The sequence below is a fragment of the Gopherus evgoodei genome, chromosome 8 (assembly GCF_007399415.2).
Source record: "Gopherus evgoodei ecotype Sinaloan lineage chromosome 8, rGopEvg1_v1.p, whole genome shotgun sequence".
Taxonomy (NCBI): domain Eukaryota; kingdom Metazoa; phylum Chordata; order Testudines; family Testudinidae; genus Gopherus; species Gopherus evgoodei.
The window spans coordinates 13022049-14155684 of record NC_044329.1 but is presented as its reverse complement, the minus strand read 5'-3'; the positions used below and the strand labels follow the sequence as shown (position 1 = coordinate 14155684).

The window sequence follows — 1133636 nt, the reverse complement described above, 5'->3', positions numbered from 1 at the left end:
CTGGCTCACTTGTGGGTTAGTATTGTTAAAATAAGTAGTAGAATTGTAAGAATATGTTTAGTGTTTAGACTTAATTGAATGCTTGTGAGTTGCTTCATGCATTAATCTCCCTTGTAATCTCACTGTATCCCATATGGTATGGTAACATCTGAGAGGTTGTATTTTGAGCTTCTGTGACTGTAAGACAGGAGAGAGACATTAACTTGTGTGATGTGCTCATTGCCAACCAAAGCTGTTACATTTGTTGACCTCCCACTGTGAGAATGAGTCATGCTAGTGGATTCTTCCCATCAGTTGAGTTTACAGCCCAGATTGCATGGTTGGTGGGGCATAAAAGCCCCAAACAAAAGAAACTGATTACCTCTATGCTGCTTGGGCTTTGGGCATGGGTAAGGTTTCTAGGCATAAGCAAGAGATCCCAGCTGCTTAGCCTGCATTAGCCCTAAGAGACAGATAGAGCTTGTTTATTATAGAAGCTCCTATTTCCTTTTGAAACTTAAGATAGTAACTCATTTGTGTGTATATGTTTACCTGCTTTAACCTTGTAAACAACTCTCTTATTTCCTTTTCCTATTTAATAAATCTGTACATAGTTTATTATAGGATTAGCTACAAGCATTGTCTTTGGTGTGAGATCTAAGATGCAACTGAACTGGCATAAGTGAGTGGTCCTTTGGGACTGGGAGTAACCTGAATAATGCTGTAATTCTTGGTGCAAGAGACCATCTATTGCAAAGGTACACCCATGTGGGTGGCCAGACAGATCGGAATACCCAAGAGGATGGTCTGTGACTCCATGTTAAGGCTGTTCTGCTGTCTTAGGCATTTACACTTGATAACTGGTTGGTGAAATCAAAGCATAGAACTCACAACCAAGTTGGGGTTTCTGCCCTGCTTCTTAACAGTCTCCTGTGAGGTTGGTATTTATGCTTTTGAGCCACTGCAGGTGGCATTATACAGTCATAACCTTCCAGCCAGCCATGCCAAGAACTAGGTGTCTTGTATTTAACTGCAGAAGGTCTAAATAGGTGTTCATCCCAGGCCTGGTCTACATTACGCGTTTAAACCGATTTTAGCAGCGTTAAACCGATTTAACGCTGTACCCGTCCACACTACGAGGACCTTTATATCAATATAAAGGGCTCTTTAAACCGGTTTCTGTACTCCTCCCCGACGAGAGGAGTAGCACTAAAATCGGTATTACCATATCGGATTAGGGTTAGTGTGGCCGCAAATCGATGATATTGGCCTCCAGGTGGTATCCCACAGTGCACCACTGTGACCACTCTGGACAGCAATCTGAACTTGGATGCAGTGGCCAGGTAAACAGGAAAAACCCTGCGAAATTTTGATTTTCATTTCCTGTTTGCCCAGCGTGGAGCTATGATCAGCATGGGTGGCAATGCAGTCCCAAATCCAAAAAGAGCTCCAGCATGGACTGTACGGGAGATACTGGATCTGATCGCTGTATGGGGAAACAAATCAGAGCTCCGTTACAGAAGACGAAATGCCAAAGCGTTTGAAAAAAAAATCTACAGGCTACACAGTGCTGCGTGACAAGCGTAACGGGAAGCCAGAGACTCAAATGGGCGCTCATGGAGGGAGGGAGGGGGTACTGAGGATTCCAGCTATCCCACAGTCCCCAGCAGTCTCCGAAAAGTATTTGCATTCTTGGCTGAGCTCCCAATGCCTGTAGGTTCAAACACATTGTCCGGCGTGGTTCAGGGAATAGATCGTCAATATACCCCCTCCCCCACCACCACGTGAAAGAAAAGGGAAAAAAATCATTTCTTGACTTTTTTTAATGTCACCCTATGTCTACTGAATGCTGCTGGTAGACACGATGCTGTGGCAGTAAAGAGCAGTATCCGCTCCTCTTCCCTCCCTGGTGGCAGATGGTACAACATGCTTGATAACTGCTGAATACCCCTGGCTGGCCTCAGGGGCGCCTGGGTAAAAATAGGAATGATTCCTGGTCATTCCCAGTAGATGGGACAGAACGACTGGTAACAATCCTCATCATAGCCACTGGGGGCTGAGCTCCATCAGCCCCCTCCTTTTCCTATGTAAAGAAAAGATTCTGTCCTGCCTGGACTATCATAGCAGCGGGATGCTGGGATCCTCTCCCCCTGCACCGCTTAATGTCCTGTCTGGACTGTCATAGCAGCTGGAGGCTGCCTCCCCCTCATTTTATCTCACTAACAAGTCACTGTTTCTTATTCCTGCATTCTTTATAACTTCATGACACAAATGGGGGACACTGCCATGGTAGCCCAGGAAGGTTGGGGGAGGAGGGAAGCAACGGGTGGGGTTGTTGCAGGGGCACGCCCCGTGAATGGCATGTTGTCATGGTACAATCCCCCCTCTGAACCTTAGCGTCCAAAAGATGAAATCCTCTAAGCTTAATTACCAGCTTAGATCCTGTAGCGCTGCCACCAACCAGGAATTACAGTGCCTGGTACACTCTGGTCCCCCCAAAACCTGGCCTGGGGACCCCCAAGACCCAGACCCTCTGGAGCTTAACACAAGGAAAGTAAACCCTTTCCCTCACTGTTGCCTCTCCCAGACTTCCCCTCCCTGGGTTACCCTGGAAGATCACTGTGATTCAAACTCCTTGAATCACAAAACAGAGAGGACAATTCACCTTCCTCCCTCCTTCTCTTTCCCCCTCCCAGACTCTTCCTGAGAGACAGTAATCCTGGCACAGAGAGAATTTAGCCTCTCTCTCCCCCTTCCCTCCTTTCTCCTGGGATCTCACCAGAATAAAAAAACAATTAGGTTCTTAAACAAGAAAAGCTTTTAATTAAAGAAGGAAAAACAGTAAAAATTATCTTTGTAAATTTAAAATGGAATAGGTACAGGGTCTTTCAGCTATAGACACTGGGAACACCCTCCCAGCCTAAGTATACAAGTACAAATTAAAATCCTTTCAGCCAAATACACATTTGAACTTCTTCCAACCAAATACACGTTTGCAAATAAAGAAAACAAACATAAGCCTAACTCGCTCTATCTACCTAGTACTCACTAGTCTGAACTTATAAGAGCCTGTATTGGAGAGAAACCTGGTTGCACGTCTGATCCCTCTGAGCCCCCAAAGTGAACAACAACCAAAAAACTAACAGCACAGCACAAAAACTTCCCTCCCTCAAGATTTGAAAGTATCCTGTCCCCTGATTGGTCCTCTGGTCAGGTGACAGCCAGGCTCACTGTTCTTGTTAACCCTTTACAGGCAAAGAGCTATGAAGCACTTCTGTTCTATTAACTTTTCTTATCTGTTTATGACACATGTAGCTCATCATTTCTGTGGGATCTGACACGGAGCAGCTGTGCTCTCTGATACACTGGTTCTCTAGTACATTTGCCGCATATTCTAGGCACGACTGACTCTATTTTTAGAAACCATAAAGGAGGAATTGATTCGGGGAGTCATTCCCAGTTTTGCTTTTGCGTCCCCGGCCGACCTCAGCCAGGGGCACCCATAATAGCAGCAGACAGCACAGAAGAACAGATAACCGTCATCTCATTGCCAAATTACACTGGCAGCAGACAGTACAGAATGACTGGTAACAGTCTCTCTATCATGCAAAAGCAAATGAATGCTGCTGTGTAGCGCTGGAGTATCACCTCTGTCCGTGGCATCCGGTACACATACGGTGACTGTAAATAAAAAAAAAAAAAAAAAAAAAAAAAGCTGAACGGGCTCCATGGTTGCCATGCTATGGTGTCTGCCAGGGCAATCCAGGAAAAAACGGAGCGAAGTGATTGTCTGCCGTTGCTTTCCCGGAGGAAGGAATGACTGACGACATTTACCCAGAACCACCCGCGACAATGATTTTTGCCCCATCAGCCACTGGGCTCTCAACCCAGAATTCTAAGGGGCGGGGGAGACTGCGGGAACTATGGGATAGCTACAGAATAGCTACCCACAGTGCAACGCTACGGAAATCGACGCTAGCCTCGGACCATAGACGAACACCGCCAAATTAATATGCTTAGTGTGGCCGCGTGCACTCGACTTTATACAATCTGTTTTATAAAACCGGTTTATGTAATATCAGAATTATCCTGTAGTGTAGACGTACCCCCAGTATCTATGCACGGAGCAGATTTAAGCTTCCAATTGCTCAGGATTAGCCTTTTGGCCTTCCTGGTTCATCCCTTTTCCAAATGGCCAGGTATGAGCAGTGATCAAGTATTTCTAAATTAAGTGTCATTGAGTCCCAAGAGTCATGATGGTTCTTTTCCACAAAGCTCTTTGAGACGTTCCAGCTTGTTGTTTTCGCAGTGCCTACAGGCCCCCACTGAGACTTGGAAAAATACTTCTCTGAGCACTTCAGAACCTTCCAGCAAAGGTTGTTGTCATGATTATTTGTATTAGAGTAGTAACCTACAAGATCATTCTCCGTCATGCTGGCCCAAAGACTTCACAATCTAAAGAGACAAGTCAGACAAAGGGTAGGAGGGAGAACAGGGGCAGAGAGGGGAAGTGACTTGCCCAGCATCCATCACACAGCAGGTCGGTGGTAGATAGAGGAGTAGAACTTGGGTCTCCTGATGCCTAAATCAGTGTACTATCCACTAATCCACCCTGCTTTCCCCAACAATTGTGCTGCCACACTTACTCATCCTAGGACCCCTTTGAGGGTGACTAAATGTCCCGATATTATCAGCTTTGTCTTAGGCAACTATTACCCTCTCCCCATCCTGATTTTTCACACTTGCTATCTGGTCACCCTAACCCCATCCCACCTCTCCATCAATAAGGATGCTCATGGCATGTCAGTGATTTTTACTAAAAATATCCATGACAAAATGGGGAGCTCAGCTCTGGGGTCCCCACACTGCCTGCAGAGGCTGGGAAACTGTGAGGGCCCGCTCTAAGCTCTGGGGGTCCCCACTGTCAGTGGGAGCCTGAAGCTCCAGGGTCCCCCACAGCCCGCAGCACCTGGGAGCTCCAGGGGAGCCCCTGGTGCCCAGTAGCTGTGGCTCTGTCACCTGTGGTGGCTCAGAGCTCAGGGGCCCTGGCGCTTGGACCCCATGCCACTTGCAGTGGCCAGGAGTTTCAGGGGTACCCCTGCCTGCAGTGGCTTGCAGCTCCAGGAGGTTCCAGGAGGCCCTGCTGCCCTTGGCGGCCAGAAGCTGCACCACTGCCGTCCCCGGCCATGCAGCTGAATTCACGGAGCTCACTGGAAGTCATAGATTCTGTGACTTCTGTGAAAAAATGGTAGTTTTAAGGAAAAGTTGTCACTGGTTGTACTTCATTTTAAGGATTTGGTGCCTGATTTAAAGCCCACTGAGGTCAGTGGGAGTCTTTCCATGGCACAGGCCCCAAACTAATCTCCATGCACAAAATGGCTCTCATCTCATTGTCACTATAGAGCTGGGGTAGGCAACCTATGGCACAGGTGCCGAAGGCAGACGTGAGCTGATTTTCAGTGGCACTCACGCTGCCTGGGTCCTGGCCACCAGTCCGGGGGGCTCTGCATTTTAATTTAATTTTAAATGAAGCTTCTTAAACATTTTTAAAGCCTTATTTACTTTACATACAACAATAGTTTAGTTATATATTGTAGACTTATAGAAAGAGACCTTCTAAAAATGTTAAAATGTATTACTGGCACGCGAAACCTTAAATTAATGTGAATAAATGAAAACTCGGCACACTGCTTCTGAAAGGTTGCCGACCCCTGCTCTAGAGTCTTGACTCTAGGTAAGTGCTGGAACAAAAGGCTGAGGATGCCTTTAAAGGATTCAATCCAATATTCTTCCAAGTTTTCTTCTCAAGCATCTTTTATACTCTGTCTTTCATTTGTAATACTTATCCTACCTTTTAATAGTTAGGGAGACAGATTAAAAGTTCTGGGCCTTGTCTTAACTGCTTTTTCACACTCTTGTCTGGCTCTGTATCTGATTTCCATGGTAGGAAGTTGTATTAGCTCATTCCCTAACTGATGAATGGCTGTAGAATTTTCCTGTCCTACAGCTCTGTCTATTAGAGACACAATCAAATTATTAAGAAAACTGGTAAGTGCTTTTCCAGTGCAAATTTTTTATTGAAAGGTGCAGTGCCTTTATTGTCATCTTGCAGTGAGGAATTTGTTTTGTGAAATCAAATTAACAAGATGCAGTTTCATTAGTGAGTATTGCTGCTTAATGAGTTGTTTTGATTTCAGGCTTTTTAAAATTTTTTTTTAAAGTGTCCTTAAAAGCTATTTGGAACAGTTTGAAGAGTCGTTGTTTATTTAGCTAAAATTGCTTTAATTATATAACTGAGACCAGAATGTCTGATAACACCATAAATATATTTAAAATGCCACAGAGGCATCATGAGTTGGCTTTATGGTTCTCTGTCAGACCTGGGTTGGATTCCACTTAGCCCAGGATGCGTGTTTTGAACAGTGCAGTGAGGGTGAATATAGAACAAATACCCTTTCAGCTGCCCCTCATTACAAGAAAGCGCCCTCATGTTAGATGCATTTTCAGCTTCACACAAACCTGAGGTTATCCCACTGCTATTATTGTAGATTTTCATCAGAAATACTGATGCATGAAACTGAGAGTGCAGGCAAGATTAGTTATAGGAAATAAAATTACTGCCTAGCATGTGATGCTTCCTGTACTATTCTTTTTATTTTCCTATTCCTTTTCTAGGGCTTTTGTCACATACTGGGCCTGATTGTAAAAACTTGCCCTCCCTATTTCTGCAAATAAATTTGGTGTGGAGCAAATGAGGACCCAGAGACCTTTAGTTACCAGATTCTGGCCAGAGCTAGGTCTACATTTTCTTATTTGAGCTTGTGGATAACTGTGCCCTTAACGTTGTTCCCATTATTGTTTGCAGGGTTAAAAAAGAACTGGCCGAGTGTTAAAGATCAACCCCTGGGGAATCCCATTGAGAAGGCGATGTTTACTCTGGATGGTAAGGATGGCTTTGTGGGGAAAGCTGAGACCTATGTGCAAGAGACATGACAGCTATTCTCACTTCTGCTACTCACCTCCTTTGTGACCTTGGGGAAATTATTTAACATCTTTTGATTTGCTAATCTGTAAAGTGGGGATATTTCACCTTCATCATAGGGGTGCTGTCAGGCTTGTCATTAACTTTCCAAAATGTCTGTGGATAGAAAGTCAATTAGAAATATTAAAGCATGATTGACAAATGCAAGCTGTATTATCTTTGCAAGCCAAATTGTCCTTGTTGCATGATCACAGTCTTTATTATGTTGAAATACCCAAACTGCATGTGTGTGCGTTAGAGGCTGAGTGTAGATTAGATGCTATGGCAGAGAAAGCTGCAGGAACCAGGAGTCCAGTATTCCCCAACCAGTACAATATCTTTCTTCATGCATTTAAAGCTAGAGTTTTATTTTGTAAAAGGAAAATTGAATCTCCTGAAAAGCCAGTGCTAGCAAAGAATTATCAGGATGTTAAAAATCCTAATGGGCATTGAAGCCTCTGACTGAGTCAGATTCCTGGGGAGAACACAAGTGATCTTTGTAAATATCCTTCTCTATCTGTTAGGGCATCTATAAAGGGAAACAGAAATGATAGTTCTATTGTGAATGTTTCATACATTAGTTGTCACATTAATGATAATGTTGCCCCTTTGGTCTAAGTGGTTAGCCAAAATATGGGTCTTAGCCGGGTTGCTTCTGTTTCAATGAGAAATGAGTGATACATGTTGGGTATATGCCTGGTGTAATCTTGTTCACTTACCAAAAAAAGTACACACGTTCTGTTTCCCAGAGCACAATAGAAACAGAGAACAGGATGGGGTTTTCTTGTTCAGAAATCCCCAAATGTACACAGCAAGCTCTGTGCCTGAGAAGTTGCGTCTCTTTACTTCCTTTCAGGGTCATGCTTACAACTCCTTCTGCTTTGACATGCTCCCTCCAACACACACATAGCCTGCAACCAGTATCCTGTGTTTGCAGCTAGGGAAAAACCCTGTTCATGCTCAAGATTTAGCTCTGGCTTGGCCGTATGACTTAGTTCTTGGGTGGTAGCCCCTATCATCTGCCGCTGGTTTACTTTGTAAAAGGGCTAGGTTGCACACTCTGTTGAGTCTAATGAGGTCTGTGATTGTCTGTGGATCCAAGACACACACTCCTCATGGCAGCCATTAGTACCTTTCAGAATAACAATACTTTGGATCTATATAGCAGTTGTTCATCTGTAGATCTCTACATGTTTTATGAAAGTGGAAAATCATCATCATCTCCGTGCTATAGATGAGGTAGCTGAGGCTAAGACTTGCCAAGAATTGGGACTAGAGCCCAGGTTTCCTGATTCCAAGCCCCGTGCTTAGTCAACTACAGGTCACTTGCCCTTGACCAGTTTGGAGAATGTGAGCAATAACCTCACCATCTCTTGCTTGCTAAGAAAGCTCTCTAACTACGCTGCACAGCAGTGGGATGCAGAGTCCTGCAAAGGCCTGATTGATATAGGCCTCAGGCCAGAAAAGTATTAAAGCACATAGTTAACTTTAAGCTCATGAGTAGTCTCTAGGGTGACCAGATGTCCCGATAAAATCGAGATCGTCCTGATATTTAGGTGTTTGTCCCGCGTCCCGACTGATCTTTGATCCGGATGCAATTTGTCCCGATATTTCGTTCCACCGGTAGCACTCGCCTTTATTTATTTATTTATTTATTTAATTTGCTGCTCTGCTGGCAGCACTCAGCTTTTATCATTATCTTTTCCCCCCTTGCTGCTTGCTGGGCAGCACTCCCCTTTTTTTTTTCTGCTCCACTGGCGGACACCCCCCCTCCCCCCCGATGTGTTCCAATATTTTCTCCCTCTCATCTGGTCACCCTAGTAGTCCCAGATCCAGGAGTTATGGACAGGAGATGCACTGTACAAGGAAAATAGTTGAGACTTGAGCCTGTAGCACCAGCCCAGCAGAGTGAATGCTTCATGATGAAAGAAACATTTGGGGGAGGGTAGTGTCTTTAACGGATACAGGCATTCTGTGCCCTGCCACAGGCTTAACTGTATAATGCTCGGTCTCCTCTGAAATGGAAATCAACAGTTTTCGAAGCGTATGAGTACCGATAAGGCCTTTGAAAATAAGAGTGAGGATGTTGATGGTTGAACCAGGCTTTGCTGGTAAAGCCTGTAACTGTGATATGATTCTGTGTCACTGACCTTATTTCCATATGGATATTGGCGTCCTGAACTTACCACTTCCCTTTTCATTGGGATTTCTGGTTTATTTTTCTCTAGAAACCAGTATTGCCCTTGGGAAATATTCATCTCATATATAGGAGAACCTAGGGGAAGGAAAGTCTTATGCACACACATGCACAATCACACATTCAGACTGAATAGGAAGTCTATGTGGTCCATTAGGTAACTCATATAAGGCATTTTTCTTAAATTATCTTGTCTATTTTTCTTAGCTCCTTAGGGAACTGATTCAACCTGCTGCCAGCCAATAATTTATTTGTTGTGATGTCCGTGCTGTAGGTAAGCCCCCGACAGCTGAGAGGAGAGGGAGCAGCAGAGGCGGGTTGCTGTTGGCATTGAGGTTGTGGCTTTTAATGTCAACTATTCATCCAAGTTTTTCCCCCTTCCCTTCCTTAGGGAGTCAGAGTTTTATTAATGATTGTGATCTCCTGCAGCTCTTAAAAGGAATTGAAATGTTCTGTGTTGGGATAATGTTTGAAATCTATTTACTCTCACCTCTGAACTCTTTTCCTAGCAGATGTCAGACAATAGGTTTGCTTGATATGTTTCCTGTTTTACATGCAGCTTCCTAGTGAGGTAATTGCTTTTCTTATTGCCCAGCTGCAGCGAAGTACCTAATGTGCCCTCCTGGTGTTTAATGTGGAGTATATGGTACATCAAGGCAAAGCATTATTGGCTGCACTGATTATTTTTTTTAATTAGATGTACTGCACACACATTTTAGGGAAGGAATAGGAATAAGGCCACCTAACACAGGGATATGTTCTAAATGCTTATACAGGAGCATGAGAATAGATGCCAACTACCCAAAAGTGTGAGCAGAGGGGGAGAGAAAGAAAGGTTTGTGATGAATGGAAAAAGAAAAGAATGCATTTTTGAGTTAATATATCATACTTTGCCCTTACTATGCGTCAGTGCATTTGTCAAGGGATCTCAGAGCATTTAACATCCATGCGTACTTCTCAATGCTCCTGTGAGGTAGATGAACGTTCTTGTACCCCTTTTGCACATTGGTACACTAACACAGTTGCCCAAGGTCACAGAGTGAGTCAGCAACAAAGCAGAGAGAATACGGACCACAAGTTTTCATTCCCCAGACTCTGTGCTATGTAGTAGAGTAAGTAACATGAAAATCAGAATCATGTATAATAATTAAAAACAAACCAGAACCAGTCATGTAATTTACAAAATCAGCTCCTACTCCTGGCACTATCTTGTTTTCCATTTCCCAGCTTGTTTGTTATTGACTATTTTGGGAGTGGTGCATTGCTAACTGTATCTGTGCTTCTTTATTCAAGATGCTTATTTCCACCAGATCTGCTGACAAACTTTCATGGTACAAAAGAGCTGTCAGTCGAAGTTTGAGTTTCATTCACTGAGAGCATTCAACCAAAATATCTACTAGTTTTCTGCTGGAAAGCAAGTCGCAAACAGATTTTACTGGGAAGAATTAGTAATTGCTTATTACACTGGAAGAATATCACAGTTTTATGTGCTTGAGGAAAAGTCAAGAATTGCCTCTCCAAAGTAAATCTGAAAAGGGAGATTAATCTTCCTTAAAGCACAAAGGGGAATTAGTGCTAATTTAGCAGATGTTATTGGCTAGAAAAGTCTGTTTTCTGCTTGCTATAAAAATAAACTTTGAGATGTGAACAAAACTATTCCTGACAGTTGAGAATACATCTAACGCCCGCTTTTCTGCTTTCCTTTTCTTCCTCCTCCCCAAAATGACTGCTCTACTCACTGGGGCTCTTGTAAAGGTTGCAAGAAATATTGGTTAGGGGTCATTCATTATTTTATCAAGAGTATAAAGTACTGCAGGAAGGGAGGAAAGGGAAACAGCATTAGAGCTCAGTCTACCCTGCTAGGATACACAGTGCTGAAATCCCTTCTTGCCTTTGCTCTGTGTGTTTGATTCATGGACTGTTGGATGGGGAAAAGACTACTTCCTCCTTTTCTAAACCCTGTGGCAGAAGTGGGTGGGTGGCCCCTCTAAGGGGAAGAGGGGCTCATCCAACCTGCTGTGACTGTTCAACACAGGCATCAATCTGGGGGAGAGGCCTCATAAGGGAGTTGGACCTAGGAGGGGATTAATGGGAGTAGCTGTTACACCTGGGCAGGAGGGGTGTCAGGCAGGGTGAAAGGAAGCACATACAGGTTTCTCCTCCTTGTTGGAGCAAGATGTGCGAGGGAGTGCTGAGGAAGGCTGTGGGAAGCAGGAAAGCCAGCTGCAATAGCAGCCTTTAAGAAGCGGAAAGGAGCTGACAAGGACTGCAGGAGACAGGGTTCTCTCAGCAGTGGGCCCTAGGGAGGGGCAGAGGACAAAATAAGAATCCAGAGCAGACTTAGGCTTTAAGCCTGCTAGCGCAGAACATGCTGGAGGCGATTTACTTGATTACTTACATTTTTGAGGGGCCTCAGGGGTCCCAGGCCTAGGAAAGAGGGGCTGAATATCCATTTGTGGTATGTTGTGTTTTCAAATCTGGATGTTGGAACATTGTTTCCTTGGAAGGTGTGAGGCTATATGTGAAGTGCTGGAGGGCAGAGCCACTATAAGAACTGGACCACCAGAGCCTGAATGGCCATAAAGCTACGGAATGGCTCCACAGCTCTTCCCCAGCTCAGTTTGAATCAGCCTGGTCAACAAACAGAGAATTATGCATGTTTTGGAGCATAAGCTTTCGTGGGTGAATACCCATGCATCCGACGAAGTGGGTATTCACCCACGAACGCTCATGCTCCAAAACGTCTGTTAGTCGATAAGGTGCAACAGGACTCTTTGCTGCTTTAACAAAGAATTATAGTTTGTGTTTGTTGGAATCTTCCACTAGAGATGGGTTAGCAACAGCCCTTCATCCTTGTCCTACTTTAGGTGACCTAGTGGTTCTTTTCCAACTTTAATTTCGGTGATACTTTGAAACATTTATGCCATATTTGATTTTCTTTGTTGTCTAGTTACTCTGTTTTCTTTCTCGTCTGTCAACCAAGTGGCACAGAGATTTATTTTGTTACATTTACTTATGATGGAAACAGGGAGTGCAGCTCTGGTCATGCAGGAAGTTGGTTTCTGTCTGCTGAGTACAATGGTGACATGAGTTAACTTTTTTCAGTTACCCCATGATATACCACAAGACATGTCATAGTATAATGTAACAACTAGTGTGTTACTGCTGCCCTCTGCTGGATGGAATATCACACCTGCTCTGCTCCTGCATGTTTGAGAGACTTTGGCTCAGATTTTTAAAGGAATTGAGGTACAGAATTGCTGAGCTCGCTGTTGCTTCACCTAACTGATTTAGGAGTCTAATTCATTTTTGAAAGGGTTTTAGGCACTCAGGACCCTAAATCCTATTGACAGCAATGGCTTTAAAATGGCTTTAAAAATCTGGGCCTTTGTCACAAATATATTTTACAACCTCAAATGAAAAGTGCTGTATAAGTGCTAAGTATTATTATTATGAATTATTTCTGTGTCCAAGGAGGATTCTGGTTTAATCCAAGTTCAGGACCCCTGAGCTTTTCGTAGTGGAAGGTCCTGAGTTCTTAGTGTGAACAGAACTGCTGGGAGTTTGACAGCCAGGGTATCACCATTAAAGGAGAGCATGAATTGTGTTTTTGGGAAATGACCTCTTGTTTTCCGTAAAGGGGCAATGTCTTTCCTCCTTAGTTCTTCTCACAGCTCATCTTTCGATGGTCCACATAGAGCTTGGCAGCTGGTGTAGGGGAATAAGAGACCAACTTTCTCTGCCCGCTGTTGAATGCTTCTCCCGGGAGTAAATACAACACTTTTTTTTTTTTGGCTGAACTGCCAGTTCCTTTCTTCCTGAAAGCCTAGAATTTTTTTTTCTACTTATTTGAGATGCATGCTAATCTGGTTCCACAAACATTTCAATTCATTTCTGTATATTCATTAGAGGAGTAGAGTAATTACCAATATGACAACTCTGTACGTCGATCTTGGCTTTGGAGATATGAGGAAAAATGATAACTACATTTCAAATGTAGATCTAGTTGCATTTAAGATTTATGAGTAGCAATAAAAGTGAAAGGTTGCAACTGTATCTGCAGCATCATACCACACAACATAATTTTGCACACTCAAACATCTGTTTCAGGATCATAGCTGAGAGTGTTAGATAATTGGTTGGGGTTTTTTTAGATCTATCAGTTAGGCACCATCGAGTTTATTATAAATTCAGACTTATTTATTAGTAAACAACACTTGTGTTGAACAATGTTACAATATAACAGTCATGGGAATTGTAAGTATGCAAGACATTTGGAGCAGGAAATGTACATGCTGCCAGTTCAGAATGATGTTGATACATGATGGAATTAATCATTCTGTGAATAGGGGTCAGCTGGCAATGCTAATGCTGTGTAAGGATGCACCAAGGATGACAAAGCTCCGAGCCTGTATTGGTGGGTCCCAGGCTTTCTGGCGGATACAGTGGCCTCAGAAGCTCACTAAGGCCCTCAAGATGACCTCCTTTTCCTGGTATGGTGGCAGAGATTACAGCTTACTGAGCTATTTTCATCACAGGCTGGTATGGGAGGTGGGAAGGTAGAATACCCACAGTCTCTGTTGCTCCTTAGAGCTCCGTAGGTACCGTTTGGTCTCCTGCCTGGACCAAAGTCTGTTTCCCCTTTTAAAATGGATCTCTGTAGATCATGGGGCAGGGAACCTGGGTCTGCCCTCTACTCCGGGTTCCAGCCCAGGGACCCTAATGGTAGGAGCTATTAGTGGCTTCCCTCCTCCACGGACGCTGCTTTGATTCCCTGGGCCACTTACCCGTGCTCCCCCTTTCCAAGCTTCACTCTTACCTCAGGGCTCAGTAATGCTTCCTCTCCACCAAATCCTTTCACCTGGGCTCCTCTCGAGAGAACTGGCAAAGAGAGCTTTTAAAATAGTATAAGTGGGACCTTAATTGGTTCCAGCTGTCTCCATTAGCCTAAACTGACCCTTTGTCAGTTAATTGAGGTCAGGTGCCGGCATTAGCCTAACAACCTTAACTGGTTAAATTGGCGTCAAGTGTCTTGATTGACCCGGAGTAGCCCTTGTTTGGCTATCCAGGGAACAGGGACCTGCTCATTCTGAGGCTGATATACCTGCCCTCTTATGTCCTCCTGGCCTGAGTCCGTCATACAAGGAAGATGCCAATGACTTACCAGCTCTCCATCAGTTCCCGCTAATTAGTATTGGGAAGCATGACAATGAATAACAGTGAAAAGATGTTTCAGTTGTCTTAAAAATAAAAGGTAGATCGAGCCCTCCGGCCCCTTTGTTGGGGATACTGTGTGCACCATATCTGTATCTCAGTTTTATATTTTTGGGATTGTACAGTAACACTGACAGTATTCCTGTGCTAGATAAATGGCTGATGCCCCTCTGAAGGACTAACAACCTAAGATCACAGCTGGGATGGCACAAAATAGTAAAATATGAGACCAAAACTGGTACAGAAAGAGAGTGGCAGGTAAGGTGTGTCATAGAAGAGGGGAGTTTTAATTATGCACTTCACCTTGTGCACAAATATTGCTACTAACCTAGCAGAATCCAAAGAACAGTTAAATGAAAGATTAGAAATATTTGCATACCCTTCCCCTCTGATTACCAGTTCACCTTTCTCAATAAGAAAAAGTGTTGCATGAGTCTGGAATTTCTAGCATTGTTTCCATCACAACGAGTTGTTAACGCATTAAGAAACTAGAGGCGACCCACTTCTGTAAAATAAATATCAAATATAGCAGCCACCACAGTCAAGCACTACTTTGCCTCTTCCTCCACTTAACTTCCATTTCACTTCATTTGTGCCATTACCTCTCTCCTTCCCACCTGTTCTCCACATTGGGGCAATATGGTTAGGTCATGAAATATAGACCAAGCAGGAGGGTTTAGGATGGGATTTGTAGATGAAGACCTTGTTTTCCCTCTCAGTAACCTTTGTGACATTCTGGGATGCAATCCATACCAATCAGCCCTACAATCTTGGGTGCCTCACTGTACTTTAAGGAGTCCAATGGCACCTTAAAGACTAACAGACTTATTTGGGCATAAGCTTTTGTGGGTAAAATCACATCTGAAGATGTGAGGTTATTTACCCACGAAAGCTTATGCCCAAACAAATCTGTTAGTTTTTAAGGTGCCACCAGACTCCTTGTTGTTTTTGTGGATACAGACTAACATGGCTACCCCCCTGATACTTGTCACTAAACTTTGCTGCTGTAACTGCCACCTCGGCCACTCACAAACAGCCTGCCAGCATGCAGATCACACGCTGAGTGTCTGTGTACAGCTGAAGCCTGCCAGCCACACATCAGTCACACTGGTTTCCACCAATCTTAGTTATTATTCACAGGGCAACCCCAACGCACTCCCAGTCTCATATTTCCCCCCTAAAACCATGTATTCTTCACTGTCCAGCCCTTCCCTGGATAGCCCAGATATTGTAGGTCTGTTGACACTGGCAGGGGTCAATGTACAACAGTTTTCTACTTTAAATGATGTTACCCACACAGTTCAGTTTAAAGGCAACACTGAATTAGTTTTGATTAAAGAATAAAATGAATGTATTTAACTACAAAGAGAGAGATGTTAAGTGAGTACAAGTATAAGACATTAAAGTCAGCAATGGTCACAAGAGAAATGAAGATAAAACACTTTCTAATAGCTAAAACTTAACAAACTTGACTTGGTTCAAAGTGAAATTCTTACCACAGGTCCCCAGCAACATTGCTGACCAAATTCTTAAGTCAGGATCTACCCCAAAGTCCAGGGGGCCAATTTCTGTTGTCTTCTTCAGTGAAATAGAGATGGATAGGGAGAGATACCATGGATAGAGTTGCCAACTGTCTAATCACACAAATCCAAACACCCTTATGCCGTCACCTTCCGTGAGGCTCCACCCCATCTCCAAGGCCCCACACCACTCACTCCATCCCTCTCCCTCTGTCGCTCACTGTTCCCTACCTTCACTCACTTTCACCAGGCTGGGGTAGGGTGTGGGGGTGCAGGGTCTTGGCTGGGACTGAGGGGTTTGGAGTGTTGGAGGGGGCTCTGGACTGAGCCTGGGGCTAGGGGTTGGGGTGCAGGAGGGGTTGTGGGATGCAAGCTCTGGGAGGGAGCTTGGGTTATGGAGAGGGCTCGGCTGGAGCAGGGATTGGGGTGTGGGAGGGTGTGAGGGGTGCAGGCTCTGGCCAGGCGGCACTTACCTCAGGCGGCTCCTGGTTGGCAGTGCAGTGGGGCTCAGACAGGCTCCCTGGAAGTGGACGGCACATGCCTGCAGCCCCTGCGAGGTCAGGGGTCTCCAGATGCTGCCCAATTGCCAACTCTGCAGCTCCTATTGGCTGGGAACTGTGGCCAATGAGAGTACTGGGGGCGGAGCCTGCCTTAACCCCACTGCGCCATCGACCAAGAGCCGCTTGAGGTAAGCAGGGCCAGGGGGCTCCGTGCGTTGTCCCCTCCATGCACTGCTCCTGGAAGTGGCCAGTGCATCCCTGTGTCCCCAGGGGCTGTGGAGTTGGCGCTCGGGATGGTGCAGTGTGTGGAGATCCCCTGCGCCCCCTCAGGGGGTTCAGGTCATGCTGGCTGCTTCCGGGAGTGGGGCCAGGGCAGGTAGAAAGCTTGCCTTAGCCCTGTTGTGCCACCAGACTTTTAGCCGCCTAAAATCTTCTGATTTGGCTTCCGTAATCTCCAGGAGATAGAGCCTGATTCTGGGAGACTCCTGACGAAACCGGGAGGGTTGGCAACCTTAAATATGGGGTGTTTTTGTCCCTCACTTTTATGGGCCAATCACCCTTTGAAATGCTTTTTCCTGAGGGTTATCCCGAGATAAAGTTCATTCTCGCTATGAGGACAGAGGCAAGGAGGCTTATGGTGAAAGTGGTTCCATGCTGTTGGTTGCTAAAATGCAGATTGGTCTGTTCCTGACCTTTTGCTGTCTCATGGATGTTGTTTACTACTTATACGTAAACACACACTCCTTTGCTTAAAACTGACCTGCTTAACCTCTTCTGCCTAATCAGGGCTACATAGGTTTGAATATGTGCTACAAACATCATTCAGGGGGAATTCATAACTTTGCATATAATGTTCCTATACATTCTGCCATAATTATTGATCTGTGAGTTAGTTTTCAAAAGATACCTCACTAGGCGTATTTTGTACAAAGATTCTTACAAGATGGTGTAGGGAGTGAATACAGGGCTGAATTTGGTTACAACCTCACCATCTCTCTGTCCTCCAGGACTGATTGAACTGCAGTGCAGGAGAACCACAGCATTATGAACACCTCAGAATGGAGATTGTTTGTAACTCTGAAATGTTCATAACTCTGAACAAAACATTATGGGTCTTTCAAAAGTTTACAACTGAAAATTGACTTAATACAGCTTTGAAACTTTACTATGCAGAAGAAAAATGCTACTTTCCTTCTTTTTTTAGTAGTTTGTTTAACACAGCACTGTATTGTGTGTGTGTGTGTGTGTGTGTGTGTGTGTGTGTGTGTGTGTGTGTGTGTGTGTGTGTGTGTGCTGCTGCCCGACTGTGTAATTCTGGTTCCAAATGACGTGTGTTGTTGATTCGTCAGTTCGTAACTCTGATGTTCATAACTCTGGGTTCTACTGTACATTTTTTCTGTTTCTTCTCTGTATATTGCCGTTGCATAAATTGTTTACAACTTGTCTGTGCAGTCATTGATGTGCCATTCTGCTGATGCATAAGTGATTTTGTGTATGATATTTCTGAGCTAATCCACAGTGGAGTGTTGGAATCCAGAATATGCTCTTATCTTTTTTGCTGGGTTTAGATCAGGCAGTTTTCATCAAAGCTGTGCAGCTGGCTACTTATTGAGCCTCTGTATGTTACTGGCCTAGTGGATGCAAGTAGTAGACGTGATATATCTTGATTTTAGTAAGGCTTTTGATACAGCTTCACTTGACATTCTCATATGCAAACTAGGAAATGTGGTCTGCATGAATTTACTATCAGGTGGGTGCAGAACTGGTTGAAAGACTTTACTCAAAGAATAGGTCTCAATGGTTTGCTGTCAAGCTGGGAAGGTGTATCTAGGGTCCCACGTGCGGTCAGTACTGGGTCTGGTACTATTCAATATTTTCATTAATGACTCAGATAATGGAGTGGAGAGTATGCTTATAAAATTTGCTGATGACACCAACTGGGGAGGGCATGCAAGCACATTGGCAGACAGGATTAGATTCAAAAGGACCTTGACAAATTGGAGAATTGGTCTGAATTCAACAAGATGAAATTCAATAGAGATCAGTGCAAAGTACTTCACTTAGGAAGGAAAAATCAAATGCACAACTACAAAATGGGGTATAACTTTCTAGGTGCTAGTACTTCTGAAAAGGATCTGGAGGTTATAGTGGATCACAAATTGAATAGGGGCCAACAACGTGATGCAGTTGCAAAAAAGGTTAATATTCTGGGGTGTATTAAGAGGAGGGTCGTGTGTAAGACATGGAGATAATTGTCCCTCTCTACTTGGCACTGGTGAGGCATCAGCAGGAGTCCTGTGTCCAGCTTTGGGCTCCACATTAAAGAAAGATGTGGACAAATTGGAGAGAGTCCAGAGGAGAGCAACGAAATTGATAAAAGGTTTAGAAAACCTGACCTATGAGGAAAGGTTAAAAAAACAACAACTGGGCATATTTAGGCTTGAGAAAAGAAGACTGAGGCGGGGGCCTGATAACAATCATCAAATATTGTAAGGGCTGTGATAAGAGGACTGTGATCAATTGTCCTCCATGTCCACTGAAGGTAGGATTAGAAGTAATGGGCTTAATTTACAGCAAGGGAGATTTAGGTTAGATATGAGGGAAAACTTTCTAACTATAAGGATAGTTAATCACTGGAATAGGCTTCCAAGGGAGGTTGAGGAATCCCCATAATTAGAGGTTTTTCAGAGCAGGTTGTACAAACACCTTCCCCGGTATGGTCAGGGCCGTCCTTAGGTATATGCAGAATACGCGGCTGTGTGGGACACCCCAGGTCTTAGTGTCCACCCTGCACATCTTCCTATCCCTGTTCGGACCCTTCCTAGCTGCTGCAGCCTGGTGACTCTTATTCCGGAGAGGATCTAGTAACTTTAAAAGTGAAAAAGCCTTCCAACCTGGCAGACCTATTAGCACAACATTGAAACTGTTACAAAGCCCTTCAAGTGGTAATGAAGCCCTTTAACAGGCATTTGCCAACTCCCAGGTATATAATGTCAACTTCTGAATTTACTGACAAAACAGTTGTGCATTACTCTAATATTTACTCACAACATGTTAGTCTACAGGACCTTAGTTTAAACTTTGCTTTAAAAACTATTTCTTTAGTGAGTTAATGAAGATTATAAAATCATATCAAAAAATTCTTGCATAGATTTTTAGATGCACAATCATCTTTAGCCTTTTATGCTTGGATCTTCAGACCTAGTTTTTTAAATTAAATCTTTCAAAAGACCACCCTTATCTAAAATACACATTTTAATTTTAATTACTATAGTAAAAAAAAAACTTGCTTCCAAAGTCTTCCTGTCCTTTCTGTCCATCCCTTTCTCCTTTCACACACACCCCCCCTTAAAGGGACAACACCGCTTTCGTTCCATACAGCTGGACAAAAAGTTTCCCTTTCATGACTTCTGACTACCTGATGAACTAGTTTTAAGAGAAACCTCCAGCAAAATCAGTACCTTAGTACGATATTAAATCCTTTGTTATTCCTAAAATCTTTGGAAACATATTTTTTAAAGTTGGTGAAATTTCATTAATATGTGTATTGTTATGGAGATCACACACAGTAAATTAGTGTTCCCTTTTTCTAAACACAATGAACATTGTTATGAACACACTAAACCTCTGTGACTGATTAATTTAAAATAATGTCTTTGTTTCAGTGATTAAATATGCAATAATCTGGAATGATTATGTTGTGAAGGCTTAAGAGTACATTTAAAATATAAAATCAGCTTAGAAATACTGATTAAGAAAATGTAAAACAGAGAAGAGCTGCATCATGTATTCCATAATATTTAATGTGTTCAGCAAGACAGCTGATTCACCCTTACGACAAAGCTTTTGCAAATAAATCTCTAACAAACTTCAGGGCATATCAAAAAACCTGTGACTGACTTTTTTTATTCTCAAGTTTAGTGCTTTTAATTAGGTACCTTCTGCATGTCCATTCTGCATGAGGGAGCAGATACGCGGGTCTCTGCGGGCAACTGTGACTCTCCACCACCATGAGGTGGGTCGGGCGTCTCGCTATCCTTTGCTACCTCATCCCTTTACCCGGGCCGCCATCGGGCATAGGGGCACCAGTTTAACAATACTGCGTAGGGCCCCGTAAATCCTAAGGATAGCACTGGGTATGGTCTAGGCTTACTTGGTTTTACCATAGTGCAGGGGGCTGGACTTGATGACTTCTTGAAGTCCCTTCCAAACCTTAGATTTCTATGATTCTATGTTGTCTCAAATCGATTTTCACCATATGTTGTTATTACGTCTGTCCAACCGATTGTATTTATTACGTATGCATATCCCCATCAAGTGCCAGTGTCTCTGAACCATGCTCAACTACAAGAGGTATTAGTTTTACGCTGTTTCTTCAGTGTATCTCTGTTTGGAAGTCACCCTCATTTAGTAATCACTGTGTTTAGTAGTCACACCTTTGCCATCTGCAGAAGAAATTAATTACATTTAATAGAAGTTGCCCTCACTTTTAAAGTGGTGGGGGAAGTAATTAAATGTAATTGAAGATGTGACTTCTAAACAAGGACATATGGTTTCCAACCATAAAGTTGACATCAGAAGGAACAAACAATTAATCAAGGACACACAGAAGCAGTGTTCTGGGCTAAAGGCATTATTTCTTGCTTGCTCTTTTCATTACAGTGGTAGTGCAATAGCCTTTTCGCTTAATCGAAAGATACTACAAGCCAAAAGGGGGGAAATCCATTGGTATTAGAATAGTCTGTATAGTTGTGTCTTGCACATTGGCCAGTACCCAGGCAATGACTTTATTTATTTAAGTATTTATTTATTTCATAGCAGCACTACAAGCTTGGGAGATTCTTGAATTTCTGCTATCCTTGTTTCCTGAAATAGAATATTTCACTGCAGTTCTCTATGCAAAAGAGATTTTAGGGAGGAAGGTGATTAGTCTGTTGCTACAGACAGATGTTTTGCCATAGCAGCATTGCTAGTCTGAAAAGCCCTTAATGACTGAATCACATATTAAAAAAAAATCATTGTCATCCAATTATAAAGTGTAAAACCTAAAAGCTGACCTTTGTGAAGCCACAGGCTTACAGAACTCGAGATCCTGGTCAATGAGAAATTAGCCAATTAAATTATTAAATACAGCATTGACTGTCGTTTTGTTAAAACATTCCTCTTCAAATCCAGTAAAAATACTCAGCAACTGCCACTGGGCTTAATAATATGCTCTCCACAGTGTAGAAGTGACATCTTACATTGAAGAGAAGTTGACATCTCCCATCAAGAACACCAAAGTGTGCTAGGGAAAGAAAAAAGAAAACTCCTGCTAAGTCCACTAGGACATTAAATAGTTGTCAGGCAATGTGCGATATGCTTTATTATTAATGATTATTATTAATTATTATTAATACAATAGAATCCAGAGACTCCTAACTAGGAGCTGGGCCTTGTTGTGCTAGGCATTGTAAAAAACAAACACACACACATACACATTAAGAAACTGTCCTGCCCTGAGTAGTTACAGGAAGTACGGGGACTCCCACAGGGGTGGCTCTAGGGATTTTGCCGTCCCAAGCACGGCAGGCAGGCTGCCTCTGGCGGTTTGCCTGCAGAGGTCTGCCGAAGCCGCGGGACCAGCGGACCCTCCGCAGGCAAACCACCAGAGGTAGCCTGCCTGCCACTCTCGTGGCGCCGGCAGAGCATCCGCTGTGGCTTGTCGACCCAAGCACGTGCTTGGTATGCTGGGGCCTGGAGCCGCCCCTGGACTCCCAGGCTCCAGATGGTGAACAGAGACACTGAAGATTCTGTGACTTGCTTAAGCTCACCTAGTGGTAGAAACAGGAATTGAACTCACATTTCAGGAATCCCAGGGCCTCAATCACAAAACCATCTTGTCTCTGCAGCAGCTGAGCCGTGAATGGTCCAAAGACAGTAGCTTTACTGTGGGCTGAATTGGTAGGATTTTGTGACGCTTGTCTTCCTTCCATTTTAATGAGATACCTGTGACAGCCCATCTCATTTTTGTCACCAGTTCTTGTCTAGTGGCCAGAAATAAGAGGTCTGATTTTCTGTGCCCTACTACGTAGAACATGCAAATCTCTCAGTTTGCCCGTACCTATGTGTGGGCACTCGTCCAATTGCTTGTGTGTGCAGAGGAGGCACATGTTCGTGTGTTTGTGTGCACTAAAGTACAAACACACACTTATTAGGGCAGTGAGAAGTATTCTGGCTGCATTATCTTTTGAAGAGAGAAATACTTCACAGTTAAGAGTAATTCAGCTGTGTGGCCTATGTTCATATACTTGATTCCCTCCTTTTACATACAGTGTGTAGACTAGATAAGTGGTGCAAAGAATTAGCTGCAAAAATATTCCAAACACTAAATACATTTGTCCAAATTCCTGTTTATTGGCTCTTGTCAAGCAATAGTACTGGCAGAAACACAGCTTTCGGGAGTTTGTGTTGAGAGGCAGCGTTGTTCAGTGGCTACTCACTGGATTCATCATCAAGAGACCTGGGTTCTGTTCCTAGTGCCTTCACTGCCACCTTAGGCATCCCACATCTTCACCTTGTGCTGCAGTATCCTGATCTGAAAAGTGGGGATAGTGATTCCTTCGTAAAGCTCCTTTGCGCTGGATGGATAATGAGGTTATCTATTAGAGAAAGGGAGTTGGAGTGAGGAGGTATGGGATCTATTCCTGATTCTGCCTCTTGTATAATCTGAAACAGGTCATTTAATCCTCTGTGCTTCCCTTTCTCTGTGTGTTACAGAGTAGGGATTCCTTCTGTAAAACTCTTTGATATCTAAACAAATACTTTGCCTCAATCTTTAATGAGGCTAATAAAGAGCTTAGGGATAATGATAGGATGACAAATGGGAATGAGGATATGGAGGTAGATATTACCACATCCGAGGTAGAAGCAAAACTCGAACAGCTTAATGGGACTAACAGGGGGGCCCAAATAATCTTCATCCAAGAATATTAAAGGAACTGGCACATAAAATTGCAAGCTCATTAGCTAGAATTTTTAATGAATCTGTAAACTCAGGGGTTGTACCGTATGCCTGGAGAATTGCTAACATATTCCTACTTTTAAGAAAGGAATAAAACGTGATCTGGGTATCTACAGGCCTGTTAGTTTGACATCTGTAGTATGAAAAATTTTTTTGAAGGAGAAAGTAGGTAAGGACATTGAGGTCAATGGTAATTGGGACAAAATACAACATGGTTTTACAAAAGATAGATCATGCCAAACCCACCTGATCTTCTTTGAGAAGGTAACAGGTTTCTTAGACAAAGGAAACACAGATTTCAGTAAGGCATTTGATATGGTTCCACATGGGGAATTATTAGCTAAATTGAAAAAGATGAGGATCAATATAAAAATTGAAAGGTGAATAAGGAACTAGTTAAAGGGGAGACTACAAGGGTCATACTGAAAGGTGAATGCTCAGGCCGGAGGGAGGTTACTAGTGGAGTTCCTCAGGGATCGATTTTGGGACTAATCTTATTTAATCTTTTTATTACTGACCTTGGCACAAAAAGTGGGAATGTGCTAATAAAGTTTGTGGATGTCACAAAGCTGGGCAGTATTGCCAATACAGAGAAGCACCGGGATATCATACAGGAAGATCTGGATGATCTTGTAAACTGAAGTAATAGTAATAGGATGAAATTTAATAGTGTAAAGTGCAAGGTCATGATTTAGGGATTAATAACAAAAATTTTTGTTATAAGCTGGTGATGCATCAGTTGGAAGTAACAGAGGAGGAGAAGAAACTCGGAGTATTGGTTGATCACAGGATGACTATTAGCCGCCAATGTGATATGGCCGTGAAAAAAGCTAATGTGGTCTTGGGATGCATCAGGCGAAGTATTTCCAGTAGAGATAAGGAGGTGTTAGTACTGTTATACAAGGTACTGATGAGACCTCATCTGGAATACTGTATGCAGTTCTAATCTCCCATGTTTAGCTGATCGAGATATTTGGGGTTGGGAAGGAATTTTCCTCCAGGACAAATTGGCAGAGGCTTTGTGGGTTTTTCACCTTCCTCTGCAGCGTGGGGCATGGGTCACTTGCTGGAGGATTCTCTGCACCTTGAAGTCTTTAAACCATGATTTGAGGACTTCAGTAGCTCAGACATAGGTTAGAGGTTTGATACAGGAGTGGGTGGGTGAAGTTCTGTGGCCTGCGTTGTGCAGGAGGTCAGACTAGATGATCATAATGGACCCTTCTGACCTTAAAGTCTATGATTTTCACATGGAAAGTGTATGTGATTATTATTATTATGATATTCTCATAATTATAGTTTAAGTGGGAAACACAAATATTAACAACCCAAAAACAAAGTGGGGAAACAGTAGAGTCAGTTACATTGCCTTTCTCTTTAATTTATTATATATTTCTCTTTTTCTTTCTCAACCCTGCTTAGGCTATAGGAAAAACCTATTTTAAACTTACTTTGCTTGAATAATTTGAGTCCATTGTTCATTTAAGTTTCAGATCAGTATCCAAGCTGTTTCCATGAGATGTTTGAACCAGATTCCTTCCTCTCATCAGACAGCAGTAAGCATATTTACTTGATCTTGTTGAAGAATATACTTTGTTCTGGAGAGTATAGATGGTTCTCTGCTGTCTTCCATCCTTGGATGACTTTTCATAGTTTGGGATGCAAACAAGATCTTTTTTAGCATCAGAGGACTTCGGTTCATATCATAGAACAGAAGAATATCACAGTCCCAGAAACTGTATGTATCCTCTGTTTGTTAACCAAAACCACACTACAAAGCCAGGAATTCTAGCTGATCATCCTTGGATTTCCTTCGTCCTTGTACTGCACATTTTGAAATACCTAACAAAACCATGAACACAGCTTGCTCTGCTCTGTGCTCTAAACAGCAGTGTCTCAGTTATCATGCAGATGTTTGTTCTGTGCCTACCTGTGGCTGTGACAGCAAGAAGTACTGCATTCTGTGAGTGTCAACAGTGTGCCAGGTTTCTTCAATGGGTAAATGATGTGTGGCCAACTAGAATTCTTCAGATCAATAATTCAGTGACAGACAGCTAGAATGGAAAATAACAGTAAGCCTACCATTGTTCTGTATAGCACAAAGAATGAAGAGACACATAGCTGAATTCTATCCACATGTCAGTTCTGTCAGTGAATATTAAGTACTATGAATAAATGTTGCATATTTCTCTGTATAGATTAACACGAGTTGGCTTGCATAGCTGGGTAGACTAGTAATGTAAAAGAGTTCTGAGACATGTCTGCTGGAGAGGGAAAATTGCACAAGTTAACCAGCTCCCAGAATGAACTAATTTTCATTACCAGGCAATACCCTCAATAGAACTTTAGTGCTGTCAGTTGTTTCTCAAACAGCCCATTTCAGCCCTTACAACAGGGCTGAGCCTTTTTAAATGTACAAATAACAGCTCTAAAAACATAGTGTCACTTGCAAATGCACCTTTAAAGATAAATAACACTCCATAGTATTTTAGGCCTCAACCCTGCAATCGGATGTGCCTAGGAAGTCATGTTGAAGTCAATGGATCTCCCCAGGGGTTTGCCTGCAAGGATCCAATGGAAGGATTGTTATACATACAGTGGAAAGTACATTCCTAGCCCTTTAAAATTCCTCCTGTTCTTCACTGGGTTTTCTATCCTACAGCACAGGGTGTTGAGTACTGGTTAATATGAAACTCCACTCCTGTAGTACATGAGGAGTTTTAAAGCTCTAGGACTGTGTTTTTTACATCCCTTCCAATACTCTTCATGCTTTATCAAACCTCCCCATTGTGTCCAGCAGATATCACCAGAGTATCTTACTTAGGCAGTATGCGCTTTATCAGTATTGCTGCAGGGCTGCCTGATGGCATGGCTACGACTTCCCTTCCAGAGACTGGAGTCACCACCTCCACAACGCAGTTAACCTCTACTGGCCTAACAAAGGGACCCAACTCTTTTCCTTCACTTGGTCTTTGGCCAGGGGAATTGTTCTGCATGGAATTTGCTAAGAGCTTTTACTGCGTTCGCTACTTTAATGTTAGCCTGACCTTGCCCTGAATTACCTTCCTTTCTATCTTAACTCTTTCTTTTTGTTTCAAGCCAAGAATTGTTTAATGGTGAATTCTGAGAATGATTAAAATATCTTTAATTGTGAGGTTTTTGGTGATTCAAAGCCACTGAGAAATTCATGTCCCATTCTACCACTCCTTCCATTTTATGTACCTGACCATTAAGAAAGTTAATCTTTTAAAAACATCCCAATTGTTTGAATCATTCAGCTGCTATTTTCTTGTAACTTCATCCTTCTGACTGCCTTGTATAGTTTCATGCTCCACTAACTTTGATCACAATGCTGTCAATGCCTTGCGAATCCATCACCAGAAGAGAGCGCAGGTACAGTGAATACAGAGTATTACTTTGAAAGCATTCCCAGTATTTGTCAATACGCTCAACTTTTTAAGGTGGAAGCCCACAGAAACAAATTCTGAAGTGGCCTTTTGGCCCATCACTTACTCTGCCTATGTGTTGACTAAACTGTCTTGCATCCCTGAGCCTCACTTTATTATGTGGGTCATCTTTCTGTCTCAGTAAAAACCTGCTGTTGCAATATCAATTGAGCTGTCGTTTTTGGCTCTTGCAGACAGCCCTATGATGGATTTATACCATTTCTAACAAAATTAGGAGACCTCTAATGCTTGGCTTTTTTATTTTTTTGCATCAATTTGCATCTTTTTGAAGAAATGTGACTTCCCCCAATGGACTGGCTTGTTGAGCGGATTTAGTCCTGCTGCATTGCAAGTTAAGCTGGTGTTCAAAAGTGAACCACACAACACGGGGTGTGATTGTGAGAGGATTTTCCTCATTTAGTTATTCTATGAAGTGGCGGGGGAGGAAGGAGGAGGGTAGAGAGTGACCTGAGTTGTACAGTCCCAGTCTCTGGTGAGGATTATAATATGCTTCAGTAAATTGCCAAGGAGAATTAGTTGGAAGTTGAACATCTACTGAGGAGTATCCTTAAATCCTGTTTTCGGTTCTCATAAAAATCTAGTGTTTCCATGACAAAGTAAAATCCATTTTGACATGCTTCATGTTTTTTTTCCTCCTTATTTGGTTTTGTCATCTCCATTTCAGACATAAGTAAGGCAAGCTGACAAGACAATAAACCACATAGCTTAATAGCTGCTTCTTGTTCATCACATTTTACGTCTTGATGAGATTCTTGAAATTGGTAGAGCTAATCCTGAACTGACATCGCTTTAGTGTAAAGATGGGCTAAGGCCGTTTATTTGAACCTACCGAGGCTCTGATTAGAAATAAAATGGGACCTAAATCTGGAAAACCTCCTATAGTTTTCCCAACTGTTTGCATTTTCTCTGTGTTCTTAGTTAGTGGTCTGTCCAAGATGATGTTGTACAACTATTCCCATGTTGCCCGAATGCACTCCAGTGTAGAAGCAATGATTGCTCATCAGTAAGCTAGTCAGTACCCAGTACTTGTATTGTTTTATTGTGGTGGGATTGAATGTTACCATTTTCACTCCAAAAAAAATCTCACTGGTGAAAATGAACAACATTCACAATTGTTGTGAACACTGACTTTTTTTTTGTAAAAATACTATTGGTCCAAGAAACAGCTCCATGCAGCTGATCAATTTGGACTGGCACCGATACTGGGCAAAAATTTTACAACCAGTCTGTGCCATTGGCTTTCAGTGTGATTTAGGCTTCAAAGAGCCAAATTTTCATAGTTTTTTTCCATAGTTACTTAGATACCTAAAGATTGCAGATAGGCACTAACTGGCATTTCAAAAACAGGCATCTAATGTCCGCTGATTTCAGTGAGACTTAAGTGCCTGACTTAGGTACATCCAGACTACCCACCGTATCAGCGGGTAGCGATTGATTTCTCGGGGATGGATATATCGCATCTCATCTAGACATGCTATATCGATCCCCAAAAGATCTCCCGTTGACTCCAGAACTCCAGCAGCGTGAACGGCAGTAGCAGAGTCGACAGGGGGAGCTGCAGATGTCGATCTCGTGCAGTGAGAACGAGAGGTAAATCGATCTAAGATATTTAGATTGATCTCCCTCCCCCCCAGTGTAGACCAGCCCTTAGGAACTTTTGAAAATCCTACTTGGTGCCTATCTGCATCTTTAGGTGCTCCAATGCCTTTGAATAATGAACCATATGTTCAGGGCCATCAACTAACTGGTAACAGACTTCTTGGGCATAGTGCTGAAGGGGCAGAGGCAGCCACTTCCCAAAGAGCCGACCCCATTTGGGCAGGTAGATAAGTGCTGAAAGTGGTAGAAATCTCTGAAGCTATTAACAGTCGCTTTTCTATTTCTAGGGCAGTAATCCTTGGATAGAGAGGGCAGCCCTTTTGGGATGCAATATCTGTTGTACACTTCGGACCGTTTGCCTTGTGGACAAGATCCTCAGTAAGCTCCTTTCCCACTTAGAGGATAATATTTGCCATTCCTCAGAGCAGTTTTTTGACACTCATGTGGCTTTTCAAGGGTTACCATCACCACCAGTCACACTACTTAAGTTTACATAAGTGAAATTCAAATGAGCTTTGAGCCAAGCACTGCAAATATTGTGCTGTGAAGTTTGGATGTGAGTTACAGGGGGATAATCTACTATTTTAGTTCCAGGTCTTTAAAAAGAAACAACTCTTCCAGCTGCTGTATCCACTGTAGCTGGTATTGAAATGCTGCTGTTCTGAAAGACTTGCTGAAAAGAGTTTAGATTTTTGACAGTTTGTAGCTTAAAAAAAACATGTAATGATAAAAATGGTATTCTGCTGGCAGCTTGCTCTCTGCTCCTTTTTTGGTATTTTAGATTAACTGATTTCTGATATTTTGTTACCCAGTAGCTTTTAAGAACCCCAAAACAATTAACTTTTATTCTTTGTGCATTTTGATTTTCATTGTTGTGGTTTTTTTAGTTGTCAGTGAAGTGGAGTTGAGACCATGATGCAACAGATGTAATTGGCAACAGATCAGTCATTATGAAAGGGTAAATGTGATACCAGTGGGGGTGGTTTCCCATGCACTTTATGATTGTTGCAACAGATATGAAAACTGGAAGACTCTCCTATGAAGAACAATCTACGAGTCTGTTCCCAAGGCCATTGAAGTCAATGGAAAGGCTCCCGTTGATTTCTAGGTCTTAGATGAGGCCCTAGATGATTGCTAATTCCATTCATAATATCTTCAAACTCAAAGGAAATGTCCCATACAAGTTCTGCTTCTGCAAGAAAAGCCAATCAAAACACAATGCACAAAAAGATAATATATATGAATCCATATGAAAAACCCCATTGAAAATCTGATGTTGAAACTGAGAAGAACAAAGAGAAGTGGAAGGAGAGGTTGACATTCCATCTTTAAGTCATCCCTTTGTAGGGTGACTAGACAACAAATGTGAAAAATTGGGACAGGAGGTGGGGGGTTGTAGGAACCTATATAAGCAAAAGACCCCCAAATTGGGACTGTCCCTATAAAATCGGGACATCTGGTCACCCTATCCCTTTGGGCCTGGGCACTGCAGAACTTGGTCCACTGGACCAGGGAAACTTATTTTCAGAGTTAGACTGCTTTTGTAATTCTAAAATTCCAGCCCCAGAGAGGTCATAGAGAGGTAAAGTAAACCTGAATTAGAGCAACATCAAACTCACACACAGTGCTTTTTGGGAAAGGCCATGTGAGGCTAATGTTGGTTAGTGAACTGGTCCTATGCGTTCATGAGTTCTACAAAAGAAAAAGGTAGTTGTTAAAGAAGGAACAAGACAGCGAAGACTTCTGGGTTGAAATCCTGCCCCCACCAAAGTCAAAAAGTGCAGGTGCTGGCTACCATCTTTTTCCTGGATGACTTTGTGGATGACTAAAGAAGTGATAGTATTATAACATGCAAGGGAAAATTAAAGAGGTGAATGATTTTTTTTTTTATTCAAACTTGTTAAGAAACTTTTGTTGTTGTAAAACCTCATTGATAAAAACCTCTGCATAACCCTTGAGAGAAAAGTACTTAGTTAATGTTTCAGCACACCTGCCCCTTCAATTAAGTACTGGGATCTCACACGATCCATATCACTGGGAAGTCCAAGGCTTCTAGTAAACACCAGGAAAGAATACACTTGATTTTTCTGACACTGCTAATCAGGCATGATAAGGAGAGTTAGGGACAGAGTCCTGACACTGTAGCCTAAATATCCTTTCATTTGTAGAATTAAATTAGACCCAGAAATTATTTGTGGGTGTTGGTAAAATTAAGGCTCTCCAGGCTTACATCTGGCTACCGTTGCATCCATATTTGCATGTATAAGGTGACAAACTATTTACTGGTTTCAATGTGGTAGCCATGTTAGTCTGTATCAGCAAAAACAATGAGAAGTCCTTGTGGCAATTTAGAGACTAACAAATTTATTTGGGCATAAGCTTTCGTGGCTAAAACCGACTTCTAGCCCACGAAAACTTATACCCAAATAAATTTGTTTAACTATTTACTGTGTCTAGTCAACTAGTTACTGTTCTGAAATAGCTCTTTAATCCAAAAGATGGCAGTGTTTTTCTATTTCCCTGTAAAGCAAGCTCCCTTTCACAAACCAGCTTTGTTCACTATTGAACTTCTCTCCAATGCATTATTTTCCAGGGCTTTACATACAGTAAAGTCCATTATCATGAAGGCCAAATTACAGCCTAAAAAAAAAAGTCTGTCTATCTACTAATATCACAACATTCTGATGAAAAATAACACAGGAAAGGAGCTTTCCTCAGTTATTAATGGCCAGTATTTGTAATATTATTGTGTTTCGTTTTGGAAGCCTTGGTGGAGAGATGCAGCTTCAGAGTGAATGTCACTTCAGCTGGTGTTTTATACATTTTACAAAGAAAACTCAAGCATATTTTTTAAATTTAATATTAAAAAAGGAAAGACACATTTCATTCAGTCCTGTTGGCCTTGTAACAAAGAGGCTAGGTCCCTGGTAGTGCAAAGCCAGCCATCTGAACTAGCTTTCTGAGGATTTCCCCAGGCTAGGGAGAATCCCTGGATGGCCCAGAGCTGGTATAATTTTTTCTGCATCCATGATAAGGGTGATGAAGTGAAGCCTGGCTTCTGGCATGCCCCCTGGGGCCATAGACAGCTAGGAGTAACTGGGAGTGGCACCGAGGCTGCTCTAAGTGGTGCTAAGGAGGAAGCCAGACCATGGTTGGTCCCAAGATCTGAAAGCTACAAGAGGGGCATTAAGTAACCTTTCCTCCTCCCTCTATCCATCCCCCAGCCCCCTGAGCCTACACTGAATGCAGCTTGGGTGGAGCTGAGGATACGTCTACATGATCAGTTATTCAGTGGTCACCCACATACCTGTTATCACCAGGCTAGATTACTATGGTACACTCCACCTGAGGATAACCTCAAAAGCCTGCAGCTAGAGCAGAATGTGGCTGCCATCTGGCATCTTCATAGGGAAGGGGGCTAGGTGCAACATTTTAGGGGCGGGCCCTCGCTTCTTTCTCAATGGATCCTTGCGCTGAACCTGACCACTTTTAAAATGCGAGGTAAAACAGCATTTTGCGCAAGATTTCCCCTGCCTGTAGCTCTTGGATTTGTTGGGCACTTGGGGCCAGATCCTGAGCCCCACTGAGGTCATTTTCTGCTGCCAGAGTGGCATAAAGCTGTCTGAAAGGAGTAGCTGAGGGATCCCAAAGCATGGAGGAAACCTGGGTCAGAGTAAAGCTTGGATTACTTCCATTGCATAGCTCTTCCTGCCCCCCACCCCCACTCCTCAACATGAAAGGACAAGATCTAAGCCAGAGGATTGGGGAAATGACATTCTGAGAGGGAAAGAGGTACGTGAAATAGCAGCAGGAAATGCAAAGAGTTCTGACCCCCTTCTCTAGCCAGGTGAATATCAGCTGGTAATGACCACAGAGCTGTCATGGCAAAAATAAGCAGAATATTACTGCAAGCAGGTTGCCACTGCATCATGCTTCCTTTACAAGCCAATAATGTTGCTCCCTGACAATATGCTGCTTCTGTATGGGACTGACTGGCTGTGACCAGCTTAGCTGCACCATTTTCTCTACCCCTGAGACCTGTTGTAGCTAGTCCATTAGGTACACATCCCACCAGGGCCGGCTTTAGGAAGTGCGGGGCCCAATTCGAACACTTTTGGCGGGGCCCTGGCAGGGATGACTTAAAAAGAAAAAAGTGTAAAAAAAAGCCTTCCATTTCTTCCATGTATTATTTACTTACCATAACTATATAAATAATAAAATTGTATATTATGTACATTGCATCATATATGCTGTTGATTGGTTATTAATGACTGCCGTTTCACATGTGTGGGTCCCCGCCACTCGCTGGGGGTGTGCACATGTGTGGCTCCCCACTGCTTCCTGCCCCCCTCATTGAAGCAGATGTGCAGGTTACTGGCCTGGGAACTGCAGGGCAGCAGTGGACATGGGGCTGGTTCGAGGCAGGACAGGGGCTGACTGGAGGTAGGGTCTGGCTGCAGGCAGGGCAAGGGGTGCGGGGTTGGCTGGAGACAGGGGAATGTGGGGCGGGCTGGCTTCAGGCAGGGCCACAGGGGGGTGCAGCAAGGGTTGGCAGGGCTGGAGACAGGAGTATGGGACTGGCTGGCTTCAGGCAGGGGGGTGCAGCAGGGGTTGGCTGGAGACAGGGCAGGGCGGCCAGTGCAGGGCTGGTGCTGGCAGGGGTTGGCTGGAGACAGGGCAGGGGGTTTGGTAGGGGCTGGCTGTGGGCAGGGGGTGCAGAGCTGGCTGCAGGCAGCGGGGGCAGGGCTGGTGAGGGCAGGGCAGGGGGTGCAGCAGAGGCAGATGGAGCCCCGGCCCTTTAAAAAGCCCCCAGAGCCCCCCGCTATCCAGGGCTTTGGGGGCTATTTAAAGGGCCCAGGGCTCCCCTGCTTCTACCCCGCCCTGGACCTTTTAAATAGCTGTGGGAGCCCTGGGGAATGCATGGGAGCGGCGGGGCTCCGGCGGCTATTTAAAGGACTAGGGTAGCAGAGGCAGCTGGAGCCCTGGCCCTTTAAATAACCCCCAGAGCCCCCTGCTACCCCAGGGCTCTGGGGGCTATTTAAAGGGCCCGGAGCTCCAGCTGGGGGCATGGGGCTTGCGGCGCTCCAGCCGAACCTCCAGCCAGGAGAGCAGGGCCGCAGGACTTACCGTGCTCCGGCCAGAGCTCCAGCCGGGGCCACGGGGCTTGTCGCGCTGTGGCCAGAGCTCCAGCTGAGAGAGTGGGGCTGAGGGGCAGCCTCGCTCTTGCCGGCGCTTTGGTCAGGGGAGCGGGGCCATGGAAATCCCCGGAGCAGACCGCAACCGGGGTAAGTAAAAAAATTTTTAAAGGCGCCTAAAGCGCGGGGCCCTCTTAGGCGCGGGGCCCAATGCCCAGGAATCGGGCGAATCGGCCTAAAGCCGGCCCTGCATCCCACATCTTAAACAAGGGGAGGCTGTGATTTCCTAATGCAATGCAAGCTCAGTGCTGCTAATACAAAACTCTGCAGTTTTAAAAGACATAAAAATAAGATGGAGTGGTAAAAAGTGGGATGAAAGTAGCTGCTTGTGTAGTGTAGTTGTTTTCCAGCAAGAAGCTATGACATACTGTAGGCTACGGCTACCTCCATAATAGCTGGTCTGCTCTTGCTGTGCTGTTACATTTTTTTTTCCCCTCCTGGGAACTCTACAGGATACCTGATGGCAGTATTTCAGTCCCTGTATAATGTCCATATAACTGCCTGTGGCAACCCAAGAAATGAAAATATAAAACTACAGGGAGTTTAAAAAACAGGTTGAGTGATCTAAATGCACCTCCATCCCCTGGTGAATTCACTTAGTCTGATTGCTTAATTGGAGGTGATAATGCAGGATTATTTGATCTGGCAACATCTATACTGCAGTTTATGAGACAGGAATAGTCAAGCGAAGATCCCAGCAAGGGAGATAAAGTGAGAACAAATTGTTTTACTTCAGTAAGAAAATGCAAATAGAAAAAGACAAAAACTTTTAAGGGCATTTTCAAATAGAAACCTACACAAATCCATGAAGTTGTGTTTTATTAAGTATAATACTCCTAAGAACAAGAAATAACCTTCTATAATAGACATACAAAATCAAGACTGAACAAACAATGAGTGAAGCTGTTTTCTAAGTTCAAAGATACTCCTTAAACACAAGTCAATGGGCTCTCTGGATACTTTCCCCTTTAAAAATTAGGCCATTTATTTAGCAGCTTAAATCTGCCGTCAGATGGTTAACTTTAGGCACCCTTGTTTGAAAATTTTGGCCAAAACACTTGGGCAATTTTAATAACCTCAGAATAATGTGGATAGTAAGAAATATTTTCTATTAATACATTGCTGCTGAGAGATTCACACATGGGTGTTTTTTTAAAACTAACTTGCAATGGTGCTTCCTGAAACATGTACAAGTGCATACATATTGATTCTAGTAATGAAAATTAAGCATGTACAAATTGGTTTCATTGGAGACTGTGGGGTATGGAAATGGAAAGTTAATCATACTTAGCATTTATATAGAGTTCAGCGTCAACATTCTTTACACATAGTCAGTCAGTGTCAGACCCTTGATTGGGATGCTGGAGTTACCAGCTGCCAGGCTTTTACTTATATATCCAGACCATGACACTCAGTATGAGGGAGAGAAAATGGAAATATTAAGTGTCAGAAATAAAAATCTAAAATCCAGCTGATCTTGACATAAGATCAAAGTGGTTTGGGCCTAACACTCAGATAAAGAAATACTGTGAAGCTTTTTTTTTTTTAAAGTGAAAACAGTTTTTCGCTTGGATTTAAACATTGTGCTGTGGGGTTAGCAATCCAGACAAGGCAGTATTGCGCTAATGCATCAAGACCAAGAAACAAAACTGACCAGAAAATAAATGTGATGTTGGCTAGTTTATTTTCAATGCTTAAACTGGGCTAAACTGGTGGCATGTAAACCAGGTGTTCTTTTAAAACAAATTCTCTGCTTTAATAATCTAAAGCTGTATTGGTAATGCAGGCAAAGCATTTTATTTTTAATATGTTTTTTAACTGTCTCATTAAATGTTTGAATACAATGGCAATGAATAACTTATGGACTGATGGGGCAAACATATGAATGGAGCTGTGTCCTGCACCAGGGCCTACCGCCAGTAGTAGTGTTTGCAGGATTAGCACAAGTACACTTCCTGCAGACACTCAGGTTTTCAAAGGTATTTAGATGCATAAAGATACAGATAGGCGCCCACTAGGATTTTCAAAAGCATCTATGCAAATTCAGTGCCTAACTTCCATTGGTTGCTAATCCTACTAAGTGCCTCGCTGCATCTTTAGCCACCTAAATACCTTTAAACATCTGGCCCTTTGTGCCTGGCTGAAATGAGGCGGCAAGGCATTTGATGCTTTAGTCTTCAGATAAAACAGAGGGATGCTATATGTTACAGTGGTTGATAATTAAACAGTTTCTGATGTCACTGGATGGTATGACTTTTTAGACCTATGATGAGTTCAAAATTGCCCAAGCTAATGAGAAAATAATTGTTGCAGATGTGCTGGTTCTTTTATGCAGGAGACATGCTTCAAAGGCCTTTAGCTGTTGTTGTTTTTCATTTATGTTGGAGTCAGAAGCAGGAGTGATTGCTATTGGCAGCAGCACATGAAGCATAGTGGGAATTGCTTGGGTCAAATAATTCTGCACTCTCTTATCAAATGGTACTTTTAGGAATATTATTCTATATATTGCTTATATTAGTGATCTGTTTCTTCCAGTAACTGAAAGGCATGTGTAGCCTGTCTGTATTTCAAGAAGACAACCTCCCTTGACAGAGACAGAGAGGAGAGGGTTTATGCAATTCTGCATATAAATTACTTACTTATTTTGATAAGATTGTATTGAAATCCAGAAGAGAGATTTGAGCTATACCTGTAAAATGTCTATCACTATGAAATAATGCCTGCATTTTGTGCTTTTTGTGCTGAATAGCTTATATCTGCCATCAAATAGATAGATACCATCGATGGGTAATATATATTATCCTTTGTGTCTACATATATACTGATAACCTTAAAGGATCAAGGCCTTTTCTTCCTAGTCAGGCCGGACATAAACAGGGAAAGCTGCCTGGCGGATCAGCCAGCTAAGAGCGTGAACATGTTGCAAGTCATTGTTTTTTCTTTTGACATTAATACTGTTAGTTCATGTGATATCGGGGGTACTGGAACAATTTTTATAGTGAGAGTGCTGATGAGGGAAACCGTGTATTTAGTGTTTGTTATTACTACTTCAAGCCAGGGGGTACAGCAGTACCCTTAGTTCCAGCACCACTGTGTGATACTGTTTATTTGTAAGAAAAGGCAACTCATTTTTTTTTTGGAGGGAGGGGTCTGTATGTATAAGAGAAAATGAGTCATAGTCATTAGATTTCCCCACAGCAGAACTGGCTTTTCTTCTGTGGAGAATTTATGGTTAATTGGTGTCTGTACTAGCTAATAGCAAAAATTAAGGATTGGGCCAGACATAAGTTGTTTACAGAATGTCATGCGTATCCAGGGGAAGCAGCTGCAAAAACAGGGTTAAATTCAGATTTATGCCTTTTCAAAACACTTTCAAAGGGTGCTGCTAGGAAATGGTCTGTACTTCTAAAAAAGGAAAAGAAAACAACCCTGTGGCTTTCAAACAACTAATTAGCAGGCTTCAGAAAAATATATTATTCAAATGTTCAGTAGTTCAAGCCTGAGAGAATGTTGCCTATGGTTGCCCAGTATAAGCTCTGCTCACTTAATGACTAGCTGGGAATCAGTCTCACTAAAGACAAACAGACAAAGGCTTGAGTTTAAAGAAGGGGTGCACTGGGTCTTCCAACTGGATTTGATTTGCACATGGGGCAATTTAGAATTCGGCATAATTGGAAAAAAATTCCCTATCCTCTCCCATCTGTTTACTACCCTAATGATATCCCCTTAGTGATTCATGCTTCCTCAGGTCATATCCTCCTTGGCTTTTTTTTTTAATGAGGTTACATTTGAGTAAACCAAATAGCTACATCATCCTCATGTATTTCCCGGCCAGGTCACCTGCTCTGATTGCTGTGTGGTCTAATTATTCAGTCCAGGTTTAAAATCAGCCAACATGAGCTCATCTGGTGTGAGCTTTCCAGTTTGAATCCTTGTGGGCAGGAAGAATCAGAAAAAGCGAAGACCTGCCTCATAGTTTTCCCAAGTCAGTCAGGTAACTTTGTTAAAGTTGACTAAATTCAGTAAAATCAACATTTTGGAGACATTGCTATGACTGGCTACTCTGCATCTGTTGTAAGAAAGCAGACTGAAACCAAGTACCTAGAAACGTATGCGAGCATTAATTAGAGCTTTCCGCAAAACCCACCTGCGAAGGACATCTATTTGTTTGTTATTGTGTTGTTTGTTGTTGTGCAGAGAACCAGCTCCTTTCAAGTCTATCCCCAACCCGAGTGGTTCAAGAGATATAGGGAGACAAAGAGCTTTGGGATTGATAAATGGACAGCCCTGAAGTTCAGGTTAGAGAGGCAGAGGCTGTGGAGGCGCCAGCCACACTCACCTCCACAATCCTGGAACTGGAGTTGTCTGGATAAACTAGACCTGCCTAATCTGCAGATAAGTCAATCATGCCTATAAACTGTTGGGTTATCCCCTGCCCTCCCCCCCCACCCCTTTTGCTCTTGTTATGCTTTGTTCCTTCTCCTGAGATTAGATGATACTTTGTTTTGGAAAGACTGTTTTGTCATTGTGTTCACAGCTCCCGGAGGGCAGATTCACAAGCCTTGAGCCCAGTCCGGCCTGCTGAGGAATCATGGTTGGCACACAGGGGGCTGTACTCTGGGGCCCCGTACGAGAGTGGGAGAATCACAGGATTCCATCCTGAAAGAGGTGAAGTTGCAAGGTCAGTCACCTAAAGAGGATGCTCCCGGAGGAGGAGCCAAAGGTGAAGATAGCCCTGAACGGTCCCACCACAGGCAGCTGGGAGCCTCGCGGAGAGCCACGGAGGAGTGCACAGTCCAGGAGAGGCCATGGAAAGTGGTCTTTCTGCAGACATGTACCATAATTAAGCAACATTTTAATACCAATTTGCAGCACTGCAAGCTGCTTCTCTCAGCACAGATGCAGCATACTTGAGTTCTGATCCAATGAGGTCTAGGAGGAGCTATCTTGGTGCCCAAAGTCTGCACCAATGAGCTGCCTCTGTGGGCCCAGATGGGCAAGGTTAAACCAAAAGTCAGATTCCAGGCTGGTGGATTGACTGTGTATGAGAATATCCTGCACAGGGAGCATTTGGCCCCTGAGTCTCACAGAAAGCTAGGACAGCACTTGGCCTGCGTGTCTTTCTGACACACTAGAGATTTTTAAAAACATTCCATTTTAATATAATGAAAAGGATGATTTCTTCACAAATTGATGCTTTGCCATGTTTTATTACATTAATCCACTCTGCATCAGGTATTATCTGAGTTTGTGTTCAGTAGCCACCCTTTCTTAGAGTCAAATAAGTGACTAACAACTGAAAACCAAAGTGGAGCCATCCCAGCTCTTGTATACCACAGGCAAAACGTGCTTTTCTCTAGTATCCCACACCACGTTCTTTGACTTAGTTTGCAAGGGTGAAGTGCATGGTGTGCATTTACTCAGCAGTGGTTGGCATTCGCCATAAAGCCTGCTAAAGAGAACTGGCATGAGAGAGTACAAAGGAAATCCAAATTATGTGCAATATCATTACATTTGTGGGGCTTTTTACTGCTTAATATCATGTGGTGCCAGACCACCTGTTTGCTTTCAATTGCACATTTGGATTATTTTTTCTTGGAAATGATTACACTGGCATAGTCAGTGCTGAGGATTTTTTGCCTTCCAGAAGGAAATTAGGGTAGCTATATAGAGCACAAACAAAAATATACTCAGCTGTTGGGCTCGGTTTTATGTGTCTATGTTGCTCCAAGAAGTACTTCCTTGAAAGGACAATACTTTTGGGATAGCATATGCCAGTTAATTCTTGGGTGCTTTTGGTAACATCATGTGTGGTGGTAACTGCTTCAAAGCAGGTGAGTTAGGGAAACTGACCTCGCAGAACTCAACATGCTCTTTTTATCTCTTCAAGGTGGTAGCCCTGGGGCTGGAGACATTTTAAAATGTGGATGGAACAAAGCACTCAAGAATAAACCGTAGGGAAAGAATCCTGCGCTGGCAGGGGATGGAATAACAAATTGTTTTTCATATCTAATTTTTGTGATTTACTTCTGCCCTTGGGAGTAGTTTAAAATAGTCTCTCCCCTCTTTGTATTTCCAGGGTGGGACCATTCAATCCTGAGCATTTCCCATGCTCTAACTATGTATGAAGAAGCAGCAAAGAATCCTGTGGCACCTTATAGACTAACAGACATTTTGGAGCATAAGCTTTCGTGGGTGAATACCCACTTTGTCAGATGCATGTATGAAGAAACACTTATATACAGGTATCCTGATCTTGCAGAAGCATCATTCCCATCAGTAATACCTGGGTCCTTTGGTTTGCTTAACATGAATGCTTTGGTGCTGTTCTGGTATGATTCCTCACCCTGTGTAAGTCTAGGGCTATAAAGAGGCTCAGCTGTGTCTTTGTCTTGAAGTTATTCTATGGACACTCCTTTCTGGCCATAGCTGGTGTGTGTGAATGGTTTAGTAAACAAAGGCACATTTTGAGTAGTTCTTGGTCCAAATTCTATTCCATGAGTATAGGTCCCTGGAACATCTAATGATTTCAATAGAGTTCCTTTAGATTTATATTCATAACTGATAGCAGAATTTGACAGCTGTGTGAATATTTTTTGGCTGCATTATTCAGCAGCATGAATGGCTTCAGTCTCATCAGTATTGTGAGGAGATTTACTGGTATCTGTATCTGTCTGTCTTCTCTTTTTCAGTGTATTTAACAGTAATGCGACTGTCCCATGTCAGCTGACTCGGGCTCGTGAAACTATAGAATTGCAGAGATGTCCAGGCTGGGGCTGGCACCTGAGCACTGGTGCTAACATGACTAGAAACATTCCGCACTCTTGATAGGATACTGTCACATGGAATGTTCCCAGGGAAAAAACCTCAGCTCTCAAGTCAGTCATTGGAAGATGCTACAGATATTTTTTAAAGATCTGCATTTACTTTAACAGTTGTAGAATACTCTGCATGTTCCTGGAAGCAATGGTTAACAATATCTTTGACTTAGGGAAAAAAATTCTTCCAGAGAATGAAAAATTACTTAAAATATACTTTCAAAATAGCAACACCATAATGCCACCTCTGCAATAACACCCGTCATGCATGAGTGATGAGACTTCTGGATATGAGAGAGCAGCCCTTAGTTTAAAGTACTTTTTTTTCTTACTTTACAATTATCAAGATGAACTATGATGTATCATAAAAAGATCACAATTCTGAACTATAATATAGGTTGAACATTGACACAGAAGCAGCAGCATGAGTAATACTTCAGAATATTCAGAATTGACGGGTATTCTATTAGTCAGATGGTTATAATAGAGGCAGTAATTTAGGGAGCAGGCTTAGAATAAATGCCAAGGATCCCACTACGTTTTGATTATCATCTTTGAGGAGTTGAGCAATTGAAAGATAAGTTGTAGTCGTACAGGGCAGGAGTTTAAATGCATGCTTTTCAAGCACTCTCTATTTTTAATAAACTGGGAAGATGCTTTACTACAGTATACAGAGTTTCTGTGAGGCAAACTCGCAGCGAAGCCGGGGCTGCTTGCTCAGCTGGCAGAGTGCCTCTGGGCTGTGCCCACTGCTTTCCTAGATGCTTTCGAGGAGCACTGGACGCTGTCTGGGGTTCTTTGCTCAGTGTCCCCCTCTGGATCCCTGGGCACATCACACCTGGTCCAGTTTTTCATTTGTTGTCCCCTGAAATTATTTTATGTCTGCGTTCAGTGGCTCCTCCCCTTAAGATGGGTTGGGCTTTAGATATGGGCAGGCTTTATATAGGCCATGCATCCCCAGTGCTTCAACAGGTGCCCCTCCACCAGAGCTGGGGTGAGTCAGCACCCAGGCAGCAACCCGGACTTACCACTCCAGCAGAGCCTGCAGTGACTCAGCCCTCAGGTATGCAGCAGCAACCTATCACTAAGTAGAGTCCCCAGACTCAGATACTTCCACAGCCCCACCAGAACTGCAGATCAGTCTAAGCAACAGCGCTACCGGGCCAGGAACCCTCCTGCTGCCTTGCTGCGCACCAGACTCTTGAGACTCCCAGTCTGCTCCTGTTCCTGGTCCTACCCCAGCCTTGCCTGAGACCTCTCCCAGTATTGTCTTTGCCCCACACCAACCTCACTCCAGACCCATTCCAGACTTGTTTCCACCTCCTGCAGGGTCCAGACCCTCGGACCCTGAATACCTGGCTTTGATCTTCAACCTGTATCTGGACACTGGCTTTGATATCAGCTTGGCTTATCTTTGGATCCTGACTACCCAGCTTCGATCTTTGGCCTGCACCTGGACTCTGCCTATGACTCTGATTCTAGTTTGTCTATGGACTCTGATCTTCGTTTTGACCCCAGCCTATCCTTGGATATCGATTCCAGCACTCCTCTTGGCCGAGGCCCAACCTTATGCCTAGCTGCAACCTACGCTCCAACCAATAGGCCTGATTATCGGAGGCTGAGCCTGACAGTTTCTGCCAACTGGCCAGCTTGCTGAATAGCTGATCATGGAAGAAACTACATAAGCATGGAGAAATCTAGTAATACTACAATATGTGATACATAAAGGTATATGTTACTTTAAGCAGAAGTCTAGGCGCTTAAGTTGGCTGTAGCCAAGTTACTTGATTGCAGTTCATGCCTCAGTTTACTGCTCTGTAAAATGGGTATAAAATAACTCAGGGTTGGTTTTTTTTTTTAGACTTCCTGTTTGTAGAGAACTTAGAGAACCTCATATGAAAGACACTGTATAAAGTGCACAGTATCATTATAAAACTCCTTTAAATACTGCTATGTATGGGCCTTTTTAAATTAACTTTTGTCTGGAGTGTATTTACAGCTCATGTCCCTCAGACTGCGATGTGAAATCTTAAAGATCAATGTCCATAATAAAAGTGATTAAATCCAGAAAAGAGCTGTTCAGGATAAGCACTGATTTCTTCCATTGTGCCCATTGGCATGTGGACCTGACAGTCTTTCGCTTTTTGTTTTGTTATTCTATGGAAAGCCACTTAGAGATCTTAGATATTCTACATTCAGTGTTTGTGCACTTTATATGGATTAATGTAGTGTGGCAGAGCTCTGACCTTGCTCCCGTGGGTCCTGCACTTCTAGGTGGTTTATGCTAGCCTCAGTGGCTCACTGTGACCCTCCATGTAGCCCTTCTCTCTCTAGGGCCAGGGTTACAGTCTCCTGAGCCCTTTTTATCATAGGCCTGCAAGAAGGTTAGTAAGAGAACTCCCACAGTCTCTGTTCAGCCTCCTGTCCTGACAGGGGCCTGACTTCCCCTCCCAGGAGATGTTCCTGTAGTGGTGGGTTGGGAGGAACCCGGGCCTGCCCTCTACTCCGGGTTCCGGCCCAGGGACCCTAATGGCAGCAGTTGTTGGCAGCCAACCTTTCACTGTCAGAGTTTCTACATTTCCCTGGACCACTTCCCCACAGCTCTCCTGCTTCTCCCTTCTTCACCCTTACCTTAGGGCTCCCTTAACAATGGTTTGAGGGTGTCTTCATTAACCAGCCCTTCAGCCGCACTTCCTCGCCCCTGGCTTTTCCCTGTCTGACTGGAGTGAGCCTTTTTTATATTATCAGCAGGGCCTTAATTAGAGTCAGGTGGTCACATTAACTGAATGGCCTCACCTGACTCTTTTCAGGTTAATTAGAGTCAGGTGTTCTCATTAGCTTGGAGCAGCCCCTGCTCTGGTCAGTCAGGGAACAGAAAACTGTTAATCCAGTGGTCAGTGTATCTGCCTTCTGCTATTCTGCTGTACCCAACTGGCCTGGGTCTATCACAGTAGTCAATTCTGTACTGTGCAATCAAGAAGCCATTACACAGCATTCAGAGTTGCAGTGCTGCAGTCATCATAAATCTCTGTTTTTGTTTTCGTGTACAGCAGCTTGGTTGTTCCTAACGTTTGCCTCTCAACTCATTCAGCCTCTCACTGAAAGATGCTGATTTGTTTTTATTCCCCGTTTCCACGAACTTCTACACCAAAATGTTCAGATTAATTGAAGAGCCATACACAGAGGAGAGGAGGAACACAGCACTGACTTTTCAACGATTAACAGACACACCAGTATTTTGAGTAATATATATACTGGAAATTTGTATGGTCATAGGACAAAATTCAGCTGTTGTCACATGCTAAAGCACTATAGAGATCGGTGTGTGTCTATTTTATCTAGTCTAATCTATGCATCCATGGAAATAATAATCACACAATGATGGCAGAGCTGTGATAAATTCATTTATCATGCACCTTTGACCTACCTTACATGCATTGTGGCCATTGTAGCCTGATGGAGTTCATTGAAGCTTCCCACTCGGTTATTAAACTCTGTCTTCTCCTGGCAGACTCCTCAGCCCATCTGGAGCTAGGGGCTATCTAGGTGTATCTGCACTGCAGTGTTTCCTGGGTCTGGGCACCTGGGTAAGTCAAGCCTGCCTGCAAACATCTGCACTCAGGCCTAAGTGGCTGTGTCCACACTGGACTTTGCAGTAGCAGTAGCCTGGGTTCAGCACTTGGATTTCTGGAGATAGATCCCACTGTTCTTAGCACCTGACTAAGACTGAGATGATCTAGGAATTGTTTTGTGGTATATTGTGGGACAACTTCTTTGTCCTCCCCAAGCCCCTGCATAGAAGTGTCCTCAGCTTGCCTAAACCATTTCTGGCTCAGCATGTGCCTCACCTCTGTCTATTCCAGCCTTTGTTAATGCATGAATCCAGCCCGGGTGATTGAACTATTCCGGCTTTTGGCCGCTTTGTTGTTGCAACAGGATGCAGACTGAGAGAATGGGACATGGTAGAAGGTATTTCAGCAGTGGCTTGTGACCCTCAGAAGGTGACGGCAGGTCTTGGCAAGGAGATCATGCAACCTGGATGCTACCATGGCGGAATGGAGACGGCTGTTGCATGCTACCGTTGCTGCAGATTCCCCATGTGCAAACTGGCACTTCTGATGCAGGAAAACTAGCCCAGAGTGGTGGGATTACCTCCTCATGCAGACCTGGGAGGGCTACAGAACTTCCTCATGAGGAAGGCCACCTTTATGGAGCTCTGTGAGGAACTTGGCCCAAGCCTTCAGCACCAGGCCATGCAAATAAGGGACACCATACCACTGCAGAAATGGATAGCTATTGCCATTTGGAAGTTGACTACTCCAGACTGCTACAGGTCAGTGGATGACCAGTTTAGTATAGGGCAAACAGGTCAGAGTGCTGTTACCAATATTGGTTTTAATGCTGTTTCAGGTCAAAGAAGTTGTCATAAACAGATAGCTAAGGGTTAATGTCTCTTTCACCTGGAAAGAAGTAATCTAAACCACCTGACCAGAGGACCAATCAGGAAACAAGACTTTTTCAAATCTCAGTGGAGGGTTTGTAGTGTGTGAGTCCTTTGTCTTGAATCTTTCTCTCTCGGCTATGGGAGGACTTCTGTTTCCTGCTTTCTAATCTTCTGTTTCCAAGTTGTAAGTACAAAATATAGTAAGGCAGTAAGGTTTCAATTGGTTTTCTTTTGTATTTACATGAATATAGTTGCTGGAGTGCTTTGAATTGTATTCTTTTTGAATAAGGCTGTTTATTCAATATTCTTTTAAGCAAATGACCCTGTATGTGTCACCTTAATACAGAGAGATCATTTTTATGTATTTTTCTTTCTTTTTATATAAAGCTTTCTTTTTAAGACCTGTTGGAGTTTTTCTTTAGTGGGAAATTCCAGGAAATTTAGTCTGTACTCACCAGGGAATTGGTGGGAGGAAGAAGTCAGGGGAAACTCTGTGTGTGTTAGATTTACTAGCTTGATTTTGCATTCCCTCTGGGTGAAGAGGGAGGTAATTCTGTTCTCCAGGACTGGGAACGGGGAGGGTGGAGTCCCTCTGTTTAGATTCGCAGAGCTTGTGTCTGTGTATCTCTCCAGGAGCACCTGGAGGGGGGAAGGGAAAAGATTTATTTCCCTTTGTTGTGAGACTCAAGGGTTTGGGTCTTGGGGTCCCCAGGGAAAGGTTTCGGGGGGACCAGAGTGCCCCAAAACACTCTAATTTTTTGGGTGGTGGCAGCAGTACCAGGTCCAAGCTGGTAGCTAAGCTTGGAGGTTTTCATGCTAACCCCCATATTTTGGATGCTAAGGTCCAAATCTGGGACTAGGTTATATGACAGAAGTCTTCAAATATGTTAATCTGCTGGATATCCCTGATTAAAAGAGGGTTCAATTTTTCCATGCCTGTGGTAGAAGACCATTTATATGCAAAGAAAATATTTTATCTCCTGTTGACTGATCAATGGCTAGTAAGCTTGGCCGCTGGAAGTTTGCCCAGGCCAGGAATCTCACTCACCGTGTTGTGTTTCACTTGCATGAAAAATTTTCAATCATCCCCTGAAAAATTCAGATGGACATTAACAGGAGGTTGAACTAGGATGAAGAAGCTTGATGAGAACAGAATTGCCTTCTCCCCTGACCCTCACCCACCTGGACAGAGTGCCAGGAGGTCAAGTACCACTGTCACCAAGGGACTTTTTCACTTAGTACAGCCACTGGGACTTATAATGCAGGCTGTCTGGGACAATGCTGTAATGCTACTATTGTATGACACAATAGTGGTACACAGATATGATGGACTGACTGCGTTTTTTATAACTCTGTGTGGAAATATGCACTCATGAGTGCAATCCCAGCTTTGATTCTTTTTTCTCCAGTAATCAGTTCAAATGTAGCTAGAATGAATCAATGGCTGCCATGTTTAAATCCCTCCCCACCCACACTTGGAATCATTTGGGATAAAGGAGGGGGCAGGGAAATAGCCAACTGAAGGTCACCCCAAAACACATAACATCCTCCATAACAATATTTGCATTGAGAGGAAACCCTCCCATTTATGTTGCAATTTCCTCCCGTAAGAACAACACAGATGGCAGTAGCCACTTATGTGGCTGCGATTCTGGCTCTGATTCCACATCCTCTGCAGCTCATTTAGTCTGTCCAGTGCATTCCTGGACAGATCCTAGGAATATGGCCCCCAGGACATCACCCAACTCAGATGGCCACATGGTTAGTTCTGTGGTCTGTTCTTCTGCTCCCTCTGCCCCAGGGGTTTTCTTTGGTGCCATTCATGTCCCTTTTAGCCCAGTCTAAAAGTCAGACCGTTCCGCTTCGGCAGCCTGTCGTGCATGATGGTAGGCTCTATACATCGAGTGGTGCTGAGCATCGAAACTCCTCATAGGAAGGGCAGGCAGACGGGTAGTTGCTGGATTTGCCAGTTATGTCCTTTGGCTTGAGGTAGGGGCCCTTGTGGTTTGTAATTCGCTCCTGACACTGGATAGCTGTCTATGTGATCCCCCTCTTCTACCAGTCCCCTGGAGATGCTCTTTGGTTTGCAGTTTTGAGACCCCACTCATAAGTTGTACAAGAAGCATGCATGTTCCACATTTAACTTGCCTGCAGAATGCACCCATTAAAAAAACCCCAAATGAGTGAAGATGGAAAGGTGTTGATGGTATATGGTACTTTATCAGAACAGCAACTTTTCTAATTTTAAGGGCCAAATAAAATGCCCTTTATCAAAAAAGTAACACACTTACAAAGCACATCAGAAAGGAAAGTGAGGAGGCTAGCACTGTGATGGGGACAGAGTTAAGGGTGTTTTGCAGCCTTACCCATCCATTTCAATACTTTCAAATGTTTATGGAGTTGTTCTTTTAAGATTACCATAACTCTGAATTTCCTGTGTTTATAATGGTGACTGTTTGACAACTACAACCGTCTTGTTAGATAGTACTTTACCCTGGAGTTAGGGATATATCATGACGAACACAAACACACACACACATTTTTAGAGATATGATAACAGGCGAATTTGAAGTGTCTATGAAGATTTCTTGTACCTACACTGGTGGTATGACACATTATTTATGCCTTCCTGGTTTTATAGTTCCAGTCTGATGGCATCAGACCAGGCTTGGTCATCTGTATGTAATTGAAGGTCTGACTTGTCCCCTATAGCAAATTTGGGTCAGATGCTTGATCTTGTGTAAAACTAGCAGATCTGTGACAGAAACAGCAAAAATCTATACTCCCCTGCTACATAAACTCTAAACTGAGCGTTTATGTGTACTCAGGCCATTGCTTTGGTATGGAGCTGCACCACCATAAGAGCAGACCAAGGGACGAATTGAGACAGGTGGTCACAGTTTGTTCCCTGGTTCACCCCTTACTCCAAGGTCTAGGTAAACTGCTGCTAGTCTACACCAGTAAGAGATTGTTCCACTCTCTCTATCAGCTGAGCCACTTCTTTATGTTTGCTTTCCCTTTCCCTGCTGCGTTACATCAGGGAATAGGGGCACCTATACCACTTTACTCCACTGAGTAGGCATTCAGGGCCTTAAATATGTTTTTATACAACACCGTGGAGTTTACCATAGGAGCACAGTGTGTGGCTAGAATACACCTATTGGTAACTGGGCTAAATACAAGAGTAACTGGATGAAATTCAATGGACTGTGTTATGCCAGAGTTCAGACTAGATGATCTCATGGTCCCTTCCCTTAAAATGTCTAAATGCTATTGAAACACTCTCTTCCCCACAGCTACTTTTTAGTTCATGACTGTGAAAAATATTAACCTTGTTTTTTTTAGGCCTAGATTTTCAAAATAGTTCAGCTCCCAGTAGCTCCCATTGTATTCATTAAAGGGGCTATGTTTGTGTGAGAGAGAGATAGAGGGTGGGGGGAGGAATGGTGGCGGGGGAAGAGATTCTCCACTGTCCTCAGAGAGAGCTGTTTGATGCTGAGATCTTTTGAAAATCTGGCTCTCATTGTAGCTTTTGAAAATCCTATCTTTAATTCTCCGAGCACCAGTAACTAAGTACCTAGGCGCTATTCAATAATGATTGCAAAATGTTCTTGCTAAGTTCTTCCTTGAATCTTGGTTGCAGTGTAGCGTGTGCTCTCGCTGATAGAACCCCACTGACACAAATACATAACGACAAGAACGTCTCAAAACCACAAACTGCTTGCTGACAGTATAGGCTCACTTGATAACCTTTTGCTTGTAGCAATTACCACTAATTATTTCACTGAATTAGAAAAGTAAAAAAATAATTTATAGGGAGTGCTGGGGACACACTACTGCATGATAATAGGATTTTACAACATACTTGGACAGAAAATACATGACTTTAAACATATTTTATGTGTGCATATATGTAAAAAAGTAATATCCTCTTTTGATATTTGGGATATTTCATACCAAACCTAAATAATAAACCAAATCTTGTAAAACATAAAGCCATGCCATGGCTGCTGTTTATGTATGGAATAAGCATTTCTCAGTAATTTAGAAATAGTATAGAATAGTACAAGTGTCTCTTAACTTTATTTTCCTAGGTACATACATGAGTGTCTAAGTGAAAATTAGGTGCTGTTTTTGTCTATATCATCTGTGGTTGCACAGAATAAAGGCAGATTTCACTTGGAAAAATCATACCCAATCATAGCACATAATGTCTTGAAAGTCTTTTCTCTCTTAGAAGGGAAGGAAGGAGAAATGCTCTAATCTCCTAGTAATAGATCATATTTTTTTCTGCTGTACTGTCAGAGCTGGGGATGGTAGTTAAGGTTTCTGGATTATATTCCCAGCTCTACTGCTGCCAAGTGACCTTAATCTTGTGTCAGGCCTCTGGCGAACCACTTCACCATTTTGTGCCTCCACTTTTCAGTTTTATAATGAAACCTACCTGCATCACATAGGTGTTGTGAGGTTTAGCTAATTAAGAGCACTTTGGAATCTGGAACTGAATGTCAATGTTCACGGGTTATGGGTTTAAATCAAGTACTTTCATTAAGATGATGAAACTATACTGAAAATATTAGTTGATCATATGAAGCTATAAACTAGTAACAGATAAAAAGTGAGCAAGTTAACGGTACACCTCTACCCCGTTATAACGCCGCCCGATATAACACGAATTTGGATATAAAGCAGTAAAACAGTGCTCCGGAGGGGTGGGGGGGGGGGGGAGGAAGGGAATTCTGGCTGGTGTAATTCAAGAGGTGTTTCCTGTACTAAGAAATACTAAAATTACAACTACCACTAGCCGGCATTTTAAACTAGGTGCTAATTAATGCATTGTGGAACTGATTCTTATCTCAAACTAGTTTCCCCCCATTCTATTTCCATTGACTTCAAGAGAGCTATCCTTCTTTTACGTGAGCGCAACTCAGAGACTTAGGTGCTACAGGGTCAGTCGTGTGCACAGAATTCATACTTAGTGACTATTGTCTAACACTGGTACCTTTAAACCTCCCTCTCTACAAAGAAGAAATTGAAAAGCCAGTGCATTATTCTGAACTGAATAAATAACCCAATCTAATTTTTATTCATTGACTCCTGCCCCCTCCCCTGCCCCTGCCAAAAAAAGTACTGTTTCAATGTTGTAACCAAACATAATATTTGCTGAACACTGGGTCTCACTACCCATCTGGACTTTCCCATGATCATCCAAGGAGATCTGGTCAGGATCAGTATTTGAATAGAGAACTGTAAGGAAAACCTTATGGAACTGCTGGGACAGGTATTGGTGATTCAGTAGAAAACACCCTCTCAATTGGTACTGGGTCATTTCCAAAACAAGGTGACAGGTAGTAGCTGGCAGCATTCTGGAGGTGCCATAGTTCACATAAGACAAAGCATTGGAGTGAAATCCTGGTTCCATTGACGTCAACTTCTTAAAAATCCTGCAGAGCTTTTCACAAGAGAAGTGGCATTAACTTTAGCATCCTAACTACGTTCCAGTGTAGGTTAATTACACTCTACCTGCCTGCATTTCCTCCATAGTTCAGTTGGTTATAATAACCCTCACTTCCTAACTAGAGCTGTTGCAAAGACTTGCTTTGTATTTTTAAATAGCTGTTTACTCCCAAGTTGACTGTGTTCCAGTGGTGGGCAAATTGACATGATTATTGATAATGTTACAGCAGTGGCAGATTTAGAGTTAGTGGGGCCCTGTGCATATTCTTTCTTATCCCCTCCCCCTTCCCCCCTCCGGCTTTTTTCATTTTTTTCTTCATCTTCCTCCTATATTATAATTAATCGGAAATAAATGAAAATAAAGTGAGATACCTTAACTGAAGCAGGGGGTTGGGGTGAAGGGGGCAGGCTCTGGGAGGAAGTTTGTGTGCGGGCTATGCGATCGGGACAGGGGCTGGGTGTGGGAGGGGTGAGGGGTGCAGTCTCTGGGAGGAAGTTTAGGTGCAGGCTCTGGGCTGGGGCAGGGGTGCAATTACCTGGGGTGGGGTGGCTCCCAAAACGACCTGCACGCACAAACCTCTGGCAGTGGCTCCTAGGCTGTGGGGGGAGGAGGTCTCCGTGTGCCACTGCCCGCAGGTACCACCCCCCGCAGCTCCCATTAGTCGCAGTTCCTGGCCAGTGGGAGCTGTGGAGTCGGTGCTCAGGGCAGGGGCAGTGCGCAGAGACACCATCCCCCCCGCACAAGGACATACTGACCGCTTCTGGGAGCAAAGCGGCATAGAGGGAGGGCAGGAAGCAGAACGGGCAGAGAGCCACCTTCACTCTGCTGTGCAGCTGCTGGCGTGTCTCTGTGCACCCCTTGGAGGGAGGGGGGCAGTGGGTCTCCGTGTGCTGCCCAGGGTGGGGGCAGCATGTGAAGCCACCTTCCCCTCACCATGGGTGCGCAGAGACGTGCCAGCAGCCATCTGCTTTCGAGAGTGGCAAGGGGCAACCGGCCACAGCATGCAGGCAGCCTGCCTGCCTGAGCCCTGCTGCGCTTCCGGCCAGGACTCGGGGGCAGGTTGTCAGATATTTGTCCTGAATGTTGGGGGCCCCATGCCACTGCATGGTTTTTTCATGGCAAATCCACTCCTGTGTTACAGTAATTTCATAATGCCTTTCTTTTTAGTCAGGGAGATCCTAGATGCAGAGACAGAAGAGCAGGAATGCACAGTAAAAATACTTTTTGTTCATCTCTGAAGAAAACTATATTTAAACTTCCAGCTTGATAGTAGGGCAGAAACAGAAACAAGTGTCTGATTTATTCATTTTAAGCTTATACATTTGAATCAGTGAATGATTCTTAGGATTAGATTTGAGTAGTTCTCACTTCTGTTTGTGTATTTTGTCTTATTTGTGCCCTCAAAGATTGATATTTGAATGGAAGTTGCTGAGGAATAGCCTGGCTTCTATACATATGCCTATATGCAACTAGGGGAGGTGTTTGGGTAAACAGATTGGAGCTCATGCTAAATATAACAGCATGAAAAATGTGACACTGGTGGCAGCTCAGGCTAGAGGCCTGAGCTCTGACCCAGGGGATCGGGGGGGAGGGGTGTCTTGGACTTGGGTAGCTCTCCTAACTGCTTCTAATGCAGCAAAATCCTCACTGTTATTTTCAGCACACTAGCTTGAGTCTGTCTACCCTTGCTGGGAATCACACCTCCCAGCTGCAGTGCAGACATACCCAGAAGTGTTATGTCACTTTAAGCTTGCTAAGGATCTGGCCCATTGTGTCTTTGTATGTGTGATAGGGTATGAAAATCTAGAAAAGATGTCTCTTGGGTAGGAATCACTAATTAATAGATAATGTATCCCATTGAAAATGAGGATAATGGCTCCCACACATATGTTAATAAGCATTATAGAGTCTCATACTGGTTGGAACCCATGGAAACAAAACCCAGTTCTCCTCAAATCTGTCCTGCTGACATGGGCTCAGATGAAGGCAGTGGATTATAATGTTTGAAATTACATTTTTAATGGGAAGATAATTTTACCAAAATATAGGGCCCTATAGTAGCTGTTTATAACAATCCCTTTGCAGGATGCAGGCCTAATTTTGTTCACCTGAGTGTTGATTTTTATGCCGTTATCTATCACCACCACTGTACAGTCAGTGCTAGAGAGATTGGTATAATAATGATAATAAACTTACATTTGCTGTATATACAGCCCCTTATTCAAATAGATCCCCCAGTGTGTTGCCTGTTGCACTGGCTCATTGTATGAGCTATTCCATGATATTCAATATAATTAATTTGATAACAGAACCTCCTTTAACTGCTCTTAAGTCTTAATAACCCCTCTTTAATTATATTTCTGCCTAATGCTTTGAATACCAAAATGCAGAGAGTATCTAAAGCTACAGTACATCTTACAATATAGGACAAGATTGGCTAAAGCTCTTGTACTGGCCAGAGTGGTATGATCTCACCATTATTGCAATCTCTGAAAGAAGTAGTGAACAAACACCATAGTAGCTTTGTACAAGATAATGCTAAGAAAGACTCGCTTTCTTACTGTCCCTACAAACAAACCAACCAACCAACAACTGGAAAGCAGTTGTCTTGAGCCGTGATGACTAGTGACCTGCTGAAAACACCCATCACAGCTGATCTCCACCACTTTAGAATTCTCTGAAAAGACACACCAAATGCATAGCACTGTGTGTGTATGTGTGCATGTGTGTGTGTTGACCTTGAAAGGCAAACTAGGGTCAGTATTTGTGTAAAACGATTAGTGATTTTGGATGACTAAATTTTTGGATGTCAAACCATGAAGGGGTTTTCATAGGATGGGTGCTCAGAATTTGTCCCCTGAAATACCCAGCATCACAAATTACTTTTGGAAATAATTTGTCTTGTCGGACAGAAATAAGCGTTCAATAGGAAACAATCCTGTATTGGCAGTAGGATGGATTTGATTGATTTAACAGGTCTTTTCTAGATCTTCTCTCTATGATTTTGGGTATGCAACCAAACGCTGCACCAAAGTCCCTGTGAGCTGGAAACATACTATGCCATAAAAGGACTTTGAGATTGCATGAAGATTTGTAACAAATATGCCAAGAGCCACTCTGCAAAGAAATGATTTAGGCGTGAGGTATGTCACATTTTCTATGGTCATTAGCTCAACAATAGTATTGAACTGACCAGGAAGTGCTAGAATGGAGGGAAAAAGTTGATCCTGTCTGATGACAGATTTGATTTCTCAAGTAAAAATCATATTATTAAAGATCTGGCACCTTCAGCTGATCAGATTGGATATACATTTGATAGCACAGGCAGGGCCGGCTCCAAGTTTTTTGCCTCCCTGAGCAAAAAACTTTTCCTGCACCTGCCTCGGTTCTGCCCCGACTCTGCCCCTTCCCTGCCCCATTCCAACCCCTTCCCCAAATCCCCGGCCTCGCCTTCTCCCCTGGGCATGCCTCATTTTCCCTCCTACCCCTCCAGGCTTGCCTTGAGAGACAAAAAGACTTCTTTAAAAAGTGGAAGTCAAATCCTAGCAAGGTAAATAGAAAGGAGCATAAACACTGTCAAATAAAGTGTAAAAATGTAATAAGAAAAGCTAAAGAGGAGTCTGAAGAATGCCTAATCAAAAATTCAGAAGGTAATAACAAAATATTTTTTAAGTACATCAGAAGCAGGAAGCCTGCTAAACAATCAGTGGGGCCCCTCGATGATAAAGAAAGGAAAGGAGCGCTTAAAGACGATAAAGTCATTGCGGAGAAACTAAACGAATTCTTTGCTTTGGTGTTCATGGCTGAGGATGTTAGGGAGATTCCCAAACCTGAGCCAGTTTTTGTAGGTGACAAATCTGAGGAACTGTCACAGATTGAAGTGTCACTAGAGGAAGTTTTGGAATTAATTGATAAACTTATCATTAACAAGTCACCGAGACCAGATGTGAAATTGCGAAACTATTAACCAGGGTTTGTAACCTGTCCTTTAAATTGGCTTCTGTACCCAGTGACTGGAAGATAGCTAATGTAATGCCAATATTTAAAAAGGGCTCTAGAGGTGATCCTGGCAATTACAGACCAGTAAGTCTAACGTCGGTACCGGGCAAATTAGTTGAAACAATAGTAAAGAATAAAATTGTCAGACACATAGAAGAACATAAATTGTTGGGCAAAAGTCAACATGGTTTCTGTAAAGGGAAATCGTGTCTTACTAATCTATTAGAGTTCTTTGAAGGGGTCAACAAACATGTGGACAAGGGGGATCTAGTGGATATAGTGTACTTAGATTTCCAGAAAGCCTTTGACAAAGTCCCTCACCAAAGGCTCTTACGTAAATTAAGTTGTCATGGCATAAAAGGGAAGGTTCTTTCATGGATTGAGAACTGGTTAAAAGACAGGGAACAAAGGGTAGGAATTAATGGTAAATTCTCAGAATGGAGAGGGTAACTAGTGGTGTTCCCCGAGGGTCAATCCTAGGACCAATCCTATTCAACTTATTCATAAATGATCTGGAGAAAGGGGCAAACAGTGAGGTGGCAAAGTTTGCAGATGATACTAAACTGCTCAAGATAGTTAAGACCAAAGCAGACTGTGAAGAACTTTAAAAAGATCTCACAGAACTAAGTGATTGGGCAACAAAATGGCAAATGAAATTTAATGTGGATAAAAGTAAAGTAATGCACATTGGAAAAAATAACCCCAAATATACATACAATATGATGGGGGCTAATTTAGCTAAAACAAATCAGGAAAAAGAACTTGGAGTCATCGTGGATAGTTCTCTGAAGATGTCCATGTAGGGTGACTAGATGTCCTGATTTTATAGGGACAGTCTCGATTTTTGGGGTCTTTTGCTTATAAAGGCTTCTATTACCCCCCACCACCTTTCCAGATTTTTCACATTTGCTGTCTGGTCACCCTATGTCCAGGCAGTGTGCAGAGGCGGTCAAAAAAGCAAACAGGATGTTAGGAATCATTGAAAAGAGTATAGAGAATAAGACGGAGAATATCTTATTGCCCTTATATAAATCAATGGTACACCCACATCTTGAATACTGATTTCAGATGTGGTGCCTCATCTCAAAAAAGATATACTGGCACTAGAAAAGGTTCAGAGAAAGGCAACTAAAATGATTAGGGGTTTGGAGAGGGCCCTATATGAGGAGAGATTAAAGAGGCTAGGATTTTTCAGCTTGGAAAAGAGGAGACTAAGGGGGGATATGATAGAGCTATATAAAATAATGAGTGATGTGGAGAAAGTAGATAAGGAAAATATTACTTATTCCTATAATACAAGAACTAGGGGTCACCAAATGAAATTAATAGGCAGCAGGTTTAAAACAAATAAAAGGAAGTTCTTCTTCACACAGCGCACAGTCAACGTGTGGAACTCCTTACCTGAGGAGGTTGTGAAGGCTAGGACTATAACAGGGTTTAAAAGAGAACTGGATAAGTTCATGGAGGTTAAGTCCATTAATGGCTATTAGCCAGGATGGGTAAGGAATGGTGTCCCTAGCCTCTGTCTGTCAGATGGTAAAGATGGATGTCAGGAGAGAGATCACTTGATCGTTACGTGTAAAAGCAGCAAAGAATCCTGTGGCACCTTATAGACTAACAGATGTTTTGGAGCATGAGCTTTCGTGGATGAATACCCACTTTGTCAGATGCATGTAGTGGAAATTTCCAGGGGCAGGTATATATATGAGGTTAGTTCAATCAGGGAGGATGAAGCCCTGTTCTAGCAGTTGAGGCACCTGCCACGAAAACTCATGCTCCAAAACGTCTGTTAGTCTATAAGATGCCACAGGATTCTTTGCTGCTTTTACAGATCCAGACTAACACGGCTACCCCTCTGATACTTGATCATTACCTGTTAGGTTCACTCCCTCTGGGGCACCTGCCATTGGCCACTGTCGGTAGACAGGATACTGGCTAGATGGACCTTTGGTCTGACCCAGTATGGCCATTCTTATGTTCTTATGAGGGGGGGAGAAGTGGAGCAGCGGTGTGCTCAGGGGAGGAGGTGGAGGTGAGCTGGGGGGGAAGCGGTTCCTCTGCCACCCCCCACGGTTACTTCCTGTGGCCCTCCCAGCGCCGCCCGCTGTCATAGCTCATCTCCGCTCTGCTCCGCCTGCTCCTCTGAGCGTGCTGCCGCTGCTCCACTTCTCCTCCCTCCCTCCCAGGCTTGCCACAAAATAGCTGATTCACACGGCAAGCCTGGGAGGAAGGGGAGAGAAACGGAGCAGTGGCATACTTGGGGGAGCAGGTGGCAGTGGAGCGGAGATGAGCTGGGGGGGAGCATTTCCTCTGCCCCCCCCAAGGTTACTTCCTGAGGCCCTCCCCGTGCCCCCCACTGCCACAGCTTACCTCCGCTCAAGGCCAGCTCTCGGCTTTTTGTGCCCCAAGCAAAAAAAAACAACCAAAAACCGGAGTGCCGCCCTTTGGAAAGTGCCACCCCAAGTACATGCTTGGAGCGCTGGTGCCTAGAGCCGGCCCTGAGCGCAAGCAAATACACTGGACTGCTATTTATCCCATTGACACAGTGCTACTAATTTGCTTCCGGAGTTATGGAAAATAATTACACTATCAAAAAGAAAAACGAAAGGTGGAAATTTAGTTGGGGTTTTCAGGAGACTCAAACTCTCTGGGCTTTTGTTGTACTTGGACATTTTATAACATCCTGCATTACTATCTCTATATTGATTCACATCATTATGCAAATACCATAAATTGCAATAAAATCAATTAATGTGCCATTAACTCTCATAAAAATGTGTAATCACCAGTTTGCCGCTGAGATGGTATTTCTGGTTTGATTGCTGTCAGTCTAATGGCCCTGCTAGAGAAGGACTGTGAACAGCACAGTTGCTGAATTATCATTGAGAACACTAGTTTCTTTGTTTCTATACTGCAAAAACATGGGGCGAAAATTTCATCTTCAGTGTCTAAAGCCAGGCACCTAACTGCTTATTTAAGTGCTACTAAAGAAAGGCTGGGATGAGACTGTGTGTTGAGCTGCTAAGAGCTCCGGGGGAGGAAGGACAATGCTGGCTCTTAGCTGTCTTTGCACTCCCATGATTCTCAGTTAAGACAGTCTCCCCAGATTGCCATTGTGGGCCACAGCACAGCCCCAAATTTCTGCAGAATGACATGCTGTTGCCTCACCCCAGTGGGCTCCTCCTGCCCCGGATCTACCTCAGTCTGCCCCCTATGCTAAAGGCTTGTGAGCAGCCTTCAGAAGTCAGCGGCATGACTGTCTCCACCAGTTCCGACACCGGAAGAAATCCCCCTCTGGCTAAATAATGGGACTTTTCGGGTCCCTGTACTGCTTTTCTACCCAATATAATGTGACTGGAGCAGGTGCGAGGCTCTGACTCCACTTTTCAAAAGTGCTGAGTGGCTGATAGCCTGGCTTTTTACAATTATACCATTTTTGTTTAGGCATCTAACTTTAGGTGACAATTTGGAATATTTTGTCTTGGGTTTTTAAATGTGTGAAGTTTCTGTGCACTTGTCTGGTTTGTTCTCTTTAACTGTAGCTATTCACAGGGACAGCTCTTTAATTTGTCTTGCTGAAGAACCTGAAACAAGCCTGTCAGCAAATTGATGTGAAACAAGTGTGACCAGGTCTTCTGAGATCATTAGTGCTGATGTGGAACTTTACATCTTCAAAGCACCTTATAAATAATATTACCTAGTACTTTGTCTAGGCTCAATCATCAAGAGGTAACAAGTCTTAGCAAACCCTACTATGTCTAAATGTGGGTGCCAGTGGGCTCTGACTGCTGTGAAATCATTGTAGTCTCACTGTGTGTGTGGCAGAAAGGGGCAGGATTTAGGCAGTTTGTGTAGCATGGGATTTGCACTCTTTGTGAGCTGCAGAGGAGAGCACCATGCCTTCTTGCTTCGCAGAAGGAGATTTTTGTTTGGAGGGGAAAGTGGGGATTAGTGCTGCTTTGACTGATTATGCTGCTCTACTGGTTTTTCCTACTTGCTCTCATGCACCAAAGCAGTAGGCATCTTCTGCTACTCAGCCTTGCCCTGCTAAGAGCAGGAGTCAGAACCCTGCTTGAAGGGGCTGAGTAAAATCTGCTGACTCGCCATGGAGCGTCTAGTTTGTTAGAAGGGTAAGTGTGACTTCTGGCCAGGAGTGCAGTGGCAGATAGGTTTCAAAGGGTGACTGGCCCGTTTAAGGAGAGATGCTCCCCCTCCACCCATGTGATTAATCTGAAGAGCTCCTGATCCTTATAAAGACCAGGAAGAGCTTATAGGAACTATAGGACTGCAGGGAGCAGGAAGGCTCCCACAGTAGCCACTGGCTTGGGAGAGGGGAGGAACAAACCTGTTGAGTGATTTCTGGGAAGATAGCTCAGGAAGCAAGACCTACACAGAGTATGAAGCCTCCTGTGGGAGTACCTGGGTCAGGACATTGGCTGGGAGAGATGAGGGAAAAGCCATTGGGAACTGTAGTCCATACGGGGCCAAGGAAGTTCTTAATTTTAGTATTTTGCCTAAGTTTCTGTTTAACCATTAATTTGTTCTCTGGCTCTTAAGTAGGGTTGCCAACTTTCTTATCACACAAAACCAAACATACTCGCTCTGCCCCTTCCCTGAGACTCTACCCCGCCCCTTCCCCAAGGTCCCGCCCCCCACTCACTACATTCTCCCTTCCTCGTTGGCTTGCTCTCCCCTACCCTCACTCATTATCACTGGGCTGGGGCAGGGGGTTGGGGTGCAGGATGGGGCTCTGGGTTTGGAGTGGCTTGGGGGTTGAGGTAGAGGAGGCGGGTATGGGCTCTGGGCTGGGGGAGTGGGCTCTGGGCTGAGGATGATGGGTTTGGGGTGCAGGAGGGGGCTCTAGGTTGTGAGGGGCTCAGGGATGGGGCAGCGGGTTGGGGCTGGGGGTTGGGGCATGGCGCATGGGCTTACCTTGGACAGCTCCTAGTCAGTGGTGCTAAGGCAGGCTTCCTGCCTGTCCTGACTCAGTGCTGTGCCCTGGAAACAGTCAGCTGGTCTGGCTCCTAGGCAGAGAGCAGAATACTCCACAGCACACGTTGCTTTCACCCGCAGGCACCGCGCACCCCCCACCCCCGCAGCTCCCATTGGCCGGGTGCAGAACTGGTTTTTGGGTAGCACGCAGAGCCCTGTGGCCCACCTGCCTAGGAGCCGGACCAGCTGGCTGCTTCCAGGGAGCAGCATGGTGCCGCAGGACAGGTGGGGACTAGCCTGCCTTAGCCCTGCAGCACTGCTGACTGGGCTTTTAATGGCCCAGTTGGCAGTGCTGACCAGAGCTGCCAAGGCCGGGTTTCAACCGGGTGTTCTAGTCGAAAACCGGACACCTGGTCACCCTACTCTGAAGCAGACTTTGGCATAGCCTGGATCCTTGATGGGCCAGTGAGCTAGCTGAGTGGCTTGCAAAGGTCCTGCAGGAAATCCTAGCACAAGTCATGGTTGAGTGGAAAGTGTAAGCTGAAGATTCCTTTTTTATTATTGAAGTTACCATTAAAGTTGAACCCTAAGAATTGACTTTGCCTATCATACTGAAAACCTACCGACTGCTATGCCTACCTTCATGCCTCCAGCTTCCAACCTGGGCGCACCACGTTGTCTACAGCCAAGCACTGAGGTACAACCGTATCTGCTCTAACCCCTCAGACAGAGACCAACACCTACAAAATCTCCATCAAGCATTCTCAAAACTACAATACCCGCACAAGGAAATAAGGAAACAGATCAACAGAGCCAGACGTGTACCCAGAAGCCTCCTACTGCAAGACAAACCCAAGAAAGAAACCAACAGGACTCCACTGGCCATCACATACAGTCCCCAGCTAAAATCCATACAACGCATCATCAGGGATCTACAACCCATCCTGGACAATGATCCCACACTTTCACAGGCCTTGGGTGGCAGGCCAGTCCTCGCCCACAGACAACCTGCCAACCTGAAACCAGTAACTGCACACTGCACCATAGTAACTCTAACTCAGGAACCAATCCATGCAACAAACCTCGATGCCAACTCTGCCCACATATCTACACCAGGGACACCATCACAGGACCTAACCAGATCAGCCACACCATCACCGGTTCATTCACCTGCACGACCACCAATGTAATATACGCCATCATATGCCAGCAAGTACATAGCAGAGGGGCAATCGGCCAAACTGAACAGTCTGTACGGAAAAGGATAAATGGACACAAATCAGATATTAGGAATGGCAATATACAAAAACCTGTAGGAGAACACTTCAACCTCCCTGGCCACACTATAGCAGATCTTAAATTGGCCATCCTGCAGCAAAAAAACTTCAGGACCAGACTTCAAAGAGAAACTGCTGAGCTTCAGTTCATCTGCAAATTTGACACCATCAGCTCAGGATTAAACAAAGACTGTGAATGGCTTGCCAACTACAAAACCAGTTTCTCCTCTCTTGGTTTTCACACCTCAGCTGCTAGAAGAGGGCCTCATCCTCCCTGATTGAACTAACCTCGTTATCTCTAGCCTGCTTCAAGCTTGCTTATATATACCTGCCCCTGGAAATTTCCACTACATACATCCGACAAAGTGGGTATTCATCCACGAAAGCTCATGCTCCAAAACGTCTGTTAGTCTTTAAGGTGCCATAAGACTCTTTGCTGCTTTTATAGATCCAGACTAACATGGCTACCCCTCTGATATTTGCCTATCAGTTTGTTCTGATTAATTCTCTGTAGTGTGATGTAGCATATGATTCTCCTTAGTATCTGAGTGGTTCCCAGTATACTTAATCTTCATGGTAAGATTCCTAATGGACTCCATAGAGTTTTCTGCTCTTCATTCTTGACTAATTAAAGGAGACTCTTCTTGTGGAATGAATTCTCAAAGAGGAGGCCCCAAAGGTAGTCAGCTAAGGGAATCCCCTGTTAAGAGAACTTTATCTCCTACTCTGAGGCTTTGTGAACCACAGGAGGGTGGTGAAGCACTGGAATGGGTTACTTAGGGAGGTGGTGGAATCTCCTTCCTTAGAGGTTTTTAAGGTCAGGCTTGACAAAGCCCTGGCTACAATGATTTAGTTGGGAATTGGTCCTGCTTTGAGCAGGGGGTTGGACTAGATGATCTCTTGAGGTCCCTTCCAAACCTGATATTCTATGATTCTATGATTTTGTTCTGGCTTTGAAAGATGCTTTATCCCAGAAAAGCACAGGATTTACTCTACAATAAATACAAAAAAAAAAAAAAATCCAGCATGTAATTATAGTTTTCAGCACTGTGAAGTTGGTTCACGTTCCCTGGGAATGAAGCCTATGGACAAACTATGCCTGGGAGGTGCTATTGCTAAGAGAATGGTTCTTGATTCACTGTGATTCTTGTTTGTGGTACTGCTGGTGAACAAATTGGGTGCTATGTCCTTCTCCAGCCTGTCTTCAAAACTACTGACCCTGCCCTTAAGACCTTTGCACTTAAAGGGAGGAAATTCAGCATCCTGCCCTAGAAGGGGGAAGAAAAGGAACTTACATAATTTTTATGGGAACTTATTTTATGTCTCTAAATTGGGGAACCTAGTCACGTAAGTTTGAAAATGTTACTGTGAAGGATTTTTTACCCAAGTGCAGTTTCATGTAATACCGAAATATCTTCATTATCTTATCGAGCCTCAACTCTCTGTTTTGCCTTAACAAGATCTTAATGTGTGTGTCAAGGCCTGACCTGTCTGAAGGGTAGTTTAGGAGAAAGTGCAATTGGCCTATAAATAATTCACTTCAGTGCCTTGGCTACCATTCACTGTAGCCCTTTTAATACCCTATAAACTCAAATGTACCATGCTATTTCTCTGTTTCCAACAGCTCTCTGGGGGACAGAGATAGGAATAGCACCATCAGACCATATGCTGAGGAGAGCAGAGCAAATGAAATTGCAGTGGTACTGACTCACACATAAGTGCTTGATTTTCTAGGTCATAAAGTTCATGCAGTAAAACATAGCTTATTTCCCTGTCACGGTATTATATATATTATATATATAGACGTTGAGAAAGTTTTAATGCCACGGGTCTTATTCAAAGTGTGATACCTTCTTTAGCGTCAGACTCTGACAGGGTGCTAAGAAAATTGTGCGGTTAATTTAAGATTGCCAGGTGTTTGGGTGAGCAGGGAGCCCACTGGAGTGTGTCTGTCTGTCTGTCTCAGGGAGTTTTCTGATACAGCAGTAATGTCACACAAAAAGGGGTGAAAGAGGAGCAAGCCTTGCTCCAAAGCAAGTGGTTGAATTTGAAATGTTAATGCATGGTGTCTCTGTAAGGCCCCTGCTTCTCCTGTTGAGAGAACTCTTTGGAACACCTTTCTGTGCAGCCAGGGCTGCTCCAGGCACCAGCAAAGGAAGCAGGTGCCTGGGGCGGCCAATGGAAACGGGCGGCATGTCTGGGTCTTCGACAGCAATTCAGCAGCGGGTCCCTTAGTCCCTCTTGGGGGGAAGAACCTGCTGCTGAATTGCCGCCAAAAAATGAAGCAGCGTGATAGAGCTGCCGTCGAAGTGCCGCCGATTGCAGTTTTGTCTTTGTTTTTTTTTTTTTTTTCCTCCACTTTGCTACTTGGGGCAGCAAAAAAGCTGGAGCAGGCCCTGTGTGCCAGCTGGATCTAGGCTAAGTAGCTGTTCAGAGTGTTTCCCTGGTTTCTCACATAGATCCATTCCTGGGTTGTTTGTTCATTTTAAACACAAGTTGTGGATATGTCAATTAAATACTGTTGCTTTCTCTGTCATTGGGCTGTCTTGGTCTCATCTTTCCTTTTAATGTGTCATTGACCAGTGAAGGTTGCAGTGTTACAAGATGGACAGTTTTTCCAAAGCAGCTTTCTGATCAGTATGTGCAGCTTTGCATGTACATGTAAACGGGCAGTTAGATGAGCAGCTGCCTTTTCTGCTGTGAAGAACTTATTTGCATGCACAAATGCAATTTAAGTGAGCACTTCTGAGAACTGGGCCCAGAATGTATTTATCAAACATGTGAGAGTATAGGCAGATCTACGGTACCACTTAAGTTGATCTAACTTGCGTCACTCAGGGGTGGGAAAAAGCCATCCCCCAAGCGACACAAGTTACAGTGATTTAAGTGTTGTCCGCACTTGTGCTATGTCAGCAGGAGACAGGTTCCACACTCTTCTGTTGTCATAGACAGTCTTCACTAGACGTACTACAGCAGTGCAGCTGCAACAGTGCAGTGCTTCTAGTGTAACCTGCCCTATGTCAATGTCCTATGGGACTGGAAAGTAAAATCAAGGATTGTCTCGGCTCAGGGTCGCCAAAGAATGTCTGAGCAATCTTCTGAGATCCAAATATGGGACTCCATGGAGAGAGAGAGAGACCCAAAAATGAAGCACACATCCAAAAGTAATAGTGAATTTCTCTTTTTAAATGACCTGAGCTATATCATTTCCCACAAGCACCATACTGCTTGCTTCCCATCAGGACACCAATAACTGACACTCAGGTAATGGTCTAACACACACGATGTATGATACAGTTCCCCTATTTAACACACACAGAACTAATATTGAGCCAAGCAGCAAACTCTGCAATGTCCACATCCAGGAATTTTAGGTAGGGCCCACCTCTATATCTACACTCCTGGAAATAGACATGGAGAATCCAAAGCCAGTGCTTAACCAAGTGTGACTCTTTCTTTTGACCATGCCTTATTTGTTACCTTGGTTACATGCTTAAGAGATCGCACAGGGCATCAAGGTGCAAAGGAAATGCTTTGTCAGCTTGTATCATTGAAGCCTGAGTCTCCACTCACTTATACCAGAGTTACATCTGTGTAACTCCACAGACTTCAATGGAGATACTCTCAACGTACACCAAGAAGAGAATATCTCCTGAAGAGAATCTGGCCCTTGGGCACCTTGATTTTGTAGATGAGCCATCCCAAACTAGTCCATCTCTTTCCTCGGTTATAAAAAAATATATTACCTTTAAGGCAGCTGTCCCAGCTGGCATGAGACCTGGAATCCCCAGGTCTGTCTTGTACAAGGTCTTCCATTAAGCAGTGCAGAATTGGTCCATTTATAATTCATTTTAAAGTCTAAATCTCAGGATGATGTTGAAATGACTATAGCTTCCTGGAAAGCAGCCAGGATTTGTCCTACCCTTCTCTTATTCTTCAGAAAGAAATTTATTTTCAGCACAAAAACTCAATTAGAACAACAAAAGTGAGATAGGCACCGCAGGGAACAAAAGCTTTCTCTGTGCTGTGACCTCCTTTCAAGAGCTTTTCAGACAAGGGGTGGGCTTGGGCTCTGGCATATTGGAGCTTGCTCATAAATGTATACTGCAAAAGCTCTCCAAAGTCCTGCATGATGGGCATGGCACTACCTAGTCTACTCCCCTTCTTTAGGCTACATCTACCTTACAAGCTAGGCGTGTGATTCGTCTGCTCTCATACACATAAATGTAGCAGCAGTAGAACAGCTAGTGGCACCAGAGGCATGGCTTAGCCGGGTGGAGGCCATGCCCATGGGATTCACTGGAATTGTGCTTGGCATTAGGGTGACCAGACAGCAAGTGTGAAAAATCAGGATGGGGTGGGGGGATAATAGGAACCCATATTAAAAAAAGCCCCAAATATTGGGATTGTCCCTATAAAATCGGGACATCTGGTCACCCTACATGCCTCTGCTACTGTGGCTACACTGCTATTTATACTCACACTGGGGAATCATACCCCTAGTTCATAGGATAGACATAGCAAATGTTGAATTAGTTCTCTCTTCCCCACCTTGATGAGTCATTTATTATGACTAAAGTGGGGGTAAAGCTTCCATGTATTTCTTTACTAATTCCCAGGCTGAGCAGAAGAGCCATTTCCATTCCACAAATTTCCAATGTCCAATAAATCAGTGAATTGATAACATGACTGAGAGTAACTTGAGAGGTTTGAATCCCCCCTACCAGAATATTTTCCTTAGCTAGCTTTTCAAATTAGCCTAAGAGCTGCAGGTTCTGTTTTCATGGTTCTTAGTAATTTTTACCAAATAGAAATGTCTCCTCTATAATCACCACCTTCTCCTGTTGCCTGATTCTTTCAGTAGTGTCGCAACTCAGGGATTGTGATGTGAAATATTCTGGACTGTGGCATTACTAAATGAATCTGACAGGAAGAATAGGCTGATTAGCAAGGGGAACGCTTATGTTTACATGCAAATAACCAGGTCATTAGAATGATGGTAATGGAGACAACGTGCACTGGAAGTTAACAGGGTTTGGGGAGAAATTTGGAAAAAATCATTCTCTGTTCTGCCCTGAAGATCTCTACTGAATATTCAGCACTGGTTCCATATGTAGAATTTCAGTTGGTATCCGGAGGATTTCCATGCATGGATTAATATGGACTATAGACACTTACACTGGACAAGGGAATTTTATCCTTAAAGTTTTATTTCCTTTGTGTTACTAAATGAGCAGTGAGAGAACACAGCCCCATTTCTACCAATAGAAAATGAGCTAATCCTCCTCTGAATCTCTGCAAAGTGAAGTGCTAAGGTGTCTCTGTCAACATCTTCCAGTCTGTCTGTGACACCAAAACAATCTGCACTATACCATTTCAGAAACCTATGTACCAGCAAAGTGAATACCTGCATACTCATTTTGAAGCAGGTGTCATCACAGACATAATTCCAGTCCTGATTGCCCTGGATTGGGAATTGAGAGAAAACAGACATTTGAGAAGAACTGACCTTTTTAAAAGCAAACCATGTCCTGGGGTGGCCTGCATCAAGGTCCCTCTTTATCAAAATCAACCCAGTTCAGTTGGGTGTGTAGACAGAAGGCTTTGGTTGCAATATACAAACAAGGGTGGTTTTTAATTTTGTAAAACTGACAAAACAATCTTGTCAAGCTTCTCAATAACTGTTTTTCCTTTACTTTTTTCTAGTTTTCCTTTGAACGTAGGGTTTGAATGAACCCAATATCTAAAGAGTAAATCTCAATTGACCCAGCCAAGGTTCGTCTATTTTTGCACTTGAAAAAAAACAGGAATGTTGCATCATTTCAATGGGAAACAATCAATCATCTCCAGATTCTGGCTACTGGGATGTTAGGAAGTGTCAAAGTTAGAATCAGGACTCACAATTTGTCAGACCACTCTGTTTTATTAGCGCAGCGCTCCGCCAATAACACCCAGATAATGTGAGCCCCATGCAAGGCACAAACTATCTTATTTATACAGATAAAAGAGCGGGAATTAGACAAAGAAAGCAAAACTGTAAAATTTACCTGGGGCACAGCATGCATATCCTACTTCCTTACTAACTCTTATCGATTTGAGGCTAATACTTCACCAATTGCCCTTAAATGGTGCAATTGTTCTATGTGAATGTCTGTATTCCTTACACCTGGATTGCAGCATTCCAACAGTTTTGCTTAAAGATACAGACAGCATTTCTTTAATCCTTTCTATTTTCACAATATAATTCATTCTACTTTCACAGAAGACAAGATTAACTTCTTGTCATTGTTTTCACTGGTTATTTTTTTGTAATTTGGAGGAAAGCAGTGTTTTGATGGTTCAGCCCCAATTCAGCAGTGAGCCTCCCAGGACATGGTCTGATTTTAAAAAGGTCAGTTCTCCCCAATTAATGAACATTAAGCAGAGAACACACTCCTTTGTTTGAGACAGACCTGTTTGCCAACCTCAGTTTAGAACATGTTAATAACATCACACTGTGGAATCTTATAACTTTACATAGAGTGTTGAGACATTTTTTATCAGGATGCTAATAACCAGTGAATTATATATTTTCAAATGATACATTGCAAGGCATACTTTGTATAAAGATGATTACGATAGTGTGTTAGAGTGCAGACACGGGTATATACCGTCACAGCAACCCTTGCATGCCCTTAAAATCCAGGCCTAATTCAGGTTTCCTGGGTCCTGTTCTACTACTGCTTCACTCTGTGACTTCAGGGAAATTTAACCACTTCTGTGTGCTAGTTTATCCAACTATAAAATTGGGCATAATGACAGGATATATAGTCACAGTTTGGAGGAGGCTCTTTTAGTTTGTAAAAAGTATCTTGCCCCAAATGGAATACAGAAATTCAGTATTGCTAAGCAGAGCAAGATAACTACCTTGCCTGTAGAACAGGGGTGGGCAAACTTTTTGGCCCGAAGGCCACACTGGGTTTGCAAAACTGGATGGAGGGCCAGGTAGGGAAGGCTGTGCCTCCCCAAACAGCCTGGCCCCCGCCCCCTATCTGCCCCCTCCCACTTCCCGCCCCTTGACTGCCCCCCTCAGAACCCCTGACCCATCCAACCCCCCCACTCCTTGTCCCCTAACTGCCCCCTCCTGGGACCCAACCCCCTATCCAACTCCCTATCTCCCAGTCCCCTGACTGCCTCAACCCCATCCATGCCCCCGTCCCCTGACAGGCCCCCTGGTATCCCATGCCTATCCAACCCCCCCGTTCCCTATCCCCTGACTGCCCCCCCGAACCTCCACCCCATTCAACCGCCCCCATCCCCTGACTGCCCCCCCGGGTCCCCTGCCTCTTATACAACCCCCCAGCCCACTAACCACTTACCACGCTGAGCAGAGTATGCAGAGCAGGATGTCTGGCTTCGGCGCTGGCCAGAGCCAGACATGCTGCCACTCTGCTTGGCAGGAGCATGCAGCTCTGCCGCCCAGAGCATTGCCTGCATGGTGGTGTGGCTCTGCGGGGGAGGGAGACAGCGGGGAAGGGGCCAGGGGCTAGCCTCCCTGGCTGGGATTTCAAGGGCCAGGCAGGATGGTTCTATGGGCTGGATGTGGCCTGCGGGCCGTTGTTTGTCCAGCTTTGTTGTAGAATGACATTCCAGCCAATGAGCAAAGATGTTAGTAGGAGAGGCCATGTAACAAAAGGACCATTATCTCCAAATGCCTGGAATAAACATTGTGATGTCTCTTTAAATGGCAATTACTCTATTGGCCAGTCCATTGTGTGGAAACCAGGCGGTCTGTTGTTAGCCATGCACATCTATTCAAGCAAACTGGGCAGGGACATCTTGCTGAGCAAAGCGGAACACAGGATATATTTGAGTGATGAAACTTTCTCTTTGCAGGGATACACAAACACCTTCCACCCTAAAAAGTATAGTGCCTCTTGAGACACTTGTTTTAGCTGAGCTGCCCCAGGGCTACTTTGTTTGGTTGAACTGCCAATTGAGTACAAGCTGTGGGAGGGTTGCGGGTTTTATTTATTTGTTTCTTAAAAGAGTGCCAACATGAATCACCTTCACAGGATGATTTATAATATGAAGCAGTTTCAAAGAGCATGGGATATCGTTCATCTTACCCTAATATTTTCTATTGTGTGTTTCATTTGCTGCTTATAAATGCAGGTGGCTGTGCACAGCTGCAAATGGGAGGGAGAGGTTTGATCAAAGGTTTTTCAGTTATTATTAATTATTAAACACTTATGTTGCATTTGTGCCTGGAGGCGAATCAGGGTAGGCCCTGTTGTGCTACGTGCTATACCAAAGAGCATAGAATCTAAAGACACAACACTGAGAATGAGATGAAAAAGCAGGTTGGAGGAGGCAGGGTAACAACAACCCCCTGCCAAAACCACCGAAAAAACTCTCAGCCAATGAGTACCTGTGATCACCACTTGCCACCTGCTTAGTCATTCTCAGGCTGCAGCTTTCTGTCTGTGTTAGAGCAGAGATGAGTTTTGAGAAGGAACTAGAAGAAGGAAAAGGCAGTGTACACTTTACGGTCTGGACTGCGAGCTTTTCCCACATGTGAGGAGTGGTGTAATGGGGTGTTCACTTCCCACCTAAGTTCCCTCCAAGCTGCGTGGCTGGACAGCCACTCAGCAGTCTAACAAGTGTCATGCGCTTCAGGTGTCCCTTCTCTCACTGCCACACTGCTCCTGCCCTCTGCCTTGGAGTCCCTGGCCAGCTGCTCCCAAGAGCCTCCTGCTTGCTGTGCAGAATGGGGGCGGGGAAGTGGGGATGCTGATGTTAGGATGTCTCCGCCCCTGCTCATGTACCTCATCTCCACAGGGCATAGGGGATGACACAAAAGGACTCAGACTCGAACGTGGAATGAAGCCTGCTGGCGGCTGCTGCTGTGTCTGAACAAATACACGCGCGCGCACACACACACACACACACAGAGTCTCTCTCTCACACACACACACAGAGTCTCTCTCTCTCTCTCTCTCTCTCTCTCTCTCTCTCACACACACACACACACACACACACACACACACACACACACACACACACACACACACACACACACACCCTCCCAGCACTTGTACTGTGTTGGTGTTGTTACTTCTTGATACTTCCTGCAATTCACTTATATTCTCTGTAATTTTATTCTTTCAAAGTTCTGCTTTTTGACTACTCTAAGCATTTCATAATTTCTACTTCTCTCGTAACGCTTACATTTAATTCTTTGAGTAGTGAGTTCTAAAATGCCTAACCTGTCCTGGCTGGAGTAGTTATCCCTGTGGTAACTTTTAAAAATATATATATTATATCTTGGTTTTTGTTTCTACTGGTGGCACACATTACCTTGATATTGGTGCAAATAACAAAATTCATTCCGCACATGGATGGAAAAAATTAGAGGGAACGTTGCCCCATACCACCCTTGAAGGGGTTACAATGGCTCAAAAGAGGCTATTTGACAGGAGGGGGCTGCACTTGTGTGAGTTGGAGGCTGGATATACAGCCCTAATTGAACCTGGAGGGAGTCCAGCTGTGTAGGAAAAGGTTGAGCTTGTATGAAGTCAGGGAGAGGAGAGAATAAGGGGGCTGTTGGGGGTGGGGTGGGGTGAGAGTTGGTAGCCATTCTCTGGGTTGAGAAAAGGGAGTAAGAAGAAGCCTAGAGAAAACTGTAGCAAGGGTGAGGCTGCATGGACCTTAGCTGCTGATCGTAGGGTCCAGGCTGAAACCTAGAGTAGAGGGTGGGGCTGAGTTCTGCGGCCAGCCACTGGGGCAGTGGACTTGGCAGAGTGCGTGAGGTGATTTGCTTCGAGACACTTTGATTCCCCCAAAGAGGGAAAACTATAGTGACCTGGCTGGAGGGCCACACCATGAAAAAAGAAACACTGCAGCTTGTGGGGCGTGAGAGAGGCCACAGAATGAGAGACTGGGATGAGGGGCTGAGAAATCACCCGAGCAACCATCAAACCAGTGGTGAGTTGATCCCCAGATGAGCCATAAGGAGGTGCCACAGTGGTGAGTGGAGTGAACTCTGTGGCAGGATGAGGAGGAGAAAATATTAAAGTGCCTGGCTCTCCAAACTAGAGCTGAATCAGACCTGGAACATGGCACACAGGCCGTTCTGCAGGCTACAAGGCTGATTTTATTTAGGGAATGTTCGAAATAATTCTTCTTTAACCTCTGAGTGAATTTAATGCTCAGAAAAGCTAACTAGTGCTACTGGGCCAAATTCTACCTTTATTTACCCCTGTGTAAATCTAGAGTAACTCTGCTGATATAATAGTAGTAGTTCTGGATTTACAATGGTGTCTCTGAGGGCAGCCTATCACCCTATGAGATCAAATCTTTCTCTAGGCCACAAGTGAAAATGAGGTTTATGGTTTCATCTTATTCTCTCTCCCACCTCTGATTAGCTCATGGGGGCCTGGGGCTCAGGCGGCCAGGTTTGAGGTGCTATCTGCAGGAAGCTTACGCTCTCTATGACTATTTGCCTTTCATTGTCGTTCATATTAAATTTTGTTAACTTTCAAGTGTGGGGAGAAAGACGACATTCACATTTAAACCCAACTTGCCTTTACCAGCCCAAATATTTTTGAATTCTTTGCACATCACTTGGCATTTGGGTCACTCAGATGTGAGTGATAATAGTTTAAATAAAGCGTAGCTTTTTAGTCAGTGATAAGCAGGAGATAAAGCAGGCAGGCTGGAGGGGACTGCCCATTTGCTTTCACTTATACTAGAAAGCTGCCTCATATTTCATTTCTTGTGTATTATATCCTCCCTGTTTCATATGTGCTGGAACTAGGGGTGCTGCCTTGAAGTGGTTTCCATCATACAGTTTTGTTCAATGGCTCTCAACACATCCACTGTACAAATTGTTCCAGTACCCCTGCCCTGTTTCTACAATTAAATTGCTGCTTCCCCTGTATAACCCTTATTTTCAGGGTTTATTTTTAAAGTAGTCATAAAAACCCAGAGAGTGACAAGTGAAATACAAAGGAAAGAATTTAACAGTTAAATCAATTAAATCTGACCATGTGTTTAACTTGTAGAGGGCTTAAGTCCTGTATCCTCATTCATTATTTACTTAGGGTATGTCTACATCTACAATTTTGCAGCGCTGGTTGTTACAGCTGTATTAGTACAGCTGTATAGGGCCAGCGCTGCAGAGTGGCCACACTTACAGCAACCAGCGCTGCAAGTGGTGTTAGATGTGGCCACACTGCAGCGCTGTTGGGCGGCTTCAAGGGGGGTTCGGGGAACGCAAGAGCAAACCGCAGGGAAGGAGGCCTGCTTGCACGGGGGTTCAGGGAACGCGAGAGCAAACCGGGGAAGGAGACCTGCTTGCACAGGGGTTCGGGGAACGCGAGAGCAAACCGGGGAAGGAGACCTGCTTGCACGGGGGTTCGGGGAACGTGAGAGCAAACCGGGGAAGGAGACCTGCTTCCCGCGGTTTGCTCTCGCGTTCCCCGAACCCCCCTGCAAACCGCAGGGAAGGAGACCTGCTTGCACGGGGGGTTGGGGAACGCGAGAGCAAACCGCGGGGAAGGAGACCTGCTTCCCCGCGGTTTGCTCTCGTGTTCCCCGAACCCCCCTGCAAACCGCAGGGAAGGAGACCTGCTTGCTCAGAGGTTCGGGGAATGCGAGAGCAAACCGGGGAATGAGACCTGCTTGATTACCAGAGAGGCTTCCTCAGGTATGCTGCGATACCTGCTTATTCCACGGAGGTCAAGAAAAGCGCTGGTTAGTGTCTACACTTGATTACCAGCGCTGGATCACCAGCGCTGGATCCTCTACACCCGAGACAAAACGGGAGTACGGCCAGCGCTGCAAACAGGGAGTTGCAGCGCTGGTGATGCCCTGCAGATGTGTACACCTCCTAAGTTGCAGCGCTGTAAGCCCCTCACCAGCGCCGCAACTTTGTGATGTAGACAAGCCCTCAGTCCTCACCCATGGAATCAATAGGAATTTGCATATAAAAGAAAAGGGCATCAACACTTTGGTTCTAAGAATTTAAAAAGAAACAGAGAAGATACTTTAAGATGCTTTCTTCAGATGTTAAGTGTGCACTTTGATGTGCGTCAGTTGCTAACTATCTGGAATTCAGAAAAAAACCTCCCCCTATAAGCATGTTTTCACACAGCTATTGATTTCAGGGACTTTACATTTTCTTTTGAAGATCACTGGGGAAGTTGGTTTAAAGAGGAATAGCAATTCCTATGTTCCTCCAGATGTAAATGACCTTCATTCTAGCCTCATTATAGCGTGTTAGCCTGGTCGAAAGAAAAGATGGAAAACAGATAACAAAAAGCTGGACTAAGGGCTTGTCTACATCAGAAAGTTGCAGCGCTGGTGAGGGAGTTACAGCGCTGCAACTTTGAAGGTGTACACATCTGCAGGGCACCACCAGCGCTGCAACTCCCTGTTTGCAGCGCTGGCCGTACTCCCGTTTTGTCTCGGGTGTAGAGGATCCAGCGCTGGTGATCCAGCGCTGGTAATCAAGTATAGACACTTACCAGCGCTTTTCTTGACCTCCGTGGAATAAGCAGGTATCCCAGCATACCTGAGGAAGCCTCTGGTAATCAAGCTGGTCTCCTTCCCCAGCTTGCTCTCGCGTTCCCCGAACCCCGAGCAAGCAGGTCTCCTTCCCTGAGGTTTGCTGGGTGGTTCCGGGAACACGAGAGCAAACCGCGGCGAAGCTGGTCTCCTTTCCCGGTTTGCTCTCTCGTTCCCCGAACCCCCGAGCAAGCAGGTCTCCTTCCCTGCGGTTTGCAGGGTGGTTCGGGGAACGCGAGAGCAAACCGCGGCGAAGCTGGTCTCCTTTCCCGGTTTGCTCTCTCGTTCCCCGAACCCCCGAGCAAGCAGGTCTCCTTCCCTGCGGTTTGCAGGGTGGTTCGGGGAACGCGAGAGCAAACCGCGGCGAAGCTGGTCTCCTTTCCCGGTTTGCTCTCGCGTTCCCCGAACCCCCCTTGAAGCCGCCCAACAGCGCTGCAGTGTGGCCACATCTAACACCACTTGCAGCGCTGGTTGCTGTAAGTGTGGCCACTCTGCAGCGCTGGCCCTATACAGCTGTACTAATACAGCTGTAACAACCAGCGCTGCTAAATTTTAGATGTAGACATGGCCCAAGTAAGCAGGGCAAAATAAGGGATTTAAATTTAGCCAGGGCTCAGATTCTAATCTTGACTCTGAGCAGAATGAGTTTAATCAAATAAAGCGCACAGTAAAGAATCAGTCTCTCTTTTCTCAAGCATTCCACTCCAGACATAAAAATTAGTCATCAAGCCCTCAGAACATGGCTTTGAGAGTAGAGCTAAGCAGCAACTTTAGGTTAAACTGAGCAAGGCTTTTATGTACCATGCCATTAAAAATAGTCTTAATTATTTTATTGTTTCATGAAATTCTCTCAGCATTGGGGTGACTTGAGCTTCTGTCTTCATTAAGCAATTCTGGCAGCTGAGATCGGCATGCAGGGAAATGTTTAAGAGATTAGCAAACAAGGAGTTACAATAATCCAAAACAGGACATGATAAAAGCTAAGAATAGTTTCTCAGCATTTGGCAAGACGACATAGGTCACAGTCTGGAAAGATTCTCCTGAAATGTTACTATGACAATTTTAGTGCCTGATAAATATGATTCCCAAGAGAGAGCTTAGAATCAAGTGTAACTCCAAGGTTATGGTCCTTGGGTACAGGATAAATAAGATTACCATCAAGGGGAACAACTGGGGAAATCTGAAAAATGTTTTCTTATACCATTTCTCTCAATAAATTATACCTACCATTTCCATCAGTTTAGATGCCCTACTGTTTTCCATGATTTCTTGTTCTTTATTTATTTGAAACACTGCTTATTATTTATCTTAATGTCTTGTGCTGGCTTCTTTACACTCTCCATTTTTTCCTTTTCTGATCTTTCGTTATACTCCCTGAACTTCACTTGTCCTTTGTGACTGATGTTTCATAGCTTACACGTATCTCTTTATAACCTAGATTACATTTTCCTCTTCCCTGTTCATCCGTATTGGCCTAGAGCTGTGTGGAACCTTCAGCTCAAACCACAAACTCACCTGAAATCTAGCTTGCTTTGCAGTTCACCTGAATTCACACATGAGCAGTAGCTTGCACAGATTTTGTCCTTGTCCATGTCCATGAACTGTTTGTCAAAGATGGAGAAAAAAACCCTTTTTTTTCATTCTCTGGATTTTAATAAACCTTGTAAGACAACTGTTTGCTGAAGTATTTCAGCTTCTAGCTGTGCACACTGGGGAATATAACCTGGGACAAATCACATGTTATCATCCTATAGAGCCATCAGTTCTGGTCCTAGTGAACCTGTGCAAATGCAGAGTCCATTAAACCTAAACTTTCCCTTTTGAGTTCACACTGAGGTACAACCACGGTGAAAAGTGGGCTTGTTCAAACCCTGATATTCTCAAGGTCCATCAATCTATGCAAACCCAGTGGTGGTGTCTGCTCTATAATTAAATCCAGGCCATGGCTACACTTACAGTTCTGCAGCGCTGGTAGTTACAGCTGTGTTCGTACAGCTGTGTAGGGCCAGCGCTGCAGTGTGGCCACACTGACAGCTACCAGCGCTGCAGTGTGGCCACATTTGCAGCACTTGCAGCGCTGTTTGGAGTGGTGCATTGTGGGCAGCTATCCCAGCATTCAAGTGGCTGCAACGTGCTTTTCAAAAGAGGGGGGTGGGGTGGAATGTGACAGGGAGCGTGGGGGAGACAGAGAGAATGGATTTTTGGAGCTGACACTGTTCTCAGCTCCCTGCCTTGCAAGTTCTAAGGACTGGAAGACACACAGTGCCTACCTTCAATCATTTTAAAAGTTCTGACCCCTTCCCTCACCCCTCTCTCATTCACTAAATGCAAATTATGCACTCCTAAATAGCCGTCAGACCAGATAAGCATCTGCTCAACACGGACTTCCCCCTCCCCCTCTGCCGTGTGAGCGTGCTGTTTCTCTCTTCAAGCAAACAGCTGTGAACATTCCAAAGTAATTCCCCTGCCTGCCTCCGCTCGCTCAGCAAACAGGAGCTGTGTTTGTTTTTTAAATAAGCAGTTTGGCTGAACTCCGAGCTCCCCCTTTCTTCCGGTTTGTTGTGGACAGGAATTCTGGGATACCTCCTTATACCCCGGAGGTCAATAAAAGCGCTGGTGGGGTCCACACTTGCTGACCAGCGCTGGATCACCAGCGCTGGAATCGCTACACCCGTGGCACGACCAGGTGTACAGCCAGCGCTGCAACCAGGGAGTTGCAGCGCTGGCCGTGCTTTGCAAGTGTGGCCACATCCTAAGTTGCAGCGCTGTAACCCCCTCACCAGCGCTGCAACTCTCTAGTGTAGCCATGGCCCCAGACTGTCAATTAGGAATGTTAGGAGTCACTGTAATTATTTTTCAGTTACCATTTGCATGCCCTGGTGTAACACTGGCAGTGGCCTTATTTCCCTGTGGAACTTAAATGATTCTCTTACTCACTTATCCATACCATCACCAAAGATATTTTATCCCCTCCATTCTTGTAGATTGTTTTGTAGATTTTGGGTGCAGTTTTATTTGGCTAGAATTGGATTTTGGATAATGGCCACATATAGATGCTTGGATATGCTTTTTCGGAAATTCATATAACCTTTTTATCCCTTGATTTACCAATAATTACACTCTTTCTTGACATAAAATCAGCTGAAATAGAAGGCTTTTGATGCCATAGCATAAAGAGAAGCTGAGCAGTACCACTGTGTTGTACTAAAGGCCATGCTAGTGCCAATTTCAGAAAGTGATGCATTTATCTGTCAGCAAGGTAAAAAAAGTGCTGAGGCAGAATGAAAACTGGATGGCAAGAAGAGAATAAGAGGGACAAATTCCTTTCTTTTGAAGTCAATCACTGAAAAATGTTAAGGCTGGTAACTTCTCTTAAAAAGACCAGTAGGATAGCCAACTATTAGCTGCAAAAATGCTGGAATCAGCCCCAGTTTGCTATTAAATTTATTCACATTCTACATGTGACTTAAAAATTTGCATAGCAAGCCTAAACACTGTCTGAAATCAGCAGCCTAATTTAAGATGATTGCCCTTATTTGGCATTGCACAATAAGAGCTAGGGTTATGATCCTACAGACTGCAATTAATTTCACCATTGAAACTAATAATTTTGCATGATTCAATGTGGTACTTAAGACCATACCAAGCATTTTAGTTCTCACAGGAAAAAAAAGTTACAGCTTTACATAGTAAATTCTTCTGCACTGCAAAAGAGCTCCAATTTTCTGTTTGTTCATTGTGATAAATTGCAGCTGTAGTCACTTTAATACTGAGCATTGCTATAAAGATAGCAAATACAGAAATTCTGTAGGTTTGGTTTTAGCAAAGTACAAAGTTGTGATTTTAAGTTTCTGCATTCAGGATTATTTCTGCCTCTCAGTGGGATAACGCAATTTACAAGATGTACTCTAGCTTTTGTTTTCAAGGAATAATGGATAAACTCCCCAATATGTCTTGCAGCAAGTTGCTCTAAATGTGAATTAAAAAAAAATTATTTTTTTTGCTTCAGTAACAAACTGATGCTATTTAGGATCAAGACCATAGACCAGGGGTTGGCAACCTTTCAGAAGTGATGTGCTGAGTCTTCATTTATTCACTCTAATTGAAGGTTTCGTGTGCTGGTAATACATTTTAATGTTTTTTAGAAGGTCTCTCCCTACAAGTCTATATATTCTACACCTAAACTAGTGTTGTATTGTAAAATAAACAAGGTTTTCAAAATGTTTAAGAAGCTTCATTTAAAATTAAATTAAAATGTTGAGCTTACGCCACTGGCCCGCTCAGCCCACTGCTGGTCTCGGGTTCTGTTCACCTAGGCCAGCAGTGAGCTGATTGGGGCCTGTGGCCGGCGCCCCAGCTGGGAAAGGTCTGGCAGCCAGAACCCCAGACCGGCAGTGGGCTGTGAGGGGCCAGCAGCTGGGACCCCACACTGGCAGTAAGCTGAGCGGCTCAGCCCACTGCCACAGGGGTTCCATCCTCCGGCTCCTGCCAGCTGGGATCCTGGCTACCGGACCCGCTCAGCCCAGTGCCGGTCTGGGGTCCTGGCCCTGCCCACATACAGTGGCCCACATACCTTCTCCCTAGTTCTGGCCCATTCTCTTCCTCTCTCTGCGCTGAGCTGAGGGTGGGAGTGGACCGAGCACAGGGCTGGGGATGAAGGGTCTGGCGAGGAGCTAGAGTGAGGAAGGGGGCTCAGGGTTGGGGCAGGAGGTTTGGGTGTGGAGGCACTTACCTGGGCAGCTCCCATTTGGTGTGAGGGGTGCAGGTGGGAATGTGAGTGGGGGTGCAAGAGCTCCCGTTTGGTGCTCAGGGTGGGGGTGGGGATGTGCAGAGTGCATGGGATGTGGGGGGGCTGGGGATGTGGGGGGTGCAAGAGTCAGGGCAGAGGGCTGAGGGCATGTGAGGGGGGTGCAGATGTCAGGGTAGGGGAGCTGGGTATGTGTGGGGGTGCCAGAGTCAGGGCTGAGGTCGGGGGTGTGTGTGAAGGAGTCAACAGAGGGCTGGGTGGTACAGGGCTCAGTGCAGGGGTCTGGGGTTGTGTAGGGTGCAAGGCTCAGGGCAGAAGGCTGGGGGTGTGTGTGGGGGGTCAGAGCTCAGGGCAGAGGGCTGGGTGTGTGTGGGGGGGGTCAGGGCTCAGGGCAGAAGGCTGGGTGTGTGTGTGTGGGGGGTCAGGGCTCAGGGCAGAAGGCTGGGTGTGTGTGGGGGGGGTCAGGGCTCAGGGCAGATGGCTGGGTGTGTGTGTGGGGGGTCAGGGCTCAGGGCAGATGGCTGGGTGTGTGTGTGGGGGGTCAGGACTCAGGGCAGAAGGCTGGGTGTGTGTGTGGGGGGTCAGGGCTCAGGGCAGAAGGCTGGGTGTGTGTGGGGGGGTCAGGGCTCAGGGCAGAGGGCTGGGTGTGTGTATGGGGGGTCAGGGCTCAAGGCAGAAGGCTGGGTGTGTGTGTGGGGGGTCAGGGCTCAGGGCAGAAGGCTGGGTGTGTGTGGGGGGGTCAGGGCTCAGGGTAGAAGGCTGGGTGTGTGTGTGGGGGGTCAGAGCTCAGGGCAGAGGGCTGGGTGTGTGTGTGGGGGGTCAGGGCTCAGGGCAGAGGGCTGGGTTACTGCCCTCCCCCTACCCCCACTCCTTGTCCTGACTACACCCTCCTGGGACCCCGCCTCCTATCTAAGCCTCCCTGCCCCTTGTCCCCTGACTGCCCCCCTAGGACCCTACCCCCTACCTGTCCCCTGACTGTCCCAACTCTTATCCACACCCCGCACCCAGACAGAACTCCCTGGACTCCCATGCCTATCTAACTGCTCCCTGCCCCGACAGGACCCCCAGAACTCTGGATCCATACAATTCCCCCTGCTCCCTGCCTGCCCCAACCCCTCTCCACACCTCTGCCTCCTGACAGTCCCTCCCCAGAACTCCCAACTCATCCAGCCCCCCCAGCTCCTTGTCCCCTGACCACCCCCTCCAGAGACCCCCCCACCCTAACTGCCTCCCCGGACCCTCCTTGCTCCCTGTCCCCTGACTTCCCTGACCCCGATCCATCCCCTAGCAGACCCCAGGACTCCCATGCCCCATCCAACCCCTCCCATCTCCCTGACTGCCCCCTCCAGAGACCCCCACCCTAACCACGCCCCCAGGATCCCACCCACCCTGGTACCTGTTCCTTGACTGCCCCCACCCTTTACCCAACCCCCCTAGCCCCGGACCCATTACCATGAGGCTCCGTACTCAGCGGGAGCTTTGCCACCGCGCGCGCGTGCAGCCCTGCCCCTCAGAGTGCTGCGTGGGGGGCGGCAGGGCTCCGGATGAACGGGGAGCGTCTTTCCCTTCCCGTGGACCCAAACACTGCCCCGTGGGAGCGCGCAGGCCCAGCCCCCAGAGTGCTGCGTGCTCGGTGGGAAGGCGGAGGAGGGGCCGGCGGCTTCCTGCACTCGGCGGGACGCTCTGGCCCGGGCAGTGGTCCCTGCAGCTTGCCACGTCGGCAGGATTTTTAATGGCACGCGGAGTCCCAGCAGGCAGCCGCGTGCCATAGGTTGCCAACCCCTGACATAGACTAACATTCACAAAATTGAGCATAATTTTAAGGTTTAAACTATTGTAAATCAACGGACTGTAAATTAATGGACAGACCTCAAATTGAAGGTGGATGCCTAATTTCCCATTTTGCACATAAAGTGCCTCTGAACTGTTTGTACTGCTAAAAAGGACTTCTAAATTACGAAGTTTATGGAATATACCTGCCCTAGGGATCAGAGAATTTGCTTGACCACATTTTAGATACAGTTGATGGCCATATGTTTGAAATGTGCTCATTAAACCAGGCAGCTGTCACTGATGCCACTTTCTCAGATCTCTGCCTGTGCTGAAATTTTCCAAGAAAGCCTGGTGACAGAGTAGTGGTGTTGCCCCATATCTTCCAGACTGCACCAAATGTATTAGAACCTCTTACTCCTGGGAGAGCCTCACTAAGATGAATGTGTATTGTGGGTAAGCATTGGGATGAGGCAGAACTTGACAAGTGGCACTGGGAAGAATATTTGAGACTCTAGGAGGAAAGGTCTTAGTATGTTAAGAGAGGCAAGATTCCTGCTTTTATTCCCAACCTTGTCACTGTATACTTTGAGCAAGTCATGTGATGTTTGTGCCTCAGAATATCAGGGTTGGAAGGGACCTCAGGAGATCATCTAGTCCAACCCCCTGCTCAAAGCAGGACCAATTCCCAGACAGATTTTTGCCCCAGATCCCTAAATGCCCCCCTCAAGGATTGAGCTCACAACTCTGGGTTTAGCAGGCTAATGCTCAGACCACTGAGCTATCTGTCAGTTCACTCTTAAATATGATTATACCAAAAACCTTACAAGAATGACACATCTTATCCTGGCCATCGAAAGAGAAGTCGTAGGGAGTCTTAGCAGTAGAAGAAAAATTTTCATTTGGAAAAGGGGCTAATTTAACATTGCAGACATTCAAGAAAAGGGAGGTATTCTCTACTGTGCAGAGAGGAGCCTCTGACCCCCCACTGGGAAATGGTACATTTCTGCTACATCATGTCCTAACTGTGACCCGAGTTCAGCAAACTACTGAATTACATCTCTCAATGTCAGCCTGTGAGTAATCCCATTGACTTCAGTGGGACTCCTAAATTGCTTATAGCTAGGAATGTGCGTAAGTACCTTGCTGAATCAGAGCTAATAAATGTAACCATATTAGTTTGTTTGTTGTATGAAAGTTTCCTGGGTCTGCTCTTCTAAATACAACTATGAGAGACGTAACCAGACAGACTAGAGATTCTCTGTCCTCAGTTACTGAAATTGCTGCAAACTCAGGTATTGTTTGGTGTAAATGAAGCATAGTTCCAGCTCCCTAGGATAGCAAAAAAAAAAAAAAAAAAAAAAATTGCACTGCCCTGAATGACTGTTCTGATGCTGTTACCGTATATGCAGGCTCAAGGCATTTTTGCATAGATACCAAAGCCCTTGTCAAATTTCCTGTGTGTCAGCTGCCACACAGAAAGTGGTCTCTGATTTATTTTTGTGCAGAAAATGTAATTAAGGGAAACAGAGTCCAATTATTACAGTGCTGTCTCCCAACGTGACCTGATTATTTCGGTTGCACCTTTAGTGACAAGCCATATTTTTTTGAAGAAAAACGTTATTCATTCTAATGTTTCTTGGGGCCTTCTTACAGGTAGAGTCCTCCAGCTTCATGCTGACTTCCGAACACAGCCTCACACACTGCTCCCAGGCCTCTGGATAGCCCCGCTCTTTTTGAAGGAGCAACTCCCATTCCTCTCATTATATCACTTGTACAGCTATGAACATAAACACCAAGTACAAACCATATAAACACAACAATAAAATACTCACATAAATTAATATTCAATATGTGCAACCTGAGCCCATGTCTAAAACAACCTATCCCAAGGTCGTCATACTCGCAAAAGTTTTCAGAGGAAAGCAAGAATATTATTAAAGGCTTAATATATGTCAGTAAACAGTCTGGGCCTTGGCTATCTAAGGGAGTGCCTGGCTTTCCAGGTGTTGTGATCATAGGTGAGATCAACTGAGGCACTCAAGCTAGTATGCTCTTTTTAAAACAAACAAACCAGCACCAGTTTGGCTGGATGTTCTCAGGCCACGTCCAGACTAGGAATTAAAATCGATTTTAGATACGCAACTTCAGCTACGAGAATAACGTAGCTGAAGTCGAATTTCTAAAATCGAGGTACTCACCAGTCTGGACGGCGCCGCATCGATGTCCGCGGCTCTCTGTGTCGATTCCGGAACTCCGTTCGGATTGATGGAGTTCCAGAATCGATGTAAGCGCGCTCGGGGATCGATACACCGCGTCCAGACTAGACGCGATATATCGATCCCCGAGCAATCGATTTTAACCCGCCGATGCCGCGGGTTAGTCTGGACGAGGGCTCAGTGAGGGTCACCCTCAGCTTTGTAACTCGCTCCTCCGCTCTTGCTGACAGAGTCCTAGTTTGTAGAGCAGGGGTTCCTGAACTTCATTGCTCCGTGGCCCCCTTCTGACAACCGAAATTACTACAGGATCCCAGGAGTGGGGACTGAAGCCTGAGCCCACCTAAACCCCGCCACGCCTGGGAGTGGGGGGCAAAGCCCCATTGCCCCAGGCTAGGGGGCCAAAGCCGAAGCCCAAGGACTTCAGTCTCAGGCAGGAGGCCTGTAACCTTAGTCCCGCAGCCCAAGGCTGAAGCCCTTGGTCTTGGTCTTTGGCTTTGGGCCTGGGCCCCAGCAAGTCTAAGCCAACCATGGCTACGCCATTGTGACCCACTTTGGGGTCCCAACCCACAGTTTGAGAACCACTGCTCTAGAGCTTTCTTTTTCCTTCTGAGTTTTTTATTTGGAGACATAAAAGTATGAATGGATCTGGGTAGCTGGGTCTGACCTGTCCAGTGGTCTAACTGAGTAAACTTGACGGAGAGGCAGAGTAATTGTTTTAATCTCTTCATTTGTAATGTTTGTTTACTTTATTGTAAATCTGTTGAGAGTTGGTTGTATTTTTAAAAAAATCAAAAGCCAAGATTTACAAAAGCATCTTGGGTGCTTAACTTGAGACGTCTTAAAGAGGCTGGATTTTCAGAAAATTCTGAACTTCAGAACCCCTTTGGGAATGTCATATTGGGCACTAAGTACAGACACCTCCAAATCACTGGACACTTTCACAAATCTTGGCCTAAAAAGATACATAACAGGTGAATGAGTTCAAAAGCACTTCACAATAGCTCAAGGGGCTGATCCTGTGAGGTGCTGTATGCCTTCAACTCCCAAGTAAATCAACAAGAATGGAAGGCACTTAGTTTCTTAAAGGAGATGCCCGGTGATTCATGGGACCAACCCTAAAGATTGTTGTTCCCGAGAGGCATCTGAAACAAATCTCGGTAGTGTTCAGGAAATATTTGACCCTGAAACCAAATAGTTATAATAAAACTTTGATCCAAGACAAACTGCTGAGTTATTTGAGCTTTAACTGAATTGCCAAAGGAATCACTGAAAGTATTGATCATTGATTAAACATTCTATAGTGAATAGAGGATGCACAATGCTTGTGTATTTCTTCAGATTGACAATGGCTTGTACCAACTCTGAAATTCCCTGATAACATGTTACTCCATCTAATTTCCACAGATACATTTTCTTAGCAAAGAGACACTATAGCAATCCTGGAGTCAGCTAGCCTCACATAAATCACAGCTGGGTGTTTAAAGAAATGATATGGAATGCAAGTCTCTTGTCTCCTCTTCAGTTTCCAGGTTAGTTGAAAAGAGCAAATCCCATGCACACACCCCTTTTTTTTTCTCCTCAGTGTAACTATTTTTCACATGGAGGGTTTGAAATTGTTTTTTTTCTATTCATTTTTCTCAAATTCTTTCTTTTTCCAAGAACTCATCCTGGACATACATTAAAATTGGTTTTCAAGCCATGAAATTGAAAATTGATATGTTCACACTCAAAATGATAAAGCAATGTTTTATTGCTTTCATCTTGTAACCTCTGTTCCTTGGTTCTTTAGATCATCCATGAATCTCAAAGTGTTTAATATTTTATCTGCAAAGAAACTAATCTGATTTTAAGGAGTAGAAATTGAAGAATAACTCTAGAATTTAAATCTATACAACTTACAAAAAATGGCTTCAAATGACTAAGAACATGAGAACATCAGAACGGCCCTACTGGGTCAGACCAAAGGTCCATCTAGCCCAGTATCCTGTCTTCCAACGGAGCCAATGCCAGGAGCTTCAGAGTGAATGATTAGCACTAGTTGCATGTCCTGAAATTAATAGCAAATGCCATGTAATAATCTGACCACTAAATATGTAGAACTGATAAATGAAATTGTTTTTAATTGTTCACTTTATTAATGTAACTTCTGTTCACCATTCACTACATTTGCCTACACTGTAACTTCTGTTCCATATTGTAATTCAAACCCCATTTTAAAACGCTCACTCCATTTTGTAAAAGCTTCCTCCAACCTTCATTTTTGCAAACTCTGCTGTAATCTTATTAGTTTAGTTTAGATGTGTGAATGAGGTATGTATGAATGACGGAATCAACCTCCAGCCCCAGCCTGTCCTGATGAGATAAAGTTCAAATACCAACGGCTGAAGACCTAGACAACAGCCCTAAACAAAGTAAGAAGCATCCACCCTAAAAAGAAAAGGACAACAGAACAACAGAAGGAAGATCAAAGCCAGGTTCAAGGCTGAAAGTCACGCCTGCAATTGATGGGTGATCAATCTAAACCCAGAGGCAGCGTGACACAGCAAGACCTATAGACTTTGAATCCAAACTAAAAGCCTATTAAAAAGAAGGGTGAGATGAGAGACTCTGGGTAACATTCTGCTGCCAACATGGAGGGACATCAGTGCCTGCCCAACAGAGATCCAGCTTGTCCTTGTGCCTGGCTTTCCTGGCCAGTTAGCCGCCACAAGCTACGAACCCAAGCTACAAAATCAAGCTATGAACTTAAGCTATCTTCAGGACTGGTAACTATGCAGCAGCTGCAGAACATCTGATGGATGTGTGTGTGTGTGTGTGTGCGCGTGTGTATAGGTATTAGGTATAATGTGTGTGTATAAGAATTAAGATATTAGTTATTAGTCATAAATCAAATTGTTATCATAATAAATGTGGCATCTTTGTCTTGTCCCCTTTAATAAGATCCTGCTGGTTTTTACTGGTCTAATATAATTGGTATAACACATACTCTTGGGAAAAGTAATTCTGTGTAACTGCTAAGAGTCCTGCCATTTAATCCATAAGGACAGATCTGGGCCCAAATATGTGAATTGCTCACTTGAATCTCATGTACAGATTTGCACATGGTCTTCTCTCTCTCTCTTACACCAGTAACCTTGGTGCAGTAAGCTTTTCTTTTACTACAGTTTAGAAGTACAGTACTCAAAATCCTTTCTATTTGCTTGCAGGGCTTTTTCTGTAAATTGTCTCATGCTGCCAGCAACATGTCCGAAGATATCAGGATAGATCCGTATTGCATATTAAGTAGTGCTGTTGATTAATCGCAGTTAATTCACATGATTAACTAAAAAAATTAATTGTGATTAATCACAGTTTTAATCGCACTGTTAAACAATAGAATACCAATTGAAAGTTATTACATATTTTGGATGTTTTTCTACATTTTCATATATATTGTATTCTGTGTTGTAATTGAAATCAAAGCGTCTATTTTTATTACAAATATTTGCACTGTAAAAATGAAAACCAAAAGAAATATTACTTTTCAATTCACCTCATAGAAGTACTATAGTGCAATCTTTGTCATGAAAGTGCAACTTACAAATGTAGATAGATTTTTTTTGTGTTACATAACTGCACTCAAAAACAAAACAATGTAAAACTTTACAAGTCCACTCAGCCTACTTCTTGTTCAGCCAGTCGCTAAGACAAACAAGTTTGTTTACATTTACAGGAGATAATGCTGCCCTCTTCTTATTTACAGTGTCACCTGAAAGTGGGAACAGGCGTTTGCAAGATATTTTTGTAGTCAGCATTGCAAGTTATTTACGGGCCAGATATGCTAAACATTCGTATGGCCTTTTATGCTACCATTCCAGAGGATGTACTTCCATGCTGATGACACTCGTTAAAAAAATAATGCATTAATTAACTTTGTGACTGAACTCCTTGGGGGAGAATTATATGTCCCCTGCTCTGTTTTACCCACATTCTGCCATATATTTCATGTTATAGCAGTCTTGGATGATGACCCAACATATGTGGGGCTTCTTGCACTTTCCTCTGAAGCATGTGATACTGGCCATTGTCAGTGACAGGATTCTGGACTAGATGGACCATTTGGTCTGTTGCTTTGAAATGTATTCATTATGGGCTTTATCTAAATCCCACAGAAATCAATGGGAATCTTTCCAGTGGCTTCAATGGCCTTCGAATCAGATTCTAGTTGAATTTATTCAACACATACCCTTTTCATCCCAGAACAGATTAATTGCAATCACTGAAAATTTAAGCTATGTTGCTTTGCTGTGATTGGTCAGGTAAATTGGATTTCCCCAATTGGATGAGCACACTTAGACTTCTGGTGCTGATGCTCTCTTGTGAATTCAAAATTTGGTTTCCATGGATATTCACACATGCAGCTTTGAAATTCCTTCTCTATGAACACTTTTGATGGTAATGGTAAGAGATGATTGAACGTTCACAGGAAGTAAACATAAAAGGGGCATTAATAAAGCTGAAACAAATTCATTTAAAAATTAAAATGGCATTTTCTGCATTTACCTAGCTCTATTATATTTAAGGCCATCTAAAAATAGGATATGGAATGTATTAGGAGTGCAGGCAACATATCAAGCATAGCTCTGATTGTTTGATAAGTATAGCTAAAGGGATGGCATCCAACAGATTAATGGCTGTGATGAGGTTGCCAAGCGGAATGATTAACTAAGGGGTTAATATCATGATCCTTTAATAGGTTAGTGGGTACATGCACCATGGATTTCAGGGAAGCAGACGCTGTTTGCTGTTGTTGTCTCTCTGTACAAATCAATCTTGGAGTAATTGTTCATAAATGATTTTAAGCTCACATCACCTAGTTAGCATATTGGCTTGACATGTCAAGTCTTTCAACACATTACGTATTTTGGGGTACTCAGAACTGAAGTCAATGTCAAAACAGATTTTTCAGCTCTTAAGCATGTTCTGAATGCTTGCCAGCTGTTAGACGATGCATTCTAAGAAAGTAAAAAATGATTTATAAAGCTCTCAAACCCCACCTGCTCCTCCCAAACCCCCCCGAACAAACATTTCAGTTATCAGATTGCTATTTGCTATATTAGTTCCTGAACCATTGCGCACTGTGCCTCATACTAACTTGTTCTATTCCAGTTTACACCCCATTCATCCAAAAGAGCAGAGCAGAAGAATAACCGATTGCTCCATTCATGAAAAATGAAAAGAAATTTACTGCTTATCTTGAATTATTTTTTCTTATTCCCTTTATCTTCCTTAAAAAAAATACCTTAGCATGCTATTGGTCCAATTTTGAAATCCTTTAATGTATTTTGGGAATAAATACTCTAAATCATTTGATCTAGAGTACTTGTCTCAAATTCATCTTGTTTAATTCCACTGAAGTCAATGGAGTTGCCCCAGGGATAGACTTTAGCCCCTGTTTAGATTTTATGCCTTAGGAAGGTAAAAAAACTTAATGGATGTCTTGCCTGCAAAAATCTTTTAATAAAGATTAAAGCCTAATCTTAACTGAAGTTCTAGTGGTTCTTCTTGTAACTTTGTGCAAGTTCTGAATAGAGACCATCAAGTTTAGAGAAGTATTTATTTTCAAGAGTCTTCAGTTTCCTTTGGCTAGTACTGGTACCTCTCTCTTTATTAGGTGGTAGTGGGTAACTTGTATTTTTTTGTTTTTATTGTCAATGGTGCCAAACTAGGGTGACCAGATGTCCTGATTTTATAGGGACAGTCTTGAATTTTGGGGCTTTTTCTTATATAGGCTCCTATTACCCCCACGCCTGTCCGGATTTTTCACACTTGCTATCTAGGTACACCATGCCAAGCGTTAGGATGTCCTTGTTCATCTAAACATCGCTGAGTGGCTTGAGTACAGTGCCCACTCAATGGGTTGGCCATTTTACTGACTGCCCTTAGTTTCAATGGGATAAGCACACACATGATGTATGGCTGAAAAGGCAGTTTTTCTGGAAACCTATATAGTCACTGGGCCAGATCCTCAGCAGATGGAAGCCAATGTAATTTCATTGAAGTCAAGACAGCTGCAGTCTACATCAGTAATTTCTTTGTATGAGAGCCTGTCTCCAGTCATCAGGACCGGCTCTAGGCACCAGCAAACCAAGCACATGCTTGGGGTGACATTCTGGCTACCTTTTTTTGTTTTTGTTTTTTGTTTTTGTTTTTTTTTTGCTTGGGGTGGCAAAAACCTAGAGCCATCCCTGCCAGTCATGAAGTTTGTATGTAAACTGAAAAAATCCCCCAAAGTGAGAGGCAGTTTGGAGCTGGTGTTCCAGTTCAGGCCCTGCCATATTGCAAGAAGCAGAAATAACAACAGTACGATTCTTCAGCTGGCAGCACAACACGTCAGAATCTCATCTTTTCTGGCACAACAGCAAAGGAAATGAGCTTTCCAGTCCTCACAACGCTGTTCCTCCTTTCTGTATATTGCTAGGGGTTAAAGTGTCAAAGCTTTTTTTGCTCCCTATCTGGAAGGAAGCAGCACTGCTCTATAACTCCTGCTTATTTTTGGTTGGTGTGATGAGAGAGCTGCTTTGTTGATTCAACCTACTGTAACCATTATAAGTGGTAAAGGGAGTCTTAAGCTCCACCAATCCTTCCAACATCAATCTTATTTATTCAACCCAAGCCTATATCTCATTTGCAATAAAAGGAGATGCCGTAGTCCTTGCTGCTGCCATAAATAGCATGCTGCACCTCCAATGATATGATCAGGACCCCTTTTGTAGAAACTCTGGAGTCATTCTTTGTGTGAACTGCTTCATCTTGCCCTGCAAGGTCAAGCAACATTGCAGATGAATATGTAACAGTTTCACTCTGGCTACATAACATGCAGTTTCTCATCTTGCTTGAAATTGATTCTCTGCTGTGATTATGATGGCTGCCTTCTTGGCAGACACACCAGTGACGGAACCGGGGACCTCCAGAACTAAAAGCATGAGCTGCTACAGCAAAAGAGCCAAAACTCGGTGGCTGGGGGGTTATAACGGCTCATAGTTTCTGTGCACTGGGAGGGAGACCTGTAACACCTGCTCACAAGATTCTGCATGTGCATAAAAGGGTCTAGCTCAAATCTGGCCTTTTTCCAGTTTCATATTGGCCTGGATTGCATGCAGTTCCCATGAATTTAATTCAAGGGAATTACTTGTATGAGGGCAACTTGCTGAAGATGCCCCTCCACGGTCACCTCACAACCAAATTAGCATCCAGTCTGGATGGCTTCTTTTATCTAGTAACCTTTGCTGCTTGTATAAAGGAATTATTTGCCCTCTGTAAGAATATCATTGAGTAGATGGTGTATAGGGAGAATCCCTCTTCCTCTAGCTACTAAAAAGGAGCCTCCTTCTCTAAGTTCACCATTGAAAGCGAGAACGCTCCTGCTTGAGCAGTGTCCAAAGGCACATATGAACACAGAGCTCCGCCACCAATCAAATACTGGCATAAACAAGAGAATGACTGCAGCTGTCTACCATTAGTGAAACACGGAGGCATCTGCACCTTTCCCATCTCCTTTCCCATGTTTTGCTCGATATTTATTTGCATACTCATTGCATGAATTTTAATGTGCAACTGTTTCTGTGTTCTGTCTTTTCCCTGCTCTGATGCTAATTCATTGTTGGGGCCTTGAATAAATGGTTTACCTTTTCTGACTCAGTTTACCAAACTGTAAAATGTATTTAGTACCATATATCTCTGGCAGGGGTTTCAGAGGCTCAAGTTCCAGTAACGTTCGTAAAGCACTTTGATAGGCACCCTGCCAAGTATTTTATAAGCTTTTAATAATAAAATGTGTTTCACACCAAGGAGAAAATTCATGACTATTTCTTTGTAATTCAGAGGATGCTCATTTTGGTATTGCTATCATTCGTTCTGTGAACTAACTGGAGAAATATTTAAATTAATACAATGCCTTCCAGAGAGATCAGTGTATTTTCTGAGGGCGTTGCTCAGAAACACATGAGGGTTCTATTTCCATAGCATCTTTGACCATTTACAGTGATCTCTAATTCTATCATAATCTCTCATTAGTTTTTACCAAACAGTTCTCATTGCTATAGCAACTCCACTGAAATTTCTCTGCCTAAATAGCCATGCCAATTTCATCAGGTCAAAATCTGACCTGTACATCTAATTGTCTACCTTTGACTGTGGTTTTTCTTTTCTCCACGTAGAGAATTTGCTGTAAGAGAGAGCCCAGAATTATTAATGAAGTATTTTTTCTTCCTCTTCAGCTTAAACTGTATTTTATCTTCAGTGTATTAAACTATGCATATAGAGGAAAAATAAAAACCCTCTTGAGATGTAATCATCTTGTTCCCAGGCATATTATTGGTGGCAGAGCTGTATATTACAAAATGAAATAAGTGAAAATTCATCAGCATAATAAAAAAGATACATCGTAGAGATTTTAAAAATAAAGTATAAAGCTATGCAGAGAACATGGCGCGTCATTGACTATAAACTATACAGCTATGAATCATTGTGTTTAAAATATGGAAGCAGTGAACTCCCCTACTGAAATGATGCATTCAATATTGAAAATCATGAACTGAATATGGAAGCAAATATTTAGACGTATTTTCTTTTCTTTATATCCCCAGAACGTGTACTGCAGCAGTAGTGTCAGCGCAGGTTCCCCAACACTACACCCAAGATGTATCTTAGGCCATGTCCAGACTATCCGCCGTATCGGCGGGTTAAAATCGATTGCTCGGGGATCGATATATCGCGTCTAATCTAGATGTGATATATCGATCCCCGAGTGTGCTTATATCGATTCTGGAACTCCATCAACCCCAACGGAGTTCCGGAATCGACACGGAGAGCCGCGAACATCGATCCCGCGTGGTGTGGACGGGTGAGTAATCCGATCTTAGATATTCGACTTCAGCTACGTTATTCAGGTAGCTGAAGTTGCGTATCTAAGATCGATTTCCCCCCCCTAGTGTTGACCAGCCCTTAGTTTGATCCTGAAGAGGTGGCAGTTTATCCACCAAGTGAATTTTTTTGTTGTTTTTCCAGAAGCTGGGAATGGGTGACGGGATGGGATCACTTGATGATTACCTCTTCTGTTCATTCTCTCTGGGGCACCTGGCATTGGTCACTGTTGGAAGACAGGATACTGGGCTAGATGGACCTTTGGTCTGACCCAGTATGGCTGTTCTTGTGAATTCACTCCTGCTAAGACTAGCCACCACAGGCTGCCAGCTGTAATGGTGAGTGATACTTATTTGTATTAAGAACTGGACTGAGATCACCATTTCATTTCACAAAGCTGATGATGGTTTCAGAAACCATCATCCTTTTCAGATCTGGGTTAGGCGTGAGCCACTGACCTATACAAGTGAATCCATGTCAGGTTACCAGTGCCCGGAGGCATTCAATCTACCCTTCATCTTTACTCTGGAAATCTAATCATGCGTATGACAGATGTTTATCTCTGTGTGCCTAGCTGGATGGTGGATGGCCTCTGCTTTGCCACTTAGCTTCCGGAATAATATATTTTGTGTAAACAGCAAATTTTCTCCCAGCTGCACCTTGTGAAAGAATTTTACAGGCTGGGTATTTTTAAAATGTGTTTAATTTCCTAGGACATGAGGCATATGGCAAAAATAAGAGATCAGCAGCACAGTATAATCCTGAATTTTGATTGGCTGGCTGAATAAAAATGTTATACATTCCAGAACTGTGTACAGTTGAACTGCTCTGGAGACTAAATTATCCTCTTCTGCCTGACAAAGGTTTTCTTGCCAAATGAATGGCTTAAGTTGGGCCTGTGAATGACAGTGCTCTAATCATAAAACCATCATATTTCACAGGTTATAACCAATAGTGAAAGGAAGTTGGAATTCATTCAGAAGCAGAAATGGTCTAGTTAATGTGTATTAAGATGCTTTGCAAAAGGTATTGTGTAACTTCCATTATATCCTTCTGAACTCAGGTCTTCCAGCTGAAGAGCTTGTGTTCTGTTCATCCTGTGGAGAAATATACAATATTTCCCCCTAAGCTAAAGATTAAGATGGTTAAAAAAATATGCAATAGCTTATGGTTCCCCAAATCAGAGAGGCGCTTAATGAGTGCAATACTGTGGAGTTTGGGTTAATTTAATGTTTCTATCCTTGTTTTCACTTGTGATGGCAGAACCTCAAAAGTTCTGGGGTCTGATTTTCATTAGGGTTGGGATTTTTCAAAGAAGTATAAATAAACTAGATGCTCAAATTTCATTGAAATCCACTGGTAGTTGGATGTGTCTATTTTATCCTATACACGTTATGAACCATGCTCATCTTCAAAGTATCTTAATACCCTCCAATAATGCATTAAATGATGTGATTAACATCCATCACATGTTTAGTTCTCCTTGGAGAGACAGGAATGTAGTGGGGTGTTTTGTGTTTGAATGTTTTTCATTACACACGTTGCTGTTTGTAAAGTAGAATGCAAGGTTAAAGAAATATGCTCTCTACTTTAGCCTGGAAGATGGTGAGGTTCTTAATTCCTGGGAGAGTTCATTCCATAGCCTTGGGCCAGCTCCTGAGAACGCTCTATTTCCTCCATAAATGAGCTTTGTTGTAGAAAGTTCCAGTGTGCCAGAGGAGTATAGCTGTCAACCATGGTTTTCATCCTGGAGTTATAGATCTTTTAGTTGTCTTGGGTCCAGGCCATGGAGCTCCTGGAAGATAAGGACTTGGATATTCTATGGAAGATGAGGATGGTTTAATGTGTTTTGAAGATCCCAACCTAGATGGATGTCCCAATCTGATGAGTGTGCAAAATAGGATTTGAAAAATCTTCAGAATCCTCTCTCATAGAATTTTCCAAGATGGTTGTTTCTGGTTGCAGTCAGAAAAGCCTCTCACACTAGACTGCTAGTTCAGGTCTGCAGGGGGATGGGAGGGGACAGTAATAGCACTTCTCTGAACATTTCATAATCTTCCTCCTCCAAAAAAAAAAGTTCATTACAGTAGCACCAACAGTAATCAGGGCCTCATTGTACTAGCCACTACACAGGCACACGAGAGGCAGTCACTGCCCCAAAGACCATGCAATCAAAGTAGACAAGATAAAGGGTTGGAGTGGAAATGGCATCACAGAGAGAAGAAGTGATTTGCCCAAGGTTACACTGAGAGTCAGTAGCAGAACATGGAAGAGGATCCAACTTTTCTGTGCTCTATCCATTGGACAATGCAGTTGGTTCATTTTCAGAAGTTAAATCACATATTGTCCAAGATTTCAGAGATTCCAAGCTGTTTTCCAGCCCTTAGTTTGCCCTGTTATGTATGAATTTATTTCTTTAGATGTTTAAGAATATAATAAAATATCTAAACATAGTCAGCATCTTTTCTATTTAAAGAGTAAATGCCTGACTTTGCATTCTATGAACCACCACATCAAAGCGCATTTTGGGTGCACAAGGAATGTATTATCGGGCCACTAAAGGGTACCAGCCTCCATAAGTAACTGCAAACCAGAAGAAAAGCTTCTGTATGGACCTGAACAGCGTGAGTACATTCACATTTGATGAGGTGAGATTCCGTGAAATAAGTTAGCAGAACTGCAGGGGTATCTAGAATGGATACATAAAGAACCAAACTGATAAAATGATAAAGCTGTTCTTTACAACATTAGCATTCATCGAACAGCTGTTTCCTATCATTTAGACTTTCAGATTAGATTTAAATAGCCAGCCCGTATGTTTCCCATTTATACAGTACACTGAAAATATTGTCATTGTCAGGAGTGCTCAAATATACCACACGCACATTGAGTGAATCTTTCTTTGTTTGCAAACATGTTTAAAAAAGTAAATGAAAACTAAGTTTCTAGAACTGTTGCTGCTTTTTCTTTTTTTTCCCTATCCTTGCACATTTCCCCCTCCCTTACAGCAGGAGGGCCCCCTTGTTTTACAGTACTGTCACAGGTTCTTGGCTAACTGCACCTCTTAGTCCTCCTTTATTTCTTTGAGTGCACCCCCTTGCAGGTGGGAGAGAGAGCTGTGAATAAAGCTGTCTTGATTGCAGGGCTTCAGCTATGGAACAAACTTACAGAGGAGATCAGACAAATTGCAGACTTGCTTTAAAAATTCATTACTGATTGTATAACTCCTAACACTGTGAGACGCTGATCCTTAATCAGAACCTCTAAAAACTACTACAATACAAATAATGAATATCTCATTTCAATCACACATCCCTGGAACTTATTCTTGAAAAACACACACTCCAATTCTTTTTTTTTTTTTGTTACCGACAGTTACAAATTAAGGAATGATAATTTTTATTCAGTTACATGTCCGCTTGCTAAATTCATTATAACTACCTTATATCTACTCTGTTTTATCTGGTACTCTGTACACATTTGCTTCCATGTATCTCAGAATTTTGTTTCCTTTTAAAGTTGCCTGAGATCATTGCGCATTTAGTAGATGTTACTGCGACTAACCAAACTCCTTTAATTCTTTCCACCTATCAATTATGATGTGGCTTTTCTTCATCATGACAACCAAACCTTCTCAGATTACCTAGTTCAGTAATCTCATGAAATAACTCAGTAATACTTTCCAAAGATGATAAAGAAAGAGTAATTGCTCATTTATAATTCAATGCCATTCATATATAATCATTCCATTTGAAGTGTTAGCCAGGGGAAAGGAAAAAGCCAAACACACTAAATACTTGTTATTTTAAAATTCATTTTTAGCTACCAAGACATCCCAAAATACTGTCTAATTCAGTGAACAAGTCATTTATAAATTTCTAGTTCAATAACTCTGGGTTTCCTTAAATTAGTTCAAATTCTCTTCCACTCCAACTTCTGTTTTGAAACAAGTTTCTAGTCAGGAACATTATTGTTCAAAAGTTTGAAACCCTGAACTACAGAATAGCAACTTCTCCTTCATATATTTTCAATGAAAGATAATATGGGGAATTCAAGCATCTGTATCACTCAGGATTACATTAAAAGAAACGACTCTACAGCTAAGAAATTCCCCAAATAGCTTCCATTTGTCTAATGGGACTCTCATTTCAATCTCCAACTTCTTATTTTCCTTGAAGCTTCTCTCTCAGATTTGGGGAAAGTGGAAATGGGTGGGTGGGGGGGAAGTGTCCTAAAAATAGTCATTCCGAGAGACATGCTCCACTCTCCCCAAAAGAAATGTATCCGCTTGTTTGATAAATTTGCCTGCCTGGCTGTCTCTTTCTGATTGGCTGATCTGGAACATAGGAGCTGGGATTAAGTAACCTCAGGACAAATTCTTCATCATCAACATTTCAGAAAACCAGGGATTATCTTTTCCTTTTTCTAAGGTGCTGAGCTTAGATGTCTGGATTGGCAGCAATTAACCCAGATAATAAATGCGTGGCCCTCTATGAAGCGATGGATTATTTTGTGCAGATTCTGTATAGACACTCAACCCTATCAAATACCCTGATGGCACTGATCAGATGAGTTGAGGCAGGAAACACCAAGCGGTTAGTTAATTAAGTTTCTGTAAGAAGACTGCATAAGAAGAGAGCTAATCTGTCTAATCTACTCTGTCCATCATCCCCTGTTTGTCACTGTGTTGTCTGAGCATCTGGGATAATCTCACCCCAGTACCTTGACAATGATTTTGCCTATGAATGAAAAATAAAGCATTCTCGCGGGTTAGAAACTGGAAAAGAGCGTAGGATATGGGCAATGTTCAGTGTGAGAAAAGCTTAACAGTGCGTGCCCCAAAGTTCCATATTGGGGCTTGGCTTGGTTTGTGTATCTGGAGAAACAGGGTTCTTGCAAAGCAGAGCCAGTTAGGCCACAGCTCAGTCTCCAGCTGGCTCTTCAGCTCCTCCCCTATGTGCTTATCTCAGTGTCTGTTCCAGCCAGAAGCAGGGCAACTGGAGCTACAGCTGAGAAACTCGCATCCTGCAGGCTGTTCAGCATGCAACTTCTAAGCTAACTCCATCCTCATTGCCCTTCTGAAGAGTTTAACCAAAGCCTCTCTAATCCTTGGTTGGTTGTAACATTCTCTGGCAAGTTAGTGGGTACATGAGGTGAGGAAGTGTGCATGGGTTTGTTGCAGGCATTGAGAGAAAGGGTGGGAAGACATGCATGTGTGTTGCCAATTCACTCTTGATGGTTGGTGGTTAAAGTTCCAGCTTCTGGAATCAAGTAACTACCTGAGAATCTCAGCTTTCATTTTAAAAGTAAAACAAGTTCCTAGCTCTCATATTTGTAGAGACATGCTTGAAAATGGAAACCCTAAATGCTCCAGACCTAGAAGGCAAATATAAAGAATCCTCAGTTTATTATGTTTTAAATCTCATGACTATTTGGGGCCTGATTCATGATTTTTGAACAACGGGGAGGTTGGTGAGACTGAGGTTGTCCTTACTGTAGATGGAAGTTCAGACAAGTAAAGTGGAATGTCCTGAAGGGAGGAAAGCAGGCACAGGGCAGGATGCTGCTGGGGGCAGGAGGGAGGAAGAAGCAGATGCAAGCAGAGGCCCTGAGTTGTACCTTTTGCAGCTATGCAGGCATGGGATGATGTGTGACTCTTCTATGTATTGTACCTGTATTCCCTGGGGGAATTCCGCAGAATTAATGTCCCCTGAAGATTTAACTCTTTCCCTTCAGAATAATTGATTCATGCACATCTCCTGGGCAGCAGTCCCAAGGGGGTGCATATGGTTTGGGCATTGGAGCAGCCTTGGAGGGTGTGGCTGGGTGTGCATGTGAGACTTTGTCCCTCTTGTTCGCTCTTGAGGTGTGCCTGGAGCCGGGGATGAGGACTGAGGATGCAGGGGGAATGGGACTTCCTTTTCCCTGCAAATGTTGCTTCCAGGCCGGGGCTGAGTCAGACCCACCCCGGGATCCTCCCCTGGCTACAGGAAGCTCTCCTCCCCTTCCTGCTGCCACGGCTCCCCAGCTGTGTGGGTAGGGGTCACTGTGCAGGAACTGTCTCATCCGCCTGGTCTGCCCGATTCCCGTGCATCTGACCCCTACTGCTGTACCCGGACCATTCCCCACTCTGCCAAGCCACCTCCCCATGTATCAGGACCACTCTGCCGAGCCTTCTGCACCTTGACCCTGACTCCTACTGAGCCCCAGCCAGCTGCACCTGGATCTCCACCCCACAAAGTCCTAATCCCCCAACAACCAGCCCCCGCCCCCTGCTCGAACTCCCACTCAGCCACCACCCCCTGCTCGAACTCCCACTCTGCCAAGCCACTCGGCAGAGTGTATCAGGATCACTCTGCCGAGCCTTCTGCACCTGGACTCCCACCCCCACTGAGCCCCAGCCAGCTGCACCTGGATCTCCACCCCACAAAGTCCTAATACCCCAGCAACCAGCCCCCGCCTCCCTCCGAGCCACCTGCACCCAGATTCCCCTGAGAAGCACCATCCCCCCCATACCCAGATCATCCCACTGAGTCCCAATCACCTTCACCTGGATTGCCTCTCCCCTCCGACTCCCACTCCCCCTGCACCTGAAAACCCCCAAACAAGCTCCTCTGCATCCAGATCCCCCACACTGAAGCCCCCAGCGAGCCTCCATGTTGCCCCCCACAGAACTCTCTTGCCCCACACCTGGATCCTGCTGGGCTGAGCCTGCATGCCCCACACCTAGACTGGGGGGACAGGGTGGGGCATGTGTGTGAGACTGTCCTTCTCACTCACTATCGCAGTGTGCCCAGCATGGAAGGCCAGGACCCTGCGGTGTTTCTGGGACAGACCCAGCCTTCATGCTGTGTCAGGGTTGGGTGCAGACTCTCTGCCGAGTCCGTGTCCTGGAAGGGAGGGGCTGCAGGGTGACCCCCTCTCCTCAGACAGTGACCTGTGCTCCTCACTGCTGTCCTGGAGCCTCCATTCCCATTGTCCTTCTAATCTATTGTCATTAACAATTTCAATTCTAGTCCAGTGACATGCTGAGTACTACTTAGCCATGCCACTAACTAAGAACCCAATCTGGCAATAGGGGTACTCAGGTGCTGAACTTTATGCACATATTTAAGTGCTATGGCAGGGGTCAGCTGCTGTTTTTTCTTTACTGTCAGGGGCAGCTCTATGTTTTTGCCACCCCAGCACGGCAGGCAGGCGGCTTTCGGTGGCGCACCTGTGGGCGATCTGGTCACGCAGTTTGGCGGCATACCTGTGGGATGTCCACTGGTGCTGCGCCGTCGGTGTCCCCGCCGCTGAATTGCTGCTGAAGCCGCGGGACTGGTGGACCTCCCGAAGGCGTGCCGCTGAAAGCCGCCTGCCTGCTTCCCTCACAGCAACCGGCAAGCCGCCCCCCTTTGGCTTGCTGCTCCAGGCATGTGCTTGCTGTGCTGATGCCTGGAGCCGCCCCTGTTTACTGTGTAGACATACTTTTAAAGTCTTCTGTGCTTGACATACATGGAAATATTAGCATTGCCATCTGCTCTATGAAGCCATGTGGATGTGCTAATATGTCTAGTAAGGAATCTATTTGTCAAAAAACATTTCCTAAATCTTTTTTGTCATCTGTATTATTACAGACATACTTGCTGACAGGTATTTAGAAATAAATCTCCAAAATAATTGAAAATTATATGATTATATTGTGTTATTTTCACAAATAAAATATGCAGAAGTTTGTAAAGTTTTAAAATATAGGGTGCAGAATTTTTAATTTTTTGGTGCAAATTTTTTAATTTTTGATGCAGAATTCCCTCAGGAATAATATATAAGGAGTCTCCTTGGGGTCCTCTTTCTCTGCTGGGGGATGGATGTAGCTGCTGTTGTACTATTAAAAAGTGTATTTTTCAATATGAACTTAACACAATTTTTTTAAGTGTGTTCGCCACAAAACTGGGCAATATGCTGGAGCTCTAGAAGTCTGCCTCGCTGTCTTGTTGTTGCCAACTTGCATTAGTTTATCTCTAGTCTCGTGATGTTTAGTGTTTTTCTTAAAGCTCCCACGCCTGCATTTTCAGCTTTCTTTCTTTTTTTTTCTTTAAGTGTCAAACCTTGTGGTTGTGGAAAGAAGCTTGAAAATGTGACAGATAAAGGCTCAAAAACGAAGGCAGGAAAAATTAGTTATTTTTAGAATCTCATGATTTTTGCAACCGAGGCTCTGACTTTCTGGGGGAGGCAGGACTGATCTTTGTTGGGGTTGGCAATATGGCTTTCTAGAAACTAAAGATGAAATCCTGGCCCTATTGAAGTGTATGGCAAAACTCCCATTCTCTTCAATAATTCCAGGAATTCACTATAACAATCTGTTTCAGGTGAGTCCAGCGGTAGGAAGCAGGAGGTGCTTTGGTACAGGAGGATTGAGCCGCCTATAATGCATCCATAGTGAGTTGTGTCTTTGAATATTCAGGAGTTATAATCCTTTTGTTAAGATATCATAGTTATGCTGATCTGTGGGTTTTGTTAATTATGCAGCTTTAATATTAATCATAGAAGTAGAACTTGCAACCTATGAATGCTTTCTATACTCAGCAAAAGTGCTGCAGCATGTAATTATGAAGTAAAGCACACAAATGTAAAGTGGGAAACATTTTGATTGTTTCTGTTATGGTGTTTAGGTGACTCTCTTCCCCATTGTTGTATTATCTGTTTCATAAAGGTTAATAATACTTAGTTTTTATATTAGCACTTTTCATCAGTAGATCACAAAGGAGGTAGGCATCATTGTCCTCATAGGGAAACTGAGGCACAGAGTGGCCAAGCCACAACTAGAACCTAGGTCTCCTATGCCCCAGTCCAGTGTGCTAGCCATTAGGCTACCTTGCCTTCCACAAGGTCATCTGTTTATCTGTGAGGCAGGGAAGTGTCATTGTCCTGATTTTGCAGATGGCTATTCTGAACATTAGTGGTTCCCTTGGAAATCATACACAACTCATCGTCCTGGAAGTTTAGAGATAGTTGTACAGAAAGAAATTGTGAAGCTGTTTCACTGAAAACTTTAACGATAGCAGGATATAAAGCAATAGATAATATACTGTACTGTTACCCACTCACAGTAAATTGAATTTAATCTTTTCCTCTGTGACTGCACCACTAAATAAATTTAAAATAAGAGATTTATTTCCCCTTGATATTCTCCTTTGCCCACTTGCTCTCCCTGCTCCTTTTAGGTTTCTGATTTTATCACAGAAAGGAAGTATTCTAGCTCAAAACTTTTAAATTCTTTTGTCAGCTTTGATGACTTGCCAGAGTAATGTTTGCTCATTTCAAGGCTCTCTCTCTTCCCCACTGGTATTCAGATTGAAGACTTCAGACATTCATTTTGAAGATCTGGCTTAAAGGTTACTCCATTCAGTACCTTAATACCTATTATTTTAAGGTTAATCTGCCATTTTTTTCCTTAGAAGCTTTCAATTTTTGTTTTAAAGGACAAATGTCTTTTCCTCCTATTTTGATGGGAGCTCCTCATTTTGTACCAAGCCTCCAGCTCTTTGCCTTTGTGTTTCTCATTTTGATTCCAAGCAACTGTAATAATTCTGAAAAACTTTAGACCTCTCTTGTAGCATACAAAGCAAATAGGTAGGTACCTATTAACACTGAGACAATGAAAGCAAATACCGCCCCCCCATGCATAATCCTTTGAATTCGTAAACAACTGTTGATTTGACCCTGTTCATGACATTTTTTTTAAGTTGGCTTTTTGTGATCAACTAAAAAATCGAGTTTTATTGAGACAAATTCACATGAAATTTGAATTTTAAGCCAGAATGTTAAAAAAAATCAAAAATCAAAAAATCACATTGAGTTGATGTACCACAGTGATTCTCAACCTTCTCATATTGGGGACCCCCCCATGCTATACCAGGATCCATCTCCCATATAACTGAGACCCCCACATCATTTATCATTGTAGGAATGGTGGAATGGATTTATTATAATATTCAAATTTTATACTCTGCTCTTTGTTAGGTAAGTCATCAAAGAACAGAAATAATATGACATCATTTATATTAGTGGCCCACACAGTGCAGATTTCAAGGTTTGAATAATGAATATTCACAACCAACTGTTCGTGAGCTATTTATGTAGGGGGGAAAATGTCGAGAATAAATTCGAGATCTCCTCCTGAACACTTTATAAGACAAAGAGATGAAGCTTGATGAATAAATTATTAGTTATCAATTATTCACTCAGTTTGAGAACCTAGCTAGTTTTTAAAATTATTTCTAGAATCAGCATAGTTGTGATCAACATTAAAATAAAATAAAAATAAATAAAATAAAAGTAAAAACGGTGGTCTTTGCTTATTGTGTAATTTATTTATTAGCACATTGAGGAACAATTCTATATTCCTCTTGATGCGTATACATGTATATGTGCATGTAAGCACAGAAAAGAATTTCCAGTGTAGAGAGGAATCAGTTATTAAAGGATAATATCATCAGGTTCTTCTTAAGGCATAGAAATGCAACTCCACTCTCCTATACCTCTAAACAAAAAATCCTTAAGGGAATGGCAAAAACAAACCTTTCTTTGCCCTGATAGTTTTGACAGCTCATCGTCCCTTTAGAGATTTCAAATACCTATGATTAGAGATAGCTTAGTAATAATAAATACATAACAGCTTCTTATAAAGGTAGACCACTGTGGCACAGGGAGCTTTGTCAAGTAAAGACTGCAGGTCTTTCTAGTTTTCATCATTAGATTGCCCCTGATGAGAAGCTACAGAGATTTAGTTTCCAATTCAACTATGCTTTACTATAGATTTTTTTCTTTGAAATATGTCTCACTATAATAAGCAAAATTCTCAGCTCATCTCTTAAATAGATGGCATACAATTTTATATATATTCTTCGTAATGTAAGTATTCTTGCACCAAACTAAGACCTTAAACCAAAACCTGTTGAAGTTGGTGGGAATCTTTCTATGGACTTTGTATCAGGTCCTTAAAGTCAAATTTAATGATAGTGTGTATACCTTCCCAATCCTTTATTAATTTTAAGTTCATTCTATAGTACATATTAGGAATGAGAGTTACAGTAATCGGACAAGTATTGATAGATCTGGTTTAAATTGCCAGCTACTGATGCAGTTTCTGGAAGGAAGACAAGTCACATCACTCCTTGCATATGTGAAGTTTGATCCTGGAAATTAAGCAAAAGCCTAACTCTTCTATTGTTTTCTCCAAGCATACAAAGAAATCCATCATACTGTGTATGTGCATGGATATAAGGGACAAGAAAATAAAAGAAAGGGGGATTGACTTCAATCTAAGTGTCTCTTAGAGAAGCTGGTAAAGTCAAGATACATATGTTCTTACTGAGTTTTGTCTTTCTTGGAGCCAATGCATCAATTGGAAGACATATTTCCTGAGAAACTTCATAAAAAAGAAAAGCAGTAAGCACTTCCAGGGACAAGAAGGTCAGCGTGTGGGAAGATAATCAGAGAAAGATATGCAGAGAATGTTACATAGCCATGAACAAACACAACCTTTTACCCCTATGGGAAGGGATTCCACGCACACATTTGAAGTTCACGTGAAGGTGTTTAATGAAATAGCAGTGTGGCAGCAGCCTCTTTTAGGGATCAATAGGTGATTCTCTCTAAAAAGCCATTTGACTGAAGTGATTGAACCTCACAGTGACCTTATGATGAAAAAAGCCATGTAATGTGGATGTAATCAAGCTGGTAGTTGATTTGGATGCATTCACTGTTCTATAGCAGTAGCAAAGGAGAGTTTAAAACTTAACTTCTAGAAACATAACTCAGCACATTTTATGAGCTAAAAGTTCAAGATAACTTCAACACAGTAATTGGAAAAATTGTTTCCTAATTTAGCCTTTACTATATTTGCTCATGTCTTTTGACATATGTAACCCTTCTGGCTGTCTGAGTTGGCAACAACAAGGACCGAGTTCAGTATCTAGGGATTCTTTTTCAATAATACAATGCAAAACCAGCTTGAGCCCCACCCAGTGACCTGGGACAGTTACATACGACCCCCCTGGGTGCCTCTAAGAGGCAGTGCTTCCCCTCTTGCAAGCACAGAGTCTGAGTGTAGAAAAATCCTTTTAATAAAGGAGGGAAGCAATGTGGCGTTATGTTGGGGAAATACCACAAACAGGATTCATAACGCAGATGATGAGCAAAAGACCCTCTGTCTCTCCTCCCGCCCCTTCCCCCCCCCCCAGTAATTTGGCAGTATCCTTTTCCCCTCAGGGTCTTAAGCCCAGCAACCCCCAAAAAATCACCCAAAGTCCCAAAAGTCCAACACCCCAAAACTCTCTGTCCCTGGTCAGTGCAGCCCCAGAGTTCAAAAGTTTATCTGCAGAGTTTTACCTCCCAGCCCAGGGTGGGGGGGAGAAAGGGGGCACTCAGCGGTGTTAAGGAACACCTTATGTGGTCTTAGGCCAATTGCCCTGCCTCTCCATGGGGTTCTGCTGCAGTCTTCACCGCGAGCCACTCCAGCCATTCCACAAACTGCTCCGCTCCAGTCATCCTGCAAACTGCTCTGCTCTGTGAGCTGTTCTGCCAGCTCTGCTCTGCTGCTCAGCAATGTATTTTCAGGCTCCCCCCCCCACAACACTCAGTGATTTCAGCACTCAGTAATTTTAGCTCTTTAGTGATTTCAGCTTGTAGTAGGGGAGCCTCAGTGCTAGTGCACCATTGGCACAAAATGAATTCAGCTCAGTAGCCTGTAACTAGACGTCTAATGGAATTAAAATGAGCTCTGATATTCTAGTGTAGAGAGAGAGATGGTACAATAGGTATTTAAGGCCCTCAAAGGCAGCCCATACCATCAGGTACAAATACCTATCCCCAACTTCTCTCAATTTACTGGGTTTTGGAAACCATGTTCCTTGTCTAGTGAGTGGTACTTAGTTGATGGCGAGTCCCTCTGTCATAAAACAGTTTCATTGTCCTTGATTCACACAATCAGGCTAACAACACTTTATTCTTCCTGTCCCAGTATCAAAGAAACTGGGGATCCCACAGCACCCAAAGTGGCTCATGCTAGGTGGGGTGGGTGTGCTTATGCAAACAAGATCAGCCCCTGAAGTTCTTTTCCACAACTCACTACAATTCACTACCAGATGTCAGGGTAGAGCTCATCTTGACTCTGCTTACACATACATGTTTTAACAAAGATACTCTGTCCCAGAATCTGACCTCCTTTCTCTTGGTTATTGATCTAACACATAATTTAACATCTAGTACCTACTGCATTATGTACTGCATACCATCCTGTGTTTTGTTTTGTCTTTTAGTTTAACAGATTTCAACTGTAAGGCATCTTTAATATTAATCACTTCTATTTTCCACCATATTCATGTTTGCTTTGATTAATATGATCTGAAAAATGTAAGGAAGTGTTAGGCACATTTTGGATTTTATTATAGCACTGAATATGCGGGGATAAGAAAGGCTATGACAGAGATTTTTCATTCATAGTTAGGAACTGCTCTGTATATATGATTTAAAGATAGGCTAAGCTGCAAAGTTCTTCTTTGGAGCTAGATACTGGTTTATTGATGTTTAGGGGTTATTGGGTATAGGGGCTTGGCTTAGGACCAGCTGTCTTCTGAGTGCTGCCTATAAATACTGCTGAGGGACTGCATTCTTCTGGAATACTGGAGTTAGTAGGCAGGAAGAAATGTCTTCCATGACAATACAACTTTTCCACCTTATTCTGACATTGGACATCTTGCTCAGTAATTAGCCTGGTTTCATTGTTTCCCTGTGTTATTTGATCAATCCCTCACAATGCTTACTGTGGGAAACAAAGTCAATACATGCAGAATATAAGAACTGTGCTTGTCACCCCCCACTCCTCCGGTTGGCTTGTCAGTATCCACCTGGTGTCTCTTGTCTTATACTTGGATTGTAGACTCCTTGGAGCAAGGACTGTCTATTGGTTATATTTTGGGTTACTTTGGGGGCCCTGATTTCTGATTGGGACCCCCTAAGTGCTACCACAATACAAATAATAATAATGCAATAATGTGAAAGAGTGTATGGGGGTCAGGGGAAATGCATAATATCCCTTTAAGGTACAGCCTGGAGCCTGCACCCTAGGGATAATCAAGGAGGCCTTTTTCTGCTCCGAGGAAGTGGGGCAAAAGAGAGGGGAATAGAAGCCAGGCAGGCAGTGGTAGATGATAATTGTTCTCTCAGGCACTACTAGACACCTTAACCTGATTCAGAGACTTAAGTGTGGACTGTAAGTGTGGGAGCCCTGAACCACTATCCTGCTGAACTGGGGTTTTTTTGCAATTATTCCTGTCCTGAAATCTGATTAAAGAGGGGATATGGCATTGCTAATGTGTCAGTCGCTCCTTGCCCTGGCCAGTTAAAGTCAATCTGCTGCGCCACTGGGGAAATGAAGGGGGGACACATCTGCACCACCACATACTGACACAAGGAGGTACTCAGGGGCTGCTTCTGCCTTTACACGCAGCGCCTGAATAGGGACTGAAAATCCCCCTTCCATCGAGAAGGCAGAGAGGTGCCTGTGCTATCTAGGGCTGTGAGATGTCTGACCTCCCAGACTGGTGGAGAAACTGCAATGACCACACAAGTTCTCATCCCAGGGTTTGGCAGGGGGCCTAGTGGCTGCAGTAGGGATGGGACAGGCCACCTCTGCAAAAAGACAGGGACCTGGGGACATATGGTCCTGCCAATCAGGTGTGCAGACTGTTGCCAAGAGGGAAAAACAGGCTGGGTCTGCCCCTGGGCAACAAGAGATTATCTGAATTGCTGGCTGACATGGGGGTCTGAGATTCATGGGGAGGTCTGGATTATTAAGGATACTGGGACACAGACAGCTGCAGAAGCTGAACAAAGGACTGAGGAACACAGTTTTGGGCCATGCTGAGTGGTATTATGTGGGTAATTTGCTTTAAATATGGGAAAGAAAGGCATTTTATAAAATGCTGACCTACAAGAACTTTGGACTGAGGGACTGTCATTATGGGAATATATGAGATTGCACTTCTGGGCTAGCCCCAGATGCTTGGGCCAGGGGGCAAGCTTCAGGGGTAGGGTTGGCCATGGGTTTTAGACTTTTCCCCACTTGAGTAGCTCAAGTAGTTTAATATAGGAGCCTGAAGAGCTCTGATAGGAAGCAGGGTACCCAGGTTGGGGGAACTGGGACAAAGACTGAGAGGAAGTCAAAGGTTCGTGGGGTGACAATGGCTCTCATAGTCTTACTGAATGGTTGGGTAATTTGCAGACCCAGAGGCAGGTTTTTCCACTGAAACTGGCTGAGCAACAGGAACAAATCCAGTGCCTAGAGGGTGGGCAGAAAGTACTAGTCCTGAAGAAGAGAAGCCACTTGATAGTGGCTAAGATGGCACACAAGTCCATACACTGGCAAACAAGCACAGCATTCATCAGAGGAAACTCCAGATTAGCCTCCAAGAAGCCTAGCAGTTGAAGAGGGGGCATCCAGCACTTGCAAGAGTGCATGCAGACTCAGCTGGAGGGGGAACCGAGCAACAATGATATTGTGAACAACCAGCTTAAGAAAACAAATCTTCGTGTCAGCCAAGTAGAGAGAGATTTGAAAGCCAAGATACGGGACTTGGAAAGAACGACGATGTCCAAATATCAGTCTTCCCTTGTAGCCTTGATAACAAGGATAGCATGACTGGAGAAAAGCCAATGGACTCTGAATCCAAGGAATGCCAGGCTGTCACTAGGAAGCTAAGGTGGAAAAGGAGTTATACAAAGGGAAGCCTCTGCAGGAATTGGAACTGGAGGGGCTTGAGGAAACCCTACAGCTTGAGAAGGAGCAATTCCAATAGACAGAGTCAACCAGCTGAAACAGGAGGCGAGAGACACTGTGGACAGGCAGCAAATTCCGGAGTAGAAAGACAGCCCCGCGCTAAAGGGTATAAAGCTGCTGGCGCATCGAGAACTGAAGCAAGCAGACAAGGAGATCCTGGCCAACAGCAAAACCCAGGCATCAGCACCTCCCAGGCCCAGCAGCTGCTGCCAGAAGTGGAATTAAAATTGGAGGTAGAGAAAGAGGAGAAGAGTCTGCTAAAGGAACAGTTGTGAAGAAGTCAAGACCTTTTGTCTCCAGGAAGAGCTGAACAATAGCTGAGAAACTGAGAAGGCAGCAAGAGTTTCCTGTGGCTACAGATGGAGAAAGAAGCTCTTTACATTGACAGCAGGACCAGAATTGAGGAGATTCAGCACAGGATGGATGAGGAGCTGAAATCTCTGCAGATCTGCAACCAGAATTGCAACAGGACATGCAGTCAGCTATGTAAAGTTTCTCCAAAATGCAGGACCAGCTGCAGAGATGGCAGAAGGAGCATAGGATGGCTCGGCAAGACCTCCAGGACTAGAACATAATGCTCAGTCTGGAGCTGCAGCAGCGGTAGAGCAAGAGGGAGATGCTTGGAGGGGCCACAGGATGACCAAAATGTTCAGCTGCAAGAGTCCTTCTGAGGCAAGAGCCACCTCTGGGAACAACTTAACAACTTATGTCTCAAGCCCTCTCAAGGTGGCTTGATTTCTCCGTAATGATGCCCCAAGAAAAAAACTTCTGTATTATTGAATATTAATTTTTAAAACTACAGGTTTAAAGAGGCTGAGTTGTCTGATGGATGAGCACAGGACTGTGAGCTGGGATTTCCGAATGGTAAATGAGTTACTCTAGCTTGTATAATACTTTTAATTAGTGCATGTCATTTCTCTTATACACTCTCACTTCATCCATAGGCTTTTAGTTTTAGAAAGGAAGCGTAGAGATGGTCTCGCTGTGGTCTTGCTGCATGGCTTCTATTGGCTTAGACGTTTTGCTTTATTATTGTCTTCTACTGCAATTGCGGTGACCCAGTCAAGGATTGAAGCCCCATTGTGGTAGGCACTGTGCATATACATAACAAAAGGTGGTCACACACTATTTACAAATGAAGTCTGAAACATTTTGCTTGTGTGATGTGACATTTCTTTGGCCTGTCCAGGATAGGGATGATCATTCCCTTTTCCCATCGTTCACCTCTTCTGTTTCCAGCATGAGGGCTTCCCTCCTGCATCCTGATTGCCTGGTTACTAGGTGACTAATCTATCCTCTTGAATAATGATGAAATGGTGCAACGGCATAAGAGAAAATGTATCCTTTGAAATATTCCTCTGAGTACATGCACTCCAGGGATTGCTGGTGTCCTATTCACTGAGCCACTCTGCCTCTGAATGCTCCAAAGAATTCAGAAAGCCACATAGTCTGGATTTAATTAATTATGAATTCATAATGTTTTCACTTTCACAATATTCTACTTATATATTTCTTTAAATATTTCACTTGTCTGTTTCAGCTCCATGATCCCAGCCAAGTAGCTGAACCACACAGGAGCTCTGAAGTGTAATTTCCAGCTCAAATGTGTAAATCTGTTTGGAAAACAGGAAGCTCATAGAAATTATCGTACAACAAACATTCAAGGCCTTTAGAATGGGTTGCTTTTAAATCAAGGGAAAGCTGTTTGACAGTTGTCGCTATTCTTATAGTTTGTGAATTATCCACACAGGAAAGCTGTAGTTTCTATGTCTTTGTTCTAAATAATTCACCAGGTTGGTATATGGGTTGCTCAAAAAGTTTGACCAATAGATTTTCCTTTAAGTATCAAATGTACCGCAGTAAAGGAAAATAAGGCAGAGCAAATGTAAATCTTTCTCCTTGATTTTTGTCTTAAGTGTAATCACAGGTTCCTTTGACTGGCCAGATTTTATTCCTGTAATCTTACTCTCACTGCCATGGCAACATCTGTGGTGAGCACTGAGTTTATTCACTTCTATTACTGATAGGTGGGAAGGGTTTTGACAACGCTTCTGACAAGAAAAACACTTAATACTACAATACAGACTCATCACATGGTCATTGTAGCTCTTCTGTATTCTCTGCTCTGCTCATCTGTTTGAATAGTTCCCTCCTCTCTCTGTAGGATTCCCATTCCCTTTCTTTTCAGCTACATCTAAATTATTAGTTACATGCTGTTTTTATGATTATGGAGCTACAAAATCTGCTAGGAATTATGCTTCCAGAAATGGGATGGAGTTTCTTATCCTGCGGAGTCTAGGGAATAATTATTTTAATATTTGCTGTTTTATGCAGATAATATATCAACATCAAATGTGTACATGCATGTACCACTTCCTTCCCCACCCTCTGCATTATCAGGGATCAATCATAATATAAACTGGAGAATTCACGTTCTCTCTTGGGTATTTTCCAAGCTTAGTAATTGATTAACTTTCTTTCTCGGCACCATGCAATAGTTCTTCGTCAGCTCAACTCGCGTCTGAAATGCACAAGATAAGCTGAAGGATTTTCTGTGACTTGTTGCTAGGATGTCCTTTTAATCAATGGAAATCTATTAGTATTTAGTTCCAAGAATCTCCCACTCCCCCATAACTGTGAACCTTTTTTTGGATAAGGAGGAAAAATAATGGTCCATAGGTTCATATGGTGTATGCTGCGCAAGTAAGCATTATTCATTATTTTATGGCTCTTGTTCAAAATGTCATTGCTTCTTTTCTTTAGAGACATCCAAACCTCCCAACATATGAATTGAACTTCCAAGAACCTTTGCTTTGAGCACTTTGTGCCAATAAAGTATGTTTGGCAGACATGTACTTAAAAAGTAAAGAAGAAGTGTCAATGTAGTGAGGCAGAGTGGCCTCCTTCCCCACTGGACAGCAAGGGACCACTACAGTAAAATTCAGAAATAACCATATCCCTCACCAAAGGCTCTTAATCAAAGGAAGCTGTCATGGGATAAGAGGGAAGGTTCTCTCATGGACTGGTGAATGGTTAAAAAATAGGAAACAAAGGGTCAGAATACATGGTCAGATTTCAGAATGGAGAGAGGTAAACAGTGGTGTCCCCCAAGAGTCTGTACTGGGACCAGTTCAAGTCAACGTATTCATAAATGACCTGGAAAAAGGGATAAACAGTGAGGTGGCAAAATTTGCAGATGGTACAAAACTACTCAAGATAGTTAAGTCATAAGCAGACTGTGAAGAGTTACAAAGGGATCTTGCAAAACTGGGTGACTGGGCAACAAAATGGTAGATGAAATTCAATGTTGATAAATGCAGAGCAATGCACATTGGAAAACATAATCTCAACTATACATATAAAATGATGGGGGTCTAAATTAGTTGTCACCACTCAAGAAAGAGATCTTGGAGTCATTGTGGGTAGTTCTCTGAAACACCCACTCAATGTTCAGTGGCACTCAAAAATTGAACAGAATGTCAGGAATAATTAAGAAAGGGATAGATAATAAGACAAAAAATATCATGTTGGCTCTATATAAATCCATGGTACACCTACATCTTGAATACTGCATGCAGATGTGATCGCCCCATCTCAAAAAAGATATATTGGAATTGGAAAAAGTTCAGAAAAGGGCAAAAAATGATTAGAGGTAGGAACGGCTGCTGTATGAGGAGAGATTAACAAAACTGGGACTTCTCAACTTGGAAAAGAGATGACTAAGGGGAGATAAGATTGAGGTCTATAAAATCATGACTGGTGTGGAGAAAGTAAATAAGGAAGTATTATTTACTCCTCATAACACAAGAACTAGGGGTCACCAAATGAAATTAATAGGCAGCAGGTTTAAAACAAACAAAAGGATTTTTTTTTCACAGAACACACAGTCAACCTGTGGAACTCTCTGCCAGAGGATGTTGTGAAGGCCAAGACTATAACAGGGTTAAAAAAAGAACTAGATAAATTCATGGAGGATAGGTCCATCAATGGCTATTAGCCAGGATGGGCACAACTGGTGACCCTAGCCTCTGTTTGCCAGAAACTGGGAATGGGTAACAGGGGACAGATCACTTGATGTTTACCTGTTCTGTTCATTCCCTCTGGGGCATCTGGCACTGGCCACCGTTGGAAGGCAGGATACTGGGCTAGATGGACCTTTGGTCTGACCCAGCTTTGGTCTGTCCATGGCTTATACAGAGTACAAAAGAGAATTCTGCCATGTAACCAAAATACCTAGCATCCTCTACAATGTGAGAAAGTAATGACTAAAATGTGAGGAGAAACGGAAGATTACATTAAATTTTCTTAAGGGAAATCTACTTGGTGCATTTTTGAAGTGTTTTTTGTTTACTGTGACATTATAACATCAAAATGCTACCACCTACTGATACGCTAATGGAAAATAGACAAGCTGCCTTGTGTGGTGGGCAAGTATTCATTGTGTGGTTATTCTAAAAACAAAACAAAACAAAACCCCCCAGAAACAACAGAAACTCTTCTAATAGCAGAAACGCCAGTGTACTTCCCGCTTGCCTTATAATTTAAGATTAAAGGAAGACTCTTAAGGAAATTCATTTATTAATGTCTGCATCCTTGAGGATCACAATTTGAGGTCCTTGGGTTTGACATGAAATTGAGAACTAACCTAGTTTGGTGATTAGTTTCATACTGAAATCAGCTATTGTTGTTTTTGTATTGTGGGAGCTTTTGGGGTGGAGCCCCAGTCAGAGATCAAATTCCACCGGGCTGGGCTTTGTACACACACATGGAAAAGGTGTGACCTGCCCCCAAAAGCTTATCATCTAAGTAGCTGCATCCTTTCATTTTGCCTTATTTCACTCCCATACTGTAGATACGTGTGTCTTAGTGTTTTTTACCTTACACTCAGTCCTTTAGTCAATCAGCCTTTACTGAAATGAGACACAAGAAGCTATAAAAGTCTCTATTCCTTTGGTCTATTCTAACAATACTTTCATCTGGTGCTTCTATTCTATAGTGCTTTGATGGACTCTGGTGTACCAGTATCTTTATTAACTGAGTGTTTAGCACTTCGGTTAATCTTCACTATTGTGTTGCTAATGGCCTCTGGACTGATGATAATTATATTGCAATTCATTTAGGCTTCTAACCACAAAACTACTTAGGTGCCCAAAGCCCTGGTTTAGGCTCCACTGCGATCCACAAAACACCTGTGAGTGCTGTTGGTGCCTAAATTTACTTGATGCCTGTGTTTTCAGAGTAAAAGTTCCCTTGGCCCCTAAGTTTCTGCCTCTGTGCATGGGCACTGCTGCTTCATGCTAGGTGTCTGGATGCCTATATCCTGCGTAAGCCCTAGAGCAATCCACAAACTTAAGTGCTTTGTGGATCTGAGCTTAAAGCCAGGAAGTTATCAGGGGCAAGATGATAACTTCACTGATCTGGGTGAAGTCCAGAATAACTCCATTGCCAACAATGCAGTTACTACAAATTTACTCCAGATGTTATATTTCAATTCAGTTGGAGCCTCATCCAACCACAGCTTTGTTGGATAGGTTGCCAACCATCTACCTTAAGCTAACTAAGGCTCTGATCCTGCAAAGATTTATGAAACTGACTTCAGTGGGACTATTCACAATGCATAAATTTAGTCACCAACATAAATCTTTGCAGGATCGAGGCCAATGACTTTCCAAGTGTGATCTGCTGCATTACTTGTATTATTTCAGGGGCATACACAGCAAATGTGGGCCTATATTTCAGATATTCTGGTTGCTAATAAGTGAATTAAAAATTTTTAGAGCTTAATTATTGGTAAAATGATAAAAAGAGACCCAATTCTTCACATTGCACAATGCAAACAAGTTCTTTTTTTTTTTTTTTTTGAGTTTTTGTCGAAGGCCTGGTTAATTTCACTGCAGTTAGAAATCATTTTTTAGGCCCTATCCTTCCTGTAAGGTGTGTGTTTCTGTGTACCCTGGCCATTCATAACTGTGCTTCTTCAGACTGTGCCACTTCCATAAGATTCCGTACTCAGCCGGGACTGGGAGTCTGGTTCATTGTAAAATTTATTGGGAGCATGTATTATCAGGTTGGATCGATTCACTGCTGTTAGCACATTACCGCCTTAAGAAAAGGAATAAGACTGCATTTGAAAAAAGCAGAGAAGAGATGGGAGCCCAATGTGAGATGTGAGCAAACAATGGTGCAATCATTCTGACTAAATCAATGAATCAATGTTGTACCAGGAGGTGGGAGCACAGTACATAGAGCTGGAGGAGATGCTGCCAAAGGGAACTTTTCTCACATGTAAGCGGTGTATTAAAGCCCTGGGGTCTGGTACAGCCTCAGGGTTGCAGTCGTGACTACGGAATGACTCTGCAACAGCTCCACAGTCGGGGACCAGGCACAAGGGAGATAATTCCTTGCCCTAGTGCTCAACCCAGCTATTCAGAGTGGGCCCCGGGAAGTCAACTTTGCCTGAGGGCACAACAATTTAATTAAAATTAGTTTAAGAAATGCAACTAAGGCATGTACAGTCACGTCTCTGAGCATAATTCTCGTTTTTCATGTATACTTTTGAAAATCTCAGTCCCTACAGAATGCTTTAGGTCTTGGAATGCCATTGCATATGCTAAGTGCACCAGACCTGAAGAAAAAATAATGAGTCCTTGTGGCACCTTTGAGACTAAAATTGTTAGTCTCTAAGGTGCCACAAGGACTCCTCGTTATTTTTGCTGATACAGACTAACACGGCTACCACTCTGAAACCTGAGACCCGAAGAAGAGCTCTATGTAAGCTTGAAAGCGTCTCTCTCTCTCTCACCAACAGAAGCTGGTTCAGTGAAAGATATTGCCTCACCCACCTTGTAACTTAGTTTACAGGTAGTTTCACAATAAGTAGTCTCCTTTTTTATAGCAAGAGAGATGATTAGCAACATTCAAATAACCAAGTCTAGGTTAGTGATCCAGTGAAGAGTGTCAGATGTGTCATAGCGGAAAGCTGAGATGCCACTGGCAAATGATCAAAGCAGGCACCGATTTACAATGTTGTTCATAGTTCGTGACTGGTGCCCACAGTTACATTTTGCATTGTCTGCCATCTTCCAGAGGTGTAAAAGATGCCAGCATCGGCCATGCAATGTTCTCAAATGCCCCAGTGTGGACTATTGTTTCCTGAGTAATTTGAAGCCTGGAAGTTCTTCTGTGGGGTTGGCAATCAGGTATTTGTGTGGGACATTTGCATTATCCCAGTATTCTTTCCATTGTGCCTCAAGATTGAATGAGGATGCTTTGAGAGCACAGTCTTACAGATATCTCAGTCCTGGAGGAATCCAGGACCATGGCAATCTCTTCGCAATAAATGAGACCAGGCACAACTGGTGTCTAATGGAGCAACCCTCTGTAGATGAACTGCACTGAATACACAGGTGCTCATATAATTTGCTATGCCTTCAAAGTGTCCATAAATTGCAGCGTGCAGCTGTAGTAGGTACACAATGACTTAGTAAGAGCTCTAAAACCACATTGGGTTATGCTATGTTTGTACTTAGGGCCAAATCTTGGTCCTATCCAGTCAATGACAAAAACTCTCATATGAAGTACAATTGGACCAGGATTTAGCCTTTAGTGTGTGTGTGTGTGTGTGTGTGTGTGTGTGTGTGTGTGTGTGTGTGTGTGTGTGTGTGTGTGTGTGTGTGTGTGTGTGTGTGTGTGTGAGAGAGAGAGAGAGATAGGGAGCTGTGTGCAAAGAGATCCTCATGAACCTATGGATCTGCCCACATAGATCTCTTTGCAGGATCAGGCCATAGCTTTGATACATCTATGAGAAGCTTAAGGATCATCTGCTCATCATTACCTACCTTATTTTGTCTAAACTGAATTCTATCACCAATTGGCCAAATGTTAAAATGTTGCAGGTTCACAGAGGAGGTAAGTGTTATTTCTGACATTCATACAAGTTCAGACTAAGCTCCAGGAAGTGAGAGGAGGAAAGAAAAAAGCAAAACCCTAGCAGGAATGGTACAGTTTACCAATGAAGCAATCAATTTATCAGGAGTGAATGCAAACCCATTGTGACTCATGTTTATAGTGGTGAGAAGAACAAAGTCCCAAAGCTGCTCCTTCCAAAATCATGTCTGCTTAATTCAGTTACTTTATAACTTCAAATTACATAGATTTTTTTTCTGTCGTTGGTGTTTGTTTAGGAGAGTGCAGAGAAACTGAGCAGTGCCGTGCATGAAGAGACTAACGCTCCTAACCGATGGAATAAATTTAGAAAGGAGGAAGACAAATAGACAAAAACAGTCTAGGCTGAACAGAGGGCAGGAAATAGAGAAAATCAGTGTGATTAGAATAAGTAATAAAGAGGTGTCTCTGAGAACAACATTTCAAGATGATGGGTAAGCACAGACACAAAGAAATAGTAAAGTTTGAGGAGAATAGAATACAACTATCTCTGGAGGAGCATTACAGCTGCTTTCCAAACACCTTTCCCAGCATAGTCTGTGAACTGGGCCCAATACCTCCAGGTCCTCCCACTGTGGCAGTGCAGCTCTGCATTATCCCTTTATCAGGGGAGAGGGCTATATTAGATATCTGGTATATAAGTCCCATATCACAGAATCATAGAGAAAAGATCTGTTAGCTTATTTTGTCCATTGCTTTGCCAACCACAGTGTTGTGGACCATGATTTTGGTGGTCAGACCTAGAGATCAGGGCAGTGGTAGTCAGGCCTAGTGGTTGGAGCTGGGGAGGGGTCAGAGTCAGTCAGTCAGTCAGGGGTAGGGAGCAGGAACCGGGAACAAGGCAGGGCTCAGGAACCAAGCGAGAAGTCAGGATCTGATGTAGCATTCAGACAAGGATTCACCTAGCTGCTCAGATAACTTTCTGTGTTTCTTTCTGGTTTAAATAGAGCGTCTGAGCCAATCAGAGAGGCTGGACAGCTCTTCCAATCAGGAACTTTGTGAGCAGTGCCTGTGGTGAGCTTGGTTCCACCAGCCCACCCTCCCTGTTGGTACCAGTGAGCTGTCAAGTAGTGGTTGTGGTCTGAGGACTGCCTAAGGACCAGGGTTTGTGACCTATGATCCCTCACATGCTGTGGGATTTTCTCTTAGTGGTTAAGTGTGGTTTTTCCACAGTCTAACAGGGAAAACTTCCTGACAGTAGAATCTGGCATTCAGCCTGAATTTTTGCTTTTAAAAATTTCATCCCTTTAAAGCTAATACCATCTCATACCACCTTACATTATTTTCCTCTGTGGTGTTTAAACCCTTCAGATGCTAGAAGGGGTTATCGTGTCTCCGACTCCCCTGTGTCCTATAATTGTCATTCAGCCAAGCTCTACATATTTAAACCTATTAAAAATGTTCTCCCTATGTTCTAATTTTGGAACTATATTGGTCAAATCAGTCAGACACATACAGAAGAAGTTTTTAAAAGACAGGTTGATCTTCAGGTTCCTTCCAAGACTGGAGAATATGAACAAAGCATCTAAGCTTTCAGTGAGCAAACTGTGGTTAGGACAGCCATCTGCACTTTACCCTTGGAACACCCCCCACTAACAGCTTTTCTTTTCTTTTCTTTTCTTTTCTTTTCTTTTCTTTTCTTTTCTTTTCTTTCAGCGCTAGAACTTTATACAATATTGCAACACATCTAGTCTCCGAGACGTGATGCAGTAGGGACTGTCTGTGTGGGGGATGGGAGAGCAGGTGATGACTTTAGGTGATGGACAGTACCTGAGCCTGTAACCTGAGCCAGGCAGGGGGGAGGGGTGAGTCAACACCTTTGCCGGGAAGCTGGACAAAGGAAAAGAGCCTGCTGGAGAGGGTTTGGTCAGTTTCTGTTTGGGGCTGGGTGGTGGAATGCAGGGAATTCCAAGCTGGGATCTAAGCTCCCTGAACCCCCAGAAGGACTGGATTGAGGGGTCCTGGTTGTGCCTACGAGCTCTGCTGTAGACTGCGTTCCGATTGTCCAATAAACCTTCCGTTTTACTGGCTGGCTGAGAGTCACTGTGAGTCACAGGAAGAGGGGTGCAGGACCCTAACTCCCCCACACTCCGTGACACAAGGGTGCACCTACACTGTGATAAAAGACCACAGCTGGCCCAGGTCAGCTGACTCAATCTCCTTGGGTTCAAGCTGCAGGGCTACAAAATGGCAGAGTACACACTGGGTCTCAGGTACAGAGGCTTTTTAGAGTCCGGCTACAGTCCAAGTCTATTTCCACTGTACGTTTTAGCCCCACAGCCTGAGCCCTGCGAGCCTAAGTCAGCTGATACAGGCCCTGAGACGTGGGGCTACTGTTTTTTTTAATCACAGTGTAGACATACCCCAAGTGACCAGTACCACAACTCTGTGCTTCACACTTCTGCTGACAGTAGCTATCAGTGAGATAATAGCTGAATGGCTTTCAGCTTCCATTGTTCTGCATAGCTTTTTGGGCCACAGAAAACAACAGAGGTGTCTCCTACAGAAATACCCAGCCTTCTTAGCTATCCACAATAATAGCCAAATAAATCTGGAACAAAGTTTGGATACAATGGCCTGCAATCTTTTTGGTTTATGTGGCTTGATGTATGTGATGTGTGTCGCACCAGTTCTGCGTTAAGTCACCATATTTTTTTTCCTGGAGAAACGGATGCCAATGTACTGCACTCTTTTCACAAATAAATAAATGTAATCCAGCAACATCCACCTCAGGCTTTGCAAATAAGCATTACTGCTTGCTTTATAACAGACAAGCAAACACGGTGCAATGTGTTTTTAATTCTCTTTGGTGTTAAGATTGCATTTTTCTGTAGCAAGTGGATCAGGTTGAAATACATGTAATGTTATGTCTAAACATAAACTCTGAAGGTACAATATGGCCATCTGCTCTCCCCATCCCTCTTCAGATACTGCTGTCACAGTCTACAAAACAGTCTTCTGTTTCCCCACTTTTTAAAAAATAAAAATAAAATATCACTTTATTTATGACTCAACTCCAATATGGATATGGACTCCATTCATTGGTGGGTCACTGGGTTAAATGAATCTTAAATTAGAAGCAGTGTTGCCTGGTGGATCAATCACAGGAATGGGAGTTAGGATAGCAGAGTTGGTTCTTGGCTTTGCCACTGACTGTCTTTGTGACCTTGAGCAAGTCACGTCACCTCTTTGTGCCTCTGTTTTCCCTCCCGCCCTTTGTCTGTCTTGTCTATTTAGGTTAGAAGCTTCTTGGAGCAGGGATTGTCTGTCTGTCAAATACATATTAGTACAGAACCTAGCACAGTGGGGTCGTGATCTTGATTGGGGATGATTGGTGCTCCTATAATAATAAACTTTGCAGCTCCCGATGGCAATTTGGTGATGGGAAATGATTTGGTGGCTCAGTCCAACACTTAGTGAAGGGTTGTCCAGATCCTAAAAAACACCCATCACACACACACTTGCCAGTAATTTTCATTGAAAGCAAAGACACCAAAGTCTGAATGGTCACAAAGACTGACCTATCCTCTAGTCCTTGGTGGGGGTGTGGCCCCTCTGGGTCAGGCTTATGGCACATTGATGGAGGGGTGTGGGGAAGCTTGCATGCATCATTGGATAAATAGCAGCCCTGTACATCCAGCAGTTTTCCCAGGTATTAAAAAAAAACACTTTAGAAATGAATGGACCAAGTCTCCCATGGCCAAGAAGGCTTGCGGCTCATTCTGAGAAGGTTTGAAAAAACGGCTAAACTAAGTGATCTGTGTTTTTCTCTAATATCTTGCAGTTAAAAGCTACATACCTCCCCCATCTCCTTGTCCACGGGGCAAATAGGCTGATTAAAGGCTTTCTGCCACCCAAAACTATTTTTTAGTTTTGTTTGTTTTTTAATGGAGTAGTAAGTACCCTTTGGAACCAATCAACGGGTCGTAAAATTTAGCAGATGTTGCACCCAAGTCACTTGAGGGAGATTCACATCAGTACTGGAAGGATGCGCTTTCCAGAGTAATGTCACGTTGTGAGTTCATACACTTGATATCTTGCACTGGAGATTGTGAGAGAGACACCCTTATTTATTTTATTTATTTATTAATTATTTTAATCACTTTTGCTATGTGCTGCATCTGCAGAGTTCTCTTCCCAAATGTAATGTATCTTCCTGGAGGAACAGAAGCAAATATTTATCTTTTGCAAAAATTATATGAAGCTTTCTGATCCAAATGCTGATCTTTTAAAAGCCCTCTGTTCTATATATAAATGTTGAGAATATTGTATGATGCCTGAATTCTCTTTGATGTAAAGCTTTTGTGTTAGCAAGTGAATCAGTTTGATAGACATTTTAATGTTGTATTTCAAACGTAAACTATGAAAGGCAGGAAATTGTTATTTTTTCTCAAATGTTCATCTTGCCAGCAGACAACCCTCTTTTCCCCCGGGCAGCTAGGTGATGGTTTTGTGTATGAGACAGAATATATACTGAACGCAAAAAACCAACGTATTCCGTGCTCTAAACCTAACATATAGGGGCAAAGTAATCCCTCGTGCAACTTCATCGATTTAGATGGAGGAATAAAAAGGATGCATTTGGGCCATAATTCCACATATGGTTAACATTTGAAGTCTGGAGCTTATTGACGGAGATTACATTTTTCTAACTAATTGTGATCAGATGTGTTGTTCTTACGCACATACAAATAATGGTTGTCATGTATTGAAAACTGTGTTACAATTACAAATTATCACTTTAAGAGGCTTCTTGGTCCTGCTTGCAGGTTAGGGGGCCCTGCAGGGAAGCATGCAATATGGGCCTTGAACAGTCAGCTTGTAAAGAGCCATCCTATAGCAAGATGGGATGAGTTGTGCCTTTCTGCCTTCGGGGAGCAGCCTGCTTTGGCTCTCTTTGTTTTTGGTTCTTGTGTATCAAGGGTTTGGAGTTTAAGAAATAAAGTAGTGTCATGTTGCAACCTTCCAAAAACATTGAAAACATAAAATACTCTAACTTCTCTGTGTGTATGCTGTGAGCATAACAATATTTCAGGAGGGAGTAATGGTTTTCTGCCTTTTTTAATTATTCTTCAGAGCATCTTGGAAATGGGGAACAAGCAAGCAAATAAAAGTCAATTACTGCCTTTGTAGCTGACTGTGTTCCATGGTAATAGATGGGATAGAGGAGGTGTTTTCAATCCAGAGTCAAAGGATCCCATCAGAGAAAACATAACCTTTGAGCATGATGAGCGAACCTTTACAATTTTTTATCCACTGCATAATAGTCAATGCATGTACTGTAAAGAGAGCGTTCACTGATGGCAATTCTGCCAAGTCAGGAATATCCTTTGTTTGAGAATAAAAAAGACAAATTACTGGATTTATTTTTCTGATCCTTCCAATAGGTTTGTAAGAATGAACGACCTTACCTTTGTCTCTCTTGGTATTTATGGTGTTAACGCCCTTTGTATTTTGTGAAGGCTATTATATGAAGGAACTGAATTGTGTGTATCTGAGCAGAGGAGTTCTGGTACTCCAGTGTGGACAAGGGCACAGGTCTGCAACAAGGAGTGGGGTAAATCCTCTATATATTTTGGGCCTATGTCACTACACAGAGCAGCAGCTACACCCCCATAGTGGGTACAAAAGCCATCTGAATAGGGTTCTGTGCGAGAATCTAAATCGATATATAGCGTTGAAGATGTAGAACATCTTATGATATGAGTAGAGAGGAGGAGGAGTAATCAGAACCCTTCGATCCTTAAAATGCTGAGGAGGGAATGAGATTGGATTCAAATTTCTGCATCTAAACCCAGTTTGGTTTTGGTTCCAGTTCAGAGCTGTTTTTTGGCTCCCATTAGGATGTGGAAAGTGGAAATCTCCTGAGTTCAGAAGAACAGAATCTGGTATTTTTAATCCTGACCCTTCCCCTGGTTCTGCCTCAAACCTTTATTCCAAACAGAAATCTGACCTAGATCCAGAGCCAAACTTCACTGGCTCAGCCCACCTGTAAATATAGCAGTGTCCTCTTGTGAGAAGTGTGCAGTGAAGCTATGATGGGGGGGAGAATTTGAGGAAAACCTGCTTGGCAAGCAAACCTACTTACCTAAATAAAATAAAATGACTACAAATTGATGAAGCATATGCATCTGGGTGATTAATGGAGCCAGTGGGGAAAGTGCTGTTTTCTGTGTTTTTTGCACTCCCTTCTCCTTTCCTCTTCATCTCTAGTTATACTGCTAATATATCACATCTGGCTCTCGTTACCCCTTGTCCCAAAATGATATTCAGCACAAAATCAAGACTCACTAATTCATTTTCACTGAGTTGAGAAGTTTCAGTCAGAAGTTGCAGAGAAACTACGTCCCCATCCCTCTGAACTAAAGTAAACTGTTAAATCTGACTTGTGCAAGCCAAGAAGTGGCAGTGTGCTTGGTGGGGTCAGGGTAAGAAAGATCATGAGGAGGGGGCTGCCAGGGCATGGAATACCATCCAAAGAGCTTGTTGGAAGCTCTGCTGAAGTGGTTGTAAAGGCAGGGTGGCTGCAGAACTTACAACATTCACAGGGGAGAAGAAAGACAAATGATCCTTGTCAGGGATGCTGTGCAAAGAATAATGGAAGGAACGTTCTCCTAGGGACAGGCAGAAAATTAGATGGAGCTGTCTTCCTGGAAGACAAGACACAAGATATGACTGAGATTGGATCTGAGGTCAGCAGGCAAGGCTCCACTGATGATGGTGCATTATCGGCACTAGTGACATTGCTTCACATGATATTGCACAGATTATAGACAATTCCAGGGAACTTGGAAGAGTGCTGAAGGAGAGGAATGTCTAAGTAATCTTCTTGGAGATCCATCCTGTTCCGTGAGTGAACAGATGCAGAAGGTGGAAGATTCTGGAAGTGAACCACTGGCTAGGTAAGTGGCATAAGGTAAAGGGTTTGGTTCTGTGCAAAACTGAGTTTACTTTCTATGGGGAGTGGAGCTGTACAGTTTGGATGGGATCCATCTCAGTAGAACAGGAACTGATCTTCTCGGGCTATACTAGCAGGGTGGCTTTAGGAACTGTGGGGCCTGATTCAAATACATGGCGGCGGTCCAGGTCTTCAGCGGCACTTCGATGGTGGGGGGATCCTTCCCTCGCTCTGGGTCTTCCGCGGACCCGCTGCTGCCAAAATGCCACCGAAGACCCGGAGCGAGTGAAGGACCCCCCCCCCCCGCCACCGAAGTGCTACCAAAAACCTAGACCGCTGCCAGCTGAGTAAAAAAATTTAAAAATTAAAAAGGTGCCTAAGGCGCGGGGCACTCTTAGGCACGGGGCCCAATTCCGGGGAATCGGGGCAAACGGCCCAAAGCTGGCCCTGTATACTAGTCAGGACGTCGTTAAACTAACAACAAAATGGGAGGGTGAAAGGAGGGGAACAAATGAGCACTCATTTAACACAAAATCAAGATGTTGAGAACAAAATTTAATCAAGGCACCAAGGGAGATGAAGAGAAGAAATTCTTTAATTGCCTATATATCAATGCTAAGAGATTGAATTTATGCTAATAAATTAGCCATTTCAGTTCCTCTTGTTTACTTATTTAAACTGGTTGATATAACTGAAAGGAAGATTAGCACAACTGGACTGTTAAAATCACTGGTTATAACCTTTTTAGAAAGGCGAGGTGGCACGCTCAAAAATGTCATTACCTATATTTAGGTTACTGACAGTTCAGAAGTAAATGTTCTTGAGTGCTTGTGGATCAACTGTTCTAACAGATAAAACACAATATGAGATACCAGTTGGTGTCTGTTATAAAATGCCAAACCACACTAGAGAACAGGTTGATCGACTCCTTAACTACCTATAATGTATAGGGGGATAAAAGCTCTATTATCATAGGGGACATCAATCTGTGTGACATACTGGAAGTTTCATGCTGTCAGTACTAAAATATCGTAGGAATTTCTAAAAAAAAAAAGTCCTGATGACAATTTCCTAACTCAAAAAGTGTTGCATCCAGCATGGGAAATTTCTGCATTAGATTATGTTTTAATAGAACAGATCACAGGATTAAAAATTAGCTTATGTGATCATGACTTAATCATATTTATTATGTGCAAACATCATGAAGTCCAAACCAGTTAAATAAATAAATATAATATAATATAATATAATATAATATAATATAATATAATATAATATAATATAATATAATATACTTGGTGCTTTAAAAGGGCCAGTTTCACAAAGATGAAAACAACTGTCAGACAAATTAGCAGGTCAAAAGCATTTAAACAAAAAAATCTGAATGAGAATTGAGAACTGTCTAAGAACATTTTACTAGATGATCAGAAAGCCACAAGTGAGAAAGAAGGCTACACTGATTAAAAAGCAGCCTGGCTTAAAGGGGAAAAGAAAGCAGTTATACTATATTATCAAACATTCAGGGGAGTCACAGCAGGGCCCGGGCCAGCCCCCATGTGGGGGAGACAGAGCCACCCAGCCAGGAGCAGCGTGAGGGTTTTTGACGCCCTAGGCGGGGGTCCTTCTGTGCTCCCGGTCTTCGGGGCACTTTGGCAGCGGGTCCCGGAGCGAGTGAAGGACCTGCCGCAGAATTGCCGCCGAAAACCGGAGCGTGGAAGGACCCCCCCACTGCCGAGGGCCACAAAATGCCACCCTCCCAAATTATGGCACCCTAGGCAACTGCCTAGGTCGCCTAAATGGAAGCACAGGCCCTGCACCCAGCACCACTCTGCCCCCCAGCTCCAGCTCTGCCCTCAGCCCCAGCTGCAGCTCCGTCCATAGCCTTGGTCCCTGGCCCCAACCCTGACTACAATTCAGCTCTGCTCTCAGCTCTGAGGCTCCGCTACTGGCCGCAGCACCAGCCAAAGCTCTGGCTCCTGGTCCCCAGCTCTGGCCATGGCCCAGGCTTGCCTGTGACTCTGGCTCCTGCCCCACTCCTTGCCCCAGCTCCCAATCACAGCTCCTGGGAAGGCACAGACAGATTCTATTACAGGTAAAGGATGTGGGGCATGTTTGGGGACTACTGATATAATGTATAGAAATGGGGTAGGTGAGGGAAGTTGATAGGATTAAATATAAATAAGAAGCTAGAGATTATAAGGGAAACAGGACACAAGGAGAAATCTGTGGCCAGTAGCGTTTATGGCAATGAGGAGTTTAAGTAAATGGGAACAAAAGGAACCTAAACAATGGTGTTGGTTCACTACTAGATGGAAATGATAGAATTGTCAGTAATAATACAGAAAAAGGAGGAGCGATCAATAAATGCTTCTGTTCTGTATTTGGGGAAGAAGTTAGATGTATTAATCTCCTAGGATAATGATCAACAATTTTCTATTTCAACAGTAATTGAGGAATTTAAAAGGTAGCTACTAAAGTTAGACCAAGAGGTCAGATAACTTGCATCTGTGGGTATGTCTACATCTACAATTTTGCAGCGCTGGTTGTTACAGCTGTATTAGTACAGCTGTATAGGGCCAGCGCTGCAGAGTGGCCACACTTACAGCAACCAGCGCTGCAAGTGGTGTTAGATGTGGCCACACTGCAGCGCTGTTGGGCGGCTTCAAGGGGGGTTCGGGGAACGCGAGAGCAAACCGGGGAAGGAGAAGACCTGCTTCCCCGCGGTTTGCTCTCGCGTTCCCTGAACCCCCCTGCAAACCGCAGGGAAGGAGACCTGCTTGCACGGGGGTTCAGGGAACGCGAGAGCAAACCGGGGAAGGAGACCTGCTTCCCCGCGGTTTGCTCTCGCGTTCCCCGAACCCCCCTGCAAACCGCAGGGAAGGAGACCTGCTTGCATGGAGGTTCGGGGAACGCAAGAGCAAGCCGGGGAAGGAGACCTGCTTGATTACCAGAGAGGCTTCCTCAGATATGCTGCGATACCTGCTTATTCCACGGAGGTCAAGAAAAGCGCTGGTAAGTGTCTACACTTGATTACCAGTGCTGGATCACCAGCGCTGGATCCTCTACACCCGAGACAAAACGGGAGTACGGCCAGTGCTGCACACAGGGAGTTGCAGCGCTGGTGATGCCCTGCAGATGTGTACACCTCCTAAGTTGCAGCGCTGTAACCCCCTCACCAGCGCTGCAACTTTGTGATGTAGACAAGCCCCAAGACATTTAAAAGAGCTGGTTGAGGAGCCCTCTGAACCGTTAATGTTGATTTTCAGTAAGTCTGGGGAAATTCCAGAGGACTAAAAAAAAAGCTAATGTTGTGCCAATATTTACAAAGGATAGAAGAGGATGACCTGGCATTAATCAGCCTGACATCAGTCCCAGGAATAATAATTGAACAGCTAATATGGGACTTGATTAATAAAGAATCAAGGGAGAGTAATATAATTAATATTGGTAAATATGAATTTATGGACACTAGATCCTGTCAGACTAACTTGACTTTTTTTTTTTTTTTTTTTTGAGATTACAAGTTTGGTTGATAAAGGAAATAGTGTTGGTGTAAGAGACTTCTGTGAGGCATCTGACTTGTAACAGGGAATTTTGCTTAAGAAACTAGAACAATACAAAATCAACACCGCACACATTAAATGCTTTAAAAACTGGCTAACTGATATTTCTCAATATAAATGTAAATGTGAAATCATCATTGAGCAGGTCCTGCAGAGATCAGTTATTGGCCCTATTCTCTGTAGCATTTTTAATGGTGACTTGCAAGAAAACGAAATAATTGATAAAATGTGCAGATGACATAGATTGCAGGAGTGGTAAATAATGGAGAGCACATGTCACTGATCCAGAGCAATCTGGATTACTTGATAAACTGGGTACTAGTAAACAACATTGTTTTAATACAGCAAAATGTAAAGTCACATGTCTAGGAACAAAGAATGTAGACCATAGTTACAGGCTGGGGGATTCTATCCAGGGAAGCAGTGACTTGAAAATAACTTGGGTGTCATAGTGAATAATCAGCTCCCAGTATGGTGCTGTGGCCAAAAGGGCTAGTGTGATCCTTGTATGTATAAACAGGAATATCGATTAGGGAGGTTATATTTAGAGGCAGTTGAAAGTTGTCTACTAGACAGTTTTCCTTTGAAAAATGCTGATTTGATGAAATGTGAATGTTTTAGTAGAAATGAGGGAGGCTGAAAGGCCGCTGGTGCGCCCGGCTCCTTGGATGTGCCTGCATGGCTTCCATGCTGTCTGGACTGCCCAACTCTCCATTGGCCCACCGGGTGGGCTCCCTAGGTGGCCAGCTCCCTGGGTTGTCCACTTCCCTGGCAGCGTGGCCAGATTTCCTTGGCTGAAATGCAAAACTGGAAGGGACCTCAAAAAGTAATCAAGTCCAGCTTCCTGTGCTGAGGCAGGACCAATTATATCTAGACTATTCTGACAGGAGTTTGTACAACCGGTTCTTAAAAACCTCTAATGATGGGGATTCCACAGCCTCCCTTGGAAGTCTATTCCAGTGCTTAACTACCATTATTGTTAGAAAGTTTTCCCCAAAAGCTAACCTAAATCTTCCTTGCTGCAGATTAAGCCCATTACTTCTTATCCTACTTTCAGCAGACATTGATCACGGTCCTCTTTATAACAGCCCCCTTAACACACATGTCCATGCTTTATATATGCATGGCATGGCTACACATACTGTATAGAAACGTACTATGGCTGAGATGTTCAAAGTCATTAGTGGTAATAGGAGTTGGGTGTTTAAATCCTGTAGGTGGCTTTAGAAGTCTCAGCATAAGCATTTTGGGAGTTGGGAGTTGTACTAAGAAAGTACCAGTGTAGAGGTGGTTGTACAATTCCTGTAGTCTGTGTGCCCAAAAGGGGCCATTTGACTAGATCTGTGACCTTGACTGTTTCTCATACTTGTTTCTGTAATGAATTTGTCACTTAGGGAATAATGGTTGTTAGTCAATCTCCAGTCAGCATAAGACCCCGTTGTAGCCAGGGCTGGTGCAACCATTAGATGACCTACGTGGTCGCCTAGGGCACTGGGATTTGGGGGGCACCATTTTCTTCGGCAGTGACCGCGGCGGCTGGATCTTCAGTCGCCCCAGTCGCTGCTGGCATTTAGGCGGAGGGAGCTGGAGCAGGGGAGCGCGGAGAGGGCCACCTGCAGCAAGTAAGGTGGGGGGCGGCACGCAGGGGAACTCCCCGGCCCAGCTCACCCTTGCCCCGCCTCCTCCCCGAGCATGCCGTGGCTGCTTCACTTCTCCCACCTCTCAGGCTTGTGGCACCTAAGCTGATTGGTGCCACAAGCCTGGGAGGCGGGAGAAGTGAAGTGGTGACAGTGTGCTTGGGAAGGAGGTGGGGCAGGGGTGAGTTGCTTCACTTCTCTCGCCTCCCAGGCTTGTGGCGCTAATCAGCTTAGGCGCTGCAAGCCTGGGAGGCGGGAGAAGTGAAGCAGCGACAGCGTGCTCGGGGTGCTCGTGCTCAGAGCAGGGGTGAGCTGGGGTGGGGGGGGGTGCCTCAGGGTGGAGAGCTGCCACAAGGGGGGTGCCTTAGGGTGGAGGGGGGGGGCGCTGCCGCATGGGGGGGCGCCTCTGGGCGGGGGGGCACAAGGTGGACGTTTCGCCTGGGGCACGAAACATCCTTGCACGGGCCCTGGTTGTAGCCCCTATGTTTTGGAAAGAATGAGAAATTAGCCATTTCTCACATTCACAATCTTCCAATTCTACTGGTATGTATAAAGTTACATCATGGAAAAATTTGGCTCACTATGTTCAAATTATGCAGGGCAAAAAACCTGAATAACGGTATACTGTTCAGAAAATGTGCACACTTCATCCCCACCTCCATAAAGGGATTTTTGACTCACTCAGACACTTCACAGCTATTCTTAAGGGAAATAATTAGATACTTATTGCAAACTAAATAAGTATAGTTCAAGATTCTCTACTATTGCTTCTTACAAGCAGAAGTAGTACTGCATTTCAAGGGTCCAATTCATTAGGAAGGCTTATATACAAATGCAAATTGGTAAACTATGTACATCACAAATCCCCCAGCAACAAAGCATTAATGAAAACTGAGTTATAAGTGAACTCTTAGCTTGAGCCAAACAGAGATAGAAAACAATCTATAAATATTAAATAAAAGTGGCTTATGCTATACATTACTAATGACCCAGTAATCACATTGCTAGATTAGCAGTGCAAAGTTAAATTGGTAGCACAGTATGAGTACCTTAAAGGAAATCTGTTTAAAATGTTGCTACTAGGAGAATGAGCCAAATTCATCTGTACCTCAATGGAAGTAAATGGAGTTAAACCAGGGATATATTTGGTTCATTCTGTTTTAGAAGCAAAGTTTTTAAAGTTTTCAGGTACTCACATTGTGACAAAACTAGAACAAAAATTTAGCCTAATATCATTTCCTATACATTACAATAACAGCAGAAGGGGGATGGATGGTTCAGGAAATCAATAATGTAATACATAGCCTGTTATCAATTGGTTGCCAGTTCTAATCCAACCAGGCTAACAGCAAAGGGAAGCAGTTATCGTACAGCTCTGAAATGGACTTGGAGAAATTCCTGTTGAACAGGAATTCACATCACAAAGGTCAGCTCCCCACCTGGCATGCTTCTGGCAGTCTCAGTGGAGAGACACCAAGAAGGGAACGGCCATGGAAACTGAATCACACTCTTATATTTAAAGGTAATACCTCCTGCGTATTGTACAGCACTCAGAATATCCACCTATTTTTTCTGGACGTTATTAGTTTACATTAATCACTATGAAATGTACATGCTCTCTTTTCCTAGGAACCTCTGATATGGCCTCTGACATTTTTTATTTCTTTATCCAGAATACATCTTCATTTTCAGTAAAAAGAACAGGAGCACCTGTGGCACCTTAGAGACTAACAAATGTATTTGAGTATAAGCTTTCGTGGGCTACAGCCCACTTCATCGGATGTGATGGAACATATAGTGAAGAGATATATATATACACATACAGAGAACATGAAAAGGTGGGAGTTGTCCTAACAACTCTAAGAGGCTAATTAATTAAGAGAAAAAACATTTGTAGTGATAATCAAGATAACCCATTGCAGACAGTTTGACAAGGTGTGTGAGAATACTTAACATGGGGAAATAGATTCAGTGTGTATAATGGCTCGGTAAAGTTCCTCATAATTGACCCAGTTTTACAGGTGACTGAGGAACATGGAAGTCAAGTAACTTTCCATTTGTCTGGATCTTGACCTGTCTGTGACCTTTGCCTCTTGCCATTAACCTGTCCTACTTTTTACAGTAATATCATACTGTAAAGATAAATATCCATCCATTTACAACTTGAATAACCAAGCAGCTTCTATGCAATATTTTTCCTGCAACTGCAACCATTTAAAGGATGTACTTTGTATTTCCCACAGTAAGATAATGAATGTGTGGGTCATAAATCTCCTGTTTTTCAGATAGTGTAACTAACTATCTGCACTATAACAATTAACATCTTGACTTTGACAAACAGCCATCTGTTGCCAGAAATAAAAATCAGAAGAAGAGCTTATGAGACAATATAAAATGCTCTGTGTGTGTAATCAGTGGCCTGACATCCAGGAATATTGCCCCAACAGGAATTTGCTCATTCACCAACAGCTTTTGTGATTCTTTAGGGAATAGCCTAATAGGCTGATATTAGTGCAGAAGTAGGGGCCCATAAGGATTCTAAAAACTAATACTTGCCACTCCAGGCTTGTATTAAACTCCCAAGGTTACAGCTTTTCTCAGACCTTGGCTTGGAAAATGCTGCTACCACCCAAATGCAAAAAACCCCAAACCCTTGGATCCAGGAAGGAGCACTTGGGAATTACTCTCTGTGGGGTACCCCTCAAGATCTTTTACTTACACACACACACACACACACACCTTGGGGAGAGCTGAGAAAGAACACAAAGGAAATAAGCTGTGCTACAAGCTAATCAAACAACGTCCACAAACCCCTTAGGGCACCAAAAATCCAATCCTGTTCTTTAAAAAGGTAAATGTTATGAAGACAAAAGAAAAAAAGAAAATACATCTGGGACTTAGGCTTTTGCTAAATTTTAAAGGAGCAATTCCAAAAATTAAGCACCCAAACTAGCTTTCCTGGGGGTTGAGCTTAAAGGTTAGAAGCAAACAAAAGCATCAGGGGTTAGCACAGAGGAGATCAACAAGCCAAAATAAAAATAAACCTGATTGTGTCTAACTAAACATTTCCTATCCAAATAATTTCTTCTATGTATGGAAGATACTTTTTCATACCTTACACAGCAGTCCTACTTATAGCATTGCTGCGCCGCGTCCCACCAGCCCAAAGCCCAACAGACAAAGGTAAAGTTTCTTTCCCCATTTAAAAAAGTTCTACCTTCCCATTGGCTCTTTGGTCAGGTGCTCAATTTTTTTTTCTTTACCGGGGGGACTTTTTACCCCTTTACAGGTAAAACAAGTAAAGAACAGCTACCAAGAGGAATTTTACAGCTAACTGGCTGGCTGGGTGTCCATTAAAGGGAGCTATTCCCCCCCCCCTTTTATTTATCACAAGTCTATAAAGTGATTAGACACACAGGATATGTGTGTACAGTGTAGTTGTAGCCATGTCAGTCCCATGGTATTAGAGAGACAAGGTGGGTGAGGTAATATCTTTTAGTGGACCAACTTCTGTTGGTGAGAGAGACAAGCTCTCAGGCCACATTGAGCTCTTCTTTTTCAGGTCTGGTGCGGCTTGAAAGCTTGTCTCTCTCACCAACACAAGTTGGTCCAATAAAAGACATTACCTCACCCACCTTGTCTCTCTTACAGGATTTGAACAACCTGCAGAATGCTGCAAGGGATTATACTGCAATGCATTGTCTGCTGCAGGGATTCTAAGCATTTCAGATGCCATCACTGTACATACGGTACAACATGCACATGTGCAAGATTATATCAGTTTACACTTCCTCTGTCAACAGCCTAAATACAAGCTTCAGCCATAGGTTCTGAGGACAGTGCACAACTCAAAAGAATGTTTTCTCCCCAACTCCATGCTTCATGTGGTAGGCAATCATACAGCCAAGGGAGTCCTGACATTTGAAAAACTTTGAGTAAAATCCTGGTCTGCCGAAGTTAATAGGAGTTTTGCCCTAGGCTTCAATGAGATTTCACCTTGAAAGGCAAGCCAAGTAGCTTGTCAGTCACCCTTATTAGATTATTATGGCCATGTCTCTCTTTCCCTTCAGAAATGTTGATAGAAATATATATGGACTGGTATCTGTTACTTCAGTGGTTCTCAAACTAGGGCTGCTGCAGGGAAAGCCCCTGGCAGGCTGGGCCGGTTTGTTTACCTGCCGCGTCTACAGGTTCAGCCGATCGTGCCCAGTGGCCACAGTTCGCCGCTCCAGGCCAATGGAGGCTGCGGGAAGTGGCGCGGGCTGAGGGATGTGCTGGCTGCCTTCCTGCAGCCCCCATTGGTCTGGAGCGGCAAATTGCAGCCAGTGGGAGCCACAATTGGCTGAACCTGCGGACGCGGCAGGTAAACAAACCATCCCGGCCCGCCAGGGGCTTTCCCTGCACAAGCGGCAGCTCTAGTTTGAGAACCACTGTGTTACATGGTCAGGTGTTTTCCTGAAATGACTGGGGAATGCAAATACTGCTTTGGGAACTTTCTGGACCACTGGTAAAATATTACTGCAGATATTCTTGCCTATCATCAGTATTGTCACTATTAGAATACAAAGGTAAAATATATCCTGCCTATCCAGACAGTAGCGGTGTGTGCTTGTGCATCATCCACCATACCCAGAACATTGTGGATTTGGAGTCTGAATGCACTCCAAGACTCTATTCCTCGGCATGAGCAAGTCTACTCTCAGCATCTGCTCTCAGTTCCAATGGTGTAATCAACTGAAGTCAATTACTGGTGGATCTGAGGTCAGAATTTGTCCCTAAAGGATTAAATAAATATACAACATCATTAGAACACACTCCTCAGATTCCCTCCATCTTATTTCTTTTGTATGATTGTTAAATGTTCCTGCATTAAATGTCTCAAGAAGAGTGTTTGTATCTACACTGTCACTTTCTCTCCAGTATTAACTCACTCTCAGCGACTGCCTCTTGTACCCAAAATGAAACAGGCCTAGCAGTCTCTCCTTATTGCATGAGCCTTCTATTATTGGACTATGTCTGATTCATAGATTTTAAAGGCTATCAACCACTAGGATCATCTGGTCTGACCTCGTGCATAACAGAGGTCTTAGGACTTCTCTGAATTTATTACTGGGTCATGTCAAGTAGAAAAAGATTAGAAAAAGAGCTAATCTTCCTTTTAAAATTTCCAGCAATGGAGAAGTAATTTGTACAAATTGTCAATTACCCTCCATATAAATAGCATCCACCTTATTTCTAGTCTACATTTGCCCAGCTTCAACTTCCAGCCATTAGATCTTGTCATCCATTGTGTGCTAAACTGAAGTGCTCTCTGCTCACCATGTGAAATGTCGTCGTCATACCTTTACCAACTCTTTGATAAGCAAAATGAATTGCACCTTTAGTCTCTTGCTACAAGGCATGTTTAGTATTAATCCAGTCATAGCTCAGTGGTTTGAGCATTGGCCTGCTAAACCCAGGGTTGTAAGCTCAAACCTTGAAGGGGCCATTTAGGGATTGATCCTGCTTTGAGCCTCGGGTTGGACTAGATGATCTCCTGAGGTCCCTTCCAACTCCAATAACAATCTACGATTCTGTGACATGCAGTCTTGATAATTACTTATTCCATGAAAATCCAGGATATTTGGAAGCGAAAAACCTCCTGCCCCAAAGTCTGATGTTTTGGTAAAATGTCTTTCAAAAGCAATTCTTCTGTTCTTTTGTGACTATCTTTAGAAGGCAGCCTTTATGGACATTTTTCTGCTAACCCAATGAAACTTGGATATAATTGTAGTCTTGGAAATACTGACTATATTAAAGGCTCTGGTAGATCTTTTTCAAATCCAGCTGAAATATTGAACCTAACAAGATTTTAAAAAGGTATTGGATATATACATGGATATTAAGATATCCAGAATTGTCATAATTTCTGATGACAAATTTTGGAAGGGATATTAAACCTTGTGCTTTAGGATTTAAGCTAATCTCAAACTATTATAGATAAGGATTAGACATATGTGGGAGTTCTTACACTGCCCTGTGAAGTTCCTGGTTCTTGCCACTGTCAAAGCCAGGACATTGGACCAGATGGACCTTGGGTCTGGTCCAGTCTGACAATTCATATATCATATATCCAGTATATAAAATATACTGAACCCCAACTGGCAGTAAAGCTGAGTTAGATGCTGAAGAATGGAATAGTGTCATGTTTAACCAAGGAAATATAATTATGGTCCTAGTGATGGTGGGAGAGATTCCCCACCCAGTCCAAAGTTACACCTTCACAATGTGGGGAAAACAAGATTAGTCCAAAACACTGCTGGGTCACAAGTGACAAAGTGTTTATAATGGCAGTTGCGCCATATGATATAGCATCCAGTGCTGTCTAGAAAGAGGAGGTTTGTAAAGAGTAAATGGAGAAGGAAACGAAACTGTCTTTGACTTCAGCTGTCATTAGGTCCAAGGTGTTTCCATGAGGGCTGTGACAGATCCTGATGGGATGATGTCAAAGCAAGGTGCTGGGCCACACAGATCACAGAGATTTTTTTATCTTTATTATAAAAGTGTCCCAATACCACATCCCTTGGAACATTTTTCCATTTCACTGATTCCAGCAATAAACAATAAACATGCCATAGCAGTTATCCCTCTGACAGTGTTTTCTTTAGGTTATTGTTTTGGGCTAAACGTATTTCTGTTGATTCTTTTCAGATGGACTGTCAGTCTAATTGAATTTGTTATGTCTATTTCTTTTGCCAATACCATGGCGGAAGAACATAGTTTTATGACTCCCTCCCATAAGCTTTTTGCTGCAAGTCCTGCACAGATGGTGATATGTGGGCCTCTGATTGTTAAAATTGATCTTTGCTCCTTTCCTTTCTGAAGTGGTCTGTCTAATAGCACTGTAAAAAGTATATAAAGAATTAAACATCTCCAGCATGATGTTTTCCTGCCTTTTAGGAATACAAAATTGGCTGTGTTGGGGAATACAGTCACTGTGTGCATGGGAACTTATTTCCCAACCAGCAAAGAAGAAAGCCCAATATTATCTCTGAGAAACTAAATTGTGCAGCAGCCAAGGAGCTAGATACTAAATGATTACACAGAGGACAGAAAAATTATCTGGACGATGAATAGAGCAAAGCCGAACATACCTTCCTTACTGTGGTGATTGATGGCCCCAGAGTTTGAAGTTTTCTATTTCTCTACAGAACAGATGCAGAATAGGGAATAGTAGTACAAGTTTTAACAATATCATCTCCCCAAAGTGTCTCACCAATGACTAGTGTAGGTCAGGGTCAGAGGGTGGTTCAGTATTCATGTCTAATCACTGTTTTAGCTCTCTTGTGTCACTACCACCCAGGGTGCCTATTAGTGCCACTAGAGATTTGGATACCTGTTCACTAGGTAAATGGATTGTTCTTATTGTATGTTCATTTTAGCTATGACAGAGATAGGTATTATTACACAGACCCTTGAGCTCTCACTATCATTCTGGGCCAGATTTGAAATGGTAACCTGTAGAGGTAAAAGGCTGTCATCTTTCATCAGTTCCCCAAGCCATCTAGTCCTCTTGCTATCTGCACCTTCGAACGTTTGCATTAAGATCCAGATAGCAAATAACTGGTTTCAGAACAGCTTACAAAACAGGAATTTTAAATGTAAATGTGGAATGGAAAAAGTGGCATTCTGGAACCTAGCTTATCTGAATGTGCAGTAAACACATCACATGCTTTAAGCAGCTCCGAGAACTCAAAAGGCCATGCCGCAAAGCAAGTCAGGTGAATTTGTCCTAAATTGAAAATGCAGGCAGCCTTTCTGCCATCTTTCTTTCATAATGTGTTTTAATCAAGTCACACTGTGGAGAATTTGTATTCTTCACAGTTGATTCCAGCCAGGAATCTATAATCTGATTTTGAATTTTATTTTATAAATAGAAACAATTTAATACTTTATACAAAAGTTGTGCTCACTCTGTAACTTAGATTTCATGTGAAATATGTTTTCTATGCATGTCGACTGGAAGTACTTAAATGAAAACGGCAGGAATTATTCAATTTGTATTATCATGATCATGCTACATGTGTGTTGGTCATGATAATTTCTCAATGCAAGCAAGCCAATTAATGAAGCATTTTCTCTTACATTCTCCATAGCATAATTCCATTAGTTAAACACGGCACGCAAATAGAAGCAAGTCATATACACTGAGAAAAACAATTAGTGCACAAGCCATTTTGATTGAAATAGAACAACCATGAAACAGGAGTCAAGTCCACAGTGATTTCTGACCTTCTGTTCTGACTGAACTGATGTTTATGCCCACAGTTTATTGTGGATTCAATACATGTGAGTGTAAAAGTGGAAGTCACATTGGGCTCCAGCTACCACTGAAGACTGAGCACTGACACAGGTGAAATCGAATGCAAATTGGCTAGGAAGTTAAAAAAAAACAAAAAACAATTGTTTGATTCCTGAGGCAATACATCAAAATATCAATGTAAAGATGCGGCTGAAAAATCTATTGGTAACAAACTGTTTATAGAGACAAGGTTGCACGGGGAGGGGCAAGTGGGGCAATTTTCCCCAGGCCCCAGGCTCTGCAGGGGTCCCCACGAGAATGGCTGAGGCTCCTTCTCTGGGCCCAGCCCAACCTGACTCGACCCCGGCTCCCCTCTTACCAGGAGCCTCAGCGCATCCAGGAGCATCCCTGGACAGTGTCGCAGCGTGGCTCCGGTGGGGACCCTGACCTTCGCCCCGCTCCCAGCCCATGGTAAGAGGGTGGGGCTATGAGTTCCAGGCTGAGCTCAGCTCCCTCCTCTCGGCCTGGAGCTTGCAGCCCCGCCCCCTTACTGCGCAGCTGTGAGCAGGGCGGACCTCGGGCCCCATCGGAGCCACGCTGCCTCTGTTGGGGGACGCTGCTGGATGGGTTGAGGCTCCAGGAGAGGGGGAAGCCGGGGCTAAGGGGTTGGGGACAAGGAGGTTGGCTAAGGGGCAGGGTGTCCTGGGGACAAGGAGGGGGCAGAGGTTAGGGGGGTGGTCAGGGGACAGGGAATGGGGGTATTGGATTGTGGACGTTCCGGGGATCTGTAAGGACTCAGAGGGGAGTGGATGGGGTCTGGGCAGCAGGGGACAGGGAGGGGGCAGAGGTTGGGAGGGCGGTCAGGGGACACGGAATGGGAGGTTGGATTGTGGGCGTTCCAGGGGTCTGTAAGGACTCAGTGGGGGGGCGGGTGGATAGGGGTCGAGGCAGACAGGGAGCAGGAGTGGGGTCCTGGGGTGGTGGGGGGAGGTCTCTGGGGGACGGTGAGGGGACGGGGACCAGGATGGATCAGGAATTCTGAGAGGGGGAGCAGGAAGTGGGTGGGGGTCGGATAGGGGGCATGGCCAGGCTGTTTGGGGAGGCACAGCCTTCCCTACCATAAAGCTCATTCAGCAGTTTGAGGCTTGCAGAAGAGCCAAGCTGTTAGCTTTTCCATTAGGGCTACCATCCCTTTCACTTCTCAAATGCCAAATTATAGTCTACACTTAATTTTAGTGCCATAGGGAGATTCATGTCAGGGGAGGGTAGCTTCATTTAAAATTAGCCACTGGGGGAAGGATCACATGAGAAGAGCAATATCCTTCACAACCTTACCAAGGGAGACCACCCCTCCCCTGCATTCTCTGAGGCTTCAGAGGGGTTAATTCAGTGGGTCTCAAACTTTTATACTGGTGACCTCTTTCACATAGCAAACCTCTGAGTGTGACCCTCCCACTTATAAATTAAAAACACATTTTTATATATTTAACACCATTATAAATGCTGGAGGCAAAGCAGGGTTTGAGGTGGAGGCTGACAGCTCGTGACCTCCAGTAATAACCTTGTGACCCCCCTGAGGGGTCCTGACCCCCAGTTTGAGAACCCCTGGGTTAATTTAATTTTAGCACTCTGTGTCCATTCGCATGCATGTGCTATTTTGAGCATTTTAGTTTTCACAACATAGGCTCATCTCAGATTCTGGAACAAGCTCAAATGCGCAGTTCGTGGAGTATGTTCATAAGCTATACTAAAGACAAACTCACAGTAACCATCTCCAATTTGTGAGGGATCCCAATGGAGCCAGTCTCTAGGAAACAGATAAATGCATGTATTATAACCTAGTCCCAGATTTGGACCTTAGCGTCCAAAATATGGGGGTTAGCATGAAACCCTCCAAGCTGAGTTACCAGCTTGGACCTGGTAAAGCAGACACCACCCAAAAAATTAGAGTGTTTTGGGGCACTCTGGTCCCCCCCAAACCTTCCCTGGGGACCCCAAGACCCAAATCCCTCGAGTCTCACAACAAAGGGAAATAAACCTTTTCCTTCCCCCCTCCAGGTGTTCCTGGAGAGACACACAGAAACAAGCTCCGTGAATCTAAACAGAGGGATTCCACCCTCCCCATTTCCAGCCTTGGAAAACAAAAGTACCGAGAGCTAATTTCTCTTCCCCCCTCACCCAGAGGGAATGCAAAGTCAGGCTAGTAAATCTAACACACACAGATTTTCCCCTGACTTCTTCCTCCCACCAATTCCCTGGTGAGCACAGACTCAATTTCCTGGAGTTCCCCACTAAAGAAAAACTCCTACAGGTCTTAAAAAGAAAGCTTTATGTAAAAAGAAAGAAAAATACATAAAAATGGTCTCTGTATTAAGGTGCCAAATACAGGGTCAATTGCTTAAAAGAAATATGAATAAACAGCCTTATTCAAAAAGAATACAATTCAAAACATTCCAGCAACTATACCCAGGTAAATACAAAAGAAAACAATAGAAACCTTACTGCCTTACTATATTTGTACTTACAACTTGGAAACAGAAGATTAGAAAGCAGGAAATAGAAAAATCCTTCCCATAGCCGAGAAGGACAGGCAGAAGACCTAAGAACAAAGGACTCACACACAAACTTCCCTCCACCCAGATCTGAAAAAGTCTCGTTTCCTGATTGGTCTTCTGGTCAGGTGTTTTAGGTACTTTTTTTCAGGTGTAAGAGACATTAACCCTTAGCTATGTGTTTATGACATGCCCCCCAAATTGCAGACAGTGGGGAAGCTCACTGGCGGCGATTTCCTTCTAGAACTTTAAAATAAACAGATTAATACAACACATGCACGTTTACATATACCACTAAGTATATAACTAACAGACTTCTACATTTTAAGAACAGTTTAATGCTGACCTCTCCTTGGCAGGTTTATCTAACGGTACTTGCCAGTGCCCCCTGGTTAAGTCTATTGTAGAGATGAACTGGGCACGTTCCAATTTCTTCAATAGCTTATCGGTGTGTGGCATTGGATAGTTGTCCGGACGAGTTACTGCATTTAGCTTACGGTAGTTCACGCAAAAGCGTATTTCCCCATCTGGTTTGGGTACCAGAACCACTGGAGATGCCCATGCACTGGTAGATGAGCGGATTATACCCATCTGTAGCATGTTCTGGATCTCCCGTTCTATAGCAGTTTGGGCATGAGGAGACACCCGGTAGGGTGGGGTTCTAATGGGGTGAGCATTACCTGTGTCAATGGAGTGGTATGCCCGTTCAGTCCGTCCTGGGGTGGCTGAGAACAATGGGGAGAAGCTAGTGCACAGCTTCTTGATTTGTCGCCGCTGCAGACGTTCCAGGGTGGTTGAGAGGTTCACCTCTTCCACGCCACCGTCTTTTTTCCCGTCGTAGTAGACACCGTCAGGCCACTCAGCATCATCTCCCTGGACTGTAAACTGACAAACCTGTAAGTCTCTGGAATAGCAAGGCTTGAGAGAATTAACATGGTACACTCTGGGCTTTAGTGAGGAATTGGGAAATGCTATGAGGTAGTTCACAGTTCCCAGGCGCTCTTGGACCGTGAATGGCCCTTCCCATGATGCTTTCATCTTATGGGCCTGTTGCGCGTTCAAGACCATAACCTGGTCTCCTACCTTGAAGGAACGTTCTCTGGTATGTTTGTTATACCAGGCCTTTTGCTCTTCCTGAGCATCCTTTAGGTTTTCTCTAGCAAGGGCTAAAGAGTGTCAGAGGGTGCTTTGTAGGTTGCTTACAAAGTCCAGAATGTTAGTTCCTGGAGAAGGCGTAAACCCCTCCCATTGCTGCTTCACCAACTGTAATGGGCCCTTAACCTCGAGACCATACACAAGTTCAAACGGTGAAAACCCTAAACTGGGATGTGGTACAGCCCTGTAGGCAAACAGCAACTGCTGCAACACTAGGTCCCAATTATTGGAGTATTCGTTGACGAATTTACATATCATGGCCCCCAAAGTTCCATTAAACCTTTTCACCAGGCCGTTGGTTTGATGGTGGTACGGGGTGGCAACCAAATGGTTTACCCCATGCGTTTCCCACAGTTTTTGCATGGTCCCTGCCAGGAAATTAGACCCTGAATCTGTAAGGATGTCAGAGGGCCAACCTACCCTGGCAAAGATGTCTGTTAGGGCCAGGCACACAGTGTTAGCCCTGGTGTTGCCTAGAGCTACTGCTTCCGGCCATCGGGTAGCAAAGTCCACGGAAGTTAGTACGTACTGCTTTCCTTTGGGCATCTTTTTTGGGAAAGGACCCAGAATATTTACAGCTACTTGCTGAAATGAGACGTTAATTATCGGGAGTGGCTGGAGAAGGGCCTTGACCTGGTCTTGGGGTTTTCCCACTCTCTGGCATACCTCACAAGACCGGACATACTTGGCAACGTCCTTGCCCATCCCCTCCCAGTGGAAGGACTTCCCCAACCGCTCCTTGGTTCTGTTCACCCCAGCATGGCCACTGGGATGATCATGGGCTAAGCTTAAGAGCTTCCCCCGGTACTTAGTTGGAATCACCAACTGTTTTTGCGGTTGCCATTCTTTCCGGTGTTTACCAGAAAGAATTTCCTTGTATAAAAGTCCTTGGTTTATAACAAACCGGGATTGATTAGAAGAGCGGAGAGGCGGTGGGGTGCTTCGTGCCGCCGCCCACGCTTTTTGAAGGCTGTCATCTGCTTCCTGCTCAGTCTGGAACTGTTCCCTTGAGGCTGGGGTCACCAGTTCTTGCTCAGACTGTGGACTTGGGCTTGGTCCCTCTGGAAGCGATGTAGGTGGTGGGGTTGTTTCCGTTGCTGGTGAACTGCTTTTCGCTGGTGCACCTGAGAGTATTTTAGGCTTTGGCTGAGCCTTTTGGGTATGGCTGTCTGTTGCTTCTGCCAGTTTTGGCTCGCTGGCGCCCTCTGGTGTTGAGTTTGAAGATGTGGTTGCAATTGCTGGTGCTGGTTGCTGTTCCAGTTCCGGGCCTGGGACTGGAGGCGCTGTGGCTGTTTCAGTGGTTGGCATGGAATTTGGGTTCACTACCTCTGTCTGGGTCTCTGGCAACACAGACGGGGCATCTGTGGACGGCTCAGGAACAGGAATGGGTCTGGAAGCTTGCCTGGTTTGGCTACGTGTAACCATTCCTACTCGCTTGGCCTGCTTCACCTGGTTGGCCAAGTCTTCCCCCAGTAGCATGGGGATAGGATAATTGTCATAGACTGCAAAAGTCCACATTCCTGACCAGCCTTTGTACTGGACAGGCAGTTCAGCTGTAGGCAAGTCTACAGCTTGTGACATGAAGGGGTAAATTATCACTTGGGCCTTTGGGTTGATGAATTTGGGGTCTACGAAGGATTGGTGGATAGCTGACACCTGTGCCCCCGTGTCTCTCCACGCAGTAACCTTCTTTCTGCCCACTCTCAAATTTTCCCTTCGCTCCAAGGGTATTTGAGAGGCATCTGGGCCTGGGGATCTTTGGTGTGATGGTGGTGTAATGAACTGCACTTGGATGGCGTTCTTTGGACAGTTGGCCTTGATATGTCCCAGTTCATTACACTTACAGCATCTTCCATCTGTTGGGTTACTGGTGAGGTGGAAGAATAGGGCGTCTGTGGCTTTACTTGGGTTGTATGTGGGGTCTTTGGCTGTCCTCGGTTGTAGGGTTTATGGTCGGTGTGCTCCCTGGGTTATTCGTTCCCCTTGACAGTAGCTTTCTTGCTTTTTGCCACTTCCATCCATCTGGCTCCAATCTCCCCCGCCTTAGCGAGATTTTGGGTTTTCCATCTTGTATGTACCGTGTTATGTCCTCAGGAACACCATCCAAGAACTGCTCCATTTGTATGAGGAGGTGCAGTTCTTCCAAGGATTTAACATTGTGTCCTGATATCCAGGCCTCATAATTTTTCCCAACGTAGTAGGCGTGTTTGGGAAATGACACATCAGGTTTCCACTTTTGGGTTCTGAAACGCCGACGGGCATGATCCGGGGTTATCCCCATTCTGTATCTGGCCTTGGTTTGAAAAAGTTTATAGTCGTTCATGTTCTCCTTAGGCATTTCAGCTGCCACCTCTGCTTAAGGTCCACTGAGCTGTGGCCTCAATTCTACCATGTACTGTCTTCAGAGATGCAGTACCCAAGACAGGCCCTTTCAAAATTTTCCAAGAAGGCCTCTGTGTCATCACCTGCCTTGTAAGTGGGAAATTTCCTGTGATGTGGAACCATAATTGGCGAAGGGTTGTTAGGATTGGCTGGCGCATGCAGCCCAGCTTGCGCTAAGTCCAGTTCATGTTTTCTCTGTTTTTCCTTCTCTTCACTTTCTTTTTGTTGTTTTTCCATTTCTCGGCGGTGGGCCATGTCTTCTTCTTCTTGTTTCCTTCTGTGGGCCACCTCTTCTTCTTCTAGTTTTCTTTTGTGGGCTGCCTCTTTGGCTGCTTGTTCTCTTTTGTAGGCTGCCAGTTTGATGCTTTCTTCCTTTTCTTTCAGCTCCACCTCTTTTTGTCTTTTTTCCAGTTGTCGCCTGTGTTCAGCTTCTTTGATTTGTTCTTCTGCCTCCCTTTTTTCCTTGGAAGTCATGGTTCCTGTTTTCTTGTGTTGGGGTGCCATCAGGTGTTTATTGTCTGAACTGCAGGCTCAGTTGTCTCCTGGGGTCTGCCTAGCAACAGTGCCTTTTTCCCTTTCTTCTGCTAGCTAATCTTTTCAGTGTAAAGTAAACCAGAAAAAACACTTTATTTGCATGTGTATAGTGCTGGTAATGACTCTCAATGGGAGTGCAATTGTCACAAAAGACCCTTAATAGTCCCTTAATGGTTCCTTGCTTAATATGCAAACCAAAAACTGCCAGAGAGAGCAGAAAAAAAATTCTCTCTGGTTCCTTTTAAAACCAAACCGTTCCTCTCTGCTTAAAAGCCCCTAGCAGAGAAAAGAAAAATATAATATTCCTACTGGCTTCTGGATTCTATCTTTCCCACAATGCTGCCCACCATATCATAACCTAGTCCCAGATTTGGACCTTAGCGTCCAAAATATGGGGGTTAGCATGAAACCCTCCAAGCTTAGTTACCAGCTTGGACCTGGTAAAGCTGACACCACCCAAAATATTAGAGTGTTTTGGGGCACGCTGGTCCCCCCCAAACCTTCCCTGGGGACCCCAAGATCCAAATCCCTTGAGTCTCACAACAAAGGGAAATAAACCTTTTCCCTTCCCCCCTCCAGGTGTTCCTGGAGAGACACACAGAAGCAAGCTCCGTGAATCTAAACAGAAGGATTCCACCCTCCCCATTTCCAGCCTTGGAAAACAAAAATACCGAGAGCTAATTCCTCTTCCCCCCTCACCCAGAGGGAATGCAAAGTCAGGCTAGTAAATCTAACACACACAGATTTTCCCCTGACTTCTTCCTCCCACCAATTCCCTGGTGAGCACAGACTCAATTTCCTGGAGTTCTCCACTAAAGAAAAACTCCTACAGGTCTTAAAAAGAAAGCTTTATGTAAAAAGAAAGAAAAATACATAAAAATGGTCTCTGTATTAAGGTGCCAAATACAGGGTCAATTGCTTAAAAGAAATATGAATAAACAGCCTTATTCAAAAAGAATACAATTCAAAACATTCCAGCAACTATACCCAGGTAAATACAAAAGAAAACAATAGAAACCTTACTGCCTTACTATATTTGTACTTACAACTTGGAAACAGAAGATTAGAAAGCAGGAAATAGAAAAATCTTTCCCATAGCCGAGAGGGACAGGCAGAAGACCTAAGAACAAAGGACTCACACACAAACTTCCCTCCACCCAGATCTGAAAAAGTCTCGTTTCCTGATTGGTCCTCTGGTCAGGTGTTTTAGGTACTTCTTTCCAGGTGTAAGAGACATTAACCCTTAGCTATCTATTTATGACAGCATGGAGGTTAAGTCCATTAATGGTTATTAGCCAGGATGGGTAAGGAATGGTGTCCTTAACCTCTGTTTGTCAGAGAGTGGAGATGGATGGCAGGAGAGAGATCATTTGATCATTACCTGTTAGGTTTACTCCCTCTGGGGCACTTGGCATTGGCCATTGTCGGTAGAAAAGATACTGGGCTGGATGGATCTTTGGTTTGACGTAGTATGGCCGTTCTTATGTTCTAACCTAAATGAACCCAAGGTTATGGAGACAGATATGAGTCAAGGAAGCCAGCAGAGTATCAGAAACCTGGAAAAATCTCTGACTGGCTGAGCTCAGGCGTTTGGTCACAAGCTGAGGTGGTTCAAAAGTTTTGGATTTTTTTTAAGCAGATTTTTTTTATTGTTTCTTTAAACAATCAACACAGCAAGCAGCAAATATTTGGCCACACGCTTCTGAAACCCCAAACCATATTCAGGTTTTGGCAGACTAATTTCAGCTTTTCAATTAAAAAAACACAACAAATTTTGAAGGAAAGCAGACATTGTCCGTGATTTTTTTTTCTGCTTTTTAAAACCCTCTAGTTTTCGATTCCGAAAAAGTTTTGACGAAAAATATTTGTCCAACCCTTTTAATGAGCTTTAGTGCTTTTTAGCACTAGCTGATGCTGAGAACCAGTGATACCTTGTAAAGAAGTTTTCTCAAAACTGGGTTTATGCCAAGATGCAGAAGGTTTATTTTTCCCAGGACCGCCTGTGGGGCAATTTGCAAGTGGGGCGATTTGCACCGGGCCCCACAGGGGCCCCCATGAGAATATAGTATTGTATAATATTGCAATTTTTTTACGGAAGGGGCCCCTGAAATTGCTTTGCCCCAGGCCCCCTGAATCCTCTGGGCGGCCCTGTATAGAGATCATAACTCGCAAAGGCCTGATCATTTAGTCTCTGAGAGAGAATACATAAGCTGTTCAGGGAGGCAGAAGTTTTGACTCATCGGGGAGCATCCTAGCTTGAGTCTTCCAACAGAGGGACATAATTTTTAAAATTAATTTCTTCTCTGTTTCTTCTTTGCACATGCTACAGTGAGAAATAACATTTTCAGCATTACCTAGGTACTATGTTCTGAGTGTATTTCCAAAGAAGCATACAGGGAGTGGTTGGTTTCAATCCCACTGTCATGGAGTTAGTCTCCCGAAGTGCATCCTTTTGGTGTGACTGGGTCCCGGACTCACAAGCCTTGGGTCCTCAGTGTGGAGGCAGTTGACAACATGGGTCCAGCTGTGGGACACTCAGCCCTCTTACTGAGTCCCATTGGAGTTCACCCCATGTGGGGCTTTCGACGATCCAAAGGGAAAAGAAACACACTTGTACTAACACAAGCCTGTGTGATGTTATTGACATATACTGTGACTGTATAGATCATTGTTGCAACCAAGCTCCTATAGTTACACCAAATTGTGTACAAAGGAGGTCAAGTAAAGTGTCTATGAAAAGACTGTAATTTGCTGGTTATGATTATGCTGTCTGTATGTGTGTATCATTTTTGTATTTGAAGTTATAAATATTGGCTGTGTACTTATATCTCAATATGTTTGATTCCAAGTAGCATCAGTGAAGCATTGGTCAGCTTGTTGAGAAAGGACTATTCTGAGTAAGTGTTCGATCAAAAAACACTTACGTGACAATGGACCTTGGGAGACTCCAATCCACATCTGAGGAGCCTTCCTGGGAACATTCAAGGTAGCATGTGAGCAATGGCTGCTGCCTGCAAACTGTGTCATGCATGACATGACTTGCCCATGTGACTCCAAACTCCATCTGGTTTGGTTGCTGCTGTGATTTTCCACAGTAAGAACAAAGGGGTTTCCTTCCACATGGCGGAGGATCTAAAAGGCCCTGGAAACCCCTCCATTTTGTCTTCAATCCTGCTTCTTTGACCTCTGGAGGAACTGTGCTTAAAACTGAAGCTCCAAACAAAGGACTGAATGACCCATCCAAGCTGGGATGTTTGTACTCCAGAGACTTGATTGGTTTAAATCAGCAGTAATCCCATCAAGCCTGAACTAAGAACTTTGCAATTATAGTATTTATGTATGTACTTGATTCCATTTAACCAGTTTTAACTCTCATCTATATTTCTTTCTTTTTATTAATAAACCTTTAGATTTTAGATTCTAAAGGCTTGGCAACAGCGTGATTTGTGGGTAAGATCTGACTTGTATATTGAACTGAGTCTGGGGGTTGGTCCTTTGGGATCGAGAGAACCTTTTTTCTTTTCCTGGGATATTGGTTTTCATAACTATTCATCCCCATAAGGAGTGATGCTGGTGGTGGTACTGGGAAACTGGAGTGTCTGAGGGAATTGCTTCTACGACTTCTGGTTAGCCAGTGAGGTAAAACCGAAGTCTTCTTTGTTTGGCTGGTTTGGTGTGCCTTAGTAGTGAAGAACCCCCAGCCTTGGGCTGTAACTGCCCTGCTCTAAGCAATTTGTCCTGAATTGATACTCTCAGTAGTGTCCCGCCAAAGGCCGTTTTGTTACAGCCTGTAGCAGGCCTCACTCCCTTCAGACAGCCTCTGTCAGGCTGTGGTCCTGGTCAGCATCCACAGGTGGGTCACTAGCAATAGCCCTGAAGTAACTGTTCTTCATGAGGTCCACCTTCCCCTTGGGAGGGGAGGCTCTGACAGACAGCTGTCCTTCAAGTGGTTCCTGCTCTGAGTCTCCACTAAGCATGGGTGGCAAGTCTGTAGAAATTTTGGTTGTGCCCAGAACCCCCACCCCCAACTCCGCCCCCCCAATTGCCTAAGGCTCTAGGAGGAGTTTGGGGGGGGAGGTCTGGGGTGCAGGTCCTGGGCTGGGGATTAGGGTGCAGGAGGGGTGTAGGGTGCAGGCTTTGGGATGGAGTTTGGGTGCTGGGTGCAGGCTCTGGGCTGGGGCAGGGGGTGGGTGTGCAGGAGGGGGTGAAGTGTGCAGGTTTTGGGACAGAGTCTGGGTGCAGGCTCTGGGCTGGGGGTGGGGGTGTAGGAAGGGGTTGGGATGCAGGCTCTGGGAGGGAGTTTAGGGGTGGGAAGGGGTATGTGGGAAGGGGGAGGTAGTGCATGCTCTGGGAGAGAGTTTGGGGATAGGAGGGAGTGCAGGGGTGAGGGCTGTGGGGCTGAGGATGAGGGATTCATGATGCAAGACGAGGCTCAGGGCTAGGGTAGAAGGTTGAGGTGTGGAGTGAGGGCTGTGGGGCTGAGGATGAGGGGTTCATGATGCAGGGGCCTCAGCTGGGGCAGAGGATCAGGGTGTGGAGGGATGAGGGTTGGGGCTGAGGATGAGGGGTTCATGATGGTGGGGCTCAGGGCTGTGGCAGAGGATCAGGGTGCGGGGGGATGAGAGCTCTGGCTGAGGACGGGGGGCTCAGAGCTGGGGCAAAGGATCAGGGTGCAGAGGGATGATGGGTTCATGATGCGGGGGGGCTGAGGGCTGGGGCAGAGGATCAAGGAGCAGGGGGATGAAGGCTCTGGCTGGGGATGAGGGGTTTGGGGCGTTGGGGAGGCTCAGGGCGAAGGCGGAAGCACAGGGTAATGGCAGCCTGCCCTGCCAGTAGGGAATGGCAGGCGCTAGGACCCTGGGGCAGCAGATGGCAATTCTGCCGGGAGCCCAAGCAGGCAGGGACGTGGCAGGGGGGGATACGCGGGGATGGCAGGCGGGGGCCGGGGCCCGATCCAGGCAGCGCCGGGGGAGAGACCCAGCTCCAAGTATTGGTGTAGCAGGGCCCCCAGCCCTGAATATTCCTGGTGCCCGGGCACCGCAAACATATATAACCTGCTGCCTATGCCACTAAGCCCTCGCCAGGAGCTACGAACTGAAGATCTGTTCTTCTCTCAAATCTATCTACAGCTTTGAGCTGGGCTTCTCCCCTTTAGATCTTCCCTTCAGGTCTGATGATCCTTGCAGAAGTGGCAGGGATCTTCAAACACAAAGCAGTACATTAACCTGCACCTGGTCAATGTGGGGTTTGTGCATCTCATCACATGTACACATAAGCATTTTCTTTGACTTGGACAGCCAAAACCAGACTTTATTTAACGTGTCTCTGCTTTGGAGTTGGAGTGCAACTGCAGAAAATGAGGTAACCCGTTGTGACGTTACTTGTACATCCAGTCTTTCAGTTTAAGAGGCATTTATTAGGCCTGTGGAAACCATAAAGCTAACTGATATATTGCTGCTGAGTTAAAGGTCAGAAATTAAGGCTGAGGGATTAGGCATAGAAAAATTATGGTAAATAAAAGCACCACTGACAGCAAGGGAAAATGAATCATTTCACAAAGCAGAGATTGCTTAAAACTCTTGCAAAGGACCCAGGGAGCAGAGAGATGGAATTACAATGGGACTCATTTTATGCTAATTCAGAATTACAGTTCGAAGCCCTGGCAATTGCTGATAAGAATAAGATTAGCAAGAATCACTTCTACATGAATGCAGCAAAGAATCCTGTGGCACCTTATAGACTAACAGACGTGCATTCAAAACAGGCGCAGAATAGCAAAAGATGTAGGACACCAGCTCAAGCAACAGCCTTTTTTCATGTCAGTTACTCTGCTACGTGATCTTTGGGCTTAGTAATTTAGGCCATGTCTACATCTAAAATTTTGCAGCGCTGGTAGTTACAGCTGTATTAGTACAGCTGTATAGGGCCAGCGCTGCAGAGTGGCCACACTTACAGCAACCAGCGCTGCAAGTGGTGTTAGATGTGGCCACACTGCAGCGCTGTTGGGCGGCTTCAAGGGGGGGTTCGGGGAACGGGAGAGCAAACCGGGAAAGGAGACCCGCTTCGCCGCGGTTTGCTCTCGCGTTCCCGAACCCCCAGCAAACCGCAGGGAAGGAGACCTGCTTGCTCGGGGCTCCGGGAACTAGAGAGCAAACCGGGAAAGGAGACCCGCTTCGCCGCGGTTTGCTCTCGCGTTCCCGAACCCCCTGCAAACCGCAGGGAAGGAGACCTGCTTGCTCGGGGAACGGGAGAGCAAACCGCGGCGAAGCGGGTCTCCTTTCCCGGTTTGCTCTCTCGTTCCCCGAACCGCCGAGCAAGCGGTTCTCCTTCCCTGCGGTTTGCAGGGTGGCTCCGGGAACGAGAGAGCAAACCGCGGCAAAGCTGGTCTCCTTTCCCGGTTTGCTCTCTCGTTCCCGAAACCCCGAGCAAGCAGGTAAGGAGAACCGCTTGCTCGGCGGTTCGGGGAACGAGAGAGCAAACCGGGAAAGGAGACCAGCTTCGCCGCGGTTTGCTCTCTCATTCCCGGAACCCCGAGCAAGCAGGTCTCCTTCCCTGCGGTTTGCAGGGTGGCTCCGGGAACGCGAGAGCAAACCGCGGCAAAGCTGGTCTCCTTTCCCGGTTTGCTCTCTCGTTCCCCGAACCGCCGAGCAAGCGGTTCTCCTTACCTGCTTGCTCGGGGTTCCTGGGAACGAGAGAGCAAACCGGGAAAGGAAATCAGCTTGATTACCAGAGGCTTCCTCCTTCCACGGAGGTCAAGAAAAGCGCTGGTAAGTGTTTACATTGGATTACCAGCGCTGGATCACCAGCGCTGGATCCTCTACACCCGAGACAAAACGGGAGTACGGCCAGCGCTGCAAACAGGGAGTTGCAGCGCTGGTGATGCCCTGCAGATGTGTACACCTTCAAAGTTGCAGCGCTGTAACTCCCTCACCAGCGCTGCAACTTTCTGATGTAGACAAGCCCTTAGTTTCAAACATGGAACCAGTTTGTCTGGTATTTCACAGGCCTATCACAGCCCTATTCACTGGATAATACACGACCTTTAATATAAGGCAGTGGACAGTTTGGAAATTCATTTTTCAGAAAAATTACTTATGCCTAATTTTACCATCAATATTCCTGGATTTCTTAAGCAAAGGTATATATGCGAAATATTTTCCTTTCATTCAGCTGATAATTCTTGATGTGACTAGCTCATTTCATAGACCTTTGAGACTAAATAGTAAATTTAGCAGTGTTAAGGTTATGCTTGGGCAGCAGATTTAAAAAAAAATCATTTCCAATGCCATGCCTGCAAAACTACTTGACTGTAAATGCAACAATTTTGCCTTTTCTGCAAGTTTCATGTTCCTATGGCTCCCAGTGGTTCAATGAGTCTGGAGCTTTTGTATTTTTGGAAATGTGATTCCCTGGGGAAAATTGCTAGTTTATCTCTATGTGTGACTTCTAATCCAAAATCCTAACAGAGGAGATAACATCCCAAGATTTTATATAATAGTCGTGCTTATTATATTTTGGGAGGTATTGTGCTAAAAAAGTTGTGGTAAAGATATAATACTTTTACAAATAATTATTTTTGATACAGTTTCTAATACTGTATTCTTTTAATCCTGCTCTCTGGTTCCAGTCCTCTATGAGTACTAAGGGATTTGGTCCTGCCCTATAGATCACAATTTGTACCACTGCATAATTTTGTAAATCAGCTACTAGGCTTGCAGACACACAGTACCTTAGGGTATGTCTACACTTGCAGAGTTTTTGTGCTGTAAGTTTCACTGCTGATATGGAACTGGTGAAAATAAAGTGCTGGTTTGTGTACTTACTTAATTCCTCAGGCATCAGAGAGCGTTTACATTAGCAGCACTTCCATCGCTGTTGAGAGCAGCTCTCTAGGGCAGCTATCCCACAGTGCAACTCTCTCGATAGGTCTTATGAGAAGCGGGGGTGAGTGGAAGGCATTCTGGGTCCCTGCTCAGTGCCCCGTGATGCAATGCTTCATGTCCCAGCAGCCCCATTGCTTCCTTGTTTCTTTGGTGGTATTTTTTTAACATCTCTTGTCTGGCTGCTTTCCCCACCACATGTACAAGCAGGAATGGATCCTGCACTGCTGTCCACTACTCTGATAGCTGTCACTTGCACAGTGCAGCTGGTCTTAAACTTGCAAAGAGAACTGCATACAAGAAGGCAGGCATGATCCCTGAGCTGAACAGGAATAGGCAGAACTCTGGAGGAAGAGAGATGGAGTTTCTCCCCTGAATAAGAATTAAAATTCTGGGTAAAGTTGTATTTGTTAATATGAATGCAGTACAAAGCTGTATGCAAAGTGAAAAGGTAACTTACTTTCCCTGCAAAACTGCCTTTCTGCTCATTCAAAACATGCCTCTTGTTGATCATTCAGGCTTAGCTTGCTTCTCTTCAGAATTCCCCAGTGACCTGTAAACTGGGGCAGGAATGTGGAGAAGAGCCTTCAGTTCCTCCTCTTTAGCTCTCTTCATCCTGGTAAGCATTTTATCAGCCTATTTTCTGTTTAGTTTTCCTTGGGGCTCTTTTTGTGGCCAATCCAGTCATGGAGGGAGCATGGACCATGGGGAGCATGTACCACGGCTCCGAAGAGCCACTTCTTTTTAAAAATTATGGTTGTGGTTAAACGTGCTCTGGCAGGATTTAATTTAATACCAGGTGGTATCAATTCCAGGAAATACCAGGAGGTCTATGGAATTATTTAATTATTTTGATTTATGGCCTTGGCCTGGGAGACCTTTCTAAAGAACCTTAAAGTGGAGAAGTTTGGGGATAATAAACCCTGCAGGATTTGAATGGTGTCACCCTCATATTCGTTCCAGGCCCTTTACTGAAGCTATTGTTCTTAATAATGTTTCATAGATTCCCAGGCCATAAAGAACCTATGTGCTCTTCTAGTCTGACCTCCTGTGTCACAGACCATAGAACATCCTTAAAATAATTCCTCTGATCTTGATTTAAAAACTGGCATTGAAGGTGAATCAACCATGCTCCTTGGTAAATTGAACAAATTGTTAATTACCCTCGCTGTTAAAAATTTATGCCTTATTTCCACTCTGGGTGCTCCCTCAAGATACAGAATGTCATGACTGTATCAAAAGCTTTGCTAAAGTCAAGGTATATTACATCCACTGCTTTCCCCATATCCACAGAGCCAGTTATCTCATCAGACAAGGCCATCAGGTTGGTCAGACATGACTTGCCCTTCGTGAATCCATGTTGACTGTCCCTGATCACCTTCCTCTCTTCCAAGTGCTTCAAAATGGATTCCTTTAGGACCTGCTTTATGATTTTTCTGTGGACTGAGGTGAGGCTGTAGTTCCCCGAATGCTCCTTCCATTTTTTTTAAAGATGGGCACTATATTTGCCTTTTTCCAATTGTCCACGAGTTTTCAAAGATAATGGCCAATGGCTCTGCAATCACATCAGCCAACTCCCTCAGCACCCTTGGATCCCTTGCATCATGGATTTGTGCTTGTCCATCTTTTCTAAATTCAATTAGTGAATTTGCCAGTTTAGAAAATTAGTATTGCAGACTTGATAATCTTTGTTAATTTTTAATCCTTTCTGTTCATTAATTTTTTACCCTTAGACCAGCTTCATTTACTTTTTACTGTATATGTTTGTAATGGGCATAATAATTATGTTCTCATCACAAAACAATGTGGCAATAAGGCGTAACTATTCAAAATGATTATTGCAAGTGCGGCTATTAATTAGTGACTGGTTTTGAAAAAATTTCAATAAATGTGGGAAGCATTTTTAGTAAGCTATTATGGTATATGTTTGGGTCAAATAATGATGTTATGTCAAACAGTAGATTTATCGCTCCATTTTAATCATTTCAAAATAATTAAGAAGTGTGGGCATTTGACTGCGCAGACATGAACTACAAAACCATATATCTAAATTATGAACTGAATGAAGCATTTCCAGCAAAAATGAGAAGCAAAATACTTGTTTTCATAGTCATTTGATAGGAACAAGTGAATGTATAGTTTCTAACACAAATGCCATTTCATTTTTCATTTGTTTTTCCTGTTTGAAAGTTGCTGGGTGGCGAGGGGGGAGGGGGGATGAGGGAGCAAAACATAAATCCAAACCACATGGACAAAGCCTCATTCGTCATTTCAAGGTATGGACAGGCTATAGGTTGCTGAGACCTATGTTTCTCTTTTAAAGTCAATGGTCATTGAAGGTGCTCTGTACCATGTTGGAGTGGGACTTAACTGAGGGTGGTCTCCCCTGTGATACATGATGTTAATATCACACCAAACCTATTGAAATACCCTGCCACCTGTTTTCGGTTTTATACATGTATGATAGCAAAGGATTACTTGGTAATTGTATTACAAGCTCTATGAGCCACTCAGTCACTTAAAAATGCAATAATTTATTCTTCTGTTCTTATAATTCTGAAAAGGCCAAACCAAATATTATCAAAGAGAGATGCAAAAATTCACCGCCATAAATTCTGCTTAAAACATCTGCTGAAATAATGCAATGGAAATATTAGAAATGTGGGGGTGAAAATCTTATTTTTAGAATAAAAAATATTGGGAGCAATGGGATTATGTGAAAATTGATAATTTCATGCAGAGTTTTAATCATTTCTCTGAAGAACTGAAATAATTAAAATCCACTTGTAACTTGAATGAGCTGACAAGTATAATCAGTTGCACTTCAATGCATTTCCCAGCAGCTTGCTCCAGTCAGAATATACACACATTTAAAAATAACAATGTTTACATAAACCCAGGGAGAAGAGGCTCCGGAGAAGCGGGGGCTCAAAAAGCTCCTTTGTGGTTACGAGCGGCAACGCTTCACTCCTACTAAAATGGGAGGCCTTTGCACTTCTATCTAGTGCCTTTCATCTGAGAATCGAATGATGCTTTAAAAAAGTGAATATTCCCCCCCATTTTACAAAGGGGAAAACTGAGGCACTGGGATGAAGTGACTGCTTCAGTGTTACACAGCAAGTCAGGACACGTGTATTGTATCATTATTTCTTATTTGTATTGCAGTAGCACAGAGGCTCCGGCCCCATTGTGCTAGGCACAGAGAAAGTCCCCGTCCCAAACAACTTACAATGTAAGTGGGATAGACCAAGCAGAAAGGGGAGCACAAGGTATCCCTGAGATGTTATAGTTCGCTGTTTTAACCATTATACAAAACTGCCTCAATAATGTCTTGTGAGAAGCTCTGTTCCTGCTCAAAGAGATTTGTGTGAGAATCCATTTGAAAACAAACCTTCTGAGATTCACTGCCACTTATACCCGTTACAGATAATAATTGCAGAAAGTTTCACATTCACTTCAATTTGCACATTCAGTATTTTCCCACTGTGTAGCTGAGAGATCTTTAGTTTTGTGCTTGTTAACGGATCGAAAGCTTGATACTCTTCTGTCACTGTTACTTAGTTTAACCTATTGGGGCTCTCCAGCTCTACATTTGAGGTTGAAACCAGCATGGAGAATTCTTTGCAATCTGTGTTGTTGCTGCACTGGGGGAGCTCATGCTGTGAATGCTACCTAGTGAGGAGAAAATAGACAGTATGTTCTATTGAGCTGAAGAACTATAAACTTTGTGAAGGCTGTCTCCTTCAGTGGCAACACTAAACCCCTTTCAGGAAGGTTTGAATGGCAACGCATAGCTCTCTTTTGAATGATTTCTTCCTTTTCTAAGCTTTCTTTTTTTCCTGGTTAAGTTTAACTATATTTGGATGGTTGACTTCCATTTATTTTTGCACTGCTTACCCTTATCAGATGCACATAAAAAGATCCATGTACTGCTGGGATATAGCATCCTCCATGATGTTGTCAAGAGTGTCACACACCGGAAACCTAAGGCACTGCCCTCTGAATAAAGCTTACCATTTTGTAAATGCTTTAACTATTTGAATTCCAGTCAGTGCTCATGAACTTTAAGGTTTTCTGGGAGGGTTGTAAGTACACTTCAGGGGGTCTCCTGCTCTTCCCCACAGGCTTCACTACCACTTGTTTGGCTTTGCCCAGTATTGCAATATTTGCTATTGCATTGGCAACAGGAAGTCCATCATAGTGAAGTGCCAGCCACTGATATCCATAATGAGAGCTCAGCACAGATCCTTGTTGTACTCCTCCAAAATTTGCTGTTCCAGGATGACTGTAACCTGACTGTATGGTGCACAGGAATCTTTAACTGGCTTCTCTTTGTTTTAATGGGGAGCTGACAGTCCTGTCTTGAGCAGTACCAAGCATAAGAGTAGTAAGGAAAGCTATGTGAAACATAGCTACATAGTGAGATCCTCTTGGTGTTCTCTCCAGGTTCAACTGGGAATATTTGGATTGGCATAATAAACCTTTTTTCTTGGTCCTATAGTTTACAGAACTTTTAGAAATGGTACAGGAAGAAGGAAAAACACACTGAATTGGAAATCCTAGGGGCTAATATGGTTACATTATTAAGAGAAAGTCTAAAGTTCTATCGTTGGGGGAATGAATTCAACATCTCATTGGTTAGCCAGTCTGACACCAGTGTGTGCCAAAAATATTGCAAACACCAAATTGTCAAACGCTCAGTGTATAACACTGAAAAGTGGGCTTTTTTCTTCTGTGGCAGGTACACTTATGTGTAAGGTGACTAGCTCTGTAGGAACCATTCTATTATAGGCTGTTAGGAATCAGAAATGAAACATTATAGGAAGAAAATTGTAACATGGCAGGCATAATGGCTTTTGAAAGCACTTTGATCCTTCCGAAGGCTTGAAGAATCATTTCCAATGGCTAAAGGACTGTTTTACTTAAAAACAAAACAAAACAAAAAATCCCTCCCAAATAATCCTTCAAACTATTTCCATTTTAGGCAGAGTCAATGATGGCTATAATCCCCATCAAGTGCTGACATTAAATATAAATAACAAAAATGAGGAATGAAATGTAAGTTTTGTTAAGAGTTCTGGGAGGCAGTGGATGCCTGCACCCTTCTAATGTCCAGAACTAGGGTGTGACACAGACAACTTGAAATGCAGCTAGTCCTGATGGAATAAGCAGGTTGTTAAAACAATATCTCTGCTGAGGTGAGTGTGTCCCTGTCTCCCTGTGTTATGTATAATGCATTCTTAAATCCTCTGCAATAAGTCTTTTGGGAGAGAATAAACACATGAAATGGATCAAGCCTCTGTGTCAAACAGAGATGTGCCATGATTGCTAGACCAAATATATAGCTAAACCTTTTCAGGGGATAAATTCGCTGCATCAGTCCATGCTGGTGCTACCTACAATGATAATCTTCTTTATAATGACTGAGCCAGGACTGAAACTCTAGCAGAAATGTACTTTTCTATACATGGGAACTAGAGTATGGGTTCACAAAGCCATACAGACTGGCTATATGTTCACTTTCTGTCTGTGCATTGCCAGAGAACTCGATGGGTTCCCCTGTCTGTATACTGTCTCCAGAAGTGTTTGAGATACAAATATGTCCAGTCTAGTAAAATCTTATGAGATAAGGCTCGGGATACCTCAAAAGGGCAAGGGATATTTTATTTGCCAGGATTTTTAGTTGCAGTGAATAAATAGTGCCATTTGACGATCCACATTTGAAATTTAGAAAGACAGAGTTCATATTGATAGGGTTAAAATCTGACATAACTTTTCCTTCCATCTTGTATATGATTGTAAAGCCCATTTAACTCGGGATATCAATTTCTCACAGCCAATTCTTAATCCCCTGGAAATACCCTGTTGACTCATTGTTGCTTGTATAAATATGGTTGGAAAGCTCAATAACTGTTGATAGAATTGAGGTCAGGAAGGTATCTTCCACATGGGGATGCTGAGTGGCTCCACTGAAGCTACTGTAAATCCACTGTTCCTCCTCTCGTTATCCTTTCCTGCCCTCCTCCCATGTGATAATGTGCAGGCAGATCACTGGAAGGTCAGCTGCTGTGTGCTCGAAGTTAGTGTTGGATTGTGAAGGCTTCCAAAAATTCTGCTACGGTGTCACTGATATCCAGACAGGAATAAGTGGATTTACTTACTTACTGCTTCAAATATTCCTTTAGATGACAAGTGAAATAGACTCACTGATCTCCTAGTGGACATTGGCAGAACTCACAAAATGGCAACATCTGGTATACTTAATATTTGCTCAGAATGAAATATCAGAGGCTGTCCAGCAAAGCAGTGGAGGACATTGGCAAAGCTGTGCGTAGACCCAGGACTGTAATAATAGGGACCAGGACTAAGATGCAGAGTTTGAGCTATATGGGGAAGAATGCACATTACTTGCCTACACTGTGCCTAACTTCAGTCATTTCTACAAGTTCTGGGTTTCATGATCACCCAATTCTGCCCATTTTTCAAAAAAAATACTGAGAATGTCGAAATAAATTCAAAACCAAGCAACCGATTCTAACTCATCACTGTGTATTTTGTGGCTAGCACATGCTCTTGTTACAGACTGGCCCCAACACTGTATATGTGTCTGGGAAAGGTGGTGTTTCAAAAGCCTGATCCCAATTTTGATGTTTGGGCTCCCTTTGATTTGCTCAATTTTCAAAAATGCCTAATTTCTGCAGCTCTGATTCATGCATTTTTGCTGACTTGACCGCAGTAGTCGAAGCAAACACGCTATTTATTATGAGCGAGCAGTTTGTAATTGCATTATATTTATTTTCAGTTCTCAAATTAAAACCATTTATGGGTTGGAACAGATGTTAAATTCGGGGCTCTTGTCAATTGTTGGTGCTGCACGCATGCACAGAAAGATGTTTAAAACCAGAAGCCTGATTGAATTTTAAATACACCACTCACTCTGGTTGGATCCAAAATAACTGAAACTGTAAACATTGCTTGCAAGAAGAAACAAATGAGGGATGGCGCTGAAGAGAGAACCCTGTTTTTTTTAAAACCCAGGATTGTGCTAAAGGGACACTAAGTAATAACTAAACTAACTAATGCTAAATCATAGGAGAAATCCTCCAGCCAAATTTAATTCATGCGCTTAGTGGCTGTTGCTTCAGAATGTTAGTAGAAAAGTTTTTAAAGATGGAAGAGATATTATTTAAATGTATGCTTCACGTTTTACCCACAAGTTGCAGGAGGTTTCAACTCTTTTTGTGGGGGGATTATTTATTAATTCTATCCATTTTAGTTACAGAAGGTGAGTGTGCAAATTGGATACCACTGTTTGTGTTTGTACATTGCTACTTGGGTCGCTCACAAGCATTGTGTGTTCACAACCCCCTGATTATGGCCCTGCATCTAAGCACGTGCTTATGCACTCTGCTTAATCAGGATTTAAGTCTCATTGAAGTCAATGGGGTTTAAGCACATGCTGAAAGTAAATATATGCTTAAGCGTTTGTCTGAATAGGGCCTAGCACATTCTCATCAGGGTGTTGTGCATGCCTAACTTTAAAAATCTACTGCTGGTAATTTGTGTGTGTTGATAGAGATGAGCTTTTTCTCCTAAAGAGTAACATGAAAACAAAGGCAATAATGGTTTTGATCTCTCAGTCCTAGTACCTGTGTTATGGTTACAGGGTTAGCGGCACTTTGTGTCCTAGTCTCTCTGAGTGCAACCCCCCCTTAAGAGTGTTTGGCCTCATCTGTCTCGAAGTGGAATTTTGCAGTGCTCCTACTCTGGGACTGGGAGCTCGCTACAGTACCCTATGCATCAGCCCTCATTGCCCTGAAAGGCTAGAATGGGTTGGGTCATATGCAGTTGTGTGGGAGTCAGTGCCCAGTGATCTAGCGACCAAACAGCCATGGCTGGCTCCAGGGGTTTTGCCGCCCCAAGCAGCCAAAAAATTTTTTAAAAGCTGAGATCACGATCTGCGGCAATTCAATGGGAGGTCCTTTGCTCCGACCGGGAGTGAGGGACCCTCCACCGAATTGCTGCCGAATAGCTGGACTTGCCGCCCCTCTCCGGAGTGGCCGCCCCAAGCACCTGCTTGCTAAGCTGATGCCTGGAGCCAGGCCTGCAAACAGTCTTCTTAAACCTAAGATTGTTATTATTTAGCTGTAGGAACAAAGCATTGGAGAAAAAAGATTTGAAAGCAGTCTGCACGCATGTCTGTCTGACCTAAACATCCTGCTGTGCCTGATGGCAACCTTGCGAGGCCTGGCTTCTCCAGACATCCCTCGTGGGATCCTGCACCTAGGCGTCAGCATTACCAATTCGCACAGTTTAGGCTGGAGTGCGAGCTGGTCTCACGATGAGGCAGCCCTCATGTGAATTTCAGTCCTGCCATGCCAGTGATGGGGAAACCCTCTGATAGGCACGTGGGGTAGGCAGCCAGCCTCCTTGGTAAGAGCAGCCAGTCAGAGCTGTGGCAGGAGGCAAGCAGAGCTCTCCCACTTCCCTTCAGGAGACAGGACTTTTGGGATAGGGGAGAGGGAGCAGCTGACACTTCTCACAGGAAGTGGGCAGAGCAGAAAGAGTCCAGCAATTCAGGGTGGCCTTGCACTCCTTCCCCCTCCTGAGAACAATGGGTCAGTGTGTGCTCTCTGTTCCTCCTCCCCTCTGCCTCCCTGCAACATCCGGCCTGGCACAGGGGAGAGGGGGGTGAAGAACCTGTGGAGCTTCCTTACTTCCCCAGGAAGGGCAGGGGAAGAATAGTACCCAGTTGCAGCTTTCTTGCCTCCCCTCACAGCTTAGGACAGGGTGATGAAGAATCCTGGAGCAGTGGGTTGCGGGGCAGGGGGCGGGTGGAGGGGCAGGTATGGAGGGCACAGAATTAAATAGAATTTGGGGGTTTGAGGAGAAGCTGGAAGCTCTACATCATCACGAAGCAGAGAGAGCTCCTGCACTTGGGGCCCAAATCACCTTACTCCATAAAGTTGGCAACACTAATTCGCATTCTCTGTGTCTCTCACACACCTATGCACAGAGCAAAAGAGTCTAGTGCTGGTGTCCACAATTCAAGGATAAATTTGAGAGGGTTCAGAGAAGCGCCACAAAAATGATTAACAGATTAGAAAACCTGCCTTATACAAGTAGATTCAAAGAGATCAATCTATTTAGCTCAACCCAGAGACGGTTAAGGGTGTCTGATTACAGTCTACACATACCTCCATAGGGACAAATATTTAATAATGGGCTCTTCAGTCTAGCAGCGATCCAATGGCTGGAAGCTGAAGCTAGGCAAATTCAGAATAGAAATAAGGTGTTAATTTTTAACAGTGAGAGTAATTACCCACTGGAATATCGTACCAAGGGTTGTGGTGGATGCTCCATCTCTGATAATTTTTAAACCAAGAATGGATGTTTTTCTGAAAGATCTCCTCTAGGAATTATTCTGGGGCCTGTATTATACCAGGTCAGACTAGATGATCACAATGGTTGTTTCTGTGCTTGGAAGCTATTAACACATTGGGGGTGGGGAGTTAAAAAACCACACCAAAACACACAATATTATCTTTTGTTTAAACTCTTTACATTGGCAATGCTATGGGCTGGTCTCTGCACCAATGCAGGAGCCTTTGAACCCTGACAGAGTTCTTTGTTCTTCTGCAGGTCTTGGGCATTAATAGGCTGGCTAGAGAGTGGCATTGTCCCTTAATGTCTCTTAAAGGCTTTTAATGATTGGCTCTCTTGAGCCATCCTTCTCCTTCCTGCCAGTATTACAGACAGCCCCCTACTGAATTTAAATCAATACATTCATACAGTAACCACCATCCCAATAAACAGGCTGACATACAATATTCATGAATTATTACAGGGCAGCTCCATAGATGTCACAACCTGATGTGAGAATCCTTTGAAAGAAGCTTGCTCCTTTTTCTGGAATCCCTGTCATGATGTATTTTGATGTGCTTGTTAGTAAACAGTTATTTCAAGAAAATTGATATTATTAATTACTGAAGGGACAGTGAAAATTATGAAGGAAGCTTAGTGTACAAGTGATCAATCCCTTTGCAAGTTATTTGCATTTAAAACCATTAACACCAAAAAACGTCACACTCCCAAACTGTCAAATTTTGTGGCAGGTTAATTCAGCAGCAGGCTGACGTTGGTCAAAAAGTCCATTGGTAAAACTTTCAGAAGCAACTATTTGACTGAGGCCATGGCTATACTGGCGCTTTACAGCGCTGCAACTTTCGCGCTGAGGGGTGTGAAAAAACACCCCCCTGAGCGCTGCAAGATACAGCGCTGTAAAGCCTCAGTGTAAACAGTGCCGCAGCGCTGGAAGCGCGGCTCCCAGCGCTGCAAGCTACACCCGTAGAGGATGTGGAGTACGTGCAGCGCTGGGAGAGCTCTCTCCCAGGGCTGGCGCTGCAACCACACTCGAAACTTCAAAGCGCTGCAGATTTATACCACTTGCTGTGTTTTTTTAAACCTCAAAACTCCCATTGAGACAATAGACTTTGATTGTATTGAGGGATCCTTGATAGGCTGTTATTATAGTAAGTGCTACATTAAAATTCCTTATTAGTAATAGTATATTAAATAATTTACAAGAACACAACTCTTCTTGGGCTCTCGTGGCTTATTGTGTTCCTACTGCATGGATTAAAGATCACTAATGCTGCGCAGTGATATATTGACATGATTGCTCTGATGTAGTAGTTCAATTCTATCATTGTAATGATGAATGGATGAAGCTTACTGAAGAGTTATTAACTGGGTAGTGCCAAAGATTTTTTAATTGATTTAACTGATTGATTATTTAGACATTGATAAAATGCACTCCGTGCATCATCTGTGAGCACCTGCCTAGAAATGAAACAATCCATCTAATTAAGGTGGTGTGTTTGTTACAGGGCTTTCATGTCTAAAATCAAGACTTTTGTGGGTTTATTTAAAGAATGAGTCATGGTTTGGTCTCTTTCATTCAAGTCAGCCTGCTGCTGAGTGGGATTCTGAAATAAACTATTTAGTTTTGCTCTAATGGAGTATGGGAGGGTGGCCTGAGGCTTTAAATATTTTTTTATTGCAGAAGATAACATAATTCCCTGCAATTAACGTGACCCAGCCAGGGACAATTTGCATTTTTTCCCTATAATTTGTGACACTTACATCCTTTGTCAGGACAAAGCCCAGGGCTTTTCTCATTGGAGTCAATTTAAACAGACTCCCTCCTCAGTCTGTTCTCTCTGAGGGCCAAGTCTGTCCCAAATCCCCAGATACACACAGCCCTGACCTCTGGGAACAGAGGGCGAGATAACTTGCACTTTCCTCAGGCTATTCAGAGCCTGAGATTTATACCACACATTTCTGCTGGCATAGCTTTGTCAGTCAGGGGTATGAAGAGGGGTGATCCCTGATTGACATAGCTGTGCCAGCAGAAGTCCCTAGTATAGAGGCAGCTATACTGGCAATCCCAAATACAATCCCATCCTAGGTACAGGCCAGGGCTAGCCCAAGCCACTGCTGGTGCTGTTTCAGCCATATTGCCATTTTTAGTGCACTGGCTTGAACAGAGCTAGTATGTATGTGTCTATCCGAGCTGGGAATTACACCTCCCAGCTGTAATGTAGACATAGCCTATGTGTTGGTGACTTTCCTTGTAATGCAATGGGTGTTCATGCAGCTTCATTCATATCATATTAAATAACTGGTTATGGTCAGGGTGGTCTGGATATAGATTCATAGATGTAAACGTCAGATAGCACCACCAGAACATCTAGTCTGACCTCCTGCGTGACACAAGCCATAGAATTTCACTTAGTTGCTCTTGATTTCAGCCCATTAATTTGTGTTTGATTAAAGCATATCTAGTGTTGTGCACATGAGAGTGATCTGACGTAATCGGTGTCCTTCCTCCATGTATAAGCAGTGACTGTGCCACTTCTGAAATGCTCCTACCACCTTTCCCATTTCAATTTATTTCTAATATACTTTTCATTCCATGCCAAGCTGTTTCCAGGCCACATCAAAACGCTAAGAGACTCAGATACCGCGGGCAAGGCTTGCAATCATATCCAGTCATACAATAAGGTCTACCCCCCTGCCCAGCAGCAGTCTCTGTGAAACAAGGGGGGTCTCTGTGAATACAAACACTACACCAGTTGAACCAGGCAAACAATTTTTTGTCATGTAGCCTTTGAAAAATGAGTGCTTTAACCTCAGAGCCAGCATTGTTCTTTCAGTATAGTTAAAAAAAAAAAAGGCAAAAACAGATGTTTGTTCTGCTTTTTACAGCTGGAAGGAAAAACACACTTGCTACCAAGCCATCTTATTATTTACTGGATAATGCAAATCTTGGGGAAAAACCCCACCCCCCAAAGGAGAAGTTAATGTTTTAAATACCTCAGTTCTCTTCATTTTTTCCCCCAGCATCTGTGTTACCTAATAAAAAAGCAATAAGATGGACGGATGAGTTTTCATGGTTCTTTTTTCTTCAACAGACCATGGAGGGGGGCAACATCTGTTTCTTCCAATCTTTTCCCCCCCGGTACAGGAAATTAAATGCAAATTAGTATGTTAAAGCGACTTAAGAAACTATCTTAATTAAAAATTAGAAAGTTCAGTCTTAAGGCTTCTCATTTCCAGCATGTAGAGACTGTTCCATGCATCTGAAGATGTGGGGTTTTTTACCCACAAAAGCTTATGCCCAAATAAATCTGTTAGTGTTTAAGGTGCCATCGGACTCCTCGTTGTTTTTGTGGATACAGACTAACACGGCTATCCCTCTGATACATAACTGCAATGGGCTTCAGATCTGGCCCTTAGATACCACCATTGGGCCAAATTCTGGCCTTGGATACATGTGTGCAACTCCAAAATTATATCAGTACTGCCAGTTATTGCAGGAATTCACTGATTCTTGCTACCAATATTTGATTAGTGTCAATCAATTTCTTTTTTCCCTGTGAGAACTAATCTACGAAATGTTTTGTTTTCCTTATTGGTTTGAAGGTTTCATACTGTAAGGTCCACTGCATAAGCATTGACAAAATTCTGGCCATTTAGGGCTGGTTTTATTACGGAGTTAGTTGAAATAGTAGTAATTCCTGTATTTCTAGTGATATTTCTCGATGCACAGCAAACATACCCTCATGAATATGTGCTGTGCTGTTTTAAGCATAGAAGTCAATTTCCTATATAGAAATTCAGTATTTATCATCAAGACTAGCTGTTTATTTCAAACAGTAGGTAAATATTTACCTCTTTTCTTCCTGATATATGTGATTCGCTAGAATTTAAAGTGGTGCCAAATACTGAGGTCCAACTCCTCAGCTGCAGCTGAGGAAGGGAAACAAAGATGCGTTTCAACTACAAATCCTGGAACATATATGCTGTAAGTTAAACTGGCTGCCTATGGCTCTATAGACCATAACAGCATCTGCAGGGAAAGCCACAGCAGTGCCCTGTCTCTAGCCATGCTCCCTGATAAACGGTAAAGGGATGGCAGTGGTGTAGCAGCTCCTGGAATAAGCCTGTCATTGGCTACAGGGACTGTAGAGCTGCTTTGGCCCTGAGGTGCAATGCAGGGCAAATACAAAGAAGAATTTGGGCTTGTGTTTCATTTTGTAAAGCTGCACTTAGTTTAAATCTGCAGAGCTGGTGGACTAGGTAGAAGGAAGATTTTCTAGTGTTTGAAATTGAAAGGCAAATTGAAAGGTTCTCTTCTATTTGAAATTAAGCTGGAATTGGCTAGGTGAAAGTTTTCGTTATGTTTGCTGTCATTTTCATGTTAATGAATTAGGCTCGCATTTGTATCATATGTTTTTAATTCTGCTCAAATAAATGTGTTAGTCTCTAAGGTGCCACAAGTACTCCTGTTCTTTTTGCAGATATATACTAACAAGGCTGCTACTCTGAAACCTTTTTAATTCTGTTTACTCTTCCATTTTTCACCTTACCCTTTTTCGAGAGATTTTTCACTCTCTCCTCTGTGTTTGACTCTCTCCTTTGTGTAACACAAACCTAAACATTTTGACTAATAGTTAGACAAGTTCAAGTTGAGCTTTCAAATAGGCAGTGTTGAAGTGAGGTCAAAATTAGAGGTAAACAAGTTTGTCCCTTCCCTGTAATAACATCAACCTTCCTTCTAGTCCACCAGCTCTGCAGACAGTACAGTGAGCTAAGCTGCAAAATGGCAAACATGATATCAGTTTTCTTTGAAAAAGAATGAATTTTATACTAATAAAATAATACCAACAGGATTTTATAAGAGGGATAAGGCAAAAATGCCATGTTTATTGTAAATACAGAGAAAGAGAGAGAAATCAGGATATGCAGTTCAGTATTATTTCACTACTATTCCTTACTCATTTACACACTTATTTATACAAGTTCTGCAGAGCTGTTATAGTTACCAACCTAGAGGTTGTTCGTAGCAGAGTACTGGCCAGGTAGCCTGCACAGGAGGATGGAGCTGAGTCCTTGTCAGATGTGCATCCGATGCTCCTGGTGGGTGGTTGCAGAACCAGACTCAAAGTTTTCAGTCTTTAGAGTCTGTTTTTGTAGGATTTTATTCCTATGCCAGTCTCTGGGAATTGCTTCATCGTGCTGTTACTGCATTTGAGGTGTTAATTACTCACTGTTCTCACGTTTGAAATGATAAGTCCATCATGCAGATGGTACAGCAGGGACGGCTCCATGATGGCTGTAAGGTGTTTATCTTGTTTTCTGATTCTTTTATTCTTGGGATCATTGGGTGGATTGCGGTTTGCCCTCCGGGGATCATCTGGTTATCTCCACTCTGTGCATTCTTCAGTCAATCGAGACTGAAGTTGTAATTTTTAGGCTGGAACTTCCCTGACCATTCATTCTGTATCTAAATCAAGCATCCATTCACATACAGCCTCTATTTTAACATACCTTTATCACTATTGTTATTTCACTATCTTTTCTAACAACTCTCAGAATGTTGCAAATCTACTTAAACTTTAACATACATAGCAAACACGTTAAAAGCTCCGAAGAGGGGGAAGCTGTGTTCTATTGTGAAGAACAATTACAGTTGTTTTTGCACAGCTCTATTATTCTTTGAGAACAGACTTTCTGTCTTAGGATGTGTCAACACAATTAGTGGTTTGGCCTTGCATGTTTATCACAAAGAGAGAGAGACACAGAAATGAAAAAGCAAGAGACCTGTTCTGTTATCAATAGCTGTGAGGAATTCAATCTTACCCCTTTTCTCTCTTGGCCTCAGACTTGTTATACATATACACTTTATGGTTCTAATACAAAAATTCCCTTATATGGTCCAAAAGGAACAGGTAAGACAAGACAAATGTAATACCTTGGCCAACAATGAAAAGACATGAAATGCTACTTGCAATTTTCACATGGTCATGGAATTTTGTCTTGATTTGCAGCAGTTCTGTATAGGACTATTTAAAGCTACTCCATTTTTATTTTAAAGTATGAGATACAGCTTCTGTGAAATCCCATTTAACAGTTTGCACTCTTGATTCCTATTCTGTCATATTAAAATAATTAATATCCTACATATAGAGCATATTGTTAATCACTGTGATGTTTAGGGCTCTCCATAACTGCTGAACAGAGAAATGCTTTAAAATTATTGCTTTAATAGAAATAAACATATGTAAAAACATACTCACACATGTATACACCCACACACCACACTTCAGGCCTGATCCAAAAATCATTGAAAAAATAAATAGGAAACCTCCCATTAAGTGTTTAAATCAGAGCCGGAATGACTTTTAGGTTTAAATTAAAGATGGCTTACTGGAGCAGTCACTTTACAATGGTTGGTTCATAATTAAAGGGTAATTTCTAACAAAGAGTTCCTATTTATTTTTTGTTTGTCTCATTGTGTTCTTTTTGTGGCATGGACTGTAATAAACTCATAGTGTTTCTATCTTTACACTGGTTAAAAAAAATCAGCACCAATGCATATAAAAAGGTGTCATCGGGGAACAGAAAATTATATTTCTGGATTAGAGGCAAAAGGTCTGGAATTTGTGGAAGCTGTGCAGGCTGACAGCGAGCAAGTTATGCAACCAGAAGAAATGGCCCTGATTCAGCAAAACACTTAGCGCTAGATTTTTAAATGTATTTAGGTGCATAACCGGATTTTCAAAAGCTCCTAGATGCTTACAATTCATTGATTTCAGTAGATGTTAGGTGCCAAGATGCTTTTGAAAATTCAACCAGTGCCTAAATTCCTTTAAAAATCTAGCATGTATCTCGTCTATTTAAGTCAATGGGACTTAAGTATGTGTTTGTGCTTTCTTAATTATACACTTTGAAGTTAAGCACCTACTTAAGTGCTTTGTTAAATTGGAGCCTGAATAAGATAGCATTGTAATTATTTACAGAGTACCATAGGTGTGAACAGTGCGTTAGAGACAAACCTGCAATTTTTTTTTGCTATTTTGTGACATATTTTCTTGTCTTACATGTGTCTTTCCTGGCACTAAAATGTCATCTATACAAGTGCTGAATATTTTGTTCTGTTTCATTTCATTATAGGAGTAACTAGGGTGACCAAAGTAATTCTGTTCTCTTTTTGGTGATGGTTGTGTGTTTATTAGCATTTCCTTTATTACACTTCTCATTTCATTCACCTAGCCTGAAACTGATACTCGATTGTCATGTAAACCATTTTGCAACTGCACTTGTGAACTTCAAAAGTACAGTACCAGGCAATACAACAGATTTCAATAGTGTTAGTTCAAAAGATATGATTCTATGGGTGTTAATAAGGCCACACTTACAATGGCAAACCACCTGACTGATGCTTTGTTGTGAGATATAGAGGGTTTATAAATACCCTTAAATTCAGTTCAAAAAAAGAAATTTTATCACAACAATCTGATTTCATTCAACCATAGGGCCTGATATCACTGGTATCCTTTTTTCCCTGGACAGTTTTTCCCTCTGCTTGCTATAGCAACTGCAGAATGTTTTGCAAAGCTTGAAGTCTCCTCCTAGTAGGAGAAAGTGCCTTGGTCAATGATTTTGCACTACGAATAGGCATGGATCTATTGCATGAGTAAAGGATGCAAATATTTAAATAGCCATGATTCTGTTAATGTCCGTTTTCCTATTAGAAGGTCATTGGAATAGTGGAGAACGAAGAACACTTATGCAGTTTTCCTTTGTAACTTTCTCTATTATAGAAGGCAAAAAAGGGACACAACCCGGTGCAATTTGCATTGTGAGTTAATTGGACCAGATATCTAAGTCTTAAATAAATCATGCACCATAGCATTTGACACACAATGTTCCTTCAATTAGTATGACTTATGCCATTATCTAGACAAAACGAAAGATGTACCATGCTAATCAAGATATTAAAGTGATGCTACTTAGCAAAACGATGCATGAATGGTAAACAAGATCCAGATAAAAATCACAAGTCTGCAGAGTGTATATGGATTCATTTTTTATTAAGTCTTGAGCATAGTTCTGCTACCACAGCTGTAGGGTAGCTTTCAACTGATATCTGACTTTTCCATCATATGCAGAGCTCCCGCTGCTGCTTACACTGGGAGTTGTGCACACTTAGGCCATGTCTACACTTACAGTTTTGCAGAGCTGGTAGTTACAGCTGTGTTAGTACAGCTGTATAGGGCCAGCGCTGCCTGGCCACACTTACAGCAACCAGCGCTGCAGTTTTGGCCACATTTACAGCACTTGCAGCGCTGTTGGGAGTGGTGCATTGTGGGCAGCTATCCCACAGAGCACCTCGTCCCATTTCGGCGCTGTGGCTTGTGGGAAGGGGAAGGAAGTGTGAGTGTCTTTCCGCTTCCTGTTCCAATGCCCCGGGGTGCTTTGCTACACATTCCTAGCAGTTTGGCAGCATTGTGATTCTACAGCGCTTTTTCTGCGATTTTTGTTATAAATGGATCCTGAGCAGCTGACGACCTTATTGATGAATGTTGCCAGCACATCACGCATGGCAGTGGAGCTATTCCTTCAGCTGCAAAGTGAGTGTGACAGTGAGGAGTCAGACGATGATATTGAATAGCCTCACTGTGAAGACAGTAAATTGCTTGTGGCAGTAACAGACGTGCTCAGCTCCGTGGACCGGCGCGTTTGGGCTTGGGAAACCAGCACTCAGTGGTGGGATCACAGCGTCCTGCAAGCCTGGGATGACGAGCAGTGGCTGCAGAACTTTCGGATGAGAAAAGCCACTTTCATGGCACTGTGTGCTAAGCTCGCCCCTACCCTGCGGCGCAGGGACACGAGATTGAGAGCTGCCCTGCCTGTGAAGAAGCTATTGCAATCTGGAAGCTGGCAACACCAGACTGCTTCAGATCGGTGGTGAACCAGTTTGGAGTGGGAAAGTCTACCGTTGGAATGGTGCTGATGCAAGTTTGCACAGCCATTAATCGCACCCTGCTAAGAAGAACCGTGACTCTTGGGAACGTGCAGGACATTGTGGATAGCTTTGCAGAAATGGGGTTCCCTAACTGTGGAGGGGCAATAGATGGGACGCATATTCCTATTCTGTCACCACCCCACCTGGCATCAGAGTACGTTAATCGCAAGGGGTATTTCTCCGTGGTTCTGCAAGCGCTTGTGGATCACCGTGGGCGTTTCACTGACATTTACTCAGGATGGCCTGGAAAGGTGCATGATGCACGCATCTTTAGGAACAGTTCCCTGTTCAGGAGGCTGAGGGCCGGGACTTTTTTCCCAGACCGCAAGATCACAGTAGGGGACGTCGAAATGCCCACTGTGATCCTTGGAGACCCCACTTACCCCTTAATGCCATGGCTCATGAAACCGTATACAGGGAAGCTTGACAGGAGCAAGGACCGGTTCAACTACAGGCTGAGCCGGTGCAGAATGACTGTGGAGTGTGCTTTTGGCCGTTTGAAAGCCCGCTGGTGCTGTCTTTATGGGAAGCTAGATTTGGTGGAAAGCAGCATCACCGCTGTTATATCCGCATGCTGCACTCTCCATAATATTTGTGAAGGGAAGGGTGAAAGATTCAGTGAGGAATGGACCTCCGAGGTTCAACGCCTAGAGGATGAATTTGCTCAGCCAGAGAGCAGGGCTAATCGGGAGGCCCAGGAAAGGGCTTCAAGGATTAGGGATGCTTTAAGGGAGCAATTTGATGCTGAGAGCCAACAGTAATGTTTGATGCATTTGATGTGCTTTGCTTTACCTTGGTGTATAATATTTACCACTTCCAGCAATAATATAACGTAGTGAAAAAGAAAAAAAAACCTTTATTCAACATACAGTACATAACAGGCAAGGGGGTTGGGGTGGTGGACTGTACATTCACAGGTTTGAATATGTCCTATTTTGATCACTATTCAATGTCTGCTGCACTTCAGGATTACTATGCTGCAGAATAATGGAGGTGGAGTGAACAGGGTAAGAATTATAGTTATCAGGGCTGGTAGGTGATCGTACAGGTGTTGGGGGCAGCTGGGGATAATAAGGAACTGGCTGCTGGAGAAAGTTGTTTTGTGGAAATACTGGGGAACAAGGAAGAGGGCTTTGGGAGGGCTGTGGGTTACAATGGTACATATTTGTCTGCATGGCTACAAGAGACTCGAAAGACTCAGTTTGGCGAGCCAGGAGGCTTATCATCTGCTTTGTGGTTTTTTTGGCAGACAATTCCTTTCTCCTGCTGTCTGTTTGCCTCCATTCATGTACACTCTGTCTCCATTCATACATCATCTCTCTCCATTCCTGTGTCTTCCTACTTTCTCTGTTGTAGTGGCTCATAACAGATTTGATCAATTCCTCTTTTGATTTTCTAGGATTCTGTCTCAAGTTCTGCAACCTACGTGAGGCCGGTGATCCGGCTGCAGTAGTCAAGGTCACTAGAAAAAAGAGAGATAGAACCATGTAATACACAGAGGCTATATTGTTTATTATCACACGTTGAAGGACTTTTTAGACTTTTGGTAGCATCCTTCTCACATACTTCACATAACACAGAGAGGGCAGGGAAGCTAAGTCATGGCGAGCAACGGGGTGAGTGGTTTTGCCCCGATTTTCCCTTGGGAGTGGGAATTGACCAATGGGTCACTGTGGTTTATCAGCAATGGCTACAGGAGGTAGCTGGTGTCCTGAAGAGGGGACAGTAGTGAACAGGAAGGTGGTGAGCTGCTTGGGGGGGGGGGGGTTGTTCTTTGGTCTGCGTTCACGCCGTCCTGCTGGTGGGGGGGGGGAAGCACCGCGGTGCTGGATGCCTGCTTGGAGGGGGGGTGGGGAACACCGGAGCGCACAGCGGTGCTGGATGCCTGCTTGGAGGGGGGGTGGGGAATACAGGAGCACACCGCGGTGCTGGATGCCTGCTTGGAGGGGGGGTGGGGAACACAGGAGCACACCATGGTGCTGGATGCCTGCTTGGAGGGGGGGTGGGGAACACAGGAGCACACCGCGGTGCTGAATGCCTGCTTGGAGGGGGGTGCATAACACCGGAGCACACCGCGTAGATGCTTACGTGCTGGGAGGGGGGGTGGGGAACACCGGAGCACACCGCGTGGCTGGCTACGTGCTGGGGGGGGGTTAACAACAGAGCGCCATGGGCTGGGGAAACGCGAACCTGGCACCCTGCACTCAAGTTTCCCTAAACTCTCAACAGGGTTTCCTACTGCCAGACATATCACTGCTGCGTGTTACCTGGGAAGAGAGGGAGGGTCTTCTACAGGAATGTGGATACCGCCCTGGCCCCTATGCAGCTTGCCTGTGTGCAGCCATGGTCCCCTCACCCCTCGCTGCACAGTGGATCGGACGAGTTAGCCTGACCGGGACAGGGACCACGGTGGCTCTCCCGATCAACTTGAGAAAGCAAATTGCAAACGCTCTTGCTGCAACTTTTCAAGAGATTACCGAGGCAGATTACAGAGACGTGATAGAGCAAATCAATGGGCTATTCCACATTTAGGCATGCATGCAGGCAGCCATAACCAAAACCCTCCTCTCCCAAAACATAAAAATCTACTTACCCTGAGCACGATCCTCAGTTTCTTCCTCACTATCAACTTCCAGCTGCTGCGACTGGCTAGCCTCCTCCTGGCTTGAGAAGAGCTCCTGGCTGCATGTGTACTGGGACTCCGGGGTGTCTCCCTCCACGCCAGTAGCCTCACTGTCTCCGTCTTCTACAACCTCCCTCACTTCTCCCTGCTCTGAACTCTCCATCGTGCTCCTAGGATTGGCAGTGGAGTCACACCCAAGTATGGCATCCAGCTCCTGGTAAAAACGGCAGGTCGTGGGGGCAGATCCTGAGCGGCGATTTCCCTCATGAGCTTTGCAGTAAGCACTCCTCAGCTTTTTAATTTTGACCCTGCACTGCAACGCATCCCGTTCATGGCCCCTTCTCATCAAGGACTGCGATATCTGCCCATAGGTATCATAATTTCTCCTTCTGGAGCGCAGCTGTGCTTGCACAGCCTCCTCTCCCCAAACACTTATGAGGTCCTGCAGCTCTGCATTGGTCCATGCTGGGGCTCGTTTGGTGCGTGGAGGCATGGTCGCTGAGTGATTGATTGATTAATTGCACTCCACACCTGGCTGAGCAAACATGAAGGGGATTTTTAAAATTCCCGGGGCATTTACAGGAGGGGTCAGGTGAGCCCAGGGCAGTGGAGTTTGTATGATTACCAGAGAAGCTTCTAAGGTATGCTGGGATACCTGCTTATGCCACGGAGGTCATTAAAAACGCTGGTGGGTGTCTACACTTGCTGACCAGCGCTGGATCACCAGCGCTGGATCCTCTACACCCGAGGCTTGACCGGGTGTACAGCCAGCGCTGCAACCAGGGAGTTGCAGCCCTGGCCGTGCTGTGCAAGTGTGTACATCACCTACGTTGCAGCGCTATAACCCCCTCACCAGCGCTGCAACTCTGTAACGTAGACAAGGCCTGAGAAAGCACAGAATATGCAAGTCAAGATCTTCTGCATGGCTTGTGGGAGCAGAATTTTGCCCATATTTGACTAGCACACCATTTCCGGGATTCCATCCAGGACCTTCAGCCTGAAGTTTTACAAATTGTCTCTGTGCTAGCTGAGCTGACTACAAGTCAGTAGGCCAAAATCTGAGCTGAGCTCCATGTGTGCAAATCTATTGTCACCGAAGAAATACTGATGTAACTGAGAACATAATTTGGCATGCTGATTACTAAGTATGTTCAAGGGTCAATGTTAAAATAGGTAGGCCTTAGCAGTTGTGATTTGGTCTGTGGACATGTATATGCTCTTATATTCTCTGAGCAAGAGCCTTGTACCTTTCGGTATCTTGTTGCCTGTTTGAGATGAAGCAGGAAGGCAGAGGGTAGCCTGACCTGCCTAGGTATGCCTAAATCCATGATAATGAAAGCATCTATCATCCTCCTGAATGTGTGTGCAGTAAAGTACGTTCAGCCTTTTCCACAATAACTTTGATTTTGGGAAATAAGCACATTTTAGGGATCAGGAGAATCGTGAGACTAAAAATATCCTCTATAATATGTATGTTACATTTTGTCATTGGTAGGCCCAGAGATGTATAATTAGGATGTGCCCCTTAAAGTGCCATCTTCCCTTAATGTGTAATATGCCCTTCAATATCCTCCTAGTCTTTCCAGCACTAAAGAAATTTCTTTTCAACCAATTTGCAGAGTATAGTAGAATACTCTGTAAACGGAGCGCAGTTTGGCTCCCTGACACTTGTCATTCCCAAATAGCCAGGAAGTTTTTAAAATCTACCATTCAATCGTGGGAAGAAAGCATTTTCAGGAGGCAAATAATTAATCATTTATAACAGAGCTCCGTTGAGTATAGCCCAAGCTATATTAATCAGCTCTTTGCCCAGACTGGTATTTATCCTTCACTACTGTAACTTTGAAGGTTTCCGTGGTTTGTTTCTTGAAGGGAAATAAAGCTTTGGTTTATGTGTACTAGGTACCTATAAGTAGACCTATAATATATTCATTATTATTATTATTATTACAGCCATTCACTGTCAGCCCATCAATGTAGAATGTGGGCAAACTACATATAGTTCAAACTTATGAGCAAATAACATATCCCAGTAGCAAGGGATTTTGATTGTATCTTACCTAGCGCACTATACAGTTAGTATCTCCCAGTTAGCTCTGCTTATTTACAATACCAAATTGATTATCTATCCTTCACATTTTCCTAGCATTATATAATGGAAACCGTAATAGCAACATAGCCATGATGAGTCACTGTTTGTGTGTTGGGACTTGGTAAATAACTTGCCTGGATGGATTTTACAGTTTGTTGAAATTTGCCAAATCTAAGGTCTCTAAGAGCAATTCCCCCCTCCCCCCCTTGCCCAACATTTGAACAAAATTGATTTGGTTGATTATTATTTTGTTGAGTTCAACTCCCTCCTTCCCAAATCCACTGTCATCTCCAGAGGTTAGTGGGCAGAGATGACTTTTTGCATTGCTATAACTAAATTATAGAAAGAAAAAGCCAGGACTAGAAAGAGTTGGTTACTGTTGGTAGAAGTACAGAAAATACTGTCACCATGACTAACCTTCAACTAACTATACAGCAGTAGCACCAGCAGAGAATACCATTATTGAATCATAGAAACATAGAATTGGAAGAGACCTCGAGAGGTCATCTAGTCCAGTCCCCTACACTCAAGGCAGAACTAAGTATTATCTAGACCATCCCTGATAGGTGTTTATCTAACCTGTTCTTAAAAATCCCCAAAGACGGAGATTCCACCACCACCCTAGGCAATTTATTCCAGTGCTCAACCACCCTGACAGTTAGGAAGTTTTCTCTAATGTCCAACCTGAACCGCCATTGCTGCAATTTAAGTCCATGGTATCATGATCATGGCTCTGTCCTAGTCTGGCTCTGTTTACCATCAGTGTAGACAGAATTCTGATCATCAAGATGTTCAGTTATTAGTTCTACCTTCTGTGTCTTCTTCTCCAAATGGAGCCCTTGGAAACTAACCATCATTGTTTAGACCTAATTCTAATGGAAATTTATGGTGACTAGTGACATGGATCATATGAAGAGTCTGACGTGGTAGATTAGTTTATAGTAAAAATGTGACTCTCACATAAATATCATCATGACGCCCTCTGTGCTATTCTTTCTGCTCTGAGGGACAATGAGATTTCTGTTACTGTTCACATGCACAGTGGTATTCCTGCATTAATTTTTGTTTTGTTTGTTTTGCTATCAGTTGCTATAAATATGTTCAGCCTGCCAGTGGCAATGATAACACCCATCCTCTGAAAATCAGGCCCTTCTTAGCTGTCCTATGTCGAGCACCAAAAAAAATGAAGGCACCTAAAATCACTACTCACTTTCTGGACCTTAGTGTGTCGGCACCATCTTCTTGGCACTTAACTGTAGTTCTTCCTGTTAGCCAGCCGCCAATATGTTTGCTTTTGGATATAATAGGTGTCACACTTCGAGCGCATGCAACCTGTACACCATTTAGGATAGTGCAGCCTGCTTTCCTTTAGTGCCTCCAGGCTGCTCCTTATGCCAAGAAGGAGGCACAGTCATGACTGTCTCTTTTCTGTCTTTCCTTACCTAACCCACTAGAAGTGCATGGAGGGAGCAGTTCCACCATATTCCTGGGCGCAGGAAATGCATATTACCCTATTCTTTGTATGGGATGTCCCATGGAGAAAACTCTGCTGCATTTGTTGCAGAAGTTGGTAGGCACATGCTATTTGTAATACTGAGCCCACTAAGCCCAGACTACAGTTGATTTCTTTGGACAACAGATGAAACAACAGAGCGGGAGTGGGGTCACCACCACCCGTGCCGATGCCTGCATGTAGGTTTCGACATGGGGTGAGGCAGCCATGCCTCTTGGTTAGGTGGGGGGAGGAGGGGAAGGGGTCCCAGCTGTCGTTGATGGCAGGGAAGGTTGTGGCAGCAGTGGTGGGAGGAGGGGCTGTGGATATTGGTGATGGGGTGGCATCCATGGCCAGCTGGGCATGCTCTCTGGAGGCTGAGGAACGAGCAACTCCTGAGCTGGTGGAAGGGGGAGCTGCGGCTGATGGCAGGGTTTGCAGCAGTAGAGGCCATCGCTGCAGAGGAAGCCTTCTGGATAGGGCTCTTGCCCTTTTTTTCTCCTGCCCCTTTCTATTGATGGAGGGCAAGGTGGTGGTGGGGGAGCTCCATTGGTGGTGATAGGTTTGGCAGCGGAGTTCCTTGCTGTGCCTGCTGCTGATTCCCCATTGGCGGGGTGTGTGTGTGGTGGTGGTGGTACTGCCAGCAGCACTGGTGGTGGCAACTGCAGGGGCAGATAGGGGGAAAGCTGGGGTGGGGAAACAATGGTGGCTGAGTCACTGGGCAGGACAGGACAGGAGAGGCAGGTAACAAACAATAAGGGCGAAGCCCTGGGTGGGGAGAGGAATCAGGTAACAGTCAGTGCAGAAGAGACAGGAGCAGCGTGTAAATGTGTGTGTGTGGAGTGGTGGTGGGGGGGCACCGAAAACTGAAAGGAGAAGGGGGCCATTGAGACTGGAGTTGAGGGTTGCAAACCAAACATGGGTGGGTGTGCCCGGTGGGCAAGCAGGTGGACGAGGAGGCCCTCCCGCTCAATGCAAACTGAGTGAAAGTCCATGGCGGTACATGCACCCAGGCCTGCTTGTGAAAGAGTTTGTGCTGAAACGGTCCCAGAGAAGGTGAGAGGAGGGAGGCAGGCAGTCCAGCCAGCAGATGGTCGTCCGCGTCAGGAAGCGGTGGGGGACGGGATGGACTGGGTGAGGGCCCCGCCTAACAATGGCAGCTTTATTCTCCAGAAGGAACAGGTGTAGCAGCAGTGGCAAGCCCCACCCAAAGAAGCACTGGTGTGTAGAAGCAAGGGAGGGGATAGCAGGCAGAGAGAGAATAATTGGTGGTTGAAAGCTGTCCTGGAGAGGTCAGTTCTATCCCTGCCTGTTCCAGCGTGATGCTAATTCAGTCACTTACAATCAAACTTTTCACAGTTGGTCACTGTATGTGTGGTCATATGTTCCGGCTGCCCAATTTGAGACGCTGAGTCTGATTTGCAGAAGTGCTAAGCACGCTGAGCTGCAACTACGGGAGCAGAGCTTTGAACATATAAAGTGCTATATAGTGGTAAGTATTCTGAAAAATTGGATCCTAGCTGTCTTAAATTACAATCAGTGTATATTTATGACCTTAATCTTTGTGTCTGTTCCCCATCTTTAAAATGGGGATAATAACATCCTCCTGAGCTCATAGAGGTGTACTTAGAATAAATCAGTGAGTGTTTGTAAAGCCCTCAGATACTATAGAAATATATGCCAGAGAAAAATCCACGAGGAAGTTAATAATTCAGTTTTTGGAACAGAGATTGAATACTGTGTAGTAAATCAAGTCCGGGGCCACACAAAGGAGAAAACTAAATATTGAATTCCTGCCCATTAAGCGAGCACTGGCCATTCAGTGCATGGAAGGAGGCAGAAGTCCTGTACGAAATACAGCATGTGATCATGTAAGTAAAGACTGTACCATAATGCAAATGAACAAAGGGGCGGGAGGTGTCACATTAAGGTAGCACAGGTAATCTAGATTCTGGCATTTCCTGACTTTCCTAACTTTTCCTGCTTGACTTTGCATCCTTAATAGTCTTTTTAATGCACTTTCTGTATGCAATTATATTCACATTATTGTGAGTAGAACTGATCCAACTTTCATGGTCTGTTTTATCGTTTTCTTATCATTGGACTGGGATGAATACCAGAATAGTAGAGCACAAGTTGGTTCTCATGTTTTCTTATAGACTATAAATCTTGAAAAATGTGCTTTGAATGGGAAAGGATACAACTTAATGATACATTTACTCTAGCTGCTGCCTGGGCATTCAGTGAATTATAAGGCATATTGCAAACTCTCAATTGTGACAGATGTTTCTCTGTGCTTATAAAGTAATTTCATTGCATCAGCTGCAGTAAATGCCTGTAAGCAGTTTGGTTCCCTCTTTAAAATTATCTAATTGTTATCTGATTTAATAGAAAGAGAATCTTGAGCCCTCCAAATTAAAGTCTGCCAAAATTTACACATATATATTATAACAATAATATTGCAAGCCAGCATGGTAAAATTATTTTCTGAGCTGTAAGTAGCTATAGGATATATAGGAAACTTATATAGATAGCATATGTATCTATCCAAAGAAAATTACTTGAATGGGCATAAAATGAAAATTTTGTGGATTATAGTTTCTATTTATAAATTTTGTTTCCCTGTTCCTCTTCCTTTCTGTTCATGGGGATACATTAGGTTTGTCATCTGGCAGGGGGCTGAGTGATAGAGATAATACCTCCTCTGTGAGTGTTGGGATTTCTGCTCTGTGGATGGGCTTTGAGAAGGCACTTGCCAAATTTTATCATGATCCTTTGGATATACCTGGGCGCCACCTGGTCAGAACTGTAAGCTCTTCCTGAGTTTGTGTCAAGTCTCTCACAGAACTAGGTACTTGTTAGGGAAGAAGTGACATGGGTTTAAGATCTGAACAGTTTGTAATATTAGCTGACACAGAAGAAATTATATTTTAATTATTCATCCAGGGGTTCTCTCCATCCATATAGCCTTCTAACTGACCACCTTGCTTCCAAACCCCCTAATCTGCCACTTCCTTCCTGAACTCCAAACACCCCAGTATTTCTCTTCCAGCCTCTCAATTCCCATCATCTCTCAATCAGCATAGTATCACCAAGAAAACCTCTGCGAACTAGAGTTTGAGAACCACTTCCCTAACCCCATTTCCCTTACTTCTTCCACAGTACAGCACAAGCTTAGAAAAGATGAGAATCTGATCTTATTTGCTAGAAATTCTCTATCACACAGGGGGAGATAGAAAGAACTCTAGTTTCATTGTAATGCTGGTGCATATTTTTTTATCCTGTTACAGTCTCATGCACAGTAACAAATTACTTATGCTAGTGTCACTCATTTCCCCCATAGACCTTTTAACTCCCAAACCAACATATAGCAGGCTGCAAATGGTATTTGAAAAGGAAAATCACAGGCATTCTGTGGATGTCATCCAAATAAAGCAGCATGGATTACAGGCAGAAATCAAATTGGAACTCATGGAAAGATCCCACTGAAAGTTTCCGTACTAAGCCAACGTATGGTAGCCTTGCCACAGGAGTCAGGATTTCCCATTTGACAAACTGCAGACCATCATCAAGGGGTTAAATTTAAATTGAGTCTTCTATAAAAACTAATAGTAGGGGAAAGGCAGTAGCAGGAAAGCTGAATTCTCACAACATTCTAGCAGAGTTGGGCGAGAGACCCTCTAGTACCAGTCACCTTATCCCAGGTTTTGCTACTTAACGGTGTAAGGATGCATATTGTCTTCAGAGAGCCACTCTGCACTGCAGAAATTATGTGGAATAGAGCCCGGCAGAAATCATTTCAGCCGTGAATGAGTTCCCCTTTGAACTTTTAATTGTGCAGTATTCTAAGCCTCTTCTTTCCACTTCATAGCGATTCTTTGCAATTCTATGTTTTAGAAGCTGGTTGTGTATGTAGGCTGTATCTCATTGAAATTAATAATATTTTTTAGTGTATTACACCTTTTAATGTCCTCCTCTCCCAGATGAAGTGGTGCTATTTTGCTTGATATAGAGAGGATACCCCAGACATACATTGTGTACTCCATTGTCATGGAGTGTGCTTGCATTTCTTCTTTCTTATTTTGATCTCTCTGTGTATGTCATTCTGATTGAAAGTATATGCTTGGTTTTGCATAATGGAGAAACACTGTAGTATCTACCTACTGAGATCATGTTAGTGTATTCTAGATCATGTGTTCATGTGAAAAACTGCTTGCTTTGCCACAGTTTAGTCTAAATAAAATACATGAATAGGTTATTTTTTTTGTGGAAGCCTTGTAGTAGTGTCTTCACAGCATCATCATCTGCATATAGCTTAGTAAATATGTTTGGGCTTAGTGGTGAGAGCTGGGGGTTAGGAGTCAGGATTTCTGTGTTCCCGTGTCCCTTGCTCTGTCACTGACCTGCTTTGTGTCCTTGGACATGTTCATTATCCTCTGCCTCAGTTTCCCCATCTGAAAATCCATCTGTGTCAAGCACTTTTAGAACTATTATTTAAATGTGGTATATAAGTATTCACTGTTAGGAGACAGAGTCAGTATACAATATGGTCTCTCATAATCCCAACATGTAAAACATAAGTTTTGCTTATATAGCATTCACATGCAAACTAAGCCCATGTCTACATCTACAATTTTGCAGCGCTGGTTGTTACAGCTGTATTAGTACAGCTGTATAGGGCCAGCGCTGCAGAGTGGCCACACTTACAGCAACCAGCGCTGCAAGTGGTGTTAGATGTGGCCACACTGCAGCGCTGTTGGGCGGCTTCAAGGGGGGTTCGGGGAACGCGAGAGCAAACCGGGAAAGGAGACCAGCTTCGCCGCGGTTTGCTCTCGCGTTCCCCGAACCACCCTGCAAACCGCAGGGAAGGAGACCTGCTTGCTCGGGGGTTCGGGGAACGAGAGAGCAAACCAGGAAAGGAGACCAGCTTCGCCGCGGTTTGCTCTCGCGTTCCCCGAACCACCCTGCAAACCGCAGGGAAGGAGACCTGCTTGCTTGGGGGTTCGGGGAACGAGAGAGCAAACCGGGAAAGGAGACCAGCTTCGCCGCGGTTTGCTCTCGCGTTCCCCGAACCACCCTGCAAACCGTAGGGAAGGAGACCTGCTTGTTCGGGGAACGCGAGAGCAAACCGGGGAAGGAGACCAGCTTCGCCGCGGTTTGCTCTCGCGTTCCCGGAACCACCCTGCAAACCTCAGGGAAGGAGACCTGCTTGCTCGGGGTTCGGGGAACACGAGAGCAAGCTGGGGAAGGAGACCAGTTTGATTACCAGAGGCTTCCTCAGGTATGCTGGGATACCTGCTTATTCCACGGAGGTCAAGAAAAGCGCTGGTAAGTGTCTATACTTGATTACCAGCGCTGGATCACCAGCGCTGGATCCTCTACACCCGAGACAAAACGGGAGTACGGCCAGTGCTGCAAACAGGGAGTTGCAGCGCTGGTGGTGCCCTGCAGATGTGTACACCTCCTAAGTTGCAGCGCTGTAACTCCCTCACCAGCGCTGCAACTTTCTGATGTAGACAAGCCCTAAGTCTACTTTTGTTCCATATGGGATGTGAACATTTGATTAATTACTCAGAAGGAAAAACACCTTTTATCTGTAAGATATTATGGATTCAAAGTGCGTAGGGAAGATAGGATCCAGAGGTCACAGAGGCCTTTCTTAGATAAAGATAAAAAAATGGTCAATGACTGATTTTTGGAGGGGGGGAGGGGTGGGAACTCTCTGTAATCCTGTGTATGTCCGTAGAGGATACTGCACATTTGAACTTTCAGAGTATGCCCAATATTGGACTTGACAGCAAACATTTTGTTCAGAAATATAAGGTCAGAAATGTTTAGAAAGATGTATGGTAATTATCTAGCATTCCCTTTGTTAACATGTTTGCAGGCAAAGCATTATAAATAGCATTGATAATATCGCTTCACAAGCACCATATCTTGTTTGTTATAACAGAAAATGTCAGGGATGTAAAAATTGGAGGTTTTTATTAACAGGGTTAGTAAAATCTTCCTTTGAGCCTAGATTAAATCACTTTGAAGTGCAAAGCTTTCCTTTGCAATATTTTGCTTCAAGACAGTGACTTAGAATGGAATTCCCAAGATGTACATGTGTTAGTTATGAAAACACTTTTATAAGGTCTCTAGGTTTTAGTACAGCCTCTCGCATCTTGCTTGCATTCGGCATAGCAAATATAGCTGTGGAAGTTTTATGGGGCTGGGCTTTTTTAAATATCATCTTGTAATTGATAACTGCTTAACATTTTAGTCATAAATTTACTGAATTCGTTTTGAAAAGGTTTTTTTCCCAGACAGCAGAAGAGAACACAATGATAAACTAACCTAGGTCAAAGAGAAAAAAATAATTTTAAATGAATCCAAACATCTAATTTAGCTGGATTTCTAATGAATTGAAAGGTCTAAGTTGCTAAAGACAACAGTATTGTAAATTCTATTTATCTTTACTAAGATTTCCTTATTTCTTCCAACTCTTTCTTCTGCACTCATACATCAAGTCAATGTAGTGTGACTTGCTCTACTAAAGTGGAACCAAAGTTCAAGGTTTTCAATCTCAGGGTACCCTCGGGGACACCTTTTTGTGTAACACCTGACTGATTCAAAAATGGAATTCTGGTTACCCAATCTATCAAGGCATGGAATAGTCTAATGTTCAATCTTGACGGGCGGAGGGAGTTCATAGTGTACAATGGCAGAATAAACACAGCAAATGGAGTTACTCCATGGATGATTTTGGCCCACCGTGACTATTTTCATTAGTATCTATTACCTTCTGACACTTTGTAATAACGAATGTATAAAATTGTTTTACAGTTGAATAATACTCACTTGGTTAAGACTTTTCAGAACACATTCATATTTATCATAATGAATTATATTCACTCCTCTGCCAAATGACAGTGTAATGTAAAACCTCAGTGAATTGGTTTGGTTGACCTTTTTATACTCAACTGTACTGGTTTTGAGGTCTTCCCAGTTAGAAGTGGGTGACATTACAAACAATCTTGGGAAGAATAGGATGCAGTGGTAGGTCTTGAACAAAGGTTCACTTATGTTTGTTTGCTTGCTGCTGTTTGAATGAAGTACGAGGGCTAAAACAGATGTGAGATTGACTGACTACAAAATGCGGATTAAAGAGGTTGCAAGTGTCAAAATGTGCTGATAAATAGAGGAAATGACAAAGGACACTTACCAATCCATTTGTTTGTTGTTCTGTGTGACAGGTTTCCAGAATGGAGAGACCCATGTAATAGTTCATATCCCTCCTCCCCCCACCCCGGCCCCATTTTTTCTTTGTTGCCATATTTAGGAACCCTTATCTCTTAACCTTTAATAATTTTCTTGGGAAGCAAAGATCCTTTTTTCCTTATTAGTTACATAGACAGTTTTTCCAACGCTTGAACTCTCTCTAACATGTTTGTGCTGTAGCAGGGACTATGAAGTGATTTTTTTTCTCTGTTACCATTATCAAAGCTGAGATAATAGTAGAGTTTCCCTACTCTCTATCTGGATTGCGTCTGCATGTAGACATCCAGTTTTACAGTGCCCAGCACACTGAGGCCCAAGCTGGTTGTGGCTTTTAGGAGCTTCTGTAATATATACATTAAATACTACTAATAATTAATAATAGTAGTAGTAGTAGTACCAACAAACACTTATGTGTAAGTACACACACATGCAAGAAACGCAACTTTTGATCTTGGAGTTGCAGCATTGGCCAACTGAAGTTACCTGCTTTAATTGTTATTACCCATAGGATCTCTTTTGAGGACTGGTGTTATAACTTTAGTCCCAGATCTGGACCTTAGCGTCCAAAATATGGGGGTTAGCATGAAAACCTCCAAGCTTAGTTACCAGCTTGGACCTGGTACTTGCTGCCACCATCCAAAAAATTAGACTGTTTTGGGGCACTCTGGTCCCCCTGAAAAACCTTCCCTGGGGACCCCAAGACCCAAATCCCTTGAGTCTCACAACAAAGGGAAATAATCCTTTTTCCCTTCCCCCCCTCCATGTGCTCCTGGAGAGATACACAGACACAAGCTCTGTGAAACTACACAGAGTGACTCCCCCTCTCTGTTCCCAATCCTGGAACAAAAAGTACTTTCCTATTCCCCCAGAGGGAATGCAAAATCAGGCTAGCCAATTCAACACACACCGATCTCCCCTGATTTCTTCCTCCCACCAATTCCCTGGTGAGTACAGACTCAATTTCCCTGAAGTAAAGAAAAACTCCAACAGGTCTTAAAAGAAAGCTTTATATAAAAAAAAGAAAGAAAAATACATACAAATAGTCTCTCTGTATTACGATGACACAATACAGGGCAATTTCTTAAAAGAATATTGAATAAACAGCCTTATTCAAAAAGAATACAAATCAAAGCACTCCAGCACTTATATTCATGCAAATACCAAAGAAAAGAAACCATATAACTTACTATCTGATCTCTTTGTCCTTACACTTAGAAAAAGAAGATTAGAAAACAGAACTACTTCTCCAAAGCTCAAAGAAAGCAGGCAGCCAGAAAACAAAGACCCCCCAGACACAAACTTCCCTCCACCCAGAGTTGAAAAAATCCGGTTTCCTGATTGGTCCTCTGATCAGGTGCTTCAGGTGAAAGAGACATTAACCCTTAGCTATCTGTTTATGACAACTGGTATTTCAGGGAATAACAGCCACTGGATCACAGGTAGATTGAGGACAAAATATCTACTCTATCTGTGGTTCTGGGTACATATTTGTATTTGACTCAACAATGCTCTGATTTTTTTTACAGTAACTTGTCCTGGTTCAAATAGCAGAAGTGACTCAGAACAGAATAGTTCTGTTTTCTTTGCCTTTGCACATGGTCTAATGTAATGTACTGCAAGTAGCAGACAGACAGAGGATGAATATGCTCATATAGTGTATAACAACATGGACTCTTCTACTTTGAAAGCGGTTTGGGCGCTATGTCAGCTACTAAAAGGATGTTCGGGTGGATGCAATGCTTGAGCAGAAAATGCTAAGGTATCTGGCTCAGTGTGAATACTTCCTCAACTCAAAGGCATTTTGTTGAAGTTCACCTACTTCAGAAGACTGTAACCCACTGAATGCCAGGAACAAGCCACTGGAAACTATTCAGTTAATGCAGAATTACTTATCCAAACAAGATGATGTGTCTACAGAGTGACTAACCTCACATATTATCACATAGACATAGAGGGTGAAATCCTGGCCCCCCACTGAAGTCCGTTACAGTCGGGTCAGGATTCCATTCATGATGTTGTTCACAGCTGTTGCAGATCTCATGGCATGAATGGGTCAGAGAGACTGAACTGCCCTCTGTCAACTAAGCATGGCATGAGGCTACTTTGTGTGGCTGTGAGGGGAATCTAGCCCTGCCACTGCCTGTGCTGAAATGGCCATGCTGATATAAATGATAGGCATATACTGAAATTTAGCTTCCACTAGATATTTACCCAGTTAATTGGCTTTGGCCCAATAGTAAGGTAAGACACATAGTACACTTCTCCTGATACAGAAGAATTCACTCTGCATGGCTGTCAATCCACCATGTTTCATATAAATTAAATGCAACAAAACCAATTCTAACAGCTGTTGGCATCAGACAAAGCTTGAGATGTTCCATCATTTCCCACAGCAAACCAAAGAATGAATTCTCATCCTATTCCCATAGATCACTCTTATTTCTCTGCACTTTTCTTTTTTTCTATATAAAGGGTACTGGGTTCATTCCCGTCATTGGCCAGGAGAGAAACCTTTATGGAAAAACAAATCTCCCAAGAGCAGGCGTCTGAGGTGATTTTTTTTTCATCCTCTTTCTACTAGGAGGAGAGACAAAGGCAACCACTGCACATATTCATGTTCTTGTTGCGCTGCCTCCGACAGACACAGTCATGTTCAATTCTGATGCATTAAATTTGTCTTAGCACTTAGCTATGAGATTTCTGAGGAAGTGCAGAATGAGTGGTAACCTGAAGACATGTTGTAAGAAATTCAGAAAAGCAGAACATCAGAGAAGCTAAATAGAATATAGCATATTGGAAGCAATGTACTCTAGTGCCTACCTTTCATCCTTGCCTTTTGAATGTGCTTTTAGAACAATGATATTCCCCTAAACTGTGTCCTTTTGGTTCAGCAGGCTTCATCGCACGAGAGAGAGCAAGCCAGATATGAAAGGGCAGCAGAAGAAAGCGAGGGGAAATAAATAGCAAACCTGTATCTCTGATGATAGTTTTTAAAAAAATAGAAAGGAAATCTGTATTTTGTGACAGAGAAAGGACGCACTATAAACATTGCAGAATTTAATTATTGTACATGTGCACATTGTGTATGTGCAGTGACTCTGATTGTGTCAGCTGCTATGGTAACTGAGTGGGAAAATGGCTAGTCATACCTTTTGCTAATGATCCTTGTCCTGGTGCACCCCCTTAAATGTGACCCTCCTCCAAGACAAGCTTCGTTGGCCCAACAGGCACTCTGCCTTCCAGACTTGCTCATTAGAGCGAAATCATGAGCCAGATGCAGTAACTCCTCACTTAACGTTGTAGTTATGTTTCTGAAAAATGCGACTTTAAGTGAAATGATGTTAGGTGAATCCAATTTCCCCATAAGAATTAATGTAAATGGTGGGGGGGTTAGGTTCCAGGGCAGCTTCTCCTACTTTGCAGGCGCCAGGGGCAGGTTGCTCAACCCTCAGCCCACCCACTGCACCCCATTCCCCAAGCCCCCACCCTAGATCCACCTCTTCTCTCCCCCCAACCTCCTCCCCCTTTTCCTTGCATGCTGCATCCTGGCTCCTCTCCCCCCCTTTTAAATGCCGCAAGCCAGCCGATTGCTGCGTTTGGGAGGCAGGGGAGAGGCACACCGATTCCTCGCTCCTCCCCGCTCCCTCCTACCTGGGGCAATTAGCTGGTTGGGGGGGGGAACGACACTGCAGGCCGAGTCCTCGCTTATCCCCCCTTCCTCCTGCCTCCAAAACGCCGCAAGCCAGCTGATTGCCGCCGGCAGGGGAGGGAAGGGGAGGCGCACAAGTCCTTGCTCCTCCCCCCTCCCTCCTGCCTGGGGCAGTTAGCTGGTTTGCAGTGTTTTGGAGGGAGGGGGAGCCTGCGCGCTGAGTCCTTGCTCCTCCCTCCTGCCTCCAAAACACCGCAAGCCAGCTGATTGCCGGGGGCAGGAGGAGGGGGAAGGTGATGATCTGTGGGGTCTGCCAATGGGCAGGAGGCGCTACGGGGTTGTAGGAGGCTGCCAGCTGTGGAGAAAGCAGGCAGCCAAACAACGTAACAGTGGAGCATTGCACAACTTTAAATGAGTATGCTTCCTAATTGATCAGCCACAAAACAATGTTAAGCGGGACAACTTTAAGTGAGGAGTTACTGTAATGCTTTGCGCCCATCAAGCGAGAGCTGCCATTAGGGCAGTCCCTGTATCTTCTACCAGTGGTTTTTCACATATCTCATGTGTCTTAAACAATCCCTGCCCTACCCCATCCTCCAGTGTGTAATTTCAGCCTAAATCTGATTTATCAGTTTAAGACCCTTGGAAGGACACACCCCATCTGCCCTTCAGACTAAAAAAATATGGCAGCAACATTCAGAACCAGTGAAAACAAACAGCCAAGACAGTCTGTTAATTGAGTGCTCCCTTCTTCTTAGCATATGCACAATGTGGCATGTGACTAGGATTCATCACTGAATTTGGTCTGCTGGTTGGATCATTTGCTGCCCCAGCTTGGGCCGGGTACTGACGGGGAGTGCGACGTGAATGCAGCTTATACAGGGGTGCATAGAGATGACAGGTCCAGCCTTGTGTTCATCCTCTTAGCTAATGAGTGTGCTTTTCATTGGGCTGGGCAATCAATGTCCTCATGCAGAGTTACCAGTGCCACCCAGTCAGTCCGCCTGCTTTGGTAACCTGGGAGTTGTGACTGACTGGATTGGTAACTGGGAACCACTTCCATTTCTCCCATGCATCCCTAGGCAAGTTTCCTAATGTAGGAAGAAAGAGGTGGAGAGAGTAGTTGCTCATAGTTTTGCTAGGTCTGAGAGTTTGCTACAGGGTCCCAATAGTGCCAGTACACACCTGTATGAGACATCCATCCTCTGCCTAAAAAACAACAGGGTTTGTTGTCCCACTCTCTCATCACAGAATTATTTTACTTCACAGAATGTTCACAATGAACACCATTTTAGACTAGCGGAAGGCACAGATAATTAACTAAAAGAACCCACCCAATGAGGCAAGCTAAATCAATTATTTTTTCCACCCTGTGGATCTCCTGGTAAACAGTTAGGGACAGTTTTGCAACAACTTTTGGATGAATCAGAAAGCCACGTTTGTGAATATGCATTAGAGGACAGACAAGTTTAACAAAAAACTGTTTAGTTAAAGCTGTGTGTAGTAGCAAAGTGAAGCCCTAAAACATCATATAATGATCATAAAACCTCTTAAGAAAGCCTTGAGTATTAAACTTTTCTTTTTACCCATTAAGTAAAGTGTTGCAATTCTGAACTTTCTATTTATGAGAGTGCTCTACATGCTACTTCACTCCAGAGCCCAGAAGAGGCTGGGCTATCCAACAGAAGGGACATGGTCGTTATCTAAGAGTGGGAGCGCAATTTGCATCACATTTCAGTGGAAATTTACCTGGCTCACTGTAATTAGCTTTAGTAGGAATTAAACATGTAAATCCCCATACATAGGAATGAGGATATTAGTGATTGGATTATAAATACTTAGAATAATCATCAAAGGGATGGTTCCCACCCCTCGGGTTGCCAACTTTCTAAATGCAAAAAAAATGAACACCCTTGCCTCTCCCTCTGCCCTGCACCTTCAATGAGGCCCTCACATGCCCTGGCCCTTCTACAAGGCCCTGCCTCTGCTCACTCCATCTCCCCCCCATCGCTCGCTCTCCTGCATCCTCGCTTGTTTTCACCAGGCTGGGTCAGGGGGTTGGAGTGCAGGACAGGATGAGGGCGCCAGCTGGGGGGTGCTGGCTGTGGGGATAAGGAATTTGTTGTGCAGCAGGGGCTCTGGCCAAGGGGTTTGGAGTGTGGGAGGGGGGTCAAGGCTGGAGCTGAGAATTGGTGTGTGTGTGGGGGGCTCTGAGAGGGAGTTTGGGTGTGGGAGGGGGCTCAGGGCTGCAGGCTCCAGGTGGCATTGTCTTCAGGCAGCCCCTGGGATGCAACAATATGTCCCTCTGACTTCTAGGTGCCAGGGGGCTCCGCATGCTGTCCCATCCCACAGGCTCCGCCCCTGCAGTGTCCATTGGCAGCCAGACATGACTGCTGCATCCTGGGAGCCGCGCAAGCACCTGGCAACCCATCCCTCACGAAAATGAGATTTCAAATAATGATCTATTTTTCAAGGTTGCAAAAAACTATGCATTTTGTTGCCATTTTATACTTAGAAAACAGTTGCTTATTCCTATTATTTTTTAGTCCAGTAGCACTCGTGGCAGGTGGGCTATGAACATACAGGACAGTTGCTGTTCTGAAATGCTTACAGTCTACATAGAAAGCCACGTGAGGAAGAAAAGGCAGCAGTACACAAGCAGGGCAATTAGAGTGATGGGTGCCAATCGTCGCATCGGTCCCATGAGTGTTGGTTTTGTTTTCAGTTTATTTATCAGCAAACATCTATAGGACCCACGTGGAATTATCCTTGAAATGTAGGTTTCCTCTTCACTGGAGTGTTGTTTGGCTTCTTTTTGCTTGATCCGGCTTTCAATGGGAAACTTTCCAGGGTGGACAAGGCCTAAGTCTGTGATCGAGCCAGCCCTACCAGTCTTGTCCTGTAACTACTAGTTGTTGCTTCCACTAAACACAAAAGCTCAGCTTAAGATTTCTCAAGAAGTTGCAGAAAATTGTAGAACATTTTACTCCTGACAGCAAGAATGAACTATGAATCCTCTGAAGGTGCCATAGTCATTTTATTGAGTGTGCTGGAAACAAACCAACTGTACTTAGGGACAGGTGACCTGGGATTTGTTGGCACTGAATTTTCAACACACAGAATTTGTTCGATCTCCCCACTCTTGCTGAGCAGATGTGAAAGTTAACGGTAAATCTTGTTGACGCTCACTTCCAGGTTGGTTTCAAGGCAGTCGGTGGCATTTTGAACAATGTATGCTACACAACTAACATCCATTAACTGTCTTCCTAGTTTCTCCTGCAATGTAGAGAATACATTAGTCCCCTCAGTGAGCATCTCTTCCAATGCTGTATTAGTATAATTGCTACCTCATGAACCTAATTTATTAGTCTGGGTGTGCTTTTCAACACTATTTACAGTGTGGTCTGCTAGTGCAGCTGTGGTTTCGCTCACTGCCGATGATGACGCAGGGTTTGGTAAGATGACTTAAGGAACCAATCTAAATCAGCCTCCCGCAGCTTAGTTTTTAATGGTTGGAAGCCTCAAAGTAAATACACATTTAACATATTCTTTATCATCCCAGTCCTGATATGCTGTGAAAGGCATGAGAGCGTTAGCAGCAGTCGCTCTGTGTGTTTAGGACTAGAAGTGAAGATGTTCCCAGTGTTTTTGAATCAGTTTGGACATGCAGGGCATTGGAGGCCCACTCTGAATGTGTTTCACAATACAAGCGAAGTGAAAACACCAACCATTATAGCTGTTTACAGTGCTTTTCACTGTGGGCCCAAAGCAATGGAAAAGTGTAGCTTCAGAGCTGAGTGTGCATGTGTTTTTCCTCTCTCGAGGGGGGAGTGAATGGTAAAAACAGTTACTTCTCTCACTTTGTGCCTTATCCAAAGCCCATTGACCTTTGCAGCACTATATCCACAGACACAGTGGGCTTTGGATCAGTGGGAGGCCGTGAACATTGAGCTGTCTGCTTCTGCTTATAACCTATCTCTCCTTCCTATTGAGTTCTATTGATAGAGTGGTGCGACGTATTGAAGAACTGAGTCCAAGGGGGCCAGTGCATCCCTGCTGTAAGTTCATTATTTCAGTGTGGACACATGGGGCTTGGTGTGGCCCAGCGTGTTTGCTTTAAGTCACAAATATTTGTTCAAGGCTGAGGATGGAAACGATGGAATGGCCACGGCACGATCATATGGAAGACAATGGGTTTACTGGCTCGATGTTCAGGCAAAACATGGAGCGTCATAGTGGCACATCCGTGAACGGAATGTGCTTGGAAATTTTACGTACCCTTTCAGCTCTTGAGCTGAAGGGCAGGCTGCATTAGCAGGGCAGTGTGGAGGAGTCTGCAGTCTGTTCGGGAATGACAGAGGCTTTCTATCTCCTGCTGAATCTTTTCATTAGCATTAAGTTGAATTTATAAAGTATAAAAATACTAATTAAAAATGGCCAGCTTGGCTATGCCATAAAGGGACCATGGAAATGCTTCGAAGCTCCCCCCCCCCCCCACGGTACTGTTAAGGTCTAGTCCAAAGCATAACCTCGAGCAACATTTGCTGCAGTTAATATTGTTGACAAGCTTGGATGTCTGCCACCTCACGTGTCATGTCTTAATTAAGTATAATTTTGTTTCAGCAAATAATGCGTGTCAAAAGTATGTTTTGCCTTAGGACTACTTTACAGCTGCTATTAGAAAGTAAGATATTCAGCCATCTGTGTCTTGGTGTTGCCCTAGTTTCATGAAAAGACACACTAATTTTCCCTAGACTAAAAGCATAAAGATTTAAAAAAAAATAACAATGCAGAAAGGGCAGCGTAAGCTTTAACTCTGTGCAAGCAGTACTATGGCACACTGTGCCTGAGAAGCACATTTATTGCTGAGCGCTAAACCAGATGGGTTTTTTTGAAGAAAGGCTCCCTTGAGGCTTGCTTAGGTTTTGCTGCCAGACACAAGATGGCCCTGATCCTGTTGCCTAAGGAACTCAGAGATTATGGATGGTTCTAAGCAGGTCAAAGATGTAAAATTCATTTACACTCTATGCTCTCCTGTGGTGACTTAAAGCACCGCCTACTTTAGCCTTTTGTTCAGAGCGAGCCTGAAGGTGGAGTTTGGCCCTTAAAGTGTGGCAAGTGGAGTGCAAACCCCCAAAGGGTGGGTAGGTAACAAGTTACTTCCCCTCTCGAGAGCATATTATATTATATATGGGGTACCTAGTGCCTTCGAAAGCAGAGGCCTCAGTAAAACTGCTTTATTGTATCAATCATACAATAACGAGTTAATTACCGAAGATGGCTAAGTAGTCAATGGCCAGTGAAGATGTCCTGTGTTTCGTGTGCCTGAGCATATTATTTGTAATTGAAGATGCATTTTGCTGTTATTTCCTGTGTCATTTGCAGTCTCCTAAACCACTGACCCCCTTCTTGGTTATAGATTTCAGAAGGGATGGCTTACATGGACACCTGGTATCCACAGCTTCAAATGCAAGCAGAGTCTGCAAGGTCCTTTGTTCTTCCAGCTAAGATATATTTGTCCATATCCTTGAAGCTAAACTGATTTACACAAGTTGAGGATCTGGCCTTGCTTCAGTATAGTGTCTTAGTCTTTCAGAATATACCTTAAAAGCCAAGGATCTATCTGTTCCACATGGACATTAAAGAGCTTGTGGCTCTCCTGGTTCCTAGAGTAGGTATTTACGCAGAAGCGCATGACCAAAATTTCTCTACTTTCCCATTCTCATTGGATTGCCCACCTGGCTGCAGCAATCCACCCCAGAGGTGGTTGCATCCTAGCTAGGACACAATATAAAATAGTATTATTATCTGCAGTGAACTCAAGAATCTTACTGAGGTATAATTAAAAGTGAGACAATAAAACAGGTAGCAAACATGATATTAGATCTTGAAACCATTTCAGAATCTCGAAGTACAAGTATGCAGCATTATAGCTTTGATGCTGAGTAGCAATTAATTAATCAAACTACTGGCCCAATACTGCTCTGTTATGCCAGTATAAATTTGCAGTAACTCAGCTGAAGTCAGTGGTGTCACTCCAGATTTACCTGGGTGGCTGTGGGAGAAGATATGTGTTTTTAAAGGCTTCTCCCTCCCTCGCCTCAAAAAGAGTGAAAAGAATATTTTGAGTCTGGTATTAGTTTCCTCGGTTTTCTATTTTAACTTCCCATTACATGCATGTCATTTACTCTAGTTAACTATGGGAATTCACTTCTATCTAACTCCCCCCATATGTTTTCCTCCTACAAAGTCTGCCTGCAAATCATTCGTTTTCATGGAATAGTTTTGCCGGGTATTGGAAATTGTGGAGGCTATTCAGCAGGAAGGGTATTCAGCCTTTTATTTTCTAAGCCCCACGGAGTTAGATAAAATGAGGGAGTGAGAGACTGCCTTTTGCCCATTAGCTATTATCGGAGCTTAGTGGTGACACGGGATTACGAGAAACTTGCTGAAAAGACGACGGATTTCAGTGAAACGTTTGAGAGAACACTATTAAAGTGAGATTTGTAGAAATATACTTGATGAAAAATGATGCTCTCACAGTTAACTGCTTTGATGCAAGGAAATGTACCTGGGGAGCCATCATTCCTCTTCCATTATCCAGTGGGGGCCTCTTTCATTGGCTGCCATGGGTCTTCCAGAGCAGACCGATTGACATTTCAAATGTCTGCCTCACTTGGTGAGCTAGGGGCACACTGTACTTGCCATTATCTCTATAGACAAATAGGTTTGGGGAAGTGCTATTGAGTTCTGTAAACGTTAATGTGAGTCTGAGCCTGGAAAGACTGGAACGAAAAGGGGGCAGAAGCTATGAGACCGAGGAGCAGAGTTTTTGCATTTAAGGAAGAATTTTGAATAGTGGTTGATGCAGTGTTGTGCGGGGAAACATTGTACGGTATGGAGGCACAATGCTGCCTGGTGTTCCTGCAACACCATCGGGGAACGTTAGCAATGTGCAACCCTTCAGCGCAAGGGATCAAGCATGCTCCAAGTGCCACTGTGCAATGGGGTAGTGGGGACAAGTAGTTCTTCCTCTTTCTCACCTCTGCGGATCTTCACAGGGACCAACTAAAGTTGCAGATGAGAGGGCATTATTTTTTTTCCTGCCCCATCTTCCCTTGCCTCAACACCCTTTTCTTATCCTCTCTTTTGCATGAATTATATCCCAATCCCTACACTAATCCTCTCAGATGCTTCAGCCCCTGTACTGTCTTTCTCTTTCATCCTTCCACCTCTTTTCAGTTCTATTTTTAGACTCGTCTTTCCCCCAACTTTCACCTTTAAAACTTTTAATAAAATTTCTGTTTTAAAAGAAGAGGGAAAGGCTGATTTTATGACTAAAACCGAGGTGTGGGATTCAAGCAGTCTATGTCCTAATTCCTAGTTCCTCTGACCTGGGCAGCTCACCCAGCCTCCATGTGCATCCAGGTTTCCTACTCCAAAATGAGGATACAGCAAAATTGCAAACATCAGGATAACATTTCCATGTGAATTGGAGGAACTTTCTTTTCTCTGATATGTTCCTTGTTTGTGGTAGTGATGAGCTACTAAGTATAATTTATTTTTAGCTCAAATTTTGTGGACTTGGACAATTTTTTTCTCCTATTTTTCATGTTCATCTGAAGTTCAGGCATATCCATATTTCCAATGAACTGTACAATAGGACATTGATGGAAATGCCACTACAAGTTAAACAGTTGGATAAGTGAATGTGAGTTTTATTTAAATTTGCCAATGGTTGGTGTTGCCACCTCGTGGTCTTTTATCATGAAACTTGTGATATTTGGTGGTTGTCTTGAAGCCCTAGCTGGTAGAGGGATGTGATTAGGAGAGTATCTTCAGTGTGGTTGTTTTTTAAAAATAAGTGTATCATCCTCATGGTTGCAGAGAAAAGCTGGAATATATAACCCAAGTATAGCTTGGAAAGCTCAGAAACCAGGAGGCAAAGAAGAACTCAACAATTTTTTTTCAAACTATCATGACTTTTCTGGGGCCTGACACATGATTTTTGGATGGTGATTCTGCTTCCTTTTCCCAGCATACATTTATCAGACATGTTACTCATCTCTAATTTTTAGTCTTGTCAGATGTCACCTACTGTAAAAGTGAAATGCTTCAGCCTGGTGAAGTCTGAACTCAGGGATTTGAGCTTAATCAAATTTTAAAAAGGCTTGAAAAAGTTCGAGGCTGCTGTACCTGAACATGAATCTGCACTTTGTTTTAGCCTTACAATTAGTATAGCTCAGTCCTACACACGGTAGAGAATCCAGTTTTTAAAATTTATTTCTACATGTTATACCTGAACATCAACTGAACCAGCTTAATAGCTTCCAATTGTACATAGTTGTTTTATGTGGTCATAGACACAATCAATAGTTCAGTTTTAGTTGCTGTTTCCTCCATTTATAGTTAATTTACTACTTTGCATCCTTTTTAGGGAGTTTTAGAATGGATCTTCACATTCTTCCCATTATTCAGGAGAATTTTTTCCAAATATTAATGATATTTATTAAAAAATTGTCAGTGGTTTTAATTGTTGCAGGTAACTGTTCTCTATCAGAAACTCCAATAAATGGGAATGAGAGAATATGTGGTTTTCTTCTAGCTCCACTGCTGAGTTCTTAGTTGTGTTTATAAAGATTATCATGGAGACATTTTTTTTTAATCCAGATCTTTCTTCTAGCAGTGCTTCTGCAATGTCTTATTGTTTGTTGAAAGAGCATTAATGGGTCACTGGATGTAGTGGCTTTTGTCACCTAGTGTGTCTTTAAATACCAAAGTCAGGGGTGCAAGGCAGAGATGTTTTAGCAGCCAGTTATTTTGGCCTGGTTAATTTAAACTTTTAAATACACCCTTCTACTTTAAGGGCAGCTGCTTGCTTTTGCCTCCTTGAAATCTGGTAAGGGTGGTGGAGTAGAAAGGCCAGGATCTCTTCTGAGACTCTGCTTCTCAGCTTTCTGACGTCCCCAGTAAGGTAACTCCAATGTTTACCTGCAGTAAGAAATTCATTTAGAACACTGTGAGCTTAGAACCTATCTGAGGACTGACATAATTTTTAACCTGAGGCTCCAATCAGGACCTGTGCTCTGACTGAGATGCATGTTCTCAAACAGAAAGGCATGCAGTAAGTGGACCAACTTTACTATGACAGACTGATGCATCTGCATCAATCACTAAGGATCAGAGTCTTCCCTGATTTCTACCCTGCGCAATCCCATCAGATGCAATAAGATTGCACAGGGCTTGCTGACTTCTGCAGTGCTAATAAACTAGAAGTGGATACCTTGGCTTTCACTCCTGCATGTATTAGGCTTTATACCCTTAAAATAAATTGACAGGTGTCACTGATACTTGACAGATACTATGCATGCCTACGGTCATTCCTAGGCCTTTCCACTAGACTGTCTCTAAGCCTGTAGTATTTGTCCAATCTAGATTCTCAAATGAGCTTACAAAAGGATCTCTGAAGATATGATGGGCCAAATTCTGCTCTTAGCTTGCAGTGGGAACAGCACTGGAGTAAATGTGCTCAGAAATTGGCCTGCTATACCTATAAACCTCATAAATTTACCAGGACTGTCAATACACTCCCTTCGCTACGGCACAGCCTGCCAGATCCTCCAAGCCAATGAGCTGTTTTGTTACCCTCTCTAGTTGTGTTAGCTCAGCTTAATGTAAGAGACCAGATCCTGCAAACCTTAAGGCAACCAAGAATTCCCATTGCAGTCAAGTACATTGACACTGGCGCATCCTCATAGCTTTTTGGTTTGTAGAGCAGCATGAATATTTATGGCCCTGAATAATAAATGAGCTGTGAAGATCCCAATCTAAATAAACTTCAGGGTTATAAAGTTGGTCATTTATGTATTATACATTTAAATTCACATTCCCAAACAAATACCAGACTGCTGCCCATCCGTTCTGCCACCTTTACTCTCACGGCCTAGCACCTTATTTATTGCATCTCATTGACTTCACTGGGACTGCTGGAGGACTAAGATACAGGAACTCCTCACTTAACATTGTCGTTATGTTCCTGAAAAATGAGACTTTAAGCTAAACGATGTTAAGCGAAGCCAATTTCCCCAGAATGTAAATGAGGGTGGGGGTTAGGTTCCAGGGACATTTTTATCACCAGACAAAAGACTATATTTGTTTTTTTCTCTCTCGCTCACGCGTGCGCACACACACACACACACACACACTTACTTTTAAACAAACAATGTAATACTGGTACACAGTGATGAGGATAGAGAAGCTTGGCTGAGGTGGAGGAGTCAGAGGGTGGGATATTTCCCAAGGAATGCCTTAATGAGCTAGCAATTGACTGAGCCCTCAAGAGTTAACTCTCACAACACTGTACAAGGCAGCAGGAAAGGAGGGATGGCACACGCGCTCGCGCACACACACACACACCCCCTTGCGTGTGAGAGAAAAAAGGCACATTTCCCATCTATGTAGCTAACCCCAGGCTTAAGTACACTGCCTTGTTAATTAAATCTAGGGGTTCTCAGACTTTTGCACTGACCCCTTTCACACAGCAAGCCTCTGAGTGTGACCCCCCCAACATTAAAAACACTTTTAAATATATTTAACACCATTATAAATGCTGGAGGCAAAGTGGGGTTTGTGATGGAGGGTGACAGCTCGCGACCCCCTGCACCCACAACACCATAACCTTGCAACCCCCTGAGGGAGCCTGACCCCCCAGTTTGAGAACTCCTGATTAAATCAACTTGCTGAGATCTCAGTTGGCAGCTAGTGCCTAGACGCTCCCTCCCTCCGTCGTGTGCCCCCCCCCGGCTTTATGGAAATAGGTAAGTGGGGTGGAGGAGCGGGGGAGAGGGGAGAGACACCCTGACATTAGCCCCTTTTTCCTCCCCTCCCCCACACAGCAAGCAGGAATCTCTGGGAGCAGCTCAAAGGCAGAGGGCAGGAGCACCACATGGTAGTGGGCGGGGTGACAGCTGCTGCACAGGGAACTTAGTCCGGAGCTGATGGGGGGGGGGCAGGGCTGCTGATCCATCCTGGTCCTAACCACCCACCAACGGGCTACTCTTCCTGCAAGCAATGGACAAAACAGGCAGCTGCCAAAGGACATTAGAACGGAACATTGCACAACTTTAAACGAGCCTGTTCCCTAATTGATGAGCAACTTAACATCGAATCACTGTTAACCGGGTTGACATTAAGTGAGGTGTTCCTGTATTATCTGGGTTCTCTTCACATCATAGAAACCCTTTGCCCTTTACTTAGGACCCTTCTTCACATATAGGAGACATCGTAGTTAAGAAGAAACTGAGTCTACACTGAGTTCTGAGTCCGAGTTGACAGCAATGGGATTGCTGGTGCAATGAAATGAAGGTTGCGGGAGAGTGAAAAGTGAAACTCTGCACTGTTAACTTCTAAATGAACATTTTGTCTTCAACAAAGAAGTTCAAGACAAATGCTAAAAATAAAAGCACAAGATCCTTGGGGGGAAATTCTCCTTCCTGCATGCTGGTTTACAGAAATTGCTATGGATTGCTTCTGTAACCTTCCTTCTATTTTTAATGAAGTAGAAAGAGAAACATTGATTAAAATCTTTTACACAATAGTGTGTGTGGGGAACTTTGCTAGTTCAAGGAGGAACAGCTGACTTCTGTATTTAAATTAATGATCTATCAGCAGCTTTGTTGCTGCCCCCCCCCATACTCACACAACCAGGCTTAAGGGCATAACAAAACGAGTCTGATCTCTCTCACACTATAAACCTTTCACATATATATTGGTTTGTCCGTATTACTAATAGTAAGGCATTCAATGGCAAATTGAGTTCTTTCCTACCATTTGAATTATAGAGGTATATTAGTTCCTTTGATTTTGGCCCGCAACACCGATGCTCAAGCATATGAGAGGAACAGAGTGACTCAGGGGATTGGCAATAGGTTATTATTATTATTCATACTATTTGTATTACAATGGTGTCTTGAAGCTCCAATCAAAATTACGGTCCCACTGTGCCAACATATACTGAGAGAGAGAGTCCCTGATCCAAAGAACTTAGTCTAAATAGACAAGCCAGAAAAAAGGTGGGAGGAGCAACAGATGCACTGAGAAAGGCAATGCCTTGCCTGAGGTCACAGACACAGTCATCAGCGAACCAGGAGCAGTGTCTAGCTCTCCCGAGTCCCATATGCCCTTTCCACTGGACCACACAGGCATGCCTTGTTTAGCGCTGTGGTTTTAGTTGGGCCCAGGTTGGAAGTGACACACCATGAAACAGCTGGGTTTGCTGGTGTCTGTCCAGTTTCTAGTGCACCTGTTTACATCAGCAAACACCACCACGACCGCTCTTTGCAGTTGATCAGTCAGGAGTCAATGCAGGTGACAACGTCATGATACAGTTGCTATTGTGCTTTACACTGTTCTAGACTTCTAGCTAATGTGCACATTCAGGGTTTGGCTCAACTTATTTGTTGACAGGTACATTTAATAAATTGAAAAACAAATAAGATATTCCAGTATATGAAGTGACAATCCAGTACATGGGTCTGTCACATATTTGAGGTAGAGCTTTATACAATATCTTTTGGCTCATACTAGGGCCAAATTGTGACTGGTTCGTGCATGAGTGGATGGTGCAAGGTGCTGCCCCACCAAAGCAAAACATCACACACAAAGGGCAGGGAAAATTGCATCTCCTGATCCCAGGAATGTGCAGGAACTGCTGCCTTCCTGCTTCCTGTAGGGGTAGGCATGAAGGTGCAGAAAGGAGATGTGGCTGTGAGCAGAAAGGAGATATGGCCCAACCTCCTTCCTGGCATGTGGCGTAAGCTGGGTGTGTCAGGTTGGCAGCAGGGAAGCAGGTTGTACCAGCGTGAAGGTGTACAGCTGGCATATTGTCTCAGTTGTGGGGCCCCACCGTTAAAAATACCTTCATCCCCCCACCCCGAGAGCTCCACTGTAGGTCCCCTGTGTCCAGACATCTACCACCTTCCTTGTTCCACACCCTAGGGATCCAGAGGGACACACAGCCTGATGCTCAGTCCCAAGGCTGTGCGCCGCCATCGCCTTCCCTCAGGGCATGCTGGGGACTCTAGCTCCCTCCCCTTCCCCCCAGCAGCGTCGCCTATGTGCGAGCTGGACTCGGCTCGCTCCATCAGCCCTTAGTAGTGGCTAGGAGCACTGCAGCCCATTTCTGTGGGGGAAAGGAAATTCTGCATGCACATTATTTTCTGCAAAATCCTGCATTGCTCAGTGGTGCAGAATTCCCCCAGGAGTAATTTTCAAAAGAGGGGTCTAAGGAACTTCAGCATCAACTCCTATTGAAGATCTCAGTCTTAAGCAAAAACTGTCCGTTTGTTTTTTGTTTGTCTTAAATGGCCCCCATTTACTGGTGTTGCTGAATGGCTGTAGTGAATGGAGTACCACCGAACACCCTTGATCATCGCTGAAGGCTGCTCAAACTACCGCTATCCATGGTATGTTAGTTCTGAAACTAAATACAGCAGATTTTAAGGCTGTTGGACACTTTTTCACTAGTACTATTTTCTTTTGTTTGCTTTAAAAAGAGCAAGTGGGAGGCCTTACATACATCCAATGTAATCATCTGTATGCCAGGATGGGAATTCCTGAAACTACACAGGGATAAAAACGAGCATGTCAAGGTAAGTTTTCACAAGTTTTATTGTAGAAAAAAAAATCCTCAGCAAAAGAGCTTTTGCAAGTACAATAATTTATAGATAGATTTTGTGGCTCATGTTCTTATAGACCAAGTGTTAATGCAAATACATTGTGTCATCATTACTCTAAAATACATCAAAGCAAACACAAATTTATTTCAAATGTCACAAACTGTTACTGTGTTGGTACAAATCGCTCTCTACTGAAGTTGATGTATTAAAAATAATGTATATTTATTTTATAAATAACTAAGGGAACAGGTCACATGTATAGTCATTACAAGCAGGTGGCTTTTGGAGAAGAAAAATGACCATTTCACATTGTGCGTCACTGTTTAAAATGACAGTCTGCCTTGAGCCACACTAGCAATGTTGCTCGTCTTTGTATGTGTGGATGTGGGCAGGGTATTCACCATATAGACCAGAGGTGCTGGGTGTTACAGGAGTAACTAGATCACAGAAGTTAAAATGTGAGTTGAATGAGCTAAGGGAGGGAAACTAGCCTAAGCAAAAAAACAGTCAAAGTCTTCTGAGTTGTACAGTGGATCCTGTGATCTTTATAGGGTTTTTTCTGTATAATGCATTCACAATTACTGATTTAGAAGAGAGAGCCTTTTTTCTGGAGTTAAAAGAGAGATTGATTATAAAGTCAATAATGGGACAAAATGAGCAACTGGAAATGCTTTTTTGAGGCAAAGTGAAAAAAATTCAACATTTGAACTATCCCAATGAGCAATAGTGGTGGGTTTAATTTAGACAACATTATTTTGCTCAAACTGTGCTGTACCTTATCTCCAGCTGCCTCACAAGGACACATGGCAGCCTGTCCTTGAGCTCATCTCACACGCTCCAAATTAAAGTCATGGGCACAAGGAAGTCGTGGCATTACTTTCCATTTTCATAACTGTTTGCTGACGTGGCTGCAGCAGTGTGAATTTCCCAAGAGCTTTGTGATGCTATTTCTAGACTTGTGTTTAATGGCAAACTTAATGGCCACTTTGAAATCCAGGATGAAGAATGAACCCACCCGGGCAAATGGCAGTAAGATCGAGTGCTTCAAAGACGTTGCTTTGGCAAGCAGTCAAATGCGGTTCTATTAAAATGCTAATTGGTGTTCAGAATGAACCTATTGCCTTCTGCCCTCTTTGATTTGAACCTTGGCGACCAGAGAAATTCTGGCTGAGATTTTTTTCAAAGCCAACTAATAGATTTAGCCACACAATTCCCATTAATTTCAGTCCCCCTCTTGGCTTTGAAAAATCCCAACCCAGAGCTCCCTCACATTATATGGAGTCAGAGTCTATTGACCATCAGGTTATTGTGTAAGTCCTATCTATTTAATCTTTTGCTTATGATGGTGAATAAGGGATAGCTGATTGCTGGGAGTGGATAAACTTCTTGCCTCAGTGGGAGTCTTATTAGTTTATTTGTTATCAATTAGGTATTCTAATTACATGTTTCCATGTGTCCCCCATAGACTCTGATGCACACATCTGCAAACTATGAAAGTAAAATTAAAACCCCATGGGAAACAACTCACTGGTAAGTCTGTTCCTTTACTCCCATCTTATGGTCCTGCCCACCTCCCTTCTGAGGTTGAGTGCTGCTCCACCTTCTTGTCTTTCTTTGTTCTCAACTTTTCTGTATAGCTTGGGTAGCTCTTCAACTGGAGAGAAGGGAAAGGACTGCCAGCAGGCAATATAGTTTAGCACTGCGTCTCCCAAAGCCTTTGCTTCCTTGCTTATCAGTGCCATAATTCCAAATAATCTGAACGCCTGATGTAAAATGGAAGATGAGAACAAATTTTGAATTACCAAAATATAATAACCCTCAGATATATCTTTGTTTATTAATTATTTGGGACACTGTGCATGTAACACAAGTAATTATCTTTCTTTCAAAGGGGTAAATGGCCTGTATTTTTAAAACAAACTTCTCCCACCCAGTTTTTTTATTAGATTTTGGAGGACAATGAAGGTGTTTTCAGGCTAGAGTAAATCAGTTTTACTGACTTACAAGATGGATTGAAGCCCACATTCTATACAGAAACTGTGTGTAATTAAATAGCGTCACTAGACTTGGTGTTGTATTGCAGGTATTTCTTTTTGAGTTGTCCCTTCCACAGGAGTTTTTCTGGCCTGCTAGTCCAGCAGACTACCTTTTATAGTGGTCAATCCCTTGTGCTTTAATAAGATAGAACCACAGTGCTCCTTAGCAGCAAACACCTAAGGAAAGTGGGGAAGAAAGTGGGTGAAGTTACACTGAGGTGTTGCAGTGAGATACTCAGCCCTCTAAAAAATGTGAGCATGTTTTCTGATGTATGGGCTCGAGCCAAAGCCCTGTGAAGTGAAGGATAATCTTTGCATTGACTTCAATAGGCTTTGCGTCTGGCCCTATATTATTTTGAAAGAATACGTTTTTTCAGTTGCTATTTTCTTTATTTATTATTTTAAAAATTCTGCTTCTGTGGAGATGGGAAACTCTTGGGACATCTATGGCTGAAAACCCATCCTGGTTCAGCAGCAATCAGATATTAACAAAAACACATTTAACAAATGGGAACATAGAGGACATAGATAGAGATCCGTATAAATTAGAAGCTATGAAGTGTAGAAAATTGTTAAGAGAAGCGAATGATATGAAGGAAAAATACACCACTGGAAGGGCTAAGGACAATAAAAAGGAGTTTTTAAACTGCATTAGAAAGCAATTCTGCTATTGGTATAGGCCCTTAACTCAATGGAAATAATAACATTGTTAATAATGACGCAAAAAAAGCAGGAGAGTTAACTAAATATTTCTGTTCCGTATTTGGAAAGAAGCAGGATGCTCTGCTTATATCACACGAGGATGATTAATTCCTTTGCAGTACAATTATAATCTAGATGGATGTTCAACAACATCTATGAGGGATAAACATTTCTATATCAGCAAGCCCAGATAACTTGCTCTCAAGAATCCTGACAGTTACCGGAGGAGCTCTCTAGGCCCCTAGTGTTAAATTTTAATAAACCTTAGAATACTGGAAAAATTCAAGAAGGCAGGAAGAGGGCTGATGATGTGCCAATATTGAAAAAGGGGAAGAGGGATGACTCCTGCCAGCAATCGTGTGCAAAATAACTGAAAAGCTAATACAGGGTTCAATTAATAAAGAATTAAAGGATAAGAATATAATTAATGCTAGTCAACATGGTTTTATGGAAAATACTTATCAAACTTACTGTTCATTTTTTGAACAGATTACAAGTTTGCTTGATAAAGATAATGCTGTAGCTATGATATATTTTGCCTTTTTAAAGACATGTTATGTAGTAGGGCATGACATTCTGATTAAAAAAATTAGCACTTGAAAATACCAATAAAGCACATGTTAAATGGATTACGTATTGGCTAACTGACAAATCTCTAAAAGCAGTTGTCGTTGGGAGTCATCTAAAGGAGTTGTTTCTAGGTAGCACCATTGGGATTGGGAGCAGGTCCAATTCTATTCAATGTTTTCATCAATGATCTGGAAGTAAATATAAAATCACTGCTGATTGAAATTTGCAGATAATATAAAGATTAGTGGAGTGGTAAATAATGATGAAGACAGGTGTCATACCAAGTGAGCCAGCTCGTGCTGTAAAATGGTCTCATTAAAACAAAATGTGTTTTAATACAGCCAACTATAAAGTTATGCATCTAGGAACAAGGAATGCAGGCATACCCACAGAATGGAAGACTGTATCTTGCAAGCAGTGACTCTGAAAAGGATTTAGGGGGTCAGAGTAGACAAAGTGATGCTGTGGCAAAGAGGGCTAATCTGATTTTTAAATGCATAAATAGGGGCATAGTGAGTTGGAGCAAGGAGCTTGATATTTACCTCTGTATCTAGCATTGGTGAGACTGATATTCGAATGCTGCATACAGCACTGGTGTCCACACGTCAAAAAGGATAAATGGGAGGCGGTGCAGAAGAGAGTCACAAAAATGATTCAAGGGCTGGAGAAAATGCCTTTTAAACAGGTCAATCTGTTTTCTTTGTCAGAAAAAAATAGTGAGCAGTGACGTGACTACAGTGTCTAAGTACTTCATGGGGCAGAAAATACTGGGTACTAAATCTAGTGGGGAAGGGCAGAACAACAACCAAAGGTTAGGCTGATCCAGACACATTCAAATTACTTGCAGATTTTTTTTTTTTAACTGTGAGAGTGATGACCTATTGGAATAAACTACCAAGGGACTTGGTGGATTTTCCATCTCTTTGCATCTTCAAATCAAGACCATATTCCTTTCTAGCTGATATGCTTTAGCCAAACCCAAGTTATTGGGCTCAGTAGCAGAGTAACAGGATGAAATGTAATGGCTGTGCACATTATCTAATGGTACCCTCTGGTCTTAAACTTATAAATCTTGTAACACCATGAAAGATAAAGTTGAGACTTACCCACCATATGGTGAACTGACCAAAAAGTTGCGTCATTAGAATTCAAATGGTGATAGGCAAAAGGTAATCAGTTATCTCGGGGACATGCATGTTTGAAACGAAGAAAGTTGTTGAACACTGTAATGTGAAGAAACTGTCTTTGACGCTATGTCACATAAGCTCTAGGCCTGAATCAGTGCCCCACTTCTAAACAGATGTGTGAAAGCTCAAGCTGAACTTTTCCAGACTTCACAGTGTTCAGATCTATGTATAAATTCAAGCTCTGAATTCCAATCTGAACAAGGAGCTAGTGGTTGAGTCCATCTTTACTTGGTCTGAAAGTGGTAGATGCTAGAGAAGTAAATTTAAAATAAACCCATAGGAGAATCCCGATTGACTGGTTGGAGCTTCCTAATAAAAGGCATGAGGTGAAGGGCATAAGAGAGTATAAAATGCTATGCCCACTTGTCATAAAGATGGCGAGACCATAAAGAATATTATCTGTACATATGCAGACACTTTATCCCATTTATTTAAGCTATCTGCCAGTTATCTTTTGTCCTTCTGAATAAAACCAATATTTGCAGTATGTTACCTGCATGGTCTCAGTTCTACTCTTTAGGCACCTTTCAAAGGTACCATAGTGCATTCATTACAAATGATCGGTTACTTTTCATTTGCCTGCACAAATGGGAGAATTTGACTTACAGTCTGCCCCCCCCCCAGCTCCTTTTGTTTTAAGTTTCAGCGTAGCTAGAAACTGCACAGCTGTAGTATATAGCTGGGTAGCCATTAGGGGTTCAGACAGTGATATGGGCATAAATAGACATGAAGTTCAGACAACAGGGATGGAAGCCTGTAGTAATCCAGAAGCATTCATTTGACTTGCACTTCTGAAAATGCCAGTGCTCTAACCTTTGAGTTCCTTGTTTGACTGAGTGCTCTTCTTACTTGCTATAGTCATCTGGTTTTCCGGCCTCTTTTGTGTTTACGGGTTTTATCTGATGGTTTCAGACAAGTGTCAAAGACTTTACTATGTAATGCACATACTTATATGCTGAAGTTAATAATTAAGCTAGCTTCAAGGCAGTGACAGTCTGTGTGACAGAATTATTTTAATAGCATTTTTGAGCTGGTTTGAAAATGGAAAATAAATTTGCAAACTTTTTTTTTTTGCAAATATATTTTTTTCCTGTTTTCCATTATTGTCAACCCCAAACACTCAAAAATCATGTGTCAGTCCCTACTCAGTGTCAAATTCTGAGATGATCTTAAAGATTTAAAAATAAGTTTAAAAAAGCCATTTTTAGAAATTTGTTATTTGCCTTTATGGTGTACTCAGGTCAAGTTTTCAAGATCTTCTTTGAAGCTATGAGGTCTAGAAACTTACTTTTTGCTTTAAATGAAAGCTGAGCTTCTCATCTCATCACTGGTTTCAGTTAGCCTGGGCTCTAGTTAAAGGACCAAACGTCTGGGGTCTTGTACAGAAATCACAGGAGTCATTAACACTGATGTTTGGAGAAAATTCTGAAAAATTTCCAGCTGGCTTGACTGGGGTTTGCCCTTTCTGGGCAATGCATTTCTGTGAACAGGGTGCAACTGATACTTGGGTAGGGCAGCAGTGTAGCCTTTGATATCTGGCAGAGATACACCGGTATGGTTAACTTGCATCTGCATTGACGTGTAAGGTCCACCTACTTTGAGCAGGTGAAGGTGGGGTTTTAATATTTCAGACCTCTATCAAAAAATGTATCAGACTAACTGTTTTGCACTGATTTCTTTTTATTCACGGGTGCTAGTGAGTAGATGTTGGCTGTAACATAGTAAAAAGAACTGCACATTTTAAGAGGGATCATTCATCTGCAAGGCTATGGCCATTCACTTCAATTAGCAACAGTTTTCTAGCACAGTCCCCAAAAATGTAACACCATCTTGAGTTCTTAGGCACAGGCAAGGCTTCAGATAAGTCCCCCTCTTTATTTTGGATTTTGCCTGTTTCCTACAAAATGTCAACGTGTACAAAATTCACCAGAGGCCAGGTTTAAGCCTCGTCTTCACTAATCCCTGATCTCTATTTTTTTAAACAAAATGTTGATGTTAAAAAATGTTGTTGCAAACAGTCAAAGTCTCCACTGGCCTTTCCTTTCCCTGTGGTTTTGTTACCGTTCATCGCTCAGGAAATAATGTTTAGCTGCAGCATTGTTTACTGGGACTATTTAAGCCAACATTTTTCTTTTTAGGCATTTATATCATGCTTGCTACTGTAATAGCTGATCACCATATAATTCCTTAAAGAAATGCAAGGTTCTTCTTTCCCCAGCTGCAGAGATTTTTTACTGGTTTTGTTTTTGTTTGGTCATGGTTCAGAATGCTAACAAGAGCAGCAAAAAATGTACCTGTACCAAGGGAACTGGGCTAGGCAATGAAGCTGCTGGATGGCATGATAATTGTGGCTGACTCAGACAAGTATGACACAGAGGTAGTGGTGTATGTGTGTGCATCCCAAAATAAGTAGTTCTAGCAGCAGCATCAGGCGATAGTGACATAGGGGCACCAGGGGAAAGATAGAACATTTCTTTACTCCATCAAGCTGCCCCTGCGTTGAGTAACCATATAGATGTCACCATGTACATCTTCCCAACCTCCTCCCTTTTATCTTGTTAACCCCTTAAAGATCATGTCTGATATTAGCATGTGAGCTCATTAGGGAACACACATCATGGTCTTTTTACCTGTATTGTGAGGCACCCAGCAGACTTTTGAGTACTGTAAGAAATAATTATAATGATATAAAGAAGGTGAAGAGTTCCAGTGTAGATTTACTGCTCAGTGACCCAAGATTTTCCAACACCCCCACTTCCATTAAAAGGAAATTTCTGACTCAGTTTAGTGAACAGACATGAAAGCCTCCTGCTGCAACATTTTCATTGTACCCGTAACAAATTGCAAGTGCGCACCCAGCCTAGGTTTGAGGAATGTTCGTGGATATTTAGTTGATTTATGAAGTGCAGAGGTTAAAAAAATCTCAGCAATAACAGACAATTCACAGTTTCTGGTTCTAAATCTTAGTACTCCTGCTCTTTTTTTAGCTTGTACTGTTTCAAAACCAGCTATATGCCCAAGTCTTGGACTGAATAGCTAGCACTGCTAAATAAGAGGCCTTCCATATTTAGAAAATGAAAAAGAAAGGGGACAAATTACTGATTAGAACAGCAATGGTTTTGGTTTTTTTTTGTATTACCATTTAATCTAAGCAGTGAATGATCAGGGACTAGCTGCTTAGTGACTATCAGTGACTATCGTCTGTGATCCTAGTGTCCATCAAATAGAACGCCTCAGTGATACATGAGCATATTAAAGTAACTAATTATTTGCTAATCCAATTTAAATTCATTTCAGTTAATCATTATGATTAGCAATTCATTAGCCAGGAAAAAATGTGAAGTGGTGAAGCAATTGCTACTTACGTACCAAAGAAATGAAAAAGAAACTGCAATCAAGAAGATTTAATATGCTTGCAATCAAAGGCAAACACAAGTTAAACCTTTCTGGTACAGAGAAAAGGGTGATCTTTGTGGCATAAGAAAAAAACCTCAGAATAACAAATGTGCAGCACTTTAATGTTAGATTGACCATGATTGGAACTGTTCACAAGCAGCGTGGACAATCTAAATTGTACTTCATTGTCTAAGTAAGTATGATATAACCATTAGGATAATTTAGAAAACACGTCACCAGAACTTGGGCTGCAGAAGGAAAAATGGGAGCATCTTTGGAAGGTAAAAGGGGGAGTCTGAGTGACCTCTAGTTCAATATTTTGAGACAAACAGAAAGACGTGAGGGCTATTACACATCCTTCACAGCCTATATACACCAGTTGTAAGAATATTTACCTGAACAGATATTTACAATTTTTTTAAAATATTCTTAAAAAAGTAATATTTGCTTGATCTATGACACAATGAACTTCTCTACAAGGAAACTTACAATAGGCATAATAAAATATACACAAAGTCATAAAAGATCACACTAGCGCAGTGGTCTGGCCTACTAAAAGACGTTTAGGATGAGTGCAATGTATGAATACAGCTTCTAGAAAGGAGTTGTGCATATTTAAAAGTACTTACAAAGTTGATCTCCTCCTTTCCTTACACTTGTATGTTTCCTCACTAGATGAGTAGAGAACCATGAGCACCATGCATTTCTAAATGAAGGGATGTCCATGTTTTAATGATGGGCTAATGTCTTCTAACCTTTATGGCTCATAAGAGAAAATATGTAGGCTTCATCCTCTCGATGTAAAAGGGCAATTTAAAGGATTTCATATCTAATGAATTCATAGGATTCATTGCCTTTTTTTTGTCTGTCCAAACAGATTTATACTAATCATTAGAGAACTAAGATGGTTATAACTTACTTGATGTCTACAGCCAGCCTAAAATGCAACTCTTTCAGTAAAAGCTAATGCTTAAAGCAATGTTATCAATGTTACTCAGTGTCCTTCCTATTTAAAATCCTTTTTTTATGAGAGTGACAAACGTCTATGTTAGAAAATAGTTACTGCACCTTTAAGTATCACCGTATATATTCAACAACTGCTTTTGTATAAACTTTGGGCAGTCAAGGCCATGCTAGAGCATAGTTATACTTTCATGTAATTCAAAAGGCCAACTGCTATGATGTAACAGATGCTGTCCCTAGAAAAGGAAGTTTACACGAATATCAAGATTACATTTTCAAAGCAGTGTGTGAGATTTAGCTGCTCATTTCTTACTTTTTTCAATAGTACTTGCCTGGCTTGCACCACTTTGAAAAGTTACCCATAACTACACTTGTCCTGATTATTTCATGATGGTGAACACTGAAAGCTACTAAATGGAACTGGACAAAAGCTTTTTATATGTCTATAAAAGTGCAAATGGATGTTCATTTTTATGGGAAATCAACTTAGGTGGAGGGATAGCTCAGCGGTTTGAGCATTGGCCTGCTAAACCCAGGGTTGTGAATTCAATCCTTGAGGGGGCCACTTAGGGATCTGGGGCAAAAATCAGTACTTGGGCCTGCTAGTGAAGGCAGGGGGCTGGACTCAATGACCTTTCAAGGTCCATTCCAGTTCTAGGAGATAGGATATCTCCATTTATTTAACTTTCTCACTGCCAGCTGTTGCATTCTGTGGTAATTTATTTGGTTTTTATATTAATCTCATTGTTCATAACTAAATGGTAATTGAAGATAAAGAAGTATAATATAAATGGGAGGGAAAAGGCAATACAAAAATAATATTTTCCAGAATCTTTGATGAGAGACATATAAATTAAGACTACAATTCTAATGGGTTAATGCTTTTTTAAAAATATGTTACTGAAACTACTGGAGATGGAGTTGGATATGTAGCCATTGTTTTATGAAGAACTAAGTCACTTCAGTATTGGTAAATTGCTAATGAGGGAAATGAATAATTTCTAGAAATGTTTTTGCCTACATTGGGAACAACCCCGGCTAGTATGCTATCTGGCAGGCAGGAAATGATTTTTCACACTATGTCCTATCTGACTTGAGTCACATGGTACTGAAGGAAGAGTGCTTTATCTCCTGATAGGATAGATTCTGCATATCTGACTACCAGTGTTTTCTGGCTTTCAAAGTCACCTTCCCATCCCCAATTTTTCCACTAAGAAGATTCTCAAATACAATCAGCTGATGTTCTTTATACCCCCTGGAAGAGGTGATACTACTGCATTCCTCTCGGTATTCCAATAGCAAAAGAGAGAAAAGAAAAAAAAAAAGATAGCTGACCGTAGATACTTCTGTCATGTTTGGTTCTGAAATTACATCAAAGAATTCTTCTAACACCTCCCTCAAAGGAACATGATCATTTTCCATTAAATTTCTCACCTAGATGTCTGCATTTTGAAAACTGCTCTCCGTGATTTTTTTTTTTATACAAAGGGCAGTTTTAAATGTGTTTTTACTGCTTACATGTCCAGGCAATGTTAAGGGCAGTATAATCAGGGCCCCACAGTCAGACGTACAGGTGATTTGAAGTTAAACTGACTGAAAGAAAACTGATGACTTCAACATAACTTAGAGACTCATCAGTACTGAAACTCAGCAGCTGTTTTGTTCTACAGAATCATCAAGTTATGCAGCTTATTCAATACCTCGGTGGAGAAATTATTCTCTTTCCAGGTATACATTCTTTTCATAAGCCAAGCCGTAAATCATACTTCCAAAAAATATCCCAACACAACCCAGTTTCTATTAGCAGAGCATACCTTATACTATAAAACTTGCAAGTAGACCAGTGTTGCACCATGAAGCTTATACAGGTTTTTTCCCCAGTGTAAAAATATACAATGCTACTGCCTATTTGTTGCAGTATAAGGTCCAATCAGTACTTGTCTGCTGCAGGCTCTTACTTTTGTGCCCTTTCATACTTCTCCAACCCAGACCACCGTGTTACCCCTCCTGATACCTGAAACCTCACAGTGTAATGTGTTTTGTCTCCCATTAATAACAAACAGTGAATTCTTAGCTGGTGTAATAAGATACTGTCCAAATAATCCACTGTCTTTCATAATTCGGTTGTAGCTGCTCCAGGGCCAGTCTTTGGACACGATAGGGTCCTTTAAATTCTTCAGTACATTCATTTTCCCTGTCGACAGCTCTACAAAAAGCACATCTGTTTGCAAATGTGACGTAGCATATATATAGTACTGATTGCCTTCAGTGAAAGAGGGTTGAAATGTCAGATCAGATACATGTACATTTGTTTGTAAGTCATAAATCAACTTGATTTCCCCTTGGATGGTTATTGCCTGGACTTTAAGCCTGCCACTGTCTTCAGCTGCACTGACCAAATAGCGTCCATCAGGGGAAATATAGGGTGTACCCGATATGTCACTGTTAGGGCCAATCACAGAATCTGTAACGCTGTCAATAATGAGCTGGGGAGATGCTAATATTGATGTATTATTTTTACATTGGACAAAGAAGTAGCCGCCCAAATGGGTATAGGCCATGCTCTGTGGTTTGCAGCTATAGTTTTTGAAGCTGATCGTCTTGATGTGGGTCACAGTTTCCAGGTCAATTTTGTGAACTGCAGATTTCAATTTGTTAAAGATGAAACCGAACCTGAAATATAAAACATGACACTGGCGTCATCTCTGGAACTGTGACAACCTGAGAAAACACTGAAATCAGCAGAACTCACAGACTCCAGTTGTTTTCTATTGTGCGTAATAATGTTCACTATTCTCTATGCAACTGCTAACATTTTAATTCTTCTGCTATGTGCTCAAAAAAACCACCCTACATTTTTGGTTAACATGTTATTACAATCTAGGGACATGGCCCCACAAGCCATTACACATGCAAGAATTCCTGGCTTTCATAAACAGTCATAAACATCAACACCAGTAATTGACCATGGGAACAGTGTGCAGGATTGGGCACTTTATGTGTTATGCTTGAGTTGCAAATTCAAATTCAATGTGTATTTCAGATGTTTTATAGCTCCAAATCACAACTCCTTAACTAAGGGTACATCCAGACTACCCACCGGATTGGCCGGTAGCGATCGATTTAGACGCGATATATCGATCCTCAAACGTGCTCCCCGTCAACTCCAGAACTCCACCACAGCGAGCAGCGGTAGTGTAGTTGACGGGGGAGCTGCGGCCGTTGATCCCGCGCCATGAGGATGGGAGGTAAATCGAAATAAGGTATGTCGAAGTTGCGTATCTTACATCGACACACACACACACACACACACCCCGTGTAGACCAGGCCTAAAACGTATTTTGGACCTAATCCTAATGAGGGGAGAGGATGCAAAGAAAACTTCAAGGCATATTTGTGCCCTTTAATTCTGGGCCAGTCCCTTAGCATAAGTTAGAGCCATCTCAGAGGAGCTCTAATTTACAGGTGCTGCTATGGCCCCAGGGGACCATTATGGCAGCTGGGGCTGCTGCGGTGCACAGAGTCTGGACCATGCCCTCACACCATCTGCTGGGAGGATGGGTGGGTGGCTTAAGACGGATCGGCAGATCCCCTCAAAGCAGCACCACTGCAGTGGAAATTGGAGGTCTTTGTCTTCAGTTTTGAGAGAACCAAAAATAAAATGAATACCAAATAAAATGTCCCATACAAGCAACAAGCTACAGTGCATTTGACCTTTGCTGACCAGAGAAAAAGATCAGCAATAGCCAGGCAATGTTTCTACTTAATTTGAAAGGAAGCCAGTAAAAACGGCACCTCTTGTGTTCCATAGGATGCCGGTATTCACTTGCGTGAGTGAAAATTAATTTTACATGGAATATTTTTTCATCCATTCAATACAGAAAGAAGGAAATTAAGTGAGATGTTTGGCTGGTCTTTGAAAGATTATGAAATGTGACAGAAGACTTGTTTTCACACAGTTAAAATATATATTTTGCTTCAATCAGTGGGTTTATTTCTTTACGCTTAAGCAGTATGTCAGTGAGACACTCAGCAGTGATTTCACTGCTGAAGAATTAGCCAATGTACTGTACAATCCCTTGAAAATCACTGAGCTTAGCCTTAAATTTTCCCATTACGCTCAGATCCTTTAGAAACGTCACTTAAAACAGCTTCAGGAAAGATTAACATGGCACCAGGTGTGGAGGAAATGGGAGATGACAGGGTTTCTCCTGAATGAGCAAGCTTGGACTACTCAAAAAGCCTTCCTTTACAGTGTTTCTTTCAAGACTCCCTTAATACTGCCCAAGTGCTTGAATAAGAGAAAAACCAGGCTTTTATCATAAACTTTAATTTGAAAAAGTGGGTCAGAATGGACATTATGTGCACAGAGCTGCTGAAGAGGTGCTATGCCTGGGTGAAATCTGTACTCTGAAATCTCAATGAAAAAACTTGCTCTTGGTATTCTTTTAATGGAAAGCCATTGAGTCTGGAAAGCAGCCTGGGAACTAACCCTGCCTCCAAAAGAGATGTTAACCCTGTGCGCTAACTGCAGCTCTTCAAAGATGTGCTCCCCATCAGGGCTCCACTTCTGGTGCATGTGCACCCCATGTGCCTTTAATTGGAAATTTTCATTAGCAATGTCCCTTCAGCCCACACGTGAGGATATCCTCACACATGCTGCTGATAGCTTCACGCCTTGCACTGAGGCTATATCAGGTTGCATGAGCAAACTGCCCCTCAGTTCCTTTTTCACCACTGAGCCTCAGAAGGAAACTCCAAAGCATGGGGAAGGAAGGTGGGTAATGAAGCAGTATTCCTATAACAAGGAGGGAACTTCGTACTCAAGTCCAGCACAGAGGAAAAAAGTGCATTGCCAGCTGTTGCATTGGAGCTAAAGGTACTGACAAAGGCATAAGTACTGAAGACCTTGTAGCAGCTCTCACATACTGGACATTTTTAAGTAGAGCCATAGATGTATGTAGATTGTGACCTCATCAAGCAAATGGCGAGAACCCTTCAATACTGGTATGAAAAGCTCCTAAGGCATCCAAATGAACCTTGAGAAAAATAAGTAATAGTTCTGTTTCCTTTAGCTGCAGCACATATTCCAGAACAACTGGACATAAGGCAAATTTGGGGGTAGCAAATTTGGGGGTAGAATTCACCACAGTGACTAAATGGTCTCCATTTTTGAAGGTAAGTATCTCTGGATCGTTCCTGTTTTTTAAATAGTATCTGTTGTAACTCTGCAGAACAGACTGACTCTAGCCCCACACATAATTGAGGAACCATGCCTTGAGGTGGAGAATGCTGGGAATGCAACAGACCATTGGCATCCTGGGAGAGGAGCTGAAGAGGGATTGGAAGATTTATCACTGGACAAAGAGCCAGGGGAAACCATGTCTACCTTGGCCATGTTGGGGCTATTAGGATAGCTCTTTTGTTCACTACTTTGAGAATCAGAGGCATCGGGGGAACCACATAAAACAGCTTCTTCATCCAAGTGAGGAGGAAGTTCCCTCCCCCTCCAAGGAATTGAGATCTGACTCCCCGCAATGAACAGAATAGTTTTCATTTTTTGTTTGTAGCAGTGATGAAGAGATCAACTTCTGAAAATCTCCAAGTCTGAACTACACCAGCAATAACTAGGGAATCCAACTCCCCTTTGTAGTCTTGGGGAAAAACATCTGCTAAGAGTGTTGACTGTGATATTTTGTCTGCCTGGGAAATAGGTTGCTGAAATTCATATGGGATGTTTTGTGCTCCAATTCCATAACCTTAATGCTTTGGTGCAGGGGGAAGGAGAACTCACTTCTCCCTGCCAACCGATATACAACATGCAAGCAGCATTGACTGTCATGACTTTGGCAGACCTGTCTGAGGAGAGGCAGAAAATGAAGGCAGTCCAGGTAGCAATTAACCTGCTGAGGAACTGACACCTGTTTGGCAAGAAAGCTGATCTGAGCCACCCCTAGAAACAGCGAAGGCATAATTTTGCACGTTCAGTCACAAAAATGCAAGCTGCTGTGTGACCTAGAACTTTGCAGCATTGCCAACCCTCCCAGTTTGGCAAGAGTCTCCTGGAATCAATCTCGATCTCCCAGAGGCTACTGAAGCCAATCCGGGAGATTTTAGGCCACTAAAAGTCTGGTGGCATGGTAGGGCTAAGGCAGGCTCCCTACTTGCCTTGGCTCCGCGCTGCTCCCAGAAGCGGCCAGCATGTCCCTGCGGCCACTAGGCAAAGGTGTGGCCAGGGGATCGTGGTGCACTGCTCCCACTCTGCTGCTTCCATCAGCCAGGAATGGGGAACTGTGGCCAATGGGAGCTGCGGGGGTGGTGCAAGGAGGCAGAAGCAGTGCTCCGAGCTGCCTGGCTGCCCCTGAGCCTAGGAGCCATGGCCGGACACGCCGCCACTTCCGAGAGCCACCTGAGGCAAGCACCATTAGGCCAGAGCCTGCACTCCTCACCCCCTCCTGCACCACAGCTCTCTGCCCTGAGCTCCCTCCTGCACCCAAACTCCCTCCCAGAGCCTGCACTCTGCACCCCAACCTCCTGCCCCAGCCCTGAGCATCCTCCTGCACCCAAACTCCCTCCCTGAGCCTGCACTCCCTTCTGCACCCCAACTCCCTGTCCCAGGTTCAGCCTGGAGCCCCCTGCCACACAAGCTCCCTCCCAGAGCCCACACCCCCTCCCACACTCCAACCCTCTTCCCCAGCCCTGAGCCTCCTCCCACACCCAAACACTCAGCCTGGAGCACCCCCCGACCCCCCCACCCCAGCCTGGTGAAAGTGAGTGTGGGTGAGGGAGAGCGAGTGATGGAGGGAGTGGGCAGGAGTGAGCAGGAGGGCAGGGCCTTGGAGAAGGGACATGGCCTTGGGGAAGGGGTGGGGTAGGGCAAGGGTGTTTGGGTTTGTGCGATTAGACACTTGGCAACCCTACCTAGAAGTTGAAGACTTTTTCTGACTGAAGTCTGGGGGCTCGCTTGAATAATTCTAACACAGTATGATAGTGTCATGATGTCCATGGGAAGAAAGGCCTTGGATGCCAAGGATGTGAAGAGGTCTAAAGTTCACGACTGATGGGGAGGTCTCCCGCCCTGTCTCCAAAGTGAGGCAAAGGGAGCACTCCATCATTAATAGTCACAGCTTGATTTCCTGGTCCTTCCATGGCTTGGATTTGAGGGCTAAACAAGATGTTACACTTAAGTGGGACATGTGACTCTCACGGGCAACAAACACACGTAAAGTGTCCGTTGCTGACCGGGATAGCCTCTTTACACACAAGGCAACATTTAAACCCCAGTGAAACGGGCATGCCCTATGCAGGGAGGCTTTCCCCAGAGGAAATAACACAGTCCTTCAATAACAAGTAACTAACTACTACTACTTTCTAACAAACTAAGTAAAAAGAACTCAGCAAGCCGCCGAGGCAAGAACGATGCGGACACACTAAGCGTTGTCTCAGGCCAACGCAGAAACTGAGGGCATTCATTTGCACAGCCTGATATAGCCTCAGTGTGGGACATGCAGGTATAAGCAGCACGTGCATGGGCCAAATGGACACTGCTAGTGAAAATCTCTGATCAAAGGTGCGTGGGGCACATGCACATCTGACATGGAGCACCCATAGGGACACTATTTGAAGAACCTCTAGATATTTATCTGAATTAACTGCCAGTTGAACGTGTCAAATTACTGTTTGTTTCAGCGAGCAGAACTATTTACATTGGGTCAAAGGCTGCACATAGTCACACCAGTGTCACTAATAGTGTGGCAGTCATCAGTAGAGCCCCAATCCAGCAACTAACTTTAAGTTAAGCATGTGCTTAAGTGCTTTGTTGCACTGGGGTCTAAAAAACCGAAGATGGCACACAACTAACTTAACTGAGCTATATTGGCTACATAAAATGATTAGTAGTTGTGCTATAACATGGTAGGAATATAATCAGTTACTATGTACTTACCATTGATTTCAACAGTTAACATGTAGTTGTCACATTTGGAAATAATGCATATTATTTTGAGTTAAGCTTGTTAGCTAAATTGTAATTCCCTTTGAAATTATGGTAATCACAATACACGGTACTCGTTTTTTTTTAAATGCATGCACCATTCGTGCAGTCGTTGCTACTGCACACACATCACATATATCAGCATGCAAATGGTCAGTTATGTATTCAACAGCCAAACTTCAGATGAGAATAAATTTTTTCACCACTCAGCTCAATAAATCTTAGGAGATGTGTACCGAGTCCTTCGGGGCTTGTACTGGGATGGCTAGCCCATGCTGAAGCCTGTGCTGTCATGTGTTTGCTAGCTACTGTTACAAATAGTACAAGCACACCTTAATTTGCAGTGTAGTCATACCCTCAGCGGTACACTTTGAATCTTAGATGTCTTATAGTATGGCTTTGTGGTTAAAGCATGAGACTGAACCTCAGGTTTCTATTCCTGGCTCTACACAGACTTGCTGAATAATTTGGGGCAATTTGCTTATCCTGTTCTTACATCAGTTTCCACATCAGGAAAATGGGGAAAATAATACTTAACCACAGCACACATTCATTAATGATTGTATAGTACTTTAAGCTGATTAGACAGAAGGTTCCCTAGAAGCACAAAGCATGACGACGACGAGTCACTCGGGCCATTCCTTACCTAATGTGATTAATAATAAGATTTGTAGGTGGTATGAAAAAATCATCCACATCTTCAAATGGCATGCGGATGATATGCTGATTTTCCCCTGCACTTGCCTCTGATATTACCTACAATAAATAAACAGGGAAAACAAGAAGGAAGAGAGAAGTAAATACAGGTTACATAACTGCGTTACACCAAAAAGATATTTGCCTTGCATCTAGGAGATTCAAATTGATTAATACTTTCAAAATAGCGTTTGGAGTAGTTGCCTTGAAAAATAGTGTTAATAAAATGGCATTTGAAGATTGACATTTGTAAGTTAAGTGCACAGCTCTCTCTGCTTTCATAAGATGATGTTCATATCAGTAGATAAAGCAATCGTGCACAAGTTGAAATAGTGTGACAACACTATCCTACAATAATGTATTCCAAACTGTTTAAAGTAAACATTTATTTCATATGTAGTAAACTCACTTAAATGCACAATGTTAATTCATTGGCTTGAATGATCTAATGCTAATTCACAGAAATTAATTATCACTTTGAAGGAACATAAACATTCACCCATCTAGGGCACCATATAAAATACATGGAAGAGCAGAGAAAGACACTCTCTCGAAATGCTGTCCTTCAGAACAAAACAAAGCTTCTGCTGCCATGGAAACTCTGATTTATCATCTCCCTTATAACCCCAGAAAAATGAGGAGGTAGAAATTTTCAACAATTAAAATATTAAATACAGAAATTGCTTACTGGGATTGTTTTGGTTCAAGATGATTTAGGTCAATTCATTAGAAGTTTTTGCTAATGTGACATGCTAACAGGAGTTCTTTTGAATTTATGGTTAAATAATTAATTACAAGATGTGTTACAATCTTGAAAGGTTTAGTTCAAACATTCTGGTCATGCCATTTCAATTTCTTCCAGTTAAATTGATTAAAAAAAAAGGCCAATTTTTGCAGTGTGTTTTCATGAAGCCAGAAACAGTATTGTACATTTGCTTTCCAATAAACTAGTAACAACTAAACAATAGCAGCCCCTTCATAGGCTGCTTAGCTTTATTTGATAAACCCTTGATTTCTGAAGAGGGAGAAAATTAAGGTCAAGCTGTACAGCTGAATTTCTTTCTTTCTTTTTTAATTACAGGCTGTGGGAAACCATTAATGGTTTTTTTGAGGTAGAGGGATGGGGTGGAATCTCATCAAATTTGACACTGCAAACTTTTTTTGGGGTCCGGACGGAGGGATAGATCAGAAAAACAAAAGGTAGACTGCTGCTGATGTTAATCTAATGCCATCCATGTGTATCTGCACTTCTGAGAACTATAGTCCTATAACAAGTTTCCAGCTGTGCAGTTGGTGTTGTCGTGTTAATAATCACAAGTCTGTGCCATCTTTCCTTTAATTACAGAAACCTTTCTCAGCTGGACAGAAGCTATTAAGTTGGAAAGGGTAAAGGGATCCCATTTTGTCTTCCTGTATCTTGTACAGGACCCTATGCTAGTCATCAGAGAAGTTAGCTGAGATTGCTTCAGAAACTTCTTTTTAGTTGCTACTGTTCTGTTGCTAGAGGTTACAACAGTGCAGGATCCCTCAGTTATTTAGCAGGGCCCAAATGGTTTTTAAAATATGTATGGCAATACGGCACCTGCTGTATAATACCCTGGCAACTGCTGTAAAGAAGGTGATCATTTATGGGCAAACGTCTGGCCTGAATAGTTTAACTGGGCACTTAGAAGCTGTGCAGGGCAGCAAGGAGAAGATCCTTCCTCTCTCAAGCTCCAACATACATAAGGGCTGGAGCAGACTCAAGATATTTGGGTGCCTAACTGCCTCTTTAGGCATCTAATGCCAACATTTGGTGCCACTGACATTTTCAGAACCACTGTCCAGCTGCTATCTAACCCTGTAGGCATCGAAGTATCTGCTGGTGGGCCCATGTCACTGCTTAGAGCCCGCACTCAAACTGAACCTCCAGAGCAATTCTCAGATTGGGCACTCCCTTCTCTCTCCTAAAGCTCTCAGTTGCATTAGTGTGTTCTGAGCATGCTTATGGGCTTGGGCCCCACACAAAATCAGGTCCAAGCAGGTTGGGAATTTTTCGGCTCACGCTTGTGTGTGTCCCTAGAATACCCAATATGAGAAAAAGCTGACCCTGCTTTTAGGTGCCTAACTTCAGGAGAGGGTTTGTGGCTAAGAATATTGGCACATCCCTCTGGCCTGTCACTCAGGTACCTAAGGCCCAGATGGGAGTTAGCTAAATACTTTTGATTGGGGTCTAAGCCCCACCCCTTTCCTCTGCATTTCAGACTTGGTTAGGTTAGGCCACTCCCTGCTCAGCTGGATCCCAAGAATCTCCTTCTTGGGCACCTAACTCTCCCTGTGCAATGCATGGGTAGTCCAGGCAGGTAGCTCAGGGCTCAGAATTCCACTAGGTGCCTACAAGTTAGGCATTGCAACACCTAAGTACCTGTCTGTAGTTAGCCCTAGATTCACTGGCGGTGGGGGTGGGGATGGGAAGAGGGGATTAGATCACTGAGTTGGATCTCCCCTATATCACAGGCCTTAAATTTCATCCAGTTACTCCTGTACCGAACCCAACAACTTGTAAAGCATATCTGTCTTCCAGAAAGGCATCAGTGATCCTTAAGGACTGCACAAGGACCAAAGGTGAAGTGAGAACACACAGTCCACCCTCCTGCAGTACAGAGGCAGCCACCTGGAGTGGTGGTGGGGGGATGGGAAGAGAACCTTGGATCCAAGTGGATCTGCCCCACCAATACACTGGCTAGTGTTAAAACAACTGGATGTATTTTGCTGCGGGTCAAGGCCATTGGCAGAGGCTCAGTTCCTTCCCAGGACAGCAGTGCTGTATATTGCTCCTAATGCAGGGCTAGGAGCCAATGCTGTCTAGTATTTAAGTATCTGGATGTTGTTGGCAATGACGTATAAAGGGGAAAGCTTGAGTTTCATAGATCCAGAAGGTTCTAGACCATGGGTATCAGAAAATAACAATTACACGGGAGTACGTGTGGATGGGTCAAACTTGGGTCTTGTATTAGCTTGGTAAAATGATGTGTAGGGCTCTGGTTAAACATAGATCAACGTGGAGTAACTAAATGGAGGTTCATGGGCTTATTCCACATTTGCACTAGGGTGTCTAAAGAAGAATTTGTCCTAGAGGCTTTGCGTGTGCTTCTTTATTCTTGAGAGCTGCTTTGGAAACCAGCCTGACCTTTTTATTCAGAAAGAGGGATTTGAAATTGAGTTTGCAGAATACTTTCAATTATCACTTCTTTTTTTTACTTCTCAATACAAAAGTCTCAGAAGCAGTGAACAACCTCTTTCTCTGCTGAAGGTTTATATTTTATTGAGAGGAGAAGAATACTAGTGTATTGTGCGCCATAGTTGGTCCATGAAAGAGACTCAAGATTTGGGAAAGAAGTGAAATAAAATCAGCAGAATTCAAAGAAAATAAGCAACATCTTAATGGACCAGCAGAAAACTTGGCCCCACACTATATAAAGCTGAATAGCTAATTGTTTTTAATATCCTATCTAGCCTTCCCTGATGTTAAAAAGAAGAAACAGGCTTGTTCAGATGCCGGCACATGATTGGCCAAAGAGTTCTGAAGGAACTATAAAACTACAGTACAGTGTATTTTTATATATATAGTGCCTTTTCCACACAATACCACAAAATGCTTTGCATTCTTATCTCATCCTCCTTTACAGCGGAGAGGCAGAGGCATGCATCCTGTGCTGGGCTAATTCTGCACCTCTTCTAGGGCTGGTTTGGCACAGATCAGAGCTGGCTTAGGGCTGTCCAGCCCAGATAAAATGATCCCTATGGCCTGTTATACTAAAAGGAAATACCCAGAGTGTAAGAATGTCGGTGGCACTGCTGCCCAGCTCAAACTTGCTCCCTGCTCCAAGGGATCCTGCTATATGGGTCATGAGCTGGCTGAGTTGGTTCTGTGCCTGCTGTCGAGACCACCTAGACCAGAGGGATATCCTTTACAGCTGCCTTACAACCACTTTGTGCCAGTGCTGTTTTAAAGGAGGCGATGATCAGGCAGCAAAAATCACTATGAGCTTTGCTTGTTTGTATTTTTCTTAGTTACCCCAGCTCTTTCTGCATGCATTTGTGGCATTTGGCTCTGACATCAGTCTTAAAAACAAAATGGACAATGGTAACAACACACTCCCACTACTGGTTTACAACATATTCTCTGCTTTGTGCCTGACAGTAGCTCAAAACCAGATTCAACTGTAAGAGAGATGGGGGAGAAATAATGCACAATGACTATGCAACTAAAGACCAGCTTAAATTCGAGACAGAAAGTGTTATCAGTAGCCAATGGTGCTACTAAGAGAAAGAGAGGGTAAAATATTAACTTTACACAACACTTACCTGCAGTGTTGGATGGGACTTCTGCATGTTCCCCCAGCTAAGGACCCAGACTTGGTCATGCGATTTATCATAATGTAATTTGGCTGGTAGGGGGTCAACATCCATAGACTTCAAAGAAACAAATATTTGTATTGATATTTAGTGAAGTGAACGTGGCTTGTGAACATTATTTATGTTAACATTTGTTTACAAAGATTACTGTGAACGTTACCCTGAAATCCATTATCCACCTCCACCACCCCACTTTAGAAAGATGGAGGCACAAAGTTGTGTAATTAGCTGAAAAAAATAACACTGTGACTCAGTGACTGAGCCAGAAATAGAAATTATGTATCCCGATTCCAGTCCCCTGATCTGGCTAAGCAGACAACACCCCATCTCACACCACAACTTTTATCTACAGGGGCCAATTTCTGTTACTCCTGGGCAATCTGGTTATAACTGAGGTCACAAACTGACCCAGTAAGTGTAGGTGAGAAATACTTTCTAGGTAGCTGCAAACATGACTGCAGATGTCGTTCTAGGACTATGAGAATCATGCCATCAAGCAGTTTTTTTGAGAATGAGGTTATAGCATGGCAAATGACACAGTATACCCCAACGAGAGTGAAAATAGTACATCTGTCTGACACATGAGCTAGATCACAGGTTCACTGGGTAGGGACCTAATTCTTTAGCATATCAAAGCCTCTTTGCCATCACTGAATAAATAGCTATCCTGGTAAGTACCTGCATGACTTTCTGTGTCTGGATATCCATGATCATTAATCTGTTTTGCTTGGGCTGTGTTACATAAATATACTTGTCTCTGACATTGACAGCTGAAGCCCAGAGGCAGGACTGAACAGGTCCACCTTCAACTTTAGGACAGATCTCTTCCTGAAAGAGAGAAGAATAGGTTTAATTTGTGCAAGTTAGGGGCTATGCTCTAAGCAGCCTGCACTTTAGCCTGGAATTGTAGAACAAAAAAATCCATGGGGACTATTGTATGCCTAAATTATTTCCCCCTTCCAACTTTTTACCTGGAAAACATGAAATAATTATTGTATTAGATAGCACACTGTAGTCTGGATCTATCCCAGTGAGATTAAGCAACTGGAGCTTGCTGCAAGCTCCCATTTATATTCAAATAACCATGATACTGCACAGAACAGAATCTTTTCAAGTATTCCTTGGTACAAGAGGACTTAAGTGCTGTCAACATTTATTAGCAATATAAATCTCATTTTGGGTTTAAAACACAGTGACTTATGTTTTAGTGAATTATTGCACTGCTTTGTTCCTATAGCCTTCATTCTCAGTTTTAGGAAATCTTGCTCTCAGGTCCTTGTGCATTTAGAGTAGCAGCAGCAGAGTCCAATAGTCTCCTTAACTCCAACCTGGAAACATCTTGCATTTTATAAAAGTATCATATAGTGTGGGCTCAATCTTGCTGACCTTATTCATATCTGGGTCTTTTGTTGAAGCCTGTGGGACTACACATCATTAGAGCCAGCATGATCTGTTCTTTGCTATATTGTCTGTAATGCTGCTTCTCCATGTAGTGGCCCAACATTTTTCAGGTATTGGTACAGTCTTCAGTAATGCCATAGATGTTGCCTGCAATCTGGTTGCAGACCGGAGATTCCCCAGACTCTTAATAAACCTACATGATACCGGATGAGCAAATATGGAGAATCTTTCTACTAGAAGATGAAAGGCTGATATTGCAGCCAGAAGGACCTTGGGTTGATAACCCAAATTTCTTTAGATCCAACAGATAATCCAGGATGACTGAAAGGGGCACCAAATCAGGCAGAAGGCAGCAACACCATCACCAATGGAAGAATCTATTTCATTTCTGCAGGTAAGTAGTGCAGGTTGACCTCTTTCTACTGTTCAGTACTACCTGCTGTACTTCCGTAGAGCAGGAAGAGTCTAGCAACATGAGCCATGCCCTGAGGCGGAGAACCACTAGGTTGGGAAGAAGCACATAACCTGCATCCTGTGACAGGAGATATGGCTGTGAGCTTGAATGACAGTTGGATACACAGGTGAAGCAGGTAAAGGTACCAAGCTTGTCTTAGCCAGGTCAGTGCTATTAGAATAACTCTGGCTCTGTCCTGCCTGATATTGTTTATCACCCTTAATATCAGTAACATTGGTGTAAACACATAGACCAGATAGTTCTTCCAAGATAGAAGAAAGGCCTCTCCCAAGGAGTGGTGACTCATACCCTCTCTTGAGCAGAAAAGAGGACACTACCTGTTCCTGGAGGTGGTGAAGCAATCCACCTCTGGAAGTCCTCATTTTAGGAATATTCTGGGGAGAATTTGAGTGTCTAGCTCCCATTTGTACACCTGCAAGAGGTGTCTGCTGAGGACATTGGCTGTGGTGTTCTGAATACCTCAGAGACAGACCACTGAGATTCGGATCTGATGAGCTATGCACCAGTTCCATAGTTTCATGACTTCAGGGCACAGAGAGGGAGATCTTCCTGCTCCCTGTTTGCTGATATAAAATGTGCAGGATACATTGTCCGTCATGACCCTGATTGATTTGCTCCTTATGAGGGTAGGAAATGAAGGCAAGCCCCGACAGCCCCAAACGCCAACAGATTGATGTGGAGACTGGTTTCTTGAGTTCTCCATCTGCCTTGATTCGTGCAGGTACTGAGGTGGGCTCCGCATCCCAACAGCGATGCATCTGTCATTAAAGTCACTGATGGGGCTGGCTGACAGAAAGGAACATCTGCACAGATGTTGAGTTGGTTCTTCCACCGGTCTAAGGAATTTCTCACTTGAAGAGGAACTGTCACCTATGTGTCCAAGGTGTCTCTGACTGGACAATAAATTGTTCTAAACCACCCCTAGAATTTCCTCATTAGCAGTCTGAGTTTAATCTCCCTGTTTTTCCTTCCCCTGGATTTGAGGGCCAGGCAGAAGTTGCACTTCTGGGAGATGTGGGATTCCTGCAAGGAATGAACACACTTAAGTGTGGCTGTCACTCATAGGTATAGTCTCTTGGCAGGAGAGGCAAAGTGTGAAACCTGGCAAGCCAGGCATGCTCTATCAGGAAAAAATAAGTCTCCCCAAGAAGAAAAGGAGTAAAACAATCTTCTCACTATTTATCTAACTATAAAATTATCTAACCACTACAGAATGTTACAAAAGCCAATGCATGCTCCAGGTAGACATGGTAGAGTTCTATCTCAGACTGAGGTGACCGAGAAGGAACTGATGGTGGTTCACCTGTGCACCCCTATATAGCTTCGGCAATTGGCATGAGGAGGCATAAGGCACATGTATGGGCTGAACAGACACTGCTAACTGAACATCTCTGAACAAGGGCTGCACAGATGCATATGGACCTGAAGTGCAGCACCCATAGGGACTTGAAGAAGAACGACATTGAACAAGTACTGTGGAAGTACCAACCCTTGCATAGATTTAGGCCCAAAGCTCAGTATATCCTGGGTGCAACTGTGACAGGGATTGCAAAGCAGCTGGTTGTGGCTCCCTGATTCCTGAGCCATATCTCAAGTGGTCATCTGCCAGCTAAGAATACACAGAACACAGTACTATTCCAGTTGCATGCCCTGTCCTGCCACCAACATTCCCGCACCAACTGCACCCGGAGGCTGTAGAGCATGGGGGGAGGGGGCCATGAAAGCATTTACACCAGAATTTCACTGGGGGGGGCCACAATGGGGCAGCCCTCAGCTGGGGAGACCTAGTTGCTTTGTGGCCCAGTTCTGATTTGGTAGAATTTTATATCCACTTAGCACAGTTGGAAATGACTATGCAAGGTGTTGGATATTGGCAAGCCAGATCCAAGACACTCTGTGATTCCAAGGCTAAACTTCCTTCACTTTTTGCATGGCCACAAATCCCCGCCTTGCACATCCTCAACTGGACACTTTGTTAATGTAACTTTTCCCACTTACTGTATATCCTCTTCACAAGATCTAGGGAGCACAAGCTGACAGATGACTTGGATACTTCATTACAACAAATCAAAACAAAACAAAAACTTACATAACTTGTAAAAATCCTCTCACTGGGTTTGATATGTCTTTGGATCTCACATTCGTTTGGCTGAATGACTGTGATCCCATCATTGGAAAAGACATAAAACATGTTTCCCACACTTAGGCCTTTAAGAAAAAAAAAACAAAGCGAAAGAAGCAGAATTTAAAACAACAACAAAACCATATTTCTAGACTTTTTATTTTTGGAAGAACAACAAAAAATCACTTTACATAAAAACTGGTAATTTGGATGCAGTTGGTGCATTCACAAAATCAAACTTCATGTCATAACGAGGGCTTCAAGGTGTGAGGAAGGAGGTACAGACACATTCAAAAACACATTGCTTTGGTGGCGGCAGTAACAAAGATAGGGAAATATCTTGAGGTCTTCCATGCTTATAACTGTCTCAGAATTTGAATGTGTGTGACATTCTAACCGTGCCAAACCATGACTTTTTTCTCTTTCCATTTACACTGGAAATAGCTTGCTAACTGTTATGCAACTGAGAATGAACTGTCAGCTAAAACACACAAACAAAATAACCTCTCAAAGTCACACAGTTACAATTAATTTGACCTTTTGTAATTTGCAAATTGTAAAGATGAATAAAAGCATTGCTTGATTATTTCATGAAATACATTTTAAAAAATCCATCCTGTAGTCTAAAACCATCTGCATGAACCAAAAATAGCCACCAAAACAAATACATTTTTGAAATTTTGCAAACTGTAATTCACAAATGTGGAATATTTCAGCATTGCAATAGCACTCATCTATCAAAACTGGGGCATTCCAGGAGTTTTTGACAAACTGGCTACTTCTCAGTGGATTTCTGTTGTAAGATTATAATTTCACATTTCTGTTGAGCAGAAATGCCCTACAACATTGATCGTTTGATTCTTCTTCAGCTACATGCAAATGCAGAAAATAATATCTTATAAAATGGGTTAGGGAATCTTTTCAAAATCAGAATCAGAAAGATCCCAAAACTCTAACTTTTTATACCACCTGCTAAATAAATTCTTCCAATGGCCTTTGTTATCTCAGATAATGTTGATAGTGTACTTATCTGCCAAACTTCCATGGCACTGGTGATATAGAATTTTGTTTTTAATAAAATTTGCTCCATAGAAAATAAGGTCCTGATCCTGCAAACACTTAGAAACATGAGCAACTCCACACTACTGGGACTAGTTCTCCGTAGATTACTATCTATAAATCCTATTAGGAATATTCACATCTAAAGTGTTACTCCACATGCATTACGTGCTTCCAGGATTGGTGCCTGAACCATCACAGGAAATTTTTACAGTAAGAACTACATATGATTGAGACTAACACAGTTAGAAAATTTCATAAAATATTTGCTGTATTTATTTAAATGACATTTCAGCATGGGAGAGTATTCCTTAAATCTAAACTATCTTGGTGTCAAATATCTGGCTTCAGAGTACCACTGCATGTAGAGAGACTTTTTAACTTTGGGTATGTTTGTTGCTGCACTGAGAATCTGATGCTCTAAGATTAGTCTCTGAACCATATCACAGAAATACCCCAGTTAAGGCATCAAGCGGATACAGGAGCTGTGATCCTTGAAGGTGATGCCATAGTGAGGGATCATGCATTCTGAAAAAAACATAAATATTGAATTTCCACTCAGACTCTACCTAAGGACTAAGTAGCTTGGTAGGTGCTAAGGGCTAATTTTCCAGAAGTATATTACCAAGTCATTTTGCCCAGGCATTATAGCCAAAACTCCACCTTCACTGCATGCACATAACTCCCTTTTATTTCAATGGGAACTGAGTGTATGTATCGGAGAGCAGAATGTGGCCCTTTGTGCAATAAGTGAATGAATTTGCATATGTAAAATAAGTTTCATTTTAAAAAGTGAAAACATTCATGCAATAAATTATGACAATTGTGGTAGATGCCTGTTATTATCTGCATGCACATTATTAGTGTTATTTTATTTGATGATTTGGTTAAGAATATGAATGCGCTTTCCAGCTTTTAGTAGCCCCTAACAGCAAAGACACTGCTTGATAATGCCTTCAGTTCTGTGCAGATTTGGAGTTACTCTTCCAATTTACTTTAGTTACCTTGCAATGTTTTAACATGATGGTCCTGAATCTACTTCCCCTAAAGTCAGTGTGAGTTTTGTGTCTAACTTCAATGGAAGCAGGACCAGGCACTATTTAAAACATGAAGATGTTTGTTGAAGATAACACTCTTTTCAGGGTTTACATGGTATTAAATTAAAATGCTCTTATGGTCGGTAATTTTCAATCCAGCTTTTAAACATAAAAGTTACTTTTCACTAGTTAACCCTTGGAGTTCAACTGTCATATCAAAAACATGCACCTCAGTCCTGACTGGCTTACACAGAGTAATGGTCCAATCAGTATCAATGGGGCAATCCATGTAATGGTTTTCCTCATTCTAATCCAAATCGACTGAAGCACTTTGATAGCTAAAACTGGTAATACAAGGCTTTCATGTTTTAATGTATATACAACTATAATTCTGATGATTATTTGTGTGCTCCCCCTGTCCTCCTTTGGCCCAGGCATAATGAAAACTATTCCAGCTTTGAAAAGAGTGTGATGATTAATTCTATATCTGAGCCACCCACTCTTCTATCTACTATTTTCACTGTACAAGATACATGCACATAAAAGCATTGATTATTGCATATACTTTCAATTCTGTGTGAAACTGGCTGAGCATGCTATGTGCGCTTGTTTCCTGGGTTATAGTTGTGTATATGAAAACTTTTGAAAATATAGCCCTCAACTGCAATTATTTAAACTCTGATTTACAGCAAAAAGCTTGCTTCATGCAGCACAGCATACAGTAATTAACTCATCATCAGTTTACTACAAAATCTAATTTATTGTAATATGAGAACATGAGAATTTGATCACCTTAATGGATTCAGCTGTACCCATCCTTTTGGTTAAATATTAAATCACCAGCTTTAATTTTAACAGGAAGGAAAAATAAATAAAATAAAATGTAAAAAACCATACCAAACAAAAAGCCCTCTTTCTCATCCAGCCTTTTCTCTTTGCCAAGTTTTATCATACTAAATTGGGTCCTTTCTCTAGAATGAATTTGCAGATCAAATATTTTACAACTTAATTTCTAATATGTAGGGAAAGATTTATATAATCATATTCTAAACACACAGTTATTTCAGGAAATTAATAATACATCTGCTCTCACTAGCACTGTTTCTCCCTCTACATGTTCAGAATTTAATTTAATTTAGAAATGTGCAGGTTTGATTCTGGTCAGTTTACAGTAACTGCACTATATTTAGTAGAACTATTATTCAACTTTACATATTCCTTTAATTCCTTTTCTGTCTATTTATTCCATGTAAAGTTTTCTCACCCCACCCCTCGAGGATCTTTAAGGTAGAACATGGGATACACAGTATATAAACAACCATGCACCGCTACATAGGTGACACTTGACTGATTTAATTCAATAGCAATTTCAGATCTGAGCAAACTATACACTGGAATGGAGCAAATCTAAATGCCCACAGTGCAATCTACATGAAACTCAGCAGTGGAGAAACAATCTCCATCATTGTGTATTACACAGTAGCTGGTGCTGAGTTGGGAATAGGGAAGAACTGTCTCAGGACAATCTGCTCAAGTTAGTGATCCTGCCACTTCTAATGACCCCAAAACTGCTGCTTTTACACGTATGCCATCAGCACTACTGCAGGGAATGGGACAGTGGATACACTCTGGGTGTTCATATGCCAAGATGAAGAACTACAGGTCACTGAAAACTGTCACTTTCCTTATGCCTCTAAAATCCTCAGGGCAAAGCCAAAGCAAAACGAATAGCCCTAAGCCAAGTGATGCAATAGATCCTCTCTTTGCATTGTGTAGAGGATCAGGTGTGAAATGGTCCTTGCACTCTCAGCTAGTAGGATGGAAATATATGCTTTGCCAGATGGCAGAAGGAAAGGATGCTTATGTCAGATACATTAAGGAAATTGCTCAAGAACAATTTATTCACTGGTGAAGACTTGTAGGCTAGTGTAATCTAGGCTTCCTTGTGTGGAAGCTGCACAAGTTAAGCCTGCACCCAATGCAACACCAGCTTGTGACCGGACTTTAAAAAAACAACAACCCCAAACAGTCACATCTTTTTAGTAGGTGTTTTATAGTCCAGGGACCAATTTTTCCAGTGGCTTGGAGGCACACATGCAAGACCTCAATAGTGCCCAAATGTCCACATTTGTGCATGCAGTTGGATAATATATGTTTGTACATATGGAAGCAGCTAAACTGTGAAATATCCAGTTCGGGCACAACTGCTTAGATATTTTTGCATATTCATTTACTGCCATTGTATGTGCAAATCAGTATCTAGATATCTTAATACCCATTTTTGCACATAACTACAGTATATGTACACACAAAATTAAATGAAATGTTGGCCACAAGTGTCTCCTAACTGAGTTTGAGTCCATTAGCTACTTAGGATGCTTTTTCTCTAATTTAGCCTTCAAGTTACAGAAATTTTGACCTTGTGCAGGACACACTATAAATTTGATCAGATTAGAGTTCTTAATTGCCAATTAAAACAAGAAGAAATGAGGCATCCTGTGCCCTGCATCTATTTAAAGGATTGGAGGGAGCAATAATTATTGTTTCACCCAACACATATGAACACAAGCAGTGTGTGTGTGGTTTACATAATAAATATTTGTACATACTATTAAAGAACAGGCAAAGAACAGCATGAACCACATGTTTAAAAATGGAACTTATATTTTTGTCTACATTTGTTCATTTGCAGTAAATTGAGATCATAGTTGTTCTGGAAATTCTGTTAAACTATTGATATATGCTAAGAATCTGACATTAAATTGCATTAGTGATTGTTTCTGCCAAATCAACAATTTAAAATACATCAGGATCATCTATTATTGATAGAAAAAACATCTAAGGGATTATGTACAGAATTTACATCACAAAAGTGACATCTATTATATGAAGGGTGACTTTTGGACTGCTGGTCTGATATTTAATCTGAAAGCCGTGAGAGCTGATAAAGTTAGTGGCAAGTCAGTGGAGAATGGCCCATTATGGAATTACTGAAGCAGACAAGCACATTATCACTACAACAAAACAACTTTACTGCAGTACCTTCCTCTCGCCACAGTATGTTTGCAACTGCAGCATCAGAAAATTGGGAAAGCCAGAAAATAATCAAGAAAAGAAAAAACATACAATGTCAAAATTTTCATTGTAGCAGTTAACTGAATTAACACTGTGATTTTAAGTGAATTGCTTAATTTGTAAAAACTTCATAGCATTAATCCAGGCAAAGTATTTGATCTGAATAAAACATCAGGAAAAAAAGACATTTCCAAAGTCAAACTTCTCCTTGTGGGAGAATCCTGCAGTCCTTGCACTGGTAAAATTCCCATTACAATGAATGAGAGTTTTGACTGTACCAAGACTGCAGGGTCAAGCCTTGATGTACAGAATGTTCTCCTGAATGTAATTGTAGGTACAGTACAGACAGTGATTTCCCATACATTTTCATTAAACAAATATAATATCTTTCTGAAGCCTAGAACGGACAGTTATACCAATGAAATGCTTTCCAGTATTTCCTCTGGAAATGTTATGTAACAACACTATATTTTCATTTAGGATTCAAACAACATCCTTAGGTATATTACTTGAATTTCAGTTTGTAATATCTCAAATTATTTCTCAACATAGTATAATTTCCCTTGCCCAAGGGTTCAAGTGAAAATGACAGATATTTGCAAGAATACACAATTCTATTTAATGAACCAAGTATTGCCATGAATGTGTGTATCTATTTTTAACACTAATTCAGAATGTGGTGTATTTTTGGGAGGTGACCTAAGCAGCAGAATCAACCCACGCATGTACAATCTGCAGAACCTTTAGAAGCATCATATGCAGAAGCACTCTGGAGAGTTACTCCAATGTGGCAACCAATCAGCTCTTCCAATATTGCAATTTCCTGTTGGGTATTGCTAATAACAGTGCTGCGCTCTAACCGAAGACAGTGGCTAAGATTTGGATGGCAAAATATTTGTCTTTGTTATGGAAAATAATCTTAATATTTTAAAAACCTGTTTTGCTTCTTTTCAGCGTGATAGAGGTACACTAAACAATTCAAGCAATCTGAACTGGTAACATCCCTTAAAGTTAAAATTGTTTCACAGATCACTATTCTAGGCATCCAATATTTGGCTATTTTGAGTATTACTTGTCTTGAAAAAGGAAAAGTCTGTACAAACAGACCAATGAAATTTCATTTTTGAAATCAGGCAATCATTAGAAGAAATCTCTGGAGTGTATTCTTTTACATCCAAAAATACACCTCTACCCCGATGTAACACGATCTGATATAACACAAATTCGGATATAACACGGTAAAGCAGTGCTCCAGAGGGGGCGGGGCTGCACTTGGGCAGATCAAAGCAAGTTCAATATAATGCAACTTCACTTACAAAGCGGTACGATTTTTTGGCTTCTGAGGACAGCGTTATATCGGGGTAACGGTGTATTAGCAATATAGTAAAGCTATCTATGCTCATATCTCAACATAACCCTAACACACAAAAGACCCTCAACAAGGTGATACAATAAGTCTTCTATCATACTTCATGTGATATCTTCTCAAAATAGAGCCCTGTTCTGTAATCACTGTGTGGGCAGAGTTCACACTAGCTTCAATGGGAGTTCCACAGATTGTGAGGAATGATTCCAGGACCAAGTTGTAATTGCAAATGTGTGATGGTTATTTTAGTGGACTAAAGAACACAAAGCAGATTACATTCATGTTAGGCCTCTTCCTGGACACCCTTACTAAGGCAAAATTCCCATTGAATATGTTCAGGTAAAGAGGGGAAGTGGTAACTTCAGCTAAACCACATAGCATTAGAACAAAAATAAATAGTGGGTTCCTAAAAAGATAAAGGAAAAAATAAGCTTACGAGTCTTTCTGGCTGAATCTTCGATGAAAAGAGAAGATATGTCCTCATCCACTCCCACTTCATTTTTAGCAATGCATGTGTAGGCACCGGTGTCTTCATATCGAACACTACTGATATGAAGTTCACTTCCATTTGCTGCAACAAAGACATCCATAAACTGTTCCTCACTGCTGTAACATAGCTGTTCAAATGCCTTAGCTTCCTAAAGAGGCTTCTTATAGGCTTGCAAAGTGAAAAGTTTTTATCTCTGAATATTTTCCATGTTTAAACTGAGATTTTGAGGAGTTTGTGGATTGCTAGAGGATGGAAGTGTTTTCTTTTCCTAGTGTCAAATACAGACTTCCCACAAAGAAATAAAGTGAAATTCCACATCCAAACAGAATGCAACATCTTATTTATTTGCTTCAAGTAAAAATTTGTTAAATTCCCCTTTTTTTTTTGCACAAAATCATACAAATACTACAATTTTTTTCATCAAATCAATGAAAACCTGATTTTTCACCATTTTAGTATAGGATGTTAATGTTTTCTACATAATCCCACCTATTGTGTTGTTCTCCTATAATGCACTATCATTTATCATTTAACTGTGTTAGGTGAGGTCTCGTTTCCTTATATTTAAATTGCAAGTACAATTTACACATGATTCTGCCCTCTGTTAGCTTTTGAAAATGAGGGTCTAAAATTAGCAATGAGAAATAATTTCATTTGCAGATGTTAATCTGAAAAGGGAGCCACCTGAATCAGAGCCTGATTCTCAGTAGGTTGCATCTTGTATAGTCATTTACATCTGTACAAAGTGAATGTAATATATTGCCTTTCTGATTGTTCCTGATTTAAACAATGAGCACAGCAGTGGAGTATCAGGTACACTATGTTTTAACAGAATGCAGTTATCATTTATACCAAGCAACATTGTACTTTATGGGAAAGTCACTGGAGAAAGAGAAAGAAAAAAGAACAGAGGTCATGGAAAATAATTTTCATAATTTTGTGACTGCAAAAGAAAAAGAACATCTATTTTTAGGTGCAACATAAACAATTTGACTCCTTTTTTTTTTTTAACAGTACATACATTTCCCAGAATTCTATCCTTACCTAAGAGTGTTAGTTGTTTGGATAATTTTGGCATGATATCAATACCATTTTTTAGCCAGGTAATTCTGGGATTAGGAATGCCTTCAGCATGACATTTGAGACTTGCGGATACGCCAGGTTCCTGTGCCTGAGTTTCAGGATATACACGAATCACTGGTGGCACTGTGGAAATAAGAAATTGGTGACTTTAAAGTAACTGGTCATTTGTCATCTTTCTTTGTGCTTTGTAATCCACTGACTTCGATCTCTGTTGTAGAAAAAGCCTGATCCAAAGGATTGTGAAATAAACAACACTCTCTTTTCTGTTGTAAACTAGAGTTAAGGTTGCAGTGTAGAAAAATCATTACTGTATTCTATTGACTGAATCAAAACAAAATGTTCCAAAATTAAATTCGGGAGGTTATCCTTGTATCTGATTTTGTAGTCAAATCATCTTTAATTTTTTTCAGTAAGGCTTTAAACTAACTCCGACTGAAGATATTGGAAAGACTCCCATCAGCTTCAATGAGAGTCGGATTGGGACATAAGGGGATTAGTCATGTGCTTAAAATTAAGCATGTGCTTAAATGCTTTGCTGGCTCAGGGCCTAATGATCTTGCTCTCTAATATAAACTGGAAACATTGCACTGAAATTGGTGGGAGCAGAACTGGATTCTTTGCCTGCACTCATTCAACAAAAGGCACCCAGCTATTCAATATTTTTAATTATTAAGAATGCATAGCAATAAAATAGCTTAAATGTTTACTACATATGATTCTGAGCAAGTAGGATATGTATAAATTATTTATTTAGTTGGAAGGTATCCAAATGTGACAATTTCTTGCAGGAAGCATTTATGTACTGATCGGCAGAACTACTAATTATATAACAATTTCAAACAAGTTAATTGATTTTCAGTCATGTTCCGATCATTGCTCAATTCAACAAACCTTAATATTACCCATTAACCATTTTTAACTATCTACTCTGGTATGTTTAAATAGTTTAAAATAATTCATAAGTGTTTTTAAGTTTGTTTTTATTCAGTGTACTATTCTTACTCTTACTATTTAAATACATTTCAATTTAAGGCTTGTGAAAGTTGCCAGGGTAACAGAATTACAGAACCGAAGTCTTAAGTCCGCTACTTACAACAAATGAAAGCCATTTAAAATTATATATTTGCTCACCATTACCATATGATTTCCACAGATACCTCCTATTTTTGACTATAAAGAAATACTGAGGTATTTCATACACCACACTGTGTAAAAATTGTTGGCAAATAGTGACTTTTGAATGGAGACAATAGGCGAACCATGGATACCATTCATCTGGATTGTTCAACCAATGTACCTCAGTCCTAACCTAAAGAGGTGATTAATCAAAAACTGCAAAAATAATTGTAAAGATATTAGGCCCATTAAATCTTTGGTCTTTCAGCTGAAATTCCCAATTTTAATTGTGTGGGCCAGATATTCAAAGGTATTCAGGCATTTATAGATGCAGATAGACACCTACAGGGATTTTTGAAAGCACCTAAGCAGGTTAGGTGCTTAACTACCATTGAAATCAATGGTGTGTGTGTGTAGACGTCTGTCCATTAGGAACTGGACTAAGACCACTAATTTTTAGGTAGGCCACTGAAAAGGTCAAAACTTTCATTCCCTGGTAACCTACGTTAGATTCACTCCAGCAGCCTAGAAGTGAACGGTTCCATATCCCATTACCAAGCTGTGGAGATAAAAGTCTTTGTAGTATTTATGACTTCAGTAACTGTGATTATAACTTCAATAACCTGATCAGAAAGCCACATAACAAGCGCCACCAGTCTATTACACTGCCAAAGGTAACTCCCCCAGTTGACAGATCATGTTTTCTTACCGTGGGGGAAAGGAGAAGATTTCTATGGCTTGTTCTTACACCTAAGAAATAGTTCCTGCTACATAGCAAAGAACTAAGCCCCCTTCTCACCAGATTTGAGAGAGTATTTCTTTGGAGGAGATGTGAAATTCTATTTTTACTGGTTATGTTTCAAAGTCTGAAGTAGCACTTGCAGAGGGGGTTGTGGGGATCTCAGGGAAGAGAAAGAAGGTATGTTCATTTGGAAGAAACAACACTATTTCCTGAAGGACACAGAACATAGGAAAACCGCGAGGATGTGAAAAGAACAGATTACAGAAGACTGAAGGATAATAGCAAATGATGGTACAATATAACGTGTCCCAGAACAAGAATTCCCTTTCTCCCCCACATTCTCAGGAGGATAGAAAGTTGTAATGTGAAAAGGGAAATTTTTTCTATAAAGGGAAGAATATTATATTATTTGCCAACAGGAAACTGCATATACAGTAGTTTAGATGAAGCAATCTAAAACAGAGTCTGTGTAAAACCCTACAGTGTACAGTACCCATTGCCAGATTCCTGACACCAACACTCCCAAAGGGGTGTGAACTAGGAGATTTGGCAATGTTCAATGGCTGTTCTTAATCACAGAAGTGCACACTGCACCTTTTTCCAGAAAGTAAAAGTACTGGTATACAGGAATGCTGCTTGCATCTGCCCCGTGCATCCAGAATGCACAAGAGCACCATCACTAGGCCATTGCAGCTCTCCTCACAGTGCTCCAAAGAGAAACAAGGGCAAAGTTTGTCCCTTAGTACTTTATTATATAGTACTGCAGACCCTATAACAAACAAAACTGTCAACCATAAGGGTTGGGCTATCAGTTTGGTATGGAGAAGAGAAGGATCAAGATTTTCTTACTTATCGTGCTCACTGGTTTTTCTAGTCACATCTTGACAACACAGAGGAGATCAAACACAGACTGCTCCACATTTCATTATACTGATTTGAATCAACAGAATGTTTGCAGTCATCTCCCAAATAAGGGACATAAGATATTGGAGGTTGCTGGCTTGAAAATCAGTAGATGAAAATGTTCCAGTTCTATGAGTCTGTGAATCAGGTGCAAAGACTTGCGTATTTAACATTTCAAAAATGTGTCAAAATTAATTCATTGCTAATGCTCGGCTGTCGATAGAATTTGTAAGGCAGTAACCAATGAAACGGTCAAATTTCTGTCCGTTTTTCAGTTAGGAAATTTTGGGAATCAATGAAGTAACAGTTTAAAGACTCGCAAAGCTGTAGAATGCATAGGCCCCAAGATGATAAAAGTACCTTCATCTAACAGCTGGTATTAAAAGAAACGCTACCAAACTAACCTTATCTACAGCTTGTGAGGGTGCTTGATATCTGTCTTGGGATAGTTCTAGTAATTAAGTTCAACAACATGCTCCTTAAAGCTTCTTTTTGATGAGCATAACTAGTGAGAGGAGATTCCATTCTCTCTCCCTTGTCTACTGGGTACCTAAAATAGGTATTGAGTTAGCACCTCTGGGTAATCTTTTGAATGGGGTCAGACATGACAGCAAGGCTTCAAGTTTGTTTTTATGGCTTTGAAAATGACTGTTCAAGTGACCAGAGGCAATGAAGAAAAAAAACACTCCAGAATTTCCAACAAAGGAATGTCTTTAGAGTCTACCTATGCATTAGATATTTAGATTTGTTTTATTTTCTATTCAGAAAAAAAGCACAATGCACCATTAGTGTCCTGTCATCCATGGCAATAAGTAACACAAACCACAAGTACTTTTAACCAGACTGACAAGCTTAGTTTCTAACCCTGCCAAGTCTACCAATCATAGTCTGTCTAGAGATATAAAAACCAGATTGATTAGATTTCATATTTCAAGAGAGCTGTGTGTAGAGGCTACTATAAAAAGCAATTGACATTATAAGAGTGCAATTCCTAAACAAATAGACGTATTGGCATTTTGACTTAATCCTCCTTCCATTAAAGTCAATGGCAAAGCTCCCATTGGCTTCAGGGGGTGCAGGATCAAGCCATGGGATAGGAAAGATACATATTTTATAATATATTGTAAATTATGATGGCTTTTTTTTAGCCCATTTCCTGCTCAAGTGGCCTTTTAACTGCTCAAAGGATACTGCTGTGATAGGGATCTCCAAGCATGACTGATGATTTAAGATTTTATTTTGGCATGGTAATTGCTGGATTTTTTTTTTGTTGATGTTGTTTACTGCGAAGCCTTAAGGTTAGATGAAGGCACACTACTTAACAAAGCTGAGATTTACTGGTATCATCAGTAGGCTGTGAGCCAGAAAATCCTGAGCTCCCACCCCAGTCTTGATATCAATTCTCTCTGTAGCTTTCGAAAAACCTTTAAAGTTATCTGATTCTATGTATTTCACATGTGGGGACATGATCACCTTACTGAACTTTTATGAAGACCTGGAGTGCAGTGTTTGTTTCATGGAGACACACAAAGGGTAACATTTTCAAAAGAGCCAAAGTGATTTAGGAGCTTAAATCCCATTTTCAAAAGCATCTATGGAGCCTAAGTCCCACTGACAGTCCATGGGATTTGTTTTGATTCCAAAGCATTAGATTTTCTAAGGTATTTAGCCTCCATGCAGATAGTTGCCTACTCGGACTTTCAAAAGCACCTAACTGTTAACTGACACCCAAGCATTTTGAAAACCCCATTAGGCACCAATCTTCTTTATCAGGTGCCTAAATGCCTTTGAAAATCTGCCCTTTAAAAGGCTGAGTTTCACTGAAAGTCAATGGTATTTAAACTCTTAGTTACCTCATCTCTGAAAACAAGACTTTTGCTCCCAAGTCTGCTAAATGTTGAAATGGTGAGCAAAAAAAACCTTTAAAAATCTGGGCCTAAGTCACTTTTGAAAATGGGACTTGGACTTCTAAGTCATTGAGGTGCATGGGAAAATTTTACCCTAAATCTAGTGGTGCTGTCTCAAGCAATCATTCTTTAACACTTTTAGTTATCACTCACAAAAGCTGTGTAGATTGGTTAGGTGTCATTGTACTGTATTGTACTACATCATTCTGGAATTGATCTAGTTCCCATTTAAGTTAATGACAAAACTCTCACTGATTTCAAGGGTACATATTCAAGCCCTCTATGAACGGGGTACTAATTAACAAAGCAGAGGTTACTTGGAGCTTCCTATTTCTTCATGTCGCTTACTTGGATTCAAGGCATTCACGTACTTTATTAGCAGCCTGAGACTAGAATAGATTTACATTGCCAAATGTAGCCACTAGGTATCCTAGACACTGAATCAATGTAGTGCACTAAAACTGGCTTAATTTGAAATTATGACCTGCTGCACATCTTTCTCAGACTAGTTAATAAGGGAATCACATTACTCTCTCACCTTCAAAATAGAGAGCATCTGCTCCTGCTTTCTCCCCACACCTTGCTTCCTCTGCCTCTATTTTAACTTCTATTGCCTTTCTCTTGTCATATCATAATTCATTATACAGGCAAGTCATTATGTGCAACTGTCTTATGATACCTGGTAAACTACAGACTGCACTTCAGTTTGGGGTGAAAGTAACTTAAAGGACTTACTGGTACGCCGGAGTCCTGAGTGAGGGCGTGGCCTCAACCGGAAGAGGTGGGGCCTTTCAAGATTTAAAGGCCCCGGGGCTCTGGCTGTGGCTGTGAGCCCCAGGGCCTTTAAATCACCCTGGAGCTACCAGCTGCAGAGGCGGCTGGGGGCCCCAGGGCTCAGGGGTTAATTAAAGGGCCCAGGGCTCTGGCCACCGCAGAACTCTGGGCCCTTTAAATCACAGCCCGAACCTGGCGGCTGGAGCTCCGGCAAGGATTTAAAGGGTCCGGGGCTCCTCACAGTGGCCAGAGCACTGGGCCTTTAAATCCCTGCCCGAGCCCAGCTGCCAGAGCTTTGGTGGTGCTTTAAAGGGCCCGGGAATCCCCGCAGCAGCCAGAGCTCTGAGCCTTTTAAATCCCCTCCCGAGCCCGGCTGCCAGAGCTTCAGCAGGGATTTAAAGGGCCTGGGGCTCCCCACAGTGGCAGGAGCATCAAACTGTTTAAATCGCTGCCTGAGCCCGGCTGCCGGAGCTCCGGCACCACTTTAAGGGCCTGGGGCTCCCAGCAGCGGCTGGAGCCCTGGGCCCTTTAAATCACCACCACGGAAGCCGGTCCAGTCCGGCACAGCGTATTGGCTCTTGCTGATACGCAGTACCGGACTCTACCAGCTTACTTTCACCTCTGCTTCTATTGTCCTTGCTACAAATTACTGTCCAGGTAAGCACATGTGTTCTTAGACTTGCAAAGATATCAGCTTAAGACTTTGGAATATGTGGACTATTGTTTGCTATTTCCCTTTGTGAATATATATCTCCAAAATTATACCATGTCTACAGCCAAAGGCAACATAAAAATGCCATTACATTAAATAAAGTTGTAAAGGAACAGGACTCATGCAATAGAGAGATTAGCTAAATAGACTTGTCTGCAGAGGGCCTGATTCTGCCATCCTTACTCATGCCATCTTACATTGTGGGTAGACCCATTCATTTCTGCAGAAGAGCTCCCAATAATAAGGTGCAAGTCACTATGAATAAGGATGACCAAATCAAGCCACAAAGCAATACATTGCTGCTATAGTATATGCATGCTTTAGTGATTATTTGAATTAATGGATTAATCATTCCTCAGATGTTTTAATTCTTTCAGTTCACAAATGAAAGGGATTTGCAGCCCTCTCTCTTTTCAGTTAAATGCCACATAACAAAACATTGCAATGTTCAAAACATGTCTCCACTGCTGGCAAATTCTACTAGAGGAGCCTCATAATTGAGCTGCAGATCCAGCTACCTATGGAAACTGTATTCAAGGAACACATTATTATGAGTTATGCTGATGTTTTCCAGAGCACAGGAACAAAGGAAAATTATTCTCTACACTCAGCGATCTCTTGGTTTGCAAATTATCAGATTTTATAGCTGATTACAATTTTACAAGAGTCTTTATCCGCAGCAAATCTTTTCGTTAGAAAAGATGAACTGCTTTTTCTCCCACTAAACTCAATGTATACAGTACAGAATTTTCATGTGATTTCAGCAAATGGAAGAGAAAAAACATCTCCAAGTATTCTTCCTATCAAAGATATATTTGCAAGGACAATGTGGATGGATTTGTTTTCATTTTAGATCCTTGCACTATCTGTCTTTCAACATGTTCATTTCTTCATAAGACCTCAGGAACAAGCTAGTATATGCATATTTGCTCTCTGCTTTTGCCACTGCTATACAAATCATGAGATTTAAATCTTAGTTTTGGTCTCAGCACACACACATCAGATCACAAGTTACATATGCCACATAGCCAATACATATGGTGTTGGGATTTTGTGGCAGGTGCCTTTGTCCTTGTGGCATAAAGGATGTTAGCTGACATTATTTATCCAGGTCTGCATTTCCTTCCTTGCACTAGCTTTCTTATGCATACACATCAAAACTAGCATCAGACTTTATTTACATTTCACTGTTAATAAACTCTTTGACCATGTCATCAATGGTATTTCTAAACATACAAGCAAGTCCATATTCTTCTTCTTAGCATATATGCAATGTGCCTCAGGTAGAATGTGACCAGGATTCATCTGTGAATTTGGTCTGCTGGTTGGATCATTAGCTTCCTTGGTCTGGGTCATGTACCATTGGGGAGTGAGATGTGAATGCTGATCCATGCCCCCCAAGTCATATTAATACTGGATATGTGGAATGCTAACCCAGGGATCGGCAAACTTTGGCACGCGGCCTATCAGGGAAATCCACTGGCGGGCCAGGACGGTTTGTTTACCTGCAGCATCCCCAGGTTTGGCCAATCACGGCTCCCACTGGCCATGCTTCACCGTTCTAGGCCAATGGGGGCTGCAGGAAGCAGCGGCCAGCACATCCCTCGGCCCGTGCCGCTTCCCACAACCCCTACTGGCCTGGAATAGTGAACTGTGACCAGTGAGAGCTGCGATCAGCCAAACCTGCAGATGCTACAGGTAAACAAACAGTCCTGGCCTTCCAGCGGATTTCCCTGATAAGCTGCATGCCAAAGGTTGCCGATCCCTATGCTAACCATATACCAGGCTTGATGTTCCCTAGGAAAGGGGACACTTAGTCTAAACAGGAAGTCAGGACATGTGGGTTTCATTCCTGGCTCTGCCACTAGTTTTCTGTTTGACCCTGAGTAAGTCATTCAATTTTTTTGTGCCCTCTTTCTGCCTACGTAAAATGGCGACAATGCTTACTAACTCACAGGTATGCATCTTCATTCATTAATGCCTGTGAAGTGCTCTGAGATCCTTGGGAATAATTTACAGAACTGCAAAGTTATGAAACTGTTAGCCTGCACTCAGGGGCTGAAGTTAAGAAAAATGCAGATAAACCTTTCACTGAGGTCCCCAAGCCTCTGATTACAAAAACAAGATGACAAAGGCCCAAATCCACCATGATCTTCAAAAGCCCTGTAGGGTGCTATCTAACCCTGGAGTTTTCTACATTTCTGCTATTAAAGTTCCTGAGGTGCTTAGGGTTTCTGCCTCTGGGTATGTGCACTGCTGCCTTTGTTCTGATGGCTGAGGCCTAAGCCCCAGCAGGATCCTCAAAGTAGGTGATACTAGATGTTGCTCTTCCTATCTTGCCTGACAGCCCTCACCCAATAAGCATTCTCAGAGCATGCATAACTCCAGACAAAATGGGGTGATGATGGTGGTGTGTGTCTGTGTGTGTGCGGGGGGATAGAATAGGACTCCCTTATAATCTCTAACCCAATGGTTAAGGCACTCATCCAGGATATGGAACTATGGGATATTCTGAGGTGGGCTTCTCTCACTCCTGTTGAAGCTGTTCCATTAATAAACAAACATGCATTGAGCCAGAGAGAGACTGAGACTGACTCATTAGTCCTGTGGCAAAGGCACCCACTGGGAAGGCAGGAAACCCAAACTGAAATCCTTTCTCATCATCAGGCAGAGGGGAGAATTCTACTGGGGTGCCTGCATCCCAGGTGAGTGGTCTTACCACTGGAATAAAGGTTATAAGGGAGCCCCCCCAACCCTAGTCTGTATGGAGTTAAGTATTGCCTCTGCTGCTCTTGCAAGACATAGCTTAGGCACCAGACTCCAGGAGAGGGTTCACGGCTCTGGATCTCAAGAGAAAATAGGCACTTCCCTCCAGCTCAAACTTAGGTACCTAATTTCTTAGGCATGGGGATGGGGTTTAGGAGGACACATATCTCTCCTCAGCATTTGCTATTGGCTGTCTCAGGTTGCTCCCCATCTGAAGTGCTGGCTTTGGTGGATCCCATTCTTCGACAATTCTCTTTCCCTATTCCTAATCCAGGGTTCGTGGAATCCACTGGGTGCCTAAGCAGCTAAAATCTGGATGTTGCAATGCTGAGCGTTACAGCCTCTAAGTCCCTTTGTGGATTTGTGACAAGAACACTAACGTCTTTGAAGTATGGTAGGGTCAACAGGAACAACAAACATGCCTAACTGCATGCTGCAAAGCCATAGAACCATTAAAATATCTTATGGCTGAAGCTTCCTGTAATGGAAGTATATGTGTGGTGTGACATTAAAGGCAAAACAAAATTAGCTGACCTAATGAAGTAGAAAGCCAATCAAATAATTCAAAGAAAGCCCGGAGGAAACAAGTGTTTCTTGCTTTTGCTCATATATGTTTGGATAGAAAGGGAAACACTGTGTTACAATTAGCAGTAATGTGAAACTAAACCTATGTTTATTCTAAGATTCAAATGAGATTCTGGAAAAGATCTTTGTCTTCAAACAGTGACATTCTTTCTAGAATGCAGCCACCTTCACTGTGACAAAAAGGAAACTAGTGTGAACAGTTTATTAATGTGGTTAGATGAAATGAAACCTTTCCACAAGTGGATTTTCAATAAATGAGATTATCCTGTAATACATTTAATCAACAGAGATCAGCCCCAAACTAAACCCTGCATGTGAACAACATTTAACTCAGGGAGATGTTTGGATCTGGATTAGGATCTGAATTTCATGCTTCATACCTATCTTTAACCTAATCAATATGGCATCACATGGCAATGTTACATTCCTAAAAGAGACAAAGGCGATTCCTGAAGTTAATCGGAAGATCAGTGTTTCTGGTTGGATGAAGCATATACCGGGGCCAAAGTCATTTCCTTGTATAAAATTAAGTGGAGGAAAAGAATGGAGGAAATATGTTTTGAAAACTGGAACTGAGCGTGCTTATCATTGTGTACAGTTGTAACTATGCATTTAGAACTGTTGCAAATATATGTGCCAAGATGTGATGGGGGAGGTGATACATCAACACATAATTAAGTAGGAAAGCAATGACTGACAGACTGAAAAGGAAAGAAAGAATACAAAAACTGGCCTGGCATGTTAATCGTGGAATGATTTAGAGTAGCAGAGCAGAACTTAAGTTTGTTCCTTTCTTTATTGCTTGCTGATATTTCCAAATGAGATCCGAAAGATGACATGCAGGCCTGTCAAATATACTAAATACCGCATGTGCCCTTGAAGAAACAACTTCATCCTCCCCTGCTTCCAGTCTGCTAATAGTATTACCAGCTGCTGATTTAGGCAGGTACTGAAGAGATTACCACCTTTCTTTTCATTAGGATCCTTCAGAACCCTCTGCTTTTTCACAAAATGTGCTGCTTTATCAATAATCCTAATCCAGACTAACAAAGACCAACCACACAGCACTATTACATTACATTTGCTTATTCAAACCCCATCAACCCAGAGCATAAATTGGAGGGCATTGTTTTTCCACTTAATTTAGCTTCAGTCAAAATACTGTTTAGGAGAGTATCAATAATAGTCTTAGAAAATACCTTAAAAATGGTCATTAAACCTGGGGAGGATGAGGAACGTTTCTTCTTTGTCTACTTATAGTTAAATGCATCTTCACTGCTTAAATAAACCAGATGTGTTGTAAAGCATTCAGTTGCAATATACTGAGGCCAAATACATTGCAGTCCCTGTCTACCATGGTTTTCTCAAAAAGAACACACTTCATATTTCTGAGCTACTACCTCTTTGGTATATCATCTGTAAAGGGTTGGGTTTTGTAATAGGAAAAATGTCAGTGGTTCATATAATCCCGTAGGGCTGCATTGTGGTCATCAATAGAGTCAGTTGCACAAATTCCAGATAAATATTTTTCTGATTGGAATTTGCTGATTTGTCAAAAATCAAATGTTCCATGGGGACAGTTTAATTTTGATTAAATTCTGATGGAACCGAGGTTGGGTTATGGTAGAAACTGGCCTGTCAGGCAGCTTTTCCTTCCAGCTTGTCTGCCTAAGTCTTTGGCAGCCTGTGGCTCCTTGGAAGCCCACACTTTCAGGCTTTCAGGGTCTCTGTGTCCCATGAGGGACTGCCCCAGACTCAAGGCTCCATTGCTTTTCATGGAGAAATTCCAAGATTTGGGATTATTTTCCCAAACTGGGACAAAACCAAATTTCAAAATATCAAAATCCTCTATGGAATGGAATTGTCTTTCTCTGCCTAACTTTAGTGCACTGGAGTTGTGGTAGGAGGGTGCAGGGAGCTACCATGAAGAGTTTAAGTCAGTGGTTTTCAAACTTTTTTACTGGGGACTCAGTTGAAGAAAATTGTTGATGCCCACAACTCATTGGAGGTGGGGATGAGGGATTTGGGATGTGGGAGGGGCTCAGGGCTTGGGCAGGTTGGGGTCCGGGGGTGAGGGCTGTGGGGTGGGGCCGGGAAGGAGAGGTTCAGGGTGTGGGAGGGGGCTCTGGGCTGGGTCAGGGTGTTTGGGTGCGGGGGGGATCAGGGCTCTGGACTAGGGCTGCAGCTCTGGGGTGAGGCTGGGGATAAGGGGTTTGGGGTACAGGAGGGGGCTCCGGATTTGGGGAGCTCAGGGCTGGGGCAGGGGATTGGGGCCTTACCTCTGCAAGCTCCCAGTCAGTGGTGCAGCGGGGGTTCAGACCCAGGTTTTCCACCTGTTCTGGCACTGCGGACCGCACTGCGCCCCGGAAGCGGCCAGCAGCGGGTCTGGCTCCTAGACAGAGGTGTGAAAGTGGCTCTGCACAGCTCTCACCTGCAGACACAGCCCCCGCCAGCTCCCATTGGCCAGGAACTGGCCAATGGGAGTGCAGAGCTGTTGCTCAGTGTGCTCGCAGTGCATGGAGGCCTGTGGCCCTTCTGCTTAGGAGCCGGACCCACTGCTGTCTGTTTCCAGGGCACAGCACGGTGTCATAACAGGTAGGGACTACTAGTTTTTACTGGCTGGCCATTAGGGTCCCCGGGTGCTGAGCAAGGCAAACCAGTGCCTTGCATTCTCAACCCAGTACTGGGTCGCAATCCGAAGTTTAAAACCTCTGATTTAGATAGGTACATATACGACATCACTCTCATATCACTGTCATATTTGACTGCTTCTAACATTCCCTCCAAAGGTGTGCAATCATTTGGGTTGTGAGAACAATCAAGAGTCAAGCCTCCTACCTCCTACCTATGTGTTTCACCATAAGCAGCAGCAGTGGGAATCACATGCTACCCTCTTCTGAAGCACTCCTGTTGCTGAGTGCAGTACCCTGGCACTCCTAAGCCATTCTGCCTGCAAGTATCCATGCAGGCAGAATGACTCAAGGGATCTCAACTCGGCAGCTACAGTTCTGCTCCTTTCCTCTTCTCTGCTTCCCAGGAGAATTTCCAGAATTTCTCCCTAACTGTTAAGTAAAAAGACAAGAAATTCCTGAGAAGTAATGTGTCTTGGGACACCCACAATGTCTTCTGTTGATGAAGCAGCATATTTACATCATCAGTTTCTGTTCCATTGCCCCAACATCAGTTGCTGGAACAAGTAATCACTCAAGTATAAAGGCAGAGTTTTAGTGATGTGGGAGAGTAGCCAAGCACATTAAGAACTACAACAAAGCAGTTTTGCAAAGCTCGAGAGTTCACATGGGAATGCAGGACACTGCGTAAGACAAAGATTTCTACAGACTACAGTATTACTAGATCAAACTTGTGGTGACATGAGTGCACATGACTTTTATATTGGTATTTGGGGAGTGTACTTTACAACATTACAAGGCAAATGAAGAAGAAATGTACTGTGAAGCCCTCCTTTCGATAAGAAAAACTTTGGAGCTAATCTGCAAAACTCTCCCCCCAGCACATTCATTCATGAATACCACACATCCTTCCCAACAAGTTACATAGAAGTTTGAATATGCCTCTCATTGGAACCACTGACTGAAAAATCCTACTTCCTTTAATCTTCTTTGCATTTAGGTTTTAGGTTCAAAAGCCTTTGGGCCTTGAATTCTAAGTAATGACAAAGTCTACATTGTTGCCTGCCAACTAAACTTCATTCAAAGCTCATAATACATCATATAGTGTACAAAAGATTAAGCTGTTAGTCTGCTTTTTCCTCAACTGCCAGTCATCTCACAAGTAACATTTTGAGAAGGGACACCTATTCTCACTGAAACACATACAATCTAGTTATCTTTACTCTAATACATTGCAAGTTACCATACCAAAAGATGAGAAATGATTGTCCATAAACATTAGGATAGATTCCAATCAAACAATCTGCAAGCTTCTTCCATTTGGTCTCCCCTGTGCATTGTATGATTTTGCAACAGAATGAACTGGGGGGAAGGCGAGAAAGAAAATAAAAAGCATCTGAGTCCAATTAAACAATCTTTCAGAGACTGCTGGGAATGGGAGGAGTCTAGACCCAGGTCATTCTGAGGAGATGAAAGGAAGAGGAGGTGACACTCTGGAAGACTGAAGCCGTTACCCAGGGAAAAAAACAGCTACAGAAAAAAGCATGGGGGAAGATACAAACAATGCTGGGAAAAAGACAGACAAAGTGGGTGAGGTAATATTTTTTACTGGCCCAACTTCTGTTGGTGAGAGAAACACGCTTTCAAGCTACACAGAGCTCTTGAAAGGTGTACTGTGTGTGTATGTGTGGGGTGATCACTGTAGCAGTCAGGGCCGGCTCTGGGCACCAGTGCAGCAAGCCAGTGCTTGGGGCGGCCAATGAAAAGGGGCAGCACGTCTGGCTCTTTGGCAGCAATTCGGTGGCGGCTCCCCCAGTCCCTCTTGGAGGGAAGGACCTGCCACAGAAGAATGAAATGGCGGCAGTAGAACTACCACCGAAGTGCCGCTGATCGTGGCTTTTTTTTTTTCTTTTCGCTGCTTGGGGCGGCAAAAATGCTGGAGCCGGCCCTGGTAGCAGTGGAGATATGTTGCAGAAAAAGGTACTGGTCTTGGGGACAGCTGGGTGCAGGCTGGGGTTTGCCTCCCCAGGAATCTGTAGACTTGCCATAGAGGCAAGAGAACTACAGGAAAATGGGACTAGAGACTTCGGGTGTACAAAGCATTATTACACCCTCGCTGGCTCATGTTCCTCATCCACCCTTCTCCTCAATCCCACTTTTTTATGTTGGTCAGGGTATCTTGGCCCACCAGACAAAAGCTTGGAGACAGACCTCCCTGAGCTTATCCATAAGGCCCGTACCCTGACCATACTTAAATCCCTTGAGAGCCTCACTTTAGTTGACTTGCATAAAAATTCACTTTGCCTTAACCTCCATCTACTGATTCATCTGTATTTTTTTGTCCTTAGCCGCTGTCAGGCTATGTCTCTTTTTGAATATCTGGAAAGTGCATAGCTCATTAAGGATGCTCCTGTAAAAATAATTTGTTATGTGATAAAATAGTTCCACAAAACTAGAGCCCTTAAAATATCAGACACACAAGTATTCATCCAGGTGGAGTGGGGTAAACACAGCGATATTTTGCAAAAAATTTGATTCTCTGGCCAAATTAATACATTGGCTGAAGCTAGAGTATATCAGTCTATGCACTAACAATGCTCATTTACGCCAGTGCCAAAAGAATATGAAACACTATCAAATCCAGACAGTAGCAGTAACATCCACTTTGCACATGGGGGAAGTAACATCCACATATATAAATGATGGCACTAGGGGGAAGGTTCTGGAAAATCCGGGCCAAAGTGTTTAAACAAATTGTTACATTGCTTGAGTCGGGGAGCTAAGGGCCTTTTAAAGGCTATCCATATGTGGGGCCAAAGTCTGCTTCTGTTACTCAAGTTGAATATACCTCACTCACTGTGTAGTCCGAATGAAGTCAGTGAGCCAGATTCACCAGTTCCTCAGTACCCATCAGCCACACAGTTGCCTTAAAGGGACGGTCGAGGATTAGCCAGTGGTGCAGAGCTGACTCTTTCACGACTCCTTCCTCCAGGTATGGGACAGTTAAAGGCAAGGAGGAATTGGGGCAGAATGCCCTTATGCTGTTTTAAACTAAGCTGGGGGCCATTCCAGCCACTAGCCAGTCCAGGCTTGGGAAAGCAACAAGGTGATTCACAAGTGAATATAAGCTTTTCACTGCTGGAGATCTACTCCACAGCACTCTGAGAGAAGTAAGCTGCTATTACACCAGAGTAAGGATGTCAGAATCTGTCTCTACGTGATCACTCAGAAAGATGTTTACAGTTGTTGCATAGTTCCTCTTCACTGTGGAATCCAATGAGCCAGATTCTTAGCTGGTGTAAAATGGCCTCAATGGAACTGTTTACACCAGCTGATAGTCTGGCCTATACCAAATAAGTGGCCTCAAGAGTATTGTGCTATCATGGTATATTGATTTCTGCATTCCAAACCATTTAATACATCACGAATCAGTCTCTGAAATATGAAATGAGTGATTTGAAGTAATACTCCTACTGATAAAAATAGTCATTTGTCCACACTATGATGTGAAGCACTACAGTTTAATACAAGAAAATACTATAGTTTACTACCAAACATTTTTTTGTTTTATAATGGCTGATATGCCTACTAAAGCCTAACTAACTCTACTAATACTAACTTTATTTGGTTTACTTGCGTAGCACAGTATGATGATGTGTGTGTGCAAACCAGGAGTTGTGGTTTTTTCCCTTTACAGAGAAAATTCAGCATGCTCCATTTCATAACTTTGTGAGGACAAGATTAATATTCAGCATTGCTTACAGGAACGTTTTCAGTGGATTGTCATATATGCCATTTACTAACCATTCACCTGAAGGATGTGGGTCTGATATAGCTCTTCATAGCCGTAGGCATGACAGGTGTAATTGCCCATGTGAATAGTTGTTACCTTGGTGATGTAGAGGGAATCATCTTCTCCAAAATCCTATAGGTAACCAAAGACAAGAAAGAGGCCTTATTTAACAAATTTATTTTAAACATCACACAAAACCAGGCTATCTTTTTCAGCTTGTTTTGATAGGATCTCAACTTGGCAACACAGCTTGAATTTTCAGTAGTAAGTTTTGGAATTTATAAATCAGCATGTGGGAGGAAATGAGTGACAATTTAAGAGTAAGGTGATGCAACTAAAGTAATTCAATTGAGTGTGAACTTTTTGCTCGGTGTTAACAAGATGCTCGATGCTTGTAAAAAGATGACAATCTCTGGCCATCTATCAGTAATTTATAGTGGAATTTAATATCTGTCTACTAAGGTTATAGAGCAAGGTCTAACTTCTGGGTGAGTTAAAGACTGTTTGGATCTATGCTGATTGCTAACACAGTGCACCTTGACCTAGAGTCTTGATGAGAAAGAACTGAAACTATTTGTCAGTTATCTATAAAACACCTTATGTCAAAACCTAGTTAGGAGTTGAGGAGAAAAAGAGCATTTCTTTCAAAAATGTTTTGATTTTTTAAAATTGGTTATGTGCCTTTCCCCCTAGCTCTCATCTGCAGCAGCTTTACTTATATTTTCTCCATGTGTAAGTTAAAATGAAAATTATTCCAGAGAATTCTCATGACTTTGTTGCTTGGTTTGGTATTTTGCCCTTGTGCTCTGCTTATCAAGTTATTGCCAGTGATCCCAAACAGGACTATACTGGAGAATAACATACACAGTAGCTTCTTTTCTCTTCTCATTAGCATTCAGACTTCTGCTGCTGTAAAACGTTTATACTTTTATGCAAAACCCAGAAGGAAACACTTAAAAAATATAGTTAATTAGTTCAAAGAATGATTTTTCCTTAATTAGCTCAAAGCATGAAGCTTGCTAAATGAAATCCTTTGCAGAATTTCACTGGAGAAGTACAGTATAATTTCATGCAGTGTAATAAGAGGAATACGAAATAAATACAACCGGATAATAACAAAGAGGGATGCAAAATTATTCCACTGGTCAAAACCCAAGAACATTTGACCAAACTCCAAGTGTGGATGGAGGAAGGAAAGCCACATATGGAATATGCAACCGGAAAATCCCTACAGGAAGTGTTATTGGTTGTGCCATCCTGTTTAAATACACCCTTTAAGAATAAAATGCAATACATCTGGTTTCTTTGATATGATCTTGAAAACATACACAATTTAGTTATGGGGCCAAATTCTGAGTTACATGCATCAAACCCTCATCAGTGAGAATGGTGGAAATCTGTGTAGGCCAAAATGTGTGTCTTTGTTCAGGACAAATAGAAAGCGTTTCCATGGGGATGGGACAGATGTATCCAATGCTGCCCCCCATCCTCATGCCTGGAGATGCTGAGGGATGCTAAGGATGTGCAGTCAGCAGACTTTACCCCGAGCAAGCTCTTTATCCAGATCTTTCCAGCCACAGTTACTGGGCAGGAGGGCTCTATCATCTCCCACTGCAGGACTGCCAGCCCCAAGTGTTTCAAAAATTGAGTCAGTCGCTCCCACCTTCCTCCAATCATGAGACTGGTTTTAAAATAATGAGATTTATTTTGTCTTCTGGTTTATTTGTCTTTTTTTTTTTTGTCTTCTGGTTTCTGAGCCACTAAGGTTCCCTTGCTTCTGGTCATAAAATGTTTTCTCTGCAACCATGAGGGTTAGAGACTGATGTTATTACAATATGGAAGCTGTGATTCTCATTCAACCTCTTGATTCCAGCAGCTGGGGCTTAAAGAAAAACATTGCTAACTGACTCTTTTTAATCTCTGTCCCTGAACCACACCAGGCATCAATGAGGGTATACTATCAATCCAGGGCAGACCATGAGTGGGTAGAAAAGGTGGCCCTGGAGCTCTGTTAAGTTTTGTATGTTACAAGATGGAATAAGGAAGTGAAGCATGAGAGGAACTTGCCAGTGGAACTAACATGCCCCTTCATCCCAGATCATGCTCTTTGATGCCTACAAACTCACAGGTGGCAGAAATAACTGTGGACATGGCAACTGTTGTTTCTGCTAGCATGACCTTAGCACATAAACTACAATTTTGCCAATGCTCCTTTACAAAGTTGTGTGTTCCCTTCAATTTTTTGTCTGCCTATTCAAGCATCTACTCAGAATTTGGCCCTAAGAGTGAAATCCAAGCCCCAGTGAAGTCAATGAGTGTGTGCCAATGACTGCCAGAATTTCACTCTAAGTTAAAAATGTATAGCCTGATCTATTGGAAATAACTAATGGAAAGTTAGGGCCTGAACTTGCAAATGCTACTAAGCATAGTGCATTGATCATTCCCACTGAAATCAATCACTCTTCTATCATAAATCAGTATTCAGGGAAAAATGTTCATCTAACAATATAACATGCAAGATGCAACTCAGCACATTGTACTGCATGACTCCTGGAAACTTGGCCAAAACTTGCATTTATACTGAAGCAAAGATCTTAGGACACAGCTACACTAGCGTTTACAGCAGCACAGATGCACCAATGCACTTGCACCACTGTAAGTTCTCTAATGTAACCGCTCTAAGCCAATGGGAGAGAGCTCTCCTGCCTGCTTAACTACTTCAGCCTCCATGAGCAGCAGAAGCTATGTCATAAGAACATAAGAACGGCCATACTGGATCAGACCAAAGGTCCATCAAGCCCAGTATCCTGTCCTCTGACAGTGGCCAATGGCAGGTGCCCCAAAGGGAATGAACAGACAGGTTATCTAGTGATCCATGCCCTGTCACCCAATCCCAGCTTCTGGCAAACAGAGGCTAGGGACACCATTCCTGCCCTTCCTCACTAACAGCCATTTATGGACCTATCTTCCATGAATCTACCTAGCTTTTTTTTGAACCCCATTATAGTATTGCATGAAAAAATACTTTCTTGTGCTTGTTTTAAACCCGCTACCTATTAATTTCATTTGGTGGCCCCTTGTCCTTGTATTATGAGGAGTAAATAACACATCCTTATTTACTTTCTCTATATCTCTCATGATTTTATAGACCTCTATCATATCCCCCCTTAGTCGCCTCTTTTCCAAGCTGAAAAGTCCCAGTTTTATTAATCTCTCCTCATACGGAAGCCATTCTATACCCCTAATCATTTTTGTTGCCCTTTTCTGAACCTTTTCCAATTCCAATATATCTTTTTTGAGATGGGGTGACCACATCTGCACGCAGTATTCCAGGTGTGGGTGTACCATGGATTTATATAGAGGCAATATGATATTTTCTGTCTTGTTATCTGTTTCTTGATGATTCCCAAAGTTCTGCTTGCATTTTTGACTGCCGCTGCACATTGAGCGGATGATTTCAGAGAACTAGCCAGAATGATTCCTAGATCTCTTTCTTGAGTGGTAACAGCTAATTTAGACCCCATCATTGTATATGTATAGTTAGGATTATGTTTTCCAATGTGCATTACTTTGAATTTATCAACATTAAATTTCATCTGCCATTTTGTTGCCCAGTCACCCAGTTTTGTGAGATCCTTTTGTAGCTCTTTGCAGTCTGCCTGGAACTTAACTATCTTGAGTACTGTTGTATCATCTGCAAATTTTGCCATCTCACTGTTTACCCCTTTTTCCAGATCATTTATGAATTCGTTGAATAGGACTTGGCCCAGTACAGATCCGTGGGGGACACCACTATATACCTCTCTCCATTCTGAAAACTGACCATTTATTCCTACCCTTTGTTTCCTATCTTTAACCAGTTACCAATCCATGAGAGAATCTTCCCTCTTATCCCATGACTGCTTAATATGCTTACGAGCCTTTGGTGAGGGACCTTGTCAAAGGCTTTCTGAAAATCTAAATACACTATATCCACTGGATCTCCTTTGCCCGCATGCTTGTTGACCCCCTCAAAGAATTCTAGTAGATTGGCGAGGCTTGATTTCCCGTTATAAAACCCATGTTGACTATTTCCCAACAAATTATGTTCATCTATGTGTCTGACAATTTTGTTCTCTGCGATAGTTTCAACCAATTTGCCCAGTACTGAAGTACGGCTTACTGAGCTATAGTTGCCTATAATTGGAACCCTTTTTAAAAATTGGCATCACATTAGCTATCCTCCAGTCACTTGGTACAGAAGCTGACTTAAATGATAGGTTACAGATGACAGTTAGTAGCCCTGCAATTTCACATTTGGGAGTTCCTTCAGAACTCTTGGGTGAATACCATCAGGTTCTAGAGACTTATTACTGTGAAGTTTATCAATTTGTTCCAAAACCTCCTCTAATGACACCTCAATTTGGGACAGTTCCTCAGATCTGTCACCCAAAAAGAATGGCTCAAGTTTGGGAATCTCCCTCACATCCTCAACTGTGAAGACCGATGCAAAGAATTAATTTAGTTTCTTCGCAATGACCTTATCGTCTTTGAGTGCTCCTTTCGCATCTCGATTGTCCAGTGGCCCCACTGGTTGTTTAGCAGGCTTTCTGCTTCTGATGTATTTAACATTTTTTTTGCTATTACTTCTGGAGTCTTTGGATAGCTGTTCTTCAAATTATTTTTTGGTCTTTCTAATTATATTTTTACACTTCATTTGCCAGAGTTTATACTCTTTTCTATTTTCCTCATTAGGATTTATCTTCCACTTTTTAAAGGATGCCTTTTTGCCTCTTACTGCTGCTTTTACTTTGTTGTTTAACCATGGTGGCTCTTTTTTGGTTCTCTTACAATGTTTCTTTATACTGGGGTAAGCATTTAAGTTGAGCCTCTATTATGGTGTCTTTAAAAAGTTTCCACGCATCTTGCAGGGATTTTACTTTTGGTACTGTACCTTTTAATTTCTGTTACACAAAAATGAGGAGGTTAGCGAAGTTCCCCTTTCTGAAATTAAATGCTACAGTGTTGGGCCACTGTGGAGTTTTCCCCGCCACAGGGATATTAAATTTAATTATATTATGGCCACTATTGCTAAGAGGTCCAGCTATATTCACCTCTTGGACCTGATCCTGTGCGCCACTTAGGACTAAATCAAGAATTGCCTCTCCTCTTGTGGGTTCCAGGACTAGCTGTTCCAAAAGCAGTCGTTTAAGGTGTCAAGAAACTTTATCTCTGCATCCCTTCCTGAGGTGATATGTACCCAGTCAATATGGGGATAGTTGAAATCCCCCATTATTATTATTATTGAGTCTTTTATTTTAATAGCCTCTCTAATCTCCTTGAGCAGTTCAGATCACTAACACCATCTGGTCAGGTGGTCTGTAATATAGCCCTACTGCTATACTCTTATTTTTCAAGCATGGAATTACTATCCATAGAGATTCTATAGTACAATTTAGTTCATTTAAGATTTTTACTTCATTTGATTCTATGCTTTCTTTCACATATAGTGCCATCCCCCACCAGTATGATCTGTTCTGTCCTTCCGATATATTTTGTACCCTGGTATTACTGTGTCCCATTGATTATCCTCATTCCACCAGGTTTCTGTGATGCCTATTATATCAATATCCTCATTTAATACTAGACACTCTAGTTCACCCATTTTATTATTTAGACTTCTAGCCTTGGTATATAAGCATTTTAAACACTTGCCATTTTTTGGCTGTCCCCTATTGCATGATGTAATTGAATGGGACTTTTTTTCATTTGAATGTTTCTCCTCAGATCCTCCCTGTATTTTATCATTTTCCATTCTCTCCTCCTTATTAGGACATAGGGAATCTCCATTTATAGATCCTCCCCTAAGGGATATCCGAATGACATGCTCCTCCACACCTGTTAGCTTTCCCCCCAGTCCTTAGTTTAAAAACTGTTCTACTACCTTTTTAATTTTAAGTGCCAACAATTCGGTTCCATTTTGGTTTAGGTGGAGCCCATCCTTCCTGTATAGACTCCCCCTTTTCCAAAAGCTTTCCCAGTTCCTAAAAATCTAAACCCCTCCTCCCTACACCATCATCTCACCCACACATTGAGACTCTGCAGTTCTGCCTAACTGGTCCTGTGTGTGGAACTGGAAGCATTTCAGAGAATGCTACCATGGAGGTCATAGACTTCAATCTCTTACCTAGCAGCCTAAATTTGGCCTCCAAGACCTCTCTCCTATCCTTCCCCATGTCGTTGGTACCTACACGTACCAAGATCATGGCTCCTCTCCAGCACTACACATAAGCCTATCTAGATGTCTCGAGAGAAGCTCTCCCACCAATATAGTGCTGTCCATACTGGCTCTTATGTTGGTGTAACTTGTGTCACTCAGGGAGCTGATTTAGTCATAAGTTATACCGATGTATGCTGTAGGATAGACATAACCTCTGGTAATCAATGTGCTGAGACTTTTTAAGGTAAAGGGCAAACTCAGGCCACAGATCTAAAGGACAGAAGTAAATCCATATAAAATAGATTCAAATTCTTCCTCTGAAACTAGCAGAAAGAAGATTTGAATCCACATCTGTTACCTCTCCCAAGTGAGTGCCCAAACCATTAGGCTTATGAGTCATTCTTTCTCTTGTTGGCTTAATGAATATTCATGTACTTATACAAGGTAGACTGGCTTCAACAGGAGAGACCGACAGATAGCTACCTCAAAATAGACTATAGCCAGGTGGTTTGGGCACTTAACTGAGAAGGGGGAGATCTGAGTTCAAGTCCTTGCTCCAGAGTGGGAATTCAAACCTATGTCTCCTGAATCACAGGCAGGTATCTTAACCACTGGAGTAAAGGTTATAATGACACACTGAAATACATACACCAAATATTTTCTGGTTTTTCAGATTAATTTTTTTTGGTTTGGCCAGCAACCATTCACTCAGCTCTAGGTGAAAACCAGGTTAATAAAAAAAAATAAAATTGCACCAGATAAGCAAACTGCATATTATACAGGATATTTAACATTTTTGAAAGCTAATCCTTGATGCAGCTCAGATTGAGTTTCAATCAATAAAAGTAAGGTGGCTACTTTTATGGAATGATTTATATGGAATTATAGAAAAACAAAACAATAAAATCTTTCTTTCAAGTGATGCTTCCTTATAGACATTGCTGAATAATGTTTGAAACGCTTGGTTGGTGCTCTGTAATTGTCTTTTTATGGATGATATATTTCCTCTGATGCATACAAATGTATTAGTGCAAGCAAAGATCCTTCCAAAAACAAACAGATGCAAGATCATACTATTATTCCTCTCCTCTAACATATTGCTCCTCCAAAGAAAAGCTTTTTCTTAAAAGCATGGTTTTGACTTTTAAAAGCTATTTTCTAATTCTTAATAAGGAAGTTTATCAAGTATGATTGAGATAATACCATATTTTAATGTCAAACATAGAGGGATAATATTTGCAGTGTGTAGGCAGTTATGCATATATAGTAAATCCCCATGACTGAAGATAAGAGCATTACTCAGGATGACCGATATTAAAACCTGGGATTATTACAGTCTCTCCCAATGCTGTATATTGTCTAGAGAAAGAATATTGTATTTTTGTAACATTAATGACTGTTTTTTTCCTTTTTTGCATCTTGTGGTTCTCTCTGTTTTTCCCCTATGGATCAGATCAGTTAGTACATCAGGGTTTTACATTTACGTATACACATTGTAAGAAACTGGGTAATAGCTGTACTGTTTATGCATATGATGCATAACTCTGTGTTGGATGGGTTATCTGCTATGGAGTTAGACCAAAAGGGCTTGTTAAAAGGACAAAGGAAGAAAGATCAAAATAATGGCCTCGATAACGAGCATGCCAACACTCTAATCCAATAGCAAGCTTACAGCCATGAAGAGGTGACACCTAAACCCCAAACCTGGTGACTACAGCATTTTGCCAAGGCTGAGAAGAGAAAGATCAAGGGAAATAAGCCATTAAGGACCCCAGGCCTAGAGAAGGGAAGGCGTTTGGGTGAGCTAAGAAAGGCTGCCAGGGACTGTCAGTGAGAGCTAGGGTGATCACCCGTCCTGAATTGGGCGGGACAGTCCTGAAATGCAGAGTTCAAGTCCCAGTCCCAAGCTGAATGACTCCAGATTTCCTGTGGTGCCTCTCCACACCTGCCTGAGGCTCTTCCTGTTGTGTGCGTGTGTGTGTGGGGGCGAGGTGGGTCTTATTCCTGCCCCACCGTGCCACAAAGCCCCTCCCCCTGCTTCTCCTCTCCCCCTGGGACCCCACCCCTACTCAGGCCAGAAGCCAAAACTGGGCAGTACTAAAAGCTACTAAGGGAACCCAGGCTGCTGTGGGGAAGCCTGGATGGTGTGCCCTGGGGGGGTGGGGACACAGGTCAGAGTCTGCTCTTGGGCCCCCCCCAACCCCCTGCCTAGGGCAGGTGGAGGGTCCAGGGCTCTGCACAGAGGGACAGGGTCGCTGGGTGGCTCTTACCACAGCCTGGCTCTGGGAGTGGCCAGGGAGTGGGACCTTAGGGGGAAGAGGAGATGCAGGGCCAAAGCCTCAGGGGGAGAAGGGGGTTGGGCGCTCCAGGGGAAAGAGAAGCGAGGGGGCAGGGAGTCTTGCATGTGTCCTGCTTTTGCCTTTTGAAAAGGTGGTCACCAGGACTGTCCTTAGGATTTATGGGACCCTACGCAGTATTATTAAACTGGTGCCCCTATGCTGGATGGCAGCCCAAGCTCACAGCCTGGTGGGGGTGGGGGAGGAGGGACTTAACAGCAAAGGATAATGAGATGCCCAGCCTGCCTCATGGTGGCAGAGAGTCACAGTTCCCCGCAAAGACTTCCATGCCCTCTCCCTCATGCAGAATGGACATGAAGAAAGTACCTAATTAAAAGCACTAAAATTTGGGAATAAAAAATGTCAATCACAGGTTTTTTGAAATGCCCTGAAGTTTGTCAGAGTTTTATTTGCAAAAACTTCATAGTAAGGGTGAGTCAGCTGTCCTGCTGAATACAACATTACATATAATGGAATACATGATGCAGCTCTTCTCTGTTTTACATTTTATTCATCAGTATTTCTAAGTTGAATTTATATTTTAAATATACTCAAATCTTAAACCAGCATTCCAGATTACTACATATTTAACTCACTGAAACAAAGACATTAAATTAATCAGAGAGGTTTAGTGTGTTCATAACAATGTTCATTGCTTTTAGAAAAAGGGAACAGTAATTTACTTTGTGTGATCTCCATAACAAGAGACATGGTTATGAAATTTCACCAACTTTAAAAAAAATATGTTTCCAAAGATTTTAGGTATAACAAGGATTTTGTCTTACTAAGGTACTGATTTTGCTGGAGGGTTCTTTTAAAATTAGTTTGTTGGATAGTCAGAAGTAAAGAAAGGGAACTCTTTGTCCAGCTATCTGGAAGGGAAGGACTGTTGTCCCTTTAAGGGCTCTCTTCACTGGGGAGTGGGGGGAGAGGTGGTGAAGGGATGGACAGAAAGGACAGGAAGACTTGGAAGCAATTTTTTTTTAACTATGGTAATTAAAATGTGTATTTTAGATAAGGGAGGTCTTTTGAAGGATTTATTTAAAAAACTATGTCTGAAGATCCACGCATTTAAGGCTAAAGATGATTGTGCATCTAAAACTCTATGCAAGCATTTTTTAGAAATGTGATTTTATAATCTTCACCAGCTCACTAATGAAATATTTTTAAAGCAAATTTTAAACTAAGGTCCTGTAGACCGACATGTTCTGTGTAAATATTACATTAATGCACAACTGTTTTTGTCAGTAAAGTCAGAAACTGACAGTATAAAAATTTATTTGGGCATAAGCTTTTGTGGACATCTGATGAAATGGGTTCTAGTCCACAAAAGCTTATGCCCAAATAATTTGTTAGTCTTTGAGATGACACAAGGACTCGTCCTTGTTTTTGCTGATACAGACTAACAGGACTACCACTCTGAAACCTGTCAGTATATACCTTGGGGTTGGCAAATGCCTGTTAAATGGCTTTATTGCCCCTTGAATGTCTCTTTAACAGTTTCAATGTTGTGCTAATAGGTCTGGCAGGCTGGAGGTTTTTTCACTTTTAACTACTAGATTCCCTCCCAAGGAAGACTCACCAGGCTAGAGCAGCCATCTGTGGGAGCCTGCAGGAAGGGTCAGAACAGGGATAGGAAAACAAGAGGGTGGACACTAAGACCCAGTGGTGTCCCAAATTTTCAAGTGCCCTACGCAGCTGCCTAGGTTGCCTATGCCTAAGGACGGCCCTCGTGGTCACTTTAGCTGAGAGCAAGCAGCTCACAAGGCAACACACAGACAGAGAACATGCTGCGAGCAGGACAGTCTGCTTCTCCCAGCCAGACACGGAATTTGGCTGACCTGAGGGGAGCTTATAGAAGCTGTTAGGAAAGATTAAAGTGTAACTAAGACCCATGTATATAGACCTCTTATTGTTTTTACCCTTTGCTCTATGTGCTCTGAACCTTTTGGGAGAATGAATAAATAATGCATTGCTTTGAAAAGCACTGAGTCACTTTAATCAGCTCACAGGTCCCCAGAGTGAAAGGTCTTACAGGTGCCTAATACAGGTGGGCCTGTTTTGTTAACATGGTTGAAAAACAGAGGGACTGCTTCCCAGAGAGGCCGTCTAAGAGCATCTGGACTGCATGGTTCCAACAGTGAGGTTCAGGAAGCCAAGCACCTAAGGGGGTCTAAGGTGCCATTTGCTCTAGGACTGTGATAGGCATATGCATGCATGCACCCACCCACCCTATCTCAGAAGAACATTATGTAGGTTGAAAAGTCAAGCACTGAAAGTTAGGTAATGCCAGAATTAAGGTCGCCTTTCTATGTGGTACAATCTAATAATCTCATTATAAAACAACTGTTAAATGTTTTAGTAAAAATCCTTGTTTTTCAGCAGGTTCATGACTGATAAGTTCAAGCAGTGACAGATGGCAAACTGTCTTATTCTACAGCTTGTAACACTTTTTCCCTCTTTGAAATAAAAACCACTGTACTTCCTCTTGAGTATCATTTACATTTTGCAGTTACCTTTCAAAAAAAAAAAGGATTGATAATTCACTCTCTGGATACATTCAAACTTTGCAAAAATTAAAAGCCAGTGTTTTAAATTGTTCAGAGCCTGGTATGATATTTAGCAATCTTAAAGTCATTACCATACACAGTCAATTTTAAAACAAAACTGCTGTAGACAAATGACACCTCTTTTCTGCATTCCATTTCCCTTCCATCTGTACTGATTACCAAGGTACTGGTCTTGATAAACAAAAGATTTTACATGTTTATTTATCCTACTTCTCCTTCCCGATACATTCATTGACATCATGATCTGCTAAGGTTCTGAGACACCACACTCAGAGATGTGTACAATTTTGTTTGTAAATCCAGCTCACATTTTGCCCAGTGGCAGATTAACAAATTTGCTGCCCCTAGGCCCTCAAAAAATTGCCACCCTCTCCCCTCCACCGCACCAGTTCACCTCCCCTCCCTACAGCAAGCCTGGGAGGGAAGGGGGAGAAGGGGAGTTGCAGCACGCTTGGGGGATAGACTCATAGACTCATAGACTTTAGGGTCAGAAGGGACCAATATGATCATCTAGTCTGACCTCCTGCACAAAGCAGGCCAGAGAACTCTACCCATCCACTTCTATAACAAACCCTTAACCTATGTCCGAGTTATTGAAGTATTCAAATTGTGGTTTGAAGACCTCAAGCTGCAGAGAATCCACCAGCAAGTAACCCATGCCCCACGCTGCAGAGGATGGCAGCAGAGGAGCGGTGATGAGTTGGGGCGGGGAGCAGATCCCGCCCCTGGGTTACTCCCCGCACCTGCGGGCCCCAGCTCACCTCTGCTCTGCCTCCTCCGAGCGCACCGCTGTTTGCTTCTCCAAGCGCATCGCTGTTTGCTTCTCCCTCCCTCCCAGCGCTTTCGCGCGGCAAGCCTAGGAAGGAGGTGGAAGGAGGCAAGCGCAGCACCTCTGGGAGAGGAGGCGGGCCAGGGATTTGGGGAAGGGGCAGAGTTGGGAAGGGGTCATGAGCAAATTTGCCACCCCTGCAAATTTGTTGGCCTAGGCAATAATATGCCACTGATTTTGCCTCAAGTGAAACAATTTCATTCACTATCCAATATGTAATGTCACAAGTTCTGTACTGCTACATAAGTGAATGAAGCTGAGAGAAAGGGAATGAGCAGCAAACATTGACTCATTGGGTTCAGTCCCCAGTGTGACCCAGCTTTCTGCTTGTGCACCCAAGAGCAGGTGAAAGGTTCAAAGGAAGCATTTATGTTTTTCTGGCTTCTAGTCCTGGAGGGCAGTTTGGCCCACAGTGCATATTAGAATAGGTTCACGGCTACTTAACGTGTGTGTACCTGACACTGAGGTGGGAGGACTAGCTGGCATAGAACTAGCTACACCAACTCTGTGTCACCTAAGAAAGCTTGTACAGTACACAAGGGGCAGTGCCCAGCTGCCCTTCTAGGGCAGGTTTGCGGTCCTTTTGCCCTGCCAGAGTGATGCAAAGGGCAATTAGCATATGCTAAAATCTTGTGTATTTTATAGAATGATTTGTAATGGTTTAAGCAAAAATAAAAGAAGAAATAATGGAAAACTACAGCTCGGTGCCATGAGTGAAAGCATTCTTTCTGCACAGGGGACTAAGGGCCAGCGCAAGCTAATTTTTAATTTTCAAAGATAAACTTGTGCAATCCCACGTGTCTACTTTGCTGAACAAATACTCTAAGTACGGACAAACTATAAGCAGGTAGAAGCTAACAGCTAATCTGCCTGCACTTTCATAATATCATCACGTGCAAATAAAATATTTGATCGTATTTGAAAATCAGACTACAGTGTACTAGTCATAACTAGCCCCAGTGTACTAGTGACAACCATTAAACACTCTCAATCAGGCAGTGTAGCATTTGGCAGTGACACATACTTAAGCAGGTCTGACGTGGCATCCAACAGAGGGTCGTGGTAGTCTCTTTCACACACATACAAGTGGGAGTCTTTCTCTCACTCACACACACACATATTGTGTGAACAGACCAAAAATGTATATCAGGTACTATTATAATTATTTATTGAACAGTGTTAGTGTTCCAGGTTCTGAACAAAGCAAACACAAACTCCTGGTTCTTTCACCCAGGTCTCTCTTTTTGAGATATATCACTAATTTAATCGCAGCTGCCTCAGTTCCACATACATTTGCTGTCCCCTTGCTTTTATTACTGAAAATTATTTACATCAGGAATAAAGAATCCCACAGCTGTGGTTACTGAGTTATTTACACTAAAGGAATGAATCCCACAGCACTTTTCAGATTATCCTGCATGAATAATCATAGTAACGTCTGACCTTTGCACTGAGGCAGAGCCCAATAAACCTAGAGTAGACCATCCTTGACAGGTGTTTGTCCAACCTGTTCTTAAAAACCTCAGAAACGGGGATTCCACAACCTCCCTTGGAAGCCTATTCCATGGCTTAATTACCCATAGAGTTAGATTTTTTTTCCTAATATCTAATTTAAATCTCCCTGGCTGCTGATTAAGCCTTTTGTCCTTTATAATCTTTATATGGCCTTCATTTGGGATCCTTCTCACACACTGCACCTAGATGTGGGCTTTGGCAGGATGAGAGGTATGCCTTTACCAAACTATTCTGTCACAGCCTTTAAGCGTACCATATTATGGTCTAACTTCACAGCAGAGAATTTTATGCACATCTTTCTTTAGTGGGTTGTTGCTGAAATACTTAATGGGAAAACTGTATTAAAGATGGACTTGAATGCGGTATGGGTGATCACTTGCACATATTTAGTTCTTTCCTCTGTCCCTAACTCTTAGCAAAAGGAACCACTGTGATTCTCCTTTTAAAAAGGGTGGGAATGGACGATGGGCCTCACACTGGGGATATGCACTGTGTGGGCCACTGCCCTGCTCAAACTTCCTGTGTGAAAGGGGCAGGTGTGGTGGGCCATAAGAGAGGAGCCAGGAAGGTCCATTGCTACATAGTGCATCATGTTGGAACTCCCTGAGTGGTGGGCAATTTTAGTGGAATAAAGGGCTACTTTAACATTTGGAATGGCTCTGCAGACTCAGGGGGAGCATCCTTCTGCCTCTCTCCTACGTATTTGACTAAGGCCTGGCCTGGAGCTAGATTTTAGGCTAAGGTAACAAGGACACAGAGGAAACTCCAAGTTACAAATGCAGTTATGGCTTTGAATTTTGAACACCCTCAAGTTTAGTCTTTGCTGGTTTGGCCGATTGTAAAGACTTGTACACCTTCCATCAGGGTTTGACTTTTTAAATCAACCCAAACTTCAGAGAAGATCAGATCTGAGGATTTGGTTTGAGCCCAACCCTATTTATAATTTTTAAGTCTGAAAACATCTGGATCATCTAAAAATGCTTCCGCTTGCTGCCTTGCATACCTAGTGAAAACATGGTGTGCCCCACATCCCTCCCATTGTGCTGACCCAGAGTCTGAAATCCTACTCCATCCTTGATTTTAACTAACACCAGCTTCCCACCGCTGATAAACACCTCTCTAAAGGGTGACTGAAGAGGCTCTGTGGATTTCTAATTTGATGATGATAAAGAGCTACCAATGCCAGTAATTACCAGCTGCTGTCAAAGGGTTGATCTCAAGAACTAGCAACACATACAATCTCAGCTAATGATATTCTTGTCATTTTAGTCCATCAGAATTTATATATGAAATGAAACATCCATATAAAAGCAAGAACAAAGCATCACTATTTGAGCTGGTAAATGCATTTCATAGACCAAATGGGACATGATCTCCAGTCCACTGTCTCTCTAAAACCGAGTTTTTTCAAACCAACTGATTACAGCATCTCAGGGTTGATTTTATACCTTGCTAAGCGATGTATTTCTCACTAAAGGTAAAGAAACAATGCCAGTATTTATTGATGACCACACTGTGATTAAATTTTGGTTAATTCTTTTTTTTTTTTTTTTTTGGTATTTGAAAATCTTGTTTGATCCTCAGAGTCCCAGAAATAGCTGTCTGATAATGTTTAAAACAAAATGTACCCAGGCATTTAATGAGATTATAATTACAATGTAAACTCTATAGCGTCTATCACTTTGAAAATAATTTCTCACCAAATGTGTCTCATCTTTTTTACAATAGATTCACGAGAGATTCATATGAAAACAAAATTAGTCATGGACTCTTAAATCACTTTCTTTCGCCTTTTTAATAATTCATTTCCAGGGACAAGCTGAGAACTTACGCTTCATTAGAATTATTTGTTCTTGCTTTTAAACATGCTTATTGTGACAGATATGGCAATTTCCTAAAATATCGTTGAGAGATCTTACTATATTAACTTTATGTATCATTGTGAGCCAGGGACTGAATGTAATTCCATGGGGGAGGGTGACCACAGCCCTCCAGGGACAAAGAACAGTGAGGGATGATTAGGCAAATTCACTCTGGTGTAACATCACTACGTGGAGAGGCTCATAGAGAAACACCTGTCAGGGACAGTGTGATCCAGCAAATGGACAGAACCCTCTGTCCCAGGCAGCTGGGGGGCAGTCCTTCCAGAAGTGTTGGAAAGACAGATAACTTACCTGAGGCTGAGCTTGGATTTTGCAGGGGTGATCTAATAAGCTTATTAGCATGCATATGGTTTCTTTTCTTATTTTTAATATGTTTTCTCTGTCATGCTTTAACCCTAAGAATAAATATGCTTGCTTAGAAACAGCTGTGTGGTAACTCATAACTGCTGGCAATTACATTGTTCATAGCCTTTGAAGAGTAAGCAAAGTGCAGACGCAGGCCTGTTAGGCAGTCTGGCTTGCTGGGAATAAGAAAGGGGACTGTGCAGCCTTGAAAAAAACCATGCAGGAGGGAGAGAGACGTGGGTCTCTACCCGAGAGAGGAGCTGGGAGCCTAGAATGGGTGCCCTTGGTGGACCCCGGAGTGGGAATACAGGTGCACTTGCCCTGAACTGTGACACTTATCATTTCAATAATTTAAATGGGGTTAAATCCAGCCTTTAACAAATGCAAAAAAGCTACTGCAAAGGCAGCCTCATGGAGAATTTAGTTTTTCTTTTTCTATTATTGTACTAAAAAGTATTTAGTACAAAATAAGAGTCTGCTGGTTGGCCCATAGGACATTTTTTTCTGAGGAAAAAAATATGGAAAGGGGGCATTTTCTGGAGCTTCTTTATTATATTGTAGATAATAACCAACTTCTACATGCTCCCTGAATATCATACATATTCAAAGTCAGTATTATAATAATAATCATGGAGCAGACTTCCTGATGAGTTACCTCGGAAGGAAGATGTTATCATATCAATAGTCTTAAGATGTTGTAATGCCTCACGGCAGAGGTCAGGTGAAGGGGCGTTCCAGAGCAGAAGTCAAGTGTGAGCAAGTGGTCAGGTAGCTGGCAGGTCAATCCGTATCAGAGAAAGTCTGGGGCAATGGTCAGAATTCTCACAGGGGTCAGTAGCTGGAAGATCCAATCCAAGGGGCGCAGTCAGTGGCCAGGGGAGGTGAGGTCGGGCAAGCCAGAAAGTCAGGAGGGTAAGGCGGTCTAGGCAGCAACCAGCAGGCACCGCTCTGTTGCTTGGACAGCTTCCTCTTCCTGTTAGGGCCTTTATATAATCCAGATCCCCAGTGAAAGTGCTGCCTATCCATCCATCAGGGGCCTGAGGTGGGCTGCTGTGGGCCTGTAGATCTTTAGCACTAAGGCAGTTAGTGAGGGGCAGTGATTCAGCGCATCTCCGTGACACAGTGACTAAGGGTGCCGCCAAAGGACTGGATTCAATGCTGGAGTCCCGACAGATGCTTTTAGTAGTTCACTATACTAGGAACTCCAGAAGAAAGCAAATGACCAGTCCCAGGTGATGCACTTAGCCAGTTGTGCAATGGTATATCATGGGGGATTTCTTTGTGACTCCAATCAATAATCACCTTATACTCTGGACCATAAGAATTGACAATCCTTGACATTTTTATTCAAGCTACTGTAAATATCTTTGTTCATTTGTGTGTGAAATCATTGAAGTCCAATGATCTCAATGGGTCAAGATTTCAACCTAAGATTGAATCAGTTTTTTAATCTTAATATCCTATTTGTCTCAATACCTTGCAGCAGTGAGTTTTTTCAGTTAATTTCTTTCTCCCTTTTCATTTTAGGAGATCTCTGTTTTGTTCATCGCTCTGCTTCTCTGGTATGTTGTGAAACTTTAATATGTAATGTTTTCAGATTAATTCAGATTCTCACATGGAATGTGCTGCAAAAAACAAATGTGCATGCATATTTGTATACTTACCTGTTGTTACACACACACACACACACACACACACACACACACACACACACACACACACACACACACACACACACACACACACACACACACACACACACACCGCTGATCCATTTATAGAGGGATTACATCTGACGTTCCAAATTTCTCAGAAGCTTCAAACACCTGTCATCTGTTTTTAAATAAACTACATGCGTAATATTATCTTCTTCCTCCCCAGATGTGGACCTTTTCTGCCCAAAATTACATAGATTTGATGTTAAGGACAGGCAATATCCTGTCATTCAATCCTGCAGGTTTAAAGTCTGATATATTGTGACTTTTCTTGGCGAAAAATGTGAGCGTTCCAGATTTAGCAGCTAGTATCATATATCCCACTGGAAAGTGGCATTCTTCCCATTTCAATGGCATAAAGCTCTTGGGTGAAATTCTGGCCCTATTAAAGTCAATGTCAAACTCCAATTAAATTCAATAGGGCCAGATTTTCATCCCTTGTTTCTAGTCCAGATAGGTAATGACATCAGAACCTTCTACATATTCTATCTCCCTTCTTTATCTACCATCTGCCTACCTAATCTAAGCGTCCACATAGCTCTATATATTTCTAAAATGCTTATTAGTGATTTATTGTAACCTATATTTTATTACATTGTTTGTACTAACACACTGAGCTATTTTCTCTGTAACGAATACTGGGATAATTATTTAAAAATGTGTATACAGAAAAGTCTCATGAAGAAGGGAGGGAAGAGCAATCCTAATTCACTACAAAGTCTCTGCTAACACATTCTACTCCCTGGTTGCTCCTTTTGGGAATTACAATCAAATTATTAACATCTAGATTGTAGGGTTTGGAACAAACAAGGTATTGCTCTTATTTCCTGTAATCAGACAGTTCCTAATAATAGTTGTGATGGGAGGACTATGGATGGCAAGTGTTCAGGGATAGCAGCAGGAAAAAAGATTTAACATCTGTCCACTAGTGCATCTGAAAAAATAAAAGAGAAAAAATTAAGTCTCCTGAATAATATAAACAGTTCAGACCTCCTGGAACTGTGATGTTTCAGACTATGCAGAGATACACCTGCATCAAGTATACCTTGTCTCAAAGATATATATTTGTTTGCCTAATGTAGTCTGGAAAAAGAATGTTACTGCTGCACAACATATTCAAACAACGTGACTCGCTACCTAAAAGTGCAAAACCCACAGATTCTGTTAGCTGAAATCATTAATTCAAATTGGTATTTGCTCTCCTTGTCTACACTAGATATTGTGAACTTTATTCTGACATTTTATAGTGACGTACACACAACTCCCTGCCTCCTCAGCTTTGGAACTCCACAAAGGACTCCCCACTGAGTTGACTCCAAGTTGCTTCTCATGGGGATGGCAGAGTTTGCCTCTTCTCCTAAGGAACAAACTTTCTGTTCACCTTCCAGAACCTATGGATTTCAATGGATGTGTCTGAGACACAGTGCCATGCTTGAAGAAACCCTTTGCCTTCCCCCTAGCTCTGTGGTCCACTGTCCTCCTATTTTTTCTTCCCTTTAAAGGAGGTGTGTGTGTGTGTGTGTGGGGTGTTCTTCAATGAAGAAAGAGCTTTATTACCTTTTCTGAGTAATCTCAGGACTATAGAGGGGTAGATGCACATCAAACCATAGGCCTAGTCCCACTAGCTACTTAGGCTCTTTGAGGTAGGGAATATCATTTTGTGTCCCAGCTGTACAGCACCTAGCAGAATGGAGCCCTGGTCAATGATTGGACTTTTCAGGTGCTACCTCAATACAAATAATAATATTAATTAATAGCTACCCCAATCCACCATGCAATTACTGGACTCCACAGAGAACGCTCTTTGGGGTCCAAAGGACAGAGACAGTGAATGTGGCCGATCCCTATGCCTTTCCATGCAGTACACGGGAGATCCATGCCTAAAAGGGACTTTCTGCAAATGGATTCAGGAGAAAGGGATTTTCCCCCCTGACTATATCAGAGCATTCTTGTAATAATTAGACAGTATTCAGTTATAAGAAGGCTGTTCTGACCTTTAATATTACTACTTGAAATGACGATGTGCCTATTGAAAGGTAGGGGAACTGCCTGAACCAGTGATGCAATTTAGGTGCCTTTCATTTAGGCTCAGCTCTCATCATGAGAGCTTCTGAAGCCTCTTCTGGAACTGCTGGGGTTCTAATCCTTTGAAATAATTCCAGCACTGGGCTAAACACCTTCAGGGCTAGTGTGTATCTTGTTTTGCATAGATGCATGAAGTGGGGATGAGAATGCAAGGCAAGGTCTCCCCTGCCTTGCAGCACTTCAAAGGGTGAGGCACTGCTTAGCCAGGGAGAACAGAAACCCAGAAGGAGAAAGGGGAGTTAAGGCATGTGCCTGTTACCACTCAACAGTAACCAGCAGGAGGCGCTGAAGAGGGGAGCTTTGACCTGTACTCTTTCAAAGCAGCAGACATACTCCCAGAGACATTCTAAATCAGGGTTGGGCAAACTATGGCCTGTGGGCCAGATCCAGCCTGTCAGGGCTTTGGATCTGGCCCGCAGCATTGCCACCCCCATGGCGCTGTGGGCCCCATGCCGCTACCGGAAGCGGCTGGCACTATGTCCCTGTGGCCCCTGGGGGAAGAAGGGGGGCAGAGGGCTCCATGCACTGCCCTCACCTGCAGGCACTGCCCCTGTTAATGAGAGCTTCAGGGGAGCCCGCACCCCAAACACCTCCTGCACTCCAACCCCCAGCCCTGAGTCCCCTGACATACCCCTCACCCCAATTCCATGCCCTGAGCCCCCTGTCACACTCCGCACCCCTTCTGCACCCAACCCCCTGCCCTGAGCCCCCTGCTGCACCCTGTACCCTCCTGCACCCCAACCCCTTGCCCTGAGCCCCCTGCTGCAGCCTGCGCCCTTCTGCACCCCAACTCCCTACCCTAAGCCACAACCCCCTGCCCTAATTCCCTTCAGCACTCCACACCCCTCCCTGCACCACTGCCGAGCCCCCTCCTGCACTCCGCACCTCTCCTCTGCCCCAACCCTTTGCCCTAAGACCCTTCCTGCACCCTGCATGCCCTCCTACACCCCGCACCCCAACATCCTTACATTCATGGCCCTGTATGCCATTTCCCCACACAGATGTGGCACTCGGGCCAAAAAGTTTGCCCACCCCTGTTCTAAATAAATAATAAAGCCCTAGATTGTACTATTCATGGTAAAGACAGAGGTCATAAATTGCAATTGGTCATACAATACCTAGCAAGCGACTTAGGTCCTTCTAGGCCCTGGATGGTGAAGGTTAAATGGAAAATTGATATTTATGATGTTTTCATCATACATGTTGATGTGTTACTGAGAACATAATGGCCTTATGTTACGAACAGCCAGATGTTTCTCATGTTGGTATTTTTGTGGTTGCACTAACAACCTATTTAATTTTAGCCTCTGAACTAGAACAGAAATAGTCCAATGAAGGCACTAAATAGATACAAGATCCATGAACCTTATTATGATGCCAGTACAAGAGATTATGTATCCTGAAAACATCATAAATATCAATTTTCCATTTAACCTTCACCATCCAGGGCCTAGAAGGACCTAAGTCGCTTGCTAGGTATTGTATGACCAATTGCAATTTTTAATCTTTGACTTTAAAGAAAAAAGATTCTCTCAAACTGTACAACATCCCGTACTTTCCTCACATCACTCGATTACTGTATAATCTAAGATGGCATGAGAGTGTGATCATTTTAATAGCCTGTTCCATCAGCCAGGATATTCAGAAGGGTTACTCACATGTGACCTTTTTATTAGTTCACAGTGGAAACTACATTAAGGACAAACAGGATATTCCTCCTTCATACAGCCTGCTCTATGAGAAGTTTAACTTAATTATTATATGGGCTGTTAATTCTAGAATGGATTTCAAAATCACACATTTATGATGGATTTTTAAGAGCAGATTTATTATATACATCCTAAGGGGTCTATGGATGGATCCAGAATCAGTCAAAATAAGGTGGGATGTGCATGGGGGATGGATCTTGCAAAATAGAGGGATATGCATGGATGTGGGAGGAGAAGACACATATCTGAAGTACCATTTCTCATCCTTGTCATCAGCAGCTGACTCAAGTGCAGCTCTTTAGTTACTCCAGCAACAGAGTGTGAGCAACGAGTTACATGGGAAGCCATTCCTGCACACTTGCAACAAGGAATCCAGGTTTTGCCTGGCCAGGCCTACTGCTGGCCTGCAATCACTTCACTCACTCTATCAGAGGGGTAGCCGTGTTAGTCTGGATCTGTAAAAGCAGCAAAGAATCCTGTGGCACCTTATAGACTAACAGACGTTTTGGAGCATGAGCTTTCGTGGGTGAATACCCACTTCGTCAGATGCATGTAGTGGAAATTTCCAGGGACAGGTATATATATGCAGGCAAGCTAGAGATAATGAGGTTAGTTCAATCAGGGAGGATGAGGCCCTGTTCTAGTAGTTGCCAACTACAAAACCAGTTTCTCCTCCCTTGGTTTTCACACCTCAACTGCTAGAACAGGGCCTCATCCTAGGGTGAGCCCTAGGGTGACCAGATGTCCTGATTTTATAAGGACAGTCCTGATATTTGGGGCTTTGTCTGATATAAGTCCGCCTATTACCCCCGTCCCGATTTTTTGCTGTCTGGTTACCCTAGTTAGCCCTGAAAGACATTCAGAGCTGATAGAGGACTCGAGTCTGTAACCTTTTAAAACCATAGACTGCAACTCCTTTGTGCATGTATGCCTACTGCTTTAACTTTGGAATAACTCTTTAGTTAGCCTATTACAGGACTGGCTGCAAGCATTGTCTTTGGTGAGAGATCTAAAGTACACATTACGATCTGGGAGCAACCTGAGTATTTTGAGATCTTTGGTGTACAAACAACCAACTGTCACTAAGTTGGGTGGCAAGATAGACTGGAATGCCCAAGGAGAGTGTCTGTGACTCCACGGTAAGACTGTTATAGTGCTTCAGAAGTTCACATTTGTTACTAGGTTGGTAAAATCTAACTATTGAGGTCTCTGCCCGGCTTCTTGACAGTCTGCCCTGGGGGTTGGCACTCATGGGCGTGAACCACTCCAGACAGCATGACAGTGGCTAAATGATGGTTTTCAATCTGCAAAAGCTTGCCTTTTTTGTTTTCATCAAGAGGGGAAGAACTAAAATATTTTATTTCATTGTGAAGCAGTGGAAATGTGATTTCTTTTTGCCGGTTTTGATGGCAGTGTGACTCTGACTATTTTTTAATCCGTTCAGTGTTGTGTTTTGCTCAGAACTGATGTTTCTTTAAAAGGGATTATTATTAAACCATATTCACAGCTGATGAGCATGATAGCCTGTGTTAGTCATATCACAGGGCAGCATGTAATCGGAAATGTCTTGAGTTTCTGAAGCGAAGTACTGTACTCATGATTGACTCATTAGGGGCAAACACTGACCATCATTTTTAAAACTGGGTGACTAAAATTGGGCATATATTTAAGCATCTAAAAAGTGACCTGATTTTCAGAGCTGCTGAGCCCACTGACTTCCACTGCAGCTGTGGGGCCATGTAAAAATCAGGCCACTTATTTATGTGTCAAATTCTGGATTTAGGTGCCTTATTGTAGGTGAAAATATATGCCTCTGTTCTCAAAACTGTAGTGAAAGGTATGAGAGCTGAAGAAATTTTGGAGAAAAGATCAGGTATCTATCTAATATATGTTACATAAAAATAATATTGTATATAAAAGTCTGAGGCTTCTGGGTCTTCTCAACGTGAACAGTTTGACTAAGTACCACTGTAGCTATTCTAATATCTGTTTTACGGGGAGGGTAGCTAGAAGCTGTTCTGAAGGTCCACAAATTGGATCTCTGAAGAGCTATTTTGCAAGTGACTAACCAGTGAGCTGGCTGCAGCTCAACTCAGACAAGATGGAGGTGATGCTGGTGGAAAAGGGGAAACAAAGGGGCTTCTCAGTCTTCTCAATAGCTACTGGATCTCCAGGTAGCAGCAGTGACTGGAAGTATTTTTTTCACTTTGCCTGCTCAAGAGATTGAAGACTTTCCTCTCTGATCCAGACTTCATAACAACTACAGTGATAACTGGCACTCCAGTAGCTAGCAGGAATCCAAACATCCAAAAACTTCATGAGGAAATTTAAACTACTGCAGTGCATTCTATGTGGGGCTACTGCTGAAGACAACTTAGAAAGGGCACTTATTTGATACCTCTTATTTGTCTCCTTTCTAAAGTAAAACAATCCCAATCTTTTAATCTCTCTCTTCACATGAGAGTTATTTTCCATTATATTCTTCACTCTGCTCTAAACCTGCTCATATTCTGTAACCTCTGTTCTGAGGTGAAGTGACCAGTACTGCACATAGTACTTTACATGAGAGAATGCCATCTGTTGATATAATAGCCTTATAATCTCACACCTTTTCAGGGTAAGGAAATCAAAAAGAGTGAAAAGTGTTGAATGCAGTTTTTTTTCTTTTAAGAAAATTCCAATTAATAAAAATAAAAAAGCATAATGCTAGAGTGAATGTGTAGAATTGCTAGTGGGCAGCTCTAAAAAAAGGAAAACTGGGGACACAATGGAGAATTTAGCCCTTCTGTACTTGTCAAAAGATAAATGAATTGATACACACAAGCTACAGAAGTAAGCAAATTAAATGCTGCATTTTGTTAACTCCTGGGAGCATATTCTTTAAGGGAAATTATTGATTTTTCATCAAGTAAATAGAAAGACGAGCCATAAACTAGCTACTAAGTACTCCTGCGTCCATGCATTTAACTCCCTTGTGTGTCTTCAACAAGGAAGCAATTTACTTTTGGGGTTTGCGTTTGTCTCCAATCAAATCTTTAGACAGCACGTAACTTTCATTCTATCCAGCATCAGTATCAAACCTATATCTTAATGATATGTAATTAAAAAAAACATATTTTTGGACTAATGACCTAATGGGGATTTAAACGAAACTGTACAGATTAATGTGAAATGTGTAATGGAAGGCAGAGATGAATTTATGTATTAACTACCTTTGAGACTCTTGGCAAGCCAACCAGTTCTTTTGTTCTTGGATTCTGCAGTCCATTTGTTATGGTTAAATTGTAAGCCCAATTGTTCGTGTATCTTTTCTTTTTATATTTCTGGAGGAGGCACTCAGTTATTTTACAAATTTAGATAAATTCCAACATCTCTGGTGAAACATATGAGTTTAAAACCCTTCTGTGTGCCAGTTCTTTATGCAGACCAACATGAAACAGCTCTGCAGATATTATAAATCCAGTGGGATCTATAATTTGATTTATTATATTTTGGATTTAGGAGTGGTTTTGTAATATATTAGCAAATGCTCCAAATGCTAAATACTTTAGAAAGAAAACAATTTCATGATTTAACTCTTTATAATTAAATAACCCATTATCACTATCTAAAGCATCTACTTCTCAACTAAGGGTCAAATATAAAAAATAAATTTTCTTTGTAAGAAAACTGATGTGGCTCCTACTTCATAGTCACAAAGGTTCTCCTTATGATTAAATATTATTTTGGTACTTAAGGCAATCCTAAATATTTTCAAGGGGAAAAAAACATTTAATTACATGTGTCATTAGGATGGCATTTTGTAATAGCTATGTGATTGAATTCATTAACAGAGCTCTTAACAGATCAGACAAGACAAATTATTATTGTGCTACTCATGAAAGCTTCTCCTTAAATAAGCAGCGAAAAGTGATTAATATTTTGTTGCCAATCAAAATGTTTCAAAAATATTATAAAGAAAAAAGGCATATAAATAACAAGATTTTTTAATCTTCTAGTTTTAGTGTCTGTGTAAATTCAGGATTAATCCAGTCTTTTGTTGTCCATCTTTGTCAATTCCTCTTTTAATTTAGATCATATTTCTGTCTTCTCACAGTACATTTATCAAGAGGCTGAACAGAGCAGTAAAATACAGCTAAATCACTTAGTCGTAGAGTATTCCTAGTTCTGTACCACAGCTTGCTGGAAGGATTCTGGTTACCACTCACAGTTGGGTTTATATTTTGATCTGGTTTCCTGTATAACCATTAGCATTTAGTGGAGGGAGAGTCTAATTGAAGTATAATATGTGGGTTTTTCTGAGTGCATGAAGATCCAGTAGGTTTGTGTGTGATTGCAACTGTGCCAGAAGCAGGGAGGATGTCCCTGAAGTTAAAAAGGTACAATTAATCTCCTGCTGCACTTCCAATTAGCCAAATTGCTAACCTTATTGTGAAAAGCAGAAATGCAATTCAGTTTCTGCTTGAGGCATACTAAGAGTAATAACTGAAGTAATTTAATTAACTGACCTCAAGCATGTTAAGAAGCATACTGTCTTTGCTTTCTTTCCCCCAATGCCTTTAGATAGAACATTGAATAATGTGAATTTCAGTACTCACAAGAGACACTGCAAAACATCACAGTCAACCTTTAAATTATCTAATGTAGTTTAAATCCAACTAGAGCAATGGTACACAAATCTCTGAGAGCTGATACCCACACTGCAAACCTGAATGGCAAAAATTACTAGCCTTTCCAGTCCCATGCGCTCAGTCACCCAAGAAATGCCTATGCCAAGATGCAACATCATTATCTCAAATGCAACTTCATGTTGCATGGGACGCAATGTTGTGAGATTGTGACAACACGGAATGACCTCGGGATGTGGTGTCAATGCCAATCTACTATGCTTTTGGAACACGGCACTGATGAGCAAAGGAAGTGATGCTTAATTCTGGAATCACCTGCAGAGACTGGTGCCTCATTTTCAGAACTGAGCAGCACTGACACACTGCTGCTTCATATATTCACATCCCAGTTCCATCCCTGAAGAATGGGTTGAGAAAGACAATTGTATGGACATGAGATTCCCCCACTCAGAGGACACTGATTTAATGACGTTTAGGGAGGGCGTGAGACATGCAGTCAGTTTTGACAGATGTTCCTTACACTTCCCTACCATAGTTACTGAGAGGTATCTAGTGGTAAATGATGACTTTCTAGTGTCAACCATTGTGTTCATCCTTCAAATCTCCTCCTCCTGAGCAATGCTTGAAAAAAACAGCCTCTTCCCACCTTCTAGATGATGTATGTGAACACACAGAGTCCTTTAGATTACTTTGATAAAGGGCTGGAGGGGAAAGATCATAATTCCAAAACCTAGTGTGTGACATCACTAATAACAAGAAGGAATAATACAGATGCCAGTGGAGTGTAAGTAGTAGTAAAAATCTTTGGAGATTAGTTAAAGGAAAAGATGTTAAAGGAAAAGATGTCAAGGTGTTTCACAGCTGCAAAAGCTGTTTACCGTAATACTATGTGTTAGATGACAAGATGAAAAAGATAGTAAACTGTAATGTGAAACATTAAAATGGAAAATTAGATATTGCTTCTCCTTCTTGTAAGTCTTTGCAAGTGCCATTTTGATAAACTTTCCAGTGATATCTCCTCAGAAAGAGGCCTAGCCAGCATGAATAACTGAGAGCAGAGACAGGTTTAAAAAGTGAATGATTGCTTGAGATCAGGTCCAAAGTGAATACTAGTTAAAGGAGTTATGAGACTGTGCAGAAATGATTCCATTTACGCATTAGGACATATTTCCTTTTAACATTCAAAGACAAGTCTTGTTTATAATCAACAAACCAATACCAGGCACAGTTGTAAATCATGTAAACCAGAGTCCACTTGTTCCAATGCTAAATTTATGTGATTTTAAAAGGAATAAAAGTGTACTTGATTTTGAAAGTTCTCTCAAAAATTCTAATTAATATAACAAAAGTTAGATATGATCTAAAACCTCAAACCAAGCACCTTCTAATTTAAGAGTGTGTTGGAATTCAAATTCCTGGACTTTGGTTTTGGTTCCAGGTCACAAAAGGGGCCTCCAGTGTGGATGTGGACAGTATCTCCTAAGAACACCTGATCTCATGGATTTCTCCTATTTTTAGCTGAAATCTTGTAAAAACCGACTTTTGAGTGTGAAGATTTAAAGCAGTTGCCCTAGTTTAAACTTGATCTTGACCACCAAATCCTGGCTTAAACCTAATCCAGAGCTGAATACTAAAACAGTCTTCTCAGACCATATCTAGTGAAAATTATAGCCAAAAAAGTCTGTTCCTGGACTCCTGATTAACATGAAGCTGACTGACTTATGATTAGCTAAACTAAACATTTTGGTGAAATATGTAGCCTTCACCACCTACAAATAACAAGCCTAGTCTGTGACCAGAAAGAAGCTAATTCCAGAAGAATATCTGTACCAAATAGTAAACACACAGTTATTTATTAACAAAAACCCACAATGCATTTTATGTCATGTCACTTTCCTGTTATAATTTGGAAAGCCATAATCCTGCACTTAGTGTCTGGGCAAGATTCCATGCGATTGTACTGCCAATGACCAAAAAGTGGTTATTCACATCATACCACTGAAGGATATTTATAAGAAATCGGGTAAGGTATACTGGCTTCTGGCTAGCTTTGCTACCCTGCCTGTCTTCATTAAAGTTCCTCTACATTCCTATGTTAATATTATAGCAATATGTTGCTGGTTTTAAGTTGCATTTCAATGTCATGTTCCAAATGGCAACAAGAACTACACTTGAAAAGGGTAGCACTTGCTTTGATGGAAAGAACAGAATGTTTAGAAAGGTGAACATAGCCAATTTGCACTTGCAATAAAATAGTTTTTAGGCATACAGATTCCCTGCATCGAGGACACAGGTGCACACATGCACACACACAAAATTTTCGTACAGTGGCAAAGAAAAATGCAATAACAAGGTGCAGTGTTCACTTATATCCTGTACTAGGTAGTTTTCATTTTTTAATGCAGCCAGTAAAACGATGGCTTCTCTACATTTCAGCAATCCAGATTCCACAAAAATTTAGTGGGATATAATATTGTATATATCAGCTCTTAATCTAAATTAATAAATATTAGAATTAACAAGAGCTAAAAAATATAAATCAACTAATATTGTTCTATAATTAAAGTAAACCTGATTTACTGCATATTTTAATGCTCAAAGAAAAAAATAGACACCATATTTTTGTACACTATTTCCCATCCTCTCCAAAAATGAAATGTTATTAATTAAATGAATAAGCTTTTAACATTATTCAAGTATTTTCTTTAACATAGTTTATAACTTGCCAAGTGAATGTAAAAAAGCACAAAGAAAGAAAGCAGCTAGCCCATGTGTTCATAATTAGGCATCAACATAGGGCAGTAGGATGAATTAACAGATACACAGGTTCCTTCCTGGATGGGCATTGTCATGCCCTATAGAATGAGCTGAAACTTGAAACTTCCCAACAATCAACCAGTAGTTCATGAAAGGTTTAGCTCTGATCATCCCAAAATATAAGTGGAGAGTGGGAGAAAAGCGGGTAAAATGTATATTATTAGATTGGATGTATAGGAAAGGTTTCCGTCAACTACTGACTTGTGGTTTCTCATGATGGATAAATATGTTTCCTCTCACTGGGAATAATGGGAGATTCATGACTAATGTAGCCAGCTTGCCCATGATTTTTAGGGTTGGCACCCACGGGCCCTCGGTCTCACTGGACTGTCATGAACCATGAGGGATGAAATGGTGGTGGTAGGTGTTACTGTACTACGTTACCCATGCTCCAGCTGTTCACTTTGTCTGACTCCGTTTCCTTTTCCTCTCTAGTCACAGTCCATACTGAAACAAAATATCCATCTTCCAATATTCCATTATAACAAAACACATCACTTAAAGGAATCATCTTTTAAATGAACAGTCATATGCAATCCACTAGAAAGCAAATTCAAATCACAAGTCAAAACTTACGTTGATATCTTCCAAATCTAAGAAGTTCAGTATGATTCCGTTGCGTTTCCAGATAACTGGGGGCTTAAGGGTTCCGTGGATGGCACATGTCAGGACAGCACTCATTCCGACTGTTACTGTGGTAATGCTAATCTTCTGTTCCTCCGGAAGAGTGAGTTGAACCACCTCTGGAAAAAGGAAGGGAAAAAAGGGAGAAATTATCAATACTGAAACGAAGCCACTATTTTCCCATTGATTCTTTGGGGGAAGATTTCAGCTTTGACAAAGATATACACAGTAAAAAGGATCAACCTAAGCAACAAACCAAAACAGGATACATTGCAATGAAATCTTCTGTTATAACTAGCTCATGCTCTTTGGATGTCAGACAGCTTCCTTGCTAATTTAAGAAGAGCAGTGATATCAGACATGCTCATTTCCTCCATGAAGAAGCAGAATTAAAATTACATATACTGCATCAACAAAATATTTTAACTGCATTTTTGAGTAAACCTATCTGGTTTTAATTTTTAAAGTAAAATATGGAGGCTACCAGTAAGAAAAAAAAAATCAACATTTGCTAAATATTACGTGGCATGTGAGGTACCACTTTTTTCCTCTATTAAGAAATTGCAACATCTTTCCTATATTTTAAATTTTAAATTTTATTTTGATTTGCACCTACATCTAAAATACATGCCTAGTTCAGGCTCTAGGCACCTTTAATATTTCTTTAACACCAAAGAATGTCATACTGTTTTCCCCGCCAATGGTTATAAAGATGTGTTCGCATCTTTTGCCATATATGGCTGTATGTATAGGTAAGAGATTTGATGTCAGAATTACTGTCAAGGCAGATAGCAAGTAGGAGGGCAACTGCAACCTTCACAATTTTATCTTTCCTATCATGTTTTTTTTTCTTGGCCCTAGTCACATGGCTCCTACCAGAAAAACTCTCAAAGCTATGTCGCATTTAAATGCTCAAAACTGGGCTTTCAAGTTAATAACCCATTAAGATGAATGTGGAAAGTTCAGCATCACTTTGGGTACTATATTGCTTCAGTCTCTGGCTGCAGAACAAACAAGACAGCAATGCATTGATTTAGAGAGCCCCCACATCTATGGAATTCAGACATCTTCTGTTCCTGTGGATTTCTATTGCTTAATAGTTGCTGTATAATGCTAACTGAAAGGCAGCTGCCATGAGGGAAACAGCGAAACAAGACTTTTATTTTAAAGCACAAACACTGACATTATGGAAATAAAAACTTGTGAAGAAACAGCAGCAGTCTCATCACAATTAAGTAACGAGAGTTATCAGAACTGGAATTTGATTCAGATAACAGCATTTCCCCCTTAAACCTGTCACTTCTCTGGAGACAATTTCAGGAGTATGGAAACATTAAGAACTTTTCTTCATTTTGATAGCGATGGGGATGCTTTAAATGAGACTGTTAAAATGGGTACACCAGACATATGACATGGGCCTGTCACTAGGCAGCTGACTGGCCATGAAAAACCAGCAACAATATTACAGCCACACGTTACCGCGGTTCCAGACAACCTGGAATTTGTAAGGAAGACAATAGCAGGAAAATACCTGCTTCACCCTTTGTGTGTGTTAGGGCTGATTAGAATTTGTCAGAAACTCTGATTAGGGACTGAATCACTGGATCATTTGATTGCATACCCTCTGCTGTCTGAGTGTCTTTTTCCTTTATTCATATCCAAAGAAATTAACTTGCTGGTGTGAGACAAATATCAAAGGAACTGATACTGCCTAGGCCATACATTTTAGGAAAAACTTAGTTTGACCACTGCCCACATTGGAATATGAAATGCTGGGGTGGGCCAATTTATTTTCCGCCAACCCTTAATTTTAATTGGCAACATAAACACCTATCCCTCTTTCCCTTTCCCCATTCCAATTAGCGAAATGGACCCCTGTGCAGAGGGCCAGCACAAGTCATCTAATAGATATTAAATGAAATTTAAGTGATGTATATGCCCTCTTCTGGGCCTCTGAAGAGAGATGAACTTCATATAATCTGAACACTCATTTGTTCACACAACCATATTGACTGATGTCCTAGAAAACTACAGGGAAGACATGGTTGTGATTTCCCCTACTGCTGAAAATCATTATAAGGAAAATCTTTCGCACTGCTTGCAGAGTAGGGGAAGCTGCAGCTGCTGTGCAAGGTGCTTCTCCTAGCCTACAGCACCTTCAGCCTCCTTGCCTGCCTCATCTCCAGTGCCAGTGGGCTGTGCCTGTGTAGGGTAAGGCAGGGGCACCTCCCAACTATAGTACTGTATGAACATTATGTTTGTAAACACACAGCATGTGCACACCACTCCCCCCCCCCCACCAGCACAGTATTAAATTACTTGTTTAAAATGGTTTAAAATTTATATAATGCCTTTTGTCTGGCAAAAAAAAAAAATTCCCTAGAACCTAACCCCCCCATTTACATTAATTCTTATGGGGAAATTGGATTCGCCTAACATCATTTCACTTAAAGTCGCATTTTTCAGGAACATAACTACAACGTTAAGTGAGGAGTTACTGTATTAGGCTGAATTATTATTGTTATTTTCATTATGGTAGTGCCTAGAGACCTCAACCAGGATCAGGGCCTCATTGTCCTAGGTTCTGTACAGATACATAGTAAGCAAACAATAAATAAGTAGAGCGAAGTAAGTAAGAAAACAGATACAAGTTCCTGCCCCCAAGCAGGATAGACAAAGAGTAAGAGGAGAAACAGAGGTACAGACAGGTGGAGTGACTTGCCCAATGTCACACAGTAGGTCAGTGGCGGAGCTGGGAATAGACCTCCTGAGTCCCAGTTCAGATGAGTTCCCTACCCGCTGGATCACATTGCTTCTAAAATCCTTTTGTCCTTGTTCATGCAAAACTCCAATTGGTGTCATCATCTTAGGTGCAATACGTAGTCATAGTTACTAATTATGACACCATATTCTATCACCATTTCCTCACTTTCTGACCTGAGAATGTAAAAGCAGCAAAGAGTCCTGTGGCATCCATGCATCCGACGAAGTGGGTATTCACCCACGAAAGCTCATGCTCCAATATGTTTGTTAGTCTATAAGGTGCCACAGGACACTTTGCAACTTTTGCAGATCCAGACTAACACGGCTACCCCTCTGATACTTGATCTGAGAATGCATACTAGTTACATGTTTTAGTATTGTAGCTGTTTTTGCATAAAGTCCAGAGTTCTTTTTTATGAATACAATATTCTGAATGTACTTGACAGGATAACAACGGTTAATTAATATAATATGTAGCATGCAGTACGGCTAATCAGGACCATCTTCCTTTAAAGAGAAATGAAATAGAGGATCATTCACTAGAGAATTGGGTTTTATTTCTTATTACATTTTTTCCTTATTCTCATGCGCTGTTTTTCATACCGCATTAAATTCCACAAAACACTCCTATCCACACCCTATCCACACCCTCTTCAGCAGGATTTTGTTTCAGTGATTTGCTGCAATAAAAATTAGATTTCTTTGCAAATTATAGCCAAACAGGCTTTAGTTTTGCATGTTAGAAGTGCACTAGTGGAAAACAGATCTACTTCTAGTAAAGGAGAAAATTGAATAGTTGCCATACTTTAGTGAAATAATCTCCAGGACGTCACTTTGAGATTACAACACAGATCAATTGAAAAACAAAAACACAATCAATTTTTGTTTTCTCACCGAATATGTTTGAGAGCATGCGGTTAGTAACACATTAAGTTCTAAATACTTTTACATTAAAACAGTTATAATTATTTATTGCACCCTTAATCATTGCTTTACCAAAGATCTTTGTCATTATCCAAGATATGCTTATACAACCAGGTTTATTCAGATGTAGCCCTATGTTAAATGGACATAATCAACTTAAAAATCACACTTCTCTGTTAATGTATTTGTTTTTAGCTATTGCTGTTACAAGCACCAAATGGAGTAGAGAGAAAAATTGCCATTTGTTTGTTTGTTGATTTTGCGTATTTGACAATACTTTGAGTATACTCAGTTTTACTGTATTCTCTGCTTAGGCACTGATCCAGCAAAGCACTTAAGCTGACAATTATCTTTAAGAAAGAGAGTAGTCCCAGTGAGTATTCATGTCCACAGGACTACACATATGCCTAAAGTTAAGCATGTGCTTAACTTAGCTTTGTTGGATCAGGGCAATAATGAATTTCCCATGTTATTTGTGGATCTTTCACACAACTGCCAGGGAGAAGAAAGTCTTAAAAAGAAAGGAACATATGATTGTAATCCCACAAAAAGTAGATGAAGGGTTTCTGTGCCCTCTAAAATTGGTTCTCTCTTAAATTACTGGAATTAGTTAATACAGTGCCAGTAAATCAGTGCAGATTAATTTTGACTTGCCTTTTCTTTTAATTGGGTAATTTGTATTCAAAGCAAGAGTAGGATTGTTGCATATAATCATTTTGAGCCGCATTAAACATACTGATTTCTATTTGCATGGTTTTGAGTGAAACTCCTGTGCATTCTGGGGAATCTGGGCACTTTCGGCACATAACCATTATGTTTCACCACTCTTCTTTGCCAGAGATATAATAGGTTTCAGAGTGGTAGCCGTGTTAGTTACAATAATCTCTCTAAAAGGCTGTAAGAAATAAGGAGGATTGGCACAAAAAGGAGGTAAAAGGCTTTAACAGTTGAGGAGAATAGTTTACGTCTACTTAAGTCAGGCATTAAAAAAACAACAACAAAACTCAGCAACAATTGCATTGTTGTAAGAAGAACAGATTGAAAATTCAGCCTACGTACAAGATAGGATGTTGTGATAGGATGACCTGTCAGTTGACATCCAAACTTGGTTCACTGAGTAATGCAAGTCTAGGATCCATTGCAGGCAATACAATGCAGTAAAGATGGGCCATCATTATTTTAGACTTATCTTTAGTACTTAACTAATAAAACCCGAGCTATCGGCTTGGCTTTGGATATTGATGTGGGTTTGGAAATACACTGGGTATCTTAACAGGTCAATATATTAAAAAGGAAAAATTTTTTTTCTTTAACAGAGTAAGCCAAAGTATACAGTGTGGGTCCATTTCCAAAATATTTGAGTTAATAGACAGTTATATTCTAGATGTTTAGTATTGTTAGAGAAAAATCAACAACCGCTTCAAGTATTGATATATCAGTACAAACATTTTTAAAAAAAATCCTATGAGTGTTTATTAAAAAAAATACTTCTCCAATTTTAAAAATCTGAAACCTGTTACATCTATGTATAAATAAGTGACTCAAATAGCAATGGCTTTTCTCTAACATAATCTCTTCTATAAATTCCCCATGTTAAGTTTTGAAGTGATCCCATTATTTTTCAAAACTAGGGATTTTCAACATGCTTGAAGAAAAGGAAATTGAAACTGTTCAAAGAGTGCCTATTTCCATAGCACAGAAATGAACTCTGCACATTAAGGGCCAATTCTCAAATGAAGTTAGGTCAGCAGAGAATTTACCCCAAGACTGAGCAATTGCATGCATGCTATAAAGCATAAAAATTAGTACAGGGTGTTTGGTTTACAACGACATTGTACATTTAGTAGGAAGGAGAGAGAGAAGAGATGCGTACACTGAGGAAAGAGGGAGGAAATGGGGCATAGTGGGATGGAACAGAGAGTGAGGTTGGCAGCAGAAGGACTGCAATGAAAAAACGTAGAGCAAAAAGCATATCGGGGTGAGAAAGTGTCCTAAGTTCAAACTGAAGTAAGCAGAGTCTACTGTTCATTGCCAGTGCCTGGGGGTCATGAACTTGTGCTGCTGCCAGGAAGTTCTTTGTTCCCTGGGACTGGCTCAGCAGCTTTCAGGTTTCTGTTTCCTTTCCAGTTGTTTGTAAATATGGTCCAGACTTTTAAATCTGGTTTCAGGCTGCCACAAACTGCTTGTTTGCTGGAGTAGTCCATTTTTCAGAAATGGTAAGGGGTGGCTTCTAGAAGTCAACTGTACAGTACTGCCAACTCCAATCATTGAAAAAACCATGAGTCTGCTCCCCTAAAATCACAAGACTGGTTTAAATATCATGAGATTTTATATAAACAATACATATTAGAGACGTTTTATTTGCCTTCTGGTTTTTGAGCTTTTGGGGGGGGGAGGGATTGGATCAGATTTTCAAGCTTTTCTCTACAATAATGCAAATACCATGAGGCTTGTGATAAAACTGTTAGTGCTGGCAACACTAGAAGGGCAAAACAAATCCCGAAATTACTATAAAATAAATTACTATAAAATAGTCTATAAGGTGCCACAGGACTCTTTGTTGCTTTTTACAGATCTAGAGTAACATGGCTATACCCCTCTGATACTATAAAATATGCCTTAGAGTGGGAGGACCCAATGTAGCTCAGCAGTCGGTGTCTTTGTGTGATCACACTCCACTTGTAAGACATACAAAATTCCTTACAAATACAGCTCCCGATCTGACTTATTTCTAAAATACGCTACCTTGTTAAGTTATTTACTATTATTAATATCAAGATACCTTTTCACATTTTTTCCCTATCCCTTCTCCTCTCTCCTATTTTATTTCTTAGATTGTTAAACAGGAGTTGTATTGACTTCCACTTCAAGCTATGCATGCTAATGTGAGCAGGTATTACTTGTTGTGCTGTTTTATCATGGAAATCTTTCCTCTGCTGTCATTTGCAGTCCGCCAAAGGCAATCATAATTTCACAATGAAGACATGTATAATTGAGGTCATTATAGCGAGCAACCTGGAATGAGCATCTATAGAGCAAAACTCATTGATTTAGAATGGTTTAGACATAATTTACATAGTAAATGTGGGTTGCCAGCCCTCCTTTTCTCATGTGACAGTCTATACAGAAGTTGATTCTATATTTTAAAAATACTTTGTATCTTTAATTAGATCTTTTCAGTTTAAACCCTGTAAATAAATTGTTACTGCCTTTCATCACTGTTACATTTCTTCACAGATACCTTTTCAGTGCTTAGAAAAATGAAATAATCCACTTTATTGCTTAAGCTCTGCTTAAAGGACAAAATAATTTTTATCCTATAAGCGTTCTTAATTAAGATAGGACGAGTGAAAACTTAATTCTCACCTGAATGTAGGGATGGATGAACTGTTTGCTATGAGATAAGAATCAAATATAAACCTTCACTCAAAACCTCAGAATAAGTTAGAACAAAACCATGTATTTTGGGGTGGTGATGGAACAATTGTTTGCGCAGCCCACAGATGTATGCCTGTTACTTCTGTCCTGGGGGAGTTTAACATGTACCTCATGGGACACAAAGTTATGCTTCTATGTGCTTCACCAGTACCAGAAAGTCTATTTGCTACCTTCAGGCCTGATACTGCATCCCAGAACTCCATAAACATTTTGCCATTGACTTCAATCAGAGCAGAAGCTGGTCTTCTCCGTCTGAACAAGGCTCAGTTTAACAGCTACTGCCAGAAGGGAATACTAACCCAAGAAAACAAGAACATTAGCTGGGAACGGGCAGGAGATGCTGAAAATTTATAGTAAGCCTTTTAACATGTGTCATAAACAGACAGCTAAGGGTTAATGTCTCTTACACCTGGAAAGAAGTAACCTAAAACACCTGACCAGAGGACCAATCAGGAAACCAGACTTTTTCAAATCTGGGTGGAGGGAAGTTTGTGTCTGAGTTCTTTGTCTTGTATCTGTCCCTCTCGGCTATGGGAAGGATTTTTCTATTTCCTGCTTTCTAATCTTCTGTTTCCCAGTTGTAAGTACAAAAAGATAGGTTTGTTTTTTTGTATTTACATGTGTGTAGTTGCTGGAATGCTTTGAATTGTATTCTTTTTTAATAAGGCTGTTTATTCATATTTCTTTTAAGCAATTGACCCTGTATTTGTCACCTTAATACAGAGAGACCATTTTTATGTACTTTTTCTTTCTTTTTATATAAAGCTTTCTTTTTAAGACCTGTTGGAGTTTTTCTTTAGTGGGGAACTCCAAGGAATTGAGTCTGTGCTCACCAGGGAATTGGTGGGAGGAAGAAGTCAGGGGAAAATCTGGGTGTGTTAGATTTACTAGCCTGACTTTGCATTCCCTCTGGGTGAGGGGGGAAGAGAGATTAGCTCTCGGTAATTCTGTTTTCCAGGACTGGGAACGGGGAGGGTGGAGTCCCTCTGTTTAGATTCACAGAGCTTGCTTCTGTGTATCTCTCCAGGAACCCAGGGAGGGAACACCTGGAAGGGAGAAGGGGGGGGAAATGGTTTATTCCCCTTTGTTATAAGACTCAAGGAATTTGGGTCTTGGGGTCCCCAGGGAAGATTGTTGGGGGGACCAGAGTGCCCCAAAACACTCTAATTTTTTGGGTGGTGGCAGCTTTACCAGGTCCAAGCTGGTAACCAAGCTTGGAGGTTTTCATGCTAACCCCCATATTTTGGACGCTAAGGTCCAAATCTGGGAATAGGTTATGACAACATGATTTTTCGTTTTCACATGACTGAAATTAGTATCTGTTTCCACAGAGTTACCCAAGGGGAAAAAAATGGCCCTTAGATACATCTGGGCTGAATTTGCTTCCTGGACTTAAAGTTGGCATGGGATGCCTGACTGGGAAGAGCTGCCTGAGGGTAATTGTAAACATGAGACCGAAGAAGAGGAAAAGGATGAATCTACTGCCTAGGGAGACATGGGGTAAGATGCTGAGGGAAGATGTGGTTATCTACTTAGACAATGTAGAGGAAGAGGAGAAGATAACCAAGGACAGATTCCTGTGTGTATATGCATGATGTGTTCCAGAGACAATAACTGTAACTGACATAATATCTAGGGTATTTGGAATATATATTTGATTTTGTTCCCAGCCCCAGTGGACAGACCATGTAACTGTGTTGAGAAAAACTTTTACACGTGATCAGTTTTACGTTAGAAATTATTTGCATGGCTTCATAAAGCTGTAGAACAGACACTTTAACAATATATATTACAAGGAACATGGCCTTGCTGTCACAGGTTCTGCAGGTTATTGAGGGTCAACAAACCAATCTTATTTAGAAGTGTTTTGTCACCTCCTCAGCTGTAGACATGTTCAGAGTCAATGGAGTATCATCCATCAAACAAAAACAAACAAAACATTTCCTGAATAACAGACTGGAAACACAGAAAAAACAGCCTTGCTATTGAACATCACCATAGGCCTGTTTTGCTTTCTCTTTCCCCCTTCATCAATATCAGGTAAAGGACGAGCTGAAATCAGGATTCGCCAAAAAGCTGCCTTATGGAAAAACAAGAATACTGAGCATCCATAATCCCTGTTCTGACTGGGGGAGGAGGGAGGGACCTCAATAAGCCACTATATCCTCAAAAGTAGGTGCCACTAACTGAGAGGATATCTGGCTAGGGAATCTGCACTAAATCAGTGCATCTCTGAGGCAGCCTCTACTAGTGGGGCTCCTATGTTTTCCCCTAGAAGAATCCTTGAGGGTGACAGTAGTTCAAACACTACCACCATCCCCCAGCAAAATTCCCTCTTTGGTTTAGCTGCCCCATCTGGCATTAGGAGTTATTGTTTCCACCTTTCGGGGGCAGCCAGGGAGAATCAAGTCCCTTAGTAACAATCAACCAGTGTCTATTTTATTGCAACAATACATTTTCAGAGTTTGATTTCTACAGAAGGAAAATGCAGCAATGCAGTATTGAGATAAGGCTTGTAAGCTGAATTAATATATATAATAAAATGATTTCTATAGCCAAGTGAAAATATACACACCTCAGCTTTATTTTGTAACTGCAATAATTCAAATTATTAATGTAATTTATAAATCCTCAGTACCTTGGGTATGCTACCTCAAGGAGTATTTTATTGTAAATCCTCCATTAAATTAGTAATGCTGTTTTCAGAGTCATAAAAAGGCATAATCATATTTCTAGAGGTATGAAAGAATTTAGTACCTCAAACCTTTTCTGTCATTACTCATGAAGTCCACAAGCTATGACTCTCTAAGATAGCTTTCTAATCTTGTACTGAAAATATAAAATGTATCCCGATGTGACATTCAAAATATGAGTGGGGAGATAATCACCATTTTATGGAAGTGATTCTATGTACTGTTATTTTTAGAGAAGACAACTCCCTCTCTCACGCCAATCAAGTTTGGACAATTCCTCACGGTCCAGATGATAACATATTTTAGATTAGATAAAATATGGGAATAGGGGACATTTTAAAAAAATAAACTGAACATTAAAACCCCATTTAACTGTTCTTCAGTAACTGACATAATATATGAACCTCACTTGCCCATCCATCGTGATGTGTATTAAAGTCAATTATAGTTAGAGCAGTTAGTACAAACAAAGTTTTGAAAGGGATAAAATCCTCATGCTTCAGAGTTTAAATCAGATTCTACCTATGAAGGATACAGATGAGTTTTCATGGGGCAGATTATCCCATAATTGCCTACTATCGGGTTTTTGCACCTTCCTCTGAAACAGCTGGTGCTGCCCACTGTCAGAGGCAGGACACTGGACAAGCTGGACCACAGTCTGAGACAGTATGACAAGCCCTATATTTATTTCCATGTTCCTGATTTTTATGCTTACTGGCAGATTAACAATATTACAGATAGTGAACATGGACATCAAGAAGAGCAGTGAAAGAAGAAAGTGAAGAAGAATCATAACAAAGGTGATGAGAGGTCCCTCAACACATATTCCCATCAGCTTCAATGGGTGTTAGATTCAGAGATTTTCAGGCCTGAAGGGACCATTCATTTCAAAGGACATTGAGGCACCTAACTCCCATGGGAGTTAGGTACCTAAATATCTTCGAGGATCTGGGTTTGAATGACTACTTAGATATTCATATGTTTTCTTAATCATATACAAATTCCTTTAAAACCCTATTTTATCATTTGAATTTGAACTGAGACACTGTATAACTCTCCAGTTATTCACATAGTATATACATATGTAGATATCAATTATATTAAAGTTTAACCAGGCAAACATTCTGTACACACATTTTTTTGAGAGCTAGGTTCTCTTTTCTGTTAAAGGAATAAGCATGACATATTTTCTATTTTAAAATCCTATCCTTCCATCCATGTTACTAATTAGAGGGAAAATATTAAGTTTATGCAGGAAGAGATGGTTCATTCATTCTTGAAAGTACATGAATAAATATAAGTTGTTCACTGCTTACTTATCTAATCTCCTAAGGGTGATAAGTGAGGGATTAGTTATGTAAATACGTATAAGTAGACTGGCTGCTACTCTGAAATCTATTTTAGAGAATAGTTTACATAAATATATTTGTTTTTATATTAAATTCCTATTTACCACAGATTCAAAGAGTGATGTTGATATGATTAATTTTTGATTAAACAGTCCCATGTTGTGTCAACAGTACCCTGCATAGACTATAATGACCTTACATTTTTCTAGTCAATTTATTAATTTAAAAAGTAAAATTACTAATGGACTAATGGCTTCTCCTAATTACTTCTAAAAGTCCTCATGCCATTAAAACACTTGACTCACAATTTTTGCCCATTTTAGAACAAAAAAAAAGCATAGACATTACTGTAATTTCCAACTGTGTCCTGCTCATAAAATAACATTTAGAAAGTAATTTTAAAGCTATTCTTTGAACCCAAAGCCAGGGGATTTATTTCTAAGTTTTGACATTGATGAACGAGCGTGTAGTTGCTCTCCTCCAATTAATGTCAATGACAGTTGCACTCCTAAATCTTTGAATATTATTTTGGTAATGTAGAGGGTTAAAATTAATGCTTTCTCTGTGTTCTTAATGCACCATGTTCTACCAGAATATTGTTGTAGGAGTCTGTTATCTGTATATGATGTTATCTACAGCTGTGTAAACTGCACAATCTCAAATAAGTCCCTTCAAGAACCAGCAACAGGCCTATTACTTTAAGCCTGTGGCTGCAATCATAGCAAATATTATTAGACACATTAATGTATTTGTGTTATCTCCTGATATTGGGAGTCTAAATGTAAATTACTGATTTCAGTATAATCCATGTATTTCAGATACTGTGTTGCACAATAGGAAAGTGTACTAAAAAGAAATATGAAAACCTATTATACAGTTGCTAATTTTAAACCTTAGAATTATCACTGTAATATTTTTGCTTTTAATTCAATATTTTCATGGTTCTTACAATGACATTAGCCCTGTCTCTGATTCTAGGACAGTAAACTGAACATGCACAGAAAGTCAGTTGCAAAAGTAGCTTATTCGCTCTCTCATAAACTGTTTTCCAACCCATTCTTGCCTTTCCAGTTAAAAGCTGGTGCTGTAAAATATACAACAACAAAATAAAATTAGTAGTTTCAATTGTCCCTGTGCTTCTGTAACTCTAGAATAGCTTAGTTCAAATATATACACTTCAAACATCCACCAGCTTTAAAGCTTCTACTAATCTTTTAAATATGCCCTATCTTTAAAATTGGAATGGAATTCAATTAGCATGGACAGTCTTTCAATCTAATGGAACGTTTTAAGGGCAAATCACTGTACATATTTGAACTATGTTGTTTTTGAGTTACAGAAGCACCGAAAACATCTGAAACTACTAAACTTTTCTAAAAACCTCCTATACGTTATAGTGGCTGAACAGATTTATACCTGATTTGAGGAGAAAAAAAAAATAGCTTCTGGTGTAGGACTTGGCATACCAAGTTCTCCATGGAGTGAATTTTTATGGCTGTTCTGTAAACCTCTAGGGTTTATCATGGAAACATTGACAGACCATTCGCTATAGCAGCACTTATAGGAATTGCTATAATATGTAAGTAAATTACTTTGAAAATAGAGACAAGTCAGGCCATAGGGTATTGGGAGTTCAGAAAGCATTCAGAAATAGTTTAAAACTACTCGGATTTCACACTAGCTCTATCAAAATGCTTCGATCCGATGCTCTCCATTCCAATGTATGTTGTGACTTCTCACTCTTTTTCTCCCTCCACCACTTCACTTCTTATCCTTCCAACGTTTCACTCTCTCTCCAACCAAGCCCCCAGCATTCATCTCTCTAATTACCTGTTACCTTCACTGAGCACAAAGTTCTCCACCCACCTCCCAGACATGTAGTTTGGGGCAGCAGAACTTCACATCCCCTCGCAGACACTAGTGGGAGTCGCAACTGATTTAAAGCATAACTGCTATACGTTCCTGTGAGTACGGTCCTAGCTCCTGGAATACTGTGATCATGAATCTCAGCTTCCAGTTAAAGAAAAAGTGTCAAGCCAACATTGTTGCAAAGAAAAACTTGAAAATGTGATGTCTGTCTGAGTCTGCAGAGAGCCTGAAGAGAGGTGTGAATTGCTCCATAAATATCAATGAGGTATTAATGCCAAGACTCCAGTCTGGGGGACCCTGCAAACACCACTTCAGCAGAGGACTGTGTGTGGCAAGAGAACAGTCGGGGGCGGGAGTGGTGTCTGGCCTATGCGCACATCGAGCTGATACACTTGGTTGTTGGGGTAAGTACCAAGGGATCCCCGCTCTGCTGCCACCCCACCTCTCCAGGTGGGGAAGGGGGACCCTGTAGTCAAGATTTGGGGGAAAATGTGTCCACTGCCCTTTCTCTCTTTAGGGAGAAGGGTCTCCTGCCATTGCTACTTCAAGTGGTGGATGGGAGTGGGCATCTCAGTTTTGGACGTCCACTTTTGCTAATGTCTTTTCCTGTTTCCAAATATACATGAGTACTTAGGTAGTGTTTCCTTAGGCGCTCATTATAAACGTTGCTTTCATGGACGTTATAAGCTTTTGTTTAAATAATGACTCCAATGAAACAGGCCAAAGGAAAGCCTGGGAGCTACCTAGCCAGTTAGACTCGAAGTTACTGCACAGCAACAATACAGTTTTATTCAGATAACATGCCTCTTGCATATTTTAAGAACATATTGGCTCATAATCTCATAATTTATGCATCAGCTATTTCACACCTGACCGTAGCATGTTCTAAACACAACTGGTATCTTAACAAAAACTCAGAAGAAAGCAAAAATATACAGGCGAAATAAGTGTAACATTATGAAGAAATATATCACAAAACAAGGCAAAACAAATATTGGAGTCAGCTGAAACAAATGAAAAAAGAATAGTAATCCCCCTAAAAGCCGCATGATTCATTTTATCAGCACATCTATTGTTGTGACCAGGTTTTCTTGTGGTTAAATCCTTTAAAATTAGAATCCCTGCAGTTAAGAACCTTTTAACAATACCACATAAACTGAACAGATAATTCATCTGAGCTCATGTTTGATTCTTGGCAGGCACCAAGAGCTTTTTACAAAATTTTGAATCAGCATTTCAAAGACACATGGCTCAGAGTTTCAGTGGGTTTAATCTCCACAGGGAGTTCTACTACTGACAAGCAAATTCTTGGAAGGGACCAATGGGTAAATGGTAAGTACAGGTTTTATGTAGTCAGTGAGGCAGTTTATCCCACCGGAGTGGAAATCTCTACAGATAATGTTTCAAAGATCAGGGGAGGGAGGTTAGATGAAAAGAAATCACACTGCAGTTTTTGTGTGAGAGATGATTGTTGTGAGTATACCCTCAAAATGGTGGTGTTGTCAACACCCATAATTTATTCATAAATGTCACATGTTATGTTTTTGTCTTTAAAGCCCTAGCTCCTGGAGTCATGATTACATGAGAATTTCAGCTTTCATTTTAAAGACATTTTCCAGCCCCCATGGCTGCAGAAAAAGGCTGGCAAGCATGAATCCTAAAAGTTGAAAAAACAGAAGGAAAATAAAGACCCAAAACATTATTTTAAAAAAAAAAAAATCTTAGGATTTTTAAGCCAATCTTGCTATTTTTGAACTCTTGGCATTTAGAAATACAGAAATGTCTCTAAAGATTACACTGCTAGAAAGTTTTAGTTAAAGCTATACTTACACAGAATGAAAATAAATATTGTGAGCCAAATTGTGCTCTCAGGCCTGGTCCACACTACGCTGTTAAACCGATTTTAACAGCGTTAAATCGATTTAACGCTGCACCCGTCCAAACTACAGTGCTCTTTATATCGATTTAAAGGGCTCTTTAAATCAATTTCTGTACTCCTACAAAACAAGAGGAGTAACGCTAAAATCGATATTGCTATATCGATTTAGGGTTAGTGTGGATGCAAATTGACGTTATTGGCCTCATTCTTTTACAGTAGCTACCCACAGTGCACCGCTCCAGAAATCGACGCTAGCCTCGGACCACGGACGCACACCACCGAATTAATGTGCCTAGTGTGGACGCGCACAATCGACTTTATAATATCTGTTTTATAAAATTGGTTTCAGCTAATTCGAATTTATCCTGTAGTGTAGACGTACCCTCAGATATGCATGTGCATTTTGTAAACTCATGGGATTTGCATGTACATATCTAAGAAAAAATAGTCTTTTTTAAAGAGGAATTGTAGTGGAGAAGAAAGAATAAATGATACTTAAAGCCATCTCAAATTTAATTCATATAATAGCTTTCGGACAATCTGCTTATGGCTTTACCAGTTGCACTAGCCACTGAGAGAAGATTGATTTAAACTGGAGATATGGTGGTGACTCCAACAGCTTTCCTCTGATAACTCTGATTTTCACCATCTTAAACAAAAGCACCTCCTTTTCATTTCAATTTTTCATGTGTTGCTTCTAGCCAAAGAATAATTTATGGAGTAGGTCCTAAATTCCAAGGTTATGAATTTTGCCAAAATCTGGCAGTATTTATAAACTTCTTGTATGGTCTGGTGGAATTTAGAAGTTCTGCCGACATAAAGCTGCACTAGTACAGTTTCGAAACTATGTCAAATGACATATCTGATTTCAAAGAGTTTGTAATTTTCATTAGCTGAAGAGGAAAGCTATAAACTCTGCAGGTACAGCTGGCAGGGTTTGTATATTCCATCAGTAGAACCAATCAGGTTCAAGAAGGTTACAAAATGCTGCCAGTGAAATATTGGATCCAAATCTGATATTTCATTGAATATTAGAAATTGTCTTTATATCACAAAAATACCTAGAACAAAATATAATGTATTAGAAAAAAATGAGTGGTAATAATTTGCAGCAAGTTTTTTGTAAGATTGTAATAGTGAGCAGACATGAATGTACTAAAATCACTAAATATGAAAAAACAGATATTTTAAAGCCTGGAAATTTGTATGTTTGTTTTTAATTCTGGACCTGTATTAATGTTGATCCTTGGCCTATCTACCTACATCTACATTACCCAATCACTATATAGCCACAACCTTCATAACAGATCCAGATTTACAATATGGAGCACAAAACCACTATGCCTTGAATACTGGAAATACAAAGACTCAGAGCTACTGATGTTACCACAATAAGGAAGTCATATGCTTTTGATTAAATTTCATACTGAAAATACCCAAAACAATCATATAAATTTATAATACAACCATTATATGTGGGATCCACTAGTACATAGAATTTCCTACACTGAAACTCCCCATTGATAGTAAAAAACCCCGTAAAAATCTGGTTTCTTATCCCTCTATATACTATTATCCCAGAGCCCTCACTGCTCCACTGACTGAACTTTTAACGGCCCAGTCGGCTGTGTGGACTGGAGCTCCCAAGTCCCTTTGGACCAGGCATTCCAGTAGAAAACCGGAAGCCTGGCAACCTTAGTTGTCAGAAACCTACAGAAGTTCAAATCCTTATATAGTCTGCTACTTAGTAATGACCATTACAGGCTTCTGCCACATGAGCTAATGGAGTAAAACCTACAACAGTAACAACAATGAACCCCATTACTTTTACCATTTCTTCTTCACTCACCTCCCAAATTGATTAAAAAGTTGGTTATACAGAGAAGTTTCTAGGCAGCCACATATCTCTCCTCCAACCCACTAAAAATAACTAAAGGAGGTGGAAACACAGGTACTTTCAGAGCCCTAGCATTACACTGAAATATATGGAAAATGTTACAGTGGGTTTTCTTATGTATCTGTAAGACATAAAGGAATAAGAAACCCCTATGTTAGGTAGATGATAATTCATTCCACATGCAGCCTTAGGAACGAAGATAAGTGGTTAAGTCCTGGTGTGGTCACTGGTAAATTCTCAAAGCTGAGCTTGAGTGATTAGGGCATCTAGTTTAGAACTTGGGAATCTTGGGATCAAGTCCCCTTTCCAGCTAAGATTTTAGGCCAAAACACAACCGCAGTTGCAGCTAACAGTGGATGTGAAGGGTAACAAGAAGGGTTTCTACAGTTATGTTAGCAACAAGAAAAAGGTCAGGGAAACTGTGGGACCCTTAATGAACGCGTGATGCAACTTAGTGACAGATGATGTGGAAAAAGCTGAAGTACACAAGCTTTTTTTTTGTCTCGGTCTTCACAGACAATGTCAGCTCCACACTGCTATCCTGGGCAACACAGTATGGGGAGGAAGTGAGCAGCCCTCCGTGGTGAAAGTGGATGACAGTAAAGTAGGGGGAGAGGTAGATTCGCTGGAGGGTAGGGATTGGGTCCAGAGGGACCTAGACAAATTGGAGGATTGGGCCAAAAGAAATCTGATGAGGTTCAACAAGGACAAGAGCAGAGTCCTGCACTTAGGAAGAAAGAATCCCATGCACCGCTACAGGCTGGGGACCGACTGGCTAAGCAGCAGTTCTGCAGAAAAGGACCTCGGGATTACAGTGGATGAGAAGCTGCATATGAGTCAGCAGTGTGATCTTGTTGCCAAGAAGGCTAACGGCATATTGGGCTGCATTAGTAGGAGCATTGCCAGCAGATCGAGGGAAGTGATTATTCCCCTCTATTTGTCACTGGTAAGGCCACATATGGAGTACTGCATTCAGTTTTGGGCCCCTCACTACAGAAAGGCTGTGAACAAATTGGAGAGAGTCCAGTGGATGGCAACAAAAATGATCAGGGGGCTGGGGCAAATGACTTACGAGGAGAGACTGAAGGAACTGGCCTGTTTAGTCTGCAGAAGAGAAGAGTGAGGGGGGTGATGAACCACTGAAATGGGTCACCTAGGAAGGTGGTGGAATCTCCATCCTTAGAGGTTTATAAGGCCCAGTTTAACAAAGCCCTGGCTGAGATGATTTAGTTTGTTTTGGTTCTGGTTTGAGCAGGGGGTTGGACTAGATGACCTCCTGAGGTTTCTTCCAACCGTAATCTTCTATGATTCTAAGTCACTTAACCTCAATTTCCCATTTGTAAAATGGGGGATAATAGGACTCCTCTGCCTCACATGAGTATCGTGGTGATAAATACATTTAAAAAGATGGCTCAGGTACTAAACTCAGATAAGGTGATAAGATAGCACAGTTATCACAGTAATGGGGGCAATATAAGTACCTAAGATAGACAGAAACCATGTCACTAAACGTTAGCTTATGTGGATTCCCATTAAAGACCATAAGGTTTCACAGATAAAACCAGGTATCACATTGAAATTTAATTATATGGAAATGCTTTTAAGGGGAGATTCCAGGCAACTAATTTGAGAAACTTGAGCTTCAGCTATTTGAAAAAGATAAAGTTTTAAACAGTGCATCCTAAAAAATAATAGGAAAAGCATATAATCTAGTATATCATATTAAAAGATGCATTAGAAACCAAAATGTGCCACTAGTAAAATACTATTCATTCAGTGATACATGCATACAACCTGACATAAGTTTCTTGAGGCTAATAAAACCTTGTAGCAAAATGATTTACTAAGCCACTATGGATTTCCTTTATATCACACTCACAAAAACTACATTAAAAGAACATTATTAAGGTTGCAAAGTCAAAAACTCCAAAGTTAGGAAATACCAGAATTACGGCTGCCTTTGCAACATTAATTCAGCCCCTTTGTGAGTAGGCCTTGTGATAGGGTCTTTAATTACATGATCAAATATTCTTTGCACATTATTTTTGCACAGGACCCCTGTGACTTATACAATGCACAGAATGGATGACGCACATTTAAGGAGCAGCTATTCAATAATTTTTTTCTCCTTGTTGTTCAATACGTGGCCTCATGTTCTATTCACTGCATGCTATTCAATCCCTGCTCTGAAAACAGAATTATCATTTTCCTCATGGGCTTTTCTATATAGTTTCTGTGTGCTTCACAAATACTAATTAATTTATTTTCACAACATCTCTGTGTAGTGAGGGAGTGGTATTATCCTCATTTTACCGAGAGAAACAGAGTTAGAGTTTAAAGTCAAAAGTGTTTACTATGCTTGGGCATCAAATCTGAGATCCATAGGACCTGATTTTTCAGAATGCTTAGAATTATATGACACAGTATATGTTCGAAGCACAGCTCCCATTGACTTCAATTGCAGCAGTAAGTGCTCAGAATCCAGGTTCTCAGGTCAGGCACCCAGAGAATGAGGCATACACAATTAGTGAAAAGTTAGGTTTAAGTGACTTGACTACCATCAGATAAGAACACTGTGGCACAGGCAGAAACAGAATACAATTATTCAAGGTAGCAGGTATCCTTGCCCAGCCAATCCCAGAATCTCCAGTTGGCTCCCAGTCTCCCTCCTATTCCCACTCCCAATCTTCTCCCACCTTTGGCCTCCAGTCTTCTGTCCCTTGGCTATTTGTCCCAATCCACTCCTCTCAACTCCTGCAAGGTCCTTCTCCCCTGTGCATTCAAGTCAGGCTGCTTCCTCCTCCATGTTACGTTGGCACCCGATACATTATGCTCTCATATGATTTGAACAAAAATGAAACATTCAACCGAAGCCACTAAAAATCAACATTTGCCAATTGCAATTACAGTGCACGTTACACATATTTTAAAACCAGAAGGGACCAGCTAGGCAGACTTTCTCCAGAAGAAAGGCCAAAGGAATTCACCCAGTAACTCCTGCATCAAACCCAACAATTTGTAATTGAGCTAGAGCATATCTTTGGTAATCTGTTTCAAAGGTTAACTCACACTATTAAAAATTCTATCTGGCACTGTTCCTGATTAGAAACCTCACTGCTACAAATGTAGCTCCATTTTTTATTTTTCTAGCTTCAACTTCCATCAATAACCCTGCATCTTGTTACCTATTTATACATGAGATTAAATAGCTTTGTAGTTTCAGATGTTTCTTCCCTATATAAGTCCTTATAGATAATGATACAGAGTTTTCTCCTGTTCTAATTCTAGGAGAAAGTATAGATCCCTCAGTTACCTCACGTTATGGTAACTGATGACAAATCTTGGCATTTAGGGTGATCACTGTACATACATGTATTGTTTACATTTAATGACAGAAAATTAAAACCAACTAAATAAAATGCACATCCGATTAGTACAATTACGTGCATATTATACATTAAATAAGCAGTTATTGCTAAGTCTATGATTTTGGCATGGAAATTTTAGTAAATTTCACAGCAGAGTTGTGGGAAAAATATGTAATGGAAAACTCACTGAACAGTGCTGGATGGAGAGTGAGCTCACGCTGCACTCACCTCACAGAGGTGGCTCCTGTCCTGTGGGGCTGGGGCTGGCTCTGCATTCCAGCGGCTGCAATCTTGCACATGGGGTCGCAGCTCCACTCAGGTTTGCCCTGTCCGACACTCCATAGATGGAGGCAGAAAATCAGACGGATCAAACCTGAGTGGTTTTGGAACCCAATTAACTAGGTCGCAGTGCCCCTCAGTTTCATGGACTTTATTCTCAATTTTCATGACAAAAATCGGAGCCTTAGTTATTGCCAATTTAGTCTGGAGCATATTTTTAGAGATAATTTTTATATTAATTTACTGAAGCTGGGGACACATTGAGTGGATGGCCAAACAAATGAAAGCTGGTTTAACACTGAATTATTTACCAGTACAGTACCATATGCAAAATGTCACAAAGAACAACAAAATTAATCAAATCAAGAGTCTAGCAGCAATTGTTTCATCACATAAATATTTTCAACCAGATGGTTTGTTTTTCCAAGAAACCATTTTCACTCTAAATGTGGAAAAAAAAACCAAATAGTAAGTACTTGAAGTGTGATTCTTTTCTGAAAGAGTAAAGTAAAAATGTCACATTCTAAGTCAATAAATCTGCCCCATGAGAATTCTGAACTTTATTTGCTGATAAACAAATGTTGTAAGGCTTTACAGGTTCATTACCTCTGCAGAGCCACCATACCTATAGGAAAGTGAGTTGGCTTCATTTCCAGGTAATGCATCAACTGAATTATTAACTAAGTTGAGACTGCTATTGTTGGCAATGGGCAGTCTAGAAAGAACTCAGCTTGACATTCAGATTGCAGACAGAATCTCAGATCCTGGCAGTTAGGCGGCAAAAATCTTTTACTTGTAAACTGTGCTCATTTAGGTCACGATCCCTGCAACTAATTACACATATGCTTAATTTTATGCATAAAGTTAAACATGTGAACAAATATTTGCAAGTTTGGAGCCTTGATCTGTAAGTCATTGAAAGAGAATTAATATGGACGATTATATCCTGGCCCCATTGAAGTCAATGGAATTTTTAACACTGACTTCAACTGGGCCTGAATTTCACCCTCAGTCTCTTCTAGTCTTACAAAATTAATGACTTGGATAAAGGAGTAGAGAGTATGCTTATAAAATCTGTGGATGACTCCAAGATGGGAGGGCTTGCTAGCACTTTGGAAGACAGGATTAGAATTCAAGATGACCATGACAAACTGGAGAATTGGCCTGAAATCAGCAAGATGTAATTCAATAACAGTAAGTGAAAAGTACTGCACTTAGGAAGAAAAAATCAAATGCACAACTACAAAATGGGGGAAAACTGGCTAGCCAGTGGTACTGCTGACAAAGATCTGGAAGTTATTGTGGATCACAAATTGCATACAAGTCAACAATCTGATGCAGTTGCAAAAAAGGCGAATATCATTCTGGGGTGTATTAAGCTAAGAGATGGAGATATTTATCCTGCTCTACTCTGCACTGCTGAGGCCTCAGCTGGAATATTGTGTCCGGTTCCAGGCTCCACATTTCAAGAAAGATAGGGACAGATAGGAGGGAGTCCAGAGGACAGCAACAAAAATGATGAAAGGTTTAAAAAAACCTGACCTATGAGGAAAGATTAGGAAAACATGGGCATGTGTAGTCTTGAAAAAAGAAGGCTGAGAGGGGGAACTTGGTAACAGTCTTCAAATATGTTAAGGGCTATTATAAAGAGGACAGTCATCAATTATTTTCCATGTCCACTCAAAGTAGGACAAGAAATAATGGGCTTAATCTGAAGCCAGGGAGATTTATGTAAGATATTAGCAAAAAACTTTCTACTATAAGGATAGTTAAGCACTAGAATAGGATCCAAGGGAGTTTGTGGAATCCCCATCATGGGAGGCTTTTAAGAACTGGTTAGACAAACCTGTCAGGGATGGTATAGGTATCCCTGGTCCTGCCTGAGCACAGGGTTCTGGACAATATGACTTCTCAAGGTCCCTTGGTTTTCAGAGAATTACCTTTTAAAAAGTTAATTGCTTCAGATACTGTGCTTGAAATACAAACTTCAGCTGAAAGAAAGTCCAGAGGTGGGTTATTTTTTTCCAAGAAAATAGATTTCCTCTGACATGGGACTTTCTCAAGAAACGGAGAATCAGAGATACAAAAATCTTGATGCCTACAGGAGTAATACATACCCCCATATTTCCTCTCTCTCACATACACACATATCAAATTACTTTTTGTGTGCCATTTGCATTCTTTGACATTTTAATTTTTAAATATAACTTTCATTTGTCAGTTTTTCTTCAAACTGCAACTCGGGTACTGAAAGTGTATTATATTCAAATGTCTCTGCAATGCTAAACCTTTTGTAATTGCATTTCACTCTCCTTTTCTTACCAAACCATTTTCAGATTGACTTTTACAAAGCTATCCACATTGTCTATAGTTTACATGGTCACATAGATTATGGAAATCTGTTTGAATAAACTTTTGAATTCAATGAGAGTATTGTAAAATAGTTGCATAATGAAGTGAAGAGATAGTCTAGACACAGTTATTGATAAAAGGTCTCCACAGAAGACAGAATATTTTCCTCTCACTTGCAAGTTTCCCTTTTGAGGAGCTCTCTCTTGTACCATAGAAGAAAATCAGCAGCTTTTTAAGTTCTACAGAACATAATTACTCCTTTGGTAGGAATATTTTTTGTTTATTTAAGTTAGAAAAAAGAAAGCTATATGTACAAGGAGAAGACATTTTTTCTTGATATGAAATTCTTCAGGATACAACTTCAACAAATTGAGAAGTAATCTATTATTTCATAGTGGTTCTCAATCTTTTTACCATCACATTCACACTTTTATCCAAACAAATGAGATTAGGTCCCATCTTCACATGACAACATTCAAATACATCAGCTACCAATGAAACAGCAGAACACTGAAGGATAAACCATTATACAAGTTTTGCAATGATATGCTTAAGTGAGATAGGGGAGCTTGCTTCTGGGCACAGAAATTATCCAACTGGGCAAAGACTTACCCAAATTGAAATTGGAGAGTGATCTGTGAATCTTCAAGGGGAGGTCCCTGGGGAACATGATGGGGGAAACAGGGGCTCAAGAGGAATGCCTCTTCCTTCAATCTATCCCCCACCTTTCTCATAGGCCAATCCTCCCAGCTGGTTTACTCTTGAACATCAGCCCCCCTTAGCCTATTCCTCCATTCTGCCACCTTCCAATCATTGGTCACTCCATTACCTACCGAGGGCTCCTGTCACCCAATTCTTTCCCTCTCACCTCTCTGTTAGCAAGGATCGGAATGTGCTGCCACAATCTGCACCTCCTCCTCCTCCTCCTTAGCTGGCTCTGTGCTGACTGGTCACCAGGAGGGTGAGGTGGATCAGGGTGGCACTGTGAGTGGAGGAGGAGTGCTTAGTGCTGATGTCTCAGTGGCTCCACTGAAGAGACTTGATGCATTGTTAAGTGCATAAAAGACTAGCTGCAGCTGGATAAGAATCTTAACAGAAAAGTATGTTTTCAAGATTGCAAATAAAGCAAGCAGAGGTGCTGGCCCCATAGTTTCAAAGTCGAGTTTACATCTAGAATTATAGCTGGAGAATCAATACATCCTAGATTACAAAATTTATGTTGATTGGATAGGTATGTTAAACCATTTCATAGATTTATTATCCTGAATTAAAGAATTGGTCTTTGTGAGTTTTACACTCAATTTCCTAAAGGCAATACAGTCTTTTTTTAAAGCTTTGTGCTCTCTCTCCCGAAGAAACACATATAGCGCCAAATTCTGAAACAAATGTGGAGCATGAGTAAAGAAACCCCCATCCCACCACTCTGGGAGAAGAGCCACACGCAGTAACATTTAGAACTGAAGTGTTCTCCCCTGAAGAGGGGAGGAGAAGGAATACGCCCAGGATTAGATGGCAGCTCAGAACTCCACCCCTCCTGACTCCCAGTCCAGTGACCTACCCACAAGACCACACTGCTTTCTAGTTTGTTCTGAACCATAATACTACTAAGTGACACAGATACACACACATTCTGAAATGCAGTAAGTGTATCTGTATTTAGTAGCTTTGTTTAAATGATTGCTTCACAACATGCTATAGCTATACAAAGTAAGATTATCATTCTGAGAGACACAAATGACAGGCACATTTATATAAAAATTAGTACGCAACAACAAGCTATAATTCTGTACAGAGCATAAGCATTCATGGCTCAATTGTTTCCGACTGCAGCTTGACTACATAATGCTCATGTACTAGGAAAACTCCCACAGATAACTATATTTGTTCTACATCATCAAACTATATCTACTGAACACAACTTTGGCATAAAAGTTAAAAGCATACCAGATAAAACTTGCAACCCAACATCCAATATTAATACGATCAATAGTCAGTTTGTAAACACCAGCATATATTATCTATTTCTTAAATTACAGCTTTGAGAATGTAAAGGCTTTTCAGAAACCTAACATGACATTGATTCACTATGGCATAATACATAACTGTAGGGCACCCACTGACAAGCCTTCTGCAAGCTTTAATGCATACTCCTTTGTGATTTATATCCATTCAAAGCAATCTCAAATCCTATATTTTTAATTAGCTCAACTATTCATTATTATTAATTTGTGTAAATAATTAATAGTAATTTATTGAAACATTATTTAACCAATTCTAACACTGCAGTTGTAGTACTAGAGTTAAGTTTTGCAAAGGTTTTGTTTAGATATTATGGAAAGCTCGGCCTCATTTATTATTATAGCATCTAGAGGACCCCAATCAAGATCAGAACTTATTATGCTAGGCTCTGTACAAACACACAGTAAGTTACCGTTCCTGCCCTGAAGAGTTGCAATCTACACAGAGAAAACAGACCAAGTGGGGGGGGATGGGGAAACAGAGTTATTGTGAAGTGAAATGACTTGCTGAGCCAGAAGTAGAACCCGAGGATTCCGACTCCCACTTAAGTGCCTAGACATGGCCCCCCATCTCCTGAATTTTATTGCAGAAACCAGAAGCAGCATCTGTACTGAGCTGTGCTGTAAACTTACAGATACAAGGCACTCCCTAGTGCCATTTATACTTAACTGTATGACACTAGCATATTCGTCTAAAGAAGCCTGGCTGTGTTTCCCAAGCTCTTACATTTTTAAAAAGCCCTGGGAGGATGCACACTTGCTTCTTGGTCTTTTGAGACAAAGCATATTTCTCTTTACAAACACTTTCAACAGCATGGGAAAGTAGTCTGCCTGAAGGTCAACAGATTCCATCTCTGTCTGAGAAAGTGGGAATGTAAGTTGCAAAGGTGAGACTTCTTAGCTGAAAATGACCTTTGTGAGTAAACAAGGAGCTGTCACCTTAAGACTATCTGTCAAAATATCAGGTAGAGAGGACCCAAACCACTTAAGTGTATGTAACTGTAAGCTTACAACTGTGTGCATTTACATTTGAAAATCTCGACCCATACAGACAGGATGAAGTTTACCCACCACTGGGGTGCACCTACAACTTGGGTGAAATACAGCAAATGTCTAACAGCATACAACAACCCTACACAACAAAGGAGGAAGTGAAGAATTTAAGTAGATTGAATATGATATAATTACAGAAACTGAAATTTTGCCAGGACACCTGTCATGGTATAATTCCCCACTCTGAACCTTAGTGTCCAAAATGTGGGGTACCAGCATGAATTCCTCTAAGCTCAATTACCAGCTTAGTACTTGTAGCGCTGCCACCAACCAGGAATTCCAGTGCCTGGTACACTCTGGTCCCCCTAAAACCTTGCCTGGGGACCCCCAAGACCCAGACCCTCTGGATCTTAACACAAGGAAAGTAAACGCTTTCCCCCACTGTTGCCTCTCCCAGGCTTCCCCTCCCTGGGTTACACTAGAAGATCACTGTGATTTAAACTCCTTGAATCTTAAACAGAGAGGAAAATTCACCTTCCCCCCTCCTTCTCAATCCCCATCCCAGACTCTCCGTGAGAGAGAAAGTAATCCTAACACAGAGAGAAATTAACCTCTCTCTCCCCCTTCCCTCCTTTCTCCCCACCAATTCCCTGGTGAATCCAGAACCCGTCCCTTGGGGTCTCACACCAGAAAAAAAAAACAATCAGGTTCTTAAACAAGAAAAGCTTTTAATTAAAGAGGAAAAAACAGTAAAAATTATCTTTGTAAATTTAAGATGGAATATGTTACAGTGTCTTTCAGCTATAGACACTGGGAATACCCTCCCAGCCTAAGTAAACAAGTACAAATTAAAATCCTTTCAGCAAAATACAAATTTGAACTTCTTTCAGCCAAATACAAGAAATTTGCAAATAAAGAAAACAAACATAAGCCTAACTTGGCTTATCTACCTAGTACTCACTATTCTGGACATATAAGAGACTGTATCAAAGAGATTGGAGAGAAACCTGGTTGCACATCTGGTCACTCTCAGAACCCAGAGAGAACAACAACAACAAAAACTAACAGCACACACACAAACTTCCCTCCCTCAAGATTTGAAAGTATCCTGTCCCCTGATTGGTCCTCTGGTCAGGTGACAGCCAGGCTCACTGAACTTGTTAACCCTTTACAGGCAAAAGAGATATGAAGTACTTCTGTTTTATTAACTCTTACTTATCTGTTTATGACAACACCAAGGTTAACAACATCCCTATTTTGCAAAACAGTGCCATGGAATCTTTAAAGACGACAAATGGTCAGGAAGTTGATTTCAATTGCCCTTTGAAAAGCGGCACTGTCAGCAACAAAGTGCCATCTAACAACTTGCTGGAATTCAATGCGTTTTTCAGAGGGTTGTGACTGACTCACCAGGAAGTTGATGTTGGTGTGGGAGTGTTCTAGAGGTAGTTTGATGGATGGGTGGTGATGGTGGTTGAAGTTGTGGTGAAAATCTCTGTGGGAGTTTAGGTTATCAGTCCAGAGAATGAAAATATCATCATGTTTCTCAGATATTTCACACAGAAAACTGATAAAATGACAAAAACAGCATATCACCCATGGGTGAGCATGTTTCACAAAATGATTTCTCCATATTTGACTTCTCAGACCACTTCCTCAAAGGCAACCTGCATAACACCTTCAAAAGATGAGTGTGGGAGTTTAAATTCAAAACTTTGTCAAATGTTAAAAATCATGGACTTACTAAAGACACTGGATTTATGGGTCATTACAACAATCTATTACCTACTAACCTTCCTTTGTCCAATCACTACAGAGGTGTTAGCTGCCCACTTCACCTTGAATGGTTTTAAACATGTTAACTCCTCCTGCCAAACAATTTGTTCTACCTCATCTATAGCTGTGACATTCTGAGGGCTTGTCTATACTTAAAATGCTGCATCCACACAGCTGCACTGCTTCAGTGAAGACACTACATAAACCAATGGGAGGGTTTCTTCCATTGCTGTAGGTAATCCAACTTCCCAAGAGGCGGTAGCTAGGTTGACAGGAGATTACTTCCATTGACTGAATGCTGTCTACACCAAGGGTTAGGTTTGTTTAACTGCATTGTCCAGAGCATGTGGACCAGGCCTATGTACCTTTCCAAGACCTGAAGAAGAGCTCTGTGTAAGCTTGAAAGCATGTCTCTTTCACCAATAAAAGATATTATCTCACTAACCTCATGATGAGGTCACAGTTTGAGTTCAAGGCACTTTATTTTTATATTAACATACAAATGTTGAACTAACAGCTTAACATCACAAGAAATACTATCTAAATACTTCTTGCATCATCATGCTGTTATACTGTAAATCCGTCACTAAAGCAGCTATTACTGGAATCTTTTGATCTTTTCCTGGCTTTCCTTGGGGTCTGAACCCTCTTCAGATAATAAAATAGGCTATCTCACCATACTGCTTCCTTTAGGAATAGAAGCAATGAACCACATCCTCTGTAATACTAACATCTCTCCTGGCTTCTCACATTTCTACTTGAGCAATAAGTAAACTCTCCCTGTCCATTTCTGAATGAAGCAACATTCTTGTTGTAGAATTCCAACCCCCACAGGTGTATTCTGGTAGATGAAGCTGAATATTTCTGACCTACGAAGGCACCTTGTCAAAGTAGAGACTAAGGGCTGCATTGACTCCTGACTGTCTAGATCCATAAAAAGTTCCCTTTCAATTTCTTCAACATGTCATCTTTAAGCACATTTATCATCAAGCACTGTGCATAGATAGGAAACACAACAGACTTACTCTGGATACATCGTTTATTTCCACTTGTTATTGATGACCTTTCAAAAATTCCTCTTTGCTCTACCACTCATGAGTTATGAGGTCATCAATACATCTAGGAAATGAATGGAGTACCCAGAGTCAGCCTATTGTATATCCTCACTTAAAATGCCTTTTTATTATCAATTCAAATAATTTATCACCTTGTATCTTGTTTTTCAGTAGAATAACAGATACAAACATGGGGGCACATAAGAGATAGATCAGACAGTTTCAGATCATTTTAGGTTTCATTGAACAAAACTGGCATTCAGAGTTTTGTGGATAAAGGTTTAAAATACATTAGGAAGAAGTTATTCCCTTGTGCAGGACCTGTGGTTCTTTGGAATGTGTGTCCCTATGGGTCCACCACTTCAGTTGTGCAGACACCCCTCGAGCCTTTGATTATAGATTTACTGTTATCAATGTCTGTTTAGTCTGAGCATGTGCTGTATACAACCTTGTGCCACTCTCTGAGGGCATACAGCGCTGTGCAGGAAAACCGCCCTCAGTTCCTTCTCCGTCTGAACACCCAGCAAAGAACAGTCTGAAGCAGAGGGAAAGAAGGGCTGATAGTAGAGCACCCATAGGGACCCTACTCAAAGAAGCAGCAAAAAAATTATTGAGCCATCGAGTGAAAAGTGAATCAAATGCCTCTTAAGTTCTACAGCTACCAAAATTCTGCAACTTTACTTAGGATCTCCCCATTTGTACTGAGGGAACCCTATGCTCTGTAATAAATGAAACAATAAGTCTGCTGTATGTTATGAACATTCTTGGAAGTAGGTTTGCCATAGAAATTACAGCAAAATATATAGTGTAAATCAGTACAAGGATCCAGAGCAGGTTTTTGAGAGCTACACTCAGAAAGTGCTATTTTAGCCTTGGTCCAGAATTTTTATACAACAGGTCAGATAATGACCCTTTAAAAAAACCAGGTTGGCACCATTTGTCTAAAAGTTAAGTCCTCCTTTTAAATCATTCTTGTCTTTGACCTATCAGTAAAACAATGGTCTGAAATGCCAGAAGATTTAAATCACACGGTAGAATAATCCTGAAGGTAATACTTAAATTCTTCAGTTGTTTTTGTCTCAGAAATCACTGTGTTCCAATATACTTTAATGACTAGTGTTAAAGGTCATATTAGTCTTTATTTTTCATTCTTATTTCTCCCCTGCCAAATTCTTCAGTTCAGCAAGGTTTTTTTCCCACCAAGAAAACTGATGTGAAACAATACTCACTAAGGATCTTTAATTTTACAATTTGTGAAACGATGACAAATATTTGGTCATCATTCTAGCTGTCAGACAGCATTTCCATTCCAAATCCCAATTTGGAGAGGTCCTTAATTAGGCCATCTAAAGTCACGCTAGTTTGAATCTTGCTACACAGCTGCTAGTCCAAAAGAAAACTCTGGGCCAAATACTGCTATTAGATATGTATGTGCTACTTGAAGTCAGGCAGAATTTGGTTCTTTTTTATTATATTATAAAAATATTTAATTTTATACTCTAAAAATACATTGCAAATCGGGTAAGATATTTTTATGTAAAAATGACAAATTTTTTAGTTTTCAAAATCCAGAGGCAGAGTAAATAATGAGGAAAAATGGACCCATTTTCAAGACATTTTGGATTTTATAAGTGATTGGAGTTGCAAAGGCAAATGCTGATCAATGTAGACTAATGCAAAATAATTAGTCTCTGAGCAAAGAACCTGTCTGGTGCTACCTACCACAACCATGCAACATACTGATCAGGATTCGATTTATTTTTGTAGAAGCCTTTGAAACCACCATATCTCAATGCACAGCAAGAAAAAAGAAAAGTAAACTGATACTACTGCTGTCTGAACAGAATGCAAAAGAACAGGTTGACCCTAGCTTCAGCAAAAGGCACTTGGGTAGATCTTCACTGGGAATATGACATCACTGGAAAGCTATTGCCATGGTGAAGGTGCAGAGCAGGGAAACAAAGAAGACCCAAAGAATAAAGATTTGAAATGATGAGGAAAGGTTAAAAGACATAACTTAATTCTCATAAAGAAGAGGGAAGGTCAAGGTTTCCTAATAAAAGTTTTCAAAAGCGTAAAAAGGTTGGAGAACTGTGATGATATTGGTATACTGTCACATAAGAAAGGGATAAAAATATCCCAAAGTTATTTAATAATCCAAGGAAACATGGACTGAGCTTGGAGCTCAGGAGGAACAATTTCAAACAGCGAAAAAGAAACCTCTTGAGTATGTTTTTGGGAAATGTAAGTAAAGCAAAAAAATAAATAAATAAAAGAGTCAGGAAACACTACCACTTGTTTCTAAGGGGTATGCTAAGAATGAGAGCAATGTGAATAATGGATTTTTTTGTTTCATTGGCAATTTGGAAATATAAATTAAAAAAAAGGGTTTGGATCACACTAAAACCAAAATGTTTTGAATTTTTCTGCAAATCGGAAAGTTGAAAATAATTTAGTTTAGGGTCATCTGAAACATTTGTTTGGCCCAAAAGTAAATGCTTTGTTTTGATTTTGAGCTTTGAAAATGTTTTTAAATTTTTTAAAATGTATTTTGAAGGAAATTTCTAAACAAAGTAATTTTGAACTGAAAAATCAAAATGTTCCCATTTGCAAATGTCAAAAGGGAATGTTTTGACTTTTGGGGACTTTTTTTTGTTTGTTTTTGGCACGAACAATTCAGTGAAATCAATGTGACCTTGCAAAACATTTTGGTGTCGTCAAATCTGTATTGGTTGCTGAAAAAATATTTGGCCAAAAAATGTCCCCAGCTCTAGTAGGAATCAGAAAGGTGGCCTATACCTAAGATAGATAGTTAATGATCAATATGTGTTCTCTATTGGCTTCTGTTTGCGAAGATGCCTGAAATTCCCCATAGCTTGACGGCACAATTTCTGTTGTTTTTTCATTTTTAAGTTTAGAATGGCCATCACTGGAAGCCTAACTGGCCTTATGATGATGAATGAATCTGGCTGGAGGGTAGGAAGCTCACAAACTGTAACTTACTTTGACAGGCTTATTCAGCAAAGCTCCCAACTCTGACAAGCATTTTGCAGCAGCTCCACAGTCATTACATTTCTGAAGCTCATAAGGCCCTGGGTGGTCTGCAGATAAGTATGTTTGAACCATATATTGGAGGGATTTGTGCTGAATGAACAACTAAACGAAATCCATCCTCTCTGAACTGAAACAGCTAGAAAAATCAATCCACTAACCCTTTTTGTTATGAAATAATTAATAATGCTTTGTTGCTTATCTGGCACATACGAGGATCTGAAAGCATTACACAAACATTTACTAAGACTCCAAACATTTCTGCCCCCATTTTACAGATGGCTAAAACTGAGGCCAAATAATTTCTCTCTGGGTTAATAAAAAAGGTTAAATACTGAAAGAAATGGTATTGTGAAATTGTGTTTACTTTATTGCACAAAAGCATAGCAATTCAGAGAAAAGAACAATGTGGACTTGCGTCAGTATTGGGAGAGGATTTCCTTACCGACACAATCACCCTATTTAACCTTACTGTGCTAGGTTACTGCAGCTTATATGCTCCCTATCATAGGGATCCTAGAAGAATGGGTTATCTAATATACTATACATGCATCAGCGATGAAAAGAAGTGATGAGAAGAAGTTACCACACACTCGACATCAAGCAACGATTATTGCCATTTGTAAGCTAGACAAGGACCCCTACAATGTGTTAAGTTACTGTCCAAAATTCTTGCTGTCAGTGTGTTTCAAGGTGTTTGAGCGTTTGATCCTCCAACGAATCACTCTGGATTTGGACCATGACTTGCAGGTCGAGCAGGCAAGGTTCAGGAAAGGATGCAGCACCTGTGATCCAGTCCTGGCCTTGACCACCTTTATCAAAAATTGTTTTCAAGCAAATCTAAAGACTGGAGCCATCTTCTTGATGACCACCACTTATGACATGATTTAGCACAGAGACCTTTTGTTCAAATTCTCTCAAGTTGGCTCATATTGGGTGGTTGAAGTAGTAGAACTCTTTCTTCAGAACAGGCAGTTTAGCATACACATGGCCAACCACTGTAACTCTTGGAAGTATCAGATCAATGGCCTTCTTCAAGGCTCAGTTCTTTCACTGATACTCTTCAATGTGCCCACTCAGTCCTTCTCAGAAATTGATGAAGTCTTGAATGTCATTCATGGCAGACTATACGATGGTGCCTGCAGCTGAGCTTTTCCAAGACAGTTGCTAGTGTATTTCATTTGCGTAATGAAAGCGCAAGCCACATATTAAATGTTTTCTTCAACAGCCAATATGTGCAGCATGATCCAAACCTGGGTTACCTCGGTGTGACATTAGATAGGTCATTAACATACTGCAACTACTTGAAGAAGATAGCAGCAAAGTCAGCACTCGGAGCAACCTACTCAGAAAATTGTCCGGTTCAATTTGGGGTTTGAGCACCCAGATGCTTAGAACATCAGCCCTTGCCCTCTGCTATTCAACAGCAGAGTACTGTGCTACGGCCTGGTGTTGCTCATCTCACAAAAGGCTGATTGAGGTAGAGCTTGACAAAGTTGTGTGTATTGTTACTGGGACTTTACATGCAACTCCATTGCCATGGCTGCCAATACGTAGTAACGTAACAACGTGCCATATTCACTGTGAGAAGGCCTCTGTCATGCTGTTGGCCAAGATCCATGAGAACAGCAACCTGCCTTTGTACACAGATCTCTTCAACCACCCGCCAGCTTGCCTGTCTTCTAGGCACCCTTTATGGTCATTTATGCCACCACAGGTCATGATGGTGGAATCAGCTTGGTGCAACAAGTGGTCAGCGGTGACCATCGTCAATCAATCACTCTCCTCACTGACCCAACCATCTGACCACCAGGTTTTGATCTGCCAAGGTACCTGTGGTCATCACTGAACTGGTTTTGAACAGGACAGGGTAACTGTGTGGAAAATCTCTTTAAATGGGTTTTTTCTAATGATCTGTGATGCAGCTGTGGTCAACTTCGGCTATATCTACACTGGCACTTTTGTCGGTAAAACTTTTGTCAGTCAGGGTTGTGAAAAAACACCCCTCCTGCCCCTGATTGATAAAAGTTTCACCAACAAAAGTGCCAGTGTGGACAGTGCTATGTCAGCAGTAGAGCATCTCCTGCCACTCATTGTGGGTGGTTTAATCATGCCAGTGGGAGAGCTCTCTCCCGTCAGCATAGGGTGGCTATACAGTAGACCTTTCAGTGACACTGCTGCATTTGCCTATGTTGCCTATCCTCAAAGAGGGCCCACTGATGTATTTCAGTGGTGGTCTACCAGCTCTCCACCTGGCTGATGATGATGCCATCAAATGGCTGGGTGCACTGTGCATAGGCTGAGAGAATGATGAAAGAAATGCAGAGGTCTCTTGGAGCACTGCATGCTTAAATTTGCATTTCTCTCAGGCATAAAAAATGAGGTGTATGACCTTGTGGAGCCTCTAAAAATAGGCTGTTCTGTATGCAATCGTTTCATGTTCCAGATGTGGTCTGTTATAGCCCCCTAACAGGCAAAGCCTTTACTTTGCTGCCATTACTTTCACCTCCTTGTTATGTGGATCAGCAACTTTTGAATCAATGCCTCCTTTCAAGCACTGACAGGAGGACCAGGGTCTAGAAAAGCTGATTTGCAGCATGTGTAACCTGCAGAGCAGTTTATTGGCAGCAGGGTAGCAGATTTTTACAATCTTTAACAGTTGAATGGGGAAAACTCAATGCCATTAAGTGTCATAATCAAGTATAATTATTTGCCTGGAACATTTTTAAAATAAGCCTGTCACTGAGACAAATGCCTTGTTATTGGTAGGAATTTCCCAACTGAAGCATTGAAAAACTAAATCATTAGCCACCTCTTAAAGCCTTTTACCCAAGCTTTACCCCATCGTGGTAATTACCATCTTCTGCAGATGTGTTTTCGTGTGCATTTGGGTTGCTGAGCTGACACCTTCCCTCCTGATTCCACAGACCCATATAATAGGTTTATATTCACATTGTTTCCTACTTGATGTTGATTCATCTTGTCATAGGTCCTGGAACTAAGGGTGCTGCTGAACTCCCTGGCTTGAAGCAGTTTCCATCATATCCAGGGTTTACAGTTTGGTTCAATGGCTCTCAGCACCCCCACTATACAAATTGTTCCAGCACCCTTGCTTCTTGTGCCATTCATAAGAACAGAAGAATGGCCACACTGGGTTGACCAATGGTCCATCTAGCCCAGTATCTGTCTTCCAAAAGTGGCCAGTGCCAAGTGCTTCCATCTCCTGTTGTCCTTTCCCAGTTTCTGGCAGTCAGAGGCTAAGGGCATCCAGGACATGGTGTTGCCTTCATTTTTAGTTATACTTACAACTAAGGAAGAGTTCAAATTATCTGGGGGAAAATAGGGGTTCCTCCATATAATGTATAGACACATACATTATTGAACACCCTAAGACAGCAGGAAATCACTATTTTGTAGAGATTGGTTCAAAGGCATTTTTTTTCTTTGATGTCATGTAAAAACCACCACCACTGCATCGTGTTTTGTAATATTTTATTATTATTTATAATATACCAAAAGAGTGATCAGCACTGTCCAAACAAATGGAAGAAGACAACCCCCGAGCTAAGACGACTATGGTCTAAATGTGTGTGAAGGGTTGGGCACAGGATGTGACATAGCTGCACTGATATTCTGTAATTGAAAGTAGTTCTATCCATAGAAAGCCACGGAGAAGGGAAATAACCATTTATATTAGCCTAAAGAACACAATGTGTTATCCTCTCCTACTGTGGATAACTCTTACAACACTGTAATCATGGTTTCATAACAAAGTATCAGTGGGTTAATATTTCTCTTGCCTTCGATACCAATAAATATTGCTGAAAGGGATTACTAGTAGGATTATATTTTTGATGGTATCTTTCCTCAGGACATTTAAATATTTTAAAGTTTTCTATTATTAAGTTCTGATTCATGTCCTGTGAGGTCTAATTTTAATCTGAAATTGCGGGTCAAAGTTTTAACTCTGAACCCCTCGACCATTTGGAGCAAGCAATAATAGTCTTGCACTTGAAATGACCTTCGCAGAGTGAGGTCTATTGAAATAACTGGTTTTCCAAGGTTCTTCTTGAAATAAGAGAAATATATCTTCTATAATGTAATTTAAGAACTACTAGGCTGATGGCAGTTTTGATTTTATTGATATTAGTTAGTGACTACTGTATATTGTAAAACTGATAGAGTGGGGAATGACTTCACTACATATCAAATTTGATGGAGCTGGTAGCTTACTGCAAACATAAACATGGGAGCTATCACCTAAAGAAGTACTCTGTATTTCTTTGTGGTTTTTCTGGTTTTTTTTGTTTCATTTTCAGAATAACCTAAAACAGTGGTCCTGAAAACAATAAAATATGCTTGTGTAATGCTGCCATTTATGTGCAGTTACACTTCATTATCCCTATAATCTAACACGGTGGCTCAGAAAGAAGAACAGGAACATTTTCTGAGTGATTTAACAGGATGCTTTAATGATGTATTGAAAACGAACATTGACCCTATGTAATAGGTGCTAAACTGACACTTGAAAGCGCTCCATCCATTTCACTCAGACGGACTATCTTTCTTAAATCACTGGTGTGTCATTTTTATGATGCAGATCCATCTACTGAAGCTATGGGACTGTGAAATGTCATATAAAAAAGGCAATATGAAAAATAAAATTAAGTTGCAGGTGGCGTGCATTAGCATTTCAAAACGTTCCGTTGTATTACACTATTATTCCCTCTCTGTCAAGGGGCAACAAGATTCAATTCTCATCTTAAAGAGTCTGTGCTGCTGAATGTATTAACTCAGTGTGTGAGGAACACTTGGTGCCAGCTGAAGGGCATTTTACAATAATGGTAAAATATATTTAGGACTAAAGTTGATAGGACACTAAGGCCAGCCTCCTCCTCAAATGACAAAGCCATGATTGCTTCTTTTCTTCTTTGTTATGTTGTGTAGCTTCCAGGCTTTTGACAAATTAATGTTTTCAAAGTTTCTACCCACAGGAAAAGATGGAAATAAAACACACCAAGGCAAGGGCATTAATTGTAACCCTAAAATGCCAGAGTCTATCACTGCCCAGTTGGCAAGGTTCACGGAAGTATTTATGTGGCGCATACTAAGCACATTCCGTTATGGAAAAAACACAAAAGTGGCTCCCTTAGCTTATTTCCAACTCCATGGCCACTAAATGGAGGTGAAATTGTAAAGGGTCTTAAATCACCTGAAATCACCACAAGGCAGAGAAACCTCCTGTGCTGGAGGTTGCGGGTTTGGAATACTATTTAAAGGCATATGTGAGACTCTTAGCAGCACTATAATTAAAATATTAATTATTCATTATGATTTCCTGGAGGGAAGCAGACCAGCAGCTCAATGGTAAGAATCCTTCAGATGTTCCTATTTGCTATGCGTAATGGAATCATTTGAGAGAAACTAGTCACACCAGTGAGTTTTTAGAGTTAGAGACCCTCAAAATGACTAATAGAAATACATCAATAAATAATTCAACAGACCTGGATATTTACATCTATATTTGGTACTTATATGGCCCTCATTGCCATAGTATCTGAGTGCCTACTGATCTGTAATGGATTTATCCTCACATCTCTGTGAGGTTAAGTGGGTGGAAGTAGTTATCCTGCTTCTGCAGATGGAGCACTGACACACACAGCAGCTAAGTGAGTTAGGTTCACACACGAAGTCTGTGCCAGAGCAGGGACTTGAACCCAGGTTTTCCAAGTATACTTAAATAATATTCACTCTTAGAAACTACTCTATGTCAAATACATAGGCTAAAAATTTCAAAGCCAGCTCAGGGAATTAGGAGTCCAAATCCTTTAAGTGGCTTTGCAAATCTCAGCCATAATTGTCATAAATGGTGGACTAAAGGGTTTTTTTTCTTTTTGGTCCTAATAAAACCTTCATATCTCTCCACATCATTGTGGATTCTGTACATGGCATCAATCTTACAGAAAAAGTTTGTAGTAATATTTTAGATTCTGTACTCCTCTTGTCCTTCCTCTGTCCCCTCCTTCCAGCTCCTGTTCCCAACCCCTTGCTCCTCAGGTTTCTATCCCCCACTCTGACATCCCTTGAATCTTACCTTGAATTTCTTATCACATTTCTCCAGTCTCTGAACCCTCTTCATTCAAATCAGGCAACTTCCTCCTCCTCTATACTGCCTGGTTGTCAGCAGGGAGAGCATTGACCATGCAAAAGAGAATCTCACGCTCTTAACTCTGGTTCTAGGCACCATGGTGGCCCCCAGCTAACAAGAAAAAAGCAGTTGTAGGGAAAATCCTGCTCAGTCTCTGCATGTTTAATCGCTCAGTGAAAACATGCACGTACAATCCAATCACCTGTAGACTGTGAGGGACTGAAACATGCTCAGTGCAGACAGAATCTCTAGAGAATTTAGCTGTCAAACTCTAACAACCTATTGGGCATAGAGGAAATGAGTTTTTTCAAAGACTCAGAGCTTGGCCAAACCTGGGTGAATTTTCACAGGGATGACTAAAGTGACACCAGTGTGACTCCCTTGCCAAATGCAATTCCCAGCTCCAACGCAAGAGGGCACTATAGCTTCTCAGTGAAACCATTGTAAGCACTTTAAACCCGGGCAAAACAATGTATTTTCCCCTAATCTGATCCCTGGAAACAGATGAACCATTTTAGCTGAAAATTTCAAATAAAAATTCATGCAAACACCTGGCTTGGAAAAGTTCAGGCTGAAATGTTTAAGTCTAGCAGTTATAAGTAACTGACAACAGGGTCTTAGAATGAAAAGTGCTGTTCAACCTTAACTACATATGTTGGGCACTATTGCTACATAAATAACAACATAGTACATAATATTTTTAGAAAGATTGATACACATACACTTACACACTACAGGAAGAGCCTGTAGTGACCCTGGATTTTGGTTGCCTAACAACTTTCTATTACTAAGGTTTCTTGCAACATTTTTTTTGAGATGCTCTCACACCACCATTGTTTGCATCAAGCCTTTGATATGTAGCAGCAGGAATCCACTCAGGCTATGGAACTGCCTTTTCTTTGTCCCGACAAAATTCCATTAAAATTTAGCTCAGCTACTGACTTTAAAAGTTGCTATTTCCTTTCCCTCACGTGTTCCTCAGTAAAAATGTTGGCAGACTGCCAAAGTTACTAAACATTCTCAGGCTGGGCTCATGTCATTCCCCAAGCAGCAGGAGCACACCTGGCTCCGGAGACACCCAGGAGATGCCTAAGTTCTATAGTTAGGGGGAACAAGGGAGGAAAGGGAACCAGGCTGGGATCCCTCCAACCTGAGGAGGGAACTGCGGCCAGTTGGAGCTGTGGGGATGGCACCTGTGGGGGGGGGGCGGAGAGCATGCCTGTGCAGGGGGGCCAGGGAGCAGTGTGTGCTAAACTGCGTGGCCTCGCCTCCACTTAGGAGCCGGAGGGACATGCCGTTTCCCAGGAACTGCCTGAGGTAAGTGCCACCCGGATCCCGTACCCCTCACCCACAGCCAGAGTCCTCACCTCCTCCTGCACCCCAGCCACTGCCCAAGCCCAGTGAAAATGAACATGTGATGGCAGGGGAGAGCAAGCAACGGAGGGAGGGGGTATGGAGTGAACAGGGGCGGAGCCTCGGAGAAGGGGCAGGGGAGAGGCGGGGCCTCATGGAAGGGCAGGGCAAGTATGGGGCAAGGGTGGGGCACTGGTGTTTGGTTTTGTGCAGTTAGAAAGTTGGCAACCCTAATCCCCACGCTTTCTGGAAAAACAACCTCTTCCTGCTGCCATCTTACTCCTTTTTGCTGGAGTAGTACTGCAGTCTGTACGTCAGTGCTGAAGGTTCAGGTTTCAAAGCTTGTGAATGATAGGGGGAAAGGGAGTTGTACAAAATAATGTTTGTTTTTCTTCACCATAAATCTGGCATTTCTTAACTTCTAAGTGCTTGACTTTGCAACCTCAATAACATTACTTGAACAGTTTTTGTGTGTAATATGTATATATGTGTGTGCATGTATATATGCATGCACAAACCCCAACACACATACTTTCCAAGGGCAAATCCATGGGAAATATTTTTCTTTGAAAAATCATATACTTTTGCCAGAAACTGATTTGGGAGTGATTCACTGCTACAGTAATGAATGTACAAAATTGCGGGTACAAGGTAAATGTATTGTAACAGTTTATTATTTCATGCAGTTTACAAAATGGCTGCATTTTATCATTTGGTTCAAAGGAAGCTGACTTTTTCTTTGGTAGGCATACACCTAAGGGGATTCTGGCTATATTACTTTCCCCTGTGACAGGTAGCAAATGTCTACAGCCAGCAGTTCTGTTCTTGGAATAGGTTTGCATTTCAGTGGGTTCCAGAGTATGCACTGTACAGTGATAAATAAATACTAACCCAGCTATATCAATTAGAAATCACTTAAGGCATATTACATTTTTTAATAGATTTTGGCCGTGTAGGCTGGTTTTGTTCAGTCGGGGCTTCTCACTTTGGGGGCTGTATACCCAGGGGTTCACAAAAGCTGTCAGGTGGCTGCAACCACCCTGCCTATTCTATACTGCTAAATGGAGGAAGATCTCAGCTAGATCCGTGCTACGTAGGAGAGGGAGAGAGAGAGAGGGAGGAGGGGCCAGTACAGAAAAGGGTTGAGATCCACTGTACTGTGTATTTGTAGGGCAGAGCCCAGAATTTGCATTTGTTTATAGGTATTATAAACAATGCATAATTAAACTATTAGTTATATTTATACTCTGCTCCTACTGAAGTCAGTTGCAAAACTCCTGTTGTAATAAATGGGGAAATGATTTGGCTCTTATTCTAGTCTATAAGGAAACATTTGACTCCTTGGGCCATATTTTATCCTCATTTATACCCATGGGTATAGAGTCAAGTTCAAGGTCTTGTCTTTTTATTCCAGGTGCTCAATGGCCGAGGCCAGGATATATAAAAGAGCTGAAAGCTTCAGCAAGATGTCTGCGATCAACAATTGACTGTGCTCCTCTGGCCAATGGCACTTTCTACCAGAAGAGTGAAACTCAGCTGTGTAGTGGACTGAACTTTCTTAGGTACCAGCCAGAGACCATGGAACTGACTCCCCAGGAATTAAGGACCATCACAAACTCACCACCTTTCGCTCCAAGTGCAAGGTGGACCTTCTCCAACTTGCCTTCTCTGACATAAGAGAAGCAGCATGTAATTTAAAGAAAACAAACCAAAGACCCTATCAGAACAAGACATGGCCCTGTACATACGATTCTCCCCTGGGGGAGAGCATCAGAAAAGAACAAAACCACAGAGATAGATGCCAGTGTTGCTGTAGTCATGTCAGTCCGAGGATATTAGAGAGGACAAGGTGGGGGAGGTAATATATTTTATTGAACCAACATCCGTTGGTGAGACAGCAAGCTTTTGAGCTACACAGAGCTCTTCTTCAAGACCTGAAGGACAGCTCTTTGCAGCTCAAAAGCTTGTCTCTCTTACTTACAGAAGTTGGTCCAAGAAAATATCTTACCTCCCTCCACCTTGTCTTTTACAGTGAGAGATGTCATTCATGCCGCTTAATTTATGACTGGAAGGCATCAGACACTATGGTGATGAGGGGCAGTGTAAGAACCTATATAGAATACGTTCACAATAGACAAAAGCCCCCACCCCCTTACATCCTAGCAGGCAGTATGAAAATATGCAAGTTCTTTTTAAAAAAAAAGAAAAATCCAACAAGCCAGCCCAATCACAAACCCTAAAATACAGGCATTTTCAAATATTGCCCGATCATTTGGATAGCAAATACTTTACCTGCAATTAATAATGTAGTGGCATGGGCATGAAATTACATGTAGTATACAAAGGTGTGGGAAGAGCCTGTTTAGGCAATCATCAAATCTCTAGGTCAAACAAAAGGCATTTACATCACACTGCCAGAGTATAATATTAGCATACACAAGATGTCAGGAATGGCCCTGTTCTCAAAGCAGGTATCCTTCTCTCTTTTTCCTAGCCATTACAGAATGTTTAGTAATACAGTTTTAAGAAGTATTGTTATATTGCAGCTAGTATATTGATAGATAAATTGGCCAATACTTCATAAATAATTTTACTATTCATAATTATGCATTTTAGAGTATTAAAATTGCCTGTCATCTGAGTCTCTCAAAGCTCTTACAATCATGAGTCTTCCCAATATTCCCATGAGGACATAATCTTCAAGTGTTATGCCCCTTTTACAAACGAAAGCATAAAGATGTTTTAGAGGCTTGCTCAAGGTCATAAAGTAGTTAGTGGCAGCGTTGAAAACAGAACCAAAGAGACCTGAGTCCCAGTCCTGTGATCTGATCATTACATCAGCCTCCCTCCATCCCACTTCCATTTGCAGGATCATTCCAGTGTAGGACATTCAGAGTAAGACTATGCCTCCAAGAAGGGACAAAAGGAAATCTAGCATTTGTACCTCTCTGTACTGTTGATCCACTTGTGCACCTCTTACAAATGCATAAATAATTGTACTAGAAGATGAATGCAAAAGATGATATTCTTTATAATCACATTTACTATAACCTCCCGTCTTACTGGTGTTCAGATGAACTAGTTACACACTATATAGTATGAGAACAGACTTCACTCACATGTAATGGCAAAGCCTTAAGGTCGTGTGCAGTGTTAAACAACAGCTAGTTACGTGCCCATTTACCAAAATTTAATTTCAGATTAACATACTATACCATGCATCCGTTTACCCATGCTATGTTTAATCATTTAATTTGATAAGAATTTTAAACATATTTTAATCACCCTCAATATTGTTATTATGCAATACATTACTGGAATGTTAGATTGCAATTTAATTTAAAAAATATCATCCACAAGATAATTTATTCCATGTTCATTTTACTGTAGTCTTCTTGGCATTTCCACATAATAATATACTTCATTTTATTTACTCCAGGAATGCCTATTTATAAGAACATTAGCATGGCCATGCTGTGTCAGTCCAATGGTCCGTCTAGCCCAGTATCCTGTCTTCTGACAGTGGCTGGTGCCAGATGCTTCAAAGGGAAAGAACAGAACAGGGCAATTATTGAGTGATCCATCTCCTACTGTTTGGCTCTGGCTTCTGGCAGTTGGAGGTTTAGCATGTGGTTGGTTCCCTGAACTTCTTGGCTAATAGACATGCTGGACCTTGTCCTCCATGAACTTATCTAATTCTTTTTTGAACCCAGTTATATTTTGGCTTTCACAACATTTCCTGGCAATGAGTTCCGCAGGTTTCACTGTGCATTGTTGTGAGAAGTATTTTGTTTTGTTTGTTTTAAACCTTCTGCCTATTAATTTCATGACCATGGTTCTTGTGTTATGTAAAGGGTTAAATAACACTTCCTTATTCACTTTCGCCACACCATTCATTTATTTTATAGACCTCTATCATATCCCTCCTTAGTCGTCTCTTTTGTATCTGAACGTCACTAGTCTTGGTAATCTCCTCATATGAAAACTGTTCATAAACCTAATCATTTTTCTTGCCCTTCTCTGTACTTTTTCCAATTCTAATATATCTTTTTTTGAGATGGGGAACCAGAACTGCACACAGTAGTGGGTGTAACCAGGGATTTATATAGTGGCATCATGGTATTTCCTGTCTTCTTATCTATCCCATTCCTAATGGTTCCCAACATTTTGTTTGCTTTTTTTTGACTGCTGCTGCACACTGAGATCTTTTCAGGGAATTATCCATAATGACTGTCTTCACTGTGAAAACTGATAATTATTCCTATTCCTTGTTCTCCTATCTTTAATCAGTTACTGATCCGTGAGTAAACCTTTTCCTCTTGTTCCATGACTGCTTAGTTTTACTCCTGGGGACATTCTGCTTGCCAACAAATTAAAACTTCTGTGCCAAAAATTAAAATACTGCAAAATTCTGCAAATTTTATTTGTCAAATAACACTTCATTAATCACCCCAGTTTTAATTATTTTGGTATTTATTTCAAAATACCTGTCAGCAAGTATGTCTGTAACAACACAGACACACACATATCTCCCCCAAGAATAGAGAATTAAAAAAAACCCTATGACATCCAGTTCCTGTTCTCTGCTTCCTTCCCTCCCCCAGAGCCCAGCCATGCTCCCTCACCACTACACCTGAACCCCCTTCTCTCCCCCCAGAGCCCAGCCAACAGGACCCCCCCAGCCCAGATACCAACTCTGCACCCCCACCAAACCACAGCCGCAGGGCCCCTCCTTGCCCAGATACCCACATGCCCTCCCCCCTCCCAGAGCTCAGGGATACAGAGGGAAAAACAGCTTGATGCTCGGTCCTAGGTTTGCATGGACTTTCCTACGCACCACACTCTCCTTCCCTCAAGGCATGCTGGGAACTGCAGCTGCTAGGAACCCTCTAACTCCCACTCCACCTGGCAGTGTCTTCTATGTGTGAGCTGGTCTCCGCTGGGTGCAGAAGCCCCTAGTGGTGGCTAACAGCACTGCAGCCCATTTCTTTGGTGGAAAGGAAATTCTGCGTATCTGTTAATTCTGCATTGCGCCAGTGGTGCAGAATTTCCCCAGGACTATTAATTTGCTTAAGAGCCTTTGGCGAGGGACCTTGTCAAAGGCTTTCTGAAAGTCCAATACACTATATCCACTGGATCACCCTTGTCCATGTTTGTTAACACCCTCAAAAGGTGTTTTTAAGACAGGATTTCCTTTACAAAAGCCGTGTTGACTCTTCCCCAACATTTTCCCCAACATATCGTATTCATCCACCTGTCTGACCAATTTGCCTGGTACTGAAATTATGACGTGGAGCCTTTTTTTTTAAATTTGGTGCTCCATTAGCTGTCCTCCAGTCGTATAGTACTGAGGCCGATTTCAGCGATAGGTTTCATACCGCAGTTAGAAGTGCTGAAATTTCATATTTGAGTTCTTTCAGAACTCTTGGGTGAATACAGCCTGTTCTGGTGACTTATTATTGTTTAATTTATCAATTTATTTCAAAAACCTCCTCTATGACACTTCAATCTGGGACAGTTCCTCACCTAAAAAGAATGGCTCAGGTGTGGGAATCTCTCTCAGATCCTCTGCAGTGAAAACCGATGCAAAGAATTCATTTAGCTATCCAAAATAGCCTTGTCTTCCTTGAGTGCTTCTTTAGCACCTTGGTAATCCAGTGGCCCCATTGGTGTTCTGCTGTACTTTAAAAAAAAATGTGGTTAGTTTTTATGTCTTTGCTAGTTGTTCTTCAATTATGTTTTGCCCTGCCTAATTATACTTTTGCATTTGACTTGGCAGAGTTTATATTGCTTTTTGTTTTCCTCACTAGGATTGACTTCCAATTTTTAAAGGTCGCCTTTTTGTCTCTAAGCACCTCTTTTACTCTGTTAGCCATGGGGGCAACTTTTTGTCCTCCGACCTTTTCTTATTTGGGGTATACATTTAATTGAGCCTCTATTATGCTATTAAAAAAAATTCCATTAGCTTGCCGACATTTCACTCTGTGACTTTTCCTTTTACATTTCCATTTAACTAACTTCCTCATTTTTGTGTTCTGCCCCTTTATGAAGTTAAATGCTACTGTAGTGGGCTTCTTTGGTATTTTCCGACTACAAAGATGTTATAGGTAATGACATTATAGTTGCTATTACTCAGCGGTGCAGCTATATTCACCTCTTGGACCATATCCTGTGCACCTCTAGGACTTTAATTAAGAATTGCCTCTCCCCTTATGAGTTCCAGGACTAGCTGATCCAAGAAGCAGGCATAAAATAGTGTCTAGAAATTTTCTCTCTATAGTCCTATCTTGAGTGGTGACCGGTATCTAGTCAATATGGGGATATTTTGAAATCCCCCAATATACGAGTCTTCTGTTTTTGCAGTCTCTTCAATCTTCCTGAGGATTTCACAGTCACTATCACCCATCCTGGTCAGGTGTTTTCAACAGTATATTCCTATTGCTATCCTCTTATGATTCAGCATGGAATTTTATGGTACAGTTTGATTCATTTAAGTTTTTTACTATATTTGACTCTACACTTTCTTTCACGTATAGTGCCACTCCTCCACTAGCATGACCTATTCTGTCATTTATATATATTTTGTACCCTGATATAACAGTGTCCATTGATTATCATCATTCCACCAAGTTTCTATCATGTCATTATATCAATATCCTCATCTACTACCAGGCACTCAAGTTCACTCATCTAAGTATTTAGACTTCTAGCATTTGTATGCAAATACTTCTAAAATGTGTCAGTATTTATTTGTCTATCTTCATGTGAGTTAACTGAATGAGACTCTCTTTTATTTGATTATTTCTCTTCAGTTCCTATCTGTACTTTATCAACTTCTATCCTCTTCCCTTTACTAGGATATAGGGTATCCCCTTTATTAAATCCACCCCAAGGGATGTCTCTGTCTGAACGATGTGCTCCTCTGCACCTGTCAGCTTTCCCCCCAGCCCTTAGTTTAAAAACTCCTCTATGACCTTTTAATTTTACATGCCAGAAATCTGGTTCTGTTTTAGTTTAGGTGAAGCTCATCCTAAAGGAGTATAGACTCCTCCTTTCCCAAAAGGTTCCCCAGTTCCTAATAAGCCTAAATCCTTCCTCCATGCACCATTGTCTTATCCATACATTGAGATCCTGCAGTTCTGCCTGTCTAACTGGCTGTTTGCGTGGAACTGGAAGTGTTTCGGAGAATGAGAGAATGCTACCATGGAGGTCCTGAACTTTAATCTCTAACCTAGAAGCCTATATTTGGCCTCCGGGACCTCTCTCCCACCTTTTCCTGTCATGGCACCTATATGTACCACAAACACCAGCTCCTCCCCAGCACTGCACATAAGTCTATCTAGATGTCTCCAGAGGTCTGCAAACCTTTGCCCTCAGCAGGCAATTCACAAGGGATATTTTATCCCTTTTCAGCCCTCAGAGCAGAAAGATAAATGCAGCTCTAGACATAACTTGTCCTGCACTCTACCCACCCTCTGCAATGGGGATACTCTTAAACAGGAGGTAACCGGCTCAGCTGCTGACTCAGAGCCCTGTCAGCATGATTCTGTTTGATGGGGAATGCCAGAGACTTACAGCTAGTGTGGAAGCAAACCACAGAGGGTTTCAGAGTTTGTGGGCTGGCATTTCATCCTGTTCTGCAGGAAAACAAACCCGAACTCCCAATGGAACCAACATGTGAAAACAACTTGTAAGGAGAACTCCATAGAGATTTCTCCACATTTCCATGAGGTGGGCCAACCAGCCCTTATTAAAAGCAATTTAAATCCTATTCATTTTGGCCAGTCACTCATTTGTGAGGCCTTGGATGAGTCAGTTAGGCCAAGATTTTAAAAAGTAGCCAGTGATGTTGGGTTACCAATTTTAAACACCTTACAGGGGCCTGATTTTCAGAAGGTGGGCACTCAGCACTTTCTGAAAATGAGGCCCCTTAAATGGATCCCAAATTCAGGCACCCAAAATTACTAGTCATTTTTTTAAACCTTAGACTTCTCCTCTTTGTGCTCGGTTTCTCTCTCAGTAAAATTATGATAATGTATACAGCAAGTACCCTTATAAAGTTCCTTTCATTTGTTTAACATTAGGTAAGATATGAGTAGCTACTCCCTCTCTTTAGAGCAAGGAAACTACTCTTAGCTCCTCTAATTCTTTATGGTAGTGACCCTTACTGTACTTTCATTCCTTAGTAGTGCTGTTGAGGGGATAATTTGGTGGTAAGATGTTTTGAAAACATACGGCGGACAGAGTTACACAGATGGTATTTATATAGGGAAATGTATCAGAGGGGTAGCCGTGTTAGTCTGGATCTGTAAAAGCAGCAAAGAATCCTGTGGCACTTATAGACTAACAGACGTTTTGGAGCATGAGCTTTCATGCATCTGAAGAAGTGGGTATTCACCCATGAAAGCTCATGCTCCAAAACGTCTGTTAGTCTATAAGGTGCCACAGGATTCTTTGCTGCTTATATAGGGAAATGTGAAAGAAAAAAAAATCTCACTGTGAATAACCAACCAGCTAACATCACATATGTGCAGGTTTAAAAAAATAAATGAAGTTTTTTTTCCCATTTACACTTCATCTTTTTCATGGAAACAAAGTTAATTTTCACAGGTGGGAGACTGAACATCTGAACCCCCAAAATTCCAGCTCTGATAGAACTCCGAGATCTGTACATAGAAGGGACCCATCTTTGCACAGAACTCTTCATTCCACATAGAAGAGTAGGGTTTCAGTTATTTATATGGCAGCATCCTTCCTTTGACTGGAGAGAGGAAGGGTAGCCAGGAAATGTGGGGATGTGGTTGTCAGCCGGCGCCCTAATCAGCCGGCACTGGTTTAAGCACAGGATTGTAGCCAATATCTAGGGACGCCAGCTCCCGAAGACGCGTGGTTACAGCAGAATTCCAGTTTTCATTTCTTTTAAAAGTCAGTTTCTAGCCTTCAGGGGTGCAAAGAAATGTTTGAAATTACCCAAGGTAATTGATCCTGTATTGTCTGTATGTGTCTGCAGAGAGCCTGAAACAATAGCTCTGAGAGGAGTGAATGTCATGAATCTCAGTGAAGTGTTGACTTCAGGACCCTGCTCAGGAACGCACTGAACCACCACCCAAAGGGCTCTGTGTATGTCAGGAGGAGGAACTTGCAGTGGGACCCCTCCTGCATAAACCTAAGCAGATATCCCCCAGCTGCTGGGAGTACTGGCGGACGCCCTGTTGACATACTTGGCTGTCCATAGGGAAGAGGAGACCTCTGCCACTGCTCCTGGGGAGAGAAGGTGCTCTCTGCTGCTGCCCTGCCTCTTTAGGAGAGGAGGGAGGTTCCCCTGACACGGCTGCTTCAAGTAGGGGTCATGGTCATGGTGCAAAGATGGAGCTCACGTCATAGTGCACCTAGGGTCCCAGACTCTCTTAGATCCAGCCTTGAGGCAACGAGGCTTCATTGCTGTGCTCTACTCATTCTTCTAAAACATTTCCTACCCATGAGTCACCAGGATGAGGTCAGCAAGGTCAACAGCCATCACTCACACTTCACAAGTGTTCTCCTCTGAAATTTGTCTGTGGAAAAGCCTTTTCGGAGCAGAATCACAGCCAGCTGCCTACTGAACAAAGCTCTAATACCTGGCTAGATACTGAAATACCATTGAGTATGGGTCCAGGAATGATAGAGAAGTAGGAAAAAGACATACGGGAAGATTTTCAAAGGAACAAATGGGAGTTATTTGCTCAATTCCATTGACTTTCAGTGGGATCTGGGTACTCAACAGCAAAATTCTGTGCTGACTTAGAATGAGGTGTGGTGCAATTCAGTGCCAAATTTTGCTTAGCAAATACTGGAAATTCATATATATTAAAATAAAGAATACCCACATCAGAATACAAGGGGAGATTTTCAAATGCACATGAGCACTGACTTATATCTTATCTAGAACAAGGAGCAATGGTCTCAAGTTGCAGTGGAGGACATCTAGGTTGGATATTAGGAAAATTATTTCACTAGGAGGGTGGTGAAGCACTGGAATGGGTTACCTAGGCAGGTGGTGGAATCTCCATCCCTAGATATTTTTAAGGCCTGGCTTGACAAAGCCCTGGCTGGGATGATTTCGTTGGGGTTGGTCCTGCTTTGAGCAGGGGGGTTGGACTAGATGACCTCTTGAGGTATCTTCCAACCCTAATATTCTATGAGTTTAGGGATAATTGGCACAGCACAGCTTGTTCCAGAAGGGAGTCTGTAAATTCCCACACATCTCAGCTGAGGAGCAAACTTAGGTTAGGTCTATACTAGAAAAGCTGCGATAGATATCCCAGCAAATCCTAGAGTACACACAGCTTATACTGGCAGAAATGTGCCTTTTCTGGTATAGTTTAATCAAAGCTATATCAGCAATGCAAGAATTATGTCTACACTAGGGCTTTGGCTGGTATAAAATGTTTTTAAAAAATCATTCCCCGTAACTGACATTATTATACTGTTAAAGTCGCTAGCATAAATCTTGGCTTAGAGTTAAGCTGCAGTGGGATTGATAATAATTACATTCTGCTTTACGAAGCTGTGAAGAAAACATTCAGCAAAAGCCTGCCATGTAGGGTAACATTTTTAAATATCAGGCGGTTTTCGGCTACCACCTGTTTCCTTTAAATCATAGGCAAAGCAGGTCTGATAGTGTTGTGTAAATGACAGATCATTCTGCAGAGGCTGGGTAACTACAGTATCTAGTTGTGAGCATTCTGATTCATGCCATGGTATTAAATCAACAGGGTGTGATGCTAAACAACTGTTATTCCTCTGTGGTGTAGAAACATTTGGTATAATTTCTACTGAACAGCAGAAAATAGTTACATATTTTTTCCATTTTGTAGTAATGGCCCCCAAAAGGTGGTTGTGTCACTACTGTTATCTAATGAAGGGAATATAGCTAAGAGTCAACCACATGTACAAATGTCTTGTTTTTTTATTCTAGGTGTCAAATTTTGTTTTAATTTTCTATCCCACTTTACACATTGCAGATAAGTGGACTAGCTGACCAAAGAAATCACAATCAAGCCACAAATGCAGTGGTTCACTTATTGTGTTGGGAGAATATAAACTCTAGTGCTATGGGATCTGCATTGTTTGCCTGCTGATTTCCAGGCAGAGATAAGGCATTGTCTATGATTTATAAAGCCTTAAATAGAAGACACTGCCCTACCTGGGACCACCTCTTTCTCTATCACTCTGCTGCCACCTCTGTGGTCTGCAGGGACACTTGAGCTGGACCCCCTGCTGAGAGCAGGACTCTGAAACTTGCTCTCCTCCTCTTGAACTAGGATAGCCCTGAAATCTGTGACTTTCTTGGAATGCTGCAAAAGACATCCATGGAGATGGGGGTATTGCACGGTGAGGGTATGCTTTCCCATACCGCCAAAAAGGCAGAAAGAAGTTTCCATAGGGGATCGAGTCTGAATTTCTATTGAATGATTATTCTAATGATGCTGAGATTTAAATTGCATTGTTAATGGTATGTTAGTTATGGCTCTGAATAGGTGTCTTTTTAGTTCCACAAACATCTATGGAAATGTTTAAGGGCCTAATCATTCCTATGTCACCATTTCTACTCAAAACACGGTTAAGCCCACAGGTACTAGAAATAGGAGTGTGCGCGCACCCCCTGCCTTGAATCATAAAATCACAGGACTGGAAGGGACCTTGAACAACTCATATAGTCTAGTCCCCTGCACTCACAGAAGGACTAAGCATTACTGCCATCCTGCAGGTGTTGTCTAACTGTTCTTAAAAATTTCCACTGATGAGATTCCACATCTCTACCCCAGGCAATTTATGGCTCAGGTATCCCCTCAGTCAGCTCCTTGCTTATTCTAGGATGCATTTGTCAGGCCCTGGAAACTTGAAGACATCTAACTTGTTAACTAATTTTTAACTTATTCTTCTCCTATTTTTACCTTGATCCTATCTCATGCACTGGATTCACTCGTAGATGTCCATTTCCACATTGTTATTGTTTTTCGCCCTCTTTGAGTAATGGGCGTACCTCGTCCTTGGTCAGGCTCTTGCTTCTAATGTATTTGTAGAGTGCTTTCTTGTACCCTTTATGTCTCCATATGAGGTGAGATTAATAGGACTGGGACTTTCAGCTTGGAAAAGATGTGACTACGGCTTGGGGACATGATAGCGGTCTATAAAATCGTGAGTGGTATAGAGAAGTAAATAAGGAAGTGTTATTTACTCCTTCTCATAATACAAGAACAAGGGGCTACCAAACAAAATTAATAGGTAGCGGGTTTAAAACAAACACAAGAAAGTATTGTTTCATGCAATACTATAATGGGGTTCAAAAGGGAGCTAGATAGATTCATGGAAGATAGGTCCATCAATGGCTATTAGTCAGGATGGGCAGGAATGGTGTCCCTAGCCTCTGTTTGCCAGAAGCTGGGATTGGGTGACAGGGCATGGACCACTTGATAACCTGGCTGTTCATTCCCTTTGGGGCACCTGCCATTGGCCACTGTCAGAGGACAGGTTACTGGGCTTGATGGACCTTCGGTATGACCTAGTATGGCCATTCTTATGTTCTCTAGCTCTGTTTTTGCCTTGGCCTTTCTAATTTTGTCCCTACATACTTGTGTTATTTGTTATATTCATCCTTGTAATTTGACCTAGTTCCCACTTTTTGTAGGACTCTTTTTTGATTTTTAGCTAATTGAAAACCTTCTGGTTAAGCAGGCTGTCTCTTGCCATATTTCCTATCTTTCCCTGTGCAGTGGGATAGTTGCTCTTGTGCCCTAATAATGTCTCTTTGAAAAAATGCCAACTGTCTCTAAGAAACAGCCGTACGGAACAGACCAAAGGTCCATCTAGCCCAGTATCTGTCTACCCGACAGTGGCCAATGCCAGGTGCCCCCGACGGAGTGAACCTAACAGGCAAAGATCAGTGATCTATCTTCTGCCATCCATCTCCATCCTCTGACAACAGAGGCTAGGGACACCCTTCCTTACCCATTCTGGCAATAGCCATTTATGAACTTAACAACCATGAATTTATCCAGTTCTCTTTTAAACGCTGTTATAGTCCTAGCCCTTCACAACCTCCTCAGGTAAAGAGTTCCACAAGTTGACTGTGGCTGCATGAAGAAGAACTTCCTTTATTTGTTTAACCTGCTGCTATTACTTCATTTGGTGACCCCTAGTTGTTGTATTATGGGAATAAATAAATAACTTTTCCTTATCCACCTTTCTCACAATCACTCATGATTTTATATACCTCAATCATATCCCCCTCTTAGTCTCCTCTTTTCCAAGCTGAAGAGTCCTAGCCTCTTTAATCTTTCCTCATATGGGACCATCTCCAACCCCTAATCATTTTAGTTGCCTTTTCTGAACCTTTTCTAGTGCCAGTATATCTTCTTTGAGGTGAGACCCCACATCTGTACACAGCTATCCTCTCAATTGTTTTTCCCCTGTAGACTTGATTCCCATGGGATTTACTTACCAACTCCCCTGAGTTTGCTGATGTCTGCCTTCTTGAAATTCATTGCCTGTATTTTGCTGTTCTCTCTGCTACATTCTTTAGAATCATGAATTCTACCATTTCATGATCACTTCACCCAAGTTGCCTTCCACTTTCAGTTTCCTCCCTGTTCATCAAAATCAAATCTAGAACAGCCTCCTCTCAATAGCTTCCTCCACCTTCTGAAATAAAAAATTGTCTCCAATACATTTCAAGAACATGCTGGATAATCTGTGCCCTGCTGTTTTATTTTCTAACAGATGTCTGAGTAGTTGAAATCCAAGTACTTTGATGATTTTGTTAGTTGTTTAAAAAGAGCCTCATTTCACCACTTCTTCCAGGTTTAGGTGGTCTGTAGTAGACCCCTACATGACATCACCTTTTTACCTTCTTTTATCCTTACCCAGAGACTATTTCCACCTCAAACTGATATCCATTATATACAAGGTTTACAGTTGACTCACCGCTCTCAGCTCCCCCTCACTATAAAAATTGCTCCAGCGCCCGTGATTAAGGCCACGTATTCTATTCTATTCTAGGCCTTATCCCATGCTCATCATAACAGTATCTAAGCACCTACGTTGCATTAAGCAAATGACTAACATCAGTCACATGTTTGTTCTCTCATACTCTCCCCGGGTGACTGACTGAGAAGTGTGAGTAAGGAATGTTTTGTTTTGGATTTCTTTTTTATTTTAACCACATGCTTAACTGCTGCCTTGAATAGGAATGGATTTAAACACATGCTTTAATGCTTTTCTGAATCAGGACCTAAGGCCATTTTCTTTCATTGTGCCCCCAAAAACCCATCCTTTAAAAAAAAGAGTTGTTGAAACTTCTGAAACAAACTCGTGAAAGAATCTATAACAACATTTTTCCTCTTTTCTAAATCTAGAACTTCACACTTCCTTCTATGCAGGGATATTAACACTGCTGGGGTTTCACCTAATGAAACAGAATGATTTGGCAGTGAGCCAAACAACTACTCTGAAAGCCTTTCTATGCATGCATTAAGCCCCAGGGCACACTTGCAAAGCATTAAATCACAAGACACGCATGCAATGAGAAACTGCATCAAGTAAAAGACGCACTGGCAATGAGGCACATTCCCTTATTAATATTCTCACTCTTCACAACAACAGAACAGAAAATATTCTAGTGCTTAAATAGCTGTACATAAGTTGTGTGGGGTGTGCGGAAATCAAATAAATGAAGCATGCTGGTTCCAATTAATAAGTGACTGACACAATGCTATGAGCTAAATTTCGGCTAGTCATTTGTAGATGTGCTGAGATGGGGACAGGAAGGGGGCAAGAAATGTCTCTTCACCCAGCCCACTACCTAGGGGAGTGCTTCCTGAGTGTCATGTATCTGCACCCTCTAAGGGGGCTAGAGGTGTGGTACAGCTGAGGCCACCCTCCTACATCACTCTTAATAGCTGCAGAAAAGATCTAAGGGTACTTCACATTGCTCCTTTATGGGCCAGGGTCACTGCTAAGTACTCTGCCTGCAGGTTCAAGGCACAGGCAGATTATCTCGAATCACCTCAGCTTGCCCTCTACAGTTGCACACTCATAAAAGCAATCCAGAGATACTGATAATGGTAAACACAGAAAGGTTCAGTGTAAAGATGTTTAGAGGCAAGGAGTTAAATCTGAAAACACATGCATATATTTTTGTGTGAGCCAGACAGTCAGGTTTGCCAATACCCTGGAGCAATTATTCTTATCTTGGTTTGTGCACATGCTCCATGTGTGTAAGAAAATCCTAACCGACACGTATGCATCAGTATATTTACATGCCTAATTCAGGTAGCCACACATATACTACTCCTGGGGGAATTTCTGTGCCAAAAAATTAAAAATTCTGCACACAATATTTTAAAATTCTGCACTTTTATTTGTTAAAATAACACAATATAACCATGCCAGTTTCAATTATTTTGGTAATTTATTTCAAAATACCTCTCCGCAGTTATGTTTCTAGCACGACAGACAACAAAAAAGATTCCTCCAGGAGTCAAGTGTTAAAGAAACCCCTAAGACAACCCAGTTCTTGTTTCTCTGTTATGCTTTTTGTCGGGTGTCTCAGTCTGGGTCTGTCACACGTGCCAGCTGGGCACATCATGGGGAAAACTCTACCCCTTCAATCTCTTAGTTGATGGTTGATTTTTATTCCTGTCCCTGAAGGGTTACTATATTTCAAGTTCCCAAATAGAGGACACTGCCAGAGGGATGGGGAGGGGAGCTGGAGGGATACAGTTGCGGGGCTGCTGGATGGGGTATTTGGGAGGTGCTGGACGGGTGTATGCGCACACTGGGAGAGGGTATTTGGGGAGTGATGGAAAGGGGAGTGATGGAAGGGGTATTTGTGGGGTACTGGAAGGGTTTACACAGGCCCCCCCAGCTCAGCCACCTGCACTCCTCCTCCCCTAGAGCCCAGCCACAGGTAACCCCTTCTCTATCAGAGCTTAGCCACAGGCTCCACTCCATATAGCATTACTGTCCAGACAGAGACAACCGCTGACGGGGGGCTCGAGGGGAGGAGGGCACAATTTTAAGGTTCGGCCACCCCCAGAACAGCTTGAGTCTCACCCTCCCCTGCTAGGTTCCCCCACTTACTCTCAGTCTCCCCCTCAGAAAGCAGCAGCCCCTCTCTGCAGCTCCCAGCTGTTGCTCCTGCCTCTCTGCTATGTCAGGTGCTGTACAGGAAGAGGGCCTGGCTACACCATATGACTGAGCAGGCTGGAAAAACCCAGGAATCACAGCCCCACCTGCGACTCCCATGCAGGCGCACTGTGAGCTGGGTCCAGTGACCCCCTCGCAGTGGCCAAGCAATTCTGAAGCACCATTTCTGCGAGGAAAAAATGAAACTCTGCACAGAACATAATTCCTTGCAAATTCTGCATTGTGTAGTGGTGCAGAATTGGAGTATGATATGCATCCTCCATTTTGGAATATGGGCATTTGAAAACTTGGCCCAAACTTTTTAGCTATAGCAATAGCAAGCACGCCACTTCACCTTCTTCAGTGTGACTGCTAATACAATGAGATATTATACTACCACCAAAAGCTGTAAACCTTCCATTGACCGGGGGTCAAAATTTACTTTCTGGTATCATATCTATATCCCTTTACATACAAACTTCAGGGGGATACTATTAGTGTAACTAATCTTAATACTCTGTGCATATTTTAATGTTTTCTGCACTTTTCTTAAGGTCTAGTTGACTGACCGTGACCTTTTTGTGCTCTCTGATGATTATTTCAAAGAAATGATATACTGGAGGAATACTGTCTGGTACCCAAAATGAAGAACAAAAAAAATGCAGACCCTTCCCCATCCATCCTTGATAACACTGATGAATCAAATCCAAACTGTCTAAAGAAAACTTGGCACTTTGTGCTCAGTATCACCTTCAATATTTGGTCACTGATTCATGGGTCTGTGAGACCCATGCACCCAGGGCAGAAGCTCACCCAATGCCTGAGAATAAGATGTACAATTCTTAGAGTCGTTTGTAGCGTGAAACTGTTTGCATAGCCTTACGTTTCAAGATAAAATATTTTAAGTGATGAAACATTCTTCATTATGACAATTTGTGCCAGGATATTTGGAAAAAAAAGTATTTTAATGAGTTTCTCTTAGCGTGGCTCTTGCAGGTGTCAAGAGAGAGCCACATGAATTTATCATAAAAGCATTATTTTCTGTTGGTATTTTTTTTAAACAGAAGGTTAACTAGCCCCTTTCAATGTTGCAGCATCTGAGGGTTGATAGATTTCTTAGCTTCTTTCTAATTAGAGGCAGATAATCATGGTTGACAATGATAAATGTTATTGCACATAGTAAATTTAATATTACAAATACCACAGTCTGATTTTCCACTACATTGTCAGAGCTCTTTGGATCAAACACAAATTAGGAAGGCAGGTTTTTAAACATTTCTTCGTAAAACCTATACAAAACCACCCAAGGTTATTTCAAGGATATGATCTAATTAGCAGGCTGCTGCTTAAGTGTAGCATCTAACTTTTTAGTAATGGATCTCACATATGGTTTAAACTTTCAGTCCTGTTCTGGTGTCAGTACATGTAAACAGCATTATTAATGCAATGCAAGATTTATTGGCTATTGGCTATTACTGCTTTATTATAATTTATTTTTAGTTTGTGTGAATTCAGAGAATACCAAAACAGAGGGCTTGGGCATTCTTTGGAACATAAATAAATGATCTCTGTTTTTTATTTTATTTTTTTCCAATTGCACAAACAAACAGGAGGCGCTTTATACAGAAATGAATGCATAATTTCATAAATTAAAGAATGGCACTGATACAATGTATTTGCATTTCACTTGCCATAGGGAATGGTTTGGCACAACTCCATAGGCTCCCAGCACCTAAAAATATGTAAGACAATTACTCTTCTAGATGACCTGGTTGCTCCTCACCCTTAAGTAGGTAGACAAAGGAGACGGCACAATATGCTTTCACTCACCTTGTGTTCACCTCACAAAGGTCAGGGACAATTGAAATCTGTGCTAGCAGAAGTACTGGGACTTCATAGAATCATAGATTATAGGGTTGGAAGGACCTCAAGAGATCATCTAGTCCAACCCCCTGCTCAAAGCAGAGCTAATCCCCAAATGGCCCCCCTCAAGGATTGAACTCACAACCCTGGGTTAGCAGGCTAATGCTCAAACCACTGAGCTATCCCTCCCCCTCTCTGTTTACACCAGATGCAAATTGACCCCTAGTTGATGGGATAACGCTCCAGTCCTCTAACAACACTCTGCCCACAGAGCTGAACCAACCACATTAAGGAAACAGTTTGCACCATCCTTTGCACAATGGGGACCTCCTGAAGCATAACACCTTCTGGAGCTTCCCTGGAGGTTGCAGCTCCACACCATTCCCCTGATGAAGGCCATCATCTGGCCCCCCACAAGCTCACAGGTGCTATATGTTCACTGTTAATAAATCATTCCAGTTTCCTTTTCTCTTTACTTTTGTATGGATAAATTACATGGCCATTACCTTAAACACGGGCCTAGACATAGACTCATAGACTCCAGGACTGGAAGGGACCTCGAGAGGTCATCGAGTCCAGTCCCCTAGCCCTCATGGCAGGACCAAATATTGTCTAGACCATCCCTAATAGCCATTTATCTAATGTAGCATTCCCTACCACAAACCCAAAGACAGCATGTTCAGGGGCAGGTGCCAGGAGAAGACTGGCTACATGAAAAATGAGAAAAAATAAACCAAACTCCCAAGCCTCCTGGTGAGTGCAGGATTGCAGTGTTGGTGGGAGACTAGCCAAACAAGTGAAACTCCTTTAGCATGATACCCAGCATCCAGGAGACACTATGGCTGAGAAGCATTTAACATCTCCCTAATTTTGCAGCTGATTCTGCAATGAGCTCCAGGTGGACAGACCCCTGCAACCACGTCTACAGATTTCACTAGGGTTCTATGCTGGTTCCAGGATCCATCAGCACGTAGCAATGAGGCCATAGTTTGCTGTACTTTGTGTTTCCATCTAACACTCACAACATGCACACAAATATATATTATAAATATGAACAATATTTTGCTTATTAAACACACCTAATCAGATTTTTCATATTATTAATCTGTCTAAGTTCCTACTTCAAATTTGGGCAGCTTGTATGATATTAAAACACAAAGCTTCACAGAATTTAGAATTTGTGTGATTAATGCCTGCACTTTAGAGGCATAAATGTTCACTTTATTAATAATATTATTAAATTATGCCAGTGCTCTGCTCAAGGGATCGATTTATCTCTTTACATAGGATATGCTACTAGGTCATGTACTAGTGCACCGAGAAGACAAAAGAAAGTTTGCTCAGGTTTCCCTTAGATTTTACAGATGCTAAATGCAATTTCAATGTCATAGAACTTTAAGCAGTTAATTTCCTGTGTTCATAACTTCCATCTGTGTTAGCAGCAGACCCTTGAAAATGTCTAATGAAGGATTAATAGAAAAACCACATAAAACCTTAATACTAATTTCCTTCCTCACTGTAGTTATATTATTAATGTCACACTTCTTGGAAAAGATCACACATGCTTCTTTAATGGACAAGCAATAAAATAATTATATTAAATGAGCAGATCTGTATGTGACTCTGATATATTACGGTGCCCTATTTCCATAATCTGTTAATTTAAACTGTGATTGTTTCATCCAAATGACAAACATACACCTCCTGGAGGTTAACAATATTTTATAGGTACCACTTTTAAGTTACTACGGAACTATTGTAAACAGATGTTACGTATAACTTGAAATTTAAGGAAAAAATGATACAGCAGCAGGTGTATGTAACATCTACAGAAAATGTGAAGAACATTGAGACATTGTGCAAATACCATGAGTCAGATGACTATGCACTTATAGCTTGTGTAAATATACATTGTGTTTCTAACTGGAAATTTCATAATTTACTCCAAGTACAGGACAAATACAATTACTTTCTGAACACAGGCTATACATTTTCTATTAAATAATATAAAGATAAAACTGTATCTAGTTAAAAATGTCAATAGTCAATTATATTAAATATTTAACTGGAAGGTTTTGTTTCCTCTGTAGAGGCATTGAGTATGTACAGTGTTATTTCTGTCTAAAGATCTGCCTCAGGGGAATAAAAAGAACTCCCTCTGGTTCTTTGAAAAATTAATCCTACTGTTGGGCTGAACAAGAAATCAGATGACTGGAAAAGTATGCAGTGCCCCTAGTGCACATATGGCACCTCCAATTGGTCATCACTGTATAAAATTCATTCATATTGTAAGCAGGGATGGTAGTGCTGCCTATTATTAAGGTTGCCCAACATTTTCAATTGTAAGATCCTGTTTTCAGTTGCATATAACTTTGCCCAATCTTTAATCACTGGGGCTGAAATTTTGCCTATTGGATATCTGCTTCAGACAAAATTTTGTGGAAAATTTCAGAAAAACAATTCAGCCATTTCTGAGATTGAGGGTAGGGAAAAATACATCGTTTTGCCTATTAAAACAATTCTGATTACCTTTTTCTTTGAAAAACTCTTACTGCCCCCATGTTTTGAAATAGGTACTTGCAACTGCCAGGGATGGGGGGAAAGGGACTGGCCTTTGCATTGGGGATGTGACTTTTGCTGTTCCTGTGAAAATCCATCCAATTTTGACCAAGATATAAACTTTCAAAAATCCCATCTCCCTCTTGTGGTGGTCCACAAAGAGAATGGCATTGTACTACTGCTGTCATTTATTCTGTTAGCTTAAGTGGCAGAGCTGTGGGGTGGGGGGAATCTAAAGGTTCCAATACTGCTGATAATCCATGTGGATATCAATGTAATGCAACATGATATAATTTCTGGGTTTTTTTTTTCAGTTTGTTTCTTTAAAAACCTAAGAAATTACACACACACGTGCGCGCGCGCACACACACGCACACACGTTAAAACAACATTATTTAGTTTGCAAAGTCAAGCACTCGACAGATAATAAATGCCAAAATAAAAATTGCTTGTGCAAATTTAATTATTACATATATGTTATGATAGTCTTCAATTACATGATCATTTATGCTATTTTTTCCCCATAGCTCCTGCCTCATTCAGTGCAGAAGATGGAGCTGCTCTGGGGATGAATTAGTGTTGAGGAATAGAGAAGACTCTTGTCCGTGGGACCCCTACTTCATTTGTTGCAGAAATTGGAAGGTGTGTTGTGTATGAGGCAAAGGACAGCAGGAAGAGAAAAAGATGGTCTCATTATTAAAACAGTTGAATGTTGTCCTGGAGAACTGGATTCTCTCTTTGCTTCTGCCATAGACTTCCAATGTGATGCTACTCAAGTCACATAAACCATACTTTTTACAGGTATTCACTAACGTTTCTTATTTTCTGGGTTCCTGCCTTGAGACTCTGGAGTCTGATCTACAGAACTGCTGAGCACTCATAGCTGTAAGGGAAGTCACCAGGAATAACATCTTAGAAGCAAATTTCTATTCTTAAACTTAGATAAAATATTCCACTTTTTATCTGAGGGAAATTATCTTAATTCAGCCTCTCTTGCACAGGCATAAACTGCTGGAAAAAGTCAGGCTGCATCTTTAACCGACGCTGTTACACTTGCAATAAACAGTTTATTGGAAAATGTTAAAAAAATTGTTCTTGATCTCTGCAGTGAGCTTCCATTTTTAGTCTCTGTGTATATTCTTCTGTTAATTTAATTCATTTGCTTTAGCAAAAAAATTCTTGTAGGGATCCTACCTGTGTTACAGTGATCAAATCCACATTATTATATTGCTTTAAATACTCAGCAGTTACACTGTTCTACATAGGATCTGAGACTGATTGCAATACACTAGTACAAATCAGGAATAGGTCAAGTGAAGTCAATGGAGATATGCTGGGACTGAAGCCAGATTAAGTTCAGAATCAGGTCCATCATGTTTATTTTCAGTAGTTTGGTATTTATAACAGTGGCATCTTAACTCCCCACACACACACCCAATCCCCTTTTATGCCATTAATGGAGGTGACCTTTCTAGTGCATTCATTCTGCGGTCTTATTGGCTTATTCTCTCTAGTACAATAAAAACATTTAAAACACTAATTCATGGTTAGTTGTACAGCGTCCCATATGAAATCAATAGCATTAGAAATGAACTAAGTAATGCAATCTGTAACAATGAACACAATCTGAACTTGCCAAAAAGCACACACAATGATTAGAATTATAGTTTGTATTTAAAGATCTAGCAAATTTCCCAGTTAAATTATGCACATATAAAACATAGCATAAGTATTGTTACACCTTAGGCACAGAACACAGTCAGTGAAAATACAGGCACATTGCTTTTACTTATGAATACAGCTGCAGAGTGATTATGTGGCAAGAAAGCTAATGTAATTAAAAATAATGCAATATAAAGTAGTGTGGAAATTTAATATTTTATGCTGTCTCTTTCCCTTGGTTTACTGGAAATGTGTTTTTTTCCTGGTCCAGGTGACAGGAATATTGCAAATTAGCCAGAATACGTAACCACAGTGTTTCATTAATGGGGTAATGCAGAACTATGTTCCTGGACTGTTAATACTGTTGAAACAATATTTCTATGTGTGTTCTAATGGGTATTCCATTAAAAATTTCCAGACTGTATTAACAATTTCAGGATTGTCTGTGGGTTCTTTTTGAGGCTAATGTATATATGCATTTATCATACAAACCCTGGCAAAGTGATTCCCACACACAAGACTCTTCTGCAGAATTTCCTTATAACGTGAAGATTGAATTTTGCTTAGCTTGGTTAAAGAAATAGGGTCAGATAGAGCAGGGCACTGTCGGCCTAGCCTACACTTAAACGTCTTACCAGTATAATGATATGGGTTTGGAGTGTGATTTTTTTTAATTGAAACAGTTATATTGGTACAACCAATAGTGTGGATGCAGTTATACTGGTATAAGGGTGATTTATATGGGTATAGCTTATTCCTCCTTTCCAAACCACATAAACTATCCGGTACCGGATAGAAGTACTTTTATACTGTTGTAACTGCATCCACATGAGGAAATGGGGTTCCTGCTTCATTATAAGGTATAATCACAGTGGCAAAGCTTTCTAGTGCAGACAAGGTCACAGAGTGAAGACCCAATCATGTAACTTTTAGTCCTGTCTTCGGACACTTTCATGTCAATGAGAGTTTTTCTTGAGTGCAAAATTCAGGACTGGGCCTTGTGTTTTCCCTATTTTCTCTTTTTGGTCAGCAAAATATAAAATAATTTGGGCCATAAATCCCTTGTGGAGATTGTCCTCCATTGACCTTTCAAAGGAGTGAGATTTCCTTCCCCATGGAGAAGCAGCTTCCAGATCTGGAGAGTTCCAGGAAATTCATGAGATACAACGGCTATCATTGGAAACTCTATACCTCACATACCCCTATACCTGACCACTGGCGATTCTTCCCAACTTTCTGCCATGGTGGCTGCCACACACAGTCCCACACCCCCGACCCCTCCATTTGCTCCCTACCCACAGACTCTGGACCACATAATGCGCATCAGGGTCCAGGGAAGGGTAGCTGCTGACACTGACGTGTCTGATCCCTATTTCCATGCAGAGGAAGGGTTCTCCATGAATAGAATATGGTGAAAATGAACATGCCTCTGGGACTAGAAAGAGCACAGCTTTGCAAAAGCCATGATCATTTGGATGCAGAAACATATTTTTGGATCTTGATTTATCCAAATGAAGGCCAGATATTTTTTGTTTTTCAAATTTTAAACAAATGTTATCATGTGTAAGCCTTGCTGGAGCCAGGGCATAACTTGCAGTGTGAACCAAGGACTATGAACCTGTGTAGGTTTGGCCTTAGCAGAACAGAAACACACTAGGTATTGGCTAACCAAGTAAGCACATTCCTGACTGGAGAGGATGGTATAAAAAAACAAAAAACACACAGATCTCTCAAGTATCAAGGTAAATGCATTCCTAAGAGATGGTGCAGGAACACGCTGACCCCTCCTAAGGTAAGGATGGATAACAGGATCAGTGTTTTACTCAAACTAGCAGGTACAGGGAGAAGGGTGGTAACTAGGCATGTCTGGAGTGTAATACATAACTTGTTTGTATCAAGATAAAAAAGGAGAAGTCATAGGAGGGGCAACTTTGTACTTGTAGAGGGACCGCATTCTGGAGTGCTAACTGAGCAGGCACCATTGTTGTCTGGAGTGCTTGTTGCTCCTGTGGGGTGTGAGTACCGTGCTTTGTTGACAATAAACCTGGCCAAGCGCCTTTGCTACTGAACCGAGCCTGTGGTCTTTCCTATGAATGATATCGAGGTCTGCTGAATGAACAGGCTGCACTGTCTGCAAGTGCAGCTGGCATCATCCGTCCAAGAACAGCAACACTGGCAGCAGTTACAATGCTGCAGCATCAGCGGCAGCATTCCACAGCACTCCAAGAACTAGCAACACTGGACACCTACTAGTTAGCAATTTTTAAAGGCTAGTGCCAAAGTGCAATGTGCATTAATTATGTAATTAGAGGGCATTATTACAGTAATGCTGGAGTAAGTTACGGTGTAATTACCACACTTTCCAATGAAGTGACTATGCCAGATTTTCGGCTGGCGTAACTCCACTGAAGTCAATGGTGGTATGTCAGCAGAAAATCTGGCCCAGGATATTGAAATGTTGTCATTAACACTATTAATACTGCAGGCTATTTCTGTGCTGACTTGCACTGCTGCAATCCTCTTGATTTCAGTGTGGTTGCTTTGGAGGGGAATGGGCTGATCCTGCTCCCAGTGTAGTCAATGGCTCTCAAAGACAGTGACAGAAGGATCGGGGTCTAAATTAAACAATAATTTAGTTTTACAGGACAAGGATCTCTTAGATAATAACAAATTTAAACCCACTACCTAGTTATGATTCTGTAAAATACTTTGGTGGAAGTTTTGCCTGAAAAGAGACATCAGGATTGGGTCCCTTAATTTAGTGACATGACTGAAAGCTCAATGACATTATCAGAGCTTCCTCACAATTCCCAGGTCATCATCACAGTTTCCCTTTACTAAATCCCCTTTCTTTAAATGCACGAGAAGGAAGTTTTCTCTTACCAGTTCCCAACACTGCAATGGAGCCAATTCTACCCTCAGATTATTCTTTATTACTCACAGGTATGCACAGTGCTTTACAACCCCTGGGCACTACCTGGGTCCAAAACCATGAGTTTATAGTCTCATTTGGCTAAAACCAGCACACACATTTAAAGCATCAGTCACAACAGCAGGAGCAGACAGGATCACAGGAAACCATCAATCATACTAGGCAAGCCGAAAATAGTGGGCCATAAAGGGAGATTTGAAGGAGGAGATGGAGAATTCTGAGCATATGGGTGGGATGAAAGAAATTTCAGACAAAGGTGTGCTGCTCCACTGACTCCAAAGTGAACATCCAAGGTTAGGATTCTATTTGTCCGTTAAAATGAGAAGCACAGCATGCAGCTCAGAGCAGAACTTATGATCCGGGGTGCCAAGGGCAGCATGAATGGCCAAGATAGAACATCATACTAAAAATTAAGGGGAATGATAGGTCTTATCTGAGGTTTGTGAAATCCATCTCTACAAAGAGGACTTAAAGATGAGCAAAAGATGGTTTTGAATTCTTATGGGAAGTCTGAGTTTTATAACAGCAACAGGGTGAAGGAAGGACTGCTGTTTGTAGGAGGGCTTAGTGAGCCAGAGGGGAGTAAGAGAAGAAATCATTATTTCCTTTAATAAAAAGAAAGTTATCTGAGGCTATTTCACAAATAATAGAAGCTCTATGTGATGCTGGAAAATTGAGATTTGGATCCAGATTCAAAATTTACAAATTCAGATGGGTTGGGACCCCGAGGTGTTGTTCAGTCCATTACAGTGATATGAAGCTAGGGGTCTGATGTCTGATTTGGTCCAATCTGGACCATTGTCTAGTTATTAGAAAACTTCCCCAAACTTCTTTTTAATACTCAATTTGATATTTATGTCATGATAGTTTTCTAAAATTTATTGAAATTTGGTGCATTTGATATCAATGTTACTTGCTTAAAATGTTACCATCTGTTCAGATAAACCAGGTCAGCTTCTTAGTCTTTGCCAATACTGAACTTTTGGAGGCTCACCGGTGAATAGGGATAAAGCATTTTTTAGGAGTAGTTTATAAAACAACAGCGTTATACAAAAGGCCCATTGTGTGGAGGATAGAAGCTTTTTCATGTGTTTTGCAGGGAAAAAAACCAGAGTGCATGCTGATTAGAAATGAGTGAGCCAAGGTTACAACAACATTATTAATGTATATAAATGCTATTCAGTAAAATCATAGAAAGCGTTTGTTAAAATTCCAAGCTATCCCAGGTCTGTCACTGACCTGCGGTGTGACCTGGAGCAAGTCACCTCATCTTTCTGTGCATTTAGCCTTGTCTGCTAAAAAAACAAGTTAGCTTTTTGTCGTGAGGTAACGAACAAATGTGAGCTATCCAGAGGTGAAAACACAGTGAAGACAAGGCCCTTTCATTTTACTTAGGTAAACTAAGTGAAGTCAACCCCAGGCAGCTGTACAATACTGACACCTTGTCTAGTTTACCTAAGCAAAACTGAAGTGTCTTGTCTTCACTGTGTTTTTACCTTAGGATAGCTCATGCACATTAGCTACTCTGGGGTAAAAAAAAATGCACCTTTTATAGCAGTGAAGACAAGGCCTTCCATTTCCCCTCTCACCTTGTCTGTTTCATTTACGTGGATAGTAAGATCTTTGGACTGTCTCTCACTACAGTGCTCATCCGGCATGTGCTTAGTTTTACACATCATGAGCAGTCGCAATGATGCCAGTGGGAAGGTGCCAGGTGTGTAAAGTTAAGCATGTGCATAAGCCTTTGCAGGATGTGTTTATACAGTGTCTAGTGCAACGGGACCCCCAATCTCGTTTGGAACCTCTGCGCACCACCAAAGCAGAAATAATTAATCATAATGGATGCAGTCACCTTTTTTTGTTAAGTGATATAACTTAATGGATCATCATCTGTGCCAAAAGCTGTGAATATTTTAGTCAATATGTGTAAAATTGCTATTGCTTTTTCCCTTATATTAAGAGTTCCTGGAGATTTTCTAGCATTGTTTTCTTGGAAAACTCTTTGACTTGACAATAAAGAGAAAAAAAGCTTATTGTATGACTTATTACACACGTGCGTGTGTGTATATATTTTTATGTATCTATATTACGGTGAATTAATTAAATTGTAAATTAAATAATAAATTACTTGTAGGTTTTCCCAGAAGTTTCATACTATAAGAATTACTAGCAGGTTTGAACATGTTCAGAGGTATTTCAAACTCTTTCAGAGTCTGATAAAAATGCAAGCAAAAAACAAAAATTACCACCAATCAGCACATCCTAGCTGAATGACAAATCGTAATAAACATGCCTTCTGTATGATCACATGTCCATTAGACTTCACATTTATTCCCTCAATATTACCAGCACTTAAAACCTACATTCTCAACATATTAGAGACAGCTTTTCAATTAAATTGCAGGCTTTCTAGTAATTTTTGGTGTGTGATATTCTCAGATAGGTTTGCCTTGTGTACATGGGATGTAAGCACAATAAAACAGAGCAAGCTTTAAATTACAGATGTGCATTTCATATCAATGATGAATCAGTGCAAGGTATAAATAGCCACAGAAAAAAATGCTTAAACTTGTACTCTGACAAAGTTGAATCATTAAGAGCCAAATTGTATCTCAAAACCCATGGGAAGTGATTAGAGAGGTTAGGAAATTTTGCAAGGTTCACCTTGTAATATTTAATTCAAATTGTACCTTCGCAGGGAAAGGCTGGAGAGGGAGTGAATCTTCGAAGGAAGTCGAAGTGCAGTATCTCAACCTTGTGCAGTCACGATCTGAAGGAAAAGGGGGAAGAGAACCTATAGCTCTGTAGAGAGTTAGGAGCTTTGACTTCCCTCCTGTCTGGCCAGGCACCGTATGCTGTACACATCTCTGTGGCACTTCAAGCAGCTGTAACTCAGGTATGAATATCTGCGTGGACATCAACCAGGTTCGAAAGGTGGAATGTTCCTATTTCTACATATGGCGCTGACCCACACATTATAGGGTCTTCCATTGTATCAAACCAGATGGGTTGAAAAAGACTGACATCTGCTGTTTTGTTTAAATTTCTAGAAAGTATATTTGGACATTGAAACAGAGGACATATATCTGTGCATTTCTGATAATGCATTAAACTTCACTCCAATGACTTCTTTCTTCTTTCACTTGCCATGTAGCTGATATGGATTGTTTACAGATAAATTATAAACTCACTTCAGATGAGTAGGAGGTACGGTCACAGAATGTATGGAAAACTTGACTCTGCTATTTTGTGGTGACCTTTATCCCTGACTGATACAGAAGCATCATTACAGCAGGCCCCAGTTGGGATTGTTCATAAAGTATGGGGGTTTTATTTTAAATGTTCCAGTCTCATTTCAGTGATGTATACATGAGTATGTCAATTCCTCTAGGGATGCAGTATGATTCTGATGATAGTATGTTCCCTTAAATAGAGACTCCAAAGAAACAATTTCCATTATTTTAATTTCTGCAGAATTGGTACCGTACTTTTATTCTTGTGATATGACTCATTCAGCTGAGTCAGTGCATGTTACTGACTGGAGAATTAGGGAAGAAAAACAAAATGTGTATCATCCATTTCATCCATTGCGATGCGGGTACTGTATTTCCATGATCTCAGATACCGGTAGTTGGTGAAACAACTCCAATTTTGAAGCAGAAAAATAAAAACAAAAAGAAAATAAAATTCTATTTTTAACCACTTATCTGTATTTTAATAAAACTGATTTTTTAAAAAAAGTTAGCTACAACTCATTGTATGTGTTATTTATGTACCATGATATGTAGTACACATTGATCTAAATATCGGGTATCTCGCTTATTGTGGTGTTAACTGGGTAAATATTTGGTATAATTTGACCTTTTCAGTAATGGCTGGCACCATCTCAGAGGTATCATTTCTGCAGTCAGGTTTGGTTTTGGGCTCAAATGATGTTAGGTAATTAGAAATATGAAGGCTAGTCTCAGCTTTCCTTTAAAAAAACAGAAAACATAAGTCCACTCATTTAAACACTTAACTTTAGGTATCTAGCTTTAGGTTCTCAAGCTTGAAAATGTTGCCTACATTTTTCCTTGCAGATATAATCTTGGAAGGGTAAATCAACTATAATGAAGAGGCATGAGAATTTGTCGATGTGATTTTTCCTAAAGACCATGGATTATTTATAGTCCCCTTTCAAAATGTCCACAAAACCTGGAACCACAGCCTTGCAATATTGAGTGGGGGTGGGGGGGAATGCAAGACAAGTTTGCAGCTGTGTGGTGCACTATTACCTGAACTACTGCTGACAGTGCCACCAAAAGCCTCCTCCCATCTGCTCAGAGATAATCTGTCTTGTCTTGTCTTCTGAGTTGATGTGGCCATTGGCCACAGGAAAGGATACCTTGAGATCTAATGGACTGCATGTGGGACTCAGAGCTGGAGATCCCTGTGCTCTAATTCCAGTTTTACCCTACAACCCTCTGTGGCTTCAGTCAAGACACTGAACTTCTCTGTCTCAATATCTCTGTGTAACAAGCAGGTAAGACTTACCTACCTATCTCACAGCATGGAGTTGGGAGGATGTTAATTAGGGACAGGCTAACACCCATAACTCCACTGAAAGTAAATGAGAAAAGTGGGTGCCTGACATCTCTAAAAATCAGATGTTTTGTGACTGGATCATATGACCACATCAGTGCTGAAATTCACCAGAAGTCACATAAAATCCTCTAGTTACTGGGGCTCAAGGTGCCCTGAGATCCCCTGTTATTGGATACCTGTCCTGTGGAAAACTTTTCTATATGTTGGCAACCAGTCACAGTACCAGCAGCTGGATGCCTCTTCCTCATTAGCCGAAAGCTGGCAATGCCATGAAGATCAACTTTCCTCCCTCTTCAGATAAAATGATTCAGGTAAGCAAAGAATCATCTCAGTGATCTTCACAAAAGTCTGGTGCCTCCACTGTATAATGGCTTGAGCACGGTGGAAAGAAGAAGATTTGAAGATGAGACAAAAAATTGTTCTGCAGGTCCACTCGAAGTCGCTCAGGTTCTGCCTTCCTCTCCCAGTCAAGCCACTTGTATTGCCTTGTATATTACAGCTTCTGTCAATGCGACTGACCATACAAGTGACAGGATTATTGGACATGATGCCTGGAAAAAGTAACACTTTTGGAAATGACCTGAACATACAGCAGCTCAGTGTTCTGCTCAGAGTTCCCAAGTAGGCAGGTACCAAGTGAGTACCGTTTTTAACTTCTCCCACTGCAGATTGAGAGCACTGACTTGCACTGGCAGTTCCATTAGTAGGATTATAAAAGTCAGTTATAAATTTTACCCAAATGTTTAGACATGATATCCATGACCTTTATGACAGATAATTTTGCTTTAAAGGACTTCAAGGAAAGACCTTATAAATCAACTTGCTTTTTCTTTTTAAATGTAAAACTGTCAGCTCTAGGTGATCCTGGCTCAGTAAAGGTGACTTAAATTATCCTTCCTTACTATTTATTTTAGAACAGGGTAGGAACCACAGGTTGAAAAGTGGACGAGAAATTTTCTGGTACATGAAACTGTCAGTGGAATAGTCAAGCCTTGTGCTTCCCCTTGGCCGATTTCTATTCATCATGAAATGATATCTGAAACAATTAGGCCTGTAATATGCTTCTATCAAACATTTGTTCCTGTTTGATCCTATATGCATAAATAAAAACAAAGATGTGAACGCATTTTTACGACATTCACATTTTTTATTTTCTCACTGTCCAACAAAGAATTCCAATTTCACTTTACTCTGTGGAATAAAAAACCTCTGAACACCAAGATTTCACATTTTAAGATTTTACCATGCTCTACTACATGCAGGGACTAATACCTGTAATAATGCTGATGACAATCTCAAGATTTGTACTCCCAGCAGGGCCGGTGTTAGGAATTGTGGGACCCGAACTGAACACCCGGCGGCAGTCTGGGTCTTTGGCGGCACTTCGGTGGCGGTGTGTGTGTGTGTCCCCTTCACTTGCTCCAGACCCCCTGCCACCGAAATTCTGCCGATGACCCGGAGCGAGCGAAGGATGCGGGGCCCTCTTAGGCGTGGGGCCCAATTCCAGGGAATCGAGGGAATCAGCCTAAAGCCAGCCCTGACTCCCAGGACCTACATTTGGTCTGCAGTTCAGCAGTGTTCTTACATCTACAGGCTTGGCTCAAAGTGTAATAGTGCAGTGCGTGTACATAGTAAGGTCCCAAATCAGCAAGGTACTTGAGCATGTGCCTAACTTTCAGGAGCAAATAATCCTGTTGACTTTAATGGGATTACTTTCATGCTTAAGTCACATGTGCTTGAATACCTAGCTGAATGGGGTCTAAATCACACAATGTAGTGTACTGTAGGCCAGACTGTGTTTGACCTCACTCAGGTGTACAGGAGAGGGGCAGGAAGAAGCCTACACAAGGGCCAATCAAAACTGCAGTCTCTTCACCCACAAGCAGTGCTGGTCCTGCATTGCCTCTAAGGTATTGTGGAGGAGCAGGGCACATAGATGAGGGGAGCAGATTCTCTCCGGAAGGAAAACCAATGAAAAAAATCATGGAGTTGATTTTTGCAGATGGAGACACCTGACTACATGTGAGGCATCTTGCACAATTCAAAATGGACATTAAACATGGACATGAAGAAGAGAATATTTTTCTACATCTCTATGGAGAATGTGATATTTGGTTCAATATCACAATGATTTGCCCTTGTGACAATTGCCTATAGTCATTAAGGACACAGACAGGGAACTGCATAATTCAGCCTGCTCATATGTAGCAGATCTTATGCTGTTCACTTTTGTGTTAGTGAATTTGCAAAAAGGGACATGTTTGGACAAAAATATTAAGGGAATTAGTAAAATCCTGAAATTCTTGATTAGTTATGGCTTTCTCAAGTGGATTTGGATTTAACTGTGGACAAGTATTATTATTACTGGATTTTAATTTATTCATTTGAGATGTTGATGACTGGCTACATCTGATTTAAAAAACTTCTCACACTTAATCTGGTAGAACTGGAAATGTGTGTATGGGATTTTGTCTGTCTTTATTCACTGGAGAAGCATAAATCCAGAATTACCGGATGTTGGTTCTATTTCAAGTTTGATTAGTTATGCATGTGGGTCCAGATTTTCAAAGGCATTTAGGTGCCTAAAAATGCAAGCTGATACTTCCTGGGATTTTTCAAAAGCACCCAAACAGATTAGGCACATAATTCCCATTGAAATCAAAAGAACATGGGAGTTAGGTGCCTAGGCACCTTTGAAAATCCCAGTAGGTGCCTATCTGCATTTTTAGGCAATTAAATACCTTTGAAAACCTGGCCCATAACATCCAGGATTCTCCATTCAATAATGGTCTTTAGGACTAGCAGCCTAGGATCTCGGAGTTTCATCAGCATTGATTGTTCTTCAAAATGCTATGCATATTTAGCAAGACAGACAAAAATGGGTTAAAAAGCAGGACTGTAATTAGTGCCTATCGCAGAGAGCACAGCGAAAAGAAACCCTACCCATTAAAAAGGACCTTCTGAAAAGTAAGGGCAGAAGACCAAGTTTGTCAGTAACAATAAAACTGTGTATTTGTATTCCAAAGAAAAGCACTCATTATGAAAGAACCTTCTTCAACTGCTGGTAATCCTTTTTACTTTTCTTTAAAGGTCGATTTGCATAACAAATGCAGAATGGTGTTTAATTGGAGTTGATGAAGTAACAATTGTGAACTAAGTTGCAAAAAGCTTGTTTTAAATGTTGCACTTTTAACATATGGATTATAACACAAACTGCAGGATTTTATAATGCCTTAGGCTTTGCAGAGCTCCATATGCTCTATCAGCAATTATACTAGGCCTAGAATGTTTATCATTCCAAACTCTTGCACTGGCAGAATAATAGAAGCCTTAAGTTAGCATCCAATTGCCAAAAGCAAATTTATACTGATTCCATTTTCACAAGACTGCTGTTGGTGGTGATGAAGATATCATTCAAGCTACCTGCGCAGAATCATTTTTATAAAGGATTCAGAGCTTTCATATTCACCTTTTGACTTGCCAGGAGTATATTCATGGTATGGTTTAGTGAAATGTTGGAACTGTATCGCATGACTGATGTCAATTAAAAACAAGGCTTGTTGAACCAAAAAGTTTTGCAAATGGTGAAGCATACTCAAAAGGCAGATGCATTTTCTGTGGTTGAAACTAATGACGTGCAGGTGCAGGGGTGGAGGTAGCTAAATTACGTAAAAGAAGATTATTGGATATTGAATCTTTCTGCCATCTGAACTTTATGGAAAATGTAATACAAATTAGACCATGCAAGAAGCAAAGAGTGCTCAACAACCAGAGAGCCCTCCTCCTCCTCCATGCTCACCCACCACAAACCAGCTTACAGGTATCAAATATTCAGTTCATTGATTACTTAATAAAGCTATAGACAGATGTTTAATATTTAAATTAACAGAGAAGGACTGGCAGGGAATGGATCAGATAATACTTTATTGTGATGCAGAATGGGAAAAGACTGTCTAGGAAGGAGTATGGCAGAAAGAGATCTAGGGGTCATAGTGGACCACAAGCTAAATATGAGTCAACAGTGTGATACTGTTGCAAAAAAAAAGCAAACGTGATTCTGGGATGCATTAACAGGTATGTTGTAAACAAGACACAAGAAGTCATTCTTCCGCTCTACTCTGCGCTGGTTAGGCCTCAACTGGAGTATTGTGTCCAGTTCTGGGCACCGCATTTCAAGAAAGATGTGCAGAAATTGGAGAGGGTCCAGAGAAGAGCAACAAGAATGATTAAAGGTCTTGAGAACATGACCTATGAAGGAAGGCTGAAAGAATTGGGTTTATTTAGTTTGGAAAAGAGAAGACTGAGAGAGGACACGATAGCAGTTTTCAGGTATCTAAAAGGGTGTCATCAGGAGGAGGGAGAAAACTTGTTCACCTTAGCCTCTAATGGTAGAACAAGAAGCAATGAGCTTAAACTGCAGCAAGGGAGATTTAGGTTGGACGTTAGGAAAAAGTTCCTAACTGTCAGGGTAGTTAAACACTGGAATAAATTGCCTAGGGAGGTTGTGGAATCTCCATCTCTGGAAATATGTAAGAGTAGGTTAGATAAATGTCTATCAGGGATGGTCTAGACAGTATTTGGTTAAGCCATGAGGGCAAGGGACTGGACTCAATGACCTCTTGAGGTCCCTTCCAGTCCTAGAGTCTATGAATCTATGAATCTATGAATTATTGCCAAGGCAGGAAGGAGAAAAGAAACTAAGAACTACGAGAAGGGGAGATGCTAAAAGAAGACGAATATAAGAAAAAGGTAACTGCACTGTGGACTCTCTCACTTTAACCAATCAACCTCTTAACCCACCAATTATAAATCAAACTATACCATGGAGAACATGAAGAGGGTTCTTATTTAAGATATGCTAGGTAGAAGTGAGTGATGTCCTGGAACACTGGCAAAGGGCTAACGTGCTGCCCATCCTTAAAAAGGGGGAAGAGGAGGAGCCAGAGAACTATACACCAGTCAGCCTGACCGCGATGCCTGGGAAGCTACTACAGCAATATATAAAACATTAAATTTGTGAATACTTGGAGCAGCCAGCATGGATTTATTAAGAACAGATCATGCCAAATCAGCTTGATTTCCTTCTTTAACAGGGTAATTGGTTTGGTAGATAGGAGGAAGGCAGTGGACATAATATACCTGGACTTTAGCAAGGCTTTTGATGCAGTCCTGCCTGACATTCTGATAAGTAAAAAATGTGGGGCTCAGCAGAACTACTATTAAGTGGATATTTAGTTGTTTAAACAACCACTAACAATGAGTAACTATTTATGGAATGATGTCAGATTGGAAGGAGGTTTCGAATTGGATTCCACAGGGATCCACAGCATAGTTCTTGGTCCAGTGTTATTTAACATCTTTATTAACAACCTGCATGTAGGTATAGAAAACATATTGATCAAATTTGCAGATGACACAAAGCAGGGGGAGGAGTACAAACACTTAGGAGGATATAGCTACAATTCCAAGGGATCTTGATAAATTGGAAAATCGGGCTATAGGCAATAAAATTAAATTCAGCGAAGATGAATGCAAGATGCTACACTTAGGGAAGAAAAATGAAACGCACAAATAGAGAATGGGGAATAACTGACTTGGAATTTAGGAGTTGTGGTGGGTTGCAACCTCAACATAAGTCAACAGTGTGATACTGTTGCAAAGAAAAGCAAATGTGATGTTAGGTTGCATTAACAGAGGCATTGCATGCAAGTGACGGGAGATAGTGCTCTAATCGGTGCTGGTTAGGCCTCATCTGGAGTATTGTGTCCAATTTTGGTCACCACTGTACAGAAAGGATGTAGAGAAACTGGAAAGGATCCAGAGGTGAGTGACAAAGATGATCAAAGGGATGGAAGGCAAGCCATATGAGCACAGGTCAAAGGAACTGGGTATGTTTAGTTTGGAAAAGAGGAGATTAAGGGGGGCAAGATAGCAGTCTTCAAATACTTGAAAGGCTGCCATAAGAAGATGGAGAAAAGTTGTTCTGTATTACCACTGAGAGCAGTACAAGATGCAATGGGTTCAAAGTACAGCATAGCAGATTTAGATTAAATCTCAGGAAAAAAACTTCCTAACTATAAGAGCAGCAGGACAATGGAGCAGACTGCCTAGAGAGGTTGTGGAAACTACTTCAATGGATAGCCATCTGTCTTGGATGGGTTAAAAATGACAAATCCTGCATCTTGGCAGGGGCTTAGACTAGATGACCCTTGCAGTCCCTTCTAACCCTCTGATTCTATATCCTAAAAAGGATGTTTCACACTGCTGGGGAGTTCTCTGCGAAGGCCAAGTTGATATGGTTGCTAACCACGGTTTTGGAAATGGTGTTGAATGTGGTATGTCCTTGGCTTCATTTGCAGTTAAATCACAGTCACTACTGGTACAGTTGCATCTCTTGGTAACACACCTTGCTGGCAACATACAATGTTGCTAAAGTAGACACGGCTGAAGAAAATGTCTGTGTTTTTTAAAATTCTTCAAGTGCTATAAATGGTTATTTTGATTAGTGAAAACCCAAACCTCATGTAATAGAAGCAGTATGACAGAAATAACTACATACATTCTATTCCATCTCAGATTCAATTAATTGCTCAAGCAACACATTCCTGCCTTTCCATAATAATGACAGTTGTGTCAATTACCACCTAATGCCAGTGTAGCATGTTTTAAAAACAGATCAGTACTTGGGTGCCTCTTCTTTTTCTGCTACATGAAAAGATGGCTTGCAACATGATATGGAACACAAGATCAATACAACCCCCACCCCAAAGGCATTTCCTGGCAAATGAAAATGAGTTACATTGTAATAATTGATACCACATGTTTAAATGCAGAAATTAAACAGTGAAACCTGTTTTCTGGGTGAATGCCAACTAACACTTTTGCTCTACATAATTTCATTTGACATTCATAAGTGAAATATGTAATTAATTTAAGTCAATTAGCACTGGAATAATGTTTTCCCAAAATTTTTGCATCTCTCTTGAGATAAAATAAATGCACGGGGTTCTATAGCATGTGTGCTGCCCTAGAATGAATTGCCAGTAAGAAAAATGTTTTATATTACTGCATACACAGTAATCAGCAAGGCTAGGATAGAAAGAGGATAACAGCTTGTAATCCATACTTGGCAAGTAGTAAATTCATGCAAACTTTTGTTGCAAGGTCCACAGCTTTAACTTATAAAACAATAACACTACCTGACACCTACAGAGAGTGGTTTTGTGCAGTTATTTAATTTACATTATATATATATACACATTACATTATATATATATACAAACATTCATAACATTAATACAGATATTGCCCACATTCTTCACAGATACTATACTTAAATCTTCTGCAGAAATATTGGAAAATTCATTTCCCAAGCACCAATGTAGTATATGGTTAGTTAAAAACTTGTAATGATGTAGAAGCAAATTAAATAACTGCACCAAAAAAACAAAACAAAACAAAACCCCATTCTGTATAGCTGACTGGCGCAATTGTTTTATACATTTCATGTTGTGGACCTTGCAATTAAAGTTTGTCTGATTCACATAACTATGGACTTGGTGATTATAGTGATGTGTCTGGCTTTATGGAACCCATGAGTTAATCCAAGCTGGGTATACACAGGCAGGGCCGGCGCTTCCATTGAGGCGAACTAGGCAATCGCCTAGGGCGCCAGGATTTTTGGGGGGCGGCATTTTGCCGGGGGGCCGGCAACAGGTGGCTCCGGTGGACCTGCCACAGTCCTGCCTGCGGAGGGTCCATTGGTCCGCGGCTCTGGTGGAGCTGTCGCAGGCATGCCTGCGGACGGTCCGCTTGTCCCGCGTGGCTCCGGTGGACCTCCCGCAGGCACGGCTGCGGCTGGTCCACCGGAGTCGTGGACCAACAGACCTTCCGCAGAAATGGCTGCGGCAGCTCCACTGGAGTCACGGATCAACGGACCCTCCGCAGGCACGACTGCGGCAGGTCCACCGGAGCGCGCGGGGCAGCGAAATGGCCGTGCGCCTAGGGCGCGAAAAACTCTAGTGCCGGTCCTGTATGCAGGTATCCAGGATCTCAGCACTGATTTCCATTCAATTGCACTAAGCCTGGCCAGAGGACAGGAGCCCTACTCAAAACCTCAGAGGTCTTTGAGAAGGAACTCTTTAAAAACGTTTGAAATAGATAAAAGGCATTCTGTGACCTGAGGGAGCCACGCACTGAGTGGGGAGGTCAGACTAACAGAGAGGCAGATGTTGCAGAATGTTTGGGGAGGCTCAGGTCAAGTGGGACCTACTTAAACGGGCAAGGAAAGGCTAAGTTTAAGTTAGACAATGTTTATTAAGTATTTTGGCTTTTTAAGCCTTTTCTCTCTCTCTATAGTAAGTGGGATGAATCACAGAGTTCCACTCAGAGAAGTGCTAGTGTAGGCCTGTCACGTGGAAGTTATTCCCATGGAGAAACAGAGCAAGGCCAAAGTTACAGCTCATCCTTAAACCATCATGCCCAATATGTCTAGGAATGGGATTCAATCTATATAGCTGTGATTTCTAACAGGGCATATATGTTGTGACCAAGAGATACAGGGAGTATAGGTATTTTACTTCAAGATTTTGACCTGAATTTCAGATTTTTGGGAGTGGTCTCAGGCCCTGAGGACTGCCGTCAAAATCTCAGGACTTTCAGCAGTGCTGTTGCTTCAGGTGTCTCAGGGTGTTTATGTGCAACTGGAAGGTGTAATTCCCAGCTCAGGTTGACATACACACACTAGCTCTGCTCAAACTAGCACACTAAAAATAGCAGTGAGGAAGCAGCTCAGGCTAGCCACCTGAGCACAACCCAGTCCAAAATCCTAGGTGTGTACCCAGGTGGCCAGTCCAAACTGTTGACCGTGTTGATGCAGCCATGCTGCTATTGTGAGAGAACTAGCTCAAGCACAGCTAGTGCATGTATGTCTGCCTGAGCTGAGTATTACTGCTCCCAGCGGCTGTGTAGACATACCTCAGATATCCTGGCCACCAACATTACAACCATGAAAGTTATGGTGAATGGACTGAAGGGAGAAACTGAGAGTCTAAACAGACAAAAGACATTTCCAGAGTTCTTGAATCCCACTATTGTCCAGATTCCCCTGCAATAATGAATATTATTTTTCTCATTTAATAAAAGTAATATTTGATGTCTGCTTCCCCTTGAAACAGTGCCTGGAGGAAGAGAAAGAAATCAGGAAATTTCTGATTGTAGGCAGGAGCAAGGGAGCTTTCTTTACAGTGCCCCTAGTAACGTTGAATTTCTGACTGAGTCCTCAATCATGAGATGCATTTCTTTACCACAGTGCTTTCCACTTAGGTGTGGGATGGTAGAGGGTAGTTTAGCAAGCATGTATTTCCCACTGCTGGGCCTGCTGGGACTGATATGGTGTGATGTTAAGATGCTGAACTGTCAGCTGAGATTTATAGACAACAAGCATTCAAACTTGCAAATTTCTGAGAGTGAGAATTGTTATTCTTAGGCAAGCATCATTTCTAGCTGAATGTCTGCTCCTAGACATCTGAAAAGGAAGAAATTCTATTGTGCTTTACATTCCATCCCTTCACTGCTTTGTATAGGACCACTGTAAGACTGAAGACATTGCAACACAATCTAACATATTCCAAACAATACAAGAAGCCACATTTAGAAGAAGCAAGGCATGGGTTAGTCTCAAAATACCCTACACAATATCTACTTCTCAAACTTATTTATCCTGCTTACCATTACATTTCTTTATCTCCAGCACAGCATTGTATTAGATGGTACTACATTACTTCTATGTAAAATATTCACAGCAAAAAATCACATATTGCTTACTTCAGTGTTGCCTTTCACTGAACCTCAGCCTTTTGTTAAATTCTGTAGTGTGTATTCAAGGCCTTTCAGATCACTCAGCTTTAAAACAGTTTCTATTGATCTAGTCAATAAAAGGAATTAACAGTCCCCTGCAAGTTAGGTAATTTGTTTTAAACTCTAAACACTATACAGTTGTGGTATTTCATCTAATAGCTTTGTACCGAATTTTCTTCCAGTGTAAATAAGAAGTAACACTTTTGAAGAAAACAGATTCACACCAATATAAAACTGGTGTGAGCAACAGGAGAAAGAGGAGTTGACAGCCGCTGAACCTCATCAAACAGGGTGAAATAATGGATTATGAATGTGCTAAAAATGCCTTCTACAGGGCTGGTGGCAATGTACCACATTTGAAGTTCACAAGTTCAAAAAAGGCATGATTTGTCTCTTGTCATGAAACATGAATCACTATTTTCTCAAGAGACGGAGTAAGAATAATCCCGTTACCTCTCAGGCAAATTCTCATCAATGACCTGGATTTTGAATCTTCAGTCAACATGTAATTGCCAAAGATTGCTCCCCTCTGAGTTGTTGCCACAATGCATTAAAACAGGCTAGAGTTATTGCAGAGTGAAATATCATAAGCAGGTTGTTTTTGAAAGAGAGTGGACATCTGATTTTGGCTTTGTCTTCACTAGGAAAAAAGGTGTAGTTTAACACTGGTTAATATCTGTTAAAATCTTAGTGGAGACAAAGTAGGTTGTTGTGTTAGGTAGTTAGAGGGCTCAACCTTTTTCCTAGTGTTGGCATGACCTTTACGAAAGGATTTAGGGACACAGTTTAATTTCAATTACAACAGTGTAAATCCAGAGAACCCCAGTCAGCATTTATCCACATCTGGTCCTTAATCTCCTACCAAGGCTCCCAGAGAATCACTATATGTACACATATATATGAGTTTCAATGCCCAGGTGGTAACTTAAAGCTAAATCCTGGCCCCTGTTCAGACTCCCACAAAAGGTGAGAGCATACTATCAGACCCATCAGTATCAAAATAGGTGTGAATTACTCTAATTTTACACATCCATTCAAGGACTAATCTGTATAAATGCACTGCACTCAATTCATAGGCAATGCACAAACTGCATCATTATTTAGGTTCCTGTCGATTTTGTCCCATGGGTTTCTAATTTAAATTCAGGATACATTACGTACTGCATCAACACCAAGCATGCTCCCCGCCTGTGGCCTCATTAATTATTAATATTATGGTTTCTATTTTATTTGAGTCAGTCAAATTTTGACAACAATACATGTCAATCTGTTTCTTTATGTTTGACATGTGATGTTCCAGGTTTCGCACCTGATTTTGACCTCTCTTACACCAGTGACTCTATTAATATCAACAGAGTTACACTGGTGTTTGTAAGTCAGATCAGACTCAAACACCTTCTCACTAAAAATTCACTGACCTTTGAGATGAGGGAGATTCCGTTGGGTCCGACACAATGTATAAACAGAGAAGATACAAACCTATATCTTCCTTTTGGCCTTTTAGACTTTGTATCATATTGAGAGATGACCAACTCAGGAGAGCAAACAGCAAAGGTCAAGCTCAGGGCTGGGTGACTAATGGACTTTTTGGTGTGAAGGCAATTTTGAAAAATAATAAATAAAAAAAAGTTCCAGGTCAGATTAAAAATGAAAATTTTTGAAACTTTCAATGCACCAGAAAGTTTAAAAAAATAATTTAGGGTCAAGGAAAGTTTCATTTGACCTGAAATGAAACATTTTTTTTCAATTTCAAACATTTTAAAATATTTTTGGAACATTTTAAAATAAATTTATGGAAATTTTAAAAATGAATTTTTTTCAAATAAAAAATTTTGAATTTTTCATTTGAAAATATCAAAATGAAACATTTCAATTGTTTCTGAACTTTTATAAACAGACAATTTGGCTAAATTGACAAGAATTGATGAAACACTTCAGTGTCACTGAATCTGCCCTCCCCACCCCCAAATATTTGGTAAAAAAAGTTCACTTAACTTATTCAAGATACATATACAGATGAAATGAAAAGGCATTTATGAAAAAATGTATGATTGCTCTCAGTTTTAAATGAAACACACACAGTATAGGTGACATACAAGATTGTGTTGTGCCTTCATGTTTTGTTAATAAGACAATTTCGCTAACATGTTAAACGGAAAGGAAAACTTCTGCTTTAGGGTTATAATTGGATTTTAAAATATTTGAACTAAATCAATTATGTGATTAAAGCTACAAGTCCCTTCCTGTAGAGAGAAGTGTTCTGGTGAGCATGGCTAACATGTTTAGTGATTCAGTTTCTTCTAGATTCAACAAACAATAACCTAAAGAGTAAAATCCCTGCTGCTGAAAGGTGACAATAGTAATTGTATTTATTAAAGATACAGTAGAAGCAATGCATTTTTATTCATCAGGAGCTAGATGAAATATGCTAACAGGTTTAGAATATATTATTTTTTGTTGATACCAGGAGTATTATTTTAATTCCTTTTTGTAGTAAGTTGTAAAATGACCCTTCTGTTGATAATAACGTGCTGGTACGCATAATAGATGTTATTTTGATTGCAGGAGAATGACTTGGATAGGCCAGATTTAAAGCTGACAGACTGAAAAAACAGGGGTTTCTATTTAGATAATCCCATTCAAGTCCTGGGTTCTATTTATTTATTTATTGACTTATTTGTCTAATAATATTTTGATATTCTTTAGGATATTAATAGTGATGGAATCTCCTCCTTCCCCTTAAATAAAATGAGAACAACCAAGAGCCCTACCCCAAGAAGAACATTTTATAATCTAAAAAAGGAGGCGAGACAGAAACCCCAGAAAGTCAGCTATTGCTAACCTAATTGAGATGGAAGATACTCAGATACTACAGTGTTACACAGAAGTCTTAGATTGCTGGAAAGACTCAGAGCTGGGAGATTTTATAGCAAATTATCTTTTACATAAATGACATGTTTTTTTGTTCACAAATTGTTGGCAAAAAGATCATTGTTTTCTCAATATATTCATTTGTTGAAGTTATTCAGTGAATCATTTTTGGCATATAGATTGTTCACAAGGAGATTATTGTGTCTACTGGATATCTGAAATTAGAAAGGTGCTGGTCAGTTTTGATTGAATACGTAAGTTGAGTCCCTCATTGAAAATGGATCAAATCTGCTATGACTGACACTGGTATAAATCCAGAGCAACTCTGGTAAAGCTGGTCTGGATTTACGCTGGTATAAATGAGAGCAGAATATAACCAAATATCTTCATACTTTCTTGCACGTGAATTACTGTGCTGTATAACTAATTTGTCTGACCTAAATGCAAAGGAAACAAAAGATAGCTGGGATTTTATTTTTTAAAAAATATGTTGTAAAGCAGGGTGCAGTCTTCTGGTTCTGTAAATAATAGGCAACAGGAAGTTTTTTTTAACTATTCTTCTCACCTCTAAGTAGAATGGAATTTTTTTTTTTAACATTACAGTTCTTGAGCGAGGATTGTTTTCCTGCAGTGATTTAAAAACAAATAAACATCCTTCTTTCAAAGAAACTAATATGGTTCTTGGAATTTGGCATTTTACTTTTTTACTCAAAATATTTCAGAACCCCTGGCAGTTATTAGGTATAATAATCATCTCTTCTTTGCCTTCAGCCTACATTTCTCCGCAGGGTTCTCATGAAACATTTTTTTAATCCAATAAAAGGAAAACCTGATTCAAGAAGTATTGATTCTAGATATCTTTTAATCTTTCTCACTTAGACACTCTTTTGACTGTAGATAGATGGCTGCACATACAGCTCCAGTGTCTATGCAACCTCACCATACATTCTAAACTACACATTGCTAACCATTACTTTTTTATTTTTACAACAACAAGAAAAACACTTGGCTTAAATGTCATCCTCATAAAGACATGTGTACAGCAATGTGTCATAGAAATGGCAGTATTTCAAAAGCAGCAAAGAATCCTGTGGCACCTTATAGACTAACAGACGTTTTGGAGCATGAGCTTTCGTGGGTGAATACCCACTTCCTCAGATGCATGTCTTTCAAAGTATTTCAAAAGAGATCAATATTGACAGTGTGAGTTGTGAATAAGAGCAGAAGTCCATTCTGCCACACTAGTAAAGACTGTGATGCTGTAAATGACAAAGAGGGTCCTGTGTATCTGTGTCACTGTGCATTAGTAAAAGCAGCAAAGAGTCCTGTGGCACCTTATAGCCTAACAGACGTTTTGGAGCATGAGCTTTCGTGGGTGAATACCCACTTCGTCGGATGCATGTCAGTGTCTTCTCGAAAGGCAAGACATGACTTTCCTTTAACTAACACGTCTTAACGCCACTGGGTTGAGTGGATGAGAGGAGAAGATATAAAACTATAATCTTGACTACTTGTAGTTATTAAACATCCCAGGGCACTTTCACAAGTGTTAGGGCCAAATTCCGTTTGGGTAATTGTAGTTTACTTTAAAATAATGTCTTATATAATTTAATTGGATACTTTGTAATGGGTTATTTATAGCCTTTGGAAGTTCTTACTTCTGGAATAAGAATAGACAGAGACAGTAATCCGACCTTAGCTGTTGATATACTTAGGACCCATCTGAAAGTTTGCCCTGTAAATGTATGTTATTACCATCATCTTATCAATTATTTTATTTTTATAGTGATTATCTGTCTTAGGCAATGTTCCCTCTAATTTTTTCCATCTATGTGCGGAATAAATTTGGTTATGTGCACCGAGGTGTGTATGGATGTGCACCACCAGTAGAAACAAAAAACCTAGATATAATATATATTTTTTAAAAGTTACCATAGGGATAATTACTCCAGCCAGGACAGGTTAGGCATTTTAGAACTCACTACTCAAATAATAAATTTAAGTGTAAGAGAAATAAAAAATTTGAAATGCATAGACCAGTCAAAACACTAAAATCACACACTTTGGAGAATATATGTACATTGCAGGAAATATCAAGAAGTAACAACAATAATAATACAAGTATATGCTGGGAGGTGAAAGAGACAGAGTGTATGTGTGTAACCCAGAGACAGTGTGTGTGTGTGAGACACTATGTGTACGTGTGTGACCCAGAGACTGTGTGTGTGTGAGAGAGAGAGAGGGACGGACTGTGTGAGCTGGCTGCTGGGGAAATCTCAGAAACAGTGCACCATCTCTTTAAGAAAGGCACTCACTATTCACCACAGAAACTCTGAGTCCTGAGCCAGGCTGTGTCCCCTCTCCCCTGCTCTTTGGAGATGGGGTACAGGGGTAAGGAGACACCCTGATATCAGCTTCCTCCTACCCTCACCCCCCACACAGCCAACAGGAAGGTCCCATTGCAGGATGGAGCAATGCGGGGGGAGGGACCCTGAACACATGCTGCCAGCTGTGCTCTGCTAATCGGCTAGGCAGCATTTGAATCTCCCCTGGGTGGCCACCCAAGTGCACAGCTTACAGGGAACACAGGTTTTAGGGTTTTATATTGCTGCCTGTCATTGTAGTGTTTGAGCACCTTTGACAATAACAAAATCCCTGGTGGACTTCATAATGAACTTACTAAAATTACAGTATGATTTGACATTTTATTTCAACTCAGACCCTTAAAAAAACACCATCTCGTCACCTCTCCCACATTGTAATTTTTATTTGACTTTCTTTTTTTTAAACAATGCAAACACTGGCCAAAAAACTTACTCAGTCTGAAGTCTGATCTTACATCACCAAAGCCAATGGGAGTTTTGCCACTGACTTCAATGACAGCAGAATCAAGCCCTTGGGGATCAATCAAATGAGCAATGGGGCATAACCACAAAGGCCAGAAATGGAGGCAGATGGAGTCCAAAAGGTTAACAGAGAGAAGTGAGTAAGTATTGACAATGTGATGCTGGAAATCAGTTAACAAAAGAAGGAAAACCCTGAGAGAAGCCACGCTTCATCATCATGTTACCCTGCTGCAATGGGGGTTTTCCATCTATTGCTAAAGCCAGATGCAGCAGGCCTGATTCTGCTCTCTCTTATGCTAGTTTTACACTAATATAGCTCCACTGATGTCAAGTGACACAATTGACTTCAATTATGTTTTTCCTGATTTACACTGTTATTATCACAAGCAAACTCAGGCCCAATGATTTTGTGAACAAAGCACAGGGCAAAGGGAGCAACAACAAATAGTAGGAGGCTATGTTTGAGAAAGGTGAAATCAATCCAGGAATGGCCAGGGACGGAGGACATATGTATTCTCGTCTCCATCCTCAAGGGACTACCATTCCCAATCTCTGTAGGTGGGTGCGGGGACAGCTCCCTGGGACTGCCGGAAAGAGCCCATCTTAATATGGGCACCCCCTGATCGGTGGTTTGTTCTCCCTAAGCTCTTGGACTGAATGTCCTGGAGGGAGCTGGGTGGAAAGGAGGCAAGCTAGGGCCTCAAGAACAGAGGAGATTGACTGGGGCATGTAGACAGAGAGAGAGAAAGAGGGAAGTATAGGGAACAACAAGACAGTACCACACATCACAGCTAACATTTTGCTTTTGTGTTGTTTGTCTGATTAGCTTATCTATTGAGATTCCTGTGGGGTAGGAAACTGTCTCTCCCTAAGCCATTTTGCACAGCACCTAGCATAATTTGCACTGTCACAATGTCAACATAATAACGACTATAAAGGGACCATTCATATATATATAAGGGACTATAAAAGGACTCTTCTATTCATAGAATGGGTCTGTTTTATTTCCTGATGTGTAAAGTACACCTTTGTGCATACAGTAGCCACCTATGATACTAACGAACATGCAATGTATGAGTGGCCTTCATTGGTGCAAAATAAATCAGGTGCATTGTATCCATGGCTACATCTAACTTCATAATGTGCTCATGCAGCAGAAGTCACACAGAGACCATTCCATAAGCCAGCCATTTTCATGGAGCAGTGCAAACACAATGGCACTTAATGGGCAATCATACTTCTGAGAGATCAATAATAGCAACGTAACCCAAAGCAAAGGGTGTCAGAGCACTGCAGTGAAGGCAGTGCTATGAAAGAGTTAATCTGAGGAGGATAGGGGGAATAATTTAATCAGATACTGTAGTCTGTGTTGTATAAACAATTACCTTTGCTTTCCTTTGTTTTTCTCCACAACCCCAGCTAAGAGGATTTAGACCAATTACAACATCAATTAATTGCATCAGCATGAATATTACTCTTCCATCTCAATTATATGCCTCAAGTAGCAGTTTGCTCTAAATCATTGCACCACCCTTGACAAAGTCAACAAGATGTGCACAATACAGCCAAACAGAAAACTGAAAGGAAGATTTTTAGAGCAGCAGAGATTTTAAAAAGCAGGATTGTGAATATGGAAGTGTAACTATAAAACTAAAACAGTAACAATGAAACAAACTGCGAATTGCACCCAGCAGGGTATAAAATGCAACCTGTGGGATTCCCAAACCATCGAGTATGGGTATTTTTGCCCTGCCTCTTGTGGTTTCTAGATAGCTGCAATAGTATCTAAGTGAACCGTGAAAGCTGAATCCATCATAGATTCAGAGTCCTAGAGTTTAAGGAACCACCAGTTCGTCCAGTCTGGCCTCTTGTATAACACAGGCCACCAACACCAGCCAGCACCCACACGCTAAACCCAGCCACCAAAATTAGACCAAATCATTATGGCTCACAGTCCTTTGAGAGGAGCAACAACATAAACTTGGTAAATGCCTGCGTAGACCAACAAGTAGCTTGTTAGTTGTTCTTTTAACTTGGCATCTCTTATAGGATCTGTGATGGATGATCTGACAAAAGAATCCTGACTAAATCTCTGAACGCTGGTTATATTCTAAGTGCCTGCAATGCACTTCCCATACTCTGCCTCTCACTTGTTTGCCTTTGCAGCACTCCTTGGAAGGAGAAGGTAATGTTCTCTTCCTGATAAATACTGCTGGCTCATCTGCTGCTGGCTCAGAAGGGATTCTGTGCAGCAGTAGGGTCTGTCTCTGGGGTTTGGAGAGGCAGCAGTAGGGACAGATCTGAAAACTGTTCCATGAATCAGTTCTAGTTTCATAATTTCACCTCTATAATCCCCCCTACCCTACCCATTTGTGTATGTGTGGCCGAGGAGAAAAATACATTTTTTTTTTAAATTCAAGCAATGGATCATAAAACCACTTAAGGGCAAGAGTCCTACTTGAAACTATTTTTAACTATATTTAGCTTATTGTTTTAAAAAGAATAATTTCACAGCAATGGCACCTCTTTAGCCTGCTCATTTAAACTTCATATCAAACAGCAAATGGGAATAACTAGGATACAGGCCTGCTACTCAAGAATGCCAGGACACTCATCAAACAAAAGTGAACCAGGAACTTAGGGAACCAGGAATCCCATACTTGAAGTCTAAATTTCAGTTCACACTTTAAAGCCTTTTCTACACAAAGCAAAATGGAAACGTAGTAATTACTATACTATATAAATGCACTACAAATTAAGGACCCATCCAGTCAAAATTCCCATTGACTCCAAAGGCTGAAAGACTAATTCCTAATTGTAGTATATTAATATTATTGATTCCTATTATGGTAGTGCCCCAATCCCCAATCTGGATAGGAGTCCAAGGGTTCTATGCATTATACAAACATATCAAGAGACAGCTTCTGCTCCTAGGAGTCTAAAAAAGCATATGCCATGAAAACGAGAAAGGCTCACTTAATCTGGCGGGAAGAGAGTTTGATTTTATTTGTTCTGATTATTCTCCTGTAGTTTTGATGAGAGAGAAAAATATGGAAAATGGCTCTTGAAAACAAAAAGTATTTACTTTCAGTTGCATTTGTATTCAAATGGAGTAAAGATAAATTCCATATTCTGTCCTAATATGCTGCCATTTGCCTGCATATGCAGTATATTGAAACCTATAGACAGCTTTTCATCCCTCCAAGAAAAAAAGTCAAGATGAAAAATGAGTCCTCTAAACAAATCTTCAGCAGTCAATTTGTTAAGCAACCATGCAAGTTCCTTGTGTTTGAAGCAACTGAGCAATACCAACAAGATTTGTGTACTACTGAAAAAGCTGCATGAGGATTATTTTATATTATAGCATATGAATGTAAGGATAGCAAATGAATGAAACAGAATTTTATCTTAGTATTTGGCCAATGAAGAACAGTTCAGGCTATTGGTTGCTCTAAATGAAGAAAGCATTTAAAGTCTAATCAATCAAAAAGCTTCTCACCTTGCTCACACAATGATTTAACCTCTTCAGAACTGAAGGCTGGGTGATAAGCAAAGCAAGGATGAATGGTTTGAAAGGAGTCATGAAGTGACATGCATAGGCCTGTTTGCATGAATTATATGCATTGCTAACACTTCGCGCCTGGAATACAAATAAAAGCTCCAACAAGCATAAATAAATCAGTTTTTTTCCTTTCTCATTTTCCACCATTGTACACAGACAATGTATTCCATTTTGGCAATACAGTCACACCGGGCCAGACTCTGATCTCAATTTCATCAGTGAAAATCCTGAGTAAGTCCCCTGAAGTCAAGTGTTTACACCATTCTGACCGAGGACAGAATCCAGCCCTCAGTGCTGAATATATGGCTTTAAAACTAAGAAAAAATATTTTTCGAGAGATTTATGGAGCTTACAATTTGAAAAGATTTCCTTTTTAACGTGACTGAATTGCACAATAATGTGTTTAAGGATGCAGAATGCATAGGGTCTATTTATAAGAAGCCTTTCATAGAAGTGTTACATAAAAATGCACTTAAATGATCAGTAAATGTCTGTAATTAACTAGTAACACTCTGTGAGGTGATACACAAAGCAGTTCATGGCATAAACCATTCGGCAGCAATCTCTTTGGCAACTAAATATAGTAAGCTCAATAATTGATTGATATAAACAAATACAAGTAGAAAGAACTAAAGATTTACTAATTCTCCTTGATTAGATCAACAGCCTCCCATGGTTTTCTACAGATAAGTCTTTCTCTCACTACAGCTAGGGTCCCATATCGGTCTCTGTCTCTTTCAAGACTTAGGCCTAGTCTACACTTGCAATTTACATTGACATATCTATGGTGCTCCGGGATATGAAAAATCCCACCCATAAGCACCATAGTTAAGCTGACCTAACCCCCAGTGTAGATGTGGCTAGAATTTCATGGATCCAGCTTCAGCAACGGAAAACACCCCATCCCCTTCTGTCACTGTGAGAAGCATCTGCTCTATGGCACAACAATAGCATAGCTACAGCACTGCACTGCAGCTGTGCCACTGTAGTGCCCAAAGGGTAGACATGGCCTTAGGGTCTCATTTAGTCCTAACATAAGTGAGGGCAACCCCCACTGACTTCCATTAGAGTTGTACCTTTATATCAAGGCTATATTTTGTGCCTCTCATTGCTGCTTCCAGGGAGCATACTACACCTCTAGTTTTGATTTGCTTCAAAAGCCCCTCTGTATTCTTCATCTTTCTCTCATTTCCTGTTCTCTTTCTCCATTTCCAAATCACGTTTCTCTTTTGTGCTTTAATACTTCCATGATTATATTAGTCTCTAATTCTAGTTCCCAAGTCCAGACCCTTTCCATCTAGAGCCCTCTTTTGGAGTCAAATAACTGACTTCAGTGATGTTACACCAATTTACACCAGCTGAGGTTTTGGCCCTCTGCTTCTATAAAATATTTTATCTAAGACCAGGTCTACACTAAAAAGTTAGGTTGACCCACCCCGTGTGAAATAGTTAATCCAACCTAACTCCCAACATAGACATTGCTACGGTGTTGGAAGAATTCTTCCATCAACCTAGTTATCACCTCTCGAGGATGTGGCTTAATTACAGTGACAGGAAAACCTTTCTGTTGCTGTAGTGAGTGTCTACACTGAAGTGCTACTGAGGTGCAGCTGCAGTACTTCTAGTGAAGAAATAGCCTTATTTCCATGCTCAAAAATGATGATCTGAAACCTCAGAAGGGTGAATACCAGAACAATAAACTTCTCAAAATACAGATAAAAATGATTAACAGTTAAACATGCTAGCCAGATAGCAGACTAAACTGCATGGAACAACCTTAAAATAAGTGTTAAGTAGCAAATGGCATACAGCTTCTCATATGTGTGGTAGCTTGAGCTCCTGTAAGTGAGCATTCCTATTCCCAAACTGCCTGCACAAAACCTCTCTGTTATGATTTCCTGCTTCTTGCACGGTGAAAGGCAAGGGAAAAAAACAACATAGATTTTACAGCAGCAACTGGGGATGGTGATATAAAGGAACATTGTCTCGCTTAAAACATTTTTTCCACAAGGGAATCCACCTCTATAATTTCAGATTCATAGATTTAGTGACAGAGCCTTGGTGCTTTGACCAAACTGCATTTCTCTTTTCATAGTTTCATATAGTCTGTTGTTTCTCTAGGCGCCATTGAGGCTGGATAATAGTTCCCTTCAAGAGTGTCCCTTTAAGTTTTTGCAACCTGAAAGCTCTGGACATAGTCGGATGAGAACTGGTTAAAGGGGACTGTGCTGAAGAATGAACTGTTGGACTGGAGGGGAGTTATAAATGGAGTTCCTCAAGGATCGGTCTTCAAAACAATCCTAGGCCATATTTTTATTAATGACCTTGGCACAAAAAGTAGAAGTGTGCTAATAACATTTGCTGATAACACAAAGTTGGGAGGTATCGTCAATAAAGAGGAGGTTAGGAATATTATACAGGAAAATCTGCATGCCCTAGAAGGCTGGAGTAACAGAAATAGGATGAAATTCAGTAGTACAAAGTACTAGGCATGCATGTAGGGTCAAATCATAAGAGTTTCTGCTCTAAACTGAGGGCTCATCAGTTGGAAGTGGCGGAGCAGAAATACCTGTGTGTGTTGGTCAATCACAGGATGACTATGAGCTACCAATATGATGCAGCTGTGAAAAAGGCAAGTGTGATCCTTGGATGTATCAGGCAAGCATTTCCAGCCGAGGTAGAGAAGTGTTAATGCCATTGTCACAAGGCACTGGTAAGACCTCATTTGGAAAGCTGTGTACAATTTTGCTCACCCACGTTCAAGAAAGATGAATTCAGACTGGAAAAGTTGGGGAGAAGAGCTTCTAGGATGATCAGGGAAATGTAGGCTCTATCACATTGGAAACACTTGGTTTGTTTAGCCTACTGTAACAAACCTGAGAGGGAAAATGATTGATCTCAATAAATATATCTGGGGGTAAACAACAGAGAGGGTGAAGAGTTATTTAAGCTCAAGGACAATGCTGGCTCGAGAACAAATGGGTATAAACTGACTACAAATATTAGCCTGGATATTAGAAGACGCTGTCTAACCATCAGAGGGGTGAGGTTCTGGAACAGCCTCCCAATAAGAATAGTGGTGGAAAACAACTTACTAGTTTTAAGAGAGAGCTGGACACATTTATGAGTGGGACTGTCTGATGGAGGATGGGGATTGGGAGCCCTGAGGGTCCCTTCAAGTTTATGTTTTGTGCTTCAAGGCTTCAGTCACCTGAAGGGGTCAGGAAGGGTTTTTTCCCCTCTTTCCTCTAAAGCATAAGAGATGGCCACAGCTGAAGATGGGACACTGGGGAGGGCACCAAGCATTCTCTCTTTCAGGTGCTTACCTGACTGGGTCTTGCCCACATACTGAAAGTCTAACAGATCGCTATATGTGGGGTTGGGAAGGTATTTTCCCTCAGGTCACATCGGCAGTGACCTGAGGATGTTTTCACCTTCCTCTTTAATGTGAGGGTGCAGGTCACTTGCCAGGATTATGAGGGTCTCTCTCATTTAATCATTTCTCTGTCATCGAAGGAGCTTCAGGTACTGGTGCACCTTGGCTCCTCGGTATATAATAGTTGTGTCTCCTGTGGGCTGTAACAATTTTGTCTAATTTTGGGGTTTGGGGTGCAGGTGCTGGGTGTTTGTGATTTACAGAAGGTCAGACTAGATGTTCTGGTGGCCCCTTCTGTCCTTATACTCTGTGACAAGAAGGGCAGAATGTAGGATGAGGACATAGGCTTCAATCAACCTCTCCTTTCCAGGTGTTGTTTTTATCCTCCTTGGCCAGGCATCTCCTGTTTTCTCTTGCTACCTTTACATTAGGTCTAGACATGAGAGGAGGATAATTAATTTATTCCAAAATTATCATAAATGCCACTCCATAGTAGGCCATTGGTGGTTAGTCAGCATCTTTGTAATGTCTTTGACCAGCTAGGAGAGTCCTCAAACCAGATTAGGCTATTCATCATAAACCACGCATTCCCCATCACCAAAAAATGTTCTTTTAAGGTATACGTGGGAAATCATTAGTCTGTTTATGGAGATGTTGGGAGGAAAAGGATCTTATCATCTGGAATGTATTTTCAAAAATTGTATGACTTTCCTTTGGCAATTTGCAATTCAATCATCAGAAGGAGGAATTCACATCTCCTATTTCTTACAGATGAGCTTCTTGAGATGAAAAAATTAATACGATAACAATTATTTGCTGGGATAAAATATATTGGATTTGAGATTTATCATCTATATCTATCTTGCACTCAGCTCAGAAAAGCGAATATTTGTACAATGCAATGATAGTCTGATAACTGAGGGTTCTGATGACCACAGGAGCAGGGCTATTGCTGAATGCCTTCTATACAGCTCGCATGTCTCCCCTCCTATCTGCTTTCTAGCTCACTGGTCTTGCCTGCTCCTCCTTTCTTCATTAGAACCACCACTGTGCAGATGTTTGAAACTGCAAGTCACAATGGCCTTAGGGTGACTAGACAAAGCCCCAAATATCAGGATTGTACCTATAAAATCAGAACATCAAAATGGCCTCTAGAACCCCTCTGAGCCTTCCTAATTGAGAAGACAGATTCTGAATTTGCCACACTTCAGAAACAGACATCAATCATCTTCAAAGCTGCTCAAGAGAGTAGGTCTACTTTATTCATTCCCTACCTACCATCAGAACTGTTGCTACTTCCAGCTGGATAGCTGCAGTAGCTTCTCTTCCATCTTCATCTGGTAGACCTAGGGAAGCATGGCAGGGCGTGCAGCAAACCTCAGTGGCTATAGCTTGCTTTCTGACAGATGAAAGTTGCTGTGCAATGGGAGTACAATAATTGAAGTTTGACATGTCAAACTTGGTATGCACTTAAAACAGACAAAGAGTTTTCCAAAAGACTAAATAGACCATTGACTGATTTGAATGAGTAAGGAAGCAGTTAAGTATGGTATGGAATAAGCCCTCTATTACCTATACTACAATTAACCAAATGAGGAGTGGAAAATCAGAGATATCCTTTGAGATTTGCTTCACTGTGAGCAAGTGGAGGAAAGCAGTGAGAGGAGTTCTCTAAATTCCCCCAATCTCATCAGCTAAACAGAAGAGGAGAGGGACACTTCCTACCTTCCCAAAGTCCAGAGGAAGAGGAAAAAAGTAGATCCATCACCCAAATAAAGATACAAACCTCTTTATGCTCAGAATTCACTTCAGTTTAGTCTCTCCTCGTTAGAAAGAAATGGTGGGTGAGGACCAACTTCTGCTGGAGAGAGAGACAAGCTTTGGAACTTATACAGAGTTCTTCTTCCTGTCCCTCTAATATCCTGGGACCATCTCTCCTTTTCAGGCAGCTGCCCTGGTGAAGCTGGACAGCGCAAGCAGCTCTTCTGGGCATCAGGCCCTCTTTTTATGTAGAAGTTTTTGGAAGGCACCTGATACTTTTGAGTTAACAGCAACCTTCTATATTAATAAAGTATCAAGTATTGTGTTTCAATTATAAGTATCTTAAAAAATCAGTTTTAATGATCTAATTTACAAAAAGTGTCCTCGCATTGCTTTAGGATTTTTACAAGTACAGAAAACTATATAAATGAAATAATCTGCTGTTTTGCTAACATTAAAAAAAATAAACAAATAAACCAGCCAGATCACAGGGTTTGGGGTGCAGAATGCAACCCTCTAAGTCAGTGTTTCTCAAACTTGGGTCCGCAGACCCCTCGGGGTCTGCAAGGGTATGCCAAGGCGTCCATGGGCCCCCTTATCAACTCCTCCCCCATCCTCCTGCGTGCCAGGGAACACAGCTGTTCCTCAGCTTGTGGGAGGTGCTGGGAGGGAGGGGGAAGAGAGCACTCAGGGGAAGATGTGAAAAGAGGCGGGGAAGAGGAGAGGCTGGGGTGGAGCAGGAGCAGGGAGAGGTGAAGTGGGGCCTTGAGAGAAAGGAGTGGAGTGGGGGCAGGGCCTGGGGCTGAGCGGGGGCTTGGGAGTCTGCGGCAAGATTTTAAAACAAAATGGGGGCCCTCGGGTTACTAAAGTTTGAGAGCTGCTGCTATAAGCCTTACTGAAAAGGCAGATTAGGTCATGTCTAGACATCACAGTGATGATGGGTTGTACAGGGTTTAAGTCAGGGCAGATTTTGGCACTCTGCAGCTTTGGTTTCGTTCACTCTTTTTATGGCAAAGATGTGTGTACTTCAGTTCCTTGCTTTACTGGTCTGGTTGTGCCACTGTTGGATTTATATAACGTAAATACCATTCTTCTCAACCTAATGTGTCATGCTGCTCCCAGTTTGGAATCTGTTCTTCAGTATAACAATAGAATCATCCTGGCATTAAAGTGACTCTAGTTCTGCATGTTACACCAAGGTGATCCTTTCACCCTCTAGTTGTTATATTTCAGACAATGATGAGTACTAGCTGGTGGCAGTGATTTTACTGCACCCCCGGTTAAAATAACAAGCACATCAGGTGGTGATGAGCAAGCCACAACCGCAAGGTCATCCTTCTGGGGAAAAGTCATCCTGTGATATTCAAAAGTTTCCAGCTGAACTAGAAGCAGATGGGCTTTTTGGAGAGGAAAAAAATGAGATGCACACTATGAAAAACTTTTGCAGCATTCAGCAACAATTTCAGTGTAATGGAATCTGCGCACTGTCAGTGGTAACAATCAACATTTCAGAATCTCTTGGAATAAAGGGAACAACCTGAATCAGGCAAAGAGTTGCTGAATCCAGTGCTGAAAGCTATCAGGTATCTTCAGACATCATCGTTGCTACAGCTCTAAATAGAGGGTCCTTAATAGCCACACATGCTGACACCAGCTGCAGGAAGTGGCTCTTGAAAGAAGGAAGGTAAATAGGGAGTCTCACTCAGCCCTAAGAAGCAGAAAACTGACTAGTGATAAGCAGAGTTTCCAGGAGAAGCAAGAGAAGCTTATTTGCTGCAGGGACCTACTCTGAGGTCTGTGCACCAAAACAAAACATTTATATTTACAGACACTATGTCTGCTTGCCGTCTGCTGCAAAGCAAAATAAAATAAGGAAGGGCGGGGGGGGGGGGGAGAGCCAGCAAAAACCTCTGAGAGGAAGAGAATTCTGCTTAACTTTTTCTGGCAAGCTGTTCAGAATTCAGCCAATTCTTTGTACTTTATCTGGCACTTTAATTTCTAATTTCTGTTTTATTTTGCAGTACCCTGTTAGAACTTATTGAAGAGTGGAACCAATTTACTCACATATAATTTAGCAGAAAATTGAAAAGAAAAAGTTGGTCAAATAAACTCTACTGATGTGTACATTTTAAATAGACAGAAAAGCAGGAGATTGACTGGTTAAAGACTATTATAAAAGAGATAAAGAAACATGTAACTCATTTAGGAAAGCACATAAGCATATGTTTAACTTTAAGTATGGACTTAAGTGCCTTTGGTTCTGAAGCGCATGTTTAAATGTTTTCTTAAACAGGGATCTGATTAAGCACATGCTGAAGTATTTTCTCTAATTGCAGCCTAAGTCACTTATTCAAATTTAGAGCTGGTTGGATGTTGTGACCAACAGTCCTCACCTTCTGATGGCAGTTTGGTGGCACAATGGATTGATATCAGTTCAATTCCTAGTGGACAGGTGTCCATATCACAACAACCACTACTGTATTTGGAACCCTCACTGGCAATCTTAGCAATGGAGAAAGACTAAATGAATGTAGCAAATAACCAAGCCATTCATTTTGAGAAGTCGCCCCTACAGATCAGGGATATGGCACAAAGCTCGGGCAATGCAGAGGCTAGCACCAGCGTGTAAATAAAGAGATGACTTCATTTATTGGAAATTTCAGCTAAGTACCTTTCATGAGCCCTAAATCTACTTAAAATATAAAGGATGAATCCTGTTTAAGTAAATACTAAAGGAAAGCTATTAACTTCTTCACTGCATGCAGGGAAGTAAATACAAGAAGCAAAGTGTGAACGGGAGGATGAGAAACAACAAATTTCTCATAGGTAATTGAAGAAAAGATTTCAAGGCATAAAATTTACAGGCAATTTTGAAAATAAAATTTAATAGGAAAAATCTTAGGAAATATATTTTTGTACACCGTTATTTCAAACATTCCTCAGAAACTCATTTTAATATGTCTGTCTCTTAAGCAAAATTCTACTTATTAAATAAACTTCTTTGGCTGGGGAGAGGGTTTTCAAATCCAATAAAATTTCCTGTCAATCTGATTTAACTAAAAAATAGAATTTTTAAAATGTTGTATGATTAAATTGTAATTTTGTTCAAAATCTATGCTTGAAATACCTATTATTTTAAGTTATCCATGGTTCTCTCCCTGGATTTGTAAAAAACTATGGATCAAATTCTGCCCCATTTCACCACGGTTAATCCAGAGTAACTGGACTTCAGTGGATCTACTCCCAAATAAAACTTGTGTAATCGAAATTAGAATTTCACCCTTGGTCCACATACCATCTGGAGCCAGGTATTTCAATTCCTCCAAATACATCTCCAGTTTCAATAGTACTAGACTTGTTACATATTTAACTGGTAATTGCAGAAGAGCTGATCTGAGCCTGGATAAAGACATTAAGTGACTATCATGTTGTCATGGTATAATTCCCCACTCTGAACCTTAGCGTCCAAAAGATGGGATACCAGCATGAATTCCTCTAAGCTTAATTACCAGCTCAGAACCTGTAGCGCTGCCACCAACCAGGAATTCCAGTGCCTGGTACACTCTGGTCCCCCTAAAACCTTGCCTGGGGACCCCCAAGACCCAGACCCTCTGGATCTTAACACAAGGAAAGTAAACGCTTTCCCCCACTGTTGCCTCTCCCAGGCTTCCCCTCCCTGGGTTACCCTAGAAGATCACTGTGATTTAAACTCCTTGAATCTTAAACAGAGAGGAAAATTCACCTTCCCCCCTCCTTCTCAATCCCCATCCCAGACTCTCCCTGAGAGAGAAAGTAATCCTAACACAGAGAGAAATTAACCTCTCTCTCCCCCTTCCCTCCTTTCTCCCCACCAATTCCCTGGTGAATCCAGAACCCGTCCCTTGGGGTCTCACACCAGAAAAAAAAACCAATCAGGTTCTTAAACAAGAAAAGCTTTTAATTAAAGAGGAAAAAACAGTAAAAATTATCTTTGTAAATTTAAGATGGAATATGTTACCGGGTCTTTCAGCTATAGACATTGGGAATACCCTCCCAGGCTAAGTATACAAGTACAAATTAAACTCCTTCCAGCCAAATACACATTTGAATTCCTTCCAGCCAAATACACACTTGCAAATAAAGAAAACAAACATAAGCCTAACTCGCCTAGTATCACCTAGTACTTACTATTTTGAATCTATAAGAACCTGTATCGGAGAGATTGGAGAGAAACCTGGTTGCATGTCTGGTCACTCTCAGAACCCAGAGAGAACAACCACCAAAAACTAACAGCACACACAAAAACTTCCCTCCCTCAAGATTTGAAAGTATCCTGTCCCCTGATTGGTCCTCTGGTCAGGTGACAGCCAGACTCACTGAACTTGTTAAACCTTTACAGGCAAAAGAGACATGAAGTACTTCTGTTCTATTGACTCTTAACTATTCGTTTATGACACATGTGAAATCAATGTCTGTTTCTGAATTTACTGAAGAACAGAAGCAGAGAAAATAGAAAACACAGTTCCTTTCCATCAGATGATTCAGAAGCCTACACTGATAACCCTCTTTCTTCCTCTTAATCAGACCAAGCTCTGGATCACATGATTCTCAGCTACAAATCCTACTGGCCATTTCCATGCCCCCTGGTTCTATTTGATCTCAGGAACCAATGAACCTTCTTATCAATTCTAGTAAGCCTACTTATTCTTGTGTTACAATCTTATGGTGGTTGTACTTTCCATTTTTTAGTATTAATGCATTTCTTTCTGCTGATACTGCTGGGGAAGAGACAGGAACAGCAGACATAATACAGAGTGTCATGCCTGAAGAAGTAGGAGATAGCAAGTCTGTTGAGCTGTGAGAATGGAGAGATTTTGCCTAACAGATTTGAAATGACTGACATTCCACAGTACTCTGGATTTCTTCCTGTTGTGGAAATGGTTAAGGAGCACCTCTGCGGTGAGGAAGCAGCCTCTTTTAGAAACACTGCTGTGAGATATGAGATTTAAATTACTCATGAAAATTCAAGATTTCCAGTATTTGCAGGATGAGGAGAAGTGCAGTGAACCAGGGCAGCTGAGGCCCTGGGCAGGTCCATCTGCTGCTGAGATACAACCATTTATAAGCAGATGAAACTCAAACTTCTCTCAGACATTTTCAGTCCTGTTTTTAAAGCAGCGAACTGGAGTTTATAAACTCCTAATTTGTTAAAATGGGAATTGTGAATGTTCCTCCTGAGTCTTCATTTGAAAATGTTCTTTCCTCTTATTTCCGTGAGAGTAGCAAGAGGCTGGTGTACAGAATTAGTTCACTGAGAAGAGAAAGTCAGTCAAGTGAGGTATCTCTATGAGGAAACAAACTATAACTGCAGGGATGAGTGAAACCCCTCCTCCAAAGCATCGCTCAAGCCTCCTTCATGATGCATGCAGATCAGAGTGGCTTCTTGCCCCTCCTCACCTGGGTTGGGGTCCTAGGTTCTTCATTTTTTCAGCACTTGGTGTCTCTACCCAAAGTGTCTCCTCTCTGTGCCTGACACACTGTGTCCTTCGGAAAATAACTACTACTCTGTTTGCAAGGAATATAACCCAGTACACAAACACCACAATACATGAATACAAGTTCCAAAACATGAAATGCCACACATGGAATGACCAATATAACACAGGGGACTTTACTGGGGACAGGAAACAAAGGGTCTAGTGAGGGAAAAGGTTACAATTAACTAAAATACTGAAACACAACAATGTAACAAATCCTCCCTGCATTCACCACCGCACACAGCCTCCCAGCTTCCCCCCTAGCACCTTTCTAGGCAGGTTATGCTGAAGATAAGATCTCTGACGAGTGTTGGCTGGCTCAAATAAAAAAGAAAGGTGTCTTCACCCCTGAGTGGAGCAGGGCCCTCTCCTAGCTCCCTGGTCTGGACTCGTGTGAAGGTCTTGCAGTGCTTAATTTGAAATGAAAGTGCCAGGGCTCAAGCAAGTAGGTGCTGGTGTTCAAGCATTTCTTTTATTTTCATAACTGATGCAGCAAGACCAAAGGTGCTGGGGCAATAAACAGACAGGCCTAGAGGTGCCGGGGCTCAGCCCTGGTACAAATTAAGCACTGAAGTCTCGGCTGGTTCTAGGTAGCCATTGCCAAGTTGTTTTTCTGCCCCAGAAAGCTGGCACTTCCTTATCACATACTAAATTTGGAGTTACCATATTTGAACTTTAAAAAAAGAGGACACTCCATGGAGGAGAGGGGTAGCTCCACCCCATATCCACCCCCTCCCACTTCCCACCTCCTGACTGCCCTTCATAGAACGCCCGCCCCATCCCAACCCCCACTGCTCCTTGTCCCCTGACTGCTCCCTGGGATCCCCTGCCCCTTCTCCAACCCCCAGCCCCCTTACTATGCTACTCAGACCAGCATGTCTGACTTCACATGGAGCCAGACACACTGCCGTGCTCCCTCTCAGACTGCCCCACCCACTCCCCCCGAGTGCTGCCGGCACGGCACGCTGAGACTGTAGGGGAGGGGGAGTAGGGGAGGGGCTCTGGCTGCTGGAGGCCCCAATGAGAGTGGCTCAATCTGGCCCGGCCACTCTGTCAGCCGCACCGCGCTCTGCACTGGGAAAGAAATCCCGGACCTCTTTAGATTTTTACGAAGTTCTCCCAGATGGCTATTTAAAACCCAAAAATCCGGACATGTCCGGGATAATCCAGACGTATGGCAACCCTACTAAATCCCACCATAGCTTAAGTCCCCCTGTGTGTGGGGAGCGGCAGTTGATTAGAGACCACCTAGGCTGTGCTGATCCTCTCCTTTCTCAGCTCCAAAGTCAAACTAATCCCTTTGTCTTCAAGACAGCCTGTCTCCTCCCACTGAGGGACTGAGTAATCCTGGCTCCTCATAGACCCAGCAAACTGTTGATACAAATCACTTGCTCTCCACTGACTTTTTAAAGAATTTCCAGTCTATTCCATCCCTGCCCCGACCCTGCACTGGCAGGGAAATGGTTTCTGGAGGCTTTGGAGCCATTGTTGCTGTAGTCCAAAGAGCAGTAGTCCCCAACCTTTTCATCTGGTGGGTGCCAGACGAAGGACCATAGCGGCAGTGGATCACCCACAAAAATGCCGCCGAATTTCTGCAGCATTTTGGCAGCGACGCCTCTCGATGACATCATTTGTTGGTGGCAAGCGGCGTTGCCGCCGAAATGCCACAGAACGCCAGGACGCGGGCGCATTTTGATGCACTGTGTTGGGGACCCCTGCCCTAGAGGCTCAGTTCAGTGTTCCAGGAGCTAGCAAACATCAAAGGGGGTTACGTAAGCAGCCTACTTTTCTCTGTCTCCTCTGATAACAATTTGGGGATTTGGAATGTTAGCTGTGACACGTACAGTAAGTTTGTTGTGTAAATTGAGTAATCTAGAATCAGTGCTCAAAGTGTGAGCATTATGGCATGAAATGGCCAGGACTTAGACCCAGAGTTGCAGGGCTGAGACCTGCGGTCCCAGGACTCTGCAGGGCTGGAGGGTCTGAGCTTGAGTTAAGATGGGACTCTGTGTCTGAGCCTGTCATAAACAGATAGCTAAGGGTTAATGTTCTTTTACCTGTAAAGGGTTAACACAGGGAACCAATCACCTGACCAGAGGACCAATCAGGAAACAAGACTTTTTCAAATCTGGGTGGAGGGAAGTTTTGGGTGTGAGTTCTTTGTCTTTGTCTTGAGTCTGACCCTCTCGGCTCTGAGAGTGATTTTTCTATCTCCTGGCTTTCTAATCTTCTGTTTCCAAGTTGTAAGTACAAGGATAGTAAGACAATAGGTTTCTATTGTTTTCTTTTGTATTTACATGTGTGTAGTTGCTGGAATGTTTTACATTGTATTCTTTTTGGATAAGGCTGTTTATTCATTTTTCTTTTAAGCAATTGACCCTGTATATTGTCACCTTGATATAGAGCCTATGTTTAATGTCTTTTCCTTTCTTTTTTTATATAAAGCTTTCTTTTTAAGACCTGTTGGAGTTTTTCTTTAGTGGGGACTCCAGGGAATTGAGTCTGCAGCTCACCAGGGAATTGGTGGGAGGAAGAAGTCAAGGGGAAAATCTCTTTGTGTTAGATTTACTAAGCCTGACTTTGCATACCCTCTGGGTGAGGGGGAAGAGAGATTAGATCTCTCGGTACTTGCGTTTCCAGGACTGGAAACAGGGAATCTCCTAGGGTCATCCAGGGACGGGAGCCTGGGAGGAAGTAACAAGGAAACAAGGGGAGGGGGTTATTTCCCTTTGTTGTAAGACTCAAGGCATCTCCCCCCAGGGAAGGTTTTGGGGAGACCACAGTGAGCTAGGCACTGTATAATTCCTAGCTGGTGGCAGCAATTACCAGGTCCAAGCTGGTAACTAAGCTTGGAGGTTTTCATGCTAACACCCATATTTTGGACGCTAAGGTCCAGATCTGGGAAGAAATGTTATGACAGAGCCCCATTGCTTTGCAGTGTAGATGCAGCCCTGCTTGATTTGGGTCCCAGGTGTCAGCCAGAAATATCCCATACTTCCATGGGACAACTTCCTTAGTCCTCTCTATCCCAACAATCAGCACTCCACTTTATTGAAAATGGAAGCCATACCCCTCCTTTGCAAACAGCAGCTGCTCAGGTCAGTGTTAACCCATTCTCTTCTGATCACCGATCTACAAGCACACCGTCAGAGAGCCTCCTGGGTTTGCAGTGGAGAACTGCTTCCTGGTAATGAGCAGAGTGGGCAGTAAAATTTTCCCACAGTGCACCATAGTCTAGGGCTAGAGTTAAATAAGATATACCACCCAAGTCTCTTAATTTCTCTCTTTCCTTGAAGAAAATTATACCTGCCAATTCATCCCCTGCCTAATGTTTAACAAGGGGAAATGTGATCAATAATTGTTAGGAGCTGTTGGTTTTATCCCTGAACATAAAGGGTGAAACTAACCCACCATTCTTCGCTCACCTCTTAAAAGCCTTGGAAGCATGATGTTTATAGATAGCTGAGGAGAAATTTTCTATTCCCTAAAGGCTGCTTTTAAATAGCTTTTATAGGGAGAGAATCCAGTAGCTCATTACTTCTATATCCTGAGCATCCTCTGGACATAATTATATTAGCACTTAGCAGCAGGGCCCAGGTCGAACTGAGCGAAAGCCCAAGGCACCATTATAAACAAGGCACCTCCGGAGCAGGGGTGACCCTCCCCAAACTGCTCTGTTAGTATCTGCAGCTCCACAGTTCCTGCCCCCTGCCTTAGAGCCACCTCTGGCCAACTGCTCCCAGGAGCTTCCTGTTTTCTGTATAGGGGAGGGGGGCGGTGGGGAGAGGAGGGATGCTGCTGTCAGGCTGTCCCCTGCCTCCCCCCACCCATGTGCTCCATCTCCACAGAGTGGGGTGGGATGAGGGGACAGGGCTCACCAAGAGTGGATGGAGCTGCTGCGTCTAAAGGAGCTTTCCTTCAGACTTGTGGGTGCCACTCGCTTAAAGGGACAGCGCACAGTCTCTCTCATTCTTCCCCAGCTCACACACTGCATCTCTTTCACACTCACTCCTCAACACATACTTATGTAAGCAGGGTCAGGATGAGCTCTACCCTGACATCTGGTGGTGATGCTCTACCCTGACATCTGGCGGTGAATTATGGGAAGTGTGGAAAGAATTTCAGAAAGTGTGGAATCTCTGGTATTTGCATGGACATGCCCAGCATAGCCCAAGGCGGCCTGGGATGGTTATTTTGACAGCTCTGGGATCCCCAATTTCTTTGTTATTGGGGCAGGATAAATAAAGTGTTGCCACCCGATTACGTGAATGAGGAACTACCAGACTGCTTTATGACAGAGATGTCTCAATATAAATAAAGTGACACTTGCTAGACAAGGGACATAGGTTCCAAAACCCAGTGAAGGGAGAGAGGTTGGGAACTGGTGTGTGTACCTGATGGTATGGGTTCCTTTTGAGGGCCTGGAACACCAATTGCACATCCTCCTCTCTCCACTGTTAAAGAGTAGAGCTAATTTTGATTCCATCTAAAGGCTGCTGAGCTGAATTCATGTGGGACCAATGGTGCACCAGCACCAGGGCTCCCCTACTATGAGCTGAAATCGCTAAGAATTGAAATCACTAAAGAGCTGGAATTACTGAGCTGAAAGCACTGAGTGCTGTGCTAACTAGTGGGGGAGCATGAAGACCTATCACTAAGCATCTGGCAGAGTGGAGCAGTTTGCAGCATGTTGGAGCAGCCCATGGAACAGTGAGCGGAGTGGAGTAGAGCGGTTTGTGGGGACGGCTAGAGCGGCTCACGGGTCGGCTGGAGGAGCAGCACAGCTGGTGAGGTGGAGCTGGTCGTGGTGAAGGCTGCAGCAGAACTCCACGGAGAGGCGGAGCAGTTGGCCTTGGCCCACGTTAGGTGCCCCTTACCACTCTGTGTGGGCCCCCCCTCCATTTCCACCCACGCTGAGGCGGGGGTAAAACAATGCAGATAAACTTTTGAACTCTGGGGTGGCACTGACCAGAGACTTTTGGGTTGTTGGACTTTGGGATGATTGGACTTAAGACCCTAAGGGGGAAAGGACATTGCCAAAAGTACTTGGAGGTGCGTTTTTTGCTTATGTTTTGTGTTATAATCCTGTTGGTGGTGTTTCTCCAACGTGATGCCGCATTGTTTCCCTCTTTTATTAAAAGGATTTTGCTACACTCAGACTCCGTGCTTGCGAGAGGGGAAGTATTGCCTCCTACAGGCGCCTGGGGGGGTGGTATGTAAGTGTCCCAGATCACGGAGTGGGGGCTCGAGCCGGTTATGCATTGTGTTATTGAAACAAAACCCCTGGATGCTGAACCCGGCCCTTGTTGCTGCCAACTCAGAGGGGCAGAAGGGTTACATTTATATTGTTGTTTTTACTTGTTGGTACTTCCTGCAATGCACATATATTCTCTGCACTTTTATTTTTAGTTTTTTGACTGGTCTATGCATTTCATAATTTTATTTCTCTTCTATGCTTTACATTAAATTCTTTAAGTAGTGAGTTCTAAAATGCCTAACCTGTCCTAGCTGTCCTAGCTTTTATCATCATATTGTGCTTAGTCATTCATTATTTGAAGTGGTACTATCAAATAATAGTATCCTTCTAGAACCTAACTTTAGCTTGTACTAACCTTAGCAGTGCCAGTTTAAAAACATTAGCTAAACATCACTTTAGACACTGGGCAAATGAAGGTTGTTTGTTTTCAAATTGTATTTTTAGTTATATCTGTAAAATAATCTGCATGAAAATAAATGCAGCTCCAACTATGATACTAATACCAATGATCGAGTCAAATGTTAGTGAGTCACATACATGATCATGATCAGTAAACATAAATGCCAAAATAATTAGAAAAATAAATTTCCTTGCTTAATAAAAGAGTAAAAAACCTTAATCACATATGTTAAAATTATGTTTTTAGTGAAAAACAATTGACTAAAATAGAACAGATAATGGCAATAACAGAGAGTGTGTCTGTTAGATAAAGTAAGCAGTTTTTATTTATTTCTACTAAAGATAGTGTGCGAAGTATCAAATGTGTGTTTCTAATATCTGCTAAAGCTCCAGAACTGATACCTCAAGGCTTGGGATTGGGAATATATTGCTATATTATCTCCAGATTGTTCTAAATTTACATATAAACTTTAAACATGACTTTAATTGGAGTTTGTACTTATTTATTTTTTCTTTAGAATGCTCCTGTCATCAAATTCCTAAGTTATTATCTGCAAAAACCCTAGAGTTTTCAGGTGCCCAAGTAGTCCCTGGAATCATGGTTAAAGTTTCCTCCCACCTCCCAAAATCTGAAGTAGTACCCCAGGTGAGCCAGGAGTTGCCAGAAGGCTGCAGGAGGGCCATGAGCTCTGGCAAAAGGCAGCCTCCATGTGACAGTGCGAAGTCCACCTTGAGCCTCATACTGAGCACCAGGCACCACAAGCCACAACAGCAGCACAAAATTCAGGTGGCAATATACTGCTGCTGGCGGTGGCGTTGCCTTCAGAGCTGAGTGCCGAACCAGCACCTGCCAGGAGGGCTGCCAACTTTCTAATCGCACAAAATTGAACCCCTGAGCCCTGCCCCTTCTGAGGCTTTTCCCCAAGGCCCCGCTCCCCACTCACTAATTCCCCTTTCCTCGGTGGCTCGCTCTCCTCCACCCTCATTCACTTTCACTGGGTTGGGGCAGGGGCTTGGGATGTGGGAGGGGGTGAGGGCTCCGGCTAGGGGTGTAGCCAGAAATAAGTGGTTCAGGGTGTAGGAGGGGGCTCCGGGCTGGGGAAGGGATTTGAGGTGTGGGAGGGGGTGAGGGCTCCAGCTGGGAGTGTGGGTTTTGGGGTGGGGCCAGAAATGAGAGGTTCAGGATGTGGGAGGGGGCTCTGGACTGGGGCAGGGATTTGGGGTGCAGGAGGAGGCTCCAGGCTGAGGGATGGGGCTGGGGGATTCGAGATGTGAGAGGGGGCTGTGGGTTGATGGGTATGGGGTGCAGGAGGGGCTCCAGGCTGGGGGCTGGAGCCAAGGGATTCAGAGTGCAGGAGAGTGCTGCTGTTTGAGGGAGAGGATTGGAGTGTAGAAGGGGGTGCGGATTCTGAGCTGGGGGGTGCAGGCTCTGGGATGGGGTCAGGGATGAGGGGCTTGGTGTGCAGGAAGAGGATCTAGGTTTGGGGAAGCCTCAGGGCTGGGGCAGGGAGGTTGGGGCGCAAGGTTGCAGCATGGGCTTCCTGCCTGTCCTGGCACCATGGACCACGCTGCATCCTAGAAGCGGCCAGCAGCAGGTCTGGCTCCTAGGCAGAGGCAGCTCTGCACTGTGCTCTCTCTTGTTCCTCAGCCAACGGGAGCGCAGAGCTGGTGCTTGGGGTGGGGGCAGCACACGCAGCCCTGTGGAACCCCTGCCAAGAGCCAGACCTGCTGGCTGCTTCTAGGACGCAGTGCAGTGTCGGAACAGGTAGGGACTAGCCTGCTTTAGCCGGGTAGCACCACTGACTAGACTTTTAATGGTAAATATAAACACAGCCTCCCTGGGAAGGCACAAGACACTCTGCCATGCACAGCACTCCCAGCCTAAACCAGGGCGTGGCCCATGCATCCCAGCTGAGGCACAATGAGGGGACTTTACCACTCCCCATAGTGAGTGGTCCTCAGGTGTCTTCCATCCCTCCTGCAGCCCAGCGCAGCAGCTGTGCTCTGGCTCTGCCCATGCAAGTGAATGGGGTGTTGGCCACGCCCCTCCCTCTCTTTCCCTGGCACAGGGTGCAGGTTGTGGGGCGGCTGAGATTGGGAAGAGGATGGGACACTCTCAGCAGCTGCCCTGCCCAGCCGTGGCTCAAAGCTTCCCCAGGGGGGTTGACTTGGAAATTCACCCTGCTCCAGCCCCACCAACCCCTGCCAGGAGCCAGGCTGCACGTGCTTTGTATGCATTAACTTTTAACCCACTTTTAACTTTTAGGTGGCCTTAGAAAGCTGGCAGCCCTACGCAAGTGCCTGTTTGGAAATTCAGCCCTGGTTCTGCCTGGCCCTTAGGCAGAGCATAAGGATTGGGTAGAATACATCACTTAGATTGCAAGCTCCACAAGGCAGGGACTTTTTCAGGACCAGTTTCAGTGCTTCAATAAACAATGAAACAAAAACTTAGACAACAATGACACAGGGCCATATTCTGCCCGGACTTCACATGAGTGCACAGTGATGGTGGCCAGGTCCCTGCACAGCCTGTGTAAAGGCTAAGCAGAGCTGTGGACCCTTTGCTCTGGAGAGTGCAGGGGCTGCCACCTGCTCCTATCATTCCCCTAAGGGAACTATGGTGCTCCAAAGGGGCCAGAGAGAGATGGGACAATAGCTCTGACCATCCCATACATCAGCAAACAGAGCTGGGCAGCAGTGCCAAGGGAGTATGGTGCTCCCCTGAAGGGGTGAAATAGTGGGTGCATCACCTTTCTGCATGCAGGATCTGCAGGAGGCTTTTTGCCTCTCTGAGTCAGAATGTCTTCTGGTGCTTCCTGGGGTGGGCATGGCACAACTGAGCCGATAACAGTTCAATAACTTCCTTCAGCTGCAAGCAGGACTGTTGTTCTCCATGCTCACTTTGAACTGGGTTTGCTGTTTTATTTCTTATGGGGATGCCTCTTTCATGTGAGTTTCATTATGCGCAGAGGTGACATCCCTTCAGAGGAGTCAATGCAGCAATGAGTTTCCTGTGGTGTTTTCAGGGTTGAGCTTCTGGTATTTCAGTGCATTTCTATCAAGGCTGAAACCCCCTTCCCCACCCCCCAAGAATGCCTGGCTTGTGGCAAAGGAACAGCAGCTCCATTCTCTTCTGAAAGCCATTTGTCATAGGGACACTTGACCTGGAGCACCCTCCTTTGCTCGGTCATGGCACAACAGGCACCCGTACCTCATTTTCCCTTCCTCAGAGTCCTCAATAACTTCACTTCAGGCTCTCTTGACACAATAACACCTCCTTGGGTAGCTAGTTTATAGATATGAAAGCCATAGTAATATTGCTAAACACTTCACTCCCCAGGGCAAACATGCATGAATGCTCAAGGTGTCTTGTCCCTCGATACCACACATCACACACCAGCACCTCTGACCATGGCCAGACTCTGCCTGCTCTCGTACCAGAACATCCAGCCCCACCTTTCAAATGGAGTAAAACCCCACTCTTCCCAGTGGGAGCTTATCTGCTGGGAACATCCCGGCCAGGGGAGCATCCCTCACTTCCCTGGCTCTCCTATATTTCCTCTGGGTCCAGCGTGGATAAATTCCTCCGCTGCTCCCCCGCCTTCAGTCCTCTCTGTCCTTTGGCTCTGGCTCTCTAGCTTAGAACCAGCAGACAACTCCCTCTACTGCTCCTTCTGCATCCAGCCCACTCTGGGTATTTGGCTTGGGCACATCAGCCAGCAAACCTTCGTTGCTGCTCTCCTGCCTTCAGCCTTCTCTCAGGAACCACCTGCTGCTTCCTTCCAGGACTCCTCCAGTCACCTTGTCTCTGGCAACTCTCAACTGCCCTTCCTGACTGGACCATTTCTGACTCATTGGAATACGGCCCCACCTCCTCCAGTCTCTTCTCCACTGATCCTTTATAGTCCCCAAGTGCTGCCTCTCCCTCTTAATCAGCCAAATGGGAGTACTGGAACTTGTGCTGCTGTTCTACCTGGTGGGTAGGGTTGACTAGCAGGAAGATGTGCAGGGGGAATATGGAGGTGGAGAGGAAAGAGTGAGTGCGTAATTGCACAACTAATTCCATTGCTGCAATGGCTATTCCTGGTATGGGGGAGCTGGACCTACTTCATTTACTAGGTCTTTGTAGTCTTTCTATTTTCCTAACTCTTACACTGGTAATTCTTCTATCCAGTGTTTTGTTTTAATTGCATACCTTTATTTTCAAACAACCTTTGTGTGCGCTTGCTGGAGATTAACGAACAAAAACATGGTATTAGTTTCTCTGTAAGATGACAGTTGTCAATCCTGGGAAGATACAAGATTCATTATATCTAAAATAGAAGAACATCCCGATGCAAGTTAAGATGGGCCAGAGAAAGCATGCAGACATTTCCACAGACATGATACTTTGTGTGCCGCTGCCCAGATAACTGGTCATTTTTATGTTCAGTTATTGCAACTGTGCATGCACTGACAATGTTGCAGGTTGGCTTGCACCCTCAAATGAATACATACTTCTCTGACAAATTGGCTGCATATATCTAAGATGTTAGCCTTATTACATGCCACAGGACACCAAGCAATAAAGTATTTCAATTGTTCTCTAGTTTTATCACATAAGCACTGGCAAATACCTTTCCTTCAGTCTCTAATTTTATTAAGAGTATGTGAAAGGGCTGTGCTAATGGAGACAGATTAAATAAACAGAACCATGGCAATAATATTAAAGCTGGGCAGGCACTAGCAGTGCTTTGTTTCCACTCAGATTGCTACGGGCTCAGTACATAGCTCCTGAATTTTCATGGCAGAAGTGATTTTCTTTTACCACCAAGCAAAGGGCTTTTTAGATCAATAGCCTTGGGAAGATGAGCAGAATATAAAAGGAAGACATTTGTGCAGCTAAATCTTTAAGATTATAACTCGCAATTGTCATAAAAATGGGCTATGAAGCTGTAATGTGATATATTTTTAAAAAATTATTTGGTGTGGAGAGAAGCCTAAAGTCAGGTCAAAGGGTATCAGAGTAACAAGCCATGTATCCGCATGCATACCCCATACCAAGAATCTGTGGCCTAGCACATTTTTCTTTTACTTCCTTGAATATGATGGGGACAGGTGATCTCTGATTGGAAATTTAACAGATTGTTTGTTTGGTTTTAGCAATGATGTAATCTGGGCTGTAAATGAATTTTCACCAGTCACAGGAGCTTGGATGTGGAACTCCATTGAGGATTCACAGTGGAGTGGGACCAAACATCTAAGGTTTGGGTGGAGGTGGTCAGAGGACAGGAATCTGAGGGGGACCATGTTCTCCCCTCAGCTACAAAGAAGTGGTGGCAATAGCGTAACTGAGCTAGGGAATCTGACCTTGGATCCAGATCAATGGAACAAACTTCCAGAAGAGGTCAAATGAATCTGGAGTCTAATCACCCACCTTCTCTCTCTTTGAGAAAGTTTTTCCAGTTAATTATATTCACAACCACAGCTCTGCACTCCTCCCTCTGTACAACTCCTTTAAATTAGGGGTCAGGAAAGCCTTGTAGAATCAGATATTTTATTGAAATTCTGAAAGTATATTTTTAGGATTGCAGAACTAGTTCAAGTTCTCAATCCTTTGTATCTTGCAATTTAAAGTTTTTTATCTCACTGGTGATTTCATATATATATGAATATGTATATATACACACACACAATATTGAAACAAGGATCTAATTTTATGTTTGTGGATGAAGACGTTTTCACTCTCACCTTCTTTGCTCTTCTTTGCACAGTAATTTTATTATTGTTATTCTCTCTACCCCACTGTCTACTCCAGGGGTAGGCAACCTATGGCAGAGGTGCCGAAGGTGGCCACGAGCTGATTTTCATTGGCACTCACGCTGTTCGGGTCCTGGCCACTGGTGCGGGGGCTCAGCATTTTAACTTAATTTTAAATGAAGCTTCTTAAACATTTAAAAAACCTTATTTACTTTACATACAACAATATTTTAGTTATATATTATAGACTTATAGAAAGAGACCTTCTAAAACGTTAAAATGTATTACTGGCACGCGAAACCTTAAATTAGAGCGAATAAATGAAGACTCGGCACACCACCTCTGGAAGGTTGCCAACCCCAGCTCTACTCCATTTCACCCTGTTTCACCATGGGAGTTTTTTTTTACCCCTTCCCTCTCCAGGTTTATTTCTCTCTAGAAATCATTTGAATGTTTTAATGCCAAGAGATGAAAACTGCTTCATACTCGTGCCATGCTTCAAATCGCCATGAAGAATGAGGCTGTTCCTAATGCTTGTCAGTATTCAAGAGTGTATCTAAGGCCTTTTATAATGAATAATTCAGGTTTGTGTGACAAACTGCATGGCAGTGAAAAGATGCTTCTGCTTTTGTGGCTGACACATGGCAAATATGCAGTATTGTTGTAGCCATGATGGTCTCAGGATATTAGAGAGAGACTGGGTAGGCACGGTAATATCTTTTAGTATATCAGATCTGTGACCTCAGCTTACTAGGTGGATGAAAAGTTCTCTTTAAGCATCAAGTTTCTATTAATGTTGCATGGATATCAGTCTGTTGATTACAGGATGTGAATACTGATTAAAACAGGAGTTGCTGTGACTATTGTCAGTTTGCATTAATATAACAAAAATACAGCTGATATATTTTATACAGCAGCTAGAAATACACAGAATAGGATTTCAGCATAGCTTCAGAAACGTGGCAGTAAACACTGCAGGAGACATTTCTTTCTACACGTTGCTCATCACTTTCCCTTTGAAGCTGTGAACACTGGGAGTCAAGAGGACATGTTTAAAAATGACACATCACAGACACTACACTTTTTGTTTGCTGTGCCTTCCCTTCTCCATGGGAACCATGTAACAGCCCCCTCTCCCTGGGAACTCCTGCACATCTGGACCAGAAAGTGACTCATCAAGGGGAGCAAATGAAAAGCCCGGCGTATCGGTAAGACCTGGCTTGCTCTATCCCTGGAATAGGGTGACCAGATAGCAAGTGTGAAAAATTGAGACAGAGGGTGGGGGGTAACAGGCACCTATGTAAGAAAAAGCCCCAAAGAGCGGGACTGTCCCTATAAAATTGGGACATCTAGTCACCCTGCCCTGGAGGAGCTTGCAATTGTGTGGAGTGGACTGGGCTCCTCCTTGCCTTGCCTTCCCCTTGTGTACAGCTTTGTGCCCTTGAGGCTCTGGAGGGGTTTAAAATATGCCGGGCGTGATTGGCTGGGTGCCCAGGGCAGAGCAGCAGCAAGGAGTGTACAGCGAGTTCCTAGCACTCAGGGACGGGGAGAGCAACACAACAGGTTGCTGCCGGGGTGGCCTGTGCCCCTTCTCCAACAGCTGTGGGACTTCCAGCGAGCTCTCCCCACTGCTGCCCTGTCCTGACCACCCGGCCAGCTGCAGCTCCACATCTCCCTGCCTCCAAGTTTGAAAACCAATGCATAGAGCAAAAGCTGCTCTTGGGGCCAAATCCCAGTGTCATCACAAAGCCTGAGAAGCCACACCATTTGCCGAGGTGTTCTGGGAAGGAAATCCTCCTCCGCAGGCCAGGGAGCAGGCCAGGGAGCTGCTACTGCAGCTTTATTGCTCCTGTCCCCCTAGAGGAATGGCCACTGCAGCCATGGAACTGGTTCTACAGTCACTCACTCACTCTTCCCTCTCCACCTCCATATTCTCCTGCACAGCTCCCTGCTATTCAACCCTACCTGCCAGGTAGAACAGCAGCACAAGTTCCAGTACAGCTCCTTTACAATTATTAAATGAGATAAAAGGTGCAGAAGAAAGAAAACACATGAAAAAACGGTGGCAAACAAATAAAGAAAAGGAGGTATTATCCTCAGTGTCTAATACACTAAAACCCAAGATGACTCACTTGGGCAAACATTCCTTCTGTCCAAAATGCTTTGGTATGTGTGTTGCCATTTTATCCATCTAAGCAGTATATAAAATTGTACACCTCCCATATATTTATTATTTCTAAGAACCCTTAGTGGAAAAGCAGGTTTCTTAAAACAGCCCCCCACTCCCCGCCGTCATTTTTATGCATAGTAGCCAAAGATGCTTTTATGGGGCACATTAACCATGTGCCACATTTGTCCCCTCAAAATCCTTAGCAAAACAGATAATGTCAGCAAAAATTTTAGAAAACTCGAACATTTTAGGGTCTGAATTTTAGAAACAGCCTCCACTTTGTAGAAAGAAAATTGTGCCAGCAAATAATTGTGCCTATAATTTTGCACTCATGGCTAATGAAAATTATAACAGATCTCTAGCTACTTTAATATGCAGATACAAATGTGTAGTTAGAGTTAGATCTAGATCCTATGATATGAGCCCACAAGTAACTGTGTTTACATTTAAGGTTACTGATGCAATTTCGCATCCATAAGTAATTGTAAATACTATTATTTGCATGTGCAAAATTTATTCAATGAACTCTGCTGGTATGCATCAAGTAATTATTTGGGATATAGCGTTCAATCCAGTTTTATGCGCTAGTGAATCACTCATACACGTTTATAAATATTTAGATATTCCAATCTTGCAAGAGTGTATGATTATGTCACCTTTGAACCACTTATTTTACTCTACACTGGAAATTCTTACATCTAAAAACAGAGATAAACAAATCAATGTCCCCTAAAGAGCATTTTTAAATTACCAATGCACTGTATTTTAATGAGCTTTCTTTGCAATTTGTACACAATAGATTTCCAATACGAACCTGTAATTAGTTCATTTTCTCCAATCATTACCTATTAAGTCCACTAACATTTTCCAGCTAGTATCCTTTGAAATGAAAGGTATTTGGAAAAATTATTATGCTCTTGCAGTTGACATATAAATGCATTGGCACTAGTGTGCAACTGATATTGCTGAGTAAGAGAAAACAGTCAAACTGATACAGAACATCAAAGTTTGTTCTTACATCAAATTTTCTGGCTTTGATTGCAAATTTTGTCCAAAATTTTTTGACCCCACAAATCTTAAAAAAATTAAAATAAATAAAATTTACCAAGTCTAAAAACTTCTTGGTGATCCTATACAACAGTTACTTCATGAGATTCCCTGTTCATCCACAGGCAAATCATGTTGTCACAATGTATAAGATTTGTATTTATCTAATTTGTGTGTACAAGCTCAGAATGTGAAAGCATTCCCAAATTTCACTCAAGGAAACATGTTCATTCCATTGGGAAACACAGCTCTTTATGATGAACATAATTTTGCTTTGGGCATAAAACGTGGTATTTCCCTAATTTTGCTTGAGTGCAATGGTTTGCCTTTTTAAAAGAGAAATATAATTAGATTTGCAGTAAAAATGCTTTCTTATTGCGAAGTGGAAGATTTTTCTCCACTGTGAAAATGCTTTTCCTTTCACAAAACACAGCACAATTATTGAGAATATGCAATGTGTTACAATAAAACTACACTTTCACAGCTTTGCTGAAGCAGTGAGTAGCACGTTACACATTACTGGAACACAGCAAGATAATTTTCATTCCTAACACAAAACTTTACAATTTTACATTTAGGATAGTTTCACTAAAATGCAAAAATTCAAACTGTTTGCCAGAATGTGTTGCTGTTATGCCAGCAGGCAAAAGTTCAGTTTTTGAAGGGGAAATTACTTTTCATGTTTCTTTAAACTCTACCCTACATTCTATGCAGTAAAAGACACCAAAAGCCTAGTGCAACTCCCTTTTAGAGGATCTGGGGAGGATTTATACACCAAATACTGTATTTAGACTGGAGAAAACCCACAAATCCAAATGCTTGTAGGACTCGTAATGTGCATGGACTGGTAGGAGATGCCCTGGCTACTCCACTGGATGGAGACCCACTGACTAATAGGAATAGCATGAATTATAAGAGGATGAACACACAAACAGCTCTGGAGGAAATGGGGAGAAAGGGCTTTGGGGGGAGACAGAGCCCTGGGATGACAACACTGGGGGACAAAGAATACAGATCTGTAAAAGATACAGATCACTGGCTAAATGAGGGCACAGCTCCAGAGACAGAGAGTCAGAGGAAGTAAGGGGAGAGACACACTGCTGGAAGGGACCCAGAGCACTGGAGTTTATGGGAAGACAAAAGGTAGCGGCAATGCTGGTTCCCTCCAAACACGTGAGCGTGTGTACACTCACTTTTTTGTGGTGGATGAACAAGTGCCTTCCTGCACCCACTACACAACAATGGAATGCAAAATGTGACTCGCTCTGTGTGAGCGTAAGGAGTGCAGGATCAAGCCCACTACAGTATTTCCGATTACTTTATTACTTTATGCTTCCCAGAGCTTCCAAAAATGTTGCTGCAGTGACTAGAAAATACTCAGCTAGTAAATGGTGTGAACTATCACTGTATGTAGGTATTATGATGTGCGGAAGGGAGCTCAAATAAGTGCACTTTCATAAGAAAATAGCAGTGAAATCAAAACACTTTTGTGCATCTAGCATTTTGCGAGAATTTCTTAAGTTCAAACTTGTTTGCTGAACTTTTTTTAAAACAAAGTATAAGACTGTTCTGCTAAATTGTTTCTAATTCACTCTTCTGGGAGTCACAAAATAAACAAGCATCAGAGGGGTAGCCCTGTTAGTCTGGATCTGTAAAAAGCGACAAAGACTCCTGTGGCACCTTATAGACTAAAAGAAGTATTGGAGCATAAGCTTTCCTGGGTGAATATTCACCCACGAAAACTTATGCTCCAATACTTCTGTTAGTCTATAACAGGGGTCGGCAACCTCTGGCACGTGGCTCGCCAGTAAGCCAGTTTGTCCACCTGCCACGTCGGCAGGTTCAGCCGATTGTGGCTCCCACTGGCGGTGGTTTGCCGTCCCAGGCCAATGGGGGCGGTGGGAAGCAGCGCGGGCCGAGGGATGTGCTGGCCACGGCTTCCTGCCACCCCCATTGGCCTGAGACCTGAACTTGCCGACGAGGCAGATAAACAAACTGGCCTGGCCCGCCAGGTGCTTACCCTGGTGAACCGCGTGCCAGAGGTTGCCGACGCCTAGTCTGTAAGGTGCCACAGGACTCTCTGTCGCTTTTTACAGAATAAACAGTACCTTTGAACAACCCAGCTGCAAATTTTATTTTTTGAGGCAAATAGGGCTCAAAAGTTTTTGCCTCAGTCAATTTGAGGGAAACTTCATTTCTTCCCCTGGGTGCCTAGCATCATCTTCTACCACTGCTTTGATCGATCTGGGAGGCTGGAACTCCCTTGCTTGCTACAGCTTGTTTGAAGTTAAGATACCGCATAGCTCACAGCAGAAACAAGTCAATGTTGGTAAGCTAACGAATTATTTCTCACTTCGTACTGATATCTGCAGCCCCATGGAAAAAAACCACATAGCAAGGAAATAACAGCCTAAGGGGCAGATCGTGGAATGTAAACTGTCAATGCTTTAGGACTATGACGATTTGATCCTGCAGATACAGCAGCTACAATATTATGTCTCAAGAGGAGCACACCTAAAGCAAAATGCCTGATCTCACAATACAGTTGTCCAATGTAATTAAGCAGACTTGACCAATCTTACCAAAGTATAGAGTAACAAGTATCCAAAAAACCCACAAAATCCCACTGACCAGCACAGCGGAGTATAAACTTCTTCTAAAAATGTAATTTAGACTTGCTATTTTTACATTAGAAAGCCATATGCCTCATGTGTTCAAGGATCTATGTATTTAAATAGGGCCATGTGTGCCATATAGAGTATATGTATAACTTTTCTTTAGAAATATGAGTCTCAGAGACCTGGTAGGAAGAAATCACACAGGGGAAAAAGGGAGTTCACGAGAACTGGCAGTTTTTCAAAGAGACAGTATTAAAGTCATAACCACAAACTATTCCAGCACAAAGATATGAAGAATAGTAAGATGTCAATATGGTTGCATCAGGAGCTTTCTAATGACCTGAAAATCAAAAAGGAATCCTACAATAAAGGGAAACATGGAAAAAGTGCTAAGGATGAATAAAAGAAGCATAGCACAAGTGTAGGTCCACTCCTGAGCAGGGAAGAAGAGCTTAACATGGATGACACCAAGAAGGCTGAAGTGTTTAATGCCTATTTTGCTTCATTCTTCACTAAAAAGGTTAATTGTTACCAAATATTAACACAATTAATAAAAATAATAAGCAGGAAGGAACACAAACCAAAATAGGGAAAGAATGGGTTAAAGAATATTTAGATAAGTTAGCTGTGTTCAAGGTGACCGGGCCTACTGAAATTCACCCCAGGGTACTTACGAAACTAGCTGAAGCAAATCTCAGAACCATTAGTGATTAGCTTCAAGAACTCATGGAGGACAGGTGAGATCCCAAACAACTGGAGAAGGGCAAACATAGTACCTGTCTTTAAAAAGGGGAACAAAGATGACTCAGGAATTTAAAGACCACATGGTTCATCTTCAATAGCTGGAAATATATGGAAATTATTATACAGCAATTTGTAAGCGCCTAGAGGATAATACAGTTATAAAGGAATAGACAACATGGATTTGTCAAGAACAAATCATGCCAGACCAACATAATTTCCTTTGTTGACAAGGTTACTGGCTTAGGCCTGGTCCACACTACGCAGTTAAATTGATTTAAACAGCGTTAAATCGATTTAACGCTGTACCCGTCCACACTACAACACACTTTAAATCGATTTTAAGGGCTCTTAAAATCGATTTCTGTACTCCTCCCCAACGAGAGGAGTAACGCTAAAATCGATATTACTATATCGATTTAGGGTTAGTGTGGACGGAAATCAAAGTTATTGGCCTCATCATTTTACAGTAGCTACCCACAGTGCACCACTCCAGAAATCGACGCTAGCCTCGGACCATGGACACACACCACCGAATTAATGTGCCCTAGTGTGGACGCATAAAATCGATTTTATAATATCGGTTTTATAAAACCGGTTTTAGTTATTTCGATTTTATGCTGTAGTGTAGACGTAGCCTGTGTGGATAAGCGGGAAGCAGCGGTCTTGATATAAATTGATTTTAGTATGGCTTTTGGTAGACCACACGACATTCTCAAAAGCAAAGCAGGGAAATGTGGTCTAGATTAAATTACTGTAAGGTGGGTGCATAATGGGTTGAAAAACCACACTCAGAATAGTTATCAATGCTTCACTGTCAAACTGGTAGGATGTATCTAGTAGGCTCGTTCAGGGGACTGTGCTGAGTCCACTATTATTCAATATTTTCACTAATGATTTGGATAATGGATGCAGATAGGGTTGTCAATTTAGGTTGGATGTATTAATCACATGACATTAATCTTTAATTAAATATTAATCTTTAATTCCTGGAGACTCCAGGACAATCCTGGAGGGTTGGCACCCCTTGTTGTAGAGTATGCTTATAAAATTTGCAGATGACGTCAAATTAGAGGGTACTTTGGAGGGCAGGTTTAGAATTCAAAATGACTGATAAAGTGGAGAATTGGTCTGAAATTCAGAAGATGAAATTCAATAGAGACAAGTGCAAACTACTATAGAAAGAAAAAAATAATCAAATGCACAACTACAAAATAGGGATTAACTGGCTAGGAAGTCCCTTCCTTCACTTGCCCCAATCAGCATTCTTTTGGGGGTTTGTTCCCTCTTACTCAAGTTGCACCTCTGTATTTATCTTTTCCACTAGTAAGAGAACATCTAAGTGCCTTTGTGACTGATGGAAAGATCTTTCTTACAGAAGCTGCCTGGAAAATCAGAACTATGCTCAGAAAATTCTGCTTTAAACTCAGCAATCTTAAGGATTTAACTGGAGGATTCTTGAAAAAAACTAAAAAAAAAAAAGTAGAAATCATTCTGCATGCAGACACAATATTTCGTTTTCCCCTCTGCCATGCAGTTTTACTTTCTTACCAGGGATATTTACATAAAAATAGGACAGGACAGTTTCACTAGTGTAAATCTGGAGCAATTCAGTGACATTACTCTGGATTTACACTGGTTTACTTAATATTAGGAACTGGTCCAGGATCTTCTCCCACAAAAGTTAATTTGCCCTTGCTCCATTTAAAGGAGCTACAGTCACTCAAGCTGGGACTATACAAGAAACTCAGATCTAAATGCATGGTCTGACCACATCCACAGAGACCATGTGGCTACCAGATTTCCCTCCCCTATGGCTGCAGGCTGCAGCTAAATCATGCTGCCAATGCCTCTCCTTCCCACCCCGGCTGCTTTTTCTTCACATCTCACAGGGAGTTCCTTAATGCAGCTCTAACTGGCATTATCCTTCTCAACTATTTGCCATGGAGTTTAATTTTCTTCTCATAGGTCGCATTCTGCATAGAATGGCTGTTCCCCAGTTTTGCCTCTCCCAGGATTCTGATATAACCAGAGACCCCCAATGACATGGCGTTATGTGGATGAGCTTCTAATTGGGCTTAAGCATCCCATTTAGGCTTGTTCTCCCCCCTCATACTAAACTGTAGGGCCCTTTTTTGCTCTTCTACTCCTGTTAAGATCAATACAGTATTGATGCTTTATACACTGTTAGACAACAGACGAACGTATAGCGCGGGGCCTAAATAAATTCCATTCCTCGAGTGTGTAATTCAAATGTAGCTAACATTTTCCTATAACATTTCATTAAGACTTTATTAAGGCTTTAAAGAGAGCTTTACAAACATTATCTATAGAATCCTCGCAACAAGCCTGGGAAGGAAAGAGGGAAGTATGATTATCTCTGTTTTACAGACTATGACACTCAGGCCCAGAGGCTTTTAGTGACTTGCCCAAGGCCACACAGTGAGTCTGTGGCAGACCTAAAAGTAGAAGTCTCTCAGCTCATTAAGTCCCTCAGTCTCCCTTGTGCATTTTTAATACACGTTGGGGATACGTGAAGAATTAGAGTTTTAGGGCTGAATTGGAACCAGAAAGGACTGGAAAAAACCTTTCAAAACATCGTTTATTCTCCTGCAATGATTTGTTCCTCCCAAACTACAGCTGTGCATTTAATGTAGATGTACTTAGAGATATAAGTAAAATGTTTTGAAATAGGATAACAAGAATAATCAATGCATTGACTGAAAAACAAGTATTTCACTTTTTTCTTTTGAAGAGAGTATTCATTCAAATTCTTTTTTTCTAGATAGAGCATCAAGCATCTCAAAATCTCACTATTCAGGTACTAGAAAAAGTACTATATATAGCAGACTTTCCCAGGGCTCCACTTTGACAATGGCCAATGACAAGCATAGGGCACAGCAAGCAACCTTTCAGAGCCAAAAGTGCTTTGAGATTTGGAAATTATCTTGTCATAATTTCTGACCTGATCTAGTGACATTCAAACTTATCGAGCAACTTCAATCAAAAGCTCTCTAAAGCCAGTGTGACCTACCAGCAATAGTGGAACTGTTTTAGGATAGTCAAAGCAGTCTCTAAAGGGCTGTTTTTTGCTATCCTAAAATCTAATGAAATGCAAAGCCAAGCTGTCAAAAATGAATGTCAGCTTGAAAAACTTTAATGAGCAATGAGCTATAATTTAACAGGGTTTCTATCTCACCGTTAATAACCTCTTATTAACTAAAGCAATATTGACAAGATAAAGCAATTTTGACTGAATACATGTTTTCCTGCTCTTTGTCATATTGTATTACTAATTGACCTGTCCACATTGATGACATAATATAGAGCTAGAGATTTCCAGACAGTTTTGCATCTGCAACCTACTACTCTCTCATTAGGGAATGACATAAAGGTAAGGCCAGCAATCACATACCTAATTTTAATGACCTCCAGTCTGACATAGTTCCAGAAGATCTACCCAAAAATCACTCATCTGGGCATGTTCAACATCCTACTCAGCTGAGTAACATGCTTGCCAAATTACTAGACTGTTTCCATGCTTATTAATTTGATGTTTTCTCTGCTCTAATTCTTACAATAGCTAGGCCTATAACTACTTGTTATTCATGTATTGAGTTTTATGCAGCTGTATAGAAAGTAAGAAGCAGACAAACATGTAAAACAGCCAAGCTAGCACCTTACCAGTGTTCTTCACATTTCCTGGGATGTGGACATGTTGAAATAATCAAGTTACAACTGGGATTTTTTTCACTATGTCTCTCGAGCCTGGATGTCTGATAAGGTTCAATAATCAGAGATTGGAAGACACCCACAATTTGTTCTTCTTGCCAGATCCATCAGGAAAATAGTTATACTGCTTGAAATGTTATTTATGTATGATCAGGAAGAATTTAAATATTTAGCGTTTTTCTCCCTTGCTAACAGCTATTTAGAGCAATTTATATGAATGCAAACAAACTCAGAGGGATTGTACTCAGTAGATTAATTAAAAGGACAAAGTATCTTTCAGAAAAGCAGAATAAAATGATTCATTGAGAGATCCATTATTTTGCCCATAATCCAAATGTGAGAGTTAATTCAACACTTGTATGTAAATAGTTTATTTAAAACATCTGTTAAATTAGTACCTATTAGATACTAGTAACTTGAAACCAGAACCATTCCACTTCTCAGGAAAGATAAGTTATGCAATTACTCTGGTGCATTCATTTACAACTGATCAGCATATCATAATGTTAAAAATGCTTTCTGGACAGTAATGGGGAGAGGAGTGGAGAGAGAGAAAGCTACCAAGCTACCATGAGAGAGGCAGATCGACAGCTTTGTAGCTCTTACAGAAAAGCCAAGGGAGTTTTAAAAATGAACTATGATTTCAAAAGCAGCAAAAGAATGACACATTGGAGAGTTCAGCTCTTCAAATCATCAAGGTCATCTTTGTACCTCTCTTGGATTAGATCACTGTACAGGTATATGGTGCATTGGGACAAATTTAACATAACAATTTTGGGAAAGGGTAAAGTAGATTCAGACTTTATGATGTCATTGAATTCTGATAATTAGATTTCACAGTCTGTTGAACAGCCATCTTTGCAAGTCTATTGACATAATTCAAAAGCGATTGACTTAACTCATGTGGATTTTCACAAGAGAGCTACCAATGCACTGGGTCACATCTATGAAAAATATGGAGGATGTTGTACCTTTAAAAGCAGCTCTTTGGCTTGGATTACTGACATTCTGGCTCATAATGAAGTGATTAACACAAAGTTCAGACACGCAAAGATTACAAAACAAAACCATGCACTTAAGACAACTATGTGAAGAGCAAACATTTTTGAAATGCATTCTACAAGATCATAATACTAAAATACATTTCCCAGGAAAAGTTGTATTTGACCAGGATTTTCTCTTTACTTACAAAAGCTGCAAAGTTTCTACAGATACATAAACCATCCCACTTTCTAATTCAGGATGCTGACAAACCATTAATCTCTCCTAATAAAAGCAGGTTATTTGGGGAAATCCAAAATAGAGAATAAAGTCATCAAATGGGCTAATTTTGATGTTTGGATGGAGAATAATTTTTTCCACAGCAAGTTCTTTTGAAATACCGTAAGGAAAACCAAGACGCAACACTACGGACATTTTTGAATGCTTATCAATTACTGACTGTTCTTTAGGTAATATCTCACACCTGTCTGATTTTCATTACCTATTTAAAATTCACTGAACCACAAAACCATTCAAAGTGATATTAGAATTTAGCTTAGGGTTCCTGTGACTTTGAAAATCCATTGATCCAGATATGCTCCCAAGTAACTGCATGTCAAGTCTTTATAGCTAGGTTAATTCACTTTATAGTCTTCTTAATGTACAAGGTTTTATGTTTTATTGCATCTCTATTATTTTCAGCATGCAGTGATGAATTAAATGCATATGTGGTTTAAAAAGAGGGCCAAGGTGCCAGCTGGGACTAACTTTAGAGCACTTTAAAAATTATTATCCCAAACCTTTTTTAAAATTTAAAACTTGAAATTAACATAACGGAAGCTACTCACTTTAGAAAAGATGAAAATCTGTGGAAGCAGCAATTCTAAGGTGATTCCATTTGCCTTATTACTCTGGATGGACAAATAATACTGAAAATTAGCATGCTATTTCAGGATATGTCAAGTGACTCAGAACCCACTTCTCCCACCCTTACTTATGATGAGCATAGAACTTTATTCCATGAGTAATCACTGGGAGCATTCATGGAGCAAGGTACTATGTTTAATGGGAGTAAAGGGGGCAGTATTGAGCTTTTATTTTGCAGTTCTGTAGTTTGTAAAGAGGAATAAGAGGCAGAAGCACCCACTGAAATACTTTTTATCTTACAAATGATAAATTGACAAGGTCAGAATCCTGTTGGAAATGCCACTAATTTCAGTAGTGTTACCTACATGCTTAAAGTTATGTATATACAGATGTATCTTGCTAAAATCGGGCCCATAATATCTACACTTCAGAGGGAGGGCCTGAGACTTCATTAATGTTTGTAAAGCCTTTAACATACTCAGATAAACAAGCTTTGTGTAAGCACAGAAAGTATTTTTTGCTAGAAATCAGAATAGTGAGCTTTGAAGTACCAATATATGATTCGTAATAGATATTGTTCATTACTCAAAGAAGTATCCATAAAAGTTACAAACTCCAGGCAAATAACTGGTAACTCAAGAGCTTAAAGTTGCACACAGCTTAAGTACCTTGCTGAATCAGAGCCAATATGCATGTTGCAAATGGTTAAACAGGTACAGAGATTTTTCCCAAGATCACACAGCAATTCATTGTTAAAGATGGAAATAAAATGTTTTGAATCCAGGCAGAAGATGCAGGGGAAAAAACCTTACTTTTCGCACCCCTAAAATAACAGCTATTCTCACTTGGTGGTTAGCCAGGTTTCATGAAAAAAATTCTTGAGAGAATTCAGTGGTAAATCCTACAAGCACAGTTCCTTGTGGCCTCCTGGAGACTACATACATGTTCTACTTACACTTCCAGTAATCCAACAATATCTTTTCAATGCCATTAACAAAGCCAACAAAATAATCCATTGCCTGTATGTCTTTATCAAATCCATAAAGTTCAGTTATTTCCTGATAAGCACACCTTACCTTAAGGAAACAACCCCCTGCAGATGCTGACCCCTTCCTCCCTCTGCATACACATACCATGGAAAGTTCAGAATGAAAACAACTATTTCATACACACATTTCTGGAGACAAAATATTGTCCTAAAGGGTATTCATAGGACACCTGGACTGTAAGCCACATTTTGTCATTGCAAAGGAGGGGGGGCAGGAAAAGAGCATCAAGACTTACGGAATGCAGTATAGAGTTCCTGCAGGGTTAAGTAACCATCATTGTTGTAATCATCAAATCGGAGAAGATCTTCCAGCGTGCAATCCAAGAAATCATCTTCTAGAGCTTCTTTCTCCATTAGCTGCGGAAACAGAACATTATGCTAATAGTGAGTTGTGACATTGTCATTTTGAAGGAAAATCTGCCATTTCAACAAAGAAAAATGATATGCTCCAAAAACTGAGAATGGCGTAAATTTACTATAAGGGGATCCTAACAGACATAGTGCATGTCACAACTAGCAAGGGGTTTAAACTTGACAGGTATTAAAAACCATTATCTTGAAATCAATGTAGGCATTTTTATTTTCCTGTTTTTCATCCTTACCGTCCTATCTGAATTTTTTTGTAGCCATCTTTTGTAATTTATGAGGCAACTGGTTGTGAATTAACTGTTGAGGGGTCTAAGATGTCAGCCATTCCTTGTCAGCACGGATGTAGAACAGGGCTCATCATAATTGTAGCTTTTTTCTTAGCAATCTAACTCTTGCACCCAGGCATTCCAGCAGGTGAAGTGAGTTAATTTGTTACTGAAGACTCCATGGAATGCAAGCTACAAGGGTGATCTCTCCACAGCGCATCATGTGATGAGAACAGAGCTAGACATGTTTTCTCTAATGAAATAATATCTCCTTGCAAGTGTATCCAAAATATTCAACATGGAAAAATTAAAAGTAAAAATAATCCTAGACATAAAATAGATTATGCAGTCCTCTTAGATATGGACAAAATTTTATTACCTGTCTTAATGACTAGTATAGACAACAGCCATAAGCATATATACTATACACTTATTGCTCAACATATGTTTTACCTCTGCCAGCTGTTTCTTTAGAATATACATAAACCCTTTACACATTCCATTCTATATATGGACAGAGCTTTAGCGAACACTTAATTAAAAGATTCATAATAAAAATTAAGTATAATGTAAACGATAGGATCTTTCAGTTTATAAGAGTATAAATAAAACTGTTGAAACAGACTATTCAGGGCAGGAAAATCTTTTAAGACTTTCTTATATTTACAATTTTAGTCTTGACCTTATTGTATTAAAGGCAATTTGAAGTAATAATGCTAAAAAAATGACCCTTCACTAGCAAGTAAAAATGTTCAATAAAAGTGAGATCAACCATAACTTCAGAGCTAAATCTTCTAAAGATAGAAATTTCCCTGTCTTCTTTTGTATTGAAAATGTATTAACTTTTCATCTGACTGACAAGTTTTTACTAGCTCCTTTGATTTCATGTCAGAAAAAAAAAAAACAGCCCATGTTAGCTGCAATATATTCAGTAGATTTATGAAAATGACTTTAAAATACATTAGAGTTTTAAATGGCAATAACATTCCAGTTATTAAAAGCAGTTGTTAATAGCTTTGTACATCCACAACTCTGAAGTTTCTGTGATATTTCACAGTAATGGGCTCGGAAGGAAACTTCATTAGGGTCGTTCCACTGACTATGGCTAGAGTTGGATTAGGCCCTAAAAGGAGAAAATGTGACCATACTCCTTCATTTATTTATTTTTTTATTTCCAAGGATCTTTTCTCACTGAACAACAATTATTTGATTGGAATTTATATAAACAAACTACCAAAGCTTTTCTCCCTCCTCTTAGGGCTAGTTTCTGTCTAGCCCTTACATGAGTGCACGGTGGGAGTGGGATGGAATAAGGAGCCATCCTCCTTCTGGAGTTTATATAAGAGACTTGAAGAACTACAATGCACAGGTAATGCTCCTCAGGGATGCATAATGCTTCAAAGTGGGAGGGGATGAGAAGAGAGTAGATGGAGGTGCTTGGGGTGGATGACCAGTGAAGCTGGCTGGAGGCTCTGCGAGTTATACACTGCACTTCTCAAAGAGGCTGCATCCCTTCCACACTGCAGGGCTCTGGGAGGCATTCTGTCTCCACTGCTCCTCCTGGGACAATGCTGCTGCACATTGCCCCCAGAGAAGGGCTATGCCTAAATGCTACACTGTAGCCTTTAATAATGACAATCAACTTAACAAATGAGTCTGGGTTTTACAGCAGTGCCTCTCCGCCATAGCAGGTGAGCTTGTGATTCCCTACCGCCTATTCTTCTTTTTAAATAAATGAAAGGAAATGAGAAGTAACAATTTATGTGCTGGCCACAGAAAATGCGATCACAGAATCACCCACGGCACCACATTTATTTTATTTACCTCTTCTGATTTGCAGCAAAGCTCCGGTCTTTGGAGACTTCTGATTTAAAACTCTTACAAATTAAAAGACCCAGCTCAGATCAAACACCAATCTACAGAGCAAATCAGGCGAATTAGTGGAGATCACAAAGTAGAGAAATTTAAATAGATCCCTCCCTAAGAAATCTCTTAAAATGTCTGGGAAAGAAACTGGCCATGTAGCATACCCTGCAAGTCAGCAATAGCGTGAGAGTTCAAAATAATTTTAAAAGCATTGTTACCATGCAAGGCGTTCATTTCAGCACCAGACTTCCACTACCAGTACTCTAGATCTTTTCTCTCTAGCTTCATCTGTTGCTGGTCATTTATAAACAATAGTAAGGAGTGAAGATGACACTGGGTAAGAGGATGCCTAGGCACCACTGTAACTGATCCATGAGGACCAGAGATTAATATAAGGCCTGGTCTTTATTGAAAAAGATTTATTGGCATAATGCTGTCAGTTAAGGGTATGATTTTTTTTTAACAGACATAGTTATGCTAGTAAAAGCCCTAGTTTATATGCAATGCAATTATACCACTGTAACTTATTTCACTTCACGGAAAGAATAAGCTATACTGGGATAAAGCTGTTTATACCAATATACTGTTTTATCTATGCTGCAACTAAAGGTGTGATTGCAGCTTGGATAGGCATACCTATCCTAGCTATAATGTAGATAGCATGTCTAAAAATAGCCACGAAGATATAGCAGCACAAGGTTCAGAATGGGCTGTATAAGCCCACCCGGAACCCTGAATCCATACTCATATTGTCAGCCTGTGCCAAGAGTCTGTGCCGCTGCATCTTTACTGTTATTTTGGAGTGTGCTAGCTAGATTAAAGCTGGCAGAGTTACCCCAACCCGAGCTGCAGTCACACTTCCAGTTGCAGTGCAGATGAATACACAGGGCCGGCGCTACCATTTAGGCAGCCTAGGCAATCACCTAGGGCGCCAGAATAAATGGTGGGTGCCATTTTGCCAGAGGGGGCGGCAGGCGGCTCCGGTGGAGCTGCCGCAGTGGTGCCTGCAGAGGATCCGGTGCTCTGCGGCTCCGGTGGAGCTGCCGCAGTCGTGCCTGCGGACGGTCGGCTGCTCGTGCGGCTCTGGTGGACCGCCCACAGGCATCACTGCGGCAGCTCCACCGGAGCCGCGGGACCAGCGCGCGGGGCGGCGAAATTGCCGTCCGCCTAGGGCGCTCAAACCCGTAGCGTCGGTCCTGTGAATACATACTACATTTGCTACTATCAAGTATAGACAAGGCCTAAGTGTGTTCTCCTCTGGAAGAAGTGGATATGCAGCACTGTGGAAAATCAAACCTACAGCAATTTGCCCACAGCTGCACAGCATATTAACACTAGGGCTGGTTTTAAAACTCAGGAGCTTCCAACTTCCACTCCTGTGCTGATTAGACCTTGCTGCTTCCCCACTGAAATAATGGGGGTGGGAGGCAAGTGCATTCTTAACAATAAACCAAACCCTACACAAAGAACTAGCTCATCGAGTTTTGCTTTCTGTTTTTTTGTAGAAAGGTCAAGCAAATGAGCTTACACTGTGTGATCTAATAACTATAAATGGCTACATTATTTTTCAGTGCAGGTTCAGTTTTACTGTCCTGATGGAGTAAGCGTCACATAAATGGAGAACGAGATTAGAACAGACAATCAAGTGTCAGTATGTGAAAACTCTTTTAAGAGTAAGGGAGAGGTATCGTCTTACATCCATGACCTTTCTTTTAAAAAAAATAATCAAATTTAGATCAGCTACTTTATACGTTCATAGCTGTGAGATCTAAGAGAATTTACTCTGACACCTTGAATTGTCTAACAAAGCTCTTATGTCGTGTCAACTGCATTAGGATTAAAGCTACAGGCAGGGCTGGCTCCAGGCCCCAGCGTGCCAAGCACGTGCATGCCGCGGGGGGCGCTCTGCCGGTTGCCGGCAGGCAGCTCCGGTGGGCGTCCGGTGGCAGGAGGGTCCGCTGGTCCCACGGCTCTGGTGGAGCATCCGTAGGCATGCCTGCAGGGGGTCCACCAGAGCCACGGGACCAGCGAGCGGCAGAGCGCCTCCCACAGCGTGCCATCGTGCTTGGGGCAGCGAAATGGCTGGAGCCAGCCCTGGCTACAGAAAACTGTTCTACCCACTAGTAAACTCATATAAGGAGTAAGCTTGCTAATCTGCCATTTGCCCAGAGGATTCCTTTTCATGATAAAGCTGAAAGCATACATGCTTTCCCAGAAGAGTCAGAATTAGAGATACTTATCTGGAGCAAAGTGATAAAATGCTAACTTCTGCAACTGAAGTGGCTTCCTAGAGCCATTTGCTTCTAATTATTCTCATGTAAAGCATAATAGAAGAGTAAATATATATACAGATAATTAATTACAAACATTCTGAATTTGTTTCCCTAATTTTAAAATTCTCCTGTGGTTTTAATTGGGTGAGCTGAGACAAATGTGTTAAGAGACCTACCGAATTGCTATTGTTTTTTGTAGCTTGCTCTGCTAAGGGCTTTTTCAGACTCACTTCTGCCCACTGTCCATGGCTATCATTTAACATTCATGATGCACCCAAATCTAACTTTACAGCAGAGACTTCTTATTCTTTAAGAATTCTTCTGAAAATGCTCACCTTTCATTCAGAATGCAACTATTTGCTCTCTGAACACTTTTCTAACACTAGATCTCCTAAAATCCCAATCCTAGTTTTTTTGACAGGGCAGTGCCCTGCTAAGAGTCTATGAACACACAAACAACTTTCCTTCCCTTTTCCTGGGGAGGGGGAGCAGCAATGTCCCTGAAATGGGCTGCTCTTAGGATACAAATGCAACTACTCCAGTGTCTATGACAAGTGACCAGTAATCACATCCATACCCCCATGCATGCAGATTTCTGACTGGGGACTCCCATGAGCATCCTCTGTCTGCCATTCCTGCATTGCAGCTGGACTTGCCTGCCTGCAGTGGGGTTAAGTGGGAGGGGTTTCTGCATTGGCCAATCCCACTCTCTCATCCCAGCCAGCCAAATGACTAACTGGTACAGAAATCTGCAGCAAGCAGGGTCACTGGCGTGGATGCAGCTATTTGACCCATAGCTAGGAGCTAATTTGTCACTTGAGAAGTTATATTTCTCTGTGTCAAAGGATAGCCACCTTCACCATTTAATCTATGGCTGGAACTATTTATTCAAGGCTGAGATACAGTAGGTGAGTGCTATCGCACATCCATACACTGTGGGCCAACATACTACACTTCTGGGGCCCAGACTGCTCCGAGATCCTTCACACATTTAGCCCGCGATGGTGTTCCGGCACAGAGTATGTGATGTAACTAATGTTGTGTGTTGTGTAGTGAGATTGCCTTCCTCTTCTTGCTTTGTACCCAGCAGCCAGCAAGCTTTGGTGAAAGGAACAGAGTATATAAATCCTTCTTGCTGATACATTGGGTACCACAGTCAGCTCAGGGTACCCTCTACAGTCAGGAATCACTCAGTACCTCCATTCTGGCACCTGCTGGAAACTGATTGCACCTTAAGTACATATGGAAAGCAGTTCAACTCTCAGTGCTCCATGTTTGGTTAACTTTACCAATTAGATTAATTCAAACAGCACAGCATGTTGGTAATTAAAGATTATTGTTTTTCCAGACTCTGCATCTTCTCTCATTTTATTATGTTCAATAATCAACACTTCAGTAACTGCAAAGAGATGTGGAGGGAACAAAGCTGTTCCAATATTTTAAACTTACTGTAACACTAATGCAATATTTGAAAGGTGGAGGCGGGGCAAGGTTCATTTTCTAATTTAAATCCATTTTTAAATGCAAATTAAGTCTATATTCGTCAGCTAACTGGAAGAATTTCAAGGAATGATTGTAAATAGTGAGGGATTTATTTTTGGAGGGGATGGTGAGAGGCCTGGATAAACTGCCATTTTTTTTGTGTGTGTAAAGGATCCTAAACTGCTTGACAAAATGCCTCGATCTCCCAAGGGAGGAGGGGAAAAGACCTTTTATATACAGTACTACAGTAGAATTTCCTTCCTTCACCTAATGTTAGACAGACAGTTACACACAACTATTCTCACAAGAATTTGGCTGTGTTATATTCAATTTACACTTCGAATGAAAAATGCAATCCATTTCATAATTCAATTTTCATTGAGCGATAAACCCACCTGAGCCAGTTCAGAGCTGCTGAGGTGTCCGTCACTGTTTATATCCAAGTATTTAAAGATGTCTTCAACTAACAAGCGCTTCTGGGATGTTCTGTTCTCTACAGGGCTGCTCAGCTGGCTGTGGTGATGAGCTTGAAGGTCCAGGAGCATGCTTTTAAGACGGCTGTAGTCTGCCATTGTGCAAGTGTCACCTAAAAGATAAGACTGTATTACTGGACCATGTATTTTTACCTTGATCTGTGTAAAGGACTGAACTTCTAAATGGAAAAGGAAGGCACAATCAAAAACAGCCTGTCTGTGCAGATATTAGCTCTCAGATGCTATGCTTTAAGGAGATCCTATAGTCATTCCCTCTTGTAATAGCTAGCATTTTTAATAAATCCTACCTTCAAGGAAACTTTTAAACATGTTCCTGTACAGATTACAAAGCTTTGGTTAGCAGCTACATTACGCCTAATAATCTCCACCCATATTAAATTATATTCCTGCTATATATTCCTTAACAATGCTTATAAAATAAATACAGACACCCAATGATAAGGAAAAATAAATTCTAGCAAGTCAGAGTTCACAAAGGTTTATGATCACAAATAAGGGTACTCTAGAGCCCTGTACCATGTGAAAGGTGGCATTGCCCTGACTAAAAACTGTAAGGCTTTTTGGCAAATGAGGCATGAAACACACAGTGACACTAAGTATTTTATCTCACTGGCAATGTGCTACAAAAAGAGAGAACCTTACATCCATCACAAGCTGATAAATTGACCACCAGGAAAATAATAGAGGGTGACAACCTTAAAGACCTAAATACAGCTGGGGTTCATGGCACTGATTGTATCTATCACCCTGCGTGGGACTGAAGCAGAAAGTGGTTGTGCTAACCCCTGAGATACTATCCAATCCAGGGCCAGATTTTGCTTCCAGTAAAAATGGTGGCCTCAGTGCAATTATTCTGGAGTGACATTGGTGTATTTCAGCAAAGAATAAGACTCAATGTTTATGACCTAGAAAATTCCTACTGAGGCAGCAATGTAAAAGCGTGAAAGGCAGTTCTCCAACAACTTCGCTCTGTGTGAGGTTGGACAGCATCTTACTCTGATTTGAGGTTTATGCCTGAGGCTCTTACTCAGTTTAATTCTTGACATCAGCTTTAAAAAAAAATAATTTTAATTTCAGGCCCATTATTGTCCTTTTTGGGGTCTGTTCTTAGCATAGGCAGGACTTGCTTAGGTAGATCTGGGGTATGGCAAAACAACAATAACCCAAATAAAATCTTCTGCTATAGAGAAGAGGCTCTTTCTGGGACAGATTTTCCACCCTCTTTGTTGCTGGATTGCATCTTTTGGTCGGTCACTTTGATGGGAGAATAAGACAGGAGGGAATCAGGAGCATTTCCCTCTGTCCCAGTCCAATCAAAATTGGATTAATATTACAAGGTGGGAGGTATTTCTTTGATAGCAGACAAGTCCACTTACAATATTTTTTGGCACATCTGTGCTCAGAGCCTCTAAAAATATTTTGATTCTAGTAGATGTAAGGCATACAGGCAGGACCTAGCTTCATTGCTTCAGGTGGAATTTTCTAATTAGCGTCCTAGCAAGATCCATGCTGAGACTAATATCAACAAGATACTTTGGATGGTTCTTCCGCTTCTGTCAGCCCCCTACATTTTCTGAAGGCCTCTCTCCCCCCATGGATATAGACCACTCTAGAGCCTGTCATCAAAACTCCTGCAGTGACCAGAAGGACTGCTGGAGAGAGATGCAAAACATTCCCTCTCCTTTTTGTTATTGCCATAGAGGTCCTGGTCCTTTCTCCTTTTAATCTAGGAACAAGTGACTGAAATTTCACACTCCCTGTAGTGCTAATACTGGGTTGCCAATTTTCTCTTTTGTTTATTTATATTTCTGTACTTTTTCCAACATCATGTCAATTGTTTCCCATTCCGAGTGAGGCACCCAGATCTCTGTTTCTTTCTGTCACATGTTTAGTTAAAGAAAAATCAGCTGCCTTACCCATTGTAATCACAGTTTTGCTATCCTGATACCTTTTTGGCTTTGTCTACTGCAATCATATTTTCCCCCTCATCTGAGAGTTGTTTTCTCTCCAGTGTTTCAGATAAATAGCACAAGTAGGTTTGATTCCAAATCTGTTTTTTTTTTAAATGTATCTTATCATCATAGGTGGGCCATTTGGTGACACTGATCCTGAGTTTGCCCAACAACTCTGTCCCTAAGGGTCATAATCAATTCCTCAATCATGCAGGGCAGGGTTTGCATGGTGTGAAGTCCGTGAAGCACAAATCCACATACTGGAAACCTGGTTCAAAGCCCACTAAAGTCAATGCAAGTCTTTCAGTGGACTTTGTATCTGATCCTATATTAAGAAGATACAGGATGAAGTTCAATAAAGATAAATGCAAAGTGCTCCACTTAGGAAGGAACAATCAGTTTCACACATACAGAATGGGAAGAGACTGTCTAGGAAGGAGTATGGCAGAAAGAGATCTAGGGGTCATAGTGGACCACAAGCTTAATATGAGTGAACAGTGTGATACTGTTGCAAAAAAAGCAAACGTGATTCTGGGATGCATTAACAGGTGTGTTGTAAACAAGACACGAGAAGTCATTCTTCCGCTTTACTCTGCGCTGGTTAGGCCTCAACTGGAGTATTGTGTCCAGTTCTGGGCACCGCATTTCAAGAAAGATGTGGAGAAATTGGAGAGGGTCCAGAGAAGAGCAACAAGAATGATTAAAGGTCTTGAGAACATGACCTATGAAGGAAGGCTGAAGGAATTGGGTTTATTTAGTTTGGAAAAGAGAAGACTGAGAGGGGACCTGATATCAGTTTTCAGGTATCTAAAAGGGTGTCATCAGGAGGAGGGAGAAAACTTGTTCACCTTAGCCTCCAATGATAGAACAAGAAGCAATGGGCTTAAACTGCAGCAAGGGAGATTTAGGTTGGACATTAGGAAAAAGTTCCTAACTGTCAGGGTAGTTAAACACTGGAATAGATTGCCTAGGGAAGTTGTGGAATCTCCATCTCTGGAGATATTTAAGAGTAGGTTAGATAAATGTCTATTAGGGATGGTCTAGACAGTATTTGGTCCTGCCATGAGGGCAGGGGACTGGACTCGATGACCTCTCGAGGTCCCTTCCAGTCCTAGAGTCTATGAGTCTATAAGATTGTATAGTATAGTTGTTTCATTCATTGAGGAACATCCGTCCTCTGCACTCACTGAGGCAGAGGTCCTGGAGTAAAAGTACTAAAGAACTGTGTAACTAAATACTGTATCATAATGTACATAAGAGGGCAGAGTTAAGGTTGCATGGGAAATGTAAATGTTGGTGCTACCTAACACGAGTGCTTTGAATAGTCGAATATAATTTTTGTATGTAATCAATTATAACAACTCTTTATTCTTCTATAGTGCCTTTCATTTAGAGATATCAAACTGTTTAAACAAATATTCATTAATGAGCTTCGCAATGTCCTTGCAAGGCAGGTAAGTGTTCCCATTCTCATCTTACCATGGGGGCACACAGAAGTTAAGGGACAGCTGCTGCGCACACTGAATTTAACAAGCCCTTTACCATTGACTCTCACCTAGCGAACAGGCTAAAAATAGTAACGTAGCTGCAGTAGCATGGCCAGTGGCAGGCTGTACAACCCCCTGCCTGAGCCCCATAGGTATATGTACTTGGGACAGCTAATCCATCCTTCTGCTGCCTCTGCCACTGCAGCTATTTTTGGCATGCCAGCTCAATAAAAGTGTGTGCACACGAGCAGGGACTCACCCCCCTAGCTCATCACAGAGATGAAGCCCGACAGTGATTCAATAGCAAAAGTCTTGAATCCCATCCCTGTGCTCGAACAATGCTTCTTTCCAATGTATTAATCTTAAAATTGATCAACTTTCTGGCCTAGACATAATCACCCTCAAATGACTTGGAATTTGGCAACAGATCATTGAGCCATTACATGCCTATTTGCAAAATTAATTTGCTGTGGCACAGTGCCATGAATGCTGTGAGTTGAGCCAAAAAGAGAGCACAGCTACGAATATAAAGAAAAGTTATAATAATGTGTCAATGCAATCAAATATATCAAATGTGAAAAGAATGGGCACATTGTACCAATGTGCCGTTCTTATAACAGGAGCTTGCTCTCAACATGTTGCCAGATGAAGCAGAGCAGACATTTACAGGGAATGAGTGTTTGAACACAAACACCATGGGGGCTGGCATATCTTACCTTTGGAACACTTTGGAGCTAATTGGATGCTTCATTTGTTATATAAATACCACTAAGCAATTAGACTCCTGAATAAGTGGGTTGCTGGAAGGGATCTGCTGGGCAGAAAGCTCACTTCACAACCTCATCACCTATCAACACAATGCAATTTTTTACACTTCCGTATGCATTCTCTAGCCCAAAGAAGTCTTATCTGCTCAACCTGCTGCCACGGGCCATTAGAGCAAGTTTTTAAATTATGCTTGTGCCTACGCACACCCAGCAACCATCACACATCCACATGTTGTGTGAATTGCTGGGCAGGTATACAAATCAGAACTGCATGTGGGGCCAAGGTGTGGGTATGCACATATTTCCGTGGCGCACACGATTTTGTAAAGGGCTTTCTATCTGCCACCCACTCCTCCGTCAGGGTCCAAGCAGCTGCAGTTTTAAGTGGCATCCCATCACTATTTTTCCTGTAGATACTACAAGGAATTAGATGGAAACCTGACAATTCATCACACCTCACCTCATCCGTTGAAAAGCCCATCCTCGACAACATGGTGCTTGCATCCTAAAGTAAGATGTCCTACATAGATTTGAGCACATACAGGATTTGAAACTGTGGCCCTTAAATTGCAGTACAGATCAGTCCCAAAACACAAAACAAACCACAGTGGAGACCAGAGATGGACAAAGTCAGCAACAGCCACTAGCAGCAACTTCCAGCAAATTCTATTATATCCTATTATATGCATTTAGCATCCTGTTGCTTTTACTTGCACTCCTGCTGCTGCTATGTCCAGTGTGGGGAACTATCCAGCAACGATCTGTCCTGAACTGTATTATGGTGTCATGCTACTGAATACAAACCAAAGAACCAATATTATTGAACATCATAGCTGCATTATCCTTTCCTCCAGTTTAAAAGAGCACAAACTGATCACTAGGATAAGAATAAACACCACCACCACCAGTGGCACTTATAATCACAATCAGCGAAATGAGTAGCAAACTGCACAATCATCGGGGAAAGGGGGAAATTACAGCAATTTTAACTAAAGGAACTGGGGCAAATTCCTATCCATTTTGCTATTGATACCTAAGAAACAGAACTGCATTTTTAAGGTCTTGCCAACTTATCTATTATTATTTCTTCTGTAATGAAGAATCTGGTATTACATTTTCATAGCTTATATCACCATTACAGGGCAAACTACTTTAGACCCCCCTATATTGCCTCGAGAACACCACTTTGGAGATAGGGTTAATTAAATTCACCCCTCTCTGGGCATGAATCAGCCACTCTGGAATGGGATCTCTGGCTGGCCAGTGCGCCATTTCCCAACGGTGTGAATGGAACAGGCCCTACTGGATTTGGCAACTGAGTTGCCAAGGTTCTAATCACACAAAACCACTCACCCTTGCCCTGCCCCCTTCCCTGAGGCTTGCCCCGCTCACTCCATCCCTTCTTCTCTTCCTCTCCCCCACCCTCATTCACTTTCATTGGTCTGGGGGCAGGGGCGGCTCTAGACATTTCGCTTCCCCAAGCACAGCAGCATGCTGCGGAGGGCGCTCTGTTGGTCGTCGGTCCCGCGGCTCCACACCTGCGGGAGGTCCACCGGCCGCGGGACCAGCGGACCCTCCGCAGGCATGCCATGGAAGGCTGCCTGCCTGCCGCCCTCCTGGCGACTAGCAGAGCGCCCCCTGCAGCATGCCGCCCGAAGCACACGCTTGGTGTGTGGGGCCTGGAGATGCCCCTGTCTGGGGGTAGGGATGCAGGAGTGGGTGAGATCACCAGCCAGGGGTGAAGGCTCTGGAGTGGGGCCATAAATTTGGGGTTATGGATACAGGTGACACAGACCCTGGCAGCAGCTTCACAATGAAGTATTATTTATACATTCACCCAAAGGTACAAGGCATGCAGAGTGAAGGGGGAGAAGACATACTCATTGTTGTGCCCCTGAGGGCCACCAATGGCAGCCCCTGTGGGTCCCCCCCTTGCTGGCAGCAGGTCAGGCCACCTGGTGCTTTGTCTCTTCCTGTGAGTCAGCCCTCTGACCAGGTCGCTTATGGTCTCATCCTTTCCAAGGTAATAAGTTCAACCAAAATCTAAAATATATTGAATTTATACCAGGCCTTCAAGCCTGGTCTCAGCTCAGTAATCCCTGCCCCTTTATTCCCAAGAGTTATACCTCCCTTTTTGGAGGGGTTGGTGAAACCCAGGCCCACCTTCTCATCTGGCTTCCAGCCCAGAAACACTGGGTTAAGCAGCTGAGCTCTGCTTCTTTTGATCCCTCGCTACTCCCTGGGCTGCTCCTACCTTTGCCTGTTTGCAGGAGTCTTTCACAGAGCTATGCTCTCTCATCCTCTCTCCCTGGAGCTCTGTCTTCTCCTGCAGTTTCCTCCCAAGTCTGATGCAGAAGGGTTTCCCTCAGCCTCTCTGGCAGCCAAACCTCTCTGCCTGAGTTGCAGTCTTTTATCTCAGCTTTTGTTAATCAGCCACTTAGGGTGTGTACAATTAAATACTGCAATTAAAAACCTGTGGCTGGCCCATGTCAGCTGACTCAGGCTCCCAGAGACAGGGCTGTTTAACTGCGGTGTAGACATCCGGGCTCCCGCCTGAGTTCTGGGATGCTCTCCCCTTGTAGGGTCCCATAGCGCAGACTTCAGCCCGATCCCAGAAGTCTACATTGCAGTTAAACAGCCCCCAGCCCCACAAACTTGAGTCAGCTGGCATGGGCCACCTGCAGGTGACCCAATACAATGTAGATATACCCTGAGTTGCAGCTGGAGAAGTAACTGATCCATCTGTTAATCCCTTCCTGGCTGGTGAAGTGAGGGGGGTCATTCCATTCCATCATAAAATGGTAAAAACAATAACCATGTATTGCATACTTTCCCTCACCTAACTCAAACATTTCTTGAAGGCTCTGGTACATTTAATCTAGCCCAGCCACACCCATCTCTTGGTTGGGATAAGCAGACTCTCCTTCTCAAGGCATGTTCTCTGGCTTCTGCCCTGGGCAGGGGGCACATAACCTTAGAACTGGGAAGTGGGGCCTGGGCTTTGGCTTCAAACTTGCTGGGTCCAGGGCCAACACCAGCCATGGTGACCCCATGAAAATGGGGTTGCGACCCACTTTGGAGTCCTGATCCTCAGTTTGAGAACCCCTGCTCTAATGGTTTATTATTGTTCTTTGATCCTAGGCATAAGCTTAGGGAAAGTAAACAGTTCTTAGGCTGGATGGAGTCAGGTGTGGGGCTTCCCCAATAAACAGCTTTTCTATTGTTTCCTCAAGGATTCTTCTCTGTGTCATTGTTTTGCTTTTCCTGCCTGGTTGCTTTAACAGCCCAATTTAGTCTAACTCCACAGCCAGTAACCAGCATAAACAGAAAAACAGAGGCATGCATCATATGGATGAAAAATGATACAGACATGTCCTGATTCTCCATTACAGATAAAGAAATGATAAAGAATGGTTATTAAAGCCCATGAGCAACATGAGGCTCCTATCCTCACATACAGGTACAACACCCATTGTATTCCAGGGCAGTTCACATTAGTCTGTAGGAGTCGCTCTTAAGGATCTGAAGTTAGAACTGGACCCAAGGAGCTTGAAATATTTTATTAAAGTCAGAGATCAGTTTGAAGCAAACAACCCCAAATGTTGTGGATTTTCTGAATCCAAACTTCAATCTAGGTCCATTTTGCAAATGGCCCTCATCTTTATAATGCATCTGAGGAAGTGGGTATTCACCCACGAAAGCTCATGCTCTAAAACATCTGTTAGTCTATAAGGTGCCACAGGATTCTTTGCTGCTTTTACTATAAAGTTTAGGTACTTACATGCCCCCCATTACTGCAGTATGTCAATGTCTCACAATCTTTAATGCATTTAGCCTCACCCCATCCCTGTGAGGTAGGGCAGTGCTATTATCTCCATTTTACAGACAGGAAATGACACAGAGAGAGATTAAGTGACTTGTCTACGGTCACACAGACAGCATATGGCTAAGCAGGGAGTTGAACCCAGGTCATCCTTCCTTTCTGATACTCTACATCCTAATGTGGTGTATGACACAACTATGCAACGCCCTCATATACAACTCTTCTGCAAGCTCTTTGGATTCATGTCTCACTCTCTCAAGTCAATGGGGAAATGCAGACCTGGTGAAAGTCCACTGACATCAACAGAGTTGTGCCCACTTGCGCTAGTTTTGAATTTGGGAGAAAAAAATTCACAAAATACTTTTTGGCCACAAGTGCTTCTCAACCATGTTTTGTCATTTTCAATCACTCGGCGCATTTGCAGAACATGTCAGGAGTATGCGCTGTCGCTGTTTTCTTATTATTTCTCCTCTCTTCACTGTCCCCTAGAAAAAGTTATTACTTCAGTAGGCTCTGCCAGTCCTGATTTCATGGCTTGTTTATTGAATCTAGTCAGGAGTTGCTCTGATCTTCATTTAGCTCTGCAAGAACATTAAGCAAAAGGCATCATTTTAGTCTGACCTTGTGATGGGGTATATAACCTGCACACTGGGATTGAAGAAGTTAAGGAGCAATGATGGCTCCACCCCAGAGCACTTGCAGAGCCTGTATCAGCTGCAGGAGGAGGAGTTGAAAAGAAAGCAGACAGCTCAGGAGAGGAGGGAGGGTAGTGATGAGCAGATAGGATCAGGCAATGGCCTTATCAGGAGAGCTCATGTGTAAAGATACAGAGGGAATCTTTGCTGCAAGGAAGAGAGATCCACAAGCAGCAGCTACCTCAGACAAGGAACTAGCTTGTCCTTAAGAATTAAGGAGCCCTTCACTCTGTCTTTTCTTGAATTGTTTATGAGACTGTGACCATGCCCCAGCCTGGGAAAGTAAGTGGTAGGATATGACCAGGAAGGCAACCTTGGCTCACTCATAGGTGCTTGATATTGCAGCCACTCATAGGACCCTAGCTCAGAGCCTGATAGAGAGCGTGGGCCACTGGAGGCATCACCCTCCCCTGCTTGCCTTGAGATAAGAGGGATGAAGACATTGTAAGTCCTGAAGTAAGGGTGTAAGGCTTTTGGGGCTCCTGGGTGGGCTGGAAACTACTTTTGGGGGGCCCTTGGACTTCTGCACTTTGTTGGACTCTTACCCTGGAAAGGGGTGGACTTCAGCAGTAACTTGGACGGAGCGCTGAATCCTGTCTATTGCAAAAGAGACCACTACTGCACCAAAGCAACTACCAGCAGGGGATGCTGGAGATGGGGGAGACTTGTACCCCAAGGACCTAACGATTAGGAAGTGCCACCAGTACACCCGCCCATCACAGACCTTAAATTCTTATCAAGCTTACTCCTGGTAAACATATTGTCACTGCCGACATCCTGAATGCTGAGGACAGTCAAATCACAAACTACAGTTCAGAAGGAACATTTTCACTCCACCCTCTGCTACAGTGTGCAGCTGTGAAAAACTGACACTGTTGAATTACTTATTTAAGTGTATCAATTATTTTTACCTTAAAAACTGACTCCTTTAAACTATGTGCTTGATTCAAAAAACTCCAGATGATTTTGGACAACTTGGATTCAGATGTGAACTTTGCCACTGAGGACTACTTCAGTAATGGGCTGAACCAGAATAGCCTATGTGAGCACCTCTGAAATTTGTGACTCTGTCCTGCTTCTACATATTACCTAACAGGAGAGCTTTGAAGCAATTCATATACTATTTTTGCATATACTACAACTATGGACTGACTGCTAAGACTGAAAGCTGTTCGGGGAGAAAAGTCAGTGGAACCAGCTTGATACTCAGCCCACGTCCAGACTAACCCGCGGCATCGGCGGGTTAAAATTGATTGCTCGGGGATCGATATATCGCGTCTAGTCTGGACGTGATGTATTGATCCCCGAGCGCGCTTACATCGATTCCGGAACTCCATCAACCCGAACGGAGTTCCGGAATCGACACGGAGAGCCACGGACATCTATGCCGCGCCGTCCAGACGGGTGAGTACCTCGATTTTAGAAATTCGACTTCAGCTACGTTATTCCCGTAGCTGAAGTTGCGTATCTAAAATCGATTTTAATACCTAGTCTGGACGTGGCCTCAGACTCTCAAAAGGCACATGCATCACTAAATCAACTGAAAGTGTTAAGAAGAATTATTTAAGCATCAGTAATGGTTATAAATTATCCTTGCTTTAAGTCATTTCCCTGAGAGACCTTCTGATTAAACAGTAAGTAAAGTGTACACGGTTAGCTTTAGCATCACAGAAATGGAGAGAAAAGGAGAGGAGGAGAATGTAAATTCGGTCCCGATGGAGCATGCATAAGGGGCTAATTTTTAATACTACTACTGAACACAAGAGAAGAGGACAGGACAAAAGAAAAAGTTGATCAAACCATATGAGCCCCAAAGGAGAGCTTCAAATGCTTTGCTTTTTTTTCAGATACAGGAAGAGGGAACAAGACTGACTGAGTACTTTTCACTTTCTAAATTAACATTGTGTTTGGAAAGCTACCAGATTGATAGCCAAATCAGAGCCTGAAATACTCCCATTATCCACTGAACAGGTACAGCAGTACCTCAAACTTCCCCCATGCCTTGTTTGCAGTCTGATTAGCTGAAATTTTGAAATGGATAGTCATTTTGAATAGGAAAACTGGAATTTTTCCTTTAAAAAATGTGGAAACAAAACCTTTGAACAGTTTTGAAAAAAAACTCAAAACTTTTTTTAGTCCAGAAATTCATTGCAACCCACCCTGTTCATAAACGGTTTCAGTCTCAGTGAACTGACATTTTTAAATGAAAAATTCCAGACCAATTCTAAATGGCAAGCACCTACAAGCTGCAGGAAGTCTGCTCACATTAGTTGATAGGGATTTGCTCGCCTTTTATCAAAGAAGCTCACAAGAGAAAGGTGCTTCTGGCATCCCAAAACACCTCAATTCCCAGACAGTTGTGGTGGACTGTCAGCCTCTGGCCAGGAGCTTGTGACCTCTTCTCTGAAGCAAATCCTGTCATTGTTATCCAGGTCTTTGTGATCTCCAGTGCAATTCAAGACATGGAGTTTGACGTATAAAACCTTGCTTAGTTTAGGTATTGGCTACCTTAGCAATCATTTCTCTCTCATGAGAGCAGATAAGAACAGCTGAGGCACATCTGCTATCAGCCCCTAGGTTTGAACTTTGGCAGTCTGGAGTCAACAGTCTGGAGGTCAAGACCTCTTAAACCTCTGTGATTTTGCTTCCCTGACAGCTTGTCAAAAAATTCATTGTTCATCTATTTGCTCAGGCTTCTGTTTGAACAGGTGGGAAACTGAGATGGTGTTGGCCTTGTTCACAATACGTTTCCTTGATATATTCGTACAATAAGCTAGAGACATAATGATGGGTATGTTATAAATTGTAAGATACATAAAAATAAAACCATAAACACATTTCACAAAGTCTCACAATAGCCACAGTTTGTCTACACAGATAGTCACCAATTCAGTTCTGTCCTAAGGCCATGGTCCTGCAAAGACATTTGCATAAATCTACACACAAGTAGCTCTAAATACTTCAATCGTACGAGTTCTGTGTGGAAGAATTCTTAATTCTTTGCAGGATTGGAGCTGAAGATGTGAAGGTGTAGGAGGGTTTAGAAAACCTGACCTCTGAGGAACAGTTAAGAAAATGGGGCATGTTTAGTCTTGAGAAAAGAAGACTTGGGGGGAGGGGCTTGATAACCGTCTTCAAATATGGTAAAGGCTGATATAAAGAGGACTATGATCAACTGTTCTCCATGTCTGCTGAAGGTAGGACAAGGAGCAATAGGTTTAATCTGCAAGAAGGGAGATTTAGATTTGATATTAGGAAAAACTTTCTACCTCTAAGAGTAGTTAAGCCCTGGAATAGGCTTTCAAGCGAGGTTGTGGAATCCCCGTCCTTGGAAGTTTCTAAGAACAGGTTGAACAAACACCTCTCAGGGTGGTCTAGGTTTATTTGCCCTACCTCAGCACAAAAGGTTCTACCTAATGACTTCTCAAGGTCCCTTCCAGCCCTACATTTCTATGACTTTATGGAAGACTTTGCGTCTTATTTATGGGGACTGTTTTTCAAGAGACCTGAGTACCCACAACCCTATCTAAAGTAAATGAGATCTACTAGCACTCAGCGCTTGTAAATATCTGACCTTTGTAATCTTCCACTATAGTAACTCATTCTCCCATACTCTCTATCCTTTCCATTTGTAAAGTCTAATTTGGCCTTGATGCTGCAGTCCCTTATATACATGACTAACTTCACGCACTGGTAGTCCCATTGACCTCATGAGACTACTCATCTGTATAAAGTCACGCACATGCCCGTTTGGAGGACTGGGGAGCTGTACTGTAACCTAATCAGAGCTATTTGTTTATAAGACACCATGTGTACCCATGGCACTGCATTATAAGGGGAGCTGGTAATAACTCCTATCTTTAGACTGCCTAACACTTTCCCTTATAAAGGATTCTTGAGTCTTTTTAGACTCACAGATTTTAAGGTCAGAAGGGATTATTGTGATCATCTAGTCTGAACTCCTGCACATTGCAGGCCACAGAACCTCATCCACTCCGGAAATAGAGCCTTAACCTCTGCCTGAGTTACTGAAGTCCACAAATCACAGTGTAAAGACTTCAAGTTACAGAAAACTAGTTTACACTAATTTAAACCTGCAAGTGAACTGTACCCCATGCTGCAGAAGAAGGTGAAAACCCCCAGGGTCTTGGCCAATCTGACCCAGGGAAAAATTCCTTCCTGAACCCAAATATGGCAATCTGTTAGATCCTGAGCATGTGGGCAAGACCTGCCAGGTCTTGGGGGAGGGGGGAAATTTCTGTAGTAACTAGAGCCCTCCCCATCTAGTGTCCCATCTCCAGCAGTCGGGCATTTTTGTTACTGGCAATCGTCGATGAGCTACATGCCATTGTAGGTAGTTCCACCATATCATCCCCTCCATAAACTTATCAAGCTCAGTCTTGAAGCCAGTTAGGTTTTTTGCCCCCACTACTCCCCTTGGAAGGCTGTTTCAGAACTTTGCTCCTTTGAAAAACTCTCACACTTGCATGCAGACCCTTGTTATTTAGCTGGAGAAGTGCCTTTTCCTTATCCCAAGAAATTCCATTCAGCTTTTGTTGTAAAAAATACTATTTTCCTTCTCTCACGTCCATTTCTCAAGACAACTTTGTTCATCCATATGCAAGAACAATAACTAAACACACCAACATTCTACAACTAGACACATGTCGCTATCCAAGCAGCAGCAGCAGCTGCAGAGATTGTGTTGGGAACACCTGGGAGCAACCAGAGCAGCTGGAGGAGGAGTAGGGCGGAAGGGAATTGGTGTCGGGTGCCCTCATTCCTAGACCTGTCACAGGCACCAATGAGGGATATCACATGGGGAAGGAATCAGGCTGGGCTCCCTGTCCCCAAATATTCCCCCTTGGTGCTTCCCAAACCCTGCACCTGGCCACAGCACCTCAGGCTCTTTCTCTCCTGTCTTTGAGGGCAGCATGTGGAGCTACCACTTCCTTTCTAAGAGGCAGCTCAGCCAGGTTCCCACACAACCAAGTGCATGGCCCCAGAAACCCATCCCCCCCAAAATGCCAAATAGGGTTGGGGCTCCTTCAACCTTAATTCAGATCCCTTGTGCATTATGATGCTCTCTCTAAATATATGATCACGCACTACCTGTTCCCACAGAACTCTGACATTATTCAGCACACAGTAGGAGGAGGCAGAATGAAGGCTGTATGGGCAACCATAAATCTGCGATTTTCTACTTTTTTACTTTGTAATCTAGGTTTTACTTTGTTACATAGGTTTTTTTTAAAAAAAATACAAAAATAAATACACAATAATCAAACCATAATAAAAGATTCTATGTGCTCCAACTCAGGCTGACCGTAATCTTTATTTTAAAAAGTCATCTTCCTCATTTAGGCAAATTTTCTGTAGTATCCATGTCACTTCTAAATATTGCTGCTCATAAAATGCAGAGGTAATGTCATTTGGTAGTAATTCTTTGTACAATACCTTAAGCCTTCCCCATGGATAGCTTGCATGTTTTTTCTTCTCATGGTACAAGATACCATGGAGGAAGAAGTGCCTTTGTTTCCCTTATACTGCTGGAGATCAGCCTGTTTATCTTCTGTGTGCTATGCATGCTGCTCACATGGACCCTAAAAGAAATTGCTTATGACTTTCAAATAAATCCCATGCAAGGTGAATCCCCTCCTGTGAACTTTGGATAAAACCTTGGCATATTTGCCAAGTTCAAAGACTAGGATTTCTGGTGAAAGTTTAGCTAAACAATCTAAATACCTACTTATCCTCCAGGAACATTCTGAAATGACACTTCCACTCCCAATTCCAGCCTTCTCCCTGCAGCCTATGCTGACGTTGCATTACTTGGGATGACGCCAAAAGCAAGTCAACACACTGTAAAATTATCATAACATAGAGAAGTCTTTGATTTCTCTCTTCCTTTCCATGGGAGATCTCTGAAGAAACAAGTCATTTTTATCTGTTTAAAGCACTCACAAAGTCTCTGATGCCTAGCCATCTTCAGAATTAGGAAAACCAAAAAAAACAATAAAAAAACCTAAACAGAGTATTAAGCTCTGATTGCAGAAATGCTGCAAATAACACCTGTCACATTTACATGTTCTGTTCACTCAGATCTATTCTGTTTTTTGCTCTGTTTTTGTAGCAGCTGCACAATTCATTCTGTTTATAACTTCTGCATGCTTTGGCAGATAAAATATTGATCAGTATGCCAAGAAATATAGAGTGTGATTCTATTTTCATGTCAGAACTTGGTAATGAAGTACATTTATCAAGCCAATCCTCTCTGTGAAAGGTCAGTGGTGAATGTGGCTAAATTGGGATGACACCTCATTAATCTATCTTCCACAATAATTGCCCCCTTTTGAAAACTGTAGTCCAGGTTTCTCTGAATTGTAGCAGATTATTACAGTGGGATCCAAAACCAATCTTCAATTCATTTTTAAGCAAAGGCAGATAACAAGGGAACAACAACTTTGGTGACAAAACGTCCCTCAAAGGAATGTTACTAAAATAAAAACAAGGAGGGAAATGGAAGGCTCTCTGTGATGGAAAAATCTAATCTTGCCGCTAAAATATTATTCTGCAAAGGGGATTATAATGAGGCGCTTTTGAGAAATTTCCATACAGCTTTAAATATGAAGAGTGATTTGATTCTTAGATTCCAAGGCCAGAAGGGACTCTGACCCTCTGTTATGACCTCCTGTATAACACAGGCCATAGAACATCCCAAAAATAACTCCTAGAGCAGATCTTTTAAAAGAACATCCAATCCTGATTTTGAAATTCCCAGTGATGGAGAATCCACCATGACCCCTGATAAATCAGCCCAATGGTTAATTAACTTCACTATTACTTGCAGTCTGAAGTTGTCTAGCTTCTGCTTCCAGACTCGATGTTATACTTTCTCTGCTAGACTGAAGAGCCCATTACCAAATATTTGTTCCCCTATAGGTACTTATGTAATGAAGTCACCCCTTAACCTCCTTGTTAAGCTGAACAAATTGAGCTCCTTGAGTCTACCACTATATAGCAAGTTTTCTAATCCTTTAATTGATGGCTAACCCTCTGAACCCTCAGCTCTTCTCTGAATCCTTTTATCAACACCTTTCCTGAATTGTGGACATCAGCATTGGACACTGTATTCCAGCAGTAGTCACACCAGTGCCAAACACTAAGGTAAATAACTGTTCTATTCTTACGCAAGATTTCTGTTTATGCATCCAAGGATCTCATGAGCTCTTTTGGCCACAGCATCACACTGGGAGCTCATGTCCAGGTGATTATCCATCAGAACTCCCCCAATATTTTTCAGAATCACTGCTGTCACAGTTCAGGGCAACTGCACATGTATCTGCCCTCAGTGATCATGCGAGGGCATCCACTTTCAGGCTTCCAGCTCTCCAAGTGTGCCTTTCTGAGAGGAGACCCATGTCTCGCTCCCTTCTGTCTGGGGTATTTCCAGGCTGCACGGGTCCCTGCCTTCACTGTGTTTTTCTCAGCACAGACTGGCTACCAAAAGAGACCTGCTTTCTCTTCACAGATGGTTAACAGTGGTAATTGCTACAGCAGGGATCGGCAACCTTTGGCACGCCGCCCGCCGGGGTAAGCCATCTGGCAGGCTGGGCCGGTTTGTTTACCTGCCGCATTCGCAGGTTCAGCTGATCACAGCTCCCACTGGCCACGGTTTGCTGCTCCAGCCAATGGCGGCTGCGGGAAGTGGGGCAGGCCGAAGGATGTGCTGCAGTGGATGGTTTCAAAGATCCAAGCAATGCCACAATAACACATACACGATTCCATTTTAATGTTCCCAGAAGCATTCATTTAATTGTATTAAAACACATATTGTTTGCTTCCACCCAGCTAACCAAGTGATCCAGATTGATCTGTATTCGTGTCCCAACCTCATTATTTACTACTCTCCCAATCTTTGTGTCACCTGCAAACTTCATCAGTGATGATTTTATGTCTTCTTCCAGGTCTTTGATACAAATATTAAACAGCATAGGACCAAGAACTGATCCCCATTGGACCCCACTGGAAACCCACCTGCTCGATGATGATTCACCTTTACAATTACATTTTGAGATCTATTGGCTAGCCAGTTTTTAATCCATTTATTGTATGCCATGTTAATTTTATATCTTTCTTGTTTTTTAATCAAAATGTCAATGAGTTCCAAAATGACCCATGAGCCGCTCCAATGCTTAACTTGAACTTAGTGGGGTTACTCACAATCTGTGAATTTAAGCACGTGCATAAGTATTTACAGGATCAGTTCCCTAAATTAGTACAGGTTACTGGATCCATTCTAATTTTTATACACAGAAATAAGATATCCATTATAAATAGTTGCCAGAACAGGACGCCAACAAAGTCAATGGCAACATTTTCAGTCTTGTCAAGATCCCAACTAAGAAAGTGAAAAGGTGCCTGATGATTCAATTAAGAGAAGTACAAAGTTGACCAAACTTTTTTGAACCTCAGAAAACACAGGAGATGTTCTCCTGGAAATATGTGCTAATTTTTATTTTATCCAAATCAATTTACCCGTCCCTACTTGTAGTAACAACATATGCTTAATTTTGTGCCAGAGGCTGAGTCCTGGCACCTCTAGGCTGGCAATTCACAATCCCAGAGCCTCTGGGTTTGCTGCATCAGTTATGAAAGCAAAAAAATTGCTTGAGCCCTGGCCAGTAATTGATTAAGCCCCGACACCTCTTTGATTGCAAATTAAGCACTGTTTGCAACCTAGAAGCTTCAAATGGCAATTCACACAACTTTACACCCTTCTCCTAACCCATGCTGCAATCTACCTTTAAGTATTTGCACTTTTGTAGCTAATCCCAATTCAGTACAGATTCTTTTGTTGCCTGAAGCTGGTGCGCTAGAATTTCATGATTGGGAATCGCATTAGGAGCTGTCTGCCTCCAGCCAGCATGGTGAATTACACATGATTATTTATCCGCATGCTCAGCTGTAAAGCAATTGAGCGTGCTGTATGTGGCACAGCTGCAATCAGATATTTGCCCTTAACTGCAGTTTTGTGCTAGTGAAGGAACTCTGACCTCAGCTATTCCAATGGCTGAAACATAATAACACTTGAAGATTCTACAGAAGGTGAACTCCAGTGGCACTAATTTTCAGGACAACCCTTCACCACCACCGAATGTGGTAATAAAGAGGTGTTTTGAAAATGTCATTTCTAACTAAGAAGGCAATGGGAGTGTCATTTCGTTGTCGTTACTTTAGAATGTGTTGGCTGTTTTAGGCAGCCTGTCAGGCTGCAGAACCACAGCTCTTATGGTAATTTCCTAGCTTGAGGAGCAAATACGCTGCAGAAGAAAACACCACTAAGAATAGCTTTGTTTTCTTTTCCTTTTATAAGTGGGGCACAAAAAGAAGTGGTTTTTGTAAACTCGTCCTTCAATGGATAAAATCAAAGGCATTTGAAGAAGGGCCCATCTCATCAGTTGTTCTGTTCAGATTTTGTCCAGTATTTTGGCAATTAATCCTAGAACGGGGGGGGGGGGGGAGGGGAAGCCACATTTTTTCTACAAAGATGGAATTTTGAAATTTTCTATTCTTGTATCCTCACACGTCACTAGCTTTCCTAGGCTAATCCAGAGTGAAACACACTTCTGTAAGCAGGTTAAGATGACATAGTGTAGGCTGTTTTATTGTTTCTTTTATAAATCATATTAAAATTTGATTTTCTGATGGAAAGGAAATGTCACAGACCTGAGGCAGGAAGCATTAACAAAATTCCTAATTAAAATGTTACAGAATCTGAATGAATTTAAGAAACATTCTAAATTTCCTTGCCATTTATGGCTAAATTGCCAATGGGCCATCTGAGTGCATAAAAGAAATCAGTATTATTTGCATGCCCACGATTGTAAAAATTTGGCCCCTTAAGCAATTAGGCTGTGGAATCTGACTAACCCGCTTATGCGAACTCTTTAGACTAAGAATAACTGACCTCAGTTTTTATATTGCCAATGTCTGACTCTACCAGTGTACATGTCAGGGAGAGGAAAATAAGGGATGATTGGGGGTGGGAGGGTTCTTATAAATACCTATTCTCCACATACAAATGCCCTACAACTCTCTTTCTACCATCTCCTTTTTTAAAATTATTTACTCTTTTTCACATGGTCAGATGGGTGTATCCTTTCTTCTCTCTCACTGCCTCTGTGTAGTCAGGAGGGAAAAGCTTAATGACCCTTAAATGGGTCAGCAAAGAATAACTTGATCAGCACTCCACTGGGGACATCTAGCAAAGCACCAATATACAGCAGACTCTAGAGTCCTGTGGTAAATTCAGAGCTATCTTGCAAAGTAGAGGACACTTATGAATTCTGAGCTTTCCTCAGCTGTGGGATTTGCAGGTTCTAAACACTACCTCTGGGGAAACTTGTTTAGAAAAAATAAGTGACCCAAACCTCAGTCTAAGCAAACCAACCATTTGACACTTCAACTACTTCATATAAGTACTTCCCACACCAGATCAGCGACCAGTTCTTCTTTAGCAAGCCATCCCACGGATACCACTGCTGGTTGTCCGCAAAATCAATCAGAGGCTTTGAAATGTCCTTATTGACAGTGATGGACTATATTTCATTCTTCTGTGTTATGCTGCTTCTCTGGACGCAGAGCTATGCATTGTATTCTGGGTATGGCTCATCTAGAGAAGTGCTGGAGCACATTCAAACCCTCTGAAACCTTGCAATGAACTTTGGGTCAAGAATATCCAAAAATATAATTATAAGTATTTACATCATATTCTATAGTGAATTATTGAGGTTGCAGTTTAACTGAACACCTGGCCTTTGCATGCATAAAACGATCAATAGAACAGGCTCTCTCATAGCACTATACATTATTACTTTCTTATGGAATTTTAGGACAGTGATAATCCATGCCCCTTCCCACAAAAAACAAACAAACAAATTATTGTGAAATAAAGGCTCCAAATCCAAATCCTATAGAGTGATGACAAGAGTTATTGGTTTGGCAGTGTGCACACTACAGGGGAGTTAATTGTAAAGCGCACCATGTTATGCATTCATTGGCCGGGATAGACGCTGCTGGCAAGCACTAAAAACTCCCTAGTGGCCACTAACATAGCACTGATTCAAACAGCATTACAGTAATGTGCACTAGGGAACTTTTAGTGCATGCCAGCAGGGTCTACTCAGGCCAGTTCATGCGCAACACACGGTGCACTTTAGAATTCATACTGTCAAGTGCGCACTGCCAGGCCACATGGACAAGCCCACAGTTACTGTAAAATACAGGAAATTGTTTTACAATAACTATATTATAGGCAACTTCACCGAAACATTTCTACAATGTCCAACAACATGGCAAATAACCCAGCACACTGCTGCTGAAATCAAATAAAGCCAATGACAATGATCTCTACCATCCATACACAGTGCAAGTTTAAGGCCCTACATTGGACATTTAAGTAGTATTTGGTTAGTTTTAAAATGCTCCCATTGCAATATGTTATCTGGCCATCTACTTTACAAACCATTAATCCCCTAAGAGTCTAAGTACCTATTTTACTCCTGGTTTGAATTTACGTTAGCTGTAACTTTACCAGACTTACACTTAAGAGGACCAGATGTTTAACAATGCAAATTCATGAACAGTAGCAATCTTCAGCTGCTACTATTAGAAAAATGCAAGTAACAAATAAATATCAAAACTAACTTGCCAATCTTAAAGATATTTTTCAGTTAATGCGATATCCATATTTTTCAGATAGCCATATTTTGTAAAGCCGCAGAAGAGTGCACACTGAATAAATCAGGGAAATGTAACAGAATGTTTCCTATAGAGCGGCTGTCATTAAGCACTGGGTATTTACAACTTGAAAGAGTTAAATTTACCTCAGCGGTAGTGGTTTCATTTTATCACCAACAAAAGGATCCCATCCATTGCTCTGGAAGCTTTTAAAATACATTCAAATTCACAATGTTAAAATATAAATTCATTGCAACAAATGAATAGACTCTACCCTTAGCTGTAACATCATAAACCTAAGTTAATGCTATATCCCTCCCTCTGCCTCATCTATAAATGCCTAAGAAAAGAGATGAGCTTTTCAGCTTTCATGGAGAGTTAATGAATCAGGACTTTGGTATACTAAGGGGAAAAGGGAATTTCAGAATTTATTATGGCGAATGCTCTGTAAGTAGAATTGAGGGTGCAGAGGTGTGGAATGTTTGAAGTAGTCCCAAGGGATATGGGTTTCCGGGCAGTGTGCAGGTGAGCAGATGCATAACAAATGCAATTTATCACACTCCTATCACCACCACATCTGTGTATCACAGACTTATAGATTTTAAGGCCAGAAAGGATGATTGCGATTACGATACCTAGTCTGACCTCTTGTATATCACCAAATGATTTCTGCATCAATCCCATGACTTCTGGTTGAGCTATAGCATATCTTCTAAAATGATATCCACTTTTGATTTAAAGACTTAAGCTGACAGAGAATCCCCCACATTCCTAGGTAAGTTGTTCAAATGGTTAATTACTTTCACCATTAAAAATGTGTGTCTTATTTTGTGTTTCACTTTGTCTAGTTTCAGCTTCCAGCCCTTGTTATGCATTTCTCATTAGATAAAGGAACCCTCTACAATCAGAAATCTTCTTCCCATGCAGGTACTTGTAGACCATGATCAAGTCACCTCTTTGCTGTGTCTTGTATAAACTAAATATATTCACTGGATGTCTCACTGGATGTCAGGTTTTCCAGACCTTGAATCATTCTTGTTATTTTTTCAAACCCTTCCATTTTGTCAACCATTTTTTAAAAAAATATAGATATGAGAACTGGACATAGTATTCCAGTAATGTTTTCAGGAATGCAATCAAATCTTTCAGGTTCTATGCAACATCCCCCTGCTTGCACAGCCAAGGATTGTTTTAGCTTTCTTAGCCACTGCATCGCACTTTCAGCTCATGTTCAAATTGATTCCACCATGATCTCCAATTAATTTTTGAGTCACTGCTTTGCAAAATACAGCATCTGTCTATATATTAGAGTTAGTCCAATACTGCTAAAACAATGTTCATTTAAATTCCATATGGATGTCCGTACAGCTTAATATTCATTACATGCAATTATTCGCACAAATCAGTTTTTGTTAACACTAATATTTGGGAAACGTCTGTTCTCTCTCCATCAGCATTCACACACAAACAAGGTATTCCTACTTACTACAGTAAAAGCTTTTTTATCCGGCATGTTGGAACATTAGGAAGTGCTGTTAAGTGAAAAATTCTGGTTAACTAAGAGGGAGGGCGTTTGGGGGCAGGGAGCAGTCTCTGGGAAGGAGTTTGGGCGCGGGAGGGGGCTCAGGAGGGGTTTTGGGATGCCGGATCCGGGGGCCGCTCACCTCAGGTGTCTCCTCACAAGCAGCATCCTGTCCCTGTTGTTCCTAGGTGGGGGCATAGAGCTAGGTGGCTCTGTGCGCTTCCCTCACCCTGCTCCACCCAAGCGCTGGCTCTGCAGCTCCTATTGGTCGGGAACTGTGGCCAAGGGGAGCTGAGGGGATGGTGCCTGCAGACAGAGACAGCGCACAGATCCGCCTAACCACACCTCCACCTAGGAACAGCAAAGACAGGTTCCCTGCCCCGAGCCCCCTCCCGCACCCCAATCCCCAGCCCGGTACCCCTCATGGTCATTCCTCTGCCTAGGAGCAGCAGGAACATGTCGCTGCTTCCAGGGAGCCATGCGGAGCCAGGTAGGGAGCATGCCAGCCCTGCGCCAACCAGACTATAAACAGGACTTTCTATGAAGATTAGAAATGCCGGTCTATAGAGCCTTCTAGTTGGTACAGAGCCAGATAACACAGCTTTTATTGTACTTGTTATTCACTATCTGCCTTTTATTAGTTATGCTCCTGTTAAATAACATCTCCGTTATGCAATCAGAGAGATGACTTTATACCATGTGATTTAGTTGCCCAATCGCACTCTGTGAATAAATACCAGATAGTCAAAGTGAACAGTTGATGAATGATCCTTAGGCTTAGAATTGTTCATCCAAGCTAGTGAGCAAATACTTGTGAATAACAAATACAACAATGGAAATCACGACTGGTTTACAAATGATTCACAAACAGATAAAGGGCAACATTCACTGCTTAACTCATTCACAATAACTAATTTGATCAGCCCTACGATCTAGTCATTCTTTGATCCACATTCGCACAAAAACAAGAGCCTATATACATGTACTCACATACACAATTTTGTGTTGCTGTGCACTCTCCAAATGACACCTTCTCTTTAGATTGCATTGTATCTCGATGTAACAACCATTAAGCTAAATTTGTCATATTGCATCCTAAGACATAAAGAGCAGGGAGGATGGGGAGAGCAAATAGGCTTTACACAGCTATTTTTAACAATGACGGGAAAATGAGCTTAAAGAACGTCTAATTACTTAAGATCCCAACCCAAAACAAATTCACAGCATAATGAATTGATTCAATTATTGAGAAACAGTACGTTGAAATATCTAGGGGAAGACTGTGCTTCTTGCAGAGGTTTCTCAACAAAAGAATTGAGCACACCTGCTGCTGTAATGAGCACAGCAGCATTTGCATAGTAACTATTTCCAGGTAATGGTATCACCATAAAAGTCTTTGATCATCGTGGATTGGCTATAAGGAGTGCCATACTGGACTGTGTGTCAGCCTCCCTGGGAAACCCAGGAGTGGTGTGAATGGATTTCAGAAGGAGCAGTGGTGGTGTTATTACTATTTATTATTTATTTATGGTGGCGCATGCTATGGCACTTTTCCCAACACTCCATAAGAACAGCCTCTGAGTGTTTCCTTATGCTCCCCATCTGTCTCCACCTGTTTGTCTCTTGTATTTATATATGTTATTATTTATATTAATATATTATTTATATAATTCTTTAGCCTGCAGAAGAGAAGAATGGGGGAGGGGGGATTTGATAGCTGCTTTCAACTACCTGAAAGGGGGTTCCAAAGAGGATGGATCTAGATTGTTCTCAGTGGTACCCAATGACAGAACAAGGAGCAATGGTCTCAAGTTGCAGTGGGGGAGATTTAGGTTGGATATTAGGAAAAACATTTTCACTCAGAGAGTGGGGAAACACTGGAATGGGTTACCTAGGGAGGCGGTGGAATCTCCTTCCTTAGAGGTTTTTAAGGTCAGGCTTGACAAAGCCCTGGCTGGGATGATTTAATTGGGAACTGGTCCTGCTTTGAGCAGGGGGTCGGACTAGATGACCTCCTGAGGTCCCTTGCAACCCTCATATTCTATGACTCTATGAAGATTTGGGGCAGGAAATGTCTTTTTGTCGTGTGTTTGTACCAGACCTAGCACAATGTGACTGTGACCTCTAGGCAATATGAAAAATAAATAAAAACGAGGCACAAACCATCTAAATACAGACAGGCAAGCAAGAAGAGAGAGATTATGGGAGAGAACACATCACTACTAGGCAAATGATATACAAGCTAGAAATATTCCCTATAGGCCTCTCATCAGCAGTGGACCTTTAAGAGGGATATAAATGCAGACAAGCGAGAGGCTGCTATGAGCTCACGGAGTTTGTACTATGCATAGAGAATCACATGGACAAGGCTAAGAACACTGGCAATGCAGAAGAGACAAGTGGCAATGCAACGTTTGAGAAGGAAGAATAAATAGTGAGGCACTGGGTTATGTAGAGAATTGGTGGTGATGGCAAGAAGCTTGACTGGGATGTGACAGCACATCAGGAGTCAGTGGAAGATTCAAGTCCTACCCTGCCAGAAGGATAATTACTAAGTGGGGACATTGCTGGGGCCTCTGAAGATTGAGAAAGGGGCAATTTGTATGCTGCTGCCAGTTGCCTTAGTAGACGTGAACTCCTGAGAGATAGATAAACATGAATAAAGTATTAATTTCATTGAGATGTAAACAGTCAGGATGTGCTGATCTTTACATGGGTGTCTGGAGGCTGCTCCCATCTGATATCCTTCTGTAAAGGGGCTAGGCACAATTGCAGTCTGATGCTGTTCAGGAAGCAAGGATGGCTCCAGTCCTTCTTAGATGCTAGCTACTCCAAAATTGGCAGAGAGGAGGTATGGCAATAAGCCAGACAATACAGCCCACAAAGGCTGTACAGAAAACTGATCTTCCCTAAGGGGTGACTGGTGTGTTCTCCCTGAAAGACAGTGAGCCCAACAGAGCATGTGTTTCCCTAAGATGCAATGTCTTCCAGACAGACCTGCCACCCCCTGCTGACCATAGGAAAAGTGGCTGTGCACTACTCCAATGTGGGCCTGTTCCTTGACCATAGGATATGAGGGTTGGTAGGGACCTCAGGAGGTCATCTAGTCCAACCCCCTGCTCAAAGCAGGGTCAATCCCCATGCAGATTTTTGCCCCAGATCCCCAAAGGGCCCCCTTAAGGATTGAACTCACAACCCTGGGTTTAGCAGGCCAATGCCCAAACCACTGAGCTATCCCTCTCCCCCCTAGGCCAAGAATATGACTTTCATATTTTTAAATCTTCACAATTAAAAAACAATCCAACAGAAAAAGACCTGGTGCTGGATTACAAGAAGTGAGCAGGGCTCCTGAAAATGGAGAGAGAGAGGCATTCTGCATACATTTAGACTTGGATTTCTGCCTTGCTGCTTCAACAAATCAGAGGTAATTAGTTTAAGGAACTCCTACTGTGTAGAACTGACATCTGCATTAGTGCGATGCTTGCTATCTGTGGTTTAATCTTTTATCCCAAAGGTCTCACGATCCTGTGGATTGTACCTTTTTTGAGTTGAATAGTGTGGTCTTGAGCAGTACTACAAGCATCTGCACAGCAAGACTCCTTGCATGTTTTGTACACAGGTGCATTCTTAAAAACACTTTTGTGCCTCATGGGAAAACTTTTAAACACACTTTCTAGAATCAAGTACTCTTGAAATATATTTTCTCCACATATTTTCTCGTGCTTTTATTACTGAGGCAGCTGCATGGGAACAAAACATAGTTTTTCATGAGGTAAATCCTTCCAACTTCCAGTGGGGGTACCAACGGCCCTGATGGATTTCGTGGAGTTTCGTTAAATTGGGACTGAACAGGAGAGCGAGTGCAGGTAGGTGAGTTACATTCTTCATGGAGGATCTTTCCATGGGTGCTTGCTGGTGCACTGACAGTTGCCTCAGCAGCAGAGGAGGGCAGGACACATTGGGGGGCTTGTTAGAGCTCTGAGGAAGAGTACTGCTGTGCTCTATTGGGCACCACTGTTCACAGCTTATTTACTTAGGAATGAGGATATGCCCTTAGGAAAAGAAGGATGGCTTTGTGATTAAGGCATTGAATTAGAACTCAGGAGACCTGGATGCAGTGTTTGACTCTGTCCGTTAATTTACTTTGTACTTCATTTCCCCATCTGTAAAATGAGGATAATGAGCCTTTCTTTCTCCCACTATTTGCCTGTCTTGTCTATTTACTCTGTGTATGTATAGCACCTGGCACAATAGGGCACTGGCTTCAGTTAAATCTCCATGGGCTACCATAACACAAATGATCATAATAAATAAGGAGGCTCAGGAGAGCCTATCTGTTCCTTATAACTGTGATTAGTTGAACTGAGTGGTATAAGATGTGATTGTAAGCAGAGGATTAAGGCTTCAGGTGAAGTGGGAGATAAACAGCACAAGCAGATGGACTCTAAGGCTACATCTACACTACAGTTGGGATTGGTGCTCTGAGATCGATCCACCAGCAGTCGATTTAGCAGGTCTAGTGAAGACCTGCCAAATCAACAGCAGATCGCTCTCCACTCGACCCCGTACTCTACCCCTAATGAGAAGAGTAAGGTAAGTCGACGGGAGGGTTTTTCCCATTGACCTCCCCGTGATATAGACTCCATGGTAACTTAACCTAAGGTACGTCGACTCCAGCTATGTTAAAGTTAAAAACCAAATATCCTCTTTCTGCTGCAAATGTGCTTAGAAATCAAGGACAAGGAAAGAACAGAAATCAAGAAAAGAAAATATACGTAATCAAAATTCAGAGTGGTAGCCTTGTTAGTCTGTATCCGCAAAAAGAACAGAACTACTTGTGGCACCTTAGAGACTAACACATGTATTTGAGCATAAGCTTTCGTGGGCTACAGCCCACTTCTTTGGATGCAATTTGTTAGTCTCTAAGGTGCCACAAGTACTCCTGTTCTTTTTTTGTAACCAAAATTGTTTCTAAATCAAATGCTTTCTGTTATTTTGAGGAGAGGGAATAGACTGTCTTGGAGCCTGAAACAGAAACACCTAGGAAGTTTTGTGTTTGTCAACCTGTAGATCCATATTTGATCAACAACCTGCAAAATCTTGTGCCTCGCAATGTACATCAATTTTAAAAAGTCTATGACATTCATTTGCTGTATTGAATTAAACCGGATTGCATTCAGTGAGCCAAATGAATCCTTCGCATAACCACACTGACTTCAGTGGTGTGCACCAAGGATGGATTGGACCAACCAGCTTGATTTTTTGACAGTAGCTACCTTTTTATTGTACCCCACCATTTACAACTTCAATTCTAAGAGAAAAAAATCTCATCACAACCCGCAATCTAAGTATCTGGTAATTTAAATTTGCAAAACCACATGGACCTTTGTTAGATAAATGCTGTGTTTGCTCTGTATGTCTTCTTCAGTTGATGATGCTATACAATCTGCTGTTTGACATTTTATAGTCCTCTATCTTAGTCCTATTATCAAAAGCAAAATTGGCTGGATTCCTTTGAGAGGTATCCACTGCTCACTTTCTTATGCTGACTGGCACATCTCTCATATAGTTCTAGATAGCAAATGTAATATCTGAAAACTTTAATAAATATTAAAGCCCTCTGGCATTAAGACACATTTTACGGATATTACTGTGCTCTTAAAAATATATTTAACTTTCCTAACAATTCACTAGCTTTCTATTTTTAGAATCAGCTATTCACTATCATTTTGTATTGACTCCTATGAATCATGCTTGTTAATAAAGATGTTTGTCTCTTTGATCTTGTTTGTACCATCATAAAGCCAGTGAATTCCTATGCAGGGAAAATTTGTCCAGTAATGTTAATAAAGACCTGGATTGCCCCATCCTATGGAAACACCCATGAGAGAGGGGTCAGGTGGTGAACTCAGCAAGGATCTACTCATGGAGTTGGAGTTGGATCATTCTGTGGGCGCATATGGTTAGCTTCCTGCTATCCCCTCCATGTAAACCCTAGTGCTTCTTCCCACAGAACCCAGGGTCTTCTGTGCCAGCTCCAGGACTTCGTGGTCCTCACTCTGGCTTCCTATTGGATTGCCCTGTTAGGAAATCCTTAGCCAGCAGCTGCCCCAGACCTCCCTTTAATGATAGTTTGCCCAGCATGGAGGGACTGTGGATGAGTTTACACTGCCCCAGGCAGTATAGACTCTTCTCAGGTTTTCCATGAAGATAAAGGTAATCCCCCAAGCCTATCACCAGTACCAGTTAGAGAAGTGTGGATCTCTAACTGGGGAAGTGATTATTAGTTCTGTGGAGGATTCTGATTGCTGACCTCTCCCTTTATATGGGAAGGTTTGTGAGGAGGTTTAATATGGAAGTGCCTTTCCTCACTGGCCAGACGATTTGTCCCATAGTCATTTCGGTTTATCCGTCATTGCAGTGACAGAGATCTGCATCATTCTTTCAGCTTTAGAGTTAGAGATGAGCAAGCGATTTCAGAAAGAAATAACACTTCCCCCTTGCTAGCAGCATCTCCCTAAACCATCACCTGTTTTTTACAGCTGAACCTTTTAGAAAGTTCTGAACCAGGTGATTAATTGTTTCACTCCCAATGACTTTTTATTTCCGTGGGGCTGGCCCCTTTCCTGCTCTGCTTGGGTGCAGAACAGGAAACAGGAAAGAGTAGAGTTCCTGAGATATTTCCAATCAGACTAAAAACAGAAAGCTTCAGAAATCTCACAAGGAAGCCTGCTCTAGAAATATCCTTCTAAATCTTGCAGGCCAAATCTTGTAATAAAACATTCAATGTTTTAGGCACTTCCTGAAACTGCTCCCAGGCACTGAAATTTGTGCTATTCACGCGTTAAGTAATAAGGCACAATAAGATTATTGTAAGTATGATTATTTATTATTTGTCAAGGACGTGTATAATGGCCTAATAATGACATGCTGTGGCTGTTGTTCAGGAAGTTGTTATTAGACCTCCAAGACATCTCATTATTAGGGCATAATATAAAAAAATGTTAATGTCTAAAAAAAAAAACAAAGCAAGAGGAGAAAACAGTACTTCTAGAGTGAAGACATTTTAAAAAAGAAATAAGGAACTTTAAATGGGGAACTTTTTAATTGGCGCTGAAGGTTACGTCTGAAAATCTAGCAATATTTTGAATCGAAAAAATTACAGAACATGAGTGATTCATTCTCTCAAGCTGTATGAATCTGAAACTGCTCATTTTGAATAATTTGACAGTTTGTTAACACTAGGGTCACTTTTTCACACCCTTAATCATGTTACACATGTTATCATGTTATCTTTCTCCAGGAGTGGTGAAATCAAAAAATGAGCAGGGCCCCTTGTGCAGAGAAAGGTGCTGCTCACGATGAATGAAAGCATCACAATTTGCCTTTAAACTACTGACATGCAATGATTGCCTGAAATAATTAATGGGTTAAAACTCTGACCCTACCCTCTGTGGTCAGGATTCAGCCCTCGCAGAAGAACCCCAGGTCTTCCAATTCGCACTCACTAACTTTGCCACTGAACCATGTTGCTTCTTTTCAACACAAAATAGGCCCTGGTCCTGCCTATAAATATGCAACTGCTGGTTTGGAATCTTGAAAACTGCAATGTAACAGGAAGAAAAATACATTATTTTTTTTACCAGCTATCCCTGACAACACAAAAGCATTCTCTTTTCTCTCAAGGCAACAATTATGCTTGCTTTCTTTTTAAAGATGCAAAATATGCTGGGAAAAAATAGTGACTTAGGAGTCATTAAATAAGTACAATATATCCTTTAGACTGAATTGTCAGTGGAAATCTTCCATTCCTTTTTTGGGATGTGCTTCTCTTAAACTGTGTAATGATAGATGATCAATGGGACAGTCATCCAAGCACTACAGGTTCTTTGCTGCCGACAAGGCAAATAACCTTCGAGTGGCTCAGGATACCAGTTCTGAGGCTGATAAGCTTGAAGCCTGTCAAGGTAACAATATCACAAAATTGAGAAGTCGGCAGTGGGATTTTTCATTATATGCTGCTGTTAAAGTACAAAGTGAAGCTTTTGAATGTAGAACTGGAGGGGGGAAAGTTTATCCTTATCTTTTCAGTGCTAAGAGTGGCAGATATTCTAGGGTAATTCGTGAATAATAATCCAGTACCTGCACGTTAATTCATGTGTGAGCCACACTGAACTCTGGTGGTGGAATTAACATAATTCAGGGGCCAGTCTGCAGTGCAACAAGAGTAGAGAGTGATGACAGAGGCACTCAGCACCTTACCAGACCAGGCTATAGAGGAGTTTGGTAAGTTTGTTCATACTGTCCCTCCTCTTTTGTTGTATGCAAGCTCAGGTCCAGTTAAAAGAAGCTGTCTATAGCTATAGATCTTCTGGGTCGGGGGGGGGGGGACCCTTTGCCCATAAGATTTCCATAACTTTTTGCTGCTGACCTGGCCAAGTATACTGTAAAAAGACTTTCCCGTAGCAAATTGGCACTTTCACTTCCTATTTCAGCCAGAACTCTGAAATTCAGAAGTGTGGAAAGTGATAAATGATGAAGGAGGAGGGGAGCACATGCCATAACTATCAAGCAGTAACTCTACAGTGTTAACAGACTCTTTGACTTGGGGATGAGTAAGGTTTCTTGAAAGCAAGTGGGAGCTGAGATTAAAAGGAAGGAATTCCAGGGGACTCTTGCAAAGTAGAGTAAGTCATTTATACAACTTCCCTCATAACATATTTGCCATCTAACTCATTTCCTCCCCAAATGGTACCAAAAACAAACAGGAAGACCTGATTATAGTAATTAATTCAGTCTGATTAGTTTCAGACAAGAAATTTTTTTAAATATTCATAATTCTATTTGTTTCAAGCACATGGAATATAGTCAAGCGTTTAGATACAGTACAGACTACATGCCCCTGTGATGGATCAACAGACATATATTTCCTTATGCTTATGGTATCCATGCTACTTTTGTGGCTTTAACAGAATGAATAGCATCTTCAGGATGTGGGAGCTGACAGTGGGAGGAGGCAGATGGTTTGAAGTTAGATAGATAGTTCTCAAGTGAAGATACTCTGTATATAGGTTACCTATGTATCTAATAAAGTTTGTTGTTAAGTTACTAGAAATGAATTATTATTAAAACTAGTGGATTACTTTAATATAAAACACAGTATCTATATATAGCCAGGAAGGTTTGATCCTATTCATGATTTACAGGCCAATTTCATTCACATATAGATCATCAAAACCCAAAGTAGCTGTGTATAAACAGGACATGACATAACTGAAACCCCCAAAGGGATACATCTCTGAGGTTTATTGCAGTTGGGAGATTAGAATTCAATATTGCAGAATGAAAAGATGGTAAAATGTGCAGATTTTATTTTTCTTCATTCAAATGGGAGGTCTGGTGCTAGCAAGTCTGGTGTAACACATTTACTGGCATGGATTATATTTGTTGTTGGTGCATAAGAAAGAAGTGATATATATTTCCCACTCACTCAGAATGGCCCCAAGTCAGAAAGTCCGGAGATACTCTCTCTTCTGCAATACTTGAAAAATTGTTTATGATTAATCCATAATCAAGTAGATACAAAAAGACTGAATTTTAGTGTTCCGTTCATGGGAAGCAATGATGTCATAGTTAATTCTCAAACTGTCCTCTTTATGAAGCATAAACACACATGTGAAGCATAAACACACATGGCCAGGGTAATTAATTATGTTGTGCTGCAAGTTAGCTGAGCTTTATGGAAAGGGATTTCTCTACTATTAGTAACTTGATCTTTGCTCTTATGATAGGTGCATTGAAAAGTGATCTAATTAAAGCTTTATATAGGAAAAGTATTTTGAACACAGCAGGTTCTCTAAGATAATAGGGCATGTGGATAACATGTCTGCCTCCATAGCTAAAAGTTATTCTAATTATCTTGTAAATTTAGTAAAACTTGTTACATTTGTACACAAGAATTAACATTAATCAGACAGCCAGATCAGTTTGTACATGGAGATGTAATATGCATGTTTCTCTTCTTGCTGAAGACAGTGTTGTAACTAGAGAGGATAAAGTACAACAATTGGTTGTAGGAAAAGGAATGGCTGCCGCTGCTGCTGCTGCTGCTCCTATGGAAATCAATGGCAAAAATCCTATTGGCTTAACTGAAAGCAAGATCTGGTCCTAAATGTTACAAGGTTTCTCTCAGGTACCTCCTGTTGCAGAAGTTCTCAAACTTTAGCAACCCAAGGACCCCCAGTTTGGGTGCAGAAGGGGGCTCAGGGCTGAGGCAGGGAAATGGGATGCGGGAGGGGATGAGGGGTCAGGCTCTGGGAGGGAGTTTGGGTGGGGGCTCTGGGCTGGGGCAGGGGGTTGGGGTGCAGGAGGGGATGAAGGGGGTGGCACTTACCTCAGGTGGCTCCCAAAAGTGACTGGCACATCCCTCTGTCAGCGGCTCCTAGGTGGGGGACCAGGAGGTCTCTGTGCGCTGCCCTTGCTCACAGACACTGCCCCCGCAGCTCCCATTGGCCACCGTTCCCAGCCAATGGGAGCTGCAGAGTTGGTGCTTTGGCCAGGGACAGCACACGGAGACCCCCTTCCCCCACTTCCAGGCAGCAGGAATGTGCTGGCCGCTTTTGAGAGTGATGTGGACCCAGGGTCCCTGCTCCTCACTTTCCCTCCCAGCGCCTCCTTCATGCCAGCGAATAGTTGTTCCCCGGCATGAAGGAAGTGCTGTCAGGGAGGGGGAAGAGTTGACGCAGTGAGTGGGGAGGAGTTGATTAGCGCCCATGGATCTCCTGGAGTACTCAGGGACCCCTGGGGTCCGCGGACCCGAGTTTGAGAAACACTGTCCGAGTGTAGTATAAATCCAAACTACCATTAGAAGAGTGCTTCTCCTGACACTTTCACCAGGTAGTGCTGATGTACAAAATAATATTACAAAAATAAGTTACACTGTTTAAAGCTCACAAAAAGTAAAAGAAAGATTAGGTCAATTCAACTGTGGATCCAAATACCAGGTTAGGGCTTATTTTATGTAGACCATATTAGCAAGTAATGGAGTTGATTTGTACATATATTGCCTATGGTTGTTCCTCTTCCCCTAATCTCTGCCTATTGTCTATTTTTAGATTGACAAGAACTCTGTGTAAACTTCAAAGCTTGTCTCTCTCACCAACAGAGAGAGAGACAATCAAAGATATTACTTCACGCATCTTGTCTCTCTAATATCCTGGGACCAAAACAGCTACATAAGCACTGCATATCTTTAGATTGTGAGCCTGTTCTTGAATATTTTGAGAGTAGGTAGCACACAGTGGGTGCTACCATAAGCAAATACTAACCAGGATGTAACAGCTCTGCTCTGTCTGTTTAATTATATTTGCCCTTTCAAGCAGTTAAAGATTTCCTAACCCTTTTTTCCCCATGGCACAGCAGGACTACAGATCATGGCACTAATTCTGATCTCTCTGTAGTTTCATACTGCTATAACTCTATTGACTTTAATGGAGTTACTCCTGACTCATATCAGAGTAAATAAGATTAGAACCAGCTCCCAGATTTGTCAATTCAATCTGTTTTTACCACTCTGTTTTTCCTACAATTAAAAAATCAAATGTATTTTCTAAATTTAATTTTTCGAACCCGTAAAAATCAAATATCGTCATTTCTTCACCATATGCTTGAATGCTCCTCTCTTTAAGAAGACAGTAGAGCACATCAGACCATCATTTTATAGGTTTATCTGTATCCACATAAACAGAATTTAAAAAAAAATAACTGATCCTTTTGTTTGCTAATTTGGTCCTTGATAAACAGTGAACAGTCATATTAACACAACTAAGCTTCCAAAGTGAAGCTTAGGCAAGCAAATAAAATACACTCTTGATTTTTCTTTTGTTAATATATCAGCCAAACATCTGAAAACTTTTAAACTGATAAAATAAAATTTTATGCTTCACATGCTAGGTTTTGTACTATCACAAAACGTTCTGAGTTATAGTCAGTCAAGTAGAAAACATGTCTATGGCTGTCAGATAAATATATTGAGAACTATGAAAAAATTCTATCACTATCTAATGGAATGTAACATCATGTCATCCCAATGATACCAACCTATACTCATTAGCTATTGTCCTTGCCACCTATTGTACATATTTTGCCTACAGTAGTCAAATAACTAAGACTATAATCTGCAAAGAGCAATCTGTTTGACTAATTTTGGCTCCTCTGCGCCCTTCCCCCCTCCCCGAGTCAAAACTTGTCATGGAATTCTCTAGTTTGTAGGTATATAGCTTTGGTCTGCAGATCATAAATCAAAGGTTGATTGTTGAAAGCAGCTTTTGTATGTGAATACATATGAATGGACAGTTTTCCTCACTATTTGCTCAGCTATAATTATCAGGATGTTTCCTTTATTTTGTGAGCTTTATGGCATATCATGTCATGAATTTGTTCTAAGAGATAGTCAAAATGATACAAGAATGATGATAAAATGTGCACTCCATTGATTGCTTGTCAAAATACAGATCTCATACTGCCATTCATTAACTCTCACTAGAAACAAATTAAATTTTCTTGTCAAATGGAGTGAGATCTACAGGTTCTGTTGGGTTAAAAAGTGCCTAGGACTTTATCTTCAGATCTTAGTCTAAAAACAGAAAACACAAATCTGTATCATAAGATGGAAGCAACTGACTGTACAATCAATTTGTTTTTCAAGTTAACTCCCACAAAAGACACATTAAAAAGTTGATTTGGGAAACAGTTATGTTCCATTTGTATGTAATTTCCTTGGGCATTTATTTGTAAAATAGGGAGAGTGAAGAGAAAATATGAACTGGAAATTAAATCGAGGAAATTTTCTGATATCCATATTCACTGACAGTTCTTATTTTGCAAAAGAGGGATGCAAAAGAGACCAGAGTTGTGCTTGAGCCAGGCAAAATATGAACAAGGTAGTTCAAAATGACAACTGCTAGAAACATCTACTGATGCAGTTCCCTCCATTTATGAAATTATGTCTGCTGCTATGGCAATTCATTAAAGGAGTGAAATGTTAAAGGACTACATTCAAATGAGGAATGGAGAAGCATGCAGCCAGAGATTGATAGACACTATGAGGCTACTAGTAATCTTCTGTGTCACGGCACCATAGTAGCACTGCTGTGAGATAGCATCAAAATAGCAGATGTTATGTTATTTAATGCAAAATGCACCATGGAATATGGGACCAACTTGTATGCTGGGCAAAATACATTCCCTAAGCACATATCTGATGTTCAGATAATTGTTGATAATAACTGGAGACTTGCTTGAACCAAAACTTCAAGAATAAATATGTGCAAAGCTTTTAGGAGGGTATCAGGACTTCTAAATCAATAGCGTATCTTGCAATTTCCTGTATCTCTATATTGGGCTGTACCTAAATCCTGGATCAGAATATCCTTGAGGTTTGGGATGTCTGAAGCCCCGATCCAGATCTGCATTTTGTGCTTGGGCCTATCGTTAATATTAGCACTTTTTAATAACTGCTGCTAAAAGCTTTACCGCCCTTCACCACCCTATTAACTGATGCGGTTATAGGTGGTCATGAATATGGCTCATCAATTATTTCCTCCAAATGTGTGTGTATTTTAACAGAGAAGTAAGATACCACTCTCTGTAGTGATCCCTTTGTAAATTTTGTCACAATAATGAATTGATTAAATTAGTTTTTTCTTCCCTTGGGAAACGGTAACAACGAACGCCTCTTAGATTTGCATGCAAAATTCCCTCCTCTCCCCAAATTGTGTTGATGGGGCACTGTACAATAGCTATTATTTTTTTCTGATGTGATTGCAATGAGAATATCTTGCAGCTACCCAGCTGTCAAAAATGTGAGTATAATATGAAATAAACAGCTGCACTAGATGTGAAGTTGGAAAATTTACTAACCTCCTGTATCGATGAAAGAGTACTGTCCTCTTTTGAATCTTTAATGACCAAGCTTGTTTCAAAGACACACAGCTCACCCACAGTGGTTCACGTCAGGGGACCAGATCACAGAATTCCTGTCCAATACTTCCTAGAAGTATTGGTTCTGTGAACCATCAGTTCATGTTTTGCAACATCAACGAATTTATGAGCCTAAACTTTTCTGGATACGATAATAGTACATTGTGCACTCCTGATCAGCTCAGCAGTGTGCATGTATGTATCTATGTCTACACATATGCAATCATGCTGTATATTAGCAAATGGCAATGCTAAAGGGGAGATTCTCAGTTGTCCCCTGGCATAGATCATAAGAGCCACAAGTGCCCCTAAATTGTACCCACTAGCTACTGAGTCCCTGACTGGCTTGAACCAACAACTGGAAGTCTGTTGTGCACAAGAAAAACTGACATTGCAAAGCAGACTCCTCAGATCTGAAGAAAATCAGAGTATAAAAAATAAAAAATCTTAAGTATGGTGATACATTACAAGCTTGTGAATATCAGCTTCCTCTAGTATTTGTAAGAGTTCAGAGCACTAATGTAATGCACATTTTTCCTATGACAGAAAGGCACGTAAGGAGGTAGCCAACAGAGTTATCAAAAGATCTTCCATGCCTGTTTTGCAATTATTTTTCAATACATTCCTTTTGCTTGCAGTTGACATTCTGTGGAGCCCTCCAGCTGGCTATGGGCAGGCATCTGTTTCCTTTTTCAGCCCAACTTTATATGTAACCACATTAACTCTTTTATAGAAAGGTGGTTATATTGTCACCTCTGTAGCTTTAAATCCTATCACAGGGTGATTTATTGCAAGACAGAGTCAAGCAATATATCTTCTCGGTAAAACTGCTTACATTTGACATTCATTATATTAGTGTGAAGCAGAAAGCAGTTTCTTTTTATTAAAATATATAATTGAAGCTCCCCCCCTCAATATATTATTGCTAAAAATCCCTATGTTGGCTTAGATTATGAATATTTACTACTCTGACTTGAATCAAAAAGTATCTTATTTGGCTACTTAGTGCACTCAGATATCCATCAGCTGTTAAAAATATTTTGAAAGACAACAGGAATTGAGTCATATCTGCAACCAATTTGGACACATGATTTTTTAAAAATGTTATGAAACTAAATTAAAATCAGTGTTTTGAAATGATAGTTTAAGAATCTTAAGATCTGATAGAAATAATGGAATCTATAGGTATCTTTCTTTAGGTTAGACGTATTCATACCCCACTTATGTACATCTATACATGTCTATCATGAAGTGGGCTGTAGCCCACGAAAGCTTATGCTCAAATAAATTTGTTAGTCTCTAAGGTGCCACAAGTAGTCCAGTTCTTTTTGTGGATACAGACTAACACGGCTGCTACTCTGGAACCTATCAAAATTACAGTGATTATATCTCTTAAATGACTTAATAGAGCTAATGAATCACAAAAACAGAACTAAAACTAAATATAAATTTAAGTACTTTGTAGGCTAGATACCCAGACTGTCAAATGGTGACACAAGGGATACATTTGAATACCCATTCAACTTGGGAAATCATTTTTTTTCTCTTTAAAGACAAGCAACCTGGATCTGACATGCTACATACTGTATTTCTGTTAAATCTATAGGACATGGCATTCCTCTATGGTGCAATTATCTTACCATAATAAACTCTCTAGCCTGTAAAATTAACCCAAGGCATGTAGTTTTTAGAGCTGTGCTTCTTATTAGACACTAAGGGTACGTCTACACTATGGGATTATTCCGATTTTACATAAACCGGTTTTGTAAAACAGATTGTATAAAGTCGAGTGCACGCGGCCACACTAAGCACATTAATTCGGCGGTGTGCGTCCATGGTCCGAGGCTAGTGTCGATTTCCGGAGCGTTGCACTATGGGTAGCTATTCCGTAGCTATCCCATAGTTCCCACAGTCTCCCTTGCCCACTGGAATTCTGGGTTAAGATTCCAGTGCCTGATGGGGCAAAAATCATTGTCGCGGGTGGTTCTGGGTAAATGTCGTCAGTCATTCCTTCCCCTGGGAAAGCAACGGCAGACAATCATTTCGCACCCTTTTTCCCTGGATTGCCCTGGCAGATGCCATAGCACGGCAACCATGGAGCCCGTTCAGTTTTTTTTTTACTGTCACTGTATATCTACTGGATGTTGCTAACAGACGCGGTACTGCAGCGCTACACAGCAGCATTCATTTGCCTTTGCCTGATAGCAGAGACAGTTATCAGTCGTTCTGTACCATCTGCTGCCATTGTAAATTGGCAATGAGATGATGGTTATCTGTCGTTCTGTACCGTCTGCTGCTGTCATGGGTGCCCCTGGTTGAGGTCGGCCGGGGTGCAAAGACAAAAATGGGAATGATTCCCCGAGTCAATCCCTCCTTTATGGTATCAAAAATAGAGTCAGTCCTGCCTAGAATATGGGGCAAGTGAACTAGAGAACCAGTGTACCAGAGAACCAGAGAGCACAGCCACTCTGTGTCAGATCCCGCAGAAATGATGAGCTGCATGCCATTCACGGGGGGTGCCCCTGCAACAACTCCACCCATTGCTTCCCTCCTCCCTCAACCTTCCTGGGCTACTGTGGCAGTATCCCCCCCATTTATGTGATGAAGTAATAAAGAATGCAGGAATAAGAAACACTGACTTGTTAGTGAGATAAAATGAGAGCTAAAATCCAGCTGCTATGATATTCCAGGCAGGACATTAAGCGGTGTGGGGGAGAGGAGCTCAGTATCCTGCTGCTATGATAGTCCAGGCAGTACAGAATCTTTTCTTTACACATGAAAGGGAGGGGGCTGATGGAGCTCAGCCCCAGTTGCTATGATGAGGACAGTTACCAGCCGTTCTGTACCATCTACTGGGAATGACAGGGAATCATTCCTATTTTTACCCAGGTACCCCCTGCCGGCCTCACCTGAGGCCAGCCAGGAGCACTCATGGGCTCATGACGAGGACGGCTATCAGTCCTTCTGCACTGTACCATCTGCCACCGGGGAGGGGTAGAGAGAGGATGCTACTGTTTACTGCTGCAGCACTGTGTCTATCAGCAGCATGTAGTATACATAGGGTGACATATAAAAAAGTCAAGAAACAATTTTTTCCCCTTTTCTATCACGGAGGAGGAAGGGAGGTAAATTGACGAGATAGACCCTGAACCACCCCGGACAATGTGTTTGACCCTACAGGCATTGGGAGCTCAGCCAAGAATGCAAATGATTTTCAGGGACTGTGGGATAGCTGGAGTCCTCAGTACCCCCTCCCTCCCTCCGTGAGCATCCATTTGATTCTTAGGCTTTCCGTTACTCATGTCACACAGCACTGTGCTGTGGACTCTGTATAATAGCCTGGAGATTTTTTTCAAATGTTTTGGCATTTCGTCTTCTGTAATGGAGCTCTGATAGAACAGATTTGTCTCCCCATACAGCGGTCAGATCCAGTATCTCCCGTACAGTCCATGCTGGAGTTTTTTTTGGATTTGGGACTGCATCGCCACCCATGCTGATCAGAGCTCCAAGCTGGCCAAACAGGAAATGAAATTCAAAAGTTCGCGAGGCTTTTCCTGTCTACCTGGCCACTGCATTCGAGTTCAGATTGCTGTCCAGAGCGGTCACAGTGAAACACTGTGGGATACCGCCCGGAGGCCAATACCATCGATTTGCGGCCACACTAACCCTAATCCAATATGGAAATACCGATTTTAGCGCTACTCCTCTCGTTGGGGAGGAGTACAGAAACCGATTTTTAAAGCCCTTTATATCGATATAAAGGGCCTCATTGTGTGGACAGGTACAGCGTTAAATCAGTTTAACACTGCTAAAATAGGTTTAAACACATAGTGTAGACTAGGCCTAAGTCTACTTTCACAGTACTCAAACTTCATGAGAAAAACTCTCATTGACATTATACTGAGGGTGATATAAGGATTTAGATTTTCTGGGACAATGCCTGACAGTATTATCATGCTCTTTTCTAAATCTCCAGTGAATGCCAAGTTAAATTCCTCTTCTATGACTTACCTCACATATTGGTTTTCTAGTTTCAATAAACAATATGACCAACTCAACTATAACAAGGATGTGTTGCTCTCCCAAAACACGTCCACTCATGCTTGACTTACAAGTCAAGGAGCATAATGCATTCCCTATGTCATAGGTTCTGAGTGACAATGGGATCTATCTTTATGGTCAGTCAAGCCCTTTTTAATCCTTGGGAATAACTCCAAAGTACCCTGATGTTTAATTCTTCCTTCTATGTCATTCTTAGAGGCTCCGTATTGTGACATCCCACCCTTAGGTTGAAGGGGGCTGAACAGAACTCATTAATACTGCTCTCACAGTCAACCAGAGAAAGCTACTTGGGAGAAGGCTGCAAAGTGATGGCCTCCCCTAGGAGACAGGTTTCAGAGTGGTAGCCGTGTTAGTCTGTTTCAGCAACAATGAGGAGTTCTCGTGGCACCTTAGAGACTAACAAATTTATTTGGGCATAAGCTTTCGTGGGCTAAAACCCACTTCATCAGATGCATGGAATGGAACACTCGTACTAAATAATTTACACCTCCCTACTGTATGTTCCACTCCATGCATCTGATGAAGTAGGTTTTAGCCCACAAAAGCTTATGCCCAAATAAATTTGTTAGTCTCTGATGTGCCACGAGGACTCCTCATTGTTTTTCCCCTTGGAGAGTGAACGTACTGCATCTTCAGTACCCCCAGATAGTGATACTATGGAGAGCCTGGAATGAATCTGCGACTCTCCCTAAGGCACCACCATACCTGCTCAATGGGCAACACAACTCTAAAACCTAGCATGTTTTTTTTTAACAGACAGACAGACATAGGGCCAGATTGTAAACCCTGTACTCACCTGGAGTAGTTCCTTATTTCTCAAACAGTCCCATTGATTTCAATAAGGCAGTTGAGCAGTAAGGTACTATACTCAAGGTACTATACTCAAGCCCATAGACACTATTCCTACAGATATTATAATATGACAATAGTATATTACCTCTTTGACCACTATTTACTTTTGGTCAAACCTTCTCCCCACCCTATCTCAAAAAGACAACATGTAGCAGAAATAAAAAAGGTTCTGAAAAGGACAATAACAATGATTAGAAGTTTAGAAAAGTTTCCATAAATCACCAGGGACTTAAAAATATTAGGACTATTCAGTTTGGAGCTGAGATGAACAAGAGGGTACACGAAACTGGTATATGAAATAATGAATGGGATTGATAGGTCAGCTGGACACTCTTACAGTATTTGCAGTCCCTTTCCCATAACACTGGGAAAACGAGGACAATGATATTGAAAGGTGACACATTCAAAATTGACCAAGGGAAATAATTATGCATCATGCAGAGGAGAAAAAAAAATAAGCTGTGGAACTCACTGTTATAGAGTATTATTTAAAAATAGAGCGGGATAGGGATAGCAAAAGAATTAGACATTTACACAAAGTAAGAATATTGTTCACAGTTACAATAGCTACAATAAAATGTAGAAAAGAAGTTAACTCTCCTGTTTCAGGATATAAGTCACCCACTAGCTGCCCAGAAACTTCCCATATAGACATAGTTTTACATAATTATTCTTTGGAGTTTTACACACTGCTTCTGGCACTAGTCACAGCTGGAAACAGAACACTAGGGTAAGATGCATTATTGATTTGGTCCATAATGGCCGTTCCTATGTTCTTATGTAATGTGTTGCCAATGACTGCTAGGGCAGAACATTTTACATCTACCAGAGAACTGCAGAAGGAATTTTATTGAAACAAAGCAAATTTACAAAGATTTAGTCCACATATAAGGAAAGAATTAGGAAATCTCTCTAATTCTGCACAATTATTTGGAAATCAACATTCAGTTTATTCAAAGCCATATAATAACCTACAGATGCCATTCCTGATCTCTGTACACAGTATATCCCACAAGGATAAATGTCTTGTATATTTACAAGGGTCAGCATACCAAGGTAGCTCAGAAGATTAAGAGCAGAAATGGCATGTGAAATAAGCATACAGGCTTGGCTTGGGGTGTTAATGTTCAAATACTGTGGAGCTGAATCAAACAATGAGAATAACAACAGGAGCTATGAGACCAACACCACCAAGTGGCTAACAGTCCCTCCTTCTAACATCAGCTGTTACATTGCAGCAAAAAACCGTCTTGACAAAATTCAGGAGATACCACAGCCCCACTTTTCAAAGATATATGAGAAGCACCTTGCCACCGACTCATCAGCAGAAGACAAATCTGAACTAAGTTACTGACCATCTCTGCGGTGGATGTTGCCATATTATGGCGAATAGAAGGGGAACAAGCTGCTCCCTCTCTAGGAAACTCCTCCCCTGTCATTTAGCCTAATGAGAAACTGCCTGGCTTCAAGCGGCCATGCAATCTCTGGTGAAAGCTCAGATGTTTCAGATGCAGGGTGGTGAGGTGTACAGCGTATGGTCACATCTAGGGACTCAGGAACAGCCCTCTGTGTAACTATGGTGCAGTTGAGGACACTGCACACCTACTGAATGTCTGCTCACCTTGTGCTCGTCTATCAGGAGGACATTCCAGACTCCACACTGCTGATCCAGAGACTACGAATGGCTAAAATGTGTGATGCCTGCTTAAGCCCTTTTTACATTTCCCCCCATTTTTGACTTTCACGTCTCTGTTTTATCTCCCTCCTGTACATTTTATGTTTTGTACTTTTTTCCATCTTTGTTGCACCACTTATGCATTTGCTAATAATAGTAGCATATCCATGACACCGAGGAAATACATTCACTGTAGTGTTGTAACAGTGTTGAAAGGAAATGTCATCTCTTCCCAGTCAGGAACAAAATATATATGATGATAGAAATGTGGACTAGATGACGATTCTTCCCACATCTGTTTTCTTAATAAAATAAATAAATATTGATAACAATAATTTACTAACGTTACTTTTTAAAACAGCTTCCTGTTTCCCTGCCAGAGTTCTCTTCATCCCAAAGAAACTCTGAGGATCCCTCTTATTTTTTCCCTTTTCCCGTGGTTCACAAGAAGCAGCATCATACTTGCTATCAGTCTGATCTAAAAAGGACTAAAAGGGCCTGCTTTGGGAGTACATGTGGGTCACTACCAAGCAACACAGGAGACCTCCCTCCTCTCAGCTGCTGAGCTCATTGACGCTGCTGAACTAACAGGAAATGCTGACAGCCAGGGAAGCAAAGCTCCAGAACTTGGAAAAGTTTATTTTGACTTCTGAGCAATACTCAGAACACAACAAGATAACAAATGGCAATAACCCCAATATACTGAAAAATAGCAAGGTGCCGAAACTCGGAGATTCAGGCAACTGGAGGGAGTGGGGCTAGATCCCTAGTTGGTATACAATGAACTCAATGTAGTTTCTTCAATTTATATGAGCTGAACATAGACTCATAGACTCCAGGACTGGAAGGGACCTCGAGAGGTCATCGAGTCCAGTCCCCTGCCCTCATGGCAGGACCAAATACTGTCTAGACCATCCCTAATAGACATTTATCTAACCTACTCTTAAATATCTCCAGAGATGGAGATTCCACAACTTCCCTAGGCAATTTATTCCAGTGTTTAACTACCCTGACAGTTAGGAACTTTTTCCTAATGTCCAACCTAAATCTCCCTTGCTGCAGTTTAAGCGCATTGCTTCTTGTTCTATCATTGGAGGCTAAGGTGAACAAGTTTTCTCCCTCCTCCTGATGACACCCTTTTAGATACCTGAAAACTGCCATCATGTCCCCTCTCAGTCTTCTCTTTTCCAAACTAAACAAACCCAATTCCTTCAGCCTTCCTTCATAGGTCATGTTCTCAAGACCTTTAATCATTCTTGTTGCTCTTCTCTGAACCCTCTCCAATTTCTCCACATCTTTCTTGAAATGCGGTGCCCAGAACTGGACACAATACTCCAGCTGAGGCCTGACCAACTCAGAGTAAAGCAAAAGAATGACTTCTCGTGTCTTGTTTACAACACACCTGTTAATGCATCCCAGAATCATGTTTGCTTTTTTTGCAACAGTATCACACTGTTGACTCATATTAAGCTTGTGGTCTACTATGACCCCTAGATCTCTTTCTGCCATACTCCTTCCTAGACAATCTCTTCCCATTCTGTATGTGTGAAACTGATTGTTCCTTCCTAAGTGGAGCACTTTGCATTTATCTTTATTGAACTTCATCCTGTTTACCTCAGACCATTTCTCCAATTTGTCCAGATCATTTTGAATTTTGACCCTGTCCTCCAAAGCAGTTGCAATCCCTCCCAGTTTGGTATCGTCCGCAAACTTAATAAGCGTACTTTCTATGCCAACATCTAAATCGTTGATGAAGATATTGAACAGAACCGGTCCCAAAAACAGACCCCTGCAGAACCCCACTTGTTATACCTTTCCAGCAGGATTGGGAGCCATTAACAACTACTCTCTGAGTATGGTTATCCAGCCAGTTATGCACCCACCTTATAGTAGCCCCATCTAAATTGTACTTTCCTAGTTTATCTATAAGAATATCATGCGAGACTGTATCAAATGCCTTACTAAAGTCTAGGTATATCACATCCACCGCTTCTCCCTTATCCACAAGGCTCGTTATCCTATCAAAGAACGCTATCAGATTAGTTTGACACGATTTGTTCTTTACAAATCCATGCTGGCTATTCCCTATCACCTTACCACCTTCCAAGTGTTTGCAGATGATTTCTTTAATTACCTGCTCCATTATCTTCCCTGGCACAGAAGTTAAACTAACTGGTCTGTAGTTTCCTGGGTTGTTCTTAGTTCCCTTTTTATAGATGGGCACTATATTTGCCCCCTTCCAGTCTTCTGGAATCTCCCCCATCTCCCACGATTTCCCAAAGATAATAGCTAGAGGCTCAGATGCCTCTTCTATTAACTCCTTGAGTATTCTAGGATGCATTTCATCAGGCCCTGGTGACTTGCAGGCATCTAACTTTTCTAAGTGATTTTTTACTTGCTCTTTTTTTATTTTAACTTCTAAACCTACCCTCTTCCTGTAAGCATTCACTATATTAGACATTCCTTCAGACTTCTCAGTGAAGACCAAAACAAAGAAGTCATTAAGCATCTCTGCCATTTCCAAGTCTCCCATTACTGTTTCTCCCTCCTCACTGAGCAGTGGGCCTACCCTGTCCTTGGTCTTCCTCTTGCTTCTAATGTATTGATAAAAAGTCTTCTTGTTTCCCTTTATTCCCATAGCTAGTTTGAGTTCATTTTGTGCCTTTGCCTTTCTAATCTTGCCTCTGCATTCCTGTGTTATTTGCCTATATTCATCCTTTGTAATCTGACCTAGTTTCCATTTTTTATATGACGTCTTTTTATTTTGTAGGTCACGCAAGATCTTGTGGTTAAGCCAAGGTGGTCTTTTGCCACATTTTCTATCTTTCCTAACCATCAGAATAACTTGCTTTTGGGCCCTTAATAGTGTCCCTTTGAAAAACTGCCAACTCTCCTCAGCTGTTTTTCCCTTCAGTCTTGATTCCCATGGGACCTTACCTATCAGCTCTCTGAGCTTACCAAAATCCGCCTTCCTGAAATCCATTGTCTCTATTCTGCTGTACTCCCTTCTACCCTTCCTTAGAATTGCAAATTCTATGATTTCATGATCACTTTCACCCAAGCTTCCTTCTACTTTCAAATTCTCAACAAGTTCCTCCCTATTTGTTAAAATCAAGTCTAGAACAGCTTCCCCCCTAGTAGCTTTTTCAACTTTCTGAAATAAAAAGTTGTCTGCAATGCAGTCCAGGAACTTATTGGATAGTCTGTGCCTCGCGGTGTTATTTTCCCAACATATATCTGGATAGTTGAAGTCCCCCATCACCACCAAATCTTGGGCTTTGGATGATTTTGTTAGTTGTTTGAAAAAAGCCTCATCCACCTCTTCCACCTGATTAGATGGCCTGTAGTAGACTCCCAGCACGACATCACCCGTGTTTTTTACCCCTTTTAGCCTAACCCAGAGACTCTCAACACTTCCATCTCCTATGTTCATCTCCACCTCAGTCCAAGTGTGTACATTTTTAATATATAAGGCAACACCTTCTCCCTTTTTCCCCTGTCTATCCTTCCTGAGCAAACTATACACATCCACACCAACATTCCAGTGGTGTGTATTATCCCACCAAGTTTCAGTAATGCCAACAATGTCATAGTTGTATTTATTTATTAGCACTTCCAGTTCTTCCTGCTTATTACCCATACTTCTTGCATTTGTATATAGGCATCTAAGATACTGGTTTGATCTTGCCTCCCAGCTTTGCCCTGACCCTCCTTCCTCTCTGCCATTATAGCCCGTGCTCCCTCCTGTTTCCAACCCATCTCCCAGGTCTTGTTCCCCACTTACCTGTGGGGTTTTCTCACCTGTCCCCATCGAACCTAGTTTAAAGCCCTCCTTACTAGTTAGCCAGTCTGTGCGCAAATAAGGCCTTTCCCCTCTTCGAAAGGTGAACGCCATCTGTGCCTAGCAGTCCTTCCTTGAATAGCATCCCATGGTCAAGGAAGCCAAAGCCCTCCTGGCGACACCATCTTCGCAGCCAGGCATTCACCTCCACGATGCATCTGTCTCTACCTGGACCCCTACCTTCAACAGGAAGAATCGAAGAGAATACCACCTGCGCTCCAAACTCCTTAACCCGTACTCCCAGAGCCCTGTAGTCACTCTTGATCTGCTCAGTGTCACACCTCACAGTATCATTTGTGCCCACATGGATGAGTAGCATGGGGTAGTAGTCAGAAGGCCGGATAATCCTCGACAATGCCTCTGTAACATCTCTGATATGGGCCCCTGGCAGGCAGCATACTTCTCGGGATGAACGGTCAGGGCGACAGATGGGTGTCTCCGTCCCCCTCAGCAGAGAGTCTCCAACCACCACTACCCTACGTTTCTTATCAGTGGTGGCAGCAGACCTCCCAGCCTTAGGGGTACGAGGCTTCACCTCCTTAACTGTTGGGGGTGATTCCTTCTCTCCTGTATCAAGAAGAGCATAACAGTTATCTTTTACCACAGCAGGAGGGTTCGCAGCAACATCTAGTCCCTTGTGTCTGAATAGTGGTAACTAAGGGTTTCATGCTAGGGATGCATAAACAAGTACTTCTGCTGACAACATCCTTAATTTGATAATGACTAGTATTATCAAATAAATAATGGACATGCTGGTACTGCACTCTTAGATTATTGACCTATGGAGAAGAAAGGCCTGGAAAATGAAGCCCTGCTTAAGCAGTCTTGTCTTCTGACAGCAGTAGATAACAGGCATTAATGGGGCTAATATAAGATGTCAGCTGATACTCATATGGGGGATAGAAACATTGAAGTAATCTGTTACTGATCTGTCCCCCTCCCCAAGGGACAACATTGCTGGAGAAATAATAAGCTAATTGAAAGTTCTGACAGGTATGGTAGGCCAGAGGGAAAAAATGGTAACAAAAGAGATTATTGACCAAAGATTTGCAGCAGAGGGCAAAAAAGCAATAGAAAGTAAGATGTCCCCTGCGAGTTTTTGTCCAGCAGCAGCAGGCAGGAGATATAAAAAGCACTATGACCAACACTAAATGTTCAGGCACAGGAAGGATATGAATGTTATTTTTATATGGCTGCCATAAAATCATGCACATCATTCCGTGGAAATTTTTTAGTAAGTCTACAATAAGGGACATATTTGTAAAACATGGCCTCTATTTTTGTGTCCACCAGGTGCAAGTAACTGGACCACCATTATTTGTGTGTGCAGTTAATGTCACTTGTTATTGCCCACAAAGATCATATACTAAAATGTCAAAGTTGCCTTCATGGCACCCACAATTAGATCTCCTGGCATGAAAGTGGAAGCCTAGCTAACGCTTATCTATCACACACAATGAACTAAACAATAGGTGTGTGAAATCGGGGAGAGAAGGGAAATATTTAAAGGGAAGTTAAGTTTTCCACTCTTTTTGAAACCACAAAAAAAATTACTTTTTTTCAGCTTTGGGTAAAGATCCCAGGTTGGTTCTCAGATTTTGGTGATGATAGAGCTCTTAATAGCGTAAAAAAATATTCGTAGCCGGTGGACAAAATGAGATACTAAAAATGAACAAGAAAATGCTGAACGAAAACCTGAAAGGCATTCGGTAAAATCTTAATTAATATGAAGAGTTTAAAGCCTGAAAAAACTATAAATCCAAGCTGTATAGATGTCTGATTAAGGTTTACCTTGTCATGTTCTGCAGGAGATTGAAAACACTTGTAGTCTGGAAATACATTAGTAAGATGATAACAAGGCTTTGATACCAAAGATAAAGCAGTAAATAATTAAATTTAGCAACCAAATCGGAGGTGCAAAATCCACCCTGAGAGTTACGTGGAAAATGGAAATGAATGCACCTTATTGAGGAGAGAGTTGCAGTTTTGAACTCTGGTGAACAAAGCTTTAGTCTCTAAGCTTCCCAGCTCAGCAGGTTCACAATCAATTACAGCCTTAAAGTGCCTCTTAGCAAGGCTTGACTGATAAATACTTAACAAGGAGCATGTCATCTTTCTCTCTGTCCTGGTCCTGTGTTTGTGAAACAAATCTTTCCATTTAACCCCGATTGTGGGTTCCTCTCGCTAGCAGCCCTGCCCTGCTCATATAAGCTGAGGAAGAACAAACTGAAGAAACAAATTAAAAAAAAAAACAAATAAAAAACCAGGGAAACCTTTTAAATGACTCAAAGGGGATTTGAAGCAGCCTGAACGAAGCTGCTAAAACGGAAGGCAATGATCAGAACTAGATGGATGCATACTGGTCTCACAGTAAAAATACATGCCTAAATCCTCCTCTTTATGTGTGACAAAGTTCAGAAGGGAAGAACACATCCACATCTCCCGCTGCATCTGACCTGCCACATTGCCTCCTCTGGGAGGTGGGGACATGATCCTTTCTGTCACACAGAGACTGAGGCTGTGTGGGAACGAACAGCAAAATATGCAAAGACCAGAACCCACTGTGACCAGACCTGGGTCCTACCCCTGCTTTGTGCACTGACACATGTTTCAACTTCATCCAGCCTTCCCCAATTGCATTGCCCATGGTGATGGGAAAAAGCTGTGGAGGGGCTGCTACTGAGGAGCTTATTGGTGGTAAAGCATCATCGTTCCCAAGGGACTTCAAAGAAAACATATTCATTCGTATGCTATTCTTCTGATCCTTCCATCTTACTCTCTGACCACAGCCCCTTGATCATAAGCCCTTCTGTAATGGCAGGAAAAGGAAGGAGATGTGGGTACATAATTAAAACCCTTTACATTTAACCCCCATCCCCCAAAGGGGACTGAGCCATTGCTCTTCCCTCTAATAGCACAAGCTAAAAGGGCTGAAGGTTTGAGAAAAGACTAACACTATATTGATACCACATTGACCAGTAAGTCAAAAACACCAAGCATTATACAAAGGTGCATATACACTGCCCTGTGATATTCATGTAACTCTGCCTTGTAGAGAAGAGCAGTAGAGAGTCTCTCACTTCAAGGCTAAGCAGCCATGTGCGTGTGCGTCCGTCCTACATTAAGCCACATTCTGCCCCTAAGAATATATTTCTATCGGGTAACCCTGTGCATATATCATCCCTGTGTCTCAGAAAACGAAGGAATCTGCATCCAAACCAACTACTGCTTTGTGTTTGTCTTATCTGGGGGTGTCACCTTTCACCACTACGTATATAGGAAAACATGAGTGGGGGGGAGCTAAAATCCAGTGTACTTGTGAGAGAGACACCCACAAAAAGAAGAAAGTATCTCAATATACGGCTTTCAAAGGCTTCTAATGTCAAAATGACCCCTGAAAGCGAGAGCAGAGAAGAGGAGCATTGACCAAGCAAAAAAGGATGAATGCCATGAAAGAAATGTGAGAGTCACCAATAATTATATACATCAGATATTGATGTATTCTCGAGAGCCCGTTGTTTCTCTCAGGACTAACAAAACAGGCCTTAGGTTTCTTGACTGAGTCAGTAGTTTTCCCAAGCTAGCCCAGCTTTATTCTCAATGAGCGGGACTGAAGCCAGCATAAGATCCATGCCTTACAGGCTTGGGTCAACCATATATAAGCTTATTGAACTTGCATTGGCATTTGTTAAGACTGCACACACACACACACACACACACACACACACACACACACACACACACACACACACACACAGTGCAGTGTAGAGATGTGCTGAAGTATGTATTAATGTGCCAACGCACAGGGAAATCATCACATTTTCTGCACGTAAACAGCAGGTGTCAGAGGAGGATGTATATAAGCTTTGATTTAGCCAACTCTGCTATACATTTAAAACAAGTTACCACCTAAAGGCAACTCATCCTGGCAACAGGAGAAGGGAAGAGGCAACAGCTGCAGTGAACTGTCATTGTTCTCACCATTTTTTTATACTCAAATCCAGACAAGCCTTTTTAGTGTCCTTCAGCCCATACCAACATTCCAAGACCCAATGAACTGCAAACCTTCTGCAATTATCCAATGCACAGTATATAACCCCATACACACAAAATGCAACACATGATGTCAACACTATGCATGCAATCACTAGCCTATAAGAGAAGAGAGTGGGGTTTCTAGCAGCGTGAGTGAGACAGGAAATGGCTGGCTTCTGCCTAGAGTAGCCTGCAAGATGTGCTGGGTTCAGCCAATAGCAACCTCTTCATAGAGGGGTGGCTACTGTTGGCTGTTAGGCACCACTGTGCCACTCCAGGTGTGTGGACCATCTTCCAAGCCCCCTTCCCCTTCCCACTCCACCCCTGAAATTTCAGCACCAGCAACCCTTTGCATATAGTGGAAATTCTTCTGCAATAAAATCCAGTTTCCAGCAGCTGCAATACATATTTGGATTAGAGACTTGAAGATAGTGAGTTAAAAGGACAGTGGGGGTGCTGTTTGAAAATCCCAAAAGTTATATAATTTTGTCCTGAGCACACAGCAGGAGACCAAGACCTAAAAGTTTTTGGTTTCAGAATTAGATACCTTCTGACTTTCTTTAGGCACATATATAGAGGGCAAAGTATCAGTTAGACAGCCAGATCCATTCAATTATTCACTGCTAAAGGCTCCAGATAACTTTTAAACAATTCGTATGGCCTACACCACCGAGTAACACAATAAAGGGAGCATTTAAAAAAAGGAGTTAATGTGATTAATCTCCCCTTGTACTCCTGGGATTTTGGAGAGAGGAGAGCATAGTGAGGAGTTGACCTGAAGCAATGCAACAGAATACAAAATGCAGGGTATCAAATTAGAAAAAGCTAAAGCTTCCAGCCAGGAAAGATGGCTATTGAGTTTTTCTTCATTTATATATATTTTTGAGGGGGAGGGTTTTTCTTTTTCTTTCTTTCTCTCTAAAAGGCACTGACTTGCAGTGTCTCCTCTCTATGCTGGATGTGCCATCCTATCACTCTGCCACTTCAGCTACAATTAGGGTTGCCAGGTGTCTGTTTTTTAAACAGAACACCCAGTTGAAAAGGAACATGAGCAGCTCCGGGCTGCTAAAAGACCAGCTGGCAGAGTAGTGGGGATAAGGCAGGCTCCATCCCTGCCTGCCCTGGCTCTGTGCGGCTCCCGGAAGCAGCAGATAAGTCCGGCTCATCCTTGGCCCCAAACCCCCGCACCCCAACTCCTGCCCCAGCCTGGTGAAAATGAGTGCGTGAGCGAGGGTGGGGGACAGTGATCAACCGAGCGAGGCCTCAGAGAAGGGGTAGGGAAGGGTGGAGCCTTAGGGAAGGGGCGGGGCCGGGGCAGGGCCAGGGTGTTCGGTTTTCTGCTATCAGAAAGTTGGCAACTCTAGCTACACATCTTTTCCTGTATAGGCTGTCAGATACTGTTAGCTAAGCTCAATCCCTAATACCTAGAGTTTTTTGATCAGTTGTACAGATTGCAATGCAACTGCAAACCCACCTAACCAAGGCCTACTTTAGCTGAATAAGATTAATTTTGACCCACCTATTCTAAACACTCATCTCTTCCCACCTCTATGTGCAAGAGTGTCTGATATTTATACACATCAAAAACTCACGATATTGAACAGCAAGAAAAAATGAGTTAAAATGGGGTGCACGTTTTTTGAAAGACACATCATATGATTCTCCTTTATTCACATTCAATGCACTGTTGGGTGACCAGACAGCAAGTATGAAAAATCAGGACAGAAAGTGGAGGGTAATAGGCACTGAAATAAGACAAAGCCCCAAAATATCAGGACTGTCCCTATAAAATTGGGACATCTGGTCACTCTAATGCACTTCAGGACAAACGCCTCTTCAGAAAAAGTGTAGATTTTCCAGACTTCAAGAGCATTGAGGGTGTATTACCCCTCTGTCTGAATGTTAGATCTTATCATTGTCTTTGTTTAAAAAAAAACAAAACACAGATATAAGCCACACCAAATCTATATCTTAGGAGCTGTGCCAGACTAAATACATTATATGATTAAGTATCATAACAAACCTGTTACTAATAGCACTGGTCAAAGATATGTGAAAGAAACGTGTTTTTCTCCTCTCATTGAAAAATATCTTTTTTGTGAAAAAAATTGTGCCTGTTTTATATTTTAATATCAAAATGTTATTGACAATATAATAAAAAGTTATAGCAATTTATCAAGTTTTATTAAACAAAAAGCTACAGGCATTTAGATAATATTTTCATTCAAAATTTCAAAAACAAATATTGAAAATATTTCACAAAAATGTTTAAAAATGGTCCATCTCTAACACTTTGAAATGAAAACAACTTTGAAATTTCCTCCACTTTTTTTTTTCTGTTCGAAAAATAGGTATCAGTTTTCAACAGCTCTATTTCCTAACCAGGAATTTCTCAGGTGTTCCCATGCTGCACACCTTGGTCACTAGGCACTTAACAATGACAACAGTACAGGTCTCTTGCTCCTAGAGCACAGACTTCTACTTTAGCTAAAGGAGACTGTCCATTAGCTGTTAGCGAAATATGGCCTATGAGAACATTCAGCAGAGGACAATCTTACATATGCACACTAGGCAGAACATCACAAAATCTTATCAAGAGGTGACCAGCTCAAAACTGAAACTTTCACACACATTGTTATTTGTCTTTCTAATCCTTTGGCTTTTCAGATAGTATAGTCAACAAAAACAATCTATCGTCATTCTAGTCTTGTGATGTCATTCACTATCCACAGATATTAATGGATTTAACTTAAGAACATATTCTCCTCCTTGATTCTACAAACAGCTCTCTACTTGACACCAACTTGTTCCACATGCATACCACAGGGACAAAAAATATCATTTGTGCCCTTTTCACTGTCATAGCCCTTTATTAAATTAGACCTAGGAGCCAGGGAACAATTTGTTTCATCTTGGAATATGCTGAATAATGCAGTATTAGATCTGACAGACATAGAATATGCCTTTTAAATAGGACAGCAGGTGAGAAATACTTGTTGATTTTAATCTCTCTCTTGAAACACTTAGGAACAGACACATATTACTAAAGGGCTATCGAGACATATATTGAGTCCCATTAGGAATATAAGTGGCCACTGGATGTCACAATTTCCATATAAAATATAATGGAAAGTACTTTTTTTGGTAGTAAAAACAAACAATGATCTTCAATGACATTAGTACTGCAGAAGACATAGATACAATGCTTTGGAACATTGTTGGTTGCAATATTGCTTCTTCACTATGTTATCTGTAGCTAAAAAAATTATAAAATGTATGTTACTGTGTGAATTCCCATAATAAATTATTATGATTCTGTCCTATACTACAATTCATCCACTTCCACCCCCCCAGGTGTTCTATCAACTTTTCAAATAGACGTTCAAACAAGATATAGACTCATAGCCCTGAAACTCAGCCACCTCTTGGGTGGGAAAATGCAGCTGTTTCATTGCACACAGCAACAGTACACAACAAATGAAAAAGAATAAAATATCAAGCTGAAGTGACAAGAAATTTTAAATTAGCAGAATGTAATTACCCAGTTGGGATCTAGCAGGAGCTTTCTTAATTTGTCCTTTAAAAAAACATATCAGAACAAGGGTCATAACAAGGGGAAACAATCCTGGTGTTGTAACTTCCATTAAGAGAATTTACTGAGATTCAGATAGCTCATATTTATAGAAATTGAAAACTAAGTCTACAAAACCTGCAAAAAGTGATGAATCAGCTTAACTTTATACACTGAGATTTAGTCCCATTGACATCAATGGGATTACTAATGGGATATGCAGAGTAGCTTAAGTTAAGCATGTACAGAAATTTTTGCAGAACTGGGATCTAAGCAATGTATTGTACTGTTAGTTTTCATGCTTAAATTCAGGAGTCAAATTTTCCCATTAGGATTGCCATGCTGCACTCTCTGGCTTCAATGAAGCCAGATTATATGCATCGAAGGACAAAAATTTGGTTGCTACATTTTCATTATTGACATATAGAAACATACTTGAATTTCTATCATATAGTATATACTAAAACATATGCCACTCATCTTCTATATGCAGTGTCACAGTGGGTATGCAATCTGTTGGTCTGAGCATCCGATCTATTTTTACCTCTATATTGCTCAGACTGAAAAATATTCAGTGCACAAGCCGAACATTGCTACTTGCATATCTGTCAGGGAAATGTATTTTATGGACAGCTTAAGACATGCCATGAAATGAATTGCTGGTAGAATTCCTCTGAAAGCAGTCGTAGATGTAGGGACTATATGCCACATACACCTACTGATAGCTGGTCTTATTTCTTCTCACAAACTGATGAGAGCTCTGCTGCTAGGGGCAATGATTAAGAACAGTTATTGTTTAGGAATCCACTGATTGTCTGCACAGCTTGTTCAGTGCACTGGTTCAACATTGTGGTAAAGCATTTTCACACCAGTGTTTTCTGAGACATCAGAAGGAAAAAATGTTTAAGAGGGCAAGCATACATGCTCAAAAGTGGCAATCAGCGGCGTTCCAAACAGTGACAGCTCCTAAACATTGCTGTCTGTATCAAAGATTTAGCCATAATATCAAACAAGTACCATAAAATATTTGAAAATCGTAAAAAGAAAGCAAAAAATGTGGCAATTGCCTTACAGCAACCAGTATTTTTCTTCTGATCAGAGGATCTTCCATTACTGATCAACTGTTCCAAGAATGTCCATTCCCTCCAATTCTACTCTTGCTTAGATGACCTGTATCTTGTCAGTTAATTCTGTGGATTTAACAAAGGCTGTTTTTGGCTAAATTTACACACCAATTGGTGAAACTTGATTATAAAAATGAAGCAGCTCTACTTAACAAAAAATTGTTTGTATCATTGTTTCAGCATGCAGTCTGTCTTTGTGTTAACTTCTGGAGCAAAGTAAGGGACTCAGGCATTTTCCACACTTTCTGGCTTAAATGTGCTAGCCTGCATGTTTTCCTTGATATTCCATAGTAGAGTTTGGTTTGCACAGTCATCAGAAAGAAATCCTTCCCCTCCATGGTTAGGGAAACACTGCTACAATCATATTAGTAGGAGCTGTTTGTAGACATCATTGCTGTCAGCACAACAGCAACCACAATGTGGACGGAACCTTTGTGTTGTCAATGGCTGACTCATTACCTAGAATTCACTCCCAGCTCACAGCTAGTTCAGAAGTTAGCAGCACAGAAATTTCTGATTATTTGCTTGGCTCTTCAAAGCTCAGGGAGCAGCAGTTATTGTACCCTCAGAGCTAGCCCTGGGAGCAACAGAATGGTCAGGGGATCTCCATAGCTGCAGAGCACCACTCCGAAACTTCTCTGCAGAGCGGTGCTCCAGGGATTCAAATCTATGGGAACTCCTCTATGAGCACTTCAAATCTTACCCCCCTCTGTCTAGCACTTTCTGTACCTCCATCTCCGGAGATGAAAGAAAAATGACTTGATTAAGATTCTCCAGTGCTAGTTGCTGTGTTGTGATTCTCCTGAGGCATACCACATTGTTATATTTGCTGTGTTCTCTCTTTACTCCATTCAATTGCTTGTTTTCTTATTTGTGTACAGTTGGGAAAACATTTGCATGAAAGAGCCTCAGTCAGATTTAAAAGGCTAGGAGAAGGGGAGAGACATGCAAGAGTTCCAGTTAGTGTAATTGCTACTGTTTAAACAGCAATGCTGAAAAGAGCAAGGTTTAATATTAGAGAGGGTGCAGCATTGAAACCAATCAGCTGGCTGCTTTCCACCACCCCACGTCCTATTTTAACTGAATTTCGAACATGGTTTTCAACTACACAAGGTTGAAGTTTGATTTGCCAAAACCAAACCCACTGAACAATAATTTGCAAAAATAAACAAAAGATCCCATCTCCACTGTGCATTTTATTTCCTCTATTTCTGTTCAGACATGAATATTTCACTAATCCGTATTAAAACCTGGTTACAGTCCAGTCAATCATCTTCAGAGTCAGATTGCCCTCCTGCAAGGACTTCATTTTACTAAACCAGCACAGTCTAGTTGCAAACCTCAGCAGTTACACTGTAATTCCACACAGAGGAAAATTGTTTGGGCAACTGTTTTGAGTTCCAGACTACATCCTGTGGGAGATATTTTACAGTGGCAACAGGTTATCTCAGATAACTGAACAAGAACTGCTGTGCTGTCTGTGATATATGTACAACGAACTCCTAGAATCCATAAAAATGACAGACATTAGATGGAATGAACTACTAGGCCTTCTCAAGCTGTTTCTGTGTTATGAATGCATCTTTGGCTACTTCATAAATGGGACTGGTCTGAAAATAAAGATTTATCTGTTAATATAAATGGGTTTTTCACAACCATAGTGGCTAAATGCTGCTACCTGGAGAACATGTACATTTGTGTGTGTGTGTTTAATACACAAGTGTATATATATTACAGACACATGCATCTGTGTATATAGAGAGATATATACTTATACACCCAAACATATATGTATGTGTATATTCACATTTATTTCTATACAACAGGTGTGCGCACACACACTTTGACATATATTTATTGCAGCACACGTAGTGAAGGGATAAACAAGTAAGGTTTTATCCCATTCTTAAATACACTAAACATTTATCAGAGGGGCAAAAAAACCACCCTAACTTCAATAGGCATTTTATCAGGCCCTAAAGCTTAGACATTATTGCTGCTAAAACTATATGTTTAAATGTACAACAAACATTTGAATCACTGTGATGATTTACTATTGTTCCTGAGCTCAGATATCCATGCCGAGTGGGTTGCATTTATTTCTCAGGTATTCAGAATAAAAATGTTATTCATGTATCCTCAGCCCCTTTTCCCCACAGGTTTCAATCCAGCTATTTAAGATATAGGATTGTAAATAGCGTTCATGATTCCTGGAAGGAATCGACTTCATGTTTTGGCGCCATCAGTTTCACTGTGACCATTGCTGGCATTACATGATGATGCCTAGAAAAACCAGCTTCTGCTGTGAAAGTACTAAAAGTGTCATGACCATTAATAAATGTCAATAACACTTTATTTGAGACAGGACAACTTGAGCCTACGTTGCTTGTCTGTATCAATAAGAAAGAATTGATGAAGATGGTGCCATATGCCAGCTTCACTTACTGAGGAGTAATTTCACAATCATTAGTCTGTACTAATGCATGAGCTGTGGAAGCTGATCAACATTTCTTCCAAAACTTGAAAATTACCTATCAATTTCCACTAGCATGAACACAATGCTGTAAAATTGGGCTCATAACTTTGACATTGTCAGGAGAACACTGTTTCTGTATTGCTGCAGCTTTAGCTGGTGAGCAAAAGGGAAAAGCCAAAGAGGAACACTACAGTGCATTGCCAGAAAGAAAAATGAATGTCCATAGCCAATAGCTTGTCAAGCTCTAAGGGAGTTGTTCTTCATCTTGACCGTTCCTTACAGGGCCACATTTTCACTCAGTATGCCTCCTTACCTAACTCACAATTGCATGAGAGAACTTCAAAAACTATGGCCACTTTTACAGCTCAGAAAAGCATCCAGATGTTTGGATGCCTATTTATACCAGTTATGTATGACTAGTTAGAGTGGAGATCTCATGAGACCAGGATTTTGTGTGAGATTTCAGGTACTGCTAGCTGGGGAAAAAAAAAATCACAAAAGTAGCCTCTCTTCGGATTTTCGTTGGGGGTTGCCAAGCATCTGGTTTTTGACTGGAAGGCCCAGTCAAAAAGGGATCCTGTGGTTCTGGTCAGCACCACTGGCCAGGCAGTTAAAAGTCTGGTTGGCAGTGCAGCGAGGCTAAGGCAGGCTCACTGCTCTGGCTCTGCATGGCTCCCAGAAGTGGCTGGCATGTCCCTACGACCCCCAGGTGGAGGGGCAATCAGAAAAGTTCCGTGTGCTGCCTCCACCCTCCAGCACTGGTTCTAGGGTGACCAAATGTCTCAATTTTATAGGGACAGTCTGACATTTGGGGATTTTTCTTACATAGGTGCCTATTACCCCCACCTCACTCTGTCCCGATTTTTCATACTTGCTATCTTGTCACCCTAGCTGGCTCTGCAGTTCCCAATGGCTGGGAACCATGGCCAATGGGAGCTGCAGAGGCGGCACCTACTGGCCTATGCACCTAGAACCCGGATGTGCTGGCCACTTCTGGGAGCCTGCCTTAGCCCTGCTGTGCCGCCGCCAACTGGGAGCCGCCTGAGGTAAGCACCACCTAGGTGGAGCCCACACCCCAAGTCCCCTCCTGCATCCCAACCCCCCTGCCCCAACCCTGAGCCTCCTCCTGCATCCCACACCCTCAGCCAGAGTCTGCACCCTGCCCTTCACCCCAACTCCTTGCCCCATTCAGGAGCCTCCTCCCACACCCTGAACCCCTCATTTTTGGCCCCACCCTAGAGCCCACACCCCCAGATGGAGCCTGCACCCCCTCCCACACCCCAATCCGCTGCCCCAGCCCAGTGAAAGTGAGTGAGGATGGGGGAGAGCGAGCGACGGAGGGAGGGGGGAGGGAGAGAGTGGGAGTGGGGCCTCAGAGAAGGGGCAGGGCAGGGGTGTTTGGTTTTGTGCATTTAGAAAGTTGGCAACACAATTTTCGTGCTTAACATTTCACCAATATATGAATTCATCTTTAAAATGTAGTTATTGTAAGCAAGCAGGCAAGCAACAGTGAACCCTTTCTTCACCTCTCATCCCATATGTTCCACAAGAAACAAGACATGCTTCCTTGGCTGAGCTTGTCATCTAGCTCACAAGAACTCCCAACAATCTGCAACTAAACTCAAGGTTTTCCTCCATATGTTAGTCATCCTCTCTCATGCTTTCCTTAGAAGCTCTGCAGAGAGGCCAATCTTCTCTGAAATGCAGCTCAGCACGGACAAACTTTACTTTGTTGCATTTGACAAGGAGCTCTACTTCCTGCTGGGGAATCTCAGTTTTTTCTTAAGTCACAGATTTGATTTCCTACTGGTTGCGAGTCTCCAGTTTTACTTTTTGTTCCCACAGAGCAGCACTGGTATCCTGACTGATAGTTTTTTGAAAAGCTTTTTTTCAAATCTCATTTGAGCATCTTGGGCTGTTCTTTGTCCTTTCTTAAAGCATGCCCGAATCTGAAGATACTTTTCTCTTCACAACCTAAGTTACTTTTGAGTACCTATTCTGTTTTACAATATAGGACTGAGCTATGCCAAACACCTTGTGGCATATTCTCATGTCAATGCCTTTGACATTTGCAAATGGATTGATGCTCATAGCAGTTACGAGTGTAAATAAAATATGCTGAAATGACACATTAACTCATTGTCAGCAGTTGGAGTAAATCTGAACACTCATTACTCTGCAGTTGAAATTAGTTTTGTATTCCTGCATCAATACCAATCAGAACAAGTCCTGGTTAGTTTTTGCATGAGAGACTCCTCAGTGAAATCCAAGGATGCTGCAAAAACTGGTGATGGTAATTTAGCTGGTTCTCTCCCTTCTGCCTCTCAGATAAGATATAAAAGATAGGGTTTCACTGCTTCAGATCATTACAAATCCTCTGGGACTATGACACAGCATGTAACCCCATTGTCTAAGACAAATTCCACTTTGGGTAATAACCACATTTTGCCTACCAAATTCAGCTTGATTTTCAATTGGATGCACTATTAACCTTTATTCATATGCAAAATAATTATATAATTTTGTTTTGTGCTCTGAATGTTCCATTCCAGGAGCAGTTGTATTTTAGTAGTAGGGGAAGTAATTTCTGCATACAGTTTCTGAATGTTACTGCAGTCTAGAAATTCAGGCATTTTGTAATTATAAGGTATTAACAACAAGACATTTGTATACGTGCCTATCCATATATGAGCTCTGCCAACATCTCATTTATTTCAGATAAACCAGATGTTCATCCTTTTAGTTAGCAAGTGTATAAAAAGGTGTTTCAGAATAAACAGAAAAAAAAATTGTTTGTAAGCATTTCCCCTATGACTGCAGAGATGATGTCCACTAGAAGCTATCTGCAAAAGGGAATTCTGCTCTTTTTAAGGAGAGTACTGTTTATCAACAGAAGTAATGGATGTTCAGTATATAATAACCCTATTTTGTCAAGTTGTATGATAGCCTAAGGGAATAATGCTCAATTTTTCAAAAGTTGGCTCCTGATTTGTATCTGGGTGTATGTTTGCTGCATGCACAAATCATATAACTGAGTGTAAAAGTACCCATTTGTGCATACAACTATCTGACTTTTGTAGAAAAATACCTGCTTCTTAATACAGTGACTATGCCCACAGTTTTGAGGGGGCACAATTTAAACAGTTATTTTCTAATCTTTATTTTGTTTTAATCCTGGTTTTACCACTACAAAGAAACTGTCCCGTCTCCCCAAAAAGAAAAAAAGTAAATGAAAAGTAACTATAAAGATAAGAATGTTTCAAGATTTGCTATAATATTAATAAATACATAAAATAATAATTTGTATTGTGCTAGTGCCTGGAAGTCCCATTCAAAGATGAAGAACCCTATTTTTCTCAGTGTTGAACAGATAATATGAAGTAGCAATACAGTTCCTTCTCCAAAGAGTTTACAATCCCGTTTATAACAAAAGACAACAGGTGAACAAAACAGACAGACTGGGATGGGTGGGAAGTGAAGGACAAAGTAACAGTGAAATGTGCAAGTTTTGCATGGTAAGCAATAGTCAGAGTTACCATCTGTCTTGCCGATCTGCTAAATTCTTGCCACCTGCTTAGCAATGTTATGCTTTTCTAATTTATACCCAGTATTACAGCAGTTTGAAAACTGGTTTATAATCTCTTACAATAAATCCAAGCTGCATACTGTTATACCTTATGCCACTTTATACTAAAGTAGTTTCCAAAAACACTAATGGCAATTATTTTCAAATGTTTCACAGTTTATTCAAGATGGGAATTGCTTCTTTCCCTATAAAAATTCAGAATCTGGGCTGAGAAAAGTGTTTTCCTTAAAGACACATTTTTTCAGAAGTTTTAAATCTTACTTTTAAGGTGTTGTGAAACATTGTCATGTTAATTTGCTTTTGCTTAAACAAATAAGGTTTTCATGTGTTAGAGTCTTAAATTTACCCTTATGTTCATAGTATTTCTTTATGACAACAGGGAAAGGTATTTATAAATCAAAAGTTATTGATCTTATTAATAACAGACATGGGTTTTTATTGGCTGCAGGGGATTTAATACTATATTGAAATTCTGAGTGTCGTTACTTCACCTGAATTCAATCTCTAGGCATTAAATTCTCCTAAATATCCCTGTTTAGTCAAGGATAAAAACCTTGTCTTACAGTAATAAATAACTGCTGCATGGCTGTGAAAACCCCCAAATCACATCTTCTTATTGATCAGTACTGGGCTGCTGTAATTTAATAATTTGTATGCTAATTTACGGAATTCATTGCGATTATGTAATGAAAATGCCAAATTCATCAACATTTTTCATCTGAGGAAAAAATATTACACTGAATATCTTAGAAAAAAGTTCTATTCACTGAAAATTATTAAACAAAAAAATAGAGAAGTGTAGCTGAATATATATATATTTAATCATAGAAACATGTAGCCACTGTATGGATAACAGATTAGATTTGAGTCGTAGGTGTAAGTGGTAAAATATAAGTAGGCTCACACCACAGTGATATAGGACTAATAAGTATGTATCAAAGATACATGTGCATTAGTTATTAAGATAAGGCTATAATGCAAGGCCGACAGGCCTACAAGATCATAGCATGATGGCCTCAGACTCAAAGAGATTGGCATGACTCATTGCCTGAGAGATAACCCTGTGCCAGTAAAGTACAAGATTACAGAAAGAGATGTGTTTAGTGCTGATGTTTTGGAAACTATGCAGGAATAGACTGGAAAATATGCCGCAAAGTGCCAGTTAATACGCAAGACCCCAGATAGTTCACTTTGGGGGATTCGGTAATAATTTCAAACTGGTATGGTAACTCATTGATGTAGACATCAATGAGAATAAAGAGAACTAAGGGGGTAACCTATGAGAAATGGGGCACCCTAAAATTCATGGGAGTCGAATTGCAAATAAGGAAAAAGGAGTGGACACACTCTTGCATATGAGTGCGAGTATATTACATTTGGTTACTCATCCTCATGTGCTCCTAGAGTTTCCAGACCTAAGGATATTTCTAATGGTGGTTCTCACCCTAATACCGATATTGTAGTGCAAATCACTGTGGTTTAGGATACCATTGGTAATACCAGCCTATCAATATTATGAAAGGCTACAGAAGACATGTAAAACACATCAAGGTCCTACAGAAGTAACTGAAATATAAAATCTTCCTAAATCCATATGTAGCCAGGGGTTTTTCTCCCACATCTGATTAAATCTAGCGCTCCCCAGAATGTACTATATTCTAGAGCTCTTTTCCAATTTAGGCAGGATTCAAATTAGGAAGTCATATGCAATCCAGGAAATCTTCAGACACATTACAGGATGTTGCACCGCCCTATACAAATTAATGTTGCCAACTGCATCTGCAACAATTTGCAAAAGACCGAAGAAGAAGAGAAGATGGCATTGATACAGAACACCAATGAGGTAGGTATTTGGTCAGGTGTAAAGCAGTGCTGGAAATGAGAACATATGTAGCCATTACAACTCAATATCAGGTTCTCAGACTATTAACACTAATTCATGCTAGATTAGTCAGTCTCTTTGTCACGGGGGTGACACTAGGGTCAGTCTCATTGTCACAGTCATAGGACAATAGAAGTCTGGCACTACTAAAGATACTTTACCCCATGGGAACCTGCAGGTGCCACCACAATTCCTCTGACAAAGAAACCAGCCTGGGGTATTATTTTCTAATACGCACTCTGTCCCAGCTTGCTTCAGATCATACATGTCTCTTCTGTATACAGTGTCATTAAGTTGTGGAATGTGAAATTACCTATTTTGTGAAGATGGCAGGAAGGAACATGGTAACTGCAATCAAATGCAGCAATGGATTTTATGAATGGTTTGCTGGAAAAACTCATTCAGGTTCACAAATCAGCTCTGCAATATTCCTAATTGTTGTCTCCACAGATGGGTGATTTACTGACCACCATTTCATGCAGTCTCATTTGTCTAAAATCAGCCACTCAAACTCATGCTGCAGCTGACTCTAGTGCTGCTCTTTCATGTCAGATAACTGTTCAGTTAGGAACAGTGGGTAACTCATGTGATCCCCTTGTACTCAGAAATAAGTGCCAGTTGTGCCTGTTCTTTTGGACTAACCTTTGCCATATTTGCTAACCAAGCCATTTATTTAATTTGTTTTTGCAACTGAAGAGGTGAGGGATTGATTTACTGCCTCAACTATGACCAAGTACTCCACCAGCCTCTCTAGATGACTATCTGTCCTTTCCCTCAATTATCATTTGAACAAGAGAGATTGAAAATAGTGCTCATATTTCCTGCATCAGTGTAAATAACTAATGATTGCTGACTTCTGGAGTTGCAGCATCTGGTGACAATGGCTAAAGAGACTTATTTGTTAGACTTCTTAATATCTACGGTAGGGGTGGCCAACCTGTGGCTCCACAGCCACATGCAGCTCTTCAGAAGTTAATATGCAGCTCCTTGCATAAGTGCAGACTCTAGGGCTGGAGCTACAGGCGCCAACTTTCCAATGTGCCAGGGGGTGCTCACTGCTCAACCCCTGGCTCTGCCACAGGTCTTGACCCCACTCAAAACCTCCGCCCAAGGCTCCTGCCCCTTCCCCAGAGCCTGCCATGCCCTCGCTCTTCCCCCAAGAGCCTCCTGCATGCTGTGAAACAGCTGATTGTGGCAGGCGGGTGGTACTGGGGGTGGGAGTGGAGAAGCTGATGGGGGGCTGCTGACATATTACTGTGGCTCTTTGGCAATGTACATTGGTAAATTCTGGCTCCTTCTCAGGCTCAGGTTGGCCGCCCCTGATCTACAGCTATGTCTACACTTAACCCACTACACCACTGTGGCATTTCAGTGTAGCCACTTGCTACCACGGTGGAACGGATTCTCCCTGTAGTTAATCCACCTCCCCAAGAGGCAGTAGCTAGGTTGACAGAATTCTTCTGTCAACCTAGCACCGGCTACACCAGGGGTTAGGTCAGCTTAACTACATTGCTCAGCAATGTGGATTTGTCACACTCCTGAGCAATGCAGTTAGGTTGACTAAACTTTTTAGTGGAGACCTGGCCTATGTCTTTTAGGGTTTTATACTGCTTTTATTCTTGTGTTTTAGGGTTTTATATAGGGTGGCAGCATTGTGAGTGTCATTTTTGTATTGGAAAGGCTTTTTTGAAGAGCGTACAGTTAACACATTTGCAAAGCCAGGTTTTACAGCAGACTGGTTTGTGACATTTAGAAATAACTATCAGCATTCCTGAATGCCCCACCTTGATGACAGGGAGGAAGACAGAAACGAATCTAGAGAAAAAAAATGTATAGAGGGGCACTTTTCCAGGGTAAAAGCTTTGCGTGTATCTGAGTGTCCACACACGTATTTGTCTTTCTGTTTTATCTGTCTCCTGGTCACAGATAATTCTCAGCAGACACTTCAACAATCTGATCTTTTAATAAATATCATCTTCTTCCTCCAATCTTCTCATCCTTTCCACACTCTGTCTTAATCATTAATCTATTGTCAGCCAGTTCTTTCACTCTTGTTATAAGTGACAATATCTTTTCCTAATTTGTTAATTTGAGGAGGAGGAGAGAGGAGATGGGTAGGTGAATTGCTGAGTTTTTTTCCCCACACATGATATGACTAGTCTTCTGAGGTTTGCAACCTGCCTTTACACTAAGCTGTTCCTTTGACGGAAAACATATAAGTAAAGACTGTGTAATCAGATTAGTTAATCAAGCCATAGTAAAGAACTCGGCAGCAGCTAATTAAAATACCCAGTTAATCATAACTTCTTCAGCACTGTCTGCTAAAAGTGAGCCAGTAAAGCACATGCTTTTGAAGGCAATATGGAATGAAATAAGACAAAAATATGCTTTTATCTCTTTGAGAACCAGAATGTTCAGAAATCAAAACAAAATGGTGAAATTGTTTATTTAGCTTCTTCTATTTTCACTGAGTGTGACTTCTAGACTTCAAATTCCATGGATTAATCAGAGCACAGAGACCACACAGAGACAGGTATGGTCTTGTCGTCAATTGCTAATATCGGAGAGTAGTTTTACTCCTCATCACTGTCGGTCCTGAGAGTTTCATTTTTATTCTCAAAACTCCTTTTACCCTGAAAATGAAAATGCCTCCTTTGAAGAGGAGGAAGCCTTTGTGCCGCCCATTACCACAACATGCCTGCAAATCATGAAAGACTCTTGGCAGAGCAGTGCAAAACAGAGCCAATGTAACTGTTATTAAAGCCTTATTCCCTCCTGACACGGGAGGGAAGATGACAGCACATAATGTTGCCAACCATGACTTGGGTCTGCAGCAAAGCACTCTCAGAGCAACTTTCAAGTATGAGTCAGAGCCTGCATGCGGAGAATATACAGCAGCTTCTGACCCTGGTATGACAAAAGAGGTTTTCTGATTCCCAGAACAAGGGTTATGCATACAGCAAGAGTTATTACCATTAGAGGTTGTGATACAGTCAACCTTATGGTTGTAGGTGAAATAATTAACGGTTACTGCATCAATGTTACAGCTCACCCTCTGCATTAGCATTACTCCAATGCTAACCTCATCATGTTGATCCTTGCCCATGACACCTTATAAGGCTCTGTTTATGTGTTCTGCTACTAAATTACATTAATAGCAGATTAGCAACTGTGCCTTCCATACAAAACTATGAATCCCAAGATTCAGAGAGCTGGATTCTTTTCTCCCTCCAGCACTTCTTGCAATCATTGGTGTAATTCAATTGACTTTAATGCAGTTATTCCTGACTCGCACTAGTGGAGGTGAGAGGGCAATCAAGCTTAGCATACTATACACATGCTAGAGTTGCCAGGTATCCTGTCAGATCTACTGACTGGATACCCTAAGTCCAGTTGCTGCAGGCAGGGGAGACAGGGAGGTGCCAGGTCATCACCAGTACCAGTCCCAACTCAACCGGGGCTGCTTTCTACTCATGTTGGGCAGATGCAGCTCCCAGCCACAACTCCGCAGGTGAGTTTGACCTTACCGGGGGGGAGGGAGTGGGGGAGAGAAGGATCTGGATCCAGGCCTACCCCTAATTAAGACTACAGAAACCACGTCTTTGGCCACGAAGAGACAGTCAAGGGCGGGTGAAGGCTTTGTGCAAATTAGTTTCCTTCTCTGTTCAACTAGTCTCCTGATTTTAAAATGAATGTTTCCCTCTCTGACTCTTCCTCTGCTTCTACAGACCTTCCAATGGCTACAGGGGATTTTTGTTAAAGTTCATCCAGCTCTGATGGGACTCCTGTGATCTCCACTCAGCTGTCTGTCGCTGGCTGGTAAAACAGTCTCTTATTGTTTCTTTTTAAAGTCTTGATTGTTTTTCCTTCCAGAGAGAATCCAATTGAGGATAATATCCCCCTCATCAACAAGGTACATTTTAATATTTCTTGAAGGGCATTGAAATAAATTTTGATCTCAGTTACACCAGTGTAAATTCAGACTTACTCCATTGACTTAAAAGATAGTTTTAGGTTTTCCTGGAATGAGTGGTGCATATCACTGAGGCAGGAAAATATATCATTAGAATACACCTTTGTGTTTTGTAGTTTAAAGGCAGGATGTGAGGAAGTAAGTGTCCATAGAATAGTAGGTGAGTGACCTACTATTACTGTTAGCTAAAAGACATTTTTACTACCCCTACTCATCCCGAGTAACACTTATTCATCTGAAAAGTTCCTCAATACAATTTGAAGTCACAGAAAATAGAGCTTAAAGTGTTTAAAGATCACAGAATTCATCCCTATGGTTGTTCCTTTGGCTTACATGATGGAGGACATCTGTTTCTGGAGCTTGAGGACCAAGTTTCTACTCTCAGCTCTCCTTCTGTGCGTGTGATTTATGTACCAATTATGGCTGTGGGTCTGCAGTCCATGGAACTGCTGCAGTGTGACCAGTTAGGGAGGTATGACAAAGGGAGGTCAGTATCTGAGATTCATACAGCCAGTGCTGTAGAACGGTAGGCTCAGGAATCACAATTAGGTTCCTCTTGTGTTGTGCCATGGAAGACTATAAAATCCGTGAGAGCTGTACTCATGAGGCTGGAATCTAAACTGGGTTCACTCACTGTCATGCTGATTAATGCTTACTCATTGAGTTCACACAGTTGTATAGTCAAAGACTGACTGATGAAAGTGTATGTGCAATATTAAGCTGTTCTCAAGTGAGTACTCCTAATAAGAAGAAAAATTCACTGCATTAGGAAAAAAACAAATTAATGAGGTTTAAGAGTTTAGATTGCCAGACTTTGCTCAGTTCTGAAATACAAGGCTTTACACAACATTTGAGGACCCAGAAAATCCACAGCTTTAGCCTTTTGTCTGAACAAATTGGGTAATTATTGTACCTGAGACATCAATTATACACTAATGTGGAAGTTTCTGTATTTGGATCTAGACAATCTTCCTCAAAGACTGTAAATGTAAAGGGAGATCCTCTTCCTAATAAAGCCCTCATCCTGCAAGGTAAACTGGAGTGGGATTTGGGACCCTTAGCACTTTGCAGGATTGGGCCCCAAACTTGTGCTTAAAAAGGGATGTTTGGAAGGACACATTTTATTGGATGAACAATATATACAAAAACTTAAATTAGAGTGCGAAAGACACGTCTATTTCCCTGGCTATTTTACGATAACTAAATCTATTTTTCCAATTTGTTCTGCTCATCTTATTAATCTATAGCATCCAATAGGCAATTGTAAAATGATTATTTTAATAGGCTGTTGATGCCAATTTCAGTGTAATGCTAAAAATACAACTGTCCCTAGGTTGATATACACCTGTTTGTGTCATCTGTTACCCTTGTGACCTCATATTATTGCTATTTATTCAAATTTAGGAAGACTTGTTCATATCAAGACATAATGGCATGGGAAAGTCTGCTGGTTCTAGCTGTTATATTTGCTAAATTAATAAGTAGGGCCTTTACTGATCATTGGTGACATCTACAGTGGAGCTTGCATTTTACTGATCAGATATGTCTCTGCAAGATGCCAACAGAAATATATAGGATGCCAATAAAATGCTGGGTAATTCATTTAATTGCTTAGTGTCTGTGAATTATAATAGGTTATTCTGTGTTTTTATTTAAGCTCTGAAAAGTACCAGTTGGGGGTGTCATAACATTTTTCCCAGATCTGGACCTTAGCATCCAAAATATGGGTGTTAGCATGAAAACCTCCAAGCTTAGTTACCAGCTTGGACCTGGTAAAGCTGCCACCACCCAGGAATCTATACAGTGCCTGGCACATGGTGGTCTCCCCAAAACCTTCCCTGGGGGACCCCCAGACTCAGATTCCTTGAGTCTCACAACAAAGGGGAATAAACCATTTCCCTTCCCCCCTCCAGGTGTTCCCTCCCTGGGTTCCTGGAGAGATATACAGAAGCAAGCTCCGTGAATCTAAACAGAGGGACTCCACCCTCCCTGTTTCCAGTCCTGGAAAACACAAGTATTTCTCCCCCCCCCACACACCCAGAAGTTATGCAAAGTCAGGCTTAGTAAATCTAACACAAAAAGATTTTCCCCCCTGACTTCTTCCTCCCACCAATTCCCTGGTGAGCTGCAGACTCAATTCCCTGGAGTCCCCACTAAAGAAAAACTCCAACAAGTCTTAAGAAGAAGGATTTATATAAAAAAGAAAGAAAAGGACATAAAAATGGTCTCTCTGTATTAAGGTGACAAATACAGGGTCATTTGCTTAAAAGAAAAAAATGAACAAACAGCCTTATCCAAAAAGAATACAATTCAAAACATTCCAGCAACTACACACATGTAAATACAAATATATATATATATAAACCTTATTGTCTTACTATCTTGTACTTACAACTTGGAAACAGAAGATTAGAAAGCCAGGAGATAGAAAAATCACTCTCATAGCCGAGAGGGTCAGACACAAGACAAAGAACAAAGAACTCACACACAAACTTCCCTCCACCCAGATTTGAAAAAGTCTTGTTTCCTGATTGGTCCTCTGGTCAGGTGTTTCAGGTTACTGGTGTTACCCCTTTACAGGTAAAAGAACATTAACCCTTAGCTATCTGTTTATGAGAGGGGGCACTATATCGAAGGGGAAAAAATAGAGGTGGGATTTTTTTTTAAATTGCAGGGATTACCTAATTCTGCTCTAACTGATGACAATGGGAGTTTTACTAAGCCAACACTGAACATTTTGAAAATCCCATCCAAGAACTCCAAGATTAATAATAAAAAAAAGCATGCTTCTTGGAAATATATATTATTATAATAATAATAATTTTTTATCAACTACATTTTTGGAGTTTGATAAGATTTCTCTCTCCCTCTTCTCTCCCCCCTCCCCAATATATTTCCATGTGCAAAAAGCCCCATGGTATATGTTTTCCATTTCTTTCCCTAGCTGTGCCTACACCAAGTATTCCACTGAAGCCAGTTTGGCTCATTTATTCAGTGACAGCAGTTGCACTATCCTTTGGCTGCAGGGAGTATGTAAACTCCCCGGCACTCAGAAGGCACTTGGAGCATGTAGTCTGCCCATCCACAAGTCAGATTTAATAACACTTTCATATTCACAACTGGAGAAGGGAAACTGGCTGCAGACCAGGAAGCTGGTGTCTCTAACCCTGTTGCTGCTGTCTGAGTTTATTATTTGACTAAAATTTCTTAGATTATAATCATCCTTCCTGCTTATCAGTGTTTACGTGTGATGTACAGAACATAAGACTCAGTAATACCTTGTGTACATGGAGTGATACTCATGAAGAGCAGCTTGGCATACCGGCTGCTGTGGCCAAAGATGCTGTTCTGTATTGTGCATACATTTCTTTATCCAAACCCCTGCTTTGCTTTTATTTTGTGTGGTGACAGTGACTCTGACCTCTCTGTCTAACAGCCTACACACTTTTCTACATAGCCCCTTGTCCTCTTGTTTAATGCAAAGCTGGGGGGGGGGGGAAATATTGCATTTGATTTGCTGCAATTCTCATGGGTTGAGTTAGGGATCTGCCCAGGTAAGAAAATTCACCTCACAGGTGACTAGTTTGACAGATATTGCAACCCCATGTCATATCTTTGGGGACCACTATATTAAATTTATGAATGATTTATGTATGACTGTGAATGTCAAATTGAGAGTTACTGGAGCTCCTCCAGGAACAAAAAAACCAGGAGTGGAGATTAAGGCAAGGCACAAACAATCCCAAAGAGGAATGTTTGCATACACTGGTTGAAGTTGGGTTTTCCAGAGGTCATGAAATGAAGAAAGGGCTTTTGCAATAAATGGAGGAGTGTAAACAAACTGCTGGTCTGTCTTTGATTCAACAAACTGACAGGATCTTGGTTCCTAGGGGGACCCCAAACTTTGCTGAAGGATTGGAAAGACTGCCACCTACCAAGACACCTGTGCTGGAGTTGGGGGTGACCTCTGGTAAGCATTTAGTCAGTGTGTAGGAACATTTTTTTCCTCTCTGTCCTGCTTTTTCCCCTCCATATGAATAAATGTGCTTGCGCTATGTGGTACCTTGTAACTGTTGGCAATACATTGTCCATAGACCTGAGAGAGAAACCAGTACACAGGGGTTGGTCATTAGGTAGACTGGTTTGCTGGGGATATTACAGTGTATGTCAGGAAGCTTAAAACTTCTGGTCAGAAGAGAGTGAGATACGGGTCTCTGCCCAGAGACAGATGATGACTTAAGACCTGACTGAAGTGGACCATAGCAATGTTCCCTCTACTTTTTTCCATCCATGTGCGGATGGAATTTTGTTATGTGCACCAAATTATTGAGGCAACAGATGGATGTGCAATACCAGGAGAAACAAAAAACCTAGATATAATATATATTTTTTAAAAGTCACCATAGGGTGAATTACTCCAGCCAGGACAGGTTTGGCATTTTAGAACTCACTACCCAAAGAATTAAATTTATGCATAAGAAAGAAATAAAAATTATGAAATGCATAGACAAAATAAAAAACCAAAATAACACACTTTGAACAAATAAAATTACAGAGAATATCTGTGCATTGCAGAAGTAACAACAACAACGTAAGTATGTGTTGGGAGGTCAGTGTGTGACACACAGTGTGTGTGAGTGTGTGTGTGTGTGAGTGAGAGAGAGAGAGAGAATGTGCTGCCCCTTTATGTAGATTGCCACTCATGAGTCTGAAGCCTGCTTGCTCAGATACAGTAGCAGCCACCAGCAAGCTCCATCCCACTTTTGAGCCCTGTTGTGTGTCTTCGTCCCATCCCCCCACTCTGCAGAGATGGGGTACCTGGGTAGAGGGGATGCAGGGGGAGGGGGACACCTGCCCCCAACTCTGCACAGCAAGCAGAAGGCTTTCGGGGTATTGAAGTCTTTCCAGGACAAATTGTTCCAGACAATCCACCGTCCTCTGTCTGCTCTGTGCCAGGTCCCCAGCGCTAGTAGGGGAACTTGCCCTCTACTCCAAGTTCAAGCTCAGGGGCCCTCCATTTAGCAGGCAAGGCCTGCACTGCTATCCATTGCTGCTATTTCCCTGAGCCTTCTCCTACCTTCCTGGCTTTCCCCTCTCTGGGTTTGCCAGCCTCCCAACTCTCTCCTCTCAGGGAGTAAACATGAACTACCCTCTGTTGTCCTTAACACACTTCTGTTCTCCCAGGGAGTAACAGCAGCATCCCTTCCTGTAGTCTACTTCAGCTGCCACCTCCTGGGCTTTATACAGCCCCTCCCCCTTCCTGCCCAGCTGAGGCACATTTAATCAACTCCTGCTCCCTGGATCCTCCTCCAGGTGCAGGCTGAGGAGTTAATTGGCCCACTTAGCCCTTTAAGGTCTTATGTGGGATGACATTCCATCACAGTTCCCAGCAAGTCAATGGATGAGAGTAAGGGGAGGAAATGTAAGAATATAAATGAAAAGGAGAAAAGGGAAAAACAGACTGAACAAACATACAAATAAATGAAAACAAATGTCACATCCCACAGCAAACATAGTCTTGGCTAATAATGAAGTTGTGTGTTCGCAACAAATACAAATTTTCCTGCAGTCTTTTGACAGATCAGGCTCTTTATTGGACCAGGTTGTTTTCTAACATTTTAGTATGCCATTCATTTTGTGAAATGGTATCAATACACCAGAAGTAAACACATTCACATTTACTGAGATTTCTGTTTTCTGAAATGTCAGAGTTCCTTTCGCACGTTGCAGGGGAAGATGGCTAGCTAGGTGCTCCTTCTTTCCTCTGAACCACTTCTCTCTTTCTGCTAATACCAGAAAGAGCTACCTCAGGGCAGAACTTCTTTCTTTGTTCTCTACTTGTAGTTTGGTAGCACCCACAAAGGGAGAGGCACTATCCACATACACAAAGGAAACCATAGCCTTTGCCCTATGGAGCTTACTATCTTTTCTCTGCTGTATCTCTGGACTAATGCTGAGCAAGAAATAAATACTACATACTTGAAGCAGTGGAGGACCCACCACTCTGTTCCGTCACAGTCTTGTAACTTTGGCCTCTCAGGGAGGTCACAAACACATTTCAGAGGGACCCAAATAATGTCCCTCTCGTTACAGCTACATGGGAGGAGGTTTTCAAACTGTTTTCTTTTGTAACATGAAGCCTTGGCATGGAAAATGTTGAGGACCACTTGTGACGAACTGGGAATGTTCTTAATGTTTTCTCTGAATACTGTGTTGGTGCCTCAGTGTCCCCATGGCAGTTCTTAAGTATCTGGCAGAGCAAAGGGCCAGTGCACCTAAATACCTGGCACTCTGTCTCCTAGCAACTGATGGCCTGGGCCCCTCCCCTGCAAAGGTGCCAACTGAAGGTGTTGGAGACAAAGGGATCAGGTGACCTCCTGGCCCAGGAAAGGGGCTGAGGAGAGAGAAGGGGCTGGGAGGGGTCGTTAGTCTGGAGCTGGCTGGGGTCAAGGGTGGAGGGCAGACCTGTGGGTCTGGCTCACTGCCCCCCAGAATGGACCCAGCCGAGGGGTCCGGTTCGCTGTATCTACAAGCTCTGTTTTAGACCCTGTTCCTGTCATCGAATAAACCTCTGTTTTACTGGCTGGCTGAGAGTCACGTCTGACTGCAAAGTGGGGGTGCAGAACCCGGTGGCTTCCCCAGGACCCCGCTGGGGTGGACTCGCTGAGGGAAGCGCACGGAGGGGCAGAGGATGCTGAATGCTCCAAGGAGAGACCCAGGAGGTGAAGACGTGTGAGCTTCTTGCCCTGAACAAGTCTGCTCCAAGGGAGAGGAGGCTCCCCAAAGTCCTGCCTGGCTTGGTGGGGAGCAGTTCCAGAGCATCACCCGGTGACTCCGTGACACCACTGATCTGGACAGATCATCATGTAAAGGCAACCAGAGAGAAGTTCCACATTTTACTGAGCAATTAGGCTCTTTTACAAATTGATGGGGATTGTACAAATGCAGTGGAATACTGATGTACTAGGTGAGAAGTTTGAAAAGCAATAAGGAGTCGTTCTCAGAGGCAGAACTCTCATTGATTTACATGGATGAAGGATTATGCCTGGATGCAGAGCCCTCATGACTAGGGAAGAAGGAAGTGCGTAAGCAATTCTATACAGCAAAGCCAAAAGATTAAGCAGCAAAAGTAAATAGATGGCTGGGCTTGGATGAATTTATATCAAACATGAAACTATAAAGTAAGAAAGAGACAAAAATCAGAAATGAGGGAGAAATTAAAAGTACCATTATTAAGCAGACTGCAAAGAATAATTTTTAAGACATCTGCACATTAATGTAAAATGCCAAGCAACTGCTATAGGGAAATTGGACATAGGTTGAAAAGGGGGCTATTTATTTATATTAAAGGCAAAATCAAAATGAGGATCATGGAAGTTAAAATACTGTATGTAATCTGAAGAATTTACTATTACAAGATACTACTTAAACAAATAACTTAGAAGGATTCAAAAAAGGACCAGACACTTATAGGAAGAGCTTCTGCAATTACTTTAGAAAGGATAAACACTCATGAGCCATCACTTTTCAGGATAGAAACAAACTGCTCACTGCCTAGGGTTAAGAAGAAAAATTCCCTGCAGGTATATTATATAATCATCCATTGTGAGCTTTATATCTTCCTCTAGTATTCTGCACTGTCAGGATACTGAACCAAATTGATCATTGGCTTAGCTGGGTATAACAATTCTTATATTCCCATGTCTTCAGATCAAGTAACAAGAGGGTAAAAGCTGACACCTAGCAAGGGACATAAAAGGCAATAAGAAGAGGTGCACAGGAGAAACTTTGGCAAATTGGAGACTGGTCTAAGTTCAATGTGATGAAATTCAAATCAGGACAAGTGCAAACCACTACACTTAGAAAGGAAAAAAATCAAAAGCAGAACTACAAACCTGGGAAGAACTGGCTAGGCAGTAACATTACAGAAAAGGATTATGGAGTTATAGTAGATCACAAATTGAATATGAGCCAGCAATTAGTTGCAGTTGTGAAGAAGGCTGGGCTATCCCTTAGACATGGGAGATAACTGTCTCCTCTACTTGGCACTGGTAAGGCATCTGCTAGAGCAGCATGTCCAGTTTTGGGTGCCACACTTTCAGAAAAATGTGGACAAGACTGGAGAGACTCCAGAGGAAAACAACAAAAAGGGTAGAAAACCTGACCTGTGAGGAAATGTTAAAAACCCTGGGCATGTTTAGTTTTGAGAAAAGAAGACTGAGGGCAAGGGCTGATAACAGTCTTCAAATACCAGGCTGACATAAAGAAGACACTGATCAATTGTTCCCCATGTTCACTCACGGTAGGACAAGATGTAATGGGCTTAGTCTGCGGCAAGGCAGATGATTAGGAATCTCTGGAATGGACTTCCAAGGGAGGTTGTGGAATCCTCCTCATTGGAGGTTTTAAAGAACAAGTTAGACAAACACCTGTCGGGGTAGGTCTAGGTATACTTGATCTAGGGTGACCAGATGTCCCAATTTTATAGGGACAGACCCGATTTTGAGGTCTTTTTCTTATACAAGCACCTATTACTCCTATCCCTGTCCCGATTTTTCACATTTGCTGTCTGATCACCCTAACTTGATCCTCAGTGCAGGGACATGTACTACATGACCTCTTAAGGTCCCTTCTAGCCCTGCATTTCTATGATTTTAGCTACTGAGTGAAACAAGACATGAAATTATAATGAAAATGTAGGGCCAGATCCTCAGCTGGAATAAATCATTGAAGCTATATGTAGTTTGGTGTTCACTATCTTCTTGTGACCCCAGTCGTGCCTAACTGGTGAATTTACACCAGCTAAGGCTCTGGCCATTTATAAAATTGTCAAGAATAAGAAGGAGGACACTTGTGCAAAGTCAACAAAGCAAGTCACTTCACAGGTGGGCTCATAAATCAAGTCACAGGAACCACACTAGCCGTATGTCCACACTTGGAGCTAGCAGTAATTCCCAGCTTGACTGGACATACTCTGGCCAGCTCTCATCAAGCCAACACACTAAATACAGTAGTGTAGCTGCAATAGCAGAGGCAGCAGCAGTGGTGGCATAAGTTAGCTACCCTGAGTACAAACTTGCCCAGACCCAATGGGTAGATACTTGGGGCATCTAGTCCATGCTGCTACTGTTATTGCCTGTGCTACAATTCCAAATTTAGGTGAAGGCTAGGAGACTGAGAATGTCCTCTTCCAGTCTGACAAAAATTGCTTAGATAAGTTAGATGTTTTCAAGTCACCAGGGCATGATGAAATACATTCTAGAATACTCAAGGAGCCGACTGAGGAGATATCTGAGCTATTCGTGATTCGCTTTGAAAAGTCATGGAAAACAGTTGAGATTCCAGAGGACTAGGAAAAGGGCAAATATGATAGCTCAGTGGTTTGAGCATTGGCCTGCTAAACCCAGGGTTGTGAGCTCAAACCTTGAGGGGGCCATTTAGGGATCTGAGGCAAAAATTGGGTATTGGGCCTACTCTGAGCAGAGGGTTGAACTAGATGACCTTCTGAGGTCCCTTCCAACCCTGACATTCTATGATTCTAAGTCATCATGACAAGGGAGTCTGTTTGCAGTTCCTTTTTTAAATTGGGTGTCTACTGCAGCAGAAACTGTTTTTGAGCTAAGCATTGGTATTTTATGTTCATAAGAGTCTCAAAAGGAAAATTTGTTTGCTACTTCTCCATCTCTCATTTTTATGGAGACTTTTTGATAAGTAAATAAAACAGTACAGATGATATTCCATTACAGATTCCATTCACTCATCATGACAGTAAATATATATAATAAAACAGACTAATAAAGCATCATTTAATCACTTCTCAATTATTGATCTCCTTCAAGCTTACAGCCTCAAAAGGGGACAGGAAGATATATTAAGTAGCCAAAGATTCTGATCATCATTCCAGAGCATATGCTCTGATTATGCAACAAGATCAAAAATCAGTTAGCCACATGTCTATACAGCTTTCCTCCCATGAATAAAGTCTTAGTCAACTGGAAAACAAATGACTTGCATGAGAAGAAACACACACAAAACACAACCTCTTTTTGGATCACTGCCATTATATGCTGCCAACTGTTATCACTTTAAACAAGTGACAGACTCCAACTTTACACAGATGCTTCAAAAACCCCACCACACCAGAATGTGGCTCTATTTTAGATTCAACTCCTCAAAAGAAGCAAGTTTGAAAGTTTCCTTTTCAATGGGAGTATTCTATATGCTGCATTGTCCAAATCTGCTCTTACAAATGAAAATGAAGCTTTTAAACTTTAAAATAGCCAAAGGTACTAGCTACATCTGAGAAGTCCAAAAGTGCAGACTGCCACCTGCTCACATTTTTAGAATGACATCAAAGTAACTTGGATTCTGATTTTGAGCCACTCATTATTTAAAGTAAAATCTAACAAAGTCATTGTGGGACCACAAAAAGTCATCACTTTGTCCTTCCATTCCATGCCAGCAAATTGAAAGCCAAAAGTCTCATGGGCTTCAGAGAGGGTATGAATTTTCCATCTTAGCTGCCATTTACCACAACTAGTGTGCAGTTCAGCAAGATCCTTTGCCAGTTTGTTGGAGGTTCTTTAGCTACTGAAAGTAGGAAAAACATATCTAGAGCACAGCACATGACATAATAGATACACTCTCCTCCAGTGCTCCTGAGACTGTACTGTGGTAGGCAGATCTAAGCTACAGACACAACTGAGGCTGATTTTCAAAAGGACTCAGCATCTTAGATGGACTTTTCTATTTGCAGGATATTCAACAATTTTTTTCTGTTCCCAAACAGAACTCCCACCCTCAACTAATTTCCCATGAAATGAAATTCCAAAAAAATTATTTCAAATCAATCATAACTTTTTCTTTAGATACAATCAGAACATTTCATTCCTACTTAGAACTTTTAAAACTTTTTATTTAATATAAAATCTATGAATTTAATTCAGATAAGAAAAATTGAAATGTTCCATTCCACAAATGTCAAGTGTCATCATTACTGAAACGCTTATTTTTTTCAGAACAAAAAAAAACAAAACATCAAGGCACTTTTTGTTGAAAAACTGTCTTGATGAAGATTTTCCAGCCAGCTTTCATGCTGACCACTTAAAAATCTGGTTCCAAATGTCTCTTGAAAATAAGTGGCGGCAAATGATAGAGTAAACCATTAACTTGTTTCTGAAAATAAACCTGCAAGGAATTAATCTGCTTAACTTTCTTCCTGATCTCGTCTCAAGCAGCTTTGCATGAAGATTTAAAATCATGAACAAACCCACTTCTAAGTCCAGTCACATCCTCTGGGGACCAAACCTGCTGGCTCTGTCTTCCCCTCACCCCACGGAGACAGTGTTTGTGATTTCCAATTTTTGTTCCATTAGTTTAGCAGCATAAGAATAGCAGAAGATTAAAGTAAAATGATAGTTTTACTATCTTCTAACTTAGAACTTATTCACAATTTCCTGTCTAATTAATTTCCTGTCATTTCTCCATTCTAGTGACATTTCTCACATCTTGAGAGGGCAACAAGCCTATGTACAGCCTTTTGCACGTTAGTGGGGGGGAAAGGGTCTGATGCTCACTGTTGTACGGAACAAATGGGAAAGTAATGGAAAGCTCTCACACATTGGTTGGTATGGTGCCATATCCATGACTTCCATGCTGCATAAGCATAAACTTCAGATTCCAGGCACCTAATCAAATTTCATTAAATCTGTCCAGTTTTCTGTGGTGCATCAGAAACCTGCAGATGATCATGCGTTTCGGCAGCCAACCCGCCTGTCATTTTGTTAATACAGTCTACAGACTGTAGCATTTTCAATAAAGAAGCAAAAAACATTGCTCACTGACCTGCCTTTCCAGTGACAGGAAGATGGTTTCAACTAAATTATGCCATAGAAGTGAAAAAGAACAGCTGTCTTAAATAACTGAGATATTAACATACACAAACACGACCCTCCATAGAGGGTTTAGAAGAACTTACTGCTCAACTACAGGATATAAATTGAAATAACTTGTTGGATCCAGTTTTAGAACATTTTATTTGCTGCTATAACTATCTAGTAAAGCCTGTCAGTTTCTTTAGTTCAAGGCACTTGCTCCAATTTCCTCCCATAAAGTGGGTCAGAATTTGCCTCCGTTACAGAATCTTCCCATCATTTACACTGGTTGTCAAGGGACTATACCTGTAATAGCCCCAATAAGAAAACTGAGACAGCAAAATTCCTCATTCTTCCTTCCCTTTGGTGTATTTTTCCTTCCCATGCTGCACCTAGAACTTCTGTTATGTAAACCAATGATGCGGCTTCCCTTATAGTCTCGTTCTCTGTCAATACTGACAGGCAGACACGAAGATCCAGAAATATTCCTCTTTTCCACCTTCATCTTCTGCAAGTACCCTATGCAACAGTTCCCCTCCACGTCCCCCTGGCAGATTCATTAATTACCTTCACTGAGGAATTAAATTAAGTTCCTTGTTTGTGCAACATAAAGTGCTTGGCTCTTCTGTCATGCATTTCTATTGCAGTTAGGCTATTTCAATCTAATTCCCAGTGGGCATCTGAACACACAATAAACTCACTGAACCTAATGGGTCATCTTTAGTCCGGGGAAATCCAGACCTGGACTAGAAATGACACACCAGTCAGGAGTAAAGTGAAGTAGAACTCTGAAGTAACTCACACACAGTTGTCTGCACCATGTTGTGCTTTAGCTGGAGCTCTCAGACCCTCACTTTCAGGAGTTCTAAAATTTACCAAAAACTTACTCAAAACTTAAAGAAATGATCATTTAGAAAAGAACTGGTTTTCATTCATTTAAGTGACTTCTTTACATTTTCTTGCCAAAACAAAGAAAGATATTTGCTTCAGGGCAAATTTTTCATAAGCAACTGTGACAATTCTCATCCAGATGGGGCATGAGGGGGATAGGGAGGGAGAACAGAAAGTTTAAACCCACCCCCAAATAAGCAGTTAAAAATCAAGAGATTGTACCATAAAATGTATAGAGTAAGGTCTATTGGGAAAGCTTATAATATTCTAAATTTGATAATCATTATGAGATATGTATACAGGCTATGGTTATGGATTTGTGGATCTGTGTATAGATAGAACTGTGCTCATAAACTTTGGCTCCACCTCACAGCAGGGAGGTGAGCCATCAAATGGAGAGGCATCTCCAAAGCCAAGTACTTTTGAAAAATCTGACTCAAGTAATGATCCATTGTACAACCCAAGACAAGACAAATGATGGGTTAATTAGAGTTAATGAAAAGACACTGAGACAACTGGGAATTTCCCCCACTCTGAATAACCATGACTCACAATCCAGGAGAGGGAGGAAAAGAAAGGAGAAAAGCCTTTTAAAAAGGAGACTTGAAACTGAAGTTTTCATTCAGAAACTGAGGGACAGTCTCTAAGTGGGAAGCTGTCTGTGAAACCATGGATCCACCCTATAGTTAGGGGAAACTATTCAAAGGCAATAGGTAACTTGTATTAGAAAAGGGATGTTTATCTAATAAAGAAGTGTAAAGCCTGAGGTTGCATCTTTGTGTGTATTTTCTGTGTGACTTGGGGTACGTCTACACTACCCATTGGATCAGCGGGTAGTGGTCGATCCCCGATCGCTCTGACGTCGACTCCTGTACTCCACTGTGGCGAGAGGCGAAAGCAGAGTTGATGGGGAAGCGGCGACAGCCGACTCCATGCCATGAGGTTGCGAGGTAAGTCGACCTAAGATAAGTCGACTTCACCTACGCTATTCTTGTAGCTGAAGTTGCATATCTTAGGTCAATCCCCCTAAGTGTAGACCAGGCCTTGTATGTGTTTGCTTCTCCTATTATTTCACCTTTGAATCTGTGTTTTCTATTAAACAAATGTTTTGGTTTTTTAATAAACAAACAGGTCCACGGTGTGCGGAGTGTGTGCCAAAGTCAGCTGAAAAGTGTGTGTGTGGGGTGGCTTTACATCTTTGAGGGTGATGAACCAGAAGGGAAAAGTCTGAGTGCCTGGGAATTACGAACTCAGTAAGGTCAGATTTTGGTAACGCAGGACTGGAAGGGCTGTTGGTTTCACCTGCAACAAGTAACCAGACTGGTGGAACCTAGGGTGAGACTTTGTGCTTTTTGGCAGGCTGCTCATGTCAGAGATCTAAACCAAAGCTGCACAGAATTAATACATCCAAGATTACAAGAGTGGCGGTGACAGAACACCTTACCAGTCTGGGTTACCCCCCGAAACATCACAGCAATGTAAGCACTTAGGAGTCTAGGTTCCACTGATTTTCAATGAGAGTTGAAAGTCATTTTTCCCCCTATGGCTTAGAAAAAGCAATGTTAGATGTCTAAGTCTAGGTTGTCCATCCAATTAATTGCTTCAGGTGACATGGAGTGCATGGCAAAGATACCATCATGATATGGTCATTTGGGACATTGATTGATGAGGTGTTCTATAGTCTGAAGGTTATTTCTGCAGTCACAAATAGGATTTCTGCCTTGGTACCCATTTATGGAAAAAGTAAGCGCATCTCTGGATGCAATATTTTCCATAGGAGTGAGGAACCAATGGATTCTTTGGTTAGGTCCTTGATGAGGTGTTTGTTTAGGACATTGGTGTCCTTCCACCTTATTCACCATTGCTCTTTGAGAGAGAACTATGAGTCTTCAAGCTTTTGCAATGCATGTCAAAAAAGGTTTTCTAGATTTGAGTTGGAATCTCGCTATGTTATTTAAGTCTTCTTGTATTGGAAGATCCTTATCCCCTTGAATACAACGGGATTCCCAAAGAATACTCATGTCATGGCAGATTTGGGGGTGGTGGTGGATGTATACCAGTACAGGAAGCCAGGGCTGTGGCGCTTTTTTTTGCTGTGTCTGTAATGATCCACATGGCAATGTTAAGTTGCAAGTTGAGAAATGACGTGTGGGAGCTATGTGTCCAAACAAATGAGCAGAAAGGTGCCAGTGAAGAGGTCCATAGAATTTGTGTATCAGCTCTGCAGGTTGTCCTACTCAGTTTCTAGACAAGATTGACACACAACTTTATTTTATCATGACTATTTTTCCAGGTGCTAGTGCTATGTGGGCTTCGGTCTAATGTTTTGGGTTGGGATTCTGTCTTTTCTCTTTGTCACAGAAGTCCACATGCAGTTCCACCCCAGTCATTTGATTATTTAGATGGAATGGTGACATGACAGTCTTGGTGTGGTCTGCTTTTAGCTGACAATATAAGCAATATTCTTCCATTGTTTAAAGTCCATGGTTAGGATTTGTTCTGTGACAGGTAAATCCTGTGCCTGTTGTCAGAGCAACATTATTAGCACAGACAAATTTCTGAGATGATGTTCTGGGAAGGTTGCTGGTATAAATGTTGAACAGGTTCAGTATTGAAACTGGTCCCTATGGCAGCCATCACTGAGAGTTTGTGACCTTTTGACCTAGTCACCAAAGAAAATGTGAAATCTATGCTCCTAAGAGATGGCTAAAAAAAATAATTAGGCTCCTGAATCACTTAGGTGCTTTTGTAAAATTTGTCATTGGTCAGTCTTCTATTTCCATAGAAATGTGCAATGAAAACTCTTTGCTTTATGCATAGGCTACTGATACTACAAATGGACCCATTCCAAGTAAGTTTCACTATTTAATGCATTTTGAGAGTCTGTGGTACTCTTTAAACTGAAAACTGTACAGGGCAGAGGCTGTCTCTTATATATGTTTAGACAGTGCCCAGCACAATGGGCCCTCGAGGCACTACCATAATACATAACAATAATAATTTCTAAGAAAATATATTTCTGGCTGTTCCTATTTTAGCAAAGGTGCTTTTAGATAACTTTCAGTAGTTATAATAGTATCCCTACCTCCCTTTATAGGATATACATGTGTTTGAGGTTTTACGCAGTATTTCATGCTTTTCCCCTCTCTTCTTTTATAGTCACCTACAGTACTAGCCCAGGAGTGGGGAGTGACACAACTGAATCCTCCACTGCAGATCTGCAATGCCAAGTAGGACAGAGTTGATCAAAAAGCACCCTTTTGAAGTACCTCTCCTTGAAGGGATAACTGTATCCTATTGCCTGCACTAGGATCTGAAACTCTCACTGTCTGCCCAGTAACCCACAGAACTGAACCATAGCCACATGCTTCACACATTCAAATACACTTTTAAAACCTTTCATACAAAGAGGCTTCACTCAATTCCCTGGCACAGGGAGTCCCTCCGTTAACTGGGTGTCCAAGATACCTTGCACTATTTTTAAAATGCTTGCTCTAAGCTATTTTTAGAGCATATTTACCATATTAAAGTACCATGATATCTATTTTCAGAGTGTTTTATGACCATCTGGAAGAAAGCATCACTCTGTCAAATAAACGGAGGTTTTCTTATGTTAATATAACTCACCGGTGAGTGCATTTTACTGGTCACCATCTCTGCCCAGTCCACAGAGGATATGAGTTTGCTGCAATGAAAACTAGAGTGAATTGCTTCTTTAGCTCAACCTGTAGCAGCACATGATTTTAGCTCTGGAGGTCCCCAAGTCAATCCCTGGTGTATTGGCCAAGATGGAAATCATAAACACAATAGACATTCCTCAATTCCTCTCCTCCAGCCTATCAGGGCATTTATATAGGAGATAGATTCATTAATTGCAGCTAGATTTAAAAAGCAGAACACTAAGGCCTTGTGAGTTAAATAGTTTCAAACCAGGAAAGAGTTAACTCACAGCCAAGAAATTTAGTGCCAGAGAATAAAAAATGGACAGAGATAAATAAGTGTTTTCTAGGAAATAGCCCTTAATATGAATCTGGAAGCCAAAAGAAAAGACTAGCTATTACATCCTCTTTATTATATGACTTCTTATGATCTATATAGAGCAAAGCAAATAATCTGAATTGTAATGAATAATTTATTTGGTGATTTATTTATTTTTTCTGCTTACACATTCTCCACAAACGCTAAGTTAGCAGATTTATTGGTTATTCAGAATTAGTCACTAAATTATACACATGGAGCTAACTGGGAAATAAAATGTCATCCCTGTTCAGATTGACCTGTAGTTTGTACGTGAGCAGTTTGGTGTGAGTATAAAATATTCAAAATATGAGCTGTTTTGACAGGTCACATTGCATTTGTCTTCTCCCAGAAGAACTTAGACTCAGGTTTCCCAGCAAGTATTTCAGACTACAAATCTGAATCTAGTTTTCTGCAAGTATTCGGCAACATTTTCTTAAAATTGGCTGTTTCAGCAACATTCCTGCCTGTAAACTCATTTACTAATATTCAGGAATAGCAAACTAAAGGTCCATGGAACAGCTGAAGTGCCTTCATATAAAAATAAAATCAAATATCCATTTAAATGTTTTGTAATATTTGTCCCACTCTAGATTTATTAGAAGAATTTACAATAAATGCCTCAAGTTCATACTGCAACTTTCACTTGAGACTCTCAAAACCTGCACAACAGCCTTGCAAAGCGAGGTAGATGCAAGTGCTGTTATACCCATCTTATAGATGAGGCAACTGAGGAATGAGACAACTGGCTTTTCAAGGTCACAAAGCAAGTCGGTAGTTGACTGGAATAGTCTATTTGAATCAGTGCAGCCAGACTGTAAAGTCTTTGGGGCATGGACCAACTTTTTGTTTTGTGTTGAAAGAGAACGTAGCATTATGGGGTCCTGGTCCATAACTGGAACTCAGAGACACTAACAATACAAATAAATACATACGTACATGCATATATACAGTGGGGCAATATAAGGCTTGCAGTGATCTTGCTAACCATAGCAGGGTTGCATGTTGGTGCATGGGTCTGTCTGTAAAGTGCTCAATACAGCATTGGGACTATAATCCTTGCTCCTACCACAAGCACATAATGTATTTGACAAGCATGTGTGTTAGAAGTGGGTAATGATGTTTGTAAGTGAAACCGTTCTCTGAGCTTGGATAACAAACTGAAAGGCCTGCATATATCCTGGATGCAGTGACGTTTATTTCTCTATGCTTTGCAATACCTTTATCATAGCTTTCTGAAGAAAGATAAATAAATAAAGCTCCGTCAATGCCTCTCAATTATTTTTCTATTTTAAAAATAAAATTTCTATTATTATTCCCAAACTACAGCTGCCTTCACTAAATCTGATAAACTAAACCATTTGGGTGGCAGAAGAAATGAAAGAAAGAATAAATACATACACAAATAAATATATTTGGCAACTAAGGTCCTGAATACCCGATTACAGTTATTATGAAAAATAAGATGGCAAATTGAATCTTTGTTTAGCTCAGCCGAATGTTTTCAATTAAAATAAGACCAACTCAAAGGGAAGAGCCTATTTCAACATTTAGTTTGGATTGGCTATGATGATAGTCTCTCTCCTTGAAATGTGACATTTTATATAACTAAACTAGTAAATTTGTCATTCTTCTTTGTAAAGAGTATCTTCTGCATCTGAAGAGAACTCCAAGATGAAAGATCATAACAATGATATATTCCCTTTTTCCTCATTTCCACATTTTTATCATCATGTTTTCCCTTCAGCAAAATTACTAGAAAATCCCGGAACCCATAAATTGTGGATTTTGCAATATTCACATACCTCTTGGCATTCTTTTCCCAGTGCCAGAATTGTGGGGTTTGCCAGTCTTGTTATGTGAGTGAATGTACAGCAGTTAAATTGTTTTTCAAAATCCACTTCCCTGAACTCGCATCCAACTTCTATCTGCCCCTTCATGTAGTCCCTCCAATTTTGCCCCACTCTCTGCCTTGTCCTATAACTCTTCATAGCTGGGTGTCACTCTCTCCCCTTTGTTCTTCTCCTTTTCTCTCTAAAGGAGAAGGATGGCCTTGTGGCTGAAGCCCAGAACTAGGAGTCTGAAGACATGGGGTGAAGTCCTGACTCCACTGAAGTCAATTTTTGCCAGTGACTCTCATGAGATCAGCACATTACTCCCAGGTTCAGTACCCTACCTGTCACAGAACTCTTGTGAGACCTCATTAGGTAAGTCATTTAGGGCTAGACTGGGACTGTGGATCTGCCTAGAAGGAGATGTAAAATGAATGGCCCCACAGTGAGAACTCGAGGAGGCATGACGACTAACTCAGGCACAGTGCTATGGGAGCACAGGACACCCAATCCCTGCTACAGGACACAGCATGGGCTTCTATCGCACCAGTTCCACCCACTGATGTCTGGAGGTGGAGGAAGGAGCATAGCCCTGCCTCTTCTCCTCCCCCACTCCCCGAGAAAGTAGCACTTCCTCCAGGAGTCCTTGCACCAAGGATTGAAAATGCCCGTCTCCCCTCGGGCTTCTCGCCCCAGCTCGCAGCTGGGTCCAAAGCCACCCTGGCTTCTCACCCTGGCTCCCAGCTCCTGCTGTGAAATTGACAAGACAGCTGGTGTAAGCAACGCAGCGTCTACACAGACACTGTGTCACCCTAACTACACAGACATAAGCCTTACGCCTCTCGTGGAGATGGTTATTATGTTGGTGTAGTAGGGCACTTACATCAGTGGGAGGAAGGCTGTAGTGTGGACACTGACATAATTAGGTTGACATAAGCTGCCTAACTGGGTAATTTAGACCAGCCCTCAGTTTCCAGATCTGTAAAATGAGGATTACTACTTCCCTGCTACTGAGTACTATTGTGAGACTCACTTCATTAATCTTTATAAATCAATCACTTTGGAAAACACACTATAAAATGAAAGGATTATTAGCAAAAGCCACGTGTTTAGTCTTACCTGGCAATCTTTCCTTTTTTCTTTAATTTATGATTGATCCTCACTCAATTAGTGCTAATGGAATTTATAGGTATGCTTTACAGCCGAATAGACCACACAGTGAGATGATAACGATAGCTTCCACATAGATGTGCTAATTCATATAAAGAAGCCAGTCAACCAGTATCCACTGTCTGCAGCTGTGTTACTGTAAACTGCATACTCATCATCTCAATTGACTCCTGATGCCTGGGTCTTCAGATGAGTTCATCCCCTAATTTCAGCTGTGCATTAAACTGCAATGCATTGTGTTAGAACACTGCATTCATACTGTGATCCCGGGTTCCTATTGTGCTATCAGTATGCAACCACCATAATAGCTATACTTTTAACAAACCATTCAATTTTAGATTGAAATTCCCCACACTCCCTCAGCTTTTTAGCAAGAAAAGTGTCTACTAACAGCAAGTTTTGAATTGCTATCAGGTAGTCCACATCTACAGATCACTCATTAGTTGAATGTGTCAAGTTTTAATGTGCTTCAGTGAAGTTTTATTTTTTATAGAGAAAATATTCTGGCAGATAACCGAGTACTTAATAGACCTCAAACTAGAATACAGCTTCACAACAAAATGCAAAAAAGCAACCTAGTAATTGCAAAGGATTTTATCAGCACCTCACACTGTAAGGCTCCAGCTGTGTGCTGATTTTAAATAGTATTCCTCTGACTTTTTGACACCTCCTATAGGAATCATTCCTCTGAATGCACGCTAGCAAAAAATGTTCATTAAATCATACAACAGATAGTCAGGAGCTGAAATGAACTCGGATGGAAGTTGTATCTTTTTATTTTTCCTGTAGCCACTTAATTGAATTGGCAGCACTGAGACTTTTAGTATTCCCCAGTATTTAGAATTTCAATTTACTCCATGGATTTTTACACTGAGCACCCAATAAAAATTAGCATTTGTGCAGAATGGGTTTTAATCAACTATTCTCAAATGTCAGACCTTCTTATCTTTAAAGCATTTCTAAATCTCCTTCCCTCTGATCCTCCCTCAGTTTTAAAATGTATTCCATGTATTTGGTTTCCCTCCTTCAGTTTCCAGTATCCTTTATCATGGTCTAATCAGATTAATTTTTGACGCTCATCTCTATCTTTTAATCTTCTCAGTTTTTTTTTTAAAGTGATCTCTCTGTGTCTCCCAGGATTCATTAAGCTATTAAGATTTTCTACAGCATCCATTTCATAGATCAAGATATTGTTATGCGGAGCGCTACCTGTCAGAGCACTGGTTTAGCACACACAAGGTTATTTGTGCAGGCCTTAATTAAATTGCAAATATTACCTGAAATCTGTTTGTGGAATTTTACAGTGACTGAAGAAGTAAAACCCCTTTGGTTTCCCAAGGGATTTGAAGAAATGAGTGCAGGGGTGTGCATATTCATACATTTCCACAGGCTTCCCATACTAAGGAAAAGCTCATTTCTAGAGAATATCCCTTCCTTTACTGAATATTTGAAAGAATGTTGCTAGTTTTAATTATTCACCATTTGTCCAACAAAGGTTTAAGGGCAAATGTTCTTCAACTTTCTTGACATTTTTACAGCAATATGGAAAAGTATTTGATTGGCAAAGCATTTAATTTATTGAATGGATAGGAATATGTTCTTACCATGCATGTGTGTAAGTGTTATTAGTTCCAGTGGGAACTAGGTGCACATGACGTGGAAAAAACTTAGCCTATTGGGTGTACATCCTTTACTACAGAACATATTATTGGGAACATAGAAGAAGAGTAAGATAACATTCACTTAACACCTACTGGACTTGAATCAACACAGTAATTGTGTGTACTGACAGCTGCAAGATTGGGAACCCAATCTCAGAGGGCTAAGTAAATTCAAAGTCTGCTGAATCTTCTAAATTACGTTCTCCTGGTTACCCTCTATTTAATCCAACATGAAAGCTGTCTATATTTGTCACTGAGCAGGTTTCCCCATTCCCTCTGCACTACAGGTGTTTAGTGCTTTAGGAAATGTAAGAAAAAAGGAGTGCTCTCCTTGTATAGAAGGAAATTCAGGGGTGATAGGTCCATCAGTGGCTATTAGTCAGGATGGGCAGGAATGGTGTCCCTAGCCTTTGTTTGCCAGAAACTGGGAATGGGTGATGATGGACCACTTGATGATTACCCATTCTGTTCATTCCCTCTGGGACACCTGGCATTGGCCACTGTCAGAAGACCAGTTACTGGGCTAGATAGACCATTGGTCTCACTCAGTATGGCCGTTCTTATGTTCTTATGACAGTGTTTCTCAAACTGGGGTCGCCGCTTCTGTAGGGAAAGCCCCTGGCAGGCCGGGTCGGTTTGTCTGCCTGCCTCATCTGCAGGTCCGGCCGATTGCGGCTCCCACTGGCTGCAGTTTCCTGCACCAGGCCAATGGGAACTGCTGGAAGCGGCACGGGCCAAGGGACCTACTGGCCGCCACTTCCAGCAGCTCCCATTGGCCTGCAACGGCGAACCACAGCCAGTGGAAGGCAGACCTGTGGACAAGGCAGGTAAACAAACCGGCCCGGCCCGCCAGGGGCGTTCCCTACACAAGCGGCGACCCCAGTTTGAGAACCACTGTCTTATGAAGTGTACAAACAACAGGGCAGGAAAGGAAATGACAGAATAACATCTGGAATTGTTGGTGCCTGAATATTAATAATGTTGGTGCTGAAATGGTTCTATCTGGTTCTATTTCCAGGAGTTACTTTAGGCTTGTTGATATTGCCTCCTTTACCCCTTGTACATCCATTTTCTCTCACCAATACCATTACTATCCCCATATTCTTCTGAAAGCTAGTTAATAAATTTTCTTTTTTTGTTACCCCTGCTTGAATCTCCAAATAGTGCAAAATTACTGTAGCTTGGTTTTCCCTGTTTTCTATTCATGATCATCTGCTTTTGAACAGGACTTTCCATGTGAAGCTTGTTGGCTTATAAATGCACAGAACTACCTGTAATAAACCATATTTGGATCTTTGACCTTGTTGGAGTCCATCAGCAAGGTTTTTTAGTTCCCTCTCTTACTAAATATATTGAATTTTGCCAGCGGTTGTATTTCAAGTGGTGAAGGATTGAGGAGCCAATGGGTCTGTACATACGATATGCTACAGACATTTCAAGCAATATTTGCTTATACTATTACCAGTGTTGAGTCAGTCTTGGGACAGATCTTCAGTTGTTAAAAACTGTCATAGCTCCACTAAAGCAATGGTACTATGACAATTTACATCAGCTGAAGATCTGCCCACAGATTGGTACCACAGCTGAAACAGCGAAGGATAAAGAATGAGTTTTGTCAACCTCATAAAAAGTTCTGGTTCAGTCTGATTCACGTTTTGTGCAGAAGTTTGAGTGGTTCTTATTTTATCTGAGCCAGCTTGTCCATCCTTAATAAATATATCACATGCCTTGGGATATATAGTGGAATGAAAGTTTTTCCATTCTCAAGGTGATCTGAAACAGGGCCTTTCCTAGAATTTCTTCCCTTTTGTAGGTTTCAAAGAACTTGGGAAATGACTATTTTGTTTGTGTTTTATTGCTATACAGAATGATAGAACATTAGGTCCTGATTCAGAAAGGTACTGAGTCATGACTTTAAGTGTGTCAGTTGTTCCATTAATTTGAACTCACCTGCTTGAAGTCGGGCACCTGCTTAAGTACTTTTCTGATTCAGAACCTTAGTTAGGAAAAAGAAAGATATTGGAGGTTGGTGATTTAAAACATTATTTCTCAATTTGGTCTGACACTCCATATGGCATAAGACATATTGGAAAAAGAGGCCCAATGTAGTTTCACATTTATTCTGCCAAGTTTGAAATGGAACTCAGCGAGATCGTTTTTCATTATTGAGCTTTGACAAAAATCACTTTATTAGCTCTACTCTGATACTGAAGATTTAATGTAATATAAACTAGCAAATCCCTGGAAATCAGTATTTTAAAATAAATTCAAATATACATATAGTTTGAGAAAGGTGCTATAAGTGCATTCAACTGCATGGTTATTTGCCTGATCTATTGCAATTGTGGCCAGGCAATTTAACTTTCAGGCATGGAATAAACAACACATTTAGCATAGCTAATTTTTCCCTTACATTCTACTTTGATTAATTCTCGGTTACTGATGGAAGGTCTCACAATTTGGAAAATGTACCTGCTTGGCGTTTGCTGAACAAATGCACAAGTAATCTTTCTAAATGGCAAAATGGTCAGCTGCTCAAAACAGTCCATGGGAATTACTTGGTGTGCACTACTCATAAAACTAGGTTTTAACTACACTTTTAGCCTGAGCTGCTCATTTTCTTTCATTTCCTGACGTATTACTGGCAGTCTGTTTTTATTCCACCGGCCTGGAATTTTGTGTTTTCAAATAGATTTTTTGATCACAGATGTTTGTACACCGATTCATGCATTTCCAAGTGTAGGCAAGGTCAATTTTGTACTGAAATATAGAGGAGGTCTCTAAGTGATACAGGAGTACAATTAGCTAACCTCACAAATTCTAACTTTCAACGTTAGAGTTATACTTGAAACTCTTGTACTGGCAGGCACAATGGTGAGCCCAGTGATATACCAACATCAATTTACATTCTCCCCAACTCTGGAGACAGCCAGTTTCTCTTTATATATACTTTATAAACACACACACACACACACACACACACACACACACCAGTTTCATATTTTTGTATGCTGAATGTACTGGGGAATTACTGAAAGAGAATGATTTTTGTTTCTTATAAAAGCTTTTAAAGCTGTGGTCTCAGGTTTTCCAGTTAAAATTTTTCTCCGCAATGAATTGCAAACATCTAAGTGAATGCTTGATTCTACAACCTGTACTCAGGTGAGAAGTCCTACTGAAGTTAGTCAAGCACAATCAGGTACATTTCTGTGTGGTAGCATTTCTACCCACAATTCATTATGGGTAATGGGAAGGTGTTGAGCATTGTTCATATGGAGGAGCTGACCCTAAAAGGAGCTGTGAATGTCACTTTTGGGGTTTGAATCCACAAAGACAAGTGCAAAGCAATTCAGGAAAGCATCATCTCAGCCATCTTGCCATCAGCAGGGACAAAGGCCATGCCCACAAGGCACAACAGGGTCACAACATCACAAATGATATCAGCAAACCAGAAAAACCAAACTGGATTGATCAGATCAGAGTTTCTTCAATAAGCTGCAGGACAGAAATGGGCAACAAGTTGCCATATTCCGAATCAGTACAGAGAACAATGCACTGGAGAAAAAGCAGGTGTCAAATGCTTTCCTGAATACAGTAAACACACATCTCCCAGAGGCCTAAACTTAATGGATGACAGAAGGGTGCTGTATGTAGCTATGCATCGTTAGGGAGATGCCATTCCGTTTTGTATGTACCACTGAGGATTTTCCTCGTTAGTTGCAGGCCAGACTGCAAACCAGTTGCCATTGTTTGTTAGGCTCAGTTACTGTGTTCTCTCTTCCATGGAGACTTTCCTTCTTTCTCCTTGCCTCTGAACCCCACAGCAAAAAAGAACATAAACAAAACAAAAAAATTTCTAACCAGAAATATAAATATTGTGCTCTCTCTGCAACTAAGATAAAAAGCCCAGAACATTTACATTAAAAGCATCAAAAATTAAAAGTAAATAAATCAATTCACTCTCTCGAATTTCTATCTTGAAATACTGCCTGATGCAATTCCAGACTGAAGCACTTAAAAAGAGAGTGTTCCAATAATGGCACATTACTGCACTGTGTGTACAGCCATTTGAAGTCTTTCAAAGTACAGTAAACACTTCAATTAAGAAGTAATTGGGTTTCTGATCTTTCACAAGTGAAAGATTTTTTAAAAAAAAATTATTACATTATTTTAAATGTTTATCTACATTCCTTGTGGTTTGCCTGAAGAATTCTACAGTGGTGATTGGGAAATGTTCTAGGATGTGGCCCGTGTAGGGTAACCAGACAGCAAGTGTGAAAAATCGGGATGGGGTGGGGGGTAATAGGATCCTGTATAAGAAAAAGACCCAAAAATCGGGACTGTCCCTATAAAATTGGGACATCTGCTCACCCTAGGCCCATGCTGCTTCTTGAGGTCCCTCCAAAATATACTGTACACACTCAGCATTGAGAGTCAATTAAAGGATTTGGTGACCTATCTCACTCTGTTCATTTTAATACCTTTGATCACTTCCTGTGATACCTGGAAGTACATTACAGCACTGGAAATAGTGATTTTTCTTGCACTTGATTGTTCGTTTCTTAATTAACACCTCACAGAAGTGTAATAATGTCTGACTCTGTCTCATTGGTAAGTTAGTGTATGATTTTCTTGTAGCTAAGGGATCATTCCTCTAAATCTCTAAAGTTGCCATCAGTGGAAGTTGCAAATATTCAGACTGTACTCAAATAATTTTTAGACCCTTCATTGCTTATCCAGTGCATAATGGGTATTGGAATCCATTTAATGTGGACCAACACTAGAATTAGCTGCTATTTTATGCTATATGATAAACCGCAGAGATAAGAGAAACCTGCTTCTCCATTCTAGCATATCTTGTTCTGCTGCCCAGGCACATTCTGACAATAGTGAAGGAGTTACAGCAATCTGTGTGGGATGGCTGGCACATGACTGATTGAGAATCATACTTAACATGCTTACAGCAAAATGCCAATGTAAAACAGGTCAGTTGCCTCCTGAGCATCCTCTTCTGGCCAGAGATTACTCTGCAGCACCCTGACTCTTTCACTCTCCTCAGGACCCCTTATACAGACACTATGCACTTTTTCTAGGGGTCAAAATACCCCTGTTTAGGGTATTAAACTGGACAATCCTGCTTTTCTGGAGTTTCTCCCCTGTCTAGTATTGAGACAAAACTGGACATCACTCTCTGATATTGGATGGGGGATGCCATTTTGAAGAGTGCGCAGCTGCACCCACACTGGTATGACCTCATATTCAAGGTCACACTGGTGGGGGCAGAGCAGAATACTCTTAAAAATGGCACCCCCGTGTAGTGTGATCTTGTACATACCACACGTCTGAGGTCATGCTGGCGGGGGTGGGATCACACTAGCAGGGGCAGAACCACACCAGTGCTGGAAGTTCTGGAATGTCCAGTATTCCAGGAATACATGAGTGGCCACCCTATCTTGGTGTCTGGGTTTATTCACAGAAAGTAAACTCAAAATAAAACTCAAACTCTTAAATTTAAGTCCAACAAACAAAGGTTTCTCTTTCTACTCCTAGGCCTCTTTGCCTGGAGAGCTCTGCAGTTTTTCCGCTACTTGCTCTGGGCCCCTCTCAGGCCTGCCTGCCCAGAGAGATTTTATATCTGTTCTCCTGCTTGCTCAGAGTCTCAAATGTGTTGGCAGGCTACTCCCAGCCCTTTCTAGTGGGAATCTTAGTCCCAAATCCTAGGGCTCTAACAGAGTCTGCTCAGTCCTAGCAGTCTCTGCGTCCCCCTTTCACTGCAGCTTCTAGCTGCACTTCATAGGGAAATCACACCTGATCCTTCTCCGGTGGAGCCACAGGCGCCAGCTTCCACTTTTTCTGGGGGTGCTCAACCCTTGCTCAGCCCCAGGTCCTGCCCCCACTCCATCCCTTTTCCCAAGTCACCACCCCCTGCCTCGCCTCTTCCTGCCCTGGTCCCACCCCCACTCCACCCCTTCCCCTAATGCCCTACCCCATCTCTTCCCACCCCTACTCCATCCCCCCTCTTCCCTGCCTCTTTCTGCCCCTCCCCTGAGCACACCACACCCCTGCTCCTACCCCTCCCTCCCAGGGCCTCCTGCACGTCGCAGAACAGCTGATCTGTGGCAGGTGGGAGGGGGAGGAGTTGATTGGCGGGGCCGCCGGCAGCTGGGAGGCGCTGGAGGGGGAGCTTGGCTGCTGGTGGTTTTTTTCTGTGGGTACTCCAGCCCTGGAGCACCCACGGAGTCAGCTCATTCTTTAGTTAGAGTCAGAGTGAGGACCCAGGCTTCTCTAGCCCATAGGGCAAGACACCTTGTTACTGCACCACAGTGGATTTCCTGTCTCAAACTACCTACTAGGAAAGACACATTTTAAGTATGTGGCATTCTCGCAGCCAGCATGATTTTCAAAAGGAGGATTTGGATTTATCTGCATGTTCAAAACACGAGAACGAAATCTATAAACTCTGTTTTCATATACAGGTCTGTCTCATCTTATGCTGGGGTTATGTTCCGCAGCCAGCGCATAAAGCGAAAATCACGAATAGTCAAAATTACATTGAGTGTAATGGGAGGCAGAATCGCCTGCACTACAGAAACAATATTTAAATTGTTATTTTTCTCTTTTTATTTTGTTTTTACCGACCACGTAAAGCTGAAATCGTGCATGTTAAATGCACCTAAGATGCAACAGACCTGTACAATGCAAAGCATAGCAAAAAATGAACTAGATATAAAGAAGCAATGTATAAAGTTACCTAACAATTAGTCTTTGGAATGATGGAGAGTATCTGGTACCCTGATTCAATCAATCAGCCCACTAGCAAATGCAGTAAAGTTAACATTTAAAAAACTTTTTTTTTTTAAATAAATTCCACACCATATTTTGGGCCCATTATGTTTTACAGGTCATTCTCTCATCTTCTTTTGGAGACTCAGTTCCCATCATCCCTGAGCAAGGATATTTGGATGTTGGTTAATCACTGTGGTTTCTTAATCATTCATATGTAAGTAAGCACTAGGTTGGGAACATAGGTTTGAGAACTGGAAACAGATACAACTGAAATAAATTACCCATGCCAAGATATCTTGAGAATGGGCTCCAAATGTAGTAAGAAACCGAAAGCTGTGTGCAAATTATGATATTATTCCCTGCTGGAAAATAGGAGAGAGAACAGATGCATAATGGTTAGTAAATGTGGAGTTCTAGTCAAATAACTTTTTTCTTCACTCATCTCTTCTGTGTAATTGAGAGACTCCTCTGACTATCTTCAGAAGACAGAAAGGAATTTATTCCATTAGCACTTCTAAGAGTACGGGACAAATAGGCCAGTTTCACTGTGGGAGGTTTTTTGCCTTCTTATAGCATTGTCCCTGCCAAAGGTGGGGCAAAAGGGTAGATAAACTGCTGTGATCTGACATGATGTAGGAACTCATGTCATGTGTCAATTCGCATGAGAGAATAAAACCAGGAAAATTGCAATGAACTTGAATGCCACTAACCTGCTTTCAATGAACATCTACAATGGAATTAAGACAACTGGTAACAATGAAAGTCCGATGTTGTACTGCTAGTGACATTTATGAATGTGATAGATTTTGGACAATGATTCCTCTGTTTCTATATATGGGCTCTTTTCATGGGCTCTTTTCATGCTATCTCAAGTGGCTGTCATAAATCTGAATTACAAATGCAGAGTTTTATAGACTAAAATGTGGTTCCATTGGGGAAATTGAAATTCATATCACTATGACAAGGTTGGCCTTTCACTCTAATTGTGCTCTAAGGGATAGTTGTTCTATGGAAAAGCAGGCCTTGCCAGGATCTGCTGCTTATTGATACTACTGTACATCTAGATTAACATCAGGTTTTGCATGCAATGAATATGATTATTTACTTTGGAATTCATCTTTTGAAAAGCATTTGAATACAAAAGTCAACAGCAGTTATCCTCCACCACATCTAATAAACGGAGATAACGACCCAGCAAGTTTTGAAAGCTTGTTATGTTGGTATTGTACCTTTGTCACTGGCAATAAATTTCATGTGAAATGTTTGATATCATTAATTGATTTATGGGTTTTGGTCATATAAATAATTTAAAACTCACTTGCAACTGTTTTGTTGAAAATTAATAACTTGTTTGTAAGTTGTTTTTATAATAGGTTCCATAAGAGGAAACAGGTAGTTACTGTAGATACTGTTTAAATATTGAAGATGAATCTGAATCAATCCTCAGTCCAAATATCTCTGATTTGGGGGAGATCTGGATCCAGATTCTAATCCTAACATTGTGACTGACCACTGTATAATGGCAAAATCCTTGATCTAAACATATCTCAGCAGTAGAAAAATTCAAACCCCAATCCTGAATTTTGTATCTAGACCCAACTCTATTGAACACATAATTAGCAATGTATTGTAACAACAGTTGAGACATCATTTAGCTTCCTGCGTTCTTGAGGAATCTGAGTTCTAGATTTCCTGATTCCTTTGCAAGAAGTAATGACATCACAGTCACAGGCCAATAAAGTTGAAAGAATAATTTTGCTCTAAACCCATTATCACACCTTTGTAATTTTCCTTCTGGTTGGCATTTCTGAAGTTTATTCTCAGTCTAGATGTGAACTGTTTTGGAACATTTAAATAAAATTATTTGTGCATTAAGTCATGCCAGAATGAAAAAACACAACAGTTTTCTTCAGTGTCCCCTATCTAATGATCTCTAATTACTGTATAAACAATGAATTAAGCCTCACAATTCAGTACCATTGGTAAATATCATTAACCCCATTTTACACATGGGGCAATTGCAACACAACCAGTGAAAACTGACTTACATAAATTCACACATGCAAATAGAATATAGATGGTGGTTACCATTAAAGAGTCAGTATTTACTAACAGAGACTATTCTGTAGTGTCTGAGATACTGCACTGTGACCACAAGTTGGTCACGCTGAGAATGCCGCACTCAGGGCAGACTGCAAGAAATAGGGCAGACAATCTTCAAAATGCTGGTGGTTTATTTTGTAATTACATTCACTAAGCCAGTAACAAAAGTGCTTCTGCAGTACTGCATTAGTAACCTGATTCACTATATGTGAGGTTCTTCTAATCCCAGGGGATCAGCCACTTACACCCAGGTCAATATGTATCTCGCTGTCAGTCAATCCTTAGTAAATGAACTAAAGATTTATTAATAAAAGAAAAGAATAGAGTTAAAATAGTTAATATATCATATACATACAAATGATTGCAAAGTCTGTATATCTGTTTTGTAGCAGTGACAGAATAGATTGCTGGCTTGCAAAAATCTAATAGCTTTTAAAAGATTGGAAGGGCCTCAGTACATAGTTCAATATACTTTTTAGTTATAAATCCACAGTCCAAAGAATTAGAGCAGGACTGAGGCAAAATGGAGATGTCTTGGGTATCTTTTATATCCTTTACCACGTACATGGCAATTTACTGTCCCAAACAAAGCCCACAGCACCTGTGTATGGAAAGTTACTGGCTCAAGATGGAGTCTAGGATCACATGACTTTATCACATGTTCTTACATGCTTTGCTGACTCACAGAGGGATGGCCACTGGCTACTTGTCCTTGCTGTATGAGGCATACCCTCAGGAAGACCTACGGGGCGGGATGCAATTCTTCAATGGCCCATTAGGAGAGTTGAGTGTCCTTAATGGGCCATCAATACATAGCCTTCTAGCCCTGATGTAAATCTGTATGGGGGGCATCACTCAAGAATACAACGTATGTGTAAGATACAAGTACATAGCCAATATTCCTAACTTCAGGTACAAACATGACACATGTATATAAACAGGATAATCATTCTTAGCAATTCATAACTTTTCTATTGATACCATATATGACGGACTTTGTACAACATTTATGGAATTTGTGTGATAGTGGTAACAACAGTGATATAAATGGTCACCTTTCTGATACACAGCATCACATGCAGCCTTCCCTGTACAAAGAATAGGAAATAGCGTTTGACTGTTAGCAGCTGTCATAAAGAACTAACTTTCCAGTGTAAACCCTACATCTGCCTTTCCAAAGGATTCTATTTGCTGATGATCTGAAAAATGCCAACATTCTAAAGATTAAGTAAGGACTGGGAGCAAAAGATTTTACATTTTTTAAAAGAATTCAGCAGAGGTCCAGACAACAGTTTGCCTATGTCAATGAATGTTCACAACCATCAAAAAGAGCATGCACTCTGGCCTCCAAAAATAAGTATTATCAACAGTATGCAGAACGTACAGTACCCTTAAGCAATCCTCTAGTATAGCCTTGTTTAATGTCAGGCCTGGTCTACACTGGCGGGGAATGGGGGGGTAAGTCAGTCTAAGTTACACAACTTCAGCTACGAAAATAGCATAGCTGAAGTCGATGTACTTAGATCTACTTACCACGGTGTCGTCATTGTGGTAGGTTGACTGTTGGCGATCCCCCATTGACTCTGCCTACGCTTCTCGCTCCAGTGGAGTACCGGAGTTGACAGGAGATGCTCAGCAGTCTATACATCGCATCTTCACTAGAAGCAATAAATCGACCCCTGCTGGATCGATCGCTCTGGAGGTAAGTGTAGGCATGCCCTTAGTCACAAACATTTCCTTTAGGCAGGAAAGTAACAAGAATCCATTTGCACTAGGCAAGAAAATGCCAATTTGGGATATATCCATGCATGTCATACAGGAGTACAGTAGGGTTAGACACTTAAGGGAATTCTTGAAACTGTATATTCCTTTAGAATACACCAACCACACTTTCCTTTCTCCAGCACTACCAGAAGAATACAAGAATAGGCTTTTTTTTTTGGTCATGTCTACCCGGTTAGAAATTGCATGCACTGTTGTTGTAGCCATGTCGGTCCCAGGATATTAGAGAAGCAAGGTAGGTGAGGTAATATCTTTTATTGGACCAACTTCTGTTGGTGAGAGAGACTTTCAAGCTTACACAGAACTCTTCTTCAGGTCTGGGAAATGTACTCAGTGTCACAGCTAACTACAAAATGGAACAGAATGTTTAGCATAAATAGTTAATACATATTTCAATGGACCATTCAGTCCCCATCCTCAAAGGAAACCTGCACAACACTTTCAAAAGATAAGGCTAGGAGCTGAAATTCATAACTTTGCTAGACATTAAAAATCGTGGGCTGAATAGAGGCAGTGAATTTATGGCTCATTGCAACAATCTGTGACTCACTAACACACATTTACACACACATCACATCACATCACACAGCTCTCTCCGTTCCCTTCTCCCCCCCCCCCCCCCCCCAGTGACTGGAAGGGCGTTAACTGGCTACTTCACCTTGAATGGTCCCTTGAAATGTGTGTTAACTACTTACACTAACCAATCTGCTCCCCCTTGTATTTAGCTGTTTTCCAGACTTGAACAAGAGTTCTATGTAAGCTCAAAAGCTTGTCTTCTCACCAACCAAAGTTGGTCCAATAAAAGATATTACCTCACCCGACTTGTCTAGTTAGAAATTGGCGTGCAAAACCTCAGTTTGCAGTCAGTTTTTGTTATTATCTGATGGTTGTTTGGTGGCTTACATGCAAAGAGCCGTCTCAGTTCATTTCCCAAAGGCTGCAGTACTTCAAAATCAGTACCCCACATTGGGGGGGGGGACCAAAAAAAGTACCATAATAGGATACTAATTGCTCCCGTGACAAACTCTGCGGGACTGATGGGATAGAAAGACTACACTCTCTCTATGGCATTGAGGACACTCAGTGCTTTCCAGGAAGTTCTCTGTGCTTCTCAAGATCAGATCTTTTCTGCACTGCTCTTCGTTTCCATTTTCTAACGTATGGGGAAGCTAAAAGTTAATTTTTCTTTGTGTTTTGTGGCTAACATTACCCAGGTATGAACATGAAAGACTAGCACCACATCAGATAACAAGTGCACTAGAGAGCAATACACATGTTTTTATAGGAACACCAACTGGTAAGTGTGAGCCACATCCTGGCACCTTTTCCCACATCCTTTGCTTTTAATTTCCCACCTATTTTCCCACCTCCCTCTACTTTCATTTCATTTCTCATCTCAAGTGTTAATGCTAGAGATCAAAATAAGTTTCATTCTCACCTCTCAGCTTAAGTGAAAGGAACGCATTGCAGATGTTCCAATGCTGGTGTTTGAGTGGGATGAGTTTATGCTACCCTAAGGAATAATTAACTGCATTATGTATCTCTGCCCTAAACAATCACTGAGCTGCTGCTCCAGTTTATAAAAGCTGAAGCTCTCTCATGCTTTCTCAATCTCCTACCATGTCATAAAAATTTAGAGTGAACTTTTCTTTTCAGATGTAAATGGCTCTTTAAAGCCCTGTTGTGTGTTTCAGTAACTACATAAACAGCAATGATACCCTCCCTTATGTTCATACATAATAGTGAACTGCCAAACTGAGTTTAACGCCTAGTTTGCTCAGAAACAAGGTTGACAGATTGCATATTTCATAAATCGTGGGTGTACGTGACCCCGGTTCAACCAATCTGCTTTAAATTATAGAAGGGAAAGGATGCAGAATGAAAAATCCTGAGGTTTTCTTCCTTTAACTGTTGGCACTGCTGCAGAGACATCCCTTAATTATTTTGTACACTGGCTTATGCACAATGTGATAGCACTAGGACCAATTCTGCCAGGTGTTACGCATCTATTGCAGGGTGCTGCAAACTTCCACTCCTGTTGTCTTTATGGATACTATGGTCACAGGCCCTCTAAAATCAAGACTGACAAGGATTCACAGACAGATACTTATATAAGATGAGATGAAACAGCTGAAATACAAAGGAGTCCAAGAGTTCGTTCCGCAGATGCGTATCATCTGAAGAAGTGAGGTTTTTTACCCACAAAAGCTTATATCCAAATAAATCTGTTAGTCTTTAAAGTGTCATTGGACTCCTTGTTGTTCAAAAATGGTAATTCACCCACTGCTGCGCTCTCCAAACTCCACTGCCTTGAGATGGAGTTTTAAAAGCACAAGGGAATGCAGGATGGGGACCATTAGCTAAAATCACCTTTTTTTCCCCCCACCAGTTTCATCCATGGTACAATTTTTTATTTTCCATTATGGCTTTACTGACCATATCTGAAATCTGTCATCACATACAAGATTACTCTGGGGCTGGCTGGCTGCCATTACACTGCAATGTACATTTGGATTTCTTAGCACTGAACAGCATGCAGACACCACACTTCTAGCTGGTTCCACTGAAGAGATGTTTTTACAATCAGCTTGAATAGTTTAACTTCTATGGGTGTCTGTGAACATAATTCTCTGTTGAAGAGATAGAGAGATCCTATCAGTCTGTAAATTATATCAAATATTTGCTTCATTAACAATTATCCTTTTAGGAGGCGGGGGAGGGGGAAAGAGGTTCACTTGGAGTCTTCATTAGCTGTTTTTCCAATGTAATTGCATATTTTTCTCTCTTTTATCCACTGTCCACCTATACTGTATCTGATGAAGTCCTTTGATTCCCATTCCTTTTGCACCAGTGGGGTTGCCATTATAGGATGTAATGTTCCCAGACAAAGGTTTTAATAGTGGTAATGTGCATTAGACTCTAATCAGATGCTTTGGTTCTTTTATGATTCATCTTTGTTAATCCAATTTGCATATGCTGCTGCTCTCTGTGGGGACTTCATCAGTGTTGTCTCTTTTGATTATCTTCCCTAGATTCATATTTCCTATTCTATTGGGAATTGTTACCTACTTTTAACTTTGAACGTGGAGGGCCTGATTCTTATGCAAGTCAAGTAATATCTTACTAGTTAAATAGTCCTACTGATTTCCATGATAAGGGACAGCCTGACATGAGTAAGGGTATGTCTTCACTACCGGCCAGATCGGCGGGCAGCGATCGATCCAGTGGGGATTGATTTATCGCATCTAGTCTAGACACGATAAATCGACCCCTGAGCTCTCTCCCATTGACTCCTGCACTCCAGTTTGGTGAGAGGCGCAGGCAGAGTCGATGGGGGAGTGGCAGCAATTGATTCACCATGGTGAAGACACTGCAGTAAGTCGATGTAAGTACGTCAACTTCAGCTATGTTATTCACGTAGCTGAAGTTGCGCAACTTAGATCAATCCCTACCCCTCCACACCACCAGTGTAGACATAGGCTAAGAGAGGAAGAATTGAGAAAGTATTTAATATTTAAATAGTGAGTATGTTACAGAAGTAAAATAATTATGTTACTTGCAGAAAAAAATTGGCAGGAGAAATTTGAGTCTGCATTTTTTTTTTGCAATGGAGACCATTTGTCCTCCTCTATGAACTGATAAAATGATGTGCACTGGGGGTTTATTCAAGGACTTTTAAAAACTGAAAACCATCTGTTTGAGGCCATGGCTACACGGCGCTTTACAGCGCTGAAACTTTCGCGCTCAGGGGTGTGAAAAAACACCCCCCTGCGCGCTGCAAGATACAGCGCTGTAAAGCCTCAGTGTAATCAGTGCCGCAGCGCTGGGAGCATGGCTCCCAGCGCTGCAAGCTACACCCGTAAGGGATGTGCTTTACGTGCAGCGCTGGCGCTGCGACCACACTCACACTTCAAAGCGCTGCCGCAGCGCTGCCCCGGCAGCGCTTTGAAGTTTCAGGTGTAGCTACACCCTGAGTTTCTGTGTTAAATGGGAATGTGCGGGGTTAATCTATGAGAGGTGTCAAGGGGCATTCTCCCTAGAAAAACATTATGTGTTTATTCTGATTCATCTCTGTTGCTTTTATTGTTAACATTTAAAAATGGATATAAAAAACACAAATACGTAAAAGAAAATTCATGAAAATAACTAATTAAATAAAAATATTTAAAGAGCAAAAATATTAATACCTCTGAGTACTTATGAAAGGATAAGTTTAGAATCCTAATATAGCCTTTCTAATAAGGGACGATGGGGAAGGGGGAAGAGAGGGACAGGTATTCTGGACCCACAGTGTAGCTTTGGTTTCTCTACTGAAAAGGGAAATATTTTCCTTGTACAAGATGAAACCCTAACTCCCCAGATGTCAGTGGGTGTTTTGCCACTGACTTTAATGCAACCAGGATTTTATTCAAAGCACCTTAAGGCTATATTACACACCCTTGGTGGCAGCCTGTAGTATGCATATAACTGCGCCCAGCCGTGAAAAGCAGGCTGTGTTCACACTGCAGTGTGTAGCGACATATGTCAGTGAAAGGGGAGAGAGGAGGCAGCAAGGAATGACTGACACCCGTGCTCGAGTCTTTCCTTCCAGCGGGGAAGGGCTCCAGCAGCAGGGAGGCAGCAGGACACTACTCCATTAAAAAAAGCAGGGAGGCAAAGCTTGGGAAAGTAGAGTGCATGTAGGGCATGCAATCGCATACATACCCGTGCCCTTCAGGTTTGGCTTTACTCTACTCACCTGAGCTGTGTCTCAACACTACCATAGCTATTTGTACCCATGCTAGGGTAGCTATGTGCTCTACTGCTGTAGGGTGAATCAAGTCTTCAGAGAGGAAGCCAGACAGCTGCATTTACAGTAAAGAACCTTCTTCATCAACCCTTCGAAAAGGTCTATTAACTAATTCTAGTATTGGATACAGGAGGAAATATCCTCAGCTGAAGCTACACCAATTTACACCAAGACAGAATATGGTCCAAGAAGTATTTCTGTTTCTTGGGAACCAAGCTCTTGATCAACCTTTAGGACAGGGGTTCTCACAACAAATTTTTTGATGGCTTCAAAGTGCAGACATTAACTCCTAGTGGTGGCCACGCTGAGAATTTTTTCCTAAAATACTCAATTAACTTTAGGAAAAACAAATAAATATGCATCTGTCCAAATCATTCTAATTTGTTGAATCTTTTTGCAGACTCAATAATAAAAATAATGTCGTCTCTATTGTTTACTGGACCTAAACAGAATAGAAACACAAATAAGATGCTCTGCAGGTTCTTGTCTCATTTGTTGTTGTTTCTTTTGCTTTTTTGGTTGCTTTATTTTAAAAGACTTGCTAGCTAGTAAGTCTGCTGGGGTGAAAAGTGATATTAACAAATATACACATAAACTTTCACATCAGCAGACTTACTCAGTCCTGGCAAGCCCAGGGACAAATTAAGCCTTGGATGGAGAGGTCACTAGGGAGGATGTGGGGGTGGGATGGGGGAATGACAGGCTGATGGAGGCAGTAGGGGGTTCAGGGGTGATGGGGGTGTGAGCCCCGCAGCCGGGGGTTGGAGCTTGGTGGCCAGAACCTGCTGCTCACCACCCCAGGGCTGGTGCCCAACCCCACCATCCCCAGGAAGGTGGGGAACTCACTAATTGCCTACTCCTCCAGCATTTATGTCTCCAGAAGGGGGGCAGGGTTCAACCCGTGCTGGTGGCCCTGTGGGAGGGACCACTGCTTTGTCCCCTGTCCCCCATCACTGCCCAGGAGCTGTGGCCGCAAGAAAAGCCACTGGTGGCTGCATGTGGCCCATCTGAGAAACGCTGCCTTAGGAGCTTCTAGTATGCACCCTGAATAGCTAGAGAGTCAATCCCAAAAAGATGAAGTCAGGAGAGGATTCTCAGTTGAAGGGTTGGGGAGCAGAAGTTATTTAGTTTTGCTGGTACTTAAAGAGAAAGCAGGAGAGAGAGGCAGATGTACAGTGTCCATATATATATAAATACATATACCAGCTCTGCCAATAGCAAATAAATCTTTTAAATGTAATTTTACTATACTAAAATATAGAAATACTACTATTTATTGTAGCTATCTAGTTTTACAATCCTAGAAATCCGTTAGATAGATGTGCTGGATACTGATATGATCATTATTAAGAAGGCAATCCTACATTGTGAAGATCTGAGCCTCTTTCTAAATGGGATTAATCCCATGCTTGCCACCAGTTCGCAATCTGTTTTAGCTCCACTGGAGGCATCTGAACAAGTAATATTGTAAATTTAAAGTGACAAACACTAACTGTCAGATGGGACAGCTGTCATTGGAACACGCGTACAGTGATTTTTCCAGCTGGACAGCTACATAGTGTGAAACCAAATAGACTTCCTGGAAGTTTGTAAACCATTAAACAGAGCTAGTTCATGTGTATTGAATTCAACCAAATATATGAACATCCTCTCAGAAATGTTTCAGAATGCTGAAGCCCCAAAACAAGCTGCTTCTAAGAGTGCAAGGTACAGAAGCCAGCAAATAAGATACAGTCCTAAAGATAACACCACTTGGAACTGAATAAGTCTTATACAAGGCCAGATGAAAGACACATTTGTGTGATTCATTAACTGCCCGTGTGTGCTTTTTAATCATAGGCTTTGTAGCTCACCTGCCCTCAAACACTAAGATTTCTGTCAGCCTACAAAGATAATCTTGAGCTTTTCATAATTAGAAAGAAACCTTCATAGGGTTGCAGAATGGAGAAAAATCAAGATCAGAGAGGTTGCAGATGGAAAAATCCTATTAAGCTATCCAATCCACACTTTCTCCCAATAAAGAATTGTTCATGGTAGAACAGTATATTTTCTAGAACTGTGTCCAGTCCCATTTTAACCCTGAAGCTACTGTACTGTTCTCCAACATCCTTGATTAAATAGATACTTCCAAAGCACTGAGGCATACTTATGTAAAGGCACTAAATCCATTTCCTTTCACCTGTCCAGAGTCCCAGGATAAAGAGCATATATTGGTAAGTACTCTGTATCATCATTTTGAAAATAGGTAACCCAGAAGCAACTATCTTCTATGTCCATTGAAGAGGCTATATGGAATTCCACACTGATTTTGTGCTAAATTCTGACCCTAGGCTCATGCATATCCTGCTCACTGATTTCATCTAAGCGCAAAATTTAGCAAAAGTTATGATGATGCAAATTGCTGCCAGGCCTTTGCTGAAAAATAAAATTATATACTAATGTAAAGGCAAATATCTAGTTAGCTTATTGAAAAAATATTACCGACATTTTTGGGGGGATGGGAGGATGAGAGGGAGCGAAAACAGGATTGGAATAAGAATACTAGTTTGTTCATGAGCCCATACATCTCCAATTTTCCAGTTAAATTGCTGTCAGATAAAATAAAATTAGAGATGTGGTAAAGACTGGATGGAATCAAAATATGGATAAGGAAATCAGCATAGCACAGTGCATATGTAATGGAACGGTCAAGAATTTGGTCAAGCTAGTGGCATTGAATGCATACAGTAGTACAAATTAAATCCGACAAGCTATAGTGTAAAGTCACTGCAAATTCCAGCAAAAAAAGCGGAGCTTTGTATAAAATGCAGTATAATAGGATGAAGGGGGATGTCAGAATCTGACAAAAGTATACGCGAAGAATGAAGCAGGGAAAGTCAATGCAGCTTTTCATTCTGCAACATAGGTTTGACTGACAGGGGAGCATTTCAAGACTGCCGATCTTGCAAAAAATAAATAAAAAAAACATGAAAAGACAACAACATATATCTAAATGGAAGAAAAATCTTCTAATATGGGTACATTGCAAGGAAAGCAAATTGTTACCAAGTATCTGAAGAAACTCATAAATTAGGGGAGAAAATAGAAAGGAATTACAGCAAGAGGAATAGTGTATGCACAGTACTTGCCACACAAAAGTAGTGAGACACAAATGAGTGAAGACCCTAAGTGGGTGTAAAGAAGAAAAGAAAAATGAACAGAAGTGGAAATAAAAGAACTTCTGCTATGGGAAAACAAAGTAAGGATGGCAAATCACCATGCTAAAAAATAATTTTGCTGTATTGCCAAAAAGTGTGTCTGTGCATCTACTTAAATAGAAAAGTCAAAGACCAAAAGTGCATTTCAAATAAGTGGAACAGCTGTGATGGTGAATTTGTGTATTTTTGACAGTCCATAATTAATATTTTTTCCTAAAAGGCAGAGGAATTTCATCCTTGTATATTTTGTTGCCCATTTACAATCACTAAGCACTTAGTGTCACAGTTTCAGGGCAACTGCACCTGCATTGCCCTTCTATGGTTCACCAAGGATACCTGCCTTAGACTTCTGGCTTTCAGCCATCACCTTTCTTGGGCAGAGACCCATGTTTCACTCAGTCCTGATCAGGGATTTTAAGGCTGTGATATCCCCAGCAAGCCAGACTGCTTAAAAAGGCCAGGGCCTTCACTTTGCTTTCTCTCTAAGGGCTATGAACAGCGTATTGTCCATAGTTAAGTTACCACACAGCTCCCTCTAAGCAAGCACATTTATTCTATTTGTACAACTGTACTATTAGTCAGAAAAGCATCAGAGTTCCACTGGCCCCTCTGGAGAACAGGAAGGTTAATTGTCATCCAGAGTTTATCTTCAGATTAAGTCTTATGGGGATCCAACTTCCTATTGGGGAGCAGAATTGCCCTTCTCCAGTTAACTCTATTAGCTTGTGCCTAGGTTCCACTTTATTCTTCCAGTATTTCCCTAGAACTCATCTTTGAGCATTCTAGGATCTCATGTAGGTGTCTGTCCAGATGGGTCATCTCTTGGGAGCCAGACTGCAGCTCAGTTCCAATTTGGCATATAACGTACTCCATGATGCCTTATGGTAAGGTCTTACAAAAACAAAATTTTGATGTATCCTGAACATTTTTACTGATATAATTTACTGGTTGTCCACTCTTTCCACTCATTGAGCAAGTCTGTTTGCCAATCAACCAGATAATTTGGTCCATCTCAGTGGACTTAAACAACTTTAGTACTAACTTAACTGCCATCTGCTGGTGCTATTAAATGTGATACTGGGACTGAGGAGCCAATACTGGGAAAAAGGGAAACAAAATATAAATTCACTAGGATGAATCTTAAATCATCTTCCATGGATTTCCTGACACGAATGCCTCCAAGAATGATTAATTCTTTGCCATGAAGGCTTAGTGGAAAGCCATAAAACCCTTATTCCCTGGAAAGAGGAGGGGTATCCTTTTATTTTTTTCACCAAAAAAAAAAAAGGCCTAAAATAAGACATGAGAGAGATCTCTGCCTAGGAAACTAACTGCTTTGCATAAGAAATAAAATAACTCAATGAGAACTGCACAGGCTGTCACAGAGACTGTAGTAAGAAAAAATGGTGGGATGAAAGCAGAGTTAGCTTAGGACTTTAAATATCCTTTATTTTCCCATTGTCCAGATTCCATCCCAGTTTTGCATTCATCATCCTAGTAACTATAATAGTACAGAATAAACTGCCAATGATGTAATATGAATCAATCAATCTGTCCTTATACAATGCTATCCCTAAAAGCAGCACATCTGAGCACGCCACAGATCAAGAAGAGAAACAAATTGTTAAAAAATCAAAATAAAAGTAAACAAAATGAAGAAACCGACATCTTAGACACTATCTTTGTTTACTTTTAGTAAGTGTAGACCTTGCTCAGACATTGAAATGTGGTTGATCTGTAGTTATGTGTAAAGGCCATCAAGTCTGACATTTAGATAATTGGATGAACTGGCAGACCATCAGGATTCAATCTATAGTGTTATCCAGACACTGCTACTTAGGGATTTTAATCTTAATTGAAGAAGTCAACAGGGAAAAGCACCTTGAAGAAGTCCTCTCGTCAACACAATCTTACTCAAATAATTAAAGTATCTACTTATGTTGATTATAGAAAACAAATAGAGAGCCCTTGCAGACTGACTGAGATAAACTTCATCTCTAGTTCAAACAGACCAGTTTGCACTTTCAGGCTCTGTTCTCCAACCACCCAGATGTAGCAGAGCAAACATCTAAATTTATTATTCCAGTATATACATTTATCAGCCTAATAGTTATTATTATTAATATTATTGTGATCATAGAATGGTATAATCTATACGAGGGCTGAAGGAGCAATTGATCAAGGTGATCAAGCTGAATATTATTGTGCTAGGTGCCGTGGAAACACGCATTAAGAGACAGTCCATGCTCCAAAAATCTTACAGGCCAAACAGATAAAGGGTGGATTAATGGGAGCATTATTATTCCTGGTTTACAGATAGAAAACCAAAGCACAGTACTCCTTTCTGACATAATTTCATGGTCTATTCAGAAAACTATTCAAGCATGACACTGTATTATTAGACATAATGCAGCCATTGCAAGGACACCGATTACTGAAATAAGAACTCATTCTCTTTAACAGTATTTAAAATTAAGAATGAATACAAGACTGGTTCAAAACCATAATTTTAAAAGGGCAGACTATATGCAAGTATGAAAAAAAAATTCGAACAACTTTCTAATGAGGAGGGAGAGTCTAAGGCCTAATTTTCAAAACTGCTGAGCACTTGCAGCTGCATTGACTTCAATTGAATTGGTCAGGGTTTAGCACTTTGGGAAATAGCTCACTAGCTCACTTGTTGAACCTGCTCTTTTTCAGAAAGTGAAGACCCACTCTGGTACTCAGCTTGGAAAACACAGTATCTCTTATCTTATAATTGGCTATGTTGTATGTGGAACTAGAGCACAGGGAATGGATATTCATCTCAAGAACAAAGTATGTAACTTGTAAATTACTTTGGCTTCCACTAATACATTATTGAGGGAAAACGCCACAGATCAATTCATTCCAGTACTATATTTAATTAAATAAGGATCAGCATAAACTCCGTGAGTAGAAACATCCAATTACTCTTCTAGGGCAAAATGAGATATCAGCATATTGCCCTGTTTGATATATCTTTGGAAATATTGGAATCAAAAATGAAGCTTTCATAAACTAATGTGTATAAGCAAAGTAGTTTGTGAATGGTTTAATTTTCTGCAAACAAAACAGAATCAACAATATTTATAGAAATAGACCTAGGCAGATTCAAAAAGTTTATAAAACAAACAAATTCCACTGACCCAAATCTATTTTATTCTTGTATATCTGCCTTTAGACTGTCATTTTTCATGCTTAGTATTTTTTTTAAAAACTTTCTGTCTCTTGTAAAATAAGATACATTGATTCTGAGTCTAATTAGCATCTAATGACAATGTATCACACTTGAAAGATGAGAGTGGCAGACATTTCTCCCTCATTAAAGATGGAAGGCTGGTCCAGTAATTAGGACAGGTTACAATTCCCTGCTCTGCCACAGAATTCCTATGTGACCTCAGCAATTCACTTAGTCTCTCTGTGTCTCAGTTTCCCTTCTCTAAAATAGGAGTAATAGCCCTTCCCTAACTCACAGAGGGATTGTGAGGACAAAAACATTAAATATTATGAGGCATTCAGATACCATGGTAATGAGGGTCATAGAAGTGCCAAAAATAGACATATTTCTGCCATTGAATCCTACTTTTTTTTCAAAAATACCCTTCACTATTATCACGTACATACACCTATCAATAAACAAGGGGTGATGAATAGTTCTGCAGACATTCAAATACTTCTGAATATCAAAGGTCCAGTGATCTGAAGATAAAAGGAATTATTCTCATACTTGACCACCTAATTACCACTGGGAAATCTGGAACACCCCACCTCATACCTTTCTTCTGGTACCCGGAGCTACATTTGATAAATGTAATTTTTAGCTACACTTTATATTCAGTAGTGTATGCTCTGTACGGCATGTCACATTGAATTGGAAATGATCAGTGATTGCTCCCAGTACATTGCGTTATATCAATTGGCTTCTGCAGAACTGATTGCAGGATGGCGGTCTAATGTATGAAACAGAAATACCCATCTTGTTCAGTTATCTGTATCTATAGTATGGGTTATTACAAAGCAGCTAAATCTTTACTTTAAACCCATTCTAATCCTTATGATAACCATGCTGCAATGACCAATATAATAATCTCCCTAAACTTCAGGCATATCAGATAGAAGGTAACAGTGAAATGAACAAAAGAAGAGAGAACTTGGCAAAGACTAGTTGTAGAAAGGGTTTTCTAATGCTATCTGACCTAAATGAATCAGATATATTTAAGCAGCAGTTAGTTATATCTCTAAACCGCTCCTTCAGATTAGTTGCTGACACCAACTCTAAATCTTTGCTGGTGTAAACTGTTATAGATCCATTTACATGAATGGAGTTGTGCCAATTTTCACAAGCAGAGAATTTGGTCCACTTAATTTTCTTTCTCCTTGTACAAAGGAATGCTGTTTGGATGGCTCATGATATTGGGGAGGCTAGATATAATCCCTGATATGGAAGGCAAATTCTAAAAGAGACATTTATAGTTGTGCTCTGACAACAGTTTTCTAGTTGGTAGGTAGCTTTCTGTCTGAAAAGGCAATTCTGTTTCCTACATTCTGGTTCTCACAGTGTTTCAGTCTTGAAAATTTCACAGGTTAATGAGTGGAGAGGTACAGTTTCCAAAAGAGATTGTACAGCAAATTTAAATAACTACAGAACAGACTACACCATTAACATTATTTTAGAGCAATGCAAAGCTGATTGAATACACCGACCCAAAGACAGAGCTGTTGTAAGCAGGTACACCACCACTGGGACTGGAGTCTGCCTACAAAATCTTATTAGAATTCCTGATTTCTCTCAATTCAATTTCCCACAATTTTTATGCTATCCCATAATTCTTAATGAGAGTTATAGATTCCAGGTAGAGCTGAAATTGTGAGTTAGTATAAGTACTCATTAGGAACTGCTCCTGTTGTAAACTGAAAGTAACATCTTTCAAGTCAATGGAGTCACGCTGGTATAAAACTAGAGTGAGATAGAATCAGGTCCTTAGTCCATATAATTTGCTTTTGAACTGGTCCAAATGAATTCAGAGGTTAACCTGTATTAGACATAAATCAAATTTTTCAGAAATGGCCACTTGTTCCAAGTGCATCAACTTCTGGATGCCCAACTTGAGACACACTGGTCCTGATTTTTAGAAGTTCCGAATACCCGCAGCTTGATGTAATAGACCATTTGAAAGCCATTTGCAGTAATTATCCTGCAGAAACTGTTTCTTCACAGTAAATATCTAGAAGTAGGTTCTCTGATCTCTGTCAATTAACCAGTTTCCAAAAACTTCAATGATATCTAAAGGAACGCCAATGAATCTGGCTGAGTGTAAAGAAAAGAAAAATACTTTTTTCAGGAGCACCGTGTGTATTCCCTGCTGCATTGCTCAATACCCAGGTCATTTCTAATTGAACTGGGAAGAAAGAAAAAACAGAAATCACAGAGACGATGAAGGACAATCCTAGGTGGGGGGGAGGTCTCTGGAGGAGAGTTCCATTTGTGTTAACTTTAACTCTTACCACTAATTCTGGTAGAATCCAGATTTTAATTGCTTAAGTGAATTGTTCACGACCTGCATTTTGGCTATGTCAGATTTTTCTGCAGGGGACATACATTTATTCAGCCATACAGCTGTTCCAAGACTGGTATCACTGCTTCTGCCACTGTCAGAACAGACAACATTTGTGAATAGTGGTGTGTGCATTATAACTTCTAGGGTGACTCTGTCTGTGGTAGCATCTCATTCCAGGATGCCTTAGCCTTAGGACATACTTCATTTTTTATTGGGCAGCTGTATTTATGAGTTAAATTGAAATTATTCTTCTCATCTTGTCAAGTCTTGGTCACGACAGTTTTAGCCTATTATTTCTCATATATACACTCACTATATACACCTCATCTCCTCCAAGTATTTCTTCCTCTCATTGCTGGCACCACATCAGTGATCCAAATGGCATGGAAGACAATTAACTGGATGTATAGCCAAATACCATCAATATAATTCTTTCTTGATTGTTGCTGAAACATCCCTAGCACATCCACAAATCCTCTAATTCTCACCTACTGTGCAATCCATTGCCCAATAACGTGGGACCAATACACTATAAGTTTCCCCATACAGTTATATGAGAAAATTATGAATTTCTGCTCCCCTCACAGAGCACTTACAATTTCCACAACAACCCTTATGTAATAAAGTGTACTATTTCTAAGGTGTTTGTCTTGTTCAAAGCCTTCAAAGCAAATTCCATAGTAAAATGTTATTACATTGGAAATTATTAAGTTCCTATTGACTGCAATGCATACAATGTATACAATGATGTTAATTATTTACCAGTTACTAGTCTGATTTCATTCTGGGTAACAGTGATCATGGATTTAATAGCTTGATTAAGTATTGGGCTGGAATAAATCATCCTTCAAAAATGTATCTCTTACAAATAATATGTAGCACACAGTCATTTATCATGATGGAGGTAAGATGGACAATGGAAACTCTATAGCTTTATATATATATATGATGATATCCTACCTTTGAAGAAACAGTCTTTGCTGTGGATAATGTAGATTTTCTTCCTCTGCAAGCATGAGGCTCGGTGGACTTCACAGTGATTTTCATAAAATTTGCCATCAGATCCACATACTGGCATGTAACTGGGCTTGCAGTCTTCTAGGCATTTGCATTCAGGTTGATTAGTCTCCTTGTTAACAACACACTTACTTCCCCGGCCACAGTACTTTTTTTCACATGATGCATGTAGGCCATCTTGCCCATAAAGCACTGAAAAAGTAGGAAGTTTAAACATTAACTATATTTGCTTAACAGGATTTAATTGGTCTTTTATTTTAGCATGTACATTGCAAGCTTAGAGGACATAAGGATTCCAAGGATACATGGGCATCCTATGGACAATATTGCAACTGTGATATGGAGAGTATCTTCATACGTAGGCTAGCAGTTCTACAGCCCCCATTCAGCAATGCATTAAAGTGCATGCTTAAGTAGTTTGCTTAAGTGATGGGCATAAGCATGTGTTTAAAGGAAAGTATGTGCTTTGCTGAACCATGGTTTTCAGTGACTAAATACCTATACTATGTTCATTCTGCAGTTCTGATGTGGTATTTTAAGACTTTGTTGGGATTATATTCCTCCTTCCCAACTTAAACACTGAAAAAACAATGTCTATTGGCCTGTATAAGCATTGATGACCAAACTAGATGTGGACCTCTTTTTCTGGTAAAACTAAAGGTTGTTGAATTCAAAGAAGTCTACTCAGGTGTCACTCATTTTGCCCTCTCATCTGACACTGGCAGAACCCACCGTGGCTAGCAATGACACAATTAAGACTCTCAGAGCTGGTGACAAAAGAAAAAAGAAAGAAAAATGTGTGTCGGACAGACCCATAGCAGGGGTCAAAGATTAATCATTTTTGCATAGGGGGAAATGAATCATATTAATGTGCAAGCTTAACTTTGTGGCTGATGCTTTGGTTCACATTGGCTGTACCGTATATTGGGGTTGGTTAGTTCTTTAACTTAATTTTTGTATTTTGCATTACTTAGTTATATGCAGGATAGATACCTATTGCTGGACATCTTATAAATGTATTAAATAGATACCAATAAATAACTCACTCTCCAAAAACAAAACAACAGATATTTATTAACTATTAGTTAATCCATTGCTTTTTTTTCATTTTTATATCATAATACACAAATTACTCAGATACTCTAACCAGGCAAACCTCCATTTAGCACCCCATGTACTATGGGTCAAACACACTGATATCCTTATCTAGATAGGCTATCAGCTTCCTACATGAGTGACATTTTCAGAAGTGCTCAATGTTGACCTAACTCAGCTCCCAGTGAAGTCAATGATAAAACTCCCATTGACTTCAATGGAAGCAAAGTCAGGCCAATGCTGAGAGCTTTTGAAATTTCTCTCCTGCAAGGAGTCTTATTAGAGTCAATGGAATTACTAATGGGTTAAGTGCTTCCCAGTATGAGTGAGGCCATCAGCATCTGGCCCTATGTAAATATAACAACAAATAATGACTAGTTTCTTATAGGTATTAGCACAAAATGATGAACTGAACATTACTTGTATTTTCTATTGTTTGATATTATTATAATCCTAGAAAATTTAATTTTAGATTGTAATAACACTGCAACTAAAATTTCTGCACTGAACAGTTTACAACAGACCTGTTATTACTATAATTTCTAGAGGCGGGGTATTTTGAAATAAGCCACTGTACAAAGAGCAATAACCAGCATTACACTTAATTATGAGTTTGGGAAAATTAGAAGATTACTGGGCTGCATTAATTGTAATAAGCATAAGATTGAGAATTACAAAGGGATGTTACAGAAAGAATAATTAAAACACAAAGGTAGTTTGGTAACCAACATTTTGCTGCAAGCTTTAATTAATCTCCCTTGTTACCCATGTATGATTTCCCAATGCTACATGCTGATAGAAAATGCAACAGTGTTAAAAGCAAGATCTCCGGACAGGGCCAGCACTACCATTTAGGCAACCTAGGCAATGGCCTAGGGCGCCAGAATTTTTGGGCGGCGCTATTTTGCCGGGGGAGGGCAGCACGCGGGTCCGGTGGACTTACTGCAGTAATGCCGGCAGATGGACCACTGCTGGAAAGGCTCCGGTGGAGCTGCCGCAGTCATTTTGGCAGACGGTGCGCTGGTCTAAAGGCTCCGGTGGACCTGCCGCAAGCATGCCTGCGGCAGGTCCACCGGAGCCTTTAGACCAGCGTACCGCCCGCCGGCATCACTGCAGCAGCTCCACCGGAGCCTTTCCAGCAGCGGACCGTCCACCGGCATTACTGCAGTAAGTCCACCGGGGCCCCGGGGAGCGGCGAAATGGCCGTCCGCCTAGGGCGTCAGAAACCCTGGCGCCGCTCCTGCCTCTGGATCCACTATAAACACCAAGGGGTTAAAAATAGTTGTACAAAATGCAGGTCAAAGTTTCCACATGTAATAAACCCATTTTTGCTAGCTCCTTGTTAAGTTTGTTTTTATCATTGTAAATTCGAAAGAAAAGAATCTGTTATTGGAGGATTAACTATTTGACTCAATAACTCATTAAAATTCCTGCACCTTGGCAGGCTAAGAAATATTGACTTTTCCCCGACCTGTAATAAACTAGAAGGTCAAAAGTGTCTCTGAGCAGTTTAAAAAGTACAGTCCTTCAGAGGGATATCTGAATATCCTTTATTCAGTTCACTAATTGTTCAGCATGTCTCTTCAAACTATCCACAGCAATACACATACTGTGACCTCTACATGACCTGCGGTCAAGATCACGTATAATTACCATATCTATTGTACATTTGTCAGAACAAAGGTCTCGATGTTTGAGTGAAGAAACCTGTTAAAATTGCATTATTATAGTTGCTTAGCTTGTTCAACGGAATGTGGCACACTAGGAAACGCATGTCAGCATTTGCTGGTGCAGTTTAAGATAAAATATTTATTTTAGATTACATTTTTTGTGTTTTGTTTGTTTGTTTTTTTGATTTGGTAAGATAAATGACCTCCCACCCCTTCTGCAAAAATCATAACTAAATTAGATCCGTTTCTATACTTTCTTCTTAGATAGCGTGACCACCCACACGGAGTCCAAGGACATTCTTTTGTAGGATGGAAAAGGTTGAGTTCCTGCAAACCCTGGTTGCTCGCTTAAGACTGTAACATGTCCTGGATTGTATGGATGTGCCGAATTGTGGAGGGGATTTTAGTAATCTTAAACTATCCACCCCTACACACACACACACACACACACACACACACCCTTCAGCTAGGCTGGTTTCTAACTAGTACACGAAGCAGAGCTAGTTACTTTGCTCTCTGGTGTATGTTCTGCAGTATGTTGCTAACACTAGCCGGGAGCTGCATGCTGCCCTTTTGGAAGGAAAGCACACTGCCCCCATTGTATATTTATCGCCCCTCCTTTCCCCACCCCAATCCATCCTGAGCCATCCTTCCCTACTATAGCCACTCTTAAAACATAGCAGTAGCTGTGTGCACCACCCATCTCATCATTATGACTGGACCAGCAAGGATAAGATTTCTGCCTTAGCATCAGCTTTATCTTGATCTTTTTTTTGTCTTTTGTTGGTTTCTGTCACAACATCTACGTTCTTGAAAACAAAAATTTGTGTTCCCATTGTAATGCAAATATTACTGACCTTTAATGCTGTGACCGTTTGGGTAAGTAATAATACATATAAGACCTCTAGGTAGCTCAGGCTTTGCCCATTCTACATACTATGAAATTATCATTTAAACCATTTCTGGTTTTTAGTGCCCTATGGGTTTTGTTCATGGATAGATTTTTGTGACTCTACTGGCCACAGAACTCCTGATGGTAACTTTAGTGCAGGCTAGATTCCAGTAACTGCCTGTTCCCCAAAAACAACAAAGGAAAAAGCTGTTTATTTTCCATTCAGTAAACCAGACACGTCTTTAGCGGTCTCACATGTCTGGAAACTGGAGATCACCAAGGTGAAGTGTACAGATATGGGAGTCTCTTTGGCCAGAACCTGAATGAGGTTGATATTAACAAATTCATCAACGCTAATTATTAATTAAATTAATATTTGTACAGTCCTTTGAAGGTGTGAAGCATCATACAAGTGCCACCAGTCAACATACATGGATGGCATGCAAAAATGACAAAAAAACAGGATATGAACTATAAGGACCCAATAAGAGAAAAAAAACCCAAGATGTTTGACTCCAAAAGCACAGGCCTCTTTATTCACTAAGGCCTGGTCTACACTATGGGGCGAATGCATGAATAACGTAGCTGGATGCAATATTGCTTAAGTCGACTTATTGAGATGCTTACACCATGCTGCGTCGATGGGAGAAACTCTCTCATTGACGTACCTTATGCTTCTCATTCTGGTGGAGTACCGGAGTCAATGGGAGAGCAATCTGCAGTCATTTTAGTGAGTCTTCACTAGACCCACTAAATCGACCATCGCCTCAGCGTCGATCCCCACAGGGTAAGTGTAGACATACTCTAAGTTAACTTAGACAGCACTACTAATAAAGAATAGTTATGACCAAGATCTAGGTCCATCAAACATGAGTAAGTAAACATTAAGCAGCCATGGGATAAGAGGGAAGGTTTTCTCATGGCTCAGTAACTGGTTAAAAGACAGAAGACAAAGGGTAGGAATAAATGGTCATTTTTCAGAATGGAAAGAGATAAATTGTCATGTCCCCAGGGATCTGTATTAGTACCATGCAGTTTAACATATTAATAAATTATCTGGAAAAAGGGGTAAACTGTGAGGTGGTAAAAATTGCAGAAGATACAAAATTACTCAAGATAATTAAGTCCAAATCAAACTGCAAAGAGTTACAAAGGAATCTCACAAAACTGGGTGACTGGGCTAGAAAATGGCATATGAAATTCCATGTTTGTAAGTGCAAAGTAATGCATATTGGAAAAATAATCCCAACTATACATGCAAAATGACGGGGTCTAAATTAGCAGTTAACAGTCAAGAAAGAGATCCCAAAGCCATTGTGGATAGTTTTCTGAAAACATCCATTCAGTGTGCAGCAACAGTCAAAAAAGCTAATGGAATGTTAGGAATAATTAGGAAGGGGACAGATAACAAGACAGAAAATATCATAATGCCACTATATAAACCCACACCCTGAATACTGGGTGCAGATCTGGTCACCCCATCTCAAAAATATATATATTTGAATTGGAAAAGGTACAGACAGGGCAACAAAAATTATTAAGATTATGGAATAGTTTCCATTTGAGAAGAGATTAAAAAGACTTTTCAGCTTGGAAAAGAGATGACTAAGAAGGGATATGATAGAGATCTATAAAATCATGAATGGAGAAAGTGAAGTAAGGAAGTGTTATTTAGTCCTTCACATAACACAAGAAACGGGGATCATCAACGAAATTAATAGTCAGAAGATTTAAAACAAACAAAAAGAAGTACTTCTTCACACAACACACAGTCAACCTATGGAACTCATTGTGGGGGATGTTGTGAAGGCCAAAACTATAACAGGGTTCAAACAACTATTAGATTATTTCATGGAGGATAGGGCCATCAATGGCTATTAGCCAAGATGGTCAGGGATACAACCCCATGCTCTGGGTGTCCCTAGCCTCTGATTGCCAGAAGCTGGGAGTGGATGACAGGGAATGGATCACTCGATGATTGCTTGTTTTGTTCACGTTCTCTGAAGTACCTGACATTGGCCACTGTCAGAAGATAGGATACTGGATCATTGGTTTGATCCAATAAGGTCATTCTTATGTTTTTGTGAGTAGGAGGAATCCTCACAAAAGTCATTAATTGTGGCACTGGAACAATGGTCCTGGTGGCACAAATTTTTCCTTGTTTCAGCTGTGATATTTTCTCTCCTGTATTTATTTATAATTGGGACATTAATATTTATTTGCATTATAGTAGCATACAGAAACCCCAACTGGGAGCAGGGGACTATGGTAGGTACTGTAGAAACATAAGAGAAGACAAGGTCCCTGCCACAAAGACCTTACAGTTGAGTGCCAAAGTTTGGTCACAGGGAAAACTTTTACATACAATTTAGTTAAATCCTTGCAAACGGTATTGCAAAATGGAAATTCTGAAACAACTTTCAGTGTAGCAACACTTGATACGGTCATGATTTTACTTTGGTTACCTTTGTAAATGGCTGCAAATTAAGTATTTGGTCAATGACAATGATGCCACTGGGACATTTCCCACTTAGGAAATAATGCACCAGAACTTCAACTGTATAAGTCGGCATAGAGCTATTGAAGTCAATGATCTGCACTGATTAATATCAGCTAAAGACTAAAGCAAATTTAACATCATGCTAATATTTGTATGTTTGCCATTCCCAGCGGTTAACTTGACTGAAAGATTATCTAACTGAAGAGTCCACATGGGGAAGCTACTGTGGTGCTACAGACCCTTTAGCACACGGACTTTAAAGATAAAGGCATAAGATACACTGAGCAGTCCAGAAGCCACATGGAGGATTTTAAAAGACATTCTTAATTAATTAGCAGCTAAGGTGAGTAAAAGTCCCTCATTAAACTTCTGACTTTGGTCATCCAGTGTAAAATCTTTCCGAAGTCTCAGAATTACAGAATCACAGGGAGGGAAGGGCCCTTGAGAGGACATCTAGTCCAGTCACCCGCACTCTTGGCAGGTCTAAGTATTATCTACGCCATTACTGACAGATGTTTGCCTACCACTTCTCTTGCTACCTCTTGTGATGGCTATGTAGAACATACCTCATAACTACCTAAAGAGCATTCAATTGTAAGTAAACATAGAATTTCCATGGCTTGTCAGCTAAGATCTGTGCTGTAGTAGGGCCAGATAATGCTGGAATGGCATAATGGCAGTTTTGCCACATGGAGGACACCATTTTGTTCTCAAAATGGCATCCTTTGCACTGTATGACCTCGCATGCAAGGTCAAACTACATGTAGGACGTCATTTGATAGGGTGAAATGGTGTCTTCTGCACAGCATGACATGTGCAAGGTCATGCTGGCATTGTTATTCCAGTAGTTGCCCATTCAGGACCACACCATTGGTTAAAACACTGAACTTCTCTGCTTTTGAGACAAGAATGAAAACAGGGATGCAGTTCACTAACTAAACTTAACCCCCCACAATATTTTTCTTTCATGAAAACTGAATGAATTTCCTACTCCTACAAGGATTATAAAACACAATAATGGAAAAGGTAATCAAGTGAAACTACCAGCTAACTGCTTGCAGTATTTATGAGCCCCACAGTACTGCATGAAAAAGATATAATTCGTTTAATTTATTAGTCATAAAGAAAGTCATTTACCTAGGTTAAAAAATGATCATCTTGTAAAACAAGCCACTTTTCAACACTAATTAAATTTACCAAACATGGCCAAAGCCTAAGTAGTTATATTAAAGTTAGTATGATGAGAAGTGGAACTTCATTTGTCTCCATCAATGACAAGCTTCTGTTCCAAAGAATTTTGGCTGGAAACGTGAGAATTTTGGGATTCTGGTTGAAAAACAAAGGCCAGATGTGGTTGGTAAGACAGGTGCAGTTCAGGAACTGTGTCAAGTCCTTTAACAGGGTTTTGTTTATTTCAAAATAAAAATTTAAAGGCAAAATGAAGATGTAATTCCTATCCTCAGACTTATGAGGCTATGCATCCTCTAAACACTGATTAATTCATGAAGTTCAAGGCCCTTTCTGCCTTTTATACATTGCAGAACATATTACAAAGTACAGTCAACGTTTCATAATTTTCCCATCCCTAAGCCCTATTCCTTACTTTGGCAAAACTGCCAAGGAGTTCAATTCAAAGTTAGCTTGAATAAGGAGCAATATAATAAACTGGGCTCATCATGACACCCAGCATTAAAGTCACAGCAAAAAATAGATACATTATATCAGGCTTCTGACCAATTGTAATTATGCAATTCTGCACTTATAAATTGCAAAAACATAAATTATAATGTTTGCATAAATAAGAAGACGGCAAATTCTTTGAGAAGAACACTGGGCTAATTAATATCCATAGACACACTTCTGAAAGTTGTTAACTAGTCCTGATTTACAATGCAGGAAACAAAGCCACAAATCGCACAGCAAGTCACTGTTAGAATCAAGATTAGATACTTAGTCTTCGTGGTCCTCAGTTTTCCCTTATTTAAAAGAGGGACTATCGTATATTCCTGCTTCATAGGCAGTGATAGGAAGTCAGTGATGTTTGCAAAATGTTATATGATTTTAATGTATTTTTATTGTACCTGCATGAAAATCAAATCCTCAGAACTGCAGAAACAACTGCAGTAATTTCTTATGAACCAACCTGGTTTGTCCTTTAGATCTCATGGAAATCTAAAAAAATTAACAAAATTAATTTGGCCACTGCTGAATTATGTGCCTGCATCATTTCTGATTGGAATATATAGACAAGGTGGATTATTTTTTTCTTTTTTTAAGCAAACACCCGGAAACCCAACACAGCAGAAATGATCTGATAATTTAGATGAGGAAGATCCACATACTGAGCTGTGCCTAACCATGGAAAATTTACACCCAGAAAGAATTCATTTGAGAAAACATAAGCAACCTTAATTGCAGTGGTTTTCTACTACTAGAATATACTAGGTAAAGGGCGGAAAGCAAAAAAAACATAACCTCTACTAAATAAAAAACCTGCAGTAAATCTACTGGTAATGTATTACTTCACTGCAGTTTCAAGTTTAGATTTTTTTGTACATCTTGCTTGCTACCTGCAATAATCACGTATGATCCAGTGCTGCAAAAATATATCCCATCTCTATTAGACATTAATTTTTTGGGAAGAACACAGATTGTAGATACATTTGTTGCTTGGAACTCCCCATACACTTGACTTAACATAATCATTTTGCTTGTGCTGATAATAAAACTGCAAATACCACAGCATGGGACCTTCCACCTTCTCTGACTAGCACATATTTATCTTATGTTCATAGGATAATTCACGCTTTGAAGTAATATAAGTTCAGACATATCCAAATAGCACTGGCTCCTGTTCAGCTAACAAATGTGTGTATCCAGTGTTATCGCTGCAGTAAAACTAGTGTAAAGCAATGGGCAAAATTCACTAACAATCTGCATAACTCTTTAAGCAAATCTCTTTTTTTGCATTGCATGCCTATCATGAAAACAGAGCAGTAGCAAAAGGAAAGTCACCTCAGAAAAAACTACTTGGTGTTGACTGAATCATTACCAACACAATCATTATTTCTGTTGCTAGTCTTTGCTGTTCTGATTTCTTTCTTTTTTTCTTTTTTAACAAGATGGTGACTCATCCTGGAAGAAAAGTATAGAAAATGGGACGTACGCTTCAAGCTGTTTTGCTAATGATACAACCTGCTAAAGTTTAAGTTTGCTCATGACATTTGGCACTACTGTACTGTTGAAAAGATTAACAGCTTTTATTATAACTACAAGGACTGCCCACTCTTTCAGGTAATAAGAAGGTTTGGAGGTCATGTGCATTATTCACAAGCACTCTCTAGGGAGGGAAATGCACACTTCTCACTCACCATTCCAAAAGAAAGAAATACAGTAGCCTCAGAGGAAAAAGACAGAAAATTATCATCCACTATATTAATCTAAAGGCCCGTGGCAGGGGAGGGGTAAAACCCCTTTAAAGCCCTGCCAAAATGCTGGCTACAGTCTGCTCTCTGGCCGGTAGGCCAGGGTTAGAGATGCAGGTACTCAGCAGGGAGCCAGCTGCAAGCCCTAACGAAGGCTGGCTCAGAGAAACGTGCTGGGCTAAGTAGTGACAGCTAGGCTGAGGCAAGAGAAGGCTGTAAAAGCCCTGGGCAAACCTCAGTGGGGAGGCTAGCCTGGGAGGAGACAGGAGGGCAGTATTTCTGTCTCCTTGCCAATAAGGAAGCCTCAAGGGCCAGAAGACTCTGGGGAGGTCATAGCAAACTGTTGAGGATCTGGGCACTGCACGAGCACTGTAAATAAAGACACTGTGGTGATTCAACAAAAGAGGTAGTGAACACTCTTTATTAAACCAGCCTAAACACAGGGTGCAGGCACAAAAGTAGGAGAGCCTGCGCTCACCCTGTGACAAGGCCCTATCGGAAAGGGAAGATACTGCATCTAAATGATGATATGGAAATATTGTTCAAAAAGCCATAAAAGATAAAGCTATAATTGTTTCAGTTATAATACACATTCACATACTGTGGCAAGGCACCTTCTCAGTATCCCCAGCCTCTGCTGCTTTTAGCCCTGGTGAGACAGGCTTGGGTAATGCGGTCCCCCTTAGAACACAGGGGAAGTCTGCTCCCCGTATCTCCACCAGTCCTGTTTAAAGTATTTTTACTTCCTTGTGGGAGAGAGTACTGCCTCTCCTCCTGGTGAGGCTCACTGTCTTGCTGCTCCTAACCTCCTGGCAGCAGGGCTCCTTCTCTCTCTGCTCTCCTCACTCCTTCCTCCCAGGGAAGGGTTTAAAAAGGTCTCAGGCAGCCCTAAGTTGGAAATAGCTGATCCTAATTAACCTCAGGTAGCTCCCCCTCAGCTGATTCTAATTGCTACCTTGATAACCCTTTCTCAGTTGAACCTGATTGACCTGTAGTTGTCTCCCAGTTGATAAGGAGGAGGGCCTTTTAACCCTCCAGGACTGATTCCTATCCCTCCCTTGCAGCTGTCTGTCCTGACTTTATCACAATACATATCAAGAGACACACACCCTCTTTCTAATCTTTATACATTGGCACCTCTCTAGATAGCTACATTATTTATGAGTGCCAAAGCCACAGATGGGTAATGCAAGTCATTCCAAAAGACTGCCAACAGAAGTTTATACCAAACTGCACTATTTTATTTTCTGAGGATGCCACATATTAAATTATCAGAGGGATAGCCGTGTTAGTCTTGATCTGTAAAAGCAGCAAAGAATCCTGTGGCACCTTATAGACTAACAGACGTTTTGGAGCATGAGCTTTCGTGGGTGAATACCCACTTCGTCAGATGCATGTAGTGGAAATTTCCAGGGGCAGGTATATATATGCAAGCAAGAAGCAAGCTAGAGATAACGAGGTTAGTTCAATTAGGGAGGATGAGGCCCTGTTCTAGCACTTGAGGTGTGAAAACCAAGGGAGGAGAAACTGGTTTTGTAGCTGGCAAGCCATTCACAGTCTTTGTTTAATCCTGAGCTGATGGTGTCAAATTTGCAGATGAACTGAAGCTCAGCAGTTTCTCTTTGAAGTCTGGTCTTGAAGTTTTTTTGCTGCAGTATGGCCACCTTAAGATCTGCTATTGTGTGGCAAGGGATTAAATTAAATTAAATTAAAAACCAAAAACAAACACTTCCAAAATTACCTCACTATTTTAGAGATTTTTTTTTATTGATGCTCTTGTTAATTTATCACTGCATATTATATAATGTAAATTAGTTAGAAGAATTCCAACTGAAAAAAGCTCTGATGCAGACAAAAATGATTAGGCACAATTTAGAAGTTTCTAAAATTGACCAAAAATAGCTCTTCTTTATGTAAGAATGTTTGGTTTTCTGATCCAATCTTTCAGACTTTCCAGGCCTACAAACAAATACTGTCTCTCAATGGAAAAGTAGGAATCTCTCCATTCCAGTGGTATAAAGTTTATACTTCTAGGTCCTGACTTTGGATATTAAACCTGCCATCAGCGCAGAAAGAAGCAGTGTCTCTACTGTGCCCCCATATACAGTGTTTTGCAGAAATGCCAGATTGGAGTAGAAAGAGGAAACATTTCTCTGGCAGATTTTTTACTTAACAGCAGCTGTTTGAAATTGATCAGTTGTTAATAATGTTTGAATAAGTCCCAGCAGGGATGGAGTGGACTATGACTACACTACTGAAGCTGATGGGAATTTTGGTACTGATTTTTATGGTGCAGAATCAAGCCTCTCGTGGGCAAAATTCAAGGGAGCCAATTCAAGGTGTCTGCTAAATCTAATGTATTAACTCAAGAGACCACCATGTTCTACATAGCATATATAAATTTTAAATGGAGAGAATATGACAAAAATCAAGAATAGCAAATAAAGCTGGCAGCCATGAACACAATATTTAGCTACACTGTCATAAAGTGGATGCAGCAATATGAATCAGTGAAGGCAACAGCTGCTGATACAAGAAGAGATGAAACAAGCTTTGGATTGACACAGTTGAAACCTATAAAATAAGGACAAATCAGTAACAGAGAAAAAGTCCCCATAATCAGTATGCTTCTATGGAAAAAAAGAAAAATTTGCACTTGTAACAAAAAGGCAGGATACAATCTGTTCCTATAAAGTGTCCAGTTTGAACCTGATCAATCCTTTAAGAGGATTTCCAGAATACAGCTTTGAAGGTACAGATATGAATTCACTGAACCAAGTGCAATTCTCTTCCCCACTCTCCAGAGATATAAGTGGATTCCAGTTATGGACAACCAGAATAACTGTTAGAGGATGGACTCTTTCCTAACAATGTGTAATCCTCAGAATCATATATCAAAGAAACTGATAGTAGCAGAGGAAAGTATAAAATTGCTACAAGAAACGGCAGACCTATCTTGAAAGAACTTCTCATTATAAGTTTTCTGTGACTGAACTGCAAAAGCCTGAAATCCCAATAATGTGCACTGAGGGAACTGTTTAATTTGTGTGAGTATTGTAATTATTTATCCATATAAAATTTGAGTTGTTGGTATTCAGTAACTCTAAAAATTAGGCCAGAGGCACCCAAAGTTAGAGAACACTTATGAAACTGTGGGCTTTAAAACTTTTCTGTGTCAATTTTTGCATCATAAAAAGGGGATTAATACAACTTCCCTATCTGACAGGACTATGATAAGGATTATAGGTGACATTGTGAAAAGGCTTTGAAAATCTCCAGTGCTATACTGTGTTATTATAAGTATAATTTGGACTAAGTTTTGCCTAATTTCAAACCCACTCGAACACTACGGGGTCAAAAACTTGGTGCTAACACACATTATTGACATGGTGTTATATTTATGAGAGTACAAAACAAGAAACAGAGGGCATGGATACCAACAAATCAAAAGAGCAAATAATGTAAATTATATCTGGAGATAATTGCAGAAGAAAAATGTAAACCTATGTTTGAAAATCTGTCCAAAACATCCATACCATTAATGTGTGACAGTAAAGCTTTAGGGGCCATTCTCTTCTCTTTAGCGAGAAAAACCTGAAGCAGATCAGTCATCAAGACTTACTGGCTTATTTAGAGGATTATATATCATAGGTACTTAATAGTGAGTGTAACTTTATTATATTATTACAATGCACCAAATACAGTTTAAAGTCTAAATTATGTTTGGCTGCTGTGTCATTGGGATTCATATTGATCCAAGGACAGAATTTGGCCCTGGGTTTGGTGACTGGAAATGTCACGAAGGAGATGACAAAATCCCTTTGAAAAAAATCACAGAAGTAATGAGACGCATTACTTTACGGTTACATCCCTCTCATCCATCAGAAGGCCTTTCTTTTTAAAACTTAATTTATTCCAAGTACCCAAATTTAAAGCTTAGTGAACAACTCAATGGGCCAATGCAGGAGTTAATGTGCATATCTTTCTGTTATGTTTAGGTCTTTACTCTCATAGTGCTTCAAAATAGTCTGAAGCACAAAGAAGTGAAGAAACTCTCCAATATCTGATTGGTAGTATCTGGTTCACAGTAACTGTGGGAAATAGAACCATTAGAGATCAATATCCTACACACTTCTGAAAGAAAGATATGAATTCCACCTAGGACGTTGCTCAAGGTTGGTCTTGTTGCATTTAGTTTCTTCCATAAGCTCTTCTCACTGCCCCGACCTTCAATCTTACTTTCAGGACCATCCTTCCTTTCCTCTTGTTTTCAGTTGTCTTTTATCCTTTGACCACTGCAATGAGTGCTTGCACTCTGTGGGCTATTGTAAAAGATTTGAGCAATCAATAGTTCATGGTCATGTATCCACCTGCTATTCCTTAAGTAAAATTCCTGTGACAGTGTACGAAAAGGTTGGAAAGTGATAAAGCAATAATTAGAGAGGACTTGTCTGTTTTCATAATGATTTCTTCAATTATATTTCCAGTGTAAAGAGCAGAAGTGAGTTGGAAAGATTAATTCTGTCTGATTGTTTATCTTTACTTGTTGATGCTTTTCTATTAAACTTTAATTTTGATGCCAACATTGGTGGGTTTGGTGTAAATTATGCACATAGAAGTTTCCCTTCCCCTCTTCTAATATTTTCCAGAACCATATTTGAAGACTTTTTTCAAGTCTTGATTGACCATTGCATTGCTCACACTTTCCACTTCCTCTTATATCTCATAGGCATAGAGTTATAGACTTTAAGGTCAGAAGGGACCATTATGATCGTTTGTTTATTTCTCCAAGGAAGCTAACTTTCTTTCTCTAAAAGTTGCCTTCTTTCTTTATAAATTGCTATGATTCCATATACCTCCACATATAGCTTTTCTCTCCTTCCCTGGAATAAGACAGAGTTCTCGCTTTACACTTTGTGTCAACAACTGGCTCAATAATATTTTTTTTCAGTGGTAGAAATGTATCTGACCTAGAACACCAGATCTAAGCCCCCATGGCTTTTGAAGAAGTTCAGATCCAGATAATTTCTCTCTTTCTATTGGTTCCCATTAGAACAGTAAATCCAAATAGGCCTGAACTTTGGAAGAATTTGGATTGAGAGACCAGTCTGTGTTTGAAATCCATGGTTCAGGCCTATCTCTGCTTGGAGAAGGATCAAAGCAATATCCATCAGTATGTTGCACCACACTGCAGCAAAAGGTGAACCTATCAACAGCCATCATTGAATGCTCTCTATGTGTAAACAACTCATTTACTGTGAAAATTCTTTTTTCTATTGTATTAGTAGCCATGGTTCAGAAACAACAGAAGCTAAACTCTGATATGAGGAAGGACCTTATTGTCTTGCAATCTCATGGTCTCTGATTTTGGTAATCCACTGCCCCACTTTGTAGTAAACTCATTTACAGGGGAAAACTTACTTTTCTCGTTTATTTTATACATATTTCATCCTGACACATACATAAACCAGATGGCACTGCATATTGGATAGACTGATTTGTCAGTTTCCTGATTATTCATTTTCTCACTCAGTACCATCAATTTATAAAACTCCACATAGAACCAAAAGAGCTCATCAATGTATTTGACCCAGAAATAGAAACATATCTGAATTTAATTTATTATATTATTTTTTGGCTGCCGGATGAGTAAGTGAAGAGATATCTTTAATGAATACCCATTTGGCCTCTTATTACATTATTCTCAAATGCTGCTCTTGGGGAAAAAAGATAGATCCTCCCTCATCCCGAGCTATGCTATTGCTCTGTGAGGTCTAACTGATGTGATTAATTATAAAGAGTTATAGACTTCATGATAGTGAAACCTGTGTCAGCATTTCCAATATCAACTCCTTATTTTAGGTTTTGTGGTATGCAACTCTGTCCTGGCATCAAACGTCTCATTCTTAGAACAATATTTTAAGTGCTCTCGGGGCAGGCCAGACAGGTACAAAATGAGTGGGAGTGCAAGCTTCCACACAATGCTCTCACTGGTGGAAAAAGAAAGAGACTAGCATCATGACCTGGCCATCTCCTTACTAACAAAATAAAATAAATACTATAGCTTTGTTCATTAAATTATCCTGTAAAATTCATTAAATTATCCTCTATTCAGTGGGAATAGAGCATACTCGGTAATTTTCAGGAATGAAAAACAACTTAACTGCACAAACAAGAAAGGACAAAGGACAAAACCTGAACATTGACATGAATCTCACAAATATGTACATATCTTCCTGCTCTTATATTTTAGGGTGGTCTCAAGAGAGAACAAGGATGGCCTCTTTTAGAAGAGTCAGATCATAGTTTATTTCATGTTTTCCAAATTAGATTAAATTTCAGGTCGTGCGTCTAGGGAGACTAAACCAATAGTTTTAAATCCCAGCAAATAATTAACAAAACTCATTAAGGAAATGTTCCACTTAGTTTACTATGCGTCCTATGAATAACTAAAGATAGATAAGGGTGCTAAAAAGATAGATTGGGCATATACAAAGTTTTATTAAGAGTCTATTTGTGGGCTTTAATATGTTTGGGTGTAAAAGTTGCCAGTTTCAGAAAATAAATGGGCAGGAAAAAAAAAAAAAGCCATTTAGCTATAACGGGTTTGTATTAGTGCAGGTATTTCAGGTGGGCGGGGTGGCGCTTACTGCTCAAAGCATACTGCATGTTTGACTCACTACTGCATTACTTGATTGAAGAGACATCTCCAGAAATGGGATTAGTATCATTCGTATATCACATCCAAATCAGCATAAACTTCTTGCTGAAACCTGTTGAAGTTGCACAGTCTTTTCAGATTTTTTCCCCCCAAGAAATTTCATTTATGTTTTCTTGCTGAGATGCTGTACAGCCTCATACATTATAAGCAAAAGGCCTTACTTTATAATAGAAGTGTGAGGCAGGAGCAAAACACGTCCATTACAGGGGAATTACAATCATGTAACTGCTGAATGAGGATGTATTACATCTGTGTGGGACATAGAAGGAAAGACATTTTTATAAATAAATCTTGAGCTGTTACTCAAGAAGGAAAATAACTAGTGGCAGTACCTACTCACCAACTCAGTGTAAATAAGTCATTTGTCTGCCAGTGTACATTTCCTAACCTCACCCTTAATTAATCATTTTATTTCAGTCAATACAATTGCAGTATGCAAATGAATTGAGGGGAAAAGTAGACAGATGACAGAAGAGTGGAGGTTTGTATCTACTACTCGACCATCATTTGTGATGTTGAGAGGGCTGCAATGTGGGGACAAAAGTGGAGGAAGAGAGAAACAGAAAGAGAGGAAAAGAGAGAGTTTCTTAGTCACCATGATAGTACAGACAGACAGACAGCCAGACCAAACACTAGCTCTTTCAGACCACTGGCTCTGTCCAAATAGACAGACAGACCACTAGCTCTTTCATTACAATTGTGGGCCTATGACAGTAGAAGTCTATCCCTCCTCTATTTCCTTTTCCCTCCAATTATTTGATTTTGTCAACCTTCAAAATGTAGCAGTTAAGAGTCTAACGTAGTTAAATGTTCAACTGTCTCTCTAAAAGGAATCACGGGGCCAAATTAATCACTGATGTAAAGAGGCACCTCAAAAAGGAGTTCCAATAACTTACAAAAAGTGGAAGTATGGACCTGCCATTTCAAAGGGTCCATCAGGGGGGACAAGAAAACTGTCTTAGGAGGGACAGCCTACCAAGGGATTGTAACATTCTCAACCTGAGGAGTAAGCCTCAGTGCAAAAATATTACCAGAGAAATTCAAATTTCAGGGGAGTCCAGAGAGTTCTTACAGCACTGCCTGAGATATAAAATAGCATTCCAAATGAGATTGCTGCATCATGACCTCATTGTATACATTATTGTTTGTGTGAGATTGCAACTTCAAGATCTGAGGGCTTGGCTACATTTGAGAGTTACAGCGCTGGTGGTGGCTTTACAGCGCTATCCACACTGGCAAGGCACATACAGCGCTGTATCTCCCTGGCTACAGCACTGGTTGTACTCCACCTCAACAGGAGGAATAAAGAGAACAGCGCTGGTGCTGCAGCACTGGAGTGCCAGTGTAAACAGTGATTCATCTTAGTACACTATAACTGACCTCTGGAACCTTCCCATAATCCTTTTAAAATAAAGATAACACTCTTTGTTTTGTTGTGAACTCGGGGCTCCCGGAGCTGCTAATCTAAAAAACAAACACAGCTACTGTTTGCTCAAGCAGAGGCAGGCAGAGGGATCCTTTTGGAATGTTTGCTTGAGGAGAGAAGCAGCACAGTGTGCGGGAGGGACGGAGGGGTCCGTTTCGGAGCAACTGCTTATTTGGTCTGTGAGGAAAAAAGCAAAGAGGGCTATTTGCCATTTAGTGAATGAGAGAGGGGTCGGGGAAGGGGTCGGAACTTGCAAGGCAGGAAGCTGACACAGTGTCGGCTCCAAAAATCCACTCTCTCCGTCTCCCCCATGCTCTCTGTCACACTCCACCCCACTCCCCCTCTTTTGAAAAGCATGTTGCAGCCACTTGAACGCTGGGATAGCTGCCCACAATGCACCACTCCCAACACCGCTGCAAATGCTGCAAATGTGGCCACACTGCAGCGCTGGTAGCTGTCAGTGTGGCCACACTGCAGTGCTTTCTCTATAGAGCTGTACAAAGACAGCTTTAACTCCTAGCACTGTACAGCTGCAAGTGTAGCCAAGCCCTGAGGGAGAAGGATAAGGAAGATGGGCAGTGCTTCACTGGTTTACAAATAATAAACGACTGCAATTCATGCTAAATATTTAATTATTTGAAGACCTTTCCCATTTTCTAAGCCCAAAAGAAACCCTTCATAGATCTCTTCTTTGGGGATTAGGGAATTTCCAAAATGAAGAGGCAAGAGAGAAACCAGGAATTCCTTTAAAAGCAATAAGGATGAGATTTCTTTCAAGTTTTATTGCTTTTGATACATATTTTAGAGCCCTTCTGAAACTAGGGAAGTAAAGGAAACCATGTGAGTCCAGTCAGCATATAAAGAGCTCTATAAAGTCAAGAAAATTGAAAACCAATTTCATTTAAAATAACAATAAAAGAGAAACAGGCTGAATTAGAAGAAAACATTTGCAAAGAAAAGGAAAGTCACATAAGTATGTATGTGCGGATATTTATATCAGTGAAAAGTGTCCTAAGCAAAGATTGGCGGCCTAGAAGAAGTGGCTTTTAACTAAAAGGTTGAACAAAATTGTATTGGAAACTGCATAGGGATCTTTTTAAGTCTTTGCTAACCAGATGTACAATCCAAGTTAGATGCATCCCTTTTCAAACTGAACTACCCGATTTTATGGAAACCATTGAAACACTTATTAAATACATGACACAAAGTTAAAAAGTTCGTGGAATGGATGTTATTTTGGACACTCCTAATGTTCTTAAAGGTATGAGACCTGAGCAGCCATAAGCTTTTATTTCCTTTTTGACCAATATGAGTGAACATTCAATATACCCTGATTTGAGATCAAAGAGAAACGCTGTCAAGCTGCAATACAATTAACAAGGGCATTTAAACTCCTCTCTTTAATTCCACTCATATCTTTACTGAAGCTCTTTCCAGGGCTAGTGAACTTATAAAGAAAGATTATTTTCAGAATGAAACCATCTAGCTCTGTTGCTCATCATGCTGGTTTTGCAAACTCCCAGAGCTGCATTTTGTATGGTCTCCTAACTACACTAGAAAATGTTACTCCAGCACTATTATACACCCTATGTATTTCAATTTGGTCCTCTTTGTCACTGTCTGACACATTTGGGGGCTTTTGTTATTTCACAGAGTCCTTGAGCTATGTTTAGACAAATTGTTGACATTTTGACCTTTCTACTGGATGTATCTCAAAGCTAACAGCCTCTGAGCTAATAGTTGCCTTTTACAGCTTCTTCTCCGGGGCATTACAGCTAATCATCCCCTCTTCCTAAAGTATTGCACTCTCTCCTCATGAGAGGAAATTATTCTGATTCTCTCATGGAAGATTTCTTTCCTTTTTTAAGGTTCTGTTTAGTGGTCCCTAAAGATCGAACAGTTAAGTACAAGATTCCTGCTTCTGAATATCAACTGTAGAGTTCTCTTGATTGCTCTTGTGGATGTGTAGGGACAAAGTTCAAGGCTGGTAGAGAGGCTGAGAACATGGCCATTCTAGTAAAAGAACATCTCATTGATTCCACTGAGATTTCTCTGTAAACTTAAACTGTCCAGTTCTGAAAAATTCTGATAACTTCTCTTCACCATGCATTGGTTCACATTTTATCAAGCCTCTGAAATTTCTGGATTTGGCCAGAACCAGCAGTGGAAATGTGGAGACACTGAGAAGCCTTTCAAATATACTATGCTGGCAAAAACAGAATATGTAACTCCACTTAACCAAGCAAAACAGCAGCAACAATAACTCTCCACTTGTGTTTCTTCTCCCCACTCCTCACATGTACACACTTCTCAGTACAGAGGGAAATGGAGAGAACTAAAACTACTGCTGTTAGATAACAAGACTTTTTCTTTATTTTGTTCATAGCAAATATGTATTTGCCTGATGGAACAGTTCCAAGTTGTTAAAAGATAAATGCTTTTTTTCAAAACCTCCTGAAAAGTAATTTTAAAAAATGGTGGGGGTAAAAGAACCCTTAAGGTTTAAAAAACATTCATGTGGTTACATAAAGTGACAAAATTCTGAAACTGAAAGTTAACACTGACACACCATCCTTAGCTCCTGCTGCTTTTCTTTTGTTCTGGTTTTATTCACAGTCATAGGAGCTGGGGATAAAATGACAGCCTAAATTCTGAATGTCACGGCTTTGTCAAGTTTTGTTACACTCTTAATGCTCTTTTAAACATAGTCTTTGGGGTTTATAATCCTCTTCACGATGTAGAAAATTGAGGGGAGGTTGAGATGGACAGAACTTGCCTACTGTAATAACTTAGCATGTATTTTATAAAAATCAAGCATAAGTAGACTTCAGTGGTGTTACCCCAACTTACATCAGCTGAGGGTATGGTCCAATTTGTATGAAAACAACATTAGACTGGCAAGAAAACTCTAAGCTAAGGTTACCTCATGACCGTTCCTCTTTCTAGTCCTACATCACTAAGGCTACCTTTATGTCACAGAAGTCATGGAATCTGTGACTTCCAGGGACCTCCTTGACATTTTCTGCTTCAGCCCCTGGGCCTGCAGAACTGGAGCTGGCAGCCAGCGGCGCCCTGCAGGTTTCCAGCGACAAGCGACAGCCTCCTCAGGGGGCCCTCCTCAGGGTTCCAGCGACTGAGGACAGCCTCGCAGGGAGGTAGGGGGAGAGAAGCTTGCAACTCCCAGCCACCACGGTGGCAGGAGAAACCATGGAGCCACAGATGCAAAAGTCACAAACAGGTCACAGCTTCCATGAATTTTTGTTTATTGCCTGTGACCTGTCCGTGACTTACTAAAAATAACTGTGACAAAATCTTAGCCTTAGACATCACTTATCTACTGGTGAACTGCAATACTGCAGTGCAAATGATGGAAACCAAAGTTCATTCACACACTTACTCTGTGATGGTGAAATACCTAGTTGTATGTGTTGTTGGGGTGGATAGATGTAGGACCTCCCTTTTTTTGCGTAGCCACTCATCCCCACTGCCACAAAGTGACAGCTAGAGTAAAGAGGGAATATGGTCTGGGGGTTAAAGCACCACAGTGGGAGTCATAAGGTGTGGGTTCTACTCCTAGTTCTGCCATTGACTTGCTATATGATCGTGAGCAAACCAGAACTCCTCCGTGCCTTAGTTTCTTACTGTAAAATGAAGAGATCAAAACATGTTTATGCCCCAGTGAGTATTGGGGGACTAAATGCATTAATGTGAGTAAAGCACAGAGATCCTCACTTGAAAGGTAATATGGATAGAGCAATTATATATTTATGCAGCACTCTCCCTTTCAAAGTGCTGTATACAACAGAGTAAAAAACCATATGATAAAAAACATAATAAGGCATCACATCCCTTACAATATAAATACATTAAATCAAATGGGGGGGAGATACAATTTAAAAAGGGAGCAAAAAGGATTGGGCTAAAAGGTTAGGAATAAACAGACATCATCAATCATCGTAAAAACATTTCTGTGGGGAAAAAAAAGCTTTATGGTGATTTTTAAGAGAAGGGACAAATGAAATAAAATGGATTTCAGGACAGGGCATGTTTCACACAAATTGAACGACAGCAACTTTGTACTCACTAGATGAACTGAGACACAAAGGATAAAAGCCTAAAGAGCACATCATGCATATATAGATACCCAGGAGTAGAAGGCTCAATGAGTAAGTCTCAAAGGGCCAACACCATTATGAGCTTTAAAAAACAAAAGTCACAGATTCTAGTCAACCCCGACAAAAGGAATGCTGTGTACATGAGGATAATATGAGCACAAAAATGCAAACATCTACATTCTGCATTCTGAACAAGTACCAAGCAACTGAGCAATCCTACCAAGAGAGTGAGTTACAATAACTGAGCTTTATGCTGCTATTTTAAGATTGTGATGGTGCAGCCGACGCACATTGCAGAATTGAAATATAACACTGTTCTACTACGTCCAACCAATGTTTCTTGACTTCATTCCATGGAAAAAGCTGGGTCAAAAGAGGAGTAAAGATTCTTAGAATGCCTCCCTCCCTTCCACCTCTTCATAAGGAATAAACAAGGAAGAATGAGACATCTAAATGACTTTTACACTCCAACAGTGAGAAAAATTGCTAAGCATTGGTATGATTGCAGGTGCCTTTCACTCTCTGCTTTCCCAAGTATTAACACTATTCCTCTTTCCTTTAAGCAGATTATCAGAACTGTGAGTTTGTGTGAAGATCAGTGAGGACAGCTTTTAAGATTACAGCTGTTGCTGGGCTGTCGATGCATTTTTCTTACTCTCTCTCTCTCACTTGGCAACTTTATTAATTGTGACAGAAAAACATCAAGAGGAACTATGTAGCAACCAGACCAATTTTCTGTTAATATGCAAACTGTAAAGTTGAACAAAAATTATCAGCAAATGAGCAAAGTGTGGACAGGGTTTTATATTTAAGATTTAAAGCTGGAACTCATCAGATTTCTTATTAACTTGCAGTTCAAACTAATTCCTTGGTGGCTCACAAAAAAATGAACAAATCTATTTATTTTAAAATTAAGAGACAATGCAAGTATCTACTCAATTTGTCTTTTCCTATCAGTGCCATTACAGTTAACCACATTGGGTCAGAGCATTTGATTTCCAGGGAACATGGGGGGAAATAAGTGTTGATGACTCAGATAGTGGCAAATATAAGGCTTGGTCTACACTACGCATTTAAACCAATCTTAGCAGCGTTAAACCATTTACGCTGTACCCGTCCACACTACGAGGCCCTTTATATCAATATAAAGGGCTCTTTAAATCGGTTTCTATACTCCTCCCCGACGAGAAGAGTAGCGCTAAAATCGGTATTACCATATCGGATTAGGGTTAGTGTGGCAGCAAATCAAAGGTATTGGCCTCTGGGCGGTATCCCACAGTGCACCACTGTGACCGCTCTGGACAGCAATCTGAAATTGGATGCAGAGGCCAGGTAAACAGGAAAAGCCCCGCGAAATTTTGATTTTCATTTCCTGTTTGCCCAGCGTGGAGCTATGATCAGCACGGGTGGCAATGCAGTCCCAAATCCAAAAAGAGCTCCAGCATGGACCGTACGGGAGATACTGGATCTGATCACTGTATGGGGAAACAAATCTGTTCTATCAAAGCTCCGTTACAGAAGACGAAATGCCAAAGCATTTGAAAAAAAATCTACAGGCTACACAGTGCTGCGTGACAAGCGTAACAGGAAGCCAGAGACTCAAATGGACGCTCATGGAGGGAGAGAGGGAGGGAGTACTGAGGTCTCCAGCTATCTCACAGTCCCCAGCAGTCTCTGAAAAGTATTTGCATTCTTGGCTGAGCTCCCAATGCCTGTAGGTTCAAACACATTGTCCAGCGTGGTTCAGGGAATAGCTTGTCAATTTACTCCCCCCCCCCCAAGTGAAAGAAAAGGGAAAGAAATTGTTTCTTGACTTCTTTCAATATCACCCTATGTCTACTGAATGCTGCTGGTAGACACAATGCTGCAGCAGTGAAGAGCAGTATCTGCTCCTCTCCCCTCCCTGGTGGCAGACGATACAATATGACTGCTATCCGTCGTCACCATCAGCTGTGAGTGCTCCTGGCTTGCCTCAGGTGAGGCCGGCCGGGGGCGCCTGGATAAAAATAGGAATGATTCCTGGTCATTCCCAGTAGATGGGACAGAACGGCTGGTAACTGTCCTCATCATAGCAACTGGGGGCTGAGCTCCATCAGCCCCTCCGCCCCTTTCCTGTGTAAAGAAAAGATTCTGTCCTGCCTGGACTATCATAGCAGCGGGATGCTGGGCTCCTATCCCCCCCACCCTTTAATGTCCTGCCTGGACTGTCATAGCAGCTGGAGGCTGCCTCCCCCTCATTTTATCTCACGAACAAGTCACTGTTTCTTATTCCTGCATTCTTTATAACTTCATGACACAAATGGGGGGGACACTGCCACAGTAGCCCAGGAAGGTTGGGGGAGGAGGGAAGCAACGGGTTGGGTTGTTGCAGGGGCACCCTCCGTGAATGGCATGTCGCTCATCATTTCTGCGGGATCTGACACGGAGCAGCTGTGCTCTCTGATACACTGGTTCTCTAGTACACTTGCCCCATATTCTAGGCAGGACTGACTCTATTTTTAGATACCATAAGGGAGGGATTGACTCGGGGAGTCATTCCCAGTTTTGCCATTGCGCCCCCGGCCGATCTCAGCCAGGGGCACCCATGATAGCAGCAGACAGTACAGAAGGACAGATAACCGTCATCTCATTGTCAATTTACACCGGCAGCAGACAGTACAGAACGACTGGTAACCGTCTCTGCTATCATGCAAAAGCAAATGAATGCTGCTGTGTAGCGCTGGAGCATCACCTCTGTCCGCGGCATCCCATACACATACGGTGACTGTAAAAAAAAAAAAAGCTGAATGGGCTCCATGGTTGCCATGCTATGGCGTCTGCCAGGGCAATCCAGGGAAAAAGGGTGCAAAATGATTGTCTGCCATTGCTTTCCCGGAGGAAGGAAGGAATGACGACATTTACCCAGAACCACCCGCGACAATGATTTTTGCCCCATCAGCCACTGGGCTCTCAACCCAGAATTCTAAGGGGTGTGGGAGACTGCGGGAACTATGGGATAGCTACGGAATAGCTACCCACAGTGTAATGCTCCAGAAATCAACGCTAGCCTCGGACCATGGACACACACCGCCGAATTAACGTGCTTAGTGTGGCCGCGTGCACTCGACTTTATACAATCTGTTTTATAAAACCGGTTTATGTAAAATCGGAATAATCCCGTAGTGTAGACATACCCTAAGAGGGACGAGTGCCCAAGGCTGTGTCTGTACAGATGCCTGAAGCATAAAGTGTATGTTAGTATTTGTGGTAAACTTCTTTGACTTGCAATATTTGCCAGTCTTTTGTGGTTGTTGTTGTTGTTTAAGCCATGGGTTTGCCAGGAGCAGGATCAAAGACATAATATGGGAGGACAGATACCAGAACATGCCGCAAAATATGTACATTAATTATAAATGATAAAGGTGGTTTTCAGCCTCGCTAAAATGAAATGACAGCAGTTACTCCATAGTTAAGGTAGAAACTGATTTTCTGTTACAAGCTTAGTTTTGCTGTCTCCATACCTCTTCTGCCCGTCTCCCATGCCCCCAGAATAACTGTTCTTAAAACAGGTAGGTTATATCTAGCGATGTGGTAGAATGTTGGCTACAAAACTTGGGTGAACGAAAGAAGAGGGTTCCTGAAAGACAACAACCTAACAACAGAGTTGTTAAACTAAGTTCCCAAATTCTACAGAACTTACTGAGGGGTGGTGATCAGAAAGTAGAAGAGAGATTTATCCAGTTTACTGGACTCTACTGGCTGAGCGCTAGTCGACAGGACCAAAAGTTCTTATTGATTAACATGATATTACAAAAATCATTAACGCTTTCCTCAGTTACATCACCAGAGAACATAGCTCTAGCAATCTAAATACAGGAGTCAAAGAATTTCTATAGAGCTAAGATTTTCAAAAATCCGAAAACTCCTGTTGACTTCAATGAGATCAGAGTTATGACACTCTGAGCACTTTTGAAATTCCCCCCCTAAGTCTCTAGTCCTTTTCCCTGCAGGAAGACAGCTCAAAGTGTAACCTTGTCACTAGGAAGGCTTGTCAATGGGGAAAAAAAATCTTCTCAAAATGTTAATGGGGGGGAGGGGGTCCTGCTCTGGCAGACTTCACGAGATCTACAAGAAGGCCCCTTTACCTCATCCCGCCTAAGCCCCCTCTCTTCCATCCAGGCCCTCACAGGTCCATAGGAAGGGAGCCAGGCTTCTTTAAAACACATTTACTTTACTTGTTTCAAGATTTTTCAGATTAAAAAGCTCAAACTAAGTTGTTGGTTTTTTAAACAGAAGCATTTGCTGTCAGTTAAACCCCATAGCAGGATCATATATTGCCCTCCACCCAGGCGGGTGCGATGTGAGGTGTGTAATCCTCATTGACACCAGTGGAGCTGAGTGTGCAGAATGAGGACACTTTGTGGATCAAGGAGTACAATTTGTAGGTGTTCCAGATAGTTGCAAAAATGAAGTGAACTGGTTTACATTAGTTAGCTGCTCTTAGAAACAGTCACAGAGCACACAGTAGTCTGTTTTTGAGTAAGGAAAAACAGATCAAAACTCAAGTTAAATGTGTGACTAGAAAGAAAAATATCCTCAAACTTTCATTATGAAATTGTGTTAATTAGTGGTTGGGAGGGACTGAGAGGGAATTCATTGGATAAAGAATGTGAGTACATAATTCATTACAACATGGTACTAGGAATGGCCCTAAATCCAAGAATCTCTGAATTTTGGAGTCCATATTTAAAGCCAACATTGGTGCTAAATTAGCATTTTACTTAAATATGTCAAAAGCATATGGGTAACCACCACTTGGGATTTACCAGCTCCTGGAGTTCCAGTCTGAACCTCTAGGGGGCTACCAAAATGGCTACAACTACGACGGTTGCCAAAGCCCTCTGACACCATTCACAGCATCCCTAGAGTCAGGGATGAGGACAGAAGAAACTAGAAATCCCTTCTGGGGAACAAGAGAGAGGCTTCTACATGGAGTGAATTGGGAGAGAAAGGGGAAGAGGCTTAAAGCCACATCCTGGGGAAGGGGCTACATATGGACGTTAAAAATAAGCAACTACTCTGTGCAAATGAATCTGCACTGCAACCACTGCTCCAGTAGCTGAGGAAGGGAAGTGGGTTTTATGAAAAACTGAGCCTTTGGATTTTTTATTTTTATTTTTTTACTTTTTTGTTTAATGTGAAAATTAGGCCCCAAAGCATCATCAAAACCAGCAATTTCCTCCTTTCCTAACTAGAAGATCAATCTTTAGTTTTCTTTGAATACCAGAGATACTGAGTCCATTGTAAAGATGTTTTTCTTAATCTTTGGGACTCAGTCTAGTACAGATTCACTGCTGCTAGAATACTCCTGCAAACAATGAGGCTAGATGCAGAACAAGCCACTGATCCATGAGCTGACACAGTAGAATTGTGCTGGAAAGCTGTTTAAACCTTCTTCTGATGGATCAACATGGGTGCTGTGCTGACGATTTAAACTGATGTTACTTTAAAATATTACACCTGCATGATAGGTACAACCATGCTGGTACTGTATGGGGAGATTTTGGCAAACCAGTACAGTGCCTGTTTATTGTTTATTGCTAAAACAGACAAGTCAGCAGCCTATAAAGTGGCCATGCAGCAGCCTCAGCTTGATCAATGCAGGACGGGGGCAGAGGGGTGGGGGTTTGAGGTTCCACAGTGTAAAAGTTACCAAGAGCTTTGAGTTGAAAGAACCCCAGGTAACAGTACAGGTGCTGCTGTCTCCGATGTACCTGGTAACAGAGAAGCAGTTTTGAAGTATGAGAAGTAAAATAGAATAAAATTATGATAATTAAATATTTTGATAGGAAAGGAACACAAACTTCCAATCTGCAGTCCTCAGCACAATTCTACTTCATGGGAGTAAGTCACATGACAAGTGCACAAATGTCTTTGAAGACAGAAAATGAGATATGGCAAAGAAAGCTGCTGATGCTAAACTTGTAATGCATTGTCCAGGGAGCACACAGAAAAGTTCATGCAAAGGACAGACCAGAATGCATTAATTCTCAATTAGATCATAGTATACAACAAAGCACAGGACATTAGCATCAGATTTGTTCACCCAAGGAGTAAGTGGTTCATTTCACTTCAGAGAAGTCTAAACTAATGAAATGTCATGGGGGCTAAAAGACTCTGCTTTCCTGCCTGCACTGATTTGGAGCTGCATGCTCTGCTACTTGTTCTGACCTGCTCATGCTGTTTTTTTCGGAACAGACAGATGTACTGTAGGGGATATTGCTTCGCTTGTATTTTCTGCTAAATAACTTCCTAAAAACAACATTCAGTATATAAACATATAGAACTAGAGATGCCCTGTAGGAGATATAATCCATTGGATCACTCTCACTGTTGCCTCCTAACATTAATCTGTCTCTATCCATTGACAGAAGGTTCGTACTGTTACAACTTACTCCTTGCAAGAGTTCACCAGAGCCTAAGTTTGGTGACCTGAAGGGCATGCTGAAAGGTCTGTAAATTCAAGCTTATTCCCTTGGTTCACATAGGGGATTGATGCGAGGAGCATGCATGTGTACAGGATGGGGATTGCCCCTTGCTAGATTTTCAGATGAAAGATTACACTTTTTAATGGTGTCTTATTGAGGGGTAGAATTTTCAAAAGTGTCTGAGTGACATAGGAGCACCAGTTGCAGTGAAAAATCAATAGATCTCTACTCATAAGTGACTGGCACTTTTCAAAATCCCACCTGAGATTTTTAGATACATAAAATTTATGTTTTTAGATACATAAAATTAATCCTTGTATTTCCTACATAGACCCTGAAATACAGCGGAGACTCCACCTACATTACTTATGGCCTTTGCTAATTAAAACTTCATAGACATATTGATGGAAAATATATACAACAGAAGGAGGATTTTTGCATGATACATTTTAAACAGTCTACTGTAAACTAAAAGAACAGCGAGGCTGCAAAGGGAGCTTTCTCTGTGCCCCCTATTTTGTGATAGTAGTGGAAAATATAACCATTGCTGGATAACTGCGCCACTACAGTTAGTTGAATTATTTATTGTAAATAATATACATTGTGAATTCGGCTCTTTATTCTGTTCATGAATCATTCATGAACCAATCCAGATTTCTACGGCTGTATCAGTAATTCATAAAGTTTCATCTAACAGTATAATGGACAAATTTTAGCCTGTGAGTAGTTCATAAACTGTTCACTTTGTCTTTTTCTGAAGTGTGATTTTTCACCTCAATCACATGGTATTGCAGCTGCTCTTTGATTGCATGACTAAAACCTTTTAAAAACATAAGAACACTGAATGATGAATAACTCACATTTGGTACAATTTTTAGATGAATAATCATTTGTGCTAATCTTTGAGCAAATATCAGGCTTCATAAAAAAATTTCACAATTACCTATTGATCTTGACAAATTGGAGAATTGGTCTGAAATCAACAGGATGGAAGTCAATAAAGACAAGTGCAAAGTACTACATTTCTTTTACTACTAACCTTAGTACCAGCCATAAGAGGTCAGCTCTTTGAAACCTTTTCCATTCAATCTGTCTTGAAGCAGTTCCTCAGAAACTCCCCAGCTAATCAAATCTTTTTCTATAACATCTATCCATCTAGTTTTGGGTCTTCCAACCCTTCTTTTACCCTTCACTTCTAAGTTTAACTCCCTTTCCTATGGATTCTCTCAGCTTTTCTGTATTTGGTATCATGTTCACACTTCCCCTAATTCATTTGTTTGAACATGATCCATCCTTGTAACTCCGAGCATCCATGTTAACATTTTTATTTCCACCATATTCAAGATCTGCTTCTGTCTCTTCCTCAGTGCCTGGCTTCGGGAGTGATACAAAAGTGCAGACCAAAATTATAGTCTTGTAGACCTTCCATTTGATAGGTATTCTCCTACTGCAGTTCACTCCACTCACTTTTCACCATTTAGTCCATGTTCTGATTATATGTATATCATTGAGTTCACCATTACCGTGTACTATTGAAACCAGGTACATGATCTTGTGTACCTGTTGTAGTGGCTGCCCCCACTCCAGTCTCATTATCATCCTGCAAGATATCATCAAATCTGCAAACCACGTATTTATTCTCTTTTATCTTTGCTGATTTTCACACCATTTCTTTCAAGTATGCACCTCCATCTTTCTAACTCGTCTTCCACTTCTTTGTTGGTCTTCCCCACAAGCAGTACGTCATCTTCAAAAAGCATGTAACAGGGTGCCACTCTCTGGATGTTTTTCTGTAAGTGCATTGAGCAGCAGTATGAATTAAAAGGGGACTTTGTTCTGAGCTAATAATGTATTCCAGCTCATACTAGAAATTTTTCAGTTTCTCCACATGACCTTCTAGCTGTGGTTACAGTACCCTCATACATTTCCTGGAGGAGTCTAATACAGTCTGCAAGTGTCTGTTTCGTTCATTTTCTTACACTACCAAATGACTTTTCCAGAACATGGTCATAAGCCTTCTCAAAATCAATGAATACTATGTGCAGGGTTTTCCTCTTCTATCTATATTGTTCCATCAGCAATCTCAATGCGAAGATAGCATCCATTGTTGAATCGTCTGGCATGAATCCACACAGATTCTCACCGATCTCTACTTGTCTTTGCCTTCTATAAATAACTTCCTCTCAAATCTTCATCATGTGGCTATGAGTTTAATGCCACAGCAGTTATCTTGCATGGCTCCTTTTCTTTTAAATATTGGTACTAGTGTGCTTTCTCCAGGTATCAAGCATTTTTTCAGTCCTAATGATTAAATTAAGCAGTTGGGTCAATATGTTCTTGCCTATTTGCCCCAGGCACTTCCATTCTTCTGCTGGTGTGATATTTGGAAAAACTTCCTAACTGTAAAGGATACAAGGATATTTAAGCACTGGAATAGTCTTCCAAGGAAGGTAGTGGATACCCCATTACTGGAGATCTTTAAGAACAGGCTAGACAAACACCTGTCAGGAATAGTCTAGGTATACCTGGTTCTGCCTCAGTGCAGAGGCTGGATTACATGACCTTTCAAGATCCCTTCCTGCTCTATATTTCTATGATTCTATTCCAGTATTCGTGGCTCTAAAAAACAGTAGTCAATTGAACTCATTGCTTTCATATGTGAAAAATATCCAAGAATCATTTAACTTTATGAGAAAACTTTCAAATGAGTACCTCTCTCTCAAGTTCCAAGGTCCACAGCAGGTCTGCAATGGATAACATTTTGGAAGCAGACATCAGCTCAAAGAATATTGTTGCAGATTAATACCATCCAAGTATAAAGAACGAGGAGTACTTGTGGCACCTTAGAGACTAACAAATTTATTTGGGCAGACTAACACGGCTACCACTCTGAAACCTGTCACCATCCAAGTATAAAACTCAGGTAAAAAAATCTGATCCTTTAATTATCCATTTTTTAAAAAATTACATGCTCCATTTCCTAATTAAGAGATTCCATTTTCTTCTAAAGGTTCGTCTACATGGGAAGTTAAGCCAAATTAACTAAAAGTGTTAATTTAAAGTGCATTAAATCTCTGTGTGGACATTCTCATTCAGAAGCAAAAGTGGCGTTAGCTCACTTTAGCTTCAATTAATGTGCTTTAACTAATGCACTCATAAAACTCAACCTGTAGTTAATTCAGCTTAATTCTCCTGAAGGTCCCCATGTAGGCATGCCCTAAAAGTCTAATTGCTGTAGTGGCTCATGAATGCAGCTTTATCTCTTCATTTGCAAGTATTCTTTCTTGCCAGTCATCTGGAGTTACATCTACAACAGAAAAAGTACTGGGTTTGTCCCAGAGACTTCAATATACCTTCAGTATAAGGATCAAGGGCATGCAATATACCCAAAGTGTATGCAGTATCACCGGTCCCTAGCACTGAAAAATCATGAGTTAGACCACAACATTATGAGATTAAAAAATCCTGATTTTTTGGCCTAAAGTAATAAATATGAGGTTCTTTATTTACCTTATGGCTTTTGAGCCTGTAGGCTGCACTCTGGTTATATTTTAAAGGTTTTCTCCACAACCATGAGGGATAGAAACTGTCTTTTATGAAAGCTGAGATCCTCACATGTTTAGAACACCCCATAAAAATATCAAATAGCCCAAGACTCATGATAAAATATCAAGTGCACGTGTGGGTGTGTACACATGCACATGCATACGGTGACCTACCACAGATGGAACCATCAAGAGATGCTGTTGGGATCAATTATTCTTACTTGAGTCCTGGGGCAAAAAAAAAATCTTGTGTAGTGGATTTAGGGGAGCAGCAACCATCGCTCCAGAGCATAATTTTGAACAAAAGTTACAGAGATGGGCAACTTACAGTTTGGTTCTGAATTGTATCAGAAGATTACACAGCCCATTTATATGGACAACATGAGGAAGAGGCAAATTTCACCAGTTTCTTGAATCTCACCAAGATGGCTTATTAGAAGAGCAACTGCAGTCAGAAAAGTGACTATATATAACTGATACGGTGCAGTTCCACTGCGTCTCACTCTTTTCCTTTAGCAAATGCATCCAGTTGGCAAATCAAATGATTTTTCTAACAGGCAGCTTTGCAAACTCAGCATGAGATCTGAAAATGAAGCTGGGTTCTTTCTTCCTGTGCTCATTACCAGTAATAAACATGCTGTAATGTGGTATTAGATAATAATTTTGTTAATATGTACTAAGCAGAATGGAATCCGGATATCTCCCCACGGCTACTTTCATTTCAAAAGGAGCTTGATTTGTCAATAACAAAAAAGAAGATATGTGTCGAATACTCGCCTAAATCAAGGCATTGTGGAAGAACTTTTCATTTTTACATAGTCACTTTCATGGCTTTAACTACACTTTAACCTCAGCAGCACTTCATAATGATTATCTCCCAGTTAGCATAGCACATAGAAGATTGCCAACGGAATATGCACAGCATCATGCTAGTTTTGCCTTGGATATTTCGGTTAGATGGAATTATTTTGGGGCAACTCCTGCAGTGGGGATAATTGTTGGGTACAGTATTTTAAAGTATAATTGACAACCTGAAAAACTGAAACATGAAAGGAACATAAGATTTGTCATACTGAATCATTACAGTACAGTACCAGATCCAGTGTCCTGTCTCCCACTATGGACAATACATGATGCTTTAGAACAAAGTGAAAAAATCACACGCACTCTCCCAAAAGCATCTTGCCAATTGTGGGATTCCTCCCTGAATCCAGTTTATTCCCTGATCATGATCTCTTCCTGCATATATTAAATGGTGTACTGGTCCTAACATCGTACAACTCTTTGTAAAAACCACCTTTATAGTATTAGAACCTACTGCGTTATCCTGCTGGTATGGAATATGCTATGCAGCTTGAGCACTGAATGTAAGTACATATCGTTAGTGCTGATTTTTCCTGAACATAGTTAATTTCCTTTGATCTTTGAATTAGCCCTACCCCTGCTTATGCGTAGTTCGTTTAAATGCCATTAATGATTGATTGTGACCACTGATTGATTGTGACCAAGCCACAGCTAATATTTTGCTGTGTTTAAAAATACTATGACACTGATGGATTAGCAGCAAAGAACTTTCAAATGCTCACAAGAAAAGAAACATATGTGCTTTTCTTCCTTTTGGTGGTAGGATGTCTTAAATATTAGTGTTGAGCTTGCTGACTTTGCAGTAGATTGGCAAAATGTGCCTTTTGAGATGGATTAGACACATCAGCTTCACTTTGTTTATTAATTAATCTCAGTAGGCACCCGTTGCTTTGTATACTACAGGCACTAGGGATATTTAAAATCATTTACAAAAGTACCCATCACTGAAATGACACCTGGGAGAAAGGGAGAGGAGGAAGGACATCAAAATAATATTGTTGCTTAGAGATAGTCACGGAGCCTGTGAATTATCTACATCAATGCCCACTACCAGTTTTCAGCCTTCAACTCCTGCATATAAGGTAACAACTGGAAACGGGGAGCTAAGTGTGCTTGAAAAAAACTGACCCAAACAGGACAGACTTCCCCCAAGTTTAGAAAACTGCCAGTGATTTTTGGCAGCGGTCTTGAGTGCCTCGCATTCTCCACACTAGCTGCTAAACTATTTTCAACAGCAGTTCAGCAGGGTCCATTGTGACAAATACTGTCAGCACTGGGTCTGTTTTCTAGTGTAGAAGAGGCTTGAGAACAAACTCTGGGACAACAGCCCAACCAATGATAAGATTCTGTCCTTTTGGGTTCAGAATGAACCTTGAAAGAGCCCGAAAGGACAATCCGGCTGATATAAATTGTTTTGGAAAGGTATAGAATGGGATTTTCAAAAGGGCTCCAAGCTGGCCTAGCTGCAGTCAATGAGACTTTTATCATTCAGTGGGAGCAGAGTTAGGCCAATACTAAGGCCATGGCTACACTGGCACTTTACAGCGCTGCAACTTTCGCGCTCAGGGGTGTGAAAAAACACCCCCCTGAGCGCTGCAAGATACAGCGCTGTAAAGCCTCAGTGTAATCAGTGCCGCAGCGCTGGGAGCATGGCTCCCAGCGCTGCAAGCTACACCCATAAGGGATGTGGTTTACGTGCAGCGCTGGGAGAGCTCTCCCCCAGCGCTGGCGCTCCGACCACACTCACACTTCAAAGCGCTGGAAATTTCAAGTGTAGCCATACCCTAAGTGCTTTTCAAAGTCCTATGCATAGACTTTTTTAAAGTGAAAGAATCTGGCAAGTACCTTAATCCCAGGTCCCAAATGCCTGGATACACCATTTGTTTTTCTCAGCCATTTGCATCCACATTCAGTCCAGAACCAGAAGTTCATATGAAAGCCTGCCCAATTTGCAGATTTAAAAGAACAAGACAAGGCCCCATCCTGTAAACCCCTCTTCATACAAGGAGTCTAATTGGCCTCAGTGGGGTTCCTTGCATTGATAAGAATTACGATATTCCAATGAGAAGGTGTCTGCAGAATTGGGCCCAGATGTATGGATAAGCATCAAGTCAGAAGTTTGAGTTTTTAGTCTTCACCCAGTGCTAGTGACAGTACTATGGCATAGCATTTATTCTTCTAATATGAATACTTGTAAGAATACTGCTCTGCTAATTTAACAGGACCTAAACTTGCTCCCATTCAAGTCAGTGGGAATTTTGCCCTTGACGTTAACAACAGAATAGATTCACCTTGTTAACACACCTGACTGTATTGCATTCTATGAATTATAATTCAATAAAACAAACTCTAACCACATTAGTGTTCTACCAAAAACAACAATAGCCAGGAAAATTAAAATTAAGGAAGATAATCCATTCTTACCTGAGACAAGGGGGCTTTTTTATTAATTCTTTTTGTTGTTGATTTTGGTTTTTTTACACATCATCGTAAGTTAAACATAAAAGTGCAAGCCTTGAATTTTTATTATCTGGCTATGATTTATTTATGTCACAATCTCAATGCTAGTTCAACAAAAGGCTTGTTAATGCATTTAACATACTTGAACATTAAAAGAACAACATTTTAAAAAGAGAAAAGGGAAAGAAAAAAACCAAATAAACAAAAACGCTGCAGCTTCTCTGTGAGGTTACAAAATACATAAAATTGACTTAAGAGACCAGGTAGCTCCATGTTTGTGTTATAGGCCCTCAGTTATATGTGTCTCTAAGCAGATCTCTAATGTATTGTACCCACTGAAAAAAAGTTTTATAGTTGAATTATTTCACAGACTTTTGTTTCTCTGACAGGACATAATGGATTAAATACACATTCTGATCTCTTATATTTTTATAAGTGGGTCTGGACTAGTATATCCCAAATATAGTCTACTAGTTTATATCTAAATGTGCCTGATATCTAAAATAGTAATGTATGTACAGTATTAAGGAAAATTACAATTTGAAAAAAAAGTTACTTAAGACCACATTATAAATAAACATTTACAAATATATGCATTTTTAAATGTACCAGGATTAATAAGCATCTAAACCCACATGCTAAATGATCTATCTATAGTGCTATAAACACGCATGGTATTTTCCAGAAAAAATTGCTAAGCCCTTATGTGAAGAAGCTTACTACACATGGACCTATCGGTTTTATGTGGATCCAGTTGTAGGGATCATTGGGACTACTCACACCTGTAAGTCACTGTAAGAATACACAATGTAAAGCATCTGCATAATCCTTAAAAGACCAGGCCTAAGCTGCAGGTTTTATGACTGGAAGGGATCCTTGCCTCCCCAAGGAAACCAGTGGTGTCAGTTGAGCTCCATCTGGGCTCAAGGGTCTGCCCACGTGGATCTGATTACAGAGTTGGAGCACGAGATGTCCATTCTGCAGAGATTTATTTACTTCTATGTGTGCATATTTTTAGTTCTTTTAAAAAAATATTAAAAGACGTAAGAGTATCCAAAATGAAAGGCAAAGCAGAGCTGTGCAAGATATTTACCTCGAACCTAAAATCACTTCCCAAATCCAAGATTCACGTATTCAGTGCACATTTCCCTGCCCATCCTCGCAAAAGCTTGCCAAGCAGGGGCTGCGGTTGTTTACACAGCTAGCGAACTTCTCTTATTCCAACCAGTCTCCCTTGCTCCTTAAAACAGCCAACTCCTTCTCACTAGAAGCCCCAGGGCACACCAACCCTAAGACATCTGAAAGAAGAGAAGGGTGGTCGCAGGGGCTAGGATAGGGGGCCCAGATGTTTTTGGGGGTGGGGAAAGAGAATTCATCTCCACCTCACATGACCTGAACCCTGCACGATTTCCACAGCCCTAATATAAATTCTTGACAACTTCCCTGAAATCTCTTTCTACTAAATTGCGTTCCTTCCTCAAGTGAACTTTTCCATAGTACCTTCTCCCCACCCCCTCACTGCTCTCTTCCTGCATCCAATTATTTCCCATCTGAAACTCTCTGCTATCTCTACATTATCCCCAACTTCTGCCTGAGATCTCCCAACATCAAGCACTTTGAATGATATCAGCAATGATAGACTTCATCCAATTACCCAGTGTGAGCAGTTTGTACTTTCCTCCTACAGATTAGCTAATGCACTGAAAAAAGTCAGAAATATTTTATTAAAGTGATAATGCCTGAGGAGCTATTGAAATCAATACACTATGGAGTAGAACTTACCATTTATTTTTAAATTATAACGGTTTATTTCAGTGGCAAGTTTGTAACATTTCAAATAAATCTTTACTATTGAAAAATGTTTGTACTGTAAATATCGGATACAAACGTCACAGATTTTTGCACAATATTAATATATGTTAACATGAATGGGGATCGCATTAGCAACCTTTGTGCAGAATTCAAGCACAATAGTATTGAAACTTAATATTTATATAGTGCTATAAATGTTCTACACGCTTTCCAAACATTTGCTAATTAATACATTTTAAAATAGGTACTAATTCAATAAACAGTAACCACAAAGTAGCATAAATATGATCTATGTGTTGATTTGTTTTTGCAGAAAGCATATGCCATCTGTATAGCATATTAAAAATGTATTAAATGTGTTTACTGTTACTTTAAGGAAAGGATATATTGAGCAAAAGCCTGTCTCCACTGAACTCTGTGGCAGAACTTCCATTGATTTCAATGTGGCTAGGATTTCACTCGTTGCCTTTTGATTGTCCTCACATAATCCCATTTGTATTGTGAGTATTGTAATGCATACATTGAAGGCTCAGTTGACACTACTGACTTCAGAACAAAGATTCTTGGTTTCTAATGGCAAATCGGGACTTGGGCTCATACCTGATGTTGCTGACACAGGAGTGCAATACCCACCAGAGCTGTTGCTTATTGCAACTGAACCAGAATGCCAAACCTTTTGAGGGCCACCCAACCCTACCTGTGAATGTAGACACACAATGTTCCAGTTTCCTTTACTTATCTCCATATTCACACAGCATTCTAGATATGCACAGCATATTCTGACATCTAACCTACCTGTCAGCAGTTGTTCAATAAACTACGTTTCAAACCATTGCAAGTCATTTTGAAACTACTCTGTAAATGGGCGATCAGTGCTAAGTAACAACCTAGACCAAGGATTGGCAACCTTTGGCACACGGCCAATCAGGGAACTCTGCTGGCAGGCCAGGACGATTCGTTTACCAGCAGCATCCACAGGTTTGGCCGATCGCTGCTCCCACTGGCTTCAGTTCACTGTTCCAGGCCAATGGGGGCCGTGGAAAGTGGTGGCAAGCACTTCCCTTGGTCCATGCCACTTCCCACATCCCTCATTGGCCTGGAACGGCAAACGGTGGCCAGTGGAAGCTGCGATTGTCCGAACCTGCAGATGCTGCAGGTAAACAAACCATCCCGGCCGGCCAGTGGATTTCCCTGATAGGGTGCATGCCAAAGATTGCCAATCCCTGACCGAGACTCTATCAGGTTGCTTCAGAGCAAACTGAGTTTAGACTTTTGAAAACATGACATCAATACACAAGTTATTTATTGTTACACTTCTGTGCGCTAGCCAGCATGCGAGCACATTTAGTTAATCAAGTGCATGACTTTACTTTCTAAAAACAGATCTTGACTGGCATTAGTGTTGACTTAAACTTGCAAGGACACTGTACAAAATACCTTCATTAAAAATATGTAGCATTGTTTTGAAGCATAAGGAAATTCCAAAGGCAGTTATTCTGTTTTCTCTATAGTGTATTGGTCTCTCAGGGAAGAAAACTATTTTGGTTCTCAAAAGTACATTTATGTGGGACTCAGAGTTCATGTTTCTGAATCGTGCTGTCCTTTCTAATTCTAGGCTTGACGTTTTCTGCACAGACCTAGCAGCAAAGTGTTTTTTCTCCTTCAGAGGAAATAACCACACTAACCAAAAATAACTTGGGAGCTTCAGATGTAAAAGCTGCCTTAATGGTTAGGATACAAGCTAAATGGTCACAGCACAAATTACATTATGCATCCCCTGACTGCACACACTGAGATTATGACTGCTCACTGCACTCAACACATGGATGGTCACAAGGGAACACTAAAAGCAAATTCTGGCCCTGTCTATCATCCATAATTCAAGAGAAATCAGGGTTAAAAAAAGTGCATGAGCAATCGACATAATTTATATGCTGCCATTGGGAGAGTCGGCAGTCTCCCGCATCATAAAGTTTAAATAATGGTAGTTCTAAGACCACATGTACCCACAGCTGTCCTGAATGTAACACCATTAGCTCCATTACTGCATGAAGTAATAGTGTTCTTAGTTCAGTATCCCCAGGAAAACATCACACCTGTCAGCCTTACTTCACAAACAGCTGACAATGCACGATTTTACCAGTAATTTTGCAAAACTAATCAGTCAAACACAGACAAAAGAAAGTACTCAGAAGGAAAAAACCCTGAAAAGTTTTATGAAACAATGGTTAGAAAGGATGCTACATGTAAAATTAAAGGGGGAAAAGGGAAGAAAAGAGCACTGGGAATCTTTGATTAAAAAAATGGATGGCACATGACTTTGGAGAGGATCTCCATTTACATGAGCCCTTTTTGATTTTTGTTCGTTTGGACATGGTCTCCCAAGAGGGGCCATTTCCCTGCCCCCACTGCCCCCCACCAATTTCTTCAGACATGACATTACTCAAAAGATGGTCAAATGAGTTCAAACAGGAAGAATGAAGGTGATCATTGATTTGTTCAATCTAAATTAGCTATAGGCACAATGCTTCAGTTTCAAAGTCTGACTGAAACCATAGATGGTTAGGTCCACAGATGTTTAGAAGAGCATTTTTTTCCAAGAATTTTAACCAGAACTTTTAACACTGAAAAAGTAAAACTTGCCATTAAATGGAATTCTTTGGACCCTAACTTGTCCAGATGGCAAAGAACTGGAAGTAGAACTCAAAGAGGCAACATTTACAAGAGAATGTAAATTAGCCTTTAGTAAAGCATTCTTCACCTTTACTATCCCACTGAACTGACCCTGGAAAAACTATATACACAACCTCAAGGAGGGAGAATGCAGCAGATATGATACATGGAGGTGGAATCAAATTTATGCTTATACAGCAAACAGTCACTAAAGCAGGCCAACTTTCTGACATTCTGAAAATGGCTGCTGCTGTTGATATGAACCCTGGCTTTGCAAAGAACCATGTCCTGCATCCTGCAAGATGCCAAACAAATCCTGGAAGTCTTCAGTGCTCTCATTTCTCATTGCAGTTGTTGGATGTTGATGAGAATTGTCATCCCTGTCAATTGCTCAGCACCTTGCAAACTCAGGCTTCATCTGTTTTGGAAAGAAAGGGTACACCTTCTAGAAAATGGTAGCTGTAGATGTCAGAATGCCTTCACATTGTTAACTTGTCAGTTCCACATTTTTACAGGTAATGCTGCAATATTGGATCCCCCCTTCACTCACCCCTTTTGGTTTTTTGCTGTTATTGTAGGGGTGGCGTGGAGTGGGGGGCTTAAACTCCACTTAATCGGGATGTGCAGCTAAGTTGTATAAAGCATAATGTGCGGTGTGAGAATACCACTATGAACTAATGTCTTTGACAGGACAGAGAATGAATCCTTAATCAAGAAGTCAATTTTCTACATTCTATGTACAGAGATACAAAACCTCTATGACATAAGCAAGATGAGATGTTTCCTGACTTATTTTTGTACATTAAGACTGATGAACACATTGCAACAACGAAACGATATTTTATTTTCTCTGGTTCAGATAACAAGTGACAGCAGCAATAAAAAAAAAAACAGGAATTCTAGGATCATAAAGCAGTTTGTACCATGGGAACTGTTAATGTGTTTGCTTCTCTCTTGTGTAACAACAACAGACCCTCGGTCGTTGGCTCGGAGGATGTAGAGTCTAAACAAACTGCTATCTTGGTTGCTCAGGCATACATAGGATATCACTTGCAAATAATGGAGACATTAAAAATATGGTTGTGAGGATCTCTTATTTTAACATAACCACACAAACTCTCAGTGTAAAGTGCTTCAGGTAGAATTGACAAGTTATATTTTCCTGCAACATCAGGGGCAGGGGGATAACAAAGAAGAGGGAATAGAATTTAAGTTCATTTGTGATTTCTCTCTCCCTTTCCAATAGCGAGAGAAGAATTTAAATCAGGTCTCTCCATAGCCTGCCTACACACCTGAACCCATATACACAAAGAGGCGAACATTTTTCCTTTCATGTTTAATGGACACTATCCTCAGTTGTCAAAATCTTTTTTGGCTCTTGGCCTGCAAGAATTGAAAAAGAAGCAAGAAGCAGAAGCATTACTGAGTCAACTCATGATTCACTGGAAAGAACACTGGATAAAACACACTAAATAAGAAACCTCTGTAAAACCACATTGGGCAGTTTCCCAGGGTCTTACCATAAACCAAGTTTTGTTGTGAGAGGGGTCCAGTCTGGTTATACCTGCATCACTGCAACAGGAAATCCTTGACAGACTCCACGAAGAACACCAAAGCATTACAAAATGTGGGGAGAGAGCTAAACAGTCTGTTTGGTGGTGGCCTGGACTGAACAAACGGCAACCAAAAGTTGAGAAATGATATACTTGTGCTCGCATGAGAACCCATCCATCAGAACAGTTACTACAATCTGCTCTATCAGATAGATAATGGCAGAAAGTCAGGATTGATCTTTTCTGTCTAGATAACACAACCAATATTTTGGTTACTGATTATTTCTCAAGATTAACTGAAGTTGTCAGGAAGCTCAACACAACATCAAGTACAGCTGTGGAGAGGCTAAACCTATCTTTGTCTATTTCAGGATTCCATAGCAAATCATCTCTGACAGTAATCCTCAAGTTTCCTACAACACCTTTAAGTGATTTGCAGTTAACTATGGTTTCACTCAGGTCACATCCAGTCCACAGATCCTCCAAAGTAAATGGTGAAGCAAAATGTATAGTAAAGACAATAAAACAACTTCTTTCAAAATCCTCAGATCCTCATCGTTTCCTGTTGGAATACCAATCAACACCTCTAGCAAATGAATTCAGCTCTGCAGAACTGTTGATGGGAAGGAAGTGGAGGTCCACTCTCCTAACCATCCCTTCCAGAATAGATCATTGTTGGCTTCCTGAGACCACAGGAGAAGGGAGATTAATATAAAAGCCACCAGAAAAGGGACTTTGACAGGTGCCATTGAGTCAAATCCTTGGGAGTACTGAATCCAGGAAGTTACGTTTGGATGATAGATTCTCAAGAAAAGTGCCAGGACACCTTGATCCTACTTGGTTAGTATGCCAGCAGAAATCATCCATCAAAACCAGTGTCACCTTGTGTCACCAGGTAGCTAGCTCTCCAGTACACCATGATCACTACCAAGAGACTGGACCTGTGAACAACGCCCCATATGCTCACATAAAACTGCCACTGGTCCTACTGCCCCTCTCTCTGCAAGGACAGAAAAATAAAAACATCCTCCTGCATTCCTGGTGAATTACATAAGATCTTGAGAATTCAAAAAAGTCAGAGACCAGTCGCCAAATGTTTTAAAAGGGCAGAATAAAACCCTGACACAAGACCAAAGGTTCAGGCAGTCTACCCAGTCCTTCATGGCGCTGTTTATTCATGTTAATATTTTATTCTTGTTGTATGTTGTTGTTTAATATAAAATTTGGATAAAGGTTTTACTACCCTTCCCCCTTCAGAAAGGGATGTGGTGTTAGTTGTGAATGTTTAGAACTGCCTCTAGGAGGCAGAGAGCAAGGAGGTAAGGGTCTGCGTAAATGGAATAAAGTCAGTCTTGCATTCACTCCAGCTGTGGTGTGCTGGGTCTCTGTAATCTCTACACCTGCTGGGGGATTTTTTCACTACTGGCCCAGAGAAACGAGTCCCACATAGTAGGTCACCAGGAGTCTTTGAAGTACTTTGATTCCCCTTGGATATCTCCTTTCCAATTATTGACTAGCCTCAACCATACTTATTACATCTGACACGATCACAGCCCAAGGTGGCATAGCTGTAGGTTTTCCTCTAGCAAGACTTGTTGTATGGATGAGTCATTTAACACAAACCTGTCTCAGCTTCATTTTTGATTTTTTTCTATTTGAGGAGATATAGGGGGCATAGAAAGGAGAATAAGCATTATCTGTCCATTCCAAAAGTTTCACACCCTCTTTCCTAACCCCTTTCTACTTCCCTCTTCTGCCTTTAAAATATTACATACAATCCCCCCTTCATGAATATGGTGTCATGGTTCAGGTGAAAGTTGCACCTGTGATTTCTCTCCAGGGGTACTCTTTCCAAGTGACAGCACTTCCTCCAGAGTAGACCCCACAGTTCACCCCACTTTAGACTGGATCACCAAGCTACGAAACCTTCTGTTTTGCTAAATGTAATCTCATAGCTACAGGGCCCTCTCAGCGTTGGAAAACTGACTGTGTAATTCTGGCTGCTGTCTGGAAATATCATCTTCCCAGTTAATGTTCTAGCCTTTGATCCCTGAACCCCCTTGTTGTTATTTGTCCAAAGATGTCTTACCTCTGGCCATTGTTTAGTTTCCTGCTTGTTCTTCATAACAACCCCTTTTTGGAGTAACTCCCTGTACTCAGATAGAATAAGATCAAGGAGATAAATCAAGGCACATATAATATTCCCCGTACTCCACACATGGCTACAACTAGATCATATGAAAGAAATGTGTTTCCCCCTTATCCTTACTGAAACAAAATGTTGAACTAAATGAAGCATGACAAAGGATGGAATATAGCCCTTTGGAAATGTCAAATTCACAGTTTTGTGAACCATAATGTTTAGAGGCAATAAAAAGTCAATCATAAATGCTTAGTGATGACATATGGTGCCTGCAGGATGCTTTATTAACTCAATGAGATGCATTTCTCCTTCTGGTCCATGTAGAGATTTCTTGAAGATTTGAAGTATTTTCTCCTCTCGGTGGGTAATAACTCCAATTAAGGACTTGAGTGCTGCTTCACTGGACTGAGTGCTGCTTCACATACCTGGTACAGAAGACAAGACACATATGGGGTCCTGCCCCATGTACCACATTCACTTTGAATGTCAGTATTTCAAAACAAAGGCTACAGTAGAATTCAGTAGCAAAGGGGATAATAGTACTAATGATAGCTGGGCATTCGAGTCAAGGGAGAATGCAATGCCATGTCTCTATTATAATCAGCGTGCCTCTACAGTACCCAAAGCTGTGATTCTTCAGATTACATGGAGAAGTCAAACTATCCACTTGTTCAAAAGGACAGCACATAAAACTATCATTTTTTCTGCTAATGAATAACTTGCAAGATTGAAATAAAGATACACTCTCCAGCAGCTAAGAGGTTCTGCACAAGAAAAAGGTTTATCTGATGCCCTCAAAGAGCTGATACTGGTAAAAGCTTCAGTGTTAACAAAGGGACAGAAAGGCTGATTTTGATGTTTTTGCTTTTTGTACTCCAATTATTTTAAAATTTTTCAACATTGGGAAAATTGAAACCAAATTCTCTCTCTCTCTCTCTCTCACACACACATCTCCAGTGAATTCCTATGCACTTGGTACCTAGTGCAACTAGTAAAATTCCATATAGGCTGATGTCTAGTCACCCAAAAGTGGGGTGATGTACAGTTACCCAGAAACACAGGAACATTTGAGGGTGATTTTGGACAGCAGTATCCATAAAATGAAGTGCTCTCTCCTTCCAGGGAATCAGGGCTTTGACTGGCCCCCAACCATCCAGATACTGCAGAGTCATAGCAAGAACAGCCTATCTTCTGACTGGTTGGCATCCCCTCCAGTATTTCTGGGCACTATTGTAACCTTCCCACTCTTTTCTTCAGAAATACATATTTAATTGTATGAGTGGCAGAAATCATATATGGGGTATTTATATCGCCCAGAGATGTTCATAACTAAGCATTTTGTAAGAAGCTGATTATTTATTATATCCCTTGGTCAGCTGTGAATAATGCATTAAGCAGAATTTCATTACAGAAGTATATTTTCCCAGGGTACAAAACAGAGAGAAGCCCCCAGGAGTCTTATTTGCCAGGTGAGTAATAATTCAAACATATAATAAAATAGCTTGTGAAATTATTTCCCCACTCAACAAGGAAGAAAAGTGATCGATATTTCAGTCTATTTTTGAGGCAGTTAAATCATTTAAGAGCAGCAACTTTCGTTATAATTTGAATGAAAGAGTTGTAGGCTGATTTGCAAATGTAATGTAACTTATTGGGGCTGTGACATGCGACCGTTCTTTTGCTTTCTGACTACCCATATACAAAATCAGTTATTTTTTTGAATGCTTATGAATTTGATCCCGGGTGAAACTTTGTCATTGTTGACAGCAAATATTGCAAAAATCAGTGCCACAGAAAAATTATACCTTTTCTCCAGGCATCCCCCCCTTCCCCAAACACACACACATTTTCATAGGGAAGAGTTACCATTTTGGAATAAAAATTTATGGGGTTTTGTGGTTTTTGTTTTATTTTTAGGTGACTAAATTGCAGTCTTCCACCCACAGAAACTGCCTTTCATTTTCCTGTAAAGATTTTGAAATTAAATTGGAATAGATGTGCAACAAATATTTCATGTGGACTTAGTAGTATTAGGACTGAGATGAAAAAAAATCAGCAATATTATTTAAGGCCATGGCCTAGATTGACTAAAGCTGGCACAAGGAAATGTTTATTAAACATTCCAGCAGCAGCGAGGATCCTTCTACCCTAGCTACTATTGCATTTCATCAGGTTTTCTGCGCGGGAAGGGCAGCTTTAAGTTGTATCATGCCTCCATAGGAATCAGTGTCCCCTCTGTTGTTCCTGGCCACACTTACCTTTAAGGGTCTGAGAATCTGGACCTTAATGGCTATTCCACAGTACTGGCAAGTAAGAGTACTCTCAAAATACCTTTTCTCTACAATAGCCGCTTTCAAACTTCATTGCACCATGACCCCTCTTCTGACAACAAAACTACTACAACTCTGGGTAGGGGGCAGGTGAAGCCTATGCCCTGCCACCCTGGGTTGAGGGACAGGGTGCCAGAGCCAAAACCTTGGCACTCCAGGTGGAGATGGAGTTCAGATTTCAGCTTCAGCCCCGGATTCCAGCAAATCTAATGTTGGCCCTGGCGACCCCACTAAAATGGGATCGCAACCCACTTTGGGGTCCTAACCCACAGTTTGAGAACCAGTGCTCTACAAGAATTACTGAGGGTCCAATCCTGAGCCCACTGAAATCAATGAGAATTTTGCTATTAATTACAGTGGGAGCAGAAACAGGCCCTAATGTATTTATTCCCTTTCAGTCCGTCAAGCCATGGATAAACTCACTCCGTCTACAAAAGGGAACTTAACTGAGTTGCAATAAATAAATAAATAAATAAAATCTGTGCTACTTGTTTTGTTTTTCACTTGTCTGGCTGCACATTAATGCTATGTCAGATGCGATCAGTGTCAGAAGATGTATCAGTGTTTGCTGGAACTGTAGCACTTTCTGAATGAAAAAAGAAAAGAGATGAAAGCCGCAAGGAAAATGAAAATTATTAATTACCCTGGACATTCTCTAACTGAATTCCCCCCCCTCCCACCCCACAGCTCTCCTCAGCTGCTGGCACACAGTGAGCAATGCAGCTGCCTTTACAGTGACACAGATGTGCATTTCTGGTACATACTGTTCCTGTCCAATCAGATTTGTCATATAATCTGTTTTTAGTTTTCTTTTTGTCTGGGTGGTGGTTTTTTGGAAGTAGGAATGGGAGGATCATTCACCACATTGAGGGATTATCCCTGTCCCACTGGCCACATTCAGCAGACTTCCTATATAAGATGTTCAAATGTTCCAGACCACTATTCTCACTTGTAATCTATTACTCTGTCATAGTTGGATATTTTCCCTTACCCTACAGTTAGGAACTCTTGGTTGTTTGTCACCAGTTAAAACAATCTCTGAGAGGTACAGCTGGAAGGAGACAAGCTCTTTAGTCTCCGATAGTGATGACAGATCTTTTCATGATATTTTCTTTGGATAAGGGAGAAAAAGTAGACAATTGACCGTGCAATGGGTGAAGCCTGTGACTGACAACTCCGCTCCTCTGGCGCAATGGAACTCTATGATAAGGGTAAACAAACGGTCTCGCAGCCCGCCAGCGGATTGCCCTGACGGACCACGTGTGGGCCACGAGTTGCCCGCCACTGATCTAAAGAGTCACAGCACCTTTAAAGCTGCTAGGACTCAGAAGCTAAGCATCAATATATGTTGGATGCACACAACACTTAATTTGCATCTGAAATGTGAGCAAAGAAACTGACAAATTCTAATACAGTGCTACTTACCCAGGGCTGGTGCAACCATTTAGGCGACCAAGGCGGTCGCCTAGGGCACTGGGATTTGGGGAGTGCCATTTTCTTCAGCAGCGACTGTGGTGGCCGGATCTTCAGCCGCCCCGGTCACCGCCGGCATTTAGGCAGAGGAAGCTGGGGCAGGAGAGCGCGGGGAGGGTCACCTGCAGCAAGGAAGGGGGGGTGGCACACAGGGGAACTCCCCGCCCCAGCTCACCCCTGCCCTGCCTCCTCCCTGAACACGCCGTGGCTGCTTCACTTCTCCCGCCTTCGAGGCTTGCAGCGCCTATGCTGATTGGCACTGCAAGCCTGGGAGGCGGGAGAAGTGAAGGAGCTCACCCCTGCTCCACCTCCTCCCAGAGCACGCTGCAAGGGAGGCGCCTCAGGGCAGAGGGTGGGTAGCTGCCGTGGGGGGGGGCATCTCGGGGGAGGGAGTGCAAGGTGGAAGTTTCACCTAGGGCACAAAACATCCTTGCACCGGCCCTGTACTTACCCCTTACAATTCACCTTGTGTCAGTCATGCAAATTTAATAGGTGACCAAAGATGAACAGGTAACAGGATTTATGCTGCTCTGAGTACACAATTTATATTTAATCATATCTTCATTACGCTTTGCAATTTATGTGATAAAGCAAGTCATCAAGATGCAAAAATATTTTCAGGCTTGGATGCCATCATCATCAAACATCGCAGTACTGACAAATCCTAGCAATCAAATACCAGGCATCAGATCCCCCAAAATCATGAGATTGTCCTACAATCATGTTTTTTTTTTAAAAAAAAAAAATTCAATTTGGGGTTCTTTTTAATTTCTTCCTAGGATTTGAGGGTTAATGTTAACATTTAGGGTTAATCTTTTCGATCTTCTCTCATCAACCATGAAGATTAGAAACTTACATTTTTTGATGAATGCCAAAATTTTCACATGACTCCCAGATGGGACTTTAAGAAGACCCCAAATAACAGAAGAGTTAATATGATATAAATAATAATATAGAGAGATATATACCTATCTCATAGAACTTGAAGGGATGCTGAAAGGTCATTCAGTCCAGCCCCCTGCTTTCACTAGCAGGACCAAATACTGATTTTGCCCCACATCTGTAAGTGGCGTCCTCAAGAACTGAACTCACAACCCTGGGGTTAGCAGGCCAATGCTCAAACTACTGAGCTATCTCTCCCCCAAGTGCTGCACTGGCTGATGTATCTCTAAATTCCTCCCTGAAAACCAAGCTAGAGCACCAAAATTAAGATATTTCTACTTGCATTTGAACAATCTTCTGATAAGTAGTATTGGTAGATGATACTCAAATTGCTTCTCTAGACATAGCATGTATCTCCAAAGTTACTCAGTAGATTAATACCATCTACACTAATAAATATACACTTTTTAACATTACTAAGATTTTTACAGGGGAAGCCGGAAAGTCTCTATCATCCCTTTCTGACACAAAGGTCTGAACTTTATAAAAATCAAGGACACTCCCACCAGACATCTTCTACAGCCCTAATACAATCAGTTATATGACTGCCATTGGGTAGAACATGGAAAAATAAACACATATTCCCCACTAAAGGATTTTATTAAGAAGTTCAGTGACAGAGGGCACTTAGCAGACATTGAAGATAAAAGATATATGTGAAATTGATTTACATTATCTTGTAGCCACAAGAAAAATGTAAGGATAATGGCAGTACATCAGAAATAAATCAAATTATCTTTACACTATTTTTCCAGAACAAAATCTTAAATAGATTTTATTAGACTACACAAACTTGGTACAATCAACTACAGTAAGTGCTGAAGATGCCAAACAGCAGCTAATCTGTTCACCATGTGATTTTTCTTGCAATGAATTAAAAATATAAAGAAGCAGTTTATTCTACTAATTAATATATAGATATACATGGCTTCAAAATCTGCATATTAGAATTGGTAGATGAATTACATCTGCCAATGGACACCAGAAATATCTGTTTGTAGCAAAACATATATTATCCAGAAAATGGACATCTAGAACACTTCAGAATGGTCAAACCCATCTGTAATGGAGAAAATAAATTACATGGGCAACAAAAGAGAGGAAACTATACTATAATTTTCATAAATGTGGTTGTGATAAAGTAAGTTCTTATACAAGATGTCATTATTAAAACCAGCATCATCGCATTTATGGCCCGATGTTGCTCTAACTGCTTCCACTGAAGTCATAGGAAGTTTTCCCATCATTTCAATGGGAACAGAATTAAGCCAACGCTGAGCACATACATGTGAAAATCCCCACCCTACATTTTGTAGCTGAGAGACACTGATCTAATATGCTTGTGCCGGATCATATATTAAAACAAACATAAAAAAGTCAAAATGAGTGAACATATGGTTAACACACAAAATGCAGACTACTCAACAGAATAATGCGGTATTTGGAGACCAAATTTTTACAATCAGACTTTTGGTCCATTTCTTATATTTGACTAGATGGTCCAATTTCTTTCCCTCAGCCCAGCGAGAGCTTTTGTCAGAACAATTTTATCCTGGAATTTATCTGTTTATAAAAAGAAAATGAATTATGTGGAGGGATTTTTTTTTTTAAAAAATAGTTTTGGAAACTTTTGATTTAATTTTTTAACAAAAAACATGGTTAGCTGAGCCTGAAATCATAGTCTGTTCTGATTTTGAATCCTTGCTCCAAGAAGGAAGCAGATTATCAAAAAGGGAGTTGTATATCAGAGGACTTGCCACTTTGGTTTCCTTATGCCTGAAAGCCCACATTTTATATTTGGAATCAAAATGTCAGGGCTTTCAAGGGCATTTGAATTTTTTTCCTAAACCACAAATGTTAATATTAATATTTTAAAGTTAAAGTTAAACGTTTAAAATTAATGTTTAAAATTAAGCATTTATCCTCCCCCCCATAACCTCCCCATTTTATTCTTAATAATTGTGAGAATGCCTGAAAGAGCAAATTGATATGATAGGTCTTCAGTTCCCAATGGCTTATTTAAATATTTTGGGAAATTTTAATGCTTGAATAGGTCCTCCAGCAAACTCATTATTAGGAGAAGAAAATATTAAGATTTTTTAACTTCCCCCTTGAAACTCTAGAGATCAGGTTGTTAGCCATTAAATTAAAGGCTTTATTAGATAAATTTAATCTGATATCTGTAAATGGAAGGGTAGGGGGTAGAGAAGGACATTGTACATGTATTTCATTAACTCGATGAAATTCTAGGAAATGATTCCCTCTACCAGGATTTCTCTGTACTTTCAATACTTTCTCACCCAGATAGTGACCATCAAGCTCTCTCTAGAATTATGAATGGTGTGCTCTTTTCAGAGAGCGTTTTATTCCCATGGGTGAGGATGCCTTGATTACCCCTTTTGCAGCAATGTGACTGTAAAAGACAAAAATGGACCCCATTTGTGACAAATTATCTAGGAGATTGGTGGACTTTGATGTTAGATTTCTCAGAGATGTAATTATTAAATCTGAGAATTCCTCTCAAATGTGAAAGATATGAGTTGCTCGTAAAGCCCTTATAACATTTGTCTCTAAACAAACTGATTTTGGTTTTAATTATTCCAAAAATGCTTTCAAAGATGAGCACACTTGGATTAATGTGGACTGTGTGAAAGAAAAAGTCTGCTGTGGTGCGTACATCTTATAGGGTAAGATGGAATTTCATTTCAGAATTTAGCAGCTGCCAGAAGATATAAAGGTCTATCATAAAAACCAAGAATATCTTAGATCCTTGTGGAAGGATTTTGAAGCAGCAGATAGAGATAAAAATTCTTCCATGTTTTGGAAGATGGTGGCCTCGGGCTTTGGTGGATATACTCCAGTTGAGGAGCCCCATATTAAGGATGAAGTCTGGATGGCACATTTTGGCCAGATCTTTAAATATTCCCTCCAACCATTTTTTTTATATACTTCTCCCATAATTGATGCAATGGCAAATCTTCTCTCTGATTTACCACTCTGGCCTTCAGTAACTGACAGTGAAGTCCAGTCATTTAATTTAACCCAACAGGAGAAAAGCTCCAAAGGAAGATATTCTACCCACGGAAGTTTTCCAGGAGACCCTTGATAGGGGGTATCTAGTCGTGGCTTTTATTGTCATCAATTGTACTGGATGGATTTTGTCTGGCTATAAGTCTAGTATTATAGCTCCTATTTTTTTTAAAAAGGGGGCAGAAAGAATCCTGCATTATAAGACCTACAGTGGAACCTCTGAGTTACGAACACCTTGGGAATGGCGGTTGTGTGTAACTTTAAAATGTTCGTAACTCTGAACAAAATGTTATGCTTGTTCTTTCAAAAGTTTACAACTGAACATTGACTTAATGCAGCTTTAAAACTTTACTATGCAAATGAAAAATGCTGCTTTTAATCATCTTAATATAAATGAGACAAGCACAGAAAAAGTTTCCTTACCTTGTCAAATCTTTTTTTAAAACATTGCTTTTTTTTAGTAGTTTACTGTATTTGCATTTTGTATTTTTTTTTTAATTTTTATTTTGGTCTCTGCTACTACCTGATTGTGTACTTCTAGTTCCAAATGAGGTGTGTGGTTGACAGATTAGCTTGCATCTCTGGTGTTCATAACTCTGAGGTTCTACTGTATGAGTCTGTTTGATGTGGCAGAGAAAATTAATTCCAGATTTTTACTATCTAAATTTGAAATAGGGCTTTAGAGGCTAATTTACTACATGAAAAGCAGCCTGGCTTTAGGGCTGATAGGGCCACAATAGATAATTGTTTCATTGTATCCTATGTGATTTATAAATACACCTCTACCCCGACATAACACTGTCCTCAGGAGCCAAAAAATCTTACCGTGTTATAGGTGAAACCGCGTTATATCGAACTTGCTTTGATCTGCCAGAGTGCGCAGTGCCCCCAGAGTGCTGCTTTACCACATTATATCTGAATTCATGTTATATCAGGCTGTGTTATATTGGGGTAGCGATGTATACTGTGGGTAAGGGTACTAGGTTGTATGCCACTTCTATAGATCTAAGATGGCATTTGATTCTATTAGCCAAGACAAACTTTGTGTGAAATTAAGAAGGATGGATATCGATTTAAAAAAATTATGTATTCTGGAGGCACTACACCAGAGCAATATGGTTATGGTAAGAACTAAAGACAACGGAGGACATATTAACATTTTCCCTGCTTCTAGCGGAGTATGCTAGGGATGCCTTCTAGCATCTTTTCTTTTTAATTCATTTTTTTTTGATGTTGTGTATGTCAAAGAAAGGTAATTTCTTTCTGCTACAAATTAAGGGTAGACCTCTCCCAGTTTTATTATATACCAATTAACGGTAGTTTTTATCACAGATTCCAAGAGGACTCTGTTGCTTATCTCCTTTTTCTTCTTACTATAATTCTCAAGACCTGACTCTCAATTATAACAAGACCAAGGTCATGATTTTTAGGAAGACACTTCCATAAATTGAGTGGAAGATAGAAGGCCTCCTTGTAGTACAAGTCTTGCTTTTACTTATTTACGGATAAAATTTCATTATTCGGACCATGGGCCACTTCTCCTAAAGGCTTAAAACAAAAGGCCCTTTGCTCTGCTCATATGGTGGGTACAGAGTTGCCCCAGAATGAAGAATTTCTAATTCTGATAAAATAATATAGGAAATGCTTTCTAGGCCAAGGTTTGGATTATCATTAGAGAAAAAATTTTGGTCTTAGAGATCATTCAAAATTTTTTTGAAGAGACTTATTTGTCCCAAATTCTACCCCTGCCTCATTTTTACATGCCAAGGTGGATATTTTTTTCTGTAAGCAGGAAAGTTTGTACTGGTTTTTTTTTAAATTTTGGTCTAAAATCTCCACTCCTCCAGATTACAGATTGCCCTGTCATTCAGGAGATGGAGCAACAGCCTGTGTACTCCTTATTGCCATGGTATAAGATCCTTCAATTTATTATAGTTAGGTTGGATGTTTCTATTAATCACTTATCGTCAACATTTTTTAATCATTGTAATCAACTATTTAAACAGAGAGTGACAGATATTATCCAACAAAAAGATTAATGACTCTAAGTTTTTCTTTTAGTTTTCTACTTTGAAGATGGCCATGATTTTGACCATATTTGAATGAGTTACCAAATCCTCATTTATATAAGACATATGCTAAGTTCAGATTCCAAACTACAGAAACAGCTGTTAAAGGTAGATATGAAAAAGTTCTTTCATATCTTTGGTTTTGTCCATGTAAATTTGGAGTGTTGGAAAATCTACCTCATTTTTTTTTTTTGGATTGTAGAATTTTTCAGGTGCTGAGTTCTGCCTCTTTTGTACAATTTTTTTTATCGCCACCTCAAAAGATAATGTTTTAGTATTTTCTCAATCCCCAATAGTAATTCAATCAGTGGTAATTTTTGCCTTTTTAGAATTGTGCCAAAGAAGAGAGTTTTTATCTAATTCTAATTGGTATTTTAATGCCCTATATGTATTATATGGATGTTGCTGTTGTTTCATATTGTTGTGTTTGCAAAAGACGTATGTCAGATATGCTCTAATAAATGAAAATTGATACTTGATTCATAAAACAATATATCAATTATATGTATTTTTGCCTTCCTTTGTACTGATGCTGGTAAGTATGATTGTTATATTTATTTAAAAGAAAAAAATCAAAGATAAAATATCAAACACCTCTGTATCATATCAGAAAAATCTCACAGAGCCAGCGTACTGCCTGAGAATGACCTCCTGGCTTCCCACTAAACATGACAATTGCTAGTATAGTGTTATAAGTGTGCAGACACTTCATAGAGTGTGCTTCCCAGCTCGGGTAGACAGACACATTCTATATCTGCTCAAGCTAGAGTGCTAATAATAGCAGCAGAATCAGAGGTAGCACAGTCAGTGGCTCTAGCTAGCTGCCTGACTATATAGCCAAGCATTTAGGAAGGTTTATATTCAGCTGCAAGCCTAGCTACATTGCTATTTTTAAAATGCTATCTTGAGCAGAGCTAGTGTGGGTATGTCTACATCAGCTGGGGATCACACCCCTAGCACCACGTGTAGACATTATCTTACAGTCCCTCGTTCTTTCTGGGTAAATCCGCACTAGAGAATTCGACGTATGTACAGTTTAACTAAAAATGGATAGGTTAACTTGTGTAGCTGAAGGAGATAGGCCAATTATTTGCATTTACCACTTGTAATTTACCACTCGGCTTCAGGTACACTCCTCTGTGGAATGTATGAAGTTCCAACAGAAGCAGTAGCATTAATACCACTTGTAAATTACCAGTGCCTAAGTAATTTGGACAACTGGGAATACATTTAAGAATGTTTAAGTTTTAATCAATTCCTTCTCCGGAGCATTGTAGTACAATAGCATTGCAATTAGTTTGCAGACTGAAAATCAAAGCCCTACATGTGAGCTAGACTCTTACAGGATTTAAACCAGTGTTTTTTTTGTGGGAGATTGTTTACTTCTCAACATTTGGGAGTGTCTCTCAATATGGTGCTTTTATGTCTGCACCTAGTTAAAAATGGTTTGAATACCTCCAGGGTTTTTAATCTATTTTCCCAAGTGTATTGCTCTTGTTTGAAACATTTAAAAGTTTAACTAATTGTTTTTGCTTCTGGCAAGTCTCAGGTGAAGGTAGCTTTTCTGAGATTGTATAATAGCACACTGAAATAATTGTTTCTCCTTATTATTTATGTGACCGATTTATGGAATGACAAACAAACAAATTATAGTCCTATTGTATGACAAAACATATCTGGAGTGGTTTGTGTATGATCCTGAGATGGAATTATAACCTCATTTTGACAAATGCTATTTAATTTTTTTATATATATGACACAAACATGGTACCTTTTTTATCATGCAATCTTTCCCCTACTTCTGAGATCATCATTTCTGGTCTGAAGAATGAGAGCCCCAGATCTCTCTCTAAGGATGAATGTTCCATCTCAGTATCTATAAATACTACAGAAGAAACAATAGCTAATGTAGGAGGGGGGAATAAGATGGACAACTGAAGTCATTCATCCAGGTTGAGTGGGTCCATGGGAGAGATAACTACCCTCCAGGAAGGGAAGAATAGCAGTGTGGGAGACACGCTCAAGGAATTTGTGGCCTGATGTTGTCATGCATCCTCAACCTAGGAGATGAGAGCTAGAAAAGGCAAAACAACAGAAGGGCTAGGCTGTAAAATGCTGATTCAGATCATGATTTCTCCAGTTTGGGGACATTTGTATTCAGAAATTTGGTGCTGGCTCATGTCCAGAAAATCATAATACTTAGCCCTCTACTTTTTCCAAATACTCTAGAAACAGCTAAATACTCCTGTGATATGAGGCAGGTATTGCAAATGCTGTCACCATTTTGAGAAGGCCTAAGAAGACTTAGAGGAGTTTCCCAAGCAGCCAAATACCCAAACTCAGCTAAACAGCCAAACCATTTAAGTTTTCCTGCTGCAACTTCTAAAGTATTGTATTGGATTCTGCAATACAAAGATGAAGGGGGAGGAAACATACATTGTTAAATTTTAAACAAGTGTTCTCAATCACTTATTCATATCTCACAAATATCTTACTAAAATAAGTTTAATACACAGTGGATTCATGGCACAGTGATGTATTTGGAACCTGTAGTATTTGAATGCAATAGGAACTATTGTATACAAATTAAGCTCCCATATGCCACAGTATTTTTATAGCACAGAATTCAGAAATTTTCTCCTGTTTAAGCAGATAGCAGGGTATTAATGTTCATAAATGAGTTGAAAGTACATATTATTTGAGAAAATGGCTTATTATACATAATTTTCTATTGATTCTCTAGCACTCAGCTACTTGCTAAAGAGACGTGGTTTTGATTTACACATCTCACCTATCCAGTGACAGAGAATCCCAAGGATTGTATCAATTCGACATTGCTGGGTCCTAAAATGCCACGTAAATGGTTTGGATTATTTTTTGTTGGCAAAGAGAGGTGTATTTTGCATCCACAAGACCCATTGCATTTTGTGTTTTTGTTGAGGGTCAGAGAAATCCCTCATGTGGGATAACAGATGCAGGCACTCTGCCCCAGGAAGTACTCCAGGGAACTTCTATAGAAACTGTGCCAGCAGAGACTATACACTGAATCAGCCCATTCCCAAAATATGCTGGCTATCTCCCTTCCTCAACCAATGTCCCTACTCTCTGGATGGATCAAGCCTCCTACAAGACCCTCTAAACGTCAAGACTTTTTGCCACAGTTTACATTAGCAAAAGCTAACAGGTGTAAATCAGGTGTGTTTCTATCATCACAGAGTTCATGACTGTGTTATAGAATGTGAAAACCTCTGGAAAAGCAAAATGTCAATCAATCTTTCCCATTTTTACATATTCACTGTCCATTGGCTAGGACCTCTATTAATAGAGAACATTGGTCTACCTTTTATCTGACTTTACAGTAACAAAAATGAGTTGTGTGCAGGCAAATGCAAAAGAGAGTGAGATCCATATTTGTTTTCCCTTAAAGAATCCCAGCAGTTTCCTTTCTGTCTACTTTGGCTTCAGTTTGATTCAGCCTTTAATAACCTATTAGCATGAAAGTGACAATCAAGTCAACACAGGCTTAGAAGTCTTTTTGTTTAAAGATACAATTTCCTTTCATATTGCTGAGGTACTATTCACAGCAAAGCAGACAAGGATGAAGAAAATCTTTGAAGTGCTCTAAAATGTATCAGAATGTTTGAATGCTTTTCAAAGTGAAGCTTGGATTTTTCTCAGAGCATATTTAATACAGCCTCACCCCCAATTAGACACACCAATGTATTTCTTGAGGCATAACTAAAACTAATAAAACCTTGGATAGAACCTCTTTATGGTGGGAACTGTGCTTTTTCCACACTCTCTCTTTGTCCATGCCTCGTATTTGTATCTCCTTTTGTTTTCCTACACATCTATCCTAGGTACCATGGGTGAAATTCTGGCTCCGCTGGTGAATGGGTATTATACCATTGACTTCAATGGGGCCGTATGCCAACAGAGGTACCTTTCTCTTCCTGGATCTATTTCTGTTCTCCAGCCATCTGTGGTTCACCTCAAATTATTAACTCAGCATTTCCAGGCCATTTCCACTCCTCACCTCACTACTCAACATCCTTTTTTGCTCTCACCTGGATGCTGTTATCTATCCTGTTGTGCTCTGTGAACCACCATAAATTGGTGCTGTGTGAACCTCCTGTTGTGCTAGCATTTCAGTATGATATTAGGAATCCTTATTACTTTGGTGTTGCTACTAACGCTTACCAGAATTATATTCACAAATCCTATTATAAGATCTGTTCAGTGACATGTTTTGATCTTATGGAATCTGAATGAGTTTTAAAAAAACAAAAAACTTTAAAATGTTCCACGAACCTTGAACAATATAAGTCTTCCTGGTTTGCAAAACGAACAAGTTATAGCACAGTAACTTACTCATTAACTCTGCAATTCTCAGGAGGACAATGTTTGACTAATTTCAGAAATAAAACCATTGTAAACTGTTTCCACACAATTATTTGGGAGCAGCAGCAGCATTTAATGGCATTTGTTCCAATGGACGCAGATTTTCTCCCACTGTGAACCACTTAAGATACACAGGAGACAGGTAGCCCCTGACCTTGAACATTTTTGTAGATTCCAATTTTCTCTGTGAAGCATTTGCTGAAATGTTAATAGGGCTGCTTGAATTGCAGCTGTCTGTGCCAGCTCTTGTGAAATAGAGCATTCTTCAAATTTTTATGTCTACTCCTATGTTTATGTTCAGAAGTCCACCCTTCACTTTCTGGGGGTTCTGATTTTTGTAAAGAATACAGATAAAAGTTTACCCATAGAACTGACCACTGTATTCTCAGATACTGCAGCATCTCTCACACTGAGGGCATTGCACATAGTTTCATGCTTCAATTACCAAAAATGTTCCTTACTGTCAAGCTGATACAATTTCAATAGCAAATGACAGCTCAGACGAATATCAATACAGGGACACCAGTGCTATACATTTCTTTCTGTAAGGGGACTGTTATCTCCTTACTAACATTCAGTGGGGGTGTTTTGGTGGCTAGCTCCCAGCACTAAAATGGGAAGGATCGATGGCAAATCAGGACCCTGAGACTGACAGACCCCAGAAACAATGGCGAGAAGCCAATGCTCCAGGTCAGCCTGATTGACAGGGCGGGCAGGCTAATCAAGGGGACGGAAGGCCAGGGTGGGTCCCGTCCTCCGTGTGAGCTGGAATTGCCTGGGTCAGAGGGAGTAGGGGCCCAAGCTAAGCTGCTAGGAGCAGAGCTGCAGCCCAAAAAGCCAGGGCACAGCCCAGAGAGAACAGACCTGCCCTGGGAGGGGAGCTGCAGCAACCAGAGCCAGAGGGGCCAGACAAGCAGCCCAGGAAGCAGGTGAAAGCTCAAAGCAGAGTCACAGAAGCAGCCTGCAGAGCAGACCTGCCCTGGGAGCAGAGCTGTAGCAACTGGAGCCAGAGAGGCCAGAGAAGAAGCCCAGGAAGCTGGAGAAAGAGCAGCAGCAGAAGCCATGCTGAGGCAGAGTGGGGCTGGGGCTGGAGCAGTCTGGAGCTGGGTGCAGTGAGCAGCTGGAGAGAGTGAGGGGGACCCTGGGCAGTGGGCCCAGCACAGGGAGATGCCTCAGCCAAGAGGCTCTGCAGGCCAGACTTGGGGTATGTCTACACTACGGGATTATTCCGATTTTACATAAACCAATTTTGTAAAACAGATTGTATAAAGTCGAGTGCACGCGGCCACACTAAGCACATTAATTCGGTGGTGTGTGTCCATGGTCTGAGGCTAGCGTCGATTTCTGGAGCGTTGCACTGCGGGTAGCTATCCTGTAGCTATCCTATAGTTCCCGCAGTCTCCCCCGCCCATTGGAATTCTGGGTTGAGACCCCAATGCATGATGGTGCAAAAACAGTGTTGCGGGTGATTCTGGGTAAATGTCATCACTCATTCTTTCCTCTGTGAAAGCAATGGTAGACAATCATTTCACAACCTTTTTCCCTAGACTGCCCTGGCAGATGTCATAACACGGCAACCATGGAGCCTGTTCAGCTTTTTTTTTACTGTCACCGTATGTCTACTGGATGTTGCTAACAGAGGCGTTACTGCAGCGCTACACAGCAGCATTCATTTGCCTTTGCAAGATAGCAGAGATGGTTATCTGTTATTCTGCACTATCTGCCATGCTATTGTAAATTAGCAATGAGATGACGGTTATCAGTCATTCTGTACCGTCTGCTGCTATCATGGGTGCCCCTGGCTGAGGTTGGTCGGGGGCGCAAAGACAAAAATGGGAATGACTCCCCGAGTCAATTCCTCCTTTATGGTATCTAAAAATAGAATCAGTCCTGCCTATAAAATGAGACAAGTGTACTAGAGAACCAGTGTACCAGAGAGCACAGCCGCTCCATGTTAGATCCTGCAGAAATGATGAGCTACATGCCATTCTAGGGGATGCCCCTGCAACAACCCCACCTGTTGCTTCCCTGCTCCCCCAACCCTCCTGGGCTACTGTTGCAGTGTCCCCCTATTTGTGTGATGAAGTAATAAAGAATGCAGGAATAAGAAACAGTGACTTGTTAGTGAGATAAAATGAGGGGGAAGCAGCCTCCAGCTGCTATGATAGTCCAGGCAGTACAGAATCTTTTCTTTACACATGAAAGGGAGGGGATTGATGGAGCTCAGCCCCCAGTTGCTATGATGAAGATGGTTACCAGCCGTTCTGTACCATCGACTGGGAATGACCGGGAGTCATTCCTATTTTTACCCAGGTGCCTCCAGCCGACCTCACCTGAGGCCAGCCAGGAGCACTCACGGGCTAATGATGACGATGGATAACAGTCCCCCGTCTGCCACCGGGGAGGGGAGGGCAGAGGATACTGCTGTTCGCTGTCGCAGCATCGCGTCTACCTGCAGCATGCAGTAGACATAGGGTGACATTGAAAAAAGTCAAGAAACACCCTGGACAATGTGTTTGATCCTACAGGCACTGGGAGCTCAGCCAAGAATGCAAATACTTTTTGGAGACTGCTGGGGACTGTGGGATAGCTGGAGTCCTCAGTACCCCCTCCCTTCCTCCATGAGCATCCATTTGATTCTTTGGCTTTCCGTTATGCTTGTCACACAGCACTGTGCTGTGGACTCTGTATCATAGCCTGGAGATTTTTTTCAAATGCTTTGGCATTTCATCTTCTGTAATGGAGCTCTGATAGAACAGATTTGTCTCCCCATACAGTGGTCAGATCCGGTATCTCCCATACGGTCCATGCTGGAGCTCTTTTTGGATTTGGGACTGCATCGCCACCCATGCTGATCAGAGCTCCACACTGGGCAAACAGGAAATGAAATTCAAAAGTTCATGGGGCTTTTCCTGTCTACCTGGCCACTGCATCCGAGTTCAGATTGCTGTCCAGAGCGGTCACAATGGTGCACTGTGGGATACCGCCCGGAGGCCAATACCGTTGATTTGCGGCCACACTAACCCTAATCCGATATGGTAATACCGATTTCAGCACTACGTCTCTTGTCGGGGAGGAGTACAGAAACCGGTTTAAAGAGCCCTTTATATCAATATAAAGGGTCTCGTTGTGTGGACGGGTGCAGCGTTAAATCAGTTTAATGCTGCTAAAATCAGTTTAAACATGTAGTGTAGACCAGGCCTCGGAGGGGGATCATAACCCTGACAGAGCAGGGGTGACACTGGGGAGAAGGGTCCTACCACCCAGAGCCTGAGAGTGTGTGGCCACAGCCAGAGCAAGTGTCCAACCCGCAGCGTCCCTGCAGCACAGCCAGGGCCTGGGCAGGAGGCCTAGGACCTATAAGAAACAGACTGTGAAGTGCCCTGATGTCCAGAGACACTGTTTGCGATAGTCCCTGCCACAGAGCGGGGTGATGTGTTTTCCTTTAACCTTTCCCAATTTTCCTTATTCTTTTTTTTTAATTATTTGTTAATTAAATAACTTGTATTTGCTTTAAATTGTATAATGTGATCAGTGGGTCAGGGAAGTGCACAGTGTAAACAGAGTACCCCGGAGTGGGGACACCATAGCCCCTGTCCTGGGTGACCACAGTATGGTTGGGGGTTGAGCCCCCCGGGAATCCTGGGCCCAGCCTTGTTGGGGTTACAAGGACTCTGCCAGACAGGAGAGTGGAAAGGGAGTCCTCAAGGGGGGAGGCCTCTGGGTAAAGGAAGTGGGAGCGAGGACTCAGATCCTTTCGCTAGCCCACTTCACCAGGGTAGTGCAGAAGCCAGGAAAGTTCCCCACAATAGCGGGACCATTCCCCGCTTACATTTCTGAACTTTCAGAATGGAACTTGCTATTGTAGGAGATAGTTGGCTTGCCAACTACAAAAGCAGTTTCTCCTCCCTTGGTGTTCGCACCTCAACTGCTAGAAGAGGGCCTCATCCTCCCTGATTGAACTAACCTCATTATCTCTAGACTGATCCTTGCCTGCATATTTATACCCGCCTCTGGAAATTTCCACTATATGCATCTGACAAAGTGGGTATTCACCCACGAAAGCTCATACTCCAGTACGTCTGTTAGTCTATAAGGTGCCACAGGACTCTGTCGCTTTCTAGAGATAATTTTAGACTCTCAAAAATTATGTTTTTCCTTTGATTGCCATGAAATAAAAAAAGCAATTACTTCTTTCATGGATTTCATTAATTCAAGTGGAGTTGACTTGAATATTCAGTTTAGGGGCTTTTCTTTTAATCATGTGTATTAAACTAGCTAGCAGGCTATGTTTTAGCTTTCCAGACAATAACACTTGCAACTTAACTATCTGTGATGCTCACACATACACACACACACACACACACAGAGCTCATTCTATAAATATCTCAAGTTGATGTTTGAATCTCTGACTTTATTAATGAGCAAGAGAGTGTTCTGCATGTCAGCCTGTCTGTTTATTTAGCGAGCTGACACTGTCTCAGATGGAGAAGGAAAATTCTGTACTTATTGTAATGTACCTAGAATAAATTATATATTTTCAGGAAATGATACCATTCCCTTTCAGCTGTTAGAATGCATTTTGAATATCATGCACTTGCAACTTTAATAATAATTTCTTCAGTAGCTTCTTTTTAAAGATTCTATTTAGATCCCTAGGGCTCAGATAAATACACAGTTTATCATTCGTCTTATCAACAGTGACTGAGTTCATCCACCGAGTTACTTCATCCGTTTCCTTTACGACTTTCATCAGACCAAGTCTAGCTTTTAATTTTTCATGAAGAACAAAGTTGCACCTTTTTACATGGATGGATAACTGGGGTAATTTACTTACCTACATTTAAACTGTGTTTACCTAGTGACAAACCACTGATCCTTTCAAGCCTCACATGATAGATGTGAATTAACTTAAAAAAAAAAAAGAGCCACACAAGAGCCCCTCCCCCACAAACACATTTTCTTAATACAGTATTTGAGATGGGTCTGACATTTTATGATTTATGAAGCACACTTGTTATTTTCCACAGTGCACATTCATATGTAGTTGGAGGTCTAAGTGAAGAGACTGATCACCACAGCTAGGTGAAACTTTTTTGTTTCATGCAGATTTCATGGTGCAACTGAATACTTTCAGTTACAGTGAATGAATGCAAAAGAATCCCATGCAGTGTCTCAGATTCATTATAAGCTATTCAGGACAGGTACTAGGTCCTTCCTCTACATCCACACAGTATCAAACACATTGTGGATGCTACTTTCAGTCTTTACATGAAGACTAAATGTCTTTCTAAAATATATGCTCTAGTTCAACCATATAAATTATAAGTCATGGCAGCATTCACTTACAAAATTGGAAAGAATAATGCCCTCATTTGCATTAGGTGAAATTCCATGACATGGGGGTTATGCAGACTAGATTATCATAATTATCCCATCTCACCTTATAAATGTATTTATTTTAAACTGGAAGTTTTCTATGCAGACAATAAAAATTATGTGATAGGAGCAGCTATCTTAAGATATACTGAAAGTAGCCTATTCATATTGTGCAAATCCACACATTACATAGTGCTATTGTTTCAGCTTTTCATAATACAGAGAGAGAGAGAGCGAGAGAGAGCAGGTGGTTCATTAAAGAACTAAATCTTGGATGCTTGACACCACATCAGGATTGCAAAAACAACCTTTGGGCAAATAAGAGAGAGCAAAGTACACCTGGGGAGGGAAAGTGGAGGTCTAGTCGTATAATCAGATCAAGGGAAGGGAGAGAGATTGGATAGACAGAAAAAGGAGGGATGGACGTGAGAGGTCAGACTACACTTTGAGTTGGATGTGTAAATTCTAGGTCAAGTAGACATATCCACACTAGCTCAAATTGAGCTACCGTGTTAAAAATACAGCATCGCAGCAACAGTACTGATAGCAGGAAGGGCTAGTCATGACTGAAACACTAGGCACAAACTGAAGGTCGCTTGCCCCTCCTGTTATGTGCTTTGCCATGACTACACTCTATTTGTAGCATGCTAGCTAAATCAGAGCTACCATGGGTATGTCTCCTCGACCTAGAATTTATATCTCCAGCTCAAAGTGTAGACATACCCTTGACTGAGCCCACCATCAAGCCTAATGTGAATCTTACAAGGACTGCCTGAAACGGGATGGACCCAAGTTGCAAAGTTCTAATCTGGAACTAAATTAACCCCAAAACTGGAGGGGGTTGTCTAGTGATATTTTAGTTCATTCCTATCTCTATATGCTCCAGTTGGGCATACTCCTGTGCCTATGCAGGGTCCCATTTAAATCACTGTAGAACAGGGATCTCTTCATGATGAACCAAATGCAGGATAAAGGCCCAAATGTCTGATTTTCAGTTTCTTTTCCTTTCACAAAGGGCACCTTAAGGAAGCAGTTTTTAATACTCACTATTTTTATACTTAAAAACTGTGTTCTTCACATTCTAATTTTTTTCTGTATGGTTTTGTCCTGTAATTTATCATCAGACTTTTCTGAAATTGAAAACTGACACTTACTAACTTGGAATTCATGACCCTGATATTTCCCCAAGAATAATTCTTACTACCTATTTTGCACTTACATTTTTATTAGGTTTTTTGATAAAGTGAACATAAAATATCATCCTGTTTCTTATGAACTTAAAGTTTATATTTTGAACAATAGAATGAGCTGCAGAAAGAGCAGCTTTATTGGTTAAAAATGAAATTTACAAGATTATTTGGATGATACTATTTATTGTACCAGCAAAGTAACATTAATAACACAAGCTCTGTAGACCTCACAGGTTCTCCCATCATTCATGCACTGGTCTGACTTTGAAAAGAAATGCCATAGCTGCTTTTGTTTGTATTGTGAGGACAGTGTGGATTTAAGAGGCAGCATATCAGTAAATTCCAACTTGCTCTCCCATGCAGGTAAAATAAACAAAGGGCACCAAGGTAGGTAGGTACAGTAGGAGTGTGGGAGGGGGGAGGACTGAGAACCGGAATGGGACATGATGACTTGCCCTGAGAGTCCCAGAACAGGGGGTGGTGCTGAGATAGTTGGCTAATGTGATGGCGGGCATGTTGTATGTGAATGGGACACAGTGGTGCATAAGTGGATGTTTGTATTCGAGGTAAGTAAGGGGAGTTAGGGCTGAATTTTATGGACTACTCAAAACATAGTCTAGGCTACTGGGGGTTGCTAGTCACATCCTACACACGGTCACTTGAGCTGGACAAGCCCCAAAAGGTGGGTAAAGAAAGAATTCTTTGCATCTCTGATAACAATCCATGGAGGAGGGCATGGGGTCTGCATCTTCTCACCTACAGCAGCCAGCATCTCCAAGATGCCTAACTTCTCCTCCTATCCACCTACCTCTTGTATGCCTCCTTTAGTTATGGCAGATCTCTTCCTTCCTCTCAACAAACCTTGCTGGGCTTCCCAGTGTTCTCTTGCCCACAGAGCACTTATTTTCAAATCTACCCTGATGACAGGAAATGCTAGTGCACAAATGCAATACTTCGTTATTAGCTTTTGCAGTATTTCCAAATTTACCATCTAAGGTCTGATTATGGGGAGAAAATATACCTTGCCTTTGAGTTATTGAAGACAGACTGGAGCATCCTTGCTGCAGCAGCTGATCAGGGCAACCCTTCAGCAAAGTACGTAAGCACACACTTAATTTCCAACACCTGAGTAGTCCCATAAAGTCAGTAGGACTACTCGTGTGCTTAAAGTTAAGTTCGTGCTTTAGTGCTTTGCTGACTCAGGGTCTGTATGATTTCATTAGGGCCTGATCAGGTAGCTCTTATTATGGAAGGAGTCCCATGTATTCTACAACAAAAAAGCATGTTTAGATTCTGTATACAATTTTAGTTTGAAACACAGTTGCTAGGGAAAGAATGGAACCCTTATTAACCCATCAACTAATCAATTTAAACTATTTTCTCAAGGTGGCCAAAAAACTCAAATTAAATTCCAGTTCTGATACCTTTATGTAGCAAATCCTCTCACAGTCAACATGGAGACTGTTCTGCCACTGCTTTGTGAGGATTTTCTCAAGCAAAACATTGGTCCACATTTGTGCAAGACCTGACATATCTGAATAGGTTACACCAAATTCTACAGGGACATATGATGCAATATATGCCCAATCCTATAGGGCAGGGGTGGCCAATCTGTGGCTCCTGAGCGATATGAGGCTCTTCAGAAGTTAATATGTGGCTCCTTGTATAGGCACCGACTCCAGGGATGGAGCTACAGGCACCAACTTTGCAATGTGCCGGGGGGTACTCACTGCTCAACCCCCAGTTCTGCCACAAGCCCTGCCCCCACTCCACCCCTTCCCACCCCCTCCCCTGGAGACTGCAGTGCCCTCGCTCCTTCCCCTCCCGCCCCCGCACACAGAGCCTCCTGCACACCACAAAACAGCTGATCGGGAGGTGGGGGAAGGAGAGGGAGGTGCTGATCGTTGGGGCTGCCGGTGGGTGGGAGGCACTGGGAGCGGGGGGGAAATGATGGGAGGCTCTTGATGTATTACTGTGGCTCTTTGATAATGTACATTGGTAAATTCTGTCTCCTTCTCAGGCTCAGATTGGCCATCCCTGCTATAGAGTATTAAGATGAAACCAATAGGGATTGAAAACTCTTTAGCATGTCTCAGGAAGCACTTAGCCCCTTTTCAGGATCCAGAAATTTTACAGTGAAACGGGAGAAGGCATGTGGAATAACATTAGCAGATATGGCTGAATTACAAAGTCCATTTTCACACTTACCAAGAGGACTAGAAATAGACTAGAAATGGCACATGGAAAAATTTCACTTATGTTCAGGCTTTTCTCTGCACCACCACCACAAGTGGAGTATTTGATATCTGTGACAATCCAGTCATCAGTCCTTCAAATGCAAATTGTATTTTCAGTTAACAGCGTTGTTTGTAGCAGCTGATTTTATATTTATGGAATGTATTCCTTACTGGAAATGTTTTCATTGCAAGTGAAAAGCGTCACAATCTTGACTGAAAGCTTAAGCAAATAGATTGTGACACTCAGGACATCCTCGAATCAATCTGAAGGCACTAGCTGAGGTATTGAAACATATTTCAAAAGGACATAGCTACAGATGCATTTTAGGAACTTAACAATTCCGACTGCCCCAGTGCATTTTGCTTTCATTGGCAATGTCATGAAGTTTACAACATTCCTACTCAGTTTAATTAAATATCTCCCATCGTATTACTCAAATCGCCCTTTATTTAGAGATCAGTACACATCATAAATGTTGAATGTAGTTAGATGATGATGATGATTAGTGTTGGTGTAACCTCACTCTGGAATATATTTTACAGCCTCCTGTTTTACAAATGATTAAACATAACAACTCCAATATCACAAGTCAAATAAACAATTTATTTCTGAGTCTTTTTATGAACCCTCATTTTTAAAAATTATAACCAGGCCACTATATAAAAGCAAAACTTAAAAAGTTAAACAATTTTTTAATAAAAAACACATAAAACAGGCACTTAAGGCAAGATTATAAAGAAGTCCCACCATACCCTGTGCAATTACTCACACAAATGGGCGTATTATCTGCATGCACCGTGATTGCAACTGTACTTGCCAGTCAGGATACTGTGTGTATAAACACACGGAGCCAGAATGTAGCTGGTCCTTATGTGAATGAAAGAGGGCACACGGAGCCGTTGTGAAGCATCGCTTTATGAGGCCTGCTGTCTGGGTAGCAGAGAGGACTGCTCCCTCCCTACAGCCCAGTGACAATCAAAAGGGCGGGAACAGGATGGAGGTATGGCCATGGCCTTGTTTCCCCTTCTGCATTGGCCCATGGAGTTTGAGTGGCATCTGAAAGGGTGGGACGGGTAGGCACAGAAATTAGGAAAGTTATTGCGTGTCTAACTTTTGAAAAAAATCTTGCCCTCGGGGCTGGGGAGGAGGACGGGACATAATATTAATACAGATAAATCCATGAAATGTCAGTGGAAGTAAATCTGGAAAGAATTTATGAACTAATACAATGCCCTTAACTTACTCCAGTTTATTACAACTCAGCTCACCTGATACTCACATGGCACTGTGCTATAACATTATTGGAGACTATACTGGAGGGATTATTTTTTCTGCTTACTGCTGACCTATCAAGTAGCAGGGACTGACAACTAGTGTGTGTATGTGTGTGCGCATGCGCGCTGTGAAGCCACTATTTTCAGCAGTATCCTCATATTGCTCCCATTAGACAATATGCTCCCACAATATCCTCCCATTAGACACTCACTGCACAAGCAGTGTTAAAGTTATCCATTTAAGATATTCTTGATTTAAGAGCTTAAAAGAAAAAAAATTACAAACAAGCCCCTATGGACTTAAAAATTACTCCCCACTACAAACAGAAAATTGTTGTATCATTTCCCATTTTGTATGAGCTCTTAAATACTCAACTGTAGAATGATTTAAAGTGATTTGGGTTGCAGGTATGCTCCTCACATGAAGATATAAAAATACTGGAATGCTCCAAAGTATAAAAGAACACTATAAAATACATTTGATTGAAAGATTAATCAGAAATGCTGGGAGGTACCTGTAAAATCTTTCTGGGCTTGGTTTGAGTGATTGGTAATAGGAGGGAGCCTTTCACTGGTTATTTATTGCCTCCAGTCTGGCCCAGGCTGCCAGTAACCAAACGATGTCACACACTGACAGCAGTTCAAAGCCTTATGTAAAATTATCTCAGTCTGCAGCCTGGTGGAAAAGTATTCACACCGCAGCCTAATTGTCATAATTATTCCTTTTGTTGGGAATCTGTTCAGAGAAGAGAGGGATTAAGATGCCTTTGTAGTCCCTCCAGGTGCTAGATCCTGCAAGTTGCTGAGTACCTGGCCAGACCCTTAATTTTCAGCCCACAAGTAGTCTCACTGAAGTCATATGGGGCTACTCATACTAGAAATACATGCTCAAGCTACTCATACATGCTCAACCATTTCCAGGATTGGGACCCAAGTCTGTAGACTCAATGGGCCTGATCTAAGGCTTACTGAAGACAGTGGCAGTCTATTGGCTTTGATCTGGGTCTAAGATGTGGTTCTAGATGTGTAAGCAGATCAAACCTCTAAAGCCACAGCGGGGTTCATCCATCACTAGCTGTCCTAAGGATAGTGAAAATATTGGTGTTATGCAGCTGGAATCCAAGCACTCCATTTGTATTTAAAGCTCTGACAAAGCAGAAACGAAGGGTCTTCGCGTCTCAAGGCCCTCTAGAAAATTTGCATCACTTTCCTAATTTTCAAAATTGCATTAGTTTATTACTAGTGGAGTTAAATATTTGAGGGAAAAGAATTCAGTGTAAGTCAGTCCAACTTGATTTATTAATGAATTCTACCTATAGAGTTTATCCTTATAAAATAATTAAATTTTACAAATCTACAAAAAGACTCAATTTTGCCTGTATATTGCATGCAGGGAGATCATTAATATATTTTGACACTAACATCATAGGTCAGATTGAGAACATCCTGTAAATTTTGCGAGGATTACCATATCTATCCAACGATATATACTGAAGTCTTCACTGTGTAACAGTCTAGGAGGTGTCTTTTATATACTCACAATGCTCAAATTATGTATAGCGGGTTTTTTTTTATGTCAATAGTCTATTTCTACATTTGCAGCTGTAGTTTCTGATGAAGAAAGGCAATAAAAATCAAACAAAAATCCTAAGAAAAAAAGGACTTTACAGAGAATGACCTCCTCATTTTTCTGGTCTAACAGTCTTTTGTGGCAGCTCCATCTGCTAGAATCCAGCCAGTGTGTGATCTTCTTGGCCTAAACCTTTCCTCATTCAAGCTCACGAGCACTCACTTATGCTCACGTTTCAAGATTTACAACGTTTCACTTTCTGACTCAAAATGCCAAGACCCATCAGTATATAATCTAATTCAGTCTTTCATTACAGCCCCACGTGTAAAACTGAACCTGAATCTGATGTAGTCCGGTGGCCAGCCCACCAAACAGTTCTCTAGCTGGCAGAGCTCAAGGGAACATTTATACACCCATGATATTTCCAGAACCTATGCAGAATACTTCCCTATATGGAAATTAAGCCATTGATATTTCATACCAAATGCCAACCTATTAGAAAATGGTCTTTTCCTAAATCTCCTTGGTTTTGCTCCAGCAACTGTCCCCTTTCTTTACTATAAATGTCCTTTTCCTTACTGATTTCTAGAAGATTCAGGGTAAAATTTTCAAAGTTTTCCTACCTAAGTAAGTCAACGAGACAGACTCCTAAGTGCCAAGGTGGGATGGCTCTTAAGTCATTTAGGCACTTTTGAAAATGTTACCTGCTGTATATGTTACTTGCAGAGCACAGGGCCTTACTAAAATGTGACGAGCTGCCGAAGTTATTTTCACTCTTAGAAGCCCAGCATAGCACTTGCAGCCAGGGGAGGGATGGCTAATGTAGATTTAAGCTACCTTTGCACCCTCCCAATCCTGGGCTGCTCTAGGAGTTGTAGAGGCCCCTGGCATAACTGAGGCAGTCCTGGAGCCGTGTATAATTTATGGCAGCCTTCTCCGGGCTACTATATGTTCCTCAACATTGCACAGAACCTTCACAGAACATGGTGCTGGAGCTCTGCCCTGATATGCTTCTCCCCTCCCTACTCTTCCGCCTCAAAGCACACTCCCGTGCCAGGCCTTGTGGGGTGGTTCTTGGGAGACAGCCTTAGATCTCTCTTCCATAGTATCGTCACTGTGAGACTCTTCCCCATGAAAGTTACCAGGATTTTAGAGCCCCTTTAGATTGTGTTAAAGGCCCACTGCAGGGGTGGGGATCTCGCCTAGGTCTCTGTGAAACAGTCACATCAAACCTTAAAAATCCTCTTGAATTTCACTGAAAATCTTGTTTTAAACCTCAGCAGCGGCTGGTCAGACAGAATGACCAACACGCCAGGGATAAACCATCCGTTTAACTAAGATCCTTTAGAGAAGGAGGTGCTGTCAGGACAGAGGAGTATGCTTATTCCTGAACAAGTTTACCCTTCTCACTCCTCCAACCATGTGCAAGTCTCCTCTGCTCCAGCCCCAAGAGGTAGAAAGGAAGTGCAAGACTCCAGGGAGCTGGTAATATTCTTAAAGCCTCCTGTTTTAAAAAGCGTTTGTTGTGCGTAATGGACTTGATTCTCCCCTTGTTTATAACAATGTAAAAATTCACTTCAGTGGAGTTCCTCCTAATTTACACGAGGGTAAGTGAGAGAAAAATCAGACCATGGAGTTTCAAAGGAGGGAAATGGTGTTAAAACAACAGAAGTATAATTGCATTGTGGACAGGAAAGCTCTACGCAGGTGCCATCTGTCCAAAGCAACAAACAAGAACACACAATATGTACCTAATGTGATTTAAAAGAATTATGCACAGATCTAATTTAAATATGCTTGGCTGGCCACAGCTTGAGTCATTGCCGGCTTGGTTGTGTGCTTGTACTTCCTGCTCTGCTAGCTGGGATGGCTGACTTCAGAACAGACTTATATGTTATAAATACAGATGACTGGCTTGGGCTTTAAAGAAACCCAGATGAACTTTGTCCCATCATGAACCCAAGCATTCTTCAGATAAGTTTTCCCTACCGCTTCCACACCTGCCTTTTATTCTCTTGTTCTGCTCCCACTGAAGTCCCAACTGACTTCCTACCCTGAATCCAAGCTCCTACTCAGCTCAACCACTGACACATTGCTCCCCTATCATTGGCAGCTCCTACTTACACAGTCCCACTATTGGTTCCCACTGCAAGCTCCCTCCCATTTCCACTCTCCTCATTTAATCATATCCTTGCCCTCTATTCCTAATCCAAGTTCCAAGAAGCATAGAGTGAGGTCTAGTATACTGATAGCAGGAGCTATCAAAATGGGGGGACTGAGTGAGAAGGTGGAAACAAAGAAGAAGAGAGGAGCAGTCACCAGAAGCCTTTGTGAGGCAGTTAGCTTTCAATAAGCATCCAGGTTATTTCTTCACATCTTTACAGGGTTTGTCCATCTCTCCTTATAAAAACACTGTTTTGCTGATAGAGATGAATGATCCCATGGCAGTGGTGTTTTGAGTATCTACAATGAATGCTAGAGCCCTAAAATTATTCCTGGCCTGCAGGGTAAATTCCACTGAGTAACCCAAGGTTCTTATTAGAAAAGGCACTGCCTTCCTGAGAGACAGGTGGAATTTTCAACCTCCAGGATAATAAAAGCCTACTTTTTACACATCATACACACATGCATGGTTCAATTTCCTCAATGTCATACTGAGAGCCTGTCAGAGCCATCAGCTTGCTTCAGGCTAGCCAGTCCACGCTCTTCCCTGTGCTGGGAGACTGGTAGGGAATTTCAAAGACTCTTCTATGAAAATGGATCATTAGATATTTATTAATTATTGCATTTCATTCTTAAAATACATCATTCATGCAAAAACCATTATATTTTATCAGTGAGTTTTTAAAGTCAGCGTGGTTGTCCCCAAATTAATTATCTGAGTCAGTGCCAGTAAGTGCCCTGATGCAACAATAGACAACTTTATCCATTGTCAGTTGATGACTGGAAAAGCTGCACCCGTTTTCAGCCTTTGAAAGGTATTTTGAAGGTGGCCACCCTGAGGACAGCACAACATTGAGGAAAATGAAGCAAAACCAAAAGGTTGCAGAACAAATTTTAGATGAACATATTTATTATACACATTTGCAAAAATATGCCATGGAAAACAGCGAACAGCAATAACTAATTCCACTAAATCTTCTGAGAGAAGAGGAAGATTTTTCATTCTTTGAAACACAGTAATGGAAAAGCAATTCCTACATACCCTGCCAGATGCAATACCTTGTTTGAAGATATATAATTATATACGTTAAATGCATCAGTCCACTTTCAAGATTAGTAATAATGATCTTACATTTGAATAGAGCCTTTCATCCCTGAGAAGTCCTAAAGGGCTTTACAAACTTAAGCAGATACACACCAGGACCACTGCAGCTACCTCTAGAGTGAAACTCAGCAGTTGCTTAACAGCTACATATATTGCAAACTACGTATAATGGACTAAATAATGGCTGTCCCATAATGAGTACACTGGAGGGAGAAAGAAAAGAGGGTGCAAGGAAACCTGTTTCCTGTCCCTGCAAAAGCTGTTCCCAGTTCTTGAGACATGATGGCCCTGCACATCCTGGGCACAAGGGGGAAATAGTATGTCACACAAAATAGCATCACTACTTGCTGAGAGATTAAGACTTAGTTCTTCACATTTAGGCTGGAAAGGCCTAGAATCTTAATAAGATTGTCTAAATCATGCAGCTAGTCATTCTATCCACAACAGAGAATGTACTGGGATGAAATTCTGCCCTGTAATGAAGGCCCATGGTAGACTCTACATGAGAAAAAGCATGGGGGAGCCATAGGGGGAAAAGTCTCATACAGGAACTAGATGCCTTGGGAAGTGGGGATGCGGGTGGCTGGGGGGGAGTTCTGTTTATGCACAGATCCAGTGGCCTTTACATCCTTCTGGAGACTGTTGCTTTTGCTAGGTCACAGCCTGGACTGTCTGTGGGGGACACCCTGGTTCTGAGTTGGAGTTGGTGATGTGAATTTTATAACTCTGTGCATTTCATTGGCATAAAGCCTGGTATCTCAAAGATAAAGTGAACTTTTCCCTCAGGGTTTAAGTGGTGTGGAGGTTTTTGTGTGGGCTTTGCATCAGCACTCAAGTAAACTTCATCCAAAATGAGAAATATTAGAAGCTACACAATCATTTTTAATATTGGCAGATGAAAGAAAATGTGCTATTTTTAGCAAGCAGGAAATCAAGATTCCACTATCCTTTACTGAATGCAAATCAATACCTTTGGTATGATATTTTGGGACTTGGCAGTGATATGGATAAGAATGATTCTCCCCAAACAAAATTTGTTTCATTATTTTAAAAGGAGGAAAAAAAGATTGTAATTAGAGGATAAGAATTAGCCAAAAGAAGTAACTTGACAGTCTTTTGGGGCTTGTCTGCACTTACTGGGGGGGGAATCAGAGCATGGTGATCGATACATCAGCAGTCGATTTAGCGGGTCTAGTGAAGACCCGCTAAATCTATCACCGATCACTCTCCCATTGACTCCTGTACTCCACCGGATCGAGAAGAGTAGGGGGAGTCAACGGGAGAGCGATTGTGCGGACTCTACATAGCGTGGATCCTGCAGTACGTAGATCTAAGCTACGTTGATTTGAGGTATGCTATTCATGTAACTCAAATTGCATAGCTTAGACTGAATTCCCCCGTAGTATAGACAAGGCCTAAGATAAGATTGTATTTCAGTGTATGATAAGCTTGTAAAGGTAAATCATCCTCAGGTCTTTGCTCAGTATTTAGGATAGGATTGTAATATTGAATGTTGAGGGGAAAAATACTGCAGTTAGCACATGAACATGTGGACCATTGTGCTGAAACACTTGAGTAAGGAGGACAGAAAGCTGAACTGGATAACTATATTACACACCATCTGAAACAGACTCTGGCCCCACACACTCGTTGCTATCCTATTGCTTACAAAAGGCATATAGGGTCCAACTCTGCCAGCCTTTTGTGGAGTAGCATCTTGTTTGATTTCAGTGGGACCACTCACAGTAAGTTGCAACTTTCCAGAGAGGAGGAGGGTAGAATCACATCAATGCTTCCATGAAAGGACAGCTCTAAAAGCTCTGAATCTGATCTTGCTTCCTTTGAAGTAAATCAAAGCTTTGCCATCTATTTCAATAAAAGCAGAATTTGGCCCTCAAACGGAGCTGTTATTGGATCACCCCATCCAGCAACTCTAAGTAGGAAGGGTTCCTGTTTCTGACCGCGTTCTTTACAGCTCACTCACCACCATGGTATGCAAGTAAGTTATTGATGTTTATATATTATCCATCCATGAACACTGACCCAAGTGACTTTCTCTGAGAAATTGTTCTTCTCTTCTGTCTGACCCTCAAATGTAAGTTACAAGCATAACCTTCCTCTTTCACTCTCAAGCATAGGCCTTGGACTTTTTCAAAAGCAATCTTAGCTGGGAGCAAAGAAAGCTTTTAGGAGAACAGGGCAGTTTTAGAGGCTTTCAAATCATAAATAGCAACCAGAAAGTAATGATAAAATAGACAAAGGTTTGCAAATCCTTATTTTGAGTTATAGAATAAAACACTCAAAGATAGAAGATGAGCGAAAGAGGGAGACTTTCCACAGGCTTTAATGGGTTTGGAGTCAGGCCCACCATTATTCATTTAAGGTCAAATTCATTGAGAAAGTCTTTGTGCACACTCTTCATGCTAGGGTGAATTTCACCAGTATTGAGACTAAAATTGTTCATAAAGAAAAGGAATGGTAATAATGTGACTGACATATATATTTCAAATACAAATAAGGTTTCAGTATATGTGTTTTGCATCTTTCCATTTTTTATTTTTTTTTGGTGATTAAAGATGAACTGAAACCACAAAGCTTGAATCCTGATTCATATACTCCAAAGGTCAGGGCATCTAGATGCAGAGTTTGGATGATCTATGGGTAGTTTGGCCCATTTGCAGATATTTGGATCTGGATTCGGATTTCAGGCACCCCTCCCCTCCAGTTCAGGGGGGTTTGGATCCAGTCTATTTGTTCAGATCCATTCCTAGTCCTTATATACCTTTAAGGAACTGCTGAAACAGAATCATATCATATGCTTCATGATTTAACTGCGTGTCTACAATACAGTCAGAGGGCTAAATATGGTGCACAGACACTCTCTTCCTATGACACAGCAGTATAAAGCTGATCAATGATAGTTTGCTCATGCTGGTGAATTCAAACCAGACACTTCTTTTTTTAAAAAAATGAAATATTACTGAAAGACAATGAAGCATTACTTAAAATCAGTTTAGTTGTAATACCAATAAATAACCATAGTTACAACTGAAGAATTAAATGTATCCATAAAGAGAGGACATCATTTAACTAATTTGAGCATTAAGTTTAGGAATACCAATACCACATGTAAGAGATGGAGCATATGGGAAGACAGGAAGTTACAGTGCTTTTCAGTCTGTCACCACACACAAACCAGCAAAGCAAAAAAACAAAAAACGATAAGATCAAAACACTAGCTATAGTACAATACTCTAGAAAGTTGATACCTAGATAGCAGCTATCAAAACAGCACCAGGGCAGTTTCAAGAGATGTGTTGGGTATATGAAAGGCATTTTATAACTCTAACAAGATATAAGAGAGAAAGGCAAACCAGGAGAAGTTATTTCAGATAGAATTTTAAGGGCTATAGAGATGGAAATTGGTTTGTGGTTTGTTCCTAAATAAGTCTGTGCAAACTCTGGAAAAGGCTGCCACACAGAATGGTATTGTGAAACCCTGGCTCTTAAGATGAGTTAGCATATAAATCAAATGCCCTGTAAACAAGCAGCTTCTATTATTCTATCTGGGGATACACAAGCAAAAATTATGAAGTTGTATGTTTTAAATGGATGCCGTATACTTTAAATCTTAGGCATTTTTTAAAAATCCCTATCATGTGCAGCTCGTAGGCTTCTGCCACATTGTCAATTTGACCCTTTTTGCAAAATTTGGGGACCTCTGCTTTAATTGAATCCACTGACACAAACTCCATCAAACAGCAATATTGTTCGTGCTGTCAAGCTGGCCTTTCAGTAAGAGAAAAGGGCAAACTAAAACACAGCTATTCCATTATACCACATCACAGATGCATGGGTTTGTCTCTAATCCAGGCAAAGAATATGCATTTACAGTTGTTGCCCATAACATCTTTCCAATGTTGCCTCTGCAATATACTGAAGCATACAATATTGCCTGAACTTTCCTATATTTAATAAAGGGGATACCTGAGGAAATACTGAAGTAACATTATTTAGTTACCTCAGGCAACTGAGAATTGTTTTAAAGGAATCATTGTAAATCTTGCAATCATACATCTAGCTCAGTGCAGAAGGCTGCCTTCCCCAGAGAGAGGTATACAAAGCTATTTTGCAGAGTTGTATACGCACCATAAGTCACAGAGAAAAGTCATATAAAGTTGGTACACACAACTGGAATTCTTTCAAAAAAGAATTCAATCCAGCTAAAAAGAAAAGTTGTTTTGACTTTGACAACATAGCCCTTCTATAGACAACGTTCGGCTTCTGTGATATTTGGCCATGTTCATTAAATGTGGCCATAGGCATGAGAAAATATTTGATACTAGTGTTATTTCAAATGTTCAGCATGGCTCTTAGAGAGCAAGACAATCTACAGGACCCAGTACTTCATGCTTAATTCTCATTAACATTAAATGGGTCTTGAGGTCACATCTCTCAGGGGAGAGGGGGGGAAACTTTACCTAGCAAGATCGGTCATATAATAATTAAAACTGCTCATCCACCACAACATACCTCAACCAAACATTTTAAAGAATAAAGTTCAGGTAACTTCCCCCCACCTCCACCCCCATATATAATGGATGTGGTTTAAAAAGTTTATTTTGGTTCTAGAGACATTACCATCTCTATTAATATTCTCCATTTTAGGTATAAGGACTAGCTCTGAAGCTTGCAATATCACTACAACTGGAATGGACTTTTAAAGAGTATTCACTGTATATAGCTGTCATTCTTGCATATTATTTTGTTGCTCTTCTGACCAGGAGCTCAACAGTCAATGTTGGGTCACTGGTTTGATGATGTTAGTCCCACTTAACAGGTTGGACCGCATGAGGGTCATCATCTTCCACACCAACTTGTGGATAGACAACTAAATCAGACTATGTGAACTGTAAAATCAGCACATCGACTGTAGCTTTCTATATTAGCAAACATCAAATGTCTAGCTATCCATCAAGATATACCCACAGCACAAGAACTTAAACATGCAGAAGACTAGAGAGAACTACTCATCTGACAGGTTATGGATAACATATCCCAACAATGCCTGAAATCATGAAAACCACTATGGACCACATGTGACCATCTCATATCTCTGGATCCGGACAGGGAATGGCAAAGTGTCTGGACCTCATCTACCATTCCAAACAAGCACATTATTACTGATCTTACAAGCCACCACGCCAGTTTCGACCTGCCATGCAGACTTGGGACCACACCGAACTACATCTAAACAAACCATGGACGATGTGGCTATTTGATGTACAAGTGGAAAGTCAAAGACCGCCTTTCATGCAACTGCAGTGAGAACATCCAAACCATTGAATGCATCATAATGAAGTTCCCCAAATATGGGATTCAAAGGTGAATTGGATGATACAGACGTCACAGAGAAGACCTTGAAATGGCTTATGGACCTACAACTGCATCTATAGAATGTTGCTATGCAGATGCAATACGTGTGTATTGAGAGAGAGTTCTCTTGCGTAGTTCTGCACTACCTGCTTCCAGAAGTTGACTCTGACATGGAAGGAGACCTAGAGGCTAAGAGACTGAAATATGTCTAGTGGGAAAAGTGACTGTGAAGACACTTGTCATATACATGTAATCCCTTCTGCTCCTCTGAGTTGGCAGCAACAAGGGCCGGCTTCAGTATCCAGGGGTTCTGTTTTAATAACACCATGCATAACCAGCTCGAGCCCCCACCCAGTGACTTGGGACACTTACATACCACACCCTCCTGGGTGCCTCTAGGAGGCAATACTTCCCCTCTCGCAAGCACGGAGTCTGAGTGTAGCAAAATCCTTTTAATAAAGGAAGGAAACAATGCGGCATCCCATTGGAGAAACACCACAAACAGGATTATAACACAAACCATAAACAAAACCCACCTCCAAGTACATTTGGCAATGTCCTTTTCCCCTTAGGGTCTTAAGTCCAATTACCCCAAAGTCCAACAACCCAAAAGTCTCTGGTCAGTGCCACCCCAGAATTCAAGAGTTTATCTGCAGAGTTTTACCCCCCTAGCCTGGGTGGAAATGGCGGGGGAGTCCACACAGGATGTTAAAGGGCACCTTACGTGGGCCAGGGCCAACTGCTCCGCCTCTCCATGGAGTTCTGCTGCAGCCTTCACCACGACCCGCTATACCACACCAGGTGTGCCACTCCTCCAGCTGTCCCTGAAAACCACTTCACTCTGCTCACTGTTCCATGGGCTGCTCCAACACACTGCAAACTGCTCCACTCTGCCAGCCGCTTAACAATAGGTCTTCAGGCTCCCCCACTGGCAAACATAGCACTCAGTGTTCTCAGCTCAGCTTTTCCAGTGATTTCAGCTCTTAGTAGGGGAGCCCTGGTGCTGGTGCACCATTGGCCCAACATGAATTCAGCTCAGCAGTCTCTAGATGGACTCCTAATGGAATCAAAATTAGCTCTACTCTTTAACATTGAAGAGAGGAGGATGTGCAATTGGTGTTCCAGGCCCTCAAAAGGGGTCTATACCATCAGGTACACACACCAGTCCCCAAACGCTCTCTATTCATGGGGTTTTGGAACCCATGTCCCATGTTTAGCAAGTACCACCCAACTGAGGTTGAGTCATCTCTGTCACAAAGCAGTCCCACAGCTCCCCATTCACACAATCAGGGTGACAAACTTTTTTTCCTCCTGCCCCAATAACAAAGAAATTGGGGATCCCAGAGCTGCTAAAAATAACCATCCCAGTCTGCTGTGGGCTTATGCTAAGTGAGGAGTGGATGCCAATGCAAATACTCGAAATCTCTTTCCACACTCTTTGAAATTCTTGAAATTCTTTCCACACTCCCTACAATTCACCACCAGATGTCAGGGTAACACTCATCCTGACTCTGCTTACATACACATTGTATTGTCCTCTCCTCTTCCTTCTTGCATTGCGTTTTACATAATGTTTCCAAGTCCATTTAACTTTCAACAAACGATATAGAAGTCCTTGGCTAGATTTATTGTAACTTATATTAACTATAGATTCATAGATTCTAGGACTGGAAGAGACCTTGAGAGGTCATCAAGTCCAGTCCCCTGCCCTCATGGCAGGACCAAATACTGTCTAGACCACCCTGATGGACATTTATCTAACCTATTCTTAAATAAACCTAGATTAACAGGTTCTGAGTCTACAGCTGGGATCACAATAGATCCTCCAGGAATGAGATGATGTATTTAACAGAGAGAAAACTTTAGCATAGTAATTCTTTAGGGATATTTAAGGTTATTATTTTACTAAAAAGCAAGAAGGGAAATAGTGTGGATCTCTTCTTGGCTATCATTTCCATGGGCCTGCGGGTACCTACAGAAGTTGCAGCAAGATTTACGTGCATTAGTCATGCTGCTAGCTAGAAATTACGTTAACTCTTACTTGATTTTTCCCCTACCTCCTGGCATCCATCTCATTCTTCTGTGGATGTTTCAAAGCTCACTGTGGAGTCCTCGAAGTACAGATATTTTAGGAAACAAGTGTATATAACACCTGCTGTGTGATATACTCTTCAGATCTTCAAATCAAATGTTATGCTCTAGTCAAACACAAGTTATTAGGCTCAACACAAGGGTAACTGGATGAAATTTAATTGTCTGTGTTATACAGGAGGTCAGACTAGATGATCTAATGCTCCCTTCTGAGCTTAAAATCTATGAATCAGTGGGAGCTTTGCCTCATTAAGGACTGTAGGAGCTGTTCCATGGTAAGGAGTGAGATAGAAATGCTGGTCAGTAGTTTGAAAAGGAGTTTTGTGCATCTTTTGAAAGCATATACTGCTAAACTGAGCTGTGAGTAGGACAAACATTCATAGACTCATAGACTCTAGGACTGGAAGGGACCTCGAGAGGTCATCGAGTCCAGTCCCCTGCCCTCATGGCAGGACCAAATACTATCTAGACCATCCTTATAGATATTTATCTAACCTACTCTTAAATATCTCCAGAGATGGAGATTCCACAACTTCCCTAGGCAATCTATTCCAGTGTTTAACTACCCTGACAGTTAGGAACTTTTTCCTAATGTCCAATCTTAATCTCCCTTGCTGCAGTTTAAGCCCATTGCTTCTTGTTCTATCATTGGAGGCTAAGGTGAACAAGTTTTCTCCCTCCTCCTGATGACACCCTTTTAGATACCTGAAAACTGCTATCATGTCCCCTCTCAGTCTTCTCTTTTCCAAACTAAACAAACCCAATTGTTTCAGCCTTCCTTCATAGGTCATGTTCTCAAGACCTTTAATCATTCTTGTTGCTCTTCTCTGGACCCTCTCCAATTTCTCCACATCTTTCTTGAAATCTCAAAAGGCATCTGTGAGAGATAAGCATCCATTTATTGTGGCCACTAAGTACAAACAATTCTGCAAGCATTGCTGGCATTGTTCCACTGAAAGTCAATGAACATATGCTGATTCACACCAACTGAGGGTTTGGCCCAGATACGACTCGTCAGAATATTTATTTAAAATGAAGGATGATTGAAGCCCAGTCTTCTGTGCTAAAAGTCCCCAACTAACCAAGCTTTTAACTTATCCTTGTTTAAGCACCCTTTCAGGGGTCAGCTACTTCTTGATATTCCTGGCAGGAATGTAATAAAAAAATAGTCCACCTTGCCTCTGCTGTTGTTCCTCATTGATTTCCCTTCTGTCCCTGGCTGAGTCACAATTCAAATTATTTACTCTTCCAAAATAAATTCAGCATAATGCAGTGGTCACAGCACTAGCTGGGAAGTCTTTTGTTTTTACAGCTTTGCCAGCAAATTGCCCAATTTTTTAGGCAGAAAAGTCAGAACGCAAGAATCTCCAGGGCATTCCTTTCCAGAGTGCTGTAGCCTCTAGCTGGGGACTGAGACCTGCTCTACACTATACATTTAAACCGAATTTAGCAGCGTTAAACCAATTTAACCCTGCATCCGTCCACACAACGAGGTCCTTTATATCAATATAAAGGGCTCTTTAAACCGGTTTCTGTACTCCTCCCCAACGAGAGGAGTAGCGCTGAAATTGGTATTGCCATGTCGGATTAGGGTTAGTGTGGCCGCAAATCGACAGTATTGGCCTCCGGGTGGTATCCCACAGTGCACCATTGTGACCGCTCTGGAAAGCAATCTGAACTTGGATGCACTGGCCAGGCCAGACAGGAAAAGCCCCATGAACTTTTGAATTTCATTTCCTGTTTGCCCAGCGTGAAGCTATGATCAGCACGGATGGTGATGCAGTCCCAAATCCAAAGAGAGCTCCAGCATGGACTGTACGGGAGATACTGGATCTGACTGCTGTATGGGGAGAAAAATCTGTTCTATCAGAGCTCAGTTACAGAAGAAGAAATGACAAAGCATTTGAAAAAATCTCCAGGCTATGATACAGAGTCCACAGCAGGGACTCAGCACAGTGCTGCGTGACAAGCGTAAGGGAATGCCAAAGAATCAAATGGACGTTCATGGAGGGAGAGGGGACTGAGGACTCCAGCTATCCCACAGTCCCCAGCAGTCTCCAAAAAGTATTTGCATTCTTGGCTGAGCTCCCAGTGCCTGTAGGGTCAAACACATTGTCCAGGATGGTTCAGGGTATAGCTCATCAATTTACCCCCCTTTTCCCCCGAGAAAGAAAAAGGAAAAAAAATAGTTTCTTGCCATTTTTCAATGTCACTATATGTCTACTGCATGCTGATGGTAGACGCGGTGCTGCGGCGATGAACAGCAGCATCCCCTCCCCTTCCTTTCCTGATGGTAGACAGTACAAAATGGTGGAAAACCGTCAATAGCCCGTGAGTGCTCCTGGCTGGCCTCGGTAAGGTCGGCCGGGGCGCTTGGGTAAAAATGGTAATGACTCCCTGTCATTCCTGGCAGACAATACAAAATGCTGGGTAACCGTTCTCATCATAGCAGCTGGACCCTGAGCTCCATCAGCCCCCCACCCCCTTTCGTATCTAAAGAAAAGATTCTGTACTCCCTGGACTATCATAGCAGCGAGTGGCTGCGATCCTCTCCCTCCCACCCTTTAATGTCCTGGCTGGACATTTTACTCCCCCTCATTTTATCTCGCTAAAAAGGCAGTGTTTCTTATTCCTGCATTCTTTATTACTTTGTCACACAAACGAGGGGACACTGCCACAGTAGCCCAGGAGAGGTGTGGGAGGAGGAAAGCAGCGGGTGGATTTGTTGCAGGACCTAGAATGGCATGCAGCTCATCATTTCTGTGGGATCTCTGAGGCTCTGACCCAGAGCGGCTCTGCTTTCTGACTTTCTAGTAGACTTGCCCCATATTCTAGGCAGGACTAACTCTATTTTTAGACAAAACATAAAGAAGGGAATGACCCAGGGAGTCATTCCCATTTTTGTCCATGCGCCCCCGGCCAACCTCAGCGAGGCCACCCAGGACCACCCATGACAGCAGCAGACAGTACAAAATTATTGATAACCGTCATCTCATCGCCAATTTACAATGGTGGACGGTGCAACTAGGATGGTAACCATCTCTGCTACCTTGCAAAGGCAAATGAATGCTGCTGTGTAGCACTGCAGTACCACCTCTGTCAGCGGCATCCAGTACACATACGGTGACAGTGACAAAAGGCAAAACAGGCTCCATGGTTGCCATGCTATGGCATCTGCCAGGACAAGCCAGGGAAAAAGAGTGCAAAATGATTGTCTGCCGTTGCTTTCATGGAGGAAGGACTGAGTGACGACATTTACCCAGAATCACCCGAGACACTGTTTTTGCCCCATCATGCATTGGGATCTCAACCCAGAATTCCAATGGGCGGGGGAGACTGCAGGAACTATGAGATAGCTACGGGATAGCTACCCACAGTGCAACGCTCCAGAAATCGACTCTAGCCTCGGTACATGGACACACTTCACTGAATTAATGTGCTTAGTGTGGCTGCGTGCACTCGACTTTATACAATCTGTTTTACAAAACCGTTATGTAAATCATTATGTAAAATCGGAATAATCCCGTAGTGTAGACATACCCCGACATTACATATTATCACTGTTAGAAAGGCTACCAACATCTGGTGCAGTAGCATCTTGATGAAAAGCCTCCATATTTCCCATGAATGTCAAATTGTTTTCCATTCTCAGTGGTCAGACTTGGTCCTGTGTGTTCACCTTTAAGAATGTCAGTTGATCTACTTTCTCAGTATTCAGAGTTCTTCATTACTTAGCAACATTCTCTGGTGCCCTGACACTGCACGTAAGATAAGCAGTGGAAACAGAACTGCTTAAATAACTATTACCCAGGAAGGATCCAGCAAGTGGCAATTCCTCCAGAAACCAATCAGTCAGTTCCTCACTTCCATGACTATCAAATTTAATCACAATTAAATAAACAAGATAGGTTTTGTTTTTTTAATAACCTGCAATTGGCTTTATTTTCAAGACCATCGCATCTTCCACATTTCCTACTTTCCAAATTATGAAAATCTGCTGCATCCTGACCCTTTTACATGCTCTTTCATGTCCTCCCTCCTTAGCATTAGCTAGGAACAAGTCTGGCTCCAATAAACAAATGTGCTCCACATTTCCCTTTCACCCCTACTCTTCCTCTGAATGGATGCAACTCAGTCTCCATTTTCCTTTAACCAGAGAATCCAGCAGCATCAGATAGAAACTGCTTTGAAACATAATTTTGAAAACTTCCTTTAAAAAAAATATTCTGTTGTGAAATCCTCCATTATGTTAATTTAGATTTTTCTTGTTTTACTCCTGTCACTTTGTCCTCTGATTTGGCCTTCATCTAAGTGCCAGTCTTAACTATTTCACACTGCACTCTGCTGGCTGTCCTGGATACATTATCAAGTACTAAGTGAAATTAAGAAAAGAAGCTATCATTGCATCTAGTAACAAAAGGGCTTGTCTACACTACCAAGTTCTGTCAACAAAACTTATGTCGACACTCAAAAGTCAAACAAAACAAATATCGCCAAAGGGTGTTCACACTTGCTCCCTCTGTCAACAGATCATGTCCACATTGGGGACACCATCATCGACAGCGTGAGCGATGCACCATGGGTATGTATCCCAAAGTGCCATGTTGGAAGAGCTGATCATTGTACATCTTGGGATTCTCTACAAGTTCTCCCACAGCCCCCTCAGCTGCTGAGAGCAGCATCATGAGTAGCTCTGTGAGCTCTCCGTGCTGAGGAACAGCAAAGCTGCAGAGCAGACTGTTCCCCTCCCCAGGGCCGGCTCTCATTTTTTTGCCGCCCCAAGCAAAAAAAAAAAAAAAAGAGCATCGCCCCGCCACAACCCCCCCAAATGCCACGCCACCAAAACAACAACAACAACAAAAAACCTCGAGTGCCACCCTGCCAAACCAAAAAAAAACAAAAACGAGCACCCCCCGCCACCCGAAGATTGGCCGCCCCTTACAAGGAGCCGCTCCAAGCACGTGCTTGGTCGCTGGTGCCTGGAGCCAGCCCTGCCCCTTCCTGTTGCAGCAGTCTGCCTGCTGCTGTAGGAGCATTCCAATGATTAACTTTTTGTTCCCCAAATGGAGCAGCACACTCACCTGTCAGATACTTCCCGGAGCTTTGAAAAGGGAGGGGTGCATGCCTTCAGGGCAGCAGAGATCAAAACATTGAGCAGAGCAATCAGGGCAGGCATTGTGGGATACTGGCAGAAGCCAGTTCTGTGGACAAGATGGTCAGCAGTGTCTACAATGGCTCTTTGTCAACAATAAAGGGAGGGGAAAAGACTCGGAGGAGTGGAAGTTTTTTGTTGCCAAAACTGGACATTTTTCGAGATGAAAGTCCCATTGTAGTGTGTACACTCTTGCTGTTTTGTCACCAAAAGGCAGTTTTTGGCAACAAAACTTGGTAGTGTGGACAGGGCCTAATTTCAAACAGAGCTGTAAAATTTTACAATTAACTATTTGAATACCAAACATTTAAGGCTCACGGTTATTTATATGAGTGTATTCCATGTAGCACTCTTGCTAAAGAAAATGCTATTTTTAAAAATGCATTAAAGCATGAAAGAAGAAAAAAAGATTAAAAATAGTATTCTAAAGGCAATGAGTAGCTGCAGGCCTTCCATCCTTATATTGACTGACCTATAGGTAAATGTTTCAAAAATGTTTAAGTGGTTTAGGAGCCAAAGTACCATTGGCTATCAGACTTTGGCTTCTAAATTACTTTGTTAAATAGGACACAGGCTAAATGACTTTGATGGCTTTGAAAAATATACCTTACATTTGCAATATTCATACCATATACATGTATTCATTTGAAAAGTTCTAAAGCATCAAGTAAAAAAACCATAATGTCCTAATCTTGCTACTTAACTGAAAACATCTCAATGCCCTTAATCTTATAATTATCTGATCTAGTGCAAAAAGAGTAGGGGAATTGGGAGTTGAAATAGCTTGTATCTAGTTATCTCTTGTGAGATACAATTCTGAACCAATGGGAATTTCCTGTATCGTGTGAGAAGAAGTTGGACCTCAGGGTTCCAATCCTGAATGTGTCACACTATGACCCTGGTCAAGACAGTTAACCTCTCTCAGTCTCCTGATGTGAAAAATTGGGATAATATGTCTCTACCTCAGTGAATTTAACCTCCCCACACAAACCCCTCATGTCTGTAAAGCACTTTGACATCCTTAGAAGAAGCTTCCATCCTTTTTTTTAGTGCCACTTGCTAAGAATGGAACATCAGCCTTCTCTTCAAGTTTATCTAGATAATTCTCAGCTCAGCTACATATTATTTCAGCTACTTCAAGACATTTTAGAAATGTTCACTAGGTTACAGTCCACATCTCTTAGTGAATCAGCCATTGCCTTTAAAAAACTCCCACCTATTGTTAACAAATTCCTAGGCAGAGGTGCATTTGCAATATTTGTTTAAGGCTCATCTTTATAACAATTTATTTAATCAAGCAGGTTCTATTCTTAGACCAGCTTACTCCAACCCCTGCTATAATAAAGACTATGGAAGCATTCAGAAAGATTCATTTCCTCAGCGGAAGGACACAGACTCAGCCTTCAGTCCAGGTGGTATCACCTGCTCCAATCTCCACAGACAGACAAAGTGCCCGGATTTGGGGTCTCTATGGGAGCTGGCTGCATGGCAGTGCACGTAGGAGGCATTTAAGGATGGGCCAGGGAGAAGATCCATCAGTGTGGATTCTCCAGCCCTTCACTCCATGGTGGGCACTTTAGTGGTTTCTACAGAATACCTCAATATATATAGCTTGTTCAACACACTATTTTTTACATTCAGAACCATGTCTATTAAGATTGTAAGCAGTTTGGGATGGCAACCATCTTTTTGTTGTATATTTATTCAGTGCCTCGCACAATGGAGCCCTGATCTGGGATTTCCAAAGCAATGCAACGAAATAAGAACAGTTTCAACTGCAGATTTTTAAAATGTTGACACGTCATTGTTTAAAGACACTACTTTTAAAGATTCCTCGCTGAAAGAGTTGAGAAATCCTCCTCAGCCCTTTCTAAAAATCAGACTGGCTTGAACCCCTTGGGAAATTTTTCTATCTCTGACCTCTGCATTGTCCATTGTGTTGAATGGTGAGGCATGATTTTTTTATTTTTGTTTTGACCCAAACTGCAACAACTGGTAGGGCAAATAAACAATCAGCTGTACACTCTGGCTTTGATTTAATTTAGTCCACCACCAAATTGTGCTAATACTGAGCATTCAAAAATAGAATGACCATCTTTATCCAGTGAGATTGCACTGAAAGATTAGACCCATTTTGGAATATATGGAATTTATAACTCCAGGGTGGGATGTTGACAACTGCCTAAGGGATCTAGGCACAAAACTCCCATTGAAAGTCAACTTCCTTTGGCACTTTAAAAAATTCTACCCCCAGTGACACAATCTGAAATTGGGCAACCAAGGCCTCCCAGTTCTTCAGGGTCCTATATTACTCACTATTTTAACCAGGGTGTCTCAACTCTCCAGAGGAGAGGCATGTTAAATTATTGAGCTTCTTAAAAAGTCATTCAGCAGCATAAGCAGCAGCATGGTGGTGAGACAGAGAAAAAGAGGAAGTGTGACTTTATGGTATTTATAATCGACAGACCATTTTACACTCTGTACGATTGGTCCCAATCCCAAATACAGATGATTTTCCTATGTAGCTATGGAACTCAAACCATACTTGCCACACTTCTCCATTACCTACAGAGTATTGGTTATAGATTGTTATGAGAAAGAAATAGCTGGACATCATCTGTGCATTCTTGATTTCTATACTCAGTATGTTCCTTATTGCTCCATCTCAATGGTCAAAGGGCTTACATCGGGGTGGGCAAACTTTTTGGCCTGAGGGCCACATCGGGGAATAGAAATTGCATGGCGGGCCATGAATGGTCACAAAATTGGGGTTGGGGTGCGGCAGTAGGTGCAGGGCCGGCTCTGGCTTTTTTGCCGCCCCAAGCAAAAAAAAAACAAAAAAAACCTGCAGGGCGGCTGGCCCCAGGGTGCAAACTTTCGACTAGTGGGACTCCCTGTGCTGCAGACATGCCCCAGGCAGTGGAGTGTGCGCCCCGGCTAGCAGGGGGGAGGGGGCAGGGGAGGGAGAGGGGAGGAGAGAGAGAGAAGGGGGGCGGCCAGGGCTTCCTTCAGCCAGGGCACCCACCACTCGGCCCCTCCTGCCTGCCGGGAGGGCTCTGCACCACTCTGGTCGGCGGGGAGGGAAGGAAGCGGGCTGCTGGGCCTGCTGCAGACCTGACACTGGCTGGGGCAGATTGAGCGCGCAGCCGGCTCTCAGCAGGGCGCTCCCCTCCTCCACGCAGCCACCCCCTACAGGACAGCCAGAGCGGTGAACAAAAAGAAAAAAGGGGGGGGGGCAGCCGTGCCACCCTAGGATTGGATGGAATGCAGCCCCATAGAATCTGCCACCCCAAGTACGAGCTTGCTTAGTTGGTGCCTGGAGCCAACCCCTCAGTAGGTGAGGGCTCTGGTTGGGGGTGCAGGCTCTCGGTGGGGCTGAGGATGAGGATTTGGGGCATACGAGAGTGTTTTGGGCTGGGACTGAAGGGTTCGGAAGGGGGATCAGGGCTGGGGCAGGGGTGTAGGTTCAGGGTGGGGTGTGAGCTCTGGCGTGGGTCTGGGGATGAGAGGTTTGGGGTGCAGGAGAGTGCACCATACTGAGATTGAGGGGTTTCGAGAGCAGGCAGGACATCAGGGCTGGGGAAGGGGTGTGGGGAGAGGCTCAGAGTGCAGGCTCCGAGCAGCACTTACATCAAGTGGCTCCTGGAAGCAGTGCACGTCCCTTCTCCTGCTCCTAGGTGCAGAGCAGCCTGTGACCCTCGGAGCGGCCCCTGACCCAGCTGCCCAGCAGAAGCTCACAGTCAGCTTAAAATGGCTCACGGGCCACATCTGGCCCGCTGGCTGTAGTTTGCCCACCCCGGCTTAACTGATATATCATAAAGAAAAGCTGAGAGAACAGAACACCATCACTTCCCTCTTCTAGTGTTAAAATTGTAAAACAGTAAAAGTTAAAAAAAATGCTTTGGAAATCTAGTTCTGAGTAAAGTTTGAAAGAAGAATTCCCACTCATCCTGATCAAAAGCCTTGGCTGTATGCATCAAGATTAACTGTAGTTACGCCCTTCAACTGAGCCATGTGAAATCACATTCATCACCCCCTAGCATTATCTGGTCCATGAAAGCCTAGTAAGAATCAGCTTCATCATAACCAGGTCTAGGTAGTGTGACAAAGTTCCTCCTCTACCTTGGTGGATCCTGCGCTTATTGGCGGATTTGCTCACCTCACAGATTCACCCTGTGGGTTGGGAAACAGCCCAGGGAACCTTCCCCTCTGGTAGAAGTCACAGTCCAGATCAATTCCTCCTATGTTTGATCAGGAGTTGGGAGGTTTGGCGGGAACTCAGGCCCACCCTCTACTCCGGGTTCCAGCCCCAGGCCCTGTGGACTGCAGCTGTCTAGAGTGTCTCCTGGTAAAGTTGCGCGACAGCTACAACTCCCTGGGCTACTTCCCCATGGCTTCCTCCCAACACCTTCTTTATCCTCACCACGAGACCTTACTCCTGATGTCTGATAATGCTTGTACTTCTCAGTCCTCCAGCAATATGCCTACTCACTCTCAGCTTCTTGCACACCTCTTGCTCCCAGCTCCTCACACACACACTTCCACTCTCTCTGGCCTGACTGGAGTGAGCCCTTTTATAGCATCAGAGGGACCTTAATTAGAGTCAAGTGCTTAACTGCCTCACCTGACTCTTAGCAGGTTAATTGGAGTCAGGTGTTCTCATTAGCTGGAGCAGTCCCTGCTCTGGTCACTCAAGGAACAGAAAACTGCTTATCCAGTGGCCAGTATATCTCCCTTCTACTCCTCTGCTCTTCCCAACTGGCCTGGGTCTATCACAGTAGTTAGCTAGCACTTTGGTCACTATTTTAAAATCAGCATTTACAAAATACCCTCCTATTATGAAAAGGTCTAAAATGCCCACATTAAGCCATGACACATACTGTGGTAGAGGGGAACTATGAGGCAATTGGGTCTTGGGGTATACACAGAGGTATAAAAGTTTGACGAGCCATATCAATGTATGTAGCTTAAGGGATCAGTTTGATGATTATTTCCCGGAGATATTTCTCATAAGTATCAATTTCGCTTCTGAGATGGGAAGTGCTGGTAGTACCAGAGGAGTAGATGGAGAACTACAGACTGCAACAGAGTCAAATTAATGGTGTTTATGTTCGCTTTTGCAAGAACCTGAGTAGTTGGTGCTACTATGTTAAAAAACGTGGATGTTCCCAGTCAGTGTTTTCATCCCATTTTACAGCTATTAAACGCTGACTCATTTATTACATTTCTGACATTTAAAAAACAAGCAAAGCTCATATAATGGGCCTGTCAACTCCTATTTGTTTCTTTCCTACCCCAAAATGGATTCATTACTGTTGACCACTTCCTGTGAATTGTTCTGAATTATCACAGGGACGTGCTTCTTGCATATGGTGTCACAAGTTGGTTGTTAACAGCAGAGTTGGATGAGATTCCTTTCCTGACTTCCCATTGCTTGGATGATTTCCTCCTTGTTAATGGGATTCCTTGTATCTCTTCTGGGATCCAGTTTATTGGGGAGTAGGTCATTTTCATTGGAACACAACCTTATTACAGTTGGAAAGGGTTGCAATTTTAAGTTTCAAACCTCAGAGTATAGCCATGATGAGGTTGGGCTCAAAATGTTAGGTGATGGAAGGTCAGAAAGCTAAACCACATGCTGTTTCTGCTTGTGGGAGCTGATGGCCCTTCTTGAAGATTTTATTTTTCTTCATCTATACATTATATTTTTTTTGTGATTTTGAGGGCACAAGATTCCCAAACAGTACTGCTCCCACTGATTCATCTACTTACATCCTCTCTGTAAAAGTTACCTATTCACCATCATAGGTGCTGGAAATAGGGGTGCAGGGGGTACTGCTGCACCCCCTGGCTTGAAATGATTTCCATTATATACAGAGTTTACAGTTTGGGTCAATGGCTCTCAGCACCTTCACTTTACAAATTGTTCCAGTAGCCCTGTTCACCACAAGATTGTATTGCCTAAGGAATTAGTTGATCTGCACACTGAACATATTCTGCTGAAATTAATTTGCACATTTCCTGGATTTGTTATTTAATGGACAAGCTGCCTGTTATGAAAAGTATAACAATTACAATGAAATCAATTGGTTGGAGCCGTGTAAGGGAAGCCATGATGTGGCCAGAGGTTTATACCAGGTTAAAAGATATGTAAATATTATGAAAATACAGTTTAAACAGATAGCACTATCAGAATATCACCACTCATCATACCTTCATCCTAATGGGACATATTTATTCCCCACAAGGATAAGGCTGGAAACTGGATATAAAGTATTAAATACTCCCATCAGAATTAATTCCTACAGTTAGGGCAAGAAACAAGTGTAGAATTGTTGCTATAAAGAAAGTTAACTGCTCTTTGAAATATTTATAGAACTGTATGAGCTGGCAGGTCAAGACATAGCCTTATCACATTCATCATGGAGAGCTAGGATCTACAATAGTATCCTCATCTGCTGATAAAGAGATTGTTGTCTGAACATTCTGCTGCCTGGGTCCTAATTTAGAATAGCCTAATTCGCTCAGCATGAGATTGAAAGTTGGGTAAAATAATATCTTTGAGCAGATTTTATATATATTATATATATGGATTGAATGTGGTGACCAAGAATAGCCTATTCACCTGTAGATTCATGTACAGTGCAAATATATGTAATAAAAATAATAATATAAAGTGAGCACTGTACACTTTGTATTCTGTGTTGTAATTGAAATCAAAATATTTGAAAACATAGAAAAACATCCACAAATATGTAATAAATTTCAATTGGTATTCTACTGTTTAACAGTGCAATTAAAACTCTGATTAATCATGATAAATTTTTTAACTGCGATTGATTTTTTTGAGTTAATTGCGTGAGTTAACTGTGATTAATCGACAACCCTCATTTGAAGAAAATGAGCAGTATCCTTTTCACACAGCCACCCCTACTTCTTTCTATATGGCTGTTTCGCTTTCCTCACCACAACCAACAGCTCACTTCTTGTTCCTCCTCCTTTTGTGTGTTCCAAGGCAAGCAAATAACTTCCAGCATTTCTATTCTGCTAGCCCAGAACCTGGGAGCTTGTTGAATCAGAGTACACCCTGTAGTCAACCATAATCTCACCATCACACTTTTTGTTCTTTTTTTCTGGATTCAACTGGGAATGCTGGTGCAGGGAACGTGGGGCAAAAACAATATTCCCCCCCATACACACACACTAGTTACAAACGTGACATTTAAATGTGTTGTCGATTGTATTGCAACCAATCCAGCATCCCATTGTGACAGGCACTTTAAAAAACACTTTTCCCTGCCTTGAAAAATATACAAACTTGTGACACTAGCTTCTTTTCCTAAAGGCACCCACAAAGCAAAAGACAGCATGAATTATGTCTTCAGTACCGCTAGCACTGATGAGATCCATAATCTCTCTAGGATCATTGATAAAGATGCTGTTTTATTCCTTGCAATCTCATTTCATTTGACTCCAAGGCAAAGACACTTCCCACAGCTGTCCCTAACATTTTCACCCAACTTACACTTACCCAGAACTGGTGGCACTGTATCTTTTCTATTTAATTCATGTCTGAGCCACAGGAATGTGGTAACATTAGCGAAAAAACAAGAATCCACCCCAAATTATAAAACTGCAATGTTCTTCTGGAGAGGCATTGGACTGGCACTCAGAGATCTGAGTGCAACACCCAGCCCTGCCACAGACTTTTATGGGAACTTAGCAGAGTAGATTAAAGTCAGAGCAGCAGCTCTTTTGAAAATATTCCCCCCGCCCCCACAACGCTCCCTATGGTGGGTGCTGAGTACTTTTGAAAATCTGGCTCGATAGCAGTGTTTCCCAAATGATGGCTCCCTGCAAGACTGCCACATCCAGGGCCAGATTAACTTTCACCTTGCATTGGTGGCTCCTGTTCTGTGGTGGCGATGGGCCCACCTCCCCATTCCAGATGTGATTACCTGGCTCATGGAATTTCAAAGCCACTCAGGAGGAGTGGTCGGGCCAAACCTAAGTGGTGCTGCAACCCTGAATGCCAGATTGCAATGCCACTCACTCCGATTTGGCCTGGCCATCCTGCTGTCATGGCGGTGGAGCACCTGCACCAAACCTGAATGGCACCCTGACTCTGTGCAAGGAGGCAGTTGGGCCCAGCCCCACAGGATAGGAGCCACCGCTGAAGGGGGAGGCGGCGCCTCAGCACTGAGCTGGGATTTGAGTTGTGGTGTAGAAGTAGAGGGTACATGTAGGTGGATTGCAGAAAAGAGAAGAGAAAATGCACACCCATGAAATGGGCTGGGCCTACTGGAAAGAGCACCATTACAAAAATGGATGCATCCTGTATTACTGGCCAATACACTACAAAGCATGAGGAGGGTGTGTATGTGCCTGCAACACACTCTCAACACACACACGCCCTCTGGCAGTATGTCTCATTGCCTTCAGTGAAAGGCTGTGCCACAGAAACACAACCTCTAGCCTTTTTACGAGCACTGGGCAATGAACAAAAGGCTTCAATAAGCATTTATTTGGACAAAACATTTGACTTTCTTTTCCAAATACATTTTAAAGGAGGTTTACATTTAGAGACAGAGTGTGTAGCTCAACCAAAAAATGACCTCATGAGACTAAGAGTTATAGACACAGGCTGGGGCTCTAACCCTGAAGAGGGGAATTTTAAGGAGATTTATGTAAAAAAAATTGTATACAAAGTAAAAATTAAAAGCATAAAACAAGTGCAAAATAAAACCCTTTGCTCATTTCCAAGGAGATCATAAAAAGTGGCTGGATCTTGGATACTAAAGGGACTCTCTCTAGAGCTATCCTTCTCCATGGCTCTAAGACCGTACCTCCCCCCCACCCAAAAAGGGGGTGTCTTTTCTGTTTTGAACTAGTTACCTGAAAGAAACTGTTTTGAGAATAGTCCCATTGGCCCTAGGGAATACACTGAAAGAACGAACAATAAGGTTTCTTAGGGTATGGCTACACTTGGAGATGTGCAGCGCTGGGAGTTACAGCTGTTCTCGTACAGCTGTGTAGGGAAAGCGCTGCAGTGTGGCCACACTGACAGCTACCAGTGCTGCAGAGTGGCCACGTTTGCAGCACTTGCAGCGCTGTTGGGAGTGGTGCATTATGGGCAGCTATCCCAGCGTTCAAGTGGCTGCAACGTGCTTTTCAAAAGAGGGGGGTGGGGTGGAGTGTGACAGGGAGCGTGGGGGAGACAGAGAGAGTGGATTTTTGGAGCTGACACTGTTCTCAGCTCCCTGCCTTGCAAGTTCTAAGGACTAGAAGATACACAGTGCCTACCTTCAATCATTTTAAAAGTTTTGACCTTTCCCCCACCTGCCTTTTATTCACTAAATGCAAATTATGCACTCCTAAATAGCCGTCAGACCACATAAGCAGCTGCTCAACACTATCCCTCCCCTCTCTCCTCAAGCAAACAGCTGTGAACATTCCAAAGCAATTCCCCTGCCTCTGCTCGCTCGCTCGCTGGAGCAAAGAGCAGCTGTGTTTGTTTTTTAGTTAAGTAGCTACGGGGAGATCGGAGTTCAGCCATTCTTCAGGTTTGTTGTGGACAGGAATTCTGGGATACCTCCTAATACCCTGGAGGCCAATAACAGCGATTTTGGTGGCTACACTTGATGACCAGCACTGCATCACCAGCGCTGGAATCGCTATACCCCAAGCAAACCAGATGTACAGCCAGCGCTGCAACCAGGGAGTTGCAGCGCTGGCCGTGCTTTGCAAGTGTGGACACAGAGTGAGTTGCAGCGCTGTAACCCCATCACCAGCGCTGCAACTCTCCAGTGTAGCCATGCCCTCAACGTAAAATCCAAGACCTATTGCTTGAAACACAAAAAAAGTAAAATAAACAGAAACTCAGAAGAGGAGAGCATGTCTTTAGAACATTTAGTCAAGTTTCAGCTCCCTGCATGAAAAGGTAAATTATCAAGTAAATTGCACTGCATTAGCATCCTTTGTTATGGTTCCATTGTCAAATAAATGAGATAAAATGCATTTCAATTTGCTCGTTTCCACCATTCATCATTGTGATATCTGATGATGAAATAATCCTTTTTTTACCTTTCCTGCTAGGGGAAAAAACCCCAAAATTGGATTCCAGGAAGTTACTGAATGGCTACTTGGTAACACTGAGAATGAGGCTCTTACATAAAATTTGTGTGAACGTAATCAAAGCCATTGAATCATTAACAAAATAGCAACATTTACTAATAGGGAAATATGTTTTGAGCTTAAATAAAATGTGTATGCCAAAATGGGTGCTGGGTTACATTTAAGTGTCATACACACATGACACACTGCAAGACAAGTCTTGTTACTATTTCATTTGCATGATTCAGATAAGTCTAGAATGGGCAAAGTACTAGAAAATGCCATGTGTAGGAAACAATATTGAATTGGCAAGAAGAAGAAAGACTCAACAGGTCTTTTGTATCTTTCTTTTATGAATCTTTAAGCCTATTTTAGGAGAGTATAGGAGAGTAACTACATTGACTTAAATGAACTCCTGATTTACACCAGTGTTAAGAAGAGAATCAGACCCCATAATTCTACGTTTGCAGTCTACCTTTTGTATAGGGGCTGAATTTAAGACTATGGATTAACGCCCTGAGTGACTACTTGACTCCCTATTTTCAGAGCTAACTGCAAAACGTCTGTGCGCCTGTGTGTGTATGTAGAAAGCAGAACTCTTTCAACTGTTTCAACGTTGCTGGTATCTAATGGGGCACACAAGAAACTGACAGACAATGAAATCTCCTGTCTAGCAGGTCTGTCCACGGACTCATCAAGATTGGCTAAACCATTTGGCTATTCCTAAGATACTGGTTTAAAACATTTTTCTACACATCCAATCTCTCTCTCTCTCTCTCTCTCTCTCATACATGCACATTAAATAAAAAATAAAACACTCCCTCCCCACATGAACTAATAATGTAACTGCTCCTGCATGCATGGAAGGAAGGAAAAAATGAGAAGATTAAGTATTTTTTCTCTTTTTAAAAGTCTAAAAAGACCTCAGGTAGGAAAGCTTGAAAGAGAATGGAGATATCTAATCAGGCAGCTAGAAGCCATGTATTGCTTAGCTCTAGCAAACAAACAATTACCAATGAAAGTTCCTGGTACAGTAAATTACACTGCCTGATATTGAAGGAATCAGCATGGACTTATTCTGATGTGATTTGTAGTGAGTGAATGTCAAACAGTGTGAAGAGACATTTCCAGTATGCTCCACGTTCATACAAAACTCTTTGAAGTCCACAAAGGTATGGTGGCTTTTCAACATGTCTCCATAATGTCTGGAGGCAGACTTTTGTTAAAAAAATTTGCAGTGATATTTACATCCAGTCAAGACCAAGACATACTAGGACTTCATTGAGAGTGCCCATTTTCAAGAGGCCTCCAACCTAGATTTTACTTGCCATAAGACAAAATAGACCGATTTAGGCCCACCCCCAGAACACACTTACTGAAGCATTTTGCAGCCCTACGTAGCCACCTCCTCTCCCACCATGATAGCAGCTACCACACTTTTATTGTTTTCATTTTCACCTAGCCCTTAACATGACCTAAGCTATTATGTGCTCCAGGAAAATTTTCACAACCAATTGCATCTAAAGTATCTATAAACTCAGTAAAATCTTTCAGCTATTTTAACATTGCTGGTGTCGAATGGGACGCACAATAAACTGACAGACAATGAGATCTCCTGTCTGGCAGGTCTGTCTATGGTCTCATCAAGATTGGCTAAACCATTTAACTATTCCTAAGATACTGGTTTAAATTTTTTTTTCTATAGCTACAGACTCCAGCCATTGAATTTTCATCCTGGAGTGTGTAGGGGGCTCTTGGGGGTCACTTCAAAGTGTTTTTGAAGACGATCATCTCTTCTGGCAGTGTAATGAAAACAGAACTGTCTTTCCTCCATACGCAATATAATATTATTCAAGTCTTGCACTGAGCATGCTGGGTGCATGCTGTCAATATTTTCTCCCACACTCAGGGTGCAGAGTTGTCCATCCCATATACATAGTATTGCATCTGCTCTAATTGCAACTCCGATGAATTGCTCTTTTTCTTCATGAACCTTTTTGGCACTGAATCATCTCTCAGCTGCACTGATGCCAACACAGACTTGGACAGGTCGATAAGAACACAGAAACCACATAATACTGCATCCAATTTCTAGCTTCAGTGAGTCTATTCCCAGAGAAGAAAATTTGCCAGTGCTGCCTTTGCTAAAAGGTGACAACAGTGTTTAGTGGGTAATAAGGAAGAGATGAAAACCAAATAAAACCATAATAATTTATGGGGAAAATAAATAAGGAAACATGAAAGAATATGGGAAATATAAAAGCATGAACACAGGAAAGTCAAGAGGTATGATAAAAACAAGTATGTAACTTCTAAACAGAATGGAAAAATAAATGCATCGTGACAGGAAGAAAATATTTTATTAATAATGCAAATATAAGAAAACAGATTTTAAAGGACAATTTTTGAAAAAAAAATATATATACGCACATATACACACACACACTCTACACACCACTATATAAACATAAATATACACCAAGAAATAAATAAGAAAAAAAAAAGTAACTAATGTAAATGCTGAAAATGAATAAACTAGTCCAAATAAACTGTGAATTAACCCCTCCAAAATTACATACTGCTTAAACAAAATAAAATGTTCAAATATATTAAGTAAGCTTAAAGTAAATATATTCCCATAGGAATTCACCCTTAGGGATTGACTGGGATGGGAAGCAGAAATACCACAAGGGGACAAGGTACAGTATTTCTCACTTTGCAGTTGAAATGAGAAGTTAATTGAAATCTTGTAAGCAGCAACATTTTGTGAGATTTCCTGTTCAGAGAAAAAATTTCAGAGAGAAATTTCCTGTGCAGAGAAAAAAGGTTTGAAGACAAATCCAGGTTTCAGGGGACTTTACCTGGGGCTTTGTGTTATTATCTGATGGCCTCAGTGAAATCAGTCAGAGGACTTCCCATAGGTTTCCATATCACAATAAAGCACTAGAATTGGTAACCTCAGTGGCAATCTCAGTAGAGGGATCAAGTACTGAATGTGCACAGAGGTTGGAATCCCCTCTAGAGAAGTGTTTTTTTCAGATTACAATATTGACAGAGCAGGGTGAGGAAGCTCAGGCTGCCACACCCCACGCTGTGCAGTGAAGGAATTCAGCATTTTGGGACATCAATCCAGAGTCACTTTTCACACACACCAATTTCAATGTGGCAAAATTTATTAGCTGCTGAGATTTCCCAATCTGAGTCCAATAGTTTTACACTTAATTGGAAGATATTGCTGTCTCCAGATCCAATCCTTGGGGCAAATTAATGTGTGGCCACATACAACATCATAGAATATCAGGGTTGGAAGGGACCTCAGGAGGTCATCTAGTCCAACTGCCTGCTCAAAGGAGGACCAATCCCCAGATAGATTCTTACCCCAGTTCCCCAAATGGCCCCCTCAAGGATTGAACTCACAACCCTGGATTTAGCAGGCCAATGCTCAAACCACTGAGCTATCCCTCCCCCCATGGCCCACTTTGCCAGCCAAATAGCTGGAGCAGAGATAAGTGGAAGGAAAATAAGTTTTTCATCTTCTAAGCAGAGCAGCAGGCACCTTGTGGGGATAGACAGTGAGTGGTGAGACCCTCCAGCTAGGAGGAAGACAGAGAAAGTGAAGGAACTAGTGCTGCTGCCTGACAATTTTCATGACATCCCTAAATATATGCAACACCACCTCTCCCTATCCCAGCTGCCTAACAAAACGATCAGATATAAGAATGCTATTCTGCACTGCATTAATGTACAAAGGCTCTGAAGTTCTATAGTACTCATCCAACGACCTCTTTAAATGGAATGGTTTAGGTAAACAACAGTAGGGTTGTGACAAACATGGAAACACTTATGGAAAGTTATTAAATTTGTATTATTTATCTGAGAGACTTGAACAGCTCCAGACAAGACAATGAGATCTACTGACTAAACACATATTTATAAAAGCTTTAGAAACCTGTTTTATTTACTCAATGGACCAAAATGGCTTATTCAGATCTATTCTGGTCTATTGAGTACAGTAAATGTATATTTAGGCACATAATAAAAATCCTTATGAAATTTCCTTGAAAAGTAATTACATTACCATACATGCAGTACATTTTTCTTTTCCAAATACCAAAAACAACTGGACCATTTTACAGACTCATAACTTATTATTAATAAATATACACACACACACAAGCATTAATTACTGAGCTGGGACATTTTTTGCAAACACGTAGCCTGGAGTGAACATTTACAAATGAAGCAGAAACCCCCTGAAAAATGAGGGTTTATAACAGAAAATCTGGCACAGTTTAAGCTCTGGAACCATAAATACGCTGCTGTACCAATAATCATGTAACTGTACAACTCCCCAAACCACAGACACCAGTGATTCTTGAGAGTTGCGTTGATGGGATAAGATAACAGAACTGCTGCTGAGTACTGTAGACTGTTGACTAGATCCTTAGCTGGTATAAAATCAGTGAGGTTCCATACACTCCAAAAGATCTCTGCCAAAAGAGACAACTGAGAATCTAGCCTTGAGTTTTATTATTTGCTCCAAAGTGTAATATATTTCTCTTTTGGACTAGGATGAAACAGATTAAAATGATACACCAATATGGTGCTTTGTTTCCTGGCTGCTGGGCCTGGGGAGATTTTCCAGAGCCTTGTTTTTCATTTTTTGAGTGTTTTATTTTTTTAAGATAAAACTTTCCCTTATATGATTAACGGTCCCCTTACCACCTCCAGGCTTTGCCAGCTCTTCCTCCTGCCACAATTCTTCAAGAGCGCTCCTGAAACACTTAAATCTGGATGCACAAAATGATGCCACGTCTACACTACAGGCACTATGGTGCCAAAGCTATGCCATTGTAACGCCGTAGCGTAGACGCAGACTACAGTGATGGAAGGTTTTTTCCTGTCACTGTAGGAAATCCATCTCCCCAAGTGGTGGTAGCTTGGTCAACAGAACTTATTTAATAGTGATGCGATGCGAAAGACCCTCTTCTTGTCCGGCCCTGTTGGCTGTTTTGTGTGAGCTTGTCTCAGGGGCCCAATCTGGTAGGCATGGCAGAGGCCTATCTCCCCCCTAGTCTGTGAATTGTCCTGGGGCTTTGGCAGGAGACAGGCGTTCAAGCACCTAGAGGGAGACAGCAGGGCTCATGCTCAGAGGCAGAAACATAGGCTGCTAGGGAACTTTTATTGCAAAAACTTAGGTGCTGAGTGAGTTTAGGAATTCAGCACGAGTTTTGGATGGCACAGGACTTAAGCATCTAACTCCTTTTGTGCATCCAGGCGTTAGCGTAATCAGCACTCCATTCCCAGGTCTGCACATGCAGAATCTCATATTTGCTAGTAACCCTAGATAGCAAATCCTTCATGACATGACATGTACTAGAGCTGGCATCTTTCAATAAATGCCCTGAAGATTACACTGAAATACAAATTAAAAAAAAAAAGTAGAAGTTTACTTTTGATACTTAATGCAGGTCTTCCTCCAAGGAAGTGCTCCATGCATCATAGGAGGCAGGGTGTTCCGTGTTAATGTTGACATTTCCACGACTGTAGCCAGATCCTCTGGTGCATTAGTGAAGGTTTGGGCTAGAACAGTTGAACAAAGCTTCCCTAATGTTGGTTTACCCGGCCAGAGGAAGATCTTCCCTGCCTATGGGGCTCTTGTGATGTTATAGACCCACTGTAGTGGTTCCTATGCCACCTCTCCATGGAGAGTAAAGGAAGCATGACCAGGAGAAAACCGTGGTCAGGATATCCCAGTGCTCTGACAATCCCCAAGCACTCAGTTGACCCATTGGGTCCATAAATTAGAGCAGCCTTCAGTGCTTTACAATCGTTTGCTAAATTATCACCGCCTTGCATTCAAATATGTAACCCCGGGGGTTCCACTGGGGCACTGTGCAGCCACATCGAACCAAATGCGGGATTGAGGCCAAAAAGCTCACTTTATCCAAGATGATTATTAAACACACAGTAGATAGGAGCAGTATAATTTCTCTATTTTAGTGTTGTCATATGTGAGTGTCGGTTGCAGCTCAGAAAACATTAACCCAACTGAGCTCCCTCTGGGTTAAAATGTCAATTGAAGACAGAAATGGCATTTTACATTAAAATGAAATTGGTCCTTGGCGCCTTTCAACATAAGGCCCTATTTTTTTTTAAAAAAAAGAGCAAATAAGTCTACACTTGAAAATATAACCTATTATTGTGTAGCAGAGAGACTGCTGGGGCCGGGCAGGGGATGGGAGGGTAAATCATGAGTCAGAAAATCTTTGACAGAGCCTATAAACTATCCTAGTTATAGGGTTTTGTCACCTAAAGTCTGGGTAATTCATTTTACTAATTTCAAGAGGATGCTGGATAACCTGGTTTGCTGGTGAGTATTTACACACTGTACTCCATGCAGACCATCAGAAATAGCTGTTGTCAGCTTTTCATTTAACCCTTAGAATGAGGCTAGCTTCTAGACCAACAGTCAGATATGTTTAGTATACTTCACTAAGGCTGCTCAAATCAATCTGCACCTTGCAGAAGCACCTGCCCACAAAGCAGGTGTTGTATTGGACATCTCAGTCACCCATGCCAAGGTTTGCATCAGAGCAAGACATTTAAGCAGGCTTACATGGTAGAGAGAGGAAAGGAGTTTTTCATATGGATAGCAATGCACCATTTGGGATAATCAGAAACAGATGCCTTCAAGTCTGGCTCTCTCCTTGCATTTTAACCTGGCTATTGATAACAGAGAAGATACTTGAGCCAACAACTTTTCACTTGCAAGCAAGTCATTCTATTTTAATTACTTCCTCTTCCTTCAACTCAGTCTGGGAGAGAGCCTGAGTGCTGAGCCTCAGGGCATATTGGTCTTTTCTACCCAGACCCTGACAACTGGACTGAATGGAAAGTAGTTCAAGTTTTGTGGGAAAGGATGGAGAGATTTTTGTGTTGACATTGTGGACAAATGTGTTTGTTTTATATAGTGAATTGTTATTAACCCAGAACCCTGAATGGTTTCATTTTATAAATTAAAACAACAACATGAATTGCTCCACTGCTGAGTGTTAGGGTTTCTTTAATACTGTAGTGTCTTGGAGAAGTAAAACCAGGTAGGCACACCAACACCGGTAGAGGGCTACTGTTCTTTATTTGAGAAGCTCCAGCAATCTGATTCAGACAACTTATACACCCGACTGACCACCAGCAGGTGCTGGAATTCTCAGGTTACTTTCTACAGGTCAGAACTAGGGTCAATCTATCCCAGGTTTTACAAACTCCTAAAGGCTTAATATGCACTCTTATAACGGTTCCCTATTCCCACAAAAACTGCTGTCACTAGGACAACATAAGAACAGTCGTACTGGGTCAGACCAAAGGCACATCTAGCCCAGTATCCTGTCTTCCGACAGTGGTCAATGCCAGGTGCCTCAGAGGGAATGAACAGGTAATCAAGTGATCCATTCCCTGTCGCTCAATCCCAGTTTCTGGCAAACAGAGGCTAGGGGCACCATCCCCACCCATCCTGGCTAATATTCATTGATGGACCTATCCTCCATCTAGTTCTTTTTTGAACCCTGTTATAGTCTGGCAAAGAGTTCCACAGGTTGAATGTTCATGGTGTGAAGAAATACTTCATTTTGCTTGTTTTAAACCTGCTGCCTATTAATTTCATTTGGTGATCCCTAGTTTGTGTTCCTTATTTACTTTCTCCACACCAGACATGATTTTATAGAATCATATCCCCCCCTTAGTTGTCTTTTTTCCAAGCTGTAAAGTCCTAGTCTTATTAATCTCTCTTCATATAGAGTCATAGATTCTAGGACTGGAAGGTACCTCGAGAGGTCATCGATTCCAGTCCCCTGCCCTCATGGCAGGACCAAATGCTGTCTAGACCATCCCAGATAGATATTTATCTAACCTACTCTTAAATATCTCCGGAGATGGAGATTCCACAGCCTCCCTAGGCAATATATATGAAAACTGTTCCATGCCCCTAATCATTTTTGTTGCTCTTTTCTGAACCTTTTCCAAGTCCAATATATCTTTTTTGAGATGGGGCAACCACATCTGCATGCAGTATTCAAGATGTGAGTGTACCATGGATTTATAGGGACACAATATGATATTTTCAGCCGATTATCTATCCCTTTCATAATGATTCCCAACATTCTGTTTGATTTTTTGACAGTCACTGCAAATTGAGTGGATGTTTTCAGAGAACTATCAGCAATGACTCTGAGATCTCTTTCTTGAGTGGTAACAGCTAATTTAGACCCCATCATTTTGTATGTATAGTTGGGATTATGTTTTCCAATGTGCATTGATTTGCCTTTTTCAACAATGAATTTCATCTGCCATTTTGTTGCCCAGTCACCTAGTTTTCTGAGATCCTTTTGTAGCTTTTCGCAATCTGCCTGGGACTTAACTATCTTGAGTAGTTTTGTATCATCTGCAAATTTTGCCACCTCACTATATACCCCTTTTTCCAGATCACTTATGAATATGTTGATTAGAACTGGTCCCAGTACAGACAACTCTCAAGACCTTCTTCACTGGGCTTCCTCCTCCTCCTAGGATCACATTCAAAATACAATTTGCCCCCTATTCATCTGAAATATTGTCTTTTCAAACATTTTACCAGGTGGCTGAGATTTGGAGTCACTTCAAAATCAACAGACATCCGGGATTCTTTGTGGCTTCTTGCTCCTTAAAAAAGTTGCTTATTTCCCCTCTTTCACTCCAAGATGTCTGTAAAACAACCCAGAATGGTAGGTAGGATGTATTTGCCTCTGGGTTCTGCATTTTCTCCTTTGTACCATCAGTCCAAAGTCTCTCCAGCTGTTACTTCATTTCTTTCTTGTTTATATTTGCCACATTTGTATACTGAGCCTCTGCGTGTTTTAACACCTTTGCACTCTTCACATCTATAAATCCATCAGTTATTTCACATGCCTTTGGTAGTTCTCTCTCAAGCACTTCCTGTGAACTCCCTGAAGTCTTAAATCTGCCATCTTGCAACATCTGCCGACTTCTTAAATTAGGCTTCCAATTTGTTCTTCACGGCACCACTTTGTGTAAAAGAACAATATGTATACTGTAGCAGAACTGCGATTTGTCATTTTGGACTTGCAACTTCAAGTGGGACCAACAGATTTCTGAGCCTGCTTTTCCATTTCTGATATTGCTGAGCAACTGCTGCATCCCTAGATATCAAATATTGGGAATGTCTGCAGTGCAAATGCCAGACAGCTTTGATTGAGTGCTTGTGGTTTGTCTGCTTCACATTCTAACAGCTCAGACATCAGACTAACCTCCAGAATGTTTAGGTTAGGATGTGGTGACCTAAAAGGGACATATTTTTAAAAACATCACCTGCATTTTGTCATCCCTGCCTTCTGGCCAGTTAGCCTATGGATTTCACTAGGCTGACCAAAAGAATGTCAGTCCCCATGTAGCTGGAAACGTTTTTATTTTTAGGATCCCTTTCAACTGTAGGTTTTCACCAGAGAAAAAGTGTGATTTCTGAAGCTGCTCTTATTAAATATTATGGCCACCTAGCAGGATCCTTCTTGGACACAAGGCTACTCTCATCCAGAGACAATGAAAGGAGCTGCAGAGAAAAGAAACACATTTGTTTGCATGTTCACTCTGTGTTTCTCATTTTCACTGGGTGACAGGAAGCTTGGTGTAGCAGCTAATTGTGCTGGGGAAGAAACCCGTATGATGAGGGTGTTTTTATTCAGCTGCCAGTACAGTTCATTCTGTATTCAATTGGAAAAATTCAGCTGCTTTCAGCCACATCCAAACAGAAGAGAAACTAATTTTCAGCAACTGAAAATCTATACATTAAACTGTAAGCTTTATCATAAGACAAGGAACATTTTTTATTTGGCCTCTTCTAATTTGTCTCCAAAATCCAGTGCTTAATTTGTGCCAGGGCTTGGCAGTTCATAGTCCTGGCACCTCTGGGCTTGCTGCATCAGTTATGAATGTAAAAAAATTGCTTGAGCCCTGGCACTTCTTTCACTACAAATTAAGCGCTGTCAGAATCTCTCAGCTCTCTTGCACTGTTGGTGCATGTTCCCTGCCCTTTAGGGAGTCAAGGACCTACTGCTAATTAGGCTTGTCTGCATGCCCCCATTCTAATATTTGGTTTGCTTGTAGCAGCTATCTTGTGTCTTGCTATTCAAGGAGGTTTTTAAACCCATCTAGGGGGTTCATCTAACTCATGACACTAGCAAAGTTACATATCTGAATACTGTATAATGAAGGTTAACAGCCATGGAAAGTTACCCATTCCCTCCACCCCAACCAGACATTTTCCAAATGTGGAAAATTATCAGTTATTCGTGAATTTAGTTCAGGGAACAACCCCTTGGTGTTTCTACCAATGCATACAGCTTTTCTAAAGGAGCTGGATATATTTCATAATTATTTTATTGTAACCACTGGAAATGCTGGAGCAGACTCGGAATGGATTTAGATTTTAAAGTGTGAAAAATAATTTGAGAGCCAAACATTGCTACTGGAGTTAGCATTGCTTATATTAGAAAATGGCACTTAAACTATTTGAATTCACTGAAACTGACCACTCTGGTACATTTCTGGCTGGCTCATCCTTGTCCAGAATTCCACATCTATGCACATATCAGAAGCAACTAAAGGATGATCTGCCTAAAATCAGCTGTATTGTCTGTTTAATATTGAGCCTGACACTGGCTAATGAACTGATTCTTCTACTATTCCCCCCACAACCCCCAGGCTGTTTTAATTTTAAACTAAGAAATATGTCAAGTGATAATTAACTCTCACTACAGACAGGTTTGTACAAAAGTAATTAACTTCACCATTTCTTCACATTGGGAAGATTCTGACACCAGAAAGAGTGTAAGATTGCCTTTGACAGCTGCTAGAAGAGTTGTCTTTACCTTCATTAATTTCCATCCATTCCCCCACACCACCACCTCAAAGCTAATTACTCCATTGCATCATACTTTGCAAGGGTATCGCACATGAAGGAGGATGTGGAAATACCATTTAGAGTATCATAATTTTACAGCACTGGTCTATTTTTTTTTAATGTGAGCCTCACTTTTGATTATTATTGTGACCTCGTCCAATTCCCCTTCTCCTCGCAATCAGGTTGCAATTTTGTGACAATATATGCCCTGAAAACATCCAGCGACGATAAAAATACAAATGAAATGATAAAACAGCTGGAGATTTATAGTGATGTGAATTCCTGCTTCAAGCAAAGAGAGAAGGACTGTTAAAATTAGTAAAATAACAATGTACAGAGCAACTTCTCCTCCTTATGACCTTGCAAAAGATGGCTATTTTTGTATAAAAGTTTTGAAGTTTGGCTACTGTGTAGGTTTTTTAAAAGGCGGGTGCTGCCATGGAGTATGGTTTCCAGAGCTGGCCCGAGACAGTGAAACAATCCAAGAAATCCAGCTCTTGGGACAACCTCCAGCCCTTTGGCCATCAAGACTAAGAACTTGATCCAAAGGCCACTAAAGGCAATAGAATGACTCTCATTGCTTATAATGGGTCTTGGATCAGGCCCTAAGGATATTTTGTGGCCCTTTGAAATGTGCAGGGAAGGAAGGAATGGAAATTCTTTACCTTGTTTTTAAACTCTTGAGCCAATTGCACATCTAGGCATTAGGAATTCCTATCAAGCAACAGAGAATTAAATGTTACTGACGTTCTTGGGCCCAGACGCCGCTGGTGCAAACTGGTGCAGCTCCACAGACTTCAATGAAGCAATGCACATTTACACCAGCTGACGATCTGGATCATTATGTTATCACAGTGGGGAAATCATTGAAATAAACACTGTACAACTACTGAACAAAATGGGAAAAACTCAGTTAACACTTTTATTTTAAATCAATGCAATATAAATAATGCAAAACTGCATACTGCCACGGAGCTGTTCATAATTAACACCTTTTAAGCAGGGTTTTAACATTTTGATGCACAACCAGTAGTCAAAATTGTGATCTTTATGGAAGTTTGTTATTAGTCCGTGAATAAGTCTTGACATGCATCTCATTTAGTAGAGTTGTTTGTGACATGCATCTCATTTAGTAGAGTTCTTTGGACAAAGAGTGGAAGAAATCAGTTTGATAATTTCTTGGGTGAATGCCTTTAAAAAACATTTTTGACACTAATTTGTTGAATGGATGAATATGAGCAACATGAAAACAAATTAAGAGGATGACTGAATTCTTTTGGCTAGATCCTGAGCTGGTGTGTAAATTGGTGGAGCTCTATTAACTTCAATGGAGCTTTGACAATTTACATATGCTGGAAATCTGGCCCTTTAGGCTTAATATAATAAACCATACACTTAGGCACACATTTTATACTCATCACACAGTTTCAACATTAAGGGATTTATCCTTCAAGATGCTGAATGCCTCCACTCCCGTGAAGTCGGGGGTGGGGGGAGAGGGCATTCAGAACATCCAGAGGTTATGCAGCATCTCAGGATTGGGCCCTAAGTGCTTGTGAAAACTATTAAAGGATATAATAATAAATCGACTGGTTGAGTGGAAGTTGATCAGGGCAAATCTTCAGGCTTTAATATGGCTAAATCAAGCCTGGTCTAACCTACTGGAACTCTCTATAGACCTTTACCAAAATAGTGGATGCATTAGAACTGGTGGGTATGATTTATTCATCCGTGCTCAATATGTGGTGAGAGCTCATTGACATTTAAAGGTAAAACTGCCCACTCTTAAGTCAAATGCTCCTTCTCTTCATTTGGAAATGATTCTTTGGAAACAGTTAATAGACATTTTCACAAGTCAGATGAAATGCTTCCTTTCCTGTCTATTTATGCGAGCCCGTTTGTGATTCTGCCCCACTGTCTACCCAACTTTCTCTGTTACCCTTTTAGGGCATGGCTACACTTGACATTTCAAAGCGCTGCTGCGGCAGTGCTTTGAAGTGTGAGAGTAGTCAGAGCGGCAGCGCTGGGAGAGAGCTCTCCCAGCGCTGCACGTAAACCACATCCCTTAGGGGTGTAGCTTGCAGCGCTGGGAGCCGCGCTCCCAGCGCTGCTGCCCTGATTACACTGACGCTTTACAGCGCTGTATCTTGCAGCGCTCAGGGGGGTGTTTTTTCACACCCCTCAGCGCGAAAGTTGCAGCGCTGTAAAGCGCCAGTGTAGCCATGGCCACAGTCTGCTGCATCTTTGCTCTCATTCTCTCTGGGCTCAGAATTCCTCCTCCCATTTGCAATGCCTACAATTTCTCTTTGTATTCCTCCTGAGCTATTGCTTCCCTTACCTCAACTCTCTGCCTGCTCATTTGTTCTCTTGTCCCAGTTGTTCTCTGGCAATATTTCAGTCTTTTACGCAGTACAGCAGATTTCAAAGTCAAATTTATTTTAAAAATGTATAACGTTTTCCTTTACAGCCTGTAGAGAGCACAAATGAACTTGCAAGGAAACTAACAATTCAATCTTACTAAGGACATTAGTAAGTTTCACTTTGAAGTCCGCTGCTCAGACAGCAAAATAGAATGGATGTGTGGCCTAGGTCAGACATTGATCATACTGCATCTGGCTCAATGAAGATGTCTATGCAATTCACTTTGAACAAGATGCTGGGACGTATTAAGCAGGGGATAGAGAACAATACAGAAAATGAGAATTATGTGACACAATAGTGCATCCTCATTTCAAGTATTGCACACAGTTTTGGTTATACAATCATACAAAGTAGACTAGAAGTAGAAAACGTCTGGAGAAGAGCGATGGATATTTTTTAAAGGTAAGTCGCAAAGGGCTTCTTTATGAAAGGAAATTAAAATTATTAGGATTATTTGTTTTACGAAGGAGAAGAGAGGGTTACATAAAAAAGACTAATAGGGTATAAGCTAGTCAGTCTGTTCCAACTTTTCCCTTAAAATGAAATCTAGGGGACATTCAGCAAAAAAAGGCAATATGTCAAACTATGCCCTTATTCACCCCATGTGCCTTTTCCGAAATCCAGCCCTCCAAATTAGGTTCAGTGCCCCATATTCTGCTTTCTATTACACGAGTGCAACTCCCATGGAAATCAAAGCGAAAAGAATAGCTTAATACGTTTAAAATTGAGAATTTGGAAATATTTATTCAGCATCTAATCAACTTCTAGAATTTCCTTTTTTTCAGTTCACAGATCATTTTTATTCAAAATGTAAAATTCAAATAATGGTTAGACACGTGAATAAAAATTAATCTGCAATTACATTAACCAGAATTAAAATGGAAATGAATTTCCACAATTTAGAGTATAAAATCAGCAGCAGCTGTGCTCAGGAATGAATCGCCCCTCCATAGCAATTAGGACCTGATCCAGTGCCCACTGCAGTCAACGGAAATACATCCATTGACTTCAATGGGCATTGGAGCAGGGTCTTAATTTCCCTTTGTGCCAGCCTGGAGACATCCTCACATACAGGGAACTCAAAGACTGTCCATTTAACTAGAACTTCTACAGCTACACAAGGAAAGATGGGCACAATTGACCCTTTGACGTTTGTAGAAAAGTTTTCAGTAAGTCTGGTCAAAATATTTCCATCAGAACTGTTCTTCAACAACCACCAAAATGAAATACATTTTTATCCACAAAAATTGTCTGCTTTCCACAGAAAATGTAATTTGTTAGTTGAGAAATGGAATCCCAGAGATCCAAGAAAAATTTCCATCAAGAACTATTTGGAAATGTCAAAAAGTTTGCTTTGCTTTATGGAACTAAATCAAAATTTCATTTCAGTTCAAAATAAGCAATGTCCTTCTGAGCAACCACGGTACTTCCCTGGAGTTGTCATTCAGCTTCCCATGCCCCATTCTCCTCTAGGTGATTGGCTCCCCAGATGGACTACATCTCACATGATGCATCATGCTATTTGACTCCCATCACAGAGGCTCAATGGAACAGGAAAACACGGTGGAATTTTCCAAATAGAAACTCAGTTTTCAGCCCAAAATTTTCAGTTTTAACTTTTTGTCAAAAAGTTGAAATTTTCCACAGGACATTTTTTTTCCAGACAGCTCTAGTTTTGAGAGCCTCAGATAAAAGCCATTGTGTCAGAGCCAATGGTCATTATACAGCAGACCTAAATCTCAAATTGGATCATCCTATCTCTTAATACAGACATATAAAAAATGTTTCTGTGGAAAGCAGAAATCATATTCTTTTAACACACTTCATGTCCTGTTCTAATGCCATTTTTCCTCATTGTTTTACAAACGGCATTACAGGACAAACGGTTTTATTCAGGAACAGCTGAAGGTATTTTTACGAAAGGAAGACATTGAATAACATATGTAGAAGCACTGAATAAAAATGTCCATTGAGTTTAGAAAATCCTTTCACATTTTTCTGTGATCAGATATATAACATCTACCATGCTTGGTAGCATTCAATTCTTGACTTCTGTGCTGTTTGTAATTCTACAAACATACTTTGATTACAGATAGGCTGAATTACCCCAGAACTGGACAATCACTTTACATAGACTGTTTGTATTGCAGTCCAACATTCTGCGCAATTCATATTGATAGATCGTATTCATGGCACTGAGACTGGCTTGGAGAAAATGAATGTGATGCAACAAAACATGCTTGTGACTGGAAATACTTATTGGGCCTGATTCTAGACTGCCATGCTCCTCACGTAACCATTTATACTTGTGTAAAGTGGGCATAAAACACTACCATAGTTATTTAGGAGCATTTTACACTTACTTTGCCCAGTGTAAATGACCACACAAGATGCAAGGCAATGGTGAATCAGAATTATTGTTATTGGCCATGTCCATTTTCCTTAAGAGAACTGTAGACAATATTAACTGATATTCAGGGGTAAGGGGGATGTCCAAAAACACTTAAATAACGTAGGAGCCTAACTTAAAGCCTAAGTCTCACAGTTTTCTAAGTGATTTGAGCCTAAATCTCAATGATTATCAATGAGATTACATCTCCTAAATCCCTTTTGAAAATGGGGGTTAGGGTCCTAAATTACTTAGGGCCAGATTTTTAAAGGTATTCCGGCACAAAGTATGATTTTTCAAAAGCACCAATGCACCTAACACTCTTTGAAATCAGTGGGAATTAGGGCCTAGATCCTTTTGCAAATACCACTACATGCCTAAATACCTTTAAAAATCTGGCCCTTAGGAAATTTTGAAAGTTTTACTCATGGTCTTTATTTTCATAGGCACAGAACTGAATTATTAGATCGTTAGACAGCTAGCAGCTAATATCTGCATCCTCAACAAAATATGGGCATAAAACTGTGGTTCAGTTATTTTCAGTAGTAAAACTGCCCTAGAAAAAAAAAAGCAGAAAATCGTTGACCCTTATACCTTGTTGGCCTGAATTTAAAAAAGAATCACAGTAATATGTGGTTTCATAAGGGGTTAATTTCAAAGCACATAACCTCACATTTCTTTAGGGGATCTCATATTCAGCATTGACTCAAAACTGTCAGTCAAGAGATCAGACAGCTTTGTTTGGGCCACAGCAAACCTTCTTTGGCAGTTCTGGTACTTTATATCTATATGGATAAATAGCAACAGAACTGGAAATGTGGTTATGCTGATACCCAGTGTATTGTGAGGTAATATGAGTTATATGAATAAACATCTTCAACCGTCTGAAAGAGTTATGTAAAACCTTCATCTGCCTAAGAGATGTCACTGTCAAGTCTGAGATTTCAAAAGTGATCCATGTTGGCCTAATTCTGCTCTCACTTAAATCAATGGTAAAACTCTCATTGACTTCAGCAGGAGCAGAGTCAGACCAAGTGTGTGCACTTTTGAAAATGCCTACCTAAGTAATTTCAACCACCTACAATTTATGGGTATCTGATACAACTTGATATCTTGATTTTTTTTTAAAGGAGCGACACACTTTTTAGCAAGTTAACTCTTGAGTGCCAGCTACTGTCAAGGCAGATACAAGCACCTCAGCCAATCAGATTTCTTCTTTAACAATGGACATATAACAAAAATACATAACAAAATCTCTCTACCTGTTTCAGTTTGACCTACTTTCTTGGGAATGTACAGAACTCCTTCTTACACAAACCTACTGCAAAGAAAAACAAAAGCTCAATATCTGCCCAGGTGGCAACATACATTTTCAATTGACCTTTCGTTATCTACAATACAACAAAACCCATGATGGTTTACAGCCTGCTTCTCAGAATTCTGTATGTCTGGAGCAATTAAGGAAGCTACCAGAATGAAATTAGGGAATTTATTAATCTGTTTAATGGATGACTGTTACCCACTTCACATTATACCAAAACAGATTAGGCAGGTGACTGAGAGATCCAGAAAACATCTGCTAAACAAAATCAAAATTAATGATAAACAGAATGAGTTCTTTGATAGCTGATTTTCCTCCATCTGTCTATAACAATAAAAGAGCTGCTAGAGACAGCTGCCAATTAGTTGCTAATTCAAAAACAGTTTTAGGAAATGGGATCTGAGCTCAAGTAGCAGTACACTGGCATGACTCTTTTATTTAACATTTATGTACCTTTGAACAAACTTTCTAATTGCTATAGCTGTTATTACCCATTTGGTGATGGGATCCCCCATCACCCTCTTCCTTCTTTCCTGTAGTCTATAGCCACTGACTGTATCCACACAATTGTGGATGTATGTTAAAAAAAATCTAATGATGATCAGTCAGTACCTCCTGATGGCATTCTCCTTTTCCTTTTTAAGCCCTGGATGGTCATTATTCACAAAACAATCAGATAATTGTCTGTGACATTTTGTTGATGGTCTGGAGAGGCAGCTGACAAGAATTAATTTAAACTGGCCACTCACTGCATCCATTGTGGGTCCCCCTGTCACTTCTAAAACTCAGAATGATGTTACTAGTTCAGGTAAAATGCTGGTTTTAAAAACACCTGTATAAATGGACTTCAGCGATTACAATAAGTAACCTGCTCGCAGACCTAATACTCTCTTGTGTGCCATTTAGTATCATACCGTTGCCCAAATCCTGAACCAAAGAGAGAGAAATTGCATTTGTGGCAGTACAGGGAAGTCAGAGCATCACATGTTCCATCTTTACTTCTAACCTTCCTCATCCCAGCTTTATAATATTCTCTTTCCCTCTTACACAACTGGGCCACATCCCCAGGCAATATTTACAAAACATCCTCCTCCTTTACTGTTCCAAAACCCCACTAAACTATCAGGTACCTTTATGTGTTGCTTCCAACTAGTTGGCTCAGGCAGAATATTCTAGCATCACGATTTGCAAGGGGGGAGGACTATATGCAGGTATCTTTTTTGAGAAACACATTAAAATGGCAACTTACATGAGCAACAAGGATAACAGGATTTTCAATTTCATTTCAGTAAAATATAATGGGATTTATTCATAGAATTTAAAGTACTTTTAATTGAAGAGATAAAAAGCATTACAAAGAGCTATCTTGTATATACATGATACCTTTGTGCCAGCTCATGGGAAGATGGATATTTACTTGTCCTAATTATTCATAAAGATGATGTCCACAACAAGCTGGTGATCAATGCCCACCTCTGTTATTTTCAAGACTGCCTTAGTGGGAGCATCTCAAACACTGACATTTCCTTCCTGCAATGGAAATTCTCAGTGCACCTGCACTGGAGTTGGGACAAGTGATTCTTTTTTCTCCCTAGCAGATTTCAATGTCTGAGCCTGAATCCCATATTCAGCTAGTGTGTTTTTAAGTGACACTAGGAGGAAAGGAAAAAAAAACCCATCTCACACATCCCCAAGGCTCTGTCATGCTACTTTGCACTGAATTCTTTTTCCATGAAAACATCTGGAGATGAGTTTTCATAAAATCTGAAAGTCAAATGTTATGAAGCAGGCTCTTGAAAATTTGGATAACAGTAGCCTCTTTCAAGTGTGTAGGTTCACGTTTGTTTCAACATGTTACCTCAAGATCAATCAACAGTGACAAACAAATTGGGGGGAAAAAAACCTATATTTTTCCTACCTTTTCTTCTTGTGCCTTCAAAGCTTCTGGATTCCTACAAGGAAAAAGAGAATTTTTTTGTTTTGAAGTATACAGAAATAATTCATAGGTAGCATAAACACGGACCCACTAAAACATAGTCCCTTACAGAGTGAAGTGCTTATGAGGCTCTAAGCAATAACTAAACAGCTACAACTTCAAGTATTTAATGGATCAGTAGGCTATCCATCAGAGTCATCATTTTTGATCAATTACAGTGAAAAGCATAAAACCTTAATTCAAATCAATATTTGTTTTCCCTTTTGGGTTACAAGATCGCAGATCGAAAGGATTTTGTTATAATAACTATTTTGGTTTTACTTGTAAAACAGATACCAATCCTGTAAAGACTTATGTGCTTAGTTTTGAGGAAGTGAATAAGCCTAGATGAATTGATGGCATTACTCGTCTTTATAACTAAGGATGTGATTAAGTCTTTACAGGATCAGCGCTGTCGACAGCATCTCTTGCAAAAACATTAATTACTGCCATTTCTAGTAAAGCTAGCTTTCTTATTTTAATTTGATTTATACACAACAATCATCAAGAGACCTACCGTATATTCCCAGACTATATGCCATCTCTTGAATCTCAACCATAAGTGGGTGTGTAACAAACCATCTAATTTAAAGCTGAGTTAATAATTCATGACTACACACAAACATATTTTCATGAAAATTTCCATATAAATACCATCTCTAACAACCAATATCTGAGACTGAGGCACTGGGGAGGATGCTGAGAGAAACACAAGCTACATCCTTTATTTACACTGAGTAGGACTCACATGACTTTATTAATAGCCCCACTGACCACAATTGGACTGCCTGCCTGCAGAATCAGGCCTAGAGATTGTAAACATAACACACAAATAAAGCCAACTCGTAGTGAGACACGCAGGTCTCTGCATGTTCTCATATGGTGATCTATCACTTAGACTAACAATATTGATGTTTCCTTGAGACAGCAAAGATTAATGCCAGATGCTGACTACCACCAGCTTGGAAGTTAAGATCCCAATCCTTCCTTTGTTGCTCCTACTTGTGCAGTAAAATTCTTTTGTGATGATCCACCCTCAGATTTTGAGAGCTAGTTCTCCCTCTTACATCTGCTGCTGAGCTCTTGGTTGTATAGATGCATTATACATCAGAGTTCCTCTATCCTCTGACATAAGGTTAAAGTCTACTCTTCTTACAGATGGTGGCCTCTTTAACCTCATTTCATTCCCTTAGCACTGATATATAAGTTTATTTATCTAAGTGTGGAAATAAGCAAAGTTTACTTCTTTTCTTCCTCAGAGTGAAGTAACTTCTGGCCTCCCTAGATAACAAGAGATTCATGCTCTTACGATGCTTATTCTATTTTCATATGATCTTTATTGTTTTCATTTGTAAAGTAGAGTGGTCTACATTTAGACAAAGTAAAATATAGCACCACATAGCTAATGTCATGTCCACATATACCTATAACCAGATGCAGGCAGGGAATACCTGCCATATGATAAGATATGAAGAGAGTACACTCTAAAAGCAAAAAGATGTTGAAACTGAGAGGAAAAACAACAGAAAAACAGGGTATCAGAGTGATGATAGGTGACAGTACCTACGAAATTAAATCAAACTTACGATGTAGTGGACGGTATTATTAACTACCTCAAACTACTTAGCAGGAAAATTTAGTATTGGATCAAATTATGTTATATAACAAAGCGGTACTATATTTAGTCATATATTAGATACATACAACTTTCTACTGTAGATGATAGTGTCTTGTCTTCATCTATCTTAAGGGCATAAGAGTTCCAAGACGAGGTGGTTGGAAATTTTCTGATAAAACCAAGTTTCTTTGAAAAATGCTGATTTGTTGAACCAGAAATTTCTTGTGACAGTCAGTCAGGTTTGACAAACTTGCTGAGGGCATGGCTACACTGGAAAGTTGCAGCGCTGGTGATGGGGTTACAGCGCTGCAACTCACTTTGTGTCCACATTTGCAAAGCACGGCCAGCGCTGCAACTCCTTGGTTGCAGCGCTGGTTGTACACCTGGTTTGCTTGGGGTGTAGCGATTCCAGCACTGGTGATGCAGTGCTGGTCATCAAGTGTAGCCACCAAAAGCGCTGTTATTGGCCTCCAGGGTATTAGGAGGTATCCCAGAATTCCTGTCCACAGCAAACCAGAAGAATGGCTGAACTCCAATCTCCCCGTAGCTACTTAGTTAAAAAACAAACACAGCTGCTCTTTGCTCCAGCGAGCGAGCGGAGGCAGGGGAATTGCTTTGGAATGTTCACAGCTGTTTGCTTGAGGAGAGAGGGGAGGGGCTGCTGAGCAGCTGCTTATGTGGTCTAAAGGCTATTTAGGAGTGCATAATTTGCATTTAGTGAATAAGAGACAGATGGGGGAAAGGTCAAAACTTTTAATATGATTGAAGGTAGGCACTGTGTATCTTCCAGTCCTTAGAACTTGCAAGGCAGGGAGTTGAGAACAGTGTCAGCTCCAAAAATCCATTCTCTCTGTCTCCCCCACGTTCCCTGTCACACTCCATCCCACCCCCCTCTTTTGAAAAGCACGTTGCAGCCACTTGAACGCTGGGATAGCTGCCCACAGTGCACCACTCCCAACAGCGCTGCAAATGCTGCAGATGTGGCCACAACAGTGCGCTGGTAGCTGTCAGTGCGGCCACACTGCAGCGCTTTCCCTACACAGCTGCACGAACACAGCTGTAACTCCCAGCGCTGCACATCTTCAAGTGTAGCCATACCCTGAGTTGTGGCCACATCTGCAGCATTTGCAGCGGTGTTGGGAGTGGTGCATTATGGGCAGCTATCCCAGCGTTCAAGTGGCTGCAATGTGCTTTTCAAAAGAGGGGGGTGAGGTGGAGTGTGACAGGGCGCATGGGGGAGACAGAGAGAGTGGATTTTTGGAGCCGACACTGTGTCAGCTCCCTGCCTTGCAAGTTCCGACCCCTTCCCCACTCCTCTCTCATTCACTAAATGCAAATAGCCCTCTTTGCTTTTTTCCTCACAGACCAGATAAGCAACTGCTCCGAAATGGACCCCCCCACCCGCACGCTGTGCTGCTTCTCTCCTCATGCAAACATTCCAAAGGGATCCCTCTGCCTGCCTCTGCTTGAGCAAACAGTAGCTGTGTTTTTTTTCTAGATAAGCAGCTCCGGGAGCCCTGAGTTCACAACAAAACAAAGAGAGGCATCACAACAAAACGAAGAGTGTTATCTTTACTTAAAAAGCATTATGGGAAGGTTCCGGAGGTCAGTTACAGTGTAGTAAGATTAATCACTGTTTACACTGGCACCCCAGCGCTGTTCTCTTTATTCCTCTCGTCAAGGTGGAGTACAGGCAGCGCTGTAGCCAGGGAGATACAGCGCTGTATGTGCCTTGCCAGTGTGGACGGGGAGTAAGTTACAGCGCTGTAAAGCCACCACCAGCGCTGTAACTCTCAAGTGTAGCCAAGCCCTCAGATTGAACCTAAGTCCTGAGTTTCAGCCAGCTCTGGTTCAATATTTGCTTATCAACTTAGTGAGAGAAGGTCCCTTCTAGTAGGCCCAAATTTCTCCATCCTCTGTAGAGAATTAAACCACTGCATTCACAGAACAGGCATGGTGAAACCCAGCTTGGAAATGGATGACACAACCAATATGTCCTGCCTAATCTGTTCAAAGCAATTGTTACTATTAACATATATGGATATGTATAGCCAGGAACAATTCTTGCCAGGTGTCTAGCTGCTATGTAGATATATCCCAAGTGACAGAGGATCCTTGACAAAGGGTCATTGGAAATAACTCTCACTTCAGACCTGACAAACTCATCTTGCAGAATATTTATCTATAAAGAGTAACATTAAGGTAACTACAGAAGGCACATAACTTGTCAAGACTCAATCATTGCAAGAAGCCTGGACAGATAATATATAAGGAATAACATATTAAAGTTCAACATATGCTTTATGGACTTGGAGTAAAAATCAGTCACCAGGGTAATGTGTGTTGGAGATGGCCCATTCACGCAACGGGAGTTATTACCCCTCCCAAGTCAGCTGATGATGTAATACAAGGTTCTATTGTCTAGCTTTGCTACACAATGAACAGTCAATGGAAAACCATCAAAGAAACTTGTAAATGATCAAAACCACTTGGAGGTGAAAAGGAACATAATAGCAGGCAGGAGATTGCTCTGGCTATGAACAAAGGCAAAAGGTTGTTTCAGTACAACAGAGTGTAGAGAAAGGCACTTAGTATTCATTCATTGAGGAAACCTCTTAAGGAGTGGGGGAGGGGGGACAGGATGGGCTTCATGAATGTTTGGATGTTGGTCCTTGTGAAACCAGTTAGTTCTGCAACAGACTGAACTTGGGGAGGGGGGAATTACATCATCATAAAGGAAAGGAGACTATTGATAAGTCTACACTTATCATTTGCATTTTATTATTTTGTTCTGTGTTGTAACAATTTTCCTCCATCACTTCTCTCTTATTTCTAGTTCAATCTTCCTTCTTTATTATACAACCCTACTTTTGTTCCACTAAAAATGCTCACAAATGCTGTGTGGTTTACATAAGTGGTGGTTTAAGGTAAAACCGATAAATTGGAGTGTGATGCTGACAGATCAGCTAAGATCAGGGCCCTTGGGCAATTCACTGGTGGGTGAACTTCAAAGGAGTGTTAAAATACCTGGACAATTCACTTGTTAAAATGGATGTTAATTGTATTTGTCTTCATCTACCTACATCCTGTTTGATGTACACTAGTGTAACTAAATTAACCTATTGTTGCTATATCCTTTTTCATGTCCTGTAACTCTGTAATTACCTTTATATATGACTCCACTTAATTAACATTAGGTCAAAAGCCCTGTATTTAGTGTTTAGAAGTGAACTTACTTTATATGCGGATGATAGAAAAGCTAATGAAGAATTATTCCTGGCTATCACATTATGTACTCTGGTAACTGGATAACCTTAATTTAATGTGTGTTAGTTTTAAGATAAGAAAGTACTGGATGTGAAAGCTTCATGAAAACTGGCAGTTATATAAACAGATTCAGGTGGGAACTTAGGATGTGGTCTAAACTGAACCTTGTCCTTGTAGAAAACTGCGTATGGCAGATCAGGGACCAATGCATTCACTCCCATCCACTCCCAGTGAAGGCGATGGACACTAAAAAAAGCTACCTTTGCTGAAAGGCATAGAAGCAAACAAGACACCAAAGGTATGAAAGGAGGGTCCATGAGAACAGACAACACTGAATTCAAATCCCATAATGGTGCTGGATCCCTGATAGGCAGAAATGATCTATCTAGCCCTTTCAGGTTGTGATAGGGTGAGTAAAAACATTCCTTGAATTGAGGGAGAAACACTGAGATGGCCACCAGATGCACCCTAAAGAAGCTGAGGGCTACACCTGACTTCTTAACATATAAGAGAGTCCAGAATGTCTGAGTAGGCGACATATTATGATAGGCTGCCCAGATGGAGAACCATTTCCACTTCCACAGGTAAGCAGCTTTTGTGGGAGGTTTTCTGCTGTTAAGGAGAACATTTCGGACTGCAGCTGAGCAGTGAGCCTCCTCTGCATTTTACCAGAGATAAACTATGCTATGTTGTGCAGCATTTGAGGATTTGAGTGCAGTGCCTGGCTATGGTTCTCTGTGATGAGGTCTCTGGTTGTTAGTAACAGCAAAGGTTCTCAAGTCAACAGCTTGCATAGGTCTGAATACTATGGCAGTCCTGGCCAGGCTGGCACTATGAGGATCATTCTGCCATGATCTTGTTTCAGCTTGAGAATGACTGAGGATCAGAGGCACTGGTGGATGTCCATATAAATAGGTCTTTGTCCCACAGAAACAGGAAAGCATTGGATATTGATCCACGGCTGTGACTCATCCTGGAACAGAAGTGAAGACACTTTGAGTTGCCAACAGATCCGCCAGTGGAAAAATCTCTATGTGGAACACTGAAGCTAAAATGACTGTGTTGAGGAGGTATTGAAGATGATATTTTCTCCTCATGGTAGCCAGAGTGTAGAGACCCAAAGACTTCTAAACCACTTGAGTTCTTCTGCATGTGCAAAGCCTCATCTGTTTTAGGATAGGTTCTCAATTGTGCATCACTCCTCCAAAGGAACCCCCGAGGACTACAACCAGGAGGAACAGTGCATAATTACTGCCTATGCCATGGCTGCAGAATCTGTTGTGTCCAAGGAGGCCTGCCGAACTGACTGAAATCTGTTCTTTTGGAACCTTCCAGCAGTTTATTCCCAAACTGAGAGACTGCCTCCCAGTTAGAACAGTCATATCTTGACAACAGTGCATGACGACTGGCAATATGGAGCTGTAAATTTGCTGCAGAATAAATCTTTCTGCCAAAAAGATGGTGGCATCTTTTTCTTTAGGGTAGCCTTAGCTTAGTTCCCCTGCTTCACTGCAGCCACAAGTAGGCGAACTCAATTAGGCTGTAAGTAAAACAGCGCAAACCCCTGGGACGGATCCTGGTATTTACATTCCATTCATTTGGCCACATTCCATTCATTTGGAATGGAGGAAGAAGTTTGCCACAGTGCTTTGATGAGATGCATAATGGCATCATTTTTAGGCAGGGCTGCCTTTCCTGCCACAGCAGGATGGGGAATATCAATCAGTTTTTAGGTATTCTCCTCCACTAGTTCCATCTGAATGCCAAAAGCAGCTTTCATTCTCCAAAGAAGCTCTTGATACACCTTAAAGTAATCAAGTACCGGTATCTGGTATCTGAGCCTTGTCAGCTGATGAGGATGCATTAAGAGGAGGCAAAGGGAGAGTGCTCCTAAGAGTGGTCCTGTGGAATCAGGGTAGAGTCAAATCTTGTACTTGACACACTATAGGCTGATCAGAACAGGATCTCGGTACCATCAGAAGAAGGCTCCCTCCCAAGGGATCTGGTTGCACAAGATAGTAGCTATGCTTATCTGGATGCTGGGGGCATCCAATAGGGCAAAATGAAGGGGCTGATACAATACTGAGGCCCAGGCATTTGTGGCCCAAACATCCCAGTCCCTGGCTGTACTCTTCTCAAACCTACACAGATGAGCATGGGAATGGGATTGCAAGAAAGCTATAGACTCTTGGTATTGTGAGACTCGAGGGTCTACCTCAGAGTCTGAATCCTACATCCTAGACTTCAAAGAGCTGACCTCTCATGTTTCTGAGGCCAGGATTGTTCTGAAGTCCCAATAATGGGGATCTTCTTCAGCTCCTATCTGCAGACAAGCTTGGGAAGCACTCCAGGAAGGAGTTATCAAAGAGTTTCCCTTGGATGACCAAAGCGGGGTTCCAACACTGTTCCATAGGCAGTCTCCATCAGGATGTAGCAGAGGTGCTCCTTCCTCAGCTTCTTCACCATGGGGCTGGAAGCTGTGAAAAATTTAACATCTCTCTCTAATATGGCCTCACCTAAGCTCTTGAGACAGCACAAATGAGAGTCATTGATAGGCACAGGCTCCCTGCACCTAAGCAAGGTTTGAAATCCTGGTACCATGGCGTATGCTCCCCTAGGACCAGGTGAGGCCCATCTGACCAGGAGAAAGAAAAATTAATAACATTTTTTAAATGAAATAAGAAATAAAGACACAAAAAGGAAAAAATATCAAATGTCAAATGATGAAAAATGAGTATCACTAGGAAGCAACCAAGCAGTGAAAAGTTTGCTCACAGGAAACACAAACGTTCTAACCACACATGGTAATAAGGAACTGAAGGATGGCGGGCAGCTCCATCCTTTATTACTGGGCTTCAGAGCAGGAGCAGCTCAGATGTGGACAGGGCTGTCCTATATGTATTATGAGGGAAAACTCTCCAGCACCAGTGCATAGGCGTGCACACACACCTACAGTGGAATGGACACATGCAAGCACTCGAAGAAGAACTTCTAGTTTAAACCCCTGGAACTTTGATTAAAGCTGTGAGAATCTGAGGCTATTGAGACCATTCTAGTTACCAATGCAAACACATCTCTCTCTCTGTTGTTACCTTGTTCTCTGTCCTATTTTGTCTATTTTTTTCCTCTCTCTAGTACTTAGGTAATATATGATAGTAAGATCTCTGTGGTAGGGGATGTCCTTGTGTTACTTGTTTGTATAATGCTTAGTACAATGGGCCCTAATTCTTGATTAAGGTTCTTAGGGATACCATAATAGAAACAACAAAATAATGATGAATCCCTCCTTTGGGGAATACTGTCCATATGCATCCAAGGATTAGATTTTTTTATCAGTAAATGCTGGTAAACAGTGATTTCACTGTATGCACGCAAAAAAATGAAAAAATATTTCCATCTATAATCATCAAAATTTACAGACAGGCACCATAAGAAAAATACTGCTTGAGATCTTACAGAGGAAAATCCAGTGATTTAGGCTTGTTACAAATGGACTAGGGAATGAATAGTATATTTTAAAAAAAGGTATGATTTGCTGATTTAAAGATATTTACTTTAATATCATGTCAAAGTATACAATTTGTGTTTTAACAGTTTATAAAGCTTAACTTTTTAAATCTCACTGTATACTGTCATTAAATAATCATTTCACCCTCCCATAATTTCACAACTGTGAAAATTTAGAGAGAAATCTAAAAAAGTGCTTAAAAATAAACATTGATATTATCTGTCAAAACTATAAAAAACAAAAAACAAATTCTGCCAAGCCTGATTATCCAACATTCAAGTTGGACAGACTTCAAAAACAACTGAGTATAGGAAAGACTTCCAACTATAAAAGCTTCTAATCCCAAATCCTTTATATTCCCCCACCCCAGGCAAATGTTGCACTGAACCTTATGGGAAATTTGTTCAAATTAAGGCTGCAGGATTTGGAGCTTTGTTAGTTATAGGTTTGTGTGCAACATATTCATTAGTATGTGACAATTCCTTCAGTGACACCTCCTTCCTCTTCTGGTAGTGCCACCCCTTGAAGTAGAGGTTCCAACCTGAACTGATGCCATAGAGTTGTTGAATCTTGGCCAGGTTCCTTAGATAATAATCCTCAATGAGGCTAAAGGACTGGTTGGAAAATTAAAGTGCACTGTTAGAAACAGATTATCCTCATTAACTAGAGTGAAGGGAAATGTAAGTCAAACTAAGAGTTGGCCAGGCTCATCTAACTCCAGGCCAAAGTAGAAAAAACAGCTATGTCTGGATATTTCCTTATAATATTCAAATATGATTCTTAATGGATGCAACCTCTGTGATCTCAAGGAATGTCTAAAACGGCAGCCATAAGAGACTTTTTAAGCATTTATTCTGTTTATACAGTGAAGTTCTGAAATACATAGACAGTTGTACTCCCAGGGGTCTCTCAATGCTTTTCCCAATATTGCTGTTTGAGAGATGAGGCACAAGGTAGAAAGATCTCAGACACATTCCTATATCATTCAGTTTGTGTACATATAGTACGTGCAAAAATGAAACGCACTTTTAACTTTACCCTGGAGCCCCGCCTTTTAACAAGTTCTTTGAATTCTTCAGAGTTTAAAGGTTTAGCGACTATAATAGTAATAGAACCATTACGTTGATCAAAATTAAATGAAGACATGAAACATTTAGAAAAGTCAATTCCCTTTCACCCACTTTTTTGGTATATCAGTAAAAACAAAAACATAGGCTCTGTGACATTTACATGGCAACTCCTCTTCTTCTTGTAACATATTGGCCCTTTAAACTACAACTCTGATTAAACCTAATATTAAACACAAACAAAATGCAGGTGAAAATGTGTGGTGGGAAAGTAATAGGAAAATGGGACATCAGACTTCAATCCATCATTCCTCGTTAACTACTAAAACAAGGGTGATTTATGCTTTTAAAAAGCTTGAGTTAAATCATCTCTTTCTATAGAGAAATCACAACACAAAAAAAACTAAGATAAAATTGAGCCTGGTTAATAGTATGGAAGAGCAGACTCAAGATTTAGAAACCTACATAGAAAACTTTATTAGAGGGAATGTTCAGTGAGGTAGGGCTTGGACAGAGGTCACAGGCTTTTGCCACTGCTGAATGGGGAGAGAGGATTTGGAAGGTTTTCAGTGTGTGTGTTGGTGAAGCCAGAGTGGGGCCAGCACTCAAGTTTATCTTATTTGCCTGCTGGATGCCTGACCTCGGGCAAGCCACTTTTCATTGTGCCCCAGCAAAATGTAAATGGAGACTGTGAAGCTGACAGGCATGTGCCAGCCCATGTGAAATTCTCAGGACAATTCAGTGGTATGTGAGTATCAACAGAGATGTAGGTTGTATTTTTTCGTCTGCCTGTATCCGTAGATTAAAGGTGTATTAATGAAAAGTGTATTCTGGTGTCAGCACTTCGTAAAAATTAATGGAATATTACTTGTATTGTTCTCACTTATCTATTGCTATATAATGGTGGATATTTGAATTATGTATATCTCTGTAGTTAAATTACTCATCAAAGAAGATGCTAACTTCAAAGCAGGATCATTGAGTTCACAATGGAAATTCACAGACTCATTCTGCATTCCTTGTGCACAGTCAACAAAGGAAGGCACACGTGGGTACAGATGCGGTCAGCTAGCTTTCTGTGCGATGGAGATATAAAAGGTGGATTCAAAGAAAGATCCTTCATCTTTGAACTGTTTGGACACTGACAAGGAACTATTCCAGATGCTAGGCAGAGATCCCCTGAGTTACTCTGGGTGACTCTGAGAGACATTTGGAAAATTAGCAGATTAGTACATCTCAGCTATCATTTTGGACTCACGTGTTAATGTATTTTACCTGCTTTAACCTCTTAATAACTCATTTCTTTTTCTTAGCTAACACGTCTGTAGTTAGTTTAGTAGAGAACTGGCTACCAGTGATGTTTTCAGTGTAAAATCCAGAGTACCAACTGATTTGGGACAAGTGACTTGATCGTTTGGGATTGGGAGTACCCTGAGGTGGTATAATTTTTGGTTTTAATAACCTCTTATCACAAAGTTCAGTTTGCCTGGGTGGAAAGACTGGCTGAAGCGTCTAGGGGGACTGTCTGTGACTGGTATCGTGATCCAGGAATTCACATTTGTTACTGACTTAGTGAAATCTAATGACAGAACATGCCACCAGTTTGGGGTGTCTGTCCTTGTTTTCTAACAGTCTGCCCTGAGATTGATAACAGAGTGCCTGAGCCTCTCCAGACAGCATGACAGAGACAAACACACTTCCTTTATAAAGCATATTAACATCTATGGATGAAAAACCCTATGTAAGAGCTAAGGCTCAGTATATAACAGATTATTAAATCTCATCAGGACAGATCACCAATAAGGCTCGTTTAAATGGTTGAAAGCCTTGTACCTGTTGCTTCCAGAGGTAGAGAATTAGAGCAGACATATTCTAATCTCAGGCCATGTCTACATCTAAAATTTTGCAGCGCTGGTTGTTACAGCTGTATTAGTACAGCTGTATAGGGCCAGCGCTGCAGAGTGGCCACACTTACAGCAACCAGCGCTGCAAGTGGTGTTAGATGTGGCCACACTGCAGCGCTGTTGGGCGGCTTCAAGGGGGGTTCCGGGACGAGAGAGCAAACCGGGAAAGGAAACCAGCTTCGCCGCGGTTTGCTCTCTCGGTCCCGGAGCCACCCAGCAAACCGCAGGGAAGGAGACCTGCTTGCTCGGGGTTCCGGGACCGAGAGAGCAAACCGGGAACGCCGCGGTTTGCTCTCTCGGTCCCGGAACCAGCCAGCAAACCGCAGGGAAGGAGACCTGCTTGCTCGGGGTTCCGGGACCGAGAGAGCAAACCGCGGCGAAGCTGGTTTCCTTTCCCGGTTTGCTCTCTCGGTCCCGGAACCCTGAGCAAGCAGGTCTCCTTCCCTGCGGTTTGCTGGGTGGCTCCGGGACCGAGAGAGCAAACCGCGGCGTTCCCGGTTTGCTCTCTCGGTCCCGGAACCCCGAGCAAGCAGGTCTCCTTCCCTGCGGTTTGCTGGCTGGCTCCGGGAACGCGAGAGCAAACCGCGGCGAAGCTGGTCTCCTTTCCCGGTTTGCTCTCTCGGTCCCGGAACCCCGAGCAAGCAGGTCTCCTTCCCTGCGGTTTGCTGGGTGGCTCCGGGACCGAGAGAGCAAACCGGGAAAGGAAACCAGCTTGATTACCAGAGGCTTCCTCCTTCCACGGAGGTCAAGAAAAGTGCTGGTAACTGTCTACATTGGATTACCAGCGCTGGATCACCAGCGCTGGATCCTCTACACCCGAGACAAAACGGGAGTACGGCCAGCGCTGCAAACAGGGAGTTGCAGCGCTGGTGGTGCCCTGCAGATGTGTACACCTTCAAAGTTGCAGCGCTGTAACTCCCTCACCAGCGCTGCAACTTTCTGATGTAGACAAGCCCTCAGTTACTCTAGAGTAAATCCAGAGAAGGCCCACAAAGTCAGATGTGTCACAAAGGTGTAACTGAGATCAGAGCTTAGGTGTTCAACCACCTCCTTATTTAAAAAAGCACTTCACCTCTCTTTAAAGCATTTATTATTCTTCCTCTTAAGTAAAAGCACAATAAAGTTTGATAATATACTAGTGCAGAACCAAACTACTTTGACAGAAATGACACTAAAGTACTTGAATGCATAGCCTGAGGAAGAATCATTTTCCACAGAAGCTGTAAAGCAGATGGTTACAAATGAGCCTTATTTCATGGGCATCGTTTAATGACTGCAAATTTCTTTAACTAAAAATGTAATTTTATCACAGCATAAATCATATGTTTTGAAGAGGGGAATTCGTTTCAGATTTTTCATTCACTCTATAAAACCTTTACAGGCATGTGGCTTGCAAAGCATGTTAAATACCATTTATCTAATACAATACAACAGCTTTAGTCATCAAGGTTAACTTTTAGCACCTATTATCTTCCTTTTTAATGCTAGTTAATTGAACTAACTTAAAACAAAAAATGCAGTTCTGTAAATGTCTAATTTAACTGTGTATTTGAACTGCATAATCATTGTTTATGCTGAAATCAATGTAGTATGTATCATTATTCACAAGGCATTTATCTATTGGAGGGCTGCCCTTCTGGAGGACTAACCAAACTTATGACTTGGAAGTAGATGTAGTGTCAGCAAGTGTGAATCACTATTACTACCTGAGATGGAAAAAATATAATGGAAATTGGATATTTCTTCAGATTGCTTTTCCCCCCCCGGCTACTACAAAACAGCTTTATTTCGCCTGAGCAACTGTATAACACAGCCTCACTTCAAACACCTGGATGAACATATATACAATTTGACAACATTTTTTCACAAACAACTTTTCTGCTGCTATAAAAGAAGCATCTCCAGCTGCCACACTAAGAGACAATAGCTACTTTGTGTAACAGTCTTCTGATTAATATTGAACCATGGATTTTGCCAATAAACTTGAGTATTTTGAAATGGACTATCAGATTTCCTTGAGAGAAAAAACAATTCTAGACAGAATGTATTCCTTTACAGTGACCTATGCAAATACTCCCCAGAGTGACAGAGAAAATAGCTACATAACATGATGCATATACAGTCTGATGCATGATGGCAATGTGGCATAAAGGTTTTATTGATGTGTTTTGGGGATGGATTGAGTAGCAAAACCAAGTGAGAGTTATGCTGGTTAACTAGATGAATGCAAATGAAACCTTTGTACAACAAAATTATATTAAAAAAACATATTTGTAGTGTGTGTGTGTGCAGTGAAATAATACACACATTGTATATCAATATATCTCCACACACACAATTTGGCCTAATACTACAAGTTGCTGTCCTGTGCAGAGCAGGGTGTGCAAATTTATTTTGCAAGTAGAAGCTCTGTGTATGGATGCAGTATAGTCAAGAACTTGGCACCGACCTCAGTACTGAGCAGAAATAATTTTTAAGACCCTGTACATCAGCTCCCTTACTCAAAAGGGCACAAGATGAAAAGGGGGCAAACAGTGAATGTCTCTAAGGGTTTGGCTACACTTGCAGCTGTACAGCGCTAGGAGTTAAAGCTGTCTTCGTACCGCTGTGTAGGGGAAGCGCTGCAGTGTGGCCACACTGACAGCTACCAGTGCTGCAGTGTGGCCACATTTGCAGCATTTGCAGCGCTGTTGGGAATGGTGCATTATAGGCAGCTATCTCAGCATTCAAGACGTCGCAATGTGCTTTTCAAAAGAGGAGAGTGGGGTGGAGTGTGACAGGGAGCGTGAGGGAGACAGAGAGAGTGGATTTTTGGAGCTAACACTCTGTCAGCTCCCTGCCTTGCAAGTTCTAAGGACTTGAAGATACACAGCACCAACCTTCAATCATTTTAAAAGTTTCGACCCCTGCCCCCACCCCTCTCTTATTCACTAAATGCAAATAGCCTTCAGACCAGAAAAGCAGCTGCTCCATAACAGACCCGCCCCCCGCCTCCGGGCTGCTTCTCTCCTCAAGCAAACACTAGCTGTGGACATTCATCCCCCCTGCCTGCCTCCACTCGAGCAAACAGTAGCTGTGTTTGTTTTTTAGATAAGCAGCTCTGGGAGCCCCGAGTTCACAACAAAGAGTGTTATCTTTACTTAAAAAGCATTATGGGAAGGTTCCGGAGGTCAGTTACAGCGCAGTAAGATTAATCACTGTTTACACTGGCACCCCAGCGCTGCAAGAGCAGCGCTGTTCTCTTTATTCCTCTCGTCGAGGTGGAGTACAGGCAGCGCTGTAGCCAGGGAGATACAGCGCTGTATGTGCCTTGCCAGTGTGGATGGGGAGTAAGTTACAGCGCTGTAAAGCCACCACCAGTGCTGTAACTCTCAGTGTAGCCAAGCCCTCAAATAGAACCTAAATATGGTCCTCTGTGACCTTATCTGATTAAAATATGACCAAGTACATAATTGTTGCTACCACTGTTATATAATTGCAACAGATCTTGTAAAAAGTATGTCAAGTAAGGTGTCTATGGAAAGGCTATGATTTGATGAATATGACTATGCTATTTGTATGCATCATTTTTGTATGCATGTATCTGAAGTTATGAATATTAATATTGTTACAAATATTAACTATGTACCTGTATTTCAAATGTTTGCTCCCATGGTAACACCAAGGTATTTAGTCTGCACATCTTAAAGGGACTATTCAAGTTAAATGGCTCATCAAGGAACACTTAACTCACTATGGACCATGGGAGACGCCTTTCTACACTTAATGGACTTTCTCGTGATGGCCTCTACTATGGGTATGTCTGCACTACAGGATTATTCCGATTTTACATAAACCAGTTTTGTAAAACAGATTGTATAAAGTCGAGTGCACGCAGCCACACTAAGCACATTAATTCGGTGGTGTGCCTCCATGGTCTGAGGCTAGCGTCGATTTCTGGAGCGTTGCACTGTGGGTAGCTCTCCCGTAGCTATTCCATAGTTCCCGCAGTCTCCCCTGCCCATTGGAATTCTGGGTTGAGACCCCAATGCAAAAACAGTGTTGCAGGTGATTCTGGGTAAATGTCGTCACTCATTCCTTCCTCCGTGAAAGCAAAGGCAGACAATCATTTTGCGCCCTTTTTCCCTGGATTGCCCTGGCAGACGCCATAGCACGGCAACCATGGAGCCCGTTCAGCTTTTTTTTTTTTTTTTTTACTGTCACCGCATGTCTACTGGATGTTGCTAACAGACGCGGTACTGCAGCACTACACAGCAGCATTCATTTGCCTTTGCATGATTGCAGAGACGGTTATCAGTTGTTCTGTACCGTCTGCCATGCCATTGTAAGTTAGCAATGAGATGAAGGTTATCAGTCATTCTGTACCGTCTGCTGCTGTCATGGATGCCCCTGGCTGAGGTCGGCCGGGGGCGCAAAGACAAAAATGGGAATGACTCCCTGAGTCAATCCCTCCTTTATAGTATCTAAAAATAGAGTCAGTCCTGCCTAGAATATGGGGCAAGTGTACTAGAGAACCAGTGTACTAGAGAACCAGAGAGCACAGCCGCTCCGGGTCAGATCCCGCAGAAATGATGAGCTACATGCCATTCTAGGGGGAGCCCCTGCAACAACCCCACTCGTTGCTTCCCTGCTCTCCCAACCCTCCTGGGCTACCGTTGCAGTGTCCCCCCATTTGTGTGATGAAGTAATAAAGAATGCAGGAATAAGAAAAACTGACTTGTTAGTGAGATAAAATGAGGGGGAGGCAGCCTCCAGCTGCTATGATAGTCCAGGCAGGACATTAAACAGTGCCGGGGAGAGGAGCCCAGCATCCCGCTGCTATGATAGTCCAGGCAGTACAGAATCTTTTCTTTACACAGGAAAGGAAGGGGGCTGATGGAGCTCAGCCCCCAGTTGCTATGATGAAGACGGTTACCAGACGTTCTCTACCCTCGACTGGGAATGACCAGGAGTCATTCCTATTTTTACCCAGGCGCCCCTGGCTGACCTCACTTGAGGCCAGCCAGGAGCACTCAGGGGCTGATGATGAGGACGGATAGCAGTCATATTGTACCGTCTGCCACCGGGGAGGGGAGAGGAGAGGATACTGCTGTTCACTGCCTCAACATCGCGGTTACCAGCAGCATGCAGTAGACATAGGGTGACATTGAAAAAAGTCAAGAAACGATTTTTTTCCCTTTTCTTTCATGGTGGGGGAAGGGGTAAATTAACGAGCTATATACCCTGAACCACCCCGGACAATGTATTTGACCCTTCAGGCATTGGGAGCTCAGCCAAGAATACAAATACTTTTTGGAGACTGCTGGGGACTGTGGGATAGCTGGAGTCCTCAGTACCCCCTCCCTCCCTCCGTGAGCATCCATTTGATTCTTAGGCTTTCCGTTATGCTTGTCACACAGCACTGTGCTGTGGACTCTATATCATAGCCTGGAGATTTTTTTCAAATGCTTTGGCATGTCGTCTTCTGTAATGGAGCTCTGATAGAACAGATTTGTCTCCCCATACAGTGGTCAGATCCAGTAACTCCCGTACGGTCCATGCTGGAGCTCTTTTTGGATTTGGGACTGCATCGCCACCCGTGCTGATCAGAGCTCCACGCTGGGCAAACAGGAAATATAATTCAAAAGTTCACAGGGCTTTTCCTGTTTTCCTGGCCACTGCATCTGAGGTCAGATTGCTGTCCAGAGCGGTCACAATGGTGCACTGTGGGATACCACCCGGAGGCCAATACCGTTGATTTGCGGCCACACTAACCCTAATCCGACATGGTAATACTGATTTCAGCGCTACTCCTCTCATCGGGGAGGAGTACAGAAACCGGTTTAAAGAGCCCTTTATATTGATATAAAGGGCCTCGTTGTGTGGACGGGTGCAGCATTAAATCGGTTTAACGCTGCTAAAATCAGTTTAAACGCGTAGTGTAGACCAGGCCTAAGACTAAGCAAGCATGCATGGACATGTGACTTGCCCATGTGACTCCAAACACCATCTTGTTCCCTGTAATTTTCCACAGTGAGAACAATGGGTTTCCCTTCACTTGGCAGAAGCTAAAAAAGACCCTGGAAACATCTCCATTTTGTCTCTTTCCCGCTCATATATATTGACCTAGATATATGGCTGGTCCTTTTTTGATCAGAAGAACCCTTTTGTTTGACGAAATTGGTTTTAAATAACCACTCATCATTAAGTCTAGTGTTCTTAGTTGTGATACAACAGGAGTTCTCAAACTGGGGGTCATGACCCCTCAGGGGACTATGAGGTTATTATGAGGGGGGTTGCAAGCTGTCAGCCTTCACCCCAAACCTCACTTCACCTCTAGCATTTATAATAGTGTTAAATATTTTTAAAAATGTTTTTAATTTATAAAGAGGAGGGTCACATTCAGAGGCTTGCTGTGTGAAACAAGTCACTAGTACAAAAGTTTGAGAACCACGGATATAAGGATTGGAATCTCTCACGAAACTGCTTTTCTGCCTTTGTGTTGGCCAGTGTGGTGAAACAGAAGTTTACTTTTGTTGCTGGTTTGGTATATCTTATGGAAGAATAACCTCCAGTTTTGAGCTCTTTCTGCCCTATTTCTCAGCAGTTTATCCTGAATTTGGTATTCTCAGTTGTGACCCATGGAGGCAAGGTGACACTCCTCCATAAACAAATGAGGTTCTCAGCTAAACATTCCCTTCAAACCTTTTTCCTACAAACAAAACAACACTCAATAATACAGGATTGGGTTTCTTCATGATCCCTTGTCCTTCATTTAACTAGGGTGACCAGATGTCCTAATTTTATAGGGACAGTCCCAATTTTGGGTCTTTTTCTTATATACGCTCCTATTACCCCCTACCCCGATTTTTCACATTTGCTCTCTGGTCACCCTACACGTAACAACAGTAAAAACAGTGCTATGTAGGTTTCAGCATGGCTAATATAGACCTGGCCTAGACCCTGGATGAGAATTCAGTTTGTTAGCCCACTCTGAATCCCAAGTTGTTCTGTGTTCATTGTGCTAGATGGATTCAAGCTAGCTGGTGTGTGTGTAAGTGTGGGTGTGTGTGTGTAAATATAAATAAAACTTTTGCTATATGGACATACCTAGTTTGTGAAACTAGTGAGATTACGGCCACTGCAACTGTCCATCATTTCTTATTCATGATGTCCCTAAGCGGATGACAGGTAGCGCTGCCCCCTATCCAAAAAAAAAGGGGAGGGAAATCTGTCCTGCAGGAAATTTCAAGATTTCAACATTTGTTTTTGTCTTGAATTGGAATGAAAAGTTGAAGTCTGGGAACTTCTCACGAAACAAGATATTCGAAACATTTTGTTTTGATCTTATAGAAATGTTTTGAGAAGGTAAAATTTTATTTTGATTCATAGTTTCTAATATAAAAAAGTCAAATATAATAAGAAAGTTTAAATGGAATGTTTCAATAATTTCCTGTAAAAATTGACAAAAAAAATCCTTCTCATGAAATGTTTTGATTTAGTCAAACCAGTATTTTCCAATGGAAAACTGTTCTGTCCGAAAAAATGTTGACCAGCTCTAATGACAAGCTTGTTAAACAAGAAAATGACAGATAGCAAAAAGACACTTTCAGCATGAATTCATGAAACTTTCATGATTTGCAAATGTTCTTGTGAATCATATGAATATTCACAGACAATGTAGAGTTTGTTTAAGTGGCTCAAATTCCATTTACTGCTATTTGTTCTCATATTGTTCAGAAAAATACATCTATACATGCACAACTGTTTCCAAAAAGGGCTCAACATCTCACTGGTTTGGGCCCTTAATTCAGTCTTTAGTGGATTCATATAAGACTTCAATTATACGTTGGAAGTCTTGGGTTCTTCAACATTTCTTGCTTTGCTTATATATCCCTGCGGTATATTCCAATCTCTGTACTGCAATTTCAAAATCTGAATGCATTTTACCAGAAATAATATAGGAAAACAAGCAAAGTTAGAATAAATATCAGCCTTTGTGTTAATGTCACATAAAATTAGCCTTGTACATGTCAGGTTAACTTTATTAAACAAGTGTTAAATAGTAATTGACCATTTCAACTTGTTATGGCTGTTAATCTGCAAGTTACATTAAGAGACCAGCAAAAACACACACACCTCCCAGCAAAATAAATTAAAAATTAATTAACATTTTGATTTGGAAGGTAATCAGTGGTCTATCACATTGAACAAGTAATCTACCTGCCCTGGATTGTCCTAACTGTTAGCAACTGATGATTAATTCCAGTGCCTCATGGGAATTCTTTCTTAACATGTCTAAATTTTCCTCTGCAGCCAGGGAATAACTAAGTGAAATAAACCAAATTGTATGTGGAACTGCTTACCTACATAACATTGATTCCAGTGTCATCTCCGATAGATCATTTGGAAACAAAGCTAAATTCAACTCTCAGGTCTACTGGTGAACATAATGGACCCATGCACATTTAGAATAGAGATGAGCCCAAATAACAAAGTTAAAATACAGCTGTGAACTTTCCAGAAGTTCAGTTCTGGGGGTTTGGTTTGGTGTTTTAGAAAGATAGATCTAGCACCAAAGTAGGGCACATTCATTAACAGCTTGTAAAGAGTTAAAAAATGATATTATTTGTTTTATAGAATTACACACACACACACACTCTTACAGAAATGAGCTGTATATGTATATACATAGAACTATTCAACATGGTTAAAAGCAGCCAGAGTCTTTCATAACTGAGAATCATTTATATTAAAGTGCAATTCAAAAAATCTATTAATGCAATGTTATATTTACTCATGCTTAAAAAAAAATCACAAAAAGCCAGGAAACTGTGTTGTCAAAATGGAATCAGACAACTTTTAAAACAAATTTGTGTTTTTGGCCCTTCTCCTAACTTCTATTTATCTTTCCTTAAACTGTGATCCCGTCCAGACTGGGATAATCTCTTCTTGAATACCTAGAAAGAACAGGCAGGGATTGGTATTGCAGAATCACATTTTCTATTTTTAAATTAATATGAAGCAATTACATTAAGGAATCACTTGCAAAGTAATACATTTCAATTATGACATTTTGCTATGGTAAAGCGACTAAGTCCCCAAGTCACGGCAGCAAATGCAAATCTTTTAGCAAAGATAACAGATAGTGGGAGCAATGCACTACATAACGCATTGGTTGAGAATTATAGATCAGTGTAATATACTTTTTACAATGATGGGGTCAGAGTTCCCTTCAAAGAGTAGTTAATGGATTCGGCTCAAGAGTCAAATAATTAGCACGAAATCCTGGCACCAGTGAAGTCAGTTGGGGCAGAACTTCACTCTGAGGGCATATTTACATGGGGGGGGGGGGGGGGACAGGAAGTGTTCTTATCTCACGGTGAGCCAAATCAGGTTAAAACAGAAGTGAAGACAATGCATCTTGAGTTTTAACTTGGGTTTAAATTGAACTGCTAACCCAAATTAAAATCCAAGTTGCATTGTCGTCACAGCTATTTCAACCTGAGTTAAGAATACTGGGTTGTTGGGTTTTTTTTGTTTATTAGTTTGTCTTTGTGGGGTAGGAGGTGTATTTGTGCCTGCAGTGGACATATTCTTAGAATATAAGGTTTGATGCTGAGCACACACAAATATCACTGATTTCAATGGTAGATGCAGGTTCTCTGAAGCGCTGAAAATATAGTCAGATCACAGATTTCTCCCATTTGAGACCCAGAAACTGAGGCACTCAAAAATAAATCAGTGGCCATTCTTGAAAATTTGGCTGGATGTGTTTGTCCTTTTACACCTTCCCCCATTTTAAAGTTTATTTTATTTAAATTAAATGTTTAAAATGAAAACCTGCTTTGATTTGGTCTGGAACCTCAGAAGAGTGACTGAGTTTGTTTTTTCAATTGGATTTTGTTGGATGGCATTTTTATTTTTAGAACTGGCACTGTTTTGATGGAAGCACATTGAAAACAATGTGTCAGAACCGCCTGTTGCTATTCAGGAGCATTACACTAATGGACACTTTTCTCAGTGCTATAAAACATTCCTGCTGACAGCAATAATTTTGCTACACAGACAAAAGCAAATAACACTATTACTCCTATAAGCTTTTGCTCACAGGAACAACCTATTGAAATGTGTACTGTTTTCTGTGACAGTCCTGGGGGACAAGGTGGGTGAGGTGATCTCTTTTATTGGACCAATTTCTGTTGGTGAGAGAGACAAGATTTTGAGCCGCACACTCCTCCTACACAGTTCATTTTAACTCAACATGATACAGGGATAAATTCAGCATTGGTGCCATATCTGATGGCTTTGATCCTAAACAGCAGACAATAAGCAGTCATCTTTTCAGTGCATTTTACATCTAGAAGCTCCTTTAAAAAACAAAGTTTCTAAAAACTGAACAACACAGATGCCTCTTTCATAGGAGTAGATTGCTTACTCTAGCTGTTTTGAACTGCAGCTTCCAAAGCCGATCTCCTGCATTATCCCAACCCTGAAATATATAATGGGCCATATTCTCTGCATGCATCTCTCCATGCCATCCTCTTTTTCCATGAAGCTAAGTTGTATTTCCAAGCTTCTTCAGAGAAAGGACAACAACATTAGAGGTTGTATGGGTGCACTAGGATGGGAATGGTGCAAGGATAGGTGTGCACACCGGGCACAGCAGCAATGCTCCAGGCTTATGCTAGGAAGAGCTCTAGGAGGCAAAATACCTCCTGGATCTTCTACAAAGCAGTATGGCTTTGCACTACCCTATCACAAGCAAGAGACCTGAAAGGCCTCGTAGAGCCCTGACGTTTCAGTCGATTGCCTACAGCTGGTTGGCTTTGCAACGTTTGTGTAACTTTAATTTGTAACTTTGGTTTAAAACTTTAGGATTTTTATTGTTTACAGTTACAAATTTACTGCAGAGGCACCAACTCCTTGGGTGCTCTGGGGCTGGGGCGCCAATGGGGAAAAAAATAGTGGGTGTTCAGCACCCACCAGCAGCCACTCACCAACCAGCTGTTTGGTGGACCCCACCAACCAGTTCCTCCCACTCTCCCCCCGCCCCCAGTGCCTCCTGCCCACCACCGATCAGCTGTTTAGTGGTGGGCAGAGAGTGCTAGGGGGAGAGGGCAGAGTGAGGTGCAGTGAGGGTGGAGCCTTGGAGGAAGGGACGAAGTAAGAGTGGGGCCTTGGGGCCAAGCTGGGGTGGAGCACTCCCAGGGAAAGCTAAAAGTCAGTGCCTGTGACTTACCATATTTCATGAAAGATGCTAATGAAGCACAAAACATTCCCTCACTATCTTTTGAGCCTGGCTGGGGGAAAAAAAATATTCACTATTGTTTGAGGAAGCTGCATTTTAGCATAGAAGTTAGGGTAATTTAAAATTTGCCCTTTCTGGTATAAGCATTCAGAGAAGCTTTGATGGCTCAAATCATATAGTGTCATCTGTTCACCATACGGTATCTAATTGAGATAACTGCTGCATCTCAGATTTTACTCGCTACTGTTTCTAGAATTCAGATAATAAACCCAGGTATAGCTCAATAAATCTCTACACCATCACTGGAAAGCTCATTGGAAGCTTGCGTTAGGATACATCTGCATTTTTACAGTTCCTTTCTCATCTAAAGCTCTTCTTCTTGATGATACAAAAATCTTGATACACTAATGGGAGATTTCCCCATCCCTTTCACACGTTTCCATAAATATGCTATGGACATAGACTTTACATTTCAGAAATAAACAGGCACCGTTTCACCTGCTAAGGTTAAATGGTTTATCAACAGGAATATCAGAAAGTGTACTCCTCCATCACATAACTGCCTGAACTAGATAAGTGAGAGGAATTTCATTTTCAACATACATTTTAATCTCATTTTAAACTCTCCTATAAGAATCTACCTGCATTTTCCAACCCAGATGTGATTTTTCACAGCCACTTGACTATGACACTACTGGAACTAATCAACATTCAATTTCTGCCAACGTCAGTTTGTGCTGCTGCTCAGCACGGGGCAAGAGCATCCAAAAGATAGCGACTTTAGTTAGAGCATTAATATTACAAACGTTCAGGGTCATTAGAATCCAAGCAATTTCTAATGCAGCTGCAATACAGCCACGTTCCTGTATTCAGTTGGAGGTCCAAGTTGCTATCAACAAACGCCCCTAGTGGACTGAACATTGCAACATTCTGCGTGGACAGAACACTTAGACATTGCAACGGTCTGCACGTGTTATCAAAAATAAATAGAAACAAGGCAACTCCAGTATTACAACTTGATTTTAGATCCACAAGAATACTTGATATGCACCAACTGAGCATGTATCGCATCGACTTTACTGTTGACTTTGCTCATTTCCATTGACTTCAATAGTTTCGGTTCTGTGCATTGTCAATATAAATTGAGAAGTGATAAATAAGGGGAAGATGAAACCATTGTCTTGTTTCAAGCAATTGAATATTTGCATTTTCTACCTTTCCACCCATACAAATGCTCTGCAGGCTGTATTAGTATATCAGGCTCTGTAGGTGTTTGGTTTTGAGGGAGGAAGGAGAGAGTTCACAGAACTTTGATACGTAACTACCTGATCTGCAGACATAGTCCAGACTTGCTGAGCAGAATTGAGAGCAGAAGTTTGCTTGCCATCTCCAAATACTTAGTACAACATAATTGTTTTAATTATTAGGATTATCTCAAGTGAGCACTGGTACAATTCACTGAAGATAACAGTATGAAAAAGCAGGGTCCACAATAAAAAAAAAAAATTATACTTGAACTGCTCCACCAGAAACATAGGCTTGATTATGCCCAATTAACGCTGAATGAGCAGTAAAACGAGAGAAATCTTGCCCATTTTGTTTAAAATCAAGTCTGATTCTCTCATTCCCTTGCTAAAGGTTTTCATCAAGTTACCTGCAACAAAAAAAAGAGCATGACATATGCATGACAGAGAGTGCATTACTGATATTAATTCTTAATGTAAATGACAAGCTGTTAGGTCTACTGCTGCCTGAAAAAATGAATGATACATTATGCCGGTTCTACTTTAAGCTCATGTGCTGAACAATGGAGAAAGCCTTTATCAACAAATCTTCAGAGCTGAAGCAAACAAACAAACACAAACAAAATCCATGGAGTACCTAGAAAGCTTCTTACCTACAGCTGAGAAAGATTAGATTATCCACCCCCACTTCAGAAGTGAGTGGAAAGCATTCTGAGCTACCTACTGGAGTTTCCTGAACTGAAGTTAAAGATAAGGAAAAAACTGTTTGGATGAGGGAACACAAGTGAATGCATTGAAAAACACTCCAATGTAAATTCAGTTGTGTATTTCTGAGACTCAAAGTAAAGGAAGAAACAAAACATAAAATGGATCCAAGGGATGAAGATGCAAACCTGGAATGAAAAGCACACTCACCCTATTGTACATACTTTATGTGCACACGTACACACAGGGTATACGTTCACTTTTTTCATTCAGAATTTAGCTGTTCCTCCTATAGGATCAATTCCCCCCCCCCCCCGCCACGTCCTCTGCTATAAAGAATTTCTCAATGCTTAGAAGTAGAGCTAGCCATAAAACCTGGTTCCTTCTCCTCCACATAGAATTTCAAAAACACAAAATTCAAATTAAAATGTTCTGACACAAAGGTGGTGACAAAATGAGATTAAAATGTTAGTATCAAACTGAATTTTCATCTTTGTTTTCCTTCGCGGGGGTGGGGGGGGATATGAAGATGGAGGAAAACAAATGTTTAACTGAAAACCCAAACAAGGAGGGGAAAAAAACAAAAATTCAATTTGAAAATTTTAATTTAGACTTGAAACTTCCTATTAAAATAATTAAAAAAAATTAAAAAAGTGACATCTTCCTGCAAAATAATTCTCATATTTTTTGGCTGAAAAATGCCAGCTAGCTCAATACAGAGCCTTTCCCTTGTGTAATGTAAAAAAGAATTTAACTAGCATATTCTAAAACTGTAAAAACAAGGTAAGTTGTTCTTAAGAATGGGATAGCTAGCTACTTGTATGGAAATTGAAGGAGGAACTTGGTCTTCTTTCACCAGCACTGTCTACATTAGAGGTTTAGAATGGGTTAGTTAAAACATACTAACATACTCTTATAAGCAAAAATCCTTTTATCCTAGTCTAGAAATATGTTTATACTCCTTATCTGGCACTAATGAAGACCAGATTAGGCTCTTCTATTCGTACACCTGACACTGCACCAAACACTGTTGAAAAGCATCTGAACATTTCTACTGACTTTATTTTTCCTATATGGTTAACATAACAAACAAACAAACAAACAATCTGGGTCTGGTTTTGTAGGTTACAAAAATGCAATTTCAGAAATTCCACAAGCAAGCTATTTTCCCTCTCTTACACACACAACGGAGGTCTTGATATTTCTTGTGGTTATGCCACAAGACCAAGATTCAAAAGACTTGAGTTAGATTCACTTTGGCCTACATTTTCACAAGTGTCCACAGGTTTTATGTGCTATCTATTCCTTGACCTCAAAGTACCTAACAAGTATCAACTGATTTACTCCTCAAATCTTCGGTGATGCAGGAAGCATACTTTCTACTTCTTCGATAAGGAATCTGAGGCAAAGAGATAAATCCTACATTTTTCAAGTGTCCACTAATTTTTGGCACCTCACTTTATGGGTGTCCAACTTGTGACAAATGGGCCTTCAATTTTCAGAGGTGCTGAACACTCCCACTGAAGTCAACAAGAGCAGAACCTGGCTCTCCAACCTCTGAGATAGTGGGTCACCCTTCATCCCTTTTGTAAATCTACTGGTCCAGATTATGATCTCAAGCTCACCATTATAATTTTATTTTGATTTAAATAATAAAAAGTCTATAACAAAAGACTCTAAGTGGCCTGACTGTTACAATGTAATACTACCCCTAGCAGCTTTAAAAAGCAAATATTCAGACAAGAATGGCAACTCAACCAGGCCAGCTAGCTACACCCACCCAGTGTCATTTTGGGAACATATCCTCACCTCTCTCCAAAAACACTATCATTAGATAAGCTTTTGCAGCATAGCTTAAGGTCACAAAACTAGAGCTGTTTGGGACCCAGGTGAGGAAGTTGTCATGGGATCCTCATAGAGAACACTCTGTCAGCAGCTCCTTATCTTTTATAAGGAGACTCCAGAGTAACAATAAAATTCAGCGGGTGCTGAAGGTTCTTGGCAAGATCAGGCTCTTCATGGAGATGAAAGCAATAAATACATCACTTAACACAGGCTGGTGTCATATTGGACTATGCTGAATTTCACATACAATTGCCAGCTTCTCATGACCATGCCACATCAGGATGGTGGCAACATATATAAACACAGTACTGATCAGGTTAGCTTTGCCAATAGGATCCAATCTAAATCTTCAGCAAATGGCATTCATTTGGGTGTGTCTTTTTTGAATTTGGGCCCTGAAATAAGTGATGACAAGATCGTGTGTTAATTGTAATATATAAATACAAAACCAACGTTCAAAATGTCTTTGCCACTTTTTTTGCAGACACAATTGAAGTTTACGAATGATACCAGTAAACAATTAATTGGCAACAAATTCCTCTAATTCATTAAAACCAGAGCCTTGGAAAGGCTCAATAGCCAAAAAACATAAGTGTTACTGTTTTGTATTTTGAACCAGTGCAAGCGAATAGAAGGGACCATCTTGCAGCTAGTGATGATAAATTTAATGCACTACAATTTTAATATTAAAAACCCTAATGTCTATTATTCTGTTTTAGAGTAGGGTTTGGTTGTTGGGGTTTGTTTTGGTTTTCTGATTGGCTGGGGTTTTGATATATATAAAATCTGCTCCAAAAACACATCTTGTAAAGAACACACAGTGGGAGCTATTTATTCAAAGATTTACATTTAAATGAAAATAGTTCTGTTTTTGTCACTCATATGTAAGAAATTAAATGTTAACATTTTTTATACTATAAAAAGGAAATGCGTGTAGGTGAATGTCAGCCTTTTTAAGAGAGCCAGCATGGATCTATGTACTACCTTCAGTTCATTTTGGGATAATTTCTCCCTTTACTTTTGGTCCTCTACAGAGGGGTGAATTACACTCGGCCATAACAGTGCAATACTCATTGGATTTTGAAACACTGGAAGGATCTCACAAAAAGTGAAATAGGCCTCTATGTTGTTTAAAATAGCAAGCTAGGATCTTCATCTGAAAGAGCAGGCACAATGATCTTTAGACCCTATAGGTAATTTGAAATCTCCAGCACAAGCAATTGAGACTCCTAGACATGACCTGAGGCAAAAACCATTATGAGTGCAATGTAGGTTCCAGGTGGACAATTCATTCTGCCTACTTGCATCATCGAAGTCTGGTGTGCACATATAACTACATATGGTTGTGATGAAAACTAATGTGACATTTGTTGCCTTCTGAAATTTTAAGTGACTCAGATGCCATGCAAACAGTACGTAAATAAATAAGACAAATGATTGGTGCTCTGGTAAACTGATGTCTGCAAAATGGCAGCAAAGAGAAAATCATGGAATCCTTTAAGATGTATGGCAGTTCTGTTTATGAGTATGAAATGTTTTCTCTAATGCCTCAGTTTAAATGGCAGAATAGCTATGAACGGCAGTTATATTCTCTAGCTATGTAAATAAATAGCTATCCAGGACACAAGGTGATCCAAGCATTGTAAAAGCCATCCATACGGGTGATCAAGGAAGCTGGATTCCTTATATGATAGATTGCCGCTTCCTTTTATTTACAGCTTTAAACTTAATTATTATGTCCACACTCTAATCCCTCATTCACATTGAGTAGCATCTTACTCCACAGTTAAACTCATGCATTTCAGTGGAATCACTGATTGTGTAAGGTATTCCTCACTATGAGCAACAGTATCAGAATCTAGCAGTATGGGCGATGGGGGAAAATCACTACAGTCTGCTTGAGACTTTTCAGTTCACTTACATTATTACACATAGCGTAAATGGTGTTTAGAGCCTTATGAGTCCTCTGCACCAAGGTAAATTTTACCTGAGGGATTATTCATCATCACCAACAGCATGTCATTATTTGCTCTCAGTGGCTTTCATATGAGTAGCTCAAAGTACTTTGCATTTTACAGATGGGGCAAAAGTAAGCCAAAAAGGTTAAATGACTTCCCCAAGGTGTCACAGCCATTCAGCGGCATAAGAACAGAACCCAGTAGTCCTGTCAATAAATCTTCTATGCTAATCACTAGACATTATGAGCAATCAATGTATTTAAATATTTCCTTTATCCATTAAACAAAACGCCACAAGCAATACCTGTAATGGTACAAGAATATTTTCCATTTTTACATTGACAAAAGATGATAATATTGTCCAGGGCTATTTGCCAGCAATGTACCACAAAACATAATACAACATTTCCATTTGATATGCAGTGATGCATGTTCTTTTGTTTGATGAACTCCCATTAGCAGATGGAAATTCTGCATGTAGAATAGTCAGTAAAGAGATGCAGTGATAATCTTGTCAGCACCACAGATCAGAGGGAAGATGTCTGGCCATTACTTGAAGGAATATGGCAAAAAACTTTTCGTATCACACATTAGCAATGTTTATAAAACCTGCCTTTCACTGTCATAATTACTTTCACTTAACTCACCTCTTGGAGCAACATCTACATTTAATGCTAAGACATAGCTCTTCCCTTTTAAAAACCCTACATTGATGGTGGGAATACTGGGTGTTTTTTTGACCCACTGGGAAAACTATAATTTACAGACATAGGTGCTGATCTTGCCGGGACTGACTTACTCATGTGAGTAGTCCCATTGGCTTCCAAACCCCTTCAAAATTTCTGGGCAGGCTTTTACTGGAGTCTTGGGGTACTAAACTCCCCATACGACTTTTGTTCTGGGTTTGATTTTAAAAATAAGCCTATTTTCTTGTTCCAGTTTGGGTTTGACTAATGTATCCTGAAATAGTTGTTCTTGCAAGATTTCAGCGCAAGATGGCGGACAACTCACATTATCCAATCTAGTGATATTTCCATCATTCAAGGTAACAAACCATAGTGTTAGCCCTGATCAGTCCCATACTCAAGCTCTAGTTTAAGGACAATCCAAAGCTGAAAGATACCTCCTGGACCCATTACTAGTTCTGATGTTTAATCGTCTTTGGATCTGTCTGTAGGGCTGGCTAGCATCTAAAGCAACAGGGGGAAGCCAGCTAAACCTAGCTTTAGCAGCATTTGTGGCATATCGTTCTGGCAACAGGAGCCTGAATGGCTTTTCTGGATAGATAATTTAAGGTGGTGTCTCAACACTGAACTAGTTTAGAGCGGAAAAATATACTTCCTTCCATTTTTCATCTCAATAAAGTTGTAGCCTTTTCTGGCATTCTGAACTAAATCACATCATCAAGACCTCAGCAGCTAAAGCAGTGTAGAGAATATTGTACCACCAAAGACAACAACAATTACATTCCCATTCTTAGATAAGCCAAATTTCAAAGATGTTACACGTTGGCTCAGATGTGATTTGCAGCCTCTAAGGAATGTTAGAACTTGGAAAGTGGTTGTTATTTTGGGATGCTGAAAAATTTAAGATGAAATCCTGTCCCCATTGAAGTCAATAGCAAAACTCTCTAATTACAATAGGCTTGAGATTTCACACTGAAGCTTCATAACATCCCAGATTGAGTGTGTGTTTTTAAGCCTGCAAATGTTTAAACTCCATATATTATGATTTAATCTTAAATCACTCACCATTTTTGCTGTATGTGAAAACAACCTAAAATGTTAAGAGCTCAGTTGTTCAATGTTTATTTTTTAGTAATATCTCCCCATTAACATGACAGAATTTGTCAGCAGCTTCCTTGTGACTAGAGCTGGTTAAAAGAAAAAAAAAATGTTGACAAATATTTCTCTCTCAAAAAAGGTCATATCACCAAAAACCTTAATGTTTCATGGTAAAACATACCTGTTTTGATTAAAATGTTTCTCAGATCCAGGATGGAATTCTGGGTCGGAACAAGAAAGACCAGAATAGTCAATGGCCCAATAATCAGGACATCCACAGAGAATGTGGGAAACCCACGTTCTAGTCCCTGCTCTGCTTGATTTGGAGCAGTGATAGAACTGTGCTGTTCTAGGGTATCAATGTCTTATGGGGATATCTATGCAGTTTTTTAAAATGTCTTGGTTTTTCCCCACATTGGAACAAAAACAAATTTTGAAACCTCAAAACTGTGTGTGAAATGGAATGGTCTTCTGGACAGCCTTACTTGAGACTGAAACTGAAGACATTATAATTTTCTTAGTTATGTGGATTTCAGACAGTTGCCTTTTTATTTCAATGGGGTAGAAGAGCAACTATTAGGGATTTTCCCAGCTTCTGGGGTTCCAGAATGTTGTCCAATGTTTAAGTCTTACTTCCTCCAAAAAACCCACCCCTCCTAAACTCTTTTAGTAAGTGTTCGAAGAGAGAAACTTCCTCTAAAAGACTCTGTGTATTTTGCTTCTGTGTCGTGGCCGTGTTGACTCTTTTTGATTCCATGTAGGGAAAGTGAATTCTCTAAACTCCGATGGAAGTTCATGGTAGTAGAGGGTACCCAGAACCTTGCAAGAGCTTCTAGACACTTTGTAGAATCAGGCTATTAAAGACGGCGCTTCTGAAGAATTGTGACTCACTGGATTGTGTACATTGCTGAGCACTCAGCTGGTGCTTAATAAATAATAATAAAATAATAATAATAATAATAATAATGTGTTTTTAAAATAAGTTGTGGTATTAGTTTTTATTCATTATGCAGCCATAGGCACTTAGACCCAATAAATGTGTGTGTATATTGTTCCTATTCTAATTAAAGTACTACTCAAAGAAGAAATATGATTTTATTTTATCAAGAATACTTTTAAGGAGAGAGTTTGTTGAGCATCAGGAAAACACTCACTGCCATGATAATATAGATTTAGATTTCTTGGACATAAGGGTGAATACATGTAGGGCGCAGTCTATAGCCACAAATCTTGCTTGTGCTTTACAAATTCAGAGCACAAACACAAGTTCTACTATAGACCAGTAAGAAATAGATTTAGGAATTTGAACATAAATTAAGCAATACATTTTTGATTCAGTAAACCAGCGCCTATGAGCAAACACTTGCAAAGGTGGGGGACCGTTACTGGGTCCCTTACCCTTGTTTTGATATATTTTGAACTAAACTCTCTACAAAATTAACTTGAGATCATTTGACCTGTGAAATAGCCCTTTTCTTATTCTAAGAAAATTAACTTTAAAATGTAATTTTAGTTAGTTACAGCTTAGGAATTTTGCCATTTATCATTCCATGGTTAGAATGTCTTCTAGTAGAATTACAGCAATTATATAAAAATCAGAAACCATTTGTTTGATCATTAATAAACATTTCTTATGAACAAACCACCACCATGACAAAGCAACAGACTGTCACGGGTTCTAAATCCAGGAACTGTGAGAAACTACAAGTTTTCCATTTCTAGAACAGTAAAGTTGCTGATGTTATAGGATAGGAAATAAAACACAAGTTAAATACAGCCAAGAGAGATAAGGAACTTCCTGAACAGTTTTTGTTGTGATAAACAGTGGCATGAACAAACTGTACTTTCTGAAAGGGTGAAATGCATTTATTCTGAAAGAAACTAAAAGAGCTATTTCACAATGCCACTGACTGTCTGGAATAGAGTTGCATGTAATTTGTTTTCAAATTCCCATTGGTATTCTATTCCTCACTGTACAAACAGTATTGCTTGTTGAACAAGCCTTCTGTGCCGTTACTTTTTTATTTAATCTGCATTTATAAATGTTATACCCCTTGAAGCTATTTCAACTACAGCCTTTGTACATAAAAATATTTCCATATTTTAATAATATTCACACTTCTTATAAATCTTTTACAGATCTTTGAACAAATACATCAGGAGCTTAGATCTTTTCACCCCAAGCCAAATTAAGTAATTGGTGTAATAACTTTATAGTTTTAGAGCAAGATCAAATGAATGAATGTCTTTCAAGTATTTTAATATAAAAATATAAAAATGATTATACTAAATCATTTGATTAATGAATTTCACTCCTAGGAGTAACATTCTTTTAGAAAGTCAAATTTCAAATAAGGACGTACTTCATGAAGAATGGCACAACAGTTTTTAAAATCCAAAAAGCATGCAAGATACCATTCGTTAACTTTAAAAAGAAAGCAAAAGCAATTTGAAACAAAAGACATGAGAGTGGATCTTAAAGCACACATGCTAAATTAATTTAATTTACAAGCACTAGTATCTTGCACAGGGCTCGAAAGCAGAAAAATAGATGGAACGATGCGGGGAGTTGGGGTAGAGGCAGGAGAGCTGAAAGCAGTAACAGGTTTTTGTTGCTCTAAAAATCACAGAAAGAGTGCCTGTGAGCATGAGACACAGAGTGCCAACCTTTGCAATGTCATCACCAGTTTGGTCAGAATTGATTTTTTGAAGTGATCCAGCAGTGAATAATAAGTGTACAGTACTTATAATATATTTTGAGAAACATCATGTAAACCATCTTATTGAGAGATGAACCTGAGTGCACACAGAGAAAAACCAACAAACATTCTTAAATATAAAAACGCCTTGGTGGCTGTTCCTTCATAAAAATACTTTTAATGGCTAATATTTGGTCCAGAATCTGAGATATAAACAATTAACATGCCTCAAGTATGCCATTAAACAACGGCTTCAAGAGTCTGCCAATTTTAAAAAAAGTCACTCATTCTGAAAACAAGGCAAATTGTTAGAAAATTCATGATAAATAGGAAGTCAAAAATATAATAAAATAAAAGTTTCATCATTCTCATTGTACTTTTAAAAAATGTTCTGTAATGTTCTTGTTCTTCCCACAAGTTTGGTCTGGGCCTCATTTAAAAATAAAATTTAAAAAATGAGCTTACTAGACATTTACATACCTATTATGAACAAATTCACATCAAGAACACTGATAAGGACACAGTCTGAATATTTTTATCTTGAAATACTGATGCAGAATGCTATTCAGAGTTTATAGAGAGTCTCTGTTTAATCATTACAAAGAAAGCCAGCATTTTAACTTCAGCCATGAAAAAACACAGATTCAGTTACTTGCACAGTTCCCAGAAGCCTAGCACCTGTAGGTTTAAGATTGCATTGCAATTATATGATCATGAATGAGAAGTCATGACTTGTGATCAAATAACCCACTATAAAGTTACTCTGTTGACTGTATGCAGTCTTAGTAAGCAATGATGAACTACTATACCTTTAGAAATCCTTTCCATTTTCCCATATTACATCACAAGCCTCAGGTTTGGGGAATCTAATGAAATGTGGGAAGGTTCTAAAGGAGGATCTCGGCAAACCACTTGAAAATAACTGTGGATTAGCGTCCCCTTTTGTAAAATGAGAATACCAGTTTCTAAGATTTTAGATCCTCAGGTGACTGTCCATGTATAGTGGCGAAATATTGACTATTACTACTTATACAAATACATTTTTAGACCCAAATCCTGCAACTGGTTTCATATGGGTACAGAGTTTCACCAACACAAAAATGAGCTGGAGGATTGAGAACTTGACTGTAAACTCTTTGGGGAAGGGACAAGGTCTTCATGTGTGTTTGTATGACACTTGGTGACTTTGAGCACTACTGTAATATACTAATAAAAGAAACAACAAGTGGGGAGAAGTGAAGCCTTCTGTTTTATCGAGCATATAGCTCACCGTTAGCGTTTCCATTGTCCCCCTCAGCAAGTATTTATCTTCACAACGTGACCCTCGCCGCTTTTCCCATACCACATTGAAAAAGCTGAAAGCAGCATTAGAGAGAATATGAAATGAAGAGCTGATTCACAGTACCTTTTGTTGCAACCTCCCTGCATCCGCATAAAACCTTCTGATCCTGTCCGATTCCATCCACCCCCAAGTGACGGATAGGAAAACCTCAAGCAACACCAGACGTGACCAAAAGCTTCTTGATTTCATTTTTTCAAGTCTGTTGAGAACAAGATGACAAATATCAAACCATCATGTGAAAAAAATGACAGAAACAAAAACAAACACCCCCCCCATCGCAGCTTGCAGATTCAGTAGTTCAGCTGAAAGTTCAGCTAATTTATGGCACCTATACATTTAAAAATTACTTGGAACTATTTACACTCACATGGTGTACGTAATGGAATAAGAAGTTCCTATGGGTACACCTTTATTTTAGTTATTTGATGTACAACTGAATGAAGGAGACCTAGAAAAGATAGCATGGCAGAAGAGGGTGGTAGAAAAGAGACCCCAGGTTATGATTTACTGAATGTGATTATCCAATTTGGATGCATGTATCATTTCGGCATCTGGAGTTAGGAATGTTGACTATATAACAATTACAACTGTGGTTACACTTGGAGATGCCCACCAGACAGTAAGCAATCAGCCTTAATGACCCATTAGGAAAAAAACAATGAGTCTTCAAAGAAGAGGATCCCCCATCTTCCAGGAGTTCCTTCCTGTGGACATTGCAAATACAATTGTTTTCATGGTTGCTTTGATACTGCAAGGTCAGGTGATAATGTTGCCTGGTAAAAAGTACCACCTTGGACACTGCTAGTACTTTCCCCACTGGAAACAAAGACTTCCCACTTTATGTAAATTCTATTTAAGGCTAGGGAGTTAGGCAAACAGGTCTCTTCTCAATTGCCTTCCTGCCCAAGGCAGAAAGACTGCTGAAAGTACCTGAAGATTCAAAGGAACTGAACTGAGGGAAAGGCAAGAGCTAAGTCCAGATGAAGGCAGGAGTCTAGTCTGTAAAGAGAAATAACTGGAAATCTAAGCTACAGAAACTTTTCAACTTGCCTAAAAAAACACTTAGGTTACAAAATGTAATTTCTCACTATATTTCCTGAGTGTATTAAGCCTAGTTTGTGTGTTTTGTTTTACATGCTCAGTAATCTGCTTTGTTCTGTTTGTTATCCCTTATAATCACTTAAAATCTACCTTTTATAGTTAAGAAAACTTTTTAGTTTATTCCAAAACCCAGTTTGTGCAATTCATATCTGGCATCCTCGATTGGGGAGGTGGGGTCCAACCATCACACATAGAACAACAAAGTTTATAATATAGTGAAGAAAAGGGGTGGAATTGCCTTGAGAGCCTTAAAGACGTAGGTCCAGATTTTTAAAAACACAGAGGTGTCTATTTGCTCAATGGATGGAGGAGGCACTAAGAAAAGCCTAGGAAACTGCAGAAAGTGATATTGGAGATACAAGAAGTGGCACTTTCCCATCTGCACAAGAATTGAACCAATTAGTTTGCAGAGGAAGACCCTAGCTCCTGTGTGGACCCCCCAGTGGTTTCACTAGGGGTACGTCTTCACTACCCACAGTATCAGCGGATAGCAATCGATTGCTCGGGGATCAATACATCACGTCGCATCTAGACGTGATATATCGATCCCCAAACGCGCTTATATCGATTCCGTAACTCCACCAACCCGAAGGGAGTTGCGGAATCGACAGAGGGAGCCGCAGACATCGATCCCGTGCCGTGAGGACGGTGAGTAATTCGATCGTAGATACTTCAACTTCAGCTATGTTATTCACGTAGCTGAAGTTGCATATCTAAGATCGATTTTCCCCTGTAATGTAGACCAGCCCTAGGACTCTTCATTGGTATAGGGAGTCAATCTACTTGCAGGATCCGGGTCTTAGTGAAGATACATGTGAAATACATTAAGTTAATAAAGAGTTCTACTTCTTAAAGAGAGCTTATGAGATTATTTATCAAGCTATGGCTCAGATCACTTCATCCTGTGTCAGTATCCCAGGAAGGAGAGACAACCCTTCCAAGATTTCCTCACAGCAGATCCTCCAAAATCATTCCATCTGGTGGACTGTGAAGTGGCAGCAGTTCTATTTTCACACTGCACCAGCCTCTCCAGGCACGTGCCTCGGAGTTGGCTTTGGAACCCTTCCCACCTCCTACCCCTCAGGCTTCCTCCTAACACTTGAGCAGCATTATTTAATTGGCAGTGCACTGCCAGGGACTCCCAAAAGGTGTCTGCCCCTTAAAAGGAGCAATTTCTAGGTCTGAACAGGGGACCCCAGGCAAAAAGGTAAACAGTCCAGGGTGGCATTACTGTTTGCCTGGTTTTCAGGTTGGGCTTGACTGGGGATGATGCATGTTCCCCCAGTTTCCTGAGTTTGGTTTTGTTCCAACCTTTAATTCAAATAAAATAAAAATAAAAAGAATTTAAAAAAACCAACAGTGTCTCCTCAAAGCATGATGAGGTGAAACTGCCAGTTATTCCTTGTTTTGCATGGGGTGGGGGGGAAACCCACACACAACCCTGAAATATTGTGTTTTGGGGAAAGCTAGACTAGATTCTATAGAAAGATGCAAGCATACTGGTTATGGTAGTACTGAACATTGTATATTATCAAGTTATATGGCAGTCATCAAATTAAGCCCGGGGGTAAATTGAAGTCAATAGAGTTACAGCAGGGTAAATAGGGCCCTTGTAAGACAGCAAGTCAGTGATACAAAAGTGTTGTGAAACAAGTAAAGGACTGTATCTGGTCCTGATCTAACATTATGGATTTCAAAGCTTATGCCCATTTACACCAGGGCAGAATTTGGTCCTAGATATTTTGCCAGCCTGAATGTGTACTGTTAATAAAACAAACACCAATAACAGTTGTTCTGCACACTCATCAGCGCACTTAAGTCCTCACTACTCCTCAATGCTGTTCTAAACACCATCAGTTGAAAGAGATCAGGGTGAAATTGGAATTTATTAGGCTTTCTAAATTTTAATTAGAAAAACTCTCAGATGTAATGCTATTAGAGCCATAAATAAATGTGTAATAAACCAAAGCCACTCTATCAATAAGCTATAAATATATTATATTATAAACCACTCTGGCACTGCAGTCCTATTCCTTATGTTTTTAGAGAGGCATTTTGTATCATTTGTTGATACAATCACAACAAATTGAACAATTTCATTTTGCAATTCTGGAGATTTCTGATGTATCTGCAGTTTGAAGTTTGAGCTGTGGAATTATAAGAACTAGCCGTGCCCAGTTAGAATTAGTAACTAACTGCACGGAAACATGATGTTAAATTGTTCAGATTAGGAAAGATAATAGTCGCATACAACATTAAAACTACCAGCACAACAATTGCCTTCCAATAACACCAATGTATTTTAATGTGATTTGAACAACTTGTATCTTTCTCAGTTCAATTTATAGCAACACTGCCTGGCAATATTTTAATTAGTTTTACTCATAATACTGACATTTATATTAATACACAGTATAGATCTGTGTGTTCTCTGAGTCAGTTCATTCAGATGCCAGAAATACAAACATGGGCCAAGTTCTGTCATCCTTAATTGAGCAAAAATTCCCATTTTGTCATGAGCCCCAGATGCAAGGAATTTAATTAGGACCAAATCCTTGGACGAGCTCAGCAGCATTGTCTTGAATAGAGTTACTGCAGTTCAGGGTTGAGATAGTTAAATGAGAGGGACTCTGCTCCTTGCAGGATTTGAGAATTAAGGGCCAGATTCTGCATCTTAAATGGCTGTATAATGATGCTCAATGAAATTTAAAATAAATGATGATCCAGAGTTCACTGAATTCAGGAGAAAGACATCCATTGATTGCAATGGGCTTTGGATCAGGCCCATCACTGGTGATGGGCCTCCAGTTTTTTTCTCCTAATGTGGGATACAAATATATAAAACATAAACCCACATGGGTTGTACTTCTCCATGTAAGTGTCTCAGTCTGGACTTGCCTAGGCAAGATGATCCGTATAAAAAGAGCAACTACTGAACAAAGTGCTTGGCTGAACTCTAGAAATCTCGAGAGCTCAGAAAAAAAAAAAAAAAAAAATCGGTCACACACCTATTCTTCACAACCCATGTGCAAACAAGGGAAAAGTGATTCCAATATATTAGATCATTTAAAATTAAACTCTAACGTCACAGTAAATCTGATTTTGTTTTAAGAATGGATGAATTTTGGGGGGCCACATTCATGCTTGATGTATCTGTACTAGCTACAGTACAATTACATCTGGGATAAGTTTGGCCCTAATAATTTTAGTTGAAGATGCAATATGAAACCTATATAAACATATCTCAGGGTTCCTTCCTCCACACTGAGCAAGATTTTAAAAATGTTTACTCCTGGACAGTAGTGCTTCATCCCATGAGTACTTACAATGCATAAAAGGTTGGCAGAAACCTGCCATAATTAAAAGAAAAACCACTCTAGTTATTATAAAGAATCCCTTATTTGGACAGTGCCTGGCACAATTGGGCCCCTGCATCACGACAGGGTCCCAGATGTGCTGCTATAATACAAATAAGAGCTTAAGAATGACTTCCTTAATGCAGCCGTTTTCAAGTTTTTAAGCTAGTCTCATTCTAAAGATATAGAAAGATGAGAACTAGTGTAAGATACTAATCTTTTTTCAGCCAAACCTACATTAGAAAGAAAAAGTTCTCTCTTAGCTTCCTAAAATGATGACTTGTTATAAGAGAAAATGTTAGGGTCAAATCATTAGGTGTCACAATTTGGATCCATTTACACCAGCTGAGAATCTGGCCCTTAGAACCTTCAGTGCAAGATTCAAGTTTGATTTATTATATAATTAGTGAGTATTTCTGTGACCTGTAAAATCATTTTGATACCCAGCATTTTTGTAAAATGCTACTAAATCTAAGAAAGTAGTCATGAAAAATCATTCTAAGGTAACCTTTCAGCAAACCATAATGACATTAAATTACATTTCCAATTAATTATCTACACTATCTCTGATTAATACTTCAATTTTGATGAATGAGATGCCTACATGGTACCAAGTGCAATATGTAAAATTGTGACACACATCCTATTTAAGATAGGGAGCATTTGTACAGATTTTAAACAACAGCTGAATACTTTGTTGAGAGCTGTTCTGATGGCTGTCTAAAGCTCATTCTTGCAAGGTACTACACGCTATTGGAGATATTCTAAGACCCTCAAGTCCTTTTGACATAAACAGGAGTGAAGGACATTCAGGAGTCCCTCAGTACCTTGCAGGAATGGACCTTCTGTTTGCATCACCTCTATGTGATCTTTCCACAAGGTTATTCCCATGGTTTGCTTTGTGGTTATGCTCAGGAAAGTGTTTTTCCACAATATTACTTCATTATCCACACGACTGACTAGTTAAATATCAATAATACTGGAAAGCTGTTTGCACAATCCATAAATAAGACTTTTAATAGGGCGAGGTGGGAGAGGAGCCAGATATTTTATTAACTGAGCATTCTTCAATGTCAGTTGCAGGGTAAGTGGTGGTACATCTTGAACCTGTGATCTTTGCATTCATGGTCATCCTCAGCTGAAGAAGTGATGTACAATTCTACTGTTATTTTGGGTGGGAAAGTAGCCCCAATCCCTCTTCTCTTTGTATGCTGCATTACACAGACGTTGACCTTGGTTAAGGGCAACAGCAATAGACTATGGCCCAAGGTTTAAGAAAGTTCCTGAGAGTTAACTTTAGCAGTATTGCTTCTCATTGACCAGCTGTGTTGATTCAAGATTGGTGATCTCTTTTTAGTTGGGTGACCACATTTGATCCAGTCATAATTAAAAAAAAAATCTAAACTTTTAACCAAAAGACTTCTCACGCTGGTTGGTTCCTCTACCACAATGGTTCTCAAATTGCTGTTCTGGTGACCCTTTTCACATAGCAGCCTCTGAGCGCAACCCCCCTTATAACTTCAAAACACTTCTTCGTATATTTAACACTATTTTAAATGCTGGAGGCAAAGCGGGGCTTGGGGTGGAGGCTGACAGCACGTGACCTGCCATGTAATAACCTTGTGACACCTTGAGGGGTTCTCAAACTGGGGGTCTGGACCCTTGCTCTACCATTTATCAGTTTAACTATCTATAAAAATTCACTCACTGTCACAAAGGGAGAGCTTGAAAGAGCTAAAACCGAGTATGTTTAACTTTAAACACAAACACAGACTAGCAGGTAACTACTGTTTTCTCTACCCTAAGGGGTTTTTTTTGTGGGGGTGGTTGTGCTTTTCTGTTACTCCCATTTACCTTTCCAAGTTGCATGCTTTTCAGGGCAGAGACTGGGGTCTGACTCTGTTTGGAAAACACCTAGCACACTTTGGGTGCTACCATGATCTAAATAACCCAGATGTCTAGGAAGATAACAGGTTTGTAAATACACACACAGGCAAATTACACACACACACACACACACACAGTCAACCAGCCATTCCCAGTACTAATTACATTTATGGAAAGGGGAAAACTTGACGTGTATGCATGTCTCCGTGTTCAACCTCCTAGCTTCTCTGAAGATAAACATCAATATCCCCCTTAGTTTGGTAGGGAGCAGTGTCTCTTTCGAGATATGGGGCAAATCTCCATCTACACTACGCTGTGATGATTGTTTTCTACCCTTCTATTCCCGGTTGGAATAAAGAGCTGAATCCCGTGTAGCAAATGTGGAGGGGGAGAGGGGCAGGAGAGACTGGCTTGTCACAAATTCTTCAACTGGCACGGGTGGATTTTGGTAAATTCCAATGATTTTTTTTTTAAATCATTTTCTTACGGTGGTAAAAGGTAGAACCACCACCGAGGCGACACCTAGGGGCCGAAGACCGGGAAAAGACGCCGCTGCAGCTTTAAGGGAAAATGCCAGGACCGCAGCCGGCGGACAGCTCCTTTCCTCGGAACAGCCTTTCAAAGGGCGGCTGTGTTTTCCCTTCAGCCCGTCCGTCCCTAACACCATCGGATCGATTTCGTGACGCTCCAGAGGCGTCCAGAGAGATCAGGGGTCGTTCAACTATTTCGCCCATGAACGTTTGCAGGGACTGGAAAAAGCTCACACTCCCGTGTTCCGTTTGCAAACCCAAACGAAACGCAGCCTGCCTGGATTCCTGCTCAGCAAAGGAGAGTTTTAAAGAGAATCCGAGCCTGGGAAGTGGCTCGTGTTTCTTTTGCGCTGCAGCCTGGATGAGATGGGAAATACTTCAGACCAACCCAGGAGTCCCTCCCGCCAGTCCCCCCGCCTGCCAAGTGACATTTGGAGACACGACCCTAAAGAGCTCGATGAACTAAATCATCACACAAACGCTAAACGGTTCTCCCCACCGCCCCCAAAAAGAGCCTGATCTCATTTAATAACCAGGGAGGCAATGAGCAGCTTTAAGCTGCATTTTTAAGTGAGCGTCGTGGCCTTTTAAAAAATAGGAGAAATATTTCCAAACTAGGTAAATAAATCACACACACTCTCTCTCTCTCTCTTTCGGAAGCCCAGGGAAGATTTCTCTCCTATGCCTTCTATACAGTTCAGTGCTGTGAGATTCAACCTGCCTCCGGCTTCCCATTTTTCCATAATTAAGCCAACTCCTTGCCTTAAAGTACTGCTGATTATCTCAAAAGCAAAACTGCGTCTGAAACCAAAACCCCTGCCAAAAAGGAAAAAAAAGGAGGAGGGAGAGTGGTGTGGACGGGAAGGGGGAACAAATCTCACACACACACACAAAACCCCACCCTCCAATAATTTCAGGAGTCCACTAACGAGTAACTCCAGAGAGAGTGGATTAGAGGGTACTGAGTTAGTTGTGTGTGTAAATGTGTGCAGGAGGCTAGATTGTTATGGGGCGAGGGGGAGAACTGGATGTATATGGCAAAGATTTCTTAGCTCCTTGATCAGCCCCCAAAACGGAAGAGGAAGGGGGCTAGGATAGCTCTTGGAGTTGGGAAAATGTACCAGCACGTTATCTGAGAACGCAGTTCCATCGGTGGAAGTGCTGCTGGCTTTCAGTGTCTCCCCATAACTACTGTATAGACGCGGTCAGTGGGGAAACCGACCCAGGCAGCTTTCTCCGAGCCCGACTAGCTTGGGGCGAGAGGATCCCACGATTAAATTTTGTATCGTTCCACAAACGGCAAGGCACCCGGGCTGCCGCCTGGTCCGTCCCCTGCTCCCTGGGGCCCTGACCAAAAGTCTTGCTGCTAACCCCAGCGCCCTGAGCTCCAGAGGAGAGCCAGGGAGCGAGTGAGGAACCAGAGAAGGGGACAGTACTCCGAAGCAGGAGCGTTTCTCTAGGATATGGTTAGAACCAGCTCTTTTTCGGGCTGGCTATTTTTGACGGCCCCCTTGCATCGGAGGCTCAAACATTGTTTCCTGCTCCTCTCCGATTTGCTGCCTCTGCAGTTACTTGTAACACATTCAAACTTGTAAACACGAGCAGGAGCAAGGACGGACCCACAGGAAGATGCAGGATAAGCAGCTTTTGCGAAAATGAACTGTCAGATGCTACAGTGGCTGCTCATCGCTCTCCCCCCATAGCTGCTGATGCTCATTCCCCTAAACCCTGCGAGCGTACGATGCACGCCAGGAAATGCTCCGCGGAAAACCGGAGAGAGATGGAAAGCCTGGGACTGCACCCCCACCTCCAGAGACTGCCCTGGGCTTCGGGGTCCCGGGTCCGGTGCACGGGGGTTAAAGTATTGCACCTCCAAAGCTGCTCCTCCTTCTCCCTTCTGCCGCTCCCTCCTTCTCCCCCAACCACAGCCCTTACGCTGCATTCCGGAGCAGCCAAGACTACAATCCGCTAAATTAATGTTGCAAACTCTGTCAGTCATCATTAGTGACTCTGAATTAACACCACAGCGATCAGCAAGCCCCCCGCGAGCCTACATGTGGCTGGACACTGGAAGGAACAGGAGATTGTTTTAAAACCCCACAACACTGATACATTAATCTTACTGGGGGGCGGGGGTGTACTGCCCATGCATCTCCCTCCCCTACCCCTACAGCCCCATGGAATCAGAGGCTACTATCATGTCACTTACCTGTAGTATTTCCGTGGCAGAGAGTGAGCACAGTTTAAAGCCGGTAGCAGCTGGAAGAAGAAGAAGAAAAAGGATGTCAGAGTTTTGGTGTGTTTGTTTTTTTAAAAAATCTCCTTATGAGGAGGAAGGATACAGAAGTCTGCAGGAGCGTTTGTGGGGGAGAGGGAAGGAAATCATGAACGGCTGGAGCCTGGAGGAGGAAAAACCAATGGAGATTAAACGAAAGACCGAAAAAAATCGAAAAAAAAAATTCACAACAAAATCTTGGCGCTGGTGTCAGTCGCAATCCAGGAGCTAGGTGGTGTAAATGCGGAATCCTGCCCTATTTCTGCTGCTTGGACCAGAGCTGCCTGACGTCACCCAATCATTTGCATATTCTACCCAATAGCTGACACCTGTGCGGGCTCAGGAGCGGGGCTGGGAGCGAGTCCCGCACGCCGCCAAGCGGGCGCTCCCTCTCCAGGAGAGCCAGGTAGGGCGGGCGGGAGGCGTCGGAGAGCCGCAGCCCAGGCCAGACAGAGGATCCGTCAGCAGCACTTTCTGAGCAGAATGCTGAGTGACAATCCGTTTTTGTGCCGGGCAGGGTAAAGCTAGAGCCAGCCCCACATCCAATGTGACTAAAGGGCAGGGCTAGGAACCAGCGGCTTTTCCCTAGCTCCAGTTCACTTTGACCTCGACCCAGGTGCTGTGCCTCATTGTGACTCAGTTTCCCTACCTGTACAGTGGTGATGATACCACCCTCCTCGTGGTACAGTCAAGCTTAATTCATTACTGATTCTAACCCGGATTGGCCGATAGAAGATGTTTTTAATAAACCTCCTCTTCGGTAGCATTTGTCACTTTGCGTTTCAGTTCCATCTCCTATCAACCAGAAAGTCATAGTATTCAGACAAGCCTATTGACAATAGGCACGATTTTCCATTGCCCTGCATCTTGTGGCCATTTACATCGGGGCCAAATGCTTGTAAAGGAGCTATTGAACTCAGAATACAGCAGTCACACCCACTTTGCTCTGGTGTAAACAACTCAGGCCGACTGAGACCACAATAGGTGACTTTTTATTTTTAGCTTTCATATCGGAAGAGATCACTCAAGACAATAGCTTCAGCATGGCGAGCAGAGGTTAGCTCCCAGGCTCTGAGTCACTGCTCTCATACTCAGCTGATCAGTAGGGGACTCTGGCCTTTGAATAGCTCATCCAGAATAATGAGGATCGCTGTTAGGGTTTACAATGGCAGACAAGAAGCCGGAGTCAAGTAAATGAACACTGAGGGAAGAAATGCATTACAAGACTGAAACTTTTGTCTTCGCTGCAGCTGATGTCCCTTCCGCTGAATTTCAGTTTTCAAATCTCATTTAAGTGATGGGGCAACCCCCCAAGGGAAGGAGGTGATGTTAGGTTATTAGGTTCCACATAGTTTAGAATCACACTGACTCCGGCTGCTGTATGTAGAGTCATTATTCCTCTCTATCCAGAAAGGTGCCAAATTAAGTCCCCACTGACACTGCTACAGACTAAAAGACAACAAAAACAGGTTTTAAAATCTCCAGGAGGAGCTAGAATACCAACTTGGTGGGATTATGAAGACCAGCAGCTGCATTGCTTAATGAGGACTGGGACTCCCTGACAGAAAGCTGAAGGAACTGCTCTAATTCCTAAAGAAAAAAAAAATGGAAACTGTATTAGCAAACAATCATACCTGCTGAAAAATCCTCTCAGAAATGGGTTACTATTAAAGTGGTTTGTGTTTAATTTGGGGATGACTATTTCACACTGACATTATCCTTCCTCAAGTTTGAAAAGCAGCTGTAAAAATGTGTCACTCTACATGTTTTACAGCAGCAAAAGCTGAGTTCGGCACAATTACTATTATTGGGATGGGAGTGAAAGTTCTGATGCATTTTCATCTCAAGAATGTTCAGACTTGAACTGGACTGTTGCATTTTGACACAAGCATTGTCACTTCACTGAATGACACTACTACTTCATGTGCTCAGCAGAAACTATTTCAAAGTGTTCCCAAAGGCTTGAGGAGGAAGGGGAAGAAGTGTTATACTTCCAAATGTCACCAGATGGGGAGAGAAGTCAAGTGGCCTATATCCCTCAAGATAACACAAGATGGGGGGAGGGGAGAGATACTATTACAGGGCTCAGAAGAGTATTGGTTGGTCATGGAGGTTCTGGGGGGCCTGATGTGGAGACCCTATAGAAATGGATCAGAGATACAAAGTCTAGATCAGCTTCAAGGTTCACAGGTGTTCAGGTCTCTATCTTCTCCAAGCCAGGCTAACCTTTTTTCATATGCATGTAACTTAATACGAAAATCTTAGTTTCTCAAAACCTTGGACTAATTCTTTCCTGAACCTTGGACACATTACCCCACCACTGGATGCATCCAAATAGTCTCTCATTCTCTTCTCTATAACTCTCATTTGATTCAAGAGGAAAAAAAAAAATACACACACAAGTTGAGATTGATCAAAATAGTTCAGGCAGAACAATTGGATTTAACTAAACAAAATTCCACAAAAAAAATCTGCTTTTTCACAGACAATGTTGAAGTTGAAAAATTGAATGCCCCCAAAACAATTTTTCAACTGAAAACAAACAAAAAAAAGTGTTATTCTGAAGTGTCACCACAGTGCCTCATGTGAGTTGTTCGGGCAACTCATGCTCCCATTCTCCTGTATGTGACAAGCTCCTGAGCTATACTTCATCTCCCTTGAAATACTAGAGCCATGGAAGTTCCATGATAGGGCACCTCCTCTCACCAAGAAGGGAAACCCTAGTGCATCATCCATGATTTAGTCTGACCAGGGGGCCAAGCCAATAGAGTAGAATGTGAGCAAGAGGCACCTGAACTATAACTCCCATGATGCACTGCACCAACATTTCACAGTCAAACTACTTCAGTTTCTCACCTAAAACTCAAAAACTGGAACACTGGAGGGAGCCCTCTGTGGGGTCAGAAGTAGTGAATGGTTGAAGGGCTGCTATAGGAATTGAGCAGACCTAGGACAGGAAGTCAGTGCTCACAAGCTGGGAAACCGATGGCACCCCTCTACAGAGTTCACTAGGAGACTGGCAACACAGATGATCTTTTCACAGAGCCCCCAACCATAGTGAGATAAACAGCTGTTCTGGGGACTGAAGGGGAATTTTGAGACCTGGGGAATGTCATATGGATGACCATGGTTTCTTGCAGCTCCATCAGCATCTGTGGGTTTTGGCACACAACTACTGTTCATTGTGTAGGTGAGAAACAAACAGTAAAATGATGAAAGTAAGTTCTGTCAGGATATTGCTTTCTGCATCCACAGATATTTCAATGAGATGGGACTGTAGTTACATAACAGCAATGTGCCCAGGGGAGCAAGTGCCATGTAGGATATGGATGCCCTTCCATATGAGCAATAGTGAGTGTATCAAGTGCATGCTTTGCAGGGAAAAGCAGAGACTTTAACACAATGCTGCACAATAGTCAAGCACTGACTCTAACATCCTTTTAAAACACACACATGTAAATTGACTCGCACCAAATTCATTCATTAACCATTGAAAATAATCAGGACCATACAATTTCCTACCATCTGGAAAGCTACATACCCCAGAAAAAGGGCCAATATTTTCAGGCTTAATTCCTCATTTAGGCACCTAAATGTGTGATCATCTTTTCAAAGGCAGTGAGCACCCCTTGTTCCTACTATTTTCATGACAGACCAGGGTGCTCGGCATCTCTGAACATTTTAGACTAATTATTTTGTACCTTTCTATATTTATTTTACCATCTTTTAAAATTAATATATTTTTTTTTAATTTTAAACTACTGTCTAGCACACTTCTCTGTCCCCCAGAAGCCCTCCTCCTCTGATCACTTAATGAGCTGACATCTTTCCCTGTTTACCTTTACACTACATTGGGAATAGAATGTTTGTAGTTAAGCTACAGCAACTGACACCTGTGAGAGAGATGTATTCTAAAGATCTCCATTGGATAATGTGGCACTTTTTGAAAGGTGTGATATGTAGTGTCATCTTTGAAGCTCTGATGTGCCACAAAGTACTCTTTACTGGTTCACACAGCTTACATGTGCTGGCAACAAAAATGACTTTCAGAGATGGGGTGGGAGAAATAAACCACTATCACCATTGGTGATGAAGAATAGATATATTCTTAATATTTAGAGATGGATGAGTTTGAAGCAATTCAACGCAGCAACTATTTTTAACTGGGAATGAAAAGGGGCCAAAAATTTTTCATTAAAGAAGAAAAAATGGTGATTGCAGGAAGCAGAAAAGAAAAATGGATTATTTTAGGTCAGACACAGGGAATGGGGAGTTTCCTGATGCAGAGAAAAAGAAGCCAGGCACTGCAGTTCCTTGTCAGACAAGGACTGGATAGTGATCTGTAACGCCGAACTGAAACCAGCTCATTTGAAGATGAGAAAAGTCTTTTCTTCAGGCTCAAAGTGTGTTGGAAACTAAAAAGCCAAATGAAAAGTTCTTTGGAAACTCAGAAGATGAAGCAGCGAGGTAGTATAGCTTGTGCTGTATAAAATAAATATGAGTACATAAAGTGAGAGTAAGAAGAGGGAAAGATAGGTTAGTCATGGAGGAAGCCACAGAAGTTCAGGCTTTATCTACACATTCACTTAAATCAGAATATATTTGTATGTTTTTAAAAAGAAGGCTCCAAAACCAGTTTCCCCATCTCCCAGGCTTCAGATCCTTGCACTGGAATTTAGGATCACATTTTTAAATGTAGCAGGCCTGAATCTCATTTACACTAAGGCCACTTTATACTACACTGGCAGTGTTCCTAAATGAGAAGGGATGGGGGGAAGAGATAAGATAATCTGAAAATTTAGGTTTAAAGTATAACTAGTCATTTCCTTTAGTATCCAAAATCCTATGCCTGAGGTAATTTGAACCCAAGTGTGTTATGGAACAATTTATTTGCTATACTACCAGGAAGCTGGAAGTGTAACATGACAGAGGGATTTATGATTGTCATTTTTAATGACAAGAACCAAGAGCCTGAATCAATACCGATTAAAAGGAAAAACTCCGAACTACATTCAAACAAAACTAGACATGCATTAAACAGATACAAATGTGACAAGAGACATGATTCAATTATTAGGAGTCTGGTTTTTAATTTCGTATTAAGATGACAGCATCTCTCTTTGCCCACATACATTTAGTTTTCGCTTTGACAGTGCACAAAATTATCCATGCTAACTCTATATCTCTTACTCGTATGTCAACTTGAAATTTGTCATCTTTTCATTATCCTCTTGGTCACAGACTAATAGGAAGGAACAAGCTTAATAGCAGCTTCAAACCTCTAGGGAGTCTGTCAGTCTTGTGTACATACGCCAATACAGTTAGCATTTATAGTCACTTAAGCGTGTGGCCACTGACACACAAGCTCACACACTTAGGGCCAGGTCCTGGGGTGCTGCTGAAATGCACAGAGCACTGGCCAGTGGGTGCTATGCAGAGGTGGTTTAAAGCTAATAGCTGTACTCTTCTGACCAAGTCACTACTCTGAGCAGGGCCAGTTTCCACAACTTCAATTAGAATGCAACAGTTAAATGTAGCCAAAATACAGTCCAAGACAGAAGGGGCATAAAGACATTCTGATCACACACTTCTTGCTGCCCGCATAACTGCGGAGAGGGGGAGTATTGTCCTATACAAGCCCTTACATTAGCTACACCACTGCTGCTGACACTGGAATGATTCTCCCTCAGCTGGTTAAAATGGCTTCAGGTCCAGTGGCATGGCTCAGAGTAAACCCAATGTTTCAGGAAATCTAGCCCAATATTTAAAATTGCCACACGTTAGTAAATCATCACACATTTGATGAAGATACTACACCACTGGATTCTAGTTACTTTGGATGAGCTGATGGTGCTACACTGTCTAACAGCAATTACAATGCTTCATTCTTGCTTTGATAGCTGTAAGCCCCCCCAAAGAGGTAACAGATGTTTTATACCAAAGAAAATACTAAATGTAGAAACAGTGGCTTGATTCATTTCACAGCTGTAGTCTTTGATTTGTTCGTAATTTTCTACACTACTGCTTCCAGTTTGATACTGTCTGGACCTTGGATGACAATAAGAATGGGATAACATGATGAGCTCAAAATACTGAACACAATCATACTCACCCTACATGTACCTACAATCAATATGTCACTTTGAGGAAGAAACCATAAGCCACTGGGCAAAGTTTGGAATATAAAATGTCACAGCACCCAAGATATATTTCTTATGTACTTAGAAGCTGTCAGTACAGGTAGCTTGTTGCTGTGTAGGAGATCCAGGATAATGGTTCATAATAAATAGTCTCAAATAGGGGAATTAAAACCAATATGGCATATACCATACATTTTTCAGCAACTCCCTCTACAACAAACATACACAGGGCCAAGTTCAATGCTACTGTAGTGTGAACAGATGCTATTCTCATTGATTGGACTCGTGTCAACAGGAATGGCACCTGCTTCACTCAGGTCAGATTTGGCTCTAAATTTATGAACCAAACTTCTTCCCCCAGATGCAGGGGAGAGACTGCCGTTGGAGTCCATGGAAATTATGCACATACAGACAGGAAGATAATTAGGCCTCTAAGTACGGAGGAAAATAAAATTGACTACGTAGTTTTCTGAACTCAGTTGTTTTCATAATTGAAGCTGAGTCATACACAAGAATTCAGTGCATACACATAAGCACATCCAAGTCTTTCCCCTTGGTCTCATAAGAAAAGTTAAAAATCTAGGAACTTTCACATATATAATAAGCAATCTGGCTTAAAATAACAGTAATTTTCCGGAAGCCTAATCAAAGGTCAGGATTCCATTGTCTGTATCACAAATGGTTAAAAGTCCCGAGGTCAGACAGGATGCAACAGACAAAGGTTTGCAAGTAGGTGAGAACGTGTAGTACTAAAATAGAGCTTAGTAGAAATAATAGAGGTCTCAACAGGCCACTAGCATAACATCTCTCAGTCAGCATGAATTCAAGCTCAAGCAATATATGTGAGCAAGGCTGAACGTGCTGTGTACTCTTTGTATTGTCCCTACCGTGAGATGGCTGGAGGGAAGCCTGGAAGGACATGTACATGCATGGAGGTCGCAGCTCTTCAAGAAAAAAAAAAAATTATAAAATGAAACAAACAATCTAAAATGAGGCTCTAGAACAGCAGAAAGGCAAAACCTTACAAAGTAGCAGTGAGGACAGGTTAACTTGACTCGCAGAGATCAAGTGATTTAGTGCAGGTCTTTGGATATTTACAATTTTTAAAAGATGAAAAGGTGTAATTTTTGTAATACCTGAAAATTAACGGGCCAGCCACTCCATCTTGGAAAGAGAGTTTCTTTCCTTGAAGAGCAGCAAAGAGTCCTGTGGCACCTTATAGACTAACAGACGTTTTGGAGCATTTTTCCTGGAAGAGTTATCAGTCCATTACCAGCCAGCTGGAAGCCATCCACACAAAAAGAATTGTCTGTTGATATATAGTAATGCTGAAAAATTATTATTTTTGTTCATTGCTACAGAAAGGACAACTTTCTGTACAGCATTTAAAGTAATTAGAAATGGTTATTGAAAAATAAATAAGGAAAGATGTTTCTCAAATGGATTAAGATATATTCCTAAAGTAGATTTTAAATCATAGAGAGATGTGGCAAAAAGTCACTGGCATTGGATGTACTGTGCCCACAGGTCTGCAAGGGAGACCTCTTATACTGAACTTTCACTCCGTTTAGAAGTTAATTATAACTCCATTATACATAGTAAGATTTACGTTCCAGGCCTTTTAATACAGAGGAGACTATCTTCCAGCAGATATTAAGTGTTACATTTGAAGGAGATCACCCCCTCCTCTTCTCTAAATGAATAGGAAGGAAGGAAGGAAGAAAAAGATACATTCTCGGCTCCCAGTCCTCAGTGTCAGCTACCAGTGAGTACTAAGAGGAGCTAAGCCAATTTTGCTACAACTGCTCTCTACTGGGACTCAAGCTTCCAGCACTCCCAGTGATTGCAGGGATGAAGGAAGGCTCTGCCACACTCTCAGGAGAGAAAGTTTTTTGTCAGTACTCCTTTTCCAGTTTAAAAAGCCAGAACCCTTAAGCGTTCAGTTTTTTCTTTCTCCACTGTAAGAGGTTTCCTATGCATATGAATGTGTAAAAATTGGTTAATACGGAGTCCAACTTGCAAAGATAAGGGTTACAAGACCGTATGTGCAAACTTGAATCTTTTAATGCATACATACACTGTTCTTATTTGAACACATGGGAAACGTCATTATTTTTACTTATTGCCCCTAAGGAAGAAAAGAATTTACACTGAAACTTCACTAGCTGGTCCTTTGCATTGCCATCACTGCATTCCAGCTCTCAAGTAGCCTAACCATTTCCCTGTGCCTCCCCATGCACATTTTTTATAAAGCTCTTGTCATGCAGGTTGAGTGCACATCTACACAACATAGACCCCTGCCTTACAGATTTGCTCACATAAATCCAGAGACTGATCCTGCAAGCTGCTGTGCATTTCCTGCAAGGTACAAAGGGTCTGCAACTTCCGTTGGCTTCAGAGAGACGCTACAGTAACTAGCATGCCACAAACACCAAAAACAGATAGAAGACACACTGCAGGATCGAGCCCACAATTTGTACGCTTTACACAGTCACAGCTGTTCACAAAACAGTCGCCAGCTAAACATCACGGATGAGCAATGACGAACAGAAGACCTTTTGCTTCATAATGATGCCCGCTACCCAACTGAGCTAAAGAGATTCTCTGCTATGAATGAGGTCAAAGCTGCTAGTTCCCTATGAGCAGCCACTTGACCACACTCCTAAATAAATTCTCAAGCTGGTCTGATTCCAGCCAGCAGAGGGTGATGAGACACAAACGCGACCTACAACAATAGGCAGGAAGAGAGAAAAGGACAACATTGGAGGAATGGAGTAAGTGGGAAAGAAGTTGATCATGATGTCAAAGCAACTTTATGGAGATTTTTTTCAAGCCCTGGTGTGAAGCGGAATGCTCACAGCCAGTGCTGCCTGGTGGTCAGGTAGGCTGGCCTCCCAGGCATTCCACCTCTCACTACTGCTCCACCCTGTCATGTCTGTCCTCTCAGTGACCCAGCCCTCCTGCAAGGCCACATTTGCAAGTCCACCCATTTCAGGGTGTATATATAAAGGGTCCAGTAATAAGGAAGTCTTCAGCATCAAGTGAGGGGTTTATGGCTTCCCCCTTGGGTCAGAGCACTATGGACTAGACCCTTGTATCTTCTGGGTCTTCCATCAATCACATTCCCCACCAAGGGACAGGTTTTCATAATTGTCCCTCTGGTAGAGGAGTCCAGGCCCACTCTCTTCATCACAGCCCAGTGGCAGACAGTTTAGCAATGCACACTGGAGCGCTATGTGGTTGCCTCCCTGAATCACTTCCTACAAATGCCCTCTCCTCCCATGAGGAGAAGTAAAGAATTGAACACAAGATGATGTAGCAAAATAACATTACTGGTATTTTCTGTTTCCTCCAGCATCATCATTACCATTAAAAGCAGCTTTGGTGGGGCTGTTTTAGTCTGAAAATTAAAATATGCAATACACACACAGGTTTTAATGTGGAAACTCTGAGTTCTGTTTCTCATTCTGGCATTTTTACTGTCACCTTCAGTTATATCTGTAGTTTCCAAGGTCATGCTCTCACAGATGTGATTGCTACTGTTACTGCAGTTCCTTAGGCCACTGTCTTCTCAAGACTTCGACTCTCCTTACAGCTTTCCAGGTCAAACATTTTCACTGTCTATTTTTGCTTAGCCTGAGGTGCACAGATCAGATCCTCTCAAACATTGCTGCTACTACAGCAGATTCCTCAAGTCAGCCTCTTCCACAGTTTAATGGTACTTTTTCCTCAGAGCATATTCCCCTTCCATGGATGCATTATGATATTGCCATTAGCTATATGATCACATACTATTTCTCAAACAGAGAGTCATGAGGAAGTCACCTAACTTAGCTGCATACTCATGCACGACATAGGTTTTTAGCTGCAGTTAGTGAGGATGACAACTTAGCTGGCCTACATATACTAGCAGATGTTCACTTTTGTATCTATCCCAGGCCTGAACCAAGAATGAAGATATGCAAGTTCTATTATTGCCCTTTCTTAGGACACCAGTGTCATCCCTCCGCTGAGCGTTAGCAGATGACTGTGTTGTCTCAGGTTGGTTTCTCGGGGGAGGAGAAATCAGTGACAGTGTCTGGGTATATTCAAAGTATAACTGGATATGTTTACACCTGAAGTGTTGTGATCAAGGGGCAATCCCTTCTCCCAGAAATATCAGCCCAACACCAATGCCCACCTCCCACAAAGCAACTCTGTCTCAAGAATTGACTCTAGTCAGAGCCCAACAGAGACAGCAAACTCACCTGCTGCTCACACAACTCCCTCTCTCCCCAAGCTATGTCTAAACAATACATTGTATACCCCAAACTAGCACCACCACAGCATGTCTTCCCAAGAGTCAAAGCTCTCTTGCATGCTAAGAAAAACTACTGGTAAGACTATATGTAGCAGCTCCAGCTGGTGACACCAGCCCTAATATATCTATTGAAACTGTTAAGACCTCAACATTTCGTGTACAATTTAAAGTGAATGTTTGGAGTTGAAAAGAAGGGAGTTTTTATTTTTTCATCTTAACTAGCTTACTCATCCTCACTAAGCCATCATTAACTCAGCATCACTCAATCATTTAATACTTTGACTCTTTCTTCTACAACAGCATAAAGAAGGTACATTCTTCTTGACTTAACACTTGTACCTTTAAGTGCCTGTGGCACAATAAACATCCCCATTGATAGTACAAAATAACTCACTAGGAGCAGACCAGGGATATACTCACTAAGGGTAGATTGTACATACCTCTCTCTTGCCTATAGTTCCACTGAAGTAAACGAATTGTGATGTGGGTGCTCACCATTTGTATGTACGTGTTGTACAACTGGGCCTTGAGTAAGCCATAGCCATGAATTTCATTAACTTTGATGGGTAATTTAGTTCTGAGTGTTGCAATGCAGTCACTTAGGGACTAGCAGCCAATACTCAGAGATGGATTAGCACACTGACATGCCATTTGGTTCAGTGGACAGGAGGAATAGCTATTTCTCTTTTTAGCTCAGATTACTTGGAGTAGAAGGCGGAGAGATATAGCATGGACTACAGGTGCAGCTGGTGCTGCCTTTGCCTCTCCAGTTTTTTTTATTTATATATAATATATTACACACACACACTCTTAATGTACTTCATCATCATTTTTTCCTCTACTTTTAAGCTGAAGGGACCAGCGGAAGGGGGCTTTTTGGTGGGCTGCCTACCTCCTTTGCTCCCTTTGGCTTGTAATCCTACCACCTGGGTACCCACTCAGAACATCATAGTTTCAATGTGCTCAGATTCAAGAGTTCCTGTCAAAGCCATAGTTAGTTTTCAGACAATAGGCTTGTCTGAAAATATAAATAGAGGTCTCTTTATCAGCCTCCCCCATAACTCCTAATGAGTATGCTGTAGGACCACAAGCCAATAGCACATAAGTAAGGCTAAGATTTTGTCATGGCTATTTTTTAGTAAAAGTCATGGACAGGTCATGCACAGTAACCAAAATTCATGGAAGCTTGTGACCTGTCCATGATTTTTAATAAAGATATCCCTGCCAAAATGGGGAGGGAGGAGGGTCCAGCACCTACAACAGCTGAGAGTTCCAGGGTCCCCTGCTGCCTGCCGGAGGGGGGGGTCTCTCCCACCCACGGCAGCTGGGTGTAGAGGGGTCTCCCCACCACCTGCAGGAACCGGGAGCTGCGGGGGGCGAGGGGGGAAGCCATACCTACAGCATCTGAGACCTGCCCCTGGGTGAAGCAGGAACTGTCACAGAGGTCTCTGTAATGGATTCCATGACTTCTGTGACATGATCATAGCTTTACACATAAAGCTCCACCCTCCAAAAACTGCACCCTCCAGCTGTATCTTTCTGAATGGGACTTGTCTGGAAATTGTTTCAAAACAAAATAGTTTCTTTCAAATTTCCTGATTGCTAGTAAATGTGTAGCCAGAGCCAGTCTTAAGATATTTATGGTCACAAACAAGAACGGAGGATACAGCTCCAATCGGAAGTGGCACTCAGCCTCTGAGGTTGGTTCTTCTCTGGTGGGCCTGCTGTCAGGGAGAGGAGGCAGGTAAGTTTTTTCTTTACTAGCCCTGCTGCCATTGGCAGTTTTATACAGAAAGCAAGTTGCTGCCACCCATGCAGCTAGAGAGAAAAACCCATGTCTGCAGCCAGAGTGAGAACCCATGTCGGCCAGGGAATTGCACAGCCTTCCTAAGATGCAATGCCCAACAAGGATAGTTGGGGTTTAGGGCAGCCCTGTGTAGCATTTGATTATACTTTTGTATTTGGACTCAAACAAAATCAAGTATAAGGATACTGGGTAACTATTTGCTGTGCAGTACTGTAGTTCTTACAAGATGTTGTTTCAGATTATATATTACAGTCCCATAAATTCACCATGAACACTTCATGTAAGCGGCTAAATCATTGCCACCTATACATCTCCACAATCTTCTTCATCCCCTAAACTGACTGAAGAATACCAGAGGTCCAAGGCAGGGGGTGGGCACACCCACAGCAAGACAAAGCTCTTCAGGCTACAATAATTACAGATAACCAGCAAAATGAAAACTACACCTTGCTCCTCAGCAGGTCAGGTCAAGCCAAACAAACAATATTATTTTTTTTCAAATCAAGGGTACATACACAAAGAGACAAGAAATTAAGATTACCTCAGCCTACCCATTTGGGTTTGCTTCTAACTCAGGAATAGCCTCCATTTCCCTCCTGAGCCCCTTTCTCCACTCAGTTCTCTTTTGAAGAAGCCAGGCACTGCTTTCCCCACAGCTGACCTCACTCCACTCCCTTGCAGTCACAGTAAGGACAGACAGCTGTGGCCCTTCTAGTTTGAGATAGGTTAATCCCTTCCTCACTTCCCCAAAGATAAGCAACAGGACTTTCAAAACTGTTACCTAAAATTGGGCTTCACATGTCACATACCAGCTTTCATTGAATCACTTTGACAATGTAACCACTTCTTTAGATACATAAAGATGGAGTTAGGAGCCTAGTTCAAGCACCCAGTCTTTAAAATTTTAGCCAGGAGTATACACACCAGCACTGTCATTTCTTAAATCATAAGAGCAGCATTCCCCACTGAACTGTTTCTAAAATTTTACATTCTAAAATTATCACTACCAGTACAGCAATGATTTCTACAAACCAACAAGAATTGACAAGTAGTTTGTATTATTAAAGGATCCATGGAATTTCTCTCTCAAGCTAAAGCTATATCTTCATGTTAACATGCCCTTCCCTGTGAAAATACTTAACTACTTATACTTTAAGCACATTTTGAAAGACAGTTTCCCTCAGAGTAGTCCAGATTTTCATCTCTGCCTGGTAATTTCTCTTTGTGAAATAGATTTGAGTAAAACTCAAATTTAAGGAAAACTCCTGTTACAGTTCACTGGGAGTTTTGCTTGAGTAAATACTGAATAAGGACATCAGGATTAGAGCAATAGTTTAGCTGACTCACCTGGAGTAAACTTTTTACTTAATTTGATTTCAAGTAGTGACTTTGTTAGCAAAAGTCTGATGTACCAGGCTATATTAGCACAGTTAGGAGTAAGCAGGAGAAGGAGGAGGGGAATCAGATTGACAAATATATTTATGAATAAATGTATTTACTTTACTGTTATTTGTGAGGTTATTATAAGTTGTCCAAATACAAACAACCATAAAGTATTCACAACTGTTTGTACAAATGAGTATTCACAAATTCATACCAGACATATGCTATTAATTATTCTCCTGATTAAAAGTTACAGTCATCTAGAAACAACGCTATGTAACTTAGGTGACCAATCACAGGCCACAAATAGCAAATTGTTGCAGTGAAAAAGTTGTGAAAAACTCATAGGCTGAAAATTATTCACTAATACAGTGAGTAGTTATTAATAGCAAATACAATCACACAGGCTGAGGATTCTGGGCCGCCCAAAAAGGGGGGCAAGTGGGGCAATTTGCCTCAAGCCCTGCAGGGGCCCCCATGAGAGTTTTTCGGGGCCCCTGGAGCGGGGTCCTTCACTCGCTCCAGGGGCCCCGGAAAACTCTTGCAGGGCACAGGCCCCCGGAGCTTTTTCCGCTCCATGTCGGCAGTTCAGCGGCGGGGGAGTCCTTCCGTTCTGGGAACTGCCGCCAAAGACCCCAGGCCCCCTGAATCCTCTGGGCAGCCCTGTGGGGATTGCTCACAAAATGATTCACAAACAAAAACATTTGCAATTAATATTATCCACAATTAATAAAGTGACCTGGTACAAACAATGTGTTCTGAACTCCAACATTTTCACAAACAACAAATCTGATAGCACAAATAAATGTCAAGTTTAGTCACTCCATAATTTCATAGCCATATTACAGAAGAGATTCTTTACTCATGAGTTGCATCTTATCTAACATTATTCAGAGCTTTGCTAGAATATGAAATGACTTCTCTGTATTTTGATAAACAACCTCATTGTTTCTGTTGCAAAGGAGTCCAATCTTTAAATGAAATTCATTGTCAAGTCCTTTTCTGAGCAGGAAAGCTATTCAGCTCCCAAAATGGTTTCAACCTCTACCACAGCACTTCTTATATATCCGATCCAAACACAATTCATTTCTCTTTGGAAGCTTTGTCAGTGTCTGGGCTCTGAGCTTAGTTCTGAATAAACTGGCGATAACACAGTAGTTACAGCTACCAAGAAAACGACACTGTAACTCTGTCAAGTTTTTTTTTATTAGGTTGGATAGATCTTTTATTTTAGCAAGGGCTTTTTGTTATCTGGGATAGCTTTGAATGAGTTCTGATGTGGATGAGCGAAGACCAAAAGATTCAACTTTCTATCTAAAGTTATTCATTTATTTTTAACCACAATCTCTTGATTAGTGATAGTTGTTTGTTTTTACTGACACTGCACAGCACATTACCCAGCAAGTCAGAGCACTTGGAGTTTTGGAATGAAAATAGATACATCCAGGAGTCTTTACTGGCTTCACAATGTTCATGTCCATTACCACTCATAAAAAGTAGCATCTGCAAACAGAGCAGGGTTTTCCCTGGGTTATTTGTGACGCTATTTTATTTTGCATGATACAACAACTTCATGTGTTAACTAGTAATGGGTAAATCCGAAAAGACTTAGTTCAGTCAACACCCAGAAGTTTGGGGCCACTGACTAGTGATTTTAGATCCCTGAATTTTTGGATGTGCAGCTTGAGACACCTGAAAGGTCTCTGATTTTCAGAAACAGCTAAGCATCTGCCTCTTTAAACCAAGCTCCTTACAAATCTCTTAGCCCAAAATGGAGACATCTATAATTACTAATCATTTTTACAAATTTTGGCTTGATGTGTAGCTAATCTAGTCCTTTTTCAGCAGGAAATATCATAAAAAGGCTCTCTTATGAGATTGTAGACACTTCCATCCATCATTTACGCCACATATACACAAAAAGCAGCCTTGCTTATGGTAATTTCGCGTTGCTCCCTACATCTGTAAGCAATTGGTTCTGATCTCACTAACAACAGTACACATCAGAACAAATACTATTGAAGGAAACAGAGTATGCTTCTGTAAGTGATATCAGACTCAAACCCTGGAAGTGAAGACACACGAGAAACTGAAAAGTAATTAATGAGAGCTAACTGAAAATCTTCAAACCTGAAAAATGGTTCATTTCAAGATTTGGACAAATGTTCAAGGTAATTTGTATTTCGCTTAAACCAGTTCAGCCATATCTAGTATCACTGAAGTTAAAAACATTTCTTCTTATTTATGTGGCTTACAAGCAAGTGACATTTTATAAATATGACCTGAACACTCAAGAAATTCCATCTGATTGCATCATTAGGAATCCCTTACCCAGACAGAAAAATAGAAAGATTTTGGCTATCCAACAAAATACCTGTTTAAGGTAACCTGGTGGTTACTTCAGGTATCAGTGTACTTCTGCAATTCAGACTCTAAGAGCTTTGCAATGCTTGAACCCAATTCTACAAGCTGCTCTGTACAGGCGGAGCCCTGCACCTTTAAAGACCCTCAGGTAGAAGTCTGCTTATGAGGATCAGTGTGAAGAATCAAGGCCTTATGTTTTGCTAGTAAGTTTTGTGAAACTGTGCTGTTAAGTAAATCATAAACCAGCAAGACAAAGTCACTTGCCTCTTTAGATGTCTATAATCTGAGTCTCCATTTCCCTTTTGGCATCAAACCATGACCTTGATGAATTATATGTAGAATTAAATTCTCATGATTCTATGTCCCATGATGCTATCCAATACTTCTTTCAGAATCTGCAAGGAGCTGGTGTTCTGCACTGTTACATGAATTCTAATGTTTCGCTGGGATCTGTTGACATTTTAGTCGTATGTAATTTGGTACATCCAATTCAAAAGCCTCGTGGTTAAAAGGGATCTTTACAATCATAGCAGCTTTTTCCTCAACTGTGCTTCTTAAAAATCCATTTACAAAACTGCAGTGGCATTCATATGCTGTGAGTTTTCTAGTTCTTCAAATGCAGAAAATCTGATTTTATATTCAACCTAATTTCCCCATTATTTGTCTTTAAAACACTTTGAGCAGTAACCACACTCTGAAAGTCTGAATGTTATTTTTAGGCATTTGTTCTACATCTATCTTCCCTCCTCCATTGTAGTAGTAAATTTCTTCTCTTCTGAACCAATGACTATAATCACTCCTAACAGGGCTGAACAGTGCTACTTAGCCACAGCCAAGCATCTAGCAGGATGCAGAGCTCCACCGCTCCAGGGAAGCACTGGAAGGCATTCTACCTCAAGGAGGCACAGTAGCTCCAAAAGCTCCACAGCCACTCTGGTGAAGGGAATAAGGAGAAATAAGCCGCAGCCCTTTAAACAGCAAAGCACATTCCTCCCCATGCAACTGGTAAGCTCTGCTGCTTGCTCCCACATAGAAAGCACTTAGCCATGGTTCTGTCTCCTACCTCCTTTCCAGCAAATTGCTTCCAGTGGTGTGGTGCTCAAAAGCACAGGAGCTGTGATTGTGAGAAATCCTTATGTGGTATATGGAAGGTGGGGAAAACTATCCTAACTTCCTCTAGCAAAGGGGGGAGGGGATAGCTCAGTGGTTTGAGCATTGGCCTGCTAAACCCAGGGTTGTAAGTTCAATCCTTAAGGGGAGCCATTTGGGGATTGGTCCTGCTTTGAGCAGGGGGTTAGACTAGATGATCTCCTGAGGTCCCTTCCAACCCTGAGATTCTATGATCCCTGTATGGCCATGTATTGTTAACTTGTGACTGTACAATGTCATTCACTTTACGCTTATATAGTGGCTAGATCAAGGGAGCCCTAATCTGGTTAGCCTCAAGATATTGGAATACAAATGTTAAATAACAACAGATAGACAAGGTAGTTAAAGGTAATATCTTTTATTGGGACAACTTCAGCTGGTGGAAAGGACAAGCTTTCAAGCCACAGAGAGCTCTTCCTCAGGTCTGGAGAAGGTATCCAGAGTGTATGAGCTAAATACAAGGTGGTACAGATTGGTTAAGAATAAGGGGTTCACACGTGCTGTAGGAGACCACTTAAAATGAAGTGAAAAATTAATGGTTAGCAAGCAGATGGCTGTTATAAGTTGTTGTAAAGAGTCATAAAACCAGTATCTAAGTCTCTAAGTTTTTGGTGTACAGCAGAGTTATGAATGAAAGTTTCCGGGCACAGCTTTAGAAGATTATGCAGGTTTCCTTTGAAGATGAGGACTGAGAGGTGAGATATGCAGTGACTGCTTTGTAAAGTGTTTGCCCATAGGTGATATGCTGAGTGACAGGTTGGGACCCCTGACATGTCACCTGAGGTGCTGAAGATACCACTGAGCCCACCTTTTCTTGTAAGCCTGCGCCCCCTTGAGCCCTGTCTCACTGAGCCAGGCTCTTAAGCTCCTCCAGCAATGCATACAGGCAGGGTCACCCTCAGCTGCAGAAGATACAGACACTGAGATCAGCTCTGGGAGGACTCAGCTTAAAGTACTTACTACAGCACCCAGATGTTCACTCCCCCTCTTGGGATACAAACCCAAAGTTATATGAAGTTCACCTCCTCCTTCAATGTGGAGGAAGGTATGAATAGCTTCCCACCCAGGGCCTGCTCCAGGCACCAGCTGACCAAGCATGTGCTCGGGGCAGCACCTTGGGGCGGGGTGGCGCTCGGGATTTTTTGGATTTTTTTTTAGTTCGGCGGGACAGCGCTGGAGGGTTTTTTGGTTTGTTTTTGTTTCCACTGGGTGATGCTCGGAGGGGGGGCGTTTTGGCGGTGTGGCACTGGGGGCGGGCAGAGGCTTGGGCAGCACGGCATTCAGGGGGGACTTCGGGCAGTGCAGAGCTCGGGAGGCCGGGGGCTTCAGACAGCACGGCACTCATGGGGGCGGGGTGTTACAGCGGAGCGGCGCTCTTTTTTTTTGCTTGGGAAGGCAAGAAAGTTAGAGCCGGCCCTGTTCCCACCTCCCTCCCCAGTTAGAAATTACATAAACTGGGTTATATTATAAACAAGAGGTAATTTTATTAACTACAAAAAGGCATATTTTAAGTGGACAGAGAGGTAGCGAACAGAGCAAAGTAGATTACTAAGAAAATTATACAAAACATGCAAACTAAGCTGGATTCATTACAGAAACTAGTTACAAAGAATAATTCCTCAGCCTAGACACTGGTTCAGGTAAAGTCCTTCACAGGCCAGAGGTGTCCTTTCTAGCCCGGGTCCAGCAGTTTCCCCCCACCCTTTCAGTTAGAGTGCTTTTGTTTCCAGGTGTTTTCAAGTACCTCTTTGTGGTGGGGAGCAGAGGTGAAGCACGCAGAAAACAATCATTGTTTTCCTCCCCCGCCTTATATAGAATTTCCATAAGGCGGAAACCTTTGTTGGATTCCCCACCTCTCCATGGAAAAGGACATCAGACCAAGGAGTTGGTTAGTATCAGGTGACCAGATCTCCTGACTCTGTCATCCATGAGTCAGTAGCATTACGGAATGTCCACAGGAAAACCAAGCCTTTTCACAGCACATTGTCCTAGTTGATGGGCCGTTAGCCCTGTCTGACTTTTCCATTGTAGTCCCTGAAGTGTGAGCAGTGGGAGTGACCCAAAGCAGCAAATATGAAATACAGATACATGCATACAAACGGGATAATCATATTCAGTAAACCATAACCTTTCTAATGATACCTTACATGAGCCATCTTGCATAAAGTATATCTCAGTTATGGCATATTCATATCATAAGCATATTTTCATAAAGCATATGGAATGCCACATCACATGATGTTTATGCCTTTTATCATTTTTTCTGTGAGAGTTCATGTGAGAGCACAGGGAGCATCAGGTTTCACCCACATGGTGGCTGTTGTGGCATTTGATGCCCTGGATGAGGTCCATTACATGTTGTGATAGGCATGTGTAGGACCCAGGGATCTTGTAACTAATGACATACCTGAGATACATGCCCTCAAAAGAAATCTACATAACACCCTCAAAAGATGAGGCTGGAAACTTAAAATCATAAATCTTCTGGACACTAAAAACCATGAACTTAACAGAGACACTAGTTTTATGGCTCATTACAACTTATAACACACCCTAATGCCTGCAAGCCTTTAAATGCCCACCTCATTTTTAGTGGTCTCCTACAACATGTATAAACTCCTTATGTGTTTCACCTTGTATTTAGCTTAGGCACTTTGGCTACCTTCTCTAGACCTAAAGAAGAGCTCCATTTAGCTCAAAAACTTGTCTTTTTCACCAACAGAAGGTGTTACCTTGTGAAATGCTGAGACAGATAAAAGATTGCAGATCTTCTGCAAGTAGACCACAAAAGATGGATAAAGTAAGTGTAGAAGAACGGGTTCCATTGCTGAAAATCAGATTTGTATAGTGAAAAGCAACTAACATGACGTTATTGGAAGTTTTCTGCTAGGTCCTACAGCTCTTCCTAGTCATCATCTCTAATAACTTTGTCAATACAAGCCTTAACGTCTGTATGTTGTTCCTCCTATTGCTCCTTCACATGATATTATCTGCATTCTAGTAGTGCCTAAAGGTATGCCCACATTGCAATTAAACACACCCATGGCTGGCCTGGAGCAGCTGATTTGGGCTTATGGGCTGTAAAACTGCAGGGACCCCCTCCCACATCACAGGGTGCCAGAGCTCAGATCCGCCTGAGTCTGAACATCTACACTGCAATTTTACAGCCCCACAAACCCAAATCAGCTGACTCAGGCCAGCCATGAGTGTTTAATTGCAGTGTAGACATATTCTTAGACCTCCAGTCACGGACCAGGGTCTCACCGCGCTGGGTGCTGTGCAAATGCAGAACAAAAAGAAGATCTCTGGCCCAGAGCTCACAATTTACATATAAGACAAGAGACAACCAATGGAGACAGATTGATGGGGTAATACAAAGAAACAATGAGACAACATTGGTCAGCATGATAGACAGACTTGCTGTACAGTCAGATATGTCCATATTTTTACAACCAGTCTTTTGGCTATGCTCACAATACAGTGATTTGTTTTCAGGGCCAGCTCCAGGCCACAGCGCGCCAAGCACGTGTTTGGGGCGTCATGCTGTGGGGGTGCTTTGCCGGTTGCCGGGAGGGCGGCAGGTGGCTCTGGTGGAGCATCCGCAGGCATGCCTGTGGGAGGTCCACCAGAGCCACGGGACCGACGAGCGGCAGAGCGGCCCCTGCGGCGTGCCGCCGTGCTTGGGGCGGCAAAATTGCTAGAGCCGGCCCTGTTTGTTTTTAACTGAGACTTAAGATCATCCACCTAATACTGAATTACAAGAAGTCTGGTAGACACCAACGTACAAATGAGTGCCTCCCATTTTGGCTAAATTTAGTTATTTTTTCTGATGGAAGCTAATATTGCATAGAGCACATGATAAAATGTCTTTAACAGTCCTATTAAAGCTAGCCTAGTTTTAAAATCAAAGTCAAACAAAACAGTGAATGACTTTAAATCAAGGTCATCCTGATAAGACAGGTCTGAACTATCACAAACTGCTATCATGTCCATTATGCTGGCAGTGAGATCAGTATTCATTTATATGCTCTTTCCACTCTGAAATTCTCTATTTTCCAGTCTGCTGTCTACACCTTCCATCTTCACAGCTCCACATGCATATCTTCTTTTCCTTTCCCTTCGATAATAGAATCACAGAAATGTACAACTGAAAGGGACCTTGACTGGTTATCTAGTCCAGTCTCCTGCACTGAGGCAGGACTAAGAATTATTTAAACCACCCCTGACAGTTTGTCTAACCTCTTCTTAAAGACCTCCAACAATGGAGATTCCACCCCTCCCTAGGTAATTTGTTCCAGGGCTTAACTAACCTGACAAAGTTTTTTCTAACATCTAACCTACATTTTCCTTGCCACAATTTAAGTCCATTGCTTCATGTCCTGTCCTCAGTAGGTAAGAACAACAATTTATCACTGTCCTCTTTATAACAATCTTTTACATATTTGAAGACTGTTATATCCCTCATCAGTCTTCACAACTCCAGACTACACAAACCTAGTTTTTCCAGTCTTTCCTCATAGGTCAACAACTCTGCTCTTCTGAATAATGGAACTTTCTACGATAACGGTAGGATACAGAGCTTTCTCAAGGGCTGATCACAGGCTGTGGAATGAACTCCCGTAACCTTGCCTTATCTAACATGAACATATAGCTCTGTGTGTGCGAGCGCGCGCACGCTTCCCCCCACCCCCAAAGCAAAGCACTTCACTGCACACACTTCTCCCTCGGAGGAAAGGATAAAAAAAATAAGCATGTAACAGATGATTGTCACATTGCTCAATGCACTTCTGGTAGGAGCTCAGATACTAGAGTGATGAGTGCGGTATAAGAATCTATTTAAAATAGATTTTTGGAGGGATACTCTCCCACTGTGAATTAATTATAACAAACTGAAATATTAAAATAATATTCATGAGGTATCTGGTCTGTGGTGTTAAACCTTCCCGTGCATTTCCAGTGTGCAGCCTGATGGACAGTCAATATGAACATGAATTTTAATAGCAAATTCATACACAGCTTCAAAAATGGAATCCTCTCATTCAGGTTAAACAATACGTTTTGTTTCAAACTGATTGAAAAAAATATCAAGGCTATTCTGTACCTAACAAAAAATATTTTACTAATTAGTGCTCTTTCTAGTTCTGAGTTTTTCCCAAAGACTCTTTAAAGAGGGGTTGTCTTTGTTTCTTTTTTTCTAGAGGAAATTTCTCTGCATCATTAAAGTCCTTTAGTAATCTAAAGCTTTAAAGTTAAAACACATTCTGAAAATCCTTAAAGTTCTTCATTTTACATAGGTGCTGGGAATATAAAGAACATTTGAATTGGACACAAAGTACAGTTTCTTTACAAGCTCAGCTGTTCAAAAAATACATTATTCTGTTAACCTTTAAAGTTCAAACTGAAAAGACAAATGTGTTTAATGCTTGAATCAATTCAGAAATTTCCAGGTAATTGAAGTCTAACTATGACTGTTATTTGATAATATTAAGTTATTTTACATTAATTACTCTGATTTGCAAATCAAACAAAATTCAGATCTTAAACTGACTGATTTCATATTTAGCCCCTTTAAATTACAATTATAATCCCCCCCCCCCCCGCAATTAGGCTGCTTTGTTTGGCTTTTTGTTATTTTGTTTATTATTTGCCCTGGGATGTTTATGTTGCTGCAGCACCCAGCACTCTTTAATCAAGAGATGAGAAGGGTCCCTGTATAAATAAAATAGGCATTCAAAATATTGCTAATTTAACAATTATTTGGAAAAAGTATAGATTTAGTGCTCGATGGTCTGATCCTGCAATCGGATCCTCATGGGCAGACTACTTCCCATACACGGAATCCCATTAACATCAGTGGGAATCCATGTACAGACTGGGGTCAGCTTAACATGAACCTGATTGCAGGAGTGGTACTGAAGCATGAGTCACAGTCTAGTACCACATAGCTACAACCTTTATGCACCACCATCATTTTAAACCATATTCTTGTTCCTCACTCCTTGTATCTGCTGCAACACGTGTTACATTTATCCAGTGTTAAAAATGCAGGTAGAAAGACCTACTGAAGATGCGTGATCACAGATACTGTTCTACAGGAGCAGCAAAGAGTCCTGTGGCACCTTATAGACTAACAGACATATTGGAGCATGAGCTTTCGTGGGTGAATACCCACTTCATAGGACACATGCATGATGAAGTGGGTATTCACCCCCGAAAGCTCATGCTCCAATAGGCTTGTTAGTCTATACGATGCCACAGGACTCTTTGCTGCTTTTACAGACCAACATAGCTACCCCTCTGATACTGTTCTACAGGACTCACTCCTGCAAGATGCTAAAGGGAGGAGTACTGCTTGAGAGATGCTGAGCATCTTCCCTCTCCCTTGATCATAAAGGGCTAAGGGAGAATCAGCAGTTTGCAGGATCTGGCCATCAATCAGAAATATCAGTGGCCTCAGGACATCCCCATGTGTTAGCATTTAAATTGCAAGTTTTAGAAGTTTCTATTTTCATTATGGACTTTGTCGTCAAGACTATGCAGCTAGATCCCATTATACTAGGGAAGGATTAATTCTTTTGGGGTCATTTAAAGTTACATCTTGAAGGATGGGGTCTTTAGTACTACTATCTCCTCTAGAGCTTACTGTTAGGGAGGCAATAAAGGCTAGTGCTGGTAACTGCTTTGAAAATAGGAAGGTTCTGATTTTAGGTGCTGGTCATAGGAGGCCTTTTGAAGTTCAGTCCAGTTCAAAGCAGAGAAGAGCAGAAAAAATAAAACTTTCACATAGATTATGAAAAATAAAAATGGAACATAATGTCTGATATGGTCAAAGTTACACCGCAATACTTTCAAAACGGCAGCTGACCTTCTATACTCCTGTGGGGCCAGATTCTGATACTCACACTCACACTGAATAGTACACAACTGTGAGATTAAATTAATATTTCCATGGGATTGCTCATAGAATAAGGTGCTATACAATATGAGTAAAAATTGCAGAATCTGCCCCATGGTCATTAAATATAGGTTACGCCCAGCAAGGGGGCATCTTGGAATCAGTTCTCAGGTTTATCAAAGCTGATGATTATTTAAAATAGAGGCAAAAGCCCTGGGTCGTGGGTGGAGTGGAACATAGATGTAGCTGTGGATGATTTCTGCGTGTGTGATTATTGATGAGTGTTGGCATACAATTGCTTCATGAATTCTAACAATTCTCACATAGTTATTTAAAGAGAACAAATGGCCCTAACTGTCAAATCCCTTTTCCTTCCCTTCTATAGCGACATGGAGATATTGCTGAACACTAATTATTCTTTTAAAATATTTTCTTTTATTACCTTTCAATAATATAGTCTAAGCTAAAGGTAAAAATAAATACACAATAAATGCCAAGGTTTGACAAATTAATTATGTAAAAATATACTGTATTTGCATGTCCTATACTTCAAAAATATTTATTCACTGTACATATGATGTATTACTAATTCAATGAGAAAAGAAGAGGAAGAGGAAGAGAAAGTAAAGAGAGAAGAGAAAATAAGAGGCCAGAAAGACAACGAAGTAGCTAAAGATTTACACACTTAACTTCCCACTTGTGAATAGCTCAGTTGACAGCGAAAGTTAACCACATGCAGAAGGGTTTGCAAGATCAGGGTTTACGTTATTTATATATTCACAAAATGAGTCCCAAATACAGCATGACATTCAGTGCAGCAGTCTAATCTATGCAGGCAGACCCTCACAGGGAAAGGTCTTTTTTACTTAAATGACATGCAGGTCACTTAATAGGTATGGATAAATGGACAATTGAGAGAATTTTATATGTAATTAATACGCATTGTGGACATGACTGCTTCAGATCAGGCTCATACTTGTCCTGAAATTTGTGTGGGGGGTTTTTTGGCAAAAAATCTTCTGCTGTTAGTAGATATAGATATATAGATGTAGGTCTTTTAACTGGATTACAAATTACTTAAATATTTGTATTTTAACTATCATACATTTTATAATATTCCATTCTTATAAAAAAACATGTTTTCCTCTGATTACATGCATCCTAATCCTGCTTTCACTAAAGTTAATGCCAGAATTCCCCTTGACTTCACAAAGAGGCGGGACTGAGCTATTTCTGAAGTAAAAACAAGCAAAGACAAAAGCTTAATTTCTTATGCCTCAAAATGTGGGCCACCGTACTGCGTCCATGGGGCTGCTACTCTCCCTACAGCACATGTGGATACGGAATGGGCAGACAGGGGGTGGAGCCTTAGCTCCACAAAGCACTATTAGACCAGGTGAGCTAGCATGCCAAAGGAAGTAATCTGCACCAGGTATAGATCATCTTCCCTTGCTTCTTCCTTTAAAGCAAAATAAGTCACCACCTAATTTCTGGTCGGCTCCCAGGGCAGAACAACTGTGCTCCTAGCTTGAGGTCTGCGGCAAAGCAAATGATCCTATAAAACCATCACGTCTTTGGCGCTGAACCTGTAAAGAGAACCATGTGGACATAAAAGTCCACTCATGTAAGATACCTTAGAAACAAGAATGTACAGTGAGCGTGCCAGGCTGCCCTTTTAGCTCCACAGAAAAAGTCCTATGTTCAGGCAGCTGAATATTGTGAGCTCATTTATGAAATTAACTGGTCAGGCTATTGTGAGTGTCATATAATCATAGACTCATGGAATATCAGGGTTGGAAGAGACCTCAGGAGGTTGTCTAGTCCAATCCCCTGCTCACTAATTGATAAAATGTATAATTTATAAACTCTTGGTTTTGGCATCTTGTCTTTAAAAATATAAACGCCACTGCACAAGCAAATACTGCTGCCCAGACGCCAACTTACTTCTAGTAGCATGACAGAGGCAAAAGGGGGAGCATGTAATTATGTGTCTCATTAGCATGGAAATATGCTTAAACCTGTACCTCCTCCAATATAGCCATTCTTCTCCTATGCCCCTCTTTTTCTTTGTAAGTAAGGGAGCAGGAAGGCCGGGAGATTGAGATTTGCACCACTCAATGCAGAGGACTATGCCCATGATTAACCTTCCTTCTTCCCATACATAACCTCCACTTGCCTCTGCACTGGCACACAATAGCCTTGTGCACCTTTCTGTCTGGCACAATATACAGGCACTTGCAGGATCAAGGCACACACATACGGGGTATTAATAACTATTTATTACTGACTCTCAGTCCCCTTGCACTAGTACAAATATATATATATAATACAGCCATGGAAGAGGCAAATTAGCAAAACAGATTTTATCAGTGATACTAACTTTTAGGATTTCATTGGATTTTGAATTGTTGCTCTAATAAATTAGTGTGGGCAGTCTAAGGTCTAGTATTGTGGCTGTGAAGTTTACCTGGCACAAATTATTCTAGTTCTAACATTTTGTCCTTTTCCTTTTTAGTTCAAGATAGTCATAATCCATTACTTCATCATTAGCCTCAGACCCTGTCGCCTCCTAGGGCCTGATCCAAAGTTCATTGATGACCATGATAGCTTTTACTTTGGGTTCAGTGGGCTTGGGATCAGGCCCCCAAAGCCTGTGATAAGCTGCAGTAAACTAACTTCTTAAACCTGAACTCTGCTGACATCAAAGAGTCATGGGCAGAGTCAGTATGCCGTGGGTTATGATGGCTCCCAAATCCTGCACTATGCCAGAAACTGCTACAGGCTTTAAAAGGAAAGCTGCTTTTCATGGGGAAACAGAATTTCACCACCCATTAAGTATTCTAAAGGCTTTAAAACATTTAATTTTAAAAACAATTTCAACCTGATGTATACTGAGAACTTTTTCATTCATCTACCACAAGGATCCTATAAAAAAGTCTGTTGAGTTTGAGATTTTTTAAGGATTTTCCAACTATGCCAAAAACAATAAAAACACCACAACAGACAAGTCTCTTAAAAGGATTAAGATTGCATTTAGAGGCTTGGTGTTTCTGTCTCAGGGACACTGCATTTTTAAGCATTTGTAGACAGTGCTCTAAACATTTAGAGATGGAGCTATTTACATTAGGATGGTGCTTTTCATGAAGAACATAATCCATGGCATAAAATCTGTGAGAGGAGAAATTATGCTAATGAGTATTGGACATCTATGATTATATAAAAAACAGTCCCAGATTGGCTTGTGTTCTGCAACAGAAATAGACAACAGCTGGAAGAGGTCAGAAAGGAAATAAGAAGGATATTTACTCCATTTCAGAAGATTACAAATCCTTGGTGAAAAGGCTATAGCCTGTCCTCACCTGGCACCTACTGACTATGTTTCGGGCCACCTGCTGTAGATTATCATGGCATTGTATGTGATAGAAATCAGTGCAACAGGAAAAGAGTAAGTTTCCTAGTAAAAACCCATGATGAAGATCAAAAGAAAAAAATTTTTTGTGGGGGGGGGGGAACCCCCAAGCCTGTAACTGTAATTGTTAATGTAATTGCACTCAATTTTCTGCATTTTTGTGCTGAGGATGACTGACTATTTTTAGACTGGATTTGATCAGTCTCCTTTCAGATTTGAGAGGGAAAAACAGACATTGCAGAATTTAAAACACTATTCTAGGCTACCATATAAGATCAGACCATACAGACCTTCCTTTTCTCCCAACTCCTCACTAGGCCTCCTTTGGTGGCAAGAAGGCTAACTATTATCGTACACCCACCAACAGTAGTTCAAACAAGGAAGCACACTTTGTGCAACGTGTGATGCATACCGAGTCATTAATAGACAGGACCTGTGCAGCTAAATTCGATTGACGCGAACAATCCAGCATTCAGAATGATTTGTCACTGACAGGAAGGCAAATGTAGGGAGGGCAAAGGTGACTATGGCAAGTTCACCAGCATTACGCTTTGTGGTACATAACACCTTAGATACATTCAGTGCTGTGTCTAACAGTGTTTCAGCAGCTTGTAACATGTGTTTGCAGCCCTTCCAAGGCCAAAGGTATTTTAGAAAAGAAAAACAAAGCATAGCCCTCAGTATGTGAGGGACAGAGGCTATGGAAGCAATGGCATTCTCATGCTGGAATGTTTTTTTTTTCCTGAGTAGATTCATGTGATATGGCCTTTTACCATAAATCCAGTACATCTAACATCCTGCACTGCTACAAAAAACAAATTCCAGTACTGATGCTTTCGGCAAATCCAGTAAAGTAGTCATGGCCTGATCCACAAAGGTGCTGAGCACCCACAATTTCCCCTGAAGTCACTCATATAGAAGTTGCAGGCTTTCAGCATCTTGTGGGACAGCCTGAAACAGGAGGTCTGAGGCCTTGGCTACACTTGCAGGTCTGCAGTGCTGTGAGTTATAGCTGTCTTCGTACAGCTGTGTAGGGAAAGCGCTGCAGTGTGGCCACACTGACAGCTACCAGCGCTGCAGTGTGGCCACATTTGCAGCATTTGCAGCGCTGTTGGGAGTGGTGCATTGTGGGCAGCTATCCCAGCGTTCAAGTGGCTGCAACGTGCTTTTCAAAACAGGGGGGTGGGGTGGAGTGTGACAGGGAGCGTGGGGGTGACAGAGAGAGTGGATTTTGGAGCTGACACTGTGTCAGCTCCCTGCCTTGCAAGTTCTAAGGACTGGAAGATACACAGCACCAACCTTCAATCATTTTAAATGTTTCGATCCCTTCCCTCACCCCTCTCTTATTCACTAAATGCAAATTATGCACTCCTAAATAGCCTTCAGACCACGTAAGCAACTGCTCAACACGGACTCCCCCCTCCCCCGTGGCTTCTCTCCTCAAGCAAACAGCTGTGAACATTCCAAAGCAATTCTGCCTGCCTCCACTCGCTCACTCGCTGGAGCAAACAGGAGCTGTGTTTGTTTTTGAGATAAGTAGCTCCGGGGCGTTTGGAGTTCAGCCACTCTTCCGGTTTGTTGTGAACAGGAATTCTGGGATACCGCCTAATACCCTGGAGGCCAATTACAGCGCTTTTGGTATCCACGCTTGCAGAGCAGCGCTACATGACCAGCGCTGCAATCCTTATACCCGAGGCAGAGCAGGAGTACGGCCAGCGCTGCAGCCAGGGAGATGCAGCGCTGTATGTGCCTTGCAAGTGTGGACACAGTGTAAGTTGCAGTGCTGTAACCCCATCACCAGCGCTGCAACTCTCCAGTGTAGCCAAGCCCTGATTCTCCTCTTGCTTATACCAGTGTAAATCAGGAGTAACTCACGGACGTCACCAGAGTTACACTAATGTAAAACTGGTGAGAGAGCAACAAAGCCAATTGCTCTACGATGTGAGCTGTTCCATGTGCATATGTAAGGCTATTAAGTGGGTATGCAAGGAGATTTGGGTTCAGGGATCACCTTTAGGGGGAGAGAGACAACTCTACATTTCATTTTTACTCTACCTGGTGTGACAAACTGGGACTGTTCTTACTGTGGTCTGTGAATGCTGAGTGGGAGGTGTTGGCCTGGGAGGACAATCTGCATTGGGGGATGGGAGACTGGCCTAGAGGGAAGATGCCTGCGCGTGTAATGTGAGAACCCAGGAGGGGGTTAGAGGCCAGGTGACACCTCTGCCCGGGAAGCTGAACAAAGGCTGGGGGAGGAGATGCTGGGCAGGGAGAAAGTTTCAGGGGAAGGCTGGGGAATGGAGGGAAGGACAGACAGGGCTCTGACCCCCCCAAGGGGGCTGTGGTGCTCCTGGGATCCCAAGATGGACCTAATTGGGGAGGATCCTGTTGTCTGTGCCTGCAAAATCTGTCTTGGACTGTGTCCCTGTCATTTAAATAAACCTTCTGCTTTAGTGGCTGGCTGAGAGTCATGGTGAATTGCAGGAAGCGGGGGTGCAGGGTCCTGACTCCCCAACACTTCGTGACAACTGGGCTCTGCAGTGTCTGTGCTTTCCTAGAGTCTAATTAGGACACAAATTAAAGCCAGCTGAGTAACGCTCAATCCATATGAGACAGAGGGGATTTGAGAGGGTTAGAAAAAAGATCTTGTGTATTGGGCAGGTTTCTTGAACCCATAATTGTCTATCTGTTTTAGGTCCTTCTTTACTGCCTACAACCATGGTATCATCCAGCCTTTGTCGAAAAGATTTGCAACTGACTGGTGTTTTTAGGAAGCACTTACTGCTTTTGGAAAGAGAGAGACAAGGTGGATGAGGTAATATCCTTTAGTGAACCAACTTCTCTTGGTGAGAGAGACAAACTTTGATGCTATCAATGGACAAGAATGTCTTCATATCTGCTGCTAACTAGGCATTCCTAGCCTGGTCACAATAGCATGCATTACTGTGAGCAGCAGGCTACACTTGAAAATGACTTGGAAGCACAAGCTAGTTCAGAATATGGCTTTTGAGATCATGTGGGAGGTTCAAGCTAAATTTAAATATAATGAGGATGCTCACTGGGATCTTCCAGTGGAAGGGCAAGTTTTGAGTGAACTTGGGCCAAGTTTCAGATGCATGGAAGAGATTTATGGTTTCATTCTGGATCTATGCAAAACTCAGCTTCATCTGAGTTTTAATTTGCATCAGAAGTCCTATATGAAACTTGGAATATGTAAACCAGAAAGAACCTAAATTCCCCTTGCGCCTGCAGAAGCCACACTAAATCTCTTCAACTCAAAACAGCATAATTTCTCCCCACTCTAGAAAACAATCCACAATTCATTAATGAGCTGCTACCACCTCCTGCAGACCATTTATCTTCATTATTGCATAAAGCCTATAATGAAGAAAAAACATAAAATGCCAACAACAATAGACATTCTTATTTTAAAAAAAATCCATCCCATGACCTGCAATATTGCCAACATGAACTGGAACTAAGAGAAATTCCTTAACTGTTTAGTGTTGAAAGACAGGGTAAGTAATATTAAACTTTGCTAATTGTCTACCTGTTTAGCTAATCTAACATAATCAGCCTCGATTAGGTTTTGATTTCACAGTGCTTGTGTGCGCCTTTTGGTTAATTTGTGGAGCATATAGAAAAATCCTTTTCATCATATCTTTCGTGCTCTGAGGCTGACAGGTAACAGCAGATAGATATAGGAAGATTAACTGTACTGGAATTAAAAGGATAATTAAGCTCAGCATTTGGAAAAGGTCTTGTTTGGGGCTTCATTCAAATCTCTAGATTAAAAATGAGTGCAAGCAAGAGGTATCCAGGAGAAATATTCAAATACAAGGTATTATGCAGATTCTTATTTTACAAAACTATATAATGCATGACAGATACCCATTTTCTCTTATTAGGAACAAAAGTTTCATTTGTGCTTTAAAGATCTCAGGGCATCAATTCTTAAGACTCAATACTTCAGTATTTCAAAAGAGCATGTTTAAAATGAGTGTAACAAGAGATTACTGTTTGTACATCTCTCACAACAATCAGAGTCTATCAGAGATGGGTTATTTTGTGCCTAATAACGTGTTATGATTGTACATGTTTTGGGCAGAATCTGCCTGGAAATGTGTACTTATGGGGGAGCAGAAGAAGGCGAGATGTAATTAAGGGTTAAAATGTGATCTCTGAAACCTTAAAAATCCCCCTTTATGAGAATGATTTCCTGCCACATACATCTTATTCCACTGAACAACACAGAGTTACAGCAAATTAAATATACTTCCTGCAGTACAGGTAGAATTGCTAAGTTCCAGAAGTGTACACATTTTGCAATAAATGCAAATGAAGGTCTGGATGGCTCAAGGAATTTGTAAAAGGTCGCAGAATTCACAGCCTTCACCTTGAAGTCATCAGGTCAAATTTAGACTGATAGAAATCACATTGTCACTATGTGATATCTCAAGTGACAAGAACTGGCAGTCTCACACATTCTAGCGAATGTGTATCCAGATCCTAGAAATGACATGCACAAAACAGAGAGGCCACAGATTGGTGTTAGAGCTCCTTGAGTCTATCACTGTAAGGCACATCTTCCAATAATGTAATCATTCTCATGGCTTTTCTCTGAACCCTCTCCAAATCATCAACATGCTTCTTGAACTGTGGAACACTAGAAATGGACACAGTATTCCTGTAGTGGCCGCACTAGTACCAAATAGAGAGGCAATATAACATCCCTACTCCTACTTGAGATTCCTGTTCATACATGCATCAACCCTTCTGACCACAGCATCGCTTTAGGAACCCACATTCAGCTGATTATGCACCATGACACTCAACCTGCTTCCCAGGCTAGCATCCCCCACTGATGGGATCCATTAATGACTGTTCCAATATAAACTTGGACAAAAAGTTTAACATATTGCCTTCTGCTAAAAATCCAAATATAGACACTTGTTAAAATATCCACTTTATCTAAACAAGATCAGACCACATGTTGAAACATATGGAGCCTGGTTACTCTGTCTCAGCTGCCACTGAAAAAGTCCCATAGAGCCCTTCACTTTGAAACCAATAGGCAATCAACTGTCAGCTACCAAAGTAGACTCTTACAATTGCATAATTTGGTTTGCAGAATGTATCTCCCACTATTTAATTACATTTTACGTTGGGTTTTTAGTGGAACTGGGTGCATAATAAACAAGAAAAAACTGCAAACATTCACCCAAATTTTGAAATGAATTATTTTTGGCCACATTTGTGCCCTGTTTGTGTTAGGTTTCTCAGAACAATCAAGCAACAGAACTGTATTGACTTAAATGTTTATGGAAACAGAATTTCAAAGTCACACATATGATAATAATGGAAATCATAAATGTCAATCTGCATGAACAAATATTTGAGTCTGAATTGCTTGTAAGGTTAGGAACCTGCAATGCCATGTGACTTCTCAGACCATTCACAACTAATAATATTCATAGAATAGCATAACAGAAATGAAAACAAAATAATTAATTCAACAATAAATAAGAGGATATCGTGGTCTGTTAGTGGATATTCTAGGAGCAGAAAAGTGGATGATTTCATAAAATATATTGCTGCTTGCAAATTATTACCTCAGCTCAATATTTTTCGTTAAATCTAAAGTTTACCATTGCTTCATATATCTTTAATATACATACTGAATGTGTGAGTAAAGCCAATGAAGTTGAGCTTAAAAACTTGAACTTTCTCTCTGATTGCCCTGTTTGATTGTGGTACATCATATAGTACCAAAAAAAACTGTGTATGGAGCAAATGAGACTTGATGAACCAAAGTAAAGCAAATCATCAAGACACATTATTTATATCATGAAGGGGTATATAGGTTGATTTTGTGCAAAATTTGAGGAGATAATTCATGTAAAGAAAAAAATGAATATAATTGAGGAATGAATAATTTAACAATAACCTGGGGAGCTTTAAATTATTAACCTTTTTACATTTTATTTTTATGGTGCAGAATACCTGCATCTTACTTTTTTGAGAAAATTCAATCTTTTTTCTCAGCTAAATCCTTATTCTGCTTCCAATGAGCCTATGGGTGAAGTTCTGTCCTTAGGTGAGTGAGAATGGCATCCCTTCTAGTCAACAAGAGTTGCCCACATACATCTGTGACACTTGGGGGTTAAACCCAGACCAGTAAGAGATTGTATCAGTGCCTGCCCTGCAACTCTGAGAGCCTTAAATGCTATGCTGCTGTGACTCTCAGCCCTGACACCTACAAGCATGCTGGTCACATCCTGGCTTCCACTGTCCTGTTACTTTTTGCAGGGTGACTCCAACATCCTCCCAGGCCTTAATTCCCCCCAAACTGCCTGCCCTGTAGCATCCAGCCCTCTCCTTGAACATTTAAAGAAGTCAAGTCTGTTATTCTCTTAAACAAACAGTACCCAGCAGCTTGTTACTTTAACTGGTGTTAGCAGACACTCTGTTTTAATCAAACCACTGAGCTGGTTTATAGTAAAAGTAAGACAAGTTTATTAAATAATGAGTCATGTGTTTAAGTGATATCAAGTATAAGGAATAAGAATAGAAATGGTTACAAACAAACAAACAAACAAAAGTAAAATACACCTTAAGACTAAAACTTAATTTCAGAAAGTTACAATCTTTGCCTAAGCAGGTTTCTCACTTACGTTCAGTTCCACAGATAGTTCAGCCCCGGTGGTTGAATGATCCAACATTCTGCAATTTCACGAGCTCTGGCCCTGTGCCTGATACTCAAGTTAGGCTTACCGGCCTGTAATTGCCAAGATCGCCTCTGGCATCTTTTTTGAATCGCATATCTAAGGTCTGCATTTATCCCTGGATGTAGCACAATCATGTCAACTGAATTATGCCCTATATTTTCATTGAAATCAGATGCATGTATTTTATGCGCTAAAATGAGCTGTGCAATGACAGCATAAGGTTAGAATAAATGAATGCCTTTAAAGGAAAATATTTTGTTAGGTCAGGAAAAAGTGTTTATTTCCATGGCTACTCAGAAACTGTTAATTACCATAATACAGTCCTTTATTTAGAAATAAGTTGTTAGGTTTGCAGTCTGCAGTGGAATGTCCCATGAGAAAACCAGTAACTTCAAAGAACAGTTTTCAAAATGGAACGGAGATGGAACTGCACTTGACAGCAACTCAGCATTAGTGAGTTTGGTCCATACAATACCCTTATTCAGACATTTTCTATATTCACAAAAAAAAAGCTAGACAAATATTTGTTAAATTCTAGGACTCCCAGCAGTTCACAAAGTCTTCCTGCTCATCATCTCCCTTCTTTGTTTATGTACAAGACCATCATTCATATAAACAGAATTACTAGACTTCGGACCCCCACCTCCTCCAGCAGATCCTATTATTGCTTATTAGGTTACTGGAAACCACCTTGATTATCAAAATGAAGTTTCCAGTTAGTAAACCATCATTTATTGGCTGCACATTTCATGGCACCCACTGTATCTCTAATGGAAGGCTATTCCATCGAGGGCTCGTTGGAGAAAACAAATGTCAAACTGTGATGTTGGAAAGACTGATAGCTGATCTTTGTAATAAATAATGCAGAGTATGAACTCACTTGGGCTCCTCTAGATGACAATTAATGTGGATTTGGATCCCCCCCCCCCACACACACTCCAAGGCTAATGCTGATCCAGCCATAGGTAATATGCATTTTATGTAATGTTGAAGGTACTTCCAGGTTTTTTAATTTTCTACACAAGCAAATCATGCTGATGGCTTCTTGGTTTTGATGGTTCCATGTTTCTAGGATACTTTATAAATTATAAAGAGCTGAACTCCTAGGATTATATTTCTGCAGCCCTTAAATGAAGACCCAAACTCATTAAAACAGACCATGACAACAGTAGCGCCACTTCAGAGACTGTAGATATGGTGAGAACTGATTACAGGGTGATTATTACAGACTGTTTTATGCTATCTTCCAAGTAAAAGAAGCTCGCCTCTTTCCCCTTAATTTAGTAAGCAGTAGTCCTACAATGTACGGGCTATATCTGTCTGAACATATCACAGGTGTCTATTTGTTCTCTTCTCTTAGTTAGCAAGTCATTGCTTGTGCTTCCCAGTGCTGTTACCTTAAGATATGTTTAAAACTGGTTACAATTTTATTTAGTGACTATGTCTAGAAAAAGGAAAGCAGCGGTTATGAGGTCTGATAGCCTCCTTGCTCCCATTAGTTCTTTCAGAATATGAAATCTGAACACACTCATGGTTAGTTTCCATTGTCTGTCATCTCCAATGATTTTTTTCAAAGCAACCAAGGAAAACACACCTATTACCTTCGGATAATAACTAACTACCTTGTGAGAAGGGGAGAGTGAGAAGGAAAGACATTTGGCTCTAACAGGTCCTGCAAGGTTGTAGAAAACTACAGAACACAGTGGTGGTGTCCAATATTCTCAGTTCACCAGACTAAGGCTATGTCTACAGCAGCATGTACCGATGCAGCTGCGCCGTTGTAAGATCTCTCATGTGGCCACTCTATGCCGATGAGCGAGAGCTCTCCTGTCAACATGATTAACCACCCCCAACAAGCGATGGTAGCTGGCCGACATAGCGCTGTGCACACTACTACTTAACTTATGCCAGGATAATTTACATTGCATATGCATAACTTATGTTGTTTAGGGGTGTGTCATTTTGTAGATGGTTCCTTGTTCACCACGAGCAGCTGCATCCTCTGCTTGTGTTGCCAGATCATCAATATAATGTCATTTGTCCGCTCTCACAAGGCGTTTAACCTTCCGGTGTGCCTTGCTATCCTGCTCATGGTATCTGTCCTTTAGCTTCTGGGATTTTGTGTCTAAAATTTGTTTTCTTCATGGCTCGTCTGGTTTCTGTGGCGTTCCATGTGCTGAGTGTAATCCACTCCTTACTTCTCTTCTGCCTGTAGCCTAGACAGGCTTCACTGCTCTGTTAATAAATTGCTGTTACTTTGTCCCACTTCTTGTTTGATCTCCTCATCCACATTCTCTTCTTCTTCATCTAGGTCTGCAAGTGCTTGAAACCTGTTATTTAACTGCAGAACGAAGGCTGTCTGTGTTTCAGGGGACTTTAGCTTGTCATTGTCATAACGTCTTGTTTGGTGGACCCACACTTAGTTGTAGCTTGATGGAGGCTGTCACCAGGTGGTGGTCACTGCCAACATCTGCATCTCTTCTCACTTTCACATCTGTCAGTGAGTGTTGCCATTTGCCATTGATCATGATACGGTCAATCTGGTTCTTATCTCTGCCATTTGGAGAACATTATGTCAGCTTGTGAATTTCACGATGTTCAAATAGGGTTCCACTGATGGCTAGGTCATTCATATTACAGAAATCAACAAGCCTCTCTCCATTTTCATTTATGGTGCCACACCTATGTCTTCCCACTGCTCTGTCGTTGTTTGTGTTGTCCTTACCAACCTTGGCATTCAGATCTCTCATGAAGGTAGAAAGAATACCACGCCACAACCTAACTCCGCCTGTAGTGTAAGGTAGAATTTGTCCTTTACTTCTTCATTACTGTCATTTGTTGGAGCATAGCACTGAATGAGGGTGATGATATTATGTTTCCTTTTCAGTCTGGCTCTCATAAGTCTGCTGCTGATGGATTTCCATTCAAGCATGGAATGCTCCACTCCCTTCTTCAAAAGGATGGCAACACCCTCATGGTATTGTCCATCATCTTGTACAGAAAACAGCAAAGTTTCTCCCAAGGCTGTTGTTAATCTTCCTGATCCCGCCCATCTGCTCTCGCTGACACTCGGGATGTATAAGCTGTAGCATCTCATTTCTGCTGTGATCTAAGCTAGTTCCCTGTTTCATACCTTGTCCAATGCACGTTACCACTAATTAAACTGTGCATAATTCACTGCAGGGATTTGAAGCTATCCAAGCACTATGGTGGGTTAAGGGGTGATGCAAAGCCCAGTAAAATCAGTGAGACTCTTTCAGCTGATTTCAATGGACTTTGGATCAGTTTTTACTAAGTGAATACCCAAATGCAAGTAGAACAATAGTGACATGCTGAGATCCATTATACAGACTCATAATTCAGAAGTTTCAGAGAGCCTGGAATGCAATACTAGTACCAAGTATCAGAGGGGTAGCCGTGTTAGTCTGGATCTGTAAAAGCAGCAAAGAATCCTGTGGCACCTTATAGACTAACAGAGGTTTTGGAGCATGAGCTTTCGTGGGTGAATACCCATTTCTTCAGATGCATGTGGTGGAAATTTCCAGGGGCAGGTATATATATGCTAGCAAGCAAGTACCAATTACTAGTACCAGTAATACTTCAGTGTTTGGAAACCACTAGCATATGGTACAGGAGACTCTCCAAGAGGGTTGAGCTATTACTACCCACCTACCACACTGAATCTTTGGTTACTAAAAACTAGAATTGCTTGTTTAAATAAAACATGTTATTTATTTAAACCACAGACGTTCAGGCTTATCTCCAAGCAGACGCTCATAGAAACTTCCTTATTTCTTTTCCCCTTGCCAACTTCCAGCTCTTTGACATTAACACAACCACCAAAGATGGTTGTTAAGCAAAGTTTAATGGAGGAAAGGTCCAAAATTATAATATAAAACGACCTCATTTGGCATTTTGAAGTAGAAAGTACTCTAGCATCCCTGAACATTATTACGGGGTTGCAGTCTCCAAATTAGATCAATTAATGGGTTACATTTATAGCATTCACCATTGTTGGCATGAACATGTTGTCATGATTGTCATGAACAGGAATCAATGCTGTTAATCAATTTTAAAACCTTGGAAACAAGAATTGGGTATTTTAATATCTCCTGCTCCTTGTGAATTATACTCCTATGCTGTCCTATACTGACCTTTTCAATACAATACAATTTGACTAGGTGCATTCCACCTCTCTGCCTGTTTACAGCCTCTTAGAGCCAAGGGTAAAGAGTGAACTGGATCACCCAGATGGCATACAGGATATTTAAAAGGTCTCTCTTATATTTCAGGGAAACTTCCTTTGTGGGATGGGACAAGATTACTCTGCTTGATCCAGTCCCTCATGTGAGAAATAAAGAAAGAAGTGAAATGTTTCTTCTTTTTCCAACAATAATATTAATTCATATAAAGTCAATAGGAGTTGAAGGTGTCAAACACCACCTAGGACTGAGCAAAGCCTGTGGAATTTGGACATATATTAACATGCCCATTTTTGAAAATAAGGTCCACAGAATAAAATAAATACAGTAACAGAATTATATAGTAATATACAGTCCATAGTAGAATTGCAGAATAGGAAAGGGAGAGAGAATATTCTAAGTATGAATAAGGGGAAAAAGTTCGGTTTTCAGTGGCATGTCAGTTTCTAAACATTATATTCACACGGGCCAAATTCTCCTTTCAGTCACATCACTGCAAATCTGGAGTAATGCCAGCAGGATCTTCCAGATGTACACCCTCAGAGCAGTTGTCATTGCAGTTGCCATCTACACACGTACCCATTCAGGCTGCATATAAATAGAGGAAATTTGCACGAATAACTATTGAGGGGCCTGATAATACAGAGCCTGATCCAAAGCCCATTTAAGTCAATGGTAGTCTTTCACAAAACATTCTGAACAAAGCTCTACAGGCTTTGGAAGGGCTGGCATCCTCTCCAAGAAGGCCCCCTCATCACCACTGTAGGAAGCACAGCCCTGCAGAGACTCTGATGTTTGGAAAACTATGTAGGGCTTCTTTTCTCTTCCCTCAGCCCAGGATCCTGGATAGAGGAGGAGGGATATCTGGGAGACAAGAAAAAAAGGGGAAGACAATTATCAATGAACAGACCAGACTGGCTGTAAGGAATGGGCAGTTGGGGAGAGATGAGTTAGAACAGCAGGCAAGAATAATGTATATACACTGAACATTGAAAAAGTAATTTTGTTTTTTATTTCACAATAAAAAAGGAGTTTGCCAGCTCCTGGAACTCTGGACAGAGCCTCTGGGGAGTCCTACTCTATGGACTACCCAACAAGGTCTACCAAAGCCTTCTGACATCATTTCCCAGCATGCTTGGAGTCAGGGGTGAGAATACCCTGACTCGGAAACAAAGAGAGTAAAGTTTCAGTTTTTGAGCTTTGAGTGTAGGAGCTGAGAGAGATGCAGAACCGCAGAGAGTGTCTGAAACATTCACCACACCTCAGGAAAGGGGCTACATAAGATTGCCTAGGTAGAGAAACAGTTGGGTGTAGGTACTCTATTTTAAAAAAGGAATCCACTATGATGTGTGCCAGCCATCATCTTGATCACTTTGCTTATATGTTGCATTCTTTTGTTCTTCTCTACGTCTTTCTTTAGACTGGAAGATCTTGAGGCACAGGCTGTGTCTTCTTTGAGCCTGTACAGCAACTGGCACAATGGGTCTTTGATCCTGATTGGGATCTTTGAGTAGTATCCTGGTCCAAATGATAATAGTAAAAATAAATACTCCATCTTCAGTTGTGGGATTGCTCCTTCAGTTTTTGTCCTGTCCTTTCTTCATACAAACATTTCCAGTCTGGCATAATTTTCCTGGCTAATGCACATTGAAGGATCACCTGCTTAAGAGGTCCATATTCATTACTATAAAAACCAATACGCTTGCCAAATCATTAAGAAGCAGACTGGCTAATAATAATGATCAGTATTTGGCTATAAATACATCTCAGTATGCTTAATTCAGTGTCCTACTCAAATACCAAAGACAGAGAATTTAAATTTTAAACACACATTGCTTGAACATAATATTACTGCATTGGTCTTACTAAGAAATGCTACTACAGTCTTTAAAGGGCAGTAATTTCATGCTAACAGCACATTGACTTTCTGATAATCTCTTCATGCACAAAAGCAATTCTGAGTATTGTACACTGTTAAATGCTGTAATCTACCTAAACATACAGTGAATGACCAAAAATGTAATGGGATTCAGAAGTCCATACCAGAAAAGTGAACGTGATTGGAAAGGCTGTTTAAGTGTGATTAGGCAATTATGCAGTAAGGACTTACAAGAGATATATAGGAACAGGCAAATTCTGTCCACTTCTCTATGGCCAAAACCCAGTAGTAACTTGCAGCAGAATCAGGCTTCACTGGTGTAATTCACATGGTGTAATTTAGGAGCTATGATAAGGATAGGTGGAACAGTGGCATCTCCCACTAGAGGAATCCACTGGCTATCATCCCCACACAGCCTGAGCTGAGGAGCAGTGAGAGGCTACCGTACCCACATGTAGTTCCAATACTCTCATTAATTCAAGGGCTCCTTATCATGCTCATCCATTTTTACCATGGTTTACATGAACAACATTCCACACACTTATTCTAGAGATGTAGAAACCGGTGTTCACAGTAATTAAGTGATGTGTCTTTGGTTCAGCATCAGAATTAGTGTTAAGATCAAGGGCTTTTGATTCCCAGTTTTATGACCAATAGTTCAGTGCCTCTCCCTGGGAAAGACTCTTACTCCTCCGTACCGTAATCATATTTAAGTTGAAAATGGGGCTCTCAATATCCATAGCTACAGGTAGGTAAATGTTATTAGACAGTTTTGTAAAGGGAGGCTCAATGATAAGGAAATATAGTAGAGATGTGTCATCAATTCAAAGTCTAGATCTGTCTAGGAGAATATAATACTTTACATTTAATTGTGCCTTCTATCAAAAACTCTCAAAGAGTTTTACAAACATCAATTACTTAAAACACAAAATAACCTTGTGACAAGTATTATTCTCCCAATTTTACAAATGGGGAAAATGAGGCACAGAGAGATTAAGTGTGTGATCATGGGCAACACAAGTATTTATGTCAATTATTTTTGCAACCCCTTTGTGTTTATGTCTGGTGTGAATTCAAGTTTGTGATCTTTACTAGCATGAAGACATGGGAACAGCAAATTTTAAGTTTGACTATTCAGCACAAGTCATTTTCAAAAATACATATTTGTTGTATATTGTCAGACAGTAGGTTGCGTGATTTGGAATTTGCACCATTTTCATTAGTTTCAGAGTCAGCCAGTCAGGAAACAGACACAAAACCAAGTGGCCAATACAGATGAAATGTTTAGCTTTAGGATTGAATATTTTGCAGTTAACTGCTCACAAGCAAGTCATATAAGAAAAATTAGGTTGCACTGAAGTTAATTCTGAATAACTAATACGTTAGGAAGCCTTACAATCTACTTTTGAGCATTTTTAAAACACAAAAAAAGGCTAAAATTCAGCAATAACTAATCTGTTATGATTTTTTTTTGCTCCACTCTCAATAAAACCCAGATATCAGTGATCCAAAGCTTACTGAAGTATATATAAATGCTTCATCTGATTTGGCCCTCTTTGCTTTAACCACAAGAGTATTTCATCTCCCGGGGCACAGTCCTGCATTCCTTACTTAGCAATACTCCCATTCCCAGCACAGGATGCAGATGGAAAAACATTAGCATTGAATCCTGCCTTTTCAGCTAAATTTACACTTATATCCAACATTTTTAAAACACTTTTTTTTTAATCCTTGACTGTCTCTGAGGACACTCAAGAAGAGGCAAGAGAATTCTTTCAGGATCTGGAAAGACATACCTCACAGGCTCAGGTGAAAGAAACAAGTGCAGTGGCAATGTGTAAATGAGTACTCCCAACAAGAGGGAAAAAACGAAGAGTAGGATCATGAACTCTGTCAGTTCAGTGAGACGGTCTATGTATGACATGGAGGACCTCAGGGATAAGTGTACTAACCTCTGTGGAACAAAGCAACTGGAATGTGATTATCATGGTAATATAACCTTGTTATAATAATTTCTTACTGGTGTTGCATAGATCGTTATATCAGAGATACGTAGTGATGCGTTCTCACTGTGATTTGAAAGCCTGTAGGTGTTTTGTTACCTCTAACACTGATATGAGGCTATAATCCACAGCCTAGAAAAAACTAAAAACTTTACAAACCCATCTGTAAGCCCAAATCAATAATACAAGTAAAAAATTATACTGATCATTGTTGAAGGAGATCCCTTCTTACATGATAAATTTAAATAATTAATGTTAAGAGTGATTAGCTCCTCCCAGGCTCATCACACTGAATTTGATCAATTGATGTAATTAAAGATGCAAATGTAAAGGATATTTTTAGTCAGTCATAGGTACTGCCTAATTGCTAGAAGTCATTTTCTTCCTGCTTTGAAGAAGCTCCTGGCTCCCCTGTGATTTAGAATACCGACAGAAATAAAGGAATTATAGAGGTTTGGCCTTGATATACAAGCCTATTAAAATCCCTGAGGTGAGACACAGAGCTAAAGACTACTCTTCCAAAACAGGCTGCACAGGACCATTAAGCAGTGCAGTAATAGCTTGGAATAGGTTCCTGCAGAATAGGATGAAGCTGTAGTAGGTGTGCTGGAAAGAACCGCTCTATTATAGAGGGTTGAATAAAACATGGGACACAGCAAGCATTTCAAGATGCTGAAATATTGGCATTGTGACTATGTATCAATCATTCCTTACCTAAGAGATCAGAACATAATGAAAGTTAGGAAACAACAAAGTCTGAAGAAGTTTGTTTGTCCAAATAGATCCTTTTATGGTTGATGGTCAAACAAGGGAAAGAACCAAATGGATCCCTGCAGAGGAGCTATCTAGCAACTTTCAACATATAATATTAATATTACTAAAACAACACCCCCTTAATATCTTGTGACGGCTACCTGATATTGACAGTCATAGTACAACCTAGTGCCAGTACGCAGAGCTTTGACTACGCCCCTCTAAACACACCAGACAGTAGATCGGAGCCCACACAGAGGAGGAAATAATCTGTGCCAGGGATAGAAGTGATATGGTTCCTTAACTTCCTTCCCCAAGGCGGCAAGGGAGCACGGCAGAAAACAGAGTGGAGAGTGTGACTCTTCAAGTCCTAATCTGGCTTCTTGTCAAGGTGCACCATAACTACAAGCCACAATCTAACCCATGATTGAACTGACCCTTGAACGTTAATGCACGTGGTAAGTTTTCTTCATAGGAGTAGTCCCCCTGAAGAAAACAGGACTACTCAGGTGAGTAGAGATAAGCATGTGTGTAAGTTTTTACAGCATCTACATTTAAAGCAAGCACATCTGGTAACTTGCTAGAAGTTACTTGCTAGAGAGAAAAGTCAAGGGAATCACATTGTAAGTATTTAACGTTTTGGAACAACTGTATATTATGACCACTCCCACAGCTAAAGCTAGTCAAACTGCTGTGTGATTGATCACCAGAGCCACATGGTATTCTTCCTGTTCCCTCATTTGATAACTGAAACTTTTAAAACAGGAGAGTGATTAATGACAAATAGTGAACAATGTGCTTCTGATTTGGATTTTCAAATGAATTAAAATTTGGGCTCACATTTATGAAACGTTTGGCTTATTGCTCAGTAATAACCCACTAACAGCAGCAAAACACTCACCAGATTTTTGCAGTAGATGATCAACCTGTTCCACCATGTTGGCCCCTTACACATGAGCCCCTTTCAGTATGTTTTTCAGCATATCATACAATGCCTCTTTTGTCATTAATAATTACTATGTAATAAACTGTTTTACTGGTTTTGCTTACCACATGTATTTCTGAAACCAAAAACAATAAATGGCAGTAAAAGACAATAAAATATACAACACTGGGGTTGTTTTTTTATTACAAACAAGCTAATACCGTACACTCAGCATATTTTGCAACTCAATGCACCAGACTTACTGTCCAGGTGAATGTTCCCTGCTATAAATTGCAGTGCTATGGCTCTTTCCCACCACACTCTAAAACTTCTTTCGCATGATGTGCCCTAAAACAAGTCTATTCCTTGGCCAAATTTACAGGAAGGATAAAAGGTTGGCAGTTTTATGCAGAGGCATTTTTTAACTTTGCTTGCCATGCTGGAAGCACACACAAACTCTGTACTGCAAAGAAGCAGCTTTAACCACTCCACATAGTCCTTGCAGAAACTCCTCTGTGGTTTCTAAAATAAGTTAGAGTAGATTAGATTGATCATAATGGATCATATTATGGTAAAATCTGATCCATTATGTGGACTGTTTGCTAACTTGACGAATATGAAATAAGAATTCTGCAGTTATCTGGACAATTGTTACTTCAAAGCATTGGAAGAGTCCTAGGTTTGCTCTGAATGGTATTTAGAAGCCAATGGTATCATCGTTGCACTGACTTTTGATACTCATTGTCTTTGGTCATTCCCCAGTATTCTACATCCAGAAATTTACCCATTTGGTTTTGAAATCTGAACACAGCTGTTGGAGTACCCAGAGATAGGGGTTCTAGTGTGGCTACATATTATAATGTATATCCCTCTATACCACCTTTTACACAGGCCAATTTGTTGAAATATGCTTCTTTAAAGGGAGGAAGTGTCATCTGGTGGTTGGAGGGGTGGCTGGAGAGTCTGGATTCTTGGGTTCTGTTACTGATTCAGTATCTGATTTTGTCCAGTCACTGATCATTTCTGGACCTCAGATTCCCCATATGTGAAATAGGTATAGCAATACTTACTTACACACCAACCAGTGTTGTGAGGCCCTGTTCATGAATAACTGTAATGATATTGGAGGCCCTATATGCTACATAACTATAATATGCTAAGTATTGTTTTTATTATTTTATACTTCATCCACACACATGGTTATTTCCTGAAATAGTCTTCAGTTCTGTGCACTGCAAATGAAGTGGCAACAGATTGCTGGAATAATTTCACACCCAAGAGAAGACAGGTTCTCTTAATACATCTCTAATCTTTTCAGCAACACTCTGGGCAAAGAGATATGTCCTATCTATTCTCTGACAAATACACTGTCGTAACAAATTTAAAACAATCCTTCTTGGGTGCCTCCCTACCACAAGATTCAAGTTGAGATGACCAATTTACATGAGCAAAACCAGTATTACAATCTAGGTAAGAGGAACCCCTCTACACATCCTAGCTATGTCACATCAACACTTGCATCTCAGCACATTTCCAGCAATGTAGTTGGTTCTAATTATATCTTTTCTTGTTCATGATCTTAAAAATTAGAAGTCATACAATATTTCCCAGTAAAGGTAGTAATGTAGCTTCTGTAACATACTCTGTGAAGCACTATGCTGAAATTCACTTCCTCATACTTTCATTTTGTTCACTAGCACATGGCCTAGCTGCTCAAAGAAGTTGTCCTCAGGGTTCATTTTCAGTTCTCTCAGCCTTTCATAAATAAATGGACAGCTTCAAGGATATCAAACAATAAAGCAAAAACTCTGTACAAGCAGAAGATTTTGTGAAGTTAAATCTACTAAATGAGTTTCATGATCCTTTGTGGATCTGCATCCACCATTTGGAACAACAGGGAGTCTTTGTTTAGTAGAAGACGAGCTCTGTTGGGGCTTAACATTGCACCATTTACAACAATTGCCATTGGTCTCAGTGGAGGACAGTTAAGGGAGATGCAAGTGAATTGTTATGTTGTTTCTTCTGGCCACCACTGTGGCATCTCTCTGTAGAGGAGACTACAATCCCCCCGCTCCCATGGGTGCAAAGGTAAATTAATCCTTGTGCTTGCTCTGAAACTGCGCATAACTGCTCAGTTGCATTAGCTGCAGTGTATTGTGAACAAAAACACTTATCCACAAGTCACAGGATTAAGATTAACAATCCATTTTACGCAGTAGTAGGACATTACCTCACTGTCTACCTGGCCATTTGCCTGAGTCAGCATAGTGCACTTTTTGGAAGAGACAAGACCAAGTCACAAAGTCCATGTGTGGATCTGAACATCTCCAAAGTCTGGGGTTATGGTCTAGGCCCACCTTGGTTTTCTGAAATTTGGTTATCCATGGATTGGCTTATTTTTGTTAGTCAATGCCAGGTTTACATCTTGTTCACACGCACCCCTCCCTCGGCTCAACACTGGATGAGTTTTCTGTGTTCATTTATTTAATATATTTAAATTTGTACTCCACGATAAAAATGGGCACCTATCCAGTGCTCCAGGCACCCTGGCTATGAATTACTAACATAGAAATACTATGAAGCAGGCAGCAGAACATGTAATTCTCCCTCCACCCACAAGAGATCAACTCCCTCAAATCCCACCCTAACAGCAATCTGCCCAAACAGATGCACTATCAAGAGAGTCCTGAACTGTTCCAGAGCTGAAGGCCCCTCACGGAGAATGCCGCACTGCCAGTCCCCTCTTTTTCAAACTGAGGTGGAGTCCAGCTCAAACACCTCTGCTAATCACAACTATGGCTGTACAGTACAAGGAGAAATGGGGGTCTCTCAGATAGGAAGGTCCCAAGACATTGGGGGTTTTATAGGTCAAAATAAACACCTTAAATTCAATCCAGAAATAATAAGGGAGCCTGTAGAAATCACAGAGCACCAGTGACAGGTGCTGCCACTGAGAAGCACTGCTGAATACCAGCCAAGCCTCACAGTGCCAAGATTATGCAGCAGGGTATCCTCACTGCACAGCTCTTTACAAAACTTCAAGTAAAGTACAGAGAGTTCTGCCAAAAAGTGGAGAAATTCTCAAGGGAAAAAGTGTCACTGAAGTCAACTTAAATCAAACGAGTGGTAACTCCATCAGGAGAACAGGAGACATCAGTCACCAGTGTGCTTGCTTAATATCCCCTGTTTTGGGATATTTTTTCAGTCAGTCACTCTCTTCATCTGCACAGCAGCCAGGAAGATGAACTCTTAGCAGATTAAAGCTATGGACCACTGAAAACAGTCTCTAACAAGGATATTTAACATGCATCTTTAAGGCTGATGATTTATCACTTATGCCCTTTTTATAGATACCTGGTTAAAAGTATCAGATTAACAGCGCTGGAAATAGGAGACTAAAACATCCCCAGAACAGGCAGAGCATCAAACTTCAATCATGCAACATCCCACCCAAATGTGCTTCACTCAAGTCCAGAGGGGCAACTTTCATCAGTGAAAGGGTAGTTCTTTTTCCATGCTCTTTTGATGATTGGCCTCTCTTTTCCCCCTTCTAATTTTTCATTTGTGCAACAAATAGTACCTAGCTTTTCTATAGCCCTCTTAATCCATATATTTTACCATATTTTGGCATAATTCCCCATTTTCCAGATGGGGAAACCCAGGCACAGAGCAATGACATGACTTGCCCAAGGCTGGTTGAGTTGTCCGTAGCAGAGCCAGAAATAGAACTTAGGTCTCCTGAGCCTGTTCCCTATTCCCTAGACCATACTGCCTCCAAAGGTAAGGACAAAACCAAAAAGCTATGGGAAAAACACATTTTTCTTGCCCTGTAACCTTGCTCTCTTCAAGTCTATTCCAAATGCTGGTGCTAAAATCATCTCCTTAGCTTGTCACTCTGATCGTGTCAAACTCCTCTTTGAGTCCTTCCCTGGCTCCTGCTTCATCTCCACATCAAATACAAGCATACTTCTAGTCTTCACCTTCATGGAGAAAAAAATCCTTCAGAAAATCTCAAAAGCCCCTATTTTATCCTTCTTCAAATCCCTCCTGTGACTCACTTCTTCCATAGCGCCTACAAAACCCAGACTTGACCATAGATGGGCAGCTGACAAGATTTGACTGACTCTGTCCTTTCTTTCCTTTCCCTTCTCCCTTCCTTTACCCCCATTACAAAAATGTAATCTGTGTAACTAAGATGGCTAAGTAGATTCATTTGTTCATACAGTGCATTGCACGTGCACTATCCCTCTGCTGTTTATCTCTGTAGATCATAAGCCTTGCAAGTCAGGAATTCTCTCTCTTTTATGTTTGTACAACACCTGCTCACTGGAGTCCCAGTCCTGACTAACAATAATTGATATGAAGAATGAGTACAATATGAAGAATGAATAATAATAATAATGAAGAATTGCAGCGGGGCGTACACTACGCTCCTGCCAGGAAGTGGGTAAAGGCAGGAGGTAGGCTGGGTAAGGAGGCAGCCACAGCTGTGGCCACACCCAATCAGGCCACCGATGGCCCTGAAATAATAAGGATGGAGCTGGGTGAGTCTCACTCCAGCCTTGGAGTGGGAAGGACCTAGCTGCCTGGGAGCATAGGGTACCTGACACAGAGCAGTGCTGGGGAAGGGCAAGAGGGGCTAGAGAGCTCGTCTGGCAGCTCTCCAGGCTGAGGCCTTGTTAAAGGCCTAAGGAGCTACAGGGGCTGCAGAGGTGCAGCCTGGGGATGGGGATGGGCAGAGGCAGCTGATCCAATGATGAGTGGCCATGACAGACTTCAGTTTTCCCTAGAGAAAGGGGACTAGAGGACAACTGGCAGTAGCCACTGAGGCAAGGTGGACATAGGGGGAGGGGGCTCCCCTGGGAAGGGAGACTTAGAGTGTGGGTGGCTGCTGTGGGTAGCACCTCAAGAGAAAGGGGAACTGGGGGTCTGGGAGGAACATGGGGGGCATAAGGCAGGAGGGACACCAACCCAGAGGAGGCACTCCAGGGCTGGAATGAGCTAATTCCCAAACTAACCAGCAGGAGGCACTGCACCGGTGAGTCAGCAGATCTGCTACAAGAATGAATACAAATAACATATGAGTTATAAAAACAAAGCCATTGAATAAAACCATCTTTTTGCTTGGAAACATTCTTCAAATTTTGATCACCATCAATGATAACAACTGGGTTTCTTTATTTTTTTTTTCACTGAAGTAGCCCGTAATTTATGATGATTTGACAGAGTCTTGGAAGTAATTACAATGACTGTTTTTGATAAAAAGCAACAAATGGGGCTGACATTTAATCTTATTACACTGCCTAGCATGACAGTATTTGTAGCCTGAACAGCTTCAGGTATGTACCCAAGTGAGGTTAATTTAGTTGAGTTGGTTCTGTTGACTCTAGGAAAGTTTAGGGTCATTGGTTTTAGAGTATGGGGACCAATCACCAAGTTTTGTGTTTGGCAGCTCAGGGTTTTCAGATTGTTTAGGTCACAAAGTACAAATAAAATATCTTTTACACAGGGATGAAAGGCACTTCTGCATGAATTTAAATTTAAATGTATAGGTCACTACATTCCTACTTACACGGGATGTAAGTCATTCATAGAGAGGACCCTTTAGAAAGGAAAATTAAAGCAAAAACTCTCATTACACAGTATAGTGAAAATGAAAGCCTTTCTAGTGCTGAATAATGATTTAGAAGCTTGTATCACCTTTATTTATCCTATACCTTTCCTCCTGGATATATCTCTGATTCGCTTTCATTCATGAGCTCCTGCAGAAATTTAACAGCTACTGCATTTGACTTGAAGATCAAATAATCAAGAGATCATAATAAATATTGAAGTATCTTCAAAATACATGACAGAAAACCACCTAGGGCGACAGTGGCTCTTTTAAAACCAGAACTGATGTCTCAAGAGCAACAGCAGCTTTCCAGACTGGCTGGTTCACTTGTTCCTTTTCGTCCCACCTTTCTGATTTGATTTTACACCTATTACTAGCTGCCTACTGCTTCATAACTACAGCATCTTCCCTCATATAACCTGTGCAGCCCCATAAAAGTGAAGTAGAATTAAATCCAGTGTCCCTAAGTCTGTACCCAGCAGTAGCTTTGTAAACCCAGAGTAGCTCAATTCATTCAATGGAGTTACATTCACTTCAGCTGAAGAGACCATTTTTACTACTAGCAGAAATACCACTGATTTTTTTTTTAAATAAATAAGATCTTCATTTTTCCTGTGCTATTGTTATTCTCCTCCCCTCTAGGTCTTTCTCCCCTCTGTCCTCCTCTGCTGCGTGTTTCTTCTCCTCCCTTTGTTTTCTCTTTACTTCACTTCTAATTAACTTTACACTGTGGGGGATCCCAAGGGTGCCTGTACTTGTTCTGCATTAGGAAAGATCTTCACCCACTATTATAAATCACCTCAGTGTACATGTCAATTTTGCCTCTCCATTTCAGATTCACCAGCCTTCTCTGCATTTAACTTCCCCCTTTTCTTTCCTTTATATTTCTACATCCACATTTTCTTACTCACATAAACTTTTCTTGAGCGAATAGAAAAATAACAGAGAAGACATGCATCAGATTCTGGATGAGCTTTAAGATGCTAACATTCAGCACATTAATAATACTTGTGAGTGTGCAGTAGGATGGTATCTCAGCCTGTCATTTGGGAGTGAAACACCTATGCAGACACCTTTCCAAGTTTAGACAAGCTGGGAGGTAGGATGCCTCCAATTCCATATTTCCATGCAGAATAAAAGTGTCAGACCATAGCATATTCCTAATGAGCATCTTAACCTTTCTCTTAACACCAAAGACAAACAGAGGGGAAAGGACATTACCATGCTGGCCACTCCGCACCACATTAATGTTTTAATAATACTTTGTATTATATGAAAGCAAATTTTCCTTTGTCTTCTATTAAATGATAATTGATATTAATGACTGATTCATATCTCTGAGGAAGTGACAATGAAAAAGAACAGGAGTGAGACTGGCGATATAATTTACACAGACTGCAATAAGGCTGTTAAAACAGCACGGCTGATGGTACAAGGTGAAAGATGAGCAAAGAGTTCAAAAACAATTGGGGGGCTGCAGAGATTAATAGAGAGGTAGGGCAGATTTTTCATGCTCACTTGATGGCCTCAGAAAGGTAACATGCATTAAGGTTTGAACATCTGCAGATGGATGGACAATGCAGAAAGTGAAAACAAGCAGATTTACTTGACACCATTGAGAGAAGGTAACCAGTGGAGGGATTCAGTGAGTAGGGGTGATGTGGTCATATTGCAAGGTGAACTTTCTGCATTTTGTGTGAACTGAATAAGTGGAGCTGTGTGTTAGGCTATCCAGAGAGGAGGCTTCAGTTATCAGGATGAGAAACAAGGAGGGCCTGGATGACAGTCGTAGTTGCATGGGCAGAGAGAAAAGACCAGATCTAATGAATGTGATTATGAAAGAAGAAGCAGCAAGAATTGGACATAGGGAGGATTTGAGGGGGAGGAAACAAGAGGAGCTGAAGGCAGGTTGAAGGTCTGAGTAACTACATGGTGGGGTCATCAATAGTCACAGAGAAGTCAGCACTAGGGAGGGGTTCAGAGGAAAGATGGGGAGTTCAATTTTAGCCAGGATAAATGTAATCTGACAATGTGATGTCCCAGATGATGTGTCCAAGAAAAACGGCTGAGATGTGAGATTGAATGGAGGGAAGATAGGTTAGGAGTGGCAAGGTAGATTTGCAAGCTGACATCACAGAGATGGTAGCTGAATCTGGAGGTAGCCCAGGTGCATGGTTCTTCAACACCAGGGTGACAGACAGATAAAAACTAAGGACATAACGTAGCCCAGGTGTAGACAACCTATGGCACACGGTGGCAAACGAGCTGATTTTCAGTGGCACTCACACTGCCTGGGCTCTGGCTACCAGTTCGTGGGGCTCTGCATTTTAATTTAAATTTTAAATGAAGCTTCTTAAACATTGTAAAAACCTTATTTACTTTACATACAACAATAGTTTAGTTACATATTATAGACTTATAGAAAGAGACCTTCTAAAAACATTCAAATGTATTACTGGCACACGAAACCTTAAATTAGAGTGAATAAATGAAGACTCGGCACAACACTTCTGAAAGGTTGCCGACCCCTGACGTAGCCACACAATTGTAAGTACCTTGAAGTGGAAGCTGCGCTTTAGAGGTATGAAAGAAAGAAGGAGGAAGGTCCTTCTGCCTTTTATACAAGACTGAGATCTGAAGAGGTAGAGACACACAGAATCTCGACTCTAAAGGAAAGGTCCCAGTTTATCCCCATTTTTCTAGTACTTGGATAATGAGTAGCTACCAAAGGAAGATGCTGGTACACTAAAGACACATCTGACTGAATAAGGACCAGGAGGGTGTAGAAACTCTGTAGCTTGCAATCAGCAGGTCAGTCACATGATCACCCAAACTCGAAAGGGTCTTACCTATTCTTTCCAGTAGAAGGTGACAGCGCAGATACACTATGGGAGGATAAATGCACACACCCCCCCGAGTGTATTGTTATACTAATAGTGAACCATCCTGCCTGTGTGGTTTCCCAAGTTTGTAATGAGACTGGCAGGTCACTGGATCAGCCTGATGCCCTAAGGGTTAATGCTCTGCACATGACAAATCTATGCTCAATTCTCAAATCCTGACTCCTACTCCTTGGGCCAGAAGAGGATGGGGTCACTGTGGAGCCAGTGCCTGAGGAAGCCCTTAGAAGATAATGAGCATGGTAGAATTCAAAAAGTCTTAATGTAAACTGTCCTAATTTATTAACAAGAGACTGATAATATCTGACAAATGACTGGAGATAAATTTTTAAGCAAAATGCAAATATGCCAGCAGCAGAAATAGAAAATTATAATAAAAGCTTTTATGACTGCAGGAAAATTGAAAGCTAATTTGTCTATTCAACTAAAACTTCAGCGTCATTCTGTTAGCTATGTCAGAATGTTACATCAGTTAACATTCTAATTAGATCATTGTGGAGTGGTGTACATTGTAGATATTACTTAGATAGAGTAAAGAAACTGCACAGGTTAGAAAGCTGGTTTCTAATTCCTGCTGGGCAATGTTGATTTAGACTGTGTCTTCCTTTAATGGACCCATCTTCTCTCCCATGCCCAATGGGAAACTTGTATACAATACATCAGGTCATCTCTTTGGCACTAAACAGCTAATACAGTTGATGTGGATATGATTTGCTGTGACTCTAGAATCGCATCTGTAATATTCTTACTTTCAGCTATTACAATTCAGATTTAAAGCCCTGTATCCTTCATGGAGACATTTACAAAGGATACACAAGGCATTATCAGAAGTTAAATCCTAAAGGTCAGTAGAAATAGGTTACAATATTTTAGCTGCTTTCCCCCACAAAGCTCTTCACTGTATCTAATCATTTCATTTTCAAGGTAAGATCAAATTGATATGGGCCTAGGATTTGTGACAGACTTTTTGGAATAATTTGCACTTAGGGACAAATCCTAGCCTGTCCTTTGTGGGTGAGGAGAGCCCTCTTGTAACAGAACTAGTTTCCACTGGGCAAAGAGTAGGGAAAGGATATGAAAAGGCTTAGGGGAGAAGTGACCAGCAATAGTTCTGCTGGGGCACTTGTTGTCTAATTACCAGAGCATCTAAGCCACGATGAGAGACTTTAAAGTATAGGAACAGTTAATTTCATCAGTTACCAACAAAATGTGATCAAATATACAGCGCACTTCAGTTCATTGTTCAATGCTCAGCACGCCTTCAATCAATCCTGCCAGTATATCTTAGGAACTTCATGTTCATGAGCAAACTCGTAAGCAGACTCACAATTAAGAGAATGGATATTTAGAGACCCATCCTCAGCTTGTGTAAATCAGCACCGTCAGTGGAGTTACCCTAGTTTACACCAGCTGAATATGTAGCCCGAAATCTCTATTTGCTTAAATGTGAGTCCCTTATGCTTGTCAAAAATGGATCTCCCATTTTGTGAATAGCCCAGACAAAGCATAGCTTTATTAATGACCACCAAGGGACATTCTTTAAGTATCGGTAAAGTCTTATTAATGTTCTTTAAGGCCCAAACTCTCTTAAAATAAAGAGGCTGAAGCAGTTATTTCAAGAATTAAGCTTGAACAATTATCAATTGCAATACATACTATTTCTTTTCTCCTCCAAGTCAGAAAAGGCAATTCCTGCCAGATACAGGTATCTCACCCTCATGGATAGAGATAAGGAACATCATGCCTACTCCAAATAACATGTAGCCTCTTGCTGAGCAGGGAACAGGCAGGAGAGAGTACTAACTAGAGCAACAAATTGGGCAAAAAACTGTAAATACAGAAAGGAAAATACAGATGAGAATGATAAAGAGAAGAGGAAACAGAGGCAAAAAGGGAGAGGAAAGAGATTGGATTGAAAAACAGAAAAGTGGCAACTGTGCTGAGCCATGGCACAAAGGGGCCAAAGAAAGGAGGTTTCCACCCATCCAGCAAACCGCCACAAGAGAGATATCAAAGGCAAGGATTAGGAACCACTGCACTGTACTTTTTATGGCTCTTCACAAAGTTCATGGACACAAATTGTGAATTGAATACTCAGGGCTTTGATTCAGATTTGTAGCTAAATATATTTCCTTGTGACAGAAGCCTTAGTAATAAATAATGATGCAGAAGGAGTTGAGAAATTAGAAATTCAGTACACATCCTTTCATAAACAGCCTAACTAAAAATAACTGTCTCTTTCACACATGCACTAAGGTATTTTGTATTCATTTTCATTAGACATATGAAGAAAAGTATGATCCATTTTAGAGAGAATGAAAGTACCATTTCACCTTGCTCTGTAGAAGTTATTTGGACTGACTGGGATGAGGAGAGCTGCTTACAGACTATGCTAAAGCATATTATGTTTTCCAATTGGGATACTAAAACACTGTCTTATTATACAGAATTTGCCAATGTTATCTGAGATACCACAATTATTCCTTCGTCTGGTGACAAGACACCTTGAGGGATCTCCTATACCACTAACGATGGATGAACTATTTCAGAAGACATTATCCATTGCATTTAGCTCCTTTCTGTGTTTGTGAATTGTCTGCAAAGAGGTGACAATTTCCACACATTAATTCCTCATTCAAGATTTGTTGATGAAAGTTTTACATGAACATATTTCAGTCTATAGGTTGCTCACAAACTCTTTGCTGAGAGCACTGCTTCAAGTCTTTCATTTTCACAACTGTGAAGTTAACCTGCATGGATTGGACAGAGAGATAACATGGAGAGGTTTTGTTCCCCAATTAGATGAGGAGACATTACACCAGCCAGGAATTTCCAGAGCTCAGCAGTACTCCGCCTACAGCCTAGTTCCAGCTAGGCCCAAATACAGGCCCTTTGGAAACCATTCAGTGTTTCCTCATGCTGGGGGAATTCTTAGATGGCTCGATTTGCCAGTTGTGTGGCCCCTTTGTGTTGCTGTGATGATCAAGAACTGACCTTGAGCTAACCTTTTCAGATGAGAAAACAGAGAATAAATAGATCATCATCCCCTGAAGAAAGTGTTCTGCCAGCTATGGTGGATTTATGAATTCACGTTGAGGAACATCTCTATATGGGGCTGAACTGTCTAGTTGTGTCAAAGATAAATATTACAGATGAGTGAATAATTCACTCATACAAATGTCTGGGGAAAAAACTAAATGGAGTGTGAGTACAGGTGATGTGAAATTGTAATGGTTATTCCAAGCCATATTTGCAAATACATTTTTCCAGTATTCACTCAGCCCTTCTCAGTAGGCACAGAAACCTTTTAAATCACCCAAAATGGGAACAGGTGTGATTCTCCCAATGTTAGCATTCATATTGGAAAGATTTGTTAATTTGGTCTTCGTTATGAATATACAGCATAGTGCAGCATATGGGAGCTGATACTGATCTTCCTAGAAGTAAATTAATCACTATATTCCCCGAAACACCTTCAATGTCAACCCCTTTTTTACAATCACAATGCAATATACATTGTTTTATAATTCAGACAAAAAAGGGTATCTTTAACAGGGCTGTTAAGCTGCCAAAAACTCTGCACACTGTTTCTTCAAAAGGTAAGAAATTTTGCAGTTCACTCTAGTGTTAAAATCATAAACAGATAAACTTCATAAAACTTCATAAACTTTATAAAAAAGGGGATTATTCAATTTATCATATAATCCCTTCTGTTCATTATAGCATTGCTGTGTATCTGTGTTTGGAAAAGTGTGATTGAACACAGACATAAGAACATAATCAGTTACTAAGATAAATAGGAAAAAGGCCAAGAAACTCTTGCATACGAAGAGGAGGCCCAGTTTTAAGGTCCAATATTAAACATTAAAAGTTAACATTTAAGTTTTCTTCTGGACTCCCTCTCTTACTGCAGCTCCCTTCTGAGTATATGCACAACATGCCTCAGGTGGCATGTGACCAGGATTCATCAATGAATTTGGTCCGCTGATTGTATCATTAGCTTTCCTGGGCTGGGCACTGATGGGGAGAGTGACATGAATGCTGATCCATGCTCCAGACTGTAGTTCCCTACCAAAGCTAGAAGCAATTTCTAGATCTTAGGAGTGAAAGAGTAACATCAACCCTTCATCCTTAGAATTGTCTGTTCATTTTCAGGGATCCTCTAAAATGCTGATATCCTCTTCATGTCTTGTTCCCATCTTCGCCAGCATAGTAATTGAATTGAGAAATGTTATCATAGTAAATACTGGTGAGCAATGGCACCAAAGACCAAGAGGAGGAAGCACCATTGTCCTTAACAATTTCGTTCTCCTTCAGTTTGATCCCATCCCCTAGCCTCTCCTGTTATGGACTATAAGTCAGGCCCTATTCTGATCAGATCTCAGAAGACTCCCAAACCTCAGTATGGGTTTGATCCCATGAGTTTTACCATGACTTCAATGGGAGCAGAGACAAACTCAGTAAGTCATTCTAGCAGCTACCTGTATTTTTATCTCAACCAGAAAAGAGAACATGCCAACAAAAGCAAGCCTTGTTCACTACGTAGATCTGCCTTAGCTCTATCCCATTACAAACAGCCACACTCCCACAGAAGTAATTGAAATAGTCTACCATAACATAACACAAATTCTATCAAAATAAAATGAATTGGGGGAAATTACACAGGGTTTTACTAATTCTCTCTCTCCAAAAATGAAATCATTTTTAGTATGTGATCTATGCTTTGATGAATGCTTGCAGCTGGCCCATTAGCAGAGCTCTGCTGGAAATGTCACATTTTATTTTGCCAGCCTTGTTACTTGTTCTTTCCTGTACCATTTGAATTTGTCTTTGCTCTAATTCAAGGTGGAAAGCTCTGAATCAAACTTAGCATTCGCTAAGGAACCTTTCCAAGGCAGACCTTTGTAAATATACAGTGTCTCAACTTCTCTCCAATAGCTGTAACCTTTTCAGTTTGAAGTGCTGGCCTTTGATGGCCTCCACTGTCCTTATTCATCGCAATGATCCTTCAGAGGCCTTCAATATGCTAATAATATCAAAGGCACTTTTGCAACACCTTCTCCACTATAAGCACAGGTGGTCTTTGCTGTCCTCAATATATACTGAATGCTGAATAAAAATATGTCACTTTCAGTCATGCCAATAAAAGTTACATAGCTACAAAGATTTAAATATAATTCTCAACCTTCTCAGTCAGAAGAGAACAGAGAACAGAGATTTAGTGAATATTAATATCTGATTTAGCCTCTTTTCCTAAAATTGTATGCCCATATTTTGCACATTTACTCAAGATAATTGTTTGCATCTGGTATGTGGGTGCATATGTACGCGCAAGATCTTAGGCATCTGAACATCAAGTTTTGCTTGCCCAAAACTCACACATGTACAATTTAACAATAATTTGAGGTTGAGGTCTCTATGAAAATTGGCCCATCATGCGCTTTGTCCTGTGTGCAAATATCAGCTCTGACACTAACACAGCTAGGCTGTGGCCTTGGAAAATTCACTTAACTTGTCTGTAGCCCTGGATCCAGAGCTTTATGACGTCAATGGAGACTCCTATTGATTCCGTGGACTTTGGATCAGACCCTAAATCTCTATCTCACAATCTATAAAATGGGAGTATTGTTACATACCTACATGTAGTGTATAGGAATTGAGTTGTATCTCTTTAAATGGTGTGTGAGCCCTCAGGCTAGGGTGACTAGATGTCCCGATTTTATAGGGACAGTCCCGATATTCAGGGCTTTTTTTAAATATGGGCTCCTATTACCCCCCACCCCATCCCGATTTTTCACTCTTGCTGTCTGGTCAACCTAGATCAGACTTAGGCAAGCCCATGTGCAACCTTAAATTATGTCCCATAAACATCATCACTCGTGTCTGATTTATAGTCTTAGTACGAACTGCATTCCCATAGGCCAATAGAAAATTTGTAACTCTGTGCTCTAAACTACTGTTACCTAGAGCCATAGCATGACTCGCTTATTTCAATCCCTGGGTAAATCTTTCCATCAACCCATTTGTGGCAGGATGGCAAGGAACTGATGTGATAGGTTTGATACCATTTCTTTTGACTAACAGTATAAACTCTCTGGATGTGAACCGAGTTCCATTGCACTTACAATCTGCTCAAGAACTCCTATTCTGAAAAACAACAGGCTTAACTCCTCTGTTCTCTGAATTCACACAGAATACTTCTGGATAGCTACATCAATCAAAAATATACATCCCCGTAAATGGTCCATCATAGCCTGTATGGATTCGTCACTCCCAAGGATGCAGAGGAGCATTCTCAGGCATGCGTTGCATTTGCTGACAACCATGATACTGCTTTGCCAGTCCCTCTATCTGTGTATCAACCCATAGCCAGCAGACAGAACTCCTAGCCAGAACTTTCATTTTTACAATTCCCAAATGACACCTCATGTACTTCTTGGAGAACACATGGGTTGAGCTTTGTAGGAATAACCACTCTGTCGCCACACACAGGCAACTTTGAAACTCACTTAACTGCTCTTTTTCAGCAAAGAAATCTCAAAGCAGTTGTGTGTGTGCAGGAGGGGAGCATCCATTTAATGCATCATTTTAGTCAGCACTAGATGACTGTTAGTTTTGAATTGTATCATGACATTTGTAACTGGCCAGAGTTCAGTTTGTGCCACATTTAACATTTCAACGGTCTCTGGTTCCCCTTCAGTATCTTTACGTGCTACATCCAATGGCAAACATGACAAGCAATCTACATTCACATATTGGTTGGTACTTTGAATTTAATATAATAGTGAGCACTGAAGAATATCACCTACCTCTGTAATCATGCTGCAACCATTGCTGGGACTCCTTTCCTTGAGTTAAGGAATGAAACTAGAGGCTGGTGATCTGCAGCCAAAGTTAATGGTTTCCCATAAAGATTTTTTTTAACTCCCCAGAATAAGCTCAGAGCTTCTCTATCAATTTGAGAATAGTTATGTTTCACAGAATAGGAGATTCAGAAGCAAAACAATCTGTCTTTTAATGCGATTTTCCATCACATGTGAAATTATGGCTCCCATTCCATATCAGGAAGTGTCACAAGCAAATGTTATAGAATCACAGGGCTGCGATACAGATATAGGGCCGAATGGGACCTTGGGAGGTCATCTAGTCCATCCCCCTATGCAGAGGCAGGACCATCCCTTACAGGTATTTGTCCAACCTGTTCTTAAAAACCTCCAGGACGGGGATTCCTCCCTGGGTAACCTGTTCCAGTACTTAACTCCTAGTTCGGCTATCCCTCGATGCGAGGATGATGTTTTTGCCAAGGGGATATACTGGTGAGTTTTTAAGTGGCTGAGCAGCCCAATTCTTGCCCCGCAGATTTTTCCCCTAGTTTCTAACCTCCTTTGCTACAAATTAAGCTGATTACTTCTTGGCCTATGTTCAGAGGACATGGGAACAGGTGATCACCACCCTCTTTACAGCATTCTTTAACCTATTTGAAAACCTACCAGATACACTCCCCCCATGCAGTCCTCTTTTCTCAACACTAAACGTGCCCAGTTTTTTTAATGTTTCCTCATAGGTCAGGTTTTCTAAACCTTTTATCATTTTTGTTGCTCCTCTGGACTCTCTCCAGTTTGTCCACATCTTCCTTAAAATGTGGTGCCCAAACTGGATGCAATATTTCAGCTGAGAGCTCACACATGCTGAGTGGAGTGGGACAATGAATACACCGCAGAGTAGTATTTGCCTTTTTCACAGCTGAATCATATTGTTACTTATATTCAATTTGTGATCCACTATAACACCAAGCGCCATTCAGTAGGACTACTTTCTGAGTATCAAAGTTAGGCTGACTTGTCTATAATTTCCTGGGTCCTCTTTGTTCCCCTCTTTAAAGATAAGTATTATGTTTGCCCTTCTCAGTCCTCTGGGACCTCACCCATCCTCCACGAGGAGACAAAAATGCACTGGTGTAAGAACCCCTTTGGATGCTATACACTTCCGTGCCTCATCAAAAGTCCTGGTATGTTGTGTGGATCAACATCATTTGTTCATTGTGTCCATTTAGAGGATGTGTCACAGGTTGGCTGGCCCTTTAAGACAAGTTGGGCTGAGTCCCATCTATGCAGATTAGATACTCCCCACCACCCATCTGGTCCTGATCAACGAGGTGATTTATTTAAAAGGGCTAGAAAACTCAGACTGAGAGTGGAATCACAGAAAATGGGCAGGTTTCAGAGTAGCAGCTGTGTTAGTGGCATCTGTGGACTGGGGCGGCTCTAGGGATTTTGCCGCCCCAAGCACGGCAGGCAGGTTGCCTCTGGCGATTTGCCTGCGGAGGATCCGCTGGTCCCGTGGCTTAGGCGGACCTCCCGCAGACATGCCAGCGGGAGGTCCTCCAAAGCCGTGGGACCAGCGGACCCTCCGCAGGCAAATCGCCGGAGGCAGCCTGCCTGCCGCCCTCATGGCGCCGGCAGAGCGCCCCCCGTGGCTTGCCGCCCCAAGCACGTGCTTGGTGTGCTGGGGCCTGGAGCCACCCCTGTCTGTGGAAGGCCCTGAGTGATGTTCTGCAGGAGATTGTGAGGGGATTCAGGGAAGGAGCCTGGGAGTCAGGACTCCATCTCAGAGCCATAGAGAAACTGAAAGTAACCAAGAAGAGACTGGGAACCAAGCCAGAAGCTCAAGTGGGATGAAAATACTTTTGGTTTTGTTGTCCTGTAGATATCAGTGGGACTCTATTAAAAGTATTTAGGGCCAAATTCTGCCTTTAGATTAAATTACTTGACCTATATTTGGCCATATAGTAACAGAATTTGGCCCTACATGATTTTATTTGCTGTCCTCGACGGCAAAGTTATCATCTCACTAAGAGATTTTTAAAAAATCACTTTTGCCATCATTGCTTTGGGTTTTTGTTTTGTTTTTTGTTTTGTTTTTTGTAATTACAAATTTCATTCACGCTCTCAAAATGCACAGCAGCTATTTTCTCCAAGAATTGTATTAAAAAACAGACTGTTTTGCCACCTCTCTACAAGGTCACTAAGTGTGTCAGCCAATGAGACTCTCAGCATAAACAAACTCTTTCTTTGGTTGCTGGAGCAGGAAGCCTGTCACTTGTTACAGCTCAGCATTTTTCTAATTGTCAGAGCCAAGATTCTGCATCTTGGCCCTATCCAGATGGCCTAGAAAATGCTGCTTTTGACTATCTAAAGCCCATTTTGCTCTTCTTTTATTGGCCGTGATAGCTGTGCAGCCATTGAAAATCCAGCTAACTACTTCTTCCTTCACGAATGGTTAAAGGCCGAGCAGAAACTTGCATAAAACCTGGCAACATTTCATACAACTTCCATTTCAAACTAAGCTCATCTTGCACTAACGTCAGCTAAGGAAATCCAACCTTCCACCCAATCAAGCCTTCACATCAATTAAGTGAACAGCAGGGTTAGCACATTTCTTAATTATAATTACAAACACACTGTAGTTTTTCTAGTGATGAAAGCTCATTCTGTTTCATCAGGTTAAATCATCTTTGGGTTTTTTGATGAACTAAGTAAAAGCAATGGGATGTCTGCAGCACCTCATGCTGCTTTATATAAGATGCAATGCTGGTAGTATATTTGGGGCTTTTGGTCTCTAGGCTGGCAATACATAGGCGTAATGCACATAGCCAAGAGTTAATGCTCCAGGGCAGATTAGCAATAGTGTCACTCTCTTATAGAATTCTTTCCTTGTCCTATTTAAGAGCCTGACACTAGTTTCAGGGCAACTGCTTGTCAGGCTCTTCCAGCCGCAGGCTACGGTGATGAGTTTACAGCTGGGGGCGGGGAGGGAGGGAGAGAGAGGGGTCAGGCTAGAAAGAAGTACTTGCTAGTGACAGTAGCCAGGAAAAAAAGTACTCTAAGGCCCTACAGCTCTAGCCTATAAATAATAAACCTGCAACCAAGGGCGGCTGAAAAGCGATATGATTAATCTGAGTCATTCATCTCATCTCAGTCAACTGCATTAAAAATGTAACACTGTCATGAGACTTCACATACTTTAATACCAGTTTGTAACCTATGAAAATCTTAGACAGCAACAAACACTCCACACCTCAAATTTATTTCCAAATTTGTTTATCCTGATATACAGGTGATATCCATATACTGCTCAGCACACTGTAAGTGTCCATTGGATAAATTCAACTGTCAGTTACTTTCAGTACTTACCAATATTCTGACAAGGTGAATATAACCATTAGGACATGTATTTTAGGGGTATATTTTCTCATCTCTGTGTGGAGGATTTTCCCACTTGTCTTCCATTAGTACAAACTGGGAGCTACGTGAATACACCAATGTAGCAACTCCAAACAACCTCTTTTGATATATATCCCATTACAATCAAGAGTATCTCAAAGAGAATCTATATTACAATTCTAGTGCTTGGTTAAAAAAAGTGCAAATGACTGTTAAACATAATGAAAAGTAACTACTTTGTGTGTGGTGTGGTGGTTTCTTACATTTTAATGAACTTCGATAATATTGTCTATTCCGATTTTAGCTTCCAAAATATTACAGGAACCTGCTCCACACGAAAGGCCAATTTGAGCCTTAGTCTGTGAAAGTCACTGGAGTTATACTAGGGATGAATTTGGCCAGTTGAGCTAACTATCAACAACATTAGAACATTCTGAGAGGTATAATGGGACTCCTCCTATGTGTGTAATCTCTTCAACCAAGGTTCATTGGGATTTCTTCTATGCTTGCAAGACACTGGCTAATCCTGTGGAATCAGGTCTCTGTCTAATGATCGGTCCACGTAGAAAATAAAATCTTTTCTGTTATGGTAAAGAAAATTAAGAATTATTCCATTAGCTCAAGAGGTTGGGCTGGTGCTTTTGGTACCAAAGGTCAAGAGTTCTATCCCTATTGAGGAATGTAGTATCTGTAGGATAGAAGCTATGGAGCTATTACAAAATGGCACTCCTAATAAGATTTAAAATCTTGTGGACATAGGATGTTTCAGAATTTCATTTAATACAGAATATGTAAAACACTGGCTAAGTATGTATCACCCTGTTTCCCTGTAGTGAATAATTCACACAGATGACAAGGGTCTCCCACTTAATCACAGTTAGTAGTCACTACTTTCGTTCAAGTGCTAGAGGCCAAAGGATAATTATCAAATTACTATTATGGGAGAGAGTATGCAAATATGATTTTGTAATTCTAGCAGGAATATGGCTGTGCTAATATCTCTGTAAATTCCATCCCTACTTCTTACTAGGTATACTCAGAAATGTAATAGAGGCACTCAGCATCGACCTAACAGAGCTCCCAGTGAGGTCAGTTTATTTCCTGCACAAGCACTAGTCTGACCAATGATAAGCACTTTTGAAAATTCCACCCTCGATGTTTCCAGAAGCCAAAGAAGGCTCAGATTAAGCTTAATGCTTGTGCAGTTAATCAAATTTTTCCTCTTCTCTCCTGAGGACCCAGACCCCTGAGCGCTTACTGAAAGATTAAAACATTTTGCATTTTGAGCCTGATCCCCACCCCCGCACAGTCAATGAAAGCTTTGCCATTGACTTCAGTGGGCACAGGGTCTGTGCTGAAAGTCTTCCGACTATCCCTGCTGATAGCCAGGATCCATGCATAATTTTGTAACCACAGATTCATTATATATTGATGGTTTAGAAAACTAGAAGATATGCAAGCAGCAGTAAGTGGGCATAAAAACAACAAGGAGTCTGGTGGCACCTTAAAGATTAACAGATTTATTTGGGCATAAGCTTTCGTGGGTGAAAAACCTCACTTCTTCAGGACTAACACGGCTACCTCCTGATACTGGGCATAAAAAGACTCTCAAGTTACAATTAAAGGAGTGAGCACTGGTGTTTGTAGCAGCATTTTGCACACTTTTTAACAGCTACGTAATGTCTCTTTTTCTCCCTTACCTAAACTTTTTTAGAAAAGCAATCCCTCAAGTTCTTAAACTGAGATGTTAGATTCTGACACAGCATTCACTCGTATCCTGGTTGTATCAGTCACATTCTGTTTTCTGTGCTGTGACTGCATGTTACATGACTGATATCAGACTGATGGGATCAGACAATAAAAATTAGATATTTTCCTTGAAACCATGATTGAAAATTAGGGTGTGGGTCGTGTGTTTGCTTTTTAAGGAAAAAGCACTATACAAAGGAAGGGAGAAAGGGAACCACAGTTGAAAGTCCACATTCAAACTCTTTCTAACTTTAATGACACTTAGATCTGAATCCAGATGTAAATTTAATCGTTTGGGACAATTTCTTTTGGAAACAAGAATATTTAATCCAGCTCTAACCCATCATCTACAGATCAGTACATTCTGTCTAGAACTGTAGAATGCAATTTACCATCTGAGCCTGAAGCATCTGTTTTGATACCCAAGTCAATATTCTTAAACATGTTCTCTAGGAAAATTAACCACTATCTGTCCCACAACTCAAAGTCTGCTTGTTTATTTCCAGCAATGCCACTAAAAATCAACATCCTAAAGATCTCGTCCTTAGTAAAATAGAAGAGGAAAGAATAAAAAAATTGCAGTGCAGATGTGAGGCAGAGTTTTTCCTGAATAATTTTTCACAGGGCATAACAGTGGCCCCACAATATGGCAACATTTTTATGGCTGACTTAGAACAACGGTTCCTCAGCTCTCATCCCCTAACGCCCCTACTCTACTTGCGCTACACTGATGACATCTTCATCATCTGGACCCATGGAAAAGAAGCCTTTGAGGAATTCTACCATGATTTCAACGATTTCCATCCCAACATCAATCTCAGCCTGGATCAGTCCACACAAGAGAACCACTTCCTGGACACTACAGTGCTAATAAGCGATGGTCACATAAACACCACCCTATACTGGAAACCTACTGACTGCTATACTTACCTACGTGCCTCCAGCTTTCATCCAGACCACACCACACAATTCGTCTACAGCCAAGCTCTAAGATACAACCGCATTTGCTCCAACCGTTCAGACAAACACCTACAAGATTCCTATCAAGCATTCTTACAACTACAATACCCACCTGCTGAAGTGAAGAAACAGATTGACAGAGCCAGAAGGGTACCCAGAAGTCACCTAGTACAGGACAGGCCCAACAAAGAAAGTAACAGAACGCCACTAGCCGTCACCTTCAGCCAGCAATTAAAACCTCTCCAGTGCATCATCAAGGATCTACAACCTATCCTGAAGGATGATCCCTCACTCTCACAGATCTTGGGAGACAGGCCAGTCCTCGCTTACGGACAGCCCCCCAACCTGAAGCAAATATTCACCAGCAACCACACAACAAAAACACTAACCCAGGAACCTATCCTTACAACAAAGCCCGTTGCCAACTCTGTGCACATGTCTATTCAAGGGACATCATCATAGGAGCTAATCACATCAGCCACACTATCAGAGGCTCGTTCACCTGCACATCTACCAATGTGATATATGCCATCATGGGCCAGCAATGCCCCTCTGCCATGTACATTGGCCAAACCGGACAGTCTTTACGCAAAAGAATAAATGGACACAAATCAGACATTAAGACTTATAACATTCAAAAACCAGTCGGAGAACACTTCAACCTCCCTGGTCACTCAATTACAGACCTCAAAGTCGCAATATTCCAACAAAAAAACCTTCCAAAAACAGACCAACGAGAAACTGCAGAATTGGAATTAAATTTCAAACTGGACACCATTAAATTTGGCTTGAATAAAGACTGGGAGTGGATGGGTCATTACACAAAGTAAAACCTATTTCCCTATGCTAATTTCCCCCTACTGTTACTCACACCTTGTCAACTGTTGGAAATGGGCCAGCCTGATTATCACTACAAAGGTTTTTTTCTCCTGCTGATAATAGCCCACCTTAACTGATTACTCTCGTTATAGCTGGTATGGCAACACCCATTTTTTCATGTCCTCTAAGTATATACATCTTCCTACTTTGGTTTTAGCCCACAAAAGCTTATGCTCAGAAAAATTTGTTAGTCTCTAAGGTGCCACAAGTACTCTTTGTTCTTATTCCCAAGTTTGTTTCTTAACTGTCAAGTGGATATAAATTGTCCCAGTACAATGGACCACACAGTAAGTGCTTAGGCAAATTACCCTATCTACAGGTGCTGGAGGCACTGTGCCTCAGTACAGCACAATACCTCCAGGAGAAAGGAGCGATGTAGCTTCTGTACTGCCATGGGATTGGGTGCAGAATGCAACCCACACCAGCATGGCGCCAACTCTGCTTTCTGGTGTAAGGAAAGGAAATTCTCAGCTCTTCATGCCCTGCAGGAGCAATTCACAATATGGCCCTTATGCTCTGTAGAGCCATTTGAAGTCGAAGTGTCAAATAAGCGCTATTATTAATAATAATAATGCAATTAAATTGATTCATTTTGCAGTGATCTGTTTAAAAGAAGTGACTGGGATGTCACTGAATCATGCTGTCCAAAGACAATTGAACCAGGCCATGGCACGTTGATGTTCAGTAATTTAGCTTAGCTAGCTCGGTGTTTAGTGGATAATGCTAAACTAAGTTTAGTGAATAACTGGGTGCAAATCTGAGAACTCTGAAAAGTCAGCATAAGCATCTTGTACTCAATAAATCAAGGCTGTCCACAGGGACCGGGTCATAAAGAGGTTATCTACTGCTAGCTTTCAAGATATTATAGGTCAGCCCTTCCTAGAATTAAAAAATAAAAATAAAAATAATGGGTTGTTTGTAACACAAAACACAATTTTTCACTCTATAAACGGGATAGGTTTACCACAATCCTAGATCAGCAGCAGTAATGGGTGGTTCAGTGATCAACAGGTGCTGCTTTATATTGATGGCAACTGCAGTTAAGATCATTTATGATTGGATTAAATCTGATGAGTGATTAGAGTGAAATTTGTTTATATACTCTATTGATTGAATTTTTAGGACTAAATAATATGTTGGTAAGAGTCATAACAGGTCCATAAACTACTCAGAAATGCGGGGGGGGAGCTAATATTATTCACAATAAATAATGCAACAAACTCCGATGTTCAGAATATACCTAGACTGCAAAAAATGGTGTATTTTGAACTCCAGTTAGCTAACTTTAATTAGCTAGCGAAGAAGATACAGTTTTGAATTCAGTTTAGCAGCTCAAGTTAAAACTCCTAGGGGAGCTGGGGTTTAACCTGAGCTGTTAACCCAAATCCTGTTCGAAACATAATTGTGTCTAAATACATCTTTGAACCTTTTCCACTATGAACACCTCCTTAAATATTCTTTTTTCCTGTTGTACATTTCTCCATTGTCTTTAATAAAGCTTTTCGTAAGCCTCTGAGGTTGGGGAGCTTTTTAAACAGCTTAATCCTGAGGGCATCCTGTGCCAAAAAAAATTAAATTTCTGCACCAAACAATTTAAAATTCTGTTTTATTTGTCAATAAATAAATGCAGAGGCTCCAGTATGACAATGGGGCGCACAGGCCACTGGCTGCACAAAGGTGGGAGATCGCCCTACAGCCCCTCCCCCAGCATCCCTGGAACATGGACTCAGCGGTGAGGCTGCACCAAACCCTAACACAGCCAAGGCCTGGTTCTGCCCCAGAAACATCCTGAGGCCCAACCTCTCTGCACCAGGTGTGGGGCAGGCAGGCAGGATCCAAGTGTGAAGGGGCTCAGTGTGTGGAGATCCAGGTGTGGGGTGAGAGGGTTCTGTGTGGGACAATCTGGGTGCAGGCAGCTCACTGGGGGGTTTAGGTATGGAGGGATCTTGATGCAGAGAGGCTCATGGGGGGCAGGTCCAAGTGTAGGGGCAATGGTATTCTGCAGGGGCTTCCAGGTGAAGGCGGTTGGAGTTCAGCAGAGGGGGTCTGGGTGTGGGGGTCTCAGTTGGGGGGTCTGGGTGTAGCTAGTTAGGGGGTCAGTGGTATTGGTGTCTGGATGTGGGGGCTTAGGGTGGTGCAGACGTTGGAACATCAGGGGGGTTGAGTGCAGGGAGTTCAGTGGGGAGTGGTCTGAGTGCAGGGGTGGGGGTCCAGATGCAGGGGTTGAGGTTCAGTGGGGTGGGGTTTGGGTATGGAGGGAAAAGGGAGTTTTGGATGTAGCTGGTGAGGCTTGGCAGGGGTGTCTGAGTATGGGAGGTCTAGATTCACAGTGGTTGGAAGGATGGGGGAGCAGTTCCCCATACAGTGATTCCCCCTGACACACACAGCTGAGGAGCGATGGGGGCAGGAAGCAGGGGAGAATGCAGAGCTTCCTCCAGCTGAGGGTGGTTTCTGGGAGTTGGTCTGACATGGAAGTCCCATCCTCTCCTGCCTCCAGCCCAGCCAGGACTAGCAGCTGATTCCGGCTCAGAGTAGGAGCCACTGGCCGGGGTGTCCCCAGCCCCACAGTGATTTACCTCTCAGCTGGCTGCTCTGGTGCCTGAAATGATGTACCTGCACTGCTAGGGAGTGCTGTGTGACTGCTCTTGCAGCTTCCCTTTGCTTCCCTGTCAGAAAGTCATTTTTCTAAGGAGTAGCAAAAAAAATCTGTGGGATACATGAATTCTGCGCACGGGCAGTGGCACAGAATTCCCCCAGGTGTAACAGCTGCTACAACAGCCACCTGTCTTTTCGCGACTAGGCAGGTTGTTTCTAACCATTTGCAGCCTTCACAAACAATTTAGTTTTATAAGATTTCCATGCCACCTCATAGCTGGTCATGTTTAATAGTGATATTCCATATGCTCTAAGCACACCAAAATTGCACTTTAATGAGGAAGACTTCTGAATTTGTGAAAGGAAACAAATTAGATTAGGGTATCTTTAAACAACTGAATCAATGCCGTTTTTCTCTTTTTTTCCACAGAAATATTAAAATAATAAAATGAGAAATGACTTGGGAGGGGGTTGGAAATCACCATTTACCTTGTGGTCTTTAGAAGCTAAAAACTAAATTACTGTAATTGGCGGTTTATTAACAGGAAAATTATGCTAAAGAGCTTCATGTTGCTGTCAGGAATTATATTCAGTAAGCTATGAAGATGGGCCCCTTAGTGTAACATTTGCATTTGCTCATTTAGGAAGAACAATGGTAATAGATGAGTGAAGCATGTACAAATTATATATCAAAGAACATTTGAATGGCTGTAAAAAGGATATCTTGATACCAGCATGATTAAGCCTTTGTTCATTAAGCTACAGTATCTACTTAAGGAGGGAGAGGGAGGAAAAAAACCACAGTAACTTTATTTAGAGGCGTGTAAAAATGAACTCTAGTCCAAACCACTCGGATTTCAAGCAGGACTAGACTATAATGGCAGTGATCATTTTATATTTATTATGCTGCACCAGTACCAGTTTTCCTCATTTTGGATGGAGACCGAAGATGTGATAACAAGATGCTCGTATCCCACATCAAACTGTGGATATGCCTTTCCCAAAACAGTCCCACGCCCACCCACTGTTCTCTAACTTTGGGAAGGAAGGTGTGGGGGGCATAGTATATCCACACAGATAGGAGGCAGTGCAATGAGCAAAATGGTCGTGTTATTGGGTTCTCATAACTTCATGCTGGCAGTCTTTATTTGATTCTCTCCTCTCTCTTTCTGTTAGTTGTTTTCATTACCTCTCCTGTCTCCTTTGTATTTGACATTTCACAAGGAAGGCTGACTTTAAATATCATCCGTACCTGTAAGCTGCAGGGAAGACAATAGTAAAGCAGAAGAAAACTGGGTCATTTTAATGTCCTGATGAAAAGCAACAGGGACAGTGCATTAAGCAACATGGACCACCTCTGTAAAACCAGGACACAATGTCCTCCTACTCTGTACCTGTACATAACTGTCTATTCTTCGAGGAGTCTCTGAAGCACAGAATAAAGAGAGTTCAAATAAGTTATTTAGTAACTCTTGAATTCAACTGGTTTGGGGAGAAAATTGTTGCTTTAAATACATTGCTATCAGGATTTGAGAAGTCCCTGGAGTTAGCATCATTCCTACCTGTGCTACTTTTCTGGGAATTAGTGACACACAGTACTATTATTTGATTGATTTGAATTCATTCATGAAGATGGTCAAAGGGGAAAATGGCTTTGGGGGATGAAATGGCAAAACTACACCTTCTGGGAAAAAATCATGAATTATCCTTGGTGGTAATTTTCCATTCTGATCTCCTCTTACGTTAGCAAGTAGTCCTACTGGGCTAGATCCTCCACTGATGTAAATCATGTAGCTCCACTGACAGCAATGGAGCTATGCAAATTTACAGCAGCCCAGTCTTCAATGGGAGTATCTCCATGAGTAAGGGCTATAGGGCCAGACTTTTATTCCAAACATCTTTCCATAATATGAGGAAGTCTAGCTGTCAGAGATTATATTTACAGAATACCTCAGGTGAGTGCTCTTCTTGCCCAACAATGTTCACACAGACAGAGGTATACAATTGTTTGGGTAGGTTAAAACTCCCTAGCAAGTCCATCAAAATCATTTACAGTTTCTGGTATGATACTATCCCTTGGATGACTCACAATAAGGAAATATATATTCAACACATTTATATAAGGAATAATGGTGTTTTATTTGGCTTGATCATATAATAACTCCATTTATTGAAGCCACTTAGCTTAAGTACATTGCTCTCTGGCAGTATTGTACCTCCGTATAATACAAGATAGGTGCAAGACAGCTTTACTGTTTGTATGAGGTCATTTATACTAAGGGCTTGGCTACACTTGCAGTTGTGCAGCGCTGGGAGTTACAGCTGTCATTGTACAGCTGTGTAGGGAAAGCACTGCAGTGTGGCCACACTGATAGCTACCAGCACTGCAGTGTGGCCACATTTGCAGCGCTGTTGGGAGTGGTGCATTGTTGGCAGCTATCCCACAGAGCATCTCGTCCCATTTTGGCACCGTGGGTTGTGGGAAGGGGACGGAAGGGTGTGGGTCATTCCGCTTCCTGTCCCAACGCCCCTTGGTGCATCGCTTCACATCCCAGCAGTCACTGTTTTTCCGTCCACATTTGGCACCATCGTGAGTCTCCCAACGGTTTCCGTGCAGCACGATTTCTGTGGGAAATGGAGCCTGAGCTGCTGAGGACTTTGCTGATGAGTGTCGCCAGCACATCACGTTTGGCAGTTGAGCTATTCCTTCAGCTCCAAAGTGACAGTGAGGAGTCCGACGATGATATCGAGTGGCCTGACGCGTGTGACACTAAATTGCTTGTGGCAGTAATGGAAATGCTCAGCACCATGGAACGCCGCTTTGGGGCTCGGGAAACAAGCACTGAGTGGTGGGATCACATTGTCATGGAAGTCTGGGATGATGAGCAGTGGCTGCAGAACTTTCGGATGAGAAAAGCCACTTTCATGGTACTGTGTGAGGAGCTCGCCCCCACCCTGCGGCACAAGGACACGAGATTGAGAGCTACCCTGCCAGTGGAGAAGCGGGTGGCTATTGCAATCTGGAAGCTGGCAACTCCAGACAGCTACCGATCGGTCGCGAACAGGTTTGGAGTGGGAAAGTCGACCGTTGAAATCGTGTTGATGCAAGTTTTCAGGGCCATTAATCGCATCCTGCCAAGAAGAACCGTGACTCTGGGGAATGTGCAGGACATTCTGGATGGCTTTGCACAAATGGGTTTCCCTAACTGTGGAGGGGCGATAGATGAGACGCATATTCCTATTCTGGCACCACCTCACCTAGCATCCAAGTACATTAATCGGAAGGGGTATTTCTCTATGGTTCTCCAGGCGCTTGTGGATCATTGACATTTACACAGGATGGCCTGGAAAGGTGCATGATGCATGCATCTTTCGGAACAGTGGCCTGTTCAGGAAGCTGCAGGCTGGGACTTTTTTCCCAGACCGGAAGATCACAGTAGGGGACGTCGAAATGCCCATTGTGATCCTTGGAGATCCCGCTTACCCGTTAATGCCTTGGCTCATGAAACCGTATACAGGGAAGCTTGACAGGAGCAAGGACCAGTTCAACTACAGGCTGAGCCGGTGCCGAATGACTGTGGAGTGTGCTTTTGGCTGTTTAGAGGGCCGCTGGAGATCTCTTTATGGGAACCTAGACTTGGGGGAAAGCAGCATCCCTGCGGTTATATCTGCGTGCCATACCCTTCATAATATTTGTGAAGGGAAGGGTGAAACATTCAGTCAGGAATGGACCTCCAAGGTTCAACGCCTGGAGGCTGAATTTGCACAGCCAGAGAGCAGGGCTACTAGAGAGGCGCAGCACAGGGCTACAAGGATTAGGGATGCCTTGAGGGAGGAATTTGAGGCTGAAAGCCAACAGTAATGTTTGGTGCCTTGCACGGGAGTGAAGTGCAGTGGTTACAATGATTTGCAGTGCCTGTTTTTTTCCTGGGCTATGGTATCTTACACTTTCTGCAATAAAGAAAACTGTTTTGAAAGCCACAAAGTCATTTATTGAAAAGAAAATAACTAAAAGGGCAGGGAGGTGGGGAGGTGAACTGTACAGTCAGAGGTTTGAATATGTCCTGCCTGGAGTGCTGTGCAATGACTGCTGCACTTCAGGATGAAAATGCTGCATGGTGATGGGGGTTGAGTGCAGAGGGTAAGGGTCGTAGTTCTCAGGGCTGGTAGGTGAACGTACAGGTGTTGGGGGCAGCTGCTGGTGGTAATAACCTGGATCCTGGAGAAGGAGGTTTTGAGCTGACATTGGGGCACAAGGGAAAGAGCTTTGGGACTGCGGGAGGGGCGCACGGTAGTGCTCTGCCTGAGTGGCTACAAGTGACTGGATACAGTCCGTCTCGCGCGCCAGGATGCTTATCAGCTGCTTGGTGCTTTTCTTCTTAGCTACTGCCTTTCTCCTGCTTTCTCTTTCCCTCCAGTGCTGTATTTTTTCCCTCCATTCCTGGAGTTTTTTACTCTCTCTGGCAGACTGATTCATAACTGTTTTCACCATATCTTCTTTGCTTTTTCGTGGCTTCTTTCTCAGGTTTTGTAGCTTTTCAGCAGTCTCTGATCCAGCCAGTGGGGTATTCAAGGACACTGTTATTAGAAAGACAAAAATTGAAACATTTAACAGACAGGCAGCATTGTGTATAATCACAGTGAAGGAGTTTACAGTCTCACTTTAGCATACTTTCCACATACCAACCAGAGCACAGAGAACACACAGCAGCGAAGAAATGGTAAGTAACGGGGAATGAGTGCAGGAGTTTCTTAATCCTGGAAGATATCTCGCTGCTGTGGGTCACCTGGGAAGGGGGACTGATTGGGTCAGGGCTGTACTGGGGTTTCATTGCATTGGGGAAAGCAAACTGCTGCAGGGGGACCTGCACTGAACACTATCCCAACATTTTCCACAGGAGTTAATCCTGGAAGATATCTCGCTGCTGCGGGTCACCTGGGAAGAGCGAGAGGGTCTTCTGCAGCAATGCGGATTCCGCCCTGGCCCCTATGCAGCTTGCCTGTGTGCAGCAATGGTCCCCCCATCCCTCGCGGCACAGTGGCGTGGACATATTAGCCTGACTGGGACAAGGACCACAGTGGCTCTCCCTATAAACTTGCGCAAGCGCACTGCCCACGCTCTGGCAGAAACTTTTGAAGAGATTACCGAGGCCGATTACCGCGACGTGATAGACCACATCAATAGGCTATTCCACATCTAGGCATGCATGCATGCAGCCATAACCCTCCCTCCTCTCCCAAAACATTTCCATCCTGAAAATAAAAGCTGCTTACCAGGAACCCGCTCCTCTGCTTCTCTTTCACCAAGTTCCAGCTGCTGCGACTGGCTACCTTCCTCCTTGCTTGAGAAGAGCTCCTGGCTGCATGCCTCCTGGGACTCTGGGGTGTCTCCCCCTACCCCAGTACCCTCACTCTCAGTTTCCTCCCCCCCTCCACCTTCCCCTCCTCTCCCCGCTCTTAACTGTCCATCGTGGTCCTCGGATTGGCAGTGGAGTCACCCCCAAGTATCGCGTCCAGCTCCTTGTAAAAACGGCACATTGTGGGGGCAGCACCTGAGCGGTGGTTTCCCTTGCGGGCTTTGCAATAGGCACTCCGCAGCTCCTTTACTTTAACCCTGCACTGCACCACGTCCCAGTCATGGCCCCTTTCCATCATGGCCTTTGATATCTGCCCATAGGTATCGTAATTCCTACGGCTGGAGTGCAGCTGTGACTGCACAGCTTCCTCCCCCTAAACACTGATGAGGTCCATCAACTCGCCATTGCTCCATGCTGGGGCTCGTTTGGTGCGTGGAGGCATGGTCACCTGGAAAGATTCACTGACTGATTACACTCCACACCTGGCTGAGCAAACAGGAAGGGGATTTTTAAAATTCCTGGGGCATTTAAAGGGTGGGTCACCTGAGGCCAGGGCAGTAGAGTGCGAACTGATGAGCAGAGTGGCTGAACAGGCATTCTGGGATACCTCCGAATACCCCGGAGGCCAATTACAGTGCTTTTGGTGGCCACACTTAAGGAGCAGCGCTGCATCACCAGCGCTGCAATCCTTATACCCGAGGCAGAGCAGGAGTACAACCAGCACTGCAGCCAGGGAGATGCAGCGCTGTATGTGCCTTCCAAGTGTGGACGGTGAGTAAATTGCAGCACTGGTGGTGGGTTTACAGCGCTGCAACTCTCCAGTGTAGCCAAGCCCTAAGTCTTCAGCACATGCGCTGCTGGTACAGAGAACAGTAATGTCGTTTTTGAGCACTTGCAGACCCCTCTGACTTTAATCTTTTGGGGTTCTTCTCCGAAGGACCATTTTATACACTGGGAGGGGTGATGAGTGATATCAACTTTGAGGAGGTCAAAGACAGATCAAGGAAGCCAGGGTAAATCTATTATTTTACAGGAGGCTGGTGAGCCCAGGGTCTGCCCTGCAGGGCTGTTAGGACACACATGGCAATAAGGTCAGGGAGCGATGGGCCCCTCTTAATTCATGGTGAGGGCACTCCCGTCACCTGGTATGGTTGATTCATGATCGTTCCAATTTTAAGATGGGGACTGACAAGACTGGGGCTTCCAGAACATGATATTGGTTCCCACTCATTCAAGATACGGGCGGCAACACCAGAGTCCCAGCTGGGTCTGGGGGCTAATGCAAATTCAACTGATTGGGTGTTGGCATCTGAAGCATACATGAGACCCTAGGTGGGGAATCAATGTTAATTTTCTTTTGTGTTTGCATTACAGATGCTGGCAGATGGGTCATGCAGATGGTTGTGTAGCTCTGCAGGCCCAGTATTGTTTACTGCAGGGGTTCCCAAACCGGGGGTGAGGGCCCCTCAGGGAGTCACGAGGTTATTACATGGGAGGGTCGCAATCTGTCAGCCTCCACCCCAAACCCTGCTTTGCATCCAGCATTTATAATGGTGTTAAATATATAAAAACGTGTTTTTAATTTATAAGGGGAGTCGTACTCAGAGGCTTGCTATTTGAAAGGGTTCACCAGTACAAAAGTTTAAGAACCACTGGTTTTCTGGGAACTCAGGCAGGCTTCCAGATTGCCTGGTGGTTCACAGCTGGGCTTTGATGAAGCAGCGCTGATCTAACTTGGGAAGAGGGGCATGTTATGGGAACAGCTGATGCCCCTTCTGTACAGCGTTGTGGCCCATGAGCAGGCACTAGATATGACTATGATTCACCTGGGGAAAATGATTTAGGAATGTGTAAAGGGGTGGACTTAATGGTCAGAGATAAGAGGGACTGGGGGCAGATCCTGCAACTTTTTCCAGGAGTAAAAATGATTTGGTCGGATATGTTTCAATGCACGGTGTGTCAGGAAGCGTTGAAGCTCCCTCAACTTCACATTCCTCCTCACCCTGTTAATAGGGAGGTGGCCAAATTCACCAGTGGCATACATGGGTTCGTAATTTCTCATCCAACGTAGCATACGGGGCACCAGAATTACTTAGGGAACCTGGGTTGGACCTGTCAGACTCAGGAGCTGACATGTTTTTGGCTGATATAAAAGGAGGCATTAGTAGATGTCTGGGAACCCAGCTAGGTATGAGAGGAGGCAGCAAAACTTATTGCTGGTGCCTCTTTGTGGCAGATGTCCAGTGCAGATACTCCACAGGGAAGAAATGTGGGGACCAATAAAATGGACTGGTAAAGCATTTAAAGGAGGTATTTTTTAAAGGAGTGGAAATCCAGGGGGGATGGGGTTGGACTCCCGGTATGGCAGGGAATCAACCCACTTTTTACAATCCCCCTTAACCCTCATTCGAGAGGGGCGGGACAATGAGGTCCCAGCAGCAGGTTGGTTGGGGACCAGGATGGGTTGACAGGAAAGGCTGACAGGAATCTTCCTGGGTATATGTAAATGACCATGGAATTGCCTGCACTGTAAATTTTATCTGCCAGATACTCTCAGACATTTAGGAATAAATTTGTGACCTAATTAAACCACATCCACTATTGCCTGTCCTCCTTCTGACATAACCAGATAATGCAGTGTGGTCTAACAGTAAAAAGTTAGAAAATCTCTGTCCGTAAGATTCAGACACCACCAGCCACACACCTCCACTGATCCACAGCTTAGATTTATGCCGCCTCATATTGGCGTGTGGGTGGCACAGTTGTAAAACATAAAGAGAAACAAACATGAATAGCTGCAAATATTGATGTACTTTTTCAAGACTATAAATCTGAACAGTAACTTGTTCCTGTATCTTGAAATCTTTGCAGCAGTTTTGCCAGCAACCTCTTCCTATGAGCCAGAACAAAACTAGCATTTTCGTTTGATTTGTGACATTACCATCCAAGGTTACAGAAATGTAAAAATATATATATATATTCAGAAATGATTAAGAATTTAATCTTGCCTTTAATTTTACATGGTGTCACCGAGGGAGATTTAAAAGCAATAAATAAACTTGTTTCTGCACTAGAACCAAATAGAAACCATAAACAATACAGTCACACCGTGCTAAACTGAAGCTTGGCGGGTGGACAGCAGCAACATTTGTTCAATAAAACTCATTTATATGTAAAAGATTGAATAAAATATCTAATTATTATGCAGAGATAACAAATTACATAAATAAAAAGAGATGAACTCTATGGGTGAGATGTTTTATATTCTGCATGCAATTATAATGGTACAAGGGTCTTAGCTACATGTACAATCTAACTCTAAGCTGCCAGAGGAGTGATGTGAATTGTGGCATTATCGATACACATGTTGACATTTTAATAGTTTTCTATAATAGGCTAATTGCAGCTAGACCCACTCATTATTTACTATTTGTCTTTCTGCTGAGATATAAAACCAATGTCCTGACTACTGATAAAATCTAAATATCCAAAGACACTTTTTGAAACACTCGTTGTATGTTAACCTGGACATCTTAGTCCAATTTCAGCTTGGGAGGTATATATCGACCAACTTGAAATTCTCCCTGTAGATTTAATTTGAAGACGTTATTCTTCATTCCTGCATTATACTGTTGGGCAAAGTTATTGTACACTCCTAGGCCTTGTCTTCATTAGGAAAAACATGTATTTTAGTTAACTCACCCCTAGGACTAACCCAACACGTTCCCCAAGGAACAAACGTCGGGGAGCATCCAGATTAGCCTTTACAAAGATGTTAACTACCGTGTGGAAATCAATTAATTAACATCAGTTAACTTAAGGTAAAAAAAATTCTTGTGAATACAAGCCCTCAAACAACATTAAACAAGGACTTAAAATTAGCTGGATGAGACCCCTGGGCTGGGGAGTGAAATGCTATTCTAGGGGGCCGCAAATCATCATTTAAGAGAAGAGTTTTCTTTCTTCTTTTGCTTTATTTTCTTCAGGCTCAGGCTTTCCATAAAGTCCCACTGATCAGAAATGAACAGGGGCAGAAAAAGTCAGCTGTTGTCTGCAAAATTCTCTCTCTCTTGCCCTATAGTTAAAAGTTAACAGAAACATGCCAAATGCATATAGACATGAATCCAAGATAATTACATCTTTGTCTATATCAAGGGTCGGCAACCTCTGGCATGCGGCTTGCCAGGGCCAGTTTGTTTACCTGCCACATCAGCAGGTTCTGCCAATCACGGCTCCCACTGGCTGCGGTTCGCCATCCCAGGCCAGTGGAGGCAGCGGGAAGCTGCAGCCAGCACATCCGTCAGGCCATGCCGCTTCCCACAGCCCCCATTGGCCTGAGTGCTTACCCAGGTGAGCCACATGCCAGAGGTTGCCGACCCCCGGTCCACATCTATACTACAAGCTATGGGTGTTATTCCCAGCTTGCACATACATATTCACACTAGCCCACAAAAAACAGCATAGCTGTGGGTAGAAAGATAGCAACAGCCACCCCAAGTACGTTCCCAGGCAGTTTACGAGCATTTCTACTCGGAGCGACTAGTCCATGCCACCAGTGCCCAAGCTACCATGGCATTAGCTCAGATGAGAACAAGTTTGAGCATGTGTACCTGAGCCAGGAATCACACCTCTAGCTCATAGTGTAGATGTATACTTAAAAAGAAAGGCTCTGGCCATACCGTTCAGATCTGGTACCAAATCTCCCTAATTTGGGTGGGGTTGGGAATATGGGATTTCACATCAGACTACGATAAAAAAAAGTGGGTCATATCCTCAGTAGGTGTTCATTAGAATAACTCTCATGGATCCAAAGGAGCTACACTGATTTACATAATCAGAGGATCTGGCCAAGGAGATTCTGCAAATTTTGAACATGGATCCATGGTCAGATTTTTAACTCACCAAAAGGTCAGTGGATTTTGGATATGAGGTTTTGGTTCATCTCATCTTTAGTTTAATCTACAAAGCCATTTCCCCACCACCACCTGAACATTATTTTGCTATTTGTGAGATACTAATTGTAAAGTGGCTAGTTACAAATAAGTGGCTCATTACTTTGGGTGGAGAAACAAGCTGATCTGCAGGAGGTAAACCATTAAGAAACAGAGATCCTGTTTACAACCAACATTCCAGGTAAGAGACAATTACAGATCAAACTTATGTCAGAGAATTGTCTGAAAACGGAATCCTTTCTATTGTTTCACATCAGATGCTACCGGCCCAACAATAAGGAGAATTGTTTCAAAATAGAATCCTTTTCATTGTACATCAGACACAAGGAGCCCATCAATATTTCCAACACTGTTGCATACTTACTAAAATCTCCTTTGTAACCCACACTCAAGAAAGATTTGGCATGTGAATTTTACCGTAATCCACATGGACTGGCAGTGTCATACACAGAAAGAGACACCTGGAGCCCACATGTTTCATTTTGTATTTCCAATAAGAGTCAGATTCTGGGAATACCCCATTTTTGCTACAAACAGAGAGAGAAGTATTTTCCCAAAAGCTTCTTATTTATGGTAGTTTATACAAAAGTTTCTCCATCTACTCACCAACCCCTAAAAAAGGGAGTTCCAGAATGTTTCCCCTGAACTGTGTGCTAAATTTTGCCTAAAATAGATGCATGCAGACAATACTACCTGCTGCAATGTACAAATAACTGTGTATTTTTCTAATTATAGCCTCCTCTATGGAGCTTCCCATTTTAACCTGCTTTAAGTAACAGATCCATTCTCTGCAGTTCCTTTAGTGTGCTGTTGAGCTTTCAAAGAACTTGGTTATGTCTTATAAGCCAGTTGATGACTGAACCTACAAAAGACGGTGAAGGACAGATGGGGAAAAATTAACTAAACTTCAACTCTCAAGAAAGCTTCTGTGTAAGTTTGGAACAAAGATTCAGGTCTGTTTGTATTTTATACGAAGTGGTCTGCCATCTCCAGGTTAACAGCTGCTGAGGGGCAAACAGCTTAATTCTGGCTTTAACACAAAAATATTTAAAGTTCTGTGCTAAATAGTGTAGATCAGGAAACAGAGAGATGAAAGAGACAATTAAAATAAAGGTCATGTTAAACTGAAAAACTAAACATCACACAGCAGATTAGATTTGTCCCATATCCTCACTTTGTGCCCATTTTGTAAACATAAAATGCCATGACTATGAGACATCACCAAGGGATGCCAATATTCAAAGAATGACTATAAAATACTAAACTAAAGGTTAAAGTAACACTAGTGACAAAGTTAATTAAGACAGACAAAACCATAGTATTCTCAACCCATTGTAGGCTTGCACGTACAAGAATAGGCCAAGTACAGTAAAATAAAATAAAATAAAAACACACCACCACTAACCCAGGACTTAATTCTGTGGATGTGTGCTGCTACACACAGTATCCTGAAAAACTGATTATTGAGCTTCTGCTACAATAGTTCCTTTGCTGCTACCTTGCCAGACATTTGTGTTTAGAATTCAGCCCAGTGGCCTACCAAAAATGGGTCTCTCTATGGAAGTATTGCTGCACATGAAGCCTGACCACTATGATCTGGAGCCTACACAAGCCTAGGAGTTTTTGCTGACAGGCAAATGAACCAAAATGCAGTGCTTTCCTCATTCAAGGTAATAAACTACAGGGGTATTGTCAGTCACAATCTGAGAGCCTTCCTTGATGTCCTGTATGTTTATATGTTAACTGAGTCCTTACTAGTCATTATTGTGGACCACCATCCTTATGGTATATTTTGGCAAAGAAAAGGGCATGCCTGCCTGTTTCAGTCACAAATCCAGGACTTAGATATGTGCGCAAAAAGCTAAGGGGATATTTTTGTCTCCTTAATCAAGATTAGGCACAATGACTGAGCCAAGAAGCGTCATGGAGTCTTTTCATGAACAGCACAGAGCTCCGTGTTTCTGCTGAGCCCTAGGATAGAAAACATCAGAAACTGGACTTCCCCACGAACCCTGTATGAAAGATACACAGGCCATATAAGAGCGGCACAACAGCTAAGGCTTTAAACTTTTGATCTCTTTTCACATAAATTATGCACCATTTAGCTGCTTATTTAATATTTATGAGGCTTGAGTTTTAAGCTGTTGGTACCATGAGTTGATTTTGTTGGCTCTATTTGCTTTTGAACTGAAAGAAAAAAAGTAAAATTCCTAGGCACTAATGCCAGAAATGAGAGTCTGCCTTATTAGATTATCTGTGGCCCAAGAGTTGGGGGGGTGAGAAGGTGGGAGAGAGAGAAATAAAACGATTCACATTACAAATTTCATAATGACTTCCTGCTCAGTTATCTGAATAATAGCTTGAGTCATAATTAGCCAGGCCTTTCTCCGCTTTAAGGGCAAAGATTTCTATCCACAGCACACCTTAAAATTTGCATTTTAATGGCCAAAAGATGTATATCAGTAATAGCACTGACTGATGCTCTCTTATCGCTGGTAAAAATGCAAAATACAGCTCAGGAGAGTAACAGTGCACCAGGATCAATCAATAAAGACCAAATGGTGGCCAAAAGATGTCAAACCTAAATGTCATTGTATGGACACATTTGTAAATAACTTTACAAAGCTCACGCTAAAGGTTAAGACAAAAACATATTAATGCCATGAACACGTGGAGCAGCCAGTTAATTGTAGTAAATTAACGTGTTCAATTCTTCTTCAGCAATTATATTAGGAAAAGGTGAACATAAATGTGAAAATCTACACATGGACTAGATTATACATGAAGAATAAAGTTTCCCAAACTCGTCAGCATCATACTATCCATTTCCGAGAAGCACACCATCAGACTTTGAATTGCTTTGCAAAGCACATCGGCTGTGCTGTAAATCAGACAGCATTGTGTTCTGTTCCTTAGCATCACTGTTCACCCTAATTCAATAGTCTCAAACAAAATTCGTTAAAAGGCCAGGGTTTTGTGAACGGCATTTAGCTCTTGGTTTGTATGATGTCTAACCAAGTGGGTTAGGAAAATAAAGGCAGGTAACAATGAACTAATTGTCAATATTCCCACAGTGCTCACTCTGCCATTGCAGATCTTTCAGCTGCATTCATGCTGACTAGAACGACCCTGAGAGGTCACAGTCCTATGCCACCTACTGGACTGGATAACAACTGCAATTTGTTTGGTAAATTAAGAATGACTATCTTAATAAAAGTTTACTCTTTCTTCCCCACCATCTACTGCAAATAGCAGAGGCAATTGCTTAAAATAAAAACCACACACACCACCACCACACAGAGACAAAACAACAAATAAAGCAATCAAAACAAAGCACTGAAATAAAAACAGGACAGATTAAATAAGACACTACTAAGGAATTCCTCTTTCCAAAAAAATAGGAGTGACAATTAGCAACTAACATGCGTTAATAGGTTTGCTTGTGGCTATAACTACTGTTTAATTCTCCATGCCAAGAAGAGTTTGTTGACAATAGACGTGACTACTAGAAGTAAGCCACTGGTCATTTGTATGGGGAAATATAAATGGCATTCATGACATTATAAATAGTTAATTGTCCCAAACCATAGATTAATATCAATATGTCAGGAATAAAAGAATTCCCAAAGAATGTTATGTTCCAACTTGAAGTTGTTTATCACAATCCTACAGAAGCGAATTCTTTTTCATTCTCCACTGACAAGTGAAGGGTACAGGAAATGGCAGCAACATGAGAAGACATGAAATTCTGCAATGGGTTATGGAGGCCTTTTGACTCAAACAGCTGCATTCCCACATGACATATGTCCCTGACAAAAAAAGAATTAGAGAAAAGAACACTTTTTACTTTTTAAGCATCAAAAAAATATTTAGTTTAGGATTAAGAATGAATTAAGTTGTTGAAACTGTCACTCCATCCCTAGAAAACACCTGGAGAATTGAATAGTTCTTTTTTTTTGCCTTGTTTTCTGACAGCCTCCCTCTGCTTTACCTAATTTTAAAGTATATACATGAAATGGTTGCATGACAAAGACACAGAGTCTGCATAACGTTTTCTCTTGTTTTGAAATTACATTGAGTCCATGGAGCAAATTCATTCCTAGAGTAAACACATGCAATTCCCATTGACCGTAAGGGATTTGCTCCAGTTTATGCCAAGGATTACTTTGGCCTCATGTCTTGTGTTGTGTTCCACACAGCACCAAGCACACTATTGGCACTCAACAAATGGTAATGCATATAGCAATGATAAGAATGGGTCAGATACTCAAGTTCTTACTCAGTTCTTGATGAGGCAAAACGCTCAGAGTACATAATTTCTTTATAGAAAGCGTTAACCACTTTAATCCTTTTAATCAAAAGACCCACCATTACCTCTCAGTAGCAATTAGTAACTCCTCCAAAGGAGCTTGGACACGTCTTACTGCCAAATCCGGGACCATATATTCATTGCTTCCAATTATTAAAACACATTGTCTTGTGAACACAAAAATCCTTAATTCAAAACAAATGACGTTTTGCAGCAACCTTCCATTCTTATCTGGTTATAATCATCCTTCAAATATGAGATTAATTCATATTGGCAGTAGTGTTGAGGTGTATAAAATGGAGTGGGGAACAGCAACACTATTCTCGAAAATTAAATTCACATTTGAGGCTGTACTAGCTAGATGTGGACCTGCCCACTCCACCACTGTAGAATTGTATCTTAGTTTACAATGTTTACAAGTTCCTGTGTTGGATCAGTACAGTGCAAACATGAACAATGAAGACTATAATCAATTAGAAAATTAAAATTTGCCCTTAGTGAATATTTGAACATTCAAACAAAAAACTTGCCTTTCAATGAGTATTTGAGCTACAAAGCTCAGATGTCTGAGGAATTTGAACACAGAAGGCTATGAACATGAATAAACCAAAATTTCAAATTCAAGTGGTAAGTGGGACACTTCCAGGATTTAGCTTTCGTTATGTCTGTGAGTGTCCAGATGTGATAGCATGTCACGTTGTATTTGCAATTAGTACTGAATAGTAGAAAAATTATCTTCATTTCTCTTTCAGCAAGGGCAATAAAGATCAGATATGATCACATTAAAACAATCCCAGTCATTGGCTTTCTTTTCACACACCACTGAGCACTTCCATTTGTACTATGGCTGTTCATAGTTTTATAGTGATTGAAGTCATGCAGTTACATTATATGGAAAATCCATATCAACCAGTGCCATCTACATCTGCTTCTGACAGACAAATTTATAAACTCTCTGGTAATCAATAAGCACATGTAGACTGACTGTTTAATTTCTCTTGGTTTTGCCATCAAAATTTGCTAGTGAAAAATATAACCTTCCATTCCTCCTAAATGTAGATCTTGCTTTATTGATAGCCTGGTGGCCACCTCTCTGACTCCTTACTGCATTATAACTGAGATTAGGAAGGAAACACATGTATGTTATACCCTGTTGAAATCATTCAGTCATACTCCTCCATTGCGAGGCTGATTCTCTTCTCACTTATGCCAGTGTAAATCAAGGGCTTCACACCAGTGTGAAATTAGTATAAGTCAAAGAAGAATCTGGCCATCAGATGATTTCAGTCATGCTTTTTTTCATCCAGGTACATCTGTCTTTACAAAGGGATGCTGAAAGGGTTTTGAATGAAATCAACCATAACAGGAAGGTAACATATTTCCTTATATCTGATGAAATGTTGGTGCATCACCAAAAGGGAAAGAAAATAGACTTTAGAATGACATAAAATAAGTAGTTGAACTTTATGCTCTGCTACTGTTGAGCCCACAGTGGGAGCTCAAGTTACTGTAATTACAAATCTTATTCCCTGACCTTTTCTGACATCACCAATGCTGCTGTCACACAAAGAGTGTATTAAATGGAACAGAAGTCATGTTGGTTTGTGTGAAAATCATAAGGGAAAAACATCAGTGTTTGCCATATACAACAGGAGAAAACTATTTATTTCAAAGATCTCAAAGGGCAACCCACACAGAGAAAAAAATAATCAAAACCTATCTTCACAAAATACATTCCAACATAAATACAAACTCACTGATAATGTCTGAACATACTCAAAGACTTACACAGGAAAGATAAACAATTAATGGCAAATAAAAATGTGCAGTCAAAAGTTCTCAGAGACTTTCCCACCCGCCCTACTAAGCTGCTGTGAACCATAGTTTGGTCATAGGAGCAAAAATAGAGTATTGGTATTAATGTGTATGTATAACATGTCCCCCTCTAGTGAATAATCCACATAAGAGGATGAGAGTCTACTACTGCTAATGGAGTTACCCCTTTAGCTGTGTTGGCAGAGGCCCATGTTTTTAAGCACAGATGGTCCTAGGTTCGAACCCCACTGATGATCTATGGGAAGGGGAAGGGTTCTTTTCACAAGTGGTTATCTATGGCAAGGTATGCAGAAAAGAATGATATAAGCTGTTACATGACCTACTGCTAGCTTTAGGACCACAGTGGAGCTTAGGAAACAGGAGGGAGGTTTTCATAAATACAAATGGTGTGTAACCGCAAGTTATGCCTTTGAATATCTCAGCTGGGTGTCTAATATTGATGCTCCCATGTCCAAATTTAGATTTTTAAATAAATGCTGAGTGAACATCCAGCAGCTCCCATTGACTTTATTGAAACTATTCGGATTTATACTAGCTGAGGGTCTGGCCCCATTTTTCTTTGTTTCTAAGACTGAGTATATGTAAAACATGTTTTAGCTACTGGGAAGCCTGTGGTACACATCAGAGACTGGAGAACCGACTAGGATATGCAAGATCCCTACACATGGTACAATGAACCCCATTAAAAAGACATTTCCCCAGTTATCTCCAGTTGTACGCAGAGGGGAAAACTGTAGTTCAGATACTACCATGTGGAAACTGTTAGCGAGTGCTGCTTTTTTAATGGCCATCACTGCATGTGTCCTGGGTTGTGTTTATTTTTTTAACAGAATTTTCTCTTTGCCCATCCCTGCTTTTTTCCCCCTAGTTTCCTCTTTTTCACTCTATCTACCTTCTCCATTTTTCACAAATTTTTCTTGCTTTGCAATTCAACTTTCAAGCCCACATTATGCAACTGATCTTGAAATTAGGTAAAACAAATTTATTTTCTACTTTGAAAAAAAAGCAAAATTTATATCATTGGTTCTAACACTGCATAGTTCTATAAGTGGTTAGTTCTCTACATCCTTAAGGTATATCTGAGTCTTGCACAGAATCAGATAAGCTGAACATTAGCCACTGAATGCCAGCCTTCCTCCAGTCTCAACTTCAGGTCAACTCCATTGAAGAGAATACAAAAACCCATTAACAGTTATGGGGATGGAGCTCTGAGCATTCTGAATATAAATGGAGATGTTACACAAAGTTCACAGACAGAAAGCTTTGGTCCAACATAGAAAGTGGCAGGTTTACAGCAGGAACATCAATCCTATGTATAAATAAAGGCTCCCAGCGGTTTATACAGACCAGCTTGATACTGGTAAGTGTAGTGAGATGCTGACTCTCCAATTTATTTGATTTTTACTTTATTGTAGCCTCTGTTTTGGTTATGTTCATGTATGATATTGCGTATCAGCTCTGATTACGGATGTGCTACAACTTATTGGGCCTGATTTTTTAAAATGTTTAGACACACAATTGCACATGTACAGTGATCATTAATGCAAATCAGGCAGCAGAGTATGCAGCTAGACAGCTCTGAATATCTGCATGGCAATAACTTAGTTGCAGTAAATGCACATGCAATTAAGATAAGCATTTTGCACACAGAGAGCTGTATTACCATCGGGAAAAAATACAAGAAAAATCCAGGTGTCTAATTTTATTTATGGATTTCTTCTTCCACAATGTGGAAATCCCTCCAAGGGATGAACCATAGCTTCCTATGTAATCACGTCTCCACTATGACCGTGGCCTACACTGACAGCTACATTCCACCAGACCAATGCAGCTCTTGACCAATGGTGGGAGGCTTGTGAATGCAAGCAACAGAATTTTCACAGGAGCTGTACCCAGACTGGACTATGAAAAGGACCTCACCACTTCCAGAAGTTAAAGAAAAACACAACTTAATTCTTCCTCAATAATTTATTTGCACCACCACCCTCAAGACACACAAATGCACCTACTTACTCACATATATAAACAAGCAAACAAGCTGTTATTTTATGAGGGCGAATCACTGACACCTCTCTTATTACTGTCCCCCTTTTGCACTGTTTCTAAAGAGAATGTGCCACATGGAACAACTGTTTCCAGTTTTCTTTCCTGTCCTCCCAGGCTTCATCCCTATTTTGATATGCTTTGCTACAGGAATTGTGAAGAGCAGTTTACAGGCAGCTTCTGGTTCTCGAAAGCTACCACCTCTTCCCTTTACAGTTATGTGCACAGCATTTCTTAGATTTTGCTTTACGCTCATGTATGAAGAGGGCATCTGTCTCCAATTAAATATATAGGTAGACAGACAAAAATACTGGCTACAGCTCATGCAAAGAACTCCTGTTCTCTGTTTAATCTAAGCCGCTATTACAAGATAGTCATGCAATGTTGCTGCATATTATGACGTAAAAAGAAAACAATGATGTCCTTATAACAATGATGCTATCTATATCTATAATACCCCATCTCATACAGAAGGCGATGTTGTTAGCTTGGTATCCAAGTATATTTTACATTTCTTATGACAAAGCCTGTTTATGAGACTCAAAATAATCAGCTTCCAAGGATAATGTTATAAAAAGGATACAATGTACTGCAAGAATCGCTAGGCTCCTATAACTTCCTTGAGTAAAATATTTCATCACATGATTATTTTATAATTGCTCTTATGTCTGCAGTGACCATGTCAGGCAATGGGGCTGCTCCAGCTTTGCGTCTATCTCACCCATTTCACAGTGGCAAATTATAGGCTAGTGAGGTGTATTTGTAAATATGGCAAAATGCTCTGTGCAAGTTTGGGATGTACATAAAAACCAGGCCACAGAGTTACAGGGAAATGTCGTTGGCCTGTAATGTAGGGCTCCCCATAAACTATTCAAGAACAGTTTAAGCACAGAGCCTCTTCCTCAGTTATACAGCTCATGAGAAACATAATTGAGTCCTAATTGTGCACATAAACCATGTGGCAGTGTCCATTTGATAGCTAGAGGTCTTAGTTTTCATATGTGATATACAGTATGAGGACAAGCTTTTGGCAGCACACGTAAGCTTTGCCTAAATCAAAGATCTGCTCTAAGAGTTGAATTCTCAAAGATGAGTATTTCCATTGTAGTTAAAAGTTATTTTCCCCCATTCAAAATTCCTCCAGTGCCCAGTCAAAAGGCATTGAAGAGTAAAGATTATCAGTGGGAACCCCCATCAGCCCATCACTGAAAAGTCCGGAGTGGGAGAAAAGACGACACTCAGTGCAAAAGGACACAGCCCTACTAAATGACATCCTGAAGGGGACAATCTCCTGTATAAAAATCAAAGACGAATACCATCCCCATTCCCACCCAAATGCAAAGTTCTCTAAGAAGGAAGACTCTTAGATAAATGTACCAGTATGTAAGAGGAAAGAGCCTTTTTACAGTAGTGTTTTTTGGGATAATCAAAAAAGAAAACATAAAAATAAATTCCACATGCATTAACAGCCAGAACAAGAGCCATGAGACATTCAAATAAAAAAGAAAAGAAAAGAAAAGAAAAGAAAAGAAAAGAAAAAAAGAAGTCCTTGTGGCACCTTAGAGACTACAAATTTATTTGGGCGTAAGCTTTCGTGGGCTAGAACCCACTTCATCAGATGATGAAGTGAAAAATACAGGAGCAGGTATACATACATGAAAGGATGGGAGTTGCTTTGCCAAGTCAGTCTAACGAGATAAATCAATTAACAGCAAGATACCAAGGGAGGAAAAATAACTTTTGAAGTGGTAAGAGAGTGGTCCATTACAGATAGTTGACAAGAAGGTGTGAGTAACAGTAGGGAGAAATTAGTATTGGGGAAATTAAGTTTAGGTTTTGTAATGACTCAACCATTTCCAGTCTTTATTCAGGCCTAATTTGATAGTATCCAGTTTGCAAATTAATTCCAGTTCTTCAGCTTCATGTTGGAGTCTTCCTTTTTGAAGGTTTTTTTGTTGAAGAATTGCCACTCTTAGGTCTGTTATTAAGATACAATCACATTTGCTCTGATCACTCAGACAGAGACCAACACCTACAGAATCCCTATCAAGCGTTCTTAAAACTGCAATACCCTCCTGGTGAAGTGAAGAAACAGATTGACAGAGCTAGAAGGGTACCGAGAAGTCACCTTCTACAAGACAGGCCTAACAAAGAAAGTAACAGAACGCCACTAGCTGTCACCTTCAGCCCCCAACTAAAACCTCTCCAGCGCATCATCAAGGATCTACAACCTATCCTGAAGGATGATCCCTCATCTCACAGACCTTGGGAGACAGACCAGTCCTCGTCTACCGACAGCTCCCCAACTGAAGCAAACTACACACCACAACACAAAAACACCAACCCAGGGACCTAACCCTGCTACAAACCCCGGTGCCAACTCTGTCCACATATCTATTCAAGGGACACCATCATAGGACCTAACCACATCAGCCACACCATCCAGTGCTTGTTCACCTGCACATCCACCAATGTGATATATGCCATCATGTGCCAGCAATGCCCCTCTGCCATGTACATTGGTCAAACCAGACTCTCTACGCAAAAGAATAAATGGACACAAATCAGATGTTAAGAATTAGAACATTCAAAAAACAGTCGGAGAACACTTCAACCTCCCTGATCACTTAATAAGACTGGGAATGATTGGGTCATTACAAAACCTAAACTGAATTTCCCCAACACTGATTACTGTTACTCACACCTTCTTGTCAACTATTACTGTTACTCACACCTTCTTGTCAACTGTCTGTAGCGGGCCACTCTCTTACCACTTCAAAAGTTATTTTTCATCCCTTGGTATCCCGCTGTTAATTGATTTATCTTGTTAGACTGACCTCACACTTGGCAAAGTAACCCCTGTCCTTTCCTGTATTTATACCTGCTCCTGTATTTTTCACTTCATGCATCCAACGAAGTGGATTCCAGCCCACGAAAACTTGTTAGTCTCAAACATGCCACAAGGACTCCTCGTTGTTTTTGGTGATACAGACTAACAACGGCTACCCCTCTGAAACATGATACATTCAGTGAAGCTGCAATGATGGGGAAATTTGCATGAAGGAAGCTACCCAGTGTAAAGATTGAGCCCTAGAACATCAACATCAGCATTATTATCTCTGCTTATGCAATATAAATAATGGAAATAGCTGAACAACAAACACGAACTGTGCAGCAAGAAGTCATTCTCTTCTGATATCTATTTATCCAGTAATAAGATCAGCATATCATGTTAACAGAGAATTATCCACTTGAACCTGGAGTTACCATGCTGTTTAGCGTGTCTACAAGAACTACTTGCAGTGAGCACATTTGAATGGGGCTTTTAGAAAAGTCCTTTGAAGTTCTGTCCATTCTGAGCAGAGCTTTTGCTAATGACATTTTTCAGTGTTGAGTTTCAACCTTGGCAACACAGCTATAATCTTCTATCCAGGAGAGAAATCAAAGCTTTGGATCTCAAACCTATACAGTTTGTACCAAACCCTTAGCTGCCAGAAGAAAGAAGCAAAAAATCACCTCTTTTCTCTTTGTTATTGTACTTATGCCCAACAAAATTGAAAAAGTAGATGGCAACCTGTAAAGTTACATATGTTCGAAACAGAGTGACACAAAGCATCTTGTGAAGGAGAAAAAAATAATCCCAAGGGTTGTAGAAATATTTCTAGAAACAAACGGAAAAGTAAGAGAATCTTTAAAAAGTGAGTCTTTTAAGAACGCAGATCAGTTTCTGTGGTAAATTTTAACTTTAGAGAACAGGTAAGGCAAACACTAATAGATTGCACTATTCTGTCCTACTCTGTAACATTAAAACATTACCACAGAAATTGATCTGTGTACTTGTAGGGGATAGAGGGAAAACTAAGGTTTGGGATTGTTTCCAATTTTGCTAACGTGTGTTTACCCAAGCTGAATTTGGATTTGGGTTTGAAATTGTACAAGAATAATGGGAAATATTCCGATTTTTACACTTTTCTCATCATTTGCAAAGATGAGTGGCATTTTAGGCACCAGATTTTGAGGTTGTGAGAATGAAATGGCCTGTGTGAAAGCAGAACTCTGTATGAAAAATGCAGAACCCAGGTTATCTTGCTTGTATTAAACTCTCCTCTTCTTGTTAATGAGATTTTCAAGCCACTTGCCATTCAATTTGAGTTTATAAGGAAATAAACACTTTATCCCCTCTCTTTAACCCCTGGGCTAAGGATCACTTAAGTCCTACTTAAACCTTTACTCTTCCGTCTGTCCTCCTTAACCCTGACAGTCATTCCTAAGTCTGATGAAAGGATGATAAATAAGCATACAGCTATACATGTTGCAAGGGACCCCAGTTAAGGTCAAAACACCTGATGGTTGAACATCAAAAGGTTCACTTGGGATAAATACCTACAAGTCTGGATAATTTGCAGAACCTTAGCCCAACTATTCATCTCTCCAGTGGCCAATACTGTTCAGAAAATTTCATCAAAATAAGCCATCTCATATGATCCACTGCTTCCATTTGCATTGGGCAATCTCTCTCCTGAAATTTTGACTCTACTAATTCTGATCCCAATGGAACCCACGTGTTCTGCACAAATGAAGTATTTTTGTTTGTTTTTTAAAGAAATGAACTGGGCTTTTACAGAAAAAGTTTGTGTCAACTAAAGTGGATTGTGGAGGCTCCATGGTTAATTCTCAAATGGTCACCCTTCTAACTACAGCAAAAACAAGACCAATAATTGTAGGAAAGCTTTTGCTCTATTATATTAGGAAAAAAAACCTGGAGTTGAAATACCCAGTGTGGAGACATAGGGTCAAAGAAAATAATCCTTTTGAGTGTATTTCTGACCTATCAAAAATTAAGCGCAGGTGTTTGTTACTAAAATTAATTACCTAAGAAAGAACATGCCACCTGGAAGTAGCTAGGAATTTAAAAATAAGATGTTTGTTGGTATTTTTTTAATTTTTACATCATCTCTGACAAAGCTTTGGAATAGTTAACCTAAATTTCTCTTGATTAGCATTTTAGCAACAAAATGGGTATTTTTCTATCTAGATGGCTTTTATGCTTCAAAATGCAATACTTGGCTTGTTTGCTGTGTGGAGGAATGAACAAAATTAGCTGTATTTGTGGAGGACTGGTGGCTTTATGGTTATAAGATATGGAGCCTTTTATTTTTAGGTCAAAAATTGGAACTGGCCCCTGCTGATAGCAAACGAAAGTCATTGATACTACAAGGGTTTTTGGTGGCCAATATGAAATGAGTCATTAGTTTCAGTGATTTTACACATCACAAAACCTGTACACAAAGAGGGGAATTTCAAGGTCCACAACTTGCAACCCAAATGAAGTCAGTGGGCTTGCAGCTAGTATACATGGAGGCAGAATTTGGCACAGGATCTCTAATAATACACATGAAAGGTCATCACTAAAATGCAGGCCTCCATTCCTGAATTTGGCTGGCAATTCCAGATGACTGGTGAGCATGTGAGGGCAGGAAAAACATATTCAAGTAAGCAGATGCCTTCTCAGAAGTAAAGGCTTCATATAAGACAGCTCCATTTTTGTCTTCTTTTGGTTACAACAAAGTGACAGAACAGATAGGGCTTCCGACACCTGTAGCAGAATCATGATGAAGTACAGTAAGCCAGGAAAAGTTTTTGGGAACTAATCATTTCTTCTACTTTCTTAAAAAGCAACACCATAGCATCACTCATTATAAGTACACAAAATGTAGGCTTGTATGCTTTTACCATAGGTACAGTGAAAGCCATCACAGAGGAGGTAAGCTATCTATTTCAATGTCAATGTACATTTGATATATCACTTCACTTATAACAAAGCTATACAAAGCTTTCTTCCTTGCAAATGTATTCTTCAGAAATTAACAATACTTTTTTTTGTTTTGTTATCCAGGACAATTGTAGATGATTTGAATTTAATTGCACAGTTGTTAAAGCGAGTTTTGGAGTACATCTTATGGTGAAAATTAAATCTTTTCATCACCCAGCCATATTGAATAGCGAAGATTGCCAGTACTAGTTATTAAAGACACAGATGCTTTCAAGTTTGATTGGGGAGTTGTAGCAAATAGCTCAAATTTCAGTGGCATATGGGGGAAAAAAGGTAATAAAGCTGCGCATAACCAAGCAGGAATTGTTTGCTGTCTGGAAGCTGTTTTTTGAAAAAAGCATTAGAACATTTTGGAAGAAAAAAACAACAGGCAATATAACGGTGTTTTCTTTCTTCAACATCCAAAATTCATGAGACATATCATCTAATTTACCCAAAATGATTCTGTTAAAAGCTAATCAAAACCACTGTAGTGTTTCAGTATTTCACCTAGACTTATTTTTCTAGTTATTTTCCATTTCTTCAACGTCAAACCACTCCAAAAAACTCACCATGAAACAGCAACGTTCAGTGGACTGGGACTGAGGAGACCTGAATTCTGGTTCCTGGCTCTATCACTGACTTGCTTAGTGACTATAGGCAAGTCAATTAGACTCTTTGTGCCTCAGTTTCTTTATTTGTAAAATAAAGATATTGATATTTATCTTCCTCTGGAAAATACTTTGACAACACTATGTGGGTGAAATTCACCCATGTGTACGTGGTCAGTGCAAGATCTATGCACAAAAGTCCTTCTTATGCCTTCAACCTAGCACTTAAAGGCTTCGGCAAGCCCTCAGTACATGTATGAATTACACCCTTAAAGACTTAAATATTATGATATAATCCCATGTTGTCTTCAAGAAGTGAATCAGTGATTTAATACAACCTTTAAAAAGAATCATTGCTATTGCCATCTCGTCCCTCTGTGCTCTGCCTAGTCTGTAAGGTCTTCAGGCCTCAAGCTGTCTGGATTCTGTACAGCACCAAGCACATTGCCAGCACTTAAAATACATTAAAAAATTAATTTAGTACTCATGAAAGGTACCAGATTAACAGCCTGCAGACCAAAGTCTTCTATTTATACACAAAACGGAAATAGCACAGGAATAACCAGGCAAGCTTTCCAATAATGCACTGTGGGAATATGCCTCAATCCTGAGCTGGTATAAGAAGTTAGATCAAACTTCATATCCGTAACAAGGGATTATGCTTACATTAAACAAATTTCATTTTGCGGCTTGGCTGATCAAAAGAAAAGCAGACAAACAAACAAAAATCACAACTGTTTTAGCATATTAGAAAATTGAGTTTGCCAGGATTGCCGATCCCAAGAGTTCTAAAATCATGAGTCAGGCCTCTCAAAAAAAAATCACAAGATTGACTTCAGAATCATGAGATTGTTTTAAAATAACACATTTGGGTTACTTTTATTTGCATTTCAGAGTAAAAAACTGTTCTCCACAACCATGATAATTAGTAACTTAACCCTCCCCCCATTTTTTAAAAATGAAAGCTGAGATATTAATACAATCAGGAGTTCAGTAACAGGCCTGGCATGAAAATATCAAACAACAATCACAAGACTCACAATAAAATCATGGCATTTAGCAGCACTGAGAAGTTTCTAACACATTAGTCATTGAAATCACATTCTAGCACAGAGAAATTCTTCTTACTGGACACGTTCCCTTCTTATGTGCATCAACCTCAATGTACTCATACCCGTGTGGAGTCTTTCCTTTATCTGGGATTCAGTCAGCGCATTTTCTTAACCTAAGGATTATATATTTTTATTTTCTTTTAATCCTCTGTATCTTTCTTTATGAATTTTTGTATTGAGCAAAAATAGAACACTTTAAAATAAAAAATAAAAAAAAAGTTAGCAAATCATTAACAAAATGAAAACCGCAAGTTAGTCTATTTCACCACCTGACCATTTTTTATGGTGTTTGTGTGATTTTTTTTTTTTTTAGGCCCCAGGCTGCCCAGGCAAGCTGCTTTGTTCTCCAGCTGCCACTGTTCCTGAGTCTGAACATGAATGACCATGTAGAGAAGAGTCAGCCAGTGAGAACCTGCCACAGCAAATACATTCACTCTCTGGGTCCAACCCTGCTCCTGATTAAGAGAAATTCAAGATAACTGTTGACATCAATGGAGATCTTTTGGCCTTTATTTTACATCCTCCACTGGGACATGTTTTTTTCATTAAGCAAGACAAAGGAGGCAGGAGAGCAGTTTTGCTCATGGTGAAATAAAAACAAGAGAAAATGAACAGCTGAAAAGTGACTATTCTTGCATTTTATTAGCCACAGTGGAAAACAATATCTACTGGTATTGATAGGATCCTCATCACCATAGCCTTTGATCACCTCACAATCATCATCCGCACAACTCCCCCATGAGGAAGGAAGTATCATCTCCATTTTATAGATAGAAAACTGAGGCATAAGGGAGATAAAGGGATTTTTCTAAAGTCACACAAGAATTTTGTGGCTGAGCGAGAAATTTAACTAGTTATCTATCTACTAACCAATTCTCTCATCCCTAGAGGATCCAGGCCCCACGCTTGTCTAGACTCAATCTACCACTGAAGTTATAAGAGGCATTCCATTCCAGTGGAACTTCAGACAGACTGAAACTTCTGGCTTTGCTCTAGAATACAAAAAAAATGAACAAACATTGATTGTGCTGAGATTCAAAGTGAAAGAAGTTTTCTGCTAGCTGCTTTAGACTCTGCTTTTCAGAAATGATAGAACATAATCAGATTTAGAGAGCCTGTTCCTTAATTACACATATGCTTAACCTGAACTGCACTTTCATTTGGAAAACTGCTATTATCTTTTAGCATTTGTTACATAATATAATAATTTGACTCAGTTGGGGTTATTGCCCATTAATTTAGCTCTCCCATTGTCTTGGAAAGCATCTCTGATATCCCATCTTATCTGCTCGGGACTTCTAAACCCTAGTTAAGACTCAATCGAAATGGAGTCCTGCCACCAGGCAGCAGTAAGATGCTAAGATCCATGTGGTTTTCTATTTTATCACGTTTATATTGTATATGTTACAGGGGAAATCCAGCCACAGGAAGCGGGTGGGGTTTCACGTCACAGTAGTTTTATTGTATATTATTTTACCTTACCAAGTTGTACTGGCATAAAGAGAATACCTCTTATGTTGATTTTATGAAGGATTTTAACTAAACATAATAGTGCATGTAATCATGTAGAAAGAAATGCGTATTAAACATTACATTTACTGGTGTATCTTAATCACATGCCATAACAAGCTCATTCTATGAGCAGTTTTCTAACTGCCCTAAAAAGAAAAAAAGGCAATTAAATTTAAAAAGCAGAGTAATACACGTTCTCAATCTACGGGGATTTTAGTGGGCTGGAGTCCAATACAAAGTAATGAACAAATGAACTGGAGCAAATTCTAAAAACACACTCTGAATTACTTTGGTTGAACCAAGAGAATTGTGGCAACCTGGGAATTTCATTGATGCAGTTCAGAACTTCTTCATGACACATATTTTGTCCATAGTTAACTGTTCAAGGGCTCAAGCAATGACTGTCAATTTCAAACACCAAACCTCTGGGCTAGAAATGTTCTAATGTTCCTACCAGAAAATTTAGCATCAGGACAATTTGTGCTGAGGTGTTGTTGCTGTTTTTTGTTTCTGTTCTGGCTGGCTGGGAGACTTTGGAGATAAGTCACTTAGCCCAAAGTTTTCAAACTTGGATATGTAAAGTTAGGAGCTCCCATTCCCTGTGTGCGCTCAACACCTCTGAAAATCAGGACACTGATTGAGGTGTCTAAATATCAATTTTATGTGCCTCACTTTAAACTCCAAAGTTTGAAAAATGTTGAGTTAATTTGTGTGTGGCAGTTTAATCATCTGTTAACTGGATATATTATTAGCCTACCTTACAGGTGTGTTAGAGAGACAAGGTGGATAAGGTAATATCTTTTACTGGACCAGCTTCTGTTGGTGAGAGACATAAGTTTTCAAGCTACACAGAGCTCTTCCTCGGGTCTGGGAAGGTACTAAAAGTGTACAGATAAATACAAGATCGAACAGATGTTTAGCACTAGAAGTTAGCACATATTCTAAGAGATCATTCAAAGTGAAGTGGCCCATTAACAGCCCTATAGTCCTAGGACAAAAAGGAGGGTTAGAGGGTTATGGATTATTATAAGAAGCCGTAAATCCAGTGTCTTTATTAAGACCATGATTTTTAGTGTCTAGCAAAGTTATGAATTTAAGCTCCCAGGTTTGTCTTTTAAAAGTGTTGTGCAGGTTTCTTTTGAGGTTACGGACTGATCAATCAGATATAGAGCGATTGCTCTGGGAAAAGTGTTCACCCAGAGGTGACATGATGTTATCATTTTCCTATGCAAGTTCATTCGAGAGCATAGTGACTATCCGGTTTCACCAACATAGTGGTTATTGGGGCATTTAGTGAACTGGATGAGGTTCACCACATGCTGTGATAGGCATGTGTATGACACACAGATCCTGAAAGGTGTGTTGTGTGATCATTGTAGCAGTGGAGATATATCTGCAGGTCCTGTATCTGTTGTTCAGATGGGGTCTGATGCTGCTTTGAGTTCGTGACTCCTGATCTGTGGGGAGCTTGTGTCTGATGCTGAGCTTGGAGAGGTTGGGGGGTTATTTGAAGGCCAGAAGAGGGCATCCAGGAAACATTTCTTTTAGGATGGGGTCCCCATCAAGTGTGGGTTGCAGTTGTTTGAGGATACCCCACATGGGTTCCAGTATGGGGTGATAAGAAGGGTGCTTGGTTACAGGGGGTTTATTTCTCTATGGAAGCAGTTTCTCTCAAGGTATTAGTCCTCAATCTCCAAGGAAACCTGGACCACCCAGCAAATCTTTCATTGGATTGGACTCTCATCCAGGTCTGAGCTTCTTGCACCTACTTGGGGGGAAGGAGCTCCTTAATCCTATATGTAAACTGTATCTCAGAAACTCTAGCTTCCCTCAGTGACCTTATTCCAGTACAGGATCAGCACAGTGAAGTCCTGCTGTACCATGTCTCTCCCTGCCAGCAGTTTAACACCAATATGCCACTTCCTCTAAGCCAGAGGTGGTGAAAGGATTGCCTTTGTCAGTTTCATGGCAGCGGAGTGCTACTTCACACAGAGGAAATTCTCCTGTGGTCAGCCATGACCAGTTTCCATGCACTTTGCACTCTTGAGCACGCAGTGCAAAATGGACTTAGTAGACTGGAAAATGCAACCCACTGACTCAGCAGGAACAGAACTGGATCTGTTTCACTGTGCACTGCTGTCAGACTGCTCTCACAGAGGTCAAATGTGCATGGTGGTACCCCATTTATGCAGAGCATTTTAGAGATGTGCAAAACATTTTGATCAATGAGAAACCAACCCATTGGTCTCACTTATGTGGGAACTATATGTGAGATGGGGCTAACAAATAGAATTAGATTATTTGACCTTCATACACAAAACTCTAAAGTTCCCAAATAAAGAAGCAAACTGTATTCCAAATGCAGCCCTGTTTTTCTCTTTTCAGTGCATCTGCCTGGGTGTGTATTTTTTCTTTTGTGCATATTTGCTGCTTGAACGCTCTCATCGCTGTTCAACTTGTGACACTGATAGCCACCCATAAACCCCAGTAATACATCTCCCTCCTCCTGCCTCCATAAATTGCTCTCCTCTCTGCTTTCTGAATATCCCTGGTGTCTATCTCAGTATTTCTTGAAATAAACCATTCCAGTTTAAAACCAAGTCTTTCCTCTGTGTCTCACCTTTTTACACCGAAGAGCATGAAATGGCTTATTCCTTCCCTATATTCTTCTCCCTAATAACCCTATGTAATGGTGGGCACTCACACCTGGAGCACCCCTTGGCAGCCTGGTGCAGAAACACAGTGACATCCCTGTCTCAGTTTCCCTTAGTGTGCTTTCAGTAAGTCCAATGATGCCTGCATACAATGAATAATGCCCCTGAAGAGATCTAGTTTATTTAAACACCACCAAATGTGGTATGCAAAAAAGCAGAAGTAAGCTTGAAGTCCCCAGGCTTCTCCACTGCCTGGAGCTCTGCAGTCTCTCCCCTGCTAACTTAGGCTATCTCCTAGGCTTCCTTGCCTGGAGAGCTTTCCCTCTTTGTGTTCCAGGGGCTGTTCCTCTCTCCAGCAGCCTCTGCTCTCTAGGGAGACACCTTTTGGATAGCTTCCTACTCAGCTCCCCTGAGGACTTCTCTTCCCAGAAGCATCTTCTCTGTGTTCTGAGCCCCTGCCTGAGCCTTCATAACCTATATAAGGCCCAGGGGTTCCTTAACTAATTAACTACCACCTAGGTACTTATCCAATTTATTGTCAGGTAAAGTTTAGAAACACCTGTCCAGTTGACTATGCACAAATTTCAATGTTTTTTTAGAAACTTATCTGAAAAGGTTTAGTCTGGAAATCTTGAGGGACTTTTTTTCCTTGGGAGGTATTATCACATTTCCTTGATTCTTTATCCCTCCCCTAGCTTTAATAAAAACATATTTATATAGTAATTTTAGATTCAAAAGGCTTGACAAACACCAATTTAATTTTAAAATAAAAGACTGTAATAGCCACAATACTAAAGAGACACGTTAATTCTCCACAGAATGTGTTTTGTAGTACTTGAAACATATAAGGTACTTCAACCTTCAGTTATACAATTCCAGATATCCTGAAGTCAGAAAAATGTGCACTCATATCCGATTTATTTGCAAGTGACATTGTGGGAGCCTGGTACAGTTCTCAGGATATAATTAAAGATGACTGCAAAGAGTTTCAGTTTTCAATTTATTTGTTCTAGAATAGAGGATGTCTTGTACCAACAAAAATGGCCCAGTTAATTCCTTTCTCCTCCCACCACAAAATAACGGATGTTGAAGAATAAATCAGCTGTGCTGCAAAGTATCAGAGGGGTAGCCGTGTTAGTCTGGATCTGTAAAAGCACCAAAGAATCCTGTGGCACCTTATAGACTAACAGACGTTTTGGAGCATGAGCTTTCGTGGGGGAATACCCACTTCGTCAGATGCACCAGTTAATTCCTTTCTCCTCCCACCTCAAAATAACAGATGTCGAAGAATAAATCAACTGTGCTGCAAAGGCTTTTTGTAAGAATTTTGAGGCAAAACCAAAAAACCTCTTTTATGAACTTGAAAAATGACATCCAGTTTTCAGTTATTAGAAACATCACTATGTGAAGAGATTTAAACTGATCATTTAAACGGAACAGCTTAATATTCATGTTGTTACATTTTAGAAACACCAGTTCTTGTGCAATTTTGTAGTCAAATTGTTCAAGCATTTGAAATTCATCTCAACACTTTGATTTTTATTCCATTCACGCATAGCAGATTTTTATCTAAGGGTACAATTTGAAGATCATAGCAAAATAATTTCAGGAGATTTTTTTTCTGAGAACATTCAAAACCAAAATACTGCTACTGAGCAATCCTTTCATTTAACTTTGATTTTCTTACCTACCTCCTCACCCAACAGAGAAAATTATGTTGTTACAGAGCAAATTTAGGCCTATTTTGCTTCCTCTTTTCTGGTAATTGGACATCAATATTTGATGCCACTATATAAAGTAGATTAAAACAACAACAACAAAAAACCCTCTAGCATTCCTGAAATTATTCAGACCTCAGGCCTTGAGAAAGTACCAATATGGAATTCTCTGACCCAAAAGAAAATGTTTTAACCTCACTGTGCTTAGTGAACTTCAGAGGCCCCTATTCCAGCTCAGAAAAAGGAAGCAAGAATCTGTTATTTTTTTACCAGTATTAAACCCTCATCAATTTGTTTCCTTTAATTAGTTTCTCATAGCACTCCAATTGGTCAAGGACACCGGCAAGCTTCAGCATCTGGGATTCATGCTGTGTTTTCTGAAGAGTAAGAGTAAATGGAAGGAGGTGTTGACATTGCATAAGACGCATGATATTTCTCTACAGACTTAATGGATTAATGGAAAAACTTTGTAACTATCAGGCTAGTTAAGCACTGGAATAAATTGCCTAGGGAAGGTATGGAATCTTCATCACTGGAGATTTTTAAGAGCAGGTTAGAAAACGCCTATCAGGGATGGTGTGGATAATACTTGGTCCTGCCATGAGTGCAGGGGACTGGAGTACATGACCTTTCAAGGTGCCTTCCAGTCCTCTGATTCTATGATATCATTCTATGATTATTACTGTGATCCTTCTGCCAGGTGGAGCCAGCAGCAACAAGGGCTAGGTTCCGTATCTAGGGGTTCTTTTTCACCAGTACAACACAAAATCAGCTTGACCCCCCACCCAGTGACCTGGGACAATTACACACCACCCCCGGGCGCCTCCAAGAGGAAATCGCCCCTCTTGTAAGCACAGAATCTGAGTATAGCAAAAACTGTTAAAACAAAAAAAGGGAGGGAAGTAACTCAGCATTAATTTGGGAAAACACCACAACTAGGGCTCATAAACATAAACAATGAGCAAAAGACTCACCCCAAAGTAAGTTGGGAGGAGTCCTTTTCCTCACAGGTTCTCAAGTCCAGCAACCCAAAAGTCCCTTTAACATACTCGTCTCTTCTCTGCACCCCACTCTCAGTTGCTGTCCTTGGCCAGTACAGCCCCAGAGTTCAGAGGTTCATCTGCAGAGTTCACCTCTCACCCTGGGTGGAAGAAGGGGAAAAGGAGGCACCTTACATGCTCCGCTGCTTGGGCTCTCGCTCGCTGCCTCGCTGGCTGATTGCTGCACCTCTCTGCAGGGCTCTGCTCGGGCCCTCTCTGCAGACACACTGCTGGTCACGACTTAACACAGGTCTCAGGGATTTGAGCTTTTAGTGGGGGAGCCTCACTGCTAGTGCACACTGGGCAGTCTCTTGCAATAGAGACACTGTCTCAAAGTAGGTCTAATACTTAGACCTAGGTATCAGTGATTTTAGCTCTGCAGCCTGTAACAAGATTCTCAATTGAGTCTAAATTAGCTTGTAAGCGAATGGACTCACCCCTGCGGCGCCTCCTGCTGGCTCTTCCTGCGTCCTGGAGCACCCCCTGAAAGCTGGTGATCCGCCTTTCCGCTGGCCCCCGTGTCCCTGCCAGGACCCTGGTGCCCCTTTCTCTGGGTTGCTGCCCCCTGGTAGTACCCCCACACTCTAGGTCTCCCCATCCAGGGGAACCCCCACCCACTAACCCCACCTCACCTCAGTGTAAGTCTACTGCCAGTCACCATCTAGCCCCACCTCCTGAGGCAGACTGCAGTATACACCACTCATCACAGGCAAAGTTGGGTTGGACCTGCTGCCTCTCTCTATAGCTAGGCTGCCCCTCTGCAGCCCCGGTACTGGTCTTAGGCCCTCAGCTAGGCCCACAGCCTGGGACCTTCCGAGGCCAAAGCTCCCCAGCTCCTCTAGCCTTCCCCCAGCCCTGCTCCACTCCCAGTACCCTACTCAGCCCCCTAGCAGCCAGGCCCTTCTCCCTCTACAAGAAGAGAGACTCTCCTGAACTTCTGGCTGCCCTAGCCTTCTTAAAAGGCCCAGTTAGTCTGTTTGGGGAATGAATCCAGCTGCAGCCACTTCCCCCAATCAGCTCAGGCTTTGCTTCCTTCCCCAGCCCCAGACCTCTCCTGGGCTGTTTCAAGCCCCACAGGGCAGGAGCACATAACCACACTGCTACGTAGCTCTTTTATTATACCATGAAGAGAGGAAGGATCAAGTGATGTCTAGAATCTTTAAACAGGGTCAACACCACACAGTAAAGTATCTATCCCCATCCTCTCTCATCTCATTGGGCTTTGGAACCCATGTCCCCTGCCTAGTGAGTGCCGTTCAGTTTAGGGTGAGTCCCTCCATCAGGGTATGCCAGGTACAGTTCGGCTGCCCTTGATTCACACAACAAGGATAACAACCCTTTATTACTCCTGCCCCAATAACAAGGAGATTGGGGATCCAACCCCAGCTACAAGTGATCATTTGGGCAAGCAATCCCATCATGCTGAGCACCTAGGCAGGGTGGGTGAACCCATGCAAATGAGATCAGCTCCTGAAGTTCTTTTTCACAGCTCACCACTAGATGTCGGGGGGAGCTCATTCAGACTCTGCTTACATCACACTGGAACAAATGAAAGCTGAACTTCATAGTGTGAGGCTGCTGTTGGCAATAAGGTACAGAAGAGGGTAAGGATCTGTTAAATTTTTTAAAAAATAATAGACTTGATAAAACCTTTAAAACAGATCACGGGCCAGATTCACTCCTGATGCAAAATGGTACAGCTTGATATGCACAGATTTATGGTAAAAGGTGAATTTGGCCAAATGAGATATTTATCTCAGATGAAAACCTGTCCATGTGCATAGTTTCATGTTAATTGGTATTTATTATTTTATTTTTACTTTTTGTATTGTACAGCCCTGACAATTATGTTCACGTGTATCTCTCAATGTCAAACCCCCAGCTCCCTATGAGGTGATACAATAATGAGCCAAGTATTCAAAATGTAGTCACTTGCCAAGAGCAGTTAAAATTCAGCCTCATGAGCTCTAAAAATAATCAGCATGAAGGTGATGATTATACAAGTGACCCTGCTGTGCAAAGATACTGCAACTCTCCGAGTCCTCCTCTGAAAGGGAGGGTCTGAAACAAGGACATCCTACAGTCCTTAGTCACAATGGAGGAGTTAGTGGCTGAGGTGGTACAAGTGGTGACCTCTGAATTTCCATCCCTTGGAAGGCTTTGTGGAGTTGAGGGTTGCTATCTTTTTGCAACGAATGACAAAACCAGTAAAGTAATGCACACTTTAAATAGCTATTTTTAATGTTAAGAATTTAGCACATATGTAGGGCCTGATCCAGTGAGGCCAACAGAAAGACTCCCATTAATTCAGTGGACTTGTTGCTTAGCATTATTATTGAATGGTGCTTATTACACACTACTTTACATTTAAAAAATTTCAGTATTGTCGTTAGTGAGTTAGAAGTAGTGATAAAGATGAAGCACTTCAGTCTTTCTATTCTTCTCTTCCTAGTTCCTATCTCTTTTCTCCCAAGGGTTCTCCTCATCTCTCTCCATAGCTCCTCCACTCTCATTCATTGAGAAGCCATAAAATAGCAGGGAAACCTGTTTTTATCAGTGTTAGATCACTTGCCCCCTCTTCAGTGCAGCTCATAGGACTTCCTGTCACTGACAAATGGAAAGTCACTTTATCTTGAACTACGGACAAATGCCAGGAGAGGCAGCAGTAAGAAAGTGGAATTGGATTTTCACATTCTATTCAGCTGTCTTTCAGGGGAGCGGGCACTACCTCTTTATCACAAGGGCAGAAAGCAATTACAGCTGATGGTATAAATATGAAACTAGCACCTGGCTAGAGTGATTAGTGCTGTTAGCAAGAGGTGGTGAAGGGAACAGTGGCTACTTAAAGTTGTTACGATAAGAGTTGCAACAGAATAATGAGAGGGAAACATTTTGATGAACCAAAACCACAGTTTTTGACACCCAAAAAATGTAGTTACACTTTGATTTTAATTTTGTTGCCTCCTGCCACTTCTTGGTTTAGGCTGGGATACAACAGGGAACACTAAAATTAACCAGAGACACATTGTTCTTATGGTATTTCATATCTAGACATATGGGAAATCTCTGAGAAAGCCTGACCTTGCTATATTCTCTGCCTAATCAGAGCTTCCTCAGCGATATCTGGAAAGACCTGAGGTAAAACACAGATGCCTGTACAAACCAACTCTCTGAAACCTCTTGATTTTTCATGCTACAGTTTCTTTTCAGACCACATCTACAATCACTAGTAAACTTAATAAAGGAACATGGTGATTTTGGCAATTGCAAGTATACTCAACATTTTATCCTAACTCTTTTTCATCCTGTCCCTTCCAACAGTCATTACACATTCATTAAGTGGCTCCTACAACTGACTCTTCTCACTTCTAAAAATGACTAGATCATCAGCATAGAACATATATCTAGGTTCAGTCCCTCTTTCCTTATCTTTCCTGACAAATCATTCTCCTTCACAGTTTTATCTGTATAATTGATGAACCACCCATGACATAATTTATAACCCTGTCTAGCAACCTTCTAAGCCGCACACCAGTCATTTCAGAAGTGCACTCTCAACTCTTCTTGCTTGCAGCACTAGCCGGGTCCTATAAAATATTTTTTTCCTAAGCCATCTAAAACAATCTACTGGACTACACAAAACTGCAGCCGCACAATTAAGAATAGTATCAGAGGGTAGCCGTGTTAGTCTGGATCTGTAAAAGCAGCAAAGAATCCTGTGGCACCTTATAGACTAACAGAGGTTTTGGAGCATGAGCTTTCGTGGGTGAATACCCACTTCTTCAGATGCATGTAATGGAAATAGCAAGTATTTCCATTACATGCATCTGAAGAAGTGGGTATTCACCCACGAAAGCTCATGCTCCAAAACCTCTGTTAGTCTATAAGGTGCCACAGGATTCTTTGCTGCTTTTACAATTAAGAATAGAAAGTTATAATTTATATTTCAGACAATGGAGGAATGTGTTGAACATTATCAAAACTTAGGTTAGCAGAACAATATCTGAAATCAGAATTTTCTCGAGCATGAGCACAGATCAGCCCCTCGCTGCTTTTATATGTTTGGAGAGAATTAAGGTCTGTTTGATCTGGGGAAAAAGGAATGGGGAGAGGAGAATGCTACCTCTGCACAATCAATCCTCATTTACTCTAAGTCCATGGTTCCTTGGTGTCTTATGGGAAAAGTTATCTTCAGCTAGGTCAGTGGGCTGGGGTGGGAGGGAGTGGATACAACCACTCTCCATTGCATTTCTCAACACTGCTGGGAAACATAAAAGATACTGGAACAAATTATTTTAAAAATCAACTTGTAAGCGCCTGAAGGATAATATGGTTATAAGGAATGGCCAACATACATTTGTCAAGAACAAATCATGTCAAACCAACCTAATTTTCTTTTTTGACAGGGTTAGTGGCCTAGTGAATTGGTGGGAAGCAATAGCTGTGATACAAAATTGATTTACTAAGGCTTTTGACGGTCCCACATGACATTCTCGTAAGCAAATTGGGGAAACATGGTCTAGATTAAATTACTAGAAGGGAGCAAAACTGGTTGAAAGTCCATACTCAGAGTAGTTCTCAATGGTTCACTATCAGACTAGGAAGGCATATCTAGTAGGTTTCCACAGGGGTTAATCCTAGGTCTAATATTATTAAATATTTTCATTAATGATTTGGATAATGGAGTAGAGACTATGATTATAAAATCTGTGGATGACACCAAGGTGGGCAAGGTTGCAAGCACTTCGGAGGACAGGATTAGAATTCAAAAAGGCCTTGAACAATTGGGGAACTGGTCTGAATTCAGCAGGATGAAATGCAATAAAGACAAGTGCAAAGTACTTCACTTAGGAAGGAAAAATCAAATGCACAGCTACAAAATAGGGAATAAATGGCTAGGTGGTAGTAGTGCATCAAAGGACATGGGGATTATAGTGCATCACAAATTGGATATGAGTCAACAATGTGATGCAGCTGCAAAAAGTCTAATATTCTAGGGTGTATTAACTGGAGTGTTGTATGTAAGATACTGGAGATAATTGCCTCACTCTACCTTAGGGGTCAGCAACCTTTGGCAACCATTGGCTGGGAATGGCGAACCGTGGCCACTGGGAGCTGTGGGAGGCCATGCCTGCAGACGGTCAACATAAACAAAATGTCTAGCGGCCCGCCAGTGGATTACCCCAATGGACCGTGGGCCAAAGGTTGCCAACCCCTGCTCTACCTGGAGCTGGTACCTCAGCTGGAGTGTACCATGTCCAATTCTGGATGCCACATTTTAGGGAAGATGTGGACAAAATAGAGAGAGTCTCCAAGGGAAAGGGGGCAACAAAAATGATAAAAGTTTTAGAAAACCTCACCTATGAGGAAAGGTTAAAAAAACTGGGCATGTTTAGTCTTAAGAAAAGAAGACTGAGGATGGACTAGACAACAGTCTTCATATATGTTAAGGGGTGCTAGAAAGAGGACTGCAATCAATTGTTCACTATGTCCACTGAAAGTAGGACAAGTAGTAACTGACTTAATCTGCAGCAAGAGAGATTTAGGTTAAACATTAGAAGAAAACCTTCAAACTATAATGGTAGTTAAGCTCTAGAATAGACTTCCAAGGGAGGCTGTGGAATCTCCATCAATGGAGGTTTTTAAAAACAGGTCACCTATCAGGGATGGCCTAGATTTACTTGGTCCTGACACAGCACAAATGGCTGGAATTGATGATTTCCCGAGGTTCCTTCCAGCCCTACATTTCTATGACAATATGCATCCCCACCCAAGGGACAGAACGAGAGCACCAATAGGAACATGGATCCCATTGGAGCAATGCTGTCATGGAGGGGTTGGCAAGCATAAAACAGTGCTTCCACATGGTTAGCTATGACCAGAGACAGATTTAAAGACATCTGCAGATCTAGGGAAAGCCATCCTTCCCCAGTCCACAGGTGTGGTATAAAACCTGCCTATAAGCTTTTTTTAAAAAAAAAGGCAGAAACTCCAGGAACACAATGACACAGTTTCCAGAGCCGAAGGTTGTGAAAACGTAGATAACGGATGATCTAGCCCCTATTCTGTATATTTCATCATATAATTTTCATCACAGAATTTCAGTCTGAACTTATGATGTTCAGATTAGTGTAGTTCACTTTCACCTAGTCAAGAATTAGCAGATTCTCTCTTCTATGGAGTAGTACTGGATACATAAATTTTCTCCTAGTTTCATTCAGATTATTTTATTAGGAATGTTTTTCTGCCACAGTAGACAGGATCCTAGTACAATGAGATATATTCTTTTAATTATTTCATCTCTTGCAATTCAGCAGAGACTTTCAGTGGGACATCACCATGACCTGCAGATATGAAGAAATCTGTATCGCTCAAGCTGTAAATGCATCAAAAATGTCCCCTGCCATTTCCCAAAGTTCTAAAAGACAAAAGCTTAGAACTGTTCAGTAAAAGAAATCTTATCTCATAGGCAATGCCACTGTTCCATTTCTCAGAAATACAGAGGGGTCTTTTATTTTCTCAAAGGGTCTTTCATGTTCTTATACTTTATTTTACAACATTTGCAACACCCGCCATCCTCTTCTCCTCCCCACACTATGTCGAATGTCCAAAGATAATGCTGAAAAGGACCAACAAACTGAAAATCTAAGTCTTTATGCTTTTCTTCTTCATTTTTCAATAGCTAAGAAACTTTATAGTCAGAAGCCCATGAAAACTTCTAAAAATAGGAGTGCAATCTGATTTATTGCCAAGTTATACTGGAAAATACATTGTTTTTAGATAAAACAGCTCCTGCTTCTATTTTTAGTAGTCATTCATCAAAACATGTATGAATGAGTACACATTTTCCATTTAGTGGCCCCAGACACGTAGGTTTTGGTTTATCACCACCATCCTGCTATCTAGACTCCATTACAAGCTTAGAGGAATGTGTACAAGATCCAAAGAAAGGGATGGAGAAAGCTCAGATAGAATAGTTTGCAGGTATGTCATGTAGAATAAATGGTGATTAGAGATGCAGTCATATATCCACAATAATTACGAAGAGCCTCTTTCCTCATCCCCTTTGTCCACATGCACTGGGATGCTTATGGAGGATTCTTCCCCCTGAACCCACATGAAGCCTCTACTGAGCAAGTTTATTATTTGGATACCACACCAGGATGAGTATTTGCCCCCTTGTAAATAACCTGCTACTATGTGGTGCTGACTTTGCAATTGCATGGTCAACACCATGTGTTGGAAGAGACATGTCCAAACTCTTTACATGCAACTCAAAAGAATGAATTGCATTTATGTTTCCACAAGCTCCAGAATCACAACATGTATGTATCCCTCGCTGCTCACCACTTCATCTGTTCTGAACAGTTTCATTCTTTTGCTACTGGCTCAATGTATGGGTTCCTTAGAGACTTAGGCCTACCACCATTAAACACTATGGAAGATCTGCCATTGAATTCCATGGGTGGGGAGAATCACAGAATATCAGTGTTGGAAGGGATCTCAGGAGGTCATCTAGTCCAACCCCCTGCTCAAAGCAGGAACAATTCCCAACTAAATCATCCCAGCCAGGGCTGTCTCAACCCTGACCTTAAAAACCTCTAAGGAAGGAGATTCCACCACCTCCCTAGGTAATCCATTCCAGTGCTTCACCACTGTCTGAGTGAAAAAGTTTTTCCTAATATTCAACCTAAACCTCCCCCACTGCAACTTGAGACCATTACGCCTTGTTCTGTCATCAGGTACCACTGAGAACAGTCTAGATCCATCCTCTTTGGAACCCCCTTTCAGGTAGCTGAAAGCAGCTATCAAATCCCCCCTCCTTCTTCTCTTCTGCAGACTAAACAATCCCAGTTCCCTCAGCCTCTCCTCATAAGTCATGCGCTCCAGCCCCCTAATCATTTTTGTTGCCCTCCGCTGGATTCTACATCCTTCTTGCAGTGTGAGACCCAAAACTGGACACAGTACTCCAGATGAGGCCTCACCAGTGTCGAATAGAGGGGAATGATCACATCCCTCGATCTGCTAGCAATGCCCCTACTTATACAGCCCAAAATGCTACTATACTAGCAGTAGGGAGCTGTAGTTTTGACATCTGATAAAGTCTTCTGCTGTTTTTAAGCCATTATATTTCACAATTCTGCCTTTTTTTTTTTTGTAAAGACACCATGTTCAAGTGAATATTGAAGTCAACGGAAAGCCTCATATTGATATCAATGGGCTTTGGATCAGACTCTACAGAGAACCACCTTCTATGGCTATATCTGGTGCCAGAGAGTCAGCAACCACATACAGTACCTCCTTTCACAGCTCTAAGGCAGAAATCTTATTTGCTTGACAATTTATAATTTTTAATGTAGCTACTTAACTAGTTTATAATCTGAATTCTGAAATGTCCCCATCTTCTCTTGCAGATTATTGGGATGAATTTTACCCCCTTCTTTTTGTCAAAAAAAAAAGTGTGTTCAGATTCAGTTAACTAAAAAAATCAAAACTGGCTAACATCTTCTAGTTATCAATCTCATTTATATTGGCATGAAGACTTACAAAGTTAATTTAAAGGGGTAAATTAAAGAGGAAAAGGCAGGACATTTATATTTAGGTATCCTCCTTGTTTCATATCAAAACAAGACCCCCGTGGTATTGGTCACATGTAAAAACCATTACCTACCTAGTCATGATGAATGTGTCCAAGTTACTTTGAATAAGCAAGGGCACAGGGGACCAGAATAGAAAACTTCTTACTTAATAAATTTTCCTTTCTGCTTGTGGGGTGTCCCACAATTCTGATACATATGGGCTATTTCCCTCTTCTCTACATTTTCTGAAGGTAGTTCAAATCTATAGCACAGTCAATGCTAGCCATGCCCCCTTCTCCAAACTGCTGAGAGATGATTCATTCCAAAGATGTGTAAAACCTCATAGAAAAGGATTAGTAACAATAGCTTTGAACCCAGTGGATCAAAGGCCACTGCCTACCTGGTAGCTATCCAAATAAAATGCTGACCCTCGGTTGTGAAGCCATCCAGAGTGGATAGAATTATGGGAGATGCTGCTAGCAGAAAAGATATTATCAGGTAAGAAATTTTCCATTCTGCAGCTTAGAGTCTCCCACAATTCTGATACTGTACGTATGGGAAGTAGCGAGCAGTGAACAGGAATAGGGAGAGACAGGACAATGAACAGAATGAGAAAGGAAAGACCCCATTGGAGGAGTGCTCAAATGGCAAGGTTAGGACTGGATTACCACCTGCAGCATCTTCCTACCAAAGAAGGCCTCTGCAGAAGACAAAGTGTTTTATAAAGATGTTAGTCAATGACCATGTAGCTGTTCTGCATATCTCTGTGATGGAAGCACATGCTTTGTCAGCCCACAAAATCATCACAGATATTGTGGAATGAACCTTGATTCCTGGAACAGGAACATCAAATGCCTTGTATGCCACAAGAATGTATAGTCTGCCCCATCTAGCATGATGTTAGAAGCTCAAAGCGATAGTGGTTAGGGCTTTCTATACCAGTAGCAGATCCCACTTTAGGAAGATAAGTCTGATCACTAGTCTGGCCAGTCTGACTGCTCTGAGAAATTTTGATACCTAAAGATTCTCTGCTAAGGTACCCAAGGATCCCAAGAATAATACAGTACTTAAGGCTGACACCTAGAACACTATGGTATTGGCCTGAACCCCCTTATCTGCACTTTCTTGAAGGAAATCTAGAATAACCAGAATCCCAGTATCTCTTGGATTTGTGTTGCATTTCTGACACTACGAACTAAGTGTGTTCCAGATGGGGGAGTAGGCTTTTAGCATGGTAACACTCCTGGATGCTTCCCTTTCAATAGCCAGGCTGTCAGTTGAACACTGTCTGAGTGTGGACAGAAGAATGGGCCTTAATAAAGGATGTCTGGTCTCAACAGTAGCTATAATGGTGGTTCCCCCATCACGTCTATCAGATCAGAAAACCAGGGTCTCCTTGGTTAGTATGGATTTAGCACTATCACTTTTGCTTCTTCTCATCTTATCTTTTGGATCATCTTTCCTTGGGGTGAAAGAGCAGGAATAAGTATAACAGCCATCTGGTGTACCAGAGCATCTGTACCCCTGGATTGGGGTCTGCTTTCCTGGTGAAGAATTTTGGTCATTTTGAATTCTTGCCATTGGCAAAAAGGTTAACTGAGGAGAGACTGAACTTCTACAACATCAGAGTGTAGTCTTCATTCAGGTACCATTCTTATTGTGAATGTTGAAACAGTCTATCTTTAGGTTCATCTCTCATTTTATATGTATTGCCTTTAGGGAAGAGAGAGTCCTTTCTACCCACTCCACTATCGCCATTGTGTCTTCATGTAGAGTTATATTCCTTCTTCTCTCTTGCTTATATATGCCATGGTGGTCATGTTGTCTGAATGGACCAAGACATGGTTGCCCTCTAGGTAGCTCTGGAATCTTAGTAGAACTAGTTTGACAGCTCTGAGCTCCAAGAGATTGATGCTGTGGTTCTTTCCCCACAAGTTCCAGATATCTTGCACTGTTCTGGATCCCAAATGTGCTTCCTATCCCATTAGGCTGGAGTCAGTTGTGAGAACCTGAGGGTCTGGGATTCATATGGGAAAACCCATGAGGATGTTCTCTGGGACTGTCCACCATCTTAGGAAATCCAGCAGCTGGTTCAGGATCCAGCACCTGCATGAACTCCGGGAAATGATCCCATACCTTTAGAATGAAGGCCTGAAGATGCCTGATTTGTGACCTCACCCACAGGGTGACCCCTATGCCCAAGACTGGAAGGCCTAGTCGCTGGAGACACTGAGCTGTTGTTGGCCTTAAACACTCACCCAGCAGGGGCATCAAATCCTGAATCTTCTGGAATCTGTCTAGGGATGAGCAAATTTTTGCCCCACCAAAGTATCTCTCTCTGCTCCCAGGTGAATTATCTTTTTTGAGGGAATCAAGAAGCCTTTTTATTGTTTAATACAAAGCCATGCACTTGTAAGGGATCATGAGTCTGGACTATGACACTGTGTGCAGTGGCCTGTCTTGAACTCTGATCATAATATTGTCCAGAAATGGATCCAGGTGACTAAACTGAGCTCTGGGTCTGGCTGTGGTTATCACTAGTATTTTTGTAAAGACCCTGGGGGCCAACAAGAGACTGAATGGGAATGTTAGATATTGGTAGTGATCTGTGCTTCACACAAACCTCAGCAGTCTGTGGTGGCATGGGTACATGGCAATGTGGAGAGATGTGTATACCGGATCCACAGAGTTTAGAAAGTCCCCCTGGGACAGGGATGTCATCACTGAAGCAAGGGTATCCATTCAGAATTTCATTTTTCTTCATTTAGTAGAAATGTTTGAGATCAAGGATGGCTCTGACTCTCCTGGTGCAATTCTGAAGAACATGAAGTAAATTCCTGCAAACCATTCTTCTGAGAGAACTCCTTTTATTGCTCCTATGTCCAGGAGATGAGGAGATCTCATTCCAGACCATTTTGTGTTTGGTGGGGCCACTGGAGATGGGGGGACTGGATGAAGAAGGAATGGGGTAGAGCCCTTAGCTCAAGGGAATATCCCTGACTCATTCTCTATCTCATCCACTTATCTCCTGAAAAGCAGGAGATTCTGCCTCCTAAGTTCAGATCTGGGTGGAAGCACATTTGCTCGTTGCCATAGTGGGCTCTTAGAGGCAGTGAAGCTACCTTTTGACTTTCCATCTGATCCCTGGTTCCAGGGTTGCCAGGATACCTGTTGGTCTTTCCTCTGACACTTTTGTGAGGAAAATGAATGAGAGGAGTGTTTCTGTCTATTAGTAGGTTTGTAGTCCTGCCTTAGAGCACTGAGTGGGGAGGGAAGGGCATGTTTCAATTTGGTGCTTTCTGCTACTATCTTATCCAGTTTTTTCCCCAATAGAAGAGATTGTGAATTTAGGAGCACAGGATTTGTTTGGATAAGCATTCATCTTCCAGGGACAAAGCTAGATGGGGCCTCTGGCCCTGGCTCAAAATCTCATTGCTTCCACTGAGGGATCTGCACCGAATGCTGTTGCTATGCAGATTTTCTGAAGAGCAGACTAGAAGTCAAGGTAGATTCTGTCCTTCAGGGCCTTAAGGTCCTCCATCCAGGACACTGTAGCTCTTGCAAAGCATATAGCTGCCAGAGATGTTCTGAACATGGCTGAGGAAGCTTCAAAATCCCATCTGAGGAAAGCTTCCATCTTCCTATCCAGTGAATCTGTGGGGAAGAAATCCCTTTCTGATGAGATAACCATATCTTTTGCTAAAGATGCCATTGTAGCATCGACCTTTAGAGTAACAATCTACGTGCATGCCTGTGTACATGTTTACCCTTGTCAGCAGTTTCCCACTCCATTCTGATCACATCCTCAAAGGATGGGTGCAGGCGAATCATTGCCTCTGGGATGGATTTGGAAGGAAGGTGTTTGTTTTGAGGCTTGTCCTCAAGAGCCTGTTCAGCTTGGATTTAGACTGTGGATACAACCTTTTTGCACGTAGTTTCAACCTCTCAAGCGGAAGAAATCTTTCTTGTGTTTTTTTCCATGTCCTGCTCAAAATCAGAGTCTGATCACTTTCCATCCTCAGTAGAAGAGGTATGAGTCAGAGGACCGCCTAGGCTTTCTGTACTTTTTCTTTTCCTTTTTACTCTTTTTGCCTTGCTTTACAAGCATTGCTGCCTGGCTGTGGCCAGCACATGGCCTTTTGCAGCTCATCTTATGCAGAGCCTTGAGCCCTCTATAAATTTCTCCCTCAGAGTCCTCCCCTTCAGGGTCCCATTCCCCCAGGAGATGTGGTCTTATTGCCAGAGTTCCCTGATTTGCTGGGGGGGGGTTAGATATGAGCCCTGCTTCTCTTCCCAAATAATTTAGGGCCCATTTTAGGACTTGGGACAAGGAGATCAAGTGCACTTGAGGATCTTATCTTTTTAGTCCTATGGGACCCTGGGACTTCATCAGGATGGCCTGGGGGTAAGTCCTCCTCATCCTTACAGCCTCTCCCTGTTCTGCTGTGTCTCCTGGTTGGGTTCTTCTATGTTGGAATCACAGCTTCTTGGGGCATTAGGGGACCCAACATGCCTGTCCAATTCAGAGCACTGCACCCTAGTAGTACTAGGATTGGCTGGCTGAGAACAGGCAGAAAGAGCATAATTCACCCTCCGAAGAGCCTCTAAAAGCTGCCTTGCAGACGGAACACCATTTGGACTTAGCTTGGAACTTACATGTCTGTTCTGCCATTCCTGAATGTCTGTATGGGGGAGGCGGTACTCAATCTACTATGGTCTGATTTTCAGAAGTACTAAGTACTCACTACTACCATGGAAGTCCATAGGAGTCATAGGTGTTCAGCAACTCTGCAATCATGTCTCTTCTCACTAGCCATGCTATATACATACTTGTCATACAACCTTATGCAAATTGTCTGACTTTTCAGTGCCTAAATTGACCCATCTGTAAAATGTGCATAATAGTACAGAATTGTTTTGAGGCTTAACTAATGCTGGTGCAGCTCTGAAAATCTTGGACGAAAGGGGCTATATTAGTGTGGAATTTTGTGTAATTCAGTGGTACAACAAATGAGATATTAAAAGTACAGTCAAAAGTTATCAGTTGACTAAAATGTGTAGCAAACATAGAAGAGATATGAAGAGATCAAGATGAATGAAAGTGGGGAAAAATGGGAGTGAAAATAACATGCAAAATAAGCGCCAGAGAAGGAAAGAAGGTTTAAAAAATGAAACCAATCAGGAGGTTAATAAAAGGTCAGTAGAAAAATGAAAGCAATGATAAGATTAGAGCATTACCAGGGAAATTCAATGATAGTAGCCATTTAAGAAAAAAAGAGAGTGTAAAACTGACTGAAAATAAGATTGCAATGAAGTTTAAGAGTGAAAATTACAGAGTGAAGAGAATGGCTGGGAATGATGCAATGAAATACTTAAGTACAGACATGGAAATCCAATAAAAAAATAAATGTGCAGAGGCATTCTCTATAGCTGGCAGTGGGAGCTGCAGAGAGTGGTTTACAGGCTAGTCCAGTACAACAGGAAAATCAGTTGGTGCTTCATTTGTTTTCTCTTGAAACTTTTTGCCCTGTAAACAGGTCACGATTAAATACAGACTTTCCACAGGTTTTAGAGCTATGTGTATCATGGCAGTTTGGTAATGAACCATTTGGCAACCTTTTACTCTGCACGTTCTGAGACAATACAAGAGAGAAGCTTGGGGGAGATTATTTCTGTATGCAGCCTAACTGCCGCAGTTTTATTAAACTCTGTAGATCCTTGAAAACAAATCTAACGGGCTTTCCAAAGGGCCATACTTGGAACAACACACTGGAATCTTCTTTAGCTATTTAATTTAATCAGTTTAGAGATACTGCTTCAATTCCCTCTGCTGCTGGATCAACTGAGGGATGAGGAACAAGAAGGTCACTGAATCTTCACTTGCCTATTTCAGTGTCCAAAAGGCAAAACTACTAGTAGTATAAGAGGTCACAAGCTTCTTAATGTAAGAAGACTAGGGGAAAAGCTTGAAGCAAAGGTTTTGAAGAAGACGCTGAACTGAATTGCTAGTTCAGCTATGGTAGAAGAGAGAATAGAAAAAAATTGGTGCAAAATAGATGACACACCCACCTGACTGGGAAGATGTTTATTCCCAGCACACCAAAAGACCTATTCCTTCCTTTTATAAAGATTATGTTAACACCAGCATTTGCCTAGGTTATTAGAGGTGGGAACAGTCACACCATCTATAGCTAAGGTTACCCAATACTTTCCATGATAAAATTCTCTTTACAAATGCTTATAAAACTTTCCAAAATTGAACCACTTGAGCTAACATTTTCCATAGCATATGTTTGCCTCAGGCTGAATTTTTTTGGAAAGTTTCGGCAAAAACAGTTAAGCTCTTTCCAAGAAAGAGATTAGGGGAAATATGTTATTTTGCCCATATTAAAAACATTTTTTACAATTGTTTAATCAAGAAGCTCTACCAGCTCCATGCTTTGGCCAGGGATTGCCCTAGTGTCAGGGATGTGCCTTTTAGTGCACTTGTGAAAAAATGCCCTAATTTAGCCAAGGTAGCCTTTGGCAATTTTCAGTTCCCACATGCTCAGTAGAGTTTTTTTGGTTTTGTTTTGTTTTGTTTTTGAGTTTGTTAGCTAAATTCTCAGTAGATCCCATCTGCACTGAGCATCCTCCATCCTGGGGCAGCAGCAGCTGAGAAAGTCTATCCCAGCAATAGCTGCTTCCAGCTGGCTGGCACTACTGTGGCACTGAGAACCAGAATAAAAAGCAGGAAAACTGTATTTTCAATTATCCCTATGTGCCTGACTCCCATGCTGCCTGGCTCCCTCTTTCTCCAGCGCCCCAGACTCCCAGCTCCTTGGCAACCTTCCTGGCAGAGAGCTTGGGAGCCAGACCAGGGTTGCCAGACTCCCAGATTCTGTGGCCAATTCTTTCCCCAGGGTCCCAGCCTAGGAGGTAGCTGGGAAGCTTGCCAGCTGGGAAGCCAATAGAAGGCTCAGCACCACACAAGATTGCGCCCTAGATTTGGAACAAAGCAAAAATCCCATTTACACAAGAACGGGGTACACTATTTAAGCAGGTAACACAAATGCTCCCACTTCAGAAGGTGCCTAAAACCATTTCCATGCAGCAGAAAAGAAAATTAATTCTGACAACTGAATACCCTGAAGCATTTATTACAGAGGGTTTTTTTTCTTCAAATCTAAATAGGATTTTCCTGGTCATTTGATGCATTCTATTGATTATAATAATTGTCCTCACAAGGACTGCAACGGCAAAACTGCACTGTTACTAAATAGGATAAATACCACATTTGCAAAGCAAGAAATCAATAGGCCTTTGCTTCCCTTCAGTAGCCTTCTTGGTGCCTAGTAATTTTTAATGGCTTTTTGTCATTATTTTTAAATGTATGGAAAGAACATATTACCTAAAACAACATTAAGGGTGTTTTTGTCACTCTATTTTCTCTTCAGGAACCCTTCATTTCCTTTATATAAAAGGCTAAGAACCTTCATTTCTCATTTCACCCTCCATCCCCTCAGCCCTGTCAACCACATCCTGCTGACTTGAGAAAGAATAAATAGGATTCCCCTTGAACTTGGCCCATCCTTTTCCCCAGGGGCTGACCATGCTGGTTCTACAGCCTTGTTCGTTTGTATAGCAGGAAATCAGAACTGAGATTTAAAGGTATCAGGAGAGCCTAAAACAGCCCAACGCCTACAATTGGGGCTAGATTTTCCAAAGAGCTAAGATCCGAGGCACCAAACTAAGTGGCCAAATTTTCAAAAAAGCACTGTACATCAGCTCCTCAGTAACCTTCATCCAAAAGAGTAAATTATAACACAGGGTCATAAAATGAATGTTTGCACCAGTCAGGAGATGGTTTCATTAGTAAGGCCCTAAACTATTGCTTGTTTAAGAGACTTTAGCTTGTTTAAGAGACTTCCCAGGAATGGTATTGGCAACCTCAGACAGAAAAGGATTCACTACATCTCTATTTTAACTTTACTAGTCATAATGGTAAAGATTCCCCCAGCACCACAAAGAGCAAAAAAATCCCAAACTCAAATACAGCAATTGCTGCACATCCTGAGACTGAGCAGTTGCCGTGAAGCAGCCAAACTCATTTAACTAGGACTAATTGTGACTCTGAGGTGAAGACATCACCACCTACAGTGTGAAAGATCTGATACCAATGCCAAGCAAAACTATGCCTATCATGGTTTAAGAGGTAGTTAGCTGCATTAGCAGGTGACAATGATGACTTTCCTGAGGCGATTGAATCCAGTAACATGCATGCCATAGCTCAGCTGGTCATAACACGGCTTTAAGCGGTTGTCACCATCTATTTTACTCCATGCTGTAAAACTATACGTACTTCTGCTAAAACAAATCTCTCATGTATGAATACTGTGAAAGTAGAATGAATTATATAGTAAGAATAGAAAGGATTAAAGAAATGTTGTCTGTACCTTTAAGCAAAATTGTTGGAATGATGCAACCAGGTGTCAGGAATACAGACATTAACATAGAACAATTGCACCGTTTTAAGGGCAATTGGTGAAGCATTAGCCTTAGATCGATAACAGTTAGTAAGGAAATAGGATATGCATGCTGTGCCCCAGGTGAATTTTACTGTTTTGCTTTCTTTGTCCCTTTTTCTAATTCCCGCTCTTTTATCTGTATAAATAAGACTGTTTGGGCCTTGCATGGCCACTCACATATTCTGAATGTTATTGGCGGAGCGCTGTGCTAATAAACAGAGTGGTCTGACAAATTGTGAGCCCTGATTCTAACTTTGACAATTTGGAGGTTCCACCAAGATAGCAACCGTCTTCACTGGGGCTGTGTGATTCCTGACCGTTTTTGTAGGACGACCGTGGCAGCCGGCACCTGGGCACTTGGCCCAAGCGGTCCTCCACTAGAACGGAAAGGCGCATGACCACAGTGAAGTCTACGCCATCAAACCTGTTGGTTCCCACTCTGTTCTGGTAGGGATCCCGGGATCTGACATCAGGAATCTGGTCAGGTAATTATTTCTGTGTTTTGTCCGGACTGAGGACTGTCCTGTCTGTGTCTATCCGTCCTCCCTGTGGAGTGTTTGAGTCTGGGTGCCATCTCCATCCGGGGATCGGCCAACCAAGGGGTTCCTGTCCCCGCAGTCTGAGTGAGTGAAATCTGCACAATTGCAGTCGCACTGCACCTTGGGTAAAACCCTTAGTGTGAAAGCAAGGGCGATTGAGGCAGTAGCCTGTGGGCTCCTTTTGTGTGTTGCACTGGGCATCGCCCTGACGAACCCTAATTTCCTTCTTGTGTGATTGTGTGTGAAGTCCTCCTGTATAGGTAACCAGACGTCTAAGCCGGGGAAGTTCCCTAAAGGAACTCCGGCTCATTTTATGTATTTTAGGAAGGGTCTGGACTCCTGTAAGTTTCTGGAAAAATGGTCTAGGCTAGCTCAGGGAGATCCCAAAATTCAGTGGCCACTGTTAGGATCTTGGGATAAGGATCGAGTAGATGTCTTAAAAGACAAACTCGGCCAATCTAAAACTAAATTGGCAAAAGGAGAGGTCGATTGTTTCATGCAATGGTGGGAAGAGGCAAATCATAGATGGACAGAATCGAAACTCGCCTCTCTCAAAGATTCAAATGATAAGTTAAAATCTTTTTTGGAAACCTCCTCTCCCACCACTAGACCGAGCGCTCCCCTTTACCCTGTTCTCCAAGCAGAACCCCCTTCATACTCCTGTCTCCGGGTGGGAAAAGACGAAGAAAACCCCTTGCTAGATTCCAGGGACGAGGATGAAGACGACGCATTAATTGGCCTGGCAGCCTTGCGTCAAATAAATAGACCGCCACCCACACCCCCAGCTCAGGAACAACTGTTACCAGATCTCCCAGATCAGGAACAATTCCCAGAGATCTCCAGTTCAGACCCGTCCGGATCATCCGGTACTGCCGAGGCCCATTCCTCTGGACTCACTCTGCCTCGTAAAAGCTCGCACTTGGGCCTTAAAAATATCTATGCTCCCCTCCGAATCCTGCATACTGGGGGCCAGGACGGGGGTCCCACTTGGAACTATAAACCCTGGACTCGAACTGAGCTCCTTTCAACTATAAAAGGCTTTCCAAAGCCCCGAGAAAATCCTACCAAATTTGCAGAGGAATTTTTGTTAGTGTCTGATACCTATTAACCCTCTGAGGCAGACCTCCTGCAGCTGTGCAAGCTACTTGTAACAGCCCCTAGTGAGCATGAAAAATGGCTCACAGCAGCAGATTGGCTCGCTGCTGACCACCACTCTACTTTGCCAGACACTGGTCCTAATGCTGAATACCGAAAAAAGTGTAAGGAACGAGCTAAAAATCTATTTGAAGCCATCCCTCAGGTATGGACTCCTAAAACCAACTGGACGGCCATAAATAGCTGTAAGCAACGACAGGGAGAAACCCGGGTGACTATCGCACCCGGCTAACTGACATTTTTCTGCAACATTCTGGTATACAGCAACCAGATACAAATGGACAGGGCGCCCTGGCTAGTGCATTTGTTAATGGCCTCCTGCCTGCTATTGGCAATCTGCTAAAACGAATAAGTGTTGGATAGGAGACCGAAACCATGGACAAATTGCAAACAGTGGCAGAGCACTGCCAACGTACTGTAAAGGAAAGGAAGAGCAATCAGCTCAGCAGTTAATGGCCTTGCAAATACAGCATTATTCAGGGCAGGGCAAACAGTACCGGGGATGAGGAAAATACCAAGGACGGGGACGTGGTCGTGGGAGGGGACAGGGAACTGGATTTTTGGGTTATGGGGATGTTTGTAATTACTGTAAACAGCCGGGACATTGGAAGAATGAGTGTCCAAGCCGGCCTAGTAACTCTGTGAACAACCAGTTAAACTCCCTGCCAGCACAGCCAGTCAGCCCCCAGCCTTACTTTGCCCCACAACAATGATGGGACACTGGGGAACCTCAGGAAATTTTAGCCCCTTTACTACCTCTCACTCCCACGGGTGAGTGTGTGTTAACTATCAATGATCTTTCTCTCCCTTTCCTTGTTGATACAGGAGCTTCGCTCTCTGCAGTTCATACTACCGACCTGCCTGAGGTTCTCCGCTCCGGAAAAACTGTGTCCGCTGTGGGCATTACGGGAGTCCCAACCCCTTATCCGCTTTCAAAACCTCTACCAGTCCAGGTTGGTCCCCTTTCTGCAGATCATGCCTTCCTTCTCTCTGATTCCACTCCAGTAAACCTTTTGGGTCAGGATCTATTATGTAAGCTTGGCTGCACCATATACTGTTCCCCGGATGGGGTCTATTTACAAATTCCCCAGTCTTCCCTGAGTGATTCTGTAGCCTCCCTGCTGTCTGAAACGTCCCTTTCTACTCTGGTCCCTTGTTGCCCACTGGTCCCGTCCCTTGAGCATCTAATTTCGCAGGTCCCATCCTCTCTGTGGCCAACCCATCCCTCTGAGGTGGGCCGCTTAAATACTGATCCTGTCTGCATTACTGTTGACTCTTCCAAACCCCTGCCTCGCCTATCCCAGTACCCTTTAAACCCTGAGGCACAGGCTGGCATTGCTCCTGTCATAACTGCCCTGCAGGGGCAAGGCATTATTGTTCCCTGTTCCAGTCCCCGTAACACTTCTATCCTCCCCGTTCGAAAAGCTGATGGCAAATCATGGCGATTTGTTCAGGACCTTTGAGCTATTAATCGTATTGTCATACCCATTTTTCCTGTTGTCCCAAACCCAGCAACGATCCTGGCTTCTATCCCACCAGCTGCAACTCATTTTACTGTTGTTGATTTGTGTTCTGCTTTCTTTTCTGTTCCAGTTCACGCTGATTCCCAGTACCTCTTTGCCTTTTCCTACAGGGGACAGCAATATACATGGACCCCGCTCCCTCAGGGGTATACGGAATGTTCATCTTATTTCTCCCAGGCATTAGCCCGAGACCTAGCAGACCCTATTTTCCCATCTGGGTCCATTCTAGTCCAATATGTAGATGATCTGCTCCTCTGTTCCCCCTCGTTATCTGCCTCAGAAACTCATTCTTTAGTGCTCCTTACTGCCCTAGCAAACAAAGGTCACAAGGCTTCTCGCTCTAAACTACAGCTCTGTCAAACCTCTGTCACATACCTTGGTTTTCTCCTCTCCCAGGGTTCCCGTACGCTTTCTCCCACCTGTGTCCAGGCTATCCTTAGCTTTCCCCAACCCTGCACTTCACGCCAGGTCCGAACATTTTTGGGCATGGCTGGATTTTGCAGCATTCCCCAATATGCCTCCCTTGCAAAACCTCTACAGGAACTCACTCAACTCTCTGTACCTAATCCCATGCCATGGCCATCTGAAGCAGACTCTGCCTTTGTTTCCCTCAAACAAGGTTTGGCTTCTGCCCCCGCTTTAGGGCTGCCAGACTATTCTAAGCCTTTTACCCTTTTCTGCCATGAACAATCTGGATGTGCACTTGGTGTTCTCACTCAGGTGCACGGAGGCAAGAATCGCCCAGTAGCTTATTTCTCTGCCACTTTGGACCCTGTGGCCCAAGGCCTGCCCCCTGCCTGCGTGTTGTGGCTGCTGCAGCACGCTTAGTCGAAATGTCTGAACCCCTTGTCCTTCACTCCCCCCTTACCCTCATGGTCCCTCACTCTCTACAAACTCTGCTGTTATAACGCAATACAAGCCACCTCTTCTCCGCTCGCCTTACCAGGTATGAACTTCTACTGCTGTTGGCTTCATATATCACTATAAAGTGCTGTTCTCAGTTAAATCCTGCCACTCTCCTTCCTTTGTCTAATGACAGTGATCCTCATGACTGCCTTGCAACTGTCTCTGCTCTCACCATCCCACGCCCTGACCTTTCTGATGTCCCTCTCCCTAACTCTGACCTTGTTTTGTTTACTGATGGTTCCTGTTTTCGAGACAACCAAGGTCGTCTTCTTGCAGGATACGCTGTAGTGTCACTCTCTGAAACCCTAGAAGCTGCACCTTTACCTTCTGTAACCTCAGCACAAGTTGCTGAATTAGTTGCCCTCATCTGTGCCTGCTTTTTGGGAGGGACGCTCCGCCACCATTTACACTGACTACCGCTATGCTTTTGGGGTTGTACATGACTTTGGCACCCTCTGGCAAGCTCGGGGTTTCCTTACATCTGCCGGTACCCCTATTAAGAACGGCCCCTATATCACTGCTCTCCTGTATGAAGTTTTACTTCCCTCTGCCCTGGCTATTGTTAAGTGCCCTGGCCACTTGATGGCAGACACTGATGTTGCTAAGGGTAACGCATTTGCTGATGCCTCTGCTAAACATGCTGCTGCCATAGAACCTTCCCCAGATGCATTTCTAGGTTCTCTCTCTGTTTCTATACCACCACCATCCCTCACTGACCTCACCCTGCTCCAGGACTCTGCCCCAGAAACCGAAAAAGACTCCTGGGTTGCCCTCTACATCCTGATTCCCTTTGGCGTTCGCCCACTGGTGCCTTTTTGTAGCCATTTTTTCATTCTACCCATCGCTGGCCGCCCTGCTACACAGTGTTTCGCATGTCGGAAAGGAGGGAATGGTCTCTGCTCTAACTAAGGCGGGATGGTGGACTCCCCATTTCAGCTCTTTTGCAGCCCGCCACTGTGCCACCTGCACCACTTGCCAAAGCCACAATATTGGTAAACCTGTAAAAGTGGCTCAGGGATTCCGGGGCTTGCCCCAAGCACCCTTCTTGCATTGGCAACTTGATTTTGTACAAATGCCTAAGTGTCAACGATTTGAATTTATTTTGGTTATGGTATGCTTATTTTCTGGTTGGATTGAAGCCTTTCCTTGTCGCAAGGCTGACTCACTGTCCATTGCTAAATGTTTGTTAAACCATATTATGCCTGCCAAGGGAATTCCTGCCACTCTGTCCAGTGACCAGGGAACACACTTTACCGGACAAATTGTTCAACACCTGGATCGTATATTACATGTCATACACCTGCTGCATTGTCCCTACCACCCACAAAGTGCAGGTGCTGTGGAAAGGCGAAATGGTGTACTTAATAAACTTGCTAAGATTTGTGACTCCACAGGGTTAAGCTGGCCAGCAGCTTTACCACTAGCCCTTATGGAAATGCGATCCACTCCATCCCAAAGGCATAAACTGAGTCCTTTTGAAATCATTATGGGACGCCCTATGCGAACTGTGGCTACCATTACTCCAATCTCAGACTTGAACTTGAGTCACAGTACGCTCCTTCAATATTGCAAGGAATTAATGCAAGCTGTAAGTCACTTCCATTCACAGGTTCGAGCCGCCTGGCCGACGGAACCCACCTCTGATGCCTGCCACAACCTTGAGCCAGGTGACTGGGTCTACGTACGGCATCACCATCGAAAACGCGCCTTGGAACCTCGGTGGAAGGGTCCTCATCAGGTACTGCTTACTACCCAGACAGCTGTTAAGCTATCTGGCACTGGAGCGTGGATACATGCTTCACAGTGTAAGAAGACACCCTCCCCGGTGAACCAATCAATACCTCAGGACTGCGCAGAGCCAGTTTTGACTCCAGAAGAAGACGTAGAGGAACAGCCTGCAATACCTTACAATCTACACTCTCGTAAGGGTTGCCAGAAGCAGATGACGACCTAAAGCAAGGCCCAAGAAGAAGCAGCAGTAGTGAGCCTAGCGCCTGCTGCCTGGTGGACATAAAACTGTGACTGCAGTTCCCTCACTTGAGATTGTCAGAACCAGAAGGGCCCTGCCTCCAACATGCACCTCTGGTGGCGCCTGTTCCTCGGCTGCTGGTATCTTAAGATCTGGGGAGCCCACAATGACAATTCTTTTATCCAGCAGCAAGTGTGGATAGCTCAGACCCTTAATATTTCTAAATGCTGGGTCTGCAGCCACATCCCATCCCACTCCCAAGCTGGTGTTCCTGTCCTGGCTATCCCACTCAATTCCCCAGATCTTACTGGAGGACCTCGTCCATTTAACAAAACATGGAACAGCAATGACACTTGGGAAGCAGTGGGAATAAATGTATCTAAATGGATAAGTGTGGTGGGGGGAAAAGGTCATTGGTGTTGGGTGAGTAATGGGACAGGGCTGGATCTGGGAAAAAGCCGTTGCCTTCAGCATATTGTGGCAAATGGTGTATGGGATTATTCAAACAAAACTAAAGAGTGGCGGGCTGGGTATGGGGATATGAATTTTTTCTCAGCCTGAGATCAAACAGAAAAATCAATCTCATGTTCCCCCTACAGTAATCTTAGTAAAAATAATACAATCTTCCAGTGCCATACAAATACTACCACTCCTCGTAAGGAGGATTACTCTGTGCCCTTTGGAGGATATTACTCCTCATTTGCAGATACCTATGTAACAAATGGATGCGATTGACCCTTCCCGGCCTTAATAGGCCATCATTGGGATTGTGGAACCAAAGCTTATACTGTATTACCAGCTAACTGGTCAGGTATATGTTATCCCACCCAACTCTTCCCACAATTCCAGGTACTAGAGTCCCTCCCACGAGAACGCCTCCGTAATTTCAGGCGAAAAAGAAGGGACTTACTAGATGCCCAATGGTATATACATAACATAAGCCCCTTAACTTGGGAAGAGGCCATTGGCACTTCCTTTATTCCACTTGGGGGAGTAATATACCACGCAAAAAGACTCCTAAGGTTACAAGCAGTGGTTGAAATAATGGCAAATGAAACCGGAGAAAGTTTAAAAACGCTGGCCAAAGAAACAGGGGTGATCAGACAGGTGGCCCTCCAAAACCGTCAAGCATTAGACATAGTGGGGACCTGTGCTCTCATTGGGAAAGAATGTTGTGTGTTTATACCTGACAATATGAATGAGGCAATAGATCGCGCTAGCCACTTAGAACAAATCGCATATCTTCCTCATGGAGAGCTGAGTTCTTTATGGAAGTGACTAAGTAACCTGTTCAATTTCTCTTGCATAGGAAACTGGTTGTTTCAGGGAGCCCTAACTATCCTGTTTGGAATCTTAGTGATTTTTGTATGCTTTCAGTTAATCTCCTGTTGTATCCAGAATTGTGTCACCCAGATGACTGCCCCAAAACAGAGTGCTAATATGATGATTTTGAATATCACTGATGAACAAAGAGATAAGGAATGGTTAATTTGTGGAACCCAGCAAGGGTTGGTCATGGCGTACGCCTGACCAAATGGAGGGATTGTGAAAGTAGAATGAATTATATAGTAAGAATAGAAAGGATTAAAGAAATGTTGTCTGTACCTTTAAGCAAAATTGTTGGAATGCTGCAACCAGGTGTCAGGAATACAGACATTAACACAGAACAATTGCACCGTTTAAGGGCAATTGGTGAAGCATTAGCCTTAGATCGATAACAGTTAGTAAGGAAATAGGATATGCATGCTGTACCCCAGGTGAATTTTACTGTTTTGCTTTCTTTGTCCCTTTGTCTAATTCCCGCTCTTTTATCTGTATAAATAAGACTGTTTGGGCCTTGCATGGCCACTCACATATTCTGAATGTTATTGGCGGAGTGCTGCGCTAATAAACAGAGTGGTCTGACAAATTGTGAGTCCTGATTCTAACTTTGACAATACCAAAGAACTTCACATGCCACTACCAATACACAATGCTTACCCTCCATTATTAGAACTTGAAACATGAAAAAATATATATTTTAGATTCTCATTTGCATTTATAGCTAGACAAAATAGTTTTTCTTGACACATGCTATGGGAGAACAGACAAAAAGGAAGCAGGCGGGAAAATTCAGTTGGAATTTGAATGCTGGGGGAGAGTGAGGGAAAGAGAGAGTGTGTGTGAGTGACTTGAGTGTCCGTCCACCCACCCATCCATATGGTATGTTGCAAAAGAGGAAGTGTGTTATTATTTACATTACTATAGACCTCTAAGAATTTAATTTTTTTTTAAAATAAGGACATTATGTATTACTTAAAATCATATGCCTTTGTTTAGCATTCATGGCAGCTTTAAATGCAGGGTGTCTTCAAAACAAGGGCAGTTCCTATTAAATTTAATGACATTCTCCTTCAGCCTGAGCACTAAAGGAGCCTGGTAGAGATATGGTTACTAACTGACCGTGACTTCTAAATTAAGACAGAGTATAGGTTAATTTTATTTGCTGGGCCCCAATCTGATGTTTCTCATTGTATCTCATTTTATAGATTAGATGGGAACTATACAAATAATTCAGACTTCCTTTACTTGAAGTTACTTTGGGAAAAACCCAATCCTCAAGGTGCATGTAGGGAGTTCTCATTGTCTTTTACCTATCAAACAACAAAATATGGCTCTTTATGTCTGCAAATTAACTGCAGCAAGGTCAAGATTGAATATTCTCTGGGTTATTCATTCGTTTTTAAATAAAAGCAGGTATCAGCCTAAGTAGCAGCATGTTTATATTTTTCAGAAATAAATGATGACTTTTCCCATTCATTTGATTTTACAACAGAGCAAATGGATTTGCTGTTCATAAAACTGTTGCATAAGAGCTGCTACAATTCACACCAGAGGTGACTGCTCTTCAGTTGTAGACAATATGATGTTTTCCATCTACAGATTGTAAATTTGTTGTTAGTTTGCCAAGTGCTTTGGAATTCTTGATAATAAAAATCATTATATAAATGTAAGATCACCCTCATTCAGCCAAAAAGTGGATCAGCTTGTGTAAAAATTGAATACATACAGAGATAAAAACTTGTGTTGTGGAAGGGGGCCCAAGACTCTGAATTTAACCCCAGCCCCACGGAAGTCAATGACAAAATGCCCAGGATTTCATCCTCTCTCTACTAACCAGGTTCATATATCCCATGCATCAGCCTACTATTTTCCAGAATTGCATTACACAAAGTGACTAATCATTCTCATTTCTTCCTCCAGGGTGAAAATTGTGTGTTTATTTTTTAACTGGCTTCCATACAATTGCGCCCATTTAAACCAGCTGCATGGTTATCCTATACAATGCTCTTACTTCTTCAGTTTTGTATTTATTGTGGCTGAAAGACAGCTGTCAGATTTATTAAAAAACTTCTACTACACTAACTGTGCATTTTATAGCACCGAAAAAATGGGTTCAAATCCTCCAGTCCCTATACTAGGCAAACACTCAGAATCTGCTTTTTAGAAGTCAAGAACATATCACAACATGCAAAAATATGCTTGCAATTGCATATATAATTTGTTCATGCAGGTGTCACAAATGTGCACAAAACTGGGGAAAACGCATGTGCTAACGGACAATGAAATAGCTACCTGTCCATTTGCACTTGCATGTACCTAGTTTACCAGCAAAGTTACTGTAACAGGAAGCACAGATTATAGTTGCAATTCCATCTTCATTTTTGTGAGTGGACTTTGAAACACCAGACACCCACAAAAAGTTTTGTCAAAAGAAGGACTGAAAACTTGACCCAGATATCATGGTTGGTGCCTAAATAAATACCAGTACTATTTATATTTACATGTCTAATATGCTGCTCAGTAACCAAACATTACAGGCAGTAGCCACAAGACAGATTATAATCATATGCCTAAATCTCAGAGTAGTGGGGAAAGAAATTGTGTTGCAGTATAGCCACCCAGAGGACAAAATCCACAACTGCCACTCATTAAACTCTTACAGAATGAGGAGAGATAGAGGGTGCTTAACAATCACAAGACTTCTCAAACAGAGATTTTATATGGGAAGGAAGCAGCAAAATTTGCCCTTACTCAGTGTCCACGGCTGTCCACGGCTGATGGAATGAACAGAGCAAGGAAGTAAAAAAAAAAGTCCAGCAATGTCAGAAGAAAAACAAGTATTGTTTCTCTTTTAAGCGGGGCAAAACTGCTACCCTCATCACAATTCCCCTTTCACCCCAGAAAGTTTCTTAGATTTGTTTTATCACCACCACAAAGAAAATAATGCAAAAGCAAAAAATGTGGACATGTCTGTTTTAATTCTGCAGAAGGAAATATTTCATTTTAATGATCATTCATACTGAATTATTATATATTTGTTTCTGACAGCACCCTGTGTGTGCGAGGTGCTTTACAAAACACAAAGACATGGTCCTTGCCCTAAAGAGCTTGGTCTTTTCAAAACTGCTGTTAGCTACATGCCACTGGAGACTGATGCCCAAGGACGATGGCTATTTTTGTGCATGTGCATCAGACCATAGTTTTGTATATCCAGACACTGGAAATCAAATCAGAAATGTACAGCACCAAAAGGCACATTCCTCTGTTACTTGAGATAAAAATGCTTCCAGTAGAAATAGACCACTGTAATCATGGGGACCAACTACTAGAAGGAGACATGATTCATGCAGGAAGCCAGCTTACAGATCAGTGCTTTTCAACCTTTTTTCATGTGCGGACCCCTGAAAAATTTCAGATGGAGGTGTGGAGCCCTTTAGAAGTCTTAGACACAGTCTGTGGACCCGTTATAGATGAAACGCTGGAAACCAGGGAATGCTAATGCATATGGCTAAGAGATGCCTGTCTAGCCATGTGCATTTATGACACAAATAAAATGAGGGCCACAGGCTGGTTTATAAGAAAATCAGACCCTTGAGGGTCTTTTCTTTGTGCTTTCCATGCTATTGGTGCCTTCCCCTCCACTGGAAAAAGCACAGTTCTTCTACCTTTTTCTGGCTTTCAAATTTTAATTTGTATTCATATTACTCACTCTTGCAGTTTTCATCACAGCAACATCTTTCCTAGCAGTGAGTCCAAAATGGAGTTCATCCCCTCCTGCTGCTTATAAATCTTTTTCCTAGAATATCTCAACTAACCATGATAATTCACTACTCCCAATTAGAGTTATGGTAGATCAAGACCAGGAAAGAAATAAAAAGCTGGTGTAGCTCACTAGGGTACCAAAAACAACCTGAATAATGGATTTATGGGGTAATGTAAGTCTATGGCTCACACAGTAATAGCATCTTTCACAGTGCACTGAAGACACTTTTTTGGGAGTTTTTCTTTAAATGTAAGGCTACACAGTTTAATTCTAGAAAAATAACTTGTTCACTAAAAGTATACTGCAAAACTATTAATGACATAAAATGTTCTGTTGAACAAGTCAATACTTTTTTTAAGTCGAATCTAAAAATACACATTGGTGAAACGCATGCAACAGCCCTGCATTTCCAAGCACAAGTTGTAAGAGTTCATACTAATTTTCCAGTTCATGCACCTAAAAAGCAAGCAGCAAGGTCCTGTTCAGGAAAGATGAACTTTTCCGGTTTACAGTGGCCTGTCATCAATAGGATCATTAATTTAAGCAACGTTGAGGTTAATTTATTTATATCTACTTTTATTCATCCATAGCATCACTGATAACTTCACAGCCCATTATCTCCCTTACATCCAAACACAGCAAAGCATGGAGGTTACAGGATAGCACACAGCTATGAGGGGTACACAGAATGAGGGGCATGCATGTCAGAGAGAAGGAGTCTGTGCAAGGAATACTGGGAGAGACAGTGATTTGATTGCCATGTCAAAGAGAGGTTTGAGATACACTGGTTGGACAGGGAAGCTTGCCCTACCTGCTTGCTGTGATATACCCATTCTGTATTTTAGTTTCTCGTTTAGTAAATCTGGCACCTTTTGTTCATGCTAAATTAATTTGAATTAAAAAAGATACCATTTTATTTCTTTGCCCCTTTTACAAACAACATCCTTGAGGGACCATGTTACCTATTTTTAATCATTACTTGTACTTAAGATTATGGAACCTTACACAGTACAAGAAAAAAATAAAACTTGACAGTGATAGGGAAATATAATACCCCCTCCTTAATGGGGGCCTTCCTGTTATTCCCCTGTAAAGGACTTTCTGGCTACCAAGACAATTTTGCAGGCCTAACCTTTAGCCAATGTACCCTAAGGGCTGGCTGTGTAAGTTTAGTTCCTTAAAAGCCGTTTACACAGTTTCAGCTAGGAGCGAAGGGGGGCCCGGGGGGGAGCCATTGCAGCTTTGTGGGTTATACTGTAGCAACAAGTGCTTGCTTAAGGTAACCGCATATCACGAGGCACATAACAGCCAGACCCTCATGACCACCTAAAGACAACAACAGGAAAGGTTGTGACAACATGCTGCTGGAATTGCAATATGTAAGCCATACAAGGAAAGTTATTAATCATGTTCTGCAATACTAACCATGTAAATGCCAAATAAGGAATGTATCAAATGTATTACTACTGAATGATGCTTTGCGGTTTAAAGTTTTAAAAGCTGAGTGAAAATTTGTGATGGGTAGAGCAGCCTTCTCTATGCGTAAACAAACGCTGGCTCTCCCTGTGTGCACACTTGTAATCAATAAAAAGCCTTGGGCTGTCTGATCTGAAATCAACAGTGTGAATGATTTTCCGCAACAACAGTATATTGAACCTATGTTATTGTGTCTTTGCTACACAGTAGCAGATATTGGGACCTTGCAGGTTGGTTACCCATTGAGGAGAAAACACAATGACACAGAGATGAGGTATTTCTTAGTGCAACTTGTTTATTCACACTGTATGCACCAGTCTTTGAACAGAGGTGTTCACAAATGGTGCACAGGCAACCCTCCATTACAGAAGTCTCAGCCCAAACACCAGTGCCCAGGTCACCGGAAGCAATTCTGCACCAAGCGTGGACTCTAGTTACAAAGATGAAGGCAGAGAGCAAACTGTTTTTCACAGCTCCTTCCAAACAATCTACATTACAAAACTAACAACACTGCTTCAAAGGCAATATGCTGCTCACAGGCTAGCAAAAAGAACTTGCTAGACTATGTGTAACAGTGCCAACTGGTGATACCCATCATAACAGCTTGTTCTGTTACCCTGATCCATACATTCTATGTCACGCAATGAAGTCTATAAATCAATAGGAGTTACTGAGTGCTGTGCACACAAATTTTGTTGTCTAAATAGGAGCTGTGTTGGCTTTTTATCTGTAGTATAGGTACTGTGAAATAAGTGAGCCAGATAAGACCGTTCTTATATCGTACTTAACTGCAGAAGCAATACATCAAATGTTGCTATGAAGTCTCCATGCTATTGGAATGTCGCTTACTGTCTCTAAATTAAAGTTATGTAATGTGAAACAATATCCAATTACACTAGTTAGCCATTCCGTTGTTGTTATATTTTATTTGCTGTTATAAAACAATCATATTTGGTTAAGAAAAGTGCTGACACAGTTGTTATTCTGGACAGATTAGTTTCTGAATGTGTATAATGAAATGTATGTCTTCTCGGGTAGTTTATACCATATCCGTGTTAATTATTATGTTAATGCTGATGTTTTGCCATTTATGAAAAATAGAAACAGTCAATAACAAAACCCACCAAGAACTAAATCAGGTTAAAACTCCCAGGAGAATGTTCAGCTGCAGGGAGTAATGTAATGATATGAAGTCTCACCAGTAGTTTACTACTTTAAATCTACGTGGGGTACAATTTTCAAAAATACTTAAGTGACTTAGCAGCTTAAGCCTCTGAGGAGCCTACATGCCACAGAAAGTCAATGGGATGTAGGCTCCTATAGAGATTCACAGGAGTTCGGATTCTTTCGCTTGACATTTAAAAGCAGAAGTGTAGAAGCCACTCCATGGTGTTGCTCTGCAGCGGAGTGACCATGGTTTTTCAAATGATAAAATCAAAGGTTGAGCAAATATGAACAGGACATTGTTTTCAACCAAAATAACTGGTGAATGGCGAGCTGTGACAGACACTAGTTCCCCTAAGAGCCCTACTATTATTAATTCTCCTTGATGCACTTCACTTCACCATTCACTATTCCACAGCCATATGACAGCTTCCAATGAGATGATGAAGGGCAACTACACGGTCCCCTGTATCAATACTATCAGTTACCGTGAGACATGATGTTCAGTTATTTCAGCACATGCCGCCTTAACGTTACAGTACGTGGTCAATGTTACTGAATTTGACAAGTCACAGAACAAGGCAACATTGTCAGAGGAAATACATTTTGAGCAGATGTATTGTGTAATTTCACCACGATAAGCTGGAGAATGATTAGACCCTGCACAAAAATTCTCCTGATGTCAGATATGCAGTGTGTATCCGTGAGCTTTGTTGTAATTTACCACTGAGCAGCTGAAATCCTCTTATTCCTTTAGAGTATGAAGCATGCAAATTGTCCTTCCAGGGAAAATACCATACAAACTATAATGTGTGAGGACAGACTGAGAGCTTGTGTATAGTTTGGTATTTATAGATGGATTAAAATCCACGGATCTTTAAATGTGTGCAAGCAGTTGTATATACAATAAAAGTAACTGTATGTAGTAATTGTGCATGCAAATGACCAGTCAGACATCCAACTAGTCACTTATTAGTGCAATTAGCACTATTTTCTTTGAAACCACATTAACCGCATGCAAAATTTGTAAAAATTGCCGTGCATTTTTGCACACCATTTAAAAAGATGCATTCCTATAAACATGGTGCTCTTTATTAACTCTTTCTAAGGTACCTTTATAGGCTTTTTATCGCTTAGTGCTCTCAACATGTTCTTTCAAATCTCATGCAGGTTAGCAAGATAATGCATTCCCTTGAGAAATTTCTGCTTTATAGAGTTCAGCAGGGTTATTTTGTCTCACTAATGACAATTTCCAAACATTGCTTCTATTTTACTTGAGAAATGGAGATCTTTCATCTAGCAAAGAACTGGCTTTAAACACTGATTAAACAGAGAAGGAAAATTTGCATTATTATTAAGCATTTATATTTATTGTGGTTCCTAGAGGCTTCAGTCAGGTTGGAGCCTCAGCCTGCTATGAACTGAACAAACATATCTGAGGCACCAGATGAGAGCCATGAGGCTGTTTGTACATTTTGGGGCATCATTATATGAAAAGCCCCAGAAAGGCTGGATTCTTGTACAAATTAAGCAGATATTCATTGCGTAGGATAGGGTGAATATCTGAACCAGAGGCAATGTAAGGGAGATTTTCACAGGCATAAATGGGAGTTAGGCAGCAGTGTCCAACTCCTATTGCCTTGGAATTGGGAGCCGACAGGCCCTTTGGGCCTTTCAGACCAACCTGGTAATTTTATAGTAGTGATAGAAATAGAATGTGCTATATACTGACTATCATACATAAATGGGGGGCATTTTCCAAGTGATTTAAGAGCACAAGTCCCCTGGATTTCTCTATCTACATATCCATCCATTCTCTATCTACAAGGCCACAAGGGAGAGACAACGTTAGAAGATCCAAAATGAGGGCCTTGGGGGAAAAATAACAGTAGTGGAAACTTCACAGAATTTAGGATTAGCGGCCTAAATTTTCAGAAGTGACTGTCAAAAACAGTGTCACTGTGGCTCACTACAGGGCCTTATTATCAGAAAATGCTGAGCACGCTCCCTCTAAATATGTATATCAGACAACTTACAGGTGTTACAAGTTCAGCACCCACAGTAATTAGTCACTCTTGACACTTCAGGCCATTGTCTATAATCTTAGCTTCAAACACTGGTTGTCATTAGCGCCCAGTAATGAAAGCTAAATGCTACAATATACTCACAGAAGTAGATTTGGGTCTAAAATGAGGGACTGCTCTCCAAAGAGGGGAACTGAGTGGCATGTTGATCATATATACACACACTAATATTACAAAACTGGTAAGATTTGGTATCATGCAGAACACACAGTGTGATGTAAATTACAGCACAGCTAAATTATGTTGGCACGTTATTATGAAGACAGTGCTGACTAGCTGATAGAGCACTGGCTTGGACCTGACTTCTATTTCCCCAGCTCTCCCACTGGCCAGCTCGGTGATTTGGGGCAAGTCACCTCTTTGCCTCAGACTGCCCATCTGTAAAATTGAGAGTAATGATGTTTACCTCCTTTTGGAATGCACTTTCAGGTCTCATTAGAATTTCCCACTCCATAATACCTGGTCAGATAGAATTTAAAGCTGCTGGGTTGTTGTTGTTGAATGATTTCAGCACAAAATATACCCTGCTTATGGGTGGCCAGATTGCATTGCCCAGCTACTCTGTTCACATGTAAGGTGGGTGTGGGTGCAAGGAGCCTTCTCCTTCAGCTTCACCACCCAAAGGATATCTCCTGAACACAGAGACCACTCCTTGCTAGTGACCCTGTCAGTACTGGTCACATTCCCCTACACCTAGGAGGTCCTTTCCTGGGGCAGCACAGTCTTCCAACTTTCCCCCCACCCTTCCCATAACACGGGCCGCCAGTGCCTAGAAAGCACAACCTGCTCCTTAATGAAATACTGAGTTTTGCTCAACCTTTCTTTGTTAATAAACAATAAAGACCTGAGTGTGGGGAACATGCTACATGCGTAGTGCTATTTAAACCAAAATGTAGGCGCGTGCTTCTCTGAACATCTGTCTCATTAATAATAAATATGGAAAAAATATATTTTTATGTGAGCTCTCAGGCCTCCCTGATGCAATTCCATCCGCTTCCCTAATCTCACCAAACTTCATCTCTTTTTAATTTGTTCTGCTTTATGTGAAACTCCCATCCTGATGGCCTGAGCTCAGAGACAGCTCCTTAATTCCTCTCTTACTCAGCAGCAGCTACAGAACCAGTGACACATGAAACAGCAGACACGGTGCCAAAATGGAAGGTGACAAGCAACAGTGGCAGCAGAAGTGTGGGCAAGAGAAACTGCAATACATGGAAACAAACATGGCAGTAACTGGAAAGAGAATACACCAAGTACAGGGGAATACACCAAATACCAATGAAGACATACAAATCGAAAGACAAAACAAAAACAAAGTGACCTACGAAGATAATAACAGTATATTAACTGGCTTAGACTGAAATGCAATTAAAGGACAAGAAGAAAACATACGCAGGGAGAGAGGAAACCTAAATAAAATCAGCTAAACACCTAAACAGGTAAGAACGAACAATGGAATCAGGCAACACAGATAAAGATCCCAGACAACTTTGGTGTTCTTAGGGATTCTAGAGTAAAGCTTGAATGTGGGCCCCTTTCTAATAAGAACTGAAATTAACTCCATCTTCCTCTCCTAAGATATTACCCTTCTGCAAAAGCCTGATGGAAATAAGTAAAACAAAAATAAATCTCTTAGCAATCTGTTACTGTATGTAGTGTATCTACAGTATAGCAAAAATGGGTCACATTTAAATTCATGGTGTAGGACAATTGATTTTTTTTAATTTACTTTTTATTGATTTTTCAGATACAGTTTTGGTGACTGCATCAGTAACATTAAAATAACAAAGGGGAAATGGAATGCAAGAAGGAAGGGCAATTGATTTCTTATATTAGAAAATCTTATAGGATATATTCTTCTTCTCTGCAGAATTGGGTTACATTCTTCCCTCATGTAAGCAAAGCAAGAGCTACATCCATTTACACCAAATGTTAGCATGTCCCTTTGTGTTTAACAGCATGTATAGACACATGCAAATCATACCAGTTACAATTCGAGAAATATAACCAGCTCAACAGTTGCTAATCAGTTCATTGATTCATGCTCACCCTGTAAGACAAATTCAGTCTGACAGTCCATGATAGGAGAAAGCTTTTTAGTTAACTAACTTTGACAAAGGGATGTGGATGGCTTATAGCAACGCTGGCCAACCACTGAGTCATAGCCACCTTCAAGCATCTCCTCTGGGAAGTCCTTTGCTCAATGATTCCTTTTCAGAGAAGTCTGAACCGTTTTAGAAATGACTGTAAAACTAATGGAAAATCCAAGAGACAGGGTGACTTAATGAGAGCATTCTAGAAATGAAGAGCCAGGGACAGATTCCCTGTTACAAGAGGGTACAGAACTATTACGAGAAAATGGTAGTGTGAACTCCGAAGTAAAGCTACTTGGGAAATTTAGACCCCATCATTTTATACGTATAGTTGAGATTATGTTTTCCAATGTGCATTACTTTGCATTTATCAACACTGAATTTCATCTGCCATTTTGTTGCCCAGTTACCCAGTTTTGTGAGATCCTTTTGTAGCTCTTTGCAGTCTATATTCCCACTGCAAGGCTGTTTTATTTCAGTTTAACATTGCCACCAAGTCCACAGTGTGAAGGGATTATGGTCACAAAAGAACCATTTTATTTACCACTTTAACTTGAACACAGCATCCCTCTGCTCCAAAATATTATGCATGCAAGGCAGTTTTCGGAGTTGGTAGCAAAGCTCCAGATGGACTACAATGTGGCCTGATAGCATGTCTTTTAGAGGTATTCAAGGTGGACGACAGCAGGTCTTTCAAATGTTGATGGCCTACAAGAGACTGAGGTGGTGAGGGCTGGAAAATAAAGCACCAGCTATTGCCCCGAGTTTTTATTTCTCCAGCTGCCCAAGTCAGCCAATGTCAGTGTGCAACAGGGCATACTGGCCCCCTGTCACTGCTCTGTTACAGTTAGAGCACAGAACCAAGGCCTGGCGTGGGCTGCAGTTCTCAAGAATCTCCATGGACAACAAGAAACTACCACAAAGAATAGTCTACATTAGGAAATTGGCCCCTTTGGGGCATCCAAACTCTTATTTTATAGCCATGTGGTTTGGCCAGGACAAATTACCTACAAAAGGAACATATTTTCCAATTCACAAAGAAAAAATGTCAAACCTACAATTTGAAAACACAAGAGAATGAATCAGTTGAAACAAAGGGCTAAATCTTCCCAAGGGTGAAACTTAAAAACTTCCAGGCAATGTATATAGATTATATGGGTCCATGCTGACAGATACTATGAAAAATAGCCATTTTCCTTTTTATAGTAATTTTACTCAAGTACAGTGGTCACTAATTCGAGGCATGAGCCTTATCTCACTTAAACCAGTGCAAATTAGGAGAAACTCTGTTGAAGTAAGAGGAGCTCAGTGCCTTGGTGAGGAAAAAAAAGATGAAGAGGACCGGTGCTCTTTTTGGACAAGAAACAAGACACTTCTATAATATGCTGTTAAGACATGGACAGAACTGCCATGTTAATGATGACTTCAAAAGCCCACACTCTCCATCTCATGATATTTCATTACATCACACAGTATCACAAACTAAATCAGACATTAAAGCTTTGTCAGCTGTATAAGTGAGGAAAGAAATTCTAGGTCCAGTAATAATATTTTTATGGGGAAAACATTTTTGAATGTTATATACCTGTCTGTATATAATAGTTTCATTATTTATTTGTTTTTATAAGTTTCCCATTTTAATATTGTTCATTAAAAACATCTGCATCAAGAATTAGGTGCCATTCTTATTTCCAACTCCGAGAGATTTTGATACTTCAGGTGTTAATTCCATGGGACGTCATATTTCTTCTGAGGCTGAAAGTAGCAGATATCATTTATTTTAATGGCCACAATTAAAGGTTTCATGGGCTAAAGCCGAGACCAGATCTCTTTATAATAATTCTTTAGGCTACTGCATAATTTATGGCCCTTATGCACTTTTCATGATCTAGTTTACCTTCCTCTTAAAATATTTTGTAACTGTGTCCCATTTATAATGATATATATCCCATTATAAAACATACCCAATACTTTATTACCAAAACAGCATTTTGTGTGTATAAACCAAGATGTATTACTACAAGCCAAAATTATTCCCAGACACTCACTGATATACAGAACATAATGGAATTATGCACAATTTGGTATATACTGTCAAAAATATAAATGCAGTGAGAATTTAATAGCAGAACTGCAAAGAATGCTTCATAAGAGATGCAAACTTCTGCAAACTATATTCAACAACAGGGTAAAACCTTGTGAGGTGAAGGGGAAAAACTGGCATAGAACGAACTTGGGGAAAAAAAAAAGAAGCGTGATCTTATGTTTTGTTATGTCTAACACAGAGACTTCATGAGCAATGTACATCATCAAGATTTCCCTAGGGCATGAGGGAATGAAAATGCCAAAAATGGGGAAAGATTGCAGCTTTACTGAAGGCAAGATTCACTAAAAATAGTCACATTAACAAAAGACAAACTCTCCTATCTAACTGAGGTCACCACCAAACCTGCTTCTAACAAGGAAACAAAGTGCTCTCTGCAGACTCCCACAACTCATCTTCATATGATTTAACCACCTCCACATTCAAATAAAATTCTCTTGACCTCCAATGGACTTCTCTGGCTACTCTCCTACCCTGCTATATAAAGCATGGAAATAACTAATGAAGTTTAAAGATGTGCTGCCTTCCTACAGTGCCATGGGAGTGACCAGCACATTTTTTCTTTCCTAATTCATGCCCTTCCCTACAGAAACTTCTCTGCAGCCTTCTGACCATTTGAAATCTACTCCTAGTTTTCCTCCATAAATGCTGCTGTGCCAGATGATTCTCATCACATTAATGTATTATCACAAATACTGTGTGACTTATGCCATAATTCAGTAACAGCCCTTATTTGGGCAACATTATTTTCTGTGGTTTGACTATATCTGCATTTATATACATAAAAATAGGGTGGGGGAGTGTGAGGCTCACTCACTGCAGGGGCATCTCCTGCTGGCCATCATGGGGATTAGCTCTGCCGGCTGGTACGCCCTCTCCAGGTGGTTCCTCAGTCCAAGTTCCAAAGCATCTTCTTCATGACTCGGCCCTCCGGCCATGTCATCATCTTTATTTATTTAATTTCTTCCCAATAAATTTGTGTTTTTATGGCAGCGCTACCTACCATCCAGGGGCAGCTCTAGACATTTCGTTGCCCCAAGCACGGCGGCATGCCGCGGAGGGCACTCTGCCGGTTGCCGGTCCCACGGCTCTGGTGGACTTCCCGCAGGCATGCCTGCAAGAGGTCCACTGGAGCCACGGGACCAGTGCACCCTCTACAGGCAGACTGCCAAAGGCAGCTGCCTGCCATCCTCCCGACAACAGGCAGAGCGCCCCCCATGGCATGCCACCCCAAGCACACGCTTGGCATGCTGGGGCCTGGAGCCACTCCTGCTACCATCAGTTCAGAATATTTCATCCCTCCTCAGGATTTCTGAAACACCCTGCTCACTTGAATTTACAAAAGCTGTGTGTAAATGCAACAACCTCATTCAAACACATAACTTTTGCTATTACCTTTTTTGATATTAACAGAACATTGTATAATAGCAATTTAGGGAGACATACTGAAAAACTGAAACCCAGAGTTCTGTTTGGATAGCCAGCCCCTGCTATGGCATCTTTTGGATGCTAAGAGCTGCATCCCTACATATTCCAGATCATGTGCCATACTTAGCAATACATATCAACTCTGCAACTGTGCCACCAAATAGTGCTGAAGTTCTGTGTAACACAACACTTGCTGGCACCTTGGTTCCTGTTACAAAAGAATACTTTACACCTCAGTTTAAAATGTATCTTGATTTCTGTATGATTACTGAACACAAGACTGCATATTGCTTTTGGCAATGATAAAATCAGACTGTCATTCTTACTGTAGATTGAGTACAGCTCATACGTGTGTTACCTTTTAAGTGCATTCTATCCAAGCTGTAGCACAAATAAAGATGAATACTATCTTTTTCAAAGCTAGCACAAAAACACTACTCAATCTTTCAGGAGCTGAACAATGCTTATCGCAATTGCATGGCCATCTTTTAAGCTTATAAATACTTTTATTATTTCCAGATTTCATTTAAGATTTTTGTTAAATCCTTTCTTTGAAATTTTTCATTTTAAACTCTGCCTATCAGGGTAAGATTTTTAACAATTCCTAATAGAGAAACTACCTGCAATGCACTGATCCAGTATCAATTTACAGGAACTTGAAAGCAGTTAACTATCTATCTATCTATCTATCTATATCTATATCTATATCTATATCTATATCTATATATATATATATAGATATATAAAATTTGACAAGAGCTTTGGTTTGCTGTGCAACTGGAGAAAAAGTTAAGCCACTGAAAATTACTTAAAGGCTTAAATTCACCATCCTTCTAAGCATCAAAAAATCAGTTTGAAATATATTGTATATTCATTTCAAACTTCTTAAATAAGTAAGTAATCTGTACTCTACTACTGTGGAAGGTATAACTGATCTATCCTCTCAGGTCACTATTCAAATCTGGTTCTTAACATAGGCAAACTGCAGATATTCTTTTACATGCAAGATCTAGGGAAAAAATGTTTGATGTCTGTTACTGTCAGTTTCTGCTTTTTCCATGTATCATTAGATTTTTGGATTCTAACTTTGGATTTTCACAGATACCAGAAAGCAGAAGGAAAGCAAATGGTCTAACCGTTAAGATGACTGGACCTACGCTGTGTTCACATCATGATGTGAAATCCACCCAGTGAACAAAGTCCATGTTCTATTTACGTCCCCTTTAAACTCTATTTTGAATGCTCAGTCTGCACTTGGGCTTTATGATGGCCCTCTGCACTGGGTGCTCTGTATGTCTTTCCCAAAATATGCAGGAGAGAAACCAAGCACCCAATTTAAAATGCACCTCTGTGAAGGTATTGGATAGTTTGGGTCAAATGTTCCTCTAAGTTACCAAAAGTACATCAAGAGTAATTCCACTGAAGTCACTTGAGTTATTTCATGTTTACACTAGTTTACCTGAGGGCAAAACTTTGCCCTTTGATTTCTCTTGTGTAACAAGTTACTCATCTGAAATTCATACCTCTTGTATTATTGTTTTTACAACCTTCCTCATTTTTAAGATTCTGTTTTTTATTGATTTTCATAAAGAAACACAGTGAAAAATACAAAAAGGTAAATGGCTTATGGCTTGTATATGTCACACACTTCACAGCATTTCCAATAGAACTATGGAATTTCACAATTTTACAGCCTGTCAAAGCTGCAAGATGAGACAGAACAAAACCAGACAATACTACGTAGACTTAATATGTTAGGGCTGGGGTGAAGGACTTTCTCACTGGTATCACATTCGTAGTTTGCTTTGTGTAACCTGAAAAATTTACATATTCTGGTCTAGATTCACAGATTGGCCAGAGCTGTCCTTGGCACACTTGAAATATGGACAAATGTGGCATCACACCACTTTCCTATCTTTCCCTCTGCCCAGTCCTGGGGATGACCTAAAACCAGCTGGACCCCTGACATAATTAGAACCATTCTGAGTTCTGCTGGCTGCTCACGTCCAACACATCCCTTTGCCAAGAGGCTCAGAAACAGATGGCACAGATTCAGTGATGCTGACTTTGTGCCATGGAAGGATTCCCCTATACAAGATGTTTAACCCAGTTTACAGTCCTCTTTGCCCCACCAAAGTGGTGAAAAAGGAATGGAGCAGGGTGATGGATCTGTCTGACTGTATTTTCAAATTTATAAGAGTTCACTAATCCAAACCAGAACAAATAGTGATTCTCTCTCTCTGAGGCAGATAGCATTCTTTTGGGTACTAGATAAACAAACAACCACCAACAACAACATAATTCAAGCCCATGATCCCAAAGTTCCTTGCTAACCAAGCCTGAAGTATTAGCATTAAAGTTTCCTTGGATCTCAATATATGTTCTTGGCAACTGGATCATGGCTTTAGATTTTTCAGCTTGTATCATTCTCTTTAAAAATATGTAACCTCCTCACCCCCTCTAAGAAGTTTGAATCTAGGTACGTTTGAATAACATTCAAAATAAGTTTTCTGGAAAAATACATGCAGAGAGACCTAATTTGCTCATTCACAATGATTTTGATTCTTCCCCTTTCCTCATTCTTATTTGAAATATATTGATTATCATACAGGCCAACTCTAGCACATTTTTACTAAGACAAAATTCACATTTGATAGGTCTGTTATTATTTATTATTATTCCTATCCAGTTCAAGTTTTGCCTAAGTGATGGCTGAATGCTTTAGCGCAGAACTTGTGTTATGGTCAGTTTCACTGTGTCTAAAAAATATCTGCAAAATTACAACAGTCTAAAGCATTTCTACAGTATTTTGCAATCTAAGATATAAAGTTCATTTCTAAACTTACAAAATGCTGTGTGAAGCATTTTGTCTATTTACAATTAATTGAAGTATATTTTAATGAAAACAGACAATGTGAATGCATCATTATTTTTTCAATAAAAATAATTATAAGATCTAAGTAAAACAATAGTAACCTCACTTGAGGTTAAGAGAGTAACTAGGGTCGCTTCAATTTTGAATTAAATTTCCAATTTATGTGTGTCTTAGAATATGATATGTATCAGAAACCCATCAGGAGGCAAATGTTAAAAAAAAGATTCACAAGTTATATTAAATTAGATGTCCATAAATGTACAGTCCTAAATTATGCAAAGAGCCCAAGATGGCAATTTACTTTTTATTTGCTCATAAACATTAATGGGAAAAAGCCTAAAGAATAAAAAAGGAAAAGGAAAATGTCACTTGAAAGCAAAAGGTGATATAAAATGCTTCTTCAAGTAATACTGCTTTCAGGATAGAATGTTCGACTAGTTTTTACTAGAGTTTAAATGGAGCAAGGATTGCAGGAATGGTGCCCTGACATGTTTCTTGGTTTACCTTAAGAACTGAATGGAAAGACTGAACATTCCATTCAACTGGGCCTCTCGCCTCTCCTATAGGGCCTAATCATGCTACCACTTGTCAGTGGCAAAATGCCTCATGATCAGATGGAGTAAATAGGCATAGCTCCATTGGGAGCCTCTCACAGACAGAGAGAGAGAGACTGGGCCATTAATGAAATCAGAGATGTCCTTAGCTGCTTTGTGCTCACTCTCCCCTCCCCCTCACTTTGCTGGTACTAAATATATTTTCCATTTTCATAGACAGTTCAAAGTAAATATAGTCAAATAGATCATGCCACAATGGCTCCCCGACTAGGGACACTGCCATTCACTCAAAGCCCAGGACAGCTGGGAAATACAGAAAGAACAGCATCACAACTAATATTATTAATCATGATCCTGATCCTGTGAGGGTGCTGAGCATCCTAAATTGCCATTGCCACTGGATATCAAGGGAACTCGGCACCGTGTAGGACTGGACCTCATTGTTATGGCAGGTTACCTGGTGACTGAGGGAAACAGAACCTAATTTAGTGGCAAATTCTAAGATCATTTGTGACATCATCCTTCGAAATGTAACATAATCAGTTTGGTCCCTCCCTGAACATATTCTTGACTTGACTGGTATTTGAGTCTTTTGTTAAATGTGGATTTTGCACATTTCATGGGGATGAAAAAGATTTAGATCTACATCTCTGGTGTGATTTTGATACTGGCTGAGACTTTTACCAAAAGGCTCATCATGTTCTTTCAGTCTCCTGGAAATTGAAAATGCCAGGGCTTTGATCTCAAAGATATTTCTGACTTCTTCAAAACTGCTTCTGGTGCCTCCCCCTTATCTGACTGCCAGCAGGACACCTTCTTATCAGCTGAACGCTTACTGAAGTCTCCTACGACTCCTTACAAATTACATTTCAGCTTTTCTGCTAGGGAGCTGGAACCCTAAGGAAATGTTATACTGATCCATAAGAGTACAAGCTGATTATCCATGTCTGAATTATATTCTTACACAGTAATCTGTTGGGGGGTTTTTTTGTTTTTTTTTTGTTTTGTTTTTTTAAAGGCAAAAAATTGTGGAAGTTCAATTTTCAAATCATCATTTTAACACAAAAGTGTGTACACCTATTACTCTTACAAATTTGTGTCTTCAGATGGATGTTGGATGCACAAATTAGTGGCTTGTGGAATTATCTACTTATTTGCAAGTGCATGTTCCTGATTTGCAAAGGTAAACTTTGCCTTTCTGCATGTGAAGGCGGCAGGGTGCGTTGCATTCTCATTAGTGCAAGCGCACATTTTGTCTGTGTCACCTATTTATGCAAGCTTTTCAAAATCTGACCCACAAAATTACAGTTTATAATTACATTTATATTCTACTTTTCTTGTTCATGTACTGATTTCTTTCCCTGCAAAGAAATTGAGTTGCTGTGATTTTTTTCACTCCTTGTGTTTTGTTATTTTCTTTGAATGACACATTTCTTTCTATCGGGATTTGGGAAGAATAGCCTAGGAATTTTCTCTTGTTAGAAATCAAACAGAGTGGAGAAAAAATATCAAGGATCTTTAGGGGAAATTTGTCTACTATAGCTGAAAAAATGTTTAAGAACAGTTTATTGACATGGAAAGACTACATTGGTGAGACCATTGTTTGCATGGAACAGACTATCTGCAACTTCTGCATAACGTCTAGGGCCATCAAAAACTGTGAGCCAAGCTCTCTCTTTTTAAAGTGAATTTAGCACTTTAAAAGGGTAATAGACTGCATGACTTGTAAGAGGAATACTTCTTGGCATAGAACAATTATGAGTCAGGCAGTAGCCAATCCTTAATCCTCACCCTGAATACTCTGAGCCATGAAACGGAGTAGGATTTTCAGTGTGCAATTGATTTATGAGCACAAATGACATTGCTTGCCCACCTCAACATAAGGAAGAACGTTTAACCTTGAATGGTCAGTGTCAGTGTCAATGGGACAAAATGTTAGAATTAGAGATGGTTGCAAGCTGTAAATTGCAGATCTAAATCCAAGTGTAAATTTCAACATTGCCAACTGTCAGTGCTGTTTAGACCTAGCGTGTCAGTGCAGTCCCCTATAGGGAGAAGGGTCCCATATGAATTTGAAATGCGACATTCTGAACAGCCCTCTGCCCCACGATTTCAGGATTGTTTTGATATTGGTGTCCATTTCTACTTACCATTACCACCATGTTTTAAAAGTTTCCTAATCTAATAGTAGCAACTCAAACTGATGAAATTCTATATGAGACTGACTTATTATTTTATTTCTTGCAGGTAGCTGCAGCTTTCCTGCTATCGTGTAAAGAGAAAAAACCATACAGCACAGGCATTCTAGTCCCAGAAAAACAAAAATCAAACAAAACCACTCATTGAGTAGAAACACTTATCCTGAGGCTGAATGAAAAGTATCCTCTGAATCAACACCTGCACCCCTCTAATTCACCCTAGTGCCTTCATCTAACATTTGAACCTTTATCTGTTTATGCAATTATATGTCCCTCATCACTATGATATCTGAACACTTCTATCCAACCTATATGAATTGGGGTTCTCTGGTTTGCAACAACTGTTTGGCACAAGCACTTAGATGTGCTAAGAAACAACAAACATGAAATAAATATTTAATGTTTTGTGTTCAATAATAACCATTACTGATAATTAGCTGTCTCTTGATTGCCCTTTTTTTTTTTTGGACTAATCTAGGCCATGATCCCCGGCTCCCCTACAGTCTGCCCAATCTTCCCTCACAAATGCTGTCTGTTCCCACTCTTGATTTGGCTCATTGCCACTTACAAATGGTAAAACCGCTCAGGCCTGATCCTAGATGGTTCTGAGTGTTTTCTGAGAGGTGCTGTAGGTACACTTGGCACCTTTTTGATGATATTCAACACTGTGCCCAGTTAGGTCTTCCCTGTGCACAAAGCACCTCCCATCTCTGCATTCAAATCTCTCCTTCAGACCAACTTAAATGGAACTAGTTGAAATGAAAGGCACTACTTAGTCTGAGTAAAGGTAGTAGAATCAGGCCCTATCGTATTATTTTATCATCATACAACATACCACAAGAATGGCCTATTTATTTATTTATTTAGTGTTTTCCAGCATTTGCTTCCAGCCCCAAATGAGAGCAGGATGTGCAGAGGAGCACAAACATGTTTATAAGCATTTAAGTAACAAACTTTTCCAAGCTTCCAGAAGGGTTCATGTTTTGGCTTGAGCTCAATTGTTCTTTCTTGATTCCAACAGACCTTTTGGGCAAGGTCAGGAGACAGAACAAGAACACATGTTCATATACATGAGAGGCTAACACAAAAGCTAGAATATTGATCACAGAAATTTGAATGATCTTGATATTGATGGAAGTAACCTTTGTAGAATCAGTAAGAAAGCATCATTTTCTAAAAGATGGCTCAGGTTGTTTTTTTTCCCTGGAAACAAAGCATTAATGCAGGATGCTCACGTACAAAAAAGATTAATTCTACAACCATTGAAAACAATGTAGATCCTGCCACTGACACTTCAGTAGGGGTTGGATTGGGCCCTATGCTGTAATGTATACACAGCATGGGCACCTTATTTCAGGGCATTCTCTCTCCACAGTATACAGCAGACGCTTCAAACATAGAGGCCAGCAGCTTCTGCTTTAATGTAGCATTTATCAGGAAATTCCACTAGCAAAACACAGTATTGTCTTGTTATGGCTTGCTCAACTTTTACACGCTGATATTTTAGGTATTTTATAGAACATGTCATCATTATGAAACACATGGCAGAGCACATAGTAACGTTAACTCTAGCTCTCTTCTGAATTAATCCATCATCTGACCGAGATGCGCTGTTGATCATTTAAAACTGTCATGCATGCAGCACTTGCCAGAAGGATAGCCTTTTTTCCAGGCTAAATAAATTCACTTTCTACTCTATGTAGAGTAACTCTGAGTATGTAGGGTCAAATTCATTCCTGTGAAGAGAGCCAACACAATGTCTGTGTATCACTTATTCCTTAGATACAGCATTTTGAAGACAAAAGTAGTGAATAAGTCTTGTACTGACACATGGCACAGGAGCAAATTTCACCACCACTTCCTGGGGAAATTTCTGGGATGGTTATCATCTGCAGTAGTACCCATTCTTGTATTTAATGCATCACAATGAGAATTGTGGCAGAGGTAAGGGATGAGGTTAAATAGCCTCTGCAGCCTGGCATTCATTTTGTTTTGTGCCCATATAAAGACACCCTGTTACTATAATGACCAATAAAAAGTATCTTGTTAACCAATGTCTCACCCAAGATCATTATTGAATCTTGAACCAACCACATTGAAAATTTTCCTCCAGAATTCAAAAATAGCTGTTTACTCTTTTTTATACAGTGTTCAGGGAAAATAGAGACCTCCAGACTCCTAAAAATACATGGGAAGAAGACCGGATGAGGAAGCAGCCACCATATTTATAAAGTCACTTCTTAGAGTAGAACCATGTTTCATCAGCGAAGCGTAAAGCTGAATGCAGGTTAAGTTGCGCAAATTGAACTTAATTAGACCCTGTGCTCTATTCTGTCCATGTGGCCCTTTGCTTCCAACCCAACCGCTCACTGTGACATCTATGACAATTTCCTGCAACACCCTCGACAAACCTTACAAGTAAAACCTCAATGAATTAAGTTTATGTATCCAAGTAGTTCCTTGTATTATATATTATCCTGGGATTTTATGTAATATCTATAGCAAGGAGACCTGACCAATGTAAACTCTGGAAAGTTTTATGAGATTCAAAGGACAGGTTGAAACAATGTGAAGTTTTTAAGTTAAGGAAATCTCTAGCAGGAGGTATATGCAAACATAAACCCTCTGGTTATGACAGAATTCAGCCTTTTGAAGCTTTGTCCTAAGGATGGGGACCTTTGTCTGATGATTACCCTGTTACATGAGGACACATCAAAGACCCAAATGGTATAAAAAAGTAACTCAGATTCTTGCAGGGCTTGTTCTGAGCCAAGGCAGCTGTGAACTTGTAACCACAGAGAAACACCCTCGTGGAGTCTGAAGGACTGATCACTTGCCAGAGCCCTTGTAGGAGCTGGAATGATCTCTGTTAATCTTATTAGCATGTGTGCGCATTCTTTTATCATTTTAATGTTTTCTCTGTAATGTTTTTACCTTAAAAATAAATATGCTTGCTTAGAAAACTCTGTGGTAACTTAACTGTGGGTACTTACGTTGTTTATAGCCTCTGAGGAGAAAGCCAAACAGGCCTACTTAGGCAGTCTGACTTGCTAGGGAATTCATAGAGTAGGCAGGGAACTGCGCAGTTTGGAGGTACGCTGGTCAGAAGGGAGAGAGATGTGGCTCTCCACTCAAGAGAGGTGACAGCTGATAAGCTGGAAGCCTGAGAGTGGGTGCCTTGGGAGGACCAGAGAGTAGGAATACAGGTTCAGTTGCCCTGATCTGTGACACTCACATTCCCTGTTTTCCTGGTGTCCCCACAATAACAAACTCTCCAAGGAAAAATGGGCCCTCTGACTCCAGTACCAATGATCATGATACATCTTCCCTATTTTACAAACATTTTAATACCAACATTAAACAAAAAGAAAAGAAGGAAACGTTCAGTATCCCTCACACCTATGGTACTATATAAACAACAGTCCATGCACATTTATATAATAATGTGAGGACTGAAGATTTTATTGTTATGCCATGTGATTGCTCCTTTTTCTTTATAGGAAAGATTTATGTTCATTGTTCCCTGTATCTCCTTCTGCCCAATTCTCGGTATTCAGGCTATGGTACGTTAGCAAAAACATTCATAACTACACTGAAAATAGAGATAATACCAGACCAACATATACATTATACACAAGCTCTTGGATCCAAAAGGTCACTTCTTCGGGTACAAACTGAAAGCTTCTGTAACACTGGAATTTATCTACCAGGTCCACTCAGTCCCTTCTTCTGGAAGATGTGAATACAAATACCCAAACAGCCTAGATTATTACCCTGGAGCATTTCCAAGTATAATAATGCCCATTTTGCTCTTTCAGGTTTTTGACAAATATTAAAGTAAATTCACCTGCTGACTGCTCAGTGGAAGGGTTAGAGGCACAGGAAGTAATACAGGGAGTGCCATGTGCCTTTGAGACTCGGGTTATGCACTGATAGTGCAGCAGAGCAGTCAAAGCTGTGCTCCGACTCTTCTCTGCTTCCAGGCGTACACAGTTATGAGAGAGGATGTGGTTCTTCTGAAAGAGGCCAGCACCTCTGATCCTTAAGCAGGAATTACCCTGGCTCCTCTGATGGCTCTTTGGAGAGGATCTCCTCTATTGCTTCTAATAGGTCGTAGCTGGTGTAACTTATGCTCCAGGATGGTAGGTTTGTGCGGGTCTTACTGAATTGGACGTCACCTATGCCTTCTCTCATTCTGGTCATACACCAGGTCCCCCTTCAATTTTCCTATTTCTCACACTGCCTTTCCCCACCACAGCACCACTGATCATCTGATTCCCCACTGAACTCACATACCCTGCCTTGTATCAGAGGGTAGCCGTGTTAGTCTGGATCTGTAAAAGCAGCAAAGAATCCTGTGGCACCTTATAGACTAACAGACGTTTTGGAGCATGAGCTTTCGTGGGTGAATACCCACTTCCTCAGATGCATGTAATGGAAATATCCAGGGGCAGGTATATATATGTGTGCTAGCAAGCAAGCTAGAGATAACGAGGTCAGTTCAATCAGGGAGGATGAGGCCCTGTTCTAGCAGTTGAGGTGTGAAAACCAAGAGAGGAGAAACTGGTTCTGTAATTGGCAAGCCATTCACAGTCTTTGTTCAATCCTGAGCTGATGGTGTCAAATTTGCAGATGAACTGAAGCTCAGCAGTTTCTCTTTGAAGTCTGGTCCTGAAGTTTTTTTGCTGCAGGATGGCCACCTTAAGGTCTGCTATAGTGTGGCCAGGGAGGTTGAAGTGCTCTCCTACAGGTTTTTGTATATTGCCATTCCTAATGTCTGATTTGTGTCCATTTATCCTTTTCCGTAGAGACTGTCCAGTTTGGCCGATGTACATAGCAGAGGGGCATTGCTGGCATATGATGGCGTATATTACATTGGTGGATGTGCAGGTGAATGAACCAGTGATGGTGTGGCTGATCTGGTTAGGTCCTGTGATGGTGTCGCTGGTGTAGATATGTGGGCAGAGTTGGCATCGAGGTTTGTTGCATGGATTGGTTCCTGAGCTAGAGTTATTATGGTGTGGTGTGCAGTTACTGGTGAGAATGTGTTTCAGGTTGGCAGGTTGTCTGTGGGCAAGGATTGGCCTGCCACCCAAGGCCTGTGAAAGTGTGGGATCATTGTCCAGGATGGGTTGTAGATCCTTGATGATGCGTTGGAGGGGTTTTAGCTGGGGGCTGTATGTGATGGCCAGTGGAGTCCTGTTGGTTTCTCTCTTGGGTTTGTCTTGCAGTAGGAGGCTTCTGGGTACACGTCTGGCTCTGTTGATCTGTTTCCTTATTTCCTCATGCGGGTATTGTAGTTTTGAGAATGCTTGGTGGAGATTTTGTAGGTGTTGGTCTCTGTCTGAGGGGTTAGAGCAGATGCGGTTGTACCTCAGTGCTTGGCTGTAGACAATGGATCGTGTGATGTGCCCGGGATGGAAGCTGGAGGCATGAAGGTAGGCATAGCTGTCGGTGGGTTTTCGATATAGGGTGGTGTTAATGTGACCATCACTTATTTGCACCGTGGTGTCAAGAAAGTGGACCTCCCGTGTAGATTGGTCCAGGCTGAGCTTGATGGTGGGGTGGAAGCTGTTGAAATCATGGTGGAATTTTTCCAGAGTCTCCTTCCCATGGGTCCAGATGATGAAGATGTCATCAATGTAGCGTAGATAGAGAAGGGGTGTGAGTGGACGAGAGCTGAGGAAGCGTTGTTCCAGGTCGGCCATGAAGATATTGGCATATTGTGGGGCCATGCGGGTGCCCATAGCAGTGCCACTGATCTGGAGATATATATTGTCATCAAATTTGAAATAGTTGTGTGTAAGTATAAAGGCACAGAGCTCAGCAGCCAGTTGTGCTGTGGCATCATCAGGGATGGTGTTCCTGACAGCTTGTATTCCATCTGTGTGTGGGATGTTTGTGTAGAGAGCCTCTACATCCATGGTGGCTAGGATGGTGTTTTCTGGGAGGTCACCAATGCATTGTAGTTTCCTCAGGAAATCAGTGGTGTCGCGGAGATAGCTGGGAGTGCTGGTGGCATAGGGTCTGAGTAGAGAGTCCATATATCCAGACAGTCCTTCAGTGAGAGTGCCAATGCCCGAGATGATGGGGCGTCCAGGATTTCCGGGTTTGTGGATCTTGGGTAGTAGATAGAATAACCCTGGTCGGGGCTCTAGGGGTATGTTGATTTCTTCTGGTGTTAGTGTAGGGAGTGTCCTGAGTAGATGCTGTAGTTTCTTAGTGTATTCCTCAGTGGGATCTGAGGGAAGTGGCCTGTAGAATTTGGTATTGGAGAGTTGTCTGGCTGCCTCCTTTTGATAGTCAGACCTGTTCATGATGACAACGGCACCTCCTTTATCAGCCTCTTTGATGATAATGTCAGGGTGGTTTCTGAGGCTGTGGATGGCATTGCGTTCAGCACGGCTTAGGTTGTGAGGCAAGCGATGTTGTTGTTCCACGATTTCTGCCTGTGCACGCCGGCGGAAGCATTCAATGTATAGGTCCAGGCTGTCAATTCGACCCTCAGGAGGAGTCCATGTGGAGTTCTTTTTCTTGTGCTGTTGGTGGGAGGGCACCCGTGTATCAGTGCACTGTTCAGTGTTGTCCTGGAAGTATTCTTTGAGTCGGAGACGGCGAAAGTAGGCTTCCAGATCGCCACAGAACTGTATCAAGTTGGTGGGGGTGGCAGGGCAGAAAGAGAGTCCCCGAGATAGGACAGACTTTTCTTCTGGGCTGAGTGTGTAGTTGGATAGATTGACAATATTGCTGGGTGGGTTAGGGGTACCACTGTTGTGGCCCCATGTGGCAGGTAGGAGTTTAGACAGCTTACAGTCCTTTTTCCTTTGAAGAGAGGTGAAGTGAGTAATGTAGATCTCCTGTCTTATTCTAGTGAAGTCCGTTTGTATAGAAGTTTGGTTATTAATGAGAGTCTCCAGGTTGGAGAGCTCTTTTTTGATGTTTTCCTGTTTGCTGTATAGGATGCTGATCAGGTGGTTCCTCAGTTTTTTTGATAGAGTATGACATAATCTCTCACTGTGGTCCGTGTAGTATGTAGATAGCAGTGGATTTTTTACCTTTAGTCCATTTGGTATGATGTCCATCCGTTTGCATTTGGAAAGGAAGATGATATCTGTCTGTATTTGTGCAAGTTTCTTCATGAGGTTGATGGATTTCCATTCCATACGGCTAAATGCAGTGCCTTGCATGGTGTCAAGTATCAGAGGGTAGCCGTGTTAGTCTGGATCTGTAAAAGCAGCAAAGAATCCTGTGGCACCTTATAGACTAACAGACGTTTTGGAGCATGAGCTTTCGTGGGTGAATACCCACTTCCTCAGATGCATGTAATGGAAATATCCAGGGGCAGGTATATATATGTGTGCTAGCAAGCAAGCTAGAGATAACGAGGTCAGTTCAATCAGGGAGGATGAGGCCCTGTTCTAGCAGTTGAGGTGTGAAAACCAAGAGAGGAGAAACTGGTTCTGTAATTGGCAAGCCATTCACAGTCTTTGTTCAATCCTGAGCTGATGGTGTCAAATTTGCAGATGAACTGAAGCTCAGCAGTTTCTCTTTGAAGTCTGGTCCTGAAGTTTTTTTGCTGCAGGATGGCCACCTTAAGGTCTGCTATAGTGTGGCCAGGGAGGTTGAAGTGCTCTCCTACAGGTTTTTGTATATTGCCATTCCTACCCTGCCTTGTACACCAAACCCTATCACCTACTACCCATCTGGTCAGAACTCCAAGTCTCCTCCTAGCATCTCCTTCCCCTTCTGTCTATACTTCTGATCCCACAACCAGTTCCCCTACGAGCATGCAATCCCCCCCATCAGCAACAGCTGCCTGATTCCTGATCCCTCCTAGCTCAATGCCATTTCTCTCTGTTCCCACTAGACTGAATATGCGTCTTTCTCCTTCTGTTTTTCCCAGTCAGTCACCAGTTTGCTTCCTCTGACAATTCTTCTTTACCCTGTGCTGCATGAGGTCTGACTGCACTGACCTGGTCCTCCTGGCTCTCTACGGGCCTCACTGAAATTAACTAAATTTCCATCTCTTGGTTGCTCCAACCCTCCAAGTTCACCACACAAAGGCCAGTTTCTCCCATTTGAAAAGTGCTGTACACCCCTTCCTTTCTCCACAGCCCTGTCCAATGGATGTGCCAGCCTGGGACATGTATTTGATAGGGCTCTCTGATTCCAGTCAACTCATTCACTTCAAAGAGGAGAAGCACATGGAGAAAATTCTACATCGTGCCCGGACAGGGATTTCTGTGGGTTTGCTCCATAGACAAGCATTTTGTTCAAAGACAGATCTTTGCAAACATGAGAAATTCATAACACTGCTAGGGCTCAGGAAATTAAAAGGGTCTTTTTTCAATATATGGGAAACCAAACATTTCTTGTAACAAAGCGTACATGGAATTTGAGCGGAGGTAAACAGAGTCCCGGGCAAATATATCAGAACTAATCCTGTGTGGTCTTTAAAACATCTAAACCTGAACTGACTGTTTCTTTGGTAAAGCTTGAAATGAACAAAATGTAACGAAGTTGCAGTACTTCAGGATTGTGAACTTTAAGCAACTGCACCAGCTCATATGGGGGGGGAAATTCATGGCAGGCCCATTTAACAATCCAGTCATTTCATAAGCTGAAAACACTAAAACTAACTATATTCTGGACCAAAAACAACCCTGTTTTCTTCATTTCATTTGTCACAGCAATGGGAGCATAGCAAGATATGGTGACACTTACACATAACCAGTTTAACATAAGGTCAGTATCGGAAAGGTACAAACTGTTGCTGGGCTGGCTGTATTTTAATACCAAATATCTGTTCTGTTATGTCATGCTATAAAGAGTCAGTAAAATGAGTCAAGTAAGAACAGAATAATTCATACCACTGGAACTAACATCTGAGTAAAGCAGATGAAGATTAAATAGCTGTTTTTCATTAGTTCAAAACTGTATTGATCTCCATTGGCAGTTCTAATTATTAGGTATTTGGAAGACATCATATTTTAATGCTGATGCAGAGTTAAATCTTTGAACACGACCAAGCTGCACTATACTGACACAAAATCATGTGCTTAATCTTGGTTCTCCAGATGTACAATTATTTATCTTCTAGACTACTAATATGGAAAAACTCAGTAAAATTAAATAGAAAATAATAACTTTTTTGCACCATCATATAGCTTGGAGCAGAAAATTATATGCTCGCTTTTGAATTCTAGGAGATGGTTAAAACAAAACACCCTACAGAAAGAATCTCATTCTCCATTAAATTATACGTTTTTTTAAAATAATTTCTGTAGTGCCCTATCAGCTTTCTATAGCGCCCCATTGATTCAAACCTAACTGAATATGCCCCAGCATAATTTATAGCAACCATAGGGTAACAAAGTCTATAGGGCTTTTCCATACAAGTGACAAGGCATACGGTCCATACACTTTTGCACTTATTGCTTGGATTTGTTTATTTTATTTTATTTTTTGTTTTAGTGGTTCATTAACCGTAGTGCTAGGGATCAGGGCTATGACACTTTGAAAAACTGAAGGATCATACAACATGGTAGGTACACACTCGGCTTTCCCACTGATGGAGATTTTATATTAGTTCTTTTTTCATTGCTTTTCTTAATAGAAAGTATAAGATCATCCTTAGCTGTGCCAAGCTTGCATTTGTTGAAGCTGAGAAGGAAGGAGGAAAGGAGCCTTAAGCCACCTCTCTAATTCTAGGTTAGCTTGGGGCCAAAACAGCCCCTGACATAATTTAGAGCAGCCACAGGACACAAAGCATTAATTTAATTAGCAGATTGAAGAATCTGACCCTATGTGTTTTTTTAATATTAGGGTGGGAGTTTGGCCTAAATAAGGATTTGAACCTATGTGCAGACTTAGTAAATGTGGCAATGAGGAGTATATCAGAGTTAACACACCATGCGTAAGGAGTAGAGAAATTGTGCCCTCTGTAAACTGTCGTTTTTGGATCATTCCTTTAGAACACTGTGTTGTTTTCATAAAGAGGCTAGTTTGTATTTTTAGAAACTTTTTTAAGTTCTTTATATATAGAATGGATCCGGCTCTGATCTTCTGTGCAATGCTTAAGTAAGTGAGCTGGATTGGATAGCATATAGATTTTGGGTGCAGAAATGAGGTCTTTTCTTCACCCTTCAATGTCTGCGCTGGGGGCGGGGGGCATTTAGCTAGCAGGCTGCATAGTTTGTGGACCCACTGGCTACATCCCACTCCAACAGTCTATGGACCATAAAGACAAAGCCACCGTGGAGCACTGCCTTGGGACCAACAAAAGGAGCAGAGACCTTTGTGCACTCCGTATACAGAAGAACTGGTTGTCATGTATTCCAGGCCCTGCATGCCTTTGCATTAGAGTGCAGTTTTATAAGTAACTGATTGGAAGGGGATTTTTATTCTCTATCAAGCATCTCTGCTTCTGGTGGCAAAACCAATGCTGGCCTCACCAGGAACAACAACAGAACTGAAGGAGGGACAGGGTGATGCCCTCACACACTTCGATTTCTGCTATTCCATACAGGTAATGCCCTGTACTTGCTCCTAAAGGAAATAACAAGCCAGCTGACAAAGCCCAAGGTCAATGATGGCACTTTTCACGCTGATTTCAACAGGACTGTTTTGATTAAGGAACAACCTGCTGCATTTTTATCCTGAGTTAATCAAAAGCACCAAAGCATCATGCTCTCCCCTCATCCTGTTCCTGCAATAAGGAGATTCTCAGATGGAATGGTGCATATTAAAAAATGCTCCTTGAACATTTTACATTTCTGCTAAGTTGCCTTAACGGATTTGAAGCCTGAAACTACCTAAAAGTTGCCTTCACAGGAAATTAACTCACTGAACAAAACAATAAAGGGGTGGGAGATCTTTTCCAAACACTGATAAAGTGTTTTGTTTTTTCTGTTTATTAATATTTTTTCTAAATATAGTTTCCTTTAATTTCAAATACATGATTTCACGAGGACCAACCATGACTTTTACACATCTTACTATAACTGCACTGGTGATGGGAGAGAAAGAAGTGCTGGAGTCAAATTCATCCCAAGAACTTGGTGAGCAAAGGACAGCTCAGCAGGAGAAAGGGAAAAAACATGGCACCCAGCTGTAATATATAAATCTTCAGCACAATAGCCTGGCTACCTCACCACAACAGTCGCTCTATCATTATTGATTTTGATAAGAAAATGAAAACTGCTATATTTAAAGTGACAAGCATTCCTAGTTCTTCTAGTCCTATAAGTCAAGCTAAACATCTCTCTCCTCTTTGCTCACTGCACCTGTATCACTGCTCACATTTTTCTTAGCTGCCTTCAATTTTTTCTCTCTATACTTTGTTTCTTTTCCCCAGGGTGGGACAGAAAGAAGACACAACCCAAAAGCAACAGAATCTATACCTGAGAAATTAATCAGGCATTTCTAGTCTCTCATATAGACCACCTCAGAGCCCAGTTGTGGCATTAAACTATTCTGCAGGATGGCATAATTATTAAAATCTGATTTTTATATTATTCCCCAAGCACCCATCTTTACCATCTTGCTTTGGACAATAAACAAAATCTGTAGAATTAAATTAAGCCGAGTGTTCTCAAAACACCACCTATCCTCATCACTCATCTCCTCCCACTTCAAACAGCTATGGGTCTTGATCTCTGACTACACAGGGTTTTTTTTAAAACAGCTAAACCACTGGAACATATTTTCCAAGCATTATGTGAAAGCAATTTTAGAAGATCACTCACATGTGTAATCAAAAACTTAGTGTAATAATAAGGCCACTAACCCAGGGAGTACGTCTACACTATGGGATTATTCCGATTTTACATAAACCGGTTTTGTAAAACAGATGGTATAAAGTCGAGTGCACGCGGCCACATTAAGCACATTAATTCGGCGGTGTGCGTCCATGGTCCGAGGCTAGCGTCGATTTCCGGAGCGTTGCACTGTGGGTAGCAATTCTGTAGCTATCCCATAGTTCCCGCAGTTTCCCCCGCCCCTTGGAATTCTGGGTTGAGATCCCAGTGGCTGATGGGGCAAAAATCATTGTCACAGGTGGTTCTGGGTAAATGTCATCAGTCTTTCCTTCCTCCGGGAAAACAATGGCAGACAATCATTTCGTGCCCTTTTTCCCTGGATTCCCCTAGCAGACGCCATAGCACGGCAACCATGGAGCCCATTCAGCTTTTTTTTCTTACTGTCACTGTATGTGTACTGGATGCCGCTAACAGAGGCATTACTGCAGCGCTACACAGCAGCATTCATTTGCTTTTGCATGATAGCAGAGACGGTTATCAGTCGTTCTGTACCGTCTGCTGCCATTGTAAATTGGCAGTAAGATGACGGTTATCTGTCGTTTTGTACTGTCTGCTGCTATCATGGGTGCCCCTGGCTGAGGTCGGTCGGGGGCGTAAAGGCAAAACTGGGAATGACTCCCCGAGTCAATTCCTCCTTTATGGTTTCTAAAAATAGAGTCAGTCCTGCCTAGAATATGGGGCAAGTGTACTAGAGAACCAGTGTATCAGAGAGCACAGCTGCTCCGTGTCAGATCCCACAGAAATGATGACCTACATGCCATTCATGGGGGGTGCCCCTGCAACAACCCCACCTGTTGCTTCCCTCCTCCCTCAACCTTCCTGGGCTACCGTGGCAGTGTCTCCCCCATTTGTGTCATGAAGTTATAAAGAATGCAGGAATAAGAAACACTGACTTGTTAGTGAGATAAAATGAGGGGAGGCAGCCTCCCAGTGCTATGACAGTCCAGGCAGGACATTAAGCGGTGCGGAGGAGAGGAGCCCAGCATCCTGCTGCTATGATTGTCCAGGCAGTACAGAATCTTTTCTTTACACAGGAAAGGGAGGGGGCTGATGGAGCTCAGCCCCCAGTTGCTATGATGAGGACGGTTACCAGCCGTTCTGTCCCATCTACTGGGAATGACCAGGAATCATTCCTATTTTTACCCAGGCGCCCCCGGCCAGCCTCACCTGAGGCCAGCCAGGAGCACTCACGGGCTGATGGTGACGACGGATAACAGTTATATTGTACCGTCTGCCACCAGGGAGGGGAGAGGAGCGGATACTGCTCTTCACTGCTGCAGCATCGCGTCTACCACCAGCATTCAGTAGACATAGGGTGACATTGAAAAAAGTCAAGAAATGATTTCTTTCCCTTTTCTTTCACGTGGTGGGGGGAGAGAGTAAATTGACGAGCTATACCCTGAACCACGCTGGACAATGTGTTTGAACCTACAGGCATTGGGAGCTCAGCCAAGAATGCAAATACTTTTCAGAGACTGCTGGGGACTGTGGGATAGCTGGAGTCCTCAGTACCCCCTCCCTCCCTCCATGAGCGTCCATTTGATTCTTTGGCTTTCTGTTACGCTTGTCACGCAGCACTGTGTAGCCTAGAGATTTTTTTCAAATGCTTTGGCATTTCGTCTTCTGTAACGGAGCTCTGATAGAACAGATTTGTCTCCCCATACAGCGATCAGATCCAGAATCTCCTGTACGGTCCATGCTAGAGCTCTTTTTGGATTTGGGACTGCATTGCCACCCGTGCTGATCAGAGCTCCACACTGGGCAAACAGGAAATGTAATTCAAAAGTTCGCGGGGCTTTTCCTGTTTACCTAGCTACTGCATCCAATTTCAGATTGCTGTCCAGAGCAGTCACAGTGGTGCACTGTGGGATACCGCCCGGAGGCCAATACCGTCGATTTGCGGCCACACTAACCCTAATCCAATATGGTAATGCCGATTTTATCACTATTCCTCTCGTTGGGGAGGAGTACGGAAACCGATTTAAAGAGCCCTTTATATCGATATAAAGGGCCACGTAGTGTGGACGGGTGTGGCGTTAAATTGGTTTAACACTGCTAAAATCGGTTTAAAGGTGTAGTGTAGACCAGGCCCCTGATACTAAGTTGACATACAGTGCAATTTCCTAGTTATATGCATCAAATACAGTCTACACAGAATGTTAAAAGAGAACATTTATTTATTTTTAAATATTCTAGACAAAAGTGGTAAAATGGGCCCAGCTTGCAAGCTATGCTTAGAATACAATCACTTAGAGCCTTTACCCTCTGTGCCCATTTTATCATCTTTTTACGTCACAGGGGAAGATAATGCAGAGAAACTGGACTGTTTTCCACAAAAATGCAGCTATCAAGTTCATGTGCCCTTTCCTTCCCCTCTTCTGACTCCACTGAGAAAAGAGTTCCAATAAGGACTTGCTTAATACACTAAACAATAATTTTTTTAAATGCCATCTTACCGTGACTAATGTTTTACCGGAGTTGAGGGACAGACTAATTTGAATCATTAGATATAACTCCATGTGGGGTTTAGCAAACTCATTATTTCAGCTGAGCAGGTCTTCAGTAAAAGGACACAAAAAGGAGTTACATGTTAAATGTTATACTGAAAAGAAACCTGGAATGCTGCTCTAAGTGGAAGAGCTGGTTTCAGGGAAATTGAACATTATTTCACATTAAATGTACCAAGGGACGTTTTCAGTACCACAAAACTAAGTCTTTAGTCCATGTCCTGATAAGTCAGAACAAATTAACTGGAAACAGACGTGACTGTCGTCATCTTGTCATGAAAGCAATTCAAGTTCAGCAGCAAGCGTGGGAAAGTGGGGGACAAGGTAAAAGTCATCTGGAATCCCAGATGTTAAGGGACTTTAGTGTGAGAATGGGTCAGTATAAAAACCAAAGACAAAAGTTAAACTGTACTGTACCAGGTTGAATACTTCAAGATGACTTTGCAAATGTTGATGGTGAAACAGTATGAAGACCACTTCCTGTAATAACTCTCAACCCCCAGACGATGAGAGAAGAAAGTCAGTCTTGTAGTTAATGCACTTGACTGGTTTTTGAGTGATCGGGGTTCAATTCGCAGCTATTTTGCCATCTTCCTGTGTGACCTTGGGCAAGTTGTTTATTCTTTCAGTGCCTCATCTCTAAAATTGGGATAATACGGCTTCCTTTCTCCCACCTGCTTGTCTGGTCTATTTAGAATTTTAAGGTCTTCAAGGCTAGGGTTCTCTCTTACAATGTGTTTGTTCAGTGCATAGTACACTGGAACCCCTCTCTAGGATGCAATATTTATAATAAATTATAATAGAGAGATATATGTAATGGATGCGGGCATCATAAAAGTTACACAGCTTCTGTCTCTCACCAACAAAAGTTGGTCCAATAAATGATATTACCTCACCTACCTTGTCTCTACAATATACTGGGACCGACATGGCTACAACACTGCATAATGCAACACAGTTCTACTGACACTGTAAGAAAAGTTTACAGTGATATTCCTTATTGTGTCCAAATTGTGAGAGCATTTATTTGTGCATGTAAAATCCTGCATATGCCCTCATGGTTACAAAGCTTGCCTGTAGAAATATGATGGTTTATATGCTTAAGCATATGGGCTCAATTTCTGCAGATACAGCTAAGGAGGTCATCTGAAAATTTAGGTCTTCAAACAATTTTAACTTGAAGACTTACATTTTCAAGAGGTGTCACAATCCAGTTCCTAAATTAGCATGAGCAACCCTGCTTACTTGTGATCACCAAATCCAACTTGGGCATGAAAATGCTGTTGTGAGATCGAACTTGGAAACTGCTTTGGAAGATTTCAGCATGAGCAAAAAATAGTGCAAGTCAAAAGAAGTCAAAAGAAAAGTCTGTTTTTATGCATTAGTGCCACTGGCAGTTTTTGTTTTAATAAAAAAAATCATCCTAGCACTGATCATTGATGCAGAAATGTGTAGGTAAAGGTCAACGCAAATACAAAATAGACATCTCTTAATATCATTTGATGTGGAAAACATACCGATGGTTCTCTCTTTTGACTTCAGATATCAAGATGATTACAAACCATGCCAATTTTTGATGCCAGAAAATTAAAGGAAAAAGACAGTTCTATTTGGAAATGGATGACAGAGAAACAATAGATAATGAGGAGATGTGGCCAAAAACCACGATAGACGCAGATCATGTAAAGACTGATGAGATCACTAAAGACCTACAAAAATAGATGCCAAAGACAGTCCACTACTTACACAGTAAACAACATAATAATGATGGATTGGCTATGTCAGTATAACCCAAGTGAAAATGTGATTGTGAGGGGTGTGATGACAGTTCTGGGTTTCAAGCAATTGTTTTCTTTAGGATTTTGTTTTTATTACTCTTAGTTTTAGAGATGAACTACGCAGGTAGAGACAAAAGGCCACACAAAGGGGAAGTTAAAAACAGAGAGATTATACAGTCACATTAAAAGAATGCTGAGGAGTGCGGCTACAAGAAAAACTTAACAGCATTCTTGGTGTTCTTAGGACACTTACAAAGGTAAGTCTCTTGCATGCTCAGAGGCTATTTCTATTGGGTATGAGATGTAGTATCTAAATCATCCACGGCAGAGAGGGAAAGAAACAAGACATCATACAGCCTATTGGCTCCCTCAATAAACAGGTGGTTTTGTGTTTGGGAATATCTGAACAGTCGTCTTCTTAGGATATGCGCAACGTGCCTCAAGTGGCACTTTACCAGGATTCATCACCAAATTTGATCTGCTGATTGGATCACTAGCTTCCCCGGCTTGGGCTAGGTACTGACAGGCAGTGTATCATGAATGCTGATCCATGCCCCTCACCTGAACAGTTACTAAATTGTTTAGTTCTGTCCTTTGGAGTTAGTGAATAATATGCAGTTAATAAGTTATTTGGTGAATTTAGCCTTTAGGGGAACATGTCAGAAACCTTCACATTGGAGTCTTCCATTAATCCCCCAGGATGGGGAGCACCAATCCTGCAAACTTGGCCATTGGCTCTCTAACAATCTTATAGGTAAATATAGTAGGAATCTTTGCCCCCTAAGAATGATGTTTTTCAGTAGCAAGCTGCTAATACGATTACGAACATTTTAATCCTCCAAGAGGCCCTTTCCACCAAGTACTCTCAATTAGAGATGAGGGGTTATCGTACTGCAGCGACTATTAATCAATAGTTCGGCATTTGCACTTATATGAAACTTAGACTTAAGTTTCAAGTACTTGGACAATCTGAGGCAGGCAACATCACCTGGCACTACCTACCTGTAAATCTCATGAATGTTTACTACCCCTCTTTTGCATAGTGGCAACATCCTCCACTCCCTTTTTTTCCATATCCTGCAGTGGTGTGTACAGACTTCAGCTCACCTTACATGAATGCCGGCCATGCCACTGATTCTGCTGGTGGAATGCATCTTGATTGAGCAAGTGCTCTCAATCTATCCTGCCGTTATGATCCCCAGCAGTTTCATACTTTCTACTTAAGCCTGTTGGGATACTGAGTCATTATCAGATCTTGTTCTCACCTCTGGGGATGCTCCACTTTCCATCTCTCAGCATACACTTGGAAATTTCCCACACTCTCACCATCACCTCTTTAACAGTGATAGCAGGGCTAGAGATCATAGTGGCTGAAATACACCCATACAAGACATGGAAATTTCAGTGTGCCAACTGGGATTGCTTCAAAGAAGAACAGACTCACTCCTCAGAGTCAGGGAGTCATGGTTTGTGGCTGATGAGATGAACTTGGCTTACAAGCTCTTCTGTGAGACTTTGTTAAGCGTGGCTAGAAAGGCAATTCTGCATGGTAGAGCATATATCTTCTGCTAGGATGATGTCTGTGACAACCGCTATCAAAAAGTCAGACTGTCTGCCTCTCCTGAGGGGACAAAACAAGCCTCTAATAATGTTAATGGAATGTCCTAATGTTAAGGAACAGGAAAGATGGCACAAATGTGTTAAAAGCCTGCACTTTACATACTGAAGCCATAGGACCTCCATTACCTTCAGGCAGAGAAGTCTAGATACCCTACCCATCTCAGCAAATGCTGTGGCAGCCCACCTTGTGGCAAACAGCTGAGAAGTAATGACAGAGATCACAATCAGAAGATACTGACTGCTCTCAGAAAGATTTGGTCAGCCCTCTCAGACAACTCCAGCTCATCCCAACCATTCAGTGGGGAAGAACTGGAATCAGTGATTTCTTTCTTAAACAAAGGTCCTGGGCTTGACAACATAGATGCAGAGTTCCTGCATCACATGAGCTCATCCTATCGTGACTTTCTGCTAAGACTGTATCATGCCTCTCTGGAATGCTGTACGGTTTCAAAGGTCTGGCAACAGTCACACATAGTGGCATGTCTTAAGCCAGGAAGGAGGGCTGTGAGGCAGGACAGAAGGTTGTCACTGTTTTTGTTGACCTTTCGTCAGCATACGACAGTTTGGCACCATGAACTAGTCCTAAAATTATATTCCATGGTCCCAGATAGGAAACTTGTAGAGATCTTTATACAAATGATTTCTAACAGCAGCAATTATCAAATGTGGAGATGGTTCAAATCACACATGCAAACAGCTGACCTGCCATTTACCTCAGCAACTAAGTTTGTATATGCTGATGACATCCGTTAGGCAATAGCCAGAAGGAGCTTTAAGGAGCTCAAGTCCTTCCAACCAATGGTGTGGGACTATATCTGGGCTTGATGGTGCATTTCTTGACTGATAGACAACTCAGATCTGCACCCCTAATCTCTGTGGGTCAGCCCTTCAGATCAATCATATGAACTCAAAAGATCCATCTTCATTACAATAGGATACCTTATTGTCATGGGTTGTTTAACTTACATCAAGGGTCAGCAAACTTTCAGAAGTGGTGTGCCGAGTCTTCATTTATTCACTCTGATTTAAGGTTTCGCGTGCCAGTAATACATTTTAACATTTTTAAAAGGTCTCTTTCTCTAAGTCTATAATATATAACTAAACTATTGTTGTATGTAAAGTAAATAAGGTTTTTAAAATGTTTAAGAAGCTTATTTAAAATTAAATTAAAATGTAGAGCCCCCCCAGGACCAGTGGCCAGGACCCAGGCAGTATGAGTGTCACTGAAAATCAGCTCGTGTATCATCTTCGGCACCCATGCCATAGGTTGCCTACCCCTGACTTACATCATTACAATTGGGGTTTCTTGAGTTCCCAGGCTATTTGCTGAGAACAGACACGTATTTACGAAAGAAGAAACAAACCGATACCCTGGACTCCAGCGACTCTTGGTATGCAATCTGGGATCCACTGAAATCAATGACAAAACTCCCATTAACTTCAATAGAGCCAGAATTTCATCCCTGATCTCAATCTTGGAAATCAAATTCTATATGTAAGGGCCCCGGTATGTGACAGTTGTCATTGTTACTTACATTTACTGTTTATATGCCAATAATTTCTTCACTATAAACTGATCCACAAACTAAAATTTCTAAATAATTACCTGTTTACTATACCCTGTAAATATAAATCCACTATTGTCCCCACATATAAAGAATGCCCATATTTATCTTCCACAATGGTGTTTTGCAAACAAAACTAGCCAGAAAAAGAAAAACAAACTACAAATATCACTCTGAAAATAGCTATAATCTCCAAATAGAATGTTTAATCCATTTGATACTTCACCTGGATAAGAGTCAGAAATTTCATTTCATGATATACGGTAAAGCATCTCCAATTCAGACAGGAAAATCAATTCTCAGACGACAAATATATAACTGAGTTAGACACACATTTGCAGTTTTTTACAAATAAAAGGGAAAATGACAGTTCCTAACCTGGGAAAAAAACTTATTGATTATAAAATTAAACTCCTGCAAAATCTCAAGAGTCATCATAACCCACTGCAGAATGCCTCTATTTTTGAATAAAAGACTCCACAGCTCATGTAGAGTCCCATGAAAGTCAGTGAGACTCCATGTGGGTGCAAGGGTCTGCCCATCAAATCCAATTACAGGATTGGCGCTCTAGTTTGAATAATTGTGCATATTGTTTCCCAATCCTGTGAAATAGTGTACAACCCCCCTAACAAAAAGAAATATACCATCTCTGGATTTCTTCTCTATCTGCATTATTTCCTAGTTTTCTTTCCATACTCAGATACAGGAAATTCATACCTCAGTGCATTCTGTAATCTCTCTCTCTCCACCTCTTTACGGGAAGGTTTCAGGGGAGACACTAGATGCACTGTGCAGGCAGGGGTGATCCACATAAAATGAAATGGGAGTACCTGGAAGATGTACCCAAAGCTGATTCTCTCTTTTTATTGTATTAGATTAACAAGAAGTTAGACAAGACTGGCTTTTCATAGGAAAATCTGTTCATGTGCTCTTTTGTTATAAATAATTATTGGCTACAAACATGTTCAGTTAGTGAGATTCTTCTCAGTAGCATGCACTTGAATGATCAGCTATTATACTAGAGTGCATCAAACAATCTTCCTATCACCATCACAGAGGATTAATCTCACCATGATTACACACTTTGCTAACAGCTGTCTCTTTTCAGATTGGGAGGTTCAGAAACGTTGGCTGTCTGGGTACATGTGGGCATTAACAGAAAATATCTGCTTTCAATGGGTAACCCCATCTGTAAATTAATCCACTCAAATAATAAAAAATTAAATCAATCATCATAACGACTTGTACTTATGCCAGACAGCACTTATGTCAGACAGTTGCCATTATTATTTTAATTGGGCCCACTATGTTTAATTGTCCTCTGCACTTTCATTAAGGTCACCTAAGTTCAGTTCCCAGTCTCCTGCTCTCAGAAATGGCAGGGGTTTCGAGTGATGCACAGCTATTGTATTCAGTGCCTGTCAGGAAAGAAAAAACAATGTCCTGTTCAGCAGCCACCCCCACACCCCCAGATAATTAAGGAAATGCATTGATGGACACTGACAGGGTGGTAGCCAGGGCCTTGATGCCGCAAACAATCATGCACAGGCTTAACTTTTACTTGCTTAAGTAGCCCCCATTCACTAACTAGGGCATGTCTTCACTGAACAATTAGCCAAAGTGATTGGCACTTGGGTCCGAGCACCCAGGTTAGCCTAGACTCCGTGCAAGTGTTCTCATAGTAAAACCCTACCCACTTTGCTGTGTCCTCACTGTTTCTACAAGCATCAGTGTGTGCCAGGTGGTATAACTCATGGTTCATTGTGCCGAAACACTTTAGGACTCTCTTAGGTTCTACTGCAATTGGCACAATGAACTGTGTCTGGCCTTCAGATAGAAGGGCATTAGAGGACTAACAGCACTCAGATGATTTTGCTTGAGTCCTCACCACACACTAGGCAGATTCTAGACCAAATTAAAGCAGAGCCTGGGATTTAATTTATCCCTCCAGCCATACCAGGTTGCCTTGGCTTAAAGTAACTCTAAACCTGGTCAGAAGTTCTTCAGTGTAGATGGTACTGGAGCTTGGGTTAAACCCCAAGTGAGAGCCCAAGTTAACTGTGTAGCACAGACATACACCTAAAGTTATGTATGTGCATGAGTGTGCCTGGTGAGTAGCTAGAGTAAACTTCTGTGCAGGTCCCCAGCAGCCACTCTGGAAAGCTGGCTCCCCATGTATATCCTGGAGCCCACAGCCAACTACTGTAAAGTAAAAACGCCATCCTATTTCACTGCTGTAATAGCAACCAAAGATTGAATCGTGACTTTTATGTCTTAACCCAATTTTTAATGCTAAAATTATGCCTGGCTATTGGGTTTAACAGCACTCACCTGTGCTATTGCTAACATTTACTTTTCATTAAAGGGAGTAATGGTTTGTTTAGTGGAACATCTCAATCACTAAGATAAAACATGAAAAGTCTAGAGGATTTCCTCTGCTATGAGATCCTTAGAAGTAGGGCAAGGAGCTTCAGCATGATTTTTCCCCATTGTTATTTTAAAACATCACCTGCCCATTTCCCTTACATTTCTTCCTCATGTTCCACAGATCCTAGCCATTTCAAACTGAATTCAAGCTGAGGCTAAAAACCTGAAGTGAGAACTTGAACTTTTTTCCCCCTGATCTGAAGTGTAAAAACTGAATATAAAAATACTGTTTTCCAATTTCTGGACAAATTACTGATGTGGCAGATAGAGGCTTTGACTTAAGGAGTATTCACTTCCGATTAGAATAAGAAAAACAGAGCTGGAACAAACTTTTCAAACATTACACTGAAAACATGAAATTCTTGTGCACTCTAGCAGTGCCTCATTAACCCACTATCGATTTGCTTTCAAGACACACCAAACTTGGCCAGAGCAACGGACACAGCAGAAACTGAACATAAACAATCATCTTCTAAGGAATATAATGAGTCCGATGATAAAGCCATTTTAACAGCTGAGACTGGGAAAATTACATTGCTGTCATAAATAAGGGCAGATGGCAATGGGTCAAATTCCACCATTAGTTAAGCTGGTGTAAATCTGGACTAGCACTGTTGAAGTTATATTCAGGGGCAGCTCCAAGGACCAGTGGACCAAGCGCATGCCTGGGGTGGCAAGCTGCAGGGGGTGGCCTGGCAGTCGCTGTGAGGGCGGCAGTAAGGGAGCCTTCAGCAGCATGCCTGTGGGAGGTCCACCGGTCCCGCGGCTTCGGTGGCAATTCAGTAGTGGGTACACTGAAGGAGTGGGACCGGCGGACCTCCCGCAGGCATGTCGTCGAAAACTGCCCGACTGCCATGCTTGGGATGGCAAAATACATAGAGCTGCCCCTGGTTATACTGCAGAAATTATGTTTTGAGCCAGTTAAAACTTCACATCTATTGTATGCTTTTCTCCCTCTTCTGATAGTTTAAATTATAAAGTGACCTTGAAGCTAAGATGATTATTTTTCCCCATAGAGCTGACAAACCTGAAGATGAAGATTTCTCCTTCAAAAACCACAATGGACACACAAGAGCAAATGCTGAAACTCTTATTCAGCGCTAGATGGTTGAGAACAGCCCAGGGTAGGGCAGCATGGCACCACATCACATAGAGCACAGAGAACTCATCTGCTTCAGAGAATGAATTCCTCTCCGTGCTCCCCAGAGCCCAGGGCAAATGTGTACGTGATGACAGCTCTTTACGGGGTACAACGTGCACTCCCCTATGCACCTGTCCTGTTCTGCAGGCTGGTGTGTAAGAGGGACAGAGCCAAAGGCCTCACAAATGTTCATCCAACCCTATTTTTCCTGCCCTGGTTGGGCACTATACCCCACAGCAAGGGCAAAACAGTGGCTGAACTGACCTAACTACAGGGACTGCAATTCTATTTGGCCTTTATATAGCCCTTAATGAAGTCTTTAGGCCTTCCTCCAATCATTACATACTTGTGAAAGAGCCAAGTCGAATGTGTCCCTGACTTTTCATTCAGCTAAGGCTAAGGCAATGGGAATTTGCCTAAGTATGTATCAAATACTGGCGAGGAGAGGAATAGCTCAGTGGTTTGAGAATTGGTCTGTTAAACCCAGGGTTCTGAGTTCACTTAGGGATCTGGGGCAAAACCAGTACTTGGTCCTGCTAGTGAAGGCAGTGGGCTGGACTTGATGATCTTTCAGGGTCCCTTCCAGTTCTAGGAGATAGATATATCTCCATATATTATATTAAACATAAAGTATGTAAGGACCTCAGGGTTTGAACCATTATCAGACACATCCTTTACACCATATTTAAATTAAAGTAAGAGCCAGGATTCACACTCACAGAAGAATATAAAAAGGTTGGGGTTTTTTGCCTTGTGGTTGAAAATCCACATAGGGATTGCCAAAGCTTATTAGCTGGCTTTAATAGTTGTATTAATAAATCCTCTAAATTAATTGTGTAGTGATAAAATTAATTATACTCAAATGAAATAGTATATTTCTCTACAAACATGATAAAGAATTTACAAAGAGATACGCTGCTGTCTGGGAGTGTAAAACCAACATTCATCCACTAATACATATCCAGCTGTAACACACAATTAAATTGATGAGTGTAGGGATAACATACACGGATAAGGTAAGATATTATGGGGAAATATTCACCAGCTGATTTGCGCAAGGAACTACTGGAGGAATATTAAACTAGGGTCAGATCCTTCAAGATGCTAACAGCCTCATCGCTTGCCAGAGAGCAAGAGTCAATGGGAGTAGAGAGTGCTCAGCACTTTGCAATATATGGCATTAAATCTGCTTTATTATTTGTATTGGTGTAGCATCTAGGAGCCCTAGCCATGGTCCGGGACCCCATTGTGTTAAGTGCTGTACAAATACAGATAAAAAAGATGGTCCCTGCCCCAAAGAGCTTACAATCTAGGTGTAAGACAACAGACAACAGATGGATACAGATAGATGGGAGTACAAGGAAACAATGAGATCATATTGATCAGCATATAGACTGTGTTCTCAGTACCACAGCAGCCTAATCATTGTCACTTTTTTAAAGCATCCTGGCAAAGGAGAGTTCTAAGGAGGGATTTGAATGATAATGAAGTGGCTTTGGAGACTTTACAAGGAGTTCCTCTCAATTGTAGGGGGGAGAAAGCACAAAGGTGCTTGTTTGAAAATTTTACAAGTAGGCAATGGAGGCTGGAATCATGGGCTGATCAGAGACATAAATCAATCTCGCAATAGTGAATGAGAACTGATAGGTAGACTTGTAGACTTTAAGGTCAGAAGAGACCACCATGATCCTCGAGTCTGACTTCCTGCACATTGTAGGCCACAGACTTGCACCCACCCACTCCTGTAATAGACCCGTAACCTCTGGCTGAGTTAGTGAAGTCCACAAACCATGAGTTAAAGACTTCAAATTCCAGAGAACCTACCATTTACTCTAGTTTAAAATCTGCAAGTGATCCATGCCCCATGCAGCAGAGGAAAGCAAAAAACCCCCAGAGTGTCTGCCAATTTGACCTGGGGGAAAATTCCTTACCTATCTCAAATACTGCAATTAATTAGACCCTGAGCATGTTAACAAGACCCCCCACCCAGATCCCTGAGAAAGAATTTTCTGTAGTAACTCAGAGCCCTTCCCATCTATGTCCATAGGAAGGGTGGGGATAGGCCATGAAGAGCCTCAAAAGTGAAGACATGGAAGTTGCAGTAATTGAGACATAAGATGAGCACCTGGCCGAGGGAGTTGTAGCTGTATGGATGGATAGGAAAGGCTGTATCTTAGATTATACAGAAAGAGTCTGCAAGAGTTAGGGTTTGTCTACAGGAACATTTAGTTTGTGGAAAGCTGGGATGTGAATCTACTCTCACTAGCCTCTTTGAAACAGGACTAGACCAAAGAGCATTAACAAACCGTTAAATGTGCATGAGTAGGCCCCAAATGCACAGCGAGAGCATGGCTGCCTAGTGCACTCTGGCTTGCATCAAACCAGATGGTTGTGTAGGCAAGCCTTAAGACATACCCCCCATGTGAGAGAGGTCCAAGTCAAACATGACACCCAAGTACCTGATCTAACACACTAACCATTTTTTCACCTGGTCTTACAACCAGCTTCCAAACATCAACCCCAATTCACGAGGGTAAAAAACTTTGGTGTGGCAGGCAAGGATCCTTGGTCAACTCTTGTGACTCATCTTTATCAGTCCCATCCAGCGCTTAAGGCTGTCTGCTTGGCCCAGGAGCACCAATCCATTTTCTAGCTGTCTGCTGGGCTCAGCACCACCACTTCAGCTCCCAGAGGATGAGCCCTTCCTCTCCCCTCACACAAATACAGATTTTGGTTTGCTTGTTGGCCACAGGTGGTGTCAAAGCTCTTTAAGGAAGCACCAGGCTTCCTGAAATGCTTACAACTAATGAGCCTGTAGGAGGAGCCTTTTGTCTGCCCCCAAAAAAATTTCCTTGGAACCTTCCCCCCCTCCCGCCGCATTTACATTAAATCTTATGGGAAAATTGGATTTTTTTAACATCATTTCATTTAAAATGTGCATTTTTCAGGAACATAACAACAACATTAAGTGAGGAGTTACTGTACACATGAGAGGTGAAGGGTAGGAGGTGAGGTATGAAGTAGCAGCCCTGGTTGTCATGGCTATCATTTCTGAATATAATAGTATTGCACGAATTTATATGCTCTCAGTGTGTGTTATATTCATGTGGTTTCTATATGTGCTGAACTTTAAAGCAACTTTCTTAAAATTTAAAATATAAAACTAGAATGAGCTTTCTGGCATATGGGCAAAATCTACTTCTGAGTAAGTATCCTATAAATTGTGAGTTCCGAGCATTTTGAAATGATCAAAGACCCTAAAAAGATGTGTAAAATGGAAATGCTGACAAACTTTTTACTTGAATAGTGCTGCTATAATGATAGAAAGCTATTGATTGTCACTACTCTTCTATTCAATTCACTAGGTCCTGCACATCTCAGATAACACTCATGTCATTAGCAGTCTGTATTGTGCACTATGTGACTATAACTGATTACGGTGCTATCACAGCTTTGATTGTCTGATAGTACAAGTGTTGGGGAGCTTTGGTATTGATTTGTAGATAAAAAATATTTTGGTACTTTGAGAACTGCCAGTGGAATTCTTTGGTCAGAAAAGAGCACTGTATTTTAATGCTAGGTCATTTGGTAATTAAGTTAAATTAATGTATAAGTAACTTTTGGGTGAGAGTGGTGAGGTCACTCAGTGGGTTAGTGCACAAGCTTTTCACTACCAGACACCAGATTTCAAACTGCAGTTTATTAAGGTAGAAGAGTCCAGTGATTTCATTTTACTAGGGGTGAAATTTACCTCTGTGAAGAGGTCTAATACAAGGCCAATGCCCCATTTAAGTCCCGCTTAAGCCGCTGATTAAGGAATAAGATATTGGTTTGTAAATTAAAAATATAATCTACAAATCAATAGCTTAATCCTTAATCAACAGCTTAAGCAGGATTTAAGTGGTGCACACAGGTGAGCAGCAGACACCAGCAATTTGGTCAATTTAATGTACCCTCTCTCTACACACACACAAAATACATAATTTGAAAGCTTATTATGTCTATTTTAAGTAGAGGTATAATGTGGAACTGACCTGGTTTTCCATTACCATAGAAACAGGGATAAACCATGACACCATCATCAGATTAAAATGACCACTTTGAAATAGTTGCATCCATTTCTGTTAGTTTACTGATGGTATTATTTCTAGACATAAAGTTGAATTTCTGTGTGACTTCAAAACATCACAACAACAATCTAAAGGGGAAAACAAAATCTAATGTATTTGTACAGGTATCATTGAAATATAGTGGTGGTGATGACATTTCTAGTCAACATCATTCTTATCATCTTGTTCATCAGTATGATCTGTGTTGCAAATGTATGGGTTACCACAGTCTTCATTGCTTTGGCAGGTGCACAGTTCTGTGCAGGGTAGGTTGTTCTGACTATAGACAAAGTTTTTGTGTAGCAACCCCTACTGGTACAGTCACAAATAAGATCTTGCCTCAGATCCATTTGGTCTTTGAAGAATACTAGTAGTTCATCATTCACATTTTTCCAAACATGTTGCAATGGTGATCCAATATCTGTGTGCGTGAAGAGATCCAAATCTTTGTTTGCCAAGATGCTCTTTTGGCATGCTCTTCAAAACTGTCCTCATATAATAGGTATTTGGTCAGTAACTTGCTCTTTTTTGATGGCTAGATTGAGGTGCAAACAATTTAGGTTTCTGTGGGTCTTTTCTTTTCTCTCTCACTCTAATCATACACTACTGCTACTAACTTCCTGGCTTCAGAAATTGCAGCTTGTCCATAACTCTCCCCCAATTTGTCAAGATCACTGAATCAGTAAACTCCCTTTGTTTTGACAACAATAAACAATTTTTTTTCTCAATACCAAATAGGGATGACACAGAGTCATATCCTGTTAATGCATGTAAAGCAGGAAGTATATTGCAGAAGTCAGGAGTGAGTTAGTTACAAATTGCATGCGCAGATATGAAGTGACACACTGCAGTTTTGCGGGTAGTGGTGCCTGTTTCAATCCACATGTCATCTGTATACTCTTTTCTAGACAGTAGTAAACAGGGAAAGACCAAAACATCTGCATCAGCTGACTTAATTACCATGATTCCTTTGACACCAAGAAACCCAAAAGCCACATTAGCACATACAGCATGAAGACGTATCCTCGTGTCTGCTTCTCCTTGAGTACTGTACAAGTCTTGAGCTTTTTCAACACCTCTACTGGTGATGAACTTCGCCACTTCACCATTGGAAAAGCCTCCAGCAAGAAGGAGTATTTATGTTGGGGATGAACCTACACACTCAGGTGCATTCTGAACCATATATGAACAGAGGAATTTTACAAGTGAGTGTTTGCTGGAAGTCACATTTAGAAACATTTTCCATGGAAGTATAGGGCATCACCAATCACCTGGTATTTCTTGTATCCAACCTTAGATCATGTCCAGCACTTTCTGAAGTTTTCACAGTTACTGTTGTCATATCTGTCAAACAATTTTATTATAGAATTAGCTTTGTCAAATACTTTTAGAACCCATCTCAAGTACTCAACAGCCAATTCACTGAATGTGTGGAATTTGTCTCCAGCCATCATTTGTATGACAGCAATGACATCTCATGTAAACTGTGGTGTCTCTGCTGCATGCTCTGAACTCATGGATTTTTTCAGTTTAAGCTTCCACCTGATGCCCTAATTCAGCTTTCTTTGTTCTTCTCATTGTTCTATCAGCATGGAGAAGACACATAGCCAAGATCCTTTGAATGACTAAGGACAGCTGCCATTGAAACATTTTCTAAGATTCTGAGGCTTTCACTTTGTCTACTTCAGACTGAAGGATTGAAGCAGTATTATACAAAACCACTTGTTCATTTGACAGCTGTTCATCAGGCTCACAGAAGATCATCCACAAAACATTTGGGTGACTTCAATTCCTGCTTCAGATTACTAGCAGTTTGGACAAAATCAGCTAATGTTATTGTGTTGCATAGAACAATGGTAGTCTTACCTTGTCCATGCTGTGCATGGAATGAAATGCAGAACGATAGTTTTTCTAATCTTGCCTGTAATTTGCTACTGGAATAGCTTACGGTTTCTACATCTTTGTAGCAGCTTGGACAGGAAAAGAGCCTTTTTGCTGTATATAAGATCATTGTCTATCCCTTCAATCAGCTAACAAAAGGCAATGCCACCAGGTGACTGCGTTGTTGCAGTGTAACTAGATGGTTTTGTTCTAAGATCTGTTTTACTCAAGTAGGAAGAAAGGCAAGTTGAGTGATAAACTGCTTTTCTGAGCAAATCAAGTCTTCCACAGATATTTTGCGCAACATGTAATCATCTCCACTTTGAAGTGCTGCCTCCCTTAGACTGGTTGCTCTCTCAAATGCTTCTCTTTCATGAAGTTTCTTGTCTTTCCTGTGTGTTTATCTCCAGCAAACATTGCAACAGGACCAATTACTGAAGGACATGTTTGCTCTGGTGACTTTTAATACATCGTCCTTTGGTAGCTTTGACCAATAATCACATTAAGGTGTTGAAAGTAATGTAAACAGTAAAATTGGTAGTCCTCGTCATGTTGCATTGTTTCTGGAACTGTGCAAAAGATGACACTCATCTTGGGTACCATTGTTTAACCTCACCTACAGGCTCACTTGAAAGCTCCATATCATACACCATCCAAATGTACATAAAATAAGCCTTCATACGATGTATGATGTGGGATGTACAGGGTGAGTACATTAAACATTAAAAGTATGGCCCTTTTTGGAGAATTACTGCATGTCTAGTAGGTCTATTACCCTATGTGCCAAATTCATCCTTGGGGTAATGAATAATTCTGATTATTCCAGGGATAAATTTGGCCTTGCTTGGCCATATCATGAAAATCACCATAGATTTTGGCCCAGTTGAGCATTTTGTTCTTAAAAGCATCTCAGGACAAATCACAGCAGGGCTGGGGAGCAGATCAGGATGGAAGTAACTGATGCAAGTAAGCCTAATTAGTTGATGACTTTTTAATTTAATTTTTAATTACAGCAATACAAAGGATTTGCTCAACACTAATCCAGTTTTGCATTAAAATGATGGAATATCACATGAGGTGAAATATCCTGTATATACTCAGAGCTGCACTCTAGGCAAAACATTGTATCATAATTGACTGTCATTCATTTCAAATGCTATAATTTTCTGATGATGCAACCTAAAATAATTGCTAACGTTTTATAACAATGAATGTTAGCTGATAACTCTGGGTCAAATCCAGTCATCAGTAAATTTGACCAAGCACAAAAAATATACCACAGGCCTGCTCCTGTAACTATTACCCACACAGTTACACGCTTTATTTATTTAGACCCATTTGGCAAAACTCTCTGCTGGTGTTACTACACTGACACCAATGCTTTTCTTCGACCTTATTCTTCTCTTTCAGTTTTCTTCACTGAAATCTGGGGATTTGGAGCCAAAAGGCTCCTCGGTTCTAATCCCAACTCTCTGTGTGGCCCTTTTGCTAGTAATTTAAACTTTCTGGTCCTCTCTATGCTGTAAGGAGTTGCAACATGGGTCTGCTGTAAATCAAATGTAAATGTTGTTTGGCTGGTACAGAAAGAGCTAAACAGTTTTCCAAAAGTGCGATCAAGATTAGGTTCTAGCTACAGGTTTGAACATCTCTTTTGAAGACTGTTTTGAACATGACTTGGCCCTCGGTGCACTAGCAACCAAACCATCAAAAACTGCAGGAAGGAGCCTTGCTCGAACAGTATATTCAAACTGCTTTCATACACAACTCTGACTCTCTCTAGTGTAGATAAGTGCTCTGTGTCCCAGTTTTACCCACCTGCAACATGGGGATAACACAAGAATGTCAAAAGAATTAACACTAAATGTTTGCACAGACTGCTCTGTACCAGTAAGCACTGTGTATTAGTATCCATAATACACCTCTATCCTGATATAACGTGACCCGATATAACACAAATTCAGATACAATGCAGTAAAGCAGTGCTCCGGTGGGGGCAGGGCTGCACACTCTGGCGGATCAAAGCAAGTTTGATATAACGTGGTTTCACCTATAACGTGGTAAGATTTTTTGGCTCCCGAGGACAGTGTTATATCAGGGTAGAGGTGTATTCATGTTAACAAATCTCTTTCCCTGGGGAGAGCGCCTTTGGATTTAACCTTTCTGAAGAAGCGAAATCTCTCTTGTGTTCTTTTAGCAGCCAAACTCCAGGACACACAAACAAATTTTCAAATTCTGAAAACATATCACTGTATCACAATTGCAGTGGAGAAGTTATGACTTTAAAGGCGCTGCTGGTGTGCGCAGATTTTTGTCAGGCTGCCAAAAAGGTCTTTCTTGAAAGCATTCCTTTAATGCTTATAGCACAGATTCTTCAAGAGAAAATATGCACCTAAAATACAATGAGCCATAACACTTACTAAATATAAGGGAGGTCAAGGGGAAGGGCACACTGGCAACTCTAAGGATGGGTTGTCTCCAGGATATAGACTATTAGTGGGGATATTATGAATCCCTTGATTTAGATCCCTCTGCCCCAATGCAGATCAAATTACCTGTGTCTAAAATGTGCATGCCAAATTATGTGTCCTTTTTTTAAATTGAAGGCAAAGGACTGCAAAGCAGAGGTGAAAGTTGAACATTTATCAATAGGAGAAAATCCCTATTCTCTGTTCCAGTTTAAGATACTTTCTTAAAAGAAGAAAACTAACTCCTGTTTTCCCATGTCAGCAACTGAAGATTTGGGTCATTCATAACAGCCTGCGATTTTCCATTGTGAAGTTGTAAGATTACAAGAAAGCAAGCAAAGTTGTGCTTTCTCAAAGGCAGATTGATTTCAGAAACAACAGCTGGGTACAAGAATATTAAGAAATATTACAAGCCTAGTGGTAATTCTTGCTATTTTCCATAGTAACAAAGTACAGTTTGGGTTAAAAAAGTAGCAAAGTTTCCCTTTTACACCCCTTCCTTGATCTGACATTTTCTTTTTAGTGTGATAATGTTTTGTTTCCAAGACTATTGCAGTGGAATGGCTTGACACAAGTTAATTTCATAATGATTGGATGATCTCATAAATTCATCTGATTTTTTAATACCTGCTATGACCCTCCATTTGCTGAAGAAACAATGGTCTGTTTCTAGAACATTTAATATACTTTAAAATTTTCTGGAGCAGATTCTCTTGTTGTGTGATGCAGTTGCTTTGCACTGCACCAAGGGTATTATCTGGCCTGAAGACTGGTTCAACCAATAAATGGAGAATCACCCCAGTGTAAGAGTATTTCTCCAGAGACAGCGAGATTCTTAAGCCATTTCTCCTCCCTGCTTTTAACAATGCTATATTAAAACTTGCAAAGATTAAATTTTGTATCCATTTTACCTCCCTTTGAGGTAAGTTACATCTGTTACATCTATTTCCCTCCTCCTAAATGCAACAAAAGAAGCTTATCTTAAACTGATAACGTTTGGACCTTGAAAACCTACCACACATTAAAAATAGTATTTTAAGAAGTCCTGAGGGAGCTTGGCTTATTAAAACAAAAACTATGCTTCAAACATGAAAACCCCTGAATACAAGTGGTCTCACCATCTATTCTCTCAAAGTCCTATACCTTTTAAGCCAGAAAAACCTTTAATTCAGACAACCCCATGGGACATTATATAGTTAAAATGTTCCAACCACCCCTTGCAAAAAAAAAAGTCAGAATACAAAGGCAGTTAAATATCCCATTATATCACCAAAAGCCACACAAAAGCTATATCTGTTGGCTCCTGCTTTTATTGTAAAAAGACTTTTCTCTCTGGGAACCCCCTACCCTTCACTTACAGAACTTCTGCCAAAGGTTTAAAACAAATTAAAGGGAATTGAGCACTTTAGAGTGATTCTCTGCTTCTCTGATGTCAGGAATAGACTAAAACTAGAAAGTACATTTTCTCTTGCCCCCCATCACCCTCCTCTTTCTTTTTAAACTTTTTCTCCCTTAACTAATGTGTTTCTCACAAATACATTGGCCCAATTTTTTGCCCTGTGTAAGTGCCCTGTAACTCTGACTTTTACATAAGGGCTGAAATTGACCTGTGAATAGCAAACAGGCCAACTGGTTTGGCTAAAATCCAAACCTTGACCAAAAATGTTGATAGTATATATGAACTTCTGAAAAAGACTAGAGCTATTAATGTATGCTGTTTTTATTTTTTTCATAATCCCTATCTCCCCTCTACCTGATGCAGAACTAAAAGTAGTATGAGATAGGTCTAGCCTGAAAATAGAAGTTCCAGAAGGCTCGTGATCTATTTCCAGTTCATTTCAAGTTTTCCCTCTAGGATTTTTTGTTGTGGGTTTTTCCCCCCATAAGTACTTAGGAGAGGTGTGCTGTTACTGGGACCGCAAATCTGATCCATAGCCTGAATCTCAGTGAAGAAGGAGAACAGATGGGGAGTAAGGAGACACATAACTAATGACACAAAAATCACAAGGGGTTCTTAAATATGAGGCATTTATTAAACAAAAGAACTACAGCTACAGATGCAAGCAAACAAGCTGCCCTACAGCTCCTAGTCCAGTTTTGTGTGTCTCATTTTTTAAACCAGGAAGCAGACCCTGACTGAAATGTTAGACAGCACATAGAGACATCAAGGGCACATTTGCTTAAGTGAAATGAAGTCATTTTTTCAAAAAGGATTTAGGATCTTAAGAGCCTACACCCCATTGAAAGTCAGTGCGATATTCATCTAAGAGCCCAACAGAGCATCTTCACTACATATCCTTCACTCAGATTAGCTAACGTGGTAACTAACATAAGGTAAAATCCTAATGAAGACAAGGCACTTCATAGTTTTCACATGAATTTGCCAGTCAAGGTAAAGACTATGGAGAGCTTACTTCCACCTGCTAACACATTGAAACTACAAACTACCTTGTGTTCAATAGGATTTTGTCTCATATTGGTAATCGTGTGTTAGCGCGAATCAGTTAAGAGTGCACAGGGCTGGATTACCCAATAGGCAGACTAAGCATGTGCTTAGGGCACCAGCAAAGCAGGGCGAACCAAAAAAATATATATATTTTTAATTTGATATCTGAAAAAAGCATTGAAGTAGTCATCATGGGAAAAGTCAGAACTTTGTTAGACTTCCTTACACTCCACTACACAACAGGGTCTGTGTACTGTTTTGTTTGCAAACTTTATGCATATAAACCTTCAACATCCTAGTTTGCTGCAGATAGATTTAGTGACTGGCGGACTACTGTTTTAATTGAACAACATGAAAATAGCACTACTCACAGAGATTCAATGTTGACATATTTAAATCAAAGACAGGGATTTGGATTGACATAAAAATTGGAAGAACAAATTAAAGGGGAGCGTGAATATTGGCAACATGTCTTGCAGCATGTTATAGCTGTTATTCAAAGATTAGCTGAACGTGGTCTGCCTTTCCGGGGATCAAATGACACATCTGGATCATTGCAGAATGGAAACTTCTTGGGATTGTTGGAGCTTGTGGTTCAGTTTTTAGCAGGCCATATCTCAAAATATGGGAATGCTGGCAAAGGTAACCCATCATACTTATCCAAGACAATATGTGGTGAACTCAGTGGTTTGAGCATTGGCCTGCTAAACCCAGGGTTGTGAGGTCAATCCTTGAGGGGGCTATTTAGGGATCTGGGACAAAAATCTGTTTGGGGATTGGTCTTGCTTTGAGCAGGGGGTTAGAATAGATGACCTCCTGAGGTCCCTTCCAACCCTGATATTCTATGATTCATTGGTCTAATGAGTGACAAAGTTCGTTCAGCTAGTGTGGATGAAATAAGTACTGCTGGGTATTTCAGTTTATCTGTCGACTCTACACCTGATCTTTCACATATTGATCAACTGAGTATTGTACTAAAATATGCGTCTCCCACAGATGGAAAACCAGTTGAACGATTTATAACATTCCTCAATTTGAAAAGTCACACTGGTGAAGAAATGACAAATCAATTACTGCATTATCTGTGCCAAGTTTGCAAAACAGATTTCTGAAAGTGCAGCAGTCAATCTTCTGACAACGCTGCCAACATGTCAGGGTGTCATCAAGTAAAGCAGAAGCAGCATGGGCAATGATTGTGTGTTGAAATCTCTTTCTAAGGCCACGTCCAGACTAGGAATTAAAATCGATTTTAGATACGCAACTTCAGCTACGAGAATAACGTAGCTGAAGTCGAATTTCTAAAATCGAGGTACTCACCAGTCTGGACGGCGCTGCATCGATGTCCGCGGCTCTCCGTGTCGATTCCGGAACTCCGTTCGGATTGATGGAGTTCCGGAATCGATGTAAGCGCGCTCGGGGATCGATACACCGCGTCCAGACTAGACGCGATATATCGATCCCCGAGCAATCGATTTTAACCCGCCAATGCAGCGGGTTAGTCTGGACGAGGGCTAATACTCGCAGGGAGGCACATGCAGTGGCAACAAGTGCAATTCTGGAGTCCTACTCAAAGATTGTGGATGCATTAGAAACTATAGCTGAAGACCAATCACAAAAGGGAGAAACTATACAAGAGGCAGAAAACATTGCAAACACAATGCAAGAACTAGAGTTTGTATTCATGCTGATCATGTGGAATGAAATTTTACAACACCTTTTACCACACAAGTCAAGCTCTCCAAGAAAAAGAATTGGATTTGAAAACATGTGCAGACCTCTGTCAATCATTAGCAGACCACTTACACACTTTGAGGAATGATTTTGAAAGATCTGAAGACATATCAAAGATATCTTGCCTGATACTAACTACAAAGAAGCCCAGTCCCGCAAGCAAATCAGGAAAAAACAAGCAAATGATAGCAGTGCAACAGAAACAGCATTGAATCCTAGAGAGAAATTTCACGTATCTACTTACTACACTATAATTGATACACTTGAAGCTCTCATGAAGAGGAGGGGTGAAGTGTACAGAGAAGTATCAAGTAGATTTTCTTTTCTAAATGATATGGACTTATCTGACAAACAATATTCACAAGGTTCTCAAAAGCTAGTTGACTCATACCCTGTTGACTTGAACATGAATCTCTGTGAAGTACGGCAGTTCCTCTGTTATATGCGCACAAAGTTGAATGAAACAGGAAAAATGAAATTCAGTCACATTGATCTTCATGACACAATATTGAAAGATGGAATACAATCTGTATTTCCAAATGCAGAGATTGCACTACATATTTTTCTAACATTGATGATTATTAACTGCTCCGCAAAACGCTCTTTCTCAGCTGAAAAGAATAAAAAACCCTCAGAGAACAACGTGTCAGCACAGACTTGATTCACTTTCCCTATTGTGTATGGAAGCGGACATGCTTCGTCGAGTCAGCTTCAATGAACTTATCCAGAATTTTGCAATCAGAAAAATATAGAAAGAAGCTATTTTAATTTCAGCATACATGTAAGTTTTGTGTCATTTCGAAAAATAAAATTTTATTTTACTGTATAGTATTTTTTTTATTTTGAATTACATATGGGAGGCACCATAATCTTTTCAATGCTTAGAGCCTCAAAAGGTGTTAATCCGGCCCTGAGAATGCACCTTTTTTTCTAGTGAAGACAAGGGCCAAGTCACTTTTGAAAATGGGACTTGGCATATTGAACCTTTTCCCTCTAGTGGCTAAATAATACACTGCACATAAGCATGAGGATCATGTCTCCTATAATGCAATGTATATTCATCTGTCCTGATTAAGCCAAGGGTGGTGGTTTAAAACACACACACACACACGCACGCACGCACGCACACACACACCCCTACCAGTTATTTCCATACAAAGAAAATAGATTGCAGAAAGAGTCCTGCCTAAAACTGTTCACTGCCAGAGTACAGGCATATTGCAGAGTTGCTCTTGCAATGCATGTGTGCTCTTTTGAGGCAGTGGCATTCCTCCTGGCTTTTGTGGCTACCACGACAGTGAACAATCAGTATTGATAACACCATGGGAAATTACACAAAAAAATGCTTTACTATGTATTTCCAGTTAGTTGCCATTTGAAGCACATTCTTCCCCAAAGTCCTTGTTCATAAAGTCCCTCGTAGTTAAACTGAGCACACTCTGTGATATTACAGCTGTGCTGTCAAACTGCATTTCCCTCAAATTTTTTCCACTTCATTCTTGACCTGAGTTTCACCAAGAACACTGTTTTAAATTAGATCCCATGAGAAACATCGGGGTAAATTCCTAGTTTCATGATGTTTATAGAAGTTGCTGCTGTTTGTATATCATTATAGCTATGTTTGAGGTATTGAAAGCTGTGCCAACTGCAGTTTTTGTGTAGTTTATTTACCAACCGCACAAGAAGCATAAGGGTAAATGTACAGCTGGCATAAACCAGTAACTACACTGACTTAAACAAAGTGGTACTTTCTTATTCCAACAGGTATTTAGTCTATTGAACTTAGAGATTTAGATATCATTAGATATTTGGGGTCTCATTCTCCATTCTGTTACATTGGTTTTATACCAGTGTAACACCATACACTGATGTAGGGGCTTGCAGAATCATGTCCTTAATGTTCCATTCATATTTAATGCCCTACTTAACTTTGAACATGTCTCATTATGGCAATTTTTTACATCATTTCAGGGAGAAAAGGGCAGGAACAAATCTTTTCCACAATTCTGTATTTCAATCATTTCATTTTATTTTCATCAGTTCTGAGGGATCAGAATGTGAAAGGATGCAACTTCAGGCTTGTACAGTGCATATGAGCATCAAAAGTGAGAACACGCAAATATAAATCCTGCATTAATGAGAATACTGCTGCACAGAACCGGTCAGGAATTTTTCAACAAATCTTTTTTGTTAGATATACCAGCAAAGCTTTTAGAATGTTGTCTAGGCCATAGTCTTTTTCTCTTGATACAGATGGCATCCAATTCCATTTACTGTATCCACTTTGCTATTACAAAGTTTCTGATGCTAAAGAAAGATTCAGAACATTGCAACCATTCAGCTTCAAAATATGATGTCTGAAATAAGATCTACAATAATGTATTTGGCACAGTGTTTTTCATTGTTGGCATTTTGGGCATCAAGGATCTCTTTCCCCCAAAGATTCCAGACTAATCCTAGTAAGAGAAAAGATATTCCTTCATTCCAAGGGGAGGGAAAACATCCTTGATTTCCAAAGCAGATCTGTCCCTTTAATTCTGCATAAATAAGGCATCATCGAAGGTCCATTCCCTGCATTCTGTCTCCAATAACTGATGGCATCATTAAGGTTAAGGTATGCCTCTTCTTACCATCTCAAAACCATTTCAATTTAAGAGGCTCAGTGGCACTTCACATTAATTGTTCACTTAACCTTTTAAGACCCCAATTTAAACGGTGTTTTCAGCCTCTGGTCAACAATCTCAACAACATGGAGGTAGCAGTCCTTAGTAAACGAAACCAATTATTTTGACTCATTATCAGAGAGTGTTTACATTCAAAGACAATTGCATTAATAGATTCACTTATTCACTTAAAAACAAGCCTGGACCTTTCAAGCATGCAATTAAAATCTTTGTCATTTTATATGGAGCAAAAAAATGGTGCGTTTTACTTGTCTAATCACCAAGGAATGACATCGCCTTTGGCTGATTATGGCACTGAAATTCATGAAACAGTCAAGATTCATGAATATTTTCCTGGCTTCCCGGCAGGTGTCTGAATCATATTATCCTGGGAATAGTGACATAGCAAAGTCATGCACTTATAATATATGAATCTGTTTTTTGTTTATTTGACTAGCTCCAATAAGAACAGTGACTTTAATCCAGACTTTTTTTCAAGCACTGAAAATTTACCATCAAGATTTATCAGGCTAGTGACCCTAATCATTTAAGGAATTTAAGCATGATACCTATCTCAGAGAATTTTCAGGAAAAAAATAGATCTTTTTGGTCACACACAAAAAATCAGCTATTAATTATATTCCCTTACATAGATAAACAATTATGTATCAGATAAAGATTTATGCTAGTTTCAAAAAGAATTTTTGGAACTGTCAATATGGCATCTTCATAGCTGTTCCAGTAGCTCTCGGCAAGAGCAGCTATTTACTGATACAGGCAATGCAGTTTGATAATGAATTTTGAGGCACGAAAAGCTAGATTTTCAAAGATATTAAGGCATATAAATATGCAGATAAGTATGTGGTGGGATTTTCAAAAGCATCTAATCTGCTTCAGTGCCTGTCTTCCATTAAAATCAGTAGGAGTTATGAACCTAAGCAGGTTAGATGCTTTTGAAATCCAGCCAGGTACCCATCTGCATATGAAGATGCCTAAATACCTTTGAATATCTATTCCCAAGTATAACTCAGCATTTGAAAGGTGAGAAAAGCAGGGGACTTTCAGAGTTACATCAGATGAATTCAGTTTGCAGGGGTGGGAGGCAGTATTAGGTTTTGTTTTATATATGGTAATTTGAACAGTAGACTAGCTAGAGTAACACAAAGGATCCCTACACACCTTGCAAAGAGAGTGATGGGGGCATAAAAACTAACTGACAAATACTGTTAGCCTGATTTTTAGCTTTCAAAGCACCCCCTTCTATTGACTGGGCACAGGACTTATTTTATTAAATCGGCTCTAGTAATCCAAAAGCCAAACAAACAAAATAAATCCTTAATCTACCCTCCTATTATAAGCTTCACATTTTTTTTCCAGGAAGTTGTTTTGAAATTTGAGTCCATAGAGAGCGCACTGTGATATATATGGCTAACTGTGATATAGTGCTGACAGCAGTTTCTGGCTACATCTCACAGTGGATTTTATAGCACATTTCTCTGCGCCGCTTATCTTTTGTCAAAGCAATAGACAAGTATTTAATTTCATTATATCATAATGCACTTTGATCATTTTAATGTGACAATGAGTTTTGATTTGTGGGCTAGATCTCATTAACAGCCAGGCAATGCCATTGAATATTAGTCTGGAAAACAGGAAAAATAGAGCAAGAAACAGGGGGGGAAAAAAAAAAAAGAGAGAGAGAACCTACCCCTTTCTTTGGATCCTACTTCTAAAGGTGATATAATAGCCATCAGATTGAGCTGGAGGGGCATGGCACTGCTGGCACTTCTCTTCAATTTTGTGGGTGAATTTACTGTTTTTGACTTAGGTCAAAGTTTTTAAACTTGTGTCCGAGTGCAGGCATTGAAAATCCTGCCCTCAGTGAACATTGGCTTAAGCTAGGTATAGCATCATAGCATGGGATGGTGCTGTGGCACTTAGCATATAGGTACCAGGTCAGCAAGGTACTTAAAATATGCCAAACTCGAAGCACAAGTAGTGCTTCAGAACCCTAAGCACTTTACTCTTACTCAGCTATGTGCTTCTATTACATCTCACAGCAATAAGCACTACAGGTTAATCATTTAGGCCTCTCTAATATTCCCACATTGAAGGTAGCAACAAGGTGGGGGGGGAAGGAGGGGAGAAGCAGAGCTATTACTCCCCCTCCCATAAAAATAGGTGGGGAGTGGGTTGAAAAAGCGTGTGAAGTATGCAAAATCTTGGCTCCTCCCACCTACACTACAGTCAGTGTTGCTGCGTCAGTGAGCTGATGAAGTAACTGTACCAAATGTAAGGCTTGTACAGATTATTTCCCCCGCGCTCACACCCCTGGAGCAGGAGGAACAAGGAAACAGTTTGTGACTTGATCTACTCCCAGGCAGCACAAAGCCATATGGCAAAGCCATGATTTAGCTCTTAAAAATATTTTTTAGTAAAAGTATCCAGACCTAAATAGAGGCTTTTGGGTCAGCAGAATTACAGCTTTCTAAGATCAGAAAGGTAAGACAGTATGGGCTAATCAATGCACTGGTAAATACAAGTGAGGCAAGGCAGATGTTACACTTCTCTTTAATCTGACTTCTATTGTTAGCTTGGTCTCTATTGTCTAGCAATTTGAACTGGTCAGAATGTCAGAACCAGTGCCACAACTTCAAGGCAGTATTACGGTTTGTCAGATGCAGTGTCGGCATCAAGAAAACTAAAGGGAGTTGCATATTAGATGGCAGCATGACCCAAGCTGATCCAATAGGGGGAAATATCCTTCACCCAAAGAGCTTTCCTTTAAGACTGTCACAAAGTTTTGAACCATACTCCAAACACCAAAAGTCCAAGTTTGCTTGGATGTGGATTTTTTTAAATTAAACCTTAATTAAGAAAAATCTAACAAAGGCTTTTGATACAAATCGATTTTGGTAAGGCACCAGGAGCTCAAGAACACAAACTAGAGTACAGCCCGTTTGCCACGTAACACTGAGCACTCAGCATAAAGATCTTTTCCCGACAAATCTGCCTGTCTGCCATATTTCTTATCACTTATCAGCCCAGGTTCCCTTGCATCTGCAGCACACTAACGTACTGTGTGCCATTTCTTGATCTGGACCTCCACATCCTGTCACTCTCTACCATCAATGTCAGAGAGCCTGCCTTCTAAACAGAAGTGTTGCCAAGGTGGCACCAGCTTACGATCTCCCACATGGAAATACAGATATAAAGTGTTCTCCTAACAAAGAGCTGCAGGCTATAGCATCACCTTTTACCTCCACCACCCAAGCTGCCAGAAGCTAAGTACACATCATGTAACAAAAGAGCCATTTTTTTTAAACATAAGAGTGTAAAAGAAACTAGTGTGGTCAGTAATAACCACTCCACAGTCACTCCAAAGAATTAGATGGGAGGGTGGGGAGAGTACCTATTCCAGCAGCATCTAGGAGTGCGTTTTAGCATACCGACTAGAAACAGCAGCAGCTGCTGCAAAAACTGTTAGTACCTCTGCATCATTTATGAGTGCAACTGAGAATATTAATTTATTAGCTCAGGCCCTTTTTCACGAGCCTAGACAGAAGCCATAGTATCACAGCAAAGCCAAGCTGTGGGTACATATTTATAAGAAAAATGTCTCCATGTAGACTGATCTGAGAAGGTCAGATAGGACTAGTGTTTTAGAAACTGAAAAAAGTTACCAACGGGAGCCACCTTTGATTTTAAAAAACGGTTATATACCTGGGCGGTAACTGCTGTTCTTTGAGATGCATTGCGCATGTCCGTTCCACTTCAAGTGTCTACATGCCAGTGCACCAAAACCAGATATTTTTCCCTAAGCAGTACCTCTTTGGGCAGTTCATGTGCCCTCTGCATACTTGTACTGCCATCCAAGGGCATAACGGGCAGAACCACCCTGACCCCACCTCATTTCCTTCACATCAGAAACCCAAATTTCCTGACTGATATAGAGGGGAAGGAGGCTAGAACAACAATTGGCAAACACGTATGTAATCCTTTATTTCTTCATTTGCTTGCAACATTTATTCCACTTCAAGTGACTCACAAGCAGGATGAGATGGGGGCAGTATTAGAGTCTACATGAACAAGGATCAAACACAACTCTCTCACATCTAGCATGATCTCTTGCAGCTTGAGAGAAAGCATAATCAGTAATGAAGGTACATTCCTACTCTTTGCCCAAGAGCATTAATAAAAATATCAAATAAGATTGATCCCAATACTGATCCTTGAGAAACCCCGCTAGTGAACTCCCTCCAGTCCGATAGATCGCCTTTCAGCACAACCAGTTCCTTCTCTTTAGCCAGTTTCTTACCCATTCTACAATTCTTTCACTAATCTCCATCTTCTCTAATTTAACTAATAGCTTCCCATGTGGTATTGTGTCAAATGCTTTACTGAAGCCCAAGTATATTAGATCTATGGTATTTCCCTTACCTAACAAATGAATTTTCTTCTTTGAGAAGGTAAATCAGGTCTGTCTGGCACAATCTACCTTTGGTAATTCATGTTGCATTAATCTTCTTTTCCTTTTACCTTCAAGAATTTAATTTTTTCTTTCCTTCATGGTTTGTTCTAAAGCTTTGAATACTACTGAGGTCAGACTAATAAGCCTGTAATTGCCAAGATCATTTTTCCCCCCTTTCTGAAATATAGTTACAACGTTCGCTATTCTCCAGTCACACAGTACTACACCTGAACAAATAGATTTCTTAAAAGCCCTTGCTAGCATACTAGCAATTTGTTTGTGATGAGATTTGCTTTGATTGTTAGCTCTTTGCAGCAGGGTTTTGAACCATCTTTTTGTTCCGTGTTTTTACAACGTCTAGCTCAGTGGGGCCCTGGTCCATGGCTGAGGCTACTGTAATGCAAATAAATACATAGGTACATCACTTTAAAGATAAGCTGCCACATTCCTCACTAACTTCAATTTCCAAATGTATTTAAGATGTGGAACACATTGCAGTAGTCTAGCCTTGAGGTGACAAAGACATGGATAACAGCAGCGATATATGAACTGGGAAGAAATGGCTAGTCTCCTGGTCAGATAAACAAAAAAGGCAGTCTTTGGGTATTGCTGGAAACTGTTTGTCCAACCATGACTGGACATTGTGCTTTATGCTATGCATAATTTTAAGCCATTACCTATAGAAAGAGTATTCAAAATCTGCAATTCTTGACAGTTTAATATTCACTTTGTTATTGTATTTTACAATTATTTGCGTTATACTGGTTTCTCATATAGCTTAATTGTTATCATTAATCACAGTGTCCAAAACTGTGCTAGCACGTCGTTCTTTTCATGAACTATTCTGTGCAGGCAGCGTCAGTCCTTTCAAACTATTCAGTGCTCATCCAGTCCTTTCAAACAAATCTAGAAAATGTTCATAATTTTGTCATTTATGCTCTAACCTCTGCTTTCTACCTTGCCAGAAGAGACAAAATAGCGTTGAAGAGAAATGTATTGTTCCAGTTGCTTGACAAAGGCATGGGTTGTGATTACTGCACAATTAAGAAACATTTTCACTTTTTATTTCATTTGCTTTTCACTAATATTCCCTTTTACACTGAGTACCAAAGAGATACAATACTTGCACCCATTCCCGTCAATGATGTGGTCATTATACAAGTTTTTCATGTAACATGCTGATGGGGTAACCTTAAAAACTCCTAAACACTCAACAAATCGTGTTCCTATATAAACATCTTACTGTCATTTGGAGAACATACCAGTCACTGAATGACTCTGGGTCTGATTGTGGCTGCATTAGAGCTCCCATGTCCACGTGGAAGAGAGCAGGGATGCGAGCCTGACATTCCCCCATAGCAAGTGGGCAGATGGGAGACAGAAAAGACATCGGTGGTGTGCGTCCATGGTCCTAGGCTACCATCGATTTCCGGAGTGGTGTACTCTGGGTAGCTACATTAAAGGAATGAGACCAATAACTTCGATTTCCGTCCACACTAACCCTAAATCAATATAGTAATATCGATTTTAGGGTTACTCCTCTCATTGGGGAGGAGTACAGAAATTGATTTTAAGAGCCCTTAAAATCAATTTAAAGTGCCTTGTAGTGTGGACTGGTACAGAGTTAAATCGATTTAACGCTGTTTAAATCGATTTAACTGTGTAGTGTGGATCAGGCCTCAGTAAGCTGGTAGAGCTGAATCTTTAACTAAATGTCAAACAAAACTGCACTGGAACCTTTGGAGACACTTTAGATTAGTTGCTAAAGACAAGGTGTCACCTGTTGGAGGTGGCCTTTAGCAAAAGTTTCATTTTACTGAGGGTATAAATTAGGTTACAATCTCCTCATTGCAGGGAGCCCGTCTATTTGCCTGTAAAGCTTCAGGCACACCTGTGGCACTATATAAATAATACATATATTTATTTAAATATACTGTCTCTAAGATGAGCTAAAATTTGCCTTATGTTTGTAATCAGTTTTCATCCTGCTATAGCAAGTCAACTGAGAGATGCCAATTTACACCACCTAAGCACGTGATCATAAATCTGGATACAGTGCTATTCCTCCCTCTGATTCACAAGCCAAGGAAAGGGACTCAGGCATATCTCTGATATGCTGCCTCACATTGTAAGGGTTGCTGTAATTCTCATCATCCCGGACTCAGAACTACATGCAGTCATGATGATTTTTGTAAGCTAAGAAGTTAAGGATTGAAGAGGCAAGCATCATTTCAGCTGAAATTGAGGTTTTAACCATCAGTAGAATGGATACAAAGGTATTATATGCATTTAACTTATACTGATATCTGCTACACCACACACAGAAATAGTCGTCAATAGCAGGCAAAAAGAACATAAAATAGAATTCAATGGCTAAGGCCAAAAAGAGTCCCCTTTCCCATTTTCATTTGGGGAGTGCAAATTTAACAGAAAATCTGAATCTCTGCCCACATCTTAAAAATAGGACAATACATATAAACACTCATGTGTAGGAGCATACACATAAAATAAAGTAAGAGTAATAGTACAGGTCCTGGTGTTGTACATGCATGTGCCATCATCTAGTCAGCAATTTGTAATTTTTATTCATATTTAAAATGAAGAACATGTTAACATGGCCCAGCTGGCAGCATCTTGCCTCAGGAAACACGTGAGAAAGCAGTCTGTCCTATCATTTTCACATCCTCACCTTCTGTAGCCTCTATAATTCATCTGGCAAATTCACCAGTCTTCATTCACTAGGTTAGGAGAACTAATTCAGAAACTCAAACAACTCAAATTTTCATCCATTTTTAGATTTACACTTAAACTGAACTTTAAAGGTGTTTGAAAGGATCATTTACAATTTCTTGGTTTAGTTCATCATTGCTACTCTTACACAGAAATGAATGTGCCAAAACATGGCCAAAAAAAACAGGCTATTGTGACTAAAATCAGAAGTGAAAGGTCTTAAAATGTCATTAAAAAGCCTAACATTTCAGCCTGATTCTGCATACTGAAAAGACAAAGAAGAGTCAGAACCAACCCAAATTTGAACCATCAGGGCTAACCATCATGGCTCTGAGACCAGGAAAAGAGTCCAGGGAGACCTTTCCTCCTCCAATAGAACCACAAATTGGTTACTAGTGACCCAGGTGTGCTAGTGTGCAAGCCAATCAATGCTGACTGTAGGACTCCAAGCCACAAAGGGAACATGTTGGGGCAGAGAAAGTCACATCTCCCTTCCCCCAGTGACTAAGTGTGCTCCCCTGAGCATACACTCGCATTGTGCCTGCGTCTCCACTAAAGAAGGGGTCTGTTCAGGTGGATGTGTTCATGATCAAGGCCCCAACCTTCCTACTGGTCTCTGACTCAGAGAGCCATAGAAGTGTCTTAAATTGTTAGAGGTTTTATTGTATTGAATAGGAACATATTTCTCGCCAGTGTTCAATTTGCAAGCCTTCTTTCAGTTGCTCTACTGCTCCATTTTTAACACCTGGGTAGAATTATGCAAAGTTACCCACATCCATCTAATTCTCATGTGTATGTTAACACTGACATTTCTGATATATTTGACCCAAGACAAAAATTTGGCAAGTCCATGAATAAGCAACATCGTTTCTCATTGAAAATGGTAAATTCCAACCATCCCCAAGCAATATAAAAGCTTTTTTTTTAATGCCTTTTTCTAAGGAAAATTTCACCATTTTGACAGCAGAAAAGAAATCCCTTATTGGATAATGGTTTTCTGCTTCCAACCCATCCTCTGGTGTTTGTTTCTAGCCAAAAATTTTAGAGACGAGCAAAAAATATTTCATTTTTTCATTAACCTGCAGAGTGAGGATTTTTGCCAGTGGTTTGAATGCTTTCGTTCAGTTTGACTTCTGACCAGGGAGCTTTTTCTGCTTTCCTCCAGGATGTTTCAATCTAAATCTTGTCCATCACAAGTTACGGTGGGAAGCCACTTCCTTGTAAAATGTAATTTAATTCCTATTGTCTATGGGACCTGGAACTGACACAAAAATTCAAAAAACTTCTTAAAAGAGAAGACAGGTAAGCAGGATACAGCCCTTCATACCAGCCTAGACTTATTTTTACAGAGAATGTTATTTATAAAATTGATACACGTGAAAAACAAGAAGAGGGAGAGAGAGGACAAAGTCATTGTACTGAAAAACTTGATTTGATAAAAAAAATAAAAACTCTATAAAATTGTTAAAAACCTAACAGCTCACTAGAGCTTTTTGCCGGAGCAAGTCCTCCATATCCAATAGCGCTCTAATGGCATTAGAAAAATGAAAGGAGTTTTAATGCTCCCCTAAATTTCTCTTCCTTCTAGTTTTACAAGGAGTGATGTGGCAATCGAATTATATTGTGTTGTGAACTGATATTATGTCCTGCAAGTAAAGGTAAAGGCGGTTTCTTTTTTATTGCTCTATTACGCAATTGTTGCTACTTTCTATATCTGTTTCAGTTTTGGTGCAGTAACTTGGTATTGTAACTTCGCCTAATGTTGTCCTTTACTGTTCATTGCTTCATGCTGAAAAAATAAGCTGTACAAACAGAAACACATTACCCAGACAATAAATGAACCAGGCCATTTCTTTATGTCTAGCTCCCTCATACAGTATGTATGCAAGAGAGTCTACAGAGAGTTGCTAGGACCAAATTCCTACTCCCTTAAAAAGGAAGTTACATAATGGATAAGGCTACTCCAGGAGATAACTAAGCCATACCGATGGCTTTTGGGATTGCACAACAGGCACATCATTCTTTGAGACTCCACAGATGAAGCAAGTTACTACTCAAACTCGATCCTTTCATGTAAAAGCTCACCCTTTGCCCCTTTCAGTTATGTATGGCCATGTATTGAAAACAGCTTTCACTGTCACTATGATTTAACAATCAGGTTTATCTTAAAAGATCACTTGTTTTCAGAACCAACATGGCCTGTCTAACCAGCTAAATAGGTATATAGTTTTGAGAGCTCAGAATTTTTTATTTGTTTACCCAGAGCCTATCACCTCAATCTCTCTCTAATCATTCAAGGCTATTCGGAAGGTAGCCCTTGAATAATTTTTAGCTTAGCATAAAAAATTGCCTAATTGTTATTCATTTGACTTGGCAGCCATTACGCACTGAAGTGACCTTTGCTTCTCTGTTAATTATAAATAGTTTTGTGTATTGGATAAATTGAACTGAATTAGCTCAGTTTTAAGCTCCTATCAATAATTTAAATAGCTATTTCAAACAAATGAAAAATAAAACAGACGTGTGTGGAAAACGTAGACTTTGGAGTTTAAACTGCGACAATTTGTTGATTCAGTAGTAAAGCTAGAATTTAATAATAAAGTTAAATGCCTACAGGTTTTATTTTTTTCCTGTACACTAAGGTCTGCACACTTGCTGTAGAGCATAAAGAATTTACAGGTCTGGTCCCCTCACAGTATGGCAGCCCATTAACTGCAGCTGTCAGAGACATCTGCCTGGCCTGATTACTGTCAAAGCCAAGCGGAAATAACAGTGCATTCAGCCCCTGTCTCAGCACTCCTTTCCTCTGCACTGAACGGTCATCAAATGATTGTACTTCTACTGGGATACACTTAAAACAAAGCTCAGGAACTATTTATATTCTTAGGTGAGGTCACATTTAGGTGAAATGTATATATGAGGGTAACAATAAATCAGCCTTAAAGGAACCAGGTGTCTTACTTGCTGCTATTAAATATAAGCCAGAATTACTTTGGGGTGCAAAGTCAGCTACAGAATGTTATAACCTAAGCTCTATCCATAGAAAAAAATACATACAGCATAAGGCAAGATTTTGTTCTGTGATTTTTTTCTTTTTTTAAGACTCTGGAGAACAGATCCTACATAAAAACTTCAGAAAGAAAACTGAAGTATCTCTTTTAGGCAGGAGTGTACAGCAAGAGATGAAGCTAGCTGAGCACTGATTTATCTGTGTAATTCAATTATAGGTATGAAGAAACCCCTTTTATGTACAAATAACTTACAAGGTTCAGCGACGGGAAAATTTGTCATCATAGATCACACTATTGGTCTGGGAAGTCCAGTAGCCTATGGCAATGGTCTATACCTGATGCTTCAGAAGAAGGTGAAAAAAACCATAAAGCATTTAGCCAATTGTGCAATGATGTCTATGGGACTAGAGGGAAATGGGAAATTCTTTTCTGAGTCCTGTGGGTCTTTGCTGATCTATGTAGTTACATAAATACTGATAAAAGTGTCACATATTTTATGCTCTCACCAAAATCTTGACTATGGGGTTGCTTAGAAAGAAGGGAACTGACACAATCAGTCACTCACACATACATATTTAAAAGGCTGCCATGATACGTTGCTGTGCATCTACTTTAAAGTGTTAGAGGATCTTTTTAAGTATTTATATCTCAGGCAATTCTGAGCAGAGAGATTCCTACCACCTCAAAGATATTGCTGCTGCAACTATTAATTTGAAAAGGCAAAAGTGACATACTCCTTATGGAAGTAGCCACACCAAGAAGTATTGACTTCAAACCAGTGATGCCACCTCTGAATACTGATTGGCTACAGCTATAACACACCTCTCTGGAGTATGACAGTACAGTACTTTAGGAATGACTATGCATCACCAAACTGTATGTCAGAGCGGATGAAAGCAGTGTGTGCACCAGGAGTATTTTTATACTCATATCAGACAGTAAATGCATGCTGTCACATTATGCATTTTAAAACCTTAGAGGTAGTTATTTCAATGACCAAACTAAACAAGATGGAAAGAAGGCAAGTTTAGCCCTTCCTAGGATTCATAAATCCACACTTGGGAACTTTAAGGAGGTCAATTACCAGTCAACAAAGTTATATGATGGAACAAGGCAGCCATCATTTTTAAATAGCTATGATACCATTCTCATTTTCATATCTTAACCTGTTGGGTAGTGTTGCTATGCAGTGCTGAATTGCTGCTACATTCCACCACAGAGGCAGTTGGATTTCCGTAGTAGGTGAAGCAAATTACTTTCTCTCTCTCAAACAGCCAAACACCCTGTTTACTCATACTTTATACCTCAACTATCTCATTTGATGCATGCAATGGTTAGGATGGATAGGGAGGAGATACAGCCACTCTGTCTTCAGTATGCTAATGAACCCAGCAGCTTGTCTTCATTTCTGCTAACACAGCCAATGCTACTGAATTCTCTACCCAGTTTAGAACACAGACTGAGCATAGAGGAAGTAAAAATAGTTAAGAATGGATCTGGATAAGTCTAAAATGATACCGGTAGGTTGAGCAAGTCAACTAGATGATGAGTACCTGCCATTTGTGATATATGTGGCAATATGGGAGACTGGTTTGCTCTCCAGATGCTGCTAGATGATCAGATAGCAGCAGTAACAAGGATATTATTTTTCTCTCTCTGTGTAGACAGAAGATTGGGCATTTTTTCTGGATGTGGATGAAGCTATTATAATCCATGCTTTTGTCCCCTGATATTAGACTATCTCGAAGCATTCTGCATGGGGCTTCTCCTTGAAGCTGGTACAGAACCTTGTAGTTTATTTGTTAAATGACATGTGCCAGACACACACAACACTAGCCTCCATGATCTGTACTGCCTGATTACTGAATAGAGAGCATCCTCCATGTGGGGCCTTCAGCTTGATCAAAACAACCGAGATTTCTTGATCTTTCAGACACACGGCAAAGCCCATTTATTTTCATAGGTTTGGCAGTAAGGGGAAGGTCAGTGAGAATTTCTCATCCATGTGACAAGATTGGGTACTATTTTATTTATTAAATTTATGGCTTATTTCTGGTGAGGATAGACTGCTGGATTTGGGGACAGCTTTAAAGGACTGTATTTTTAATTCTTCTCAAAAATTGTGGATAGGCACTTTTTCTCCTTGTAATAGAGATAGAAATAAACAAAAAATATTTAATTCCCATCTATGTCCACATGTAAGTCTCACATTACATCAATTAAACTATGTCTATGTCCTCCTTTTGCAGGTGAAATCATGCATTTAAATTGTGGTCACAATTGTATTCATAACTGAGGGTTATATCATTAAGGTAATATTTGGAACTCTTGAATATGAATTTCAATGGATTTCAATCTTCGCCCTCTAGCTCTTCCACAGGTCACAGAGAGGCTGGAGTTGGCTGGTCTTTTCTCCACCAGTTCCTATGACACTGGAAAGTTTGATCTCAATCTCTTGTTTTGTTTGTTTTTAATTACTAAGGCAGTTTACTGAAAATATAAATCAATGATGCGTTGACTCACCTGCTTACCCTGGATATGCTATGTGCTAAATAAAGTGTAACAGTGTACAAGGTCAGACCTTCCTAGAAGGGAAGCATTATCAATTTAGAAGAGTCCAAATTACAGGCTCTGTGGTCAAACTGAACTGAAAGCATTAACATCGATAACTACTGAGCATCCTTATATCTGTATTCAATAACCTCTGATCTTGGTCAGTGCTGATAGAAATATCATACCCCCTATCTTCCATGTAATTCTTATTCTTTGACAGTTAATTCTCTTGGATTTTGAGGAACTAGAATATATTATCACTCAATGGTCCTTTCTTTATCCAGTTAAAGATACATTCAGAATCCTAAATATGCCATGTCAAATAAGTTAAGAAATACAAACAGTACTGTAATGTGTAATCAATTTAAGTAATGTAACTGGTTGCATTCAACAGCAAAAAAACTCTCTTTGGTCATCAGATATCTGGTTTGTAGAACCTGACCAAAAATAATCATCAGGTTCTTTTTAACCAAACTAATAAATAGTTCTCCCAATGATCTGTCATACCAAAATGACATGCACTTAATCCAAAATGCAATCCAATTAAACAGATATGCCCCGTCACAATCTGAACATTTTTTGTTTCTGAACATTGGGGGAGACAGAGCTAGAGTAGACAAGGCTTTTGTCAGAGAGCAACTCACAGATGCCTAAAAATAAACCAAAATCAGCAAGTGTAAAGATCAGTAAAATGGACATGAAACATTAAGAAATGGACAGATATCCAAGATATAACTTTTGCTAGCAAAGAGAGGATTGAAAAAAAGATACAAGTTTTAGTTAAATCAGCGTGAAACTTGGAAACAAGAGGAAGGCTCCTTCTAGCCTGTTAGCTTTGTCTCTATCACGTTTTATTCAGGGTCTGAAAATGTATACAAATACGCATGCTCCCCGAGGGCTTGCCTACACAAGGAAAAGTAGTAATTCCACACATGGTCCAGGCTGTCTTGGGTAAATGAAATAATCATTCAAATCTGTTTTAAAGACCTCTTACCTCTCGTTCTCTCTCCTATTTAGAAAGAAACACACACACCCCTCTGATTGTGTTTTGAAAAGAATAGTATGAATAGTTCCTGGTTATTTCACAGGAACAACACATGTGGATTCCAAGGGCTTGTCTACACTACAGGCATTACAGCAGCACAACCATGGCACTGCAGATGTGCCGCTGTAGCACTACAATGCAGATACTTGCTACTGCCACAGAAAGAGTTTTTCTGTCGCTATAGTGAATTTAACCCCTCTAAAGGTGGTAGTTAGGTGGATGGAAGAATTCTTCTGTCAACCTAGCAGTGGTTATACCAGGTTTTAGTTCACCTTTACTATGACTCTTGGGAATGTGAATGTTTACACACCTCAGAGTGACATAGCTAAGTTGACCCACGTTTTAGGTGCAGATCAGACCCAACAGAAGTAGCTCCAGGGGTGCTGGAATAATTTTTGTAGGGGTGCTGAGAGATATTGAACCAAACTGTAAACTCTGTTTACAATGGAAACCACTTCGAGCCAGGGCACCTATGAGTAACTCCAAAGTAGTATATGGCCTTACACTTCATCTATGCAACATTTTCCAGGGAACACTCACCACCTACCCATCCACACTAATTCAATACTCTCCCCTCTCACAAAAAAAATCAATCCCATCATTCTCCGCTCTTTGGTTCAGTAACTTTCAAAACACCATGCTTCCTCCTCCCCAGTCGTCACTGAGGCTTCTCCAGGTGGCTCCTATCCCTAGCAGCTGCTCCTCATATCTATAAGCAAGTTGTCCTTCAGTGTCCAACTTGTGGAGAGCGGTATGGGCTGGATAGTAAGCTGCCGTATGGGTTCCCTTTGGTTCCTGAGGTGGTCAGGTTCCCCTAAGCTCAGAGATTTGGGTGCAGGATCAAGAATCTGATGTAGAAGGATTAGAAGCAGAAAAAGAAGATCTCCCAGACCTGGTGAGTGAGGCCTTTCCAGTACCAGCTCTTCAGATTTCAGACTGCGGCTGGACATGCAGTACTAGAATAGAGAGAGAGGTAGGCCGTCTCCTGTCCCAGGCTACTGGAGTGGTTGAAAGGCTCGGATGCTATGTGGGATCGCATACACATCCCTCTAGAGGCACTGGCAAGGGCACAACAACAGAGCTCGCTTTCCAGCAGTTGATTGTTTTGTAGAGACATTGGGTGAACCCTGAATAGGGTGAATCTATTAAATAGAGCTGACCTTAGCCTTTTTAGGCAGGTCACAAAACAATTGTTTGCTTCCTCACAACAAACAAACAAAAACCCAACAAACCTATAATTATCACTATACTATGCAAAGGCCAGGTTAAGGATTTTGGGGGGAAGATTAATGAGATTCTTAACTTAACTTGCATAAAAAATATATGTAGTCTGGAGGGGGAGTGAGGAAGAGGAGTCTTAAGATCCTTGAGCCTCCAGCTGAAAAAAGGAAAATCTAGGTGCTTCTCTCTTTCAGTCTTGGCAATCAACTTGTATAAGTTTATATCAGGCAGGCTCTCTTTGCAAGGAAGTCCATCTGGTTTTTAAAATAAAAAATAAAAGCTGAGATTTTCCTTTGCTAACTCAAAGGACAGTTATCAAGAGGTTCACAAAAGTCCCCCTCCATTTCTGCAGCATCTAGCACACAGATAACTGATTCTACCTGAAGAGAAATGTATTTGGGACCTCATGTTTGTTTACCACATTTACTATTAATCAAAGTATATTATATATTCCATACATCACTTCATTGCAGAGAAAAAATGCTGGCTTGATAAAATAAAAAAACAACGCAAACATGTAAATTGATAAAAGGGGCTTAGTTAATTAAACAAAGAGCCTTTTGAAGTTGAGACTCAATTTATCTTGACAAAGTAGGATCAGAACTAGTATTAACGAAGCACATCCTCTGTGTACACTATATGCCTCCAAATATGGTTGGAGGTAATGTCATAGTATCTTTCCCCAATCTGAACCTTAGGAGTCCAAAAGTTGGAGTACTAGCATGAATTCCTCTAAGCTTAATTACCTGCTTAGATCTGATAAGCTGCCACCAATCAGGAATTCCAGTGCCTTATACACTCTGGTCCCCTAAAACCTTCCCTGGGGACCCCAAGACCCAAATTCCTTGAGTCTTACAACACAGGGGAATAAACCATTTCCCTCTCCTTCTCCTCCCCTCCAGGTGTTCCCTCCCTGGGCTCCTGGAGAGATATACAGATTCAAGCTCCGTGAATCTAAAACAAAGGGATTCCATCTTTCTCCCTCCCTGTTAAGTACAGACTCAATTCCCTTGAGCCTCAACAAGGGGAAAAAATCAGACAGGTCTTAAAAGCAAAACTTTTAATAAAAGAAAAAAAGAAAATCACTGTAAATTTTAGATGGAATATTACAGGGTCTGTCAGCTTCTAGAAACTGGAGGAAAAGCCTCCTCCAGCAGAAATACAATTTAAAATACTTCCAGCCAAATACACATTAGACCTCTACCAGCCAGATACACATTTGCAAATAAAGAAAACCAATTAAAAAGACTAAACCGCCTTTCTACTTGCACTTACTACTTGAATAGAAAATTAGAGCCTGTAGGACATCCAGTCGCTCTCAGATCCCAGAGAGAACAAAGCCAAACCCAAAAAACACAAACAAAGGCTTCCCTCCACCGAGATTTGAAAGTATCTTGTCTCCTGACTGGTCCCCATGTCAGGTGTTTGGTTCCGTGTTTGTTAACCCTTTACAGGTAAAAGAGACATTAACCCTTAACTATCTGTTTATGACAGGTAAGATTTAGGATAGGGGTCTTGTTGGATCAATTGTCTGATTAAGTGTGGCAAAAAGCAGAGATACTGAACAAGATGGACCAGTGCTGTCCCATAAAGCAATCCTTTTGTTTCTCCTCATTATTATTATATGGTTTATTTCAATCCCAGAGACCACAGAGCATGGCAGCATTTACCTAGACTGTTAGACACAATCTATAATTGAAGCATATTCTAATAATCTCTGATGCATTAAAACATATGTCAGTCTGCAGTTAGAATTTGGGAAAGTCCCAGCTTTGTCACTAATTCATTGCGTGAATCATCTCAGAGGGATGTTCTGAGGCTTAATCAACATGTGTAGGATGCCACGGGATCACGCACATGTACATTTTGAGATCTTCAGACAAAAGGTGCAATGTAAATGCAATGCATTCATAATTATATTATTTTCACTAACCAAATTGATTAATAGATTGTGATACTCCCATCCATAACGCATTCACTGTGCCCGTAGAACTAGTCATGTTTTAGGGGAAAGAACACAATGAGAACCTGAAAGCAAAAATTGTGTTACGCCAAAACCAGAAAAGTCTAAATGCAAGATCCCTGTTGCTTAGCAATGGAACACAGGCAGGCAGTTAACATTTACGTGTTCATGAGGTGGTGATATTTACCCACTCAATCAAGCTGTACAAATTAGCATAGGTGGCAATGTATGCAGCTGTCATCTCAAAAGAACAAGGCTAGTCTTGTCCCCTAGCTACCTTAAACTAGGGCACAAATGCTGTTGGCAGGGCAGGTTGTAACGGACTGCAGAGCCTGCATTTGCAAGAGGCCCCAGGAAAGGAAGGGCCACCACAGGAAGACAGAGATGTGTGCTTGTTCATGCTACTCCTCTTCCCCAACCCACATGGAGTGTTAATGAATCACCCCTCTCTGCCTGGTGTGGAGAGGAAGGGCAGGTAGAAACACACACACTGCAGAAGGAGAAGCAGCCCTGGCCCCCAGTGGAACCCAGTGGAAGACCTGCCACCTCCTCACCCAGCCTGTGGGGGAAGGAGAGAAGTTACCAGCTCCCATAGAGAGAGGAATCTGCACAATGAGTGGGTGCTGAGGAGGAGGGAGACTGGGTGTCCTAGTGTGAGAGACAAGCTCATTTCGCTCAGATCAAAGAGCCATCAGATTTTAACAACTTTCCATCACTACCAACCTAGGCTGAATTCAAAGATTGCATTACATTTTTCTAATCCACAAACCATCCAGTCCAGAGCAGCGTGTTTTTCTTGCTGTTGACCAAAATCTTTGTTGCTTTTAAGGGTTTTTAATGCTCTCTCACCACCTCACAAAGGAAAAGGAATACATCTATTATATCACTTTATAACACTAACTATTGGAAAATATTTGTGATAGTTTCCCCCGGGAGTGCCACTTACAACTGGGGGTACCACTGAGCCCACCTGACCTCTAGGTTCCTTTCTCACTGTACTGCTGAGACAAGCTAGCCAAGCCTTCCCCCAGGCTTCAGAGTGCACTTTACCGGGACACACCCCGCTGCAGTTTTACACACAGACACTGAGATCAGCTAATGTGCTCAAGTGCACACCCCATTCTGGACTGCAAACCCGAAATTATATGATCTTGCACTGCACAGAGAACTGTACAGCATATGCTCATGAAAATTGCCCCCTTCTTCAATGCTGAGAGAGATATCCAACAGCTTTCTGCGGCCCCCTCCCCCATTATGAATTGCACACACTGGGTTTCAGACAAAACAAAAACAAGTCTGACAACTACAAAAGATAGATTTAAAATTATTCTAAGGGATAGCAAACAGATCAAAGCGAATTAGCCTGCATGTTTCTTTCATTTGCTAGCTAAGCTTAATATACTAAAGAAACTAGTTACAACTAGCAAACTCTCACCCTAAATGTTGTTTTTGGTAGATTGCAGAGGCTCTTGAAAGCAAGCTGCTCTTGCTTGTGGCTTAAAACTCCAGGTATTTCTTTCACAGGCCAGACCCCCTCTATCCCAGGTTCAGTCCTTTCTTCCCCAGTTCAGTCTTAGGCGTTTACAGCAGTCATCTTGTGCGGGCAGACAGTGAAGAACTAACCAATCACTTCCCTGCCTTAAATAGCTTTTGCATATGACAGAAATCCTTTGTTTCCAATCTTAGTTCCCACGCCAGTCAGTGGAAAACACTGGTATTCCAAGATGGTTTCTAGTATCAGGTGACTTGGTCACATGACCCTGCAACCGTAACTCAAAGGCTGGTGGTAACCTCCTCAGGAAGACTGCCCAGGAAGATGGGAGATTAGCATCTTTTAAGACCTACTGTATTCCCTAATAGTTCATTGACTTGTTCCCAGCTAGCCCAAGACTGACTGTATTCTGTCTAGTGGGGGTTCCCTACGTGTAAACACAATTTGTAGTACAGATACATAGTCAAAATTCCTAACGTCAGATACAGAAATGATACATGCACACAAATAGGATAATCCTATTTAGTAAGTCATAACCTTTCCAATGATATCTCACATGACCTATCTTGCATAAAATACATTATGATGATGTCACAATCATATCATAATATTACAATGAAAAATATGGGAAGCAGTGTCAGAATAGTAATACTTTCAATTATGTTAAATGTTATCAGTATGTATCCTTATACACCTTTTCTATATGTTACTAAGGTGTAAGAACCATAATGAAGTACAGAAAATCTCATGCAAACATTCCTTATGGGAGAGAGATATTCCAAGTATTTGTTGCAGGAAATATTCACTAATTAAGAATAAAAATAACATTTTTTAAACATGTCAACAGTGTCTGTAGGAGGATCTACTACTATAGACACCTTCAATAAAAAAGTGTATTTATTTTTAAGCAAACCTGGTCTTCAAGAATAAAATCGTCCTTTGTAGTAACTAAGTGCACCAAAATTACGAGTTGTCACTATTTAAGAACTGCTCACATATCAAGGCCTTTAAGAAAAAAATAGAATACAGGGCTCAGACAATAAAAACCCAAGATCTAATAGCTAATTTTTTCAATAGACTGAGGAAACAGAGTTGCTGCAGGTTTTCACAGGAATGTACTGCTGGTGTAGCTAAAGAGACTTCCTTCTTCGCCCATCTGTGAATAAGTAAATGAATTTAAAATCATATTACATTAATATCAAATACTGATGCTATATGACATTCCAACTACAGTAGGAAAATGGGGAACCTGATGGAACCTAGCAATAAAAATGTGCAGGGAAGTCAACTATAAGTGATACATCTTTGGGCAAAATATTGTAAACTTTATTGAGTGTTTCCCTCCAGGACAATCTGGTTAGGAAAGAGGGGTTGTGTTCATAGTGATTTATTTTAGTTTAAGTGATATGGAGAAGGCTTATGTTTGCCATCAAGAATGCTTGTGATATCAAGTTAGTAAAATACACCTGAGCTGAGTAAGGAACTGAAACCACATACAGGGCTGGCTCCAGGCACCAGCACAGCAACCAGGTGCTTGGGGCAGCCAAGGGAAAGGGGCGGCATGTCTGGCTCTTCGGTGGCAATTCGGCGGCCAGACTCTCAGTCCCTCTTGGACTGGAAGGACCTGCCGCAGAATTGCCGCCAAAGAATGAAGTGGTGGCGGTAGAGCTGCCACTGAAGTGCCGCTGATCACAGCCTTCCCCCACCCCTACCACCAGCCCTGACCACATAGCATTTTTATAAGGACACAGAAATGTAACTGTTTGATTAATAATGCACAGTCTCAGCTCAGCCATACATAGCAAGATCCCACCATTGTTATAATCAGGAGACCAGACATGAAAGATGCATACGACTGTTCTGGCCTCTGGATAACAGCTCCTGAGTGACTTCGCATTCTATAATGGACTGTTAAAACCAGTTTAAAAGAGCATCAAAAGAACATGGAAGGACTTCGTATAAATTATATAAATGTTAAATTGGGCATTTCATTAACTAGCTGAGTGTTAATGGAAAAACTAACTTGAGCAAACATACTTGCAAAGATGCTCAAGGGACCTAATGAAAGTAACTTCTGGAACAAAGCTGCTAATGGAGCAAACCAGCTGACGTACAAGGTATGTCTGAAAATGGCTGTACCAACAGTTATAGCCTAACTTGTTTTACCCACGTGTGTGTGACAAAATGTGTTACACTAGACTGGAAAATTCCAGTCTCAGTTGAAATAACTCAAACTGATGTCTCATTCCCTGATAGGATGGTGTCATTTTTGTTGGATATTTTGAATCTTCAGAAGTAGTATGGGTCACCATCTGATTGGTCCACTCCAGCATCTCCAAGGTGAGCAACCCAGTTGGACTACCCAACAGAAATAGGTTAAAATAGCCTGTCTCTTTCAGCACATTACTTTGTGAAAGCCTAAGACACCTGGAAAGGAGAAGGCAGGTCTTGGGCCAACAACTTGGGAGTCCTAGTATGTATCTGGAATAGACATCTTTATTTTCCAGCAAATTGCCCACTACCACACTAGAAATAGACTATAGTCATGTCTATCCTTTGCTCCACCTGTTCTAAGTGTCAACTCTTGCTTTGAACAATAATTGAACTGAAAGCTGATGGCTGAACAAACATCTGGTAATAAGTAACACACAAACTTTCTCTTGGGTGATGACCAAAATCTGTCAAATGACCACTTTTTGAAATTAAATGCCTAATTAATGAAGTGTGCATGCTTATGCTTATGCTGTTTTAAAGAGAGTCACTGTTACAGTGTGTGTTTTACTTTTATAACAGGTTCCAATCAAGATTGTTGTAAAGTAGCTTTAAAACTGAAGAAGTTGCTGTTAACTAATACTACATGTGTCTACCATGGTTAATGGTTTCACACTGCTTTCAAGTTCTAGGTATATATAAATATAAAATGAGACCAAGTTTTTTGAACTAAACTCAGTCTGTATGATCTGTCAGTAATAACTTTAGTTTATGTTAGATAGTTAGGACTGTTAGATCCTGGGGCTAATATTCATTATGAAATAGGTAACAAGGATTGACTACTATAGAGCCATTGGCAAGGAGACCTTGGTAAACTGGCATTAGGTGACTGACCCAATTGTTTTGTGATCCAGCTTTGGATTGTTTTTCCTCTGTTGTGTAAGCAGCACCAGAGCTGATAACCAATTGGCAGAAGTTAAGCTCCATTGTCATAGACCCAGTCAAAAATCTAAACAAAGTCACCTTCCCTGGATAGTGATTGAACATATTTTCTATTGTAGTTACGTGATCAGAGTCTGAAAACCAGAATGATTATAGCAGCAAATTTTCTAGTTTGTTAGCCAAATCATAGTCCAATATTATTTTTGTCTTCCCATATTGTATACTTTTTGCTGTTTTTAAGAATAGTTAATAAAATTTAACATTAAATTCAACTCTCAAGTCCTTTTCTTTAGTTAAGCAATCAAAATTAAAATTACCATAAGAAAGCAGGTATGGGTAGTCAGTTAAGCAGTTGCTTAACTAAGGTTTGTTTTATACCCTATCTTTCTGTGTCTTCAAGGTTTTTAATTTAAAAATAGGTGCCAGATTTCCAGAAGCTTCAATTTGGAGCTGAGCTGCAGAGCAGGTGTTACGTGTATAACGTAGTCTCTAGCTAATTTCTCGTTGTTGAAAATTAACTGGTCCTGTAGATGTCAGAGCTCCCTATAGGAAATCTGAGTGCTGCTTTCTTGTAACTCTGTTAGTTTTGAAACCCAGCTGAATTAAGCTCACATGCTCTTTTGTTTTTAGTTTTTATTAATATTGTGTTTTTATTCATTTATTTATTTACAGGAGCTTATGAGCTTAATTTATGGTTGACAAAGTCCAGTGTTTTCTGGGATTTACATTGCAACACAAGGAATTACACAGCATCAACACATGAGAAAACACTTGGCTTGCCAAGTTAAACACTTCCTTGTATGATTTTGTAAATTTTTTTCCCAGATAAGAACTTGCAGCCATTATCGTTAGATTCTATATCACGTGAGTATATACAAACTGTTCTCTTTTAGGCTTAGCTCAGTCATTTTGCATAAGTATCCTGGAGCACAAAGTGATTTTTAAAAAAAGCCTGTTCATATGGTCGCTACCATATTCCTTTAGTTATTGTTATAGCGAGGTATAGGGCCTGATTCTGATCTCACCTATACTGATGTAAATTTGGGAGTAACTGTTAAAGTGAATGGAGTTACACTGGTACGAAACCACTATAAGTATGATAGGAACCAGGTCTGTAAACCACAGTTATTGGAGTAAGTGCACTACACCTGGTCATTTTTGATATCAGGGTTTATTCTTGATATATACCATGTAAGCGAAGGGAAGCCTCTTTGACAAGAAAAGCATAATTCCTTTAGAACATTCTTCGTCTTATTTTTTAAAAGGTTAATGTAAAGTGCAATTTCTTATGGGAACCAGCTATGATATTTCTCATTTTCCCATAATCTGCTAACTTTATTGTTCAGTTTATTCCTTTACTATTACTATTGGCTATATTTGAGTTGAACCTGGGTTGGAATCTAAACCTTTTTAGTGTATGCTGGCTTGTCTGGTTACTTGCCAGTGAAATTGATTTTGAAAATAAAGAGGGTGCAGATAGAAAACTGCATGCAAAATGAATTTCCCAAACAAATCTGGAACTGAAGAATGTGGTAATATTGTTTTAACTCTATATTTAACAACTGTTTTAACTCTATATTTAACTAATTGTTCTTTATTTCAACATCCCAGACTTTTTCTCTAAAATTCCTGCAGTCTAACTTCCCCTCAGTTCAACTAACTGCCACCTGCTGTTGTACCCAAGAACTGCACCAGTTTTTTAAAAAATTATGAATGTTATACTTCACTTATGTAGCGACCAACACTACAGCATCTGAGCACCTTACATATGTTGAATTTATCCTCACATCATCATTAGGAGATTAGGAGATTAGGAATTGAGGCATAGAGAGATTAAGTGACTTGCCAAAAGTAACAGAGGATGTGTGTACCACACAGCGGGGAATTTATCCCATTTCTCAAGTCCTAGACTAGTATCTTAACCATGTGACCATCCTAAATGAAGAAAATATGATGCACTTAATGCCTTCAGAAAATTGACTCTAATTACCTTCAGTCAAAAAGCAGGTGGAAGGAGCCCAATAGCTTGGAGAAGTACGCACCAATGCAGCAAAGCAATTTGCATCACAGAATATGCTCTTATTCTGTTGAACAGCGCTTTATAGGGAACCATGGGAGTAGCCGCCGAAAGGTACATAAGCATACACAAATGGGGCAGAAATAGAGATCAGCAGCATTAGCACCCTTACAGCAATTCCCATGGCCTGAGCAAAAACCACTCTCTTCTCAAACACGTACTGTTTTAAAAGAGGTCGACTGACTTCAATGGATGTTGGCACATGACTTATGGCAGCTCTAATTTCCATGTAGGGAACACGTGTGCCCCCTCAACTCCCTCCATAGCCTAACTTGTGATTTTTGTAGATTTCTCACAGATGACTGGCCTCGTGCTCTTTTAGGACACTGCTTTGCATTTCAGGACCACAGACATTTTCTTGCACTATAGTCTTTGGAACTAAGTTCTAGTTCTTTACTTCTTTCTATTCTAGGAGAACATGGCCCAACGTGTTTAAGACAAACCTGTGTTCAGCAGTTACAACAGTTTATCTTTAAGACAAAAGATTACAAATAAATCAAAATTTGTTGATACTTAGTTGAAAAAACAAGGATCTCTTTCTAGTCTAGGTCTTATTCTCCCTTTGCAAGCAACATCGTGTAATCTGTGTTACAAAAATGGGGGCTCATCTCTGTTTCATATCTCATCCAAAAATCATTTGGAGATTGCTGCAAATATGCTAGACAGCCAGGGTATTTCCTTAGAGTTTCCTTTCCCTGTAGCTTTATGAATCATATCACACTTTTAGCTGATTTCTTTGTCACAATGATAAAAATAGGAGTGTCACTTACTTTAGATTTCACTAATAATTTTTTCCACTTGCAAATTTCAGCTTTTCTGATGTCTGCAAATTTCAGCTACCGTCTCTCTTGATTTTGAGAGTGAGCTACTGTAGCACACCATACCCATTTACAAGACTTTCAGAGTAAATACTATGGTTGTGTAACTTCTTCTAAGAAGAGAAAACATGCCAGATCATCAACAGGTGTTAACTGACATTGTGGCACTGATTTAAATTTCTGCCAGTTTACATCAGGTGAGAATCTGGTCCACAGAGTTTAAAAGCTAAGTTATTTTGGAATGCCGTCTTCATAAAGCATAAAGGCACCTGACAAAGCTTTGTCTGAGGTAAGCCAGATAGTGTATTGGTTACTGTATTAATTAAGCCATTGAATATTAACAACAAATGAACACAACCTTTGAATAAGAACCAACATTTTTCACCTTCAGGTGAATTTAATTAATTCACTGTATATATATTTTCCTATCAGCAGCAATATGACAGACAGGATTTTTATAAGATTTTATTTACTCCATGTGCAGCTACTAGTAACCTGGAGCTTTCTCTTCTAATCTTATTTGTAATATCTAAAAGCTCCCTGACTACATTTTTAAAGGACACAGTTCACAATTGCAGCTATATCTTATTGATGTCCTCAAATCGAAAGATTAGTTTAAACATTATATAATCATTTCAAGATTCGTTTTCAATTCCTAAGGCCAACTTTCTCTTTTTTTAAAAATAAGTCCTAAAACCTCTGAACAGAAAACGTCTGTCTTTAGAGAGAAGAATCAAGTCCTGTCAGAATTCCTGCCCCCAAACCTGCTTTGTTCTCTTTAAGTTCCAGCAATCACTATGATAATTTTGTTGTGTTTCCAATCTAGTATTGTGTTGCTCAATAAAGAACAGACAATTGACTGTCTGGGGGACATTGTAATAGCCTTTGTGTGTGTGTTTACTTGGGAAGAAATGCTGTTATAATTTCTTCAGGGAATCAATATCTTCCACTGCATATGCACTGTCTGTTCAGGATGCCGATTGCATGGGGAGAAAGGAAATTTATTGCATTGTAAATGTAGGCAAAAGGTGGTAGGTAAGCTGTAATTAAAGTTTTGCTGATAATAAAAAATGAAGGAAATAAGCAGACTCCATAATCAGTAAATGTTAGCACTGCTGCACAATCACACCATTCTGCAGATGAAACTGCAGCACTGTGTTCTTTTTCTGCACAATTAGCCTAAGGAAGCATGCACTTCAAAAATGTTCGAACATCTCCATTCTTCGAGCACTTAAAATTCTTAATCTTTTAAATCTTAAACATCTAGTAAAATGTAAATAACTATACTGCACGCTTTTTAAAGATAAAATCATAGAGAAAACTAGCTTTGGATGGTCAGAATTATATAACTGGTACACTTCGTATTTTTGCTTTTAAGAGAGATGCTCAATGTAAAGGCTAGCAGTTAGCAAGTTACCTTAACACAAAATTAGTGAACCATCTTGCAAGGGTTTGCCTGGCAGGCAACCATAATACAGGACTTGAGATGGACACCTATATCACTTTGCATTTATCAACATTGAACATCATTTGCCATCTAGTTGCCCATTCATCTAGCTTGTTAAATCCCTCTAAAGTCCTCGGTCCTCTATGGATTTGACTTACCTAAATAACTGTCTCATCTGCATATTTTGCTACCTCACTGTTCACCCCCCACTTTCTATGGTAGAGCAACTGGTAGCAAAAGAAGTTAGTAAAATGGTGGAGCATTGCCAAAGAAAGGGTGAAATAATCACTGCAACCAGATCAGTGTTCTCAGATATCCACATGGTTTAGTGGTGACCAAGACTTTTATGAAACAAGCTCTAATGGAAAATGGTCGAAGCCATGGGAGATTGGGCACTAGGCACAATCCTGTGCAGTACTAGGATAGCTGTGGACTGGTTAACCGAATCCAATAGGGTTTTCCATCTCTAACTTCTATGATTCAAAATGTGAAATTAAGAAAGCTGAGTGGTGGTGGGAAATCAGGGCTTCGAACTGGAAGAGAAGGGAAGCATGGCCAGCAGTGAACATCCAGAATTCCTGGGATAACATCTGAGCGCAAAACAATATTTCCTGGAAGTGTTGACAGGAAAATTATTTTCATCAAGCAGCTGGTCGTTTTAGTAGTAGTGAGAGAGCTGCAAAAGAAAAGAATGGCAGCCTGGAGGAAGAGCACCCTTATCCCACACTCCGAGACAAAAGATAATGTCAGATCTAAAGCATCTGAATGATAGTTATTGACAAAAAAAATGAGAGAGGAAATTCCAGCCATTAAGAAATTGTCACTTTAGTCATAAATTTCCCATTGCTGCACTACCTGAGATGGCTGCTTCTCCCTAGTAGCATTACAGGTGAAGTACAAAGATTCTTAGGCCTGGCCTACACTAAGGAGTTAGGTCAATGTAAGCTGCATTAGGAGAAAATGTCACCTCCCCATCACTCCCCCTCTATGCCCACAGAAAGCCTTGAATGCACTAAACCCAGTGCAGCAGTTGGGGGTGGGGGAGCTGGAAGCCTGCTCAATGGGCCCACACCCATTGCACACTCCAGAATGCAGTCCTACAGGGGTTCCTTGAGACCCAGCATGGCAGTGGTTTGGATAGAGCAATGGGCATAAGCTGGAAGAAGGACAGGGTCAAGGTCAGCCCTCTGCAGTCACCTCTGGAACATAGCCATGCTAAAGACTGTGTGACCAACCACAGAAGGCTCACCCCACAGTGTAGGGCAGTGGTCCCCAACCTTTTCCGTATGGCAGGCGCTGGACTGAGGACCCTGGCCGCCAGACAAGCAGCTGCTGAAATGCCACCGAGAAGCAGCAACGTCAGGAAGCGTCAGCACTGAAATGCCACCGAAAAGCACTATCATCAAGAGGCATCGCCACCAAATTGTCGCCAAAAATCAGTGGCATTTCGGTGGCAATGCTTCTTGACGTTGCCACTTCTCAGCTGCATTTTGGCAGTTGCTTGTCTGGTGGCCAATAGGTGGGTGCACATAGATATCCCGGCGGGCACCATGGTGCCCACGGGCACTGTGTTGGGGACCCCTTGGTGTAGGGAAATTCCCTGGTGGTACAGCACTAAGAAAGTGCGACTACGCCACCTCTCTCCCAGTTGCCACCTAAGGGAACGCAATCACAGGAAAGGGGATGTAGCCTTGACTTCCCTGTGGCTCTGATCCCCAGCTCTTGTGTCCCCTTGGGAAGAGTGGCAGCAAGGGTAAGTTACAGTACCTCACTTACAACCAGCTGATAGGCATTTTGCACAGAGGGCTCAATATTAAAGGAATCAGTGGGAGTCACTCACTTCCTTCAGTGGGACAACAGAGTCCTGGTGGTGTCCAAGCATCCTAGCCATACTTTGTGCCCCACAATAGATCCCAAACCACTTCAAAGAAAAGCTATCATTATCCTAGTGCTACAGACAGGTAAACTGAGGCACAGAACAGTGAAGTGACTTGGCCAAGGTTCATAGATTCTAAGGCCAGAAGGAACCATTATGATCATTAATCTGACCTCCTATATATCAGGCCATAGGCCTTTTCCAAAATAATTCCAAGAGCGTCTCTTTCAGAAGAACATCCAATCTTGATTTTTAAATGGTCAGTGATAGAGAATCCACCATGACCCTTAGTAAATTGTTCCAGTGGTTATTTATTCTGTTAAAAATGTACACCTTATTTCCATTCTGAATTTTTCTAGCTTCAACTTCCAGCCACTGAACCTTGTTCTACTTTTCTCTGCTTGACTGAAGAGCCCATTATTAAATATCTGTTCTCCATATAGGTATTTATAGACAGTTATGCAGTCACCCCTTACTCTACTCTTAGTTAAACTAAACAGATTGAGCGCCTAGACTCTATCACTATAAGGCAAGTTTTCTCATCCTTTAATCAGTCTCGTGGCTCTTCTCTGAACCCTCTCCAATTTATCCACAGCCTTCTTGAACTGTGGGCATCAGAACTGGACAGTGGCACTGGTGCAACAGGTACTGGAGTACAAATACAGAGGTAAAAAATAACCACGACTCCTACTCCAGAGTCCCATCTATGCATCCCAAGATCGCATTAGCTCTTTTGGCCACTGAACGCTCATGTTCAGCTGATTATTCACAATGACCCGCAAATCTTTTTTTTAAGAATATCTGCTTCCAAGGATAGAGTCCCTAATCCTGTAAGTATGGCCTACATTCTTTGTTCCTACGTGTACACATTTAGCGGTATTAAAACGTTCATTGTTTGGTTGCACTCAGTTTACCAAGTGATCCAGACCAAATCAGTGAACTGTTCTCTTCATTATTTACCTCTCCCTCAATTTTTCTGTCATCTGCAAACTTTATCAGCGATGTTTTCTTCCAGGTCATGGATATAAAATGTTAAATAGCCTGAGGCCAAGAACCTAACCCAGAGGGATCTCACTAGATGCACACCTGCAAAATGACAGTTCCCCATTTACATTTCCATTCTGAGACCAATCAGTTGTTTTTAATCCATTTAATGTATGCCATGTTAATTTTATATCATTCTTGGTTTTTAATCAAAATGTTACATAGTACCAACTCAAATGCCTTACAGAATCATAGGACTGGAAGGGACCTCAAGGGGTCATCTAGTCCAGTCCCCTGCACTCATGGTAGGACTAAGTAGGATCTAGACCTAGTCTAGATAATAGAAGTCTACGTATACTACATTACCTATATCAACCAAACTTGTAATCTCATAAAAAAAAAGATATCAAGTTAGACAGGATCTATTTCCCACAAACTCATGTGGATTTGCATTAAATACATTACCCTGCCTTAGTTATTTATTAATCGAGTCCCATAACAGCCACTTTTACCTTACCCAGGATTGATATCGCATTTATCCTTTTAAAAATTAGCATAACAATTAGCTTTCTTCCAGTCTTCGGAAGTTCCGTAGTACTCCAAGACTTATTGAAAATCATCAATAATGCTCCAGCGAGCTCCTCAGGCAGCTCTTCTAAAACTCTTGGATGCAAGTGATCTGGACTTGTTGTTTAAAAATGTCTGACTTTAATAGCTTCTGTTTAACATCCTCCAGAGATGCTAGTAGAACGGAAAGACTGCTTTCATCTTACAGTGAGCCTGCATCATCTATTTTTCCCCAAATACAGAACAAAAATATTTATTGGACACTTCTGCCTTTCCTGTATTCTTACTGATAATTCTACCATTTCAGTCTAGTAATGGACCTATACCATGGCCAGGATTATTTTTGTTCCTTTTTGTTGTGCTTAAGTCTGCTGACCATATATTTCTCTTTGTGTCCTTCAGCTTCCCTTATTTTTCAAGGATTCTTAACTTCTGGTTTATATTCATTACTATCTATTTCCCTTTTCTTCCACTTGTTATTGGCAGAGGTGGGACTAGAAGCCAGAATGAAATCTGGGCCCCATTATAGTCAGTGGGAGTTTTTGCCATTGGCTTCAGTCATTTATCTTATCCATGAAACCACACTGCTGGAGCATAGTGTATTCATCTTTTCTGTTGATCTGTGAGTGATTCAGCCTGAGAAAGTCAGTCATTTCTAAGGACTCCTTTTTTGAGATTCTCTTCATTCAATTAAAGGCCATAGAACTATTGAAATGTTGGGCTGGAAGGACTCAAGAAGTCATCAAATCCAGTCCAATGTGCTTAGGCAGAACTAAGTAAACTTAACCCATCCCTGACAAGAATGTTTGTCTAACCTGTTCTTATAAACCTCCAATGATGGGGATTCCTCAGCCTCTCTGGAAAGCCTATTACAGAGCTTAACTATCGTTACAGTTAGAAAGTTTTCCCTAATATCTAGCCTAAATTTCCCTTGCTGCAAATTAAGCCAATTACTCCCTGTCCTACCTTCAGTGGAAATGGAGAACAATTGATCACAGTCATCTTTGTAACAGCCCTCAACATATTTGAAGGCTTATCAGGTCCCCCCCTTCAGGTTTTTTTTCCCTCAAGATAAACATGTCCAGTTTTTTTAACCTTTTCTCATAGATCAGGTTTTCTAAATCATTTTTGTTGCTCTCCTCTGGACTCTCCAGTTTGTCCATATCTCCCTTGAAGTGTGGCACCCAGAACTGGATACAATACTCCAGCTGAAGCCTCACTAGTGCTGAGAAAAGCAGGACCTCGCGTATCTTAGGTATGACACTCCTGTTAATACACCACAACATAATAAGTCTTTTTTTTTTTGCAACTGCATCACAGAGTTGATTTTCATTCAATTTGTGATCCACTATAATCCCCAGATCCTTTTCATCAGTTCTACCACCTTTTATTGGTGCTTATTAAGAACCATGTCTCTTCACACAACAGTTTTCAAAACAAAAAACAGGGTCAGGTGCATTGGACCCATTTTTCAGTGTTCACCCAGCTCCTTATTTAGAATTCATGGAGTGCTGAAAGTATATATAGCTCTTTACAAAGAAAATGACAGACAGGGCCCCTGTCTTGAGAAGCTTACAAATGAACAGCGCTATATTAAATTTGGAAACATATTTTGCTAAGATGTTAAAAAAACACAATGAACAAAATTAATATTAAATCTTCTTTCTAAGGGTTTTTCTACATAGCGCTGCAATTCAGACTACAAGGCTGTATATTAACGTGCTGCACTACAAATCCCAGTGCAAACTGAAAGGTACCTACTTCAAATTCACTTACTCCCAGAGGACTACATTAATACAATTAGGTACCTTTTCATTTATACACATAGCATCCATACAGGAGAGTTATAGCACAGCACACCAATTCACACCCCCATAATCTTGAGTCCAAACTGCAAGCCCATGTAGACATAGCCTAAATGTAAATCAGACAGAAAACTAGAACGCAAATCTTTAGTATTCACAGCAGCCCTATCCACACTGAAAACAGCAAAGAGCTAAAATTAGCCCCAGGAGAACAGAGATAGAAATAAATGAACTGAGTCACCAAAAACACAAATGTCAATAGCATTTGACAACTGCAGAAATGCAAAATCTAGATTAAAGGTGAATGGAGTATAAATGAGGCCTGGTTATAGAAGACAATTCAGTGTGTAACAAGTTGACCATCAAGTTGATAGAAAGCAATTAAGGGCTAGATTCTCACTCATCTATGTTGCTGATTTCCATTAACCTAAACATGGGTGGCATATTTGGGGAGGCTGGAGCAGTATGGGCAGGGCCACGGGGGAAGAGCAGCAGCAGGACCTCGGCGCAGAGTGCAGGCAGAACCACAGCCCAGGAGGTAGGTCTGCAACTGTTTGGGAGGCTTAGGCCTGGTCTACACTACGCGTTTAAACCGATTTTAGCAGCGTTAAACCGATTTAACGCCGCACCCAGCCACACAACGAGGCCCTTTATATCGATATAAAGGGCTCCTTAAATCAGTTTCTGTACCCCTCCCCAACAAGAGGAGTAGCGCTAAAATCGGTATTACCATATCAGATTAGGGTTAGTGTGGCTGCAAATCGACGGTATTGGCCTCCGGGCAGTATCCCACAGTGCACCACTGTGACCACTCTGGACACCAATCTGAACTTGGATGCAGGTAAACAGGAAAAGCCCCGCAAACTTTTGAATTGCATTTCCTGTTTGCCTAACGTGGAGCGCTGATCAGCACGGGTGGCAGTGCAGTCCCAAATCCAAAAAGAGCTCCAGCATGGACCGTATGGGAGATACTAGATCTGATCGCTGTATGGGGAGACAAATCTGTTCTATCAGAGCTCCGTTACAGAAGACGAAATGCCAAAGCATTTTAAAAAAATCTCCAGGCTACACAGTGCTGCGTGATAAGCATAACGGAAAGCCAAAGAATCAAATGGACACTCATGGAGGGAGGGACGGGGTACTGAGGACTCCAGCTATCCCACAGTCCACAGCAGTCTCTGAAAAGTATTTGCATTCTTGGCTGAGCTCCCAATGCCTGTAGGTTCAAACACAATGTCCGGTGTGGTTCAGGGTATAGCTCGTGAATTTACTCCCTTCCCCTCCCCCCCATGTGAAAGAAAAGGGAAAAAAATCGTTTGACGTTTTTTAATATTATCCTATGTGTACTGAATGCTGCTAGTAGATGCGATGCTGCGGCAGTAAAGAGCCGTATCTGCTCCTCTTCCCTCCCCGGTGGCAGACGGTACAATATGCTTGATTGCTGCAGTACCATCATCTGCCCGTGAGTGCTCCTGGCTGGCCTCAGGTGAGGCTGGCCGGGGTGGGGTGCCTGGGTAAAAATAGGAATGACTCCCGGTCATTCCTAGTAGATGGTACAGAACGGCTGGTAACCGTCCTCATCATGGCATCTGGGGGCTGAGCTTCAATCAGCCCCCTCCCTTTCATGTGTAAAGAAAAGATTCTGTACTGCCTGGACTATCATAGCAGCGGGATGCTGGGCTCCTATCCCCTGCCACCATTTAATGTCCTGCCCGGACTATCATAGCAACTGGAGGCTGCCTCCCCCTCATTTTATCTCACTAACAAGTCACTGTTTCTTATTCCTGCATTCTTTATAACTTCATGACACAAATGGGGGGGACACTGCCATGGTAGCCCAGAAAGGTTGGGGAGGAGGGAAGCAACGGGTGGGATTGTTGCAGGGGCACCCCCCATGAATGGCACGCAGCTCATCATTTCTGCGGGATCTGACCCGGAGCGGCTGTGCTCTCTGGTTCTCTGGTACACTAGTTCTCTATTCTAGGCAGGACTGACTCTATTTTTAGATATCATAAAGGAGGGATTGACTCGGGGAGTCATTCCCATTTTTGCCTTTGCGGGCGACCTCAGCCAGGGGCACCTATGATAGCAGACGGTACAGAACAACAGATAACCGTCATCTCATTGCCAATTTACAATGGCACAGCAGATGGTACAGAATGACTGATAACCGTCTCTGCTATTATGCAAAAGCAAATGAATGCTGCTGTGTAGCGCTGCAGTATCGCCTCTGTTAGCGGCATCCAGTACACATACGGTGACAGTAAAAAAAAGCTGAACGGGCTCCATGGTTGCCGTGCTATGACATCTGCCAGACCAATCCAGGGAAAAAGGGTGCGAAATGATTGTCTGCCGTTGCTTTCCCGGAGGAAGGAATGAGTGATGACAGTTACCCAGAACCACCCGCGACAATGATTTTGGCCCCATCAGGCACTTGGATCTCAAGGAGCGGGGGAGACTGTGGGAACTATGGGATAGCTACAGAATAGCTACCCACAGTGCAACACTACAGAAATCGACGCTAGTCTCGGACCATGGATGCACACCACCGAATTAATGTGCTTAGTGTGGCCGCGTGCACTCGACTTTATACAATCTGTTTTACAAAACCGGTTTATGCAAAATCGGAATAATCCCGTAGTGCAGACGTACCCAAAGCCTCCCCTGGCCTATTATATCTGCCACCCACGGACCTATCCCAGTTTAGAGCAATTGAGGATCTGGTGCTTTAAATCTAAAATGCTGGCTCCCAGAAGAGCATTGTTCCAAACAGTGGGCAACTATTAAAAAAACAGGAGGAAAAAAAAAAAAAAACCTGCTCCCTGGTGGCAACAATGAAGCATTAAACTTTTGTCCTTTTGGATTCTTTCTGTTTCTTTCATGTCTTCCTTCATCTTTGCAGGGTCGTTTCTGTCCTCATACCACCTTTGGGATTGCTCACCACTGAGTATCCAATAAAAACATACCCGAGCCATTAAATCTATCCCCAGTTAACCCAAAGCCTTTTATTAAAGAAATTTTCCACAGGGATAAATACACTGTCTCGTTTTCTGATTCTCAGCAGTCTCCTGTCACTCTACACTTATTAAAACTGTTGCTAATATACTGCTCCCAGTTAGCAACTAAAATAGTTCAGTTATTCCTATTAATTCACCAATAAAACAGTCTCATGGTGCAATAAAAAGGGTTGTCACTTATTTGTTTTACTGATCTGACCGAAAAGTTTTCCAAGTTTCCCTCTGCATATTATCATTAAATATTTTAACATGTGGGTGGGTATAAACGTGATTTTAAAATAAGCATCTAATCATGTTACAGATGTTATCAGAATCCCCCCAGAAATTTTGTAATGTTTGATGGTATAGCTTTTTTAAGTCTTTTTTTAAAGTGAAAGTCTGCAGATGTAGTGAAGAAAGAGAGAGAAAGAGAAAGAAAAAGAGAAAGCGAAAAAAGAAAAAAAGAAAGAAAAAGAAAAGAGAAAGAAAGAGAAAGAAAAAGAAAAAGAGAAAGGAAGAAAGGAGAGAAAGAAAGAGGAAAGAAAAAGGAGAGAAAGAGAAAAAAGAAAGAAAGAAAAAAGAAAAAGAGAGAGAAAGAAAAAGAAGTACTGCATTCTTGAGCCAAGTCAGAGCAACTCATAACAGTCCATCCAGAGAAACGAAAAGCCCTGCAGCAGGAGAAATGGCCTTGGTCTGAGGTTGTATGTCAAGAGACACAGAGCCCAAATAATACAGTAATAAAGACATGGATAGTGACAAAAAAGTTTGAAGGTCTTGCACCACTTTACTATTAGACACAGATGTAACCACAGTGCACTAAAGATAAATAATAAAATCAGGCTTTTAGGCAGAATCTTGAGTATTTTGTCCCTCTTGAGGGAAAAGTACCCTCTTTCCCAACAAAACTGTCAGGACCTCCAAACATCTAGAGCCAGCCAACCCCAAGAGTCCCAATTTATATCACATCCCTTCTGGTTCTATAATGTAACTTTCAAAAACTAGCCCTGCTGGAAAGTGTTGATCATCATTTTATTTATTACATAGGAGATCACTTCATTCATTACAGGAACTGAGCCACTGCATCTCTTTATCAGTAAACAGCAAGGCAACACTATACCACAAATAACAGAAAGTAAACATCCTACCCAATGGAAACTGTGGGAGGATTTGCAGGCAGAAAGGATGTAATTACTAGATTTGAATTTGGACAGCAGGGCTCAGTTCTCTACCACAGACTGCAAGTCATTCTCTTTGAAGCTAGAAGCAGTTATTTATATCCAGCAGCAGAGAGATCCAGCCCTATGCAAAAACATGCAGAAACGCCATGCAACGTTTAATGACCACAGGAGTCCTGGGACCTTGATTTTTGTGTTCCATTCAAAAGACACCTCCAGGTGCCCAGTGATCCCTAGCATCAGGTTCAGGAACAGGGTTTGTCTACACTGCAATCAGAGGTGTGACTGCAACACAGTTAGACATACCTGAGTCTGCTGGCCTGAACAATAGCAATGCGGCCATGGCAGCATGAATGGCAAAACAGATTGTTCAAACCCACCTGGGACTCTGTGTATGTACTCAAGCTGCTATCCTTGCTGCCATGCTATTGCTATTCAGGCTAACTATATCAAAGCTAGCTCAGATATATCTACACGTGCTGCACTCATAGCTCTGATCTTAACATAGACATAGCCTAAGATGCAACAGCATCACTTACTGAATCACCAACACCAATTTTTGCAGCACTTTCTGCTGCTCTTCCCTAGCAATTTGGCCTGATCCTGCTCAGGTTGAGAAACTTGATGCAACTCCACCATAAGGCCAAAGTATTGGCAGCAGGCAGCAATGCCAAAAATCTTCACATACAGTATGAATTCCACAGTGTTAGGGATTCTGAGCCAAAACAATAACAAAGTGGGGTTTTGAAATCAAGGGAACTATGCCAACGTACAGCAGTTGAGGATCTGGACCAGAATTTATATTTTACACAGGCTCATTAGATAATAGAAGTAGTTGTGTGTCTATGCAACGCTGTCTTGAATAAAAAGAATTTATCCGACCAGCTACATGTTGAAGAATTTCCTCCGCTGGTACCTTTTCCCTTACTGGGAAGAAACCTGTCATTCTGGATCCTAAAGTCACATGAAATCTGCTCCCGATGTGGATCGCTGTGCTGTATAGATCATGAGTTGTTACAGAGTATCATTGTGCTATGACTTTGCTTTGTGTTTACTCAATATCTGTAGCAGTAAAAGGGCTCTGCCCAGGAGAGCCATTGAATTAATATGAGCAGATTTATTGTGCATTCTTTATATTATTTCATGTACTCTGGACTCAAAAACTCTAACACAAATATTAGGAAAACAGATTCTGACAGAAAGGTGGTGAGAAGCCCCATAAATATCCTAATGCCTCTGTACATGACGAATCCACTGACCATGTAAAATGGATGTATGTGTAGATATTTGTACCTACCCACAGAGGTAATGCCCAGAATAAGGCATCATTTCTAGAACTACAGCCCGTGGGGATTTGTGGGAGTAAAAAAGCAGACACTCAGGATCTACAAAAGAATGATGACAACTCCCAGTTACACAGCAATGGAACAGCAGTATGAGGCGGTGGTTGGTTGGCATGCAGCTATTATATATCTTCATATCTCTAGCTTCTGAAGAACATGACAAATAAGGGCACTATTGCCATACTGCAAAGGAGCTATTTATACCAGACACAACAACTTTAAAACAAATAAGAATGAGAAGCACAAAACATGCCCTGCCTCCTTCCCCTCTTTCCAAACACACACACACACACACACACACACACACACACACACACACACACACACACACCCCTACGTTTCTGTATAGCGTTAAAAATTTCCTGATATTTATTACAAGATTTGTCATTCTCCTCCTCCCCTTTTAAAATTAATTTTCCCCTTTTAATTCCTCATCCTTTTTCTGTTTTGACAACAACATCATTTCAGAGTGGGAAGCAGAAAACAAAAATAAGATATGTTCCTCTAAACCAGAGATCATTCTACCCTAACAGTAGATTTTGTTTTAGAGAGGCTATCAGATGTTATTCGTTGATTTGCTTAAATACCAACCAGATCTTTCCTCCCAATGATGAGTAAATACAGAATGTGAGAGAGAGAGAGACCATACTGGTGTTTTCCCTCCCGCTTTTGGGGTCTGATTCTAAGTCCATTGAAGTAAATAGAAGTCTTTCCACTGATTTCAATAGACTTTGGCTGAGGTTCTAAGTGAATTAATTTATGCTAAATGAAAGCCAAGCTATATATTGACATTGCTTTAACAACTTTGTCCATAAGATGTCACTGCAGATGACACCATCCTGAGCCAGACTTGCTGTAACAATAAAAGGTTACTCCTACTATTGTGAGGGGCCTTGCAGTCATTAGTCTCTGAAATTGCTTTCCATGGTGTAAGAGGAGACATAACAACTGGCTAATTTAATAAAAGTGTTTAGGTTCATTTAGCCAGAGAGGCAAGGATAATAGCAATGGATTCTGGAAAAATTCAAAGTCACTCAAACATCATGTGCTTGAAGTTTTCTTAATGGAATCAGCTATTTTCAGGTTGAAGTTCATTTCCTCCCCCTCTCCACAGCCATTCAGGTGGACCATGGAACAGAGAGCATGCAGGCTGCAGAGGCAGTGACACTGGCACCAAAAATGCTGGGAGTGAATGCAGCTGAGCTGTTATATAGTATTTATAGTGAAACATCTCTAATTGGTACCTATGAAACAGCTGCAATTCCTGATCTCATTGAAATCAATGGAAGTTTTACCAAAGGTCTGAATGGAGACAGGGACATCATTTGATTCCAGATAGAAACAAAGTATCAGGGAAGAGAGAGGTTTGATGGCAGAAAGAATGACATCTCTAAGCAAGTGTGGCGAACTGGGAATGTTCTTAATGTTTTCTCTGAATACTGTGTTGGCACCTCAGTGTCCCCTATGCAGTTCTTAAGTATCTAGGTGGTGGAATAAGGGTGTGTGATTGCTACAGAGCAAAGGGCCAGTGCACCTAAATGCCTGGCACTCTGTCTCCTAGCAGCTGATGGCCTGGGCCCCTTCTCTGCAAAGGTACCAGCTGAAGGCATTGGAGACAAAGAGGTCAGGTGACCTCCTGGCCCGGGAAAGGAAATGAACAGAGGAGGAGGGGTTGGGGGGGGGTTCAGTCTGGAGCTGGCTGGGGACGAGGAGTGAAGTGCAGACATGGGGGTCTGACTCACTGCCCCCCAGAATGGACCCAGCCAAGAGGTCCAGTTCGCAGTACCTACAAGCTCTGTTTTAGACCCTGTTCCTGTCATCGAATAAACCTCTGTTTTACTGGCTGGCTGAGAGTCACGTCTAACTGCAAAGTGGGGGTGCAGGACCCTGGGGCTTCCCCAGGACCCCGCCTGGGCAGACTCACTGTGGGAAGCACCTGGAGGGGCAGAGGATGCTGAATGCTCCAAGGAGAGACCCAGGAGGTGAAGACGTGTGAGCTTCTTGCCCTGAAAAAGTCTGCTCCCAGGGAGAGGAAGCGCCCCGAAGTCCTGACTGGCTTTGTGGGGAGCAGTTCCAGAGCATCACCCAGGGACTCCATGACAGCAAGCCTGCCAGCTGAGGTCACAAATACATAAACACACAAACTTGTCCATTCAAGCCAATTCATCCCAAAAAAACGGTACAAAATTCAACAATTATTACAACACAGGAGATTGTACCAAAACAATCAAATAATATGATTTGCACCATTCATTCAACCACCTGCTGGAGAAAAAAATATATAAATAGTAACAGACCAGCTTGATTTTTTTTCTTCACTTTAGCATTATGGAACTCTTATAAATAGTTCATAAGAGCAAGTCTGTAACAGCACTCAAGGTTGAACTGACAGGTTACACATTACCTTAAAGGTGAACTGAAATGTTAAAAGCTGTTGAAAGTACAAGTAATTAAAAATAAGTACATCACTTCTGCCCTCACTTACACCACTGTAAATCTGGAGTATCCGCAATGACACCTGCTACAGAGTGAGAGAAGAACTTGGCCATGTACTGTTAGAAAATATTAAAACTAATTTTTTTAAATCAGTTTTTATCCACTGACCTTTAAACAAGCTGTAGTCATTACTTGCAAATTCATACTTTAAAATGTTTTATAGCTTGTATAACTGATCATTTTATTTGCATACAATTTTGGTTCAGAATAAAAGATGCTATTTTAACTGTACAGCAAGTCATTGTGCTGATGGCAATAATTGTTTTGCTTACCCTGACAGTAGTACTTTCAGGTTCACACAGCTGCCAAAAGCTTCCCGGTGTCTGCTGTTCCTAGGTCTCCAAGGAAGCCAGAGCGCAGCCTAACCATGGCAAAACAACATTTCCCGATGATGAGCCATGATGCCAGCTGCTCTAAAGGAATGACCACCAGACATGATATCAGCATGAGTTCTCTCTCAATTCCAGGATCCTGTAACGAAAAAAAAAAACAGACTGCTTAACCTGGCAGTATAGCTGAGAAAGCTCCAATTACAAGATCCCTTTATACTGAAGATAAACAAAGTACTATTTAGATTTTAAAAAAATATATATTTTTATCTATCAATCATAGAATAAAAAAATTAAATACTTTTTATTTAAATTAAATACAGAGTTTTTAAAATAAACCTATTGAAATTAAATTTGAAATTAACTTATGTTAAGGCCTAGACATTAAAAACTATTACAATAATTTACATTAAATACAAAAATATTAAGCAGTAAACATATGTTGCCAAGCTTTAAAGAAAGTAAAACCATAGACACTGGCTAAGTTTTTAGAACCAGATTTTGCTGAAGTGCTAAACCAGCTTTTGAAAGCAATAGTTTGTTGTTACTGTTGCAGGGGGAGAGGGACGCAGAAAGAATATTTTCTTCATTTCGTTTTATTCGATTAGCTCAGTTCAGTGATTAGTTAACCCAAATTTAAGAAATCAATGGGAGTTGAAAAAAGCAGGAAAGCTTGTTTTCTTCTTCCAATGTCTGAATAAAAACTCAGTATGAGAAAATGAGCCTCCATGGAAGACTGGCAGAGGCCCTGGAGGTTTTTCACCTTCCTCTGTAGTGTGGGGCATGGGACACTTGCTGGTGGATTCTCTGCACCGTGAGGTCTTGAAACCACGATTTGAGGACTTCAATAACTCAGACATAGGTTAGGGGTTTGTTACAGGAGTAGATGGGTGAGATTCTGTGGCCTGCATTGTGCAGGAGGTCAGACTAGATGATCATAATGGTCTCTTCTGACCTTAAAGTCTATGAGATCTACTACTTTAAAATCTTTAAGGACATGGTGACCAGAAAAAAAAAATCTGTTCAATTAATGAATTACAGATCATACCTCCTTTGTTAAATAAATCAGTTTGAAATGCAAAATATGCTTTGATAAACTTTGTTTTTCCTTCTCTATCCAGCACATCTAAGGTAGTTTTATTTAATAAGAAAAAATTACATGTTGTTCTTGTTGTTTTTGTAATTGAATTTCCATACAAATAGGACTTGACAAAAATCACAAGCAAAAAGAGATATACATCATTCACCATTTTCTAACATAACAGAAAATCTAAAAATTCAGAATCTGCATAAATGTAAGTTAAGTTATATAATTGCTTAAACGTGTATGCTCCCGGCTAGTAAAAAGATGCACCAAATTTAGTGCAAAGGCTATATTTAGTTGCAAATCAACATGTTTTAATGTTGACCAACCAATACTACCTCTATCTCGAGATAATGTTGTCCTCGGGAGCCAAAAAATCTTACCGCGTTATAGGTGAAACCGCATTCTATCGAACTTGCTTTGATCCACCGGAGTGCACAGCCCTGTCCCCCCGGAGCACTGCTTTACTGCATCATATCCGAATTCGTGTTATATCAGGTGGCGTTATACCGAGGTAGAGATGTAGTTACTTAGGAAAATAACTAAAAAGTACAAATGCAAAGTATGATTAAAATCAACTATTTAAAATCAGGATTTCCTGCTTGCTAATTTAAATCCTAATTAAAATTGGCTACCTAAATCAATACACTCTGCTACAGGGCACAATTCGCACTTACAGATACACGCCAGAGTGGTGTAAAGGAGCCTTAGTGCATATGTTCAGGACAACAGTGATGTAATCAGGCCAAAAAAAACTATTAAATGTTTCTAATGCTGGAGGAGCATAACAGTATGGGTTTCTTCTGAATATCGTTTGTCTTCCAAGATGCAGCACTTCAGAAAGTGCAGCTGCTGAACTACTCTGGATCAAAAGATCATTGGGGTGGTAGTAGAAGTACAAAAGCAGAAAGGCTGAAGCTCCCTCCCCAATTAAAAAACCACAACTGTCACCCTTCTATGTGTTCATGTCTTTGTAGGGAAAGCAAGTCTTCAGCCTCAGATGTGCCAGGATCCTCAAGAGCCGTGAAAACTAAAATGTTTGAAGGATGAAACTCTCTAATCAAGAGAATTTTGGGGGTCTATTGTAGGACCATACAGGGATTAAAAGACATAGCTCATATTTTTAAATGGATTTTATTTCTCACAAGAGCTGGAGCTGCTACCAGTTTGGTGTTTTGGAATGCATAGGTGAAGAAATAGTTCCCAGCTCTGGAAAAAGCTGAATATGAGAGCAGGCAACATCAAGCTGTTCCCCTGTTAATTCAGTGGCTATTAACATACAAGGGTGTGGGGGGGTCTAGGTCAGGGACAAGCACAATTGGCCAGAGATGGAAAATGTAACCTTTGAGGAGTGACAACTGAGGTTATGTGGATAAATGATAATGTGAAAGGTTTGAATTATTCATGTGTGATTCAAAGTAAAATAATTTAACCTGATAATATCTCACTTGTTGTGGTATCTTGCTGGCCTAAGGAATTTTAACTCAAAGAACAAGATCTGAACATGGCGTGGGTTTCAGATTTTAATTTGTTTGGGGGCATTTCAAATCAAAGCATAATCTCATGGGTGTTTTAAGAATACAACACAAGCAATATAAACTCGCTGGCCTCCCTTCAATCCTCTACCCTTTTCCTCCACTTATTCGAACATGTACATGTTTTATTTTGTTGTTCTTAATTTCAAGCTGCCTTTTCTACATAAAAAATTAGGACCTCCTTATACACAAAGCCAAAACTCACTGTACTGCTTGAGATTTGTGGGAATAATCTTAGTATTATGGAACTATAAGAAGAAATTTGGTCTGTTACTGTTGGTATTCTTTCTTCTCCAGGTTGTCGAATGAGTAGTGCAAATCATGTTGTACCAAAACAATAAAAACATGGCACAATCTGGTGTGTTGCAATAACTACTGAATTCTGTGCCCTGCTATGGATGAATTGGCTTGAACTGACATGTTTATATATACATGCATTTGTGACAGCAGCTAGCAGTTTCCAGGTTATTTATTTCACCCAGCTCTTTATAAAAACAACCCAAGTAGCTTAGAAAATTAGACTTACATTGTTACTGTGTATAACATTCGCTATTGTTGAGTCCATTCACAACATTCACTTTAATTTTCAAGTATCAGAGGTATAGCCGTGTTAGTCTGAATTTGTAAAAACAGCAAAGAGTCCTGTGGCACCTTATAGACTAACAGACATATTGGAGCATGAGCTCACGTGGGTGAATACCACTTCGTCGGATGCATGCATCTGATGAAGTGGGTATTCACCCACGAGAGATCACGCTCCAATATGTCTGTTAGTCTATAAGGTGCCACAACACTCTTTGCTGCTTTAATTTTCAAGTAAACTTGTTTCTTGTGACAGATTTCCAATTCAACAGCCCTTAGGAAGGAAGCCCTTCATTTTTTCCACAGAGCTTGTACAGTCAGGGCAGCAACTTAATTTATTTTTAACTGTATTATAACATGTTGATACCAATTCCATTTTCACACATTATCCTTAAAATGATATAGAAATGACAGTGTACTGACACCAATGTCCTCACGGAGGGTGTCAAAACTTTGCTTCCTGTCACTAGGCTGTAGATAAACCTTGCATGACAAATTAGCACCATAAATATCCGACAAATGCTGTATACAGACATGTTATCTAAACTGGGCATTCTCATACTTAGAGAGAGAATACTGCTTAGCTATTGGGCATAACAGGAGCTTTCACTAACCGGTTGTAATAACACCTTACAGTTTTATGTGGGGGGTTACATGTAGCTCTCCCAATTCTTTACAAAAGGTGGCTAAGCTGCAGTCTTATCCTGAAGTAAATCTGGCTCAATCAGACTGGTATTTATACAGCAACTGTGTATGAGCAATCCCCATAGAAACAAATAACACAAGTATGTAGGGACAAAATTAGAAAGGCCAAGGCACAAAATGAGATCAAACTAGCTAGAGGCATAAAGGGTAACAAGAAAACGTCCTACAAATACGTTAGAAGCAAGAGGAAGACCACGGACAGGATAGGCCCGTTACTCAATGGGGGTTGCGGGGGTGGGAAACAACAGAAAATGTGGAAATGGCAGAGGTGCTTCATGACTTCTTTGTTTCAGTTTTCACCAAAAAGGTTGGTGGTGATCAGACATCTAACATTGTGAATGCCAGTGAAAATTAGGTAGGAACAGAACAGGCTAAAATAGGGATAAGAACAAGTTAAAAATCACTTGGACAAATTAGATGCCTTCAAGTCACCAGGGCCTGATGAAATGCATCCTAGAATACTCAAGGAGCTGACTGAGGAGATATCTGAGCCATTATCAATTATCTTTGAGAAGACAGGAGAGAGTCCAGAAGACTGGAAAAGGGCAAATATAGTGCCCATCTACAAAAAGGGAAAAAAGGACAATCCAGGGAATTACAGACCCATCAGCTTAACTTCTGTACCCAGAAAGATAATGGAACAAACAATTAAGCAATCAGTTTGCAACATCTAGAAGATAATAAGGTGATAAGGAACAGTCAGCCTGGATTTGTCAAAAACAAATGATGTCAAACCAACTTGATAGCTTTCTTTGACAAGCCTTGTGGATGGGGGGAAATGATAGATGTGGTACATCTTGACTTTAGTAAAGCTTTTGATACTATCTCACATGACCTTCCCATAAACAAACTAGGGAAATGCAACCTAGATGGAGCTACTATAAGGTAGGTGCAAAACTGGTTGGAAAACTGTTCCCAGAGACTAGTTATCAATGGTTCACAGTCATGCTGGAATGGCATAACGAGTTGGATCCCGCAGGGATCAGTTCTGGGTCCAGTTCTGTTCAATATCTTCAACAGTGATCTAGATAATGGCACAGAGAGTACACTTATAAAGTTTGCGGATGATACCAAGCTGGGACGGGTTGCAAGTGCTTTGGAGGATAGGATTAAAATTCAAAATGATCTGGACAAATGGTCTGAATTAAATAGGATGAAATTCAAGGACAAATGCAAAGTACTCCATTTAGGAAGGAACAATCAGTTGCACACATACAAAATGGGAAATGATTGCCTAGGAAGGAGTACTGCAGAAAGGGATCTGGGGGTCATCGTGATCACAAGCTAAATATGAGTCAACAGTGTAACGCTGTTGTAAAAAAAGCCAATGTCATTCTGGGATGTATTAGCAGGAGTGTTGTAATCAAAACACGAGAAATAATTCTTCCGCTCTACTCTGCTCTAATTAGGTCTCAACTGGAGCATTGTTCTGGGCACCACATTTCAGGAAATATGTGGACAAATTGGAGAGAGTCCAGAGAAAAGCAACAAAAATGATTAAAGGTCTAGAAAGTATGACCTATGATGGAAGACTGAAAAAATTGGGTTTTTTAGTCTGGAAAAGAGAAGACAGAGGGGACATGATAATAGTTTTCAAGTATGTAAACGGTTGTTACAAGGAGGAGGAAGGAAAATTGTTTTTCTTAACCTCCGAGGTAGGACACAAAGCAATGGGTTTAAATTGCAGTAAGGGAGGTCTAGATTAGACATTAGGAAAAACTTTCTAACTGTCAGGCTGGTTAAGTACTGGAATAAATTGCCTAGGGAGGCTGTGGAATCTCCATCATTGGAGATTTTTAAGAGCAGGTTAGACAAACATCTGTCAGGAATGGTCTAGATAATTAGTCCTGCCACAAGCACAGGGGACTGGAGTATATGACCTCTCGAGGTCCCTTCCAGTTCTATGATTCTATGTTCAAATGCAGCTGCTGCACAAGCAAGCACTGAAAACCAGGGACACTTGTCTGAGGTTTCTTTTTTTCCCTTTTGAACTTCACATCACCTTAGATGCTTTATCACTGTGCTGCATAATGGTGATGTGTCTCTCTCTCTTGAAAAGAACGGCTGGGTTCATTTAAAGCTTCTAACGCTCTGTATAAAGTACTGTACTGTGCATCCATGTGGAAGGCCAATTTTCATTAATCAAATATTCAGAAAAGTCAGGCTTTTCCTTACAATAAAACCACACAGAAATCAAAGCCTCAGCTAAAAAGGCACAAGATAAAGTGTCAACATGTGACAACATGTAAACCTCAGGGCTGCACCGCATAATGGACATCTCTGAGCAGCCTTGTGGATACTCCCTGTCACACCCCTTGTATTCCAGATGAGGTTACAGTTTACCTATCTAATAAATTCTTATTGCCCCTGCCTTTCAAGGACCCCAAAGTACTTTTACAAAAGAATAACTAGGCCTCAGCCCTGTGTGAAGTACTATGCCCAGTATGGGCTCAGTGAGCCAGTGGCAGCTACCCTCTTCTTTTCCTATCCCTCTTTTTAGCCCATCCCCCATTCTGTCCCTTCGAGCCCATGCTCTGTTCTCCCACTTCCCTCCCTTAGCCCCCCATTCAGCCACTTCTCTCCCCACCCCCGTTCCAAACTCCATCACCCCTTCCCCAACTCCTCCCAGCTCCACGGTAGTCTGGCGACTACATGAGATCAAAAAGTGGCAAGGTGGCCTGACTCCCTAAAGCCAGCCACCACAGTGGCCCTCCAATGTCTGGAGTGCTTCCCACAGCCCAGCTGAATCTATAAGAATCCAACTGGGCTACCAGACTCTATGAAAGGGCTGCCAAATATGTCAGTGTCAGGCAAGACATCTGACACTTGGTAGCTCTGCACTGTCAGGGCTTGGCTACACTGGAGAGTTGCAGCGCTGGTGGTGGGTTTACAGCACTGCAACTTACTCACCGCCCACACTTGCAAGGCACATACAGCGCTGCATCTCCCTGGCTGCAGCGCTGGCTGTACTCCTGCTCTGCCTGGAGTATAACGATTGCAGCGCTGGTGATATAGCACTGCTTCACCAGTGTGGCCACCAAAAGCGCTGTAATTGGCCTCCAGAGATATTCGGAGGTATCCCAGAATGCCTGTTCAGATGCTCCCAACAGCACTGCAAATGCTGCAAATGTGGCCACACTGCAGCGCTGGTAGCTGTCAGTGTGGCCACACTGCCGCGCTTTCCCTACACAGCTGTACGAAGACAGCTGTAACTCCCAGCACTGTACAGCTGCAACTGTAGCCATACCCAAAGACAGCCTCAGAGCCTTAATTAGCAGCTATTTACCTCAACACCTTCCTCCTTTTTTATTCTAGGATTGTGGGGGGTGGTTTGGCCTTTCACACTGGTTAGAGGCATTCTACAGGCTTTGGGACAGCTGGGGGATAATTGGGCTACAGGAACAGAGAGACACATGGAGTTTGTGCTGGCCAAAAGATAGGGCAAAAGGAGCTGAAAAGCTACCTTGTATTGTTTGTGTATATTGTTTAAGTTTACTGCTTGTAAACTGCCTGGTGGGTTTGCAGCTCGTGACTTTTTCCAGACTGGGATTAAAACAGAATCTCTTCACTAAAACCCTAAACTCAGAGCAATGCTGCATTCATACCAGAGCCTCCAGGGAACCTTTATCTCTTAGCGCTCCCAGCGCTGTGGCACTGTTTACACTGAGGCTTTACAACGCTGTATCTTGCAGGGCTTGGGGTGTGTTTTTTTCACACCCCTGAGCGTGAAAGTTGCAGAGCTGTAAAGCGCCAGTGTAGCCATGGCCTTATTGTGCCACCCCTTGTTTTGTCACTGGACAGCTTTTGTGTTTAACCATGTAACGCAGGTTCCTTCCTCAACAACTCTGGTCAAACTCATTTTCCAGCAATGGAAAGGGACGTGGGGAGTGGGATTCGTAAAAGCTGTCAGAACTAATATCAAAATAATGGATAAAACACTACATGTCTCAGTTCTGGCCAATGGCTGGAGTCCCAAGTCCTTGCTATCCACTTCCCAAAAGAAGTCATTTACCAAAAGAGAAGGATCTAACCAAATTCTAAACAATTCCATTTTATACAATACTACAGAAAAGTAAGACACTGAAAAATTATCTGACTGGGAGCTTGGCAACAGAAAAGCATAAATCTTCTTGGCAGTTATATAGTTTTATTGCTAGGTGGTGTTTATGGGAGCAGCTGTTAACTAACGGATGCGTAAGTTTGGCACAGTGGCTTTTAGATTCTGAAATCAGTAGTAGGTGCGATGACTATTGAGTTGACTGCAGTGTTGTATTTACAGTCTTTTCTCAAGTGAGACAGAGGGGCAGACTGAAAGCCCAGTGAAGGAGTTACAAGGGGGTGCCATGTGAGTACAAATGAGAAATAACTGGCAGCAAGAACACTCAGATTATATATCATTAATTAAATATGCAGTGAACACAAGGACATAAGAAAAATAGGAAATTAATTCACCATCTATACAGTACATGAAACTAATGGATGTTTTTGAGTCTGAGAAATATATGGAGCAGGAAATTAGAACACTTTTCCAGATCCTACAAAAAACTCCATTAAGCAGGACAATTGGCCAATCTGAATAAATGGAAATAAAAGAATGTGAGGTCCCTGGTGACACTGCCTCTCGCATACATACATACACAAAATAAAGGCCTCTGAAAGATTTTATTGAACATACTAGGCCCATATTCTCAACAGGTGTAATCTGGTCAAGTTCCACTGAAGTCAAAGAAGTTATGCCAGTTTACATCAGCCAATGTGTGTACCTTTAGCTTTCAAAATCCATGTTTGTTTACAAACTGATCCTCATAACATAAAAGAGCCAATTTAAAGGGTTTAAATGATTTTATAGGCTGAGTCCCCACTCCATTACTAGCTCAAGCTTGAGCAGAACTAGTGGGCCAGCTACCTCAAATTTAAAGCCCCATTTACCTCGAATTAGAGATTTTTAGGTGTGCGTGGGAGTCAGGTTAGAGGCCACCCTTGACTTATACCTCGAGCTATGAATGCAATGTAGACATAATAGTTATCCCACAGACATAACCCATATAAAAATGGGCAGGACTATTCATAAGAGTCACTCTAGAGTAAAAGTGTACAAAACCAATAAGAGAGAGACTAAGATCTTTGATCTGAGCAACTACCTCCTGGATTACATACCTTCATCCTGCACTCTAAATCAACAGGTTTTCCACAAATCTAAACTGATGAAGCTATAGAGCAAAATCCTGCTTTTACTATGGCTAACTTTTGGGCCCATTACAATAAAAGGTTCTGCAGCTCAGACTTAATTCAAAGAGATTAGGTGTAATTATTTTCAGTATCAATACGGAAATACCCCACAGTTACCAACAGCTACAACTTTCCAAGACTAAACCTCCACCTGCATTTGTCAAGTTAACAAACTTGCTAACTACCCATACAAAAACCAAAACAAAACAGTAAATCTCCCTATATAGTCTAACAAATTTTGAAGTGGCTAAAAAAAAACTTTGTTTTGAGTGTTTGGATTAATAATGCTATTATCACTACTCAGATTGTTATGGATTTCTGCCATTGCAAAATCTATACATGTTCCTACCATTGAGATTCCAATTCTGCAATCCTTTTTCTTTAAAACATAAAAGATCAAAGGCAAACAAGAAATATTCCTGAATCCAGATTAATTTTACTTTTTGGGGGGCCAGGAGGCTTATGACATTTACAGTGATAGTGCTGAGAGCTAGTTGAGAATTTTCTGTTTAAGCATTTTTGTTGGAAAATGTTGATTCATCAAAACAAACTGTGGAAAAGAGTTGGTTTTGACAACTCTCTCAATTTGAGAATTTTTAGAAAAAGGTTAGAAGTTGTTGAAACATTCTGTTGTGACATTTTCAAATGAAAAAAGTTTCATTTTTTGCTCTAAACTTTATTTCAAAATTTCAGTCAATTTATATTTTGAAAAGTTTTAAAAATCAAAAAGGTCAAAATTGAAACAAGAGGTATCATCTGACCCAATCTGAATTTTTTTCAGAATCATAGAAATTTGAGATTTTGACTTGAAAGGGGAAAAATATTTTGAAATCTTGAAAACTCTCACAGATGAAAAAAAGCCATTTCTGACCCAGCTCTAATAATTATGTACATTGGAAGTGGATTTTCTTGTTAAAATGAGTGGGGGAAAAGGAAATTATATTTTCTACTCTACGATGAAAATAGGTTGCTCACACAGAACTAGATTTTATTTTCCCCCCAAATATTTCATGTAAGAGCACATTGGGCTCAAGACCTGCAATGTAGTGAGCACTCTGGCCCTGATACAACTTAAGCACATGCTCAAATTTTAGCATGTGAGGAGTTCCATTACACATTACATTCCTGACCTAATCCTAGAGAGCATTCTCCCCAACCCCACCACATGGTGGTCCAGGGAGACCAATGGGACTCTATGCTGGCAAAATTATTTGCCAAACTGCATTCAGAATCAGGTTGTTGAGATGCATTGATTACAAGAAACCTTCCATCATTTTCTACTGATTGGTTTACCTGCTGACCTGCTTCTGAGAAATACCACCTCTTTAAGCATTGCCTGACTGCAAAATAGAATTTACAGTTATGTATGCTTTTAAACAAGTTTAATAGAATCCTTGAATAACTAGGGTCAACAATGATATTAGATTAAAGGTTCTGCTCCTTTAAATTACATAGTAGAAACACTATCAATCTGAAACAGAGAGACCAAAAACAACATTATTCATGTTGAACATGCTGAGAGTTTATTTTTGATTGGTAGTACTATCAATCAAAATGGATTACCTGTTTATATGATTTTAATTCAGACCTGAAGAGCATTATTTGGAAAACACCTGTGAAGGAATATAGATTATTATGGTTGTAAAGTAAACTCCCAAGACAATTTTAATGGAAAAACAAAATGAAATTAGCTGCCAAATGTATATGTATGCATAGCCTGCAGATCATTTCTATGGAAAGCAAGAGTATCTTGCACACAATATCTATTTGTCCACTCCAAAATGTAAATTTACAAAACACACCTAAAGTGAAATATTGAATCCCAGTGAGCTAACACTGTATAATGCATTTTATTTTAAAGAAATAGTAAGCAAGCCATTTACAAATAAACCAGTAAGTGATGGTAGACAAATTAAGCATTTCTAGGCTTCGATACAAAACCCATCACTTTTATGGTATATGATAATTTCTCAATTGTTGTAAAGATACGAAAATACAAAGGGATCACATTTACCACTGGCAAAAGCAGACATCTGGAAAACCTATTCATTGTTAGTATTTGCAACCAGTTAGGGACTTGATGTGTCTTGTTTTCCAGATGGGTGCTTCAAAATGCTGATGTCCCAATTGAGTAAAGCCTTTAAACACTAAACTCTAAATTCCACTAGGTCTCAGCAGGGCTGGATTTTGTTATGGCCCTTCTCATAACTCCTGATCACACAGTAACCAGCCTCAATTCTGTTGAACAGATTTCCAAAAACACTTCACTTCCAGTATAACCCATTGTTGTCAATTATAGATGCTGGGTGCTGAGCAATTTGAAAATCTACACTTTCAATTAGGTGCTTACACAGGATGCAAGAATTTTTGGAAATCTGTCCCATTCAGAAAGCAGGCATAAATTGTCAAGAGATTCTGTGTTTTAGATTAAAGAGAAAAAAAAAAGTAAGACCAGGGGAAAGCTAAGATGAACACACGAAGGGAGTTTTGGTATCAGAACATCTGTACCTCACTTGAGGTTTAATTCTTTCCCCTCCTCCCCAAAGTGAGGCCAATGACAAGTTTCATTTGAGATTGGGGTTTTGATATGGGCTTTCTAATATGAAAGAAAGGCATGTTATCCTTGTTTTTAATAAACGTACAGTCAGAGCTCAAAACCTGGCTAAAAAACATCAAAACATCTTTCTGAAAACTGAAAAATCACATAAATCAGAATAAGAGGTTTTTCCCCTAATACAGCTTAGCATCCTTGCCAGCTTCCATTATGCTCTGACATATGATTCAAACAGAAGGTTAATAATAAATGTCCATCATAATCATTTGACTTCATTAGCGTTATCTTAAAAACACACATGCTGTACATTTAGAATGAGGATTATTACACAGAAGCCTATACCATGGCATTTACTGTTTGTCTTCTCCCCGCCCCACTTCTTATTGTTATTCAAACAGAAAACAGCCAGTGAAAAAGGGTAATACAAATGCTAGCTGTATAATGCCATCAAACACAGCTCTAGAAAATAAAACAGAAGGGTAACCAAAGCCTTTCTAAAGTATTTTCTGCTTGTTTTGCTAGTATAACAAAAGACAAGGCATGAAATTTAAAAAAAAAAAAAAAAAAAAAAAAAAAAGAAAGAAAGAAAAGTTCTCCAGGTCATCCTAGTATTAGCCCAAGTCTAGCCAGCTGTCTTTGAATAAGAAAAATGTCCTTCAGGACCAGAAGAGTGATGACTGGCATGAAGAAAAGATCCCAGTCCCGAAGAGCTTACAGTCTAAAGAACAAATGTATCCAACATACTTCTGAATGGCATGGGGAAAGCTATCAATCTAACAAGGTTGTGTACTGTTTAGTGTAAAGGACTAGATGCCAGGACTCTTAGGTTGTAGAAGAGCCTGTCTTGGCCACTGATTCTGTGCAGCCTTCCTATTAAACGAAAGGAGAGTTTTGCCATTTACTTCAGTGGCCGCAGGAACAGTCCTTTAGACATTTGATTCTGCAAACTATTACTCAAGGAAACAATCCTTTCTCATGGCTGAAGTTCCATCAAACTCAATGGGATTATTCTGATGAATAGGGATTGCTCGGGGTGTAAAGTTTGCAGGATGGCTTCGGTGTTCCTCTCAATATCCATCCACCACAATTCCAGCAGCACATTAAAGAAGTCCTCTGAAATCAACAGGACTTATTGTGTACTACTTAACATGAGTAAAAGGGAGGCCGATTTTGGCCTTTGGAGAACCGTTTGGGACTACTAGGATCTGCCCCAATAGTGTTAAGGGGCAAGGTATAATATGTAATGTTTTACTGCAATACATGCTGCATACATATTTTCAGCAACAAATCTCAATAGCTGTTGCACTTGAGGAAAATATTTCACAACCCTGAGCAATATAGCTAGATAGACCTAATTTTTAGATGTAGACGAGACCTCAGTGTCCCTCTTGTCCTATGAATTAACCCAGCCTCAAAATCCAGGGTTTTTAATATTGGTCTAAAAGCTATTAAAACCTTTTACCTACAATATGAATAGAAAAGTTTGAACAGATGGAGCCACCAGCTAGAAGTTAGATTTATTTTCCCACATAACATACAGCCAGACATGAACATAGTTCCATTAAATTTTCATCAGAGAATGTCAGGTGCAAATTTAGACTCCAGTTCATGACTTTTAACTTTAGTGCATGAAATAAGTCTTCATCCATAGATGCCCTTTTATTAGGGGGAGGGAGTTTGGTTAAATAAAAGTAGTATTTTCTCTGCTTTCCTCCACCAACGGTAATAATTTTAGATCAGAAAAACAAAACATGCAGGCCAACCAGAGACAACACCTTTTAAAATGGAAATGTATACATTCTTTTTAAAAAGGAGTTTCCAACGTTAGTCTGATTCCTGTTTTCAGATCTGTACTGTAAAGAGTCAATCACTTTCATATTGTACAAGAACAACAAGCGGTTAACACCACCCTAATCTTTTAGGAGAGTGCTGGGCCTTTGATGCCTCACATTTCACACAACCTCTTACCCTTTTGATTTCTATGAAGTCTGAATACATCCTCCTCCATCACTAAGGCCTAGTCTACATTACAAAGTTTAGCTGATGTAATCCGTCTCGTGTTGACCCAGTGGTGCACGTGTATGCTTAAATCTCTCTCCCATTGATGCAAGTGCCCCACTACAGTAATGCAGTCACATCATCTCTCTGAGCGGCGTTGAGCCACAGTCAGTGTACAGAGGTTGACGCAGCACAAGTGTTCACACTGCGTTACTGATGTCAGCCATAACAGTACTCTCCAGCAGCTGTCCTACAATGCCTGTCACTGACTGCTCTCTGGTCACAACTGTGAACTCCACTGCCTAGGAGTAATGGAGATTGGAGGCCCCCTCCCGTTTAAAGCATCATGAATTTTTGAAATGCCTTCCCCTGATTGTCCAGCTTGGTGAGCACACCTACCAGCTCTCCACTGCTGTGTGCTATGCCAATCTCAGCATGTCAGCTACATGCTCCAGGCATGCTCTGACTTGGAGTAGACAGGTATAGCCCTGCACGGATACACAATTTATATCCATGGATGTGACTATCCGTAGATATCCATGGAGCTGCAGGGCTCTAGCGACAAAAAGCAAGACCAGCAGGGCCATGGCCAGCGAACGGGCCAGGAACCAGAGTGGTGAAAGCAGCAGCATGTCAAGCTGCTGCTCGCAGAAGTCAGTGCCCAGCCCAGGCAGATCCTCCGGGGTGGCTGTACCACCTCCAGCCCTGCCCACTGGGGTGGGCAGCTGGCTCACTGTCAGCAGTCCTAGATCACGCTACCATATGCCAGTGGCTTGCATGCTCCTGGACAGGAGTCCTTCCATGCCCTGCTTGGACATATAAAGATCTGTGTAGGGTGCATCCCCACAGAGTTCAGGCATGTCTTTACTTCCCTGAACAGAGCATCACCATCCACACTCAGGGCCGGCTTTAGGAAGTGCAGGGCCCAATTTGAACAGTTTTGAAGGGGCCCCGGCAGGGATGACTAAAAAACAAAAACAAAAAACCATGTGGTGCTTGTACTCACTCGGCGTCACTCCGAGTCTTCGGCAGCACTTAGGCCGTAGGTCCTTCACTCACTCCAGGTCTTCGGTGGCTGCCGAAGTGCCGCTGAAGTCCTGGAGCACCGCCGGGTGAGTAAAAAGTAAAAAGGTACCTCTAGCCAGGGAAGGGATTCTCACTGGGCGCAGGGCCCTCTTAGGTGTGGGGCCCAATTCGGGGGAATTGGTGGAATAGGCCTAAAGCCAGCCCTGTCCACACTGCTACTCCACCCCCAGAAGGGTAAAACATGTATTGTATGTACTCTATGCACACCCATTAAGGAGTGTGCAGTGTAGGGTGACCAGATGTCCAGATTTTATAGGGACAGTCCCGATATTTGGGGCTTTTTTTCCCCCAATATGGGCTCCTATTACCCCCCACCCCGTCCCTATTTTTCACACTTGCTATCTAGTCACCCTACTGCAGTGTAAACATACTTTAGAGAGTCTCCTTCAGCTCTTGTGATAGGAGCCTGTTTTTACAATGGAGAAGGATCCAAGGTTGATGTTTACTATCACTTATAGGTTTCTGAACATCTGCGGTGCGCAGTCCACTGAAGTCTGTGAACACCGAGATTCTTGTGGATTTGTTTCAATATAAGAATTCCTGTTCACCTGGGTTTAAAGAAACCCGCTGGCTGAAGGTCCCTGGTGATCCAATGACCCATGGTTTAAAATAGCTAAACTGTACCCCACAGAGCCATCATTTGGGAAAGGTGAGAGAGGAATTCTTTATTTGGCATGCTTAGAATGTCACGCAACAGACATTTGTTAAATTCTCAACTGTCTAATCTGTGTTTTCTCAATATTTGCCTGCATGTGCACTTTGAAGGACTGGTATCTCATGAATCACATTGTTCACGTGAGCTTTTTCAAGTTTTTAAATTATCCTGTGTGATTATATTTCCACTTCCACTGAAAGCTCTATGATCACTACTGAGGCCTCATCTACTGGCATAGTTTAAAGAGCAAAACACCCTAGTTATGGACACAGTTATGCCACTATAAAAGTGTTTATCTTGGTATAAAACTTAACTTTGGCAGAACAAAATAAGCTATATTGATATAAAGCATCTTAGACCAGTATAACTGCATCGATATAACTATGTCAGTTTAAAAAAAAAAATCAAACCCCTGACAGTTACACAGCTAACACCTTTAAAGTGTAGACCAGATGTGAATAGCCCTAACATCCTGAGGACCCTCTAGATACAAATCAAGTCACTGGTCAAGAGATAGCACAGGAAATGGTAAAATGCATGGACTAAAGATGAACCCTAGTCTCAAATATCAGATACAGATCCTCTCCAGAAGTTCAAATCTATTCAGATGTAGGGGGTTGCTTTGAGCTATTATTGCGATTGGGACAAGCTACAACATCTTGATGTGAATCTAAACTTTATTCAAGGTAAAGAGTATTCAGGTCTGGTTTTTTTCTTGTCCCCTTCTACACCTTGCATGCACAAAAAGCATTTGGGATACACAGATAACTGTGGGTTGGAAAGAAAATATCAGTATTTTATGCAGGCAGGTGCCCAGACAGAAATAACTCGACTTTAGTAGAAAGGTCTGGCACACTTAAGCAACATAGCACCTCCAGGATAGAGCAGGTAAACCTGGGTATTCTTACAAAAGAAACTTACAAATTTCTAATTCTAGGCTTTGATATAGACTCTTTCTGTGGAGCTGGGCAACTGCTTTCTCTCATTTTCCTCACTTGTTAAAAAAAAAAAAAAAGACCACCACCACACCTTACCTACCACAGGCATGCTGTGAGGATTAAATTAACTGCCTGCATAACACTTTAAAGACAAAAAATTACAACATACCCACATCATTCCATGTATTTATCAAAAAGCTGATTCACCCCAATATTATTTTCTCCATAATAAATAGTCTTAGGCTAAAATCTCCACAATAACTAAGGTCCTCCTAATGTACATGGCCTGTTTTACTGGATATTAATGCAAGACAGAGGGGCAAAAAAATAGTTATCACTACTTATGTATATGGCTAATAAAATGGATGTTTTTATATTCACATGATGTATACTGAAGGCTTTGATTATCCAGCGGATTAGTTTTTACAATAAACACTCATATGTCATACTCAAAATACATATTCTTCCCATCTTGCACGTCCTATAAACGGAGCAAAAAGGTTACGCTGTCCTCTTCCACAGTCAACAGCAGAAAATAAACATGGGTCATTCCATCTCTTATAATTCTTCTCTCCCTACCTGTTTTATTAAATAAGCCCTCCTCAGATGCTCCAGTCTAGTGGTCATGGGGTCTATTTGAGCAAGCTGCATGTACACCAACCAGCATTCCTATTCATCACAGTCTGGCATGAAGTCTCTTGATAGTTTCTGTTCATTTGTCCATAGACTCAGAAGACGTGAAAAGTCTGAAAGGGAGAGATCGGGAAAGGTTAATTGGTTTCATTGACCATCTGTTTGTGCTGTGAATAAATGCTGAAAATAAATGGCATCTACAAGGATTAAATAAATCAATTCCAGGGATTAGAAGTAACCTATAGATTGTGTTAATGGAGCAGAAGTCTATGTAACAAAATCAGTCTTACTGAGATGTAAAGCTTTAGACCTGTGGGGGATACCAGAGCAAGGTTTCCCAGGAAGCCTGAAGGTGAAGTGGGAAAATAAAACAATTAGATATCTCTAATCAAAATTTGAGCAAATACCTGGAGGATTACAAGAGGACACAGACTAGACCCTTGTCATTGAAAAAATAACAGCAAACGTGTAATCGCTTTGACTTTCTTGTTTTCTCTTTGTTACACTCCACTTCCATGTAGCACTTGGAAGTTCTTGCACTGAAAGCATCTATCTTATATACTTTTAATACCAATACTTTGTCCCTCGCTAGTGCCTTCCATTCAAGGCTCTCAATGCATTTAAGTACTTCACTGAATCCGGCCTCACACTGCCAGGAAGTAGGTGAATCAAGATCACACAAAGCTGGCAACACAACTTCAGTCTTCTTACCAGTCCTGTGCTTTAACCGCGAGATCAAGGATAAACATTTTCAAAAGCACCTACATGATTTAGGAGCCTGGTTTTCATTTTCAAGAGTGATTCAGGCACATAGGAACCTAAACTCTACTGAAAGCCAATGAGAGCTGGGCTCCTAAGGGCCAGATTTTGAAGATATTTAGGTGCCTTCAGATGCAGATAGGCACCTCATTGGATTTTCAAAAGCATCTCGGTATCTAACTCCCACTGATTCCTATGAGAGTTAGGCACCTAAATACCTTTGCAGATCTGCATCTACAGGCTTAAGTCACTTTTGAAAGTGGGACTTCGGCCCTTTTCAAAATTTTACCCCACACTTCCTCTCCCTCTTGGGCTCATCTAAAATCTTCCAAGTCCCAGTTTAGAAGTGTGGCTCCTTTAAAGATTAATAACTCGCAGCTTCATACATATATCTGGCATTTTCCAAAAATTCCCAACCCGCTCTAAGGCCAATCCATTTTCACAAGAGGGGAAAGGAATGTGCAGACCTGCCCCAAGCTGCTAATCTCTTTCTGCTCCTTCCCCTCTCCTTCTTAAAAATATATCAGCTGTCCTGAAGAATGCTGGCACTATACAGCAATGCAGCTGAAGATAATACAAGTTGTAATCAATTACCTCTTACAGCAAATTGATCACATTAACTAACTACTGTATTTTAACATCTAAATGCATCCTTACCACCTTTGATTTAATTTTTGTTAATGGGATCATGAGGAATTGCTGACAAGCATCTGAATTATATATCAATAAGTGTTTGGTGGTCCACTTTCTCCACTGTCCCCACCCTTTTCAAAAATGGCTCAATGCCATCAAGGTGGCTGAAAACTACTACGTTAGAATAAAAGATGTGGAACAAAGATGCAGAACAAAAAGGTCACAGTTTAAGCTGGGAAGTGATGATGCAGCTCCCCAGCTGTATAAAGGGGGGAATCTGTAGCTAACCTAGCAAGGTGTGCTTTGGAGTTACTTTTCTTTATGTAACTGTCATTTATTACAAATTACAATTATTAATGATTTCTACTGTGGTAGTGCCTGCAAGCCCTGATCAAAGCCTATTGTGCTAGGCACTGTACACACACATTAAGAAGCTGGTACCTGTCCCCAGAAGCTTACAATCTAACCATTAGGTGTGCATTAAACAATGAGTGAAAGTGAACCATTCCATAGAGGGTACTGCAGTACCCACCATGGGATGGAAGGCTGGTGGTCTCTAGTTGAAAGATCATTTTTAAAGCACCTTTAAATTACCATACTGAAGCAGACCAGTTGTCCATCGCATTCATTATATTGTCTCTGACAGTGCCAGAATCAAACATAAAAGAAAGAACGATACAACATAGCGGACAACAATGAATTAACCTGCCCATAGATTAAGTTTAATTCTAACCTCCATCAGAGGCAATTTTCAGCCTTTTGGTTGTAGAAATAAAGCCATATTGTCGTCTATAGTGTTCTCCTGATGTGTGGTCATGGGAGAAATCTGACAAACTCCCTGGGCAATTTTTTAACAATAAAGCAGAGACGTACTTGCACTATGCTTGTGTTTGCTGAATATTAACATGCCTGGCCACCCCCGATAAGCATAGCCACAAAATCTGGTCGTGGATAGCTTCCTGAAAAGAAAGCTTTAGAACCGATTGAACGGAAATTGAATTATTTTAAATTCGGTCTCAAAATAAGCATCAGGGCTGTCCTTAGCGAGATAGACCCAGGCCAGTTGGGAACAGCAGAGGAGAAGAAGGGAGAAATACTGAGCACTGGATAAGCAGTTTTCTCTTCCCTGAGTGACCAGAGCAGGGGCTGCTCCAGGCTAATGAGAACACCTGACTAATTAACCAGCTAAGAGTCAGGTGAGGCTGTTAAGCACCTGACTCTAATTAAGGCCCCTCTGATGCTATAAAAGGGCTCACTCCAGTCAGGCCAGAGGAAAGGAAGCGCATGCGAGGAGCTGGGAGCAAGAGGTGTGCAAGGAGCTGAGAGTGAATAGACATACTGCTGGAGCACTGAGAAGTACAAGCGTTATCAGACATCAGGAGGAGGGTCCAGTGGTGAGGACAAAGAAGGTGTTGGGAGGAGGCCATGGGGAAGTGGCCCAGGGAGTTGTAGCTGTCGTGCATCTGTACCAGGAGGCACTCTAGACAGCTGCAGTCCAGAGGGCCCTGGGCAGGAACCCTGAGTAGAGGGCAGGCCCAGGTTCTTCCCAATTCCTGATCAAACACAGGAGGAATTGACCTGGACTGTGGCTTCTACCAGAGGGGAAGGTCTCTGGGCTGTTTCCCGATCCACAAGGTGAATCCCTGAGGCGAGAAAATCCGCCAATAAGCACAGGACCCATCAAGGTAGAGGAGGAACTTTGTCACATTAGGCATACGCAGTATATGCAGCTGCACAGGGCACCCAAAAATCTGGGTCACCCCTGGGTCTTAGTGTCGCACCTCTTCCTATCCCTGTTGTGACCCTTCCTGCAGGCTCCCACCACAGCTGGCTGCTGCAGCCTGGTGACTCTTACTCCGGAGGTGATCTAGTAACTTAAAAGTGAAAAAGCCTTCCAGCCTGCCAGATCTATTAGCACAACATTGAAACTGTTGAAGAGCCATTCAAGTGGTAATGAAGCCCTTTAAAAGGGATTTGCCAACTGCCAGGTATATAGTCAACTTCTGAATTTACTGACAAAACAGTTGTGCATTACTCTAATATTTACTCACAACACGTTAGTCTATGGGACCTTAGTTTAAAATTTGCTTTAAAAATATTAGTGCATTGCTGAAGATTATAAAATCACATCTCTAAAATATTCTTGCATAGATTTTTAGATGCACAGAGTAGTCATTTTTAGCCTTAAATGCTTGGATCTTCAGACATATTGTTTTTTAAATAAATCTTTCAAAAGACCACCCTTCTCTAAAATACACATGTGGGCCTGGGCTGCTGTCGGGCATAGGGGCACCAGTTAATAACACTGCATAGGGCCCCATACATAAATCCTACAGATGGCCCGATAAGCCTGATCCTGATCTCACTGAAGTCAATGTGAAACTCTACTGGCTTCAATGGGAGCTGGCTCAGACTCAGATAGTTGTTGGATGTTTGTTAAATCATGCTTTCCACCATGTGTACATGGGGTGCTATAAAAAAAACTCCCTAATAACTGTGGCACTGCGGTGTTTCCTACTCTAACTATATTAGGATACCGAAGGTACTACAAATACAGCAGTAACTGACAACCATTGGACGTGTGACTTTAAAATATAACACGGGAAAATTAAGCACAATAGGGTGCACCATGGCAAAAATATATTTCTTTTTACTTTTGCTTCCTCAGGGACCAGGTGGCAGTGGTCCTAAACTGAAGTATTATTTATATAGAAGTGATGTCAAAAAGATCAAGGGGAAAATATCAAATATACAGATTAGCAGAAAGAATGTGAACAGAAAACATTTAAGAAACAAACCCTCTGGGGAAGAAATAAGAAAGTTCCTACTGATCGCATTCACATTAGAATGCTTTCAGATCTATTATTTTAGTTGAACTTCCCTAGAGAATTCAGATAGACCGGGACATTCTATAGAGATGAATGGACTGGCAGAGCTTCAGATGAGTTACAATAGGTCATAAAATGTGGCCAACTTTCTTGTAATAGATTGTCTCTACATGTATCCAATGGCACTCAGAACCACCTCAATGAAAGCCTGATTCCTCTGAATTTCATTTTCAAAATCATAAAAATAGTTCCAAAGAAATAATATATTATATGAATCAGGAAAAATTATTCATGTCAGAGTAAATTTGTTACAGATTTCAGGCATTGTACATGCCATGTGTAATATCTTGCTTAAAATACAACTTATTGAGACAGCAGTGATGATTGATTGGTAATCCCTTGATTCAAGGATGATCTCTACCACGGATTTACATATGAATCCTGAGATGACTTAGGAGTCCGATCCTGGAACCACAAATCCGCCCGCAGGCATTTTGTGGCAGGCCAGTGGCTTGCTGGGAGACAGTTATTTCTTTCCTCCTCTCTCTTTTCAGCTTACAGGGCAAGACACTTCTCCTCGAAGCAGGCCACTGCCTGATGGAGGATATAGTGCCACTGGGGTCAGTTGGTGGCTTGCTCTTCCCAGCTTGTGATGTCCACATCAGTTTTCTTAAGATGCTACAAACATGCACTGAAAGTGTATTTCCTCTGACCATCCCGGGATCTCTGACCATGGGTGAGCTGAAAATAGAGGACTTGTTTTGGGAGGAGAGAGTCTGGCATCCTCACACAATGTCCAGCCCAGCAAAGTTGGTGCATGAGGATCATTGTTTCAATGCTGGTGACATTGGCTTCAACAAGGATGCTGGCGTTAGTGCAGCAATCTTGCCACTTGACATACAGGATCTTCCGGAGGCATCATTTGTGATATCTCTCCAAACTCTTCAGGTGCTGTTGATAGGTCATCCAGGTTTCGCATCCATAGAGCTGTGTAGGAACAACAATTGTTTTATAGACCTGAATCTTGGTGTCCTGCCATAGGTCATGGTCCATGAAAATTGCGTCTGAGTAATTTCCCAAAGGAAGCACTTGCGCACTGGATCCTGTGCTGGATCTTACTCTAGATTTTGCATTTTGAGAAAGTTGGCTACTGAGGTAGCAAAAGTGCTCAACTGTCTCCAAAGTCTGACCCTTAATAGTGATTTGTGGTGGGTCATGTTCAAGGCCTGAAGCAGGCTGATAGAGCACTTTAGTTTGCTCAATATTGAGTGAGCCCTAGGCTTCAGTAAGCTTGTGCAAGAAAATCCAGTATGGACTGAAAGTCATTCTTAGTGTGCACAAGGATGACACAATCATCAGCGTACTGAAGATCAGTAATGGACACCCTGAAGACTTTTTAATCTTCGATGTCTCCACTTGAAGTCTAGAGCCACCCATCCATTCTATACTGAATGTCAACTCCACTGGGGAGGTGATCTTTAACGAGGACCAAAATGACTGCTAAATAGATGGAAAACAGGGTTGGAGCAATAGCAAGATGATGAAAGGTTCTGTCTCAGGGCCATTACAGAAAATCGTGGCAGACATCTGATCATGGAGAAGCCTTAGGACCTTAATAAATTTTGGAGGGCAGCCAAATCTGGCCAGCACCTTCCACAGAACTTCACAATTTACAGAGTCAAAGGCCTTTGTCAAATCAATGAAAGCCATGTACAGGTCCCGATTTTGCTCCCGAGACTTTTCCTGGATTCAGCGGGCAACAAAGATCATGTCGGTTGTCCCAGGAGACATTAGTATAGGATATACAGAATGTCTAAGCTTGGAAGGATTCAATTTTTGTCAGGAAATGTTGATTTCACTGAACTCTCAAACCCACAAAAAATATTTCCATCTATCATCATCAAAATTTACAGAGGCAAAAGAAAGAAAAATGCTGCTTGAGAACTTATAGTTTAATTTAAGGATATTTACTTTGTATATTTTGACATGTGAATGTTGACAATTTGTGTTTAAACAGTTATAAAGCTCTAACTTTTTAACTCCATGTCTACCGTCATTAAATAATTGTCAACCCCCACCCACCCCCATTGTCTGACCCACTGATAATATCCCACCACTGTGAAAATTTAAATGAAAAGTAGAAAAATGCTTTTAAAACAAATCAATATTATCCAGCAAATTTATAAAAAATAAAAATCTAATTCTGACAAGCCTAAGTATGTCTTATGTATGTGTCTTTGAAAGAGAGATGAGAGTCTGGAGGAATTAACTGTTCATTCGGATAAAACAAAAATTAACAAATCTTTGCCCCATCCCTGAGCCCAGCTCTGCCCAAAACTTCTCTGAAGTTTGAAAAAGCTTGCTAATTTAATTTAAACAAAACAAAAAACTGATGCATAGCATTATAAATGGTCTGAACATGAAGAACAAACCCTGATACATACAGAAAACATCTCTTTGTAAACTTAACATCAATTGATGGGGGGCGGGGAGAGGGAGATAGTCACCTTCTGTCTTTGACACTTTAAAAAAACTTCAAGTTTGAATCACTGCCCAAGAGGAGTTGGTAGAAAAGCCAAAACAGACACACACTGCCTCTGGCCACAAGTAGTTTCATGGGAACAGAAAGTTTCAAAAAATTTCAACTCAGAAATATTGAATTGTTTTGACAGCTTTGGTCAAGATGAAATGTTTCAACATTCCCAAATCTAAATATTTCATTTCCACTTGTTTTGAGATTAATCTGTGTCCCCCTGAGCTTCATGGTATTTGTAGTTCAGGTATCTCATGTCCCCATTCTCCTCTATGGGTTGGGTTCTGGGTCTGGACTACATGCCCCATGATGCCCTAAAGCAGTTCAACTGGCAGGAATACTGCAATACATCATAGAAGATGTAGACCACCCAGGCAGTCTGGCCCACAAAAGAAAATGTAAGCATGAGGCACCCAAAATACAACTCCCATAAGGTACTGTGGCCACTCAGGCAGACAACTCAATGTCAAATTGACCCAAGACAAAATGTTTCAATTTGTTTCCCAAAAAAACAAAATGTTTTGATGTGGGTCAACATAACATGAAACAAAAGTTTGGCAAAAATCAACCTTTTTTTCCCCAAGGAAAATTTTTAGTGTGGCAGTGATTGCATTTTACATCCAAAAGGTATTTCCATAGGAAATTCCCAATCGGCTATAGCCGAGGTTCTCAAACAGTGGTCTGCAAACTCCAATCAGGTGGTCCGCAGATAGTCCCCTCTACAGTATGTGCCTGGGTGGCTGCACACAAGAGAATGAAGGGCCATCCACCTAATTAATGGAGCCGCACAGGCGTGGCTGCACTAATTAGGTTCCTAGACCCTGAAGAAGACGCACATGTAAGGTGAAGTGGTGCCCTTGGGGAGAATAGGGGGTAGGTGGGAGTGGGCAGTGGGGTGAAAAGAGGGAGTGGAGGGAATTTGGGATGTGCAGGGCTGCGGTGGCCAGAGAAAGAAGCAACTTTCCCTAGCTCCAGGGCTGCAGCTACCACGGAGATACGGCCCTCCTTCCCAGCCTCAGCTAAGTGGCAGCTCTGGCAGAGGAGAGACCCCCCTCCTTCCCAGCCCCAGCTCAGGGGCTGCTGCAGTGGTGGATAGAGGGAGAGACACCCTCCTCCTTTCCAGTCTAGCTCCAGGGCTGCTGCAGCAGGGGAGAGGGGGCACATCCATTGCATTAGAAAGGTAAGACTACTGAGCTATAGAAAACACCATCTTATAGGGTAAGGGTAAAAAGTATAAACATTTTATTTGCTCTAAAAAAAAGCAGCTAATTGCTTTGGTGTTGTTCACATTGGCCTTGTTTTTATGTCTTTACATCTGGAAAAACTAAAGATTGGTTAGCTAAGGTGTGCCATAAAAACAGTGGAATTCAACTTCACCAGCTTTTGGAGGCATTCAGACAATTTTGTATACTGGTTCCCCATTAAGCCCCTACTTAATTTGCAATATCGCAGATCATGCAATATTAGGCTTCCAATACAGTTTCGATTTTAATTAGCTTACTTTGCACAGTCCACAATTTTGCATACATTTTGAGGTTTGCAACACACTTTTTTCCCCCATTGGTTCAGTAGAACCTCATTTATCTGAGCTGATAGCGGCTCAGGCTGCATTAATGATTGGAATATAGTTGCAGAAAAATCTCTGGTTATCAAAGAAATTAGCAGGCATAAATATAATACTTGAGTGTTTATATTGTTGCAGCAATTTTTTCTTAAATGGGTCCTCTCTGGCTCTCTCCATTATTACTTTTGCATGATTTTCCACGTCTTGTCCGCAACTCAGCCGCAATTATTTGACAATCATCCTGCAATTCAAGTAGGGCCTTAGTCCACACCAATATAAGAACATGGAGAAAGATTTTCTTAAAGGAAAATATGACAGAAAATTGTGCTATTGTGGCCACCTGTCTTTGTAATAATACACAATGAAATGTAACATCTTCAAAGCACTTTGTAAACACTGCACTACATGAGGTAAGTAAATTTTTATCCTCACTTTACAGACATGCAAACTAATATGAAGCAGCAAGGATAAAATGACATGTTCAGAGAGCTGTACTAGAACTCAGAAGGAGAGATGAGCAAATAGCTGAGGTTTTGGTTCGGTGACCAAAAGTAAAAAAAAATTGTTTAATAGAATCACAGAAATATAGGACTAGAAGGGACCTTGGGAAGTCATTAAGTCCAGCCCCCGTGCTGAGGCAAGATAAGTAAATTTAAACCATCCCTATGTGTTTGTTTAAACTGTTCTTAAAAACCTCCAATGATGGCCATTCCACGAATTTCCTTGAAAGCCTATTCCAGAGTTTAACTACCCTTATAATTCAAAAACTATTCTTAATATCTAAGATAAAATCTCACTTACTGCAGATTAACCCAATTACTACTTATCCTACCTTCAGTTGATCAGTCTTCTTTATAACAGCCCTCAACATATTTGAAGACTTATCAGGTTCCTCCCCACCCTATCTTCTTTTCTCAAGACTTTTTAAAATCTTTCCTCATAGGTCACGTTTTCTAAACCTTTTATTTTTTTTATGTTGCTCTTCTCTATCTACGCTCTCCAGTTTGTCTTTCCTGAAGAATGGTGCCCAGAATTGGACACGCTATCCTAGCTGAGGCCTCGCCAATGCTGAGGAGAGTGGGACGGTTACCTCCTGTGTCTTATATACAGCCCTCCTGTTACTACAGCCAAAATGATATTAGCCTTTTTTGCAACTGCATAACAAACAAAATGTTTCATTGGACCCACTTTTTTCCATTTCATTGTTGTCCTGTGTTTTGGTACCCCTTTTTTAAAAAATAAGTTAATATCCAAAACAAAATGTCAAAATGTTTTGTTTTGACCACTTCAAAATGGAATGATTTTACTTTTTCACAAATTTGTCTTTTTTCAGATGAAACTAAATACAAATAGTTTCAGTGCCCCCCAGAACTGCACTATTTTGGGGGCGGGAGGAAGACAAGCTTACTATTAATTGAAAAAGCAGTATTTGCCCAGCTCTACTCAGAAGTTTCTGGCTTCCAGTCCTGTGCTCAGAACACTAGGTCTAATGTTTCTCTCATTGTATTTACACACTTAAAAAAAAAAACTCAGGTAAGAATGTGTGATCTGCAGTTATTTTACTGGATATGAAATAACTACAAATGCAATAAGACCCTAGGTCCCGATGCTGGCTCCAAATCAGTTCTGCCTTCCACCACTAATACAAGGAACAAATCAGTTTCACAATAACTATTCTAAAAAGAACAAGCTCAGTTCAGCAAATCCAAAATGCTTCCTTACTGGAGATATTTTTATTACTTTTATTTTTCCCTCTGTTTTTTTCCTTCCCCTTTCATTCCTGTGCCTTCCAGAGTGCATCACTTAAGACCAACATCACAAGTAGGGCCTCCTCTCACCAGAGTCTAGCAACTTTCACTGGTAACCAGCAACCTGTGTGAAAACAGCACTACAAGGTCACTCATAATTTTTCCTTCAAGATTTTCTACCCACTTCACTACAGGCCGCCTATCTGATAAATGATTCTTTCAGCTGAAGCATCAGGGCTCAAGCGCCCACTACAGGGAGCTGAGAGCCCATGACTTTCCCACCCTCGTTTCAACAAGTACAGTTAAGTTCTATATAAATCAGTCACTTCAGAATAACCTTGCGTGGAGGGCAATACCACCCCCGCCAAATCCAAAAATCCACCACATCCCTCCAACACACATATATAGAAGCACCTCACTTACTGATATTTTAGCGTGCTTAAGCTCTGGACACCGATGCTACCAGAGCTATTGGGAAGGAATTATTCCAGCAGTTGTTCTAACCTTTGAATACTACTGCATTTTGCAATAGCATTTAGCACATGGGCTGAACGGAATCTCAGTTAGGACAATCCCTGGAATTCCAGTCCTTAGAGGGCCCATGTGAATAAAGGGTCAGATTTAAAATGTATAATGCATTGCCTACATAAGACTGAAACCCAATCATGCACTCATCGAAATCCATGGGAATTTTTGCCATCATTTCCACTGGGAACAGGAGCTGGTCTTTGCTCTTTGTTATTCCGAACGCTCCCTAAAATGCCTCACTGAACATCATCTTAACAAAATCCTACCACCACCATCATAGCTTTATCCCAAACCCCACAAAGTTAAACTGAAAGATACAACACACACTAGGAAATTCTCTAGCTGTATGTGACATTACAGATAATCTACTGAAAATGTTGTCAGCATACATCCATGTTCCTCCTGCTGCTCCAAAAGGGATGAAAGAAAAGTACATAACCAAAGACGATGGCATTTTTCTCATAGTAAACTGAAAGAAAGAAAGAAATATGATGGGACACACTGAATCTGAGCTCACTTTAAAATAGATGCAGTGGGATTTTTGTATTTTTTTTTTTAACCCAGAGTCGCTTGGAAAGAAAAATAATTCCTGATTAACCAATTCTGGTGAGTTCTTTGGCACCATTTGAATAGGAGATTACTGGGGGGTTTAATTAATTAATTTTGGTGTGTTTGTTTTTTTTTTAAACACAGATTTTAACCTTCAGATTCTAGATGAAGACAGCTAGACTTCAACCTAGGTCCCCCGCATCCCAGATAAGCATCCTAACCACTGGGTTATTCGGGGATAGAGTCTCATATTTCTTTGCAAAAAGGTCTCCGTTTTGTTCCAATATGAAAACAAATTCTAAAACTCCAACATTTCATTAACTGGAATTTTTGTTTTTCCAGCCTCCAATTTCTTAAGATTGGATAGGGACGTATTAATGAATATGCTAGAACTGCTCTCTTTTCATATTACAGCTAATAGTATGATCTGTCAGTACAATGTGTGCACATTTGTCAAGTAAAAAGTTCTTTAGAACAAATGTGAAGGACAAAGCCTTTGAGAAAATGCTGTGATAATTCTTCATGTTCAATGGGTTCATACGCTAGTATTCTACTTTATTATCCCACTATATTAGGGACACTCTAAGGTATTACCATCTATGCTTGACCTAGTAATTTGAACCATTCACAACACACCATTATTAAATGGCAGGAGTCCTCTTTTATAAAACAGAAGGGCAGCCGGGCAGTTTATATAGAATAAAAATCCCCACGTGACCAGAGGACCTTTCCACTTTGAATCACCATATTTAAGATTATGGATGTGACTGCTGGCTTGCCCCCTTCGTCTGACTTCTGGTTTATTACTTTTGCTTGAGAAACCACATCTTTTCTTATCTGATCTCCTCCAGTTCTCCTAAACCGAGAGAGCAGCGCTCCATATTTTAACACTGGCTCTGAGCCCAAAAGAGCAAGATCTATTAGACTTCATTTTGTGGATGCCATTTTTCTCTAGTCCCTTTGGTTGGATGAACTCTCTGTGTGTTGTACCGTTCCCAAATACAAGGCCTCTTCGTATAGATAAGATACTTTTGCTGGCCATCAGATACATCAACTCCCTGCTCTGGTGCCCCCTCAGTTTGCATCATATTTAGTGAAAGGTGTGAGGAATAAAGAATTCAGTCAAACTCCTAGGACTTAATTCCTATGGGGTGCACAGCTCATGCACATTGTAGTTCAGGGAAAGGTGAAGATGGTGGCTCTAGGCTAGATTTCTACCTCCCCCAATCCTGGGTCTAGACCGCACTCACCATAGTATAACTTAAAGTAGCCACAAGTCTGCTCTAAGTTATGCCAACTGGAAAAGGCTGTTGGGGACCATTCACCAGCTCCGACTGTCTGGCGTTAAGTGCACTTGGTCTGTGCCCCTCGCCATACTGTCATGCCCCCTCCTCAACCCAGAAAGCCTCTCTTAACACAGAGTGAGCGGCAGATGGTTTTATACCATCAGAGATTCCCCAGTTTCCTCTTTAGGGCAGCCCTAATGCCCCTTTCCACTGGAAGAATGGCACAAAGGAGAGACATCATGGGCCAGGTATCTGGCCCACACTCAAGATATGTCTAAAATATTTAGCAGCAGACAGAAGCATGAAATATGCCAGTAAGGCTGGAAGCAATATGATTGTGTCTGGGCGTGCACTTATACAACTACAGCTAATTCATGGGCTGTACAGATACATTCATATGTACTAAATACATCTAGTGATGTAAAGCAATGGGATCTACTGGCATGAGGTTTTATCCCTGTGCGGAGGGAGACCCTTCTGCTCTCTAGCAAATCCAGTTGCAGGATCAGTATCTAAGTTTGTACAAGAAACACTTCCTTGTCAGGAAGGGAATTGTTCCTCTGTGCAGACAACAGCATCGTTTTGGATAGAAAAATGTAGGTTCATTGCATTTTATTTGTTTTCAGGGACCAAAACAGCTTCAAGGTTATTGGGTTCCTCAAATCTCAGGATCAGTAATGGGTTAAATCCATCCTTCGTGAAACTACTGATTGGGGTAGTTGATGCTTTTAAAGAAATAAAGACAAACAATAGCTGCCTACAACTTTCAATTTTCCATAAATGACTAAACTCCGATTGAGAAGTACAGGCTAAATTGGGTTCTCTGGAGATGGATTCTTAACAGTAGTGCCTGGATCTGTATGATTCTATTATGTCACGTGTAGGAAGCATTATTTAAGCCAACAGTACAAGCAGAGCTTCTGGAGCAATTTCTTCTAATGAATCCTCAATCCATGTAAAACAAAGACTTATATTCTACCCACAGAATCGCATTGTACACAAAAAACATTTATCTAACAATGAAATTTTTAAAAAAAAAAATTGTATCCCACTGCAGAATGATTTTGTACATCCTTTTGAGATATATGAAAAGATGGAGGTTTTTCTATTCTATGTATTATTAAACATAACAGTCAGCCCTCTAGAATTCATCATTGATTGAGATAGATGAAGCTATTTTAAAAACACCTAATGAAGTCTCTTTGGAGCCTCTGAAACTCCACAGTAAAGATAAATGAGACACAATTTCTTGATAGCCATTATTTTAAATTACAGATATCAGGCCTGATGCTGTTTTCAAGGTTTATTGAATTTTTATAGAATATCAACTTCTACGTGTAATTGAAACCCGAGATTAGTGTTTTTCTCTTGTGTCACATTTAAAATGCAAAGAAGAGAGCCTCTGTCACATTGTTACTTCACACGAAGCTGGTCACTATCACAGCTAATTTGATACTCTAGCTGCAATATGCTGTGTACATCAATGGGGACATACAGTAGGATAACTTCACCTATGGACATGTAGTTTATTTGCCTGAGTATCAGGCAAGCATTTCAATAGCTCCAGGCTAACAATGACATGTCCCTTGTGGATTAATTTCTATTTGGACTAGCGTTAGGGCTGTTTAGATTAATCAACATAGCCAACACCCCAGCATTCAAATATCATGGGTCAGGCCCTCACAAATTATGAAATCAGTTTCAAAAAAAAAAATCACTAGATTTTAAAAATAAATACATTTGTCATTCTTTCTGACTTCTAGGTTTCTGAGCCTTTAGGGTGCCCTCAATTCACATTTTCAGGCTTTTCTCCACAGCCATGAAAGCTAGAAACTTACTGAAAGCTGAAATTCACAGTGTTAGAACCTGGCCCAGTAGACCACTGTATGGTCACTAGTCTGTTGAAAGTGGACCCAACTACTAGATCACACATGCTTTCAGATCAAATTGGAGTCTAGTCACAGTTTCTACCTCTGGGTCTATAGGGCATCCTATTTGATCACCTCCTTTGGGATGTGAGACAATGCAACCCAGGCACCCTAGATGCCAAAAATAGATCCGAGACTTCCCGAATCAGACCTCTGTAACTTACACGCACTCCCTTCCTCCAGAGCTCCACCTACTCTGTGAGCTCTCTGGACTCCTAGTTTAACCGCACTGAGGACTACACTGCAGGAAAGCAAGGCACACAGTCTTAGCTAAAGAGTTTTTTAATCACAGACATTTTACTCAGGGATGAAAGTAACTTAAGGGACTCACCAGTACGCAGGGCAGCCGGGATCCTGAGCAGGTGAGTGATGGGGGGGCTCAACTGGAAGGGGCGGGACTTCAGGCAGAAGGGGCGGGGCTGGGGCCAGACTCCCCCAGTCAGCCCTTCAGCATGGTCCAGCAGCTATTTAAAGGGCCTGGGGCTCTCGGCCGCTGCTAGCACTACCCCGGAGCTCCAGCAGCAATTTAAAAGGCCAGAGCCCTGGGCCCTTTAAATAGCTGCTGGTACCCCAGCGCTTCTGGCCACTGCCGGTACAGTCAGCTGTATACTGGCTCTTACCAGTATGATGTATCGTACCAGCTTACTTTCACCTCTGATTTACTCTTAAGGCATTCAAGATCTTTGAAAACAACGGGAGCCCCAAGATCCACCTTCCCCATATCTGATCTCACTCCTCCTACAAGACTGAGGTTTGTGAGCATTTCAGGCTGGGCAGAGTCCTTCCTCTCCTCTTTCTCCCACAAGTCCTCTTAACATGTGTTGACGGTCAGGATTTCAGTAACTCAGCCAGAGGTTGTAGGTCTATTACAGGAGAAGGTGGATGAGGTTCTGTGGCCTGCAATGTGCAGGAAGTCAAACTAGATCATCATGATAGACTTTAAGGTCAGAAGGGGCTATGAGAATGTAGTACAACGGGAAGTTTGTGTCTGAGTTCTTTGTCTTGTATCTGTCCCTCTCGGCTATGGAAAGGATTTTTCTATTTCTTGCTTTTTAATCTTCTGTTTCCCAGTTGTAAGTACAAAAAAGATAAGACAGTGATTTATATGTTTTTTTTATTTTGTATTTACATGTGTGTAGTTGCTGGAGTGCTTTAAATTGTATTCTTTTTGAATAAGGCTGTTTATTCATATTTCTTTTAAGCAATTGACCCTGTATTTGTCACCTTAATACAGAGAGACCATTTTTATGTATTTTTTCTTTCTTTTTATATAAAGCTTTCTTTTAAAACCTGTTGGAGTTTTTCTTTAGTGGGGAACTACAGGGAATTAAGTCTGCAGCTCACCAGGGAATTGGTGGGAGGAAGAAGTCAGGGGGAAATCTGTGTGTGTTAGATTTACTAGCCTGACTTTGCATACCCTCTGGGTGAAGAGGGAAGTACTTCTGTTTCCAGGACTGGAAATAAAGAGGGTGGAATCCCTCTGTTTAGATTCACGGAGCTTGCTTCGGTGTATCTCTCCAGGAACACCTGGAGGGGGGAAGGGAAAAGGTTTATTTCCCTTTGTTGTGAGACTCAAGGGATTTGGGTCTTGGGGTCCCCAGGGAAGGTTTTTGGGGGGACCAGAGTGCCTCAAAACACTCTAATTTTTGGGTGGTGGCAGCTTTACCAGGTCCAAGCTGGTAACTAAGCTTGGAGGTTTTCATGCTAACCCCCATATTTTGGACTCTAAGGTCCAAATCTGGGATTAGGTTATGACATGGTGACGTGCTCAACACAATACCATAGGGAGTCTATAATTTGGCACAGACACATATCCCACTGTCACTCTTAGCTCCGGCTGCCAATTTTTTTTTTCTTTAAAGGCAGTACATAGACTCATGATAAAAAAAATAATTACTAGAGCTGGCAACACTTGTGTGCTGCAGGTAAAGGTTTTCTCTTGCTTCATCATGACATTGCCTCAATGGTGTGGTTTCTCCATGACTGTCTAATGCTGCCAGGGGCCATTTCAGTTCACAGAATGCCTCAATTTATGGCACTGTCACTTTGGGACCAAGAGGGGAGTGTTTAAGTACCATACAAAGCTTGAGCCCAAACCTTATGCTACTTGGAATTTCAGCAAAGTATAGTGATTTTTTAAGTGGATAACAGAACTGTCCAACATTCCCTCTCTTAGGAAAGCAGCTACTAACATCCACACAGAGTACTGCAGAGCACATAAATGCTACCACAGTAATTAACTCCTCCTGGCCTTTGTACGATGTACTTCTCCTTTAAGAAGACCACTGACAATGCTAATATACACAACCAGATCCCTTACCAACTTATGGAGCTGAAATTCCAGAGAGTTTCATGAATATCATATGCGAGTCTGAAGGCAGAAAACTCTAACAGAGCTCCTGTATGAATAAATAATGCATTATGGTTATCCCAGCCCAACTGACTATCAGCCTGTACAAGTCCAGTGCTTGTTTCCAAGTAGGAAGCTAGCCAAATCATTGTCTGTCCTTTGAGAGGCAAATGGTAAATAGTGTACCCTAGGGATCTTGCTTGACAGATCATTTAATCTCTGCACTTTAGTTTCTTCATCTTTAGGACAGAGATTATATTTACACACCACTGTCAGGCCCATGTAAAACTTGCTACCTAAGTGGGATATGTTACTGAAGCCACTGCAATCCCAGAGTACAACTGACTATGCTGGAGAGTTCGGAGATACCCAGGGATGTGAAGGGCACTGTACAAAGCACCTTTCTCCTCATGCCACATTGCCAAAGTCGCGATCAGTGGGAGCACCCAATCATGAGTCAGGTCTCTAAAAAAAACATGATATTCGTTTTAAAATCATGAGCCTTTTTTTTTTTTTAAAGTTCATTTGCCTTCTGGTTTGTGAGCATTTACAGTACTCTTGGGACACGTATTCAAGCTTCTCTCCACAACCAGAAGGGCTAGAAGCATTTTTTTTCCCCCGGGGGGTGGGGAGGGCACATAAATGAAGCCAAAATTTTCACATAATTGCCTGACTCCAGCAACATGGACTTCACACAAAAAAACACCTTCCTTCCAGCCTCTTTATGCCGGATAAGAGAGACACAAAAAAAGTAAGGTTGCCAGGTATCCTGTTTTTAACCGGAATCCCGGTCAAAATAGGGTTGCCAACTTTCTGCTCGCACAAAATCGAACACCTTTGCCCTGCCCCCTGCCATGCTCCTCTTTTGAGGCCCCACCCATGCCCCACCCCTTCTGAGGCCCTGCCCCCGCTCATGCCACACACACACACACCCACACACACACCTGTCTCTCGCTCTCCACACCCTCACTCGCTCATTTTCACTGGGCTAGCTCAGGGGGCTGAGGGCAAGAGGGAGTGGGGCCAGGGATGAGGGATTTGGGGTGTAGAAGGGGGCTCAGGGCTGGGGCATGAGGGTTGAGAAGTGAGGGCTTTGACTGGTGGGGGGCACTGGGGTGGGGCTGGGAATGAGGGGTTTGGGGTGCAGGAGGGGGCTCCAAGCTGGGAGATGGATCTGAGGGTTTTGGAGCATGGGAGGAGATTCCGGGCTGGGGTGGGGAAAGGGCTCCAGATGAGAGGTAGGCTCTGATGTGGGGCCAGGGATGAGGGATTTGGGGTGCAGGAGGGGGCTTCAGGATGGGACCTAGGGGTTGAAAGGGTGGGAGGGGGATCAGAGCTGGGGCAGGGGATTGGGGAACAAGAGGGGAGTGAGGGGTCTGGGTGGGGGTGCAGGCTCTGGGGTGGAGCTGGGGATGAGGGGTTGGGGTGCAGGAAAGTGCTCCAGGCTGGGACTGAGAGGTTCAGAGGGCAGGAGGGGGTTCAGAGGTCTGGGACCTGGGAGGGGGTCAGGGGTGTTGGCTCCACATGGCTCATACCTCAAGCAGCTCCCAGAAGCAGCAGCAGCATTTCCCCCTTCTGACTCCTATGCACACGTGTGGCCAGGTGGCTCTGCATGCTGCCGCATCCACAGGCGCCACCTCTTCAGCTCCCATTAGCTGTGGTTCCTGGCCAATGGGAGCTGCAGGGGTGGTGCCTGGGGCAGGAACCAGAGAAGGAACATGCCAGCTGCTTCAGGGAGCCTGCCTCAGCCCCACTGTGCGGTGCCACCAACTGGACAGCCAACAGCCTCATCAGCAGCGCTGACTGGAGCTGCCAAGATCCCTTTTCAACTAGCTGCTCTCGTCAAAAAACAGACTCCTGGTCATCCTAGGTCAAAAATGGACCCTAGGGACTCCAGTCAGCACTGCTGACTAGGCCTTTAAAAGTCTAGTCAGCAGCACAGTAGGGCTAAGGCAGGCTCTCTGCTTGCCCTGGCTCCGCGTGGCTCCCTAAAGCTGCGGGCGTGTCTGACTCCTAGGTGCAGAAACCAGGGAGGCTCCACACACCGCTGGCCCCCATGTCCCTCCCAGGACCCAGCACCCCTTGTCTTTGGTGTGCTTTCCCCTGACAATACCCCCCCCCAGTCTCAGGGTCTCCCAACGCTCTATCCCCACCTTGCCTCAGTCGTGGGCTACTGCCAGTCACCATCTAGCCCCAACTCGCTCTGGCAGACTGCAGTGTAAAAGCCACTCATCATAGGCTAGGTGGGTTCAGACCTGCTGCCTTCCTCTGCCTCCCAGTAGTTTTGTGGGCCTTGGACCAGGCCTTGCAGCCTGGGGAGTTGCCAGCCTGGAGCTTCCCTGCTCCTCCCCAGCCCTGCTTCACTCCCAGTATCTTTTCTGCAGGCAGCCAGGCCCTGCTCTCGCCCAGCCTGGAGAGCGCCTTCTTTTTTTGGGCCTCTGACTCACAGCCTTTTTATACAGGCCAGCTGTGGCCTGACTGGGGAGTGGCCCAGCTGCGGCTGCTTCCCCAAGCAGACCAGCTTAGTAGCTCTCAGCCACAACCTTCTCCCAGCAGGGCCAGCTTTAGGCCGATTCACCTGATTCCCAGGAATCAGGCCCTGCACCAGGTCCCCACGCCTTAAGCGCCTTTTTTTTTCTTTACCCTCCCGGCGGCGGTCCACTCCAGGGTTTTCGGCAGCATTTCGGCAGCGGGGGGGCGGGGGGGGTGGCCTTTGGTGCTGCAGAAGATCCAGAGCGGACCCCCTGTCACCGAAGTGCCACTGAAGCCTCGGACCACCACCAGGTATTCGAATCAGTCCCTGCAGTTAATCAAGCCGGCACTGCTCCCAGAGCTGACTTTAACCCTTTTTCTGCTGGAGTGGGGGGGCTGCCCCACAACAAGGATGAAAACCTTGAACATAGGGACAAACTCCATTCCTAAAACACACACACACACACGAGGAATCTGAAGTCTGAACTAAATCAGAAATCCTGCTCAGAGTAGACTTTGAAGTAGGATTGGAGGGAGTAAAAGAAAAGTGATATTACAAAATCCAGATTTTATGTTTCAGGCCCATTTCTAAAAGGGACCACGGTTCACAGAATGATTACTACAGAGTTTTGCAATAGGACTATCCCCTGGCTACCCCTTGTGCCACAGATCCATCACAGCTCCTCCTAGCAGATGGCACTGTTTATATTACTTTGATTCTTTCTGCATTGTACTTTACTGAAACCCAGGGACATATAAAATCCATGCACTCAGTTATAGGGCATTCATGCTTGATTTCTCCATATGCCTGTGTATCTGAAAGATTTCATTTACTCATCCATCCTGCAGCATGTACAGTAGTTTTAGACTTAAAGTCTTTTATACCAACCTATTGTCGAGTAATTTAATCCCAAACCATTCAGTGATATCTTTAAAGGCAATGCATGTGTGCGTGCATTAGGTGGTATGAACGCCTCATCAATAGACAGACCATTATGGGTAAATTGCAGGGCTACTTCAATAAAATTGTTGTGGTAAAATGGTTTTGTATAATGTGAACACTCACGTAAAGACCAAGTGGGATTTGGATTAATATGGCAATTTTACAATCATGGAGAAAATCTAAATTGTCTGCGTTTCAGGAATAATCTTGTATCACTGAACTGGTTAATGTGGGTTTAAAAAAAAATCCAAATAAATGTGAGTTTGCAAACTGATGCAAATTAACTAGGCCTGACTTTTAAAGATATATAAACACACATATGCGCTATATAGGTATATGGATGGAAGCAGCAAGCTCCACTCGTCTCCACTGATGGTTTAAAAAAGGGCTCCCAGGTGCACCTTTGTTGAATCAACTGAGCATGTCAGTGGAGATGCTCTAAACTGTGTAAGAGAAAATCAAGTGCTCCTACATAAGAGATCCATTGACCTTATGTAATTACACTAAACTTCAGATGCACTTAGGGGCACTTTACCAGAAGTGCACTTATACAATTTTTTCTGTAGTTTTAAATGCATATAATCATAGGATTCTTCCAACTTTTCCCCAGTGACCTGATCTGGAAAATCACCGGAGTGCAACGTGTGAAGACAATGGGTGTATTCACTAGAGAAAATACTATACTCATTATTAAGGTCTTGACTCAACAAAATTCTTATTCATGTAACTAACTTATAGGGTGAGAATAGGCTAGGGTTGCTAAATATCCAGTTTTTTTACCGGAACGCCTGGTCGAAAAGGTACCCTGGCGGCTCTGGTCCGCACCACTGACCAGGCCATTAAAGGTCCGGTTGGCAGTACTGCAGGGCTAAGGCAGGCTCCCAGAAGCAGTGGCACATCCTCCCTCCACATGCTGCCCCTGCCCAAAGTGCTGGCTTCGCATCTCCCATTGGCCCCGAGCCACAGCCAATGGGAGCTGCAGAGGTGGCACCTGCAGATGGAGCAGCACATAGAGCCACCTGACCATGCCTCCGTGTAGGAGCCGGAGGGGGAACATGCCGCTGCTTCCCAAAACTGCCTAAGGTAAGCGCCACCCGGACCTTGCACCCCTGGCCCCAACCCTAATCCTCCTCCCACCCTTCAAAACACTCAGTCCCAGCCCAGGGCACCCTCTTGCACCCCAACCCCCTCATCCCCAGCCCCATCCCAGAGCCCAGCCAGAGCCCTGACACACACCCGCATCCCAAATGCTTCAGTCCCCACATGGAGCACCTTCCCACACCCTAAACCCCTCAGCCCCAGCCCCGAGCCCGCACACGCCCCCCCCGGGGCCCTAACCCCATGCCACAGCCCAGAGCCTCTCCTGCACCCTGATCCCCTCATTTCTGGCCCCACTCTGGAACCTGCACCCCTGACCCAGAGCCCATACCCCAACCCCATGCCTCAGCCTGGAACCCCCTCCCATTCTCCGAACCCCTCAGCTCCATCCAAGTCCCTTCCTGCACCCTAAACCCCTCATTTCTGGCCCTATGCCAGAGCCTGCACTCCCTCCTGCATCCAAACCCGCTGCCACAACCCAGAACCCCCTCCCAAACCCTGAACTACTCATTTCTGGCTGCACCCTGTGCCGGAGCCCTCACCCCCCTCCCACACCTTAACTCCCTGAGCTAGCCTAATGAAAATGAGCAAGTGAGTGAGGGTGGGGAGAGCGAGTGACAGAGGGGGGAGATGGAGTGAGTGGGGGTTGGGGCCAGGGTGTTTGGTTTTATGTCAGTAGAAAGCTGGCAACCCTAGAGTAGGCCCACTGAAATCAGTTAAGTAGGCGTCTAAGTATTTGCAGGACTGCATCTTATGAGGCTTCTGTTTTATTGCAACCAATTAGAAAGAGAATCATAGAAATTAGAGATACCAAAGACCTATTTTATCATCTGATCCCGATTACTGCCTCCACAGAATTATTTCCAGGTTTCTAGTGTTTTTTCTAACTCGTTCAGGATATAGCCTCAGAACTCCTAAACTCCAAGGGGAGGGGGACTTTACTGTATTTTATTTATTTAATGAAATTAAAGATGTAGTGACATTTTGAAGCCTACACTGAACCTTCTAGGATGTTCCTGAGTAGATTTTTCAGAGCACACTAACCCTTCCATCCAAAACTCTTTCTCCTAGGCTTACTCTTTAAAACTGTGAGTAATCCCCTTGACTTCAAAGCACATGCTGAGCCTAAGGGCCTGATCCAATGCATATGAAATTGGTAGAAAGCTTCCCATTGACTTCAGTCAGCTTTAGATCAGAACCTAAGTACAGTATACAAACATGGAAATGATGTCCTAAAGTGTTTACAATTTAACTGGATTAAAATGCAACCTTAAAAGGGCCACACAAAAGGAAAACCACACATTAGAAACAGCAAGATAAAAAGCCCATTAGATATCACGATCAAATCGTAAAACATTGAGTCCCATCACAGTATCTCCAGAGTCCCAGCTGGTTGATGTTATGTCATGAATGGATCTAATAGCCCATTTAAAAAACTACAAACAGCTATAATGTATATAGTTTACTCCTGAACTATTTTGGAACCAAGTACATAGTATAGAGGCGGGGGGAAATAGATCCTTTGAAGTAGGACCTTGGAATATCCTTCCCCTTGAAAATACTTTGCAACTGCAGTCCACTTGAAAACTGGAGCACTCTAGAGGCAAATCAGAAGGAGCCAGATTCTCAGTGGGTGTAAACCAGTGTCATCTCACAATTCAGCAGAGTGCACTGATTTCAGATGTGACCCTTTGGGCACAATTCTCCTTACCCTTTATCTGGTATCAATCAACAGTAAACTCCATAGACATCAGTGGGATTATACTAGTTTCATTCAGGGTAAGTAAGAGGACAATCAGGCTCTTGCTCTTCAGAAGGAGCATTATGAATTATGAGACAGAGACAAGTCATTCCCAGCACGGATAGCTTAGCGTGATCCAGAGAAGCTGGGAACCTTCCCTTATTTCCTCTTTCAATCTCCAAAACACTAGTTTGCTGCTGACCTTGGCTTCTGTCAATTGGGGCACTCATCTTCCCTGTGAATTTACTTACCACTGGCACTGTTGCACTGCTAGTCACTTTCCCAAAGCAGGGCCCTAAGATACTCAAGTTGTGTCATTTTTGGAAGTAATGGTGTCTCACTAGATGTTTACAGGTGATGTATCATTGCTAATCAACCCACAGCCAGCCTCCTGCAGCTCTTTGAAAGCGATTGCCCTGCTCATTCATTACAAAGTCAAGTTAATTCAAGCAATCTTCCTGATCCATGGCCTTGCACACCCAATTGCATTATTTCATGTGATATAATAGTTCTCTGTAATAATGATCTCACCCTTTGAAGATTCAGATAAAGGACACCAAGACATTTTTGGTAATTAGTGTTATAGCAAGATTCAACAATCCCTCTCTGTAGCAGAAATGAGCAATGCTACTCAAGCAATATAATCTTTCACTCTACAGCAGGTGAGGGCTAATCAGCATTTCCATTCAAATCCCTTTTCCTCAAATGGCTTCATTCTTAGATATAAAAATGTTGACTGATTTTTTTTTTCCTTTTGGATTATTACCTATTTCCTAAAGCAGGGAATGGGAAACAAATGTTTCTGGGATATAATTTCAGTTCAGGTGCTCACTCTTTGTGTGATCTGGGTCAGATCCCCTAACCTGTCCATACTTTGTTTTTCTGTGTGTAGAATTGGGGTAGTAATTAGATCTGGATGACATTTTTCAGAGGGAAAAAAAATGCAGATTTGGCAACACCAAAACATTTTGTGAATGTGGCAATTTCACCAAATGGTTTCAGCAGGAAAAAAAATCTGAAGAAAATCAAGAGCTTTTGTTTTGATTTTTCAGTTTGAAATTACTTGGTTTCAAAATTCCCTTCAATTTTATTTAAAAATTCAAAAAAAACAACAAATACTGGAAATCTAAACCTAATCTAAGGTTGTTGAACCTGAAACAATTTTTCTTTTTTATACTTTTCAGAATTGCAAAGCAAACCAAAAAATCCATTAGTCACACAGCTCTAACAGGGATAGCTGCTTCACAGCACCGCTGAAATAAAATGCTTGGATTTCATCACATGAAAGATGCTTCATAAGTACAATTCTTTTAACAAAAAAATTCTCAAGTCTGTCTCATATTAAAATAAAGTCCAAGTTAGACATAAGTTCATCAAAATGCATATTGAACTCTTACAACTTGGAAAAAAATTACAGGTAATGTTTGCTGGTAATTAGCCCATGTATAGATGCGTTCTAAAGAAACGCATTTGGGGTTCTAGTCTCCCCTCAAAACATAATCCTAGTCCCATTCAAGTCAATAGCAAACGTCCATTAACTCCAGTAGTGCCTCAATATCCATGGGCATTAGGAGACGTTATATGCATATATTCTGGAAAGTCACAGATTTCCAAAAGTGCTTAAGTGACTTAGCAGCACAAGTCTTACTGACTTTCAGTGGTCCTTGTGCTCCTAGTCACTTAAAAATCCCACCCTATGCCTCTAAAGCAGTGGTTCTTAACCTTTACTGCAGCCTGCACCCCCTCTTTGGTTCTCAAAATATGTTCTCGCACTCCTTATCAAAAATCATTGAAGTAGGTCAGTTCTTTAAACCGAGATATTTTTGTTTATATATTACAGTAATTGTTTTTAAAATATATAATGTTAATAAATACATAGGTTTGATGAAACACAGTAGTTGTACTTACATGTCTGTGCTTAATTTGTGTTTTTGATGATTTACCTTCTTTAAAAAAATCTGACATGTCTCCCACCCCAAGGAAGGGCATCTCCCACCCCCAAGGAAGGGCATCTCACACCCCACTGCTCTAAAGTATCTGGTTTAAATTAACAAAAGCCAAAAAATCTGAATTCATTCTAAAAAATATGGCCAGAAATTACACACAATCCCCACCACCTTCATGTACAGAAAAAAGAGCTGTGTGTCAATGCTCAAAGCTTCATCCTGTTTAGCCAGTGATATCACCAACTGAATCTCCAATACCTAAAACAGCCTAGGCTTTATTATTTTGAATATTAACTAGAGTCCTGATCCTGTCATTGACAGCGGGAAGAGTACTGTACCTGCAGAACAGAACTCCACTATAGTCAGTGGGGCTCTGGGCAGGAGCTTCTGCTCACCCATGTGCAGGATTGTGGTTTAGGTCTTAACATGCTTCCTCAAGATTCAACGGGATCACAGCCTTAAGGGATATGGCAGCAATCCACAAAGCATTTTCATGCGCCTAAGCACTGTAGCTCTTTTAATCCTCTGATTCACAGGCTTCAGCTCAATGGGCCAGGTCTCACATGCCTCATTTATGCCCCAATGAGTAAACTGAGAAACTCAAATCTCTTGCTAATTTAAACTTACCTTTTAAACTTGTGTTCTGGTTTATGAGTCAAAGACAGCCAGCAGCCAGAAAAATCCATTACAAAACTTTCTGGTAATTGACATGTAAGCAAAGTCAGGATGAGCTCTACCCTGACATCTGGTGGTGAATTGTGGGAAGTGTGGAAAGAATTTCAGGAAGTGTGAAATCTCAGATATTTGCATGGGCACACCCAGCATAGCCCAAGGCGGCCTGGGATGGTTATTTTGACAGCTCTGGGATCCCCAATTTCTTTGTTATTGGGGCAGGATAAATAAAGTGTTGCCACCTGATTATGTGAATGAGGAACTACGAAACTGCTTTATGACAGAGATGTGTCAATATAAATTAAGTGACACTTGCTAGACAAGGGATATGGGTTCCAAAACCCAGTGAATTGAGAGAGGTTGGGGACTGCTGTGTGTACCTGATGATATGGGCCCCTTTTGAGGGCCTAGACCACCAGTTGCACATCCTCCTCTCTCCACTGTAAAAGAGTAGAGCTAATTTTGATTCCATTAGGAGTCCATCTAGAGACTGCTGAGCTGAATTCATGTTGGGCCAATGGTGCACCTGCACCAGGGCTCCCCTACTAAGAGCTGAAATCACTGAAAGAGCTGAGTGAGATCACTGAGTGCTGTGTTAACTAGTGGGGGAGCCTGAAGACCTATTGTTAAGCAGCTGGCAGAGCGGAGCAGTTTGCAGCATGTTGGAGCAGCCCATGGAACAGTGAGTGGAGTGAAGTGGTTTGCAGGGACAGCTAGACGAGTGACACAGCTGGTGTAGTGGAGCTGGTTGTGGTGAAGGCTGCAGCAGAACTCCACGGAGAGGCGGAGCAGTTGGCCCTGGCCCATGTAAGGTGTCCCTTAACACCTTGTGTGGACTCCCCCCAACTCATTTCCACCCAGGCTAGGGGGGTAAAACTCTGCAGATAAACTTTTGAATTCTGGGGTGGCACTGACCAGAGACTTTCGGGTTGTTGGACCTTGGGGTGATTGGGCTTAAGACCCCAAGGGGGAAAGGACATTGCCAAAAGCACTTGGAGGTGAGTTTTTGCTTATGGTTTGTGTTATAATCCTGTTTGTGGTGTTTCTCCAATGGGATGCCGCATTGTTTCCTTCCTTTGTCAAAAGGATTTTGCTACACTCAGACTCCGTGCTTGCGAGAGGGGAAGTATTGCCTCCTACAGGCGCCCAGGGGGGTGTGGTATGTAAGTGTCCCAGATCACTGGGTGGGGGCTCGACCCGGTTATGCATTGTGTTATTGAAACGGAACACCTGGATACTGAACCCGGCCCTTGTTGCTGCCAACTCAGAGGGGCAAAAGGCTTACAGACAGAAGCACGGTAGACTTTTATAAGTCATCCTTCCTTTCCCCCACTCCTAACTATTCATTGTTTATTGGCTTTCCTTGCAGATTTATGTCTAATTTAGATTATAGTCCTCTTGTCTTGATGATATTTTAATATTTAAAATTGTCTATAAAGTGCTATGCACAGCTAAAGTGCTGTATAAGGAAAATACATAATTAAAAATACTAATTAAATGTCATCCTCTGTGGTAAGAGGAAAGCCAGATAGATACCTTTTCTTTATCTGCACAATTATAGTCAGTTATGCTCATTGGATTAATCTTCAAGCACGGATACTACTACCGCTATTTTAACACACTGAAAAGTACAGGTTCAACTTTAGTTTATACACTACTGCTTCACCCTAAAACACCCACTTAGTCAATCTAATCCACTATGAGAACATTAAAGGTTTAATATTGTTATTTGCTTTCCTTAATTCTTGCAGCAATGATACGATCAACAATTAGTCAACTCTATCTATAAAATAAACAATACATTTTATTGGGAATTAAAAAAAAAAAAATTAGTGGATTTCCATACACTTTTTCCAACATGCTGTAGTACTGAAGACAGACATACTGGGCTTGATTATATACCAGGCTATGTCTACACTACCCTGGCTATGTCTGTATAGCTATGCTGGAAAACCCGCTTGCATAGACGCAGCACACACTGAAAGAAGGAAGTTGTCCACAAGTGTAGGAACACTGCTTCCCCAAACAGTGTTAGCTATGTTGACGGAACCACTCTCCACACTCCTGACCAACATAGTTATGCCGATAAAAGTTTTTTGTGCAGACCAAACCTGCAATATATAGATGTAATTCCAGAGTAGCAACTTTTAAGGCCTTGTCTGCATTAGCAAATTGTACTATTTTAACTGTACTGATTTGGTTACAGCAGTACAATCCTCCTAGTGTGGATGCAGTGTGATAAAGTTCCTCCTTTGCCTTGGTGGGTTCTGCGCTTTCTGGCAGATTTGCTTGCCTTAGAGGTTCCCAGCAGTCCTCAGTTTGGCTCCTTTTGTTAGTGGCACAAACCTGCCGTTCACTTGGCTAATCTCATCACTGGCCAGCATGGGGAAAAGGAGACCAATCCCCGCAGTCTCAGCTGGCCCACCTAATGGGTCGGGGGACAGGCCAGAGACCTTCCCCTCTGGTGGGACCCACAGTCCAGATCGACTCCTCTTATCAAATAGGGAGTTGAGGGGATGGAAGGAACCCAGGTCTGCCCTCTATTCTGGGTTCCAGCCCAGGGCCCTGTGGGCTGCAGCTGTCCAGAGTGTCTCCTATAACTCCCTGGGCTACTTCCCAACACCTTCTTTATCCTCACCACAGGACTTTCCTCCTGATGTCTGGTAATGCTTGTACTTCGCAGTCCTCCAGCAGTATGCCAACTCACTCTCAGCTTCTTGCACCTCTGTCATGGTATAATTCCCCACTCTGAACCTTAGCGTCCCAAAGATAGGGTACCAGCATGAATTCCTCTAAGCTCAATTACCAGCTTAGAATCTGTAGCGCTGCCACCAACCAGGAATTCCAGTGCCTGGTACACTCTGGTCCCCCCAAAACCTTACCCGGGGAACCCCAAGACCCAGACCCTCTGGATCTTAACACAAGGAACCCTTTCCCTCACCGTTGCCTCTCCCAGACTTCCCCTCCCTGGGTTACCCTGGAAGATCACTGTGATTCAAACTCCTTGAATCTTAAAACAGAGAGGAAAATCCACCTTCCCCCCTCCTTCTCTCTTCCCCTCCCAGATTCTCCCTGAGAGAGACAGTAATCCTAACACAGAGAGAAATTAGCCTCTTTCTCTCCCTCCTTTCTGCCCACCAATTCCCTGATGAATCCAGACCCCGTCCCCTGGGGTCTCACACCAGAATAAAAAAACAATCAGGTTCTTAAAACAAGAAACTTTTAATTAAAGAGAGAAAAACAGTAAAAATTCTTTGTAAATTTAAAATGGAATAGGTACAGGGTCTTTCAGCTATAGACACTGGGAATACCCTCCCAGCCTAAGTATTCAAGTACAAATTAAAATCCTTTCAGCAAAATATAAATTTGAACTCCTTCCAGCCAAATACACATTTGCAAATAAAGAAAGCAAACATAAGCCTAACTCGCCTTATATACCTAGTACTCACTATTCTGGATCTATAAGAATCTGTATCAGGGAGATTGGAGAGAAACCTGGTTGCACATCTGGTCCTTCTGAGCCCCCAGAGTGAACAACAACCAAAATCTAACAGCACACACAAAAACTTCCCTCCTTCAAGATTTGAAAGTATCCTGTCCCCTGATTGGTCCTCTGGTCAGGTGACAGCCAGGCTCACTGAACTTAACCCTTTACAGGCAAAAGAGAGATGAAGAACTTCTGTTCTATTAACTCTTACTTATCTGTTTATGACAACCTCTTACTCCCAGCTCCTCACAAACACCCCTCACTGGCTGAAGTGAGGTCCTTTTTAAACCAGGTGCCCTGATTAGCCTGCCTTAATTGATTCTAGCAGCTTCTTAATTGGCTCCAGGTGTCCTAACTAGCCTGTCTGCCTTAATTTGTTCCAGCAAGTTCCTGATTGTTCTGGAACTGCCCCTATTATCTTAACCAGGGGAAAGGGACATGCTTAACCTGGGGCTAATATATCTGCCTTCTATCACTTTCCTGTAGCCGTCTGGCCCGACCCTGTCACAGCAGTTATATTAATACAAAGATGTTTCATACTGGTATAGTCATTCCTGTACCGGAAGGGGAATAAGCATACCAGTATAAGTTACCTTTATACCGGTATAGCTGTGTCCACACTCAAGATATTGCTGGTATAACTATTTTAGTTTATTTAAAAAAAAATCACACTTAACCAACATACACTTGGTCTATACTAGCAAAACATTGTCACAGGGGAGAATGGGATCATCAGCATCCAATGATGCACTGCCTGTAAAGCCACCCCCCCACCCAATCCCACTGCTTCTACTCAAGAAAGGACATTTATTTCTCGAATCCATTTACTTCATTTAACAAACATAAGTAAAGAGGAAGAACAGGAAAAAAAGGTAGCCTTGGGGAAAAGGGGTTGTAACATTGGAACGGGAGAAACATTTTCAGCTGCGTAACGTAAGACCGCATTCTAGACCATCAAAGGTCTGTGAATGGGTGCCTTCTATTCCTTAGAGCCACCCCCTGAGTTAAGTGAAAGGGATAATGGACTTTTTGCCCATGCCTCATGGAACACTTAGGGGAGAGTAATTCTGCACCAGGCGATGCTGGCTGGCTATCCACCAGTGTCTGCAGAGGGACTCTATCCTCCTCCTGCTGTTTCTGCAGTTCAACCAGATACCTCAACATGTCTGATTGGTCCCTCATAATGAGCTGCATACTCATGCTCATGGGAAGCTTTTCTCCTCTCCATGTCCATGTCCATGTCTAACTTCTCAGACAGTGAAATCCTCCATGCTCTCAACTCTGTGTCAGCTGTCCCAGAGGCGCTCATTATCTCAATGAACATGTCCTCCCGCGTTCTCTTTCTCTTCCTTCTAATCAGCAAAAGTCTGCTTTCAGGTGTTGATGACACACTGAAGGACACATTTCCAGCTGTCAGTCATACGAAAAAAGAAAGGGACCATTGTACATGGATAAAATATTCCCATAGCAAGGTTGTTTTCATTAAAAAAACCTATTACACTAAGTGCATGCCATAAGAAAATCAGCATCCATAACTGTTAACTGTGCCATTTTGCAGTTGCAGCCATGGTGAGTAGCCTCCTCCTCTCCCCGGCAAGTCAAGGGTGACCACACTTTTAATGGAGTTTATGGCAGGCTTATGTAGGGAGCAGAGGTAGGTAGTCAAACAATCTTTCCTCCCCCTAGCACCACGGGAAGCTGTTTACAAACAGGGCGGAGATGGGGGAACGTGTTCACTCCTAACTTGTGGAATCTCACATGTGGGGCCCCAGTCCACTGTCAGCCACTTAAACTACTTGCCGACCCATGCCGATCACAGTAACGGTACATTAGTGGCCATGTGGTTTGGTGATCCAGAATGTGGAGGGGCACAGTGGGTCTACATGTTCTTTTTTTTTTTTTATCTTCTAAGGCCTGGTCTACACTGTGTGGGGGGGTCGACGCAAGATACACAACTTCAGCTACGGGAATAGCGTAGCTGAAGTTGATGTATCTTATTTCGACTTATCTCCCATCCTCATGGTGCGGGATTGACAGCCGCGGCTCCCTCGTCAACTCCGCTTCCGCCTCTTGCCCTGGTGGAGTTCCGGAGTTGACGGGAGCGCATTCGGAGATCGACATATCATGGCTAGACGAGACATGATATATCGATCCCCGATAGATCAATCGCTATCCGCCAGTCTGGACGTACCCAAGAGCACTTTTAATGAGAACTTTCCCCATTTCCCCTAGGCAACCCTATGTGATACCAGTCTCCTGAGGGTAACAGAGGCAGAAAGGAAGGAGATGCTGCAAGCGTCTGTGAATAGACTTGCTTATGCTGGTCTGTATGCTGCTATCCTGTGTACTTCAGTGATGCCAGCAGAATTAATTCAGGAATTGTGTGGAAAAGTGTCCTACCATGGTGGAAGAAGTAAGAGTGCCCTGCCCAGAAACCTTTTGCAAAGGATTGCAGAGTACATCCATGAAAGTTTCCTAGAGATATCCAGGGAGGATTCATGTCCGCATAAACAGTCTTTTCCGGGGGGCCACCCTCTGTGTAGCTGGAGCAGCCTCTTGTAAGCAGAGAGCCACAACACCTCGCTTTTTCTTCACAGTAAACATGCAATATCACCTAATGTGTGTGCCTGCTTAGGTTTAACTAGACTTTGATTGTAACTGTATACTCACCAGAGGTGCCTTCCCTGGCATCACGGTCAGCCACCGTGATGTCCAGTGACCCACAGGGCTCCAGGGTTAAAAATATTCCTTGGCTCTCAGGAGAGTGGATCCACCACTCGCCTGTCTCCCATTCTCCTTCTCATCCACCACATAGTCTTCTGTGTTGTCTCTAGACTCTCACCTGTGAGGTGTCAACATTGCTTGTGGGAGTACTGGTAGGGTCACCCCCCGAGAATCACACACAGCTCATTGTAGAACCGGATTTACAAAGTAAGCTTGTCATTTAATATGTGCAGGCTTGAAATGTTTGTGTGTTTTAATTGTATTTCACTTATGTAAAACGAAGTATAATTTAAGAACTGCTGTCAGCGATTTGTTGCAAACTGGCCACTTGTCACAAATCGTTTTGCTTAAAATCATTTAAACCATATGCTATTGAGATTTGAATGCTCTTTAACTTGCAGAAAGGGATGTGTCTCTCAGGGATTGTGTTTTGTTTTGGATTTTTAGGATCCACGGTATTAGGGATTATTAGTGACACATTAATAAAAGATACTTTGTTTTGGAAAGAATAGTGCCTATGTCAATTACTTTATCAGAAGGTTATATCCATGTCCTTTGGTGTTTTCCTTAACAACCAGAAACTTTTACCTCAGGAGGAACAGACTAAGGGGGCAAGAGGCAGGTTATTATAGCAGCATCCCAAAATCCAATTTTCGGTATAATGCTACCATATTTAGGAATCAGATCAGATAGGACCCCTTTTCTTAGAGAGATGACATTACTAACAGGTCCCCTGCCATTCATCCTGTTTATTTCTCACAGAGCCAAAAGTTTTCAGTCATCTGTTCTGAAGTTTAGATTAGTGTCAGTTTGCAACGGGAGTAATGCAATGTAGAGGAACACAAAAAAATCCCAATGAACAAATTGTATCCCAAACGAATGGGTTGTAGATGCCAATGGATCATTACAACTGTGAAAGACAACATATGCATTATTTGGATTTTGTATATTTTTTCCATGTACATGAAAAATCACTCTAGTTCCATTATTAATGCACTTCTGTTTCATTTGTCAAGACTTTCACAAAAGTGAGATCAAAAAGAAAATCTCCAGCTTTTTTATGATAATGTTGGGAAGTCTGTGCCATGGAAGATTAGGCTGCATGTTGTGCTTCTTTCCAACAAATCCCTCCCCATCATTTCAGATTATTTTAAATGAAAATGAGGGGAAAATGAGCTATTTAGAGCATTAGTAAACAAACAAAGACCTCTTACTACTGAACCTTTATCCTCAATTTATGCCACTTTTAGATTTTGCTTTAAATGAAAATTAAAGTCCCTTTAGCCTTCCAAGTTTGCTGCGGGTGCTTTTAACACTTTTGCTCATTCACACAAACCATTTATTTTCCATTCCCATTTTTGTTTTCATTTGGAGAAAAAAAATATTTTTATCACTTATTTATTTAGGGTTTTGGTAAATTGGTTTTTCCCCATATATGGAGAGGTCCCAGCCAGAAATATTGGTTTGTTTGAGTTTCCAAATTCTCCCTATACTTTCAAAACTCTTTCACAAAACCCCTCAAATTACAGATGTTTATACAGTGCCTAGCCCAGGGGTCAGCAACCTTTCAGAAATGCAGTGCCGAGTCTTCATTTATTCCCTCTAATTTAAGGTTTCACATGCCAGTAATACATTTTAACGTTTTTAGAAGGTCTCGTTCTGTAAGCCTATAATATATAACTAAACTATTGTATGTAAAGTAAATAAGGTTTTTAAAATATTTAAGAAGCTTCATTTAAAATGTAATTAAAATGCTGAGCGCCCCCTCCCCCGGACTAGTGGCCAGGAAAATCAGCTCTCGTACCGCCACACGTGCCATAGGTTGCCTTACCCCTGGCCTAGCCCAATGCAGACCTGATCCTGGGCCTCTAGGCACTGTGGTAATAGAAATAAATAAGTACACAGAGGGACAGAGAGGGTGACTTGGAACACATAACAGAGCCAGTATTCAGGCTCAGGAGCTCCTGGCTGCCTGTCCTATATTCATACTTCAGAATCACACTGCCTCTTTGAACAATTCATTAATTAGCATTCCCTACAGTAAGATCTAAGGGCTTGTCTAGATGGCACAGCAACATGCAGTAGAGAGGTCTGATTTCTAAAGCACCCCAACATGCTGTGCATCAGCTGGCCCATGCAGACCCTGCTGGCGCACACTAAAAATTCCCTAGTGTATGCTAATGTAATACTGATTCAAACAGCACTACATTAATGGGCACTTGGGAACTTTGAGTGCATGCCGGCAGGGTCTACGCAGACCAGTTAGGGGGCAAAAATGTCAGAAGCCCTGACACGCAATTTCTGCTGTACTAGTCCTCATTCCGTCCCTTTGAATCACTGTTTTTGCTTTTAGGGGAGGCAACAGCTTGCTCTCCTTTTACCAGCAGCTGTATAGATCACCACAGTTCTTCCAATCCAGCACCCGTTGGATAGACTCCCATTGACTTCAGTCATTGGATGTGTCCTTACTTGAGCAAAAACTCATATTCTATATTTAAAATTTCATGAGTGTTGAGGATTAAACTGGAATCAAACAACAGATCTGCATGAAACTGGTTACACTCCCTGTCCTGATTTTTCACATTTGCTGTCTGATCACCCTATGTTTGTTAGGATTATCAGGAGATATGCATCCAAATCACTGAATCAGGATGCAAATACTCTACATCTCTCTGGCTTAAATTCTTCTCCCTAAATCATGCCATGTTCAGAAAAACAAAAGTAGCGCACAAAGTATTTTGCAAAACTGTAAATCACCATAAAAATTCCTGTGTGATTTTGCCCTATTAAAGATATTTTTAATAGAGTAATTCATCAACCTATTCCTTTAAAAAGTAACTAATATAGATAGATTAGATAGTGAAATTTGATACATAAAGAATAATAGTCCATTATTAATAATAAGTTTCCAATATATTATAATTTTATATGATTGATTAGAAAGGCCATTGTTTTACTCTAACACCTTTTTAAAGGCCTCTCAATATCAGTTCAAGATTAAAAAGTTAAAGGACGCTTAATCATCAGTTTTAAATGCAACTCTGAGTAGTAGTAGATTCTGGAACACTTGAAATTGTTGAAGATACTTTGTACACTACCATGTTTAGCATCACTATGTCCCAGTTGTCTAACCTATTGAAAAACCTTCCCCAAAATAGTGCAGAAAACAATTAATGGGTCAGATCCTCAGGTGAAAACTGATCCAACTGCACTGAAATCAGATTATCTTCACCATTGTCTACAATGGGAACTAGCTTAGATCTCAGATCTATGTCAGCATAGCTCCATTGACTTCAGTAAAGCTGCACCAGCAAAGGATCTGGCCTATAGACATTACAAGAGCAGACTATTGTAGCTCATTCTGTATCTCCAGCTAGTACTTCCTTTACAATATAGAAAAATGCATGCATTAAACAGCGACAGCTATGAAATATGAAGGGTGCACTGCAAACAATTTGGAGAAAAGGATTTAGGGAAGAGCAGAAAGCAGGTGGCTATAAAATAAGGCAGTTAACATGTGAGGTTGTACTAGATACTGAACATATCAACCACATACATATCTGCAGACGTATGCGATAGCATCTACCTGTGGACATAGATCAATAAAAAAGATCGCTAGGCCAAATTTCAACCCTGGTGTAACTCCAAAGTCAATGAAATTATATCCGTTCTGAGGTGAGACTATGCAAATGTAAACTACAACAAAAACCTTTCAACTAAGCTATCATCTTTAAATGTGATCTATTATTTCTGTTGCAACTGGTAATTCAGTGGGATAACGATATTAAACACTATATGTAATGCCGACAGACCCCAGTCGGCGGCGGGCAGGATCTAACTTGGAACCTCTGGAGTTTAGTGCATGAGCCTCTACTGCATGAGCTAAAAGTCAACTGGCTGTTAGCTAAAACTGTAGTGCAAACTCGTTAATCTCTCTCTCGAAGTGGTCTCGGTGCCGCTAGATGGGACAGAGCACCACACCCAGGTGGTGTGTGGGTTACATGTACATGAGTTATTTCACCCTGAATAGGAGCAACTCAACAATGCAATGCAATAAAACTGCTATGGGTCTGATCCAAAGCCTAATGAAGTCAAAGGGAATCTTGCCAGTAGACTTTGCATCAGACCCTACATGTAATATACATTGCCGTTTATTCTCAGACAAACCACGGCTACCATTCACCTTTGCCATCACCTTCATCCTTCTATCTAGTACAGGAAGTGACAATGCTCCCTAGTGATCCTCCACTCGCTACAGAACTCCATTTGTATCTTCTAATGACACATGATCTCATCAGCTGGCAGTAATCTGACAATGTCCTTTGGCCAAAATTCAAATGAGCAGTTTGTTTAGTACCCCACCCCCCATTCAATCCATTCTGGGAGGTGAGCCTGCAGTAAGTTGCAAGATGATAGGAAATAGATCTTCTTGATTGTCAGGTAGCTGCACACCCATACGTACCACCAAAGGCCATTCTAGAAAATGATTTCATATTTCAAGTTATAAAATTAATATAGTTGCAATGGAATAAGCGATTTCCTTGTTTATTATCTTCCACATCAGTTCTATTGCCAGAGGTCTGTCATTTTAACAACACTGAGAAAATTAACTTGGAAGAATTTAAAGTAGCACACAGTTTGGTTGTTGGGGCCCAGTAAAGGATCCTTCCCCTCTGAGCAGCAACAATGTGACTGTGACACAGGAGTAAATACAGGCTGAGCGTACAAGGAGTCTGAGCTGCTTCCACAACTTAAGACTGTTTCCTTATACTAGTCTATGCATTCTTGGCTACAGGCTACCTTATTCATGTCTTATGTGCATTAAAGAAAGGAAAGCTGGAAGTAATACAGAACTGAATAGCGAAGTCAGAGGGAGGGGGACACACCCTTTTTCAGAAGGACACGAGTTACATCTTCTCTATTACAAACTTTGCGAGAAGAAGATAATTTGGCCAATGTGCCCTTCTCAATAACAAAAGAGACCAAACCCATTGCTGAGCACTAGAGCTTTTCAGAAGTTTTCTGTCAGAATAATTTTTCAATGGAAAATGCAGTTTCTGCCAAATTGAATTTTTCCTTAGGAAAATTCCATTGTTGATGACTTTTTTTTATTTTTCTGTGAGGAAAACAAAAACAAGTATGTTTCAGGTTGGTTTGACCTGACTTGAAATGTTTCAGGTCAGTTCAAATAAAAATATTTCATTTTGAGGCAAGTCAACAGTAAACTATATTTCCCCATTCTGGCATATTGCCTCATGGGAAAGGCATGTTGCCTACATTCTCTCTTATAGGCCAGGATCTCTGGCAAGACCACATGTCCCACAATGCAATGCTGTGCCTTCTCATTGCATGCCGTACTGCATCATGGGAAAGGTAGTCTGGTCAGGAAGCCCAACCGAAGGGGAGAGCTCTTGGTGCGGTACCAGAGAGCAGCTGGATGGACTTGCTCCATCTCATGTGCCGGAGGAAGCGGTGCTGGTCAGCTCTCCTCCTAGAAGAGTAGCCGTGGAATGGTTCCAATTGGTTTTATGGGACCTCTTCCCTGCCACTCCAAAAGAAGGCAAATGACTCCTTTGCCTCTTGGGGAGAACATCAGATCCCAGCCACAGACCAGCATCACTTGCCAGATCCAAAGGCAACTGGTGATCCACCAAGGGCGTTGGTGCCAAACTGGGCCTCATGGCCTACTCCAGAAAGTGCTACTTCAATAACAACTCTCTCGCCACCTCAGTTCTCTTGGTGAACAACTTGAAGATGGAGCACCTCTCTTGAATGTGTCCCTTTCTAAAACCCTCCAAGCACCTCATGAGGGGGATACCATTGGGGATAGCCACCCAACATAACAGATAATGCATGAACCCTGGTGAGGGCATCACACAGGGTAGCCAACTATTCTATCAACACTAAACTAACGCAAAACCTCTAGATGCTGCCACTATCATAGACAAAAAGAGTTCCCAGGAAACAAAAGAAGAGAGAGAGAGAGTAAAGTGAAGACCACACAGAAGTCCAACTCTAGCCATGGATGGTGAGCAGGAACGGAGGTGGTCTGGGCAGGATCGCCCTTATACGGCTGGGGGAGGTTACGGTTGCAAAGTGTGGCCAATGCCTCTATGGTCCCGTTAGGCAAAGTTCTCTTGCAAAGCTGCATAGGACACACACTCACATAGAATACACAGGTGCATCTACTCAAAGAAGAACACAATATTTTCCCAGCCTTTACAGACCAATGAGAGTAGTGTGGCTCTTTCCACCCCTCTAAGAAAATAAGGCATGGCTGCTTTATCCATTCCTACTTTTATGTAGCTCTGAACACAGAACAGCCAAGTTCTAGTATCAGGACCTAGATTTTTTAAAATTCTGTTTCAGGCCTAATTCACGGATGCAGAACATGAAAGTACATATGCTGTTCTCATGTTCAACTGGCATCTGCACTTCTCTAGCAATTATATCCCTGACACTTGTACATTAAATAATTTGCACAATATTATTGATGTCATCACTCGAGCAACTGCAGATGCCACATTAAAATTTTGTGGCATGTGGCCAAAAAAAAAATTAAAAAAGAAATAAAACCTACTTTCATGCATAATAAATATGGCCAGTTACCTTATGAAGAATGTAAGGATGTTTATTTTAAACTGGGGATGGGTAACACAATGCCAACAGCAAGTCCTCAGTGAAGGCGAGACACGCCATAACATCTTAAACAGGCAAACAAACATGAATCTAAGTTTCATTTCTTAAGCTCTGTGATATAAGCAGGACACATTCAAATATATCAGTTCTTTCAACTATTCCAGTAGTTTCCAGGTATTTTAGTACTTCAGACATAGCTGCCCCAAGTGTCAAAGGCAAATACTTTCATTTTTGAATCATGACATTTATGTCACTGCACAATTCAAATTTATTGACAAATCCATTCTGCAGCTTAGTTCTAAAAAGTGATAAAAATATACCTTTGGTTTCTTTCCAACTGTACAAACTCACAGAATAGCTGCCAGTAACTAACGCAGAGGAAGCTTCATCATTTTTGTTTTTACAGGTTGCCCGTATTTATTTATTTAGAGATTTGAAGGACACCATCAAAACTGTCTGGGGGCACATACATCGTGGCTGAATCCGGACCACTATTTTTAAATTTCTGTGTAACAATTCACTTCTGTGGGTTTACCCAGGGGATGAATATGGCCCACTAAGAAGAAGTTATTACATATCAATCCAAAAAGACCCCACCTCAGAATAAAGCTCAATACATTTCCCACAATCCTACCTCCTCAGACAAAAGCCTGAATGAATAGATGAGCCTTAAACCTTGGCGGGCATTTCCCTACAAACCCCCCATCCCCACCTCGAGCTACGCCAGTGGTCAGCTTGTTACATATAGTGTTGACAACTTAGTCATTTTCCAACTAGATCTAGTTTTAAAAAATTTCTAGTCAGAAAAAGATTCCATTTAGTTGGCGGCTGGAAATTTGAATTGAAATCCAAACATTAATAAAACACTTGAAAAGCATATATACGAAAAAAATACTTGTACTTGAAAAAGCATAATAGATTTGAAAAGTATGAATAAAAACTGGCTTCCTCACAGGGCTATGCTTGTTATGAAATATCAGTGCATTTGTTTCAGGAAGTTGGCAGACCTAATAATTTCAAATTATGATTTATAAACAACAAATCATCACATTCAAATGCTGATGTTTATTGGTGTTTTACGGTGTTTAAAATGTGGGGCCGAGAGTTAATGCCAAATCGCCTTGCAAATGAAAACATAAAAAGGTACATCCCACCTTGGCTCTCAAAGTCTCACCCCTCAGTTCTCACCACCCTGTAAATTCAAACACCCCCTCTAATTTCAGTTCCTGGGGAAGACACTTCACCTTCGTCTTGAAAGATGACAAAATCTGGATCAGCGCAGCAAATTCCACATCCAACAGCTCTTCATCAAGACTGCCTTGCCTCCAGTCTGCAGTGTTAATGAAAGCACCTCAGCTGACCTACACTATCATATTTATCTACAGTTGCAATGGCATAGGGAGAAGGAGAAAGCCCCATGGGATAGCCACAACCTACATCATTTACAGCTGAAGTGAAACATATGCACTCTGTGAAATATATAGAAACCCACAATGGCATACAGAAATGTATGGAAAGGAAAATAAAAATAGTAATTACTTGCACAAAAACACACCTGTAAGATAAGTACATCATCTCCATTTCAGAAATGGGGAATTGAGTCAGAAGGCCAAACACAGAGGTGACTTAGAGGCCAAATTACATGCTGGCAAGTCAATGTAAATCAATGTTAGGTGTGACATGGTATAAATTTACATACCCAGGGATGAAAAGAGAACAACAACAGGACAAAGTAAGGGTACGTCTTCACTACCTGCCGTATCGGCGGGTAGCAATCGATTGCTCGGGGATCGATATATCGCGTCTCATTTAGATGCGATATATTGATCCCCAAACGCGCTTATATCGATTCTGTACCTCCACCAACCCGAACGGAGTTGCGGAATCGACAAGGGGAGCCGCGGACATCGATCCCGTGCTGTGAGGACGGTGAGTAATTCAATCTTAGATACTTCGACTTCAGCTACGTTATTCACGTAGCTGAAGTTGCGTATCTAAGATCAATTTGCCCCCGTAGTGTAGACCAGCCCTAAGTGAAAGCATCCCTACACCTTCTGCTGCATTGCCTGACCTTCTGAGTATAAGCAAGCCTAACAGCCATATTACTTATATTGTTATTTATTCTGTATTTGTTTGGCCCAAAGAGTTAAGCAAGTAGCCGAAGAGAAAATCTGTCTCAAAGCTGAGAACTCTCCCCCATATGCCAAGCTGGTGATATATAGGGGCCATAAACCACCTGAAAGGGGCTGGGGAAGAATTGCCTTAGTGTAATGCTGACAGACCAGGCAGGCAGGATTGAACCTGGGACCTCTGGAGCTAAGTACATGAGCTAAAAGGCACACGGTCCTTAGCTAAGGCTGTAGCAGTCTCAGGGCTTGTCTACATCAGAAAGTTGCAGCGCTGGTGAGGGAGTTACAGCGCTGCAACTTTGAAGGTGTACACATCTGCAGGGCATCACCAGCGCTGCAACTCCCTGTTTGCAGCGCTGGCCGTACTCCCGTTTTGTCTCGGGTGTAGAGGATCCAGCGCTGGTGATCCAGCGCTGGTAATCCAATGTAGACACTTACCAGCGCTTTTCTTGACCTCCGTGGAAGGAGGAAGCCTCTGGTAATCAAGCTGGTCTCCTTTCCCAGTTTGCTCTCTCGTTCCCGGAATCCCGAGCAAGCAGGTCTCCTTCCCTGCGGTTTGCAGGGTGGCTCCGGGAACGCGAGAGCAAACCGCGGCGAAGCTGGTCTCCTTTCCCGGTTTGCTCTCTCGTTCCCGGAACCCCGAGCAAGCAGGTCTCCTTCCCTGCGGTTTGCAGGGTGGCTCCGGGAACGCGAGAGCAAACTGCGGCGAAGCTGGTCTCCTTTCCCGGTTTGCTCTCTCGTTCCCGGAACCCCGAGCAAGCAGGTCTCCTTCCCTGCGGTTTGCAGGGTGGCTCCGGGAACGCGAGAGCAAACCGCGGCGAAGCTGGTCTCCTTTCCCTGTTTGCTCTCGCGTTCCCCGAACCCCCCTTGAAGCCGCCCAACAGCGCTGCAGTGTGGCCACATCTAACACCACTTGCAGCGCTGGTTGCTGTAAGTGTGGCCACTCTGCAGCGCTGGCCCTATACAGCTGTACTAATACAGCTGTAACAACCAGCGCTGCAAAATTTTAGATGTAGACATGGCCTCAGTCTCTCTCTCTTTCTCTCCTGCCCTCTCACTAGATGGGACAGAACACCACACCCAGGAGGTGTGTGAGTTATTTACTGCCTCTAGCTGAGGAAGCGCATTCCAAGTTTCAGAGACTTCCCAGTTGAAAACCCAGATGACTCCCCACTTGTAACACTGACAGACCCCGGTTGCCGTCAGGCAGGATCGAACTGGGGATCTCTAGAGCCTGCTAAAAGCAGGGGGGAGAAGAGAGAGAGAGATTAATGAATCTGCTATAGCCTTAGAGCGCAGGCTCTCGCTCTCTCTCATGTAACACCACACCCAGGGGGTGTGAGAGTTACATTAACACAGACCATGTATTGGGCTGCAGGTGGTGGCCTTATGCTAGCACCTTGCCCTGGAACCATGCTGGAAGTGGGGCAGTGGTGGGAGGTGGCAGGGGCAGGCTAATAGGACATGCGACTATAGAAATTCTGGCTTGCACTACAACCCACAGGCAAGGCTGATGATGTGACTAGAAGCAGCCATCCATCCTGTCTAAATTACACCAGGACCATTTAAGCTGTGCTGGGAGCACAGAATCATAAGGGCAGCTTAAAGCCATCTTTGCCCCGCTTCTCTGCAGGATGCACCTTCTGTGCTGTGCCCCTGGAGGAGCAGCACAGAATCTCAGACTAGATTACCTGGCTGTCATTTCTCCCCCACTAGACTACTTAGCCACTCTTAACTTGGAAAACAAATCAGCAGTATATCTACATAGAAGGCATCTGGCCATCCACGTACAGCCCCAACTGACTCATAGTGAGAGACCATCTCACACTCTTGCAATCCCTTTTATATGTACCCAACTCTACTCAAGGATCATGGAGAGGAAAGTTACCAGAGCTCTATTTACAAAAGTTAATACATTTGCATTTGTGATGGCAGCCACCTTGGCCAATGCACCAGGGACCTCCAGAGCTAGGACACAGGCTGCTACAACTTGACCTAAAGTTCTCTATATGGTGCTATAACAGATTCACATCCTTGGCAGATGAGACACAGAAGGGGAATGGTACACGCACACACACACACACAAGCACTCACTGGTTCTATATTAACACTTTTCTTATCAATAGTTATGGGCGAATATGCACTTACTGGCTTCAACCACTTTTAGTTGGATATATTAAAACTACTTCAAAAAGAGCCAGTATCTCTCAATATTTCCCAGCCATTAGAACCATTGACGTACTACAAATTTCATAAGAATGCCTACCTTATGGAGGCCTATTTATCCAACTTATATCTGCCTAAGATCCAGGTAAACAATGAATGAGGATGGCGGAAGCTTACCTTTTGTCCTCGCCTCACTGCCCCAACTCCCAAGCCCCTTGGCAAAAGAGACGGTAGTAAATAGATACAGGCTCAAATCAGATGAAGAATATAATGTTGTACAGCTGCTGACAAACACAACTAATGGACAACAAGACAACAAAATACTCCATTGAGGCACAAAATCTTCATACATCCAAAGCGCAGCTGAATAGCTAATTCTACCAAAACATCCATATAACTGTCATTTTACATTCTTAGCAAGGCCGGGACAGCTATTAGCCAAATGTTCAATAGTTCTGCAATGAAAACAAATGGTACTTTATGAACTCTCAAGGGTGATGGAACTAGGTTTACATTTTTGATTATACTCCTTTTCCTTATGGCCAGGACATATGGCCTTTGCTGAATATATACTGGAGTCTCAACCAAAAACAGTTCTGGCCTCTTGTAACTTCAGTGCATCAGTCAAGTCTTAATGTCTTTTCAAGGTTTTGATAACTTCCTCCTTTCCAGGGCTTGTGTCCCAGGATTTTCAGCCCCAATAATTACATGTTGCACTATCCAATAACCTGCACCACCTGTTACTCTCAGTAATGTAATTTATACATTTACTACTAAACAATACTGTGATTTAGCAACCCCACACAGTTTTTGAAGGCTACATTATTTTTATTTGACAAGGATAAAATGAAACATTTAACGTAATTTAAAATTAATGTAATCTATAGAGGTGGGATAAATAGGATCAGAGGTCACCATTTAGCCCACAATGAATACAGTCACAGAAATCATTTCATTTTCTTCCAGTAAGAGCAGCAGATGCACATAAGAACAGCCATACTGGACCAAGAGTCCATCTAGCCCAGTATCCTGTCTTCTGACAGTGGACAATGCCAGATGCTTCAAATGGAACAAACAGAAGAGAGTAGTTTTGAGAGTGATCCATCCCATGTTATCCAGTCCCAGATTCTGGCAGCTGGAGGTTTAGGGAGACCCAGAGCACGAGACTGCATCTGTGACCACCTTGGCTAATAGCTACTGATGGACCTATCCTCCATGAATTTATCTATTTTTTTTTAAACTCAACTATACCTTTGACCTTCACAACATCCCCTGGCAATGAATTCCACAGATTGACTGTGCATCGTGTGAAGTATTTCCTTAGGATTGTTTTAAGCCTACTGTCTATTAATCTCAGCAGTTGACTCCTAGTTGTTGTGATATGTGAAGGTGTAAAGAGCACTACCCTATTCACTTTCTCCATACCAGTTATGATTTTATGGACCTCAGTCTGCAGGTTTTATGATTTTATGGACCTCGGCCCTCCTAGTTCTCTCTTTTCTATGCTGAGAAGTCCAAGTCTTTGTAATCTCTCTTCACATGGAAGTTATTCCATACCCTAATCATTGTTGCCCTTCTCTGCACTTTCTCAAATTCTAATATCTTTTCTGAGATGGGGGACCAGAACTAAAGGCACCCAAAGGCATGCTCAGTCTTTTGTTGACAGGTCTCTGGTAGGTAGACCAGGGGATCTCAAACCGTGGGCCACAATCATCAAAAACGGTTACAACAGATCCAGAGGGGTTACAGACTCTCCATCTTTCTTTATGGCTAGATGGGAAGGGGTACCAAAAATGTTTTCTGTTTTAACAGAGTCACAGTATAGAAGAGTTCCAGAACCACAGTACTGGAGTATACAAGACAAATGACCAAGAAAGGAGGGATTACGAAAGAGATACAGCACAACGGAATTTGTTACAAGGATTGTCTTTTATGTACACTGTGTTTCTACAGTGTCTAGCACAATGGAGCCCCAATCATAACTGTGGCTTCTGAACACTAACGTAACAAAAATAAAATATTCTTCTTTGCATATTTTTTTAAATCCTTGGCTTTTTTTCTATTTAATACCTTTTCAGTTCCTTAACCATAACTTATATTCAGTTCTTGGGAAAGAGTAGGGAGGGTGCTTAACCTCTGCCTATTTACCTTCCCTAGCCCCAGACCTGTAGTTATTTGGCTATTTCCCCTTTTAAATCATTTGTTCAGGGTGCACTAATGTCCATGGAAGTGGGACTGGGTGTCAAGAAACCTGAGTTCCACTCTTGGTTCTAAAACTCACATGCTATGTAATTTTTGGCAAATCACTTACATCAATTTTTTTCCAAAACATCCACAAGTTTTCGATTCCTCCAAGAGCTTCATTCCTAGGCAGGTGGCTGTAACCCTGGGTGGTGGGGCTCAGGCTTTGACCCTTGGCAGTGAGGCTCGGGCTTTGGACCCAGGTGGTGGGGCTTCCAGCCAGCCTAATGCCAGCCCTGGAGACTCCATTAAAAAATGGAATCACGACCCACTTTGTGGTCTCAACCCACACTTTGAGAACTGCTGCTATACACAAATGCAAGTACAATGTTCATATTCCAGTTGATTTTATAATTATATGGCAAAAATGAGAGAGTAAGCATTTTTCAGGAGCATGCTGTGATATTTTTGTATTTTTAGGTCTGATTTTGTAAGCAAGTAGTTTAAGTCAGGTGAAACTGGGGGGGAGGGGAGGGGAAGTACGCAAGACAAATCAGACTCCTGAAAGGGGTCCAGTAGTCTGGAAAGATTGAGAGCCACTGATCTAGAACATATTGGCACCACCTTTCATCATGCATGGATGCAAGCTTTCAGAAGGCTATATACTGATTTGTAAGACCTTATTCACCGGTTTATATTCAAAAGCATATAAGCCACCTCTTCATTTTTTTTCCTGTTTACCATGCGAATGTGTGACCATAAGAAACTGACAGACATTCAGTACTTAAGAAATGCAGCATTTGATTACTTAGTGCAATTTATTTAATAAAAGAAGCCTATTTGGGAATTACATTGAGCTTGAAGCATATCAGGTTACATTCTCAGAAGGGTGGAAGTGCTTTGACTTGTAGCAATTACTGATTACTGGTGGGCTGGTTCTTCAAGGATAACAGTCATTGCAATACAACCATTATGGCTGCTGCTTCATTTGCTCAGTTCTGTCCTCTTCTCTCGCTTCCATTCCCCCCACCCTCCAGCAAGCACCTTACTACTACTAATGGTAACTATTTTGCTTCCTTCGAACAGAAATGGAAGCTTACTGTTTGCATATCCTATTGTCAGGCATTACAAAAAACGCTTCCTTGCTCTCAGCTGCATGTTACCAGTTTCAAGGAGACTTGTCGGTGTGACACTCGTCAGCATACTCATTAATCGGAGCAAGCCAGCATGACAGAGGGCCAGTCCAGAGCAATGAATCCAGGAAGCAAGAGGCTGCTAAGTCACTTAAGATGACCCTACTTAGATACCACATTACAGATCTTTTTTCATAGGACTCAAAGTGTGGAGGAAGAAATGTCGAAACTGTCTAACTGGCTTGGCCCTGACTTGCCCTCACTAACTCTGAGCCTAACTGGAATTGCTCAGCTTGAAAAGGTCTCATTGTTTTTCATTGTGCCTGTGTATTCTGAAGGGATCAATATTCCTTGCTTGAATGAGGAATAAATTAAATATAAACAATGGGCCCTAGTCATGAAATTGTTTAATAGTTGCTATTTGATATGCGTAGCTCCATCGAATGCTATCAGGGAAACCATAACTGTCAGCCTGAGAACCCCTTACCTCACACAACTCATCCCACTAAATTCAGTAGCTTTGCACACCAATATGAGCAACAAGTTACCAATCCAGTCCTAATAAGGAGAGAAATTTTTAGGACTAGCACCTGTGGGATGTAGAAAAGGAACCATTAGGCTAAATATTAGGGAAACTTCTTATTGGGGAGAGCTATTAGACAAAGGGAATTTGTAGAAGCCCCACTGCATTTACAGAGTAGCTGTAATAGGCAGCTACTCTAATAAATCTTTTTTACCTGTAGCATTGCTGATTGACCCCATCGTACTGCCTCACACAAGGATTGTTGTATTGGACAATACAATTACAACATACATTAGTATGGATGGTTAGCATTTTGCTTAATCCCATCATTTTTTGCACTTTTGTAAAATATAAAAATAATGGCAACACTGTGCAATTCTATCAACTTTACAGCCATAAATTCCATAGATACTGTAAATTACTATCATGCACTTTAAAAATAAACATAGTACTTTATGGAACAACAGAGCACCAGCATAACATATAATGCTGCAATTGTTTCTTTTAAATTTCCATAAGGTTTTCTGGTTCTCAATAAAACAGCAGAAAGCTCAAATACAGCAAAATACATCTAAAAGCATCCCAGCCATCTCTAAACTGCAGGTCAATGCTAACTGACATTTATACGTGTATTAGGCTACAATATTTCAAATAAGCAAAACATCTATTGGAGTGGACAGTTTAGGAGATGAATGTACATGTCGATATCTTGTGCATTAACTGACCATACTCTTTCAAAAAGCAATGTGATATATATCCAGAGGACCTTACTGTTCATAATTATTTCATTCTGCTGGTTGCAGCATTTTGTTCAGATATTTATCTCTAGTCTCTTTCTTATCTGATGAGTAGAGAGGGATGCAGGGAGAGGTTGTGTGTTTGTAGATACTGATATGCGCCCTTACCGAGTTGGGTGAACAGTTTTTGACAGAACAGTTCTCCCCATCAGAAAATTAAGTTGTTAAAATCTAAACATTTTGCAGGACTGTGGCTGATTAAGTTTGGCAGGAGAAAGTCCGTGATTCATTTTAACTTTCTTTCATTTTGATCAGGTTTATTTAGACTTTATTTCAAATAATTTTGTTTCAACTATTATATTAAATTTAATGTTTGATATTTATAATATTGAAATGTCTCAAAAACTAAACATTTTACTTATCAAAACTAGACATTGACATTATGAAAAAGATACAATTTGACATGGAAATTTTTTGGACTCTTCATGCTACTGGAAATCCAGACTTTTCAATCTCATTTGGAATGAAAACAAGCTTCAGATAGTTAAGACCAAAGCAGACTGTGAAGAACTTCAAAAAGATCTCACAAAACTAAGTGATTGGGCAACAAAACGGCAAATGAAATTTAATGTGAATAAACATAAAGTAATGCACATTGGAAAAAATAACCCCAACTATACATACAATATGATGGGGGCTAATTTAGCTACAGCTAATCAGGAAAGAAACCTTGGAGTCATCACGGATAATTCTCTGAAGACGTCCATGCAGTGTGCAGCGGTAGTCAAAAAAACCAAACAGGATGTTAGGAGTCATTGAAAAGGGCTAGAGAATAAGACGGAGCATATTTTATTGCCTTTATATAAATCCATGGTATACCCACATTTTGAATACTGAATACACATGGGGTCTCCTCATCTCAGAAAAAGATATACTAGCATTAGAAAAAGTTCAGAGAAAGGCAACTAAAATTATTAGGGGTTTGGAACAGGTCCTATATGAGGAGATTAAAGAGGCAAGGACTTTTCAGCTTGGAAAAGAGGAGACTAAGACGGGATATGATAGAGGTATTTAAAATCATGAGGTGTATGGAGAAAGTGAATAAGGAAAAGTTATTTACTTGTTCCCATAATATAAGAATTAGGGGCCACCAAATGAAATTAATGGGCAGCAGGTTTAACACAAATAAAAGGAAGTTCTTCTTCACAGCACACAGTCAACCTGTGAAACTCCCTAGCCTTCACAACCTCCTCAGGCAAGACTATAACAGGGTTTAAAAGAGAACTAGATAAATTCATGGAAGTTAAGTCCATTAATGGCTATTAGCCAGGATGGGTAAGGAATGGTGTCCCTTGCCTCTGTTTGTTAGAGGGTGGAGATGTATGGCAGGAGAGAGATCACTTGCCCCTCTGGGGCACCTGGCATTGGCCACTGTCAGCAGACAGGATGCTGGGCTGGATGGACCCTTGGTCTGACCCAGTACGGCCATTCTTATGTTCAGGACGTTGGAACTGCCCACAGAACGGAAACCAGAAGTTCCGACGGCTTTATTCCCTTATAGGAAAGGCCTCTAGTCCTAATTCATAATGAAATAATTAGGAAACAGAAAGAAACAGTCATTAAGGATGGTTTGCATTCATTTGGCATCTTTGAGTAATCAAAGGAATTCATAAACTTTCAGCAATTAAGCTTTACAGCACCGCAGAAGAATTAAGTAAGTATTGTCAATCCCATTTTGCACATGGAGCGTTGAGGCAGAGAGAGAGATTAAAGGCTTAGTTTTGAGAGATACTTAGCACTGAAGCAGTTCCCATTGACTCAGTTGAAGTTCTGGGTGCTCCATCCTTCTGACAAATCAAGCCTTACATGACTTCTATGGTAAGGGACAGGCAGTCTGTGGAAAGCCAGGAACAGAAACCACATCTCCTACCTTTCGTAACCAGCTTAACTCCACTTAAGTCAACAGGCTTACATCAGCAATTAATTGGTGACTGTCAAAACCCTAACCTTACTGTAAGTACATAAGCTGGCTCCAGCCACGTTCTTACTCTTGGTTCAAAGCGACCTCAATACTAGCCCTAGTTGGTGGGCCAAGTGTGGCGTAATTGTGTTAAAACTGATCACTTTAAATTCTCAAGGTTTTTTCTGGTCCTGCTTGCATGCTAGGAGGCTCTGTAAAGAAGCATGTGATTAGAATCAGTTCTACAGTCTATAGCAAGGTCAGGTATGTTGCACCTCTATCTTTTAAGGAGCAGCCTGCTTTGTGTCTCTGTTTGAGTTCTTGTGTGATACTGTTCTAAATTCTAAGAAAAGATAGTTTTACATTTGATCCTTCCAGCAAGAGCATCTATGTTTTAATCTAACTTTTGTGTGTATGCTATGACCATAACACCACAAAACTGCCCTAATCTAAATCTATAATCACAAATTAAACCCAATCTGAATAATACCCTTGACCCAGAAGTCTTATATTAGGACCAAGCCCTTCTAATACACACTTTGTGAGCCAGTGTATAGCAAAATGGTGCATCATTCATGTACTTTTCCATTACTAACATAAAAAAAACCCTCAACTTCAGAGTTCCTCTGGTTTATTAAAACATTTTGCAGTTGAAATGCTTCCTATGCAAGCTTCTGAATTAGTGATTAGATAAGGGGTTGGGATTGTGTCAGATTTTGTTAAACTTTGATGGAATGATTCGCTGTAGGGCAAGCCAGTGCTGGAGGCTTTGGGCCTTACTGCCACAAAAAGGAAATCTACAGTTATATTAATAACATGGAGGCAACTTTCACTAGACTGTTTGTTATAAGATGTCAAACCCTGACCACGTGGTACTATTTACAGGAATAAGGGGAGTGGGAGTAATAGTGAAGGGTGGACTCCTGACGAGGAAGCGAGACTTACTTCTTCTTACCCCGGTAGTGAAGTCAAGTCCAAGTTACGCTGCTCCAGCTATGTGAATAATGTAGTTGGAGATGGCATAGCTTAGGTCGATTTACTCCGGTGTCTTTCCTGCGCTGCATCGATGGGAGATGTTCTCCAGTCGATTTCCCTGACTCTTCTCAGGGAAGAGTACTGGGGGTCAACCGGAAAGCACTTCTGTTAGTGATTTAGCAGGTCTTCATTAAAAACCACTAAATTGACCCCTGCTGCATCGATCGAACCAGCATCAATCTCCCCATAGTGAAGACCAGCCCTTTGAGTCTGTACAGGAGCAACACAGGTGCTCAGGATTTCATTTTCCCTCTCTAGCCTCCAAAAGGCACCAGACTGCAAAAGTCCAGGAGATTCTGTGCCATGGAAAGAGCACCAGGCAGGATTTGGTAACTGATGAAAGGAATAGTGTACGTTGGGTTTTTCCTTAGTTCTGGTAAAAGCCAAGATAAAAATTAAATACATGAAACCAGATCTTAGTCTGAACCACCTTTGTTAGGAGATTTTAAATTATGAGGCAGAAGGAAGGAAAAATTAGCTTTCGAAACATTTCTTAGAAACCCATGCTAAGTCTACTGGGCATATATGGTAACTAGCTAATAAAAGGTTTCACTCAGGCTGCATGGGAACTGAACAGTCCGGTACTGAAAAGTTCTGAGAAAAGTCTATGTTCTGAGATAAAGTTTCTTCTCTGCCTTGGCGGGTCCTGAGATTTTTGGTGGAATTTCTCACCTCAGAAGTTTAGGGCAGCCCTCAGTTTGGCTGCTTCTGATAGAGGCTCAAACCTGCCGTTCACTCAGCTAACCCCATCACTGACCAGCATGGGGGAAATGGAGAACAATCCTTGCAGTCAAGGCTGCCTCCAGGCACCAGCTCAGCAAGCAGGTGCTTGGGGCAGCCAAGGGAAAGGGGCGGCAAGTAGGGCTCTTCGACGGCAGGTCCGTCTCGGAGGGAAGGACCTGCCGCCGAATTGCCGCCGAAGATGAAAGCAGCATGGTGGAGCTGCCGCCAGTCACAAACCGCTCCCCCTGCCCTGCTGCTTGGGGCAGCAAAAACCCTGGAGCCGGCCCTGCCAGCAGTCTCCGTGTCCCACCTAGTGGGTCGGGGACAGGCCAGATCACTTTCCAAATTAGACCTTCCCCTCTGGTGTTTCTCACAGACCAGGTCAACACCTCCTGTGTCCAATCAGGAGTTGGGGAAATGGAGGGGGGAACCCGGGCCCACCCTCTAGCCTGGGTTCCAGGCCAGGACCCTGTGGATAGCAGCTGTCTACAATGTCTCCTGTATCAGCTGCATGACAGCTACAACTACCTGGACTACTTCCCCATGGCCTCCCCACAGCACCTTCTTTATCCTTACTGCAGGATCTTCCTCCTGAAGCCTGATCACGCTTGTACTCTTAAGTCAGGGGTGAAAGTAACTTACAGGACTTACCGGTACTGCTTGAGATATGAGGGGGGCGTGGCCTCATTCGGAAGAGGCATGGCAGCGACGGGGAGCTCTGAGCCCTTTAAATCCGGACCTAGCCTGGCCGCCAGAGCCACGGGCCCAGACCCCTTTAAATCCTAGCCGCAGAAGCCGGTGCGGTCCGGCACGACGTACTGGCTCTTGCCGGTACGCTGTACCGGACCATACCAGCTTACTTTCACCTCCGTCTTCAGTCCTCCAGCAGCACACCTTCTCACTCCCTGCTTCTTGCATGCCCCCTCACTAACGCATGGGAAGTCCTTTTTAAACCAGGTGTCCTGATTAGCCTGCCTGCCATAACTCATTCTAGAAAGTTCTTAATTGGCTCCAGGTATCTTGATTAGCTTGCTTGCCTTACTTGGTTCTAGCAGGTTCCTGATTGCTCTAGGGCAGCCCCTGCTCTGGTCACTCAGGGAACAGAAAACTATTCTGTGGCCAGTATATTTGCCTTCTACCAGACTCCTGTACCCCACTGGTCTGGGTCTGTCACAGTTCCTTACTTACAGAACCCTTTTAGATTTGTCACTTACTTTATTTTGTTTTATATAAAGACAGATTCACCAAGACTCCAGACACACCCTCCAAGGGATAATACAAAACTTGTGAGTTGAGTAGCTAAAACTAACACAATTTATAAAGTGAATGCATTAATGACCTAATGCACTAGAAAGCTTGATTTGTAATGTGGTATATAAATAACAGATAGCAAAAAACCATTAAAATTAGTCACATTTATGGATTAGTCCATAAAAACTCTTTAATGTATCCAATATTCTCAAATATATATAGAAAGAGCAACATCAATCAACAAACTGATGTATTCACACTATTGTGATTTTGGAGTTCCACTGACTGCACGATTTCACGATTTACATCATCACAGAAACTTTTAGTGTGATAATTCCTCATAATAAAGTGCATTCTTAACACATTTTGTATTTTCAGATTACTTACTGCTAAAACATTTTCAGATGCTGTTTATAATGGCAGCATAATCAAGCACCAATTACACTGAGAATACCACATAAGAACACACCAACAGATAGCATGGACAGACAGCTTAAAGAATATACTGCCTCTATGGCCTGCTATGCTCTTTTTGCACTATTCTGGAACCAAAGGAGGAACAGAAAGCTACTCATGTCCCCTTCTGTGAGCAAATAACCAAGGGGCATAGAGAACAGCTGATTCCTCCACCGCAAGCCTGTACTCCCCTGGCATAGATGGTGAGGTAGAAAAGGTGTGGCTGGGATGCCTTATACTTCAGCTACTCCTGACTAGCAAAAGGCCGCTTGGGAGGCAAATCCAGCTAGTGTAGTTTAAAGCAGCCTGCTGTAAACTATACTGAGGCCAGGAGAGGCACAGAGCTGGTCCCAGAATCAGAGAGCTACAATCAACTCTCTTGCCACCAGGCACAGTTGAGAGTCTAGCCTTTCCTTTTCACTTTGAATTGGTAACGTTCCCAAGAATTTTCCAGAATATTAGAGCAAGCTGGGGGGAAAAAATTTCCAATCCAGGAAAAATGCTGACATTTTGAAAAAAAAACTAATTAAAATAATATTGTTCTGATTTGGAACAAGAAGCCAAGATTTCAAAATTTCCCAAGAGGCAAAAATTCCACAAAGAAGTGATTCTGGATCACTGAAAATTTTCATTTCAACTTTGTTTTGATGATCTAATTTCAAGTTTTATATTATATTAAAATGTTCAATATATCTCCATATTATATTAACATTTTAATAAAAACAAAAAGCTGTAATGTAGTCAAAACTAATCTTCCCCCCATGAAAAATTGACTAGTTTCCATTAAACATTTTCATTAAATTCGATTTTTTTTTGACAGCTCAGTTGAAAAATTTTCCAGTCAGCTATTCAGGATAGAAGGAGAGAATCAAGCTATGTAGGACCAAGATTAGCTATATTTACAATAGGGAGGTGTCACTAACTGATAATCTCTCCCACAACAAAGGCATTTTTAATGTGTGAGTAATGTACTTTCACATCTGGGAAATGACAAATAGGCAGAGCTGGAATTATCTCACATATATATTCTATGCGCACAGTTTATCTATGTATGTTGGAATACTTTACATGGTTCTCTGCACATTTGAACAAAAACTTTTGACAAATTACATAAGATCATCTGCTCTGTTCAATTCCTTCTTCAGTACCAGAATGATATTATGTAAGTAATGAAGTATGGGTGAAGACTCATTATTGTTCCATGGTTTTAAGTCATTCAACCGGAAAAAAATTACTACTAATTTAACGCATTGCACATACTTTCCCATTGATGGATGCACACCAAATTCTACCTGTAGGGCCAATTTTTCTTCTGACCACCCATTACACAGGAGAGAAATCTTTAGATGCCAAATAAGTATTTCTGCTATAAAGAGTGGCCTTTGTAAATATTCTAGATGAAGGATAGAAAGCTTTTTGACTTCTGGTCTATTCTATTACCTTTTAAGACAGCTTCACCATCAATAGTTCTAAAATCCAGAAAAAAAAAAATCCAGGAGAGACTTTGCACCTTAGTTTTTAGAGATCAGACAGACAATCTCTTTTACATTCCTTAAGTAGTAGTTTGTTAAAACAAGCACCTGCATACCCATCTGTAGGGTATGTAAATTCACACAATTAATATTCCCCATAATCTTACTACAACAATTTTTCTTCAGGAGCATATTCATTTTTTAAGAAACAGCTTGTACTGAAAACACTTTTACATTTTATTATTCCTAAATGCTTAACTACCATAACGAATGCTTGATTAAATAACTAACTATCTAGTGCAGCTACTTTAAACTTCACAATTTACATGCAATTCTCTGTCATGGTGAGTAGTGCTCTCTTTGAAACAGTTGCATGGGATGACAAAACATCAAAAATAAGTAAAACAGGTTTATTTCACGTTGTCCCATAAGCAAAAGTTTGTTCTAGCCAAGCTAATTAAATGTTGTGCAAAGCTATAAAGTTTATACACCCTATTTAATACTGGAATTGGGTACAAAATCTTAATGTGCTCGTGGACAATCTTCTGACCTGAAAATCTTTGCTGGACAAATTCATTTCATAGGTTTCTTACAAAGCAGCAGCAAATTAATAACACGATAGAGAGGTCTTCAACTCAGTCCACAAAAAAGCATATCTACAATATCTTGCATCAACATAAAGGCCATTAGCACCTGGAATCCATCTCCAAACAACAATTTCTTTTTAAATTCTGATGCTTTTTTATTATTAATTATTATTATTATTTCCCAAGCCACTAACTCACCCAGCTTGTAGTAACTGAAGCATGAAGGCTTCTGGACTAGTCTGAATCAAAATGAAATTTTATAAAGAAACAGATAAAAAAGTAAAATATATGAATTAGACTCCAAACCCGTTTTAAAAACAAAAACAAAATTGCAGCCAATTTTTTGCACCTGGAGTGACTGCTTTTTCAAACGTAAACATCTAAGACATTTTATTATGGGTGAGAGAGGCCTCAAATGTTTTCCTTTGCTTTGTACGTTCTCTCTCCAGGTCCCTTTTTCTCAAATGTCATGTGGTTCATTGTTTTACCACTTTTTTTTTTTTTTTTTTTTGGGTAGGGAAAAACACAAACTGTCACTCTTGGCTAGAAGCAACATTGCCAACCCTGCAATTGTGTCAGTGTCACTGTGCAGCTGGCTCTGCCTCACCTGTGACTGATTATCTACCTCCCAGTTGGCATGGATTAAGTGTTTATAAGAGCCAAAAAGGCTTACCTGAGGGGAGAGCTGCAGGAGGGAGACTGGCTCCTGTGGCAGGCCCTTAAGCTGAGAGAAAGGTCTCTGGGTCCCTGAAGAACAACCCAGGTCAGAAGAGCAGCAGGATTTATATGTGGAGGAAGTTGGACAAACATCAGGGATAGTCTAGAGACAAACTTCCGAATCCAAACACATAATTTCCACTTCATCTAGCGCCTCCAGAAAACATTGACATACTGCAGCATGCTTTAGCATTGTGTTTTGAAGTAGCCAGCAATTAGTCTCACAGATGAGGGATCAGATTTATAAAGGTATTTAAGTGCCTAAAGATACAGATAGGCATCTAATAGATTTTACTGAAGCATATAAGGCTTTGTCAAAACTTGCAGTGACACATAGTTACAGGCTGCAGTGAAAGGCAGGTTGAGCCCACACTGAGGCGTACATATAGCAGTGAAAGGTTCTGGCAAGGAGGCGGCAGAGCAGAAAGATTAAAGCAATAGGGAGCTGACAGATCCTTTCTCTGCTGCCTCTCCCATGCCAGACCTTTCACCCCGTCCCCACAAACCAGAGCCTTTCATTGCAACAGGAAAAGACATTTGCAGAGGAACGCTAGACTACTAAAAAAAAGCGATGTGGATGTGGGAGGCACTGCTTTGGCATCAGAGCTGACTTTAGGCCAATTCCACCAATTACCCAGAATTGGGCACTGCGCCTAAGAGGGCCCCACGCCCAGTGGCAGGGCCACTGGGGGCGCAAGTGGCCGAGAATCCCTTCCCTGGCTACAGGCTCCATTTTAATTTTTAATCACCCGGCGGCGCTCTGGGTCTTCAGCAGGACTTCGGCGGCGGGTCCTTCACTCGCTCCAGGTCTTAGGCAGCACTTCAGCAGCAGGTCCTTCACTACCGTTGAAGAGCCGGAGCGAGTGAAGGACCCACCTCCGAAGACTGGGAGCGCTGCCCGGTGAGTACAAGCCCCACTTGTTTTTTTGTGTATTTTCTTTTCTTTCACTCATCCCTGCTGGAACACTGTTGAAACTGTTCGAATCGGAACTTGCAATTGCTAAAGTCAGCTCTGATTAGGAGGTTCCTATGGGTAGGGCGCCCCACCCTAGGGTTAGCATTCCTATGGGTAGAATACTTCGAGCTAGAGTGGGGATTCCTATGGGTAGGGCACCCCCCTCAGAGTTAGGGTTACTAAGGGTAGGGCACTAGGAGCTAGTGTTAGGGTTCCCATGGGTAGGGCACATGGAGCTAGGGTTAGGGTTCCTATTGGTAGGGCGCCCTGCCCTAGGGTTAGGGTTCCTAAGCGTAGGGCACTTGGAGCTAGGGTTATGGTTCCTATGGGTAAGGCTCCCCACAGGAGCGGCGCCAGGGTTTTTGGCACCCTAGGCGGGGGTCCTTCTGCGCTCCCAGTCAGTGGCAATTTGGCGGTGGGGGGATCCTTCCGCACTCCCGGTGTTCAGGGCACTTCAGCAGCAGGTCCTGGAGCGAGTGAAGGACCCGCCGCCGAATTGCTGCCGAAGACCCAGAGCACGGAAGGACCCCCCGCTACTGAATTGCCAACCCCCAAGGCCTGGCGCCCTAGGCGACCACCTAGGTCGCCTAAATGGAAGCAGCGGCCCAGGCTTCCCGCCCTAGGGTTAGGGTTCCCTTGCGTAGGGCACTTGGGGCTAGGGTTAGGGTTCCTAAGAGGAATGCCCTTGAGCTAGGGTTAAAATTCCTATGGGTAGGGCCCCCTGCCCTAGGTTTAGGCTTGCTATGGATAGGAAACTTGAACCTAGGGTTAGGGTTCCTATGGGTAGGGCTTCCTGCCCTAGGGTTAGGATTCCTAAGGGTAGGGCACTTGGAGCTAGGGTTAAGGTTCCTATGGGTAAGGCACTTGGACCTATGGTTACTGTTCCTATGGGTAGGGATTCCCTTCCTCAGAGTTCCTAAGGCTAGGGCACTTGCAGCTAGTCTTAGGGTTCCTATGAGTAGGGCACTTGGAGGTAGACTTAGGGTTCCTATGGGTAGGGCTTCCCACCCTAGGGTTCGGGTTCCTAAGAGTAGGGCACGTGGAGCTAGGGTTGGGGTTCCTATAAGTAGGGCTTCCAGCCCTAGTGTTAGGGTTCCTAAGGGTAGGGTACTTGTTGCTAGGGTTAGGTTTCCTATGTGTAGGGCACCTCGCCCTAGGATTAGGGTTCCTAAGGGTAGGGTGCTTGGAGCTAGAGTTAGGGTTCCAATGGGTAGGGCACCCTGCCCTAGAGTAAGTGATCCTATGGTTAGGGAACTTGTAGCTAGGGTAACGGTTCCTTAGGGTAGGGCACTTGGAGCTAAGGTTACGGTTCTTATGGACAGGGCGCCCCAACCTAAGCTTAGGCTTCCAAGGAGTAGGGCACTTGTAGCTAGGGGTAGGGTTCCTACGGATAAGGTTTCTCGCCCTACAGTTAGGGTTCCTAAGGCTAGCGCACTTAGAGCTAGGGTAAGGGATCCTATGGGTAGGGCTTCCCGTCCTAGTGTTAGGGTTCCCAAGGGTAGGGCACTTCGAGTTCGGGTAAGGGTTCCTATGGGTAGGGTTTCCCATGCAAGGGTTAGGGTTCCTAAGCATAGGGCACTTGCAGCTAGTCTTAGGGTTCCTATGGGTAGGGCTTCCCGCCCTAGCGTTAGAGTTCCTAAGGGTAGGGCACTTAGAGCTAGGATTAGGGTTCCTATGAGTAGGGTATCCCGCCGTAGGGTTGGGGTTCCTATGGGTAGGACGCTCTGCCCTAGGGTTAAGGTTCCGAAGGGTAGGGCACTTGTTGCTAGGGTTACATTTCCTATGGGTAGGGCGTCCCACCCTAGGATTAGGGTTCCTAAGGGTAGGGCACTTGGAGGTAGGGTTAGGGTTCCTATCAGTAGGGCATCCCACCCTAGTTTTAGGTTTCCTATGGGTAGGGAACTTGGAGCTAGGGTTAGGGTTCCAATGGGTAGGGCACCCTGCCCTAGAGTAAGTGATCCTATGGTTAGGGAACTGGTAGCTAGGGCAAGGGTTCCTTAGGGTAGGGCACCTGGAGCTAGGATAAAGGTTCCTATGGGTAGGGCTTCCTACCCTAAGGTTAGGGTTCCAAAGGGTAGGGCACTTGGAGCTAAGGTTACGGTTCATAAGGGTAGAGCACTTGGAGCTAAGGTTACAGTTCCTATGGGCAGGGCACCCCAACCTAGGCTTAAGCTTCCAAGGAGTAGGGCACTCGGAGCTAGGGATAGGGTTCGTATGGGTAGGGCACTTGGAGCTAGGGTAAGGGTTCCTATGAGTAGGGCTTTCCACCCTAGGGTTAGAGTTCCTAAGCGTAGGGCACTTGGAGCTAGGGTTAGGATTCCTATGGGTAGAGCACCCCGCCCTAAGGATAGGGTTCCTAAGGGTAGGGCATTTGGAGCTAGGGTTAGGTTTCCTATGGGTAGGGCACTTGGAGCTAGGGTTAGAGTTTCTATAGCTAGAGCACCCAGCCCTAAGGTTAGGGTTCCTACGGTTAGGGCACTTGGAGCTAGGATTAGTGTTCCTATGGGTAGGGCGCCCCACCCTAGGGTTAGAATTCCAAAGAGTAGGGTACTTGGAATTAGGGTTAGGGTTCCTATAGGTAGGGCACTTGGAGCTAGGTTAGTGTTCCTATGGGTAGGGCACTTGAAGCTAGGGTTAGGGTTCCTACGGATAGGGTTTCCTGCCCTAGGGTTAGGGTTCCTATGAGTAGGGCTTCCCACCCTAGGGTTAGGCTTCCTAAGGGTAGGGCACTAGGAGTTAGGGTTAGGGATTCTATGGGTATTGCGCCGCACCTTAGGGTTAGGTTTTCTATGGGTAGAGCTTCTCGACTCACGGTTAGGATTCATAAGGGTAGGGCCCTTGGAACTAGGGTTAGGGCTCCTATGGGTAGGACACCCCGCCCTAGGGATAGGGTTCCTTTGGGTAGGGCCTCTCAGACTAGAGTTAGGGTTGCTATGGGTAGGGCATTTGGACCTAGGGTTAGGGTTCCTATGGGTAGCGCTTCCTGCCCTAGGGTTAGGGTTCCTAAGGGTAGGGCACTTGCAGCTAGGGTTAGGGTTCCTATGGGTAGGGCATTAGGAGCTGTGGTTAGGATTCCTAACGGTAGGGCACTTGGAGGTAGGGTTAGGGTTCCTATGGTAGGGCTTCTGTACCCAGAGTTAGGGTTCCTAAGGGTAGGGCACTTGGAACTAGGGTTAGGGTTCCTATGGATAAGGCACTTGGAGCTAGGATTAGGTTTCCTATGGGTAGGGCTTCCCAACCTAGGGTTAGGTTTCCTATAGGTAGGGAGCTCCGTCCTAGGGTTATGGTTTCTAAGGGTAGGGCACATGGAGCTAGGTTTATGGTTCCTATGAGTAGGGCACCCCGCCCTATGATTAGGTTTCCTATGGGTAGGGCTTCCCAACCTAGGGTTAGGTTTCCTATAGGTAGGGAGCTCCGTCCTCGGGTTATGGTTTCTAAGGGTAGGGCACATGGAGCTAGGTTTATGGTTCCTATGAGTAGGGCACCCCGCCCTATGATTAGGGTTCCTATGGGTAGGGCTTCCCGCCCTATGGTTAGGGTTCCTAAGTGTAGGACACTTGGAGCTAGAGTTAGGGTTTCTGTGTGTAGGGCTTCCAGCCCTAGGGTTAGGTAGGGTTCCTAAGGGTAGGGCACTTGGAGCTAGAGTTAGGGTTTCTATGGCTCGGGCACCCGACCCTAGGGTTAGGCTTCCTAAGGGCAGAGTACTAGGAGCTTGAGTTACGGTTCCTATGGTAGGGCACTTGGAGCTAGGATTACAGTTCCTATCAGTAGGGCGCCCCACCCTAGGGTTATGGTTCCTATGGGTAGTGCTTCCCGCCCTAGAGTTAGGGTTCCTAAGGGTAGGGCACTTGGAGCCAGGGTTAGGATTCCTATTGCTAGGGTGCCCCGTCCTAGGGTTAGGGTTCCTAGGGTTAGGGATCTTGTAACTAGGGTAAGGGTTCTTATGGGTAGGTTACTCCGCCCAAGTGTTAGGGTTCCTATGGGTAGGGCTTCCCGCCCTAGAGTTAGGGTTCTTAAGAGTAGGGCACTTGGAGCTAGGGTTAGGGTTACTATGGGTAGGGCGCCGTGCCCTAGGGTTAGGGTTCCTATAGGTAGGGCACTTGGAGCTACAGTTACGGTTCCTATGCGTAGGGCACTTGGAGCTAGGGTTAGGGTTCCTATGGGTAGGGCTTCCTGGCCTAGGGTTAGCGTTCCTAAGGTTAAGGCACTTGGAGCTAGGATTAGGGTTCCTATGGGTAGGGCATTTGGAGCTAGGATTAGGATTCCTATGGGTAGGGCTTTCCGCCCTAGGCTCAGGGTTCCTAAGGGTAGGGCACTTGGAGTTAGGGTTCCTATGAGTATGAGACTTGAAGCTAGAGTTAGGGTTCCTATGAGTAGGGCTTCCTGCCCTAGGGTTAGGGTTCCTATAGGTATGGCACTTGCAGCTAGGGTTAGGGTCAGGGCCAGTTTTAGGCCAATTCCACCAATTCCCCCTTATCAGGCACCACGGATAAGAAGATCCCGCACCCAGTGGCCGTTGCTCCGGGCGGGCAAGTGGCCGAGAATCCCTTCCCTGTCTACAGGCTCCTTCTTAATTTTTACTCACCCGGCAACACTCCGGGTCTTTGGCAGCAGTTCTGCAGCAGGTCCTTCACTCACTCTAGGTCTTCGGCAGCACTTCAGTGGCAGGTCCCTCAGTGCCGTCAAAGACCCGGAGCGAGTGAAGGATCTGCCTCTGAAGACTAGGAGCACCGCCCGGTGAGTACAAGCCCCACATCTTTTTTTTACGTTTTTTTTTTCCTTTCAGTCATCCCTGCTGGGTCCCCATTGAAACTGTTCCAATCGGGCCCCGCACTTGCTAAAGCCAGGCCTGTTTGGCATGTAGAGAGCCACACAAGAACATCTTAAGATCCTAGCTTGCATCTTCACTGGTATTTATGCACATGCTAGCTGGGTTTGCGGTGTCTGTACTCTAGACACAAATGTAAACGTAGACCTACACTAAGTGAGTGAAGCGTGTAACCGCCACTGTCAGACAGGTGCCTACACAAGCAGATGCCTAGCTACTTTTCCAAATGGGACCCTAGAATTAATATCAAGCCATGGATCACCAATAAAGACAACAGAGAAAAGGGTGATTTTAAAAGCAGGGGGGAAAAATAGTTTTTACAAATATCTTTATACTGTACTTCAAGGCAGCTTTTCAAGGTTAAAAGATCACCTATAGTCCCACATGTAGGCAATGCAATTTCAATAATACAGACTACTATTTGTTTTACATAGACCAGTGCGCAAAACTAAGGTGTCTGGATATTTAATTGAGATTATACTTAATTATAAGATTAACAACCCCCTAAAGTGACATGACAAAGCCGTACTCATAAATGAGACATACAGGTTTGATAGGGCTGTAAGGTTATAAAGCATGATAATGATATAAATGTGAATAAAAGAAACTGATATACGACACTTTCTGAATGAGAAATGGGTTAAATAAATGTTTGTGAAGATCTGAAAACTTTTCCAAGATACAGTAAAGTATGAACCAGGAATACAAAATTAAATTAATCCTAGAAATCTATAACCCAGAAAGGGGAAAGCTAATCAAATGTGTGAAGGTTCTCTTTTTGGGAACAACATTAGTAGCATATAGAGTTGACCAAGGTAAACTATAGACAATATGGTTTGTTATCTGGTGTTATTCTGTATGAATTATACAAAAAAAAAAAAGAAAAGAAAAATCGATCACATCTTGTGTGTGCGCAATGTCTTAGGAATTTTGTCTAAAGGAAACATACTTTATCTATTTGCCAAGTGCTTTCTGTAAATTCTTTTAATATACCTTAGTGCCAAGATTTGCAAATTGTAATCAAGATCTGGCGTGTTCTTTCTTTTGTTTTTCTTCTGCTGCTATGTAAACACTGGGGAAGCCACATGGGATGCTAAAATAGCCTCTCTGTGTGAGAGCTTCATAAAATCTTAGTAATAAAGACATATTTCTCTAGGGGTCAATCCCAGTCCCACTGAAGACAATGGAGTTTTACTATTAACTTCAGCTGAGCCATGATTTGGCCTTTAAATGAAAAGCTGTTACTACTGACTGCAGGTTTCATGTAAGTAATATTACTACAGGGGTAAGCAACCTATGTCACGGCACGCGAAGGCGGCACGCGAGCTGATTTTCAGTGGCACTCACACTGCCCGGGTCCTGGCCACCGGTCGGGGGGCTCTGCATTTTAATTTAATTTTAAATGAAGCTTCTTAAACATTTTAGAAGCATTATTTACTTTACATACAACAATAGTTTAGTTATATATTATAGAGTTATAGAAGGAGACCTTCTAAAAACGTTAAAATGTATTACTGGCACACGAAACCTTAAGTTAGAGTGAATAAATGAAGATTCGGCACACCACTTCTGAAAGGTTGCCGACCCCTGCATTACTATTAGATTTGGTGCCCAAATAAGTTAATTTCATATAAAAATCCTTTCCAAGAGGCATAATTTCCAAAATGCTTCTAAATATTTCATTCTTGCTTTCACTATGAAACACACAGTTTTCCCTAACATTAAGGATTCAGTTAATTAAGACAAATTATTCAGACTACTCTCGCCTCTTTCAACGTTCCCATATCTGAAGTCTGGTCACATACTGTAGGACTCTGTTTTTTAAAGAATTAGCTTTAAGCTTTCAGCATCTGCAGATCTTAATCCTGATAAATCAGATGAGGAGGAGCATATATTCTACACCAATACATAGGGACTTTGCCATGTAACTCTTGCTAATGCCAGTGAAGAATCAAGACTCAGTCAAAGTCCCCATTCAAGAAAGCACTTAAGAACATGCTTAATTTTAAATCAACAGGACTCAGTTGCTGGATCAGGAAAGGCATTTAGGCATGTGCTTAACTGCATGGTACCAAAGTATACCATAAATCAGTTTAATACTGTCTAATCACCTACTAATTATTTTAACCAACATGGGTTCTTCGGGTACACCATTTCCCATGCCCGTAGATGTTATATCTGACATTAGCAAGCTCATGAAAAACAGACTTCAATGATTCTCAATTTATTTACCTTTGTGGACCACATATGCAGCTATCTGTGTGTTATGTGGGCCGCATCAATGCAATGTATACACTATCTGTACAGCCCTGAGGTGTCACAGGGGCCACAGCTCTGTGCAGATTGGGCCGCAAGCAACCCGTGGGCCACAGATTGAGAACCACTGGATTAGATTCATAGATTTTAAGGCCAAATGGGAGCAACATGAGAACCTAATCTGACCTCCAGCATGACACAAGCCACAGAATTTAACCCAATATTCTCAGTTTCAACGCACATGCTAGGATTCTGCCAACTGACAACTTTTTATGCTCAATTTAGGAGAGACTTTATGGTTCAATCCTACAAGGTGGTGAGCACTCTGACCCCAATCCAAAGCATTTAAGTAATGTGCAATTCCATGGAAGTCAATGGGATGATGTGTGCTTAAGTGGTTTGATGGATCAGAGCCTGAGTGCTCAGAACCTTGCAGATCTGAGCCCTTAAAATAGAAATTTAACAACATTTTAGAACAATTTGATTTAGTGAAATAAATCTACTTACCCAACAGTGGGAGACAAGTAACTAAAGCATTTGTTTAGTTTCTTTTATTGCTGCTACACTGTAAATAAGATGTAAAACTCCTGGCATGGCCATTCATAGAACACAAATGGCATTAGACAGAACATATTTTCAACCTCAATTTCCCAAGAATTTTTGCTGGTAGAAAAAAATAAAAATAAAAATAGACTCTAAATGTGACAGGTTGCCCCCCCCTCCCATTTCAGGGTGCCAGCTGATGTATTGGGGTCTCACTGGGCCTGCCTGCTCCACTGGCCTGGGCTCCCTCTCCCTGTTTTGCTGAATCAGGCTCTCTGGCAGCACACACGCAGCAGTAAAATCACACAGTCTGCAAGCAGCTCTCTATGGGAAGATTCAGCTAGGAAATTGCATAGTGCTCAAGTGCAGCTCCCCTCTGGAAAATACACCCAAAATAACATGGTCTTGCACCGTAGAGAAATCTATACAATGGAAGCTCATAAATTCACCCCCTCCCTCAATGCGAAGGAAGATATATGCACAACTTCTCCCCCCACCCACAAGTTATAAATTGCACAAACTGGGTTTTATAATAAACAAAAATAAGTTTAACTACAAAAAGCAGATATTAAGTGAAAAGGGAGAGCAAATAGAACACAGCAGATTACTAAGCAAATAAAACAACACACACATACTAAGCTTAAGATCTTAAAGACACTGGTTTCAAGAAGGCACTTCTCATCCTAAATGTTGCTTTGGGGCAGGATTCAGAAATTCTTGAAGGTTAGCTACCCTGCTTGCAGCTTAAATCTTCAATCACCCTATTCACAGACCAGACCTCTTTTCCAGCTTGGGTTCAACTCTTCCCTTGTGTCCTGTTTTCCGCAGATCTTTCCCACTGTCATTCTGGGTGGGGATTCAGCGAAGAGTCAACGCACTCCGCAGCCTTAAATAGAGTTACATAAGGCAGGAACCTTTTGTTTCCCAGTCTTGACCTCCCCCTCCTTTTAGTGGAAAATCACTGGAAGTCCAAGATGGTGTTTAGTACCAGGTGACATGACCACCTGACCTTGTAGTGGCAAAGCAACATCCCAGCTTCTCAGGAAGGAGAGAGATTAGTATATTCAAAGTCTTATTGTTTCTTCCTAATGGCCCAATAAGACTGATGGCCTGCTGTCTGGTGGGTGTTTCCCATGTACTCACACAGCTGTAATTGTTACATAGTCAATATTCCTAACTTTAGATACAGAAATAAAATATGCATACAAATTGAAAAAAATCACATTCAGTAAATCATAACCTTTCCAATGAGATCTCACATGACTCGTCTTGCATAAAACATCTTAGTTACGCCATATTCATATCTTAACAATATTTCTATGAAGAATATGGAGTGTAACATCACACTAAAAACAGCAAATCTACCACCTCTGAATTTTAGGATTATATGCTAGTGAGTCTATAGCTTGCAAACGTTTTCTCAGTTGATTAAAAAAAATAAAAATAAAAATAAAGGGAGATTTGGATCTGTCAGTTTTGCAGTCCGTGTGCCTTCTGCAAGTTGTGGGAATGCTCAGTGCTGCATTGACATGACCTGTTTTACCTCAGTTGTTTCATCTTTTGTATATAAGCACATTCTGTACCACTGATATAGTTACACGTGTTGATTAATGAAAATTAGATGAAATAAACAGCGCTGCAAGTATCACCCAGATTTTCATAATGGTATTCTTCCAGTTTCACTTGCAACTCTTAGCTAGTGACTTCAATGGGACTATTTGCATGTGTAAAGTCAGAAGGATTCAGACCCAAATCCCCTGCCCCATCACTACTGCTGTTGTATACATACAGCAAACAAAAAAAAAAATAGGATTTGGTAGTTTCTAGTCTGGAAGAGAGGCAGCTCAAAAAGACCAACAGAAGCAGCCAACTGTTTAAACAAAAGATGAATTTGTCTCCTCAGATAAAGCTGCTTTACTCTTTCATGCAGGATACACCTTTTGGTGTAATATGCCCTTTGAGGTTACAATGATGGGCTAGCCAATTATTCAGAAGGAAAAGGAAATTGATTAATGGATCATTTTTGGTGCACTCTGCACTTTTGAATCATAAATTGCACAGAAAACCAGGTAAATGGAGCATAACTTATTAATGAACAGAGTCCTAAACATCAAATGTTCTGCTGTGAATCATCACCTGGAAATGTAAAGCCTTCATATCACACTTGTTCTATCATGCTGCAGTTATTTAGGAATGTACAAACTCTGCTATCTAGTATTGCAAGATAATCTGTAAAATAGCATGCTGGTTTTATTTAAAGTGCAGTAGAGCTGCAATGAAGAGTCAACCAGACCTTCAAACTTTGACCTTCGAAGAAGGTGAGCTTACAGCCCTCGCCTTGCTTTGTAAGCCTGAAAGCACCATTAAGCTTGTGATGTATTGCAAGACTTACTGAAGATACATACACACACACACACTAAATCTCGCCACAAAGCCAGCGGAAATTCAAACCACTTCTAGTGAGGAATCCAATAAAGCCACTGAGCAGTAAAGTAACTTTGGAACGAGGTCCCTGCGTGCTCCATAATTTCTGCTCTATGGTTGTGGGAAAGGCATGATCTGATGGCCCCAGCTTTGTGTGCACTGAAGAAGCATAGATTGATTAAGCCCTGAAGCACCAGTTAATTGACTTTTGTGAGTGCATCTAAAAAATGAGGAAGAGAAAATGGTGGACTATGAAGTGAATCTCCAAATTGCTCTGGCTTGTACTTTCTATTTCCAGGAATATTTAGAAGGGGGTGGGGAAAAGAGAATAAAGGCATAAGAAAAATGTGAGCAACATATACTTATACACTTTTTAAGCATATGAAAGAGGGAGAGCCGGCATGCCCATATGAGTTATTCTTACTTAATATTCCCCCATCCCCAGTTTCTGTTCTTGTTGCTACCACTGTTATATCATTGCAATGAATCTTATACAAATTGTGTCAACAGAAAGGGTTAAGCGGCTCACAGGCTAAATGATCCAGAGCCAACCTTTAGAGACATGTTAGAAAAGTCTGTGAATGGTAATCAGGGCCATTCTGGGTAGATAGGCTAGAACTTTGAAATGCAAACCTGTATTGGTAGAAATTAGAGGTGATACTAATTACGTGTGTGTACTCATGTCGTTAGATGTTAACAGTGTAGTCAAACAATCCCTGTCTATGCTGTATTCTGTGAATTCGGAAATCAAAAGGACATCTTAACATTTAAATGAACTGTAAAACATACTAATATCACTATTTTCATCTCTCTTCAAACTGTATAGCAAATCACCTGCGAATGGTGGAAAAACAGGCAATTACCTTATATGAATCCACGTTGCTAATTACAGGTGATGCTTAGGAAATAATGACAGGTTGGTATGCATACTTCCACCTTTTCATGTTCTCGTTATGTATAAATATCTCCTGTCTGTGTGTTCCATTCTATGCATCCGAAGAAGTGAGCTGTAGCCCATGAAAGCTTATACTGAAATAAATTTGTTATTCTCTAAGGTGCCACAAGTACGCCTGTTCTTCTTAGGAAATAAGTCTACTTCAAAGTCTCCATGATTGCCTATTGTTCGCCTAAGGACTTCAAACTGTCAAGAAAAGGACTGGAACTGTATAAAAACCCCGTAGGTCTCGGTCCTTTTTACCTCAGATCTGCTTAATGCTTCATGCAGGGAAAGCTTAATCCACAAGGCTGAGATCTCCATTCCTGATCTGAATCACCCTGAATATGAACATTGGACTACAGCATATGGGCTAATTCTGAAAGAACTCTTTGCAACTACAAAGCTCACCATCTCTACTATGAATCTGATCTCAGAACTGTACCCATATCTGTAGGTATATTGATCTTTTAAGCAATACACACTCCTTTTAAAAAAATTTTTAGTTTAGTTAATAAGAATTGGCTGTAAGTGTGTATTTGGGTAAGATCTGGAATATTCATTAACCTGGGAGGTAATCTGTCTGATCTTTTGGGATTGGTAGAACTTTCTTATATGATGAATAATAATAATAGTAATCCTCATCATATTTGACTTGAGTATCTAGTAGAGGCCTGAGACTGGGTTACTTTAAGAGTAAGGCTGGTTGGCCCTGAAGCGGAGCAGGTCTTTCTTCAGTGAGACTCAGCAGTAACCTTTAATGATGGGAGACGTCCTCGCTTATGAAGCCGAGTTACTTGGATTGGTGAGAGAGTTTTTAGTCCACCAATGTAATATACGCCATCATATGCCAGCAATGCCCCTCTGCTATGTACATCGGCCAAACTGGACAGTCGCTACGGAAAAGGATAAACGGACACAAATCAGATATTAGGAATGGCAGTATACAAAAACTTGTAGGAGAACACTTCAACCTCCCTGGCCACACTATAGCAGACCTTAAGGTGACCATCCTGCAGCAAAAAAACTTCAGGACCAGACTTCAAAGAGAAACTGCTGAGCTTCAGTTCATCTGCAAATTTGACACCATCAGCTCAGGATTAAACAAAGACTGTGAATGGCTTGCCAATTACAAAACCAGTTTCTCCGCCCTTGGTTTTCACACCTCAACTGCTAGAACAGGGCCTCATCCTCCCTGATTGAACTTCCTCATTATCTCTAGCTTGCCTGCATATATATACCTGCCCCTGGAAATTTCCACTACATGCATCTGACGAAGTGGGTATTCACCCACGAAAGCTCATGCTCCAAAACGTCTGTTAGTCTATAAGGTGCCACAGGACTCTTTGCTGCTTTTAAGAGAACTGTGTTGTTGGCTTCTGCATAAGGTATTACAGAAGCTGCTTTGTGCTGGTTTGGTAAATCTAAGTATGGCATATCCACCAGCTTTGGGTATTGTCTGCCTCATTCTTTGCAATTCATTCTAACTGAGTGACCTCAGTGTGGCTCCCCTGGGACCCTGGTCACAGCCTATATGGAGTCATTCTTCACTTCATATTCCCCCATTTTCTGTCTGCCACCAACACCCCTGTTTCTCACGTTTCCCTCCCTCAACCTACCACCAGGTTCCCCTCACTGACTCAAAGGGCCTAGCATGTCCCTCCCAACTGTTTACTTCTAATAGCTGTAAGAACTTTTACTGACTTCACATCTCCTGAAGCTCTCTTTTGTTTTTTAATGTTGGATTCTTTGATGTGCTACTGATTCCTCATCAGACTAGTTGTCCATCTGGTCTGGCACCCTGTTTCTGACCAGGACCAAAAGCTTCAGAGGAAGGTGGAACAATCTATGTAATAGGCAATTACAGATTTATGGAATAAACTGGGTCAAGGAGAAGTTTCCTTTTAGACTCAAGTACTTAGTGGTTGGTTTTTGCCTCAAAACATTAAGCTTTACATACATTAGTCAAGATAAAAATGTATACCAAGTAACTATAGATGCTCTCATGGTCTACATTCATTCCTCCTCTCGTGAATCTTGTTCAGCACTGAGCCAAAATGATATCTTGTGGCAGAGAATTCTATGGTTGAATTGTATACTGTGTATGTTTCCTTATCAGTTTTAAATGATTGCCTTTCATCTCCATTGACTCTCCTTTCTTTTTATGTTATTGAGAGGATAAATAAAAGTGTGCAATTTACTGTCTCAATACCATGCATTATGGTACCTACTTTATCACATCTTTCAGTCCCATTGATTTCAATGGGAGTTAGATGCCTAAATATCTTTGAGGATCTGGGTCCTCTTCTCTAAATGATCCTAAATCTAGCTCTTACCTGAGATTTGCACATTTCCACTTGTAACAATAACCCTAGAGATCGGCTGGTACAGTCTTATTTCCCCCCTGCATTTCTTAATGTTCCAATAAGCCTGTTCAGATCCTCCAAGTCCAACTTTCAACAGTAAATGAGAAATTAAAAAATAAACAGTAAACACTGACAATTGTCTGATCCCCATGCCAAAACACAAAACTCATCATCCTGCTTTATATATCTGTAAGGATCCATGGCACTAGAACCCAGGTCCGTGGAGCCCGGGGAAGCTGATATTCCCATGTTGCTGCTGGGAAACCACACAGTGCCATGTACAAGGAGCACTGTGGAGATTAGGAGACTCAGAAAGCACTGATCTAAGGGTCCAGAGTGACAGCACCCTGCAGCCTCTGATTGGACCTGGAGGGTGCCCCAGAAAGTTGTCAGGCAACCACACAAGACTTTCAGCTTGCTGCAGCTTCAGGCCTCACCTCACTTGCCAACCCCCACCGGCGGCCTGACTTCAATCCTGACTCCCACCTACTGATTTTAGCTCTCAACTCTTCTGAGCCCAGCTTGCTGACCACCACATCATGGCCGTACCTTGATTCCATAGCGCCAGCCAAGCAGTAAGCTCAGGTCCAAATGCCTATGCCCTTGTCCCTTACAATATCCTCTTATAAACCGAATGTGGGGCACCAACACAATGCCCTCCTATCTTCTGGGTGAGAAACACTTCATGAAACACTGAGCATCTTCTGGGACTATCAAGTAGGGCAAAATCTACCGACAGAGGGCAACAGCCAGACTGAAAAAGACCAGCAGCAAAATCTTTGCCTCGTTGAAGTTTCCCATCGTCGTTAATGGGAAGTTTTAGGTTGCAATAAAGTTCTGTCCAACTCAGAACTTGACTTTGTCCTCTTCAGCCAGGATAGAGCTACCCAGTCTACCTCCTACTGAAGTAAAAATATATATAGGATATAAAAAGCCGGATCGGAATAAATATTAAAATATATCTGGGGAAGACCAGTACTGGGAACTATGGAGTCAACTATAATTAACATCATCAACTATTCAACACTTTTCTATTTCATTTGTCTATTTTTATGTAACATGGATTCAATATGTATCTTCCTGCGGCTCTCAACACTGAGAAGTGCTCCTAGTGTTGAGTATGTTTAACCTAGAGGATTTTAAGAGCTCCCTTAGATTATGCAGTGGCGTTATTTAGTTATCTGTGATCAATTAGCTAAGTAAGATTTGCTAGTTAATCAGTATTTGTGGTGAGCAAGGTATTTCCTGTAAAGAAGCACTCTAGGGACTCGCACAAGCATTGCAGTTACCATACCTATTGCTTTTAGATAAAATATGCAACTGTTTTGGTACCACCATTCTACCTCTGCTTCTCACATCATCCAGCAGAATAGCGACAGGGAGGCAAGTAGGGATAGTTTATGTAACTTAATAGTGTGGAACAGTCCATCTTTCTCAGCAAAAGAGCAGTTGAGTAAATTCCACACATCTCCAAAGTCAAATAAAAATTCTCTAGCCATTGAAAATATTTGGGGAGTGCGGGGAAAATATTCACAGTTCTAATTATGTACATGGTCTAACAAAAGAAACAGTTCTACTGATCACATTCCCCAGTAGTCATCTGCCTAGTAGCAGCATTTTCAGACAGATCTGCTCAGGTACATGTCTTGAACAAAGAAGCAAACAGCTCCCACCCATCTGCCTTTGGTACATTTTAAATTATTTTGTGAACCTTGTCTACCTCCACAGCTTTCTTCTAAAATTAATGCACTGGTCAAGTGCTATGAATAACCTTGCCAGTGGAAGTCAATTTCTTTATTGTCACAAACATCATTAATTTTTGTGTGTGCGTGCGCATGCTTAGAATAATGGCTTTTCTACAATGGGGAAATGAGTTAATGTATTTCCATGGGCAAAGCTTGAGAACATTGTAAATTACCTTGCTTAATGGACTTTGGAATTTAGTTATCCATTTGAAAACTTCAGACCGTCAGCAGGACCAAATCAAATGGTTTAGTCCTCAGAAAGTGAACACAATTTTACAGTTCTTTGGATGTAATTATTTATGTCTGTTCAATTTTATAAAACAAATGTCCTTTGGAATAAGGGCTTACAGAAAGTCCACTGTCATTTCCTTTGACAAATACCACTGCTCACTTCACTTACTCTGTGAGCAGTCCCAATGATTTCAACAAACAAAAACTGCTCAAGAGGACTGGTGGTGTGGAGGGCGAGCCTGGCCCTAAAGTAGTACTGCAGTGTAAATACTTCCTTCCTAGGGGTGTGGGGTTTTCCCCAGATGTAGTTAAATCCACCTGTCCAAGAGGTGATAGCTAGGTCAGAGGGTAATTAGCTGTAGCTAGACCAGGGGTTAGTTGACCAAACTACAGGCTCATAATGCAAAATTCACAGCTTTAAAGCACTGTAGCTAGGTTGATTTAATTTTTTAAGAGTAGACCAGGCTTCACACTAAAAATTTGGTGTCATTTTGAGCAATACTGTTATCATAACCTTAGTCCCAGATTTGGACCTTAGCGTCCAAAATATGGGGGTTAGCATGAAAACCTCCAAGCTTAGCTACCAGCTTGGACCTGGTACTTGCTGCCACCACCCAAAAAATTAGTGTGTTTTGGGGCACTCTGGTCCCCCTGAAAAACCTTCCCTGGGGACCCCAAGACCCAAATCCCTTGAGTCTCACAACAAAGGGAAATAATCCTTTTTCCCTTCCCCCCTCCAGGTGCTCCTGGAGAGATACACAGACACAAGCTCTGTGAATCCAAACAGAGTGACTCCCCCTCTCTGTTCCCAGTCCTGGAACAAAAAGGACTTTCCTATTCCCCCAGAGGGAATGCAAAATCAGGCTAGCCAATTCAACACACACAGATCTCCCCTGATTTCTTCCTCCCACCAATTCCCTGGTGAGTACAGACTCAATTTCCCTGAAGTAAAGAAAAACTCCAACAGGTCTTAAAAGAAAGCTTTATAATAAAAGAAAGAAAAATACATACAAATGTTCTCTCTGTATTAAGATGACAAATACAGGGTCAATTGCTTAAAAGAATATTGAATAAACAGCCTTATTCAAAAAGAATACAAATCAAAGCACTCCAGCACTTATATTCATGCAAATACCAAAGAAAAGAAACCATATAACTTACTATCTGATCTCTTTGTCCTTACACTTAGAAACAGAAGATTAGAAAACAGAACTACTTCTCCAAAGCTCAGAGAAAGCAGGCAGCCAGAAAACAAAGACCCCAGACACAAAATTCCCTCCACCCAAAGTTGTAAAAATCCGGTTTCCTGATTGGTCCTCTGGTCAGGTGCTTCAGGTGAAAGAGACATTAACCCTTAGCTATCTGTTTATGACAATTGTTAAAAAGCAACTTTGATATTTCTTTTATACCAGGTAACTTCCTTCCGGGCCTCCAAAATGTGCATAGGCTCACAAATGAGCGGTGTGCCACTGCATCTGTCATTACTTCTCCCAGAACCAAGGCACATATACAAGTTCTCATTCTGAGCACACTGATTTCCTCTATCGTACAAATCAAGTGGTTCAGCGACTGTGCTGATTTCAGTGTTCTTCAAGATTACATTTTCATCCTCAACCCACAATCTTGCATCCCCATGTTTATACAGAAAACTGATAATCTTTGCAAAAGAGGGATGCGCCAATGTTAGATACACAGGCATACGCTGGTTCCCAACTGTAACCCACTGGTCACTGAGTTTAACATGTACCCACTTTTTGCCCAATCAGTGGAGGATGAGAATCTGTTGGGGCCCCACTCAAGATTCTAGATCTTTAGCTCAACCTGTAGAGACTCATGCTTTCAGCACTGGAGGTAACTCTGGTTCACATTGTATATTGAAAGGATTAACTATGTATACTCACCTTAGAGGCAAATGGACCTGGAATTTTTGCCTTGACAAGCTTTCATATTAATCCACTTACTGGAAATAAGATTAGTCCAACCCTAAAGTATTTTCAAAATTTGGTTAAAACAGGACCATAGAAGTGGCCATACTGGGTCAAATTAGCTTAGCTGTCCTAGGCCAGTATCTTGTCAGTACCAAACGATTCAGACGGCAAAAAAACCTACTGCAGTAGGCCATTAGAAAATAGTCTATCGAATGCGTCCTCCCAACTCTCACTACATAAAGATTGGCTAAGCCATGAAAGCATGGTTGTTTATAACCCTTCCTGAATGCTCGGGTTGGTTTGTTTGTTTTAAATTATTGTAATGTTAGATGTTCTCATTATTAGAAATAATTATCCAACCCTTTTTGAATCTTGTTAAGCTTTTCACGTCAATGACATCTTGTGATAACGAGATCCACAGACTGTTTGGACAAGGGAGGGGAGGGAATATTTCTTTGCTTCTCTTACAGGCACGCACCCACCCTTCCCCCAGTACAATAACATTGATTTACAAAAAAGCTACACTGTGGACTAATGTCTTTCAGGGCATTATATCAAGTATAAAACATGGTTAGAGTGCAGAGGTCTCAAGATTGACTATTGTGCATACACAGAACTATATATATTTACACACACGTATATATTCATATGTAATAAAACAGGTAGCCACAGCATTTATTTTAGCTGGCAACCTGGAAGCCGCAGCATCACGAAAGGCAACCTACTGAAAATATCTATCATTTTGTTGTGTTTTTTTAACACTGGTATAACCACCACTCCGGTGGGTTTTGTTGTTATTCAACTGAAATGAAAATCACTTCTGGGATGAGATCCTGTGAGCCAGATTTCAGCTGGGAATTCAAAGCAGTGTTTATACATGGAAGTGTTAACACAGCTTTAAATATAGTGTCATCAGAAACAGTTCTATGGAAGCAAGTCACATGGCAAGATATTGGATTTGTCACATGACGGGGAGCCATTAGATGCTCTACAGACTGCTTTTATGTTGTTTGTGTTATCGCTCTCCAGTTTGAACAGTGGTGTTTGTTTGTGGACTATGCTGGGATTAGCCCTTTTTATCTTCCCAGGCTTTGTTTCCCAAATGTTAGATTTTATTGGCCTGTATTTGTTTCAATGCATCAGAAACTGTGTTGTTTTGATCTGTTTCTGCATTGGTCATACCTGAACACCCACTCTCAGGAGGAACTCTTGCGTTCAAACATGTGTGCCCCCCATCAACAGGGCAGAATGGGAACACTTAGAATTGTCCACCCAAGGCTGAAATATTCTGATCTCCCAAGACCATCTGATCATTAGGGTATGAGATGTCTTCACAGTCACAGACGGAAGAAAAGAATGAGCTATTCTTGAGGATGGTTTCTAAACCAAAATGGTCTATTTAATTTTTTTCTTTACTTAGCCTGGTTAGATCAGGCTTTTTTGTGTGTGTGTGCTTAGCCTGACTTAATTTGTCCATGCACAGCACATACTGCAGTGGAATTTACTCCACTTACAAACCTTTAACCAGGTGGCTGGCTGTTTGTTTTAAGTCAATTAACCTCAGTTGCTGCAACTAGGGTGCACAAATGGCCATGGGCTGTGCTTAACAACTAGTTCAATAGGCTGTTTAACGCTTGTGCGCACATGCTGCTCTGCACAGCTGGTGCCCTGATGTTAACAAACAGGCTCGTAACCCTAGTTCAGCAGCAATCAAAAACTATACTAAGTGAAGGGTGACTATGGAGACTATGCAATTGTTCAAGACAGTGTATAGCTTAAAGCAGGAAAGGAGTTCATTAGGGAATGCAGCCAAAGAATCTGGAACACAATATGCCCTTAAGAGCCTCTAGATTGATGCTTTACCTCTCCAAGGAAGGATCTGACCATACCTCAGTTTACCCACTGGTAGGTAGTTTAACCTCAGCTTCTCACTGTGGAAAGTTACACCTGAAATGTCCACCCATACCAGAGTGACACTCCAAATAAAAAGAACCCAGCCCTTTGCCAGCCACAGCTCCTTCTCTAAGGTCTGAGAGACCATCCATCCTTGATTTCCAGTGTTCATAAAAGTATTGAGCTTCCCTGGGCCACAGCCCTCTTTTTAGGGTCTGTGCAACCTCCTCCCCCATGGTTTGCCTTAGCCTCCAGCACAGAGGCCCTATACATGGAAGCAGCTGTCCATGAAAAACTTAAACCATCTCCTGCTTCACTTTTCCCCACCGGTCTGCTTCTATGCTCGCCTGCCTCTCCACCGAACCCTTCCCAAAGCATTTTCTACAGGTCTGTCTCAGTTCTTAGCGCTCTCGCTCTCGCTCTCTCTCTCACACACACACGCGCGAACGGAGCCTATTTATAATCTGCATCCCTTTTCCCAGCATGCTTTGCTGTCAGCCTACAGTTCACATCAGTCCTTCTGTTAACAATAAGCCCTAGAATGCTGGACAAGCACAGTAACAAGATGGTGCTAAGCCTGGGCATTCCCTTGAAGTGCCACCATACCCCATTACACAGCCTTTTTGTCCATGTCAGGTTAAATACTTGGAATTCCATGATACTAATGAGAACAGTGACAACTGACACTCAAAACAAAGAGAACAGTAACACAATATTTATATAGTTTCTTTCATCTGAGGATCGGAAAGTTCTATAAGAAGGTATTTAGCAATGGGAAATTGAGGCACAGATACTGAGGGAAAGGTTGTGACCAGTTCTGCATGCGTAATGCTGAAAGACCCCGGTCATCGGCTGGGGGGGTGGGAATCAAATCTGGAGCTTAATGCATGAGCCTCTACTGCACGAGCAAAAAACCATATGGCTGTTAGCTAAGGCTGTAGAACAAACTCATTAATCTCTCTAAGCCCACGTCCAGACTAACCTGCGGCATCGGCGGGTTAAAATTGATTGCTCGGGGATCGATATATCGTGTCTAGTCTGGACGCGATGTATCGATCCCCGAGCACGCTTACGTCGATTCTGGAACTCCATCAACCCGAACGGAGTTCCTGAATCGACATGGAGAGCTGCGGACATTGATGCCGCGCTGTCTGGACGGGTGAGTACCTCGATTTTAGAAATTCACGTTATTATTCACGTAGCTGAAGTTGCGTATCTAAAATCGATTTTAATACCCTAGTCTGGACGTGGCCTAAGTGGTCTCGGTGCCACTAGATGGGACAGAGCACCACACCCAGGAAGTGTGTGTTACAGACATGGGTGTGCAGGATGAGGATTAAGAGGTTCCCCCCACACACACTTGCACACCTGTAACAGCAGCAATCACAAACTTTGCAGTCCAAGCCACTGCCTGTCCCAGAGCAGGGGCAAAGGAGAGCACGTGCAGAACCATTCAAGATAGCATAACAAGCTCCTCCATTCCCTGAAGTTCCGGGATCATTATTCCTCAAGCTAACACAAACATTTTGTACATCGTGGGTGGGATTTTCCAAAATGCTCTGTTAGGTGTTATCCTAACTCTGTGCCCACTCCAGCCGAAGGTCAAAGTCCTGCTGACTTCTGTGAGAGCAGAGCTAGAAGAATGCTGAGTGCTTGTTAAAATCCCACCCTTAAAAAGAAATTGGGGGTGGAGTCATGGCAAAATCATGAGCAGGGAGAGAAGCATTAGGCTGTAAACTACACTGAAAAGACAAAGCTCAGTGGCAATGAAGCAATCTAGAGAGAGACGCTTTTTGTTGAAAACCCAAAACTCACAAGTATAGTCAGAATAGCCACTCTTATGTGAAAGTTCCATTAACAATAAAAGGCAGTCACGCGACCCATTCGGGTCTGTTCACTTTGTGTATCACTCTAAAATGTGCATCCTATAATGTTTTCTGCTTTGCACTGGTGAAGTTCTTTACTGAATACATCAATGGTCACTGCTTCCATGGCTGCAAATTTTTCAAATATCAGCTAACCTCAATGTATATAAGTTGCCTGTGAATTTCCTTAATAGTCTGGTCCTTAGTTTGTAAGCTTCCACTGATGCCTCTCTTTGTGAACTTGTCACCTTTTCAAACTGTACAGTCTGATGACATTGCTTATAGGTGGTGACAATCCTACAGCCTCCAACAAATCAGGTTCTTTTAATTCTCCGGTGACATTCCTGAGTGATATATGAAGGCAACAGCTCAGGGAGAAAGAAACATCAGTATTGGAACAAGGAACAAACTCAATATCTTAAGTCCTCAGTGCATCTCTTAGCCCGTATTATCAGAATTACACATCTACAATTGCATGTGAAAATGTGCTTATTTGCACCTGCCAACTATTCTGATTGGATACGTCCACCGGGTCACTTGCAGGAGCCACTACCACGCTTATATCAATCATGGTAATTGCATGTGCAAATTATTCACAGTGCTTTTGACATGCATAATTGAGCATATGCAGAAAAATCCTCTCCCCTAATTTTACAAAGTTGACTGATCAGTTTTTCCTAATTCCAACACAAATGGGGTGTGGGGGGGGGGGGGAAGAAGCATGATGAGTAGCCTAATGGTAGAAAGCATAACTTGTACACATTATTTTTTAGCAATGGTTACAGGGCATGTAGGATAAACTATGAAGTATGGAGAAAAAATGAGTTCATAGAAATGGTTCAAAGAGTACTGAGCCAAGGGGGACAGAGTAAGAGGCGATCAACAAAGCTGAGAGGCAGGCAGGCAAACAAGTGAATGAGATTAGTCTGCTTGACAGTGAACGGGTTCTTTATAATAAAGAATCTGATGTTTGTATTGTAGAAAGAATCACAAGAATACAAGTCCAGATAAAGATATCCAGATGCTAAAACAAAAAATGAAGGAAAGGGCGGGGGGGGGAGAAAATGAAATATAGTGTCTCAACGTATAGTTAATGTTAGTAGCAAAATATGGGGACAACAAAGGGGCCAATCCTGTGCCACTGAAATCTATGAGAATAAAATAATCAAATCATAGAAATGTAGGACTGGAAGAGACCTCAGCAGGTCATCTAATCCAGTCCCCTGCACACAGGCAAGACTATCTAGACCCTCCCTGACATGTTTGTCTAACCTGCTCTTACAAACCTCCAAATGGATGTAAATTCCACAACCTCCCTAGATAATTTGTTCCAATGCTTAACTACCCTGACAAGTTTTTCCTAATGTCTACCCTAAATCTCCCTTGCTATAATTTAAGCCCATTACTTCTTGTCCTGTCCTCAGTGATTAAAGAGAACAATTTATCACCCTTCCCCTTATAACAATCTTTTATGTACTTGAAGACTTACTCTCCCACCCCAGTTCTCTTCTCCTGACTACGCAAACACAGATTTTCCGGTCTTTCCTCATTGGTCATGTTTTCTAGACCTTTAATCATTTCTGTTCCTCTCCTCTGGATTTTCTCCAGTTTGTTCACATCTTTCCCAAAGTCTGGTGTGCAGAACTAGACACGTTACTCTAGCTGAGGCCCAATCAGTGCCAACTAGTGTGGAAGAATTACTTCTCATTTCCTGCTCACAAAAGACTCTTGCTAATACATTCCAGAACAATGTTTGGGATTTTTGGGGTCCCGCCCACAACAATATTACATTGTTGACTCATTTACTTTGTAATCCACCATAAATCCCAGATCCTTTTCTGCAGTATTCCTTCCTAGACAGTCATTTCCCATTTGGTATTTGTGCAATTGATTATGCCTTCTTAAGTGTAGTACTTTGCATTTGTCCTTATGGAATTTCATAGAATCAAATACTATCAGGGTTGGAAGGGACCTCAGGAGATCATCTAGTCCAATCCCCTGCTCAAAGCAGGACCAATCCCCTACTAAATCAATCCAGACAGGGATTTGTCAAGCCTGACATTAAAAACATCTAAGGAAGGAGATTCCACCACCTCTATAGGTAACCCATTCCAGTGCTTCTCCACCCTCCTAGTGAAAAAGTTTTTCCTAATATCCAACCTAAACTTCCCTCACTGCAACTTGAGACCATTACTCCTTGTTCTGTCATCTGAGAACAGTCTAGATCCATCCTCTTTGGAACCCCCTTTCAGGTGGTTGAAAGCAGCTATCAAATCCTCCTGCATTCCTCTCTTCTGCACACTAAATAATAATCCCAGTTCCCTCAGCCCCTCCTCATAAAGTCATGTGCTCCAGTCCCCTAATCTTTTTTGTTGCCCTCCGCTGAACTCTTTCCAATTTTTCCACATCCTTCTTATAGTGTAGGACCGAAAATAGTACACAGTACTCCAGATGAGGCCTCACCAATGCTAAATAGAAGGGAATGATCATGTCTCTCGATCTACTGGCAATGCTCCTACTTATACAGCCCAAAATGCTGTTAACCTTCTTGGCAACAAGGGCACACTGTTGACTCATATCCAGCTTCTCGTCCATGGTAAACCCTAGGTCCTTTTCTGCAGAACTGCTGCCTGGCAACTCGGTCCCTAGGCTGTAGCAGTGCATGGGACTCTTCTGTTCTAAGTGCAGGACTCTGCACTTGTCCTTGTTGAACCTCATCAGATTTCTTTTGGCCCAATCCTCTAATTTGTCTAGATCCCTCTGTATCCTATCCCCACCCTCCAGCGTATCTACCACTCCTCCCAGTTTAGTGTCATGTGCGGACTTGCTGAGGATGCAATCCATGCCATCCTCCCGTTTCAGAACAATTCTCCAAGTTGTTAATATCAGTTTGAATTCTAACCCTGTCCTCAAAAGCATGTGACAAAACCTCCCACTTTGGGATAGTCCATAAACTTTATAAGTGTATTCTCTAGGCCATTATGCAAATCACTTAAGATAGTGAACAGAACAAAACCCAGAACTGACCCTTGCAGGACCCCACTCAGTATGCCCTTCCAGCTTGACTGAACCACTAATATATACGGAGTATGATTTTTTCCCACCAGTTGTGCATCTGATAGTAGGTTCATCTAAGCTATATTTCCCTAGTTCGCTTGTGAGGTAGTCATGTAAGACAGTATCAGAAGCCTGTTTCCCTTGACTTTAATGGGAGCAGGACCACATCCTTTGTTTATGCAGAAAGAAGTTCCCCCCTGAAGTAACATTCCATAATTAAGATTGCCATCTGCAAGGATGGGACCAAATGTATTGGTTGCTATTGGCCTGTTGGGTGAACTTAGACATGACACTTCACCTTTCTGTGCCTCAGTTTCCTCATTGGTATAATGGTGATAATGTTTACCTCCTTTGTAAAGCACTTTGAGACCTAATGGTGAAAAATGCTATGTAAGAGCTAAGTATTATTACAGCTTACACTTGTTGCATTTGGGACTACGTCTTCAGAGCGCTGTACTCCTCCCCTCTCCCCCAAACCCCAAGACTGGTTTGTCAAGTAGTAGCCTGTGTCTTGAGAGGCCTCATAAGTCAAACTGGTCCATAAATCCCTCTTAGTCATCTTTTTGCCTCAATGGCACACAATTAGGATTTAATGCTGGCAAAGTAAAGCACAAATCATCCCTTCTCTTCTCTGCCATCCACACTACCCCTTGAACAACGACAAATAACCAATCCTAACAATTAGCTTTCAGCTGCAACTGTGTAGTAAGTTTTTTTTAAATCATGTCTGTGTTAATATTAGTCTGCAGGGAAGAATATCATAGTTGATGTCATATGGGATACAAATTTCTAGTTTCCATTTGTTTTCCATTTTCTGTATCCAGCTTCAAAGCTTTAACCTGGAATACAAGCCAATATTCTGATCCTTTTGGGACAGGGTCAAAATCCAGACCACAGCCTGGATGTGACTTTTACATTCTCAGTAATAGACTGAATTGACACCAAAATGCAAACACCACTCCACTTTGGGTTTGGGACAAACTCCGGACCCAAACACAGATCCAAAATCTGGATGATATTATAGCCTGTCTAAACTGCTCAGCAGATATAATTTTCAAATATTCAGAAATACGTCCAAGTTTCAATATATTTCCCAAATAAACACTTGTGACTCTTTTCCCCTGCATTATCTTCTCAATGTTATCCTGAACATAACTTCATGGGCCTTGATTCTGGTTTCTCACAAAAATAAACTCTCCACGGAAGTCTATGAAGTTACATTTACGTAAGAGAGACTAAGATCAGGCCCATGGGATTCAAAGTAATTAAGAGTCTGGAAGAGATAGAAAACAGTTCTCAGATAACTCATCTAAGGGCTGGTTTACACCAAAAAGTCACAGCAGTTTAGCTACACATCTCAACATTGTGAAAAATCCACACCCAAGAGACAGAGTCAAGCCAATTTAATCCCCTGTGCAGACAGCGCTAGGCGTCTCCGAGAGGTGGATTACTTACAGCAATGGGAGATCCCCTCCTGCACCTATGGTAAATGTGTACACTGAAGCACTACGTGTACCACTGCAGATGTGCCATTTTAGCATGAAGTGTAGATGTAGTCCAAGCTGCATCAGCTTGAGAGAGAGAGAGAGTTGCAGGTTTTCTTTCACAGAATTCCATCCTTAAAGCTCTCTAACAAAGAACATTATGTGCAACCAACAAAACACCATGCAAGAAAGCTTCATTGTATCAAAATAGATATTAAATGGGCTGATTATTCCCTGAGGGCACGCCACTCTTTCTAGAGACTTAAGAAAAAAGTCTTTTCTAAGGACTTGTCTACACTACAGGAATGCGGACACAGCACCATAACTGTGCTTTGTAGCACCACAATGCAGATGATTTCTACAGCAACAGAAGAAGTTTCCCATCACAGCAGGAACATCAGTACCCCAAGCAATGGTATTTTGTCAACTTAGCTGCATCTACACTACCACTTTTGTTGGTCAGCAGTATGAAAAAAACATCCAACCAACATGAGTTTCACCGGCAAAAGTGTGGACAGGAGAGAGACTCTCCTACCAACATAGATAACACTCCCCGCTGGGGTGGCAGGACAACTCTCTCCCACCAGCATAGAGCAGCTACACAGGAGACCTTACAGTGGTACAGCTGTGCTGCTATTAGGCTGGCAAGCCTACAGAACGAAAAGGTGTGAACTTTTCGTACCTCTGACCGCCTTAGCTATATTGACCTAATTTAATTGTAGACCAGGCCTAATTAAGCCCCATTTTGTGATCACATGCAGCACACATGGGACATAAGGAGGAACTGAAATGAAAGATTTTTCCTGCCCCACAAAAAGGTGAAAAAAAACCACATTCCACGTACATCTGACAATGACACTGTCAATATCACTCAGGTCCACATTTTTCAAAGGTATTTAGACATTGCTGTGCTAAGCCTTGCCATGCCTAACTAATTTAGGAGCCTACATGTCATTTTCAAAAAGGAGTCATTTTCAAAGTCAATAGAATTTAGGGTCCTAAGCGCCTAAATCACTTTTGAAAATAAGATACCACCTCCTAAATCAGTTAGACATTGCAATGCTGAGCACAGCAATGCCTAAATATCTTTAAAGATCTGAACCTCGGTGCATAATAATTTTAGAAAATGCTTCGAGGACAAGTAATCGTTATGTAAATGTCACCCCCGAGGTCAATAAGAAAAGTTTGGCAATTGGCCACTCACTGTAAGAGAGATTAGAGGTTCAGCTGATCTTGATGACATAGCAATTCAGTCACCTAACTTAGAATAAAAAATGGAGACTGGCATATTGTTCTGTTTTAGATTTGCACATTGGTGACATGAATATTTTGGGTCAGAATCTACTCAGATTAAAATTTGGTCCACAGCATGAGTGTGTTACTTCTGCAATGCACAAGACGTGATACCTGCAAAACCAATATCTGAAGTATAGATACCTGGGTTGCAAGTCTCTAACCAGTTTGATTTCTTTCAGTCTCATTTCAATCATTTTGATACACAATGGGAAAAGAAGTTTGAAGGGATATACAATTTTGTCAAGATTCCAGTCAGACTAGAAGGTTTATTATGCTCTGAGCAGAACTGAAAGAGGTTTTCAGTACCCAAAAAAAGAGAAGTGAAAGTGAGTTGTGAAGAGGTGAAAAAATCAATCAATCCAGGTAGCCTAGATATCTTGAAGAAATTAACCTCTCCCCTGCTGGTTATAATACAGAAGATTGAAATTACCACCCATGATGGGGCAGTTGGAAAGGGGAGTGTTGGGGGGGGGGGTGTTAATGAATCTACCAGAACATGGCATTTAAACAGCTCTAAAACTCTCAATAAAAATCAGGCTCCATGTTAAGGATAACAATTTTTTTTCTTAACAGAACATCAAGATCAAAGACTTTTAAAATACGAGCCTAATTCTGGGCTCCGAATATGTAGATTCCTAAACAAGTGACCTGAATTTCATAGGTGCTGAAGTAACCTGCAGCTCCCCCGGACTTCAATGGGAACAGAATAGCGCTCGACACTTGGACCCAGTTCCGTGCTCAGAAATCTTTGGGGTTTCATGCAGGCACAGGGATCTATTTCCCTGAGCAACTCCCAGTGCAAGCCTGTGATCTCGTTAAAGGGCAAGTCTATACTAAATTGCTGTAATGGTGCAGCTGCACCACCATAGTGCATCTGATGAAGAGCGCTCTCCCATCGGCATAATTACTCCACTCCACTGGAGGCAGAAGCTATTTTGGCAGGAGAATGTGTCCCGCCAACATAGCACCCATGGCAGTGCTTAGGTCGCTGTAACTTGTGTCACTAGTGGGGAGGAGGTGTCTTTTTCACACCCCTGAGTGGTGGAAGTTAGATCGACTTAAACAGTAGTGTAGACCTGCCCTTCGGAATTTAAATATAGATGTAAGAGCCTAAGGTTAGGCTCCCACATTTTTTAGATCTTGGTCCCAAATATTTGAATCCTTATGAAATAAAGTCTTACCAACAATTCTACATCCATTCTGCGTAAGTCATTGATAAATACACCTGTTAACATAAGCTTTAAAAAGCCTACCCCATCTCATCCCTGATGAGAATTACTTTTGGTTGTATGGCTTAGATCAGAGAATACCGGACAGTGGACAGGCAGGTGATATGCTGAGGCCACTGCCTCTCATGCTAACCATTAGTTTGTCATTGTTTTCTTGTGCTCTCCCACCTTTAGCTTTATGGTCACCTTTTATCTCTTGTCTTTTACTTAGATTGTAATCTCTTTGGGGCAGGGACCATCTTGCAATTCTGTGTTTGAACAGTACCTAGCAACATGGGGACCCGGTCAATAACTTGGGGCTAGTAGATATTACTACAATACAAGTCAGATTTTCTTTTTGTTTTCATGTTACAGTTACAGATTTGATGCAAGTTTAAAAGATATTTGATGGCTTTTTTCCCCCCCTCTGATTTTAGTAGCACCAAATTACCATATCCCATTTTGATCTAAAAACTTATTTTTTCCTTGTTTCATCCTTCATATATGTATTTGCCCATGCATCGTGGAAATCCATTCACCAAAGTTATGAGTAAATGTTATTCTAAAAAGGTATCTTTTAACAAAAAAGTAAGTGAATGAAACTAAATAAACCCTGACAAACCCAGCATTGTTTCTCTTAGTGTAAAGATCCATTTATCATCAGGAATATACTGTATTTATAACTATAAACATTTGTTCATGCTTTACTAAAGTAATTAAAAGCTGTATGATTGTATTTGGGAACAGATTGAAAAGCCTTTCTATTCTAAGTATTTGTGTAGTCTATATGCAAAGGTATTTACATTTGATTCCAGACTCACTTATTTTACAACAGTATAACTTCATAGAGCTCAGTTGAGTTATTCCTGATCTAAGTCAGTGTGTAAATCAGAATTAGACCCTAATGCCTCAGTTTCCCTGCCTCTGAAATGGATCTAACATGGGTATGAACACCCATGTGTTCTGAAGCATAAAGACTGCTAAAGCAATTTGATTTACTGATTAATGGTAGTATATAAATATTAAGCCACACCCACAAACCCAAAAGGAAAGCCCTCTCTCTTGCTCACTCCCTTTCCTTCCATTCCATTCCACACTTCACAGGTTGCACTACTCCTTAAAGCCCACCAATTCCTGCTACTCAGAAGGAATTAGCCTGAAACATTAAGGCAAATGAAATGACCAGTAGAAATCAGACTAGAGAGCAATGCAACCACCACCATTTTGGGAAGATCAAGGAGATGGAGCCATGCCTCTGTAAATGCTTTTTCCATTTAGCTTATGTCATAGATGTCTAGGATGACCAGACAGCAAATGTGAACAATCGGGACAGGGGTAAGGGATAATAGGAGTCTATATAAGAGAAAGACCCAAAAATCAGGACTGTCCCTATAAAATCAGGACATCTGGTCACCCTATAGATGTCAGTTTGAATTCAGGTAAGTTTATCTGAAGTTAACATTTGCTCAGATTCCACCCCTGCCTCCCCCCTTCATAAAACACTATCATTCCAGAACTGCTTAGATGGGAGATTTAACAGACCAGCTGCTGCTTCTGTAACACAGTCAGTAAGGAATACAGAGATCTCCTTGTTATGAGAGAGAAGTCTGTACTAGAACCCCAGGTCCAATCACCTGAGGAAAGTGCGAGGATTCAAAATCCAGAATAGAACCTGGGACCTGAATATCATAGCTGTGGCATCTCTCTAGTTATCAGTATCATTAGCTGCACAGCCAGCAATGATAGTGATTATCTTTGGCAACAGAGAGAAAGCTTAGATTCTGATTTGAACGGAGCAGGCCTGATTCCCCACTGCCTTACATCTGGGGGAGTAATTTGATGCTACCGTTCTGACTGGTTAGCCATTTACAACAGCTTTGCACCAATGTAAACAGCTGTACAAAGAAGTGGAAAATCAGGCCCAAGGATTCTGTTTTGTAACAAACAAGCAAGTTCAGTGACTGACAGATACTCAGCTCCTCAATGGATTTCACACTTTCTTATCTGAAACACATTGATCTCAGCAGCACTGCATTGTGCTGCTGCTCCCTTGGACAGAAGGAACGTAGGTGCATTTCCAAGTTACATATTGCAAAATATAGTGCCCTGTGGCACCAAACCACTGACTCTTTGAGCTACATGACACCCTACCAGCCTGAGTCTGATATCCTCCGAGCATAAAGGATCACTAGTCTTCACTGCATCCACCTAGCCTCTGGATTGCAGCATAGCATGTTGATGTTCAACCTTTGTGAAAAAACACTATGACGCTGACAATCAGACAAAAACTACATGCTAGGCCGTCTGTTCATTCAGACATAGCTGCTATTTTCTGAAACACTGTCATTTTGTGGGAGGTGAAAAAATTAAACTTTGCTAAAAATTCCCCACTGTTGGTAGCACCTTTTCAGCAGCACTGGAAACCAACAAGGTATTAGCTGCTGCAAGCATCTGCAGCACCATGGCACCTAAGTCTGCTCAGAGGAAGTCTAATGAACACAATGCTGAAAAAGCCAACAGCAGCCAGACCATACCAGGGCTCCCAGCATTCTTACAATCAGCGCATGCAGCAGGGAGAAAGTTCTGCTGAATTTCTCAAGTATAGTCATGGCCTATGTTTGCAGGTAGAAGATACACACTTTGGTTTTCTACCAGGTTCACAGAGCATTGACCTTCAATATGCCCAACTGCCCTTTGTGGTTTTCAAAGTCTCCCTCAGTATCTAAGGAAAACAGGAGACAGACATTAAAATTAGAAGCTCTTTGGTTTGCAGAAAATCTGATCCTAAGCAGGTGCCAAAGGAGATTGTTTTATCCTCCTCATTCTACACTTCTCCAAACCATCTTGCTGTAGCCGTACGAAAGGATTATACACATTTCTAAATGTTATACTCTACATAGCCACACTTTCCTATGATAGGCAGGCAGACCCCAGAACATACAGCATGGGTTTAGATCTCAAAAGACTGGATTAAAAAAAAAAGGTTGGGAGTAATCCCAGTAATTACAGATGAGCACATTAAACTATCTACTGAAGATTTGCATTTTTAAATTAAACTGATGTCAGGAAAAGTCTTTGTACCGTACAGAGACCTCTCTCAGGTTTTTTATATTCTCAAGAGGAGTTCAGATACTTGCTAAACTGCTTGACTACCAGGAATGCATGTCAATGACTACTGGAATGTTGCAATATCTACCGATGAGGAAGTACCTTCACACCCTTTGCTTTCAGAGGCTAAGCACATTCCAAGTGTCACTAGCGGACCGGTTAAGAAGAGGCTTCCCCTGTGAACAGTTATTTCATAAAATTTTCCATTGCAGGGTTTCCCCCCCCCCGCCCTTTTTCGCACTTGTACCTGGTACTAGCTGCTGTCAGACACACTAAAGGTGGCATTGCCTTGATGCAGTATGGCAATTATGGGCTGGAACACCTGATGCTTACTTTAAAAATAAAATACAGCTGTGGTCTGAAAGTTTGATGAGACTCTGCACAGGATGAATGCCAAGAGATATGTAGCCTCCTTGGGCTAAGCAGTTCAATAATCTTTCCCCTCTGTTATTGCCAGGAATGACGAGGGGGCTTTCTTCCACTCTCTCCAGAAGTCTCAAACAATCCGCAGATGCCCATTCAGGCCTCAGTTCCACATTGTATTGTGCCAGGTCATTTCTATCCCAGCATTCCTTGCTGCCCCAACTCATTTTTCCTTTTCTTTTAGCAGAAATAAAAAGCTTTACACTCTGTTTACAGGTGAATCAAATGAAATGCTTAATTATGAACATTTGCAAATATAATCCTTTCAACTGAATGTGTGCATGGGGAAAATGAGAGGAGCCTGAATAAAGATTTCAAGTACAAAGTGTATGTATTAAATGTATTGGGCCAGATTCTCATTTACAGTAACGCCCTTTAAAGTACTCTGGTGTTGTAAAGAGACCTTACATAGGTGCAGCTTTAAGGGCCCTTCACATAGCCAAGGGCAGAATCCTAGCTGGTGTAACTTATCACACTGGGATGCATGAGCAGATCCTGGTGCAGGCCTGGGCCATAAAGAGCTCAGAAGACACAGAACTAGGGTGACCAGACAGCAAATATGAAAAATCGGGACAGGGGGTGGGGGCTAACAGGAGCCTATATAAGAAAAAAACCCAAAAATCGGGACTGTCCCTATAAAATCATGACATCTGGTCACCCTATACAGAACTAAATTTACTCATAAAACATGACTTTAAAAGAGCTTAAGATGCTCCACTGCAGGTTGAAAGCCACTATATTAGGAAACAGCTCCCACTGAAATCAACAGGAGTGTGCAGTGTATTAGGATCACTGGAAAAGCTGTTGCCTGTTTTGCTTTTATTCACTTTTTTCATTTTAAGGGGAATTTTGATTTTTTTTTTTTTAAATCAAACCTGCTGTTTGCTCTCGAGGTGAAGCCCTTTGCTATTACCACATCTGGATCTCTGGCAATGAATGCACACGGAATTATTCTGACTTCAGGTTGAGAACAGGCAACATGAAAACAGGATCTCTTGCTTTCAAGAGAATTCATGACATTGCTCCTTGTAACCAGAAACGAGAAAAGAAAAAAAAAATCACAATAAAAGCAGAATTGCAGCGGCATAGAATATGAACAGCTTTCAAACATGAGCCATCAGCAGGTCTTTGATGCCCTGACTCAAACACGTGCAAACCTTACGCATACCAGTAGCCTCAAGTGAGAACTCTGCTAGGTGAAGACCCAAGTCTTCAAAATATGTCAGCCATTTTTTCTGAACTAAAGAATGGAAATAACAATTTGGGCCAGATTTTCCGAGATATTTAGGTGCCTACAAAATAGGCACCTAGCACTCTTGAAAATCCCACTAGGTGGTTTTTGGCATCTTTAGGTGCCTAAATACCTTTGGCTATCTGGCCTTTTGTCCATCAGCTTTATTTTCTGGGGGAAATCACTAATTACAGTGTCCCACTGGAAGGAGGCAGCTTCAGGAGGAAAAAAAGCATCAGAATAGAAATGAATAGTCACAAGGGATTCTGCAATTAGCAAGGGGCTAGAGATTTGTATGAAAAATAAAATATGCATGAGTGTAGAAAATGCTGAACAGAATTTAAAATCAAAAACAAAAAGCACCTGAAAACCATCTGAATATGTCCATAGAGTCTGAGGCCAGAAGGGGCCATTAAATCATCAAGTGCGATCTCCTGTGTAACCCAAGCCATGGTACCTCAGATGGACTTAAGCATGTACTAAAGGGTTTTGCTGAGTCAGGGCCTATCAGTCTGCAGAGAACTTTAATTACTAGTAGAATCCTTTCTTGGCTTCAGAGGCACACCTTGCTTCAGAAAACAGAAGGCACATGAGATAAATACTGTACAACTTGTGGTTTGTTTTAGTTCAGTACATTTGCTAACAACCTGATGAGAATGGTCAAAATATTTTGATGCACTGTTATGTAAGTCTGGAGGAAATTTAACATGCAATAATTACACACTTGGTTAAACTTTTAGGGAGAAACTTCATGTCTTTGTTAAGAAAAGAAAGAATGCAATTACTACTTTGACACTAAATAATGTATCCTACAATGTGGTATTTCTTTCCTTTTATCAGTTTAATGCTTCCAAATTATTTATCTCATTTATCTGCATGTTTGTTTTTGAAGGGAAACATTTTGTGCCTTCAAGCCATTTTATTCATTAGTTCTTTAGAGTGTGTGTCTTATTTCATTATGTTACATTCTTTACAGTTAATTTGCATTTAGTTTCCTGTAGTGACAAAAAGTTACCAGCAAAAAATATTATTGTAAATATTAATACAAGGCTAGTGATAATCATCCAATCCAAGGAAGTATTTTTATAACGATTACATTAATCTAAAACATAATTACAAAGCAGTTGTATCTGCATCCCCTCAGAATTCTAAGTCAGGCAATCACAAAAAGATATTTCTAGATGATACAGTATTAAGTTTTGTTTACCCAGTCACCTAACTTCTGTCAAAAATCAAAGTGACTTCATCTGCGCCTCAGCAGCTATTAAATAGAAGAAGCCGTTTAACTTTAAGGTTGTGACACTCATCCACAACAGCCACGGAAAGTAACATTAGGGCTGACGCTGTCCTTCATGGTTGGCACATGAGGTACAAAAACAGTGTAGAAGTCGGGCGCAGGATGGAGCGACAAAAGAACAGTGTCAGGCTTGACTTCATATGTCCTGCCATCTGTCACTGTGTCCTAACCTCAGCATTATTTACATAAAACAGGTTTGGTTTCCCTTCCATTTTTTAAAAAGGCACGGTGGAGATGTTCTTGTGTCTACTTAAAAACTGACTCATAGAAACCCTACAGCACTGCCAGTCTTTTGGGTAAATACCACTACTTCCTAGGCCCACAGTTTCATTTTACACATGTTCATTATTTCAGCCTAATCATTATGGGACAGCTTTTGAATCTGTACCATACTGACTAAATGCCACAGGCCAGCCAAGTTGCATTTACTCCAGAATGGCAGTTTGGCAGGAAAGGTATCTCTAAGCCATTGTTCCCCCAATCCTAGGGCTGACTGGACCCAAACATAACTTAAAAGCAACCTAAGGGCTGATATTGATTATGCCAGCAAAAGTGATTCTAGGCAGCATTTTGCTGGCTGGGGATTGTCACAGGACCCACACACTTCCACCTCAGCCCAGACCTAGAACCCTCACCATGGGGGCCTGGCAAAGCAGGTGTCATAAATAGTGGCAGCTTTTCACCACTCCTACAACATTAGGGGATTTTCCAGTTGCCCCGCATGGCAGGTTTCTTACTGCTTTATGCTGTCTGGACAGAGCACAGCAACTGAACTGAGTGCAGAGCATGCGGCCATAAATGTATTTAGATCAGGGGGGTTTTGTGTTTATTTTGTTTTTTTGAGCTGCATCATCATCATCTCAGATAGATAAATACGGAAGTCAGGCTTGAAAATCCATTTGGGTTTAAAGGAGAGCAAGTTTTATCCAGGTTAAAGGGAGAATGTCCCTCACGGGAGGCCAAGTATTCTCCTAGTGTTATGCTGGAGGGGCTCTGAGAGGGGCCAGGAATTTCAGAATCCTCTCGTTCAAAATCCTCCATGAAACTGAAGGAGGGTTGAAGTGATTCTCCTAACTCACTCTTCTCTGGCTGCTACTTGACCATCTCTGCTAGAATCTCCATTTTGCCACAGAACTTAGGCCCAGCTTGTCACACAGTATATAGGGCCTAATATACAGAGGCCTGGGAGTAGGGAGGTGAAATCACTGTATGAACTGATGTGTTCACCCTGTTAGCACCAGCTAGGAAAGCCCAAGTTCGGCAGTTCCCAGATACTCAATTCTTCACACTTGCTGTGCTTTAAGAAATCTTGCAATTTTTACCAAAATGTCCATTAGAGCCTCTTCACTGAACAATATCTATTCTCTTCTATCCATCATAACAGCACTTAGATCTGCTGCACCCACGTGAAATAAGGCCATCAAAAGGGCTTACCCTCAAAAATAACTAACTCTTTCCTTTATGCCTCTCATCTGAAATTCTTAATCTAACTATCCCCATTGAATTTGTTGGGACACATTCACCATTGCACTGTGTCTGCTTTGCTGCTGCCACCATAGACTGGGGTACCAGTTGCACTTCTTAGTGTATGCGCAATGTGCCTCAGGTGGCACATAACCAGGACTCATCACTAAATTTGGTCCACTGGTTGGATCATTAGCAGTCCCGGCTGGGCATGGACACGGAGTGCAATGTGAATGCTGATTTGTGTCCCCGCCAGCTGCACTGCCCCATTGCGCCATTTGCAGCTGTCTTAATTTAAAGTGGTCCTCAGAAGGACCAAGATGCTGCACTAGCATCATGGGAGAGCAAAGGGGACCTTTAAACCACAAATACTGCTTGCACTACCTGTACTTTGGGCCTGATTCACTACTGATTCACCTGATTCACTACTCTGCTGTGCCAATTTTACACCAAAAAAAAAAATCAATGGTTTTATATTGGCTTAAAACTGGTGTAACGCAGTGTGAATCAGGGCCTTTGCTCATCAGCGAGAATCTAATCCATTAGATGCTCCCATGTCACTATCATTCTGCATCATGGACATAATCCAAGCTTCATATTGCTATGTGCTTAATCCAGTAGGGATTTTTAGGCCCTGTTCCTGAAATCCTTGTTAGAAAACAAAAACACCTACTGGGTTTCACCTGAGCAAAGACTTAAGACTAGCCCCTAATTCAGCAAGGAAGTAAATCAAGTAAGTGAAGAGCCAAACACTGTGGCTAAAAGTCTTCTAGAATGTACCAATGTCAAATTAGGTGTAGGTGAATGAGAAGCATTCCAGTGCCAGTAGAGTAAATCTTTAGTGTTTGTAATTATGGTTTGCGGCCTGGGAAGAGAGGTCACAGTATATATATCTTCCATCATACACTTCACACCTGTGTAGAGTCTCATAAAAAAAGAAGAAAAATTAATAGCCTGTATAGTTGCAGAGCCAAATGTTAGTCTGTTACTAAATCTGGAGTAACATTACCGTTAATGGCTAGCAGGAGGAGGATGGTGCAGCGTTAGGGCACCAGCTGAGAATGTAGGAGAACTAGGTTCAACTTCCTGCTCCATCACAGACTTGCTGTGTGACCTTGGGCAAATCACTTAGCCTCTGTGCTTCACCTCCCATCTATAAAATGGGGAAACTAGCACCTCCCTACTCCAAAGGCCCGGGACGCTGTGAGAATAAATACATTAAAGATTGTGAGGTCTCAGCTACTACAGTAATGAGGGGCCTTATAATGACCTAAAATAGATATCTGCACTAGTGTTAGAACTGGGCTCTGCAGCTATACAATTATTCACTTGTTTCCATGTTATACTGGCAGCAATGCATTGAACAATACATTATAATTAGGCACATGAGTAGTACCACTGAAGTGTAAGCTGAGTGCGTGCTTAAATGTTTTTGTATGTCAGGACTAGAGTGCTCAGGACCTTGCAGGATCAGAACACTGGCAAATGAAGATGTTCTCTTCAGTAGAGGCCTTTTTCTGCAGGATGCTGAAGTCTAAGATACTTTCACCATAGACTTTAAAAGGGGAGCTGTAACACTTTCTTGCATATGCACCCTCCTTTTAGAACGCCACTTTACAAGTGCAGAAATCCATTTAAACAAGATTTGCAACATTCATGGCTTTCTATAAATTTCATCCTCTTCCCCCCAACCCTCTTACAAGCTTCCTGATATCACCTTATGCAGCAGCCTGTGATGGTAGCGAGGGAAAGTGGTACTGATCCTACCAAACTGGCAAAAAGTAACAGGCCTGCTGTTCTGTGCTGATTGTACAGCTTCACAGGGTGTGAAAAAAAAAAAAACCACTACAGTGCTGGCCAAATTGGTATGATAGGCATCTCCCATTAGACAAGTGCTTACAAGTTTAAAGGGGCAGATTGATAGCCATATGGGAAAAGCTAATGTTAGGAAATTAGAATAAGGAAGTACCAAGTAATGAACCGTTTGCAGCTGCAGACTTCACACTACCCAAGGGTGAGATAATTTTCACATCCTTCACCTACTTGAGGAAAAGGCACCAACAAAGAGAACATTTACAGAGTATAAATACACAGCATGCATGCTGCATACACTGCATTCCTTTGGTGATTATTGTCTGGCACACACAACCCGCCCAAAAGGCTGCTACTTAGCCCTGTTTTCACTGGTTTCAGCCAAAACTATTCTGAATGGAGGCCAGCTGCTGGTAAAGCAGTAGTAGCTTTACTGAATTGCTTTTAGTTCATAAAACTCTTTGGAAATAAAAAGGAAGTGAACTTCCTTGGATTCTATTCAATCTCCAAAAATAAAGCTTCCCTCTCTCCTTGAGAATTAATAGGCCAAATTCTGTTCACTAGTCTAAATCCAGAGTGACACCTTTATACTCAGTTAAATTTGGCTGGATTTTGCAGCAATGTATCAGAGCAGAGAGAAAAAAATTAAGAACAGAGTTGTGTCCCAATATGTCCATAATTCATATTGATTATCTTCATTTTACAGATGGGGAAACTGACCCAAAGAGGCTACATGACTTGCCTATAGCTACACAGGGAGTCAGTGTCAGACTTAGAGCAAAGCGTCATACTATGAATTTAACTCCTAGTCCTGGATTAGTCCTCTAGGTCACGCTGCTTTAAATACTGTTATTCAGGAAGAATATGAATTAGACTCAAAATATACACACACGGATGTCAGACAGGGCCATTCAGAGGATTCAGGAGGCCTGGGGCAAAGTAGGGGAGCTGCGGTGCATATATTCACCCGGTGGTGGTCCGGGTCTTCAGTGGCATTTCAGTGGCGGGCGGGCCCTTCAGTTGCTCCGCGTCTTCAGCAGCACTGAAGGGCTCCCTGCCGCCAAAGTCCCGCCAAAGACCTGGCCTGCCGCCAGGCCAGGGCTTGCAGGGCCCGGGGCAAATTGCCCCACTTGCCCCTCCCCAGGCAGCCCTGATGTCAGAAGCAACAAAGTACCTGTAACAGCAAAGAGAAATACCCAAGTGCCAGAAATAGATTTTAACCACATCCTAGTTTTTAAAAGTGGAATGTATTAATTCCCCTTTGGTAATCAGGACAAGGCCAATACCTTAGTGTTTCAGAACGTTAAGATGGAAATAATCCAAGATCAAGTAATCTCACCTGATCTGAATAAGAAATGCCAGAGGAAGGGAAGATTTATTTATTTTACCCACCATTGGTGAGTATGGTGGTGTACAGGGTGAATAGCCTATGCACTGAGTAACTGAAGGATTAAAATATATGTACCATCAATATTCTGCAAGCCGTTCTAATGTTTGTGATGAAAACATCATCTTTTTAGAGAGACCATGAAATTCTACACTATTTCTTTATCAACATAACATGCCCTCAAAGGAGAATGTATTTAGAACCACTAGAAGTTTTCAATACTTAGGGCTAAATTCTTAGCAGGTGTAAGCAAGTATATTCCCATTTAAGGTGATGTAAATGGACACAGCTCCATCTAGAGAGGATTTGGCCCTCATAGTGTTGACAAGTTGTCAGTAATAGTCAAACCAACCAGTATATTTGTATCACAAACAGGATCATTAGTAATTGCCGGGCAAAAAATTTCTGATGAGTGAACAATAAAAGCAAACGTGACAATAGTAAATCAGGATTTATTTATAGCTAGGTAACACCAGTGTTGTCATTTTTACAAAGTGACTTTGAAGGAACTTTTTAAAGGGATATTGAGAACACTTTCCCATTCTGCTTACAAACAACCATAACCATTATTGATAGCACTTTCGAAATGGCAGGTACAGAGAAACAGATTGTTATTCCATGTCAAAATTGTTTTATGACATCATATTTTTCTGGTGTTTAAGGAGGCATTGCTCATTTACAACATTAAACAATGTGATTTATGTACTTTAAGAGAGTTTATTACATTTGAATGTTTTAGGCATTTCATTTTTATAACGTAACTTATTCCAATGTAATCAATGTGGTCTTTTTCTTGGGCTGTGATAGAAATGCAGTTTGTGCTTATAGCAAAATCAATATAAGAATTAATGGGTGCCAAAGAAAGCAGATTGTAGAAAAGTGGGGAGAGGTTGTAAGCTTTCTGTTGCCATATTGATTCCATTAGCATTAGTTTGCACAAGGGTACGCATATTTTTATTTGATAAGCAAAAGATAGATCTCATATTTTGCTAAAGACACAATGGGCCAGATTCATCCCTGGTATGACTCTACTGAAGTCAATGGGGTTAAACTAAGAATGGATTTGGGCCAAGGGAGAGATGTGAAACTCAGAAGTTCTTTATAAAGAACGTGCACCAAACAAAAAAATGGTCATAAAAGTGTGCGCTCTGACTTATTATATACTGCCATACGTGACATTGTGAGCTATGGTAATATTTGAAACTGCTGGAATACGTGTTTTCTAATTTATGTAAAAAAACAACAAAATAACTGCTTTCAAATTTGATTTCTAGTAGAGAAAAAGCAACCTTAAAAAAAAAAAGATATATGCCACTACTATTTCCTATTAAAGATACATTCAGAGAGTAACTAGCAAGCTATGAACAGCTCATCCTGAAGATAAATTTTGGCTGACCATTACCTCTTTTCTTTCCTGTCTCCCACTTTTATGGCTCTTTCGATACCTTTACTTGAATTATGTGCCAGATATTCCTTCCTCCAATCATTTCCAGGGTTCTCAATTCTAACCTAGAGTCAAATGATCCTCAAAGTCAGTGTACACAGCCAGGCCCCCTCAGAGGTCAAGAGAGGCCCAGGCCATTTCCAGCTTTTGAGGCCCCTCGCCATAATACAAATAGAAAACAATGACACATGAAAACAAAATAAGGCACCAAAAAACAAGTTGAGAAACTTATCAAATGCCAAAAAATTAACAAGTGTCTAAATATGAGGCCCAAGCCAAATAGCCCTCCTGGTCCCGCCTTGGATTGGCCTTGTACACCGCTAAATATAATGCTCTTGTAACAGGAGAGGGTTGGAAAGGTTTCACATTTCCTTGGGCTTTCTATGTCATATTCCTGTAAAATTCTACAGAGAAAACAGAATTTTTTTGTAAGAGAGACCAACGTCATGCAACAGACTCAGAAAAAAAAGATCAATCTCTTGCCAGCCTTCCTGTGCGTGTCTCTTACTACAAAAGTATCTCCAAGCAAGAGACCTTTTTTGCTTCTAGCGCTTGTCTCCTTTTCATAGCTTTCCTGCCAGTGGTCACTAAGGGTACGTCTACACTTCAAGCTGGGGGTGCGATTCCCAGCGTGTGAAGAGACACAAGCTAAAAAATAGTGTCACCACAATAGTGCAAGCAGAGGGGCTACCACAATGAGTACATATTTGGGGTGGTTAGCCCCACCCAGCCCTCATGCTGCCATGGTTATGTTCTATTTTTAGCACACTAGCTCCATCAGAGCTAGCACAAGGATGTCTCCTCCAGCTGGAAATCACATCCCCAGCTTGAAGGGTAGACATATCCTAAGTGCTGGTGTTGTAATTGTAACTGGTTACCCACCTCACACTTCAGGGTAACACCTGATGAACTGGGGTTCCACTGAGCCCATCTGTTCAACCAGCCTGGGCTCCCTCCCCCTGTCCCACTGCACACACGCAGGTAGGGACACACCCAGCTGCAGAATGAAGCCGATACTGAAATCGCTGCTGCATGGGAAGGCTTTCAGCTAGGGAATTGCCCCGCACTCAGGTGCACCACACGCCCTAGAGTATAAACCCAAAATGGTATGGTCTTGCACGGCACAGAGAACTATACAGTGTAAGCTCATGAAATTCACTCCCTCCCTCAATGTGGAGGAAAGTATGCACAGCCTTTTGCCCCACCAGTTATGAATTGCACAAACTGGGTTTTAGAAAACAGAAGTGTATTAACTACAAAAGAATAAATGTTAAGTGATTATAAGGCATGGCAAAAAGATCAGAGCAAATTACTGAGTAAATAAAAACAAACACAAATTAAGCTGAATACACCAAATTAACTGGTTAATAGTAGCACATGCTCATCCAAAATGTTGTTTTATGCAGGTTACAGAGTTTCTTGAAGGGAAACTGAACTTCTTACAGCTTAAATCTCCAGGTATTCCTTTCACAAGCTAGATCTTTCTCACCAGGGCTCAGCCCCAACATGCCCTCCCCCTATCCCCTCCCAGCTTAGTTCCTTTGTTTAAGGTTTTTTTCAGCAGTCTTCCTTCTTGGATGGGGAGGCAGTGAGGGAGAACCAAGATTAACTCACTTCCCAGCCTTAAATAGGATTTGCATACAGCAGGAATCCTTTGTTTCTCAGATTGACCCCCAAATCCTCTTAATGGAAAAACACTAGAAGTCCAAAATGGTGTTCAGTACCAGGTTACATGATTACCTGACCTGCAGTGTCAAATCAGCATTCCAGGAAACTTCTCAGGAAGGCGAGAAATTAGCATCTTCAAAGTCCTATTGTCCTTCCTAATGGCCCATCCGGCGGATTGCATTTGGGGAACGGCAACCAGACTAACAATTACAACCAGGTTTGCATACTTAGCCAATATTCCTAACATGAGATACAGAAATGATACACACATACAAATAGGATAATTATATTCAGTAAATCATAACCTCTCCAATGATACCTTACATGATCCATCTTGCATAACACGTCTTAATCATGCCATATTAACATCATAATATTTCTAAGAAGAATATGGGGTGTAATGTCATAGTAATCACTAGCTTTCTCAATCCCCTAGTCTCCCTCTAGCACCCTCAGCTCCCAAATATTCTAAGCCAGAGACATAGGGGTAGCATGCAGCCACTTTTGGTACCAACACAGAATCACAAATGAACCTGCTCATCCATGCATGGATACCTGTATTTGCCTACATAAAAGCCTGCTCCCCAAGACATCTGGTATACCTCAAGTGAACAACAAATAGAACGAATGGGAAACTGACCCAAAAATGTTCAAACGATGCGGCAAATCAGATTTAGCTAACATGTCAGCAGACGCATTTGCCAAGTGTCCACTCAGTGTTGACTGGTATTTAGCACATTGACTAATGTGGCTATTCCTTACTCTGTACCAACAAATTGCAATAATGGAGTTGTCATTCTTGGAAGCGTCTATCAGAACTCTTGATTTGAATACCAAATTAGATGCATCTGTTTCTTTCGCTACATTACTTTCCAAAGCTATGACCAAATAAAGCAATTACTGTTCAGTTCAGAATTTAGATCCCTCCACAGCTAACTAAGCCTTTGGGTGCTTATAGCATCTGTTACTATCCTTATCTTTTTTCCCCATTGGCAAGATTCTTCATTTTCACAACCATTGACTGTTTATAATAGAGCCCAGGAACCAAGGCCAAGAATCGTCAAGTCACAATGTACATGTTCTCTAAATTATCAAGAGGTCTTTTACGAGATCTCTTTCGTTTGTTCTATTATTTGCTGTCTGACATTTATTCCTCAGAAAAATATTTAGAGCTAAAGAACCTAACTATATTTTATTTCAAAACAAATTGTTGATACAAACCTGACATGTCAGTAATTAGATAACTATCTCACAGTGCACATTCCATTATTATTGCCATATTTAACGATTGTTTATTTCAAGAGTTCCTCCTGTACGGTGACTATCCCAGCACTAAGTAAAATAAAATAATAATAGATTATACAATTGGTAAGGTTCACAACTGCTGTAGTATTTGAAGTAATGTATGCAATGGAGACATTTCCATTCAGATTTAGAGGAATTAGATGCCAAGCATGAAAGCCATGGCCCCACTGAAGTCAGGGTAGAACTCATGGACTTCACATTTTAAATAAAATCAGATCCTTACAAGTGATCATTAATGTAAATAAACTAATGTTATTAACTCTATCCTGACCTCCTCAGAGATGCCAAAATAAAAAGTTCCTATCCATATGCTGTAGACACCATGGACATTGCTTAAAAATACATCTTAAGTACAACAGAAAAGTTTAATACAACTCACCAGCAGTAGGCCAGGCAATTTATATAAACACTATTTCTTTCCCCTTACAATTGCCACCCACTTGCAAGAATGAGATTATACAGCTCCTACTGATGGGTGGAGGTGTACATTAGCCAGCCAGATATGCTCCCAGGAGCATGCATAACAAAGCAAGGGCTGCCACACCCTTTGAAATGGTGAACCACGTGTTTCCCCCCTGCATAACTCTGCCCCGTTGACCACTGCAGAAAGGGCTGGACCCATGCCCTTATGGCCCCATGGTTACCCAGCCTCTCTTTGGTATCTAGTGCTGCTATTCTAGAACTGCCAGATAATATTGTCCTTTATTTAGTACATGATCCAATGAACTTCTCCGAGATCATTCTGAAAAGCAAGTGCAAACAAGTTCCAAAGGTTTGGAATTTTCTGTTCCGGTTTTCCATTTTCTTAAAAAAAAAAAAAAAAATTAAAAAGGTAAGTGTTGCATTTAGCTACTTTGTCCATCTGTTCAGTCACTCATTTGCAGCAAATATTTTGAATGTTTCATGACTATTTAAATAGCTGTATGCAGAGTTGTTGTAGCCATGGTCAGTCCCAAGATATTAGACAGAGAGAGACAGACAGACAAGGTAGGTGAGGTAATTATCTTTGTGTCTGTCATGAACATAAGTTGGGCCAATAAAAGATAATTACCTCATCCACCTTGTCTGTTAAAAGAGTGGAAGGTTACTCCTCTGTATTTCTACTGTATAAAAACAGTTGTCAATCCATTTTAAGTTATTGCTGAGTTTTCAAAACGCCAACAGTATTGTCTATAGTAGTCACTTAACTAGAGGTTTCCATTTTGAGAGAGGAAAGAGAAGGTTACTCACCTTGCAGTAACTGAGGTTCTTCAAGATGCGTGTCCCTGTGGGAGCTCTTTGGTAGCAGTGCCTGGTCAGGACACATGCGCTCAGCTGCTGTCTTGTTAGAGTCTGCCTGAGCATGCGCATCCCACACTCCCCTTAGTTCCTTCTCTACCATGGAGATGTTGGAACAGTACTCCACAGTAGAGGGGAGGAGGGTGGGGAGTGGAGCACCCACAGGGAGACATCTCGAAGAACCTCAGTTACTGCAAGGCAAGTAACCATCTCTTCTTTTTTGAGTGCTGTTCCTGTGAGTGCTCCACTCCAGGTGAATGTGAAGAGGTACCCAATATGGCTGGTGGGACTTTGGAGTTACAGCAGTGATGACTGTAGACAGTACTGTGCAGCGTACTATGTTGTGTGCCGTGGTATCCTGAGTGATAGCGTAACATTTGGCAAATGCGTGTTCAGATGTCCACTTGGCCACTTTACAGATATCAGTGATAGGTATGTTATGGAGGAAGGCGATGGATGTTGACATAGCTCGAGTAGAATGAGTTCTGATACTGCATTCACACAACCACACAAGAGTAACAATATCTGATGAAGTCAGAGATCCACCTGGAAAGGCTTTGCTTAGAGATAGCCGCACACTTCAATCTCTCAGTAGTGAAGATATATAGCCGCGGGGACTTAATGGTTTAGTCACGTCTAGATAAAAGGTGATTACCCATCTGATGCAGAGGATATGTAGAGCCACTTCGTGCGGACTCTCATGAGGTTTGAGATAGAATGCAGGTAAGTATATTGGTTGGTTAAGGTGAAAGGTGACACCACCTTAGGGAGAAATTTAGGGTGGGGTCACAAGGGAACTATCTTTAGAGAATGTTGTGTAGGGAGGGTAGGCTATCAGGGTGCTTATTTCCCCTACTCTCCTTGCTGATGTTATGGCAACCAAGAAAGCTACCTTCATAGACATGTGAAGAAGAGATGAGGTAGCTAAGGGCTCAAAGGAAGGTTCCATAAGACTGCGAAGAGCTAGATTGAGATTCCAGGCAGCTGCCAATGGATAAATCTCAGGGTAGAGATTTTGTGGGCCCTTGAGAAAGCATTTTATTGTGGGGTGGGCAAAGAGTGAATATCCATTCAGCAAAACATGGAGATGGTGAGGGCCGTGAGGAGTACTCTGATGGAGCTGAGCAAGAGCCAATCCTGTTTTAGTTTCAAAAGGTAGTCCAGGATGTTAGGGAGGGTCACAGTATGGGGTGTCAAGCATTTATGGGAGCACTACACGGAGAAGCATTTCCACTTTTGCAAGTAAGTCAGTCTTATGAGTGGAGTCTTTTCTGCTATGCAGGACATATCAGACTTGCTCAGAACAGGCTAGTTCATGGGTCTGGAACCATGAAGAAACCACGCCATCAGGTGGAGTTTCTCGAGGTGTGGATGATGAAGCCGGACATTGTCCTGAGAAAGCAGATCTGGTCTGTTGGGGAGAGTCTGTGGAGGACGGATGGACATGCAGAGCAGGTAAGGATACCATGTCTGTCTCGGCAAAGCCAGGGCAATAAGTATGACCCGGGCCTTGTCGTCTCTGATCTTGTGTAGAGCCCTGCATATCGGAGAGATCAGTGGAAAAGCGTACATGAGGGAGTTGTTCCACAGGATGAGGAATCCATCTCCTAGGGATGCAGTCCTAAATCCCACTCTGGAGCAAAATAGGTGGCATTTGCGATTCTGGGTTGTGGCAAAGAGGTCTATTGATGGGGTGCCCCAGTGGCAGAAGAGCTGTCATAGTATCATGGGATGTAATTCCCATTCATGTTCTTCGGAGAAGTGTCTGCTGAGTGTGTCAGCGGTAGTGTTGTGACATCCGGGTAGGTATGAAGCAAACAATTTCTATGTGGTGTGTAATGCACCAGTTCCATACATAGGGAGTGCGATTGTGCTCCCCAGTCTGTTGATGTAAAAACATACATGCTATATTGTCCAGCGATCTGGATAGATTTGTTCTTTATGAAGGGGAGAAAGTGAAGGCAGACATGTCTCACTGCTCTGAGCTCTAGGAGATTTATGTGCAGATGCGTCTCTGGCAGGGACCAGAGGCCCTGAGCTGTGTCCCCACCTGGTTGGGGAGTGCACCGATCAGAGAAGCAGGGCCGCCCAGAGGATTCAGGGGGCCTGGGGTCTTCAGCGGTGGGGGGCCCCCGCTTCAGCGGTAATTCAGCGGCAAGGGTCCTTCCACTCCAGGACCCACCGCTGAAGTGCTCCGAAGACCCCCCCCCTTTGGGCAGCCATGCAGAGAAGTATCCGTGGCAAGCATGAGTGCTGGGGAGCGTTGCTGGAAAGGAACACCCAGATCAGAGGTTCTCTGGTCTTGTCCGCCAATGCAGGAAAGATAGTACGTTCGCTGGAAGAGTTAGCATCATGCAGAAGCTGTGTCTACTGGGTTTGCAGTTGGAGTTGAGCCAACCCTGAAGACATCTCACGTGCACCCTGGTGTACTTGACTACAAAGGTGGTGGCTGCCACGTAGCCAAGGAGCTGTAGGCAAATTCTTGCACGCTTTCCGTTCGTCCCAGGATACAGACATCTGAGATGTGCAATAGCAAGGAATCTGTGTTGGAGCAAGGCCCTGGTTCGAATTGAGTCCAGTTGAGCTCTGCTGAAATCGATCTGCTGTGTAGGTGTTCAGGGTGGATTTTTGGAAGTTTATTTGCAGACCTAGGCTGTTGAAGAGGGAGATGGCGAAATGGTTAGCTCATAATGTCTTGTGGCATGAGTTGCCTTTGATGAGGCAATTGTCTAGGAAGGGGGAAAGTATGATCCCATGTCTGCAGAGGTGGGCCACAACTATGACTAGGGACTTGGCGAATACCATCAGTGCTGCGGAGAGTCCGAAAGGGAATACCCTGTATTGGAAATGGTTGTGTCTGAGTGTGAATTGCAGGAAGCATCTGTGGGCTGGATGAATAGATATGTGAAAACTGGCATCCTGTAGGTCGAGGGCTGTGAACCAGTCCCCTTGTTCCAGTGTGGGTATTATTATTAAGAGTGACCATCTTGAATTTCTGTACACGTATGAATTTGTTCAGTTGACGTAAGTCTAGTATAGGCCTCCATCCTCCGCGGGAGTAGAACCCTTTTCCTCAATGTTGTGTCGGCACAAGTTCCACTGCATCTAGCTGTAGAAGATGAGCCACTTCTATGCGAAGTAGGTGCTTGTGAGAGGGGTCCTTGAAGAGGGACAGGGAAGGGTTAGGAGAGTAGGATATAAAAGGAATGGAATAACCATTCTGAACTATTTCCAGGACCCAATGGTCCTGTGTGATCAGCTGCTGCCAGGCATGGTGGAAAACCTGGAGGCGGTGGCCAAATGGGCAGTGAAGGCAAGGGGTGATCGTGCAGACCCTCAACCAATGCTTCAGAATTGTTGTTTGTTTCCCGATGGGTGGGCGGTAGCTGGTTATGCCTGGTTTTGTCTGCGCCTAGGAGGTCTAGTGCAATTCCTGGCTATATGATATGGTCTGGGGCTGGTGATATTGTTGTGTGCATGGCCTCTGATAAGGTTGATACCGTGGTCTCCTGAGAAGGGATGGGTAGATGCCCAGGGTGCGCAGGGTTGCTCTAGCATCTTTTATAGTGTGAAGGACTTCATTTTTTTGGGCGGGGGGGAAGCTTATCTTTATCAAAGGGGAGGTCCTCCACTTTGGTCTGCAGGTCTTTGGGGATACCAGATGCAGACACTCAGGAAGATCTGCACATAACCACGGCAGTGACAGTAGCATGGGTTGCTGTGTCCACCCTGCGCAGAGATGCTTGTAGGACCATTCTGGAGATCAATTGGCCCTCAACAAGGACGGACTTAAAGTCTGCTCTCCTGTCCTCCGGGATATGGAAGGTAAAAAATCAAAGAGTTTATTGTAATTGTCAAAGTTGTAGCTTGCAAGCAGGGCAGAATAGTTTGCAATTCTGAATTGCAAAGTGGAGGAGGTTAGACCTTGTGGCCCAAGAGGTCAAGGTATTTGAGGTCCTTGTCTTGCGGGGTGGGCCGATCGTGCGGCTGTTTCCTCCTGTGTGTTGCTGCATCCACTAGAAGAGAATTCGGTTGTGGATGGGAAAATAAGAAGTCTACGTCCTTAGCAGGAACACAATATTTACATTCAACCTTTTTGCAAGTTGGTGGAAGAGAGGGTGGGGTCTGCCAGAAGGTGTCAGCTGGTTCTAGGAGTGCATCATTTATGGAGAGTGCGATCTTTGAGGGTGCAGAGGGTTGTATGATTTTGAGGAATGTGTTGTGTCTCCTAGACCTCCTCTAAAGGGATGTCCTGGCTGAGTGCCACCCTCTTGAAAAGTTCTTGAAATTGTTTAAAGTCATCCACATTCTGGAGGCGGAGGCATGAGGGCTCTGTCTGGAGCTGATGGAGAGTTAGGAGTCGGTGAATCAGGGTATGGTCCATAGCTCACCTCTGAAGGTGAGTGGGGGGGGGCGTTCAGGTGCTCTAGTAGACTGAGCTTGGGATAGAGGCACAGAACAAGCTTGTGGTCTGGTGGAAGAATCGTGAGGACAACTGGCAGCAGGAGTACCACTGAGGCCAAGGCATGGAATAAGAAGTTAGGTCCCGCCCATGGCCGGGGGAGAGCTCAAAGTAGGCAAACTGAGGCTGGTGCTTGTGAGCTATGACCTGAGGTGCAAATGGTTCCGGTGGAGGAGGAGAGGCAGGTCGGTAGAACTCCACCTGCTACTGCATATCGGGCTTGCTGTCAGTGAAGGTAGCCAGGTCAGGTGGGGAGAGCAGCTGATCAAAGACTGAGCACTGTGTGTCAAGGAGCAGAGAGTCAGGCTCAGGGGCCCCTGAGATGTCATCCTGACTTAAGAATTGCTGCTGCTGCTGCAGTAGCAGGCAGACTCAGTGCCGATGTTCAACGGGGCAGAACGTGCTGTCGGCACTGGGCCTATTTTCGCTGCCAAGGGGACCTTCCCAGTATGGGAAGTTGGGTCTCTGCCCCTGCGCTCCGCAGGAGCCATGGCTGTGGTGCTGGGATGGTTGAAGGCACCTGCCTTCGGTGTTGTCAGCACTGAGGGTAAGGATCTCGCAGGAGACCCTTTTCCCTTTTGAAAGTCTCTGGATGGAGACAGTTGGTCTTCCTGCCTCTTTGCATGAGCAGGTGAAGCCACGCTCCCAATCAGTTTGGACCTGGCCAGGGAGCGTGAGAGAGAGGGTTTGCTATTGCTCATCTCCATCGGCAGTTGTAAGGATTTCTCCATCAGGAGCATTTTCAGCCACATGTCCCTGTCATGACGAGCCCTGGTTTTGAGGCTGTACAATGGACACACTTGGCAAAGACGTGTGTCTCACCGAAGCACTTCGCACAGCATGAGTGTCCATCGGACGTGGTATAGACTCTTGACAGGAAGCACATTTCTTAAATCCTGAAGATCCTAGTATTATTGCACTAGAAATGCCAGGGGACAGTGTCTCAATGGGAGACAAAACTTGAGGAGTGGGGGAGAGGGCTATTTTGTTTGGTTGGGTTATTTTCAACTAGGTAACTGTTTTAAAGGAAAGGAAATAACTGGGATTTTTTAACTAACTGCTTCTATGTCTTTGTACTTTTTTCCTTCAGAGACCAGGGAAGAGGTTAGCCGTGCCCCCAAGTCCCATTTTCAGCCAAGGACTATTGAAAAGGAACTGAGGGGAGTGTGAAAACACATGTGCTCAAGCAGACTAATGAGACTGCAAGACAGCAGCTAAGCATGTGCATCCCGACCAGGCACTGCTATTGAAGATCTCCGATCAACGGCGCTGGGAGACACCGTCACCTAGAGTGGAGCACCCACGGGGACAGCACTTGAAGAACATAAAATTACATTCATATACTGAGAGACAGAACGTAATTTGAGTTTATATAGTGATTCCATACTAAAGGCTGTAATGTGTAATTAAATAGGTTGGGACTCAAGTATTTATCAATAGGCACCAGTCTCATCTACCAGTAGCTGGAAGACTAAAAATGAGTTAAGCATTGTTTTGCACTAACATTTCTAACACATTCTACTGCCTGTTAACTTAAAATGAAGCGGGCAATTAAGAGTTGTCTCCTACAGCACTCCTTGTGCTTAATAAGCTGTCTCAACTCGTATTTAGCTCAGTCTGGTTTCCTTGCCCAAACCTGAAAAAGCTCTGTGAAGCTCAAAAGTTTGGCCCTTCCACCAATAGAAGTTGATCCAACAAAAGATACTACCTCACCTACCTTGTCTCTCTCAAAACCCCTATTGTGCATTCAGCCATGACCTCTCAAGCTATGTAATGAGATAGCTCTTGGTGCGCTGGTCCATAGTCTATCCTTTACCTTTTGAAGAGCCTGAGAAGGATAGCTTGAAAGGTCTCATCTGAACTTTCTTCTAAACAATATAATTTATAATACTGCAGCCTAGTGTTGCAGGTGTTAACTATCAGCCTTCTAGTGCAAAGAAAAGAGTGCTGTCAAAGTGAAACCAATGGTATATTTTAGGCACATGAGTATCATTCTTCCAGCTGAGCACATGGGAGGATAGCATTTTCTGAAGCACAGAGTAGCCACACAACTCCTTCTGGCTTTGCAAATGTACACCAGATAGGCTTAAAATGTAACAACAGATGATCATTTTTAAGACAAAAATATTTACAGGCTTCGCCAAAACCCCTGTGATTAACAATTCATGACTATGTTGCTTTCCCTGGTCAATAAAAAAAAATAAAAAGTAAAATAAAAATAAATGTATGCCATTAAATGAATTTAGAGTCATTACAGCTATTTAAATATGCAGGATTTTGTCCTCAGACTTCCATTTCATTAAAGAAAACTGTCAGCTAACAACAAAAAGCAGTATGTGTTTGTAACTGTAGTGTAAACTAGGCTTTAAGATGTATGTATATAAATCACTCCAATAATTTTAGATTGCTCTGTACTAGACATACTCAAAAGTGAATATCATATTTCATTTTTAATTAAAATATTTTTCACTGCAACCAAACAGAAGGGAAAGCAACATAAAAGTAATCGAGACTTCACATTTCACGTGTCAAATCAGGAAAGCTTTTTAATTCACTCACGTGCCAAGTAAGTACACATAAGATACGGAAAAAATTAGGTTTTCACAACAACTATACCATCAAAAGCAAGATTGAGTGAATTGGGCTTGGATAAAATAGGAACCAATTTATGCTGAAACTGAATCCCAGTGTCAGAATGCTGCACCTCTGTCCAGACCTGTAACTCACTGAAGCCAGTCATACTTCATTTATTGAATGTAACACAGAGCTTTACCTTACATAAGTTCCTTCATGCATTTCTCACACATACACACACACACACAAAATCACACACACGAGCACAGCAGCTGTTTTTAACCTTGTGACACTGCACACCATATTCTTCAGCGATATATTATGATGTATTTTGTACAAGGTAAATCATGTGAAGTATCATTAGAAAAGTTATGATTTTCTGAATCATTGTCCTATTTGTATGCATGTATCACTTTTGTACCTGAAGTTACAAATATTGACAAATGTATCTGTTCTTCAAGTGTAGCTACATCTGATTAACCCCCACTAGACAAAATGCTTTCAGTCTAGATAGCAGGTTGGAAGGGCCTAATCAGGGCAATGAGCCATTAAGAATCTCCTAAGGCCTTTTGTTTTCTCTATCTTCCACCTGGTAAGCCTTCCTGAGAACACTCCAGAAAGCCTGCAAGTAATGGCTGCTATGACTCTACAAAGACATGTGACCAGGCCACATGATTCTGGACTCCATGTTGGGAGGTCAGTATTTTTCCACAATCTGGTCTGGGAATCAAGTTTTGAAACACAGGTTTCCCACCATATGCTAATGCTATGTAAGGCAGGGACTGACATCATCAGTGGTTCTTCACTCTCCACACAAAAACTCCTGAAAACAACTGAGGAACAAAGACTGAACTGGGGATAATGCTGGACTCAGGCTAAAGGAATTTCTAGCCTGTGTATGGAAGGGGTGCAAACTCTATGAGCTTGCGCTGTACAGTTGGTATAATTTGGGTTTATGCTCCAGAGGAAGTGCGTGCCTGGGAACCGGAGACGATTCCCTGCTTATGAAAAGGCATTGGAGGGACACATCTGGAGACTGACTATGGCCAGACTTGCAGCACAAAGGAGCCATTAACCATCCACCAAGGGATTCCACCTGCATTTGGGGAATCTCTGCATGAAGAACTAACCAACCTAAGGATTCCATGCTACCCCAGTCCTTGCCTCCTGGTGTAGGGAACATTCCTCAGAGGAAGGGACTTGAGCCAGAGTGCCCCTCTATTACAGCAATCCTAACATGATGGAAAAGCCACTAATAGCCTCAGAGAGATGGGCACAATACAGGAACAGTCTTGATACTGTTCTCATTTGCACACAGGGCAGACTCAACCATTGGCCAGGCCAGAATCAGGGAACACAAGGTGTGTCAAAAAGCTACCTTGGCCGCCAACCATCAGCCCATAGTTTGGCTGAAGGAGAGAATCTAAATTCACATTGGTGGATCCCACACTGCCTCACCAATAGAATATTCTTTTTTTTTTTAAAAAAAAATGAACACTGCAAAGCTCGCTGTAATAGAAAGGTGCCTGCCTGTGCATTGAAGCCTCCTCAACTCTAAAGGTAGTTCTTTGGTATATTGCTATGCAAACTTTGAAAACACCGGACTGAATGGTGCAGAAATAAATGATTAGCTTTATGAGATCTGGAAAAAAACCTCAGAGCACTGTCTTGAAATATTGAATTTTCCCATTACTGCAGCTTAATGGAGCACTTTCAAGCCCAAACAATTCCATTCTGAAGACTCTTAATGGCTTTCTGAAGATCGGAATACTAGCACAAACTCCACAGCACTTCTCCTCTGCTGTACCTTTTCAGTCAGTCCAGGGAGAAAAGCTACCGAAAATAAAGCATGATACTTGTAACAATTGTATCTTAAAATCTTAACAGCTAAAAAACAGGTTTCAAAAGCTGAATATGTAGAAAAGGAGTGTTACTGTATTGTATCCAGTATATTAAATAATTAAAAAAGCATCTAGTTTACTTATTGCTGTCACCTGTTGGTTTCAAACACAAGCATAAATCTGAAATATGTATTAAATCAGCCTGACTCAAAACTCCAACCTGATCATGCCTGGTTTGTGAGTATTTGGAATTTAAACACAAAAAGTGATAAAGACCCACACTTAATGTGCTTGGTCTCAAAACTACAGAGAAGTTGTTACGATAAATACAAAACCAATGTGGCCTGACATTCTGGCAAGAATTAGAAGACCAAGACACATAAAATGCATGAGTTATTTTTGCATTAGGTACCAAACTGGGTTCCACTTAAGCCACATAATTACCTGCAGCTGACAGGAAAAAACATTGGTATGAAAATTAATAACATCTTCAATGTGGATATGGTCCTGAAGGCATTGAAACAGTGCCTCATACATCAGTACAAGTGGACTGGAAACAATGAAATAATTCTACCTTATGAGTAGAAGCAAAGATATTAGACTTTAGCTGAGGATTTATTATGGAATGTAACAGTCATTACTTAGTATCATCTGCTTTTTTATACATACTATAGCATATCCATTTTCTTCTTTCATCCCGGTATATTTTATCTTTACATGAACAGAGAACAAAGGGGTTCCCAGTTGGTGGAAACTTAAGCCAGTCCTCACCAGCCACATGCACGTCTGCCAATCACAAACCAAACTCCTAAGTGTTCAGGTTTGACAACCTTAACACCAAGGTGTGATACCATGTGTGGCCAGATATCATTATACTGCAGTGCCAGAGGGAAGGGTGGTCTTATGGCTAAAGCAACAGACTGGGAACCAGCACAATCTGGGTTCCCTTCACAGCTCTCCACAAGCTTCCCATGTGACTTTGAGAAAGCCACATCACCTTTCTGTGCCTCCATTCTCCATCCATGCAACAAGGACAGTTTTGTTCCTCTTCTGACAAATGGATGCATATGTCTAGGACCTTGACAGTCGGCTTCCCTGTGGGAAATCAGTGATGCAGATGGTTATATGCTAAGTCTAGTTTGTTATATATACACACACATACATCCGTTGTGAAACAGAGGAAGGAAAACTGCATGCAGGCAATTCTTTCCTGTTGGACACTCAGCCCAGCATCAATTCTTGGTTACCAGAGAGCAAGAGGAGACTCCAACCAGATACCAATGCAGCTCTCCTACTGCTCACACAACTCCACCAAATCTTGGATAACAAAGCTAACAGCAGCCCACTTAAGACTGAACATGTAAATGTAAACATCCAGGAACAAAGGACATAGGCCATACTTCACAATGGGGGACTATCCTGGCAAGCAGTGACTCTGAAAAAGATCTGGAGGATAAACAGTTGAACAGGAGCTCCTATTGCGACAGCGTGGCCAGAAGAGCTAATACAATCCTTGGATATATGAACAGGGGAATCTCGAATAGAGAGGTAAAACAACCTCTCTAATCCTATCTGTCACTGGTGCAACCACTGCTGGGCTGATGGGTCAAGCTCTGGTGCTCACAATTCAGGAAGGATGTTAATAAATTGGAAAGGGTTCAGAGAAGAGCCACAAGAATGATTAACGGATTAGAAAGCATGCCTTATAGTGAGACTCAAGGAGCTCAATCTATTTTAGCTTAACAAAGAAAAAATTAAGCAGAGACTTAATTACAGTCTGTAAGTACCTAATGGGAAACAAAATATTTAATGAACTCTTCAGTCTAGCAGAGAAAGGTATAACACAATCCAATGGCTGGAAGTTGAAGCTAGACAAGTTCAGACTGGAAATAAGATGTAAATTTTTAACAATGAGGGTGGTTAACCATTGAAACAATTTACCAGGGGTTAGGGTGGAGAATCCACCACTGACCATTTTTAGATTAAAACTGGATTTAAATGGTCACCAGAGAAGCTCCTGAGCCGATATAAAGTGCTGCTGAACAACTAGCTGCAATAACTTGGATCCTACAGAGAAAAACCAGATGTCAAATTCTTCCTTTGATCAACAGAGTTTTGCTTTCTATAACACAAACTCAGTCTCAGCTCCTAGTCTATAATTCATAAGAGTTAAACAGCTACCATGTGGACAAATGTCCTTAACTTAAATAAATAACTACTTTTTCAACACAAGTAAATCCATGACCTTCCAACTAGCTACTCTGAGCAAACAAACTCCATAGTATTCTGACATTTGAACATGTTGGCTGGCTTTCAGTTTTAACCTAGTTAGTTCTCTGCTAAAAATAAGTCTATAAATTTGAGGCCACGTCCAAAGAGAGAGAATAATAGTAGTAAAATTGAAGCCTAGTTTCAGAAACTCCTCCCCACTAGGGAACAAGTGGCCTCATTTAAATAGCATTGAACAATAGAGAATTGGAAGTGGGAGGTTCTCAGTGTTTATGGGTGGTTTTTCTTTTGTTTTTTTTAAGATTTGTTTAATTTAACTCATTAATCATTTTACCTATACTTACATGTCCCTAGGCCCTAGTCCTGCAAGCAGCTGTATAGAGGTGGACCCTTGCACCCAAATGCAACCTGTTGAAGTGAATGGAGTGCAGGCATCTACCTATGAAAATGCAATTGCAGTACTGGGAGTGGGATCTTTAGTTATTTAGTTTTTGCCCGAGTGTCATTGAATTAGAGTGAGTGTGTGAAAATTCATTGAATTTTCTCTCTTAAGCATGTAGGATTATAGTGATTGCACAAATTTATCCTAATTTAAAAGTGAAACTGACTGGCATGAAGACAGTCAGGTGGAAACACCTTGTATAAGACATCAGAGAGACTAACTGTGCAATGTTTTATCTTCCAAAATAAGAAAGGGTGGCAGAATCTGGCCCACAGTTCAGAGTCAGATGTATCATACACAAAAATTAACTTTACGTAAACATGCATGTTAATTTTTCAGCTTCCACTTCCTGCTGATATTTGTAAATGGTTAATTTTACCCTATTATTTTAGAACAGGGTTACAACCTCTGCTCTGTCAGATTTAAAACCTTCCTTGGGTGGTGGATATTCAGCAAGCACAGAGACATCTAGGTGGAATTTTTTTTTTTTTTTTTTAAAGCTTTTGGACAGGAGCAATGGAAACAAAGGCTTCTTTGTGAACCCTTCGGAACATTGCTCTTATTCATGAAATATAGGGAACAGCGGTTGAATCAAACTGATCTCAGATTGTCAGCTCAACTGTTGGCCTCTCAGATCAACACTCATCAGAAGCTTTCCTCTAGCTTTCATGGACTGACAGCTTCAAGTGAGCAAAGAGCTGCTTATTCTATGTGACAAAATGCATTTAAATATAATAATGGAGTTAGTTTAATTGAATAGCCATTTAAAAGATTCATCCTCATTTGTAAGTCAATTTCTTCCTCTCCTCCGCCTGCCATTTGTCAGATTTCCTGAAAGCACAACACAGATTGTACATCTTATGTACATAACCAGGGTGCGACTTTCCCAGTAGTATTGCTGGGTCTACATTTTTGGGGTTAAAAAACCCCACAAGGTTTCCTCTGCCAAATGGAGTCATTCAATACAGTTTAGCGGCATAAATCTTCAAAGGAAGAATGGGAAGGAAGTTAAAGGTATTCATGGTATGTGCAGTGCAGAGTGTTTCCCTGCTTTCAGCTTGTGCTGCACAGAAGCCTTTTTAATTCAGCTCATAGGGACTGGTCCACTAAACTGCTTGTGTGGGAGTGTAGTTGTCCATGAAGGTGAGGTGAATCCATGAGAGTTTTTTTGTTTTGTTGTGGGGGTTTTTTTGGTGGGGGGGGGTGCAGGGGAGAGGGGAGCCCTATCCTCTCCTGTTCCAGACATGTTACTGAAATGCCTGATTCCTATACACTGAATCCACTTCTGAAGCACAGCACAGTCTGAAAGGGTTAGAACTGCCCAGTGCTTAATTTGTGCCAAGGCTGAGCCTCCACACCCAGGAGTGGCACCAGGGTTTGGCGCCCTAGGCGGGTGTCCTTCCGCTCCCATGGTCGTTGGAGGCAATTCTGCGGGGGGGTTGGGGGGGGGGTGTCCTTCCGCGCTCCCGGTTTTCAGGGCACTTCAGCGGCGGGTCCCGGAGCGAGTGAAGGACCCTCCGCAGAATTGCCGAAGACCCAGAGCGTGGAAGGACCCCCCACCGCCGAATTGCCACCGAGGATGGCAAAATGCAGCCTCTCCAAATCCTGGTGCCCTAGGCAACAGCCTAGGTCGCCTAAATGGAAGCGCCGGCCCTGTCCACACCTCTAGGCCCCAGCAAACAAAAACAAAATAAACAAAAACTAAAACAACAAAACACATTGCTTCAGCCCCAGCACCTCTTTCATTATAAATCAAGCACTGGAGCAACCATTTAAAATGCACCAGCTGCTTCACTTTAAGATTACAAACCTAATAGTGACTTAAAAAAAATTGATGCGAGTCACTCCATTGATGAATAGAGGTGTTTAAGCACACTGAGTAAAGGAACAAAAGCAACAGGGACTGAAACAGCAGGCACCACAAAGAACCATCCCCTCCTCCCTCCCAGGACAAGTCAGTGCACGCACACAAACTCATCACAATTTGCACTGCACAAATCTAAAGACAGGCTGCAAAGCAGGATCTCCATTCACTCTTTGTCAATAAAGGAGACACAAATCTAAACTATTGCACAAGAGCCTTGTGTAGTGTAACCCTTCTGCCAGGTGGAGCCAGCAGCAGCCAGGGCCGGATTCAATATCTAGGGGTTCCTTTTCAACAATACAACACACAGAACTGGCTTGAGCACCCACCCAATAACCTGGGAAAATTACACCCCACCCCTGGGCATAGGCGCTGACTCCGTGGGTGCTCTGGGCCTGGAGCACCCATGGGGAAAAACTGATAGGTGCTCAGCACCCACTGGCAGCTCCATGCCCTCCCCAGCTCACCTCTGCCTCCTCCCCTGAGCACATCGCGTGCCCGTTTTTTCCCCCCTTGCTCCGAGCCCTTGCACCGTGAAACAGCTGTTTCATGCAGCTGGCGGGGGCAGGGGGAGCAGAGGGAACGCAGCATGCTCGGAAAAGAGGTGGGGCTGGGGATTTGGAGGAGTCCAATAGGGGCAGGAAGGGGGCAGAGTTGGGGCAGGAACTTTGGGGAAGGGATTGGAATGGGGGCAGTGCAGGGGCCAGGAAAGGGTGGAGTTGGGGCAGGGTCGGGGGACATGAGCACCCACCAGTGCCAGGGAAAGTTGGCACCTACACCCCAGGTGCTTGTGAGAGGCAATACTTCCCCATACTCAAGCACAGAGTATGAGTGTAGAAAAGAAACTTTTAATGAAAGGAGAGAAAAATCACCCAACAGTAATTAGGGAAAATGCCACAAGAATGATCCATAAAAATAAAACTGAACAGGACATCCACCCATAGTCATAGACGGCAAGTTATATGGGCCTGTGGTGCCCGTGCGCCACCAATATTAAGGAATGTGGGCCCGGCTCCACCAATCTTTAGACTTACATTTTCAGAGCCCTCCCGTCCATAGGACGGACTGGGGCAACCACATCAGGCCCCATGCTCTGGGGGGCCCTGCGCTTCAAGGGGATGTGGGGTCCAGGGCGGCCTGGGAACAGGGCCGGCCTTAGGATTTATGGTGCCCTAGGCGAGATTATTAAACTGGTGCCCCTGTGCCTGATCTGCTCTTAGCAACACAAACATAAGCTTATAGTATTGGAAAACTTGCCACATTCACATTATTAAAACCAGTTTAACTTAATGAAGCACACTGTAATGCTGATGGACTAGCACTAAAGAAGCAGCACTATAGAAAAAATTCTGATGACAGAATGATGCAAATAAATTTTTTTTTAATTTATCAACATTTTATTGGAAAATTATATGAAGAGGTATTGAAACAAAGATTTGTTTTTAATTAAAAGCAATCTTTCTGGCTTTTTTGGCTGCAAAATCAGTAATAATGTCATTGTATGACAAAGACAAAGTCGTGTCTTGTTCGATCGCAAGAATAGCAAGACCAGTCAAGCATTCCTGACTCATTGTAGAGCGGAGATAGTTTTTAATGAGCTTTAGTTTTGAGAAACTCCATTCTCCTGATGCTACTGTTACAGGAATTGTCAGTAGAATACGAGTGGCAATGTACACGTTAGGATATATGTCAACAAGTTTGCGGGTATGAATAAACTGTACAATGTCCATCATCGATTTTGCATGTGGCAACATTGATGACAGTGTACTCAATTCTTCGTACAGTTCAAGTCCATTTAAATCAAAAGTATCACCGTGCTTCAGGAGGCTCTCTAGATTCTTGCACTTTGCCATTAGTTGCTCTTGTTTTCCTATTTCGTTGAATTTAGTTATGTCATACAAAAATCCAAACTGTTCATGGTGTACTTGCAAGGTATTAAACCTTTCATCAACAGCAGATACTGATTTATCCATCACAACATTAAAAAATTCAACCTCAAATTTCTTTTCTGGATCGTCTATGGGCATGATCTGCTGTACAGATGCTTCATAAAGAAGTGTTCCTGGCCTTTGAAACTCATTAACTATGTATTTACTTTATGAAAGTTGGAGAAAACATTGTGAAAAAGTAAAACATTGGCTGCCCAACTTCTGGGCTGGCAAAAGTTATACTGACTCACAGGGGAAAAAAAAAAGCAGGAGAATCTTAGTACAACATATGGTCACTCTATACCAGGGGTCGACAACCTTTCAGAAGTGGTGTTCCAAGTTCACTGTAATTTAAGGTTTTTCATGCCAGTAATACATTTTAATGTTTGTAGAAGGTTTCTCTCTATGTCTATATTATATAAATAAACTATTGTTATTATCTGACGTCTTGGCCACTGGTCCTGCTCAGGCCACTGCCAGCTGAGTAAATGAAACCCCAAACTGGCAGCGGGCTGGTGGCTGGAACCCTAGACAAGGATCCCAGGCCCTGCTCAGCCCGCTGCTGGCCTGGGGTTCTGACCACCAACTCCTGCCAGCCAGGATCCCGGCAGCCAACCCCTCCTCAGCCTGCTACCAGCCTGGGATTCTGCTCACCCAGGCTGGCAGGAGGAAGAGTGGGGCTGGCGGCTGAGCTCCTGACTGGCAAGGGGCCGGCAGCCGGAACCCCGGAGTAGCAGTAGACTGAGTGCTGCTGGCACCCCAGACTGGCAGCAGACTGAGCCACTCAACCCCCCACCGGCCCTGCTCAGCCCGCCACCAGCCCAATCAGCCCGCTGCCGGCTGAGTGAATGGAACCCCAGGCTGACAGCGGGTTGAGTGGTTCAACTGGTCTGCTCAGCCCACTGCCAGCTTGGGGTTCCTTGGGGGTCCTCAGGCCAGCAGTAGGTGCTGAGTGGGGCCGATGGCTGGTATTCCAGCAGCAATAGGGCAGCAGCCGGAACCCCAGAGCAGTGATGGGCTGAGCCGCTCAGCCTGCTGCTGCATACCATCAAAAATCAGCTCACCTGCCACCTTTGACAGGTGTGCCGTAGGTTGCCGACCCCTGCTTTATGCACTAGTAAGGAGATGAGCATATTACAGTTGTTGGAGGGCTCTTATCAGGAGTAACAGGCTATAGGAAAGTCAGTCAACATTTGTTGTTTCTCTGATGAAAACTGACCCACTCCCTGCCTCAAACCAAACCTGTCACTAATAATTGTCAACAACTTAATTTTCTGTTTTTGGCTAAGATATTGATTTTAAAAAAAATATATTGAAATTGGATTCAGGATTGCTAGCAAGAATTTTTGACAAACAAAGTTGTTAAATGACAATCTAAATGGCAACACAGTACTGCTTTCATGCTTGGCTCACCCCCCAGCCTGCTGGTCCAACAGCTGCAGTAGAGGAGGAGATAGGTGGAAAACTGCAGGACCCCAAAATACACCTCTTGGGGTGCAGAGTGGCAACAACAGCAGCAAACCCTCAGGTCCAATCACACGCCAATGGGCACCGCCGCCAGCCCAACAGACCATGGCGAAGTTAGCACAGCATCTGATCTCGGGGATGGGGCACCCATGGAGCCACAGCAGCTCATCCTGACCTGTGCAGCTCCCCCCGGATGAGATGGATCGCTGGCAGCTGCCAGCCCGAGGGAGAGGCGCTCCCCAGCTAGGGTGGCCAGATCCAGATGTCCTGATTTTATAGGGCCAGCCCCGATATTTGGGGCTTTGTCTTATGTAGGCACCAATTACCCCACCTAGAGTGACCAGACAGAAAGTGTGTAAAATCAGGACAGGGATGGGTGGGGGTGGGGGGGTAAAAGGAGCCTATGTAAGAAAAAGACCCCAAAATTGGGACTGTCCCTATAAAATAGGAATATCTGCTCACCCTACCCCAATCCCCTATCCTGATTTTTCACACATCTGGCTAACCCCAGCCAAGCCCTGTGTGACATTCCAATTCTGGCTGCCTGCGGAGGAAGTGAGTTACTTTCACTTTCATTCCTCAGCACGCAGCCAGCCTCCCCTCCTCCCCCAGCACCTCATCCAACCCAGCTCTGACGGAGGGGAGGGAGGAGAGAGAGAGAGGGGTGCTCCTGGGGAGGAGGGAGAAAGGAGGGGGTGCTCCATGGGGCGGAGGGGAGGTGAGCTCCTTTCCAATCCCTACCCCCGCCCCTTCCCAGAGACCCCAGCAGCCAATCCCATTCCTCAGACTGTGCTGCATTGGGCTCTCTCTAGGACCCAGCAGCCCTGCTTCTACACTGTCTGGGCTGCCTGCAGAGTGGTGCCCCCAGGGAGAATGAGGCCCTACGCGGCTGCCTATTCTGCCTATGCCTAAGGACGGCCCTGCCTGGGAAGTTAGCAGTAGGCCTGGCGCCGGCAGCAGCAAGTGCTCCACTCGGCCCTCTTCCCGTCCCTGCTCAGCCCTGCCTCCATTCCACTTCTTCCCCCAAAGCGCCCGTTCCATCTTCCTGCCCCTGCTCCCACCCCTTCCCCCAGGACCCCACCCCACCTCTTTCTGGTTTCTGCCCCCTCCCCCGAGCAAGGTCAGGAGCCGGTGGGGCAGAGCAGGTTTGGGCCGGGTCACTTGCTGCTGCCAGCACCAGGTCCCCTGCTTACCACCCAGGCCACCCTGTACCCTGCATCCCCCTGAAGCATGGGGTCCCCAAAGCGCAGGGCCCAGGGCGATTGTCCCCATCTGTCCTATGTATGGGACAGCTCTGCTTCGACCCATTCTGGACACCACCAAAAATTTTACAAACCTGGCGCCCTTGCCCATAGTGCATGGGGCAGAGCCTTCTGCCTCATATTCGTGAATTCTACAACCATCTGTGAGAGTTCACCTCCCACCTGGGGAAGAAGGCACCTTGCTTGCTTCGCCATCTGGGCCCCTGCCAGCCACTAATTCCACATCCGTTCCTTCCCGCCACCTGTCTGTCAGTCACCTTCTGCTGCCACTTGTCTCTCTACTGTGACCTCTGCAGATCAGTCAGTGATTTTTAGCTCTCAGCAGACTGGGTAGAAACACTACACCACCGCAAGTGATTTCACCTCTTACTGAGTACTTCAAATAACAAAAGGCTTGTAATGAAGCCTATTTTACTATCTTTGAACAACAGGGAGGAACAGGTTAAACTAGACCAGGGACCCATAGGGAGAGTCCATACCTCCTGGCCAGGACACCTGTCCCTCACCCCTCTTTACTTCCAGAGGAGGTCTGGCATATGAGTTCCTGACTTAACAAGGTCCTTTCAGCTGAGGGGGACCTCATTTGGGACAGATTAAGTACAGTTCTGCTCCCCTTTACTCCAACAAAGACAACATTGATAACATTTCACTACCCCTGCATTCAGTACTAAAGTGATTCGTAACCCAACACCAGCCAAAGTTGATCACTTGGAGCTGCACAGCTCCTGTCTGCTAGATGCCTATGCAGAGTAGGTGTGTTCATGTAAATACAGTTTGTTCCTGAAGCCTCTTCTCCCTCTCCAACTAGCTGTCGGGGAGAATTCATTCAGACCTGCTTACACTTGTAACATACAAAAGTCTCTGAGTTGGAACAGGAGAGAATATTCTCTAAAAATATGAAAATAGCATGTTGAGAGAATTAAGCCTTATAAATGCACATATAAATTTCTTAAACCTTTACGGGACTGGAAGTAGTGGGTTAGGAATTATGGGTTAAGCATATTCTGAGGTGAAAAAAAATATATTGAGCCCCAGATCTACCAAAACTTTGTGCCCCCTTTATAAAAAAATTTCTTTGACCATCCCAAAGGGTACTCCTCCCATATTAGATAAGTCACAGTCATCACTATTTGTGCTATAGTACTGTACAGAGGCCCCAACTGAGACCAGGTCCCCATTGTATTATTAGGTGCTGTACAGCACACAAGGTTTTTTGTTGCCTCAAACAACTTACACTCTAGACAGACAAAGCTGACAAAGAGCAGGAGTATTATCCCTATTTTGCAAATGGGCAACTGAGGTGCCTGGAGTCACATGATTCTCATCTGCTGCTTCCCCTCCTTTCATCTGGGTCACATGATATGGCCAGGGGGTTGAGAGAAAACATGTTTACCGAGAAAATTTTTGAAGCCCAAGAGTATCCTCTGAGCCAACTTCTCTCCCAGACTTTACTCCCCAATTTTCACATTTATGGGGAAATGGTGACAAAAATTAAATCAGAAAAATGGGCTGGGTCCTTCCCTGTGAAGGAACTACTTATATGGCACTGCCAGACTAACCTACCTCTAGTGCCATCTTAACCAGCCCACCACAGAGGAACAGCGATTCCCTGGTAGCATACAGTCAACGCAGGGGCTCCTACACTGCACTACCTTCCAGTTACCAGTATAACAAAGAAAACACGGAGACAAGACGAGAGGCAAAAAGAGGGTGGCCAGACACTCCAGCATTATGCTAGTACTCTGATGTGGTTTGGACCCCAATGGGGCCCTTCACAGCCTGATACAAGTTGGAACAGCTGCAAACTGCTCCAACTCAACATGTGGAGACCAGGTCCAGACAGAGCAACACTGGAGTTGATAGAACATAAAATGAGCTTTCATCTATCATTACTTTCCCCAGCCAGGGTTCCACACAATTTGGCCATTGCTGAGGATCTAGCCCTGTGCATCTTCAGCTTTAGGTGAATCCAGATCAGTGGTTCTCAACTGGGGGGCCCGCCGAGCAGGTTTCAGGGGGTCTGCCAAGCAGGGCCAGCATTAGATTCGCTGTAGCCCAGCAAAGAAAGCTGAAGCCCCACCACATGGGGCTGAAGCTTGGGGTTCCAAGCCCTGCCACCAAGGGCTGAAGCCGAAGCCTGAATAACTTAGCTTCACAGGGCCCTGGGCAATTGTCCTGCTTGCTACCCCCTAATCCTGGTTCTGCCTTTTATATGTAGAAACAGTTGTGGTACAGGTGAGCAATGGAGTTTTTATAGCATGTCTGGGGCGAGGGCGAAGAACAGAAGGAGAAAGGTTGGGAACCCCCTGATCTAGATAATAATGGAACCCCATTCTCAAATGCCATTTCCTTGTGGCCTGTTTAGTCTCACCGGGAGAGCCGTCAGACACCAAACAAATCTAGATATTTGGATGCTATCCAAAGGGCCTGAGAGATTGTACAAAAGCCTGAGGTGAGGCAAGTCTGGTTAAAAGGCACCATAAACCCTGGATTACGTCGCCTCCCTAGGACCTGCACTGCTCCCCCTATCGGAGCCTGGCTGCCTGCCACTCACTGGTTCACTGTTGCTTTGTAGGCCCCCTCCAGCCATGAACCTCAGGCCCTTAATCAGCCTTGATTGCTGGCATACTGGTCCCAACTATTGCTCCTTCCATCCATCCCTCTGGATGTGCTTCACGTGCTTCCTTTTCAACAAGAGCCCAACAAATAGCAACTGAATCTGAAGCTCAGTCTGGGACAGCAACTTTTCAGTGTGACCCATGTCTGAGCCTAGACAGTTAGAACTAAAGTGGATTTGCAGAGGGAGAAGGGAGGAGAAAGAAATTAACTGGAGATAGAGGCATAACTAAATGGTGTGTAAAAACTAAAATCACTGCAGCACAGCCTCAGTGCCCAGTCCAAGTCTGGGCATTATCAGCAGTTACCACACAACAAGCCATTGACTCATAAGTGGTATGACCGTTAACTGCTTTCCTGACAATAATAAATCTATTCCACCACTATTTTGTATTAATTAGGAAAAAAGGCTGCATTTGTAGCATGTCAAAATGGCTCATCTACCAGCTAATGTGAAATGTTTCATTCAGCTTGAAAAATTAATTTGTTAATCGTGTATCAAGGTCATAACACATGGGCAGTTTCACTATCCATTTAGGCATTTCATTTGTGACTGTGCACGTTGGGAGCTCATACACCGTATCTTTATCTCCTGCACTGCACGTGAACAAGAGACGCAAATAAACTTTTGATCTATAACGGGGGGGGGGACACAGTGGAAACAAGCTCTCTCTGTACAGACGCAGTTATACTCCGTCTCCCCACAGGCTGCTTCAACACTGTTCCCATTCCCATCCCCTGAAGCACCTCCAGCAGCAGCAAATGCTTTCCCAGCCCTCCAAGTCCCAGCCGCATGCAGCTGGCTGAGTGGCTTGCAGCTTTGCAGTACATCCCATACAGCAGATCTCTTTGCTTCCCCTTCTACCTAACCTCCTCCTCATTGCCTACAGCCCAAGATTGCTCAGACCCCCAGCTGCGTCACCTCCATCCAATTACCATCTCCACCCATCACCAAACATTCCCACCCCAAGCTTCAACTCCAGGGCCACCCAAAGGATTCAGGGGGCCTGGGGGCTTCGGCGGCGGGGGGTCCTTCCGCTCTGGGACCCACCACCGAAGTGCCCAAAGACCTGCAGGCGGGGGGCCCCTGCCGCCGAATTGCCACTGAAGACCCAGCACTTCGGCGGCAGGTTCTGGGGCAGAAGGACCCCCCGCCATGGGTCTTCAGGGCACTTCGGCGGCAGGTCTTGGAGTGGAAGGACCCCCCGTCATCAAATTGCTGCCAAAGACTCGGAGCGGAAGAAGCTCCAGGGGCCCCAAAAAACTCTCATGGGGGCCTGGGGCAAATTGCCCCCCCCCCCCCCGAGTGGCCCTGTCCAACTCCCCTGGCTCCTATCCCTGAATACAAACAGCACAGAATTCTGGAACACAGAAACCCTTACCCAGTCCACCAATGAGGCAAGGCTCAGGGCCAGCCTACTGCTAAGTTTTTGTTCCCTATTGCACCGTCACTACGGTTTTGTCCCATCTCGACTGAATGAGTTCAGTATCTTTCTTTCCAATTTTGACAATCTTTAAATTATGCCCTTAAAATAAACCTCACAATCAGCAATATACAAATTATAATTTCCTTCTCGCCATGCTTCCAACTATTATCTTAATCAAAGCAATCATGCAACTTCACATATTGCCCCTCATTATCCAATTCGTGCCCTGTGTATATTATATTTTCCTTATCTGATGGCACATCAAATGATGAAACAGAGCCTCAGTACTAATGTAAAACTTAAACGGCAATTCCCCAAAAATGTTAGTGTCAGACACAACAGTTTTTCCCCCCCAAAAGTGTCAATTCTGTGGTATAGTGCGAGACCTTTGACATCTAGGGCGATATTACCCATAAGAGATTGCTTCCTTTATAGCTGGTATTTTCAGCCCTTTAGTTCAGAAAAAAAAAAAAAACAGTCTCATCCAGAATACACATTTAGGAAACATGAAGTAAGAAATCATTTGTTCATCTCCTGTTAGCGCTGTGACCTAGAAAGAAAGCCACAGTAGAAGACAAGGTGGTAATTCTGTATACACAGTACTCCAGTTAAACTCATCTTCAAAAAGCAGCACTCTCCAGGCCAAACTGATTTCAAAATCAGTGAAATGGGCACAATTTGCCTTTTCTAATGTTTGGAAAGCTGCAGGAGGAAGAAATTTTTCCTGCTCCTGTGATGCTCATTCCTTATTTGCAAGGCAGCAACATTTCAGGCTGCGTCCCCCTCCCTCTAACACAGTGGTTCTCAAAACTTTTGTACTGGTGACCCCTTTCACATAGCAAGCCTCTGAGTGTGACCTCCCCTTATATATTAAAAACACTTTTTAATATATTTAAACACCATTATAAATGCTGGCTGCAAAGCAGGGCTTGGGTGAAGGCTGACAGCTCGTGATCCCCATATAATAACCTCGTGACCTCCTGAGGGTCCTGACCCCCAGTTTGAGAACCCCTGCTCTAACACCACACAGGTGTTCTGCTCATGATAAGGCCAACCACCTTGATGATTTGACCACCATGAGTCTGTATCTAATTAGTCAGTTTGCAGCATCCACAAGATGGAAAAGCAGCATAGCAGTTGAACACCAAGAACTGGACACTATTTTCAAAAGCAAGTAACTTGATTAAAATTACAAAGTCTTCTTCTGGATTCCAGGAGTCGTACACAGTTGCCAGCTATAATTCCACACACCGTGTCACAGAAAGAATATTTATAAAATGGAAAATTTCACATTTGTATGCTCTGAATCAACCTGTCTGCTCTCCCAGTATTCTGCCCCAATCCATGCATTATTAATAAGCAACATTAATTTCCAGTTTTCAGTTAGCTAATTTGTTCATGATTCCAAACAACTTACTGAATTATTCATGTGATATTTTAACTGTAGTTAGATAAGCCTGTTAGCCATCGTTCATTTAAATAAATTACCTCTTGCTCACATATAAAGGTGCAAAAGGAGAACACCTCAGCAGGTGAAGTTACCCCTCTGCATTTTACATACAAGGTCTTGTATTTGCTAACACAAAGTCACCTGGAATGCTGTTTCAAAAGGTAAGATACAGAAGCAGCGTGGGCCGAGGGACGTACTGGCTGCCACTTCCCGCCGCTCCCATTGGCCTGGAGCGGCAAACCACGGCCAGTAGAAACCACGATCGGCCAGACCCGCAGATGTGGCAGGTAAACAAACCAGCGCGGCCCACCAGGGGCTTTCCCTACACAAGTGGCATCCCAAGTTTGGGAAACACTGTCCTAACACAATCATCAATTCTCTACTTGACGCCAAAATAATGGCCACGTTAGTTTCACTAAAAATCTGTTACTATTTGATCCATTTGCCAGAAACTGGGAACATGCGACGGGATGGATCACTTGGTGATTACCTGTTCTGTTCATTCTCTCTGAAACATCTGGCACTGGCTACTGTTGGAAGACAGGATAGTGGGCTAGATGGACCAATGGTCTGAGGCAGTATGGCCGTTATGTTCTTACAATGGCAATATTAACTGCTCCTGTAAGCTACTGTGTCCTGTCCATATCTCAGAATCTTATAAAACAATGAGATCTTTCTGTTCAGTGTATAATAGAGGAATGCTTATGTCAAAACTATAAAAGGGAAGGGAACAGCCCTTCTGTGTACAATACTATAAAATCCCTCATGGCCAGAGACACCAAAATCCTTTTACCTGTAAAGGGTTAAGAAGCTCAGGAAACCTGGCTGACACCTGACCCAAAGGACCAATAAGGGGACAAGATACTTTCAAATCTTGGTGGGGGGAAGTCTTTTGTTTGTGCTCTTTGTTTTGCAGGCTGTTCACTCTTGGGACTAAGAGGGACCAGACATCAGTCCAGGCTCTCCAAAATCTTTCTGAACCAGTCTCTCATGTTTCAAACTTGTAAGTAACAGCCAGGCAAGGTGAGTTAGTCTTATTTTTGTTTTCTCAACTTGTAAATGTTCCTTTTTGCTGAGAGGATTTTACCTCTGTTTGCTGCAACTTTGAACCTAAGGCTAGAAGGGGTTCCTCTGGGCTATATGAATCTGATTACCCCGTAAAGTATTTTCCATCCTGATTTTAAAAAGATGATTTTTACCTCTCTTTCTTTAATTAAAAACTTTCTTTTTAAGAACCTGATTGATTTGTCCTTTTGTTAAGATCCAAGGGGACTGGATCTGGACTCACCAGGAATTGGTGGGGGATGGAGGGGGGATGGTTAAATTCTCCTTGTGTTAAGATCCAAGGGGTTGGATCAGTGTTCACCAGGAACTTGGTGAAAAAGCCTCTCAAGGCTACCCAGGGAGGGGAAGGTTTTGGGGGGAAGAGGTGTTCCAGACACCGAGGAATCTGGATGGTGGAAGCGAACCCAGATTTAAGCTGATAGTTAAGCTTAGAAGTGTTTATGCAGGTCCCCACATCTGTACCCTAAAGTTCAGAGTGGAGGAGGAACCTTGACAGCTTAATTCTTTAGACATCTAGGAAGGAGGACCAACCATAAAATATCAAAAGGCACTGATGTGTTACATTATTTCATATCTCTAGATGCTATATAAAAATGGCCCCATTGTGCTGAGCACTGTACAAGACACTCAGGGAGACACTCCCTGCTCCAAAAAGCATGCACTCTAAATAGAAAATAGAAAGATTGGGAAGGGAAACAAAGGCACAAAGGAAAAGTGAGATGCCCAAGGTCATCTAGTGAGTCAGTGGCAGAACAGGGAATAAATCCAGCTCTCCTGACTCCTACTCCAGTGTCCTATCCTAACCATTCTCCCCTCCCCATATTTTTACAGATAAAGTGAACAGAGATTTCTCTTCAGTTCAGGAAAGGATTCAGCTGAAGTGCTCAATCTAGCACTGATGAATCAGTCATTTGAACTAGAAGGGCCTTCTAGTCCACCCCCAAATGACAAAGTACATTTGCCGAGAGGATTGAATCTGGATTAGGATGACCATATATTCCATTTTGGTTGGGGCAGTCCCTTTTTTAAGCCCTGTCCCGGCTGCCGGGGGTTTTGGGGGGTGGCAGGTTGGGGGGGGCACGTGCGGGCCGGGGAGAAGACACACAAAACTGGGCATTTGTCCCCCTTGCTCTTGCCAACTGATGATCGGTTGGCAAGAGCAAAGGGGACAAATGCCCAGTTTTGCTAAAAAAGTTGGATGCGACCCCTAGCAGGGCACAGAGGAATGTGCAGAGGGCAAATGGAAACGCCAGCCCTGCATGGGAGGGATGGCTCAAGAGAGCGGCTCAGGATGGGCCAACCCCGTGCGGGCGGGTAGCAGGGGATCTTGGACCAGCCCCGCATGCAGCTGGGGCTACTTGAATATAAAAACTCCTGGCTCCCAACATCATACTTGCTCTACTTCACTACCTTGGGCTGTTGTCCCGGATTTGAGAGGTATGTATCCCCCAGAATGTGATCAAGCTCATTGCAACCATATGATGTGCACTCAGCCATCCTGAAGTAATGAAACAAAACACCACATAATTAAGGGCTAATTTGAAGACAGGCTTTCAGAAGCAAGGTCAAAACTAACTACACAGTTTCTGCTAATTAGAATGGGAGGAGGGGGCAAACAAACAACAGACTGAAAACCATGGTGGCTGGAAAACCTTGAGTCTAGATGCTTCTGATATTAAAAGTTCATTGAAAGTTAGAAAAAAATGACACAGTGGAGGTCATGATGACTTATGTGTTTTATAACTAACTTCTACAAAAGATTATTAGCTAATAGAGTGTACTTTGGAGCAGTTCTCTGAAGAATCTTGACAGACTTTTTCCTGACACCCTTTCTCCTCGATGGGTGAGCAAATGGTCACTGCAAACTTGCTGTTAATTACTCAGTGCCGTTAGGTAAATATCTGGGAGGTTCTAAACCTAGTGCTTATGTTTGTGTGTGGGGGTAAATCTAATAAACTGCACTGTTAAACAAGAGCATGCTGACTTGCATTCAATCCTTGATCAGACAGAATCACCGAGTTCCTGTTGATTTATTCTTACACTGCCTGGAGTGAAATAGTTAAATTGCCCCTGGCGGGGGTTCTGAAAACAGGTAAAAGGGCCACAATTTCTAGGCACCTTGCCTCTTGGATTACAAGAATTTAAAATTTAAAAAGGATGTTTTCCCCTTTCTTGTAACAAAAAAAATCACCACCACACACCACACCCCAGGACCCACTACTTTGTACCTAACTTCGCAGTAAAATTTAAAAAGGTCCAAATTCTTTCCTTATGCACAGTGCACCGGGCTTCCATTGATTGTCTAATGGCCTTTTGACTACTTAGAGGTGGCAGGACACATTTAAAAATGGAATACGTGAACCTCAATATCGTCACTTTAGAAATCACTTATGGTCGGCGTTAACAGAATTTAAACTCACTTGACCTGCATTAAGCACTCCATGGTGGAGTAACTGTTCCCATTGAAATCAGTGGTAAAAACTCATTAACTTCAAAGGGAGTACAGTTAAGCCAATGCTCAGTAATTGAAAATCCTGCTGTCAGTAAACAAACAGGAATAATAACCAACATAGTATTATCACCAGAGGATATTGCCATTAGCAAAGCAACGATCATACATGCGCATGGATCTGGAGATACTTTCATGCGAAGCTGTGCACACCTCTCTGCTACAAAGTGCAGAGGGGCACACAATCAGGCAGAAAAAGCTCTAAAATTAGCAAAATGGAGGAAAGCTGCACCTCTTCTGCATGTTTTGCCCCACTACTTGGTAGGGTTTGTTTGGCTTTGGAGGTTAGGTATTGGAGTGGGAAAGGGAAGCGCTTGCTGGCTGCAAGATATTCCACTTAGGAGCAGGAATCCAGTTGAACTAGCAGTCACACTTCTCTGTTCCAGCCATCTTCTCAGAACAGGGTTAGGGCACAGGCATGGAGGGCATAGCCAATAGCAACATAGCTCCTGAGCTAGGAATGCATCAGAGAAGGTTCAGGCACCTTGAAAGGATGGGTGTAGTCCACAGGCAGTGAGGTCTGGCTTGGTTCCTCTTCCCCTCCCCAACAGGTGACATTGGTTTTTATTGCCAACACACCTATTTCCTATGCATAGGCCAAACTCCTCTCCTCTCCCCTTGAAGCAACAATTTGCTAGTAACTCAGAATTTTAGTCATGTATTTTACCCTCACACCAGTTTCTTGTGGCAGGGTAGGATGTGGTCCTTTGGTTTTGAATTTTGACTTGTTTGGTCTTGCCCTAGGCTTGTTGAAAGAGTAATAGAGGCATCCTTCTAGCACCACCTGGCTAGAAAAGGAAGGTTGTTGCCAGGGTGATCCTTTGTAACCATTACTATTGGCTTTGATCACTATGCTGTCTCTCTCTTGAGGACAGCCAAATTTTTCCATGGGTTTTCAAATCAGCTACACTGAAAATGAAGAGGTCTTACAAAGAGCAGTGTGCAGACAATTCCCCTGAACCAGTTATCTAGCACCAATGTTCTTTTAAAATAAAAAAGCCCATCAAACTCAACAGTAAGTGACACATCTAAGACGCTTATCATTTCTACCTTTCAGCTCTCTGTGAGCCATGTACGAGAACATCCTTACACTGACAACCAGATTAATGCAAGGACATGTTATTGCAAATTGGCAACAGACTTCTGTGGAAGAAGCATGAGACTGTTGTGTTCGTTACAGCATGACACTCAAACAACAGTAAATATATAAGAAGCCTAATTTTAGAAGGGGTGAAAAAAAGGAAAAATTATAAAATGCATCTTTGTTTTATCACTGGTGAAAATGGTTACTCAAGGATTGTGGTAGGTGGAGACATCCAACTGAGCAACATTAGTAAAATTTAACAACAAAAGTTTTGGAAGGAATATCAAGCTTTATGCTTCAGGGCTTAAGCTGATCTAGAACTATTAAAGATGAGGATGAGACCTGGTGGGAGAAGAGGAGGCAGCAGATTATCCATCTGTCTTCTGTGGGGTTTCAGATGTACAATACATGCAAGAACATCTGCTACTAGTTGCTGTCAGAGACAGGATACTGGACTAGGTGAACTCTGGATGGCAATTCTTATGTTGCTAATGTTTAGGCCCATACACTTTACTCAGTCCATACACAGAACAATGGCAGTGGGAGGTCCTTTAATATTAACCTTAAGAAGCAGATTTAAAAGTAAATGTTACATATTAACAGCACTTTCTGCATTTCCCACCAGATAAATATATAGTTACTCAGGTGGTTGGTTTTTTTTAATGTTCTCTCATGCATTGAGAGCAAAACAAGTATTTCAATCTAGATATGTTGTTTCAAATTATGGAAAGCACAAAAAAATAAAGTTACCATAAAACAGAGGGAGCCTGTAAGAAACTAATGTTCTGCATCTGAAGTGAACACAAAATGGCAGCTGCCTCATTGCTGGGAGACTCATCTAGAAAAAAGCAGGGCCACCCAGAGGATTCAAGGTGCCTGGGGTCTTCGGCAGCAGGGGAGTCCCTGCTTCAGCAGTAATTTGGCAGCGGGGGGGTCCTTCCGCCCTAGAGCAGAAGGATCCCCCACTGCCAAAGACCTGCAGTGGAAGAAGCTCCAGGGGCCCTGGCCCCGCAAGAGTTTTCCAGGGCTCCCGGAGCGAGTGAAGGACCCTGCTCCAGGGCCCCCGAAAAACTCTCGTGGGGGCTCCTATGGGGCCCAGGGCAAATTGCCCCCCGCCCCCTCTGGGCAGCCCTGGAAAAAAGTTACATTGCTACATTCAGTACAGGTATAAACTAAGCTTACATTACATTGATGGTGTCAATATTTTTCATTAGTAGACTGGAAAAGGCTAGAAAAGAACTTGAGTGATTTAGAAATCAAATCACCTTAGAAAGGGATCTTTCTAATGGTGGAGTTTTGCCCTGACTCACACTCCACACAAAGAACAGAGGCAGAATTTCACCTTTACTTGGCCCACCAATAATGTTAGTCAGCTTGGAAATGGGAGTGAGAACCAATACCAGAATAATCAACCAATCTTTCCAATTAGAACCTCTGAAAATGGGGAATAGAGGAGAGAAACTGACTCAGTTATAGCAACTGCACTAACAAAACACTTACATATTTCAGTCTAATCTTTCTTGGCAACCCATATTCCCACCTCATTATTTCTGTGCTTCCTTGCATGCCATTTCTTCTGGCCCTGATTATGTAAAATGGAGATAAAGCAAATAGGATCGGAAGGCAAAAAGAATCTGTCCTTCCTTGCATTGTGTTTTCTCTCCGCTTCCCTTTTTGGTCTTTAACTCTCCAGCTATTTCAGTTCCCTTCCTCCCAGCCCCAGCAGATGATCTCAGAATTGCAACATCATTTTTGACCTCATCCTCTATTTCAATGTATATTTTAATCCACCCATTGTTTTTAACCTTCCCTTGTGATTATTCATGAAAATGCATGATATAGCTCACTCTTCTTATGTCCTCATCATATAGGCTATCCTAAGTGTTCTCTTCACTACAGCAACATTGAAGGGAGAAGAATTACACAGGAGCTACAGAGTGAGCTGGCAACGTTAAATTCTATGGCCCTAGGAATGGCCAAATAGAAGTGTCAGGATGAAAGGACTAAGAACAGCAGAGTGCAAATGCCTCACAGCCAAGGGAGTGGCTAGTGCAAAGGGCTGAATTGGAGCCCAGAGGGCTGCATCAAAATTACATAAAATTGAGTCACTCACAGTGACTCTCACCTTCTATCTAGAGATGTGGCCTGTGTGGTCCACTTGTCCATGCACGCAATTCTCCACGCAGAAGTCTCTTCAGATCAAGATGAGGCAACACATGCTGCTGCCTATAATCTCCCTGGTCCATATTCCCTATTGGGAGTAGGAAAGCCTCTGGCCACATTTTAAAATTCAGAGGGCCAGTGTCCTGTGAGCTACACTTTGGTCACCCCTAATTAAAGGGCAAAACCAGTCCACTTCTTGGGAGGTGCAGAGGGCACTCTGGTGCTGAAACGCCTGCATTGGGGAGCAGCAGGAATGAGAAGGGCTAAACAGGGGCTCCACACTGCTCCACTGGGGCTCCTTGTACAGCTGTGCCCAGGGTGACAGTTGGGAAGGCAGCAAAGATAGAGTACTTGCATATTCAGGTCCTCTAGTCTTCTCTGTGGCTCATAGCCTAGGGCCATAGAGATTATTCTAGCTATTAAAGGATGAAGTACACAGCAGCTTCACTTCCACTCTACAGTCAGGGGACAAATATCCCTTCTTATAAGCAGTTAAAAGTGATTGCTGCTCTTCTTGCTTTACAAGTGCTTTCTAAACAATACTTCTAAAATTAACTTGCATTGATTAATGTGCTTGTTAGCATCTGACTTATTTTAAAGGAAAATTTACAGCCATTTTGTTTAGCTCAGCAGTGTGAAAGTTCATACAGTTGGAACTCGGGAACATCTCTCACCAGCACACAGTGATATGTATATGAAATGAGCATTTTTAATTACAAGTGGCATTTATTTTTCTTCCGAGCCTAATAGTGCCATTGCCAGTGGGGACTAATTTATACAAAACGCAGTATCATCGAGATGAATACTGACAACGTGTCCCTGTGCCAGAGATCCAAAACCAGTTTCCAACCAGCTATAATATTTCGTTCATGACCAGTAGACGCACTAAGGCTAAATCCTGCATTCCTCGAGCAGCCAGACCCTGATCCTGCATTCCTCGAGCAGCTGACTCACATAAGACTCCTGGAGTGTGCAAGGAATGCAGGATCAGGGCCTTAACATTTAATATGTAAACCAAAAAGTCTTAATTACCAAGCCAACATGGGTTCTGGTTTATGCAGTCTGACACTGAGCTCTCATACAGGTAAAAATCACAAGTGACAATTTTTAGCAAGATGGCTGCCATCAGCAATAGGCCCCATTCCCAATATGTCAGATTTAATTAGATAAGATCATGTCAAAGACTGTCCACAGTTTATTCCTAATATGAAGTGATTCTTGCCCCCCTTTGAATTCTCAGACCGCTGGTCTGAGCGAGACAGGCAGTTCTTACTTCTAAAGAGCATTGAAACAGAGGTGGCTGAATTCAGCAAAGGTTGGAGTGATCCCTAGGCACAAATATCCTGTCATGTCAAAGCCTCAATTAGCTGATCAAATTTAGCCTAAATTAGCTAGTTTTTGCTGTCCTAGAATGAGAAGTGTAGTTTTATTGTTTACCACTTGATAACAAATTGAGCCTGGGATCTCCTTGAAGCCTGGCTAAACAGAGGGGTAGATTATCAAGTCGCTATGTAACTCCAGGTCAGTAAGAAGCCAGTGGACCCTCAGACTCTTGCACTAGGAAGTAAAATTTTGAGATTGAAGCAAATTTGTTTGGAACAACACAACATAGCTGCAAAGGGTCCCAACTCCCTGGCTGCAGAACTGGTGTGGTTTCACTGCATGAGAGCTGGGACAGTCAGGGAGTACACAGACCTCCTAAGCAGCATTGAATCTCCTTGGGAGCTGTCTTCTGCCCCGTTAGCCCTACCAACTCAAGCATGGGGCCAAAGGATTCACCGAGTTGTGCATGCTTCTGTCTCCCTACCTGCTTCCTCCTTTCATTCAGCAAATTTTCAGGGGGTAAGGAGGAGAGATTGCACAGGACAGTAGCCAGTTTCATCTCTCAGGCCTTGCTCGCATGGCTAAGGTGATGGTTGCAGCATGAGGCCACATGCTGATGTTTCCCTACTGCACATCATCATGTATCACTGAGCATGGGTTGCTAGTCCAGAACAACATTGCACCCAGAATAGGAAGTGTTACTTTAACACTGGACCTCAGTACTTCAACACAACAAAACTGCACTGCAAATTCCATCCGGGAATGTATTTGGATCCCCATTACATAAAGCCCTTTTAGATGTTAATGAAATCAGCCATCACAGAGGCTGGCCTTGTTGAAAATACTTTTGATGGTGCCCTCAGGTCTCATTTCACCATGCACTCTAGCTCACACCTGGGATCTATGGAGACTAATGCTGGACAGAGCACTAATATTTTAACAAATCCGAAGGCACCCAGGTCTTCTGAAGGACCATAATGTACAGCATAATATGGATGAACCCCACATCATCCCACCCCAAGATCTCTGGTCCTTCTCACTTAAGCCAAAAAAATCTGTTTGATGTTAGCAGTATAGAACATATGACACACAGTTAAGCTGGTCTACTTCCTGCTACAAGGAAGTATTGACTTTCCTGGGCTAGATCCCCAGATGGTGTAAATAAGCTTATCTCCCCTGCCTTCAAGGGAACTGTGCTGATTTACGCTCGGAGTATCTGACTAAAAGACTTCACACGGACTTTGATACACAAGGGTTGAGTTTGGTCCAATCTCATTTCCCAACTACCAGTGAAGTACCTTTGCAGTGAGCAACCTACAAGAGACCCTTTGCTCCCATTTACCTCACTTACAACAGAAAGACCGTGCAACACACTTTCTTCCAACTAAACACATCACTTAGATGCAGTAAGCATCTTTGTTTCTTAACTGAAACCATGCACCATCACTTACTTAAATGATACTACACCAACAGCAAAGTCTAGCTGATAGTCAAATATATCTCCCCTCCTCCATCCTCATTCCCTACACCACAGACAATGAGAAGCCATATTCTTAGTGGGTATAAATCAGACTCGCTCTCCATGGCACCACTTTAACATGGCTTGTGTAGTCACGGTGGCAGCCACTTCCACGAGGGGAATGGCTCCCAGTGCTTATGCACTGCCTACACTGGCACTTTACAGCACTGAAACTTGCTGTGCTCAGGGGGTGTTTTTTCACACCCCTGAATGAGAAAGCTACAGCACTGTAAAGCACCAGTATAGACAAGCCCTTCGGGGATGTTCTCAGCAGTCATCCGGGGTGGGTGTTCAGTGAAGAATGAGCCCTGATTAACTCACTTCTCTGCCTTAAATAGCATTTACATATGGCAGGAATCCTTCGTCTCTCAATGAGATTCCCTCCCCTCCCCCATGGAAAAATACTGTTAGTCCAAGATGGAATCCAGTACCAGGTGACATGATCACATGACCCTGCAGCATCAAAGCAGCCATGTATAAAAGGCCATTTGAAGCATCTCAGGAAGCTTCCCAGGAAGGTTGGCGATTAGCATCTTCAAAGTCCTATTGTTCTTCCTAATAGCAAAGCTAGGCTGATTGATTGCATTCTGTCAGGTGGACGTTGATACAGTCAATATTCCTAACTTCAGATACAAAAATGATACATGCATACAAATAGGATAATCATATTCAATAAATCAACCTTTCCAAGGATACCTCACATGATCCATCTTGTATAAACACATCTTAGTTATGCCATACTCATAACAATAACTCTATGAAGAATATGAGGCATAGTGTCACAAGAAGATTCAAGTTTTTGTGAATTCCCCGAGTATTAACTGGGATGCAATTTGCAACGCCTTTGCAAGTTGAACCTCTCCTCCCAAAGGAGATCCATCACTCACTGTAATTCTACTATAATTTGATATTCAACAAACAAAAAGTTATTTCTTTCCTCCACTACAAAAGGCTGGGTGTTTTTTCCCCTTGCTTTGATTTCCATTTCCCATTCAGATATTAGAAGAAACCCATTAATCAATATTATGGCTTTTCCCTCTGAAAACCTTCAACATTTAAAAGCTTCTGACTGAAATACAACATTAATAGGAACAATGATTGCACAGCCCTCTGATGACCTTCCATTGGCTGAAAATTGCTTATTTTGCTAAATTTATTTGCCTCCCATTTATCAGTCAAAATCTAAGGTAGTTTTAAAGGCCATAAACCAAACATCGAATGGAATATGATTAAAGAATATGGAAATAAATTACAAACTCAATGTTATTCCTTCCTGTGTCTTAGCAGCAGAAGCACAGATGAAGTATAGGAACTTGATTAACATCTTATGTTCTCCTACCTCCAGAGGGCATCTGAAGCCTTGTTTATTCACAGTGGGTGGCTGTGTGCGCACTGCAGGAAAGAAAAAATAAAGGATTATGCAAGGCAAACTCTGGGTCACAATGAAACTAAACACTTCCCTTGGAGGGGAAAACTCTGCCCTTGGTGACCAGCCTCCGTTTATTAAAGGAAGTTTAAAGCTGTGCCATAAAGTTGCTTCCCATTCTATAAATGGCTTCTGTTTCAGAACACTGCAATCCTAACGAGGCACAGTTCCCACACCACCTTGCACTCCAAGCCTCCAAAATAATTAACAGGGCACTAAGCTGCTATAAGGCTGCAGGCTTCACATTGAACTGGCTGAAGGTTACAAGAAAATTAAGTTAGTCTAAATTTTCTATCTGGAAAAGTGAGGTAAAGGTGACTTTTTACTTACAGCTTCAGGGCATGTTGATGAAATTTAGTTAAGGCAAAATAATTGGGTTCAGATAAACCATTTATCATAATAAACAATTCAATCATATGCACCAAGCAGCAGCAGTATTACTTGATGTACTACCTAGCTTCAAACTACAGAGAAAGTGAAGAGATACCAATAGGCTAGGAACCACCTACAGTTGCCCAAATGCCACCAGCTGTTTACAAACAAACAAAGCCAGTAACACCCACAAGTTTTACTATCACCACATTTTTAGAGGGCAGATTTAGGGATAGGTTATGAACCCTTCAGCAACCCAGGGGTTATAGGCCATGTGGGGTTTTCCTTCACAACCAACACTCCCACAAGACAAAGGATTCATATACCATTGTAACAGACAACTGCTAGTGTAAAAGTGCCAAGCTGGGATTCAGTCTCGCACACCTAAGGAGTTTTTGCCCAAGTAAAGGATTCAAGAACAGGCAATCAGACAAAGCCACATCTGCAAGAAGAAGGGCATGCCAGAACCCTGAGCTTGAAAAGGAATGTTCCTGAACTATCTGCCGTCCACTCCTCCCCCCAGTGAAGGCATTAAATACAAGGGGAAAAGTGATGTTTCATGTGACCTGATGACAGCCTCCTACATGCTGTTCTCTTTAATAATGAACAAAGCAACCAACCTTTTTCATAAGTTTTCTTGCTTCTGTCTCATAGTCACATTGCTGGTTTCAGATCTAGACACTCTGGGAAACATTGAGAAAATGGTGTGAATGGGTGCAATTCCAATGGAGTGCACCCATTTATACCAGCTCTGACTTTAGCCTCTTTCCCAGTCATAATAAGATGACTTACGAACTGGTATCCCAAGCAAATGAACTTCTGACTTGTTCAGAGTGTTTCCCTCTCACTGGTCACTAGACTGTAGAATAGAAACTTGGTAGCTATGGGCTCATTGTGCTTTTGAGGCTCCGGTCCCTGTTTAGGATGGTGCTGCACAACCCCATAGGGAGATTTGGAAGGTAGGAAGATCCCAAATATTCCAGGGAAGCACAGTCCTCCACAGCACTACACCAAGGCTCTATGTCCTCTCCGTCCCTCACACGGGATGGCTAGCACCCTTGGCTGAAAACCAACCTCATATTCAGTGGAGCACCACAAGTAGGTCTGTGCCTGGTCTTTATGCACAGGTACAGAGAGAAGAGGAGGCTGCAAAGTATGTCACAATATGGTCCTGTTTGTGTATCTATTACCTGGGAGTTCTAGGAAGTGGGTCACAAGGGAGAGAAAAAAAAACCATCCAGCCATGCATGGAAGATATACCTCTAAGGGTGGCACCCAGAACTTCAGGTCACAGAGGGAGACCCGGTGGCTAGAAGGCATGCTAAAAATAAATGGCATGTGACATTGGCTATATTTAAAAAAAAAGAAAAAAGAAAAAAAAGTGACCTACTCAGAATTAGATATTAATTCACCAATTTAATCCAAACAATTTTAGATGATCTGAAGCATCAAAAGAGGATTATGTAATCACTGGTGAATTTCCTCTATGTTACTAGACTAATTGTTTTGCCCTCAGGCATGGGCACACGTGCAAGCCACACATATTAACATATATACGCTCCTTCAGAGACAAGACACCAGGGCTAGAAGCACAGTGTGATTTCAGCTTGATAATATCAATCTTGTTTCCCTGGGACGTTTCTCCGCAATACAGAACTACCACACAAATTAGCAAAAACAGCTGGGTCTATGCAAGAGCAGCTCAAGATTAGCCTAGCAGGGGTACTGCAGGTTAGGATAGATGTAGTGGAAGTCCTGCATGTGGAATTTTTGCACAGTGCCTCACTCCACAATGACCAGCTGTAACTACTGATCTGGGTCCCTCATTTTTACAATGTTAATTTAACCAACAAGATTGTGTGTGAGAGAGAGAACAAACACACAATACACACACCTGTATATTCACTATTGATTTATAAAGTACCCTTCAGAGATAACAGGATGCTGTGTAAGCTTAACAAGCAAGGCAGAAAACCACAAAGACAAAAGTAACTGGGAAACATTTGTTAGACTGACATTAATACCAGTAAGGGATTCACAGATATAGATGATGAATGGGAGCGCAATCCACAGCCAGCAGAGCCCTATATAGCACACAGGTATATAAATGGCAAAGTGCACATTCACAGCACACCCATTTAATACCCAGAGATATACCCATATACAGCAAACCCACACTACTCTGGGAAATACACAGACAGTGCGAGACTCTGACCTCATTTACACTGGTGTAAACCTGAAGTAATGCTACTGACTTCAGAGGAGTTACTTGGGATTTACACTAGTGTCCACGGAATCAAAATAAAATCCAATGATTTTTTTTTAAATGGTAGCAGGACTTGAGACAGATTTTGAAATTCCAATTCTAATCTCCCTTTTTTCATTTATAAAAGTACATTGCCACATGCTGCTACCCAACTGTTTTAAATTCAGGACGGTTTTCGGGAGAGCACTCTACAGATAACCACAGTTTAGGACAGGAGTGGGCAAACTACAGCCCGTGGGGGGGGGGAAGAGGTGGCAGAGGGCTCCGCGCATTGCCCTTGCCTCCAGGCACCACCCCCCACAGCTCCCATTGGCCATAGTTTCCGGTTACTAGCCAATGGGAGCTTCGGGGGAGATACCTGGAGGCGTAGCAAGGGTAGCGCACACAGAGCCCTCCGCCCCCATCCCTTCCCCAAGGGCCACAGTACTTTCTGGAGCAGCACGGCACGGAGCCAGGGCAGACATGCAGAGAGCCTGCCCTGGCCCCGGTGTGCACCGCTACCACCTCAGAGTCACTTCAGGTAAGCAGCGCCGGGCTGGAGCTTGAACTACTCCTGCACCCCGCCCCCCAACTCCTAACTGCACCCTGCCCTAAGCCTCCTGCCTGCACCTCGCAGCCCTCCTGCACCCTAACCCCTGCCACATTCTGCACCCCAACCCCCTGCCCTGAGCCCCCTCGTGCATCCCACACCCCTCCTGCACCGAGCTCCCTTCTGCACCCCAAACCCCTTCCCTGAGCCCCCTCATACATCCCATACCCCTCCTCTGCCCCAATCCCTTGCCCTGAGCTCCTTCCTGCACAACACATCCCCTCCCACACCCCAACCCCCTGCCCTGCATACGATCTCCCCACCCAGATGTGGCCCTCAGCCCAAAAAGTTTGCCCACTCCTGGTTTAGAAAGACTGTTATGGGGGAAAAAAAGAAAAGTTTTGGGACAGTGATTTCAATACAGTTTCATAGACATAAATCTAGATTAACTCACTAGTGAATCAGGCACCATCACTTGAAAGTTATTTCAGCAACTTGTCTAAATCCAATTTGCCTCTGCTTCGTAATGTGGGCTGAAAGCCTGAGGTTATGGATCTTTTCCTTTTAAATGCACTTATCCCCTGAGCTAGGGATTTTTTGGCAAAAAGGTATTTTTAAATAAGGTTCAAATGAAGGAATAGACAAACAACATTTGGCTATTAGTAACAGAGATATAGCAATAAAAACCAAGTGAAACTGAAAGAAAGTGTAGCCATTCTGTGTTCTATGATGAAAAAGCTATTCCTTTAATGCTTACATTTGCCAGCAGTTAGATCATATTTTCCTAGAATATATCATAAATTAAAAGAAAAATGCATCCAACTTTCAAGTTATGAAGTGCATCTAATTTACTATGATGCATTTTAGTTTAAGGCGACCAGTCACATATCATAATGAACACCCTAGGTGCTTGTCTAGATATCTCATTTCTTTCAAGAAATTATTTGCCTGAATGTGTTTCAGATGCTACTTTAGGGCCTGATCTTGTGACCTACTGAGTCCGCTTCACTCCCCACCACTCTCAACACCTCATAAGATTGACCTCTCCTCTCCTCCAGGCCCTCTGACTAATAGAAAGTAGACTCCCACCCCATCTCACCCCCCTGCACAGATAAAAATCACACACAAAAATAGGAGATCAATACATGTAACTAAATACTGAATGCACAGAAAAATAGCGTGTGCTCATTTCAGTCAATGACAGAAGCTTCCTCTGATTTCACTGGGAGGGGGAAATAGGTCCAAGGTAAGTAAATCTTTGATTAAACCTCAGATACAGATCAGTTCTGTGGGAGTAAGCCAGACTCTGAGGGGCATATGTGTATGTGGTTCTGTGAATGGGAGCTGCAGAAATTTATCACTCACTGGAGTCAGGACCCTGTCTGACTTTTCTGAACCAAATGAGAATCTAAATCTTCAGCTCTCCAACCTTGAACAATAGGGACTCAGTAGAATCAAATCAGACATACGGTTCCAACATCCTGTTAGAGCCACCTATGAAACCCTTCATCTTCAAACATACACATTCAGATCCAACAGCAACAGGCTCCATTGTCTGAGCCAAAGCAGAATCTCAGTTCGGTTCCACTTACAGAGTCAAATGCCTCCCTCAGTTACAGCCATGCGATGGCAAATTGGCCCATATGCTCTTTGAAGGCTTTGAACTCCTAGTGCAAGGGACCATTCCACAAGGATCACAGCGATGGTGCCATGGTGTGCCGCACGATGCCACACCAGCACCCTTAAACTTTAATCCCAACAAGCAGATCTCAGCATTCGGATCTTGAACCCACATGAGCAGTTTGCTGAATCATGGCCCTTAAACTGCAGGCTGTCAGAGAGTTTAATGAGGTCAGATTCACCACTGGCACTTTTCAGCTAAAGAAACACTGGGTGTTCGGTCTGCTAGATTGTGTGAACTCAGAACCACACGTGTGTGTTCCAGAAACAGGAATCCATTAGGCTTGTGGATAAAACATAACGGTAGTGTACTTGATTGTTTACCTGCTTAGCATTAAAATGACCACCACCTCAACTAAAAACAAACAAGAACTAAATATACGAGCTTCCAGAGCAAGAGACCACCTAAGCTGCAGCTGAGATTTTGAAGCCCCAATTCTCAGTAGAAATTAAGAAATCTGGGGAGATAAAACATTTACAGCCAGGCTGTAGCACCCTAATAGCTCAGGTGCTAAGAGAAAAGCCTGAAAGGCCTTTAATACATCTGTACTAGCAAGCTCTGCATTGATCTAAATGTTCCATTAAAAAAAAAAATCTTCCTAGGAGATTTGCAATCTGATCAAGAGGGAAAGTACAACAGCAATTTGGCAGCTTAAAGAGATTCTCTCCAAAGCTCATGACTTCAGTTTAATAACAGTAAGCTACTGGCAATGCATTTGGATCCCAATCGTATCTATCCCAATTGTCTCATTAAAGATTTTGTACAAGTTTGGAGAATCAGCTTTCGTGCATGTTACAGCTAATTGCCTTACTCTTCTAATGTGCAACAGCCCTGACTGAAGTACGACCTCCCACTAGTGCCAGGCGCGGATTTGCTAATTGGTAAGAAAAACGAGATTTTCTTGAAAGAATATTACGTAGCTAAATTAAAGGGAAAATCTAAGTCAAAGAGAAGAGCACGATTTTCTTCCTAGCGAGGCTCCGGCTTTGTGCACTGGTTATTCCCAAGATCAGACAGCCTCTTTTCTTGTTAGGCCTGAGGCATGGCAAATTTTTAAATCTGGACACATCCAAATACATAATCAAGTTTGGTTTATGCTGATTTTTAAGGTCCAAAGGAAACTTTGCTTTGTTACTTTTATCTGATACAGGAAGAGTAACCCAAGGACCATTGGATGGCTAAATACTGTCCAGCTAGAGAAAGTCATGATGGGTGTACGGTTTTATCAGTCTATGTACTACTGATGTCATTTGCCAGCTCCTTTCATTTTAACCAATAAACTAGCAGTATGCAAAATCATTGTGATGTGAGCAGATGAAGGAGAGGGAGAGAGAGAGAGAGAAGATTTATCTTGGATGTCCCCATGCCACTACTCAACAATGAACTATCCATTGGGCATTAGCAGCAGAAGGGACAGAAAATGGGAAGGAAAGAGGAAATGGTGGGAAAGATGAGAGATGAAGATGCAGCAGGGAGAGAAAACTGATCTCAAGTTAAAAGTCTGAGCCGGTGCAATTGTCATAGGCATAAGACAGTCAGCTACAGTAAGCGATATTTCTACTGGCAGCTTGGCAGACTGAAGCTGTGAGGATGTCCATAAGGCATTGCTCTTTCTTTACAGAAAGAGCTTATACAGGTTCTCATTTCCAGGAAAGTCTTCACTGGGATAGAGTTTCAATCTGATGCATTATAGCTGCTAACAGCTATTACCTCCACCTGCAGCCTGAATACATTTTCTTTAAACAAGTGTTTTCCTTAAAATTAATCATATTATTATTCCCCCTAGCAACCAAAGACAGCTGAAATGATGAGTTTGAGTGGCACCAGCGAAAAGATGAGGTTGCTTATCAGGAAGATCTTTGTAACTGAGAAAAAGATTAAGGCAATGAAACAAGCTGCCAAGAGAGGTTATTGTCGGTGTGATGTTATCTGATTAAAATATAACTGTATAGACCATTGTTGCAACTAGTTATGTTTGCAACAAATCTTGTACAAAGGTTGTCAAGTGAGGCATCTATGCAAAGGTTATGATTATGGTATCGGTATGCATGTATCAATTGTGTGTGTGTGAAGTTATAAGTATTGGCTCCATACCTGTATTTCAAATGTCTGCTCCTGGGGTAATGCCTACAAGGTATTTAGCCTGCACATTTTGAAGGAAGGAACTATTCAAATTAAGTTGCTCATCAAGAAACACTTAACTGACAATGGACCATGGGAGATCTACACTGAATGGAAGGTCCTGCGAACGTTCCATCCGAACTACAGAAAATGGCTTCCTGCAAGGACTAGGCAAAATGCATGGACATGTGACTTGTCCATTTGATTCCAACCGTCGTCGTCTTACTGTATTTTTCCACAGTAAGAACAATGGGTTTCTCTCCACGTGGCAGAAGATATAAAAGGCCCTGGAAACGCCTCCATTTGGCCTGCTCAAACCACTGGAATATGGACTTATACTAATGGGAGCATTCTAACAAATGAACTGAGGATCTTCCAATGATTTGGAGGCAGCCAGAGGCTTGACTTAAGACAGCAGTTTAATCCATCACTGATACAAGCCGAAGCCACAGACTTTGCAATTACTGTATGTATTTGATTGCTTTAACCTATTTTAACACTCGCCTTTCTTTCTTTTTATGAATAAACCTTTAGATCTTAGATACTAAAAGATTAGCATCAGTGTGATTTTTAGGTAAGATCTAAGCTATATATTGACCTGGCTGTGTAGCTGGTCCTTTGGGATCAGAACCACCTTTTATATGAAGAAACTGGCTTTTAAAGAACCACTCATCTCTAAAGTCTGTTGTTTTCAGTGGTAATACAAGGACTGGAATGCCTAAGGAAACAGCTTTTATGACTTCTTGTTAGCCAGTGTGGTGAAGCACAAGTTTACTTTTGTCGCTGGTCTGATATATCCTATGGGGGATTCTCCACCAGCGTTGGGGTGTATCTGCCCTATTTCTCAGCAGTTTGTCCTAATTTTGGCACTCTCAGTTGTGGCCCATGAAGACACGGTTACAGTGGGATCTCTGGTGGTAGAAATAATGCAGTATGAGCTAGACCATTACCTGTTATGGTTGGGCTAGGAACAAGTTCTCTGTTCCCCATCTTACAGAACAGTATAATAAAACTCTGAGCCTTCATGAAGGTCTGCAAAAAAACACAACCCACCACTTTAAAACCATCAAGTAAAATGCTCCCTCTGGGACTAAACAAGATTATTAGTCACAGGTGGGAATTAGAAACATGGCCAAATTGGGCAGCACACCTCTCAGTTGTCCCTCTTTGCCTTTAGAGTCCTATTTGCCCATGTCTTAGATGGCATCTGGTTTTCATTACTATAAATTGACCCTAGGCACATTTTTTGTCTGTAAGGTCAGGTTCATAGTTAGTTACATGAAAGGAATCCCCCCCCACCCATAATGTAGAAGCCTATGTGCTATTAAAATTAGCCAGATTTAATTTTATGTCTGTTTCACACAGGCATCCAGTTCAGAGGTCTGAACCTGAGAACTACTTTACCCAATACAAAGGGCAAGAAACATTTTGCAAGGTGATGGGACAGTTTATTGTCCCAGCATAGCAACTATTCAGTATTAGCACAATTCATTTTATACTGATTGAGTGATAGTCTGCAAGATCTCACAGGCTAGCATGTAAAAGCCACAGAATATACTTGTTTGTACCTTCACAAACCCTTCTATTGACCCACATCCCTTAGAGAGCCAAAGCCACAGAGGAACACATGGAAACAGAGCTCCTAATTTGTACCAAGCTCATCTCTTTGAGTTAGAAAAAAATAATATCAAATGACAAACAGGTGGGAAAACAACATTAAACTCTAGACACCAATCACTGTTCTGGCACTAAAACCTGCTGAGAGAAAATGCAAACAAAAATTCATAGCTTGATTGCATCAGAAGGAACCAAGAGAGTGTGTCTCAGCTCCAAACCTATCCTGTAACATTTCAAAGACATGACTATGCCCTTCAAGTTTTACAACAGATGCCAAAATTTGCCAGTGTTTCATTATGATCTTAGTAACTTTATGAGATCAGGGGGATGTGTGAGGGAACAAACAGAACGGAGAATTTGTTTTATTTCAGCCATGTGCCTGTAACAAATCAGCTCTGTTATGTCCCAGGGCTCTGTCTTTGGCTTCCCTAATCTTAGCACCATTGCATAATCTCAAGTTGGCTCTAAATCCAACTGCCCAGTGCCACTTTCCTATTTAAATCTCTGCTTTATTGGTTTCATTTTTCTAAATGGTTGAATTTACATTAATTCCAATAGCTATAGTAAAGTGGTTAAGTGAGTCACTCTCACCGTCTCTCATACTAGGAAATCCCCACTGACTTTTCTTCTTCACATTCCCTGAGTTTGGGTTGATAATAAAAAGTCTGAGTTTAGATAGGTCACAAGTTTTGGAACTGGAAACTGTTCTGGTTTCACAATCTGAATAGGTTCTGCTCAAGGCCAGGGAGAGTGGAGACAGAGGGTTCTCTTCTTCCATTACAACAAGTGCTGGCTTGATACTTCCAGCTTCACTCTGAGCTGCAGGCCCCCAGCAGTAAAAAGTCTGCTAGGAGCAGAGACACTGTTGCTCAAGCCACTTCCCACCTGTCCAAAGTGGCCCAGGAGAGGGGCCCAAAGCAGCCCACAGAGTGGGTGAGGCTGACCAAGGCTGCATGGGTAACAGATGTGCTGCATCAGCTCCTGAGAAGCTCCTAAGGGAAGCACTTCCTATGCAATTTTGTTGGATTTTAAGCTGCATTTACCATATCAGATGAACCCCAAAGAGAGGATGGCAGCAATACTGTAGTCTGCCCTTCCCTGGTGTGACTCTCACTCTCCCTGGCTTAGCCCTGAGGTGCAAAGATGAGTAATTTCAAACCCCTATATCCACAGAGGTAAATCTGGCTCAGTATCTCTATCTTAGGGTTTTATAGTGTCTCCCAGTCACTGTAGTATCTGAGCATCTTCCACTAAAGTCAGTAGCAATAGCAAAGTCCTTAGCTGACTTCATGGAGTCTCTGGCACTTTTAAGGGGGGATTATTGGGGCGGGGGTTGATAAAGAAGGAGTATCATGTTGCAAGTATCATTCTTACAGTGGAAAGGCTTTTTCAATTATATAGGACAGGATCTCCAGTGATATCATCACCTAAAACAACTGGTCTCAAACAGTTCTCTCTGAAGATGATGTGCTCACCATTTTCATTCATAAGGGAAGTAGAGTTCAGCCCAGAGCTGCATTAGGATGGTGTGGGAGATAACAATGACTCCTGTCCACTAGGAACTGGACTGATTGAAAGAGAGTCACTGCTAAGGACTAGATCTACAAGATTCTGTAACCAGATTTCCTAGCTTTTATAAGGGCAAATTAGATGTTTAGGACTGGATTCATCATTGACCTGCATCTTGCACAGATGTTCACACCAGTACAAAATGAACGTGAAATGTTCCCATTTCAGCTTTGTAGCCACATGCAGAGCAATAGTCCATTCCACCATTAAGAGTTCTTTTAACGGCTTTTTAAGTACTGAGTAGCTGTTTTCATTTAGTTTTTGGATAGCATGGCTAGTGGAAATCCATTACTACACATGGCTATGATTAAAGTGATTGGTTTTCCATGGCAACATTACCCACCTATAATCTTGTCTCTTAGAGAGATTTGAGCAAGTGTATTAGTAATCTCCTCTAATAATATACCATTGGGAATTACTCTGCCCTTTAAGCCCAAAATCAGAGGCAATAAATGACAGATGTCATGGCTTTCAGATAATTACGTATTTTGTGGGTGCAACAGATAGGGAGTTCCTAAGAAATAATTGTAGGCATTAGATCTTAACATTTAGGCACTATGATAATTCCATTATCAACAAAAGGGTCAATCCAGCCTCATGAACATTAAAGAATCTGGAGATAATCAGCTCCTCACTCAAAAGACTATGAGAGCTCGTCATCTGGTGTAAAGAAGATTAGTTCCACTGGAGTGAGGGGGGGGCTATGCCAATTTATAGCAGCCGAGGAACTGGCCCTGTATTGTCACTCATTGCTTTCTACTGAAAGTGCAAAGATGCTGAACTTTGTGATTCTTGTGACAGATGTGAAAATCAGACCCTTTTGGACACAGGGTACTGCTGACCCTCCACAGCTCCCCCAATCTCCCCTGGGAGTTGAGGGTTGTTGAGCATTTCTGAAAACAGCACATAGAAAAACTAAAATTATTCATTCCCAAACTGGGTCCTTCAACCTCTGCTGTTTTATGAAGGCTGGGCAAGATGGTCACTTCCTACACATTTGCCTGAATAAGTAGAGCAGGGGTCGGCAACCTTTCAGAAGTGGTGTGCCAAGTCTTCATTTACTCACTCTAATTTAAGGTTTTGCGTGCCAGTCATACATGTTAACCTTTTTAGAAGGTCTCTCTCTCTAAGTCTATAATATATAACTAAACTATTGTTCTATGTAAAGTAAGTAAGGTTTTAAAAATGTTGACGTTTCATTTAAAATTAAATTAAAATGCAGAGCCCCCCAGACAAGTGGCCAGGACCCGGGCAGTGCGAGTGCCACTGAAAATCAGCTCGTGTGCCACCTTTGGCACACGTGCCATAGGTTGCCTATCCCTGAAGTAGAAATTCATTTTGCAACCCCTGCTATATTTCCCCTCTTGCAGCAGTGCAAGCCAAAAGGTGCATCTTTCAGGGGGGAGGGGAGGGAGACATGCACTAAGAATTGACATTGAAAAGATACTATATGCAATTTGGAGTCACTGATTGGATGTTCGTAAGGAATCTCTCTCCATATTTTATCATCTTTACCTGTAAAAAGTAGATGAGTTTTTGTTGTGAACTTTATATATAACTCAGTCATTGGGTTGATCAGCTATTCCTTAATATGCTCTTCTGGGCAGGAAATCCACATTACTCTATGTATATTACACTGTAAAAAGTCCGGTGTTTATTAATGTTGCTATACAAGAACGACTCACTGGCTGGCACCCCACTCATGGCTGGGTATAGCACAGCAGGCTCTTCTCCTTTGGCAGCCATTGCTGATACCCATTGCTGGTCATGAGGTGGTCTGCTTCTTCTCATGACTCAACCTTCCAGCAAGGCTACACTCACTCCCATCCCTTCTAAGGTAACAAAGTTCTGGCCAACAAACAGTCAAATGACCTTGTGTCAAGCCTTCAGCCCATGAGTTTAGGCCCAGGGGAGTGCTTACATCCTTATCTCGGAGCTTCCAATAGCCCTTACCCCTGGCATCAGAGGGTTTCATGCCACCTTCTTCTGTGACTAGAAAAACCCAGGCCTCCCGCTACTGTTGGTTCCAGTCCAGGGATCCTGTAGTGAGCAGGCAAGGTTTGCTTCCCCCAAGCATCTTCCTAGCTTGGCTGTCTCTAGGCCCTTTTCTCCAGCCTCTTCCCAGGCTAACTCTTGTTTGAAACAAAACACCTCCCAAGGCTTTCTACCTGGAAATCCAGTTCCTGCCCTTTTACCAAGGCTCAATACAGGAGCTCACTCCTCCCTGTGGCTTCTCAGTGTCCCTCCTGCCCTATGGTCAGCATTCCCCTCCCAGGAAAGGATCCTACAGCCTTTCCCCCAACCTGCCCAGAAGTCTTTCCTTTATTTTGGCCACCCAGCTCCTCCACAGTTGCGTCTCATCCTGAAATGAGCCTGACATCCTGAAGTTGCCACCACGAGGTGACTTAACTGAGCTCCCCCTTAACCCTTTCAGCACCCGTGGGAGATATGCACACCATCACAATAAGTCATCAAAATCCATTTAAAATTACAGCTATTCCTTCTAAGCCAAATTCCATCACTCTTACCATAAAAAAAAAAAAACCACCACCACCAAAACTGCCAACTATGTGCAGAAATCAAATGCAGCGACAGCATGATTTGCTGCAGTATTTTCAACAACTAGATGGCAACAACGGTGATTACAAGTAAATACATAACCTCTCTCATGTAACCCTTTCAGAGCTAGTCTCCATCTGTACTGCACCCAGCACAATGGGGCTCCAATTCCAATTTTGGCCTCTGGGCAATACCATGATAAAAATATTTACTACTAATAGTTGTGAAGAGAATGTATATTGCCACTGTGGAAACACAGATGTAATATTTATTTTTCTATAGTTTGCCTAATGTTTAAAACCCAGCAGAGGGGCTCAAGTGCTTGGTCCACATCCTCATAAGGTATTTTTATTTTGGCAGAAGTTAGGACCCTAAATACCTTGGAGAATCTGGGCCCTCATGACTGCTGCTTTCCATAGAAAAGCTGATGTGCTACCAAAAGCATAAGAAAACAAGCCAGCTCTGCTGGCAATGGGCTGAGAAACCTCAACCAAATTGAGGGTTTTTCCTATAGTCTCTGGGACACATCCAGAGTTTTATTTCATGCATTTTCCACATGTCCCATTTAAGTCATTTTATTACCAATAATGACTGTGTTCGTGGGTGCTGGAATCTGCCACTTGACTATCTCTGGTTTAGAAATTGCTGCAACTAGAAAAGGCATTCAACATACACTGTGAAAAGTGTATCTAAAATAACCACCTTTTCCCTCCTTCAGAAGTCTGAAATAAGTCAGGTGTGATGTGCAATTTTACTGAAAAGTCATCTCATCTGACCCTAGGGCTTCAAGATCAACTGTAACTCTCAGTTCCCACAGGACGTCATCAGAAATTTCTATAAACATTTTGTTGGGGGGAAAACAACATCACTTTCAAAGCAGGTCTGAGTTTTAAAAAAAACAGGTTTAATAAAAAATGCAGCAGGTTATGTGAAAAAGTTATTAGTTTCTTGGAAAACCTCAAATATTTGCAAAATTAAAAAACTTCCACAAGATACTCAACACTAGTAAAAACTTTAACCTTTCTGTGAAGGTGCAAAGAGTTAGGAAATTTTAATCACAGGATGCATATGGTAATTTTCTTTAGAAGAATACAGACATATTGTAGATATTATGGGGCTTTACTGCTGAGTTGTTGTATGGGAGTCTAGGTTCATGATGACTTATAAAAATACAGACATGAAGAATACAGACAGATAACTAAAAAAGTCCAATTAACGGATGCAAGCCTAAAAACCTGCACAACTAGTTCCATCAAGGATGTGCAGAAGAGGCTTATATTACAATTGGCACAGAAACAACCAGAGGAATTGCCACAGGTTGGTATCAGAGAAAATATGTCATCGTCATGTTGCAAGAGTCCCATTAAAGCATTCACACGACACATCACAGGGGAAACTACTGCATAACTTTCCCCCACAAGTACTTTCCTTTCCCAGAACTTTAATAATTTATATTATATTTATAAAATATGCTAGTTATTTAAAAATGGAGACAAAGTGTTCATATGTAAGCCTTAAAATGCGGTAAAATAATTTAGCCCATAAACAACGCAGGTTTCATTTACATACTTTCATCGTCTTTCAAATAACAAGGTTGATTTAAAAAAAAAATCAGTAATGATCAGCATGACCACTTTGCACTGACATAGTGTCTTTCCATCTGCAGCATGCTATATAAACAAAGAACCAGAATTTCCCTTGTGCAGAGAGCCACTTAGCAGTGCAGAGGGGAAAGGCAGGGTAGCAGCACTGGGCATCTGTCACAGGGTGCTCCACTCACCACTTGGCTAGTGCCTCCTCCTGGGTGCTCTGGGGAATTAGCTGATGGGGTAAATGCCGTCACTTTGGTCTGCAGCCTCTCATTCATTCCAGGAACCACAGGTCACTCAGCGCTTCCCCTCTTCCAGGCAGGGCCGGCTCCATCTTTTCCGCCACCCCAAGCGGCAAAAAACGAGCGGCAGCACTTCGGCAGCAGCTAAATCACACCACTTCTTTGGTGGCAGTTCAGCAGCAGACCCTCCCTCTGTTCCTCTTTGGCGGCAGCTCAAAAAGGGAGAGAGGGAATGAGGGACCTCCCGCCAAATTGCCACCAAAGACCTAGACGTGCCACCCCAATACCAGACGGAGTGCCAGCCCTTGAATTGGCCGCCCAGAGCACCTGCTTCCTACACAGGTGCCTGGAGCCGGCCCTGCTTCCAGGGTATAGTCCTTCAAAGTCTCTCTCACTCCCACAGTGATCCTGACAGTCTTCTCGTTCACTGCCCTAATTAGGGCTTTCCTCTCAGCCTTTAGCCTAATAGGTTAATTGGCCCATCTAGCCTCCATTAACCCCTTCAGGGCAAGCACAGTGTTGACAACCCATCACAGCATCAATTTGATTCCAAGGGCCAGTCTGCATGACCCCAGCACAAGTCACCATTATACACTATCTGAAAATCAGTGAGTACAGCTGTGCCCCTCCCCTACTCCAACACAAAACCTGCTCCAAGATCTAAGATAGCAGTTTCATCCAGTGCAGATATCCCTCGCCCCTCACCAAAGGGATTCTCAGTTTGCAAGCTATTGCCAATCGGTTCCTTCGTGCCTACTTACATCAGATGGTGAAGATGCATGGGACAGAAAAGGGGGGGAGGTTACCTACTCCAGGGGGAATTCTGCACGACTGTGCATGCACAGAATTAATGTCCTCCACAGATGTCTTTGCTCCCGTGTCAGTCACTGTTCTGCAGGGAAGCAAAGGGAAACTGCATGTTTCAGGCACCCAAAACAGCTGGTGTAGGGGTAAATCACCACAGGCAGCAGCTTCTACCCTGATCCAGGATCAGGTGCTAGTCCCAGCTGGGCTGGAAGCAGAAGAAGATGGGACTTCCTCTTCCCCTGCAAGGAGTGGCTGGGGCTGTGTCAGACCCACCCCCAGAAACCTCCCCCAGCTGCAGCAAGGTCATCCTCCCCCCCACCCACCCCCCACACACACCACCTGTCCTCATCACTCCTCAGCTTCAGGGTGGAGGTGGTCACTGTATGGGATGCTGCTCCCCGATCCTCCCAACCCCTGTGAATCCAGACCTTCCATACCCAGACACCCTGCCAAGCCTCATCCCATGCACCCAGAACCCCTCCCGCTAGCACTACATACCCAAAACCCCATGCCACTGAACCTCAACCCCTGCATCTGGAGATCCCATGCACCTAGACCACACCCACTGAGCTCCCTGCCCTCAACCCCCCCATCTGACGAGTCCCAATCACATCACCCTAAGCCTCCACATCCAGACACTCATGCCACTGACCCCCAACTAGCTGCACCCAGGCCACCACCCCACCAAGCCCCACTCCCCCAGTATCCAGAGTCCCCACATCCAGATCCCTCCACTGAGCCCCAACCACCATCACCGGGAAGCCCCTGCAGAGTCACATGGCCCCTGCACCTGGAACCCCCCCAATGACCCTCTGTGCATCCAGAGCCCGCACATCTAGACCCCCCAGTGAGCTGCCTGCACCCAGATTGTTCCACACAGAATGCTCTCACCCCATACCTGGATTCCCCCACACTGAGCCCCTTCATACTTGGATCAGGCTTGAGACTGCCTGCCCCACACCTGGTAAACTTGGCACAGAGGGGCTGGGCCCCAGGATGTTTCTGAGGCAGGCTCAGGCCTTGTGCTGTGTCAGGGTCAGGTGCAGCCTCACCCTTGAGTCCATGTTCTGGAGATGAGGAGGCTGCAGGGTGATCTCCCACATTTGTACAGCCAGTGGCCTGTGCTCCCCACTGCCATACTGGAACCTCCATGTTTATTTATTGACAAATAAAACTTGCAGAATTTTAAAATATTGCACACAATTTTTAATTTTTTGGTGCCAGATTCCCTCAGGAGTAGAGGTTTTTTCATTTACTGGCCTGCAGAATTTATTCTTCCTAGTCACTGATCAGAAGCAACTGGAAGCTAAAAAACACTCCCAACCCTCCCTTTCCCTGAGCACAAAATTGCAAGAGAAGAGAAGGGCAGGGTATTATGCACTAATAATGCCTGGTGCATAATTTTACTTGTGCCTAGCTATTGTCTTCATTCACAGCTGCACAGGAACCCAGCTACCTTGTGCATCCTGCTCTGTGCTACGCAGAGACTTGAAAAATCAAGGCCTTAACAAGTCTCAGCTCATCCCCGCAGCAGCAGATAACAAACAGCAGCTGAAATACCAACTAATACTCCAAACCCCAGCGGAAACAGCTCAGATGCTGTATTTCCAACACAAGGAAAACTGGACAGACAATGTGGGTGAGGTGATATTTTATTGGACCAACTTCCATTGTACGCTCTGTGACAAGCTTTCAAACTTACACTCTCACCAACAGAAGTTGGTCCAATAAAAGTTTACCTCATCCACCAGGTCTCTCTAACATCCTGGACCAACGTGGCTACAACAACACTGCATACAAGAAAAACTAACATTTCCATAATCCTTCAGGACAAAGAAGCTACTAAAACTGCTGTCGTTCATCCGTAAGAGCTGCAAAGTTAGTCCTCACTCTGGCTTTGGAGTCATCCAGGTCATAGCCTACACAGACACTCTCAAGCTCTTTGGAAAAGCTTGTCTGGTGAAGCCTAAATACCCACAAGCCCAAACTTTCACATGTGCATTGTGTATGCAGGAGCTAACCTATCAACTCCTGCCTAGAATACTAATGGCTTTAACTGCACAAAGAAATGCTCCCTATTTACAAGCCAAACACAGCCAGCCTTGTCCTTCAGCCAACTGAGACAAGGTGGGTGAGGAAATCTCTTTTGTTGGACCAACTTCTGTCACACAGTAGCTCAGAAACTTGTCTCTCACCAATAGAAGTTGGTCCAATAAAAGCTATTTCTTCACCCACTTTGTCTCTCTAATATCCTGGGACCAACATGGCTACAACAACACTGCGTACAACTTTAGTCAGCCGGTCATTTTAAAGATATGCTTTGCAAAAAGCTCCCTGAACTAAACAGCAGGAATTAACCACTAGCAAAAACGTGGCTTTTTTCCCTCCTTTCATAACAAACAGCTCCTCACCCATGACCCTTGCATATATTCCCTTCCACACAACAGGCAGGGCATTAGCAAACCTACAAACTGCAGTGGGGCAGGGGAGGAGGGAGGACGGCGCATGAACTTGCAAATCAGAATACAGAGAAAGGCCATTCGTACTGTATTCACAGCATGAATGAAATAGCCAGGCCTGGCCTCTAATTTTATGTACCTCCTTTTATCCTTTCAGAGAAGGAAAATTTTCCTCCTCCTTTGACTCCACTCTCAATGCAGCCCTCTGTAGCTATTGCTGGAGACAGTCCCAGTAGCTTGTGTAAAGGGAGGAAAGGGGAACAGAGGGGACAACTGGATGCCCAAGTAAAGGTAAAAGTCAGTCTGGCCCTTCATAGCTTTCTGCCCAATACATTTATCCATCTGACACACTGAACATATTTCGTCCCCCTGTTCAGCTCCACTGAACTCCATGCAATCAATGGGGTTTCAGCAAGTATAAATATTTATCCTATAGTATCAGATTCAGATACTTACTCATGTCCAAGAGCACCAGAACTCCTCATGCAGTCTTTCTGAGGTGAAGTAAGGTGCTACCCAACTTGAGTATAAGAAACTGCCCCATTGTCTTTATGGCCGCGGTCCTGCAAATGAACCTCCCACCAAACAAAAATCCATTAACTTCAATAGAGAGTTGTGGGATTTGTTACATAACAGGAGGCCTCACTGGAGGGAGTCTTATTATGGCTGCCATGTGATGTCTCATCTGTCTAGGTATTTGGTACTAAAGTATGTAGATTAAACTAGAGTTTATCCCAAAGACACCTAATCCTGCTATGTCCATTGCACTGTCACCCTCCAGCAATATTCATTTTACATTCTAATTCTGCTGCTTGGCCCTATGTTCCTGTCGTCTATTGTCCAAGTTCTAATTTATGAATTTTTGAGACAGGGATTATCTGTGTGTTATTTGTTTGTTTGCCAGTACAACAGAGGTCTAATGGAGTTCTTAGGCATTACGGCAACAAACAGTGAACTGGAAGCTTTATACAAAGAAACTCCAAAGAACAGGTCATTATTGTTGTGTGCATTTCTAAAGCAACGTTTAATACAGCACTTGGAAATCAGGTAGTCTGAGTGAGGGTACAGCCCTTTTATTTGATGCAGGGGCACTCCCTGAAAACAAGTCTGCTAGGACTTCTGGAGATATTTAGTTCACACTGAGTATACTCAAATACTTAATACACATATTAGAATAGTCATAAGTCACCATTCTAAAAGTCACTCCAAAGCTATCAACATGCTACCTATCCTGGCACATCTTGATGGCTCCAAATGATCCGAAAAATGTGTTTATTTTTAAATAAACAAGATCAGTTCCCCGTGAACCTTCCCACCATTCTGCCTTCTACTCTGCATTGTCTGATAGGTGAGCAAGAGGGGAAACCTGGAAGTCAAGCAGGAGGTATGAAGGGCTGAATAATGGGCATTTTCTTTTGATTCTTACAGTTTTGATGAATGCAATTGATTTCCTAACAAAAGTTAATCTTTGGAAAGGAGCCATGTTAGTATTCCTGTCAATTTAGTGGGTGTTTTTTAAATTTTTTTTAAAGCTCAAAAGGGAACAGTATCCAGAACTTTGACATGCTTCAGATAAATATATTAGACTGCTTTGAACTTTAACAAAGCTCCCCTTCGAAGACTTAGTGTTTGGAATAACAGTTGATTTTAAAACTGAAGAAAAGTGGTACTGTAAACAAAAACAAAAAAAATCCCCAATACCAGGTTTGCTTTGGACATTCTGCAATTCAGGATCCATGCTTCTGAAAAACAGGATATGTAAAGAGACTCTTACAGCTCTCGTTTGCCATGAACTGACTATAACATCTGCACTGTGCCATAAAGCCCTTAGGAAAGTTCAGCTAGTCACACAGCATTAGAGAGAGAAATATGTATACTTTAAGTTTGTGACTGAAGCAAGTGGAGCAAATTAACAGGTCCCAGGAGAGCTATGTTAAATGAGCTTGTGTCCTCTATGATAGGTTGTGGTGTACGGCTCCTGTCCCTCAGAAAACGTTGGCTTAGTCTCACACTACCCAACTTGCTCACAAGACAACACACATTTTGAAATTTACATGCCAAAAAAAAGTGTGCAGTTCACTTGGGAGGCCACACAGGGGAGGAGGGAGACAAGGCTCTGCTAAACCATATTTAACACAATAGCAGGAATCTTCTGCTGATCTTCTCTGGGGGCAAGTGTTGAAACCCTGCAATGAAAGCTGATTGGCTCCTGATGACATGATGCAAGGGGGTTCATTAGCTGCAGCCTAGATATAAAGAGACATGAGAGCATCTGAGAAGTGAAGTTCGAGTCTGAACAGTCCAAAAGAAGGAACCGTAGAAGCAGCCAAGCCTGGGGGAGGAGACTCATGTTATATTATAGTTAATTGTAAACAAAGTCAAACCTCAAAAAGACTATTAGTTGTGTCCCTGGACAGCGTAGTGGGCTGCATCTCATAGTAAGCCCAAACCCCATCTATTCCTATGTACAATTGGTAACAAACCTGATGTTAACAGCCCTGGAAGAGGCGGCATTGTACCTATTTGTATTCACAGGGCTGACTTAGAGCAGCATTCGTCATTCTGAGTGTGAACCGAGAGGGGTTTTTAATTGTTGATCTTTAATAGAAACAAATAGACACAGGCCGTGTCACAAGCTAGGTAACAGGGAGGCAAAGGAGGGGATAGAGGTTGAACAGGAGTGGAAGATAAAGGTTGGTAATCGTTAGATCACCTGGTTACTCCATAGAAGACATGGATGCAGCTCTTTGCTGCTATCAAATTGCAGTGTTTTGTTCAATATTTTTAAAAATGTGTAATTTCTCCAAAGTGACAAGTCAGGGGTGAGTGTGCAGGAGCATTTGAATAAGTTGTCAGATTTTGAGAGATAATGCTTATGGACAGTAATGAAGGCCCAAAAGATCCACAGTGGCTCGCTACAGCCAACTGAGGAGGGGAGAGCAGAGAATGAAATTTGAGATAGAGTTTGGTTAATTAAATTTTCATGCCTCAAAGGTTTACCTCTCTGAACTTGGGGGGCACGGGGGTGCTCCTGCAAAGCAGTGGGACTCCCCAGCAACTTCAAAGTGCTCTAGCCTGACACTGCAAGCTTCAGCCCTTAGACACTTCCACGCAATTACTGCATTTTTGTGCTTAACTGAAAGGACATGTGGTTAGTCGCGTAATTAGACAAGCAAACTATCTATAAATATAAAACCACCACTGTTCAGACACCCAGATCAAAAAAGTGGGGGGGGAGGGAGAGAAATTGATTAGATATTAGCAGAATAGATTAACTAGTCCACTAACCAATAATTTTGATAGTCTAAATCTATATTTACTAGAATATCCAGCAATCTCAAAAAGCTGTCAGAAAATAAGCATATAACCCCATAATTAGCAATGGTTTCTCATAGCATTTATTGCTCTATCATGCAGTAATATTTAAAGAGCTCTGTAGCTTCATATTTCAATTTTTCTTGAAAACACGGTAATAGAAATATACATGCTGCTGAGAAAGCAGGTTTGTTTTCCCAGGGGCAAGGTAGGATATATTGTGAAATCAGATAAGGTTAACATGCTCACTAATAGAACAGGAAAGCCTATTTTTAGTTGTATAAACCTAAATATAAAGAATCCAAAATAGAGTACTGTTTTCCTTATATTACATAACTTTGCAGAATCATGAGCTCTGACCGGCAAGGCCTTGCACAGTGCACAGAAAGGTGGGAAGGTCATTGTGTTTGGGAGCAGGCTATGAATGGCATCTGTTAGTTAACTGCAAGGCAGCGTCCTTTGCCCTAAGTGGTAGTGAGGGGCAACTGTTGTGTAATGGTGTGCTTGCAGAGGTCAGATGGGCCAACTTCCATCTTGGAGCAGAGCTGTGGCCTATAGAGGATGAGCTGCAAGGAGCTGTAGGTTCTGGGTTCTCTTGGGCTAGAGTTATGTAATCCTTAAATATGAGCTTTTGTTTAACATGAAGAACAAAATACTCTACCTTAACCTCTTTGTCCATGCCCCCTTACCTACAACTACACTGGATACAAAAGGGAGTAGAGTGTGGACAGAGAATAACAATCAGGCTTTAAATGCTAATGAAACACTTTGCTTCACATTTCTTCCCTCTAGGTTCTCATTTTTTTAGCCAGCATCTCCTCCTGTACTGAACCAGATTGAGGAGGAAGACTGAGGATCCCTGCCTGGCTTTTCTCCATAATCATTCTAAGCCATCTGCTCTCTAAGCACCCATGAATCCAGGGCAATCTGCAGGCCAGAGCCATCTGTATGGAGGCTCTCTGTTTCTGTACCAGCTCTAAAGCCCCCCTCACATCTGTCTGCCCATCCACCCCTTTACTCTCAGACCACAGAATTCAGGCTTGATACCAGGGACTTTCCCTAAAGGCCAATCTTCACCTCATGGCTGAAGTTGGAGTCCAGCATCATACTAGAGCCTTACCTTGTGTATCAAGAATTATTTTTGCCAACTAATACATCTCTGTATCAGGGTCAGCAACCACCTCTCTCAAGCACCCCCTTCCTCTGGGGGAGGGGGGGAGGATAGTGCCCGCAAACAATTCTTTTTCATGGGGCAGCACCCAGGAGCGGCTCTAGCTTTTTTGCTGCCCCAAGCACCAAAGTCAGGCAGCATTCAGCAGCTTGCCTGCGGGAGGTCCCCAGTCCCATGGATTCGGCAGCTTGCCTGCGGGAGGTCTGCCGGTCCCGCGGCTTCGGCGTACCTGCACCAAATTGCCTTTGGACTTACTCCACCTTGCCATGATCTCTGATAAGTATTATGTAGTGTCAACCCACGTCAGTCACTTGAGTGTTATGGTGGAGCTCCAAGAACCCTACATCCACTTTTGAACAATCAAATTGTTCCACATATTAAAAAAGGTGACTTGTTAAAAAAAGCACCAATTATTCATAACTGCACTAATGGGGGGCCTAAACCAAGACCTCTCACGCTTGGAAGACTAATATTTGAAGGGCAGGAACTGCTGTACTTCATATCCATTTAGCATAATTGGGATCCAGCTTGTAGCCACTATTCTTCTAAAGTACGAGTAATAAGGTCAAAGGTAGGGTCCAGATGGGGTTCCCAGAGGAATCATGGGGTAGATGGGCCAGACAGAATTCTAAGGTACCTTGAGCAAATCTGATAGTGTCCACACCACTCTCAGTGGAACAGCAGGCCACAGGGTTGACCCTCAACGTCCTATTATCTGCACTGCAATATCAATTAGCAGTCCCAGCTTGGAATCACTGCCCTATTGCGCTAGATGTTGTACACAAACTGCGCAAAAGAACAGTCTCCCACCCAAAGAGTTTGCAATCTAAGTAACAGGGAATGCGAGGCAAAGCTCAGCACCTACAGGAAATGAAAAGGAACCTCCACAAGCTGAGTCATTGTTACTCCTGTGCAGGAAAGAATAGGGCACCGATCAGAAGTGTCCAGTAAGAACTACAGCATTGGGTATCATCCGCACCAGTTCTATTCCAACTACTCAGAGCCCCAGTTTGTGTGCACGCTCAGCTGAATATTTGTATTTCAGTCAACACCTCAGTGCAAATCCAGGCATTCAAGAGTGATCAAAGCTGATTATGAGACAGTCACACTTTTTTTGGGGGGGCGGGGGGTGTAAATTCAGTTAGCAATACTGCTTATTTCCTAAGCAAACAATCCAAAACAAAGGGATGTGCATTTATGGGATCACACAGTATGTCTTACAGTGTCAACTTTTATCTACGGGCTCCCAGTGCTCGATTTAAACTTACTTTGTTCCTCTTCCTCTTTTACTTATGTTACCATTTCTCTGTTCAGTGTGGTCACACTGCCCCCTGCTGCATATTCGTAGGATTGGTGGAAGCACAGTTACAGAAAGCAGCAAAGTTATAGAAAGTGTGCTTTTAAAATAGGATTTCTCATTTTAACAAAGTAGGGGTTATTTTTTCTCCTGGCTATTACTCAAAGTTTTTCTTCATGAATGGCAGTTTCACAGCAGCAGAAAGGTAGCTTCTCCACACTTACAAATGGCTGCTTGAGTTAAATCTTCAAATTGCCTGTTTCATTATTTAATTCCTCTTTATAAGATTTGGTCTTCATGGTTTGTGGGTTTTTAAAAAAAAAATGTATCTAATTATTTGCCCATGGGGCCACCGGTGTGGGTGAAGTTAATACTTGTGAACAGTGCCAAAGGAGATGTAAGTCTCCTGTCTACCAGCAGAACAGGTACAGCCTGGGCAGCAGCAGAAGTTTCATAACTGTCACATCCGTGAGACTCAACTCTACCCAAGGGAGTTGCCTCAGTGCTGAAAAGATAGATTAGCCTCCATGGTACAGACAAAGCTACAACCACACTGCATAGTCTCCGTGGTTCATTTATTCCTCGGCCTTCTCTTGCTGACCCTAACAGACCACTCTCCAAATAGAGTCCACAGAGAGCATAATGCCTAACTCACCCCCTTCCTAGGATTGATCTTTGTTAAAACAAAGGAAATCAACAGTAACCTAATACAATGGTCAGCTCAAACCACCTCACCTTTAACCGGTCCTAGACTTCTTCCCTCAGGAGATCCTCTCTTCCACACAGCGACACTCAGGCCCCTTATATCTAGGTTGGGGGAGAAGCCACCTGCTTCAAGGAGTTAGCAGAACCCACCTAACTCTTCTAAACAGGACCACCAACTGCTAAGCAGGTGAAGAGAAGGTAGGTCAGACAAACTCTTCCAGGCTGTTGCAATCTCTTTCACTGCTAACTGAACAAATGTGATATGGAATAGACAAGGCACAAATGATAAACATGGAATCAATCCTGCAATGCTGTTTTCAGAGTAGAGCTGCACTTTCAGCTACCATGGTCCAAGTGACACTTCAGATATCTTATGCAGCCAGGGAGAAGCAAGAAGCACTGGAGGACTAAGAGCTTGATTAAATGTTAGAAACACACAAGTGAATAGTCACTTTCATTTTAATCCAAATTGTTCAAGTGATTATTACAGCAAACACTTTTGCCACAAGCCACAATACTTGTAATTCCATGCTCCTAGCAGAATTAGTTGACCAACCCAGGAAAGTAAAAAAATATTCCCCTAGTTAATGTAACTTGAATTCAAAACAATATCTTAACATCTTTAGTACACCGTGCTTCCCAGTTCCAGTAGAAAGCCAGGCACTAGCTCTGCTCAAGCTAGCGCACTAAAAGTAGCAGCGTAGAGTGGGATAGCAAAGGCAATAACTCGAGGTAGCTGCTTGCGTACACACCTGCCCAGACACCCTGAGTACCTGCTAGGATGAGCCACCACTCAGCCATACTGCTATTTTTAGGTGAACTCACTCAAGCAGAGCTAGCACATGTCCATCTACACATGCTGGAAAACGCACTCCTGGCTGCAGTGTAGATGTACCCCAGGAGGTAGAAAGGCAGCACAGCACCCACACAAAAGACAACCAGGGCGTGAGTAGGGTGGGAATCCATAGACAAAATACATCTGTGAGAGTCCTGGTAGCCGGGACTTGAAGCCAGAATCCCCGCATCCCAGCTGAGTGCCCTAACACAGAGCTATCAAGTCTCACACCCTCTATCTCCTCCCTTCCCCTCCCCTCTGAATATTTCTGAAGCACCTCCCCTGAGGTGTGACATAAGCCCCCTTCTTTTACTTTCCTCAGTGCTGGTCATCATCAATATTTGGAGTGGCTTCTCCCCTCTCCTGAGGCAGGTCAGGGTTCCTTTTCTTGGCAGGTGGTGCCTCCACTCAAATTAATTCCTCCCTTTGCCAGATATACAGGGGTGCGGTCCCCAGAGAAATGAACATCACTTCTAACTGGCAATGAATGTAAAAACCAGTACACAGATGACAATAAAAGAAAACAAACCAAACCCCAGAGCAGGGGGGAGGGGCAGGCAAGCCAAGTTCAAAAATAACAGCATTGAAGAGAGGTGAACATTATTGGGAAGAGGAAACTAGGATCTGGGGAAGAAAAGGGTTAAATAATAATTTATAAGAAAAACTAATTCCCTACCTCCGGATACCCTCAAACTCTTCCAGCCTCAGCTCCCTCCCTGGCACCTTTCCGAGGTTGCATGTTCTGAGACAGCATTGCAGCACTGAGGCATTAGCCACATAAACAAAAAAGTCACTGTACTACTACTACACCACTGGTTGGAGCAGGATCCTCAGCTGACTCCAGCCAGGCTTGCTGGTTTCTCTGGTCGGGAATCCTCCTGGGGTCTTGACTGACTCTCCGTAGCCAGTACCAGGTCCCAGCTAGCTCTCTGTCTCTGCATCCTGATCACTGCAGCAATAGAGCAGCAGAGTCTCAGAATACAGCAAACTCTCAAACCGCTCTGACGTATAACTCCCCCCCGCCCACACACACCGAATGGTCCCGAGCCCATAAAACTGGACAGCAGGCAGTGTGTACTGAACACCCTCATGGTGCACCTTTTAATTTTTAGCCTAGTGGTGATAGTATTCACACAGGATGTGAAAGAAAGTTCAATTCTCCTCTCTGCCTAAGGTGGAGAAGGGATTTGAACCATGCCCTAACAAATCAAGCTATCAAGTATTCTCAGGCAGCTTTGCCTCAGTCTCCCCTTTTGGAGCTCTTCCATTGGGTCTATCATCATCTCCTCTTTGGGGCCAAAAGAGTGATTTTATAGGCTAGTGGTTAGGGCACTCAGCTGGGAGAGGGAAGACCCAGATCCCAGCCCCCCTTGTCAATGCATGTTTGTCTGCCTTTTTAAAAACAAATAATTAGAGTGGAAAAGTTTCAACAGGAGATATTGAGGAAGACATAACCCAGTGGTTAAAACACTATCATGGGAGGGGGAAGACCCAAGTTCAAATCTCTTCTCCAGAGAAGGAAAATGAATCTGGGTCTCCCATATGCAGCATGATGTCACTAGCACTCCCGTCTCATAGAATATCAGGGTTGGAAGGGACCTCAGGAGGTCATCTAGTCCAACTCCCTGCTCAAAGCAGGACCAACCCCAATTAAATCATCCCAGCCAGGGCTTTGTCAAGCCTGACCTTAAAAACCTCTAAGGAAAGATTCCATCACCGCCCTAGGTAACCCATTCTAGTGCTTCACCCCCTCCTAGTAAAATAGTTTTTCCTAATATCCAACCCAAACCTCCCCCACTGCAACTTGAGACTATTGCTCCTTGTTCTGTCATCTGGTACCATGAGAACAGTCTAGATCCAGCCTCTTTGGAACCCCCTTTCAGGTAGCTGAAAGCAGCTATAAAATCCCCCCTCCCCCCCACATTCTCCTCTTCTGCAGAACAAACAATCCCAGTTCCCTCAGCCTCTCCTCATAAGTCACATGCTCCAGACCCCTAATCATTTTTGTTGCCCTCCGCTGGACTCTCTCCAATTTTTCCACATCCTTCTTGTACTGTGGGGCCCAAAACTGGACACAGCACTCTAGGTGAGGCCTCACCAATGTCAAATATAGGGGAACGATCACATCCCTCGATCTGCTGGCAATGCCCCTTATACAGCCCAAAATGCCATTAGCCTTTTTGGCAACAAGGGCACACTATCAATTCACATCCAGCTTCTTGTCCACTGTAACCCCTAGGTCCTTTTCTGCTGCCTAGCCATTCGGTCCCTAGCCTGTAGCAGTCGTGGGATTCTTCCCTCCTAAGTGCAGGACTCTGCACTTGTCCTTGTTGAACCACATCAACTTTCTTTTGGCCCAATCCTTTCATTTGTCTAGGTGCCTCTGTACGTGGGTTTGTGTGTGCTTGACACACACCTACCGGCTCAAGCCCCACATGCAAGAGAGGTGGGAGAATACCAAGTTGGAGGATTCTGCTGGGGCTTAGGCATGAGATAGGCATCTGGGTGCCTAGAGTGAGGCAGCTATACACACGCTCGCTGGCAGATTTTTAAGCGCTTACAGTGTTACGTGGCAGCTGAGCAGGGGTCTGAGGATCTCATTGGCACATACATGTTGAACTCAGGCATTTAAGTCCTTTTGTAGATTTAGCCTTAGACATCTGAAATTTTACCCAGTGCCACCATTTTATAAATGGGGAAACTAGTGCACAAGGAGCTTAACTCATTTGTCCTGAGACATACAGCAGGTAAGTGGCAGAGGCAAAAATGCAGCCCAAAGAAGTCCTGACAATTCTTCTGCTGTTGCAGCTAGCCAACACTATTTCTCCATTTGAAATGGAGTTTAAAGCAGGGGTGGGCAACCCACAGCCTACCAGGGTAATCCACTGGTGGGCCACAAGACAGTTTGTTTACATTGATCATCTGTAGGCACAGCCACCCACAGCTCCCAGTGGCTGCGGTTCGCTGTTCCCAGCCAATGGGAGCTGCAAGAAGCAGTGCGAGCCACAGAGACGTGCTGGCCGCTGTTTCCTGTGGCTCCCATTAGCCTGGAATGGCAAACCACTGGGAGCTGTGGGCGGCCATGCCTGCAGACAGTCAATGTAAACAAACTGTCTTGCGGCCCGCCAGCGGCTTTCCCTGACAGGCTGCAGGTTGCTCACCACTGGTTCAAAGGCTATTATATTACTGTTAAAGAATATCCACAATACCTGTAATTCCATGCACCTAGCAGAATGAGTTGACCAACCCAGGAAAGTAAAAAAATATTCCCCTAGTTAATGTAACGTGAATTCAAAACAGTATCTTACATCTTTAGTACACCCGTGAATCTGAATTAAACTCCTTGTCCTATTAATTTCCATAAATGGTCCATAATATGCATTTCAGCATTGTTTACAGAATTGTTATAAAGTTTGCTGATTAGATCAGGTTTCGATTTAATCTATAATAAATTAAACCACGATTGCTCCCCTATCAGAATAACATGACCTTGGTATATTAATTTTAAGATAAGAAATTCTCAGTGTTAATAATTTAATAAAGCAATAGACCTTGTAATTAAAAATAAGTTTAAGGAGGCTGCTAAGTGATTTTGATAATGATTTAAGGACCAATTATAGAAAAGATCTCATTCTCCCCTTCCTAATTAAATATTGGGAACAGTGCAAAGCAGATCTGAAGTTAACCATTTTTATTATATTGAGGGCATTGACATACTATATTTATATCAGAAAAGTTTGACAGAAAAATGATATAATGGGATCCTTAAAGAATGATCTTTTTTACAAGAAAAAAAAAAGTGTCATCTAAAGGTGACTCCAACTTCTGCTGCTTTGTAACAGCCCAGTAGGAGAATTACAGTAGCAAGAGTTGCCAGAGAATACTCATCTTCCAGATGCTCCCTTACATCTCTCTCTCAGGGACTTATGGAGATCCAGACTACACCAGCATCAGGAGTCAAGGATTTCACTCACACTAGCAATACAAAAGCATGACCTCAGCAGAGGTCCGAGTTCGACTCTTCAGCAATAAGCAAAGCTTGATATTGAGATTGCATTTGTAGGATGGTTGTTAAATTACTAGATGCTAGTAACTAAAAGAAATCTCTAAGATGAAGGGGGATTTGTAGGGAAAACTCAATTCACTCATACATCAGTACTTTCATGAACTGAAGCTGACAAGCTGTGATTGGGGATTAAAACTGGTGTCCCTAAATGGCAATAAGGGAGCTTTAAGGCCTGGTCTAAAAAGCACCTGGAGAACCCAGGCTGTGAAACCCTGTAATTGTTGTATTTCAGGTTTTAGTTCTAGTAAGCTATCTTGTAAACCTACATGGGAGCAAAATCTGGTTCTCAGCATCATGACCACATTGCCAATAGTATCTGCAGCACCATCTATCCACTTGTAAGAATCCCATGCAGGGGTTAAAACACAACTCACCCTCCTCTGCTAAACACAGAGGGTGAACTTTCCCTGGGCTGGGGAAGCAACATCTCCTCTTTGGCCGGTGCAGTGACACCATTTCTTCCCCCACCCCACCATCATATCTGAGCCCTTCAAGTGTTCATGGATTTATATCTACCACACCTCTCAAAAGGCAGAGAAGTATTTGTGCCCTGGTTTTAAAAATATGAAACTGAGGCACAGAGTTAAGGAGCAAAATTTTCAGAAGTGGCCACTAATTCACTGACAGAAATTGATGTCTGGGTTCTCAATACAAGATGCCTTCACAGGCTTTAGTGGGAGCTTCTGAAAATCAGGCCCAATGTGCCTCACTTGGGCACCAAAAACTGGATGCACTTTTGAAAATGTTAATCTATGTTTTGTCCAGCTTGGCCTACAACTTATCCAATGTCACTCAAGAAATCTACTGCATATCTGGAAATTGATCCCAGATCTCTAGGGCCACAAATTGAGGTTTCTTCCCCAAAGTCTGTCTCCCTCTAACAATTTTATCATCTTTAATCTTATTTGGAGCATAATTAATTTTTTAAAATCTTACTGCAAATGAGTTTTCTGTAACTCCACCCATCCAACTCAGACAAAGCATTCTCTTTTCACTCTGTATGCAACTGAGCAGGAGCCAAGGACAGGTGCCTCAGCCGAACAATATGCACTAGTACTAAACGAAAATTAAACTAAAAGTATTTTAAAGTATCTGATTTCCTATATGTGAAATGTATCATTTGTTTAAACTCTCCTACTATTTCTTTCTTCATTTCATAGAATCATATCATGCATAAGAACCTTCCAAAATAGAGTTTTAACTCATCTTGAAAAAAAGTTTAATAAGAAAACTCTCTAGGAATTCTATTCCTTGTATCAGAATACTCAGAGAAGTCATAATTCATCTTAATAGAAAAAAGTTTCCTTTCTCCGGGGGAAAAATTCATCAGGACTTCTCCTGTAGGTAAGATTGAGATAAGTTTGCTTGTTTCTTCCTCTATCATTTGATCTCAGTACTTTATGAATATTTGATTGTGTTACTAAATTTTCAACTGGCAAATTCAATTAGAAACAGAAAGCAACGGTTCCATCCTGCTTACCTGGTCAGCAAATATCTCCAATAAAATAAAGGAAGAAAAATTTCATATAATCAAACTCACTACCCCAAAAGTAGTGCATGTATCATACTTTGTGTAATAAAGGAACTATGTTATCAGGCCATCAACTTAACAGGCAAACACCAGACAGGTGTGACCTTATCCAATTAGGTAACAGTCCAGATAATATTGCAAGTGACAGAGAAAATTCCTTAATGTGCAGAGGTCCTCTGTCTACATTACAGATCTTTTTTCTCTACACAGATGTATGTTTTGTCTTTTTACAGAATGACTGTACCTTCTGCAACAAGTACTGCAGAAGGTACAGTCATTGTCCAGCTTTGAAGTTAATAGAAATTGTCATCTCACAACCATTCAGAACCTCTGCCCCTTTCCCACTTCTACCTCTGCCCTTTTACACAGTTACAATCAGATGGAATATTCCTGCTGTCCTGGACATTCTCAATCTAATTCTAATCCACTCTTCCAAAGCCCAGGTTTTGGAACACAGACCAACAGAGTTGGTGCCAGTTATTAACTGTCAGTTGGGAAGTGCAAGTGATAGCAATCCACTAACTGGCTTGTAATTTGTAGGATACTAGTATTATCTGATCATAATTTGAATGAGTTTTTGTAATGTTTAACAGCCACACAAACAAGGGAGAGCTTTCTGCCAGACTTCAGTTGTCTAATCTTATATTTTCAAACCTCTTTCTTGGGACAGCAGGCTAAAGCATTTATCAGTTTTATGACTATCCACCCCCAGCAGATAATGCATTAAAAATCTGAAAATGAATGTCTCCAGTGATTGCGTAATGTATGTTATTTAAAGAACGTCAAGGATTTCATATCCATGTTAATTTCTTATGAATTTAAAACACACAAATAAGTATCCCTTAAATACCATATGCAGGAGCCTTATTTAAAATTTGAATATTTGCATAAAACAGTTTAAACAAGATGAAAATTGTGTATTACAGGCTAAACTAAATTAAAGGAAAGGAGCAGCACCTTTTGTCAATACATATTCCCATCTCTGCGTTAGGAGAGCCAGCTGGTTGCTCACAGAATAGTGGGGGTGGGTATGTGCACGCATGTGTCAGTTCGGGTGTCAACTTTTGTCATAGATACTTTATAAGCTAATGTACTTTGTCAATTGCATAATGCTGGGATGGGATTATGTTTGTGAATCAAGTTTAAGATGTCAGTCCGCCAGCTCAAGACTTCACACCCCTCTTATCCCCCGACTTTAAAGGATCAATACGTTCAAGATTATGCTGTTTCTAATTTCAGGCATATACTTTCAAGAGAATTTTCAGAGGAGAAGACTGCAGACTCGATGCCTTTTTAAAAGAGACAATTTATGAATATGAGTACTTCAGTCACAAGCTTAGATTTAAAAAGGACAGCTAGAGATTAGTAAGATTACAATGATAATACTTGTCCCTCAGAGTTAAAATATAAGACCAATAAAAAATAAACTGAATTCTTAAATAAACTTCCAGAAATAATTTTAGCAATTACCAATGATGTGAAAGCTAGGGAACATGACATGTTTTTTTTCCATGCATCATCCTTTTCCCATACAGAATACACACAAACACCATGTAGGATATGAACAAAGGTTGCATATGTATCTAACCACAAAAGCAAGATGGGGGGGGTGGCAGAATCTAATAGTACATACATTCTACTCTTCCACCCAGGCACACACCTCTCTCACCACTGCAACACTCACCGACAACACACAACTTTATCTTTTCCTGCATAGGGATGCCAGCTTTCTGGAACCCCCTTCCCCAAACTTGCAGGCACCATAAACAGATTCAGCTCCCTCACCTACTCTCCATTCAAGGCAGGGGGATGGAAAGCACACTGAAGGACTTGTGTAGTTTAAGTGCATCTCACACAATATAAGGGGCAGACCTGTTTGATACCAACTAGGAGTTAAATCAAAGGAAGCTGTTAAGGGAGAAACCAAAAGAAATTAAACAATGGCAAAAATAAGAGGCACCTTCAAAGGAGCAACAGTGGCAGCCGTGGATTAAGTATCAGCTACCTAGCTGGCTCCATTGAAGCTAGAATGGTTTATTCTTCCCAAGGCAAAGCCTAGAATCAATGGAGTTCCCAAACCTTAAAAATGGAGGCCTCAGGAAGATGGGTGAGTTAGTTGTAAGCCAACAGAGGCGGATACCAAAACTGACTAAGAATATGGCTACAGTAGAGACTACACTGGCATAAGTCCCATGCTATAGACACAGTTTACACCTACAGAAGGAGTTGTTCTGTAGGACCACCACCTCCCGGAGCAACAGCAGCTAGGCTGGCAAGCAGTCTCCCACAGACTTACTTGTGTCTACACTAGGGATTAGGCTGGCAGAGTTATGTCGCTCAGGGGTGAAGGTTTTTCAAATCCGAGTGATGTGGCATGTCAACCTAAATGTTGAGTGTAGCGCAGGTCTGAGATCAAGCCTGCTTGGGCACAGCACGTTCTCTTCCCTGACACAGAGATGAGAAGCAACTGGACCAAACTGAGCTACAGCTAGAGAGGCTTAGACAGGAAAATGGGAATAGGACTCATATGCTAAACCCATTTTCCTAAATACTGTATTCCCTTTGGCAATAAAATGCTACTTTGTTCTAATGATGCTCTTTGAGAGTCACTTTAAAAATGCTGACCCCCAAAGCGAACGGGCTTACTGGTGCCAAATGGAGTTTAGCCTGTCTTGTTAATGTTCTGGGAAAACAGGAGGGCTGCAGCCCAGAGATCCAGTTTAACAGTGGGTGGACCACATAGTTCCTAAGAAAGTGAAGGAAGCCAGGCCTGTTACATGACGGACTGAAAAGGAGTCTAAAGTGCAGTTTACACTGGAATGATGACAGAAGCAAACACATTTGATCCTTCACACTTGAAGCATCTTTGATGAATCAGTTACCCCATAGACATTGTAAATCTTGGTCCATCAGCTAACCATAGTGCATACGAATTCATTTAGGACGACTACCAACTGTTTTTGTTTCATTAACAAACCACTCCAGAGAACCTACCAAACTCACTTTATGCACAAATTTTTGGCTTTCAAAGTGTAGATCTTAAGCCAGAAGGAAAAGGAATAATCATGAACCTCAGAGTGTTTTGGGGAGGGGGAAGGGGAAAAGCTACTTTGTAATTAACAGAACTTTGAAATTGACCAAATTTTCTTGAAAGTCATTAGAAGATTCAAGTTTTACTGAATGTGTGTGCTGAACATTTGGGACAGATAAGCTACATTTTGTACATAAAACAGACAGGACACTCATACTTTAAATGCAAAACCAAAAACCAATCTCAACTATTGCATCACAATGACTGTCACAGAACAAGGAAGGCACATTTTTGCAAAAAAGATAGTATTGTCACAACTGTTATAATTTTAATCATTTACATTTCAAGACACCATTCTTAGTCTCTTAAGGATAAGGTATGGCTGGGTTGGTCTGCCATCTCATTTTCCCCAGAAAGCATTTGCTACACTACAGGCAAAGAATGCATATCTTGTAATAGGATATTGTTTTTTCAGCCCTTCTGAGTGGGAAATAATTATAGCAGGTCTAATTAAAGCTATTGTTTACCAGTAAAGCTCAGAACTGTACTTCACAGAACTGAGGATGACTCAAATGGAAGGAAAAAAAGTAATGCATCCATGAACTCCACAGTTATAAACAAAACAAAAACAGATGCATTGTGTTACTGTTTCAATACAAATTTATCATATCAGTGTTATGGCTTGGACACTTTCTCTCCCTCCCTCCATATTCTGTAAACTATACTTAAGGTGGGTTTAAAATAACCCACCTGATAATTTTTCTAAGTTGTTATTCTTACACATTTCTACTGGAAAAAACAAACAGTGATACTGCACAAGGTGACACTTATTGAAAACCTGACTCCACAAGACTCTGAGATGAATGGCAGCAGAGGTGCTGGAAAGTGCAAATGGTTTGTCACACATACCATGCCTATATCATCATATAAAGGATTCCTTACAGAGTGAATCCACACACAATGGCAAAAACAGTTGTTTTGAGTGCCAAAAGATAGTTTGCAATGCTCTGTTCAAGCCTAAACAGAAGATAAATTATTCACTGTCATTGGAATATGCTACTTAACATGAACATGTTCAAACTGATCAAATTATTAAAAAAACAAAACTTATATTCTTCCTATTTTAAAAACATTATTCAAAATATTATGTGAAACAAGTCCAAATATGATAAAAATTACTGCAAGAAAATAGTTCTGGCATATTGTTTATGCTTCACTTTCTTATGGTAATCAAAAGAAAGCATGTAACTGTAAGAATTTACTTACTATTTATGCAGTATTTCACCCATAACATATCATGCCATGACAACTCTTCTCATGCAAAAATCTGTAAAGTTTTGACTTTTCAAAACAGTACATTACCACCTGTATACCAAGTCATTAATTGCGGTTCTTAGTCATTGTTATTTAGATATTTATCATCTCTGAAAATTAAATCACAATATACAAAAAGGAAAAAACTATGAAATTGTATATTTTACATCTCATGGAAAAACAAATAGCTGAACTACATAGGACAAGGTAAAAAAACCCGAAACATACCAATAACTTGCTATACACCTAATTCACATGTAAAATTAATTCTGTCAAAATTAAATAAAGGTGCAGTGTTGTCTGTAGATCATGGCAACCCATACACTCTTAATTTCTACCACACCTGCCAATTACTTGTGTTTAGGATAATATCAAAATCAATCACTCTTACATTCCCAGACTTAACATGTTTGTAGCATATAAGAAACCACATGATTACATCCAAAACTGCCTTAAAATTCTGGGGAAATCTTTGTTGCACTTGCCTGCTAGATATATTTTTATTTTATAAATAATTACACTATGAAGTTTATTTTCAATTCACTAATCTTAAAAAGATAGATGAAGTTTCCATAAGCATAGTTACAGAGTAAATCTTGGGCAATCAAGAAACAGCAACACTTTCATGCAAACCTGGGATATTCCAAAGAAATGTAAGGTATAACTTGATTTCAAGTCATGCTTAGTACATAATTATTTTAAATACTTTACTGAATGAAGAATCTAGGGAAGAATATGAGCATAAAGTTTGTCACATTAGGTAGCCTAATGTGAGAAGAGTCTGAGTTAGCCAAAAGATATCTAGAAGAAAGTTTTGGAGCACTAAGCAATCTATACATGGAAAATACATTTTTAACCTGTGTAAGATAGCAGGATTTATGAGCCATATTAATGATTTGCAGAAAGACAATTAATTTGATTCAGTGATGGCAGACTCAATTTATCAGATCTAAAATGTTTTATGCCCACATTTTTATATTAGCCCTGTTGGCACTGCTCTAGACAGAAAGAAAGGATGCACAAAATAAAATGAAATAAAGGGAAAAAAACAAGTGAAATACATTGTTTCAATATAGTTTCTGTACATGTGATTTGAAACTTAAGTGTCGACAAAGAATTTAATGCTAATAATACATGCCCTTTGTTTTACATGAGCTTTAATCTCAAACCCATCCAGGCAAGAGAGCTCTCTCATTTCAGTACAAACTCTTTATGGCAGACACTGCACAACATTATATAAAAAGTCAGGCAAAGAAAAGGACTAATTCAGCAAACGGATGCTTTTAAAAAATGTAATCATTGGTTATCTTCAGTGAAGGCATTGCTTCATTAACATTTTGATCTAAACGATGATATTCCACTGTTCTCGAGCAAAGACCATCACGCCACCTTCGGCTCTGGACCAATAAAAAGATCTGGAAGAAATCACAACCAATTTTGATAAGGATGAAATTACAATGTGGTGCAAACGTTTCACTTGTCAGCTAACCTAACAGCTACATTTGTAATCACACAGCCCTATCCAGAGCTACCAGCATGACAGATGCTAGCACTGTGAATTTTAACTAACTAATCCACTCACTGCTAACCCACCTCTTGTCCACACCAAGACTTCTCCCACAATTTGCCTAGCACAGGTACAGCTCCATAATGGCAAAAACATTCGTATTAACAGCATTCAAGTTTTCAGCACAGTGTTAGGTAATGTTGGTGAAAACCTCTGGCTAATATACCCTGGAATTTACACTGTGTTATTGTCAGTGGGAGAATGCTGAAAAGATTCTGTAGTTTCAGCACTAGAGTGTTTTCTGCTGCAATTCTTCAGCAATGAAGGAGCATGCAGCGGCAACCCAACCCAAGTCTGCGTACTCTCAGCATCAAGCAGTAATTACGGGAGTTGTGAAGACAGAAATCCCCCATGTCTCTGTGCTGACACAGGAGAAAACCAAGATGAAAATTTTCAACAGCACCTAGCAATTTAGTCCTTGGTCCAAGTCCTATTTCCAAACGTGTCATAGGCACTTCTGAAAATTTTACCTATACTCAGCTATGTAGCTGTTTTTGGCATAATATGGTGTTATAAGTTAGCCATGTTAGTTTCAGATCCAATAAAATATAAGGCCAAATAATCAAAGTTAGCTAAAGGGATAAAGAAAAAGTGGGGAAAGAGAAACATATTTAAACTTCTTGGAGCATTCATTAAGAAAATGCACACAAGTTTGAAATAAAATGTAGGCTGTCATGTATTATCTGTAGATTCTGAAATAAGGTAACACTGATTAGACTGGACAAAAATATTTCAATGATGGTCTGACTGCATCATCAATTATCTACAGCCAGAGATATTTGTTAGAACTGCAAACAAAAGTAACCCAACATGCTAATTATCAAGTTGTGATAGGGCAAGGGTTAAATCCTAGGCATACCTACAGTTCAAAGATGGTCTCAAATTGTAAGCATTATCACTATCTCAGGAACATTCTCACTTTATTGAAGATTAAATTTTCCTTAAATTGAGGTTTATCATCCTGTGCAGACCCAAAATTAGTTCATCAATCACCTTCATTCAACTTTCCCTTGATCTTATTTCCAGAAACCATATATTCCATCATAGCGTATCACTGAACTGACTGATTCCTGTTATCATTTAATTGACTTTTCCCAACCAAAAATGCTTGTCCTTCTAAATTAGCTTGCTTTTTTGTACAGATATTAATGATCTGCATATTAAGATCACAAAACAGAATATTGTAAGTGTACTTAGACCTCAGCACAACTAAGTAGCTTTTATAAAAAAGTTTCAAGGTTTCAAAGCAAAAATTACTTTGAAATATTAAAGTGGAATTTTTCATCTCACTTTCATAGTAGACTTACCTTTCTCTTATTATGATATGTGATATAAACAGCAGCTACTAAGAAAGCAATAATAACCAGGTGGAAAAAGAAATGGGTGTCTTCTTCCAATCCCGAGACAGAATCCTTTATCTTGGCATCATGAGATTTAATGTGCTCATTATAACTGCCAAAGCTATCAGTCTTCTCATCTTCCGGCAAATCTAGGTCTGTATTATATCTGGAATTGGACGTCCCCTCATAAGGGCCATAGTCATCGCGCCCATCAAGCTCCACAGTTTCTTTTGCTGTTGGTGGTGAACTATTCAGTATGTCTTTGAAATCTGTTAGGAGACCCTCTTCCACAATTTTAGTATCTTCAGAAGCATCCACATCCATTTCTGAAATGGGGCTAACAGATGTGGAATGAGTAGCAGCAGATGTGGCTGGGTCATCCCTCACGATAGCTGGTCTAAGCGTGACAATATTATCGACTTTAAGAGTTGCTGAGGACGGTTTTTTTGTTGTAGTTATCAAATTGGGCAGACTGGGTGTTGAAAACTGAGATGTATTTAATACTTCACTGTCATTTTTAGGAGCATCTGCAGTAGCTGGGGGAAGGGAGAAAAGACATTTATTCTATATTTGTTACTGTTTGTATACAAATCTAAAGAACATACTCACTAAGTCTCTTGACTTAGTTTACAAGGAAGTCATACCACAACGGACTAGACCCATTTTGGAGTGCAATGATTTTATAGATTTTAAAGCAAGAATATATAGTTCTGCCAGTTCACAACTGAGAAAAATGGAACAGGGATCATAAAGTATGCTATACTAGTATGTTAAACTGTTTAGTGACATGAAATATAGGTTTTAGTTACTATGCATTGTTTTATAATAGTAAAAGATCTCCTTGTGGAGTTGACAAGTCTTACATTGTACAAATTCCAAGATTTAAAGAGATATTACCCTAAAAATGTCAAGACCCCCTATTAGTAAAGTTTATTATATTTTCAAATACCATATTCACACCTTTTCTGAAGAACTTCTTCTAGTATATTTATAAGTGGATGGAGTTGATTAGGGCAACAACCCAACAGGCAGATAAAATTTCCCAATCTACCATAACGCACACAACTGTTAGCAAAGAAGAAAGAGATGCATTTACAAATTCACTCTGGACTGGTATTTAGAATAGAAGATCTCAATATTAAATTAAATTTTAAAAGTCTCATTTTCTTCCAAAGACCCAAAAATCAAGTCTATCAACCTCAGAAACCACTTTTCACCTTTAAGTGAAAAATGGATTTAGTTTCAATAACTCATTTTAAAAGACCCACATGAATGAAGAGAAACCAGGAATTTGAAAGCTTAGACTGACACTTCACTTGCAGATGAAACAGTCTTCTTTCCACTTCACCCACTAGTGTAAGTTACTGAACTATCAGCATGAAACTTTGATTGTCCTTATTTTCAGTGTGTGTCATGATACTGAAGGTGATATGCAAAGAAACAAAGTGCCTTGTATTCTTATGGTGTCAATATTGGGTTTGAAAAAAACCTACAGAAACATCAGTTTTTGAGACTTGCCCCACCTGCCCAGAATATAGCAGTGATCTCTGGAGAACCTGGAATACGACATCAAAGTTTAAGGATGAAATCTAAGGTGCATTTGGCATCCCATTCCCACTCACCTAGGGGCCAGGAAAGCTGCAACTCAGATTTCAACCTGCACCTGTGGTGTTATTTTCCTGCTCCTCTAAGGCCTGGTCCACACTACGCAGTTAAATCGATTTAACGCTGTACCTGTCCACACTACAACACACTTTAAATCGATTTTAAGGGCTCTTAAAATCGATCTGTACTCCTCCCCAACGAGAGGAGTAACGCTAAAATCGATATTACATATCGATTTAGGGTTAGTGTGGACGGAAATCGAAGTTATTGGCCTCATCATTTTACAGTAGCTACCCACAGTGCACCGCTCCATAAATCGACGCTAGCCTCGGACCATGGACGCACACCACCGAATTAATGTGCCCTAGTGTGGACGCATAAAATCGATTTTATAAAACCGGTTTTAGTTATTTCGATTTTATGCTGCAGTGTAGACGTAGCCTAAGACTGCAAAATTCCTCACACACTAGGGTGTAGCTTCAAGAGATTCTTAGGAGGGGAGAATCTGCATTCCACTCACACCCAGGTACTTCCTAGGAAACCCACTTCACATGTATTGTTCCAAAAAGCCCTTTGAAGTTCCAAATAACCTGCAGAGTAATCTTGTCTTCCTGCTAAAGGAGTTCCATACAATCTCACAGTAGAACATAAAAATTTGAATTTTTAATACAATTAACCCCAAAAGATATTAAACTAATTCAATAAAATTTAACATAATTCAATAAAAATTAATTCAGGATATTGAACAAAATGGTCAGTATGTCACACCACTGTCTTCCACCAGAAGTATATAAATTAGCACAAATCAAGAAGAACACTAACTTACTCCATAGAGAAATGATATATCTGCTTAAACCCTGAACACTATCTGGAAGGCCAGCAAAAAATGATTTAAAAGATTGCACTTATAGAAGAAATTAAGAATTAATCTATTAATAAATGTAATTTACAGCCAAAGAATTACAATTCACCTCAAAATTACAGCTTTTACAGGGCTCCCATTTCCTACTTCATCAATGTTTTCCAGTGAAAAAGGAAAATTTGTTTTCATCTGAGAATTTCCTTTCTTGAATTCCTCACGTCCCATGATCACAAGAGTGGGTTTTTCCACTCTTGTAAGTCAGCAGGGGAAAAACCGACCCCTTGTCCTGGCTAGGACATGTGACTGAATCTTCTGCACCTTTCCCAGAAGGATCTCAAGAAAGTGCACAATTCCCTTAAGTGGTAACAAAAAAAATGCAGATATCTGCGATGATTCATGTGGATACGAATGTGGAGGTATACCTCTTTCAGTCCTTTTGATGAGGAAATCCCAGCAGAATAAGGCAGGTATCAGAATCACAGAAGAGACCTCAAGAAGTCAAATCCTGCCCTTGCGCAAATATAGGACTAAATAAATCTGGGCCACCCCAACAGGGGTTTGTCCAATCTATTCTTAAAAACCTCCAATGATGGGGGTTCTACAACCTCACCTTGGAAGCCTATTCCATAGCTTAACTATCCTTATTAGTTTTCCTAATAGCTAACCCAAATCTCCCTTACAGCAGATTCGCCCATTACTTCTTGTCCAACTTCAGTGATATGGAGAACAGCTGATCACAGTTCTCTTTATAACAGCACTTAACATATTGGAAGACTTATCTGGTCCCCTCTCAGTCTTCTTTGCTCAAGATTATTTATTTTATTTTATTTTTTAAAAACACATTTCATCATTTTTGGTGCCCTCCCCTGGACTCTCTAATTTGTCTAAATCTCTCCTAAAGCGTGGGGCCCAGAACAGGTCATAGTACTCCAGTTGAGGCCTCACTACTGCAAACAAGAGTGGACAATTACCTCCCATGTCTTACATACGACACTCCTGTAGTATTACAGAATATTTAGCGGAAAACACCTTGGTGCAGGGACTGTCCATCTCTTTGTTCTACATCTGTATCGTGCTTCATACAATGGGGTCCTGGTCCATTGCTAGGACCTCTGGTAATACAAATAATAATAATGAAAATGTCCCCAGCTTTCTCCGGCACATTTAAATTCTCAGAGTTACTGAGAAGCCTAGGAGGACAGAAAAGCCACAAAATTGTGCTAGGCTGCAGGTATGATGAACACAGAACATTTCTTAGATCTGGCCTTCCCCTTTTTACTCCTTGTTGCTATCTTTGACACAGGTGGCAGACGGAGGAAGGAAGACTGCCTAAGTCCAAAGTACCTCAAACCCAGAGTCCCAAAAAGAGACATCTGGGAAAGACTCAGAAGGGGCTGTTCTGTTCCCTGGGTAGAAAAAAGGTCTGGCCTACCTCCAATCATCCAAAAGGAAAGAGAAACCCACTATTAAGACTTTGAGATAGAAAGGGAGCAAGAAATGATTTTCACTGCTTGCAAGTAGCTCTGAAGCTACGTATAAGCAGCACAAGTGTTAAAGGACACTGCCAATGTTTGCAAGATCTAAAATGATCAAGAACCCAAATTGAAAAGACCAGAGCATTGATTTTTTCCAGAGTCTGACCCATTTAACAAAATAATAATTATATAAATAAAGTCAGATGATAATATCAGTGTCTCAGCTAAACATTCTAAACATAGGTTTATGTGATGTGCACACTATCCCTTCACCCTGCAAACATGCTCAGCTGCCAAGACAATGAAATTAGTCTATGGAAAAATGTTGCTTTGCCTGCTTTCTGGCTGGTGGGACAAAAGTCTTTACTCAAACTCTGAATTCACTAACAATGTTACATAACTATATATAAGCACACAGAAAACTGATACAGAAGTTATATTCTAAGAAGTGATTAAGACGTATTTCTTCATTTCTACTTTCAGTAGTCTTACTGTTCAATATTTTTGTGTGTGTTGCAATGGAATCGTTTAGCAGGTTTACAACATAGTACTAAAAACCACATACCAAGCCATTTAACAAAGTAGTATATTTCACTGTATTTATTGATAGCACGTTTTTCTTCGTTAATGATTATGCTGTTCAAGGCATGGCACATGAAATAAGGTTGACTGACTTATAATGATCTACTTTTTACTCCACACTAAAATGTTAAAGTGCCTTTCTTGAAAGCTGTAATATAAAACTGCATTTATCTGTGCTCGGAGTTTTAGTTAAAACTATGAAAAATTCTGTCAAAAGACTTCCTTGGCATGTGACAATAACTTTTGGTTGCTACAGAGGATAACTTAGTGTAATTTTTTAGCATGTCAGCAAAACTTCATTACTCACTAGATTTTAAACCAAGTACAACTGATTAAATTACTCTATATATTTCACATCAAAACTAATCAGTCTGACAATATCAGTGGAAGACTTTACTTTTTTACAAGTTTTCATGTCTACTGCAGAAATCTTAATTAAAATACTCCGATTCACCTGTATTAGCATAATCTTGCAGTGTCCAGGACCACCATTTTGTAACAAGTGTACAGATCACATTTAAAAAAAAAATCTTAAAATTGGAACATAGGAATTGCAAGATTGGATCAGAGCCAAGAAATGCTCTGGGTGGTGGGGCTGCTAGCTTTTGCCAGGCCAAGGCTCTCCAGCTGCGCTGCCTGACCCCAGTGCTCTGTGCTACATGGTGGCATAGCTGGTTCCAGCCAGGCAGTGCGGCTGCCTATCCTGGTGCTCTGGGTGGCGCAGCTGTAGCGCTGCCAACCACTGGTGCTCCAGGGAGCGTGGTAACAGAGCACAGGGGGGCTGGATAGAGGGCAGGGGAGTTCGAGGTGGTGGTCAGGGCACGGGGGTGTGGATAGGGGGCAGGGCAGTCAGAGGGTGGGAAACAGGGAGTTGAATAGGGGTAGGGGCCAGTCAGGAAAGGGGCGGTTGGATGCGGCAGTCAGGGGCAAGGATTCCGGGGGGAGTTGGGGAGAAGGGGTGGTTGGATGGGGCAGGGGTTCTTGGGGGGGCAGTCAGGAAGGGTGAGGTTAGATGTGGGGCAGTCAGGGGCAGGGGTCTGCAGGGGGACAGGGAACGGGGAGGTTAGATGGAGGGCTGTCAGGGAGTGAGAAGCAGGAGGGGTCAGATAGGGAGCGGGGGGGTGGGCCACGCCTGGCTACTTGGAGAGGCACAGCCTTCCCTTATCAGCCCTCCGTACAAACTTTGGAAACTCGATATGGCCCTCAGGCCAAAAAGTTTGCCTGCCCCTGACATAGGGCCTTGTCTAAACTAAGAAGTGTTTGCCAGCATGCTGGCAAACCCTCAGAGCAGAGACAAACTCCTTCAGATGGTAAAAAAAAATTGCCATTCTCCCCCCCACCCCACCCGCAAATAAAACTAGACAATGTGAAGTCCTGTATTGAGATGCATCTGATTACAGAAAATCCCATTTCCCTCAGTACGGGTGGAGGAAAGCTCATAATGGTTAATAGACCTAAATGTGCAAAATAATCAAAGTTCTCAACACCTTGTAGGATCAGACCATAAAACTGCTCATGTTTATGGCACTTGACCTCTAGCACAAAACATTAGGAGACCGCTTAAAAAATAAAATCACATTATGAACTGCAGTCTGAAAAATCATTTGGCATGCCAAAAATCACATAGGAAGGTATGTTCTAAAACAGTGCCATTATTTATGGTTATTTAATAATTTATTAGTTCTTTGGTGTGTTGGAAAATTAGGAAATTTGGCACCTAAAATATCTAGCCACTTTTTGTCAGATTATTTATCAACAACATGTTATACAGACACCAGAACAAATCAAGTTACTCTCAGACCCATGTACATTTATAAAGGACTAATGTTGAACAAACTACTCTTTATACGGCAAATATTTCCAACGTGAAATAGGCTTTAACCAATTGTAAAAACAAAAAAAAAACCTCAACTAACCCCAGATGAACTAGACATCATGGAGCCTTCTCGCTTCTAAAATAAAGGAAAGTCACAATCTAGTCTTGACTACAGAGGTACCATTTACCAAATATAAGGAAACTATTTAAACTACTACCTTTGCTACTAGTGATGGAATTTTGCATAACTTTTAGAATTTTTTTTAGTTTTTACTCGTAAAAAAAAATAAGTATTTGGTTGGTGATGCCAAGATGAGTATTCCCCAGGTCTAAAGCTACAGTTCTGCCAGGAAATCCATCAATGCCCTATTTCTGTTAGCTGGCACTGTAAATGATGGCATTAAACATGAAAAACTTTCAATGTGGACAGTCACATCTTATGTGAATGTCTAAAAAAAAAAAATCATTACACTTAAAGGCTTCAATAGAGAGCCAAGAGGCCACACCAAAGAAGTCAATACACAGAGCCACTAAATTTCTCCCACATTATTCCATCAGAATAGATGATTCATTCAACCAAGAGTTATACCATATGAAAAGTTTACAATAAGATCAAACGGTGTGTTATTGAGACATTCACACAGATAACACACTGTGACAAAGTCTGACAAGGAAGTCAGTACAGCCACTGAAAATTCCTTACCTTTTTGTAAGCAGACAGCACAATAAACATTATATGAAGAAATTGGAAGAGAAGAAATATGGCTTACTGTACAAGGCATTTCCTTTCAGATCTGTTTGTATATTCTTTTAAAGGAGATATTTAAAGAGACACCATCAACTTGAAATCTAGTCAATACAAACAAATACAATAAAAAGAATTCCTCCTCCTTATGACATATACTGCAATCCCATGCAACATCCTTGGGAACCATGTTTATACCTCTCCAGGAAAGGAGTGTCACAGCTCCACCAGGAACTAAAAACAGTGGGGGGTGTTTAAGGTCACTTAGGACAGGTTATACCCACCTCTAGAGAGGTACTACCCCTTCGGAAGCCAACCGGAAAATCTTTTGATCTAAAAGGCTGGATTTAAACTGACTCAGGGCCTTCTTTCTGAGCCACCAAACAGGCAACATCTTTTATCTAATGGAGGTCCTGACCCTTGAAGAAGGGCTGAAAGAGTTTGGCCTACCAGGGCCTCATATGACTGAGCAGTGACCTCTGGAAAGCTTTTAGAATGCATATAGGAACTTATCGTTTTTGTATTTGTTTTCTCCTTAATTCTTTTACCTTAAGAATAAAGATCTTTGCTTACAAAGAGCAAGGTACCTTGTACCTGCTAGCAATACCCTGTTCATAGCCCTCAGAGAGAAAACAAAGCACTGGTGTTGGTCTTTAGACTAGCTTGCTGGGGAGACCGCTGTATAAGGCAAGGAGCTCCACAGCCTTAAAACCTCAGGCAACAGGGAGACAGACACAGGTCTCTACCCAAGAGAAGTGATGGCCAGGAGCCAGAAACCTTAAATGGGTATCCTTGAAGGACCACAGAGGGGGAACACACGTGCAGTTACCCTGAAAGTGAGACACCTCTGAATCTCCCTGCTATTTTTGAGAGGTTCACAAAGACAGTTTCCTATTTTTAAGAATGTTTCTCTGTCTCTTGTTTATCTGTCACACAAAATGGGGGCAAACTGACTATACACAAATGTTGTTGGACAAAATAAAATGGAAAAGAGAAGCTCATTAATCACTTTCAGTTGCAATAATGTTACATTACATGCAACAGTAGGCAAAAAAAAATCAGAAAGTTGTGATAGTTAAGTTGACAGTGTCCCTTCAAGTAAACTGTGTGACATACTGTACTAGGATCATATGGATGTCTTTTCTGGACATGCAGAGTATTACTGACTATTGGCTCTAAAGTGGTTAAGACATTTAAACTTCATAGCATAGCAGTTGAATTATAATCAACTTTTTGGTTTAGGAATGTAAACAGAGGTCTAATCCAACACAACAATGCTCTGCAGCCAGTGATGACATTGACAATTCATGCCATATCTTATAACTTCTATTCACATGCACAGTGAAAGAAAATAACTAAATTTATCTGCTGCCACTACACATGGAATGGTATTTAAAGTCAGACACATGAATATATGTGAGTGCAGTGAGGTGCAAACCATGAACCACTGCCTGGCTTGCTTGCTGACTCTTTAGGGAGACCTGTATGGAGGACCTTGCTGCAATGACAGAAAGAACCATCACTTGTGAACAGTTCTGGAAAAACATCTAGTTCATGACAAGGACACGAGAAAACAAAGTCGTCAAAGGCAAAAAACTTCAGGGCATGGGCCATGTCTTCATGCATTTGCACAACACCTAACATGAAGAGGCCCTACATGTAAATTGAAGTGTATCACTTGACATTTGAGACATTTGTTCATGCTGTAAGACAAATTTATTTGTTCATGCTGTAAGACAAATTTATTTGTTTGTATTTTCACCTCAACATATATCTTTTTAGTTCTTCACTGCATGACAGAAGCTTATAAAAGTCTGCTTCCCAACTGAATTTACATGGGTGGATCCTGCTCTGAAATCAACAAGGCTGAACTGACTTGGATGAAAAAATTAGGAAAGAGTTGCAACGGGGGGTGATAAGGCAGCCGTGGGAGTTCTGCGGGTTGGTCAGGGTGGTGGTGGATGGGGTCAGGGCGGTCAAGGGACAGGGAGCAGGGCGAGTTGGGTAGGGGCTGGGGGGCAATTGGGGTGGGGTGGGGGTCTCAGGAGGGAGTGGTCAGGGGACAAGGAGTGGGGGGGGGGTTGATGGATTGTGGGTTCTGACGGGGGGGGGGTTGGATCAGATGCAGCGGGAAGAGATGGAGACAGGCACATGGGGCTTGTACTCACTGCCCAGTTCCCTACCAGGTCTTCAGCGGCAGGTCCTTCACTTGCTCTACATGAAGAACCTGAGGCTGAAATGCCGCCAAAAACCCGGAGCAAGTGAAGACCCCGTTGCCGCTGCCGAAGTGACGCTGAGAACCCGGTAGTGAACCGGTTCTTAAGATTTTGGGAGCTCATCACTGGGAAGAGGTGTGTTTTCTTTTTAACACCTCACCCCCCCGCCCCAAACAACAAAAGTTTTGCTGATGAAGTGCCAGTGTAGACAATGCCATACTGTAGAAAACGTTAAGTCTGCTCATAAAGATTCCTGTCTTCAACACCTCTCTCTAGAGGAACAGGAATTCTCCTAATTTTATCAGGTAGGCGTTCACAGCACACAGCTTCCTGGGGTCTTCCCCATTCATGATGATACTGGAAAAGAAGGGCACCTGCGGCAGATTTCCAAACTTCTGAACTCAAAAATGCTAAATTCAAGCCCTGAGAGGAAGGAAGGCGGGAAATGCAGAAATGGCCTAGCACGGGATGTGGGGGAGAAACTTCTCATTAAATCACACTTGAGTAAAATGTCTCCCCAATTTAAACATTTTCCCAATAACGGGCTAGGGGTCCCTTCCCCAGCCCTCGGCAGGTGTCCCCGCTTCACCCCGAGCCTTTCTCTTACCTCTGGTGAGGTGGCTTCCCGAGGGCGTGTTTATCCACCGCAGCCTCCCAGGAGCCTTCTTCTGACCCTCACTCCTGCGGCCCCGGCGCCCCTCCCTGCGCAGGTTTCCCCCATTCACACCACCCCCCCGGCCCCCCAGCCCCTGCGCGCCCCCCGCACTCACCATTGACCGGCAGGCCGCAGGCCGGCCAGGCCAGGCCAACGAGCAGCAGCAGCAGGGACAAGGACAGGGCCCGGCCCGGCGGGGACGCCTCTCTCACAGCCGCCCGTCTCCTCTCCCTGGCAGCGGCCATCTTTGCGGGAACGGCGGGGTGACGGGTTCGGAATCGGAACACAGACGTGGCGAGGCCCCACCTCTCGTTGCTAGGCTGTGAGGTTCCGCGACGATGACGTGTTCCCTCTTCCGCCCCGCCCAGGCGCTCTCAGAACTTCTCGCCCTTCCACAGTAGCAGAGAAAAAGGAAAGGACAGCGCATGCGCACCGTAATGAGCCTTACTGCGCACGCTGGGTAGAAGGCTCCGCATACGGTTGTTTGAAGGGGCGGGAACTTCCGGGAAGCCTCTACGGTGGCCGCTAGGGCACTGGACGGCGGGTGCGCATGCGCCAGACAGGGAGGTTGTGTGTGGTGGCGATTGGACTGTGTAGGGCTACGGCCGCGGCCCACCCGTGAGGGGGATTGGTGTGGGGCTAAGCAGCGCTGCCCCCAGGGGCCGCGGCTTTTAGCGGCTGTTCCCTGCCTGGCCTGACTTGGGTAACAAGGAAAAAGGGGACAACGCGTGGGGCTAGTCCGAGCTAGCGCGCCCCCGCCCGGGCCAAATTGTTCGCCCGAACCCCTCCCCCTGCACGGGGCTGGCCCAAGCCACACCCCCCTTCCCCCCACACTCCGCTTCTCTGACAAAAATGGGCATTTGTCCCGTTCGCGCCTATTCCCAACTGATCGAGCTGCCAAAAGCAAACGGGACACGTGCTCACCTTGGCCAAAGAAAGAGTCTGGGCGGCGGGACAGGGTTTGAAAAAGGGGCTGTCCTGGCAAAAACTGGACAGATGGTCAGCCCAGGCCTCATGCTCCACGACTCACATGAAAACCTAAATGCCAGAACAAGGCACAGTGGCCAATTTTCATGTGGTAAATAAGCACCCTGACTTCCATAAGCCAAAAATCAAACTCATCCTGTTTCAAAACAAGCAGACCCCCAACAGTCTACGTGACTCGATTCCACTGGCCTGCAGTCTGAGACTGAGGAGCTGGTTGTGCACCCCTCTTTCCCCTGCTTGCTGGGAGCCAATCAAAAAAGAGAAGCGAGCCAAAAATTAGCCAACAAGCAATGCACTAGCCCATTAAGCCAAAAATAAGTCCAACTGCTGCTGGGTTGGGTTTTTTTTAAGTGGGTTTGGCATGTAAGGAAGGATGCAGTGTCCCAGGGTTGCTGGGGCAGAGTTCAGCGTGGCCTGGAAAAAAAAGAGGCTGAGGCACTACCTCACCCTTCCCTTTGCCCAAGAGGGCTGTGCTGCACAGAGGAGAGGCTGACTGAGCAATAAAACTTCTCCCGAGTGAAAAGTTCAGCACGCAGATAAGTGACTGCAACATCAGGGCCTAAATTTTGCATTGCCCCTTTAACAACCTCTAGCTGCATCCCTAGGTGATAGATTTGTAGAGTTAAAAAACAGCAGCAGACATTGATGAGGCACTGCAGGGAAAAGGACAAGTCAGATGTTTTCATCTGAGATCTAAAACCATGCTACATTTGCAGAATCTGAGACCTTTTTCTTGTTGAGGCCCCCCTCAATATGTTATAAAAACTCCATGGCTCAGGAGTGGGGGACCCTTGGACATATGCATAGTTTTACTTCTATTTTGGGGGCTAGCAGGGCTCGAGCTAGCTCCCTACATCAGGGTCCAGAGAGGAAGCACCACCTCCACTCCCTGACTCACTCAGGAGGCCACCCAGCCTGTCTGGGCTGTGGGGGGAACACAACCAAAAAATGTAACTCAAAAGGGGAAACTCAGTTCAAAAAGTTTGAAAACCACTCAAGGTGCAGGGAAGGCACAGCTAGGTGCTGTGTGCAAACAGAGGATAGCTAGGAGCTGTGTACAGGCAGGGGAGCTCCTAGTGCAGCTCCCAACTTCAGCCCCCATCCTGGCTGGGGGGGCGGAGGGGGAGGTTTGCCAGCTTCAGCCTCGCGACGCTCCCAGCTTCAGGGGGTTGGAGAGGTGCCAGTGTAGTGGCACAAACTGCTGTGCTACACCAGCTTCAGCCCTGCGCCATTCCCAGCTTGTAAATGGAGAACCACAAGAAATGTACTAAATTCTTAAATATTTGCTATCTTATGGAAAAGATTGAATTACAATTATCTTTTCTGAATGAGTTATTCTAAAATTTCAAGTCTCCCAAATAATTTATTCATCATGTACATGGATACAAGTTAGAAAAAAATAACAGCAATAAAATAAGATGATGCAGGACCGTTTTGTACAAAGCAACAGAAATGAGTATCAAGTGATTTCCAGAATTAATATAAACACAAAGTAAAAGGTGAAGTTTCAATATTTTATTCAAGTTGGGTTTTTTGTCTATTTCATTTTAAGTAGTGTCAAGTACAGCATTTTGGGGTCTAGTTCCACACAAAATGGAAGACTAAAAATGTTCTCATTAAATTACTAAAAAAAAAGAAGTGGTAATAAAACAAAAGTCCATTTTAAATTCAGAGTGATGCCACTATGCGATGACAGTTACAAAGGCTCTTCCCTGCTTATGGCTTTGTCTTACAAGCTTTTCCATATTCAGTGCAAGGGAAAGGAACACCACCACAAAACAAGTATTATTGACTGAGTCACATCAAACCTTCTCCATACCAAAATTATACAAGGTGAACAATCTAAAGCACTCTGAAGACAGCTGTAGGTATCAGATAACTAAATAAGACAAACAGTTAATGGAATCTCTCTAAAAATATCCTTTTTTTCTGATAGTTTTGCACACTCCATTATGGACTAAAACTCTGATAAGTTAATATCCAAAAACTATGCTTCATAAATTAAGAGTTCACTATGGTGGATTGCAATTCTCAGTCACAGTTTCTATACCACACACTTTTCTGTCGTTATATAGCCATTACTCTGGAACAGGTAATCAGTACCTTCACCATATCCCTTGTGAAGTTGTAATTAGCAGCTGTGATGGGCAACAAGCCTGGAATTAGGTTTTTTTTTTTTAAATGTTTTCTTCTCAAAGAACAAACACTTTAAAGCTTAGCTGACTTTAACCAGGTTTAACATGACTGATACATAACAATACTTGCATCCCAGACAAAAAACATTGAAAGGTTCACTAAATTCTGAAGGTAGCTATGCTGTAAAGTATTTTCAAATTAATGATTGTACGATCGCTTTTTATGCCTCAAATTCCAATCCTAGACCAAGTTTGTGTCCACCTGCATTGACATTCTTGCCATCCAACAAAGCCGACAATGTCAGTTTGATACCTGCGTAAAAGAACAAAGAGGGAAATGGTAAAACCTGGAAAAGAGGTACCACATAAAATATGCTGGGTGTATATTTCGCTTCTTTGAATTATTGGCCTGTTATGGTAATTTAATTTGGTTGTATGGGGTGGCTATTCGTGTAAAGATTGTCCTTCTAAAGTAACTTGTAATGCCTAAAGCAGTAGATGCATTTCTATCAAAAGAAGAAATAATGAACAACAACCTAGGGCTAAATTCTGCTATGTTTACTCATCTGGGTGGTACATTACTCTGAGGGCTTGTCTACACTACGCAGCTTTTAGCAACAAGGCTGTGTTGCTAAAAGTCAGCATGTGTGAACACTCTCTCTCAGTATTTTGTCAGCACTTTTGCCAACAAAATACTTCCAGCCCTGCGAGGGGCGTAAGCTTTGCCAGCAGGAGAGTGCATCTCCTGCCGACAAAGCCGCAGTCACACTGCCGCTTGTGTTGGCAAAACTGTTGTCTTTCGCCGAGGGGCTTTAAGTACCCGTGAAAGACAAAAGTTTTGGCCACATCATCGCAGTGTAGACAAGCCCTGAGTCATTCTATTGATTTCAGTGGGATTAATGGCAGAGTAAGATATTACTTAAAGTGAGTGTGAATGACAGAATCAAGACTAGTATGTCTACCCAACTTCCTAAAGCACATTTAGATCTATGGATGAATAGTGCAAAATGCAAAAAAAATTGTGTCAGTCAATCTGGTATTCTGACAGCAACATCATTGTGCTTCAGTAATTCTGTGATCAGCAGCACTGAAGTTCTCCTCTGTGGGCCAGTGGAACTCAAGCGTGTCATGCTTTGAATCAGAAGAGAGGCTTACAATAGGAGAGCTTCCAGTGACTATGAATGCACTTGCTAAATCAGGTTTTTACATGTACAAAAGGCCTGTTTGTGTGTCTAACAGGTCATTTGAGGTACTGCATGTTTCTGGCAAATCTGCTCCTCATTGAATGTCAAAAAGTTTGAAAAAAATCCAGCCCTAAAAGAGTCATTTCTTGAGTCGGCAAGTAGGACAACGTTATAAAACCGAATCACTTTTCTACACGAAAATCTGTTCACTGCTTGAAGACTAAAATGTATCTTTCTCAAATTCTGAATTCCTTCTGTCTGCACTTACCTGGCTTCAAAGTCTGAGTGTATCCTAAACCAATCAGACTGGAGTTGTTCACTTTAGCCTGAAAAAACAAAACAAAACAAATCACTTTATTAATAATTTTAATTTTAATCATTTTAATAATCTGGTACATTTCTTCAAAGTCTTTGCTGTTTTTAAGTGGCCTTTTTTTAAAGCTTAAACTCTTTCAGATTCCAAATCATGAACAGAATATGAACCAAATTTTGCCACTATTTACATCTATGCAACTCCACTAAATACTTCCAATATACAAAGATATTTTTGTTAACCAACTTAATAACTATTGTAATGAGTCATGAATACCAGAGAATACTCTCTTCCACTTCACCTAGATCAATTCTTATATGCCAGTCTACTGGCAAGACAGAACTCTGTGCTACTTTTCAGAAAGTACAGGTAATAGTGATCTCAGACTGTCTGACTGATGGACAGCAGGCAAAATACAGAGAATGGGTCAAATTCATCCCATGGAATTACATCAAGGATGTATTTGACCCACTAACTCCAAAACAAATATTACAAACTTTGGAGCTTTCCATTATTACAGGCAGTGCAGGTAGCAACACTTATAGTTGAGGTTACTCAATTTCCATCATCAAAACCTGTTTTCCATTGCTTATAATGGCACCTGTACAGTACTCACAGAGAAAGATGCATCAGGGTCAATCTGATATTTGGCTGCTATTCCAAAGCGAGTGTTGCTATTTCCAGCTGTCCAAGCGAGATTGACAGCAGTTTCCAATTTATCATTCACCTTCTGATAAATGGAGCCTCCAAATTCTGTGCCATCATTCCTGTAATGAGCAGGTTACTTTTCAATTGCACAGGAAACTTTAGGTTCTTCATCAGGATCCATGTAAGTAAAAGCTTCATTAATAACTCATTTAATAACTCTGCAGCAACTATATAGAATGGAAACAATGGGCCAGATTGATTTTGAGAAGTCATGCGTTATTGTTTTGTTTTTTAACCACTGAATTTCATGAACTGCTTATCATATTTCAATAAATCCATCCATGACCAAAAAAGAGAAGCCAGGAGAAAAACAGAAATGGTCTCATAACTTGATGGTTTCCAATTTCCCCTCCTCAGTGGTTGAAATCTTTTCAGCAAACTGGGTCCATCAAACTTGTTCTTATCTATACATCTAACCACCCTATTTCCCTTACACACCTTTTTTAGTGCTTATGGAAGTGGCTACAATGACAGTCCTGCTGACTGAACCTCCTGTTTAGGCTATATGAAGTTTGATTAAACTCCCTTGCTCTTGTGTTTCATTTCCTTCTGTTTCTGTTCTTGTACATTGTTTGTTTTCTCTCTCTTGGGCCAAACCATTAGTCTCTATTCCAATTTACCTTGCATAAATGGAGACTAGCTTTTACTTTCTTTTGCATGAAGAAAGTGTGTGTAATTGAATACATTTGCTTCTTTTATATTTCCAATAAAAATCTGTTACAAAGTTGTACAGTTGAATGCCAAGCCAAACAATCGCTCACAATCTGTTCTTATTCCCTTTAAAACTGAATGAGTGCTAAAGGTTCTCTCGGTCTCCCACGCCCTCACCCACATACATCAAACAAATGGCAAGTGCAAAACAGTATCTGAAGTCTTTAAGCAGATCTCTCTCCAATTTCTGGAGGTTCCTACTGAGCCTTCTCAGTAAGGGAAGAGTCCATGCCAACTCCATCATTCTCCCTCTTGTTAAATTTTGACAACTTCTCCCCTTCATTACTAAACCAGGGAGCAATATATATTAATGCTCATTTGCTGGTACTTACACATTAGTGTGAAGCTGGAATTCATCAGTCTTATAACCAACGGCAAAGTTGCTCTGGGATACTCTGGATTTAGTCGTCTCAAAAGTCATTTGGTAACCTGCCAACCAACCCTCATAGCCGAACACAAAGGCTCCACGTATTGAAGGTCCAGCAATATCAAAATCCATGTCACAGCCAAGGTTGATGTGTTCCCGTTTATATCCTGTCTTAATTTTAGCATTTTTTTTCCTGAAAGAAGGGGGGGGTAGGGGAGAGAAAAGGTTACAGATGGGGTGGCAACACAGTTTTATGACAAAATCATTCACAGTTAGTGATTTTATCAATCCATTGTTACTTTTAACAAAACAGAACAATGCCAGAAGATAAAGTACACATACCCAGAGATCCATCCTTTAAATTTGTTTCACGTTGTATACATAACTGCAAATAAATTATGTGCACATGAAGCAATAAAATTTAAAAAAAAAAGTTTGGAATACTGAGCCTCACATGCAGATCTTGAAACTAAATTACAATATATGAAAGTTGCAATACAAAAAAGCATGAAAGAAACCTAGTATGTACTGAATTGTTTTTGCAATTAAAGACTGCGTTCAGGGCTGGTGCAACCTATTAGGCGACCGCCACTAGCATTTGGGGGACGGTATTTTCTTCGGCGGCAACCGCAGCGGCCGGATCTTCGGCCGCTTCGGTCATTGTCAGCATTTAGGCGGAAGGAGCTGGGGCAGGGGGGCATGCAGAGGGCCGCCTGCAGCAAGTGGGGGGAGGGGGGAGCAGCACACAGGGGAACTCCCCACCCCATCTCACCTCTGCTCCACCTCCTCGCCCGAGCATGCTGCCCCACTCTGCTTCTCTCCCTCCCAGGCTTGTTGCGCCAAACAGCTGATTGGCACCGCAAGCCTGGGAGGCAAGAGAAGTGGAGCAGCATCGGCATACTCGGGGAGGAGGCAGAGGTGAGATGGGGTGGGGAGCTGCTGCACAGCTCCCCATATGGGGAGGGGGAGCTGCCACGGGGGGGGAGGTGCCTCATGGCAAAGGGGAGGTGAGGAGCTGCCGCAGGGCTCAGGGAGGGGGCAGAACAAAGGTGAGCTGGGGTGGGGAGCTGCCGCATGGCTCCCCGGGCAGGGTAGGGGAGCTGCCACGGGGGAGGTACCTCAGGGCAGAGGGGGACGGGGAGCTGCCGCAGGGCTCAGGGAGGGCACAAGGTGCAAGTTTCGGCTAAGGTGTGAAACATCCTTGCACCAGCCCTGACTGCGTTATCTAGGATCCTACCTAATTGCTTTGTAAACTGGTGTAGGTGAGAGAGAAGATAACTTTGGAGTTTTTATTTGAATATAATTTCAAAAGCTTGTTCCACTGAAAGCTCCTAAATGCCTAAAACTGGAAACTTCTGGGAAAACATGAAGCAGAAAGGTTGCTTAGTCAAGTTTCATATGCAGACTGCCGTAAATCAACTCAAGTCCTGTTCTGGGTTCTAAATAGGTGGGAACTGAGTCAAGAAAAATCCATTGTTAACCACGCAACAACAGCCAGCTCCACCATATCTTACTAACTACAGACCCAATTCAGCAAAATACTGAATCTTGTCCCTAAACTTTAAGTAGCCTTTAACTGGACTACTCATGTGCTCAATGGTACACACGTGATTCAGTACCTTCCTGAATCAGGTCCTAAGGCAGAAAGTGTTACCTTTTCCCTGCCTCTCTCTTCCCAGAAATATTCAACTCTATGGCATTAACAGCAGTTATAATCCCATTTGACAGTGTGTTCACTTTCCGAGTCAATTTCTACCAGATTACAGCTTGACTAAATTATGCGTTTGGTGGTTTCCTTACAATCATATTATGGTTTGATTATTAAATATCAAAAGTTTTTCATCCTATGTTAATTCTTTGCAATTAAAGACTGATTTATATATGATCCTACCTAATTGCTTTGTAACTTGGTATAGATGAGGAAGAAGATTCCTTTGCATTAGACAATTTTTATTTGAATATAATGTTAAAAGACTGTTTCATTGATATCGTCTGACTACCCAAGACTGAAAAATTTCTGAGAAAAACAGGAAGTAAAAAGTTTGTTAATCAGGTGACATATACAGACTGCTGGTTGCCTAACAAATTCATACAAACACTTCCATTCAGTATAATGGGTTTCCTTTCATGCAACCCAAGGAGGAAGGGCTTTTCCTGTCACACACGTATTAATTTAGGGCATTCATTCTCTTGAAATACTCTGTACCTACTTAATTAAGCTATCACTCATTAAAAATAACCAATACCCTACTTGCCATCCTGTTCAATTTCTATTAGCAGCAATGCATTATCCACAATCCACACAACAGTAAGAGAAGGAGACTTCTAATGACTAATGATCACCTGTGACTAATGGCCTTGGGAGCTGCTACATATCCCTCTGCCTTGCTTATCAAATATGTACATCAATAGCATTTTGGTCTCCAAAAATAATACTATAGAGAATCACAAATTTTCAGAAGTTCAAGTAATCAAACTCCCTGTCTCCTCTCACCTCATAGCTATTCCCATTCTTGTACAGCCACGCTGAGCTATTCCAAACATTTTTAATTTGAACATTTCCATTAAACATGAAGATTGGAGGGAGGGGGGAACTGTAGCTGTTCCATTAGTAATCTCTCAGGAAAGGTCAGCAGCGCATTGCAATAAGGAGCTGCTGGCAACTGAAAGAGTATTTTCCAGTCTTTCCAACGTTACTCCCAGAAAGATCTGCTTTTCCATAAACTAGGAGTAACAGAAATTTTTGAGCCAGTCTTTGGAAACAAATGCTCTATCACCCTTCTGCTGCTATGGGGAGCCTTCACACCACAGAGGTCTTCACCTCACAGAGCCATCTGTGTAGCAAGTAAGCCATCTGTGTAGCAAGTTTTTCAATGGGTTAAGTAAAACTCTGAAGAAGTTGGAGGAATTTGGGTTTTCTGGCAGCTATGCATCAATCTATGCATTTCTAGTGCAGACATCATGTGCTAAATGCATTAAGTACCAAATGCAAACTGAAGAATGCATAATCTTAGTCCACAATGCACCTCTTCTCCATCACTCCTTGATTTAGGCACTGTAACTTAGTTTTTCTTTCTTTACATTTAAAAGAAATGCTGTGTCATTCTTCCACACCCATTACTGAGAGAGGCTTGCACAAACAGGGTGGATCTTGCATCACGATCTGAAAATAAGCTCAAGCTCATTAGATCATCTATGGCAAGTAGCTCTTTAGTGGGTTCTCTTCCATGACCAACACTACCCCTGGAAAGTTTCATCTTGTGCTCTCAACTCTGTCACAGAGGGAGAGGCATTCTCTCAGCTAGGCCCTAATCAGTTAAGGGTTTTAAACACTAGTACCAGGACCTAGCACATTAGAATAGAAAGCCAGAAAGTGTGCTGAGCCCCCTTATAATGTCCTGGTATCTTTCAATATGGAATTATGCTTATAGACAGACCTGCTGCCTGGAATCACTTGCTCCTTGCTAGTCTTGTCCAGTGCATAATATTTCTCTTACACTTCCTTAGGTTTGTTTACATTAAGGGAGCAGATTCTCATTACCTAGTGGACTCTCACTCCAGAATTTCTGACTGTCATTTTTAAGATCTTTTCTTTCCTTTGAACTTACAGGTTCATTCCATCAACAACATTAAGTTTTGGGAAAACTGTATCAAAAAATTTCCTCTACCACTTTACTTGGTCACTTCCCAGAGTCATTCCAAACATATGGCTCAATCTAATTGAAATTTCAAAGTAATGCTCTATTTCAGCTGGGAAAAAGAAGTCTTTCACTTTAATGGCTTCAAACTTGCCTTCAGTACACTTTTATAGTGACTGCACCCTTCCTTTTACTCTCAGGAGCTTCTAAACTTTGCATTGCCCAGCTGATGTTCTCTCCTGATGTAATCTCTTCTGCAGCAGCGTAGGAGGTGGAAGTCAAAGACTGTCAGCAGCACTCAGCATTGGCTTACCTCTGCTTCCACTGAAGTCAGAGTAAAACTCACAATGACTGCAATGGGAACAAAGACAGGCCAACACTGAGCACGCCTGAAATTCCCATTCGTGGTTAATAGGTTCATCCAGGAAGGAAAAGTAAAAGATGTGTCAAACTCATGTCTGGTGTAATTCTACTGAATTCAATGGCGTCACACCTGATTCTGGCCCAGTTTATTCGGATAATTTTTAAATGGCCCCTCTACAGAGGAATCCCCATTTCAGTTACAAGGCAGGTGGTATATCATCTGGGGAGCTGTTGTGAGATAACGGCTGAGCTATAATTTCCCATTCATATGTGATTATTGTTTAAATCCAATGATGTAATAATTCATTTTCAACAAAACTTCAGATTATTATTAGGGCTGTCAAGCGATTGAAAAAATTAATCACAATTAATCATACTATTAAAGAATAGAATACCATTTATTTAAATGTTTTTAGATGTTTTCTACATTTTCAAATATATGGATTTCACTTACCATACAGAATACAAAGTGTACAGTGCTCTCTTTATATTATTTTTATTACAGATATTTGCACAGTAAAAAACAAAAAATCATTTTTCAATTCACCTAATACAAATAATATAGTGCAATCTCTAACATGAAAGTTGAGCTTACAAATGTAGAATTATGTACAAAAATATAACTGCACTCAAAAATAAATCATTGTAAATCTTTAGAACCTAAAAGTCCACTCAGTCCTACATCTTGTTCCCCATTTCTTGTATATGTCACCTGAAAGTGACATCAGGTGTTTGCATGGCACTGTTGTATTTACATGCCAGATGCGCTAAAGATTCATATATCCCTTCATGCTTCAACCACCCTCCCAGAAGACATGCATCCATGCATATGATGGCCTCTAACGCAGTAGCAATCCAAAGCAGTGCGGACCAATAGATACTCATTTTTATCATCTGAATCAGATGCTACCAGGAAAAGGTTGATTTTCTTTTTTGGTGGTTCAGTTCTGTAGTTTCTGCATTGCAGTGTTGCTCTTTTAAGACTTCTGAAAAGATGCTCTACACCTCATCCCTCTCAAATTTTGGAAGGCACTTCAGATTCTTAAACCTTGGGTCAAGTGCTCTAGCTATCTTTAGAAATCTCACATTGGTACCTTCTTTGAGTTTTGTCAAATCTGCAGTGCAAGTGTTCTTAAAACAAACAACATGTGCTGGGTCATCATCTGAAATTGCTGTATCATGAAATATATGGCAGAATGTGGGGTAAAACAGAGCAGGCGACATACAATTCTCCCCCAAGGAGTTCAGTCACATATTTAATTAAACACATTTTTTTAACGACCATCAGCAGCATAGAAGCACGTCCTCTGGAATAGTGGCCAAAGCATGAAAAGGCATACAAATGTTTAGCATATCTGGTACTAAAATACCTTGCAATTATGACTACAAAAGTGCCATGCGAATGGCTGTTCTCACTTTCAGGTGACATTGTAAATAAGAAGCGGGCAGCATTATGGCCTGTAAATGTAAACAAACTTATTTGTCTTAGTGATTGGCTAAACAAGAAGTAGGACTGAGTGGACTTGTAAAACTTCAGAGCCTACATTGCACTCAAAAAACAAAAAAACACAGTTATGGAAAAAAATCTATAATTGTATATTTTACTTTCATGATAAAGAGATTGTGCTACAGTACCTATATGAGGTGAACTGAAAAATACTATTTCTTAATCATTTTTACAGTACAAATATTTGTAATAAAAATAATAATGTAAAGTGAGCACTATACACTTTGTATTCTGTGTTGTAATTGAAATCAACATATCTGAAAATGTAGAAAAACATCCAAAAATATAATAAATTTCAATTGGTATTCTATTGTTTAACAGTGCGATTAATTGCAATTCATTTTTTAACCACGATTAGTTTTTTTAGTTAATCGCGTGAGTTAACTGCAATTAATTGACAGCCCTACTTTATATGCTATAAAACTAACAACGAATATACTATCTGCACACGAGACAGCAAGCAATTTGAAATCAGAATATGAGGTCTGCAACTTGGGGTGAAATAGTCACTGTGATTACTGCCTGGTCACTTGCAATGCCATGTGCTACTTTCAGATGCAAATCTGCATGATATTCTCAATCATCACAACATTTGTTTGTGTGGGGGAAGGAAATCATGGGGAGAAGGGGGTGGGGGAATCAACCAACATCTATTCTTACAGCTGCCTAATCCTCCTGGCCCATATAATAGGTCACTGTCCAATCACACCAACCGAAACATTCATCCAATCCTAAACATGGTTACAGCCTGCAAGAATTTAGGCTTTACATCCAGCTTGAAAGAAGAACCGAATTACTGAACTGAGTTATTGGAGCAGGCAGCCAAATGGCATGCAGTGCTCATTAATCTCCGCACTTTAGCTGATTTGTTTCGGGTGTGGTAGCCAAGTGTACATTTTATGATATGAACTGCATTAAGTCACAATGACCAAAACAAAAAAATGTTTCACCGGACACCAGTTTTGACTATAATTTTCAAATTATTGTATTTAATCATTTGCTACTTAGAAATTATGTCAAAAAGGGAATTTTCAATTCCAAGGTTTAGTAAGATGTGACATGATTTGATTGTTCAGGACATGCCTGCTCTCTGTTCTTATTCTTCAGTTTACAGAGACTAAAAGAATAAGCCAGTGTATAGGAAATAAAAACAAGCAAAATATCCCTTTTTGTTGTCACTTCTTACCCAGTGTTAGGAGAGAACGAGGAGTCAAAGGTCAGCTTCAGTCCATTTGCAAGCTGAACAGAAAAGAAATTCATCAGTTGTGTTTAGAATTAAAAAGGAGACTGTGATAAGTGAATTGGTAAACTGTGACTTGTGAGCTAAGAGTTACCTGATCTTCAAGAGTAATCTCTGTGCCTAGTGTGTTGTCCGTGTTCCACTTCTCCGTAAACGTCAAGCCATATTCCCCCCATTTGTATTTTGTTTCCAGACTGCCAGTAACTTTGCTTGTCTCTGAGTTTGCTGAACCTGAGCTTGTAAATTCCTAAAGTAAAGCAAAATAAATCAATAAAAATGCAGAATGTACCAATTACAGTAATTTGGGGGGGTATTCAGCATGACGATGCTTTTCCAAATGCTTTTTCTATATTTGTTTCCTTGTCATTAATATAAGCAGACACTTGCCTGACAAAACTGCAAAATAAGAATGCTTCACATTTAAGGAATACACTGGTGATACGTGTGTGAATAATTTTCTCTGCTGACACAACACAAAATAAGATTATTTCAAGTGTTACTATGCAAGATAAAGCCTATGAAATAAAATAATTACTCTCTCAGGTCTTCAACTACATCTTTCATCAGGTATTTCAATCAGCTCAATGAAGCAATCAAACAACAATTAATGCTTATTTTGTAGCATAAACCAAATGAGAAAAATGCATCAATTCTTCAGACATTTGGGGGGGGGAGGGGAAATCACATTTCAAATGTTCTGACAGTGAGGAAGAGATGTTGCAAATCACAGCAGCTGCCAACTGTGTGTACACTTTATTTTAAAACAAGTGACTGACAATGCTGCCAAACGGCATTCAGACATCGGTCCCCAGAGAGCAGTGGCTCAAACCTGAACACTTTATTTACTAAGAGCCAACTCAAAGTCTGCAGGGGAAAAAACCACAGTCGAACCAGCAGAAGTTCATGCAGTTTTCCCCTCATCATCAAGTGGGCAGGGGGTCTGGCTTAAAAAAAGAACAGAGAGTAGGAACACAGAGCACTTCCAGGGACCCTTAAGTGATAGGGAAAACTTCATTTTTTTAAAAAGGGACTGGGAAAAGGAATACTCCCTGGGACATCCCTTAACGGGGGTACTAGGAGGGAGGGAGTGTAAAATAAAGCTGGAGGGGTATGAACAGAGCTAGTCTAATCTTAGGGAAAAAAAATCATGAACATTTTCACAAAATGTTATTCTTTTTTGGTGGGGGGGGAGACGAAGTGGCAAATCATCAGATTAATAAAAAAAAAAAAGTAATGGAAATTTCAACTAGTGCTGGGGGCATGTATGCGATCCTGGGGCGTGAGAGAAAGAAAGGTCAATAAAATTCCAAAGGGGTTTAGGAAGCACTATTACTCTGTCGTCTGGCTCCCCTTTTTATTGAAGCCCATTGCACACACTCATACGCTCCACAGATTACAGATCACGATGCAGTTTACATAAGAACAGAAGAGCTGCCGTGCTGGATCAGACCATGGTCCAATCTTGCCCAGTATCCTGTCTGCAACAGTGGCCCATACTAGAACTTCAGGGGGAAAACACAGAGCAGGGCAATTATAGAGTGGTCCATCACTCTTCCAGATCTAACTTTTGGTAGTCAGAGGTTTAGAGTCACCCTGAGCATGGGGTTGCATCCCTGGCCATCTTGGCTAACAGCAGTTGATGGATTCCATGAACTTACCCAGTTCTTTTATGAACCCAGTTATACTTCTGGACATCACAACATCCCATGGCAATGAGTTTCACAGATTAATTGTGCATTGTCTGAAAAAGTACTCTCTCTCTCGTTTGAATTAATCCTCTGCTGATTAATTTCATGAGGCAACTCCTGGTTTTTGTATTGTGCAAAAGGGTAAATAGCACTTCTCTGTTCACTTTTTCCACACCATTCATGATTTTACAGACCTCTTCCATAACGCCCCCTTAGTTGTCTCTTTTCTAAGATGAACAGCCCTAATCATTTCCTTACATGGAAGCCATTCTATACCCTCAATCATCTTTGTTGCTTTTTTCTGAACCTCTTCCAGTTCCACTATATCCTCTGTAAGATGGGACGACCAGAATTGGACACAGTGTTCAAGGAGTGGGCATAAAATGGATTTACATAGTGGCACTATGGTATTTTCTGTCTTACTTTCTATCCCTTTCCTAATAGTCCATAACATCTTGTTAGCCTTTCTCACCCCTGCTTCAGGGAGGCTAGCCCCCGGCTCTGCCCCTTCCTCCGACTGCACTCCCACCCCCCCACCCCACAGCTGGAGCCTTGAGACACAAACACCCCACCCCTGGGCTTGATGAGCCCCAGGCTGGCCAGAGGCCCAAGTGTCCATCCCCCGCCACCAACCTCAGCCAGAGCCCCAAGCTCCCCCCTTGGCTGGAGCCCTGAGACCCTCCCACCCAGAGAAGCCCCAGGCTAATCAAAGCCCTGAGCCCCCATCCCTCCTGCCAGAAGGCACTCCCATGCACACACCTGCTCAGAGGAGCACTGGGCCAGCCACAGCTGCACCTCCTCTCCCCAGACCCCAAGCTGCCGCGGGGAAAAGCTCTCACTCCTGCGAAGAAGCTTTTGATATGCCCCATGCAGGTTCCAGGGCAGCTGAGGAGGCAGTATTTGCTACTCAGCTTCCTGGGTACCTCAGTAATCTCTCTGGAGTCAAGGGACATTACTGATGAACCCAGGAAGCTGAATAGCACATACCACTTCTTCAGCCGCCCCCGAACCTTCCTGGGGCATAATAAAGCAGAAACTTCCCCCGCCAAACTTGCAACCTGGGTTCCAGCGGCTGCGGCAGGCCTATTTTACCCGCCACCCATACGTGACAGGGCTCTTTCACTGTCTATAACGAACCCTTGGCTATAACGAACAAACGGTGTAGATCCTGACATGTTCGTTATAGCAAGGTTGTATTGTACTTTGCACTTATCAACGTTGAATGGCATCTACCATTTTGTTGCGCGGTCTCTCAGTTTTGTGAGAAACCCTATGTAACTCCATGCAGTCTGCTTTGGACTTAACTATCTTGAATAATTTTGTATCATCTGCAAACTTTACCATTCCCACCTACCCCATGCCTACTTAGTTCCCTTAGGAGCCTTTGGTAAGGGACATTGTCAAAGACTTTCTGAAAATCCAAGACACTATATCGACTGGATCACCCTTGTCCACATGCTTGCTGACTCCCTCAAAGAATTATAATAGATTGGTGAGGCATGATTTCTCTTTACAAAAGCCATGCTGACTCTTCTCCAACAAATCATGTTTCTCTGTGTGTCTGACAATTCTGTTCTCTATAATTTCTACCAATTTGCCTGGCATTTGAAACAAGGTTCACCAGCTTGCCAGGCTCTCTTCTGCAGCCCTTTCTCCAGAATTCTCTTATAGAAAGATGGTGCGTTGTTAGGGTGACCAGATAGCAAGTGTGAAAAATCAGGATGCGGGTGGAGGGTGGGTAATAGGAACCCATATAAAAAAAAGCCCCAAATATTGGGATTGTCCCTATAAAATCAGGTTTCAGAGTAGCAGCCATGTTAGCCTGTTGCATCCAAAGAAGTGGGCTGTAGCCCACGAAAGCTTATGCTCAAATAAATTTGTTAGTCTCTAAGGTGCCACAAGTACTCCTGTTCTTTTTGCCTATAAAATCAGGACATCTGGTCACCCTATGCATTGAATAGTACAATGTTCTCTCACAAATATTATGCCATATATAAGTCTATTCAACAAAACTGCACCTGCTAAGAGGGAGGAATTTTTAAAAATGGCAATCAGAGTAGAAATGATAAACTTGAAATTTTAGCAACTAGGAAAAAAATTAAGTTCATCTGCAAATTTGACACCATCAGCTCAGGATTAAACAAAGACTGTGAATGGCTTGCCAATTACAAAACCAGTTTCTCCTCCCTTGGTTTTCACACTTCAACTGCTAGAACAGGGCCTAATCCTCCCTGATTGAACTACCTCATTATCTCTAGCTTGCCTGCATATATATACCTGCCCCTGGAAATTTCCACTACATGCATCTGACGAAGTGGGTATTCACCCACGAAAGCTCATGCTCCAAAACATCTGTTAGTCTATAAGGTGCCACAGCATTCTTTGCTGCTTTTACAGATCCAGACTAACACGGCTACCCCGTGATACTTGTAATATAACTGCTCTCATAAAATGCAAGATATAACAAGTATTTTATACAAGTGAGGCATAGTTCTGCAAATGAACATATCTACATCATATATAGCTCATTACAAAAAGATAACCGCAAAACATAGTACAGCCACATTATAATATAATCCAGTGTGTAAAAGGTGTGAAATTCATATTTTTCCACTTTTAGAAATGGGGACATAATAAACATATAGCTGATAGATACAAAAGTTTTCCTCTTTCCAAACTCACCAGTCCATTTTCAGATTTTGTCTTCAAATCAAGTTTTATTAATCCAAATCCTACAAAATGGCAAAAAAACCAAGATTGTTACATATTAGTTTGAAACAGCAACAGACAGCAACAGCACTTCTGTTTTATCTCTTACAGCTCCCAGCTACATCTCCTTTGAACAATCTAAGAAAATAGGATTTATACAAGAGGCGACAGCTGCTCCTATTACTTGTTTGCCAGGACAGATTTTGCCATTTATATTCATATTAGGTAGCACCTTCCTACACTTGTCCTAGTGATTTCAGTGGTGCTACTTACACATTGTCAGAGTGGAATATCTACTGCTGGTTCTACTGAGCAGTACCTTGCTCCACAAGTGACCCTATTGACTTCAGTGATACCATGCTCAGAGTAAGGTAATGTTCGACATGAGTAAAGGGATTGTAATCTGGCCCACAAAATGGTACTATACACCAGTTTCCTTCAAAACAGAGAGCACCCTAAGGGAGACATTGATGATCTTCAACTACAGGAGAACAAGTAACTCCCCACTGGTTTTTACCAGCCAGGACGGACAGCACTCTAAATCTCAGTTTGTGCGATGCAGTTCCTACAATACCCTGGAATTCAGCCTGAACCCAAATATTATCATCTGCAAAATAATTTGAAATGTCTTCATCACAGAAGGCACTCAGTTTAGCACTCAAGCTGTCAACAGCTCAAAACAAATCTGATTAAGACTGGGTGGAAATTTCAACTGAGATTTTTCAATTGGTTCCCACTGGTTTCAGCTAGTTGTTAGGTTTTGCAACAGGTCTACTGGTCAACCAGTTCCTGGGACTACTGGTTCTCCATTAATAACCTATAGAGCAGAGTAGCAGAAACCAGGTAATGGGTTCTAATAGAATGTACTGAAATTTCTAGCAGTGAAGAGAGTAAAATCTTAGGAAAACAGCTTCAGGAATTAGTTATTCAGTGAGAAAAACCTATGAAATTCCTCCTGATATTATTTACCATAACCCTTGGTGAAAACATCTCTGGCAGATTTTCCTAGATCAGCGTAAGTAGGTGGAACAGCCATTTTCTGCAAAAACAACAAAAGAGATTACAATATTTAGATTCTAGCTGATAATTTAAGCAAAACTCCCACAGTACGGCCACTCTCCTTTTTCCAACCATCAGCTCTCAATTAGCTATAGTGCTGGATAAAGTATCAGCAGCAATACTGATATTTTCTTTATTGGCCAATATTAATCACTGAGACATATATGCCATGTTGAATCAGAAACAGTCTGCAAAACAAATACAAAAAGGATAGTACAATGTGAAGAAACTTTCTGTGCCTTTGAAGGCAGTTAAATACTGATGCTTTTACAAGAAGAACTGCATGATTTACTTCCTGGTTTTTGTTCTCATTAAAGTTTCTCTTTATGTTCGTTACTTCCATTAATCAAGGTGAGAATCACAATCAATCGGGACTGAGCAATCCAGGTTTAATTCAGAACATGCCTAGCATGGGCTAACCTCTATAGTCAGTTGCACCAAAATTCCTCTAACTCCAAGGATCTGATTCCAAGCACAGAGTAAGGTAAGCTCCTCTGTTACACAGTCCAACAGGATACAATTTATGCCAGCAAAATCTATGAGTGGCTATTCTTCATCCTAAACGTTCTTTCACTGGGGCATCACTGGGGGATCAGAGTTTTAAACCTCCTTATACACTGATCCCCCTGTTCCCTTCTGTTGCCCATTGGGGAGAAAAACTGAATTCACTGTGCAGAACTGGAATTGAGGGGATTGCATAGAGGGCAGAGTGGCTATATACAATGCACCCAAACAGGCAGTCATTGGCTACCCCTCCATACTAACTAGATACAAAATCAGAGCACCATGCAAACTCTAAGGCATGGCCTGACCAGACGAGGGAGCATGGAGCATGGGAGAGGTGACTGTGTGAGATGCTTTGTTTGGCCTGGATATCCTGAGAACCACAAGCTTTGGCCCAGATTTTCAAACAGTTCTTCAGGTTGTATGAGCTCAGCAGAACTTGCCCCTTGCTGGTTCAGTGCCTGCCAGCAAGAAGGAAGGATTCATCACATTTCCCCTCACTCCCCACACTCACAGAGGTTTGTAGGATATGCCATGCCAGGGGGAAAGAAAACTACCCTTTTTTTTCCCCCCTTTTTAAAAAAAAAAAAAAACAAGCAAACCACACCAAGATATGAAGCTGTGACCCTGATGTGTTTTGTTTCATTTTTTGAAAGGGACAGCCAAAATCAGCAGACCTGAAGTCTTACAGGCCTTCCCTCATTCAGAAGTTCACTATTCCTCACACATTACAATTTAAAAACCACAAAATTGATGGTTTCTCCCTGCCTATCAATACCAGATGTTGCAGTGGGATTTCATATTCCTAACATCCTTCTTGGTTTTCTGACATTAATGACATAATTCCGGTAAAGAAGAGTGCAAATGTGATAGAGGGAATTTTCTACCAGGAATAACCAATCCTGACTCAATACCACAAGAGCTGTGCAATGCCAGAAAACAATGCCTTAATGTAAGACCTAAAGCCATACCAAAACAAAAAGCCACCAATCATATGCACACAAGAGGGTGCAGCTTCTACTCTTTTTTTGCTTCAGATTTGGATGTAATTTGTTTCCATATGAACTTCACCACCCATTAATAGCTGGCAGGCACTTTTAAACAGCCACTTAAAGCCTCAAGCATTCACTTCAACCAGTTGTTGCCTGCCAAGATAGGATCTTGCTGTTACATAAGTGAAGAATCCCTATCCTAGAGTGTACAAAACAGATGTGGTAGCTAACTCAAATTTAACTGTCTTCTCAGAATGCACATAAAGTAGTATATAAGGGAGCATAACAGCTGTATTAAGATCCAGATTCAGTTACCCAGACTACATTGTATCTGAATGTATCAGAAGACCCTTAGAGAGACAAAGTGGATAAGATAATAGCATTTATTGGACCAACTTCTGTTGGTAAGAGAGACAAGCTTTCAAGCTCTCCCACCAACACAAGTTGGTCTAATCAAAGATATTACCTCACCACGTTATCTCTCTAATATCCTGGGACCAACACAGCTACAAAAACACACATCAGAAAACGCCTGCAATTTATTAGTCGGGTACATCAAAGTATTTGAGGAACAATAGGTTGACATCAAGCAGCTAAATGGTTAAAAAAAAGTTCAGGCCATATTCCAAAAGATTTGAAGCTGCGTACAACATTAGGATGCAATTTTGTACTTTTTTCGTGCCAGCATGAAAGCTGAGATTTAATTACACTCCCTACAGTGGAAACCATTTTTAAAAGTTGATCAGATCTGACTGGGGGGAGGGGGGTTTGAACAGCTTACAAATCTGTTGATGCTTCTACAGTACTTAAAAAAAAAAATTCCTCTGTTCCACAGACCACCATCAAATTTAAAAACATAGCACAACTATGGCCCTCAGTGCACAGATCATTTCACAGAAAATAGAGTCAAGGTAGGCCCAGCAACTCCAGAATCCTGAACATATTGAGATGATTCACAATCAGGACCACGTACAGTTTAGACAATGCCACTTTCCAGTAATAACAGCCAAATCTCACTAGAACTAAGCAAGGGGTATTTCCAAAAGACCAAGCAGCACCAAATCACAGCATTAAAAATCCCTACATTTGAAAAGCAGGTAAGTATTGCTGTGAAGGGCAACTCATCTGCTGTCATTCTATAGAAGCCCTAATTGCTCTCAGTACAAGGAGCATTTTAGAGTTCATATGCATTTCCAATGCACACTTATGATCACATTGTTTCAGTTGTTTTTCCTAAAATCAAAAGTTTTACACTAACTTGTTTTCACCAAGACTGTGTGCTAATATTATTGTTTTATTTATATATTTTTAACAATTTTCCTGTATAAAATTCCACAGTGCCAAACTCTGCTCTCACTTACACTTGTGTAACTCCACTAATGGCAATGCAGTTACTCCTACACAAATGTAACAGAATGAAGGCAGGCCCCAAGATTCAGTTCTAAGATATTATCCCCAGCAAGCTATCAGCAGGAAGAGGCAGTCATGCTTGTGTGATGAATCAGCTGTGACATGCTGTCCAATGCTGCAGTTGCCTGTGGTTCCAGGGCAGTGGCAGATGCTTAGTCTCCCCTTATGCAATCACTATACTTAAGAAATAATATAAAAATGCTAAATCCATGTCCACTGTAAATCTATTTGTAAGGCAAATCATTTAAGTAACATAGAAAGAGGTGTGTCTAAAATGGGTGAAAAACCGTTCTATGTATAAGTTGGTAGTTAACCTTAACTGTTGTCAGTGACAAAGAAAAAATAATTATTTCTGTTCGCATCAGCTTGTCAACAGAGGCCTACTGTATTACAAGAGAAAAACAAATCCATCACAGCATATAAGGCTTGGTCTACACTACGCGTTTAAACCGATTTTAGCAGCGTTAAACCAATTTAACACTGTATCCGTCCACACTACGAGGCCTTTTGTATCGCTATAAAGGGCTCTTTAAATCGGTTTCTGTACTCCTCCCTGATGAGAGGAGTAGCGCTAAAATCGGTATTACCATATCAGATTAGGGTTAGTGTGGCCACAAATCGACGGTATTGGCCTCTGGGCAGCATCCCACAGTGCACCACTGTGACCGCTCTGGACAGCAATCTGAACTCGGATGCAGTGGCCAGGTAAACAGGAAAAGCCCCACGAAATTTTGATTTTCATTTCCTGTTTGCCCAGCGTGGAGCTCTGATCAGCATGGGTGGTGATGCAGTCCCAAATCCAAAAAGAGCTCCAGCATGGACTGTACGGGAGATACTGGATCTGATCGCTGTATGTCCGTTACAGAAGACGAAATGCCAAAGCGTTTGAAAAAAAAATCTACAGGCTACACAGTGCTGCATGACAAGAGTAACGGAAAGCCAAAGAATCAAATGGATGCTCATGGAGGGAGGGAGGGGGTACTGAGGACTCCAGCTATCCCACAGTCCACAGATGTCTCCGAAAAGTATTTGCATTCTTGGCTGAGCTCCCAATGCCTGTAGGTTCAAACACATTGTCCGGCGTGGTTCAGGGAGTAGCTTGTCAATTTACACACACACACACACACACACACACACCTGAAAGAAAAGGGAAAGAAATCGTTTCTTGACTTCTTTCAGTGTCACCCTATGTCTACTGAATGCTGCTGGTAGACACAATGCTGCAGCAGTGAAGAGCAGTATCCGCTCCTCTCCCCTCCCTGGTGGCAGACGGTACAATATGACTGATATCCGTTGTCACCATCAGCCCATGAGTGCTCCTGGCTTGCCTCAGGTGAGGTCGGCCGGGGGCACCTGGGTAAAAATAGGAATGATTCCTGGGCATTCCCAGTAGATGGGACAGAACGGCTGGTAACCGTCCTCATCATAGCAACTGGGGGCTGAGCTCCATCAGCCCCCTCCCTTTCCTGTGTAAAGAAAAGATTCTGTCCTGCCTGGACTATCACAGCAGCGGGATGCTGGGCTCCTCTCCTCCGCACCGCTTAATGTCCTGCCTGGACTGTCATAGCAGTGGGAGGCTGCCTCCCCCTCACTTTATCTCACTAACAAGTCACTGTTTCTTATTCCTGCATTCTTTATAACTTCATGACACAAATGGGGGGACACTGCCACAGTAGCCCAGGAAGGTTGGGGGAGGAGGGAAGCAACGGGTGGGATTGTTGCAGGGGCACCCCCCGTGAATGGCATGTCGCTCATCATTTCTGCGGGATCTGAAACGGAGCGGCTGTGCTCTCTGGTTCTCTGATACACTGGTTCTCTAGTACACTTGCCCCATATTCTAGGCAGGACTGACTATTTTTAGAAACCATGAAGGAGGGATTGACTTTGGGAGTCATTCACAGTTTTGCCTTTGCGCCCCTGGGTGACCTCAGCCAGGGGCACCCATGATAGCAGCAGACGGTACAGAAGGACAGATAACCATCATCTCATTGCCAATTTACACCGGCAGCAGACAGTACAGAACGACTAGTAACCGTCTCTGCTATCATGCAAAAGCAAATGAATGCTGCTGTGTAGCACTGGAGTATTGCCTCTGTCCGCGGCATCCAGTACACACCGGTGACTGTAAAAAAAAAAAAAAAAAAAAAGCTGAACCGGGCTCCATGGTTGTCGTGCTATGGCATCTGCCAAGGCAATCCAGGGAAAAAGGGCGCGAAATGATTGCCTGCCGTTGCTTTCCCAGAGGAAGGAATGACTGACGACATTTACCCAGAACCACCCGCGACAATGATTTTTGCCCCATCAGCCACTGGGCTCTCAACCCAGAATTCTAAGGGGTGTGGGAGACTGCGGGAACTATGGGATAGCTACGGAATAGCTACCCATAGTGCAACGCTCCAGAAATCGACACTAGCTTCGGACCATGGACGCACACTACCGAATTAATGTGCTTAGTGTGGCCGCGTGCATTCGACTTTATACAATCTGTTTTATAAAACCGGTTTATGTAAAATCAGAATAATCCCGTAGTGTAGACATACCCTAAGACTACAGCATGCTTAACCGGAATAAAGGACCAGGGACTAAGGACATACTGAGTGCATGCCCTCGTCTTTCACCTGAGTTCACTTTCTGGAATTCCTGAGACTAGGTCACAAGTGAAACTGAATGTGCTGGTCTTATCCCTGCCCTGATGTGTGTATAGATCATAAAACTACCACATGACTCAATCCCTGCTCATAGGAGGCCAAGACTTAAATAGTAGAAAATATTGGGAGTCACTGAGGCACTGACAGAGCTACATGGGGAAACTCCGAACAGACTGCTTGACTCACAGTAGAGCTACTAACGTAAGCACTAAATTCAGAATTGTAAAGAGAAAAAATGGGAACCTTCCTTTAGAGTGTGCAGCAGTTTCTACTTATTGTAGAGAACAGGGGCCAAATTAAGCCCCAGTTAAGAAAATTCTACCGAAGTCAACAGAGTTCCACCTAGGCTAAATCTAGCTCTAAATATTTCCATATATTGTGAGGTTGGCAAGTTTCCATTGTATAATACAATATTAGGGTCCTGTGTCAGCAGTTACCCAATTACATGCAAACCACCATTTATTTACCTGAGTGTCATACAAAGTGTCTTTTTTTTTTTACCCAGTAATTTTAAATACATCTGATTGCTAGCAGCCTCCTTTCCCAGAGCGAGGCTGAAACGATATAATTAATAATGAAGATGATGATACTACCTAGCTATTACATTGAGATCTACTGGTGAAGAGAACTAAGCGCTTTACAAAGGAGATCAGTATCATTATTCCCATTTTCACACAGATGGGGAAAGAGAGGCAAAGTGATATACCAAAGAACACTCAGCAGGCCAGCGGCAGTTCTGGGAACAGAACCCAGATCTCCTGACCCCAGTCCAGCGCTCTATCCTTCAATCAACATGCCTCTCCTATGATACCGGAACTTTCCCTGCATGGACTATTGGCTTTTCCTGTAGTTTTAGTAATATTTCTATGGTGGAAAATATACCACAAATTTAAAATAAGAAGGAAAAAACCCAGGCAGGACCAAAGTTAGTGGGAGTCTATGAGTAAGGACGTCTTGATTTAGACCTCAGTTCAAGCTAATTTTCACTTATAAACCTGAACATATGCAACAATTCTTGAAAATGATGATCCCTATTGAATTTGAAAGGATTTCAGTTTACCATTTCCACAGTGGGGTTCCTTTAGAGCATCTTAAAGGCAGACTTTGTGCCATGATATAAGCCAACAATATGTTCCACTGAACTATTTGTGCAAACCACGGTGACATAGTATCACAAATTATGAGACAAACGACCATCTCCTTGCACAAGAGGGAAGGCAAATCAAGGACTCATCCCTTACAGTCCACAAACCTAAGAAATTTGATTCATTTTTAAAATAGTTGCTAGAAAGTTACAACTTGAACCAATGCTCTGGATTCTTTGGCCAGGAGATTTAATTTACAAATTAAAAATTATTTAAAAAAAACCAGGAGAGATGGTGGATTTGTATTACAGAATTACAAAAACGATGGTCCTAAAAACAACAAAAACAAACCAGACTTTAGCGTCTCAAAAAACTACTCGCAGTTGAAAAAATAACTAAGCCTGCCCAGGCCTTGTTTTAAAAGACGTTTAAGAGCCTAATACAAAGCCCATTCAAGTTGATTGCAATCAGCTTTGGATCAGGGCAAAGATTTATGCACATGCTTAACTTTAAACACAAGTCATCCTAAAGCACATGTGTTAGTCTTTGCAGGACCTGGGCCTAAGTGCACATATTTGTGAATACTCTGAACTATGGATCAGTAGGAAACCAAAGACCAAATTTTGCCCCAATTTGTAAGTTCACTTAAATCAATATACCTTAATGACTCAAATATAAGTCCAAAGCCTGCAAGCTCTTCCACACAGGCAGACCATTCAGTAAGCCCTTGCAGAGTCAAACTATCTAAGATACTTACTTATATGACACCCATTACCATAGTATCTGAGCAATATCCCCATAATACGCTAGGGAGGTAGGGAGGTAAATTTAACAGACAGGGAACAGAGGCACAGAGTTTAGGTGACTAGCCGAAGGTCACCCAGGAAGTCTATGACAGAGCAGGGACTTGAACCTCAGTTCCACATTGAGTTCATGGAACTGTGTGCAGCATAGGGGCCCTATTTTTAGTTTACTGAGCAAATATTATGCATTTTAAACCCTCTCAAACTAGTTACATCATCATCCAAATAAGGAATTGTTTTGTTCTTAAATACTGACGTATTTAACACACTCTAGTAACTCCTTTGATTAATCAAACAATAAGCATTTTTAAAAACCCTTTAGCACATATTTATAAGAACAGTTCAACAATCTTTATGTTTAGGGAATTAAAGAAAGAGAGGGGAGTCTGATCTGAGTTACATGGGTGTAAATACAATTTTAATTAAGACAATTTTATTGTTATTTGCAAAAGTTTAAGATACTAATTAAATAAAACACACAGGATACAATTCTTCCCTCCCCACTGTGGCCAATAAAGTTAAAAAGGCTGTGAAAGCCGAACAAGTCCCAAGGATCTAATTCTTTAAAAATAAAATCCCAAACCATACATTAACAACTGTTCATGCAAATACATGTTTAGGAAGCAGTGAGCAATAATGCGATCACTGGCAGCAAGGATGGGAACAGAATTAGGACAGTTAATTAGTTGGCCAGTAAAATCTATGAGTTACCACAATTATATCACCAATTCAATGTAGGCTAACCAGGTACAAAGGGCACAGTAGGCATGGGCAACGCACTGAAGAGGGGACAGAGCACTTCCTAAACATTCTGGGCCATATTATATCCTCTATTACAGGGGTTCCCAAACTTGGTTTGCGGCTTGTTCAGGGTAAGCCACTGGTGGGCTGGGAGATGCTTTGTTTACCTGAGAGTCCACAAGTATGGACACTCGCAGCTCCCAGTGGCCACAGTTTGCCATTCCTAGCCAATGGGAGCTGTGGGAAGCGGTGGCCCAGCCCGCGCCGCTTCCTGTAGCTCCCATTGGCCGGGAACAGTGAACCGCCGCCACTGGGAGCGACGGTACTTGTGGACGCTCAGGTAAACAAAGCATCTCGCAGCCCACCAGGGGCTTATCCTGAACAAGCTGAGAACCAAGTTTGGGAACCCCTGCTCTATTACATCAGTGCACCCTCAAATCAATGGGCCTGACCAGTTAAAATCGAGGGCAATATTTGGTCCTCTAGGATATTTTTGTTTGCTAGTTCCTTTCACACTGTAGAAAAGCATTTGCTATATTTAATCTTAAATCAATTTTCTCCTTCTATGTTTTTCATCTGCCATATTGTCAAAATATGTATGTTTGGGCTTTGCAATCTTGCTGCTTAGATTCTGCTGACACCATCCTGCAGGGAGTCACAATACTGACTTGGGGACATCACTCATGTTGCCATACCCAATTCAGACTCTACTGCTCGATCAGACAAAAGTTGAGGCTGCATGTGGGGGGAAGAAACAGGAGTACAGAAAATGAGGGAGTAAATAAATCACTTGTTGTGTAAAGTTGGAGCAGGTGTTGTATTTTAAAAAGAGTTTTCACAGTGTGAAAGTCCTTCAAAGAGACTCTGACACAATTCATACCAGGGAATGACAGAATTTTAATTTCTGACGCTCAAAAGGCAAGCTGGAATGCAAACCAGAATCAGAACAGTTTTCCTTGGTATCATTATCACTGCTCTTTCGAAATAGCCTGACTAACTCAACAGCATGGACCTATTTTACTCCAATTTTATTTTAACTAATGGTCAAGACAGAAAGGACTTGGAGATAGAGCTACTTTCATACCACCAGATATAGTTCTTCCAAGTCACAACCGTGACAAGACAGGGTGGGGGAAAACTTTTGTGGCTGCTGCACAAGGCTGCGCCTTTTCTGAGGATAAAGGACTTCAGTCCCTAGCATCCTCAAACTGGCCCACTGCTCCAGTATTAAAATACAGTTAAAATATAAATAACTTCTTTTTTTTAAATTACAAGTATTTTGGGGGGTGGAGTTTGTGTGTTTTTTTAAATATCTCATGCTGAAATTTCCTAACTTCTAGAACTCCACTAAGCCCCATAATTTATTCACACTTTCCACAAGAATAAGGAAGATAATGGGCTGGTTAAAATAAGGTAAATTACTGGCAATCAAAGATTCTGTGCTGAGTCATGCTATCATACAAGACAGCCATGTTGGTGGAGACATAGCCAATGACTTTTGTTTTATCTGGAAATGAAAAATTATGAAAAGAAGCACACACCTCAGGAAGCGAAGCCATTCAGAAACATGAACACACTTCAGGGTTGAAGGACAATTACCTTCAAGCCAACTCTCAGATTGATTAGCACCTAGTACTACAACTCCATCAAAGTCAATGGGATTGCACAGGGCGTTTATGACAGAATTTTGTTCACTGCATGGAAGTATCCTAGTATAACCAACACTCTGTCATGTGTTATTGCTCATATTTATATCAACCATAGAGCAAGTCATGGTTTAAAGGATCAAAAGCCATCTGATATCAAAGGTTATAATCTAAACATTGTTTCAGAAAAAGTGTATATAGTTGTATATTTAAACTGTTAGAATATTCTTATTTTGCCTCCACGTACATTTTAAAACATGCAAATCTTAGCTGCTATGGAATTTCCTCATATCATTCCTGAGATCAACTAAAGCAGTTCACATTTCAGGATCCTGCAGTTTTTAACAGCCTGATGGATAAACAGCAAGCATTATTTTTTATTAGTGTCAAGCCTCAAAAAATAGGCATGAAAAAGGCATTAAGGACATTCAGAGTGCAAGGGGGTGGGAAGGAAGATACTGGAAGTATTAGAGCCCAAAATCCAATCAAGAACAGTTACAAACGCAGTATAGAGAATGAACAACAGTAAAATCTTGCTAATGCAGAAGTTACAAACTGTAGGCCCTATATTTATATCCCTATCATCCTAGCTGTGAAAATAATGTATCTATTTCATCTGCTAGCACAGCCCTGCACTGCGATGTAAGCAGCTCAAGTCCAGTTACTCGCCAGGAGGCAGACTTACATTTTCTTGTTGGGCCCTGTGCAATGATCATGCATTGAGGTAAATCCCAGTGTTGAGCATGCCTTCCCCAGAGGTCACCTACAGCCTACCTCTCCTAGGGCTACGGGGTGGAGAAGGAAGCTGCAGCTTCCACCCTGCAAACCCCTCCCGCTCTGACTCTGAGCCGGCTGGCGGCGGGCAGGGTCCCGGCTGGCAAACCCACGGCGCTGCCTAAAATAGATGCCGACTCCCCCTGTTTAGTGCCGCAAGAATGCGCCACCCCCGAAGGTGACTGGGGGGGACCGGCTCAGCCCTTTGGGATCTGGGCAGCTGGTGCATGGGTCAGGCTCCGCTCCAGGGAACCCCTCGCCCACCCATTGCCGCGGGTGGAGGCAGCCGCAAGGGCCTGGCTTTCCAACGCCCACTGCACGACCGATGGCACCGAGCGCCAGGCCTTTGCAAGGCACCCCCGGCCCTGCTCCCTCCCCTGCAGGCTGCAAAGGCCGGGGAGCGGCGGCCTGCTTGGGGCACGGGAGGCGGCTGCAGAGCTGCTCCGCTGCCGGCCCACGCGCTTACCTCGCTCGCCGGGCTCTGCGGCGGCTGCGGCGGGGCTGAGCGACAGCTGGGGGCGGGAGCGGGGCGGACCTTGCCGGCAGGCGCCCGGCCTGTGGAGAGACCGCGATAGCCGCTCAGACACGCCCCGACGGCCGGGAGACGTGACAGCGGGCAGGGCAGGCTCGCCCCGGAACGGGGAGCGGAGCTCTTGCAGGGCTTGACAAGCAGCGGGCGGCTCATCGGCTGGCCCGGAGCATCCCCGTGCTCTCAGCCGGTGCTGGGCAGAGTCCTAGGGAAGGCACCGCTGGGCACAGCCCTACCCTGGCAGCGTGGGGGGAGCATTGTTCCCAGAAGGCT

The 1133636-nt window shown here is 41.8% G+C and overlaps 3 protein-coding genes across 6 annotated transcripts; all 3 read right to left on the bottom strand.

The window, feature by feature from the left end:
• Positions 1-208107: 208107 nt before the first annotated feature.
• FSTL4 (follistatin like 4) lies at positions 208108-680035 on the bottom strand. Of its 4 annotated transcripts, XM_030573170.1 has the most exons (17): positions 679998-680035; positions 679283-679332; positions 670263-670398; positions 635972-636005; positions 521658-521906; positions 407874-408064; positions 401459-401579; positions 277814-277980; positions 248618-248738; positions 232640-232801; positions 231542-231676; positions 229707-229733; positions 224536-224654; positions 221249-221398; positions 220520-220627; positions 216123-216232; positions 208108-210156 (listed from the first exon to the last, which is right to left on the bottom strand). In XM_030573170.1, the coding sequence occupies exons 3-17, from the start codon at positions 670386-670388 to the stop codon at positions 209454-209456; spliced, it is 2523 nt and encodes an 840-aa protein (XP_030429030.1). In that variant the 5' UTR covers positions 670389-670398; positions 679283-679332; positions 679998-680035; the 3' UTR covers positions 208108-209453. The 4 variants fall into 4 exon arrangements, with proteins under 4 accessions (XP_030429030.1, XP_030429031.1, XP_030429033.1 ...); XM_030573171.1 differs by lacking the exons at positions 229707-229733; positions 679998-680035 and having other exon boundaries at positions 679283-679597; XM_030573173.1 differs by lacking the exons at positions 521658-521906; positions 679998-680035 and having other exon boundaries at positions 679283-679597.
• A 409536-nt stretch (positions 680036-1089571) lies between these two features.
• Positions 1089572-1104005, bottom strand: C8H5orf15 (chromosome 8 C5orf15 homolog). The gene is made up of 3 exons (XM_030572358.1): positions 1103738-1104005; positions 1093634-1094202; positions 1089572-1092174 (listed from the first exon to the last, which is right to left on the bottom strand). Exons 1-3 carry the CDS (start codon positions 1103865-1103867, stop codon positions 1092043-1092045), a joined length of 831 nt encoding a protein of 276 aa, XP_030428218.1. The 5' UTR covers positions 1103868-1104005; the 3' UTR covers positions 1089572-1092042.
• A 2104-nt stretch (positions 1104006-1106109) lies between these two features.
• On the bottom strand, positions 1106110-1133378 carry VDAC1 (voltage dependent anion channel 1). The gene is made up of 9 exons (XM_030572928.1): positions 1133301-1133378; positions 1122142-1122211; positions 1121146-1121195; positions 1116870-1117022; positions 1116722-1116774; positions 1109993-1110220; positions 1108858-1109008; positions 1108197-1108254; positions 1106110-1107057 (listed from the first exon to the last, which is right to left on the bottom strand). The coding sequence occupies exons 2-9, from the start codon at positions 1122206-1122208 to the stop codon at positions 1106966-1106968; spliced, it is 852 nt and encodes a 283-aa protein (XP_030428788.1). The 5' UTR covers positions 1122209-1122211; positions 1133301-1133378; the 3' UTR covers positions 1106110-1106965.
• Positions 1133379-1133636: the final 258 nt, after the last annotated feature.

Excerpts from the sequence above, each read along its gene's own strand:
- VDAC1 (XM_030572928.1), bottom strand. The coding sequence starts at position 1,122,208 with ATGGCTGTTCCACCTACTTACGCTGATCTAGGAAAATCTGCCAGAGAT. Across the intron at positions 1,117,023-1,121,145 it reads CAAAATCTGAAAATGGACTG|GAATTTACAAGCTCAGGTTC; the intron begins GTGAGTTTGGAA and ends GCTTTACTTTAG. Across the intron at positions 1,116,775-1,116,869 it reads AGATTACTCTTGAAGATCAG|CTTGCAAATGGACTGAAGCT; the intron begins GTAACTCTTAGC and ends TTTTCTGTTCAG.
- FSTL4 (XM_030573170.1), bottom strand. The coding sequence starts at position 670,388 with ATGAAATCAAGAAGCTTTTGGTCACGTCTGGTGTTGCTTGAGGTTTTC. Across the intron at positions 277,981-401,458 it reads GGAACTCTATACTGCATTCC|AGGTGGTTCAACTCACTCTT; the intron begins GTAAGTCTTGAT and ends TCCTTTTTCCAG. Across the intron at positions 229,734-231,541 it reads AGATTCAGCCAGAAAGACTC|TTGCAAACATACTGTGGCGA; the intron begins GTAAGCTTATTT and ends CTGATGCTGCAG.
- C8H5orf15 (XM_030572358.1), bottom strand. The coding sequence starts at position 1,103,867 with ATGGCCGCTGCCAGGGAGAGGAGACGGGCGGCTGTGAGAGAGGCGTCC. Across the intron at positions 1,094,203-1,103,737 it reads CTGCGGCCTGCCGGTCAATG|CTACTGCAGATGCTCCTAAA; the intron begins GTGAGTGCGGGG and ends CCCTTCCCCCAG. Across the intron at positions 1,092,175-1,093,633 it reads CATATCATAATAAGAGAAAG|ATCTTTTTATTGGTCCAGAG; the intron begins GTAAGTCTACTA and ends GATTTCTTCCAG.